This window comes from Monodelphis domestica, chromosome X (genome assembly GCF_027887165.1).
Source record: "Monodelphis domestica isolate mMonDom1 chromosome X, mMonDom1.pri, whole genome shotgun sequence".
Lineage (NCBI taxonomy): Eukaryota > Metazoa > Chordata > Mammalia > Didelphimorphia > Didelphidae > Monodelphis > Monodelphis domestica.
The window spans coordinates 78833551-79838550 of record NC_077235.1 but is presented as its reverse complement, the minus strand read 5'-3'; the positions used below and the strand labels follow the sequence as shown (position 1 = coordinate 79838550).

Sequence of the window (1005000 nt, the reverse complement as noted above, 5' to 3'; positions counted from 1 at the left end):
CATTTTAGAGACAGAAGCCTCAGTTTCTTCATCTCTAAAACGGGTATAAAATAGCACCTACCTTACAGAGTATTTGGAAGGATCAAATGAGAAAATCTGGGTAAAATCATTCACCACCCTTAAAGAGCTACATAAATACTAGCTATTATTATCAATACGTGATCTTCATTTTCTTTTCTTTTTTAAACCCTGACCTGTCTTGGAATCGATACTGAGCATCATTTCCAAGGCAAAATAGTGGTAAGGGCTATGCAGTGGGGTTAAGTGACTTGTCCAGGATCACCCAGCTAGGACGTGTCTGACGCCATATTTGAACCCAAGATCCAGCCCTGGAGCTTTATCCACTGAGCCATCTAGCTGGCCCAATCTTCAATCTTCATTTTCAAATCAATTCCTGCTCCTCTCCTCCCAGTGCACCATTCCTTCTAACAGAAGAAAGAGGGGGGGGGGAGGACTTCAGTAAAACTAGGCAAAACCTCAACTGAGTCTGACAGCATATATGAGGGTTCCATACCCAGAATTCCCTGACCTGGCAAAGAAGGAAGCTGACCCCTTTCTTTACTCTGCACTGAGTTTCCTGCCTCATGATGGTAATCTCCCAGGATACACCAGGGCCATCCGATTGTTTTGGCTAAGCCTGGAACCATCATTCCTCCTGGAGTGAGGGTGAGGGGCTCTTCCCAGGTGAATTGTTACAAGCCCTGAACTTACAAGCCCAGTTTGAGTTCCAGGCTTTTGCCCTTCTCAGGCCTCAGTTTCCTCCTCTGTAAAATGAGGGTGTTGGAGTAGCTGATCTCTGAGGGCCCTTAACCCTTTGATTTCCCTGCCTGATGGCAAGGTTCATGGACTGAGGGGCCCCTAGAGCCTAGAATGTAAACAGGGGTGGGGATATACATATAGACAGGGTCTTTGGCACTGCCCTATAGACCAAGCTAGGTCCCTCCGAGAGGTAGCCAGGAATACATATAGCCAGTGACATGAGAAATTGGGGCAGTGCACTGGCAATGCCAGAACCACAGGCTCATAAAGAGAGAGGTCAAGGGGGTGAGGAGGGGTCTTAGTTTGGCCAGTCCAACTCCCTCATTTTATAGAAGAGGAAACAAATCCAGGGAAGTGAAATGATTTTCCTGAGGTTGTTACAGCTAGTAAATGGCAGAGGTGAAATTCGAACTCAGGGCACAGAGCTTCAAATTTTCTCTCTCTTTCCACTGTAGCATGATGGACCAGGAAGCCAGCCAGTACCAGGAGGTGAAGGGACTCGGACCCCCAGAAACCATTCAACCCCTCCTCTCCCCCATGCCCTCCCCCAGGTTCTCATGCCCTCATTAACTAACACCCAAAATGGCCAATCCTGGGCAGCAGGAAAAGGGGTCTGGGCTTGCCTTCAGGAGAACCCGGGTTCAAAGACCAACTTTGTCTGTTACTCTTTGGCTGGATGAACAAAAAGAAGTCCCATCTCTCGAGGGTTCAGTTTCCTTACCCAAAAACCAAACCCAACACCCATGGCCAGCCCAGGAAACCATGAAAGGGTGGGAGCAGGTGACAGACAAGAGGCCCAGCTCTGGGTGGCGGGCCTGGGAGAGAGAGCTGGGAAGGCTGGGAGGCAGGACGGAGGCTCACATGGACTCGGGGAGACCACAGACACAGCAGGGAGAGAAAGAAGCTGCCGATGGAGGAAAGTCTGAGCACGAGCCCCTGAAAAGTCATTAGGGGCCCGTCACAGGAGTGAAATTCCTGCTGTCAGAAAGTCTGCTCTGCTAGTTGCCAGGGCCCTGGGTGGGAAGTCGTTTCTCCCGCTCAGGAACGCAGAGTCCCGCCTGTTACCCGCAGACCAGCAGCTGCTTGGCCTTTGCTATGGCGAGCCCCAAGCCAGCCTCGGTGGGGGTCCAAATGGGGATCTGGGACACTGTCGAGGCCGAGCCCTTTGTTGGACAGATGGGGGAAACTGAGGTCCAGAGAGGGTGCGGCACTTACCCAACTTCGAAGAGCTAGCTCAGGCCAGAGCCAAGACTGGAACGCCGGTATTCTGATACCAGATCTGGTGCTTTTTCCATCAACCCGTTAGGGAGAATGGCTGGAGGTAACGATGGACCGAGCCATCCAGTGCTTAATGTTCCCTCTCTCTCCTCCTCCTCCAACCGCCTGCCAGGTCACCCTAGCCCATTCTCTCTGGAAGCAAGGAGAAGAGCGCCGGCTTTGAATTGGGCTGCCAGCCCGGACCCCGGCGAGCTCTCTGATGATGGTCCAGTGATCACACCTTATCCAGGCTCAGTTTCCTCATCTCTAATACAGGGCTAGAATTAGCCAGTCATTCATATTCCACAGCCGTAAAAGCGGGATAGAAAGAAGAATTCGTTTTCTCATCCGTAATGTGCGGACAGAAATGTTCATTCACTCATTCAGTTTCCTCACTTTTCCTACCGGTAATATGGAGATAGACATGGCCATTCATTCTGTTTCCTCGGTTTTCTCTTCTACAATATGTTGCTGTTGTTGAGTCATTTCAGTCATGTATGACTCTTTGTGACCTCATTGGGGGTTTTCTTGGCAAAGATCCTAAAGTAGTTGGCCATTTCTTCCTCCAACTCATTTGACAGAAGAGGAAACTGAGGCACAGTGAAGTGACTTGCCCAGGGTCACAATCTTCCTGATTCTAAGCCCAGTGCTCTATCCATTGCAGTGCCACCTAGCTGCCCGACACCTTCCAACACGATTGCACTTGATGCTTCCCATACACAGGGGAGACAGCTTGTTGTTCAGTTGTGTATGACTCTTTGTGACTCTGTGGCCCTGAACACTCCCATAGAGTCCATAAGATTTTCTTGGCAAAAATACTGGAGAGATTTGCCATTTCCTTCTCCTCGAGATTAAGGTAAACAGAGTGAAGGACTTGCCCAGGATCACATGCCTGATAAGTATCTAAGGCTGAATCTGAACTTGGGTGCTCCTAATTCCAGGCCTAGGACTCTAACCATTGAGCAACCTCGCTGTCCCTATCTCTAACACGGGACTAGAAGAAGAATTCATCCAACAAGAATTACTTGGGGCTCGCTGTGTGCAGCAATAGAGTCACTCCACGCCTCTTCCCAGTCCTCAACCTTTTGAACTTCTCTGCAGCCTTTGACACTGCTGACCACCCAGGCCTTCTGAAAACTCTCTTCTCCCTGGGTTTTTGGGAGTCAGTTTTGTTGGGTCTCCTCCTCCCTGTCAGACTGCTCCTTCTCAGCATCCTTTACCAAATCATTGTCTGTAGAAGTGTCCTGCGGGGCTCTGTCCCGGACCCTTTCTCCCCCCTCTCTACCCTTTTGCTTGGCTCCCAAGGATTGGTTCCACCGCCATCTTGGATCTATGTATCTAAGCCCTCTCTCTTCCCTGAGCTCCAGCTATGCCTGCCTCTCTAAATGTGTCCACCTGGTCATCAGCCTAGGAGTCATCCTCGTCTCTTCACCTTTACTTCCATCAAATCATTTGCCAAATCTTGTCAGTTCCATCTCTGTGAGATTATTAACATTATCTGCCCCTTTCTCTCTAGGTACCCTACAACCATCCTAGAAAAGCAATGACCTTGGATTCAAGTCCCATCTGTGCCACTACCTCTGTGTCCTCAGACAAGTCTAGGCCTCAGTTTTCTCATCTCTAAAATGAAGAGGCTTAACTAGAGGAGCTCCAGAGGTCCCTTAAAACTCTAGATTTAGGATCTGAGGGTCTGAAGATTCTTCCTCACTTCCCTTTCCTAATCTATTCTCTGGATATGTGCATCACTTAGTCTAAAGGCTATTGGGAAGAAGGCCCTTTGATAATCTGAAAACTCCAGAGAAACATCACTTAGAGCAGCATTGGTGATCCTTTTAGGGATCTCATGCCCAAACGGCACCTTCAGGCTGTGTGTGAACCCCCCACATTACCCCAGATAGTGGAGGAAGGAAGTATTGGGCAGCTGGGTAGAGGGGCAGGGCATGTGAACATTGTCCTCTGGTGCTATGGAGAGGGGGAATGAAGTGGCCCTCTCTGGCATGCTGGGACATACATGCATGCCACACCTTCGCCATCATGGACTTAAGAATCTAAAGGCTGTTGGGAAGAAGGCCCTTTGAAAAATCTGAAAACCCTAGAGAAGCATCACTTTAGCTCTCCAGACCTCTTCTGCCAAAAAGAGTCTTGGTCGCTTTTGATGTTCTTTTTCCCTCTGGATCTCTACAAGAATAGGGCAAAGATGACAAAAGATGGAAATAATCAATGATGGAGGGACTGGGACAAGACAGGCACACGAACACATTGTTTTTTGGTAAAATGGTGAATGAGTCCAACCATTGAAGAACCAGTGGAATTCGGTTAAGAAGGTGACTTATATGTCCATACGTGTTAACCCAGAAATCTCATTGCTAAGCGTATCACACCAAGTGTTTCAAAGACAGAAAGGTCCCAGACACAACAAAATATTTTCATGGCAGCACTTTTTTGTGGCAGCAAAGAATTAGAAACAAAATAGATACCCACAAAACAAATTGTGGTCATTAATGTAAATGAATGTTCTCTTAACAAATGATGACAAGACACATATACAGAGTGAACTACACAGAACCTCCTTTCTTTAATTGGAGAGGTAGGGGAAGATGGGCATAGAATATTGAATGTACTATAAGACACAGTGTGTTGGTTCTAATGAGATATGTTTTTTTATTTTATTTAGTCAAGATATGGTTTTACATATATATATATATATATATATATATATATTTGTACAGGCAGGTCCTTTCTCATTTTCTCTCTCTCTCTCTGGGATACAGACCTAGTCATAGTATGATTTGGATCATTGTTTTATAGATCAGTTCACAACTCCACCAGCAATGTATTAGTTTCCCAGTATGGTTTTTTTTTTCATGTGTTGCAAGGAAAGGGTGGCTGGGCAGAAGAGAGGCATATCAGGAAATCAACATGCTATTTAAAAAAGCGTTAAGGTCTTTGGTCATTGTGAGAGGACATTGATCCAATGTATTGGTTACTGCTACTCTAACTAATGAACTCATCATGCTTGAAAGAAAGAAAAAGGGGGGGGGAAGCATTAATAAAGCTTAAAAAAATAAAATGATAGGATTGGAGTAGATTACAGTCTAAGGTGCCTCCCAGCTCATCATATCCTGATCTTATTTCACATAAGGAAACTGAAGTCCAGAGAGCCCCAGATACTTCCCCAAAGGTGGCCCCATTAGGAGTAAAGGGCAGAGCTAAGAATTGAATTCAGTTCTCCCAAGCTCCAAATGGAATATTCTTTCCATTAGAAGACACATTACACTGACCTTCCACATCCAGCCAAAGATGCCCAATTCCAATCAGAGGACTCTGGACTTTTAGGGTTTGAGAGCCTTCACTGGCCATATAGGGCGATTTGTACCTGAACGAAGCTTCCTTGTACAACCTGTCGAACAAGTGCGCCACCAGCCTTTGCCGGAATTAGTCAGAAAGAAACCACTCTGATCTATGGTAGCCCATTTCACAGATGGGCAGCTCTCATTATTTGGAAGTTCTTGCTGACCTCAAGCCTGAAAGTGCCCCTTTTAGGACTCTCTCCCTCTCTAAACCCTACCCCCCCCCCATAGCTCCTGGTTCTGCCTTCTGGGGTCAAACCCCCAAGTCTGATTGCGAACGCCTGAATCCAGCTCTCCTGTCCCCTCTGAGTCTTCTCTTTTCAGGGCTAACCATCCCAAGCTCCTCCATCTAAAACTTTGCCGTATACGTATGGCACGATCATGAAGCTCTTCTTCAGATGAGTAGCCTTCTCCTAGATGCTCTCCAGTTTATCACTGTCCTTAAAAAGTGACAATCTAGCTGGAACACAATATCCTAGATGTGTTCTAATTAGGGAGGAGGACCACAGTAGTCTCACCTCCTCATCATTCCTAGATGGTATGTAATGTAGCCTCTGACTGTGGTTGCCTTTTGCAGGGATCATATCATATTTCTAACTATTAAGCTTGCAGTCCTCTAAGACCCCCAGATCTTTTTCAGGTGAGCTGAACTGCTGCCTACTCAGACCCCCCCCCCAATTTCTATTAGTGAAGCTGACTGTTTAACCCAACGGTTAGCAAATCCCATCTAATTTGACTTATGCTGGTGTTCCAGTTTCTCATAATCTTGGGATCTTGTCTCGGTCATCCAGAATTTCAGCCATTCCTCCCAGCTTTGTGTCATCTGTAAATTCTGAAAGCCTGCCATCTACGTCTTCCACAATGCCATAGATAGAAATGGGGTGGCCCAGAGAGCCAGGACATCCGTGATGACGTTAAACCAAAGGCTTCTTTCTCCAGGCCCAGGAGAGGTCTTTGGCTTCCTCGGAACCTGCCTCAAACACAGCTAGTAGATAAGATTCACTCCCTTCCTTCCCCTGCAGGTTCTTTGATTATGATCTCTGGACTCCATGTCCAGTGACTTCCCATGCTGACCCCTGGTGGCCGGGCCGAGAAGTGCATGGAAAGGGTCTTCCTGGAAGTCACAGGATGGCAGCTTCAGAACTGAATGGGGCCTTAAAGCTCCTTTAGTTTTTACAGATGTGAACATTAAACGTCCCAGAAGTTAAGGCACTTGTCCGTGATCACACGCCTTGCAAGTGGTAGAGGGAATGGATGGGAGGTTCAGGGAGGGTTAGGATCTCTGCCAAGCCCATTTCGGGCCTGCTCATCCGCCCGTGGCACCCACCTGCCACCCAGCTCTCGCCTGTGGCTCCAAGAAGATGTGGCACACACAGCGGCCACATTCTAGTGAAACCGCCTTGACAGATGGCCTAAACTGGGCTGAGGGGAACCACCAGGCCTCTAGCCCAGCAGTGAACCAGAGAGGGGTCTGTCTACCGCAGGCCTATGGAAACGTCCCCCCACACAAGGGGCAGATGAGAATAATTTATTCCTGTGGCCAGGAAGGTGGCAGAAGTGGGCACCCTGGAGTGCTTAGAGCTGGGTCAGACACTGAAGACACCAAGCTCATCCACCACACCCCGGGCTATCACCGGCCAATGTGACTTTGTCCTGCCGCTGGACTTGGATGACTCTGGAAGTGAGGGCGAGGTTGATGACTTTGTGCAACCCTGCCTCCTTTCAATCCGCTTCCTGTGAGTGTCAAAAGCCATCACCAAATGAAGCCATTTTGGTCTTCTTCTAGTATGAAGGGTGAACGACCAACCAAGTGTCTGAGGCAGGATTTGAACCCGAGTTCTCCTGATTCAAGTCCCACCCTCTATGTACTACACCTTAAGATTGCAATTGGATGAGACCTTAGCGGTCCAGAGGAAATGAAGGCCCAGAGAGATGGAGACGATGTTCCTTCTCTTATTGCCGAGGAGACTGAGGCTCAGAGGAATTCCATGACTTGCCCTTCATCAGTGTCCGTCGTCACTGTCCTGCTCAACTCTTTGTGAGGTTTTCTTTGTGGGGTTTTCTTGACAGAGATACTGGAGTGGCCTGCCAATTGGCAGCTGAAGAAACTGAGGCAAAATTAAGTGACTTCTCCAGGGTCACACAGCTAGTACTAAGGTCAGATTTAGAATTCAGGAAGATGAGTCTTCCTGACTCCAGACTCAGTGCTCTACCCACTATAGCTCCACCTAGCTGCTCAGTAAGTGGCAGAGGCAGGTTCAAATCCAGGTCCTTCCTTATCCCAGAATCTCATCTAATCTTTCCACACCCCTAAATACCAACGAGGTAAGAATGTCTAGCTTAAAGGAGACAACTGCCACCTTCAAGTATTGTGAAGGCCTGGCTTGTGGAGGAGGGATCAGACTTGTCCTGGTGGGCCCCAAAGGGCAGACCCAGGAGCAACAGGGAGGGGAGGCAGGGAAGGGAGAGAATTGCAAATAGGTCGCTGCAGACAGGATGTTAAGGGAAAACTTCGGACAATAAGAACTGCCTCCAAGTGGAAGGGGCTACCTGAGGAAGTGGTGGCTTCCCCCACACAGGCTGGGTGACCATGTGATCAGGAAATCGTAGAGGCGACTCTAGCTTGGAAACAGGCTCAATAAACTCCATGGCCCAGGAGGCTTTGCCTTCTCCGAGGTTCTGTGCTCCAAGTGGAAGTCATTCATTCATTCGTTCATTCATTCGTTCATTCGTTCATTCATTCATTCATTCATTCATTCTCTTCTTTTGTTCTTTCATACTTTGGTTGGGAAAACCCAATCAGAAAAATAGTCTAAACAGTTACGTGATAAAAGCCTATAGAGTTCTGAACTGCAACTAGGATGAGGAGGAGGAGGAGGACGACGACGACGACGATGAGGATGCCATTGCTTCTGGGCCTGGCTCCAAGTACTTTTGGGGAGAAATCTCTGAGTAGCTCATGAGGCAGCTTTCAGGACTGCCCTCCCAAAGTCCCAGAAGTCTTTGCTTTTTCTGCGGTTCTATAATCCAAGTTGATGTACCTTCATTCATTCATTCCTTTATCAGAAAATGGCTAAAATAGGTGAACGAGTCTAAATAGGTAGTTGGCAAAAGCCTATGAAGATGTGAGCTTCCCAATCATCATCATCATCATCATTATTGTTGTTCCTTTGCTGCTTGTAGGACTAGCCCCAAATGCATTGGGGGGAAAGCCCCCTGTAGCCCAGGTCTGAAGCTGCTGCTGCCAGGAGCCCCCTCTCCCCAGCAGTCTCCAAAGGCCATGGAGACCGTCGGTGGGGCTAAGGGCCAAGGAGCAGTAGAGTACCTCCCTTAGCCTTAGCCTTAGCCTTTGATAACCCACAGTTCACAGGGATCCAAGGATCCCTGTTCTAGAGCTGGCAGGGTCTTCAGAGGCCATCTAGCTCAATCCTTTGATTTTACAGATAAGGAAATGGAGGTACCAGGAAAGAAAATGGCTTGCTCAAGTCACACAGAAGGTCTTAGGTCTAAAAGAGACCTCAGGGGCCATCTAGGCCAACTTGCTCATGTTATAGAGGCCAAGCAAGAGAAGTGATTTAGCCAAGGTCACAGAAGCAGTCAGGGTCAGAGGCAGGATTTGAATTCTGGTCCTCTCCCTCCAGAGTCTGGGCTCTTTCCAAGCAGCCAGCTCACTGGCCTCATAGCAGTTAGATGGAGGAGCCAGTGACCGTTTCATTTTTATTGTAAAATATTTCAGTCAGTAGAGATATCTCATGGGGAGCAGGAACATGGGAGATTCTTGGTTTTCCTTCTCCGCCATGTTCCTCTATATCCTGGCTCTTGGGAGGCCTAGGCTTGGGGTTGGCAGGGACTTCAACTCCTGCATTTAGGAGGCTCTGTCCACAATGGCAACAAGGTTATGAGCCTGGGTGGCCAGAACGATGACGGGCATCCCGATGTAAAAGGAGGGGGCATATCATTTGGAAAAATGTGACGAGGAAGACGATGGGGCAGGGAGAAGTGTCTAGCAGGGAGTCTAGCAAGTCACATGAAAGGCAGGGTGCTGTAGGGGAAAAATAGCAGATTTAGAGTGAGAAGACCGGAATTGAAAGTCCAGTTCTTATGTGTTGTGTCAGTGATCTTGGACAAGTCACTTCCCCCTGGATCTGTTGGTTGGTCTTTCACACTCAGAGGGCCAAAATGAGCTCATGGGTGATGTCTTTTGACACTGGCATAAAGTGGATTTAAGGGAGTCAGAGTTGGGCAGAGTTGTCAGCCTCACCCTCTCTTCCAGAATCATCCAACTTCTGGGGCAAGATAAAAGTCAAGACTCCTGGTGATGGCCTGGCTTCTCCAAGTTTGGCCAAGCCACGGCTAGTGTAGACGCCTTCCTAACTTACCGATGGGTTCAAGACCTGATGGTTACCCTCAACCTGGTTTAGCCCACCTGTTGAGTGGCCACTGTGCATACTATAGTTGCTTGGAGCCATAGATGAGAGCTTGGGTGGCAAGGGGACCCCAAAGGTGGATGAGCAGCCCTGCAAAGGGCTCACAAGCTCTCACAGCAGAGGTGCCAGTTCTCCTGAATACCCCAAAATGAGGGAGTTGGACTAGATGTCGCCTAAGGTCTGACATCCTTGGCATCTAGGCCTGGAGCTTGAAGAAGAAAAGCTCGACCTGGAGACAGAGACTGGGGGGAATCAGAAGCCCAGACGTGACAACTGGAAGGAAGAGAAGGGATGAGAGGCCAAGGATCAAACCTTGGACAATGGCCACATTTGGGGCTAAGAGAGGAAGGAATAGAGGAAGCACCAGAAGCAGCCCATCCCAGGGACCAAGGACAGAGATGAGAAAGCGATCAACAGTGTTTCCAATTTCAGAAACTCTGAGACAGAAAAGAGATAAAGGCTAAGATAGTGGTGAAAGGGCTGATGGGAAGATCCCTGGCAATATCGTATAGATAAAGAATCAGAAACAAAGGGTGTAGACAAACCCACGAATTTGTGCAATGTAAGATTTTAAATAACAACAAAGTATATATGCATACGCACATATATATACTTTGCCCTGGTGGCCTCAGTTTCCTCCTTTGTCAAATAAGCCAGCCACTCCAGGATCTTAGCTGTATGACCCTGGCAAGTCACTTCACCTTGTCTGCCTCAGTTTCCTCCTCTGTCAAATAAGCCAGCCACTCCAGGATCTTAGCTGTATGACCCTGGCAAGTCACTTCACCTTGTCTGCCTCAGTTTCCTCCTCTGTCAAATAAGCCAGCCACTCCAGGATCTTAGCTGTATGACCCTGGCAAGTCACTTCACCTTGTCTGCCTCAGTTTCCTCCTCTGTCAAATGAGCTGGATATGTGCCAAGAGAACCTTGAATGGGGTCCCTGCATGGGTACAAATCTATAGACCACATAAATTATTTCAAATATGTACACAAGCATGCACATAATATCCACCTTAAAAAGGTTCTGTTCCCCTTGATGGAGAAGTACAAAGCAGCCCCGTTTATTTGGCTCCTCTCACTCCTGGGGGTCGAGGTCTTTCTTCCTCCCTCCCTTCTTTTTGCCTCTGTATCCCCAGCCCTGGGCATAAGCTGGGGCTCTGCGAAGGCAGTCGTTCAGGGTTTATTGACTGAATGAACTCTCCTTCTGAGTCATTGTTAGTTTTATTCATTTCCTCTTTTCCTTCTTCCATCATTACTAGCTAACAACCCTCTTCTTGGGCACAAGCCCTATTATTCAGCTATGTAGTGCAGTGGCTAGAGCTTTGGGCCTGGAGTCATTTCAGTCCAGACTCCATGACTAGCTGTATGACTCTGAGCAAGTCACTTAACCTCTTTCTGCCTCAGTTTCCTTCTCTATAAAATGGGGATCCCAATAGCCCTTACCTCCCAGGGCTGTTGTGACAATCAAGTGAGGATTTAATGTTTGTAAAGGGCTGGCACATAGTAGGTGCTTAATAATGGTCTGTTCCCTTCCTTCCCCCCTCCCCCCAGCCCCTATGGTAAATGAGCCAAGTCTAGGGAAAGAGACGAAGGCTCGGACTTTGTCCGAAAATGTCTGTTGCCTCCTGAACGTCCGAGTAATGGTGACATTGGGGAGCCTAAGCCCAGAAGGAGAGCGGAGAAGGCGGAGAACAGGCCGTGGATCGGGGGTCCAGGAAGGAAGGGGTGGCTCCCTCCTTACCCCTTCCTGTCCCTGTATCATGACTTTATCCTCCCAACTTCCACTCCTGCACACTCGGGCCACTGGCTCAGCAAATCCACTTTCACATCCTGTAGCAGACGGCACAGTCCACATTCTCCCCCAGAGAGGAAAAAGTTACCAAATGTTTCAGCATTAGATCAAGGTGATAAAGGGGAGGCTGCCCAAGGGAGGTGCTGCTGCAGGGGATAGACAGAGAGCCAGGCCTGGAGCCATGAACATTCATCTTCCAAGTTCATTGGATTTGAACCCAGGTCCCCAGATCCCAGAACCTGGGGTCTTTTCACTGTGCCCTGCTGGCTCTCATCTGAGCCAGTTCATACCTGAAACAAGAATCAGTCAGTCAGCAAACATCGATTACGTGGCTACTACGTTCCAGGCTCTTTGCTAAGGGTCGGAGATACAAAGGAAGATAAGTGATTGAATGGCTCAGTGGATAGAGAGCCAGGCCTAGAGATGGGAGGTCCTAGGTTCAAATCTGGCCTCAGACATTTCCCAGCTGGGTGACCCTGGGCAAGTCACTTGACCCCCATTGCCTAGCCCTTACCATTCTTCTGCCTTGGAACCCATACCCAGTAGTGATTCTAAGATGGAAGGGAAGAGTTTTTTTAAAATATAATATTACATATATTCCCTAGCTGTGTGACACTGGACAAGTCACTTAAATAGCCATTTGCCTCAGTTTCCTCATCTGTAAAATGAGCCACTCAACCCTCATTGACTAGCCCTTCTGCCTTGGAACCAATACATGCAGTAGTGATTCTGAGGTGGAAGAGAAGGGGTTTACAAAAAGGAAGAAAAGTAAATGATGGTCTCTGCCCCCAAGGAGCTCCCAAGGCTCCCTGGAGGTCTCCAGAGGGACCTGCTCAGGGTGGGGAAGTTTCCTTCTGGTTCCCCAGGATAACCCTGGTCCATCCACTACTGGGTCAGATCTCCCACCTTGTTCCTCAGGCAGCGAGAGAGCCGGGGGGGGGGGGGCTCTGTCCCTGAGAGTCCTCTCCACAGCCCGGGGCCCCGATCTCTGCCCTGGCACAGGATAGCCCCAGCTATCAGGAAGGCCAGGAAACAGCGACTGTCTCTGCCGACAGATTCCATGGAAAATGACACACATTTTAGTCTCCTTCATTTCATCTGCTCCCAGCGGGCCACTGGAGGGCTTCTGTGGCTTCCAGTTTTGTCGAGAGCTTTGGGGTTTTCTGCCTACTTGGCTTCTGAATCCATCTGCACCCCCTGCAATGCTCCAGTCCATAGTCAAGCCACTCCCAGCCAGCAAGGGATGGAGGGAGGGAGACACGTTTCCTTCACTCTGACTCTTCTCCGGGGCTCTGTGACGCCAGAGTAATTTGTCGATTGGATTTTAATAGAACTTTAAAGTCTGGAAAGCTCATGCGTTGTAATATTATCAGATCAGGAGTTGGAAAGGTTAATGTAGTCATTGGGTCACACAATTTAGGGTTGGAAGAGATTATGGAGTGGCAGCTGGGTAGCTCAGTGGATTGAGAGCCAGGCCTAGAGACGGGAAGTCCTAGATTCAAATGTGGCCTCAGACACTTCCCAGCTGTGTGACCCTGGGCAAGTCACTTAACCCCCATTGCCTAGCCCTCACCGCTCTTCTGCCTTGAAACCAATACACTGTGTTGATTCTAAGGCAGAAAGGTTTAGGGCTTAAAAAAAGAGACTGCAGAGATGACCTTGCTCAGTTTCCTTATTTCACAGATAAGGGAATTGAGGCCCATGGAGAGGCAGGGACTTATCCAAAGTCACCCAGAAGATACTGGATAGACTTGGGGGAGATCCTCAAGGATCAACCTTTTAAAAAAATTATTTATTTATTTAATTAATTTAGGATATTTTTCCATTTTCCATAGTCATGGTTCCATGATTCATGTTCTTTCCCTCCCCTCCCCGCCAGCCAACATGCAGTTCCACTGGGTTTTACATGTATCATTCATTGATCAAGACCTATTTCCATATTATTAGTATTTGCACTAGGCTGATCGTGTAGAGTCGACATCCCCAATCATATCCCCCTCAACCCATGTGATCAAGGAAATGTTTTTCTTGTGTGTTTCTACTCCCACAGTTCTTTCTCTGGATGTGGACAGCGTTTGTTCTCATAGGTTCCTCTGAATTGTCCTGGGTCATTGCATTGCTGCCAGTAGAGAAGTCCAGTACATTTGATTGTGCCACAGTGTATCAGTCTCTGTTTATGATGTTCTCCTGGTTCTGCTCCTCTCACTCTGCATCACTTCCTGGAGGTCATTCCAGTTCACATGGAATCCCTCCACTTTATTATTCCTTTGAGCACAATAGTATTCCATCACCAACAGATACCACAATGTGTTCAGCCATTCCCCACTGGATGGATTTTTTGCCACCCCAAAGAGCATGGCTTGGGAATATTTTTGTACAAATCTTTTAAGGATCAACCTGCTTATTGGACAGATGAGGAAACTGAGACCCAAAGAGGGGCAGGGACTTGTCCAAAGTCACACAGGAAATAGAGTTGGGATTTGCACTCAGGTTTTATATTCAAATGGAGTGCTCTTTCCACTCTAAGCTGTTTGTTTTGAATAGTGCCCAAAGTATTCTTGTTTCTAATGTCAGAGCTTGGGCTGACATTCAAGGACTAGAGTTGCTTAAATCAGTAATGCCTGGTATGGAGTCAGGGGGCCCAGTGGCTAGAGCACTGCACCTAGACTCAGGGAGTCCTTCCTTAGTTTAAAACCAGCCTCTTTTGCTTAGGAGCTGTGTGACTTGGGACAAGTCATGTTTCACTTCTCTTGGCCTTGTCTTCCCCATCTGTAAAATGGAGATAAGAGCATGGACCTTCCAGGGCTGTTGTATAATAGTTATAAAAAATACTTAGCCTGTGAGGGCCAACTCAGGGAGGAATCTAGGATCCTATGGAGAATTTAGCTCTCTGGTCTCAGTTTCCCCTACAGTGACCCTGCCCAGCCTCTCAGGGCCTTCTTAGTCAGGAACCTAGGATCCTATGGATGATCTCACCACATTCCCTTCTAGGCCTCAGTTTCCCCTACAGTAAAACAAGAGAGAGGATTTATTTTCCCAGGTTCCTTGTTTTGTGTGTGTGTGTGAGACTAGATCCTGAGGGCTCAAGAAACTCTAGGACACTTTAGAAACACCACTCCCATCAGTTAGGAGCGTCCTCACCTGCTTTCAGGCCCCTCTTCCTTGTTTTCTTGGTCTTTTCTTTCGGACCAGGACAATTTCCCTGCATTCACTTGGCCACCAAGTTGCCAGCCAGGAGAGACTGGCAGCCAGCCTTGGATGCCGTGTAGGCTAGTTCTTAGAGCTCCCCCTAGTGGTCCTGAACACACTGTGCCCAGAGCTCTAGACTGCTATGCCTGGGGATGCTGAGTGTTGTCAAGGAATGGGAGTCAGCCTTGCTGTGGTTTTCATTCCCAGAGCTTCCATCTTGGAAATGTCACTTGGACCAGTGTGGAAGTAGCTACTATTCCAAAGCACTGAGCCATCCAAAGGGCCATTTGGTATAGGCATCTGGGGTGTCTCAATGAACAGAGTCAAGAAGATATAAGTTCAAATCCAGCCTCAGACATTTATTAGTTGGGGGACCCCTGAGGTAGGTCATTTCACCTCTGCTTGCCTCAGTTTCTTCATGTGTAAAATCAGGACAATAACAGATTACCTCCAAGAAGTTGTTTATGGATCAAAAAGCACTTAGTACAGTGCCTTCCACATAGTAGGATTTTAAAAGAAATCCTTATCTCTCATCTTAGAATCAATACTGACTATTGAATCCAAAAGGCAGAAGAGTGGTATGGGGGTTAAGTGACTTGCCCAAAGTCACACAGCTAGGAAGTGACTGAGGTCAAATTTGAACTCAAGACCTCTGGCTCTTAATCCAATGAGCTAATGATTACTTTAATTTCCTCTTCATTGGTGGGGAGTTCCACAGTAGATTCTTAATAAATGCTTATTTTTTCTCAGAAGTGGTAGGGAAAAGAAGGCAATGGAATACAATGGGAGGAGCTTTGGAACTTGGGATCCAAAGAATAATCCTGGCACCTTTTGGAAATCAAGTCAATCACTTCCCCTCTTTTGGGCCTCAGTTTCTCACTCTGTAAAATAAATAAGTCATTAAATTAGGTCATGTCCCAACTATTAATTTTATTAGTAAAAGTTTAAAAAAAAACCCTATTGACTCTATGAGTCATTCGTGTTTTAACTTTATGCAGGTGCCCAGAAATACTGAGGAAAGTTTACACCTGTCACAAGACTGCTCCTAGATGGCCCAATATAGTGAGTTAGTATCAACCAATGGCATCCATTAAATCCCTCCCAAGGGTCTGGCACGGGGTCAAGATATGGACTGGTGGGAGATATAAAGAATTCCTCTGACCTGAGAACACCCTCTCTCAATGCATTATGGTCCCTTCTCTGAAGCTTACATTCTTAGAGTTGTCCAGAACACCGAAATGTTATTTGCCAAGACCAAAACCAAAATGTCACTGCCCTCAAGGAGCTTCCATTCAACCATGCTCACATTTAATGACCTACAAAATATAACCGTGGTACCTACTGGTCCCACTAGTGAAGAAGTCACGGAATGGGGCCAAGAGTCATCCCCAAACTCTTCATTTTTTCTCCCCCTCCTACTCTCCCTCCCTTCTGAAGCTCATCATCTTAGCACCATCAAAATGGCCTCTTAATTGATTTCCCAGTTGATTCCTCTCTCCTAATCTTCTATTGCTGGTGGACATATTCATATTTCTAAAACAGAAATTGGACTGCTGTACTCAAAAGTCTTCAATAGCTCCCTATTATCTTTTGGATAAAATCCAAAATGTCTGATATTCAAAACTTGGCTCTCTTTCCAGGCATGTTTCATACAATCTCCTTCATGCGTTCTCCATTCTAGTCAGACAATCACATTCTCTTTAATTTAATGAAGTCTTTATTTTTACCTCAAATTCATTTATGAACATCTCTGTGCCTCTCTTACCCACTAAGACTTTCCTTGTAAACTGAATCGATGGGAGTTTGACACCCATGGGACCTGCCTCAGTAAAGAAGAGGAGACCCTTTTTTCATCGCTTGGTCAAGATCAGAGTCGGTGACTAGAATTATCCAGAGTTGTTTCCTTTTGACATCCATGACCTCCCATCTCCAGCTTCTACATCTTTGCATACATAACACCTGGTGCCTTCCTCACCTCCATCTAGTGGAATCTTGAGCAGACCTTTTGGCCAACTGCCCAAGGATGATCAAACTGGTTGCACCCAGAGTCCATGGTTCAGACCATTTTTCAGTCTCCCTAATCTCTGGCTATTTACAAATCAACTGTCCCAGAGGGTTGTCGCCCCTCTGGGTCTCCCTAGCCTTCTCAATGGTCTTTCAGTTGTTATGCAAAGCAACTTTTGTAAGAGAATTCTTCCCAAGGTAGTGTATTTGAGTGTGTTCCTTCTGCACTCCTATGCTCTGGGGCTTGGGTGGTGACTCTGGGTTGCAATCCCCTTCTTTCCATTAAAGATCCTTCCTTGTTGGTACTTTGTAGTCTTCTTAAGTTCCAATCCATCAGCACTTCTCAGATGCAAAATCTTTACAGAACTCCCACTTACTATGACATTTTCCTTCTTGACATTACTGGACGAGAGACAGAGTACACTAGAGAAGACAGCTTGGTTTGGGAGTGAGGAAGAATTGAGTTCAAATCCTGCCTCTAACATATGACTTGCGGCCCTATTCAAGGCACTAGGCCTTTCAGTGCTCCCAGGCAACTCTTGAGGGCAATAAATTGCAAAGGAGGTGCCATCTGCATTGGTAGAGAGGGTCTTCTCATTCAGAAATTCCCCCTACCATTGAAATCACAGATTTGGTCAAACAATAACTTCCATGCATGCCATGCCTTCCCCCTTCCCTTTCCTCTGAGGGTAGGCAAGGTTTAATTTTTGCCTTTGTATCTTTAGCATCTGGAACCCAGTATATCTAATAAACATTGCATGAACCTGTTTCCCTACTCATTTTAACTACCTTATATTTGTTTGGGTTAAGGCTTTGTTTTGGTAAAAGATTTTCTTTTCCCAAGTACTTGGAATAATAATTTTCCACATAGGTTTTCTGGAGTTATAAGATCCAAATTGTCTTCCTCCCTCCCTCCTTTCCTTCCCCTTCCCTGAGCTGTAAGTAATTCGACCTTCTAATTTTATGTAATAAAAATTATTCATTTTGTCTTCTGTAAGCCTATCTTGGGTTGGGTCCCGAATGCCACCCCATATCCTTGTCCCCCATAGGATATTGCTAATCCCTTTAAATTCCTAAAATATATATTAAAGCATTCTTAAATGAACTTCACTTTACTCTGATGCCTTATTTTGATGGAGAACTTCTGTTTAGCCAGATCCTCTCTTCCCGACTATTCTTCCTCTCTCCTCCTCAAGTCGTTCTTGGTCAATATTCAAAGAATAAACCGAGAGAAAACACAATGTAATTCAGCCAAATCAAGCCACGTAGCAACCAGGCCTGATGACAGTCTATACAAAATTCTCACTTCATAGCCTCTCTCCCTTGCAAAGAGAGTAGGGTAGGGCATTCTTTCCCAACTCTAACCCGAACCCAATTCCTTTCCCTCCTTGGGCTATTTTGGGAACTTTAAATCTTCAAATAGAAAGTATTTAAAGGTTGTTGTTTTTTTTAACCGATTATGCTGGTTTTCCATTTTTAAAAGGTAGTGTAGTCAGTTAAAGGGGTTTTTTTCCAATATGCTATAATTTTTTCTTAGTCACAAACTCATAGAAAAATGTAAATACAAATGAATCCTATTTCCTCACATCTAAAAAGGGGTGAGATATGGCTAACACAATGTCCTGAATGCCCAATGGATCTGTGGTCTCATCAGCATGGACTCTACTCCCAGGGGATGTGGATCCTGTCTAGGACTTCTCATTAATCTTTCATAGGGGTTCACCCTTCCATGCCAATGGAGAACAAGGGCTATGTTTCATTGGACCACTCTGTAGGAAACTTATATTCTTATAAATGGGAATTGGTGCCTGATATAGCTTTTTTTTTTTTGGTTAAAAACTCTTACCTTCTGTGTTATAATTGATACTAAGTATCAATTCCAAGACAGTAAAATGGCAAGGGCTGGGTCAGGGATGGCAAACCTATGGCATGGGTGCCAAAGATGGCACACAGAGCACTCTCTGTGGGTATGCAAGCTGTACCCGCCCTAGTTCCTTACTAGAAAGACAGAGGTACTCTGGCAGAGCTGCTCCCCTCCCTCTCTCCAGTGTACCTGCAGACACTTTTTCACATCACCCACCCCTCCACCCAGTGGGAACTCTTCCTACCTCTCCTATCTGGGACAAGGGGGGTCAAGTGGCATGACACTTGGTCTCTGGGGTAGGGAGCAGGCACAACACTGACTGGGGGTGGGGTATGGGCAGGGCCTGGCACTCCATCTCTAAAAGGTTCGCCATCACTGGGCTAGGCAATTGGGGTTAAGTGACTTGCCCAGGGTCACAGTTAGAAAGTGTCTGAGATCAAATATGAACCCAGGACTTCCTGTCTCTAGACCTGGCTTTCTATCCACTAAGCCACCTAGCTGCCCTCTGATATTTCCTGATATATCCAGATATCTCTTGGAAATGAGACCTTTTTTTAAAATTTAATTTAAAAAAATTTTCCATGGTTCCATGAATCTTATCTCCCTCTCCCTCCCTGAGCCGACAAGCAATTCCACTGGGTTATACATATATATTAGCACTCGAATCCTTGGAAATGAGACCTTTATCAGACACAACTTTTTGCAGATTTTCCTCCAATTACCTGTTTCCCACTCATTTTAATTGCTTCATATGTTTGTGCAAAAACATTAAAATTTTATGTGATACAAATTATTCATTTTGCCTTCTACAAGCCTATCCTGTGTTTAATCACAGTATCCTTCCCCATCCATAGATCCAAAGACTATTTCTTCCTTTGTCCTTATTGACTTATAATAGAAATATCATAATTGACTTACGATGTCATTTATTAGGTCCAAGTCAAGTTTTCCCAGTAGTTCCAGCCCCGTCGAGATCTTTCTCCCAGTAACTAGGGCCTTTGGGCTTATGCAATACTAGCTTACAGACTCTGTTAGCTTGTGTATGTTGTGTGACTGTTCAGTTCCACTGACAGTTTTCAACCAGCACCAAATGTGATGCCAGCTTTTGGACACCACTTTAGATGGGAGCTACTTTGTTGGCAATGTGCCCCGGCTTCCTTATGTCCCGACCCGAGTTCTTCGGGGTCTGGGGCCCCTAGTGATTTGTGACCGTATAGCATCACTAAGAGTGCTGGCGTGGAAAACACAAAAGCCCCGCGAATTTACTTTGCACATCTTCTATATTGATTTCTTTTCTCCCAGAAGGACTTTAGCTCCTTGAGGTCAGTTACTGGTTTGGGGTCAGGCTTTACATCCTTAGCACCAAGGTAAGCTACAGTTGAGCTAAATATTTGATTTCATGTTAAGCATTTCAATCATCTGGAGTTCACTGCTGTGTATGGTGTAATGTGTCTCTAAATTTGTTTTCCACCAGATTGCCAACCAGTTTTCACAAGTACATTTTGCTCGAGTGAACCCTTTCCTCAGTTTTTATTTTTTACAAGTTTATAAAACATGAGGCTTTACGTGACTTTGGCTTTTATTTGGAGTTGGGGTTTTATAGGATTATTCTTACAAAAATGAACAATACGGAAATAGGTTTTGCGTAATACGTGTCTAACCCAGATGGAATTTCTTGCCGGCTCCAGGAAAGGAGGGAGACAATTTGGATCTTCTAACTTCAGAAAACTTATGTGGAAATTGTGTAATTGGCAAAATATCTATAATTTTTTAAAATGGAAAAAAATGAAAGAAAACTGAGGCTTTACTATAGGCCAATGTAGCATAAGGGCAAGATTCCCTAAAGACACCCTGTTTTTCTGCCTTCTTGCTTTGAAATACTACTCTGCCGGGAACACAATTCTTCTTCATCCTTCTATCGCTATCAAAACTCATCCTTCACAGCAGACAATTAAAACTTTTTTAAAAATCAGCCTTCAAATTACCTCTTAAGTGCCTCCTTCTCCAGGGGGCATTCCCTAATTTCTCCCCACCTCCAACCAGATGTGATCTCTTCTTCCTCTAAAAGGAATTCCATATTCTTTTGTCTTTCTCTCATTTCACTGCTTATGTATTTGTATCTTAATGGATGGAAGAGATGAGGTCTTACTATGTGCAAAGTGTTGGGCCACAAATAGGAAATCAAGATCGCCCTTGTTGTCAAGGGGCTCACATTCTAATTGGGGAAGGCAACCCATACAAGGAGGGTTTGGCATCATGGCAAATGGAAAGGCCGGGTGGTACTTTGTTTCTGGTAGGAAACAGAAGTCTCATTTTCAAAGGAAGTAGCCTCACAGACGCTGCATCACCGTATGCTTTCCTTCCATACCCCGAGTACCTGACGTGCAGATAAAACCTGCTACCATGTTGTCTCCATGTTAGAAAGCGAGCGCCTGGAGATCAGGGTCTGTCTTGATTTCCTTTGTAACCCCAGTGCTGAGTACATGGGATGGCACCATGTAGTCATCGTCACGGTGTTTAATAAATGTTTCTTCACATATTAATTCATTCGGGCAAAGCTGCAGGGCAGATGGTAAGGCCCAGTGAACCTTTGAGAGCAATGGCAGACCAGATGATCCCTAACTGTTGGGAAGGAAGTAGCAAGTTCAAGCTCAGTGAGTGGGGCTCTTACTGGTGGGGTTCTAGAATCCAGTCAAGAGTCAATGTCCAACAAGGTAGCCATGCAGATTCATTTTGCTTGACTATGCTTAATGGGTTACAAGGGCTTTCCCCTCATTTTTTTCTCTTAAATTTTCAGTATGCACAAGAGGCCTTCCCCTACTAACCCCCCCCCCCCCACAACTTTTTTTTAAAACAATGCACAGAAGACTTCATAAGGAAGCACAGACAAGCAGGACAGTTTTGAAAGTACTGTGTAGAATCTGTTGATATCCTTTTATTTTTTTAAAAGCAAGCAATATGAAAAGGAGATTCAGTTTCATAATCTTTGTGTTCAAATTAAGAATGAAAAAAAAATTCTTTCAAAAGAACAAATGTCCAGGGCCTGGTGGGAACGAGCAACAGAAAAGGGAATGGGTTCCCTAAGGCCCACTTCTGCTGGCTCACTGGACCTCCATTTGGAGGGCTGGGACAGAGGTGGGGAAGGCTCCCAATCTAGTAGAAGTATAAGACAGAAATAGAGACAATGACAATATACTCAAGTGCATTACAAAGATGGCAGTGTGGGGTAGAGTAGGATGCCAGGCCTAGAGTCAGGAAGACTTGAGCTCATATCAGGCCCCAGACACTTCCAAGCTCTGTGACTCTGGCCAAGTCATGTAACCCCAATTGCTTGGCCCTTATTATTCTTCTGCTTTAGAATCAATACTTGGTATCTAAGACAAAAGGTTAGAGTTAAAAGAAATAATGCATTACAGTGGACAGCAGCTAGACTTGGGAGTCAGGAAGACCCAGGTTCAAATCCTACCTGAGATATTGTGTGTAACCCTAGATAAGTCACTTGAGTTCTTAAAGGACCATAGATGTGGATGAAGAAGGAATCTCAAAGGCCCATCTAGTCCATCATTTTAGAAGTGAGGAAATTGAGGCCTAGGAAGAGGGCAGTGACTTATCCAGTCACACAGGTAGTATTCAAGCATCAGATGTGAGATTTGAACCCTCTGACATCAGATTCCCCAACTGCAAAATGAGGGGGTTGGATTCAGTGACCTCTAAAGCCACTACCTAAATCTCAATTTGATTCATGATTTTTCAATCCTAAAAAAAAGAGCTAAGGTCCAAGGGAAGGTTGTTATTGGCCAAGGAACACTTCACTAAGGTGGTGTTTGATTTGGAATTTAACAGGTGACTAGAATTCAATGAGCAAAGAGATGAGGACTAAATCCCAGGAACAGGGAACATTTTGAGCAGCAGGAGAATGGGGAGTTTTTTGGTGGTCTGAATAATCCAATCTAGTTGGAGCATAACATACAGAAAATGTGATTAAATAAGGTTAGAAAAATGACAATAAGATGAATAATCTGGGGCCAGGTTGAATGTCTGGCTAAAGAACTTCAATTTGACTCTTGGCAATGGGGAGCCAATGAAGGTTATTGAGCCAAGAAACAAACCTGACTAGAGCTATGCATTTAGTTATTCTGGCAGCAACACAGACCGACTGGAGTGGGGGTGGGGGGGGTGGGGAGAAGGCTACTTCAATTGTCTAGGTGGGTGGCAATGAATCTAGAGAGAAACGTGACCAATGTAGAGGCAACCAAATGTGGTAACTGAATGGACATGAAGAGTGAAGGGAGAAGCAATCCCAAGCCACAAATATAGACAATTAGGTGAAGGACGGTACCATAGACAGGAATAGTAAAATCAAAAAAAGTCTTTACCTCTTTCAGCTATGTTGGGTTTGCTGTATGTTATGGATAGAAAGAGATAAAGGTCCTGGAACAGAACAATCAGGTGGTGTTATAAGATAGCCCTGAGTTCCAATCTGGTCTCAGACACTTAATAGCTTTGTGACCCTGGACAAGTCCCTTTGCCCTGTTAGCCTCGTTTCCTCATCTGTAAAATGAGCTGAAAGAGGTGATAAATAGGGTCATGAAGAGTTGGATACAATTAAACTGACTCAACAACCTCTGATAAAGATCTGAAGCTCAGGAGATCAATGCTAGATAAAAAAATCTGAGGATCATCTACTGGGCCCGTAGTTGAATCTGTGAGAGATTGCAAAAGGAGACTGTAGAAGGTGAAGAGGCAGTGCTGTTCAGTAGAAGGAACCTTAGAAACAGAACCCAGGTTCAAATCCCAGCTTAGCCACTACTATCTCTGTGACAAGGGGCAAGTCAACCTCTCAGTCTGTTTTCTCCTCTGAAAAGTGAAGGGCCTGGACTAGATCAGGTGTCAAACACCAGGCCTTGAGTCCACAACACTCCAAAGTGCAGCCCAAACCAGTTAGTCATTGAGAAATATTTAGCAAAGAAAATCGAAATGCAACAGAGCACAGATAATGTTAACATGTGGTTTTCTAAGTCAATTCTCAGCCCACAGGTATAATTATTTATGGCTTAGTGGCCCAATTTGCCTCCACTGGACTAAATAACCATTAAAGTTCTTTCCTGCTCTAACTCTATGATCTATGATCTTAGTCCTCTCTGGGCCTCGGTTTCTTCTATAAAATGAGAGGACTAGAAGGCCTCTCAGATTCCATCCAGCTCAACGCCTATGAGAAGGAGCATAGGATTGAGAGCTAGAAGAGACCTTAGAAATCCTAATTTTATAGAGGAGGAAACAGAGGCTCAGGGAGAGATGACTCACCCAAGGTTGAGAAGAGCAAGTATTCACATTCAATTTATCCAACCTCCAGTGTAATGCTCTTTGCAGCACACCCCACTAGCTGACACTGTTATGTTGAACTCAATTGTCCAATGGCAGCTATATGGCAATTTATATACTGAAATGCTTTGAAATAATTTCTTCCCCCAGATAGATTAAAATGTCTTTTTAAAACGTTTAAACATAACTTTCATTTCCCAATATTGTTTAACGTTACTTCTTATTTCCCTATCCCACCTAAAGAGTCATTCCTTATAACAAAAACACAAATTAAAGAAAAGGCAGTTTAGCAAATCTAATACATCAACAGTCTATCAGGCTATGTAATGGTCCACATCCTCAGTCCTTGACTCTGATCATAGGAGAGAAGGTGAAGCATTTCCTCTTTTCTTCAAGGCCATGCACACTTACTTTAGAAATAATAGATTTCTCATTAAAATTCATGTCATCTATAAACATGTCATTTATAGTGGAAAGAGTAGTCAAGGGTTCTGGATTCAAATCTTAGCTCTGCTTTTTATATGGGACTTGAGCAAGTCATTTCTCCTCGCTAGGCCTGTTTCCTACTCTGAACAATGAAGAGGCGGAGCCAGGTAACTAACCCTTTAGCTCTAAATCTAAGACCCAACAAGCCCAACAGCATCCAGATATATCTCAGGAAAGTTCTCTTGGAATCTTAATAGTCCAATTTGGATTCAAGACCTTAGTGTTTAAGAAACAAACAAAAACAGGCTCTTGAAACAAACCAAATCTTGCTCATCTTTAAAGAAATTTCTAGCATGCTTGAGGTTACTCAGGAAAAAGAACTGTCAAATCTTAGCTATCCACTTGTAGGAATAAAAGATCAAAGGAATAGTCTTCATGTTGCATAGCACGCTTACCGAGTGCACTTAAATGAAATCTTTATTTATCCTTTAATTACTAATTATGCACTTTGGTAGACTTTTTGATGAGAAATACTGCCAACTGTCTGCCACCCTCTGGGGCCATAAAATGATTAAGCCCACCTTGCACAAGAAGTTTCCTAGAGGAAAGACAACTCACCGGCCAAATGATCACTTTTGAAAGGCCGAGTGCACACCCAATTACACTGGCATCAAATCAGTCCTTTCATAAGTCTGTTCTTTTCATGAAAGGTGTCCAGAGATTCTTGGCTGTGCCACAAGCAGTTAATAGTGACCATTAATGCACATGGACAATGCTGTCCCATGCTCTGGAGTGACAGTACCGAGCTCGTCTGCCTTTCTACCCATTGGAAAAAGGACAAAACAAGGGTTAAAGCTTCCAGAGGCTTGGCCTGGACTATGGACCAGCCTTGAAGGCATCAGCATTTCACATTTGTTAAGGAAACATTTTCTAGCCCAGACTGCCCCAATTCCACTTTTTTTTACTTTTATAGCCAAAGAAAAAAGAAACACATTAATGAGTTAATGAGATCAGAAAGTAAATAAAAATCATTCTGTTCTAGAAGTCATCCACATTACCTAGGAGCGATCAATTAACACAGAACAAAGTATGTCAAAACCTAAGAAAAAGCCTTGTAAAAAAAAGGCAAACCCACAAAGTCCGGACTTTTGTTGCTTCCAACCAAATATCCAAACTTTTGAGTAAAATGCAGTATCAGAATAGGCTTCCTTCCTGCCCTTTGAAAAACGGTGACCCAAGAAACAGTCCTTCCTTCGAAATAAATTCACATAATTGTCAGGACCATGTATGAGAAACTCGAAAGGAAGAGCTATTTTTAGTAGGAACAAGTTAGGATCCACTTGGCTGGTTGGTTCAAAATACCCTCTAGGTCAAGACTTCCATGCTGGATTTGTCTTTCCATGAAAAAAAATTACCGAAGCATTTAAAGGTGAACTGTCCTGAAATAAATACGAAACAAGGAAGCAAAATGCTAAGCTGGGCTGGAAAGATGGAAAATCGTTTATTGCTACTGGTCAGTCTAGGGACCATTTTTCTTAGGTGATTTCTATGGCTAAAGTGGGAAATCAAACTATTCTATTTGAAATAAAAATGTATATACAGCTCACATTTAAATATAAAGCTATTCTAGATAGAAGTCCATGACATAGAAAGTTTATGGGCTAAGTCATAGTCATCTATAGAATTCACTGTGCATTTGCAATGAATGCCCTCCTACAGAATGGACTTTTCGCCTGCCGTCATCATCCAGTGTGCAATGTCACCAAAGAGAGGAGCCTGGCCCACTCCTTTAAAGGAGACCCCAGAGGGCTCAGAAGCAGTGTAGGCCAGCCTAGGCTCCAAGTGCTTTTCAAAGGCCTTGCCATCCCTGCAGGAAAGATACCCAAGAGCATACATAAAGCTGGGTAAAGAGTATATAGCTAAAGAAGTTAGTTCTCTTTATAAATAAACCTAGTCTATAGCTGGAGGAAACCATTTGCCGTTCCCCACCAGGAAGAGGTCCAGTGAAAAAATGTGCCCTTGCTTCTAGGAAAAGATGAGACTTATTGACCCAGGAGATCCTAAATCCTACTTTGAACTGCCTTGTCAGGCAGCCAGCAAGACATGAAATGCCACTGTGGCATTAAAACGCCATCTTAGTTTTTATCTGTCCCTTCCAGAATTCCTCTGGCCAGGATGGACTCCACTGGGCGATGAGGAATTCCTTACAGCTCTGCTATATTCCAAACATCCCGCTGTGCTTTAATTATACAGTGATACGAATGAGCAGTAGTGGCCTGCCTACCTAAGTTTCCAAAGTGATCTACTTGGGTAAGTTCAAAGGTTTCAACACTAATTGCTTTAGCCCAAGGAAAATTCCATGTTGGCTACAAAGAGCCCAGCATGCACATTCAGAGCTAAAGGGTAAGATAAAGAAGAGCATGCTTTTGTCAGAACATGTGGCATGATTGTGGTCCAAAAAAGACAGGGCTCTTCTTGTGCTTTTCAAAGAAAACACTCCTTGCATTTCAATGAAAGGGTTTTCCTACAGTCTCCCCTTACTCCTCCAGATATTCAAAGAGGGAAGGAAGGGGGGGGGGGCTGGGGAAGGAAAGGAAGACAAAAAGACAGATCAGCCTCTCAGCGAAAGAGAGAAGAACTACACTCTATGGTGATAAGGCAGTATGCTTGAAAGAGAAAGCTGTACAGGAACCAGTGCTGTCTGAACTTGATTTCAGGCTCCAACTTAACGCCAATCTAATCAATCCATGTCGTTCCTGTAGCCGTCTTCTCACACACACTAGACACAGGGAACCAAAATCCTTGAGCAGGGCAGTACTTTGGCTGTACGTAGATCAAAGTACAAACCCTTCCAAGCAATTGTCTTTACCAAAGTGCTGGTGTGGTTGCACAGCCTTGGCTTTCTCTTGCCCCTCCCACCCATCCCCCCCACCCCTTCACCATGTCCACACTCCCTCCAATAGTCAGGAAAGGAGAGACGGGAGGCAGAGGCCCAAAGCAGCTGGAGTCTTCTGTTCCCTTCGGGCTCTTTGGCTTCTCTGGCTTCCTGGTTTAATGAGGCGTAAAGGTGAGAATCATCCAGCTGATGACAAAGTAGAAGAGGAAGATGGGGTAGACAGCGAGGGCTTTTCGATTTGGAGGCTGGCTATCAGCCAGGAACGCTGTGGATGCTGAATGATGACAATGAAAACCAAATTGACAAAGGTCATTTCTGACTTTGGAGCTGAGAAAGTCCTGAGTCATGGAGTTCAGCTAACCCTCGCCCCACCATTTTACAGAGGAGAAAACTGAGGCCCAGGGAGAAAATGGAACTAACCCAAGGTCACAAAAAGGATTCTGGTTTTAGAGCGGGAAGGGCCCTTAGTGGTCATGGAGCCCAGTCTCCTCATTTTACAGAGGAGAAAACAGGCCCAGAGAGGCTAAATGACTAGCTCCTGGTCACAGAGATACTAAGGCTTTGGCCCAATTCTCAGGTTCAAGTCCCATGATTTCTGAGATCCCAACACTTGCCTTCATGAAGTGTATAGCTCCCAGACACCCATATTCTGTCTTATTGGAGAAGCAGAGAATTGGTGTTCTCTTACCTAAGGTGGACCAGGCAAACATCGCAATCACAACGATAAACCGGATAAGGAAGTTGATAGGCCCCATACTAGCCAGAAGTACCAGTCGGCACACCAGCATACCCACTGTTAAGGGCAAGACACAGTAACCCAAGACACACAGACTCTGAAAGAATGATCTGGGGGAAAGACAAAACCAGGAAGTTAGAGAATGACCATTGCTGCAGGTTGGATTATTTCAGGGACTCAGCTACAAGATGGGAAACTCAGAACAAGAACACACAGCCTGCTAGAACATGGCAGACTTACCCCTGCCCCAAGCTCCAGTATAAAAAAATGGTGTTGTGATCCTTGAAAATGGTTTCATTTTCTGCTCAGCTCCCCTCAAAGTTGTTTTGACAAATTAAGTCTTTTACAATAGCAGCCAGAGTCTCAGAACAGGAGGCCTTCTTCCCCCCAGTGGGCTTCAAAGGTGACAAAGATCACCTGGGGACCCTCTACATACCAGTTCTACCATCAGAGCAGAGCCATATCTGGCAAGGAGGGCTTCCCTTTCGAAGACTAGGGAGCAATCCCAGTCTGGTTCTGCCCAAACTATAGATATGGCCCACAGAAAGGAGAGAAAAGGCTTTGGTTTTAAGTGCTTCCCCAATACTCACATGGTCCCCCCAAGAAGTTTTGAGTTGAGTGTTATGACAACTGCACCAAACCAGACGATGACAAAAACTTCAGCAAACTGGGGTCCTCCATCTTCTTTACTATCCACGGAACCTCCCTGAAGCATCCTGAGTAGGGAAGATCAAGCCAGGATTGATTGGACAGTTCTTAATCAATTGATCAATCAACCAACAAATATATATATTTCTAGTATCAATTCTAAGAAGAGCAGCAAGAGCTAGGGAATTGGGGCTAAGTAACCTGCCCAAGGTCCCACAGCTACGAAGTACTTATCTGAGGCCAAATTTGAACCCAGGTCCTACTGACTCCAGCCCTGGCCCTCTATCCACTGGGCTACCTAACTGCCCCCAACATATATTTCTTAAGCACGTTCTACATGCCAGGTTCTGTGCTATTTGCTATGGACACAAAAGACTAAGAGACAACCCCTACTTTTCTTAAGTAACTCACATTCTAACAGCAGAGATAATAAGGATATATAAAACCACATACAGAATAAATATGAGAAGAAATCCGAGGTCATTGGGGAATAAGGGCACTAGCAGTTGGGGCTGCGTGATCTATGCCTTATTACATGATGAGAGATTCAAGGCAGAGGGGAGGAGGGAGTATATTTAAGTTTGGGGATGACCAGTGCAAGTAGGGCAGGACAAAGGCAATAAGGCGTGCCTTGCCTCCTCACCTGGAATTTCTTGGTTAAAGGAGGAGCTCTAAGAGCCAGCAAGTCAGTGTCCTCTGGCCACCCTCTGCTTACTAACATCCATTTCAGAGGATGTAGTGTGACACAGTAGATTTCACTGAGAGGCCTGATTCCCAGGTCTAGTTTCTCTACTTACTCCCCGGATGGCCTCTGGCAAACCAGTTTCCTTCTCTGGGCTTCAGGTTCCTCATATGTAAAAGTTATATTCAGGCACATCCCAATTCAAATATTCTAAGGGTGCTCCGGCCATCAGGTAACGATGTGACCACAGAGAGGCTGGGGTGACCTGTTGGGGCCTCCTGGGTTAGGGTCCCAGTTAAATGGAAAGATCCGGATTCACTTATATTTAGCGAATATAGATTTGGCTTCACATAAAGACACAATCTTTCAGTTGTAGACTTAGAGACCATTTACATGAACTGCTGATCTGCTTGAATTTGGTTGGGTGTTTTTAAAATATGGGAGATCATTGGCAGGTTACATAGTGGATAGAGAGCTCAGCACAGTCAGGAAGAACTATGTTTAAACGTTACTTCTGAAAATGTACTGGTGGCACACTAGGCATCACTCAAAGATGGGAAGTTTCAGAACAAGAGCAGACCTGCATTCCTTTGTCAGCAGGAGGTCTCTATTCATCTTTATTGACCCGATTCTTTGGAATTTCCCCCTTTTTGATACAGCACCCCAGCTCTAGGTAAGACCTGAAGCTGTCCAGAAGGTGCTGGCCTGTACTAGTAGGGAGAGGGAACTTCTTTCTTTACTCAGAAAGCTTGTGGTCCAAGGAGATCAATCCCAAGTCCAGCCCCCCGTCTCTCAACCTTGATCTGGCCCAGTGCTCTAACCTGGGGACATTTTTTGGAGTCTTAATTCTGTGATCCATATACAAGCTATTCATTCCTTAAAGCTTTGTATTCCCCACAATTTGGAGAAAAATGCTATTTATGCTTTCATCACAGCCACTAATACAAGCGCTGATTGAGATGGAGGCAAAGAGCAAGTCAGGCCTTGGGGCACACTACTAATCAACCCCTCTAGGGCTATCAATGCCAAATCTCTCCAACACAATATCACCTCACCTACATTTTGCCATCTCATCCGCAAGGACGGTGTCAGAGCTTTGTCAAATAGCTTGTTGAAAACCAAGCATTTGGTCTTTCCCCAATTTATGATCTCAGACTCGAGAGGCTTAAAAACATTATGTAGTAAAAGGGACTGGAGGCTTCACCAGACTTCCAAAGAGGGGTCCATCATGGCACACATAAAGGTGAAGAGCCCCTGCTTTATATAAATTAACCTACTTGACAATACCAACTGGTGTTTATAGTACTTTAATTTTTAAAGCACTTATTATCTCATTAGACTGTCATAACCCTATCAAGTAGATATCATGACCATTTTACCCATGAATAAACTGAGGCTAAGAGACTGATGTCAAGATAGCTAGGAAGCAGCAGTCAGAAGCCTTGGGTTCAGGTCTTTTCTCAGTGTCAAAAACTGATGATGATGGTTCTCCATAGATGCTAAATGGATCTCACTGCTCAGTTTCTAATGTAATGAGTAAAGGTTTCAACTGGTCACGGGAATTACTGGAGGTGGAGTCAAGATGGCGGCTTAGACGCAGCAAAAGTCCAGACCTCTCTGAAATCCCTTCCACAACAATAAAAAACAAAGTGGTTTAAGCAGACAGAAAACCAAATCCAACAACAGGACAGAGCTGGAGGACCCTCCTTCTGGATTCAACTTAAAAGGTATGCCAAAAAAAAGTCTGAATTCTTGAACTCACTGGTTCAAGGGAAAGGAAGGAAGGTCCCAGGACCCCTCTCCCACACGAGTCTCCAGCAGTGGCTACAATCTCTGGGCAAGCAAAAGCAGTACTCCTGAGGGAGAGCCTTGCTGGCACAGCTGTGCCAGGCTCAGGGCATTGAACAGACAGCAGGGAGACAGTTGGAAGAGAAGCACAGAAAGGGAAGTCTAGTCTCCGCCAAAATGCTCTATCTTGCCTACCCCATCTTCTCTAGGTTTTGTATTCAAAGCACATCCAGCTCTGAAGAACTCTGCCCTAGCTTAATCTTATCAATAGGGCAGATAAGAAGCCTTCAGAGGGCAGGGAAACTCAATCTCCAACACTTTTCCCCCACTGACTGCGCTATAAGAATCCTTCTGACTGGACTCTCAGGGCAAAGGAGAAAGCCCAGCTCCCTTTACCTACACCCTCAGCTTCTGCTGCCAGCTGGAGAAGATCTGACCTCAGGGCTCATCAATACCATCAGCCTAACCTAGTCAATCAGCACAGCAGAGAAGAAGCCCCTTCAGGACAGAATAGCCCAAACCCACAGATCCAACAAATAATCAGAGGAGCAAGATTATAGCTAACTACGGGGAGGGGGAGAGGGGGGAATATGAGTAAGCAACAGAAAAAGAAAAAAGAAATTACAATCGACAGCTTCTATCCAGATAATGAACAAAGAGCAACTGGAACAGAGGAGAACCAAGGAACACCAAGCAAAAACACAGAAACTCCAATGAATTGGACACAAACTTTGGAAGAACTCAAAACACAATTCAAAAAACAATTAAGAGAGGCTGAAAACAATTGGGAAAAGAACTTAAAAAAGCAAAATAAGTCATCTGGAAACAGAAAATAATGTCTTGAAAGCCAAAATTAACCAGCTTGAAAACAAGGCAATGAAAGATGACCTACAAAGAAAAACAGACCAGAAGGAGAAGGATGACCAAAAAGCCAGAGATGAAATTCAGTCTTTTAAAATTAGAATCCAACAATTAGAAGCAAATGACTTCACAAGGCAGCAAGAATCTATAAAACAAAATCAAAAGAATGAAAAAATTGAGGAAAACATTACCTCACTGACAAAACCACAGACTTTGAAAACAGATCCAGGAGAGACAATTTAAGAATTACTGGATTATTGGAAGATCATGACAAAAGAAAAAGCCCGAACATCATTTTACAGGAAATTATCCAAGAAAACTGCCCCAACATTCTAGAGCAAGAGGGAAAAATGGAGATTGAAAGAATCCACAGATTACCTCCTGTATTTAATTCCCAATCCACAATGCCCAGGAATGTTATAGCCAAATTCTGGACCAAGGAAAAAAATATTACAAGCTGCTAAGAAGTCATTCAGATACCATGGAACCACAGTTAGGATAACACAGGATTTGGCTGCATCTACACTGAAAGACCAAAAGGCATGGAATATGATATTCCAGAAAGCAAGGGAACTGGGTCTACAACCAAGAATCAACTATCCAGCAAAACTGACTATATTCTTACAGGGGAAAGTATGGTCATTTAATAAAACAGAAGACTTCCAAGCATTCATAAAGAAAAGACTCGACTTAAACAGAAAATATGATGCCCAAACACAGAACTCAAGAGAATCACCAAAAGGTAATTAAGAAAGGGGGTTTGGGGGTAGGGGGTGGAAACAAACCTTTTTTTAAGGGACCCAATAAGCTCAAATGATTTGTATTTCTATAAGAAAAGATGATATTGGTAACTCTTAAAAACTATTATTATCACCTGGGTAGCTAGAAGAATTATAATTAGAAGAAATAGGGACAAATTCTATAGGATGAAATGTCAAGATTATGTATACATAAATATATAAAAGGTAGGTAAAAAAGAGGTTAATACTAAGAGAAATGGGAAAAGAGACAAAATGGAGTAAATGTATATTTCAACTGGTCTCAGTTTCTGAATCAAAGATAGCAGAGACAGTCCAAAGATAATCTCCCAAATCCACACCATCCCAGAACCCCAAATGAAACAAGAGAAACAGTAAGCAGCTTGGTAAACCCTGAATTAGATCTATGCTCCAACCCTCATTTCAAACTATCTGGGAGAGGCAGAGTCAAGATGGCGGCATAGAGGAAGCAAAAGTTCAGACCTCTGAAAACCCTTCCTTACCAATTACAAACTAAATGCTCCTAGGGGACTAAAAATCAAACCTAACAACAAGACAGAGCCAAGGAACCCTCCTGCTGGACTCAATTTAAAAGGTACGCCCCCTCCCCCTTCCAAGTCAGATTTTGAGAACACTCTAATTTAAGGGGAAGGGAGAAGGAAGGTCCCAGGACCCCTCCCCCACCTAGAGAGCTAAGCCTCCAGCAGCAGCTGGAACCTCTGAGCAGGCAAAGGCGCTGGTCTGGAGGGAGTTTCTTGCGGGCAAAGCTGTGCCAGGCTCAGAGCGTGGAACACAGGTGGTGGGGAAGGAGTTACAAGAAGGAGCACAGAGCAGGCAGCCTAGTTGCAGCAGCAGAGACCCTCCATATTGCTCCCTCCCAAGGAGGTTTTGGCCTCAGGGCACATCCAGCCCAATTCAGCTGGACTTAATCCCATCAAAAGTCTTCAGAGGGCAGGGAAGCTCAAGCTCCAACATCCCTCCCCCACAGACTGCTGGACTTAAATCCAATCAAAGCCTTCAGAGGGCAGGGAAGCTCAAGCTCCAATACCCCTCCCCCACAGACAGCACTGAGAGATTTGCTGACAAACCTCCAAGAGGGAAGACTGACAGAAAAGCCCAAACCCCCACCCCCAAAAAAGAGAGGAGCAAGAGCACAGACAACTGCAGGGAGTAAAGAAGGCGTAAATATGAGCAAATAACAGAAAAAGAAAAAAGAAATTACAATCAACAGCTTCTATACAGGCAATGAACAAAGAGCAAACAGAAAGAGGAGGAGGGAACTCTAAGCAATAAAACAGAAAACCCAGCGAACTGAATACAGGCTTTGGAAGAACTCAAAATACAATTCAAAATACAATTAAGAGAGGCTGAAAACAATTGGGAAAAGAACTAAAAAACTAAGATAAGTCATCTGGAAACAGAGGCACTTGAACTAAAACGAGAAAATAGTGTCTTGAAAGCCAAAATCAACCAGCTTGAAAATGAGGCAAAGAAGATGAAAGATGAGGCAAAGGAAATGAAGGATGAGGTAAAGAGGATGAAAGATGACTTCCAAAGAAAATCAGACCAGAAGGAGAAGGATGACCAAAAAGCCAGGGATGAAATCCAGTCTTTAAGAACCAGAATATAACAACTAGAATCATGTGACTTCACAAGGCAGCAGAACACTATAAAACAAAATTTAAAGAATGAAAAAATTGAGGAAAATATGAAGCACCTCATTCACAAAACAGAAGATTTAGAAAATCGTTCTAGGAGAGAGAACTTGAGAATCATTGGTCTACCAGAAGACCATGACAAAAGGAAAAGCCTGGACATCATACTATAGGAAATTATCCAGAAAGAAAACTGCCCCGATATTCTAGAACAAGAGGGAAAAGTGGAGATTAAAAGAATCCTGTACTTAATCCCCAACTGACAACACCCAGGAATTTTATAGCCAAATTCAAGAACTATCAGACCAAGGAAAAAATATTATAAGCTGCTAAGAAGTCGTTCAGATACCATGGAACCACAGTGAGGATAACACAGGATCTGGCTACATCTACACTGAAGGATCAAAAGGCATGAAATATGATATTCCAGAAAGCAAGGGAACTAGGTCTACAACCAAGAATCAACTACCCAGCAAAACTGAGTATATTCTTACAGGGGAAAGTATGATCACTTAACAAAATAGAAGACTTCCAAGCATTTGTAAAGAAAAGACCAGAGCTGAACAAGAAAATCTGATGCCCAAGCACAGAAATCAAGAGAATCAGCAAAAGGCAATTAAAAAAGAGGGAAAAAATAAAAACAAAACAAAACAAAAAAACACCATCAAACTATCTGGGCCTCAATTTTCTCCTCTGTAAAAAAGCAGAAGATTAGGATGCCTATGTCAGAGGGCCGGGAGAATCTGCTGAGAAGAAGAGATCAAGAATGTTTTCCCTTATTCCCTCTCTAGCATCTCCTTCCACATAAACAAACACACACAACATCAGGGATACCCAACCTTTGTTGGTCTTCATACTCCTTGGCTTTCAGTAAAGTTTCCCATGTCTCCTAGTCAATATGAAAGTCAACAAATTCTAGAGTTTATTGCACATAGGCACAGAAGAGAAAAAAAACGTGATTAATTTCAACTGGGATTCTATCCTATCTGCCATAAAACAAGCATGCTTGTGCACTCTCTCTCTCCTCTCCCTTTCCTTTTTCTTCTTCTTCCCTCTCCATCTCTTCTTCCTCTCTTCTCCCCCACTTCAGTTCTTTTGGCACTATTTTTGTTTCTATTTATGCTGATCCATAGACATGATTTATTTTCTCAGGATAACAAAAGGGAGGATGATTGGAAAGCAGGTCTGGCTAATGTAAAAGTTAAAATGAAATCTCAATAATAATATTATATTTTAAGAGATTTACTAATGATCATTAGAAATCAAGGAGTAAAGAAGATAGAAAATAAAGATCACATGCCCATGGCTGGTTAGCCATTTTTTGGTCAACCCCACTCACCATCAATGCTGATTCTACCAGAGAGGAGGAGCCTCCAAAGCCCACACCCTTTATCCTCTTTCTACAGGAAGTATGTAATGATAGGAAGTCAGTGGGCTCTTGGGATATGTAGTCCTTTTTTAGGGTAACAGATTTTCAATCATACACTAACATGGGAAATGAAGAATGACTGATAAGCATGGGTGGCATAGCTGAAGGAGCAATAACCCTAGAAACATTCTATAGACAAGCGTGCATGGCTTGCTCCAGACTTTGCAGATTTAGGGATCTGAAGACATCAAGTGGCTACCAGGTGAAAACAATGAAAAATTATGTAAACACAGTGAAAAAACCCAACATGAAATGAAGTCAGTCAAACATTGCTTCAATTGTGAAAGTCTGCAACAGGTTCTAAATAAAGGCTTATTTCAAAAGGAAGAAATGAGTACTTACAATGCAAGGGAAACACAAAGGACTAAAGGGCCCCAGAGATCCCCTACAAGGCAAAATAATAAAGAGTTAGACTGGATTGAACAAAAGAAAGGAAGAACACCCCATTAAGGCACATTATAATACTGGTATGTTCTCTCCTCCCACTCCTGAGATTTGGGCATTAACCAGACTAACCCCACCCAACCTATCTTTAAAACTCTCATTCTTTCTCACTCTGTTTCTCTGAATCTATTTCTTCTTCTCCTATGGGGCACTTCACCCTCACTGGGACCCATCCCCTAGTTGAATCACTCTTCCCACCTAATGAACCATAGTTCGGTATTAAGTGCCCGTGCCAACAAGCAGGCTTAGATTGGGCTCATGCTGTGGCCTGCCAATGCTGACTTCTAAACCTTAGTTCCCTCATCCAGAAAAATGGGAATCCCATCTGCCCTGCCTAGCTCATAAGCTTGTTTTGAAGACTGAATGTGATGTGTAAAACCTCATCAATAATTTCAAAAGCCTGATACAAATACTGTCTTTCTCCTCAAGTCCATGAGGCACTGCTTAAAACCCACATCTCAGTTAGGCTGAAAAAAGGCACAGATCTACACCTAAGTTTGAGGTTTCTTTGAGGTGGTTCAATTGGGTTCAGCCCTCTCAATTTATCCTTGTGAGCAACTCTGGTGTGAAAGCTCCTTCCACTGGCACAAACTGGCAACTTGATTGCAATTTACAGTCTGAATGTGATGTCTGGAGCATAGAGAGCAAAGTGACTTGCTCAGGGTCACACTGCCAGGCCTGCCAAAGGGTGGCACTTGAACCCAAGGCTTCCTGATTCCAAGGTTGGCTGGTTCTCTAATCATGCTGCTTCTTCCACTCCATCTCGCATACTAAAGAGAATTTAGGCATGTGTTAAGATTCATTTCCAGACATTTATTTCTGTAGGTAAAATGTCTGAAGCAGCTAGGGAGCCTCACAGTGAACAGAGCACTGGGCCTCAAATCTGGAAGAATTCAAGTCCAGCCTCAGATGTTAGCTCTGTGACTCTGGGCAAGTAGCTTAACTTTGCCTCAGTTCCTTCACCTTTAAAATGGGGGTAATAATAATGCCTACCTGTCAGGGATATTATGAGATCAAATAGTTGTAAAAAGCAAAGAGGTATTAATTCTCATTCCCTTCCTCCCTTCATCCACCATGTGCCAACAGACAGAGGAACCCACCCAATTACACAGAAACAGCTCGGTTCAGGACTTTTTAAAAAATGAATTAAAGAACAATGAGCAGAGATGATGAGTTTCAGCACAATGGATTTTGCCTTTACTTCACCTTAACTAAACATTTTCAAGTCTCTACAGTTAGCTGTAATTGTTAACTGTGTTGTTTCTAAGTTGCACTCAAGCTTTTGTCAGGCTACAGCAGGGGGTGAGGGGTGCCTGCTTTCCAGCCTTAAGGCTGCAGCCAGAATGTTTCTCTACCTGATCCTGATCCTGATCTCCCAACCCCCAATCCCCTCAGTCTACCTAATTCCTGGTAGAGTCAGGCCAGACCAATTTCTCCATGGTACTTTTTACCCTACCTGAGTTGTGGCTAATGTCCATCAGGAGATCAATAAATTGAGCCTGTGCTAAACTGAGTTCTGCCTGCCTTTTCTAATTTAACTGTTCTGATTAGGGGATCTGAGGACATCAAAAGGAAAATTTTTTAAAAAGCCGCCAGCAGCAAGCATACAACAATAGCCTTGAGGAAAAAGAATGCAAACAAGCTCGACTTATTATTTTTCAAGCTGCTAAAACATGGTAGTTACAAGCAGCCATAGGATCTACAAGTAAACTTTTTTTTTTTAAACCCTTACTGTCTTGGAAACTAGGCAGGGGTTAGGCAATTGGGTTAAGTGACTTGCTGGCTAAGCTATCAGCTGAGACAATATAGGATTTCAAGGTAGAAGGGTCTTTAGCAAATAATCTCTGATCTGTTAAATAGAGGGAAACTCAAGTCCCACAAAGGGAAGTGATTTGTCCAAGGTCACATATTTCCCTGATTAATCCAGTAATGTTTCCAGTTTGCTACATGGCTTCACATTAAGTCTTAATTATTTTCAATTTTAAGGTCCTCAAGGGCACATACTCTATCTTATTTCTCTTTGTACACATAGTAGGCTAAATATTTAATGAGGGGAAAATTTGACCATTTATCCCATTGTATGTCTCTGGACATCATGAGCTTGTTAAAGCCCAAAGGGCCATATTTCTGTTTCCAGATGTCTCTATACTGGGAGCCAGCTGTTTCTCTTGTCTGGCTATGGAGGTGGACTAGGGCATCGTCTATAGGCAAGGTACCTAATCACTGAGAATGATTAGATGAGTATGATGCAGGAGAAACTTTCCCTCTTTAGAATTCCACTCTTTCCACCAGCATTTCTTCCTCAAGTGCTTTCATGGTTTCTTTGGAGATCATGCAAAGCTGTGTGTCCCTGCAACACCTTTTCCTTCCTAAAACTCTAAAAGAGGTATGATAGAAAGAACGAAATCTTGAAAACCTGATACTCACAATCTCTCAAGAGTGCATTGCTTTTTTTGGGGTACATGACATGAACAAATTTTTTCCCAACAGCCTTCAGGTCTCGAATCTGAAAGACATAAAGCACTGACATAGTGCACTCAGGTGGGCTGCCAATACAACAACCTCATCACTCTCCTGATCTTCAGTATGAACCCTGGGGAATATAACGTTAGAAATCAGAATGCCTCTGGGATTATCTAGACATTTTGTAAATAGGGAACCTGAGGCTCAGAGAAGTCATTTTCTAGAATGAACTCTGGTGAATACAATGATAGAACTAGAATGCCTCAGAGATTATCTAGACATTTTACAAATGGGGAAACTGAAGATCAGAGAAGGTATTTTAAAGCTAAAAGGGCCCATTTTCTGGAGGGGTGTTTCAAGTTTTTTAAGTAGTGAGCCACATGAGCAGAAACCAAATGAATTACAGTGACCTGCCAGTCCAACTGTGCCAAAAAAAAAGAAAAACAGAAACTCTTTTTTCCCCTAAAAATTCAAGCTGAAGGGGGTTTTCAGGGTAGATATTGACTATATATAGTCACCGTATCCATTGTTTCTGCTGTTTCCATTGGTTACAAGGGAAGGCTCAATTGTTGCAGTGGGATAAGAAAGAATATATCCAGAAATGCCAGTCATAGAAAAGCCAAAGGCAGCAAGACAACCCATTTGTTTAGAAACCCTCAGGCTGAGCTGTACCCTAGGTGTCTAATTGCAAACTGCATGCCTGGCACCTAGACCCAATCACTCATTTTACAGTGGAAGAAAGAAAGCTTTAGAGAAATACTAGGACTCGCCAATGAGATTTTTAGGCAAGCTTGTTCCATGGTATCCTCTGGCCCCAAGGGCCCATAGGTTTGTGTTCAGGTTGAAAAAGCTCTAGAGAATGAGAAAAAATTCTGATCTTGTACCAGCTACACTGTTAAAGCTGCACAGGTAGGCCATATAATGTCTATCTGAGAGGTATGACAGAAGCCCATCAGCCTGACACCTGGTTAAAGGCACCAAATGCCATATACTCATTTGGTTTCTTAAAACTTCCATTTTAACTGGTAAATGAATCGTAAGAGTCAGACAAAGGATCATCTGTAAGTATAACCCTGAATGTTATTTCAATAAGCAAACATGAGCACAACTGATCTAGTTTATTTCTCACAAAAAGGTGGATGGAATGAAGATGAGATTCGGCATCTGTCAGAAGGCCTGGATTTCAATCTTGGCCTGGTCACTTCCTAGCTGGGTGACCTTGGGCAAACTGGCCTATTTCTCTGGGCCTCAGTTTCCCCAACTCTAAATCTTTCTCTGTCAGGCTTCATCACTCAGTCCCAGGCCTCCCAATTCGGAGACTGGTCCTCTTTCACTACACTGCCTGTAGTCCAACTTACAATGGTTTCTTTAACAGGCTCATCTAACGTAGAATAGTCATCATCCTGGGAGTGAGATGACATTGGCACCGTGATCTCTCCCTCCACAGGGATATCTTCTGAGATGGATACATCGGAAAGACCTAAAAACTGGGTGAGGTAAAAAAAGAAAGGTAATTAAAATTACAGACTAATTTTCATTTTCTTCAGAGATATTCTGAAGGTTAGTGAAATAAATTGCCTCAATATTTTTTAATACCTAGAACTGATTTCCTTGAAGCTTTTGGGGGGGGTGGGGAGGGTGCTTTATGATACAATAAAAAACAAGACAAAAATGACTAGAAGCTGTATTGAACTGTTGAGCCTTGGTTTTCTCATTTGTTAAACAAGGAAGTTGGGCTGGATGATTCTGGTAGTCCCTTTCAGCACTTAATCGAAGATCTGAAGCCAAAAATTTGAATCAGAGCAATTCAAAGTTTTACAAACTTGAGTTCATTCATAGTGATGGAAGGTAGAGAAAGTGCTTTCTTCACAAGAACCCTGTCAAGTAAGGTATCCTTAGTGCTGGGAGTGGACCTGTAATTATACCACTGGAGGGAGGAGCTAAAGAGGAACTCCCTTGACCAACACCACCTAGTTTTCGTGGCAACTGGTCTTAACCGTTACCAAGAGGTTCTGGGGCTTGACAGGTTTTCCTGGTTAGGCTGCCTCTCTACTTAAAAAATGAGGAAAACGAAGTTCAAAAAATCAAAAGGTTAAACACATGGTCACACTGGTATGAAAACAAAAATGTAAACTGAGGTCTCCAAGTCCAAGTCCAGCACTCTCTACTACAGATAAAGTTTATATAAATTTTTATTAATTAAAATTTGTATACATATTTAGTTAGGAATAAAATTTCTTTACAATAAATTTTTGTAGGGGCAGCCAGTTAACACAGTAGAGTGCCAGGCCTGGAGTCAGGAAGAACTGGGTTCAAATACAGCCTTAGACACTTCCTGGCTGTGTGACTCGGGGCAAGTCATTTAATTGATTGCCTAGCCCTTGCTGCTCTTTTGCCTTGGCACCAAAGATTACATTTCTGGGGCATGGATATACAGGAGTACTGCTGATTTTGCTTCATTTATCCAGCAACTTGATTAAATTAATTTATTGTCAATCATTTTTGCATTAATTTCCAATATAATAATGTCATTCCAAAGAAAGATATCTTGTTTCCTATAATTTACATCTTTTATTTCTTTAATAACAATAGTCAGCATTTCTGTTAACAAATTAATATAAATAATGATGAACAATACTCTTATTCTCTGTTTTAAAGGGGAATGACACTAGGATTTGTCCATTAAGCACAATTAATGGTTCTTGATTTTCATCATCATATGTTTTAGGCAAATGGTCAGGAAGGCCCGAGTTCAAGTCCTGCCCCCCCCATACAGGCAGTATGTCCTTGTCCAAGTCACTTTATCTCTCCAAGCCCATCAGGTACAGAGGAGGTGCTACTTTTCACTTTGGAAGGTCTTCTTCACAATATAGACCAATGAACTCACACTAGCTTTTCTGTCTAAAATATCTTAAACCCTAAGATCTTCAAAGAGTTGGGGGCCACCTTCGGGTCCAGCTAGTCCAATATGGACCTGACCAAGAACCCCAGTTACCCTATCACTTAGAAGGGATCATTCATGCTCACAGCCACAAAGTGTGAGGTCATATTTGAACATGGGCCTTCTTGACCACAAGCCTGACACTATCCACTGAGCAACTTAACTGCCCCCATCTTTCTATATATTTACAAAAGAGCTTCAGGAAAAGGAATTAGTATGATTATCCCAACTTTAGAAGGAAGACAAATTATTGAAAACTGAAAACCTGCAGAAAAATGGTAAATAGCATGATTTTGTTTCAATATATAAACATAACAACTTTTTATAATGAAATATAATAGTAAAAGAAAAACAATAGAATGGGAAAAGATAGGTGATACAGTGGATAGAGAGCCAGGTCTAGAGTCAAAGGTCCTGAGTTGAAATGTGGCCTTAGACACTTCTAGCTGGGTGACCCCGGGCAAGACATTGCCAAGTCCTTACTGCTCTTCTGCCTTAGAATCAATACTTAGTACCAATTCTAAGGCGGACGGTAAAGAGCTTTTTTTTTCTTTTTTTAAATACTAAGACAGATGGAAAGGGTTTAACAAAAAAAAAAAACACAGAAAAAAGGGATGTGGTATGATTCGGAAAATATGTAAAGAACGGGAAAGACGTATATGAGGTGGAAATGAATACACACACAAGAAAAACTAGACCGTATCTGTAGTGTTTTACTGTTTGTAGAGGCTGTTACGGGCATTCTCTCATTTGCTCTTTACAATGAAAGGATTACACTCCAAGCTGCACAGATTCCCTAGTGTTTCAGGAAAGGTAAATTTAAACTATCTTAGAAAGTTTCGTGAGCAAGTCTCGTTCCCTCCTCCGGCCTCAGTTTTCCCTTCTGTAAAACTATAACCTCAGCTGGCCTCGGAGGGTGGTGCCGGCTAAAGTCCGTAGTGATTCTGAAAGGTGTAAATTACAGATCCCAAGCAAACAAACCGGGCTGGGAGGAGTAAAGAGAATGGGGGGCGGGGGGGTAGAACGCCATAGCACTTCTCTGGGGAGTTTGGGGGGAGAGGCCTCGGCCCGGCATCGGAGCGAGACGAGAAAGCTCGGCTCCTTGCCCTCCGTTCCCCAAAGTCCTGACCCGCCCGGACTCCCTCTCGTCCTTGGCCCTAATCTCACCCCAGGTTTGGTCTCACCCACCGTCCGCTCATCCGCTTCCGCCATCTTCAATCTTTCTCTTTCTGCAGAGTGCGCAGACGCCAAGACAGCGACGTGGAGCTCCGCGGCTGGGCTGGCGCATGAGGATGACGTCACAAGCGCCGGCCTATCCCAAACAGGATACTCGGGAGCCTAGCAACACTTCGCCCTGCCTCTCGCTCCTCCTCGCTTTTGTTTCTAGTCTTTTGGCCTCTGGCCAGATGCAGCTTGAAGTCCCGGTCCCCTTGCCCCTCCTTCTCTTCCTCCGGGAGCCTGCCTAGTCTTCAAGAGGAACTTCCTTGCTTGGGAGTCTAACCTAAACCCAGAAAAATTCCCTTCTCTGGCCACTGTTTGCAGACTACCAGTGACGGAGAGCTCACTGCCTTTCAAAGTCTTCCATTCCCTATTCGTTCGGAAATTTCTTTCCTGGTATCAAACCCAAATTTGCCTTTTTGCAGCTTTGCTCCGCTGCCGTCGGCTCAGGAGCCAAACAGAACAAGTCAAATCCTTTCTCCACGTCACAAGCCTTCCACTGCCTGATAACGGCCATCATCCCATCCTGTTCCATCTCGAGGCTTCATTTCTAAACAGACCCAGTAACTTCAATCAGTCATCGTATGTTATGAACCTCTCCTGGACAACTTTGCCACTTCTCAGCGTCCTGTCCTTAAGCAGCACAGGGGCTGCCCCTTCTTCTCTGCCCCCAACTAATCTGTTTTGGCCAGAATCTAACCCAGATGATGCCTGAGAGGGCAAAAAACGGTGGGAGTAGCTCTTGCCTTTTTTTGGAAGCTCTTCCCTTTTAGTTTTTTAAACTCTTACCTTCTGTCTTAGGATGAATTCTATCACAGAAGAGAAGGGATAGGCAAATGGGGTTCCATTTGAACCCAGGTCCTCCTGTCTCCAGAGCTGGCACCCACTCTATCCACTGGGTCACCTAGCTTCCCCGGGGGGCCATAGTTCTTTGCACATTGTCCCTTAAGACTGTGGGCTCCTTGAGAGCAGGGACTTTAAAAAAAATAATTTTCTTTGTATTCCCCAGCACTTAGCACAGTGCTTGACCCATACTAGGTGCTTAATAAATGCTGATTTAGGGGCAGTTAGGTATTTCAGTGGTTAGACAGCCAGGTCTGGGGATGGGAGGTCCTGAGTTCAAATATGACCTCACACTCTAGCTGTGTGACCCTGGGCACTTATCTCCAATTGCCTAGCCTTTACTGCTCTTCTGCCTTGGAACCAGAACAATTATAAGACAGAAGGTAAGGGTTAAAAAAAATGCTTCAAGATTGATGAATTAAAGGTGTTTTTTTTTAAACTCATGTATGATTTTTCATTAAGCCACACTAAATTTCAACTTATTCAATCTGGCCTCAGACACTTCCTAGCTGGGTAACCCTGGGCAAATCAGGTGACCCCGATTACCTAGCCCTTACTGCTCTTCTGCCTTGGAACTGATACTATCAACTCTAAGACAAAAGGTAAGGGTTATTTTAAATGCTGATTTATTAATTGGCAACATCAGATGATCACTTCCACCAGCAATTTTAATTCATGGATACAACAAGGTTTAAATCCTTCTTATCCAATCTAGTGATTCTTCACAACTTGTCTGGGGTTTATCCATTTATCCTTCCATCCATTCAAAAAGTATTGATTAAATACTATGTTTAAGAATATGTTAAAATTCCCAGGGATTATATGAATCAAACTATAAAACACTCTGAAGAAAGAGAGACCTGAATAGAGAAACATTAATTGCTCATAGATTGGTTGAGCCATATAACAAAAATTATAATTCTATCTAAATTAATTTTATTCAGTGCTCTACCAATGAAACTCCCCAAAGGATATTTTATAAAGCTAGAGAAAATGTTCAAATTAATAATTTCAAAATTAATAATGAAAAAAGAGGGAAAGAAGGGGCCCTAGCAGGATCAGATGTCAAATTATACCACAAAGTAAGTTATCATTAAAAAAAAGATTAGATGAGATGATACTTGGAAAGCACTTAGCATAGTGCCTGGAACTTAGTAGGTATTTAATAAGTCCCTGTTCTCTTTCCCTTCCCCTATGCAATTTGGCACTAATTTAGAGAGAGATAGACAGACAGGCAGACAGAGTCAAACAGTCAAACAGATTAGGTCTACATCATTCAGAAGCCAACAAAGAGAGTAACACAATGCTCAATAAACTCAAAGGCCTCATACTTGAAAGACTCATTATTTGACAAAAACTGCTGGGAAACTAGTCAACAATCTGAAAGAAATGAGGGTTAGCCTAACACTTCAAAGTGAGAAGATTTGTTCCTAATCCCATATCATTTTTCATTTCTAATTAATGCTCACACTGTTTGATAGGGCTCAATAATTTTTTTAAACCCTTACCTTCTGTCTTGGAATCAGTCCTGTGATTGCTTCCAAGGCAGAAGAGTGATAAGGGCTAGGCAATGAAGGTTAAGTGATTTGCACAGGGTCACACAGCTAGGAAGTGTCTGAAGTCTGTCTCAGTAATTTCCAGGCCTCTTTCCTCATTCCTTTGTTCCTGGCAATGGAAGGAATGCCCTCGCACTCCTTACCCCAAAGCAGCTTCTAAAATTGGGACTACTGCCATTGAGATTGTGAGCCCCATCTTGTCTAGTAAATATAGGACATGACAACGTCCTTGCCTCCTCCACTGAAATAAATTTAGGAAGGCCAATCTCACTTGGACATAACCTGATTTCTTCATCTAGACATTGGAAACCTAGAATCAGGAATGTCATCCATCATCATGAAGGAATTTTGTAGAGATTAAAGAATGTTGGCCCACCTCTTCCAATTAGATATTCACATAATTAGGTCTAGCGGAGGGCTGAATAATGAGCTTCCAAAATTGTATTTAATGACTCGAGATGCTGACTATCTTTGTCTTTGATTAACAAGAGATCATTAACCAATTAATTTATTGGTTATTGTTAGCCTAATCAATAAACTGATTTTCTTATTTGGAACCCAATCTCTTGGAAGTTTTAATTATAACCACAGCCCTACATGAAGATAAGCTTTCAAACCTTCTGAGTGCTGGCGATCTTCTAGGTCATCCGAATTTCTTCCTCAAGAAACCAAACCATTTTACTGAAAGTTACATGATTCCAGAATGTTCCCTGTAAAAACGAACAGTTTCATTAAAGTAGAAAAGCAAGATAAAACCGAGAAAATTCTTTTAGAATTGAAGGAGGGTTCAGCGCATGCCTAGACCTTGTAAGTAGGAACCTTCTGTGCAGCAGATGGCAAGAGGAAGTGCTTCTGGGATACTGGAGGACTAGCGCATGCGTGGACGTCCAGTGTTCCCCCACCACGTGGTAGGAAACAGTATCTGGAAATGGCTGTGTTTTTATAACTGCTCAACTGAGCACAGTCTAAGCTTTTACTCCCTGGAGGGTGAACGATGCATGTTTTGGGGTAAGGGAGGAGTGGCTGGAGGCCTGCTCCTTTCCCTCCGCTGCCCTGATCAGCAGGTCCAGAGTTTCGGCCTCGCCCTCCACCATTCTAGGTCCAGGAAGTGGAGTCTCCAACCAAGGAGCCAGAGCCACGGAGACCGGAAGTCCAGGGATGTAGGCTGGGTGTTGTTGCCAGCCCAGCCGGGAAGCCCTGGGAAACATGGGCTCCAAGGAGGCCAGCCCAGTGGCACTTTGGATTTGAACTTGGTGGGATAGATGCTAAGAAGGAACTAGTCAGAGCTGTGAGCCTAATCCCCCTGTCCACCCCAAAGACGGAGGTGGTCGGGTGGCAGAATTACGGGAATGTGTAGGGGCTTGTTTTTGTTGTAGCCGTGGGGTAAACATCCCTATATGAAAGCACATCTAATGGCAAATAATTACACGGAACTGGGAAACTAGTCATAGGGCCAGCGAGAATGGGAGAACAGAATTGGTGGGGGCTCGAGCCAATCCTATAAAGCACAGACTCTCCAAACCACTTAGGATCCTGGAGAACCCTGTGGGAATATCAAATGTAACAGGCATGGCCCACAGGGCATAAGGTCAGAGTCGGTCCCTGTTACAACCCATGGCACAGGGCAAACCACATGATAGCCCTGATCCAGCCTATTAGTGGCCAAGCACCCAGTCCAAACATTGGTGTAACAAGCTTGGCCATCAGCATGGGATTGCTGCAACCTCTTTACTTGAAAGCTTCTGCTTGCCCCAAGAAGGCCACAACTGTCCTGCCCAGCTGCTCTGTGACTCCCCTCAGGAACTGGGCATCTGAAGGCCCCAGCCACTCCCCATCCAGTGGTGTCCCTGTTTATGACAGGGAGAGGCCTTTGCAGGGAGGCTGAGTGGGCATACTGGGCCTTCACTGTCCCTCAAGGCCAGGAGGGCTCCCTTTTTTCACCTCGTAGGACTCCTGGCTTCCTTCCAAGCCCTGCTCAGGAGCTGCCCCTACATGAAGCTTTTGCTGAGTCCCCCAATGGTCCTGCTCTTACTCTGTTGCCCTTTCTTGGTATTACAGGATTTCTACCCTGGGTTTACTTGTCTGTGTGCATGCTGCCTTCCCCTCAGTAAAAGTAAGTGCCCTGAGGCCAGGCTCTCTTTCATATTTGTTTGCAGATGCTTAACACAGTGCCTGGCCTATAGTAAGCAAACGCTTACTTGATAATTAATAAAATAAAGCTTACTAATTGTTTGTTGGATTGAACAAAGTTGAAACACGAATTCATGTGTGCAAAGCGGAAACATGCCTGAGATGGCAGTTGGAAAGAGAGTGCTCACTTGGCCTAAGCAACACCAGGCCCGTGGTAGATGCAGCAGAATAACTACAAGTTCAATGAAATGGAATTCTGTCGGTCTGTGAGATGGATGAGGGCCGTGATCACAGGCCGCAGAGAACTGAATCTGATGCCCACCTGAGGCTTTTTCATCCTAGAAAGGGGCAGTTCACCTGGTGGTGGTGGGAAAGAGAAGGTTCAAGAGGTATTTGTGATAAGCAGGTATAGAGGGCATAGGGAAGGGGGACATGCTGGATTTTACTGAATCTGCAGTGCCAGGAACACAGTACCACTGAGGAATAAAGGAAGCAGCATTAGATGAATTAGGCGACAATCATGTCTTAAGCCTTTAGGACAGGAAGAGAAACTGAGTGAATGATCGTAGGCTAGGAATAAGAAGTGTTAACTATAGCCTTTTATAGATGGCATTACAGTCTACTTTAAGATCTTTGGAGAGTCAAGTAAAATCAATCGAAATAATAACTTTAGCAAATTACAAGATATCTGATGGAACCACAAAAATCATTAATTCCTCTCTATTACCAACAAAACCCAGAAAGAAAAGGTAGAAAGAGATTATTTGAAATAGCAGCAGAAGCCATCAAATATCTAAGATTCTAGCTCCCAAGATTCACTTAAGGACTAAATGAATCCAATTGTAAAAATTCTTTGTAGAAATAATGACAGGCTTAAATAATTGGAGAAACATGAATTATGCACGTGTAGGTTGAGCCAATACAATAAAAACACCACCACCACCTAAATTAATTTACTCATTTGGTGCTGTGCCAATCAAACTCCCCATAGAACATGTTATAGAGCTAGAAGAAAATAACATTGAAAGTCATATGGAGGAGCAGAAAAGTTAAGATTCTCAGGAGAAATAATGCCAAAAATTGGAGAGGAAGGGGGCTTAGGGGGACCACATCTCAGATGGTACTACCCAACAGAAAGAATTCAAACAACTTTATATTGGTTAAAAGAATGAGTTTCTTAAAAATTTTATTTAATTGATTAATTAAGAACATTTTCCCATGGTTACATGATTCATGTTCTTTTCCTCCCCTCCTCCCACCTCCCTCCCATAGCCAATGAGCAATTCCACTGGGTTTTACATGTGTCCTTGATCAAGACCCATTTCCATACTACTAGTATTTGCACTAGGGTGATCCTTTAGAGTCTACATCCCCAATCCTATCCCCATCCACCCATGTGATCAATCAGTTGTTTTTCTTCTTTTAGAATAAGTTCTTATCAGTGAAACAGATTAGGTACAAAACACACAGAAGGAAACAAGCACAGAGCCTTGTGTTTGGTGAATCCAAAGTCCCCAAGAACTCACTATTTGATTAAGACTGCTGGGAAACCTGAACAGCAGACAGGCAGAAATTTGGTTTAGACCAGCAATTCACAACATGTTTCAAGATAAGCTACAAATGGATAAATAACTGGATATAAAAAGTCACTTCATAAACAAATTAGTCAAGAATATATAGGAATCCAAGAAACATTAATGAATAAACAAGGCATTCAGGATGAGGTCAACAATTTTGATTATATAAAATTAAAAAGTTTTTGCAATACAAATCTAACAAAGTAAAAATTAAAAGGGAGAGAGGCAGGTAGGTGGTTCAGTGGATAGAGCCTGACCTGGAGTTGGGAGGACTAGAGTTCAAATGTAGTTATGTCCTAGCTGTGTGACCTGGGCAAGTCACTGAACTCCATTTGCCTAGCCCTTGGCCTTCTGTCCCATAGTTGTTACTAGGACAGAAAGTAAGGATTTAAAACAAATTAGAAGGCAGGGGGCAACTGGGTAGCTCATTGGATTAAGAACCGGGGCTAGAGAAGGGAGGTCCTAGGTTCCAATCTGGCCTCAGACACTTCCCAGTTGTGTGACCCTGGGCAAGTCACTTAACCCCCATTGCCTAGCCCTTACCACACTTCTGCCTTGGAACCAATACACAATATTGATTACAAGAAGGTAAGGGTTTAAGAAAAACAAATTAGAAGGAAAAGAGGTAACTGGGAGGAAATCTTTGCAGCAAATTAGTTATAAACATCTGATATCTAAGATATATGGGGATCTGATTCACATTTATAAGACTGAGTCATTCCCCAGTAGATAAATGGTCAATGCATATGAATAGGCAGTTTTCAAAGGAAGAAGCACAAGATATGCTAAGGTGATGAAGGTCTAAATGAATGATGTGGTGAGTGAGCATAAGGGGATATATTCGAGATATGTGGTATCAGAATCAATAAGACTTAACAGCTGATTTCATACAGGGGTTAGGGAGTTTCCAACAAAATTCTCCTCATAGGTTCAGGCTTGTTGCTTTGAAGATATATCCATTATCTGTAGAGAAATATTTGCTTTGGAAAATATAAAAATAAATACAGGAATATAGAAATTGCTACAGGAAAAGCAAAAGGCATACTTTGGTTATATGAACAGAGTTTCTAGGGCAAAAAGTGATGATAAAAAATCATGTGGTAGAATTAATGAACAACAAAAGAAAATTGTCTCCGATTCCCAGTGGAATGGATGAACTATGGGCCTCAATTTATTTGAAGTTATTAACTTGGAATCCAAACTTGGTCTTCCTGGGGAAAAGAAGCAGACCAAGTGAGTAATCGGCTTAAGATCTTTGAATGCTGAAAACTGAATTTACCCACGGGTTGATGATTAAAACGAGTTTCCAAACCAGCTTCCTTCCTGTGGTAAAGATGGTTTAACAACATGAAAAAGAAAGTGCTAATTGACGAGTATTGGTGGTTCGCACTGGCTTCATCCTGAGTGTCGGACGTCCCAAACTGGGTGTCCTATAAACATCTCAAACTTAATGTCTAAAATGAAACATCGTCTTTCTCCTTACTGTCAAAGGCACCATCACTTTGGCTCAGACCATGGGTTGACTACATTGACCCTCCCATATACAATTGGTTGCCAAGGCCTATTGCTTACACCTTCATAACATTTCTCTTTTATGACTCCCGTTCCCCTCTGGCACTGCCGTCACCCTGGTGGAGATCCTCATCACCCCTTGCCTATACTACAATAGCCTGCTGATTGTTCTCTCTCCATTCCAGTCTGTCCTCCATTCAGTGGCCAATGTGGTCCTTCTAAGGCACAGGTCTGTTCATGTACTCCCCTATTCAAGAAATCCCAGTGGCTCTCTATCACCTCCAGGATCAAATATAAAATCTTCTGTTTGGGATTCAAAACCCTTTATAATCTGGCCCCTTCCTGCAGTTCTAGTTTTCTTAAACCTTCCTTCCTTCCATATATTTATGAGCCACTGACACTGACTCCTTATTCCTTGCCCAGGACATGCCATCTCCTGGTTGTGCATTTTCACTGGTTGACCCTCATGCCTCAAATGCATTCTCTCCTTATATCTGCCTGTTGGCTTCATTCAAGTCTTAGCTAAAATTCTACCAACTATAAAAAGCTTTTCTCCCTTCTCTTCCCTTCCCCTCCCCTTTCCCCTTTCCTTTCCTTGACCTTCTCGTCTTTTCTTTTTTTAAACCATTTTCTTCTGTCTGAAAATCAATATTAAGTAATGGTTTCAAGGCAGAATAAGGGCTAGGCAATTGGGGTTAAGTGACTTGCCCAGGGTCACATAGCTAGGAAGTATCTGAGGTCAGCTTTGAACCCAGGCTCTTCTGTCTCCAGGTCTGGCTCTCTATCCACTGAGTTCTTATAAGAAGCTTTTCTATGATCCCCTGCCTCCCCATTCCCAATGTTAGTACCTTCTTTCTGGTGATTAGCTCCACTTTATCCTGCATATCTCTTATATGTACAGAATTGACAAATATCTCTGTAGTGAGGACTTGCTGAACACTTTTCAGGGCTGCTCATTCAACTTTGGCATCCACCTGCCACCCAATTCTCCTCTTGTCATTCCAAGAAGCTGTAACATGCACAGCTGTGCCATGGCCATGAAAGTGGTAGAAGCAGAAGCTGTGGAGCACTTAAAGCTTGGTTAGACATGGAAGATGCCAAAGTCATCAACTGTATCCCAGGCCATTGCCAGTCCTTCTGACTTTTGTCCTGCCACTGGACTTCTATGACTCTAGGAGAGAGAGCGAGCCCAACTACTTTGGGCAACTCTGCCTCACATAATTCCAATTCACTCACAAGTCAAGACATCACCCTGTGATGTCATTGGTGCCCTTTGAAAATGAAGGATGAGGAGGGTGTAGAGGCAGTGACAGTTCAGACCTCTGAAAACCCTTCCTCACCTACTAAAAACAAAATGCTTCTAGGGGACTGAAAACCAAATCTAACAGGACAGAGCTAAGGAACCCTCCTGCTGGACTCAACTTAAAAGGTATGCCCCCAAAGAGCTTGGATTCAAGAACACTCAGGTTTAAGGGGGAAGAAGAAGGAAGGTCCCAGGACCCCTCTCCCACCTACAGTACTGAGCCTCCAGCAGTAGCCGTAATCTCTGGGCAGGCAAGGGCACCAGTCTGGAGCGAGTACCTTGTGGGCAAAGCTGTGCCAGGCTCAGGGTTTTGAACACAGGTGGTGGGGAGGCAGCTGAATGAGAAGCTCAGAGAATGAAGCCTAGTTGCAGGGGAGACACTCCATATTCCCCCCCCCTTTCCTGAGGTTTTGGCCTCAGGGCACATCCAACTCTGCAAGATCAACTCCACTCTAGCATAATCTTATCAAGCCTTCAGAGGGCAGGGAAGCTCAAACTCCAACACCCCTTCCCCACAGACTTCTCTGAGAAACTTGCTGATTAAGCTCCAAGAATGAAGGCTACAGCTACTACAGAACACCTTAATAACAAGGTGGGAAGCCCAGCTCTTTTTCAACTTCTGCTGACAACTGGGGAAGATCTGACATCAGGACTGAACCTGAACAATCAGCAGAGCAGAGAAGAAGTCCTTTCAGGACAGAAAAGCCCAAACCCACAGATCCAGTACATAATGATAGGAGTAAGACTAAAGGCAACTACAGGGGGTAAAGAAGGGGCACATATGAGCAAACAACAGAAAGAGAAAAAAGACATTATAATCGATAGCTTCTATCCAAGCAATGAACAAAGAGCAAATGAAACAGAGGAGGATCAATGAACACCAAGAAAAAACACAGAAACTCCATCAAATTGGACACAAGCTTTGGAAGAACTCAAAATACAATTCAAAACACAAGAGAGGCTGAAGACAACTGGGAAAAGAACTTAAAAAGCAAGATAAGTCATCTGAAAACAGAGGCACTTGAACTAAAATAAGAAAATAGTGTCTTGAAAGCCAAAATTAATCAGCTTGAAAATGAGGCAAAGAAAAAGAAAGATGACGTCCAAAGAAAATCAGACCAGAAGGAAGATGACCAAAAAGCTAAGGATGAAATTCAGTCTTCAAAAACTAGAATACAACAATTAGAAGCAAACAACTTCACAAGGCAGCAGGAAACTAAAACAAAATCAAAAGAATGAAAAGAGTGAGGAAAATATGAAATACGTCATCCACAAAACAGAAGATTTAGAAAACAGGTCCAGGAGAGACAATGTAAGAATCATTGGTCTATCAACAAGACAATATATGATAAACCCAAAGGTCCCAGTTTTGGAGATAAAAATTCACTATTTGATGAAAACTGCTGGGAAAATTGGAAGACAGTTTGGGAGAGATTGGGGTTGGATCAGCATCTCACACCCTATACCAAGATAAACTCAGAATGGGTGAATGACCTGAATATAAAGAAGGAAACTATAAGTAAATTAGGTGAACACAGAATAGTGTACATGTCAGATCTTTGGGAAAGGAAAGATTTTAAGACTGAGCAAGAGTTAGAAAAAATCACAAAATTTAAAATAAATAATTTTGATTACATTAAATTAAAAAGTTTCCATATAAACAAAACCAATGCAACCAAAATTAGAAGGGAAACAACAAATTGGTAAAAAAATCTTCATAACAAAAACCTCTGACAAAGGTCTAATTACTCAGATTTATAAAGAGCAAATCAATTGTACAAAAAAACCAAACCATTCTCCAATTGATAAATGGGCAAGGGACATGAATAGGCAATTTTCAGATAAAGAAATCAAAACTATTAATAAGCACATGAAAAAGTGTTCTAAATCTCTTATAATCAGAGAGATGCAAATCAAAACAACTCTGAAGTATCACCTCACACCCAGCAGATTGGCTAACATGACAGCAAAGGAAAGTAATGAATGCTGGAGGGGATGTGGCAAAGTTGGGACATTAATGCATTGCTGGTGGGGTTGTGAATTGATCCAACCATTCTGGAGGGCAATCTGGAAATATGCCCAAAGGACACTAAAAGACTTTCTGCCCTTTGATCCAGCCATAGCACTGCTGGGTTTATACCCCAAAGAGATAATAAGGAAAAAGACTTGTACAAGAATATTCATAGTGGCACTCTTTGTGGTAACAAAAAATTGGAAAATGAGGGGATGCCCTTCCAGTGGGGAATGGCTGAACAAATTGTGGTATCTCTTGATGATGGAATACTATTGTGCAAAAAGGAATAATAAAGTGGAGGAATTCCATGTGAACTTGAATGACCTCCAGGAATTGATGCAGAGTGAGAGGAGCAGAACCAGGAGAACATTGTACACAGAGACTGATACACTGTGGTACAATCAAATGTAATGGACTTCTCCATTAGTGGCAATGCAGTGATCCTGAATAACTCGGAGGGATTTATGAGAAAGAATACTATTAAAATTCAGAGGAAAAACTGAGAGTAGAAACACAGAAGAAAAACAACTGCTTGATTACATGGGTCAAGGGGGATATGATTGGGGATGTAGACTAAATGATCATCCTAGTGCAAACATCAACAACATGGAAATAGGTTCTGATCAAGGACACATGTAAAACCCAGTGGAATTGTGTGTCAGCTATGGGAAGGAGTGGGGGAGGGAAGGGAAAGAATATGATCCTTTTAACCAAGGAATAATGTTCTAAATTGACTAATTAAATAAAATTTTCAAAAACAAAAACAAAAAAACCAATCACTACCAGAAGACCATGACAAAAGAAAAAGCGTGGACATCATTCTATAGGAAATTACCCAAGAAAACTGCCCCCATATTCTAGAACAAGAGGGAAAAGTGGAGATTTAAAGAATCCACAGATCACCTCCTGTACTTAATCCCCAACTGACAACACTCAGGAATGATAGAGTCAAATTTCAAGAACTATCAGACCAAGGGAAAAATATGTATTTTTAAATATTTTTTATTTGATCATTTCCAAACATTATTCATTGGAGACAAAGATCATTTTCTTTTCCTCCCCCCCCCCCACCTCTCCCATAGCTGATGCGCGATTCCACTGGGTATCACATGTGTTCTTGATTCAAACCCATTTCCATGTTGTTGGTATTTGCATTAGAGTTTCGTTTAGAGTCTCTCCTCAGTCATGTCCCCTCAACCCCTGTAGTCAAGCAGTTGCTTTTCCTTGGTGTTTTTACTCCCACAGTTTATCTTCTGCTTGTGGATAGTGTTTTTCTCATAGATCCCTGCAGATTGTTCAGGGACATTGCATTGACACTAATGGAGAAGTCCATTACATTTGATTGTACCAGTGTATCAGTCTCTGTGTACAATGTTCTCCTGGTTCTGCTCCTCTCGCTCTGCATCACTTCCTGGAGGTCGTTCCAGTCTCCATGGAATCCCTCCACTTTATTATTCCTTTGAGCACAATAGTATTCCATCACCAACATGTACCACAATTTGTTTAGCCATTCCCCAATTGAAGGGCATCCCCTCATTTTCCAATTTTTTGCCACCACAAAGAGCACAGCTATGAATATTCTTGTACAAGTCTTTTTCCTTATTATCTCTTTGGGGTACAAACCCAGCAGTGCTATGGCTGGATCAAAGGGCAGACAGTCTTTTAGTATCCTTTGGGCATAGTTCCAAATTGCCCTCCAGAATGGTTGGATCAATTCACAACTCCACCAGCAATGCATTAATGTCCCTACTTTGCCACATCCCCTCCAGCATTCATTACTTTCCATTGCTGTCCTGTTAGCCAATCTGCTAGGTGTGAGGTGATTCCTCAGAGTTGTTTTGATTTGCATCTCTCTGATTATAAGAGATTTAGAACACTTCTTCATGTGCTTATTAATTGTTTTGATTTCTTTATCTGAAAACTGCCTATTCATGCCAAGGGAAAAATATTACAAGCTACTAAGAAGTCATTCAGATACCACGGAACCACAGTGAGGATAACACAGGATCTGGCTGCATCCACACTGAAGGACCAAAAAGCATGGAATACGATATTCCGGAAAGCAAGGGAACTAGGTCTACAACCAAGAATCAACTACCCAGCAAAACTGACTATATTCTTACAGGGGAAAGTATGGTCATTCAACACAATAGAAGAATTCCAAGCATTCATAAAGAAAAGACCAAACCTGAACAGAAAATTTGATGCTCAAATACAGAACTCGAGAAAATCATTGAAAGGTAATTAAGAAAGGGGGGAAAACAAAGCAAAAAAAAACCCTTTCCTTCCATCTAGGAGTCAATACTGTGTATTGGTTCCAAAGCAGAAGAGTGGTAAGGGCTAGTTAATGGGGGTTAAGTGACTTGCCCAGGGTCACACAGCTGGGAAGTGTCTGAGGCCAGATTGGAACCCAGGACCTCCCGCCTCTAGGCCTGGCTCTCCATCCACTGAGCTACCCAGCTGCCCCCAAAAAACCTTTTTTAAGAGACTCAATAAGTTAAAATGATATGTATCCCAATAAGAAAAGAGGTCATTGGTAACTCTTAAAAACTGTTATTATCATCTGGGCAGCTAGAAGAACTACACTCAGAGGGAACAGTGACAAACTGTATAGGATGAAATGCCAAGCTATAAATATATATATAGATATATGTATACATAAATACATATACATATGTGTATATATACATATATAAATATATATACAACTACAGCTAAAAAAGAGGTTATGACTAAAAGAAATGGGAAAAGAAACAAATGGGGGTAAATTTATATATCACAAAGAAGCTCATGGTGGGAGGGGGGAGAACATCGATACACTGGAAGGGTAAAGAGGTTGGAGACAGGAAATACTCAACTCTTACGTACTTTGAAACTGACCCAAAGAGGGAAGAACAACCCAATCCATTGGGGCAGAGAATAGATTTGCGCCCTATAGGGGAGTAGAAGGGTAAAAAAACGGACTGGTGGGGAGGGAAGCAGTTCAAGGGAGGGAGAGGGTGGGGGTAGTATTAGAAAGACTGTAAAGAAAATAAGGGGGGAATAAGAAGGGAGGAGGGTAGAAAGGGAAGTAAAATAAGGGAATTGGGGGGGACTGGTTAAAAACAAAACATTAGAGGAGAAGGAAATAATGAAAGAAGAAAGGGCAGGACTAGGAGTGAAAATGAAGGATGAACAGCAACAGAGTTGTTTGCAGATGGTATCTGCCATTAGACTGGAAGCTCTTTGACAGCAGAGTCTGATGTGTATAGAGTAATAAATAATAACATAGTAATAATAGGCGCACAGGAATAATCATGCTTTCTTGCTAAGAAAACTTCAAAAATGAGATTGTGAAGTCAGACCTGATTGAAATGACTAAACAACAATAATCATGATAACTGCTAAAATGTATAGAATGCCTAATGTGTTCTGGGTGCCATGCTAAATGCTTTTCAAATACGATCTCATTTGATTGTCACAACAATCCTTATGATGTAGGTGCTATTATTATCCCATTTTATAGATGAGAAAACTAAGGCAAACTGAGATGAGTTGACTTGCCAAGTGTCTAAGACCAATTTAAATTCAAATCTTCCTGACTTCAGGCCTGGTGCTCAATCCACAGCATCAATTAGGACTTAATAAATTACCTGTTGACTTGATTTCAGCCCATGTCTTCTAGTATAACTCATTTCACTTGTCTATGACTTAGATATTTCTGAATTCCAATTGTGCCACTTCTTATTTGTGAGAACATGAACAAAACACTTCCCCTTTGTGCATTTGCAGAGTAGAAAGATCCCACTTGTGATGCTTATTACCCAAGTGACCTTGGATGATCCCTTTACCCTCCCTGGGTCTCAGTTTTCCCTTTTGTAAAATGAGGGGTTGTACCAGATGGCCTTTAAAGTCCCTTCTAGCTCTAGATCTACCATATCAACCTTAGAAACTAAGCTATATTTCTCCTATAGAAACCTTAGCTTTCTCCTCTGTGTAATTCCTGGTCCAGAATCAGACTGGTTTTATATGGGTTTAATCTCAAGAGATAATCCCAGATTACTCACTTTGGCTCATGTTCTTAGCTGTGGAACCCTAGGCAATTCACTTAACCTCTCTCAGCCTCAGTTTCCTCATCTCCATGATGGGGATAAATAGAAAATAACAATAGTAATCTAGTGTTTGATAATGAAAAGATCCAAAATTTTGGGGAAAAAACTCACTAGATAGTGAAAATTGTTGGGAAAACTGGAAAGTAGTTTGGCAGAAAAAAGGCATAGATCAGCATCTCACACCATATGCCAAGATAAGGTCAAAATGAGTACATGATTTAGATATAATGGGTGATGACATAAGCAAATTAGGGGATCGTGGAATATTTTACCTGTCAGATTTATGGATAAAGGAAGAGAACATTATGGAATGTAAAATGGATAACTTTGATTACATTAAATTAAAAAAGTCTCCCACAAACAAAACCAATGCAGTCAAGATTAGAAGGAAAGCAGGAAACGGGAAAATTTTTTCCAGCCTGTTTTCTTTGATGAAGGCCCAACTTCTCAAATATATAGAGAACTAAGACAAATGTATGTCATTATTCAATCAATAAATGGTCAAAAGGTGTGAACAGGCAATTTTCAGAAGAAGAAACCAAAGCTATCTATTTGTTGTTCAGTTGTTTTTCAGTTGTGTCTGACTCTTGGCAGAGATCTTGGAGTGGCTTGACTTTTCTTTCTCCAGCTCATTTTATAGATGAGGAACTGAGGCAAACAAGGTTGAGTGACCTGACTAGGATCACGTAGCTAGTAAATATCTGCAGTCATATTTGAATTCAGAAAGATGAGGTTTCCTGACTCTAGACCTGGAACTCTAAGCACTGTGCCACCTAGCCATCCCAAAGCTAGCTATCTGGGAAGAAATGCTCTAAGTCACTCTTGATTAGAGAAATGCAAATTAAAACAACTCTGAGGTACCACCTCACACCTAGCAGATTGGCCAATATGACAACAAAGGAAAGTGATAAATGGTGGAGGGGATGCGGAGAAATTGGGACACTAATGCACTACTACTGGTGGAGTTGCAAACCGATCCAGCCATTCTGGAGAGCGATTTGGAACTATGTCCAAAGGGCTATAAAACTGTGCATGCCCTCTGGCCCACAATACTACTACTGCAACGGTATCCCAAAGAGATCAAAGAAAAAGAAAAGGACCTTTATATACAAAAGTATTCATAGCAGCTCTTTTTGTGGTGGCAAAGAATGGGAAACTGAGGGAATGCCCATCAATTGGGCAATGTTTGAACAAATGATGGCATATGTAAAGTGTTTTACAAACCTTAAAGCATAATATATACAATTATAAGTATTATTATTACAGAAAAACAAAAATATCCTCAACTTTCACACAGTTAGACTAATAATACTTCAGATAGAGGATGGTCTTTATTTAAAGAGACAGACAGGGGCAGCTAGGTGGCCCAGTTGATAGAGAGTCAAGCCTGGAGGCCAGAGGTCCTGGGTTCAAATGTGGCCTCAGACATTTCCTAGCTGTGTGACCCTGGGCAAGTCACTAAACCCCTATTCCCTAGCCTTACTACTCTTCTGCCTTGGAATAGATACTTAGTTTTGATTCTAGGATGAAAGATAAAGGTTTTAAAAAATACAAATAAAATAAGGAGACAAACTACTGAACAGAAAGGACACAGATAAATCTTTTATTTCTGCAGAGATTCTCTAAAGAGAGAAGCTTTCATAAAGGAGATATTGCTGAGTTGAGCCTTGAAGAAAGAGATAAAGACTTTTAGAAGTAGAGATGATTAGAGAATATATAGCAGGCATAGAGGATGGATTCTGTGAATGAATGTTAGGAGGAGATAGAAGATTGTACAGAGACTGAGATTTTTTTTTCATTCACCAAAATGCAATCAAGCAATAAACAAGCCTACTATGTGCCAGGCACTGAGCTTAGTGCTGGACATACAATAAGAGGCAAAAGATAGTACTTGCCCTGGAGGAACTCAAAATCTAATGGAGGAAATAACAAGTCAATAAATATATGAACAAGTTATATATGGGATAAATAAGGAATCATTAACAGAAGGGAGGCACTACAATGAAAGAAATGTTGAGGAAGGCTTCCAGTAAATATGGGATTTTAGTTGGGACTTGAAGGAAGCCAGGGACAGTCTATAGGTAGAGGGAGGAGGGGGAGCATTCCAGGCACAAGGAACAGTCAGAGAAAATGCTACCAGGAGCTGAGAGATGGAAGGTTTTGTTTGGGGAACAGCCAGGAGGCCCATGTTTCTGGATCAAAGACTACATGGCAGGGAGCATGATGTGTGAAGACTGAAAGGGTAGGAAGGAGTGAATATTAAACAGAATATTTGTATTGGATCCTGGAGACAATAGGGAGTCATTGGAGTTTATTGAGAAGGGGAGTAACATGGTCAAAACCGTGCTTTAGGAAGATTTCTTTAGTGGTCAAATGAAGGATGTGTGAAGTACAGCACCAAAACATTCCAACTACTGCATAGATATATAAGATATATAAGCAAGAGCTGGAAAGGAAAACCCTCTTGGTTTACTGATGAGAAAACTGAAGCCCAGTGAAACTAAGGGTGCTTTCTTCTTGTTTGGCCTTTGTTAGCTCACTGTGGTGGCTATAACTTAAGAGCCCTTCTCAGGGAGATGTCCTAGCCAGTACACCCTTGCAGACTAAAACCAAGATGGTTTGCCTGGCCTTGAAGAGATCAAACCCAGAATCTGGTTGAAGGGAAAGATACCTAGTGAGACAGCCACTATAGGACCACTGGACAGCAGTGGAGCAACACCAAGCTGAGCTTCTGTCACTGATAGTTACCATGAGAGCAGTGGAGACCACCAAAGCACCCAATAGAGATGACATACCCAGCAGGGAGCAAGCCCAGCAAGAGAAGCAGAATGACATCACCAGACAACATTAGTAGTCCTGCAGTGGTATTTAGAAGGGAGGGTTGTTCTTCCACACACATGTTCCCTATCTGTATAGCCCTCATGCCTATGTGTGCTCACTCTCTCCACTGATGATGTGCACATTTGTGGTCGTGTGTGCCTTCCTTGGGTTCAGAGGAAGGAGAATGCTTTATTGAGACTCTTCTTACTACACTATTCCACTAGGTATCTTTGCTTCGAAGCATTCATGTCCTCTTCTTAGTAGAGACAAAGTGAGCCCCCATATTTTTGAGTGGATGTGGTTTTACAGAGTACTTTGATCCTAAGGCATCTATGGCCTCTAGGATCAAATATAAACTCCTCCTCTGTTTAAATTTTAAAGCTCTTCTTAAAATGATGCCAACTTAGCTTTCTAACCTCATTGGCCGTTACTTCCCCTCTCACACTCTTCTATCTAGTCAAACTGGTCTTTGCTCTCTTTGACTCACACAACACGTCCCATCCATGTATCTTTGCGCTGACTGTCCCTTGTACTGGAATGCTTTCTCCTCATCTCCCCCTCACAGGTGTCCCGGTCATAGATAGAGCCCCTTTCTTCCCTCAAAGTAGAACTCAAGTGCCATCTTCAACATGAAGCCTTCCCTGATTATCTCAGATGCTCCCCACTAACTTGTATAATTTCTTTGGATTGATTTTCTAGCCATTCTGTATATACATGTCCAGGGGGTGGTTATCTGGAGAGACTGGCGATCTATACAAATCGGGGTTTGATTTATGGTTTTAATTGTCTAGACATAAGAATGTATTAACAATGCAGATTAAACTGGAAAAGCGTGTATTCATTCTTTTTCTTCTTAAAAGCCTGGTTGTTAAACATTCACCAGCACAGCCCTGTATTGTTCTAGAAACACTGCTTGAGTTCAGCAGGAGAGCAATAGTATTTGGCCCATCTCGGGCTCATAGACTAAACAGAGAAAGCAGCTTCTCCATGTTCACCAACCCATCTAGCATTGAGGAGCTACTGCCAGGCCTCTAGGGCCTCATTAGTGGACTTCTCTACAAAGAGGTCCTTCTGCTCTTGACTCAGGTCTGTAGTTCAGGTCTGGGGAAACATGGCCTCTACTAAGAAGGATTAAGCTCTCTTGTCTCATATTGTTTAGCTCATTAATCTTCTAAGCTGGCCCCCTAGGGTCAGATTTATAGAGCGCTTAGGATATGGCCCGTGTCTTGGATTTCTCCAAAAGGGAACAGAGCTCAGTGTACACTATGAATCAGGCATGGGACAGCTATTTATTTGCTATAAACAGGAATTCTAAATACAGGATCCTCACAAACAGGCATTTGACAAAAAAACCTTAAAGCAGGATCCATTCGCTCATAACTATTGTTATAATCTGTTGGGGAGGCTAATATTTAAACTTCATGAAGACATAATACAGTTGGCTGGACTGTTAATTAGGCATTTCACATCTTACTTTGGTTTTGCACTATCCAAACAATTCCTGCAATATGTCTTCTAGGAAAATGAGTTGGGCTTGTGCCAATCCTCTTGTTGGTGGCAGTCTTTTCAGAGAGCCCTGTAGTCACCAGGGGTGCCAATTCTGACTTGATGGAATCCAGGATGTCCACAGCCCTCGAGCTCACAAGCTCATCTCTGAGTGCAGAGTATACCAGGAGAACAATGTTAGATCACCTACCCAGGAAAGAAAATAAAATGGAAAAGGTAGCCATGAGCCCCAGTGAAATCTTGCCTACTTGAGTCCAAGTCCTTGGGAATAGCTATGGGGTAGGGAGAAAGAGCGTATTCCATCCCTTTCCCCCTGGTTGGCCCCCCTCCTACCACCCTACCCAACCTAGGAGTCTAGTAACAGAGCTACATACCGAAGCAAAAATAACAAACCAGAAGCTTTCTCTCCTTTTTAATTGAGCCAATATCCCGATCCTTTAGGACAGTTATGGGAGTGATAGTATGGAGGACCAAGGAACCACTCGGTATTTGCCATATCATATCAAAATCAAAATGTCACATCTTTTGGGGGTTACCACATGGCTCTGACATTCCCATATGACAGACCAGGAAGGGCAATTTTTGGCATGCTTCATAGAATGGCCCTTAAAGGCCAATTCTACCTAGTCTACGATGGGAATCATGTTCCACCCCTGTGCCTTTGAACTGGTTTTGTGCCATGCCTGGAATGTTCCCTCTTCTTAGCTTCCACCTCGTAGAGCCCTTAGCTTCTTTCAAGGCTCAGCTTAAGTGCTACCATTTATATGAGGCCCCCATTGGTACAATTCTGCCCTTTCCCTCTAATTGCTTTGTAGACTATTGACAGTTTCCCCCTGCCAATAGAACATGAGCTCCTTGAAGAAAGGAACTGTGGTCTTCCCACGCCATCATCTACTGCAGTGCCTGGCAAATAATTGGTTGGTTGTTCTCCTTTGTAATTGAAGAGGACCAAAACGACATCACTGGTGAAGTCTTTTGACTTCTGTATAAATTGGATTGAAGTGAGGCAGAGTTGGGTAGAGTTATCAGCCTCACTCTCTCTTCCCGGTCGTCCAAGTTCCATGACATGACAAAATTCAAGATGGTTGCTGATCAGAAGCAGTGGATGACCTTGGCTTCTTCAATGTCTACCCAAACTCTAAGTGCTCCGCAGCACCCGCTTCAGTCGCCTTCATGGCCATTGGAACAAATGGTTCTCATCCGCCCCTTCTTCCAGGGGAAGTCTACATAACACTCTCATAACTCCCCAAATGGGTTTGAGGCCTTTAGGTTACCCTCAAGCTAGTTTAGCTGGACTGCCGAGATAGTTTACCGGGAGTGTGACTGCTAAGGATGCTATAGCTTTTTGGAGCCACAGACAAGAGCTGGGTGGCAAGTAGACACTAAGGAGGAAAACATCTCGGAAATGGGCTCAGCAAATCCTTACACCGAAGGTACTAGTCCTCCCTGAACACTCCAGACACCATGGTACCTAGCACATATTAAATTGATTCAACTTAATTTAGTGGGCAAGGTATTAAGCTTGGAACTAGGGTGTTGCAAAGCTGAATAAAGCAGGGCTGCTGACCTCACAGAATTTATAATTCAAGCCTCTGAACAAAGTTATTTGAATTTTGGGTTTACAATATGGAAATATATTTTGTATGATCAAATATGTATGATCTAGAACAAATAGCTTACTATCTCAGGGAAGGGGGAGAGGGGAGAAGGAGGGGGAGAATTTGGAATTCAGAATTTTAGAAAATGAATGTTAAGGGGGCATCTAGGTGGCTCAGTGGCTAGTGATCCAGAGGTCCTGGGTTCCAATCTAGCCTCAGACACCTCCCAGTTGTGGGATCCCCAGCAGGTCACTTAGCCCCAGTTGTCTAGCACTTACCGCTCTTTTGCCTTAGTATCAATTCTAAAACATGTCATGGGTTAAAAAAAGAAAATTAATTTGTTATTATATGTATTTGGAAAAACAAAATATAAAAAATTTAGAGTACATAAATAATAATAACATATAAGAACAGTGCAGGCCGTCTATGTGCTTTGTGACTTTCCTAGTTAAGATTTAGAGGTGTTGTCAGAGCAGTCTACATCTAGCCTTTTCCCTTCTTTTTTATTTTTTCAATGAACAAGTATTTATTTTTCTCCCTCTCCATCAATAAAAAAGAGGAAAAACTCAGATTCTTGTAAGAATATGCATAGTCAGGAAAAATAAATAACCCCCCACTTTTAGCCACATAAAAATACGCATCTTGAGTCCACCAGCTCTCTGAGGAGGAGGGTGGTATATGTTCCATCAGTAGACCTCAGAGAGAGTTCTGATTGCTCATCGCTTTGAAGACAGGCTTCAAGTCTTTCGAAGTTATTTTTTGGTTGCTGTATAAATTGTTCTCCTGGTTCTGCTTACTTCCCTTTGCATCCGTTCATGGAGGTCTTCCCAGGCTCCTCTGAGGCGATGTCCCGTCATCATTTCTTATGGTTCAATAATATTATTCCCTTACATTCACATACTGTAATTTGTTTAGCCATTTATTCCCCATTGGTGGCAACGCTCTACACTTCTAGTTCTTCACGACTTCAAAAAGAGCTGCTCTAAATATTTGTCTATAGAAATGTTTTCCAAGAGTTTAGTGATTGGGAAAGCCTATCGTTAGCTTTTCAGTGTGGAGCATTTATGCCTCAAAAAATGAAAAAGGCTACAAATCGGGGCTTGGTTTTTTGTATTGTCGATTGTGTAGACTTAAGAAAGTGATAGAAAAGGTGCTAACCAATCTGCAGGGATCAAGGAGAAAAAAACACTATCCAAAAGCAGAGGACAAACTGAGGGAATAGAAACACCGAGGAAAAGCAACTGCCTGACTACAATGGCTGAGGGGACATGACAGAGGAAAGACTCTGAGCGAACACTCTGATGCAAATACTAACAACATGGCAATGGGTTCAAGTCAAGAACACATATGATACCAGTGGAATCACACGTCGGCCACAGGGGGGTGTGGGGGGTGGGAAGGAGGAAAAGAAAATGATCTTTGTCTTTAATGAAAAATGCATGGAAATGATCAAATAAAATACTATAAAATTAAAAAAAAAAAGAAAGAAAAGGTGCTAACAAGGATGATTAAAGTTAAAAACGTTGTGCAAAAAAAAGCAGCTTCTTGTTAAACTTTGCCCGGCACACCCTTAGCGGTGTCTAGGCCTAGCAGTGGCATCTTTGGGGTCCAGAGATATGCAGCGTTCAGTAACTTTCCTAGCATGGTTCCAAACTTTCTTCCTGCTGTCACTGCATTCATCAGCAAAGGAGTGTGGTATACAGTTTAGCCACCAGGTGGCGCTGCTCTCAAGGACCCGGCCAAGCGAGATTGCAGAATTCCCACTGCTCACCAGACAACTTCTGCCTACAAGTTCTTAGACTAAGCGCCCTCCCATTTAGGGTGTGACTGGGAAGACTTAGTTGCCCTCGCTAGCTGGATTCCAAATTTAGTCTAGGGGAGAAGAAGTCAACTATTGTTCTGAGTTAGCGACATGCTCGTCCCAGTTTAGCTCTTGGCCCTGCTGTTTCTGGGAGATTTCCTTCAATCCGGCTGATCTGCTTTCTTTGACATCCGAGACAATCCATGACACGGCAGCCACCTACCTTTTATTCTATTGGATAAAGAAAATGATCCGGATGATCATGAAGAGATACTCTGTGGAGCAGCCATATTGCTGCCCACTAACCCTACCATTCCTGGGGGAATGGCAAGGAAGACTAGGAGAAGGACTACTTCTCCTAGTCACACACTACCTTGTATCAGCTCTGCAAGCAGATGGAGAAAATGGGTTCCTGAGCAATATTTCATGGAGGAAATAATCTCAGCGATCAGTCTTAAGGCCTCTTTCTCCACTATCACTTCTGTTTGGTTTCTGTCTTCATTCGTGCTTCCCTGGAAACATTTTTTAAACCCTTATCTCTGACTTAGAATCAGTACTGTATATTGGTTCTAAGGCAGAAGAGTGGTAAGGTCTAGGCAATGGGGGTCAAGTGACTCGCCCAAGGTCACCCAGCTGGGAAGTGTCTGAGGCCACATTTGAACGCAGGACCTCCCATCTCTAGGTCTAGCTCTCAGACCACTGAACAACCTACCTGTCCCTTACCTGTGGTCCCTTTGTTGGTATTTTGTTGTTGTCTTTGGTGGCTGTAATTGATTATCCTTGTTTTATTTCTGTTGTCTGAGGTGCTTGAAGAGCAAATAATTTCTTCATGCTTGGATTTCTTTTGAGGAAAGTTTGAGTACGTCCTTTTTATCATTAAACATCCATCTTTTTTCATTAATGAAGAGGTTGCCCACAACCACTTATTACTATTTTCATGGGTGGAAACCTGAGAAGGAGATTGGAAACTGAGGGAAAATGGGTGAGAGACAGAGAGACAGAGAGAGAGACAGAGAGAGACAGAGACAGAGAGACAGAAAGACAGAGAGAGAGACAGAGAGAGACAGAGACAGAGAGACAGAAAGACAGAGAGACAGAAAGACAGAGAGAGAGAAGGGGGGGAATAAAGACTCAGAGACAAGGAGTTAAAAAACATGAGCTCCATGGTGCATGCTCCTCTTGATGGTGTTATAGAGAGAGGTCTGCACGTGTTCCCAAACTTTTATTGAAGAATAGTAGGAGGTAGCTAATGAACCTGTGACATGGCATAGGCTTTAACATTGGTTCAATTGACAACCACATGATCATTGAGGAGGAGGTGAATCAAACATGTGACCTGGTAAGGAACGTGGTCTACCAAGGCGTGAGCTAGGACCCTGTGGCAGCTAATGTCCTGCCCAGGAATTCTTTAGTCCTTTGGACTGAAGATTTGGAAAGTCAATGATCAAGAAGTAGCATGACCATGAGTCTGGTACATGAGCACACAGGCTACAATATCAGTACATCAACAATACTTTCAACATGAGAATATAGCTGGGATACTACAATTAACAGGCTCAAATTTGTAAGATGCAACCTTAAATTGTATCTTGAGCTCCTTTGACCTTTTTCTTTTTTTCTTTTTAAACACTCACCATCTGTCCTTGAATCAATGCTAAATATTAGTTCCAAGGCAGAAGAGTGGTAATGGCTGAGCAACGGGGGGTTAAATGACTTGCCCAGGGTCACACAGCTAGGAAGTGTCTGAGGCCAATTTTTGCTTTTCAGTATACGTGATTCCGTTTCTTTCTGTAGTTTCTGGCGGTTCAAAATGCTGTATGTTATTTGAATTTCCTTTCCTTTATATTTGAACATCCTTCCTCTGGTTGCTTGCAAAATTTGTTATTTGCCAGTGGAACTGTTAAATTTAATCACTATGTATTTTGGAGTTTACAGCACAGATATTTTTCTGTAGGTGATCTGTGGATTTTTTGATTGGCACTTCTTTCTGTGTTTAGAAGATATGGTCAGTTTTCTGTATTATTTCTTGCATTATAGTGTCCGGGTGTTTTAACTTGTCTTGTTCTTTTGGGAGTCTATAATCCGTAAATATTTTTATGCATACTGTCTTCAGGATCAATGTTTTGCTTGGATGGAGATCATTCTTTCTTTTAATGTTACTGCTTTTACTTCTCTTCTTTTAGATTGTCCTTCATTTCCATGTATTCTCACACTCAATCAGTTATTCTTGCTTTTATTTCTTTGGTGAGACTTGTCACCACAGGTGTTAAAGTTTTTCTATTCTGCCAATTCTTTCTTTCTTTTTTAAATCCATTACCTTCGGCCTTAGAATCATTTCTGCATTTTGGTTCCATGACAGAGCAGTAAGGGTTAGGCAATGGGGGTTAAGTGACTTACTCAGGATCACACAGCTAGGAAATGTCATATTTGAATCCAGGGCCTCCCATCTCTATTCCTGGCTCTCACTCCAATAGCTGCTGCTAAGTTATTTCTTCTCTGTAGTCTACAAATTCTTTCTCCCAATTCTTATTTCTCTTTAAACCCATTTAGGAATATCCTGTTGTGGTTCTATGCTCTTGAGGGAATCCACAGGGTCATCTGCCTCATCAGATGTTGATTTATTTTACAATATTTAGTCTAAGCTTTTTACCTGATCTTGAGGCCATATTTCCTTTTGTTATTAATATCTTCCCTTTTAGTTTATTTTCTTATGTTTGATGTCTTTGAATTTTCTTCCTCTTGAAAGCTTTGGTAACTTCAGCCTTATTTACTTATTTTCCCCTATTGCTCATTTTTTTTCACACTCTCCCTCCTTTCTCTGGGAACTATATCTCAAAGCTGTCTTGGCCTTCTCCTAGGATGGGCAACTCATGGATCATCAGCTGGGGTCTCTGCCTCAAGCTTCTAGAGCAGTGATCACAAACCTTTTAGAGACCAAGTACCCAAACTGCACCCCACCTTAGCCTAGACAGTGGAGGGAGGAAGTGCTCCCATTGGACTGTTGGGCAGAGGGGTGGGGAGCAGCCTGGCCTTGTGTTCCTCTGCCTTTCTAGTGGCAAACTCTGTGCTAGGGCAAGGGCAACAGCATGCATGCCCACAGAAAGGGGGAGTGCCCCCTCTGGCACATATGCCATAGGTTCACCACCACAGTTCTAGAAGGACAGAACTGGCCTTATCTAGATGCTGGATTCTTTCCCTCAAACTTAGTGGAGGGCCAAATAGCTATACACAGACACAGACACAGACACACAGACACACACACACATGCACACACACACACACGCACACACATACACACTACACAGAGTCCTGCCTCAGTCCCTTCTGTTTCTCAGTTCTGACTGAGCTCTGTTGTAGCATAATAGTGCTGTCTCCTTGTGTATTGTTGTTGCCTTGGCAAATAGTGACCATTTGGATTTCCATAGGCAGGTGGTAGCACACAGTTGAATTTTGTTGTAATCCCAAGATCTCCTTGATGGAGGGGAATGCTGAATGAGGGTGTTAGGGGTAAGGGATTATTAACCTCCTCTGCTATTATATGTTTTTTCTTTATCTCATTTGGATTATTTGTGTCCTAGGATTGCAAAGTCAGTTGAAAAGGCTTTTTCTCTTGCACATAATTTCTATTTTTGAGAGATGAGGATTAGAGAAAATGACCAGTCCTCAGCTGGACCTTCCATACAACCCAGAAGTATCTGAGGATAAGGATTTCAAGAAACACTTATAAGGAGGGATCAAGGAGAGACTCTGTCCCACCTTCACTTAATGACTAATTTTGTACTTATACTGCATTTAACTAATAGGACTTGGTTTTTACTTAAATCAGTCTTAAAGGTGAAACGGTTACATATTCAATATAGAAATGAAACTTTCCTGAATCTGCAGCACTTGGATCTGGAGAAAACTCTTAAGACCTTGAGAGACAATATTAGAATATGTGAAGTTTCCCGTGTCTTCCACCATCTGCATCAGACTTTATTTTTCTAACTTTTCTCATAGGACAGTCTTCATTAGAGATAACTATAACCTCTGACTTGATTTATGTCTGAAAATACTATTGAAGGTGATTAATAGAAAAGGATTGTGTCTTGAGAGTCCTGGTCTTCCTCCAGATGTTATGCATGGCACTACATTTTTCCAGGACTACTAATTCTATTTTGACAGTGGGGAGGAGCCCCCATAGGTGAATCTTAAAATAGTTCACAGTATCAGTGACACAGTTGTCACTAATAATTGTAGTATTTCCACTTATCCATGGAAAATCATTCATAATCTCTTTCAACAATCTCATAGTAGTAGTAGTCTCTCAGTAACCGAGGATGACGATTGTCTTTGTGCGTTTTCATCTATGGTGTATAGATGAGTGTGCACAAAAACACTTGTGCATGAAGGAGATTTAAGTGGAAGAGTCGATGCACAGAGACAGTCCCACTCTCTGGCGTTGGAAGTCTGGGAGTAACAAATTTGCTTTCATCTGAAATCTTTTACTTCTCCCTTCCCTCACAAAGACCTGGCTCCCTTCTGATGACTCACTTTCACTCATACTCCAGCAGACTGCCCTCTCTGTCATCTTCATTTTTTCACTCATCTTCAACCTCTCCCTTTCTACTGGCTGCTTCTCTACTGCCCACTACCATGTCCATGTCTCCACCATCTTTGAAAAATTCTCATTTGATTCAGTTGACTCTGCCAGCTAGCTCTCATTCTATTTCTGCTCTCTTTTGGGGGCCCAAAAGAGGTCATCTACACCAGGTGTCCCCATTTCTTTCTTTCTGGATCTTTTATTAACTCCTGGCAGCCTAGCTTCCAACTTCATCATTCAACCAAAGCCATAATTTAATCATCAATTCGAATGATCTGTTCTTAATTCTCTGTCTTGACCTCTCTGCAGCCTTGGATAACTGTTGATCACCCTCTTCTTGATATTCTCTTTTGGGAGTGGGGTTTGTGACACTGCTCTGCTTGGGTTATCCTCCTATCTCTGATACCACCATCTAATAGCTGGGTAAGTGATGGTATGGCAATAGAGAGAAGCTTATGGCAGGGACACCAACCCATAGGTTATTGGGATAGTCCATGCTCCTTCTTGTTCTCCTTTGCTGGATCTTTGTCCAGGTAACAGCCACTAAACTTAACTTGGGTGTCCCTTAGAACTCCATCCTGTACCTTCTCTTCTTCCTTTATACTATTTTGCTTGGTGATCTTACTAGCCCTAATGGATCCAATTTCCATCTCTATGCTGATTATTCTCAGATCTACTTATTCAGATCCTACCTCTTTGTTCATCTCTAGTGGACTCCCTCACTGCCTATTTGACATCTTGAACCTGATGTCTGGAAGATGTCTTTAAACTTGATATATTTAAGATGGAAGTTGTTCTTTTCCCCAAAATTCTTTCTAATTGTGTAGTACTGTTAAGGGTAGCACCAGTCACTCACACTCAAAATCTACATGTCATCTTCAACTATCTCTGCCCCCATATCCAATCCAGTGGTAAAGCCTGCAGATTTTATCTTTGTATCATCCCTTGAGTGTGCTCCTTTCTCTCCTCTGACACAAATATCACCTCTGTGTAGGGTTTCATCACACCTGTACTATTGCAAAAGTCTATGGCAGTGATGATGAACCTTTTAGAGAATGAGTGCCCAAACTGCACCCTCATTATGCATGTAAGCCACCTCCTTACCCCAGTCAGGGGAGGGAGGAAGTGCTCCCATTGGGCTGCTGGGCAAAGGGGTGGGTGATGGGAGAGATGTCTTCAGGCATGTGTGGAAAGGGGAAGGGAACAGCTCCATCCAGCACATGTGCCATAGGTTCACCAATATGGGCCTATGGGTTGGTTTCCCCGCCATAAGTTTCTGTCCATTGCAATACCATCCCTTACTCAGCTATCAGATTGAGTTTCATTAAACACAGACTGATCATGTCAACTCCCTAAATGATAAATTCCAGTGATTCCTACTACCTCCAGGATCAAATCCTTGTTTGGTGTTCAAAGCCCTTCCTGACTTTCTCCTATCTTTTCTTCTATATCATTTTCCTCCTTGTACTCTGTGATCTTCCCCAAACAGAAGACTGTCTCCTTACTGAGCATTTTCCCTGACTGTGCCTTATTCTCCAAACTCTCTCTTTTCTGCCTCCTACTTTCTTGGCTTCCTACAAGTCCCAACTAATACCCCACCTTCTACAGGAAGTCTTTCCTGACATTCTATAATTCTCATGCCTTCCTTCTGCTGATTATTTCCAATTTATCATACACACATATATACATATATGTACATCTATAATATGGAGTTTTTTTTTTATTAAACCCTTACCTTCTGTCTTGGTTGGCTCCAAGGCAGAAGAGTGGTAAGGGCTAGGCAATGGGGGTCAAGTGACTTGCCCAGGGTCACACAGCTGGGAAATGTCTGAGACCAGATTTGAACCTAGGACCTCCCATCTCTAGGCCTGGCTCTCAATCCACTGAGCTACCCAGCTGCCCCCTATAATATGGTGTTTTTAACCCCTTAGCTATAATAAATATTGTTTCCAAGGCAGAAGAGTGGTAAGGGCTAGGAAGTTGGGGGGTAAGTGACTTGCCCAGGATCACACAGCTAAGAAATGTCTGAGGTCATATTGGAACCCAGACCCTCCTGTGTCTAGACCTGGCTCTCTATCCACTGAGACACCTAGCTACCCCTTTATGTTGTTTTACACACTTGTGCTCTCTTCCATCAGAGTATTAGCTCCTGGAGTGCAGGAACTGTTTTTTTTTTTTGCTTTTCTTTGAATCTCTAGCCCTTAGCACTGCTCCTATCACATAGTAGGTGTTCATGGAATGTCTGAGGTGTTCAGGGAAGACTAGCACCTCTGGAGTGAGGGATCCCTGAGCCCTTTTCAGGGTGAATTTCCTCATTGGTGGCTCCAGGAAGGAGGGGGAGTGGGGGTACAGTCCAGGCCTCTACCTCCAGGCATGTGAAGAACTCTCTTCCCACACAATGGGCTAATAAGAACAATTTGCTCCAAGGGGCCATGAAAGAGGCTCTGTGGAGCAATTAGAGCTTTTGGGCAACTCCTCTTCACTGAAATCCAATTTATTCGAGAGTCAAGACATCACAGTGTTTATTACATGTTTATTGACTGACTTGCAGACTTTACGGATGGGTGACTACATTGGGGTTGGGTCACATGAGATGTGATGAAAATCAGCTTGTCCAAGCAAGTTAAGAGCCTAATAAAAAACCAGGAGACCTATATTAGTGTCCTAGATTCGTGCTTCTTTACCTCTGTGAGCCTCAGTTTCTCCATCTAGAAAACGAGGGAATTATAAGCCCTGATCTCCAGAGCCCTTGCCTGGCTTGAACTCTCGTGATTACTGATAACCACCATCTGCTCTCCCTAGCTCCCGAGCTTGTTTATATGATGCTTTAAGGTTTATAGCCACCCCTAGAGAGACCCAATGGAAGTCTCTTCAGCCCCACTCTTTAGAGAAGCAAATAAGCATTTCTATACGGCCCGCCTACTATACAGTGTGTTCCATCCAGAGGAAACTGGGAACTTTATCTTCACCAAAGAAGAAAATGAAAGTCCGAGAGGGTGATACTGCCGTGCCTCAAGCTATGCCGACAGATGGTGGGTGGCTGCCACGGGTTTCCAATCCGTTGTTTTCCTTCCAAGTCATGTGATCCTTCCACTATAACCCAATCCTTCCCCAAGGACAGTGCAATTCTTGGGGAAGGGAACTGAGGCACGGAGGAAGCGATTTGACTTGCGTCAGATTCAAGGGCAGGGAGGGAGTCAGCGCAGCTTTCCCTCCAGATGGCCACCGGTGGAGATCTCCTAGGTTCACCGGTGCCGGGCTGCCCTAGGCTAACCAATGGCAAACGAAAGGGCAAATCGAATTAAAGTACAAAGAGAGGAGGGAAAGAGAAAAAAAAGCAGCCTTGTGTGTAATAAGTAGCCTTTCTCTACAGTGGAAAGGGTGCTGGACTTGTAGGCAGGGACGTGGATTCAAATTCCAACTGCTTATTTCCTCTTTGTATGACTGGGCAAATCACTTCCCCTCACTTGGGCCTCAGTTCCTCTTCGGGAAAAAGAGCACCCGGGCGCCTTAAAGTGGTCTGAGGTCCCCTCTAGCTCCCGATCTAGGATGTTTGGATTCCTACAAATCCAACCCAATTCTATGAAACAGGCCCCCAAAGTGGCGGCGGGGTCACTAGCACCCAGGCGGACTGTGCACAGCTGGGGCACCTGCCCCAAAGTTCCCCTAGACGGGGGAGACCAGGAAGGGATGCTCCCGGCGGGGTGGTGTCCTTTGTCTGGGAAGCAGAAAGACTACAACTCCCAGGCCGCCTCGCTTTCCAGATGGAACCCGAGGGCTCCGACTGCTCCCCGGTTTCCGCAGGGAAGCGCCGAGCTCCAGCAGCTATTGTATGGGGCTCTTTCTCCCTCGGTCTCCCTCCTCCTCGCTGGAAGGCGGGGCTTCCAGCCACGCCGCGTTAACCCTTCGCGGGCCAGCAGCCGGGCAGCGGCGGCGGGGGCCCAGGGACCCCGGGGGCTGGCTGGTGCGTCCTAGGGCAAGGGCAGGGAGGCGGCCGGAGGCTGGGACTGCCAGCGATCCCAGCTGTGGAGGCCGGCTTGGACCCGGATTCGAGGGGCCGGTGTAGCTCCGGCTCCGGAGGAGGGGGGGAAGGTTGGGAAGAGGGAGGGGCGGGCACGCCAAGGCCACGCCCCCCGGCCCGGCCCGGCCGAAGTGGCACGTTCGCGATTGTCCAGGAAGGAGTTGGGGAGGGCTCGGGAGTCACTTGAGCTGCGGTCGCTGCTCCCCTGACCGCTGGCTCGTGCACTCGGGCGGCAGAGGCGAAGTCGGGGCGCTGCGGGGGCGGACTCAAAGCATGCAGATCGCTGGGCTCGGCGGAGCTCGCCTGGGAGGGGGCGTCGGCAGCTGAGCGCCTGCGGCGGCGGCGGCGGCGGCGGCGGCGCGGCAGCTCCGGCCCTTGCGGTGCGGTGCGCTGGGCTGCGACTCACTGGCGGCTGATGCGCCCTCTCTGGGCTGGCTGGCTCGTTAGCGCTTGCGTTCGCGCTCGGTGTTGGCAGCGCACTGTGGAGCCTCGCTCGGCGCCCGCGCCATGGGGCACCCCCCGCTGGAGTTCAGCGACTGCTACCTGGACAGCCCGGATTTCCGCGAGAGGCTGAAATGCTACGAGCAGGAGCTGGAGCGGACCAACCGATTCATCAAAGACGTGATCAAAGACGGCAACTCCCTCATCGGCGCGATGAGAAGTAAGTGTCCGGTGCCCGCTGGCCACACACACACACACACACACACACACACACACACACACACACACCTGTCCGGCTTGGCACCGAGGGAGGGGGCTTCACCTGGCGCTTGGAGATCCCGCCCTAACTCCCCTCCCCTCCCCTCCCAGACAAGCCTTCGGGATCTCTGGCCTTATAAGGTCCGTGACTCCGTTGTGTGCCAGAGGACCCCCCTCCCTGGCAGATGGCTCACTCTGCCGCCATGCTCAGGGACGTGGGGCCTGGGGCCGGCTGACAGCGATCAGTCCCGAAGAAGATTTGCCGAAAGGCCCCAGGAAATGGGGAGTCGCTCGGAGGACTGTTCTTGTCTCGCTCATTGCTGTTGGCACAGTTCTGTTCGCTGACCAGCCTGGGGATCGGGTGGGGGTGGGGGCAATAGCCGGACTGCGATCTTCTCTCCAAAGTGCCTTTGGCCGGGCGTATTGGGCTTGAGCTTGCCGCTTTGAAGTCGCCGCAGTCTGTTTGAGCGTCAGTGGGGACCCCGGAGTTTTGGTCCGCCCGCTCCAGTGGCCATTGAGGAGGGCTCCAGTCTGGAACAAAAGATATGCCCTTGGATGGGTAAAGAGAGCGAAGCCGGGAGAATGGGGCTGGCGAGGTGGGGGCAGGGGATCAGTCCCTGAAGGAACCTCACTGTGCTGCCCTTCCTGGATGACCACAGCTGACTCAGAGGCTTGGAACCGCTCGGTTGTGTGTGTGTGTGTGTGTGTGTGTGTGTGTGTGTGTGTGTGTGTGTGTGTGTGTGTGTCAGTGTGTCTGTCGCGGGTGTATTTCTGCCTGCTGACGAGAGGCCCGAACTAATAAGAATAATAAACATCCACACCACCATCAGTTCAGGCAGACCCACCCTTTCTGCCAAAATATCTACCCTGGAGAAAGGAGGGTTAGGACGGGGTGGAGCAATCCTTAACTTACTTTCTTCTTGGCTTGGAAATAGATTAGGAAATGTAAAACCCCGGACAAACATCCCAGCGAATAACTTGGTTTTCTTTCTTTCTTTCTTTCTTTCTTTCTTTCTTTCTTTCTTTCTTTCTTTCTTTCTTTCTTTCTTTCTTTCTTTCTTTCTTTCTTTCTTTCTTTCTTTCTTTCTTTCTTTCTTTCTTTCTTTCTTTCTTTCTTTCTTTCTTTCTTTCTTTCTTTCTTTCTTTCTTTCTTTCTTTCTTTCTTTCTTTCCTTCTTTCTTTCCTTCTTTCCTCCTTCCCTCCTTCCCTCCTTCCCTCCTTCCCTCCCTCCCTCCTTCCTTTCTTTTCTTTTCTTTTCTTTTCTTTTCTTTTCTTTTCTTTTCTTTTCTTTTCTTTCTTTTTCTTTTTTCCCTACTCTACTTCCTAAGTGCCTGTACCTGGGCCCAGAGGGGACATTAGAGGGCAGGTGCCGTGGGGCTTCAGGGTACTCCTGAGAAAAACCCGGAGCAAAACTCAGTAATCACCGGATGAGGACCTGCTGGGCCACCTAGCTACCAGGCACTCTGCTAGGTGGTCAGGAAACTCACATTGGACTTGGGTTTAGCGCCTACTCCCAAGTGACCCTGGGCAAGTCACTTATGCCTTTTGAGCATTATATTTCCCAATCTGTAAAATGAGAGTTGGAATGGAGGTTTGAAACCCCAAGATTTGGAAGTGTGGGGAATGCAGAAAGCACATTGCTTCTTATTGCTTGGCTTCCAGGGTTACTGACCTTTCTCTTTGGAGTCACTGCTTGTGGCTTCCAGTTTGGGTCAGGTAGTCATTTTGTTGGTTGTGACTGTCTGAGGGTTTATGCAATAGAACCAGGATAAAGAGCAGCCTCCTGGCATCTGCTGGGTGCTGGGTGATTTGATCTCCCAGCCCTCCTGGACTTCTAGGACAGGCTGGGGAGTGTCTAGGCAGGATTCATTTCACCGAAGGTTAAAGAAAGGCATGTTGGGCCAAGAAGGGCAAGAAAGGAGGGTGAGGGTGGGCAGAGATAAAATGGGTTTGCTCTAATTGTTTCCTTATAAATTAGATGGTGACTTTTTAATACTATCTGAAGTCTCTAGTCTTGGAAAGAGAAAGGTTAGGGGATTTTTTAAAACCCTTACCTTCTGTCTTAGAATCAATACCATGTATTGAAGGCAGAAGAGTGGTGAGGGCTTAGGTAAGTGACTTACCTAGGGTCATGCACTACGGGATTCTTCAGACTAGAAACCCCTCAAAATTGCCTGCTGAGAGGCAGCCACAGACTAGGATTATTGAAAAAAAAAAGACTTTTAAACAAGCAGGCTATTTGGAGGGGAAGAAGATTCTTATCAACCCAGAGCTGAAAGGGACCTTGCTAATTTCCTGTACCATGCTTGCAACTATCTATAATGCCCTTTATTTTTAATATACTTTATTTTTCCTCAATTATATGTAATAATTGTTAACATTCATTTTCTCAAATGTTTAAGTTCCAAATTATCTTCTTCTCCCCTCCCTGAGATGGCAAGGAACTTTGATCTAGGTTGTATGTGTTAGTGCAAAACATCTTTAGCAAAAAGCAAAAACAAAACAAAACACCACTTGGCCTCTGCTTGAACTCCTCTAATAACAGAGAACTCACTATCTTTTTTTTTAAACCCTTACCTTCCATCTTGGAGTCAATACTGTGTATTGGCTCCAAGGCAGAAGAGTGGTAAGGGCTAGGCAATGGGGGTCAAGTGACTTGCTCAGGGTCACACAGCTGGGAAGTGTCTGAGGCCAGATTTGAACCTAGGACCTCCCATCTCTAGGGCTAGCTCTCAATCCACTGAGCTACCCAGCTGCCCCGGAGAACTCACTATCTTGCAAGACAGTTTATCCATTTTTGAGTCTAACAATGAGTTGTAAGCAAGTTTAGAAGTTAGCAAGGCCCCCTTTTTTACAATCTAGGTGTTGTACATTGTCTCTCAGTCTCCGTGGTGACCCCTTTCCCCAGTCTGTCTTTCGACACCCTGTCTTAGTCTTTCTCCCTCTCTTTCTAGTTCTATCTCTTGTCCTCTTTCTTCGTTTCTTTCCCCTTTTCACTCTCTCTCCTTGTCTTCCTTCTCTCGGTCTTTGTCTTTCTCTCTCCCTCTTTCTCTCTGTTTCTGTCTCTTCTTTATTTCTCCTCTTTTACTCTGTCTCCCTCCATCCCTCCATCCTTCTTTGTCATTCTCAATAAGTCTCTCTCCCTTTCTCTGTCTCTCCCTCCCTCCTCCTTTCTTTCTCATTGTCTTTTTCTCTTCCTCATTCCTTCTTCCTCTGTTTTTCCTTCCCTACCTCTTTCTCTCTTTGTCTCTCTATCTCTCCTTCCTTCCCTCTTTTCTCTGTATCTCTCCCACTTTCTCTCTGCCTGACTCTTTCCCCTTCTCTCTCTTTGTTTCTGTCTCAGTCTTTCCCCATCTCCCCTCTCTCTGTTTGTCTCTGTCTCTTCTTTTCTCTGTCTGTCTTTCTCCTCTCTCTGTTGTCATCTTTGTATCAGTCTCTCCCATCTCTCTCTCCCTCTCTGTCTCTGTGTTGTCTCTCCCTTCCTACCTCTTTCTCTCCATCTCCCTTCCTCCCCTTCCTCTGTCTCTTTCTATTTCCCTCTCTCACCCTTGCTTTCCCGAAACTTGCCAGATCACATAACCCCAAAAGCTCTAGATGTGGTTAGAAGAGGCCTAAGAAAAGGATGTGGGCAGATGGGCTAAGTTGCTGAGCCCTTTGTCTTCTATAGAGGCTGGATGCTGAAAATAGTGAAGGTAGGAAATAGATTTCAGCCATGAAACCACCCTCCATTTTCTCCTGTCAAGGATGTTGAACACCTACCTGCTACCTAGGATGCTTGTCCTGTCCAGACCACAGACTTATTTGTCTTCTTACTCTGTCCTTCCTTCAAAATCTATAAGCCAGGCATCTTTATTTAACATTGCTATCACTGTCACTATATCTAGATCTTTTAATGATACCTTTTGTTTTAATATCACCTTCATTTTTGGATATATCCTTTCTCCCTCCCCTAACATCTATTTAATAAATTCAGTTTATTTTTTCTATTATCAAATATTTTTTCTCCTTCTCTTTCCCCTAGAAAAAGAAAAACAAAATCCTTGTAATAAGCATAGCCAAGCAAGACAAATCCTACCATGTCCAAAAATGTGTGTCTCTTTTTTCATGTTAATCTACCACTTTTCCCAGATGGTAGGTGACCTTCTTCATCACTAGTCCTCTGGAATCATGGGTGATCATTGCTTTGATCAGAGTTGTTAAACTTTTGCAAGTTTTTCAATTTTCTACTATCCTTTGTAACAAAGCCATTTCTTGTAAATAAATAGATACATGAGAAAGAGAGAATGAATGAAGAAACGAGAGAGAGAGAGAGAGAGAGAGAGAGAGAGAGAGAGAGAGAGAGAGAGAGAGAGAGAGAGAGGAGAGAAAGAATGAAGGAAAGGAGAGAGGAGAGATTCATCAAATCTGAACACATCAATCATGTCTGAGAGTACGTGCAGTCTCCATATGGTCCCCCCCCCCCAAAGAAGGGAGCAAGATAAATTTTCTCAGCTCTAAGTTCAAGCTTGGTCTTTTTAATTACATAGCATTCAGGGCAATTAGATGGCACAATGGATAGAGTGTTGAGTCTGGAGTCAGGAAGACTCATCTTCTTAAGTTTAAATTGGGCCTCAGACACTCACTAGCTATGTGACCCTGGGAAAATCACTTTAACGTGTGGCCTCAGTTTCCTCATTTGTAAAATGAGGTGGAGAAGGAAATGGCAAACTATTCTAGTGTCTCTGCCAAGAAAACCCCCCAAAGGGGGTCATGAAGAATCAGATACTACTGAACAACAACAAGGTTCTTGGTTTGTTCCATTTCTGTTATTCTCTTCATATGTATCATGTTTCTGGCTCTGCATCAGTTCCTGTAAATCCTCCCATGCTTCTCTGAATCCTTTATGTTGTCTGGTCCTTAAAGCATAATATTACTTAATTTGTTTAATATTCTCTGATCCATTGATCAAAGGCTGCTATGAATATTTTGATGTATATAAAACACTTTTTCTGGCTTTGATTTCCTTGGGGTACAATAGGTTATCTCATTCTGGGGGTTCAGAACTGTGACTTTATTGGGATAGTGAATATCCTGTGAGGGGCCTCCCTGTACAGATGAAGGTCACCATCTGTTCACCAACTTCCCATCTTAGAGGTTTGCCTAGGGTCATGAATGATTTAGTGACTTGCCCAGGGTTACATGTACAATGATCAGTATAATATAAGGTAGTCTATGACCACACATCTAGTAAATGGAAGAGATAGGATTTGAACCCGCGACATAGAATTAGCTAAGGATTTTTCCATTCCACCGCTTTAAGAAGTTGAATTAAGCTTCTGTTACAGGCAAGTCACAGTGTTAGTTTTTGGAGAAAGAAAGACAAAAAACCCAATTTCCTACCCTCAAGCATCTTATAGTCTACTGGACGGCAAATAGGCTAATTCGTAGAAGAGAAGGCAGTAAAACACGGAGGCGGGCACCATATTCCCCGAGGCTTCTTTCCTTCCCTCATTCCCCACTCATACATGGAATAGTCTTTGCAATTAGTTTTTCTCTGTGTCCATGAGCCCATTTTAGCATTTTGTATCTGGCACTGCAAATGAGAACCTCTAAAGGTTTTTTATGAAATTGCCCAATAGAAATTGGCACATAACTGGCCAAAGTTGGCAGCAGGCTTTCTTCTAATCGGGAACCTTAGGGTTCCACATCTCTTCTGTGACGGGGCTGATTCCTGTGTAATGTTGTAGGTAACATTTCATTGCTGGTGGAATGGAAGCCTCTCTGGTGATTTGCTCCTTGAATGGATTATGCTTTTCAGTCCTGAAAGAGCCAGCCTGGGAGGCAGGAGATCTGGGTTCCATTTCTGACCTGCTATTCTTTGTCTGTGTCCTTGGGTGACTTGTTTCTTCTCTGGACCTCAGTCTTCAAATCTGTGTAAATGAAAGAGTTGGACTAACTGACTTCTAAAATGTTCTAAAAAATGTGCTAAGGCCCTTCCCAGCTCTGACATTTTGTGTTCTAAGGGCCTTTCCAGATACCAAGTGAGATACTATTTGTAAAGCACTTAGCACTGTGCCTGGCATACAGTAGGTGCCATAGAAATCCTTTTTATTAAGATGATGGTGTCCCTCCTAGGTCTGCTAGTCAATATTCTAATGTCTCTTTCAGTCCTCTGCCTTCAATCATTCTAAATTTTTGTCGAGTGACTACAACAGAGCAAAGCTCTAGGCTGAAGCTACAAAGAAAAACCAATTTCTCTTGCCCTCAGTAAGTTTCCATTGAATTCTTGGCTAGTGGATTTCAGGCTTATAGAAACCAGACTCATTTTACAGGGGAGGAAACTGAAACCCAGGGAAGAAATATGACATGTGCATCAGTCATACAAAAAATTATAGATTCAGAGGAATCCAACTTCTTCATTTTACAGAAGGGGAAACTGAGGCATCTGGAGGTGGCAGGACACAGATGTAAAGAGCATTGGCTTTGGAGTGAAAGGATTTGATCTCTTATCTCATGAGATGGTAGTCCGTTAATAAACATTTCTTCTTTTTGGGGGACATCTTAATGTACATAGATACAAGATACATTTTTTTCCTTTCATTTCCTTGTCTACTTCAAGCTCTCACCTTTCATGGGGAGTATGGTACGTTGTAGGATCAGGAGAGGCATTAGAGTTGGGATTCCAGTGGTATGGGGATCTCCTGGGTGAGGAAACGCCCTCTACAAACACAGGTCTGCACCTCTTCTACAACTTAGTCATAGAGAGAGTTGTCCAGATTGTTGGTGTCGAACTCAAATAGAAACGGGGGCCACTAAATCATACATACAGATCCTCGTGGGCCAATTGACTTAGAAAGCTACAAATAACATTATTGTATTCTTCTATATTTGTTAAATATTTCCCAGTTACATTTTAATCTGCTCATAAAGACCAGCAGTTGGATACTTATGATCTAGAACGCTTTGGTTGTGCGTACAACCAGAATGTATCAGGGGTGGGACTTGAACCCAGGGCTCACTGACTTTTTACCCACTAGAGCCTGGGAATCTGAGTCCTACTCTTGGTTCTGCCCTGACAGTATGGTCTTGGGACAAGTAGTTCCTCTTGAATCTCAGTTTTCTCATCTGTAAAGGAGGGGTACTGGAATCCCTGCTCTGCCCACCTCACCGAGGGAGCTCACGAGGGTATGGTGGGAGCTGACCTAAGGTAGAGGGACACTGAGAGTCCTCAGAAGTCTACAAACCCCCGAAGGAGCTGTGATCTCAGTGTGAGGCTTTGCTAGTGTTTTGGATGCCAGAAGGAGATAGATGTCCATCTCTAGGAATATATTCAGAACCTTTCTGGTTTGTTAGAACATGTTACACCTTCCCTCTTTCTGACCTCGCCCTCGAAAACCCAGGTTCATGGCTATACCCTGATGAAGCATCAGAAGAATTTAGGCAGAGCTGGATGGGGAGGGGGCATTTATATGGCCCAGGAAAGTTTGGGAAATTACTTGTGAAAATGGCGACTACCAACCCAGTGTGCTAATGTCCATTGGAGTCCTTGAGCCCCAATTGTACCAGCTGAGATTAACTTCTCTCAATATAAATTCAAAGCCTTATGGATCTAAAGCTGGGAAGGGGCCTCAGAGGCCACCAAGTCCAAAGCCCTCATTTTATCGAGGGGGCTCACTAAGGGGAGGGGACTTCCCTGGTACTGTAGACCTGGAATAGTCCTACTTTATTTTTACAGAGGAGGAAAGTGAGACTCAGGGAAGGAAAATCTGCCAGGAAGTTGGCAGGGCATAGAGCATAAAGAACACTGGCTTTGAAATGAAAAGACCTGACATCCTTCATCTGATGCTTACCACGGGTGTGACCCTGGGCACACAAAGTCATTTGCCCCCTCTGAGACTTGGTCTCAGCTGAGATTGACCAGACCTCCCAGCTCGAAAATCCTACCATTTTGTTTTTTACGAATGACAGGATGAGTTTCTTATCCTTGTGATGTTCAGGGTAAATATTACATTTCTTCCAATCAAGCCTCACGTTGGTTTTGCTCTTTTCAGTGGGCAGCCCCCCAAATGGATCCAATTATCATAAAAATCATAGCTAGTGTTTAGATGGAAATTTAAGGGCCAACTAAAATTCTGTTTTCTGGGAAGCTGGGAGACTCCGTGGATTGAGAACCAGGTCTGGAGACAGGAAGTTCTGGGTTCGAATGTGACCTCCGACACTTCCTAGTTGTGTGACCCTGGGAAAGTCACTTAACCCCAGTTGCCTACCCCTTGCCACTCTTCTGTCTTAGAATTGATACCAAGACAAGGTAAGGGTTTAAGAAAAAATGCTTATTGACTCGATTTAACTGATAAAGTCATTGCTTGATCTTTATATCGACTCTGTGGGGTAAGTGCTCTTTTTTAAAATCTCCATTTCATAGATGAAGAAACTGAGGCTTAAGTGACTTCTCTAGGGTCACACAGCAAGGAAGGTGTCTGAGTCCTGATTCAAACTTGGATCTTCTTGCCTGGAAATCTGCTGGTTTCCCTAGCTAGCCAATGAGCTTTTATAAAGTATTGACCCTCCTCAGCTCATGGAAGTTAGGTGAGGATGAGATGCAGCTGGTGTCTCTGGGGGAAGTAATTATCTGCTCAGCATGGGCGCATAAATGAGGTTGTGTAGGGTGGGTTTGAGTAGTCACCCATTTCTTAGGAAGTGGCCATTTGATAAAAATTACTTTTGCTCAGTGATAGTGTTATAGTCACGTAGGCCATAGTTAAACACTTTTTTTCACAACTGTGGGCAGGTTCTGGGGACAGTCCCAGTAAAGGGGTGAGGTGGGGCTGACTTCATGAGTATTTACTCATACTCCCATGGAATGCTTTTCTTTGATAAAACTAAGTCTGTTAACTCCTTTCTTTGCCTCCCCAAGAACAGCCTGGGAGCCATCTTTCCTTTAAGATGCAATTTCCTTCTATATTCTGGTTTACTTTATAGTGAGAATTATACAGGATTCACCCATTTATAGTGCCAACGGCCACATTAGCCTGTGGTCTGAAAGCTGATTCTTAGTCCCCTTGGCCCCTTTCCCTTTTACCCTGCCAGTGTTCACGAGACTGCTGGCCATGCCCTATTGTTTTTTGTTTCTTGGGCTTCCACGGCCAAAGAATTTCTCACCTAGAGAACTGGCTCCTGCTGATGAGCCCCATCATATTTAGGTAGGCCGGGCCTTGGAAAACAGACCAAGTGTGAGCTTCTCCATCATAGCGTTCATGGACAATCCAGGGTCATTTCTATGCCACCAAGGCAGTGAAACAAAAAGATACGAGGGAACTGTGGGAAGATGGCAGAATAAGGCAGGAAACTACCTGACTCTTCCCAATCTTCCCCTGCTCTAATAACTTAAAATAACACTTCAAATTGTATTTGAGAGGGACAGAATCAAGAGTTGGGGTACAGCAGTCATTCTGCCTAAGATAACTTGGGGGAATGTTAGGAAAGATCTGATCTGCTGGGGTGGTACTCTGGCCTGAGCAAAGTGCAAAGACCACTGGGCTAGAAGTGAGCACACATCAGTGAGTGTGACTGTAGAGGGGCCAGGGCTCCGCTGGTTGCTCTCACTTTGAGGAGAGCAAGAGTCCCTGGTTTTGGTTCCATGGCAGACAGGTGAGCTGATACTTTAGGCTGCTGGAGGAACCATAGAGCAGAAGAGTATTTGTTGCAGCAACAGTGATGAGGGATGGAGAGGCTGAGTCATGTGACTCAGGGGCAGAGAAGGAGTATCTGAGGTTACTCATAGATCAAGTAGTGAGCTGGAGAAGCAGTGACCACACTTAATTATAGAACATTGGAAGAACCAAAATGTCAAAGATCCCCAGATAGAGCTTAGAAAACAACAGAATGTAAAACCTAAAGCTTGAGATGTTATTCCAGCCACTGTTCCCCTACCAATTCCCCTGTAGCAGAGCCTAACCCTAAAATAAAGTTAACAGCCAAGAAACAGATCATTAAAAAATAAGTGAACAACAGAGAAATGACTTGATCTTAGAAAGATATGGTGATAGAGAAGATCAGGGTTCAAACTCAGAAGAAGATAAAACATCAAAATGGTTACTTATAAGGCTTCAAAGAAAAATATAAAATGGCCAGAAGCCCAAAAAGAGTTCTTAGAAGAGCTTAAAAAACTTAAAAAAATTTAAATAAGGGTGGTTTAGGAAAAATTGGGAAAATAAATGAGTAACACAAGAAAATAATGAAAAGGAAATCAACCAATTGGAGAAAGAGATCAAAAAACTTAAACCTTCCTTTCTCAGAACTAGATAAATCTGACAAAAAGTTAGAAATAAGTCAAAGAAATGGATAGAATTTTAAATAAGCTAAATATGATCCACGTTTGGAAAGAATTGAATGGGAACACACAGGAATACACCTTTTTCTCAGTGGTACGTGATACCTTTCAAAAATTGACCATTTATTTAGGCATTAAAAACTTTATACTTAAATGCAGAAAAACAATTATTAAACTCATACTTTCTAGATCATAATGCAATAAAATTACATTTAATAAAGGACCATGGAAACAGATTAAAAATTAACTGGATCAAATCTAGCCTCAGACAAATCCTAGCTGTGTGACTCTGGGCAAGTCACTTAACCCCTTTTCTGTAACCCTTGCCCTTCTGTCCTAGAGTTATTGCTAAGACAGAAAGTAAGGGTTTAAAAAATTAATTGGAGACTAAATAACCTAATCATAAAGAATGAGTGGGTTAAAGAAGTCATAGGAACAATAAATAATTTTATTAAAGAGAATGATAATAATGAGACAATATACCAAAACTTATGGGATGCAGCAAAAGCAGTAATTAGAAGAAAATTTATATCTCTGAATGCTTATGTCAATAAGATAGAGAAGGAGCAGATCAATAACTCGAGTATGTAACTAAAAAGAAATCTAGAAAAAGAACAAATTTAAAATCCTCATTTAAACAACATATTGGAAATCCTGAAAATTAAAAGGTGAAATTAACACTTGAATGAATAAAACTAAGAGTTGGTTTTAGGGAAAAACAAATAAAACAGATAAATCATTTGTTAATATGATTAAAAAAAGAAAATCACTGCTATCAAAAATGAAAAGAGTGACTGTGCCACTAATGAAGATGAAATTAAAGCAATTATTAGGGTTTATTTTGCCCAGTTATATGCCAATAAATTTAACAATTTAAAGTGAATGAATTTTTATAAAATGTAAACTGCCTAGATTAACAAAAGAGGAAATTAGAGTAGCTAAATAAACCTATTTTAGAAAAACAAATTGAACAGACCATAAATGAGCTTCTTAAGAAAAAAGCATTAGGAACATATGGATTTACAAATGTATTCTACCAAACATTTTCTAAAGATCAACTAATTTCAATATTAAAAAAATTAGATTACTCCATTACAAAAATTAATAATATAGAAATAGGTATCAAGTGATAACACATGTATAAGCCAGTGGAATTGCTTGTCACCTTCCAGGAAGGGGAGGGAAAAGGGGAGGGAGAGAAAGTGAAATCATGTAACCATGGAAAAAATTTTAAAAATAAATAAAAAAATGTTAAAGAAATTATTTGGAATGAAGGAGTCCTACCAAACTCCTTTTATGAAACAAATATGGTGCTAATACCTAAAACAGGAAAAGCAAGAGCAGAGAAAGAAAATTATAGACCATTTCACTATGAATATACTGATGCAAAAATCCTAAGTAAAATACTAGCTAGGAGATTACAACAATGCATCACAGAGATTATACATTGTGCCCAAGTGGGATTTATACTAGTAAAGCATGGCTGGTTCAATATAAGGAAACCTCTTAACATAATTGATTATATAAATAACAAAAGTAGCAAAACCCATATGAATCTATCACTGGCTGCAAAAAAACTTGGCAAAATACAACAAATACCCATTCCTACTCAACACTCTTGAAAGCAGAGGTACAAATGGATTTTTCTTCAAAATGATAAAAAGCATCTACCTAAAATTATCAGCTAGTATATTATTTGTAATGGGAATTGACAGGAAGCCTTTCCAATATGATAAGGAATGAAACAAGGATGTCCTTTATCACCAATATTGTTCAGTATTATACTAGAAATGCTAGCAATAGCAATAAGAAAAGAAAAAAAAGAAACAGAAGGAATCAGAATGGACAATGTGGTAATAAAACTCCTTTTTTGCAAATTATATGAGGGTATATTTAGAAATCCTAGCAATTCAACTAAAAAGTTAATGGAAACAATTTCAGTAAAGTAGCTGGATATAGAATAAACCCATATAAGTCATCAGCATTTCTATATATCACCAGCAAAACCCTACAAGAAGAGATAGTAAGAGATATCCCATTTAAAGTAATCCTAGCCAGTATAAAATACCTAGGAATATACCTGCCAAGACAAACCCAGGAACTATATGAACATAATTATAAAACACTTTTTATACAAACAAAGTCAGACCTAACAAATTGGAGAAATATTAATTGTTTGGGGATGGGCCGAGCCAATATAATTAAAATGACAATTCTACTTCAAGTAATCTCATTTAATACCATCTCAATTAAATTACCAAAAAATCATTTTATTGAGCTGGAAAAATAATAAAATTCATTTGGAAGTACAAAAGGTCAAGAATATCAAAGGAATCAATGAAAAAATATGTAAAGGAAGGTCTTGCAGTACCAGCACTTAAACTGTAGTATAAGGTGGTAATTATAAAAACTATCTGGTACTGACTAAAATAGAATGGTAGATCAATGGAAGAATAGATCTTTAATGAACGGTTATAAATGATTATAGTAACCTTGTGTTTGATAAATGTAAAGATTTCAGCTTTTGGGGTAGGAATTCACTATTTGGTAAAAATCATTGGGAAAACTGGAAAGCAGTCTGGCAGAAACTTGGTCTAAGCCAGTATCTTACACGACTTACCAAGATCTGGTCAAAAGGGATATCTGACCTAGACAAAAGGAAACTATCATAAGTAAATTAAGAGAATATGGAACATAGCACCTATCAGGTTTATGGATTTGAGAAGAATTTATGAATAAACAAGAGATAGAGAGAATTGAGATGTAAAATGGATAGTTTTGATTGTGTTAAATTAAAAAGAGTTTTGTATGAATAAAACCAATATAGCCAAGTTTAAAAGGAAAGCAGAAATGGGTGGTGGTGAATTTTTATAGCTAGTAAGGCCTCGTTTATCACATATGTAGAGAACTTTGTCAAATTAATAAAAGTATGAGTCGTTCCCTAATCGATAAATGGTCAAAGATATGAACAGATAATTTTTGGACTGAAATGGCCAAACAGCAGCAGTATCCATCACACGTGCTCTGTCAGTGGGTATCATCTGGCTATATGGGTAGCCTCTTCTCTTTTTCCTAGACTATCCAAAGTTATCCTGACCCCCTTGTCTCTTCGGACCTGGCACTCTTATAGCGACCAGCTGTGAATTCTGCCTCCTTGAGATCCACTGGCCTGCAGTGTCTCCAGCTCTCGACCTATCGTGCTCTTGGCATTGCCTTGGTTCCCTTGGGACATCCCCAACTCTAACCCAGCTCAAGTATCAAGGGGTGGCCCCTGGATTCAGCTCCCCCACCCATCTCCAAGTAGTTGATGTCACTTGCCAGCTTCTCTTTGAGCTGTCGGAAAGGGGCAGGGTTCCCAAAAACTCACTGGAGCATGGGCTCAGGCCAGACAGATGTTTTTATTTTCTTTCGCCCCAGAGCCCAGATATGACCAATTGTGCAATCCCATGCTACAAACCACTGGTTGCCCTGCAGACAGGCTAGGGCATCTTGGGCTCGAGTCCTGGCATACTGATCCACTTTACTTCTCTTGCCCAATGCACCCACACATCTGGATCTTTGTAGTCCTTTTTTTCAGACCACCATAGTAGATGAGAAATACGCTCTCTGGGGACTATGATGATGTCTGCTAACAGCTCTTTCAGGTGTTGTTCATCTTCAAGAAGGCTATTTTCCTAGAGGGCTCTAGGAAAGGACAGAACTGGCTGTAGTAAATTGTGTGCATGACATAATGAGCATTTCCCCTCATTGGATAGAATATAAGCTCCTTGAGGGCAGACGCTCTTGTCTTTTTGTCTTTGTATCTCTAGTGGCTAGCACTGTGCCCTGCTTTGTTGATTGGTTGACTGAATTGGTAGGCTGTGTGCCTCTTGTTTCCTTTTTGCCACCATGGGCCTTTTTCTTCCTACAAGCTTCCATGGCTTAGTGGATGACTGGATCCAGAGCTGGAGGGGACCACAGAGGCTATTGAGTTCAGCCCTTTCATTTTACCTATGACCAGGAGAACCCAAGTGATTTGCTTAGGGTTATAGAGCTCCTAAGTATCTGAAGTGGGAGGATATGAACCCAAGGCTTTCTGCCTCTTCAGTCCAGTGCTCTATCCATTATACTGTGCTTCTCCAGGGAGCTGAGCATTGAGTCTTCAATTGAGTCCACTCTGGCAGTACTCTAAATTAGCTGACGTTGCTTTCCATATGCATCAGTACCCCATCGATGCACATTAGGTGGAGATATTCCATGGTCATGGTGCCCACTTTTCCAATGACCATGATTTCCCTCAGGAACTTCAGGCTCACCCAGGCATAACTCCCAGATGGGTAGTCCTTGTCATTTCTTCCACAGATGCTTAAGCTGCTGGTAAACAGGCCAGTAAGGACAGTTTACCAATGTAATCCCTAAAGTGGGTAGAATACAGTGGTCGCTTTAGGTCCACCATCTGGTGCTGCAGGCCCTTCTCTACAGGGATTCCTCTCTGTGAGGATACTGGGAGTGTGGCCACAAAGGAGTCTGAGATAGTTGATGGGACACATTTTGGAACTTGGGGCTAGAGAAAATTGTGACTCCACCTCTGGAGAGTGCAGCTTCCTGGGCGACAGAGACTTCTCTGACCAAGGCCTTCTCCATCTTCTGGCGTCTTGGTACCATTTCTCCTGTGTCTCCTAGTCTGTGGGGCGTTGATATATAGCACTTCCCCCCTTCCAGTCTACCTCTCAACTAGGTGATTCTTTCTTTCCATGACGGGGGTGTGTAAGTGGGTTATCATGGACACAAGAGAGGGGCATCATCTTAACTTTGATAGATGATGCCATGGTGAGCATTCCCCACCCCTTGGCATTTGGGCAGAGGAGAGCAGACCCTTTGCCACCCTTTGTTTGTAGTCAAGCCTCTGGCACCATCATTGTGAAGGGGAAGAGATGGATGAGCAGAGGAGGATTCTGCCTTTTCTTCCCCCTCTTTCATCCCATCTACCATTCTTGGCCTCTTGAGAATCAGTGTTGTGCCCTTCCTACCCCAGAACTCAGCAACCTGGCCTACTATGGACCTGACATTGGAATAGCACCATGGTTCCTTGTCCCTTAGAGATCTGTCTGTCTCTGCTGGAGATGATAACGGCCACCATCGTTGGGAAGCAGCTGGAGAGAGAAGGCAGGCAGAAGCCCAGTGGCCATTGTGGAGAGGAAGTGCACTAAACTCTGTTGTTGCTATTGAGATATGGGAGGAGATTCCTAGATTTGGGAAGTGGGTGCTTTATTTGGCCCCTTTTCGTAGCTAATGCCTCAGATCTTTAAAGCAGCCTGGCAGTGCTACGTTCCTAGGCCTTTCTTTTGGCTCTCAAGATGAGCTGTGCCATTTGTGCTTTGTGCAATCTTAGTTTCCTCATCAGTACCTTGAAAAATAATAACCATACAAGACCTCCCCAGTGTGTTGTCTTATGGGAAAGCAATTTAGAAACGGGAAGTGCCTTCGTCATTATTGTCATTGTTGTGATTTTATCGTCTCGATTTTCATTGCCAGAAAGGGCCTTACAGGCCATCAAGTCTAACCCTCTGTTCTTCCTGAAGAGGACACTGAGGTCCAGGTAGTGGAAGGGAGTTGCCCAAGGTCACACAACTCAAAGGCAGAGCCAGGATGGGAACTGAGGGGCTTCCGCTTCCAGATGCCAAGCTCTTTTCTATTCTGCCTATACCACGGCCAGCTTGTCTGGGCACTTCTCTCTGAGGATGAGTGTGTTTCATTCTCCCTTTGAAATGGCTTGGTTGGCAGAAGTGGAGTGACTTGGTGGGAGGTGAGCTTTCTTCCCACTCTTCCTTCTCAGTTTCTGGGCTCAGCTGCTTGGCCGGTGGAGCAGACTAGTTGTAATCTAATTGGTGTGCAGCTGGGTCTCTTCCTGGGTGGATGGAGAATAGTGATATGTCTCACCACAGAGGCACCTGCCCCCTTTGTTCCATGCCCCACACTTCCTCTTCAGCTGGGTGGTTTGGGATCGCTTCTCTGCCAGGCCATTGGCCTGGGTATTTATCACGCACAGTTGTCAGTCTCATTGTGGCTATTGGGAAAGAGTCAAAGCCCCCCCCCGCCCCCCTCCCGTGGCTTTTTTTCCCCTGAAAACAAAATGCTGCAGTATGAGACTTTCAAATGTGGCAGCCCACAGGCCTAGCCATGGAATCAGTCTCTACCAGTGTGGAAACTTGGAGCCTCATCCCAGCAAGAGGTTTTCATTAAGGGCTTCCCAGAGGCAGGAAGGCCACGTTGTAGCTTCCAGCTCCCTCTCTCTGGAGCCGTGCTATTATGGAAAACCTTTTCCCTGTGAGTGGAAAAATATGTATGGATTATGCATGTGGCAGTTGACAGCTGGGGCCTACTCCTCGATTGACTCTCATTTTGCCTTCATTACGAGGTGGGAATCAAAACCATCGATGTACTCAGTAAGCTGCTGCTTGGAAATTGTGCTTTATTTAGCGAACTCAACCGGTGAGCCACCCTTTACCACAGCGGACCACTGCCTGCTTTGCAACCTAGAGCGCCGGAGAGATGCCAGAGGCACTGCGTGCCCAAAGGAACTTGCCCAGGGTCACACAGTCAGTGTATTAACTTTCACCCAAGTAGGGTTTGAAACCTGCTCTTCCAAGCTCTGAAGCCAGCTTGCTGTCCACTTCTTCAGTTTCCTTTTGTACAGGAAAAGTGGGAACCAGTGTTGATTTTTAAAAATAATACATTCCCCTATAATCACTGAACTGAATTTCATAGGATCCTAGATCTACAACTGAAGAGGAAACTGAGGTCCAGGGAAGATAAGTGACTGATCCAAAGTAACTTGGCTAGTAAGTAGCAGAGCCAGGATTCCTACTCTATTCATTCCTCTGACTCCAAATCCAGCACTCTACTTCAGCTTATGAATGACTTGGGTACCAATTATTCCAGCTGCTAAAGTTACAACTATAGAATTCTGTTAAGTTGCCATAGCAGTCACTTCAGAGCCAGCGCAGCAGCTCTATTTGGCCTGATCTCTGCCCTTTCTTCCCCACTGCTGGATCCTCAGTTTACCTTTCTCTTCCACCCTAAACTGCAGTGATTTTAATAGTAGCTGTGGAGGAAAAACCCTCCATTAGCATTGATTTGGGGATAGGGGAATTCCTTCTTCCCAAGCCTTTATGGAAGGGAGATGTACTTTTGGTATCCGAATTATGACTTTGAACCCTTCTTTCCACAACAGTAATGTTGATGATAAAATCTTTTATCATTGGGCTACATCTCTATTTTGAACTGATTGTGGTATATGCTGTAAGATGTTAGTCCGAATCTAATTTCCGCCAAACTTTTTTTCAGTTTTCCCAATTCTCAGAAACAATGTTTAAAAGGTTACTTATTGTTTAGTACTATAGTTGGTGTATTATGGGTTAAAGAGGCTTTTATATGCTATCTTGGGAACCCAGTTGTGATTTGTAGTATTTATGTTTTAACCCAACTTGCCATGACATGCTTTGCCTGCCTCTGTGACCTTTTCTCCTGCTATTCCATCTACCTTCGATGCTGTCTCCCCCTTCATGTCTTTATTTTGAAGACATGTCAGTATACTCATGATATCTTTGGTGTGGGTATTCGCTCTTGGTATAGATTTCTGTGTCTACTCCTTTTAGGTCTGTGTGATCCTTGCCCATGTCTTCTTGTAAAACTCCCATATAATCACAAGGACATCAATGGCTATCTAATTCCATAGTGGTGAACCTATGGCATGTGTGCCAGAAGGATCTGCACCCCTGCCCCTCTCTACCACACCTGAGTATATTTTTCATATCACTCACTCCTCTGCCCAGCAGCCCAATGGGAGCACTTTTATCCTCCCCTGACTTTGGTAAGGGGGTGGCTCATATGTGGCTTGAGGGTGCAGTTTGAGTATCTGTTCTCTAAAAGGTTTGCCATCACTGATCTAGTCTGACCTTTGCCTGAACCAGAAATCACTCTTCAACATGGCCAATGAGTGGTCATTCAACCTTTCTTTGAAGACCTCCAGTGAGAGGGAAATCCATTTTTCTTGTGGTAGCCCCTTCCACATGATGATGGTTCTAAATGTTAGGAACGATTGATCCAGTGTGCCAGTTCTTTGACTATATGGTGGATGTCTATGGAGCACTTCATATGTGTACCTGTTAATCCTTACTCTCACTATGCACTAGTCCGCTAGTCATACATATCCTTGATGATTCTTATACCATTTGTTATGTACAGTTAGTCCCAATGGGTATGGTAAATGAATATTGTGTGTTAGTTGCAGGTACATAAATTTGCATTATTTGGAAATACAATTATGTAAAATGTGGTCACTTGGTTCTAACCCAATGGCAGCATGCAATGTGAACTTGAATAATGTCATCCCTTCATGGGGTCCATTATTTCCACTCATCAGGACCTAACTGTACTGGGCACCATTGGCAATATACTCCAGCTTGTTTACACCCATCACACTCTTCTCCGTTTCCCTTTGGGTCACCTGCAGTGAGTATTCTCCTGGTGTTCCGGGACTCACAGCCATATGGCACCCCCAGGAGAATATTGGTGCTAAAAATATGGACTTCTTTATCTGGCATCAGTTCAGAATCATTGAAACCATTGGCCCATCTCCCAAGCTCAATCCAATTCAGTCTTTTCCTTCTTCTCTGGCATATTGTCTACCCCCAGTTCTTGTTCAAAAGATGAATCCTTATTGATTCATTTCAAACTCTACCTCTTCTGTTATGTCTTCCTTGATAGAAAGTCCCCTAAACTCCCCCATGGTTGGTTGAAAGTGGGCAGAGAATATCGGCACGTGCCCTGTATATCCTATCAAGAAGAGCAACTCTAGGGGCGCAACTAGGTGGCTCAGGAGATTGAGAACTAGATCTAGAGATGAGAAGTCCCAGGATCAGATCTGGCCTCAGACACTTCCTAGCCGTGTGACCCTGGGCAAGTCATTTAATCCCCATTGCATTAACCCTTTCTGCTCTTCCCACTTGGAGCCATTTTATGGTTCTAGGATGGAAGGTGAGGGGTTAAAAAAGGGCAACCCTGAACATGCTCATGCTTATAATGCTAGAATGGATTTTCTCATGTCTCCCTTGTCAGTATCTTTGTATTCCCATGAAGCCTTCTGGACACCCCCCCCCCGTGCTAGAAGTGAGCCCTCTTTTGATCTCTCTTGTCACTCCATTTGAATCCTGTGTGCTTATTATAGTCTGACTTCAAACTAGAGCAGCAGCTTCTCATGTTCACATTGTTATCTTGCTATGAATCTGAATAGCCATGGTGCAATGGGACGAACACTAGCTCTGGAATCAAAAGTCTTGGGTTCAAATCCTGACTTTGTCAATCCCTGGATAATTTTGGGCAAATCACTTCTCCTTGGGCCACAGTTTCCCTATCTGTAAAGTGAAGGGGTTGACTAGATAACCTCTGAGGCCCCTTCCAGCTCTAGGTTTACAATCCCATAATCTTCATTTGTTATAGAAAAGCAGAAAACCAGCATATTTTTATTATAAAGACATCTTATTTTACCAGTTACATGTAGTAACTAATTTCCACAAAAGTTTTCTGAAGTTATATGATCCCCACTCCTGGAGCTGGAACAGCATTGGATCTGGATTCTACATTCTGCATTCACGCAAAGCATATATGATCACATAAAAGAAAAACCCCAGAACAAAAACCCAAACAAAGTGAAAAATTGCATGACAAGCATTTTTTGAAGTGCCTACTATGTGTTGGGCACTGTGTTAAGCATTTAAAAAATATTATTTCAGTTGATCCTCTCAACAACCTTGGGAGATTGGTACTATTATTATAATCCTCATTTTGCAGTTGAGGAAACTGAGGCAGACATGACTTGCCCAGAGATACACAGCTAGTGTCTGAGGCCAGATTTGAACTCTGGTGACGATATTGTGTGCACATCCCCCTCTTTCCTCTCCCCGCTGCCCCAGTTGATCCCCCCTGCATGTTCACTTGACTGTGTCATTTTTCATCTTTACGTCTTCCTCAGTACCTAATGCAGTTGAGGGGGGCAGTGTGGTGCGGTAGACAGCGTATTAGACTTTAAGTAAGGAGAGGTGGGGTTGAGACTCACTCAGCTTCACCGTTTACTAATTGTACAACAAACTACTTCTCTGACTTCTGTTTTCTCCTCTATAAAACTGGGGTAATCTTGCATTATCTACTTCCCAGGCTGGGCAGAATCCAGTGAAATAACATCAATCTTAAAAGTGTTCTTGGGGCAGGTAGGTGGCTCAATGGATAGGGAGCTGGACCTGGAGTCAGGAGATCCTGCGTTCAAATCTGGCCTCAGACACTTCCTAGCTGTATGAGCCTGGGCAAATCACAACCCCGAGTGCCAAGCCCTTATCGCTCTTCTGTATTGATTCTAAGATGGAAGGTAAGGGTTTAAAACTGTTCTAGAAATATCAGTTCCAAGGCTGAGAGGTAAGGGCTAGGCAATTGGGATTAAGTGACTTGCCAGGGTCACCCTGCTAGGAAGTGCTGGAGGTCAGATTCGAACCCAGGACCTCTCATCTCTAGGCTTAGCTCTCTATCTACTGAGTGACCTAGCTTCCCTGAGCTAGTTACCTTATTTGCTTTATAGCGCTTGGTCTTCCGTGACAGCAGGTAGGTAATGGGGGTTTTCCTAAATCAAACCCACTGTTAATGTTTTCCATTGCAGGAGACAATTTCATTTGTCTGGTTGAACAAGTTGAGCAGGCTTAGTTGGATTATTGGAGGTTTGCATGGCCCATTAGGCAAGGAGACACTTGCTTGGCAAATGCTTCAAGTAGAATCCTTTAGGTACTTGGGCCATTTTAGTGGGGTGAGAGGCCCCCAAAGGAAATTTAAAATGTAAAATGGCCTCAGATCAGAGGCTCTTAGACCTGGAACTCAGAGGCCATCTACTTCAGTCCAATAAACACCTTGGAAGTACCTATTATTGGGTCAGGCAGGGCAGCTTGGTGGTGCAGTGGATAAAATGCCAGTTCTAGAGTTAGGAAGATTCATCTTTCTAAGATAAATCTCACCATAGAAACTTAGTAGCTGTGTGACCCTGGGCAGGTCACTTAACCCTGTTTGCCTCAATTTCTTTCATCTGTAAAATAAGCTAGAGAAGAAAAATAACAAACCATTCTAGTATCTTTGCCAAGAAAACCCCAAATGGGGTCACGGAGAGTCAGAAATAACTGAAACAACTGAACAATAGCATGTGCCAGGCACTAGGGTAAGCTCTTGTCTAGCCTCTTTGTTTTATAGAGAAAGACATGGAGGACCTAGGAAAGTGACTTGCCCCCAAGGTCTAGAGCTAGAGCTAGAGCTAGAAAGGATCTTAGGGACCATTTAGTCCATTCCTCTTCCTTTACGGAGGAAGAAAATGAGGCCCAAGGAAGAGAAGGGACTTGTACAAGGTCTCCCTTTGGCTCCAGTCGTGCTCTTTCCATTGTACCCCCATGAGAGTTAACATTGAGATATGAAATTGCTTGCATTAAAGCCCAGATGCTGGACTTTTCTTATTGTCAGATGACTGGAAGCCGAGAGGGAGAATTACCATGTTGGATGATGGAAATTGATACCTCCTCAAAATATCGGTAGGCTGGAAAGCTGGACTGGTTCTAATGAGCATCAGTGTAATGAGCATTTATTTTTTATGATTTAGAATTTTTTCCATGGTTCCATGATTCATGATCCCCCCCTTTCCTCCCCACTCCTGGAGCTGACAAGCAATTCTACTGGGTTATACATGTATTATTGTTCAAAACCTATTTCCATATCTTTAATATTTGCAATAGAGTGATTGTTCAAAGTCAACATCCCCAATCCTACCCCCATTGAACCATGTGATCAAGCAGTTGTTTTTCTTCTGGGTTTCCGCTCCCACAGTTCTTCCTCTAGATGTGGATAGTGTTCTTTCTCCTAAGTCCCTCCGAATTGTCCTGGATCATTGTATTGCTGCTAGTAGAGAAGTCTCTACATTCTATTGTGCCACAGTGTATCTGTCTCTATGTACAATGTTCTGGTTCTGCTCCTTTCACTCTGCATCACTTCCTGGAGGTTGTTCCAATTATGAGCATTTATTAAATAGTGTGATGATTGAAATTTTGAGAGGCAGTATTTCTGGATATTAAATTAATTCATTAATTGACTGGTCAAGTCAAATGAATATGGTCAAGTTTTTTTACTTTAGGTAATCAAAGACCTCCAAGTCCTCTGGTGTAGGTTCATAAATAGAGTTTTGAGGATTCATTATTCAACCCTTCCTTTGAACATCTTAAGACAGCGATGGTGAAACTTTTAGAGGGGCAGGTGATGTGAGAACTGCCTTCAGACAAGGGGAAGGGGAGCATCCTGGCCCTGCATTCCTCTGGCTTTCTAGTAATGAATTCTGGTGAACTCTGCTGGGGCAATGGCTTGTGTGCCCATAGAGAGGGCTCTGAGTGCCCCCTCTGGCACGTGTGCCTTAAGTTCCCCACCACAGTCCTAAGACATCTCTAATTGGTAATTAGCTAATTAGGAGGTGGTCCATCAAAACTCTCAACCCTTCCCTACCCCCATGATGGTGATAGTAGGAAGAGCATCTCTATCCCCCTTATCTATTAGTCAGGTTTTATTGGGGGGAAATAGTCCTTGGAGTTCCTAAGAACAAAGGAAATGTAAAAGTCAGTGGAGTGATTAGAACTTCTAATTCCAAACCCAGATTATAGTAATAATTCAGTGAGTGTGTGTGTATAATATTAAACTATTACCTTCTGCCTTAGAATCAATATTAAGTATTGGTTCCAAGGCAGGAGAATGACAAGGGCCAGGCAATGAGGGGTAAGTGACTTGCCCAGGATCACCCAGCTAGAAAGAGTCTGAGGTCAGATTTGAACTCAGGACCTCCCACCTCTAGGGCTGGCTCTCTAGCCACTGAGCTGCCAAGCTGCCCTGCCATGGTAGACTTTTTAATAAAGGCTTGTTGTTGGCTGAAAACATGACTTTGAAGGAGTTGGGGTCTTTTGTGCCAGCGAAAACTTTGAAAGACCATCATGGAGATGGGGGGCAGATTTGATTGGCCTGGTTTTCTGAATGGAAGTTCCATAGAGGCCAATTGTGGCTGAATGTAGGGAAAGACTTGAAAGTATTGGAAATAGTCTAAAAGATGATTGGGTTACATTGGGAGGTAGTGAGTTCCCTTTCACTGGTAGTATTTGATTGGAAACTGGATGGCCATTTGGGGATAGTTATGCTGTAAAGGGCATTCCTGATTCAGATGGGTGCTGGTCTTCGTGTCCTTTGAGATTGCTCCCAAGGCTGAGGTTCCGTGATTCTGGGAATGGATGCTGGAAACACAAGACGTTACTGCTAAGAGGACCCCTTAAAGATGATCTGGCCTTCCCGCATTCCCAGTTTATTTTATAGGTGGGGAAATTTAGGCCAGGAGAAGTTAGGTCTAGATTTGCTCAAGGTCAGACGGTAAGGGAGCGGCAGAGTCAAGACGCATACGAGGCTAATATTCTCCCAGTGTGGTCTCTGGGCTAGGCCACAGTCTGGATCGATGGGGCCCTGCTAGTTAAAATGTGACCATAGGCTGTACTTTCTTCTTGGCAGGAATGACTGCTTTACTTACTTATGCTGTGTTTGAGCTCCAGGCTTTCCATTGAGTTAGTGAGTATTTGGGGGAGGGGACAAATTTGAGACTCACCAGTAGAGGGGAAATATTTCCCCAACTGCACTTTTGGCTGCTTCTGAGAACTTGGATTTCCTTTCGGTTCTAATCACTACATAGGTATGTGACCTAAGGAATGCTGTATTTTTCCATATTTTGTATTAATTTTCCAAATTCAAATAAAGAAAATACCTCTGCAGAGATCAAAGTTTTTTGATGATGAATTGATGTTTGTTTATACAGAGCTGAGCTAACAAAACCTTTTTTTCTAGTGTGTCATCATCTGTAAAATGAGGGAGTCACACCAGGTGGACTCTGAGGTCCTTTCCAGCTCCAGATAAAGGATCTGATGTGACTTTGGGCAAGTTAGTTCTTTTCCTTGGGCCTCAGTTTCCTTCTTATAAAATGAGGGGGTTAGACTAGGTGTCTGACTCTAATCCTAGCTCTACTCTAGGTTTATATGTCCGTAATATGATGGGTGAAATTGGGTGAGTCACTTCTTTGGGCCTCAGTTTCCTTATCTGTAAAATGAGAACTCGAGACTAGGTGACCTCTAGGTTCCCTTCTAGCTCTTAATTTTATGATCCATAAACTCTTTTTTGAACCCTTACCTTCTGTTTTAGAATTAATACTAAGTGTTGTTTCCAAGGAAGAAGAGTGGTAAGGGCTATATAATGGTTAAGTGACTTGCCCAGGGTCACACAGCTAGCTGAGATCAAATTTGAACCCAGGGCCTCCTGTTTCCAGACCTGGCTCTCTATCAACTGAGTCATTTAAGCTGCCCCAATCCATAAATTCTTCTGAAAAATTATTATTTTTTCATTCTTTTAAACAAATTTGAGTTCCAAATTCTTTCCTTTCTTCCATTTCTCCTCCCAACCATTGAGAGGGCAAGCAATACTATATACATTATATTTGTGAAGTCATGCACATTGTACTTCCACATTAACCACGTTGCAAAAGAAAATGGAAGAAAATGAAAAGATGAGACGGATTGAGTTCGTATTGAGAGTTCATCAGTTCTCTCTCTGGAGGTGGAGAGCATCTTCCATCACGAGTCTTTTGGACTGTCTCAATCCGTAAACTCTTCATAAAAGATCCACTTGCTGGATATATTGGAGGTCCTCTCTGGGTTCCCTTAAATCATGAGGATCCTAATGTAACACTCAGGCCATCGTGAAAAGAGCAATGGAAAGACTCATTCTAACTGGATTGGGTAATGAATTGTGCGGTAAGGAGAATTTGAGAGCACAGTGGCTGAGTTGGCACAGGAAGGCAGGATTTATGAGCTGTTCAGTGCTTGATTCCAAAGCGAAGACCCTTGCAATGGGCCAATTTGAACCAAGATTGAAAGCGGAGACTTTGCAGACTTCCGTTTAGACTCCCTTCTGTCCATCGGGGAGTTTCTGGTTCACCAATGAGACTGGATGACAATTGCTTTCATTTTTCAGATTTTTTTAAGGTTCATTTATTTAGAAAATTGCATGCATGTGTTAATTATTATACTAGCACAGTTGGCATTTACATCGTGCTTTATTCTTTTGCTTTTGAAATCATGGGATCCGTTGAAGTCTCTTGTTTTTATGGCCCCCCCCCAAATTCCTGGTGATTTTCCTTCACTCTCTTCTCCCCTTCTCCCATTGTGCCACCAATCTTCACTGTTACCATTGAGCCTTCTCTTGTAACAAAGGAAAACAGCTCATTTTTGTTAGTCAGTAAACATTTATTAAGCACCTACTGTGTGCCAGGCCCTGCCTTAAGCATTGGAGATACAAAGAAGGCATGAGATAGTGGAGGAGCTCTAGTGTGGGGAGACAACATGCAAACAGCGGTGTACAAACAAGATGTAGGCAGGATATTTAGGAGCTAAGCCACAGAGGGAAGGCACTCAAGTTACGGGGCAAACAGGAAAGGCTTCCTGTAGGAGGTGGGATTTTAACTGGGACTTGAAGGAAGCCAGGGAATGGAGATGAGGGGACACAGCCAGTAAAAACGTCCAGAGATGAGTGATGGAGTGGCTTGTTTGGGGAACAGCCAGGAAGCCATCATCACTGTTGACATGGTCCCAATGGAGGAATATGGGGGTAGGGAAGGGAGATGCGAGGCAGAAGACTAGAAAGGCTGGGGAGACGGAGTGATAGGTTATGAAGAACTTTGAATACCTCATAGGATTTTGTCTTTGATCCTGGAAGTACTAGGGAGTCATGGTGATTTATTGGCTAGGGAGGTGACATAGTGAGGCTTGTGTTTTTGAAAAAAACTTTTTAGTGTGTGAATGAAGGACGAATTGGAGTAGGGAAGAGATGTGTGGCAGACTGACCCAGCAGCAGGCCATTGTAGTAATCTAAGCATGAAGGATGCAGTCCAGAAGGCCTGTATCAAGGTGGGAGCAGTGTCAGAGGAGAAAAGGTGAAATGGATAGGCCTTGGCAATAGATTGGACGTTGGGTCTGGAGAGAGAGTGAGGTGTCTGGACTGACACCTGAGTCATGAGTTTAGGTGACTGAGAGGATAGTGTTGCCTTCTACAGTCCTGGGGAAGTTGGGAGACAAGGAAGGTTTATGTGGAAAGATAATGAGTTCTATTTTGCACACGTTGAGTTCAAGATGGGTTCTGGACCTCCCGTTCAAGATGTCTGAAGGGTAAGATCAAATTGCTTACCGTCTCTGAGTGGGAGGAGGGAAGGAGACGATGTGGGCCTTATAATTTTGGAAAATGTACGTTGAAAATTATTATTATGTGTAACTGGGCAAATAGCATTTCTTTGAATTAATAATTTCAAAAATAAACTCACAGCAACAACAACAAATTGTCAAAAATGGTTTCTGCACGTAACTAAAATGGGGAACAAGCAGATGTTTGAAGGGCAATCGGAGATGCAACACTGGAGATCAGCAGAGGGTAGAGCATTGGGGGTAAATTCCAGAAGGATCAGCATGGCCATTGTTATTAGAAATTCCATGGGAGCTGATGAGGTCACCACGTATATGTATGTAGAGGGAGAAGAGAAGAGAAGAGAAGAAACCTCTCTGGGATGCCTAAGGCTATTGGGCACAGGGTGGACAGATGGAGTTACAGTCTCCAAGGAACAGCAAGGAGACCAGTGCTGGATTCCAGAGTAACTTGGAAGGGAGTAAGGAGCCTCGAAAGGTACGGTCTTTTGGGAAAATGTTTACAATTTTAAATTTAAATTTAAAAATTGAAAATTGAAAAAAATGTAAAACCAAAAAGGATTTTTATTTGATCTTGGAGGTCATAGAGATCCCCAGACTTGCTGGCCCGAGCAGATGCATCCTTTAAGAAAATCACTTTGTCAGGTGAACAGAGGATGGATTGGAGTGGGGAACAATAGGAGACAGAGACGTCAACCAGCAGACATTGTGGCAGGGATTGAGTGATGAGGGTGATGAGGGCCTTCACCAGGATGCAGGCTGGGTAAAAAGAGAGAAGTGGGGCATACACAAGAAATGCCGTAGAGGTAGAATGGACAGGATTTGGCAACGGATTGGATTATGTGGATGCTGTTAAGAGAGAATGAGGGTGGGCAAGATTCTGGGCTGAAGCAAGGCTTCCTGGGAAATGATATTTCCATTTCCTCTCCAGCATAGGCGGTCACTATCTTTTAAAGTCCTTTTGGCCACTTTGGAGACTGAGAGGAGAAACCGTGGAATTAGTTTCCTTTGTATTTCTCTCGTAGGCAGCTTCTTGTTCAGTCATTTGGTTTTGTCCGAGTCTTCGTGACCCCATGAGCCATAGCACACCAGTGCTGTTCACGGGACTTTCTGGGCAGAGGTACAGGGGTGGGTGGTTTGCGATTTCCTTTTCCAGTTCATATGACAGATGAGGAAGCTGAGGCCAACGGGGTGAAGTGAAGCCACTTGCCCAGGGTCACATAGCTGGTACGTGTCTTAGACTGGATTTGAACTTGGGTCTTCTTCCCTCCAGGCCCAGTGCTCTATCCATTGCAGCGCCACCTAACTGCCATGAATGTGGTGCAATTGTAATGACCAAGGTTGGACTCTGAGATGACTTGAGGAAATTTACCTGGTTCCCTTCTTTCTGGAGACAGAGCCTCCTATGGGGACCACACATCTACTGAGCTGCCTCTGCGCACAGAGCACTGGGCCTAGAGTCAGGAAGACCTGAGTTCAAATGTAGCCTTAGACACAACTTGGGTGTATGACCTTGGGCAAGTCACTCTGCCTCAGTTTTTTCAGTTGTAAAATGATAATAGTACCAACTTCACAGAGTTGTGGTGAGGATCAAATGAAATAATATCATGAAAGTGCATAGCACAGGGCTTGGTAGGTAGTAGGTGCTTAATGAATTTCTTAGTGACCTCAAGCATGGTTTCAGGCAGTTTCCTTGATTCCTGATAATGAATAAGGTTCTCCAGTAATGTATATGACAATAGACTAACAAGGAAGGGCCCATGGAGCCAATCTCCTGATTCACCTTTTCACTACTTGCTTACATTTTATTTTAGCTCACCAGCCTCAAAAGCAAAGATCTTGGTGGCGGCTGGGTTGCTCAGTGGATAGAGAGCCAACCCTAGAGATGGAGGCCCTGGGTCCAAATGTGGCCTCAGATACTTCCTAGCTGTATGATCCTGGGCAAGTCACTTAACCCCCATTGCCTAGCCCTTACCACTCTTCTGCCTTGGAACTAATATACAGTATTGAGTTGAAGAAGGAAGGTAAGGGTTTAAAAAAATAAAGTCGATAAGGGTGGAGTGTAGCCCATCCCTAAGGTGGGGACGGGGGCCCTGGACCTGGTCAGCCTTATCGTCATGTGTAAAGAGGGCTTGGCAAATGCCACTGGAGATTCCTGCTGGAGCACCTGTTACCCAACTTGGCTCAGGCTTATTTTTAGCTCAGCTTGGTGTTTTAATAATCATTGTAATATTGCACTTAGATAACACTTTAATGCCTGCAAAGTCCTTTACATATGTTATCCTTTGATTGAAAAGTTTGATACCACCTGTTTATAATATTTCATAAACCGGTCACAATTTCAGCTTATTTCTCAGTCCTGCCTGGAAATTTAACTCCACAAGATTCTTCAAGTATAGTTCGTGTTTTGTTTGCCACTAAGATTCTTAAGTGAATCTCAGTTTCATAAGACTGAAGAGGAAAAATGCAAGCTGCAATACTCTGAATTCCCTCCCTCCTTCCTTCCTTCCTTCCTTCCTTCCTTCCTTCCTTCCTTCCTTTTTTAACCTTATTCCTCCCTTTTTTAACCTTACCTTCCATCTTTGAAAGGGCCAGGCAATGGGGGATTAAGTGACTTGCCCAGGGTCACGCAGCTAGGAAGTGTCTGAGGGAATATTTGAACCCAGGACCTCTCATCTCCAGGCCTGACTCTCTATTCACTGATCCACCTAGCTACCCATTAGATACACTCTTCCAAAGCAAGGAGGGCTACATCTTTCCTCAGGGTTTTAAAGGTATATCTGAGCAGTTAATGGTGGTGTCCCTTCTCTAAAGTCATCATCAGCTCAAGCCCCCATTTAGACTTGTTCTCCCCACTATTAGCCACCTATGATTTGCTATCCAGCTCCATTACTTAACATTTATTAGCTTTTACAAAGGAATATTTATTTCAAAGATAGGCCAAGAACAGAAGTACAGACATTCTTCCTCTTTCCCCTTCCGTAGTCCCTGCCTTGAGGAACACGTTCTCTCCTATATGGCCTTGGTCAGTGGGGAGATTAGACTCCCAAAGACACATTCCACATAACGTTGGCCCCCTAGGTTCACTTCCAAATGTGGCCTGGCCCATGTCCATGTTTTCTGCTTCTGGGCTAAGTCAACCAAGTGGTGGGATCTATGCTTCACCGTGATGAATCTCACCATGGATTCTAGCTCTTGGGCTATGGTAGCCCCACTCTCTTGACCTTTCAGAGCTCACAAAGTCTGATCTCCTTTACCTAAAAGGAGGAAAGAATGAATTAACCAATGGCAGAAGCAACAGGAAGACCATGCTCTCCCAGCTTCATGCTTCCTCTGGGTGAAAAAAGGCTCAGGGCCCTTTCCCCACTCAAAGGGCCACTGCAACTTATCCTTCTCCCTTTCTAGCCAGGCTGAAAAAGGGCCGCTGTCAAAGTGGCCCACACTGTTTGATTTGTACTTTTTGAATGCACCCCAATTGTGGTTACACTTCAGTTCTGAACTCCTTGTCACATGGTGAGCAGATGGAAATCAGCTCTAGGACACTGAAATAATAGGGCAGCAGGGTTTTGCTGTTACAGATCATCATTCCTTTCCAGAAGCAGACTCCTCAGCTTTTTCCATGTGGAGATTGTATCAGCCTTTCCTCTGTTTTTTTTTATATTCATTCTCTCTCTCTCTCTCTCTCTCTCTCTCTCTCTCTCTCTCTCTCTCTCTCTCTCTCTCTTCCTCCCTCTCTCTCTCTCTCTCTATCTCTCTCTCTGTCTCTCTCTCAACATCTCTGTCTCTCTCTCTCCCTCTCTCTCTCTCTCTCCCTCTCTCTCTCTCTCTCCCTCTCTCTCTCTCTCTCTCTCTCTCTCTCTCTCTCTCTCTCTCTCTCTCTCTCCCTCCCTCCCTCCCTCCCTCCCTCCCCCCCCCCTCTCTCTCCCTCTCCCCTTCTCTCCCTCCCATTCTTCCCTCTCTCTTTCCCCTCTCTCCCTCCTTCCCTCTCTTCTCTCACTCTCTCTCTGTCTGTCTCTCTCTTCCTATCTTCCTCTCTCTCTCCCTCCCTCTCTCTCTCTCTCTCTCTCTCTCTCTCTCTCTCTCTCTCTCTCTCTCTCTCTCTCTCTCTCTCTCTCTCCCTCCCCTTCTCTCCCTCCCATTCTTACCTCTCTCTTTCCCCTCTCTCCCTCCTTCCCTCTCTTCTCTCACTCTCTCTCTGTCTGTCTCTCTCTTCCTATCTTCCTCTCTCTCTCCCTCCCTCCCTCTCTCTTTCTATAGGGCAGGGACCCACTAGTTCTTGTGTACTGTGCTGATCTGTCCCCACTGGAATGGTTCTGTTTGAGCAGCTTCTGCTCTGTTCTTACCAGTCTGTTCTAGGCTGTAGGTTCTACTGCTTTGGCTGAGCTCTGACATACCTTTCAGATGTTCTAGGTGACCCATTCCAAGTGGCCATAGGCATTCAGCCCCAGATGCCCAAAGGATAGGGTCTGCACACCCCTAGGTGATTGGGATTTTTCTTGCGGTTTACCTGTATTCTGGTTTCTCCATGGCCCCGTGTGGTTCTTTCTCTCGCCATCCTATCCTGTCTATCTGTTTAAAGTGCTTGCTTATCTTGATGAATCATGCTATTTCCATCACATTTCCTTCTTTCCTTCCTCTCCAGCCCCTGATTCCAATCCTTGGGGTATACAGCTCTAGGGGGAAGTTAGAGAGCTTGGAAAAATGATCTATACTGTAAGCATGGACTTCCCTACATCACCAGACCAAACCATTTCCCCATTCTAAGTTTCCTGCTATAAAGGTGATGGAGAGGATTTAAGTGTCAGAAGAGATTTTTAAAAAACCTTCGCCTTCTGTCTTAGACTCAATACTGTGTATCGGTTCCAAGGCAGAAGAGTGGTAAGGGCTAGGCACTGGGGGTGAAGTGACTTGCCCAGGGTCACACAGCTGGGAAGTCTCTGAGGCCATATTTGAACCCAGGACCTCCTGTTTCTGGACCTGGCTATCAATCCACTGAACTACCTAGCTGCCCCCTCAGATTTCCAAGAGGATAACCATGGTAGAGACTGAAGTACAGCTGTGATAAGGAGACCTAAGCTTGAGTTCTGGTCCAGTCACTTATTCCCTGTCACTTTGGGTCAAGTATTCTCCACTCTGGGATCTTCGATGAAGGGGTTGATTTTTATAATTTAGTTGTTTTCAGTTGTTACTCTTCATGATCCTAGTTGACAAAAATCCTGGAGTTGTTTGCTATTTCCTTCTCCAGCTCCTTTTACAGATAAGGAAACTGAGGCAAACATAATTAAATGACATCCTCAGGGTCAATAGCTAGTTCGTGTCTGAAGCCACATTTCATGTCCATTTGGGGTTTTCTTGGTATAGATATTGGAGTGGTTTGCCATTTCCTTCTCCATCTCCTTTTATAGATGAGGAAACTGAGGCTAACAGGCTGAAGTAACTTGCCCAGGATTACACAGCTAGGAAATATCTGAGGCTAGAATTAAACTCAGGAAGATGAGTCTTCCTGACTCCAGACCTGGCACTCCATCCACTGCAGCCCCACCTGGCTGTCCTGAAGGAGTCGACTAGATGACTACTAAGGTTCTTTTCAAATCGAAAATCCCGTGATTTTATAGCCTATTTTTGCTTCTGGGAAATTTCAGTTTGCCTCACTGAGCCTCTACTCTTCCCAGTTCAAGGAAATGTCTACTCAAGCCAGCTTAAGGCAGAGATTGTCTTTTGTCTTGATAGCCACAGTGCCCAACATGGTGCTTACTTAGCCCATAATGGTTACTTATTGATTTGATCTGTAAAATACAAGGTTTGGATTAGGCAATTTTCATTTTATTTTTTTATTTTGGAAAATTTTATTTAATTAATTTAGAATATTTTTCCCATGGTTACATGAATCAATGTTCTTTCCCTCCCGTCCTCCCTCTGCACTCCCATAGCTGATGTGCAATTCCACTGGGTTTTACATGTGCCATTGGTCAAGACCTATTTCCGTATTATTGATATTTGCCCTAGGGTGATAGTGTAGAGTCGACATCCCCAATCATATCCCCATCAACCCATGTGATCAAGCAGTTGTTTTTCTTCTGTGTTTCTGCTCCCACAGTTCTTTCTCTGGATGTGAATAGTGTTCTTTCTCATAAATCCCTCAGAATTGTCCTGGACTATTGCATTGCTGCCAGTAGAGAAGTCCATTACATTCGATAGTACCACAGTGTATCAGTCTCTGTGTATAATGTTCTCCTGGTTCTGCTCCTTTCGCTCTGCATCACTTCCTGGAGGTTGTTCCAGTCTCCATGCAATTCCTCCAGTTTATTGTTTCTGTGAGTACAATAGTATTCCATCACCATCAGATACCACAATTTGTTCAGCCATTTCCCAATCAAAGGGCATCCCCTCATTTTCTAAGTTTTTTTGCCACCACAAAGAGTGTGGCTATAAATATTTTCATACAAGTCTTTTTCCTTATTATTTCCTTGGTGTACAAACTGAGCAGTGCTATGGCTGGATCAAACGGTAGACAGTCTTTTAGCGCCCTTTGGGCATAGTTCCAAATTGCCCTCCAGAATGGTTGGATCAATTTACAACTCCACCAGCAATGCATTGGTGTCCCAATCTTGCCACATCCCCTCCAGCATTCATTACTTTCCTTTGCTGTCATGTTAGCTAATCTGCTAGGTGTGAGGTGGTACCTCAGAGTTGTTTTGATTTGCATTTCTCTGATTATAAGAGATTTAGAACACTTTTTCATGTGCTTATTAATAGTTTTGATTTCTTTATCTGAAATTGCCTATTCATGTCCCTTGTCCATTTATCAATTAGGGAATGGCTTGATTTTTTGTATAATTGATTTAGCTCCTTATGAATTTGAGTGATTAGACCTTTGTTAGAGCTTTTTGTTATAAAGATTTTCCCCAATTTGTTGCTTCCCTTCTAATTTTGGTTGCATTAGTTTTGTTTGTACAAACCCTTTTTAATTTAATGTAATCATAATTATTTATTTTACATTTTGTAATTTTTTCTAACTCTTGCTTGGTCTTAAAATCTTTCCTTTCCCAAAGATCTGACAAGTATACTATTCTGTGTTTGGATCTTAAAACTCTCTTCTGACTAAATAAATCTTGTGATCCCAGGCCCAGACTGTGGAGAGGTCGAGAAGGGACCAAATTGTAGATGTTGTCTGTTTTTAGTATCTGTATTTGGGCTGGCTGGGAGCTACTTTGTTCTTGGAAATGATGGGTTTTGGTCTTTGGGCCTCTAATTATGGCTTCTATTTTGCATCCACACACCTACAGGAGGGCTGGAGTGAAAATATTCCAATAAGTAAGGTAGTTGGACCTTGTGTCACGGAGAAGAGAGGTTTCTTTCTATAGGAAACTGGGTTCAGAATGACCTAACGTCAGAGTTGAGAGGTCTTCTAGTTCCCCCATATAGAATAAGAAGCTTCCCACCAATAATGTGTTCAGCAAGTGTCCATTCAGCTTTTCCTCAAAGTCCTCCAAAGCGAGAAAGGACCCACTCAACCTCCCCAGGTAGCCCCTACCACCTTTGTTATGGCTCTTATAATTTATGTTTTATCTCTTATGTGTGATTACAGTTTTGGAGAGGTTTGAGAGGCCTCATTCGTTAGCTCTTATTGGTCGAGTGATCCAGAAGTTCCATTTGGAAGTTCTATCAGCATCGTCTTTCCCCATCTTCCACCTATCACTTCTATTCCTGTCTTTTGAGATTGTGCAGATCAAATTGAATTCTTCTTCCAAGAGGTAGACTTCCAAACATTTGGAGACAGCATATTCTTTTCCCCATACCCTAAGGAACATATGGCACAATCTGGAGGGCCTTTTGCCATTCTGGTTGCCCTTCTCTAGACACTTTCCATATTCTTTACAAAATGTGACAGTGAACCAGGGGCGTACTGGTAAGCAACTGAATCTCCAGGGGGAAACATGTATTCAGTATGTGCTTTTCAGTTAAATCTGCTTAATTCACATTTTCTCCATCATTTTCTTAAGTCCAGACACATGTTAGTGAACTTGTGTGGCATGTGTGCTGGAGGGGGCTGTTCCTCTCCCCCTCTCCAAGTGTGCCTGAAGACATTTCTCACATGATCTGTCCCTCTGCCCAGCAGCCCAATGGGAGCACTTCCTCCCTTCCCTGTCTAGGGTAAGGAGGTAGCTCACATGGGTGCAGTTTGGGCATTCGGTCTCTAAAAGTTTTGCCATCACTGATCTAGACAATCAGCAGAACAATAAACCAGAACCTCATTTCCAAGGTGTAAACAGATGCTTTCCCTGAAAATTTAATAATTGACTATGGGGAGTGGTTCAGGCTGGCTCCACCATAGCTGTAGCCACTATAGTGAACCATTCTGGAATCTCACCTAAGAATGAGGCTTAACCCCCAATAAAACTCTTGGTGTGATTATGTGACTAATGCTGTCTCCTGGTTATCCAGTTTGCAAAAAGCTAATAATTCAACTTGTAATGCTTTTAATTTTTAAATTTATTTTAATTTTTAAATTCAGAGATTTGATTTTCCCAATTACGTGTAATAATAATTTTCAACATGTTTTCCAAAATTATAAAGTTCAGAGCATCTCTCTCTCTCACTTCCTTTCCCTTCCCTTGCCCCGAGACAGTAACTAATGTAACCTGGGCCATACATGTATTATCATGCAGAACACGCTTCTATATTGGTCACTGTTGAAGAGCTTATTGTGCTTCTTAAAGATACTGTGCTATTTCATTAGAGCCACAAAGTGTAAAAAGTATTTCTCCCCTGAGTCTGGTAAGTAGTGCCTCTATTAGCCCCCTTTGACAGAAATGGAAATGGATTCTTTTAGAAGCCTAGTACTGCCTGAGATCCCATGTAGAATTCTAGAGTTGGAAGGGCTCTCAGAGGCTGTTGGGTCCAAACTTCTCATTTCATAGTTGTGGAAAGGGAGCCCCAGAGGAGGTGACTTACCCAAGGTCATACGGTTAGTAAGCCTCAGGAGGTGGCATTCCAGGTCTTCTTTTCCAAGGCTTTAAAAGAAACAGCTACCTTGGCTGACAATTTCTTATATTTGTACTACTGTGTAACTTGCTGAGTGCTTTCATGGTCGTTATCTCATTTGATTCTCAAAATAACCCGATGAGATCGGTAGAGCAGGTGGCTTTCTCCCCAAGAGTGCCTCCTTCCCTATTTCTTGGCCGGGCTCCTTCCCTTCTTCCTCTCTTTCCCATTCCTCTCTATATTGTGTAGTACAACACAAAGACAGATTCCTCCTTCCACCCAGCTGGCAATGTGCTTAGGTCGAGACTGGGAGAGTGGGTGGAAAGTGAAAAACTGAATGTGGGTAGCCTTTGGCAAGCTGGAGTATTTCTTGAGCTTCTTGCAGCGTGGCTCAGGGGAATGAATGCTGAACTGGGAATTGGGAAACCTGGCTTTGAGTTTGGGCTCTGCTGCTGATTAGCCGCGTGAGTTTGGACAAGTCCCTTCCCCGTTCTGGCCTCCTGAAAAATGTGGGGAAGAACAATGGTTCTTCATTCTTTTTCTTTTTGCCACCAACATAGTATTATTCTTTGCCACGAGGAGACATGGTGCATTATGGGAAGAGAAGGATGACTTAAGCATGCAACTGCAATATGAGTTCCACACTATTCCAGGAATACCCCGTGGTATACCCTTTGAGCACAACTGGGTTAGATGACTTGGAAGGCCCTTCTGGTTCTGAACCCTCCATCCCTGTGGCTCCATCGTAGCCAAGGGCCCATCGTTCTATCTCTTCTGATGGCTCTTAGCAGAGGGCCTCATTTGCTGGAAGAATGGGGAGAGTCTTTATTTCCCCTCACTCCCTGAGGGTGAGTCCTTGGCAGATGTACTGGCTGTATTTGACAGCATGATAGCTTGCAGTACAAACATAGTAACTGGCCCCATTCAACCGTCACTTCAACCTACTCTTTCCAAAGACTTGGCTTAGATTCACTTCTCCACAATCAGTCGTTCTGACACAGAAAGCTATAGTGTGGCCGAATGGATACTAATGAAGATGCGAGTGGAAACCCTCTCCATGAATATACAGATATCCTCTGTCTCTGTTAAAGCTGGCCTTTTCTTGAACTCCTCGCTATGGCTCAGCTGTTAGAGAAGTCACTTGGAAAGCCCTAAAGAAATCTCTAAATGGGGTATTTAACACCCCGGGCCTTCAACACTTTCAGAAGAACTAGCTTTGCATTTGCTTGGGGAGTCTTTGGCTACTCCTCGAGAGATTTGGCTTCTTTTTGATTTCCTCTCCCCCCTCTTCCTGTCCTGTCTTTGAGTCATTGTATCGCCTTGGTACAATTCCCCAGCATTAGTCCTTGTCTGAACTCGGAATGGAACCCTGGATTTCTCATTTGGTGTCTAACATCTTGGCCGTCCTTTCTGGAAGTATGGATGACTGTTTTCAAAGGGCCCAAACTCAAAGAATGAACGGTAAGATAAACGGCTGACACGAGAAAAGCCAAACACAGCTAATTGTCCATTGCTTCCTCTTCTTGAAGTTTCGAAGCATTGAATCAATGTCTCGGGCTCCAGCAAAATACCACTAACCTTGAATTCCAATCTAAGTACAGTGAGAGAGAGCTAAACACTCATTGGTGGGGTTGGAATTGGTTAATCAACAAACACTTATTTCTGTCGCTGCTCTGTGTTAGGCACTGTGCTAAGAGCTGGCCCATTCTCAAGGAGTTAATATTCTATTAGGTGAGGCAACATGTACCTGTAGTTTGGTGTTTAGTCGCTTCAGTCGCGTCTGACTCTTCGTGACCCCATTTGGGGTTTTCTTGGCAGTGACAGTGGAGTGGTTGGCTATCTCCTTTCCAGGTCATTTTACAGAGGAGGAAACTGAGGCAAACAGGATTAAGTGGCTTGCCTAGCATCACAGGAAGTGTCTGAAGCCAGATTTGATATTTCAGACCTGATGCTCTAGTCTGCTGTGCCTCCTAGCTGCCCTATGTACATGTGTAAGTGTCTATGAAGTCGTTGCTTGAGGAAGAAGCAGTAAGAAAAGTTCTCATGTAGAAAATAGCATTTGGGCTGAGTTTGAAGGAAGCCAGAGAGACAAAGAGTCATAGGTGAGGAAGGAGGGCATTCTGGGTACAGGGGACCATGTGCCTGATATGTCACAGTATGGAATCTAGTCCTAGGTAGACTAGTTTGTTGCTGAGCTTTCTTCCTGATCTCAAATTCTGTGGCAGCCTTGATAAGGCATGGAGACAGAAGTATGGAATTTGAAGAACAAGATAAAGGCTAGTTTGTCTAGACTCTAGATCAGTGATGGTGAACCTTTTAGAGGGGTGGGTGATGTGAGAAATGTCCTCAGGCAAGGGAGAGGGAGCAGTCTGACCCTGTGTCCCTCTGGCTGGGTAGTAACAAACTTTGGCGAACTCTGCTGGGGCAATGGTATGCATGCTCAGAGAGAGGGCTTGAAATGCCCCCTCTGGCATGTGTTCCATAGGTTCACTACCATGGCTCTAAAGTACATCCAAGGGAGAGATGTAGGATGAAGCTGGAAGGGCAGGCAGGAACCAGGTTATGAAGGACTTGGATCTTAGAGCTTGTTGTAGGATATAATATAGTATGAAAGAGTATATCAAAATTATTCCTAGTTTCCCTTCAAAAGTGCTAAGATTGATGAAACTTACATTTAGAACTGGAAAGAATTGTGGAGACCATAGAACCCAAGAACCATAGAGCCAAGGCATCTCATTTTTTTTCCAATGAGGAAACAGAGAACTGATTTGACTCTTTCCCAACCATTGCCGTCTCTTTCTCTGGCTTTGGCTCCCGCCATACTGACTCATGAGAGCTTAGCTAGTGTCATTCAAAGGAGCTAGTCGTTTTTTGAAGTCCCACGCTTTGCTTCTTATCCTTCTTCCCTTTTCTTTCCCTGTAACAACTGCCAGGGGCCACATGTTCACCGTCCACTATATCGTCTCCACTAGCTTGTCTTCCTTCCACCTCCATTTTTCTTTCTCACACCAAAGCTCTTCTCAAGGAAGCACCTGGAAGGGCAGCCGCACCCTACAGGGTCTCTTCCTGGCCTCAAACAAAGTCCCAGCCATTTCCTGAGTTGGGCATGTATCAGAGATAAGAGTTGAGGAATTTTAACTTACCTTTTACATAACATTTTGGAAAAGGATTACAAAGTACAGCTATCCCTTGCACATTGCAACTTTCCCCATTGCGGTTTTGTCATATCACGGGTTAGCAATAAGAAATTAAAGGGGAATTTTTGAGGAATTTTTCAGAAGTCACAGATGACACTTGAAGGCCATCAGATGACTCAGAAAGAGCTTAGAAGATCAAAAATGCATAAAAATACATAAAGGGTTGTATAATGTCAACATATTTTATCTTTTAATCCCATAAATGTATACGGCTTCTATTTTAAAGGTAAAATAAGTAAAAAGTTATCACAAGGTACTGTAAACACACCATAGAAGAAAGAGAAAAAGTTCGGACCTCTTCTCCGGTATGATGGGAGGGCCAAAACATTTCACGTGGCCTGTCCAGATTGCTAATCTGGTGATGTGGAAAGGATACCTGCATTTTCTTCCCATGAACCCACAGATGATTGTTATGATCCTCTTTTTCCAAATAAGGCAACAGAGGAGGTGGGGAGGAGAGAGGGAGAGGGAAAAGGGAGGCGAGGGAGAGAGGTGAAGTGATTTGCCTAGGGTCATGCAATTATTGAAAGTAGCTGCAAAGATAGAGGCTCAGAATCTGGGAGTGGGAAAGCTCATCCTCACAAGTCATCTAGTACAAATGGTAACTGCATAGGGATATTCTTGACCACATCTTTGGGTAATAATCATCCAGCCTTGACTGGCCTAGAGCCCTTCAGTGATGGGAAAAGCACTACTTCCAAATGCTGCTCTTCTGCAGTAGCTTGAATTGGCAGGAAAGCCCGTGATCTGCCCCCTCTTCACTTTCTACACATGGGTTCCAGCTTTTATTTATTTTTATATTATTTATTTTTAAAACCCTCACCTTCTATCTTAGAATCAATAATAAATATTGATTAGTTCTATGGAAGAAGAGCAGTAAGGGCTCAGCAGTTAGGGTCAAGTGACTTGTCTAGGCCAAATTCGAACCCAGGGCTCTTCGTTTCCAGACCTGGCTCTCCATGCACTGAGCCACCTAGCTGCCCCAAGTCCTGGTTTTTAAACGTATAAAACAAAGTACATAGGGTCACAAAGGAAACTTATTGTCCTGAAAAAGAGTTGTCAACATATTAAAACAAAAATACGTTCCTGGACCCTAGATTGAGAGTCCCATAACGTCTAGTCGGTTAGTTAGTGAACATCTATTAAACATATATTACGTGCCAGGCTGATGAAGGCAAAAATAGTCCCTGCCCTCAAAGAGCTTGCACTTTAGTGGAGGAGACAACATGCAAACAACTATGTCCACACAAGACGTAGACAGGGTAAAAGGCATATAGTTCAGTCTCCTCATTTCTACGAGGCAGAGGAGAAGGAGAGGGAGCATTTTAGATATGGGGGACAGCCAGTGCTAAGGCATAGACATGCGAGATGGAGGATCATGGGTAAAGAATAGCAAGAAGGCTAATCTGGATGGAACAGACTCTATGTGAAGGGGATACCACACGCCTAGAAAACAGGCAGCAGGGATCGGGTTGGGCAAGGCTTGAGATGCCAAACAAAGGGCTTGATCTCGGAGGAGAGGGGCCACTGGAGTTTGTTGTGCGGTAATCTGGTTTGGGAGAAGGAAATGACAAACCGCTCCAGTAGCTTTGCCAAGAAAACTCCAAATGGGATCTTCAAGATTCAGACGCAACTGAACAACTGAACAACAGAAATATTCTAGGTGGGCAGCTAGGTAGCCCAGTGGCTAGGGTGCCCAGCCTGCAGTCAGACTCAACTCCCTGGGTTCAAATCTGGCCTTAGACACTTACCATCTGTGTGACCCTGGGCAGGACACTTCACCCTGTTTGCCCTAGTTTCCTCATCTGTAAAATGGGCCGGAGAAGAAAATGGTTAAGCACTCCACTATCTTTGCCAAGAAAACCCCCTACAGGGTCACAAAACGTTGCTTAGACTTTGCTTGATCCTTTTTTTAATGATAAAGATATTTTATTTCTCCACTTACATGTATTAATAATCTTCGGCATAAGTTTTCCGAATTTATGTGATCCAAATTGTCTCCCTCCTTCTTTTCCCTTCCCTCTCCCAGAGCAGGCAAGCAATGCAGTCTGGCTTCCACGTGTATTATCATTTCCATGTTGATCATTTTTGTAAGTGCATAATCTTATAAAACCCAAACCCCCAAACACAAACCTAAAGAAACTGAAGTGACAAATCGTCTGCCTCCAGCAGTTCCTTCTCTGGAGGTGGAGAGTGTTCTCTGTCCCAAGGCCCTCAGAATTGTCCGGAATCTTCCTTTTGCTTAATACTTTGGCAGTGTGTGGAGGAGAGATTGGAGAGGAAGACTGACTGGAGGTGGAGAGACTGACTTCGAGGTTATGGGAAACTTAGAAGAGAGTCTAGCAAAGACTCGATGACGGCTTGAACTAGGGAGGCGACCACGTGAGTAGAGAACGGTTGACAGATATGGGAGAAGGAGATGTTGCAGAGTTAGAACACTTCTCAAGTGAAGGACTGCTCAGACAGAAAGAAGAACCGAGAGAGCAGCAACATGAAAGCCTTCAGAAGAGAGCATTTCCCGGAGGTGATCACCAGTGCTAAAGCCTGCAGGGAGATGAAGACAGATGAGGATTGAGACGGAGTCAGGAGATTTTCCAAAGAGGAGGTCATTAGCACCTTTGGGGAGAGTAGTTTCTCTTGAGTGATAGAGTTAGAAGCCAGTTTACAAGAAGTTGAGCGCTGGAAATAGAAGCAATAAGCATAGATCTACCTTTTAAAAAAATAAACCCCTCACCTTCCATCTTAGAATTCATACTGTGGATTGGTTCCAAGGCAGAAGAGAGGTAAGGGCTAGACAGTGGGGATGAAGTGACTTGCCCAGGGTCACACAGCTAGGATGTGTCTCAAGTTAGATTTCAATGCAGGACCTCCCATATCTAGGCCTGGCTCTCTATCCACTGAGCTACCCAGCTGCCCCTAGATCTACCTTAAAAAAATAAACCTTTACCTTATGTCTTAGAATCAATTTTGAGTATTGATTCCAAGGTGGAAGAGCAGTAAGGGCTAGGCAACAGGGGCTAAGTGACTTGCTCCTGGGGCCACACAGCTAGGTCACATTTGAACCCAGGACCTCCCATCTCTAAGCCTGGTTCTCAATCCACTGAGCCATTTAGCTGGTCCTTAAGAATAACATTTTTAAATAATTGAAGGAAATCCTAAATTTCAGTGTGAAGTTAATGAAAATAAAGCTGCCAGTTTTTTTCTGTCCATGTTTGGACCCCCCCAAATCCGTGGGCCCCAGGTTGAGGACCCTTGATTTAAATGAAAATTACCTTCTTTATACTAGTCCTTGTGTGGTTTAGATCTGAAAGGGACTTTTAAAGATCCCTTAATCCAACACCTTTATTTTATTGAAGAGGACATGGAGGCTCCTTGCCCAAGACCACTGGGGTGTTAAGTAGTAGAGCTAGATTTTGAATCCAGCATCAATCAGCTGTGGGACCCTGGACAAGTCACTTATCCTCTCAACCTCAGTTTCCATATCTGTAAAATAGGGATAATAATGACACATTCCTTCTTCACAGGGTTGTTGTGGGGATCGGATAAGATGTTATATGTGAAGTACTTTACAAACTTACACTAGCTATGATATGTTATATATAAAATATGATATAATGTTAATATAATAATCTGTAATATTATTATTACTATTCCCATTTTTCTCGAGGTTGGACTTCTGACAAATTGCCACCATTATGATAAGTGAGGCAATAAAATGGGGCAGGCAGTAAGTGCCTTTGTCTGAGGGGTGCTCCCTTCTTCTCAATGCTTTTGCAGGGACCTTTGGGCCCCTGACTGCGGGGTTTTGCTTAGGGTTGACTTTGACTGTGGTGGCAGGGATGTACTTCCTGAAGCTTTCTCCTCATCATTTGATGAACCAGGAAGGAAACTGGGCAGATAATTCATTTGTGGTCTTCTTCAGAGCCTTCCTTTTGGTCTTGCTTTTGTGGTAATAGCTCCTACTATCCATATATAAGGAACAATGATGGCTGAGGGCAGCTGGGTGGTTCAGTGGATAGAGAGCCAGGCCTAAAGATATGAGGTCCTAGGTTCAAATCTGACCTCAGACACTTCCCAGCTGGGTGACCCTGGGCAAGTCACTTAACTCCCATTGCCTAGCCCCTTACCGCTCTTCTGCCTTGGAACCAATACACAGTATTGATTTGAAGATGGAAGGAAAGATTTTTTTGATAATAATAATAATGCTGTATATACTTCCTAGCTGTGGGACCCTGGGCAAGTCACTTAACCCCCATTTCACAGCCTTTACAACTCTTCTGACTTGGATCCGATATACAGTATTGAATCTTAAATGGAAGGATTTAAAAAAAATAAGAAACAAACCTTGGAAGTGGCAGGAGACACTTGAGTTCAGAGCTTGCCTAAAACACTTTATTAACTGTGCCTCTGGAAGTAAACCACTTGATGCCTCTGGTCTTAGTTCCCTTATCTATACAAGGGGGATGCCACCACGAGCATTAGCCATCTCACAGGGTTGTTATAGGTACAGACGTCATCAGATATGGAAGGTACTGTGTAAACCGTTGGGTTCTCCATGGACCTCAGTAAGAATTATTATTACCCCTCGTGGCAAACGTGGGACTTCCCTGGCTTTCTGTCTTTGGCCCAGCTTGCCTGACTCAGTGTTATGTTGGTACGCTTCTTCCCCTTCTTCGCAGAGGAGTATCTTCTCATGCATGGCCTCCCAGTTTCCCCTATTTCCCCAGGCCCAGCAATCTATTTGGGACACCCATGGAGCAGTGGCCAAGCAACTGCCCTGAGAGTCTCTGGCAGCTGGTTGGTGCCAGGCAGGTTTATTTTCCAAAGATATTGGCTTTTAGTGCGATTACTGAGGAATGAATGGTGCCCGTGTCCATTTCTGCAGATGTCATTCCTCTAATCCTGCCAGAGAGCATGCCAAAAATTGTTTCCATCTAGGACATCCTGAAAAGTAGGCAGAATAGTTTATATTCCTGTTGCAAGAAATATGACTCTCCTCTCGAGGAATGTTTCCTCTCAGGGGGTGTTTCTTCTTAGATTGGGCTTCCAGGACAACGTCTCTCATCACGTCGAGTGTCATGGACTCACGGGATGCTGCTTTTCTGTTCGTTTCTTTAGCGTCTAGTTTTGTTTTGAAATTTTTGTTGTGGACTTTTGTTTTTCTGTCCCCTTTACTTTGAAACATGCCCCTGTCCTTCCCCTGCCTGGTGAACCATCTCTTGTGGCAAAGAATAACAAAAGAAAGAACTACGTTCAAAAAACATCCATCAGTGGAGGCTGAATGTGTGCGCAGCATTTCATACCCCTACTAGACCTCCAAGAGGGGTGCACAAGAGAGGGGAGTGTACGCTTCGGTCCAAACTTCTTGGCTGTCATAATTCCACTGGGTTTTGTTGTTGTCTTCAAGTATGTTGTCTTCTTCTTCTTTGGACTCTGGACTTAGAGAATGTTAAAGCTGGAAGGACTTTACTACGTCGAGTCCAGGGTGTTGCTGCTAGAGGGGTCCCTTCTCCCATCTAGCCTCCTCTAGGCCTAGGGAGGGAACTTGGTCTTAGGTCAGATTCTCTGCTTGCTTTTTGGTTCAGTCTTGCTACAACTAAAGGCATTGGCCGTTGGCTCCCCAACAGATCTCTGATGTGTTCACATAGGACTTTCTGACTTGGAAACTGCCCTTTCTAGGCTGCTGACCTAAAAACTCCTGGGACTCTGGTGCTTTTCATACTCTGGCCCCAGGAAGGCTGGGCAGCAGGACCACGTAGAGTAGTGCCCTTCCCTTATTGGCCTGGCTTACTAACCCCCTCACTTCCTAACCCCCTCCACCTTCCTAGGTCATGCCCCAGCACCAGCCTTTCAGGGGCAGGCCCTCAACGCTTTCAACTCAGCGTATCCTCATTTCTGGCCCCCGCATGGGCCTCTCCTACACCAAAGAATTACTTTGTTTAACCAATCTTAACCTTTCGCATAGATGTCATAGAATCAGAGGGCCACTTGCAGCTCACTTGATCTTTCCCCACCTTCCGTCATTGAACAGAGGAGGAAACTGAGGCCCAGTGAACAGAAGTGACTTTCCCAAAGTCACACAGCACAAGTAGGATTGGAATTCACACCTGACTCGGACATTGCACTGTACATTACTCTTTCTGGCTGGATTTGAAAATACCTCATGGCTCTTTATATGTAACAGCATGGCGCCTAGGCAGAGGAGCTCCTCTGCTGAAGATTGCATCCATATTCAGTTTTCCTGTGTTGTCCTTATCTTAAGCAGAGGCTGTTAGTGAATTAACAAAAGACCCCATAAACATGGTGTAGTGGAAGGTTTCTGGATTTGGAGTCGGGAGATCTGCCTTTGAGTTCTGGGCTCTGGATGCCAGTTGTGCGGCTGGGAACAAGTGACTTAATCCTCTGAACTGTTTCCTCATCTGCAGAATGGTCAGAATCATTCTCACATGCCCTGGATCAGAGTATTGTTGGTTAGGAAAACACTTTGTAAGTCTCAACATGTTATGGAAATGTCAACTATTGCTGCTATGATTATTTTAAGACCAAGTTAAGGCCATCAAAATCTTGCACAGACATGGAGTAATCTGAATGGCAGTACCAGTAGCATGTCATAGTTGGTAGAGCTAACCTTGGCTTCAGAAAGTCCTGGGTCCAAGTCCCATCTCTACACTGCTGCCAAAGCACAAGATTGGCTTTGCTCTTCTCCTGCTCAAGAAGCTTCCATGACTCCCTATCTTCATCAGAAAATATACATTTTGCAGCTTGACTTTTTGAGCTCTTCTTCGTCTTTCTTCAGCCTTTGCTAGCTTACTTCATATTATACTCCTTTGTGTACTGCAGGGCTTAGCAAAGCTGATCTAGTTGGGGTTGCCTGAACTTCATGTTCCTTTTCCTGGTTGGTGCCTTTTTTGCAGGCTGTCTCCCATGAGTTCTTCTTTCTCACCTCTCCTTCTGGGATCCCCAATGTCCTTCAAGGTTCAAGTACCACCTTGTATTTCTAAGAGGACCCCTCCTCTCTCCAGTGTTTCTTGATCCTGTCATTGTTGGTGCTTTAGTCCTATTTAAGTAGCCATAATCACTAGGTACTTGGGTAGAATGTAAGCTCCTTGAGGGCAAAGGTTGTGTGTGGTTTCTTTTCCTTTGTTTTTGCTCCTTCAGCACTTTGGACAGTGCCTTGCATATAGTATAGATGGAGAAGACGATTATATGGAGAAGGGGAAGCAGGGTGATTAGGGGGATGGAAGCCATATTAGATGTGGATATTTAACTTGGAGAAGAGAAGACTTAGGACAACTTTGGACAGTTAGAGTTGTAACAAAGTGAAATAGACGAATTCAGACGATATCACCCAGTGGAGGCTGGGTGATGCAGATGTTGTAGAGGGGCTCCCAGATCATATTGTGTTGGACCAGTATAACCCCTGAGTCCATTTTCAACTCTGATATTGTAAAGGGGCTCCAAAGGCCCTCATTGAACAAGTAGAACCTTGGAGACGCAGTCCTACTCTCTTATTCTTTGCTTTTTTTTTTTAAACCCTTACCTTCCGTCTTGGAGTCAATACTGTGTATTGGCTCCAAGGCAGAAGAGTGGTAAGGCAATGGGGGTCAAGTGACTTGCCCAGGGTCATACAGCTAGGAAGTATATACAGCATTATTATTATTATCAAAAAAATCTTTCCTTCCATCTTCGAATCAATACTGTGTATTGGTTCCAAGGCAGAAGAGCGGTAAGGGGCTAGGCAATGGGAGTTAAGTGACTTGCCCAGGGTCACACAGCTGGGAAGTGGCTGAAGCCAGATTTGAACCTAGGACCTCCCGTCTCTAGGACTGGTTCTCAATCCACTGTGCTACCCAGCTGCCCCCTTATTCTTTGCTTTGCTGGCCCACTATAGTATGGTTGGTATGTCACTTATTCTACTTAGTTCCAGAGAGAGTAAACGTTGGAGAAGTGGGTAGAAATTACTAAGGGATTTTTGACTTCAGCTTAACATCATGACAAAGTTAGTACTCAACTGAACTTTCCAGAAGTGGAATACAAAATGAGTCTTCTCTTATAGGAAGCTTTCTAGTGGAAGTTGGAGAATGACTTCTTGGAGATGGTCTAGAGAGAATTTCTGCTCAGATATGGGTTTATTCCAATATCTTAAGAACCCTGAGGTTACTTACTACCTTGAGGTTCAGTGAGGGAGACCATTTAGCTAAAAGAAGACTTTTTCTTTCTTTAGAAAATTAAAAAAATTTTAAACCCATCTGTCTTAGAATCAATACTGTGTATATGTTCCAAGGCAGAAGAGTGGTAGGGGCTAGGCCATGGGGTTTAGTGACTTGCCCAGGGTGACACAGCTGGGAAGTGTCACAGGCCACATTTGAACCTAGGACCTCCCATCTCCAGGCCTAGCTCTCAATCCACTGAGCTACCCAGTTGTCCCCGAGAAGACTGTTTCTTGAAGAGTTAGCTAAACAAATCTCTTACTTGGCATGTTGGGAAATGAGTGGTGGTAGAGATTTGTGAAAACTTGGGGTTGATGATGATGATATTAATAATAATAATAGCAGTCATGGAGCATTTTAAAGTTTTCAAAGTATTAGATATATTATCTCATTTGATTCTCACAGCAATCCTGGGAAATAGATGTTATTCTTATCCCCATTTTATAGAGAAAGAGGCTGAGACCTAGAGCGGGTAACTGACTTGCTTTGGGTCACAAGCTAGTAAGTGGCTGAGGCAGAATTTGAACTCAAGTCTTCTTGACTTTAAGTTCAATACCATATCTACTGTGCCACTTTGCTGCCTAGATGATTGCCACTTGCTAATTGTGTGACTTTGGGCAAGTCAGTTTCCTCATATGTAAATTGAACAAGTTGGATTTATTGACATCTAAAGTCTTTTACAACTTAGGGAACTTAGTTATTTTGGTGGCTCTGATTTTCTTTTGTTTGTTTTCTAATAAATCATGACTATATTGGAAAGGGGAAAAGCTATACAGTAAGTGAGTGTTAGATTATAAGATCTTATGAGTGTAGAGTTTAGTTAGACATTTCCTTAGAAGTCAATGAGTCAAACCCTGCCATTTTACCAGTGAGGAAACTGAGATCTAGGAAGGTCTATGGTTACACAGCTAATAAGTGTTGTTAGTGGGATTTGAACCCAGATCTTCCTGACTTTAATGGGCCTTGGTGTCTTTTATCCTGGAGATCTGAGTAGATATCCCTGCTTTTTCTCCCTAGCTTTCTGCCCATTTGTTCCAGCAAGCCAGGTCATTGAGCTCTCTCACTCTTATTGTTTCTTTTATAGCATAAATAAATAGTATAAACTATTACATCAGTTTCTCTTATTGTACACTTGAAGGACGTGTCATTTTTGTTTGGTATCCATTTCGGCTCCATTTTTATCTGTCATAGTTTTCTTTTTCTTTCCAATCTGATAGGAGAAACTGAGGATGACTGTAAGAATGACAGAGCACACACCCTTCACACGTGTCCCAACACAGGAATGATCCCAGGATGTTTGGGGTTTTCATCACTAGCCCCTTAATTAGTTTCAGCCACAGGCTGTAGAGAGGTTTCCAAGGACTGGAAGCCAACACATTTTTTGCATGAAATATTCAGGCCCACAAAGCGTTCTCCAAATCCTATCATCCTTTTCAGTGTTACTATGATGATGATACATCTGATGGAATGAGTCTGATGAAATCAAGGAGAATCAGAGGGCTGCCTAGAAAGAATGAATGGACGAATTGCCAATTATTCATTTCATTCATTCCCACAGTCTGGCATAGTGACTTTGGAATTAGGAAGACCTGGGTTCAAGTCCCAGCCCTAATACATCCTGGCTGAGTGACCTTGGGTAAATCACTTAACTTCTCAGTGCTCAGGGCAACTCTCTGAGATAGGGAGGAGTTTCTGAGCAGTTGTCAAACTGCATTAGTATGGGGGATTTTCCCCACTGGGAGTTTCTTATGTTAATGAAATCACAGGTTTTCTCTCCGCATTTTATTGATATTTTATTTTATATCCACCTTTATTTCCAAATCTAACTCTCATCCTTCGCTTACTCAGCAAGCCATCCCTCATGACAAAGAATCCAAAAAATACCAGGAAAGAAAAAGTATTCAGTGAAACTAACACAGTAGCCAGTTTTGACATTATCTGCAGGGTTTCCTACCCAGAATCCTCCTACCTTGCCAAAGAAGGGAAGGAGGTTTCCTCATTTAGTTTGACTCAAGATTGGCTATCATCATCCCACAATGCTCAGTTGGGTTTTTGTTGTATCTGTTTACATTATTGTGATGGTGTAAATTCTTGGTCCTGCTGACTGTCCCCCCCCTCTATATCAGATACTCCCTGGCTTCCTTCTAAGACCCAGCTCAAATTCCATCATTTTCAGCAAGCTTTTCCCAATGACTCTCAATTCCAGTGCCTTCCCTCTGTTGATTATCTCTTATTTTTCCTGCTTGTCTCCTGCTCTCTTTGTTTGTAGGTTGTCTCCCCAGTTGTGATTGAAAGCTATTTGAGGGCAGGGACTGCCTTTTGCCTCTTTTGTACCCATTTAGCAGGGTGCCTGACATGTAGTGGGCAGGTAATATGTGTTTACTGATTGATATAGGTCATCCCATGCTTCTCTGAATATATATCATCTTCATAGTTTCTTAAGGTACAGTTAAACTCAGTTATATTTATATATCATAGATTAGTGATGGTGAACCCTTTAAGAGACTGAGTGCCCAAACTGCACCCTGACACCACATGTGAGCTGCCCTCTTACAGACAGGGGAGGGAGGAAGTGCTCCCATTGGGATGCTGGACAGAAGTACAGGTAATTCTCTCAGGCACATGGGGAGAGGGAGGGGGAGGAGAGTAGCCCCTTCTGGCACATGTACCATAGGTTTGCCAGCATAACCATAGATAGTTTAGTAGTTCCCCAATCAATGGGCTTCTATCTACAAACATTGATGAAGTTGGTATTTTGTTTTAGTATACTGGGTCATACAAAGATGATTAAAATATGACCCTTGGTGGCAGCTAGGTGGCTCCAGTGGATTTAGAGTAAGGCATAGAAACAGGAGTTCCTGGGTTCAAATCCGGCTTCAGATACTTCCTAGTTGTGTGACCATGGGCAAGCTTAGCCCTTCTGCCTTGGAACAAATGCTTAGTATCGATTCTTAGATGGAAGGAAAAGGTTTAAAATATATATTCCTTATTTTAAAGATGGCCTGTTGGGAGTTTGGACAGTTACAAAGATTTTATGGATAAAGAAGTATATGATAAACTCAGAGGTGATGAGGAGAGGTATGAAGGGCAGAGAGCTCTGAGGAGTGAGAAGTTATCTCTCTAAGTGGGAATAAAGGAGACTTTCATGTTATTTGAATTGAGTCTTGAAGGATAGCTACCACAATTTCAAAAGTGGAGTTGCGGGGGCAGTTGGGTAGCTCAGTGGATTGAGAGCCAGACCTAGAGATGGGAGGTCCTAGGTTCAAATCTGGCCTCAGACATTTCCCAGCTGTGTGACCCTGGGCAAGTCACTTAACCCCCATTGTCTAGCCCTTACCACTCTTCCACCTTGGAACCAATACACAGTATTGATTCCAAGATGGAAGGTACGGGTTTAAAAAAAAGTGGAGTTGGGGAAGAAGGAGTGAGTGGGTAATTTGGAACTCGATGCAGCCAAGTATTAGTTACTGGAATAAGAAGTTTGGCAAACAAATGAATACACACACACATATGGAGAGAGAGAGATTCTGCAACACAGTACAGGACTTGTTAGGGAGCATCTAGGTGACTAAACTCATAGAGCACTAGCATGACTTCATCAAGATTAGGTTGTCTCATATTTTTCTTATTTCCTTTTTGACAGGGTTACTAGCATGGTAGATCAAGAGAATTCTCTAGAAATAATTGACCTAGATTTTAGCAAAACATTTGGCAAAGTCTCTTGGGCCAATCTTGTGAAAAACAAAGGAAAAAGTATCCCAGATGATAGAAAAATTAGCTGAGTTTGGAAATGGCCAGATGGGTCAGACCAAAAGAGTAGTCATAGATTCAAAACTAAAAGAGTCCATAGACGTCATCTTGTCCAACCCCCTTATTTCCCAGATGAGGAAACTGAGGCCAGGCAATCAAAGTGACTTGCTTTAGGTTATGTAGCTTTTGTTGTTTAGTCATTTTTTGGTCATGTCCAACTCTTCATGATTCTATTTAGGGTTTTTTTTGGCAAAGATACTAGAGTGATTTGCCATTTCCTTCTCTGGCCAATTTTATAGAGGAGGAAATTGAGGTAAACAGGGATGAAGTAACTTGCTCAGAGTCACGCAGCTAGTGTTTGAGGCCAGAGATTTGAAATCAGGAAGATTTCTTCCTGACACTGCCTCTAGATTGGTAAAATCATACTGATAGTGAGTGGCAAAGCCAACATTTGCACCTAGATCTTCGTATTAGAAATACTATGTTCATTCCTCTGTAAGCTACCCAGTATTTAGTGTGGTTTTGTCAAATAATGATATTTAATATGCATGGATATTTATGTCTGAGTTTTCTATTTTCTTTCATTGATCTCTATTATTTTTCTAGTAAAAGATGGTTTATTTAATTGTTGGTGTAGAGAATATTTTTTTAAACCCTCACCTTCCATCTTAGAATCAATACTGTGTATTGGTTTTAAGGGAGAAGAGCAGTAAGGACTAGGCAATGGGAATTAAGTGACTTGCCCAGGGTCACTCAGCTAGGAAGTATATGTAATATTATTATTTTAAAAAATCTTGCCCTCCATCTTGGAATCAATACTCTATGTATTGGTTCCAAGGCAGAAAAGTGGCAAAGGCTAGTCAATGGGGGTGATGTGACTTGCCCAGGGTCACATAGCTAGGAAGTGTTTGAGACCAGATTTGAACCTAGGACCTTCCCTCTCAAGGCCTGGCTCTCTAGCCAATGAGCCACCCACCTTCGCCCTAGTAGAGAATATTTTAAAATCTAGGTCATATTCACTTGTTTGCCATGTTTTTATGCCCCAGTACATGGTCAATCTTTGTGAATGTACTATGTGCTGCTGAGAAGAACGTGTATCCTTTTTGTCCCTATTTATTTTTCTCCACATATCTATTAACTCTAGTTTTTCTAAGATTTCATTCACATCTCTTATCTCTTACTTATTTTTTGGTTTGTTTTATCTAGATTTGATAGAGGAAGGTTTAGGTCTCCCACTAGTATAGTTTTACTATCTATTTCCTCCTAGAGCTCCACCAATTTTTCCTTTAGAAATTTGGATTCTATGCCATTTGGTGCATACATGTTGAGTACTGATATTTCCTCATTTTCTATACTGCCTTTTATCAGGATGTAATTACCTTCCCTATGTCTTTTATCTAGATCTATTTTTACTTTGGCTTTGTCAGATATCATGATTCTCCTGCTTTCTTTTTCTCAGTTGATGCCCAGTAGATTTGCTCCAGCCATTTATCTTTACCCTGGATGTGCCTACCTGTCTCATGTGTGTTTCTTGTAGACAACATATGGCAGGATTTTGGTTTCTAATCCACTCTACTATTTGCTTGCATTTTATAGGTGAGTTCATCCCATTCACATTCAGAGTTATGATTACCACCTGTGTATTCCCCAACATTTTGATTTTCTCTCCTCCTCCTGCCCTTTCTTCTTTCACTATTTCCTTCTACACCAGTGTTCTGTTTTTAATCAGTCCCCATAATCCCCACCCTTATTTTACTTTACTTTCTCCCCCCTCCTTTCTTATTCCCCTCTTATTTTTCTTTAGGGCCTTTTTAAGCTACCTCACACACTCTCCCTCCCTAATAATGGCTCCCCTGCCCACCTTCCCTTTCCACCCCTTCCCTTTTTATTCCCCTTTTATTTTTTAGGGTCTATTAAATTCCTTTCCCCCTCTCTTTCCCTCTCTTTTTTAACTCCCTTCCCCACTCCCCCTCTTAGTCTTTCCCTCTCAACTTCCCAATAGGTTAAGATAGAATTCAATACCCCAATGGATCTAGATTCTGGAAGTGCTCATATTCAGAAGGTGAACTATTTGTTCTTTTTAGTAACAGGCCTTCATTTAGTTTATTTTTCATCTTATGTTTATGTTTTATGTTTTTATGTTTCTTCTGTTTTGTTTTCTAGTCTATGAATTTTAGAATACATTCTTTTTTCTCTTCCTCTTTCCTTTCCTCCCTCGCATCCTTCAGCCATTCTTTTTGAAAGTAACAACAATCAATTTAGTGAAACAACCCAAACTCTGAGATCGAATTTCAGTTGCCTCCCTTGTTTGTATGTATCCTTCCCTCCCAAGCCGACTGTGACTTTGGCCCTAGTCTAAACTAACTAATGGCATTTTGCCCTTCAGGTTTCTATTTCAAGTGCATTGTCTGGCTGAGGTGTGGCTGGAAAAGTATTGTTTGGCACAACCTTTGAGGAGGGACCTGTACTCTCAGGTCTGAGTTGTTTATTGATCTCATTCATTAATGGTTTGACCTCATACTGGAAGGCCTTCTCCAGTGGAGTATTCCCTGATAGTAGATATCTGTCCAGGAGCCCAGTGCTGCCTAACCTTTTAATCAGCAATTTAGCCCAAGGCATAGGTGGCATGCTTGTCATAGTTGCAGAGGACAGGAAGCTGGGAGGGGATAGCAGGCACTTTGGATGTTGACATGCAAACAATCTCAACAGGCTAGAACACTAGGCTCATTTTAGTAAGTTGAGGCCCAAAAGGCATATGTGTAAAGTACATTTTGTGGGGTCAGCTGAATGGCTCAGTGGATTGAGAGCCAGGTCTGGAGGTGGGAGGTCCTGGGTTCCAATCTGGATTTAGACATTTCCTAGCTGGGTGACCCTGGGCTGCACCCCCATTATTGCCTAGCCCTTACCATTCTTCTGCCTTAGAACCAATATACATTATTGATTCTATGACAGAAGGTAAGGGTTTTAAAAAGGTACATTGTGAACTTGGGTTCCCAGAATCACCTATGCTAGTGATAGTAAACCTTTTAGAAGGGCAGGTAATGTCCTCAGGTGCACATGTAGGTGGGGAGGGGAGAATTCTGACCCCACATCCCTCTGGCTTTCTAGTAACAAACTCTGGTGAATGGTGATTATGCCCAGAGAGAGGACTCTGAGCCATAGGTTCACCACCACAGGCCTTATACAAATAGAAAATGAGGGAGGCAGAATTAAATCATTTATCTAAAAGGATCTAGGGGACTTAATGGAATGTAAGCTTAGTATGACTTAAGAAAATTTTAGGGTGTAGTGGGAAATATTTCAAGGTTCAGAATTAAGTTGGTGACAATCTCATTGTGCTCTGCCTTGAGTTGATCATATGTGGAGTGCTGTGGACTGTTCTGGGTGCTGGGAAGTCAGTCCGAAAACCTGTTTTGAGCCCCCACTATGTGCCAGGTACTCTGCTAAGCTCTCGGGATACAAAAAAAGGCAAAAGACAGTCCTCTCCCTCAAAGAACTCACAGTCTGGAATGGGAGGGAAGGGAATAAGTATTCATTCATTCGTTTACTTATTAATTAATTACTTTATTCATTTATTTAAAACCCTTGCCTTCTGTCTTAGAATCAATACTGTATATTGGTTCTAAGGCAGAAGAGTGGTAAGAGCTATGCTGTGGGGATTAAGTGACTTGCCCAGGGTCACACAGCTAGGAAGTGTTTGAGGTCAGATTTGAATCTACATCTCTGGCCATGGCTCTCTATACATTAAGTCATCTAGCTGCTCCTGGTAGTAAGCACCACTATATGCCAGGTACTATGTGAAGCACTTACTTTTTTCCTCCTTTGACTCTCACAGCAATAGTGAGGCAGGTACTGTTGTTTTCCCTGTTTTACAGTTAATGAAATTGAGGCAAGCAGGTGTTAAGTGACTTGCCAAGGGTTACACAGCAAGTAAAGATTTGTGGAGGGATTTGAACTCAAGTCTTCCTGACTTCAGGCCCAGTGTTCTATGCACCATGTCCCCTAGCTACCTACTGGGGAAAGACAACATGCAAACGACTGTACAAACAAGCTTTAGGCAGGAGAAATTGGGGATGTTCAACAAAGTAAGACTGCAGGGAAAGGGACCAGGAATGGCTTTTTTTCAGAAGGTGAGGTTTTAGCAAAGACTTAAAGGAAGCCAGCAAAGCCTGGAGGCAGAGATGAAGAGGGAAAGAGTTCGAGGTCTGGGGGATAGCCAGGGAAAAAGTTGTTTGCATTTCAGGAAGGACACTGATAAATTGGCAGAGGGTCCAGAGAAGGGCAACCAGGATGGTAAAGGATCTCATTCACAGTTGTGCCATATGATGACTGGTTGAAGGAAGAGGCTGGAGTATGGAGTCTGGAGAAGAGAAGAGAAGAGAAGGGAGGACTGGGGAATGGGGAGAATGTCTTCAAATATTTGAAAGACTGTCTTGGGGCAGCTGGGTGGCTCAGTGGATTGAGAACCAGGTCATAGACAGGAGGTCCTGGGTTCAAATCTAACCTCAGATACTTTCTACTTATGTGACCCTGGGCAAGTCACTTCACCCCAATTGCCCAGCCCTTTCTGCAATTCTGCCTTGGAACTGAAATTTAGTATTGGTTCAGAGCAGAAGGTAAGGGTTACAAAAAGAAGAAAAAAGAAAGATTATCTTATGGGAGAAGAATTAGCTCTGTCCTTTTTGGCCCTAGATTGCAGGATAGGAGCAGTGAGCAGAAACTTCAGAGTGGCAGTCTTGGGCTGTGTTGGAAAAATCTTCCTAATGCTCAGAGATATCCCAAGGTAGAATGAGCAGCCTCGGTGCATGACACCAGCTGCCCCACCTTCATCAGAGGACCTGGAGAAGAAGCTCAATATATACTTGTTAGGGATATTGATGAATGCATTCTTGGTCCAACCTGGCCCCTAAGAAACCCCCCACCTCTGACCCCTCTTCTCCAGTGTTTTTGAGCCAATTTCGTATAGGTAGAAACCTCCTCTAAGGTTAAACAACTTTGCTTATTTAACCATTTTAGCACTGGCCCTCCCGCTGGTGTGCAGATGCAAAGAGATATAATTAGAGCATCCCCCAAACCAAAACCCGTCATTTATGAGAACAAAATAGATCCTGGCCCTCACAAGAACAGCTGCTAAAGAAAGAAAACAGCTTTGAGATCATATATAATGAAGTTTCTTCCTTTCATTTGTCTGGGCTGGGACCTTTAATGATTGTCTAATTCCTACTGTTTATTTTGGAATTGGGGAAACTGACCCCCAGATGGGCTCGCCAAAGTTGATTTAGATTTAGTCACACTATAAAGAAGACTTCTACAACTTCCTAACCTAGAATTCTCCCAAAGTACTCCTTTCAACCTGGGATCTTCAGGAGGGACCAAACAATGCAGGATTGTAGAAGGTTTTCTTGTTCAAGAGTGGTTGAGATGGCTTCTGAGAGCCCTTCTTACATTCTTTCTGGGATTTAGTGGTAGGGGAGATGTATCTCTTGGGAGTGTCAAGTTAGTTAGCAAGCATTTATTTAGTTCCTACTGTACGCCAGGTGCTGTCCTAAGCACTGAGGATATAAGGAAAGGCAAAAAAAAACAGCCCAAGGGGGCTCATGGCACAAAAATAGGTAGGAACATGCACATGTATATTGTCTTATTTTGTCCCCATGAAATAACCTGTGAAGTAGATAGTATAAGTCAGTGATGGTGAACCTTTTAGAGATCAAATGCCCAAGCTGCATCCTCACATCGCATGTGAGCTGCCCACCTTACCCCAGACAGGAGAGGGAGGAACCTTTCCCATTGGGCTGTCTGATAGAGGAGCAGGTCATGTGAGAAATGTCCTTAAGTATGTGTGGAATGGTGCAGCCCCCTCTGCCACTCGTGCCATAGGTTCACCAACATGGTTACAAGTGATATCCCCATTTTATGGGTAAGGAGAATTGAGACAGAGAGAAGTTAAGGGACTTGCCCATTGTCACATAGCAAGTGAATATCAGAAATGTAAGTCCAGGGCTGTGAATCTTGAAATTTCTCAGACTTGTGAATGTTAAAAATTCCCAGACCCTACTTCATAAGGTTGGGTTAAGACCATTCCCCATTTGGGCAGTGAAGGTACTTAGATCAGGAATGTGAGACCTCTACTTCACCCCTACTTAAGTCTGCCCTAGGGGAAGATAAAGTTGTAAACTCTGCTGAACAATGAAAAGTACTTAAACCCATACTTATAATAAGGCAAAAGGTTCTTAAGCTATGCCTATTTTTGGATTTAATACAAAAGGGTTCTAAGTACCTATAAAGGTCAGGCAACTTGTGAACTTACAAGGAGCAAAGAGGTGAAAACTTACTCAGAGATTCTAGTCTACTCAGGTGTGAATTACTCAAAAGATTAGTCTACTCAGGTGTGAACTAAGAATGGTCTGTCCTTTGAAAAAGTCTACTGTGATTGGTAGATGTGAGAACTTAGGGGAGGAGACATAGGAGAAAATTCCCTTTAAATAGGAGCTCAGATTCATTCAGATGGACATTCAGATTCAGGATTGAGCTGGTGGAGCCAGCTGAGATGAAGCTGGCCTGGTGTCACTAGAATCCTTGCTTGGACAGATCTTGTGGTGAGTGATTAAGGACTGACTGATCTCTGTCTTAAGACTCAGGTCTAGGCCATGTTGGCTTAAGGCCCTTCATACTTATTCCTTTCTTATTCTTTCTCTTTTTCTTAATTCCTCATTTGTATTAATTAATTAAAATCTCTATAAAACCCAGTTGACTTGGGTATATTTCATAAGTGGGAATTTTTCCCTGGTGACCACCTTATATTTGATTTAAAACAAGACACTGTCTTGAAAACATATTTTCTGCGGTCACAATTTAAGTCATCCACTCTTTTAATCACTACAGTTTATGGGCTCAACTATTTTAACTATTACAGGCCCCCCCTGACCTAAAATTCAGGTTTGTTTTTCTTTGCCCTTACAGAGGACATGTAGAAGCATATATATAAAATATAGATACAGTAGGGCCCTCTTATCAGCCAATGGAAGTTCACCTGGGGCAGTGGCAGTGGGATGTCTTTTGCTTTTACTTTTATTTTTTGTGGGGAGGATGCAGAGAGAGCATTATATATATATATATATATATATATATATATATATTTGGAGTGAGTGAGTGAGTCTTCACTTATATCTGCGGGTTTAGCCTTCCATTTGGTTTTGGATTGTATCCCCCAAGTATATGGGAGCCTTACTGTGCCAGGTGATTTGTGAAAAAAGGCATTATCAGTTGGTGAGATAAGTGGGTCCTAGGATAAAGTGACTCAGGGTATTTACTAGGAAATAAACTGCCTCAGCTGGGCTTTAAACAAAATTAGGGATTGTAAGAGTTGAATAAGGGGAGGAGAGGAGGGAGTTCTCTTATGCCTGTGGTGCTGAATCTATGGCACACATGCCAGAAGAGGCACTCAGAGCCCTCTCTGTGGGCATGCCTGCTATTGCCCCAGTACAAAGTTTGTTACTAGGAAGACAAAAGGATGTGGGGCTGGGATGCTTCCCTCTCGCTCTCCACGGGTGCCTGAGGACATTTCTCAGATTACCTGCCCCTCGAAAAGGTTCGCCATCTTTGTCCTATGCCATAGTAGACAGCTAAAATGATCTCGGTGCCCTTTCAAGGTCCTTTCCAGCTATAGGTAATGATAATGATAATAATTGCTAGCACTTATATAGTGCTTTAAGTCTCACAAAGCACTTTTCATGCTACTTCATATAATCCCCATTACAACTTTGGGAAGTGGATGCTATTATTATCCCCATTTTACCAATGAGGAAACTGAGGCTGAGGGATGTTAAATGACTTGTTCAGCAAGTGTCTGAAGCTGGATTTGAACTCAAGTGTTCCTGACTCCAAGATCCTAGTTCTTTGTCCTTTGTTTCGTTCAGTGTAATACAACCAGTAAGGGGTGGAGGTGAGATTCCAACACAGGTTTCCTGACTGTAGGCCCAGCATTCTTTTCCTCAGGCCAGCCCAAACAGGCAAGCTTGGCATGCATTGGCAGCAGTGCTTTTCCCTCCCATGGCCATCTTTGTCCAATGCTTTGAATATAGCTATCTACAGCATCAGAGAGTCTGGAGTTGGCCTACGGTTGTCCTCACATGCCAGATGTTAACTGTAAAACCTCTAATCACTACCCTCAAGGTGACCCTTAAACATGTGTATGCTCCCCGAGGCCATCCACTGTCCTCTTTCCCCAATTCTGCTTTTTCAGTGAACTGCCCTGTACATGTAGGCCTTGGCTGGCTTGTGGAGTTCTCAGAATAAGCTTGGCAGTGGGGTTGGCTAGATTAAGACGCTTCTCGGTGGCAGGGAACAAACCTGATATTCAGAGTCCAATTTCCTCAAGTACATGTCTCATCAAGCAACCTCAAGGAAACCAGGGCCGACCGACCCAGTGTAGCCATCTTGCCACCGGCCTGGATACTGCCTTTCTCCTGCCACAAGGGAGCTGACCCTTGATATCCATCTCTCCAGAGACCATTCCTTTCAACTTTGCCCCATGGCTGGGGGGATAAATTCCCCTGATTGGTGGGCAAATGAGTGCACATTCTGCCCCCTCAAACCGCAGATTTCCATATCTTGCCCCAGAAATAGTAATCTGATTAGCACTACCATTGCTTCTGGAAAGAGCTTGGCAATAGATTGCCCTATGGCTTCCCTTACCATTCCTGTGACTCCCCGGAGGGAAATCCCTTTCCTTACAATATGCCTTGTCTCCTCCATCAAAATTGAAGGTATGCACTGCCTTTTGTCTTTGGGGATCTAGCATTTTGCAGGATGCCTAGCCTAATAATGCATACTGAGTCATCATCCAAGTTACACATGAAAGCGCCAGCCGTGATAGCTCCCTTCTTGCTGGACTGCTTTCCTCTTGATTTCTACACGAGTTAGGGCCGTGTTGGTGACCTTATGGCATATGTGCCGAAAGGGGCTCATCCCTTCCCCCTCTCCATGCACACCTGAGGACATTTCTCACACTACTGGCCCCTCTGTCCAGCAGCCCAAAGGAGAGTGCTTCCTCCCTTCCCTTTCTGCGGTAAGGTGGGGGGTGGGCTCACATACAGTGTGAGGGTTGCAGTTTGGGCAAACAGTCTCTAAAAGATTCATCATCACTGAGTTAGGGTGATTACTCTAATTTTATAGATGAGAGACCTGAAGCTCAGAGAAAGTAAGTCAGTCAATAAACAATTGTGGCTCAGTGGAGAGATGGGAGGTCCTGGGTTTAAATCTGGCCTCAGACACTTCCTAGTTGTATGTCTCTGGGCAAGTCCCTTGACCCCCATTGCCTAGCCCTTACTGCTCTTCTGCCTTGGAATCAGTACACAGTATTGATTCTAAGACAGAAGGTGAGGGGTTAAAAAAACCCAATTATGAAGCACCTACTCTGCATTAGGCGCTATAATGCATCAAGTATTAAGAATATAAAGGCAGGCAAAAGTTAGTTCCTGCCCTAGAAGAGCTCAAAGACTAATAGAGGAGACCACATGCAAACATTTCTGTACAAACAAGTGATAGACAGGAGAGAGAGGAAATAATCACCAGAGGGAAGCTACTGGGATTCAGAGGGCTTGCGAATGGCTTTTCATAGGGTGGGATTTTAGCTGGGACTTGAAGAAAAGTAGGAAAACTCAAGAGGTGGAGACGAGGAGGGACAGCATTTCAGGGATGGGGATCTGCCATGAAAAATGCCTGGAGCCAGGAGATGAAGTAGCTTATTCCAGGAGCCTGATGCCACCGGGCCCAAGTCACATACCTAAGAAGCAGGGCAGGAGTCCTTGACTCTAGGTCCTCTGACTTTCTCTTGATTACATCCATTAACAAAAATTAAAAAAAAGTTTACATGTTGATACAATTGTTTTCTGCCATTTGCAATCCACGCCCTCCATCCTTCCCACTCTTCTCGCCTCCCCGACAGTAGGTAATATGCATGTTGTATGTGTGTTAGCAGACAATACTTGTTTGCACATTCATCATGTTGTGAAAGAAGACACACATCACTCACATTGATTATTTCTCGCTCATCCTGCCCATTGCTTGTTTGTATGTCGTTGTTTTCATGTCATCGCCTTCCTTTGATTGTGAGCTTCTTGAGAGCTAGGACTGTCTTTTGTCTTTGTGTCTTTAGCACTTAGCATAGTACTCGCCACATAGTAGGCGCTTCATAAATGTTGATTTGATTTTGCTTCCCCTGTTGCGTCACACTGAGAAGTAATGGCTGGTGTGGTCTTAGAAGGATCATTATGGGGCTGGGAGTAGGCTCCTAGCTTTATTTTCAAATGCCAGCTTATGGGTTACCACCCAAAGGAGGCCAGGAGTGGGAAGGGATAGGGACAGTGCTGATTCAGGACTTTATTAACCTCTGAACTCCTAGGCTCTGCTGGAGGAAATTGCTACTTGGTGGGGCTACTTTTTTTGTTGTCAGAGAAAATAATTTTCTAGTGAAGAATGCCCTTAAAAGGAAATCAAGTTTTTTTCTCTAAGGCCTCTTTGTGGGTTATAGGAAAAGGTTAACATCTGGCTCTGAAAAGCTTGTCATTATCTGCATCCAGGAAACCCAGAAGCCAAGACCTCTTCTTTTTTTGTCTTAAATTTTCTTTTCTTTTTTTCCCAATTACATATAATGACAAATTTCCACATACATTTTCTGACGTTATTAGATCCAAATTGTCTCCCTCTTCTCCTTCCCTCACAAAACATATTCCCACATTGTTCATTTTTAAGTGAATAATCTTAGAAAATCCAAACCCCCAAACATAACCCCAAATAAACAAGTGAAAAATCGTCTGCTTCCATATGCATTCTGTCTCCAACATTTTCTTTCTATGGAGGTGGAGAGCATTCTTTTGTCCCAAGTCCCTCAGAATTGTCCTGGATCATTGTTTTGCTGAGAGTAGCTAAGTCTATCCCAGTCGATCATTTCTACAATATTGCTGTTACTGTATACAATATTTTCCTCAAACATTCTCTTCTCAAAGCTTGAGAAGAACTTTTAAAGGGCTCAGATGGAAATCGTTGGGGACTGAAACATTTGATGTCATCCCATTTCTAACACTTCCTTTTTTGCCTATAATCCCAAGAGAAAGGTTGTGCAGAGATTGTTATCCTTTTATAGGTAGGGAAACTGAGGCACAGACTTGGTTGTTCTGACTCCAAGTTCAACATGACATCACACTGTTCTGCCTGATACATTCTTTGGTCTGGAACCATGTTGGTGAACCTATGGCATGTGTGCCAGAGCATGATGGAGGGGATTGCTTCCCTCCCCCCTCTCCATGTGGGCCTGAGGACATTTCTCACATGACCTGCCCCTCTGCCCAGTAGTTCAATGGGAGTGCTTCCTCCCTCCTCTGACTTGGGTAAGGTGGGGGGCTTACATGCTACATAAGGATTGTAGTTTGGGCACTTGATCTCTAAAAGGTTGGCCATCTAGGTCTAGACCAGGTTCTTAGATTCCTTTATTCCAATTGGCTCACCTGCCATCTTCCTTAATTGGGGACCCACAAAGCATATTGATTCTGATCCATAAAACTGAGAGCAGAGTGCAGGACTTTTGACAGGCAGAATTTCATCGCTTGGATTAAAATAGCAAAAGATATTAATAAAAAGAAGCTTTCCAGTCCATCTTCCCTCCAACTCTGAGGATGAAAAGAATAAACCACTCTCTCAAGTTCTCATCTTTACCTCAAACACTCAGAGCTAGCAGGGTCTGCTTTGCCTCTTGTAGGAATTAATTCTGCTCCAGCCTTTGCTGTCTTGCTTTTTTCACTAAAGCTCACTTGGATCTCAAATGGTAATAGTCTACTGGAATCTACTGTTTGTGGATTTTTAAGAAATGGTTGTTAGGGAACATTAGCCAATCTAGTGTCCTTCTGGCTTCTCCTCCTCCCTCTCTCCCCCGTCTCCCTCTATTCTCTCCCTTTCTCCCTTATCTTTCTCCCCTCATTACTTCTCTCTCTCTTTCCTCCCCTCTTCTCATTCCCCTTCTTCCTTCTCTTTCCCTTTACTATCCCCTTTTCTTCTCTCTCTCCCCCCTTGTTATCCCCTCTCACTTCGCTCTCTCTCCTCCTCTTTCTTTTCCTTTCCTCTCCTCCTTCTCCTCTAAGAGCTTTCATTTCCAGCTGTCTTTCCAGACTTATATAGTACCGTGTTAACTTGAGTTCGGCAAGAGGCATGACTTGGAGTGAGGAGGGAAGAATCTTCTCTCTCGCTAGAAGTAGTTTTCTCACATCCTCAGCCAATCGCATGTGGCTGGCTCCCAGCAGCTCTGACTTGGCAGGGCAGTCCGGAGAGCAGCAGGCTTCTCTGCTGTGGCCTCCTGCATCTGGAAACACACCTTTGAGGGTCTCGTGTGCATTGTCTATGTGTGCAGGGTCTCCGTGGCTCTTCTGGGTAGCTTGGCCGATTCTGACAGCAGGCTTCGCTCCGGGCAAGGATGGGGAACATCTGGCTGAGCTCATTTCAGGGCAACGTGCTGCGTTTTCCTAACGGGCTGGAGAAACAGCAGCTCTTGGGAGACTTTGCTTTTCGTTGGCCCAGGGGTTACGACAATCTGGGTGTCAGGGCAGTTGAACTGTAGGGGAAGGAAGGCCAATATTTCTAATGAGGGAACCTAACCTCCCTCCCACTGCGAGGCTGCCTATAAGCAACAGATAAAAGCAGGGGAAGCCAGAACTTCTTGACTGATGTTCATAGACACAATTAGAGCCATTAGAAACTCAGTCTGACGCTTTCATTTCACAGAGAAGGAAAGAGAGGCCTTGATGGTTGAAATGACTGATGTGATATTGTGCCCAGACTCCTAGGCTTCCTGGAGTTGGCAGGACCTCAAATGCCATGGAATGTAACCCCTTTCTGTTATAGAGGGGGAAACTGAGGCCTAGGGAGCCGAAGGGTCTGAGATATTGGACGCAGGGATGGACAACACCCTCTGAACCTTTCCTCCTTCTATTGGGTCTGTCTGTCAGAGGTTACAGGACACAGGAGGGGAGGAATATGAGGAAAGCTGTTTATAGGACAAATAGCAAACAAAGCTCTTGCTGAGAAAATCCCATTTCTACAAATGCCCAAATTGAGACAAAGCTCTGCCTTATTTTTCTCCTTTTATTCATTCAATCAATCAACAAGCATTTATATAAACATATTTATACATCTGTATAGTTTTAAAAACCCTTACCTTCTGTCTTCAAACTGATACTAAGTATGGTTCTAAGCCAGAAAAGCGGTAGGGACTAGGCAATTAGGGTTAAATGACTTGCCCAGGGTCACATAGTGGGAAGTGTCTCTGTTCAGATTTGAACCCAGGACCTCCCCTCTTTGGACCTGGCTCTGTATTCACTGAACCACCTAGATGCCCCCAACAAGCACTTATAAAGGGCCAAGGATTAAAAATGCAAAGTAAAAAATGAAATCATCCCTGCCCCCAAGGAAGAAAACCTAAATGTATATAAAATAGATTCAAGGTAAATTTTGGGGGAAGCAACCAGTGGGGATCAGGAAGGACTTCATGTAGCCTGGAGCTGAGCTACAAAGGGAACTAGGGAGAGGAAAGAGAAAAGGTGTGCTGGCAAGGCTTGGACTATCACAGGTGAGGAACAACAACTGGGTTACAGAGTGCATGCTGGGAAATAATAAATCTTAAAAGATAGCCTGGAGCCAGCTTGTGAAGGCTTTGAATGTCAAACCGAGAGGTTTGTATTTGATCCTAGAAGAGCTTCTTGAGTAGGGGAGTGACATGGTTTGACCTACCCTTTGGAGAAAACTCTTTGGGAATCAGTCGGAGGATGTACCTGAAAAGGTCATGAGGGAGGTGCTAAAGTTAATAAGACATAGGCCCTGCCCTCAGGGAGCTTATAGTCTGTCATCTTTGCTTTCTTCTTGCTTTTCCGTGCCTAGTACCCATAGTCCTGTCACTAGTAATTGGGCCCCTTTAACTGTGCTTTTTGATTTTCCTGAATTTTCCATGGATGAGTTGGAGACTGCTTATATTTCCTCTTCGACTTGGTGAGTAACCAGCCATCTGCTTAGCCAGGACTTGGCTCTAGGGAAGTGGATCCCAAATCACTAAGATCTTGTCTTTGTCATGAATAACCTCAAGGCCAGCAGACATAACAGGGAGTAGCATTCTCTGCCTTAAATTCTAGGGTTTCTCCTAAGAATTTGTTGTTTAGTCATTTTCAGCCATTTCCACTCTCAGTGACCCCATTTGGGGTTTTCTTGACCAAGATACTGGAATAGTTTGCCTTTTCCTCCTCCAGCTCATTTTACAGATGAGGAAACGGAGGCAAACATGGTGAAGTGACTTGCCCAGGGTCACATGGCTAGTAAGTGTCTGAAGTTGGATTTGAACTCAAGTTTTCCTGACTCCAGGCCCAGCATGCTATATCCACTATTCCACTTAGCTACTCATCTCCTAAGAATACACAACTTTATAAACTCGAGAGTCAGAGAGAGGAATGAAAGTATAAGCCTTGGAGACTCGTCCTCTTTGGAAAAGGCTCATTTTCCTAAGATCAGAGATGTAGAGTCAGAAGGGTACTTAGGGTTCCGTGCCTCATTTTACAGAAGAGGAACTGAGGCTCAGCAAGGTGAAGTGATGACCTCTCCCCCAGGTCATATACAGCAATGTTGTATATAATTTCTATTGATACTAGGCTGACCCCAGAGCATCCAACCTTGACCAGATGAAATCAGCTGCTGAGCTAGTTTTAGTTCTTTGTCAGACAAGTGCCAGATTTTATGTCACAAGAATTTATCTCTTTTGCTGTTTTTTTAAAATGTTGTGATTGAAAAAAAAATAGCTGTCAGTAAAATTGGCAGAGTTAAAACTCTTAAAGAGCACACTTCAATGACTGTTAGAGATATTGTAGTAGCTGTTGGTTTGGGGAAGTTAAGGGTTTTAAGCATCATTTAAGCTTATAATAAAATAGGATTAATCACGTTAAAGTTCAAAGGAAGGCATGGTCATATCTCTTTTTAAATCACCGAAAACTGATTAACTATGACTGCAAAAGAATAAACAAAGAAAGCCCTCGTAGCTGGCGGGGTTGTTACTCTACAGTATGGTACAGGCTTCTTCAAATTGGAAGAACGCTGAGAAGACTAATCCCCCACTAAGGTTCAAAGAGAGCTTGAATGAGGTGTACTTTGGAAAGTAACATGGGGAATTTATTAGCTACTCTTTTAAAAAGGAAATTTTATAGAAGAAGGTTTTCCGTGGTTTCATATATTACCCTTTTCCTTATGTTCTTCTTAGTATATGGAAATGCTTATGGGTTTGGCGATCAGAATGAACAAAACAAAACAAAACAAAAACAAAAGACTCAGACTCTCAGACTGGCCATGCTGCTTGCTACCTGTGTGATTTGGGGCAATAAGGGCTTGGACTAATTACTTTGTGTCCATGTCCATGTCTTTGTGGCTAGCTTCATATAAAGATGCTGAAGAAGGCCCCATCTCAGTCAACAATTTGTTTAGGGACTAGTTGGATGGACAAGTGCAACAAGAATTCAAAGAATGGAAGCAATAAGCTAGGCTACTGTAATCAGAGAAGGCTTCCTGGAAGAGGGGGATTTTTTTTTCTCCTCTTACTGTTTTAAAAAGGATGATTGTTTCACTGAATAACAATGGGTTACCCTCGTTCCTTAGCCCCTTGGACTCTATAAAACCAAAGAAGATGGATGGGTGGATGGATGAATGAAAAATGTGTTTTTAAAGTATGTGATTATTATGTATCAGCCACTCTGTTAAGCACTATTTGCTATTGTGGATCAGTTCCATCTACTTCATGACCCTGTTTGGGTTTTTTTGGGCAAGGTTCTTGGAGTGGGTTGTCATTTCCATCTCCAGTTCATGTTACAGAGGGGGAAACTGAGGCAAACAGGGGTGAAGTCACATAGTAAATGTTTGAGGTCAGATTTGAACTCAGATCTTCCCGACTCCTGGCCCAGCATTCTATTTACTGCACCATCGGGCTGTCTCTCCTACATGAGACCTTTCCTGATTGCATCATCTTAGTCCACTTCCTGCTCTAGACTTATCTTGTGTTTCTTTTTGTACACATGTATTTGTTGTCTCTCCCCTCCCCACCCCCCAGTAGAATTTAAGTCTTTGAGGGAAAGGACTGCCTAACATGAACATCCAGCATAGTGCCTGGAATGCAGTAGGTGCTTTCTGCATATTTGGTGATTGAGAAATGGAAGAAATGAAGCATAGGAAGAACTTCGAGATTTCTTCATTTAGTTTCTCCAAATTCCTCCTGTGGTTCATGTCTTCCATCAGAATGCTATTCCGTTACTTTCATCTGTGTGTTTTTCAGCCGTCCTCCAACAGATGGGCACCCGCTTTGTTCCCTCTGTGCATATTTTCGGATCTATTGGACCTTTGTTCATGTCTACAACTTCCACAGAATATATGCATAGGAAAGGGAGTGTTGGGCCAAAGGGTATGGAAAGCTTCGGCACTTTCCTTGCAGATTTCCAACTCTAGATCCCAAACAGTCTGGCCAATTCACAGCGCTGGGTTAGTGGGCCTGTCTTCCCCCAGCCTCTCCCACATGGACTGTCACTGTTTTGGTCCTCTTGGCCAATGCACAGGGCACAAGGTGAGGCCCCGGGGTTCATCTGATTTGCATTTTTCTGACTGGTAGCAATGTGTGCAGAATGCTTTCCAGTGGTGGTTTGTACTTTTTAATTCTTCTAGTGAAAATTGTATTTGTAGCCTTTGGCCACTGGGCTATTGGGAAATGAATAGGGTTTTTAGTTGGATGTGTGAAGAAACAAGCTCTTGGCCAGAAGAAGCATCTGTAGTTAAGCCCCTTCCCCATTCTTGCAAGCGTTCTTGGCATGTGGTGACAGTACTAGGATGAGGAGGGCTGCCAGCCCCAACCACCTGAGAACAAACTCAGGTAGGATTGCGGTACTGGTGGGATATTGAACTCTCTTCTCCCTTCTCACCACCTACTCCAACTCACATGAAGACTCTTGGTTCACAGACAGCTTAGTGCTCCCGATGGAAATCAATGCCCATTGCACAGGGCCATGCTGGGGTCACAGATCCTTATCTTTGGTCTTAGGATGGATACTAAGTATTGTTTCCAAGGCCAAAAAATGGTTAAGTGACTTGCCCAGGGACACAGTATTAGGAAATGTCTGAGGCTATATTTGAAGCCAGGACATCTCATTTTTAGTCCTGGATCTCTATTGTTATTAGGGAATGTTTAAGGGGAAGAAACAAGAGGTAAACATCTAAATATTTTGAGTTTATTAATGGGAAATGGGATAGGATTGAGGGTAACAAGGAGAAGGGGAATTTTCTTAATTTTCTCCCCTTAATAACTATCCTATTGGCTAAATAAGTTAGGTTCTCCCCAAACAAAACCTCATAAACAGAGTCCCAGATATGGGCCAAGATCCCAGAGGTACAGTCCAAATTTGGTCCCAGTAGAGATTGAAGGTCCTTTTCATGATCTTCACTCTAGCTGCCAGCAGCCTCTTCAAGCAGTCTCTCTCCTCAAGCTGGTATCTCACAAGGGCCAGATAACTTGTAGATAGGTGGAAATTACAGCTACAACCAAAATCTTCAGGAAGAAGACTGTTTTCAGTTGGGACCATACCCCCCTTGGAATAGGGACCCAGGCTCTCATGTGATTCTGTGTCACGTGTCTCTGTCAATCAAAATGCAGTCTTTCTTTGCTTACTACACTATCCACTGAGCCACCCAGCTGCCCTGGGGGTTATGGTATTTAAAACTGGGAAGGAGCTCAGAGACTACCTGGTCCAGTCCCCTTATTTTACAAGGGAGGAAATTAAGATCTGGGGAGTGACTTGCTCATGGTCTTATCAGAAATAAGTGACAGAAGCAGCATTTGAACTTGTACCCTCTGCCTCTAGATTAATTTCTTTTCTCATTATGCCATGTTGCCTTGTATTAACACAAGGAGAGAAAAAGAATTTTGTGCTTACTTCTTGAACTCATCTTCTCTTGAGTTGAGCAGAGTTCTCCTCTCCCTTCTGTTGAAGGCAAAGAAATCCTTCTGGTTTCCCAAGTTGCAACCTCAGGATGACCCTTGACTAATTTACTCTCCTCTACTCACATATTTGGTCAGCTGCCAAATCTTGTCATTTCTACTTTTGTAACACTTCTCTATAACCCTTTCTCCCTACTCATAGCTACCACCTTAGCTCTAGGCCCCCATCACCTCTTACCCAGATTGTTGCAAAAGCCTCCACTCTTGTCTCCCTTCCTCACGTATCTCCCTACTCCAGTCCATCCACATGCTGCTGCCAAGCAAACATATGATGGCCATGTGACTTCTCTATTCCATTAACTTTGGTAGCTTTCTAATGCCTCTAAGATAAAATATCAGTTTCCCTGTTTAGCTAATAGAACCTTTCACAATCTGACCCCAACTATCTCTTCAGCCTCAATGGGCTTTACTCTCCTCCTTACATTCAATGTAGTCAAACAATGGAGCTCAGGCAAACTGGGCTCATTGCTGTTCTTACACAGGGTACTTCATTTACCATCTCATGTCTTTGCCCTGACCATCTCCCATATCTGAAATGCATTCCTTCTAAAACTCAGAATATCTTTCTTCCTTCAAGAATTGGCTCAAGCCCTTTCTTCTGCAGGAAGCCTTCCATGATCCTCCTTATTGCTAGTGCACTACCTCCCTAAGTATCTGTTATTTAACTACGTTGAATTAAAAAATCTGTTCTTTACGTTATTTGTAGGGGCAGCTAGGTGGTGCATTAGAGGCACTGGGCCTGCAACTCAGGAGGACCTGAGTTCAAATGTGATCTTAGACACTTATTAGCTGTGTGACCCTGGGTAATTCATTTTATCCTGTTTCCTCAGTTTCCTCATCTGTAAAATGGACTGGAGAAGGAAATGGCAGACTACTCCAATATCTTTGCCAGGAAAATCCCAAATGGGGTCACCAAGAGTTGGACACAACTGAACAACAAAACAACATTTATTTGTATTTATTCGCTTAATATGTTTTTAACCCTATGTCCTTGCTGTTGCTTCCATGAGAATGGAAGCTCCTTGTGAGGAGGGGTTGTTTCATTTATTGTCTTTGCATCCCTAGTCCCTAGCTCAGTGCCTGGCACATAGTAGGTGTTTAATCCATGCTTGTCGATGGATTGATTGATCTCTTTCCTTTTTGGTAAAAACAGTAGTGCACACTTTGTTTGTGATGTGCTTTATGTATATTATGGAGCACGTTTCTCCTTTTTTGGCTAGGTACTTTGGGGGCATGGTGTATAGAGTGCTGAACTTGGAAGGCAGGAAGACCTGAGTTCAAATTCTGATTCAGACAGTTGTATGACTCTGGGCAAATCTCAATCTCTCTTAGCATCATTTTTCCTCAGCTGTAAAATGGGGGCAATCCTACAATGCCCCCTTTCACGATAGTCCCGTGGGGATCAAATGAACTCATAATTGCAACTTTCTTTGCAGACTTAAAGCACTATATGAATTCTGGTCTTGATGATGGGGATGGCGATGGTTACTAGTAATTGTTATGCTAGGAACAGATGAATGCCACATTTTGTCACCGCATAATCCCAGTCACTCATTCAGGCCTTGGCTCCTGTTCTAGGCAAGGAAGACAGGGAAGGTGTCAGCAAAGCCTTGAGAAAGAGATGGGATTTCTTTATGCAGCGAGGTGGTAGAAGGTAATTTGAAGCCATTTAGAGGTGGGAGTATCTCATGCAGATTACTGGGTGTGATGGTTCAATTCCAGATTGGATCAGTTTGGAATGGGAATTGTGTTTTGAACCCTTACCTTCTGTCTTAGAACTGACACTAAGTATTATTTCCAAGGCAGTCGAGCAGAGCTGGGCAATTGGAGTTAGGTGACTTGTTCAGGGTCACATAGCCAAGTAGTTTCTGAGGTTAGATTTGAACCCAGGATCTATGTTCTCCAGGCCTTACTCTCTATCCACTGAACCACTTAGTTGCCCCAGGAAAATAATGAGAGAGGAGGGCAGAATGACAATTTGGGAGCAGGGCTTTGCAGGGCCTGGTTGAAGGTGAAGATTTGTGTATTTGTATCCCTGGCCATACTAAGAGCTTTGTGTTAAGTCCTTATTGCATTGATTGCATAGCAGGATCAGATTTGGATTGAATTTGATAGATAATAAGGATAATCCCTGGCCGCCATGGCTAACAGGCTTTGTTCCCAGTGTCTCCCTTTGACCTTTGCTTGGAATGGATAAGAACTGGGTCTGTGAACAGAGAGGAGGTCCTGGGTTCAAATCAGGCCTCAGATACTTCCTAGCTATGTGATCCTGGGCAAGTCACTTAATCCCAATTTCTTAATCTATACCGTGCTCTTCTGCCTCGGAACTGATACCTAGTATTGATTCTAAGATGGAAAGCAAGGATTTTTAAAAATCATGATTCTTCTTTTTTTGCTCGATGTCATGCAATTGGGTTATAGGTTGAGTGATGTAAAGGAAAAACCAGTGGAGCTGAGCCTCTAGCACTGCCCCTATGGCTTATGGCCTTGGGCAAATTCATTTCCCTTCTGCCTCTGATTTGGAGATAGTCACTTTATCTCTCTGACCTCAGGTCACACACAGAATTCTAGATCTAGAGCTGGAAGGGACCCCAGAGACCATCTAGTCCAACTCCGTCATTTTACAAAGGAGGAAGCTGAGGACAAAGTGACTTCCCCAAGTTCACACAGATAGTAAGTGGCCGAACCAGGATTTGAACCCAGCTGAAACTCGGGAGAAATGCCAGAGAGAAAGTTTTCCACATGACTTTCAAGTTAAGTGCCGCCCACTGTGGGGCAGCTAGGTGGCATTGCAGTGCATAGAGATCTCACCTGGAGTCGGGAAGACCCAAGTTCAAACCCAGTCTTGGACACTTATTAGCTGTGTGACCTTGGGCAAATTATGTCACCTTATTTGCCTCAGTTTCTTCTTCTGTCAAGTGAGCTGGAGAAGGAAATGGTAAATCACTCTAATATGTTTGCTAAGAAAACCCCAAATGGGGTCATGAAGAGTCGGACATGACTGAAAAAGATCAAACAATGTCAACCTTACATAGCAGCTACAATATAGGATCAAGATTGGCAGTAGAGATGCCCGGAAATTCACAGGCAAAAGAAATCCAAGGAATGAGCCAACAGTAAAACAAAGGACCTTTTATGCGTGTGCATGAATGCACAAACACAGGCTAGCATGGAAGCCAACTAGAGATGGTAACACTAGGAGACAAAGTGGATTTTCTAGGTGTTGTTCCCACTTAGTTGAGGAAATCCTTTAGGAATCGGAGTGGGTGAATGTCAATGGCAGGAGAAACAGAAGGGAGATTGTTACTGGGGCAGAGGACAGGAAGAAGAAGTAGATCAGGAGGCCAGGAAGCTGATGGATTGCTAGGCTGGCATAAAGATGCATGCTTTAGTGATGGGCTACTTCAGTTATGCCAGAATGCTCTTCAGTTCTAGTTTAACGACGCTAGAACTCTCTCTTCACCAAAAGCAGAGCAATTAATAAAGTTTTGGTTTGCTTTAGTGATAAGTCAAAGAATCAGCTTCCATTTATTCAACAGTCACCTACTATGCACCAGGCACTGTTCTAAATAACGAGGATTCAGATGTTGGAGGAAGCAATAAGAAGAATGATTGTTTTGGAACTGATCTGATCAACAAGGAGAAACTTTAAAGGAAGTGATATTCCATCTTGGAATTCATGAAGCGAAGAGGCAGGCATAGACTGACATGCAATAGACCCTAGAGTCTGAGAAAGCTGATTTCAAAAGACTCAGAGGAAGAAGGGGGTGAAACCCATGGCCTAAAATCTGACAGGGAAAGTCGTCTCAGGGGCTTGGGAACCTCTCAAGAATCAGATTCCAGAGATACAAAGAAAAGAAGTTCAGATGAGGAGGAAAATGGAGAGTTGTTGACCAACTCGTTGAGCAACTTAGTACCTTAGCAAACGTCTGAGTTGGTCGCCAGTTGGAGAGCCATGGCTGCCAGGGCAACAATGGTTAGAAGAGGAACTCATTTGTAAAATCTTACGAAGAAGGATGATGGGTGATTGTGAGTGGTATTGTCTCTTAAAGTGGAGAAAATCAGTGGAGTTGTTAAAACCAATTTAAAAAAAGCTTGGCAGGTTCTCCAACTAAGCTATCCAGCTAAGTCAGTCTAAGGCCATTCAAGGATGAAAATAGAAGGAGCATGACAAACAGAAGAAAAGTAGAAATGATTTTTTAAAATTTAATTTTATTGATTAATTGAGAAAATTTTTCCATGGTTCCATGATTTATGTTCTTTCCCTCTCCTCCTCTCACATAGCCAATGAGCAATTCCACTGGTTTTTACATGTGTCATTGATCAAGACCTATTTCCATATTAGTGATATTTGCACTAGGCTGATCGTGTAGAGTCTATATCCCCAGTCCTATCCCCATCAACCTGTGTGATCAAGCAGTTGTTTTTATTCTACATTTCTACTCCCACAGTTCTTTCTCTGGATGTGGATAGTGTTCTTTCTTATAAGTTCCTCTGAATTGTCTTGGATCGTTGCATTGTTGCTAGTAGTCCATTACGTTCGATTGTACCACAGTGTATCAGTCTGTGTACAATGTTCTCCTGGTCCTGCTCCTTTCACTCTGTATCACTTCCTGGAGGTCATTCCAGTCCCCATGGAATTCCTCCAGTTCATTATGGAAATGATTTTCAAAAAACTCTTTCATCACTTGTTTTCTCCATTTAGGATAGTGGAACATCATCATCCTGTTGCTGAAATGCTTGTCTTGGAGGTGGGAATGATGCTGAAGAGTGCAAAGATAGGCAACGCAAGAAGCTGGAATGGGCCAAATGCCTAGACAGGAGAGCCGTGTTAGCAGGAATACAGTTAGCAAGGCATTGGGGGACTGATAGACCAGGTATCTGAAGGAAGGGAATATGCTGAAGGAATACTAAGCCCTGGACAATATTAATACTAAAAAAAGGCACCTGAGAAAACTACTGGTCTATAAGCCTACTCTTCCATCTATACAAAAGTGTTATGAGGACAATTTCTGCACAAATCAAGGGTATTCTCAGTGAGGATTTTAGTAGAATAAGCTAGCTTTCACTAGCAATATTCAATAAGTCAACCCTTGTACCTTTGTAATTAACTAAAAGGTGTAGAGAATATAAGATCCTCAAGATCCTTTGATGATTATGAAAAAAGCATTCATCTACATTGGCCACCCTACTGGTCTTTTATAACAAAGTGTACTCCGTCCATACATTATGATCATTCAAGATTTCTTGGAAGACTTTACCACTGGAAATTACCCTATTCAGTGACCTTCAGATAAGGAGGCAGAAAGCAGGGATAGGGTATGATCACCAACGATTTTGCCATGAATGTTGATTGAGGAGATCCAGGTCAAAGGATTCTCTGTGGATGGTAAGACTTCCAGATGTACTTGGATGATATTGCCCTAAGTACATCAGGCCCATTGTAGAGCATCCTAGGAGACATGTGTAGTTGCTTGAAAGAGTTTGGCCCATGGGGATGACCAAATGTAGGAAGAATTGTACAGAAAAATGAGAGCAGGCTAGATCGCCTTTGGGAAATTGTCAAGAACCAATCATTCCAGACTAACCCTATCTTCTTTTTTGGATAGGGTTATTGGTTGGCAGATTAGGGAATTTCTGTAGATACAGTTGATCTGGATTTTCGTAAGGCATTCGACAAAGTCATTGTTGCTATCCTTGTGGACAACAAGGTGAGAAGATGTTGGCTAGATGTTGGGCTATAAGGTAGAACTGATTTAATGACTAGATACAAAGAATAACATGGTAACTTGGAGGTCAGCCTCTAGTTGAGTCCCTCAGGGATCTAAGCTTATTTAGCTCCATATTGTGTCACTTGTTTAAATTAATGACTTGGAAATGTTATTTTTAAAAAAAAAACTTACTTTGTCTTTGAATTGATTCTAAGTATCAATTCCAAGACATAAGAGTAGCAAGGGCTAGGCAATGGGAGTTAAGTGACTTGTTCAGGGTCACATAGCTAGGGAGTATCTGCGGCCACATTTGAACCAGGACCTCCCATCTCTAGGCCTGGTTCTCAATTCACTGAGCCACCCAGCTGCCCCTAAACTGTATGTATCTTGTATATAAATAGTTATTTGGATGTTGTCTCAACCATTAGCATGTGAGCTTTGAGAGGACAGAGATCATGTTTTGGCCTTTATAGCACCAGCATGTGGCACAATACCTGGCACATAGTAAACTGCTAATAAATCCATGTTGACTGACTGACTTAGTCCATAAATAAACATTTTTAACCACCTGCTATATGCCTGACACTGTGGTTACTGACTGGTATGTTAGCTTATATGCAGATGCTGCCAAATTAGGAAAGATAACTGAAGTGTTTGAGGGCAGAGGCACAACCTCATAATACCTCGATAGCCCCAAATACTAGGCCCAAACCAATGGAAATTATCTGTTGTTTAGTAGTTTTTCAGTAGTGTCTCCATTTGGGGTTTTCTTGGCTAAGATACTGAAGTGATTTGTCATTTCCTTCTCTTGCTCATTTTATAGAGGAGGAAACTGAGGCTAATGGGATGAAGTGACTTACCCATAATGTCAGATTTGAACTCAGGTCTTTCTGATTTCAGGTCCAGTGCTCTATCCATGGTAGCACCCTAACTGGGAAACTCTTACCCAGTGCAAATAAACTGTGATGATACAATTTCTTCTGTAAAAATGTTTGTTGATAAAATACTTTTTTAGCTTATCAAAAACTCATAGTTGGGAGTAACTGGGGAGGTCTTGGGTTCAAATCTGGCCTCAGACACTTCCCAGCTGTGTGACCCTGGGCAAGTCACTTCACCCCCATTGCCTGGCTCTTACCACTCTTCTGCCTTGGAACCAAGACACAGTATTGACTCCAAGATGGAAGGTGAGGGGTTAAAAAAAGCACATAGTCATAGGATCGTCAGTTTAGAACTGAAGAGACCTTTGAAATCATATCAAACCTCTCATTCTAGAGATGAGGAAACTGAGGCCTGCACTAATGAAGTGACTTGCCCAAGATGAAACAGGTATCTCTCATTTTGTCCCCAGTGATGAGGCAAAGGAAGGGCTGCCGGTTGAGCATTTTTGCTGTGCTCTGGAATCAAAGATGTGCCGTTATGCTGTGATTGATCACACTTTCTGATGTGCTGCCGCACTGAAGGACTTTTGGGGTAACTTGAAACTTACCACCAGTCAGTCTATAAGCAACTGAGAGATGCCGGCAGTCCCTGCACATTAGAGTTTTGGGAACCTGTCTATGGAAAGAGCCTGAAATGAAAACTCAACAGCCCCATCCACACTTACCTGAGCTAGTCTGAGACAAGCAGGGGCTATTGGGAAAGAGCAGTTAAGAGCAGACTTTCATCATGCATCAAGTGAGAGACTTCATAACAAGAGGGCAAGAGCCGGTTTATAAGCCGAAAGACCATGATGGGGGCATACATTATAGGTATCTTCTATAGAGAGGATTTGCAGCAGAGAATTCTGGGTAATGAACCTAAAAGGCTCCAGAGCAGAATCAGTGCTGCAGTCAAATGGGTAGGAGAGCCTGAAAGATTTCCGTTACCCCATGACATCAGATTTCCAGAACCTTTGGGGTGGGGGCCACTTTATTCTGGGACGGTTGAAAGTGGTTTTCACACTTTTGCACACCTTCTTTCACTTTATTTCCTCAATGAGTTTTTTGTTGTGTGTGTGATATGTGTCTTCTGGCACGACATATATAGTGCATGAAGGCACTGGTGTAACCTCCGTGAGGGAAAATGTCAAAGAACAATGGCCAAAAATGCAATTGCGAACAAAATAAGAAGTTAAAAAAGAAATGAGAAAAAAAGAAAGTGGTTTTTATCAGATCACACTTCCTAGCAATGTGTCCACATGTGTCCACCATCTCCAACTTGAGTTTGTAGATGGCACGTTCCGTGGAGCTGCAGGACTCACGGGAGGTAGGATATGTGGAGATCCGTTCTCTCGGAACATGGCATATCTTACCTGAAGATGCTACTTTTAAGCTAGGAAATGACAGAAAATATGTCTGATATGACCTTGGGAAGGGTGAGTACCAAACGACCTCTGAACAGATGCAATCTAGGAATTTTATTATGAATTTTTTAAACCTATATTTTCTGTTTTAGAATTGATACTTAATATTGGTTCCAAGGCAGAAAAGAGGTAAGGGCTAGGCAATTGGGGTTAAGTGACTTGCCCAGAGTCACACAACTAGGAAGTGTCTGATGTCACATTTGAACCCAGGCCCTCCCCTCTCTAGGCCTGGCTTTCAATCTACTAAGCTCTCTAGCTGTTCCTACCTTCCATATTAAAATCAGTACTATATATTCGTTTCAAGACAGAAGAGCAGTAAAATCTAGGCAAAAGGGATTAAATGACTTGCCCAGGGTCATCCAGCTAGGAAATATTTAAGGTCATATTTGAACCCAGGACCTCCTCTTTCTATGCCTGGCTTTCTATCTACTAAGCCACCTAGCTACCCCCTATCTTCCATCTTAAAATCAATGCTGTGTATTGGTTTCAAGGCAGAAGAGTGGTAAGGATTAAGTGACTTGTCCAGGGTCACACAGCTGGGAAGTGTCTGAGGCCACATTTGAACCTAGGACCTCCCATCTCTAGACCTGTCTCTGTCTCTTGTGCTACCTAGCTGTCTTTCTTTCTTTCTTTCTTTCTTTCTTTCTTTCTTTCTTTCTTTCTTTCTTTCTTTCTTTCTTTCTTTCTTTCTTTCTTTCTTTCTTTCTTTCTTTCTTTCTTTCTTTCTTTCTTTCTCTTCTTTCTCTCTTTCTCTCTTTCTCTCTTTCTCTCTTTCTCTCTTTCTCTTCTCTCTTTCTCTCTTTCTCTCTTTCTCTCTTTCTCTCTTTCTCTCTCTTCTCTCTCTTTCTCTCTTTCTCTCTTTCTCTCTTTCTCTCTTTCTCTCTTTCTCTCTTTCTCTCTTTCTCTCTTTCTCTCTTTCTCTCTTTCTCTCTCTCTCTCTCTCTCTCTCTCTCTCTCTCTCTCTTTCTCTCTCTCTCTCTCTCTTTCTCTCTCTCTCTCTTTCTCTCTCGCTCTCTTTCTCTCTCGCTCTCTCTCTCTCTCGCTCTCTCGCTCTCTCGCTTTCTCCCTTTCTCTCTTTCTCTCTTCTCTCTCTCTTTCTTTCCCTATCTCTCTCTTTCTTTCCCTATCTCTCTCTTTCTCTTTCTCTCTCTTTCTCTCTCTCTTTCTCTCTCTTTCTCTCTCTTTCTCCCTTGCTTGCTTGCTTGCTTGCTTGCTTGCTTCCTTCCTTCCTTCCTTCCTTCCTTCCTTCCTTCCTTCCTTCCTTCCTTCCCTCCTTCCCTCCTTCCCTCCCTCCCTTCCCTCCCTCTATTTTGGTAGTTTAGTTGAAGATCCATCAAGGGCTCCCTTGGCAGACCATGTTTCGGGTGAGAAGACGCTGAGATTCTGATGAGAGATGCACTGGAGGACAGCCTTTTTCGACTCACCAGTGGTCCAGGGCCTGTCTGGTAGATCATCCCTAGTCAGCAGGATGCCTTGAATGGGAGGGAGCTCATCATATAAATGTGGGGAGGCTGTTCACAAACCGGATGTTTGGAAACTTGGCAACACAGCTCCCCATACAAAGGCTGCCAGCAGCTGAAGCAACAGCAGTGTTCCGAGATCCCAGCACGGCCCTCTTAGCAGTGTTTTCCTTAACATTCTCACAAAATAACGTTTCCCTACGAAATCTGGTCCTGAGTTTTAAAAATGAATTACTGCCACCCACTGAAGGGTTCAGTAATCATTTTTGTTGTTTGGTCACTTCACTCATGGCCAACCCTTGGTGATCCCATTTGGGGTTTTCTTGGCAAAGACTCTGGTTGGCCATTTCCTCCTTCAGCTCTTTTTTTTTAGAGAAGGAAACTGAGGCCAACAGTGTGAAGTGACTGTGCAGGGTCACACAGCTAGTAGGTGTCTGAGGCCAGATTTGGACTCAGGAAAGATGACTCCAAGCTGGATGATCTGTCCATTGTATCACCTAGCTGTATTTGTCCTCCCTCTCCCTTTGTAAGGAAGGATGAGAAGTACATTGTCTCCTCTCGCCAAGGTTAGAGGATCATTAAATCCACAATCTTTTCCTTTTTCCTTATCCTGGACTAAATGTCCTTTTAATGGTATGGAAAAGGGGGCAGTGAGGTGGCTCAGTGGATGGTGAGCGGGTCCAATTGCCTGGTCCGTACTTGAGATTCTGCCTTAGTGTTGGGTCTGTGATGGAAGTTAAGGGTTATGGGCAAGGCCCCCAGCTTCCTGGGAAGCCCATCACCTGCAGGAACTTATCTCCATCAGCAGAAAATGTGGTCAGTGAAGTGACTGGCGATGCCTTGTGTTTCTAGCCATATCCCGTGTCCAGGTGCTAGAGCAGAGAACATCCATCATCCAGTGTGGAAGTATGTACAAGAAATGGCAATGTTCCAAATGGGCTGATTTCAGAATTTTTTCTGCTGAGTTTTCCACTGAGCCTACAGCTGTCATTTTCCTGTCCTGCTTAGCCTCATCTCTGCACACCCCATTTAGGATGTGGGGTGAAGTGACTTGCTCAGGGTCACACATCCAGGAAGTGTCTGAGGCCACATTTGAATGCAGGAACATGAGTCTTCCTGATTCCAGGTGTGGTGCTTGATCCACTGCAGTGCCTCTTGGCTGCTCCCTGTATCTTCTTTGTCCTCAGTTGTATGTAGTTTCTGTCTCCAGAGGGGCATGCCAGGGCAAACTGGTGGCTGTCATTTGTCCTAGAGCATCCGTGACGTCTCTCCCCAGGTTTCCCTTCAACTTGGGGGTGATTAATCTTGAATGGACGTCCCGAGGTTCCGTGCCACCTTTTTTTTGTCTCCCTGGTAGCTGGTAGGTAAAATGGGCTTCGGAACAACAGAGAGGCTGGGATTTCCCCTTTGGGCCACATTGGCACTTGATGATAGACACCTCTGTGATCCCGGGCCCAACAAAGCGTCTGCCCCTGTTGAAAAAGACACTGCATGTGAGCAAGGCCTTAGAAGGGAAAGACAACTGGAAAGCCCACTTCAGGGCTGCCCAGTAGCCCCAGCTCGGACTTGCCTTCCAGCTGTAGGGTAGGCTTATGGAAAGGAGGCAAGCTTTGGCTGGGCCCAAGAGCCATTCTTCTGTCTGTGGGGCACAGGGGCAGAAAGGGCACAAAGCCCCCCAGATTGAAAAATCACAATGCCGAGGAATTTCCTTCAGTTCCCCCAGCTCATCAGAAGGAGTGCTCTAGTATGAAGGGTAGAAGCTGGGAAATTGGAAAAGGTGGCACTTGGGATTGAGAAAGGGCTCAGAAACTCCTAGGCTGGTTTCCACGCACGCTGGCAAGGATGTGGGGACGTCATCAGCACAAGAGGCTCGTTGTTGAATGGACTGCCCATTGCGATCAGGTTGAGGGTCTCGGAAATCACTGAGTAGGAGCAGTGGGTTGTGGGTAGGGCTTAGCATTCTGCCAGGGAGCATCGTTGTTGTGTGTTTCATTTTACTCGGGAGGAAACTTAGATTCAGAGAGGGTCACATATCTAGTAATTGTCAGCCCACATTTTGGGGGAAATGGGTTTTACACAATACACCGAGAGTCATATATGGTAAGAGTATTGGAGGGGCAGCTAGGTAGCACAGTGGATAGAGGGTTAGATCTGGAGCTGGGAAGTCCTGCGTTCAAATGTGACCTCAGACACTTCCTAGCTGTGTGACCCTAGACAAGTCATTTAAGCCAGATTGCCTAAGCCCTTGGCACTCTCCTCTCTTAGAATTGATACTAAGAGAGAAGAAATGGGCTTAAATAACGAGAGAGAATATTGGATTTGGTGTCAGTGGAACGCGCTCAAGTCAGAAGATGCAACGTACTAACTAGCCACATGACACTGAGCAAGGTACATCTCTCAGGGAATCAGTTTGTTGTTATTGAGTCATTTTCAGTCATGTCTGACTCTTCATGACCCCATTTGGGCTTTTCTTGGTAAAGATACTGGAGTGGTTCACCATTTCCTTCTCCAATTCGTTTTACAGATAAGGAAGCTGAGGCAGAATTAAGTGACTTGCTCAGGCTTTTATAGCTAGTAAATGTCTGAGGTGGGATTTGAACTCGGGTTTCCCTGATTCCAGGCCTGGCACTCTATCTGCTCTGCTACCCAGCTGCCTGGCATCTGTTGTTCATTCCTTTCAGTCGTGTATGACTCTTCATGTCCCCATTTGGGGTTTTCTTGACAAAGGTACTGGAGCAGACTGCCATTTCCTTTTCCGGCTCATTTTCCAGATGAGGAAACTGAGGCAAACAGGGTTAAGTGACTTGCCCAGGCTCCTACAGTTATTAAGTTCCTGAGACTGGATTTGAACTTGTGAAATGAGTCTTGTTGATTCCAAGGCCACTGCAGTGCCACCTAGCTACCCTAGGTATTAGTTTGGTCTGGTAGTAGTCTCTCGGTAACCGAGGATGACAATTGTCTTTGTGCGTTTTCATCTGTGGTGTATAGATGAGTGCACAAAGATACTTGTGCGTGAAGGAGATTTAAGTGGAAAAGTCGATGCACAGAGACAGTCCCACTCTCTCGGCATTGGAAGCCTGGGTCCAGTGGCACGAAAAGTCATTACACTTGGAGACTTCCTGAGCTGCATTGGATGGCCGTGTTGTCTTTTGTGCTCCAATATGCCCTGAGCACTCCCCAGTGCTTTGCTGCGTCGCCCTCTCAGCCGTTGAACCTTCTTATTGGTTTCTTCCGTCTGTTCAGCCGAAGCAGTCTTCACATGCTGGGTGAGCAAAGCCCTGGTTCATTAGGGGTCGACAAGGTATAGCCAGCCTGTCGAAGCCGTTGCCCAGGGTGTGGCCGCTGCCGCATGCTAGCAGCTACTGGGAGCCACAAGTGAGAGCTGGGTGTCAGGTGGGGGTCAGTGGCTGGAGAGCTGCCCTAGGAGGGCATGACAAGCCCTCCATACCAGAAATACTACCTGTCCCTGAGCACCCCGTATACCCCAGGTATTAGTTTACTTTCCTGTAAAATGATAGCTTTAGGCTGAATGCTCTTTGGAGTTCCATCTTCACTCTCACTCTCACAGTTTCTACTCCGTGAAGACCTATAGGAGAGAGAAAGGCACCGAGTGCCAGGGGAGGCCCAAGGAGGGGAAGATGCCGGGGATGTAGAGGGCTGCCTCCCGTGCCATGTCATCATCCAGCTGCCTTTTGGCCCACGAGACTCGCTGGCTGCCCTGGTCAACTTGCTGCCCACTTCCTCGGTTCGTTTTTGCTTTTTTGCAAATGTAGGGCTACTTCTTTCCTCCTCAAGTCCTCTGGAGACCTCCTGGTTTATGGGGCTGCCTTCCTCCTCCCCTTGGCCTCCCTGGACCCACTTCCTGCTTGCTCAGTCAGCGAACGCCCCCCTCGGTAGTGGGGCATGGGAGCTGTGCTCTGAGGAGTGTCCTGTCGGGGGGGGGAATCCTCATCCAGACCTGCCTGATCAGACCCTCGGCAGGCTGTGGAGCTGATTTTGGCTGCAGAGGTATGGAAGGGTGCCACGGAAAACAGACACACAGGCCCACGCTGCTGCTCAACCTCAGGACGTGACTTGGACGGCACAAGGTGCTTTATGCACACTGGAACACAGTAGTGGGTTTCAGCGTTGAATTCTCGATTTATTGATGCTGCTTCTTCCTTCCAAAGAATAGGGCCTTTGAGCTGGAAGGGACCTTAGAGAGGCCATTTCAGCAAGCCCTTTTGCTTGGATGCTTTCAGTGATGGGGAGCTCCCTACACTGTGTTCCAAAGTTCACATTTCCACTTCTCTAAAAAGGGTAGAAGGGTATTCATGCTTGAAAGGACTTTTGAGGTCATCTAGGCTCAACTTTACCTGGTTGTCTAATCTCTATTTGAATACTTTCCATGATGGGGAGCTTCCTACACAACATTCCAAAGTCCACACTTCCACTTCTCCTTTAGAAAGAGTAGGGTTTTCAAGCTCGGAAGGATCTTTGAGGTCATCTATTCTAATCTTTACCTGGTTGTTTAATTTCTTCTTGAATACTTTCAGTGATGGGGAACTCCTTACACAACTTTCCAAAACTCATATTTTCCCTAATACATATAAGCTTTGAATAAGAAGCTAGAATCGTTCTCTGTTTTTTCTACCCCTTTTGTCAATTTTTCTTCAATATTTCTTCCCCATGTTATCAGTAATAATAATAATAATAAGTAGCATTTCTATATCTCTTTTTGCAAAGCACTTAAAATATTATCTCCCTGAATCACCACAACAACCCTGGAAGGTAGGTTTAGTTATCTTCATTTGACATTTGAGGAAACTGAGGCTGAGGTAGGTTCTGTAAATTGCCTAGGTTAAAAAAGTTTCTAAGCATCTGTGGCTAGATTTGAACTCAGGTCTTCCAGTGCTCTCTACCTGGTATCAAGTAGCACAAATTTAATACCTCTTCTACATGACCAGTCTTTACATATTTGAAGAGTGATAATCCCTCACCTCCCAACTCTGAGTTTCTATCCTGAGATTTCAAGTGCCTTCATCAGGTCCTTATTTTACATTTTTTAATTCCCTTGGCTGAGCTACTTTATCACCTGTGTACAATGGGTAAGTCATTTTCTTTCTTCTGAGCTTCAGTTTTGTAATCTGTAAAATGAGAAGTTTGGACCAGAAGATCTCTAAGGGCCCATCCATCTCTCCTTCCCTGCCTGAGTACTCTCTTCTGTCTACACTCCAGCTTCTAAATGTTCTTCTAAAAATGCTGTGTCCAGGTGGCTGCTAGGTGGCTCAGTGGATAGAGAGCCAGGCCCAGAGACGGGAGGTCGTGGGTTCCAATCTGGCCTCAGATACTTCCCACCTGGGTGACCCTGGGCAAGTCACTTACCCCCATTGCCTAGCCCTTACCTCTCTTCTGCCTTGGAGCCAATACACAGTATTGCTTCTGAGATGGAAGGGATGGGTTTAAACAAAAAATGTGTCCAGAACTGAACCCAAAGCCTCAACGTCAGTAGGATGATCACCTCCACTGTGGAGGTCAAGGGTGGGATTCTTCCATTCTTGTAGCCTGATGTCTTTTCATCATGAGGCTGGCCTAGTGGAACAAGCCAGTCGTGACTCTTCCTGAGGTTTTCAGCAGGCACGCTATCCATTTGTATAAAAATGGTTGCCATGGTTGGATGGCAACAGCACCAGCCTGGGAGCCATCGAATCCAAGACTTCCCAAATTGTAGCGTCCGTGTCTTTCTCTTAGGGACATTCGCTTGTCTTCGCCTTGAGCAGCTAATTCCTAAGGTTGGTCAGGTGAGCCATCCATCTCTTCTGTCTATTCCTCAGGGGTTTTTCAAGAAATGCTCTCAAAACCAATAGTAATATGGCAGGTGGAACCACCGCAACCCAAAGTTGAACAGAAAACTCAATGCACACCTGGAATATATGGCAGTGAGCTTTCTGGGAGGACATTTCACAGTGGGATGGATGCGTAGCAATTAAGGAAATGTGATGGGTCCCCCTGGGTCTCTCTCGTTCCCGGTTCTTCACCACACTTTAGATGCCAGTCTAAGTACCAATATCCGCGTGAAGGTTACAGTCAGGATGGATCTTTGTGGATTTTTCTCATCTGCATGGAAAAAGACTCTTCTGGTATAGCTTCTCAGTAAAGTTGTCTTTGTCTCAGTTGTCCTTGATGGCTTGGTTGTGCTGATTGACCAGGGTCCCCATGGCCGGGCTCATGGATGGTCTTCACCAATGGTCTTGTAGACAGTTTGACGTTGGTCCACATTCGGCGCCCTCAGATGCAGGTGGCTGTTATCTAGGGGGCTCTTATTTGGCAGTTTGTTGTCATTGGCCTGTCCTCAAAGCCTTCCTTTGTAGGGTCTGCCAGAGCTTTGGGGACCCAAGTGTCCTTTCCAGGGCTCTGTGACATCTCTGGAGGAGAACATCAGTGGAGGCCTTGAGAACGATCACTTCATCACAAGAAGAGCTTGGTTTCTTTCAGTCTAGCACTGCAGTTCTCAGGATCCTGCCCTTGTCGTGGGGCTAGGCAAGGAAGGGGTGAAAGAAGGAGAAAGAAAATGAGCAAACGGGCGTTTATATGACAACTTACTATGTGCCAGGTATTGTAAAAAAACCCTTTTATCTTCTTTCTTAGAATCAATTCTAAGGAAGAAGAATAGTTAAGGGCTTGACTTGCTCAGGGTCGCACAGCCGGGAAGTGTCTGGGCCAAATTTGCTAGGCGCTTTTTACAAATATTATTTCATCTGATCCTCACTGAACGTATTATTAGCATCCTCATTTTCCATTTGAGGAAACTGAGGCAATCTGAGTTTAAGTAAATTGTTTAGGTCACACAGCTAGTAAGTGTCCAGGGTCAGGTTTGAACTAAGGTCTTTTGGACTCCAAGCACCAAATTGTCTCCAGCCTGGTATATCTCAGAATGGCAGAGAGACCACATGGCCCAATGTAGATAGTTTGATATTTTAAAAAATGATGAATCTCTCTCTTTTTTTTCATTTGCATCGCTTAGACTCCCCAGTGTTTATGTCCCTCCTTCCTTCCCAGAAAGGCACAACAAGGAATATAAAAGAGAAAAAACCCAAAGTGGGCAGGACAAGTCTCCACATCAAAAAGTCTGACCTTATCTTTAGTGTTCCACACTCATACTCTCTCATCCCTCAAAGCCATGTCTTTAAACCCCTTATTAGCTAAGCGCCAGCCTTGTTATCTAGACCTTTTTTTTGGCCTCTTACATCAAAACCCACTTTCCAGGAAGTTTTGATGTAAGGGGGAACAGTGGTATAATAGAAAACCAGATTTGAAGTCAGATGAGTCAGATGTAATGTATTCAAATCTTTAATCTTCTACTTCCTAGCTGTGTGACTTTGGACAAAGGTTTTCTCTCTCTCCAATGAGCGGGTTGGACCAGATGGTGTCTTTGGTAGCTCTCAATGAGTGATTATTTGGTATTTATCACTGTTTAGATCACTGGAGAGAAGGGATCAGGCTGGGTACCTTATATATACTTCTCTGGGGCACTTGGGAAAGGGACCAGACAGGTTTGGGCTATAGTCATGCTGGTGAACCTATGGCACACATGCCGGGGGGGGGGCTTCTCCCCTCCCTCCCTCTACCACCCATGAGGACACTTCTCATGTGACCCTCCCCTCTGCCCAAAAGCCCAATGGGAATACCTCCTCCTTCCCCTGTCCTGGGTAAAGGGGCAGCTCACATGAGGCGTGAGGGTTGCAGTTTGTGTACTCAATCTCTAAAAGGTTCACCATCACTGGACTATAGCATGTCCTTAAGCACAGCCTGTGGGTTTTGAGTATGGCGACCACATTTTCTGCCTCTGTAAAATGAAGGAATTGGCTTAAATAAGGCCCAAGTTCTTTTCTGACAGCTGTGAAAGTTTGTGGTTCTGGAATACATATTCTATATGGAAATCTGTCTGCAAAGAGTAATATATGGGACCCTCCTTTCAAATTCCTGAAGTCCCCAGAATAACTCTCCCAAGTGGAAATTACTCTTGGAGTCCACATTCACCCCAAACCATAGTTCATGTGCCCCCTTATCGATGCTTACTTTTTTCCTAGGCAGTAAGTGGACACAGTCAGTTCAAGAGAGATACATTTAGGGGCAGAACTAAGATGGTGGCTTAGTATCAGCAAAAGCTGAAACTCCTCTGACTGTCCTTTCAAGAGAGATACATTTGGTGGAATATCATAAAAAAGTTACAATGAGAACATTTCCCCCCTAGACCCCAGGAAAACTAGGGTAAACTCACAAATACACATGCCCTTAGTAAGGAGAGTGGCCAAATATATGGCGCAGGCTTGAGAGATACACATACAAGGAGGGACCATATGTGGGCATGACATATATGAAGGGATATTTTAATTAAGCCTTTGCTATAAGTTGACTGATATCTTCTGGTCAGGTCATTATATCTTTTTTCTTTCTTTTTTTAAAAAAGAAACCTTTACTTTTTGTCTTAGAATTGCTACTGAGTATCTATTCCAAAGCAGAAGAGAGATTGGGGTTAAGTGACTTGCCCAGGGTCACACAACTAGGAAGTATCTGAGGTCATATTTGAGCCTAGGACCTTCCATCTCCAGGTTTTCTATCCACTTAGCTTCTCCAGTCAATATATCTCCTTCACTTGGCCTACTTTCTCCATTGGGTGTAGTATCTCGGTCTCACAAGTCTTATAAGTAAGTCCTATGAATTTATTCTCTCCTAGCCATTGCTTTGCTTGTCCTAGATGGTCTTGTGCTTGTGATTGGGCATGTATATAATTTTTTTCTTTTCATTTTTTAATTTTTATTTGGTCAATTTCAAACATTATCCCTCGGTTACAAAAATCATTTTCTTTTCCTCCCCCTCCCCCCTTGTTGTAGCCAGTACTCAATTCCACTGGGTATTACATGTGTCCTTGATCAGAACCTATTTCCATGTTGTTGGTGTTTGCATTAGGATGTTCATTTAGAGTCTCCATCCCCAGCCATATCCCTTTGACCCATGTATTCAATCAATTGTTTTTCTTCTGTGTTTCTGCTCTCTCAGTTCTTTCTCTGGATGTGGATATTGTTCTTTCTTATAAGTCCCTCAGGATTGTCCTGGCTCATTGCATTGCTGCTAGTAGAGAAGTCCATGACATTTGATTGTGCCACAGAGTATCCATCTCTGTGTACAATGTTTCCCTGGTTCTGCTCCTTTCACTCTGCATCAATTCCTGGAGGTCCTTCCAGTTCACATGGAATCCCTCCACTTTATTATTCCTTTGAGCACAATAGTATTCCATCACTAATATATACCACCATTTATCCAACCATTCCCCAATTGAAGGGCATCCCCTCATTTTCCAGTTTTTTGCCACCACAAAGAGTGCAGCTATGAATATTCTTGTACAAGTCTTTTTCCTTATTATCTCTTTGGGGTACAAACCCAGCAGTGCTATGGCTGGATCAAAGGGCAGACAGTCTTTTAGCGCCCTTTGGGCATAGTTCCAAATTGCCCTCCAGAAGGGTTGGTTCCTTTCTAGTTGTATGAACTCTGTGAGATCCGTTTTTCCATCTTTAAAAGGAAGGAATTGGATTACTTGAAATCTCAAAAGCTCCGACTCCAGGCTCCTCCTTTTATCATACTTCAGATGTTCAGAGGGAGAGACATCAAAGCCTGGGGCTGGAGGAGATCTTAAACATTCCTCCTGTCTGGAGGCAAGGTAGCATCAAGATCATCACAGGCAGTAATAAGTAAGACTCTTTTGCTAGAAAATAATAAGAATGATCATTTTCGAATGTTCAGCATTGGTGGCAGAGCCCAGAATTCCTCTCTGCCCCACAAAAAGTCATTTTTTGGAGTGTGGGCTAGTCAGGATTGGTCAAACATCTGCATAGATTCTATTTGCTAGTTTTATGGTTTCTTAGTGATTAATTCTAGCCTCTCTGTCTATTCAAATTATACCCATCCCTCAAGGCCATTGAATAATTGAATAGGTCAGATCTGGTAGGGAAACTGGGATCATAGGTTTTGATTTGAAAGTTATGTTAGAAGAAATTAAAGCCAGTCTTCTCATTTTGCAGATGGAGAAACTGAGGCTCAGATAAGTAAAGCGTGGCATAGCCAGGCTTTGAACTCAGCTCTTCTCACTGAATCTGATGCCTTTTCACTGCCCCACTAATTTTAAAACAGATTAGAGCTGGGAGGGGCCTTAGAACATAGAATGTCAGCTTGGAGGGGCTTAGAACATGGAATTTCTGAGTTAACTGGGAGTATCAGAACTGGGAGGGGCCTTAGAACAGGGAGTGTCAGAGGTGGGAGGGGCTTTAGAATAGGGTGTGTCAGAGCTGGGAGGGGCCTTAGAACAGGGCGTGTCAGAGGTGGGAAGGGCCTTAGAACAAGGAATGTCAGAGGTGGGAGGGGCCTTAGAACAGAGAAGGTCAGCCCTTGGAAGGGCCTTACTTTATGGAATGTCAGAGCTAGTTGGGATTCCATAAAAGAGAATCCCTTAAGTGGGAGGGGCTTTAAATATAGAATGTTCTACCTTGAAGGGACAGCCATTGGATGTGATCTAGACCAATATCAGACCATTTCCTAGATGAAGCAGCTGAAGCCTGGAAAGGCAGGTGAACCCTAGCTCCCACGGGTAGTCTGTTGTCTCCTTCCTTTCTAGCTCTTTCTCTGCCTCCACCAGCCTCCCTTGCATGCCCACTGTGTTCAGGCCCCTGTGCCTTGCTTGTGCTGGGAGAGGCTCATATCCCTTCAACTATTCAGCTTATTTGGCCAAAAATTGTTCATGGCTTTCTCATAATAGGGCCGTGGGGGAATTGGTTAATCATTGCTTTTATTTCCCTTGTAGGCTTTTCTGTCTTTCTTTACCAAAACAAGCCATCTCACTCCTTTTCTTCTCCACTCATTTAAAAAAAAAGATGGGGAGTATGGAACTTTTAGGTCTAGGGTCCAAGCTCGTCTTGTATGGGCCACCACCATAGCTGCTGGGGTTGAGGAGAAAGACATCTCCCATCTAGGAAAGTCTTAGGGGGAACTGTCAGAGGCCAATGACAGGAGAGGAAAAAGAAAGTGATAATAGAAATGATCTCTCCTTTTCCAGTCCACTGAGTCAGAGTCTTTGTGCTCAATGGCAAATCCTGTTGGATGCTTTACTCTAGATTAGTCTCCATCATTCAGGGATGAGGCACTACTGGGGACCAACTCGAAGCCTTTGGCTTCATATGTCTTTCATCAAGAGGCTAAGATGTGGCCAGGGTCTAGACTACACATTTTCCAGAGTATGATCACTTTATCCTCTTCAGGGAGTCCTCCAAAAGCTTCCTATAGGTTCTAGTGATGGGAAGCTCCCTAGATCTTGAGGAATCTTTCTCTTGGCATCAAGCCTAAATTGGTAAGTAGTAGTCTCTCGGTAACCGAGGATGACGATTGTCTTTGTGCGCTTTCATCTATGATAAATGAGTGTGCACAAAAACACTTGTGCGTGAAGGAGATTTAAGTGGAAAAGTTGATGCACAGACAGTCCCACTCTCTCGGCGTTGGAAGCCTGGGTCCAGTGGTACGAAAAGTCGTTACACCTGGAGACTTCCTCAGCTGCATTGGAGGGCCGTGTTGTCCTTTGTGCTCCAACATGCCCTGAGCACTCCACAGTGCTTTGCTGCGTTGCCCTCTCAGCTGTTGAACGTTCTTATTGGTTTCTTCTGTCTGTTCGGCCGAAGCAGTCTTCACATGCTGGGTGAGCAAGGCCCTGGTTCACCTAAATTGGTACACCTGTAACATTCACCCATCACACCCAGTTCTGCCGTTGGAGGCCAAGCAGAAAACAGCTAATCACTCTTCTGTGCTCTAGAACAGATACTTAAAGATGGTGACCATATTCTTTCTCTTTGGGCTGGATCTGTCTTGTTTAAGTTGCTCTCTTGGGTCAATTTCTGTCAAGTACCTCTTGAATCAGATTTCTTTTTGCCATAAAACAAAACTAACAAAACAAAGAAAACTGCTATAGCTCTCTGTTGCCTAAGAAATCATTTGCTTATTCTCCAGAATCCCTCGCCTGCCCTTTGGATCCCTCTACACTCTGGCCCCAAAGGGAATGGAATGGAAAGGATGCTGCTTCAGAATTCAGAATACCTGACTTCTTGACCGGCTTGAGCTGCTGAGTTGCTGGGTGAATAAATCACCCACTCTCTCTGGGTCTAGATCTGGAAAATGGGAGAATGGGATTAAGTGATGACTGAGGGCTCTTCTGGCTCAAATATTGGAACTCTTCTGGGTTTAACCTTATGTCTCATTCCCTATTGAAGCATGATCTTCTATCATCTTTCCACAGAACCCCAATGTGATTTCTCATCTCCATTTGGGTCCTTATCTTACCTTCCTGGAATTTCCTGCCCTACTAAATCTTTACTGGATCCCAAATCTAAAACTAGATAGGACCTCTGAAGCCTGCTAGCCTCACCTATTCCTTTATTTTACTAAAGAAGAAACTGATTACTAGAGCAGAGAGGTGGCTTTCCCAAAGTCACCCATAGGATTCTAGATCTGAAACTAGATAGAATCTCAGGGACCATTGGTCAAACACATCCTCTCCCATTTTACAGAAGAGGAAACTGAGACCCAGGTGAGTCACATGACTTAGGACATAAAAGAAGTAAGAAACACAGCCAGGTTTTGAACTAAAGGTCTCCCTCATGTCATAGATGAAGAAATGGACCTAGAGAGGTAAAGAGACTTCCTAAAAGTCATATAGCTGAAACTGAGATCTTCTCAGTCCATACTTTTTACTCTGCCCTGCTGCCTTAAGGATGGCTCTCAGGCTTATGGCCCATATTCATTTTATCACCCAAAGAAGGTAGGTTCTCAGAAGCTTTACTAGTGGAAGACAGATTCTGGCAGTTGCCACTAAATGAGGGAGGCTCTAAGGACAAGCCCAGAGATAGACTTCATTTTGTAGCATCTATTTCCTGAGCAACTTAGTCAAGTCCCAAGTAGCTCTTCCACAAGTAATGAATCTTTGTCTTAGAGTAGCTACTGAATCCTGTCTGCTTATCTTGGGCATCAGGGCAGGGAATTCCCAAATTGGTAAAGGAATGGATGCCTGGTATTGAAGCTTATGACTGGAGGCAGGAGATGCTGGAGGATGCCTGTAGAAGAGGTACTAGACAATCAACATGGCTTCCAACCAAGAGATTTGATCTCATGAGATGATAAGCAAGTCACCAAGAGGCCTCATGCTCATTAGGAAAAACCTGTAGTTCGAGTATTCAATGGGTCCTGTATTGTAACAAGCAAGGACACATTTAAGGATGAATATGAAGACTTAATCCCTGTTTTAGTCTCAAGCCCACACAGATGACACATTGAAGGAAGTGTGGCAAAAGGATTTTGGTCATAGACAGGACCGCAGGATTCTATTTGTGGCTCCATTAATAACTCACTTGTGCCAACTAGGTAAATCACTTCTCAAGGGGCCTCATTTTCCTTATCTGTACAAACAAAGAGGATCATGCTCAATGATCTTTACATCTGACATTTTACAGTGTTAAATATGTGGACCAGATGTTAAATGGTACAGTAATTGAAAACAAGAAGAGCAAGCTGGCTTGTTATATAGGAGATAGCATCTGTGTTGGCCTTCAAATGATGGACAAGGTTTGGAGAGGAGAAAATGGAGTTGGAATGTAGAAGGCCTGGCTGGAGGATATCATGGAGAACAGATAAATGAGCAGAGAGAGTTTATGTAGGAGAGCAATGGGTGGTAGTAGAGAAAGATAAGTTTGGCCAAATTGGGTAGGACCTGACTGCCATAGGACCTGACTGCCAACCTAGATGGTTCAATATCAATGCATATTTTAAAATATTTCAAAGGGAGAAGATAGAGGTATGCCATTGGTTATGGTATTACTCTTTATGTCTAAATCTTGTGCCAATCTTGACCATATCTTGGTATATGGTATGAGATGTTGGCCTATACCTAGTTTCTGCCATGTGGCATGTGATTGAATGGGCAGCTGGGAAAAGAAATGAGTAGGAGGAAAAGGGGGTCTCAATTACAATTGGGAAGCTGCAGCATTTTTTAGAAAATGGGATTATTTTCCTGATGATAGTTATACATGATGGAACAGCAGTCTTGGAAGCATCAAAATCATGGGTGAGCCAAAGGGTAACAGAGAGGAAAGGTATTAATAAGTAAATTGTAGCATATATTAGCAATATGATTCAGGCATAAGGCAGAATATGAAAAATATCCTTTAGGAGAATGAGATCAAACTAAAATAGAAATGGATCCTTGCAAGCACATATTGACTTAGAAAACCACAATGAATATTATCTATATTGCATTGCATACTTATTTTGTTCAACTTTTTCCAAGTCCATTTTAATCTGTTTCAAGCAAGCGCTGGGAGTTTTATTCAACGTGGTGTCTGTTGGCTTTTGACAACTCTGTTCTACGAGGTAGATGGGAATGAAATAAATTGACTATATGGCAAAGCTTGAGGGATGACGGATAGACAGCTTGGGTGTTGCACAGTAGAGAAATGCTTTCAGAACAAGAATTACATAGGAGGAGAAACTGAGAGAAATGGAAATTGTGGAGGGATTGGCAGCTGAATTGAAGGAGAGGATGGCTTAACCAATGAGATAAAAGATCAGGGTGATGAAATTCCAGGTGATCAATTTATCTTTGGTGGGGCATGATGTTATGTTGAAGAAAAATGGAGAGTTACTTGGGAGGAGAGCTACTTATATATTCTTGTAGTCATTGTATAGGCAGCTAGATAGCACAGTGGACAGAATGGAGTTATAGGAAGACTTCTGAGTTAAAGTCCAGCCTCAGACATTCTTCAAAAATTTCATTTATTTAATTAATTTAGAATATTTTTCTGTGGTCACATGATTTGTATTCTTTCCCTCCTGAAGTCAACCAGCAATTTCACTGGGCTTTACAAGTATCATTGATCTAGAGCGATTTCCATATTATTAACATTTGCCCTGGGGTGATCATTTAGAGTCTACATCCCCAATCCTATCCCCATCGACCCATGTGATCAAGCACTTGTTTTTCCTCTGCATTTCTGCTCCCACAGTTCTTTCTCTGGATGTGGATAGCTTCTTTCTCATAAGTCCCTCAGAATTGTCCTGGATCACTGCATTGCTGCTAGTAGAGAAGTCTGTTACATTCGATTGTACCACAGTGTATCAGTCTCTGTGTACAATGTTCTCCTGGTTCTGCTCCTCTCACTCTGCATCACTTCCTGGAGGTTGTTCTAGTCTCCATGGAATTCCTCCACTTTATTATTCCTTTTAGCACAAGAGTATTCCATTACCAACATATACCACAGTTTGTTCAGCCATTCCCCAATTGAAGGGCATCCCCTCATTTTCCAATTTTTTGCCACCACAAAGATTGCAGCTATGAATATTTTTGCATGTGTCTTTTTCCTTATGATCTCTTTGGGGTACAAATCTAGCAGTGCTATGGCTGGATCAAAGGACAGGCAGTCTTTTAGTGCCCTTTTGGCATAGTTCCAAATTGTTTTCCAGAATGGTTGGACCAATTCACAACTACACTAGCAATGCATTAGTGTCCCCATTTTGCCACATCCTCTCCAACATTTATTATTTTCCTTTGCTGTCATGTTAGCCAATCTTTGTGAGGTGGTACTTCAGAGTTGTTTTGATTTGTATTTCTCAGCCTCAGACATTTACTAGCTGTGTGATTCTGGGCATCCCGTTGGTCTCAGTTTCCTCTTCTGTAAAATGAATTTGAGAAGAAAATGGCAAATCACTTCAGTATCTCTGCCAAGAAAACCCCAAATGGAGTTTTTTTAATGCTCACCTTCCGTCTTAGAATCAATACTGTGTATTGGTTCCAAGGCAGAAGAGGGGTAAGGGTTAGGCAATGGGCGTGAAGTGATTTGCCCAGGGTCACACAGCTGGGAAGTGGCTGAAGCGATTTGAACCTAGAACCTCCTGTCTCTAGGCCTGACTTTCAGGCTACTGAGCTACCCAGCTGCCCCTTCCAAATGGAGTTTTCAATGAAGAGTTGGATCTGACCAAACAACAACCACCACCATTGTCTATGTTGCACTACTCCGTCTGTTTACTTTATTCTTTAGGTTATCTTTAAGGAAACCATCCAAGTTCCCTCCCCTCAGTTCTCACATCTACCAATCACTGTCCATCATTTTCCCTGTGCCAATGGTGGCTCTAACTTAACCCAGGACCGCCCAGAGGTCTGTGGCTTTGCACATGTCTGTTGAAGGTCATATTCTCAAATAATTAAATCTTGATCTTTTGCTACAGCCCTTCCTAAATCCTGTTACCCGGAGTAGGGTAGAGATTGGAATAATTAAATTTTGATCTATGCTGCAGCCCTTCCTAAATCCTGTTAGGACTGAGTAGGGTGGAGATTGCAATTTCCAAGACCTGGTTCTGTCATTCCAAGTATCTCCATTGTATCAATTCTAAAATCAATCATAACTCAAAGAAATTCCTGTTCTATGCTTAAGCATAGGTCAAAGCCCTTTCCATTGTTCAACAAAAGGTTTCTGTCCTAAAGTAATCTTAAGAAGGGAGGAGGAGGAACCTCCCATGCCAATGGGGTTCACATTCCAATAGAGTTCCCACTCTCAATAGGAAATTTTTCAAGTATGAAATTTTCCAATGGTGAAATTTCCAACATTTATAAGTCTAAGAAATTTTAAGGTTTACAAGGTTCTATACAAAACTTCCCAAGTTCCTCTCAGTTCCTCCTCATTAATAATATTCTCTTCCATTCTTATGTAGCAGTAGCCTGGTTGGAGCAATTGTAGTTTTTTCTCAAGGTAGAAATTCCTCTTAGTGCAAGAGGTTTAAAAGACTGAGAAGAGTGCAAAAGGCAAGATGAAGCCTGGTAGAAGATTTGGGGGTAGAGACTGTGCCGGGGTGGTAAGAAATGAAGATGGGGGTGAGCTTCTTCTAGGGCAGCAGCTAGCCTGTTTCCTGAGATAGCCATTGCAGTGCAGATATGGGCCTGTCTTGCTCCTGGATTCAAAAGATCCCAGTGGCCTAACGGCAGGAGAGGACTAGTAGTGCATTTATTGCCATAAGCTTTACTGAAGGCTAATGGAGATCAAAATCAGCATTCTCTAGATCAGAGGTGTCAAACACACATGTGACCCCCAATACTCTCAAGTGAGGCCTTAACCAGATGAAAGTGTAATTGGGAACTATTTAATAACATACATGAAAACAAAATAAGGCATACTATTACACTTTACAGCTAAGTCGGTAGGCAGCCTAAAGGGATCCTTATGTACTCTTTGGGACCCCTCTTTCTAGGTCAATTTGACTGCTCTAGAAGACTCTAAATAGTTAAATTAAATAGATAATTTGGTATAGTCTTCTACTCCCATCATCCAAAAAACTCAGGAATGGCCACGGGAGGGAATTTGCCCTCCCAACATCTGGACATCTAGGCCATTCCCTGGTCAATAGATCCCTGCTTTATTGTCACAAAAGGGGGCTTTCTAGATTTTTGGGCTAAAGAACCTTCCTTTTTCCCTTATCTCCTTTGATCTGATGCCAAATTATGATCCCTGGGTCAAAGGACATGGACTTTTTGGCACTTTCTTTGCTCCGTTACAAATCGTTTTCCAAGATGATTGGCCCCAAAGAACTATTTCTTTGCAACAATTATTTTAAAAATGAAAATTTCACTTTTGGGCGGAAGGAGGGCAAAGAGTTCTGGCCCTATGACTTCATTGGTTTTAGGAAACTCTCTCAGCCAGGCTACTGGTTTGCAATTTATTGTCTTAGAAAGTTGCCTGTGGGCATCAAGAGTTTCAGTGACTCACCTAGGGTCATAGAGATATTATGTGGCTTAGCCAGGATTTGAACCCATGTTTTCTATCATTGGTGTCCTCCTCTCTCCATTCTGCCACCAATTCTAAGTAAAGGTCATGGATGGGACAACAATGAAGGTGATGCTGAGGATGTGTTGTTTTTGGTTTAAAAGAAATTTAATGTCGATTCGCTTGACATTAATGCATTTTGAAACTCAGGAGAGCTAACTCCCTTCCTTAATGTTCATTTAGCTCCAGGTCTCGTTTGAGCAATGTAGGAGCTGCCTGCAGTTCCTATACAATTTACTCATGGGTGGTAGCCTGAGAAGGAGAATGGAGACTGAAGGAAAATGGATGAAGAGATAATAGAGATGGAGGGAGAAACAAAGGAATAGAGACTCAGAGACAACTCAGAGAGCTAAAAATCTGGGCTACATGTCGCGTGCTCCCCAGACGGAAGTGAGAGAGGGCTCCACATGTGCCCTCGAACTTTTATTGGAGAATTTAGGAATGAGGAGTGGGAGGGAACTAATGAACATGTGACACGACGTAGACTTTAACATTGGTTGAATTGACAAGCATGAAGTCAAAGAGGAGGAGGTTAATCAAACATGTGACTTGGTATGGAATGTGGTCTACCAAGGCGTGAGCTAGGACTCTGTGGCCAATAATGTCCTACTCAGGAATACTTTTGTCCCTTGGACTGAAGATTCTTCAATACAATAATCAATAAGTAACATGGCCATGAGGCTGGTATATGAACACATAAGATACAATATCAATACATCAATCATACTTCCAGGATGCTAATATGCCTGGTATGCTACAAGCAAATACATTCTGCCTTTCACTCAGCCTCCGTTTCAATGGGTATCAAGGCTGCCCTTGGGTCTTGTCACTCTTTCATCCTAAATTAATATCTGTTTTTGTAATAATGATGATGGAGGGAGCAGCTGGGTAGCTCAGTGGATTGAGAGCCAGGCCTAGAGATGGGAGGTCCTGGTTCAAATCTGGCCTCAGACACTTCCCAGCTGTGTGACCCTGGGCAAGTCACTTGACCCCCATTGCCTAGTCCTTACCACTCTTCTGCCTTGGAGCCAATATACAGTATTGACTCCAAGATGACACAGTATTGACTCCAAGATGGAAGGTAAGGGTTTAAAAAAAATAATGATGATGGAGGGGGAGCTAGGTGGTTTAATGGATAGAGATGGGAGGTCCTGGGTTCAAACCTGACACTTCCTATGTGGGTGACCCTGGGCAAGTCATTGCCTCCATTGCTTAGCCCATACCGCTCTTCTACTTTAGAATCGATTATTGATTCTAAGACAGAATCTGGTAAGGGTTTAAAAAATAAATAATTTTGATGACAAGAACTCCTCACATTTTATGGAGCCAAATTTACAGGGTACAACCCTGGTGGCTAAGAGGGCCAGTGTTCTTAGCTCTCTTTTATAGCTCAGGTAGCTCTGTGGTTCAGGCTCCTGTCTCCTGGCTGCTATACTTCAGACCCTGCCATTTCCCATGATTATACATCCCCTTTACAACCCCTCCCCCCCGGAAACTTTCCCAATGTGTAATTACTACCCATACAGTCTACCATGTGTCACACTGCACTCTCTCTCTTATTGCAATTTAAGCCGATTTTTTGGAGTTCAGTGTTTAATGAGTAACCAGCCCTTGTGGTACTTACTCACACAAAGTATCAAGTATTTGAAAATAGCTGCTTTGCTAATGAGGGGTTTAGACTAGATGGCCCGTTCTAGCTATAAGTCTGGGATCCTATGAACTAATGCTGCTAAAATCTGGCCCTCACGTGGTGCAATTCTAGACATTTGGGTTGGCCGAAGAAATGGGCCCTGTGGCTTGACTTCAACCCCTCCCTAATCGGAGGTTCAGATCGTTAGATAAGTTTAGGAAGATGAGTTTCATCTTGGAATCAAGGCAAGTCACCAGGCATGTGAACGTGTTAAGTTCTGGAAATACAAAGGCTTAAGACAGGCCCCTGTCCTCAAGGAGCTTACAGTCTAATGGAAGAGACAACATGCGAATGGCCCCACCCAAACAAATTCTCTACAGGATAAATTGGGGGATGATCATGGAAGGAAGGCACTGAGCTTAAGAAAGACTAAAGAACCATAAAATTTTATCAAGTGCTGATCTAATTCAACCCAGATCGGAAAAGGATTTGCCATAATGATATCTCCAAGAAGTGGTCATTTAGCGTCTGCCAATGAAAAGGCACACAGAGGAAGCTTTTTCCCTTTTGGGGGCAATTCCAAGGTCAGGGAATAATTACCTGAAAGCAAGACTCAACTTACTTTTTTGTAATTCTATCCATTGCTTATGGTTTTGCATTCTGGAAACACCCAGGACAAATTGAATCCTTTTACATGACATCCTTTTATGTACTTGACTGTTAAGTTTATTGCCTCCTCTGTATCCTTCTCTATATTAAAATAGCTTTCAAACCCCACTCCCCAGCCCTACCCTGAATCTTCTTTTTCCAGGTTCTACAAACACCAAAAATTCTTTCAATCAGCCATCATATTCACGACTCTGGTTGCCAACCTCCTCAATAATCGCCATCTTATCATTATCCTTGCCATTATATTGTAGAAGGAACTGAACTATGGCATCACAGATATGGTCTGACCCAGGGTGCAGTGGGACTCTGTATAAGGAATCTCTTCCTTTTGGCTTTGAAGCAATCTTGTTAACCTTTGTGGCCAGTGTAGCCTTCATTGGAAACGCTTGAATCAGCATAGAATTGTGAGTGTTTTTTTGTATAGTTTTACCCTTTGAGATAGTGAATTTAAAAATGATCCCAAAGAAAGAATGTTGATCTGGCTCCCTGACTTCAAAGATGACGGGAAGGGGGAGGAAGATAACTGGCTTTCCATCTGTTTGTAATAGGAAGATAGTTCGTGGAGAAAACAGCTCCGCGCCTTTCTTCTTTCCCCCAATGTAAGCTGCAGATAAGAAGACTATGGCTTATCATCTTGAAACTCACAACTTGAAGCATCAAAGCCCCTGTTCAGGATTTGGAAATGTGCTTTTCTGAGCAGATATTAACCCTCCACATTGGAATTTGTTTTCTGATTGAGCATGTCTTTATTGCTTTGTTCAACAATTTTGTTTGTTGGACTCTGAACATCTGTCCATTTCCCAACAAGCTTTCATTGTAAGTGTTGCATTTTTAAAGTGATATACAATAAACCCCAAGGCAGTGTGTGAGTGTCAAAGAAAGACCTTCATTGTTGATGACTAGACCAGGCCAAGAGGAGAGGATGGGCCTGATCTGACTTTCTGGGATCTGTGACTGTTGTCACTATTGAGTCTGGAGTGGATGAGGGGACAGAGTATCTGCAAGGGGAACCAACCAATCTGCCCATCAACAGGGGCGCCATTAGCAGAAGCAGTGGGCTGTGTCTAATCCAAGGACTAAGAGCCTTGGAGAGGAAGAATTCTAGAGCCAGAAGACAATATAGGAATCATTTACTTCAGAGGTTAGCTAAAGGTGACCCATGGACCAAATCTGGTCTTTGACTGCTTTTGTGCGGCCTTCCAGCTAAGAATGGTCTTTATATTTTAAATAAAATTTTATTTTGCATTTTACATAGTTACACATATATATATATATATATATATATATAAATCATAAAACAAAAAAGGGGAAAGAACCTGTTTGTATAAAAATATTTATAGCAACTTTTTTCGTGATGACAATTAGGAAATGCCTGAACAAATTGTGTTATATGATAGTGATGGAATATTATTGTACTGTAAGGAATGAGGAACAGAATGATTTCAGAAAGAGCAGGTGAACTGATGCAGAGTGAAAGAAGCAGAACCAGGAGAACATTGTACATAGTAACAGCAATATTTTCCAATGATCAACTACAAAAGACATAGTTACTCTCAGCAACACAATAATGCAGAACAAGTCTGAAGGACTGACTTCTGACAAAGAATGCTCTCCACCTCAAGAGAAAGAACTGCAGGTTTTCTCCTTCTCTTCTCTTCTCTTCTCTTCTCTTCTCTTCTCTTCTCTTCTCTTCTCTTCTCTTCTCTTCTCTTCTCTTCTCTTCTCTTCTCTTCTCTTCTCTTCTCTTCTCTTCTCTTCTCTTCTCTTCTCTTCTCTTCTCTTCTCTTCTCTTCTCTCCTTTCTTTCCTCCTTTCTTTCTTTCTTTTTTTATTTATTTTTGGATTTGAAAATTTTTATTTAATTAATTAATTTGGAATGTTTTTCCATGGTTACATGATTCGTATTCTTTCCCTTCCCTCCCTCCTCCCCCCTCCTGTAGCCAATGGCCAATGGGCAATTTAACTGGTTTTTACATGTTTCATTGATCAAGATCTATTTCCATATTATTAATATTTGCACTAGGGTGGTCATTTAGAGTCTACATCCCCAATCATAACCCCATCAAACCATGTGACCAAGGAAATGTTTTTCTTCTGCATTTCTACTCCCACCGTTCTTTCTCTGGATGTGGATGGTGTTCTTTCTCTTAAGTCCCTCAGAATTGTCCTGGGTCATTGCATTGCTGCTAGTAGAAAAGTCTATTACATTTGATTGTGCCACAGTGTGTCAGTCTCTGTATACAATGTCCTCCTGGTTCTGTTCCTTTCACTCTGCATGAATTCCTGGAGGTCATTCCAGTTCACATGGAATCCCTCCAGTTCATTATTCCTTTCAGCACAAGAGTATTCCATCACCATCAGATACCACAATTTATTCAGTCATTCCCCAATCTAAGGGCATCCCCTCATTTTCCAATTTTTTGCCACCACCAAGAGTGTGGCTATAAATATTCTTACAGGATGATCTCTTTGGGGTATAAACCCAGCAGTGGTATCAAGCCTTCTGATTTTAAAACCCAGAGAGGGGCCAGCTGGGTGGCTCAGTGGATTGAGAGCCAGGCCTAAAGACTGGAGGTCCTGGGTTCAAATTTGGCCTCAGACACTTTCTAGCTATGTGACCTTGGGCAAGTAACTTAACCCCCCCCCCCCCATTGCCTTTAAATTTTTTTTCAGAAATATTTCTTCTAGTAAGTCTGTTGTTTGGGGCTGCTTCTTATACTCCAAAAGAAACTTTGAGAGACCACATAGAGTGCAGCTCTATGTGGGAGAGGAAACACAGCCACCAAGGTCCATGTTATAGAATCAATCAATCACTATTCATAAAGTGCCTGCCATGTGCTAGGTATTATGCTAAATAGATACTGGAAATATGGAGAATGTTAGAACTGGAAGCGTCCAGCCCCTCCCCAAGCAGGAATCTTATAATTAGACCATTGCCAACAAGTGATCAATCCACCTTTACTTAATGTGACTTCTAGTGACAGAACTTCTTGCTCCCTGAGGGCAGCTCATTCCACTTGTGAACATTTTTCTTTTAAAATAAGTTTGTACTGATATATTTTGTTTTTTTTTTCTTTAGCTTAATGTTCCCCTATCTTCCCTCCCAGAGATCCATCCCTGAAAACACAGATTATAAAAAGAAAAAGGAAAAAGGAAACCAGAGAAAAAGGCAATAAAGCCTATGAACATGTTGGAAAAAATAGGACTTTTTTTGCAATGTTCCACACCCCGGGGTGGGGGTGGGGTCACCTCTCCCCTCTGCAAAACAGTGGTGGAAGGTATGTTCTTGTATCTCTTCTTTGAGGCCATGTTTAATCTTTGTAATGTTGCAACACACATTTTCCATCGCTTTGTGGTGGCTCTTTCCCTCGTTGTTGTTGGTTTTTTTCTCCGCTTAGTTCCAGTTCATCTAAGTCTTTCCAGGCTTCTTTGAAGATCAGATTTCTTATTTTTACAGCATAGTAATATTCCATTGTATCTTGTACTGTAGAGATGTGTTTAGTCACTCTCCAATCAATAGGCCCCTATTTTGTCTCTAATTCTTCGTTCCCATAAAAAGTGTTGCTATAAATATTATAACGTATCTGGGACTTTCTTTTTGTCAGTGATCTCCATGGGAGGGGTCAGTATGTATGCATAACAGTAGAATCTCTGGGTCATAGACATATTAGCCGCAGAAGTTGCATAATTCTAAAGTGCTTTCCACCATGGTTCCTTGGACTTACAGCAGCATTTAATAATGTGTTAATGTGTTTGTTCTTCCACACTCCCTCTAACTTGGAATATTCTCATCTTTGGTCATTTTGCCAATGTTCTAAGTGGGAAGTGGATGAGCAAGGGCTATTTTGATTTGCTTTTCTCTCATTTTTCGTGATTTGGAGCATTGTTTCATGTTTGTTAATTGCTTGCAATTCTTCCTTTGAGAAATGTTTGTTCCTATCATTTGACCACGTTTCTATTATACATATTTCTGTTGGTTAGTCTATATATCTTGGATATCAAACCATTATCTAAAAAGTTTGATTCCAAGATTGGTTTTTTCCATTTCACGGGTTTCCCTCTTATCCTTGATGCACTGATTTTGTTTGTGCTGAGCAGTTTTAATTGTTAGGAGATTCCTTATGTAGAATTTCTGTTTTCCTCTCAATCATTTCCACTCAGTTCTCTTGGTACTCTCTGGGTGGGGCCATACAAGCAAGTTTAATCCTTCTTCCACATTTTATCTCTTCAAATACTTGAGGACGGTGATCATAGCTTCCATAAGTCTTCTCTAAATATGCCCAGTTTTTTCAATGGATTCTCCTTTGGTATGATCTTCTGACCCCTTTGCTGCATCCTGGCTGCTGCCCTCCTCCCCATAATCTCCTTAGGTCCTAGGTTCCAGAGCTTTTCTCTTTGGCTGTCGATTATGAAGCCAGAGGGAACATTTGCCCAGTGTAGGGAATACAGAGGCCTTTAACGTTAAATAAGAACGAAAACCACAGTACGTTTCTTGCACTGGATTGGTAATTAGATTTGGTAAGATTTCTGAGCCAAAAGCTTTGGCCAGAAACCCCAAATGAAAAAGCCTTCCATCTGTGCTCTGTTGAGCTTTCCCACATACTTCATTGGGGGAAGGGGGAGATGGGATTAGGAGAAACTGGGATAGACTCCATCCTGCCCTGCTGTCATTGCTATTCATGCTGGCAACCGGACTGGGGGAGTCGACAGAAAGGGCCTCAGTAATTGATTGCTTTGTACAAACTCAGAAAAAGTAATTTTGTGTTTGAAAAGCCAATGGCGCAAGCTGTCGACTTTCTGGCTCCCTGTGCTGTCGTGCTGAGTCTCCACGACCTACCCCAGTGTCTTTGGCTGGCGTCGGAAGGTTTGCTTTTGCCCCATTTGAGCAATCTGCTTCCTGCCTTCCACATCTCCCAAGCCTCCCTCTCCAACCTGTGTCTCTTCCAAAGCTTTCTGGGCTCCCCCACTGAGGCCCCTTCTCAGCAGGGCCTCAATGAGCTCCCTTGAACATTCATCCTGGAGTTGGGGTTTTGTGCTCCTCACATGCAAAAGCAGAAAGGAACAGAAGCTTTCTTGCAGTCTGTTCCATCAGCTTTAACAAGTATATGTTTTTCCATGGCAGCAGGAGGCTACCAGAATCCATCCCTGCTCTCTTTGCCAGCACATTCTCACGTTGCAAAGGGAGACTTGGACACATTCTTTCTTCACATGTCACTCAGATCTTCCCAAGAATTAGGCATTCAGCAAACACATTGGGCATTGGGGCCCAACCGTCGTTTGGCTGAAATTTGGTCTTTTTCTGGGGGCTTTGATTCACCCTTTCTCCCCGAAGAGATTTGCTACTTTGAAGTTCTTTTTGTAGAAGACTTTCTAGAAAACATTATTAAAACATGTACACGTGTGGTTTGCGAGAAGGGTACAATGGAAAGGGATTTGCTAGTTTTGGGGTGAGAAGGGTTGCAGGCCATAGTCTGCAAACGGCCATGGAGTTGGGGGTACCCAATTGGCTCAGCAGAGCTCAACCAGGCCTAGAGATGGAGGTCCTGGGTTCAAATCTAGTTTCAGACACTTCCCAGCTGTGTGACCCTGGGTAAATCACTTAACCCCCATTGCCTAGCCCTTATCGCTCTTCTTTCTTGAAACCAATGCATAGTGTTGATTTAGGTAAGATTTAAAAAGAACTACAGAGTAGCAATTTAGGCTTTGCCCCATGTTGCTGGCTTCTGGCAGCTATCATCCCTGTGGATCTTTGTTCTAGCTATCTTGGGTCCTGGGGCTTTTTTCCTCCCTCTTCATTTATTGAAAGTCTGAGGTCAGCCACAGGGCAGGGTTGGGACTGGATCTTCTGCAGGATGGACACAACTCTCTTTCCAGAGATAGCTGTACCTGACTGGTAAAGTCCATCCTCTGAGCCCCCCTTCCTGTGCTAAATGAAATGTACCACAGGCACCAGAATTTCTGGGCATAGCTCTACTGATCAGGTAATCTGGGATCAGTGGCGTATTGTTAGAGCAAGGAGTCTTTAAGCTGAATTGGATGTTACAGAGGAGATTCCCATTTGAGCCCCACTTGGTCTTTTGAAGTCTCTTCCAATCCTGAGGTCACCAACTATGAAATTGTCTGCCTAGAGCAGTGGTGGGTTCTTCTTCCGTGAAGGACTTCAAACAGAGGCTACACAATCACTTACTGGGTGTGTTATAATGGGGATTCCTTTTGGGTATGAGTTGAACTAGATGGCTATACTGAGATCTCCTTCAACTCAAATTCTATAATTCAGCAAGCCCTCCCTTTAGGAAATGCGAAAACTCTCTGAGACTCGGTTTCTTTATTTGCAAAATGGGGCTAAGAACTGCCTTCCCTAGATTGTGAAGAGGATCAAATGAATTAATGGATATAATGTGTTTTATAAGCTGAAGTGGGCTATAGAAATATGAGTGGAATGTTCTTTTTATGAAGATAAAACCTTGGCTTTGGGTTAAGGTCCATGAGGAATCTAAAACTCTGGGCAAGTCACTTAACCCCTTTCCTCCACAGTTTCCTAATTTGTAAAATGGGTTTAGTAACAATACCCTCTTCATAGGATTATTGTGAAGATCCAGTGAGGACCCACACACGCACACACAAATATATAAAGTGATTTGCACACCTCACGTGTATGGTTTGTGCAAATAAAGGCGTATGTAAATATGAGGGATAACTATTGTTTTGATTCTTGCTTCTGCTAGTTTCCTAAGGCTCTCTGGATCACTTTGAGCACTTATTTGTCCTGGTGTCTGACAGTCTTACCCGTACACAGTTCAGAGGCTCATAGATTTAGAACCAGCAGGATCCGTGAGTCCAGCCCCTTCCTTTTACAGACGAGAAAGCTGAGACCAATAAAGGGTCTCTTTGCTTAAGGTTACAAGGTAAGTGGCCCATCTAGGCTCTCTGGTTCCAAATCCAGACTCCAGACAATGCAGATTGTACCACACCACTTTTCTTCACTTTTACTAGAAATTTCCAAAATGGCAGGGCTATTCAGTGATGTTTTGGATCACCTTGGGAAGCAGAGACCTCAGTCATGAGGGGTGTTCAAATGGAGGCTTGATGCCTGCTTATTAGGGATGTTGTTACAGGACAAGGACTGGACTAGTAGGGCCAGCTGAGAGGCACTGCAGATGATAGTGAGCTGGGTCTCAAATCAGGAAGATCTGAGTTCTTGGACACTTCCTAACCATGTGCTCCTAGCCAAGTCATTTCAACTCTGCCTGACTTGTTTCCTCATCTGGAAAATGGAGTTAATTTACCTCACAGGGTTGCTGTAATGATCAAATGATTACTAAAGTACTTCACAGGGGGTGGGGTGGCTCAGTGAATTGAGAGGCCTAGAGACAGGAGGTCCTGGGTTCCAATCCAGACTCAGACACTTCCCAGCTGTGTGACCCTGGGCAAGTCACTTGACCCCCATTGCCTAGCCCTTACCACTCTTCTGCCTTGAAACCAATGCACAGTATTGACTCCAAGACAGAAGGTGAGGGTTCAAAAAAAATGAAGTACTTTGCAAACCTTAAAGTGCTGTCTAAATGCTAGCTATTGTTATTAGAGGACCTCTGAAGTCCCTTTGAGCTGTAAGATTCTATAATTCTAGTACTAGTTTTACCACAATTAGCCATGTGACTTTGAGCAAGCCATTTCCCTTCTCTTCAAGTCTTCATTTCCACCTTCTAACATAGGGTCATAGATTTGGAGCTTCACAGGAGTCCTAGAGACCATCTAGTCCAAACTCCTCATTTTACATCTGAGAAAACTGAGGCCCAGGTTGCCAAAGTGATTTGTCTAATGTCATTCAGGGTTTCAAAACTGTCCAAAGAGAGATTTGAACCCAGACCCTCTGACTTCAGAGTTAGCAATATTTCCAGGAAGAGGTTGGGCCAGAGGACATCTGAGGTCCTGTATGATGTTAGGATTCTGCACAGGTTCTTTACTTCTGTAATTTACCTCCCTCTCCTGCCCCAGTTAAATTTGGGTCTCCCCCAAGGTGCTGTTCCAAGCTCTTATTTCTTCTTCACTGCTGTGTTCCTTCCCACCCTCTTTCACACAAAGCACCCATTTTCATACGAACACAAAGATTTTCGGGTGGGAAAGGACCCAGGGGTGTACCATAGCCAGTTTGAACTGGCTCCCAAGAGCCATTGTCAAATTTTCAGTGGGAGCTTTGACACCTCAGAAAGTGGCAAATGCTACAAATTAGGGCTTGATTTATTTCTTATTGTGTAGATTGTCTACTTGCTTAAGAGGAACTATTTAATATATTTAAAAATAAGAATATTCATCAGATCAATCATATATCTGAGTGCTGATCAATTTCCCATTTGATAGCTCCCCCAAAGAGGAGGCCGCTAACCTCAGTGGTTAGTACTATTTACTTTGTAATTAGGCTCTGAAGGCTCCCTCTGAAATGTTTAGTTGGGGAGCTAAAATCCAATCTTATGCTAATAAATACAAAGTGTGTAGTTTATGTGAAAAATGAAGAAACTGTAATTGTTTTTAAATAAGAGACGTGAACGGTTATTTAAAGATACTAACATGGAGGATCCAGGATTTTATTAGATCATTACAGGAAAAAAGACCCAGAATGATGGAGTTGAAGGGAACCTTAGTGGTCAAGATAATAAGACTTAGAGACGTGCCTGGTCTCTATGGTATAGTTATTAGGGGGATTTGGAATTCTGGGTTCAATGGCCAGATCCAAAGTGTGGTCATTGATGATTTAATGTCAGCTTGGCAAAGGGTAACCAGCGGAGTTCCCCAGAAATCTGGGCTTGGCCCTGTGCTATTTATTATTTTTTATCAATGACTTGGACAAAGGCTCGGATAGCAGGCTCATTAAATTTGTAGATAACACAGATCTAGAAGGAATAGCTAGTACGCTAGAGGACAGTTGCAGTTTCAAAAGGCTGAACTCATCAGGACAGAATTTTTCATTGTATTTAACAAGAAAAAATTCCATCAGAATAAGTGCAAAGTCTTATACTTGGATTCAACAAATAGGTTTTAAAAGTACAATATGTCAATGAAATATAACTTTATAGCAATTTGTATAGAGAAGACACATGGAGACTTTCATGGATTATAAGATCAATATGAGTCAATAATAGTATGACCCGGCAGTCAACAAAAAATAAAACCAGGTGAAGCATTAAGAGAGGTATGGCGTAACTATGCCCAAAGGGTGCTAAAAGAATGTCTACCCTTTGACCCAGCCATAGCACTGCTGGGTCTGTACCCCAAAGAGATAATGGACACAAAGACTTGTACAAAAATATTCATAGCTGCGCTCTTTGTGGTGGCCCAAAACTGGAAAACGAGGGGATGCCCATCAATTGGGGAATGGCTGAACAAACTGTGGTATATGTTGGTGATGGAATACTATTGTGCTCAAAGGAATAATAAAGTGGAGGGATTCCATGGAGACTGGAACAACCTCCAGGAAGTGATGCAGAGCGAGAGGAGCAGAGCCAGGAGAACATTGTACACAGAGACTAATACACTGTGGTATAATCGAATGTAATGGACTTCTCCATTAGTGGCGGTGTAATGTCCCTGAACAATTTGCAGGGATCCAGGAGAAAAAAACACCATTCATAAGCAAAGGATAAACTATGGGAGTGGAAACACCGAGAAAAAGCAGCTGCCTGAATACAGAGGTTGAGGGGACATGACAGAGGATAGACTTTAAATGAACACTCTAATGCAAATACTATCAACAAAGCAATGGGTTCAAATCAAGAAAACATCTAATGGCCAGTGGACTTACGCGTCAGCTATGGGGGGTGGGGGGGAGGAAAAGAAAATGATCTATGTCTTTAACGAATAATGCTTGGAAATGATCAAATAAAATGTATTAAAAAAAAAAAAAGAGAGAGGTATGGCGTCCAGGACTAGGGAGAGGATGGATGGCCCTTCTGTCTTCATCTAATGCCACCTGGAGTCTTGTGTTTAGTTCTGTTTATTCTTTCTGGGCCACATTTTAAAAAATAAAACCACTACCTTCCATCTTAGAATCAATACTCTGTATTGGCTCTAAGGCAGAAGGGTGGTAAGGGCTGGGCAATAGAAGTTAACTTGCCCAGGGTTACCCGGCTTGGAAGTGGCTGAGGTCAAATTGGAACCCAGGACCTCCTGGCTCTGGGTCTGGCTCTCAATCCACTGAGCAACCCAGCTACCCCCCTCGTGGGCCACATTTTAAGGAAGACATTGATAAGCTGGATAATATGCAGAAGAAGGTAATAGGGATGGTGAAGGGCCTTGAGTTAGTGATATATAAAGCTCAGGTGAGGGAAATGGGGATGTTTAGTTTCATGAAGTGCAACGTTGGTGAGTATATGATAGTTGTCTTTCAGTTTCTGAAGAAGTGTCAAAGGAGGCGGGATTAATCTTGCTCTGAAGGGAACAATGAGAGGAGGTTAAAAGGTGGAGAATTTGGGGAAAACCTCCTACCATTTAGAACTGGCTGTAATGGCCTACCTGGCTGTGGTGGGGAGGTGGTTTGAGTTCTTAAGTAAGGGTAAGATGATCACTCAATGGGTATGTTGCCAAAATCATTCGGGTTCAGATGTAATTTAACCTAGTTGACCTCTGAGATTTCTAACTTCACGGTTCTGTGATTCTCTGGAGTTGATGACCTGACCGTGGCCTGCTTAATCACATCCCAGGCCCTAAGCAATAGTGTCCTGGAGCCAGATCACAGTGAATCTGCAACTGTAACTCTCCAGCCATCTTTGTTTAGTGTACAACTCCCTCCTCACTTTACCCTAATGGAAACTGAGCCACAGAGAGGGAAAATATTTTGCTCAAACTCAAACAGAGACTTAATGATTCATCTGTGACTAGAATCCAGATGTTCTAGCTCCTACGATAATATTCTTTCCACTATACGTGGGACTATTTGACTCCACGTGAGGCCCTCATCTCCTCCTTGGACCATTTTAAAAGTCTCTTAGCAAGTCTCTACAATCCCCGTGTATTCACTCATTCATTTACACAGAGTGGCAAATATAATCTTTCTATTATGTTTCTACTTTGTTCATGGACAGTTAGTGGAATGGTTAGAGAGCTGGCCTAGAGATGGAAAGACCCATCTCTGACATGTTTCCTATTGTATGACCCTGGACAAATCACTTGACCCCTCAATCCTCTAGGCAGCTCAACTCTCTTAAGACTTTGAAGTTGCAGAGAAGGCGCTGACTTGCATTTGTTGAGAGCATTCCCTCACGGAGAAGTTTCCTCACTAGGGAGTTTCCCTGTACTAAGGAAATCTCAAGTCTAGTCCCTGGCTCTAGCCCTACTATATAGCACCAAATCTCAGTGCCTTAAGTAGCATTCGGTACTCTCAGGATCTGCTAAGGGCCTCCACTCCAGCCTCATTTTGTTAACCTTATTTCTCATCATTTTCCTAAGTAGACCTTCTTTCGCTGCCATGCTGGTTATTTGCCGCTTCCCCCTGCCTCCCCCACTTTTTACCTCCAAGTAGTCCTATATGACCTCTGCCTGGAACACTCTCCCTTCTCTGTTAAATTCTGTCTCGCTTACCCCTTTAAAACCCAGGGTAATGATGCCATTTAGCAAGCTTCCCATGCCGTAGGAAGAGCATTACAGGCCTAGGAAATAGCAGGAGAAAATACACAGAACCAGGAGATGCCAAAGTATCTTTAGTTACTAGCCTGCAGAGAAAGTGGGGTGGAGTGAGTAATATAGAAGAAGATGAGAAAGATCGGAGGAGGGAGGCAACTAGGTGGCAGAGTAGAGAGGGAACCAATTGGGAGTTGGGAGGTCCTGGGTTCAAATTTGACCTCAGATACTTCCTAGCTGAATGACCCTGGGCAAGTCACTCAACCCATTGGCCTGCCCCTTGCCTTTCTGTCCTAGAATTGTTAATAGGGCAGAAAGTAAGAGTTTAAAAAAAAGAAAGAAAGGAGGGGGACAAGTGATGAAAGTCGTTGAATCCTGGAGGTTATAGGTTGCTACTGGAGGTGATTGCCTAGGGAGGCAGAGTTGGAATTGTCAGATCTCTTCTTTAGGAAGATTTAATTTGATTTTTGAGTGGAATACAGATTGGAGTGGAGGGAGATTCAAGGCAGGGAAGACAACCAGCAGGCTATTTTAGTAGTCCAGGGCCTTAAAAGTCATTCATCCAAGCCACTCATTTTACAGATGAGGAAACTGAGAAATAGAGAGGTGCAGTGCCTTGATCAAGGTCACATGACAAGTTATTGGCTGAGCCGGGCCTTGAACCATGGTCTCCTGATTCCCAGGCCAGTGCCTTTTTTGCCCGTCATCCCTGGACTACATTGTTTAGGGTTCTCACTTGGCATGTTGCCTCACTGTAAAAGTGCCCTTCCATTATTTGTGGGTCTCTCCTGTGTCCAAGGACTATGTACTAGATGTCTTTTCTGGCTTTCCCCAACACCCAGTAAAATGCGTGGTTAACACACACCAGGCACACAGGAAATGCCACTGGCCGACTGACCTACTGACCCAGTAAATGGGTCAACTTGATTGGTTTCGTGTTTCCCGAAGGCTTAGGGCACTGAGCAGAAGACCTGTGATGAAAACTGGTCCCCTTTGGCTCCTAGGTCTGGATTTAGCCCATAAAGAGCATGAGGCCCCTCCAATGAAAGCCTCGCGGTTCCCTTACAAAGATGCCGAAATTGGAATAAAGGCAGTGAGTACCTCTCTTTCCCCAATTTATATAATATCATTATTAAACAAAACTTGGGATTTTTGTCATTCCTTTTGCTCACTGAAAGCGAGTCAGTTCTCGGAATCCTCACTCATTGAAAAATCTCTTGGCCTCTAACATATTCTAGTGACTTAAGTCCAGTTCTCATTGTTCAATCGCATTATTTAAAATTCTGAAGTGGTGCTTATGTTTGTTTATACTACAGTCATGAACTGCTTAGCACAATGGAAGAGATTGTTGGGAGATTGGCAGTGCTTGTGGTATAGTGGGAAATAAATAGGAGGCAAGCAAAGGACTTGAACTCCTAGTCTATCATCTACTCACTGGCTAGTTGTGTAATGTGGGGTTAGTCACTTCTCTCTGGGCCTCAGTTTCTTCTTTTGTAAAACAAGGAGTTTGGACTAGATGATTCTAGGTATAACATTCTGTGTTCTGAGGCCCATTCTAGTGCTAGTGTATATTCTAAGGTCTCTTGCAGTTCTGACATTCGATGTTGTAATCCCACCTCCCCATCCTACCTCTGTTGTCCTATGTTCTAGTGTCCCTTCCAGTTCTGATGGCCTTTGTTCTAAGGTCCCTGCGAGGCCTGATAGTGTATTTCTAAGTACTTTCAGCACCAATATTCTATGTTCTAAGGTCCCTGCCAGCTCCGAGATCCCATTGTCTAAGGATCTTTCCAGTTCTGATGTCCATCGATCCAAGGCCTCTTCCAGCCCTGATTGGAAATGAACCAATTTGAGTTCTATTATTTCTTTTATTTAATTGCCGTTCCCACTGTATTGTGACCTTTGAAAGATGACTAGAGAAGGAAAATGTCCCCAAAGTGAAAGAAAGTAGTTAAAAAGTTGTATAATATAGTGGCTTTTGATGGACAAATAGTAGCAGTGATGAGTGCAGAACTGAGTGAATAACTAAACCCAGAGAATAGATTAAAGGGGAAGAGAAAAGTCTCCAGTGGAGTGCCATAAGGCTCTGTCCTTGGTCCTGATAGAAATGTTACATTTCTATTAGCAATAGGAAGGCGAATCAAATGCCCGTCCGTATGTGTTGTAGTTTACTTTATTGGTTGGGCAGTGTCCTTCCCAACCTTGCCTTTCAATCTGACACCTAATCTTTGTATTCAGTTTCATTTTGGTTTCCATCTATATATCTCTATATATTTAAACCTTTGCCTTCTATCTTAGATTTGATACCAAGCATTGGTTCTAAGGCAGAAGAGTAGTAAGGACTAGGCAGTGGGGGATAAGTGACTTGCCCAGGGTCATACAGCTAGAAAATATCTGAGGCCAGATTTGAACCCAGGGTCTTCTGACTCCAGCCCTCTATACACTGAGCCACCTAGCTACCTCTTCTTCCACATAGCTATTTCATTGCAAAACCTTCTCATCCTATTTCCATAATGCTTCTTATATACATTCCCCTCTGTTCACTCATATCACACAGCCATCATTGTAGCTCAAGTCCTTAATATCTTATGCCTAGACTCCTGTAATAGCCATCTAGCCTTGCCTAAAGTCTTTTCCTACTGCACAGCCCCCAAAGTAATCTTTCTAAAGTTCAGGTCCACCCATAGGCCAATGAGCTTATTCACCACTCAGTTTTTCGGTTCCTTAAATTACCTTGTTTTTATTTTGTATGTATCATGCTTACATGATATATGTTATTACCTGGTGAGTGCAAGCTCCTTGAGGGGAGATACAATTTTTTTCGGTATATCCAGTATCTACCACAGGCCTGTGACATCATAAAACTATTTGTTTATTGACTGAGTTCCTAGATTAAAGGATATAAGTTGGAGGCACCTGGGTGGCCCAAATGGATTGAGAGCCAGGCCTAGAGACAGGAGGTCCTGGGTTCAAATGTGGCCTCAGACACTGCCTAGTTGTGTCACCTTGGACAAGTCACTTGAACCCCATTGTCCAGCCCTTACGACTCTTCTACCTTGGAACCAATACATAGTATTGATTCTTAGATGGAATGTTAGGGTTTAGAAAAAGATAGAATCTAAAGAATTTATGTACTTCTCACAATTTAACATTATTTTCTTGAATGATTGGACCCATTCACATTCTGCAGATATGTTAGCTTGCCTGTCTAATTACAGCTCCTCCAAAAGTATTTGTTTTCATTCTTTGACAATCTGAAGGGTATGCTTTGAACCCGGAGAGATTTTAAAGGTACCTTTCTTGTATTTTTAATTACTTCTATTTTGTATTTGACTCATTTAATGACTTCTCTTTTTAATGAACATTTTTATATGGTTATCTATAGTTTGCATTTCTTCTCATCGAAAATGTTCATATTATTTTCTCTCTTACTGATTGGGGAGTAGATGTAGACATTTTTAAACTGCTTATGTATTTTTTCATAATTGGTTGATTTTTAAAAGATATTTTCTTTTCTCAATTACATGTAATAACACTTTTCCACATACATATTCTGAAGTTATAAGATCCAAATCGTTGCTCTCCCTCCCTTAACTATATTAGATTATAGAAAGTGTAGTACAGTAGAAAGAATGTTACATTTAGAGTCCAGGAGGAACTGTGTTCAAATCAGGGCTCTGCCACTTACTAGCTGTGTGATTTTGGGCAAGTCACTTGACCTCTCTCAGTCCCAGTGTCCTGATTCATGAAATGAGATATTTGCAGTAGATGGCCTCTAAGGCCCCTTCCAGCTCTAAATCAATCATTCACATGGGATCTATGAAAGCTTTTGTTCTTACTTAAAAAAATTCCCAATATGTGTTGGATAGTAGACTTTTACCAGAGGGATTTGATTAAAGCCCCCCCCCCCGGCCTCCACTTTGCAGTTTTTCTTGTAGTTGAGTTGATTTCCTTTTTGGAAAAGTTTCTGGGTTTTCTATAATCAAAATGTTCTGCTTTCTCTTTTATGATCACCTCTGCCACTCATTTGGCTAAGAGTTTTTCTGAGTGTCCTTATATATTAAAATGATCTATTTAAGCAAGGAAACTAGGGACTAGGGTCAAGGGAGAGGAAGTATGATGGAGAGTATTTGGGTAACGATCAAGGGAGGAAGAAACAGAAGTTATACTATCCTGGGAGTATACTCCAGACCACTTGGACAGAAGGAAGAAATAGATGAGGAGTTGGGGAAATAGATCATAAGATTGGCCCAGAGTCACTGTGTAGCAATGGTGAGGGACTTCAGTTATATGGCCATCTGCTAGAGCACTTTTTTTGCCAAAAGCAGAGCAACTAAGAAATTCTTGGCTAACCCTTGTGATAATTTCATCCATCAAAAGATGGAAGAAACCATGTGGGGGAAATTTGACTCTGCAGCTGATTCTCACCAAGAAGGGGAATGCTAAAGTTAAAATGATGGAAACCCTGGAGAAAAGGAGCCATCCTATCTTCAAAGTCATGATAGAGAAGGAGTAGAAAGGTGAGTCTGTTATGCATCTTAGATTTGGGTAATGTGGATGTCAAATGATTAGGAGAAAGGATGCACAAGGAGTAATTGTCTATAAACATTTGCACAGAGAACAATCAGGTCTTGTGTAAATGAAATTTTGAGGAAATAAATGAAAAATTCTGATGAAGAGGAAGAGTTTGCTGTGTCCTTACTTTTAAGAAACTTACATGTACACACACACACACACACACACACACACACACACACGTGTGTGTACACTAGCAGCTGGAAGGATTAGGAAAAGGGAGTGCTTGAACAACTCTGAAGGAAATGAAAAATACTAAGAGGGACCAGTGGGGAAAGAGGGCATTCCCAGCACGGGGACAGATTGTACAGAGGCAAAGGAAATGAAGCGTCATGTGTGAAGAATAAGAAGAAGGCTTGTTTGGGGGGACTGTAATGTGTGTGAGGAGGAGGAATGAGTAATGATGCTAGAAAGGTAGATTGGGGCCAGGTTTGGCTTTAAATGCTCCAAACAGGATTTCAGATTTGATTGGGGAAGTAATAGGAAATCATAGACAGACTGAAAGCTTTAGCAATATCATTTTGGCCATGGTGGGGAATCTTGATTGGAGAGGGGAAAGGCTTGAGGCAGAAGACATATTAGAATTTTATTGTAATAGTTGAGACAGGAGGTGATGAGGAGCTCATACAGGGGAGTGGCTGGGTGAGTAGAGTGAAGGGAGATGATGAAGCAAGAGAATGAAGGATGAAACTGAGGCCTTTAAAGGGGAATTGACTTGCCCAAGGTCAGTGGGTGATGTTTTCCTCCTCAGATTTCTCAAGATTTGGCAACTGATCAAATACAGGGAGATGAAGGGAAGTAAGTAGTTGAGGATGCTACATACAGAGGTTATGAACCTAGGTAAATGGAAGGATGGTGGTTCCTTGGATAGAAAGAGGGAAATTCAAAAGGGTTGGATTTGCGGGGCAAGAGAATGAGGCCTCTTGGGCATGTTGAGATTGAGGTGTCTACTGGGCATCCATTTTGAAATAATCTGATGGGTAATTGTTGACATGATATTGGCATTCAGAAGAGAGACCAGGATGTACATATGTGCCTGACTAGGGAAAATCATAAAATGTTAGTGCTGACAGAGCCCTTGGAGAACATCTAGTCCATCTTCTTCCTTTTATAGATAACCCCAGAGAGGAGAAATTCTTGTCCAAGGTCACACATCTCATTAGTGGGAGAGACAGGATTCATACAGAGATCTTTTCCCTCTAAACCCAATTCCTTTTCCTCCTGCGTTGCATTGAAAGAGGCAGCTGTCCCTTAGTGGGTAAAGGGTTAGGCCTGGACTTGAGATCTCCTTTCAAGGTTAGCCTCTGTCTTTTCCTGGTTCAGTGATTTGACCTCTCAATGCCCCAGGCAGCTCTCTGAGGCTTGAAGTTGCAGAGCAGGTTCCAGATGACTGTGGACACCCCCCTTTTAATTTAATTTTCTTTTTAAGTTCAAAGCTAACCAGGACTTGAGTTTCATCAGTTCTCCCCATGTGAATCCTTTCCTGACCTGCTCCCTTTCTCTAGAACCGACCTTGGAAGTTCTCGTGGAGTACACCATTAATTTAGATCTGGGGTGCAGGGGGATCTTAGAGGTCAGTTAGTTCAACTCCTTCATTTAACAGGAGGAAACTGAGGTCCAGGGAGGGGAAGGGACTTGCCCAAGATCATACAGTAGACTTTAAATCTAGAAGTGAAATGGACCTCAGAGGTTAGCTTTGTTTTATTTTAGAGGAGGAAAGTGAGGCTTAGGGAGAAGAAGGATTTACCCAAAGTTACCAGATCTCTGTCTCTGTCTCTGTCAATCCTTACCTTTCATATTACAATCAGTACTTTGTATTGGTTCCAAGGCAGAAGAGTGGTAAGGACCAGGCGATGGAGATTAAGTGATTTTTTAGAGGTTAGATTTGAACCCAGAACCTCCCATCTCCAGGCCTGGCTCTCAATCCACTGAGCGACCTAGCTGCCCTGGCCCTCTTTTTCCCATGGGTGTTCCTTGCCTTTGGATCCTAGTTTTGTTCATCTGTCTTCCCCTTATTGACTATAAGCTCTCTGATAACAAGGTTTGTGTTATGTCTGTCTTTGTAACCCCTCCTCCCCACTGTCCAGCCTGATGTCTTGCCCTTAATAAGTATTAATGATATGTTGAATTGACAAAACCAAACCCAACTGTGTGTGTCTTTAGTAGCTGTGCTTCCACCTGGACTTTCCATATGGGCTGTGTGTTCTGTTGATTCCTGGATATGGTACTGTCAGTCATTCATTCACTGTGAATTATTAAGCCTACCGTGTACAGTAGAGCATGAGTCTAAGTCCATGATGAAGTCCTTTCCCAGAGGAAACTTACAATCAAAAAAGTAGATGGAGATCTATATCCACAAATTAGGAGAGTCTTTTTCTCCTAAAGTTCTGTGATTTCATTAGTGAAGCTACTCCCTCTACTGGATGAAGACTGCAAATTCTCAGTAATTTACTAAATGAGTTACCTTGAAATCCATCACTGGCTCGCTGGCCCTCAGGATAGCCTGATCACAGAACAGTTATGTGGCTGGCCTTCCAGAGATCGTGATCCTTCCACTCTTGTGGTCTCTGAGAGTTCCAAGTGCCCATAATTTGAGGAAGAAGAGATCACTTTGACCCTCAAGGATTGGGGAAGGCCTCATAGACAGGAGAGCACCTGTGTTGGACTTTGAAAGATATGGAGGAGACAAGGCAAAGAGGACATTTGAACCATAGGACATGGCATAAGAAAGGCATGGATGAGTGTGTTTGGGAGATAGTCTCAAGTCCTATTTGCCTGGAACATAACAGGTGGACTATAGATTAGGCTGTTAAGATGGCATAAGGCAAAATTGTGGAAGGCCCTAAGTGCCAGGCCATTTAAAATAAATGGAATCCCCAACCTAGTTGTGGATATTTAATTTTTTTTTCTAATTTTTGCTACAATTAAACATGGTTTAATTAAATTAAACAATTTAATTAGATTAAATATTGTTCTAATGTTTAATGTATTTTCTTTTTTCTTATCATTTTTTGGGATTTATTTTTGTTAAAATCCTCACTTTAGTTCTTAGAATTGATACTAAGTATTGGCTCCAAGATAGAAGAGAGTGGTTGAGGGCTGGGCAATCAAGGTTAGGTGACTTGCTCAGGGTCATTCAGCTAGGACATATCTGAGTTCAGATTTGAACCCAGGACCTCTCATCTCCAGGCCACTGAGCCACCTAGGTGCCCTCCAGCTTTTGTTTTGATATCATATTCATTGCCACATATGTAAGGATAGAGTGATTGAGCAAATCATATAAACCATCGCATACTCACTCAGTTTCATTCCATAGACTTTAGACTGAATGTGAAATGTCTTTGCAAGGCCTTGGTTTAAATAAAATGATGCCATAAAGGAAATCTGTGCCCGCTGATTGAGGATTTCATTATGCCCTGGATCCTGTATAAAAGCAGTTGATTGAGCTGAGACTGGGGATTTCCAGTAAGTAGGAAGACAGGAGAGACAGCATTTCAGAAAATTCCCAAGGAGGAACAGCACTGGGGGAAAGGAGAGGACTTGGCTACAGTCTTCTTTTAAAAAAAAAAACCCTCACCTCCTGAATTAGAATTGATATTAAGTACTGGTTCCAAGACAGAAGGGAGGCAAGGGGTAGGCAATGGGGGTTAAGTGACTTGCTCAGGGTCACATAGCCAGGTAGTGTCGAGGCCTCATTTGAACTCAAGTTCTCTAGACTCTAGGCCTGGTTTTCTGTACTCTGAGGCACCTAGGTGCCCCTTGGCTTCAGTCTTGGCAAAGAACTCTACCCTCCCACCCCACCCCACCCCCCAACTTGGGCTGGAGTCTTTCGGGAGACATTCTTATCTACCCTTTTGCTTGGGGCAGCAGGGAGGATTTTAGTTACTCTCTCTACAAGCAGCTTGGAGGAGCAATGGATGCAGTTCTGGGCCTGGAATTGGGAAGATCTGAGTCCAAATCTGGTCTCAAGTGGGCAAGTCATATAACCTCTCTCTGGCTCAGTTCCCTCAACTGTAAAATAGAGAAAATAACAGCACCCATCTTCCTGGGTTGTTGTGAAGATCAAATGTGATAATATATGTAAAGAGTGCTTAGTGCAGTAGCTCACATATAGTATGTGCTACCTAAATGCCTGTTCTCTTCCCCCTCCTTCATTTATTTTTGCTAACCCTTCTGTCTTAGAATCAATACTATGTATAGGTTCCAAGGCAGAAGAGTGGTAAGGGTCAGGCAATTGAAGTTAAATGACTTGCCCAGGGTCACACAGCTAGGAAATATCTGAGGTCATATTTGAATACAGGACTTTCCATTTCCAGGCCTGGCTCTCTATCCACTAAGCTACCCAGCTGCCATTTGTGTTATCCCACTTATAATTTTCATGAACAGGAAAGACCCTCTTAACCTGAGTAATGCAAAATTAATGATCAAGGCTACGTAGCACCATTGTCCTCATCTCACAACCTAGGTGTTACCCTCAACTTCTCACTCTCGCTCAACTCAGATGTCCAGTGCATCGACCAATCTGGTCATTTCTACTGTGATAACAAGTCTCATCTACTTCCCTTTCTCTCCACTCATACAGCCACAGTAGTAATCCATGCCCTCTGCCACTCTTGCCTGGATAACTACACTAACCTCCTAATTGTCCTCCCTCTCTCAAATCTCTTCCCTCTTCAGTCCATTCTCCACTCAGCTGCCATAGTGATTTCTGCCCATGCCACCCCCTACTCTAGAAATTTCAATGGCTCCCTATTACTCACAGCATCAAATATAAAATCAAAATATAAAACTTCAGCATTTAAAACCCTTAACAATCTGACCCCTTTCTACATTCCAAGTCTTTTTAAACTTGACTCCTATCTACACACAATATGATCCAGCCACACTTGCCTACCTACTGTCCCTCCATGTCTTTGCAATGTTCCCTCCTTTCTCCACTCTCCCCCACTCCCCCGTCTCTGGAATGCTCTCTCACCTTTCTAATGCCTTCTAGTTCTCCCATTTTCCTTCAAGACTCAGGTCAGAACCCACCTTCTTCAGGTCTTTCCTGGTCTCCCCGACTGGTAGCGCCTTCCCTTCTGCTCCTGCCTTCCATTTATTCTTTATCTCTCTACATCCATCTTGTTATTTACATACTGTAAAGATTAAAATTTAGGGGAGACTGGGGAGACTGAGACAGGTGAAGGCAGGTAGAAATTAGTTTCTCTCTGCAAGAAGTATTATATTTTGTAGAGGTTTATTAAAGGTTAAAGATTAAAGAATATACAAGTAAGAAACATGTGCCTAGGCCAGAGGCCTAGACAAAATAACCTCACATCATGCAAGAGACCGTCTGCTCCAAAATGGAAGTCCAAAAAGAGCCAAGAGAGCCCCTCAAAAGCCTTTGAATCAGCTTAAATACCTTCTCAATCTCAGCCCAGGTGAGATTACAAGGCATTCTGGGGAAGTGGAGCAAAGGCTTGTGGGGATTGTAGTCCTGTATTCGAGTCTATTTTTTACAATACGTTGTCTCTCCCATGAGGGCAGGGGCTATTTTTGTCTTTTTTTTCTCTCTTTAGTGTCTGACACGTTGTAAACAGCTAATAAATGCATGCTGAGTGACTGAGTGTGGAATAAAGAGAACAAGAAGAGAATAAAGAAATTCACACACATGGATTCTCTTATTCAAGACAACACTCTGCACTAAAATTGTGCAGCAAATGCAGCTCTTTGAAAATCTATCTTGTCTATTTCCACAATCTCAGTCAATATCGCAATCAGCTGATAGCAAGTCCAAATCATGAATCACAGGGTGGGTTGTTTTGTTGGGTTTGTTTTTGCTGGACATATTTCTCCCTAAGTCATTGTTTTGGAGGGGAGAGGAAAGACGACAGCTGGGAGTTTAATGAACAAAAGAGAAAAGGTCTGAGATAAACTGATTATTTATCCGAATGTTTCCATAGCGAGGTTGCTTGGAGAACACAAGGTAAGGAGACCTTCATCCATTAGAAAACCTTCTGTTTCAAGGCTGAACCAAGGAAGCCGGGATTCCAGAAGGGCTAATTTCTTATCCACAGTTGCCCGTAGAACCTTTTTCTAGGGGAAAGTGAGCAAGAAAAGATCTTCAGCATATTTGTACCTTTGTATTTTTGGGATCCCTTCCAAAATCGGCAGAACAGGGATACAGATGGAGGGATAGTTTGGAGAGGGAAACTTGTGGATGGAAGAGATCAGCTAAGGAGGGAAATTCAAAGAGAGACTCTCTCTCCTTACTTCTCCAAAGCGTTTCAGATCTGCCCTTGTCATCCTGGAGGAAGGCCTTAACTCGTCTCCCCAGGATCGGAAGCTTGAAGCCAGCTAGAACAATTTACAGTAAGACCACATTTCATGCAAATTCGATACATAAGAATTCACGTATGCATAATTGGTAATAGGGGAAAAGGCAAAAAAAAAAGCAAAATTACACCATGTGATTTTAAAAATTGAATTTATTTTATTAATTTTATTATATATATTAATTTAATTTAATTTAAATACTTGCTTAATCTGTGCCATTTTGCCAAGTCATGTTAACTCTTGCTGAAGTTCACCCAATCATGCTCATTCTGACTCAGGGAAGTGTTAGTGTGAGTCATTCCAGCATTTTGAACCAAACATTAGTTCCCCCATCAGTCATTGTCCAGAGTAACAAGTCCCATCCAGGCATCAGAGCAGTACTTCTCTGTTCCATTAATGCTCTCTAGTTACTAATAATGGCCCCAGAGTCCAAGAGGAGTGATGCTGGAGCTCCAAGAAGCCCAAGAAAGGTTGTAAAGGTTGATTTTTTGTATCCCTAGTATCCCACAGTGCCTGTACATAGTATGAACTTCCGAAATATTTGCTGATAGATTAACTTCCCCCAAATAGAACATAAGATGCCTGAAAGTAGAGACTGGTTCGTTTTTACATCTGGAGCAGCGGGGTGGACAGAGGGCTTGGAATGAGAAAGACTTACCTTCCTGAGTTCAAATCTGGCCTTGGAACTTCCTAGCTCTGTGACCCTGGGCAAGTCACTTCACTCTATTTGTAAAATAAGCTGGAGAAGGAAATGGCAAACTTCTCTAGGATCTTTGGCAAGAAAACCCCAAATAGGGTCATCACGAGTCAGACATGACTACTGTGACCCATCAAGAATAATTACCAGCCTCTAGCTAGTTCTTGGAGAGAAGGAGATACTTGATAAAGAAATTATTGAACAGGGTAGCTTGGTAGCATAGCAGATAGAGCACCAGGTCCTGGGTTCCAATCTGGCCTCAGACTGTGTGACACTGGGCAAGTCACTTTACCCCTATTGCCTAGCCCTTAGCACTCTTCTGCCTTGGAACCAATACACAGTATTGATTCTAACATGGAAAGAAAGGGCTAAAAAGTTCATCAAGTGATCTGCTGAGTTGAGTCTATTAGGGAATGAAGGCTTAGGTGAGGAGAGAGACTGGATATAAACTATAGTTCTGTGATTACTCTCCTCCCCCCTTACAAAAGGCCCGCCCATTGAAATTCATGTTAAGGGTGAAGGGAGAAGCCATTAAGATTGTTATTCAAGTTTCTAGGGTAAAGGAGAGAGCCAGATATGAGCTCCTTCCCCATCCTGCTTGCCTGCCTGCCTGTGGCTGGGCCTGATCCCTGGAAAGTTGTTGGGGCTGGGTTTCTTTTCCATAAGTGTGGCCAGTTTTGTGCTCTTTCTTGGAATGAAATATGGAAGCAGGCCTGGCTTGCTGTTCATTTTACTTTATTTTTGTCACTGATGTGCAGGGGAAATGTTTTGGGGGAAGTCTAATTCTAAAGGCGGAAACAGTGGAACGCCATGATAACGTGGCTGGCCTTCCCCAGTTCCCCTCGAGTTTGTCTGAAATGTGGCCCGTTCCAGGTTTCCAGGTTCTGGTTGCCTGAAACAAAGTGTTTTTGGAAATGGAAAAGAAGGTTCAAGATGGCAGCAGGATCCCTGGGGAGTTCTGATATAATAGTCAGATCATATACATGTTTTCGCTAAAAGCAGTAGGTCTGCTTGTCTTCCTTGTCTCCTTTTCCCTGGTCCCAGAGAGCAATAAAACCAAGCAGATGGACTTCTACATATAGCCAGATAAGCTGGGTATCTGCCAAGTCTGCATGTTGGGTGGTAGCTGATCCAGAGCACAGAAGAAGCAACAAAGTCCTAGGGTCCTTGATGTCCTTCGAAGAGGCCCACTGCTCAAAGTCAGGGGGCAGGCTAGTGTGCTGCATGGGCCATTTACTGCAGCTCTAATTCGAGTCCCTTGAACCCTGAGCAGTTTTCTCACTGTTGGGTATGAGGTAGATGAGACGAGAATGTTTCAATGTATACGTACTCCAGAAGCATTGTAGTGTAGTGGATAGAAAATTGGTGTCTCTGTCAGGAAGACTTGGATTTAGGTCCTCCTCACCCTTACTGACACCTGCTTGGGCCTCAGTTTCCTTCTCTGAAAAATGAGAAAGTTGGACTAGCCGGCCTTTGAGAGTCCTTGAATGATCTGGGGAAAGTCCTTTCACCTCTCTGTGCCTCACTTTCCCCCAGTGTTAAATAAGAGATTGAGACTAGATGGCTTCCCAAGATCCCTTTCTGCCGAAGACCTCTGATCCTACTAGAAAAAATGTATAAATGTATGCCCAGTGAGGTGAGGGATGGGCCATGAGAGAGGCGAGTCGTGGGAACCTTTTAGAGGAGGGATGGCATGCTGCTCAACATTTCCTGACATCCTTTTGGGGGGAGAAGCCCTGGAAAATGGCACAGCTACATTATGAGGTGACAAGTGGAGCCACTGCTGCTCTTCCTGAGCATCGTACCACTGGCTCTCCCATTTGGAGGCTGCCAGGGGATCCAAGCAAAGAGAACTGGAATCTTAAGGTTGGGCTGGTGTCTGAGGCTAGTGAGAGACAGGGAGGGGGAGAAAGAGAAGGAAAGGCAGGGCCACAGGAAGGAGAGTTGGGCCTCTGATCCACTGGGTCTCTGGACAAGTCACTTAGTCTCAGTTTCCTTCTCTATTCAGTGAGGAAGGAGGTTGTTGGGAGGAAAGGATGTATGCAAAACCGGCGTTCTCACACCAGGGCCCTGTACCTGTTTCAAATTATATTTGGATGATTGTATTTCAGTAGAATTTGTTTTCTTTATTTTTAATACATGCATTTAGGGGCAGCTACACAACACAGACCCTGTGGCTGAAATAGACCTGGCTTGGGAAGAAATCGCCCTCTCTGTGTGGGTATAAAATATTCAAAAGGAGAGGTGAAAGGGGGGAGGTGGGAAAGGAACAGTGTTGTGCATGGACAAGGAGACTCACTAGGAAATCCATCAGAATAGAAAGGTCTTCTTCCTACATGGCTGGGCACCTCTGCCATCCGCCAGAAACTTGTTGGCCTTCCCTTTGTACTAGAGAGGAAGGCATTTTGTCTCTTGTTTTTGGGGGTGTTTAGAGCACCGTATTGTCAAATTTGGGTGAAGAATTTAGTCAGAAGATTGTTTTACCCTTAACTTTAGAAAAGCAACTGTGTCTACTGATAGGATTAAAATATCAAACACGTTGCTCAGAATACCTACTGATTTCTTGATTTGTCTTGATACTCAGTTTATCCTTCAATAGGAAACAACAAAGGAAATTCATTTCTGGGTCTGATTCTTGCAAACATGGAGGAGCTGAGGCTGGGGTAGAGTTGATGGGAATCCTGGGGGAAGTGATGACTCTTTCTCAAACTTTATGGTGGAGGAGGAGACAACCAGGTATAGACTGAGACAGACTCCCTATTTTTGAGAAGAGGCCTCCACAGTTTCAAGAGAAATGAGAGGTAGGCTCTCATGAACTAATACTGTTCTACAGAAGAAGTTAGCCCTGGAGGGATGAATGGCTCAATAAAGAAATTCTGAGGGCCCAGAGCATAACATTTTCTTTTTTTTTTGCAGTTAATAGTCTTTTTTTAAGTTAATTTATTTAGTCAATTCAGAACATTATTCCTTGGTTACAAGAATCATATTATTTCCCTCCCTCCCCTCCACCCACTCTTCCTTTAGCTGACATGCAATTTCATTGGCTATTACATGTGGTCTTGATCAGAACCTATTTCCATGTTGTTGTTTACACTAGGATGTTCATTTAGAGTCTCCATCCCCAACCATATCCCCTCGACCCACGTATTGAAGCAGTTGTTTTTCTTTGGTATTTTTACTCCTGCAGTGTTTCCTCTGGATGTGGATAGTGATTTTTCTCGAAGGTTACTCCAAGTTGTTCAGGATCACTGCATTGCCACTAATGGAGAAGTCTATTACATTGGATTGTACTACAGTGTATCAGTCTCTGTGTACAATGTTCTCCTGGTTCTGCTCCCCTCGCTCTGCATCACTTCCTGGAGGTCGTTCCAGTCCCCATGGAATTCCTCCACTTTATTATTCCTTTTAGCACAATAGTATTCCATCACCGACATATACCACAATTTGTTCAGCCATTCCCCAATTGAAGGGCATCCCCTCATTTTCCAATTTTTGGCCACCACAAAGAGCGCAGCTATGAATATTCTTGTACAGGTCTTTTTCCTTCTTATCTCTTTGGGGTACAAACCCAGCAGTGCTATGGCTGGATCAAAGGGCAGACAGTCTTTTAGCACCCTTTGGGCATAGTTTCAAATTGCCCTCCAGAATGGTTGGATCAATTCACAACTCCACCAGCAATGAATTAGTGTCCCTACTTTGCCACATCCCCTCCAGCATTCATTACTTTCCTTTGCTGTCATGTTAGCCAATCTGCTAGGTGTGAGGTGATACCTCAGAGTTGTTTTGATGTGCATTTCTCTGATTATTACAGGTTTAGAACACTTTTTCATGTGCTTATTAATAGTTTTGATTTCTTTATCTGAAAATTGCCTATTCATGTCCCTTGCCCATTTATCAATTGGAGAATGGCTTGATTTTTTGTACAATTGGTTTAGCTCTTTATAAATTTGAGTAATTAGACCTTTATCAGAGGTTTTTGTTGTGAAGATTGTTTACCAATTTGTTGCTACCCTTGTAATTTTGGTTGCATTGGTTTTGTTTGTACAAAAACGTTTTAATTTCATTTAATCAAAATTATTTATTTTACATTTTGTGACTTTTTTCTAGCTCTTGCTTAGTTTTATAGTCTCTCCTTTCCCAAAGATCTGACATGTATACTATTCTGTGTTCACCCAATTTGCTTCTTTATATTCAGGTCATTCACCCATTCTGAGTTTATTTTGGTGTAGGGTGTAAGATGTTGATCCAAACCAAATCTCTCCCATACTGTCTTCCAATTTTCCTGGTGGTTTTTATTAAATAGTGGATTTTGGTCCCAAAAGCTGGGATCTTTGGGCTTATCATAGACTTTCCTGCTGTGGTTACTTACCCCAAATCTATTCCACTGGTCCTCCTCTCTGTCTCTTAGCCAGTACCAAATTTTTTTGATGACCACTGCTTTAGAGTATAGTTTGAGATCTGGGACTGCAAGGCCCCTTCCTTTGCATTTTTTTTTCATGATTTCCCTGGATATCCTTGATCTTTTATTCTTCCAAATGAACTTTGTTATGTTTTTTTCTAATTCGGTAAGAAAGTTTTTTGGTAATTTGATGTGTATGGCACTGAATAAGTAAATTAATTTGGATAGGATTGTCATTTTTATTATGTTAGCTCGTCCCACTCATGAGCAATCAATGTTTTTCCAATTGTCTAGATCTAGTTTTAATTGTGTGGAGAGTGTTTTGTAGTTGTGTTCATATAATTACTGTGTTTGTCTCAGCAGATAGATTCCTAAGTATTTTATATTTATTGTCTAGAGTGATTTCAAATGGAACTTCTCGTTCTAATTCTTTCTGCTGAGATGTGTTGGAGATATATAGAAATGCTGATGACTTATGTGGGTTTATTTTGTATCCTGCATCTTCACTAAAGTTGTTGATTATTTCGACTAGCTTTTTGGTTGATTCTCTAGGACTCTTTAAGTAGACCATCATATCATCCACAAAGAGTGAGTCTCCTCATTGCCTATTTTAATACCTTTAATTTCTTTTTCTTCTCTAATCAATAGTTAGTGTTTCTAGTTCAATGTCAAATAATAGAGGTGATAATGGGCATCCTTGTTTCACTCCTGATCTTATTGGGAAGGCCTCTAGTTTATCCCCATTGCAGATGATGTTTGCTGATGGTTTTTGATATGTACTGTTTATTATTTTTAGGAAAGGCCCTTCTATTCCTATGCTTTATAGTGTTTCAATAGAAATGAATGTTGTATTTTGTTAAAGGCTTTTTCTGCATCTATTGAGATAATCATGTGATTTTTGTCAGTTTCTTTGTTGATGTGGTCAATTATGTGGATGATTTTCCTAATATTGAACCATCCTTGCATTTCTGGTATGAATCTTACCTGGTCATAGTGAATAACCCTCGTGGTGATTTGCTGGAGTCTTTTTGCTAGTATCCTATTTAAGATTTTTGCATCTATATTCATTAAGGAGATTGGTCTATAGTTTTCTTTCTCTGTTTTTGACCTGCCTGGCTTTGGGATCAGTACCATATTTGTGTCGTAAAAGGAATTTGGTAGAACTCTTTCTTTGCTTATTCTGTCGAATAGTTTGTATAATATTGGGAATAGTTGTTCTTTGAACGTTTGACAGAATTCATTTGTGAATCCATCTAGACCTGGGGATTTTTTCTTAGGGAGTACTTTGATGGCTTGTTCAATTTCTTTTTTTATATGGAGTTGTTTAGGTAATCTATTTCTTCCTCTGTTAGTCTAGGCAATTTATATTTTTGTAAATATTCATCCACATCACCTAGATTGCCATATTTATTGCCATATAATTGGGCATAGTAGTTTTTAATGATTGCCTTAATTTCCTCTTCATTAGAGGTGACGTCTCCCTTTTATCTTGGATACTGTCAATTTAGTTTTCTTCTTTCCTTTTTTAATTTAGATTCACCAGTACTTTGTCTATTTAATTTGTTTTTTTTAAGTACCAGCTTCTAGTCTTATTTATTAAATCAATTGTTCTTTGACTTTCAATTTTATTAATTTCTCCTTTGATTTTTAGGATCTCTAATTTAGTCTTCATCTGAGGATTTTTAATTTGTTCACTTTCTAGTTTTTTAATTTGTATGCCGAATTCATTAACCGCTGTCCTCTCTAGTTTGTTTATATATAAACTAAAGGATATAAATTTTCCCCTGAGTACTGCTTTGGCTGCATCCCATAGGTATTGAAAGGATGTCTCATCATTGTCATTTTCTTCAATGAAATTATTAATTGTTTCTATGATTTGTTGTTTAATTAATCAAATTTGGAGAATCCTATTGTTTAATTTCCAGTTAATTTTTGATTTGCCTCTCCATGTACCCTTACTAATTATTATTTTCATTACATTGTGATCTGAGAATGTTGCATTTATTATTTTTGCTCTATTGCACTTGTCTGCAATGTTTTTATGCCCTAATACATGGTCACTTTTTTTGAATGTACTGTGTGCTGCTGAAAAGAAGGCATATTCCTTTTTCTCCCTATTTATTTTTCTCCACATATCTACTAAGTCTAATTTTTCCAAGATTTCATTCACTTCTCTTATCTCTTTCTTATTTATTTTTTGGTTTGATTTATCTAGTTCAGATAGAGGAAGGTTCAGGTCTCCCACTAGTATAGTTTTTCTATTTCATCCTTGAGCTCCACTAGTTTCTCCTTTAGAAATCTGGATGCTGTGCTATTTGGTGCATACATGTTGAGTACTGATATTTCCTCATTGTCTATACTGCCTTTTATCAGGATGTAATTACCTTCCCTATTCCTTTTAATCAGATTTATTTTTACTTTGGCTTTGTCAGATATCATGACTGTGACTCCTGCCTCATTTTTATCAGTTGAAGCCCAATAGATTTGGCTCCATACTCTTACTTTGATCCTATGCGTATCTACTGTCCTCATGTGTGTTTCTTGTAGACAGCATATAGTAGGGTTTTGGATTCTAATCAATTCTGCTATTTGCTTGCATTTTATGGGTGAGTTAATTCCATTCACTTTCAGAGTTATGATTACCAGCTGTGTATTTCCCAGCATTTTGATTTCTACTCCTAGTCCTGCCTTTTCTTCTTTCACCATTTTCTTCCACACCAATGATTTTTTAAAAATCAATTCCCCTAATTCCCACCCTTATTTTACTTCCCTTTCTACCCCCTCTCTTCTTATTCCCCCATTATTTTCTTTACTACTCCCACCCTTTCCCTCCCCACCAGTCCGTTTGTTACCCTTCTATTTCCCTATAGAGCACAAATCAATTCTCTGCCCTAATGGATTGGATTGTTCTTCCTTCTTTGGGTCAATTTCATTGCATGTAAGAGTTTTACCCTTCCAGTGTATTGATGTTCTACCCCCTCCCACCATATGCTTCTTTGTGACATATATATTTACCTCCTATTTCTTTTCCCATTTCTTTTAGTATTAACCTCTTTTTAAGCTCTAGTTGTGTATATCCATATGTATATACATGTACATATATATACACATATATGTGTATTTATGCATACATATATCTATATACATATTTATGTCTTGTGATTTCATCCTATACAATCTGTCACTGTTCCCTCTACGTGTACTTCTTCTAGCTGCCTGAGTGGTAATGACAATTTTTAAGAGTTACCAATGACCTCTTTTCATATAGGCGATACATATCATTTTAACTTATTGGGTCTCTTAAAAAAAGGATTTTTTGTTTTGTTTTTCTCCCCCCCCCATTTTTAATTACCTTTTGATGATTCTTTTGAATTCTTTGCTTGGGCATCCAAGTTTCTGTTCAAGTCTGGTCTTTTCTTTACAAATGCTTGAAATTCTTATATTGTGTTGAATGACCATACTTTCACCTATAAGCATATAGTCAGTTTTGCTGGGTAGTTGATTCTTGGTTGTAGACCTAGTTCCTTTGCTTTCTGGAATATCATATTCCATGCTTTTTGGTCCTTCAGTGTAGATGCAGCCAGATCCTGTGTTATCCCCAATGTGGTTCCATGGTATCTGAATGACTTAGCAGCTTGTAATATTTTTTTCCTTGGTCTGATAGTTCTTGAATTTGCCTATAACATTCCTGGGTGTTGTCAGTTGGGGATTAAATACAGGAGATGGTCTGTGGATTCTTTCAATCTCTACTTTTCCCTCTTGTTCTAGAATATCAGGGCATTTTTCTTGGATAATTTCCTGTAGTATGACATCCAGGCTTTTTCTTTTGTCATGGTCTTCTGGTAGACCAATGATTCTTAAGTTGTCTCTCCTGGAACGATTTTCTAAATATTCTGTTTTGTGAATGAGATGCTTCATATTTTCCTAAATTTTGTCATTCTTTTGATTTTGTTTCATAGTGTCCTGTTGCTTTGTGAAGTCACTTGACTCTAGTTGTTGTATTCTGGTTCTTAAAGACTGGATTTCATCCCTGGATTTTTGGTTATCCTTATCCTTCTGGTCTGATTTTCTTTGGAGGTCATCTTTCATTCTCTTTACCTCATCTTTCATCTCCTTTGCCACGTTTTCAAGCTGTTTGATTTTGGCTTTCAAGACACTATTTTCTCGTTTTAGTACAAGTGCCTCTGTTTTTAGATGACTTGTTTTAGTTGTTAAGTTCTTTCCCTAATTGTCTTCAGCCTCTCATAATTGTGTTTTGAATTGTATTTTGAGTTCTTAAAAAAGCCTGTATCCAATTCTCTGGGTTTTCTGTTTTATTGCTTGGTGTTCCTTCCTCCTCTGTTCCGTTTGCTCTTTGTTCATTGCCCGTATAGAAGCTGTCAATTGTAATTTCTTTTTTTCTTTTTCTGAAGACTGTTGATGGGATTAAGTCCTGATGGGTTGGGTTGGTTGTTCCCTAAGGCCAAAACCTCCTGGAATGGGGGAGCAATATGGAGGGTCTCCACTGCTGCAACTTTTGAATTGAGTCCAGTAGGAGGGTTCCTTGGCTCTGTCTTGTTGTTAGGTTTGACGTTCAGTCCCCTAGGAGAATTTAGTTTGTAATTGGTAAGGAAAGGTTTTCAGAGGTCTGAACTTTTGCTGCCTCTACGCCATCATCTTGACTCTGCTTCCCAAAAATTTCAATGAGAAGGAAAAAGGAAAAATGGGTGATAGGGTCACTTAGATTTTTTCACTAAAAATATAGAAGTGGGGGCAGCTGGGTAGCCCAGTGCACTGAGTCAGGCTTGGAGACAGGAGGTCATAGAGCCAAATCTGACCTCAGACACTTCCCAGCTGTGTGACCCTGGGCAAGTCACTTCACCCCCATTGCCCAGCCCTTACCCACTCTTCTGCCTTGGAACTAGTACCCAGTATTGATTCCAAGATGAAAGGTAAGGGCTTTAAAAAATAAATAAAAAGTTTAGGAGATAGAAGCAAGTGCAAGTAATCGAAGATGAACTGAAGAGTAATCTGGTGAGAAGAATGTCTGGAGCACTAATGTTCAAAATGAGCTGAAGTTTGAAAAGCTAAGGCCTGCAGAGAAGAATTTTTGAGAGGAAAAAAGGGGCAGCACCCTGAAAGAAGGGGAAGGCCCACTGCTTGGAAAATGGGCTGATAACAAGTGTCAGGGGTCTTCTCAGAGGTAGTGCAGAATACATAGAGCCTCCATGCCTGACCATAGGCTTGGAGGTAAAGTGGGCTCAGTCCCTGTTGAGTGATGGTGGCTTTACTCCTAGGTCTCAGCTACTGACTCGGTGAGTGGCCCCACTTCACCTTTATTAATTGCTTTCCTCATATAAAAGAGGCACTGTGTCCCAGTAGCCAGAAGCATGTGGGTTCAAATCCTTCTCCTGTCACTGTGTCACCCTAGGTGAGTCACTTTACTTCTCAATGCTCTAGGCTGCTGTTTAAGTACAAAGAAGGTGCTGACCTGCATTAGTAAGAGGAATTTCCTCATCTGGGACTTCCCTTTACCAATGAGAGCACAGGTCCAGCCCCTCCCTTATCCTCTTCCCTCCTACTCTCACAAAATGAGCCCTAGGCAGTTGGCATGGGTTCCACAACAGTTAACCTTGTTTCTTGCCTTCTTTCTTTTCCAGGTTATTCTTCAGCTGTGCAGAAATTTTCTCAGACCCTGCAGTCCTTCCAGTTTGACTTCACTGGGGACACACTGACAGATGATGAGATTAACATTGGTAAGCCTTTCTCTCCTATCCAGCAGTGTGACCTTCCCTCCTCAGGGGGGAGGTCTGTCATAGATGATGAGCTCCCAAACTACCTGTGGCTCTCCCTACCTGACTCTAGGATCTGGGATCCATTGGAGGCCAATTCCTCACTTTCAGGTGAAAAGTCAGCATCTCCCATGGATCCCTGCAATGTCAAGGATGATCCATAATGGAGGTCACAGAAGAAGTAGGGATTGGTGATGTGGTAAAAACCCCACAGGTACTAATTTTTTAAAAATAAATTTAATTCGCTTATTCTGAATTTAACAAACCCTAAAGAAATGGAACATTTTAATATTTAAGTAGAACAGAAGAAAGAATTGTACCTGACCCTCTGAATCTATTATGGACAGCTTGTTTTCACATTATATATATGATCAATTGAACATGAAACTTTCAAAACTATCTTGTTGGTCTGTTTCCTTCTCACCTTCATTCATTCATTTCTTTGATGCCATTTTATGTATTTGATTTTTTTCAATACCAAATATCAGTTCCAAAGCAGAAGAATGGTAAGGGCTAGGCAATTGGGGTTAAGTGACCCAGGGTCACACAGCTAGGAAGTGTCTCAGGTCAGATTTGCAACTAGGGCCTTCCTTCTCTGGGCCTAGCTTTTAATCCATTGAGCTACTTAGCTGTCCTCCTTCTATGCATTTTTTTTTACCCTTACCTTCCACTTTAGTTCCAAAGCAGAAAAGTAGTCATGGCTAGGTAGTTGGAATTAAATGATTTGTCCAAGGACATACAGCTAGGATGTGTCTAAGGTTAGATTGGAACTTAGGACTTAACATCTCTAGGTCTGGCTCTTTGTCCAGTAAACCACCTACCTATCTCCCCTCTATGCATTTTAAAGAAGTGCTTTGATGATCCACTTTTTCTTTTTTAATTAATTGAAATTTCCTCAATACTTAAAATCTACCTTTTTCTAGCCTTCTTCCTATTGAGAAAGAAAAATAAAACCTCAATTACAAATAAATATGTATATACGCCTATAGAAGTATATATACATTTCTATTCAAACAAAATCAATTTCCTCAGGGATCATAGATAAAAAATGTACCCTCTTTTCCTTTGAATGGGAGGGCAGCCCTTTCTTTACCTCTGCACCTCCTTACAATTGAGAAAGGTGAAAGAAAAACCAAACCCATATAACGAATAAAGCAAAACTAAGTCCCACATGGGTCACCTGAAAATGATGTCTTCAGGACGTGGGTAGCCTGCTTCATCCTAAGTACTCTGGAATCAAGGTTGCTTATTGGATCATACAGAATTCTTAAGTCTCTGACACTCCCTGTTCTAAGGCGCCTCCCACCTCTGATACATCATGTTCTAAAGCCACTCCCACTTTTGTCATTCCCTATTATAAGCCCCTCCCACCTCTGTTACTCCCTGTTCTAAGGCCCCTCCCAGCTCTGTCACTCCCTGTTCTAAGGCCCCTCCCAGCTCTGTCACTCCCTGTTCTATGGCCCCTCCCAGGTCTGTCACTCCTTGTTCTAAGCCCAACTGATTTCTGATACTCCCCATTATAAGGCTCCACCCATCTCTGATACTCTTGAGATCTAAGGCCTCTCCCACAACTAATAGACCCAATTCTAAGGCACCTTCCACCTCTGACACTCCCAGTTCTAAGGCCCCGCCCACCTCTGACACTCCCAGTTCTAAGGCCCCGCCCACCTCTGACACTCCCTGTTCTAAGGCCCCGCCCACCTCTGATAATCTCTTTTCTAGTTCCTGTGTTCTGTATTTTAGGGTTCGTCTCCCATCTCATAGTTTTGTTCCTTAGTCCCTCCTGGCTCTGACATTCTCTGCTCTTTATGGCAGGGCATTCCTTCTTTTTTTTTTTTTTATGTGTGAGATCATATTTTAATTTTTTTTTTTTAAATTTTAATATTATTTTATTTGGTCGTTTTCATACATTATTCACTGGAAACAAAGATTGTTTTCTTTTCCTCCCCTCCCCTCCCCCCCCCCCCCCCCCCCCCGCCTTTCCCTCTCCCATAGCCGACGCATGATTCCACTGGTTGTCACATGTGTTCTTGACTCGAACCCATTTCCCTGTTGTTGGAGTTTGCATTATAGTGTTCATTTAGAGTCTCTCCTCAGTCTTATCTCTTCCAACCCTGTAGTCAAGCAGTTGTTTTTCATCGGTGTTTTTACTCCCACAGTTTATCCTCTGCTTGTGGGTAGTATTTTTTTTTTAGATCCCTGCAGATTGTTCAGGGATTGCATTGATACTAATGGAGAAGTCCATCACCTTCGATTGTACCACAATGTATCAGTCTCTGTGCACAATGTTTTCCTGGTTCTGCTCCTCTCGCTCTGCATTACTTCCTGGAGGTTGTTCCAGTCTCCATGGAACTTCTCCACTTTATTATTCCTTTTAGCACAATAGTATTCCATCACCAACATATACCACAATTTGTTCAGCCATTCCCCAACTGAAGGGCATCCCCTCCTTTTCCAATTTTTAGACACCACAAAGAGCGCAGCTATGAATATTCTTGTACAAGTCTTTTTGTCCATTATCTCTTTGGGGTACAAGCCCAGCAGTGCTATGGCTGGATCAAAGGGCAGACAGTCTTTTATCGCCCTTTGGACATAGTTCCAAATTGCCCTCCAGAATGGTTGGATCAATTCACAACTCCACCAGCAATGAATCAATGTCCCCACTTTGCCACATCCCCTCCAGCATTCATTACTTTGCATAGCTGTCATGTTAGCCAATCTGCTAGGTGTGAGGTGATACCTCAGAGTTGTTCTGATTTGCATCTCTCTGATTATAAGAGATGTAGAGCACTTTTTCATGTGCTTATTAATAGTTTTGATTTCTTTGGCTGAGAATTGCCTGTTCATGTCCCTTGCCCATTTGTCAATTGGAGAATGGCTTGATTTTTTGTACAATTGATTTAGTTCTTTATAAATTTTAGTAATTAAACCCTTGTCAGAGGTTTTTATGAAGATTGTTTCCCAATTTGTTGCTACCCTTCTGATTTTGGTTACATTGGTTTTGTTTGTACAAAAACTTTTTAATTTGATGTAGGGCATTCCTTCTTATAAGTTTGAGGGGAGCCAGTTGCTTGTCTATTCCCCCTTGTGTTATTACCGAAAGGGCTGTAATTTTCTAGGTTGAGATGAAGCACACGAAGGCTGTCAGCTTTCTTTGTATGTAAGCTGGGTTTTGTCTCTGGAATTTTTTGCTACTTAGATATAGATTATTTCTTAATATTGAAAAGAAACTGAACATGGGGAATTCATGATGGATGCTTAGGTCAGGCCACTGTTGTCTTCTCCTGAATGGCCTTCGTCATTCCCTTCTTTTTCCTCCAAGAGAGGGCTTCCATGCAAGCTACTTACGCTTCAGTCCTGCACTTCGAATTCTATGAGGAAACATCAGCATTTGGAAAGAGAGCTGGACTTGTGTCAAAAGTCTCGAGTTCAAGACCCAGATCATAGCTCTATGACGTTGGGCCACACACTTTGCCTTTTTGTTCCTCAGTTTCCTCATCTGCTAAAGGAGGGGGTTAAACAATCTTGGTGGTCCCTTGTAGCTCTCCATACTTCTCGAACAGGGGTTCTTAACCTGTCACCTTGGTGAAAAATGTTTTGATGACTGTATTTCACAGAAATTTGTTTCCTTTGTAATTTTATGTATTTTTTATTTAATGCATTTAGAAATATTTTCCTGAGAAGGGCTCTATATGCTTACCACACTGCCAAAGGGGTCATTATGAACCCTTCATCTAGAGGCTTAGAGAAGTAGTTAGGGGACCTAGAGGCCAGCTGGCAAGATGAGGCAATGGATAGTATTGGGAGTGAGAAGATCTGAGTTTGAAACCTACCTGAGACACATACTCTATGTGTGACTCCAGCAAGTCACTGAACTTCTTTCTCACCTGTAAAATGGGGATACTTGTTGTATGTCCCTCATAAGGCCATTATAAGGTCATTAGCTTATATATAGCCCTTTGCAAACCTTAAGATACTGTCTACACATCAGCTAATGTAATAAAGGTTATGATAATAATTAGACACTACATTAATTTTCAGAGCTGGTAGTGGCCTGTGTTGGCACTGAAACTACTGGTCCAGTCACCACCATCCTAATCAGTTTAACTCACTGCCCCAACGTGCTTCCCATGCCAGTTCTGGGGATTGAGATTTACTACCAAGTACTGAACAACGTAAGCTAGTCTCTACCTACCCCCCTCCCCCAGTTTCTTTAGCTCTGGACTCAAGCAGTTTTTTTTCTTTTTTCCTGATTCAGAGGTGGTCTGGCTGAACCCTATACCTGTGGGTGTCCTTGGCGAGCCTGCTATGTGGTTGGTCTAAGTGCTATTCATTCTGGGATCTTGTCAAGTACTAGAAACTAATTAGCCTCCTTTTTCTGGGCTTTTCTTACAGCGGAATCTTTTAAGGAATTTGCTGAGCTCCTCAATGAAGTTGAAAATGAGAGGATGATGATGGTAAGTATGCCCCTTAAAGCCTCTAGAGCGGTCCTGGGAAGGCAAGTATGGTAACTGCCTACAAGAGAACATTTTGGGGTGGGGTGGCAGTTACTTTCCAGGTGGTCCTCTTTTCTGTGAGCTGTTTCTCAGTATTTCTGGTGAGCCAAGGGAGGTCTGGAACTGTGGTTTCCTTTGTAGCAATCAAGGTACTTGAATAATGGACTTGTTTGCAGGCTCTCAAGTGCCCATCATGGGAGTTTGCCATGAAAGTAGCAGCAAATTAGTATGGAAATCCTGTATCTGTTTGCTTCAGTTAGAAAGGACTTTGGAAGAGTTGAAATTAGACTAGAATAACAATATTGAAGACTGTCATTGTTTTTTTTTTCTTTTAATTAGCTGGAGAATTAAAAAAATTGTAAACCTAATAACAACCATCAACAAATAAACAAAACACAAATTGTGGCGAGTTTGCCAAAGCCTTGACTTTGAAGTTTAGTGACCTCTGCTCATAGTTTAGACCTGGAAGGGCTCTTTGAGCTGATCTAGTCTGGCCATTCCCCAACTTTATGTAATGATGCTCCTAATTTATTAGCAAAAAACCCCCTATTCCTTTCTACACGAACAATTTTAACTCATCTTTTTCAAAAATCAAATTAAAAATTTATGATTTTGATTTCATCACACAGACATGATACACACAGTAAATTAATAGAAGAGATTCGTTCCTTGAGAAAATCCCTTTCAGATGTTCACATTTGATACTTATAAAAGTATTAGCCATAGTATTATTATTAGAGTGATGATGAGTGGGCTTTATTCAGCCCAGTTTCTTAAAACATGGTGTATTAGAACAGCAAGGTGGCTCAGTGGATAGAATGACAGGCTTGGAGATGGGAGGTCCTGGGTTTAAATCTGGTCTCAGACACTTCCTAGCTGTGTGACCCTGGGCAAGTCATTTGGCCCCCATTGGCTGGCCCTTACTGCTCTTCTGCCTTGGAACTGATACTTATTATTTATTCTTAGATCAAGGTAAGGATTTTAAACAAAATAGAAGAAAACATGGCGTATTCATGCCTTTGCTCTTTGTAATTCTGTTTCTACCACTGTTAAAATCTCTATTTCCTTTATAAAAGCCGAGAATCCATTCTGCACTAAGAGATATGGCCAACAGCAGTAAACTTTGTGTCACATTGTGGATAAAATGGGAAACCCTCTCCTCCTTTACAACCAAATGAAAGACAATGAGATTTTCAGGTTCAAATACTTGCTTTAATGTAACATTCCCAGGTGACTCCATTTACTCTTCTGCAAAGATGGAATCAGTCAAGTCAACAGGTTCCTACTCTCTGCTTGACACTGGGGGGTTAAGAAAGACGAGAGCAGTCTCTACTTTCCAGAAGAGCATAGTCTAATGGGAGGTATAGCATGTAAACACCTATGTACAAGCAAGAGATTTACAGAATGAATTGGAGATAATCTACTGAGAGAAGGAATTGGTACCACGGAAAACTAGGAAAGACTCTCATGGGAGTGTGAGGAATCCAAGAGGTAGATATGGGGAGGGAGAATGTTCCACGAGCGGGGGACAGCCACTAAAAATGTTCAGAGTCAAGAGATGGCAGCTTTTTTGAGGAACAGTGTCAAGAAGGCCAGCCTCACCAGATTGAAGAGTATGTCAGGGTAGCGGTGGGAAGGTGGCTTTATGGATAGAGAGCCAGGCCTGGGTTCAAATGTGGCCTCAGACATTTCCCAGCTGTGTGACCCTGGGAAAGTCATTTAGTCCTCCTTGCCTAGCCCTTTCCACTCTTTTGTCTTGGAACCAATAGTTAGTATCTATTCCAAGACAGAAGGTGAGGGTTTAAAAAAAGAGTACATCAGAGTGAGTATGGTTTTAGAAGACTGGAAAGGCAGGAAGGGAACAGATTATGAAAGACTTTGAACACCAATGATGTTTTTATATTTGATCTAGGTGGTAATAGGGAGCTACTGCAGTTCATTGAATAAGGGCAGGCAGGATGTATGTGATGTAGTCAGAATTTTTTGGTGCTTCAGAAAGATCATCTTACAGTTGAGTAGAAGATGGATTGGTGTGGGGAGAAAACTGATGCAGGGAGACCAACCAGCAGGCTCCTGGAAGAATCCAGGCTTGTGTTGATGAGTTGGTGACAGTGTCAGAGGAGAACAGCTGTTTGTGAATGACGCCATGAAGGAAGAAAGGACAGGAATTGGTAACAAATTGGACATATGGGATGAGAGTGAGGAGTTGAGTGTGACACCTTTCAGGGTTGTAAGCCTGGTGATAGGAAGGATACTTTTTTGACAGTATTAATAGGAACGTTGGGAAGAGTAAGAGACCATTTGTATTTAGAAGAATCTAAATCTTTACTATCAAATAGACTATGTTTCTGCAGACTGGTCAAGTGATTTATAAATTAGGTCTTTATTTCCTTCTATTTCATTTTTATGGCAGGGGTTTTTATTTTAAACATTTTTTAAACCCTCACCTTCTGTCTTGGAATCCATACTGTGTATTGGTTCTGATCCTAAAGAACGGTAAGGGCTAGGCAATGGGGGTGAAATGACTTGCCCAGGGTCACCAGCTAGGAAGTGTCTGAGGCCAGATTGGAACCCAGGACCTCCCGTCTCTGGGCCTGGCTCTCAATCCACCGAGCCACTTAGCTAGTTATCTCCAGGGATATTGTTTTAAGTTGTCATGGCTAATTCTCCATTGCAGAGAAGATCTTCTTTTAACATACTTTGGTAGAGGGGGGAAGCTGCCTCATTGGAGAGTCCCCTATATAAGTGAAGTCACAGGTAAAGTCCCTTTCCTTCTTTAGATCTAGAAGAGCCCTCAGAGCTGACTCTACCAACACCTTCTTTTTACAGATGAAGCCCAAGGAGGTTATGTGACTTGCCTAGGGTCACATAGGTAGCTAATGGTAGAACCAAGTTTTGAAGCAAGGTTCTTTGTATCAAAATCTTGTGCTTTCTCCGCTGTACCATGCTTATTGTACCCAAAAGACTATCACAGAATTTTCATGTTAGGAAGAACCTCTGTGGCTATATTATCTCTCCCATCCTATCTCCTCCACAAATTTGCATGTGAATGATAATCTCACATCTGCTTGAAGACCTCCATTCTGACTATGTCACACAGATCCCATCTCCCTACTAATTCAGTAACCTCTAGTGGCTCCCTATTACCACCAAGGTCAAATCTAAAAACCTCAGTGGTGTTCAGAGCTTTTCGCAATCTGTTCCCTTCCTGCCTTTCTGCTCTCTGTTGTTGGCACTCTTTCCACTTGAGGAGAACTCTGATTGCTAGAAAGTTCCTTTTCATATTTTGCTTCAGTTTGCCCCTTTTGTGATTCCTACCCATTGTCTGTAGTTGCATCTTCTGGGGCCAGCCAGAACCTGTCCGATCTTCTTCTGTATGATTGCCTTCCCGGTAGATATGAAGGCAGTTCTTTTGTCGCCTCCCATGAATCTTCAGACTGCCTCACCTGACCCTTCTTTAGTGTGACCATCCTAGCCACCTTCCTCCAGATGTTTTCCTTCTTTGGCTCATTTCATTTTTATTTATTGCTTTTATTACAACACATTCCTTTCTACATATTTATCCCTTTCATCTCCTCCTCCCCAGAGATCCATCCTATGGGGGACAAATTTAAAAACTGGGGGAAAAGGCAGGCTAGCAACTCTGGCCAACTCATTGGCCATGCCTAATGGGATTTGTTGTGTTCCCTATCCATCGACCTACACCTCTGCAAAGAAGGGAAAAGCTGCCTTTTCTCCTCCTTTCTCGGTGCCTAAACCCCATGAGTGATAGAATTTCCATACATCTAGGCACAGTTTGGGGTTCTTATTGCAGCCACAGAACCAGTTGCCTTTGGGGGCAGCCATATCACATCCACTCCTTTTGAGGTTCGCTCTTCTACCAGCCACAGATTGTCTTTCTTCAGGCCAACCCTTTCCTAGCCATATCTCCCAAATCTAGTATCCACTCAGCTGACTTTTGAAAGCCAAGTTTAGGAATTGGTATTTGTCCTATTAAGTGTCGTCTTGTTAGTTTTAACCCAGAGTTCTAGCCTCTCTAGCAGAGGGCATTGATTGGAGATTCCTTTGGACACCAGTGGGGTTTCACCTCTACCTCCAGGTAGAGCTGCAGAGGCTGCCTTGCCCTTGGAGAATTCCCCATGGGAAGAGCTTTCCCCCCATAGATCTCAAGGGGAGCCTGGGAGACAGCCCACCAGGCAAATAGCAGCCCTGTGATGTTCTCTGCTTTCTAAAGACTTTGTGGGATGATGCTAACGTCATCCTCAGAGCTGTCCCCTTCCCATCTCCAATCTATTCAGACAGCAATATAAAGCCCGCCTTTACTTGACCACCCTCGCCATTTCATTATCTCTTTTCTTTGCCTAGGAAAAAGATTTACAATATCGAAGTGGTATCCGTCTTTTGAGAAACTGCTTTTCCCACCCCTCTCCCTGGCTTCTGGCCACCCGAGTGAGTCACTTTCTTCTGTCCTTAATTATGCTGTCCCCTTTTGTCTCCCGGATGCCTCACTCACATGCTGAATGTTGGCTCCCCACTTCCCACTTGAGTCCAGGAACGATGGGAGCAGAGGGTAGAGGTCTCAGCAGAGGTCTTTCACAACCTGCCAGGAATTCACTGCTTGATTACCCATTTCCTGACCCCGTTAGTAAAGGGCCTCCTTGGCCCCATCCCAGATGAGCTGGAGGTATCAAACAGTCTTTGTCTTTGCTAGCCGAGCCCTTGGTATAGCAGAAAAGCACAGGGCTTATGGATGAAATGCAGACAGTCAGAAATTCCCAGGAGGGAACCTCAGTTGCACTAGGAGAAACTTTGGAAGAACTTCCCAGTGGTGAGGTTTCATCCCATTCAGATGGTTCAAGTGACAAGTTCCTCCTGTGAACAAATCTTAGGATAGTATGATTCCTGCCACATAGTAGGTACTTAATCAATGCAACGAAAGCTCATGCCATGTGTTGGAGTTGAGGTTGCAGGAGATGTCTAGTTTAGAGAAGGGGTTCTCAACTTGGGATCCATGAACTTTATGCAGGAGACAATGAGGAGCCATAAAAGGTTTTTGAGTAGAGAGCTGACATCTGTGCATAAATTAATATGTGGCGATGACGTGAAAGATGGATCGGAGGGAGGGGAAAGAGAATAGAGGCAGGAGGACTTATTAGTTCAGAGAATTGGCATTGAGAGCCTTTGCTAGGAATTGGATATGGTGAGAAGGAGATAGATCGTAGAGCTATTGCAGAGGAATTGACAATCGGAGAGATGACGAAGAAGGACATTCCAGTGAACTCGGAAGCCACAGCATCCTGGGATGGCTGTATGCCTCTTTTTGGATATCTTCATTAATATCCACAGCAGCAATCATTTAAACACCTTGCAAAGGTCCCCAATTTCTTCAGTATCCCCATTGATACAGTTCCCACCTCCATTGTACCTTACTGGGCAGTCTTCACGGGTTCCTGTGGCTGAAAGCCTTTACCCCAGGTTGATGATGGCTCTTGATAATGATTCTATTGCCCTTATGTCTTACAGACCAATCCCTTCACAACCATGTGTTCCGGAATGCTTTCTTTTCCCCATTATTCTATTCCAGTGACAAATTAACACATAAATTTTCCAAGATTACCTAATTCATGTTCTCTCTCTTCCCTCTTCCCTCCTCCCTCCCAGAGCTGATGAGCAATTTCACTGGGTTATACACGTATATCACTCAAAGCCCATTTCTGTGTGGATAGTAATCTTATTAGACCCAAACTCCCAAACATATTCCCATATAAACAAGTGATAAATCATGTTTTTCTCCTGCTTTTCTACTCCAACAGTTGTTTCTCTAGAGGTGGATAGCATTCCAATTCATTCAGAATTGTCCTTGATCATTGCATTGCTTTTAGTAGCAAAGCCTATCTCATTTAATCATCCCACAGTGTTTCAGTTACTACGTGTATAATGTTCTCCTGGTTCTGATTATTTCACTCTGCATCAGTTCATGGAGGTCTTTCCAGTTCTTAAAGAAATCAACTGCCAGTATATACCACAATTTGTTCAGCCATTCCCCAATTGAGGTACACCCCCTCAGTTTCCAGTTTTTTCCACCACAAAAAGCACAGCTATGAATATTCTTGTATAAACAGGTCCATGGGATGCTTTCTTTTGTGTGTTCTGGATGTGTACAATTGCCTATGCTTACCTCATAGTATGCGTTCTTACTTCATGTTACTACCATCAGATAGCTGTTCCACTGAAAATTGAGTTTTCCCTTGACAAATTTCAAGTGCTTCTCAGGCTTTTTTTTTTAAACCCTTACCTTTTGTCTTGGAGTCAATACTGTGTATTGGCTCCAAGGCAGAAGAGTGGTAAGGGCTAGGCAATGGGGGTCAAGTGACTTGCCCAGGGTCACACAGCTAGGAAGTGGCTGAGGCCAGATTTGAACCTAGGACCTCCCGTCTCTAAGGCTAGCTCTCAATCCACTGAGCTACCCAGCTGCCCCCTCAGGCTTTTTTAAATGACTGGTTGACAAGACTTTTTGAGATGGGAGTATGTTCCCTTAGAGTGCCTTTAGAACTCACTTCAACTCATTGCTCATGAGCCCCAACATTGTCTCCATGCTCCAAAGAAAGGAGGCATTGTACTGTCGAATGATTTTCTGTGTAACCTAGCAATGGACTTAGCAACTTTCTTTTTTAACTGAATTGTGCTCAGTAAGAAACCTGGTTTATTAAATAGACTGAAGTGTTAAAGAGTTGTCTTCTACAGGCTATGACTTCACCTGGGGATTATGGGAGAGATTATAGATACAGTGATCTGAAGGAAGTGATTAAACAATTAGTTACCATGTTTTATTCAGTTCATACATTGTGCCAGGCACTCTACTATGGGCTGGGTGTTCATTTTTTGGTTTAGACCTGTGATTCCATTGATGTAGGGAAATCCCAGTGAGAAAACTCCTTGTAGCAATGTTGATCAGCATCTGATATGCCACATACTGGCTTTTAAAAGTTGCTTGGGGGACCTGAGACGTACCTAGGGACACACAGCTAATTCTTGACAAAAGTGGGATCTGAACCCAAGTTTTCTTTGTTGGAGGGGAGGGCTAGTAGTATCAGTTTATTGATTAGGTTAGCATTTAACTAGTAAACTAATAGGTCAGTAGTCCTCCTGATGACCAAAAGTCAAGGAAGTTCCTTCATATAGATCTATAAATACAGCTTGGGAGCTCATTATTCAGTCCTTGCCTTGAACATTGTAAGAAATCTCTAATTGGTAAATCGCTAATGAAGAGGTGGATGTAGAGACTTCAGCTGTTCCCTCTTTACTTCATCACAAGGGAAGTAGGTCTTTGCCCAAATAAGGAAAATGCAGGGAAATGTGGCTGACCCACCTTCCTTTCAAATTGAACCTGGGTCTTCTTGACTGAATGTCAACTCTATACACATTCCAGATGTCTTTTGTTGGAGATAAAAGAAAGAAAAATGGACCCCATCTTTAAGGCGCTACCAGTCTAGATAGATGAGAGAATGATGAAGTGAGGAATTTGCCAAAAGGACTTTTTGAGCAGTGGGACCAGAAGGAAGAGATTATTAGATTGAGAGGTTGAAGAGACCATGGAGGATCAACAAACCAATTCCACGAAACTGAAATAACAATGGATTCCTGCCAGTGGAAAAGTGACTTAGAAAACCACAAACTGACATTATGTGTATCGTATTATATTTTTATTTGTTTTGTTAAATGATTCCTAGTGACACATTATTCTTGCTTTGACAAGGCTACGATGCAGGTTTGACACCTTTGATCTAGCCCAACCCCTTTACTTTGACAGCTGAGGAAGCTGAAGCCCAGAAATTTGGAATGATTGCCCAGCATCACACATGCAGGAGATAACCATGCTAGGGTTCAAACTAGCTCATGTCCCAAACCCAGTCCTCTTTGCCTTTTAGGGCAGGTAAGACTTGGAGACTTGGAGAAAATACTGGAGAGGAGCATGTCCTTGCAAAAGAGTGCTTGTTCTCTTTTCTGGCAGACAATAAAGGAAGTGCTGGTTGGTCCACGTCCAGACTAGGAGCGGCGAAATAATTCAGACTCAGATCATTATCCTGAAGGATATGGGCTGAGCGTTCCAAAAAAGCTTCCCTCATCTTCTCCCATCCCAGAAATGATTGCTCACTCCTCGGAACTCCCTCTGTACTCATCCACTTTTCACATTCTCTTTTTGGGTAGACTCATCTCCTATATTTGAGTGTAAGCTACCTGAGGGCAGAGATTATGTCTTCTTCATCTGAGACCGTTCACAGTGACTAACAATGTTGCCATACCTCAAAGACAGTTTCTGAATCTGGAGATAAGCACACTGGGTAACCTAGGCCTCCAGTTGGCCTTTGATTTCTCCTAGATTGTCTCTGGTTCCATACTCATCCAGCCTTTGTTTAAAGACCTCCAGTGAGTCAGTCAGGTGGGTATAGAGCAAAGGGCCTGGAGTCAGGAAGACCTGAGTTCAAATCCAGCCTCAAATACTTCCTAGCTGTGTGACCTTGGATAAGCCACTTTACTGCTGATTGCTTCAGTTTCCTTGACTATAAAATGGGGTAACAATAGCACCTAACTGCCAGGAATATTGTGGGGATACAATGAGATGATATTTGCAAGTGCTTAGTACAGTTCCTGGCACATAGTTGGTGTTTAATAAATGCTTGTCTTCTTCCTCTCTGTCAATGAGGAGCCCAGCATACCCTAAGAATACTTAGAGATTACATCAGAAACTATACTAACTGCTTTATATATTCATCATCTCTCCTTATAAAATTTAGCTCCTTGAAGGTAGAAAGTGTTTTATTTTTATCTCTGTATTACAATTTACCAGCAAAATATTTGTCACATAGTAGGTCATAACTGTATTTTAATATATTGGATTCAATTTGTCATACTATATATTTTATATGTTTAAAAACAATTCTGAGAAGGATTCCATAGACTTTTGTTATCAAAGGGGTCAAAGACACAAGAAAAGGTCAAGAACTTCTGTAGGAGGGGCATCTAGGGTGCTCAGTGGATTGAGAAACAGTCCTAGAGATGGGAGGTCCTGGGTTCAAATGTGGCCTCATATACTTCCTAGTTGTGTGACCCTGTCATTTAACCCCCATTGCCTAATCCGTACCTCTCTTCTGCCTTGGAACTAATACACAGTATTGATTTTAAGATGGAAGGTAGGGGTTTAAAAAAACAAAACTTCTGCAGGAGAGTATAAGCTCCGTGCAAGAAGGGTCTGTTTCCTTTTATCTTTGTATTCCTCTTTTTGAGATCAGGGTTCTTTACAAGCCAGATCCTTCCTTCCTTCCTTCCTTCCTTCCTTCCTTCCTTCCTTCCTTCCTTCCTTCCTTCCTTCCTTCCTCCCTCCCTCCCTCCCTCCCTCCCTCCCTCCCTCCCTCCCTCCCTTCCTTCCTCCCTCCCTTCCTTCCTTCCTTCCTTCCTTCCTTCCTTCCTTCCTTCCTTCCTTCCTTCCTCCCTCCCTACCTTCCTTCCCACTCTCCTTCCTTCCCACTCTCCTTCCCTTCTTCCCTCCCTTACCTTCTGTCAATTCTAGAATTGATACCAAATATTGTTTCTTAGATAGACGAACAGTAAGGACTAGACAATCAAAATTAGATGACTTGCCCAGGGTCACACAGCTAGGAAATGTCTGAGGATAGATTTTAACTTGGGACCTCCCATTTCCAGTCCTGGCTCTGTATCCACTGATCCACCTAGCTACCCATGCTAGATTTTTACAGAAGAGCTTCTGTCAGTGCCACTCCTTATTCTTTCCTTTGGAATTCTTATGGGATTGTGATGGTAACCTACTACTGAGGAAACTGGACTCAGTGGGCCAGAAAAGGGGTTGCTCTCCAGTGTTTCTCTTGCTCCCTCTATGCAGTGAGGATCGAGGGTAATGGCCCTTGCCAGTCTTGGTTGTTATACTTCTTAATAATGCTCCTACAGAGTTTGGTGTTTTTAGTGCTTAGAGTTCTTCCTTCTTCGGATGGAATATGTTCTGGGCTGAAGAGCAGGCCTTTTGGATGCCGTAATGGGGAAATCTTGAAATAAATGTGGTTCTGTTTTCATGGTATATAACCCGGGGTGGAAATGATTTACTCGGGGATCACAGACGGTGTGCCTGTGCAATCACATATATCCTGGACAACGATTTACATAATTATGGGGTCAGTGATCCCCAAGCTACATTCCCATGTGTTCCTCCCCTAGCCTGTTCTGCGCCTCCTCTCTCCCTCTTTGGGCCCCTCCATTTCTGCCGCTGGACATGACCCAGTGTATTTATGGTTTGGAGGACTCCAAGCAGACACTGATAAAATCCCACAGAGCCAATAAGTTACCCTGCTCTCATTTCTCTCCTCAAAGCATTTGGTCCACAGAGTCTGATTTATGAAGTTATTTAGGACTCAGCAGAGAATAGCAGGAACACTGCCCTGGAAGTCGGGAGTCTGGAGTTCTAGCCCTGGGTCTGCCACCAGAGTATTGTGTTGACCTTGGACAAGTCAAGATAGTTGATTTTTTCCCCTCCTCCATCTCTCCAATAGGTGAATTGAAGACTTTAAATCCTCGGCCCAACTTGGACATTCTCTGTAGTAAGGCAGAATCGTCAAACACACATCCCCAACACTACTAAGTGTGGCCAAATGAGATTAAAATGTAATCGGGAAATATTGAACCAAAAAAATACAATCGAACTTCGATCATATTACATTGGTAATCTAAGTTGATGTGAGGCCCCCATTTTAGCTGAGCCTTACTAAGGTATCTTTCAGCTCAAATGAGGTCCCTTCCATCTGTGCCATTCCTCTGTAATCCCAAACTCCAGCTAGTTGGAACTGGGTGACTCCTTGCGACTCAGTGACTCAAAGGATGGGGTTATTGCAAGTTCTTTTCTGAGCTTTAATTTGATCATTAAACTAAAGTGTATTTCCTTTTCCCGTAGGTACAAAATGCTAGTGATTTGTTGATCAAACCACTGGAAAATTTCCGTAAGGAGCAAATCGGCCTCACCAAGGTATGTTTCCCCATCATGGGGAAGATTCTCTTACAGCACCCTACTGGCTTGTTAGAGGGGATGCTTCTCTAGTAGCAGAGTGAGGGATGTTTATGTTACTGAAAAAGTCTTCTCTGAAAAGAATGGCATTTAGTAGGGTATGATTCAATAGACCATAGTTCTAGGCCCTGCCCTATCTCTAGGCAAGGCACTCATTCCTCTATGTACCTCAGTCTTCTTCTCTGAAAAATGATACAGTTGAAAAAGAAGCTCTCTTAGGTCCTTCTCCCTAAATTCTTGGATTCTATAATTCTCTGATTTATCTGGGATGTGCAGGGAGGGGCCATAAACAGGGAGTGTCAATGCTGGGAGGGGCCTAAATCACGGAGTGTCAATGCTGGGAGGGGCCTTAAACAGGGAGTGTCAGTGCAGGGAGGGGCCTTATACAGGGAGTGTCAATGCTGGGAGGGGCCTTAAACAGGGAGTGTCAATGCTGGGAAGGGCCTTAAATGGGGAGTGTTAATGCTGGGAGGGGCCTTAAACAGGGAGTGTCAATGCTGGGAGGGGCCTTAAACATGGAGTGTCAATGCTGGGAGGGGCCTTAAACAGGGAGTGTCAGTGCAGGGAGGGGCCTTATACAGGGAGTGTCAATGCTGGGAGGGGCCTCAAACAGGGAGTGTCAATGCTGGGAGGGGCCTTAAACAGGGAGGGTCAATGCTGGGAGGGGCCTTAGTCAGGGAGTGTCAATGCTGGGAGGGGCCTTAAATGGGGAGTGTCAATGCTGGGAGGGGCCTCAAACAGGGAGTGTCAATGCTGGGAGGGGCCTTAAACAGGGAGGGTCAATGCTGGGAGGGGCCTTAGTCAGGGAGTGTCAATGCTGGGAGGGGCCTTAAACAGGGAGTGTGAATGCTGGGAGGGGCCATAAATAGGGAGTGTCAATGCTTGGAGGGGATTAAACAGGGAGTTTCAATGCTTGGAGGGGCCTTAATCAGGGAGTGTCAATGCTGGGAGGGGCCTTAAACAGGGAGTGTCAATGCTGGGAGGGGACTTAAACAGGGAGTTTCAATGCTGGGAGGGGCCTTAGTCAGGGAGTGTCAATGCTGGGAGGGGCCTTAAATGGGGAGTGTCAATCCTGGGAGGGGCCTTAAACAGGGAGTGTCAGTGCAGGGTGGGGTCTTAAACTGGTAATGTCAGTGCTGGGAGGGGACTTAAACAGGGAGTGTCAGTTGGCTGGGGCCTTAAACAGGGAGTGTCAATGCTGGGAGGGGCCTTAAACAGGGAGTGTCAATGCTGGGAGGGGCCATAAACAGGAGGTGTCAATGCTGGGAGGGGCCATAAACAGGGAGAGTCAATGCTGGGTGGGGCCTTAAACAGGGAGTGTCAATGCTGGGAGGGGCCTTAAACAGGGAGTGTCAGTACTGGGAGGGGTCTTAAACAGGGAGTGTCAGTGCAGGGTGGGGCCTTAAACAGAGAGTGTCAGTGCAGGGTGGGGCCTTAAACAGGTAATGTGAGTGCTCGGAGGGGACTTTCACAGGGAGTGTCAGTTGGTTGGGGCCTTAAACAGGGAGTGTCAGTGCTGGGAGGGGACTTAAACAGGGAGTATCACTTCGGTGGGGCATTAAACAGGGAGTGTCAATGCTGGGAGGGGCTTTAATAAGGGAGTGACAATGCTGGGAGGGGCCTTAAACAGGGAGTTTCAATGCTGGGAGGGGCCTTAATCAGGGAGTGTCAATGCTGGGAGGGGCCTCAGGATAGGGAGTGTCAATGCTGGGAGGGGCCTTAAATGGGGAGTGTCAATGCTGGGAGGGGCCTTAAACTGGGAGTGTCAATGCTGGGAGGGTCCTAAAACAGGGAGTGTCAATGCTGGGAGGGGCCTTAAATGGGGAGTGTCAATGCTGGGAGGGGCCTTAAACAGGGAGTGTCAATACTGGGAGGGCCCTTATACAGGGAGTGTCAGTGCTTGGAGTGGCCTTAAACGGGGAGTGTCCATGCTGGGAGGGGCCTTAAACAGGGAGTGTCAATGCTGGGAGGGCCCTTATACAGGGAGTGTCAGTGCTGGGAGTGGCCTTAAACAGGGAGTGTCCATGCTGGGAGGGGCCTTAAACTGGGAGTGTCAATGCTGGGAGGGGCCTTAAATGGGGAGTGTCAATGCTGGGAGGGGCCTTAAACTGGGAGTGTCAATGCTGGGAGGGCCCTTATACAGGGAGTGTCAGTGCTTGGAGTGGCCTTAAACGGGGAGTGTCCATGCTGGGAGGGGCCTTAAACAGGGAGTGTCAATGCTGGGAGGGCCCTTATACAGGGAGTGTCAGTGCTGGGAGTGGCCTTAAACAGGGAGTGTCCATGCTGGGAGGGGCCTGAAACAGGGAATGTCAATGCTGGGAGGGGCCTGAAACAGGGAATGTCAATGCTGGGACGGGCCTGAAACAGGGAATGTCAATGCTGTGTGGGCCTTTAAAGAGGGAGTGTCAGTGCTAGCTGTGGCTTCAGGGAGTGTCAATGCTGGAAGGGGCCATAAAATATGGAGTGTCAATGCTTGGAGGGGTTTAGGGTAGGGTCTTAAACAGGTAATGTCAGTGCTGGGAGGGTACTTAAACAGGGAGTGTCAGTTGGGTGGGGACTTAATCAGGGAGTGTCAATGCTGGAAGGGGACTTAAACAGGGAGTGTCAATGCTGGGAGGGGCCTTAAACAGGGAGTGTCAGTGCAGGGTGGGGCCTTAAACAGGGAGTGTCAGTGCTGGGGGAGGGGTCTTAAACAGGGAGTGTCAGTGCAGGGTGGATCCTTAAACAGGTAATGTCAGTGCTGGGAGGGGACTTAAACAGGGAGTGTCAGTTGGGTGGGGCCTTAAACGGGGAGGGTCAATGCTGGGAGGGGTCTTAAACAGGGAGTGTCAATGCTGGGAGGGGCCTTAAAAAGGGAGTGTCAATGCTGGGAGGGGCCTTAAACAGGGAGTGTCAATGCTAGGAGGGGCCTTAAACAGGGAGTGTCAATGCTGGGAGGGGTCTTAAACAGGGAGTGTCAATGCTGGGAGGGGCCTTAAAAAGGGAGTGTCAATGCTGGGAGGGGCCTTAAACAGGGAATGTCAGTGCTAGGAGGGTACTTAAACAGGGAGTGTCAGTTGGGTGGGGCCTTAAAAAAGGAGTGTCAGTGCTGGGAGGGGCCTTAAACAGGGAGTGTCAATGCTGGGAGGGATCTAAAAAGGGAGTGTCAATGCTGGGAGGGGCCTTAAACAGGGAGTGTCAATGCTGGGAGGGGCCTTAATCAGGGAGTGTCAATGCTGGGAGGGATCTAAACAGGGAGTATCAATGCTCGGGGGGCCTTAAACAGGTAGTGTCAATGTTTGGAGGGTGCTTAAACAGGGAATGTCAATGCTGGTAGAGTCTTTAGGGAATGTCAATGCTGGGAAGGACCTTAATCAGGGAGTGTCAATGCTGGAAGGGGCCTTAAATGGGGAGTGTCAATGCTGGGAGGGGCCTTAAATGGGGAGTGTCAATGCTGGGAGGGGCCTTAAACAGGGAGTGTAAGTGCAGGGTGGGGCCTTAAACAGGGAGTGTCAATGCTGGGAGGGGCCTGAAACAGGTAGTGTCAATGTTTGGAGGGGCCTTAAACAGGGAGTGTCAATGCTGGTAGAGTCTTTAGGGAGTGTCAGTGTTTGGAGGGGCCTGAATCAGGGAATGTCAATGCTGGGAGGGGCCTTAAACAGGGAGTGTCAATGCTGGGAGGGGCCTTAAACAGGGAGTGTCAATGCTGGGAGGGGCCTGAAAAAGGGAGTGTCAATGTCAGAAGAAGAAATAGTTTTCTTAAGTAATCCCATATCAGAAAAAGAAATCCAACAGGCCATCAAAGAACTTCCTAAGAAAAAATCCCCATGGCCTGATGGATTCACCAGTGAATTCTATCAAACATTCAGAGAACAGTTAATCCCAATACTATACAAACTATTTGACATAATAAGCAAAGAGGGAGTTCTACCAAACTCCTTTTATGACACAAGCATGGTACTGATTCCAAAAGCAGGCAGGCCAAAAACAGAGAAAGAAAATTATAGACCAATCTCCCTAATGAATATAGATGCAAAAATCTTAAATAGGATACTAGCAAAAAGACTCCAGCAAGTGATTAGAAGGGTCATCCACCATGATCAATTGGATTTATACCAGGGATGCAGGGCTGGTTCAACATTAGGAAAACTATCCACATAATTGACCACATCAACAAGCAAACCAACAAGAACCACATGATTATCTCAATAGATGCAGAAAAAGCCTTTGATAAAATACAATACCCATTCCTACTAAAAACACTAGAAAGCATAGGAATAGAAGGGTCATTCCTAAAAATAATAAACAGTATATATCTAAAACCATCAGCTCATATCATCTGCAATGGGGATAAACTAAATCCATTCCCATTAAGATCAGGAGTGAAACAAGGATGCCCACTATCACCTCTATTATTTGACATTGTATTAGAAACACTAGCAGTAGCAATTAGAGAAGAAAAAGAAATTGAAGGCATCAAAATAGGCAAGGAGGAGACCAAATTATCGCTCTTTGCAGATGACATGATGGTCTACTTAAAGACTCCTAGAGATTCAACCAAAAAGCTAATCGAAATAATCAATAACTTTAGTAAAGTTGCAGGATACAAAATAAACCCACATAAGTCATCAGCCTTTCTATATAATTCCAACACAGCTCAGCAGCAAGAACTAGAAAGAGAAATCCCATTCAAAATCACCCTAGACAAAATAAAATACTTAGGAATCTATCTCCCGAGACAAACACACGATCTATATGAACACAACTACAAAACACTTTCCACACAACTAAAACTAGACTTGAACAATTGGAAGAACATTAACTGCTTATGGGTAGGACGAGCCAATATAATAAAAATGACCCTCCTACCCAAACTCATCTATCTATTTAGTGCCATACCTATGGAACTTCCAAAAAAGTTTTTTACTGATTTAGAAAAAAACATAACAAAGTTCATTTGGAAGAACAAAAGATCAAGGATAACCAGGGAAATAATGAAAAAAAAATACAAAGGAAGGGGGTCTTGCAGTCCCAGATCTCAGACTATATTACAAAGCAGCGGTCATCAAAACAATTTGGTACTGGCTAAGAGACAGAAAGGAGGATCAGTGGAATAGACTGGGGGCAAGCAACCTCAGCAAGACAGTATATGACAAACCCAAAGATCCCAGCTTTTGGGACAAAAATCCACTATTTCATAAAAACTGCTGGGAAAATTGGAGGACAGTGTGGGAAAGATTAGGCTTAGATCAACACCTCACACCCTACACCAAGATAAATTCAAAATGGGTGAATGACTTGAACATAAAGAAGGAAACTATAAGAAAATTAGGCGAACACAGAATAGTATACATGTCAGACCTTTGGGAAGGGAAATACTTCAAAACCAAGCAAGAATTAGAAAGAGTTACAAAATGCAAAATAAATAATCTGGATTACATCAAATTGAAAAGTTTTTGTACAAACAAAACCAATGTAACTAAAATCAGAAGGGTAGCAACAAATTGGGAAACAATCTTCATAAAAACCTCTGACAAAGGTTTAATTACTCAAATTTATAAAGAACTAAATCAATTGTACAAAAAAATCAAGCCATTCTCCAATTGATAAATGGGCAAGGGACATGAACAGGCAGTTCTCAGCCAAAGAAATCAAAACTATTAATAAGCACATGAAAAAGTGCTCTACATCTCTTATAATCAGAGAGATGCAAATCAAAACAACTCTGAGGTATCACCTCACACCTAGCAGATTGGCTAACATGACAGCTATGCAAAGTAATGAATGCTGGAGGGGATGTGGCAAAGTGGGGACATGAATTCATTGCTGGTGGAGCTGTGAACTGATCCAACCATTCTGGAGGGCAATTTGGAACTATGCCCAAAGGGCGACAAAAGAATATCTACCCTTTGATCCAGCCATAGCACCGCTGGGTTTGTACCCCAAAGAGATAATGGACAAAAAGACTTGTACAAGAATATTCATAGCTGCGCTCTTTGTGGTGTCTAAAAATTGGAAAACGAGGGGATGCCCATCAATTGGGGAATGGCTGAACAAATTGTGGTATATGTTGGTGATGGAATATTATTGTGTAAAAAGGAATAATAAAGTGGAGGGATTCCATGGAGACTGGAACAACCTCCAGGAACTGATGCAGAGCGAAAGGAGCAGAACCAGGAAAACATTGTACACAGAGACTGATACACTGTGGTACAATCGAAGGTGATAGACTTCTCCATTAGTATCAATGCAATTTCCCTGAACAATCTGCACGGATCTAAAAAAAAATACTACCCACAAGCAGAGGATAAACTGTGGGAGTAAAAACACCGATGAAAAACAACTGCTTGACTACAGGGTTGGAAGAGATAAGACTGAGGAGAGACTCTAAATGAACACTATAATGCAAATTCCAACAACAGGGAAATGGGTTCGAGTCAAGAACACATGTGATAACCAGGGAATCATGCGTCGGCTATGGGAGAGGGAAAGGCGGGGGTGGGGGGAGGGAGGAAAAGAAAACGATCTTTGTTTCCAATGAACAATGTATGAAAACAACCAAATAAAATAATGTTTAAATAAAAAAAATAAAGAGGGAGTGTCAGTGCTAGGTGTGGCTACAGGGAGTGTCAATGCTGGGAGGGGCCTTAAACAGGGAGTGTCAATGCTGGGAGGGGCCTTAAACAGGGAGTGGCAATGCTGGGAGGGGCATTAAACAGGGAGTGTCAATGCTGGGAGGGGCCTTAAACAGGGAGTGTCAATGCTGGGAGGGGCATTAAACAGGGAGTGTCAATACTGGGAGGGGTTTAAACAGGGAGTGTCAGTGCAGAGTGGGGCCTTAAACAGGGAGTGTCAATGCTGGGAGGGGCCTTAAACAGGGAGTGTCAATGCTGGGAGGGACCTGAAACAGGGAGTGTCAGTGCTGGGAGGGGCCTAAAACAGGGAGTGTCAGTGCAGGGTGGGGCCTTAAACAGGGAGTGTCAATGCTGGGAGGGGCCTTAAGCAGGGAGTGTTAATGCTGGGAGGGGCCTTAAACAGGGAGTGTCAATACTGGGAGGGGTTTAAACAGGGAGTGTCAGTGCAGGGTGGGGCCTTAAACAGGGAGTGTCAATGCTGGGAGGGGCCTGAAACAGGGAGTGTCAATGCTGGGAGGGTCCTTAAACAGGGAGTGTCAATGCTGGGAGGGGCCTGAAACAAGAAGTGTCAATGCTGGGAGGGGCCTAAAACAGGGAGTGTCAGTGCAGGGTGGGGTCTTAAACAGGGAGTGTCAATGCTGGGAGGGGTCTTACACAGTGAGTGTCAATGCTGGGAGGGGCCTTAAACACTGAGTGTCAATGCTCGGAGGGGCCTTAAACAGGGAGTGTCAATGGTGGGAGGGGCCTTAAACTGGGAGTGTCCATGCTGGGAGGGGCTTTAAATGGGATGTATCAATGCTGGGAGGGGCCTTAAACGGGGAGTGTCAGTGCTGGGAGGGGTCTTAAACAGGGAGTGTCAATGCTGGGAGGGGTCTTAAACAGGGAGTGTCAATGCTGGGAGGGGCCTTAAACAGGGAGTGTCAATGCTGGGAGGGGCCTTAAATAGGGAGTGTCAATGCTGGGAGGGGCCTGAAACAGGGAGTGTCAATGTCAGAAGAAGAAATAGTTTTCTTAAGTTATCCCATATCAGAAAAAGAAATCCAACAGGCCATCAAAGAACTTCCTAAGAAAAAATCCCCAGGGCCTGATGGATTCACCAGTGAATTCTATCAAACATTCAGAGAACAGTTAATCCCAATACTATACAAACTATTGGACATAATAAGCAAAGAGGGAGTTCTACCAAACTCCTTTGATGACACAAGCATGGTACTGATTCCAAAACCAGGCAGGCCAAAAACAGAGAAAGAAAATTATAGACCAATCTCCCTAATGAATATAGATGCAAAAATCTTAAATAGGATACTAGCAAAAAGACTCCAGCAAGTGATTAGAAGGGTCATCCACCATGATCAAGTAGGATTTATACCAGGGATGCAGGGCTGGTTCAACATTAGAAAAACTATCCACATAATTGACCACATCAACAAGCAAACCAACAAGAACCACATGATTATCTCAATAGATGCAGAAAAAGCCTTTGATAAAACACAATACCCATTCCTACTAAAAACACTAGAAAGCATAGGAATAGAAGGGTCATTCCTAAAAATAATAAACAGTATATATCTAAAACCATCAGCTCATATCATCTGCAATGGGGATAAACTAAATCCATTCCCATTAAGATCAGGAGTGAAACAAGGATGCCCACTATCACCTCTATTATTTGACATTGTATTAGAAACACTAGCAGTAGCAATTAGAGAAGAAAAAAAATTGAAGGCATCAAAATAGGCAAGGAGGAGACCAAATTATCGCTCTTTGCAGATGACATGATGGTCTACTTAAAGACGCCTAGAGATTCAACCAAAAAGCTAATCGAAATAATCAATAACTTTAGTAAAGTTGCAGGATACAAAATAAACCCACATAAGTCATCAGCCTTTCTATATAATTCCAACACAGCTCAGCAGCAAGAACTAGAAAGAGAAATCCCATTCAAAATCACCCTAGACAAAATAAAATACTTAGGAATCTATCTCCCGAGACAAACACAGGATCTATATGAACACAACTACAAAACACTTTCCACACAACTAAAACTAGACTTGAACAATTGGAAGAACATTAACTGCTCATGGGTAGGACGAGCCAATATAATAAAAATGACCCTCCTACCCAAACTCATCTATCTATTTAGTGCCATACCTATGGAACTTCCAAAAAAGTTTTTTACTGATTTAGAAAAAAACATAACAAAGTTCATTTGGAAGAACAAAAGATCAAGGATAACCAGGGAAATAATGAAAAAAAATACAAAGGAAGGGGGTCTTGCAGTCCCAGATCTCAGACTATATTACAAAGCAGCGGTCATCAAAACAATTTGGTACTGGCTAAGAGACAGAAAGGAGGATCAGTGGAATAGACTGGGGGCAAGCAACCTCAGCAAGACAGTATATGACAAACCCAAAGATCCCAGCTTTTGGGACAAAAATCCACTATTTCATAAAAACTGCTGGGAAAATTGGAGGACAGTGTGGGAAAGATTAGGCTTAGATCAACACCTCACACCCTACACCAAGATAAATTCAAAATGGGTGAATGACTTGAACATAAAGAAGGAAACTATAAGAAAATTAGGCGAACACAGAATAGTATACATGTCAGACCTTTGGGAAGGGAAATACTTCAAAACCAAGCAAGAATTAGAAAGAGTTACAAAATGCAAAATAAATAATCTGGATTACATCAAATTGAAAAGTTTTTGTACAAACAAAACCAATGTAACTAAAATCAGAAGGGTAGCAACAAATTGGGAAACAATCTTCATAAAAACCTCTGACAAAGGTTTAATTACTCAAATTTATAAAGAACTAAATCAATTGTACAAAAAAATCAAGCCATTCTCCAATTGATAAATGGGCAAGGGACATGAACAGGCAGTTCTCAGCCAAAGAAATCAAAACTATTAATAAGCACATGAAAAAGTGCTCTACATCTCTTATAATCAGAGAGATGCAAATCAAAACAACTCTGAGGTATCACCTCACACCTAGCAGATTGGCTAACATGACAGCTATGCAAAGTAATGAATGCTGGAGGGGATGTGGCAAAGTGGGGACATGAATTCATTGCTGGTGGAGCTGTGAACTGATCCAACCATTCTGGAGGGCAATTTGGAACTATGCCCAAAGGGCGACAAAAGAATATCTACCCTTTGATCCAGCCATAGCACCGCTGGGTTTGTACCCCAAAGAGATAATGGACAAAAAGACTTGTACAAGAATATTCATAGCTGCGCTCTTTGTGGTGTCTAAAAATTGGAAAACGAGGGGATGCCCATCAATTGGGGAATGGCTGAACAAATTGTGGTATATGTTGGTGATGGAATATTATTGTGTAAAAAGGAATAATAAAGTGGAGGGATTCCATGGAGACTGGAACAACCTCCAGGAACTGATGCAGAGCGAAAGGAGCAGAACCAGGAAAACATTGTACACAGAGACTGATACACTGTGGTACAATCGAAGGTGATAGACTTCTCCATTAGTATCAATGCAATTTCCCTGAACAATCTGCACGGATCTAAAAAAAAATACTACCCACAAGCAGAGGATAAACTGTGGGAGTAAAAACACCGATGAAAAACAACTGCTTGACTACAGGGTTGGAAGAGATAAGACTGAGGAGAGACTCTAAATGAACACTATAATGCAAATTCCAACAACAGGGAAATGGGTTCGAGTCAAGAACACATGTGATAACCAGGGAATCATGCGTCGGCTATGGGAGAGGGAAAGGCGGGGGTGGGGGGAGGGAGGAAAAGAAAACGATCTTTGTTTCCAATGAACAATGTATGAAAACAACCAAATAAAATAATGTTTAAATAAAAAAAAATAAAGAGGGAGTGTCAGTGCTAGGTGTGGCTACAGGGAGTGTCAATGCTGGGAGGGGCCTTAAACAGGGAGTGTCAATGCTGGGAGGGGCCTTAAACAGGGAGTGGCAATGCTGGGAGTGGCCTTAAACAGGGAGTGTCAATGCTGGGAGGGGCCTTAAACAGGGAGTGTCAATACTGGGAGGGGTTTAAACAGGGAGTGTCAGTGCAGGGTGGGGCCTTAAACAGGGAGTGTCAATGCTGGGAGGGGCCTTAAACAGGGAGTGTCAATCGTGGGAGGGTCCTTAAACAGGGAGTGTCAATGCTGGGAGGGTCCTTAAACAGGGAGTGTCAATGCTGGGAGGGGCCTTAAACAGGGAGTGTCAATGCTGGGAGGGGCCTTAAACAGAGAGTGTCAATGCTGGGAGGGGCCTTAAATAGGGAGTGTCAATGCTGGGAGGGGCCTTAAACAGGGAGTGTCAATGCTGGGAGGGGCCTTAAACAGGGAGTGTCAATGCTGGGAGGGGCCTTAAACAGGGAGTGTCAATGCTGGGAGGGGCATTAAACAGGGAGTGTCAATACTGGGAGGGGTTTAAACAGGGAGTGTCAGTGCAGAGTGGGGCCTTAAACAGGGAGTGTCAATGCTGGGAGGGGCCTTAAACAGGGAGTGTCAATGCTGGGAGGGGCCTGAAACAGGGAGTGTCAGTGCTGGGAGGGGCCTAAAACAGGGAGTGTCAGTGCAGGGTGGGGCCTTAAACAGGGAGTGTCAATGCTGGGAGGGGCCTGAAACAGGGAGTGTCAATACTGGGAGGGGTTTAAACAGGGGGTGTCAGTGCAGGGTGGGGCCTTAAACAGGGAGTGTCAATGCTGGGAGGGGCCTTAAACAGGGAGTGTCAATCGTGGGAGGGTCCTTAAAAAGGGAGTGTCAATGCTGGGAGGGGCCTGAAACAGGGAGTGTCAATGCTGGGAGGGGCCTTAAACAGGGAGTGTCAATACTGGGAGGGGTTTAAACAGGGGGTGTCAGTGCAGGGTGGGGCCTTAAACAGGGAGTGTCAATGCTGGGAGGGGCTTTAAATGGGATGTGTCAATGCTGGGAGGGGCCTTAAAAGGGGAGTGTCAATGCTTGGAGGGGCCTTAAACAGGGAGTGTCAATACTGGGAGGGGTTTAAACAGGGGGTGTCAGTGCAGGGTGGGGCCTTAAACAGGGAGTGTCAATGCTGGGAGGGGCCTTAAACAGGGAGTGTCAATTGTGGGAGGGTCCTTAAAAAGGGAGTGTCAATGCTGGGAGGGGCCTTAAACAGGGAGTGTCAATACTGGGAGGGGTTTAAACAGGGGGTGTCAGTGCAGGGTGGGGCCTAAAACAGGGAGTGTCAATGCTGGGAGGGGCCTTAATCAGGGAGTGTCAATCGTGGGAGGGTCCTTAAAAAGGGAGTGTCAATGCTGGAAGGGGCCTTAAACAGGGAGTGTCAATGCTGGGAGGGGCCTTAAACAGGGAGTTTCAGTGCTGGGAGGGGCCTTAAACAGGGAGTGTCAATACTGGGAGGGGTTTAAACAGGGAGTGTCAGTGCAGGGTGGGGCCTTAAACAGGGAGTGTCAATGCTGGGAGGGGCCATAAACAGGGAGTGTCAATCATGGGAAGGTCATTAAACAGGGAGTGTCAATGCTGGGAGGGGCGTGAAACAAGAAGTGTCAATGCTGGGAGGGGCCTAAAACAGGGAGTGTCAGTGCAGGGTGGGGTCTAATACAGGGAGTGTCAATGCTGGGAGGGGTCTTACACAGGGAGTGTCAATGCTGGGAGGGGCCTTAAATGGGGAGTGTCAATGCTGGGAGGAGCCTTAAACAGGGAGTGTCAATGGTGGGAGGGGCCTTAAACTGGGAGTGTCAATGCTGGGAAGGGCTTTAAATGGGATGTGTCAATGCTGGGAGGGGCCTTAAACGGGGAGTGTCAATGCTGGGAGGGGCCTTAAACAGGGAGTGTCAATGCTGGGAGGGGCCTTAAACAGGGAGTGTCAATACTGGGAGGGGTTTAAACAGGGAGTGTCAATACTGGGAGGGGTTTAAACAGGGAGTGTCAGTGCAGGGTGGGGCCTTAAACAGGGAGTGTCAATGCTGGGAGGGGCCTTAAACAGGGAGTGTCAGTGCAGGGTGGGGCCTTAAACAGGGAGTGTCAATGCTGGGAGGGGCCTTAAACAGGGAGTGTCAATGCAGGAAGGGTCCTTAAACAGGGAGTGTCAATGCTGGGAGGGTCCTTAAACAGGGAGTGTCAATGCTGGGAGGGGCCTTAAACAGGGAGTGTCAATGCTGGGAGGGGCCTTAAACAGGGAGTGTCAATGCTGGGAGGGGCCTTAAACAGGGAGTGTCAATGCTGGGAGGGGCCTTAAACAGGGAGTGTCAATGCTGGGAGGGGCCTTAAACAGGGAGTGTCAATGCTGGGAGGGGCCTTAAACAGGGAGTGTCAATGCTGGGAGGGGCCTTAAACAGGGAGTGTCAATGCTGGGAGGGGCCTTAAACAGGGAGTGTCAATGCTGGGAGGGGCCTTAAACAGGGAGTGTCAATACTGGGAGGGGTTTAAACAGGGAGTGTCAATACTGGGAGGGGTTTAAACAGGGAGTGTCAGTGCAGGGTGGGGCCTTAAACAGGGAGTGTCAATGCTGGGAGGAGCCTTAAACAGGGAGTGTCAATCGTGGGAGGGTCCTTAAACAGGGAGTTTCAATGCTGGGAGGGGCCTGAAACAGGGAGTGTCAATGCTGGGAGGGGCCTTAAACAGGGAGTGTCAATGCTGGGAGGCGCCTTAAACAGGCAGTGTCAATGCTGGGAGAGGCCTTAAACAGGGAGTGTCAATGCTGGAAGGGGCCTTAAACAGGGAGTGTCAATGCTGGGAGGGGCCTTAAACAGGGAGTGTCAATGCTGGGAGGGGCCTTAAACAGGGAGTGTCAATACTGGGAGGGGTTTAAACAGGGAGTGTCAGTGCAGGGTGGGGCCTTAAACAGGGAGTGTCATTGCTGGGATGGGCCTTAAACAGGGAGTGTCAATCGTGGGAGGGTCCTTAAACAGGGTGTGTCAATGCTGGGAGGGGCCTGAAACAGGGAGTGTCAATGCTGGGAGGGGCCTTAAACAGGGAGTGTCAATGCTGGGAGGGGCCTTAAACAGGGAGTGTCAATGCTGGGAGGGGCCTTAAACAGGGAGTGTGAATGCTGGGAGGGGCCTTAAACAGGGAGTGTCAATACTGGGAGGGGTTTAAACAGGGAGTGTCAGTGCAGGGTGGGGCCTTAAACAGGGAGTGTCAATGCTGGGATGGTACTTAAACAGGGAGTGTCAATCGTGGGAGGGTCCTTAAACAGGGTGTGTCAATGCTGGGAGGGTCCTTAAACAGGGAGTGTCAATACTGGGAGGGGTTTAAACAGGGAGTGTCAGTGCAGGGTGGGGCCTTAAACAGGGAGTGTCAATGCTGGGAGGGGCCTTAAACAGGGAGTGTCAATCATGGGAGGGTCCTTAAATAGGGAGTGTCAATGCTGGGAGGGGCCTGAAACAGGGAGTGTCAATGCTGGGAGGGGCCTAAAACAGGGAGTCCCAGTGCAGGGTGGGGCCTTAAACAGGGAGTGTCAATGCTGGGAGCGGTCTTACACAGGGAGTGTCAATGCTGGGAGGGGCCTTAAATGGGGAGTGTCAATGCTGGGAGGAGCCTTAAACAGGGAGTGTCAATGCTGGGAGGGGCCTTAAACAGGGAGTGTCAATGCTGGGAGGGGCCTTAAACAGGGAGTTTCAATGCTGGGAGGGGCCTTAAACAGGGAGTGTCAATACTGGGAGGGGTTTAAACAGGGAGTGTCAGTGCAGGGTGGGGCCTTAAACAGGGAGTGTCAATGCTGGGAGGGGCCTTAAACAGGGAGTGTCAATCATGGGAGGGTCCTTAAATAGGGAGTGTCAATGCTGGGAGGGGTCTGAAACAGGGAGTGTCAATGCTGGGAGGGGCCTAAAACAGGGAGTCCCAGTGCAGGGTGGGGCCTTAAACAGGGAGTGTCAATGCTGGGAGCGGTCTTACACAGGGAGTGTCAATGCTGGGAGGGGCCTTAAATGGGGAGTGTCAATGCTGGGAGGAGCCTTAAACAGGGAGTGTCAATGCTGGGAGGGGCCTTAAACAGGGAGTGTCAATGCTGGGAGGGGCCTTAAACAGGGAGTGTCAATGCTGGGAGGGGCCTTAAACAGGGAGTGTCAATGCTGGGAGGGGCCTTAAACAGGGAGTGTCAATGCTGGGAGGGGCCTTAAACAGGGAGTGTCAATACTGGGAGGGGTTTAAACAGGGAGTGTCAGTGCAGGGTGGGGCCTTAAACAGGGAGTGTCAATGCTGGGAGGGGCCTTAAACAGGGAGTGTCAATCATGGCAGCATCCTTAAGCAGGAAGTGTCAATGCTGGGAGGGGCCTGAAACAGGGAGTGTCAATGCTGGGAGGGGCCTAAAACAGGGAGTGTCAGTGCAGGGTGGGGCCTTAAACAGGGAGTGTCAATGCTGGGAGCGGTCTTACAGAGGGAGTGTCAATGCTGGGAGGGGCCTTAAATGGGGAGTGTCAATGCTGGGAGGGGCCTTAAACAGGGAGTGTCAATGCTGGGAGGGGCCTTAAACAGGGAGTGTCAATGCTGGGAGGGGCCTTAAACAGGGAGTGTCAATGCTGGGAGGGGCCTTAAACAGGGAGTGTCAATGCTGGGAGGGGCCTTAAACAGGGAGTGTCAATGCTGGGAGGGGCCTTAAACAGGGAGTGCCAATACTGGGAGGGGTTTAAACAGGGAGTGTCAGTGCAGGGTGGGGCCTTAAACAGGGAGTGTCAATGCTGGGAGGGGCCTTAAACAGGGAGTGTCAATCATGGCAGCATCCTTAAGCAGGGAGTGTCAATGCTGGGAGGGGCCTGAAACAGGGAGTGTCAATGCTGGGAGGGGCCTAAAACAGGGAGTGTCAGTGCAGGGTGGGGCCTTAAACAGGGAGTGTCAATGCTGGGAGCGGTCTTACAGAGGGAGTGTCAATGCTGGGAGGGGCCTTAAACACTGAGTGTCAATGCTCGGAGGGGCCTTAAACAGGGAGTGTCAATGGTGGGAGGGGCCTTAAACTGGGAGTGTCAATGCTGGGAGGGGCTTTAAATGGGATGTGTCAATGCTGGGAAGGGCCTTAAACGGGGAGTGTCAGTGCTGGGAGGGGTCTTAAACAGGGAGTGTCAATGCTGGGAGGGGTCTTAAACAGGGAGTGTCAATGCTGGGAGGGGCCTTAAACAGGGAGTGTCAATGCTGGGAGGGGCCTTAAATAGGGAGTGTCAATGCTGGGAGGGGCCTGAAACAGGGAGTGTCAATGTCAGAAGAAGAAATAGTTTTCTTAAGTTATCCCATATCAGAAAAAGAAATCCAACAGGCCATCAAAGAACTTCCTAAGAAAAAATCCCCAGGGCCTGATGGATTCACCAGTGAATTCTATCAAACATTCAGAGAACAGTTAATCCCAATACTATACAAACTATTTGACATAATAAGCAAAGAGGGAGTTCTACCAAACTCCTTTTATGACACAAGCATGGTACTGATTCCAAAACCAGGCAGGCCAAAAACAGAGAAAGAAAATTATAGACCAATCTCCCTAATGAATATAGATGCAAAAATCTTAAATAGGATACTAGCAAAAAGACTCCAGCAAGTGATTAGAAGGGTCATCCACCATGATCAAGTAGGATTTATACCAGGGATGCAGGGCTGGTTCAACATTAGAAAAACTATCCACATAATTGACCACATCAACAAGCAAACCAACAAGAACCACATGATTATCTCAATAGATGCAGAAAAAGCCTTTGATAAAACACAATACCCATTCCTACTAAAAACACTAGAAAGCATAGGAATAGAAGGGTCATTCCTAAAAATAATAAACAGTATATATCTAAAACCATCAGCTCATATCATCTGCAATGGGGATAAACTAAATCCATTCCCATTAAGATCAGGAGTGAAACAAGGATGCCCACTATCACCTCTATTATTTGACATTGTATTAGAAACACTAGCAGTAGCAATTAGAGAAGAAAAAAAATTGAAGGCATCAAAATAGGCAAGGAGGAGACCAAATTATCGCTCTTTGCAGATGACATGATGGTCTACTTAAAGACGCCTAGAGATTCAACCAAAAAGCTAATCGAAATAATCAATAACTTTAGTAAAGTTGCAGGATACAAAATAAACCCACATAAGTCATCAGCCTTTCTATATAATTCCAACACAGCTCAGCAGCAAGAACTAGAAAGAGAAATCCCATTCAAAATCACCCTAGACAAAATAAAATACTTAGGAATCTATCTCCCGAGACAAACACAGGATCTATATGAACACAACTACAAAACACTTTCCACACAACTAAAACTAGACTTGAACAATTGGAAGAACATTAACTGCTCATGGGTAGGACGAGCCAATATAATAAAAATGACCCTCCTACCCAAACTCATCTATCTATTTAGTGCCATACCTATGGAACTTCCAAAAAAGTTTTTTACTGATTTAGAAAAAAACATAACAAAGTTCATTTGGAAGAACAAAAGATCAAGGATAACCAGGGAAATAATGAAAAAAAATACAAAGGAAGGGGGTCTTGCAGTCCCAGATCTCAGACTATATTACAAAGCAGCGGTCATCAAAACAATTTGGTACTGGCTAAGAGACAGAAAGGAGGATCAGTGGAATAGACTGGGGGCAAGCAACCTCAGCAAGACAGTATATGACAAACCCAAAGATCCCAGCTTTTGGGACAAAAATCCACTATTTCATAAAAACTGCTGGGAATATTTGGAGGACAGTGTGGGAAAGATTAGGCTTAGATCAACACCTCACACCCTACACCAAGATAAATTCAAAATGGGTGAATGACTTGAACATAAAGAAGGAAAGTATAAGAAAATTAGGCGAACACAGAATAGTATACATGTCAGACCTTTGGGAAGGGAAATACTTCAAAACCAAGCAAGAATTAGAAAGAGTTACAAAATGCAAAATAAATAATCTGGATTACATCAAATTGAAAAGTTTTTGTACAAACAAAACCAATGTAACTAAAATCAGAAGGGTAGCAACAAATTGGGAAACAATCTTCATAAAAACCTCTGACAAAGGTTTAATTACTCAAATTTATAAAGAACTAAATCAATTGTACAAAAAAATCAAGCCATTCTCCAATTGATAAATGGGCAAGGGACATGAACAGGCAGTTCTCAGCCAAAGAAATCAAAACTATTAATAAGCACATGAAAAAGTGCTCTACATCTCTTATAATCAGAGAGATGCAAATCAAAACAACTCTGAGGTATCACCTCACACCTAGCAGATTGGCTAACATGACAGCTATGCAAAGTAATGAATGCTGGAGGGGATGTGGCAAAGTGGGGACATGAATTCATTGCTGGTGGAGCTGTGAACTGATCCAACCATTCTGGAGGGCAATTTGGAACTATGCCCAAAGGGCGACAAAAGAATATCTACCCTTTGATCCAGCCATAGCACCGCTGGGTTTGTACCCCAAAGAGATAATGGACAAAAAGACTTGTACAAGAATATTCATAGCTGCGCTCTTTGTGGTGTCTAAAAATTGGAAAACGAGGGGATGCCCATCAATTGGGGAATGGCTGTACAAATTGTGGTATATGTTGGTGATGGAATATTATTGTGTAAAAAGGAATAATAAAGTGGAGGGATTCCATGGAGACTGGAACAACCTCCAGGAACTGATGCAGAGCGAAAGGAGCAGAACCAGGAAAACATTGTACACAGAGACTGATACACTGTGGTACAATCGAAGGTGATAGACTTCTCCATTAGTATCAATGCAATTTCCCTGAACAATCTGCAGGGATCTAAAAAAAAATACTACCCACAAGCAGAGGATAAACTGTGGGAGTAAAAACACCGATGAAAAACAACTGCTTGACTACAGGGTTGGAAGAGATAAGACTGAGGAGAGACTCTAAATGAACACTATAATGCAAATTCCAACAACAGGGAAATGGGTTCGAGTCAAGAACACATGTGATAACCAGGGAATCATGCGTCGGCTATGGGAGAGGGAAAGGCGGGGGTGGGGGGAGGGAGGAAAAGAAAACGATCTTTGTTTCCAATGAACAATGTATGAAAACAACCAAATAAAATAATGTTTAAATAAAAAAAAATAAAGAGGGAGTGTCAGTGCTAGGTGTGGCTTCAGGGAGTGTCAGTGCAGGGTGGGGCCTTAAACAGGGAGTGTCAATGCTGGGAGGGGCCTTAAACAGGGAGTGTCAATCGTGGGAGGGTCCTTAGACAGGGAGTGTCAATGCTGGGAGGGGCCTGAAACAGGGAGTGTCAATGCTGGGAGGGGCCTTAAACAGGGAGTGTCAATGCTGGGAGGGGCCTTAAACAGGGAGTGTCAATGCTGGGTGGGGCCTTAAACAGGGAGTGTCAATGCTGGGAGGGGCCTTAAACAGGGAGTGTCAGTACTGGGAGGGGTCTTAAACAGAGAGTGTCAGTGCAGGGTGGGGCCTTAAACAGGGAGTGTCAATCGTGGGAGGGTCCTTAAACTGTGAGTGTCAATGCTTGGAGGGGCTTTAAACAGGGAGTGTCAGTGCTGGGAGGGGCCTTAAACAGGGAGTGTCAATGCTGGGAGGGGCCTTAAACAGGGAGTGTCAATGCTGGGATGGGCCTTAAACAGGGAGTGTCAATGCTGGGAGGGGCCTGAAACAGGGAGTGTCAATGCTGGGAGGGGCCTTAAACTGTGAGTGTCAATGCTTGGAGGGGGCTTAAACAGGGAGTGTCAGTGCTGGGAGGGGCCTTAAACAGGGAGTGTCAATGCTGGGAGGGGCCTGAAACAGGGAGTGTCAATGCTGGGTGTGGCCTTAAACAGGGAGTGTCAATGCTGGGAGGGGCCTTAAACAGGGAGTGTCAATGCTCGGAGGGGTCTTAAACAGGGAGTGTCAGTGCAGGGTGGGGCCTTAAACAGGGAGTGTCAATGCTGGGAGGGGCCTTAAACAGGGAGTGTCAATCGTGGGAGCATCCTTAAACTGGGAGTGTCAATGCTGGGAGGGGCCTGAAACAGGGAGTGTCAATGCTGGGAGGGGCCTTAAACACGGAGTGTCAATGCTGGGAGGGGCCTTAAACAGGGAGTGTCAATGCTGGGAGGGGCCTTAAACAGGGAGTGTCAATGATGGGAGGGGCCTGAAACAGGGTGTGTCAATGGTGGGAGGGGCCTTAAACAGGGAGTGTCAATGCTGGGAGGGGCCTTAAACAGGGAGTGTCAATGCTGGGTGGGGCCTTAAACAGGGAGTGTCAATGCTGGGAGGGGCCTTAAACAGGGAGTGTCAGTACTGGGAGGGGTCTTAAACAGGGAGTGTCAGTGCAGGGTGGGGCCTTAAACAGGGAGTGTCAATGCTGGGAAGGGGCTTAAACAGGGAGTGTCAATCGTGGGAGGATCCTTAAACAGGGAGTGTCAATGCTGGGTGTGGCCTGAAACAGGGAGTGTCAATGCTGGGAGGGGCCTTAAACAGGGAGTGTCAATGCTGAGAGGGGCCTTAAACAGGTAGTGTCAATGCTGGGAGGGGCCTTAAACAGTGAGTGTCAATGCTGGGAGGGGCCTTAAACAGGGAGTGTCAATGCTGGGAGGGGCCTTAAACAGGGAGTGTCAATGCTGGGAGGGGCCTTCAACAGGGAGTGTAAGTGCAGGATGGGGCCTTAAACAGGGAGTGTCTATACTGGGAGGGGTCTTAAACTGGGAGTGTCAATGCTGGGAGGGGCCTTAAACAGGGAGTGTCAATGCTGGGAGGGGCCTTAAACAGGGAGTGTCAATGGTGGGAGGGGCCTTAAACTGGGAGTGTCAATGCTGGGAGGGGCCTTAAATGGCGTGTGCCAATGCTGGGAGGGGCCTTAAACGGGGAGTGTCAATGCTGGGAGAGGCATAAAACAGGGCGTGTCAATTCTGGGAGGGGAGTTATACAGGGAGTGTCAATGCTGGGAGGGGTCTTAAACAGGGAGTGTCAATCCTGGGAGTGTCCTTAAACAGGGAGTGTCAATGCTGGGAGGGGCCTTAAACAGCGAGTGTCAATGCTGGGAGGGGCCTTAAACAGGGAGTGTCAATGCTAGGAGGGGCCTTAAACAGGGAGTGTCAATGCTGGGAGGGGCCTTAAACAGGGAGTGTTAGTGCAAGGTGCGGCCTTAAACAGGGAGTGTCAGTGCTAGGAGGGTACTTAAACAGGGAGTGTCAGTTGGGTGGCGCCTTAAAAAAGGAGTGTCAGTGCTGGGAGGGGCCTTAAACAGGGAGTGTCAATGCTGGGAGGGATCTAAACAGGGAGTGTCAATGCTGGGAGGGGCCTTAAACAGGGAGTGTCAATGCTGGGAGGGGTCTTAAACAGGGAGTGTCAATGCTGGGAGGGGCCTTAATCAGGGAGTGTCAATGCTGGGAGGGATCTAAACAGGGAGTGTCAATGCTCGGAGGGGCCTTAAACAGGTAGTGTCAATGTTTGGAGGGGCCTTAAACAGGGAATGTCAATGCTGGTAGAGTCTTTAGGGAATGTCAATGCTGGGAAGGGCCTTAATCAGGGAGTGTCAATGCTGGGAGGAGCCTTAAATGGGGAGTGTCAATGCTGGGAGGGGCCTTAAATGGGGAGTGTCAATGCTGGGAGGGGCCTTAAACAGGGAGTGTAAGTGCAGGGTGGGGCCTTAAACAGGGAGTGTCAATGCTGGGAGGGGTCTTAAACAGGAAGTGTCAATGCTGGGAGGGTCCTTAAACAGGGAGTGTCAATGCTGGGAGGGGCCTGAAACAGGTAGTGTCAATGTTTGGAGGGGCCTTAAACAGGGAATGTCAATGCTGGTAGAGTCTTTAGGGAGTGTCAGTGTTTGGAGGGGCCTGAATCAGGGAATGTCAATGCTGGGAGGGGCCTTAAATAGGGAGTGTCAATGCTGGGAGGGGCCTTAAACAGGGAGTGTCAATGCTGGGAGGGGCCTGAAACAGGGAGTGTCAATGTCAGAAGAAGAAATAGTTTTCTTAAGTAATCCCATATCAGAAAAAGAAATCCAACAGGCCATCAAAGAACTTCCTAAGAAAAAATCCCCAGGGCCTGATGGATTCACCAGTGAATTCTATCAAACATTCAGAGAACAGTTAATCCCAATACTATACAAACTATTGGACATAATAAGCAAAGAGGGAGTTCTACCAAACTCCTTTTATGACACAAGCATGGTACTGATTCCAAAACCAGGCAGGCCAAAAACAGAGAAAGAAAATTATAGACCAATCTCCCTAATGAATATAGATGCAAAAATCTTAAATAGGATACTAGCAAAAAGACTCCAGCAAGTGATTAGAAGGGTCATCCACCATGATCAAGTAGGATTTATACCAGGGATGCAGGGCTGGTTCAACATTAGAAAAACTATCCACATAATTGACCACATCAACAAGCAAACCAACAAGAACCACATGATTATCTCAATAGATGCAGAAAAAGCCTTTGATAAAACACAATACCCATTCCTACTAAAAACACTAGAAAGCATAGGAATAGAAGGGTCATTCCTAAAAATAATAAACAGTATATATCTAAAACCATCAGCTCATATCATCTGCAATGGGGATAAACTAAATCCATTCCCATTAAGATCAGGAGTGAAACAAGGATGCCCACTATCACCTCTATTATTTGACATTGTATTAGAAACACTAGCAGTAGCAATTAGAGAAGAAAAAAAATTGAAGGCATCAAAATAGGCAAGGAGGAGACCAAATTATCGCTCTTTGCAGATGACATGATGGTCTACTTAAAGACGCCTAGAGATTCAACCAAAAAGCTAATCGAAATAATCAATAACTTTAGTAAAGTTGCAGGATACAAAATAAACCCACATAAGTCATCAGCCTTTCTATATAATTCCAACACAGCTCAGCAGCAAGAACTAGAAAGAGAAATCCCATTCAAAATCACCCTAGACAAAATAAAATACTTAGGAATCTATCTCCCGAGACAAACACAGGATCTATATGAACACAACTACAAAACACTTTCCACACAACTAAAACTAGACTTGAACAATTGGAAGAACATTAACTGCTCATGGGTAGGACAAGCCAATATAATAAAAATGACCCTCCTACCCAAACTCATCTATCTATTTAGTGCCATACCTATGGAACTTCCAAAAAAGTTTTTTACTGATTTAGAAAAAAACATAACAAAGTTCATTTGGAAGAACAAAAGATCAAGGATAACCAGGGAAATAATGAAAAAAAATACAAAGGAAGGGGGTCTTGCAGTCCCAGATCTCAGACTATATTACAAAGCAGCGGTCATCAAAACAATTTGGTACTGGCTAAGAGACAGAAAGGAGGATCAGTGGAATAGACTGGGGGCAAGCAACCTCAGCAAGACAGTATATGACAAACACAAAGATCCCAGCTTTTGGGACAAAAATCCACTATTTCATAAAAACTGCTGGGAATATTTGGAGGACAGTGTGGGAAAGATTAGGCTTAGATCAACACCTCACACCCTACACCAAGATAAATTCAAAATGGGTGAATGACTTGAACATAAAGAAGGAAACTATAAGAAAATTAGGCGAACACAGAATAGTATACATGTCAGACCTTTGGGAAGGGAAATACTTCAAAACCAAGCAAGAATTAGAAAGAGTTACAAAATGCAAAATAAATAATCTGGATTACATCAAATTGAAAAGTTTTTGTACAAACAAAACCAATGTAACTAAAATCAGAAGGGTAGCAACAAATTGGGAAACAATCTTCATAAAAACCTCTGACAAAGGTTTAATTACTCAAATTTATAAAGAACTAAATCAATTGTACAAAAAAATCAAGCCATTCTCCAATTGATAAATGGGCAAGGGACATGAACAGGCAGTTCTCAGCCAAAGAAATCAAAACTATTAATAAGCACATGAAAAAGTGCTCTACATCTCTTATAATCAGAGAGATGCAAATCAAAACAACTCTGAGGTATCACCTCACACCTAGCAGATTGGCTAACATGACAGCTATGCAAAGTAATGAATGCTGGAGGGGATGTGGCAAAGTGGGGACATGAATTCATTGCTGGTGGAGCTGTGAACTGATCCAACCATTCTGGAGGGCAATTTGGAACTATGCCCAAAGGGCGACAAAAGAATATCTACCCTTTGATCCAGCCATAGCACCGCTGGGTTTGTACCCCAAAGAGATAATGGACAAAAAGACTTGTACAAGAATATTCATAGCTGCGCTCTTTGTGGTGTCTAAAAATTGGAAAACGAGGGGATGCCCATCAATTGGGGAATGGCTGTACAAATTGTGGTATATGTTGGTGATGGAATATTATTGTGTAAAAAGGAATAATAAAGTGGAGGGATTCCATGGAGACTGGAACAACCTCCAGGAACTGATGCAGAGCGAAAGGAGCAGAACCAGGAAAACATTGTACACAGAGACTGATACACTGTGGTACAATCGAAGGTGATAGACTTCTCCATTAGTATCAATGCAATTTCCCTGAACAATCTGCAGGGATCTAAAAAAAAATACTACCCACAAGCAGAGGATAAACTGTGGGAGTAAAAACACCGATGAAAAACAACTGCTTGACTACAGGGTTGGAAGAGATAAGACTGAGGAGAGACTCTAAATGAACACTATAATGCAAATTCCAACAACAGGGAAATGGGTTCGAGTCAAGAACACATGTGATAACCAGGGAATCATGCGTCGGCTATGGGAGAGGGAAAGGCGGGGGTGGGGGGAGGGAGGAAAAGAAAACGATCTTTGTTTCCAATGAACAATGTATGAAAACAACCAAATAAAATAATGTTTAAATAAAAAAAAATAAAGAGGGAGTGTCAGTGCTAGGTGTGGCTACAGGGAGTGTCAATGCTGGGAGGGGCCTTAAACAGGGAGTGTCAATGCTGGGAGGGGCCTTAAACAGGGAGTGTCAATGCTGGGAGGGGCCTTAAACAGGGAGTGTCAATGCTGGGAGGGGCCTTAAACAGGGAGTGTCAATACTGGGAGGGGTTTAAACAGGGAGTGTCAATGCAGGGTGGGGCCTTAAACAGGGAGTGTCAATGCTGGGAGGGGCCTTAAACAGGGAGTGTCAATCGTGGGAGGGTCCTTAAACAGGGAGTGTCAATGCTGGGAGGGGCCTTAAACAGGGAGTGTCAATGCTGGGAGGGGCCTTAAACAGGGAGTGTCAATGCTGGGAGGGGCCTTAAACAGGGAGTGTCAATGCTGGGAGGGGCCTTAAACAGGGAGTGTCAATGCTGGGAGGGGCCTTAAACAGGGAGTGTCAATGCTGGGAGGGGCCTAAAACAGGGAGTGTTAATACTGGGAGGGGTTAAAACAGGGAGTGTCTGTGAGGGTGGGGCCTTAAACAGGGAGTGTCAATGCTGGGAGGGGCCTTAAACAGGAAGTGTCAATCGTGGGAGGGTCCTTAAACAGGGAGTGTCAATGCTGGGAGGGGCCTTAAACAGGGAGTGTCAATGCTGGGAGGGGCCTTAAACAGGGAGTGTCAATACTGGGAGGGGTTTAAACAGGGAGTGTCAATACTGGGAAGGGTTTAAACAGGGAGTGTCAGTGCAGGGTGGGGCCTTAAACAGGGAGTGTCAATGCTGGGAGGGGCCTTAAACAGGGAGTGTCAATGCTGGGAGGGGCCTTAAAGAGGGAGTGTCAATGCTGGGAGGGGCCTTAAACAGGGAGTGTCAATGCTGGGAGGGGCCTTAAACAGGGAGTGTCAATGCTGGGAGGGCCCTTAAACAGGGAGTGTCAATACTGGGAGGGGTTTAAACAGGGAGTGTCAATACTGGGAAGGGTTTAAACAGGGAGTGTCAGTGCAGGGTGGGGCCTTAAACAGGGAGTGTCAATGCTGGGAGGGGCCTGAAACAGGGAGTGTCAATGCTGGGAGGGGCCTGAAACAGGGAGTGTCAATGCTGGGAGGGCCCTTAAACAGGGAGTGTCAATGCTGGGAGGGGCCTTAAACAGGGAGTGTCAATGCTGGGAGGGGCCTTATACAGGGAGTGTCAATGCTGGGAGGGGCCTTAAACAGGGAGTGTCAATGCTGGGAGGGGCCTTAAACAGGGAGTGTCAATGCTGGGAGGGGCCTTAAACAGGGAGTGTCAATGCTGGGAGGGGCCTTAAACAGGGAGTGTCAATGCTCGGAGGGGCCTTAAACAGGGAGTGTCAATGGTGGGAGGGGCCTTAAACTGGGAGTGTCAATGCTGGGAGGGGCTTTAAATGGGATGTGTCAATGCTGGGAGGGGCCTTAAACGGGGAGTGTCAGTGCTGGGAGGGGTCTTAAACAGGGAGTGTCAATGCTGGGAGGGGTCTTAAACAGGGAGTGTCAATGCTGGGAGGGGCCTTAAACAGGGAGTGTCAATGCTGGGAGGGGCCTTAAATAGGGAGTGTCAATGCTGGGAGGGGCCTGAAACAGGGAGTGTCAATGTCAGAAGAAGAAATAGTTTTCTTAAGTTATCCCATATCAGAAAAAGAAATCCAACAGGCCATCAAAGAACTTCCTAAGAAAAAATCCCCAGGGCCTGATGGATTCACCAGTGAATTCTATCAAACATTCAGAGAACAGTTAATCCCAATACTATACAAACTATTGGACATAATAAGCAAAGAGGGAGTTCTACCAAACTCCTTTGATGACACAAGCATGGTACTGATTCCAAAACCTGGCAGGCCAAAAACAGAGAAAGAAAATTATAGACCAGTCTCCCTAATGAATATAGATGCAAAAATCTTAAATAGGATACTAGCAAAAAGACTCCAGCAAGTGATTAGAAGGGTCATCCACCATGATCAAGTAGGATTTATACCAGGGATGCAGGGCTGGTTCAACATTAGAAAAACTATCCACATAATTGACCACATCAACAAGCAAACCAGCAAGAACCACATGATTATCTCAATAGATGCAGAAAAAGCCTTTGATAAAACACAATACCCATTCCTACTAAAAACACTAGAAAGCATAGGAATAGAAGGGTCATTCCTAAAAATAATAAACAGTATATATCTAAAACCATCAGCTCATATCATCTGCAATGGGGATAAACTAAATCCATTCCCATTAAGATCAGGAGTGAAACAAGGATGCCCACTATCACCTCTATTATTTGACATTGTATTAGAAACACTAGCAGTAGCAATTAGAGAAGAAAAAAAATTGAAGGCATCAAAATAGGCAAGGAGGAGACCAAATTATCGCTCTTTGCAGATGACATGATGGTCTACTTAAAGACGCCTAGAGATTCAACCAAAAAGCTAATCGAAATAATCAATAACTTTAGTAAAGTTGCAGGATACAAAATAAACCCACATAAGTCATCAGCCTTTCTATATAATTCCAACACAGCTCAGCAGCAAGAACTAGAAAGAGAAATCCCATTCAAAATCACCCTAGACAAAATAAAATACTTAGGAATCTATCTCCCGAGACAAACACAGGATCTATATGAACACAACTACAAAACACTTTCCACACAACTAAAACTAGACTTGAACAATTGGAAGAACATTAACTGCTCATGGGTAGGACGAGCCAATATAATAAAAATGACCCTCCTACCCAAACTCATCTATCTATTTAGTGCCATACCTATGGAACTTCCAAAAAAGTTTTTTACTGATTTAGAAAAAAACATAACAAAGTTCATTTGGAAGAACAAAAGATCAAGGATAACCAGGGAAATAATGAAAAAAAAATACAAAGGAAGGGGGTCTTGCAGTCCCAGATCTCAGACTATATTACAAAGCAGCGGTCATCAAAACAATTTGGTACTGGCTAAGAGACAGAAAGGAGGATCAGTGGAATAGACTGGGGGCAAGCAACCTCAGCAAGACAGTATATGACAAACCCAAAGATCCCAGCTTTTGGGACAAAAATCCACTATTTCATAAAAACTGCTGGGAAAATTGGAGGACAGTGTGGGAAAGATTAGGCTTAGATCAACACCTCACACCCTACACCAAGATAAATTCAAAATGGGTGAATGACTTGAACATAAAGAAGGAAACTATAAGAAAATTAGGCGAACACAGAATAGTATACATGTCAGACCTTTGGGAAGGGAAATACTTCAAAACCAAGCAAGAATTAGAAAGAGTTACAAAATGCAAAATAAATAATCTGGATTACATCAAATTGAAAAGTTTTTGTACAAACAAAACCAATGTAACTAAAATCAGAAGGGTAGCAACAAATTGGGAAACAATCTTCATAAAAACCTCTGACAAAGGTTTAATTACTCAAATTTATAAAGAACTAAATCAATTGTACAAAAAAATCAAGCCATTCTCCAATTGATAAATGGGCAAGGGACATGAACAGGCAGTTCTCAGCCAAAGAAATCAAAACTATTAATAAGCACATGAAAAAGTGCTCTACATCTCTTATAATCAGAGAGATGCAAATCAAAACAACTCTGAGGTATCACCTCACACCTAGCAGATTGGCTAACATGACAGCTATGCAAAGTAATGAATGCTGGAGGGGATGTGGCAAAGTGGGGACATGAATTCATTGCTGGTGGAGCTGTGAACTGATCCAACCATTCTGGAGGGCAATTTGGAACTATGCCCAAAGGGCGACAAAAGAATATCTACCCTTTGATCCAGCCATAGCACCGCTGGGTTTGTACCCCAAAGAGATAATGGACGAAAAGACTTGTACAAGAATATTCATAGCTGCGCTCTTTGTGGTGTCTAAAAATTGGAAAACGAGGGGATGCCCATCAATTGGGGAATGGCTGAACAAATTGTGGTATATGTTGGTGATGGAATATTATTGTGTAAAAAGGAATAATAAAGTGGAGGGATTCCATGGAGACTGGAACAACCTCCAGGAACTGATGCAGAGCGAAAGGAGCAGAACCAGGAAAACATTGTACACAGAGACTGATACACTGTGGTACAATCGAAGGTGATAGACTTCTCCATTAGTATCAATGCAATTTCCCTGAACAATCTGCACGGATCTAAAAAAAAATACTACCCACAAGCAGAGGATAAACTGTGGGAGTAAAAACACCGATGAAAAACAACTGCTTGACTACAGGGTTGGAAGAGATAAGACTGAGGAGAGACTCTAAATGAACACTATAATGCAAATTCCAACAACAGGGAAATGGGTTCGAGTCAAGAACACATGTGATAACCAGGGAATCATGCCTCGGCTATGGGAGAGGGAAAGGCGGGGGTGGGGGGAGGGAGGAAAAGAAAACGATCTTTGTTTCCAATGAACAATGTATGAAAACAACCAAATAAAATAATGTTTAAATAAAAAAAAATAAAGAGGGAGTGTCAGTGCTAGGTGTGGCTTCAGGGAGTGTCAATGCTGGGAGGGGCCTTAAACAGGGAGTGTCAATGCTGGGAGGGGCCTTAAACAGGGAGTGGCAATGCTGGGAGGGGCATTAAACAGGGAGTGTCAATGCTGGGAGCTGTCTTAAACAGGGAGTGTCAGTGCAGGGTGGGTCCTTAAACAGGGAGTGTCAATGCTGGGAGGGGCCTTAAACAGGGAGTGTCAATCGTGGGAGGGTCCTTAGACAGGGAGTGTCAATGCTGGGAGGGGCCTTAAACAGGGAGTGTCAATGCTGGGAGGGGCCTTAAACAGGGAGTGTCAATCGTGGGAGGGGCCTTAAACTGGGAGTGTCAATGCTGGGAGGGGCTTTAAATGGGATGTGTCAATGCTGGGAGGGGCCTTAAACAGGGAGTGTCAATGTTGGGAGGGGCCTTAAAAGGGGAGTGTCAATGCTGGGAGGGGCATTAAACAGGGAGTGTCAATGCTGGAAGGGGCCTTAAACACGGAGTGTCAATGCTCGGAGGGGCCTTAAACAGGGAGTGTCAATGGTGGGAGGGGCCTTAAACTGGGAGTGTCAATGCTGGGAGGGGCTTTAAATGGGATGTGTCAATGCTGGGAGGGGCCTTAAAAGGGGAGTGTCAATGCTGGGAGGGGTCTTAAACAGGGAGTGTCAATGCTGGGAGGGGTCTTAAACAGGGAGTGTCAATGCTGGGAGGGGACTTAAACAGGGAGTGTCAATGCTGGGAGGGGCCTTAAACTGTGAGTGTCAATGCTGGGAGGGGTCTTAAACAGGGAGTGTCAGTGTTTGGAGGGGCCTAAAACAGGGCGTGTCAATGCTTGGGGGGGCCTTAAACAGGGAGTGTCAATGCTGGGAGGGACCTTAAACAGGGAGTGTCAATGCTGGGAGGTGCCTGAAACAGGGAGTGTCAAAGCTGGGAGGGGCCTTAAACAGGGAGTGTCATTGCTGGGAGGGGCCTTAAACAGGGAGTGTCAATGCTGGGAGGGGCCTTAAACAGGGAGTGTCAATACTGGGAGGGGTTTAAACAGGGGGTGTCAGTGCAGGGTGGGGCCTTAAACAGGGAGTGTCAATGCTGGGAGGGGCCTTAAACAGGGAGTGTCAATCGTGGGAGGGTCCTTAAACAGGGAGTGTCAATGCTGTGAGGGGCCGGAAACAGGGAGTGTCAATGCTGGGAGGGGCCTTAAACAGGGAGTGTCAATGCTGGGAGGGGCCTTGAACAGGGAGTGTCAATGCTGGGAGGGGCCTTAAACAGGGAGTGTCAATGCTGGGAGGGGCCTTAAGCAGGGAGTGTTAATGCTGGGAGGGGCCTTAAACAGGGAGTGTCAATGCTGGAAGGGGCCTTAAACAGGGAGTGTCAATGCTGGGAGGGGCCTTAAGCAGGGAGTGTTAATGCTGGGAGGGGCCTTAAACAGGGAGTGTCAATACTGGTAGGGGTTTAAACAGGGAGTGTCAGTGCAGGGTGGGGCCTTAAACAGGGAGTGTCAATGCTGGGAGGGGCCTTAAACAAGAAGTGTCAATGCTGGGAGGGGCCTAAAACAGGGAGTGTCAGTGCAGGGTGGGGTCTTAAACAGGGAGTGTCAATGCTGGGAGGGGTCTTACACAGGGAGTGTCAATGCTGGGAGGGGCCTTAAATGGGGAGTGTCAATGCTGGGAGGAGCCTTAAACACTGAGTGTCAATGATGGGAGGGGTCTTAAACAGGGAGTGTCAATGCTGGGAGGGGCCTTAAACAGGGAGTGTCAATGCTGGGAGGGGCCTTAAGCAGGGAGTGTTAATGCTGGGAGGGGCCTTAAACAGGGAGTGTCAATGCTGGAAGGGGCCTTAAACAGGGAGTGTCAGTGCAGGGTGGGGTCTTAAACAGGGAGTGTCAATGGTGGGAGGGGCCTTAAACTGGGAGTGTCAATGCTGGGAGGGGCTTTAAATGGGATGTGTCAATGCTGGGAGGGGCCTTAAACGGGGAGTGTCAGTGCTGGGAGGGGTCTTAAACAGGGAGTGTCAATGCTGGGAGGGGTCTTAAACAGGGAGTGTCAATGCTGGGAGGGGCCTTAAACAGGGAGTGTCAATGCTGGGAGGGGCCTTAAATAGGGAGTGTCAATGCTGGGAGGGGCCTGAAACAGGGAGTGTCAATGTCAGAAGAAGAAATAGTTTTCTTAAGTTATCCCATATCAGAAAAAGAAATCCAACAGGCCATCAAAGAACTTCCTAAGAAAAAATCCCCAGGGCCTGATGGATTCACCAGTGAATTCTATCAAACATTCAGAGAACAGTTAATCCCAATACTATACAAACTATTTGACATAATAAGCAAAGAGGGAGTTCTACCAAACTCCTTTGATGACACAAGCATGGTACTGATTCCAAAACCAGGCAGGCCAAAAACAGAGAAAGAAAATTATAGACCAATCTCCCTAATGAATATAGATGCAAAAATCTTAAATAGGATACTAGCAAAAAGACTCCAGCAAGTGATTAGAAGGGTCATCCACCATGATCAAGTAGGATTTATACCAGGGATGCAGGGCTGGTTCAACATTAGAAAAACTATCCACATAATTGACCACATCAACAAGCAAACCAACAAGAACCACATGATTATCTCAATAGATGCAGAAAAAGCCTTTGATAAAACACAATACCCATTCCTACTAAAAACACTAGAAAGCATAGGAATAGAAGGGTCATTCCTAAAAATAATAAACAGTATATATCTAAAACCATCAGCTCATATCATCTGCAATGGGGATAAACTAAATCCATTCCCATTAAGATCAGGAGTGAAACAAGGATGCCCACTATCACCTCTATTATTTGACATTGTATTAGAAACACTAGCAGTAGCAATTAGAGAAGAAAAAAAATTGAAGGCATCAAAATAGGCAAGGAGGAGACCAAATTATCGCTCTTTGCAGATGACATGATGGTCTACTTAAAGACGCCTAGAGATTCAACCAAAAAGCTAATCGAAATAATCAATAACTTTAGTAAAGTTGCAGGATACAAAATAAACCCACATAAGTCATCAGCCTTTCTATATAATTCCAACACAGCTCAGCAGCAAGAACTAGAAAGAGAAATCCCATTCAAAATCACCCTAGACAAAATAAAATACTTAGGAATCTATCTCCCGAGACAAACACAGGATCTATATGAACACAACTACAAAACACTTTCCACACAACTAAAACTAGACTTGAACAATTGGAAGAACATTAACTGCTCATGGGTAGGACGAGCCAATATAATAAAAATGACCCTCCTACCCAAACTCATCTATCTATTTAGTGCCATACCTATGGAACTTCCAAAAAAGTTTTTTACTGATTTAGAAAAAAACATAACAAAGTTCATTTGGAAGAACAAAAGATCAAGGATAACCAGGGAAATAATGAAAAAAAATACAAAGGAAGGGGGTCTTGCAGTCCCAGATCTCAGACTATATTACAAAGCAGCGGTCATCAAAACAATTTGGTACTGGCTAAGAGACAGAAAGGAGGATCAGTGGAATAGACTGGGGGCAAGCAACCTCAGCAAGACAGTATATGACAAACACAAAGATCCCAGCTTTTGGGACAAAAATCCACTATTTCATAAAAACTGCTGGGAAAATTGGAGGACAGTGTGGGAAAGATTAGGCTTAGATCAACACCTCACACCCTACACCAAGATAAATTCAAAATGGGTGAATGACTTGAACATAAAGAAGGAAACTATAAGAAAATTAGGCGAACACAGAATAGTATACATGTCAGACCTTTGGGAAGGGAAATACTTCAAAACCAAGCAAGAATTAGAAAGAGTTACAAAATGCAAAATAAATAATCTGGATTACATCAAATTGAAAAGTTTTTGTACAAACAAAACCAATGTAACTAAAATCAGAAGGGTAGCAACAAATTGGGAAACAATCTTCATAAAAACCTCTGACAAAGGTTTAATTACTCAAATTTATAAAGAACTAAATCAATTGTACAAAAAAATCAAGCCATTCTCCAATTGATAAATGGGCAAGGGACATGAACAGGCAGTTCTCAGCCAAAGAAATCAAAACTATTAATAAGCACATGAAAAAGTGCTCTACATCTCTTATAATCAGAGAGATGCAAATCAAAACAACTCTGAGGTATCACCTCACACCTAGCAGATTGGCTAACATGACAGCTATGCAAAGTAATGAATGCTGGAGGGGATGTGGCAAAGTGGGGACATGAATTCATTGCTGGTGGAGCTGTGAACTGATCCAACCATTCTGGAGGGCAATTTGGAACTATGCCCAAAGGGCGACAAAAGAATATCTACCCTTTGATCCAGCCATAGCACCGCTGGGTTTGTACCCCAAAGAGATAATGGACGAAAAGACTTGTACAAGAATATTCATAGCTGCGCTCTTTGTGGTGTCTAAAAATTGGAAAACGAGGGGATGCCCATCAATTGGGGAATGGCTGAACAAATTGTGGTATATGTTGGTGATGGAATATTATTGTGTAAAAAGGAATAATAAAGTGGAGGGATTCCATGGAGACTGGAACAACCTCCAGGAACTGATGCAGAGCGAAAGGAGCAGAACCAGGAAAACATTGTACACAGAGACTGATACACTGTGGTACAATCGAAGGTGATAGACTTCTCCATTAGTATCAATGCAATTTCCCTGAACAATCTGCAGGGATCTAAAAAAAATACTACCCACAAGCAGAGGATAAACTGTGGGAGTAAAAACACCGATGAAAAACAACTGCTTGACTACAGGGTTGGAAGAGATAAGACTGAGGAGAGACTCTAAATGAACACTATAATGCAAATTCCAACAACAGGGAAATGGGTTCGAGTCAAGAACACATGTGATAACCAGGGAATCATGCGTAGGCTATGGGAGAGGGAAAGGCGGGGGTGGGGGGAGGGAGGAAAAGAAAACGATCTTTGTTTCCAATGAACAATGTATGAAAACAACCAAATAAAATAATGTTTAAATAAAAAAAAATAAAGAGGGAGTGTCAGTGCTAGGTGTGGCTACAGGGTGTGTCAATGCTGGGAGGGGCCTTAAACAGGGAGTGTCAATGCTGGGAGGGGCCTTAAACAGGGAGTGGCAATGCTGGGAGGGGCATTAAACAGGGAGTGTCAATGCTGGGAGCTGTCTTAAACAGGGAGTGTCAGTGCAGGGTGGGGCCTTAAACAGGGAGTGTCAATGCTGGGAGGGGCCTTAAACAGGGAGTGTCAATCGTGGGAGGGTCCTTAAACAGGGAGTGTCAATGCTGGGAGGGGCCTGAAACAGGGAGTGTCAATGCTGGGAGGGGCCTTAAACAGGGAGTGTCAATGCTGGGAGGGGCCTGAAACAGGGAGTGTCAATGCTGGGAGGGGCCTTAAACAGGGAGTGTCAATGCTGGGAGGGGCCTTAAACAGGGAGTGTCAATGCTGGGAGGGGCCTTAAACAGGGAGTGTCAATGCTGGGAGGGGCCATAAACAGGGAGTGTCAATACTGGGAGGGGTTTAAACAGGGAGTGTCAATACTGGGAAGGGTTTAAACAGGGAGTGTCAGTGCAGGGTGGGGCCTTAAACAGGGAGTGTCAATGCTGGGAGGGGCCTTAAACAGGGAGTGTCAATGCTGGGAGGGGCCTTAAACAGGGAGTGTCAATGCTGAGAGGGGCCTTAAACAGGGAGTGTCAATGCTGGGAGGGGCCTTAAACAGGGAGTGTCAATGCTGGGAGGGCCCTTAAACAGGGAGTGTCAATACTGGGAGGGGTTTAAACAGGGAGTGTCAATACTGGGAAGGGTTTAAACAGGGAGTGTCAGTGCAGGGTGGGGCCTTAAACAGGGAGTGTCAATGCTGGGAGGGGCCTAAAACAGGGAGTGTCAATGCTGGGAGGGGCCTTAAACAGGGAGTGTCAATGCTGGGAGGGGCCTTAAACAGGGAGTGTCAATGCTGGGAGGGGCCTTAAACAGGGAGTGTCAATGCTGGGAGGGGCCTTAAACAGGGAGTGTCAATGCTGGGAGGGGCCTTAAACAGGGAGTGTCAATGCTGGGAGGGGCCTTAAACAGGGAGTGTCAATGCTGGGAGGGGCCTTAAACAGGGAGTGTCAATACTGGGAGGGGTTTAAACAGGTTGTGTCAGTGCAGGGTGGGGCCTTAAACAGGGAGTGTCAATGCTGGGAGGGGCCTTAAACAGGGAGTGTCAATCGTGGGAGGGTCCTTAAACAGGGAGTGTCAATGCTGGGAGGGGCCTTAAACAGGGAGTGTCAATGCTGGGAGGGGCCTTAAACAGGGAGTGTCAATACTGGGAGGGGTTTAAACAGGGAGTGTCAATACTGGGAGGGGTTTAAACAGGGAGTGTCAGTGCAGGGTGGGGCCTTAAACAGGGAGTGTCAATGCTTGGAGGGGCCTTAAACAGGGAGTGTCAATGCTGGGAGGGGCCTTAAACAGGGAGTGTCAATGCTGGGAGGGGCCTTAAACAGGGAGTGTCAATGCTGGGAGGGGCCTTAAACAGGGAGTGTCAATGCTGGGAGGGGCCTTAAACAGGGAGTGTCAATGCTGGGAGGGGCCTTAAACAGGGAGTGTCAATGCTGGGAGGGGCCTTAAACAGGGAGTGTCAATACTGGGAGGGGTTTAAACAGGGAGTGTCAATACTGGGAGGGGTTTAAACAGGGAGTGTCAGTGCAGGGTGGGGCCTTAAACAGGGAGTGTCAATGCTGGGAGGGGCCTGAAACAGGGAGTGTCAATGCTGGGAGGAGCCTTAAACAGGGAGTGTCAATGCTGGGAGGGGCCTTGAACTGGGAGTGTCAATGCTGGGAGGGGCCTTAAACAGGGAGTGTCAATGCTGGGAGGGGCCTTAAGCAGGGAGTGTTAATGCTGGGAGGGGCCTTAAACAGGGAGTGTCAATGCTGGAAGGGGCCTTAAACAGGGAGTGTCAATGCTGGGAGGGGCCTTAAGCAGGGAGTGTTAATGCTGGGAGGGGCCTTAAACAGGGAGTGTCAATACTGGGAGGGGTTTAAACAGGGAGTGTCAGTGCAGGGTGGGGCCTTAAACAGGGAGTGTCAATGCTGGGAGGGGCCTTAAACAGGGAGTGTCAATGCTGGGAGGGTCCTTAAACAGGGAGTGTCAATGCTGGGAGGGGCCTGAAACAAGAAGTGTCAATGCTGGGAGGGGCCTAAAACACGGAGTGTCAGTGCATGGTGGGGTCTTAAATAGGGAGTGTCAATGCTGGGAGGGGTCTTACACAGTGAGTGTTAATGCTGGGAGGGGCCTTAAATGGGGAGTGTCAATGCTGGGAGGAGCCTTAAACACTGAGTGTCAATGCTCGGAGGGGCCTTAAACAGGGAGTGTCAATGGTGGGAGGGGCCTTAAACTGGGAGTGTCAATGCTGGGAGGGGCTTTAAATGGGATGTGTCAATGCTGGGAGGGGCCTTAAACGGGAGTGTCAGTGCTGGGAGGGGTCTTAAACAGGGAGTGTCAATGCTGGGAGGGGTCTTAAACAGGGAGTGTCAATGCTGGGAGGGGCCTTAAACAGGGAGTGTCAATGCTGGGAGGGCCCTTAAACAGGGAGTGTCAATACTGGGAGGGGTTTAAACAGGGAGTGTCAATACTGGGAAGGGTTTAAACAGGGAGTGTCAGTGCAGGGTGGGGCCTTAAACAGGGAGTGTCAATGCTGGGAGGGGCCTGAAACAGGGAGTGTCAATGCTGGGAGGGGCCTTAAAGAGGGAGTGTCAATGCTGGGAGGGGCCTTACACAGGGAGTGTCAATGCTGGGAGGGGCCTTAAACAGGGAGTGTCAATGCTGGGAGGGGCCTTAAATAGGGAGTGTCAATGCTGGGAGGGGCCTTAAACAGGGAGTGTCAATGCTGGGAGGGGCCTTAAACAGGGAGTGGCAATGCTGGGAGGGGCATTAAACAGGGAGTGTCAATGCTGGGAGCTGTCTTAAACAGGGAGTGTCAGTGCAGGGTGGGGCCTTAAACAGGGAGTGTCAATGCTGGGAGGGGCCTTAAACAGGGAGTGTCAATCGTGGGAGGGTCCTTAAACAGGGAGTGTCAATGCTGGGAGGGGCCTGAAACAGGGAGTGTCAATGCTGGGAGGGGCCTTAAACAGGGAGTGTCAATGCTGGGAGGGGCCTGAAACAGGGAGTGTCAATGCTGGGAGGGGCCTTAAACAGGGAGTGTCAATGCTGGGAGGGGCCTTAAACAGGGAGTGTCAATGCTGGGAGGGGCCTTAAACAGGGAGTGTCAATGCTGGGAGGGGCCTTAAACAGGGAGTGTCAATGCTGGGAGGGGCCTTAAACAGGGAGTGTCAATGCTGGGAGGGGCCATAAACAGGGAGTGTCAATACTGGGAGGGGTTTAAACAGGGAGTGTCAATACTGGGAAGGGTTTAAACAGGGAGTGTCAGTGCAGGGTGGGGCCTTAAACAGGGAGTGTCAATGCTGGGAGGGGCCTTAAACAGGGAGTGTCAATGCTGGGAGGGGCCTTAAACAGGGAGTGTCAATGCTGAGAGGGGCCTTAAACAGGGAGTGTCAATGCTGGGAGGGGCCTTAAACAGGGAGTGTCAATGCTGGGAGGGCCCTTAAACAGGGAGTGTCAATACTGGGAGGGGTTTAAACAGGGAGTGTCAATACTGGGAAGGGTTTAAACAGGGAGTGTCAGTGCAGGGTGGGGCCTTAAACAGGGAGTGTCAATGCTGGGAGGGGCCTAAAACAGGGAGTGTCAATGCTGGGAGGGGCCTTAAACAGGGAGTGTCAATGCTGGGAGGGGCCTTAAACAGGGAGTGTCAATGCTGGGAGGGGCCTTAAACAGGGAGTGTCAATGCTGGGAGGGGCCTTAAACAGGGAGTGTCTATGCTGGGAGGGGCCTTAAACAGGGAGTGTCAATGCTGGGAGGGGCCTTAAACAGGGAGTGTCAATGCTGGGAGGGGCCTTAAACAGGGAGTGTCAATACTGGGAGGGGTTTAAACAGGTTGTGTCAGTGCAGGGTGGGGCCTTAAACAGGGAGTGTCAATGCTGGGAGGGGCCTTAAACAGGGAGTGTCAATCGTGGGAGGGTCCTTAAACAGGGAGTGTCAATGCTGGGAGGGGCCTTAAACAGGGAGTGTCAATGCTGGGAGGGGCCTTAAACAGGGAGTGTCAATACTGGGAGGGGTTTAAACAGGGAGTGTCAATACTGGGAGGGGTTTAAACAGGGAGTGTCAGTGCAGGGTGGGGCCTTAAACAGGGAGTGTCAATGCTTGGAGGGGCCTTAAACAGGGAGTGTCAATGCTGGGAGGGGCCTTAAACAGGGAGTGTCAATGCTGGGAGGGGCCTTAAACAGGGAGTGTCAATGCTGGGAGGGGCCTTAAACAGGGAGTGTCAATGCTGGGAGGGGCCTTAAACAGGGAGTGTCAATGCTGGGAGGGGCCTTAAACAGGGAGTGTCAATGCTGGGAGGGGCCTTAAACAGGGAGTGTCAATACTGGGAGGGGTTTAAACAGGGAGTGTCAATACTGGGAGGGGTTTAAACAGGGAGTGTCAGTGCAGGGTGGGGCCTTAAACAGGGAGTGTCAATGCTGGGAGGGGCCTGAAACAGGGAGTGTCAATGCTGGGAGGAGCCTTAAACAGGGAGTGTCAATGCTGGGAGGGGCCTTGAACTGGGAGTGTCAATGCTGGGAGGGGCCTTAAACAGGGAGTGTCAATGCTGGGAGGGGCCTTAAGCAGGGAGTGTTAATGCTGGGAGGGGCCTTAAACAGGGAGTGTCAATGCTGGAAGGGGCCTTAAACAGGGAGTGTCAATGCTGGGAGGGGCCTTAAGCAGGGAGTGTTAATGCTGGGAGGGGCCTTAAACAGGGAGTGTCAATACTGGGAGGGGTTTAAACAGGGAGTGTCAGTGCAGGGTGGGGCCTTAAACAGGGAGTGTCAATGCTGGGAGGGGCCTTAAACAGGGAGTGTCAATGCTGGGAGGGTCCTTAAACAGGGAGTGTCAATGCTGGGAGGGGCCTGAAACAAGAAGTGTCAATGCTGGGAGGGGCCTAAAACACGGAGTGTCAGTGCATGGTGGGGTCTTAAATAGGGAGTGTCAATGCTGGGAGGGGTCTTACACAGTGAGTGTTAATGCTGGGAGGGGCCTTAAATGGGGAGTGTCAATGCTGGGAGGAGCCTTAAACACTGAGTGTCAATGCTCGGAGGGGCCTTAAACAGGGAGTGTCAATGGTGGGAGGGGCCTTAAACTGGGAGTGTCAATGCTGGGAGGGGCTTTAAATGGGATGTGTCAATGCTGGGAGGGGCCTTAAACGGGAGTGTCAGTGCTGGGAGGGGTCTTAAACAGGGAGTGTCAATGCTGGGAGGGGTCTTAAACAGGGAGTGTCAATGCTGGGAGGGGCCTTAAACAGGGAGTGTCAATGCTGGGAGGGCCCTTAAACAGGGAGTGTCAATACTGGGAGGGGTTTAAACAGGGAGTGTCAATACTGGGAAGGGTTTAAACAGGGAGTGTCAGTGCAGGGTGGGGCCTTAAACAGGGAGTGTCAATGCTGGGAGGGGCCTGAAACAGGGAGTGTCAATGCTGGGAGGGGCCTTAAAGAGGGAGTGTCAATGCTGGGAGGGGCCTTACACAGGGAGTGTCAATGCTGGGAGGGGCCTTAAACAGGGAGTGTCAATGCTGGGAGGGGCCTTAAATAGGGAGTGTCAATGCTGGGAGGGGCCTTAAACAGGGAGTGTCAATGCTGGGAGGGGCCTTAAACAGGGAGTGGCAATGCTGGGAGGGGCATTAAACAGGGAGTGTCAATGCTGGGAGCTGTCTTAAACAGGGAGTGTCAGTGCAGGGTGGGGCCTTAAACAGGGAGTGTCAATGCTGGGAGGGGCCTTAAACAGGGAGTGTCAATCGTGGGAGGGTCCTTAAACAGGGAGTGTCAATGCTGGGAGGGGCCTGAAACAGGGAGTGTCAATGCTGGGAGGGGCCTTAAACAGGGAGTGTCAATGCTGGGAGGGGCCTGAAACAGGGAGTGTCAATGCTGGGAGGGGCCTTAAACAGGGAGTGTCAATGCTGGGAGGGGCCTTAAACAGGGAGTGTCAATGCTGGGAGGGGCCTTAAACAGGAAGTGTCAATCGTGGGAGGGTCCTTAAACAGGGAGTGTCAATGCTGGGAGGGGCCTTAAACAGGGAGTGTCAATGCTGGGAGGGGCCTTAAACAGGGAGTGTCAATACTGGGAGGGGTTTAAACAGGGAGTGTCAATACTGGGAAGGGTTTAAACAGGGAGTGTCAGTGCAGGGTGGGGCCTTAAACAGGGAGTGTCAATGCTGGGAGGGGCCTTAAACAGGGAGTGTCAATGCTGGGAGGGGCCTTAAACAGGGAGTGTCAATGCTGGGAGGGGCCTTAAACAGGGAGTGTCAATGCTGGGAGGGGCCTTAAACAGGGAGTGTCAATGCTGGGAGGGCCCTTAAACAGGGAGTGTCAATACTGGGAGGGGTTTAAAAAGGGAGTGTCAATACTGGGAAGGGTTTAAACAGGGAGTGTCAGTGCAGGGTGGGGCCTTAAACAGGGAGTGTCAATGCTGGGAGGGGCCTAAAACAGGGAGTGTCAATGCTGGGAGGGGCCTTAAACAGGGAGTGTCAATGCTGGGAGGGGCCTTAAACAGGGAGTGTCAATGCTGGGAGGGGCCTTAAACAGGGAGTGTCAATGCTGGGAGGGGCCTTAAACAGGGAGTGTCAATGCTGGGAGGGGCCTTAAACAGGGAGTGTCAATGCTGGGAGGGGCCTTAAACAGGGAGTGTCAATGCTGGGAGGGGCCTTAAACAGGGAGTGTCAATACTGGGAGGGGTTTAAACAGGTTGTGTCAGTGCAGGGTGGGGCCTTAAACAGGGAGTGTCAGTGCTGGGAGGGGCCTTAAACAGGGAGTGTCAATCGTGGGAAGGTCCTTAAACAGGGAGTGTCAATGCTGGGAGGGGCCTGAAACAGGGAGTGTCAATGCTTGGAGGGGCCTTAAACAGGGAGTGTCAATGCTGGGAGGGGCCTTAAACAGGGAGTGTCAATGCTGGGAGGGGCCTTAAACAGGGAGTGTCAATGCTGGGAGGGGCCTTAAACAGGGAGTGTCAATGCTGGGAGGGGCCTTAAACAGGGAGTGTCAATGCTGGGAGGGGCCTTAAACAGGGAGTGTCAATGCTGGGAGGGGCCTTAAACAGGGAGTGTCAATACTGGGAGGGGTTTAAACAGGGAGTGTCAATACTGGGAGGGGTTTAAACAGGGAGTGTTAGTGCAGGGTGGGGCCTTAAACAGGGAGTGTCAATGCTGGGAGGGGCCTGAAACAGGGAGTGTCAATGCTGGGAGGAGCCTTAAACAGGGAGTGTCAATGCTGGGAGGGGCCTTGAACAGGGGGTGTCAATGCTGGGAGGGGCCTTAAACAGGGAGTGTCAATGCTGGGAGGGGCCTTAAGCAGGGAGTGTTAATGCTGGGAGGGGCCTTAAACAGGGAGTGTCAATGCTGGAAGGGGCCTTAAACAGGGAGTGTCAATGCTGGGAGGGGCCTTAAGCAGGGAGTGTTAATGCTGGGAGGGGCCTTAAACAGGGAGTGTCAATACTGGGAGGGGTTTAAACAGGGAGTGTCAGTGCAGGGTGGGGCCTTAAACAGGGAGTGTCAATGCTGGGAGGGGCCTTAAACAGGGAGTGTCAATGCTGGGAGGGTCCTTAAACAGGGAGTGTCAATGCTGGGAGGGGCCTGAAACAAGAAGTGTCAATGCTGGGAGGGGCCTAAAACAGGGAGTGTCAGTGCATGGTGGGGTCTTAAATAGGGAGTGTCAATGCTGGGAGGGGTCTTACACAGTGAGTGTCAATGCTGGGAGGGGCCTTAAATGGGGAGTGTCAATGCTGGGAGGAGCCTTAAACACTGAGTGTCAATGCTCGGAGGGGCCTTAAACAGGGAGTGTCAATGGTGGGAGGGGCCTTAAACTGGGAGTGTCAATGCTGGGAGGGGCTTTAAATGGGATGTGTCAATGCTGGGAGGGGCCTTAAACGGGGAGTTTCAGTGCTGGGAGGGGTCTTAAACAGGGAGTGTCAATGCTGGGAGGGGTCTTAAACAGGGAGTGTCAATGCTGGGAGGGGCCTTAAACAGGGAGTGTCAATGCTGGGAGGGCCCTTAAACAGGGAGTGTCAATACTGGGAGGGGCTTAAACAGGGAGTGTCAATACTGGGAAGGGTTTAAACAGGGAGTGTCAGTGCAGGGTGGGGCCTTAAACAGGGAGTGTCAATGCTGGGAGGGGCCTGAAACAGGGAGTGTCAATGCTGGGAGGGGCCTTAAAGAGGGAGTGTCAATGCTGGGATGGGCCTTACACAGGGAGTGTCAATGCTGGGAGGGGCCTTAAACAGGGAGTGTCAATGCTGGGAGGGGCCTTAAACAGGGAGTGTCAATGCTGGGAGGGGCCTTAAACAGGGAGTGTCAATGCTGGGAGGGGCCTTAAACAGGGAGTGTCAATGCTGGGAGGGGCCTTAAACAGGGAGTGTCAATGCTCGGAGGGGCCTTAAACAGGGAGTGTCAATGGTGGGAGGGGCCTTAAACTGGGAGTGTCAATGCTGGGAGGGGCTTTAAATGGGATGTGTCAATGCTGGGAGGGGCCTTAAACGGGGAGTGTCAGTGCTGGGAGGGGTCTTAAACAGGGAGTGTCAATGCTGGGAGGGGTCTTAAACAGGGAGTGTCAATGCTGGGAGGGGCCTTAAACAGGGAGTGTCAATGCTGGGAGGGGCCTTAAATAGGGAGTGTCAATGCTGGGAGGGGCCTGAAACAGGGAGTGTCAATGTCAGAAGAAGAAATAGTTTTCTTAAGTTATCCCATATCAGAAAAAGAAATCCAACAGGCCATCAAAGAACTTCCTAAGAAAAAATCCCCAGGGCCTGATGGATTCACCAGTGAATTCTATCAAACATTCAGAGAACAGTTAATCCCAATACTATACAAACTATTTGACATAATAAGCAAAGAGGGAGTTCTACCAAACTCCTTTGATGACACAAGCATGGTACTGATTCCAAAACCAGGCAGGCCAAAAACAGAGAAAGAAAATTATAGACCAATCTCCCTAATGAATATAGATGCAAAAATCTTAAATAGGATACTAGCAAAAAGACTCCAGCAAGTGATTAGAAGGGTCATCCACCATGATCAAGTAGGATTTATACCAGGGATGCAGGGCTGGTTCAACATTAGAAAAACTATCCACATAATTGACCACATCAACAAGCAAACCAACAAGAACCACATGATTATCTCAATAGATGCAGAAAAAGCCTTTGATAAAACACAATACCCATTCCTACTAAAAACACTAGAAAGCATAGGAATAGAAGGGTCATTCCTAAAAATAATAAACAGTATATATCTAAAACCATCAGCTCATATCATCTGCAATGGGGATAAACTAAATCCATTCCCATTAAGATCAGGAGTGAAACAAGGATGCCCACTATCACCTCTATTATTTGACATTGTATTAGAAACACTAGCAGTAGCAATTAGAGAAGAAAAAAAATTGAAGGCATCAAAATAGGCAAGGAGGAGACCAAATTATCGCTCTTTGCAGATGACATGATGGTCTACTTAAAGACGCCTAGAGATTCAACCAAAAAGCTAATCGAAATAATCAATAACTTTAGTAAAGTTGCAGGATACAAAATAAACTCACATAAGTCATCAGCCTTTCTATATAATTCCAACACAGCTCAGCAGCAAGAACTAGAAAGAGAAATCCCATTCAAAATCACCCTAGACAAAATAAAATACTTAGGAATCTATCTCCCGAGACAAACACAGGATCTATATGAACACAACTACAAAACACTTTCCACACAACTAAAACTAGACTTGAACAATTGGAAGAACATTAACTGCTCATGGGTAGGACGAGCCAATATAATAAAAATGACCCTCCTACCCAAACTCATCTATCTATTTAGTGCCATACCTATGGAACTTCCAAAAAAGTTTTTTACTGATTTAGAAAAAAACATAACAAAGTTCATTTGGAAGAACAAAAGATCAAGGATAACCAGGGAAATAATGAAAAAAAATACAAAGGAAGGGGGTCTTGCAGTCCCAGATCTCAGACTATATTACAAAGCAGCGGTCATCAAAACAATTTGGTACTGGCTAAGAGACAGAAAGGAGGATCAGTGGAATAGACTGGGGGCAAGCAACCTCAGCAAGACAGTATATGACAAACCCAAAGATCCCAGCTTTTGGGACAAAAATCCACTATTTCATAAAAACTGCTGGGAAAATTGGAGGACAGTGTGGGAAAGATTAGGCTTAGATCAACACCTCACACCCTACACCAAGATAAATTCAAAATGGGTGAATGACTTGAACATAAAGAAGGAAACTATAAGAAAATTAGGCGAACACAGAATAGTATACATGTCAGACCTTTGGGAAGGGAAATACTTCAAAACCAAGCAAGAATTAGAAAGAGTTACAAAATGCAAAATAAATAATCTGGATTACATCAAATTGAAAAGTTTTTGTACAAACAAAACCAATGTAACTAAAATCAGAAGGGTAGCAACAAATTGGGAAACAATCTTCATAAAAACCTCTGACAAAGGTTTAATTACTCAAATTTATAAAGAACTAAATCAATTGTACAAAAAAATCAAGCCATTCTCCAATTGATAAATGGGCAAGGGACATGAACAGGCAGTTCTCAGCCAAAGAAATCAAAACTATTAATAAGCACATGAAAAAGTGCTCTACATCTCTTATAATCAGAGAGATGCAAATCAAAACAACTCTGAGGTATCACCTCACACCTAGCAGATTGGCTAACATGACAGCTATGCAAAGTAATGAATGCTGGAGGGGATGTGGCAAAGTGGGGACATGAATTCATTGCTGGTGGAGCTGTGAACTGATCCAACCATTCTGGAGGGCAATTTGGAACTATGCCCAAAGGGCGACAAAAGAATATCTACCCTTTGATCCAGCCATAGCACCGCTGGGTTTGTACCCCAAAGAGATAATGGACGAAAAGACTTGTACAAGAATATTCATAGCTGCGCTCTTTGTGGTGTCTAAAAATTGGAAAACGAGGGGATGCCCATCAATTGGGGAATGGCTGAACAAATTGTGGTATATGTTGGTGATGGAATATTATTGTGTAAAAAGGAATAATAAAGTGGAGGGATTCCATGGAGACTGGAACAACCTCCAGGAACTGATGCAGAGCGAAAGGAGCAGAACCAGGAAAACATTGTACACAGAGACTGATACACTGTGGTACAATCGAAGGTGATAGACTTCTCCATTAGTATCAATGCAATTTCCCTGAACAATCTGCACGGATCTAAAAAAAAATACTACCCACAAGCAGAGGATAAACTGTGGGAGTAAAAACACCGATGAAAAACAACTGCTTGACTACAGGGTTGGAAGAGATAAGACTGAGGAGAGACTCTAAATGAACACTATAATGCAAATTCCAACAACAGGGAAATGGGTTCGAGTCAAGAACACATGTGATAACCAGGGAATCATGCGTCGGCTATGGGAGAGGGAAAGGCGGGGGTGGGGGGAGGGAGGAAAAGAAAACGATCTTTGTTTCCAATGAACAATGTATGAAAACAACCAAATAAAATAATGTTTAAATAAAAAAAAATAAAGAGGGAGTGTCAGTGCTAGGTGTGGCTACAGGGTGTGTCAATGCTGGGAGGGGCCTTAAACAGGGAGTGTCAATGCTGGGAGGGGCCTTAAACAGGGAGTGGCAATGCTGGGAGGGGCATTAAACAGGGAGTGTCAATGCTGGGAGCTGTCTTAAACAGGGAGTGTCAATGCTGGGAGGGCCCTTAAACAGGGAGTGTCAATACTGGGAGGGGTTTAAACAGGGAGTGTCAATACTGGGAAGGGTTTAAACAGGGAGTGTCAGTGCAGGGTGGGGCCTTAAACAGGGAGTGTCAATGCTGGGAGGGGCCTTAAACAGGGAGTGTCAATGCTGAGAGGGGCCTTAAACAGGGAGTGTCAATGCTGGGAGGGGCCTTAAACAGGGAGTGTCAATGCTGAGAGGGGCCTTAAACAGGGAGTGTCAATGCTGGGAGGGGCCTTAAACAGGGAGTGTCAATGCTGGGAGGGCCCTTAAACAGGGAGTGTCAATACTGGGAGGGGTTTAAACAGGGAGTGTCAATACTGGGAAGGGTTTAAACAGGGAGTGTCAGTGCAGGGTGGGGCCTTAAACAGGGAGTGTCAATGCTGGGAGGGGCCTAAAACAGGGAGTGTCAATGCTGGGAGGGGCCTTAAACAGGGAGTGTCAATGCTGGGAGGGGCCTTAAACAGGGAGTGTCAATGCTGGGAGGGGCCTTAAACAGGGAGTGTCAATGCTGGGAGGGGCCTTAAACAGGGAGTGTCAATGCTGGGAGGGGCCTTAAACAGGGAGTGTCAATGCTGGGAGGGGCCTTAAACAGGGAGTGTCAATGCTGGGAGGGGCCTTAAACAGGGAGTGTCAATGCTGGGAGGGGCCTTAAACAGGGAGTGTCAATGCTGGGAGGGGCCTTAAACAGGGAGTGTCAATACTGGGAGGGGTTTAAACAGGGAGTGTCAAAACTGGGAGGGGTTTAAACAGGGAGTGTCAGTGCAGGGTGGGGCCTTAAACAGGGAGTGTCAATGCTGGGAGGGGCCTGAAACAGGGAGTGTCAATGCTGGGAGGAGCCTTAAACAGGGAGTGTCAATGCTGGGAGGGGCCTTGAACTGGGAGTGTCAATGCTGGGAGGGGCCTTAAACAGGGAGTGTCAATGCTGGGAGGGGCCTTAAGCAGGGAGTGTTAATGCTGGGAGGGGCCTTAAACAGGGAGTGTCAATGCTGGAAGGGGCCTTAAACAGGGAGTGTCAATGCTGGGAGGGGCCTTAAGCAGGGAGTGTTAATGCTGGGAGGGGCCTTAAACAGGGAGTGTCAATACTGGGAGGGGTTTAAACAGGGAGTGTCAGTGCAGGGTGGGGCCTTAAACAGGGAGTGTCAATGCTGGGAGGGGCCTTAAACAGGGAGTGTCAATGCTGGGAGGGTCCTTAAACAGGGAGTGTCAATGCTGGGAGGGGCCTGAAACAAGAAGTGTCAATGCTGGGAGGGGCCTAAAACACGGAGTGTCAGTGCATGGTGGGGTCTTAAATAGGGAGTGTCAATGCTGGGAGGGGTCTTACACAGTGAGTGTCAATGCTGGGAGGGGCCTTAAATGGGGAGTGTCAATGCTGGGAGGAGCCTTAAACACTGAGTGTCAATGCTCGGAGGGGCCTTAAACAGGGAGTGTCAATGGTGGGAGGGGCCTTAAACTGGGAGTGTCAATGCTGGGAGGGGCTTTAAATGGGATGTGTCAATGCTGGGAGGGGCCTTAAACGGGGAGTGTCAGTGCTGGGAGGGGTCTTAAACAGGGAGTGTCAATGCTGGGAGGGGTCTTAAACAGGGAGTGTCAATGCTGGGAGGGGCCTTAAACAGGGAGTGTCAATGCTGGGAGGGCCCTTAAACAGGGAGTGTCAATACTGGGAGGGGTTTAAACAGGGAGTGTCAATACTGGGAAGGGTTTAAACAGGGAGTGTCAGTGCAGGGTGGGGCCTTAAACAGGGAGTGTCAATGCTGGGAGGGGCCTGAAACAGGGAGTGTCAATGCTGGGAGGGGCCTTAAAGAGGGAGTGTCAATGCTGGGAGGGGCCTTACACAGGGAGTGTCAATGCTGGGAGGGGCCTTAAACAGGGAGTGTCAATGCTGGGAGGGGCCTTAAATAGGGAGTGTCAATGCTGGGAGGGGCCTTAAACAGGGAGTGTCAATGCTGGGAGGGGCCTTAAACAGGGAGTGGCAATGCTGGGAGGGGCATTAAACAGGGAGTGTCAATGCTGGGAGCTGTCTTAAACAGGGAGTGTCAGTGCAGGGTGGGGCCTTAAACAGGGAGTGTCAATGCTGGGAGGGGCCTTAAACAGGGAGTGTCAATCGTGGGAGGGTCCTTAAACAGGGAGTGTCAATGCTGGGAGGGGCCTGAAACAGGGAGTGTCAATGCTGGGAGGGGCCTTAAACAGGGAGTGTCAATGCTGGGAGGGGCCTGAAACAGGGAGTGTCAATGCTGGGAGGGGCCTTAAACAGGGAGTGTCAATGCTGGGAGGGGCCTTAAACAGGGAGTGTCAATGCTGGGAGGGGCCTTAAACAGGGAGTGTCAATGCTGGGAGGGGCCTTAAACAGGAAGTGTCAATCGTGGGAGGGTCCTTAAACAGGGAGTGTCAATGCTGGGAGGGGCCTTAAACAGGGAGTGTCAATGCTGGGAGGGGCCTTAAACAGGGAGTGTCAATACTGGGAGGGGTTTAAACAGGGAGTGTCAATACTGGGAAGGGTTTAAACAGGGAGTGTCAGTGCAGGGTGGGGCCTTAAACAGGGAGTGTCAATGCTGGGAGGGGCCTTAAACAGGGAGTGTCAATGCTGGGAGGGGCCTTAAACAGGGAGTGTCAATGCTGGGAGGGGCCTTAAAAAGGGAGTGTCAATGCTGGGAGGGGCCTTAAACAGGGAGTGTCAATGCTGGGAGGGCCCTTAAACAGGGAGTGTCAATACTGGGAGGGGTTTAAGAAGGGAGTGTCAATACTGGGAAGGGTTTAAACAGGGAGTGTCAGTGCAGGGTGGGGCCTTAAACAGGGAGTGTCAATGCTGGGAGGGGCCTAAAACAGGGAGTGTCAATGCTGGGAGGGGCCTTAAACAGGGAGTGTCAATGCTGGGAGGGGCCTTAAACAGGGAGTGTCAATGCTGGGAGGGGCCTTAAACAGGGAGTGTCAATGCTGGGAGGGGCCTTAAACAGGGAGTGTCAATGCTGGGAGGGGCCTTAAACAGGGAGTGTCAATGCTGGGAGGGGCCTTAAACAGGGAGTGTCAATGCTGGGAGGGGCCTTAAACAGGGAGTGTCAATACTGGGAGGGGTTTAAACAGGTTGTGTCAGTGCAGGGTGGGGCCTTAAACAGGGAGTGTCAGTGCTGGGAGGGGCCTTAAACAGGGAGTGTCAATCGTGGGAGGGTCCTTAAACAGGGAGTGTCAATGCTGGGAGGGGCCTGAAACAGGGAGTGTCAATGCTTGGAGGGGCCTTAAACAGGGAGTGTCAATGCTGGGAGGGGCCTTAAACAGGGAGTGTCAATGCTGGGAGGGGCCTTAAACAGGGAGTGTCAATGCTGGGAGGGGCCTTAAACAGGGAGTGTCAATGCTGGGAGGGGCCTTAAACAGGGAGTGTCAATGCTGGGAGGGGCCTTAAACAGGGAGTGTCAATGCTGGGAGGGGCCTTAAACAGGGAGTGTCAATGCTGGGAGGGGCCTTAAACAGGGAGTGTCAATCGTGGGAGGGTCCTTAAACAGGGAGTGTCAATGCTGGGAGGGGCCTGAAACAGGGAGTGGCAATGCTGGGAGGGGCCTTAAACAGGGAGTGTCAATGCTGGGAGGGGCCTGAAACAGGGAGTGTCAATGCTGGGAGGGGCCTTAAACAGGGAGTGTCAATGCTGGGAGGGGCCTTAAACAGGGAGTGTCAATGCTGGGAGGGGCCTTAAACAGGGAGTGTCAATGCTGGGAGGGGCCTTAAACAGGAAGTGTCAATCGTGGGAGGGTCCTTAAACAGGGAGTGTCAATGCTGGGAGGGGCCTTAAACAGGGAGTGTCAATGCTGGGAGGGGCCTTAAACAGGGAGTGTCAATACTGGGAGGGGTTTAAACAGGGAGTGTCAATACTGGGAAGGGTTTAAACAGGGAGTGTCAGTGCAGGGTGGGGCCTTAAACAGGGAGTGTCAATGCTGGGAGGGGCCTTAAACAGGGAGTGTCAATGCTGGGAGGGGCCTTAAACAGGGAGTGTCAATGCTGGGAGGGGCCTTAAACAGGGAGTGTCAATGCTGGGAGGGGCCTTAAACAGGGAGTGTCAATGCTGGGAGGGCCCTTAAACAGGGAGTGTCAATACTGGGAGGGGTTTAAACAGGGAGTGTCAATACTGGGAAGGGTTTAAACAGGGAGTGTCAGTGCAGGGTGGGGCCTTAAACAGGGAGTGTCAATGCTGGGAGGGGCCTAAAACAGGGAGTGTCAATGCTGGGAGGGGCCTTAAACAGGGAGTGTCAATGCTGGGAGGGGCCTTAAACAGGGAGTGTCAATGCTGGGAGGGGCCTTAAACAGGGAGTGTCAATGCTGGGAGGGGCCTTAAACAGGGAGTGTCAATGCTGGGAGGGGCCTTAAACAGGGAGTGTCAATGCTGGGAGGGGCCTTAAACAGGGAGTGTCAATGCTGGGAGGGGCCTTAAACAGGGAGTGTCAATACTGGGAGGGGTTTAAACAGGTTGTGTCAGTGCAGGGTGGGGCCTTAAACAGGGAGTGTCAATGCTGGGAGGGGCCTTAAACAGGGAGTGTCAATCGTGGGAGGGTCCTTAAACAGGGAGTGTCAATGCTGGGAGGGGCCTGAAACAGGGAGTGTCAATGGTTGGAGGGACATTAAACAGGGAGTGTCAATGCTGGGAGGGGCCTTAAACAGGGAGTGTCAATGCTGGGAGGGGCCTTAAACAGGGAGTGTCAATGCTGGGAGGGGCCTTAAACAGGGAGTGTCAATGCTGGGAGGGGCCTTAAACAGGGAGTGTCAATGCTGGGAGGGGCCTTAAACAGGGAGTGTCAATGCTGGGAGGGGCCTTAAACAGGGAGTGTCAATGCAGGGTGGGGCCTTAAACAGGGAGTGTCAATGCTGGGAGGGGCCTTAAACAGGGAGTGTCAATCGTGGGAGGGTCCTTAAACAGGGAGTGTCAATGCTGGGAGGGGCCTGAAACAGGGAGTGTCAATGGTTGGAGGGGCCTTAAACAGGGAGTGTCAATGCTGGGAGGGGCCTTAAACAGGGAGTGTCAATGCTGGGAGGGGCCTTAAACAGGGAGTGTCAATGCTGGGAGGGGCCTTAAACAGGGAGTGTCAATGCTGGGAGGGGCCTTAAACAGGGAGTGTCAATGCTGGGAGGGGCCTTAAACAGGGAGTGTCAATACTGGGAGGGGTTTAAACAGGGAGTGTCAATGCTGGGAGGGGCCTTAAACAGGGAGTGTCAATGCTGGGAGGGGCCTTAAACAGGGAGTGTCAATGCTGGGAGGGGCCTTAAACAGGGAGTGTCAATGCTGGGAGGGGCCTTAAACAGGGAGTGTCAATACTGGGAGGGGTTTAAACAGGTTGTGTCAGTGCAGGGTGGGGCCTTAAACAGGGAGTGTCAATGCTGGGAGGGGCCTTAAACAGGGAGTGTCAATCGTGGGAGGGTCCTTAAACAGGGAGTGTCAATGCTGGGAGGGGCCTGAAACAGGGAGTGTCAATGGTTGGAGGGACATTAAACAGGGAGTGTCAATGCTGGGAGGGGCCTTAAACAGGGAGTGTCAATGCTGGGAGGGGCCTTAAACAGGGAGTGTCAATGCTGGGAGGGGCCTTAAACAGGGAGTGTCAATGCTGGGAGGGGCCTTAAACAGGGAGTGTCAATGCTGGGAGGGGCCTTAAACAGGGAGTGTCAATGCTGGGAGGGGCCTTAAACAGGGAGTGTCAATGCAGGGTGGGGCCTTAAACAGGGAGTGTCAATGCTGGGAGGGGCCTTAAACAGGGAGTGTCAATCGTGGGAGGGTCCTTAAACAGGGAGTGTCAATGCTGGGAGGGGCCTGAAACAGGGAGTGTCAATGGTTGGAGGGGCCTTAAACAGGGAGTGTCAATGCTGGGAGGGGCCTTAAACAGGGAGTGTCAATGCTGGGAGGGGCCTTAAACAGGGAGTGTCAATGCTGGGAGGGGCCTTAAACAGGGAGTGTCAATGCTGGGAGGGGCCTTAAACAGGGAGTGTCAATGCTGGGAGGGGCCTTAAACAGGGAGTGTCAATACTGGGAGGGGTTTAAACAGGGAGTGTCAATACTGGGAGGGGTTTAAACAGGGAGTGTCAGTGCAGGGTGGGGCCTCAAACAGGGAGTGTCAATGCTGGGAGGGGCCTGAAACAGGGAGTGTCAATGCTGGGAGGAGCCTTAAACAGGGAGTGTCAATGCTGGGAGGGGCCTTGAACAGGGAGTGTCAATGCTGGGAGGGGCCTTAAACAGGGAGTGTCAATGCTGGGAGGGGCCTTAAGCAGGGAGTGTTAATGCTGGGAGGGGCCTTAAACAGGGAGTGTCAATGCTGGAAGGGGCCTTAAACAGGGAGTGTCAATGCTGGGAGGGGCCTTAAGCAGGGAGTGTTAATGCTGGGAGGGGCCTTAAACAGGGAGTGTCAATACTGGGAGGGGTTTAAACAGGGAGTGTCAGTGCAGGGTGGGGCCTTAAACAGGGAGTGTCAATGCTGGGAGGGGCCTTAAACAGGGAGTGTCAATGCTGGGAGGGTCCTTAAACAGGGAGTGTCAATGCTGGGAGGGGCCTGAAACAAGAAGTGTCAATGCTGGGAGGGGCCTAAAACACGGAGTGTCAGTGCATGGTGGGGTCTTAAATAGGGAGTGTCAATGCTGGGAGGGGTCTTACACAGTGAGTGTCAATGCTGGGAGGGGCCTTAAATGGGGAGTGTCAATGCTGGGAGGAGCCTTAAACACTGAGTGTCAATGCTCGGAGGGGCCTTAAACAGGGAGTGTCAATGGTGGGAGGGGCCTTAAACTGGGAGTGTCAATGCTGGGAGGGGCTTTAAATGGGATGTGTCAATGCTGGGAGGGGCCTTAAACGGGGAGTGTCAGTGCTGGGAGGGGTCTTAAACAGGGAGTGTCAATGCTGGGAGGGGTCTTAAACAGGGAGTGTCAATGCTGGGAGGGGCCTTAAACAGGGAGTGTCAATGCTGGGAGGGCCCTTAAACAGGGAGTGTCAGTGCAGGGTGGGGCCTTAAACAGGGAGTGTCAATGCTGGGAGGGGCCTAAAACAGGGAGTGTCAATGCTGGGAGGGGCCTTAAACAGGGAGTGTCAATGCTGGGAGGGGCCTTAAACAGGGAGTGTCAATGCTGGGAGGGGCCTTAAACAGGGAGTGTCAATGCTGGGAGGGGCCTTAAACAGGGAGTGTCAATGCTGGGAGGGGCCTTAAACAGGGAGTGTCAATGCTGGGAGGGGCCTTAAACAGGGAGTGTCAATGCTGGGAGGGGCCTTAAACAGGGAGTGTCAATACTGGGAGGGGTTTAAACAGGTTGTGTCAGTGCAGGGTGGGGCCTTAAACAGGGAGTGTCAGTGCTGGGAGGGGCCTTAAACAGGGAGTGTCAATCGTGGGAGGGTCCTTAAACAGGGAATGTCAATGCTGGGAGGGGCCTGAAACAGGGAGTGTCAATGCTTGGAGGGGCCTTAAACAGGGAGTGTCAATGCTGGGAGGGGCCTTAAACAGGGAGTGTCAATGCTGGGAGGGGCCTTAAACAGGGAGTGTCAATGCTGGGAGGGGCCTTAAACAGGGAGTGTCAATGCTGGGAGGGGCCTTAAACAGGGAGTGTCAATGCTGGGAGGGGCCTTAAACAGGGAGTGTCAATGCTGGGAGGGGCCTTAAACAGGGAGTGTCAATACTGGGAGGGGTTTAAACAGGGAGTGTCAATACTGGGAGGGGTTTAAACAGGGAGTGTCAGTGCAGGGTGGGGCCTTAAACAGGGAGTGTCAATGCTGGGAGGGGCCTGAAACAGGGAGTGTCAATGCTGGGAGGAGCCTTAAACAGGGAGTGTCAATGCTGGGAGGGGCCTTGAACAGGGAGTGTCAATGCTGGGAGGGGCCTTAAACAGGGAGTGTCAATGCTGGGAGGGGCCTTAAGCAGGGAGTGGTAATGCTGGGAGGGGCCTTAAACAGGGAGTGTCAATGCTGGAAGGGGCCTTAAACAGGGAGTGTCAATGCTGGGAGGGGCCTTAAGCAGGGAGTGTTAATGCTGGGAGGGGCCTTAAACAGGGAGTGTCAATACTGGGAGGGGTTTAAACAGGGAGTGTCAGTGCAGGGTGGGGCCTTAAACAGGGAGTGTCAATGCTGGGAGGGGCCTTAAACAGGGAGTGTCAATGCTGGGAGGGTCCTTAAACAGGGAGTGTCAATGTTGGGAGGGGCCTGAAACAAGAAGTGTCAATGCTGGGAGGGGCCTAAAACAGGGAGTGTCAGTGCATGGTGGGGTCTTAAATAGGGAGTGTCAATGCTGGGAGTGGTCTTACACAGTGAGTGTCAATGCTGGGAGGGGCCTTAAATGGGGAGTGTCAATGCTGGGAGGAGCCTTAAACACTGAGTGTCAATGCTCGGAGGGGCCTTAAACAGGGAGTGTCAATGGTGGGAGGGGCCTTAAACTGGGAGTGTCAATGCTGGGAGGGGCTTTAAATGGGATGTGTCAATGCTGGGAGGGGCCTTAAACGGGGAGTTTCAGTGCTGGGAGGGGTCTTAAACAGGGAGTGTCAATGCTGGGAGGGGTCTTAAACAGGGAGTGTCAATGCTGGGAGGGGCCTTAAACAGGGAGTGTCAATGCTGGGAGGGCCCTTAAACAGGGAGTGTCAATACTGGGAGGGGCTTAAACAGGGAGTGTCAATACTGGGAAGGGTTTAAACAGGGAGTGTCAGTGCAGGGTGGGGCCTTAAACAGGGAGTGTCAATGCTGGGAGGGGCCTGAAACAGGGAGTGTCAATGCTGGGAGGGGCCTTAAAGAGGGAGTGTCAATGCTGGGATGGGCCTTACACAGGGAGTGTCAATGCTGGGAGGGGCCTTAAACAGGGAGTGTCAATGCTGGGAGGGGCCTTAAACAGGGAGTGTCAATGCTGGGAGGGGCCTTAAACAGGGAGTGTCAATGCTGGGAGGGGCCTTAAACAGGGAGTGTCAATGCTGGGAGGGGTCTTAAACAGGGAGTGTCAATGCTCGGAGGGGCCTTAAACAGGGAGTGTCAATGGTGGGAGGGGCCTTAAACTGGGAGTGTCAATGCTGGGAGGGGCTTTAAATGGGATGTGTCAATGCTGGGAGGGGCCTTAAACGGGGAGTGTCAGTGCTGGGAGGGGTCTTAAACAGGGAGTGTCAATGCTGGGAGGGGTCTTAAACAGGGAGTGTCAATGCTGGGAGGGGCCTTAAACAGGGAGTGTCAATGCTGGGAGGGGCCTTAAATAGGGAGTGTCAATGCTGGGAGGGGCCTGAAACAGGGAGTGTCAATGTCAGAAGAAGAAATAGTTTTCTTAAGTTATCCCATATCAGAAAAAGAAATCCAACAGGCCATCAAAGAACTTCCTAAGAAAAAATCCCCAGGGCCTGATGGATTCACCAGTGAATTCTATCAAACATTCAGAGAACAGTTAATCCCAATACTATACAAACTATTTGACATAATAAGCAAAGAGGGAGTTCTACCAAACTCCTTTGATGACACAAGCATGGTACTGATTCCAAAACCAGGCAGGCCAAAAACAGAGAAAGAAAATTATAGACCAATCTCCCTAATGAATATAGATGCAAAAATCTTAAATAGGATACTAGCAAAAAGACTCCAGCAAGTGATTAGAAGGGTCATCCACCATGATCAAGTAGGATTTATACCAGGGATGCAGGGCTGGTTCAACATTAGAAAAACTATCCACATAATTGACCACATCAACAAGCAAACCAACAAGAACCACATGATTATCTCAATAGATGCAGAAAAAGCCTTTGATAAAACACAATACCCATTCCTACTAAAAACACTAGAAAGCATAGGAATAGAAGGGTCATTCCTAAAAATAATAAACAGTATATATCTAAAACCATCAGCTCATATCATCTGCAATGGGGATAAACTAAATCCATTCCCATTAAGATCAGGAGTGAAACAAGGATGCCCACTATCACCTCTATTATTTGACATTGTATTAGAAACACTAGCAGTAGCAATTAGAGAAGAAAAAAAATTGAAGGCATCAAAATAGGCAAGGAGGAGACCAAATTATCGCTCTTTGCAGATGACATGATGGTCTACTTAAAGACGCCTAGAGATTCAACCAAAAAGCTAATCGAAATAATCAATAACTTTAGTAAAGTTGCAGGATACAAAATAAACCCACATAAGTCATCAGCCTTTCTATATAATTCCAACACAGCTCAGCAGCAAGAACTAGAAAGAGAAATCCCATTCAAAATCACCCTAGACAAAATAAAATACTTAGGAATCTATCTCCCGAGACAAACACAGGATCTATATGAACACAACTACAAAACACTTTCCACACAACTAAAACTAGACTTGAACAATTGGAAGAACATTAACTGCTCATGGGTAGGACGAGCCAATATAATAAAAATGACCCTCCTACCCAAACTCATCTATCTATTTAGTGCCATACCTATGGAACTTCCAAAAAAGTTTTTTACTGATTTAGAAAAAAACATAACAAAGTTCATTTGGAAGAACAAAAGATCAAGGATAACCAGGGAAATAATGAAAAAAAATACAAAGGAAGGGGGTCTTGCAGTCCCAGATCTCAGACTATATTACAAAGCAGCGGTCATCAAAACAATTTGGTACTGGCTAAGAGACAGAAAGGAGGATCAGTGGAATAGACTGGGGGCAAGCAACCTCAGCAAGACAGTATATGACAAACCCAAAGATCCCAGCTTTTGGGACAAAAATCCACTATTTCATAAAAACTGCTGGGAAAATTGGAGGACAGTGTGGGAAAGATTAGGCTTAGATCAACACCTCACACCCTACACCAAGATAAATTCAAAATGGGTGAATGACTTGAACATAAAGAAGGAAACTATAAGAAAATTAGGCGAACACAGAATAGTATACATGTCAGACCTTTGGGAAGGGAAATACTTCAAAACCAAGCAAGAATTAGAAAGAGTTACAAAATGCAAAATAAATAATCTGGATTACATCAAATTGAAAAGTTTTTGTACAAACAAAACCAATGTAACTAAAATCAGAAGGGTAGCAACAAATTGGGAAACAATCTTCATAAAAACCTCTGACAAAGGTTTAATTACTCAAATTTATAAAGAACTAAATCAATTGTACAAAAAAATCAAGCCATTCTCCAATTGATAAATGGGCAAGGGACATGAACAGGCAGTTCTCAGCCAAAGAAATCAAAAGTATTAATAAGCACATGAAAAAGTGCTCTACATCTCTTATAATCAGAGAGATGCAAATCAAAACAACTCTGAGGTATCACCTCACACCTAGCAGATTGGCTAACATGACAGCTATGCAAAGTAATGAATGCTGGAGGGGATGTGGCAAAGTGGGGACATGAATTCATTGCTGGTGGAGCTGTGAACTGATCCAACCATTCTGGAGGGCAATTTGGAACTATGCCCAAAGGGCGACAAAAGAATATCTACCCTTTGATCCAGCCATAGCACCGCTGGGTTTGTACCCCAAAGAGATAATGGACAAAAAGACTTGTACAAGAATATTCATAGCTGCGCTCTTTGTGGTGTCTAAAAATTGGAAAACGAGGGGATGCCCATCAATTGGGGAATGGCTGAACAAATTGTGGTATATGTTGGTGATGGAATATTATTGTGTAAAAAGGAATAATAAAGTGGAGGGATTCCATGGAGACTGGAACAACCTCCAGGAACTGATGCAGAGCGAAAGGAGCAGAACCAGGAAAACATTGTACACAGAGACTGATACACTGTGGTACAATCGAAGGTGATAGACTTCTCCATTAGTATCAATGCAATTTCCCTGAACAATCTGCACGGATCTAAAAAAAAATACTACCCACAAGCAGAGGATAAACTGTGGGAGTAAAAACACCGATGAAAAACAACTGCTTGACTACAGGGTTGGAAGAGATAAGACTGAGGAGAGACTCTAAATGAACACTATAATGCAAATTCCAACAACAGGGAAATGGGTTCGAGTCAAGAACACATGTGATAACCAGGGAATCATGCGTCGGCTATGGGAGAGGGAAAGGCGGGGGTGGGGGGAGGGAGGAAAAGAAAACGATCTTTGTTTCCAATGAACAATGTATGAAAACAACCAAATAAAATAATGTTTAAATAAAAAAAAATAAAGAGGGAGTGTCAGTGCTAGGTGTGGCTACAGGGTGTGTCAATGCTGGGAGGGGCCTTAAACAGGGAGTGTCAATGCTGGGAGGGGCCTTAAACAGGGAGTGGCAATGCTGGGAGGGGCATTAAACAGGGAGTGTCAATGCTGGGAGCTGTCTTAAACAGGGAGTGTCAGTGCAGGGTGGGGCCTTAAACAGGGAGTGTCAATGCTGGGAGGGGCCTTAAACAGGGAGTGTCAATCGTGGGAGGGTCCTTAAACAGGGAGTGTCAATGCTGGGAGGGGCCTGAAACAGGGAGTGGCAATGCTGGGAGGGGCCTTAAACAGGGAGTGTCAATGCTGGGAGGGGCCTGAAACAGGGAGTGTCAATGCTGGGAGGGGCCTTAAACAGGGAGTGTCAATGCTGGGAGGGGCCTTAAACAGGGAGTGTCAATGCTGGGAGGGGCCTTAAACAGGGAGTGTCAATGCTGGGAGGGGCCTTAAACAGGAAGTGTCAATCGTGGGAGGGTCCTTAAACAGGGAGTGTCAATGCTGGGAGGGGCCTTAAACAGGGAGTGTCAATGCTGGGAGGGGCCTTAAACAGGGAGTGTCAATACTGGGAGGGGTTTAAACAGGGAGTGTCAATACTGGGAAGGGTTTAAACAGGGAGTGTCAGTGCAGGGTGGGGCCTTAAACAGGGAGTGTCAATGCTGGGAGGGGCCTTAAACAGGGAGTGTCAATGCTGGGAGGGGCCTTAAACAGGGAGTGTCAATGCTGGGAGGGGCCTTAAACAGGGAGTGTCAATGCTGGGAGGGGCCTTAAACAGGGAGTGTCAATGCTGGGAGGGCCCTTAAACAGGGAGTGTCAATACTGGGAGGGGTTTAAACAGGGAGTGTCAATACTGGGAAGGGTTTAAACAGGGAGTGTCAGTGCAGGGTGGGGCCTTAAACAGGGAGTGTCAATGCTGGGAGGGGCCTTAAACAGGGAGTGTCAATGCTGGGAGGGGCCTTAAACAGGGAGTGTCAATGCTGGGAGGGGCCTTAAACAGGGAGTGTCAATGCTGGGAGGGGCCTTAAACAGGGAGTGTCAATGCTGGGAGGGGCCTTAAACAGGGAGTGTCAATGCTGGGAGGGGCCTTAAACAGGGAGTGTCAATGCTGGGAGGGGCCTTAAACAGGGAGTGTCAATGCTGGGAGGGGCCTTAAACAGGGAGTGTCAATACTGGGAGGGGTTTAAACAGGTTGTGTCAGTGCAGGGTGGGGCCTTAAACAGGGAGTGTCAATGCTGGGAGGGGCCTTAAACAGGGAGTGTCAATCGTGGGAGGGTCCTTAAACAGGGAGTGTCAATGCTGGGAGGGGCCTGAAACAGGGAGTGTCAATGGTTGGAGGGACATTAAACAGGGAGTGTCAATGCTGGGAGGGGCCTTAAACAGGGAGTGTCAATGCTGGGAGGGGCCTTAAACAGGGAGTGTCAATGCTGGGAGGGGCCTTAAACAGGGAGTGTCAATGCTGGGAGGGGCCTTAAACAGGGAGTGTCAATGCTGGGAGGGGCCTTAAACAGGGAGTGTCAATGCTGGGAGGGGCCTTAAACAGGGAGTGTCAATGCAGGGTGGGGCCTTAAACAGGGAGTGTCAATGCTGGGAGGGGCCTTAAACAGGGAGTGTCAATCGTGGGAGGGTCCTTAAACAGGGAGTGTCAATGCTGGGAGGGGCCTGAAACAGGGAGTGTCAATGGTTGGAGGGGCCTTAAACAGGGAGTGTCAATGCTGGGAGGGGCCTTAAACAGGGAGTGTCAATGCTGGGAGGGGCCTTAAACAGGGAGTGTCAATGCTGGGAGGGGCCTTAAACAGGGAGTGTCAATGCTGGGAGGGGCCTTAAACAGGGAGTGTCAATGCTGGGAGGGGCCTTAAACAGGGAGTGTCAATACTGGGAGGGGTTTAAACAGGGAGTGTCAATGCTGGGAGGGGCCTTAAACAGGGAGTGTCAATGCTGGGAGGGGCCTTAAACAGGGAGTGTCAATGCTGGGAGGGGCCTTAAACAGGGAGTGTCAATGCTGGGAGGGGCCTTAAACAGGGAGTGTCAATACTGGGAGGGGTTTAAACAGGTTGTGTCAGTGCAGGGTGGGGCCTTAAACAGGGAGTGTCAATGCTGGGAGGGGCCTTAAACAGGGAGTGTCAATCGTGGGAGGGTCCTTAAACAGGGAGTGTCAATGCTGGGAGGGGCCTGAAACAGGGAGTGTCAATGGTTGGAGGGACATTAAACAGGGAGTGTCAATGCTGGGAGGGGCCTTAAACAGGGAGTGTCAATGCTGGGAGGGGCCTTAAACAGGGAGTGTCAATGCTGGGAGGGGCCTTAAACAGGGAGTGTCAATGTTGGGAGGGGCCTTAAACAGGGAGTGTCAATGCTGGGAGGGGCCTTAAACAGGGAGTGTCAATGCTGGGAGGGGCCTTAAACAGGGAGTGTCAATGCAGGGTGGGGCCTTAAACAGGGAGTGTCAATGCTGGGAGGGGCCTTAAACAGGGAGTGTCAATCGTGGGAGGGTCCTTAAACAGGGAGTGTCAATGCTGGGAGGGGCCTGAAACAGGGAGTGTCAATGGTTGGAGGGGCCTTAAACAGGGAGTGTCAATGCTGGGAGGGGCCTTAAACAGGGAGTGTCAATGCTGGGAGGGGCCTTAAACAGGGAGTGTCAATGCTGGGAGGGGCCTTAAACAGGGAGTGTCAATGCTGGGAGGGGCCTTAAACAGGGAGTGTCAATGCTGGGAGGGGCCTTAAACAGGGAGTGTCAATACTGGGAGGGGTTTAAACAGGGAGTGTCAATACTGGGAGGGGTTTAAACAGGGAGTGTCAGTGCAGGGTGGGGCCTTAAACAGGGAGTGTCAATGCTGGGAGGGGCCTGAAACAGGGAGTGTCAATGCTGGGAGGAGCCTTAAACAGGGAGTGTCAATGCTGGGAGGGGCCTTGAACAGGGAGTGTCAATGCTGGGAGGGGCCTTAAACAGGGAGTGTCAATGCTGGGAGGGGCCTTAAGCAGGGAGTGTTAATGCTGGGAGGGGCCTTAAACAGGGAGTGTCAATGCTGGAAGGGGCCTTAAACAGGGAGTGTCAATGCTGGGAGGGGCCTTAAGCAGGGAGTGTTAATGCTGGGAGGGGCCTTAAACAGGGAGTGTCAATACTGGGAGGGGTTTAAACAGGGAGTGTCAGTGCAGGGTGGGGCCTTAAACAGGGAGTGTCAATGCTGGGAGGGGCCTTAAACAGGGAGTGTCAATGCTGGGAGGGTCCTTAAACAGGGAGTGTCAATGCTGGGAGGGGCCTGAAACAGGGAGTGTCAATGGTTGGAGGGACATTAAACAGGGAGTGTCAATGCTGGGAGGGGCCTTAAACAGGGAGTGTCAATGCTGGGAGGGGCCTTAAACAGGGAGTGTCAATGCTGGGAGGGGCCTTAAACAGGGAGTGTCAATGCTGGGAGGGGCCTTAAACAGGGAGTGTCAATGCTGGGAGGGGCCTTAAACAGGGAGTGTCAATGCTGGGAGGGGCCTTAAACAGGGAGTGTCAATGCAGGGTGGGGCCTTAAACAGGGAGTGTCAATGCTGGGAGGGGCCTTAAACAGGGAGTGTCAATCGTGGGAGGGTCCTTAAACAGGGAGTGTCAATGCTGGGAGGGGCCTGAAACAGGGAGTGTCAATGGTTGGAGGGGCCTTAAACAGGGAGTGTCAATGCTGGGAGGGGCCTTAAACAGGGAGTGTCAATCGTGGGAGGGTCCTTAAACAGGGAGTGTCAATGCTGGGAGGGGCCTGAAACAGGGAGTGTCAATGCTGGGAGGGGCCTTAAACAGGGAGTGTCAATGCTGGGAGGGGCCTTAAACAGGGAGTGTCAATGCTGGGAGGGGCCTTAAACAGGGAGTGTCAATGCTGGGAGGGGCCTTAAACAGGGAGTGTCAATGCTGGGAGGGGCCTTAAACAGGGAGTGTCAATGCTGGGAGGGGCCTTAAACAGGGAGTGTCAATACTGGGAGGGGTTTAAACAGGTTGTGTCAGTGCAGGGTGGGGCCTTAAACAGGGAGTGTCAATGCTGGGAGGGGCCTTAAACAGGGAGTGTCAATCGTGGGAGGGTCCTTAAACAGGGAGTGTCAATGCTGGGAGGGGCCTGAAACAGGGAGTGTCAATGGTTGGAGGGACATTAAACAGGGAGTGTCAATGCTGGGAGGGGCCTTAAACAGGGAGTGTCAATGCTGGGAGGGGCCTTAAACAGGGAGTGTCAATGCTGGGAGGGGCCTTAAACAGGGAGTGTCAATGCTGGGAGGGGCCTTAAACAGGGAGTGTCAATGCTGGGAGGGGCCTTAAACAGGGAGTGTCAATGCTGGGAGGGGCCTTAAACAGGGAGTGTCAATGCAGGGTGGGGCCTTAAACAGGGAGTGTCAATGCTGGGAGGGGCCTTAAACAGGGAGTGTCAATCGTGGGAGGGTCCTTAAACAGGGAGTGTCAATGCTGGGAGGGGCCTGAAACAGGGAGTGTCAATGGTTGGAGGGGCCTTAAACAGGGAGTGTCAATGCTGGGAGGGGCCTTAAACAGGGAGTGTCAATGCTGGGAGGGGCCTTAAACAGGGAGTGTCAATGCTGGGAGGGGCCTTAAACAGGGAGTGTCAATGCTGGGAGGGGCCTTAAACAGGGAGTGTCAATGCTGGGAGGGGCCTTAAACAGGGAGTGTCAATACTGGGAGGGGTTTAAACAGGGAGTGTCAATACTGGGAGGGGTTTAAACAGGGAGTGTCAGTGCAGGGTGGGGCCTTAAACAGGGAGTGTCAATGCTGGGAGGGGCCTGAAACAGGGAGTGTCAATGCTGGGAGGAGCCTTAAACAGGGAGTGTCAATGCTGGGAGGGGCCTTGAACAGGGAGTGTCAATGCTGGGAGGGGCCTTAAACAGGGAGTGTCAATGCTGGGAGGGGCCTTAAACAGGGAGTGTCAGTGCAGGGTGGGGCCTTAAACAGGGAGTGTCAGTGCAGGGTGGGGCCTTAAACAGGGAGTGTCAATGCTGGGAGGGGCCTAAAACAGGGAGTGTCAATGCTGGGAGGGGCCTTAAACAGGGAGTGTCAATGCTGGGAGGGGCCTTAAACAGGGAGTGTCAATGCTGGGAGGGGCCTTAAACAGGGAGTGTCAATGCTGGGAGGGGCCTTAAACAGGGAGTGTCAATGCTGGGAGGGGCCTTAAACAGGGAGTGTCAATGCTGGGAGGGGCCTTAAACAGGGAGTGTCAATGCTGGGAGGGGCCTTAAACAGGGAGTGTCAATACTGGGAGGGGTTTAAACAGGTTGTGTCAGTGCAGGGTGGGGCCTTAAACAGGGAGTGTCAATGCTGGGAGGGGCCTTAAACAGGGAGTGTCAATCGTGGGAGGGTCCTTAAACAGGGAGTGTCAATGCTGGGAGGGGCCTGAAACAGGGAGTGTCAATGGTTGGAGGGACATTAAAAAGGGAGTGTCAATGCTGGGAGGGGCCTTAAACAGGGAGTGTCAATGCTGGGAGGGGCCTTAAACAGGGAGTGTCAATGCTGGGAGGGGCCTTAAACAGGGAGTGTCAATGCTGGGAGGGGCCTTAAACAGGGAGTGTCAATGCTGGGAGGGGCCTTAAACAGGGAGTGTCAATGCAGGGTGGGGCCTTAAACAGGGAGTGTCAATGCTGGGAGGGGCCTTAAACAGGGAGTGTCAATCGTGGGAGGGTCCTTAAACAGGGAGTGTCAATGCTGGGAGGGGCCTGAAACAGGGAGTGTCAATGGTTGGAGGGGCCTTAAACAGGGAGTGTCAATGCTGGGAGGGGCCTTAAACAGGGAGTGTCAATCGTGGGAGGGTCCTTAAACAGGGAGTGTCAATGCTGGGAGGGGCCTGAAACAGGGAGTGTCAATGCTGGGAGGGGCCTTAAACAGAGAGTGTCAATGCTGGGAGGGGCCTTAAACAGGGAGTGTCAATACTGGGAGGGGTTTAAACAGGGAGTGTCAATACTGGGAGGGGTTTAAACAGGGAGTGTCAGTGCAGGGTGGGGCCTTAAACAGGGAGTGTCAATGCTGGGAGGGGCCTGAAACAGGGAGTGTCAATGCTGGGAGGAGCCTTAAACAGGGAGTGTCAATGCTGGGAGGGGCCTTGAACAGGGAGTGTCAATGCTGGGAGGGGCCTTAAACAGGGAGTGTCAATGCTGGGAGGGGCCTTAAGCAGGGAGTGTTAATGCTGGGAGGGGCCTTAAACAGGGAGTGTCAATGCTGGAAGGGGCCTTAAACAGGGAGTGTCAATGCTGGGAGGGGCCTTAAGCAGGGAGTGTTAATGCTGGGAGGGGCCTTAAACAGGGAGTGTCAATACTGGGAGGGGTTTAAACAGGGAGTGTCAGTGCAGGGTGGGGCCTTAAACAGGGAGTGTCAATGCTGGGAGGGGCCTTAAACAGGGAGTGTCAATGCTGGGAGGGTCCTTAAACAGGGAGTGTCAATGCTGGGAGGGGCCTGAAACAGGGAGTGTCAATGGTTGGAGGGACATTAAACAGGGAGTGTCAATGCTGGGAGGGGCCTTAAACAGGGAGTGTCAATGCTGGGAGGGGCCTTAAACAGGGAGTGTCAATGCTGGGAGGGGCCTTAAACAGGGAGTGTCAATGCTGGGAGGGGCCTTAAACAGGGAGTGTCAATGCTGGGAGGGGCCTTAAACAGGGAGTGTCAATGCTGGGAGGGGCCTTAAACACGGAGTGTCAATGCAGGGTGGGGCCTTAAACAGGGAGTGTCAATGCTGGGAGGGGCCTTAAACAGGGAGTGTCAATCGTGGGAGGGTCCTTAAACAGGGAGTGTCAATGCTGGGAGGGGCCTGAAACAGGGAGTGTCAATGGTTGGAGGGGCCTTAAACAGGGAGTGTCAATGCTGGGAGGGGCCTTAAACAGGGAGTGTCAATGCTGGGAGGGGCCTTAAACAGGGAGTGTCAATGCTGGGAGGGGCCTTAAACAGGGAGTGTCAATGCTGGGAGGGGCCTTAAACAGGGAGTGTCAATACTGGGAGGGGCCTTAAACAGGGAGTGTCAATACTGGGAGGGGTTTAAACAGGGAGTGTCAATGCTGGGAGGGGCCTTAAACAGGGAGTGTCAATGCTGGGAGGGGCCTTAAACAGGGAGTGTCAATGCTGGGAGGGGCCTTAAACAGGGAGTGTCAATGCTGGGAGGGGCCTTAAACAGGGAGTGTCAATACTGGGAGGGGTTTAAACAGGTTGTGTCAGTGCAGGGTGGGGCCTTAAACAGGGAGTGTCAATGCTGGGAGGGGCCTTAAACAGGGAGTGTCAATCGTGGGAGGGTCCTTAAACAGGGAGTGTCAATGCTGGGAGGGGCCTGAAACAGGGAGTGTCAATGGTTGGAGGGACATTAAACAGGGAGTGTCAATGCTGGGAGGGGCCTTAAACAGGGAGTGTCAATGCTGGGAGGGGCCTTAAACAGGGAGTGTCAATGCTGGGAGGGGCCTTAAACAGGGAGTGTCAATGCTGGGAGGGGCCTTAAACAGGGAGTGTCAATGCTGGGAGGGGCCTTAAACAGGGAGTGTCAATGCTGGGAGGGGCCTTAAACAGGGAGTGTCAATGCAGGGTGGGGCCTTAAACAGGGAGTGTCAATGCTGGGAGGGGCCTTAAACAGGGAGTGTCAATCGTGGGAGGGTCCTTAAACAGGGAGTGTCAATGCTGGGAGGGACCTGAAACAGGGAGTGTCAATGGTTGGAGGGGCCTTAAACAGGGAGTGTCAATGCTGGGAGGGGCCTTAAACAGGGAGTGTCAATGCTGGGAGGGGCCTTAAACAGGGAGTGTCAATGCTGGGAGGGGCCTTAAACAGGGAGTGTCAATGCTGGGAGGGGCCTTAAACAGGGAGTGTCAATGCTGGGAGGGGCCTTAAACAGGGAGTGTCAATACTGGGAGGGGTTTAAACAGGGAGTGTCAGTGCAGGGTGGGGCCTTAAACAGGGAGTGTCAATGCTGGGAGGGGCCTGAAACAGGGAGTGTCAATGCTGGGAGGAGCCTTAAACAGGGAGTGTCAATGCTGGGAGGGGCCTTGAACAGGGAGTGTCAATGCTGGGAGGGGCCTTAAACAGGGTGTGTCAATGGTTGGAGGGGCCTTAAACAGGGAGTGTCAATGCTGGGAGGGGCCTTAAACAGGGAGTGTCAGTGCAGGGTGGGGCCTTAAACAGGGAGTGTCAATGCTGGGAGGGGCCTAAAACAGGGAGTGTCAATGCTGGGAGGGGCCTTAAACAGGGAGTGTCAATGCTGGGAGGGGCCTTAAACAGGGAGTGTCAATACTGGGAGGGGTTTAAACAGGTTGTGTCAGTGCAGGGTGGGGCCTTAAACAGGGAGTGTCAATGCTGGGAGGGGCCTTAAACAGGGAGTGTCAATCGTGGGAGGGTCCTTAAACAGGGAGTGTCAATGCTGGGAGGGGCCTGAAACAGGGAGTGTCAATGGTTGGAGGGACATTAAACAGGGAGTGTCAATGCTGGGAGGGGCCTTAAACAGGGAGTGTCAATGCTGGGAGGGGCCTTAAACAGGGAGTGTCAATGCTGGGAGGGGCCTTAAACAGGGAGTGTCAATGCTGGGAGGGGCCTTAAACAGGGAGTGTCAATGCTGGGAGGGGCCTTAAACAGGGAGTGTCAATGCTGGGAGGGGCCTTAAACAGGGAGTGTCAATGCAGGGTGGGGCCTTAAACAGGGAGTGTCAATGCTGGGAGGGGCCTTAAACAGGGAGTGTCAATCGTGGGAGGGTCCTTAAACAGGGAGTGTCAATGCTGGGAGGGGCCTGAAACAGGGAGTGTCAATGGTTGGAGGGGCCTTAAACAGGGAGTGTCAATGCTGGGAGGGGCCTTAAACAGGGAGTGTCAATGCTGGGAGGGGCCTTAAACAGGGAGTGTCAATGCTGGGAGGGGCCTTAAACAGGGAGTGTCAATGCTGGGAGGGGCCTTAAACAGGGAGTGTCAATGCTGGGAGGGGCCTTAAACAGGGAGTGTCAATACTGGGAGGGGTTTAAACAGGGAGTGTCAATGCTGGGAGGGGCCTTAAACAGGGAGTGTCAATGCTGGGAGGGGCCTTAAACAGGGAGTGTCAATGCTGGGAGGGGCCTTAAACAGGGAGTGTCAATGCTGGGAGGGGCCTTAAACAGGGAGTGTCAATACTGGGAGGGGTTTAAACAGGTTGTGTCAGTGCAGGGTGGGGCCTTAAACAGGGAGTGTCAATGCTGGGAGGGGCCTTAAACAGGGAGTGTCAATCGTGGGAGGGTCCTTAAACAGGGAGTGTCAATGCTGGGAGGGGCCTGAAACAGGGAGTGTCAATGGTTGGAGGGACATTAAACAGGGAGTGTCAATGCTGGGAGGGGCCTTAAACAGGGAGTGTCAATGCTGGGAGCGGCCTTAAACAGGGAGTGTCAATGCTGGGAGGGGCCTTAAACAGGGAGTGTCAATGCTGGGAGGGGCCTTAAACAGGGAGTGTCAATGCTGGGAGGGTCCTTAAACAGGGAGTGTCAATGCTGGGAGGGGCCTGAAACAAGAAGTGTCAATGCTGGGAGGGGCCTAAAACACGGAGTGTCAGTGCATGGTGGGGTCTTAAATAGGGAGTGTCAATGCTGGGAGGGGTCTTACACAGTGAGTGTCAATGCTGGGAGGGGCCTTAAATGGGGAGTGTCAATGCTGGGAGGAGCCTTAAACACTGAGTGTCAATGCTCGGAGGGGCCTTAAACAGGGAGTGTCAATGGTGGGAGGGGCCTTAAACTGGGAGTGTCAATGCTGGGAGGGGCTTTAAATGGGATGTGTCAATGCTGGGAGGGGCCTTAAACGGGGAGTGTCAGTGCTGGGAGGGGTCTTAAACAGGGAGTGTCAATGCTGGGAGGGGTCTTAAACAGGGAGTGTCAATGCTGGGAGGGGCCTTAAACAGGGAGTGTCAATGCTGGGAGGGCCCTTAAACAGGGAGTGTCAGTGCAGGGTGGGGCCTTAAACAGGGAGTGTCAATGCTGGGAGGGGCCTAAAACAGGGAGTGTCAATGCTGGGAGGGGCCTTAAACAGGGAGTGTCAATGCTGGGAGGGGCCTTAAACAGGGAGTGTCAATGCTGGGAGGGGCCTTAAACAGGGAGTGTCAATGCTGGGAGGGGCCTTAAACAGGGAGTGTCAATGCTGGGAGGGGCCTTAAACAGGGAGTGTCAATGCTGGGAGGGGCCTTAAACAGGGAGTGTCAATGCTGGGAGGGGCCTTAAACAGGGAGTGTCAATACTGGGAGGGGTTTAAACAGGTTGTGTCAGTGCAGGGTGGGGCCTTAAACAGGGAGTGTCAATGCTGGGAGGGGCCTTAAACAGGGAGTGTCAATCGTGGGAGGGTCCTTAAACAGGGAGTGTCAATGCTGGGAGGGGCCTGAAACAGGGAGTGTCAATGCTTGGAGGGGCCTTATACAGGGAGTGTCAATGCTGGGAGGGGCCTTAAACAGGGAGTGTCAATGCTGGGAGGGGCCTTAAACAGGGAGTGTCAATGCTGGGAGGGGCCTTAAACAGGGAGTGTCAATGCTGGGAGGGGCCTTAAACAGGGAGTGTCAATGCTGGGAGGGGCCTTAAACAGGGAGTGTCAATGCTGGGAGGGGCCTTAAACAGGGAGTGTCAATACTGGGAGGGGTTTAAACAGGGAGTGTCAATACTGGGAGGGGTTTAAACAGGGAGTGTCAGTGCAGGGTGGGGCCTTAAACAGGGAGTGTCAATGCTGGGAGGGGCCTGAAACAGGGAGTGTCAATGCTGGGAGGAGCCTTAAACAGGGAGTGTCAATGCTGGGAGGGGCCTTGAACAGGGAGTGTCAATGCTGGGAGGGGCCTTAAACAGGGAGTGTCAATGCTGGGAGGGGCCTTAAGCAGGGAGTGTTAATGCTGGGAGGGGCCTTAAACAGGGAGTGTCAATGCTGGAAGGGGCCTTAAACAGGGAGTGTCAATGCTGGGAGGGGCCTTAAGCAGGGAGTGTTAATGCTGGGAGGGGCCTTAAACAGGGAGTGTCAATACTGGGAGGGGTTTAAACAGGGAGTGTCAGTGCAGGGTGGGGCCTTAAACAGGGAGTGTCAATGCTGGGAGGGGCCTTAAACAGGGAGTGTCAATGCTGGGAGGGTCCTTAAATAGGGAGTGTCAATGCTGGGAGGGGCCTGAAACAAGAAGTGTCAATGCTGGGAGGGGCCTAAAACAGGGAGTGTCAGTGCATGGTGGGGTCTTAAATAGGGAGTGTCAATGCTGGGAGGGGCCTTAAATGGAGAGTGTCAATGCTGGATGGAGCCTTAAACACTGAGTGTCAATGCTCGGAGGGGCCTTAAACAGGGAGTGTCAATGGTGGGAGGGGCCTTAAACTGGGAGTGTCAATGCTGGGAGGGGCTTTAAATGGGATGTGTCAATGCTGGGAGGGGCCTTAAATGGGGAGTGTCAGTGCTGGGAGGGGTCTTAAACAGGGAGAGTCAATGCTGGGAGGGGTCTTAAACAGGGAGTGTCAATGCTGGGAGGGGCCTTAAACAGGGAGTGTCAATGCTGGGAGGGGCCTGAAACAGGGAGTGTCAATGCTGGGAGGGTCCTTAAACAGGGAGTGTCAATGCTGGGAGGGGCCTGAAACAAGAAGTGTCAATGCTGGGAGGGGCCTAAAACAGGGAGTGTCAGTGCAGGGTGGGGTCTTAAACAGGGAGTGTCAATGCTGGGAGGGGTCTTACACAGTGAGTGTCAATGCTGGGAGGGGCCTTAAATGGGGAGTGTCAATGCTGGGAGGAGCCTTAAACACTGAGTGTGAATGCTCGGAGGGGCCTTAAACAGGGAGTGTCAATGGTGGGAGGGGCCTTAAACTGAGAGTGTCAATGCTGGGAGGGGCTTTAAATGGGATGTGTCAATGCTGGGAGGGGCCTTAAACGGGGAGTGTCAGTGCTGGGAGGGGTCTTAAACAGGGAGTGTCAATGCTGGGAGGGGTCTTAAACAGGGAGTATCAATGCTGGGAGGGGCCTTAAACAGGGAGTGTCAATGCTGGGAGGGGCCTTAAATAGGGAGTGTCAATGCTGGGAGGGGCCTGAAACAGGGAGTGTCAATGTCAGAAGAAGAAATAGTTTTCTTAAGTTATCCCATATCAGAAAAAGAAATCCAACAGGCCATCAAAGAACTTCCTAAGAAAAAATCCCCAGGGCCTGATGGATTCACCAGTGAATTCTATCAAACATTCAGAGAACAGTTAATCCCAATACTATACAAACTATTTGACATAATAAGCAAAGAGGGAGTTCTACCAAACTCCTTTGATGACACAAGCATGGTACTGATTCCAAAACCAGGCAGGCCAAAAACAGAGAAAGAAAATTATAGACCAATCTCCCTAATGAATATAGATGCAAAAATCTTAAATAGGATACTAGCAAAAAGACTCCAGCAAGTGATTAGAAGGGTCATCCACCATGATCAAGTAGGATTTATACCAGGGATGCAGGGCTGGTTCAACATTAGAAAAACTATCCACATAATTGACCACATCAACAAGCAAACCAACAAGAACCACATGATTATCTCAATAGATGCAGAAAAAGCCTTTGATAAAACACAATACCCATTCCTACTAAAAACACTAGAAAGCATAGGAATAGAAGGGTCATTCCTAAAAATAATAAACAGTATATATCTAAAACCATCAGCTCATATCATCTGCAATGGGGATAAACTAAATCCATTCCCATTAAGATCAGGAGTGAAACAAGGATGCCCACTATCACCTCTATTATTTGACATTGTATTAGAAACACTAGCAGTAGCAATTAGAGAAGAAAAAAAATTGAAGGCATCAAAATAGGCAAGGAGGAGACCAAATTATCGCTCTTTGCAGATGACATGATGGTCTACTTAAAGACGCCTAGAGATTCAACCAAAAAGCTAATCGAAATAATCAATAACTTTAGTAAAGTTGCAGGATACAAAATAAACCCACATAAGTCATCAGCCTTTCTATATAATTCCAACACAGCTCAGCAGCAAGAACTAGAAAGAGAAATCCCATTCAAAATCACCCTAGACAAAATAAAATACTTAGGAATCTATCTCCCGAGACAAACACAGGATCTATATGAACACAACTACAAAACACTTTCCACACAACTAAAACTAGACTTGAACAATTGGAAGAACATTAACTGCTCATGGGTAGGACGAGCCAATATAATAAAAATGACCCTCCTACCCAAACTCATCTATCTATTTAGTGCCATACCTATGGAACTTCCAAAAAAGTTTTTTACTGATTTAGAAAAAAACATAACAAAGTTCATTTGGAAGAACAAAAGATCAAGGATAACCAGGGAAATAATGAAAAAAAATACAAAGGAAGGGGGTCTTGCAGTCCCAGATCTCAGACTATATTACAAAGCAGCGGTCATCAAAACAATTTGGTACTGGCTAAGAGACAGAAAGGAGGATCAGTGGAATAGACTGGGGGCAAGCAACCTCAGCAAGACAGTATATGACAAACCCAAAGATCCCAGCTTTTGGGACAAAAATCCACTATTTCATAAAAACTGCTGGGAAAATTGGAGGACAGTGTGGGAAAGATTAGGCTTAGATCAACACCTCACACCCTACACCAAGATAAATTCAAAATGGGTGAATGACTTGAACATAAAGAAGGAAACTATAAGAAAATTAGGCGAACACAGAATAGTATACATGTCAGACCTTTGGGAAGGGAAATACTTCAAAACCAAGCAAGAATTAGAAAGAGTTACAAAATGCAAAATAAATAATCTGGATTACATCAAATTGAAAAGTTTTTGTACAAACAAAACCAATGTAACTAAAATCAGAAGGGTAGCAACAAATTGGGAAACAATCTTCATAAAAACCTCTGACAAAGGTTTAATTACTCAAATTTATAAAGAACTAAATCAATTGTACAAAAAAATCAAGCCATTCTCCAATTGATAAATGGGCAAGGGACATGAACAGGCAGTTCTCAGCCAAAGAAATCAAAACTATTAATAAGCACATGAAAAAGTGCTCTACATCTCTTATAATCAGAGAGATGCAAATCAAAACAACTCTGAGGTATCACCTCACACCTAGCAGATTGGCTAACATGACAGCTATGCAAAGTAATGAATGCTGGAGGGGATGTGGCAAAGTGGGGACATGAATTCATTGCTGGTGGAGCTGTGAACTGATCCAACCATTCTGGAGGGCAATTTGGAACTATGCCCAAAGGGCGACAAAAGAATATCTACCCTTTGATCCAGCCATAGCACCGCTGGGTTTGTACCCCAAAGAGATAATGGACAAAAAGACTTGTACAAGAATATTCATAGCTGCGCTCTTTGTGGTGTCTAAAAATTGGAAAACGAGGGGATGCCCATCAATTGGGGAATGGCTGTACAAATTGTGGTATATGTTGGTGATGGAATATTATTGTGTAAAAAGGAATAATAAAGTGGAGGGATTCCATGGAGACTGGAACAACCTCCAGGAACTGATGCAGAGCGAAAGGAGCAGAACCAGGAAAACATTGTACACAGGGACTGATACACTGTGGTACAATCGAAGGTGATAGACTTCTCCATTAGTATCAATGCAATTTCCCTGAACAATCTGCACGGATCTAAAAAAAAATACTACCCACAAGCAGAGGATAAACTGTGGGAGTAAAAACACCGATGAAAAACAACTGCTTGACTACAGGGTTGGAAGAGATAAGACTGAGGAGAGACTCTAAATGAACACTATAATGCAAATTCCAACAACAGGGAAATGGGTTCGAGTCAAGAACACATGTGATAACCAGGGAATCATGCGTCGGCTATGGGAGAGGGAAAGGCGGGGGTGGGGGGAGGGAGGAAAAGAAAACGATCTTTGTTTCCAATGAACAATGTATGAAAACAACCAAATAAAATAATGTTTAAATAAAAAAAAATAAAGAGGGAGTGTCAGTGCTAGGTGTGGCTACAGGGTGTGTCAATGCTGGGAGGGGCCTTAAACAGGGAGTGTCAATGCTGGGAGGGGCCTTAAACAGGGAGTGGCAATGCTGGGAGGGGCATTAAACAGGGAGTGTCAATGCTGGGAGCTGTCTTAAACAGGGAGTGTCAGTGCAGGGTGGGGCCTTAAACAGGGAGTGTCAATGCTGGGAGGGGCCTTAAACAGGGAGTGTCAATCGTGGGAGGGTCCTTAAACAGGGAGTGTCAATGCTGGGAGGGGCCTGAAACAGGGAGTGTCAATGCTGGGAGGGGCCTTAAACAGGGAGTGTCAATGCTGGGAGGGGCCTGAAACAGGGAGTGTCAATGCTGGGAGGGGCCTTAAACAGGGAGTGTCAATGCTGGGAGGGGCCTTAAACAGGGAGTGTCAATGCAGGGAGGGGCCTTAAACAGGGAGTGTCAATGCTGGGAGGGGCCTTAAACAGGAAGTGTCAATCGTGGGAGGGTCCTTAAACAGGGAGTGTCAATGCTGGGAGGGGCCTTAAACAGGGAGTGTCAATGCTGGGAGGGGCCTTAAACAGGGAGTGTCAATACTGGGAGGGGTTTAAACAGGGAGTGTCAATACTGGGAAGGGTTTAAACAGGGAGTGTCAGTGCAGGGTGGGGCCTTAAACAGGGAGTGTCAATGCTGGGAGGGGCCTTAAACAGGGAGTGTCAATGCTGGGAGGGGCCTTAAACAGGGAGTGTCAATGCTGGGAGGGGCCTTAAACAGGGAGTGTCAATGCTGGGAGGGGCCTTAAACAGGGAGTGTCAATGCTGGGAGGGCCCTTAAACAGGGAGTGTCAATACTGGGAGGGGTTTAAACAGGGAGTGTCAATACTGGGAAGGGTTTAAACAGGGAGTGTCAGTGCAGGGTGGGGCCTTAAACAGGGAGTGTCAATGCTGGGAGGGGCCTAAAACAGGGAGTGTCAATGCTGGGAGGGGCCTTAAACAGGGAGTGTCAATGCTGGGAGGGGCCTTAAACAGGGAGTGTCAATGCTGAGAGGGGCCTTAAACAGGGAGTGTCAATGCTGGGAGGGGCCTTAAACAGGGAGTGTCAATGCTGGGAGGGGCCTTAAACAGGGAGTGTCAATGCTGGGAGGGGCCTTAAACAGGGAGTGTCAATGCTGGGAGGGGCCTTAAACAGGGAGTGTCAATACTGGGAGGGGTTTAAACAGGTTGTGTCAGTGCAGGGTGGGGCCTTAAACAGGGAGTGTCAATGCTGGGAGGGGCCTTAAACAGGGAGTGTCAATCGTGGGAGGGTCCTTAAACAGGGAGTGTCAATGCTGGGAGGGGCCTGAAACAGGGAGTGTCAATGCTTGGAGGGGCCTTAAACAGGGAGTGTCAATGCTGGGAGGGGCCTTAAACAGGGAGTGTCAATGCTGGGAGGGTCCTTAAACAGGGAGTGTCAATGCTGGGAGGGGCCTTAAACAGGGAGTGTCAATGCTGGGAGGGGCCTTAAACAGGGAGTGTCAATGCTGGGAGGGGCCTTAAACAGGGAGTGTCAATGCTGGGAGGGGCCTTAAACAGGGAGTGTCAATACTGGGAGGGGTTTAAACAGGGAGTGTCAATACTGGGAGGGGTTTAAACAGGGAGTGTCAGTGCAGGGTGGGGCTTTAAACAGGGAGTGTCAATGTTGGGAGGGGCCTTAAACAGGGAGTGTCAATGCTGGGAGGGGCCTTAAACAGGGAGTGTCAATACTGGGAGGGGTTTAAACAGGGAGTGTCAATACTGGGAGGGGTTTAAACAGGGAGTGTCAGTGCAGGGTGGGGCCTTAAACAGGGTGTGTCAATGTTGGGAGGGGCCTTAAACAGGGAGTGTCAATGCTGGGAGGGGCCTTAAACAGGGAGTGTCAATGCTGGGAGGGGCCTGAAACAGGGAGTGTCAATGCTGGGAGGGGCCTTAAACAGGGAGTGGCAATGCTGGGAGGGGCATTAAACAGGGAGTGTCAATGCTGGGAGCTGTCTTAAACAGGGAGTGTCAGTGCAGGGTGGGGCCTTAAACAGGGAGTGTCAATGCTGGGAGGGGCCTTAAACAGGGAGTGTCAATCGTGGGAGGGTCCTTAAACAGGGAGTGTCAATGCTGGGAGGGGCCTGAAACAGGGAGTGTCAATGCTGGGAGGGGCCTTAAACAGGGAGTGTCAATGCTGGGAGGGGCCTGAAACAGGGAGTGTCAATGCTGGGAGGGGCCTTAAACAGGGAGTGTCAATGCTGGGAGGGGCCTTAAACAGGGAGTGTCAATGCAGGGAGGGGCCTTAAACAGGGAGTGTCAATGCTGGGAGGGGCCTTAAACAGGAAGTGTCAATCGTGGGAGGGTCCTTAAACAGGGAGTGTCAATGCTGGGAGGGGCCTTAAACAGGGAGTGTCAATGCTGGGAGGGGCCTTAAACAGGGAGTGTCAATACTGGGAGGGGTTTAAACAGGGAGTGTCAATACTGGGAAGGGTTTAAACAGGGAGTGTCAGTGCAGGGTGGGGCCTTAAACAGGGAGTGTCAATGCTGGGAGGGGCCTTAAACAGGGAGTGTCAATGCTGGGAGGGGCCTTAAACAGGGAGTGTCAATGCTGGGAGGGGCCTTAAACAGGGAGTGTCAATGCTGGGAGGGGCCTTAAACAGGGAGTGTCAATGCTGGGAGGGCCCTTAAACAGGGAGTGTCAATACTGGGAGGGGTTTAAACAGGGAGTGTCAATACTGGGAAGGGTTTAAACAGGGAGTGTCAGTGCAGGGTGGGGCCTTAAACAGGGAGTGTCAATGCTGGGAGGGGCCTAAAACAGGGAGTGTCAATGCTGGGAGGGGCCTTAAACAGGGAGTGTCAATGCTGGGAGGGGCCTTAAACAGGGAGTGTCAATGCTGAGAGGGGCCTTAAACAGGGAGTGTCAATGCTGGGAGGGGCCTTAAACAGGGAGTGTCAATGCTGGGAGGGGCCTTAAACAGGGAGTGTCAATGCTGGGAGGGGCCTTAAACAGGGAGTGTCAATGCTGGGAGGGGCCTTAAACAGGGAGTGTCAATACTGGGAGGGGTTTAAACAGGTTGTGTCAGTGCAGGGTGGGGCCTTAAACAGGGAGTGTCAATGCTGGGAGGGGCCTTAAACAGGGAGTGTCAATCGTGGGAGGGTCCTTAAACAGGGAGTGTCAATGCTGGGAGGGGCCTGAAACAGGGAGTGTCAATGCTTGGAGGGGCCTTAAACAGGGAGTGTCAATGCTGGGAGGGGCCTTAAACAGGGAGTGTCAATGCTGGGAGGGGCCTTAAACAGGGAGTGTCAATGCTGGGAGGGGCCTTAAACAGGGAGTGTCAATGCTGGGAGGGGCCTTAAACAGGGAGTGTCAATACTGGGAGGGGTTTAAACAGGGAGTGTCAATACTGGGAGGGGTTTAAACAGGGAGTGTCAGTGCAGGGTGGGTCTTTAAACAGGGAGTGTCAATGTTGGGAGGGGCCTTAAACAGGGAGTGTCAATGCTGGGAGGGGCCTTAAACAGGGAGTGTCAATACTGGGAGGGGTTTAAACAGGGAGTGTCAATACTGGGAGGGGTTTAAACAGGGAGTGTCAGTGCAGGGTGGGGCCTTAAACAGGGTGTGTCAATGTTGGGAGGGGCCTTAAACAGGGAGTGTCAATGCTGGGAGGGGCCTTAAACAGGGAGTGTCAATGCTGGGAGGGGCCTGAAACAGGGAGTGTCAATGCTGGGAGGAGCCTTAAACAGGGAGTGTCAATGCTGGGAGGGGCCTTGAACAGGGAGTGTCAATGCTGGGAGGGGCCTTAAACAGGGAGTGTCAATGCTGGGAGGGGCCTTAAGCAGGGAGTGTTAATGCTGGGAGGGGCCTTAAACAGGGAGTGTCAATGCTGGAAGGGGCCTTAAACAGGGAGTGTCAATGCTGGGAGGGGCCTTAAGCAGGGAGTGTTAATGCTGGGAGGGGCCTTAAACAGGGAGTGTCAATACTGGGAGGGGTTTAAACAGGGAGTGTCAGTGCAGGGTGGGGCCTTAAACAGTGAGTGTCAATGCTGGGAGGGGCCTTAAACAGGGAGTGTCAATGCTGGGAGGGTCCTTAAACAGGGAGTGTCAATGCTGGGAGGGGCCTGAAACAAGAAGTGTCAATGCTGGGAGGGGCCTAAAACAGGGAGTGTCAGTGCATGGTGGGGTCTTAAATAGCAGTGTCAATGCTGGGAGGGGTCTTACACAGTGAGTGTCAATGCTGGGAGGGGCCTTAAATGGGGAGTGTCAATGCTGGGAGGAGCCTTAAACACTGAGTGTCACTGCTCGGAGGGGCCTTAAACAGGGAGTGTCAATGGTGGGTGGGGCCTTAAACTGGGAGTGTCAATGCTGGGAGGGGCTTTAAATGGGATGTGTCAATGCTGGGAGGGGCCTTAAACGGGGAGTGTCAGTGCTGGGAGGGGTCTTAAACAGGGAGTGTCAATGCTGGGAGGGGTCTTAAACAGGGAGTGTCAATGCTGGGAGGGGCCTTAAACAGGGAGTGTCAATGCTGGGAGGGGCCTTAAACAGGGAGTGTCAATGCTGTGAGGGGCCTTAAACAGGGAGTGTCAATGCTGGGAGGGGCCTTAAACAGGGAGTGTCAATGCTGGGAGGGCCCTTAAACAGGGAGTGTCAATACTGGGAGGGGTTTAAACAGGGAGTGTCAATACTGGGAAGGGTTTAAACAGGGAGTGTCAGTGCAGGGTGGGGCCTTAAACAGGGAGTGTCAATGCTGGGAGGGGCCTAAAACAGGGAGTGTCAATGCTGGGAGGGGCCTTAAACAGGGAGTGTCAATGCTGGGAGGGGCCTTAAACAGGGAGTGTCAATGCTGGGAGGGGCCTTAAACAGGGAGTGTCAATGCTGGGAGGGGCCTTAAACAGGGAGTGTCAATGCTGGGAGGGGCCTTAAACAGGGAGTGTCAATGCTGGGAGGGGCCTTAAACAGGGAGTGTCAATACTGGGAGGGGTTTAAACAGGTTGTGTCAGTGCAGGGTGGGGCCTTAAACAGGGAGTGTCAATGCTGGGAGGGGCCTTAAACAGGGAGTGTCAATCGTGGGAGGGTCCTTAAACAGGGAGTGTCAATGCTGGGAGGGGCCTGAAACAGGGAGTGTCAATGCTTGGAGGGGCCTTAAACAGGGAGTGTCAATGCTGGGAGGGGCCTTAAACAGGGAGTGTCAATGCTGGGAGGGGCCTTAAACAGGGAGTGTCAATGCTGGGAGGGGCCTTAAACAGGGAGTGTCAATGCTGGGAGGGGCCTTAAACAGGGAGTGTCAATGCTGGGAGGGGCCTTAAACAGGGAGTGTCAATGCTGGGAGGGGCCTTAAACAGGGAGTGTCAATACTGGGAGGGGTTTAAACAGGGAGTGTCAATACTGGGAGGGGTTTAAACAGGGAGTGTCAGTGCAGGGTGGGGCCTTAAACAGGGAGTGTCAATGCTGGGAGGGGCCTGAAACAGGGAGTGTCAATGCTGGGAGGAGCCTTAAACAGGGAGTGTCAATGCTGGGAGGGGCCTTGAACAGGGAGTGTCAATGCTGGGAGGGGCCTTAAACAGGGAGTGTCAATGCTGGGAGGGGCCTTAAGCAGGGAGTGTTAATGCTGGGAGGGGCCTTAAACAGGGAGTGTCAATGCTGGAAGGGGCCTTAAACAGGGAGTGTCAATGCTGGGAGGGGCCTTAAGCAGGGAGTGTTAATGCTGGGAGGGGCCTTAAACAGGGAGTGTCAATACTGGGAGGGGTTTAAACAGGGAGTGTCAGTGCAGGGTGGGGCCTTAAACAGGGAGTGTCAATGCTGGGAGGGGCCTTAAACAGGGAGTGTCAATGCTGGGAGGGTCCTTAAACAGGGAGTGTCAATGCTGGGAGGGGCCTGAAACAAGAAGTGTCAATGCTGGGAGGGGCCTAAAACAGGGAGTGTCAGTGCATGGTGGGGTCTAAATAGGGAGTGTCAATGCTGGGAGGGGTCTTACACAGTGAGTGTCAATGCTGGGAGGGGCCTTAAATGGGGAGTGTCAATGCTGGGAGGAGCCTTAAACACTGAGTGTCAATGCTCGGAGGGGCCTTAAACAGGGAGTGTCAATGGTGGGAGGGGCCTTAAACTGGGAGTGTCAATGCTGGGAGGGGCTTTAAATGGGATGTGTCAATGCTGGGAGGGGCCTTAAACGGGGAGTGTCAGTGCTGGGAGTGGTCTTAAACAAGGAGTGTCAATGCTGGGAGGGGTCTTAAACAGGGAGTGTCAATGCTGGGAGGGGCCTTAAACAGGGAGTGTCAATGCTGGGAGGGCCCTTAAACAGGGAGTGTCAATACTGGGAGGGGTTTAAACAGGGAGTGTCAATACTGGGAAGGGTTTAAACAGGGAGTGTCAGTGCAGGGTGGGGCCTTAAACAGGGAGTGTCAATGCTGGGAGGGGCCTGAAACAGGGAGTGTCAATGCTGGGAGGGGCCTTAAAGAGGGAGTGTCAATGCTGGGAGGGGCCTTACACAGGGAGTGTCAATGCTGGGAGGGGCCTTAAACAGGGAGTGTCAATGCTGGGAGGGGCCTTAAATAGGGAGTGTCAATGCTGGGAGGGGCCTTAAACAGGGAGTGTCAATGCTGGGAGGGGCCTTAAACAGGGAGTGGCAATGCTGGGAGGGGCATTAAACAGGGAGTGTCAATGCTGGGAGCTGTCTTAAATAGGGAGTGTCAGTGCAGGGTGGGGCCTTAAACAGGGAGTGTCAATGCTGGGAGGGGCCTTAAACAGGGAGTGTCAATCGTGGGAGGGTCCTTAAACAGGGAGTGTCAATGCTGGGAGGGGCCTGAAACAGGGAGTGTCAATGCTGGGAGGGGCCTTAAACAGGGAGTGTCAATGCTGGGAGGGGCCTGAAACAGGGAGTGTCAATGCTTGGAGGGGCCTTAAACAGGGAGTGTCAATGCTGGGAGGGGCCTTAAACAGGGAGTGTCAATGCTGGGAGGGGCCTTAAACAGGGAGTGTCAATGCTGGGAGGGGCCTTAAACAGGAAGTGTCAATCGTGGGAGGGTCCTTAAACAGGGAGTGTCAATGCTGGGAGGGGCCTTAAACAGGGAGTGTCAATGCTGGGAGGGGCCTTAAACAGGGAGTGTCAATACTGGGAGGGGTTTAAACAGGGAGTGTCAATACTGGGAAGGGTTTAAACAGGGAGTGTCAGTGCAGGGTGGGGCCTTAAACAGGGAGTGTCAATGCTGGGAGGGGCCTTAAACAGGGAGTGTCAATGCTGGGAGGGGCCTTAAACAGGGAGTGTCAATGCTGGGAGGGGCCTTAAACAGGGAGTGTCAATGCTGGGAGGGGCCTTAAACAGGGAGTGTCAATGCTGGGAGGGCCCTTAAACAGGGAGTGTCAATACTGGGAGGGGTTTAAACAGGGAGTGTCAATACTGGGAAGGGTTTAAACAGGGAGTGTCAGTGCAGGGTGGGGCCTTAAACAGGGAGTGTCAATGCTGGGAGGGGCCTAAAACAGGGAGTGTCAATGCTGGGAGGGGCCTTAAACAGGGAGTGTCAATGCTGGGAGGGGCCTTAAACAGGGAGTGTCAATGCTGGGAGGGGCCTTAAACAGGGAGTGTCAATGCTGGGAGGGGCCTTAAACAGGGAGTGTCAATGCTGGGAGGGGCCTTAAACAGGGAGTGTCAATGCTGGGAGGGGCCTTAAACAGGGAGTGTCAATGCTGGGAGGGGCCTTAAACAGGGAGTGTCAATACTGGGAGAGGTTTAAACAGGTTGTGTCAGTGCAGGGTGGGGCCTTAAACAGGGAGTGTCAATGCTGGGAGGGGCCTTAAACAGGGAGTGTCAATCGTGGGAGGGTCCTTAAACAGGGAGTGTCAATGCTGGGAGGGGCCTGAAACAGGGAGTGTCAATGCTTGGAGGGGCCTTAAACAGGGAGTGTCAATCGTGGGAGGGTCCTTAAACAGGGAGTGTCAATGCTGGGAGGGGCCTTAAACAGGGAGTGTCAATGCTGGGAGGGGCCTTAAACAGGGAGTGTCAATGCTGGGAGGGGCCTTAAACAGGGAGTGTCAATACTGGGAGGGGTTTAAACACGGAGTGTCAATACTCGGAGGGGTTTAAACAGGGAGTGTCAGTGCAGGGTGGGGCCTTAAACAGGGAGTGTCAATGCTGGGAGGGGCCTGAAACAGGGAGTGTCAATGCTGGGAGGAGCCTTAAACAGGGAGTGTCAATGCTGGGAGGGGCCTTGAACAGGGAGTGTCAATGCTGGGAGGGGCCTTAAACAGGGAGTGTCAATGCTGGGAGGGGCCTTAAGCAGGGAGTGTTAATGCTGGGAGGGGCCTTAAACAGGGAGTGTCAATGCTGGAAGGGGCCTTAAACAGGGAGTGTCAATGCTGGGAGGGGCCTTAAGCAGGGAGTGTTAATGCTGGGAGGGGCCTTAAACAGGGAGTGTCAATACTGGGAGGGGTTTAAACAGGGAGTGTCAGTGCAGGGTGGGGCCTTAAGCAGGGAGTGTCAATGCTGGGAGGGGCCTTAAACAGGGAGTGTCAATGCTGGGAGGGTCCTTAAACAGGGAGTGTCAATGCTGGGAGGGGCCTGAAACAAGAAGTGTCAATGCTGGGAGGGGCCTAAAACAGGGAGTGTCAGTGCATGGTGGGGTCTTAAATAGGGAGTGTCAATGCTGGGAGGGGTCTTACATAGTGAGTGTCAATGCTGGGAGGGGCCTTAAATGGGGAGTGTCAATGCTGGGAGGAGCCTTAAACACTGAGTGTCAATGCTTGGAGGGGCCTTAAACAGGGAGTGTCAATGGTGGGAGGGGCCTTAAACTGGGAGTGTCAATGCTGGGAGGGGCTTTAAATGGGATGTGTCATTGCTGGGAGGGGCCTTAAACGGGGAGTGTCAGTGCTGGGAGGGGTCTTAAACAGGGAGTGTCAATGCTGGGAGGGGTCTTAAACAGGGAGTGTCAATGCTGGGAGGGGCCTTAAACAGGGAGTGTCAATGCTGGGAGGGCCCTTAAACAGGGAGTGTCAATACTGGGAGGGGTTTAAACAGGGAGTGTCAATACTGGGAAGGGTTTAAACAGGGAGTGTCAGTGCAGGGTGGGGCCTTAAACAGGGAGTGTCAATGCTGGGAGGGGCCTGAAACAGGGAGTGTCAATGCTGGGAGGGGCCTTAAAGAGGGAGTGTCAATGCTGGGAGGGGCCTTACACAGGGAGTGTCAATGCTGGGAGGGGCCTTAAACAGGGAGTGTCAATGCTGGGAGGGGCCTTAAACAGGGAGTGTCAATGCTGGGAGGGGCCTTAAACAGGGAGTGTCAATGCTGGGAGGGGCCTTAAACAGGGAGTGTCAATGGTGGGAGGGGCCTTAAACTGGGAGTGTCAATGCTGGGAGGGGCTTTAAATGGGATGTGTCAATGCTGGGAGGGGCCTTAAACGGGGAGTGTCAGTGCTGGGAGGGGTCTTAAACAGGGAGTGTCAATGCTGGGAGGGGTCTTAAACAGGGAGTGTCAATGCTGGAAGGGGCCTTAAACAGGGAGTGTCAATGCTGGGAGGGGCCTTAAATAGGGAGTGTCAATGCTGGGAGGGGCCTGAAACAGGGAGTGTCAATGTCAGAAGAAGAAATAGTTTTCTTAAGTTATCCCATATCAGAAAAAGAAATCCAACAGGCCATCAAAGAACTTCCTAAGAAAAAATCCCCAGGGCCTGATGGATTCACCAGTGAATTCTATCAAACATTCAGAGAACAGTTAATCCCAATACTATACAAACTATTTGACATAATAAGCAAAGAGGGAGTTCTACCAAACTCCTTTGATGACACAAGCATGGTACTGATTCCAAAACCAGGCAGGCCAAAAACAGAGAAAGAAAATTATAGACCAATCTCCCTAATGAATATAGATGCAAAAATCTTAAATAGGATACTAGCATAAAGACTCCAGCAAGTGATTAGAAGGGTCATCCACCATGATCAAGTAGGATTTATACCAGGGATGCAGGGCTGGTTCAACATTAGAAAAACTATCCACATAATTGACCACATCAACAAGCAAACCAACAAGAACCACATGATTATCTCAATAGATGCAGAAAAAGCCTTTGATAAAACACAATACCCATTCCTACTAAAAACACTAGAAAGCATAGGAATAGAAGGGTCATTCCTAAAAATAATAAACAGTATATATCTAAAACCATCAGCTCATATCATCTGCAATGGGGATAAACTAAATCCATTCCCATTAAGATCAGGAGTGAAACAAGGATGCCCACTATCACCTCTATTATTTGACATTGTATTAGAAACACTAGCAGTAGCAATTAGAGAAGAAAAAAAATTGAAGGCATCAAAATAGGCAAGGAGGAGACCAAATTATCGCTCTTTGCAGATGACATGATGGTCTACTTAAAGACGCCTAGAGATTCAACCAAAAAGCTAATCGAAATAATCAATAACTTTAGTAAAGTTGCAGGATACAAAATAAACCCACATAAGTCATCAGCCTTTCTATATAATTCCAACACAGCTCAGCAGCAAGAACTAGAAAGAGAAATCCCATTCAAAATCACCCTAGACAAAATAAAATACTTAGGAATCTATCTCCCGAGACAAACACAGGATCTATATGAACACAACTACAAAACACTTTCCACACAACTAAAACTAGACTTGAACAATTGGAAGAACATTAACTGCTCATGGGTAGGACGAGCCAATATAATAAAAATGACCCTCCTACCCAAACTCATCTATCTATTTAGTGCCATACCTATGGAACTTCCAAAAAAGTTTTTTACTGATTTAGAAAAAAACATAACAAAGTTCATTTGGAAGAACAAAAGATCAAGGATAACCAGGGAAATAATGAAAAAAAATACAAAGGAAGGGGGTCTTGCAGTCCCAGATCTCAGACTATATTACAAAGCAGCGGTCATCAAAACAATTTGGTACTGGCTAAGAGACAGAAAGGAGGATCAGTGGAATAGACTGGGGGCAAGCAACCTCAGCAAGACAGTATATGACAAACCCAAAGATCCCAGCTTTTGGGACAAAAATCCACTATTTCATAAAAACTGCTGGGAAAATTGGAGGACAGTGTGGGAAAGATTAGGCTTAGATCAACACCTCACACCCTACACCAAGATAAATTCAAAATGGGTGAATGACTTGAACATAAAGAAGGAAACTATAAGAAAATTAGGCGAACACAGAATAGTATACATGTCAGACCTTTGGGAAGGGAAATACTTCAAAACCAAGCAAGAATTAGAAAGAGTTACAAAATGCAAAATAAATAATCTGGATTACATCAAATTGAAAAGTTTTTGTACAAACAAAACCAATGTAACTAAAATCAGAAGGGTAGCAACAAATTGGGAAACAATCTTCATAAAAACCTCTGACAAAGGTTTAATTACTCAAATTTATAAAGAACTAAATCAATTGTACAAAAAAATCAAGCCATTCTCCAATTGATAAATGGGCAAGGGACATGAACAGGCAGTTCTCAGCCAAAGAAATCAAAACTATTAATAAGCACATGAAAAGTGCTCTACATCTCTTATAATCAGAGAGATGCAAATCAAAACAACTCTGAGGTATCACCTCACACCTAGCAGATTGGCTAACATGACAGCTATGCAAAGTAATGAATGCTGGAGGGGATGTGGCAAAGTGGGGACATGAATTCATTGCTGGTGGAGCTGTGAACTGATCCAACCATTCTGGAGGGCAATTTGGAACTATGCCCAAAGGGCGACAAAAGAATATCTACCCTTTGATCCAGCCATAGCACCGCTGGGTTTGTACCCCAAAGAGATAATGGACAAAAAGACTTGTACAAGAATATTCATAGCTGCGCTCTTTGTGGTGTCTAAAAATTGGAAAACGAGGGGATGCCCATCAATTGGGGAATGGCTGAACAAATTGTGGTATATGTTGGTGATGGAATATTATTGTGTAAAAAGGAATAATAAAGTGGAGGGATTCCATGGAGACTGGAACAACCTCCAGGAACTGATGCAGAGCGAAAGGAGCAGAACCAGGAAAACATTGTACACAGAGACTGATACACTGTGGTACAATCGAAGGTGATAGACTTCTCCATTAGTATCAATGCAATTTCCCTGAACAATCTGCACGGATCTAAAAAAAAAATACTACCCACAAGCAGAGGATAAACTGTGGGAGTAAAAACACCGATGAAAAACAACTGCTTGACTACAGGGTTGGAAGAGATAAGACTGAGGAGAGACTCTAAATGAACACTATAATGCAAATTCCAACAACAGGGAAATGGGTTCGAGTCAAGAACACATGTGATAACCAGGGAATCATGCGTCGGCTATGGGAGAGGGAAAGGCGGGGGGGGGGGGGAGGAAAAGAAAACGATCTTTGTTTCCAATGAACAATGTATGAAAACAACCAAATAAAATAATGTTTAAATAAAAAAAATAAAGAGGGAGTGTCAGTGCTAGGTGTGGCTTCAGGGAGTGTCAATGCTGGGAGGGGCCTTAAACAGGGAATGTCAATGCTGGGAGGGGCCTTAAACAGGGAGTGGCAATGCTGGGAGGGGCATTAAACAGGGAGTGTCAATGCTGGGAGCTGTCTTAAACAGGGAGTGTCAGTGCAGGGTGGGGCCTTAAACAGGGAGTGTCAATCGTGGGAGGGTCCTTAAACAGGGAGTGTCAATGCTGGGAGGGGCCTGAAGCAGGGAGTGTCAATGCTGGGAGGGACCTTAAACAGGGAGTGTCAATGCTGGGAGGGGCCTTAAACAGGGAGTGTCAATGCTGGGAGGGGCCTTAAACAGGGAGTGTCAATGCTGGGAGGGGCCTGAAACAGGGAGTGTCAATGCTGGGAGGGGCCTGAAACAGGGAGTGTCAGTGCTGGGAGGGGCCTTAAACAGGGAGTATCAATGCTGGCAGGGGCCTTAAACAGGGAGTGTCAATGCTGGGAGGGGCCTTAAACAGGGAGTGTCAATGCTGGGAGGGGCCTCAAACAGGGAGTGTCAATACTGGGAGGGGTTTAAACAGGGAGTGTCAGTGCAGGGTGGGGCCTTAAACAGGGAGTGTCAATGCTGGGAGGGGCCTTAAACAGGGAGTGTCAATCGTGGGAGGGTCCTTAAACAGGGAGTGTCAATGCTGGGAGGGGCCTGAAACAGGGAGTGTCAATGCTGGGAGGGGCCTTAAACAGGGAGTGTCAATGCTGGGAGGGGCCTTAAACAGGGAGTGTCAATGCTGGGAGGGGCCTTAAACAGGGAGTGTCAATGCTGGGAGGGGCCTGAAACAGGGAGTGTCAATGCTGGGAGGGGCCTTAAACAGGGAGTGTCAATGCTGGGAGGGGCATTAAACAGGGAGTGTCAATGCTGGGAGGGGCCTTAAACAGGGAGTGTCAATGCTGGGAGGGGCATTAAACAGGGAGTGTCAATACTGGGAGGGGTTTAAACAGGGAGTGTCAGTGCAGGGTGGGGCCTTAAACAGGGAGTGTCAATGCTCGGAGGGGCCTTAAACAGGGAGTGTCAATGCTGGGAGGGGCCTGAAACAGGGAGTGTCAATGCTGGGAGGGGCCTGAAACAGGGAGTGTCAATGCTGGGAGGGGCCTTAAACAGGGAGTGTCAATGCTGGGAGGGGCCTTGAACAGGGAGTGTCAATGCTGGGAGGGGCCTTAAACAGGGAGTGTCAATGCTGGGAGGGGCCTTAAGCAGGGAGTGTTAATGCTGGGAGGGGCCTTAAACAGGGAGTGTCAATGCTGGAAGGGGCCTTAAACAGGGAGTGTCAATGCTGGGAGGGGCCTTAAGCAGGGAGTGTTAATGCTGGGAGGGGCCTTAAACAGGGAGTGTCAATACTGGGAGGGGTTTAAACAGGGAGTGTCAGTGCAGGGTGGGGCCTTAAACAGGGAGTGTCAATGCTGGGAGGGGCCTGAAACAGGGAGTGTCAATGCTGGGAGGGTCCTTAAACAGGGAGTGTCAATGCTGGGAGGGGCCTGAAACAAGAAGTGTCAATGCTGGGAGGGGCCTAAAACAGGGAGTGTCAGTGCAGGGTGGGGTCTTAAACAGGGAGTGTCAATGCTGGGAGGGGTCTTACACAGTGAGTGTCAATGCTGGGAGGGGCCTTAAACACTGAGTGTCAATGCTCGGAGGGGCCTTAAACAGCGAGTGTCAATGGTGGGAGGGGCCTTAAACTGGGAGTGTCAATGCTGGGAGGGGCTTTAAATGGGATGTGTCAATGCTGGGAGGGGCCTTAAACGGGGAGTGTCAGTGCTGGGAGGGGTCTTAAACAGGGAGTGTCAATGCTGGGAGGGGTCTTAAACAGGGAGTGTCAATGCTGGGAGGGGCCTTAAACAGGGAGTGTCAATGCTGGGAGGGGCCTTAAATAGGGAGTGTCAATGCTGGGAGGGGCCTGAAACAGGGAGTGTCAATGTCAGAAGAAGAAATAGTTTTCTTAAGTTATCCCATATCAGAAAAAGAAATCCAACAGGCCATCAAAGAACTTCCTAAGAAAAAATCCCCAGGGCCTGATGGATTCACCAGTGAATTCTATCAAACATTCAGAGAACAGTTAATCCCAATACTATACAAACTATTTGACATAATAAGCAAAGAGGGAGTTCTACCAAACTCCTTTGATGACACAAGCATGGTACTGATTCCAAAACCAGGCAGGCCAAAAACAGAGAAAGAAAATTATAGACCAATCTCCCTAATGAATATAGATGCAAAAATCTTAAATAGGATACTAGCAAAAAGACTCCAGCAAGTGATTAGAAGGGTCATCCACCATGATCAAGTAGGATTTATACCAGGGATGCAGGGCTGGTTCAACATTAGAAAAACTATCCACATAATTGACCACATCAACAAGCAAACCAACAAGAACCACATGATTATCTCAATAGATGCAGAAAAAGCCTTTGATAAAACACAATACCCATTCCTACTAAAAACACTAGAAAGCATAGGAATAGAAGGGTCATTCCTAAAAATAATAAACAGTATATATCTAAAACCATCAGCTCATATCATCTGCAATGGGGATAAACTAAATCCATTCCCATTAAGATCAGGAGTGAAACAAGGATGCCCACTATCACCTCTATTATTTGACATTGTATTAGAAACACTAGCAGTAGCAATTAGAGAAGAAAAAAAATTGAAGGCATCAAAATAGGCAAGGAGGAGACCAAATTATCGCTCTTTGCAGATGACATGATGGTCTACTTAAAGACGCCTAGAGATTCAACCAAAAAGCTAATCGAAATAATCAATAACTTTAGTAAAGTTGCAGGATACAAAATAAACCCACATAAGTCATCAGCCTTTCTATATAATTCCAACACAGCTCAGCAGCAAGAACTAGAAAGAGAAATCCCATTCAAAATCACCCTAGACAAAATAAAATACTTAGGAATCTATCTCCCGAGACAAACACAGGATCTATATGAACACAACTACAAAACACTTTCCACACAACTAAAACTAGACTTGAACAATTGGAAGAACATTAACTGCTCATGGGTAGGACGAGCCAATATAATAAAAATGACCCTCCTACCCAAACTCATCTATCTATTTAGTGCCATACCTATGGAACTTCCAAAAAAGTTTTTTACTGATTTAGAAAAAAACATAACAAAGTTCATTTGGAAGAACAAAAGATCAAGGATAACCAGGGAAATAATGAAAAAAAATACAAAGGAAGGGGGTCTTGCAGTCCCAGATCTCAGACTATATTACAAAGCAGCGGTCATCAAAACAATTTGGTACTGGCTAAGAGACAGAAAGGAGGATCAGTGGAATAGACTGGGGGCAAGCAACCTCAGCAAGACAGTATATGACAAACCCAAAGATCCCAGCTTTTGGGACAAAAATCCACTATTTCATAAAAACTGCTGGGAAAATTGGAGGACAGTGTGGGAAAGATTAGGCTTAGATCAACACCTCACACCCTACACCAAGATAAATTCAAAATGGGTGAATGACTTGAACATAAAGAAGGAAACTATAAGAAAATTAGGCGAACACAGAATAGTATACATGTCAGACCTTTGGGAAGGGAAATACTTCAAAACCAAGCAAGAATTAGAAAGAGTTACAAAATGCAAAATAAATAATCTGGATTACATCAAATTGAAAAGTTTTTGTACAAACAAAACCAATGTAACTAAAATCAGAAGGGTAGCAACAAATTGGGAAACAATCTTCATAAAAACCTCTGACAAAGGTTTAATTACTCAAATTTATAAAGAACTAAATCAATTGTACAAAAAAATCAAGCCATTCTCCAATTGATAAATGGGCAAGGGACATGAACAGGCAGTTCTCAGCCAAAGAAATCAAAACTATTAATAAGCACATGAAAAAGTGCTCTACATCTCTTATAATCAGAGAGATGCAAATCAAAACAACTCTGAGGTATCACCTCACACCTAGCAGATTGGCTAACATGACAGCTATGCAAAGTAATGAATGCTGGAGGGGATGTGGCAAAGTGGGGACATGAATTCATTGCTGGTGGAGCTGTGAACTGATCCAACCATTCTGGAGGGCAATTTGGAACTATGCCCAAAGGGCGACAAAAGAATATCTACCCTTTGATCCAGCCATAGCACTGCTGGGTTTGTACCCCAAAGAGATAATGGACAAAAAGACTTGTACAAGAATATTCATAGCTGCGCTCTTTGTGGTGTCTAAAAATTGGAAAACGAGGGGATGCCCATCAATTGGGGAATGGCTGAACAAATTGTGGTATATGTTGGTGATGGAATATTATTGTGTAAAAAGGAATAATAAAGTGGAGGGATTCCATGGAGACTGGAACAACCTCCAGGAACTGATGCAGAGCGAAAGGAGCAGAACCAGGAAAACATTGTACACAGAGACTGATACACTGTGGTACAATCGAAGGTGATAGACTTCTCCATTAGTATCAATGCAATTTCCCTGAACAATCTGCACGGATCTAAAAAAAAATACTACCCACAAGCAGAGGATAAACTGTGGGAGTAAAAACACCGATGAAAAACAACTGCTTGACTACAGGGTTGGAAGAGATAAGACTGAGGAGAGACTCTAAATGAACACTATAATGCAAATTCCAACAACAGGGAAATGGGTTCGAGTCAAGAACACATGTGATAACCAGGGAATCATGCGTCGGCTATGGGAGAGGGAAAGGCGGGGGTGGGGGGAGGGAGGAAAAGAAAACGATCTTTGTTTCCAATGAACAATGTATGAAAACAACCAAATAAAATAATGTTTAAATAAAAAAAAATAAAGAGGGAGTGTCAGTGCTAGGTGTGGCTACAGGGTGTGTCAATGCTGGGAGGGGCCTTAAACAGGGAGTGTCAATGCTGGGAGGGGCCTTAAACAGGGAGTGGCAATGCTGGGAGGGGCATTAAACAGGGAGTGTCAATGCTGGGAGCTGTCTTAAACAGGGAGTGTCAGTGCAGGGTGGGGCCTTAAACAGGGAGTGTCAATGCTGGGAGGGGCCTTAAACAGGGAGTGTCAATCGTGGGAGGGTCCTTAAACAGGGAGTGTCAATGCTGGGAGGGGCCTGAAACAGGGAGTGTCAATGCTGGGAGGGGCCTTAAACAGGGAGTGTCAATGCTGGGAGGGGCCTGAAACAGGGAGTGTCAATGCTGGGAGGGGCCTTAAACAGGGAGTGTCAATGCTGGGAGGGGCCTTAAACAGGGAGTGTCAATGCTGGGAGGGGACTTAAACAGGGAGTGTCAATGCTGGGAGGGGCCTTAAACAGGGAGTGTTAATACTGGGAGGGGTTAAAACAGGGAGTGTCAGTGAGGGTGGGGCCTTAAACAGGGAGTGTCAATGCTGGGAGGGGCTTTAAACAGGGAGTGTCAATGCTGGGAGGGGCCTTAAACAGGGAGTGTCAATACTGGGAGGGGTTTAAACAGGGAGTGTCAATACTGGGAAGGGTTTAAACAGGGAGTTTCAGTGCAGGGTGGGGCCTTAAACAGGGAGTGTCAATGCTGGGAGGGGCCTTAAACAGGGAGTGTCAATGCTGGGAGGGGCCTTAAACAGGGAGTGGCAATGCTGGGAGGGGCCTTAAACAGGGAGTGTCAATGCTGGGAAGGGCCTTAAACAGGGAGTGTCAGTGCAGGGTGGGGCCTTAAACAGGGAGTGTCAATGCTGGGAGGGGCCTTAAACAGGGAGTGTCAATCGTGGGAGGGTCCTTAAACAGGGAGTGTCAATGCTGGGAGGGGCCTGAAACAGGGAGTGTCAATGCTGGGAGGGGCCTTAAACAGGGAGTGTCAATGCTGGGAGGGGCCTGAAACAGGGAGTGTCAATGCTGGGAGGGGCCTTAAACAGGGAGTGTCAATGCTGGGAGGGGCCTTAAACAGGGAGTGTCAATGCTGGGAGGGGACTTAAACAGGGAGTGTCAATGCTGGGAGGGGCCTTAAACAGGGAGTGTTAATACTGGGAGGGGTTAAAACAGGGAGTGTCAGTGAGGGTGGGGCCTTAAACAGGGAGTGTCAATGCTGGGAGGGGCTTTAAACAGGGAGTATCAATGCTGGGAGGGGCCTTAAACAGGGAGTGTCAATGCTGGGAGGGGCCTTAAACAGGGAGTGTCAATACTGGGAGGGGTTTAAACAGGGAGTGTCAATACTGGGAAGGGTTTAAACAGGGAGTGTCAGTGCAGGGTGGGGCCTTAAACAGGGAGTGTCAATGCTGGGAGGGGCCTTAAACAGGGAGTGTCAATGCTGGGAGGGGACTTAAACAGGGAGTGTCAATGCTGGGAGGGGCCTTAAACAGGGAGTGTTAATACTGGGAGGGGTTAAAACAGGGAGTGTCAGTGAGGGTGGGGCCTTAAACAGGGAGTATCAATGCTGGGAGGGGCCTTAAACAGGGAGTGTCAATGCTGGGAGGGGCCTTAAACAGGGAGTGTCAATGCTGGGAGGGGCCTTAAACAGGGAGTGTCAATACTGGGAGGGGTTTAAACAGGGAGTGTCAATACTGGGAAAGGTTTAAACAGGGAGTGTCAGTGCAGGGTGGGGCCTTAAACAGGGAGTGTCAATGCTGGGAGGGGCCTTAAACAGGGAGTGTCAATGCTGGGAGGGGCCTTAAACAGGGAGTGTCAATGCTGGGAGGGGCCTTAAACAGGGAGTGTCAATGCTGGGAGGGGCCTTAAACAGGGAGTGTCAATGCTGGGAGGGCCCTTAAACAGGGAGTGTCAATACTGGGAGGGGTTTAAACAGGGAGTGTCAATACTGGGAAGGGTTTAAACATGGAGTGTCAGTGCAGGGTGGGGCCTTAAACAGGGAGTGTCAATGCTGGGAGGGGCCTAAAACAGGGAGTGTCAATGCTGGGAGGGGCCTTAAACAGGGAGTGTCAATGCTGGGAGGGGCCTGAAACAGGGAGTGTCAATGTCAGAAGAAGAAATAGTTTTCTTAAGTTATCCCATATCAGAAAAAGAAATCCAACAGGCCATCAAAGAACTTCCTAAGAAAAAATCCCCAGGGCCTGATGGATTCACCAGTGAATTCTATCAAACATTCAGAGAACAGTTAATCCCAATACTATACAAACTATTTGACATAATAAGCAAAGAGGGAGTTCTACCAAACTCCTTTGATGACACAAGCATGGTACTGATTCCAAAACCAGGCAGGCCAAAAACAGAGAAAGAAAATTATAGACCAATCTCCCTAATGAATATAGATGCAAAAATCTTAAATAGGATACTAGCAAAAAGACTCCAGCAAGTGATTAGAAGGGTCATCCACCATGATCAAGTAGGATTTATACCAGGGATGCAGGGCTGGTTCAACATTAGAAAAACTATCCACATAATTGACCACATCAACAAGCAAACCAACAAGAACCACATGATTATCTCAATAGATGCAGAAAAAGCCTTTGATAAAACACAATACCCATTCCTACTAAAAACACTAGAAAGCATAGGAATAGAAGGGTCATTCCTAAAAATAATAAACAGTATATATCTAAAACCATCAGCTCATATCATCTGCAATGGGGATAAACTAAATCCATTCCCATTAAGATCAGGAGTGAAACAAGGATGCCCACTATCACCTCTATTATTTGACATTGTATTAGAAACACTAGCAGTAGCAATTAGAGAAGAAAAAAAATTGAAGGCATCAAAATAGGCAAGGAGGAGACCAAATTATCGCTCTTTGCAGATGACATGATGGTCTACTTAAAGACGCCTAGAGATTCAACCAAAAAGCTAATCGAAATAATCAATAACTTTAGTAAAGTTGCAGGATACAAAATAAACCCACATAAGTCATCAGCCTTTCTATATAATTCCAACACAGGTCAGCAGCAAGAACTAGAAAGAGAAATCCCATTCAAAATCACCCTAGACAAAATAAAATACTTAGGAATCTATCTCCCGAGACAAACACAGGATCTATATGAACACAACTACAAAACACTTTCCACACAACTAAAACTAGACTTGAACAATTGGAAGAACATTAACTACTCATGGGTAGGACGAGCCAATATAATAAAAATGACCCTCCTACCCAAACTCATCTATCTATTTAGTGCCATACCTATGGAACTTCCAAAAAAGTTTTTTACTGATTTAGAAAAAAACATAACAAAGTTCATTTGGAAGAACAAAAGATCAAGGATAACCAGGGAAATAATGAAAAAAAATACAAAGGAAGGGGGTCTTGCAGTCCCAGATCTCAGACTATATTACAAAGCAGCGGTCATCAAAACAATTTGGTACTGGCTAAGAGACAGAAAGGAGGATCAGTGGAATAGACTGGGGGCAAGCAACCTCAGCAAGACAGTATATGACAAACCCAAAGATCCCAGCTTTTGGGACAAAAATCCACTATTTCATAAAAACTGCTGGGAAAATTGGAGGACAGTGTGGGAAAGATTAGGCTTAGATCAACACCTCACACCCTACACCAAGATAAATTCAAAATGGGTGAATGACTTGAACATAAAGAAGGAAACTATAAGAAAATTAGGCGAACACAGAATAGTATACATGTCAGACCTTTGGGAAGGGAAATACTTCAAAACCAAGCAAGAATTAGAAAGAGTTACAAAATGCAAAATAAATAATCTGGATTACATCAAATTGAAAAGTTTTTGTACAAACAAAACCAATGTAACTAAAATCAGAAGGGTAGCAACAAATTGGGAAACAATCTTCATAAAAACCTCTGACAAAGGTTTAATTACTCAAATTTATAAAGAACTAAATCAATTGTACAAAAAAATCAAGCCATTCTCCAATTGATAAATGGGCAAGGGACATGAACAGGCAGTTCTCAGCCAAAGAAATCAAAACTATTAATAAGCACATGAAAAAGTGCTCTACATCTCTTATAATCAGAGAGATGCAAATCAAAACAACTCTGAGGTATCACCTCACACCTAGCAGATTGGCTAACATGACAGCTATGCAAAGTAATGAATGCTGGAGGGGATGTGGCAAAGTGGGGACATGAATTCATTGCTGGTGGAGCTGTGAACTGATCCAACCATTCTGGAGGGCAATTTGGAACTATGCCCAAAGGGCGACAAAAGAATATCTACCCTTTGATCCAGCCATAGCACTGCTGGGTTTGTACCCCAAAGAGATAATGGACAAAAAGACTTGTACAAGAATATTCATAGCTGCGCTCTTTGTGGTGTCTAAAAATTGGAAAACGAGGGGATGCCCATCAATTGGGGAATGGCTGAACAAATTGTGGTATATGTTGGTGATGGAATATTATTGTGTAAAAAGGAATAATAAAGTGGAGGGATTCCATGGAGACTGGAACAACCTCCAGGAACTGATGCAGAGCGAAAGGAGCAGAACCAGGAAAACATTGTACACAGAGACTGATACACTGTGGTACAATCGAAGGTGATAGACTTCTCCATTAGTATCAATGCAATTTCCCTGAACAATCTGCACGGATCTAAAAAAAAATACTACCCACAAGCAGAGGATAAACTGTGGGAGTAAAAACACCGATGAAAAACAACTGCTTGACTACAGGGTTGGAAGAGATAAGACTGAGGAGAGACTCTAAATGAACACTATAATGCAAATTCCAACAACAGGGAAATGGGTTCGAGTCAAGAACACATGTGATAACCAGGGAATCATGCGTCGGCTATGGGAGAGGGAAAGGCGGGGGTGGGGGGAGGGAGGAAAAGAAAACGATCTTTGTTTCCAATGAACAATGTATGAAAACAACCAAATAAAATAATGTTTAAATAAAAAAAAATAAAGAGGGAGTGTCAGTGCTAGGTGTGGCTACAGGGTGTGTCAATGCTGGGAGGGGCCTTAAACAGGGAGTGTCAATGCTGGGAGGGGCCTTAAACAGGGAGTGGCAATGCTGGGAGGGGCCTTAAACAGGGAGTGTCAATGCTGGGAGGGGCCTTAAACAGGGAGTGTCAATCGTGGGAGGGTCCTTAAACAGGGAGTGTCAATGCTGGGAGGGGCCTGAAACAGGGAGTGTCAATGCTGGGAGGGGCCTTAAACAGGGAGTGTCAATGCTGGGAGGGGCCTTAAACAGGGAGTGTCAATGCTGGGAGGGGCCTTAAACAGGGAGTGTCAATGCTGGGAGGGCCCTTAAACAGGGAGTGTCAATACTGGGAGGGGTTTAAACAGGGAGTGTCAATACTGGGAAGGGTTTAAACATGGAGTGTCAGTGCAGGGTGGGGCCTTAAACAGGGAGTGTCAATGCTGGGAGGGGCCTTAAACAGGGAGTGTCAATGCTGGGAGGGGCCTTAAATAGGGAGTGTCAATGCTGGGAGGGGCCTGAAACAGGGAGTGTCAATGTCAGAAGAAGAAATAGTTTTCTTAAGTTATCCCATATCAGAAAAAGAAATCCAACAGGCCATCAAAGAACTTCCTAAGAAAAAATCCCCAGGGCCTGATGGATTCACCAGTGAATTCTATCAAACATTCAGAGAACAGTTAATCCCAATACTATACAAACTATTTGACATAATAAGCAAAGAGGGAGTTCTACCAAACTCCTTTGATGACACAAGCATGGTACTGATTCCAAAACCAGGCAGGCCAAAAACAGAGAAAGAAAATTATAGACCAATCTCCCTAATGAATATAGATGCAAAAATCTTAAATAGGATACTAGCAAAAAGACTCCAGCAAGTGATTAGAAGGGTCATCCACCATGATCAAGTAGGATTTATACCAGGGATGCAGGGCTGGTTCAGCATTAGAAAAACTATCCACATAATTGACCACATCAACAAGCAAACCAACAAGAACCACATGATTATCTCAATAGATGCAGAAAAAGCCTTTGATAAAACACAATACCCATTCCTACTAAAAACACTAGAAAGCATAGGAATAGAAGGGTCATTCCTAAAAATAATAAACAGTATATATCTAAAACCATCAGCTCATATCATCTGCAATGGGGATAAACTAAATCCATTCCCATTAAGATCAGGAGTGAAACAAGGATGCCCACTATCACCTCTATTATTTGACATTGTATTAGAAACACTAGCAGTAGCAATTAGAGAAGAAAAAAAATTGAAGGCATCAAAATAGGCAAGGAGGAGACCAAATTATCGCTCTTTGCAGATGACATGATGGTCTACTTAAAGACGCCTAGAGATTCAACCAAAAAGCTAATCGAAATAATCAATAAGTTTAGTAAAGTTGCAGGATACAAAATAAACCCACATAAGTCATCAGCCTTTCTATATAATTCCAACACAGCTCAGCAGCAAGAACTAGAAAGAGAAATCCCATTCAAAATCACCCTAGACAAAATAAAATACTTAGGAATCTATCTCCCGAGACAAACACAGGATCTATATGAACACAACTACAAAACACTTTCCACACAACTAAAACTAGACTTGAACAATTGGAAGAACATTAACTGCTCATGGGTAGGACGAGCCAATATAATAAAAATGACCCTCCTACCCAAACTCATCTATCTATTTAGTGCCATACCTATGGAACTTCCAAAAAAGTTTTTTACTGATTTAGAAAAAAACATAACAAAGTTCATTTGGAAGAACAAAAGATCAAGGATAACCAGGGAAATAATGAAAAAAAAATACAAAGGAAGGGGGTCTTGCAGTCCCAGATCTCAGACTATATTACAAAGCAGCGGTCATCAAAACAATTTGGTACTGGCTAAGAGACAGAAAGGAGGATCAGTGGAATAGACTGGGGGCAAGCAACCTCAGCAAGACAGTATATGACAAACCCAAAGATCCCAGCTTTTGGGACAAAAATCCACTATTTCATAAAAACTGCTGGGAAAATTGGAGGACAGTGTGGGAAAGATTAGGCTTAGATCAACACCTCACACCCTACACCAAGATAAATTCAAAATGGGTGAATGACTTGAACATAAAGAAGGAAACTATAAGAAAATTAGGCGAACACAGAATAGTATACATGTCAGACCTTTGGGAAGGGAAATACTTCAAAACCAAGCAAGAATTAGAAAGAGTTACAAAATGCAAAATAAATAATCTGGATTACATCAAATTGAAAAGTTTTTGTACAAACAAAACCAATGTAACTAAAATCAGAAGGGTAGCAACAAATTGGGAAACAATCTTCATAAAAACCTCTGACAAAGGTTTAATTACTCAAATTTATAAAGAACTAAATCAATTGTACAAAAAAATCAAGCCATTCTCCAATTGATAAATGGGCAAGGGACATGAACAGGCAGTTCTCAGCCAAAGAAATCAAAACTATTAATAAGCACATGAAAAAGTGCTCTACATCTCTTATAATCAGAGAGATGCAAATCAAAACAACTCTGAGGTATCACCTCACACCTAGCAGATTGGCTAACATGACAGCTATGCAAAGTAATGAATGCTGGAGGGGATGTGGCAAAGTGGGGACATGAATTCATTGCTGGTGGAGCTGTGAACTGATCCAACCATTCTGGAGGGCAATTTGGAACTATGCCCAAAGGGCGACAAAAGAATATCTACCCTTTGATCCAGCCATAGCACTGCTGGGTTTGTACCCCAAAGAGATAATGGACAAAAAGACTTGTACAAGAATATTCATAGCTGCGCTCTTTGTGGTGTCTAAAAATTGGAAAACGAGGGGATGCCCATCAATTGGGGAATGGCTGAACAAATTGTGGTATATGTTGGTGATGGAATATTATTGTGTAAAAAGGAATAATAAAGTGGAGGGATTCCATGGAGACTGGAACAACCTCCAGGAACTGATGCAGAGCGAAAGGAGCAGAACCAGGAAAACATTGTACACAGAGACTGATACACTGTGGTACAATCGAAGGTGATAGACTTCTCCATTAGTATCAATGCAATTTCCCTGAACAATCTGCACGGATCTAAAAAAAAATACTACCCACAAGCAGAGGATAAACTGTGGGAGTAAAAACACCGATGAAAAACAACTGCTTGACTACAGGGTTGGAAGAGATAAGACTGAGGAGAGACTCTAAATGAACACTATAATGCAAATTCCAACAACAGGGAAATGGGTTCGAGTCAAGAACACATGTGATAACCAGGGAATCATGCGTCGGCTATGGGAGAGGGAAAGGCGGGGGTGGGGGGAGGGAGGAAAAGAAAACGATCTTTGTTTCCAATGAACAATGTATGAAAACAACCAAATAAAATAATGTTTAAATAAAAAAAAATAAAGAGGGAGTGTCAGTGCTAGGTGTGGCTACAGGGTGTGTCAATGCTGGGAGGGGCCTTAAACAGGGAGTGTCAATGCTGGGAGGGGCCTTAAACAGGGAGTGGCAATGCTGGGAGGGGCATTAAACAGGGAGTGTCAATGCTGGGAGCTGTCTTAAACAGGGAGTGTCAGTGCAGGGTGGGGCCTTAAACAGGGAGTGTCAATGCTGGGAGGGGCCTTAAACAGGGAGTGTCAATCGTGGGAGGGTCCTTAAACAGGGAGTGTCAATGCTGGGAGGGGCCTGAAACAGGGAGTGTCAATGCTGGGAGGGGCCTTAAACAGGGAGTGTCAATGCTGGGAGGGGCCTGAAACAGGGAGTGTCAATGCTGGGAGGGGCCTTAAACAGGGAGTGTCAATGCTGGGAGGGGCCTTAAACAGGGAGTGTCAATGCTGGGAGGGGCCTTAAACAGGGAGTGTCAATGCTGGGAGGGGCCTTAAACAGGGAGTGTTAATACTGGGAGGGGTTAAAACAGGGAGTGTCAGTGAGGGTGGGGCCTTAAACAGGGAGTGTCAATGCTGGGAGGGGCTTTAAACAGGGAGTGTCAATGCTGGGAGGGGCCTTAAACAGGGAGTGTCAATGCTGGGAGGGGCCTTAAACAGGGAGTGTCAATACTGGGAGGGGTTTAAACAGGGAGTGTCAATACTGGGAAGGGTTTAAACAGGGAGTGTCAGTGCAGGGTGGGGCCTTAAACAGGGAGTGTCAATGCTGGGAGGGGCCTTAAACAGGGAGTGTCAATGCTGGGAGGGGCCTTAAACAGGGAGTGTCAATGCTGGGAGGGGCCTTAAACAGGGAGTGTTAATACTGGGAGGGGTTAAAACAGGGAGTGTCAGTGAGGGTGGGGCCTTAAACAGGGAGTGTCTATGCTGGGAGGGTCCTTAAACAGGGAGTGTCAATGCTGGGAGGGGCCTTAAACAGGGAGTGTCAATGCTGGGAGGGGCCTTAAACAGGGAGTGTCAATACTGGGAGGGGTTTAAACAGGGAGTGTCAATACTGGGAAGGGTTTAAACAGGGAGTGTCAGTGCAGGGTGGGGCCTTAAACAGGGAGTGTCAATGCTGGGAGGGGCCTTAAACAGGGAGTGTCAATGCTGGGAGGGGCCTTAAACAGGGAGTGTCAATGCTGGGAGGGGCCTTAAACAGGGAGTGTTAATACTGGGAGGGGTTAAAACAGGGAGTGTCAGTGAGGGTGGGGCCTTAAACAGGGAGTGTCAATGCTGGGAGGGTCCTTAAACAGGGAGTGTCAATGCTGGGAGGGGCCTTAAACAGGGAGTGTCAATGCTGGGAGGGGCCTTAAACAGGGAGTGTCAATGCTGGGAGGGGCCTTAAACAGGGAGTGTCAATGCTGGGAGGGCCCTTAAACAGGGAGTGTCAATACTGGGAGGGGTTTAAACAGGGAGTGTCAGTGCAGGGTGGGGCCTTAAACAGGGAGTGTCAATGCTGGGAGGGGCCTAAAACAGGGAGTGTCAATGCTGGGAGGGGCCTTAAACAGGGAGTGTCAATGCTGGGAGGGGCCTTAAACAGGGAGTGTCAATGATTGGATGGGCCTTAAACAGGGAGTGTCAATGCTTGGAGGGGCCTTAAACAGGGAGTGTCAATGCTTGGAGGTGCCTGAAACAGGGAGTGTCAATCGGGGGAGGGTCCTTAAACAGGGAGTGTCAATGCTGGGAGGGGCTTTAAATGGGATGTGTCAATGCTGGGAGGGGCCTTAAACGGGGAGTGTCAGTGCTGGGAGGGGTCTTAAACAGGGAGTGTCAATGCTGGGAGGGGCCTTAAATAGGGAGTGGCAATGCTGGGAGGGGCATTAAACAGGGAGTGTCAATGCTGGTAGCTGTCTTAAACAGGGAGTGTCAGTTCAGGGTGGGGACTTAAACAGGGAGTGTCAATCGTGGGAGGGTCCTTAAACAGGGAGTGTCAATGCTGGGAGGGGCCTGAAGCAGGGAGTGTCAATGCTGGGAGGGGCCTTAAACAGGGAGTGTCAATGCTGGGAGGGGCCTTAAACAGGGAGTGTCAATGCTGGGAGGGACCTTAAACAGGGAGTGTCAATGCTGGGAGGGGCCTGAAACAGGGAGTGTCAGTGCAGGGTGGGGCCTTAAACAGGGAGTGTCAATGCTGGGAGGGGCCTTAAACAGGGAGTGTCAATCGTGGGAGGGTCCTTAAACAGGGAGTGTCAATGCTGGGAGGGGCCTGAAACAGGGAGTGTCAATGCTGGGAGGGGCCTTAAACAGGGAGTGTCAATGCTGGGAGGGGCCTGAAACAGGGAGTGTCAATGCTGGGAGGGGCCTTAAACAGGGAGTGTCAATGCTGGGAGGGGCCTTAAACAGGGAGTGGCAATGCTGGGAGGGGCATTAAACAGGGAGTGTCAATGCTGGGAGCTGTCTTAAACAAGGAGTGTCAGTGCAGGGTGGGGCCTTAAACAGGGAGTGTCAATGCTGGGAGGGGCCTTAAACAGGGAGTGTCAATCGTGGGAGGGTCCTTAAACAGGGAGTGTCAATGCTGGGAGGGGCCTGAAACAGGGAGTGTCAATGCTGGGAGGGGCCTTAAACAGGGAGTGTCAATGCTGGGAGGGGCCTGAAACAGGGAGTGTCAATGCTGGGAGGGGCCTTAAACAGGGAGTGTCAATGCTGGTAGGGGCCTTAAACAGGGAGTGTCAATGCTGGGAGGGGCCTTAAACAGGGAGTGTCAATGCTGGGAGGGGCCTTAAACAGGGAGTGTTAATACTGGGAGGGGTTAAAACAGGGAGTGTCAGTGAGGGTGGGGCCTTAAACAGGGAGTGTCAATGCTGGGAGGGGCTTTAAACAGGGAGTGTCAATGCTGGGAGGGGCCTTAAACAGGGAGTGTCAATGCTGGGAGGGGCCTTAAACAGGGAGTGTCAATACTGGGAGGGGTTTAAACAGGGAGTGTCAATACTGGGAAGGGTTTAAACAGGGAGTGTCAGTGCAGGGTGGGGCCTTAAACAGGGAGTGTCAATGCTGGGAGGGGCCTTAAACAGGGAGTGTCAATGCTGGGAGGGGCCTTAAACAGGGAGTGTCAATGCTGGGAGGGGCCTTAAACAGGGAGTGTTAATACTGGGAGGGGTTAAAACAGGGAGTGTCAGTGAGGGTGGGGCCTTAAACAGGGAGTGTCAATGCTGGGAGGGGCTTTAAACAGGGAGTGTCAATGCTGGGAGGGGCCTTAAACAGGGAGTGTCAATGCTGGGAGGGGCCTTAAACAGGGAGTGTCAATACTGGGAGGGGTTTAAACAGGGAGTGTCAATACTGGGAAGGGTTTAAAGAGGGAGTGTCAGTGCAGGGTGGGCCCTTAAACAGGGAGTGTCAATGCTGGGAGGGTCCTTAAACAGGGAGTGTCAATGCTGGGAGGGGCCTTAAACAGGGAGTGTCAATGCTGGGAGGGGCCTTAAACAGGGAGTGTCAATACTGGGAGGGGTTTAAACAGGGAGTGTCAATACTGGGAAGGGTTTAAACAGGGAGTGTCAGTGCAGGGTGGGGCCTTAAACAGGGAGTGTCAATGCTGGGAGGGGCCTTAAACAGGGAGTGTCAATGCTGGGAGGGGCCTTAAACAGGGAGTGTCAATGCTGGGAGGGGCCTTAAACAGGGAGTGTCAATGCTGGGAGGGGCCTTAAACAGGGAGTGTCAATGCTGGGAGGGCCCTTAAACAGGGAGTGTCAATACTGGGAGGGGTTTAAACAGGGAGTGTCAATACTGGGAAGGGTTTAAACAGGGAGTGTCAGTGCAGGGTGGGGCCTTAAACAGGGAGTGTCAATGCTGGGAGGGGCCTAAAACAGGGAGTGTCAATGCTGGGAGGGGCCTTAAACAGGGAGTGTCAATGCTGGGAGGGGCCTTAAACAGGGAGTGTCAATGCTTGGATGGGCCTTAAACAGGGAGTGTCAATGCTTGGAGGGGCCTTAAACAGGGAGTGTCAATGCTTGGAGGTGCCTGAAACAGGGAGTGTCAATCGGGGGAGGGTCCTTAAACAGGGAGTGTCAATGCTGGGAGGGGCTTTAAATGGGATGTGTCAATGCTGGGAGGGGCCTTAAACGGGGAGTGTCAGTGCTGGGAGGGGTCTTAAACAGGGAGTGTCAATGCTGGGAGGGGCCTTAAACAGGGAGTGGCAATGCTGGGAGGGGCATTAAACAGGGAGTGTCAATGCTGGGAGCTGTCTTAAACAGGGAGTGTCAGTTCAGGGTGGAGCCTTAAACAGGGAGTGTCAATCGTGGGAGGGTCCTTAAACAGGGAGTGTCAATGCTGGGAGGGGCCTGAAGCAGGGAGTGTCAATGCTGGGAGGGGCCTGAGACAGGGAGTGTCAATGCTGGGAGGGGCCTGAAACAGGGAGTGTCAATGCTGGGAGGGGCCTGAAACAGGGAGTGTCAATGCTGGGAGGGGCCTTAAACAGGGAGTATCAATGCTGGGAGGGGCCTTAAACAGGGAGTGTCAATGCTGGGAGGGACCTTAAACAGGGAGTGTCAATGCTGGGAGGGGCCTGAGACAGGGAGTGTCAATGCTGGGAGGGGCCTGAAACAGGGAGTGTCAATGCTGGGAGGGGCCTGAAACAGGGAGTGTCAATGCTGGGAGGGGCCTTAAACAGGGAGTATCAATGCTGGCAGGGGCCTTAAACAGGGAGTGTCAATGCTGGGAGGGGCCTTAAACAGGGAGTGTCAATGCTGGGAGGGGCCTCAAACAGGGAGTGTCAATACTGGGTGGGGTTTAAACAGGGAGTGTCAGTGCAGGGTGGGGCCTTAAACAGGGAGTGTCAATGCTGGGAGGGGCCTTAAACAGGGAGTGTCAATCGTGGGAGCGTCCTTAAACAGGGAGTGTCAATGCTGGGAGGGGCTTGAAACAGGGAGTGTCAATGCTGGGAGGGGCCTTAAACAGGGAGTGTCAATGCTGGGAGGGGCCATAAACAGGGAGTGTCAATGCTGGGAGGGGCCTTAAACAGGGAGTGTCAATGCTGGGAGGGGACTGAAACAGGGAGTGTCAATGCTGGGAGGGGCCTTAAACAGGGAGTGTCAATGCTGGGAGGGGCCTTAAACAGGGAGTGTCAATGCTGGGAGGGGCCTTAAACAGGGAGTGTCAATGCTGGGAGGGGCATTAAACAGGGAGTGTCAATACTGGGAGGGGTTTAAACAGGGAGTGTCAGTGCAGGGTGGGGCCTTAAACAGGGAGTGTCAATGCTGGGAGGGGCCTTAAACAGGGAGTGTCAATGCTGGGAGGGGCCTGAAACAGGGAGTGTCAATGCTGGGAGGGGCCTGAAACAGGGAGTGTCAATGCTGGGAGGGGCCTAAAACAGGGAGTGTCAGTGCAGGGTGGGGCCTTAAACAGGGAGTGTCAATGCTGGGAGGGGTCTTACACGGGGAGTGTCAATGCTGGGAGGGGCCTTAAATGGGGAGTGTCAATGCTGGGAGGAGCCTTAAACACGGAGTGTCAATGCTCGGAGGGGCCTTAAACAGGGAGTGTCAATGCTGGGAGGGGCCCTAAACAGGGAGTGTCAATGCTGGCAGGGGCCTTAAATAGGGAGTGTCAATGCTGGGAGGGGCCTGAAACAGGGAGTGTCAATGTCAGAAGAAGAAATAGTTTTCTTAAGTTATCCCATATCAGAAAAAGAAATCCAACAGGCCATCAAAGAACTTCCTAAGAAAAAATCCCCAGGGCCTGATGGATTCACCAGTGAATTCTATCAAACATTCAGAGAACAGTTAATCCCAATACTATACAAACTATTTGACATAATAAGCAAAGAGGGAGTTCTACCAAACTCCTTTGATGACACAAGCATGGTACTGATTCCAAAACCAGGCAGGCCAAAAACAGAGAAAGAAAATTATAGACCAATCTCCCTAATGAATATAGATGCAAAAATCTTAAATAGGATACTAGCAAAAAGACTCCAGCAAGTGATTAGAAGGGTCATCCACCATGATCAAGTAGGATTCATACCAGGGATGCAGGGCTGGTTCAGCATTAGAAAAACTATCCACATAATTGACCACATCAACAAGCAAACCAACAAGAACCACATGATTATCTCAATAGATGCAGAAAAAGCCTTTGATAAAACACAATACCCATTCCTACTAAAAACACTAGAAAGCATAGGAATAGAAGGGTCATTCCTAAAAATAATAAACAGTATATATCTAAAACCATCAGCTCATATCATCTGCAATGGGGATAAACTAAATCCATTCCCATTAAGATCAGGAGTGAAACAAGGATGCCCATTATCACCTCTATTATTTGACATTGTATTAGAAACACTAGCAGTAGCAATTAGAGAAGAAAAAAAATTGAAGGCATCAAAATAGGCAAGGAGGAGACCAAATTATCGCTCTTTGCAGATGACATGATGGTCTACTTAAAGACGCCTAGAGATTCAACCAAAAAGCTAATCGAAATAATCAATAACTTTAGTAAAGTTGCAGGATACAAAATAAACCCACATAAGTCATCAGCCTTTCTATATAATTCCAACACAGGTCAGCAGCAAGAACTAGAAAGAGAAATCCCATTCAAAATCACCCTAGACAAAATAAAATACTTAGGAATCTATCTCCCGAGACAAACACAGGATCTATATGAACACAACTACAAAACACTTTCCACACAACTAAAACTAGACTTGAACAATTGGAAGAACATTAACTGCTCATGGGTAGGACGAGCCAATATAATAAAAATGACCCTCCTACCCAAACTCATCTATCTATTTAGTGCCATACCTATGGAACTTCCAAAAAAGTTTTTTACTGATTTAGAAAAAAACATAACAAAGTTCATTTGGAAGAACAAAAGATCAAGGATAACCAGGGAAATAATGAAAAAAAATACAAAGGAAGGGGGTCTTGCAGTCCCAGATCTCAGACTATATTACAAAGCAGCGGTCATCAAAACAATTTGGTACTGGCTAAGAGACAGAAAGGAGGATCAGTGGAATAGACTGGGGGCAAGCAACCTCAGCAAGACAGTATATGACAAACCCAAAGATCCCAGCTTTTGGGACAAAAATCCACTATTTCATAAAAACTGCTGGGAAAATTGGAGGACAGTGTGGGAAAGATTAGGCTTAGATCAACACCTCACACCCTACACCAAGATAAATTCAAAATGGGTGAATGACTTGAACATAAAGAAGGAAACTATAAGAAAATTAGGCGAACACAGAATAGTATACATGTCAGACCTTTGGGAAGGGAAATACTTCAAAACCAAGCAAGAATTAGAAAGAGTTACAAAATGCAAAATAAATAATCTGGATTACATCAAATTGAAAAGTTTTTGTACAAACAAAACCAATGTAACTAAAATCAGAAGGGTAGCAACAAATTGGGAAACAATCTTCATAAAAACCTCTGACAAAGGTTTAATTACTCAAATTTATAAAGAACTAAATCAATTGTACAAAAAAATCAAGCCATTCTCCAATTGATAAATGGGCAAGGGACATGAACAGGCAGTTCTCAGCCAAAGAAATCAAAACTATTAATAAGCACATGAAAAAGTGCTCTACATCTCTTATAATCAGAGAGATGCAAATCAAAACAACTCTGAGGTATCACCTCACACCTAGCAGATTGGCTAACATGACAGCTATGCAAAGTAATGAATGCTGGAGGGGATGTGGCAAAGTGGGGACATGAATTCATTGCTGGTGGAGCTGTGAACTGATCCAACCATTCTGGAGGGCAATTTGGAACTATGCCCAAAGGGCGACAAAAGAATATCTACCCTTTGATCCAGCCATAGCACCGCTGGGTTTGTACCCCAAAGAGATAATGGACAAAAAGACTTGTACAAGAATATTCATAGCTGCGCTCTTTGTGGTGTCTAAAAATTGGAAAACGAGGGGATGCCCATCAATTGGGGAATGGCTGAACAAATTGTGGTATATGTTGGTGATGGAATATTATTGTGTAAAAAGGAATAATAAAGTGGAGGGATTCCATGGAGACTGGAACAACCTCCAGGAACTGATGCAGAGCGAAAGGAGCAGAACCAGGAAAACATTGTACACAGAGACTGATACACTGTGGTACAATCGAAGGTGATAGACTTCTCCATTAGTATCAATGCAATTTCCCTGAACAATCTGCAGGGATCTAAAAAAAATACTACCCACAAGCAGAGGATAAACTGTGGGAGTAAAAACACCGATGAAAAACAACTGCTTGACTACAGGGTTGGAGGAGATAAGACTGAGGAGAGACTCTAAATGAACACTATAATGCAAATTCCAACAACAGGGAAATGGGTTCGAGTCAAGAACACATGTGATAACCAGGGAATCATGCGTCGGCTATGGGAGAGGGAAAGGCGGGGGGGGGGGGAGGAAAAGAAAACGATCTTTGTTTCCAATGAACAATGTATGAAAACAACCAAATAAAATAATGTTTAAATAAAAAAAAATAAAGAGGGAGTGTCAGTGCTAGGTGTGGCTTCAGGGAGTGTCAATGCTGGGAGGGTCCTTAAACAGGGAGTGTCAATGCTGGGAGGGGCCTTAAACAGGGAGTGGCAATGCTGGGAGGGGCATTAAACAGGGAGTGTCAATGCTGGGAGCTGTCTTAAACAGGGAGTGTCAGTGCAGGGTGGGTCCTTAAACAGGGAGTGTCAATGCTGGGAGGGGCCTTAAACAGGGAGTGTCAATGCTGGGAGGGGCCTGAAACAGGGAGTGTCAATGCTGGGAGGGGCCTGAAACAGGGAGTGTCAATGCTGGGAGGGGCTTGAAACAGGGAGTGTCAATGCTGGGAGGGGCCTTAAACAGGGAGTGTCAATGCTGGGAGGGGCCTTAAACAGGGAGTGTCAATGCTGGGAGGGGCCTTAAACAGGGAGTGTCAATGCTGGGAGGGGCCTTAAACAGGGAGTGTCAATGCTGGGAGGGGCCTTAAACAGGGAGTGTCAATGCTGGGAGGGGCCTTAAACAGGGAGTGTCAATACTGGGAGGGTTTAAAACAGGGAGTGTCAGCGCAGGGTGGGGCCTTAAACAGGGAGTGTCAATGCTGGGAGGGGCCTTAAACAGGGAGTGTCAATCTTGGGAGGGTCCTTAAACAGGGAATGTCAATGCTGGGAGGGGCCTGAAACAGGGAGTGTCAATGCTGGGAGGGGCCTTAAACAGGGAGTGTCAATGCTGGGAGGGGCCTTAAACAGGGAGTGTCAATCGGGGGAGGGTCCTTAAACAGGGAGTGTCAATGCTGGGAGGGGCCTGAAACAGGGAGTGTCAATGCTGGGAGGGGCCTTAAACAGGGAGTGTCAGTGCTGGGAGGGGCCTTAAAAAGGGAGTGTCAATGCTGGGAGGGGCCTTAAACAGGGAGTGTCAATGCTGGGAGGGGCCTTAAACAGGGAGTGTCAATGCTGGGAGGGGTCTTAAACAGGTAGTGTCAATGCTGGGAGGGGCCTTAAACAGGGAGTGTCAGTGCAGGGTGGGGACTTAACAGGGAGTGTCAATGCTGGGAGGGGCCTTAAACAGGGAGTGTCAATCGTGGGAGGGTCCTTAAACAGGGAGTATCAATGCTGGGAGGGTCCTTAAACAGGGAGTGTCAATGCTGGGAGGGGCCTTAAACAGGGAGTGTCAATACTGGGAGGGGTTTAAACAGGGAGTGTCAATACTGGGAGGGGTTTAAACAGGGAGTGTCAGTGCAGGGTGGGGCCTTAAACAGGGAGTGTCAATGCTGGGAGGGGCCGTAAACAGGGAGTGTCAATGCTGAAAGGGGCCTTAAACTGGGAGTGTCGATATTGGGAGGGGTTTAAACAGGGAGTGTCAGTGCAGGGTGGGGCCTTAAACAGGGAGTGTCAATGCTGGGAGGGGCATTAAACAGGGAGTGTCAATGCTGGGAGCTGTCTTAAACAGGGAGTGTCAGTGCAGTGTGGGGCCTTAAACAGGGAGTGTCAATGCTGGAAGGGGCCATAAACTGGGAGTGTCGATATTGGGAGGGGTTTAAACAGGGAGTGTCAGTGCAGGGTGGGGCCTTAAACAGGGAGTGTCAATGCTTGGAGCGGCCTTAAACAGGGAGTTTCAATGCTTGGAGGGGCCTGAAACAGGGAGTGTCAATCGGGGGAGGGTCCTTAAACAGGGAGTGTCAATGCTGGGAGGGGCCTGAAACAGGGAGTGTCAATGCTGGGAGGGGCCTTAAACAGGGAGTGTCAATGCTGGGAGGGGCCTTAAACAGGGAGTGTCAATGCTGGGAGGGGCCTTAAACAGGGAGTGTCAATGCTGGGAGGGGCCTGAAACAGGGAGTGTCAATGCTGGGAGGGGCCTTAAACAGGGAGTGTCAATGCTGGGAGGGGCCTTAAACAGGGAGTGTCAATGCTGGGAGGGGCCTGAAACAGGGAGTGTCAATGCTGGGAGGGGCCTTAAACAGGGAGTGTCAATGCTGGGAGGGGCCTTAAACAGGGAGTGTCAATGCTGGGAGGGGTCTTAAACAGGGAGTGTCAATGCTGGGAGGGGCCTTAAACAGGGAGTGTCAGTGCAGGGTGGGGACTTAACAGGGAGTGTCAATGCTGGGAGGGGCCTTAAACAGGGAGTGTCAATCGTGGGAGGGTCCTTAAACAGGGAGTGTCAATGCTGGGAGGGTCCTTAAACAGGGAGTGTCAATGCTGGGAGGGGCCTGAAACAGGGAGTGTCAATGCTTGGAGGGGCCTTAAACAGGGAGTGTCAATGCTGGGAGGGGCCTTAAACAGGGAGTGTCAATGCTGGGAGGGGCCTTACACAGGGAGTGTCAATGCTGGGAGGGGCCTTAAACAGGGAGTGTCAATGCTGGGAGGGGCCTTAAACAGGGAGTGTCAATGCAGGGAGGGGCCTTAAACAGGGAGTGTCAATGCTGGGAGGGGCCTTAAACAGGGAGTGTCAATACTGGGAGGGGTTTAAACAGGGAGTGTCAGTGCAGGGTGGGGCCTTAAACAGGGAGTGTCAATGCTGGGAGGGGCCTTAAACAGGTAGTGTCAATCATGGGAGGGTCCGTAAATAGGGAGTGTCAATGCTGGGAGGGGCCTGAAACAGGGAGTGTCAATGCTGGGAGGGGCCTTAAACAGGGAGTGTCAATGCTGGGAGGGGCCTGTAACAAGGAGTGTCAATGTCAGAAGAAGAAATAGTTTTCTTAAGTAATCCCATATCAGAAAAAGAAATCCAACAGGCCATCAAAGAACTTCCTAAGAAAAAATCCCCAGGGCCTGATGGATTCACCAGTGAATTCTATCAAACATTCAGAGAACAGTTAATCCCAATACTATACAAACTATTTGACATAATAAGCAAAGAGGGAGTTCTACCAAACTCCTTTGATGACACAAGCATGGTACTGATTCCAAAACCAGGCAGGCCAAAAACAGAGAAAGAAAATTATAGACCAATCTCCCTAATGAATATAGATGCAAAAATCTTAAATAGGATACTAGCAAAAAGACTCCAGCAAGTGATTAGAAGGGTCATCCACCATGATCAAGTAGGATTTATACCAGGGATGCAGGGCTGGTTCAACATTAGAAAAACTATCCACATAATTGACCACATCAACAAGCAAACCAACAAGAACCACATGATTATCTCAATAGATGCAGAAAAAGCCTTTGATAAAACACAATACCCATTCCTACTAAAAACATTAGAAAGCATAGGAATAGAAGGGTCATTCCTAAAAATAATAAACAGTATATATCTAAAACCATCAGCTCATATCATCTGCAATGGGGATAAACTAAATCCATTCCCATTAAGATCAGGAGTGAAACAAGGATGCCCACTATCACCTCTATTATTTGACATTGTATTAGAAACACTAGCAGTAGCAATTAGAGAAGAAAAAAAATTGAAGGCATCAAAATAGGCAAGGAGGAGACCAAATTATCGCTCTTTGCAGATGACATGATGGTCTACTTAAAGACGCCTAGAGATTCAACCAAAAAGCTAATCGAAATAATCAATAACTTTAGTAAAGTTGCAGGATACAAAATAAACCCACATAAGTCATCAGCCTTTCTATATAATTCCAACACAGCTCAGCAGCAAGAACTAGAAAGAGAAATCCCATTCAAAATCACCCTAGACAAAATAAAATACTTAGGAATCTATCTCCCGAGACAAACACAGGATCTATATGAACACAACTACAAAACACTTTCCACACAACTAAAACTAGACTTGAACAATTGGAAGAACATTAACTGCTCATGGGTAGGACGAGCCAATATAATAAAAATGACCCTCCTACCCAAACTCATCTATCTATTTAGTGCCATACCTATGGAACTTCCAAAAAAGTTTTTTACTGATTTAGAAAAAAACATAACAAAGTTCATTTGGAAGAACAAAAGATCAAGGATAACCAGGGAAATAATGAAAAAAAATACAAAGGAAGGGGGTCTTGCAGTCCCAGATCTCAGACTATATTACAAAGCAGCGGTCATCAAAACAATTTGGTACTGGCTAAGAGACAGAAAGGAGGATCAGTGGAATAGACTGGGGGCAAGCAACCTCAGCAAGACAGTATATGACAAACCCAAAGATCCCAGCTTTTGGGACAAAAATCCACTATTTCATAAAAACTGCTGGGAAAATTGGAGGACAGTGTGGGAAAGATTAGGCTTAGATCAACACCTCACACCCTACACCAAGATAAATTCAAAATGGGTGAATGACTTGAACATAAAGAAGGAAACTATAAGAAAATTAGGCGAACACAGAATAGTATACATGTCAGACCTTTGGGAAGGGAAATACTTCAAAACCAAGCAAGAATTAGAAAGAGTTACAAAATGCAAAATAAATAATCTGGATTACATCAAATTGAAAAGTTTTTATACAAACAAAACCAATGTAACTAAAATCAGAAGGGTAGCAACAAATTGGGAAACAATCTTCATAAAAACCTCTGACAAAGGTTTAATTACTCAAATTTATAAAGAACTAAATCAATTGTACAAAAAATCAAGCCATTCTCCAATTGATAAATGGGCAAGGGACATGAACAGGCAGTTCTCAGCCAAAGAAATCAAAACTATTAATAAGCACATGAAAAAGTGTTCTACATCTCTTATAATCAGAGAGATGCAAATCAAAACAACTCTGAGGTATCACCTCACACCTAGCAGATTGGCTAACATGACAGCTATGCAAAGTAATGAATGCTGGAGGGGATGTGGCAAAGTGGGGACATGAATTCATTGCTGGTGGAGTTGTGAATTGATCCAACCATTCTGGAGGGCAATTTGGAACTATGCCCAAAGGGCGACAAAAGAATATCTACCCTTTGATCCAGCCATAGCACCGCTGGGTTTGTACCCCAAAGAGATAATGGACAAAAAGACTTGTACAAGAATATTCATAGCTGCGCTCATTGTGGTGTCTAAAAATTGGAAAACGAGGGGATGCCCATCAATTGGGGAATGGCTGAACAAATTGTGGTATATGTTGGTGATGGAATATTATTGTGTAAAAAGGAATAATAAAGTGGAGGGATTCCATGGAGACTGGAACAACCTCCAGGAACTGATGCAGAGCGAAAGGAGCAGAACCAGGAAAATATTGTACACAGAGACTGATACACTGTGGTACAATCGAAGGTGATAGACTTCTCCATTAGTATCAATGCAATTTCCCTGAACAATCTGCAGGGATCTAAAAAAAATACTACCCACAAGCAGAGTATAAACTGTGGGAGTAAAAACACCGATGAAAAACAACTGCTTGACTACAGGGTTGGAGGAGATAAGACTGAGGAGAGACTCTAAATGAACACTATAATGCAAATTCCAACAACAGGGAAATGGGTTCGAGTCAAGAACACATGTGATAACCAGGGAATCATGCGTCGGCTATGGGAGAGGGAAAGGCGGGGGGGGGGGGGGAGGAAAAGAAAACGATCTTTGTTTCCAATGAACAATGTATGAAAACAACCAAATAAAATAATGTTTAAATAAAAAAAAATAAAGAGGGAGTGTCAGTGCTAGGTGTGGCTTCAGGGAGTGTCAATGCTGGGAGGGTCCTTAAACAGGGAGTGTCAATGCTGGGAGGGGCCTTAAACAGGGAGTGGCAATGCTGGGAGGGGCATTAAACAGGGAGTGTCAATGCTGGGAGCTGTCTTAAACAGGGAGTGTCAGTGCAGGGTGGGTCCTTAAACAGGGAGTGTCAATGCTGGGAGGGGCCTGAAACAGGGAGTGTCAATGCTGGGAGGGGCCTGAAACAGGGAGTGTCAATGCTGGGAGGGGCCTGAAACAGGGAGTGTCAATGCTGGGAGGGGCCTGAAACAGGGAGTGTCAATGCTGGGAGGGGCCTTAAACAGGGAGTGTCAATGCTGGGAGGGGCCTTAAACAGGGAGTGTCAATGCTGGGAGGGGCCTTAAACAGGGAGTGTCAATGCTGGGAGGGGCCTTAAACAGGGAGTGTCAATGCTGGGAGGGGCCTTAAACAGGGAGTGTCAATGCTGGGAGGGGCCTTAAACAGGGAGTGTCAATACTGGGAGGGTTTAAAACAGGGAGTGTCAGCGCAGGGTGGGGCCTTAAACAGGGAGTGTCAATGCTGGGAGGGGCCTTAAACAGGGAGTGTCAATCTTGGGAGGGTCCTTAAACAGGGAATGTCAATGCTGGGAGGGGCCTGAAACAGGGAGTGTCAATGCTGGGAGGGGCCTTAAACAGGGAGTGTCAATGCTGGGAGGGGCCTTAAACAGGGAGTGTCAATGCTGGGAGGGGCCTTAAACATGGAGTGTCAATGCTGGGAGGGGACTTAACCAGGGAGTGTCAATGCTGGGAGGGGCCTTAAACAGGGAGTGTCAGTGCAGGGTGGGGCCTTAAACAGGGAGTGTCAGTGCAGGGTGGGTCCTTAAACAGGGAGTGTCAATGCTGGGAGGGGCCTGAAACAGGGAGTGTCAATGCTGGGAGGGGCCTGAAACAGGGAGTGTCAATGCTGGGAGGGGCCTGAAACAGGGAGTGTCAATGCTGGGAGGGGCCTGAAACAGGGAGTGTCAATGCTGGGAGGGGCCTGAAACAGGGAGTGTCAATGCTGGGAGGGGCCTTAAACAGGTAGTGTCAATGCTGGGAGGGGCCTTAAACAGGGAGTGTCAATGCTGGGAGGGGCCTTAAACAGGGAGTGTCAATGCTGGGAGGGGCCTTAAACAGGGAGTGTCAATGCTGGGAGGGGCCTTAAACAGGGGGTGTCAATGCTTGGAGGGGACTTAACCAGGGAGTCAATGCTGGGAGGGGCCTTAAACAGGGAGTGTTAATGCTGGGATGGGCCTTAAACAGGGAGTGTCAATACTGGGAGGGGTTTAAACAGGGAGTGTCAGTGCAGGGTGGGGCCTTAAACAGGGAGTGTCAATGCTGGGAGGGGCCTTAAACAGGGAGTGTCAATGCTGGGAGGGGCCTTAAACAGGGAGTGTCAATGCTGGGAGGGGCCTTAAACAGGGAGTGTCAATGCTGGGAGGGGCCTTAAACAGGGAGTGTCAATGCTGGGAGGGGCCTTAAACAGGGAGTGTCAATACAGGGAGGGGTTTAAACAGGGAGTGTCAGTGCAGGGTGGGGCCTTAAACAGGGAGTGTCAATGCTGGGAGGGGCCTTAAACAGGGAGTGTCAATCGTGGGAGGGTCCTTAAACAGGGAGTGTCAATGCTGGGAGGGGCCTCTAACACGGACTGTCAATGCTGGGAGGGGCCTTAAACACGGAGTGTCAATGCTGGGAGGGTCCTTAAACTTGGAGTGTCAATGCTGGGAGGGGCCTGAAACAGGGAGTGTCAATGCTGGGAGGGGCCTTAAACAGGGAGTGTCAATGCTCGGAGGGGTCTTAAACAGGTTGTGTCAATGCTGGGAGGAGTCTTAAACAGGGAGTGTCAATGCTGGGAGGAGCCTTAAACAGGGAGTGTCAATGCTGGGAGGGGCCTTAAATTGTGAGTGTCAATGCTGGGAGGGGTCTTAAACAGGGAGTGTCAATGTTGGGAGGGGCCTAAAACAGGGCGTGTCAATGCTGGGAGGGGCCTTAAACAGGGAGTGTCAATCATGGGAGGGTCCTTAAACAGGGAGTGTCAATGCTGGGAGGGGCCTCTAACAGGGAGTGTCAATGCTGGGAGGGGCCTTAAACACGGAGTGTCAATGCTGGGAGGGGCCTTAAACAGGGAGTGTCAATGCTGGGAGGGGCCTGAAACAGGGAGTGTCAATGGTGGGAGGGACCTCTAACAGGGAGTGTCAATGGTGGGAGGGGCCATAAACAGGGAGTGTCAATGCTGGGAGGGGCCATAAACAGGGAGTGTCAATGCTGGGAGGGGCCTTAAACAGGGAATGTCAATGCTGGGAGGGTCCTTAAACAGGGAGTGTCAGTGCTGGGAGGGGCCTTAAACAGGGAGTGTCAATGCTGGGAAAGGCCTTAAACAGGGAGTGTCAAAGCTGGGAGGGGCCTTAAACAGGGAGTGTCAATGCTGGGAGGGGCCTTAAACAGGGAGTGTCAATGCTGGGAGGGGCCTTAAACAGGGAGTGTCAATGCTGGGAGGGGCCTTAAACAGGGAATGTCAATGCTGGGAGGGTCCTTAAACAGGGAGTGTCAATGCTGGGAGGGGCCTTAAACAGGGAGTGTCAATGCTGGGAAAGGCCTTAAACAGGGAGTGTCAAAGCTGGGAGGGGCCTTAAACAGGGAGTGTCAATGCTGGGAGGGGCCTTAAACAGGGAGTGTCAATGCTGGGAGGGGACTTAACCAGGGAGTGTCAATGCTGGGAGGGGCCTTAAACAGGGAGTGTCAGTGCAGGGTGGGGCCTTAAACAGGGAGTGTCAATGCTGGGAGGGGCCTTAAACAGGGAGTGTCAGTGCAGGGTGGGGCCTTAAACAGGGAGTGTCAGTGCAGGGTGGGTCCTTAAACAGGGAGTGTCAATGCTGGGAGGGGCCTGAAACAGGGAGTGTCAATGCTGGGAGGGGCCTGAAACAGGGAGTGTCAATGCTGGGAGGGGCCTGAAACAGGGAGTGTCAATGCTGGGAGGGGCCTGAAACAGGGAGTGTCAATGCTGGGAGGGGCCTGAAACAGGGAGTGTCAATGCTGGGAGGGGCCTTAAACAGGGAGTGTCAATGCTGGGAGGGGCCTTAAACAGGGAGTGTCAATGCTGGGAGGGGCCTTAAACAGGGAGTGTCAATACTGGGAGGGGTTAAAACAGGGAGTGTCAGCGCAGGGTGGGGCCTTAAACAGGGAGTGTCAATGCTGGGAGGGGCCTTAAACAGGGAGTGTCAATGCTGGGAGGGGCCTTAAACAGGGAGTGTCAATGCTGGGAGGGGCCTTAAACAGGGAGTGTCAATGCTGGGAGGGGCCTTAAACAGGGAGTGTCAATGCTGGGAGGGGCCTTAAACAGGGAGTGTCAATGCTGGGAGGGGCCTTAAACAGGGAGTGTCAATACTGGGAGGGGTTAAAACAGGGAGTGTCAGCGCAGGGTGGGGCCTTAAACAGGGAGTGTCAATGCTGGGAGGGGCCTTAAACAGGGAGTGTCAATCTTGGGAGGGTCTTTAAACAGGGAGTGTCAATGCTGGGAGGGGCCTGAAACAGGGAGTGTCAATGCTGGGAGGGGCCTTAAACAGGGAGTGTCAATGCTGGGAGGGGCCTTAAACAGGGAGTGTCAATGCTGGGAGGGGCCTTAAACAGGGAGTGTCAATGCTGGGAGGGGCCTTAAACCGGGAGTGTTAATGCTGGGATGGGCCTTAAACAGGGAGTGTCTATACTGGGAGGGGTTTAAACAGGGAGTGTCAGTGCAGGGTGGGGCCATAAACAGGGAGTGTCAATGCTGGGAGGGGCCTTAAACAGGGAGTGTCAATGCTGGGAGGGGCCTTAAACAAGGAGTGTCAATGCTGGGAGGGGCCTTAAACAGGGAGTGTCAATGCTGGGAGGGGCCTTAAACAGGGAGTGTCAATGCTGGGAGGGGCCTTAAGCAGGGAGTGTCAATACAGGGAGGGGTTTAAACAGGGAGTGTCAGTGCAGGGTGGGGCCTTAAACAGGGAGTGTCAATGCTGGGAGGGGCCTTAAACAGGGAGTGTCAATCGTGGGAGGGTCCTTAAACAGGGAGTGTCAATGCTGGGAGGGTTCTTAAACTTGGAGTGTCAATGCTGGGAGGGGCCTGAAACAGGGAGTGTCAATGCTGGGAGGGGCCTTAAACAGGGAGTGTCAATGCTCGGAGGGGTCTTAAACAGGTTGTGTCAATGCTGGGAGGGGTCTTAAACAGAGAGTGTCAATGCTGGGAGGGGCCTTAAACTGTGAGTGTCCATGCTGGGAGGGGTCTTAAACAGGGAATGTCAATGTTGGGAGGGGCCTAAAACAGGGCGTGTCAATGCTGGGAGGGGCCTTAAACAGGGAGTGTCAATCATGGGAGGGTCTTTAAACAGGGAGTGTCAATGCTGGGAGGGGCCTCTAACAGGGAGTGTCAATGCTGGGACGGGCCTTAAACACGGAGTGTCAATGCTGGGAGGGGCCTTAAACAGGGAGTGTCAATGCTGGGAGGGGCCTGAAACAGGGAGTGTCAATGGTGGGAGGGGCCTCTAACAGGGAGTGTCAATGGTGGGAGGGGCCTTAAACAGGGAGTGTCAATGCTGGGAGGGGCCTTAAACAGGGAGTGTCAATACTGGGAGGGGTTAAAACAGGGAGTGTCAGCGCAGGGTGGGGCCTTAAACAGGGAGTGTCAATGCTGGGAGGGGCCTTAAACAGGGAGTGTCAATGCTGGGAGGGGCCTTAAACAGGGAGTGTCAATGCTGGGAGGGGCCTTAAACAGGGAGTGTCAATGCTGGGAGGGGACTTAACCAGGGAGTGTCAATGCTGGGAGGGGCCTTAAACAGGGAGTGTCAGTGCAGGGTGGGGCCTTAAACAGGGAGTGTCAGTGCAGGGTGGGTCCTTAAACAGGGAGTGTCAATGCTGGGAGGGGCCTTAAACAGGGAGTGTCAATGCTGGGAGGGGCCTGAAACAGGGAGTTTCAATGCTGGGAGGGGCCTGAAACAGGGAGTGTCAATGCTGGGAGGGGCCTGAAACAGGGAGTGTCAATGCTGGGAGGGGCCTGAAACAGGGAGTGTCAATGCTGGGAGGGGCCTTAAACAGGGAGTGTCAATGCTGGGAGGGGCCTTAAACAGGGAGTGTCAATGCTGGGAGGGGCCTTAAACAGGGAGTGTCAATGCTGGGAGGGGCCTTAAACAGGGAGTGTCAATACTGGGAGGGGTTAAAACAGGGAGTGTCAGCGCAGGGTGGGGCCTTAAACAGGGAGTGTCAATGCTGGGAGGGGCCTTAAACAGGGAGTGTCAATCTTGGGAGGGTCCTTAAACAGGGAGTGTCAATGCTGGGAGGGGCCTGAAACAGGGAGTGTCAATGCTGGGAGGGGCCTTAAACAGGGAGTGTCAATGCTGGGAGGGACCTTAAACAGGGAGTGTCAATGCTGGGAGGGGCCTTAAACAGGGAGTGTCAATGCTGGGAGGGGACTTAACCAGGGAGTGTCAATGCTGGGAGGGGCCTTAAACAGGGAGTGTTAATGCTGGGAGGGGTTTAAACAGGGAGTGTCAATACTGGGAGGGGTTTAAACAGGGAGTGTCAATACTGGGAGGGGTTTAAACAGGGAGTGTCAGTGCAGGGTGGGGCCTTAAACAGGGAGTGTCAATGCTGGGAGGGGCCTTAAACAGGGAGTGTCAATGCTGGGAGGGGCCTTAAACAGGGAGTGTCAATGCTGGGAGGGGCCTTAAACAGGGAGTGTCAATGCTGGGAGGGGCCTTAAACAGGGAGTGTCAATGCTGGGAGGGGCCTTAAGCAGGGAGTGTCAATACTGGGAGGGGTTTAAACAGGGAGTGTCAGTGCAGGGTGGGGCCTTAAACAGGGAGTGTCAATGCTGGGAGGGGCCTTAAACAGGGAGTGTCAATCGTGGGAGGGTCCTTAAACTTGGAGTGTCAATGCTGGGAGGGGCCTGAAACAGGGAGTGTCAATGCTGGGAGGGGCCTTAAACAGGGAGTGTCAATGCTCGGAGGGGTCTTAAACAGGTTGTGTCAATGCTGGGAGGAGTCTTAAACAGGGAGTGTCAATGCTGTGAGGAGCCTTAAAAAGGGAGTGTCAATGCTGGGAGAGGCCTTAAACTGTGAGTGTCAATGCTGGGAGGGGTCTTAAACAGGGAGTGTCAATGTTGGTAGGGGCCTAAAACAGGGCGTGTCAATGCTGGGAGGGGCCTTAAACAGGGAGTGTCAATCATGGGAGGGTCCTTAAACAGGGAGTGTCAATGCTGGGAGGGGCCTCTAACAGGGAGTGTCAATGCTGGGAGGGGCCTTAAAGACGGAGTGTCAATGCTGGGAGGGGCCTTAAACAGGGAGTGTCAATGCTGGGAGGGGCCTGAAACAGGGAGTGTCAATGGTGGGAGGGGCCTCTAACAGGGAGTGTCAATGGTGGGAGGGGCCTTAAACAGGGAGTGTCAATGCTGGGAGGGGCCTTAAACAGGGAGTGTCAATGCTGGGAGGGGCCTTAAACAGGGAATGTCAATGCTGGGAGGGTCCTTAAACAGGGAGTGTCAATGCTGGGAGGGGCCTTAAACAGGGAGTGTCAATGCTGGGAGGGGCCTGAAACAGGGAGTGTCAATGCTGGGAGGGGCCTGAAACAGGGAGTGTCAATGCTGGGAGGGGACTGAAACAGGGAGTGTCAATGCTGGGAGGGGCCTTAAACAGGGAGTGTCAATGCTGGGAGGGGCCTTAAACAGGGAGTGTCAATGCTGGGAGGGGAGTTATACAGGGAGTGTCAATGCTGGGAGGGGCCTGAAACAGGGAGTGTCAATCCTGGGAGGGGCCTGAAACAGGGAGTGTCAATGCTGGGAGGGGCCTGAAACAGGGAGTGTCAATGCTGGGAGGGGCCTGAAACAGGGAGTGTCAATGCTGGGAGGGGCCTTAAACAGGGAGTGTCAATGCTGGGAGGGGCCTGAAACAGGGAGTGTCAATGCTGGGAGGGGCCTGAAACAGGGAGTGTCAATGCTGGGAGGGGCCTGAAACAGGGAGTGTCAATGCTGGGAGGGGCCTTAAACAGGGAGTGTCAATGCTGGGAGGGGCCTTAAACAGGGAGTGTCAATGCTGGGAGGGGCCTTAAACAGGGAGTGTCAATGCTGGGAGGGGCCTTAAACAGGGAGTGTCAATACTGGGAGGGGTTAAAACAGGGAGTGTCAGCGCAGGGTGGGGCCTTAAACAGGGAGTGTCAATGCTGGGAGGGGCCTTAAACAGGGAGTGTCAATCTTGGGAGGGTCCTTAAACAGGGAGTGTCAATGCTGGGAGGGGCCTGAAACAGGGAGTGTCAATGCTGGGAGGGGCCTTAAACAGGGAGTGTCAATGCTGGGAGGGGCCTTAAACAGGGAGTGTCAATGCTGGGAGGGGCCTTAAACAGGGAGTGTCAATGCTTGGAGGGGACTTAACCAGGGAGTGTCAATGCTGGGAGGGGCCTTAAACAGGGAGTGTTAATGCTGGGATGGGCCTTAAACAGGGAGTGTCAATACTGGGAGGGGTTTAAACAGGGAGTGTCAATACTGGGAGGGGTTTAAACAGGGAGTGTCAGTGCAGGGTGGGGCCTTAAACAGGGAGTGTCAATGCTGGGAGGGGCCTTAAACAGGGAGTGTCAATGCTGGGAGGGGCCTTAAACAGGGAGTGTCAATGCTGGGAGGGGCCTTAAACAGGGAGTGTCAATGCTGGGAGGGGCCTTAAACAGGGAGTGTCAATGCTGGGAGGGGCCTTAAACAGGGAGTGTCAATACAGGGAGGGGTTTAAACAGGGAGTGTCAGTGCAGGGTGGGGCCTTAAACAGGGAGTGTCAATGCTGGGAGGGGCCTTAAACAGGGAGTGTCAATCGTGGGAGGGTCCTTAAACAGGGAGTGTCAATGCTGGGAGGGTCCTTAAACTTGGAGTGTCAATGCTGGGAGGGGCCTGAAACAGGGAGTGTCAATGCTGGGAGGGGCCTTAAACAGGGAGTGTCAATGCTCGGAGGGGTCTTAAACAGGTTGTGTCAATGCTGGGAGGAGTCTTAAACAGGGAGTGTCAATGCTGGGAGGAGCCTTAAACAGGGAGTGCCAATGCTGGGAGGGGCCTTAAACTGTGAGTGTCAATGCTGGGAGGGGTCTTAAACAGGGAGTGTCAATGTTGGGAGGGGCCTAAAACAGGGCGTGTCAATGCTGGGAGGGGCCTTAAACAGGGAGTGTCAATCATGGGAGGGTCCTTAAACAGGGAGTGTCAATGCTGGGAGGGGCCTCTAACAGGGAGTGTCAATGCTGGGAGGGGCCTTAAACAGGGAGTGTCAATGCTGGGAGGGGCCTTAAACAGGGAGTGTCAATGCTGGGAGGGGCCTGAAACAGGGAGTGTCAATGGTGGGAGGGGCCTCTAACAGGGAGTGTCAATGCTGGGAGGGGCCTTAAACAGGGAGTGTCAATGCTGGGAGGGGCCTTAAACAGGGAGTGTCAATGCTGGGTGGGTCCTTAAACAGGGAGTGTCAATGCTGGGAGGGGCCTGAAACAGGGAGTGTCAATGCTGGGAGGGGCCTGAAACAGGGAGTGTCAATGCTGGGAGGGGCCTGAAACAGGGAGTGTCAATGCTGGGAGGGGCCTGAAACAGGGAGTGTCAATGCTGGGAGGGGCCTGAAACAGGGAGTGTCAATGCTGGGAGGGGCCTTAAACAGGGAGTGTCAATGCTGGGAGCGGCCTTAAACAGGGAGTGTCAATGCTGGGAGGGGCCTTAAACAGGGAGTGTCAATGCTGGGAGGGGCCTTAAACAGGGAGTGTCAATACTCGAAGGGGTTAAAACAGGGAGTGTCAGCGCAGGGTGGGGCCTTAAACAGGGAGTGTCAATGCTGGGAGGGGCCTTAAACAGGGAGTGTCAATGCTGGGAGGGGCCTTAAACAGGGAGTGTCAAAGCTGGGAGGGGCCTTAAACAGGGAGTGTCAATGCTAGGAGGGGCCTTAAACAGGGAGTGTCAATGCTGGGAGGGGCCTTAAGCAGGGAGTGTCAATACAGGGAGGGGTTTAAACAGGGAGTGTCAGTGAAGGGTGGGGCCTTAAACAGGGAGTGTCAATGCTGGGAGGGGCCTTAAACAGGGAGTGTCAATCGTGGGAGGGTCCTTAAACAGGGAGTGTCAATGCTGGGAGGGTCCTTAAACTTGGAGTGTCAATGCTGGGAGGGGCCTGAAACAGGGAGTGTCAATGCTGGGAGGGGCCTTAAACAGGGAGTGTCAATGCTCGGAGGGGTCTTAAACAGGTTGTGTCAATGCTGGGAGGAGTCTTAAACAGGGAGTGTCAATGCTGGGAGGAGCCTTAAACAGGGAGTGTCAATGCTGGGAGGGGCCTTAAACTGTGAGTGTCAATGCTGGGAGGGGTCTTAAACAGGGAGTGTCAATGTTGGGAGGGGCCTAAAACAGGGCGTGTCAATCATGGGAGGGTCCTTAAACAGGGAGTGTCAATGCTGGGAGGGGCCTCTAACAGGGAGTGTCAATGCTGGGAGGGGCCTTAAACACGGAGTGTCAATGCTGGGAGGGGCCTTAAACAGGGAGTGTCAATGCTGGGAGGGGCCTGAAACAGGGAGTGTCAATGCTGGGAGGGGCCTTAAACAGGGAGTGTCAATGCTGGGAGGGGCCTTAAACAGGGAGTGTCAATGCTGGGAGGGGCCTGAAACAGGGAGTGTCAATGCTGGGAGGGGCCTGAAACAGGGAGTGTCAGTGCTGGGAGGGGCCTGAAACAGGGAGTGTCAATGCTGGGAGGGGCCTGAAAGAGGGAGTGTCAATGCTGGGAGGGGCCTTAAACAGGGAGTGTCAATGCTGGGAGGGGCCTTAAACAGGGAGTGTCAATGCTGGGAGTGGCCTTAAACTGGGAGTGTCAATGCTGGGAGGGGCCTTAAACAGGGAGTGTCAATACTGGGAGGGGTTAAAACAGGGAGTGTCAGCGCAGGGTGGGGCCTTAAAAAGGGAGTGTCAATGCTGGGAGGGGCCTTAAACAGGGAGTGTCAATCTTGGGAGGGTCCATAAACAGGGCGTGTCAATGCTGGGAGGGGCCTGAAACAGGGAGTGTCAATGCTGGGAGGGGCCTTAAACAGGGAGTGTCAATGCTGGGAGGGGCCTTAAACAGGGAGTGTCAATGCTGGGAGGGGCCTTAAACAGGGAGTGTCAATGCTGGGAGGGGCCTTAAACAGGGAGTGTTAATGCTGGGATGGGCCTTAAACAGGGAGTGTCAATACTGGGAGGGGTTTAAACAGGGAGTGTCAATACTGGGAGGGGTTTAAACAGGGAGTGTCAGTGCAGGGTGGGGCCTTAAACAGGGAGTGTCAATGCTGGGAGGGGCCTTAAACAGGGAGTGTCAATGCTGGGAGGTGCCTTAAACAGGGAGTGTCAATGCTGGGAGGGGCCTTAAACAGGGAGTGTCAATGCTGGGAGGGGCCTTAAACAGGGAGTGTCAATGCTGGGAGGGGCCTTAAACAGGGAGTGTCAGTACAGGGAGGGGTTTAAACAGGGAGTGTCAGTGCAGGGTGGGGCCTTAAACAGGGAGTGTCAATGCTGGGAGGGGCCTTAAACAGGGAGTGTCAATCGTGGGAGGGTCCTTAAACAGGGAGTGTCAATGCTGGGAGGGTCCTTAAACTTGGAGTGTCAATGCTGGGAGGGGCCTGAAACAGGGAGTGTCAATGCTGGGAGGGGCCTTAAACAGGGAGTGTCAATGCTCGGAGGGGTCTTAAACAGGTTGTGTCAATGCTGGGAGGAGTCTTAAACAGGGAGTGTCAATGCTGGGAGGAGCCTTAAACAGGGAGTGTCAATGCTGGGAGGGGCCTTAAACTGTGAGTGTCAATGCTGGGAGGGGTCTTAAACAGGGAGTGTCAATGTTGGGAGGGGCCTAAAACAGGGCGTGTCAATGCTGGGAGGGGCCTTAAACAGGGAGTGTCAATCATGGGAGGGTCCTTAAACAGGGAGTGTCAATGCTGGGAGGGGCCTCTAACAGGGAGTGTCAATGCTGGGAGGGGCCTGAAACAGGGACTGTCAATGGTGGGAGGGGCCTCTAACAGGGAGTGTCAATGGTGGGAGGGGCCTTAAACAGGGAGTGTCAATGCTGGGAGGGGCCTTAAACAGGGAGTGTCAATGCTGGGAGGGGCCTTAAACAGGGAATGTCAATGCTGGGAGGGTCCTTAAACAGGGAGTGTCAATGCTGGGAGGGGCCTTAAACAGGGAGTGTCAATGCTGGGAAAGGCCTTAAACAGGGAGTGTCAAAGCTGGGAGGGGCCTTAAACAGGGAGTGTCAATGCTGGGAGGGGCCTTAAACAGGGAGTGTCAATGCTGGGAGGGGCCTTAAACAGGAAGTGTCAGTGCAGGGTGGGGCCTTAAACAGGGAGTGTCAGTGCAGGGTGGGTCCTTAAACAGGGAGTGTCAATGCTGGGAGGGGCCTGAAACAGGGAGTGTCAATGCTGGGAGGGGCCTGAAACAGGGAGTGTCAATGCTGGGAGGGGCCTGAAACAGGGAGTGTCAATGCTGGGAGGGGCCTGAAACAGGGAGTGTCAATGCTGGGAGGGGCCTTAAACAGGGAGTGTCAATGCTGGGAGGGGCCTTAAACAGGGAGTGTCAATGCTGGGAGGGGCCTTAAACAGGGAGTGTCAATACTGGAAGGGGTTAAAACAGGGAGTGTCAGCGCAGGGTGGGGCCTTAAACAGGGAGTGTCAATGCTGGGAGGGGCCTTAAACAGGGAGTGTCAATGCTGGGAGGGGCCTTAAACAGGGAGTGTCAATGCTGGGAGGGGCCTTAAACAGGGAGTGTCAATGCTGGGAGGGGCCTTAAACAGGGAGTGTCAATGCTGTGAGGGGCCTTAAACAGGGAGTGTCAATACTGGGAGGGGTTAAAACAGGGAGTGTCAGCGCAGGGTGGGGCCTTAAACAGGGAGTGTCAATGCTGGGAGGGGCCTTAAACAGGGAGTGTCAATCTTGGGAGGGTCCTTAAACAGGGAGTGTCAATGCTGGGAGGGGCCTGAAACAGGGAGTGTCAATGCTGGGAGGGGCCTTAAACAGGGAGTGTCAATGCTGGGAGGGGCCTTAAACAGGGAGTGTCAATGCTGGGAGGGGCCTTAAACAGGGAGTGTCAATGCTTGGAGGGGACTTAACCAGGGAGTGTCAATGCTGGGAGGAGCCTTAAACAGGGAGTGTTAATGCTGGGATGGGCCTTAAACAGGGAGTGTCAATACTGGGAGGGGTTTAAACAGGGAGTGTCAGTGCAGGGTGGGGCCATAAACAGGGAGTGTCAATGCTGGGAGGGGCCTTAAACAGGGAGTGTCAATGCTGGGAGGGGCCTTAAACAGGGAGTGTCAATGCTGGGAGGGGCCTGAAACAGGGAGTGTCAATGCTGGGAGGGGCCTTAAACAGGGAGTGTCAATGCTGGGAGGGGCCTTAAGCAGGGAGTGTCAATACAGGGAGGGGTTTAAACAGGGAGTGTCAGTGCAGGGTGGGGCCTTAAACAGGGAGTGTCAATGCTGGGAGGGGCCTTAAACAGGGAGTGTCAATCGTGGGAGGGTCCTTAAACAGGGAGTGTCAATGCTGTGAGGGTCCTTAAACTTGGAGTGTCAATGCTGGGAGGGGCCTGAAACAGGGAGTGTCAATGCTGGGAGGGGCCTTAAACAGGGAGTGTCAATGCTCGGAGGGGTCTTAAACAGGTTGTGTCAATACTGGGAGGAGTCTTAAACAGGGAGTGTCAATGCTGGGAGGAGCCTTAAACAGGGAGTGTCAATGCTGGGAGGGGTCTTAAACTGTGAGTGTCCATGCTGGGAGGGGTCTTAAACAGGGAATGTCAATGTTGGGAGGGGCCTAAAACAGGGCGTGTCAATGCTGGGAGGGGCCTTAAACAGGGAGTGTCAATCATGGGAGGGTCCTTAAACAGGGAGTGTCAATGCTGGGAGGGGCCTCTAACAGGGAGTGTCAATGCTGGGAGGGGCCTTAAACACGGAGTGTCAATGCTGGGAGGGTCCTTAAACAGGGAGTGTCAATGCTGGGAGGGGCCTGAAACAGGGAGTGTCAATGCTGGGAGGGGCCTGAAACAGGGAGTGTCAATGCTGGGAGGGGCCTGAAACAGGGAGTGTCAATGCTGGGAGGGGCCTGAAACAGGGAGTGTCAATGCTGGGAGGGGCCTTAAACAGGGAGTGTCAATGCTGGGAGGGGCCTTAAACAGGGAGTGTCAATGCTGGCAGGGGCCTTAAACAGGGAGTGTCAATACTGGGAGGGGTTAAAACAGGGAGTGTCAGCGCAGGGTGGGGCCTTAAACAGGGAGTGTCAATGCTGGGAGGGGCCTTAAACAGGGAGTGTCAATCTTGGGAGGGTCCTTAAACAGGGAGTGTCAATGCTGGGAGGGGCCTGAAACAGGGAGTGTCAATGCTGGGAGCGGCCTTAAACAGGGAGTGTCAATGCTGGGAGGGGCCTTAAACAGGGAGTGTCAATGCTGGGAGGGGCCTTAAACAGGGAGTGTCAATGCTTGGAGGGGACTTAACCAGGGAGTGTCAATGCTGGGAGGGGCCTTAAACAGGGAGTGTTAATGCTGGGATGGGCCTTAAACAGGGAGTGTCAATACAGGGAGGGGTTTAAACAGGGAGTGTCAATACTGGGAGGGGTTTAAACAGGGAGTGTCAGTGCAGGGTGGGGCCTTAAACAGGGAATGTCAATGCTGGGAGGGGCCTTAAACAGGGAGTGTCAATGCTGGGAGGGGCCTTAAACAGGGAGTGTCAATGCTGGGAGGGGCCTTAAACAGGGAGTGTCAATGCTGGGAGGGGCCTTAAGCAGGGAGTGTCAATACAGGGAGGGGTTTAAACAGGGAGTTTCAGTGCAGGGTGGGGCCTTAAACAGGGAGTGTCAATGCTGGGAGGGGCCTTAAACAGGGAGTGTCAATCGTGGGAGGGTCCTTAAACAGGGAGTGTCAATGCTGGGAGGGTCCTTAAACTTGGAGTGTCAATGCTGGGAGGGGCCTGAAACAGGGAGTGTCAATGCTGGGAGGGGCCTTAAACAGGGAGTGTCAATGCTGGGAGGAGCCTTAAACAGGGAGTGTCAATGCTGGGAGGGTCCTTAAACTGTGAGTGTCAATGCTGGGAGGGGTCTTAAACAGGGAGTGTCAATGTTGGGAGGGGCCTAAAACAGGGCGTGTCAATGCTGGGAGGGGCCTTAAACAGGGAGTGTCAATCATGGGAGGGTCCTTAAACAGGGAGTGTCAATGCTGGGAGGGGCCTCTAACAGGGAGTGTCAATGCTGGGAGGGGCCTTAAACACGGAGTGTCAATGCTGGGAGGGGCCTTAAACAGGGAGTGTCAATGCTGGGAGGGGCCTGAAACAGGGAGTGTCAATGGTGGGAGGGGCCTCTAACAGGGAGTGTCAATGGTGGGAGGGGCCTTAAACAGGGAGTGTCAATGCTGGGAGGGGCCTTAAACAGGGAGTGTCAATGCTGGGAGGGGCCTTAAACAGGGAATGTCAATGCTGGGAGGGTCCTTAAACAGGGAGTGTCAATGCTGGGAGGGGCCTTAAACAGGGAGTGTCAATGCTGGGAAAGGCCTTAAACAGGGAGTGTCAAAGCTGGGAGGGGCCTTAAACAGGGAGTGTCAATGCTGGGAGGGGCCTTAAACAGGGAGTGTCAATGCTGGGAAGGGCCCTAAACAGGGAGTGTCAATGCTGGGTGGGGCCTTAATCAGGGATTGTCAATGCTGGGAAGGGCCTTAAACAGGGAGTGTCAAAGCTGGGAGGGGCCCTAAACAGGGAGTGTCAATGCTGGGAGGGGCCTTAAACAGGGAGTGTCAATGCTGGGAAGGGCCCTAAACAGGGAGTGTCAATGCTGGGAGGGGCCTTAATCAGGGATTGTCAATGCTGGGAAGGGCCTTAAACAGGGAGTGTCAATGCTGGGAGGGGCCTTAAACAGGGAGTGTTAATGCTGGGATGGGCCTTAAACAGGGAGTGTCAATACTGGGAGGGGTTTAAACAGGGAGTGTCAATACTGGGAGGGGTTTAAACAGGGAGTGTCAGTGCAGGGTGGGGCCTTAAACAGGGAGTGTCAATGCTGGGAGGGGCCTTAAACAGGGAGTGTCAATGCTGGGAGGGGCCTTAAACAGGGAGTGTCAATGCTGGGAGGGGCCTTAAACAGGGAGTGTCAATGCTGGGAGGGGCCTTAAACAGGGAGTGTCAATGCTGGGAGGGGCCTTAAACAGGGAGTGTCAGTACAGGGAGGGGTTTAAACAGGGAGTGTCAGTGCAGGGTGGGGCCTTAAACAGGGAGTGTCAATGCTGGGAGGGGCCTTAAACAGGGAGTGTCAATCGTGGGAGGGTCCTTAAACAGGGAGTGTCAATGCTGGGAGGGTCCTTAAACTTGGAGTGTCAATGCTGGGAGGGGCCTGAAACAGGGAGTGTCAATGCTGGGAGGGGCCTTAAACAGGGAGTGTCAATGCTCGGAGGGGTCTTAAACAGGTTGTATCAATGCTGGGAGGGGTCTTAAACAGGGAGTGTCAATGTTGGGAGGGGCCTAAAACAGGGCGTGTCAATGCTGGGAGGGGCCTTAAACAGGGAGTGTCAATCATGGGAGGGTCCTTAAACAGGGAGTGTCAATGCTGGGAGGGGCCTCTAACAGGGAGTGTCAATGCTGGGAGGGGCCTGAAACAGGGAGTGTCAATGGTGGGAGGGGCCCCTAACAGGGAGTGTCAATGGTGGGAGGGGCCTTAAACAGGGAGTGTCAATGCTGGGAGGGGCCTTAAACAGGGAGTGTCAATGCTGGGAGGGGCCTTAAACAGGGAATGTCAATGCTGGGAGGGTCCTTAAACAGGGAGTGTCAATGCTGGGAGGGGCCTTAAACAGGGAGTGTCAATGCTGGGAAAGGCCTTAAATAGGGAGTGTCAAAGCTGGGAGGGGCCTTAAACAGGGAGTGTCAATGCTGGGAGGGGACTTAAACAGGGAGTGTCAATGCTGGGAGGGGACTTAACCAGGGAGTGTCAATGCTGGGAGGGGCCTTAAACAGGAAGTGTCAGTGCAGGGTGGGGCCTTAAACAGGGAGTGTCAGTGCAGGGTGGGTCCTTAAACAGGGAGTGTCAATGCTGGGAGGGGCCTGAAACAGGGAGTGTCAATGCTGGGAGGGGCCTGAAACAGGGAATGTCAATGCTGGGAGGGGCCTGAAACAGGGAGTGTCAATGCTGGGAGGGGCCTGAAACAGGGAGTGTCAATGCTGGGAGGGGCCTTAAACAGGGAGTGTCAATGCTGGGAGTGGCCTTAAACAGGGAGTGTCAATGCTGGGAGGGGCCTTAAACAGGGAGTGTCAATGCTGGGAGGGGCCTTAAACAGGGAGTGTCAATACTGGAAGGGGTTAAAACAGGGAGTGTCAGCGCAGGGTGGGGCCTTAAACAGGGAGTGTCAATGCTGGGAGGGGCCTTAAACAGGGAGTGTCAATGCTGGGAGGGGCCTTAAACAGGGAGTGTCAATGCTGGGAGGGGCCTTAAACAGGGAGTGTCAATGCTGGGAGGGGCCTTAAACAGGGAGTGTCAATGCTGGGAGGGGCCTTAAACAGGGAGTGTCAATACTGGGAGGGGTTAAAACAGGGAGTGTCAGCGCAGGGTGGGGCCTTAAACAGGGAGTGTCAATGCTGGGAGGGGCCTTAAACAGGGAGTGTCAATGCTGGGAGGGGCCTTAACCAGGGAGTGTCAATGCTGGGAGGGGCCTGAAACAGGGAGTGTCAATGCTGGGAGGGGCCTTAAACAGGGAGTGTCAATGCTGGGAGGGGCCTTAAACAGGGAGTGTCAATGCTGGGAGGGGCCTTAAACAGGGAGTGTCAATGCTTGGATGGGACTTAACCAGGGAGTGTCAATGCTGGGAGGAGCCTTAAACAGGGAGTGTTAATGCTGGGATGGGCCTTAAACAGGGAGTGTCAATACTGGGAGGGGTTTAAACAGGGAGTGTCAGTGCAGGGTGGGGCCATAAACAGGGAGTGTCAATGCTGGGAGGGGCCTTAAACAGGGAGTGTCAATGCTGGGAGGGGCCTTAAACAGGGAGTGTCAATGCTGGGAGGGGCCTGAAACAGGGAGTGTCAATGCTGGGAGGGGCCTTAAACAGGGAGTGTCAATGCTGGGAGGGGCCTTAAACAGGGAGTGTCAATCATGGGAGGGTCCTTAAACAGGGAGTGTCAATGCTGGGAGGGGCCTCTAACAGGGAGTGTCAATGCTGGGAGGGGCCTTAAACACGGAGTGTCAATGCTGGGAGGGGCCTTATACAGGGAGTGTCAATGCTGGGAGGGGCCTGAAACAGGGAGTGTCAATGGTGGGAGGGGCCTCTAACAGGGAGTGTCAATGGTGGGAGGGGCCTTAAACAGGGAGTGTCAATGCTGGGAGGGGCCTTAAACAGGGAGTGTCAATACTGGGAGGGGTTAAAACAGGGAGTGTCAGCGCAGGGTGGGGCCTTAAACAGGGAGTGTCAATGCTGGGAGGGGCCTTAAACAGGGAGTGTCAATGCTGGGAGGGGCCTTAAACAGGGAGTGTCAATGCTGGGAGGGGCTTTAACAGGGAGTGTCAATGCTGGGAGGGGACTTAACCAGGGAGTGTCAATGCTGGGAGGGGCCTTAAACAGGGAGTGTCAGTGCAGGGTGGGGCCTTAAACAGGGAGTGTCAGTGCAGGGTGGGTCCTTAAACAGGGAGTGTCAATGCTGGGAGGGGTCTGAAACAGGGAGTGTCAATGCTGGGAGGGGCCTGAAACAGGGAGTGTCAATGCTGGGAGGGGCCTGAAACAGGGAGTGTCAATGCTGGGAGGGGCCTGAAACAGGGAGTGTCAATACTGGGAGCGGCCTGAAACAGGGAGTGTCAATGCTGGGAGGGGCCTTAAACAGGGAGTGTCAATGCTGGGAGGGGCCTTAAACAGGGAGTGTCAATGCTGGGAGGGGCCTTAAACAGGGAGTGTCAATACTGGGAGGGGTTAAAACAGGGAGTGTCAGCGCAGGGTGGGGCCTTAAACAGGGAGTGTCAATGCTGGGAGGGGCCTTAAACAGGGAGTGTCAATCTTGGGAGGGTCCTTAAACAGGGAGTGTCAATGCTGGGAGGGGCCTGAAACAGGGAGTGTCAATGCTGGGAGGGGCCTTAAACAGGGAGTGTCAATGCTGGGAGGGGCCTTAAACAGGGAGTGTCAATGCTGGGAGGGGCCTTAAACAGGGAGTGTCATTGCTTGGAGGGGACTTAACCAGGGAGTGTCAATGCTGGGAGAGGCCTTAAACAGGGAGTGTTAATGCTGGGATGGGCCTTAAACAGGGAGTGTCAATACAGGGAGGGGTTTAAACAGGGAGTGTCAATACTGGGAGGGGTTTAAACAGGGAGTGTCAGTGCAGGGTGGGGCCTTAAACAGGGAATGTCAATGCTGGGAGGGGCCTTAAACAGGGAGTGTCAATGCTGGGAGGGGCCTTAAACAGGGAGTGTCAATGCTGGGAGGGGCCTTAAACAGGGAGTGTCAATGCTGGGAGGGGCCTTAAGCAGGGAGTGTCAGTACAGGGAGGGGTTTAAACAGGGAGTTTCAGTGCAGGGTGGGGCCTTAAACAGGGAGTGTCAATGCTGGGAGGGGCCTTAAACAGGGAGTGTCAATCGTGGGAGGGTCCTTAAACAGGGAGTGTCAATGCTGGGAGGGTCCTTAAACTTGGAGTGTCAATGCTGGGAGGGGCCTGAAACAGGGAGTGTCAATGCTGGGAGGGGCCTTAAACAGGGAGTGTCAATGCTCGGAGGGGTCTTAAACAGGTTGTGTCAATGCTGGGAGGAGTCTTAAACAGGGAGTGTCAATGCTGGGTGGAGCCTTAAATAGGGAGTGTCAATGCTGGGAGGGTCCTTAAACTTGGAGTGTCAATGCTGGGAGGTGCCTGAAACAGGGAGTGTCAATGCTGGGAGGGGCCTTAAACAGGGAGTGTCAATGCTCGGAGGGGTCTTAAACAGGTTGTGTCAATGCTGGGAGGAGTCTTAAACAGGGAGTGTCAATGCTGGGAGGAGCCTTAAACAGGGAGTGTCAATGCTGGGAGGGGCCTTAAATTGTGAGTGTCAATGCTGGGAGGGGTCTTAAACAGGGAGTGTCAATGTTGGGAGGGGCCTAAAACAGGGCGTGTCAATGCTGGGAGGGGCCTTAAACAGGGAGTGTCAATCATGGGAGGGTCCTTAAACAGGGAGTGTCAATGCTGGGAGGGGCCTCTAACAGGGAGTGTCAATGCTGGGAGGGGTCTTAAACACGGAGTGTCAATGCTGGGAGGGGCCTTAAACAGGGAGTGTCAATGCTGGGAGGGGCCTGAAACAGGGAGTGTCAATGGTGGGAGGGGCCTCTAACAGGGAGTGTCAATGGTGGGAGGGGCCTTAAACAGGGAGTGTCAATGCTGGGAGGGGCCTTAAACAGGGAGTGTCAATGCTGGGAGGGGCCTTAAACAGGGAATGTCAATGCTGGGAAGGTCCTTAAACAGGGAGTGTCAATGCTGGGAGGGGCCTTAAACAGGGAGTGTCAATGCTGGGAAAGGCCTTAAACAGGGAGTGTCAAAGCTGGGAGGGGCCTTAAACAGGGAGTGTCAATGCTGGGAGGGGCCTTAAACAGGGAGTGTCAATGCTGGGAAGGGCCCTAAACAGGGAGTGTCAATGCTGGGAGGGGCCTTAATCAGGGATTGTCAATGCTGGGAAGGGCCTTAAACAGGGAGTGTCAAAGCTGGGAGGGGCCCTAAACAGGGAGTGTCAATGCTGGGAGGGGCCTTAAATAGGGAGTGTCAATGCTGGGAGGGGCCTGAAACAGGGAGTGTCAATGTCAGAAGAAGAAATAGTTTTCTTAAGTAATCCCATATCAGAAAAAGAAATCCAACAGGCCATCAAAGAACTTCCTAAGAAAAAATCCCCAGGGCCTGATGGATTCACCAGTGAATTCTATCAAACATTCAGAGAACAGTTAATCCCAATACTATACAAACTATTGGACATAATAAGCAAAGAGGGAGTTCTACCAAACTCCTTTGATGACACAAGCATGGTACTGATTCCAAAACCAGGCAGGCCAAAAACAGAGAAAGAAAATTATAGACCAATCTCCCTAATGAATATAGATGCAAAAATCTTAAATAGGATACTAGCAAAAAGACTCCAGCAAGTGATTAGAAGGGTCATCCACCATGATCAAGTAGGATTTATACCAGGGATGCAGGGCTGGTTCAACATTAGAAAAACTATCCACATAATTGACCACATCAACAAGCAAACCAACAAGAACCACATGATTATCTCAATAGATGCAGAAAAAGCCTTTGATAAAATACAATACCCATTCCTACTAAAAACACTAGAAAGCATAGGAATAGAAGGGTCATTCCTAAAAATAATAAACAGTATATATCTAAAACCATCAGCTCATATCATCTGCAATGGGGATAAACTAAATCCATTCCCATTAAGATCAGGAGTGAAACAAGGATGCCCACTATCACCTCTATTATTTGACATTGTATTAGAAACACTAGCAGTAGCAATTAGAGAAGAAAAAAAATTGAAGGCATCAAAATAGGCAAGGAGGAGACCAAATTATCGCTCTTTGCAGATGACATGATGGTCTACTTAAAGACGCCTAGAGATTCAACCAAAAAGCTAATCGAAATAATCAATAACTTTAGTAAAGTTGCAGGATACAAAATAAACCCACATAAGTCATCAGCCTTTCTATATAATTCCAACACAGCTCAGCAGCAAGAACTAGAAAGAGAAATCCCATTCAAAATCACCCTAGACAAAATAAAATACTTAGGAATCTATCTCCCGAGACAAACACAGGATCTATATGAACACAACTACAAAACACTTTCCACACAACTAAAACTAGACTTGAACAATTGGAAGAACATTAACTGCTCATGGGTAGGACGAGCCAATATAATAAAAATGACCCTCCTACCCAAACTCATCTATCTATTTAGTGCCATACCTATGGAACTTCCAAAAAAGTTTTTTACTGATTTAGAAAAAAACATAACAAAGTTCATTTGGAAGAACAAAAGATCAAGGATAACCAGGGAAATAATGAAAAAAAATACAAAGGAAGGGGGTCTTGCAGTCCCAGATCTCAGACTATATTACAAAGCAGCGGTCATCAAAACAATTTGGTACTGGCTAAGAGACAGAAAGGAGGATCAGTGGAATAGACTGGGGGCAAGCAACCTCAGCAAGACAGTATATGACAAACCCAAAGATCCCAGCTTTTGGGACAAAAATCCACTATTTCATAAAAACTGCTGGGAAAATTGGAGGACAGTGTGGGAAAGATTAGGCTTAGATCAACACCTCACACCCTACACCAAGATAAATTCAAAATGGGTGAATGACTTGAACATAAAGAAGGAAACTATAAGAAAATTAGGCGAACACAGAATAGTATACATGTCAGACCTTTGGGAAGGGAAATACTTCAAAACCAAGCAAGAATTAGAAAGAGTTACAAAATGCAAAATAAATAATCTGGATTACATCAAATTGAAAAGTTTTTGTACAAACAAAACCAATGTAACTAAAATCAGAAGGGTAGCAACAAATTGGGAAACAATCTTCATAAAAACCTCTGACAAAGGTTTAATTACTCAAATTTATAAAGAACTAAATCAATTGTACAAAAAATCAAGCCATTCTCCAATTGATAAATGGGCAAGGGACATGAACAGGCAGTTCTCAGCCAAAGAAATCAAAACTATTAATAAGCACATGAAAAAGTGTTCTACATCTCTTATAATCAGAGAGATGCAAATCAAAACAACTCTGAGGTATCACCTCACACCTAGCAGATTGTATAACATGACAGCTATGCAAAGTAATGAATGCTGGAGGGGATGTGGCAAAGTGGGGACATGAATTCATTGCTGGTGGAGTTGTGAATTGATCCAACCATTCTGGAGGGCAATTTGGAACTATGCCCAAAGGGCGACAAAAGAATATCTACCCTTTGATCCAGCCATAGCACCGCTGGGTTTGTACCCCAAAGAGATAATGGACAAAAAGACTTGTACAAGAATATTCATAGCTGCGCTCTTTGTGGTGTCTAAAAATTGGAAAACGAGGGGATGCCCATCAATTGGGGAATGGCTGAACAAATTGTGGTATATGTTGGTGATGGAATATTATTGTGTAAAAAGGAATAATAAAGTGGAGGGATTCCATGGAGACTGGAACAACCTCCAGGAACTGATGCAGAGCGAAAGGAGCAGAACCAGGAAAACATTGTACACAGAGACTGATACATTGTGGTACAATCGAAGGTGATGGACTTCTCCATTAGTATCAATGCAATTTCCCTGAACAATCTGCACGGATCTAAAAAAAAATACTACCCACAAGCAGAGGATAAACTGTGGGAGTAAAAACACCGATGAAAAACAACTGCTTGACTACAGGGTTGGAGGAGATAAGACTGAGGAGAGACTCTAAATGAACACTATAATGCAAATTCCAACAACAGGGAAATGGGTTCGAGTCAAGAACACATGTGATAACCAGGGAATCATGCGTTGGCTATGGGAGAGGGAAAGGCGGGGGGGGGGAGGAAAAGAAAACGATGTTTGTTTCCAATGAACAATGTATGAAAACAACCAAATAAAATAATGTTTAAATAAAAAAAAATAAAGAGGGAGTGTCAGTGCTAGGTGTGGCTTCAGGGAGTGTCAATGCTGGGAGGGTCCTTAAACAGGGAGTGTCAATGCTGGGAGGGGCCTTAAACAGGGAGTGGCAATGCTGGGAGGGGCATTAAACAGGGAGTGTCAATGCTGGGAGCTGTCTTAAACAGGGAGTGTCAGTGCAGGGTGGGTCCTTAAACAGGGAGTGTCAATGCTGGGAGGGGCCTGAAACAGGGAGTGTCAATGCTGGGAGGGGCCTGAAACAGGGAGTGTCAATGCTGGGAGGGGCCTGAAACAGGGAGTGTCAATGTTGGGAGGGGCCTTAAACAGGGAGTGTCAATGCTGGGAGGGGCCTTAAACAGGGAGTGTCAATGCTGGGAGGGGACTTAACCAGGGAGTGTCAATGCTGGGAGGGGCCTTAAACAGGGAGTGTCAATGCTGGGAGGGGCCTTAAACAGGGAGTGTCAATGCTGGGAGGGGCCTTAAACAGGGAGTGTCATTGCTGGGAGGGGCATTAAACAGGGAGTGTCAATGCTGGGAGCTGTCTTAAACAGGGAGTGTCAGTGCAGGGTGGGGCCTTAAACAGGGAGTGTCAATGCTGGGAGGGGCCTTAAACAGGGCGTGTCAATCGTGGGAGGGTCCTTAAAAAGGGAGTGTCAATGCTGGGAGGGGCCTTAAACAGGGAGTGTCAATGCTGGGAGGGGCCTGAAACAGGGAGTGTCAATGCTGGGAGGGGCCTTAAACAGGGAGTGTCAATGCTGGGAGGGGCCTTAAACAGGGAGTGTCAATGCTGGGTGGGGCCTTAAACAGGGAGTGTCAATGCTGGGAGGGGCCTTAAACAGGGAGTGTCAATGCTGGGAGGGGCCTCAAACAGGGAGTGTCAATACTGGGAGGGGTTTGAACAGGGAGTGTCAGTGCAGGGTGGGGCCTTAAACAGGGAGTGTCAATGCTGGGAGGGGCCTTAAACAGGGAGTGTCAATCGTGGGAGGGTCCTTAAACAGGGAGTGTCAATGCTGGGAGGGGCCTGAAACAGGGAGTGTCAATGCTGGGAGGGGCCTGAAACAGGGAGTGTCAATGCTGGGAGGGGCCTGAAACAGGGAGTGTCAATGCTGGGTGTGGCCTTAAACAGTGAGTGTCAATGCTGGGAGGGGCCTTAAACAGGGAGTTTCAATGCTGGGTGGGGCCTTAAACAGGGAGTGTCAATGCTGGGAGGGGCCTTAAACAGGGAGTGTCAATCGTGGGAGGGGCCTTAAACAGGGAGTGTCAATCGTGGGAGGGTCCTTAAACAGGGAGTGTCAATGCTGGGAGGGGCCTGAAACAGGGAGTGTCAATGCTGGGAGGGGCCTTAAACAGGGAGTATCAATGCTGGCAGGGGCCTTAAACACGGAGTGTCAATGCTGGGAGGGGCCTTAAACAGGGAGTGTCAATGCTGGGAGGGGCCTCAAACAGGGAGTGTCAATACTGGGAGGGGTTTAAACAGGGAGTGTCAGTGCAGGGTGGGGCCTTAAACAGGGAGTGTCAATGCTGGGAGGGGCCTTAAACAGGGAGTGTCAATCGTGGGAGGGTCCTTAAACAGGGAGTGTCAATGCTGGGAGTGGCCTGAAACAGGGAGTGTCAATGCTTGGAGGGGCCTTAAACAGGGAGTGTCAATGCTGGGAGGGGCCTGAAACAGGGAGTGTCAATGCTGGGAGGGGCCTTAAACTGTGAGTGTCAATGCTTGGAGGGGCCTTAAACAGGGAGTGTCAGTGCTGGGAGGGGCCTTAAACAGGGAGTGTCAATGCTGGAAGGGGCCTTAAACAGGGAGTGTCAATGCTGGGTGTGGCCTTAAACAGGGAGTGTCAATGCTGGGAGGGGCCTTAAACAGGGAGTGTCAATGCTCGGAGGGGTCTTAAACAGGGAGTGTCAGTGCAGGGTGGGGCCTTAAACAGGGAGTGTCAATCGTGGGAGCGTCCTTAAACAGGGAGTGTCAATGCTGGGACGGGCCTGAAACAGGGAGTGTCAATGCTGGGAGGGGCCTTAAACTGTGAGTGTCAATGCTTGGAGGGGCCTTAAACAGGGAGTGTCAGTGCTGGGAGGGGCCTTAAACAGGGAGTGTCAATGCTGGGAGGGGCCTGAAACAGGGAGTGTCAATGCTGGGTGTGGCCTTAAACAGGGAGTGTCAATGCTGGGAGGGGCCTTAAACAGGGAGTGTCAATGCTTGGAGGGGCCTTAAACAGGGAGTGTCAATGCTAGGAGGGGCCTTAAACAGGGAGTGTCAATGCTGGGAGGAGCCTTAAACAGGGAGTGTCAATGCTGGGTGGGGCCTTAAACAGGGAGTGTCAATGCTGGGAGGGGCCTTAAACAGGGAGTGTCAGTACTGGGAGGGGTCTTAAACAGGGAGTGTCAGTGCAGGGTGGGGCCTTAAACAGGGAGTATCAATCGTGGGAGCGTCCTTAAACAGGGAGTGTCAATGCTTGGAGGGGCCTGAAACAGGGAATGTCAATGCTGGGAGGGGCCTTAAACAGGGAGTGTCAATCGTGGGAGCGTCCTTAAACAGGGAGTATCAATGCTGGCAGGGGCCTTAAACAGGGAGTGTCAATGCTGGGAGGGGCCTCAAACAGGGAGTGTCAATACTGGGAGGGGTTTAAACAGGGAGTGTCAGTGCAGGGTGGGGCCTTAAACAGGGAGTGTCAATGCTGGCAGGGGCCTTAAACAGGGAGTGTCAATCGTGGGAGGGTCCTTAAACAGGGAGTGTCATTGCTGGGAGTGGCCTGAAACAGGGAGTGTCAATGCTTGGAGGGGCCTTAAACAGGGAGTGTCAATGCTTGGAGGGGCCTTAAACAGGGAGTGTCAATGCTGGGAGGGGCCTTAAACAGGGAGTGTCAATGCTGGGTGGCGCCTTAAACAGGGAGTGTCAATGCTGGGAGGGGCCTTAAACAGGGAGTGTCAGTACTGGGAGGGGTCTTCAACAGGGAGTGTCAGTGCAGGGTGTGGCCTTAAACAGGGAGTGTCAATCGTGGGAGGGTCCTTAAACAGGGAGTGTCAATGCTGGGAGGGGCCTGAAACAGGGAGTGTCAATGCTGGGAGGGGCCTGAAACAGGGAGTGTCAATGCTTGGAGGGGCCTTAAACAGGGAGTGTCAATGCTGGGAGGGGCCTTAAACAGGGAGTGTCAGTACTGGGAGGGGTCTTAAACAGGGAGTGTCAATGCTGGGAGGGGCCTTAAACAGGGAGTGTCAATGCTGGGAAGGGGCTTAAACAGGGAGTGTCAATCGTGGGAGGGTCCTTAAACAGGGAGTGTCATTGCTGGGAGTGGCCTGAAACAGGGAGTGTCAATGCTGGGAGGGGCCTTAAACAGGGAGTGTCAATGCTGAGAGGGGCCTTAAACAGGTAGTGTCAATGCTGGGAGGGGCCTTAAACAGTGAGTGTCAATGCTAGGAGGGGCCTTAAACTGGGAGTGTCAATGCTGGGAGGGGCCTGAAACAGGGAGTGTCAATGCTGGGAGGGGCCTTCAACAGGGAGTGTAAGTGGAGGGTGGGGCCTTAAACAGGGAGTGTCTATACTGGGAGGGGTCTTAAACTGGGAGTGTCAATGCTGGGAGGGGCCTTAAACAGGGAGTGTCAATGCTGGGAGGGGCCTTAAACAGGGAGTGTCAATGGTGGGAGGGGCCTTAAACTGGGAGTGTCAATGCTGGGAGGGGCCTTAAATGGCATGTGTCAATGCTGGGAGGGGCCTTAAACGGGGAGTGTCAATGCTGGGAGAGGCATAAAACAGGGCGTGTCAATGCTGGGAGGGGAGTTATACAGGGAGTGTCAATGCTGGGAGGGGCCTTAAACAGGGAGTGTCAATCCTGGGAGTGTCCTTAAACAGGGAGTGTCAATGCTGGGAGGGGCCTTAAACAGGGAGTGTCAATGCTGGGAGGGGCCTTAAACGGGGAGTGTTAGTGCAAGGTGGGGCCTTAAACAGGGAGTGTCAATGCTGGGAGGGGTCTTAAACAGGGAGTGTCAATGCTGGGAGGGGCCTTAAACAGGGAGTGTCAATGCTGGGAGGGTCCTTAAACAGGGAGTTTCAATGGTGGGAGGTGCCTTAAACTGGGAGTGTCAATGCTGGGAGGGGCCTTAAAAGGGGAGTGTTAATGCTGGGAGGGGCTTTAAAAAAGGGAGTGTCAGTGCAGGGTGGGGCCTTAAACAGGGAGTGTCAATGCTGGGAGGGGCCTGAAACAGGGAGTGTCAATCGTGGGAGGGTCCTTAAACTGGGAGTGTCAATGCTGGGAGGGGCCTGAAACAGGGAGTGTCAATGCTGGGAGGGGCCTTAAACAGGGAGTGTCAATGCTGGGAGGGGTCTTAAACAGGGAGTGTCAATGCTGGGAGGAGTCTTAAACAGGGAGTGTCAATGCTGGGAGGAGCCTTAAACAGGGAGTGTCAATGCTGGGAGGGGCCTTAAACTGTGAGTGTCAGTGCTGGGAGGGGTCTTAAACAGGGAGTGTCAATGTTGGGAGGGGCCTAAAACAGGTCGTGTCAATGCTGGGAGGAGTCTTATACAGGGAGTGTCAATGCTGGGAGGAGCCTTAAACAGGGAGTGTCAATGCTGGGAGGGGCCTTAAACTGTGAGTGTCAATGCTGGGAGGGGTCTTAAACAGGGAGTGTCAATGTTGGGAGGGGCCTAAAACAGGGCGTGTTAATGCTGGGAGGGGCCTTTAACAGGGAGTGTCAATCGTGGGAGGGTCCTTAAACAGGGAGTGTCAATGCTGGGAGGGGCCTCTAACAGGGAGTGTCAATGCTGGGAGGGGCCTTAAACAGGGAGTGTCAATGCTGGGAGGGGCCTTAAACAGGGAGTGTCAATGCTGGGAGGGGCCTGAAACAGGGAGTGTCAATGCTGGGAGGGTCCTTAAACAGGGAGTGTCAATGCTGGGAGGGGCCTCTAACAGGGAGTGTCAATGCTGGGAGGGGCCTTAAACAGGGAGTGTCAATGCTGGGAGGGGCCTTAAACAGGGAGTGTCAATGCTGGGAAGGGCCTTAAACAGGGAGTGTCAAAACTGGGAGGGGCCTTAAACAGGGAGTGTCAATGCTTGGAGGGGCCTTAAACAGGGAGTGTCAAAGCTGGGAGGGGCCTTAAACAGGGAGTGTCAATGCTGGGAGGGGCCTTAAATAGGGAGTGTCAATACTGGGAGGGGCCTGAAACAGGGAGTGTCAATGTCAGAAGAAGAAATCGTTTTCTTAAGTTATCCCATATCAGAAAAAGAAATCCAACAGGCCATCAAAGAACTTCCTAAGAAAAAATCCCCAGGGCCTGATGGATTCACCAGTGAATTCTATCAAACATTCAGAGAACAGTTAATCCCAATACTATACAAACTATTGGACATAATAAGCAAAGAGGGAGTTCTACCAAACTCCTTTGATGACACAAGCATGGTACTGATTCCAAAACCAGGCAGGCCAAAAACAGAGAAAGAAAATTATAGACCAATCTCCCTAATGAATATAGATGCAAAAATCTTAAATAGGATACTAGCAAAAAGACTCCAGCAAGTGATTAGAAGGGTCATCCACCATGATCAAGTAGGATTTATACCAGGGATGCAGGGCTGGTTCAACATTAGAAAAACTATCCACATAATTGACCACATCAACAAGCAAACCAACAAGAACCACATGATTATCTCAATAGATGCAGAAAAAGCCTTTGATAAAATACAATACCCATTCCTACTAAAAACACTAGAAAGCATAGTCATTCCTAAAAATAATAAACAGTATATATCTAAAACCATCAGCTCATATCATCTGCAATGGGGATAAACTAAATCCATTCCCATTAAGATCAGGAGTGAAACAAGGATGCCCACTATCACCTCTATTATTTGACATTGTATTAGAAACACTAGCAGTAGCAATTAGAGAAGAAAAAAAAATTGAAGGCATCAAAATAGGCAAGGAGGAGACCAAATTATCGCTCTTTGCAGATGACATGATGGTCTACTTAAAGACGCCTAGAGATTCAACCAAAAAGCTAATCGAAATAATCAATAACTTTAGTAAAGTTGCAGGATACAAAATAAACCCACATAAGTCATCAGCCTTTCTATATAATTCCAACACAGCTCAGCAGCAAGAACTAGAAAGAGAAATCCCATTCAAAATCACCCTAGACAAAATAAAATACTTAGGAATCTATCTCCCGAGACAAACACAGGATCTATATGAACACAACTACAAAACACTTTCCACACAACTAAAACTAGACTTGAACAATTGGAAGAACATTAACTGCTCATGGGTAGGACGAGCCAATATAATAAAAATGACCCTCCTACCCAAACTCATCTATCTATTTAGTGCCATACCTATGGAACTTCCAAAAAAGTTTTTTACTGATTTAGAAAAAAACATAACAAAGTTCATTTGGAAGAACAAAAGATCAAGGATAACCAGGGAAATAATGAAAAAAAATACAAAGGAAGGGGGTCTTGCAGTCCCAGATCTCAGACTATATTACAAAGCAGCGGTCATCAAAACAATTTGGTACTGGCTAAGAGACAGAAAGGAGGATCAGTGGAATAGACTGGGGGCAAGCAACCTCAGCAAGACAGTATATGACAAACCCAAAGATCCCAGCTTTTGGGACAAAAATCCACTATTTCATAAAAACTGCTGGGAAAATTGGAGGACAGTGTGGGAAAGATTAGGCTTAGATCAACACCTCACACCCTACACCAAGATAAATTCAAAATGGGTGAATGACTTGAACATAAAGAAGGAAACTATAAGAAAATTAGGCGAACACAGAATAGTATACATGTCAGACCTTTGGGAAGGGAAATACTTCAAAACCAAGCAAGAATTAGAAAGAGTTACAAAATGCAAAATAAATAATCTGGATTACATCAAATTGAAAAGTTTTTGTACAAACAAAACCAATGTAACTAAAATCAGAAGGGTAGCAACAAATTGGGAAACAATCTTCATAAAAACCTCTGACAAAGGTTTAATTACTCAAATTTATAAAGAACTAAATCAATTGTACAAAAAATCAAGCCATTCTCCAATTGATAAATGGGCAAGGGACATGAACAGGCAGTTCTCAGCCAAAGAAATCAAAACTATTAATAAGCACATGAAAAAGTGTTCTACATCTCTTATAATCAGAGAGATGCAAATCAAAACAACTCTGAGGTATCACCTCACACCTAGCAGATTGTATAACATGACAGCTATGCAAAGTAATGAATGCTGGAGGGGATGTGGCAAAGTGGGGACATGAATTCATTGCTGGTGGAGTTGTGAATTGATCCAACCATTCTGGAGGGCAATTTGGAACTATGCCCAAAGGGCGACAAAAGAATATCTACCCTTTGATCCAGCCATAGCACCGCTGGGTTTGTACCCCAAAGAGATAATGGACAAAAAGACTTGTACAAGAATATTCATAGCTGCGCTCTTTGTGGTGTCTAAAAATTGGAAAACGAGGGGATGCCCATCAATTGGGGAATGGCTGAACAAATTGTGGTATATGTTGGTGATGGAATATTATTGTGTAAAAAGGAATAATAAAGTGGAGGGATTCCATGGAGACTGGAACAACCTCCAGGAACTGATGCAGAGCGAAAGGAGCAGAACCAGGAAAACATTGTACACAGAGACTGATACACTGTGGTACAATCGAAGGTGATAGACTTCTCCATTAGTATCAATGCAATTTCCCTGAACAATCTGCAGGGATCTAAAAAAAATACTACCCACAAGCAGAGTATAAACTGTGGGAGTAAAAACACCGATGAAAAACAACTGCTTGACTACAGGGTTGGAGGAGATAAGACTGAGGAGAGACTCTAAATGAACACTATAATGCAAATTCCAACAACAGGGAAATGGGTTCGAGTCAAGAACACATGTGATAACCAGGGAATCATGCGTCGGCTATGGGAGAGGGAAAGGCGGGGGGGGGGGGGAGGAAAAGAAAACGATGTTTGTTTCCAATGAACAATGTATGAAAACAACCAAATAAAATAATGTTTAAATAAAAAAAAATAAAGAGGGAGTGTCAGTGCTAGGTGTGGCTTCAGGGAGTGTCAATGCTGGGAGGGTCCTTAAACAGGGAGTGTCAATGCTGGGAGGGGCCTTAAACAGGGAGTGGCAATGCTGGGAGGGGCATTAAACAGGGAGTGTCAATGCTGGGAGCTGTCTTAAACAGGGAGTGTCAGTGCAGGGTGGGTCCTTAAACAGGGAGTGTCAATGCTGGGAGGGGCCTGAAACAGGGAGTGTCAATGCTGGGAGGGGCCTGAAACAGGGAGTGTCAATGCTGGGAGGGGCCTTAAACAGGGAGTGTCAATGTTGGGAGGGGCCTTAAACAGGGAGTGTCAATGCTGGGAGGGGCCTTAAACAGGGAGTGTCAATGCTGGGAGGGGACTTAACCAGGGAGTGTCAATGCTGGGAGGGGCCTTAAACAGGGAGTGTCAATGCTGGGAGGGGCCTTAAACAGGGAGTGTCAATGCTGGGAGGGGCCTTAAACAGGGAGTGTCAATGCTGGGAGGGGCATTAAACAGGGAGTGTCAATGCTGGGAGCTGTCTTAAAGAGGGAGTGTCAGTGCAGGGTGGGGCCTTAAACAGGGAGTGTCAATGCTGGGAGGGGCCTTAAACAGGGAGTGTCAATCGTGGGAGGGTCCTTAAACAGGGAGTGTCAATGCTGGGAGGGGCCTTAAACAGGGAGTGTCAATGCTGGGAGGGGCCTAAAACAGGGAGTGTCAATGCTGGGAGGGGCCTTAAACAGGGAGTGTCAATGCTGGGAGGGGCCTTAAACAGGGAGTGTCAATGCTGGGTGGGGCCTTAAACAGGGAGTGTCAATGCTGGGAGGGGCCTTAAACAGGGAGTGTCAATGCTGGGAGGGGCCTCAAACAGGGAGTGTCAATACTGGGAGGGGTTTGAACAGGGAGTGTCAGTGCAGGGTGGGGCCTTAAACAGGGAGTGTCAATGCTGGGAGGGGCCTTAAACAGGGAGTGTCAATCGTGGGAGGGTCCTTAAACAGGGAGTGTCAATGCTGGGAGGGGCCTGAAACAGGGAGTGTCAATGCTTGGAGGGGCCTTAAACAGGGAGTGTCAATGCTGGGAGGGGCCTGAAACAGGGAGTGTCAATGCTGGGTGTGGCCTTAAACAGTGAGTGTCAATGCTGGGAGGGGCCTTAAACAGGGAGTTTCAATGCTGGGTGGGGCCTTAAACAGGGAGTGTCAATGCTGGGAGGGGCCTTAAACAGGGAGTGTCAATCGTGGGAGGGTCCTTAAACAGGGAGTGTCAATGCTGGGAGGGGCCTGAAACAGGGAGTGTCAATGCTGGGATGGGCCTGAAACAGGGAGTGTCAATGCTGGGAGGGGCCTGAAACAGGGAGTGTCAATGCTGGGAGGGGCCTTAAACAGGGAGTATCAATGCTGGCAGGGGCCTTAAACAGGGAGTGTCAATGCTGGGAGGGGCCTTAAACAGGGAGTGTCAATGCTGGGAGGGGCCTCAAACAGGGAGTGTCAATACTGGGAGGGGTTTAAACAGGGAGTGTCAGTGCAGGGTGGGGCCTTAAACAGGGAGTGTCAATGCTGGGAGTGGCCTGAAACAGGGAGTGTCAATGCTTGGAGGGGCCTTAAACAGGGAGTGTCAATGCTGGGAGGGGCCTTAAACAGGGAGTGTCAATGCTAGGAGGGGCCTTAAACAGGGAGTGTCAATGCTGGGAGGGGCCTTAAACAGGGAGTGTCAATGCTGGGTGGGGCCTTAAACAGGGAGTGTCAATGCTGGGAGGGGCCTTAAACAGGGAGTGTCAGTACTGGGAGGGGTCTTCAACAGGGAGTGTCAGTGCAGGGTGGGGCCTTTAACAGGGAGTGTCAATCGTGGGAGGGTCCTTAAACAGGGAGTGTCAATGCTGGGAGGGGCCTTAAACAGGGAGTGTCAATGCTCGGAGGGGTCTTAAACAGGGAGTGTCAGTGCAGGGTGGGGCCTTAAACAGGGAGTGTCAATCGTGGGAGCGTCCTTAAACAGGGAATGTCAATGCTGGGAGGGGCCTGAAACAGGGAGTGTCAATGCTGGGAGGGGCCTTAAACTGTGAGTGTCAATGCTTGGAGGGGCCTTAAACAGGGAGTGTCAGTGCTGGGAGGGGCCTTAAACAGGGAGTGTCAATGCTGGGAGGGGCCTGAAACAGGGAGTGTCAATGCTGGGTGTGGCCTTAAACAGGGAGTGTCAATGCTGGGAGGGGCCTTAAACAGGGAGTGTCAATGCTCGGAGGGGTCTTAAACAGGGAGTGTCAGTGCAGGGTGGGGCCTTAAACAGGGAGTATCAATCGTGGGAGCGTCCTTAAACAGGGAGTGTCAATGCTTGGAGGGGCCTGAAACAGGGAGTGTCAATGCTGGGAGGGGCCTTAAACAGGGAGTGTCAATCGTGGGAGCGTCCTTAAACAGGGAGTATCAATGCTGGCAGGGGCCTTAAACAGGGAGTGTCACTGCTGGGAGGGGCCTCAAACAGGGAGTGTCAATACTGGGAGGGGTTTAAACAGGGAGTGTCAGTGCAGGGTGGGGCCTTAAACAGGGAGTGTCAATGCTGGGAGTGGCCTGAAACAGGGAGTGTCAATGCTTGGAGGGGCCTTAAACAGGGAGTGTCAATGCTTGGAGGGGCCTTAAACAGGGAGTGTCAATACTGGGAGGGGCCTTAAACAGGGAGTGTCAATGCTGGGTGGCGCCTTAAACTGGGAGTGTCAATGCTGGGAGGGCCCTTAAACAGGGAGTGTCAGTACTGGGAGGGGTCTTCAACAGGGAGTGTCAGTGCAGGGTGGGGCCTTAAACAGGGAGTGTCAATCGTGGGAGGGTCCTTAAACAGGGAGTGTCAATGCTGGGAGGGGCCTGAAACAGGGAGTGTCAATGCTGGGAGGGGCCTTAAACTGTGAGTGTCAATGCTTGGAGGGGCCTTAAACAGGGAGTGTCAGTGCTGGGAGGGGTCTTAAACAGGGAGTTTCAGTGCAGGGTGGGGCCTTAAACAGGGAGTGTCAATGCTGGGAGGGGCCTTAAACAGGGAGTGTCAATCGTGGGAGCGTCCTTAAACTGGGAGTGTCAATGCTGGGAGGGGCCTGAAACAGGGAGTGTCAATGCTGGGAGGGGCCTTAAACAGGGAGTGTCAATGCTGGGAGGGGCCTTAAACAGGGAGTGTCAATGCTGGGAGGGGCCTTAAACAGGGAGTTTCAATGATGGGAGGGGCCTGAAACAGGGAGTGTCAACGGTGGGAGGGGCCTTAAACAGGGAGTGTCAATGCTGGGAGGGGCCTTAAACAGGGAGTGTCACTGCTGGGAGGGGCCTTAAACAGGGTGTGTCAATGCTGGGTGGGGTCTTAAACAGGGAGTGTCAATTCTGGGAGGGGCCTTAAACAGGGAGTGTCAGTACTGGGAGGGGTCTTAAACAGGGAGTGTCAGTGCAGGGTGGGGCCTTAAACAGGGAGTGTCAATGCTGGGAAGGGGCTTAAACAGGGAGTGTCAATCGTGGGAGGGTCCTTAAACAGGGAGTGTCAATGCTGGGAGTGGCCTGAAACAGGGAGTGTCAATGCTGGGAGGGGCCTTAAACAGGGAGTGTCAATGCTGAGAGGGGCCTTAAACAGGTAGTGTCAATGCTGGGAGGGGCCTTAAACAGTGAGTGTCAATGCTGGGAGGGGCCTTAAACAGGGAGTGTCAATGCTGGGAGGGGCCTTAAACAGGGAGTGTCAATGCTGGGAGGGGCCTTCAACAGGGAGTGTAAGTGCAGGGTGGGGCCTTAAACAGGGAGTGTCTATACTGGGAGGGGTCTTAAACTGGGAGTGTCAATGCTGTGAGGGGCCTTAAACAGGGTGTGTCAATGCTGGGAGGGGCCTTAAACAGGGAGTGTCAATGGTGGGAGGGGCCTTAAACTGGGAGTGTCAATGCTGGGAGGGGCCTTAAATGGCGTGTGTTAATGCTGGGAGGGGCCTTAAACGGGGAGTGTCAATGCTGGGAGAGGCATAAAACAGGGCGTGTCAATCCTGGGAGTGTCTTTAAACAGGGAGTGTCAATGCTGGGAGGGGCCTTAAACAGGGAGTGTCAATGCTGGGAGGGGCCTTAAACAGGGAGTGTCAATGCTAGGAGAGGCCTTAAACAGGGAGTGTCAATGCTGGGAGGGGCCTTAAACAGGGAGTGTTAGTGCAAGGTGGGGCCTTAAACTGTGAGTGTCAATGCTTGGAGGGGCCTTAAACAGGGAGTGTCAGTGCTGGGTGGGGCCTTAAACAGGGAGTGTCAATGCTGGGAGGGGCCTAAAACAGGGAGTGTCAATCATGGGAGCGTCCTTAAACTGGGAGTGTCAATGCTGGGAGGGGCCTGAAACAGGGAGTGTCAATGCTGGGAGGGGCCTTAAACAGGGAGTGTAAATGCTGGGAGGGGCCTTAAACAGGGAGTGTCAATGCTGGGAAGGGCCCTAAACAGGGAGTGTCAATGCTGGGAGGGGCCTTAATCAGGGATTGTCAATGCTGGGAAGGGCCTTAAACAGGGAGTGTCAAAGCTGGGAGGGGCCCTAAACAGGGAGTGTCAATGCTGGGAGGGGCCTTATATAGGGAGTGTCAATGCTGGGAGGGGCCTGAAACAGGGAGTGTCAATGTCAGAAGAAGAAATAGTTTTCTTAAGTAATCCCATATCAGAAAAAGAAATCCAACAGGCCATCAAAGAACTTCCTAAGAAAAAATCCCCAGGGCCTGATGGATTCACCAGTGAATTCTATCAAACATTCAGAGAACAGTTAATCCCAATACTATACAAACTATTGGACATAATAAGCAAAGAGGGAGTTCTACCAAACTCCTTTGATGACACAAGCATGGTACTGATTCCAAAACCAGGCAGGCCAAAAACAGAGAAAGAAAATTATAGACCAATCTCCCTAATGAATATAGATGCAAAAATCTTAAATAGGATACTAGCAAAAAGACTCCAGCAAGTGATTAGAAGGGTCATCCACCATGATCAAGTAGGATTTATACCAGGGATGCAGGGCTGGTTCAACATTAGAAAAACTATCCACATAATTGACCACATCAACAAGCAAACCAACAAGAACCACATGATTATCTCAATAGATGCAGAAAAAGCCTTTGATAAAACACAATACCCATTCCTACTAAAAACACTAGAAAGCATAGGAATAGAAGGGTCATTCCTAAAAATAATAAACAGTATATATCTAAAACCATCAGCTCATATCATCTGCAATGGGGATAAACTAAATCCATTCCCATTAAGATCAGGAGTGAAACAAGGATGCCCACTATCACCTCTATTATTTGACATTGTATTAGAAACACTAGCAGTAGCAATTAGAGAAGAAAAAAAAATTGAAGGCATCAAAATAGGCAAGGAGGAGACCAAATTATCGCTCTTTGCAGATGACATGATGGTCTACTTAAAGACGCCTAGAGATTCAACCAAAAAGCTAATCGAAATAATCAATAACTTTAGTAAAGTTGCAGGATACAAAATAAACCCACATAAGTCATCAGCCTTTCTATATAATTCCAACACAGCTCAGCAGCAAGAACTAGAAAGAGAAATCCCATTCAAAATCACCCTAGACAAAATAAAATACTTAGGAATCTATCTCCCGAGACAAACACAGGATCTATATGAACACAACTACAAAACACTTTCCACACAACTAAAACTAGACTTGAACAATTGGAAGAACATTAACTGCTCATGGGTAGGACGAGCCAATATAATAAAAATGACCCTCCTACCCAAACTCATCTATCTATTTAGTGCCATACCTATGGAACTTCCAAAAAAGTTTTTTACTGATTTAGAAAAAAACATAACAAAGTTCATTTGGAAGAACAAAAGATCAAGGATAACCAGGGAAATAATGAAAAAAAATACAAAGGAAGGGGGTCTTGCAGTCCCAGATCTCAGACTATATTACAAAGCAGCGGTCATCAAAACAATTTGGTACTGGCTAAGAGACAGAAAGGAGGATCAGTGGAATAGACTGGGGGCAAGCAACCTCAGCAAGACAGTATATGACAAACCCAAAGATCCCAGCTTTTGGGACAAAAATCCACTATTTCATAAAAACTGCTGGGAAAATTGGAGGACAGTGTGGGAAAGATTAGGCTTAGATCAACACCTCACACCCTACACCAAGATAAATTCAAAATGGGTGAATGACTTGAACATAAAGAAGGAAACTATAAGAAAATTAGGCGAACACAGAATAGTATACATGTCAGACCTTTGGGAAGGGAAATACTTCAAAACCAAGCAAGAATTAGAAAGAGTTACAAAATGCAAAATAAATAATCTGGATTACATCAAATTGAAAAGTTTTTGTACAAACAAAACCAATGTAACTAAAATCAGAAGGGTAGCAACAAATTGGGAAACAATCTTCATAAAAACCTCTGACAAAGGTTTAATTACTCAAATTTATAAAGAACTAAATCAATTGTACAAAAAATCAAGCCATTCTCCAATTGATAAATGGGCAAGGGACATGAACAGGCAGTTCTCAGCCAAAGAAATCAAAACTATTAATAAGCACATGAAAAAGTGTTCTACATCTCTTATAATCAGAGAGATGCAAATCAAAACAACTCTGAGGTATCACCTCACACCTAGCAGATTGTATAACATGACAGCTATGCAAAGTAATGAATGCTGGAGGGGATGTGGCAAAGTGGGGACATGAATTCATTGCTGGTGGAGTTGTGAATTGATCCAACCATTCTGGAGGGCAATTTGGAACTATGCCCAAAGGGCGACAAAAGAATATCTACCCTTTGATCCAGCCATAGCACCGCTGGGTTTGTACCCCAAAGAGATAATGGACAAAAAGACTTGTACAAGAATATTCATAGCTGCGCTCTTTGTGGTGTCTAAAAATTGGAAAACGAGGGGATGCCCATCAATTGGGGAATGGCTGAACAAATTGTGGTATATGTTGGTGATGGAATATTATTGTGTAAAAAGGAATAATAAAGTGGAGGGATTCCATGGAGACTGGAACAACCTCCAGGAACTGATGCAGAGCGAAAGGAGCAGAACCAGGAAAACATTGTACACAGAGACTGATACATTGTGGTACAATCGAAGGTGATGGACTTCTCCATTAGTATCAATGCAATTTCCCTGAACAATCTGCACGGATCTAAAAAAAAATACTACCCACAAGCAGAGGATAAACTGTGGGAGTAAAAACACCGATGAAAAACAACTGCTTGACTACAGGGTTGGAGGAGATAAGACTGAGGAGAGACTCTAAATGAACACTATAATGCAAATTCCAACAACAGGGAAATGGGTTCGAGTCAAGAACACATGTGATAACCAGGGAATCATGCGTTGGCTATGGGAGAGGGAAAGGCGGGGGGGGGGGAGGAAAAGAAAACGATCTTTGTTTCCAATGAACAATGTATGAAAACAACCAAATAAAATAATGTTTAAATAAAAAAAAATAAAGAGGGAGTGTCAGTGCTAGGTGTGGCTTCAGGGAGTGTCAATGCTGGGAGGGTCCTTAAACAGGGAGTGTCAATGCTGGGAGGGTCCTTAAACAGGGAGTGTCAATGCTGGGAGGGGCCTGAAACAGGGAGTGTCAATGCTGGGAGGGGCCTGAAACAGGGAGTGTCAATGCTGGGAGGGGCCTGAAACAGGGAGTGTCAATGCTGGGAGGGGCCTGAAACAGGGAGTGTCAATGCTGGGAGGGGCCTGAAACAGGGAGTGTCAATGCTGGGAGGGGCCTTAAACAGGGAGTGTCAATGCTGGGAGGGGCCTTAAACAGGGAGTGTCAATGCTGGGAGGGGCCTTAAACAGGGAGTGTCAATACTGGGAGGGGTTAAAACAGGGAGTGTCAGCGCAGGGTGGGGCCTTAAACAGGGAGTGTCAATGCTGGGAGGGGCCTTAAACAGGGAGTGTCAATCTTGGGAGGGTCCTTAAACAGGGAGTGTCAATGCTGGGAGGGGCCTGAAACAGGGAGTGTCAATGCTGGGAGGGGCCTTAAAAAGGGAGTGTCAATGCTGGGAGGGGCCTTAAACAGGGAGTGTCAATGCTGGGAGGGGCCTTAAACAGGGAGTGTCAATGCTGGGAGGGGACTTAACCAGGGAGTGTCAATGCTGGGAGGGGCCTTAAACAGGGAGTGTCAGTGCAGGGTGGGGCCTTAAACAGGGAGTGTCAGTGCAGGGTGGGTCCTTAAACAGGGAGTGTCAATGCTGGGAGGGGCCTGAAACAGGGAGTGTCAATGCTGGGAGGGGCCTGAAACAGGGAGTGCCAATGCTGGGAGGGGTCTGAAACAGGGAGTGTCAATGCTGGGAGGGGCCTGAAACAGGGAGTGTCAATGCTGGGAGGGGCCTGAAACAGGGAGTGTCAATGCTGGGAGGGGCCTTAAACAGGGAGTGTCAATGCTGGGAGGGGCCTTAAACAGGGAGTGTCAATGCTGGGAGGGGCCTTAAACAGGGAGTGTCAATGTTGGGAGGGGCCTTAAACAGGGAGTGTCAATACTGGGAGGGGATAAAACAGGGAGTGTCAGTGCAGGGTGGGGCCTTAAACAGGGAGTGTCAATGCTGGGAGGGGCCTTAAACATGGAGTGTCAATCTTGGGAGGGTCCTTAAACAGGGAGTGTCAATGCTGGGAGTGGCCTGAAACAGGGAGTGTCAATGCTGGGAGGGGCCTTAAACAGGGAGTGTCAATGCTGGGAGGGGCCTTAAACAGGGAGTGTCAATGCTGGGAGTGGCCTGAAACAGGGAGTGTCAATGCTGGGAGGGGCCTTAAACAGGGAGTGTCAATGCTGGGAGGGGCCTAAAACAGGGAGTGTCAATGCTGGGAGGGGCCTTAAACAGGGAGTGGCAATGCTGGGAGGGGCATTAAACAGGGAGTGTCAATGCTGGGAGCTGTCTTAAACAGGGAGTGTCAGTGCAGGGTGGGTCCTTAAACAGGGAGTGTCAATGCTGGGAGGGGCCTGAAACAGGGAGTGTCAATGCTGGGAGGGGCCTGAAACAGGGAGTGTCAATGCTGGGAGGGGCCTTAAACAGGGAGTGTCAATGCTGGGAGGGTCCTTAAACAGGGAGTGTCAATGCTGGGAGGGGCCTTAAACAGGGAGTGTCAATGCTGGGAGGGGACTTAACCTGGGAGTGTCAATGCTGGGAGGGGCCTTAAACAGGGAGTGTCAATGCTGGGAGGGGCCGTAAACAGGGAGTGTCAATGCTGGGAGGGGCCTTAAACAGGGAGTGTCAATGCTGGGAGGGGCATTAAACAGGGAGTGTCAATGCTGGGAGCTGTCTTAAACAGGGAGTGTCAGTGCAGGGTGGGGCCTTAAACAGGGAGTGTCAATGCTGGGAGGGGCCTTAAACAGGGAGTGTCAATCGTGGGAGGGTCCTTAAACAGGGAATGTCAATGCTGGGAGGGGCCTTAAACAGGGAGTGTCAATGCTGGGAGGGGCCTGAAACAGGGAGTGTCAAAGCTGGGAGGGGCCTTAAACAGGGAGTGTCAATGCTGGGAGGGGCCTTAAACAGGGAGTGTCAATGCTGGGTGGGGCCTTAAACAGGGAGTGTCAATGCTGGGAGGGGCCTTAAACAGGGAGTGTCAATGCTGGGAGGGGCCTCAAACAGGGAGTGTCAATACTGGGAGGGGTTTGAACAGGGAGTGTCAGTGCAGGGTGGGGCCTTAAACAGGGAGTGTCAATGCTGGGAGGGGCCTTAAACAGGGAGTGTCAATCGTGGGAGGGTCCTTAAACAGGGAGTGTCAATGCTGGGAGGGGCCTGAAACAGGGAGTGTCAATGCTTGGAGGGTCCTTAAACAGGGAGTGTCAATGCTGGGAGGGGCCTGAAACAGAGAGTGTCAATGCTGGGTGTGGCCTTAAACAGTGAGTGTCAATGCTGGGAGGGGCCTTAAACAGGGAGTTTCAATGCTGGGTGGGGCCTTAAACAGGGAGTGTCAATGCTGGGAGGGGCCTTAAACAGGGAGTGTCAATCGTGGGAGGGTCCTTAAACAGGGAGTGTCAATGCTGGGAGGGGCCTGAAACAGGGAGTGTCAATGCTGGGATGGGCCTGAAACAGGGAGTGTCAATGCTGGGAGGGGCCTGAAACAGGGAGTGTCAATGCTGGGAGGGGCCTTAAACAGGGAGTATCAATGCTGGCAGGGGCCTTAAACAGGGAGTGTCAATGCTGGGAGGGGCCTTAAACAGGGAGTGTCAATGCTGGGAGGGGCCTCAAACAGGGAGTGTCAATACTGGGAGGGGTTTAAACAGGGAGTGTCAGTGCAGGGTGGGGCCTTAAACAGGGAGTGTCAATGCTGGGAGGGGCCTTAAATGGCGTGTGTTAATGCTGGGAGGGGCCTTAAACGGGGAGTGTCAATGCTGGGAGAGGCATAAAACGGCGTGTCAATGCTGGGAGGGGAGTTATACAGGGAGTGTCAATGCTGGGAGGGGCCTTAAACAGGGAGTGTCAATCCTGGGAGTGTCTTTAAACAGGGAGTGTCAATGCTGGGAGGGGCCTTAAACAGGGAGTGTCAATGCTGGGAGGGGCCTTAAACAGGGAGTGTCAATGCTAGGAGAGGCCTTAAACAGGGAGTGTCAATGCTGGGAGGGGCCTTAAACAGGGAGTGTTAGTGCAAGGTGGGGCCTTAAACTGTGAGTGTCAATGCTTGGAGGGGCCTTAAACAGGGAGTGTCAGTGCTGGGTGGGGCCTTAAACAGGGAGTGTCAATGCTGGGAGGGGCCTAAAACAGGGAGTGTCAATCGTGGGAGCGTCCTTAAACTGGGAGTGTCAATGCTGGGAGGGGCCTGAAACAGGGAGTGTCAATGCTGGGAGGGGCCTTAAACAGGGAGTGTCAATGCTGGGAGGGGCCTTAAACAGGGAGTGTCAATGCTGGGAGGGGCCTTAAACAGGGAGTGTCAATGATGGGAGGGGCCTGAAACAGGGAGTGTCAATGCTGGGAGGGGCCTTAAACAGGGAGTGTCAATGCTGGGAGGGGCCTTAAACAGGGAGTGTCAATGCTGGGAGGGGCCTTAAACAGGGAGTGTCAATGCTGGGTGGGGCCTTAAACAGGGAGTGTCAATGCTGGGAGGGGCCTTAAACAGGGAGTGTCAGTTCTGGGAGGGGTCTTAAACAGGGAGTGTCTGTGCAGGGTGGGGCCTTAAACAGGGAGTGTCAATGCTGGGAAGGGGCTTAAACAGGGAGTGTCAATGCTGGGAGGGGCCTTAAACAGGGAGTGTCAATGCTGGGAGGGGCCTTAAACAGGGAGTGTCAATGCTGGGAGGGGACTTAACCTGGGAGTGTCAATGCTGGGAGGGGCCTTAAACAGGGAGTGTCAATGCTGGGAGGGGCCTTAAACAGGGAGTGTCAATGATGGGAGGGGCCTTAAACAGGGAGTGTCAATGCTGGGAGGGGCATTAAACAGGGAGTGTCAATGCTGGGAGCTGTCTTAAACAGGGAGTGTCAGTGCAGGGTGGGGCCTTAAACAGGGAGTGTCAATGCTGGGAGGGGCCTTAAACAGGGAGTGTCAATCGTGGGAGGGTCCTTAAACAGGGAGTGTCAATGCTGGGAGGGGCCTTAAACAGGGAGTGTCAATGCTGGGAGGGGCCTGAAACAGGGAGTGTCAAAGCTGGGAGGGGCCTTAAACAGGGAGTGTCAATGCTGGGAGGGGCCTTAAACAGGGAGTGTCAATGCTGGGTGGGGCCTTAAACAGGGAGTGTCAATGCTGGGAGGGGCCTTAAACAGGGAGTGTCAATGCTGGGAGGGGCCTCAAACAGGGAGTGTCAATACTGGGAGGGGTTTGAACAGGGAGTGTCAGTGCAGGGTGGGGCCTTAAACAGGGAGTGTCAATGCTGGGAGGGGCCTTAAACAGGGAGTGTCAATCGTGGGAGGGTCCTTAAACAGGGAGTGTCAATGCTGGGAGGGGCCTGAAACAGGGAGTGTCAATGCTTGGAGGGTCCTTAAACAGGGAGTGTCAATGCTGGGAGGGGCCTGAAACAGAGAGTGTCAATGCTGGGTGTGGCCTTAAACAGTGAGTGTCAATGCTGGGAGGGGCCTTAAACAGGGAGTTTCAATGCTGGGTGGGGCCTTAAACAGGGAGTGTCAATGCTGGGAGGGGCCTTAAACAGGGAGTGTCAATCGTGGGAGGGTCCTTAAACAGGGAGTGTCAATGCTGGGAGGGGCCTGAAACAGGGAGTGTCAATGCTGGGAGGGGCCTGAAACAGGGAGTGTCAATGCTGGGAGGGGCCTTAAACAGGGAGTATCAATGCTGGCAGGGGCCTTAAACAGGGAGTGTCAATGCTGGGAGGGGCCTTAAACAGGGAGTGTCAATGCTGGGAGGGGCCTCAAACAGGGAGTGTCAATACTGGGAGGGGTTTAAACAGGGAGTGTCAGTGCAGGGTGGGGCCTTAAACAGGGAGTGTCAATGCTGGGAGGGGCCTTAAATGGCGTGTGTTAATGCTGGGAGGGGCCTTAAACGGGGAGTGTCAATGCTGGGAGAGGCATAAAACAGGGCGTGTCAATGCTGGGAGGGGAGTTATACAGGGAGTGTCAATGCTGGGAGGGGCCTTAAACAGGGAGTGTCAATGCTGGGTGGGGCCTTAAACAGGGAGTGTCAATGCTGGGAGGGGCCTTAAACAGGGAGTGTCAATGCTGGGAGGGGCCTTAAACAGGGAGTGTCAATGCTGGGAGGGGACTTAACCTGGGAGTGTCAATGCTGGGAGGGGCCTTAAACAGGGAGTGTCAATGCTGGGAGGGGCCTTAAACAGGGAGTGTCAATGATGGGAGGGGCCTTAAACAGGGAGTGTCAATGCTGGGAGGGGCATTAAACAGGGAGTGTCAATGCTGGGAGCTGTCTTAAACAGGGAGTGTCAGTGCAGGGTGGGGCCTTAAACAGGGAGTGTCAATGCTGGGAGGGTCCTTAAACAGGGAGTGTCAATCGTGGGAGGGTCCTTAAACAGGGAGTGTCAATGCTGGGAGGGGCCTTAAACAGGGAGTGTCAATGCTGGGAGGGGCCTGAAACAGGGAGTGTCAAAGCTGGGAGGGGCCTTAAACAGGGAGTGTCAATGCTGGGAGGGGCCTTAAACAGGGAGTGTCAATGCTGGGTGGGGCCTTAAACAGGGAGTGTCAATGCTGGGAGGGGCCTTAAACAGGGAGTGTCAATGCTGGGAGGGGCCTCAAACAGGGAGTGTCAATACTGGGAGGGGTTTGAACAGGGAGTGTCAGTGCAGGGTGGGGCCTTAAACAGGGAGTGTCAATGCTGGGAGGGGCCTTAAACAGGGAGTGTCAATCGTGGGAGGGTCCTTAAACAGGGAGTGTCAATGCTGGGAGGGGCCTGAAACAGGGAGTGTCAATGCTTGGAGGGTCCTTAAACAGGGAGTGTCAATGCTGGGAGGGGCCTGAAACAGGGAGTGTCAATGCTGGGTGTGGCCTTAAACAGTGAGTGTCAATGCTGGGAGGGGCCTTAAACAGGGAGTTTCAATGCTGGGTGGGGCCTTAAACAGGGAGTGTCAATGCTGGGAGGGGCCTTAAACAGGGAGTGTCAATCCTGGGAGGGTCCTTAAACAGGGAGTGTCAATGCTGGGAGGGGCCTGAAACAGGGAGTGTCAATGCTGGGATGGGCCTGAAACAGGGAGTGTCAATGCTGGGAGGGGCCTGAAACAGGGAGTGTCAATGCTGGGAGGGGCCTTAAACAGGGAGTATCAATGCTGGCAGGGGCCTTAAACAGGGAGTGTCAATGCTGGGAGGGGCCTTAAACAGGGAGTGTCAATGCTGGGAGGGGCCTCAAACAGGGAGTGTCAATACTGGGAGGGGTTTAAACAGGGAGTGTCAGTGCAGGGTGGGGCCTTAAACAGGGAGTGTCAATGCTGGGAGGGGCCTTAAATGGCGTGTGTTAATGCTGGGAGGGGCCTTAAACCGGGAATGTCAATGCTGGGAGAGGCATAAAACAGGGCGTGTCAATGCTGGGAGGGGAGTTATACAGGGAGTGTCAATGCTGGGAGGGGCCTTAAACAGGGAGTGTCAATCCTGGGAGTGTCTTTAAACAGGGAGTGTCAATGCTGGGAGGGGCCTTAAACAGGGAGTGTCAATGCTGGGAGGGGCCTTAAACAGGGAGTGTTAGTGCAAGGTGGGGCCTTAAACTGTGAGTGTCAATGCTTGGAGGGGCCTTAAACAGGGAGTGTCAGTGCTGGGTGGGGCCTTAAACAGGGAGTGTCAATGCTGGGAGGGGCCTAAAACAGGGAGTGTCAATCGTGGGAGCGTCCTTAAACTGGGAGTGTCAATGCTGGGAGGGGCCTGAAACAGGGAGTGTCAATGCTGGGAGGGGCCTTAAACAGGGAGTGTCAATGCTGGGTGGGGCCTTAAACAGGGAGTGTCAATGCTGGGAGGGGCCTTAAACAGGGAGTGTCAATGATGGGAGGGGCCTGAAACAGGGAGTGTCAACGGTGGGAGGGGCCTTAAACAGGGAGTGTCAATGCTGGGAGGGGCCTTAAACAGGGAGTGTCAATGCTGGGAGGGGCCTTAAACAGGGAGTGTCAATGCTGGGTGGGGCCTTAAACAGGGAGTGTCAATGCTGGGAGGGGCCTTAAACAGGGAGTGTCAGTACTGGGAGGGGTCTTAAACAGGGAGTGTCTGTGCAGGGTGGGGCCTTAAACAGGGAGTGTCAATGCTGGGAAGGGGCTTAAACAGGGAGTGTCAATCGTGGGAGGGTCCTTAAACAGGGAGTGTCAATTCTGGGAGTGGCCTGAAACAGGGAGTGTCAATGCTGGGAGGGGCCTTAAACAGGGAGTGTCAATGCTGAGAGGGGCCTTAAACAGGTAGTGTCAATGCTGGGAGGGGCCTTAAACAGTGAGTGTCAATGCTGGGAGGGGCCTTAAACTGGGAGTGTCAATGCTGGGAGGGGCCTTAAACAGGGAGTGTCAATGCTGGGAGGGGCCTTCAACAGGGAGTGTAAGTGCAGGGTGGGGCCTTAAACAGGGAGTGTCTATACTGGGAGGGGTCTTAAACTGGGAGTGTAAATGCTGGGAGGGGCCTTAAACAGGGAGTGTCAATGCTGGGAGGGGCCTTAAACAGGGAGTGTCAATGGTGGGAGGGGCCTTAAACTGGGAGTGTCAATGCTGGGAGGGGCCTTAAATGGCATGTGTCAGTGCTGGGAGGGGCCTTAAACGGGGAGTGTCAATGCTGGGAGAGGCATAAAACAGGGCGTGTCAATGCTGGGAGGGGAGTTATACAGGGAGTGTCAATGCTGGGAGGGGCCTTAAACAGGGAGTGTCAATCCTGGGAGTGTCCTTAAACAGGGAGTGTCAATGCTGGGAGGGGCCTTAAACAGGGAGTGTCAATGCTGGGAGGGTCCTTAAACAGGGAGTTTCAATGGTGGGAGGTGCCTTAAACTGGGAGTGTCAATGCTGGGAGGGGCCTTAAAAGGGGAGTGTTAATGCTGGGAGGGGCTTTAAAAAAGGGAGTGTCAGTGCAGGGTGGGGCCTTAAACAGGGAGTGTCAATGCTGGGAGGGGCCTGAAACAGGGAGTGTCAATCGTGGGAGGGTCCTTAAACTGGGAGTGTCAATGCTGGGAGGGGCCTGAAACAGGGAGTGTCAATGCTGGGAGGGGCCTTAAACAGGGAGTGTCAATGCTGGGAGGGGTCTTAAACAGGGAGTGTCAATGCTGGGAGGAGTCTTAAACAGGGAGTGTCAATGCTGGGAGGAGCATTAAACGGGGAGTGTCAATGCTGGGAGGGGCCTTAAACTGTGAGTGTCAGTGCTGGGAGGGGTCTTAAACAGGGAGTGTCAATGTTGGGAGGGGCCTAAAACAGGGCATGTCAATGCTGGGAGGAGTCTTAAACAGGGAGTGTCAATGCTGGGAGGAGCCTTAAACAGGGAGTGTCAATGCTGGGAGGGGCCTTAAACTGTGAGTGTCAATGCTGGGAGGGGTCTTAAAGAGGGAGTGTCAATGTTGGGAGGGGCCTAAAACAGGGCGTGTCAATGCTGGGAGGGGCCTTAAACAGGGAGTGTCAATCGTGGGAGGGTCCTTAAACAGGGAGTGTCAGTGCTGGGAGGGGCCTCTAACAGGGAGTGTCAATGCTGGGAGGGGCCTTAAACAGGGAGTGTCAATGCTGGGAGGGGCCTTAAACAGGGAGTGTCAATGCTGGGAGGGGCCTGAAACAGGGAGTGTCAATGCTGGGAGGGTCCTTAAACAGGGAGTGTCAATGCTGGGAGGGGCCTTAAACAGGGAATGTCAATGCTGGGAGGGGCCTTAAACAGGGAGTGTCAATGCTGGGAGGGGCCTTAAACAGGGAGTGTCAATGCTGGGAAGGGCCTTAAACAGGGAGTGTCAAAGCTGGGAGGGGCCTTAAACAGGGAGTGTCAATGCTTGGAGGGGCCTTAAACAGGGAGTGTCAATGCTGGGAAGGGCCTTAAACAGGGAGTGTCAATGCTGGGAGGGGCCTTAATCAGGGAGTGTCAATGCTGGGAAGGGCCTTAAACAGGGAGTGTCAAAGCTGGGAGGGGCCTTAAACAGGGAGTGTCAATGCTGGGAGGGGCCTTAAATAGGGAGTGTCAATACTGGGAGGGGCCTGAAACAGGGAGTGTCAATGTCAGAAGAAGAAATAGTTTTCTTAAGTAATCCCATATCAGAAAAAGAAATCCAACAGGCCATCAAAGAACTTCCTAAGAAAAAATCCCCAGCGCCTGATGGATTCACCAGTGAATTCTATCAAACATTCAGAGAACAGTTAATCCCAATACTATGCAAACTATTGGACATAATAAGCAAAGAGGGAGTTCTACCAAACTCCTTTGATGACACAAGCATGGTACTGATTCCAAAACCAGGTAGGCCAAAAACAGAGAAAGAAAATTATAGACCAATCTCCCTAATGAATATAGATTTAAAAATCTTAAATAGGATACTAGCAAAAAGACTCCAGCAAGTGATTAGAAGGGTCATCCACCATGATCAAGTAGGATTTATACCAGGGATGCAGGGCTGGTTCAACATTAGAAAAACTATCCACATAATTGACCACATCAACAAGCAAACCAACAAGAACCACATGATTATCTCAATAGATGCAGAAAAAGCCTTTGATAAAACACAATACCCATTCCTACTAAAAACACTAGAAAGCATAGGAATAGAAGGGTCATTCCTAAAAATAATAAACAGTATATATCTAAAACCATCAGCTCATATCATCTGCAATGGGGATAAACTAAATCCATTCCCATTAAGATCAGGAGTGAAACAAGGATGCCCACTATCACCTCTATTATTTGACATTGTATTAGAAACACTAGCAGTAGCAATTAGAGAAGAAAAAAAATTGAAGGCATCAAAATAGGCAAGGAGGAGACCAAATTATCGCTCTTTGCAGATGACATGATGGTCTACTTAAAGACGCCTAGAGATTCAACCAAAAAGCTAATCGAAATAATCAATAACTTTAGTAAAGTTGCAGGATACAAAATAAACCCACATAAGTCATCAGCCTTTCTATATAATTCCAACACAGCTCAGCAGCAAGAACTAGAAAGAGAAATCCCATTCAAAATCACCCTAGACAAAATAAAATACTTAGGAATCTATCTCCCGAGACAAACACAGGATCTATATGAACACAACTACAAAACACTTTCCACACAACTAAAACTAGACTTGAACAATTGGAAGAACATTAACTGCTCATGGGTAGGACGAGCCAATATAATAAAAATGACCCTCCTACCCAAACTCATCTATCTATTTAGTGCCATACCTATGGAACTTCCAAAAAAGTTTTTTACTGATTTAGAAAAAAACATAACAAAGTTCATTTGGAAGAACAAAAGATCAAGGATAACCAGGGAAATAATGAAAAAAAATACAAAGGAAGGGGGTCTTGCAGTCCCAGATCTCAGACTATATTACAAAGCAGCGGTCATCAAAACAATTTGGTACTGGCTAAGAGACAGAAAGGAGGATCAGTGGAATAGACTGGGGGCAAGCAACCTCAGCAAGACAGTATATGACAAACCCAAAGATCCCAGCTTTTGGGACAAAAATCCACTATTTCATAAAAACTGCTGGGAAAATTGGAGGACAGTGTGGGAAAGATTAGGCTTAGATCAACACCTCACACCCTACACCAAGATAAATTCAAAATGGGTGAATGACTTGAACATAAAGAAGGAAACTATAAGAAAATTAGGCGAACACAGAATAGTATACATGTCAGACCTTTGGGAAGGGAAATACTTCAAAACCAAGCAAGAATTAGAAAGAGTTACAAAATGCAAAATAAATAATCTGGATTACATCAAATTGAAAAGTTTTTGTACAAACAAAACCAATGTAACTAAAATCAGAAGGGTAGCAACAAATTGGGAAACAATCTTCATAAAAACCTCTGACAAAGGTTTAATTACTCAAATTTATAAAGAACTAAATCAATTGTACAAAAAATCAAGCCATTCTCCAATTGATAAATGGGCAAGGGACATGAACAGGCAGTTCTCAGCCAAAGAAATCAAAACTATTAATAAGCACATGAAAAAGTGCTCTACATCTCTTATAATCAGAGAGATGCAAATCAAAACAACTCTGAGGTATCACCTCACACCTAGCAGATTGTATAACATGACAGCTATGCAAAGTAATGAATGCTGGAGGGGATGTGGCAAAGTGGGGACATGAATTCATTGCTGGTGGAGTTGTGAATTGATCCAACCATTCTGGAGGGCAATTTGGAACTATGCCCAAAGGGCGACAAAAGAATATCTACCCTTTGATCCAGCCATAGCACCGCTGGGTTTGTACCCCAAAGAGATAATGGACAAAAAGACTTGTACAAGAATATTCATAGCTGCGCTCTTTGTGGTATCTAAAAATTGGAAAACGAGGGGATGCCCATCAATTGGGGAATGGCTGAACAAATTGTGGTATATGTTGGTGATGGAATATTATTGTGTAAAAAGGAATAATAAAGTGGAGGGATTCCATGGAGACTGGAACAACCTCCAGGAACTGATGCAGAGCGAAAGGAGCAGAACCAGGAAAACATTGTACACAGAGACTGATACACTGTGGTACAATCGAAGGTGATAGACTTCTCCATTAGTATCAATGCAATTTCCCTGAACAATCTGCAGGGATCTAAAAAAAATACTACCCACAAGCAGAGTATAAACTGTGGGAGTAAAAACACCGATGAAAAACAACTGCTTGACTACAGGGTTGGAGGAGATGAGACTGAGGAGAGACTCTAAATGAACACTATAATGCAAATTCCAACAACAGGGAAATGGGTTCGAGTCAAGAACACATGTGATAACCAGGGAATCATGCGTCGGCTATGGGAGAGGGAAAGGCGGGGGGGGGGGGAGGAAAAGAAAACGATCTTTGTTTCCAATGAACAATGTATGAAAACAACCAAATAAAATAATGTTTAAATAAAAAAAAATAAAGAGGGAGTGTCAGTGCTAGGTGTGGCTTCAGGGAGTGTCAATGCTGGGAGGGTCCTTAAACAGGGAGTGTCAATGCTGGGAGGGTCCTTAAACAGGGAGTGTCAATGCTGGGAGGGGCCTTAAACAGGGAGTGTCAATGCTGGGAGGGGTCTTAAACAGGGAGTGTCAATGCTGGGAGGAGTCTTAAACAGGGAGTGTCAATGCTGGGAGGAGCCTTAAACAGGGAGTGTCAATGCTGGGAGGGGCCTTAAACTGTGAGTGTCAATGCTGGGAGGGGCCTTAAACAGGGAGTGTCAATGCTGGGTGGGGCCTTAAACAGGGAGTGTCAATGCTGGGAGGGGCCTTAAACAGGGAGTGTCAATGCTGGGAGGGGCCTCAAACAGGGAGTGTCAATACTGGGAGGGGTTTGAACAGGGAGTGTCAGTGCAGGGTGGGGCCTTAAACAGGGAGTGTCAATGCTGGGAGGGGCCTTAAACAGGGAGTGTCAATCGTGGGAGGGTCCTTCAACAGGGAGTGTCAATGCTGGGAGGGGCCTGAAACAGGGAGTGTCAATGCTGGGAGGGGCCTTAAACAGGGAGTGTCAATCGTGGAAGGGTCCTTAAACAGGGAGTGTCAATGCTGGGAGTGGCCTGAAACAGGGAGTGTCAATGCTGGGAGGGTCCTTAAACAGGGAGTGTCAATGCTGGGAGTGGCCTGAAACAGGGAGTGTCAATGCTGGGAGGGGCCTTAAACAGGGAGTGTCAATGCTGGGAGGGGCCTTAAACAGTGAGTGTCAATGCTGGGAGGGGCCTTAAACAGGGAGTGTCAATGCTGGAAGGGGCCTTAAACAGGGAGTGTCATTGCTGGGAGGGGCCGTCAACAGGGAGTGTAAGTGCAGGGTGGGGCCTTAAACAGGGAGTGTCTATACTGGGAGGGGTCTTAAACTGGGAGTGTCAATGCTGGGAGGGGCCTTAAACAGGGAGTGTCAATGCTGGGAGGGGCCTTAAACTGGGAGTGTCAATGCTGGGAGGGGCCTTAAATGGCGTGTGTCAATGCTGGGAAGGGCCTTAAACGGGGAGTGTCAATGCTGGGAGAGGCATAAAACAGGGCGTGTCAATGCTGGGAGGGGAGTTATACAGGGAGTGTCAATGCTGGGAGGTGCCTTAAACAGGGAGTGTCTATACTGGGAGGGGTCTTAAACTGGGAGTGTCAATGCTGGGAGGGGCCTGAAACAGGGAGTGTCAATGCTGGGAGGGGCCTGAAACAGGGAGTGTCAATGCTGGGAGGGGCCTGAAACAGGGAGTGTCAATGCTGGGAGGGGCCTTAAACAGGGAGTGTCAATGCTGGGAGGGGCCTTAAACAGGGAGTGTCAATGCTGGGAGGGGCCTTAAACAGGGAGTGTCAATGCTGGGAGGGGCCTTAAACAGGGAGTGTCAATGCTGGGAGGGGCCTTAAACAGGGAGTGTCAATCTTGGGAGGGTCCTTAAACAGGGAGTGTCAATGCTGGGAGGGGCCTGAAACAGGGAGTGTCAATGCTGGGAGGGGCCTTAAACAGGGAGTGTCAATGCTGGGAGGGGCCTTAAACAGGGAGTGTCAATGCTGGGAGGGGCCTTAAACAGGGAGTGTCAATGCTGGGAGGGGACTTAACCAGGGAGTGTCAATGCTGGGAGGGGCCTTAAACAGGGAGTGTCAATGCTGGGAGGGGCCTTAAACAGGGAGTGTCAATGCTGGGAGGGGCCTTAAACAGGGAGTGTCAATCGTGGGAGGGTCCTTAAACAGGGAGTGTCAATGCTGGGAGGGGCCTTAAACAGGGAGTGTCAATGCTGGGAGGGGCCTTAAACAGGGAGTGTCAATGCTGGGAGGGGCCTTAAACAGGGAGTGTCAATGCTGGGAGGGGCCTTAAACAGGGAGTGTCAATGCTGTGTGGGGCCTTAAACAGGGAGTGTCAATGCTGGGAGGGGCCTTAAACAGGGAGTGTCAATGCTGGGAGGGGCCTCAAACAGGGAGTGTCAATACTGGGAGGGGTTTGAACAGGGAGTGTCAGTGCAGGGTGGGGCCTTAAACAGGGAGTGCCAATGCTGGGAGGGGCCTTAAACAGGGAGTGTCAATCGTGGGAGGGTCCTTCAACAGGGAGTGTCAATGCTGGGAGGGGCCTGAAACAGGGAGTGTCAATGCTGGGAGGGGCCTTAAACAGGGAGTGTCAATCGTGGAAGGGTCCTTAAACAGGGAGTGTCAATGCTGGGAGTGGCCTGAAACAGGGAGTGTCAATGCTGGGAGGGTCCTTAAACAGGGAGTGTCAGTGCTGGGAGTGGCCTGAAACAGGGAGTGTCAATCGTGGGAGCGTCCTTAAACTGGGAGTGTCAATGCTGGGAGGGGCCTGAAACAGGGAGTGTCAATGCTGGGAGGGGCCTTAAACAGGGAGTGTCAATGCTGGGAGGGGCCTCAAACAGGGAGTGTCAATACTGGGAGGGGTTTGAACAGGGAGTGTCAGTGCAGGGTGGGGCCTTAAACAGGGAGTGCCAATGCTGGGAGGGGCCTTAAACAGGGAGTGTCAATCGTGGGAGGGTCCTTCAATAGGGAGTGTCAATGCTGGGAGGGGCCTGAAACAGGGAGTGTCAATGCTGGGAGGGGCCTTAAACAGGGAGTGTCAATCGTGGAAGGGTCCTTAAACAGGGAGTGTCAATGCTGGGAGTGGCCTTAAACAGGGAGTGTCAGTGCTGGGTGGGGCCTTAAACAGGGAGTGTCAATGCTGGGAGGGGCCTAAAACAGGGAGTGTCAATCGTGGGAGCGTCCTTAAACTGGGAGTGTCAATGCTGGGAGGGGCCTGAAACAGGGAGTGTCAATGCTGGGAGGGGCCTTAAACAGGGAGTGTCAATGCTGGGTGGGGCCTTAAACAGGGAGTGTCAATGCTGGGAGGGGCCTTAAACAGGGAGTGTCAATGATGGGAGGGGCCTGAAACAGGGAGTGTCAACGGTGGGAGGGGCCTTAAACAGGGAGTGTCAATGCTGGGAGGGGCCTTAAACAGGGAGTGTCAATGCTGGGAGGGGCCTTAAACAGGGAGTGTCAATGCTGGGTGGGGCCTTAAACAGGGAGTGTCAATGCTGGGAGGGGCCTTAAACAGGGAGTGTCAGTACTGGGAGGGGTCTTAAACAGGGAGTGTCTGTGCAGGGTGGGGCCTTAAACAGGGAGTGTCAATGCTGGGAAGGGGCTTAAACAGGGAGTGTCAATCGTGGGAGGGTCCTTAAACAGGGAGTGTCAATTCTGGGAGTGGCCTGAAACAGGGAGTGTCAATGCTGGGAGGGGCCTTAAACAGGGAGTGTCAATGCTGAGAGGGGCCTTAAACAGGTAGTGTCAATGCTGGGAGGGGCCTTAAACAGTGAGTGTCAATGCTGGGAGGGGCCTTAAACTGGGAGTGTCAATGCTGGGAGGGGCCTTAAACAGGGAGTGTCAATGCTGGGAGGGGCCTTCAACAGGGAGTGTAAGTGCAGGGTGGGGCCTTAAACAGGGAGTGTCTATACTGGGAGGGGTCTTAAACTGGGAGTGTCAATGCTGGGAGGGGCCTTAAACAGGGAGTGTCAATGCTGGGAGGGGCCTTAAATGGCATGTGTCAATGCTGGGAGGGGCCTTAAACGGGGAGTGTCAATGCTGGGAGAGGCATAAAACAGGGCGTGTCAATGCTGGGAGGGGAGTTATACAGGGAGTGTCAATGCTGGGAGGGGCCTTAAACAGGGAGTGTCAATCCTGGGAGTGTCCTTAAACAGGGAGTGTCAATGCTGGGAGGGGCCTTAAACAGGGAGTGTCAATGCTGGGAGGGTCCTTAAACAGGGAGTTTCAATGGTGGGAGGTGCCTTAAACTGGGAGTGTCAATGCTGGGAGGGGCCTTAAAAGGGGAGTGTTAATGCTGGGAGGGGCTTTAAAAAAGGGAGTGTCAGTGCAGGGTGGGGCCTTAAACAGGGAGTGTCAATGCTGGGAGGGGCCTGAAACAGGGAGTGTCAATCGTGGGAGGGTCCTTAAACTGGGAGTGTCAATGCTGGGAGGGGCCTGAAACAGGGAGTGTCAATGCTGGGAGGGGCCTTAAACAGGGAGTGTCAATGCTGGGAGGGGTCTTAAACAGGGAGTGTCAATGCTGGGAGGAGTCTTAAACAGGGAGTGTCAATGCTGGGAGGAGCATTAAACGGGGAGTGTCAATGCTGGGAGGGGCCTTAAACTGTGAGTGTCAGTGCTGGGAGGGGTCTTAAACAGGGAGTGTCAATGTTGGGAGGGGCCTAAAACAGGGCGTGTCAATGCTGGGAGGAGTCTTAAACAGGGAGTGTCAATGCTGGGAGGAGCCTTAAACAGGGAGTGTCAATGCTGGGAGGGGCCTTAAACTGTGAGTGTCAATGCTGGGAGGGGTCTTAAACAGGGAGTGTCAATGTTGGGAGGGGCCTAAAACAGGGCGTGTCAATGCTGGGAGGGGCCTTAAACAGGGAGTGTCAATCGTGGGAGGGTCCTTAAACAGGGAGTGTCAGTGCTGGGAGGGGTCTCTAACAGGGAGTGTCAATGCTGGGAGGGGCCTTAAACAGGGAGTGTCAATGCTGGGAGGGGCCTTAAACAGGGAGTGTCAATGCTGGGAGGGGCCTGAAACAGGGAGTGTCAATGCTGGGAGGGTCCTTAAACAGGGAGTGTCAATGCTGGGAGGGGCCTTAAACAGGGAATGTCAATGCTGGGAGGGGCCTTAAACAGGGAGTGTCAATGCTGGGAGGGGCCTTAAACAGGGAGTGTCAATGCTGGGAAGGGCCTTAAACAGGGAGTGTCAAAGCTGGGAGGGGCCTTAAACAGGGAGTGTCAATGCTTGGAGGGGCCTTAAACAGGGAGTGTCAATGCTGGGAAGGGCCTTAAACAGGGAGTGTCAATGCTGGGAGGGGCCTTAATCAGGGAGTGTCAATGCTGGGAAGGGCCTTAAACAGGGAGTGTCAAAGCTGGGAGGGGCCTTAAACAGGGAGTGTCAATGCTGGGAGGGGCCTTAAATAGGGAGTGTCAATACTGGGAGGGGCCTGAAACAGGGAGTGTCAATGTCAGAAGAAGAAATAGTTTTCTTAAGTAATCCCATATCAGAAAAAGAAATCCAACAGGCCATCAAAGAACTTCCTAAGAAAAAATCCCCAGGGCCTGATGGATTCACCAGTGAATTCTATCAAACATTCAGAGAACAGTTAATCCCAATACTATGCAAACTATTGGACATAATAAGCAAAGAGGGAGTTCTACCAAACTCCTTTGATGACACAAGCATGGTACTGATTCCAAAACCAGGTAGGCCAAAAACAGAGAAAGAAAATTATAGACCAATCTCCCTAATGAATATAGATTTAAAAATCTTAAATAGGATACTAGCAAAAAGACTCCAGCAAGTGATTAGAAGGGTCATCCACCATGATCAAGTAGGATTTATACCAGGGATGCAGGGCTGGTTCAACATTAGAAAAACTATCCACATAATTGACCACATCAACAAGCAAACCAACAAGAACCACATGATTATCTCAATAGATGCAGAAAAAGCCTTTGATAAAACACAATACCCATTCCTACTAAAAACACTAGAAAGCATAGGAATAGAAGGGTCATTCCTAAAAATAATAAACAGTATATATCTAAAACCATCAGCTCATATCATCTGCAATGGGGATAAACTAAATCCATTCCCATTAAGATCAGGAGTGAAACAAGGATGCCCACTATCACCTCTATTATTTGACATTGTATTAGAAACACTAGCAGTAGCAATTAGAGAAGAAAAAAAATTGAAGGCATCAAAATAGGCAAGGAGGAGACCAAATTATCGCTCTTTGCAGATGACATGATGGTCTACTTAAAGACGCCTAGAGATTCAACCAAAAAGCTAATCGAAATAATCAATAACTTTAGTAAAGTTGCAGGATACAAAATAAACCCACATAAGTCATCAGCCTTTCTATATAATTCCAACACAGCTCAGCAGCAAGAACTAGAAAGAGAAATCCCATTCAAAATCACCCTAGACAAAATAAAATACTTAGGAATCTATCTCCCGAGACAAACACAGGATCTATATGAACACAACTACAAAACACTTTCCACACAACTAAAACTAGACTTGAACAATTGGAAGAACATTAACTGCTCATGGGTAGGACGAGCCAATATAATAAAAATGACCCTCCTACCCAAACTCATCTATCTATTTAGTGCCATACCTATGGAACTTCCAAAAAAGTTTTTTACTGATTTAGAAAAAAACATAACAAAGTTCATTTGGAAGAACAAAAGATCAAGGATAACCAGGGAAATAATGAAAAAAAATACAAAGGAAGGGGGTCTTGCAGTCCCAGATCTCAGACTATATTACAAAGCAGCGGTCATCAAAACAATTTGGTACTGGCTAAGAGACAGAAAGGAGGATCAGTGGAATAGACTGGGGGCAAGCAACCTCAGCAAGACAGTATATGACAAACCCAAAGATCCCACCTTTTGGGACAAAAATCCACTATTTCATAAAAACTGCTGGGAAAATTGGAGGACAGTGTGGGAAAGATTAGGCTTAGATCAACACCTCACACCCTACACCAAGATAAATTCAAAATGGGTGAATGACTTGAACATAAAGAAGGAAACTATAAGAAAATTAGGCGAACACAGAATAGTATACATGTCAGACCTTTGGGAAGGGAAATACTTCAAAACCAAGCAAGAATTAGAAAGAGTTACAAAATGCAAAATAAATAATCTGGATTACATCAAATTGAAAAGTTTTTGTACAAACAAAACCAATGTAACTAAAATCAGAAGGGTAGCAACAAATTGGGAAACAATCTTCATAAAAACCTCTGACAAAGGTTTAATTACTCAAATTTATAAAGAACTAAATCAATTGTACAAAAAATCAAGCCATTCTCCAATTGATAAATGGGCAAGGGACATGAACAGGCAGTTCTCAGCCAAAGAAATCAAAACTATTAATAAGCACATGAAAAAGTGCTCTACATCTCTTATAATCAGAGAGATGCAAATCAAAACAACTCTGAGGTATCACCTCACACCTAGCAGATTGTATAACATGACAGCTATGCAAAGTAATGAATGCTGGAGGGGATGTGGCAAAGTGGGGACATGAATTCATTGCTGGTGGAGTTGTGAATTGATCCAACCATTCTGGAGGGCAATTTGGAACTATGCCCAAAGGGCGACAAAAGAATATCTACCCTTTGATCCAGCCATAGCACCGCTGGGTTTGTACCCCAAAGAGATAATGGACAAAAAGACTTGTACAAGAATATTCATAGCTGCGCTCTTTGTGGTATCTAAAAATTGGAAAACGAGGGGATGCCCATCAATTGGGGAATGGCTGAACAAATTGTGGTATATGTTGGTGATGGAATATTATTGTGTAAAAAGGAATAATAAAGTGGAGGGATTCCATGGAGACTGGAACAACCTCCAGGAACTGATGCAGAGCGAAAGGAGCAGAACCAGGAAAACATTGTACACAGAGACTGATACACTGTGGTACAATCGAAGGTGATAGACTTCTCCATTAGTATCAATGCAATTTCCCTGAACAATCTGCAGGGATCTAAAAAAAATACTACCCACAAGCAGAGTATAAACTGTGGGAGTAAAAACACCGATGAAAAACAACTGCTTGACTACAGGGTTGGAGGAGATAAGACTGAGGAGAGACTCTAAATGAACACTATAATGCAAATTCCAACAACAGGGAAATGGGTTCGAGTCAAGAACACATGTGATAACCAGGGAATCATGCGTCGGCTATGGGAGAGGGAAAGGCGGGGGGGGAGGAAAAGAAAACGATCTTTGTTTCCAATGAACAATGTATGAAAACAACCAAATAAAATAATGTTTAAATAAAAAAAAATAAAGAGGGAGTGTCAGTGCTAGGTGTGGCTTCAGGGAGTGTCAATGCTGGGAGGGTCCTTAAACAGGGAGTGTCAATGCTGGGAGGGTCCTTAAACAGGGAGTGTCAATGCTGGGAGGGGCCTTAAACAGGGAGTGTCAATGCTGGGAGGGGTCTTAAACAGGGAGTGTCAATGCTGGGAGGAGTCTTAAACAGGGAGTGTCAATGCTGGGAGGAGCCTTAAACAGGGAGTGTCAATGCTGGGAGGGGCCTTAAACTGTGAGTGTCAATGCTGGGAGGGGCCTTAAACAGGGAGTGTCAATGCTGGGTGGGGCCTTAAACAGGGAGTGTCAATGCTGGGAGGGGCCTTAAACAGGGAGTGTCAATGCTGGGAGGGGCCTCAAACAGGGAGTGTCAATACTGGGAGGGGTTTGAACAGGGAGTGTCAGTGCAGGGTGGGGCCTTAAACAGGGAGTGTCAATGCTGGGAGGGTCCTTAAACAGGGAGTGTCAATCGTGGGAGGGTCCTTCAACAGGGAGTGTCAATGCTGGGAGGGGCCTGAAACAGGGAGTGTCAATGCTGGGAGGGGCCTTAAACAGGGAGTGTCAATCGTGGAAGGGTCCTTAAACAGGGAGTGTCAATGCTGGGAGTGGCCTGAAACAGGGAGTGTCAATGCTGGGAGGGTCCTTAAACAGGGAGTGTCAATGCTGGGAGTGGCCTGAAACAGGGAGTGTCAATGCTGGGAGGGGCCTTAAACAGGGAGTGTCAATGCTGGGAGGGGCCTTAAACAGTGAGTGTCAATGCTGGGAGGGGCCTTAAACAGGGAGTGTCAATGCTGGAAGGGGCCTTAAACAGGGAGTGTCATTGCTGGGAGGGGCCGTCAACAGGGAGTGTAAGTGCAGGGTGGGGCCTTAAACAGGGAGTGTCTATACTGGGAGGGGTCTTAAACTGGGAGTGTCAATGCTGGGAGGGGCCTTAAACAGGGAGTGTCAATGCTGGGAGGGGCCTTAAACTGGGAGTGTCAATGCTGGGAGGGGCCTTAAATGGCGTGTGTCAATGCTGGGAAGGGCCTTAAACGGGGAGTGTCAATGCTGGGAGAGGCATAAAACAGGGCGTGTCAATGCTGGGAGGGGAGTTATACAGGGAGTGTCAATGCTGGGAGGTGCCTTAAACAGGGAGTGTCTATACTGGGAGGGGTCTTAAACTGGGAGTGTCAATGCTGGGAGGGGCCTGAAACAGGGAGTGTCAATGCTGGGAGGGGCCTGAAACAGGGAGTGTCAATGCTGGGAGGGGCCTGAAACAGGGAGTGTCAATGCTGGGAGGGGCCTTAAACAGGGAGTGTCAATGCTGGGAGGGGCCTTAAACAGGGAGTGTCAATGCTGGGAGGGGCCTTAAACAGGGAGTGTCAATGCTGGGAGGGGCCTTAAACAGGGAGTGTCAATGCTGGGAGGGGCCTTAAACAGGGAGTGTCAATCTTGGGAGGGTCCTTAAACAGGGAGTGTCAATGCTGGGAGGGGCCTGAAACAGGGAGTGTCAATGCTGGGAGGGGCCTTAAACAGGGAGTGTCAATGCTGGGAGGGGCCTTAAACAGGGAGTGTCAATGCTGGGAGGGGCCTTAAACAGGGAGTGTCAATGCTGGGAGGGGACTTAACCAGGGAGTGTCAATGCTGGGAGGGGCCTTAAACAGGGAGTGTCAATGCTGGGAGGGGCCTTAAACAGGGAGTGTCAATGCTGGGAGGGGCCTTAAACAGGGAGTGTCAATCGTGGGAGGGTCCTTAAACAGGGAGTGTCAATGCTGGGAGGGGCCTTAAACAGGGAGTGTCAATGCTGGGAGGGGCCTTAAACAGGGAGTGTCAATGCTGGGAGGGGCCTTAAACAGGGAGTGTCAATGCTGGGAGGGGCCTTAAACAGGGAGTGTCAATGCTGGGTGGGGCCTGAAACAGGGAGTGTCAATGCTGGGAGGGGCCTTAAACAGGGAGTGTCAATGCTGGGAGGGGCCTCAAACAGGGAGTGTCAATACTGGGAGGGGTTTGAACAGGGAGTGTCAGTGCAGGGTGGGGCCTTAAACAGGGAGTGCCAATGCTGGGAGGGGCCTTAAACAGGGAGTGTCAATCGTGGGAGGGTCCTTCAACAGGGAGTGTCAATGCTGGGAGGGGCCTGAAACAGGGAGTGTCAATGCTGGGAGGGGCCTTAAACAGGGAGTGTCAATCGTGGAAGGGTCCTTAAACAGGGAGTGTCAATGCTGGGAGTGGCCTGAAACAGGGAGTGTCAATGCTGGGAGGGTCCTTAAACAGGGAGTGTCAATGCTGGGAGTGGCCTGAAACAGGGAGTGTCAATGCTGGAAGGGGCCTTAAACAGGGAGTGTCATTGCTGGGAGGGGCAGTCAACAGGGAGTGTAAGTGCAGGGTGGGGCCTTAAACAGGGAGTGTCTATACTGGGAGGGGTCTTAAACTGGGAGTGTCAATGCTGGGAGGGGCCTTAAACAGGGAGTGTCAATGCTGGGAGGGGCCTTAAACTGGGAGTGTCAATGCTGGGAGGGGCCTTAAATGGCGTGTGTCAATGCTGGGAAGGGCCTTAAACGGGGAGTGTCAATGCTGGGAGAGGCATAAAACAGGGCGTGTCAATGCTGGGAGGGGCCTTAAACAGGGAGTGTCAATCCTGGGAGTGTCCTTAAACAGGGAGTGTCAATGCTGGGAGGGGCCTTAAACAGGGAGTGTCAATGCTGGGAGGGGCCTTAAACAGGGAGTGTCAATGCTAGGAGGGGCCTTAAACAGGGAGTGTCAATGCTGGGAGGGGCCTTAAACAGGGAGTGTTAGTGCAAGGTGGGGCCTTAAACAGGGAGTGTCAATGCTGGGAGGGGTCTTAAACAGGGAGTGTCAATGCTGGGAGGGGCCTTAAACAGGGAGTGTCAATGCTGGGAGGGTCCTTAAACAGGGAGTTTCAATGGTGGGAGGTGCCTTAAACTGGGAGTGTCAATGCTGGGAGGGGCCTTAAAAGGGGAGTGTTAATGCTGGGAGGGGCTTTAAAAAAGGGAGTGTCAGTGCAGGGTGGGGCCTTAAACAGGGAGTGTCAATGATGGGTGGGGCCTGAAACAGGGAGTGTCAATCGTGGGAGGGTCCTTAAACTGGGAGTGTCAATGCTGGGAGGGGCCTGAAACAGGGAGTGTCAATGCTGGGAGGGGCCTTAAACAGGGAGTGTCAATGCTGGGAGGGGTCTTAAACAGGGAGTGTCAATGCTGGGAGGAGTCTTAAACAGGGAGTGTCAATGCTGGGAGGAGCCTTAAACAGGGAGTGTCAATGCTGGGAGGGGCCTTAAACTGTGAGTGTCAATGCTGGGAGGGGCCTTAAACAGGGAGTGTCAATGCTGGGTGGGGCCTTAAACAGGGAGTGTCAATGCTGGGAGGGGCCTTAAACAGGGAGTGTCAATGCTGGGAGGGGCCTCAAACAGGGAGTGTCAATACTGGGAGGGGTTTGAACAGGGAGTGTCAGTGCAGGGTGGGGCCTTAAACAGGGAGTGTCAATGCTGGGAGGGGCCTTAAACAGGGAGTGTCAATCGTGGGAGGGTCCTTCAACAGGGAGTGTCAATGCTGGGAGGGGCCTGAAACAGGGAGTGTCAATGCTGGGAGGGGCCTTAAACAGGGAGTGTCAATCGTGGAAGGGTCCTTAAACAGGGAGTGTCAATGCTGGGAGTGGCCTGAAACAGGGAGTGTCAATGCTGGGAGGGTCCTTAAACAGGGAGTGTCAATGCTGGGAGTGGCCTGAAACAGGGAGTGTCAATGCTGGGAGGGGCCTTAAACAGGGAGTGTCAATGCTGGGAGGGGCCTTAAACAGTGAGTGTCAATGCTGGGAGGGGCCTTAAACAGGGAGTGTCAATGCTGGAAGGGGCCTTAAACAGGGAGTGTCATTGCTGGGAGGGGCCGTCAACAGGGAGTGTAAGTGCAGGGTGGGGCCTTAAACAGGGAGTGTCTATACTGGGAGGGGTCTTAAACTGGGAGTGTCAATGCTGGGAGGGGCCTTAAACAGGGAGTGTCAATGCTGGGAGGGGCCTTAAACTGGGAGTGTCAATGCTGGGAGGGGCCTTAAATGGCGTGTGTCAATGCTGGGAAGGGCCTTAAACGGGGAGTGTCAATGCTGGGAGAGGCATAAAACAGGGCGTGTCAATGCTGGGAGGGGAGTTATACAGGGAGTGTCAATGCTGGGAGGGGCCTTAAACAGGGAGTGTCAATCCTGGGAGTGTCCTTAAACAGGGAGTGTCAATGCTGGGAGGGGCCTTAAACAGGGAGTGTCAATGCTGGGAGGGGCCAAAGAACAGGGAGTGTGAATGCTGGGAGGAACCTTAAACAGGGAGTGTTAGTGCAAGGTGGGGCCTTAAACAGGGAGTGTCAATGCTGGGAGGGGTCTTAAACAGGGAGTGTCAATGCTGGGAGGGGCCTTAAACAGGGAGTGTCAATGCTGGGAGTGGCCTTAAACAGGGAGTGTCAATGCTAGGAGGGGCCTTAAACAGGGAGTGTCAATGCTGGGAGGGGCCTTAAACAGGGAGTGTTAGTGCAAGGTGGGGCCTTAAACAGGGAGTGTCAATGCTGGGAGGGGTCTTAAACAGGGAGTGTCAATGCTGGGAGGGGCCTTAAACAGGGAGTGTCAATGCTGGGAGGGTCCTTAAACAGGGAGTTTCAATGGTGGGAGGTGCCTTAAACTGGGAGTGTCAATGCTGGGAGGGGCCTTAAAAGGGGAGTGTTAATGCTGGGAGGGGCTTTAAAAAAGGGAGTGTCAGTGCAGGGTGGGGCCTTAAACAGGGAGTGTCAATGATGGGTGGGGCCTGAAACAGGGAGTGTCAATCGTGGGAGGGTCCTTAAACTGGGAGTGTCAATGCTGGGAGGGGCCTGAAACAGGGAGTGTCAATGCTGGGAGGGGCCTTAAACAGGGAGTGTCAATGCTGGGAGGGGTCTTAAACAGGGAGTGTCAATGCTGGGAGGAGTCTTAAACAGGGAGTGTCAATGCTGGGAGGAGCCTTAAACAGGGAGTGTCAATGCTGGGAGGGGCCTTAAACTGTGAGTGTCAATGCTGGGAGGGGTCTTAAACAGGGAGTGTCAATGTTGGGAGGGGCCTAAAACAGGGTGTGTCAATGCTGGGAGGGGCATTAAACAGGGAGTGTCAATCGTGGGAGGGTCCTTAAACATGGAGTGTCAATGCTGGGAGGGGCCTCTAACAGGGAGTGTCAATGCTGGGAGGGGCCTTAAACAGGAAGTGTCAATGCTGGGAGGCGCCTTAAACAGGGAGTGTCAATGCTGTGAGGGGCCTGAAACAGGGAGTGTCAATGCTGGGAGGGTCCTTAAACAGGGAGTGTCAATGCTGGGAGGGGCCTCTAACAGGGAGTGTCAATGCTGGGAGGGGCCTTAAACAGGGAGTGTCAATGCTGGGAGGGGCCTTAAACAGGGAGTGTCAATGCTGGGAGGGGCCTTAAACAGGGAATGTCAATGCTGGGAGGGTCCTTAAACAGGGAGTGTCAATGCTGGGAGGGGCCTAAAACGGGAGTGTCAATGCTGGGAAGGGCCTTAAACAGGGAGTGTCAAAGCTGGGAGGGGCCTTAAACAGGGAGTGTCAATGCTTGGAGGGGCCTTAAACAGGGAGTGTCAATGCTGGGAAGGGCCTTAAACAATGAGTGTCAATGCTGGGAGGGGCCTTAATCAGGGAGTGTCAATGCTGGGAAGGGCCTTAAACAGGGAGTGTCAAAGCTGGGAGGGGCCTTAAACAGGGAGTGTCAAAGCTGGGAGGGGCCTTAAACAGGGAGTGTCAATGCTGGGAGGGTCCTTAAACAGGGAGTGTTAGTGCAAGGTGGGGCCTTAAACTGTGAGTGTCAATGCTTGGAGGGGCCTTAAACAGGGAGTGTCAGTGCTGGGTGGGGCCTTAAACAGGGAGTGTCAATGCTGGGAGGGGCCTAAAACAGGGAGTGTCAATCGTGGGAGCGTCCTTAAACTGGGAGTGTCAATGCTGGGAGGGGCCTGAAACAGGGAGTGTCAATGCTGGGAGGGGCCTTAAACAGGGAGTGTAAATGCTGGGAGGGGCCTTAAACAGGGAGTGTCAATGCTGGGAAGGGCCCTAAACAGGGAGTGTCAATGCTGGGAGGGGCCTTAATCAGGGATTGTCAATGCTGGGAAGGGCCTTAAACAGGGAGTGTCAAAGCTGGGAGGGGCCCTAAACAGGGAGTGTCAATGCTGGGAGGGGCCTTATATAGGGAGTGTCAATGCTGGGAGGGGCCTGAAACAGGGAGTGTCAATGTCAGAAGAAGAAATAGTTTTCTTAAGTAATCCCATATCAGAAAAAGAAATCCAACAGGCCATCAAAGAACTTCCTAAGAAAAAATCCCCAGGGCCTGATGGATTCACCAGTGAATTCTATCAAACATTCAGAGAACAGTTAATCCCAATACTATACAAACTATTGGACATAATAAGCAAAGAGGGAGTTCTACCAAACTCCTTTGATGACACAAGCATGGTACTGATTCCAAAACCAGGCAGGCCAAAAACAGAGAAAGAAAATTATAGACCAATCTCCCTAATGAATATAGATGCAAAAATCTTAAATAGGATACTAGCAAAAAGACTCCAGCAAGTGATTAGAAGGGTCATCCACCATGATCAAGTAGGATTTATACCAGGGATGCAGGGCTGGTTCAACTTTAGAAAAACTATCCACATAATTGACCACATCAACAAGCAAACCAACAAGAACCACATGATTATCTCAATAGATGCAGAAAAAGCCTTTGATAAAACACAATACCCATTCCTACTAAAAACACTAGAAAGCATAGGAATAGAAGGGTCATTCCTAAAAATAATAAACAGTATATATCTAAAACCATCAGCTCATATCATCTGCAATGGGGATAAACTAAATCCATTCCCATTAAGATCAGGAGTGAAACAAGGATGCCCACTATCACCTCTATTATTTGACATTGTATTAGAAACACTAGCAGTAGCAATTAGAGAAGAAAAAAAATTGAAGGCATCAAAATAGGCAAGGAGGAGACCAAATTATCGCTCTTTGCAGATGACATGATGGTCTACTTAAAGACGCCTAGAGATTCAACCAAAAAGCTAATCGAAATAATCAATAACTTTAGTAAAGTTGCAGGATACAAAATAAACCCACATAAGTCATCAGCCTTTCTATATAATTCCAACACAGCTCAGCAGCAAGAACTAGAAAGAGAAATCCCATTCAAAATCACCCTAGACAAAATAAAATACTTAGGAATCTATCTCCCGAGACAAACACAGGATCTATATGAACACAACTACAAAACACTTTCCACACAACTAAAACTAGACTTGAACAATTGGAAGAACATTAACTGCTCATGGGTAGGACGAGCCAATATAATAAAAATGACCCTCCTACCCAAACTCATCTATCTATTTAGTGCCATACCTATGGAACTTCCAAAAAAGTTTTTTACTGATTTAGAAAAAAACATAACAAAGTTCATTTGGAAGAACAAAAGATCAAGGATAACCAGGGAAATAATGAAAAAAAATACAAAGGAAGGGGGTCTTGCAGTCCCAGATCTCAGACTATATTACAAAGCAGCGGTCATCAAAACAATTTGGTACTGGCTAAGAGACAGAAAGGAGGATCAGTGGAATAGACTGGGGGCAAGCAACCTCAGCAAGACAGTATATGACAAACCCAAAGATCCCAGCTTTTGGGACAAAAATCCACTATTTCATAAAAACTGCTGGGAAAATTGGAGGACAGTGTGGGAAAGATTAGGCTTAGATCAACACCTCACACCCTACACCAAGATAAATTCAAAATGGGTGAATGACTTGAACATAAAGAAGGAAACTATAAGAAAATTAGGCGAACACAGAATAGTATACATGTCAGACCTTTGGGAAGGGAAATACTTCAAAACCAAGCAAGAATTAGAAAGAGTTACAAAATGCAAAATAAATAATCTGGATTACATCAAATTGAAAAGTTTTTGTACAAACAAAACCAATGTAACTAAAATCAGAAGGGTAGCAACAAATTGGGAAACAATCTTCATAAAAACCTCTGACAAAGGTTTAATTACTCAAATTTATAAAGAACTAAATCAATTGTACAAAAAATCAAGCCATTCTCCAATTGATAAATGGGCAAGGGACATGAACAGGCAGTTCTCAGCCAAAGAAATCAAAACTATTAATAAGCACATGAAAAAGTGCTCTACATCTCTTATAATCAGAGAGATGCAAATCAAAACAACTCTGAGGTATCACCTCACACCTAGCAGATTGTATAACATGACAGCTATGCAAAGTAATGAATGCTGGAGGGGATGTGGCAAAGTGGGGACATGAATTCATTGTTGGTGGAGTTGTGAATTGATCCAACCATTCTGGAGGGCAATTTGGAACTATGCCCAAAGGGCGACAAAAGAATATCTACCCTTTGATCCAGCCATAGCACCGCTGGGTTTGTACCCCAAAGAGATAATGGACAAAAAGACTTGTACAAGAATATTCATAGCTGCGCTCTTTGTGGTGTCTAAAAATTGGAAAACGAGGGGATGCCCATCAATTGGGGAATGGCTGAACAAATTGTGGTATATGTTGGTGATGGAATATTATTGTGTAAAAAGGAATAATAAAGTGGAGGGATTCCATGGAGACTGGAACAACCTCCAGGAACTGATGCAGAGCGAAAGGAGCAGAACCAGGAAAACATTGTACACAGAGACTGATACACTGTGGTACAATCGAAGGTGATAGACTTCTCCATTAGTATCAATGCAATTTCCCTGAACAATCTGCAGGGATCTAAAAAAAAATACTACCCACAAGCAGAGTATAAACTGTGGGAGTAAAAACACCGATGAAAAACAACTGCTTGACTACAGGGTTGGAGGAGATAAGACTGAGGAGAGACTCTAAATGAACACTATAATGCAAATTCCAACAACAGGGAAATGGGTTCGAGTCAAGAACACATGTGATAACCAGGGAATCATGCGTCGGCTATGGGAGAGGGAAAGGCGGGGGGGGGGGGGGAGGAAAAGAAAACGATCTTTGTTTCCAATGAACAATGTATGAAAACAACCAAATAAAATAATGTTTAAATAAAAAAAAATAAAGAGGGAGTGTCAGTGCTAGGTGTGGCTTCAGGGAGTGTCAATGCTGGGAGGGTCCTTAAACAGGGAGTGTCAATGCTGGGAGGGGCCTTAAACAGGGAGTGGCAATGCTGGGAGGGGCATTAAACAGGGAGTGTCAATGCTGGGAGCTGTCTTAAACAGGGAGTGTCAGTGCAGGGTGGGTCCTTAAACAGGGAGTGTCAATGCTGGGAGGGGCCTGAAACAGGGAGTGTCAATGCTGGGAGGGGCCTGAAACAGGGAGTGTCAATGCTGGGAGGGGCCTGAAACAGGGAGTGTCAATGCTGGGAGGGGCCTGAAACAGGGAGTGTCAATTCTGGGAGGGGCCTGAAACAGGGAGTGTCAATGCTGGGAGGGGCCTTAAACAGGGAGTGTCAATGCTGGGAGGGGCCTTAAATAGGGAGTGTCAATGCTGGGAGGGGCCTGAAACAGGGAGTGTCAATGCTGGGAGGGGCCTTAAACAGGGAGTGTCAATGCTGGGAGGGGCCTTAAACAGGGAGTGTCAATCTTGGGAGGGTCCTTAAACAGGGAGTGTCAATGCTGGGAGGGGCCTGAAACAGGGAGTGTCAATGCTGGGAGGGGCCTTAAACAGGGAGTGTCAATGCTGGGAGGGGCCTTAAACAGGGAGTGTCAATGCTGGGAGGGGCCTTAAACAGGGAGTGTCAATGCTGGGAGGGGACTTAACCAGGGAGTGTCAATGCTGGGAGGGGCCTTAAACAGGGAGTGTCAATGCTGGGAGGGGCCTTAAACAGGGAGTGTCAATGCTGGGAGGGGCCTTAAACAGGGAGTGTCAATCGTGGGAGGGTCCTTAAACAGGGAGTGTCAATGCAGGGAGGGGCCTTAAACAGGGAGTGTCAATGCTGGGAGGGGCCTTAAACAGGGAGTGTCAATGCTGGGAGGGGCCTTAAACAGGGAGTGTCAATGCTGGGAGGGGCCTTAAACAGGGAGTGTCAATGCTGGGTGGGGCCTTAAACAGGGAGTGTCAATGCTGGGAGGGGCCTTAAACAGGGAGTGTCAATGCTGGGAGGGGCCTCAAACAGGGAGTGTCAATACTGGGAGGGGTTTGAACAGGGAGTGTCAGTGCAGGGTGGGGCCTTAAACAGGGAGTGTCAATGCTGGGAGGGGCCTTAAACACGGAGTGTCAATCGTGGGAGGGTCCTTCAACAGGGAGTGTCAATGCTGGGAGGGGCCTGAAACAGGGAGTGTCAATGCTGGGAGGGGCCTTAAACAGGGAGTGTCAATCGTGGGAGGGTCCTTAAACAGGGAGTGTCAATGCTGGGAGTGGCCTGAAACAGGGAGTGTCAATGCTGGGAGGGTCCTTAAACAGGGAGTGTCAATGCTGGGAGGGTCCTTAAACAGGGAGTGTCAATGCTGGGAGTGGCCTGAAACAGGGAGTGTCAATGCTGGGAGGGGCCTTAAACAGTGAGTGTCAATGCTGGGAGGGGCCTTAAACAGGGAGTGTCAATGCTGGGAGGGGCCTTAAACAGGGAGTGTCAATGCTGGGAGGGGCCTTAAACAGGGAGTGTCAATGGTGGGAGGGGCCTTAAACTGGGAGTGTCAATGCTGGGAGGGGCCTTAAATGGCGTGTGTCAATGCTGGGAGGGGCCTTAAACGGGGAGTGTCAATGCTGGGAGAGGCATAAAACAGGGCGTGTCAATGCTGGGAGGGGAGTTATACAGGGAGTGTCAATGCTGGGAGGGGCCTTAAACAGGGAGTGTCAATCCTGGGAGTGTCCTTAAACAGGGAGTGTCAATGCTGGGAGGGGCCTTAAACAGGGAGTGTCAATGCTGGGAGGGGCCTTAAACAGGGAGTGTCAATGCTAGGAGGGGCCTTAAACAGGGAGTGTCAATGCTGGGAGGGGCCTTAAACAGGGAGTGTTAGTGCAAGGTGGGGCCTTAAACAGGGAGTGTCAATGCTGGGAGGGGTCTTAAACAGGGAGTGTCAATGCTGGGAGGGGCCTTAAACAGGGAGTGTCAATGCTGGGAGGGTCCTTAAACAGGGAGTTTCAATGGTGGGAGGTGCCTTAAACTGGGAGTGTCAATGCTGGGAGGGGCCTTAAAAGGGGAGTGTTAATGCTGGGAGGGGCTTTAAAAAAGGGAGTGTCAGTGCAGGGTGGGGCCTTAAACAGGGAGTGTCAATGATGGGAGGGGCCTGAAACAGGGAGTGTCAATCGTGGGAGGGTCCTTAAACTGGGAGTGTCAATGCTGGGAGGGGCCTTAAACAGGGAGTGTCAATGCTGGGAGGGGCCTTAAACAGGGAGTGTCAATGCTGGGAGGGGTCTTAAACAGGGAGTGTCAATGCTGGGAGGAGTCTTAAACAGGGAGTGTCAATGCTGGGAGGAGCCTTAAACAGGGAGTGTCAATGCTGGGAGGGGCCTTAAACTGTGAGTGTCAATGCTGGGAGGGGTCTTAAACAGGGAGTGTCAATGTTGGGAGGGGCGTAAAACAGGGCGTGTCAATGCTGGGAGGGGCATTAAACAGGGAGTGTCAATCGTGGGAGGGTCCTTAAACATGGAGTGTCAATGCTGGGAGGGGCCTCTAACAGGGAGTGTCAATGCTGGGAGGGGCCTTAAACAGGGAGTGTCAATGCTGGGAGGCGCCTTAAACAGGGAGTGTCAATGCTGTGAGGGGCCTGAAACAGGGAGTGTCAATGCTGGGAGGGTCCTTAAACAGGGAGTGTCAATGCTGGGAGGGGCCTCTAACAGGGAGTGTCAATGCTGGGAGGGGCCTTAAACAGGGAGTGTCAATGCTGGGAGGGGCCTTAAACAGGGAGTGTCAATGCTGGGAGGGGCCTTAAACAGGGAATGTCAATGCTGGGAGGGTCCTTAAACAGGGAGTGTCAATGCTGGGAGGGGCCTTAAACAGGGAGTGTCAATGCTGGGAAGGGCCTTAAACAGGGAGTGTCAAAGCTGGGAGGGGCCTTAAACAGGGAGTGTCAATGCTTGGAGGGGCCTTAAACAGGGAGTGTCAATGCTGGGAAGGGCCTTAAACAGGGAGTGTCAATGCTGGGAGGGGCCTTAATCAGGGAGTGTCAATGCTGGGAAGGGCCTTAAACAGGGAGTGTCAAAGCTGGGAGGGGCCTTAAACAGGGAGTGTCAATGCTGGGAGGGGCCTTAAATAGGAAGTGTCAATACTGGGAGGGGCCTGAAACAGGGAGTGTCAATGTCAGAAGAAGAAATAGTTTTCTTAAGTAATCCCATATCAGAAAAAGAAATCCAACAGGCCATCAAAGAACTTCCTAAGAAAAAATCCCCAGGGCCTGATGGATTCACCAGTGAATTCTATCAAACATTCAGAGAACAGTTAATCCCAATACTATACAAACTATTGGACATAATAAGCAAAGAGGGAGTTCTACCAAACTCCTTTGATGACACAAGCATGGTACTGATTCCAAAACCAGGCAGGCCAAAAACAGAGAAAGAAAATTATAGACCAATCTCCCTAATGAATATAGATGCAAAAATCTTAAATAGGATACTAGCAAAAAGACTCCAGCAAGTGATTAGAAGGGTCATCCACCATGATCAAGTAGGATTTATACCAGGGATGCAGGGCTGGTTCAACATTAGAAAAACTATCCACATAATTGACCACATCAACAAGCAAACCAACAAGAACCACATGATTATCTCAATAGATGCAGAAAAAGCCTTTGATAAAACACAATACCCATTCCTACTAAAAACACTAGAAAGCATAGGAATAGAAGGGTCATTCCTAAAAATAATAAACAGTATATATCTAAAACCATCAGCTCATATCATCTGCAATGGGGATAAACTAAATCCATTCCCATTAAGATCAGGAGTGAAACAAGGATGCCCACTATCACCTCTATTATTTGACATTGTATTAGAAACACTAGCAGTAGCAATTAGAGAAGAAAAAAAATTGAAGGCATCAAAATAGGCAAGGAGGAGACCAAATTATCGCTCTTTGCAGATGACATGATGGTCTACTTAAAGACGCCTAGAGATTCAACCAAAAAGCTAATCGAAATAATCAATAACTTTAGTAAAGTTGCAGGATACAAAATAAACCCACATAAGTCATCAGCCTTTCTATATAATTCCAACACAGCTCAGCAGCAAGAACTAGAAAGAGAAATCCCATTCAAAATCACCCTAGACAAAATAAAATACTTAGGAATCTATCTCCCGAGACAAACACAGGATCTATATGAACACAACTACAAAACACTTTCCACACAACTAAAACTAGACTTGAACAATTGGAAGAACATTAACTGCTCATGGGTAGGACGAGCCAATATAATAAAAATGACCCTCCTACCCAAACTCATCTATCTATTTAGTGCCATACCTATGGAACTTCCAAAAAAGTTTTTTACTGATTTAGAAAAAAACATAACAAAGTTCATTTGGAAGAACAAAAGATCAAGGATAACCAGGGAAATAATGAAAAAAAAATACAAAGGAAGGGGGTCTTGCAGTCCCAGATCTCAGACTATATTACAAAGCAGCGGTCATCAAAACAATTTGGTACTGGCTAAGAGACAGAAAGGAGGATCAGTGGAATAGACTGGGGGCAAGCAACCTCAGCAAGACAGTATATGACAAACCCAAAGATCCCACCTTTTGGGACAAAAATCCACTATTTCATAAAAACTGCTGGGAAAATTGGAGGACAGTGTGGGAAAGATTAGGCTTAGATCAACACCTCACACCCTACACCAAGATAAATTCAAAATGGGTGAATGACTTGAACATAAAGAAGGAAACTATAAGAAAATTAGGCGAACACAGAATAGTATACATGTCAGACCTTTGGGAAGGGAAATACTTCAAAACCAAGCAAGAATTAGAAAGAGTTACAAAATGCAAAATAAATAATCTGGATTACATCAAATTGAAAAGTTTTTGTACAAACAAAACCAATGTAACTAAAATCAGAAGGGTAGCAACAAATTGGGAAACAATCTTCATAAAAACCTCTGACAAAGGTTTAATTACTCAAATTTATAAAGAACTAAATCAATTGTACAAAAAATCAAGCCATTCTCCAATTGATAAATGGGCAAGGGACATGAACAGGCAGTTCTCAGCCAAAGAAATCAAAACTATTAATAAGCACATGAAAAAGTGTTCTACATCTCTTATAATCAGAGAGATGCAAATCAAAACAACTCTGAGGTATCACCTCACACCTAGCAGATTGGCTAACATGACAGCTATGCAAAGTAATGAATGCTGGAGGGGATGTGGCAAAGTGGGGACATGAATTCATTGCTGGTGGAGTTGTGAATTGATCCAACCATTCTGGAGGGCAATTTGGAACTATGCCCAAAGGGCGACAAAAGAATATCTACCCTTTGATCCAGCCATAGCACTGCTGGGTTTGTACCCCAAAGAGATAATGGACAAAAAGACTTGTACAAGAATATTCATAGCTGCGCTCTTTGTGGTGTCTAAAAATTGGAAAACGAGGGGATGCCCATCAATTGGGGAATGGCTGAACAAATTGTGGTATATGTTGGTGATGGAATATTATTGTGTAAAAAGGAATAATAAAGTGGAGGGATTCCATGGAGACTGGAACAACCTCCAGGAACTGATGCAGAGCGAAAGGAGCAGAACCAGGAAAACATTGTACACAGAGACTGATACACTGTGGTACAATCGAAGGTGATAGACTTCTCCATTAGTATCAATGCAATTTCCCTGAACAATCTGCAGGGATCTAAAAAAAATACTACCCACAAGCAGAGTATAAACTGTGGGAGTAAAAACACCAATGAAAAACAACTGCTTGACTACAGGGTTGGAGGAGATAAGACTGAGGAGAGACTCTAAATGAACACTATAATGCAAATTCCAACAACAGGGAAATGGGTTCGAGTCAAGAACACATGTGATAACCAGGGAATCATGCGTCGGCTATGGGAGAGGGAAAGGCGGGGGGGGGGGAGGAAAAGAAAACGATCTTTGTTTCCAATGAACAATGTATGAAAACAACCAAATAAAATAATGTTAAAATAAAAAAAAATAAAGAGGGAGTGTCAGTGCTAGGTGTGGCTACAGGGAGTGTCAATGCTGGGAGGGGCCTTAAACAGGGAGTGTCAATGCTGGGAGGGGCCTTAAACAGGGAGTGGCAATGCTGGGAGGGGCATTAAACAGGGAGTGTCAATGCTGGGAGCTGTCTTAAACAGGGAGTGTCAGTGCAGGGTGGGGCCTTAAACAGGGAGTGTCAATGCTGGGAGGGGCCTGAAACAGGGAGTGTCAATGCTGGGAGGGGCCTGAAACAGGGAGTGTCAATGCTGGGAGGGGCCTGAAACAGGGAGTGTCAATGCTGGGAGGGGCCTGAAACAGGGAGTGTCAATGCTGGGAGGGGCCTGAAACAGGGAGTGTCAATGCTGGGAGGGGCCTTAAACAGGGAGTGTCAATGCTGGGAGGGGCCTTAAACAGGGAGTGTCAATGCTGAGAGGGGCCTTAAACAGGGAGTGTCAATACTGGGAGGGGTTAAAACAGGGAGTGTCAGCGCAGGGTGGGGCCTTAAACAGGGAGTGTCAATGCTGGGAGGGGCCTTAAACAGGGAGTGTCAATCTTGGGAGGGTCCTTAAACAGGGAGTGTCAATGCTGGGAGGGGCCTGAAACAGGGAGTGTCAATGCTGGGAGGGGCCTTAAACAGGGAGTGTCAATGCTGGGAGGGGCCTTAAACAGGGAGTGTCAGTGCAGGGTGGGGCCTTAAACAGGGAGTGTCAGTGCAGCGTGGGTCCTTAAACAGGGAGTGTCAATGCTGGGAGGGGCCTTAAACAGGGAGTGTCAATGCTGGGAGGGGCCTTAAACAGGGAGTGTCAATGCTGGGAGGGGACTTAACCAGGGAGTGTCAATGCTGGGAGGGGCCTTAAACAGGGAGTGTCAATCTTGGGAGGGTCCTTAAACAGGGAGTGTCAATGCTGGGAGGGGCCTGAAACAGGGAGTGTCAATGCTGGGAGGGGCCTTAAACAGGGAGTGTCAATGCTGGGAGGGGCCTTAAACAGGGAGTGTCAATGCTGGGAGGGGCCTTAAACAGGGAGTGTCAATCTTGGGAGGGTCCTTAAACAGGGAGTGTCAATGCTGGGAGGGGCCTGAAACAGGGAGTGTCAATGCTGGGAGGGGCCTTAAACAGGGAGTGTCAATGCTGGGAGGGGACTTAACCAGGGAGTGTCAATGCTGGGAGGGGCCTTAAACAGGGAGTGTCAATACTGGGAGGGGTTTAAACAGGGAGTGTCAATACTGGGAGGGGTTTAAACAGGGAGTGTAAGTGCAGGGTGGGGCCTTAAACAGGGAGTGTCAATGCTGGGAGGGGCCTTAAAGAGGGAGTGTCAATCGTGGGAGGGTCCTTAAACAGGGAGTGTCAATGCTGGGAGGGGCCTTAAACAGGGAGTGTCAATGCTGGGAGGGGCCTTAAACAGGGAGTGTCAATGCTGGGAGAGGCCTTAAACAGGGAGTGTCAATGCTGGGAGGGGCCTTAAACAGGGAGTGTCAATGCTGGGAGGGGCCTTAAACAGGGAGTGTCAATACTGGGAGGGGTTAAAACAGGGAGTGTCAGCGCAGGGTGGGGCCTTAAACAGGGAGTGTCAATGCTGGGAGGGGCCTTAAACAGGGAGTGTCAATCGTGGGAGGGTCCTTAAACAGGGAGTGTCAATGCTGGGAGGGGCCTTAAACAGGGAGTGTCAATGCTGGGAGGGGCCTTAAACAGGGAGTGTCAATACTGGGAGGGGCCTTAAACAGGGAGTGTCAATGCTGGGAGGGGCCTTAAACAGGGAGTGTCAATGCTGGGACGGGCCTTAAACAGGGAGTGTCAATGCTGGGAGGGGCCTTAAACAGGGAGTGTCAATGCTGGGAGGGGCCTTAAGCAGGGAGTGTCAATACTGGGAGGGGTTTAAACAGGGAGTGTCAGTGCAGGGTGGGGCCTTAAACAGGGAATGTCAATGCTGGGAGGGGCCTTAAACAGGGAGTGTCAATGCTAGGAGGGGCCTTAAACAGGGAGTGTCACTGCTGGGAGGGGCCTTAAACAGGGAGTGTTAGTGCTAGGTGGGGCCTTAAACTGTGAGTGTCAATGCTTGGAGGGGCCTTAAACAGGGAGTGTCAGTGCTGGGAGGGGCCTTAAACAGGGAGTGTCAATGCTGGGAGGGGCCTGAAACAGGGAGTGTCAATGCTGGGTGTGGCCTTAAACAGGGAGTGTCAGTGCTGGGAGGGGCCTTAAACAGGGAGTGTCAATGCTCGGAGGGGTCTTAAACAGGGAGTGTCAGTGCAGGGTGGGGCCTTAAACAGGGAGTGTCAATGCTGGGAGGGGCCTTAAACAGGGAGTGTCAATCGTGGGAGCATCCTTAAACTGGGAGTGTCAATGCTGGGAGGGGCCTGAAACAGGGAGTGTCAATCCTGGGAGGGGCCTTAAGCAGGGAGTGTCAATGCTGGGAGGGGCCTTAAACAGGGAGTGTCAATGCTGGGAGGGGCCTTAAACAGGGAGTGTCAATGCTGGGAGGGGCCTTAAACAGGGAGTGTCAATGCTGGGACGGGCCTTAAACAGGGAGTGTCAATGCTGGGAGGGTCCTTAAACAGGGAGTGTCAATGCTGGGAGGGGCCTCTAACAGGGAGTGTCAATGCTGGGAGGGGCCTTAAACAGGGAGTGTCAATGCTGGGAGGGGCCTTAAACAGGGAGTGTCAATGCTGGGAGGGGCCTTAAACAGGGAATGTCAATGCTGGGAGGGTCCTTAAACAGGGAGTGTCAATGCTGGGAGGGGCCTTAAACAGGGAGTGTCAATGCTGGGAAGGGCCTTAAACAGGGAGTGTCAAAGCTGGGAGGGGCCTTAAACAGGGAGTGTCAATGCTTGGAGGGGCCTTAAACAGGGAGTGTCAATGCTGGGAAGGGTCTTAAACAGGGAGTGTCAATGCTGGGAGGGGCCTTAATCAGGGAGTGTCAATGCTGGGAAGGGCCTTAAACAGGGAGTGTCAAAGCTGGGAGGGGCCTTAAACAGGGAGTGTCAATGCTGGAAGGGGCCTTAAATAGGGAGTGTCAATACTGGGAGGGGCCTGAAACAGGGAGTGTCAATGTCAGAAGAAGAAATAGTTTTCTTAAGTAATCCCATATCAGAAAAAGAAATCCAACAGGCCATCAAAGAACTTCCTAAGAAAAAATCCCCAGGGCCTGATGGATTCACCAGTGAATTCTATCAAACATTCAGAGAACAGTTAATCCCAATACTATACAAACTATTGGACATAATAAGCAAAGAGGGAGTTCTACCAAACTCCTTTGATGACACAAGCATGGTACTGATTCCAAAACCAGGCAGGCCAAAAACAGAGAAAGAAAATTATAGACCAATGTCCCTAATGAATATAGATGCAAAAATCTTAAATAGGATACTAGCAAAAAGACTCCAGCAAGTGATTAGAAGGGTCATCCACCATGATCAAGTAGGATTTATACCAGGGATGCAGGGCTGGTTCAACATTAGAAAAACTATCCACATAATTGACCACATCAACAAGCAAACCAACAAGAACCACATGATTATCTCAATAGATGCAGAAAAAGCCTTTGATAAAACACAATACCCATTCCTACTAAAAACACTAGAAAGCATAGGAATAGAAGGGTCATTCCTAAAAATAATAAACAGTATATATCTAAAACCATCAGCTCATATCATCTGCAATGGGGATAAACTAAATCCATTCCCATTAAGATCAGGAGTGAAACAAGGATGCCCACTATCACCTCTATTATTTGACATTGTATTAGAAACACTAGCAGTAGCAATTAGAGAAGAAAAAAAATTGAAGGCATCAAAATAGGCAAGGAGGAGACCAAATTATCGCTCTTTGCAGATGACATGATGGTCTACTTAAAGACGCCTAGAGATTCAACCAAAAAGCTAATCGAAATAATCAATAACTTTAGTAAAGTTGCAGGATACAAAATAAACCCACATAAGTCATCAGCCTTTCTATATAATTCCAACACAGCTCAGCAGCAAGAACTAGAAAGAGAAATCCCATTCAAAATCACCCTAGACAAAATAAAATACTTAGGAATCTATCTCCCGAGACAAACACAGGATCTATATGAACACAACTACAAAACACTTTCCACACAACTAAAACTAGACTTGAACAATTGGAAGAACATTAACTGCTCATGGGTAGGACGAGCCAATATAATAAAAATGACCCTCCTACCCAAACTCATCTATCTATTTAGTGCCATACCTATGGAACTTCCAAAAAAGTTTTTTACTGATTTAGAAAAAAACATAACAAAGTTCATTTGGAAGAACAAAAGATCAAGGATAACCAGGGAAATAATGAAAAAAAATACAAAGGAAGGGGGTCTTGCAGTCCCAGATCTCAGACTATATTACAAAGCAGCGGTCATCAAAACAATTTGGTACTGGCTAAGAGACAGAAAGGAGGATCAGTGGAATAGACTGGGGGCAAGCAACCTCAGCAAGACAGTATATGACAAACCCAAAGATCCCAGCTTTTGGGACAAAAATCCACTATTTCATAAAAACTGCTGGGAAAATTGGAGGACAGTGTGGGAAAGATTAGGCTTAGATCAACACCTCACACCCTACACCAAGATAAATTCAAAATGGGTGAATGACTTGAACATAAAGAAGGAAACTATAAGAAAATTAGGCGAACACAGAATAGTATACATGTCAGACCTTTGGGAAGGGAAATACTTCAAAACCAAGCAAGAATTAGAAAGAGTTACAAAATGCAAAATAAATAATCTGGATTACATCAAATTGAAAAGTTTTTGTACAAACAAAACCAATGTAACTAAAATCAGAAGGGTAGCAACAAATTGGGAAACAATCTTCATAAAAACCTCTGACAAAGGTTTAATTACTCAAATTTATAAAGAACTAAATCAATTGTACAAAAAATCAAGCCATTCTCCAATTGATAAATGGGCAAGGGACATGAACAGGCAGTTCTCAGCCAAAGAAATCAAAACTATTAATAAGCACATGAAAAAGTGTTCTACATCTCTTATAATCAGAGAGATGCAAATCAAAACAACTCTGAGGTATCACCTCACACCTAGCAGATTGTATAACATGACAGCTATGCAAAGTAATGAATGCTGGAGGGGATGTGGCAAAGTGGGGACATGAATTCATTGCTGGTGGAGTTGTGAATTGATCCAACCATTCTGGAGGGCAATTTGGAACTATGCCCAAAGGGCGACAAAAGAATATCTACCCTTTGATCCAGCCATAGCACCGCTGGGTTTGTACCCCAAAGAGATAATGGACAAAAAGACTTGTACAAGAATATTCATAGCTGCGCTCTTTGTGGTGTCTAAAAATTGGAAAACGAAGGGATGCCCATCAATTGGGGAATGGCTGAACAAATTGTGGTATATGTTGGTGATGGAATATTATTGTGTAAAAAGGAATAATAAAGTGGAGGGATTCCATGGAGACTGGAACAACCTCCAGGAACTGATGCAGAGCGAAAGGAGCAGAACCAGGAAAACATTGTACACAGAGACTGATACACTGTGGTACAATCGAAGGTGATAGACTTCTCCATTAGTATCAATGCAATTTCCCTGAACAATCTGCAGGGATCTAAAAAAAATACTACCCACAAGCAGAGTATAAACTGTGGGAGTAAAAACACCGATGAAAAACAACTGCTTGACTACAGGGTTGGAGGAGATAAGACTGAGGAGAGACTCTAAATGAACACTATAATGCAAATTCCAACAACAGGGAAATGGGTTCGAGTCAAGAACACATGTGATAACCAGGGAATCATGCGTCGGCTATGGGAGAGGGAAAGGCGGGGGGGGGAGGAAAAGAAAACGATCTTTGTTTCCAATGAACAATGTATGAAAACAACCAAATAAAATAATGTTTAAATAAAAAAAAAATAAAGAGGGAGTGTCAGTGCTAGGTGTGGCTTCAGGGAGTGTCAATGCTGGGAGGGTCCTTAAACAGGGAGTGGCAATACTGGGAGGGGCCTTAAAAAGGGAGTGGCAATGCTGGGAGGGGCATTAAACAGGGAGTGTCAATGCTGGGAGCTGTCTTAAACAGGGAGTGTCAGTGCAGGGTGGGTCCTTAAACAGGGAGTGTCAATGCTGGGAGGGGCCTGAAACAGGGAGTGTCAATGCTGGGAGGGGCCTGAAACAGGGAGTGTCAATGCTGGGAGGGGCCTGAAACAGGGAGTGTCAATGCTGGGAGGGGCCTTAAACAGGGAGTGTCAATGCTGGGACGGGCCTTAAACAGGGAGTGTCAATGCTGGGAGGGGCCTTAAACAGGGAGTGTCAATGCTGGGAGGGGCCTTAAACAGGGAGTGTCAATGCTGGGAGGGGCCTTAAACAGGGAGTGTCAATACTGGAAGGGGTTAAAACAGGGAGTGTCAGCGCAGGGTGGGGCCTTAAACAGGGAGTGTCACTGCTGGGAGGGGCCTTAAACAGGGAGTGTTAGTGCTAGGTGGGGCCTTAAACTGTGAGTGTCAGTGCTGGGAGGGGCCTTAAACAGGGAGTGTCAATGCTGGGAGGGGCCTGAAACAGGGAGTGTCAATGCTGGGTGTGGCCTTAAACAGGGAGTGTCAGTGCTGGGAGGGGCCTTAAACAGGGAGTGTCAATGCTCGGAGGGGTCTTAAACAGGGAGTGTCAGTGCAGGGTGGGGCCTTAAACAGGGAGTGTCAATGCTGGGAGGGGCCTTAAACAGGGAGTGTCAATCGTGGGAGCATCCTTAAACTGGGAGTGTCAATGCTGGGAGGGGCCTGAAACAGGGAGTGTCAATCCTGGGAGGGGCCTTAAGCAGGGAGTGTCAATGCTGGGAGGGGCCTTAAACAGGGAGTGTCAATGCTGGGAGGGGCCTTAAACAGGGAGTGTCAATGCTGGGAGGGGCCTTAAACAGGGAGTGTCAATGCTGGGAGGGGCCTTAAGCAGGGAGTGTCAATACAGGGAGGGGTTTAAACAGGGAGTGTCAGTGCAGGGTGGGGCCTTAAACAGGGAGTGTCAATGCTGGGAGGGGTCTTAAACAGGGAGTGTCAAGGCTGGGAGGGGCCTTAAACAGGGAGTGTCAATGCTGGGAGGGGCCTTAAACAGGGAGTGTCAATGCTGGGAGGGTCCTTAAACAGGGAGTGTCAATGCTGGGAGGGGCCTTAAACTGGGAGTGTCAATACTGGGAGGGGTTTAAACAGGGAGTGTCAATACTGGGAGGGGTTTAAACAGGGAGTGTCAGTGCAGGGTGGGGCCTTCAACAGGGAGTGTCAATGCTGGGAGGGGCCTTAAACAGGGAGTGTCAATGCTGGGAGGGGCCTTAAACAGGGAGTGTCAATGCTGGGTGGGGCTTTAAACAGGGAGTGTCAATGCTGGGAAGGGACTTAAACAGGGAGTGTCAGTACTGGGAGGGGTTTAAACAGGGAGTGTCAGTGCAGGGTGGGGCCTTAAACAGGGAGTGTCAATGGTGGGAGGGGCCTTAAACTGGGAGTGTCAATGCTGGGAGGGGCCTTAAACAGGGAGTGTCAATGCTGGGAGAGGCATAAAACAGGGCGTGTCAATGCTGGGAGGGGAGTTATACAAGGAGTGTCAATGCTGGGAGGGGCCTTAAACAGGGAGTGTCAATCCTGTGAGTGTCCTTAAACAGGGAGTGTCAATGCTGGGAGGGGCCTTAAACAGGGAGTGTCAATGCTGGGAGGGGCCTTAAACAGGGAGTGTCAACGGTGGGAGGGGCCTTAAACAGGGAGTGTCAATGCTGGGAGGGGCCTTAAACAGGGAGTGTCAATGCTGGGAGGGGCCTTAAACAGGGAGTGTCAATGCTGGGTGGGGCCTTAAACAGGGAGTGTCAATGCTGGGAGGGGACTTAAACAGGGAGTGTCAGTACTGGGAGGGGTCTTAAACAGGGAGTGTCTGTGCAGGGTGGGGCCTTAAACAGGGAGTGTCAATGCTGGGAAGGGGCTTAAACAGGGAGTGTCAATCTTGGGAGGGTCCTTAAACAGGGAGTGTCAATCGTGGGAGGGTCCTTAAACTGGGAGTGTCAATGCTGGGAGGGGCCTGAAACAGGGAGTGTCAATGCTGGGAGGGGCCTTAAACAGGGAGTGTCAATGCTGGGAGGGGTCTTAAACAGGGAGTGTCAATGCTGGGAGGAGTCTTAAACAGGGAGTGTCAATGCTGGGAGGAGCCTTAAACAGGGAGTGTCAATGCTGGGAGGGGCCTTAAACTGTGAGTGTCAATGCTGGGAGGGGTCTTAAACAGGGAGTGTCAATGTATGGAGGGGCCTAAAACAGGGTGTGTCAATGCTGGGAGGGGCCTTAAACAGGGAGTGTCAATCGTGGGAGGGTCCTTAAACAGGGAGTTTCAATGCTGGGAGGGGCCTCTAACAGGGAGTGTCAATGCTGGGAGGGGCCTTAAACAGGGAGTGTCAATGCTGGGAGGCGCCTTAAACAGGGAGTGTCAATGCTGGGAGGGGCCTGAAACAGGGAGTGTCAATGCTGGTAGGGTCCTTAAACAGGGAGTGTCAATGCTGGGAGGGGCCTCTAACAGGGAGTGTCAATGCTGGGAAGGGCCTTAAACAGGGAGTGTCAATGCTGGGAGGGGCCTTAAACAGGGAGTGTCAATGCTGGGAGGGGCCTTAAACAGGGAATGTCAATGCTGGGAGGAGTCTTAAACAGGGAGTGTCAATGCTGGGAGGGGCCTCTAACAGGGAGTGTCAATGCTGGGAGGGGCCTTAAACAGGGAGTGTCAATGCTGGGAGGGGCCTTAAATAGGGAGTGTCAATACTGGGAGGGGCCTGAAACAGGGAGTGTCAATGTCAGAAGAAGAAATAGTTTTCTTAAGTAATCCCATATCAGAAAAAGAAATCCAACAGGCCATCAAAGAACTTCCTAAGAAAAAATCCCCAGGGCCTGATGGATTCACCAGTGAATTCTATCAAACATTCAGAGAACAGTTAATCCCAATACTATACAAACTATTGGACATAATAAGCAAAGAGGGAGTTCTACCAAACTCCTTTGATGACACAAGCATGGTACTGATTCCAAAACCAGGCAGGCCAAAAACAGAGAAAGAAAATTATAGACCAATCTCCCTAATGAATATAGATGCAAAAATCTTAAATAGGATACTAGCAAAAAGACTCCAGCAAGTGAGTAGAAGGGTCATCCACCATGATCAAGTAGGATTTATACCAGGGATGCAGGGCTGGTTCAACATTAGAAAAACTATCCACATAATTGACCACATCAACAAGCAAACCAACAAGAACCACATGATTATCTCAATAGATGCAGGAAAAGCCTTTGATAAAATACAATACCCATTCCTACTAAAAACACTAGAAAGCATAGGAATAGAAGGGTCATTCCTAAAAATAATAAACAGTATATATCTAAAACCATCAGCTCATATCATCTGCAATGGGGATAAACTAAATCCATTCCCATTAAGATCAGGAGTGAAACAAGGATGCCCACTATCACGTCTATTATTTGACATTGTATTAGAAACACTAGCAGTAGCAATTAGAGAAGAAAAAAAATTGAAGGCATCAAAATAGGCAAGGAGGAGACCAAATTATCGCTCTTTGCAGATGACATGATGGTCTACTTAAAGACGCCTAGAGATTCAACCAAAAAGCTAATCGAAATAATCAATAACTTTAGTAAAGTTGCAGGATACAAAATAAACCCACATAAGTCATCAGCCTTTCTATATAATTCCAACACAGCTCAGCAGCAAGAACTAGAAAGAGAAATCCCATTCAAAATCACCCTAGACAAAATAAAATACTTAGGAATCTATCTCCCGAGACAAACACAGGATCTATATGAACACAACTACAAAACACTTTCCACACAACTAAAACTAGACTTGAACAATTGGAAGAACATTAACTGCTCATGGGTAGGACGAGCCAATATAATAAAAATGACCCTCCTACCCAAACTCATCTATCTATTTAGTGCCATACCTATGGAACTTCCAAAAAAGTTTTTTACTGATTTAGAAAAAAACATAACAAAGTTCATTTGGAAGAACAAAAGATCAAGGATAACCAGGGAAATAATGAAAAAAAATACAAAGGAAGGGGGTCTTGCAGTCCCAGATCTCAGACTATATTACAAAGCAGCGGTCATCAAAACAATTTGGTACTGGCTAAGAGACAGAAAGGAGGATCAGTGGAATAGACTGGGGGCAAGCAACCTCAGCAAGACAGTATATGACAAACCCAAAGATCCCACCTTTTGGGACAAAAATCCACTATTTCATAAAAACTGCTGGGAAAATTGGAGGACAGTGTGGGAAAGATTAGGCTTAGATCAACACCTCACACCCTACACCAAGATAAATTCAAAATGGGTGAATGACTTGAACATAAAGAAGGAAACTATAAGAAAATTAGGCGAACACAGAATAGTATACATGTCAGACCTTTGGGAAGGGAAATACTTCAAAACCAAGCAAGAATTAGAAAGAGTTACAAAATGCAAAATAAATAATCTGGATTACATCAAATTGAAAAGTTTTTGTACAAACAAAACCAATGTAACTAAAATCAGAAGGGTAGCAACAAATTGGGAAACAATCTTCATAAAAACCTCTGACAAAGGTTTAATTACTCAAATTTATAAAGAACTAAATCAATTGTACAAAAAATCAAGCCATTCTCCAATTGATAAATGGGCAAGGGACATGAACAGGCAGTTCTCAGCCAAAGAAATCAAAACTATTAATAAGCACATGAAAAAGTGTTCTACATCTCTTATAATCAGAGAGATGCAAATCAAAACAACTCTGAGGTATCACCTCACACCTAGCAGATTGGCTAACATGACAGCTATGCAAAGTAATGAATGCTGGAGGGGATGTGGCAAAGTGGGGACATGAATTCATTGCTGGTGGAGTTGTGAATTGATCCAACCATTCTGGAGGGCAATTTGGAACTATGCCCAAAGGGCGACAAAAGAATATCTACCCTTTGATCCAGCCATAGCACTGCTGGGTTTGTACCCCAAAGAGATAATGGACAAAAAGACTTGTACAAGAATATTCATAGCTGCGCTCTTTGTGGTGTCTAAAAATTGGAAAACGAGGGGATGCCCATCAATTGGGGAATGGCTGAACAAATTGTGGTATATGTTGGTGATGGAATATTATTGTGTAAAAAGGAATAATAAAGTGGAGGGATTCCATGGAGACTGGAACAACCTCCAGGAACTGATGCAGAGCGAAAGGAGCAGAACCAGGAAAACATTGTACACAGAGACTGATACACTGTGGTACAATCGAAGGTGATAGACTTCTCCATTAGTATCAATGCAATTTCCCTGAACAATCTGCAGGGATCTAAAAAAAATACTACCCACAAGCAGAGTATAAACTGTGGGAGTAAAAACACCAATGAAAAACAACTGCTTGACTACAGGGTTGGAGGAGATAAGACTGAGGAGAGACTCTAAATGAACACTATAATGCAAATTCCAACAACAGGGAAATGGGTTCGAGTCAAGAACACATGTGATAACCAGGGAATCATGCGTCGGCTATGGGAGAGGGAAAGGCGGGGGGGGGGAGGAAAAGAAAACGATCTTTGTTTCCAATGAACAATGTATGAAAACAACCAAATAAAATAATGTTAAAATAAAAAAAAATAAAGAGGGAGTGTCAGTGCTAGGTGTGGCTACAGGGAGTGTCAATGCTGGGAGGGGCCTTAAACAGGGAGTGTCAATGCTGGGAGGGGCCTTAAACAGGGAGTGGCAATGCTGGGAGGGGCATTAAACAGGGAGTGTCAATGCTGGGAGCTGTCTTAAACAGGGAGTGTCAGTGCAGGGTGGGGCCTTAAACAGGGAGTGTCAATGCTGGGAGGGGCCTGAAACAGGGAGTGTCAATGCTGGGAGGGGCCTGAAACAGGGAGTGTCAATGCTGGGAGGGGCCTGAAACAGGGAGTGTCAATGCTGGGAGGGGCCTGAAACAGGGAGTGTCAATGCTGGGAGGGGCCTGAAACAGGGAGTGTCAATGCTGGGAGGGGCCTTAAACAGGGAGTGTCAATGCTGGGAGGGGCCTTAAACAGGGAGTGTCAATGCTGAGAGGGGCCTTAAACAGGGAGTGTCAATACTGGGAGGGGTTAAAACAGGGAGTGTCAGCGCAGGGTGGGGCCTTAAACAGGGAGTGTCAATGCTGGGAGGGGCCTTAAACAGGGAGTGTCAATCTTGGGAGGGTCCTTAAACAGGGAGTGTCAATGCTGGGAGGGGCCTGAAACAGGGAGTGTCAATGCTGGGAGGGGCCTTAAACAGGGAGTGTCAATGCTGGGAGGGGCCTTAAACAGGGAGTGTCAGTGCAGGGTGGGGCCTTAAACAGGGAGTGTCAGTGCAGCGTGGGTCCTTAAACAGGGAGTGTCAATGCTGGGAGGGGCCTTAAACAGGGAGTGTCAATGCTGGGAGGGGCCTTAAACAGGGAGTGTCAATGCTGGGAGGGGACTTAACCAGGGAGTGTCAATGCTGGGAGGGGCCTTAAACAGGGAGTGTCAATCTTGGGAGGGTCCTTAAACAGGGAGTGTCAATGCTGGGAGGGGCCTGAAACAGGGAGTGTCAATGCTGGGAGGGGCCTTAAACAGGGAGTGTCAATGCTGGGAGGGGCCTTAAACAGGGAGTGTCAATGCTGGGAGGGGCCTTAAACAGGGAGTGTCAATCTTGGGAGGGTCCTTAAACAGGGAGTGTCAATGCTGGGAGGGGCCTGAAACAGGGAGTGTCAATGCTGGGAGGGGCCTTAAACAGGGAGTGTCAATGCTGGGAGGGGACTTAACCAGGGAGTGTCAATGCTGGGAGGGGCCTTAAACAGGGAGTGTCAATACTGGGAGGGGTTTAAACAGGGAGTGTCAATACTGGGAGGGGTTTAAACAGGGAGTGTAAGTGCAGGGTGGGGCCTTAAACAGGGAGTGTCAATGCTGGGAGGGGCCTTAAAGAGGGAGTGTCAATCGTGGGAGGGTCCTTAAACAGGGAGTGTCAATGCTGGGAGGGGCCTTAAACAGGGAGTGTCAATGCTGGGAGGGGCCTTAAACAGGGAGTGTCAATGCTGGGAGAGGCCTTAAACAGGGAGTGTCAATGCTGGGAGGGGCCTTAAACAGGGAGTGTCAATGCTGGGAGGGGCCTTAAACAGGGAGTGTCAATACTGGGAGGGGTTAAAACAGGGAGTGTCAGCGCAGGGTGGGGCCTTAAACAGGGAGTGTCAATGCTGGGAGGGGCCTTAAACAGGGAGTGTCAATCGTGGGAGGGTCCTTAAACAGGGAGTGTCAATGCTGGGAGGGGCCTTAAACAGGGAGTGTCAATGCTGGGAGGGGCCTTAAACAGGGAGTGTCAATACTGGGAGGGGCCTTAAACAGGGAGTGTCAATGCTGGGAGGGGCCTTAAACAGGGAGTGTCAATGCTGGGACGGGCCATAAACAGGGAGTGTCAATGCTGGGAGGGGCCTTAAACAGGGAGTGTCAATGCTGGGAGGGGCCTTAAGCAGGGAGTGTCAATACTGGGAGGGGTTTAAACAGGGAGTGTCAGTGCAGGGTGGGGCCTTAAACAGGGAATGTCAATGCTGGGAGGGGCCTTAAACAGGGAGTGTCAATGCTAGGAGGGGCCTTAAACAGGGAGTGTCACTGCTGGGAGGGGCCTTAAACAGGGAGTGTTAGTGCTAGGTGGGGCCTTAAACTGTGAGTGTCAATGCTTGGAGGGGCCTTAAACAGGGAGTGTCAGTGCTGGGAGGGGCCTTAAACAGGGAGTGTCAATGCTGGGAGGGGCCTGAAACAGGGAGTGTCAATGCTGGGTGTGGCCTTAAACAGGGAGTGTCAGTGCTGGGAGGGGCCTTAAACAGGGAGTGTCAATGCTCGGAGGGGTCTTAAACAGGGAGTGTCAGTGCAGGGTGGGGCCTTAAACAGGGAGTGTCAATGCTGGGAGGGGCCTTAAACAGGGAGTGTCAATCGTGGGAGCATCCTTAAACTGGGAGTGTCAATGCTGGGAGGGGCCTGAAACAGGGAGTGTCAATCCTGGGAGGGGCCTTAAGCAGGGAGTGTCAATGCTGGGAGGGGCCTTAAACAGGGAGTGTCAATGCTGGGAGGGGCCTTAAACAGGGAGTGTCAATGCTGGGAGGGGCCTTAAACAGGGAGTGTCAATGCTGGGACGGGCCTTAAACAGGGAGTGTCAATGCTGGGAGGGTCCTTAAACAGGGAGTGTCAATGCTGGGAGGGGCCTCTAACAGGGAGTGTCAATGCTGGGAGGGGCCTTAAACAGGGAGTGTCAATGCTGGGAGGGGCCTTAAACAGGGAGTGTCAATGCTGGGAGGGGCCTTAAACAGGGAATGTCAATGCTGGGAGGGTCCTTAAACAGGGAGTGTCAATGCTGGGAGGGGCCTTAAACAGGGAGTGTCAATGCTGGGAAGGGCCTTAAACAGGGAGTGTCAAAGCTGGGAGGGGCCTTAAACAGGGAGTGTCAATGCTTGGAGGGGCCTTAAACAGGGAGTGTCAATGCTGGGAAGGGCCTTAAACAGGGAGTGTCAATGCTGGGAGGGGCCTTAATCAGGGAGTGTCAATGCTGGGAAGGGCCTTAAACAGGGAGTGTCAAAGCTGGGAGGGGCCTTAAACAGGGAGTGTCAATGCTGGGAGGGGCCTTAAATAGGGAGTGTCAATACTGGGAGGGGCCTGAAACAGGGAGTGTCAATGTCAGAAGAAGAAATAGTTTTCTTAAGTAATCCCATATCAGAAAAAGAAATCCAACAGGCCATCAAAGAACTTCCTAAGAAAAAATCCCCAGGGCCTGATGGATTCACCAGTGAATTCTATCAAACATTCAGAGAACAGTTAATCCCAATACTATACAAACTATTGGACATAATAAGCAAAGAGGGAGTTCTACCAAACTCCTTTGATGACACAAGCATGGTACTGATTCCAAAACCAGGCAGGCCAAAAACAGAGAAAGAAAATTATAGACCAATCTCCCTAATGAATATAGATGCAAAAATCTTAAATAGGATACTAGCAAAAAGACTCCAGCAAGTGAGTAGAAGGGTCATCCACCATGATCAAGTAGGATTTATACCAGGGATGCAGGGCTGGTTCAACATTAGAAAAACTATCCACATAATTGACCACATCAACAAGCAAACCAACAAGAACCACATGATTATCTCAATAGATGCAGAAAAAGCCTTTGATAAAACACAATACCCATTCCTACTAAAAACACTAGAAAGCATAGGAATAGAAGGGTCATTCCTAAAAATAATAAACAGTATATATCTAAAACCATCAGCTCATATCATCTGCAATGGGGATAAACTAAATCCATTCCCATTAAGATCAGGAGTGAAACAAGGATGCCCACTATCACCTCTATTATTTGACATTGTATTAGAAACACTAGCAGTAGCAATTAGAGAAGAAAAAAAATTGAAGGCATCAAAATAGGCAAGGAGGAGACCAAATTATCGCTCTTTGCAGATGACATGATGGTCTACTTAAAGACGCCTAGAGATTCAACCAAAAAGCTAATCGAAATAATCAATAACTTTAGTAAAGTTGCAGGATACAAAATAAACCCACATAAGTCATCAGCCTTTCTATATAATTCCAACACAGCTCAGCAGCAAGAACTAGAAAGAGAAATCCCATTCAAAATCACCCTAGACAAAATAAAATACTTAGGAATCTATCTCCCGAGACAAACACAGGATCTATATGAACACAACTACAAAACACTTTCCACACAACTAAAACTAGACTTGAACAATTGGAAGAACATTAACTGCTCATGGGTAGGACGAGCCAATATAATAAAAATGACCCTCCTACCCAAACTCATCTATCTATTTAGTGCCATACCTATGGAACTTCCAAAAAAGTTTTTTACTGATTTAGAAAAAAACATAACAAAGTTCATTTGGAAGAACAAAAGATCAAGGATAACCAGGGAAATAATGAAAAAAAATACAAAGGAAGGGGGTCTTGCAGTCCCAGATCTCAGACTATATTACAAAGCAGCGGTCATCAAAACAATTTGGTACTGGCTAAGAGACAGAAAGGAGGATCAGTGGAATAGACTGGGGGCAAGCAACCTCAGCAAGACAGTATATGACAAACCCAAAGATCCCAGCTTTTGGGACAAAAATCCACTATTTCATAAAAACTGCTGGGAAAATTGGAGGACAGTGTGGGAAAGATTAGGCTTAGATCAACACCTCACACCCTACACCAAGATAAATTCAAAATGGGTGAATGACTTGAACATAAAGAAGGAAACTATAAGAAAATTAGGCGAACACAGAATAGTATACATGTCAGACCTTTGGGAAGGGAAATACTTCAAAACCAAGCAAGAATTAGAAAGAGTTACAAAATGCAAAATAAATAATCTGGATTACATCAAATTGAAAAGTTTTTGTACAAACAAAACCAATGTAACTAAAATCAGAAGGGTAGCAACAAATTGGGAAACAATCTTCATAAAAACCTCTGACAAAGGTTTAATTACTCAAATTTATAAAGAACTAAATCAATTGTACAAAAAATCAAGCCATTCTCCAATTGATAAATGGGCAAGGGACATGAACAGGCAGTTCTCAGCCAAAGAAATCAAAACTATTAATAAGCACATGAAAAAGTGTTCTACATCTCTTATAATCAGAGAGATGCAAATCAAAACAACTCTGAGGTATCACCTCACACCTAGCAGATTGTATAACATGACAGCTATGCAAAGTAATGAATGCTGGAGGGGATGTGGCAAAGTGGGGACATGAATTCATTGCTGGTGGAGTTGTGAATTGATCCAACCATTCTGGAGGGCAATTTGGAACTATGCCCAAAGGGCGACAAAAGAATATCTACCCTTTGATCCAGCCATAGCACCGCTGGGTTTGTACCCCAAAGAGATAATGGACAAAAAGACTTGTACAAGAATATTCATAGCTGCGCTCTTTGTGGTGTCTAAAAATTGGAAAACGAAGGGATGCCCATCAATTGGGGAATGGCTGAACAAATTGTGGTATATGTTGGTGATGGAATATTATTGTGTAAAAAGGAATAATAAAGTGGAGGGATTCCATGGAGACTGGAACAACCTCCAGGAACTGATGCAGAGCGAAAGGAGCAGAACCAGGAAAACATTGTACACAGAGACTGATACACTGTGGTACAATCGAAGGTGATAGACTTCTCCATTAGTATCAATGCAATTTCCCTGAACAATCTGCAGGGATCTAAAAAAAATACTACCCACAAGCAGAGTATAAACTGTGGGAGTAAAAACACCGATGAAAAACAACTGCTTGACTACAGGGTTGGAGGAGATAAGACTGAGGAGAGACTCTAAATGAACACTATAATGCAAATTCCAACAACAGGGAAATGGGTTCGAGTCAAGAACACATGTGATAACCAGGGAATCATGCGTCGGCTATGGGAGAGGGAAAGGCGGGGGGGGGAGGAAAAGAAAACGATCTTTGTTTCCAATGAACAATGTATGAAAACAACCAAATAAAATAATGTTTAAATAAAAAAAAAATAAAGAGGGAGTGTCAGTGCTAGGTGTGGCTTCAGGGAGTGTCAATGCTGGGAGGGTCCTTAAACAGGGAGTGGCAATACTGGGAGGGGCCTTAAAAAGGGAGTGGCAATGCTGGGAGGGGCATTAAACAGGGAGTGTCAATGCTGGGAGCTGTCTTAAACAGGGAGTGTCAGTGCAGGGTGGGTCCTTAAACAGGGAGTGTCAATGCTGGGAGGGGCCTGAAACAGGGAGTGTCAATGCTGGGAGGGGCCTGAAACAGGGAGTGTCAATGCTGGGAGGGGCCTGAAACAGGGAGTGTCTATGCTGGGAGGGGCCTTAAACAGGGAGTGTCAATGCTGGGACGGGCCTTAAACAGGGAGTGTCAATGCTGGGAGGGGCCTTAAACAGGGAGTGTCAATGCTGGGAGGGGCCTTAAACAGGGAGTGTCAATGCTGGGAGGGGCCTTAAACAGGGAGTGTCAATACTGGAAGGGGTTAAAACAGGGAGTGTCAGCGCAGGGTGGGGCCTTAAACAGGGAGTGTCACTGCTGGGAGGGGCCTTAAACAGGGAGTGTTAGTGCTAGGTGGGGCCTTAAACTGTGAGTGTCAGTGCTGGGAGGGGCCTTAAACAGGGAGTGTCAATGCTGGGAGGGGCCTGAAACAGGGAGTGTCAATGCTGGGTGTGGCCTTAAACAGGGAGTGTCAGTGCTGGGAGGGGCCTTAAACAGGGAGTGTCAATGCTCGGAGGGGTCTTAAACAGGGAGTGTCAGTGCAGGGTGGGGCCTTAAACAGGGAGTGTCAATGCTGGGAGGGGCCTTAAACAGGGAGTGTCAATCGTGGGAGCATCCTTAAACTGGGAGTGTCAATGCTGGGAGGGGCCTGAAACAGGGAGTGTCAATCCTGGGAGGGGCCTTAAGCAGGGAGTGTCAATGCTGGGAGGGGCCTTAAACAGGGAGTGTCAATGCTGGGAGGGGCCTTAAACAGGGAGTGTCAATGCTGGGAGGGGCCTTAAACAGGGAGTGTCAATGCTGGGAGGGGCCTTAAGCAGGGAGTGTCAATACAGGGAGGGGTTTAAACAGGGAGTGTCAGTGCAGGGTGGGGCCTTAAACAGGGAGTGTCAATGCTGGGAGGGGTCTTAAACAGGGAGTGTCAAGGCTGGGAGGGGCCTTAAACAGGGAGTGTCAATGCTGGGAGGGGCCTTAAACAGGGAGTGTCAATGCTGGGAGGGTCCTTAAACAGGGAGTGTCAATGCTGGGAGGGGCCTTAAACTGGGAGTGTCAATACTGGGAGGGGTTTAAACAGGGAGTGTCAATACTGGGAGGGGTTTAAACAGGGAGTGTCAGTGCAGGGTGGGGCCTTCAACAGGGAGTGTCAATGCTGGGAGGGGCCTTAAACAGGGAGTGTCAATGCTGGGAGGGGCCTTAAACAGGGAGTGTCAATGCTGGGTGGGGCTTTAAACAGGGAGTGTCAATGCTGGGAAGGGACTTAAACAGGGAGTGTCAGTACTGGGAGGGGTTTAAACAGGGAGTGTCAGTGCAGGGTGGGGCCTTAAACAGGGAGTGTCAATGGTGGGAGGGGCCTTAAACTGGGAGTGTCAATGCTGGGAGGGGCCTTAAACAGGGAGTGTCAATGCTGGGAGAGGCATAAAACAGGGCGTGTCAATGCTGGGAGGGGAGTTATACAAGGAGTGTCAATGCTGGGAGGGGCCTTAAACAGGGAGTGTCAATCCTGTGAGTGTCCTTAAACAGGGAGTGTCAATGCTGGGAGGGGCCTTAAACAGGGAGTGTCAATGCTGGGAGGGGCCTTAAACAGGGAGTGTCAACGGTGGGAGGGGCCTTAAACAGGGAGTGTCAATGCTGGGAGGGGCCTTAAACAGGGAGTGTCAATGCTGGGAGGGGCCTTAAACAGGGAGTGTCAATGCTGGGTGGGGCCTTAAACAGGGAGTGTCAATGCTGGGAGGGGACTTAAACAGGGAGTGTCAGTACTGGGAGGGGTCTTAAACAGGGAGTGTCTGTGCAGGGTGGGGCCTTAAACAGGGAGTGTCAATGCTGGGAAGGGGCTTAAACAGGGAGTGTCAATCTTGGGAGGGTCCTTAAACAGGGAGTGTCAATCGTGGGAGGGTCCTTAAACTGGGAGTGTCAATGCTGGGAGGGGCCTGAAACAGGGAGTGTCAATGCTGGGAGGGGCCTTAAACAGGGAGTGTCAATGCTGGGAGGGGTCTTAAACAGGGAGTGTCAATGCTGGGAGGAGTCTTAAACAGGGAGTGTCAATGCTGGGAGGAGCCTTAAACAGGGAGTGTCAATGCTGGGAGGGGCCTTAAACTGTGAGTGTCAATGCTGGGAGGGGTCTTAAACAGGGAGTGTCAATGTATGGAGGGGCCTAAAACAGGGTGTGTCAATGCTGGGAGGGGCCTTAAACAGGGAGTGTCAATCGTGGGAGGGTCCTTAAACAGGGAGTTTCAATGCTGGGAGGGGCCTCTAACAGGGAGTGTCAATGCTGGGAGGGGCCTTAAACAGGGAGTGTCAATGCTGGGAGGCGCCTTAAACAGGGAGTGTCAATGCTGGGAGGGGCCTGAAACAGGGAGTGTCAATGCTGGTAGGGTCCTTAAACAGGGAGTGTCAATGCTGGGAGGGGCCTCTAACAGGGAGTGTCAATGCTGGGAAGGGCCTTAAACAGGGAGTGTCAATGCTGGGAGGGGCCTTAAACAGGGAGTGTCAATGCTGGGAGGGGCCTTAAACAGGGAATGTCAATGCTGGGAGGAGTCTTAAACAGGGAGTGTCAATGCTGGGAGGGGCCTCTAACAGGGAGTGTCAATGCTGGGAGGGGCCTTAAACAGGGAGTGTCAATGCTGGGAGGGGCCTTAAATAGGGAGTGTCAATACTGGGAGGGGCCTGAAACAGGGAGTGTCAATGTCAGAAGAAGAAATAGTTTTCTTAAGTAATCCCATATCAGAAAAAGAAATCCAACAGGCCATCAAAGAACTTCCTAAGAAAAAATCCCCAGGGCCTGATGGATTCACCAGTGAATTCTATCAAACATTCAGAGAACAGTTAATCCCAATACTATACAAACTATTGGACATAATAAGCAAAGAGGGAGTTCTACCAAACTCCTTTGATGACACAAGCATGGTACTGATTCCAAAACCAGGCAGGCCAAAAACAGAGAAAGAAAATTATAGACCAATCTCCCTAATGAATATAGATGCAAAAATCTTAAATAGGATACTAGCAAAAAGACTCCAGCAAGTGAGTAGAAGGGTCATCCACCATGATCAAGTAGGATTTATACCAGGGATGCAGGGCTGGTTCAACATTAGAAAAACTATCCACATAATTGACCACATCAACAAGCAAACCAACAAGAACCACATGATTATCTCAATAGATGCAGGAAAAGCCTTTGATAAAATACAATACCCATTCCTACTAAAAACACTAGAAAGCATAGGAATAGAAGGGTCATTCCTAAAAATAATAAACAGTATATATCTAAAACCATCAGCTCATATCATCTGCAATGGGGATAAACTAAATCCATTCCCATTAAGATCAGGAGTGAAACAAGGATGCCCACTATCACGTCTATTATTTGACATTGTATTAGAAACACTAGCAGTAGCAATTAGAGAAGAAAAAAAATTGAAGGCATCAAAATAGGCAAGGAGGAGACCAAATTATCGCTCTTTGCAGATGACATGATGGTCTACTTAAAGACGCCTAGAGATTCAACCAAAAAGCTAATCGAAATAATCAATAACTTTAGTAAAGTTGCAGGATACAAAATAAACCCACATAAGTCATCAGCCTTTCTATATAATTCCAACACAGCTCAGCAGCAAGAACTAGAAAGAGAAATCCCATTCAAAATCACCCTAGACAAAATAAAATACTTAGGAATCTATCTCCCGAGACAAACACAGGATCTATATGAACACAACTACAAAACACTTTCCACACAACTAAAACTAGACTTGAACAATTGGAAGAACATTAACTGCTCATGGGTAGGACGAGCCAATATAATAAAAATGACCCTCCTACCCAAACTCATCTATCTATTTAGTGCCATACCTATGGAACTTCCAAAAAAGTTTTTTACTGATTTAGAAAAAAACATAACAAAGTTCATTTGGAAGAACAAAAGATCAAGGATAACCAGGGAAATAATGAAAAAAAATACAAAGGAAGGGGGTCTTGCAGTCCCAGATCTCAGACTATATTACAAAGCAGCGGTCATCAAAACAATTTGGTACTGGCTAAGAGACAGAAAGGAGGATCAGTGGAATAGACTGGGGGCAAGCAACCTCAGCAAGACAGTATATGACAAACCCAAAGATCCCAGCTTTTGGGACAAAAATCCACTATTTCATAAAAACTGCTGGGAAAATTGGAGGACAGTGTGGGAAAGATTAGGCTTAGATCAACACCTCACACCCTACACCAAGATAAATTCAAAATGGGTGAATGACTTGAACATAAAGAAGGAAACTATAAGAAAATTAGGCGAACACAGAATAGTATACATGTCAGACCTTTGGGAAGGGAAATACTTCAAAACCAAGCAAGAATTAGAAAGAGTTACAAAATGCAAAATAAATAATCTGGATTACATCAAATTGAAAAGTTTTTGTACAAACAAAACCAATGTAACTAAAATCAGAAGGGTAGCAACAAATTGGGAAACAATCTTCATAAAAACCTCTGACAAAGGTTTAATTACTCAAATTTATAAAGAACTAAATCAATTGTACAAAAAATCAAGCCATTCTCCAATTGATAAATGGGCAAGGGACATGAACAGGCAGTTCTCAGCCAAAGAAATCAAAACTATTAATAAGCACATGAAAAAGTGTTCTACATCTCTTATAATCAGAGAGATGCAAATCAAAACAACTCTGAGGTATCACCTCACACCTAGCAGATTGTATAACATGACAGCTATGCAAAGTAATGAATGCTGGAGGGGATGTGGCAAAGTGGGGACATGAATTCATTGCTGGTGGAGTTGTGAATTGATCCAACCATTCTGGAGGGCAATTTGGAACTATGCCCAAAGGGCGACAAAAGAATATCTACCCTTTGATCCAGCCATAGCACCGCTGGGTTTGTACCCCAAAGAGATAATGGACAAAAAGACTTGTACAAGAATATTCATAGCTGCGCTCTTTGTGGTGTCTAAAAATTGGAAAACGAGGGGATGCCCATCAATTGGGGAATGGCTGAACAAATTGTGGTATATGTTGGTGATGGAATATTATTGTGTAAAAAGGAATAATAAAGTGGAGGGATTCCATGGCGACTGGAACAACCTCCAGGAACTGATGCAGAGCGAAAGGAGCAGAACCAGGAAAACATTGTACACAGAGACTGATACACTGTGGTACAATCGAAGGTGATAGACTTCTCCATTAGTATCAATGCAATTTCCCTGAACAATCTGCAGGGATCTAAAAAAAATACTACCCACAAGCAGAGTATAAACTGTGGGAGTAAAAACACCGATGAAAAACAACTGCTTGACTACAGGGTTGGAGGAGATAAGACTGAGGAGAGACTCTAAATGAACACTATAATGCAAATTCCAACAACAGGGAAATGGGTTCGAGTCAAGAACACATGTGATAACCAGGGAATCATGCGTCGGCTATGGGAGAGGGAAAGGCGGGGGGGGGAGGAAAAGAAAACAATCTTTGTTTCCAATGAACAATGTATGAAAACAACCAAATAAAATAATGTTTAAATAAAAAAAAAATAAAGAGGGAGTGTCAGTGCTAGGTGTGGCTTCAGGGAGTGTCAATGCTGGGAGGGTCCTTAAACAGGGAGTGTCAATACTGGGAGGGGCCTTAAAAAGGGAGTGGCAATGCTGGGAGGGGCATTAAACAGGGAGTGTCAATGCTGGGAGCTGTCTTAAACAGGGAGTGTCAGTGCAGGGTGGGTCCTTAAACAGGGAGTGTCAATGCTGGGAGGGGCCTGAAACAGGGAGTGTCAATGCTGGGAGGGGCCTGAAACAGGGAGTGTCAATGCTGGGAGGGGCCTGAAACAGGGAGTGTCAATGCTGGGAGGGGCCTGAAACAGGGAGTGTCAATGCTGGGAGGGGCCTGAAACAGGGAGTGTCAATGCTGGGAGGGGCCTTAAACAGGGAGTGTCAATGCTGGGAGGGGCCTTAAACAGGGAGTGTCAATGCTGGGAGGGGCCTTAAACAGGGAGTGTCAATGCTGGGAGGGGCCTTAAACAGGGAGTGTCAATACTGGAAGGGGTTAAAACAGGGAGTGTCAGCGCAGGGTGGGGCCTTAAACAGGGAGTGTCAATGCTGGGAGGGGCCTTAAACAGGGAGTGTCAATCTTGGGATGGTCCTTAAACAGGGAGTGTCAATGCTGGGAGGGGCCTGAAACAGGGAGTGTCAATCCTGTGAGTGTCCTTAAACAGGGAGTGTCAATGCTGGGAGGGGCCTTAAACAGGGAGTGTCAATGCTGGGAGGGGCCTAAAACAGGGAGTGTCAATCGTGGGAGCATCCTTAAACTGGGAGTGTCAATGCTGGGAGGGGCCTGAAACAGGGAGTGTCAATGCTGGGAGGGGCCTTAAACAGGGAGTGTAAATGCTGGGAGGGGCCTTAAACAGGGAGTGTCAATGCTGGGAAGGGCCCTAAACAGGGAGTGTCAATGCTGGGAGGGGCCTTAATCAGGGATTGTCAATGCTGGGAAGGGCCTTAAACAGGGAGTGTCAAAGCTGGGAGGGGCCCTAAACAGGGAGTGTCAGTGCAGGGTGGGGCCTTAAACAGGGAGTGTCAGTGCTGGGAGGGGCCTTAAACAGGGAGTGTCAATGCTGGGAGGGGCCTTAAACAGGGAGTGTCAATGCTGGGAGGGGACTTAACCAGGGAGTGTCAATGCTGGGAGGGGACTTAACCAGGGAGTGTCAATGCTGGGAGGGGCCTGAAACAGGGAGTGTCAATGCTGGGAGGGGCCTGAAACAGGGAGTGTCAATGCTGGGAGGGGCCTGAAACAGGGAGTGTCAATGCTGGGAGGGGCCTTAAACAGGGAGTGTCAATGCTGGGAGGGGCCTTAAACAGGGAGTGTCAATGCTGGGAGGGGCCTTAAACAGGGAGTGTCAATACTGGGAGGGGTTAAAACAGCGAGTGTCAGCGCAGGGTGGGGCCTTAAACAGGGAGTGTCAATGCTGGGAGGGGCCTTAAACAGGGAGTGTCAATCTTGGGAGGGTCCTTAAACAGGGAGTGTCAATGCTGGGAGGGGCCTGAAACAGGGAGTGTCAATGCTGGGAGGGGCCTTAAACAGGGAGTGTCAATGCTGGGAGGGGCCTTAAACAGGGAGTGTCAATGCTGGGAGGGGCCTTAAACAGGGAGTGTCAATGCTGGGAGGGGACTTAACCAGGGAGTGTCAATGCTGGGAGGGGCCTTAAACAGGGAGTGTCAATGCTGGGAGGGGTCTTAAACAGGGAGTGTTAATGCTGGGAGGGGCCTTAAACAGGGAGTGTCAATACTGGGAGGGGTTTAAACAGGGAGTGTCAGTACTGGGAGGGGCCTTAAACAGGGAGTGTCAATGCTGGGAGGGGCCTTAAACAGGGAGTGTCAATGCTGGGAGGGGCCTTCAACAGGGAGTGTAAGTGAAGGGTGGGGCCTTAAACAGGGAGTATCTATACTGGGAGGGGTCTTAAACTGGGAGTGTCAATGCTGGGAGGGGCCTTAAACAGGGAGTGTCAATGCTGGGACGGGCCTTAAACAGGGAGTGTCAATGATGGGAGGGGCCTTAAACAGGGAGTGTCAATGCTGGGAGGGGCCTTAAACAGGGAGTGTCAATACTGGGAGGGGTTAAAACAGGGAGTGTCAGCGCAGGGTGGGGCCTTAAACAGGGAGTGTCAATGCTGGGAGGGGCCTTAAACAGGGAGTGTCAATGCTGGGAGGGGCCTTAAACAGGGAGTGTCAATACTGGGAGGGGTTAAAACAGGGAGTGTCAGCGCAGGGTGGGGCCTTAAACAGGGAGTGTCAATGCTGGGAGGGGCCTTAAACAGGGAGTGTCAATGCTGGGAGGGGCCTTAAACAGGGAGTGTCAATACTGGAAGGGGTTAAAACAGGGAGTGTCAGCGCAGGGTGGGGCCTTAAACAGGGAGTGTCAATGCTGGGAGGGGCCTTAAACAGGGAGTGTCAATCTTGGGATGGTCCTTAAACAGGGAGTGTCAATCCTGTGAGTGTCCTTAAACAGGGAGTGTCAATGCTGGGAGGGGCCTGAAACAGGGAGTGTCAATCCTGTGAGTGTCCTTAAACAGGGAGTGTCAATGCTGGGAGGGGCCTTAAACAGGGAGTGTCAACGGTGGGAGGGGCCTTAAACAGGGAGTGTCAATGCTGGGAGGGGCCTTAAACAGGGAGTGTCAGTGCAGGGTGGGGCCTTAAACAGGGAGTGTCAGTGCAGGGTGGGTCCTTAAACAGGGAGTGTCAATGCTGGGAGGGGCCTGAAACAGGGAGTGTCAATGCTGGGAGGGGCCTGAAACAGGGAGTGTCAATGCTGGGAGGGGCCTGAAACAGGGAGTGTCAATGCTGGGAGGGGCCTGAAACAGGGAGTGTCAATGCTGGGAGGGGCCTTAAACAGGGAGTGTCAATGCTGGGAGGGGCCTTAAACAGGGAGTGTCAATGCTGGGAGGGGCCTTAAACAGGGAGTGTCAATGCTGGGAGGGGCCTTAAACAGGGAGTGTCAATGCTGGGAGGGGCCTTAAACAGGGAGTGTCAACGGTGGGAGGGGCCTTAAACAGGGAGTGTCAATGCTGGGAGGGGCCTTAAACAGGGAGTGTCAGTGCAGGGTGGGGCCTTAAACAGGGAGTGTCAGTGCAGGGTGGGTCCTTAAACAGGGAGTGTCAATGCTGGGAGGGGCCTGAAACAGGGAGTGTCAATCCTGGGAGGGGCCTGAAACAGGGAGTGTCAATGCTGGGAGGGGCCTGAAACAGGGAGTGTCAATGCTGGGAGGGGCCTGAAACAGGGAGTGTCAATGCTGGGAGGGGCCTTAAACAGGGAGTGTCAATGCTGGGAGGGGCCTTAAACAGGGAGTGTCAATGCTGGGAGGGGCCTTAAACAGGGAGTGTCAATGCTGGGAGGGGCCTTAAACAGGGAGTGTCAATGCTGGGAGGGGCCTTAAACAGGGAGTGTAAATACTGGGAGGGGTTAAAACAGGGAGTGTCAGAGCAGGGTGGGGCCTTAAACAGGGAGTGTCAATGCTGGGAGGGGCCTTAAACAGGGAGTGTTAATGCTGGGAGGGGCCTTAAACAGGGAGTGTCAATACTGGGAGGGGTTTAAACAGGGAGTGTCAGTGCAGGGTGGGGCCTTAAACAGGGAGTGTCAATGCTGGGAGGGGCCTTAAGCAGGGAGTGTCAATACAGGGAGGGGTTTAAACAGGGAGTGTCAGTGCAGGGTGGGGCCTTAAACAGGGAGTGTCAATGCTGGGAGTGGCCTTAAACAGGGAGTGTCAATCGTGGGAGGGTCCTTAAACAGGGAGTGTCAATGCTGGGAGGGGCCTGAAACACGGAGTGTCAATGCTTGGAGGGGCCATAAACAGGGAGTGTCAATGCTGGGAGGGGCCTTAAACAGGGAGTGTCAATGCTGGGAGGGGCCTTAAACAGGGAGTGTTTATGCTGGGAGGGGCCTTAAACAGGGAGTGTCAATGCTGGGAGGGGCCTTAAACAGGGAGTGTCAATGCTGGAAGGGGCCTTAAACAGGGAGTGTCAATGCTGGGAGGGGCCTTAAACAGGGAGTGTCAATACTGGGAGGGGTCTTAAACTGGGAGTGTCAATGCTGGGAGGGGCCTTAAACAGGGATTGTCAATCGTGGGAGGGTCCTTAAACAGGGAGTGCCAATACTGGGAGGGGTTTAAACAGGGAGTGTCAGTGCAGGGTGGGGCCTTAAACAGGGAGTGTCAATGCTGGGAGGGGCCTTAAACAGGGAGTGTCAATCGTGGGAGGGTCCTTAAACAGGGAGTGTCAATGCTGGGAGGGACCTGAAACAGGGAGTGTCAATGCTGGGAGGGGCCTTAAACAGGGAGTGTCAATGCTGGGAGGGGCCTTAAACAGGGAGTGTCAATGCTGGGAGGGGCCTTAAACAGGGAGTGTCAATGCTGGGAGGGGCCTTCAACAGGGAGTGTAAGTGCAGGGTGGGGCCTTAAACAGGGAGTGTCTATACTGGGAGGGGTCTTAAACTGGGAGTGTCAATGCTGGGAGGGGCCTTAAACAGGGAGTGTCAATGCTGGGAGGGGCCTTAAACAGGGAGTGTCAATGGTGGGAGGGGCCTTAAACTGGGAGTGTCAATGCTGGGAGGGGCCTTAAATGGGGTGTGTCAATGCTGGGAGGGGCCTTAAACGGGGAGTGTCAATGCTGAGTGGGGCCTTAAACAGGGAGTGTCAATACTGGGAGGGGTATAAACAGGGAGTGTCAATACTGGGAGGGGTTTAAACAGGGAGTGTCAGTGCAGGGTGGGGCCTTAAACAGGGAGTGTCAATGCTGGGAAGGCCCTTAAACAGGGAGTGTCAAAGCTGGGAGGGGCCTTAAACAGGGAGTGTCAATGTTGGGAGAGGCATAAAACAGGGCGTGTCAATGCTGGGAGGGGAGTTATACAAGGAGTGTCAATGCTGGTAGGGGCCTTAAACAGGGAGTGTCAATCCTGTGAGTGTCCTTAAACAGGGAGTGTCAATGCTGGGAGGGGCCTTAAACAGGGAGTGTCAATGCTGGGAGGGGCCTTAAACAGGGAGTGTCAACGGTGGGAGGGGCCTTAAACAGGGAGTGTCAATGCTGGGAGGGGCCTTAAACAGGGAGTGTCAATGCTGGGAGGGGCCTTAAACAGGGAGTGTCAATGCTGGGTGGGGCCTTAAACTGGGAGTGTCAATGCTAGGAGGGGCCTTAAATGGGGTGTGTCAATGCTGGGAGGGGCCTTAAACGGGGAGTGTCAATGATGAGTGGGGCCTTAAACAGGGAGTGTCAATACTGGGAGGGGTTTAAACAGGGAGTGTCAATACTGGGAGGGGTTTAAACAGGGAGTGTCAGTGCAGGGTGGGGCCTTAAACAGGGAGTGTCAATGCTGGGAAGGCCCTTAAACAGGGAGTGTCAAAGCTGGGGGGGGCCTTTAACAGGGAGTGTCAATGCTGGGAGAGGCATAAAACAGGGCGTGTCAATGCTGGGAGGGGAGTTATACAAGGAGTGTCAATGCTGGGAGGGGCCTTAAACAGGGAGTGTCAATCCTGTGAGTGTCCTTAAACAGGGAGTGTCAATGCTGGGAGGGGCCTTAAACAGGGTGTGTCAATGCTGGGAGGGGCCTTAAACAGGGAGTGTCAACGGTGGGAGGGGCCTTAAACAGGGAGTGTCAATGCTGGGAGGGGCCTTAAACAGGGAGTGTCAATGCTGGGAGGGGCCTTAAACAGGGAGTGTCAATGCTGGGTGGGGCCTTAAACAGGGAATGTCCATGCTGGGAAGGGCCTTAAACAGGGAGTGTCAATGCTGGGAGGGGCCTTAAACAGGGAGTGTCAATGCTGGGAGGGGTCTTAAACAGGGAGTGTCTATGCAGGGTGGGGCCTTAAACAGGGAGTGTCCATGCTGGGAAGGGGCTTAAACAGGGAGTGTCAATCGTGGGAGGGTCCTTAAACAGGGAGTGTCAATCGTGGGAGGGTCCTTAAACTGGGAGTGTCAATGCTGGGAGGGGCCTGAAACAGGGAGTGTCAATGCTGGGAGGGGCCTTAAACAGGGAGTGTCAATGCTGGGAGGGGTCTTAAACAGGGAGTGTCAATACTGGGAGGAGTCTTAAACAGGGAGTGTCAATGCTGGGAGGAGCCTTAAACAGGGAGTGTCAATGCTGTGAGGGGTCTTAAACAGGGAGTGTCAATGTTGGGAGGGGCCTAAAACAGGGCGTGTCAATGCTGGGAGGGTCCTTAAACAGGGAGTGTCAATCGTGGGAGGGTCCTTAAACAGGGAGTGTCAATGCTGGGAGGGGCCTCTAACAGGGAGTGTCAATGCTGGGAGGGGCCTGAAACAGGGAGTGTCAATGCTGGGAGGGGCCTTAAACAGGGAGTGTCAATGCTGGGAGGGGCCTGAAACAGGGAGTGTCAATGCTGGGAGGGTCCTTAAACAGGGAGTGTCAATGCTGGGAGGGGCCTCTAACAGGGAGTGTCAATGCTGGGAGGGGCCTTAAACAGGGAGTGTCAATGCTGGGAGGGGCCTTAAACAGGGAGTGTCAATGCTGGGAGGGGCCTTAAACAGGGAATGTCAATGCTGGGAGGAGTCTTAAACAGGGAGTGTCAATGCTGGGAGGGGCCTCTAACAGGGAGTGTCAATGCTGGGAGGGGCCTTAAACAGGGAGTGTCAAAGCTGGGAGGGGCCTTAAACAGGGAGTGTCAATGCTTGGAGGGGCCTTAAACAGGGAGTGTCAATGCTGGGAAGGGCCTTAAACAGGGAGTGTCAATGCTGGGAGGGGCCTTAATCAGGGAGTGTCAATGCTGGGAAGGGCCTTAAACAGGGAGTGTCAAAGCTGGGAGGGGCCTTAAACAGGGAGTGTCAATGCTGGGAGGGGCCTTAAATAGGGAGTGTCAATACTGGGAGGGGCCTGAAACAGGGAGTGTCAATGTCAGAAGAAGAAATAGTTTTCTTAAGTAATCCCATATCAGAAAAAGAAATCCAACAGGCCATCAAAGAACTTCCTAAGAAAAAATCCCCAGGGCCTGATGGATTCACCAGTGAATTCTATCAAACATTCAGAGAACAGTTAATCCCAATACTATACAAACTATTGGACATAATAAGCAAAGAGGGAGTTCTACCAAACTCCTTTGATGACACAAGCATGGTACTGATTCCAAAACCAGGCAGGCCAAAAACAGAGAAAGAAAATTATAGACCAATCTCCCTAATGAATATAGATGCAAAAATCTTAAATAGGATACTAGCAAAAAGACTCCAGCAAGTGAGTAGAAGGGTCATCCACCATGATCAAGTAGGATTTATACCAGGGATGCAGGGCTGGTTCAACATTAGAAAAACTATCCACATAATTGACCACATCAACAAGCAAACCAACAAGAACCACATGATTATCTCAATAGATGCAGGAAAAGCCTTTGATAAAATACAATACCCATTCCTACTAAAAACACTAGAAAGCATAGGAATAGAAGGGTCATTCCTAAAAATAATAAACAGTATATATCTAAAACCATCAGCTCATATCATCTGCAATGGGGATAAACTAAATCCATTCCCATTAAGATCAGGAGTGAAACAAGGATGCCCACTATCACCTCTATTATTTGACATTGTATTAGAAACACTAGCAGTAGCAATTAGAGAAGAAAAAAAATTGAAGGCATCAAAATAGGCAAGGAGGAGACCAAATTATCGCTCTTTGCAGATGACATGATGGTCTACTTAAAGACGCCTAGAGATTCAACCAAAAAGCTAATCGAAATAATCAATAACTTTAGTAAAGTTGCAGGATACAAAATAAACCCACATAAGTCATCAGCCTTTCTATATAATTCCAACACAGCTCAGCAGCAAGAACTAGAAAGAGAAATCCCATTCAAAATCACCCTAGACAAAATAAAATACTTAGGAATCTATCTCCCGAGACAAACACAGGATCTATATGAACACAACTACAAAACACTTTCCACACAACTAAAACTAGACTTGAACAATTGGAAGAACATTAACTGCTCATGGGTAGGACGAGCCAATATAATAAAAATGACCCTCCTACCCAAACTCATCTATCTATTTAGTGCCATACCTATGGAACTTCCAAAAAAGTTTTTTACTGATTTAGAAAAAAACATAACAAAGTTCATTTGGAAGAACAAAAGATCAAGGATAACCAGGGAAATAATGAAAAAAAATACAAAGGAAGGGGGTCTTGCAGTCCCAGATCTCAGACTATATTACAAAGCAGCGGTCATCAAAACAATTTGGTACTGGCTAAGAGACAGAAAGGAGGATCAGTGGAATAGACTGGGGGCAAGCAACCTCAGCAAGACAGTATATGACAAACCCAAAGATCCCAGCTTTTGGGACAAAAATCCACTATTTCATAAAAACTGCTGGGAAAATTGGAGGACAGTGTGGGAAAGATTAGGCTTAGATCAACACCTCACACCCTACACCAAGATAAATTCAAAATGGGTGAATGACTTGAACATAAAGAAGGAAACTATAAGAAAATTAGGCGAACACAGAATAGTATACATGTCAGACCTTTGGGAAGGGAAATACTTCAAAACCAAGCAAGAATTAGAAAGAGTTACAAAATGCAAAATAAATAATCTGGATTACATCAAATTGAAAAGTTTTTGTACAAACAAAACCAATGTAACTAAAATCAGAAGGGTAGCAACAAATTGGGAAACAATCTTCATAAAAACCTCTGACAAAGGTTTAATTACTCAAATTTATAAAGAACTAAATCAATTGTACAAAAAATCAAGCCATTCTCCAATTGATAAATGGGCAAGGGACATGAACAGGCAGTTCTCAGCCAAAGAAATCAAAACTATTAATAAGCACATGAAAAAGTGTTCTACATCTCTTATAATCAGAGAGATGCAAATCAAAACAACTCTGAGGTATCACCTCACACCTAGCAGATTGTATAACATGACAGCTATGCAAAGTAATGAATGCTGGAGGGGATGTGGCAAAGTGGGGACATGAATTCATTGCTGGTGGAGTTGTGAATTGATCCAACCATTCTGGAGGGCAATTTGGAACTATGCCCAAAGGGCGACAAAAGAATATCTACCCTTTGATCCAGCCATAGCACCGCTGAGTTTGTACCCCAAAGAGATAATGGACAAAAAGACTTGTACAAGAATATTCATAGCTGCGCTCTTTGTGGTGTCTAAAAATTGGAAAACGAGGGGATGCCCATCAATTGGGGAATGGCTGAACAAATTGTGGTATATGTTGGTGATGGAATATTATTGTGTAAAAAGGAATAATAAAGTGGAGGGATTCCATGGAGACTGGAACAACCTCCAGGAACTGATGCAGAGCGAAAGGAGCAGAACCAGGAAAACATTGTACACAGAGACTGATACACTGTGGTACAATCGAAGGTGATAGACTTCTCCATTAGTATCAATGCAATTTCCCTGAACAATCTGCAGGGATCTAAAAAAAAATACTACCCACAAGCAGAGTATAAACTGTGGGAGTAAAAACACCGATGAAAAACAACTGCTTGACTACAGGGTTGGAGGAGATAAGACTGAGGAGAGACTCTAAATGAACACTATAATGCAAATTCCAACAACAGGGAAATGGGTTCGAGTCAAGAACACATGTGATAACCAGGGAATCATGCGTCGGCTATGGGAGAGGGAAAGGCGGGGGGGGGGAGGAAAAGAAAACGATCTTTGTTTCCAATGAACAATGTATGAAAACAACCAAATAAAATAATGTTTAAATAAAAAAAAAATAAAGAGGGAGTGTCAGTGCTAGGTGTGGCTTCAGGGAGTGTCAATGCTGGGAGGGGCCTTAAACAGGGAGTGTCAATGCTGGGAGGGGCCTTAAACAGGGAGTGGCAATGCTGGGAGGGGCATTAAACAGGGAGTGTCAATGCTGGGAGCTGTCTTAAACAGGGAGTGTCAGTGCAGGGTGGGTCCTTAAACAGGGAGTGTCAATGCTGGGAGGGGCCTGAAACAGGGAGTGTCAATGCTGGGAGGGGCCTGAAACAGGGAGTGTCAATGCTGGGAGGGGCCTGAAACAGGGAGTGTCAATGCTGGGAGGGGCCTGAAACAGGGAGTGTCAATGCTGGGAGGGGCCTGAAACAGGGAGTGTCAATGCTGGGAGGGGCCTTAAACAGGGAGTGTCAATGCTGGGAGGGGCCTTAAACAGGGAGTGTCAATGCTGGGAGGGGCCTTAAACAGGGAGTGTCAATGCTGGGAGGGGCCTTAAACAGGGAGTGTCAATACTGGGAGGGGTTAAAACAGGGAGTGTCAGCGCAGGGTGGGGCCTTAAACAGGGAGTGTCAATGCTGGGAGGGGCCTTAAACAGGGAATGTCAATCTTGGGAGGGTCCTTAAAAAGGGAGTGTCAATGCTGGGAGGGGCCTGAAACAGGGAGTGTCAATGCTGGGAGGGGCCTTAAACAGGGAGTGTCAATGCTGGGAGTGTCCTTAAACAGGGAGTGTCAATGCTGGGAGGGGCCTTAAACAGGGAGTGTCAGTGCAGGGTGGGGCCTTAAACAGGGAGTGTCAACGGTGGGAGGGGCCTTAAACAGGGAGTGTCAATGCTGGGAGGGGCCTTAAACAGGGAGTGTCAGTGCAGGGTGGGGCCTTAAACAGGGAGTGTCAGTGCAGGGTGGGTCCTTAAACAGGGAGTGTCAATGCTGGGAGGGGCCTGAAACAGGGAGTGTCAATGCTGGGAGGGGCCTGAAACAGGGAGTGTCAATGCTGGGAGGGGCCTGAAACAGGGAGTGTCAATGCTGGGAGGGGCCTGAAACAGGGAGTGTCAATGCTGGGAGGGGCCTTAAACAGGGAGTGTCAATGCTGGGAGGGGCCTTAAACAGGGAGTGTCAATGCTGGGAGGGGCCTTAAACAGGGAGTGTCAATGCTGGGAGGGGCCTTAAACAGGGAGTGTCAATGCTGGGAGGGGCCTTAAACAGGGAGTGTCAATACTGGGAGGGGTTAAAACAGGGAGTGTCAGTGCAGGGTGGGGCCTTAAACAGGGAGTGTCAATGCTGGGAGGGGCCTTAAACAGGGAGTGTTAATGCTGGGAGGGGCCTTAAACAGGGAGTGTCAATACTGGGAGGGGTTTAAACAGGGAGTGTCAGTGCAGGGTGGGGCCTTAAACAGGGAGTGTCAATGCTGGGAGGGGCCTTAAGCAGGGAGTGTCAATACAGGGAGGGGTTTAAACAGGGAGTGTCAGTGCAGGGTGGGGCCTTAAACAGGGAGTGTCAATGCTGGGAGTGGCCTTAAACAGGGAGTGTCAATCGTGGGAGGGTCCTTAAACAGGGAGTGTCAATGCTGGGAGGGGCCTGAAACACGGAGAGTCAATGCTTGGAGGGGCCATAAACAGGGAGTGTCAATGCTGGGAGGGGCCTTAAACAGGGAGTGTCAATGCTGGGAGGGGCCTTAAACAGGGAGTGTGAATGCTGGGAGGGGCCTTAAACAGGGAGTGTCAATGCTGGGAGGGGCCTTAAACAGGGAGTGTCAATGCTGGAAGGGGCCTTAAACAGGGAGTGTCAATGCTGGGAGGGGCCTTAAACAGGGAGTGTCAATACTGGGAGGGGTCTTAAACTGGGAGTGTCAATGCTGGGAGGGGCCTTAAACAGGGATTGTCAATCGTGGGAGGGTCCTTAAACAGGGAGTGTCAATACTGGGAGGGGTTTAAACAGGGAGTGTCAGTGCAGGGTGGGGCTTTAAACAGGGAGTGTCAATGCTGGGAGGGGCCTTAAACAGGGAGTGTCAATCGTGGGAGGGTCCTTAAACAGGGAGTGTCAATGCTGGGAGGGACCTGAAACAGGGAGTGTCAATGGTGGGAGGGGCCTTAAACTGGGAGTGTCAATGCTGGGAGGGGCCTTAAATGGGGTGTGTCAATGCTGGGAGGGGCCTTAAACGGGGAGTGTCAATGCTGGGAGGGGCCTTAAACAGGGAGTGTCAATCGTGGGAGGGTCCTTAAACAGGGAGTGTCAATGCTGGGAGGGGCCTTAAACAGGGAGTGTCAATGGTGGGAGGGGCCTTAAACTGGGAGTGTCAATGCTGGGAGGGGCCTTAAATGGGGTGTGTCAATGCTGGGAGGGGTATAAACAGGGAGTGTCAATACTGGGAGGGGTTTAAACAGGGAGTGTCAGTGCAGGGTGGGGCCTTAAACAGGGAGTGTCAAAGCTGGGAGGGGCCTTAAACAGGGAGTGTCAATGCTGGGAGAGGCATAAAACAGGGCGTGTCAATGCTGGGAGGGGAGTTATACAAGGAGTGTCAATGCTGGTAGGGGCCTTAAACAGGGAGTGTCAATCCTGTGAGTGTCCTTAAACAGGGAGTGTCAATGCTGGGAGGGGCCTTAAACAGGGAGTGTCAATGCTGGGAGGGGCCTTAAACAGGGAGTGTCAACGGTGGGAGGGGCCTTAAACAGGGAGTGTCAATGCTGGGAGGGGCCTTAAACAGGGAGTGTCAATGCTGGGAGGGGCCTTAAACAGGGAGTGTCAATGCTGGGTGGGGCCTTAAACTGGGAGTGTCAATGCTAGGAGGGGCCTTAAATGGGGTGTGTCAATGCTGGGAGGGGCCTTAAACGGGGAGTGTCAATGATGAGTGGGGCCTTAAACAGGGAGTGTCAATACTGGGAGGGGTTTAAACAGGGAGTGTCAATACTGGGAGGGGTTTAAACAGGGAGTGTCAGTGCAGGGTGGGGCCTTAAACAGGGAGTGTCAATGCTGGGAAGGCCCTTAAACAGGGAGTGTCAAAGCTGGGGGGGGCCTTTAACAGGGAGTGTCAATGCTGGGAGAGGCATAAAACAGGGCGTGTCAATGCTGGGAGGGGAGTTTTACAAGGAGTGTCAATGCTGGGAGGGGCCTTAAACAGGGAGTGTCAATCCTGTGAGTGTCCTTAAACAGGGAGTGTCAATGCTGGGAGGGGCCTTAAACAGGGTGTGTCAATGCTGGGAGGGGCCTTAAACAGGGAGTGTCAACGGTGGGAGGGGCCTTAAACAGGGAGTGTCAATGCTGGGAGGGGCCTTAAACAGGGAGTGTCAATGCTGGGAGGGGCCTTAAACAGGGAGTGTCCATGCTGGGTGGGGCCTTAAACAGGGAGTGTCCATGCTGGGAAGGGCCTTAAACAGGGAGTGTCAATGCTGGGAGGGGCCTTAAACAGGGAGTGTCAATGCTGGGAGGGGTCTTAAACAGGGAGTGTCTATGCAGGGTGGGGCCTTAAACAGGGAGTGTCCATGCTGGGAAGGGGCTTAAACAGGGAGTGTCAATCGTGGGAGGGTCCTTAAACAGGGAGTGTCAATCGTGGGAGGGTCCTTAAACTGGGAGTGTCAATGCTGGGAGGGGCCTGAAACAGGGAGTGTCAATGCTGGGAGGGGCCTTAAACAGGGAGTGTCAATGCTGGGAGGGGTCTTAAACAGGGAGTGTCAATACTGGGAGGAGTCTTAAACAGGGAGTGTCAATGCTGGGAGGAGCCTTAAACAGGGAGTGTCAATGCTGGGAGGGGTCTTAAACAGGGAGTGTCAATGTTGGGAGGGGCCTAAAACAGGGCGTGTCAATGCTGGGAGGGTCCTTAAACAGGGAGTGTCAATCGTGGGAGGGTCCTTAAACAGGGAGTGTCAATGCTGGGAGGGGCCTCTAACAGGGAGTGTCAATGCTGGGAGGGGCCTGAAACAGGGAGTGTCAATGCTGGGAGGAGCCTTAAACAGGGAGTGTCAATGCTGGGAAGGGCCTGAAACAGGGAGTGTCAATGCTGGGAGGGTCCTTAAACAGGGAGTGTCAATGCTGGGAGGGGCCTCTAACAGGGAGTGTCAATGCTGGGAGGGGCCTTAAACAGGGAGTGTCAATGCTGGGAGGGGCCTTAAACAGGGAGTGTCAATGCTGGGAGGGGCCTTAAACAGGGAATGTCAATGCTGGGAGGAGTCTTAAACAGGGAGTGTCAATGCTGGGAGGGGCCTCTAACAGGGAGTGTCAATGCTGGGAGGGGCCTTAAACAGGGAGTGTCAAAGCTGGGAGGGGCCTTAAACAGGGAGTGTCAATGCTTGGAGGGGCCTTAAACAGGGAGTGTCAATGCTGGGAAGGGCCTTAAACAGGGAGTGTCAATGCTGGGAGGGGCCTTAATCAGGGAGTGTCAATGCTGGGAAGGGCCTTAAACAGGGAGTGTCAGCGCAGGGTGGGGCCTTAAACAGGGAGTGTCAATGCTGGGAGGGGCCTTAAATAGGGAGTGTCAATACTGGGAGGGGCCTGAAACAGGGAGTGTCAATGTCAGAAGAAGAAATAGTTTTCTTAAGTAATCCCATATCAGAAAAAGAAATCCAACAGGCCATCAAAGAACTTCCTAAGAAAAAATCCCCAGGGCCTGATGGATTCACCAGTGAATTCTATCAAACATTCAGAGAACAGTTAATCCCAATACTATACAAACTATTGGACATAATAAGCAAAGAGGGAGTTCTACCAAACTCCTTTGATGACACAAGCATGGTACTGATTCCAAAACCAGGCAGGCCAAAAACAGAGAAAGAAAATTATAGACCAATCTCCCTAATGAATATAGATGCAAAAATCTTAAATAGGATACTAGCAAAAAGACTCCAGCAAGTGAGTAGAAGGGTCATCCACCATGATCAAGTAGGATTTATACCAGGGATGCAGGGCTGGTTCAACATTAGAAAAACTATCCACATAATTGACCACATCAACAAGCAAACCAACAAGAACCACATGATTATCTCAATAGATGCAGGAAAAGCCTTTGATAAAATACAATACCCATTCCTACTAAAAACACTAGAAAGCATAGGAATAGAAGGGTCATTCCTAAAAATAATAAACAGTATATATCTAAAACCATCAGCTCATATCATCTGCAATGGGGATAAACTAAATCCATTCCCATTAAGATCAGGAGTGAAACAAGGATGCCCACTATCACCTCTATTATTTGACATTGTATTAGAAACACTAGCAGTAGCAATTAGAGAAGAAAAAAAATTGAAGGCATCAAAATAGGCAAGGAGGAGACCAAATTATCGCTCTTTGCAGATGACATGATGGTCTACTTAAAGACGCCTAGAGATTCAACCAAAAAGCTAATCGAAATAATCAATAACTTTAGTAAAGTTGCAGGATACAAAATAAACCCACATAAGTCATCAGCCTTTCTATATAATTCCAACACAGCTCAGCAGCAAGAACTAGAAAGAGAAATCCCATTCAAAATCACCCTAGACAAAATAAAATACTTAGGAATCTATCTCCCGAGACAAACACAGGATCTATATGAACACAACTACAAAACACTTTCCACACAACTAAAACTAGACTTGAACAATTGGAAGAACATTAACTGCTCATGGGTAGGACGAGCCAATATAATAAAAATGACCCTCCTACCCAAACTCATCTATCTATTTAGTGCCATACCTATGGAACTTCCAAAAAAGTTTTTTACTGATTTAGAAAAAAACATAACAAAGTTCATTTGGAAGAACAAAAGATCAAGGATAACCAGGGAAATAATGAAAAAAAATACAAAGGAAGGGGGTCTTGCAGTCCCAGATCTCAGACTATATTACAAAGCAGCGGTCATCAAAACAATTTGGTACTGGCTAAGAGACAGAAAGGAGGATCAGTGGAATAGACTGGGGGCAAGCAACCTCAGCAAGACAGTATATGACAAACCCAAAGATCCCAGCTTTTGGGACAAAAATCCACTATTTCATAAAAACTGCTGGGAAAATTGGAGGACAGTGTGGGAAAGATTAGGCTTAGATCAACACCTCACACCCTACACCAAGATAAATTCAAAATGGGTGAATGACTTGAACATAAAGAAGGAAACTATAAGAAAATTAGGCGAACACAGAATAGTATACATGTCAGACCTTTGGGAAGGGAAATACTTCAAAACCAAGCAAGAATTAGAAAGAGTTACAAAATGCAAAATAAATAATCTGGATTACATCAAATTGAAAAGTTTTTGTACAAACAAAACCAATGTAACTAAAATCAGAAGGGTAGCAACAAATTGGGAAACAATCTTCATAAAAACCTCTGACAAAGGTTTAATTACTCAAATTTATAAAGAACTAAATCAATTGTACAAAAAATCAAGCCATTCTCCAATTGATAAATGGGCAAGGGACATGAACAGGCAGTTCTCAGCCAAAGAAATCAAAACTATTAATAAGCACATGAAAAAGTGTTCTACATCTCTTATAATCAGAGAGATGCAAATCAAAACAACTCTGAGGTATCACCTCACACCTAGCAGATTGTATAACATGACAGCTATGCAAAGTAATGAATGCTGGAGGGGATGTGGCAAAGTGGGGACATGAATTCATTGCTGGTGGAGTTGTGAATTGATCCAACCATTCTGGAGGGCAATTTGGAACTATGCCCAAAGGGCGACAAAAGAATATCTACCCTTTGATCCAGCCATAGCACCGCTGGGTTTGTACCCCAAAGAGATAATGGACAAAAAGACTTGTACAAGAATATTCATAGCTGCGCTCTTTGTGGTGTCTAAAAATTGGAAAACGAGGGGATGCCCATCAATTGGGGAATGGCTGAACAAATTGTGGTATATGTTGGTGATGGAATATTATTGTGTAAAAAGGAATAATAAAGTGGAGGGATTCCATGGAGACTGGAACAACCTCCAGGAACTGATGCAGAGCGAAAGGAGCAGAACCAGGAAAACATTGTACACAGAGACTGATACACTGTGGTACAATCGAAGGTGATAGACTTCTCCATTAGTATCAATGCAATTTCCCTGAACAATCTGCAGGGATCTAAAAAAAATACTACCCACAAGCAGAGTATAAACTGTGGGAGTAAAAACACCGATGAAAAACAACTGCTTGACTACAGGGTTGGAGGAGATAAGACTGAGGAGAGACTCTAAATGAACACTATAATGCAAATTCCAACAACAGGGAAATGGGTTCGAGTCAAGAACACATGTGATAACCAGGGAATCATGCGTCGGCTATGGGAGAGGGAAAGGCGGGGGGGGGAGGAAAAGAAAACGATCTTTGTTTCCAATGAACAATGTATGAAAACAACCAAATAAAATAATGTTTAAATAAAAAAAAAATAAAGAGGGAGTGTCAGTGCTAGGTGTGGCTTCAGGGAGTGTCAATGCTGGGAGGGTCCTTAAACAGGGAGTGGCAATACTGGGAGGGGCCTTAAAAAGGGAGTGGCAATGCTGGGAGGGGCATTAAACAGGGAGTGTCAATGCTGGGAGCTGTCTTAAACAGGGAGTGTCAGTGCAGGGTGGGTCCTTAAACAGGGAGTGTCAATGCTGGGAGGGGCCTGAAACAGGGAGTGTCAATGCTGGGAGGGGCCTGAAACAGGGAGTGTCAATGCTGGGAGGGGCCTGAAACAGGGAGTGTCAATGCTGGGAGGGGCCTGAAACAGGGAGTGTCAATGCTGGGAGGGGCCTGAAACAGGGAGTGTCAATGCTGGGAGGGGCCTTAAACAGGGAGTGTCAATGCTGGGAGGGGCCTTAAACAGGGAGTGTCAATGCTGGGAGGGGCCTTAAACAGGGAGTGTCAATGCTGGGAGGGGCCTTAAACAGGGAGTGTCAATACTGGAAGGGGTTAAAACAGGGAGTGTCAGCGCAGGGTGGGGCCTTAAACAGGGAGTGTCAATGCTGGGAGGGGCCTTAAACAGGGAGTGTCAATCTTGGGATGGTCCTTAAACAGGGAGTGTCAATCCTGTGAGTGTCCTTAAACAGGGAGTGTCAATGCTGGGAGGGGCCTGAAACAGGGAGTGTCAATCCTGTGAGTGTCCTTAAACAGGGAGTGTCAATGCTGGGAGGGGCCTTAAACAGGGAGTGTCAATGCTGGGAGGGGCCTTAAACAGGGAGTGTCAACGGTGGGAGGGGCCTTAAACAGGGAGTGTCAATGCTGGGAGGGGCCTTAAACAGGGAGTGTCAGTGCAGGGTGGGGCCTTAAACAGGGAGTGTCAGTGCAGGGTGGGTCCTTAAACAGGGAGTGTCAATGCTGGGAGGGGCCTGAAACAGGGAGTGTCAATGCTGGGAGGGGCCTGAAACAGGGAGTGTCAATGCTGGGAGGGGCCTGAAACAGGGAGTGTCAATGCTGGGAGGGGCCTGAAACAGGGAGTGTCAATGCTGGGAGGGGCCTTAAACAGGGAGTGTCAATGCTGGGAGGGGCCTTAAACAGGGAGTGTCAATGCTGGGAGGGGCCTTAAACAGGGAGTGTCAATGCTGGGAGGGGCCTTAAACAGGGAGTGTCAATGCTGGGAGGGGCCTTAAACAGGGAGTGTCAATACTGGGAGGGGTTAAAACAGGGAGTGTCAGTGCAGGGTGGGGCCTTAAACAGGGAGTGTCAATGCTGGGAGGGGCCTTAAACAGGGAGTGTTAATGCTGGGAGGGGCCTTAAACAGGGAGTGTCAATACTGGGAGGGGTTTAAACAGGGAGTGTCAGTGCAGGGTGGGGCCTTAAACAGGGAGTGTCAATGCTGGGAGGGGCCTTAAGCAGGGAGTGTCAATACAGGGAGGGGTTTAAACAGGGAGTGTCAGTGCAGGGTGGGGCCTTAAACAGGGAGTGTCAATGCTGGGAGTGGCCTTAAACAGGGAGTGTCAATCGTGGGAGGGTCCTTAAACAGGGAGTGTCAATGCTGGGAGGGGCCTGAAACACGGAGAGTCAATGCTTGGAGGGGCCATAAACAGGGAGTGTCAATGCTGGGAGGGGCCTTAAACAGGGAGTGTCAATGCTGGGAGGGGCCTTAAACAGGGAGTGTGAATGCTGGGAGGGGCCTTAAACAGGGAGTGTCAATGCTGGGAGGGGCCTTAAACAGGGAGTGTCAATGCTGGAAGGGGCCTTAAACAGGGAGTGTCAATGCTGGGAGGGGCCTTAAACAGGGAGTGTCAATACTGGGAGGGGTCTTAAACTGGGAGTGTCAATGCTGGGAGGGGCCTTAAACAGGGATTGTCAATCGTGGGAGGGTCCTTAAACAGGGAGTGTCAATACTGGGAGGGGTTTAAACAGGGAGTGTCAGTGCAGGGTGGGGCCTTAAACAGGGAGTGTCAATGCTGGGAGGGGCCTTAAACAGGGAGTGTCAATCGTGGGAGGGTCCTTAAACAGGGAGTGTCAATGCTGGGAGGGACCTGAAACAGGGAGTGTCAATGGTGGGAGGGGCCTTAAACTGGGAGTGTCAATGCTGGGAGGGGCCTTAAATGGGGTGTGTCAATGCTGGGAGGGGCCTTAAACGGGGAGTGTCAATGCTGGGAGGGGCCTTAAACAGGGAGTGTCAATCGTGGGAGGGTCCTTAAACAGGGAGTGTCAATGCTGGGAGGGGCCTTAAACAGGGAGTGTCAATGGTGGGAGGGGCCTTAAACTGGGAGTGTCAATGCTGGGAGGGGCCTTAAATGGGGTGTGTCAATGCTGGGAGGGGTATAAACAGGGAGTGTCAATACTGGGAGGGGTTTAAACAGGGAGTGTCAGTGCAGGGTGGGGCCTTAAACAGGGAGTGTCAAAGCTGGGAGGGGCCTTAAACAGGGAGTGTCAATGCTGGGAGAGGCATAAAACAGGGCGTGTCAATGCTGGGAGGGGAGTTATACAAGGAGTGTCAATGCTGGTAGGGGCCTTAAACAGGGAGTGTCAATCCTGTGAGTGTCCTTAAACAGGGAGTGTCAATGCTGGGAGGGGCCTTAAACAGGGAGTGTCAATGCTGGGAGGGGCCTTAAACAGGGAGTGTCAACGGTGGGAGGGGCCTTAAACAGGGAGTGTCAATGCTGGGAGGGGCCTTAAACAGGGAGTGTCAATGCTGGGAGGGGCCTTAAACAGGGAGTGTCAATGCTGGGTGGGGCCTTAAACTGGGAGTGTCAATGCTAGGAGGGGCCTTAAATGGGGTGTGTCAATGCTGGGAGGGGCCTTAAACGGGGAGTGTCAATGATGAGTGGGGCCTTAAACAGGGAGTGTCAATACTGGGAGGGGTTTAAACAGGGAGTGTCAATACTGGGAGGGGTTTAAACAGGGAGTGTCAGTGCAGGGTGGGGCCTTAAACAGGGAGTGTCAATGCTGGGAAGGCCCTTAAACAGGGAGTGTCAAAGCTGGGGGGGGCCTTTAACAGGGAGTGTCAATGCTGGGAGAGGCATAAAACAGGGCGTGTCAATGCTGGGAGGGGAGTTATACAAGGAGTGTCAATGCTGGGAGGGGCCTTAAACAGGGAGTGTCAATCCTGTGAGTGTCCTTAAACAGGGAGTGTCAATGCTGGGAGGGGCCTTAAACAGGGTGTGTCAATGCTGGGAGGGGCCTTAAACAGGGAGTGTCAACGGTGGGAGGGGCCTTAAACAGGGAGTGTCAATGCTGGGAGGGGCCTTAAACAGGGAGTGTCAATGCTGGGAGGGGCCTTAAACAGGGAGTGTCCATGCTGGGTGGGGCCTTAAACAGGGAGTGTCCATGCTGGGAAGGGCCTTAAACAGGGAGTGTCAATGCTGGGAGGGGCCTTAAACAGGGAGTGTCAATGCTGGGAGGGGTCTTAAACAGGGAGTGTCTATGCAGGGTGGGGCCTTAAACAGGGAGTGTCCATGCTGGGAAGGGGCTTAAACAGGGAGTGTCAATCGTGGGAGGGTCCTTAAACAGGGAGTGTCAATCGTGGGAGGGTCCTTAAACTGGGAGTGTCAATGCTGGGAGGGGCCTGAAACAGGGAGTGTCAATGCTGGGACGGGCCTTAAACAGGGAGTGTCAATGCTGGGAGGGGTCTTAAACAGGGAGTGTCAATACTGGGAGGAGTCTTAAACAGGGAGTGTCAATGCTGGGAGGAGCCTTAAACAGGGAGTGTCAATGCTGGGAGGGGTCTTAAACAGGGAGTGTCAATGTTGGGAGGGGCCTAAAACAGGGCGTGTCAATGCTGGGAGGGTCCTTAAACAGGGAGTGTCAATCGTGGGAGGGTCCTTAAACAGGGAGTGTCAATGCTGGGAGGGGCCTCTAACAGGGAGTGTCAATGCTGGGAGGGGCCTGAAACAGGGAGTGTCAATGCTGGGAGGGGCCTTAAACAGGGAGTGTCAATGCTGGGAAGGGCCTGAAACAGGGAGTGTCAATGCTGGGAGGGTCCTTAAACAGGGAGTGTCAATGCTGGGAGGGGCCTCTAACAGGGAGTGTCAATGCTGGGAGGGGCCTTAAACAGGGAGTGTCAATGCTGGGAGGGGCCTTAAACAGGGAGTGTCAATGCTGGGAGGGGCCTTAAACAGGGAATGTCAATGCTGGGAGGAGTCTTAAACAGGGAGTGTCAATGCTGGGAGGGGCCTCTAACAGGGAGTGTCAATGCTGGGAGGGGCCTTAAACAGGGAGTGTCAAAGCTGGGAGGGGCCTTAAACAGGGAGTGTCAATGCTTGGAGGGGCCTTAAACAGGGAGTGTCAATGCTGGGAAGGGCCTTAAACAGGGAGTGTCAATGCTGGGAGGGGCCTTAATCAGGGAGTGTCAATGCTGGGAAGGGCCTTAAACAGGGAGTGTCAGCGCAGGGTGGGGCCTTAAACAGGGAGTGTCAATGCTGGGAGGGGCCTTAAATAGGGAGTGTCAATACTGGGAGGGGCCTGAAACAGGGAGTGTCAATGTCAGAAGAAGAAATAGTTTTCTTAAGTAATCCCATATCAGAAAAAGAAATCCAACAGGCCATCAAAGAACTTCCTAAGAAAAAATCCCCAGGGCCTGATGGATTCACCAGTGAATTCTATCAAACATTCAGAGAACAGTTAATCCCAATACTATACAAACTATTGGACATAATAAGCAAAGAGGGAGTTCTACCAAACTCCTTTGATGACACAAGCATGGTACTGATTCCAAAACCAGGCAGGCCAAAAACAGAGAAAGAAAATTATAGACCAATCTCCCTAATGAATATAGATGCAAAAATCTTAAATAGGATACTAGCAAAAAGACTCCAGCAAGTGAGTAGAAGGGTCATCCACCATGATCAAGTAGGATTTATACCAGGGATGCAGGGCTGGTTCAACATTAGAAAAACTATCCACATAATTGACCACATCAACAAGCAAACCAACAAGAACCACATGATTATCTCAATAGATGCAGGAAAAGCCTTTGATAAAATACAATACCCATTCCTACTAAAAACACTAGAAAGCATAGGAATAGAAGGGTCATTCCTAAAAATAATAAACAGTATATATCTAAAACCATCAGCTCATATCATCTGCAATGGGGATAAACTAAATCCATTCCCATTAAGATCAGGAGTGAAACAAGGATGCCCACTATCACCTCTATTATTTGACATTGTATTAGAAACACTAGCAGTAGCAATTAGAGAAGAAAAAAAATTGAAGGCATCAAAATAGGCAAGGAGGAGACCAAATTATCGCTCTTTGCAGATGACATGATGGTCTACTTAAAGACGCCTAGAGATTCAACCAAAAAGCTAATCGAAATAATCAATAACTTTAGTAAAGTTGCAGGATACAAAATAAACCCACATAAGTCATCAGCCTTTCTATATAATTCCAACACAGCTCAGCAGCAAGAACTAGAAAGAGAAATCCCATTCAAAATCACCCTAGACAAAATAAAATACTTAGGAATCTATCTCCCGAGACAAACACAGGATCTATATGAACACAACTACAAAACACTTTCCACACAACTAAAACTAGACTTGAACAATTGGAAGAACATTAACTGCTCATGGGTAGGACGAGCCAATATAATAAAAATGACCCTCCTACCCAAACTCATCTATCTATTTAGTGCCATACCTATGGAACTTCCAAAAAAGTTTTTTACTGATTTAGAAAAAAACATAACAAAGTTCATTTGGAAGAACAAAAGATCAAGGATAACCAGGGAAATAATGAAAAAAAATACAAAGGAAGGGGGTCTTGCAGTCCCAGATCTCAGACTATATTACAAAGCAGCGGTCATCAAAACAATTTGGTACTGGCTAAGAGACAGAAAGGAGGATCAGTGGAATAGACTGGGGGCAAGCAACCTCAGCAAGACAGTATATGACAAACCCAAAGATCCCAGCTTTTGGGACAAAAATCCACTATTTCATAAAAACTGCTGGGAAAATTGGAGGACAGTGTGGGAAAGATTAGGCTTAGATCAACACCTCACACCCTACACCAAGATAAATTCAAAATGGGTGAATGACTTGAACATAAAGAAGGAAACTATAAGAAAATTAGGCGAACACAGAATAGTATACATGTCAGACCTTTGGGAAGGGAAATACTTCAAAACCAAGCAAGAATTAGAAAGAGTTACAAAATGCAAAATAAATAATCTGGATTACATCAAATTGAAAAGTTTTTGTACAAACAAAACCAATGTAACTAAAATCAGAAGGGTAGCAACAAATTGGGAAACAATCTTCATAAAAACCTCTGACAAAGGTTTAATTACTCAAATTTATAAAGAACTAAATCAATTGTACAAAAAATCAAGCCATTCTCCAATTGATAAATGGGCAAGGGACATGAACAGGCAGTTCTCAGCCAAAGAAATCAAAACTATTAATAAGCACATGAAAAAGTGTTCTACATCTCTTATAATCAGAGAGATGCAAATCAAAACAACTCTGAGGTATCACCTCACACCTAGCAGATTGGCTAACATGACAGCTATGCAAAGTAATGAATGCTGGAGGGGATGTGGCAAAGTGGGGACATGAATTCATTGCTGGTGGAGTTGTGAATTGATCCAACCATTCTGGAGGGCAATTTGGAACTATGCCCAAAGGGCGACAAAAGAATATCTACCCTTTGATCCAGCCATAGCACCGCTGGGTTTGTACCCCAAAGAGATAATGGACAAAAAGACTTGTACAAGAATATTCATAGCTGCGCTCTTTGTGGTGTCTAAAAATTGGAAAACGAGGGGATGCCCATCAATTGGGGAATGGCTGAACAAATTGTGGTATATGTTGGTGATGGAATATTATTGTGTAAAAAGGAATAATAAAGTGGAGGGATTCCATGGAGACTGGAACAACCTCCAGGAACTGATGCAGAGCGAAAGGAGCAGAACCAGGAAAACATTGTACACAGAGACTGATACACTGTGGTACAATCGAAGGTGATAGACTTCTCCATTAGTATCAATGCAATTTCCCTGAACAATCTGCAGGGATCTAAAAAAAATACTACCCACAAGCAGAGTATAAACTGTGGGAGTAAAAACACCAATGAAAAACAACTGCTTGACTACAGGGTTGGAGGAGATAAGACTGAGGAGAGACTCTAAATGAACACGATAATGCAAATTCCAACAACAGGGAAATGGGTTCGAGTCAAGAACACATGTGATAACCAGGGAATCATGCGTCGGCTATGGGAGAGGGAAAGGCGGGGGGGGGGGGGGAGGAAAAGAAAACGATCTTTGTTTCCAATGAACAATGTATGAAAACAACCAAATAAAATAATGTTTAAATAAAAAAAAATAAAGAGGGAGTGTCAGTGCTAGGTGTGGCTTCAGGGAGTGTCAATGCTGGGAGGGGCCTTAAACAGGGAGTGTCAATGCTGGGAGGGGCCTTAAACAGGGAGTGGCAATGCTGGGAGGGGCATTAAACAGGGAGTGTCAATGCTGGGAGCTGTCTTAAACAGGGAGTGTCAGTGCAGGGTGGGTCCTTAAACAGGGAGTGTCAATGCTGGGAGGGGCCTGAAACAGGGAGTGTCAATGCTGGGAGGGGCCTGAAACAGGGAGTGTCAATGCTGGGAGGGGCCTGAAACAGGGAGTGTCAATGCTGGGAGGGGCCTTAAACAGGGAGTGTCAATGCTGGGAGGGGCCTTAAACAGGGAGTGTCAATGCTGGGAGGGGCCTTAAACAGGGAGTGTCAATACTGGGAGGGGTTAAACAGGGAGTGTCAGCGCAGGGTGGGGCCTTAAACAGGGAGTGTAAATGCTGGGAGGGGCCTTAAGCAGGGAGTGTCAATACAGGGAGGGGTTTAAACAGGGAGTGTCAGTGCAGGGTGGGGCCTTAAACAGGGAGTGTCAATGCTGGGAGTGGCCTTAAACAGGGAGTGTCAATCGTGGGAGGGTCCTTAAACAGGGAGTGTCAATGCTGGGAGGGGCCTGAAACAGGGAGTGTCAATGCTTGGAGGGGCCTTAAACAGGGAGTGTCAATGCTGGGAGGGGCCTTAAACAGGGAGTGTCAATGCTGGGAGGGGCCTTAAACAGGGAGTGTGAATGCTGGGAGGGGCCTTAAACAGGGAGTGTCAATGCTGGGAGGGGCCTTAAACAGGGAGTGTCAATGCTGGGAGGGGCCTTAAACAGGGAGTGTCAATGCTGGGAGGGGCCTGAAACAGGGAGTGTCAATGCTGGGAGGGGCCTTAAACAGGGAGTGTCAATGCTGGGAGTGGCCTTAAACAGGGAGTGTCAATGCTGGGAGGGGCCTTAAACAGGGAGTGTCAATGCTGGGAGGGGACTTAACCAGGGAGTGTCAATGCTGGGAGTGGCCTTAAACAGGGAGTGTCAATCGTGGGAGGGTCCTTAAACAGGGAGTGTCAATGCTGGGAGGGGCCTGAAACAGGGAGTGTCAATGCTTGGAGGGGCCTTAAACAGGGAGTGTCAATGCTGGGAGTGGCCTTAAACAGGGAGTGTCAATGCTGGGAGGGGCCTTAAACAGGGAGTGTGAATGCTGGGAGGGGCCTTAAACAGGGAGTGTCAATGCTGGGAGGGGCCTTAAACAGGGAGTGTCAATGCTGGGAGGGGCCTTAAACAGGGAGTGTCAATGCTGGGAGGGGCCTTAAACAGGGAGTGTCAATGCTGGGAGGGGCCTGAAACAGGGAGTGTCAATGCTGGGAGGGGCCTTAAACAGGGAGTGTCAATGCTGGGAGGGGCCTTAAACAGGGAGTGTCAATGCTGGGAGGGGCCTTAAACAGGGAGTGTCAATGCTGGGAGGGGACTTAACCAGGGAGTGTCAATGCTGGGAGGGGCCTTAAACAGGGAGTGTCAGTGCAGGGTGGGGCCTTAAACAGGGAGTGTCAGTGCAGGGTGGGTCCTTAAACAGGGAGTGTCAATGCTGGGAGGGGCCTGAAACAGGGAGTGTCAATGCTGGGAGGGGCCTGAAACAGGGAGTGTCAATGCTGGGAGGGGCCTGAAACAGGGAGTGTCAATGCTGGGAGGGGCCTGAAACAGGGAGTGTCAATGCTGGGAGGGGCCTGAAACAGGGAGTGTCAATGCTGGGAGGGGCCTGAAACAGGGAGTGTCAATGCTGGGAGGGGCCTTAAACAGGGAGTGTCAATGCTGGGAGGGGCCTTAAACAGGGAGTGTCAATGCTGGGAGGGGCCTTAAACAGGGAGTTTCAATACTGGGAGGGTTTAAAACAGGGAGTGTCAGCGCAGGGTGGGGCCTTAAACAGGGAGTGTCAATGCTGGGAGGGGCCTTTAACAGGGAGTGTCAATCTTGGGAGGGTCCTTAAACAGGGAGTGTCAATGCTGGGAGGGGCCTGAAACAGGGAGTGTCAATGCTGGGAGGGGCCTTAAACAGGGAGTGTCAATGCTGGGAGGGGCCTTAAACAGGGAGTGTCAATGCTGGGAGGGGCCTTAAACAGGGAGTGTCAATGCTGGGAGGGGACTTAACCAGGGAGTGTCAATGCTGGGAGGGGCCTTAAACAGGGAATGTCAATGCTGGGAGGGGCCTTAAACAGGGAGTGTCAATACTGGGAGGGGCCTTAAACTGTGAGTCTCAATGCTGGGAGGGGTCTTAAACAGGGAGTTTCAGTGCAGGGTGGGGCCTTAAACAGGGAGTGTCAATGCTGGGAGGGGCCTTAAACAGGGAGTGTCAATGCTGGGAGGGGCCTTAAGCAGGGAGTGCCAATACAGGGAGGGGTTTAAACAGGGAGTGTCAGTGCAGGGTGGGGCCTGAAACAGGGAGTGTCAATGCTGGGAGGGGCCTGAAACGGGGAGTGTCAATGCTGGGAGGGGCCTTAAACAGGGAGTGTCAATGCTGGGAGGGGCCTTAAACAGGGAGTGTCAATGCTGGGAGGGGCCTTAAACAGGGAGTGTCAATACTGGGAGGGGTTAAAACAGGGAGTGTCAGCGCAGGGTGGGGCCTTAAACAGGGAGTGTCAATGCTGGGAGGGGCCTTAAACAGGGAGTGTCAATCTTGGGAGGGTCCTTAAACAGGGAGTGTCAATGCTGGGAGGGGCCTGAAACAGGGAGTGTCAATGCTGGGAGGGGCCTTAAACAGGGAGTGTCAATGCTGGGAGGGGTCTTAAACAGGGAGTGTCAGTGCAGGGTGGGGCCTTAAACAGGGAGTGTCAGTGCAGCGTGGGTCCTTAAACAGGGAGTGTCAATGCTGGGAGGGGCCTTAAACAGGGAGTGTCAATGCTGGGAGGGGCCTTAAACAGGGAGTGTCAATGCTGGGAGGGGACTTAACCAGGGAGTGTCAATGCTGGGAGGGGCCTTAAACAGGGAGTGTCAATCTTGGGAGGGTCCTTAAACAGGGAGTGTCAATGCTGGGAGGGGCCTGAAACAGGGAGTGTCAATGCTGGGAGGGGCCTTAAACAGGGAGTGTCAATGCTGGGAGGGGCCTTAAACAGGGAGTGTCAATGCTGGGAGGGGCCTTAAACAGGGAGTGTCAATCTTGGGAGGGTCCTTAAACAGGGAGTGTCAATGCTGGGAGGGGCCTGAAACAGGGAGTGTCAATGCTGGGAGGGGCCTTAAACAGGGAGTGTCAATGCTGGGAGGGGACTTAACCAGGGAGTGTCAATGCTGGGAGGGGCCTTAAACAGGGAGTGTCAATACTGGGAGGGGTTTAAACAGGGAGTGTCAATACTGGGAGGGGTTTAAACAGGGAGTGTAAGTGCAGGGTGGGGCCTTAAACAGGGAGTGTCAATGCTGGGAGGGGCCTTAAACAGGGAGTGTCAATCGTGGGAGGGTCCTTAAACAGGGAGTGTCAATGCTGGGAGGGGCCTTAAACAGGGAGTGTCAATGCTGGGAGGGGCCTTAAACAGGGAGTGTCAATGCTGGGAGAGGCCTTAAACAGGGAGTGTCAATGCTGGGAGGGGCCTTAAACAGGGAGTGTCAATGCTGGGAGGGGCCTTAAACAGGGAGTGTCAATACTGGGAGGGGTTAAAACAGGGAGTGTCAGCGCAGGGTGGGGCCTTAAACAGGGAGTGTCAATGCTGGGAGGGGCCTTAAACAGGGAGTGTCAATCGTGGGAGGGTCCTTAAACAGGGAGTGTCAATGCTGGGAGGGGCCTTAAACAGGGAGTGTCAATGCTGGGAGGGGCCTTAAACAGGGAGTGTCAATACTGGGAGGGGCCTTAAACAGGGAGTGTCAATGCTGGGAGGGGCCTTAAACAGGGAGTGTCAATGCTGGGACGGGCCTTAAACAGGGAGTGTCAATGCTGGGAGGGGCCTTAAACAGGGAGTGTCAATGCTGGGAGGGGCCTTAAGCAGGGAGTGTCAATACTGGGAGGGGTTTAAACAGGGAGTGTCAGTGCAGGGTGGGGCCTTAAACAGGGAATGTCAATGCTGGGAGGGGCCTTAAACAGGGGGTGTCAATGCTAGGAGGGGCCTTAAACAGGGAGTGTCAATGCTGGGAGGGGCCTTAAACAGGGAGTGTTAGTGCTAGGTGGGGCCTTAAACTGTGAGTGTCAATGCTTGGAGGGGCCTTAAACAGGGAGTGTCAGTGCTGGGAGGGGCCTTAAACAGGGAGTGTCAATGCTGGGAGGGGCCTGAAACAGGGAGTGTCAATGCTGGGTGTGGCCTTAAACAGGGAGTGTCAGTGCTGGGAGGGGCCTTAAACAGGGAGTGTCAATGCTCGGAGGGGTCTTAAACAGGGAGTGTCAGTGCAGGGCGGGGCCTTAAACAGGGAGTGTCAATGCTGGGAGGGGCCTTAAACAGGGAGTGTCAATCTTGGGAGGGTCCTTAAACAGGGAGTGTCAATGCTGGGAGGGGCCTGAAACAGGGAGTGTCAATCCTGGGAGGGGCCTTAAGCAGGGAGTGTCAATGCTGGGAGGGGCCTTAAACAGGGAGTGTCAATGCTGGGAGGGGCCTTAAACAGGGAGTGTCAATGCTGGGAGGGGCCTTAAACAGGGAGTGTCAATGCTGGGACGGGCCTTAAACAGGGAGTGTCAATGCTGGGAGGGTCCTTAAACAGGGAGTGTCAATGCTGGGAGGGGCCTCTAACAGGGAGTGTCAATGCTGGGAGGGGCCTTAAACTGGGAGTGTCAATGCTGGGAGGGGCCTTAAACAGGGAGTGTCAATGCTGGGAGGGGCCTTAAACAGGGAATATCAATGCTGGGAGGGTCCTTAAACAGGGAGTGTCAATGCTGGGAGGGGCCTTAAACAGGGAGTGTCAATGCTGGGAAGGGCCTTAAACAGGGAGTGTCAAAGCTGGGAGGGGCCTTAAACAGGGAGTGTCAATGCTGGGAGGGGCCTTAAACAGGGAGTGTCAATGCTGGGAAGGGCCTTAAACAGGGAGTGTCAATGCTGGGAGGGGCCTTAATCAGGGAGTGTCAATGCTGGGAAGGGCCTTAAACAGGGAGTGTCAAAGCTGGGAGGGGCCTTAAACAGGGAGTGTCAATGCTGGGAGGGGCCTTAAATAGGGAGTGTCAATACTGGGAGGGGCCTGAAACAGGGAGTGTCAATGTCAGAAGAAGAAATAGTTTTCTTAAGTAATCCCATATCAGAAAAAGAAATCCAACAGGCCATCAAAGAACTTCCTAAGAAAAAATCCCCAGGGCCTGATGGATTCACCAGTGAATTCTATCAAACATTCAGAGAACAGTTAATCCCAATACTATACAAACTATTGGACATAATAAGCAAAGAGGGAGTTCTACCAAACTCCTTTGATGACACAAGCATGGTACTGATTCCAAAACCAGGCAGGCCAAAAACAGAGAAAGAAAATTATAGACCAATCTCCGTAATGAATATAGATGCAAAAATCTTAAATAGGATACTAGCAAAAAGACTCCAGCAAGTGATTAGAAGGGTCATCCACCATGATCAAGTAGGATTTATACCAGGGATGCAGGGCTGGTTCAACATTAGAAAAACTATCCACATAATTGACCACATCAACAAGCAAACCAACAAGAACCACATGATTATCTCAATAGATGCAGAAAAAGCCTTTGATAAAACACAATACCCATTCCTACTAAAAACACTAGAAAGCATAGGAATAGAAGGGTCATTCCTAAAAATAATAAACAGTATATATCTAAAACCATCAGCTCATATCATCTGCAATGGGGATAAACTAAATCCATTCCCATTAAGATCAGGAGTGAAACAAGGATGCCCACTATCACCTCTATTATTTGACATTGTATTAGAAACACTAGCAGTAGCAATTAGAGAAGAAAAAAAATTGAAGGCATCAAAATAGGCAAGGAGGAGACCAAATTATCGCTCTTTGCAGATGACATGATGGTCTACTTAAAGACGCCTAGAGATTCAACCAAAAAGCTAATCGAAATAATCAATAACTTTAGTAAAGTTGCAGGATACAAAATAAACCCACATAAGTCATCAGCCTTTCTATATAATTCCAACACAGCTCAGCAGCAAGAACTAGAAAGAGAAATCCCATTCAAAATCACCCTAGACAAAATAAAATACTTAGGAATCTATCTCCCGAGACAAACACAGGATCTATATGAACACAACTACAAAACACTTTCCACACAACTAAAACTAGACTTGAACAATTGGAAGAACATTAACTGCTCATGGGTAGGACGAGCCAATATAATAAAAATGACCCTCCTACCCAAACTCATCTATCTATTTAGTGCCATACCTATGGAACTTCCAAAAAAGTTTTTTACTGATTTAGAAAAAAACATAACAAAGTTCATTTGGAAGAACAAAAGATCAAGGATAACCAGGGAAATAATGAAAAAAAATACAAAGGAAGGGGGTCTTGCAGTCCCAGATCTCAGACTATATTACAAAGCAGCGGTCATCAAAACAATTTGGTACTGGCTAAGAGACAGAAAGGAGGATCAGTGGAATAGACTGGGGGCAAGCAACCTCAGCAAGACAGTATATGACAAACCCAAAGATCCCAGCTTTTGGGACAAAAATCCACTATTTCATAAAAACTGCTGGGAAAATTGGAGGACAGTGTGGGAAAGATTAGGCTTAGATCAACACCTCACACCCTACACCAAGATAAATTCAAAATGGGTGAATGACTTGAACATAAAGAAGGAAACTATAAGAAAATTAGGCGAACACAGAATAGTATACATGTCAGACCTTTGGGAAGGGAAATACTTCAAAACCAAGCAAGAATTAGAAAGAGTTACAAAATGCAAAATAAATAATCTGGATTACATCAAATTGAAAAGTTTTTGTACAAACAAAACCAATGTAACTAAAATCAGAAGGGTAGCAACAAATTGGGAAACAATCTTCATAAAAACCTCTGACAAAGGTTTAATTACTCAAATTTATAAAGAACTAAATCAATTGTACAAAAAATCAAGCCATTCTCCAATTGATAAATGGGCAAGGGACATGAACAGGCAGTTCTCAGCCAAAGAAATCAAAACTATTAATAAGCACATGAAAAAGTGTTCTACATCTCTTATAATCAGAGAGATGCAAATCAAAACAACTCTGAGGTATCACCTCACACCTAGCAGATTGGCTAACATGACAGCTATGCAAAGTAATGAATGCTGGAGGGGATGTGGCAAAGTGGGGACATGAATTCATTGCTGGTGGAGCTGTGAATTGATCCAACCATTCTGGAGGGCAATTTGGAACTATGCCCAAAGGGCGACAAAAGAATATCTACCCTTTGATCCAGCCATAGCACCCCTGGGTTTGTACCCCAAAGAGATAATGGACAAAAAGACTTGTACAAGAATATTCATAGCTGCGCTCTTTGTGGTGTCTAAAAATTGGAAAACGAGGGGATGCCCATCAATTGGGGAATGGCTGAACAAATTGTGGTATATGTTGGTGATGGAATATTATTGTGTAAAAAGGAATAATAAAGTGGAGGGATTCAATGGAGACTGGAACAACCTCCAGGAACTGATGCAGAGCGAAAGGAGCAGAACCAGGAAAACATTGTACACAGAGACTGATACACTGTGGTACAATCGAGGTGATAGACTTCTCCATTAGTATCAATGCAATTTCCCTGAACAATCTGCAGGGATCTAAAAAAAAATACTACCCACAAGCAGAGTATAAACTGTGGGAGTAAAAACACCGATGAAAAACAACTGCTTGACTACAGGGTTGGAGGAGATAAGACTGAGGAGAGACTCTAAATGAACACTATAATGCAAATTCCAACAACAGGGAAATGGGTTCGAGTCAAGAACACATGTGATAACCAGGGAATCATGCCTCGGCTATGGGAGAGGGAAAGGCGGGGGGGGGGGAGGGAAGGAAAAGAAAACGATCTTTGTTTCCAATGAACAATGTATGAAAACAACCAAATAAAATAATGTTAAAATAAAAAAAAATAAAGAGGGAGTGTCAGTGCTAGGTGTGGCTTCAGGGAGTGTCAATGCTGGGAGGGTCCTTAAACAGGGAGTGTCAATGCTGGGAGGGGCCTTAAACAGGGAGTGGCAATGCTGGGAGGGGCCTTAAACAGGGAGTGTCAATGCTGGGAGCTGTCTTAAACAGGGAGTGTCAGTGCAGGGTGGGTCCTTAAACAGGGAGTGTCAATGCTGGGAGGGGCCTGAAACAGGGAGTGTCAATGCTGGGAGGGGCCTTAAACAGGGAGTGTCAATGCTGGGAGGGGCCTGAAACAGGGAGTGTCAATGCTGGGAGGGGCCTGAAACAGGGAGTGTCAATGCTGGGAGGGGCCTTAAACAGGGAGTGTCAATGCTGGGAGGGGCCTTAAACAGGGAGTGTCAATGCTGGGAGGGTCCTTAAACAGGGAGTGTCAATGCTGGGAGGGGCCTTAAACAGGGAGTGTCAATGCTGGGAGGGGCCTTAAACAGGGAGTGTCAATGCTGGGAGGGGCCTTAATCAGGGAGTGTCAATACTGGGAGGGGTTAAAACAGGGAGTGTCAGCCCAGGGTGGGGCCTTAAACAGGGAGTGTCAATGCTGGGAGGGGCCTTAAACAGGGAGTGTCAATCTTGGGAGGGTCCTTAAACAGGGAGTGTCAATGCTGGGAGGGGCCTGAAACAGGGAGTGTCAATGCTGGGAGGGGCCTGAAACAGGGAGTGTCAATGCTGGGAGGGGCCTTAAACAGGGAGTGTCAATGCTGGGAGGGGCCTTAAACAGGGAGTGTCAATGCTGGGAGGGGACTTAACCAGGGAGTGTCAATGCTGGGAGGGGCCTTAAACAGGGAGTGTCAATACTGGGAGGGGTTTAAACAGGGAGTGTCAATACTGGGAGGGGTTTAAACAGGGAGTGTAAGTGCAGGGTGGGGCCTTAAACAGGGAGTGTCAATGCTGGGAGGGGCCTTAAACAGGGAGTGTCAATCGTGGGAGGGTCCTTAAACAGGGAGTGTCAATGCTGGCAGGGGCCTTAAACAGGGAGTGTCAATGCTGGGAGGGGCCTTAAACAGGGAGTGTCAATGCTGGGAGGGGCCTTAAACAGGGAGTGTCAATGCTGGGAGGGGCCTTAAACAGGGAGTGTCAATGCTGGGAGGGGCCTTAAACAGGGAGTGTCAATACTGGGAGGGGTTAAAACAGGGAGTGTCAGCGCAGGGTGGGGCCTTAAACAGGGAGTGTCAATGCTGGGAGGGGCCTTAAACAGGGAGTGTCAATCGTGGGAGGGTCCTTAAACAGGGAGTGACAATGCTGGGAGGGGCCTTAAACAGGGAGTGTCAATGCTGGGAGGGGCCTTAAACAGGGAGTGTCAATGCTGGGAGGGGCCTTAAACAGGGAGTGTCAATGCTGGGAGGGGCCTTAAACAGGGAGTGTCAATGCTGGGACGGGCCTTAAACAGGGAGTGTCAATGCTGGGAGGGGCCTTAAACAGGGAGTGTCAATGCTGGGAGGGGCCTTAAGCAGGGAGTGTCAATACTGGGAGGGGTTTAAACAGGGAGTGTCAGTGCAGGGTGGGGCCTTAAACAGGGAGTGTCAATGCTGGGAGGGGCCTTAAACAGGGAGTGTCAATCGTGGGAGGGTCCTTAAACAGGGAGTGTCAATGCTGGGAGGGGCCTGAAACAGGGAGTGTCAATGCTTGGAGGGGACTTAAACAGGGAGTGTCAATGCTGGGAGGGGCCTTAAACAGGGAGTGTCAATGCTGGGAGGGGCCTTAAACAGGGAGTGTGAATGCTGGGAGGGGCCTTAAACAGGGAGTGTCAATGCTGGGAGGGGCCTTAAACAGGGAGTGTCAATGCTGGGAGGGGCCTTAAACAGGGAGTGTCAATGCTGGGAGGGGCTTTAAACAGAGAGTGTCAATACTGGGAGGGGTTTAAACAGGGAGTGTCAATACTGGGAGGGGTTTAAACAGGGAGTGTCAGTGCAGGGTGGGGCCTTAAACAGGGAGTGTCAATGCTGGGAGGGGCCTTAAACAGGGAGTGTCAATGCTGGGAGGGGCCTTAAACAGGGAGTGTCAATGGTGGGAGGAGCCTTAAATTGGGAGTGTCAATGCTGGGAGGGGTCTTAAACTGTGAGTGTCAATGCTGGGAGGGGTCTTAAACAGGGAGTGTCAATGTTGGGAGGGGCCTAAAACAGGGCGTGTCAATGCTGGGAGGGGCCTTAAACAGGGAGTGTCAATCGTGGGAGGGTCCTTAAACAGGGAGTGTCAATGCTGGGAGGGGCCTCTAACAGGGAGTGTCAATGCTGGGAGGGGCCTTAAACAGGGAGTGTCAATGCTGGGAGGGGCCTTAAACAGGGAGTGTCAATGCTGGGAGGGGCCTGAAACAGGGAGTGTCAATGCTGGGAGGGTCCTTAAACAGGGAGTGTCAATGCTGGGAGGGGCCTCTAACGGGGAGTGTCAATGCTGGGAGGGGCCTTAAACAGGGAGTGTCAATGCTGGGAGGGGCCTTAAACAGGGAATGTCAATGCTAGGAGGGGCCTTAAACAGGGAGTGTCAATCGTGGGAGGGTCCTTAAACAGGGAGTGTCAATGCTAGGAGGGGCCTGAAACAGGGAGTGTCAATGCTGGGAGGGGCCTTAAACAGGGAGTGTCAATGCTGGGAGGGGCCTTAAACAGGGAGTGTCAATGCTGGGAAGGGCCTTAAACAGGGAGTGTCAATGCTGGGAGGGGACTTAAACAGGGAGTGTCAATGCTGGGAGGGGCCTTAAACAGGGAGTGTCAATGTTGGGAGGGGCCTTAAACAGGGAATGTCAATACTGGGAGGGGTTTAAACAGGGAGTGTCAATACTGGGAGGGGTTTAAACAGGGAGTGTCAGTGCAGGGTGGGGCCTTAAACAGGGAGTGTCAATGCTGGGAGGGGCCTTAAACAGGGAGTGTCAATCGTGGGAGGGTCCTTAAACAGGGAGTGTCAATGCTGGGAGGGGTCTTAAACAGGGAGTGTCAATGCTGGGAGGGGCCTTAAACAGGGAGTGTCAATGCTGGGAGGGGCCTTAAACAGGGAGTGTCAATGCTGGGAGGGGCCATAAACAGGGAGTGTCAATGGTGGGAGGGGCCTTAAGCAGGGAGTGTCAATACTGGGAGGGGTTTAAACAGGGAGTGTCAGTGCAGGGTGGGTCCTTAAACAGGGAATGTCAATGCTGGGAGGGGCCTTAAACAGGGAGTGTCAATCGTGGGAGGGTCCTTAAACAGGGTGTGTCAATGCTGGGAGGGGCCTGAAACACGGAGTGTCAATGCTTGGAGGGGCCTTAAACAGGGAGTGTCAATGCTGGGAGGGGCCTTAAACAGGGAGTGTCAATGCTGGGAGGGGCCTTAAACAGGGAGTGTGAATGCTGGGAAGGGCCTTAAACAGGGAGTGTCAATGCTGGGAGGGGCCTTAAACAGGGAGTGTCAATGCTGGGAGGGGCCTTTAACAGGGAGTGTCAATACTGGGAGGGGTTTAAACAGGGATTGTCAATACTGGGAGGGGTTTAAACAGGGAGTGTCAGTGCAGGGTGGGGCCTTAAACAGGGAGTGTCAATGCTGGGAGGGGCCTTAAACAGGGAGTGTCAATAGTGGGAGGGTCCTTAAACAGGGAGTGTCAATACTGGGAGGGGTTTAATCAGGGAGTGTCAGTGGAGGGTGGGGCCTTAAACAGGGAGTGTCAATGCTGGGAGGGGTCTTAAACAGGGAGTGTCAATCATGGGAGGGTCCTTAAACAGGGAGTGTCAATGCTGGGAGGGGCCTGAAAGAGGGAGTGTCAATGCTGGGAGGGGCCTTAAACAGGGAGTGTCAATGCTGGGAGGGGCCTTAAACAGGGAGTGTCAATGCTGGGAGGGGCCTTAAACAGGGAGTGTCAATACTGGGATGGGTTTAAACAGGGTGTGTCAGTGCAGGGTGGGGCCTTAAACCGGGAGTGTCAATGCTAGGAGGGGCCTTAAACAGGGAGTGTCAATACTGGGAGGGGTTTAAACAGGGAGTGTCAATACTGGGAGGGGTTTAAACAGGGAGTGTCAGTGCAGGGTGGGGCCTTAAACAGGGAGTGTCAATGCTGGAAGGGGCCTTAAACAGGGAGTGTCAATGCTGGGAGGGGCCTTAAACAGGGAGTGTCAATGCTTGGAGGGGCCTTAAACAGGGAGTGTCAATGCTGGGTGGGGCCTTAAACAGGGAGTGTCAATGCTGGGAGGGGCCTTAAACAGGGAGTGTCAGTACTGGGAGGGGTCTTAAACAGGGAGTGTCAGTGCAGGGTGGGGCCTTAAACAGGGAGTGTCAATCGTGGGAGTGTCCTTAAACTGGGAGTGTCAATGCTGGGAGGGGCCTGAAACAGGGAGTGTCAATGCTGGGAGGGGCCTTAAACTGTGAGTGTCAATGCTGGGAAGGGCCTTAAACAGGGAGTGTCAAAGCTGGGAGGGGCCTTAAACAGGGAGTGTCAATGCTGGGAGGGGCCTTAAATAGGGAGTGTCAATGCTGGGAGGGGCCTTAAACAGGGAGTGTCAATGCTGGGAGGGGCCTTAAACAGGGAGTGTGAATGCTGGGAAGGGCCTTAAACAGGGAGTGTCAATGCTGGGAGGGGCCTTAAACAGGGAGTGTCAATGCTGGGAGGGGCCTTTAACAGGGAGTGTCAATACTGGGAGGGGTTTAAACAGGGATTGTCAATACTGGGAGGGGTTTAAACAGGGAGTGTCAGTGCAGGGTGGGGCCTTAAACAGGGAGTGTCAATGCTGGGAGGGGCCTTAAACAGGGAGTGTCAATAGTGGGAGGGTCCTTAAACAGGGAGTGTCAATACTGGGAGGGGTTTAATCAGGGAGTGTCAGTGGAGGGTGGGGCCTTAAACAGGGAGTGTCAATGCTGGGAGGGGTCTTAAACAGGGAGTGTCAATCATGGGAGGGTCCTTAAACAGGGAGTGTCAATGCTGGGAGGGGCCTGAAAGAGGGAGTGTCAATGCTGGGAGGGGCCTTAAACAGGGAGTGTCAATGCTGGGAGGGGCCTTAAACAGGGAGTGTCAATGCTGGGAGGGGCCTTAAACAGGGAGTGTCAATACTGGGATGGGTTTAAACAGGGTGTGTCAGTGCAGGGTGGGGCCTTAAACCGGGAGTGTCAATGCTGGGAGGGGCCTTAAACAGGGAGTGTCAATACTGGGAGGGGTTTAAACAGGGAGTGTCAATACTGGGAGGGGTTTAAACAGGGAGTGTCAGTGCAGGGTGGGGCCTTAAACAGGGAGTGTCAATGCTGGAAGGGGCCTTAAACAGGGAGTGTCAATGCTGGGAGGGGCCTTAAACAGGGAGTGTCAATGCTTGGAGGGGCCTTAAACAGGGAGTGTCAATGCTGGGTGGGGCCTTAAACAGGGAGTGTCAATGCTGGGAGGGGCCTTAAACAGGGAGTGTCAGTACTGGGAGGGGTCTTAAACAGGGAGTGTCAGTGCAGGGTGGGGCCTTAAACAGGGAGTGTCAATCGTGGGAGTGTCCTTAAACTGGGAGTGTCAATGCTGGGAGGGGCCTGAAACAGGGAGTGTCAATGCTGGGAGGGGCCTTAAACTGTGAGTGTCAATGCTGGGAAGGGCCTTAAACAGGGAGTGTCAAAGCTGGGAGGGGCCTTAAACAGGGAGTGTCAATGCTGGGAGGGGCCTTAAATAGGGAGTGTCAATGCTGGGAGGGGCCTGAAACAGGGAGTGTCAATGTCAGAAGAAGAAATAGTTTTCTTAAGTAATCCCATATCAGAAAAAGAAATCCAACAGGCCATCAAAGAACTTCCTAAGAAAAAATCCCCAGGGCCTGATGGATTCACCAGTGAATTCTATCAAACATTCAGAGAACAGTTAATCCCAATACTATACAAACTATTTGACATAATAAGCAAAGAGGGAGTTCTACCAAACTCCTTTTATGACACAAGCATGGTACTGATTCCAAAACCAGGCAGGCCAAAAACAGAGAAAGAAAATTATAGACCAATCTCCCTAATGAATATAGATGCAAAAATCTTAAATAGGATACTATCAAAAAGACTCCAGCAAGTGAGTAGAAGGGTCATCCACCATGATCAAGTAGGATTTATACCAGGGATGCAGGGCTGGTTCAACATTAGAAAAACTATCCACATAATTGACCACATCAACAAGCAAACCAACAAGAACCACATGATTATCTCAATAGATTCAGAAAAAGCCTTTGATAAAATACAATACCCATTCCTACTAAAAACACTAGAAAGCATAGGAATAGAAGGGTCATTCCTAAAAATAATAAACAGTATATATCTAAAACCATCAGCTCATATCATCTGCAATGGGGATAAACTAAATCCATTCCCATTAAGATCAGGAGTGAAACAAGGATGCCCACTATCACCTCTATTATTTGACATTGTATTAGAAACACTAGCAGTAGCAATTAGAGAAGAAAAAAAATTGAAGGCATCAAAATAGGCAAGGAGGAGACCAAATTATCGCTCTTTGCAGATGACATGATGGTCTACTTAAAGACGCCTAGAGATTCAACCAAAAAGCTAATCGAAATAATCAATAACTTTAGTAAAGTTGCAGGATACAAAATAAACCCACATAAGTCATCAGCCTTTCTATATAATTCCAACACAGCTCAGCAGCAAGAACTAGAAAGAGAAATCCCATTCAAAATCACCCTAGACAAAATAAAATACTTAGGAATCTATCTCCCGAGACAAACACAGGATCTATATGAACACAACTACAAAACACTTTCCACGCAACTAAAACTAGACTTGAACAATTGGAAGAACATTAACTGCTCATGGGTAGGACGAGCCAATATAATAAAAATGACCCTCCTACCCAAACTCATCTATCTATTTAGTGCCATACCTATGGAACTTCCAAAAAAGTTTTTTACTGATTTAGAAAAAAACATAACAAAGTTCATTTGGAAGAACAAAAGATCAAGGATAACCAGGGAAATAATGAAAAAAAATACAAAGGAAGGGGGTCTTGCAGTCCCAGATCTCAGACTATATTACAAAGCAGCGGTCATCAAAACAATTTGGTACTGGCTAAGAGACAGAAAGGAGGATCAGTGGAATAGACTGGGGGCAAGCAACCTCAGCAAGACAGTATATGACAAACCCAAAGATCCCAGCTTTTGGGACAAAAATCCACTATTTCATAAAAACTGCTGGGAAAATTGGAGGACAGTGTGGGAAAGATTAGGCTTAGATCAACACCTCACACCCTACACCAAGATAAATTCAAAATGGGTGAATGACTTGAACATAAAGAAGGAAACTATAAGAAAATTAGGCGAACACAGAATAGTATACATGTCAGACCTTTGGGAAGGGAAATACTTCAAAACCAAGCAAGAATTAGAAAGAGTTACAAAATGCAAAATAAATAATCTGGATTACATCAAATTGAAAAGTTTTTGTACAAACAAAACCAATGTAACTAAAATCAGAAGGGTAGCAACAAATTGGGAAACAATCTTCATAAAAACCTCTGACAAAGGTTTAATTACTCAAATTTATAAAGAACTAAATCAATTGTACAAAAAATCAAGCCATTCTCCAATTGATAAATGGGCAAGGGACATGAACAGGCAGTTCTCAGCCAAAGAAATCAAAACTATTAATAAGCACATGAAAAAGTGTTCTACATCTCTTATAATCAGAGAGATGCAAATCAAAACAACTCTGAGGTATCACCTCACACCTAGCAGATTGTATAACATGACAGCTATGCAAAGTAATGAATGCTGGAGGGGATGTGGCAAAGTGGGGACATGAATTCATTGCTGGTGGAGTTGTGAATTGATCCAACCATTCTGGAGGGCAATTTGGAACTATGCCCAAAGGGCGACAAAAGAATATCTACCCTTTGATCCAGCCATAGCACCGCTGGGTTTGTACACCAAAGAGATAATGGACAAAAAGACTTGTACAAGAATATTCATAGCTGCGCTCTTTGTGGTGTCCAAAAATTGGAAAACGAGGGGATGCCCATCAATTGGGGAATGGCTGAACAAATTGTGGTATATGTTGGTGATGGAATATTATTGTGTAAAAAGGAATAATAAAGTGGAGGGATTCCATGGAGACTGGAACAACCTCCAGGAACTGATGCAGAGCGAAAGGAGCAGAACCAGGAAAACATTGTACACAGAGACTGATACACTGTGGTACAATCGAAGGTGATAGACTTCTCCATTAGTATCAATGCAATTTCCCTGAACAATCTGCACGGATCTAAAAAAAAATACTACCCACAAGCAGAGTATAAACTGTGGGAGTAAAAACACCGATGAAAAACAACTGCTTGACTACAGGGTTGGAGGAGATAAGACTGAGGAGAGACTCTAAATGAACACTATAATGCAAATTCCAACAACAGGGAAATGGGTTCGAGTCAAGAACACATGTGATAACCAGGGAATCATGCGTCGGCTATGGGAGAGGGAAAGGCGGGGGGGGGGGGGAGGAAAAGAAAACGATCTTTGTTTCCAATGAACAATGTATGAAAACAACCAAATAAAATAATGTTTAAATAAAAAAAATAAAGAGGGAGTGTCAGTCCTAGGTGTGGCTTCAGGGAGTGTCAATGCTGGGAGGGGAGTTATACAGGGAGTGTCAATGCTGGGAGGGGCCTTAAACAGGGAGTGTCAATCCTGTGAGTGTCCTTAAACAGGGCGTGTCAATGCTGGGAGGGGCCTTAAACAGGGAGTGTCAATGCTGGGAGGGGCCTTAAACAGGGAGTGTCAATGCTGGGAGGGGCCTTAAACAGGGAGTGTCAATGCTAGGAGGGGCCTTAAACAGGGCGTGTCAATGCTGGGAGGGGCCTTAAACACGGCGTGGCAATCATGGGAGGGTCCTTAAACAGGGAGTGTCAATGCTGGGAGGGGCCTCTAACAGGGAGTGTCAATGCTGGGAGGGGCCTTAAACAGGGAGTGTCAATGCTGGGAGGGGCCTTAAACAGGGAGTGTCAATGCTCGGAGGGGCCTCAAACAGGGAGTGTCAATACTGGGAGGGGTTTAAACAGGGAGTGTCAGTGCAGGGTGGGGCCTTAAACAGGGAGTGTCAATGCTGGGAGGGGCCTTAAACAGGGAGTGTCAATCGTGGGAGGGTCCTTAAACAGGGAGTGTCAATGCTGGGAGTGGCCTGAAACAGGGAGTGTCAATGCTTGGAGGGGCCTTAAACAGGGAGTGTCAATGCTTGGAGGGGCCTTAAACAGGGAGTGTCAATGCTGGGAGGGGCCTTAAACAGGGAGTGTCAATGCTGGGAGGGGCCTTAAACAGGGAGTGTCAATGCTGGGTGGGGCCTTAAACAGGGAGTGTCAGTGCTGGGAGGGGCGTTAAACAGGGAGTGTCAGTACTGGGAGGGGTCTTCAACAGGGAGTGTCAGTGCAGGGTGGGGCCTTAAACAGGGAGTGTCAATGCTGGGAGGGGCCTTAAACAGGGAGTGTCAATCGTGGGAGCGTCCTTAAACAGGGAGTATCAATGCTGGCTGGGGCCTTAAACAGGGAGTGTCAATGCTGGGAGGGGCCTTAAACAGGGAGTGTCAATGCTGGGAGGGGCCTCAAACAGGGAGTGTCAATACTGGGAGGGGTTTAATCAGGGAGTGTCAGTGCAGGGTGGGGCCTTAAACAGGGAGTGTCAATGCTGGGAGGGGCCTTAAACAGGGAGTGTCAATCGTGGGAGCGTCCTTAAACAGGGAGTGTCAATGCTGGGAGGGGCCTTAAACAGGGAGTGTCAATGCTGGGAGGGGCCTTAAACAGGGAGTGTCAATGCTGGGTGGTGCCTTAAACAGGGAGTGTCAATGCTGGGAGGGGCCTTAAACAGGGAGTGTCAGTGCATGGTGGGGCCTTAAACAGGGAGTGTCAATCGTGGGAGGGTCCTTAAACAGGGAGTGTCAATGCTGGGAGGGGCCTGAAACAGGGAGTGTCAATGCTGGGAGGGGCCTTAAACTGTGAGTGTCAATGCTTGGAGGGGCCTTAAACAGGGAGTGTCAGTGTTGGGAGGGGTCTTAAACAGGGAGTGTCAGTGCAGTGTGGGGCCTTAAACAGGGAGTGTCAATGCTGGGAGGGGCCTGAAACAGGGAGTGTCAATGCTGGGAGGGGCCTTAAACAGGGAGTGTCAATGCTGGGAGGGGCCTTAAACAGGGAGTGTCAATGCTGGGAGGGGCCTTAAACAGGGAGTGTCAATGATGGGAGGGGCCTGAAACAGGGAGTGTCAACGGTGGGAGGGGCCTTAAACAGGGAGTGTCAATGCTGGGAGGGGCCTTAAACAGTGAGTGTCAATGCTGGGAGGGGCCTTAAACAGGGAGTGTCAATGCTGGGTGGGGCCTTAAACAGGGAGTGTCAATGCTGGGAGGGGCCTTAAACAGGGAGTGTCAGTACTGGGAGTGGCCTGAAACAGGGAGTGTCAATGCTGGGAGGGGCCTTTAACAGGGAGTGTCAATGCTGAGAGGGGCCTTAAACAGGTTGTGTCAATGCTGGGAGGGGCCTTAAACAGTGAGTGTCAATGCTGGGAGGGGCCTTAAACAGGGAGTGTCAATGCTGGGTGGGGCCTTAAACAGGGACTGTCAATGCTGGGAGGGGCCTTCAACAGGGAGTGTAAGTGCAGGGTGGGGCCTTAAACAGGGAGTGTCTATACTGGGAGGGGTCTTAAACTGGGAGTGTCAATGCTGGGAGGGGCCTTAAACAGGGAGTGTCAATGCTGGGAGGGGCCTTAAACAGGGAGTGTCAATGGTGGGAGGGGCCTTAAACTGGGAGTGTCAATGCTGGGAGGGGCCTTAAATGGCTTGTGTCAATGCTGGGAGGGGCCTTAAACGGGGAGTGTCAGTGCTGGGAGAGGCATAAAACAGGGCGTGTCAATGCTGGGAGGGTAGTTATACAGGGAGTGTCAATGCTGGGAGGGGCCTTAAACAGGGAGTGTCAATCTTGGGAGTGTCCTTAAACAGGGAGTGTCAATGCTGGGAGGGGCCTTAAACAGGGAGTGTCAATGCTGGGAGGGGCCTTAAACAGGGAGTGTCAATGCTAGGAGGGGCCTTAAACAGGGAGTGTCAATGCTGGGAGGGGCCATAAACAGGGAGTGTTAGTGCAAGGTGGGGCCTTAAACTGTGAGTGTCAATGCTTGGAGGGGCCTTAAACAGGGAGTGTCAGTGCTGGGAGGGGCCTTAAACAGGGAGTGTCAATGCTGGGAGGGGCCTTAAACAGGGGGTGTCAATGCTGGGTGTGGCCTTAAACAGGGAGTGTCAGTGCTGGGAGGGGCCTTAAACAGGGAGTGTCAATGCTCGGAGGGGTCTTAAACAGGGAGTGTCAGTGCAGGGTGGGGCCTTAAACAGGGAGTGTCAATGCTGGGAGGGGCCTTAAACAGGGAGTGTCAATCGTGGGAGCGTCCTTAAACTGGGAGTGTCAATGCTGGGAGGGGCCTTAAACAGGGAGTGTCAATGATGGGAGGGGCCTGGAATAGGGAGTGTCAACGGTGGGAGGGGCCTTAAACAGGGAGTGTCAATGTTGGGAGGGACCTTAAACAGGGAGTGTCAATGCTGGGTGGGGCCTTAAACAGGGAGTGTCAATGCTGTGAGGGGCCTTAAACAGGGAGTGTCAGTACTGGGAGGGGTCTTAAACAGGGAGTGTCTGTGCAGGGTGGGGCCTTAAACAGGGAGTGTCCATGCTGGGAAGGGGCTTAAACAGGGAGTGTCAATCGTGGGAGGGTCCTTAAACAGGGAGTGTCAATGCTGGGAGTGGCCTGAAACAGGGAGTGTCAATGCTGGGAGGGGCCTTAAACAGTGAGTGTCAATGCTGGGAGGGGCCTCAGAACAGGGAGTGACACTGCTGGGAGGGGCCTCAGAATTGGGAGTTACAATGCAGGGAGGGGCCTCAGAGCAGGGAGTGTCAATGCTGGGAGGAGCCGTAAACAGGTAGTGTAAATGCTTGGAGGGGCCTTAAACAGTGAGTGTCAATGCTGGGAGGGGCCTTAAACAGGGAGTGTCAATGGTGGGAGGGGCCTTAAACAGGGAGTGTCAATGCTGGGAGGGGCCTTAAACAGGGAGTGTCAATGGTGGGAGGGGCCTTAAACAGGGAGTGTCAATGCTGGGAGGGGCCTTAAACAGGGAGTGTTAGTGCAAGGTGGGGCCTTAAACAGGGAGTGTCAATGCTGGGAGGGGTCTTAAACAGGGAGTGTCAATGCTGGGAGGGGCCTTAAACAGGGAGTGTCAATGCTGGGAGGGTCCTTAAACAGGGAGTTTCAATGGTGGGAGGGGCCTTAAACGGGGAGTGTTAATGCTGGGAGGGACTTTAAAAAAGGGAGTGTCAGTGCAGGGTGGGGCCTTAAACAGGGAGTGTCAATGCTGGGAGGGGCCTTAAACGGGGAGTGTTAATGCTGGGAGGGGCTTTAAAAAAGGGAGTGTCAGTGCAGGGTGGGGCCTTAAACAGGGAGTGTCAATGCTGGGAGGGGCCTGAAAGAGGGAGTGTCAATCGTGGGAGGGTCCTTAAACTGGGAATGTCAATGCTGGGAGGGGCCTGAAACAGGGAGTGTCAATGCTGGGAGGGGCCTTAAACAGGGAGTGTCAATGCTGGGAGGGGTCTTAAACAGGGAGTGTCAATGCTGGGAGGAGTCTTAAACAGGGAGTGTCAATGCTGGGAGGAGCCTTAAACAGGGAGTGTCAATGCTGGGAGGGGCCTTAAACTGTGAGTGTCAATGCTGGGAGGGGTCTTAAACAGGGAGTGTCAATGTTGGGAGGGGCCTAAAACAGGGCGTGTCAATGCTGGGAGTGGCCTTAAACAGGGAGTGTCAATCGTGGGAGGGTCCTTAAACAGGGAGTGTCAATGCTGGGAGGGGCCTCTAACAGGGAGTGTCAATGCTGGGAGAGGCCTTAAACAGGGAGTGTCAATACTGGGAGGCGCCATAAACAGGGAGTGTCAATGCTGGGAGGGGCCTTAAACAGGGAGTGTCAATACTGGGAGGGGTTAAAACAGGGAGTGTCAGCGCAGGGTGGGGCCTTAAACAGGGAGTGTCAATGCTGGGAGGGGCCTTAAACAGGGAGTGTCAATCTTGGGAGGGGCCTTAAACAGGGAGTGTGAATACTGGGAGGGGTTTAAACAGGGAGTGTCAATACTGGGAGGGGTTTAAACAGGGAGTGTAAGTGCAGGGTGGGGCCTTAAACAGGGAGTGTCAATGCTGGGAGGGGCCTTAAACAGGGAGTGTCAATCGTGGGAGGGTCCTTAAACAGGGAGTGTCAATGCTGGGAGGGGCCTTAAACAGGGAGTGTCAATGCTGGGAGGGGCCTTAAACAGGGAGTGTCAATGCTGGGAGGGGCCTTAAACAGGGAGTGTCAATGCTGGGAGGGGCCTTAAACAGGGAGTGTCAATGCTGGGAGGGGCCTTAAACAGGGAGTGTCTATACTGGGAGGGGTTAAAACAGGGAGTGTCAGCGCAGGGTGGGGCCTTAAACAGGGAGTGTCAATGCTGGGAGGGGCCTTAAACAGGGAGTGTCAATCGTGGGAGGGTCCTTAAACAGGGAGTGTCAGTGCTGGGAGGGGCCTTAAACAGGGAGTGTCAATGCTGGGAGGGTCCTTAAACAGGGAGTGTCAATGCTGGGAGGGGCCTTAAACAGGGAGTGTCAATGCTGGGAGGGGCCTTAAACAGGGAGTGTCAATGCTGGGAGGGGCCTTAAACAGGGAGTGTCAATGCTGGGAGGGGACTTAAACAGGGAGTGTCAATGCTGGGAAGGGCCTTAAACAGGGAGTGTCAATGCTGGGAGGGGCCTTAATCAGGGAGTGTCAATGCTGGGAAGGGCCTTAAACAGGGAGTGTCAATGCTGGGAGGGGCCTTAATCAGAGAGTGTCAATGCTGGGAAGGGCCTTAAACAGGGAGTGTCAAAGCTGGGAGGGGCCTTAAACAGGGAGTGTCAATGCTGGGAGGGTCCTTAAACAGGGAGTGTCAATGCTGGGAGGGGCCTGAAACAGGGAGTGTCAATGCTTGGAGGGGCCTTAAACAGGGAGTGTCAATGCTTGGAGGGGCCTTAAACAGGGAGTGTCAATGCTGGGAGGGGCCTTAAACAGTGAGTGTCAATGCTGGGAGGGGCCTTAAACAGGGAGTGTCAATGCTGGGTGGGGCCTTAAACAGGGAGTGTCAATGCTGGGAGGGGCCTTAAACAGGGAGTGTCAATCGTGGGAGGGTCCTTAAACAGGGAGTGTCAATGCTGGGAGGGGCCTGAAACAGGGAGTGTCAATGCTGGGATGGGCCTGAAACAGGGAGTGTCAATGCTGGGAGGGGCCTTAAACAGGGAGTGTCAATGCTGGGAGGGGCCTTAAACAGGGAGTATCAATGCTGGCAGGGGCGTTAAACAGGGAGTGTCAATGCTGGGAGGGGCCTTAAACAGGGAGTGTCAATGCTGGGAGGGGCCTCAAACAGGGAGTGTCAATACTGGGAGGGGTTTAAACAGGGAGTGTCAGTGCAGGGTGGGGCCTTAAACAGTGAGTGTCAATGCTGGGAGGGGCCTTAAACAGGGAGTGTCAATGCTGGGTGGGGCCTTAAACAGGGAGTGTCAATGCTGGGAGGGGCCTTAAACAGGGAGTGTCAATCGTGGGAGGGTCCTTAAACAGGGAGTGTCAATGCTGGGAGGGGCCTGAAACAGGGAGTGTCAATGCTGGGATGGGCCTGAAACAGGGAGTGTCAATGCTGGGAGGGGCCTTAAACAGGGAGTGTCAATGCTGGGAGGGGCCTTAAACAGGGAGTATCAATGCTGGCAGGGGCCTTAAACAGGGAGTGTCAATGCTGGGAGGGGCCTTAAACAGGGAGTGTCAATGCTGGGAGGGGCCTCAAACAGGGAGTGTCAATACTGGGAGGGGTTTAAACAGGGAGTGTCAGTGCAGGGTGGGGCCTTAAACAGGGAGTGTCAATGCTGGGAGGGGCCTTAAACAGGGAGTGTCAATCGTGGGAGGGTCCTTAAACAGGGAGTGTCAATGCTGGGAGGGGCCTTAAACAGGGAGTGTCAATGCTGGGAGGGGCCTTAAACAGGGAGTGTCAATGCTGGGAGGGGCCTTAAACAGGGAGTGTCAATGCTGGGAGGGGCCTTAAACAGGGAGTGTCAATGCTGGGAGGGGCCTTAAACAGGGAGTGTCTATACTGGGAGGGGTTAAAACAGGGAGTGTCAGCGCAGGGTGGGGCCTTAAACAGGGAGTGTCAATGCTGGGAGGGGCCTTAAACAGGGAGTGTCAATCGTGGGAGGGTCCTTAAACAGGGAGTGTCAGTGCTGGGAGGGGCCTTAAACAGGGAGTGTCAATGCTGGGAGGGTCCTTAAACAGGGAGTGTCAATGCTGGGAGGGGCCTTAAACAGGGAGTGTCAATGCTGGGAGGGGCCTTAAACAGGGAGTGTCAATGCTGGGAGGGGCCTTAAACAGGGAGTGTCAATGCTGGGAGGGGACTTAAACAGGGAGTGTCAATGCTGGGAAGGGCCTTAAACAGGGAGTGTCAATGCTGGGAGGGGCCTTAATCAGGGAGTGTCAATGCTGGGAAGGGCCTTAAACAGGGAGTGTCAATGCTGGGAGGGGCCTTAATCAGAGAGTGTCAATGCTGGGAAGGGCCTTAAACAGGGAGTGTCAAAGCTGGGAGGGGCCTTAAACAGGGAGTGTCAATGCTGGGAGGGTCCTTAAACAGGGAGTGTCAATGCTGGGAGGGGCCTGAAACAGGGAGTGTCAATGCTTGGAGGGGCCTTAAACAGGGAGTGTCAATGCTTGGAGGGGCCTTAAACAGGGAGTGTCAATGCTGGGAGGGGCCTTAAACAGTGAGTGTCAATGCTGGGAGGGGCCTTAAACAGGGAGTGTCAATGCTGGGTGGGGCCTTAAACAGGGAGTGTCAATGCTGGGAGGGGCCTTAAACAGGGAGTGTCAATCGTGGGAGGGTCCTTAAACAGGGAGTGTCAATGCTGGGAGGGGCCTGAAACAGGGAGTGTCAATGCTGGGATGGGCCTGAAACAGGGAGTGTCAATGCTGGGAGGGGCCTTAAACAGGGAGTGTCAATGCTGGGAGGGGCCTTAAACAGGGAGTATCAATGCTGGCAGGGGCGTTAAACAGGGAGTGTCAATGCTGGGAGGGGCCTTAAACAGGGAGTGTCAATGCTGGGAGGGGCCTCAAACAGGGAGTGTCAATACTGGGAGGGGTTTAAACAGGGAGTGTCAGTGCAGGGTGGGGCCTTAAACAGTGAGTGTCAATGCTGGGAGGGGCCTTAAACAGGGAGTGTCAATGCTGGGTGGGGCCTTAAACAGGGAGTGTCAATGCTGGGAGGGGCCTTAAACAGGGAGTGTCAATCGTGGGAGGGTCCTTAAACAGGGAGTGTCAATGCTGGGAGGGGCCTGAAACAGGGAGTGTCAATGCTGGGATGGGCCTGAAACAGGGAGTGTCAATGCTGGGAGGGGCCTTAAACAGGGAGTGTCAATGCTGGGAGGGGCCTTAAACAGGGAGTATCAATGCTGGCAGGGGCCTTAAACAGGGAGTGTCAATGCTGGGAGGGGCCTTAAACAGGGAGTGTCAATGCTGGGAGGGGCCTCAAACAGGGAGTGTCAATACTGGGAGGGGTTTAAACAGGGAGTGTCAGTGCAGGGTGGGGCCTTAAACAGGGAGTGTCAATGCTGGGAGGGGCCTTAAACAGGGAGTGTCAATCGTGGGAGGGTCCTTAAACAGGGAGTGTCAATGCTGGGAGTGGCCTGAAACAGGGAGTGTCAATGCTTGGAGGGGCCTTAAACAGGGAGTGTCAATGCTTGGAGGGGCCTTAAACAGGGAGTGTCAATGCTGGGAAGGGCCTTAAACAGGGAGTGTCAATGCTGGGAGGGGCCTTAAACGGAGTGTCAATGCTGGGTGGGGCTTTAAACAGGGAGTGTCAATGCTGGGAGGGGCCTTAAACAGGGAGTGTCAGTACTGGGAGGGGTCTTCAACAGGGAGTGTCAGTGCAGGGTGGGGCCTTAAACAGGGAGTGTCAATGCTGGGAGGGGCCTTAAACAGGGAGTGTCAATTCTGGGAGGGGCCTTAAACAGGGAGTGTCCAAGCTGGGAGGGGCCTTAAACAGGGAGTGTCAATGCTGGGAGGGGCCTTAAATAGGGAGTGTCAATGCTGGGAGGGGCCTGAAACAGGGAGTGTCAATGTCAGAAGAAGAAATAGTTTTCTTAAGTAATCCCATATCAGAAAAAGAAATCCAACAGGCCATCAAAGAACTTCCTAAGAAAAAATCCCCAGGGCCTGATGGATTCACCAGTGAATTCTATCAAACATTCAGAGAACAGTTAATCCCAATACTATACAAACTATTTGACATAATAAGCAAAGAGGGAGTTCTACCAAACTCCTTTTATGACACAAGCATGGTACTGATTCCAAAACCAGGCAGGCCAAAAACAGAGAAAGAAAATTATAGACCAATCTCCCTAATGAATATAGATGCAAAAATCTTAAATAGGATACTAGCAAAAAGACTCCAGCAAGTGATTAGAAGGGTCATCCACCATGATCAAGTAGGATTTATACCAGGGATGCAGGGCTGGTTCAACATTAGAAAAACTATCCACATAATTGACCACATCAACAAGCAAACCAACAAGAACCACATGATTATCTCAATAGATGCAGAAAAAGCCTTTGATAAAACACAATACCCATTCCTACTAAAAACACTAGAAAGCATAGGAATAGAAGGGTCATTCCTAAAAATAATAAACAGTATATATCTAAAACCATCAGCTCATATCATCTGCAATGGGGATAAACTAAATCCATTCCCATTAAGATCAGGAGTGAAACAAGGATGCCCACTATCACCTCTATTATTTGACATTGTATTAGAAACACTAGCAGTAGCAATTAGAGAAGAAAAAAAATTGAAGGCATCAAAATAGGCAAGGAGGAGACCAAATTATCGCTCTTTGCAGATGACATGATGGTCTACTTAAAGACGCCTAGAGATTCAACCAAAAAGCTAATCGAAATAATCAATAACTTTAGTAAAGTTGCAGGATACAAAATAAACCCACATAAGTCATCAGCCTTTCTATATAATTCCAACACAGCTCAGCAGCAAGAACTAGAAAGAGAAATCCCATTCAAAATCACCCTAGACAAAATAAAATACTTAGGAATCTATCTCCTGAGACAAACACAGGATCTATATGAACACAACTACAAAACACTTTCCACACAACTAAAACTAGACTTGAACAATTGGAAGAACATTAACTGCTCATGGGTAGGACGAGCCAATATAATAAAAATGACCCTCCTACCCAAACTCATCTATCTATTTAGTGCCATACCTATGGAACTTCCAAAAAAGTTTTTTACTGATTTAGAAAAAAACATAACAAAGTTCATTTGGAAGAACAAAAGATCAAGGATAACCAGGGAAATAATGAAAAAAAATACAAAGGAAGGGGGTCTTGCAGTCCCAGATCTCAGACTATATTACAAAGCAGCGGTCATCAAAACAATTTGGTACTGGCTAAGAGACAGAAAGGAGGATCAGTGGAATAGACTGGGGGCAAGCAACCTCAGCAAGACAGTATATGACAAACCCAAAGATCCCAGCTTTTGGGACAAAAATCCACTATTTCATAAAAACTGCTGGGAAAATTGGAGGACAGTGTGGGAAAGATTAGGCTTAGATCAACACCTCACACCCTACACCAAGATAAATTCAAAATGGGTGAATGACTTGAACATAAAGAAGGAAACTATAAGAAAATTAGGCGAACACAGAATAGTATACATGTCAGACCTTTGGGAAGGGAAATACTTCAAAACCAAGCAAGAATTAGAAAGAGTTACAAAATGCAAAATAAATAATCTGGATTACATCAAATTGAAAAGTTTTTGTACAAACAAAACCAATGTAACTAAAATCAGAAGGGTAGCAACAAATTGGGAAACAATCTTCATAAAAACCTCTGACAAAGGTTTAATTACTCAAATTTATAAAGAACTAAATCAATTGTACAAAAAAATCAAGCCATTCTCCAATTGATAAATGGGCAAGGGACATGAACAGGCAGTTCTCAGCCAAAGAAATCAAAACTATTAATAAGCACATGAAAAAGTGTTCTACATCTCTTATAATCAGAGAGATGCAAATCAAAACAACTCTGAGGTATCACCTCACACCTAGCAGATTGGCTAACATGACAGCTATGCAAAGTAATGAATGCTGGAGGGGATGTGGCAAAGTGGGGACATGAATTCATTGCTGGTGGAGCTGTGAACTGATCCAACCATTCTGGAGGGCAATTTGGAACTATGCCCAAAGGGCGACAAAAGAATATCTACCCTTTGATCCAGCCATAGCACCGCTGGGTTTGTACCCCAAAGAGATAATGGACAAAAAGACTTGTACAAGAATATTCATAGCTGCGCTCTTTGTGGTGTCTAAAAATTGGAAAACGAGGGGATGCCCATCAATTGGGGAATGGCTGAACAAATTGTGGTATATGTTGGTGATGGAATATTATTGTGTAAAAAGGAATAATAAAGTGGAGGGATTCCATGGAGACTGGAACAACCTCCAGGAACTGATGCAGAGCGAAAGGAGCAGAACCAGGAAAACATTGTACACAGAGACTGATACACTGTGGTACAATCGAAGGTGATAGACTTCTCCATTAGTATCAATGCAATTTCCCTGAACAATCTGCACGGATCTAAAAAAAAATACTACCCACAAGCAGAGGATAAACTGTGGGAGTAAAAACACCGATGAAAAACAACTGCTTGACTACAGGGTTGGAAGAGATAAGACTGAGGAGAGACTCTAAATGAACACTATAATGCAAATTCCAACAACAGGGAAATGGGTTCGAGTCAAGAACACATGTGATAACCAGGGAATCATGCGTCGGCTATGGGAGAGGGAAAGGCGGGGGTGGGGGGAGGGAGGAAAAGAAAACGATCTTTGTTTCCAATGAACAATGTATGAAAACAACCAAATAAAATAATGTTTAAATAAAAAAAAAATAAAGAGGGAGTGTCAGTGCTAGGTGTGGCTACAGGGAGTGTCAATGCTGGGAGGGGCCTTAAACAGGGAGTGTCAATGCTGGGAGGGGCCTTAAACAGGGAGTGTCAATGCTGGGAGGGGCCTTAAACAGGGACTGTCAATGCTGGGAGGGGTCTTACACAGGGAGTGTCAATGCTGGGAGGGTCCTTAAATGGGGAGTGTCAATGCTGGGAGGAGCCTTAAACAGGGAGTGTCAATGCTGGGAGGGGCTTTAAACAGGGAGTGTCAATGGTGGGAGGGGCCTTAAACTGGGAGTGTCAATGCTGGGAGGGGCTTTAAATGGGATGTGTCAATGCTGGGAGGGGCCTTAAACGGGGAGTGTCAATGCTGGGAGGGTTCTTAAACAGGGAGTGTCAATGCTGGGAGGGGTCTTAAACAGGGAGTGTCAATGCTGGGAGGGGCCTTAAACAGGGAGTGTCAATGCTGGGAGGGGCCTTAAACTGTGAGTGTCAATGCTGGGAGGGGTCTTAAACAGGGAGTGTCAATGTTGGGAGGGGCCTAAAACAGGGCGTGTCAATGCTTGGAGCGGCCTTAAACAGGGAGTGTCAATGCTGGGAGGGGCCTTAAACAGGGAGTGTCAATGCTGGGAGGGGCCTTAAACAGGGAGTGTCCAAGCTGGGAGGGGCCTTAAACAGGGAGTGTCAATGCTGGGAGGGGCCTTAAATAGGGAGTGTCAATGCTGGGAGGGGCCTGAAACAGGGCGTGTCAATGTCAGAAGAAGAAATAGTTTTCTTAAGTAATCCCATATCAGAAAAAGAAATCCAACAGGCCATCAAAGAACTTCCTAAGAAAAAATCCCCAGGGCCTGATGGATTCACCAGTGAATTCTATCAAACATTCAGAGAACAGTTAATCCCAATACTATACAAACTATTTGACATAATAAGCAAAGAGGGAGTTCTACCAAACTCCTTTGATGACACAAGCATGGTACTGATTCCAAAACCAGGCAGGCCAAAAACAGAGAAAGAAAATTATAGACCAATCTCCCTAATGAATATAGATGCAAAAATCTTAAATAGGATACTAGCAAAAAGACTCCAGCAAGTGATTAGAAGGGTCATCCACCATGATCAAGTAGGATTTATACCAGGGATGCAGGGCTGTTTCAACATTAGAAAAACTATCCACATAATTGACCACATCAACAAGCAAACCAACAAGAACCACATGATTATCTCAATAGATGCAGAAAAAGCCTTTGATAAAACACAATACCCATTCCTACTAAAAACACTAGAAAGCATAGGAATAGAAGAGTCATTCCTAAAAATAATAAACAGTATATATCTAAAACCATCAGCTCATATCATCTGCAATGGGGATAAACTAAATCCATTCCCATTAAGATCAGGAGTGAAACAAGGATGCCCACTATCACCTCTATTATTTTACATTGTATTAGAAACACTAGCAGTAGCAATTAGAGAAGAAAAAAAATTGAAGGCATCAAAATAGGCAAGGAGGAGACCAAATTATCGCTCTTTACAGATGACATGATGGTCTACTTAAAGACGCCTAGAGATTCAACCAAAAAGCTAATCGAAATAATCAATAACTTTAGTAAAGTTGCAGGATACAAAATAAACCCACATAAGTCATCAGCCTTTCTATATAATTCCAACACAGCTCAGCAGCAAGAACTAGAAAGAGAAATCCCATTCAAAATCACCCTAGACAAAATAAAATACTTAGGAATCTATCTCCCGAGACAAACACAGGATCTATATGAACACAACTACAAAACACTTTCCACACAACTAAAACTAGACTTGAACAATTGGAAGAACATTAACTGCTCATGGGTAGGACGAGCCAATATAATAAAAATGACCCTCCTACCCAAACTCATCTATCTATTTAGTGCCATACCTATGGAACTTCCAAAAAAGTTTTTTACTGATTTAGAAAAAAACATAACAAAGTTCATTTGGAAGAACAAAAGATCAAGGATAACCAGGGAAATAATGAAAAAAAAAATACAAAGGAAGGGGGTCTTGCAGTCCCAGATCTCAGACTATATTACAAAGCAGCGGTCATCAAAACAATTTGGTACTGGCTAAGAGACAGAAAGGAGGATCAGTGGAATAGACTGGGGGCAAGCAACCTCAGCAAGACAGTATATGATAAACCCAAAGGTTTGGGGACAAAAATCCACTATTCGATAAAAACTGCTGGGAAAATTGGAGGACAGTGTGGGAAAGATTAGGCTTAGATCAACACCTCACACCCTACACCAAGATAAATTCAAAATGGGTGAATGACTTGAACATAAAGAAGGAAACTATAAGAAAATTAGGCGAACACAGAATAGTATACATGTCAGACCTTTGGGAAGGGAAATACTTCAAAACCAAGCAAGAATTAGAAAGAGTTACAAAATGCAAAATAAATAATCTGGATTACATCAAATTGAAAAGTTTTTGTACAAACAAAACCAATGTAACTAAAATCAGAAGGGTAGCAACAAATTGGGAAACAATCTTCATAAAAACCTCTGACAAAGGTTTAATTACTCAAATTTATAAAGAACTAAATCAATTGTACAAAAAATCAAGCCATTCTCCAATTGATAAATGGGCAAGGGACATGAACAGGCAGTTCTCAGCCAAAGAAATCAAAACTATTAATAAGCACATGAAAAAGTGTTCTACATCTCTTATAATCAGAGAGATGCAAATCAAAACAACTCTGAGGTATCACCTCACACCTAGCAGATTGGCTAACATGACAGCTATGCAAAGTAATGAATGCTGGAGGGGATGTGGCAAAGTGGGGACATGAATTCATTGCTGGTGGAGCTGTGAACTGATCCAACCATTCTGGAGGGCAATTTGGAACTATGCCCAAAGGGCGACAAAAGAATATCTACCCTTTGATCCAGCCATAGCACTGCTGGGCTTGTACCCCAAAGAGATAATGGACAAAAAGACTTGTACAAGAATATTCATAGCTGCGCTCTTTGTGGTGTCCAAAAATTGGAAAACGAGGGGATGCCCATCAATTGGGGAATGGCTGAACAAATTGTGGTATATGTTGGTGATGGAATACTATTGTGCTCAAAGGAATAATGAAGTGGAGGAATTCCATGGAGACTGGAACAACCTCCAGGAAGTGATGCAGAGCGAAAGGAGCAGAACCAGGAAAACATTGTACACAGAGACTGATACACTGTGGTACAATCGAAGGTGATAGACTTCTCCATTAGTATCAATGCAATTTCCCTGAACAATCTGCAGGGATCTAAAAAAAAAATACTACCCACAAGCAGAGGATAAACTGTGGGAGTAAAAACACCGATGAAAAACAACTGCTTGACTACAGGGTTGGAGGAGATAAGACTGAGGAGAGACTCTAAATGAACACTATAATGCAAATTCCAACAACAGGGAAATGGGTTCGAGTCAAGAACACATGTGATAACCAGTGGATTCATGCGTCGGCTATGGGAGAGTGAAAGGCGGGGGGGGGGGGGGGAGTGGAGGAAAAGAAAACGATCTTTGTTTCCAATGAACAATGTATGAAATAGACCAAATAAAATAATGTTTAAATAAAAAAAATAAAGAGGGAGTGTCAGTGCTAGGTGTGGCTTCAGGGAGTGTCAGTGCTGGGAGGGACCTTAAACAGGGAGTGTCAGTGCAGGGTGGGCCTTTATAGAGGGAGTGTCAGTGCTAGGTGTGGCTTCAGGGAGTGAAAATGCTGGGAGGGGCCGTAAGCAGGGAGTGTCAATGCTGAGAGGGGTTTTAAACAGGGAGTGTCAATGCTGGGAGGGCCTTAAACAGGGAGTGTCAATGCTGGGAGGGCCCTTATACAGGGGGTGTCAGTGCTGGGAGGGGCCTTAAACAGGGAGTGTCAATGCTGGGAGGGGCCTTAAACAGGGAGTGTCAATGCTGGGAGGGTCCTTAAACAGGAAATGTCAGTGTTGGGAGTGGCGTGAAACAGGGAATGTCAATGCTGGCAGGGGCCTGAAACAGGGAGTGTCAGTGCTGGGTGGGCCTTTATAGAGGGAGTGTCAGTGCTAGCTGTGGCTTCAGGGAGTGTCAATGCTGGGAGGGGCCTTAAAAAGGGAGTGTCGGGGGCAGCTGAGTAACTCAGTGGATTGAGAACCAGGCCTAGAGACCTGAGGTCCTAGGTTCAAATCAGGCCTCATCCACTTCCTAGCTGTGTGACCCTGGGCAAGTCACTTGACCCCCATTGCCTAGCCCTTACCACTCTTGTGCCTTGGAGCCAATACACAGTATTGACTCCAAGACAGAAGGTAAGTGTTTAAAAAAAAAGTCAATGTAAATGCTGGTGCTGCGAGGAGTCTTAAACAGGGAGTGTCAATGCTGGGAGGGGCCTTAAACAGGGAGTGTCAGTGCAGGGTGGGGCCTTAAACAGGGAGTGTCAATGCTGGGAGGGGCCTTAAACAGGGAGTGTCAATGCTGGGAGTGGCCTTAAACAGGGAGTTTCAATGCTGGGAGGGGCCTTAATCAGGGAGTGTCAATGCTGGGAGGGGACTTAAACAGGGAGTGTCAATGCTGGGAGGGACCTTAAACAGGGAGTGTCAATGCTGGGAGGGGCCTGAAACAGGGAGTGTCAGTGCTGGGAGGGGCCTTAAGCAGGGAATGTCAATGTTTGGATGGGCCTTAAACAGGGAGTGTCAATGCTGGTAGAGTCTTTAGGGAGTGTCAGTGTTGGGAGGGGGGTGAAACAGGGAATGTTAATGCTGGGCGGGTCCTGAAACAGGCAATGTCAATGCTTGAGGGGCCTTAAACATGGAGTGTCAGTGCTGTGTGGGCTTTTAATGAGGGAGTGTCAGTGCTAGGTGTGGCTTCAGGGAGTGTCAGTGCTGGGAGGGACCTTAAATGGGGAGTGTCAGTGCTGGGTGGGGCCTTAAACAGGTAGTGTCAGTGCTAGGTAGGGCCTTATATAGGGAGTGTCAATGCTGGGAGGGGCCTTAAACAGGGAGTGTCAGTGCTTGGAGGGGCTTCAGGGAGTGTCAATGCTGGGAGAGTCTTTAGGGAGTGTCAATGTTGGGAGGGGCTTTAAACAGGGAGTGTCAATGCTGGGAGGGGCCTTAAACAGGGAGTGTCAATGCTGGGAGGGGTCTTATACAGGGAGTGTCAATGCTGGGAGGGGCCTTAAACAGGGAGTGTCAATGCTGGGAGTGGCCTTAAAGGGAAGGGTCAATCCTGGGAGGGGCCTTAAACAGGGAGTGTCAATGCTGGGAGGGGCCTTAAACAGGGAGTGTCAGTCCTGGGTGGGGTCTTAAACAGGGAATGTCAGTGCTGGGTGGCTCTTTAAAAAGGGAGTGTCAATGCTGGGTGGGGCCTTAAACAGGCAGTGTCAATGCTGGGAGGGGCCTTAAACAGGGAGTGTTAGTGCTGGTTGGGGCTTTAAAAAGGGAGTGTCAATGCTGGGTGGGGCCTTAAACAGGCAGTGTCAATGCTGGGAGGGGCCTTAAACAGGGAGTGTTAGTGCTGGTTGGGGCTTTAAAAAGGGAGTGTCAATGCTGGGAGGGGACTTAAACAGGGAGTGTCAATGCTGGGAAGGGACTTAAACAGGGAGTGTCAATCCTGGGAGGGGCCTTAAGCAGGGAGCGTCAGTGCTGGGTGGGGCTTTAAAAAGGGAGTGTCAATGCTGGGTGGAGCCTTAAACAGGCAGTGTCAATGCTGGGAGGGGCCTTAAACTGGGAGTGTCAATGTTTGGTGGGTCCTTAAACAGGGAGTGTCAGTGCTGGGTGGGGCCTTCAACAGGGAGTGTCAGTGCTGGGTGGGACCTTAAACAGGGAGTGTTAGTGCTGGGAGGGGACTTAAACAGGGAGTGTTAGTGCTGGGAAGGGACTTAAACAGGGAGTGTTAGTGCTGGGAGGGGACTTAAACAGGCAGTGTCAATGCTGGGAGGGGCCTTAAACAGGGAGTGTCAGTCCTGGGAGGGGCTTTAAAAAGGGAGTGTCAATGCTGGGTGGGGCCTTAAACAGGGAGTGTCAGTGCAGGGTGGGGCCTTAAACAGGGAGGGTCAATGCTGGGAAGGGACTTAAACAGGGAGTGTCAATCCTGGGAGGGGCCTTAAACAGGGAGTGTCAGTCCTGGGAGGGGCTTTAAAAAGGGAGTGTCAATGCTGGGTGGGGCCTTAAACAGGGAGTGTCAGTGCAGGGCGGGGCCTTAAACAGGGAGGGTCAATGCTGGGAGGGGCTTTAAACTGGGTGTGTCAGTGGTGGGTGGTTCCTTAAACAGGGAGTGTCAATGCTGGTAGGGGCTTCAGGGAGTGTCAATGCTGGTAGGGGCCTTAAACATGGAGTGTCAGTGCTGGGTGGGGCTTTAAAAAGGGAGTGTCAATGCTGGGAGGGCCCTTAAACAGGGAGTGTCAGTGTTGGGAGGGGCCTTAAACAGGGAGGGTCAATGCTGGGAGGGGCTTCAGGGAGTGTCAATGCTGGTAGGGCCTTATACAGGGAGTATGATTGCTGGGAGTGGCCTTAAATAGGGAGTTTCACTGATGGGAGTGACCTCATGACAGGGTGTGTCAATGGTAGGAGGGGCAGGACAGAGGGCGTGTCAATTTTGGGAGGGTCTTTAAACAGGAGTTGTCATTGCTGGGCAGGGATTCATGGAGTGTCAGTTGTGGGAGGGGCCTTAAACAACGTGTGTCAGAGCTCAGAGGGGCCTCAGAATAGGGAGTGTCAGAGGTGGGAGGGGCTTAGAGTAGAGGAGGTTGTGCTTCAGTTTGAGATTAAACAGAAGAAGTTCATGGAATCTCTTCATAAAGATCTCAATTGACATCTGTGAAGCCAGATCTCATATCAGTGCATTCTAAGCTAAAAATATCCAGTTCCTTGTTCCGGACCTCAGATGTTACAGTTTCACACCCTGTTGACTCTCTGGACATTCTCCAGTTTGCTTGATGCCCTTCTTAGTGTGTGGTGGCCAGAGGAGAGCCCAGTGCTTGTGGGTCATCTGTCAGGGGAAGAGCTCAGTGTGAGATCTCCTCATTTTAGTTCAGGAGGTCTGGCCTTCTCAGCCCAGGGCAAGATTATATTCGGATTTGGGGCTGACGTTTCACCCGCCTGGCTGACAGTGAAGTTGTCGTCCACTAAACCCAACATTCACATCTTTTCCCAACAGGACTGTCCTGCCATATCTTGTACTTAGGAAGTTGATTTTCTCAGCCCAAATACACCTGATTAGATTCAGCCCGATCGTGTAGGCCATCAAGTTTTGTATTCATCCTAGCCCTGTTTTCCAGTTCAGCGTTGTCAAACTCATATAGAAATAAGGTTACTTAAGTGGCAGAACTTTGACTTAGAAAACCATATATTAACTGTATCTGTGTTCTATTACATTTTTATTTATTTTCTTATAGTGTTTCAGTTTTATTATACACACCCATACATATACATGTATACCCTTAACTTCCATTTTATAATTAATACTAATGATCTGTTACCAGGCAGAAGATGGGTTAGGACTAGACAATAGGGGGTAAGTGACTTGCCCAGGGTCACACAGATAGGAAGTGTCTGAGGCCAGATTCCAATCCAGACCTTCCCGACTCCAGGATCCACTGAGCTACCTAGCTGTCTCAGTTATATTTTATTGGGCTTCACATGGGAATATTGTGGGCTGCATGTTTGAGACCTCTGATCCAGTGGGTTAGCTCACTCTCCCAGCTTGGTATCATCTGCAATCTGATAATGATGCCGTGCTTTTATATAAATAATGAAAAAATATATAACACACCTTGTTCATATTTAATGTATATTTCATTCATATGTTATAATTAAATATGTAATATATGTTGTCTAATGTTTATATGTAATATAGGAATAATGAAATATTTCATTCATATTCAATGTTTAAAAATATTCTGTTGATTTCATTCACATATATAGTAATTAAATCTATTAATATATAATATATTATGGAAATAATGATATGTATGCTAGAGTATCTGTGTTCATATATAATATATGAATAATGAAATATATTCATTTGTGTTCTGTATATTTCAATGTATTCACCATTTAATACATAGTTTATTCATTTGGCATATAATAATGAAATTATATTATATCAGCATATAATATATAAGGAAATTTACATGGTATCTCTTTTATATATAATATATGACTAGTGAAATTTATTTCATTCCTATAATTTTTTCTATTCACTACTCAATATATACTTCATTCATATAATATATAATAAAATTTATATAATGAAGTATCTGTTTAAATGTGATACGAATAATTTAATATATTTAAGTTGACATATTTATTATTTAATATATTCATGTTATATATAATGAAATATATTAATATAAAATATGCAATGAAATTGATATTATATAGTATCTGTTTATATACAATATATTTAGTCAAGAGAAATGGTCACAAATCAGAGAAAATATTAAATGACCCTTTTTCTTGACTACATATATTATGTCTGAAATATATATATAACAAAATATTTTGTATATAATGTATTATATGAACATGCAAGTATTATATTGTAATTACATGTAATATTATATATTTTTGTCTAAATAATGAAAATACCAAATAGCTCAGGGCCAGACTCAGATCCCCGGGGAACTTCTCTAGAGACCTTCTGCCAATTGGTCATGGAACTGTTAATGATCGTGCCGTTTGAAATCCAGTGAAGCATTGTACCATCTAACCCGTTTCTCTCCATTTCCTTTTACCAGTATAATATAAGATCTCTTTTTTCGCCTCAGTCAACCAGTTCTATAGCTTTCCCCTGATTGGCTTAGTAACTGGTAACCAAAGGAAGTTAGCTTAGCTTGGCACAGACTTTTTGGATTGGGCTCAGCTGGCTCTGAGTTCATTGCTTCCCTTTCTAGCTCCTCACCCGCTGGATCTGGAAGTGCAGTGAAAGTCTATCTTGGTGGCCTGGAGTTTGCAGCTTATCTTTTCTTCCCTGTTTTGAAAAAGAAACATTTTCCTATCTCTTGCAGAAATCAGCCCATGACTCGGCAGCACAGCTGCAAATTCTTTCAGCCCTCAAGGGCCATAGTTCATTTGGACTGCATGCTATGAAGCCATCCAGGACAACTTTGGTGTCCTCTTTGTACTTTCTCCCAACTTATCGCAGATATCAGCACCTAAGCACGTTTCGTTTTGTCCTTTGCAGGCCAAAGTTTATACTCCTTGGAATAGTAAACTGAAGCAGAAGGAAGGGCTGAGTAGCCATGCCATCTCTCTGATGTCAGATTGAAGTTGTGTCTTTGTTCTTTTTTTTACCTATTTTTTGTTGTTGTTGTTCAGTCTTTTCAGTTGTGTCTGACTCTCCATAACCTCATTTGGGGTTTTCTTGGCAAAGATGATGGAGTGTTTGGCCATTTCCTTCTCTAGATGAGAAAGCTGAGACAACAGAGTTAAATGACTTGCCCAGGATCATTATAGCTAGGAAGCATCTGAGGCCAGATTTGAACTTGTGAAGATAATTCTTCCTGATTCTAAGACGGCGATCTATCCATTATGCCACCTCGCTGCCCCTCTTTCCTACTATAACTTTAAAAACTCTCCTTTTTGTTGTTCTGAGCTTTTCTTATCAGCCTTGAATCTTTTGGAATTTATGGATTCTATAGGCTGTCTTTAGAATACCTGGGACTACTTTCCTATTCATCCTGCTATTTGCCTTTGCTTCAGTCTTCTGCACATGTTGTTTTTCCATCCGAGGTGCCCAATAAGCTCTCTACGTCTGTCTTTCCAGGAACTATCTTTTTGCTTCCCATTAGAATAGATTTTCCAGACAACAAACAAATACATCCTTGCTGGCTTTTGTCTTGTGCATTCCATCCCTGACCGGGAGCCTGTCATGTCTCTATTTGAAGCCACAGTGCTAAAGGTGAAGTTGCATCCTCAGGTGCCACCTGCTTAGCCAGTTGGTGAACTCCCAAGTTGCCATGGTCAGGGTCCAGTCCCACTCGCAACTCCAGGGTTCCCAACTGGTGGCGAATAATCAGACAAAATAAATAACATAAAACAAATAACAAACAGAAGACAGCTTAATCATTATGGCCATGGGACTGCTTTGCATCTCCGAGCTGCTCCGACATTCCCAGGCTTGGGATTTATTTTATATCCATATTCTTGGCTTGCAGGTATACAAAATCAAAGAGAGATAATTCGAAAAGTGATACATTAACTTTTAACAAATCACTTGATTAACATTCTATATTTTCGTATTGTGATGACAGACAGAATAAAGGTTGCACACAAGATAAATGATTTCATCACAGGTGGCTTACTAGGGAGTTAGAGTTACTGATTTGTGTAATTGAGTCACTGAGGCATATTGAAGCTTAGTGTACCTGTACTGTACCTGTATATATTGTTTGGGCCTCTATGACTGATTTATGTGCTGGCTTCATAAGAAAGTTTTGGGCTTGGCCTGTAGCTGCGGTTTCACTGGGAATTATGCACCTAAATAAAAGTTAACCCATGATAGTCTTTTGGGATTGGGTTTGAGGGTCTGATCCTTTGATGATGTTTTGGAGAATTAGGGTACAGGTGTTTTGCTCTTGCATTATTTCTTTTGAGACTAGGGAGAATAATAATCATGCCAATTCATAGGTAAGGGGCATGGATGAAAGAGGTCATGCAAGGGAGATAGAGTGGGTAGTCACATCTCGCCAAGGACCACTCTGTGGTCTCCCCGGCTACCACGTGTAACTCTGTCAAGGTGTCGTGGACTGATGGCCCCCAGCACCAAGTTAGTTTTATCTGGCTGTATCCCTTGTCTTCAGTGAGTGGCAGTGAGGAAAACACAACCTGCATCCCTCTGGACATTGCTTTCCTACTCGAAATCATACAATCTTTGAGAATCCTATCTTGGTTCATTCTGGCAGTGCCATCTGTGCCCAGAACTACATAGTTGGTATCCATATTATCAAGCCTTGGGAGGTTAACTGTTATGATGGTGTTTCAGAAAAGCTTCTTTTAGGGTTAGCTAGGTGGCTCAGTGAATAGAGCATCAGGTCTTGAGTCAGGAGGACCTGGGTTCAAATGTGACCTCAGATACTTCCTAGCTATGTGACCCTGGGCAAGTCGCTTAACCATGTTTTCCTAGCCTTTGCCCTTCTGTCTTGGAGTTGTTAACAAGACAGAAAGTAAGGGTTGAAGGAATGAAGGAAGGAAGAATGGAAAGTAGGAAGGAAAGGTGGATTCTTCTAATGAGAATTAGAAGGGTCCTCAGAGGCCAACTGCTTCATTTTACAGAGAGAGGAGTAAACTGAGGCACAAAGAAATTAAGTGATTTGCACAAGGTCTCAGAGGATCCTAGATCTAGAGCTGGAAGGACCTTAAAAGTCAGTCAGCCAGCCCACTCATTTTATAAATGGGGAACCTTGAAGTGGGGCACTTCACAAAGTGAGTCCGGACCCCCAGAAGTTCAATGAATGGGACCAATATTATTTATTAGTAATGCATACCTAACTGGCCAGGGCAACCGGACTGGAGTTACAGTGCAGCTTTATAGGGTGCAAGATTCAGAGCCAACGATATTCATTATGAGACCTAACCTTGATGGGGTGAGCGGCCTTAGCATGGAGAAGCTATATTGGTCGGTGGTGTGGGCTACAAGGCTGTCCCTGCATCTTATCCCATTTGCTGGCACTGAGAGAGTTCTTTTCTTATGGATTCTAACTATTCTGAGCTGACTGACCTTCCCAGGAAAGCTCAGTTCTGAATTCTACTTTCCCAGGGAAAAACAGATTCTTCTGGTCAGTGACTTAGTTTACCTCACTTCAAACTGAGGCGAGCTCCTCTACTTTTAAATTTCTTAGCATAAAAGGCCGTTCAGACATTCTCTCATGATATGCTGATATAGTTCTTTGCTCTTTGAAATTAGATCTTGATAAGATTTATTAAATGGATGTTTCAGTACCAGGAAAACAGTCTCTGCATTCTCTTCATTAATCCTCCTTGGTCGGGTTGTGCTTTGGGGGGTTTTGTTACTTTTTAAAATCCTGGGTTTCCTGTCCTTATTTGCCAGTATCCTACTTAGTGTTTTGCCTTGACATTAGTAAATGTTGTAGAGAGTTATATCTTTGCTGGGCAGCATGGCTCCTTCTAACCCTCATCATCCTCAGATTCTGAGATTTCATTTCTTCAGGGATAGATTTTTGCCTCTTGCCCAAAGGTATGGAGCTAGTTCGTCATTCATTCACGCTCTTGACCTTGATTGTCTCATTTTGTAAAATGGTTTAAATAAAAAAAAATAATTTAACTTTAAATTTAATTAATCAAAAAGTATCGTTCAGGTTTGGCATCAGCAGGTGGGACTTCCTGACAGTATTTTTTTAAAGAAAAGCAGAGGTGTAGATTAACTGTCTGACTTGGAGAATTTATCTCCGGTTTCTGTGGACAACCTAGTCATTTTGAAAATGGCCCTGTCTGCTCTCAGCTGAGTTATTATACCTTCCTGAAAGCATGAGTTCATGAAATCCCAAGATTTGTGATCGAGGTGTTGGAGAGGTATGTGGGGAGCTCTTGTGGGGGAAGAAGTTAGTGGAGGGGAGAGGTAAGTAGAGGGGCTGCTTGTCACTCCTCTGGGCTTCTGGGAAACAGCATCTGTATTGGTCAGAGGTCACTGAGGCCATGGCCTTGCTTTTTCTTGCAACTCCATCCCCAGCAGGCTCTCTGTTCTATACTGCCTAGAGGCACCCACTAGTTTGACAAATGAGTCATCTTAGCACTAGGGTGACAGCTGTAGGCGTTTCATTTCTCAGGAGCAGCTGATCACTTAATTAAAGCTTACCCTTGACAGGAGAGAGCAATATTTTATTGTGCCATACCCCAGAAATCTCAGTACCTCTTCTCGGGACTCTGTAGCTGGCATTTCAGCATTCGATGTCATTATGATTTGGAAACATAGCTATAGAGTGATGGAGAGGGCAGAGAAAATGCATTCATTCCATCAGTCAACAATCATTTATCAACCAATTATATCACATGCCAGCTACTGTACTAAGTGTTGGAGAAACAGAAACAAAGAGCAAATCTATAGACTTCTATCAGTCAAGATCCTTTTGTTCCTCTCTATTCTTGGACATTTTCAATCTTCCTCCTCTTTTATAACACTGAAGTAAAAAGGAAAATATCCATAGAGGAGGCAGCAAGGTGGAGCAAGGTTAGGGCATCAGGCCTGGAGTCAGGAAGACTTTCATCTTCCTGAGTTTCAATCTGGCTTTATTCAAGCAGTTGTTTTTCTTCAGTGTTTTTACTTCCACAGTGTTTCCTCTGGATGTGGATAGTGGTTTTCCTCGTAGGTTCCTCCAAGTTGTTCAAGATCACTGCATTGCCACTAATGGAGAAATCCATTACATTTGATTGTATCACAGTGTATCCCTCTTTGTGTACAATGTTCTCCTGGTTCTGCTCCACTCACTCTGCATCACTTCCTGGATGTCGTTCCAGTTCATGTTTTTCCAATTGTTTAGATCTAGTTTTAATTGTATGGAGAGTGTTTTGTAGTTGTGTTCATATAGTTCCTGTGTCTGGGCAGATAGATTCCTAAGTATTTTATATTGTCTAGCATGATTTTAAATGGTATTTCTCTTTCTAATTATTGCTGCTGAGATGTGTTGGAGATAAATAGAAATGCTGATGACTTGTGCGGGTTTATTTTGTATACTGCTTCTTTGCTCAAGGTATTGATTATTTCAACTAGCTTTTTAGTTGATTCTCTAGGATTCTTTAAGTATACCATGATATCATCCACAAAGAGTGATAGCTTGGTCTCCTCATTGGAAATTTTAATACCTTCAATTTCTTTTTCTTCTCTAATCACTACAGCTAGTGTTTCTAGTTGAATGTTAAATAATACAGTTGATAATGGGTATCAGTCTCTGTGTACAGTGTTCTCCTGGTTCTGCTCCTCTCACTCTGCATCACTTCCTGGAGGTTGTTCCAGTTTCCATGGAATTCCTCCACTTTATTATTCCTTTGAGCACAATAGTATTCCATCACCAACATATACCACAATTTGTTCAGCCATTCCCAACTGAAGGGCATCCCCTCATTTTCCAATTTTTGGCTACCACAAAGAGTGCAGCTATGAATATTCTTGCACAAGTCTTTTTCCTTATTATCTCTTTGGGGTACAAACCCAGCAGTGCTATGGCTGGATCAAAAGGCAGATAGTCTTTTATTGCCCTTTGGGCATGGTTCCAAATTGCCCTCCAGAATGGTTGGATCAATTCACAACTCCACCAGCAATGCATTAATGTCCCAATTTTGCCACATCCCTTCCAGCATTCATTACTTTCCTTTGGTGTCATGTTGAACAATCTGCTAGGTGTGAGGTGATACCTCAGAGTTGTTTTGATTTGCATCTCTCTGATTATAAGAGATTTAGAGCACTTTTTCATGTGTTTCACAATAGTTTTGATTTCTTTGGCTTCATAATAGTTTTGATTCTTCTTGGCAGGTTTTCTTTGGTCTGATAGTTCTTTAATTTCGCTATAACATTCCTGGGTGTTGTCAGTTGGGGATTAAGTATAGGAGGTGATCTGTGGATCCTTTCAATCTCCACTTTTCCCTCTTGCTCTAGAATATTGGGTTAGTTTTCTTGAATAATTTCCTATAGTATGGTGTCCAGGCTTTTTCTTTTGTCTTGGTCTTCTGGTAGACCAATGATTCTTAAATTGTCTCTCCTCAAATGATTTTCTAAGTCCTCTGTTTTGTGAATGAGATGCTTCATATTTTCCTCAAAATTTTTTTTCTTTTGGTTTTGTTTTATAGTGTCTTGCTGCCTTGTGAGGTCACTTAATTCTAGTTATTGTATTCTGGTTCTTAAAACCTGGATTTCATCCCTGTTTTTTTTGGTCATCCTTCTCTTTCTGGTCTGATTTTCAATGGAGATCGTGTTTCATCCTTTTTACCTCATCTTTCTTCTCCTTTGCCTCATTTTCTAGCTGGTTGATTTTGACTTTTAAGACACTATTTTCTCATTTTATTTCAAGTGCCTCTGTTTCCAGATGACTTATCTTAGTTTTTAAGTTCTTTTCCCAATTGTCTTCAGCCTCTTTTAATTGTGTTTTGAATTGCATTTTGAGTTCTCCCAAAGCCTGTATCTAGTTCGCTGGGATTTCTGATTTATAGTTTGCTGATTCCTCCCCTTCTGTTCTGTTTGTTGTATAGAAGCTGCCTATTGTTCTTTCGTTCTTCTTTTTCTGTTATTTGCTCATATTAACCACTTCTTTGCTCCCCATATTTGTCTGTGCTCTTGCTCCTCTCAGTTTTTGGTTTTGGAGGCTTCTGTCAGTCTCCCTCTTGGAGCTTTGACAGAAGATCTCTTGGTGCAGTCTGTGGCGGAGCGTTGTTGGAATTTGAGCTTCCCTGTCCTCTGGAGGCTTTTGATTGGCTTAAAGTCCAGCAGTCAATGAGGGAGGCGTGTGGAGCCTGAGCTTCCCTGAGTTCTGAAGACTTTTGATGGGATTAAGTTCAGCTAGGTTGGGCTGGGTGTGTCCTGAGGCCAAAACCTCCTGGAAGGCTGGAGCAAATATGGAGGATCTCACAGCTCTGGTCAGGCTGCCAGCTCTATACTCCCTCTCCAGCTCCTTCCCCGCTGTCTATGTTTGAAGCTCTGAGTTTGGCACAGCCCTGCCCTCAAGGTACACCCTCCAGAGTAGCACCTTTGCCCTCCCATAGGTTCCCGCTGCCACTGGAGGCTCAGCGTTCTTGGTGGGTGGGTGGGGGGGATGGGTCCTGGGACCTTCCTTCTGTCTTCCCCATAAATCCGAGTTTTCTCGGATTCTGGCTTTTGGGGGGGGGGCGTAATTTTTGAATTGAGTCCAAAAGGAGGGTTCCTTGTCTCTGTCTTGTTGTTAGGTTTGATTTTCAGTCCCCTTGGAGCATTCGGTTTGTGATTGGTAAGGAAGGGTATTCAGAGGTCTGAACTTCAGCTCCTTCTAGGCCGACATCTTGACTCTGCCTCCTCAACTCCCTCTGGTCTGATCTGTCTGCTTCCATTAAAACTGTGCAGCTCTCAATCTGGCTTTAGACACTTACTAGCTGTGTGACCCTGAACAAGTCACTTTACCCTATTTTGCCTCAGTTTCCTCATCTGTAAGAGGAATTGGAGAAGAAAATGACAAACTATTTGTGTGACCCTGAACAAGTTACTTCACCCTTTTTGTCTCCATTTCCTCATCTATAAAAGGAGCTAGAGAAGGAAATGGAAAACTATCTGTGTGACCCTGAGCAAGTCACTTCACCATTTGCCTCAGTTTCCTCATCTGTAAAAGGAATTGGAGTAGGAAATTATAAGTTATCTATGTGACCCTGCTCAAATCACTTTACCTTGTTTGCCTCAGTTTCCTCATCTGTAAAAGGAATTGGAGAAGGAAATGTTAATCTACTCTAGTATCTTTGCCATGAAAACCCCAAAAGAGGTCATGCAGAGTCAGACAAAAGTGGGAAACAGTTAAACAAAGCCATAGAAGGGAAGATGGGAAAGCAGAAGGTGGAATTGGAGATAAGGTTTCAAGGCAACTAGGGGGTAGAGACCAAGAGGGAGAACATTCCAAGCTTGAGGACAGTCTGTAAGAACTAGGGAGATGTGGGATGTTATGGAAAAGGAGCAGGAAATAGGCCAGAGACACCAAATTCTAGCATACACAGAGGATGATCAAGTCCAAGAACCCTCTAAAGATAGGAGGGGCCGGATCATGGAGGATTTTTAATGCCTAACATAATGCATTTCATAGTTGGTCCTAGAAGTTCAAGGGAGTTTCTGGAATTTATTGAGTAGGGGTCTGACATAATCAGATTTATGTGTTAAGGAAGGTCACTTTGCTAGCTGAGTAGAGGATTGACTGAAGTGTGGAGTGACTTGATACCTTCAATTTCTTTTTCTTCTCTAATTGCTACTGCTAGTGTTTCTAGTGCAGTATTAAATAATAGAGGTGATAATGGGCATCCTTGTTTGACTCCTGATCTTATTGGGAAGGCTTTGAGTTTTTCCCCTTTGCAGATGATGTTTGCTGATGGTTTTAGGTATATACTGTTTATTATTTTTAGGAAAGACCCTTCTATTCCTATGCTTTCTAGTGTTTTCAATAGGAATGGGTGTTGTATTTTATCAAAGGCTTTTTCTGCATCTATTGAGATAATCATGTGATTTTTGTCGGTTTGTTTGTTTATATGGTCAATTATGTGAATGATTTTCCTAATATTGAACCATCCTTGCATTCCTGCTATGAATCCTACCTGATCGTAGTGGATAACACTTGTGATGACTTGCTGGAGTCTTTTTGCTAGTATCATGTTTAAGATTTTTGCATCTATATTCATTAGGGAGATTGGCCTATAGTTTTTTTTCTCTGTTTTTAACCTGCCTGGCTTTGGGATCAGTACTATGTTTGTGTCATAAAAAGAATTTGGTAGAACTTGTTCTTGGCTTATTCTGTCAAACAGTTTGTATAGTATTGGGGTTAGCTGTTCTTTGAATGTTTGATAGAATTCATTTGTGAATCCGTCTGGACCTGGGGTTTTTTTCTTAGGGAGTTCTTTGATGGCCTGTTCAATTTATTTTTCTGATATGGGGTTGTTTAGGTAATTTATTTCTTCTTCTTTTAGTCTAGGCAATTTATATTTTTGTAAGTATTCATCCATATCACTTAGATTGCCATATTTGTTGCCATATAATTGGGTCTAGTAGTTTTTAATGATTGCCTGGAGCTCCTAGGGCTCCTGATAGGATTAACCTCGGACTGAGTATGCCCTGAGGCAGGGACCTTCGGTGAGACTCAGATGGAAGGATCTGGTCAGGGGGTTACAAGCTCCCCCATCTCTCTCTGTTTCCCTGCTGTCTGGGTGCCCCCTCGACTGGGTCAGGTTGTTTTCAGGAAGAGGCCTTCAGGATAGCCGGCCCTGAGGCTCTGAGGTTCCCTCTGCTGCCTCGGACTCAGCGCTCTTGGTTGGGGGGATGGGTCCTGGGACCTTCCTTCTGCCTACCCCTTAGGTCCAAGTGATCTCGTGTTCTGGCTTTTTGGGGGGCCTTACCTTTTGATCCAGGTTCAGGTCCAGGAGGAGGATTCCCGGGGTCTATGCTGTTGTTTTGAATTTCTGTGCCTTAGGAGCATATAGTTTGAGTTTGGTAGGGAAGGGTTCCAGGAGATCTGAACTTTAGCTTTCTCTAAGCTGCCATCTTGACCGGAAGTCCAGTCCAATTATTCTTAAATTGTCTCTTCTTAAAAGATTTTCTAAATCGTCTGTTTTGCGGATGAGATGCTTCACCTTTTCCTCAATTTTTCATTCTTTTTGTTTTTTTTTATAATGTCCTGCTGCCTTGTGAGGTCACTTGATTCTAGTTGTTTTATTCTGGTTCTTAAAGATTGGATTTCATCTCTGGCTTTTTGGTCATCCTTTTCCTTCTGGTCTGATTTTCTTTGAAGATCGTCTTTCATCCTCTTTACCCCATCTTTCATCTCCTTTGCCTCATCTTTCATCTCCTTTGCCTCATTTTCCAGCTGGTTGATTTTGGCTTTCAAGACACTATTTTCTCATTTTATTTCAAGTGCCTCTGTTTCCAGATGATTTATCTTAATTTTTAAGTTCTTTTCCCAATTGTCTTCTGCCTCTCTTAGTTGTGTTTTGAGTTCTTCCACAGCCTGTATCCAATTCGTTGGGATTTCTGGTTTATCGTTTGCTGATCTCTCCCCCTCTGTTCCATTTGCTGAGTAGTAGCTGTCTATTGTAGTTTCTTTCTTCTTTTTCTGTTGTTTGCTCAAATTCACCCCTTCTTTACTCCCCGTATTTGTCTGTGCTCTTTTTCCTCTCATTTTTTTGTTTTTTTCGGGGACTTCTATCAGTCTCCCCTCTTGGAGCTTTAACAGAAGATCTTTTGGTGTAGTCTCTGGGGGAGGGTTGTTGGGGGTTTGAGCTTCCCTGTCCTCTGGAGGCTTTTGATTGGCTTAAAGTCCAGCAGTCAATGAGGATGGGTGGGGAACCTGGGCTTCCCTGCGTTCTGGAGACTTTTTATGGGATTAAGTTCAGCTTGGTTGGGCTGGGTTTGCTCTGAGTTTTAAACTTCCTGGAAGGCTGGAGCAAATATGGAGGATCTCCAAAGCTCTGGCCAGGCTGCCAGGTCTATGCTACTTCTAGGCTGCCATCTTGACTCCACCTTTAGGTTTCTGTTTTTTTCAGAAGACCCTGCTCTCTAAGTGGGGAGGGTTCATGGCTCTGAGGGCTCCTGATGGGATTAGGTTCAGCTGGTTTGGGTCAAATGAGCCCTGAAGTAAAAAACCTCCTCTTCCACAATCTGTGTTGAATGCTCGGAGATTCGCTCAGGTTGCTTTCAAGGAATGCCCTTTGGAGCAACCCCTTTGTCGGCCCTGAGGTTTCTGTTCTTTCCAAAGTCCCTGCTCTCTATGTGGGGAGGGGTCCTGGCTTCCCTGGGTTCTGAGGGCTCCTGATGGGATTAAGTTCAGCTGGTGTGGGCCAAATGATCCCCAACCAAAAAAACCTCCTCCTGCACAATCTGTGTTGAATGCCCGGAGAGTGGCCCAGGTTGCTTTCAAGGTAAGTCCTTCGGAGTAACCCGGCCCTGAGGTTTCTTTTCTTTAAGAAGCTCTGAGGGCTCCTGATGGGATTAAGTTCAGCTGGTGTGGGCTGAATGATCCCCAAAGCAAAAAAAAAAATCTCCTCCGCTACAGTCTGTGTTGAATTTGTTGAATGCCCGGAGACTGGCCCAGGTTACTCTCAAGGCAAGCTCTTCGGAGCAACCCCTTTTCCGGTCCTGAGGTTTCTGTCCTTTCAGTAGCTCTGAGGGCTTCTGATCAGATTGGGTTCAGTTGGTGCCCTAAAGCTGGACCCTCCCTTGAGACTCAGATGGAAGGACCCAGCCAGGGGGCTACAGGCTTCCCCCTTCTCTCTATGTTCTCCTGCCATCTGTGTTGGGCGCCCCGGAGACTGGCTCAGGTTGCTTTCAAGGTCAGTCCTTCACAATAGCCAGCCCTGAGGCCCTTTTGCCGGCCCTGAATTTCCCGCTGCTGCCGTGGGCTCAGCACTCTGGGTTGGAAGGGATGGGTCCTGGGACCTTCTTTTTGCCTACCCCTTAGATCTGAGTGATCTAGGGTTCTGGCTTTTGGGGGGCCATACCTTTTGATCCAGGTCCAGGAGGAGGGTTCCCCAGGTCTGTCCTGTTGTTCAGCTTGAATTTCGGTTTTCTAGGAGCACTCAGTTTGTGATCGGTAAGGAAGGGTTTCCGAGGTCTGAACTTTCACTGCTTCTAAGCCGCCATCTTGACCGCAAGTCATATTACTGGCTTCTTAAACATTCCCTGGAGTGACTTGAGTCAAGGAAGTTAATTAGGAGTCTTCTGTAATAATTGAGGCAAGAGGTAATGGGGTCCTTGTTTTGGGTGGTAGATGTGTGAGTCCACGAAGGGGTTATTGTGAAGGTAGAATTGTCAAGATTTGGACATGGGTTTATGTGGGGTGAGAGATGGGGCCGTAAAGAGGTCACTTGGGTTTTGAGCCTGGGTCCCTGGGTGGATGGGCATGGCCTCAATAGTAATAGAGAAGTTCAAAGAGGAAGGGTTTGGGAAGAGAATTCATGATTTCAGCTTTGGTCATGTTCCTTTTGAGATGCCCAGGGGATGTCAAGTCCCAGATGCACAATAGGCAGCTGGAACGGCAAGACTAGAGTTTAGGAGAGCGCTTAGGGCTGGGGCTGTAGATCTGGGAATCATCAGTATTGAGATGATAGTTCAACACAGTTCATGAACATGGAGTAGGGTGATGGCAAAATCCAGTGGGAAAGGAAGGAGGGTTATTATCTGTGTAGTTGACATGGGGTGGAGGAATAACCTATGGGAACTGGGTAGAATGAAAAATGAGGAATAAGGTATTTGGGGGAGCATCAATATGATAAAATTCATAATAGCTTGAATTTATATAGTACTTTTCGATTTATAAAGTGCTTTAAGTATCTTTTTAAATGAAATTTGGAAATTTTTATTTAATTAATTAATTTGAAATATTTTTCCATGGTTACAAGATTCGTGCTCTTTCCTTCCCCTCCCCCCATCTCTCCCATAGCCAATGCACAATTCCATTGTGTTTTACATGTGTCATTGATCAAGACCTATTTCCATATTATTGATATTTGCACTAGGGTGATCATTTAGAGTCTACATCCCCAATCATATCCCCATCAACCAATGTGATCAATGCTTTATTGAGTATCTTAACTCATTTGATCCTCCCAACACTGTAAGGGAGGTATTCTTATTATCCCCATTTTATAGATGAGGAAACTGAGACCGAGTGAGATTAAGTGACTTGCCCAGTATCACACAACTAGTAAGTGTCTGAGATTTGATCTGAACTCAGGTCTTCCAGATTCCCAAGCCCCATGCTCTATCCACTATGCCATTTAGCTATCTCATATTATATATATATATATATATCCTAGTAAGAATGCAGCATTTGTGGCAAAGAGGAAAACTAAGCCAAGCCCTAAACTCATTGAAGAAGGAAAGAAGATGTCCTGCTAATGGCCATTAGACGATAGAATGGATGATACATCTGGATGGTGTGAATGTCAGAGGTGGAGAAGTTGGTGAGGGATGATGGGAGGAGATCCTGGAAGTAGCATTAGAGAAAAAGGATCATTCCAACATGTGCGCGCCCCCCCCCATTGGTCCAGTGAGTCAGGGGTATGAGTGCAGCCAGTACTGGTGGGAGAGCAGTACTGGCAGGCAGATCTGGGTTGGACCCTTAGTGGAGTGGGGACTGCTTGGCTAGGGGAAAGAGATTTGTTCTTCGGCAGCCAGGAGTTCATTACCTTTGGATTGGAAGAGTATTGGGATGGGGGAGGAGTATGCTAGCCAGTGAGGAATGAGTCTGGGAAGAATGGAAGTGGCTGGGGAGAGGTCTGTTGAGTGAAGCAAGTAATTATACTGTTTAGGGGTCTTTCTTTAAGGCCTGACCTCATGGAAAGATGAACTATGTATCCCATGGGGAATCTGGGAGCTGAGTCAGGGATGGGTCCAGGTCTGGAGTTGGATTGGTGTAGGGGACCTGTGTTCCTGCAGGTAGGTCTCCATTCAGATTCTGGCTCTTCCAGTGCCCCCTGCTCTAATAACTGCTGGCTACACATATACGTGTGTTACAACTGTAGTCTTTTTCTTGGGGCAGTGGAAGAAAGTCCTGAGGTTCAAGATTCCATTCCTGGATCTGACACTTGAGTGTCAGTATGACCCTGGGCAAGTCACTCAACATTCTCTACATGTCAGTTTCTTCACTTTTAAGATGAAGGAATTTGACTACTAAGTGATCCTTGAGAGGCTTCTTTGCTTTCTAAGTCCTCTTCTATGACTTGTTTAGCAACTATTAAACAATGAATCCATCTGGGAGTTTGCCTCAGGAACATTTTCCTTATTGATAGATTGTCCATAGAAATTCTAGACAAATCTTTCAGTGTCAGTTAATTACTCAAGAATCATAGGATTTAGAACTAAAAAGAATCTTAGAATTGAATTAGTCATAGATTCACAGATTTAGGGCTGTAAGGGACCTTAGAGACCATCCAGTCTATCTCCCCCTTTATTCCTATCCTCTACCATTTTATAGCTATGGAAACTGAGGCCCAGAGAGATTAAAGTGACTTGCATATAGTTACACACAGATTTAGGATCATAGACCTAGAGCTGAAAGAGAACTCAGAGGTCATCTAGTCAGCCTTCATATTTTACAAATGAGGAAATGTGGCTGGGGGGTAAAGGAATTTGCTCAAAGTCATTCATAGAATCTTATGTCTAGAGCTAAAAGATACTTCAGAGGTCATCTATTCTAACTTTCTCATTTTACAGATGAGGAAACTGAGGCCTAGGGAGCATTCACAATTTGCCCAGGATTGTACAAGTTTTAAGTAATGAAACAGAATTTGAACCTAGATCCTCTGACTTTCAGTCTAGTGCTGTTTCTTTGTCACTAGCTGTTAGGATTTTTCTCTTAAAATAAGGACCTATATGTTTGTGGTCATTTCTCTTTGGCCACCAGGTGGTGTGGTTAGCCACTCTACTGCTCCTATTGAAAAAAGTTTAGGCCTCTGGGCAAGGCTCACACTTCCTAGTGGTTCTGTACTCTACCATGCTGTGGGGAATGATGAGGGGTATGGGCAGAGGAAGGAGGAGAATGTTCAAAGCTCAGTGTGGTACCCAGAGAGTGGGCAACATTTTCTCTCTGATTTTCTCTACTTGTTGTTTCAGTTGAAGAAGCATAGTTAGTGTAGCTTATTCCAAACAGAATAGCTTTGAGTTCCCACCTGCTAGACATCCCATGGCATCTCTGAATCTGCTAGTTTACTGAACTCCTAGTCATGCGACCATATCATAATGGAGCATGCTATGCATGTGAATAAACAGGCATGCTTGGATACTGTACAGTCTTACTTTTTTCTATAGGCTAAATAAAAGGAATAAAACAATAATAAAATATATACCACATGACTATGCACCAATAGCTTTTTCTAGACCAGGCTACCTTCACACAACATATTAGCATACTTTAAACCTAGGAAGGAGTTCTAGGAAAGATCCAGTTTGATTTTTTATTTTTTTGCATTTTCCCATCACCACTCCTGGAAGTGGGCAAAGGTATAGAAGAAACCTAGCACAGTTCCCAAGTGAGGTTTGACTCAAGATTTTCATAGTCAGTCATTAAATGAGAGACTCAAGCTCTGACTCTAGCTTTTAGCTCCTTTTGATAGAACAGGGTATGGATGCATTAGGAAACCCTAGTAGAGACATAAGTTCCAGTGGGTTCACAGATACAATAGAAATTCATAGTATAGACAAGTTCCAGTAGATCTAGAGGTCCCTAGTGTAGACAGAAGCTCCAGTGGAGCTATACATACAGTAGGAGTTCCTAGTATAGATAAAAGCTCCAGTGGGTTCAGAGACTCTGTAGAAGTTCCTAGTATAGACAGAAGCTCCATTGGGTCCACACAGATACAATAGAAATCCCTAGTGTAGACAGACACTCCAATGGGTCCATAGATACAATAGAAGTCCCTAGTATAGACAGAAGTATAGACAGAAGCTCCACTGGGTCCACACACATACAATAGAAGTCCCTAGTGTAGACAGAAGCTCCAAAGGGTCCATAGATACAATAGAAGTCTCTTAAGAATAGACAGAAGCTCCAATGGGCCCTGGTTCCCTGACCTGCCCTATTGGTAGCAGATACCCACAAGTGCATCTTGCCAAAGCTAGCACATCAAGGAAGGTCTGATACCATCCACTTTGGTGAAATGAGCTTGAGACTTTTAGTGTCCCAGAGGTACGGAGTCATAGATCCCTCTGGTCCTTTGGATCCCATCAGGTTTTTCGGCACTATGAGAAAGGCCAATCAGAGCACAGAGCTGTAGTTGTAAGTTGAAAGTCCAAGGAACCATGGTGAAATCACCAATAAAACCCAACAAACATGAAGCCTCTTTTCTGATATAAATTGTGGAGCCCCCATTAGGGGGTCCTTCAGGGGTGCTATACCTTTCTAAGTCAGGTGTGGAAAAATGAAACGTGCTTTAGTAGAAGGGAGGGAATCCTTGTTGCTTTGGACCTCCATGTTCAGGGGGGTGAGCTCCTCAAGCCAGGAATTTTCTTTATATATATCCCTAGCACTTAGCAAAGTGGCTGGTACATAATAGAGTGGGTAGATTATTGGATTTGCAATTAGAAAGACTTGGATTTCAATCATGCCCCAAACATTTATCAGCTCTGTGACTCTGGGCCAGCCACTTACCCTCTCTCAGCCTCAATTTCCTCACCTAAAAATGGGGAAAGTAATTGCACCTGTCTCCTAGCTTTGTTTTGAAGTTCTAATGAGTTAATATGTATGTATTGCTTTGCTAACCCTAAAGCTCTTTTGCTTGTTAGGTAAATTCCAGCTATTCAAGTCTTCTAAATGGTCATGTTCACCCTTCCTGGGCTGATTCCCTGCCTTCCTTCTCTTCCCCCTCTAGGAACGGAAGAAAAAATTTGAGAAGGACAGTGAGCGGTTTTATTCTTTGCTAGATCGCCACTTGCATCTGTCTTCCAAGAAGAAGGAATCTCAGCTCCAGGAGGTATGTGAGGAATGTGGGCCCCTCCTTCTGTCTCCGGCCTTGGAATCTGATAAAGTTCCAGGCGGCACCTGTCTGAGGTAGGGGCACATGCCTGACTGGAAATAGCCGGAGTCAAGATTCCATGGCCTGGGGACCTGCCTCTGTCCTCCTTCATCATCTCAGGTTCTCCTTTGCCAACTCTTGGCCACCACCTGGCCTCCTCTGATGATGTTTCATCTCTGCGTGGTTTTAAAAATGTGATGATTAGAACCAGTGTGGAAGTGACAGTAGGCTATCATAGCATATCCGGAGCTGGGAAGGGCCTATCTATGAACACCGACTATTGGGGTTTAGGAGAACCTTGGAATGAGAGGGAGGGAGAAAGGGAAGAAGGGAGGAAGGAAGGAAGGAAGGAAAGAGGAGAAAGGAAGGAAGAGCAGGGAAAGAAAGAAGGAAGGACAGAGAAGGAAAGAAAGAGATGAAAGGGGGAAGGAAAAGAAGAAGAAGGAAGGAAAGGGAAGGAAAGAAGGAAGGACAGGGAAGGAAAGAAGAAAAGAAGGACTGATGGAAAGAGAAGGAAGGATGGAGATGGAAAGAAGGAAGCATTTATAATGCTGCAGGCACTATGCTAAGTGCTTTAAAAATATGATCTCATTTGATCTTCACAACAATTTGGGGAGTATGTGCTATCCATATCCCTATTTTGTAATTGAGGAAACTGAGGCAGACAGAGGTTAAATATCTTTCCCAGGATCACACATCTAGTAAGTGACCTAGGCCAGATTTGAACTTAAATCTTCCTGACTTCAGGCCCAGTGCTATCTAGATCTGCTGAATCACCTAGCCACTTCAGAGAATGCCAGGTCTGGAAGACAGTCTTGAGCCGAGTGCCCTCATTTTGCAGATGTGGACATTTTTTAATAACCTGCACCTTCTCTCTTAGAATCAATACTAAGTATCAGTTCCAAAGCAGAAGAACAGTAGGGCTAGGGAATTGGGGTTAAGTGACTTGCCCAGGGTTACACAGGTAGGAAGTGTCTGAAACCACATTTGAACCCAGGACCTTCTATCTCCAGGCCTGGATCTCTATCCATTGAGCCACCTTCCTCCCCCTAGATGAGGAAATTGAGACCCAGAGAGATGAGCTGATCATATTCCGCACAAGGCCATGTCAGAGCTTGAACCTGGGTCTTCTCCACTGGGGTTCCTTTCTCTATGTCACATGTTTCCCTCTTCTGCCTTGCCTTGCCTTGCCTCGTCTTTTCTTTTGTTTTCCAGAAGTCATTCTAAGGAGTCTGGCTCTGGGTCCCCTTGGCTACTTTTCCTAGATTCCAATCAATTACACACCTCCCGGTCTGCTTAGCTACTCATGATGCCCATAGGGCATGTGTTCAAACTGTGAGCATCTCTCTGGGCACACCAAGGCTCTCCTTTCCATGTCTTTCCCTGCTATGAGAATCTACTCCTCCAGCAATGGAAATCGAACACTGTAACCCACTGACTGGCCAGCAGCAAAGATGGCACCCATGATATGATGTGTTACTGCATTGGAGGTATCTTTTCTCAAGGTCTCAAGGGTCACACATATAGCCCAGGATTTTGGAGGGTCCCTGGAGGTGAGCAAGAGGGATTTGGGGATGCCATGGTTATGCTACCACCTGACAGTTCCTTTGGCTATTTTCCAGGGTCTCATGGTCTCAGAGAGGCCAGTTTTCTGAGACTGTTCTTCAGAAGGCCAGGAGTTCCTGCACACCATTTCATGGGCACAAATTCATACCTGAAAGAACATGAATTTGTTGTCCTTAGATGAGCCCTCTGCTCTTCAAGTGTTGGAGGTCCCTAAAGTTAAACTTGGGATTTAGAAGATCCTAACTCTAGAGTTGGAAGGGCCCTCAATGGCCCATCTAGTCCAACCTCCTTTTTATAGATGAGGAAACTAAGGTCCAAGGAGGGGAAGGGACTTGCCCAAGGACACCCATTGGCTCCTAGATCTATATCTGGAAGAGATCTCAGAGGGCCTCTCCCTCCCAGGCTTCTGGATTTACTCTTGAGTTGGAGTTCAGGACTTTTGCAGTGCTCTCTGCCATGAATGCATCTTTCTCTAAATTTTCATAGAACAGTCTTTGGCTTTTCAGGTCATGGAGGTATTGAGACCCTGCTCATAGTGTTCAATCCTCTGCATAGACTGAGCTAGCCTCAATCAGAACTGCTATTGCAGAGGTGTTTACTGGGTTTCTCCATACCAGTGATTGTGCCTGTCCCTGGCATCCACAACTTCCTTAGGGGAGTATCAGCTCACCTTAAACATAGCTCATGAATTGTTCTAGTTCTCAATCTCCACCAGAAGCACAGTTCCACCCTCCCTCAATCTTTATTACAGTTTTGGCTGGTTTTCAAATGAAAACACTAATAGTACCTACACACAGAAAGGACACCCAGGAGGATGTACTAATGAGCCCCAGAGGCCATCCAGTGTCTCAGCATTCTGAGAGGCACAACTGCCCATCCGATGGCTTCAGGAAATCCAGCTCAGCACACCCAATAAGAGTAGCATTCTAGGAGACTTCTGGGTAAACATGGCTGCAATCTAGACGTGAATCGCTTCCTCTCCCCGGCACCGAACGAAATAGACTACCTCAAAAGAGCATAAAAATCATCTTTGGAAGAACGGAGGGACTCTCCAGTACCCCACAGAAACGAAGGTACGTAGGGTTTGAACGTTGCCACACTATAAGGAGGAGGAAAAGCTTGCACAAAAACGGGACCTGAGCCACCCTTCCCTGCCCCTCCTCCCCTACCAGGGTAGGGGATCAGAGCGCTCACTGGGACAGTGAGTGAGTGAGGAATGTCTCTGTCTGGCAGGGGCACACCAGGGTCCTTGGGATCTAAAGACTGCTAGGAAAGGACCTCTCAGGGCGGTTTCATGGGAGTACATGAACAGTGAGGAGTCGTGAGAGTCTGTAAAAACTGCCTAAGGCCAAAGAGTTGCCCCTCGCTGTAGTGAGGGGGAATGTGTCGCACCAGGCTCCCTGGAAACTGACTGGGATCACCAGAGATCCACCCCTCAGGGTGGTTTCCTGCGCACCGGTGAGAAGAGGTCACAGAGCACTTTGCTGAAGTTGTTGATTATTTCGATTAGCCTTTTGGTTGATTCCCTGGGATTCTTTAAGTAAATCATCATATCATCCACAAAGAATGACAGCTTGGTCTGCTCATTGCCAATTTTAATAGGAAGGTAAGGGATTTTTAAAAAAAAATAGCATTCTTACATGTAATCATTGGGTTTCTTGTATGAGTTTCCCTGATCATGTGAGCCAATGTCATATTGTCCTTCTACTCCTAAGGTAGTGTTCCTTTGCTTTTGAGCCTTTGCATCAGTCTACCCAATTCTAATACAGAATTGGAAGCCTTTTTTTCTCTTCTACTGAAGGGAATAATGAAATTTGACATAGTCCTCTTCTGTACTTTCCATGCCACCAATTGGCCATCTGCAAATACTCTAGTAGGATTTGTCCATGGTCTTTAGCCGATCCCACCTCTCACCATGTAGACATTTTTTTTTATGAAAATAAGTCAATTGGAGGGAGAGGCAAGATGGCGGCCTAGAAGGAGCAGAAGTTCAGCCCTCTGAATACCCTTCCTAACCAATCACAAACTGAATTCTCCCAGGGTACTGAAAATCATATTTAAGAACAAGACAGAGCCAAGGAACCCTCCTGCTGGACTTAATTCAAAAGGTACACCCCCTGAAAAACCTAAATCTGAGAACACTCAGGTTTAAGGGGAAGACAGAAGGAAGGTCTCAGAACCCATCCCCCCTCCCACCCAGAGAGCTGAGATTCCAGTGGCAGCAGGAACTTCTGGGTGAGCAAAGGTGCTGGTCTGAAGGACATGACTTGCAAGCAGAGCTGGCCAAGTTCAGAGCATACAACACAGACAGCGGGGAAGGAGATAGAGAGGGAGCATAGACCTGGCAGCCTGGCCAGAGCTGTGGAGATTCTCCATATTTGCTCCAGCCTACCCGAAAGTTTTGGACTCAGAGCACACCCAGCCCAACTAAACTGAACTTAATCCCATCAAAAGTCTCCAGAACGCAGGGAATCCCAGGCTCCACACCCATCCTCATTGACTGATGGACTTTAATCCAATCAAAAGCCTCCAGAGGATAGGGAAGCTCAAAACCCAACAACCACCACCAGAGACTACACCAAGAGATATCCTGTTAAAGCTCTAAGAGGGGAGACTGACAGAAGCCCCCAAAACCAAAAAAAGAGAGGAACAAGAGCACAGACAAATACGGGGAGTAAAGAAGGGGTGAATTTGAGCAAACAACAGAATAAGAAGAAAGAAATTACAATAGACAGCTTCTACTCAGCAAACAGAACAGAGGGGGAGAGATCAGCAAACAATAAACCAGAAATCCCAGCGAGTTGGATACAGGCTGTGGAAGAACTCAAAACACAATTAAGAGAGGCTGAAGACAATTGGGAGAAGAACTTAAAAATTAAAATACGTCATCTGGAAACAGAGGCACTTGAACTAAAACAAGAAAATAGTGTCTTGAAAGCCAAAATCAACCAGCTGGAAAATGAGGCAAAGGAGATGAAAGATGAGGCAAAGGAGATGAAAGACTCTTTAGGATGAAAGACGACCTTCAAAGAAAATCAGACCAGAAGGAAAAGGATGACCAAAAAGCCAGGAATGAAATCCAGTTTTTAAGAACCAGAATACAACAACAGGAATCAAGTGACCTCACAAGGCAGCAGGACATGATAAAACAAAACCAAAAGAATGAAAAAAATTGACGAAAATATGAAGCATCTCATTGAAAAAACAATAAAAATAAATAGAATTCCAAGCATTTGTAAAGAAAAGATCAGACCTGAATAGAAAATTTGATGTCCATGCACAGAACTCAAGAGAATTATCAAAAGGTAATTTAAAAAGAGGGGAAAAAGAAAAACAAAACAAAACAACAACAAAAAAAATTTTTAAGATACTCAATAAGTGAAAATGATATGTATCCCTATAAGAAAAGAGGTCATTTGTGACTCTTAAAAACTGTTGCTATCACCTGGGCAGCTAGACTAATTACACTTAGAGGGAACAGTGACAAACTGTATAGGATGAAAGGACAAGACATAAATAGGTATATTATATGCATGCATAAATATATATACGTGTGTGTGTGTATATATATATGTATATATATACAACCTGAACTAAAAAAAGAGGTTAATACTAAAAGAAATGGGAAAAGAAACAAATGGGGATCAATTTATATGTCACAAAGAAGCTCATGGCGGGAGGGGGAGAACATCAATACACTGGAAGGGTAAAGAGGTTGGAGATAGGAAATATTCAATTCTTACATGCATTGAAATTGACCCAAAGAGGGAAGAACAGTCCAATCCATTGGGGCAGAGAATAGATTTGTGCCCTATAGGGGAGTAGAAGGGTAACAAATGGACTGGTGGGGAAGGAAGCAGTACAAGGGCTGGAGAGGGTGGGGGTTAATTTTAGAAAGACTACAGGGAAAATAAGGGGGGAATAAGAAGGGAGGGGGTAGAAAGGGATGTAAAATAAGGGTGGGAACTAGGGGGGACTGATTAAAAACAAACATTGGTGTAGAAGGAAATAGTGAAAGGAGAAAAGGCAGGACCAGGAGTAGAAATCAAAATGCTGGGAAATAAGCAACTAGTAATCATAACTCTGAATTTGGATGGAATGAACTCACCCATAAAACGCAAGCAAATAGCAGAGTGGATTAGAATCCAAAACCCTACCATATGCTGTCTATAAGAAACACACGTGAGGAAGGTAGGATCAAAGTAAGATAGTAAGATACATAGGATCAAAGTAAGAGGATGGAGCCAAATCTATTGGGCATCAACTGATAAAAAGAAGGCAGGAGTCACAATTATGATATCTGACAAAGCCAAAGTAAAAATAAATCTAGTTAAAAGAGATAGGGAAGGTAATTACATCCTGATAAAAGGCAGTATAGGCAATGAGGAAATATCTGTACTCAATATGTATGAACCAAATGGCATAACATCCAATTTTTTAAAGGAGAAACTAGAGGAGCTCAAGGATGAAATAGATAGGAAAACTATACTAGTGGGAGAACTGAACCTTTCTCTATCTGAATTAGATAAATCAAGCCAAAAAACAAATAAGAAATAGGTGAGAGAAGTGAATGAAATCTTAGAAAAATTAGAGTTAGTAGACATGTGGAGAAAAATAAATAGGGACAAAAAGGAATACACCTTCTTTTCAGAAGCACATGGTACATTCACAAAAATTGACCATGCATTAGGGCATAAAAACATTGCAAACAAGTGCAAAAGGGCAGAAATAATAAATGCAACCTTCTCAGACCACAATGCAATGAAAATAATAATTAGTAAGGGTACATGGAGAGATAAATCAAAAATTAATTGGAAATTAAACAATACGATTCTCCAAAACCAGCTAGTTAAAGAACAAATCTTAGAAACAATAACTTCATTGAAGAAAATGACAATGGTGAGACATCCTTTCAAAACCTATGGGATGTAGCCAAAGCAGTACTCGGGGAAATTTATATCCTTGAGTTCATATATAAACAAATTAAGAAGGGCAGAGGTCAATGAATTGGGCAAGCAAATTAAAAAACTAGAAAGTGAACAAATTAAAAACCCTCAGATGAAGACTAAATTAGAGTTCCTAAAAATCAAAGGAGAAATTAATAAAATTGAAAGTCAAAGAACTATTGATTTAATAAATAAGACTAGAAGCTGGTACTTTGAAAAAACAAATAAAATGGACAAAGTACTAGTCAGTCTAATTAAAAAAAGGAAAGAAAAAACCAAATTGACAGTATCCAAGATGAAAAGGGAGACCTCACCTCTAATGAAGAGGAAATTAAGGCAATCATTAAAAACTACTATGCCCAATTATATGGCAAAAAATATGGCAATCTAGGTGATGTGGATGAATACTTACAAAAATATAAATGGCCTAGTCTAAAAGAAGAAGAAATAAATTACCCAAACAACCCCATATCAGAAAAAGTAATTGAACAAGCCATCAAAGAACTCCCTAAGAAAAAATCCCCAGGTCCAGATGGATTCACAAATGAATTCTATCAAACATTCATAGAACAACTAATCCCAATATTATACAAACTACTTGACAGAATAAGCCAAGAAGGGGTTCTACCAAATTCAATTTATGACACAAACATGGTACTGATCCCAAAGCCAGGCAGGTTAAAAACAGAGAAAGAAAAGTATAGGCCAATCTCCCTAATGAATATAGATGCAAAAATCTTAAATAGGATACTAGCAAAAAGACTCCAGCAAGTCATCACAAGGGTTATTCACTATGACCAGGTAGGATTCATACCAGGAATGCAAGGATGGTTCAATATTAGGAAAATTATCCACATAATTGACCATATTAACAAGTAAACTGACAAAAATTGCATGATTATCTCAATATATGCAGAAAAAGCCTTTGATAAAATACAACATTCATTCCTATTGAAACACTAGAAAGTATAGGAATAGAAGGGCCCTTCCTAAAAATAATAAACAGTATATATCTAAAACCATCAGCAAACATCATCTGCAATGCGGATAAACTCGAAGCCTTCCCAATAAGATCAGGAGTGAAACAAGGATGCCCATTATCACCTTTATTATTTAATATTGTACTAGAAACACTAGCAGTAGCAATTAGAGAAGAAAAAGAAATTGAAGGTATTAAAATTGGCAATGAGGAGACCAAGCTATCACTCTTTGCGGATGACATGATGGTCTACTTAAAGAATCCTAGAGATTCAACCAAAAAGCTAATCGAAATAATCAACAACTTTAGCAAGGTTGCAGGATACAAAATAAACCTGCATAAGTTATCAGCATTTGTACATATCTCCAACCCAGTTCAGCAGCAAGAACTAGAAAGAGAAATCCCATTCAAAATCACCTTAGACAAAATAAAATACTTAGGAATCTATCTGCTGAGACAAACACAGGAACTATATGAACACAACTACAAAACACTCTCCACACAATTAAAACTAGATCTAAACAATTAGAAAAACATTGATTGCCCATGGGTGGGACGAGCTAACATAATAAAAATGACCATCCTACCCAAACATATCTATCTATTTAGTGTGATACCCGTTGAACTTCTAAAAACATTTTTACTGAATTAGAGAAAACTATAACAAAGTTCATTTGGAAGAATAAATGATCAAGGATATTCAGGGAAATAATGAAAAAAATACAAAGGAAGATGGCCTTGCAGTCCCAGATCTCAAACTATACTATAAAGCAGTGGTCATCAAAACAATTTGGTACTGGCTAAGAGACAGAAAGGAGGAACAGTGGAATAGACTGGGGGTAAATGACCTCAGCAAGACAGTCTTTGACAAACCCAAAGACCCCAGCTTTTGGGACAAAAATCCAGCATTTGATAAAAACTGCTGAGAAAATTGGAAGACAGTGTGGGAGAGATTAGGTTTGGATCAACACCTCACACCCTACACCAAGATAAACTCAGAATGGATGAATGACTTGAATATAAAGAAGGAAACTATAAGTAAATTAGGTGAACACAGAATAGTATACATGTCAGATCTTTGGGAAAGGAAAGATTTTAAAACCAAGCAAGACTTAGAAAGAGTCACCCAATGTAAAATAAATAATTTTTACTACATTAAATTAAAATTTTTTCCTCCAAACAAAACCAATGTAACTAAAATCAGAAGGAAAGCAACAAATTGGGAAGCAATCTTCATAAAAAACCTCTGACAAAGGTTTAATTACTCAAATTTACAAAGAGCTAAATCAATTGTACAAAAAATCAAGCCATTCTCCAATTGAAAAATGGGCAAGGGACATGAATAGGCAATGTTCAGTTAAAGAAATCAAGACTATTAATAAGCACATGAAAAAGTGTTCCCAAATCCCTTATAATCAGAGAGATACAAATCAAAAGAACTCTGAGGTATCACCTCACACCTAGCAGATTGGCTAACATGACAGCAAAGGAAAGTAACGAATGCTGGAGGGGATGTGGCAAAGTAGGGACACTAATTCATTGCTGGTGGAGTTGTGAACTGATCCAACCATTCTGGAGGGCAATTTGGACCTATGCCCAAGGGGCAATAAAAGAATGTCTACCCTTTGATCCAGCCATAGCACTGCTGGGTTTGTACCCCAAAGAGATAATAAGGAAAAAGACTTGTACTAAAATATTCATAGCTGTGCTCTTTGTGGTGGCCAAAAATTGGAAAACAAGGGGATGCCCTTCAATTGGGGAATGGCTGAGCAAATTGTGGTATATGTTGGTGATGGAATACTATTGTGCTCAAAGGAATAATAAAGTGGAGGAATTCCATGGAGACTGGAACGACCTCCAAGAAGTGATGCAGAGCGAGAGGAGCATAACCAGGAGAACATTGTACACAGAGACTGACTCATTGCGGTACAAGAGAATGTAATGGACTTCTCCATTAATGGCAATGCAATGTCTCTGAACAATCTGCAGGGATCTAGGAGAAAAATCCCTATCCAGAAGCAGAGGACAAACTGTGGGAGTAGAAACATCGAGGAAAAGCAACTGCTTGACTACAGGGGTTGAGGGGATATGATTGAGGAGAGAAGCTAAGTGAACACCGTAATGCAAATACCAACAACAAGGAAATGGGTTTGGAGCAAGGACACATGTGATACCCAGTGAAATCGCGCATCGGTTAGGGGAGGGTTGGTGGAAGGGAGGGAGGAAAAGAAAATGATTTCTGTTTCCCATGAATAATGTATGAAAATGACCAAATAAAATAATGTTTAAAAACAAAAAAAATCAGTCAATTACCTTTTCATTTATATGTAGAAACAATTTTTGACAAATTTTTGTGATGTTTTAGAATTCAGATTTTCTCTCCTCCTTTCCCCCACTCCCCTAGGTGGCAAATAGTCTGATGTAGGTTATACCAGTTCTTTTATGCAATCTACATTTTCATATTGTTCATACCATGAGAGAAGGCACATATCAGAATACAATAAAAATCTCATGAAGGAAATAAAGTGGAACATGGGAAGCTTTGGTCTGCACTCAGAGTCACTCCAACATTTCCTTCCTTGATTGTGGAGAGCATTTTTCATCATTTGGTTAGCTTGGAAACTTCCTTTACTGATAATAGGTTAGTCCTTGACAGTTGATCATTATATAATATTTCTGTTTCTGTATACATTGTTTTCCTGGTTCTACTCACTTCACTTTGCATCAATTCATATAAGTCTTTCCAGGTTTTTCAGAATGCATTCTGTTTGTTGTTTCTTATGGCCTGATAGTATTCCATTATAACTATATCCCACCACTTTCATCCATTCCCCAGGTAATGGACAATCCCTCAGTTTCCAATTCTTTGCTGCTACAAATAGAGCTGCTAAAATATTGTGGTACAGCTAAGTCCTTTTCCCTTATCTCTATTGTCTTTGAGATATAGACCCACCATGTAGGCTTGAAACTCATCCCCAAACTCTGGGTCTGCAACAGGTCCCGGAACTGTTCAGGTTCTATTTAGAAATTTGTAAGTGCCCCACTGTTTGAGCCAGTTCACGTCATTACAGCTCCAACTTGACCTTTCTTGTACTTGATCTTGGCATCTCCTTAAGTACTCACAGCATGGCAAAACTTTCCAGTATTGGCATCATCCTCATCCTCATCTTTCTCACAGTTGGTAGGCACCTATAAACCAATAGGCCCCGGGGAGCTCTAATCTCCAATAACTAGACTATTTGTGCAAGTTTTCCAATAGATGAATAGCCATGGGGCATTCAACCCAGCATACGCAAGCAGTGTTGAATGCGTCAGTGCTCATAATTACAGGGTACACTTTAACTCCAAATAGAAATTTGAATGGCACTTGATCACACAATGCTACAATGATTCTTGGCCTGGGAAGAAAGTCCCCACTGGACTGGTAAAGCTGCTGCCAAGTGATTGCCTAGAGTTGGAAGAAGGAAAAACAGAGCTTTAGTCAATCCACAAACATCCTGGAGAAGCATCTATAAACTATATAATAAGAGTTCTCTGAAGTCCCCTTGAGAACCTTGGTCCAGAAGCCACTTTCTGCTTTTCTCAGCTTCAGTATTGAATGCTTTGGATTATTAGCTATTCAAATCAAGGACGACCTCCTTACCAGTGAAGCATGTTCTATTCCCAGACCAAAATGAAGACTATAAAATCAAATAACAAGGTATTAATTAACAAAGAAGAATAATAGGTCATCCTAGAAAATGAATGGGCAGTAGACTCCTTCTTAAGACCTCCTCTACCACCAACTAGTATACAAATGAAAAGAATGTCTTCTTCAGTAGAGTGGGGAGTGGGTGTGGAAGGGGGGCAGGAGGTAGAGATTTTCATAGTGGAACATTATTCGGGTATATGAATGCCCCTGCACATGGGGTATGGGACGGCATAACTGGAAATCTTTTCTCTTTGTTTTTTTAATGTGCTTTTGGTGGCTAATCAAATGAGAGAATATATGATGTGTGCTTTGTCAACATAAAAGCCACATACAAATGTAAGGAGTGATGACAATGGTGATGATAATAGTGCTATTGGTGGCGGTGATAGTGACAATGATGGCATTGATTGGAAGGAAGATCGATTTTAGCCCTTTGACCTTGGTTCATCTCCATTCCAGACTTCTTCCACATGGAATTGATTTCTGTGACTTTTATCTATTAAAGGTTTCAGAGGTTGAATGTTAGCTGCAACGGGGGCAATTCTTGCCTAGTAGTCCACATCCTAACAGCATCAGGCCACTTCCATTTGCCAGTCTGCCCGTGACAGCTCAGGAACATTGTGTGAGGTAGGGGTGAAAGAGGAGATAGTGTCAGAAGGCATCTGACTCTCCAGCCTCCCCTCTCAGCTTACTTCTGCCTCTCCTTTCCAAGTTCCTGCCTCCTGTGTGATATGGAAATCACTTTAAAAGACTGATATATATATATATTAATTTAATGTCGCCAAGGAATTCAGCTATGTAAGTCCTAAATGAAAACTCAAGTCAGCTGTTAACCTTTTTATGGTGTTTTAATTACAAACAGGAGGAAGAAAAGTATTAGAGGGAAAGAGAGAGAGGGGGAAAAGGGAGAGAAGGAAATAGGGCTTAAATACCCACTCTGCTTAAGCTGAGCCAAAGGCCCAAGGCCCTGGATAGCCGAGGCAAAGAAAAGAGATCAGTCCCTATCACTCACATGACCAAAATGGAGAAACGGTCTGAGGGCTCCTCCACTCCAAACACCAGGCTCCAACCACCTTCTTTTTTCCACACAGGAAGTCCCCAGAACTCCTGAGCTGTCCTCTACCTCACTTCCTGTCTCTCACCTGTGCCAATGGTGGCTCTAGCTTAACCCAGGACCTCCCAGAGGTCTGTCCCCTTTGCACATGTCTGTTGAAGGCCATATTCTCAAATAATTAAATCTTGAGCTTTGCTGCAGCCCTTCCTAAATCCTGTTACCCTGAGTAGGGTGGAGATTGTAGTTTCCAAGACCTGATTCTGTCATTCCAAGTATCTCTATTGTTATTGATCAGGAAATAGCCAAATCCCATCCTCTAAAGAATGGTTTGAACAGGGTTGAGTAGTTTTGAAATTCATACCTGTTGGAATCTCCCATGTAGACAGAAGTCCAGAGAAGGCATGGGTCTTCCTGTAGTATGTATATGCCCCTTTGCATCTCCATAATGGGCACTCAAAGGTCCACTGGAAAGCTGCATTATGGGCAAAACAATCTTTGCCCATATTAGATAGATTTATTGATTGATGGATGGATGGATGAATGGAGAGAGAGACAGATAGAGAGATGACTGAATGGATAGGTATATGAATGGATGATAGAAAGATATTTATAGATATATTTATATCTATAACAAGATGAATATTTAGCTCTATAGAGAGATAGGAATGGATAGTAATTATTTATTAATAACATTTATTAAGTGTTTACTTAGGGCCAAGTGATACTAAACACTAGGAATACAGATATAAACAAAAAGAAAAGAAGCCTTTGCCCTGAAGGAGCTCCCAATTCAAGAGGCCAACACATAAAAGAGAGATGAAAATGGCAAAGAGGTGAGGGGGGCATTAAAGGGGTGGCACTATAGAGAATCAGAAGTGAGAACTAGATTGGGAGTACAGAGGTGCTGGAGCCAGCTCAAATGGGCTAGAAAGAATAGATAATTCAGTTTTCAGTGTGAACATTGACTTGTGAACATGTCTGAAATCCATCCAACATTGATTAAGTGCCTACTATGTACTAAGCACTGAGGATGCAAAAAGAAGCAAAAGACAGTCTCTCCCCTCTAGGAGCTCACAGTCTAGTAGGGGAGACAAGGGGCTTTGGAATCAGGAAGACTCAGCTTCCTGAGTTCAAATCCAGCTTCAGATAACTTATTAGTTGTATGACCCTGGAGAGATCATTTCACCCTGTTGGCCTCAGTTTCCTAATCTAAAAAATAAACTGGAGAAGAAAATGGAAAAGTGCTCAAGTATCGTTGTCAAGAAAATGCCAAAATGGAGTCACAAAGGACTTCTGGTCAAGATGGTGGCTTAGAAGCTGCAAAAGTTCAGACCTCAGAAACCCTTCCTTATTGATTGCAAACTGAGAGCTCCTAGGACACCAAAATTCAAGCTGAACAACAGGACAGACCTGGACCTGGATCAAAAGGTATGGCCCCCCAAAAGCCAAAACCCTAGATCACTCAGATCTAAGGGGCAGGCAGAAGGAAGGTCCCAGGACCCATCCCACTCAAACCAGAGTGCTGAGCCCACGGCAGCAGCAAGAATTTCAGGGCTGGCAAAAGGGCCCTAGGGCTGGCTATTTTGAAGGACTCACCTTGAAAGCAACCTGAGCCAGTCTCCGGGGCGCCCAACACAGACGGCAGGGAAATATAGAGAGAAGGGGGAAGCCTGTAGCCCCCTGGCTGGGTTCTTCCAACTGAGTCTCAAAGGAGGCCCCAGCTTTAGGGCACCAGCTGAACCCAATCCCATCAGGAGCCCTCAGAGCTACTGAAAGGAGAGAAACCTCAGGACCGTCAAAGGGAGGGGTTTCTCTGAAGAGCTTACCTTGAAAATAACCTGAGCCAGTCTCCGGGCATTCAACACAGATTGTGGAGGAGGAGGTTTTTTGCTTTAGGGCTCATTCAGTACAAACAAGCTGAACCTAATCCCATCAGGAGCCCTCAGAGCCCAGGGAGGCCACGACCCCTCCCCCCTTAGAGAGCAGAGTCTTCTGAAAGAACCAGCTGAATCTAATGCCATCAAAAGTCTCCAGAATGCAGGGAAGCCCAGGCTCCCCACCCATCCTCATTGACTGCTGGACTTTAAGCCAATCAAAAGCCTCCAGAGGACAGGGAAGCTCAAACCCCCAACAACCCCAACAAAGTACTAGTACTATTCAGTCTGATGTAAAAAAGGAAAGAAAAAAACCAAATTGACAGTATCCAAGATGAAAAGGGAGACCTCATCTCTAATGAAGAGGAAATCAAGGCAATCATTAAAAACTACTATGCCCAATTATATGGCAACAAATATGGCAATCTAAGTGATATGGATGAATACTTACAAAAATATAAATTGCCTAGACTAAAAGAAGAAGAAATAAATTACCTAAACAATCCCATATCAGAAAAAGAAATTGAACAAGCCATCAACGAACTTCCTAAGAAAAAATCCCCAGGTCCAGATGGATTCACAAATGAATTCTATCAAACATTCAAAGAACAGCTAACCCCAATACTATACAAACTATTTGACAGAATAAGCCAAGAACAGCTTCTACCAAATTCTTTTTACGACACAAACATGGTACTGATCCCAATGCCAGGCAGGTTAAAAACAGAGAAAGAAAACTATAGGCCAATCTCCCCAATGAATATAGATGCAAAAATCTTAAACACGATACTAGCAAAAAGACTCCAGCAAGTCATCACAAGGGTTATCCACTATGATCAGGTAGGATTCATTCCAGGAAAGCAAGTTCAATATTAGGAAAATCATCCACATAATTGACCATATGAACAAGCAAACCATCAAATATCACATGATTAACTCAATAGATGCAGAAAAAGCCTTTGACAAAATACAACACCCATTCCTATTGAAAATACTAGGAAGTATAGGAATAGAAGGGCCTTTCCTAAAAATAATAAACAGTACATACCTAAAACCATCAGCAAACATTATCTGCAATGGGGAAAAACTCAAAGTCTTCCCAATAAGATCAGGAGTCAAACAAGGATGCCCATTATCACCTTTAATATTGCACTAGAAGCACTAGCAGTAGCAATTAGAGAAGAAAAAGAAATTGAAGGTATTAAAATTGGCAATGAGGAGACCAAGCTGTCACTCTTTGCGAATGATATGATGATTTACTTAAAGAATCCCAGGGAATCAATCAAAAAGCTAATCTAAATAATCAACAACTTTAGCAAAGTTGCAGGATACAAAGTAAACCCACATAAGTCATCAGCATTTCTATATATCTCCAACCCAGTTCAGCAGCAAGAATTAGAAAGAGAAATTACATTTAAAGTCACCCGAGACAATATAAAATACTTAGGAATCTATCTGCCGAGACAAACACAGGAACTATATGAACACAACTACAAAACACTCTCCACACAATTAAAACTAGATCTAAACAATTGGAAAAACATTGATTGCTCATGGGTGGGACTAGCTAACATAATAAAAATGACCATCCTACCCAAACTTATCTATCTATTTAGTGCCATACCCATTGAACTACCAAAAAACTATTTTACTGAATTAGAGAAAACCATAACAAAGTTTATTTGGAAGAATAAAGGATCAAGGATATCCAGGGAAATAATGAAAAGAAATACAAAGGAAGGTGGCCTTGCAGTCCCAGATCTCAAACTATATTACAAAGCAGTGGTCATCAAAACAATTTGGTACTGGCTAAGAGACAGAAAGGAGGATCAGTGGAATAGACTGGGGGTAAATGACCTCAGCAAGACAGTCTTTGACAAACCCAAAGACCCCAGCTTTTGGGACAAACATCCAGTATTTGATAAAAACTGCTGGGAAAATTGGAAGACAGTGTGGGAGAGATTAGGTTTGGATCAACACCTCACACCCTATGCCAAGATAAACTCAGAATGGATGAATGACTTGAATATAAAGAAGGAAACTATAAGTAAATTAGGTGAACACAGAATAGTATATATGTCAGACCTTTGGGAAGGGAAAGATTTTAAAACCAAGCAAGACTTAAAAAGAGTTACAAAAGCAAAATAAATATTTTTGACTACATCAAATTAAAAAGTTTTTGTACAAACAAAACCAATGTAACTAAAATTAGAAGGAAAGCAACAAATTGGGAAACAATCTTCACAACAAAAACCTCTGACAAAGGTCTAATTACTGAAATCTATAAAGAGCTAAACCAGTTGTACAAAAAATCAAGCCATTCTCCAATTGAAAAATGGGCAAGGGACATGAATAGGCAATTTTCAGTTAACAAAATCAAGACTATTATTAAGCACATGAAAAAGTGTTCTAGATCTCATATAATCAGAGAGATGCAAATCAAAACAACTTTGAGGTATCACCTCACACCTAGCAGCTTGGCCCACATGACAGCAAAGGATAGTAATGTATGCTGGAGGGGATGTGGCAATGTCAGGACATTAATTCATTGCTGGTGGAGTTGTGAATTGATCCAACCATTCTGGAGGGCAATTTGGAACTATGCCCAAAGGGCACTAAAAGACTGTCTGCCCTTTGATCCAGCCATAGCCCTGCTGGGTTTGTACCCCAAAGAGATAATAAGGAAAAAGACTTGTACAAGAATATTCATAGATGCCCTCTTTGTGGTGGCCAAAAATTGGAAAATGAGGGGATGCCCTTCAATTGGGGAATGGCTGAACAAACTGTGGTATATGTTGGTGATGGAATACTATTGTGCTAAAAGGAATAATAAAGTGGAGGAATTCCATGGAGACTGGAACAACCTCCAGGAAGTGATGCAGAGTGAGAGGAGCAGAACCAGGAGAACATTGTACACAGAGACTGACACATTGTGGTACAAGAGACCATAATGGACTTCTCCAGTAATGGCTTTACAATGTCCCTGAATAACCTGCAGTGATCGACGAGGAAAAAAAAAAAACTATTCTCAAGCAGAGGACAAATTGAGGGAGTAAAAACACTGAGGAAAAGCAACTGCTTGACTACAGAGGTTGAGGGGACATGATCGAGGAGAAACGCTAAATGAGCACCCTAATGGAAATACCAACAAGAAGGAAATGTATTCAGAGCAAGGACATATGTGATACCCAGACTAATTGCATATTGGCTAGGGAAGGGGGGGGGTTTGGGGGGGAGGAAAAGAAAATGATCTGTTTCCAATGAACAATGTGTGAAAATGACCAAATAAAATAATGTTAAAAAATGGAGTCACAAAGAGTCAGATATGATTGAAGTGACTCAACAATAAAAAAGAAGAGAAGAAAGTGGAGGCACTGATTATAGGTGGTATTTTCAAAGGGTTGAGCTACAAATGGCAAAAAAAGGTATAGAATGAGAGGCACCTTGGTGACTCAGTGGATAGAGGCCGAGGCATAGAGATGGAAGGTCCTGTGTTCAAGTGTGGCCTCAGACAATTGCTAGCTGTGTGAACCATGGCAAGTCATTTAATACCCATTGCCTAGCCCTTCCTGTTTGTTTGTTTTTTGTCTTAGAACCAGTACTCAGTATTGATTCTAAGATGGAAGGCAAAGTTTAAAAAAAGGTTATAGGATGGTAATTGGTGGGAATGGAGGGAGATATGGACATTTATAGGCAGAATGGAAGGAGCCAATAGACAGGGAAAGAGAGAGGATAAATGATAGAGTGGGAATGACAGGGAAGCTATCTGCCAAATATGATTGGATGGAATGGTATCAGTTGAACAAGTAATGGAGTTAGTCTCAGTCAGGAGTACTCCATCATGTGAGACAGAAGAGGAGGAGGAGGTGGTGTTAAAAGATATCTGAGTGATAGGAGATGAAGAGTGGAGAAGAGGGAGCTCATGCTGGAATAACAGTTTTTTCTTTAAAATATGAGGCAAGGTTCTCAGCTGAGAGGGATGGGGAAAGGGAGACATGGGAAGTTGGAGGAAGAATGAAAAATTTGGAAGAGTTGTGGGAAGTGGGAGAATGAGTTGATAAGGGAAGTATAGAAGGACTGCTTGGCAGCAGTGAGGACCCAATTGAGACAAATTGGCACATTTCACAAATCAGGGTTTAGTTTAATGTTTTGTTGATTGTCTAGACTCAGAAAAGTTTTGGAGAAAATGCAAATTAGATTTAAAGGGTGTTGTGTAAATTTTTTTTACCAGAGAATCAGTCCTTAAACATAGCTGACTTGGAAATTTACTCAAATAAAACCTCAGGGCAATAACTCACCAACTGGAAAGAGGTAGTCACCCGGGTAAACATTATCTCCAGAGTAAGAAGGAAACTAGGGAGGAACTGGAAAACTTGAGAGAATCATTAATAGATCTAAGAGGAAATATATTCCTTTTTTGCCTGGTTGCTCTCATCCCTTCCTTCATTAATTCATTTGTAACTTATGGTGGAGGACCCCCAGGCTCTGGCATTATATGGACAAGGTTCAATCTTTGGGGCAGTTCCTACAATATTCTTCTTTTGGTTCATTTACCCTCAACCCAGAGTTCTACTACAGAAATAGTAGAATACAACCTATGTCTAATTGGCCAAACATGTCGTTAAAAGGGTCCACAACTTCTGTACAAGTATTCAAGTTAAGAGGTCATATCAAGTATAGGATATGTATGAGTTCTGTTAAAATTTAACTGTGGTTGGACTCTGAATATTTATGTATGTGGTCACCAGGGATTTAATTTCTAAATCCCAAATGAATTACTAAAGTAAATGGAATTTATGGTAGTTTATTTGCAATAGAGGGAAGATATTAAGGAATGAGAGAGAGAGAGAGTAATTCCGGCTTCCTCTGAGCCAGGTAGAAATATTAAGGCACTAATCAGGGAAAAGAGTCTCAAGACAATGGGCCTTTTTTGGAGGAGGCAGGGTCACCAAGTCAGCCTTTCATTCACCAATGGTGACCATATAAAATGGAAAAGCAGTCTGAGGTCTCCTGCACTAGTTCCTCCAGGAATCCAGTTCCTCCAGTCCAACTCCAAGTCAGAGAATCCTCCATCCAACTCAAATCTGAAATCTCAAAAGAATATATCCTGGCCTCTGGTCCTCTTTTTAAAGATCTTTTTCTCTCATGTCACCTCCCCTAAATTTCACATCTACCAATCACATCAGACACTTTTCTCCAGGACTGCCCACTCTTTAGTTCTCACCTTCTTTGGTTAGATTATACCTTTTGGGTTACTTAACACCTTTTTTGGTTAGTTTACCTTTTGTAGTTACCACCTTTTTGTAGTTAAAATGGGTTGATCTACCTAAAATACTGAGTTACCACCTTTTGGGGATTAAAATCTAAAAATAGATTGTGGATTACAATTCAGTCTTCCCAAGAAAGGAAAAGCTAAGTATCTTCATTGTTGCAATCAGGAGATAGCTAAATCTAATCTTCCCAGTTCACTCTATAGCAAATGCATAAAACTCATAAAAAAGTCCATAACAATTGGAAGAAAGATGCACTATATCCTTCAAACTTAATGCAGATTATATTATTTATGTTATACACTATAATTAATACAAGTGGCAAGGCTGATCTTCATTCAGATACCTTTATTGGATGAATACATCTTTTTGAGTTATAGAATCAGTCAAGGAGTGTAAATGAGTTGTGAATAATTCCTACTAGTCAAAGGTCAAAATTAGGTATGAATTAAATGAAAGCAGATTACTGATGGCCAAGGGGCAAAAAACTTCCAATAATCAAGAGTGGGGAATCCCCGTCTCCCTGCCCCCAAAGATGTAGCTCTCTATGGTGCCATAATAGAGTCCTAAAACTGCCCTTCCCTTGTGTGTCTAGTCTGTGTTGGCCTTCTAGTACAGATTCTGCCATCAATCATAACTATTCTGATGACAACACTATCGCCTTAGATGGGAATACCAAATTGGGTGACCCTTCAAGTCTATAGTCACCCTCTGAAGGGAGGAAATAGAGAGACAGATACTCTTTTTTTAACCTTTTACCTTCCATCTTAGAATCAATACTATGTATGGGCTCCAAGCAGAAGATCGGTAAGGGCTAGGCACTGAGAGTTAAGTGACTTGTCCCTGGCAACCCAGGCAGGAAGTGTCTAAGGCCATATTTGAACTCAGGACTTCTTGTCTTTAGGCCTGGCTCACTATCTACTGAACTACCTAGATGCTCCCTGGTTTTTTAAAAACCTTCTGTCTTAGAAGCAATACTAAATATCAGTTCCAACGCAGAAGAGTGGTAAGGACTAGGCAGTGGGGGTTAAGTGACTTGCCCAGGGTCACACAGCTAGGAGGTGTCCAAGGTCAGACTTGAACCTAGGACCTTCCAACTCCAGTCCTGGTGCTCTCTTCACTAAGCCACCTAGCTGCCCAAGACAGATACTCTTTAGGTACTTTCTTAGAGCTGCTCTCCCTCTAGGCCAGACTGCTATTGGAATTCCAGCTTCTGACCTGGCTTGCTGTTTTATTTACATTCCACAAGAAGGCTGACCAGCACAAGACATCTCTTGGGTGCCATTGTGTGCTTTCATTCAATTGGTACCTAGTTTATTCCTTTGATTGGCTTAGTAGAGATGTTGAGGAATTGTTCTGTCCTAGGTTATCCTAGACTGGTCTACAACTCAAACACAAAGGTATTCTTACCTGATGAGGGTTCCTGAGCTTAGATCAGGGATTCTAAACCTTTGGGGGGGCTTTGAAACCTCAGAATAATGCTGTTAAATCATTTTAAAAACCAATACATTTTAGTTAGAGGTTAGGGAAAATACAGATGTAGGGTTTTTTCCATCCAAATGTGTAGACCTAGATTAACCCCTGAGTTGGAGAATCTTGTTGCATTAATTGGGGTTGAGGGGCATGAGACACTCCTCTTATTCAAATGACACAAATACAACTTGCTTTCCTCTCTAATGAGTCCTGCCTTGCCCCAGGGTCTTCTTCAGGCCACTTGGATTCCTCTTGTGAAGGAAATAAATTTGGTGTTAGTTGAGGGGAATCCCTTGGCATTCTGTTGAATTTCATTTTCCCCCAGTGATAGCGTGTTGCCAACTTGTGATACTTTGGACTTCTGGGAAGGAAAGCAAAAATGAGTCAGTATTCCATACCTTGAGATGACAGTATCTGAATAATTCAAAAGTCTGGATCTTCCATATCCTTTTTTCTTTCTAGAAGCCTAAGTTCTAGAAATTAGGAACACTCCTGAGTCTGCAGACTCTCCAAAACCCAGTTTGTCCAAGGACAAAATATTTTAAAGCCCTTTTGTATCCAGGAACCTAGGGTTCATGAACTCTTTCCTAGATTCCTAGATGAAAGTACAGGCAACTTCCTCAAGTTGGCCATTAGCCACTCCAAGGGTTGGAGGAGGGAAGCTGGGCATCCACAAGCCTCTATCACTAGGACAAAGGTCCGATCTTAGCTCTTCTATCCAAAAAGGGCCAACTGCAACTGATGCCCTTCTCCTAGCCTAGCACAGAGGCTTAGCTTAGAACCATGGCAATCATGTTCCTCTACAATTGGTCTAAAACATCCAGAGCCAATCAAGTCATCCTCAGTCAATGAATAGAGACCCAGCCCACATAGGCTCTATAAGTTGTTTGGAGATCTTGTCTAATCAACTCCTTAGGATTTATTCACTGGTTCCATCAACAACGAAGTACTGAGAATCACCTGCTGGGTACAGAGTATAGTGGGAATTGGGAAGTTTAGATAAGATATGGCCCCATCCTTATGGTGCTAACATTAAGGAGAGGATAGGTATAATATATAATCTCATGAGTGCATCAGAGATCACAGGATAGCGTTAAGTGAGCGCAGAGGGGGTAGGTTCCAAGGAGGATGGGATGAGGAACAGGCTTCTTGGAAGAGGTGGCATTCAAGTTGGGATTTCTATGATGGGTATGAAGAAGGGGAGGAGAATATTCCAGGTGTAGGGGATGCTATGAGCAAAGGGCACAGGAATTGGTCCAAGTCACTGAGAATCTACTATGTGCTAGGCTGTACCAGATGCTGGGAGATTCAAAGACGAATAACACAAGGTTGCTTGTTCTTTAGGAGCCGTTGATCTATCCCACTCATTGATGTACAGTTTCAAAGGGTCTTAATGTAGATGCTGCTGGTGTTTCTTACAAGGTTCCAGTTCTGTGGGCATTTTGCCAGGTCCTGGGCATTTTGGCTAATGAGTAGTACGTTTGCCTTAGCAGGGCAGCCTCCTCCTCCTCCTGGGTAGGCTACCAAAGCGTTGACTTGATTACCTCCATTTTGGTCTGTGATATTTTATGCTTCCTCTCCTGTAGGCCGACTTACAGTTGGACAGAGAGCGACACAATTTCTTTGAGTCATCTCTTGACTACGTATACCAGATCCAGGAGGTTCAGGAGACCAAGAAGTTCAATATTGTGGAGCCTGTAAGTCCCTTCTCTTCATTTACTGATCAGATTGTAGATTTCCATGGAAAAGTGAAGTCTTTGTTCTCTCTGGCAACTCTAAAAACTGATGGATACACAAAATGGGCCTTCTAGCAAGTTCTTTCATGATCTTAGGCAAATTGCTTTTCTTCTCGGACCTTAGTTTCCCCATCTGTAAAATGGGAGATATTGAATTAGATGACCTGTGAGGCCCTTTACACCTCTGAAATGCTATGGTATTCTAGTAATACTTATTCTTAAAACCATGTAATGAGAGCTCTGGAGAGGCCTTTAGGGATTGTCAATTCTACAAGCAGTTAGGCTAGAGATACAGAAACAGAAGTGAAGCTAGTGCCTGCCTGCCAGAAGCTTATACTCTAATGGGAGAGAAAATGATTTGTAAATAGATACAGACAAAATATGTAGAGAGTAGAGGCAAGGTAGAGGTAGAGCTGAAGATGCTGAGGGGACCTGGCATGGCCGCCTCTGTCATCTGGTGCTTGAGCTAAGTTTTGAAGGAAACTGAGAATTCTGAGAGGCAGAAGTGAGGAAGGATAGTACTAAATTCAACTCCCAAAGCCACTCAATGCATCAGTGGGAGAAGTGGAATGTTAGGCAGCTAAGGGGTGCAGCGAATAGAGTGGGACCCAGGAAGGCTTGAGTCCAAGTCCTATCTTAGATACTTCCTGTCTTCATGACCCTGGCTAAGTCACTTAATCTTTGTCTGCCTCAATTCCTTCATCTGTAAGGTAAAGATAAGAGCAGCACTTAATTCCTAGGGTTGTTGTGAGGATCAAAATGAGATAATATTTGAGAAGTATTTTGCAATTCTTAAAATGCTACATGCATGCAGCTATTTAGTATTTATTCATTTAATCCCTTACTTTCTGTCTTAGAATTGATAAGGCAGAAGAGCACCAAGGGCTAGGCAATGGGGATAGAGTGACTCACCCAGGGTCACCCAGCTAGGAAATGTCTGAGGCCAGATTGGAACCCAGGACCTCCCATATCCAGGTTTGGCTCCTTATCCATTGGCCACCTAGCTGCCCCTGTTATCTATTTATTATTATTATTAATTAGTATTCCCGAATCCTATTCTTGCTGTCTTTCCATTATATCATACCCTCTCTTATTAACGAGAAGTCATTTCCTTATTTAAACTGAGGTTTATTCCAAGAGCTACTGGGTATGCATTTCACAAATGTTTGCATATTATTCTCCTTGAGATGGATAGATGGATAAATAGAGCTTTTATTAAGTACCTTCTGTATGTGCAACACTATGTTGGCCCCTGTGAATAAAAATAGAGCCCTTTAGGAGCTGACAATCTCATCTCATGGGAGAAGATTGCATCTCTCCCCTCTTATGGGTAAGAGTAAGGTTCCTGCCTCATTCAATATTTTAGCACACTAAGGTGGCAGGACAATTGTATCCAGAACGGGTGTCCCTCTTTTCTCTGACAAATGATGTTCCCGTGACCCAGAGACACGAACTGGTGACAGATGATCATGCAAGGGTTCACGTGCCTTCAAGAGTCTCATTAACTTCCAACATCTTATTTAAGTTAGCAAATGATTATCCTTTATGATTCAGCTACAAAGAGGACCCCAGGAATGAATGGATTTGCTAGTAGAGCATAGCCTTGCTCATTGCCCTGCCGTGTTGCTGGGTGTGGAGATATTTGCATTGGCCTTATGGATAAAGGATGATGGTCAAAGATGTACTGTGTATATATCGAACCCCGGGGGGCCTAGTTGAAAGGTTTATTGTCCAGTGGTGGATGTTTCCTGTGTCTGACGTAGGGAGTGAGTACCTGCAATAAGGTCCTTTTTGTCCATTTGCTCTAGGTGTTGGCCTTTCTCCACAGCCTCTTCATTTCCAACAATCTGACGGTAGAATTAACACAGGATTTCCTCCCTTACAAACAGCAGCTCCAGCTCAGTCTGCAAAATGTAAGTCTGGCACTGGGGGGTTCCATTTCCTTGTCTATCCTCCTTCCTGCCTTTGCAGGGGGTGGCCGCATTCTTGGAAGCATCGCCCCGCTGGCATGTTGGGGCTCTTTAGAGCATCCTGGACCGACCTTACTGGACAGTTACGAGAAGCCAGTCTCATTGGTTTCTACTCTAGTCCTGCCTGGTCTTCCAGCTGTAGGCCACTTGAACCCCATTTCCCATGAACTTCAGACTCCTTGGGAACCATTAGTCTAGAGCCACAAATCCTGAATTTTGGACTTGACACATAGTTGCTATGTAAAGGGAATTTATCCTCCCCCTCCCCATTCGAATTTTGTATACTTACATTGCCCTGCAACATGATGGAGTGTGCCTATCAGTGGACTTGGAGTTCAAGACCTGGGTTCAAGTTCGGGGTCTATCAGACATAACCTTGGATAAGTCACATAACCTCTCTGAGTTTGTTAAATTTATATATGGTTGGACTGAAATACTAATAGGTGGTCACCAGGGATTTAATTTCTAAATCCCACAATGAATTACTAAAATAAAATGGAATTTATGGTAGTTTATTTTACAATAGGGGGAAGATATTAAGGAATGAGAGAGAGAGAGAGAGAGAGAGAGAGAGAGAGAGAGAGAGAGAGAGAGAGAGAGAGAGAGAGAGAGAGAGAGAACTCTGGCTTCCTCTGAGCCAGGTAGAAATTCTAAGGCCCTAATCAGGGAAAAGAGTCTCAAGACAATGGGCCTTTCTCGGAGGTTCATACCTCTAGAAAGGCAGGGAAACTTAAGTCAGTCTTTCACTCACCACAGTGACTGTCTAAAAGGAAAGCAGTCTGAGGTCTCCTGCACGAGCTCCTCCAGGGTCGAGTTCCACAGCCAAGTCCAAATGTCTGTCTTCCAGTCTCTCCTCAAGTGTCTGTCTTCCAGTCTCTCCTCCGAGTGACTCTTCTTCACTCCAAGCTCGAGATACTGATCCTCCAGTCCAACTTTGAGCCAGAGTTCTCTCCATCTATCTTCTGGCCTCTGTAGTCCTCTATTTAAAGATCTTTTTCTCTTGTGTCACCTCCCCTAAATTTCATGTCTACCAATCACAGCAGATGCTCTCTCCAGGACTGCCTGCTCTTTAGTTCACACTTTTTTTTGTTAGATTATACCTTTTTTGGTTATATAATACCTTTTTTAGTTAGTTTGCACCTTTAGTGGTTAGTTACTTTTTGTAGATTAAAATGGGTAGATCTTCAAATACTGAGTTAACACTTTTGGGAATTAAAATCTAAAAATAGACCGGGGATTACAATTTAATCTTCCCAATAAAGGAAGAGCTAAGTACCTTCATTGTTACAATCAGGGGATTACAATTTAATCTTCACAAGCCTCAATTTTAACATCTGTAAAATGAATCATACCTATTCTACCTTCTCTATAGAAGTGTAGAATTTAAAGCATGGTGGAAAGAGCAGTTTCCCTGGAATAAAGATCTGAGTTCAAATCCTAACTTTGCTACTTTCTGGCTGTGTGTGATCACTTTATCTTTCTGAGCTTCAGTTTCTGCATCTGTAAAATGGACATATTATCTTCCTCCTTGAAGCATAGGATTTAGAGTGGTTGTTGGTTGTCTCTCGAACCGAGGATGACGATTGTCTTTGTGCACAAAGACACCTGTGCATGAAGATTTAAGTGGAAAAGTCGATGCACAGAGACAGTCCCACTCTCTCAGCGTTGGAAGCCTGGGTCCAGTGGCACGAAAAGTCATTACAGCTGGAGACTTCCTCAGCTGCATTGGATGGCCATGTTGTCTTTTGTGCTCCATCACGCCCTAAGCACTCCACAGTGCCTTGCTGTATCGCCATCTCAGCCGTTGAACCTTCTTGTTGGTTTCTTCCACCTGTTCCGCCGAAGCAGTCTTCACATGCTGGGTGAGCAAAGCCCTGGTTCACCAGGGGTCGACGTCGACCCGATGGCTACCCTCACAAGGTTTGGCCGGCCTGTCGAAGCCGTTGTCCGGGGTGTGGCCGCTGCTGCATACTAGCAGCTACTAGGAGCCACAAGTGAGAGCTGGGTGTCAGGTGAGGGTCAGTGGCTGGAGAGCTGCCCTAGAAGGGCACAAGCCCTCCATACCAGAGATATTACCCCTCCCTGAGCACCCCATACACCCCTGTGGTGTTGTGGTAGTAAAGTTAAAAGAACAGTGACTCTAAAGTCAGAGGACCTGAATTAACATCTTGACTGCCTGTATGTGACCTCAGACAAGCCTTAACCTTATCTAAAGGGCTAGTTTTTCCCTTTTGTAAAATGAAAGGGCTGTACTAGATGGGATTCTGAAGTCCTTTCCAGCTCTAGACCACTGATCCTAGGATTCTAAGACTACATCTTCTAGATGTTCCATAAAATTCTGATAGTGCCAATGTCCTTGCCAAACTATATGTTTGCTAAGTACTTAATCGATAGTCTCAAGTGATCTGTGACCCTTTAAATAAGGGTGTCTTCAAGGTGGCAACAGCTTGCTTTATCTGCATGCTGGTTTTTTGTACCCAGAATAATAATGGTAATAAAGGACCTCATTTTACAGATGAGAAAATTGAGGCCCAGAATGCTTATGTAAGTTACCCAAGGTCATCTAATGACATAGAGACAGAGTTGGATTTAGAACAATGGAGGGGGCATCTGGGTGGCTCAGTGGATTGAGAGCCAGGTCCAGAGATAGGAGGTCCTGGGTTCAAATCTGGCCCCAGCAATTTCCTAGATGTGTGACCCTGGGCAAGTCACTTACCTCTCATTGACTAGCCATTAACACTCTTCTGCCCTTGATCAAATACATAATATTTATTCTAAGACAGAAGGTGAGGGTTTTTTAAAAAGAACAATGGAAAGAGCACTGGCTCTTTCAGAGTCAGAGGACCATAATCAAATCCACATAATATCTAAGAGACCTTGGACAAGTCATTTCCTCTCCTTTGGTCTCAGTTTCCTTCTCTGTAAAATGAGGGTATTAGATTCAGTGGCCTCATTGGTCTGCAAGGGTTAAATTGGGGTTTTGACTAAATAAGACAGTTATTAATTCAACGTTGTGGTCACTGGATTCAAAATATTATCCCTAAGTCAGAAAAAACCATTAGCATCTTTTATTTATAACAACGAATAGAAAGAGTTGAAGTATGAAATGTAGGAGGGAAAGAGTTAAGTTGCCTAGCCTACCCCAAGTGCTGATCCAATGAAATTCAGCTAGCTCCCTGACAAAGTTCCAATCTCCATGTGGAAGTCCAAGTCACTCACCAGCAAGCTGATGCAGGATCCAAGGGAAAGAGTCTCTCCACAGAACTCATGCTGAAGAGAGTGTCCCACTGAAGTGCCAACGAGCAGAGAGGGTCTCCTCGCAGAGCCACCAAGGCAGGAATCTCTCCAAGCCAGAGGTCCCAGTGGTGTCTTCAGCCAGGGTTCCACCAACGCAGTCTCCTCCAAAGCCAAAGCACCAATCTTCACAACCAATCTCTCCAAATGCCAGGAAGGGAATGAGTCTCCCAGACCATGTTGGTCTCTTTTTATACCCCTTTTTACACATCACTTCCTGTCGCTCCTCCTTCTTCACAAAAACCAATGACAGTCTTTCAATTTGCCTAGCACTGCCCGAGGTGGGGGGCAGTGGCCTTTGGAGTTGTCACTTACTGTAGTAAGTGACTTGTGAACTCTCATACTTAATGGTAAGTAGGGGTACTTTAAGTTTTTTATTTGATTAGCTAAAATAGACAAGGGGAGAGTTAATCCTATCTTCACAGGTCCCTGCCAACTCTGGGATCCTATGTGTAACTTTGGACAAATCATTTTCTTTTCCTAGGCCTTAGATTCCTCCTCTGTAAAACGAGGAAATTGAACTACTGAGGTTCCTTCCAGTTCTAGATCTATGAGCATCAGTCTCTTAGATCATAGTGCAGTGTTTTCCCCATAATCCTACTTACCTCCCAATTATAGTTCAAGGTCCTCTGAATGCACATTTCCCTGTCTCCAATCTCCTAAGAAAATTCAGTCACTCCCTGTAGTAACTCCAGAGCATTTGGTCAGTCTACTTACTATCATCTGATGCGCCTCTTTCTGTGTCCTGGTGTCTAATGTTTGATTTACAGTCAGTATTTATTCTTGGAAATCATGTCTTGGCAGACAAGAAATCACTTTTCTAGTACCCGAGAGGAGATGGAAGAACTCAAGAAGAGGATGAAGGAGGCCCCTCAGATGTGCAAGCTTCCAGGGCAGCCAACCATTGAGGGCTATCTTTACACCCAAGAGAAATGTATGTATATGAGCACATATGGTGGCCTGCAGCTGGATGACTACTTTCAGCTTTCTTCCTTTTGCCTTTTCTGACAGATTGGTAGCATTAGAAGGGGTCTTGTTACATAGACTACAGAATGCCAAGCTGTAAACGGCCTCAGAATATACAATGTTTGATGCTCCCCACCTCCAGATGGACAGGTTGTATTCTATATTTTTGGACATGACTAGTGAGGAATTTATTTTGCTCGACTACATTTGTCATGGGTTTTATTTTTCCCATTTTCTCAATAAGTAGGGGAGAGGGAGAAGGAAGGGAGAATATCAGAACTGGAAATAAAGTTGGCATTAAAAAAGGAACCTTCAGTGTGTGAGTTGGAATGGATCTTAGAACATAGAACTTAGAGTGTCAGGCCTAGAGGGATCTATGACATAGTTTTCAGAACTAGAAACAGTCTTCAAACATATGATGGTCAACTAGGTGTAATCCCGCCAGCAGGGAGACCAAGGTTGGTGGATCTCTTGAGCTCAGGAGTTTTGAGCTACAGTGGAAGAGGAGAATAGTGGGGAGAGGAGAAGATGGGAGGAGGCAGAGGAGAGAAGGAGGAAGAGAGGGAAGAGGTAAAGAAAAAGAGAGGGGGAAGAGAAGGACAAGGAGAGTGAAGAAGAGAGAAGAAGGGCAGAGAAAGAGAAGGAAGGAGGGGGAGAGTGACAAGGAAAGAGAAAGGGAAGGAAGAAGAGTGAGAGAAGGGAGAGAAAGAGAAGAGAGACATGGGGAGAGAGACAGAGAGAAGGAAGGATGGGAGAGGGAGAAAGAAGGCAAGGGAGGAGAGGAAAAAGGAAAGAGAAAGAGGGAAGGAAGAAGAGAGGGGAGAAAGGAGAAAGACATAGAGAGAAGAGAGAAAGAGAAAAGAGGAAAAACTCAGAGATGGGAGAGAGAGGGAAAGAACCAGGGAAGCTAGAAGATTACAAGAGTTCCTTTTCTGGCTCTGGGTGAAGAACTCTGTTGCTTTGTCCAAACTCAGATCTAGGTCACAATCCCATGTCGAAGTCCCAGGGAGAGGAGGAGAACTACTAGCACATATCAGCACTTCTGGCTACAGGGAAGCAGGGGACCTTGGTCACAGTTGCAGGTTGGAAAAGAGTGCTTGTGGTTGGGAGGTTGGGAGTGTAATACAGGCAAGTCTCCTCAAATCATACGATCTTGGGAGAATCAAAACTTGCAAATACCCAGAGCTAGAGGAAGGTGCAGGAGGTGGGAAGGGGAGTATTTGGACCTCACTATCATCATAATTAGCTCAAAGAGGGAAGAACATACACACTCAGTTGGGTATAGAAATCTGTCTTACCTTACTGGAAAGTCTGAGAGGAAATGAAAGAGAGTGAAGGAGGGTGCTGATAGAAAGGGTAAATTAGGGGAGGCAGTAATCAGTAGCAAAAACATTTGAGGATGAGCAAGATAAAAAGAAAGAGAATAGGATAAACAGGAGAGGAAATAAGATAGGAAATAATATCCAATATGGGTCTCATTTCTCAAATACATGGAGAAATGAGCCAAAGGTATAAGAATATAAGTCATTCCCCAATTGATAAATGATGTAAGGATATATAGAAAGGCAATTCTCAGCCAAAATATTTAAATCTATCTATAGTTATATGAAAAAATGCTCCAAATCACTATTCACTAGAGAAATGCACATTAAAATACATCTCAGGTAGCAATCCACACCTATCGTATTGGTTATTATGACAGAAAATGAAAGTAACAAAAGTAGAGCATTTGGGAAAATTGAGACACTGATGCACTGTTTGTGGAGTTGTGAATTGATGTAACTATTACAGAGAGCAATTTGGACCTATGTGCAAAGGGCACCAATCAATACCATTACAAGGTCCATGTCCCAAAGAGATAAAACACAAAACAGAGGAACTATATGTACACAAATTTTTATAGCTGTTCTTTTTGTGGTGGTAAAGAATTGGAAACTGAGAGACTGTCCCTCAGTTGGGGAATGGCTGAATAAGCTGTGATATGTTAGTGTAATGAAATACTATTGTGCTATAAAATTGATGAATAGGAGGAGCTCAGAAAAACCTGGAAAGACTTACATGAACTGATGCATTCTATGATACATTCTATGTAGTAAGCAGAACCAGGAAAACATTGTTAATAGTTACAACAATATTGTAAGAGGAACAACTGTCAATAACTTAGCTATTCTGAGCAATACAATGATCTAAGACAATCACAAAGGACTCATGACAAAAATGCCATCTGATGCCATAGAGAGAACTGATGGAGTCTGATTCCAGACCAAAGCAAGCTACATATGACTTTCTTGATTTTTTGTTTGTGTATTCTTCTACAAAAGGATTACTATGGAAAAATGTTTTACATGATATGCACATGTAAAATCTTTAACAGATTATTTACTATCTCAGTGAAGGGGAAAAGGGTAGGATAGAGGGTGAGAATCCATGACTCCAAATTAAGAAGAAACAACCGAAATGTTAAAAATTGTTATTACATGTAATTGGGGGAAAATAAAATATTATTCAAAAAAGAAATAGCCTGGAGGAGATTGGAGGTATGAAGTATTGTTGCCCTGAGCTTGGGTGATAGTCCTGTACATGGAGAGAGGGGATTGATGGGGTACTTGCTTAGATGTAGGATGTAAAGAAGACTGGAGAGAGAGACATGGAATTAGAATCAGAGAGTGCCTAGATAGTTATGGTTTGTGGTAGGGCAAAGGGATTCAAGAGTAGATGCCAGTGGCTTATCAGACTATTACAGGCTCTAGGTGGAAAAATGAAGAAGGGATGACCAGAACAGGAGTGATGAACTTGAATAAATCTGGAGGTCCTTTTGATTTAGAATTGGAGGACTTGGCTTTTGGATCTTGGCTCTGCCCCTACTACCAGTGCGTTTTTATGCAAGTCCTGTTCCCTCCCTTGGCCTCAGTTTCTCCCTCTGTAAGATGAGGGTGTAGGACTAGATGGCTTCTGAGGTCCCTTCCAGCTCTAGAACTAGGATTCCATGTGTGACCTTAGAGAAGTCATTTGCTCTCTCTGGACCTCAGTTTCCCCTTCTGTAAGATGAGGGGGTTGTACTTTCCGGCCACTGGGATCCCATCTAACTCTACACATGGTATCCTGTATGTACCCTTGGGGATGTCCCTTCCTCTCTCTGGGTCTCAGTTTCCTCCTTTGTAAAATGAAGACATTGGTCTTTTTGGCTGTAGTTTGAGCATCCTATCAGAACTGAGACTGAGAAGAATTGAAACTTATGGTGAGAATTGTGTTTCATTGGTATCCTTTTTTCTTTGTTTTTGTCCTAGGGGCTCTGGGAATATCATGGGTGAAATACTACTGTCAATATGAGAAGGAAACCAAGACATTGACGATGACTCCCATGGAACAAAAACCAGGAGCTAAGCAGGTCTGCCCCTTTCTATTACTCTGCAATCAGCATTAGTGAATTCTTTTTTTTTAATTTAAATTTTATTTTTATTGTCATGTAAAACCCACTTCCATGTTGGTCATTGCTGTAAGATCAAAGGAATACATAACCAAAACCCCCAAATAAAACCCTAAATATAACAGCATTATCCACCAGAAACCTTTCACAATTGTCCCAGATTGGCACATTGCTGAGAGGAGCCAAGCTTTCACAGATGATCATTGTCCAATATTGCTGTTACCATGCATAAACATTAGTGACTTGTATTGTGAAGAATCTACACTGAATTGTGGTAGAGCTATCATCAGCCATCTTCCAATCAATTTGCCCTTTGCCCCAACCTCTCCTTAGCACTTTCACATTCTGCCTTGTATCGTAATAATCTGTGTGTTCATCATATCCAGGGATGTGCTGATAAATGTTTAACACAGCTCTCTAAAACCAAGAAATACTCATAATACATCATTATACATTTTTAACATTTTTATTTAATACATTTATAATTGGATACATGATTAACATTTTCTCCGTTATCTTCTTGGGTGTAGACAATCAAGGTAATAGTAAATTAGGCCCTGATTTGTAGAATTTGCTAATTTGCAAAGTATAAATGCTCACATTGAACATTTTACAGCCAGTCCTCCCTAGCAGGTTTGAGCTGGCTCCAGCACATCTCTGTTATTCCCTGTCAATAGACTGTAAGCTTCTTGAGAGCAGGGACTGTTCAGAGCAGTTTTTCTATCCATTCAGAGCTTGTGGTCATGGGCAGGATTTGGTGCTTGGATCAATCAGTGACTTTTCTATGTAGGTGCCTCTCCCTAGAGATGTGTCCACCAGTCCTGACTTTCTGCATGTAGTGTGACCACAGCATTCACCCCTTCTACAGTAATTTCAAATAGGGGAATATTTGTATGGAAAGATAATGAGCTCCATTTTGGACTTATTGAGTTTGAAGTGCATGTAGGACGCCCAGTGTGCAATTTTTAAAAGGCAGTTGGCAAGATGTGATGCTGTGGCTCAGAAGTGATGCTAGGGCTGGAAATATAGATCTGAGAATCCTGAACAGCAAAGGAATAACTGGATTCACAAGAGCTGAGGAGATCCTCAAGTGAGGCAAAGAGCAGAAGGCTCAGGACAGAGCTCAGTTGCACATCTACTGTTAGCAGGCATCACATAGCTGAAGAACCAGCAAAGGAAACTGAGAATGGGTCTTTGGACAGTTAGGAGAACTAGAAGAGAATGACCTAATGAGAACCTGGAGAAGAGAGATGATCCAGGGTGAGAGGGTGAGTAACAATTTCAAGAGAGATCAAGAAGAATGGGGATTGAGAAAAAGAGTGTGCCATTGGCTTTCTTCTATGCTCTTCATTCTATCTCATCTGCTCTCCTCACTTTGCAGCCAGTAGAATGACGGTTAAGATGGGTCTTCCATAGAATGGCATTGACAACACACTATTCCTGGTTCTGGTCATCCATGATGCCTATATAATGCATGTGTAAACTTTTCTGCTAAAGACTTTGCAGTATGGGGAATGTAGGTTTATCAGTCATATTCTCTCCTCCCTTTGTTTGACAATAGTAAGATCTCAAGACCTTTTCCCAAGAGTCTTCTCTTGCTTGGTCAGTATCTTCCCCTCTTTAGGATACATTACGTATAAATCAAGCCTTCCCAGTTGTGACACCTCAAGCACAGACATCCTTTATGCATATTTGGTCAAGTCCAGCTGTTCTTCACATCTTGGTTTCCTTTAGTATCATTTCTCTTTCTTCATGTAGTACATCAGGGCCCGTCATGCCAAATCCAAATGGGGCATGATAGCGAAAAAAGCTCAGTATGAAAATCCTTATAGGACTTGCCATTTTCCATCTGTTCTTGTTCTATTTCTAGTTTTATCCCCAAATGCCTGAGGGATCATTTTTCTTGGTTGAGCCTCTTAACTACACTTTCTCAAAACGAATTTCCCCCTCTAGTTTTACTCCGTCAGTGTCTTATGGACTGATACTACTCATCATCTCTTACCACTGTCTTCTGTTGGTTAGAATTTATGAGTTTAAGACTATACTGGTGTTGCCTTTTGCTACTGTGACCTTCCACTTGGCAAGGAGATCAAGGCATTTCCTAGGGTGTTTTTAAAAAATCTCTTACCTTCTGTCTTCATATTGATGCTAAGTTTTGATTCCAAGGCAGAAGAGTGGCAATGGCGGCTAAGCAATTTACCCACAGTCACCCCAGCTAAGAAGTATCTGAGGCCAATGTTGAACCCAGGACCTCCCATCTCCAGGTCTGGCTCTCTATCTACTTAATCACACTGCTCGTGGTTCTTGGGGCAGGATTTTAACTCAGGCCTTTCTGACTCTAACCCTAACCTTCTATCCACTGTCGTGCCCAACTGTGAAGCTTCTGTATATTCTTCCAAGCTTTCAGCCTCTCTCATTTTTTGTGTTTGAGCCATATTTTCCTACATCTTTTTCACCAACCTCCCTTATACTTATCTTCTCATTGAAACCATTGATTTAATTTTAGAGGGCCGTACTGTATTTTCCATAGAGTTCCTTTACTTTCTTATTGTTTGCCACCAGTGGAGCATAAACGATTGTTTTCATAATGGTCTCCCTTCTCCCAGATGACCAGATGGTCCCTGAAATGATGTTTTGGAGGGCGGTACACCCTATTGACTTATTCATTTGCTTCGTATGTGGAATTTTATTACTTACTTGTACTATGACTTATTTCTTTGACTTTCCAAAGAGGCCTGTTCACTCTCCTTCCACGTTTCATTCTGGCTTAAGTTATGATGATCAGGTCAACAGTGAGTTGCTTCCAAGCTTCTGCCACGACCTTGGCTAAGCAGCTCATACTTCGGGGACCTCTCCTTGGTGCTTACCACAGTCTTTCTTGTACCTGACTTATGTCCGTGCCTGTCGTTCTTGTAGTAGTCCTCACAATGCAGTGTGTATGCTCCTTGAAAGCAGGTCCAGTGCCATAGCCATTGTCGTATCTCCATGAACGTTTGCCAACATAACCATCTGTTGGATGGCCATAAGAGAGGGGGCCGGTCTCACTGGCCTCCAAGCTTGTTTACTCAGCACAGACATCCCACGTCAGTACTTTTACTAAGCTTCAAATGGCACTACGAGTTTGGGCACAGCTTGTCTATGGGTTTCATGGGCAGCCCACTGTGACTATCATGACACTGAGATTTGAGGATGGAGTTTAGATGTTAGTTATACTTGCCAGATAGAAAAGAGTTGGTCAAGGCCAAAGGCGAATCTGAAGTTTCCCACTTTTAGGCAGCAAGGAGAGTAGGAGACAAGCCCATCCTAACCCTTGTTATTCTCTTCTGTTACAATTAAAATGATCTCGAGAGACTGATTTTGCAGCAAGAAGAGAAGTTTATTGATTATATCAGGTTTATCGGTCAGGCCAGCGTCATAACCAATAATGTGATCTAGTTCCCCATGGCTCTCTCAGGACCAGGGTTGACTCAAGCTGGGTCAGGCAGCCTAATGAGTAGATTTTTTTTAATTTTTTCCCCATTTGAATTACTTTAGTCAATTTAGAACATTATTCCTTGGTTACAATAATTACATTATTTCCTTGCCTTCCCTCCACCCACCCTTCCCACAGCCAATGGGCAATTTCATTGGTTATTACCTGTGTCCTTGATCAGAACCTATTTCCTTGTTGTTGATGTTTGCACTAGGATGTTCATTTAGTCTACCTCCCCAGCCATATCCATTCACCCATGTATTTAAGCAGTTGTTTTTCTTCAGTGTTTTTACTCCTACAGTATTTCCTCTAAATGTGGATGGTGTTTTTTCTTTTAGATTTCTCCAGGTTGTTCATAATCACTGCATTGCCACTAATGGAGAAGTCAATTACGCTCGATTGTACCACAGTGTATCAAGCTCTGTGTACAATGTTCTCCTGGTTCTGCTCCTCTCACTCTGCATCACTTCTTAGAGGTGTTCCAGTCTCCATGGAATTCCTCCACTTTATTATTCCTTTTAGCACAATAGTATTCCATCACCAACATATACCACAATGTGTTCAGCCATTCCCCAACTGAAGGGCATCCCCTCATTTTCCAATTTTTGGCCACCACAAAGAGAGTAGCTATGAATATTTTTGTACAACTCTTTCCTTATTATCTCGTTGGGGTACAAACCCAGCAGTGCCATGGCTGGATCAAAGGTCAGACAGTCTTTTATCGCCCTTTGGGCATAGTTCCAAATTGCCCTCCAGAATGGTTGGATCAATTCACAACTCCACCAGCAATGCATTAATGTCCCTACTTTGACACATCCCCTCCAGCATTCATTACTTTCCATAGCTGTCATGTTGAACAATCTGCTAGGTGTGAGGTGATACCTCAGAGTTGTTTTGATTTGCATCTCTCTGATTATAAGAGATTTAGAACACTTTTTCATGTGCTTATTAATAGTCTTGATTTCTTTAACTGAACATTGCCTATTCTTGTCCCTTGCCCATTTTTCAATTGGAGAATGGCTTGATTTTTTGTACAACTGGTTTAGCACTTTATAGATTTGAGTAATTAGACCTTTGTCAGAGGTTTTTGTTTTGAAGATTGTTTCCCAATTTGTTGCTTTCCTTCTAATTTTAGTTACATTGGGTTTTTTTGTACAAAACCTTTTTAATTTGATGTAGTCAAAATTATTTATTTTGCATTTTGTGACTCTTTCTAAGCCTTGCTTGGTTTTAAAATCTTTCCCTTCCCAAAGGTCTAACATGACAAATGTTAGACCTTTGGGAACAGTTGCAGAGATTAGGTTCAGTTTTCAGTTCAATTTTCAGTTGCAAATGGCTCTGTCTTGTTGTTTGGTTTGATTTTCAGTCCCCTAGGAACATTCAGTTTGTGATTGGTAAGGAAGGGTATTCAGAGGTCTAAACTTCTGCTGCTTCTAGACCGCCATGTTGACTTTACCCCCTCTAATAAGTAGATTTTTAGGAGCTCATTGTTCAGCCTCTCCCTTGACCATCTCAAGATATCTTTAATTGTGATAGCTAATTAAGATTTGGTCCATCAACCTGGCCATTTCTCCTCATACCTAAATCACAGGGAACAAGGACACAGGGAAAGAACCCTTATCCCCTTAGATTATTAAACAAATTCTAGTACAAAGGAAGACATTTCTTGGGATTCCCAAGGACAAAGAAAATGCATAAAGCAGCAGACTGGATGGTATCTCTGTCCCAGATCTCAGATGGAGGAATGCCCAGCAATTTTCCTTGATGTGGATGGATTAATACAGTATGTAAAAAATACATTTTCCCATCTCAAAAATGAGACAATGATGCAAACTATGACCATATATGGGCAGGTATGAGGTGGGATGGTCTGCTTCAAGTGAACAAACTGTGAGGTTGTTGAGTCCAACCCCCTCTTTTATAGTTGAGGGAATCCTGGGGAGTTAAGTGACTGGCCCAGGGTCATACATAGAATCTTTGATTTAGAGAAAGGGAAGGAATAGGCATTTATTAACCATTTACTGTGTACCTGGAACTATGCTAGATACTACAAATATTAGTTCATTTGAATCCTTCTATTTTAGAGATGAGGAAATTTTTCCAAGTATGTCAAGTTATTTGCTTATGACCACATGGGTAGTAAATGAAGAACCGATTCACCTTCCACTCCTTGCATCCAAATTCACTATACTTCATTGCCCTTACAGTGGGTGTACCTGGTTTTATGCCAGCCAAGTTTATGAAAGCCTAGATGTATAAAAGAGAATCAATTGGGGTAGCTTTCTAGGTAGAGCACCAGAGCTGGAGTTAGGAAGACTTGGGTTCAAATGTGGCCTCAGACACTTCCTAGCCATGTTACCCTGGGCAAGTCACTTAAATCTGATTGCCTAGCTCTTGATGCTCTTTATAGTAAGACAGAAGTTAGGGGTTTAAAAAAAGAGAGAATCAATCAATACACATTTTTTGGGTACCTACTATGTGATGCTGCAGTGGATAGAGTATTTGACTTTGGGCCAGGAAGACCTAAATGCAAATCTACCCTCTGACATTTATAAGCTGTGTGACCCTAGGCAAGTCACCTACCCCTGTTGATCTCAGTTTCCTCATGTATAAAACAAGCTGGAGAAGGAAATGGCAAACAGTGTCTCTGCCAAGAAAATTCCAAATGGGGTCGAGAACAGTCAAGACAACGCTGAAACCACTGAGTTACAACTGTATATCAAGCATTGTTCTAGTTATTTTCAATCTAGAGACAAAAGTGAAACACTGAGGGGTAGGACAGAATGGGTGAGTAGCTCCTTTACCACAGTGTCTAGGGTGATTGATAATTTCAATACATCTCCACGTTGCTTTTCATAATAACATTTTTATTTAATATTTCTTCTTGTAACTTAAAATCATCATTTAAATACATCTCCATGATGCTTTTAGATAACAGAGTTACTGTGAGAAAAATGCTTTGTAAACCTGAAGGCATTATGAGAACTATGAGGAGGACTGAGGAATAGTTAAAATGTGACTTATTTTCCAGAAATTCACAATCTAGCCAACTTTTTTCAGGACTATGGCTATTGCCAAAAGCAAGGTGTCTCCTTGTTAGTAGATAGAGGGTTGGAGTCAAGGAGTCCAGAAGACCTGAATTCAAATCCCACCTCAGACACTTGCTGATTGGGTGATCCTGAACAGTAACTTTACGTCAGCCTCAGTTTCCTCATCAGTAAAATGGGTTTGATAACAGCATTTACCTTTCCCGGTTCTTGTGAGACTTAAATGTATTACATATATATACACACACACAAAAAAAGTACATTGCAATCCTCAAGGTAGTATATAAGCATTATTAACTACTACTACTACTACTACTACTGCTATTATTATTATTATAACTCTGGCCAGCCAGATTCTTTTTTTTATTTTTTCCCCAAGTTCTTTATAGATTTCATCTCATCTCTTCCCCCTCCTCAAGGTCTAGCTGACATTTAGAGAAGGGCAAGAATATGGCAGACTCTTTGCCAATAAACAGTGGCTTTCTTTGGGTTAGAAAACTGAGGAGCTTTTCTGGTCGGACCCATGGGAGGTTGAGCCTCTTTTGGAGTCCTCGCAGTCACATGGCCTGTTTCCATGGGGAAGTGTTTAAATGTGCCTCTCTTCTTCTTTGAAGTCTCCCTTCTCTCAGGACCTCCAAAGCACCCTGGGGCCTAAGGGCTTTTACTCTGTTGAATTGCTTGCTAAAAAAATCCTGCCAGACCTACTTGTGTGCCTTGCTATTCATGGTCCTCTGAGGAAGCCTCTGGAGGTGGGAGGGGCAGGGGATTGCAGGGGCCAGGGGACCGGCTTTGGCTGAGGGAAGGGAGGGTAGGGGATACAAGGTGCTACGTGGAGGGTTTGGGGCCCAAATTTGACCTGGTGACATCTTCGTGCTTATTGGAGTCCATTCCCTGCTTATCTGGATGCAAATTGGAAACGGTGATTCTAGTGGGAAAAGAATGGAGAACTTACCATTTGGTGCTGAACCACAGTATTTCTACTTACGCTAGAATGTAGATTTTGGAGGGGGAAAAGTATATGCCAAGGACTGTTTAGGAGTCATGTATACCAGAAACCCCTGTGCGTCTGCTAGGGCCTGGCATCAGTGTGGCACCCCTCTGAGTGTCTGGTCATTTGCAAAATGGTAAGAATTTAGCCAGGTATGAATGGGTAAAGAGAGGCACCTCCTTGCTAGGGCCATCCATAGCCCTGGTTTGTCTTTGACTCTGGATGATGAGAAGGGGTTGGAGGCAGAGGTCAGTCACATTCAGACCCCAAGGCCACCTACATCCCTCGTCTATTCCCTGTGCTCCAAGTCTCCGGATCAGTTGGAATGCCTTTAGAGTGCCTACTTTGTCTACTAATTTGGGCATAAAGTGGGCACTCCTTTGATCACCTGAAGGTGAGAAGGCAAGAGTAGGGAAAAACTCACATTCTGCTTCTTCCTCAAACTCCTGGGTGTTTGGGGGTTTCAGCCGTGTATCGGAGAGGGGATGGGGCACTAATAGATTTTAAAGGGGAGATGGGCATAGCTACTTGGTGATGCTTATTGTTGTTATACACCAAGTATAATTAATATAACATGATAATTAACGTGATTATGCTCTCGTTACCTTGTTAAATACTGTTTGCCTGTCAACTCTTTGCTAAGAGTATATACTGCAAAAGCTAGCCAAGAATGTATTTTGGCTCTGGGAGAGGCCAATTTTTGTCTCTGTTATACTAAAGTAACATGATTTGGGCTCATCAAATTGTAGCAAATTCAAAAGAGAAGCTGAAGTTTTACCTATGAGTGGGGGCTCAGAGCACAGCTCTCACTGAATAGATTCGCATATCTACAAACCCCTGGTCTTCCTCTAGAACAGAGGGTATGAAACAGGGCAGCCCATGGTCTCAATGTCATCCACAGCGCTCCCAAGTGGGACCCAAGCCAGATGAAGACGTACTTGGGAAATATTTAATGAAATAAATAAAGATGAATTAAAGCATTTATAACATTTCATTTTAAGATCAAGTCCCACAGGATCCCTAAGGTAGATTCTTGCCCACCAACAGGGATTAATGGTCCTTGTTTTACACCACTGGGGTAGAACCTTGGTTTTCAAGCTTTCTGGAGTGCTCATCCCTATCAGTTAAAAAAAACAATTTTGAGCAGCAAATTAATGTATATTTATTTATAAACATATATTATTAGTATATATGTATTGTGATATATATATATAGTTTACATACTATACATAGCTATATCAGTAAATTATTAAAATACTAAAATAGAATTAAACAAGATGAGTTGTTTAGTTGCGACCAATTATTTGTGACCCAATTTGGGATTTTTCTTGGTAAAGATATTGGAATGGTTTGCCATTTCTGTCTCCCGCACATTTTACAGATGAAGAAACTGAGGCAAACAGGATTTGTCTAGAGTCACACTGCTAGGAAGTATCTGAGGCCATATTTGAACTCCAGTCTTGCTGACTCCAGGCCAGATGCTCTATCCACTGTGCCACCTAGCTGCCCCAAGAGACAGATGGGATAGATGCTCCTTTAAAGTAATTTTTAATTCTATTTAGAATAGCTCAGGAAACTTCTTTATTCCCACTAAAGATATGTTTTTGGTTAGAACAATGGAAAGCCTCATTTGAACCCTTTCTGATCCATCAGTTAGAAGGTCCGCTTCTCAGTTCACAGGTGAAGGAGGTGTGTTTCTAGAGCTGTTTGTCTTAGACTGATTTTCTACATAATCACATTCTGGTGCCGCCCTGCTCCCCCCTACTTCCCTGTGGCCTCATTGGCTCATGACTGAACATCTGTCCTTGGGGATTCCTGGCCCTTTCAGAATTCTGCTGAGGGAAGTGGGGGCTTCGGTCCAATACACTTCCCCAAGCATTTTTGTGTTGGATGCAATGAAATCCCAGGGGTCAGCCTTTCACTCTTAGCCTCCACAGCTGGGAGCTGGGCTGAGCTTTACTCCTTCCTGTCTTTTTCCAAGGATGCTTTCCCTTCTAGGGACCATGATGGAATTGTCCAAGGCAGCATCAGTGGTTCAGAGTTAGCAGGAGAGAAAAGGGGAGGAGAAGGAGAAGGAGGCAGAGAAGAGAAGGAACAGGATGGGGAGGAGGAGGAGGAGGAGGAAGGACAGCATTCCATACATGGGGGACAGAGAGAGAAAATTTCTGGAGATCATGGGATGAGCCCAGTTCCTGATTCAGATTGTGGCCCCAAATGCCACCTGGTGGTTAAATCAGCACTTCGAAAAAACTCCTCTTTTCATCTGCTAATGGTTGAAACCTCATCCAGTATATGACCCCTGAAAGTCTCCATTTTGAGGCAGCCACAGAACTCCGTCCATTCCAGATTGCGGGCCAGGAAAGTTTCGTTAATGGTTTAGACCTTTAGTCTTGGGTGTTTCTTTTCCACCCAAGCCTGTTCATCTCGGATCTTAAAGTCTGATGACTCTGAAATACACTTTATTCAGCCTTTGTTCCACGTACTGGAATGTCAGCCACTGTAGATGCCAAGAAAAGAACACCAGACCACTTTCAGATCCGCTTTGAGGAAGACCAGCATGCCGTCTTCCTCTTCTTCCCTTTTTGTTGAGCGTCGGGTTGCAAAACTAACAGATGAGGCAGCTGTCGGTGAGGAATTGCCTATGGTTAGAGAAAAGAGGAACTGGCATTCCAATTCTATTGGAGGCCACAAAGACCAGGCTGGCAGCTCGTTTGGACACGCCAGTGTTCACAATGCTGATGAGTCATCCATTTTATTTTTAAGTATTTTTTTTCCAAACTTAATAATCATCAGCAAAAACCATCAAACAGGTAGACAAAGTAAAGTCATGCTTAGGACTGTGAGCTTCAAAGGATTTATAGTTGCTTTAAAGAAATGTCTGCCTGTAAGATCAAATAAAATTTTTATAATAAATACCTTTTAAAAAAACCCTTACCTTCTGTCTTAGAGACAATACTGAGTATCGGTTCTAAGACAGAAGATTAGTAAGGGCTAGGTAATGAGAGTAGGTGACTTGCCTAGGGTCACACAGCTAGGAAGTGCCCGAGATTAGATTGGAACTCAGGGCTTTCTCTTTCTCTATGCACTGAACCACCTAACTGCCCCAAATAAATATGTTTTACTTGCTTCTGTGTCCCCTCCTAATTCCTCTTTCCTTTCTATTTTTACTGGATTTTGCTGCCAATATGTATATCTTCCTCTTTGTTTTTGTACCCCTAGCCCTTAACACAGTGCCTGCCATATAGTAAGTGGTTAAGTGCTTGTCAGCTAACTCTGTGTTGAGAGTAGGGTGAGGGTTGTGTGTATCTGGGGGTTGGGGGGCTGTGGATTCAAATCCCTCTTTAAATACTTACTGGTTGCATTACCTTGGGTAAGTCACTTAACCTAACCTCTTAATATCAAGCATTGTCATAGGATTTATTTACTCAATTATAAGTGATCTTTGATCTGAGTTTTTACCCTTGGAATTGTCTGCTTCTCACCTTTAGTCAGTGTAGATGTTTCTTGAATGTGGATTCCTTCCACTAAGTGTGGTCGCCACATTTATCCTAGGATGAAGCTGCCATCCTTGATGGTTGGCCCAAGTACAGAGGATCTCACCAGGGAGGTCTTTTCTAGGAGAGGAAGCACCCATGGAGATGGTGGTTGATGTATTCTAAGGCAAAGTTCCAGTTTCTCTTTCCTAGTTGTGATGTTGCTTGGGATTTCACTCCTTCTTCCTCACTGCTGTAGAAGCCCAGTGAGCCCTTGTCATATGTGGGTTTAGGTATGAGTTGCACTAGGGTCCCTGCCAACTCTGGGGCCTGTGATGCTTTCACTTTTCAGACTCTCCTCATGGAATTGGAGTGTTAGCGTTCCTGACACTCTTCTTCCAGGGAACTTCTACTCTTCTCTAGTCTTCCTTTATGCCCTACCCGTGATCTGATCTTCTGCACATTAAAAAAAATCTGTTAGCAAAAGAGTTCCCTGTGCATCTACATTAGTCTTCTTCCCATTCATTATGTCTTATAGTGCAGTATGAGTCAATATGGCTGTTGGCTAAGAGACTCACACTCCTCAAACTCACTTTTGGACCATACCTATGATTTCATCCCTGTCAGGAACTTGAGGTAGGAGACTTTCTCTGCTAATAGAGAGCCTAGCTATCTCTGCAACTCATTGTCCCAGAGTTGCCAGATTCACTGAGAGCTGGAGTGAGTTGCCCAGGATCCCACAGCCAGTATTTATTCAAAAGACTAAGGTGGGACTTGAACCCAGATCTAACTCCAAGGCTATTTCTTCATCCCCTAGGCCATTCTGCCTCATTGGACAAATAATCTACTGTTTTTCAGATCTTATCTTCTCAAATTCACACTGCCCTGTATATTTGCAAGCCATTTTCCTAGTCCAATAGTGGTGGGAATGGAATGAAGTCATTCAATTGGTCCAAGGCCCTTTGACTTCATCACTGAGTCATTTGTTGGCATTTTGATGGGTTTCCAATTGCATTGTGTCCTTTCTCGGGGCTGCCTTCCTTCTCCTCTCTTTTCCACATTGTTCTTTGTACTGTTTCATCATTTGTTTGAGAGAAGCATGCATGCTTAGGAAGGCATGTAGCTCCAGTCATGGTCATTGGGGGAAATTGGGTCCCATAGAAGATACTAGAGAAAGTAGGAGGAGAAGAGCCAAGAGTTTGAGTTGAATGAGGAGGAGGATGAGATTGTGAGATTGATTTTTGATTGGGGGGAGGAGGAGGAGGAGAAATATGGAGGAGTTTAGGAAATTTGGGGAAGCTTGAGACAAATCTCCACCCTAATTATCCCATTGATTTCCAAGGGGAATGGTTGTGGGCAAAAGAAACAGGAAAGGAGGGAAGGATTCAAGGAGATGGCCAAGAAAGAGAAGGAAATGAAGAAGGTGACTTGGGCTTGTGAGGAAGGTCAGCGGTTGGATTTGGGGAGGAGGGATTTGGCAGTGTTTGGGAGAACTTGAGGGAAGACTTAAGAAGCTAAAGGTAAAGGATGAAATAAGAAAAGATTAAATAAAGCCACATGACAAATGAAACAGATTGGTTAAGTTAATTGGTAATAAAATGGATAAAGCAAGTGTGAGACTTGTGAGAGAAAAGTTGGGAAGAGTGAGGCCCACCAAGTTGATGAGGGGAAGAAGATAAAGCTGAGTGTGGCTATATGGGCCTTCAAACCTGAGTATTTCTGTCATGGATAGCACTGAGTCTGGAGAGTTCTAGAGAGCAGGGAAAGTTTGGCCATGACTTGCCATACATGTGTGCTATTTATCCCTCTGCCACAGCCAAGAAGTGCAATCTCTATTCAAGATTGAGGCTGTCTTCCCTCCTTGCGGAGAAGGTGAAGTATTTAAAGATGGAATTTCCACACTCCAGATTATCGGGGACAGTGAAGTATTTCTTTTTAAACAATGGGAGAAGGGCATTGACGTGGGGAGGAAAAAAACAAGGAAAAAATATACCAAGTGGCAGAGGGGAAATTTGAACTCTGTCCTAGAGCTTGCCCAGTGAATCCCTGTCACCTGGAGGAGGATAGGAAGAAGGATGACCACAGGAACTGAAAAATAAAGATGTAGGAAGCAGAAATGGAAAAAATCCATCTAGAAGTACCACTGGGTGAGCCATCATCCAGCAAGGATCTGAGGAAGAAGAGTAATGGTGGTAGACTTGCTTTAGGCTATTATTTTTTCTTGGCTGAGTGAGATCTGTTGTCTTCCCAAGGCATGCTTCCAAGACAGAAGAGAGAAACTCCCAAGATTTGTCAAAACTGATGACTTCTACCCATTTATTGTCAGAGTTTTGTTATAAAAATGTTATCCCAGTTTTTTTGTTTTCCTTCTAATTTTGGCTGCATTGGTTTTGTTTGTACAAAACCTTTTTAATTTGATATAATCAAAGTCATTCATTTTAGATTTTATAATGTTCTCTGTCTCTTGCTTGGTCTTAAATTCCTTCCTTTCCCAAAGATCTGACAGGTATACTATTCTATGTTCACCTAATTTATTTATGATTTCGCTCTTTATATTTAAGTCATTTGCCCATTTTGAATTTATCTTGGTATAGGATGTGAGATGTTGTTGGTCTAAACCCAATTTTTCCAGCAGTTTTTGTCAAATAGTGAGTTCTTATCCCCAAAGCTGGGGTCTTTGGGTTTATCAAATACTAGCTTGCTGAGGTTACTTACTCCAAGTCTATTCCACTGATCCTCCCTTTTGTCTCTTAGTCAGTACCATATTGTTTTGATGACCACCTCTTTATAGTATAGTTTAAGATCTGGTACTACTAGGCCTCCTTCCTTCACTTTTTTTCCCCCATTATTTCTCTTGATATTCTTGATCTCTTGATCTTCTAGATGAACTCTATTATGGTTTTTTCTAATTCAGTAAAAAAGTTTTTTGGTAGTTCAATGGGTATGGCCCTGAATAAGTAAATTAGTTTGGGTAGGATGGTCATTTTTATTATGTTAGCTCATCCCACCCAGGAGCAATCAATGTTTCTCCAATTGTTTAGATCTAGTTTTAATTGTGTGGAGAGTGTTTTGTAGTTGAGTTCATATAGTTCCTGTGTTTGTCTCGGCAGATAGATTCCCCAGTATTTTGGGTGATTTTAAATGGAGTTTCTCTTTCTAATTCTTGTTGCTGAGCTGTGTCGGAGATATATAGAAATGCTGATGACTTATGCGGGTTTATTTTGTATCCTGCAACTTTGCTAAAGTTGTTGATTATTTCCATTAGCTTTTTGGTTGAATCTCTAGGATTCTTTAAGTAGACCATCATGTCATCTGCAAAGAGTGATAGCTTAGTCTCCTCCTTGCCTATTTTGATGCCTTCAAATTCTTTTTCTTCTCTGATGGCTATCGCTAGCCTTTCTAGTACAATGTTAAATAATGGCGGTGATAATGCAGCCTGCAATTGCTTGACTTAACCTTCAGAATAATTTCCTCTTCCAGAAGGTTGAGGAACCAACGGGGAAATTCTATTCTGTCCTTAACAGGAAGGAACTGGTAGCTGTATTGGGAACTTTGGGGTGGGGATGGAGAGGAAGTGGCCACTCAGAGTTTTTAATAGAGAAGAACAAAGCTGGCAGAGTCTGACATGCTCCCTAATCTTGGGGACAGCAGATTTCAAAGGCTCTGGAAAGGATCTCCTCGATTTCAGTTCTGGGAGAGGAAGTCCATGAATTTTTGAAGAAACAAAGGCAAACAATTGTGCTGAGGAGGAAAATGGGGAGTTATCTAAAGAGAGTGATCTAGATGCACAGGAAAGTCATGAAGCATCTTAGATTTGAGGTGGAAGCAAGAGCAGGTAACAGAGGACAAATAAAAACACATGTACAGGGGTCCAGAGTGCTAGTGGTCAGATTCTTTAGGCTGCTGAAGAAGTGTGTTTAGTCATGCCTGAGTCTTAGGGACTCCGTTTGGAGTGTTTTTCCATTTCCTTCTCAAGTTCATTTGACAGATGTAGAAACTGAGCCATAATGAAGTGTTTTGCCCAGGGTGACACAGGTAGGAAGTGTCTGAGGCTAGATTTGAACTCAGGAAGATGAGTCGTCCTGACTCCAGTTCTGGGCTCTCGCCACTGCAGTGCCATTGGTAAAGAAAGCTAAGGTCCCCAAATGGCAGGCATTTTCAAACTTCGTGGATGGGATAGTGGTAATGTTGACCGAGAGAGCCAGGTTATTGAGTTTTTATTTTGGTCCCATTTTTTCTTCCAAGGAGAACTAGACAGGACAGAGCAAAGCTGGATAGCAGGGCCTTGATACCCACAGTAAGCAAGGAGAGTGGAAATGATTGCCTAGCCAAACCAAGCACTGACAAGAAAACAAGAGAGTCCAGCCCTAAGAAACAGTCATTAACTAAGAGCAGTAAGGTGGCGCTGTAGTGGATAGAGTGCTGAACCTGGGGTCAGGAAGACTTCTTTTCCTGAGGTCAAATCTGGACCCAAGCACTTACTTGATGTGTGACCCTGGGCAAGTCACTTCACCCTGCTTACCTCAGTTTCCTCATGTATAAAATGAGCTGTTGAAGGAAATGACAAACCAGTCCAGTATCTTTACCACGAAAACTCCAAATGTTGGAGTCACAGAGTCCGACATGACTGAAATGACTAAACAACAACAAAAGGCAGCTTTGGAAGATGTCTCCGTTGGGGTGCCATAGGGATGGGTGTTCTGCATTATGCCGTTTGCCGTTTTAATGAATGACTTGCCATGCTTAAAGTGATTTCTGTGTGGAATGAGGTTTCAGCTTCATATCAGAAGAACTTTCCTCCCCATTGAGCTCTCCCAAGGTGTCACGGGCTGCCTTTGGAGGCAGGCGGTGTGTTTCCTCCTGCCTAGCTAGCTCTTCCCGCAGAGGCTGAACTTTGGGGGCATGTTAGAATGGGGCTTCTTTGTGGAGTCCCGACTGAACTCAAGTTCCATTAAAGTCCTCCTATCCTCCCATGATTCTTTGCTCTTGACTGCATATCTTGGAGCCCAACACTCCTTTCCATCTCTAAAATAGGAACACCAATCACTGCAACATCACCCTCACAGGCTTTAAGCCTTTATTAGGCATCTACTGTCTATCAGGCATTGTAGTCTGGATCCAAATACAATGGACGAAAGCATCTTTAGTCTCAAGAAATTCTATGGAATTCTCCCAATAGTCTCATTCTAATTATAACTAAGACAAATATAAAGAAAATAAAAACAAAAGAAGACCACTAGTTAAATATGGGGTAGCTTAGGAGGGAGGGTGCTAGTGTTTGGTGGAGATCAAGAAAGCACTGGGCCAAAAGTGATGCTTTACCTGCATCTGGATGGGGAGGGAGTATATTCCAGGCATCTGGGGTGGCCAGTACAAAGATGTAGAGAAGGGAGATTAAGACTTATGTGTTGAGACATATAGGCAGCTCAGTGGATAGAGAGTCAGACCCAAAGAAGGGAGGTCCTGGATTCAAATCTGGCCTCAGACACTTCTTAGTTTGATGACTCTGGGCAAGTCACTTACCCCCCATTGCCTAGCCCTGCCTTGGAACCCATATATATTATTAATTCTAAGATACAAGGAAAAGGTTTAAAAAAGAATCATGTGTAAGGAGCAGAGAAAAAGCCAATTTGAGTTGAGCATAGAGTGTGGGAGTGGGAATGAAGACCAGCAAGTCTGGAAGGATCAGCTGTAGCCAGATTGTGAAAGCCTTTAAAAGCAAAACAATTTCAGTTTTGTCCTAGAGACAACAGGGATCCCATCAAGCTTGTTAAAGAGAGTCTGAATTTAGGGAAAATAATTTTGGTGGTAGTGTGGAAGACAGATGGGGCTGGGGAGAAATCTAAGGCAGCAAAATAAATTAAGAGGCTAGGCAAGAGGTGATAAGGGTGTTGGTGAAGCTGGTGGTGTGAGGGGAGCGGAGTGGGATGAGACATCAGACATGGCAATTAATCATTTGGCATGATGAAGAAGGAGGAGTCCAGGATAATGATTTTATAAACCTGGGAGACTGGAAGGGGGGTGAAGAAGGAAGTTTGGATGAGGTGAGGGGTGGGGGAGGAGGAGTTAATGAATTCTGAGTGCAGTGCTGCCCAAGTGGGCCCCTGTATCCATTTATATAGAGGGATGGTTCAAAGTAGCATCAGGCTTTAAGATATCTTCATTCCTAGAAAGAGTAGATGCCAACAGTCTCTGGTACTCAGGCCCAAATATCAATTTGCTGCTTTGTCCAGTATAGACATTAATTCCTGAATATCTAGATTTACCTGGCCTTCTGGTCCACCAGTATGTTGGAAGGAATGACAGATAGGAGAGTGAGAGGGCCATCAGTTTTACCACTTAATAACCAGGGGGCCTGGGTCCAGTCACTCAATCCCTCAGTTTCCTCAACTGTAAAACGGTGATAATGATGCTTACATTAGCTACCTCACAGCAACAGTGTAATGAAAAGAGATCAGGGATATAAAGTGATGGATCAATGAAAGCATGAATTTCAGAAGCTTTTATTGACCATTTATTATGTGTAAATAGAGTGGATACAAGGAGAAAAGTGAGATAGCCCCTCATCTCAAGGAGCTCACTCTATGGGAGAGGCAACACATGGCTCAGTGGATGGAGAGCCAGGCCTAGAGACTAGAGGTCTTGGGTACAAATCTGGCCTCAGATAATTCCTAGCTGTGTGACCCTGGACAAGTCACCTAGCCCCCATTGCCTAGCTCTTACCTCTCTTTTGCCTTAGAATCAATTTGAAAAGAGAAGGTCAGGGTAAAAGGTTTGAGCTGCAAATCATATGGAAAAGTTCCATGGTCCTTTGGGTGCAACCGCAAAGCAGATGGTCAGACTTCTTCTTTAATGTCATTTCCACTGATAAAATCATATCCTTATTTGAGGTTGAAGCATATGAGTGTGCCAAGGGCTTTGGTGGCCAGAATTTTTTTTCTTGGTCTTCAGTAGCTTTGGCTGCTGAGAAGAAATGGGTTGTCATCCTAGTAGAGGCAGGTGCTAGCCCTCATCTTCATGAGAATTACTTCCCAGGATGATAGCTGAGGGGGACTGGTGGGTTTGCCTGCCTATTAGGCACCAGCTGACATTAGTGGTGACAATGGTGGTAGGCCCCTTCTCCACAATGATTTCCCTCCTTAGTAGTCTATGAATGAACTAAGTGGCTCAGTGGATAGAGAGCCAGGCTTGGACACTTGGACACAGGTCTTGAGTTCAAATCTGTCCTCAGGCACTTCCTAGTTGTGTGACCCTTGGCAAGTCACGTAGTGCCCACTGCCTAGCTCTTACCACTCTTTTTTTCTTAGAATCGATTCTAAGACATAGGGTAAAGGTTTAAAAGATAGTCTGTGAATGGGAGTCAGGAAGAACTGAGTACAAATCTTGCCTTAGAATCTTACTAGCTGTACAACCCTGGACTGACTTCTATTTGTCTCACTTCCCCTGTCTGTAAAACGGGAATGCTAATAATCGCACACCTACCTCCCAGAATTGCTATGAGGAAAAAATGAGACAATTCTTAAAATTTCTTTTTGCATAAAATCAATTAATTAATTTAAAAGTATTTTGCCATGATTACATGATTCATGTTCTTTCCCTCCCCCTTTCCCTCCTCCATCCTGGCAATTCCACTGAGTTATACATGTATTATCATTCAACACCCATTTACATATTATTCATTTTTATACTAGAATAATCTTTTAAAAACCAAAATCCCAAATCCTATATCCATATAAACAATTGAAAAATCAATTGTTTTTCTTCTGTGTTTTTGCTCCCATGGTTCTTTCTCTGGGTGGGAATAGCATCTTTCTCATAAGTCCCTCAGAATTGTCCTGGGTCATTGCATTGCTGGTAGTAGAGAAGTCAGTTACATTTGATTGCACCACAGTGTATCTGTCTCTGTGTACAATGTTTCCTGGTTCTGCTCCTCTCACTCTGCATCAATTCCTGGAGGTTGTTCCAGTCTCCATGGAACTTCTCCACTTTATTATTCCGTTCAGCCCAATAGTATTCCATCACCAACATATACCACAATTTGTTCAGCCATTCCCCAATTGAGGGGCATCCCCTCATTTTCCACTTTTTTGCCACCACAAAGAACACGGCTATGAATATATTCTTATAATTTCTAAACAATATTTGAGAGCATTTTGTAGGCCTTAAAGCTCTCAGTGAACAAGACCTAGCTAGTTATTATTATCTAAATCAGTGGTTCTCAACCTTTCTAATGCCGTGACCCCCCGCAATACAGTTCCTCATGTTGCGGTGACCCCAAACCAAAACATTATTTTGGCGGCTACTTCAAAACTGTAATTTTGCTACAGTTATGATTCGGAATGTAAATACCTGATATGCATTATGCATTCTCGTTGCTACAAATTGAGAACCGCTGATTTAAACAAATCTTCACTAGGAACTCATATTGAATATGATGGCTGACATGAATCTTAGTAAGACAGATGTGGGCTTTTCCTCTAAGCAGCTTGTAGCAGAAATAAGAAAAATACAGAGAGAAGTATAAAAAAGGGTTTAGGGTGGGCAGAGACAGAGATGTGGGGAGATGCCCTAGTATAGTGGAAGGAGCTTTGGTATTAGAATCTGTGGGTCTGGGTTCAAATCTTAGATTGGCCATTTATTACTTTCTGATCTTGGTCAAGTTTCTTCTCCTCCTTGGGCTCAGTTTCTTCTTTTTTAAAAAAGGGGAAGTTAGATTAGGTGGGCTCTGAGGTCTCTTTCAATACTAGTTATAGGATCCTATATGTGACCCTGAGCAAGTCTCTTTGGGCCTTGGTTTCCCCACCTGTAAAATGAGAATATTGATGGTCTCTGGGGTCTCTTCTAGCTCAGAGTCTTATGATTTCTTGCAGTGCCTAATGGATTTAGATTATAATTGAAATGACCTCAGGCAGTTAGGAACATTTCTCCTTTTCACAGATAGACCTGAAATATGAATGGATTAAAGGTTCAGGTTATAAGTGCCTGGTCCTTCTCCCATCTGGGGTTGTTGCTTTAAAGATGGCAGCATCAGTAGAGAGAAGTCAGGCACCTCCCCAGTTCCAGTAGAGAGAAGTTTCCAAAAGAGTCCGGAATAGTGTGAGATCGAGGCTGACTAAGCCTGGTGAAGCCTATGGTCTCCTTCTTTGAATAATGTTTTAAATAACAGAAGAGTATGTTCTATTTCACTTACAAGTTAGTTAAAATAAAGATGGAACCCTCTTCCTATCCAAAGTCATCAACCCTCCTGAAATCTAGCTAGTCTGTGGATCCCAGTTCAGGAACTCCTAGAGTAGGGTATAACCGTGAGTGTTTGCCGTCCCCGTTTCTCCCCAGGGTAGTTTCTTTGCATGGGATATAGCCAAAAATGCTGTGGGGGTTCACAGGAGAGAGCTCCTTCTTGGCTCGGAATGGTAACGTAGGCAGATAAAGTTATGGATCTGTGAGGATGTAACCCCCGAAATTGTAAATAAAGGCTGATATTTCAGCATGCAGAACTTGAAGGCGGAAGAAGGGCAATTATAGGCAGAGGGACTGGTTGTTGGGAAGCTGAGAAACTGGGCACACATATTCAGGGAACAGTCCTGAGTGTCATTCAGCATATGCACAGGTTAGGTAGTTAGATATATCTAGGGGAATGGTGGGATCTAAGGCTAGAAAAATAGATGGAGTGGGATAATGGTGGAGGAGCCAATCAAGAAGGCTTCCTTTCACTGCCTTGGGTCAGTGGAGAGCCATCCAGGTCTTGGAATAATGGGGTCAGAACTCTGCCTTAGGAAACAGAGACAGCTTTGCAAGATGGATTGGAAGGGGAGAGACTGAGGCAGAGAGGTAGTTAGCAGGCTACCACACTAGTCTAGCTGAAACAAATTCTTGATCTAGAAATGGGAATGTTGGCAAGAATGGAAGTCAGTGGGCAGCAGGGTGGCTCAGTGGATTGAGAGCCAGGCCTAGAGATGGGATGTCCTGGGTTCAAACCTGGCCTCAGATACTTCCTAGCTGGGTGACCTTGGACAAGTCACTTAATCCCCATTGCCTGGTCCTTCCTGCTCTTCCTTGGAATCAATCCACAGTATTAATTCTAAGATGGAAGGCAAGGGTTTAGAAAAAAAAAGAATGGAAGTGAGGGTTGTATGTGCAGGTAGGGAGGCTCTGTTGGTTCCTTGGGAGAGATTGTTAAATTTAATTGTGGTTGATTTATATAGGTGGTCGCTAGGGATTTAATTTCTAAATCCCAAAATGAATTAGTAAGTAAATGGAATTCATGCTAGTTTTATTTACAATAAAGGGAAGATATTAAGGAATGAGAGAGAGAGAGAGAGAGAGAGAGAGAGAGAGAGAGAGAGAGAGAGAGAGAGAGAGAGAGAGAGAGAAAGAGAGAGAGAGAGAGAGAGGAAACTCCTCTGAGCCAGGTAGAAATACTAAGGCCCTAATCAGGGAAAAGAGTCTCAAGACAATAGGCCTTTCTTGGAGGTTTCCAAGAAAGGCAGGGTCACTAAGTCAGCCTTTCACTCACCAATGGTGACCATCTAAATGGAAAGAAGCCTGGGTGCCTGTCTTCTGGTCACTCCTCAAGTGTCTGTTTTCCAGTCTCTCCTCCGAGTCAGAGAGCTCTTTGATCTCCTTGAATTGACTATATCTTCTTCTGGCCTCTTGTACTCTTTTTAAAGATCTTTTTCTCTTGTGTCACCTCCCCTAAATTTCACGTCTACCAATCACATCAGACACTCTTCTCCAGGACTGCCCACTCTTTTTTTTTAGGTTGATATTTTCTTGTGTCTCTTTTTAAAAATATTTTTAAAACATTATTTTATTTGGTCATTTTCATACATTGTTCATTGGAAACAGATCATTTTCTTTTCCTCCCCCCCAACCCCCCCACCCCTTCCCTACCTGATGCGCGATTCATCTGGGTATTACATGTGTCCTTGCTCTGAACCCATTTCCTTGTTGTTGGTATTTGCATTAGGGCACTCATTTAGCTTCTCTCCTCAATCATGTCCCCTCAACCTCTGTAGTCAAGCAGTTGCTTTTCCTCAGTGTTTTTACTCCCTCAGTTTGTCCTCTGCTTGAGAATAGTTTTTTTTTTCTCCTAGAACTCACTCTGCAGGTTGTTCAGGGACATTGTAAAGACATACTGGAGAAGTCCATTATGGTCTCTTGTACCACAATGTGTCAGTCTCTGTGTACAATGTTCTCCTGGTTCTGCTCCTCTCACTCTGCATCACTTCCTGAAGGTCGTTCTAGTCTCCATGGAATTCCTCCACTTTATTATTCGTTTTAGCACAATAGTATTCCATCACCAACATATACCACAATTTGCTCAGCCATTCCCCAATTGAAGGGCATCCCCTCATTTTCCAATTTTTGGCCACCACAAAGAGAGTAGCTATGAATATTTTTGTACAACTCTTTCCTTATTATCTCCTTGGGGTACAAACCCAGCAGTGCCATGGCTGGATCAAAGGTCAGACAGTCTTTTATCGCCCTTTGGGCATAGTTCCAAATTGCCCTCCAGAATGGTTGGATCAATTCACAACTCCACCAGCAATGCATTAATGTCCCTACTTTGACACATCCCCTCCAGCATTCATTACTATCCTTTGCTGTCATGTTGAACAATCTGCTAGGTGTGAGGTGATACCTCAGAGTTGTTTTGATTTGCATCTCTCTGATTATAAGAGATCTAGAACACTTTTTCATGTGCTTATTAATAGTCTTGATTTTTTTAACTGAAAATTGCCTATTCATGTCCCTTGCCCATTTTTCAATTGGAGAATGGCTTGATTTTTTGTACAACTGGTTTAGCTCTTTATAGATTTGAGTAATTAGACCTTTGTCAGAGGTTTTTGTTTTGAAGATTGTTTCCCAATTTGTTGCTTTTCTTCTAATTTTAGTTACATTGGTTTTGTTTGTACAAAACCTTTTTAATTTGATGTAGTCAAAATTATTTATTTTGCATTCTGTGACTCTAAGTCTTGCTTGGTTTTAAAATCTTTCCCTTCCCAAAGGTCTGACATGTATACTATTCTGTGTTCACCTAATTTACTTATAGTTTCCTTCTTTATATTCAATTCATTCGCACATTCTGAGTTTATCTTGGTGTAGGGTGTGAGGTGTTGATCCAAACCTAATCTCTCCCACACTGTCTTCCAATTTTCCCAGCAGTTTTTATCAAATGCTGGATTTTTGTCCCAAAAGCTGGGGTCTTTGGGTTTGTCAAAGACTATCTTGCTGAGGTCATTTACCCCAAGTCTGTTCCACTGATCCTCCTTTCTGTCTCTTAGCCAGTACCAAATTGTTTTGAAGACCGCTGCTTTGTAATATAGTTTGAGATCTGGGACTGCAAGGCCATCTTCCTTTGTATTTTTTTTTCATTATTTCCCTGGATATCCTTGATCCTTTATTCTTCCAAATGAACTTTGTTATGGTTTTCTCTAATTCAGTAAAATAGTTTTTTGGTAGTTCAATGGGTGTGGCACTAAATAGATAGATAAGTTTGGGTAGGATGGTCATTTTTATTATGTTAGCTCATCCTACCCATGAGCAATCGATGTTTTTCCAATTGTTTATATCTAGTTTTAATTGTGTGGAGAGTGTTTTGTAGTTGTGTTCATATAGTTCCTGTGTTTGTCTCGGCAGATAGATTCCTAAGTATTTTATATTGTCTCGGGTGACTTTAAATGGAATTTCTCTTTCCAATTCTTGCTGCTGAACTGGGTTGGAGATATATAGAAATGCTGATGACTTATGTGGGTTTATTTTGTATCCTGCAACTTTGCTGAAGTTGTTGATTATTTTGATTAGCTTTTTGGTTGATTCCCTAGGATTCTTTAAGTAAATCATCATATCATCCGCAAAGAGTGACAGCTTGGTCTCCTCATTGCCAATTTTAATATTTTCAATTTCTTTTTCTTCTCTAATTGCTACTGCTAGTGTTTCTAGTGCAATATTAAAGGTGATAACGGGCATCCTTGTTTGACTCCTGATCTTATTGGGAAGACTTTGAGTTTTTCCCCATTGCAGATGATGTTTGCTGATGGTTTTAGGTATATACTGTTTATTATTTTTAGGAAAGGCCCTTCTATTCCTATGCTTTCTAGTGTTTTCAATAGGAATGGGTGTTGTATTTTGTCAAAGGCCTTTTCTGCATCTATTGAGATAATCATGTGATTTTTGTCAGTTTGCTTGTTTATATGGTCAATTATGTGGATGGTTTTCTTAATATTGAACCATCCTTGCATTCCTTGTATGAATCCTACCTGATCATAGTGGATAACCCTTGTGATGACTTACTGGAGTCTTTTTGCTAGTATCCTATTTAAGATTTTTGCATCTATATTCATTAGGGAGATTGGTCTATGGTTTTCTTTCTCTGTTTTTAACCTGCCTGGCTTTGGGATCAGTACCATGTTTGTGTCATAAAAAGAATTTGGTAGAACCCCTTCTTGGCTTATTCTGTCAAACAGTTTGTATAGTATTGGGGTTAGCTGTTCTTTGAATGTTTGATAGAATTCGTTTGTGAATCCATCTGGACCTGGGGATTTTTTCTTAGGGAGTTCTTTGATGGCTTGTTCAATTTCTTTTTCTGATATGGGGTTGTTTAGGTAATTTATTTCTTCTTCTTTTAGAGTAGGCAATTTATATTTTTGTAAGTATTCATCCATATTACTTAGATTGCCATATTTTTTCCATGTAATTGGGCATAGTAGTTTTTAATGATTGCCTTGATTGCCTCTTCATTAGAAGTGAGGTCTCCTTTTTCATCTTGGATACTGTCAATTTGGTTTTTTTCTTTCCTTTTTTAAATTAGACTGACTAGTACGTTGTCAATTTTATTTGTTTTTTCAAAGTACCAGCTTCTAGTCTTATTTATTAAATCAATAGTTCTTTGACTTTCAATTTTATTAACTTCTCCTTTGATTTTTAGTATCTCTAATTTAGTCTTCATCTGAGGGTTTTTAATTTGTTCACTTTCTAGTTTTTTAGTTTGCATGCCCAATTCATTGACCTCTGCCCTTCTTAATTTGTTTATATATGACTCAAGGATATAAATTTCCCCCTGAGTACTGCTTTGGCTGCATCCCATAGGTTTTAAAAGGATGTCTCACCATTGTCATTTTCTTCAATGAAGTTATTAATTGTTTTTACGATTTGTTCTTTAACTAGCTGGTTTTGGAGAATCATATTGTTTAATTTCTAATTATTTTTTGATTTATCTATCCATGTACCCTTTCTAATTGTTATTTTTATTGCATTGTGGTCTGAGAAGGTTGCATTTGTTATTTCTGCCCTTTTGCACTTGTTTGCAATGATTTTGTGCCCTAGTACATGGTGCCACTCTTTAATTCACACCTTCTTTGGTTAGATTATACCTTTTTGGGTTACTTAACACCTTTTTTGGTTAGTTCACCTTTTGTAGTTACTTAACACCTTTTTGTAGTTTAAATGGGTAGATCTACTTAAAATACTGAATTGCCACCTTTTTGCGGATTAAAATCTAAAAATAGATTGTGGATTACAATTCAATCTTCCCAATAAAGGAAGAGCTAAGTACCTTCGTTGTTACAATCAGGGGATTACAATTTAATCTTCACAATAAAGGAAGAACTAAGTATCTTCATTTTTACAATCAGGAGATAGCTGAATCCAATCTTCATATGATGAAGGGCACTGAGGACAATGACTTCCCTCCTCTATCTCATACCTTATTTTCAGCAGCTTCAGGAGAACATAGAATCCTAGATCAAGTGTTGAAAAGGATTTCTGAAGTCCTCTAGTTCAACCTCTTTATTTCACAGAAGAGGAAAGTGAGACCCAGGGAAGAAAAAGACTTGCTCAAAGTCATCCGTAGGCTAGAAGAGACCCCAGAGTTCACCAAGTCCAATTTCTCATTTTACAGAAGAAGAAACTGAGGCCCATGGAGGGAAGGGGACTTGACCAAGGTCACCCATAGGCCCCTAGCTCTAGAGCTGGAAGAGACCTCAGAGTTGACCAAGTCTTAACTCCTCATTTTACAGAGAAGGAAACTGAGATCCAGGGATGGGGAGTGACCTCCCCACGGTCCCCTGACCAATAAATGGCAGAATCAATACCTGGTCCCTGGGTCCTCTGTGCCCCAGATCCGGTGCCCCTTCTCACGAAAGAGGTGCGCAGTAGGGACTCCTATTCCTGTGGTCTGATTGTGAGATTCCATGGCACAGAGTCTCTGTCCTGGATCTTGGCCTCGTGGGGAGCCCTTGTCTAGAGGGATGGGCTTTACTCTTACTCCTTGTGCCTTTACATACTTCCCTAGGTGACTGCCGCTATTGCAGGAGGCATTCAGTGTCATCCTTTCGTATTTCCCCAAATGGCTGATAATCTTTCCTTCTCCCCAGGGACCTGTGGACTTAACCCTAAAGTACTGCGTTAGGAGGAAGACAGAATCCATCGACAAGAGATTCTGCTTTGACATTGAAACTAATGAAAGGTAAGCAGATACGTTTCTCAAGTCGGCCATCTTTGTGACTGCCATACCAACTCACCGTGCATGTTTCTCCCCCACCCCCCAACAGGTCCTTGTTTTAGGGATATCAGAGTCTGCCCATGACTTCTTCATCCATACTTGGGTTCGACTCTTACTGGGAGTCCCTCTGACGCAACTTCCTACCTCTAATACTTCCCACAAACCCTTTAGTTGGCCACATCCTCATCCTCCTCTTGGGCTGGCAAATCTCCAGAGCAGCCATGGTCTCCACCTTTCAAGCACCCGTGATTTCATCATGGCTACTTACTTATTCACCAACATAGATTGGGACTCCTCATATGGATATTGCTGTGGTCAAAGCGAGTCACCACCATAGAGTCCCTGTGGGGTCTCTTTGGTAGGGAATTGACCAATAGGGAAGTTGGAAAGGATTTTTTCTGGCCACAACCATTCTCAGTGACCATGGAGGGGAAACGATGGCATGAGATATGAGTTCCTAAATTCTGAGAAGCCCGATTGACGGAGTCAGGATCCAGAAAGATCTTCACAGGCTAGAGATTTGGCCCAGGGCCTGCAATTTTCCAACCCCTGGGTTCAAGCATTGAATCAAATCTAATAAGATAAAACAAAATAGAGATAACATTTGGTTTAAGAAGGTCAATCTAGCAAATATAAGATGGGGGAAGTATGGCTAGACAGTGACTTTTTGTGGGACAGGAGTCAGCTAGGAGGCTCAGTGTATCAATAAATAAATCCAGGTTTTGAGACACAGAAGGTCCTAGATTCAAATCTGGCCCCAGATATTTCATAGCTGTGTGACCCTAGACAGGTCACTTAACCTCCATTGCCTAGCCCTTACCATTCTTCTGCATTGGAGCCAGTACACAGTAGTGATTCTATGATGGAAGGTAATGATTTTAAAATAATAATAGTAACAATAATAATAATACTTTGCTCCATCTACACAGCCTGAGGAGGAAGGCTTATATATGGATCCAGCATAGGAATTGACAGGGCTGTCTTTAGAAGTAGTGAGTTCCCTGTCACCAAAGGGTTTCAAATGAAGATCTTGACAGGCTTCCAGGCTGTAGAACAATGGACCAGGTTCAGTTTCTGGGCTGTAATTTTCTGGCTTTTGGACTCAAGTATTGGACCAAATCTAATAAGATAAATCCAACTAGGGATGAATATAAGTAAGGTCTTACACTTGGGTTCAGAATTACTGAGAATCTGTTCTTGGGTTGGTGCCTAGATAAGGCAGGCAGGCTGACTGGCCAGGAGAAGGTCCATGGGGCCTCATTACATCTGGAACTTGTGTTCCCACCACATCCTCACAGGCCGGAATTGATTTTTCTGGGTCCAGTCCAGAATCGTGGTTGTTTTTGTTGTTCTGGGTCAAGATAGGAAGTAACTAGCAAACTCAGGCTGGTCTTGTAACACCGTCTTGTCTTTGTTTGGATCACACCTAGAATTTCTTTGATGTGGAGAAGTTCCTTTACCAGAATTCTTGATCTGCAGTCCACAGACCTCTAAGGGGTTCGTGGCTGGATTTCAGTGGGGGTCTATGGACTTAGATGGAGGATAAAACCCAGTTACATCCTTCTTTCAATATCATTGACTTCCTTTCTAATCCTATTTATTTTATTTTATACACATTTAAAAAATGTGATTCTAAGAAGGGAGACATAACACAAAAAAGGGTCCTGTTTTAAGCAGTAATCTAGAGCATGCAACCCACAGTACTCTCAAGTGTGGCCTGGACTAGATTGAAATGTCACTCCTATTTGACTTTATTGCACTGATGTCTTAATAGAAAAGTAATGTATTTGAAAAGTTGGTGGGGGGAGGGCATCTGGGTGGCTCAGTAAATTGAGAGCCAGGCCTAGAGATGGGAGGTCCTGCATTCAAATCTAGACTCAGATGTTTCCTAGCTTGGTGACCCTGGGAAAGTTGCTTAACCCCCATTGCCTAGCTTAGTGATGGCGAATCTTTTAGAGATGGAATGCCAGGCCCTGCCCCCACCCCACCCCCTAGACAGAGTGCTGGCCTCTTCCATCAGAAACCGCAAAAAACTGAGTGCTGTGCCATGCCCCATCCCTCCTTATTTCACACAGGGGAGGGAGAAAGTGCTCCCATTGGGTTGCTGGGCAGAGCAGTGGGTCATGTGAAGAGATGTCACTAGCTATGGTGGAGAGAGGGAGGGGAACAACTCCATCCAAGTCTCTGCCTTTCTGGTAATAAACTGGGGCAGGGGGGAAGGTTTTGGGGAGAGGGTGGCCTGTGTGCCCACAGAGATCACTCTGTGTGCCATCTTTGGCACCCTTGCCATAGGTTCGCCATCACCAACCTTGCCTTTAATGTTCTTGGAACCAATATTGGTTCCAATGTGGAAGGTAAAGGGTTAAAAAGGAACTCCCCAAAAATTGATCAACCAACCTTTACCTAAAGGCCTCTTGGGATGGAATCCCTACTGTGGGCTTAGAGCTTTTAGATTGAAGGGGTCTTAGAGATCCTCAGGTACCTCCTCTCCATGTTCTAGATGGAGGAAGTGAGGCCAAAGAGGGGGGATGATTTGCCTGAAGTCAGCTGGGTATCCAGTATCACTCTTGAAGTTCAAACCCAGATTTTCTGTTTCTCTGCCCAGTGATCTTTCTGATTGGGTAAGAGAGTGTTCCTTATATGGAGGTTAGGAAGCTGCTTCTCTGAAGTTTCTCCCAGTTGTTTAGAGTCTTGCCCTCTAACTTAAGAAGAAGTCTAATGGGAAGCCCTTTAAGTACTTAAAGACAATTTCTGCCCATAGCTCCTACATTCAGCCTTCTCTTTTTTCTTTTCTTTTTTTGAACCTTTATTCCATCTTAGAATCAATATGTGTATTGGTTCCAAGGCAGAAGAGTGGTAAAGGGCTGGGCAAGGGGGTTAAGTGACTTGCCCAGGGTCACACAGCTATGAAGTGTCTGAGGCCAGCTTTGAACCCAAGACCTCCCGTCTCTAGGCCCCAATCTCTCTCTACTGAGCCACCTAGCCTCCCCCAAGCTTTTCTTTTCAAGCTGTATCCCCCAAATCCCTTTAGTTACTCTTTATCTGGCACGGTCTCTATTCCCCAACCCCCCAATACCGGTTGCCCTGCTTGGAGACTCTCACCAATTGAATTATCCTTTAACTTTGTCATTTTCTTTTTAGACCAGGGACTATTACCCTGCAGGCCCTTTCTGAAGCCAACAGGCGGCTCTGGATGGAGGCGATGGATGGAAAAGAGCCAGTGAGTTTCTTAGGCATTGTTTTCCGATTACACAAGTATATTAGAACAGTGACCTCTAGTGGTGAAGACACAGACGTGGGCTGAGGAAGATCCAAGTAATTCCATTGGACAAAAGTTAATTAATGGATGTCTTCTGGTAGGTTGGGTGGCACTGTGTTTGGTGCTGAGCTCATAGGATCATGGGATTTGGAGCTGGAAAAGGTGATGTAGCCCAGCATCCATCTTTGAATAGAAATCCCATGAGATTTCTAAGGACAGAGGTTTTGGAATTGTTCTACCATCTAACTCAGCCTCATCTCTAGACGTCCAGATGAACGAATGCATAAAGAATGCATTTATTAAGCACCCACTGTGTACAAAGCACTTTTAAGAGTCAGATAGTCTCCACTCTCAAGGAATTCATGTTTTAATTTGGGGAGGCCACCCCCAGGGAAGGGTTCGGCTGCAAGTCAGATGGGAACATCCCAGAACATCCCATGGGCCTTAGCAGGTAGTGATGAAGCAGCCACTAGTGTCTCTTCTTGAATGCCATTTGCACTGATTAAACATCGGTTTCTAAAGTTGAACCATTTGGCAGGGCCTTGGTGCCAAGAACTCTCTTTTTCTCAATAGCTGGGGCTGTAGCTCCCACAAAAGAAATTGCCAGGCCACATCTTCATGGCATTGCTTTCCAGGATGACAACTGAGGAGGGGGCCTGGGCTGGAAGGAGTTATTGTTACTACTTCTTTCCTGATCATGGGATTTCTAGCTGGGTGGGACCTGTGAGACCATCCAGTCTACTGTTTTCACTTTACAAATGGGGAAACTGAGGCTCAGAAAGGGGGCAGGACTTGCCCAAGATCACCTGGTTATTCAGAGGACCTAGAACTAGAAGGGAGCTTTTGTTGTTGTTGAACTGCTTTTCAGTTTTGTATGACTCTTGGTGACCTTATTTGGGGTTTTCATGGCAAAGATCTTGGAATGGTTTGCCATATCCTTCTCCAGCTTGCTTTACAGTTGAGGAAACTGAAGCAAAGAGGGTGATGTGACTTGTCCAGGGTCACACAGATAGTTTTCTATTTCCTTCTCTAGCTCCTTTTACAGATGAAGAAACAGGTACTAAAGGGTCTGAAGCTCGATTTGAACTCAGGAAGAAGAATCTTCCTGATTCTAGGCCTGGCTCTCCATCCACTGCAACACCACCTAGCTGCCCTGAAGAGGAGAGCTTAGTGGCCATCTAATTCAACCTTTTAATTTTACTAGTGAGGAAACTAAGTCTGAAAGAGGTTAAAAGGAAGTGCCCACAGTCCTATATTAAAGCATCCATCCAGAGTTGGAAGGCATTGTAGAGGCTGTCTACCCAAATCCTCTCATTCTATAAAGGCCCCCAGAGGAGAAGTGACTTGCCCAGTGTCACAATGTAATAAAAGTCAGTGGTGGAAACTGAACCCAGATCCTCTGACTAATTCCAGGTTTATTTCTACTTGAACTATTGCTGCCACATGACCTAGAATTTGGGTCTGGAATTTGTAAACAGTCCCGAGTCAGCACCCTGACAAAGGGTCACGACAGATTAGCCATTCTGCTAATTATCAGTCTAAAAAGTGCAAAGCATCTCTCTGGGTGTCCTTGGTAGGTTTCCTCCAGCAGGGAGTACTGAAGCCATCAGTTGCTCTCATCTCGTCCAACAGATGTGTGCTTATCCCCTGGGAGTGGGTGGTGGTGGGACACATTGGAGCTGAGTCTGGGTAAAAATGAATTATTGTGTTCATTAGAATTTCCTTTATGTGGAGATTTGTCCCTTTATCAGTGGGGTTACATTCCTCTGCTCTAGTCTAGCCCTTTATTATGTCTCTGAGTTTACTTGGGGATACTGAGTTGGTAGAAGGATCTGGGCTGGATGACAGGCTCTCAGAAATGGGTTTGGGGGAGAAGAAGGGGAGGACACCTTTCAGTGAGTGGGAGCATCAAGACAGTGAGCTGGAGGGGGATCCAAAGACTTGGTCTTTCCTTCCCTCTTCTGCTATTGCCATTCTGCGGCCATATGGCTTGAGCTGTAAGTTGAGTTTTTTTAAACAAATAGAATTGTGCAGGATGCTGTACTTATATAAATTTGGGGACTCACAGTTCAGCCAGAGAACGACAGATTGGTTTTCAGTCCATCAGAAAGGCTGGGCACACGTATACGTGTTTCTGTGTATGTATGCAGGCATGTATAGGTCTCCATGGGTGCAGAATCACTTCTCTCCTCTTACATGGTTCAAGCCCTTATCACCACTTGCCTGGACTATTACAGTAGTTTCTTGTAGTTGGAATCCTGGCTCTCTCCCCAAGACCCCTTCTACCTAGCTGGCGAAATGATCTTCCCAAAATACAAATCTGTCTCTTTTTCAGGAAGTACTACTGTTGGTGCCCACTTATCTCAGAGCCATAGCAGGCATGGAGGCAGGAGGTCCTGGCTTCAGATCTGGCCTTAGATCCCTACTAGCTGTGTGACCCTGTGAAAGTCACTTGACATTGTTTGCCTTGGTTTCCCCTTCTTTTAAATAGGGATGATGATAGCACCTGCCTCACAGAATTGTAAGAATCAAAATTTGTGAAGCCCTTTACAAACTTTAAGGAGTTAGAGAAATGCTATCTGCTTTTCTTCCTCCTCCTCCTCCTCCTCCTCCTTCTCCTCCTTCTCCTCCTTCTCCTTTCTCTTTCTCCTTCTCCTCTTCCTCCTCTTCTCTCTTTCTCCCCTTCCTCCTTTCTCTTTCTCCTCCTCCTCCTCCTCCTCCTCTTCCTCCTCATCATTTAAAGCCCTTTTCAATCTGGCTCCAAGCTACCTTTCTTTTTTTAAAACCCTTTCCTTCCCTCTAAGAATTGATACTACAAATTGGCTCCAGAGCAGAAGAGCTAGGCAGTGGGGGTTCAGTGATTTGTCCAGGGACACACAGCTAAGAAGAGTCTTGAGGCTAGATTTGAACCTAGGACCTCCCATCCCTAAACCTTTAGAAACTATAGAAATGCTAGCTTATCATCATCATCATCATTTAAAACCCTTTACATTCTGGCTTAGAGCTACCTTTTTAAAAAAAGAAACCCTTGTCTCCTGCCTTAGAATTGATACTAAGTCTCACTTCCAAGGCAGAAGTGGAGTAGAAACTGGATAATTCAGGTTAGTGACTTGCCCAGGGTCACCCAGCTAGGAAGTACCTGAGGTCAGATTTGAACCCAGGACTTCCCATCTCCAGGCCTCTGAGCTCCCTTTCCAGGCTTATTACTCAATGCTCCTTTCATGAACTCTATGTTGCAGCTGGACTGCCCTCCTTGTTTCCCAAGTATGCCAGCTCGCCCACCACTTTTCCTGCTGCACTTGGGTACTGAGACTTTTCTTTCTCTTCCTCAAATTATCCAGTTAGTCTTTCAGTGTTTCTCTGTTTTAGTCCCCCAGGAGAATGGAAGATTCTTGGGGGCAAGGGCTGGTTTTTCCCCATTTTGTCTCTGGCTCTCCTCTCCTCTAGTAAAGTGCCTCATGTGTTACTGTTCAGCCATCTCAGTTGTGTCCAAGTGTTCCTGACACCGTTTGGCAAAGATGCTAGAGTAGTTTGCCATTTCCTTCTCCAGCTCATTTTACTGATAAGGGAACTGAGGCAAACAGGGTGAAGTGACTTGCCCAGGGTCACACAGCCAGTAAGTGTCTGAGGCCAGATTTGAACTGAGGAAGAGGAGTCTTCCTGACCATGACCAGCATTCTAAACACTGCAGTGCCACCTAGCTGCCCTTGTATATTGTTGGTGCTTAACCATACTCATTGGATCAGAGGGAATCATCAGAGATCTCTTTGAGCTCCAATTGGTTATGCCAAATTCTCTGCCACTTTGGACGTGGGCACCCAAGTGTTGGTGTGGAGAGTTCTGGTTCTGAAGCCCTCACTGCCTGGGTTCAAATTCAGCTGGGTTCTCTGGTCCTCAGTTTCCTCATCAGTAAAATAAGGTGGGGCCGGAGGAGACGATCTGTTGTTGACTTATTTCCAAGGTATGCATGGGCAAGACCTGTCACTCCTCCTGTCAACCATAGCAGCTTAGGAGCACACTTATTTCAGACAGTCTGTCAGTAAGCATTTATTAAGCTCCTACTATGTATGTGCCCAGGCACTATGATTATTCCTGGAGATGCAAAGGCTGTCTCTACTGTCCCTATCCTTTAAGACCTCCTAGCCTACCAGGGTAGATGCACAGACACATACCTCAATGCAGCATATAAACAAAGTAACGTAGTAGTAGTAGTAGTAGTAGTAGTAGTAGTAGTAGTAGTAGTAGTAGTAGTAGTCGTGGTGGTGGTGGTGGTGGTGGTGGTAATAATAATAAGTAGCAAGGTGACTAAATAGATAGAATGCCAGACCTAAATACAGGATGTCCTGGGTTCAAATCTCACCTTTGATATTTCATACCTGTGTGACCCTGGGCAAATTACTTTACCCCTCTTGCCTAACCTTTACTGATCTTCTGCCTTGAAACTGATGCTCAGAATTGATTCTAAGACAAGGTAAGAGTTGAAATTTTTAAAATTCATAATACTAATAGCTCACATATACATATTCCTTTTAAGTCTAGCAACATGTTTAACATATATTATATTATACCATTTGATTCTCACAACATCCCTTGGAAGCATAGGGGCTATTATTGTTCCCATTTTACAGTTAAAAAAACTGAAGCAGACAGAAGTAAAGCAACTTCCTCATGGGCAAAAGTCTGCAGCAGGATTTGAACTCAGGCCTTCTTGGCTCGAGGCCCAGCACCTCTATTCATGATACCATGTGGCTTATCATTTCAGTGCAAAGGTACTAGTAATCTGGAAAGATCAGGAAAGATCTCTTATAGGAGGGGGACAGTTAGGCTGAGTCTTGGAGGAAGCAAGGAATTCTTTGAGGTGGGGGTGAGGAGGAAGGGCCTTCTATGCAAAGGGAACAGCCTACCCAAAGGTATGGGAATAGGAAACTGAGTTTCAGGGGAGAAGAACTGTAAGAAGGCTGAATCAGAGAATGAGTGAAGGGGAGATGTACACGGGAGCCACAGAGGTACTTGAGAACCAGGCTGTGAAAAGCTTCACATGTTCAGAGAACTTGGTATCCATCTCGGACAAGCCCCTGCGGTTTACTGGGCGAGAGAGTGATGTGGTCCCCACTAAGCTGTATGAGTATTCATTTGCTAAGGGTTTAGGGATAGGGACTGGGGTTACACTGATCTAGAGAACTTTCAGATGAGGAAACTCCTTTGACCAGTTCAGGGCAGGACCTTCTCTGCAAGTTGATCGATGCGTTGGGACAGCTAGATGGTTCAGTCCATAGAGGGCTGACTGAGCCTGAAGTCAGGAAGGCCTGAGTTCAAATCCTGATCCAAACACTTACTAGCAGTGTCACCCTGGGCAAGTCACTGCACCTCTGTCTACCTCAGTTTCCTCAGCTCTAAATTGGGGACAATAATATCATCTACGTCCCAGGGTTGCGGTATCAAGTGAGATGATATACGTCCGGTGCTAGAGAAATGCTTGTTATGGTAATAACGTGTATGGCACCTTCTAACCAATGTCTCTGGCCAAGGCATAGCAGAAAGGGCCGTATTTTTGGAGCCCAGCTCTGCCATTCATTCCCTCTGTGGCTGTGGGCAAGTCACTTAGTTGATCAAATAATGCTTCATCTCCTCCTCTGTGAAACAAGGGGGTTGGTGTATACGACCTTGACGTACCTCTTAGCTGGGAGTGTGCTGATAAATACGTGACAACCAGCTCTCTGGGCAATATAAATAGGATATATTTTCTTGTGTGTTATTTTGTTTTTCTCTGTGTTATTACATTTGCTTTTTAGTGCTTTCTCCATCACTTTCTTAAGTCTAGACTGTCAACAAAACAAATAGATGTGCCCTGATCTGCCACAATTGTGGGTACCGAGTGGGAAATGTTCACACTCCAGGGAACCCAGATGAGGTGACTCCAGCACTCTCCTGCTTCCAGTTCTATGCTCCTTTGTTAACACTACCACTAGGAGCAGCTGGCTGGCTCAGTGGATGGAGAGCCAGGCCTAGAGACTAAAGAGGTCCTGGGTTCAAATCTGGCCTCAGACACTTCCCAGCTGGGTGACCCTGGGCAAGTCACTTCACCTCATTGCCTAGCCCTTCCCACTCTTCTGCCTTGGAACAGATACACAGTATTGATTCTAAGATGGAAGGTGAGGGTTTGAAAAAAGGTCTAACTGGTAAATATTTCCTAAAATGGATAAAAATGCAAAAAGTCCTAGATGACATTCTATTTTAAAACCATTCTATAGCCCAAGTGGGTGCTTTTATGTGGATTGGTGGCCATTGTTTCAACTTCAAACTCAAGGGAGTTTGGCTCCCTTGATCTATGGTTCTGGGATCCTCTGACGCAGAGAAGAGCTCATTCGAGAGCCAAGTCATCTAGCTCCCCCACAGAGCCAATACGGGGAAGGAGGAGGTGGCCTGGGAGGCAGCTCTGGCTCTAGCAGAGGTGGCAGCTTGGAATGGCAAGCCCCAGCAGCTGCCATTCTATCTCTTTCTCTTCTTTTATAGATCTACCACAGCCCCATAACGAAACAGGAAGAAAGTGAGTCCATCACGTGTCTGTTGTGCTGATCTTAGAAACTGCCAGCTATCGCAATTTGCAGTAAATGTCATCTGTGTTGGGATATCTGGGTGCAGGTGGGCAAAGGAGTTCCCCTGGTTGGGAGCAGAGCAGACCTCGTTGGGGGCTGATGTCTAACCTCTGTCAAGCTGACAAGCAGAGGAAGCCACTCACTTGTCTCAGTGTGGGGCCAGGGGACAAGTTCCCTGACGCACTTAAGTCATTCCTTCTTTCTCCCAAGAGGAGATCGAGAGCCCTTTCCAGCACGAGGCCTACCATTTTGTTCCCCCCCTCTGTCCCTGTCCCTCCATGCTCCAGAATGCTTAGTGATGAACAGCCAAGTCTGGTACTCCTTAGTGAATTAATGAAACAGCACTGTGGTGGTGGCTAACTGTCCCTTTTTCCCGGACAGTGGAACTCAATGATGTCGGGTTCAAATTCGTAAGGAAGTGTACCAACGCCGTGGAAGCCAAAGGTAAGACAAAGCTTTTTTGCTGGTCGTCCTCACCTTCTGTTCTGGTTGAAGGGAGCTGTGTGCTTGGGATGGAATGAACAATGAACTTGGGTTCTAGTCTTGGCTAGTCTATGGGCTTACTTAGTGACCCTGGGGAAGTGACCCATGCTTCCTGGGTGATGCCATTTCCCATGTCTTCCAAATGAGGCCATTAGTCGTCAGGCTCTCTGAAGTTCCTAGCTCTAAATGTCAGAAATGCAGATTGATTCCTCTCTTTGCCCAAGTAGCTACACATTCATTCATCCACTCACTCACTCACTCCCTCCCTCCCTCCCTCACTCACAGAGAATCACAGAATTCAAATACTGAAGTCTTGGAGATCATTTTTGTAACTCCTTCCATGTTAGAATCAATACTAAGTATTGGTCCCCAAGACAAAGAGAGGTAAGGGCTAGGCAATGGGGGTCAAGTGACTTGCTCAGGGTCACACAGCTAGGAAGGGACTGAGGCCAGATTTGAACCCAGGACCCTAGACCTGGCTCTCTACCCACTGAGCCACCTAGCTTCCTTCCATTTGTCATTTCTTATGGCACACTAATATTCTATGACAGTTATTTACAGTGTAACATCCTAACCACATCAGACCCAGCCTGGGGAAGCCATTTATTTGCCCAGAGTCACATAGAAAGTTGGTGGGAGACTCAAGACTAGAATCCAGGTTTGCTACACTGTAGTCATTAAATCATGTCTTCATTTATCCTTTCTTTCTTTGAACCATTTATTACATGCCAACTGTGCTAAAAATAATCAGAGAGATGCTAGATGGCACAATAGATTTAGTGCTAGGCTTAGAGTCAGGAAGAGTTGGGTTCAAAGCCTATTTCATTCATTTCCTATCTGTGTGACCTTGGGCAAGTCTCTTCAGCTCAGTGTCTGGTACATAGTAGGTGCTCAATAATTATTAAGCTTGTTTGTTTGGCACCTTCCTTTGCCCTTGTGGAGCTTATAGCCTGTCACGTGTATGCAATTCAGCTCTTGTTCACTTGAATTCATAGCCCCAGCACTTTACATAGCAGGCACTTAAGTGACTGCTGCCTTTGAAGGCTGTGTTGAAAATGGCGGTGTGAACAAATGGAGTTAACATCTTGCAAAATGTCAGCACATTCCATTGGGGTGGGATCCAAGAGTGTTTACTTTTGACAATTTGTGTCTTCCTGCTTAAAAGGGGAAAGAGCTTCAAATGGGGCTCATAAAGTGTTTGTAGAGAGTACTTGGCATCCTCCAAGTTGTGTTTTGATGAGTCAAATCTAAGGAAACTTAAACATGAAGATTTGGTTTCTGCTATAATACGTGTATTTTTAAACATTAAGAGGGAGCAGAGAGGAAACAAAAGACAAGAAAATGTGAGTAGTGGAGTTTGGCCAAGAGACAGTGAGTCAGTGAGCTTCGGATCTCTGCACTGCCTGAAGTTCGGCAGTGTGGCCCAGTTTTACCTCAAGTGCCACATACCTTTACCCGAAGGGCGGCGTATCTTTACCTGAACGGCGGCCTATCCTTACCTGAAATGCGACGTGTCTCTACCCAGAGTGTGCCTATTGAGTGCCTTTAATGGCCCATGCAATGAAAATGAAGCAGATCCTGCTTTCAGGAAGCACCATTAAGCTAGAACGACTTCAGCCAGCATTTATAGCATCTCTACTATGTGCCAGGCACGGTGCTTGGTTTTAGGAGTACGAAGACAGAATGAGGGCAGATAGGGGACTCGTGGATCCAGGCCTGGGGATGGGGATCTTGGGTTTAAATCTAACCTCAGATACTTCTAGTTATGTGACCCGTGGCAAGTCACTTAACTCCCACGCCTAGCCCTTACCATTCTTCTACTTTCAGTGCTTAGTATTGATTCTAAGATAGGGGGTACGAGTTTTTTTTTAAAGAACGAAACAGCCCTTGCTCTCAGAGAACTTGCTAAACTAGATAAGGGAAGACACTGTGTACACATATAAATATGCAAAAAATAAATAATGCCTATGAAATAAATAGGTGCTTCTTTCTAAGGAAATCTACTTATAGGAGAGTCAGTTCTGCTAGGCCCCACACTCTCCCTTCTGCACTGTTGCCCAAGCTGTGCCCCATGTGTCTTCACCACACTTTCTTCTTCAACTTTCTCGAAGGCACGGCCAGGAGGCGGAGTAACCCAGGCTTTGCTCCATGTGCCACCCTCATTGGGGGACTACACTTCCTTCTCCATGGGACAATGTTGATTGCCAGTTGGCCCACCCCTCCAGGGTACAACTTTCTGTCCCCTAAGGTTCAATGGCTGTCACACCCTATCTACCCACAGAGGAATACTACCCTTGATATGTCTTCTGGCCTACGTATGCCTGGGATCAGCCAGGAGAGCATAAACTCAGCCGAGGACAGTAGGGGAAACAGTAATACCTCGTTTGACTCTGACTCCAGTCCCCAGTGACTTTAACCCTAAGCCCCCTGGCCTTTTATGTCCTCTATTGTGTTTTTTCCTCCTTGCCTTCTGTCTGTCTTAGAATCAATATCAAGAATTGATTCAAAGGCAGAAGAGTGGTAAACAGTAGGTAATAAGGGTTAAGTGACTTGCCCAGGGTCACCCAGCTAGGAAGTACTCGAGGCAACATTTGAACTCAGGACCTCTCCTCTCCAGTCCTGGCTCTCAATCCACTGAGCCACCTCTATTGTTAAACTCTTTTGTATGCTAGATCTCTTCCTCTTATTCTCCTTCTGTATTCCCCTACTCACTGGAGCCTGACTTTCTCTTGAAGATTCCCCATCTCCTAGTGCTGGCAGCATTTTCTCAGGCCCCCTGATGAACTGGGCAGTGCCACTTTGAGATCTTCCATCTGCTGTTCTCACTCCTCGTCCATATCTTGTCCTCTAAAGGACTGCACTGAGGGGCTCATCTTTGTGGACTGAGAAGACCCTCCATCCTCTGGCCTGCTCAGAGCACATCTTGCTGCACCTCTGCGCACCACAGTTTCCTACATTGCTGAAACCACAGGGCCAGGTTAAAGACACTTATAAACCAGATAGCTTTTTTAATAGCTAAAATTGCTTCTATATCTCTTAATGCTTTGCTTGCAAAAGCACCCATTTTATGGATGAACAAAGGGTAGCTTCAGCAGTAAGAGACTTGCCGAAGGTCATTGGGATTGGCTGTGGCCTCTTATCTAAGGTTTAACCAGGATGAAATCACCCTGGATGAGAGAGGGGGCAAAGGAGTCCTTTAGAGGATGCAGACCTCTCCTCCTACAGGAAGACCTCCAGTGTGCTTTTGGGTAGATCTGTCAAGGCACTCAGTGATAATTGTTTTCATTCAACTGAAAACTATTGCTTTTCTACTCTCGAACTCAAAGTAATCTGTTCCCTCCCTCATAGGCATCACGACAGAAGGCGTTTATCGGACCGTGGGCAGCAACATCCAGGTTCAGAAGCTACTGAATGCCTTTTTTGGTAAGATGATGGGTTTGATCACATAGTAGGTTAGAGAGTAGGAAGAACTTTCAGGCTATAGAGAGACCTTTGAGGTAAGTGGTTTAGAGCAATTGCTTAAAATCCTCATGGTGCAGTTACTTTGCTGCTGCCAGGTCGCTCAGTGGATTGAGAGCCAGGCCTCGGGATGGGAGGCCCTGGGTACAAATGGGGCTTCAGACATTTCCTTGGTATGTGACCATGGACAAGTCACTTCATCCCCTTTGCCTAGCTCTTATGATTCTTCAGTCTTAGAATGGCTACTAATAGGAGAAGTTAGGGGGCTCAGTGGACAGAGAACCACACCTGGTCCTGGGTTCAAATGTGGCCTCAGACATTTTCTATCCATGTGATCCCGGGTAAATCCCTTAACCCCAAATGCCGAGCTCTTCTGCTGATATTTAGAACTGATTCGAAGATAAAGGTCTAAAGTCAATACATTGGTACACGCTGAGGACCCAACTCACGTTGAACTAGAAATAATCCAGTGTCAAAAGAGGACAGAAAACATCGTGATATGAAAGTCAAAACGAGTCAGCAGGAAATTCCATGAGGTTCGGGCTGCCAGAAAAGGAAGGAGCCTTTCCCCAGTGGAGAGAAAGTGAGGAGGACTGAGCCTTGCGATGGAGATTAGAGGAAAAAAGAAGGGGCTCGAGGCAGAATAGACATGGTGGGAAGGGAAGAGCCCTTAGAAGAGAAGAGAAGCAAAGGAATAGCTTTAGAACTAAGAATGTCAGTCCTAGGAGGGCCTTAGAACAAAGAATCACATACAGACCTAGGTGGGGCCTCAGAGCAGGGAGTATCAATGCTGGGAGGGGCTTAAACAGGGAGAGTCTGTGCTGGGTGGGGCCTCAGAGCAGGGAGTGTCAGTGCTGGGAGGGGCTTAAACAGGGAGTGTCTGTGTGGGGTGGGGCTAAAACAGGGAGTGTCATTGCTGGGAGGGGCTTAAACAGAGAGTGTCAATGCTGGGAGGGGCCTCAGAGTAGGGAGTGTCAGTGCTGGGAGGGGCTTAAATAGGAAGTGTCAATGCTGGGAGGGGCCTCAGAGCAGGGAGTGTCAATGCTGGGAGGGGCATTAAACAGGGAGTGTCAATGCTGGGAGGGGCCTCAGAACAGGGAGTGACACTGCTGGGAGGGGCCTCAGAATTGGGAGTTACAATGCAGGGAGGGGCCTCAGAGCAGGGAGTGTCAATGCTGGGAGGAGCCTTAAACAGGGAGTGTCAATGCTGGGAGGGGCCTCAGAACAGGGAGTGACACTGCTGGGAGGGGCCACAGAACAGGGAGTGTCAATGCTGGAAGGGGCCTCAGAACAGGGAGTGACAAAGCTGGGAGGGGCCACAGAACACGGAGTGTGAATGCTGGGAGGGGCCACAGAACAGGGAGTGTCAATGCTGGGAGGGGCCACAGAACAGGGAGTGTCAATGCTGGGAGGGGCCACAGAACAGGGTGTGTCAATGCTGGGAGGAGCCTCAGAACAGGGAGTGACAATGCTAGGAGGAACCTCAGAACAGGGAGTGACAATGCTGGGAGGGGCCTTAAACAGGGAGTGTCAATGCTGGGAGGGGCCTCAGAACAGGGAGTGTCAATGCTGGGAGGGGCCACAAAACAGGGAGTGTGAATGCTGGGAGGGGCCACAGAACAGGGAGTGTCAATGCTGGGAGGGGCCTCAGAACAGGGAGTGTCAATGCTGGGAGGGGCCTCAGAACAGGGAGTGTCAATGCTGGGAGGGGCCGCAGAACAGGGAGTGTCAATGCTGGGAGGGGCCTGAGAACAGGGAATGTCAATGCTGGGAGGGGCCTCAGAACAGGGAGTGTCAATGCTGGGAGGGGCCTCAGAACAGGGAGTGACAAAGCTGGGAGGGGCCACAGAACAGGGAGTGTAAATGCTGGGAGGGGCCACAGAACAGGGAGTGTGAATGCTGCGAGGGGCCACAGAACAGGGAGTGTCAATACTAGGAGGGGCCACAGAACAGGGAGTGACAATGCTGGGAGGGGTCTCATTACAGGGAGTCACAATGCTGGGAGGGGCCTCAGAGCAGGGTGTGTTAATGCTGGGAGGGGCCTCAGAACAGGGTGTGTCAATGCTGGGAGGGGCCTTAAACAGGAAGAGTCAATGCTGGGAGGGGCCTCAGAACAGGGAGTGTCAATGCTGGGAGGGGCCACAAAACAGGGAGTGTGAATGCTGGGAGGGGCCACAGAACAGGGAGTGTCAATGCTGGGAGGGGCCTCAGAACAGGGAGTGTCAATGCTGGGAGGGGCCGCAGAACAGGGAGTGTCAATGCTGGGAGGGGCCACAGAACACGGTGTGTCAATGCTGGGAGGGGCCTGAGAACAGGGAATGTCAATGCTGGGAGGGGCCTCAGAACAGGGAGTGTCAATGCTGGGAGGGGCCTCAGAACAGGAAGTGACAAAGCTGGGAGGGGCCACAGAACAGGGAGTGTAAATGCTGGGAGGGGCCACAGAACAGGGAGTGTGAATGCTGCTAGGGGCCACAGAACAGGGAGTGTCAATACTAGGAGGGGCCACAGAACAGGGAGTGTCAATGCTGGGAGGGGCCTCAGAACAGCGAGTGTCAATACTAGGAGGGGCCACAGAACAGGGAGTGTCAATGCTGGGAGGGGCCTCAGAACAGGGAGTGTCAATGCTGGGAGGGGCCTCAGAACAGGGAGTGTCAATGCTGGGAGGGCCCTTATACAGGGAGTGTTAATGCTGGGAGGGGCCTCTGAATTGGGAGTGACAATACTGGGAGGGGCCTCATTACAGGGAGTCACAATGCTGGGAGGGGCCTCAGAGCAGGGTGTGTTAATGCTGGGAGGGGCCTCAGAACAGGGTGTGTTAATGCTGGGAGGGGCCACAGAAAAGGGTGTGTCAATGCTGGGAGGGGCCTGAGAATAGGGAATGTCAATGCTGGGAGGGGCCTCAAAACAGGGAGTGTCAATGCTGGGAGGGGCCTCAGAACAGGGAGTAACAAAGCTGGGAGGGGCCACAGAACAGGGAGTGTGAATGCTGGGAGGGGCCACAGAACAGGGAGTGTCAATGCTGGGAGGGGCCACAGAACAGGGAGTGTCAATACTAGGAGGGGCCACAGAACAGGGAGTGTCAATGCTGAGAGGGGCCTCAGAACAGGGAGTGACAATGCTGGGAGGGGCCACAGAACAGGGAGTGTGAATGCTGAAAGGGGCCTCAGAACAGGGAGTGACAAAGCTGGGAGGGGCCACAGAACAGGGAGTGTGAATGCTGGGAGGGGCCACAGAACAGGGAGTGTCAATGCTGAGAGGGGCCTCAGAACAGGGAGTGACAATGCTGGGAGGGGCCACAAAACAGAGAGTGTGAATGCTGGGAGGGGCCACAGAACAGGGTGTGTCAATGCTGGGAGGGGCCTGAGAACAGGGAATGTCAATGCTGGGAGGGGCCTGAGAACAGGGAATGTCAATGCTGGGAGGGGCCTCAGAACACGGAGTGTCAATGCTGGGAGGGGCCTCAGAACAGGGAGTGACAAAGCTGGGAGGGGCCACAGAACAGGGAGTGTGAATGCTGGGAGGGGCCACAGAACAGGGAGTGTGAATACTGGGAGGGGCCACAGAACAGGGAGTGTGAATGCTGGGAGGGCCCACAGAACAGGGAGTGTGAATGCTGGGAGGAGCCACAGAACAGGGAGTGTCAATGCTGGGAGGGGCCACAGAACAGGGTGTGTCAAAGTTGGGAGGGGCCTCAGAACAGGGAGTGACAATGCTGGGAGGAGCCTCAGAACAGGGTGTGACAATGCTGGGAGGTGCCTTAAACAGGGAGTGTCAGTGCGGGGAGGGGCCTCAACAGAAGGAGTGACAATGCTGGGAGGGGCCTCAGAATAAGGAGTGACAAGCTGGGAGGGGCCTCAGAACTGTGAGTGACAATGCTTGAAGGGGCCGTAGAATTGGGAGTGACAAGCTGGGAGGGGCCTTAAACAGGGAGTGTTAATGCAGGAAGGGGCCTCTGAATTGGGAGTGACATTGCAGGGAGGGGCCACACAACAGGGTGTGTCAATGCTGGGAGGGGCCTCAGAGCAGGGTGTGTTAATGCTGGGAGGGGCCGCAGAACAGGGAGTGTCAATGCTGGGAGGGGCCACAGAACAGGGTGTGTCAATGCTGGGAGGGGCCTGAGAACAGGGAATGTCAATGCTGGGAGGGGCCTCAGAGCAGGGTGTGTTAATGCTGGGAGGGGCCACAGAACAGGGAGTGACAATGCTGGGAGGGGCCTCAGAACAGGGAGTGTCAATGATGGGAGGGGCCACAGAACAGGGAGTGTCAATGCTGGGACGGGCCACAGAACAGGTTGTGAATGCTGGGAGGGGCCTGAGAACAGGGAATGTCAAAGCTGGGAGGGGCCTCAGAACAGGGAGTGTCAATGCTGGAAGGGGCCTCAGAACAGGGAGTGTCAATGCTGGGAGGGGCCACAGAACAGGGAGTGTCAATGCTGGGAGGGGCCACAGAACAGGGAGTGTCAATACTAGGAGGGGCCACAGAACAGGGAGTGACAAAGCTGGGAGGGGCCACAGAACAGGGAGTGTGAATGCTGAGAGGGGCCACAGAACAGGGAGTGTCAATGCTGGGAGGGGCCACAGAACAGGGAGTGTCAATACTAGGAGGGGCCACAGAACAGGGAGTGTCAATACTAGGAGGGGCCACAGAACAGGGTGTGTCAAAGCTGGGAGGGGCCTCAGAAGAAGGAGTCAAAATGCTGGGAGGGGTCTCAGAGCAGGGTGTGTTAATGCTGGGAGGGGCCACAGAACAGGGTGTGTCAATGCTGGGAGGGGCCACAGAACAGGGTGTGTCAATGCTGGGAGGGGCCTGAGAACAGGGAATGTCAATGCTGGGAGGGGCCTCAGAACACGGAGTGTCAATGCTGGGAGGGGCCTCAGAACAGGGAGTGACAAAGCTGGGAGGGGCCACAGAACAGGGAGTGTGAATGCTGGGAGGGGCCACAGAACAGGGAGTGTGAATGCTGGGAGGGGCCTCAGAACAGGGAGTGTCAATGCTGGGAGGGGCCACAAAACAGGGAGTGTGAATGCTGGGAGGGGCCACAGAACAGGGAGTGTCAATGCTGGGAGGGGCCTCAGAACAGGGAGTGTCAATGCTGGGAGGGGCCGCAGAACAGGGAGTGTCAATGCTGGGAGGGGCCACAGAACACGGTGTGTCAATGCTGGGAGGGGCCTGAGAACAGGGAATGTCAATGCTGGGAGGGGCCTCAGAACAGGGAGTGTCAATGCTGGGAGGGGCCTCAGAACAGGAAGTGACAAAGCTGGGAGGGGCCACAGAACAGGGAGTGTAAATGCTGGGAGGGGCCACAGAACAGGGAGTGTGAATGCTGCGAGGGGCCACAGAACAGGGAGTGTCAATACTAGGAGGGGCCACAGAACAGGGAGTGTCAATGCTGGGAGGGGCCTCAGAACAGCGAGTGTCAATACTAGGAGGGGCCACAGAACAGGGAGTGTCAATGCTGGGAGGGGCCTCAGAACAGGGAGTGTCAATGCTGGGAGGGGCCTCAGAACAGGGAGTGTCAATGCTGGGAGGGCCCTTATACAGGGAGTGTTAATGCTGGGAGGGGCCTCTGAATTGGTAGTGACAATGCTGGGAGGGGCCTCATTACAGGGAGTCACAATGCTGGGAGGGGCCTCAGAGCAGGGTGTGTTAATGCTGGGAGGGGCCTCAGAACAGGGTGTGTTAATGCTGGGAGGGGCCACAGAAAAGGGTGTGTCAATGCTGGGAGGGGCCTGAGAATAGGGAATGTCAATGCTGGGAGGGGCCTCAAAACAGGGAGTGTCAATGCTGGGAGGGGCCTCAGAACAGGGAGTGACAAAGCTGGGAGGGGCCACAGAACAGGGAGTGTGAATGCTGGGAGGGGACACAGAACAGGGAGTGTCAATGCTGGGAGGGGCCACAGAACAGGGAGTGACAATACTGGGAGGGGCCACAGAACAGGGTGTGTCAATGCTGGGAGGGGCCACAGAACAGGGAGTGTCAATACTAGGAGGGGCCACAGAACAGGGAGTTTCAATGCTGGGAGGGGCCTCAGAACAGGGAGTGTCAATACTAGGAGGGGCCACAGAACAGGGAGTGTCAATGCTGGGAGGGGCCTCAGAACAGGGAGTGTCAATGCTGGAATGGGACTCAGAACAGGGAGTGTCAATGCTGGGAGGGGCCTTAAACAGGGAGAGTCAATGCGGGGAGGGGCCTCAGAAAACGGGGTGTCAATGCTGGGAGGGGCCTTAGAACACGGAGTGTCAATGCTGGGAGGGGCCTCTGAATTGGGAGTGACAATGCTGGGGGGGGTCTCATTACAGGGAGTCACAATGCTGGGAGGGGCCTCAGAGCAGGGTATGTTAATGCTGGGAGGGGCCTCAGAACAGGGTGTGTTAATGCTGGGAGGGGCCTTAAACAGGGAGTGTCAATGCTGAGAGGGGCCTCAGAACAGGGAGTGACAATGCTGGGAGGGGCCTGAGAACAGGGAATGTCAATGCTGGGAGGGGCCTCAGAACAGGGAGTGACAAAGCTGGGAGGGGCCACAGAACAGGGAGTGTGAATGCTGGGAGGGGCCACAGAACAGGGAGTGTGAATACTGGGAGGGGCCACAGAACAGGGAGTGTGAATGCTGGGAGGGCCCACAGAACAGGGAGTGTGAATGCTGGGAGGAGCCACAGAACAGGGAGTGTCAATGCTGGGAGGGGCCACAGAACAGGGTGTGTCAAAGCTGGGAGGGGCCTCAGAACAGGGAGTGACAATGCTGGGAGGAGCCTCAGAACAGGGTGTGACAATGCTGGGAGGTGCCTTAAACAGGGAGTGTCAGTGCGGGGAGGGGCCTCAACAGAAGGAGTGACAATGCTGGGAGGGGCCTCAGAATAAGGAGTGACAAGCTGGGAGGGGCCTCAGAACTGTGAGTGACAATGCTTGAAGGGGCCGTAGAATTGGGAGTGACAAGCTGGGAGGGGCCTTAAACAGGGAGTGTTAATGCAGGGAGGGGCCTCTGAATTGGGAGTGACATTGCAGGGAGGGGCCACACAACAGGGTGTGTCAATGATGGGAGGGGCCTCAGAGCAGGGTGTGTTAATGCTGGGAGGGGCCGCAGAACAGGGAGTGTCAATGCTGGGAGGGGCCACATAACAGGGTGTGTCAATGCTGGGAGGGGCCTGAGAACAGGGAATGTCAATGCTGCCAGGGGCCTCAGAGCAGGGTGTGTTAATGCTGGGAGGGGCCACAGAACAGGGAGTGACAATGCTGGGAGGGGCCTCAGAACAGGGAGTGTCAATGATGGGAGGGGCCACAGAACAGGGAGTGTCAATGCTGGGACGGGCCACAGAACAGGTTGTGAATGCTGGGAGGGGCCTGAGAACAGGGAATGTCAAAGCTGGGAGGGGCCTCAGAACAGGGAGTGTCAATGCTGGAAGGGGCCTCAGAACAGGGAGTGTCAATGCTGGGAGGGGCCACAGAACAGGGAGGGTCAATGCTGGGAGGGGCCACAGAACAGGGATTGTCAATACTAGGAGGGGCCACAGAACAGGGAGTGACAAAGCTGGGAGGGGCCACAGAACAGGGAGTGTGAATGCTGAGAGGGGCCACAGAACAGGGAGTGTCAATGCTGGGAGGGGCCACAGAACAGGGAGTGTCAATACTAGGAGGGGCCACAGAACAGGGAGTGTCAATACTAGGAGGGGCCACAGAACAGGGTGTGTCAAAGCTGGGAGGGGCCTCAGAAGAAGGAGTCAAAATGCTGGGAGGGGTCTCAGAGCAGGGTGTGTTAATGCTGGGAGGGGCCACAGAACAGGGTGTGTCAATGCTGGGAGGGGCCACAGAACAGGGTGTGTCAATGCTGGGAGGGGCCTGAGAACAGGGAATGTCAATGCTGGGAGGGGCCTCAGAACACGGAGTGTCAATGCTGGGAGGGGCCTCAGAACAGGGAGTGACAAAGCTGGGAGGGGACTCAGAACAGGGAGTGTCAATGCTGGGAGGGGCCACAGAACAGGGTGTGTCAATGCTGGGAGGCGCCTGAGAACAGGGAATGTCAATGCTGGGAGGGGCCTCAGAACACGGAGTGTCAATGCTGGGAGGGGCCTCAGAACAGGGAGTGACAAAGCTGGGAGGGGCCACAGAACAGGGAGTGTGAATGCTGGGAGGGGCCACAGAACAGGGAGTGTGAATGCTGGGAGGGGCCACAGAACAGGGAGTGTCAATACAAGGAGGGGCCACAGAACAGGCTGTGTCAATGCTGTGAGGGGCCACAGAACAGGGAGTGTCAATACTAGGAGGGGCCACAGAACAGGGAGTGTCAATGCTGGGAGGGGCCTCAGAACAGGGAGTGTCAATACTAGGAGGGGCCACAGAACAGGGAGTGTCAATGCTGAGAGGGGCCTCAGAACAGGAAGTGTCAATGCTTGGAGGGGCCTTAAACAGGGAGTGACAATGCTGGGAGGGGCCCAGCTGGGGGGGGCCTTAAACAAGGAGTGACAATGCTGGGAGGGGCCTCAGAATTGGGAGTGACAAGCTGGGAGGGGCCTTAAACAGGGAGTGCCAATGCTGGGAGGGGCCTCAGAACAGGGAGTGTTAATGCTGGGAGGGGCCTCAGAACAGGGAGTGACAATGCTGGGAGGGGCCACAGAACAGGGAGTTTGAATGCTGGGAGGGGCCACAGAACAGGGAGTGTGAATGCTGGGAGGGGCGACAGAACAGGGTGTGTAAAAACTGGGAGGGGCCTCAGAACAGGGAGTGACAATGATGGGAGGAGCCTCAGAACAGGGAGTGACAATGCTGGGAGGGGTCTTAAACAGGGAGTGTCAGTGCGGGGAGGGACCTCAGAAGAAGGAGTGACAATGCTGGGAGGGGCCTCAGAATAAGGAGTGACAAGCTGGGAGGGGCCTCAGAACTGTGAGTGACAATGCTTGAAGGGGCCTTAGAATTGGGAGTGACAAGCTGGGAGGGGCCTTAAACAGGGAGTGTTAATGCTGGGAGGGGCCTCTGAATTGGGAGTGACAATGCTGGGAGGGGCCTCAGAGCAGTGTGTGTTAATGCTGGGAGGGGCCTCAGAACAGGGAGTGTGAATGCTGGGAGGGGCCACAGAACAGGGAGTGTCAATGCTGGGAGGAGCCACAGAACAGGGTGTGTCAAAGCTGGGAGGGGCCACAGAACAGGGAGTGACAATGCTGGGAGGGGCCACAGAACAGGGAGTGTGAATGCTGGGAGGGGCCACAGAACAGGGAGTGTGAATGCTGGGAGGGCCCACAGAACAGGGAGTGTGAATGCTGGGAGGGGCCACAGAACAGGGAGTGTCAATGCTGGGAGGGGCCACAGAACAGGGAGTGTCAATGCTGGGAGGAGCCACAGAACAGGGTGTGTCAAAGCTGGGAGGGGCCACAGAACAGGGAGTGACAATGCTGGGAGGGGCCACAGAACAGGGAGTGTGAATGCTGGGAGGGGCCACAGAACAGGGAGTGTGAATGCTGGGAGGGCCCACAGAACAGGGAGTGTGAATGCTGGGAGGGGCCACAGAACAGGGAGTGTCAATGCTGGGAGGAGCCACAGAACAGGGTGTGTCAAAGCTGGGAGGGGCCTCAGAACAGGGAGTGACAATGCTGGGAGGAGCCTCAGAACAGGGAGTGACAATGCTGGGAGGGACCTTAAACAGGGAGTGTCAGTGCGGGGAGGGGCCTCAGAAGAAGGAGTGACAATGCTGGGAGGGGCCTCAGAAGAAGGAGTGACAAGCTGGGAGGGGCCTCAGAACTGTGAGTGACAATGCTTGAAGGGGCCTTAGAATTGGGACTGACAAGCTGGGAGGGGCCTTAAACAGGGATTGTTAATGCTGGGAGGGGCCTCTGAATTGGGAGTGACAATGCTGGGAGGGGCCACAGAACAGGGTGTGTCAATGCTGGGAGGGGCCTGAGAACAGGGAATGTCAATGCTGGGAGGGGCCTCAGAACAGGGAGTGTCAATGATGGGAGGGGCCACAGAACAGGGAGTGACAATGCTGGGAGGGGCCTCAGAACAGGGAGTGTCAATGCTGGGAGGGGCCTTAAACAGGGAGTGACAATGCTGGGAGGGGCCTCAGAACAGGGAGTGTCAATGCTGGGAGGGGCCTCAGAATAGGGAGTGACAATGCTGGGAGGGGCCACAGAACAGGGAGTGTCAATGCTGGGAGGGGCCTTAAACAGGGAGTGTCAATGCTAGGAGGGGCCTCAGAACAGGGAGTGTCAATGCTGGGAGGGGCTGAGAATTGAGAGTGACAATGCTGGGAGGGGCCTTAAACAGGGAGTGTCAATGCTGCGAGGGGCCTCTGAATTGGGAGTGACAATGCTGGGAGGGGCTGAGAATTGAGAGTGACAATGCTGGGAGGGGCCTCAGAGCAGGGTGTGTTAATGCTGGGAGGGGCCTCAGAACAGGGTGTGTTAATGCTGGGAGAGGCCTTAAACAGGGAGTGTCAATGCTGGGAGGGGCACAGAACAGGTTGTGAATGCTGCGAGGGGCCTGAGAACAGGGAATGTCAAGGCTGGGAGGGGCCTCAGAACAGGGAGTGTCAATGCTGGGAGGGGCCACAGAACAGGGAGTGTGAATGCTGGGAGGGGCCACAGAACAGGGAGTGTGAATGCTGGGAGGGGCCACAGAACAGGGAGTGTGAATGCTGGGAGGGGCCACAGAACAGGGAGTGTCAATGCTGGGAGGGGCCACAGAACAGGGAGTGACAATGCTGGGAGGAGCCTCAGAACAGGGAGTGACAATGCTGGGAGGGGCCTTAAACAGGGAGTGTCAGTGCGGGGAGGGGCCTCAGAAGAAGGAGTGACAAGCTGGGAGGGGCCTCAGAACTGTGAGTGACAATGCTTGAAGGGGCCTTAGAATTGGGAGTGACAATGCTGGGAGGAGCCTCAGAACAGGGAGTGACAATGCTGGGAGGGGCCTTAAACAGGGAGTGCCAGTGAGGGGAGGGGCCTCAGAAGAAGGAGTGACAAGCTGGGAGGGGCCTCAGAACTGTGAGTGACAATGCTTGAAGGGGCCTTAGAATTGGGAGTGACAAGCTGGGAGGGGCCTTAAACAGGGAGTGTTAATGCTGGGAGGGGCCTCTGAATTGGGAGTGACAATGCTGGGAGGGGCCACAGAACAGGGTGTGTCAATGCTGGGAGGAGCCTCAGAGCAGGGTGTGTTAATGCTGGGAGGGGCCGCAGAACAGGGTGTGTCAATGCTGGGAGGGGCCACAGAACAGGGAATGTCAATGCTGGGAGGGGCCTCAGAACAGGGTGTGTTAATGCTGGGAGGGGCCACAGAACAGGGAGTGACAATTCTGGGAGGGGCCTCAGAACAGGGAGTGTCAATGCTGGGAGGGGCCTCAGAACAGGGAGTGTAAATGATGGGAGGGGCCACAGAACAGGGAGTGTCAATGCTGGAAGGGGCCTCAGAACAGGGAGTGTCAATGCTGAGAGGGGCCACAGAACAGGGAGTGTCAATGCTGGGAGGGGCCACAGAACAGGGAGTGTCAATACTAGGAGGGTCCACAGAACAGGGAGTGACAAAGCTGTGAGGGGCCACAGAACAGGGAGTGTGAATGCTGGGAGGGGCCACAGAACAGGGAGTGTCAATGCTGGGAGGGGCTACAGAACAGGGAGTGTCAATACTAGGAGGGGCCACAGAACAGGGTGTGTCAATGCTGGGAGGGGCCACAGAACAGGGAGTGTCAATGCTGGGAGGGGCCTCAGAACAGGGAGTGTCAATGCTGGGAGGGGCCTCAAAACAGGGAGTGTCAATGCTGGGAGGGGTCTTAAACAGGGAGTGTCAATGCTGGGAGGGGCCTCAGAAAACGGGGTGTCAATGCTGGGAGGGGTCTCAGAACAGGGAGTATCAATGCTAAGGGGGCCTTAAACAGGGAGTGACAATGCTGGGAGGGGCCCAGCTGGGTGGGGCCTTAAACAGGGAGTGTCAATGCTGCGAGGGGCCTCTGAATTGGGAGTGACAATGCTGGGAGGGGTCTCATTACAGGGAGTCACAATGCTGGGAGGGGCCTCAGAGCAGGGTGTGTTAATGCTGGGAGGGGCCTCAGAAGAGGGTGTGTTAATGCTGGGAGGGTCCTTAAACACGGACTGTCAATGCTGAGAGGGGCCTCAGAACAGGGAGTGACAATGCTGGGAGGCGCCACAAAACAGGGATTGTGAATGCTGGGAGGGGCCACAGACCAGGGAGTGTGAATGCGGGGAGGGGCCACAGAACAGGGAGTGTCAATGCTGGGAGGGGCCACAGAACAGGGTGTGTCAAAGCTGGGAGGGGCCTCAGAACAGGGAGTGACAATGCTGGGTGGAGCCTCAGAACAGGGAGTGACAATGCTGGGAGGGGCCTCAGAACAGGGAGTGTCAATGCTGGGAGGGGCCTTAAATAGGGAGAGTCAATGCTGGGAGGGGCCTCAGAAAATGGGGTGTCAATGCTGGGAGGTGCCTCAGAATTGGGAGTGACAAGGTGGGAGGGGCCTTAAACAGGGAGAGTCAATGCTGAGAGGGGCCTCAGAACAGGGAGTGACAATGCTGGGAGGGGCCACAAAACAGAAAGTGTGAATGCTGGGAGGGGCCACAGAACAGGGAGTGTGAATGCTGGGAGGGGCCACAGAACAGGGAGTGTGAATACTGGGAGGGGCCACAGAACAGGGAGTGTCAATACTAGGAGCGGCCACAGAACAGGCTGTGTCAATGCTGTGAGGGGCCACAGAACAGGGAGTGTGAATGCTGGGAGGGGCCACAGAACAGGGAGTGTGAATGCTGGGAGGGCCCACAGAACAGGGAGTGTGAATGCTGGGAGGGGCCACAGAACAGGGAGTGTCAATGCTGGGAGGAGCCACAGAACAGGGTGTGTCAAAGCTGGGAGGGGCCTCAGAACAGGGAGTGACAATGCTGGGAGGAGCCTCAGAACAGGGAGTGACAATGCTGGGAGGGACCTTAAACAGGGAGTGTCAGTGCGGGGAGGGGCCTCAGAAGAAGGAGTGACAATGCTGGGAGGGGCCTCAGAAGAAGGAGTGACAAGCTGGGAGGGGCCTCAGAACTGTGAGTGACAATGCTTGAAGGGGCCTTAGAATTGGGAGTGACAAGCTGGGAGGGGCCTTAAACAGGGATTGTTAATGCTGGGAGGGGCCTCTGAATTGGGAGTGACAATGCTGGGAGGGGCCACAGAACAGGGTGTGTCAATGCTGGGAGGGGCCTGAGAACAGGGAATGTCAATGCTGGGAGGGGCCTCAGAACAGGGAGTGTCAATGATGGGAGGGGCCACAGAACAGGGAGTGACAATGCTGGGAGGGGCCTCAGAACAGGGAGTGTCAATGCTGGGAGGGGCCTTAAACAGGGAGTGACAATGCTGGGAGGGGCCTCAGAACAGGGAGTGTCAATGCTGGGAGGGGCCTCAGAATAGGGAGTGACAATGCTGGGAGGGGCCACAGAACAGGGAGTGTCAATGCTGGGAGGGGCCTTAAACAGGGAGTGTCAATGCTAGGAGGGGCCTCAGAACAGGGAGTGTCAATGCTGGGAGGGGCTGAGAATTGAGAGTGACAATGCTGGGAGGGGCCTTAAACAGGGAGTGTCAATGCTGCGAGGGGCCTCTGAATTGGGAGTGACAATGCTGGGAGGGGCTGAGAATTGAGAGTGACAATGCTGGGAGGGGCCTCAGAGCAGGGTGTGTTAATGCTGGGAGGGGCCTCAGAACAGGGTGTGTTAATGCTGGGAGAGGCCTTAAACAGGGAGTGTCAATGCTGGGAGGGGCACAGAACAGGTTGTGAATGCTGCTAGGGGCCTGAGAACAGGGAATGTCAAGGCTGGGAGGGGCCTCAGAACAGGGAGTGTCAATGCTGGGAGGGGCCACAGAACAGGGAGTGTGAATGCTGGGAGGGGCCACAGAACAGGGAGTGTGAATGCTGGGAGGGGCCACAGAACAGGGAGTGTCAATGCTGGGAGGGGCCACAGAACAGGGAGTGACAATGCTGGGAGGAGCCTCAGAACAGGGAGTGACAATGCTGGGAGGGGCCTTAAACAGGGAGTGTCAGTGCGGGGAGGGGCCTCAGAAGAAGGAGTGACAAGCTGGGAGGGGCCTCAGAACTGTGAGTGACAATGCTTGAAGGGGCCTTAGAATTGGGAGTGACAATGCTGGGAGGAGCCTCAGAACAGGGAGTGACAATGCTGGGAGGGGCCTTAAACAGGGAGTGCCAGTGAGGGGAGGGGCCTCAGAAGAAGGAGTGACAAGCTGGGAGGGGCCTCAGAACTGTGAGTGACAATGCTTGAAGGGGCCTTAGAATTGGGAGTGACAAGCTGGGAGGGGCCTTAAACAGGGAGTGTTAATGCTGGGAGGGGCCTCTGAATTGGGAGTGACAATGCTGGGAGGGGCCACAGAACAGGGTGTGTCAATGCTGGGAGGAGCCTCAGAGCAGGGTGTGTTAATGCTGGGAGGGGCCGCAGAACAGGGTGTGTCAATGCTGGGAGGGGCCACAGAACAGGGAATGTCAATGCTGGGAGGGGCCTCAGAACAGGGTGTGTTAATGCTGGGAGGGGCCACAGAACAGGGAGTGACAATTCTGGGAGGGGCCTCAGAACAGGGAGTGTCAATGCTGGGAGGGGCCTCAGAACAGGGAGTGTAAATGATGGGAGGGGCCACAGAACAGGGAGTGTCAATGCTGGAAGGGGCCTCAGAACAGGGAGTGTCAATGCTGAGAGGGGCCACAGAACAGGGAGTGTCAATGCTGGGAGGGGCCACAGAACAGGGAGTGTCAATACTAGGAGGGTCCACAGAACAGGGAGTGACAAAGCTGTGAGGGGCCACAGAACAGGGAGTGTGAATGCTGGGAGGGGCCACAGAACAGGGAGTGTCAATGCTGGGAGGGGCTACAGAACAGGGAGTGTCAATACTAGGAGGGGCCACAGAACAGGGTGTGTCAATGCTGGGAGGGGCCACAGAACAGGGAGTGTCAATGCTGGGAGGGGCCTCAGAACAGGGAGTGTCAATGCTGGGAGGGGCCTCAAAACAGGGAGTGTCAATGCTGGGAGGGGTCTTAAACAGGGAGTGTCAATGCTGGGAGGGGCCTCAGAAAACGGGGTGTCAATGCTGGGAGGGGTCTCAGAACAGGGAGTATCAATGCTAAGGGGGCCTTAAACAGGGAGTGACAATGCTGGGAGGGGCCCAGCTGGGTGGGGCCTTAAACAGGGAGTGTCAATGCTGCGAGGGGCCTCTGAATTGGGAGTGACAATGCTGGGAGGGGTCTCATTACAGGGAGTCACAATGCTGGGAGGGGCCTCAGAGCAGGGTGTGTTAATGCTGGGAGGGGCCTCAGAAGAGGGTGTGTTAATGCTGGGAGGGTCCTTAAACACGGACTGTCAATGCTGAGAGGGGCCTCAGAACAGGGAGTGACAATGCTGGGAGGGGCCACAAAACAGGGATTGTGAATGCTGGGAGGGGCCACAGACCAGGGAGTGTGAATGCGGGGAGGGGCCACAGAACAGGGAGTGTCAATGCTGGGAGGGGCCACAGAACAGGGTGTGTCAAAGCTGGGAGGGGCCTCAGAACAGGGAGTGACAATGCTGGGTGGAGCCTCAGAACAGGGAGTGACAATGCTGGGAGGGGCCTCAGAACAGGGAGTGTCAATGCTGGGAGGGGCCTTAAATAGGGAGAGTCAATGCTGGGAGGGGCCTCAGAAAATGGGGTGTCAATGCTGGGAGGTGCCTCAGAATTGGGAGTGACAAGGTGGGAGGGGCCTTAAACAGGGAGAGTCAATGCTGAGAGGGGCCTCAGAACAGGGAGTGACAATGCTGGGAGGGGCCACAAAACAGAAAGTGTGAATGCTGGGAGGGGCCACAGAACAGGGAGTGTGAATGCTGGGAGGGGCCACAGAACAGGGAGTGTGAATACTGGGAGGGGCCACAGAACAGGGAGTGTCAATACTAGGAGCGGCCACAGAACAGGCTGTGTCAATGCTGTGAGGGGCCACAGAACAGGGAGTGTCAATACTAGGAGGGGCCACAGAACAGGGAGTGTCAATGCTGGGAGGGGCCTCAGAACAGGGAGTGTCAATACTAGGAGGGGCCACAGAACAGGGAGTGTCAATGCTGAGAGGGGCCTCAGAACAGAGAGTGTCAATGCTGGGAGGGGCCTCAGAACAGGAAGTGTCAATGCTTGGAGGGGCCTTAAACAGGGAGTGACAATGCTGGGAGCGGCCCAGCTGGGGGGGGCCTTAAACAAGGAGTGACAATGCTGGGAGGGGCCTCAGAATTGGGAGTGACAAGCTGGGAGGGGCCACAGAACAGGGAGTGTGAATGCTGGGAGGGGCCACAGAACAGGGAGTGTGAATGCTGGGAGGGCCCACAGAACAGGGAGTGTGAATGCTGGGAGGGGCCACAGAACAGGGAGTGTCAATGCTGGGAGGAGCCACAGAACAGGGTGTGCTAAAGCTGGGAGGGGCCTCAGAACAGGGAGTGACAATGCTGGGAGGGGCCTTAAACAGGGAGTGTCAGTGCGGGGAGGGGCCTCAGAAGAAGGAGTGACAATGCTGGGAGGGGCCTCAGAATAAGGAGTGACAAGCTGGGAGGGGCCTCAGAACTGTGAGTGACAATGCTTGAAGGGGCCTTAGAATTGGGAGTGACAAGCTGGGAGGGGCCTTAAACAGGAAGTGTTAATGCTGGGAGGGGCCTCAGAATTGGGAGTGACAAGCTGGGAGGGGCCTTAAACAGGGAGTGACAATGCTGGGAGGGGCCTCAGAACAGGGAGTGTTAATGCTGGGAGGGGCCTCAGAAGAGGGGGTCACAATGCTGGGAGGGGCCTCAGAACAGGAAGTCATAATGCTGGGAGCGGCCACAGAACAGGGAGTTTGAAAGCTGGGAGGGGCCACAGAACAGGGAGTGTGAATGCTTGGAGGGGCCACAGAACAGGGAGTGTCAATACTAGGAGGGGCCACCAAACAGGGAGTGTCAATCCTGGGAGGGGCCACAGAACAGGGAGTGTGAATGCTGGGAGGGGTGACAGAAGAGGGTGTGTCAAAGCTGGGAGGGTCCTCAGAATAGGGAGTGACAATGATGGGAGGAGCCTCAGAACAGGGAGTGTGAATGCTGGGAGGGGCCACAGAACAGGGTGTGTCAATGCTGGGAGGGGCCTTAAACAGGGAGTGTCAGTGCCGGGAGTGGCCTCAGAAGAAGGAGTGACAATGCTGGGAGGGGCCTAAGAATAAGGAGTGACAAGCTGGGAGGGGCCTCAGAACTGTGAGTGACAATGCTTGAAGGGGCCTCAGAATTGGGAGTGACAAGCTGGGAGGGGCCTTAAACAGGGAGTGTTAATGCTGGGAGGGGCCTCTGAATTGGGAGTGACAATGCTGGGAGGGGCCTCATTACAGGGAGTCACAATGCTGCGAGGGGCCTCAGAGCAGGTTGTGTTAATGCTGGGAGGGGCCTCAGAACAGGGTGTGTTCATGCTGGGAGGGCCCTCAGAACAGGGAGTGTCAATGCTGGGAGGGGCCACAGAACAGTGAGTGTCAATGCTGGGAGGGGCCACAGAACAGGGAGTGTCAATGCTGGGAGGGGCCTCAGAACAGGGAGTGTCAATGCTGGGAGGGGCCTCAGAACAGGGAGTGTCAATGCTGGGAGGGGCCTTAAACAGGGAGTGACAATGCTGGGAGGGGCCTCAGAACAGGGAGTGTCAATGCTGGGAGGGGCCTTAAACAGGGAGTGACAATGCTGGGAGGGGCCTCAGAACAGGGAGTGTCAATGCTGGGAGGGGCCTTAAACAGGGAGTGTCAATGCTAGGAGGGGCCTCAGAACAGGGAGTGTCAATGCTGGGAGGGGCCTTAAACAGGGAGTGACAATGCTGGGAGGGGCCTTAAACAGGGAGTGTCAATGCTGCGAGGGGCCTCTGAATTGGGAGTGACAATGCTGGGAGAGGCCTTAAACAGGGAGTGTCAATGCTGAGAGGGGCCACAGAACAGGGAGTGTGAATGCTGGGAGGGGCCACAGAACAGGGAGTGTGAATGCTGGGAGGGGCCACAAAACAGGGAGTGTGAATGCTGGGAGGGGCCTCAGAACAGGGAGTGACAATGCTGGGAGGAGCCTCAGAACAGGGAGTGACAATGCTGGGAGGAGCCTTAAACAGGGAGTGTCAGTGCGGGGAGGGGCCTCAGAAGAAGGAGTGACAAGCTGGGAGGGGCCTCAGAACTGTGAGTGACAATGCTTGAAGGGGCCTTAGAATTGGGAGTGACAAGCTGGGAGGGGCCTTAAACACAGAGTGTTAATGCTTGGAGGGGCCTCTGAATTGGGAGTGACAATGCTGGGAGGGGCCACAGAACAGGGTGTGTCAATGCTGGGAGGAGCCTCAGAGCAGGGTGTGTTAATGCTGGGAGGGGCCGCAGAACAGGGTGTGTCAATGCTGGGAGGGGCCATAGAACAGGGAATGTCAATGCTGGGAGGGGCCTCAGAACAGGGTGTGTTAATGCTGGGAGGGGCCACAGAACAGGGAGTGACAATTCTGGGAGGGGCCTCAGAACAGGGAGTGTCAATGCTTGGAGGGGCCTCAGAACAGGGAGTGTCAATGATGGGAGGGGCCACAGAACAGGGAGTGTCAATGCTGGAAGGGGCCTCAGAACAGGGAGTGTCAATGCTGGGAGGGGCCACAGAACAGGGAGTGTCAATGCTGGGAGGGGTCACAGAACAGGGAGTGTCAATACTAGGAGGGTCCACAGAACAGGGAGTGATAAAGCTGTGAGGGGCCACAGAACAGGGAGTATGAATGCTGGGAGGGGCCACAGAACAGGGAGTGTCAATGCTGGGAGGCACTACAGAACAGGGAGTGTCAATACTAGGAGGGGCCACAGAACAGGGTGTGTCAATGCTGGGAGGGGCCACAGAACAGGGAGTGTCAATACTAGTAGGGGCCACAGAACAGGGAGTGTCAATGCTGGGAGAGGCTTCAGAACAGGGAGTGTCAATACTAGGAGGGGCCACAGAACAGGGAGTGTCAATGCTGGGAGGGGCCTCAGAACAGGGAGTGTCAATGCTGGGAGGGGCCTCAAAACAGGGAGTGTCAATGCTGGGAGGGGTCTTAAACAGGGAGTGTCAATGCTGGGAGGGGCCTCAGAAAACGGGGTGTCAATGCTGGGAGGGGTCTCAGAACAGGGAGTATCAATGCTAAGGGGGCCTTAAACAGGGAGTGTCAATGCTGGGAGGGGCCTTATTACAGGGAGTCACAATGCTGGGAGGGGCCTCAGAGCAGGGTGTGACAAAGCTGGGAGGGGCCACAGAACAGGGAGTGTGAATGCTGGGAGGGGCCACAGAACAGGGAGTGTGAATGCTGGGAGGGGCCACAGAACAGGGAGTGTCAATACAAGGAGGGGCCACAGAACAGGCTGTGTCAATGCTGTGAGGGGCCTCAGAACAGGGAGTGACAAAGCTGGGAGGGGACTCAGAACAGGGAGTGTCAATGCTGGGAGGGGCCACAGAACAGGGTGTGTCAATGCTGGGAGGCGCCTGAGAACAGGGAATGTCAATGCTGGGAGGGGCCTCAGAACACGGAGTGTCAATGCTGGGAGGGGCCTCAGAACAGGGAGTGACAAAGCTGGGAGGGGCCACAGAACAGGGAGTGTGAATGCTGGGAGGGGCCACAGAACAGGGAGTGTGAATGCTGGGAGGGGCCACAGAACAGGGAGTGTCAATACAAGGAGGGGCCACAGAACAGGCTGTGTCAATGCTGTGAGGGGCCACAGAACAGGGAGTGTCAATACTAGGAGGGGCCACAGAACAGGGAGTGTCAATGCTGGGAGGGGCCTCAGAACAGGGAGTGTCAATACTAGGAGGGGCCACAGAACAGGGAGTGTCAATGCTGAGAGGGGCCTCAGAACAGGAAGTGTCAATGCTTGGAGGGGCCTTAAACAGGGATTGACAATGCTGGGAGGGGCCCAGCTGGGGGGGGCCTTAAACAAGGAGTGACAATGCTGGGAGGGGCCTCAGAATTGGGAGTGACAAGCTGGGAGGGGCCTTAAACAGGGAGTGCCAATGCTGGGAGGGGCCTCAGAACAGGGAGTGTTAATGCTGGGAGGGGCCTCAGAACAGGGAGTGACAATGCTGGGAGGGGCCACAGAACAGGGAGTTTGAATGCTGGGAGGGGCCACAGAACAGGGAGTGTGAATGCTGGGAGGGGCGACAGAACAGGGTGTGTAAAAACTGGGAGGGTCCTCAGAACAGGGAGTGACAATGATGGGAGGAGCCTCAGAACAGGGAGTGACAATGCTGGGAGGGGTCTTAAACAGGGAGTGTCAGTGCGGGGAGGGACCTCAGAAGAAGGAGTGACAATGCTGGGAGGGGCCTCAGAATAAGGAGTGACAAGCTGGGAGGGGCCTCAGAACTGTGAGTGACAATGCTTGAAGGGGCCTTAGAATTGGGAGTGACAAGCTGGGAGGGGCCTTAAACAGGGAGTGTTAATGCTGGGAGGGGCCTCTGAATTGGGAGTGACAATGCTGGGAGGGGCCTCAGAGCAGTGTGTGTTAATGCTGGGAGGGGCCTCAGAACAGGGTGTGTTAATGCTGAGAGGGGCCTCAGAACAGGGAGTGACAATGCTGGGAGGGGCCACAGAACAGGGAGTGTGAATGCTGGGAGGGGCCACAGAACAGGGAGTGTGAATGCTGGGAGGGCCCACAGAACAGGGAGTGTGAATGCTGGGAGGGGCCACAGAACAGGGAGTGTCAATGCTGGGAGGAGCCACAGAACAGGGTGTGTCAAAGCTGGGAGGGGCCTCAGAACAGGGAGTGACAATGCTGGGAGGAGCCTCAGAACAGGGAGTGACAATGCTGGGAGGGACCTTAAACAGGGAGTGTCAGTGCGGGGAGGGGCCTCAGAAGAAGGAGTGACAATGCTGGGAGGGGCCTCAGAAGAAGGAGTGACAAGCTGGGAGGGGCCTCAGAACTGTGAGTGACAATGCTTGAAGGGGCCTTAGAATTGGGAGTGACAAGCTGGGAGGGGCCTTAAACAGGGATTGTTAATGCTGGGAGGGGCCTCTGAATTGGGAGTGACAATGCTGGGAGGGGCCACAGAACAGGGTGTGTCAATGCTGGGAGGGGCCTGAGAACAGGGAGTGTCAATGATGGGAGGGGCCACAGAACAGGGAGTGACAATGCTAGGAGGGGCCTCAGAACAGGGAGTGTCAATGCTGGGAGGGGCCTTAAACAGGGAGTGACAATGCTGGGAGGGGCCTCAGAACAGGGAGTGTCAATGATGGGAGGGGCCACAGAACAGGGAGTGACAATGCTAGGAGGGGCCTCAGAACAGGGAGTGTCAATGCTGGGAGGGGCCTTAAACAGGGAGTGACAATGCTGGGAGGGGCCTCAGAACAGGGAGTGTCAATGCTGGGAGGGGCCTCAGAATAGGGAGTGACAATGCTGGGAGGGGCCACAGAACAGGGAGTGTCAATGCTGGGAGGGGCCTTAAACAGGGAGTGTCAATGCTGGGAGGGGCCTCTGAATTGGGAGTGACAATGCTGGGAGGGGCTGAGAATTGAGAGTGACAATGCTGGGAGGGGCCTCAGAGCAGGGTGTGTTAATGCTGGGAGGGGCCTCAGAACAGGGTGTGTTAATGCTGGGAGAGGCCTTAAACAGGGAGTGTCAATGCTGGGAGGGGTACAGAACAGGTTGTGAATGCTGGGAGGGGCTGAGAACAGGGAATGTCAAGGCTGGGAGGGGCCTCAGAACAGGGAGTGTCAATGCTGGAAGGGGCCTCAGAACAGGGAGAGTCAATGCTGGGAGGGGCCACAGAACAGGGAGTGTGAATGCTGGGAGGGGCCACAGAACAGGGAGTGTGAATGCTGGGAGGGGCCACAGAACAGGGAGTGTGAATGCTGGGAGGGGCCACAGAACAGGGAGTGTCAATGCTGGGAGGGGCCACAGAACAGGGAGTGACAATGCTGGGAGGAGCCTCAGAACAGGGAGTGACAATGCTGGGAGGGGCCTTAAACAGGGAGTGTCAGTGCGGGGAGGGGCCTCAGAAGAAGGAGTGACAAGCTGGGAGGGGCCTCAGAACTGTGAGTGACAATGCTTGAAGGGGCCTTAGAAATCGGAGTGACAATGCTGGGAGGAGCCTCAGAACAGGGAGTGACAATGCTGGGAGGGGTCTTAAACAGGGAGTGCCAGTGAGGGGAGGGGCCTCAGAAGAAGGAGTGACAAGCTGGGAGGGGCCTCAGAACTGTGAGTGACAATGCTTGAAGGGGCCTTAGAATTGGGAGTGACAATCTGGGAGGGGCCTTAAACAGGGAGTGTTAATGCTGGGAGGGGCCTCTGAATTGGGAGTGACAATGCTGGGAGGGGCCACAGAACAGGGTGTGTCAATGCTGGGAGGAGCCTCAGAGCAGGGTGTGTTAATGCTGGGAGGGGCCGCAGAACAGGGTGTGTCAATGCTGGGAGGGGCCACAGAACAGGGAATGTCAATGCTGGGAGGGGCCTCAGAACAGGGTGTGTTAATGCTGGGAGGGGCCACAGAACAGGGAGTGACAATTCTGGGAGGGGCCTCAGAACAGGGAGTGTCAATGCTGGGAGGGGCCTCAGAACAGGGAGTGTAAATGATGGGAGGGGCCACAGAACAGGGAGTGTCAATGCTGGAAGGGGCCTCAGAACAGGGAGTGTCAATGCTGAGAGGGGCCACAGAACAGGGAGTGTCAATGCTGGGAGGGGCCACAGAACAGGGAGTGTCAATACTAGGAGGGTCCACAGAACAGGGAGTGACAAAGCTGTGAGGGGCCACAGAACAGGGAGTGTGAATGCTGGGAGGGGCCACAGAACAGGGAGTGTCAATGCTGGGAGGGGCTACAGAACAGGGAGTGTCAATACTAGGAGGGGCCACAGAACAGGGTGTGTCAATGCTGGGAGGGGCCACAGAACAGGGAGTGTCAATACTAGGAGGGGCCACAGAACAGGGAGTGTCAATGCTGGGAGGGGCCTCAGAACAGGGAGTGTCAATGCTGGGAGGGGCCTCAAAACAGGGAGTGTCAATGCTGGGAGGGGTCTTAAACAGGGAGTGTCAATGCTGGGAGGGGCCTCAGAAAACGGGGTGTCAATGCTGGGAGGGGTCTCAGAACAGGGAGTATCAATGCTAAGGGGGCCTTAAACAGGGAGTGACAATGCTGGGAGGGGCCCAGCTGGGTGGGGCCTTAAACAGGGAGTGTCAATGCTGCGAGGGGCCTCTGAATTGGGAGTGACAATGCTGGGAGGGGTCTCATTACAGGGAGTCACAATGCTGGGAGGGGCCTCAGAGCAGGGTGTGTTAATGCTGGGAGGGGCCTCAGAAGAGGGTGTGTTAATGCTGGGAGGGTCCTTAAACACGGACTGTCAATGCTGAGAGGGGCCTCAGAACAGGGAGTGACAATGCTGGGAGGGGCCACAAAACAGGGATTGTGAATGCTGGGAGGGGCCACAGACCAGGGAGTGTGAATGCGGGGAGGGGCCACAGAACAGGGAGTGTCAATGCTGGGAGGGGCCACAGAACAGGGTGTGTCAAAGCTGGGAGGGGCCTCAGAACAGGGAGTGACAATGCTGGGTGGAGCCTCAGAACAGGGAGTGACAATGCTGGGAGGGGCCTCAGAACAGGGAGTGTCAATGCTGGGATGGGACTCAGAACAGGGAGTGTCAATGCTGGGAGGGGCCTTAAATAGGGAGAGTCAATGCTGGGAGGGGCCTCAGAAAATGGGGTGTCAATGCTGGGAGGTGCCTCAGAATTGGGAGTGACAAGGTGGGAGGGGCCTTAAACAGGGAGAGTCAATGCTGAGAGGGGCCTCAGAACAGGGAGTGACAATGCTGGGAGGGGCCACAAAACAGAAAGTGTGAATGCTGGGAGGGGCCACAGAACAGGGAGTGTGAATGCTGGGAGGGGCCACAGAACAGGGAGTGTGAATACTGGGAGGGGCCACAGAACAGGGAGTGTCAATACTAGGAGGGGCCACAGAACAGGCTGTGTCAATGCTGTGAGGGGCCACAGAACAGGGAGTGTCAATACTAGGGGGGGCCACAGAACAGGGAGTGTCAATGCTGGGAGGGGCCTCAGAACAGGGAGTGTCAATACTAGGAGGGGCCACAGAACAGGGAGTGTCAATGCTGAGAGGGGCCTCAGAACAGAGAGTGTCAATGCTGGGAGGGGCCTCAGAACAGGAAGTGTCAATGCTTGGAGGGGCCTTAAACAGGGAGTGACAATGCTGGGAGCGGCCCAGCTGGGGGGGGGCCTTAAACAAGGAGTGACAATGCTGGGAGGGGCCTCAGAATTGGGAGTGACAAGCTGGGAGGGGCCACAGAACAGGGAGTGTGAATGCTGGGAGGGGCCACAGAACAGGGAGTGTGAATGCTGGGAGGGCCCACAGAACAGGGAGTGTGAATGCTGGGAGGGGCCACAGAACAGGGAGTGTCAATGCTGGGAGGAGCCACAGAACAGGGTGTGCCAAAGCTGGGAGGGGCCTCAGAACAGGGAGTGACAATGCTGGGAGGGGCCTTAAACAGGGAGTGTCAGTGCGGGGAGGGGCCTCAGAAGAAGGAGTGACAATGCTGGGAGGGGCCTCAGAATAAGGAGTGACAAGCTGGGAGGGGCCTCAGAACTGTGAGTGACAATGCTTGAAGGGGCCTTAGAATTGGGAGTGACAAGCTGGGAGGGGCCTTAAACAGGAAGTGTTAATGCTGGGAGGGGCCTCAGAATTGGGAGTGACAAGCTGGGAGGGGCCTTAAACAGGGAGTGACAATGCTGGGAGGGGCCTCAGAACAGGGAGTGTTAATGCTGGGAGGGGCCTCAGAAGAGGGGGTCACAATGCTGGGAGGGGCCTCAGAACAGGAAGTCATAATGCTGGGAGCGGCCACAGAACAGGGAGTTTGAAAGCTGGGAGGGGCCACAGAACAGGGAGTGTGAATGCTTGGAGGGGCCACAGAACAGGGAGTGTCAATACTAGGAGGGGCAACCAAACAGGGAGTGTCAATCCTGGGAGGGGCCACAGAACAGGGAGTGTGAATGCTGGGAGGGGTGACAGAAGAGGGTGTGTCAAAGCTGGGAGGGGCCTCAGAACAGGGAGTGACAATGATGGGAGGAGCCTCAGAACAGGGAGTGTGAATGCTGGGAGGGGCCACAGAACAGGGTGTGTCAATGCTGGGAGGGGCCTTAAACAGGGAGTGTCAGTGCCGGGAGTGGCCTCAGAAGAAGGAGTGACAATGCTGGGAGGGGCCTAAGAATAAGGAGTGACAAGCTGGGAGGGGCCTCAGAACTGTGAGTGACAATGCTTGAAGGGGCCTCAGAATTGGGAGTGACAAGCTGGGAGGGGCCTTAAACAGGGAGTGTTAATGCTGGGAGGGGCCTCTGAATTGGGAGTGACAATGCTGGGAGGGTCCTCAGAGCAGGGTGTGTTAATGCTGAGAGGGGCCTCAGAACAGGGAGTGACAATGCTGGGAGAGGCCTCAGAACAGGGAGTGTCAATGCTGGGAGGGGCCTCAGAACAGGGAGTGTCAATGCTGGGAGGGGCCTTAAACAGGGAGTGACAATGCTGGGAGGGGCCTCAGAACAGGGAGTGTCAATGCTGGGAGGGGCCTTAAACAGGGAGTGACAATGCTGGTAGGGGCCTCAGAACAGGGAGTGTAAATGCTGGGAGGGGCCTTAAACAGGGAGTGTCAATGCTAGGAGGGGCCTCAGAACAGGGAGTGTCAATGCTGGGAGGGGCCTTAAACAGGGAGTGACAATGCTGGGAGGGGCCTTAAACAGGGAGTGTCAATGCTGCGAGGGGCCTCTGAATTGGGAGTGACAATGCTGGGAGGAGCCTTAAACAGGGAGTGTCAATGCTGAGAGGGGCCACAGAACAGGGAGTGACAATGCTGGGAGGAGCCTCAGAACAGGGAGTGACAATGCTGGGAGGAGCCTTAAACAGGGAGTGTCAGTGCGGGGAGGGGCCTCAGAAGAAGGAGTGACAAGCTGGGAGGGGCCTCAGAACTGTGAGTGACAATGCTTGAAGGGGCCTTAGAATTGGGAGTGACAAGCTGGGAGGGGCCTTAAACACAGAGTGTTAATGCTTGGAGGGGCCTCTGAATTGGGAGTGACAATGCTGGGAGGGGCCACAGAACAGGGTGTGTCAATGCTGGGAGGAGCCTCAGAGCAGGGTGTGTTAATGCTGGGAGGGGCCGCAGAACAGGGTGTGTCAATGCTGGGAGGGGCCATAGAACAGGGAATGTCAATGCTGGGAGGGGCCTCAGAACAGGGTGTGTTAATGCTGGGAGGGGCCACAGAACAGGGAGTGACAATTCTGGGAGGGGCCTCAGAACAGGGAGTGTCAATGCTTGGAGGGGCCTCAGAACAGGGAGTGTCAATGATGGGAGGGGCCACAGAACAGGGAGTGTCAATGCTGGAAGGGGCCTCAGAACAGGGAGTGTCAATGCTGGGAGGGGCCACAGAACAGGGAGTGTCAATGCTGGGAGGGGTCACAGAACAGGGAGTGTCAATACTAGGAGGGTCCACAGAACAGGGAGTGATAAAGCTGTGAGGGGCCACAGAACAGGGAGTATGAATGCTGGGAGGGGCCACAGAACAGGGAGTGTCAATGCTGGGAGGCGCTACAGAACAGGGAGTGTCAATACTAGGAGGGGCCACAGAACAGGGTGTGTCAATGCTGGGAGGGGCCACAGAACAGGGAGTGTCAATACTAGTAGGGGCCACAGAACAGGGAGTGTCAATGCTGGGAGAGGCTTCAGAACAGGGAGTGTCAATACTAGGAGGGGCCACAGAACAGGGAGTGTCAATGCTGGGAGGGGCCTCAGAACAGGGAGTGTCAATGCTGGGAGGGGCCTCAAAACAGGGAGTGTCAATGCTGGGAGGGGTCTTAAACAGGGAGTGTCAATGCTGGGAGGGGCCTCAGAAAACGGGGTGTCAATGCTGGGAGGTGTCTCAGAACAGGGAGTATCAATGCTAAGGGGGCCTTAAACAGGGAGTGACAATGCTGGGAGGGGCCTTATTACAGGGAGTCACAATGCTGGGAGGGGCCTCAGAGCAGGGTGTGTTAATGCTGGGAGGGGCCTCAGAAGAGGGTGTGTTAATGCTGGGAGGGTCCTTAAACACGGACTGTCAATGCTGAGAGGGGCCTCAGAACAGGGAGTGACAATGCTGGGAGGGGCCACAAAACAGGGATTGTGAATGCTGGGAGGGGCCACAGACCAGGGAGTGTGAATGCGGGGAGGGGCCACAGAACAGGGAGTGTCAATGCTGGGAGGGGCCACAGAACAGGGTGTGTCAAAGCTGGGAGGGGCCTCAGAACAGGGAGTGACAATGCTGGGTGGAGCCTCAGAACAGGGAGTGACAATGCTGGGAGGGGCCTCAGAACAGGGAGTGTCAATGCTGGGAGGGGCCTTAAATAGGGAGAGTCAATGCTGGGAGGGGCCTCAGAAAATGGGGTGTCAATGCTGGGAGGTGCCTCAGAATTGGGAGTGACTAGGTGGGAGGGGCCTTAAACAGGAGAAGTCAATGCTGAGAGGGGCCTCAGAACAGGGAGTGACAATGCTGGGAGGGGCCACAAAACAGAAAGTGTGAATGCTGGGAGGGGCCACAGAACAGGGAGTGTCAATGCTGGGAGGGGCCACAGAACAGGGTGTGTCAAAGCTGGGAGGGGCCTCAGAACAGGGAGTGACAATGCTAGGAGGGGCCTTAAACAGGGAGTGTCAGTGCGGGGAGGGGCCTCAGAAGAAGGAGTCAGAATGCTGGGAGGGGCCTCAGAGCAGGGTGTGTTAATGCTCGGAGGAGCCTCAGAACAGGGAGTTTCAATGCTGGAATGGGCCACAGAACAGGGTGTGTCAATGCTGGGAGGGGCCTGAGAACAGAGAATGTCAATGCTGGGAGGGGCCTCAGAACACGGAGTGACAAAGCTGGGAGGGGCATCAGAACAGGAAGTGTGAATGCTGGGAGGGGCCACAGAACAGGCAGTGTCAATGCCTGGAGGGGCCACAGAACAGGGAGTGTCAATACTAGGAGGGGCCACAGAACAGGGTGTGTCAATGCTGGGAGGGGCCACAGAACAGGGAGTGTCAATAGTAGGAGGGGCCACAGAACAGGGAGTGTCAATGCTGGGAGGGGCCTCAGAACAGGGAGTGTCAATACTAGGAGGGGCCACAGAACAGGGAGTGTCAATGCTGGGAGGGGCCTCAGAACAGGGAGTTTCAATGCAGGGAGGCGCCTCAGAACAGGGAGTGTCAATGCTGGGAGGGGCCTTAAACAGGGAGTGACAATGCTGGGAGGGGCCCAGCTGGGGGGGGCCTTAAACCGGAAGTGACAATGCTGGGAGGGGCCTCAGAACAGGGAGTGACGATGCTGGGAGGGGCCACAGAACAGGGAGTGTGAATGCTGGGAGGGGCCACAGAACAGGGAGTGTGAATGCTGGGCGGGCCCACAGAACAGGGAGTGTGAATGCTGGGAGGGGCCACGTAACAGGGTGTGTCAAAGCTGGGAGGGGCTTCAGAACAGGGAGTGACAATGCTGGGAGGAGCCTCAGAACAGGGAGTGACAATGCTGGGAGGGGCCTTAAACAGGGAGTGTCAGTGCGGGGAGGGGCCTCAGAAGAAGGAGTGACAATGCTGGGAGTGGCCTCAGAATAAGGAGTGACAAGCTGGGAGGGGCCTCAGAACTGTGAGTGACAATGCTTGAAGGGGCCTTAGAATTGGGAGTGACAAGCTGGGAGGGGCCTTAAACAGGAAGTGTTAATGCTGGGAGGGGCCTCTGAATTGGGAGTGACAATGCTGGGAGGGGCCACAGAACAGGGTGTGTCAATGCTGGGAGGGGCCTCAGAGCAGGGTGTGTTAATGCTGGGAGGGGCCACAGAAAAGGGAGTGTCAATGCTGGGAGGGGCCACAGAACAGGATGTGTCAATGCTGGGAGGGGCCACAGAACAGGGAATGTCAATGCTGGGAGGGGCCACAGAACAGGTTGTGAATGCTGGGAGGGGCCTGAGAACAGGGAATGTCAATGCTGGGAGGGGCCTCAGAACAGGGAGTGTCAATGCTGGAAGGGGCCTCAGAACAGGGAGTGTCAATGCTGGGAGGGGCCACAGAACAGGGAGTGTGAATGCTGGGAGGGGCCACAGAACAGGGAGTGTCAATGCTAGGAGGGGCCACAGAACAGGGTGTGTCAATGCTGGGAGGGGCCACAGAACAGGGAGTGTCAATACTAGGAGGGGCCACAGAACAGGGAGTGTCAATGCTGGGAGGGGCCTCAGAACAGGGAGTGTCAATGCTAGGAGGGGCCACAGAACAGGGAGTGTCAATGCTGGGATGGGCCTCAGAACAGGGAGTGTCAATGCTGGGAGGGGCCTCAGAACAGGGAGTGTCAATGCTGGGAGGGGCCTTAAACTGGGAGTGACAGTGCTGGGAGGGGCCTCAAAATTGTGAGTGATAATGCTGGGAAGGGCCACCGAATTGGGAGTAAAAATGCTTGGAGGGGTCTCAGAACAGGGAGTGTCAATGCTGGGAGGGGCCTCAGAACAGGGTGTATCAATGCTGGGAAGGGCCTTAAACAGGGAGTGTCAATGCTGGGAGGGGCCTCAGAACAGGGAGTGACAAAGCTGGGAGGGGCCAAAGAACAGGGAGTGTGAATGCTGGGAGGGGCCACAGAACAGGGAGTGTCAATGCTGGGAGGGGCCACAGAACAGGGAGTGTGAATGCTGGGAGGGGCCACAGAACAGGGAGTGTCAATGCTGGGAGGGGCCACAGAACAGGGAGTGTCAATGCTGGGAGGGGCCACAGAACAGGGAGTGTCAATTCTGGGAGGGGCCACAGAACAGGGAGTGTCAGTGCTGGAAGGGGCCTCAGAACAGGGAGTGACAAAGCTGAGAGGGGCCACAGAACAGGGAGTGTGAATGCTGGGATGGGCCACAGAACAGGGAGTGTCATTGCTGGAAGGGGCCTCAGAACAGAGAGTGACAAAGCTGGTAGGGGCCACAGAACAGTGAGTGTGAATGCTGGGAGGGGCCACAGAACAGGGAGTGTCAATGCTGGGAGGGGCCACAGAACAGGGAGTGTCAATGCTGGGAGGGGCCACAGAACAGGGAGTGTCAATGCTGGGAGGGGCCACAGAACAGGGTGTGTCAATGCTGGGAGGGGCCTCAGAACAGGGAGTGTCAATGCTGGGAGGGGCCTTTAACAGGGAGTGTCAATGCTGGGAGGGGCCTCAGAACAGGGAGTGTCAATGCTGGGAGGGGCCTTTAACAGGGAGTGTCAATGCAGGGAGGGGCCTCAGAACAGGGAGTGACAATGCTGGGAGGGGCCAGAGAACACGGAGTGTGAATGCTGGGAGGGGCCTCAGAACAGGGAGTGTCAATGCTGGGAGGGGCCACAGAACAGGGAGTGTCAATGCTGGGAGGGGCCTCAGAACAGGGAGTGTCAATGCTGGGAGGGGCCTCAGAACAGGGAGTGTCAATGCTGGGAGGGGCCTTAAACAGGGAGTGTCAATGCTGGGAGGGGCCTTAAACAGGGAGTGACAATGCTGGGAGGGGCCTCAGAACAGGGAGTATCAATGCTGGGTGAGGCCTGAAACTGGGAGTGACAATGCTGGGAGGGGCCTCAGAACAGGGAGTGTCAATGCTGGAAGGGGCCTTAAACAGGGAGTGACAATGCTGGGAGGGGCCTTAAACAGGGAGTGTCAATGCTGGGAGGGGTCTCATTACAGGGAGTCACAATGCTGGGAGGGGCCTCAGAGCAGGGTGTGTTATTGCTGGGAGGGGCCTCAGAACAGGGTGTGTTAATGCTGGGAGAGGCCTTAAACAGGGAGTGTCAATGCTGGGAGGGGCCACAGAACAGGGTCTGTCAAAGCTGGGAGGGGCCTCAGAAGAAGGAGTGACAAGCTGGGAGCTGCCTCAGAACTGTGAGTGACAATGCTTGAAGGGGCCTTAGAATTGGGAGTGACAAGCTGGGAGGGGCCTTAAACAGGGAGTGTTAATGCTGGGAGGGGCCTCTGAATTGGGAGTGACAATGCTGGGAGGGGCCACAGAACAGGGTGTGTCAATGCTGGGAGGGGCCTCAGAGCAGGGTGTGTTAATGCTGGGAGGGGCCGCAGAACAGGGTGTGTCAATGCTGGGAGGGGCCACAGAACAGGGTGTGTCAATGCTGGGAGGGGCCTGAGAACAGGGAATGTCAATGCTGGGAGGGGTCTCAGAACAGGGAGTGTCAATGCTGGGAGGGGCCTCAGAACAGGGTGTGTCAATGCTGGGAAGGGCCTTAAACAGGGAGTGTCAATGCTGGGAGGGGCCTCAGAACAGGGAGTGACAAAGCTGGGAGGGGCCAAAGAACAGGGAGTGTGAATGCTGGGAGGGGCCACAGAACAGGGAGTGTCAATGCTGGGAGGGGCCACAGAACAGGGAGTGTGTATGCTGGGAGGGGCCACAGAACAGGGAGTGTCAATGCTGGGAGGGGCCACAGAACAGGGAGTGTCAATACTAGGAGGGGCCACAGAACAGGGACTGTCAATGCTGGGAGGGGCCACAGAACAGGGAGTGTCAATTCTGGGAGGGGCCACAGAACACGGAGTGTGTATGCTGGGAGGGGCCACAGAACAGGGAGTGTCAATGCTGGGAGGGGCCACAGAACAGGGAGTGTCAATACTAGGAGGGGCCACAGAACAGGGTGTGTCAATGCTGGGAGGGGCCACAGAACAGGGAGTGTCAATACTAGGAGGGGCCACAGAACAGGGTGTGTCAATGCTGGGAGAGGCCTCAGAACAGGGAGTGTCAATACTAGGAGGGGCCACAGAACAGGGAGTGTCAATGCTGGGAGGGGCCTCAGAACAGGGAGTGTCAATGCTGGGAGGGGCCTCAAAACAGGGAGTGTCAATGCTGGGAGGGGTCTTAAACAGGGAGTGTCAATGCTGGGAGGGGCCTCAGAAAACGGGGTGTCAATGCTGGGAGGGGTCTCAGAACAGGGAGTATCAATGCTAAGGGGGCCTTAAACAGGGAGTGACAATGCTGGGAGGGGCCCAGCTGGGTAGGGCCTTTAACAGGGAGTGTCAATGCTGGGAGGGGCCTCTGAATTGGGAGTGACAATGCTGGGAGGGGTCTCATTACAGGGAGTCACAATGCTGGGAGGGGCCTCAGAGCAGGGTGTGTTAATGCTGGGAGGGGCCTCAGAAGAGGGTGTGTTAATGCTGGGAGGGTCCTTAAACACGGACTGTCAATGCTGAGAGGGGCCTCAGAACAGGGAGTGACAATGCTGGGAGGGGCCACAAAACAGGGATTGTGAATGCTGGGAGGGGCCACAGACCAGGGAGTGTGAATGCGGGGAGGGGCCACAGAACAGGGAGTGTCAATGCTGGGAGGGGCCACAGAACAGGGTGTGTCAAAGCTGGGAGGGGCCTCAGAACAGGGAGTGACAATGCTGGGTGGAGCCTCAGAACAGGGAGTGACAATGCTGGGAGGGGCCTCAGAACAGGGAGTGTCAATGCTGGGAGGGGCCTTAAATAGGGAGAGTCAATGCTGGGAGGGGCCTCAGAAAATGGGGTGTCAATGCTGGGAGGTGCCTCAGAATTGGGAGTGACAAGGTGGGAGGGGCCTTAAACAGGGAGAGTCAATGCTGAGAGGGGCCTCAGAACAGGGAGTGACAATGCTGGGAGGGGCCACAAAACAGAAAGTGTGAATGCTGGGAGGGGCCACAGAACAGGGAGTGTCAATGCTGGGAGGGGCCACAGAACAGGGTGTGTCAAAGCTGGGAGGGGCCTCAGAACAGGGAGTGACAATGCTAGGAGGGGCCTTAAACAGGGAGTGTCAGTGCGGGGAGGGGCCTCAGAAGAAGGAGTCAGAATGCTGGGAGGGGCCTCAGAGCAGGGTGTGTTAATGCTCGGAGGAGCCTCAGAACAGGGAGTTTCAATGCTGGAATGGGCCACAGAACAGGGTGTGTCAATGCTGGGAGGGGCCTGAGAACAGAGAATGTCAATGCTGGGAGGGGCCTCAGAACAGGGAGTGACAAAGCTGGGAGGGGCATCAGAACAGGAAGTGTGAATGCTGGGAGGGGCCACAGAACAGGGAGTGTCAATGCCTGGAGGGGCCACAGAACAGGGAGTGTCAATACTAGGAGGGGCCACAGAACAGGGTGTGTCAATGCTGGGAGGGGCCACAGAACAGGGAGTGTCAATATTAGGAGGGGCCACAGAACAGGGAGTGTCAATGCTGGGAGGGGCCACAGAACAGGGTGTGTCAAAGCTGGGAGGGGCTACAGAACAGGGAGTGTCAATACTAGGAGGGGCCACAGAACAGGGTGTGTCAATGCTGGGAGGGGCCACAGAACAGGGTGTGTCAAAGCTGGGAGGGGCCTCAGAACAGGGAGTGACAATGCTGGGTGGAGCCTCAGAACAGGGAGTGACAATGCTGGGAGGGGCCTCAGAACAGGGAGTGTCAATGCTGGGAGGGGCCTTAAATAGGGAGAGTCAATGCTGGGAGGGGCCTCAGAAAATGGGGTGTCAATGCTGGGAGGTGCCTCAGAATTGGGAGTGACTAGGTGGGAGGGGCCTTAAACAGGAGAAGTCAATGCTGAGAGGGGCCTCAGAACAGGGAGTGACAATGCTGGGAGGGGCCACAAAACAGAAAGTGTGAATGCTGGGAGGGGCCACAGAACAGGGAGTGTCAATGCTGGGAGGGGCCACAGAACAGGGTGTGTCAAAGCTGGGAGGGGCCTCAGAACAGGGAGTGACAATGCTAGGAGGGGCCTTAAACAGGGAGTGTCAGTGCGGGGAGGGGCCTCAGAAGAAGGAGTCAGAATGCTGGGAGGGGCCTCAGAGCAGGGTGTGTTAATGCTCGGAGGAGCCTCAGAACAGGGAGTTTCAATGCTGGAATGGGCCACAGAACAGGGTGTGTCAATGCTGGGAGGGGCCTGAGAACAGAGAATGTCAATGCTGGGAGGGGCCTCAGAACAGGGAGTGACAAAGCTGGGAGGGGCATCAGAACAGGAAGTGTGAATGCTGGGAGGGGCCACAGAACAGGCAGTGTCAATGCCTGGAGGGGCCACAGAACAGGGAGTGTCAATACTAGGAGGGGCCACAGAACAGGGTGTGTCAATGCTGGGAGGGGCCACAGAACAGGGAGTGTCAATAGTAGGAGGGGCCACAGAACAGGGAGTGTCAATGCTGGGAGGGGCCTCAGAACAGGGAGTGTCAATACTAGGAGGGGCCACAGAACAGGGAGTGTCAATGCTGGGAGGGGCCTCAGAACAGGGAGTGTCAATGCAGGGAGGCGCCTCAGAACAGGGAGTGTCAATGCTGGGAGGGGCCTTAAACAGGGAGTGACAATGCTGGGAGGGGCCCAGCTGGGGGGGGCCTTAAACCGGAAGTGACAATGCTGGGAGGGGCCTCAGAACAGGGAGTGACGATGCTGGGAGGGGCCACAGAACAGGGAGTGTGAATGCTGGGAGGGGCCACAGAACAGGGAGTGTGAATGCTGGGAGGGCCCACAGAACAGGGAGTGTGAATGCTGGGAGGGGCCACAGAACAGGGTGTGTCAAAGCTGGGAGGGGCTTCAGAACAGGGAGTGACAATGCTGGGAGGAGCCTCAGAACAGGGAGTGACAATGCTGGGAGGGGCCTTAAACAGGGAGTGTCAGTGCGGGGAGGGGCCTCAGAAGAAGGAGTGACAATGCTGGGAGTGGCCTCAGAATAAGGAGTGACAAGCTGGGAGGGGCCTCAGAACTGTGAGTGACAATGCTTGAAGGGGCCTTAGAATTGGGAGTGACAAGCTGGGAGGGGCCTTAAAAAGGAAGTGTTAATGCTGGGAGGGGCCTCTGAATTGGGAGTGACAATGCTGGGAGGGGCCACAGAACAGGGTGTGTCAATGCTGGGAGGGGCCTCAGAGCAGGGTGTGTTAATGCTGGGAGGGGCCACAGAAAAGGGAGTGTCAATGCTGGGAGGGGCCACAGAACAGGATGTGTCAATGCTGGGAGGGGCCACAGAACAGGGAATGTCAATGCTGGGAGGGGCCACAGAACAGGTTGTGAATGCTGGGAGGGGCCTGAGAACAGGGAATGTCAATGCTGGGAGGGGCCTCAGAACAGGGAGTGTCAATGCTGGAAGGGGCCTCAGAACAGGGAGTGTCAATGCTGGGAGGGGCCACAGAACAGGGAGTGTGAATGCTGGGAGGGGCCACAGAACAGGGAGTGTCAATGCTGGGAGGGGCCACAGAACAGGGAGTGTCAATGCTAGGAGGGGCCACAGAACAGGGTGTGTCAATGCTGGGAGGGGCCACAGAACAGGGAGTGTCAATACTAGGAGGGGCCACAGAACAGGGAGTGTCAATGCTGGGAGGGGCCTCAGAACAGGGAGTGTCAATGCTAGGAGGGGCCACAGAACAGGGAGTGTCAATGCTGGGATGGGCCTCAGAACAGGGAGTGTCAATGCTGGGAGGGGCCTCAGAACAGGGAGTGTCAATGCTGGGAGGGGCCTTAAACTGGGAGTGACAGTGCTGGGAGGGGCCTCAAAATTGTGAGTGATAATGCTGGGAAGGGCCACCGAATTGGGAGTAAAAATGCTTGGAGGGGTCTCAGAACAGGGAGTGTCAATGCTGGGAGGGGCCTCAGAACAGGGTGTGTCAATGCTGGGAAGGGCCTTAAACAGGGAGTGTCAATGCTGGGAGGGGCCTCAGAACAGGGAGTGACAAAGCTGGGAGGGGCCAAAGAACAGGGAGTGTGAATGCTGGGAGGGGCCACAGAACAGGGAGTGTCAATGCTGGGAGGGGCCACAGAACAGGGAGTGTGAATGCTGGGAGGGGCCACAGAACAGGGAGTGTGAATGCTGGGAGGGGCCACAGAACAGGGAGTGTCAATGCTGGGAGGGGCCACAGAACAGGGAGTGTCAATTCTGGGAGGGGCCACAGAACAGGGAGTGTCAGTGCTGGAAGGGGCCTCAGAACAGGGAGTGACAAAGCTGGGAGGGGCCACAGAACAGGGAGTGTGAATGCTGGGATGGGCCACAGAACAGGGAGTGTCATTGCTGGAAGGGGCCTCAGAACAGAGAGTGACAAAGCTGGGAGGGGCCACAGAACAGGGAGTGTGAATGCTGGGAGGGGCCACAGAACAGGGAGTGTCAATGCTGGGAGGGGCCACAGAACAGGGAGTGTCAATGCTGGGAGGGGCCACAGAACAGGGAGTGTCAATGCTGGGAGGGGCCACAGAACAGGGTGTGTCAATGCTGGGAGGGGCCTCAGAACAGGGAGTGTCAATGCTGGGAGGGGCCTTTAACAGGGAGTGTCAATGCAGGGAGGGGCCTCAGAACAGGGAGTGACAATGCTGGGAGGGGCCAGAGAACACAGAGTGTGAATGCTGGGAGGGGCCTCAGAACAGGGAGTGTCAATGCTGGGAGGGGCCACAGAACAGGGAGTGTCAATGCTGGGAGGGGCCTCAGAACAGGGAGTGTCAATGCTGGGAGGGGCCTCAGAACAGGGAGTGTCAATGCTGGGAGGGGCCTTAAACAGGGAGTGTCAATGCTGGGAGGGGCCTTAAACAGGGAGTGACAATGCTGGGAGGGGCCTCAGAACAGGGAGTATCAATGCTGGGAGAGGCCTGAAACTGGGAGTGACAATGCTGGGAGGGGACTCAGAACAGGGAGTGTCAATGCTGGGAGGGGCCTTAAACAGGGAGTGACAATGCTGGGAGGGGCCTTAAACAGGGAGTGTCAATGCTGCGAGGGGCCTCTGAATTGGGAGTGACAATGCTGGGAGGGGTCTCATTAGAGGGAGTCACAATGCTGGGAGGGGCCTCAGAGCAGGGTGTGTTATTGCTGGGAGGGGCCTCAGAACAGGGTGTGTTAATGCTGGGAGAGGCCTTAAACAGGGAGTGTCAATGCTGGGAGGGGCCACAGAACAGGGTCTGTCAAAGCTGGGAGGGGCCTCAGAAGAAGGAGTGACAAGCTGGGAGGGGCCTCAGAACTGTGAGTGACAATGCTTGAAGGGGCCTTAGAATTGGGAGTGACAAGCTGGGAGGGGCCTTAAACAGGGAGTGTTAATGCTGGGAGGGGCCTCTGAATTGGGAGTGACAATGCTGGGAGGGGCCACAGAACAGGGTGTGTCAATGCTGGGAGGGGCCGCAGAGCAGGGTGTGTTAATGCTGGGAGGGGCCGCAGAACAGGGTGTGTCAATGCTGGGAGGGGCCACAGAACAGGGTGTGTCAATGCTGGGAGGGGCCTGAGAACAGGGAATGTCAATGCTGGGAGGGGTCTCAGAACAGGGAGTGTCAATGCTGGGAGGGGCCTCAGAACAGGGTGTGTCAATGCTGGGAAGGGCCTTAAACAGGGAGTGTCAATGCTGGGAGGGGCCTCAGAACAGGGAGTGACAAAGCTGGGAGGGGCCAAAGAACAGGGAGTGTGAATGCTGGGAGGGGCCACAGAACAGGGAGTGTCAATGCTGGGAGGGGCCACAGAACAGGGAGTGTGTATGCTGGGAGGGGCCACAGAACAGGGAGTGTTAATGCTGGGAGGGGCCACAGAACAGGGAGTGTCAATACTAGGAGGGGCCACAGAACAGGGACTGTCAATGCTGGGAGGGGCCACAGAACAGGGAGTGTCAATTCTGGGAGGGGCCACAGAACACGGAGTGTGTATGCTGGGAGGGGCCACAGAACAGGGAGTGTCAATGCTGGGAGGGGCCACAGAACAGGGAGTGTCAATACTAGGAGGGGCCACAGAACAGGGTGTGTCAATGCTGGGAGGGGCCACAGAACAGGGAGTGTCAATACTAGGAGGGGCCACAGAACAGGGTGTGTCAATGCTGGGAGAGGCCTCAGAACAGGGAGTGTCAATACTAGGAGGGGCCACAGAACAGGGAGTGTCAATGCTGGGAGGGGCCTCAGAACAGGGAGTGTCAATGCTGGGAGGGGCCTCAAAACAGGGAGTGTCAATGCTGGGAGGGGTCTTAAACAGGGAGTGTCAATGCTGGGAGGGGCCTCAGAAAACGGGGTGTCAATGCTGGGAGGGGTCTCAGAACAGGGAGTATCAATGCTAAGGGGGCCTTAAACAGGGAGTGACAATGCTGGGAGGGGCCCAGCTGGGTAGGGCCTTAAACAGGGAGTGTCAATGCTGCGAGGGGCCTCTGAATTGGGAGTGACAATGCTGGGAGGGGTCTCATTACAGGGAGTCACAATGCTGGGAGGGGCCTCAGAGCAGGGTGTGTTAATGCTGGGAGGGGCCTCAGAAGAGGGTGTGTTAATGCTGGGAGGGTCCTTAAACACGGACTGTCAATGCTGAGAGGGGCCTCAGAACAGGGAGTGACAATGCTGGGAGGGGCCACAAAACAGGGATTGTGAATGCTGGGAGGGGCCACAGACCAGGGAGTGTGAATGCGGGGAGGGGCCACAGAACAGGGAGTGTCAATGCTGGGAGGGGCCACAGAACAGGGTGTGTCAAAGCTGGGAGGGGCCTCAGAACAGGGAGTGACAATGCTGGGTGGAGCCTCAGAACAGGGAGTGACAATGCTGGGAGGGGCCTCAGAACAGGGAGTGTCAATGCTGGGAGGGGCCTTAAATAGGGAGAGTCAATGCTGGGAGGGGCCTCAGAAAATGGGGTGTCAATGCTGGGAGGTGCCTCAGAATTGGGAGTGACAAGGTGGGAGGGGCCTTAAACAGGGAGAGTCAATGCTGAGAGGGGCCTCAGAACAGGGAGTGACAATGCTGGGAGGGGCCACAAAACAGAAAGTGTGAATGCTGGGAGGGGCCACAGAACAGGGAGTGTCAATGCTGGGAGGGGCCACAGAACAGGGTGTGTCAAAGCTGGGAGGGGCCTCAGAACAGGGAGTGACAATGCTAGGAGGGGCCTTAAACAGGGAGTGTCAGTGCGGGGAGGGGCCTCAGAAGAAGGAGTCAGAATGCTGGGAGGGGCCTCAGAGCAGGGTGTGTTAATGCAAGGAGGAGCCTCAGAACAGGGAGTTTCAATGCTGGAATGGGCCACAGAACAGGGTGTGTCAATGCTGGGAGGGGCCTGAGAACAGAGAATGTCAATGCTGGGAGGGGCCTCAGAACAGGGAGTGACAAAGCTGGGAGGGGCATCAGAACAGGAAGTGTGAATGCTGGGAGGGGCCACAGAACAGGGAGTGTCAATGCCTGGAGGGGCCACAGAACAGGGAGTGTCAATACTAGGAGGGGCCACAGAACAGGGTGTGTCAATGCTGGGAGGGGCCACAGAACAGGGAGTGTCAATATTAGGAGGGGCCACAGAACAGGGAGTGTCAATGCTGGGAGGGGCCTCAGAACAGGGAGTGTCAATACTAGGAGGGGCCACAGAACAGGGAATGTCAATGCTGGGAGGGGCCACAGAACAGGTTGTGAATGCTGGGAGGGGCCTGAGAACAGGGAATGTCAATGCTGGGAGGGGCCTCAGAACAGGGAGTGTCAATGCTGGAAGGGGCCTCAGAACAGGGAGTGTCAATGCTTGGAGGGGCCACAGAACAGGGAGTGTGAATACTGGGAGGGGCCACAGAACAGGGAGTGTCAATGCTGGGAGGGGCCACAGAACAGGGAGTGTCAATGCTAGGAGGGGCCACAGAACAGGGTGTGTCAATGCTGGGAGGGGCCACAGAACAGGGAGTGTCAATACTAGGAGGGGCCACAGAATAGGGAGTGTCAATGCTGGGAGGGGCCACAGAACAGGGAGTGTCAATGCTGGGATGGGCCTCAGAACAGGGAGTGTCAATGCTGGGAGGGGCCTCAGAACAGGGAGTGTCAATGCTGGGAGGGGTCTTAAACTGGGAGTGACAGTGCTGGGAGGGGCCTCAAAATTGTGAGTGATAATGCTGGGAAGGGCCAACGAATTGGGAGTAAAAATGCTTGGAGGGGTCTCAGAACAGGGAGTGTCAATGCTGGGAGGGGCCTCAGAACAGGGTGTGTCAATGCTGGGAAGGGCCTTAAACAGGGAGTGTCAATGCTGGGAGGGGCCTCAGAACAGGGAGTGACAAAGCTGGGAGGGGCCAAAGAACAAGGAGTGTGAATGCTGGGAGGGGCCACAGAACAGGGAGTGTCAATGCTGGGAGGGGCCACAGAACAGGGAGTGTGAATGCTGGGAGGGGCCACAGAACAGGGAGTGTCAATGCTGGGAGGGGCCACAGAACAGGGAGTGTCAATGCTGGGAGGGGCCACAGAACAGGGAGTGTCAATTCTGGGAGGGGCCACAGAACAGGGAGTGTCAGTGCTGGAAGGGGCCTCAGAACAGGGAGTGACAAAGCTGGGAGGGGCCACAGAACAGGGAGTGTGAATGCTGGGATGGGCCACAGAACAGGGAGTGTCATTGCTGGAAGGGGCCTCAGAACAGAGAGTGACAAAGCTGGGAGGGGCCACAGAACAGGGAGTGTGAATGCTGGGAGGGGCCACAGAACAGGGAGTGTCAATGCTGGGAGGGGCCACAGAACAGGGAGTGTCAATGCTGGGAGGGGCCACAGAACAGGGAGTGTCAATGCTGGGAGGGGCCACAGAACAGGGTGTGTCAATGCTGGGAGGGGCCTCTGAATTGCGAGTGACAATGCTGGGAGGGGCCTCTTTACAGGGAGTCACAATGCTGGGAGGGGCCTCAGAGCAGGGTGTGTTAATGCTAGGAGGGGCCTCAGAACAGGGAGTGTCAATGCTGGGAGGGGCCTTTAACAGGGAGTGTCAATGCAGGGAGGGGCCTCAGAACAGGGAGTGACAATGCTGGGAGGGGCCAGAGAACAGAGAGTGTGAATGCTGGGAGGGGCCTCAGAACAGGGAGTGTCAATGTTGGGAGGGGCCACAGAACAGGGAATGTCAATGCTGGGAGGGGCCTCAGAACAGGGAGTGTCAATGCTGGGAGGGGCCTCAGAACAGGGAGTGTCAATGCTGGGAGGGGCCTTAAACAGGGAGTGTCAATGCTGGGAGGGGCCTTAAACAGGGAGTGACAATGCTGGGAGGGGCCTCAGAACAGGGAGTATCAATGCTGGGAGAGGCCTTAAACTGGGAGTGACAATGCTGGGAGGGGCCTCAGAACAGGGAGTGTCAATGCTGGGAGGGGCCTTAAACAGGGAGTGACAATGCTGGGAGGGGCCCAGCTGGGTGGGGCCTTAAACAGGGAGTGACAATGATGGGAGGGGCCTTAAACAGGGAGTGTCAATGCTGCGAGGGGCCTCTGAATTGGGAGTGACAATGCTGGGAGGGGCCACAGAACAGGGTGTGTCAATGCTGGGAGGGGCCTCAGAGCAGGGTGTGTTAATGCTGGGAGGGGCCGCAGAACAGGGTGTGTCAAAGCTGGGAGGGGCCTCAGAAGAAGGAGTGACAAGCTGGGAGGGGCCTCAGAACTGTGAGTGACAATGCTTGAAGGGGCCTTAGAATTGGGAGTGACAAGCTGGGAGGGGCCTTAAACAGGGAGTGTTAATGCTGGGAGGGGCCTCTGAATTGGGAGTGACAATGCTGGGAGGGGCCACAGAACAGGGTGTGTCAATGCTGGGAGGGGCCTCAGAGCAGGGTGTGTTAATGCTGGGAGGGGCCGCAGAACAGGGTGTGTCAATGCTGGGAGGGGCCACAGAACAGGGTGTGTCAATGCTGGGAGGGGCCTGAGAACAGGGAATGTCAATGCTGGGAGGGGTCTCAGAACAGGGAGTGTCAATGCTGGGAGGGGCCTCAGAACAGGGTGTGTCAATGCTGGGAAGGGCCTTAAACAGGGAGTGTCAATACTAGGAGGGGCCACAGAACAGGGAGTGTCAATGCTGGGAGGGGCCTCAGAACAGGGAGTGTCAATGCTGGGAGGGGCCACAGAACAGGGAGTGTCAATGCTGGGAGGGGCCACAGAACAGGGAGTGTCAATACTAGGAGGGGCCACAGAACAGGGTGTGTCAATGCTGGGAGGGGCCACAGAACAGGGAGTGTCAATACTAGGAGGGGCCACAGAACAGGGAGTGTCAATGCTGGGAGAGGCCTCAGAACAGGGAGTGTCAATACTAGAAGGGGCCACAGAACAGGGAGTGTCAATGCTGGGAGGGGCCTCAGAACAGGGAGTGTCAATGCTGGGAGGGGCCTCAGAACAGGGAGTGTCAATGCTGGGAGGGGCCTTAAACAGGGAGTGTCAATGCTGTGAGGGGCCTCAGAAAACGGGGTGTCAATGCTGGGAGGGGTCTCAGAACAGGGAGTATCAATGCTAAGGGGGCCTTAAACAGGGAGTGACAATGCTGGGAGGGGCCCAGCTGGGTAGGGCCTTAAACAGGGAGTGACAATGCTGGGAGGGGCTGAGAATTGGGAGTGACAAGCTGGGAGGGGCCTTAAACAGGGAGTGTCAATGCTGGGAGGGGCCTCAGAACAGGGTGTGTTAATGCTGGGAAGGTCCTTAAACACGGACTGTCAATGCTGAGAGGGGTCTCAGAACAGGGAGTGACAATGCTGGGAGGGGCCACAAAATAGGGAGTGTGAATGCTGGGAGGGGCCACAGAACAGGGAGTGTGAATGCGGGGAGGGGCCTCTGAATTGGGAATGACAATGCTGGGAGGGGTCTCATTACAGGGAGTCACAATGCTGGGAGGGGCCTCAGAGCAGGGTGTGTTAATGCTGGGAGGGTCCTTAAACACGGACTGTCAATGCTGAGAGGGGTCTCAGAACAGGGAGTGACAATGCTGGGAGGGGCCACAAAACAGGGAGTGTGAATGCTGGGAGGGGCCACAGAACAGGGAGTGTGAATGCGGGGAGCGGCCACAGAACAGGGAGTTTCAATGCTGGGACGGGCCACAGAACAGGGTGTGTCATAGCTGGGAGGGGCCTTAGAACAGGGAGTGACAATGCTGGGTGGAGCCTCAGAACAGGGAGTGTCAATGCTGGGATGGGACTCAGAACAGGGAGTGTCAATGCTGGGAGTGTCCTTAAATAGGGAGAGTCAATGCTGGGAGGGGCCTCAGAAAACGGGGTGTCAATGCTGGGAGGTGCCTCAGAATTGGGAGTGACAAGTTGGGAGGGGCCTTAAACAGGGAGAGTCAATCCTGAGAGGGGCCTCAGAACAGCAAGTGACAATGCTGGGAGGGGCCACAAAACAGGAAGTGTATATGCTGGGAGGGGCCACAGAACAGGGAGTGTCAATGCTGGGACGGGCCACAGTACAGGGTGTGTCAAAGCTGGGAGGGGCCTCAGAACAGGGAGTGACAATGCTGGGACAAGCCTCAGAACAGGGAGTGACAGTGCTAGGAGGGGCCTTAAACAGGGAGTGTCAGTGCGGGGAGGGGCCACAGAAGAAGGAGTCAGAATGCTGGGAGGGGCCTCAGAGCAGTGTATGTTAATGCTCGGAGGAGCCTCAGAACAGGGAGTTTCAATGCTGGAATGGGCCACAGAACAGGGTGTGTCAGTGCTGGGAGGGGCTTGAGAACAGAGAATGTCAATGCTGGGAGGGGCCTCAGAACAGGGAGTGACAAAGCTGGGAATGGCATCAGAACAGGAAGTGTGAATGCTGGGAGGGGCCACAGAACAGGGAGTATCAATGCTGGGAGGGTCCACAGAACAGGGAGTGTCAATACTAGGAGGGGCCCCAGAACAGGGTGTGTCAATGCTGGGAGGGGCCACAGAACAGGGAGTGTCAAAATTAGGAGGGGCCACAGAACAGGGAGTGTCAATGCTGGGAGGGGCCTCAGAACAGGGAGTGTCAAAATTAGGAGGGGCCACAGAAGAGGGAGTGTCAATGCTGGGAGGGGCCACAGAACAGGGAGTGTCAATGCTGGGAGGGGCCTCAGAACAGGGAGTGTCAATGCAGGGAGGCGCCTCAGAACAGGGAGTGTGAATGCTGGGAGGGGCCTCAGAACAGGGAGTGACAATGCTGGGAGGGGCCACAGAACAGGGAGTGTGAATGCTGGGAGGGGCCACAGAACAGGGAGTGTGAATGCTGGGAGGGCCCACAGAACAGGGAGTGTGAATGCTGGGAGGGGCCACAGAACAGGGTGTGTCAAAGCTGGGAGGGGCTTCAGAACACGGAGTGACAATGCTGGGAGGAGCCTCAGAACAGGGAGTGACAATGCTGGGAGGGGCCTTAAACAGGGAGTGTCAATGCTGGGAGGGGCCTTAAACAGGGAGTGTCAATGCTAGGAGGGGCCTTAAACAGGGAGTGTCAGTGCTGGGAGGGGCCTTAAACAGGGAGTGTTAGTGCAAGGTGGGGCCTTAAACTGTGAGTGTCAATGCTTGGAGGGGCCTTAAACAGGGAGTGTCAGTGCTGGGAGGGGCCTTAAACAGGGAGTGTCAATGCTGGGAGGGGCCTGAAACAGGGAGTGTCAATGCTGGGTGTGGTCTTAAACAGGGAGTGTCAGTGCAGGGTGGGGCCTTAAACAGGGAGTGTCAATGCTGGGAGGGGCCTTAAACAGGGAGTGTCAATTGTGGGAGCGTCCTTAAACTGGGAGTGTCAATGCTGGGAGGGGCCTGAAACAGGGAGTGTCAATGCTGGGAGGGGCCTTAAACAGGGAGTGTCAATGCTGGGAGGGGCCTTAAACAGGGAGTGTCAATGCTGGGAGGGGCCTTAAACAGGGAGTGTCAATGCTGGGAGGGGCCTTAAACAGGGAGTGTCAATGCTGGGAGGGGCCTGAAACAGGGAGTGTCAATGCTGGGAGGGGCCTTAAACTGTGAGTGTCAATGCTGGGAGGGGTCTTTAACAGGGAGTGTTAATGCTGGGAGGGGCCTTAAACAGGGAGTGTCAATGTTGGGTGGGGCCTTAAACAGGGAGTGTCAATGTTGGGTGGGGCCTTAAACAGGGAGTGTCAATACTGGGAGGGGTTTAAACAGGGAGTGTCAGTGCAGGGTGGGGCCTTAAACAGGGAGTGTCAATGCTGGGAGGGGCCTTAAACAAGGAGTGTCAATCGTGGGAGGGTCCTTAAACAGGGAGTGTCAATGCTGGGAGGGGCCTGAAACAGGGAGTGTCAATACTTGGAGGGGCCTTAAACAGGGAGTGTCAATGCTGGGAGGGGCCTTAAAGAGGGAGTGTCAATGCTTGGTGGGACCTTAAACAGGGAGTGTCAATGTTGGGAAGGGCCATAACCGGGAGTGTCAATGCTGGGAGGGGCCTTAAACAGGGAGTGTCAATGCTGGGAGGGGCCTTAAACAGGGATTGTAAATGCTGGGAGGTCCCTTATACAGTGAGTGTTAGTGCTGGGAGGGCCCTGAAATGGGGAGTGTCAATGTTGGGAGGGGCCTTAAACAGGGAGTGTCAATTCTGGGAGGGGCCTAAAACAGGGAGTGTTAATGCTGGGAGTGCCCTTATACAGGGAGTGTCAGTGCTGGGAGGGGCCTTGAACAGGGAATGTCAGTGCAGGGTGGGTACTTAAACAGGGTGTGTCAGTTGGGTGGGGCTTAATCAGCTAGTGTCAATGCTGGGAGGGGCCTTAAACAGGGAGTGTCAATGCTGGGAGGGGCTTAAACAGGGAGTGTCAATGCTGTGAGGGGCCTTAAACAGGGAGTGTGAATGCTGGGAGGGTACTTAAACACGGAGTGTCAGGTGGGTGGGGCTTAATCAGGGAGTGTCAATGCTGGGTGGGGCTTAAAGAGGGAGTGTCAATGCTGTGAGGGGCCTTAAACAGGGAGTGTGAATGCTGGGAGGGGCCATAAATAGGGAGTGTCAATGCTGGGAGGGGCCTTAAACAGGGAGTGTCAATGCCGGGAGGGGCCTTAAACAGGGAGTGTCAATACTGGGAGAGGTTAATACAGGGAGTGTCAATACTGGGAGGGGTTTAAACAGGGAGTGTCAGTGCAGGGTGGGGCCTTAAACAGGGAGTGTCAATGCTGGGAGGGGCCTGAAACAGGGAGTGTCAATCATGGGAGGGTCCTTAAAAAGGGAGTGTCAATTTCTGGGAGGGGTCTGAAACAGGGAGTGTCAATCGTGGGAGGGTCCTTAAACAGGGAGTATCAATGCTGGGAGGGGTCTGAAACAGGGAGTGTCAATGCTGGGAGGGGCCTTAAACAGGGAGTGTCAATGCTGGGAGGGGCCTTAAACAGGGAGTGTCAATGCTGGGAGGGGCCTTAAACAGGGAGTGTCAATGCTGGGAGGGGCCTTAAACAGGGAGTGTCAATGCTGGGAGGGGCCTTAAACAGGGAGTGTCAATGCTGGGAGGGGCCTTAAACAGGGAGTGTCAATACTGGGAGGGGTTTAAACAGGGAGTGTCAGTGCAGGGTGGGGCCTTAAACAGGGAGTGTCAATGCTGGGAGGGGCCTTAAACAAGGAGTGTCAATCGTGGGAGGGTCCTTAAACAGGGAGTGTCAATGCTGGGAGGGGCCTGAAACAGGGAGTGTCAATACTTGGAGGGGCCTTAAACAGGGAGTGTCAATGCTGGGAGGGGCCTTAAACAGGGAGTGTCAATGCTGGGAGGGGCCTTAAACAGGGATTGTAAATGCTGGGAGGTCCCTTATACAGTGAGTGTTAGTGCGGGGAGGGGCCTCAGAAGAAGGAGTGACAATGCTGGGAGTGGCCTCAGAATAAGGAGTGACAAGCTGGGAGGGGCCTCAGAACTGTGAGTGACAATGCTTGAAAGGGCCTTAGAATTGGGAGTGACAAGCTGGGAGGGCCCTTAAACAGGAAGTGTTAATGCAGGGAGGGGCCTCTGAATTCGGAGTGACAATGCTGGGAGGGGCCACAGAACAGGTGTGTCAATGCTGGGAGGGGCCACAGAACAGGATGTGTCAATGCTGGGAGGGGCCACAGAACAGGGAATGTCAATGCTGGGAGGGGCACAGAACAGGTTGTGAATGCTGGGAGGGGCCTGAGAACAGGGAATGTCAATGCTGGGAGAGGCCTCAGAACAGGGAGTGTCAATGCTGGAAGGGGCCTCAGAACACGGAGTGTCAATGCTGGGAGGGGCCACCGAACAGGGAGTGTCAATGCTGGGAGGGGCCACAGAACAGGGAGTGTCAATACTAGGAGGGGCCACAGAACACGGAGTGACAAAGCTGTGAGGGGCCACAGAACAGGGAGTGTGAATGCTGGGAGGGGCCACAGAACAGGGAGTGTCAATGCTGGGAGGGGCCACAGAACAGGGAGTGTCAATGCTGGGAGGGGCCTCAGAACAGGGAGTGTCAATGCTAGGAGGGGCCACAGAACAGGGAGTGTCAATGCTGGGTTGGGCCTCAGAACAGGGAGTGTCAATGCTGGGAGGGGCCTCAGAACAGGGAGTGTCAATGCTGGGAGGGGCCTTAAACTGGGAGTGACAGTGCTGGGAGGGGCCTCAAAATTGTGAGTGATAATGCTGGGAAGGGCCACAGAATTGGGAGTAAAAATGCTTGGAGGGGTCTCAGAACAGGGAGTGTCAATGCTGGGAGGGGCCTCAGAACAGGGTGTGTCAATGCTGGGAAGGGCCTTAAACAGGGAGTGTAAATGCTGAGAGGGGCCACAGAACAGGGAGTGTCAATGTTGGGAGGGGACTCAGGACAGGGAGTGACAAGGCTGGGAGGGGCCAAAGAACAGGGAGTGTGAATGTTGGGAGGGGCCACAGAACAGGGAGTGTCAATGTTGGGAGGGGACTCAGGACAGGGAGTGTCAATGCTGGGTGGGGCCTCAGAACATGGAGCGACAATGCTTTGAGGGGCCACAGAACAGGGAGTGTCAATGATGGGAGGGGCCTTAAACAGGGAGAGTGAATGCTGGGAGGTGCCACAGAACAGGGAGAGTGAATGCTGGGAGGGGCCACAGAACAGGGAGTGTCAATGCTGGGAGGGGCCACAGAACAGGGAGTGTGAATGGTGGGAGGGGTCACAGAACAGGGTGTGTCAATGCTGGGAGGGTCCTCAGAACAGGGAGTGACAATGCTGGGAGAGGCCTCAGAATTGGGTGTGTCAATGCTGGGAGGGGACACAGAACAGGGAGTGTCAATGCAGGGAGGCGCCTCAGAACAGGGAGTGTCAATGCTGGGAGGGGACACAGAACAGGGAGTGACAATGCTGGGAGGGGCCTCAGAACAGGGAGTGTCAATGCTGGGAGGGGCCACAGAGCAGGGAGTGTCAATGCTGGGAGGGGACACAGAACAGGGAGTGACAATGCTGGGATGGGTCTTCAACAGGGAGTGACAATGCTGGGAGGGGCCTCTTAATTTGAAGTGTCAATGCTGGGAGGGGCCTTAAACTGGGAGTGACAATGGTGGGAGGGGCCTCATAATTGTGAGTGATAATGCTAGGAGGGGCCTCAGAACAGGGAGTGATAATTCTGGAAGGAGCCTCATAATAGGGAGTGACCATGCTCGGAGGGGCCTCAGAATTGGGAGTTACACTGCTGGGAGGGGCCTCAGAACAGGGAGTGTTAATGCTGGGAGGGGTCTCAGAACAGGGAGTGTTAATGCTGGGAGGGGCCTCAGAATAGGGAGTGACAATGCTGGGAGGGGCCCCAGAAGAGGGAGTGTTAATGCTGGGAGGGGCCTCAGAAGAGGGAGTATTAATGCTGGGAGGGGCCTTAGAACAGGGGGTGACAATGGAGGGAGGGGCCTAGGAATAGGGAATGTCAGTGCTGGGACGGGCCACAGAACAGGTTGTGAATGCTGGGAGGGGCCTGAGAACAGGGAATGTCAATGCTGGGAGGGGCCTCAGAACAGGGAGTGTCAATGCTGGAAGGGGCCTCAGAACAGGGAGTGTCAATGCTGGGAGGGGCCACAGAACAGGGAGTGTCAATGCTGGGACGGGCCACAGAACAGGTTGTGAATGCTGGGAGGGGCCTGAGAACAGGGAATGTCAATGCTGGGAGGGGCCTCAGAACAGGGAGTGTCAATGCTGGAAGGGGCCTCAGAACAGGGAGTGTCAATGCTGGGAGGGGCCACAGAACAGGGAGTGTCAATGCTGGGAGGGGCCACAGAAGAGGGAGTGTCAATACTAGGAGGGTCCACAGAACAGGGAGTGACAAAGCTGTGAGGAGCCACAGAACAGGGAGTGTGAATGCTGGGAGGGGCCACAGAACAGGGAGTGTCAATGCTGGGAGAGGCCTCAGAACAGGGAGTGTCAATACTAGGAGGGGCCACAGAACAGGGAGTGTCAATGCTGGGAGGGGCCTCAGAACAGGGAGTGTCAATGCTGGGAGGGGCCTCAGAACAGGGAGTGTCAATGCTGGGAGGGGCCTTAAACAGGGAGTGACAATGCTGGGAGGGGCTGAGAATTGGGAGTGACAAGCTGGGAGGGGCCTTAAACAGGGAGTGTCAATGCTGGGAGGGGCCTCTGAATTGGGAGAGACAATGCTGGGAGGGGTCTCATTACAGGGAGTCACAATGCTGGGAGGGGCCTCAGAGCAGGGTGTGTTAATGCTGGGAGGGGCCTCAGAACAGGGAGTGTGAATGCTGGGAGGGGCCACAGAACAGGGAGTGACAATGCTGGGTGGAGCCTCAGAACAGGGAGTGACAATGCTGGGAGGGGCCTCAGAACAGAGAGTGTCAATGCTGGGAGGGGCCTTAAATAGGGAGAGTCAATGCTGGGAGGGGCCTCAGAAAATGGGGTGTCAATGCTGGGAGGTGCCTCAGAATTGGGAGTGACAAGGTGGGAGGGGCCTTAAACAGGGAGAGTCAATGCTGAGAGGGGCCTCAGAACAGGGAGTGACAATGCTGGGAGGGGCCACAGAACAGGGAGTGTCAATGCTGGGAGGGGCCTCAGAACAGGGAGTGACAATGCTAGGAGGGGCCTTAAACAGGGAGTGTCAGTGCGGGGAGGGGCCTCAGAAGAAGGAGTCAGAATGCTGGGAGGGGCCTCAGAGCAGGGTGTGTTAATGCTCGGAGGAGCCTCAGAACAGGGAGTTTCAATGCTGGAATGGGCCACAGAACAGGGTGTGTCAATGCTGGGAGGGGCCTGAGAACAGAGAATGTCAATGCTGGGAGGGGCCTCAGAACAGGGAGTGACAAAGCTGGGAGGGGCATCAGAACAGGAAGTGTGAATGCTGGGAGGGGCCACAGAACAGGGAGTGTCAATGCCTGGAGGGGCCCCATAACAGGGAATGTCAATACTAGGAGGGGCCACAGAACAGGGTGTGTCAATGCTGGGAGGGACCACAGAACAGGGAGTGTCAATATTAGGAGGGGCCACAGAACAGGGAGTGTCAATGCTGGGAGGGGCCTCAGAACAGGGAGTGTCAATACTAGGAGGGGCCACAGAACAGGGAGTGTCAATGCTGGGAGGGGCCTCAGAACAGGGAGTGTCAATACAGGGAGGCGCCTCAGAACAGGGAGTTTCAATGCTGGGAGGGGCCTTAAACAGGGAGTGTCAATGCTGGGAGGGGCCACAGAACAGGGAGTGTGAATGCTGGGAGGGGCCACAGAACAGGGAGTGTCAATGCTGGGAGGGGCTACAGAACAGGGAGTGTCAATACTAGGAGGGGCCACAGAACAGGGTCTGTCCATGCTGGGAGGGGCCACAGAACAGGGAGTGTCAATACTAGGAGGGGCCACAGAACAGGGAGTGTCAATGCTGGGAGAGGCCTCAGAACAGGGAGTGTCAATACTAGGAGGGGCCACAGAACAGGGAGTGTCAATGCTGGGAGGGGCCTCAGAACAGGGAGTGTCAATGCTGGGAGGGGCCTCAGAACAGGGAGTGTCAATGCTGGGAGGGGCCTTAAACAGGGAGTGTCAATGCTGGGAGGGGCCCAGCTGGGTAGGGCCTTAAACAGGGAGTGACAGTGCTGGGAGGGGCTGAGAATTGGGAGTGACAAGCTGGGAGGGGCCTTAAACAGGGAGTGTCAATGCTGGGAGGGGCCTCTGAATTGGGAGTGACAATGCTGGGAGGGGTCTCATTACAGGGAGTCACAATGCTGGGAGGGGCCTCAGAGCAGGGTGTGTTAATGCTGGGAGGGGCCTCAGAACAGGGTGTGTTAATGCTGGGAGGGTCCTTAAACACGGACTGTCAATGCTAGGAGGGGCCACAAAACAGGGAGTGTGAATGCTGGGAGGGGCCACAGAACAGGGAGTGACAATGCTGGGTGGAGCCTCAGATCACGGAGTGACAATGCTGGGAGGGGCCTCAGACCAGGGAGTGTCAATGCTGGGAGGGGCCTTAAATAGGGAGAGTCAATGCTGGGAGGGGCCTCAGAAAATGGGGTGTCAATGCTGGGAGGTGCCTCAGAATTGGGAGTGACAAGGTGGGAGGGGCCTTAAACACGGAGTGTCAATGCTGAGAGGGGCCTCAGAACAGGGAGTGACAATACTGGGAGGGGCCACAAAACAGAAAGTGTGAATGCTGGGAGGGGCCAGAGAACAGGGAGTGTCAATGCTGGGAGGGGCCACAGAACAGGGTGTGTCAAAGCTGGGAGGGGCCTCAGAACAGGGAGTGACAATGCTAGGAGGGGCCTTAAACAGGGAGTGTCAGTGCGGGGAGGGGCCTCAGAAGAAGGAGTCAGAATGCTGGGAGGGGCCTCAGAGCAGGGTGTGTTAATGCTTGGAGGAGCCTCAGAACAGGGAGTTTCAATGCTGGAATGGGCCACAGAACAGGGTGTGTCAATGCTGGGAGGGGCCTGAGAACAGGGAGTGACAAAGCTGGGAGGGGCATCAGAACAGGAAGTGTGAATGCTGGGAGGGGCCACAGAACAAGGAGTGTCAATGCCTGGAGGGGCCCCATAACAGGGAGTGTCAATACTAGGAGGGGCCACAGAACAGGGTGTGTCAATGATGGGAGGGGCCACAGAACAGGGAGTGTCAATATTAGGAGGTGCCACAGAACAGGGAGTGTCAATGCTGGGAGGGGCCTCAGAACAGGGAGTGTCAATACTAGGAGGGGCCACAGAACAGGGAGTGTCAATGCTGGGAGGGGCCTCAGAACAGGGAGTGTCAATACAGGGAGGCGCCTCAGAACAGGGAGTTTCAATGCTGGGAGGGGCCTTAAACAGGGAGTGACAATGCTGGGAGGGGCCCAGCTGGGGGGGGCCTTAAACAGGAAGTGACAATGCTGGGAGGGGCCTCAGAACAGGGAGTGACGATGCTGGGAGGGGCCACAGAACAGGGAGTGTGAATGCTGGGATGGGCCACAGAACAGGGAGTGTGAATGCTGGGAGGGCCCACAGAACAGGGAGTGTGAATGCTGGGAGGGGCCACAGAACAGGGTGTGTCAAAGCTGGGAGGGGCTTCAGAACAGGGAGTGACAATGCTGGGAGGAGCCTCAGAACAGGGAGTGACAATGCTGGGAGGGGCCTTAAACAGGGAGTGTCAGTGCGGGGAGGGGCCTCAGAAGAAGGAGTGACAATGCTGGGAGTGGCCTCAGAATAAAGAGTGACAAGCTGGGAGGGGCCTCAGATCTGTGAGTGACAATGCTTGAAGGGGCCTTAGAATTGGGAGTGACAAGCTGGGAGGGGCCTTAAACAGGAAGTGTTAATGCTGGGAGGGGCCTCTGAATTGGGAGTGACAATGCTGGGAGGAGCCTCAGAACAGGGAGTGACAATGCTAGGAGGGGCCTTAAACAGGGAGTGTCAGTGCGGGGAGGGGCCTCAGAAGAAGGAGTCAGAATGCTGGGAGGGGCCTCAGATCAGGGTGTGTTAATGCTCGGAGGAGCCTCAGAACAGGGAGTTTCAATGCTGGAATGGGCCACAGAACAGGGTGTGTCAATGCTGGGAGGGACCTGAGAACAGAGAATGTCAATGCTGGGAGGGGCCTCAGAACAGGGAGTGACAAAGCTGGGAGTGGCATCAGAACAGGAAGTTTGATTGCTGGGAGGGGCCACAGAACAGGGAGTATCAATGCTGGGAGGGTCCACAGAACAGGGAGTGTCAATACTAGGAGGGGCCACAGAACAGGGTGTGTCAATGCTGGGAGGGGCCACAGAACAGGGAGTGTCAAAATTAGGAGGGGCCACAGAACAGGGAGTGTCAATGCTGGGAGGGGCCTCAGAACAGGGAGTGTCAATGCTGGGAGGCGCCTCAGAACAGGGAGTGTCAATGCTGGGAGTGGCCTCAGAACAGGGAGTGACAATGCTGGGAGGGGCCACAGAACAGGGAGTGTGAATGCTGGGAGGGGCCACAGAACAGGGAGTGTGAATGCTGGGAGGGCCCACAGAACAGGGAGTGTGAATGCTGGGAAGTGCCACAGAACAGGGTGTGTCAAAGCTGGGAGGGGCTTCAGAACAGGGAGTTACAATGCTGGGAGGAGCCTCAGAACAGGGAGTGACAATGCTGGGAGGGGCCTTAAACAGGGAGTGTCAGTGCGGGGTGGGGCCTCAGAAGAAGGAGTGACAATGCTGGGAGTGGCCTCAGAATAAGGAGTGACAAGCTGGGAGGGGCCTCAGAACTGTGAGAGACAATGCTTGAAAGGGCCTTAGAATTGGGAGTGACAAGCTGGGAGGGCCCTTAAACAGGAAGTGTTAATACTGGGAGGGGCCTCTGAATTCGGAGTGACAATGCTGGGAGGGGCCACAGAAAAGGGTGTGTCAATGCTGGGAGGGGCCTCAGAACAGGGAGTGACAATGCTGGGAGGAGCCTCAGAACAGGGAGTGACAATGCTAGGAGGGGCCTTAAACAGGGAGTGTCAGTGCGGGGAGGGGCCTCAGAAGAAGGAGTCAGAATGCTGGGAGGGGCCTCAGATCAGGGTGTGTTAATGCTCGGAGGAGCCTCAGAACAGGGAGTTTCAATGCTGGAATGGGCCACAGAACAGGGTGTGTCAATGCTGGGAGGGACCTGAGAACAGAGAATGTCAATGCTGGGAGGGGCCTCAGAACAGGGAGTGACAAAGCTGGGAGTGGCATCAGAACAGGAAGTTTGATTGCTGGGAGGGGCCACAGAACAGGGAGTATCAATGCTGGGAGGGTCCACAGAACAGGGAGTGTCAATACTAGGAGGGGCCACAGAACAGGGTGTGTCAATGCTGGGAGGGGCCACAGAACAGGGAGTGTCAAAATTAGGAGGGGCCACAGAACAGGGAGTGTCAATGCTGGGAGGGGCCTCAGACCAGGGAGTGTCAATGCAGGGAGGCGCCTCAGAACAGGGAGTGTCAATGCTGGGAGTGGCCTCAGAACAGGGAGTGACAATGCTGGGAGAGGCCACAGAACAGGGAGTGTGAATGCTGGGAGGGGCCACAGAACAGGGAGTGTGAATGCTGGGAGGGCCCACAGAACAGGGAGTGTGAATGCTGGGAAGTGCCACAGAACAGGGTGTGTCAAAGCTGGGAGGGGCTTCAGAACAGGGAGTTACAATGCTGGGAGGAGCCTCAGAACAGGGAGTGACAATGCTGGGAGGGGCCTTAAACAGGGAGTGTCAGTGCGGGGTGGGGCCTCAGAAGAAGGAGTGACAATGCTGGGAGTGGCCTCAGAATAAGGAGTGACAAGCTGGGAGGGGCCTCAGAACTGTGAGAGACAATGCTTGAAAGGGCCTTAGAATTGGGAGTGACAAGCTGGGAGGGCCCTTAAACAGGAAGTGTTAATACTGGGAGGGGCCTCTGAATTCGGAGTGACAATGCTGGGAGGGGCCACAGAAAAGGGTGTGTTAATGCTGGGAGGGGCCGCAGAACAGGGAGTGTCAATGCTGGGAGGGGCCACAGAACAGGATGTGTCAATGCTGGGAGGGGCCACAGAACAGGGAATGTCAATGCTGGGAGGGGCACAGAACAGGTTGTGAATGCTGGGAGGGGCCTGAGAACAGGGAATGTCAAGGCTGGGAGGGGCCTCAGAACAGGGAGTGTCAATGCTGGAAGGGGCCTCAGAACAGGGAGTGTCAATGCTGGGAGGGGCCACAGAACAGGGAGTGTCAATGCTGGGAGGGGCCACAGAACAGGGAGTGTCAATACTAGGAGGGGCCACAGAACAGGGAGTGACAAAGCTGTGAGGGGCCACAGAACAGGGAGTGTCAATGCTGGGAGGGGCCACAGAGCAGGGAGTGTCAATGCTGGGAGGGGACACAGAACAGGGAGTGACAATGCTGGGATGGGTCTTCAACAGGGAATGACAATGCTGGGAGGGGCCTCTTAATTTGAAGTGTCAATGCTGGGAGGGGCCTTAAACTGGGAGTGACAATGGTGGGAGGGGCCTCATAATTGTGAGTGATAATGCTAGGAGGGGCCTCAGAACAGGGAGTGATAATTCTGGAAGGAGCCTCATAATAGGGAGTGACCATGCTCGGAGGGGCCTCAGAATTGGGAGTGACACTGCTGGGAGGGGCCTCAGAACAGGGAGTGTTAATGCTGGGAGGGGCCTCAGAAAAGGGAGTGTTAATGCTGGGAGGGGCCTCAGAATAGGGAGTGACAATGCTGGGAGGGGCCTCAGAAGAGGGAATGTCAATGCTGGGAGGGGCCTCAGAGCAGGGTGTGTTAATGCTGGGAGGAGCCACAGAACAGGGAGTGACAATGCTGGGAGGGGCCTCAGAACAGGGAGTGTCAATGATGGGAGGGGCCACAGAACAGGGAGTGTCAATGCTGGGACGGGCCACAGAACAGGTTGTGAATGCTGGGAGGGGCCACAGAACAGGGAGTGTCAATACTAGGAGGGGCCACAGAACAGGGAGTGACAAAGCTGGGAGGGGCCACAGAACAGGGAGTGTGAATGCTGAGACGGGCCACAGAACAGGGTGTGTCAATGCTGGGAGGGGCCACAGAACAGGGAGTGTCAATACTAGGAGGGGCCACAGAACAGGGAGTGTCAATACTAGGAGGGGCCACAGAACAGGGAGTGTCAATGATGGGAGGGGCCTTAAACAGGGAGAGTGAATGCTGGGAGGTGCCACAGAACAGGGAGAGTGAATGCTGGGAGGGGCCACAGAACAGGGAGTGTCAATGCTGGGAGGGGCCACAGAACAGGGAGTGTGAATGGTGGGAGGGGTCACAGAACAGGGTGTGTCAATGCTGGGAGGGTCCTCAGAACAGGGAGTGACAATGCTGGGAGAGGCCTCAGAATTGGGTGTGTCAATGCTGGGAGGGGACACAGAACAGGGAGTGTCAATGCAGGGAGGCGCCTCAGAACAGGGAGTGTCAATGCTGGGAGGGGACACAGAACAGGGAGTGACAATGCTGGGAGGGGCCTCAGAACAGGGAGTGTCAATGCTGGGAGGGGCCACAGAGCAGGGAGTGTCAATGCTGGGAGGGGACACAGAACAGGGAGTGACAATGCTGGGATGGGTCTTCAACAGGGAGTGACAATGCTGGGAGGGGCCTCTTAATTTGAAGTGTCAATGCTGGGAGGGGCCTTAAACTGGGAGTGACAATGGTGGGAGGGGCCTCATAATTGTGAGTGATAATGCTAGGAGGGGCCTCAGAACAGGGAGTGATAATTCTGGAAGGAGCCTCATAATAGGGAGTGACCATGCTCGGAGGGGCCTCAGAATTGGGAGTTACACTGCTGGGAGGGGCCTCAGAACAGGGAGTGTTAATGCTGGGAGGGGTCTCAGAACAGGGAGTGTTAATGCTGGGAGGGGCCTCAGAATAGGGAGTGACAATGCTGGGAGGGGCCCCAGAAGAGGGAGTGTTAATGCTGGGAGGGGCCTCAGAAGAGGGAGTATTAATGCTGGGAGGGGCCTTAGAACAGGGGGTGACAATGGAGGGAGGGGCCTAGGAATAGGGAATGTCAGTGCTGGGACGGGCCACAGAACAGGTTGTGAATGCTGGGAGGGGCCTGAGAACAGGGAATGTCAATGCTGGGAGGGGCCTCAGAACAGGGAGTGTCAATGCTGGAAGGGGCCTCAGAACAGGGAGTGTCAATGCTGGGAGGGGCCACAGAACAGGGAGTGTCAATGCTGGGACGGGCCACAGAACAGGTTGTGAATGCTGGGAGGGGCCTGAGAACAGGGAATGTCAATGCTGGGAGGGGCCTCAGAACAGGGAGTGTCAATGCTGGAAGGGGCCTCAGAACAGGGAGTGTCAATGCTGGGAGGGGCCACAGAACAGGGAGTGTCAATGCTGGGAGGGGCCACAGAAGAGGGAGTGTCAATACTAGGAGGGTCCACAGAACAGGGAGTGACAAAGCTGTGAGGAGCCACAGAACAGGGAGTGTGAATGCTGGGAGGGGCCACAGAACAGGGAGTGTCAATGCTGGGAGAGGCCTCAGAACAGGGAGTGTCAATACTAGGAGGGGCCACAGAACAGGGAGTGTCAATGCTGGGAGGGGCCTCAGAACAGGGAGTGTCAATGCTGGGAGGGGCCTCAGAACAGGGAGTGTCAATGCTGGGAGGGGCCTTAAACAGGGAGTGACAATGCTGGGAGGGGCTGAGAATTGGGAGTGACAAGCTGGGAGGGGCCTTAAACAGGGAGTGTCAATGCTGGGAGGGGCCTCTGAATTGGGAGAGACAATGCTGGGAGGGGTCTCATTACAGGGAGTCACAATGCTGGGAGGGGCCTCAGAGCAGGGTGTGTTAATGCTGGGAGGGGCCTCAGAACAGGGAGTGTGAATGCTGGGAGGGGCCACAGAACAGGGAGTGACAATGCTGGGTGGAGCCTCAGAACAGGGAGTGACAATGCTGGGAGGGGCCTCAGAACAGAGAGTGTCAATGCTGGGAGGGGCCTTAAATAGGGAGAGTCAATGCTGGGAGGGGCCTCAGAAAATGGGGTGTCAATGCTGGGAGGTGCCTCAGAATTGGGAGTGACAAGGTGGGAGGGGCCTTAAACAGGGAGAGTCAATGCTGAGAGGGGCCTCAGAACAGGGAGTGACAATGCTGGGAGGGGCCACAGAACAGGGAGTGTCAATGCTGGGAGGGGCCTCAGAACAGGGAGTGACAATGCTAGGAGGGGCCTTAAACAGGGAGTGTCAGTGCGGGGAGGGGCCTCAGAAGAAGGAGTCAGAATGCTGGGAGGGGCCTCAGAGCAGGGTGTGTTAATGCTCGGAGGAGCCTCAGAACAGGGAGTTTCAATGCTGGAATGGGCCACAGAACAGGGTGTGTCAATGCTGGGAGGGGCCTGAGAACAGAGAATGTCAATGCTGGGAGGGGCCTCAGAACAGGGAGTGACAAAGCTGGGAGGGGCATCAGAACAGGAAGTGTGAATGCTGGGAGGGGCCACAGAACAGGGAGTGTCAATGCCTGGAGGGGCCCCATAACAGGGAATGTCAATACTAGGAGGGGCCACAGAACAGGGTGTGTCAATGCTGGGAGGGACCACAGAACAGGGAGTGTCAATATTAGGAGGGGCCACAGAACAGGGAGTGTCAATGCTGGGAGGGGCCTCAGAACAGGGAGTGTCAATACTAGGAGGGGCCACAGAACAGGGAGTGTCAATGCTGGGAGGGGCCTCAGAACAGGGAGTGTCAATACAGGGAGGCGCCTCAGAACAGGGAGTTTCAATGCTGGGAGGGGCCTTAAACAGGGAGTGTCAATGCTGGGAGGGGCCACAGAACAGGGAGTGTGAATGCTGGGAGGGGCCACAGAACAGGGAGTGTCAATGCTGGGAGGGGCTACAGAACAGGGAGTGTCAATACTAGGAGGGGCCACAGAACAGGGTCTGTCCATGCTGGGAGGGGCCACAGAACAGGGAGTGTCAATACTAGGAGGGGCCACAGAACAGGGAGTGTCAATGCTGGGAGAGGCCTCAGAACAGGGAGTGTCAATACTAGGAGGGGCCACAGAACAGGGAGTGTCAATGCTGGGAGGGGCCTCAGAACAGGGAGTGTCAATGCTGGGAGGGGCCTCAGAACAGGGAGTGTCAATGCTGGGAGGGGCCTTAAACAGGGAGTGTCAATGCTGGGAGGGGCCCAGCTGGGTAGGGCCTTAAACAGGGAGTGACAGTGCTGGGAGGGGCTGAGAATTGGGAGTGACAAGCTGGGAGGGGCCTTAAACAGGGAGTGTCAATGCTGGGAGGGGCCTCTGAATTGGGAGTGACAATGCTGGGAGGGGTCTCATTACAGGGAGTCACAATGCTGGGAGGGGCCTCAGAGCAGGGTGTGTTAATGCTGGGAGGGGCCTCAGAACAGGGTGTGTTAATGCTGGGAGGGTCCTTAAACACGGACTGTCAATGCTAGGAGGGGCCACAAAACAGGGAGTGTGAATGCTGGGAGGGGCCACAGAACAGGGAGTGACAATGCTGGGTGGAGCCTCAGATCACGGAGTGACAATGCTGGGAGGGGCCTCAGACCAGGGAGTGTCAATGCTGGGAGGGGCCTTAAATAGGGAGAGTCAATGCTGGGAGGGGCCTCAGAAAATGGGGTGTCAATGCTGGGAGGTGCCTCAGAATTGGGAGTGACAAGGTGGGAGGGGCCTTAAACACGGAGTGTCAATGCTGAGAGGGGCCTCAGAACAGGGAGTGACAATACTGGGAGGGGCCACAAAACAGAAAGTGTGAATGCTGGGAGGGGCCAGAGAACAGGGAGTGTCAATGCTGGGAGGGGCCACAGAACAGGGTGTGTCAAAGCTGGGAGGGGCCTCAGAACAGGGAGTGACAATGCTAGGAGGGGCCTTAAACAGGGAGTGTCAGTGCGGGGAGGGGCCTCAGAAGAAGGAGTCAGAATGCTGGGAGGGGCCTCAGAGCAGGGTGTGTTAATGCTTGGAGGAGCCTCAGAACAGGGAGTTTCAATGCTGGAATGGGCCACAGAACAGGGTGTGTCAATGCTGGGAGGGGCCTGAGAACAGGGAGTGACAAAGCTGGGAGGGGCATCAGAACAGGAAGTGTGAATGCTGGGAGGGGCCACAGAACAGGGAGTGTCAATGCCTGGAGGGGCCCCATAACAGGGAGTGTCAATACTAGGAGGGGCCACAGAACAGGGTGTGTCAATGATGGGAGGGGCCACAGAACAGGGAGTGTCAATATTAGGAGGTGCCACAGAACAGGGAGTGTCAATGCTGGGAGGGGCCTCAGAACAGGGAGTGTCAATACTAGGAGGGGCCACAGAACAGGGAGTGTCAATGCTGGGAGGGGCCTCAGAACAGGGAGTGTCAATACAGGGAGGCGCCTCAGAACAGGGAGTTTCAATGCTGGGAGGGGCCTTAAACAGGGAGTGACAATGCTGGGAGGGGCCCAGCTGGGGGGGGCCTTAAACAGGAAGTGACAATGCTGGGAGGGGCCTCAGAACAGGGAGTGACGATGCTGGGAGGGGCCACAGAACAGGGAGTGTGAATGCTGGGATGGGCCACAGAACAGGGAGTGTGAATGCTGGGAGGGCCCACAGAACAGGGAGTGTGAATGCTGGGAGGGGCCACAGAACAGGGTGTGTCAAAGCTGGGAGGGGCTTCAGAACAGGGAGTGACAATGCTGGGAGGAGCCTCAGAACAGGGAGTGACAATGCTGGGAGGGGCCTTAAACAGGGAGTGTCAGTGCGGGGAGGGGCCTCAGAAGAAGGAGTGACAATGCTGGGAGTGGCCTCAGAATAAAGAGTGACAAGCTGGGAGGGGCCTCAGATCTGTGAGTGACAATGCTTGAAGGGGCCTTAGAATTGGGAGTGACAAGCTGGGAGGGGCCTTAAACAGGAAGTGTTAATGCTGGGAGGGGCCTCTGAATTGGGAGTGACAATGCTGGGAGGAGCCTCAGAACAGGGAGTGACAATGCTAGGAGGGGCCTTAAACAGGGAGTGTCAGTGCGGGGAGGGGCCTCAGAAGAAGGAGTCAGAATGCTGGGAGGGGCCTCAGATCAGGGTGTGTTAATGCTCGGAGGAGCCTCAGAACAGGGAGTTTCAATGCTGGAATGGGCCACAGAACAGGGTGTGTCAATGCTGGGAGGGACCTGAGAACAGAGAATGTCAATGCTGGGAGGGGCCTCAGAACAGGGAGTGACAAAGCTGGGAGTGGCATCAGAACAGGAAGTTTGATTGCTGGGAGGGGCCACAGAACAGGGAGTATCAATGCTGGGAGGGTCCACAGAACAGGGAGTGTCAATACTAGGAGGGGCCACAGAACAGGGTGTGTCAATGCTGGGAGGGGCCACAGAACAGGGAGTGTCAAAATTAGGAGGGGCCACAGAACAGGGAGTGTCAATGCTGGGAGGGGCCTCAGAACAGGGAGTGTCAATGCTGGGAGGCGCCTCAGAACAGGGAGTGTCAATGCTGGGAGTGGCCTCAGAACAGGGAGTGACAATGCTGGGAGGGGCCACAGAACAGGGAGTGTGAATGCTGGGAGGGGCCACAGAACAGGGAGTGTGAATGCTGGGAGGGCCCACAGAACAGGGAGTGTGAATGCTGGGAAGTGCCACAGAACAGGGTGTGTCAAAGCTGGGAGGGGCTTCAGAACAGGGAGTTACAATGCTGGGAGGAGCCTCAGAACAGGGAGTGACAATGCTGGGAGGGGCCTTAAACAGGGAGTGTCAGTGCGGGGTGGGGCCTCAGAAGAAGGAGTGACAATGCTGGGAGTGGCCTCAGAATAAGGAGTGACAAGCTGGGAGGGGCCTCAGAACTGTGAGAGACAATGCTTGAAAGGGCCTTAGAATTGGGAGTGACAAGCTGGGAGGGCCCTTAAACAGGAAGTGTTAATACTGGGAGGGGCCTCTGAATTCGGAGTGACAATGCTGGGAGGGGCCACAGAAAAGGGTGTGTCAATGCTGGGAGGGGCCTCAGAACAGGGAGTGACAATGCTGGGAGGAGCCTCAGAACAGGGAGTGACAATGCTAGGAGGGGCCTTAAACAGGGAGTGTCAGTGCGGGGAGGGGCCTCAGAAGAAGGAGTCAGAATGCTGGGAGGGGCCTCAGATCAGGGTGTGTTAATGCTCGGAGGAGCCTCAGAACAGGGAGTTTCAATGCTGGAATGGGCCACAGAACAGGGTGTGTCAATGCTGGGAGGGACCTGAGAACAGAGAATGTCAATGCTGGGAGGGGCCTCAGAACAGGGAGTGACAAAGCTGGGAGTGGCATCAGAACAGGAAGTTTGATTGCTGGGAGGGGCCACAGAACAGGGAGTATCAATGCTGGGAGGGTCCACAGAACAGGGAGTGTCAATACTAGGAGGGGCCACAGAACAGGGTGTGTCAATGCTGGGAGGGGCCACAGAACAGGGAGTGTCAAAATTAGGAGGGGCCACAGAACAGGGAGTGTCAATGCTGGGAGGGGCCTCAGACCAGGGAGTGTCAATGCAGGGAGGCGCCTCAGAACAGGGAGTGTCAATGCTGGGAGTGGCCTCAGAACAGGGAGTGACAATGCTGGGAGAGGCCACAGAACAGGGAGTGTGAATGCTGGGAGGGGCCACAGAACAGGGAGTGTGAATGCTGGGAGGGCCCACAGAACAGGGAGTGTGAATGCTGGGAAGTGCCACAGAACAGGGTGTGTCAAAGCTGGGAGGGGCTTCAGAACAGGGAGTTACAATGCTGGGAGGAGCCTCAGAACAGGGAGTGACAATGCTGGGAGGGGCCTTAAACAGGGAGTGTCAGTGCGGGGTGGGGCCTCAGAAGAAGGAGTGACAATGCTGGGAGTGGCCTCAGAATAAGGAGTGACAAGCTGGGAGGGGCCTCAGAACTGTGAGAGACAATGCTTGAAAGGGCCTTAGAATTGGGAGTGACAAGCTGGGAGGGCCCTTAAACAGGAAGTGTTAATACTGGGAGGGGCCTCTGAATTCGGAGTGACAATGCTGGGAGGGGCCACAGAAAAGGGTGTGTCAATGCTGGGAGGGGCCTCAGAGCAGGGTGTGTTAATGCTGGGAGGGGCCGCAGAACAGGGAGTGTCAATGCTGGGAGGGGCCACAGAACAGGATGTGTCAATGCTGGGAGGGGCCACAGAACAGGGAATGTCAATGCTGGGAGGGGCACAGAACAGGTTGTGAATGCTGGGAGGGGCCTGAGAACAGGGAATGTCAAGGCTGGGAGGGGCCTCAGAACAGGGAGTGTCAATGCTGGAAGGGGCCTCAGAACAGGGAGTGTCAATGCTGGGAGGGGCCACAGAACAGGGAGTGTCAATGCTGGGAGGGGCCACAGAACAGGGAGTGTCAATACTAGGAGGGGCCACAGAACAGGGAGTGACAAAGCTGTGAGGGGCCACAGAACAGGGAGTGTGAATGCTGGGAGGGGCCACAGAGCAGGGAGTGTCAATGCTGGGAGGGGACACAGAACAGGGAGTGACAATGCTGGGATGGGTCTTCAACAGGGAATGACAATGCTGGGAGGGGCCTCTTAATTTGAAGTGTCAATGCTGGGAGGGGCCTTAAACTGGGAGTGACAATGGTGGGAGGGGCCTCATAATTGTGAGTGATAATGCTAGGAGGGGCCTCAGAACAGGGAGTGATAATTCTGGAAGGAGCCTCATAATAGGGAGTGACCATGCTCGGAGGGGCCTCAGAATTGGGAGTGACACTGCTGGGAGGGGCCTCAGAACAGGGAGTGTTAATGCTGGGAGGGGCCTCAGAAAAGGGAGTGTTAATGCTGGGAGGGGCCTCAGAATAGGGAGTGACAATGCTGGGAGGGGCCTCAGAAGAGGGAATGTCAATGCTGGGAGGGGCCTCAGAGCAGGGTGTGTTAATGCTGGGAGGAGCCACAGAACAGGGAGTGACAATGCTGGGAGGGGCCTCAGAACAGGGAGTGTCAATGATGGGAGGGGCCACAGAACAGGGAGTGTCAATGCTGGGACGGGCCACAGAACAGGTTGTGAATGCTGGGAGGGGCCACAGAACAGGGAGTGTCAATACTAGGAGGGGCCACAGAACAGGGAGTGACAAAGCTGGGAGGGGCCACAGAACAGGGAGTGTGAATGCTGAGACGGGCCACAGAACAGGGTGTGTCAATGCTGGGAGGGGCCACAGAACAGGGAGTGTCAATACTAGGAGGGGCCACAGAACAGGGAGTGTCAATACTAGGAGGGGCCACAGAACAGGGAGTGTCAATGCTGGGAGGGGCCACAGAACAGGGTGTGTCAAAGCTGGGAGGGGCCTCAGAAGAAGGAGTCAAAATGCTGGGAGGGGCCTCAGAGCAGGGTGTGTTAATGCTCGGAGGGGCCTCAGAACAGGGAGTGTCAATGCTGGGAGGGGCCACAGAACAGGGTGTGTCAATGCTGGGAGGGGCCTGAGAACAGGGAATGTCAATGCTGGGAGGGGCCTCAGAACACGGAGTGTCAATGCTGGGAGGGGCCACAGAACAGGGAGTGTGAATGCTGGGAGGGGCCACAGAACAGGGAGTGTGAATGCTGGGAGGGGCCACAGAACAGGGAGTGTCAATACTAGGAGGGGCCACAGAACAGGCTGTGTCAATGCTGTGAGGGGCCACAGAACAGGGAGTGTCAATACTAGGAGGGGCCACGGAACAGGGAGTGTCAATGCTGGGAGGGGCCTCAGAACAGAGAGTGTCAATGCTGGAAGGGCCTCAGAACAGGAAGTGTCAATGCTTGGAGGGGCCTTAAACAGGGAGTGACAATGCTGGAAGGGGCCCAGCTGGGGGGGGCCTTAAACAAGGAGTGACAATGCTGGGAGGGGCCTCAGAATTGGGAGTGACAAGCTGGGAGGGGCCTTAAACAGGGAGTGACAATGCTGGGAGGGGCCTCAGAACAGGGAGTGTTAATGTTGGGAGGGGCCTCAGAACAGGGTGTGACAATGCTGGGAGGGGCCACAGAACAGGGAGTGTGAATGCTGGGAGGGGCAACAGAACAGGGTGTGTCAAAACTGGGAGGGGCCTCAGAACAGGGAGTGACAATGATGGGAGGAGCCTCAGAACAGGGAGTGACAATGCTGGGAGGGGCCTTAAACAGGGAGTCTCAGTGCGGGGAGGGGCCTCAGAAGAAGGAGTGACAATGCTGGGAGGGGCCTCAGAACTGTGAGTGACAATGCTTGAAGGGGCCTTAGAATTGGGAGTGACAAGCTGGGAGGGGCCTTAAACAGGGAGTGTTAATGCTGGGAGGGGCCTCCGAATTGGGAGTGACAATGCTGGGAGGGGCCTCAGAGCAGGGTGTGTTAATGCTGGGAGGGGCCTCAGAACAGGGTGTGTTAATGCTGAGAGGGGCCTCAGAACAGGGAGTGTTAATGCTGGGAGGGGCCTCAGAACAGGGAGTGACAATGCTGGGAGGGGCCACAGAACAGGGAGTGTGAATGCTGGGAGGGGCCACAGAACAGGGAGTGTGAATGCTGGGAGGGCCCACAGAACAGGGAGTGTGAATGCTGGGAGGGGCCACAGAACAGGGAGTGTCAATGCTGGGAGGAGCGACAGAACAGGGTGTGCCAAAGCTGGGAGGGGCCTCAGAACAGGGAGTGACAATGCTGGGAGGAGCCTCAGAACAGGGAGTGACAATGCTGGGAGGGGCCTTAAACAGGGAGTGTCAGTGCGGGGAGGGGCCTCAGAAGAAGGAGTGACAATGCTGGGAGGGGCCTCAGAATAAGGAATGACAAGCTGGGAGGGGCCTCAGAACTGTGAGTGACAATGCTTGAAGGGGCCTTAGAATTGGGAGTGACAAGCTGGGAGGGGCCTTAAACAGGGAGTGTTAATGCTGGGAGGGGACTCTGAATTGGGAGTGACAATGCTGGGAGGGGCCACAGAACAGGGTGTGTCAATGCTGGGAGGGGCCTCAGAGCAGGGTGTGTTAATGCTGGGAGGGGCCGCAGAACAGGGAGTGTCAATGCTGGGAGGGGCCTGAGAACAGGGAATGTCAATGCTGGGAGGGGCCTCAGAGCAGGGTGTGTTAATGCTGGGAGGGGCCACAGAACAGGGAGTGACAATGCTGGGAAGGGCCTCAGAACAGGGAGTGTCAATGATGGGAGGGGCCACAGAACAGGGAGTGTCAATGCTGGGACAGGCCACAGAACAGGGAGTGTCAATACTAGGAGGGGCCACAGAACAGGGAGTGTCAATGCTGGGAGGGGCCACAGAACAGGGAGTGTCAAAATTAGGAGGGGCCACAGAACAGGGAGTGTCAATGCTGGGAGGGGCCTCAGAACAGGGAGTGTCAATGCAGGGAGGCACCTCAGAACAGGGAGTGTCAATGCTGGGAGTGGCCTCAGAACAGGGAGTGACAATGCTGGGAGGGGCCACAGAACAGGGAGTGTGAATGCTGGGAGGGGCCACAGAACAGGGAGTGTGAATGCTGGGAGGGCCCACAGAACAGGGAGTGTGAATGCTGGGAGGTGCCACAGAACAGGGTGTGTCAAAGCTGGGAGGGGCTTCAGAACAGGGAGTTACAATGCTGGGAGGAGCCTCAGAACAGGGAGTGACAATGCTGGGAGGGGCCTTAAACAGGGAGTGTCAGTGCGGGGAGGGGCCTCAGAAGAAGGAGTGACAATGCTGGGAGTGGCCTCAGAATAAGGAGTGACAAGCTGGGAGGGGCCTCAGAACTGTGAGTGACAATGCTTGAAAGGGCCTTAGAATTGGGAGTGACAAGCTGGGAGGGCCCTTAAACAGGAAGTGTTAATGCTGGGAGGGGCCTCTGAATTCCGAGTGACAATGCTGGGAGGGGCCACAGAAAAGGGTGTGTCAATGCTGGGAGGGGCCTCAGAGCAGGGTGTGTTAATGCTGGGAGGGGCCGCAGAACAGGGAGTGTCAATGCTGGGAGGGGCCACAGAACAGTATGTGTCAATGCTGGGAGGGGCCACAGAACAGGGAATGTCAATGCTGGGAGGGGCACAGAACAGGTTGTGAATGCTGGGAGGGGCCTGAGAACAGGGAATGTCAAGGCTGGGAGGGGCCTCAGAACAGGGAGTGTCAATGCTGGAAGGGGCCTCAGAACAGGGAGTGTCAATGCTGGGAGGGGCCACAGAACAGGGAGTGTCAATGCTGGGAGGGGCCACGGAACAGGGAGTGTCAATACTAGGAGGGGCCACACAACAGGGAGTGACAAAGCTGTGAGGGTCCACAGAACAGGGAGTGTGAATGCTGGGAGGGGCCACAGAGCAGGGAGTGTCAATGCTGGGAGGGGACACAGAACAGGGAGTGACAATGCTGGGATGGGTCTTCAACAGGGAATGACAATGCTGGGAGGGGCCTCTTAATTTGAAGTGTCAATGCTGGGAGGGGCCTTAAACTGGGAGTGACAATGGTGGGAGGGGCCTCATAATTGTGAGTGATAATGCTAGGAGGGGCCTCAGAACAGGGAGTGATAATTCTGGAAGGAGCCTCATAATAGGGAGTGACCATGCTCGGAGGGGCTTCAGAATTGGGAGTGACACTGCTGGGAGGGGCCTCAGAAGAGGGAATGTCAATGCTGGGAGGGGCCTCAGAGCAGGGTGTGTTAATGCTGGGAGGAGCCACAGAACAGGGAGTGACAATGCTGGGAGGGGCCTCAGAACAGGGAGTGTCAATGATGGGAGGGGCCACAGAACAGGGAGTGTCAGTGCTGGGACGGGCCACAGAACAGGTTGTGAATGCTGGGAGGGGCCTGAGAACAGGGAATGTCAATGCTGGGAGGGGCCTCAGAACAGGGAGTGTCAATGCTGGAAGGGGCCTCAGAACAGGGAGTGTCAATGCTGGGAGGGGCCACAGAACAGGGAGTGTCAATGCTGGGAGGGGCCACAGAACAGGGAGTGTCAATGCTAGGAGGGGCCACAGAACAGGGAGTGACAAAGCTGGGAGGGGCCACAGAACAGGGAGTGTGAATGCTGAGACGGGCCACAGAACAGGGAGTGTCAATGCTGGGAGGGGCCACAGAACAGGGAGTGTCAATACTAGGAGGGGCCACAGAACAGGGAGTGTCAATACTAGGAGGGGCCACAGAACAGGGAGTGTCAATGCTGGGAGGGGCCACAGAACAGGGTGTGTCAAAGCTGGGAGGGGCCTCAGAAGAAGGAGTCAAAATGCTGGGAGGGGCCTCTGAGCAGGGTGTGTTAATGCTCGGAGGGGCCTCAGAACAGGGAGTGTCAATGCTGGGAGGGGCCACAGAACAGGGTGTGTCAATGCTGGGAGGGGCCTGAGAACAGGGAATGTCAATGCTGGGAGGGGCCTCAGAACACGGAGTGTCAATGCTGGGAGGGGCCTCAGAACAGGGTGTGACAAAGCTGGGAGGGGCCACAGAACAGGGAGTGTGAATGCTGGGAGGGGCCACAGAACAGGGAGTGTGAATGCTGGGAGGGGCCACAGAACAGGGAGTGTCAATACTAGGAGGGGCCACAGAACAGGCTGTGTCAATGCTGTGAGGGGCCACAGAACAGGGAGTGTCAATACTAGGAGGGGCCACAGAACAGGGAGTGTCAATGCTGGGAGGGGCCTCAGAACAGAGAGTGTCAATGCTGGGAGGGGCCTCAGAACAGGAAGTGTCAATGCTTGGAGGGGCCTTAAACAGGGAGTGACAATGCTGGAAGGGGCCCAGCTGGGGGGGGCCTTAAACAAGGAGTGACAATGCTGGGAGGGGCCTCAGAATTGGGAGTGACAAGCTGGGAGGGGCCTTAAACAGGGAGTGACAATGCTGGGAGGGGCCTTACACAGGGAGTGTCAATGCTGGGAGGGGCCTCAGAACAGGGAGTGTTAATGTTGGGAGGGGCCTCAGAACAGGGTGTGACAATGCTGGGAGGGGCCACAGAACAGGGAGTTTGAATGCTGGGAGGGGCCACAGAACAGGGAGTGTGAATGCTGGGAGGGGCAACAGAACAGGGTGTGTCAAAACTGGGAGGGGCCTCAGAACAGGGAGTGACAATGATGGGAGGAGCCTCAGAACAAGGAGTGACAATGCTGGGAGGGGCCTTAAACAGGGAGTGTCAGTGCGGGGAGGGGCCTCAGAAGAAGGAGTGACAATGCTGGGAGGGGCCTCAGAACTGTGAGTGACAATGCTTGAAGGGGCCTTAGAATTGGGAGTGACAAGCTGGGAGGGGCCTTAAACAGGGAGTGTTAATGCTGGGAGGGGCCTCTGAATTGGGAGTGACAATGCTGGGAGGGGCCTCAGAGCAGGGTGTGTTAATGCTGGGAGGGGCCTCAGAACAGGGTGTGTTAATGCTGAGAGGGGCCTCAGAACAGGGAGTGACAATGCTGGGAGGGGCCACAGAACAGGGAGTGTGAATGCTGGGAGGGCCCACAGAACAGGGAGTGTGAATGCTGGGAGGGGCCACAGAACAGGGAGTGTCAATGCTGGGAGGAGCCACAGAACAGGGTGTGCCAAAGCTGGGAGGGGCCTCAGAACAGGGAGTGACAATGCTGGGAGGAGCCTCAGAACAGGGAGTGACAATGCTGGGAGGGGCCTTAAACAGGGAGTGTCAGTGCGGGGAGGGGCCTCAGAAGAAGGAGTGACAATGCTGGGAGGGGCCTCAGAATAAGGAGTGACAAGCTGGGAGGGGCCTCAGAACTGTGAGTGACAATGCTTGAAGGGGCCTTAGAATTGGGAGTGACAAGCTGGGAGGGGCCTTAAACAGGGAGTGTTAATGCTGGGAGGGGCCTCTGAATTGGGAGTGACAATGCTGGAAGGGGCCACAGAACAGGGTGTGTCAATGCTGGGAGGGGCCTCAGAGCAGGGTGTGTTAATGCTGGGAGGGCCCGCAGAACAGGGAGTGACAATGCTGGGAAGGGCCTCAGAACAGGGAGTGTCAATGATGGGAGGGGCCACAGAACAGGGAGTGTCAATGCTGGGACGGGCCACAGAACAGGGAGTGTCAATAGTAGGAGGGGCCACAGAACAGGGAGTGTCAATGCTGGGAGGGGCCTCAGAACAGGGAGTGTCAATGCTGGGAGGGGCCTGAGAACAGGGAATGTCAATGCTGGGAGGGGCCTCAGAGCAGGGTGTGTTAATGCTGGGAGGGGCCACAGAACAGGGAGTGACAATGCTGGGAAGGGCCTCAGAACAGGGAGTGTCAATGATGGGAGGGGCCACAGAACAGGGAGTGTCAATGCTGGGACGGGCCACAGAACAGGGAGTGTCAATACTAGGAGGGGCCACAGAACAGGGAGTGTCAATGCTGGGAGGGGCCTCAGAACAGGGAGTGTCAATGCTGGGAGGGGCCTTAGAACAGGGAGTGTCAATGCTGGGAGGGGCCTTAAACAGGGAGTGTCAATGCTGGGAGGGGCCTTAAACAGGGAGTGTCAATGCTGGGAGGGGCCTCAGAACAGGGAGTGTCAATGCTGGGAGGGGCCTTAAACAGGGAGTGACAATGCTGTGAGGGGCCCAGCTGGGTTGGGCCTTAAACAGGGAGTGACAATGCTGGGAGGGGCTGAGAATTGGGAGGGACAAGCTGGGAGGGGCCTTAAACAGGGAGTGTCAATGCTGGGAGGGGCCTCAGAACAGAGAGTGTCAATGCTGGGAGGGGCCTTAAACAGGGAGTGTCAATGCTGGGAGTGGCCTCAGAACAAAGAGTGTCAATGCTGGGAGGGGCCTCAGAACAGGGAGTGTCAATGCTGGGAGGGGCCCAGCTGGGGGGGGCCTTAAACAGGGAGTGACAATGCTGGGAGGGGCCTCAGAATTGGGAGTGACAAGCTGGGAGGGGCCTTAAACAGGGAGTGACAATGCTGGGAGGGGCCTGAGAACAGGGAGTGTTAATGTTGGGAGGGGCCTCAGAACAGGGTGTGACAATGCTGGGAGGGGCCACAGAACAGGGAGTTTGAATGCTGGGAGGGGCCACAGAACAGGGAGTGTGAATGCTGGGAGGGGCAACAGAACAGGGTGTGTCAAAACTGGGAGGGGCCTCAGAACAGGGAGTGACAATGATGGGAGGAGCCTCAGAACAAGGAGTGACAATGCTGGGAGGGGCCTTAAACAGGGAGTGTCAGTGCGGGGAGGGGCCTCAGAAGAAGGAGTGACAATGCTGGGAGGGGCCTCAGAACTGTGAGTGACAATGCTTGAAGGGGCCTTAGAATTGGGAGTGACAAGCTGGGAGGGGCCTTAAACAGGGAGTGTTAATGCTGGGAGGGGCCTCCGAATTGGGAGTGACAATGCTGGGAGGGGCCTCAGAGCAGGGTGTGTTAATGCTGAGAGGGGCCTCAGAACAGGGAGTGACAATGCTGGGAGGGGCCACAGAACAGGGAGTGTGAATGCTGGGAGGGGCCACAGAACAGGGAGTGTGAATGCTGGGAGGGCCCACAGAACAGGGAGTGTGAATGCTGGGAGGGGCCACAGAACAGGGAGTGTCAATGCTGGGAGGAGCCACAGAACAGGGAGTGACAATGCTGGGAGGGGCCTTAAACAGGGAGTGTCAGTGCGGGGAGGGGCCTCAGAAGAAGGAGTGACAATGCTGGGAGGGGCCTCAGAATAAGGAGTGACAAGCTGGGAGGGGCCTCAGAACTGTGAGTGACAATGCTTGAAGGGGCCTTAGAATTGGGAGTGACAAGCTGGGAGGGGCCTTAAACAGGGAGTGTTAATGCTGGGAGAGGCCTCTGAATTGGGAGTGACAATGCTGGGAGGGGCCACAGAACAGGGTGTGTCAATGCTGGGAGGGGCCTCAGAGCAGGGTGTGTTAATGCTGGGAGGGGCCGCAGAACAGGGAGTGTCAATGCTGGGAGGGGCCTGAGAACAGGGAATGTCAATGCTGGGAGGGGCCTCAGAGCAGGGTGTGTTAATGCTGGGAGGGGCCACAGAACAGGGAGTGACAATGCTGGGAAGGGCCTCAGAACAGGGAGTGTCAATGATGGGAGGGGCCACAGAACAGGGAGTATCAATGCTGGGACGGGCCACAGAACAGGGAGTGTCAATACTAGGAGGGGCCACAGAACCGGGAGTGTCAATGCTGGGAGGGGCCACAGAACAGGGAGTGTCAAAATTAGGAGGGGCCACAGAACAGGGAGTGTCAATGCTGGGAGGGGCCTCAGAACAGGGAGTGTCAATGCAGGGAGGCGCCTCAGAACAGGGAGTGTCAATGCTGGGAGTGGCCTCAGAACAGGGAGTGACAATGCTGGGAGGGGCCACAGAACAGGGAGTGTGAATGCTGGGAGGGGCCACAGAACAGGGAGTGTGAATGCTGGGAGGGCCCACAGAACAGGGAGTGTGAATGCTGGGAGGTGCCATAGAACAGGGTGTGTCAAAGCTGGGAGGGGCTTCAGAACAGGGAGTTACAATGCTGGGAGGAGCCTCAGAACAGGGAGTGACAATGCTGGGAGGGGCCTTAAACAGGGAGTGTCAGTGCGGGGAGGGGCCTCAGAAGAAGGAGTGACAATGCTGGGAGTGGCCTCAGAATAAGGAGTGACAAGCTGGGAGGGGCCTCAGAACTGTGAGTGACAATGCTTGAAAGGGCCTTAGAATTGGGAGTGACAAGCTTGGAGGGCCCTTAAACAGGAAGTGTTAATGCTGGGAGGTGCCTCTGAATTCGGAGTGACAATGCTGGGAGGGGCCACAGAAAAGGGTGTGTCAATGCTGGGAGGGGCCTCAGAGCAGGGTGTGTTAATGCTGGGAGGGGCCGCAGAACAGGGAGTGTCAATGCTGGGAGGGGCCACAGAACAGGATGTGTCAATGCTGGGAGGGGCCACAGAACAGGGAATGTCAATGCTGGGAGGGGCACAGAACAGGTTGTGAATGCTGGGAGGGGCCTGAGAACAGGGAATGTCAAGGCTGGGAGGGGCCTCAGAACAGGGAGTGTCAATGCTGGAAGGGGCCTCAGAACAGGGAGTGTCAATGCTGGGAGGGGCCACAGAACAGGGAGTGTCAATGCTGGGAGGGGCCACAGAACAGGGAGTGTCAATACTAGGAGGGGCCACAGAACAGGGAGTGACAAAGCTGTAAGGGGCCACAGAACAGGGAGTGTGAATGCTGGGAGGGGCCACAGAGCAGGGAGTGTCAATGCTGGGAGGGGACACAGAACAGGGAGTGACAATGCTGGGATGGGTCTTCAACAGGGAATGACAATGCTGGGAGGGGCCTCTTAATTTGAAGTGTCAGTGCTGGGAGAGGCCTTAAACTGGGAGTGACAATGGTGGGAGGGGCCTCATAATTGTGAGTGATAATGCTAGGAGGGGCCTCAGAACAGGGAGTGATAATTCTGGAAGGAGCCTCATAATAGGGAGTGACCATGCTCGGAGGGGCCTCAGAATTCTGAGTGACACTGCTGGGAGGGGCCTCAGAAGAGGGAATGTCAATGCTGGGAGGGGCCTCAGAGCAGGGTGTGTTAATGCTGGGAGGAGCCACAGAACAGGGAGTGACAATGCTGGGAGGGGCCTCAGAACAGGGAGTGTCAATGATGGGAGGGGCCACAGAACAGGGAGTGTCAATGCTGGGACGGGCCACAGAACAGGTTGTGAATGCTGGGAGGGGCCTGAGAACAGGGAATGTCAATGCTGGGAGGGGCCTCAGAACAGGGAGTGTCAATGCTGGAAGGGGCCTCAGAACAGGGAGTGTCAATGCTGGCAGGGGCCACAGAACAGGGAGTGTCAATACTAGGAGGGGCCACAGAACAGGGAGTGACAAAGCTGGGAGGGGCCACAGAACAGGGAGTGTGAATGCTGAGACGGGCCACAGAACAGGGAGTGTCAATGCTGGGAGGGGCCACAGAACAGGGAGTGTCAATACTAGGAGGGGCCACAGAACAGGGAGTGTCAATACTAGGAGGGGCCACAGAACAGGGAGTGTCAATGCTGGGAGGGGCCACAGAACAGGGTGTGTCAAAGCTGGGAGGGGCCTCAGAAGAAGGAGTCAAAATGCTGGGAGGGGCCTCAGAGCAGGGTGTGTTAATGCTCGGAGGGGCCTCAGAACAGGGAGTGTCAATGCTGGGAGGGGCCACAGAACAGGGTGTGTCAATGCTGGGAGGGGCCTGAGAACAGGGAATGTCAATGCTGGGAGGGGCCTCAGAACAGGGAGTGACAAAGCTGGGAGGGGCCACAGAACAGGGAGTGTGAATGCTGGGAGGGGCCACAGAACAGGGAGTGTGAATGCTGGGAGGGGCCACAGAACAGGGAGTGTCAATACTAGGAGGGGCCACAGAACAGGCTGTGTCAATGCTGTGAGGGGCCACAGAACAGGGAGTGTCAATACTAGGAGGGGCCACAGAACAGGTTGTGAATGCTGGGAGGGGCCTGAGAACAGGGAATGTCAATGCTGGGAGGGGCCTCAGAACAGGGAGTGTCAATGCTGGAAGGGGCCTCAGAACAGGGAGTGTCAATGCTGGGAGGGGCCACAGAACAGGGAGTGTCAATGCTGGGACGGGCCACAGAACAGGTTGTGAATGCTGGGAGGGGCCTGAGAACAGGGAATGTCAATGCTGGGAGGGGCCTCAGAACAGGGAGTGTCAATGCTGGGAGGGGCCACAGAACAGGGAGTGTCAATGCTGGGAGGGGCCACAGAAGAGGGAGTGTCAATACTAGGAGGGTCCACAGAACAGGGAGTGACAAAGCTGTGAGGGGCCACAGAACAGGGAGTGTGAATGCTGGGAGGGGCCACAGAACAGGGAGTGTCAATGCTGGGAGGGGCTACAGAACAGGGAGTGTCAATACTAGGAGGGGCCACAGAACAGGGTGTGTCAATGCTGGGAGGGGCCACAGAACAGGGAGTGTCAATACTAGGAGGGGCCACAGAACAGGGAGTGTCAATGCTGGGAGAGGCCTCAGAACAGGGAGTGTCAATACTAGGAGGGGCCACAGAACAGAGAGTGTCAATGCTGGGAGGGGCCTCAGAACAGGGAGTGTCAATGCTGGGAGGGGCCTTAAACAGGGAGTGTCAATGCTGGGAGGGGCCCAGCTGGTTAGGGCCTTAAACAGGGAGTGACAATGCTGGGAGGGGCTGAGAATTGGGAGTGACAAGCTGGGAGGGGCCTTAAACAGGGAGTGTCAATGCTGGGAGGGGCCTCTGAATTGGGAGTGACAATGCTGGGAGGGGTCTCATTACAGGGAGTCACAATGCTGGGAGGGGCCTCAGAGCAGGGTGTGTTAATGCTGGGAGGGGCCTCAGAACAGGGTGTGTTAATGCTGGGAGGGTCCTTAAACACGGACTGTCAATGCTGAGAGGGGCCTCAGAACAGGGAGTGTGAATGCTGGGAGGGGCCACAGAACAGGGAGTGACAATGCTGGGTGGAGCCTCAGAACAGGGAGTGACAATGCTGGGAGGGGCCTCAGAACAGAGAGTGTCAATGCTGGGAGGGGCCTTAAATAGGGAGAGTCAATGCTGGGAGGGGCCTCAGAAAATGGGGTGTCAATGCTGGGAGGTGCCTCAGAATTGGGAGTGACAATGCTGGGAGGGGCCACAGAACAGGGAGGGTCAATGCTGGGAGGGGCCTCAGAACAGGGAGTGACAATGCTAGGAGGGGCCTTTAACAGGGAGTGTCAGTGCGGGGAGGGGCCTCAGAAGAAGGAGTCAGAATGCTGGGAGGGGCCTCAGAGCAGGGTGTGTTAATGCTCGGAGGAGCCTCAGAACAGGGAGTTTCAATGCTGGAATGGGCCACAGAACAGGGTGTGTCAATGCTGGGAGGGGCCTGAGAACAGAGAATGTCAATGCTGGGAGGGGCCTCAGAACAGGGAGTGACAAAGCTGGGAGGGGCATCAGAACAGGAAGTGTGAATGCTGGGAGGGGCCACAGAACAGGGAGTGTCAATGCCTGGAGGGGCCCCATTACAGGGAGTGTCAATACTAGGAGGGGCCACAGAACAGGGTGTGTCAATGCTGGGAGGGGCCACAGAACAGGGAGTGTCAATATTAGGAGGGGCCACAGAACAGGGAGTGTCAATGCTGAGAGGGGCCTCAGAACAGGGAGTGTCAATACTAGGAGGGGCCACAGAACAGGGAGTGTCAATGCTGGGAGGGGCCTCAGAACAGGGAGTGTCAATACAGGGAGGCGCCTCAGAACAGGGAGTTTCAATGCTGGGAGGGGCCTTAAACAGGGAGTGTCAATGCTGGGAGGGGCCACAGAACAGGGAGTGTGAATGCTGGGAGGGGCCACAGAACAGGGAGTGTCAATGCTGGGAGGGGCTACAGAACAGGGAGTGTCAATACTAGGAGGGGCCACAGAACAGGGTCTGTCCATGCTGGGAGGGGCCACAGAACAGGGAGTGTCAATACTAGGAGGGGCCACAGAACAGGGAGTGTCAATGCTGGGAGAGGCCTCAGAACAGGGAGTGTCAATACTAGGAGGGGCCACAGAACAGGGAGTGTCAATGCTGGGAGGGGCCTCAGAACAGGGAGTGTCAATGCTGGGAGGGGCCTCAGAACAGGGAGTGTCAATGCTGGGAGGGGCCTTAAACAGGGAGTGTCAATGCTGGGAGGGGCCCAGCTGGGTAGGGCCTTAAACAGGGAGTGACAGTACTGGGAGGGGCTGAGAATTGGGAGTGACAAGCTGGGAGGGGCCTTAAACAGGGAGTGTCAATGCTGGGAGGGGCCTCTGAATTGGGAGTGACAATGCTGGGAGGGGTCTCATTACAGGGAGTCACAATGCTGGGAGGGGCCTCAGAGCAGGGTGTGTTAATGCTGGGAGGGGCCTCAGAACAGGGTGTGTTAATGCTGGGAGGGTCCTTAAACACGGACTGTCAATGCTAGGAGGGGCCACAAAACAGGGAGTGTGAATGCTGGGAGGGGCCACAGAACAGGGAGTGACAATGCTGGGTGGAGCCTCAGAACACGGAGTGACAATGCTGGGAGGGGCCTCAGAACAGGGAGTGTCAATGCTGGGATGGGACTCAGACCAGGGAGTGTCAATGCTGGGAGGGGCCTTAAATAGGGAGAGTCAATGCTGGGAGGGGCCTCAGAAAATGGGGTGTCAATGCTGGGAGGTGCCTCAGAATTGGGAGTGACAAGGTGTGAGGGGCCTTAAACAGGGAGAGTCAATGCTGAGAGGGGCCTCAGAACAGGGAGTGACAATGCTGGGAGGGGCCACAAAACAGAAAGTGTGAATGCTGGGAGGGGCCAGAGAACAGGGAGTGACAATGCTGGGAGGGGCCCAGCTGGGGGGGGGCCTTAAACAGGAAGTGACAATGCTGGGAGGGGCCTCAGAACAGGGAGTGACGATGCTGGGAGGGGCCACAGAACAGGGAGTGTGAATGCTGGGAGGGGCCACAGAACAGGGAGTGTGAATGCTGGGAGGGCCCACAGAACAGGGAGTGTGAATGCTGGGAGGGGCCACAGAACAGGGTGTGTCAAAGCTGGGAGGGGCTTCAGAACAGGGAGTGACAATGCTGGGAGGAGCCTCAGAACAGGGAGTGACAATGCTGGGAGGGGCCTTAAACAGGGAGTGTCAGTGCGGGGAGGGGCCTCAGAAGAAGGAGTGACAATGCTGGGAGTGGCCTCAGAATAAAGAGTGACAAGCTGGGAGGGGCCTCAGATCTGTGAGTGACAATGCTTGAAGGGGCCTTAGAATTGGGAGTGACAAGCTGGGAGGGGACTTAAACAGGAAGTGTTAATGCTGGGAGGGGCCTCTGAATTGGGAGTGACAATGCTGGGAGGGGCCACAGAAAAGGGTGTGTCAAAGCTGGGAGGGGCCTCAGAACAGGGAGTGACAATGCTGGGAGGAGCCTCAGAACAGGGAGTGACAATGCTAGGAGGGGCCTTAAACAGGGAGTGTCAGTGCGGGGAGGGGCCTCAGAAGAAGGAGTCAGAATGCTGGGAGGGGCCTCAGATCAGGGTGTGTCAATGCTCGGAGGAGCCTCAGAACAGGGAGTTTCAATGCTGGAATGGGCCACAGAACAGGGTGTGTCAATTCTGGGAGGGACCTGAGAACAGGGAATGTCAATGCTGGGAGGGGCCTCAGAGCAGGGTGTGTTAATGCTGGGAGGGGCCACAGAACAGGGAGTGACAATGCTGGGAAGGGCCTCAGAACAGGGAGTGTCAATGATGGGAGGGGCCACAGAACAGGGAGTGTCAATGCTGGGACGGGCCACAGAACAGGGAGTGTCAATACTAGGAGGGGCCACAGAACAGGGAGTGTCAAGGCTGGGAGGGGCCACAGAACAGGGAGTGTCAAAATTAGGAGGGGCCACAGAACAGGGAGTGTCAATGCTGGGAGGGGCCTCAGAACAGGGAGTGACAATGCAGGGAGGCGCCTCAGAACAGGGAGTGTCAATGCTGGGAGTGGCCTCAGAACAGGGAGTGACAAAGCTGGGAGGGGCCACAGAACAGGGAGTGTGAATGCTGGGAGGGGCCACAGAACAGGGAGTGTGAATGCTGGGAGGGGCCACAGAACAGGGAGTGTCAATACTAGGAGGGGCCACAGAACAGGCTGTGTCAATGCTGTGAGGGGCCACAGAACAGGGAGTGTCAATACTAGGAGGGGCCACAGAACAGGGTGTGTCAATGCTGGGAGGGGCCTCAGAACAGAGAGTGTCAATGCTGGGAGGGGCCTCAGAACAGGAAGTGTCAATGCTTGGAGGGGCGTTAAACAGGGAGTGACAATGCTGGAAGGGGCCCAGCTGGGGGGGGCCTTAAACAAGGAGTGACAATGCTGGGAGGGGCCTCAGAATTGGGAGTGACAAGCTGGGAGGGGCCTTAAACAGGGAGTGACAATGCTGGGAGGGGCCTCAGAACAGGGAGTGTTAATGTTGCGAGGGGCCTCAGAACAGGGTGTGACAATGCTGGGAGGGGCCACAGAACAGGGAGTTTGAATGCTGGGAGGGGCCACAGAGCAGGGAGTGTGAATGCTGGGAGGGGCAACAGAACAGGGTGTGTCAAAACTGGGAGGGGCCTCAGAACAGGGATTGACAATGATGGGAGGAGCCTCAGAACAGGGAGTGACAATGCTGGGAGGGGCCTTAAACAGGGAGTGTCAGTGCGGGGAGGGGCCTCAGAAGAAGGAGTGACAATGCTGGGAGGGGCCTCAGAACTGTGAGTCACAATGCTTGAAGGGGCCTTAGAATTGGGAGTGACAAGCTGGGAGGGGCCTTAAACAGGGAGTGTTAATGCTGGGAGGGGCCTCTGAATTGGGAGTGACAATGCTGGGAGGGGCCTCAGAGCAGGGTGTGTTAATGCTGGGAGGGGCCTCAGAACAGGGTGTGTTAATGCTGAGAGGGGCCTCAGAACAGGGAGTGACAATGCTGGGAGGGGCCACAGAACAGGGAGTGTGAATGCTGGGAGGGGCCACAGAACAGGGAGTGTGAATGCTGGGAGGGCCCACAGAACAGGGAGTGTGAATGCTGGGAGGGGCCACAGAACAGGGAGTGTCAATGCTGGGAGGAGCCACAGAACAGGGTGTGCCAAAGCTGGGAGGGGCCTCAGAACAGGGAGTGACAATGCTGGGAGGAGCCTCAGAACAGGGAGTGACAATGCTGGGAGGGGCCTTAAACAGGGAGTGTCAGTGCGGGGAGGGGCCTCAGAAGAAGGAGTGACAATGCTGGGAGGGGCCTCAGAATAAGGAGTGACAAGCTGGGAGGGGCCTCAGAACTGTGAGTGACAATGCTTGAAGGGGCCTTAGAATTGGGAGTGACAAGCTGGGAGGGGCCACAGAACAGGGTGTGTCAATGCTGGGAGGGGCCTCAGAGCAGGGTGTGTTAATGCTGGGAGGGGCCACAGAACAGGGAGTGACAATGCTGGGAAGGGCCTCAGAACAGGGAGTGTCAATGATGGGAGGGGCCACAGAACAGGGAGTGTCAATGCTGGGACGGGCCACAGAACAGGGAGTGTCAATACTAGGAGGGGCCACAGAACAGGGAGTGTCAATGCTGGGAGGGGCCACAGAACAGGGAGTGTCAAAATTAGGAGGGGCCACAGAACAGGGAGTGTCAATGCTGGGAGGGGCCTCAGAACAGGGAGTGTCAATGCAGGGAGGCGCCTCAGAACAGGGAGTGTCAATGCTGGGAGTGGCCTCAGAACAGGGAGTGACAATGCTGGGAGGGGCCACAGAACAGGGAGTGTGAATGCTGGGAGGGGCCACAGAACAGGGAGTGTGAATGCTGGGAGGGCCCACAGAACAGGGAGTGTGAATGCTGGGAGGTGCCACAGAACAGGGTGTGTCAAAGCTGGGAGGGGCTTCAGAACAGGGAGTTACAATGCTGGGAGGAGCCTCAGAACAGGGAGTGACAAGCTGGGAGGGCCCTTAAACAGGAAGTGTTAATGCTGGGAGGGGCCTCTGAATTCGGAGTGACAATGCTGGGAGGGGCCACAGAAAAGGGTGTGTCAATGCTGGGAGGGGCCTCAGAGCAGGGTGTGTTAATGCTGGGAGGGGCCGCAGAACAGGGAGTGTCAATGCTGGGAGGGGCCACAGAACAGGATGTGTCAATGCTGGGAGGGGCCACAGAACAGGGAATGTCAATGCTGGGAGGGGCCTCAGAACAGGGAGTGTTAATGTTGCGAGGGGCCTCAGAACAGGGTGTGACAATGCTGGGAGGGGCCACAGAACAGGGAGTTTGAATGCTGGGAGGGGCCACAGAGCAGGGAGTGTGAATGCTGGGAGGGGCAACAGAACAGGGTGTGTCAAAACTGGGAGGGGCCTCAGAACAGGGATTGACAATGATGGGAGGAGCCTCAGAACAGGGAGTGACAATGCTGGGAGGGGCCTTAAACAGGGAGTGTCAGTGCGGGGAGGGGCCTCAGAAGAAGGAGTGACAATGCTGGGAGGGGCCTCAGAACTGTGAGTCACAATGCTTGAAGGGGCCTTAGAATTGGGAGTGACAAGCTGGGAGGGGCCTTAAACAGGGAGTGTTAATGCTGGGAGGGGCCTCTGAATTGGGAGTGACAATGCTGGGAGGGGCCTCAGAGCAGGGTGTGTTAATGCTGGGAGGGGCCTCAGAACAGGGTGTGTTAATGCTGAGAGGGGCCTCAGAACAGGGAGTGACAATGCTGGGAGGGGCCACAGAACAGGGAGTGTGAATGCTGGGAGGGGCCACAGAACAGGGAGTGTGAATGCTGGGAGGGCCCACAGAACAGGGAGTGTGAATGCTGGGAGGGGCCACAGAACAGGGAGTGTCAATGCTGGGAGGAGCCACAGAACAGGGTGTGCCAAAGCTGGGAGGGGCCTCAGAACAGGGAGTGACAATGCTGGGAGGAGCCTCAGAACAGGGAGTGACAATGCTGGGAGGGGCCTTAAACAGGGAGTGTCAGTGCGGGGAGGGGCCTCAGAAGAAGGAGTGACAATGCTGGGAGGGGCCTCAGAATAAGGAGTGACAAGCTGGGAGGGGCCTCAGAACTGTGAGTGACAATGCTTGAAGGGGCCTTAGAATTGGGAGTGACAAGCTGGGAGGGGCCACAGAACAGGGTGTGTCAATGCTGGGAGGGGCCTCAGAGCAGGGTGTGTTAATGCTGGGAGGGGCCACAGAACAGGGAGTGACAATGCTGGGAAGGGCCTCAGAACAGGGAGTGTCAATGATGGGAGGGGCCACAGAACAGGGAGTGTCAATGCTGGGACGGGCCACAGAACAGGGAGTGTCAATACTAGGAGGGGCCACAGAACAGGGAGTGTCAATGCTGGGAGGGGCCACAGAACAGGGAGTGTCAAAATTAGGAGGGGCCACAGAACAGGGAGTGTCAATGCTGGGAGGGGCCTCAGAACAGGGAGTGTCAATGCAGGGAGGCGCCTCAGAACAGGGAGTGTCAATGCTGGGAGTGGCCTCAGAACAGGGAGTGACAATGCTGGGAGGGGCCACAGAACAGGGAGTGTGAATGCTGGGAGGGGCCACAGAACAGGGAGTGTGAATGCTGGGAGGGCCCACAGAACAGGGAGTGTGAATGCTGGGAGGTGCCACAGAACAGGGTGTGTCAAAGCTGGGAGGGGCTTCAGAACAGGGAGTTACAATGCTGGGAGGAGCCTCAGAACAGGGAGTGACAAGCTGGGAGGGCCCTTAAACAGGAAGTGTTAATGCTGGGAGGGGCCTCTGAATTCGGAGTGACAATGCTGGGAGGGGCCACAGAAAAGGGTGTGTCAATGCTGGGAGGGGCCTCAGAGCAGGGTGTGTTAATGCTGGGAGGGGCCGCAGAACAGGGAGTGTCAATGCTGGGAGGGGCCACAGAACAGGATGTGTCAATGCTGGGAGGGGCCACAGAACAGGGAATGTCAATGCTGGGAGGGGCACAGAACAGGTTGTGAATGCTGGGAGGAGCCTGAGAAAAGGGAATGTCAAGGCTGGGAGGGGCCTCAGAACAGGGAGTGTCAGTGCTGGAAGGGGCCTCAGAACAGGGAGTGTCAATGCTGGGAGGGGCCACAGAACAGGGAGTGTCAATGCTGGGAGGGGCCACAGAACAGGGAGTGTCAATACTAGGAGGGGCCACAGAACAGGAAGTGACAAAGCTGTGAGGGGCCACAGAACAGGGAGTGTGAATGCTGGGAGGGGCCACAGAGCAGGGAGTGTCAATGCTGGGAGGGGACACAGAACAGGGAGTGACAATGCTGGGATGGGTCTTAAACAGGGAATGACAATGCTGGGAGGGGCCTCTTAATTTGAAGTGTCAATGCTGGGAGGGGCCTCAGAACAGGGAGTGTCAATGATGGGAGGGGCCACAGAACAGGGAGTGTCAATGCTGGGACGGGTCACAGAACAGGTTGTGAATGCTGGGAGGGGCCTGAGAACAGGGAATGTCAATGCTGGGAGGGGCCTCAGAACAGGGAGTGTCAAAGCTGGAAGGGGCCTCAGAACAGGGAGTGTCAATGCTGGGAGGGGCCACAGAACAGGGAGTGTCAATGCTGGGAGGGGCCACAGAACAGGGACTGTCAATACTAGGAGGGGCCACAGAACAGGGAGTGACAAAGCTCGGAGGGGCCACAGAACAGGGAGTGTGAATGCTGAGACGGGCCACAGAACAGGGAGTGTCAATGCTGGGAGGGGCCACAGAACAGGGAGTGTCAATATTAGGAGGGGCCACAGAACAGGGAGTGTCAATACTAGGAGGGGCCACAGAACAGGGAGTGTCAATGCTGGGAGGGGCCACAGAACAGGGTGTGTCAAAGCTGGGAGGGGCCTCAGAAGAAGGAGTCAAAATGCTGGGAGGGGCCTCAGAGCAGGGTGTGTTAATACTCGGAGGGGCCTCAGAACAGGGAGTGACAAAGCTGGGAGGGGCCACAGAACAGGGAGAGTGAATGCTGGGAGGGGCCACAGAACAGGGAGTGTGAATGCTGGGAGGGGCCACAGAACAGGGAGTGTCAATACTAGGAGGGGCCACAGAACAGGCTGTGTCAATGCTGTGAGGGGCCACAGAACAGGGAGTGTCAATACTAGGAGGGGCCACAGAACAGGGAGTGTCAATGCTGGGAGGGGCCTCAGAACAGAGAGTGTCAATGCTGGGAGGGGCCTCAGAACAGGAAGTGTCAATGCTTGGAGGGGCCTTAAACAGGGAGTGACAATGCTGGAAGGGGCCTCAGAACAGGGAGTGTTAATGTTGGGAGGGGCCTCAGAACAGGGTGTGACAATGCTGGGAGGGGCCACAGAACAGGGAGTTTGAATGCTGGGAGGGGCCACAGAACAGGGAGTGTCAATACTAGGAGGGGCCACAGAACAGGAAGTGACAATGATGGGAGGAGCCTCAGAACAGGGAGTGACAATGCTGGGGGGGCCTTAAACAGGGAGTTTCAGTGCGGGGAGGGGCCTCAGAAGAAGGAGTGACAATGCTGGGAGGGGCCTCAGAACTGTGAGTGACAATGCTTGAAGGGGCCTTAGAATTGGGAGTGACAAGCTGGGAGGGGCCTTAAACAGGGAGTGTTAATGCTGGGAGGGGCCTCTGAATTGGGAGTGACAATGCTGGGAGGGGCCTCAGAGCAGGGTGTGTTAATGCTGAGAGGGGCGTCAGAACAGGGAGTGACAATGCTGGGAGGGGCCACAGAACAGGGAGTGTGAATGCTGGGAGGGGCCACAGAACAGGGAGTGTGAATGCTGGGAGGGCCCACAGAACAGGGAGTGTGAATGCTGGGAGGGGCCACAGAACAGGGAGTGTCAATGCTGGGAGGAGCCACAGAACAGGGTGTGCCAAAGCTGGGAGGGGCCTCAGAACAGGGAGTGACAATGCTGGGAGGAGCCTCAGAACAGGGAGTGACAATGCTGGGAGGGGCCTTAAACAGGGAGTGTCAGTGCGGGGAGGGGCCTCAGAAGAAGGAGTGACAATGCTGGGAGGGGCCTCAGAATAAGGAGTGACAAGCTGGGAGGGGCCTCAGAACTGTGAGTGACAATGCTTGAAGGGGCCTTAGAATTGGGAGTGACAAGCTGGGAGGGGCCTTAAACAGGGAGTGTTAATGCTGGGAGGGGCCTCTGAATTGGGAGTGACAATGCTGGGAGGGGCCACAGAACAGGGTGTGTCAATGCTGGGAGGGGCCTCAGAGCAGGGTGTGTTAATGCTGGGAGGGGCCGCAGAACAGGGAGTGTCAATGCTGGGAGGGGCCTGAGAACAGGGAATGTCAATGCTGGGAGGGGCCTCAGAGCAGGGTGTGTTAATGCTGGGAGGGGCCACAGAACAGGGAGTGACAATGCTGGGAAGGGCCTCAGAACAGGGAGTGTCAATTATGGGAGGGGCCACAGAACAGGGAGTGTCAATGCTGGGACGGGCCACAGAACAGGGAGTGTCAATACTAGGAGGGGCCAAAGAACAGGGAGTGTCAATGCTGGGAGGGGCCACAGAACAGGGAGTGTCAAAATTAGGAGGGGCCACAGAACAGGGAGTGTCAATGCTGGGAGGGGCCTCAGAACAGGGAGTGTCAATGCAGGGAGGCGCCTCAGAACAGGGAGTGTCAATGCTGGGAGTGGCCTCAGAACAGGGAGTGACAATGCTGGGAGGGGCCACAGAACAGGGAGTGTGAATGCTGGGAGGGGCCACAGAACAGGGAGTGTGAATGCTGGGAGGGCCCACAGAACAGGGAGTGTGAATGCTGGGAGGTGCCACAGAACAGGGTGTGTCAAAGCTGGGAGGGGCTTCAGAACAGGGAGTTACAATGCTGGGAGGAGCCTCAGAACAGGGAGTGACAATGCTGGGAGGGGCCTTAAACAGGGAGTGTCAGTGCGGGGAGGGGCCTCAGAAGAAGGAGTGACAATGCTGGGAGTGGCCTCAGAATAAGGAGTGACAAGCTGGGAGGGGCCTCAGAACTGTGAGTGACAATGCTTGAAAGGGCCTTAGAATTGGGAGTGACAAGCTGGGAGGGCCCTTAAACAGGAAGTGTTAATGCTGGGATGGGCCTCTGAATTCGGAGTGACAATGCTGGGAGGGGCCACAGAAAAGGGTGTGTCAATGCTGGGAGGGGCCTCAGAGCAGGGTGTGTTAATGCTGGGAGGGGCCGCAGAACAGGGAGTGTCAATGCTGGGAGGGGCCACAGAACAGGATGTGTCAATGCTGGGAGGGGCCACAGAACAGGGAATGTCAATGCTGGGAGGGGCACAGAACAGGTTGTGAATGCTGGGAGGGGCCTGAGAACAGGGAATGTCAAGGCTGGGAGGGGCCTCAGAACAGGGAGTGTCAATGCTGGAAGGGGCCTCAGAACAGGGAGTGTCAATGCTGGGAGGGGCCACAGAACAGGGAGTGTCAATGCTGGGAGGGGCCACAGAACAGGGAGTGTCAATACTAGGAGGGGCCACAGAACAGGGAGTGACAAAGCTGTGAGGGGCCACAGAACAGGGAGTGTGAATGCTGGGAGGGGCCACAGAGCAGGGAGTGTCAATGCTGGGAGGGGACACAGAACAGGGAGTGACAATGCTGGGATGGGTCTTCAACAGGGAATGACAATGCTGGGAGGGGCCTCTTAATTTGAAGTGTCAATGCTGGGAGGGGCCTTAAACTGGGAGTGACAATGGTGGGAGGGGCCTCATAATTGTGAGTGATAATGCTAGGAGGGGCCTCAGAACAGGGAGTGATAATTCTGGAAGGAGCCTCATAATAGGGAGTGACCATGCTCGGAGGGGCCTCAGAATTGGGAGTGACACTGCTGGGAGGGGCCTCAGAACAGGGAGTGTTAATGCTGGGAGGGGCCTCAGAAAAGGGAGTGTTAATGCTGGGAGGGGCCTCAGAATAGGGAGTGACAATGCTGGGAGGGGCCTCAGAAGAGGGAATGTCAATGCTGGGAGGGGCCTCAGAGCAGGGTGTGTTAATGCTGGGAGGAGCCACAGAACAGGGAGTGACAATGCTGGGAGGGGCCTCAGAACAGGGAGTGTCAATGATGGGAGGGGCCACAGAACAGGGAGTGTCAATGCTGGGAGGGGCCACAGAACAGGTTGTGAATGCTGGGAGGGGCCTGAGAACAGGGAATGTCAATGCTGGGAGGGGCCTCAGAACAGGGAGTGTCAATGCTGGAAGGGGCCTCAGAACAGGGAGTGTCAATGCTGGGAGGGGCCACAGAACAGGGAGTGTCAATGCTGGGAGGGGCCACAGAACAGGGAGTGTCAATACTGGGAGGGGCCACAGAACAGGGAGTGACAAAGCTGGGAGGGGCCACAGAACAGGGAGTGTGAATGCTGAGACGGGCCACAGAACAGGGTGTGTCAATGCTGGGAGGGGCCACAGAACAGGGAGTGTCAATACTAGGAGGGGCCACAGAACAGGGAGTGTCAATGCTGGGAGGGGCCACAGAACAGGGTGTGTCAAAGCTGGGAGGGGCCTCAGAAGAAGGAGTCAAAATGCTGGGAGGGGCCTCAGAGCAGGGTGTGTTAATGCTCGGAGGGGCCTCAGAACAGGGAGTGTCAATGCTGGGAGGGGCCACAGAACAGGGTGTGTCAATGCTGGGAGGGGCCTGAGAACAGGGAATGTCAATGCTGGGAGGGGCCTCAGAACACGGAGTGTCAATGCTGGGAGGGGCCTCAGAACAGGGAGTGACAAAGCTGGGAGGGGCCACAGGACAGGGAGTGTGAATGCTGGGAGGGGCCACAGAACAGGGAGTGTGAATGCTGGGAGGGGCCACAGAACAGGGAGTGTCAATACTAGGAGGGGCCACAGAACAGGCTGTGTCAATGCTGTGAGGGGCCACAGAACAGGGAGTGTCAATACTAGGAGGGGCCACAGAACAGGGAGTGTCAATGCTGGGAGGGGCCTCAGAACAGAGAGTGTCAATGCTGGGAGGGGCCTCAGAACAGGAAGTGTCAATGCTTGGAGGGGCCTTAAACAGGGAGTGACAATGCTGGAAGGGGCCCAGCTGGGGGGGGCCTTAAACAAGGAGTGACAATGCTGGGAGGGGCCTCAGAATTGGGAGTGACAAGCTGGGAGGGGCCTTAAACAGGGAGTGACAATGCTGTGAGGGGCCTCAGAACAGGGAGTGTTAATGTTGGGAGGGGCCACAGAACAGGGAGTGTGAATGCTGGGAGGGGCAACAGAACAGGGTGTGTCAAAACTGGGAGGGGCCTCAGAACAGGGAGTGACAATGATGGGAGGAGCCTCAGAACAGGGAGTGACAATGCTGGGAGGGGCCTTAAACAGGGAGTCTCAGTGCGGGGAGGGGCCTCAGAAGAAGGAGTGACAATGCTGGGAGGGGCCTCAGAACTGTGAGTGACAATGCTTGAAGGGGCCTTAGAATTGGGAGTGACAAGCTGGGAGGGGCCTTAAACAGGGAGTGTTAATGCTGGGAGGGGCCTCCGAATTGGGAGTGACAATGCTGGGAGGGGCCTCAGAGCAGGGTGTGTTAATGCTGGGAGGGGCCTCAGAACAGGGTGTGTTAATGCTGAGAGGGGCCTCAGAACAGGGAGTGACAATGCTAGGAGGGGCCACAGAACAGGGAGTGTGAATGCTGGGAGGGCCCACAGAACAGGGAGTGTGAATGCTGGGAGGGGCCACAGAACAGGGAGTGTCAATGCTGGGAGGAGCCACAGAACAGGGTGTGCCAAAGCTGGGAGGGGCCTCAGAACAGGGATTGACAATGCTGGGAGGAGCCTCAGAACAGGGAGTGACAATGCTGGGAGGGGCCTTAAACAGGGAGTGTCAGTGCGGGGAGGGGCCTCAGAAGGAGTGTCAATGCTGGGAGGGGCCTCAGAATAAGGAGTGACAAGCTGGGAGGGGCCTCAGAACTGTGAGTGACAATGCTTGAAGGGGCCTTAGAATTGGGAGTGACAAGCTGGGAGGGGCCTTAAACAGGGAGTGTTAATGCTGGGAGGGGCCTCTGATCTGGGAGTGACAATGCTGGGAGGGGCCACAGAACAGGGTGTGTCAATGCTGGGAGGGGCCTCAGAGCAGTGTGTGTTAATGCTGGGAGGGGCCGCAGAACAGGGAGTGTCAATGCTGGGAGGGGCCTGAGAACAGGGAATGTCAATGCTGGGAGGGGCCTCAGAGCAGGGTGTGTTAATGCTGGGAGGGGCCACAGAACAGGGAGTGACAATGCTGGGAAGGGCCTCAGAACAGGGAGTGTCAATGATGGGAGGGGCCACAGAACAGGGAGTGTCAATGCTGGGACGGGCCACAGAACAGGGAGTGTCAATACTAGGAGGGGCCACAGAACAGGGAGTGTCAATGCTGGGAGGGGCCACAGAACAGGGAGTGTCAAAATTAGGAGGGGCCACAGAACAGGGAGTGTCAATGCTGGGAGGGGCCTCAGAACTGTGAGTGACAATGCTTGAAGGGGCCTTAGAATTGGGAGTGACAAGCTGGGAGGGGCCTTAAACAGGGAGTGTTAATGCTGGGAGGGGCCTCTGAATTGGGAGTGACAATGCTGGGAGGGGCCTCAGAGCAGGGTGTGTTAATGCTCGGAGGGGCCACAGAACAGGGAGTGACAATGCTGGGAAGGGCCTCAGAACAGGGAGTGTCAATTATGGGAGGGGCCACAGAACAGGGAGTGTCAATGCTGGGAGGGGCCTGAGAACAGGGAATGTCAATGCTGGGAGGGGCCTCAGAGCAGGGTGTGTTAATGCTGGGAGGGGCCACAGAACAGGGAGTGACAATGCTGGGAAGGGCCTCAGAACAGGGAGTGTCAATTATGGGAGGGGCCACAGAACAGGGAGTTTCAATGCTGGGACGGGCCACAGAACAGGGAGTGTCAATACTAGGAGGGGCCACAGAACAGGGAGTGTCAATGCTGGGAGGGGCCACAGAACAGGGAGTGACAATGCTGGGAAGGGCCTCAGAACAGGGAGTGTCAATTATGGGAGGGGCCACAGAACAGGGAGTGTCAATGCTGGGAGGGGCCTCAGAGCAGGGTGTGTTAATGCTGGGAGGGGCCACAGAACAGGGAGTGACAATGCTGGGAAGGGCCTCAGAACAGGGAGTGTCAATTATGGGAGGGGCCACAGAACAGGGAGTGTCAATGCTGGGACGGGCCACAGAACAGGGAGTGTCAATACTAGGAGGGGCCACAGAACAGGGAGTGTCAATGCTGGGAGGGGCCACAGAACAGGGAGTGTCAAAATTAGGAGGGGCCACAGAACAGGGAGTGTCAATGCTGGGAGGGGCCTCAGAACAGGGAGTGTCAATGCAGGGAGGCGCCTCAGAACAGGGAGTGTCAATGCTGGGAGTGGCCTCAGAACAGGGAGTGACAAAGCTGGGAGGGGCCACAGAACAGGGAGTGTGAATGCTGGGAGGGGCCACAGAACAGGGAGTGTGAATGCTGGGAGGGGCCACAGAACAGGGAGTGTCAATACTAGGAGGGGCCACAGAACAGGCTGTGTCAATGCTGTGAGGGGCCACAGAACAGGGAGTGTCAATACTAGGAGGGGCCACAGAACAGGGAGTGTCAGTGCTGGGAGGGGCCTCAGAACAGAGAGTGTCAATGCTGGGAGGGGCCTCAGAACAGGAAGTGTCAATGCTTGGAGGGGCCTTAAACAGGGAGTGACAATGCTGGAAGGGGCCCAGCTGGGGGGGGCCTTAAACAAGGAGTGACAATGCTGGGAGGGGCCTCAGAATTGGGAGTGACAAGCTGGGAGGGGCCTTAAACAGGGAGTGACAATGCTGGGAGGGGCCTCAGAACAGGGAGTGTTAATGTTGCGAGGGGCCTCAGAACAGGGTGTGACAATGCTGGGAGGGGCCACAGAACAGGGAGTTTGAATGCTGGGAGGGGCCACAGAACAGGGAGTGTGAATGCTGGGAGGGGCAACAGAACAGGGTGTGTCAAAACTGGGAGGGGCCTCAGAACAGGGATTGACAATGATGGGAGGAGCCTCAGAACAGGGAGTGACAATGCTGGGAGGGGCCTTAAACAGGGAGTGTCAGTGCGGGGAGGGGCCTCAGAAGAAGGAGTGACAATGCTGGGAGGGGCCTCAGAACTGTGAGTGACAATGCTTGAAGGGGCCTTAGAATTGGGAGTGACAAGCTGGGAGGGGCCTTAAACAGGGAGTGTTAATGCTGGGAGGGGCCTCTGAATTGGGAGTGACAATGCTGGGAGGGGCCTCAGAGCAGGGTGTGTTAATGCTGGGAGGGGCCTCAGAACAGGGTGTGTTAATGCTGAGAGGGGCCTCAGAACAGGGAGTGACAATGCTGGGAGGGGCCACAGAACAGGGAGTGTGAATGCTGGGAGGGGCCACAGAACAGGGAGTGTGAATGCTGGGAGGGCCCACAGAACAGGGAGTGTGAATGCTGGGAGGGGCCACAGAACAGGGAGTGTCAATGCTGGGAGGAGCCACAGAACAGGGTGTGCCAAAGCTGGGAGGGGCCTCAGAACAGGGAGTGACAATGCTGGGAGGAGCCTCAGAACAGGGAGTGACAATGCTGGGAGGGGCCTTAAACAGGGAGTGTCAGTGCGGGGAGGGGCCTCAGAAGAAGGAGTGACAATGCTGGGAGGGGCCTCAGAATAAGGAGTGACAAGCTGGGAGGGGCCTCAGAACTGTGAGTGACAATGCTTGAAGGGGCCTTAGAATTGGGAGTGACAAGCTGGGAGGGGCCACAGAACAGGGTGTGTCAATGCTGGGAGGGGCCTCAGAGCAGGGTGTGTTAATGCTGGGAGGGGCCACAGAACAGGGAGTGACAATGCTGGGAAGGGCCTCAGAACAGGGAGTGTCAATGATGGGAGGGGCCACAGAACAGGGAGTGTCAATGCTGGGACGGGCCACAGAACAGGGAGTGTCAATACTAGGAGGGGCCACAGAACAGGGAGTGTCAATGCTGGGAGGGGCCACAGAACAGGGAGTGTCAAAATTAGGAGGGGCCACAGAACAGGGAGTGTCAATGCTGGGAGGGGCCTCAGAACAGGGAGTGTCAATGCAGGGAGGCGCCTCAGAACAGGGAGTGTCAATGCTGGGAGTGGCCTCAGAACAGGGAGTGACAATGCTGGGAGGGGCCACAGAACAGGGAGTGTGAATGCTGGGAGGGGCCACAGAACAGGGAGTGTCAATGCTGGGAGGAGCCACAGAACAGGGTGTGCCAAAGCTGGGAGGGGCCTCAGAACAGGAAGTGACAATGCTGGGAGGAGCCTCAGAACAGGGAGTGACAATGCTGGGAGGGGCCTTAAACAGGGAGTGTCAGTGCGGGGAGGGGCCTCAGAAGAAGGAGTGACAATGCTGGGAGGGGCCTCAGAATAAGGAGTGACAAGCTGGGAGGGGCCTCAGAACTGTGAGTGACAATGCTTGAAGGGGCCTTAGAATTGGGAGTGACAAGCTGGGAGGGGCCTTAAACAGGGAGTGTTAATGCTGGGAGGGGCCTCTGAATTGGGAGTTACAATGCTGGGAGGGGCCACAGAACAGGGTGTGTCAATGCTGGGAGGGGCCTCAGAGCAGGGTGTGTTAATGCTGGGAGGGGCCGCAGAACAGGGAGTGTCAATGCTGGGAGGGGCCTGAGAACAGGGAATGTCAATGCTGGGAGGGGCCTCAGAGCAGGGTGTGTTAATGCTGGGAGGGGCCACAGAACAGGGAGTGACAATGCTGGGAAGGGCCTCAGAACAGGGAGTGTCAATTATGGGAGGGGCCACAGAACAGGGAGTGTCAATGCTGGGACGGGCCACAGAACAGGGAGTGTCAATACTAGGAGGGGCCAAAGAACAGGGAGTGTCAATGCTGGGAGGGGCCACAGAACAGGGAGTGTCAAAATTAGGAGGGGCCACAGAACAGGGAGTGTCAATGCTGGGAGGGGCCTCAGAACAGGGAGTGTCAATGCAGGGAGGCGCCTCAGAACAGGGAGTGTCAATGCTGGGAGTGGCCTCAGAACAGGGAGTGACAATGCTGGGAGGGGCCACAGAACAGGGAGTGTGAATGCTGGGAGGTGCCACAGAACAGGGTGTGTCAAAGCTGGGAGGGGCTTCAGAACAGGGAGTTACAATGCTGGGAGGAGCCTCAGAACAGGGAGTGACAATGCTGGGAGGGGCCTTAAACAGGGAGTGTCAGTGCGGGGAGGGGCCTCAGAAGAAGGAGTGACAATGCTGGGAGTGGCCTCAGAATAAGGAGTGACAAGCTGGGAGGGGCCTCAGAACTGTGAGTGACAATGCTTGAAAGGGCCTTAGAATTGGGAGTGACAAGCTGGGAGGGCCCTTAAACAGGAAGTGTTAATGCTGGGATGGGCCTCTGAATTCGGAGTGACAATGCTGGGAGGGGCCACAGAAAAGGGTGTGTCAATGCTGGGAGGGGCCTCAGAGCAGGGTGTGTTAATGCTGGGAGGGGCCGCAGAACAGGGAGTGTCAATGCTGGGAGGGGCCACAGAACAGGATGTGTCAATGCTGGGAGGGGCCACAGAACAGGGAATGTCAATGCTGGGAGGGGCACAGAACAGGTTGTGAATGCTGGGAGGGGCCTGAGAACAGGGAATGTCAAGGCTGGGAGGGGCCTCAGAACAGGGAGTGTCAATGCTGGAAGGGGCCTCAGAACAGGGAGTGTCAATGCTGGGAGGGGCCACAGAACAGGGAGTGTCAATGCTGGGAGGGGCCACAGAACAGGGAGTGTCAATACTAGGAGGGGCCACAGAACAGGGAGTGACAAAGCTGTGAGGGGCCACAGAACAGGGAGTGTGAATGCTGGGAGGGGCCACAGAGCAGGGAGTGTCAATGCTGGGAGGGGACACAGAACAGGGAGTGACAATGCTGGGATGGGTCTTCAACAGGGAATGACAATGCTGGGAGGGGCCTCTTAATTTGAAGTGTCAATGCTGGGAGGGGCCTTAAACTGGGAGTGACAATGGTGGGAGGGGCCTCATAATTGTGAGTGATAATGCTAGGAGGGGCCTCAGAACAGGGAGTGATAATTCTGGAAGGAGCCTCATAATAGGGAGTGACCATGCTCGGAGGGGCCTCAGAATTGGGAGTGACACTGCTGGGAGGGGCCTCAGAACAGGGAGTGTTAATGCTGGGAGGGGCCTCAGAAAAGGGAGTGTTAATGCTGGGAGGGGCCTCAGAATAGGGAGTGACAATGCTGGGAGGGGCCTCAGAAGAGGGAATGTCAATGCTGGGAGGGGCCTCAGAGCAGGGTGTGTTAATGCTGGGAGGAGCCACAGAACAGGGAGTGACAATGCTGGGAGGGGCCTCAGAACAGGGAGTGTCAATGATGGGAGGGGCCACAGAACAGGGAGTGTCAATGCTGGGAGGGGCCACAGAACAGGTTGTGAATGCTGGGAGGGGCCTGAGAACAGGGAATGTCAATGCTGGGAGGGGCCTCAGAACAGGGAGTGTCAATGCTGGAAGGGGCCTCAGAACAGGGAGTGTCAATGCTGGGAGGGGCCACAGAACAGGGAGTGTCAATGCTGGGAGGGGCCACAGAACAGGGAGTGTCAATACTAGGAGGGGCCACAGAACAGGGAGTGACAAAGCTGGGAGGGGCCACAGAACAGGGAGTGTGAATGCTGAGACGGGCCACAGAACAGGGTGTGTCAATGCTGGGAGGGGCCACAGAACAGGGAGTGTCAATACTAGGAGGGGCCACAGAACAGGGAGTGTCAATGCTGGGAGGGGCCACAGAACAGGGTGTGTCAAAGCTGGGAGGGGCCTCAGAAGAAGGAGTCAAAATGCTGGGAGGGGCCTCAGAGCAGGGTGTGTTAATGCTCGGAGGGGCCTCAGAACAGGGAGTGTCAATGCTGGGAGGGGCCACAGAACAGGGAGTGTCAATGCTGGGAGGGGCCACAGAAGAGGGAGTGTCAATACTAGGAGGGTCCACAGAACAGGGAGTGACAAAGCTTTCAGAGGCCACAGAACAGGGAGTGTGAATGCTGGGAGGGGCCACAGAACAGGGAGTGTCAATGCTGGGAGGGGCTACAGAACAGGGAGTGTCAATACTAGGAGGGGCCACAGAACAGGGTGTGTCAATGCTGGGAGGGGCCACAGAACAGGGAGTGTCAATACTAGGAGGGGCCACAGAACAGGGAGTGTCAATGCTGGGAGAGGCCTCAGAACAGGGAGTGTCAATACTAGGAGGGGCCACAGAACAGGGAGTGTCAATGCTGGGAGGGGCCTCAGAACAGGGAGTGTCAATGCTGGGAGGGGCCTTAAACAGGGAGTGTCAATGCTGGGAGGGGCCCAGCTGGTTAGGGTTTAAAAAGGGAGTGACAATGCTGGGAGGGGCTGAGAATTGGGAGTGACAAGCTGGGAGGGGCCTTAAACAGGGAGTGTCAATGCTGGGAGGGGCCTCTGAATTGGGAGTGACAATGCTGGGAGGGGTCTCATTACAGGGAGTCACAATGCGGGGAGGGGCCTCAGAGCAGGGTGTGTTAATGCTGGGAGGGGCCTCAGAACAGGGTGTGTTAATGCTGGGAGGGTCCTTAAACACGGACTGTCAATGCTGAGAGGGGCCTCAGAACAGGGAGTGTGAATGCTGGGAGGGGCCACAGAACAGGGAGTGACAATGCTGGGTGGAGCCTCAGAACAGGGAGTGACAATGCTGGGAGGGGCCTCAGAACAGAGAGTGTCAATGCTGGGAGGGGCCTTAAATAGGGAGAGTCAATGCTGGGAGGGGCCTCAGAAAATGGGGTGTCAATGCTGGGAGGTGCCTCAGAATTGGGAGTGACAATGCTGGGAGGGGCCACAGAACAGGGAGGGTCAATGCTGGGAGGGGCCTCAGAACAGGGAGTGACAATGCTAGGAGGGGCCTTTAACAGGGAGTGTCAGTGCGGGGAGGGGCCTCAGAAGAAGGAGTCAGAATGCTGGGAGGGGCCTCAGAGCAGGGTGTGTTAATGCTCGGAGGAGCCTCAGAACAGGGAGTTTCAATGCTGGAATGGGCCACAGAACAGGGTGTGTCAATGCTGGGAGGGGCCTGAGAACAGAGAATGTCAATGCTGGGAGGGGCCTCAGAACAGGGAGTGACAAAGCTGGGAGGGGCATCAGAACAGGAAGTGTGAATGCTGGGAGGGGCCACAGAACAGGGAGTGTCAATGCCTGGAGGGGCCCCATAACAGGGAGTGTCAATACTAGGAGGGGCCACAGAACAGGGTGTGTCAATGCTGGGAGGGGCCACAGAACAGGGAGTGTCAATATTAGGAGGGGCCACAGAACAGGGAGTGTCAATGCTGGGAGGGGCCTCAGAACAGGGAGTGTCAATACAGGGAGGCGCCTCAGAACAGGGAGTTTCAATGCTGGGAGGGGCCTTAAACAGGGAGTGTCAATGCTGGGAGGGGCCACAGAACAGGGTGTGTCAATGCTGGGAGGGGCCACAGAACAGGGAGTGTCAATATTAGGAGGGGCCACAGAACAGGGAGTGTCAATGCTGGGAGGGGCCTCAGAACAGGGAGTGTCAATACAGGGAGGCGCCTCAGAACAGGGAGTTTCAATGCTGGGAGGGGCCTTAAACAGGGAGTGTCAATGCTGGGAGGGGCCACAGAACAGGGAGTGTGAATGCTGGGAGGGGCCACAGAACAGGGAGTGTCAATGCTGGGAGGGGCTACAGAACAGGGAGTGTCAATACTAGGAGGGGCCACAGAACAGGGTCTGTCCATGCTGGGAGGGGCCACAGAACAGGGAGTGTCAATACTAGGAGGGGCCACAGAACAGGGAGTGTCAATTCTGGGAGAGGCCTCAGAACAGGGAGTGTCAATACTAGGAGGGGCCACAGAACAGGGAGTGTCAATGCTGGGAGGGGCCTCAGAACAGGGAGTGTCAATGCTGGGAGGGGCCTCAGAACAGGGAGTGTCAATGCTGGGAGGGGCCTTAAACAGGGAGTGTCAATGCTGGGAGGGGCCCAGCTGGGTAGGGCCTTAAACAGGGAGTGACAGTACTGGGATGGGCTGAGAATTGGGAGTGACAAGCTGGTAGGGGCCTTAAACAGGGAGTGTCAATGCTGGGAGGGGCCTCTGAATTGGGAGTGACAATGCTGGGAGGGGTCTCATTACAGGGAGTCACAATGCTGGGAGGGGCCTCAGAGCAGGGTGTGTTAATGCTGGGAGGGGCCTCAGAACAGGGTGTGTTAATGCTGGGAGGGTCCTTAAACACGGACTGTCAATGCTAGGAGGGTCCACAAAACAGGGAGTGTGAATGCTGGGAGGGGCCACAGAACAGGGAGTGACAATGCTGGGTGGAGCCTCAGAACACGGAGTGACAATGCTGGGAGGGGCCTCAGAACAGGGAGTGTCAATGCTGGGATGGGACTCAGACCAGGGAGTGTCAATGCTGGGAGGGGCCTTAAATAGGGAGAGTCAATGCTGGGAGGGGCCTCAGAAAATGGGGTGTCAATGCTGGGAGGTGCCTCAGAATTGGGAGTGACAAGGTGGGAGGGGCCTTAAACAGGGAGAGTCAATGCTGAGAGGGGCCTCAGAACAGGGAGTGACAATGCTGGGAGGGGCCACAAAACAGAAAGTGTGAATGCTGGGAGGGGCCAGAGAACAGGGAGTGACAATGCTGGGAGGGGCCCAGCTGGGGGGGGGCCTTAAACAGGAAGTGACAATGCTGGGAGGGGCCTCAGAACAGGGAGTGACGATGCTGGGAGGGGCCACAGAACAGGGAGTGTGAATGCTGGGAGGGGCCACAGAACAGGGAGTGTGAATGCTGGGAGGGCCCACAGAACAGGGAGTGTGAATGCTGGGAGGGGCCACAGAACAGGGTGTGTCAAAGCTGGGAGGGGCTTCAGAACAGGGAGTGACAATGCTGGGAGGAGCCTCAGAACAGGGAGTGACAATGCTGGGAGGGGCCTTAAACAGGGAGTGTCAGTGCGGGGAGGGGCCTCAGAAGAAGGAGTGACAATGCTGGGAGTGGCCTCAGAATAAAGAGTGACAAGCTGGGAGGGGCCTCAGATCTGTGAGTGACAATGCTTGAAGGGGCCTTAGAATTGGGAGTGACAAGCTGGGAGGGGCCTTAAACAGGAAGTGTTAATGCTGGGAGGGGCCTCTGAATTGGGAGTGACAATGCTGGGAGGGGCCACAGAAAAGGGTGTGTCAAAGCTGGGAGGGGCCTCAGAACAGGGAGTGACAATGCTGGGAGGAGCCTCAGAACAGGGAGTGACAATGCTAGGAGGGGCCTTAAACAGGGAGTGTCAGTGCGGGGAGGGGCCTCAGAAGAAGGAGTCAGAATGCTGGGAGGGGCCTCAGATCAGGGTGTGTCAATGCTCGGAGGAGCCTCAGAACAGGGAGTTTCAATGCTGGAATGGGCCACAGAACAGGGTGTGTCAATTCTGGGAGGGACCTGAGAACAGGGAATGTCAATGCTGGGAGGGGCCTCAGAGCAGGGTGTGTTAATGCTGGGAGGGGCCACAGAACAGGGAGTGACAATGCTGGGAAGGGCCTCAGAACAGGGAGTGTCAATGATGGGAGGGGCCACAGAACAGGGAGTGTCAATGCTGGGACGGGCCACAGAAGAGGGAGTGTCAATACTAGGAGGGGCCACAGAACAGGGAGTGTCAATGCTGGGAGGGGCCACAGAACAGGGAGTGTCAAAATTAGGAGGGGCCACAGAACAGGGAGTGTCAATGCTGGGAGGGGCCTCAGAACAGGGAGTGTCAATGCAGGGAGGCGCCTCAGAACAGGGAGTGTCAATGCTGGGAGTGGCCTCAGAACAGGGAGTGACAAAGCTGGGAGGGGCCACAGAACAGGGAGTGTGAATGCTGGGAGGGGCCACAGAACAGGGAGTGTGAATGCTGGGAGGGGCCACAGAACAGGGAGTGTCAATACTAGGAGGGGCCACAGAACAGGCTGTGTCAATGCTGTGAGGGGCCACAGAACAGGGAGTGTCAATACTAGGAGGGGCCACAGAACAGGGTGTGTCAATGCTGGGAGGGGCCTCAGAACAGAGAGTGTCAATGCTGGGAGGGGCCTCAGAACAGGAAGTGTCAATGCTTGGAGGGGCCTTAAACAGGGAGTGACAATGCTGGAAGGGGCCCAGCTGGGGGGGGCCTTAAACAAGGAGTGACAATGCTGGGAGGGGCCTCAGAATTGGGAGTGACAAGCTGGGAGGGGCCTTAAACAGGGAGTGACAATGCTGGGAGGGGCCTCAGAACAGGGAGTGTTAATGTTGCGAGGGGCCTCAGAACAGGGTGTGACAATGCTGGGAGGGGCCACAGAACAGGGAGTTTGAATGCTGGGAGGGGCCACAGAGCAGGGAGTGTGAATGCTGGGAGGGGCAACAGAACAGGGTGTGTCAAAACTGGGAGGGGCCTCAGAACAGGGATTGACAATGATGGGAGGAGCCTCAGAACAGGGAGTGACAATGCTGGGAGGGGCCTTAAACAGGGAGTGTCAGTGCGGGGAGGGGCCTCAGAAGAAGGAGTGACAATGCTGGGAGGGGCCTCAGAACTGTGAGTGACAATGCTTGAAGGGGCCTTAGAATTGGGAGTGACAAGCTGGGAGGGGCCTTAAACAGGGAGTGTTAATGCTGGGAGGGGCCTCTGAATTGGGAGTGACAATGCTGGGAGGGGCCTCAGAGCAGGGTGTGTTAATGCTGGGAGGGGCCTCAGAGCAGGGTGTGTTAATGCTGAGAGGGGCCTCAGAACAGGGAGTGACAATGCTGGGAGGGGCCACAAAACAGGGAGTGTGAATGCTGGGAGGGGCCACAGAACAGGGAGTGTGAATGCTGGGAGGGCCCACAGAACAGGGAGTGTGAATGCTGGGAGGGGCCACAGAACAGGGAGTGTCAATGCTGGGAGGAGCCACAGAACAGGGTGTGCCAAAGCTGGGAGGGGCCTCAGAACAGGGAGTGACAATGCTGGGAGGAGCCTCAGAACAGGGAGTGACAATGCTGGGAGGGGCCTTAAACAGGGAGTGTCAGTGCGGGGAGGGGCCTCAGAAGAAGGAGTGACAATGCTGGGAGGGGCCTCAGAATAAGGAGTGACAAGCTGGGAGGGGCCTCAGAACTGTGAGTGACAATGCTTGAAGGGGCCTTAGAATTGGGAGTGACAAGCTGGGAGGGGCCACAGAACAGGGTGTGTCAATGCTGGGAGGGGCCTCAGAGCAGGGTGTGTTAATGCTGGGAGGGGCCACAGAACAGGGACTGACAATGCTGGGAAGGGCCTCAGAACAGGGAGTGTCAATGATGGGAGGGGCCACAGAACAGGGAGTGTCAATGCTGGGACGGGCCACAGAACAGGGAGTGTCAATATTAGGAGGGGCCACAGAACAGGGAGTGTCAATGCTGGGAGGGGCCACAGAACAGGGAGTGTCAAAATTAGGAGGGGCCACAGAACAGGGAGTGTCAATGCTGGGAGGGGCCTCAGAACAGGGAGTGTCAATGCAGGGAGGCGCCTCAGAACAGGGAGTGTCAATGCTGGGAGTGGCCTCAGAACAGGGAGTGACAATGCTGGGAGGGGCCACAGAACAGGGAGTGTGAATGCTGGGAGGGGCCACAGAACAGGGAGTGTGAATGCTGGGAGGGCCCACAGAACAGGGAGTGTGAATGCTGGGAGGTGCCACAGAACAGGGTGTGTCAAAGCTGGGAGGGGCTTCAGAACAGGGAGTTACAATGCTGGGAGGAGCCTCAGAACAGGGAGTGACAAGCTGGGAGGGCACTTAAACAGGAAGTGTTAATGCTGGGAGGGGCCTCTGAATTCGGAGTGACAATGCTGGGAGGGGCCACAGAAAAGGGTGTGTCAATGCTGGGAGGGGCCTCAGAGCAGGGTGTGTTAATGCTGGGAGGGGCCGCAGAACAGGGAGTGTCAATGCTGGGAGGGGCCACAGAACAGGATGTGTCAATGCTGGGAGGGGCCACAGAACAGGGAATGTCAATGCTGGGAGGGGCACAGAACAGGTTGTGAATGCTGGGAGGAGCCTGAGAAAAGGGAATGTCAAGGCTGGGAGGGGCCTCAGAACAGGGAGTGTCAGTGCTGGAAGGGGCCTCAGAACAGGGAGTGTCAATGCTGGGAGGGGCCACAGAACAGGGAGTGTCAATGCTGGGAGGGGCCACAGAACAGGGAGTGTCAATACTAGGAGGGGCCACAGAACAGGAAGTGACAAAGCTGTGAGGGGCCACAGAACAGGGAGTGTGAATGCTGGGAGGGGCCACAGAGCAGGGAGTGTCAATGCTGGGAGGGGACACAGAACAGGGAGTGACAATGCTGGGATGGGTCTTAAACAGGGAATGACAATGCTGGGAGGGGCCTCTTAATTTGAAGTGTCAATGCTGGGAGGGGCCTCAGAACAGGGAGTGTCAATGATGGGAGGGGCCACAGAACAGGGAGAGTCAATGCTGGGACGGGTCACAGAACAGGTTGTGAATGCTGGGAGGGGCCTGAGAACAGGGAATGTCAATGCTGGGAGGGGCCTCAGAACAGGGAGTGTCAAAGCTGGAAGGGGCCTCAGAACAGGGAGTGTCAATGCTGGGAGGGGCCACAGAACAGGGAGTGTCAATGCTGGGAGGGGCCACAGAACAGGGACTGTCAATACTAGGAGGGGCCACAGAACAGGGAGTGACAAAGCTCGGAGGGGCCACAGAACAGGGAGTGTGAATGCTGAGACGGGCCACAGAACAGGGAGTGTCAATGCTGGGAGGGGCCACAGAAAGGGAGTGTCAATATTAGGAGGGGCCACAGAACAGGGAGTGTCAATACTAGGAGGGGCCACAGAACAGGGAGTGTCAATGCTGGGAGGGGCCACAGAACAGGGTGTGTCAAAGCTGGGAGGGGCCTCAGAAGAAGGAGTCAAAATGCTGGGAGGGGCCTCAGAGCAGGGTGTGTTAATACTCGGAGGGGCCTCAGAACAGGGAGTGTCAATGCTGGGAGGGGCCACAGAACAGGGTGTGTCAATGCTGGGAGGGGCCTGAGAACAGGGAATGTCAATGCTGGGAGGGGCCTCAGAACACGGAGTGTCAATGCTGGGAGGGGCCTCAGAACAGGGAGTGACAAAGCTGGGAGGGGCCACAGAACAGGGAGTGTGAATGCTGGGAGGGGCCACAGAACAGGGAGTGTGAATGCTGGGAGGGGCCACAGAACAGGGAGTGTCAATACTAGGAGGGGCCACAGAACAGGCTGTGTCAATGCTGTGAGGGGCCACAGAACAGGGAGTGTCAATACTAGGAGGGGCCACAGAACAGGGAGTGTCAATGCTGGGAGGGGCCTCAGAACAGAGAGTGTCAATGCTGGGAGGGGCCTCAGAACAGGAAGTGTCAATGCTTGGAGGGGCCTTAAACAGGGAGTGACAATGCTGGAAGGGGCCTCAGAACAGGGAGTGTTAATGTTGGGAGGGGCCTCAGAACAGGGTGTGACAATGCTGGGAGGGGCCACAGAACAGGGAGTTTGAATGCTGGGAGGGGCCACAGAACAGGGAGTGTCAATACTAGGAGGGGCCACAGAACAGGAAGTGACAATGATGGGAGGAGCCTCAGAACAGGGAGTGACAATGCTGGGGGGGCCTTAAACAGGGAGTTTCAGTGCGGGGAGGGGCCTCAGAAGAAGGAGTGACAATGCTGGGAGGGGCCTCAGAACTGTGAGTGACAATGCTTGAAGGGGCCTTAGAATTGGGAGTGACAAGCTGGGAGGGGCCTTAAACAGGGAGTGTTAATGCTGGGAGGGGCCTCTGAATTGGGAGTGACAATGCTGGGAGGGGCCTCAGAGCAGGGTGTGTTAATGCTGAGAGGGGCGTCAGAACAGGGAGTGACAATGCTGGGAGGGGCCACAGAACAGGGAGTGTGAATGCTGGGAGGGGCCACAGAACAGGGAGTGTGAATGCTGGGAGGGCCCACAGAACAGGGAGTGTGAATGCTGGGAGGGGCCACAGAACAGGGAGTGTCAATGCTGGGAGGAGCCACAGAACAGGGTGTGCCAAAGCTGGGAGGGGCCTCAGAACAGGGAGTGACAATGCTGGGAGGAGCCTCAGAACAGGGAGTGACAATGCTGGGAGGGGCCTTAAACAGGGAGTGTCAGTGCGGGGAGGGGCCTCAGAAGAAGGAGTGACAATGCTGGGAGGGGCCTCAGAATAAGGAGTGACAAGCTGGGAGGGGCCTCAGAACTGTGAGTGACAATGCTTGAAGGGGCCTTAGAATTGGGAGTGACAAGCTGGGAGGGGCCTTAAACAGGGAGTGTTAATGCTGGGAGGGGCCTCTGAATTGGGAGTGACAATGCTGGGAGGGGCCACAGAACAGGGTGTGTCAATGCTGGGAGGGGCCTCAGAGCAGGGTGTGTTAATGCTGGGAGGGGCCGCAGAACAGGGAGTGTCAATGCTGGGAGGGGCCTGAGAACAGGGAATGTCAATGCTGGGAGGGGCCTCAGAGCAGGGTGTGTTAATGCTGGGAGGGGCCACAGAACAGGGAGTGACAATGCTGGGAAGGGCCTCAGAACAGGGAGTGTCAATTATGGGAGGGGCCACAGAACAGGGAGTGTCAATGCTGGGACGGGCCACAGAACAGGGAGTGTCAATACTAGGAGGGGCCAAAGAACAGGGAGTGTCAATGCTGGGAGGGGCCACAGAACAGGGAGTGTCAAAATTAGGAGGGGCCACAGAACAGGGAGTGTCAATGCTGGGAGGGGCCTCAGAACAGGGAGTGTCAATGCAGGGAGGCGCCTCAGAACAGGGAGTGTCAATGCTGGGAGTGGCCTCAGAACAGGGAGTGACAATGCTGGGAGGGGCCACAGAACAGGGAGTGTGAATGCTGGGAGGGGCCACAGAACAGGGAGTGTGAATGCTGAGAGGGCCCACAGAACAGGGAGTGTGAATGCTGGGAGGTGCCACAGAACAGGGTGTGTCAAAGCTGGGAGGGGCTTCAGAACAGGGAGTTACAATGCTGGGAGGAGCCTCAGAACAGGGAGTGACAATGCTGGGAGGGGCCTTAAACAGGGAGTGTCAGTGCGGGGAGGGGCCTCAGAAGAAGGAGTGACAATGCTGGGAGTGGCCTCAGAATAAGGAGTGACAAGCTGGGAGGGGCCTCAGAACTGTGAGTGACAATGCTTGAAAGGGCCTTAGAATTGGGAGTGACAAGCTGGGAGGGCCCTTAAACAGGAAGTGTTAATGCTGGGATGGGCCTCTGAATTCGGAGTGACAATGCTGGGAGGGGCCACAGAAAAGGGTGTGTCAATGCTGGGAGGGGCCTCAGAGCAGGGTGTGTTAATGCTGGGAGGGGCCGCAGAACAGGGAGTGTCAATGCTGGGAGGGGCCACAGAACAGGATGTGTCAATGCTGGGAGGGGCCACAGAACAGGGAATGTCAATGCTGGGAGGGGCACAGAACAGGTTGTGAATGCTGGGAGGGGCCTGAGAACAGGGAATGTCAAGGCTGGGAGGGGCCTCAGAACAGGGAGTGTCAATGCTGGAAGGGGCCTCAGAACAGGGAGTGTCAATGCTGGGAGGGGCCACAGAACAGGGAGTGTCAATGCTGGGAGGGGCCACAAAACAGGGAGTGTCAATACTAGGAGGGGCCACAGAACAGGGAGTGACAAAGCTGTGAGGGGCCACAGAACAGGGAGTGTGAATGCTGGGAGGGGCCACAGAGCAGGGAGTGTCAATGCTGGGAGGGGACACAGAACAGGGAGTGACAATGCTGGGATGGGTCTTCAACAGGGAATGACAATGCTGGGAGGGGCCTCTTAATTTGAAGTGTCAATGCTGGGAGGGGCCTTAAACTGGGAGTGACAATGGTGGGAGGGGCCTCATAATTGTGAGTGATAATGCTAGGAGGGGCCTCAGAACAGGGAGTGATAATTCTGGAAGGAGCCTCATAATAGGGAGTGACCATGCTCGGAGGGGCCTCAGAATTGGGAGTGACACTGCTGGGAGGGGCCTCAGAACAGGGAGTGTTAATGCTGGGAGGGGCCTCAGAATAGGGAGTGACAATGCTGGGAGGGGCCTCAGAAGAGGGAATGTCAATGCTGGGAGGGGCCTCAGAGCAGGGTGTGTTAATGCTGGGAGGAGCCACAGAACAGGGAGTGACAATGCTGGGAGGGGCCTCAGAACAGGGAGTGTCAATGATGGGAGGGGCCACAGAACAGGGAGTGTCAATGCTGGGAGGGGCCACAGAACAGGTTGTGAATGCTGGGAGGGGCCTGAGAACAGGGAATGTCAATGCTGGGAGGGGCCTCAGAACAGGGAGTGTCAATGCTGGAAGGGGCCTCAGAACAGGGAGTGTCAATGCTGGGAGGGGCCACAGAACAGGGAGTGTCAATGCTGGGAGGGGCCACAGAACAGGGAGTGTCAATACTAGGAGGGGCCACAGAACAGGGAGTGACAAAGCTGGGAGGGGCCACAGAACAGGGAGTGTGAATGCTGAGACGGGCCACAGAACAGGGTGTGTCAATGCTGGGAGGGGCCACAGAACAGGGAGTGTCAATACTAGGAGGGGCCACAGAACAGGGAGTGTCAATGCTGGGAGGGGCCACAGAACAGGGTGTGTCAAAGCTGGGAGGGGCCTCAGAAGAAGGAGTCAAAATGCTGGGAGGGGCCTCAGAGCAGGGTGTGTTAATGCTCGGAGGGGCCTCAGAACAGGGAGTGTCAATGCTGGGAGGGGCCACAGAACAGGGTGTGTCAATGCTGGGAGGGGCCTGAGAACAGGGAATGTCAATGCTGGGAGGGGCCTCAGAACACGGAGTGTCAATGCTGGGAGGGGCCTCAGAACAGGGAGTGACAAAGCTGGGAGGGGCCACAGAACAGGGAGTGTGAATGCTGGGAGGGGCCACAGAACAGGGAGTGTGAATGCTGGGAGGGGCCACAGAACAGGGAGTGTCAATACTAGGAGGGGCCACAGAACAGGCTGTGTCAATGCTGTGAGGGGCCACAGAACAGGGAGTGTCAATACTAGGAGGGGCCACAGAACAGGGAGTGTCAATGCTGGGAGGGGCCTCAGAACAGAGAGTGTCAATGCTGGGAGGGGCCTCAGAACAGGAAGTGTCAATGCTTGGAGGGGCCTTAAACAGGGAGTGACAATGCTGGAAGGGGCCCAGCTGGGGGGGGCCTTAAACAAGGAGTGACAATGCTGGGAGGGGCCTCAGAATTGGGAGTGACAAGCTGGGAGGGGCCTTAAACAGGGAGTGACAATGCTGTGAGGGGCCTCAGAACAGGGAGTGTTAATGTTGGGAGGGGCCACAGAACAGGGAGTGTGAATGCTGGGAGGGGCAACAGAACAGGGTGTGTCAAAACTGGGAGGGGCCTCAGAACAGGGAGTGACAATGATGGGAGGAGCCTCAGAACAGGGAGTGACAATGCTGGGAGGGGCCTTAAACAGGGAGTCTCAGTGCGGGGAGGGGCCTCAGAAGAAGGAGTGACAATGCTGGGAGGGGCCTCAGAACTGTGAGTGACAATGCTTGAAGGGGCCTTAGAATTGGGAGTGACAAGCTGGGAGGGGCCTTAAACAGGGAGTGTTAATGCTGGGAGGGGCCTCCGAATTGGGAGTGACAATGCTGGGAGGGGCCTCAGAGCAGGGTGTGTTAATGCTGGGAGGGGCCTCAGAACAGGGTGTGTTAATGCTGAGAGGGGCCTCAGAACAGGGAGTGACAATGCTAGGAGGGGCCACAGAACAGGGAGTGTGAATGCTGGGAGGGCCCACAGAACAGGGAGTGTGAATGCTGGGAGGGGCCACAGAACAGGGAGTGTCAATGCTGGGAGGAGCCACAGAACAGGGTGTGCCAAAGCTGGGAGGGGCCTCAGAACAGGGATTGACAATGCTGGGAGGAGCCTCAGAACAGGGAGTGACAATGCTGGGAGGGGCCTTAAACAGGGAGTGTCAGTTGGGGGAGGGGCCTCAGAAGGAGTGACAATGCTGGGAGGGGCCTCAGAATAAGGAGTGACAAGCTGGGAGGGGCCTCAGAACTGTGAGTGACAATGCTTGAAGGGGCCTTAGAATTGGGAGTGACAAGCTGGGAGGGGCCTTAAACAGGGAGTGTTAATGCTGGGAGGGGCCTCTGATCTGGGAGTGACAATGCTGGGAGGGGCCACAGAACAGGGTGTGTCAATGCTGGGAGGGGCCTCAGAGCAGTGTGTGTTAATGCTGGGAGGGGCCGCAGAACAGGGAGTGTCAATGCTGGGAGGGGCCTGAGAACAGGGAATGTCAATGCTGGGAGGGGCCTCAGAGCAGGGTGTGTTAATGCTGGGAAGGGCCACAGAACAGGGAGTGACAATGCTGGGAAGGGCCTCAGAACAGGGAGTGTCAATGATGGGAGGGGCCACAGAACAGGGAGTGTCAATGCTGGGACGGGCCACAGAACAGGGAGTGTCAATACTAGGAGGGGCCACAGAACAGGGAGTGTCAATGCTGGGAGGGGCCACAGAACAGGGAGTGTCAAAATTAGGAGGGGCCACAGAACAGGGAGTGTCAATGCTGGGAGGGGCCTCAGAACTGTGAGTGACAATGCTTGAAGGGGCCTTAGAATTGGGAGTGACAAGCTGGGAGGGGCCTTAAACAGGGAGTGTTAATGCTGGGAGGGGCCTCTGAATTGGGAGTGACAATGCTGGGAGGGGCCTCAGAGCAGGGTGTGTTAATGCTCGGAGGGGCCACAGAACAGGGAGTGACAATGCTGGGAAGGGCCTCAGAACAGGGAGTGTCAATTATGGGAGGGGCCACAGAACAGGGAGTGTCAATGCTGGGAGGGGCCTGAGAACAGGGAATGTCAATGCTGGGAGGGGCCTCAGAGCAGGGTGTGTTAATGCTGGGAGGGGCCACAGAACAGGGAGTGACAATGCTGGGAAGGGCCTCAGAACAGGGAGTGTCAATTATGGGAGGGGCCACAGAACAGGGAGTGTCAATGCTGGGACGGGCCACAGAACAGGGAGTGTCAATACTAGGAGGGGCCACAGAACAGGGAGTGTCAATGCTGGGAGGGGCCACAGAACAGGGAGTGACAATGCTGGGAAGGGCCTCAGAACAGGGAGTGTCAATTATGGGAGGGGCCACAGAACAGGGAGTGTCAATGCTGGGAGGGGCCTCAGAGCAGGGTGTGTTAATGCTGGGAGGGGCCGCAGAACAGGGAGTGTCAATGCTGGGAGGGGCCTGAGAACAGGGAATGTCAATGCTGGGAGGGGCCTCAGAGCAGGGTGTGTTAATGCTGGGAGGGGCCACAGAACAGGGAGTGACAATGCTGGGAAGGGCCTCAGAACAGGGAGTGTCAATTATGGGAGGGGCCACAGAACAGGGAGTGTCAATGCTGGGTCGGGCCACAGAACAGGGAGTGTCAATACTAGGAGGGGCCACAGAACAGGGAGTGTCAATGCTGGGAGGGGCCACAGAACAGGGAGTGTCAAAATTAGGAGGGGCCACAGAACAGGGAGTGTCAATGCTGGGAGGGGCCTCAGAACAGGGAGTGTCAATGCAGGGAGGCGCCTCAGAACAGGGAGTGTCAATGCTGGGAGTGGCCTCAGAACAGGGAGTGACAAAGCTGGGAGGGGCCACAGAACAGGGAGTGTGAATGCTGGGAGGGGCCACAGAACAGGGAGTGTGAATGCTGGGAGGGGCCACAGAACAGGGAGTGTCAATACTAGGAGGGGCCACAGAACAGGCTGTGTCAATGCTGTGAGGGGCCACAGAACAGGGAGTGTCAATACTAGGAGGGGCCACAGAACAGGGAGTGTCAATGCTGGGAGGGGCCTCAGAACAGAGAGTGTCAATGCTGGGAGGGGCCTCAGAACAGGAAGTGTCAATGCTTGGAGGGGCCTTAAACAGGGAGTGACAATGCTGGAAGGGGCCCAGCTGGGGGGGGCCTTAAACAAGGAGTGACAATGCTGGGAGGGGCCTCAGAATTGGGAGTGACAAGCTGGGAGGGGCCTTAAACAGGGAGTGACAATGCTGGGAGGGGCCTCAGAACAGGGAGTGTTAATGTTGCGAGGGGCCTCAGAACAGGGTGTGACAATGCTGGGAGGGGCCACAGAACAGGGAGTTTGAATGCTGGGAGGGGCCACAGAACAGGGAGTGTGAATGCTGGGAGGGGCAACAGAACAGGGTGTGTCAAAACTGGGAGGGGCCTCAGAACAGGGATTGACAATGATGGGAGGAGCCTCAGAACAGGGAGTGACAATGCTGGGAGGGGCCTTAAACAGGGAGTGTCAGTGCGGGGAGGGGCCTCAGAAGAAGGAGTGACAATGCTGGGAGGGGCCTCAGAACTGTGAGTGACAATGCTTGAAGGGGCCTTAGAATTGGGAGTGACAAGCTGGGAGGGGCCTTAAACAGGGAGTGTTAATGCTGGGAGGGGCCTCTGAATTGGGAGTGACAATGCTGGGAGGGGCCTCAGAGCAGGGTGTGTTAATGCTGGGAGGGGCCTCAGAACAGGGTGTGTTAATGCTGAGAGGGGCCTCAGAACAGGGAGTGACAATGCTGGGAGGGGCCACAGAACAGGGAGTGTGAATGCTGGGAGGGGCCACAGAACAGGGAGTGTGAATGCTGGGAGGGCCCACAGAACAGGGAGTGTGAATGCTGGGAGGGGCCACAGAACAGGGAGTGTCAATGCTGGGAGGAGCCACAGAACAGGGTGTGCCAAAGCTGGGAGGGGCCTCAGAACAGGGAGTGACAATGCTGGGAGGAGCCTCAGAACAGGGAGTGACAATGCTGGGAGGGGCCTTAAACAGGGAGTGTCAGTGCGGGGAGGGGCCTCAGAAGAAGGAGTGACAATGCTGGGAGGGGCCTCAGAATAAGGAGTGACAAGCTGGGAGGGGCCTCAGAACTGTGAGTGACAATGCTTGAAGGGGCCTTAGAATTGGGAGTGACAAGCTGGGAGGGGCCACAGAACAGGGTGTGTCAATGCTGGGAGGGGCCTCAGAGCAGGGTGTGTTAATGCTGGGAGGGGCCACAGAACAGGGAGTGACAATGCTGGGAAGGGCCTCAGAACAGGGAGTGTCAATGATGGGAGGGGCCACAGAACAGGGAGTGTCAATGCTGGGACGGGCCACAGAACAGGGAGTGTCAATACTAGGAGGGGCCACAGAACAGGGAGTGTCAATGCTGGGAGGGGCCACAGAACAGGGAGTGTCAAAATTAGGAGGGGCCACAGAACAGGGAGTGTCAATGCTGGGAGGGGCCTCAGAACAGGGAGTGTCAATACAGGGAGGCGCCTCAGAACAGGGAGTGTCAATGCTGGGAGTGGCCTCAGAACAGGGAGTGACAATGCTGGGAGGGGCCACAGAACAGGGAGTGTGAATGCTGGGAGGGGCCACAGAACAGGGAGTGTCAATGCTGGGAGGAGCCACAGAACAGGGTGTGCCAAAGCTGGGAGGGGCCTCAGAACAGGGAGTGACAATGCTGGGAGGAGCCTCAGAACAGGGAGTGACAATGCTGGGAGGGGCCTTAAACAGGGAGTGTCAGTGCGGGGAGGGGCCTCAGAAGAAGTAGTGACAATGCTGGGAGGGGCCTCAGAATAAGGAGTGACAAGCTGGGAGGGGCCTCAGAACTGTGAGTGACAATGCTTGAAGGGGCCTTAGAATTGGGAGTGACAAGCTGGGAGGGGCCTTAAACAGGGAGTGTTAATGCTGGGAGGGGCCTCTGAATTGGGAGTTACAATGCTGGGAGGGGCCACAGAACAGGGTGTGTCAATGCTGGGAGGGGCCTCAGAGCAGGGTGTGTTAATGCTGGGAGGGGCCGCAGAACAGGGAGTGTCAATGCTGGGAGGGGCCTGAGAACAGGGAATGTCAATGCTGGGAGGGGCCTCAGAGCAGGGTGTGTTAATGCTGGGAGGGGCCACAGAACAGGGAGTGACAATGCTGGGAAGGGCCTCAGAACAGGGAGTGTCAATTATGGGAGGGGCCACAGAACAGGGAGTGTCAATGCTGGGACGGGCCACAGAACAGGGAGTGTCAATACTAGGAGGGGCCAAAGAACAGGGAGTGTCAATGCTGGGAGGGGCCACAGAACAGGGAGTGTCAAAATTAGGAGGGGCCACAGAACAGGGAGTGTCAATGCTGGGAGGGGCCTCAGAACAGGGAGTGTCAATGCAGGGAGGCGCCTCAGAACAGGGAGTGTCAATGCTGGGAGTGGCCTCAGAACAGGGAGTGACAATGCTGGGAGGGGCCACAGAACAGGGAGTGTGAATGCTGGGAGGTGCCACAGAACAGGGTGTGTCAAAGCTGGGAGGGGCTTCAGAACAGGGAGTTAAAATGCTGGGAGGAGCCTCAGAACAGGGAGTGACAATGCTGGGAGGGGCCTTAAACAGGGAGTGTCAGTGCGGGGAGGGGCCTCAGAAGAAGGAGTGACAATGCTGGGAGTGGCCTCAGAATAAGGAGTGACAAGCTGGGAGGGGCCTCAGAACTGTGAGTGACAATGCTTGAAAGGGCCTTAGAATTGGGAGTGACAAGCTGGGAGGGCCCTTAAACAGGAAGTGTTAATGCTGGGATGGGCCTCTGAATTCGGAGTGACAATGCTGGGAGGGGCCACAGAAAAGGGTGTGTCAATGCTGGGAGGGGCCTCAGAGCAGTGTGTGTTAATGCTGGGAGGGGCCGCAGAACAGGGAGTGTCAATGCTGGGAGGGGCCACAGAACAGGATGTGTCAATGCTGGGAGGGGCCACAGAACAGGGAATGTCAATGCTGGGAGGGGCACAGAACAGGGAGTGTCAATGCTGGGAGGGGCCACAGAACAGGGAGTGTCAATACTAGGAGGGGCCACAGAACAGGGAGTGACAAAGCTGTGAGGGGCCACAGAACAGGGAGTGTGAATGCTGGGAGGGGCCACAGAGCAGGGAGTGTCAATGCTGGGAGGGGACACAGAACAGGGAGTGACAATGCTTGGATGGGTCTTCAACAGGGAATGACAATGCTGGGAGGGGCCTCTTAATTTGAAGTGTCAATGCTGGGAGGGGCCTTAAACTGGGAGTGACAATGGTGGGAGGGGCCTCATAATTGTGAGTGATAATGCTAGGAGGGGCCTCAGAACAGGGAGTGATAATTCTGGAAGGAGCCTCATAATAGGGAGTGACCATGCTCGGAGGGGCCTCAGAATTGGGAGTGACACTGCTGGGAGGGGCCTCAGAACAGGGAGTGTTAATGCTGGGAGGGGCCTCAGAAAAGGGAGTGTTAATGCTGGGAGGGGCCTCAGAATAGGGAGTGACAATGCTGGGAGGGGCCTCAGAAGAGGGAATGTCAATGCTGGGAGGGGCCTCAGAGCAGGGTGTGTTAATGCTGGGAGGAGCCACAGAACAGGGAGTGACAATGCTGGGAGGGGCCTCAGAACAGGGAGTGTCAATGATGGGAGGGGCCACAGAACAGGGAGTGTCAATGCTGGGAGGGGCCACAGAACAGGTTGTGAATGCTGGGAGGGGCCTGAGAACAGGGAATGTCAATGCTGGGAGGGGCCTCAGAACAGGGAGTGTCAATGCTGGAAGGGGCCTCAGAACAGGGAGTGTCAATGCTGGGAGGGGCCACAGAACAGGGAGTGTCAATGCTGGGAGGGGCCACAGAACAGGGAGTGTCAATACTAGGAGGGGCCACAGAACAGGGAGTGACAAAGCTGGGAGGGGCCACAGAACAGGGAGTGTGAATGCTGAGACGGGCCACAGAACAGGGTGTGTCAATGCTGGGAGGGGCCACAGAACAGGGAGTGTCAATACTAGGAGGGGCCACAGAACAGGGAGTGTCAATGCTGGGAGGGGCCACAGAACAGGGTGTGTCAAAGCTGGGAGGGGCCTCAGAAGAAGGAGTCAAAATGCTGGGAGGGGCCTCAGAGCAGGGTGTGTTAATGCTCGGAGGGGCCTCAGAACAGGGAGTGTCAATGCTGGGAGGGGCCACAGAACAGGGTGTGTCAATGCTGGGAGGGGCCTGAGAACAGGGAATGTCAATGCTGGGAGGGGCCTCAGAACACGGAGTGTCAATGCTGGGAGGGGCCTCAGAACAGGGAGTGACAAAGCTGGGAGGGGCCACAGAACAGGGAGTGTGAATGCTGGGAGGGGCCACAGAACAGGGAGTGTGAATGCTGGGAGGGGCCACAGAACAGGGAGTGTCAATACTAGGAGGGGCCACAGAACAGGCTGATTCAATGCTGTGAGGGGCCACAGAACAGGGAGTGTCAATACTAGGAGGGGCCACAGAACAGGGAGTGTCAATGCTGGGAGGGGCCTCAGAACAGAGAGTGTCAATGCTGGGAGGGGCCTCAGAACAGGAAGTGTCAATGCTTGGAGGGGCCTTAAACAGGGAGTGACAATGCTGGAAGGGGCCCAGCTGGGGGGGGCCTTAAACAAGGAGTGACAATGCTGGGAGGGGCCTCAGAATTGGGAGTGACAAGCTGGGAGGGGCCTTAAACAGGGAGTGACAATGCTGTGAGGGGCCTCAGAACAGGGAGTGTTAATGTTGGGAGGGGCCACAGAACAGGGAGTGTGAATGCTGGGAGGGGCAACAGAACAGGGTGTGTCAAAACTGGGAGGGGCCTCAGAACAGGGAGTGACAATGATGGGAGGAGCCTCAGAACAGGGAGTGACAATGCTGGGAGGGGCCTTAAACAGGGAGTCTCTGTGCGGGGAGGGGCCTCAGAAGAAGGAGTGACAATGCTGGGAGGGGCCTCAGAACTGTGAGTGACAATGCTTGAAGGGGCCTTAGAATTGGGAGTGACAAGCTGGGAGGGGCCTTAAACAGGGAGTGTTAATGCTGGGAGGGGCCTCCGAATTGGGAGTGACAATGCTGGGAGGGGCCTCAGAGCAGGGTGTGTTAATGCTGGGAGGGGCCGCAGAACAGGGAGTGTCAATGCTGGGAGGGGCCTGAGAACAGGGAATGTCAATGCTGGGAGGGGCCTCAGAGCAGGGTGTGTTAATGCTGGGAGGGGCCACAGAACAGGGAGTGACAATGCTGGGAAGGGCCTCAGAACAGGGAGTGTCAATTATGGGAGGGGCCACAGAACAGGGAGTGTCAATGCTGGGACGGGCCACAGAACAGGGAGTGTCAATACTAGGAGGGGCCAAAGAACAGGGAGTGTCAATGCTGGGAGGGGCCACAGAACAGGGAGTGTCAAAATTAGGAGGGGCCACAGAACAGGGAGTGTCAATGCTGGGAGGGGCCTCAGAACAGGGAGTGTCAATGCAGGGAGGCGCCTCAGAACAGGGAGTGTCAATGCTGGGAGTGGCCTCAGAACAGGGAGTGACAATGCTGGGAGGGGCCACAGAACAGGGAGTGTGAATGCTGGGAGGGGCCACAGAACAGGGAGTGTGAATGCTGGGAGGGCCCACAGAACAGGGAGTGTGAATGCTGGGAGGTGCCACAGAACAGGGTGTGTCAAAGCTGGGAGGGGCTTCAGAACAGGGAGTTACAATGCTGGGAGGAGCCTCAGAACAGGGAGTGACAATGCTGGGAGGGGCCTTAAACAGGGAGTGTCAGTGCGGGGAGGGGCCTCAGAAGAAGGAGTGACAATGCTGGGAGTGGCCTCAGAATAAGGAGTGACAAGCTGGGAGGGGCCTCAGAACTGTGAGTGACAATGCTTGAAAGGGCCTTAGAATTGGGAGTGACAAGCTGGGAGGGCCCTTAAACAGGAAGTGTTAATGCTGGGATGGGCCTCTGAATTCGGAGTGACAATGCTGGGAGGGGCCACAGAAAAGGGTGTGTCAATGCTGGGAGGGGCCTCAGAGCAGGGTGTGTTAATGCTGGGAGGGGCCGCAGAACAGGGAGTGTCAATGCTGGGAGGGGCCACAGAACAGGATGTGTCAATGCTGGGAGGGGCCACAGAACAGGGAATGTCAATGCTGGGAGGGGCACAGAACAGGTTGTGAATGCTGGGAGGGGCCTGAGAACAGGGAATGTCAAGGCTGGGAGGGGCCTCAGAACAGGGAGTGTCAATGCTGGAAGGGGCCTCAGAACAGGGAGTGTCAATGCTGGGAGGGGCCACAGAACAGGGAGTGTCAATGCTGGGAGGGGCCACAGAACAGGGAGTGTCAATACTAGGAGGGGCCACAGAACAGGGAGTGACAAAGCTGTGAGGGGCCACAGAACAGGGAGTGTGAATGCTGGGAGGGGCCACAGAGCAGGGAGTGTCAATGCTGGGAGGGGACACAGAACAGGGAGTGACAATGCTGGGATGGGTCTTCAACAGGGAATGACAATGCTGGGAGGGGCCTCTTAATTTGAAGTGTCAATGCTGGGAGGGGCCTTAAACTGGGAGTGACAATGGTGGGAGGGGCCTCATAATTGTGAGTGATAATGCTAGGAGGGGCCTCAGAACAGGGAGTGATAATTCTGGAAGGAGCCTCATAATAGGGAGTGACCATGCTCGGAGGGGCCTCAGAATTGGGAGTGACACTGCTGGGAGGGGCCTCAGAACAGGGAGTGTTAATGCTGGGAGGGGCCTCAGAAAAGGGAGTGTTAATGCTGGGAGGGGCCTCAGAATAGGGAGTGACAATGCTGGGAGGGGCCTCAGAAGAGGGAATGTCAATGCTGGGAGGGGCCTCAGAGCAGGGTGTGTTAATGCTGGGAGGAGCCACAGAACAGGGAGTGACAATGCTGGGAGGGGCCTCAGAACAGGGAGTGTCAATGATGGGAGGGGCCACAGAACAGGGAGTGTCAATGCTGGGAGGGGCCACAGAACAGGTTGTGAATGCTGGGAGGGGCCTGAGAACAGGGAATGTCAATGCTGGGAGGGGCCTCAGAACAGGGAGTGTCAATGCTGGAAGGGGCCTCAGAACAGGGAGTGTCAATGCTGGGAGGGGCCACAGAACAGGGAGTGTCAATGCTGGGAGGGGCCACAGAACAGGGAGTGTCAATACTAGGAGGGGCCACAGAACAGGGAGTGACAAAGCTGGGAGGGGCCACAGAACAGGGAGTGTGAATGCTGAGACGGGCCACAGAACAGGGTGTGTCAATGCTGGGAGGGGCCACAGAACAGGGAGTGTCAATACTAGGAGGGGCCACAGAACAGGGAGTGTCAATGCTGGGAGGGGCCACAGAACAGGGTGTGTCAATGCTGGGAGGGGCCTCAGAAGAAGGAGTCAAAATGCTGGGAGGGGCCTCAGAGCAGGGTGTGTTAATGCTCGGAGGGGCCTCAGAACAGGGAGTGTCAATGCTGGGAGGGGCCACAGAACAGGGTGTGTCAATGCTGGGAGGGGCCTGAGAACAGGGAATGTCAATGCTGGGAGGGGCCTCAGAACACGGAGTGTCAATGCTGGGAGGGGCCTCAGAACAGGGAGTGACAAAGCTGGGAGGGGCCACAGAACAGGGAGTGTGAATGCTGGGAGGGGCCACAGAACAGGGAGTGTGAATGCTGGGAGGGGCCACAGAACAGGGAGTGTCAATACTAGGAGGGGCCACAGAACAGGCTGTGTCAATGCTGTGAGGGGCCACAGAACAGGGAGTGTCAATACTAGGAGGGGCCACAGAACAGGGAGTGTCAATGCTGGGAGGGGCCTCAGAACAGAGAGTGTCAATGCTGGGAGGGGCCTCAGAACAGGAAGTGTCAATGCTTGGAGGGGCCTTAAACAGGGAGTGACAATGCTGGAAGGGGCCCAGCTGGGGGGGGCCTTAAACAAGGAGTGACAATGCTGGGAGGGGCCTCAGAATTGGGAGTGACAAGCTGGGAGGGGCCTTAAACAGGGAGTGACAATGCTGTGAGGGGCCTCAGAACAGGGAGTGTTAATGTTGGGAGGGGCCACAGAACAGGGAGTGTGAATGCTGGGAGGGGCAACAGAACAGGGTGTGTCAAAACTGGGAGGGGCCTCAGAACAGGGAGTGACAATGATGGGAGGAGCCTCAGAACAGGGAGTGACAATGCTGGGAGGGGCCTTAAACAGGGAGTCTCAGTGCGGGGAGGGGCCTCAGAAGAAGGAGTGACAATGCTGGGAGGGGCCTCAGAACTGTGAGTGACAATGCTTGAAGGGGCCTTAGAATTGGGAGTGACAAGCTGGGAGGGGCCTTAAACAGGGAGTGTTAATGCTGGGAGGGGCCTCCGAATTGGGAGTGACAATGCTGGGAGGGGCCTCAGAGCAGGGTGTGTTAATGCTGGGAGGGGCCTCAGAACAGGGTGTGTTAATGCTGAGAGGGGCCTCAGAACAGGGAGTGACAATGCTAGGAGGGGCCACAGAACAGGGAGTGTGAATGCTGGGAGGGCCCACAGAACAGGGAGTGTGAATGCTGGGAGGGGCCACAGAACAGGGAGTGTCAATGCTGGGAGGAGCCACAGAACAGGGTGTGCCAAAGCTGGGAGGGGCCTCAGAACAGGGATTGACAATGCTGGGAGGAGCCTCAGAACAGGGAGTGACAATGCTGGGAGGGGCCTTAAACAGGGAGTGTCAGTTGGGGGAGGGGCCTCAGAAGGAGTGACAATGCTGGGAGGGGCCTCAGAATAAGGAGTGACAAGCTGGGAGGGGCCTCAGAACTGTGAGTGACAATGCTTGAAGGGGCCTTAGAATTGGGAGTGACAAGCTGGGAGGGGCCTTAAACAGGGAGTGTTAATGCTGGGAGGGGCCTCTGATCTGGGAGTGACAATGCTGGGAGGGGCCACAGAACAGGGTGTGTCAATGCTGGGAGGGGCCTCAGAGCAGTGTGTGTTAATGCTGGGAGGGGCCGCAGAACAGGGAGTGTCAATGCTGGGAGGGGCCTGAGAACAGGGAATGTCAATGCTGGGAGGGGCCTCAGAGCAGGGTGTGTTAATGCTGGGAGGGGCCACAGAACAGGGAGTGACAATGCTGGGAAGGGCCTCAGAACAGGGAGTGTCAATGATGGGAGGGGCCACAGAACAGGGAGTGTCAATGCTGGGACGGGCCACAGAACAGGGAGTGTCAATACTAGGAGGGGCCACAGAACAGGGAGTGTCAATGCTGGGAGGGGCCACAGAACAGGGAGTGTCAAAATTAGGAGGGGCCACAGAACAGGGAGTGTCAATGCTGGGAGGGGCCTCAGAACTGTGAGTGACAATGCTTGAAGGGGCCTTAGAATTGGGAGTGACAAGCTGGGAGGGGCCTTAAACAGGGAGTGTTAATGCTGGGAGGGGCCTCTGAATTGGGAGTGACAATGCTGGGAGGGGCCTCAGAGCAGGGTGTGTTAATGCTCGGAGGGGCCACAGAACAGGGAGTGACAATGCTGGGAAGGGCCTCAGAACAGGGAGTGTCAATTATGGGAGGGGCCACAGAACAGGGAGTGTCAATGCTGGGAGGGGCCTGAGAACAGGGAATGTCAATGCTGGGAGGGGCCTCAGAGCAGGGTGTGTTAATGCTGGGAGGGGCCACAGAACAGGGAGTGACAATGCTGGGAAGGGCCTCAGAACAGGGAGTGTCAATTATGGGAGGGGCCACAGAACAGGGAGTGTCAATGCTGGGACGGGCCACAGAACAGGGAGTGTCAATACTAGGAGGGGCCACAGAACAGGGAGTGTCAATGCTGGGAGGGGCCACAGAACAGGGAGTGTCAAAATTAGGAGGGGCCACAGAACAGGGAGTGTCAATGCTGGGAGGGGCCTCAGAACAGGGAGTGTCAATGCAGGGAGGCGCCTCAGAACAGGGAGTGTCAATGCTGGGAGTGGCCTCAGAACAGGGAGTGACAAAGCTGGGAGGGGCCACAGAACAGGGAGTGTGAATGCTGGGAGGGGCCACAGAACAGGGAGTGTGAATGCTGGGAGGGGCCACAGAACAGGGAGTGTCAATACTAGGAGGGGCCACAGAACAGGCTGTGTCAATGCTGTGAGGGGCCACAGAACAGGGAGTGTCAATACTAGGAGGGGCCACAGAACAGGGAGTGTCAATGCTGGGAGGGGCCTCAGAACAGAGAGTGTCAATGCTGGGAGGGGCCTCAGAACAGGAAGTGTCAATGCTTGGAGGGACCTTAAACAGGGAGTGACAATGCTGGAAGGGGCCCAGCTGGGGGGGGCCTTAAACAAGGAGTGTCAATGCTGGGAGGGGCCACAGAAGAGGGAGTGTCAATACTAGGAGGGTCCACAGAACAGGGAGTGACAAAGCTTTCAGAGGCCACAGAACAGGGAGTGTGAATGCTGGGAGGGGCCACAGAACAGGGAGTGTCAATGCTGGGAGGGGCTACAGAACAGGGAGTGTCAATACTAGGAGGGGCCACAGAACAGGGTGTGTCAATGCTGGGAGGGGCCACAGAACAGGGAGTGTCAATACTAGGAGGGGCCACAGAACAGGGAGTGTCAATGCTGGGAGAGGCCTCAGAACAGGGAGTGTCAATACTAGGAGGGGCCACAGAACAGGGAGTGTCAATGCTGGGAGGGGCCTCAGAACAGGGAGTGTCAATGCTGGGAGGGGCCTTAAACAGGGAGTGTCAATGCTGGGAGGGGCCCAGCTGGTTAGGGTTTAAAAAGGGAGTGACAATGCTGGGAGGGGCTGAGAATTGGGAGTGACAAGCTGGGAGGGGCCTTAAACAGGGAGTGTCAATGCTGGGAGGGGCCTCTGAATTGGGAGTGACAATGCTGGGAGGGGTCTCATTACAGGGAGTCACAATGCGGGGAGGGGCCTCAGAGCAGGGTGTGTTAATGCTGGGAGGGGCCTCAGAACAGGGTGTGTTAATGCTGGGAGGGTCCTTAAACACGGACTGTCAATGCTGAGAGGGGCCTCAGAACAGGGAGTGTGAATGCTGGGAGGGGCCACAGAACAGGGAGTGACAATGCTGGGTGGAGCCTCAGAACAGGGAGTGACAATGCTGGGAGGGGCCTCAGAACAGAGAGTGTCAATGCTGGGAGGGGCCTTAAATAGGGAGAGTCAATGCTGGGAGGGGCCTCAGAAAATGGGGTGTCAATGCTGGGAGGTGCCTCAGAATTGGGAGTGACAATGCTGGGAGGGGCCACAGAACAGGGAGGGTCAATGCTGGGAGGGGCCTCAGAACAGGGAGTGACAATGCTAGGAGGGGCCTTTAACAGGGAGTGTCAGTGCGGGGAGGGGCCTCAGAAGAAGGAGTCAGAATGCTGGGAGGGGCCTCAGAGCAGGGTGTGTTAATGCTCGGAGGAGCCTCAGAACAGGGAGTTTCAATGCTGGAATGGGCCACAGAACAGGGTGTGTCAATGCTGGGAGGGGCCTGAGAACAGAGAATGTCAATGCTGGGAGGGGCCTCAGAACAGGGAGTGACAAAGCTGGGAGGGGCATCAGAACAGGAAGTGTGAATGCTGGGAGGGGCCACAGAACAGGGAGTGTCAATGCCTGGAGGGGCCCCATAACAGGGAGTGTCAATACTAGGAGGGGCCACAGAACAGGGTGTGTCAATGCTGGGAGGGGCCACAGAACAGGGAGTGTCAATATTAGGAGGGGCCACAGAACAGGGAGTGTCAATGCTGGGAGGGGCCTCAGAACAGGGAGTGTCAATACAGGGAGGCGCCTCAGAACAGGGAGTTTCAATGCTGGGAGGGGCCTTAAACAGGGAGTGTCAATGCTGGGAGGGGCCACAGAACAGGGTGTGTCAATGCTGGGAGGGGCCACAGAACAGGGAGTGTCAATATTAGGAGGGGCCACAGAACAGGGAGTGTCAATGCTGGGAGGGGCCTCAGAACAGGGAGTGTCAATACAGGGAGGCGCCTCAGAACAGGGAGTTTCAATGCTGGGAGGGGCCTTAAACAGGGAGTGTCAATGCTGGGAGGGGCCACAGAACAGGGAGTGTGAATGCTGGGAGGGGCCACAGAACAGGGAGTGTCAATGCTGGGAGGGGCTACAGAACAGGGAGTGTCAATACTAGGAGGGGCCACAGAACAGGGTCTGTCCATGCTGGGAGGGGCCACAGAACAGGGAGTGTCAATACTAGGAGGGGCCACAGAACAGGGAGTGTCAATTCTGGGAGAGGCCTCAGAACAGGGAGTGTCAATACTAGGAGGGGCCACAGAACAGGGAGTGTCAATGCTGGGAGGGGCCTCAGAACAGGGAGTGTCAATGCTGGGAGGGGCCTCAGAACAGGGAGTGTCAATGCTGGGAGGGGCCTTAAACAGGGAGTGTCAATGCTGGGAGGGGCCCAGCTGGGTAGGGCCTTAAACAGGGAGTGACAGTACTGGGATGGGCTGAGAATTGGGAGTGACAAGCTGGTAGGGGCCTTAAACAGGGAGTGTCAATGCTGGGAGGGGCCTCTGAATTGGGAGTGACAATGCTGGGAGGGGTCTCATTACAGGGAGTCACAATGCTGGGAGGGGCCTCAGAGCAGGGTGTGTTAATGCTGGGAGGGGCCTCAGAACAGGGTGTGTTAATGCTGGGAGGGTCCTTAAACACGGACTGTCAATGCTAGGAGGGTCCACAAAACAGGGAGTGTGAATGCTGGGAGGGGCCACAGAACAGGGAGTGACAATGCTGGGTGGAGCCTCAGAACACGGAGTGACAATGCTGGGAGGGGCCTCAGAACAGGGAGTGTCAATGCTGGGATGGGACTCAGACCAGGGAGTGTCAATGCTGGGAGGGGCCTTAAATAGGGAGAGTCAATGCTGGGAGGGGCCTCAGAAAATGGGGTGTCAATGCTGGGAGGTGCCTCAGAATTGGGAGTGACAAGGTGGGAGGGGCCTTAAACAGGGAGAGTCAATGCTGAGAGGGGCCTCAGAACAGGGAGTGACAATGCTGGGAGGGGCCACAAAACAGAAAGTGTGAATGCTGGGAGGGGCCAGAGAACAGGGAGTGACAATGCTGGGAGGGGCCCAGCTGGGGGGGGGCCTTAAACAGGAAGTGACAATGCTGGGAGGGGCCTCAGAACAGGGAGTGACGATGCTGGGAGGGGCCACAGAACAGGGAGTGTGAATGCTGGGAGGGGCCACAGAACAGGGAGTGTGAATGCTGGGAGGGCCCACAGAACAGGGAGTGTGAATGCTGGGAGGGGCCACAGAACAGGGTGTGTCAAAGCTGGGAGGGGCTTCAGAACAGGGAGTGACAATGCTGGGAGGAGCCTCAGAACAGGGAGTGACAATGCTGGGAGGGGCCTTAAACAGGGAGTGTCAGTGCGGGGAGGGGCCTCAGAAGAAGGAGTGACAATGCTGGGAGTGGCCTCAGAATAAAGAGTGACAAGCTGGGAGGGGCCTCAGATCTGTGAGTGACAATGCTTGAAGGGGCCTTAGAATTGGGAGTGACAAGCTGGGAGGGGCCTTAAACAGGAAGTGTTAATGCTGGGAGGGGCCTCTGAATTGGGAGTGACAATGCTGGGAGGGGCCACAGAAAAGGGTGTGTCAAAGCTGGGAGGGGCCTCAGAACAGGGAGTGACAATGCTGGGAGGAGCCTCAGAACAGGGAGTGACAATGCTAGGAGGGGCCTTAAACAGGGAGTGTCAGTGCGGGGAGGGGCCTCAGAAGAAGGAGTCAGAATGCTGGGAGGGGCCTCAGATCAGGGTGTGTCAATGCTCGGAGGAGCCTCAGAACAGGGAGTTTCAATGCTGGAATGGGCCACAGAACAGGGTGTGTCAATTCTGGGAGGGACCTGAGAACAGGGAATGTCAATGCTGGGAGGGGCCTCAGAGCAGGGTGTGTTAATGCTGGGAGGGGCCACAGAACAGGGAGTGACAATGCTGGGAAGGGCCTCAGAACAGGGAGTGTCAATGATGGGAGGGGCCACAGAACAGGGAGTGTCAATGCTGGGACGGGCCACAGAAGAGGGAGTGTCAATACTAGGAGGGGCCACAGAACAGGGAGTGTCAATGCTGGGAGGGGCCACAGAACAGGGAGTGTCAAAATTAGGAGGGGCCACAGAACAGGGAGTGTCAATGCTGGGAGGGGCCTCAGAACAGGGAGTGTCAATGCAGGGAGGCGCCTCAGAACAGGGAGTGTCAATGCTGGGAGTGGCCTCAGAACAGGGAGTGACAAAGCTGGGAGGGGCCACAGAACAGGGAGTGTGAATGCTGGGAGGGGCCACAGAACAGGGAGTGTGAATGCTGGGAGGGGCCACAGAACAGGGAGTGTCAATACTAGGAGGGGCCACAGAACAGGCTGTGTCAATGCTGTGAGGGGCCACAGAACAGGGAGTGTCAATACTAGGAGGGGCCACAGAACAGGGTGTGTCAATGCTGGGAGGGGCCTCAGAACAGAGAGTGTCAATGCTGGGAGGGGCCTCAGAACAGGAAGTGTCAATGCTTGGAGGGGCCTTAAACAGGGAGTGACAATGCTGGAAGGGGCCCAGCTGGGGGGGGCCTTAAACAAGGAGTGACAATGCTGGGAGGGGCCTCAGAATTGGGAGTGACAAGCTGGGAGGGGCCTTAAACAGGGAGTGACAATGCTGGGAGGGGCCTCAGAACAGGGAGTGTTAATGTTGCGAGGGGCCTCAGAACAGGGTGTGACAATGCTGGGAGGGGCCACAGAACAGGGAGTTTGAATGCTGGGAGGGGCCACAGAGCAGGGAGTGTGAATGCTGGGAGGGGCAACAGAACAGGGTGTGTCAAAACTGGGAGGGGCCTCAGAACAGGGATTGACAATGATGGGAGGAGCCTCAGAACAGGGAGTGACAATGCTGGGAGGGGCCTTAAACAGGGAGTGTCAGTGCGGGGAGGGGCCTCAGAAGAAGGAGTGACAATGCTGGGAGGGGCCTCAGAACTGTGAGTGACAATGCTTGAAGGGGCCTTAGAATTGGGAGTGACAAGCTGGGAGGGGCCTTAAACAGGGAGTGTTAATGCTGGGAGGGGCCTCTGAATTGGGAGTGACAATGCTGGGAGGGGCCTCAGAGCAGGGTGTGTTAATGCTGGGAGGGGCCTCAGAGCAGGGTGTGTTAATGCTGAGAGGGGCCTCAGAACAGGGAGTGACAATGCTGGGAGGGGCCACAAAACAGGGAGTGTGAATGCTGGGAGGGGCCACAGAACAGGGAGTGTGAATGCTGGGAGGGCCCACAGAACAGGGAGTGTGAATGCTGGGAGGGGCCACAGAACAGGGAGTGTCAATGCTGGGAGGAGCCACAGAACAGGGTGTGCCAAAGCTGGGAGGGGCCTCAGAACAGGGAGTGACAATGCTGGGAGGAGCCTCAGAACAGGGAGTGACAATGCTGGGAGGGGCCTTAAACAGGGAGTGTCAGTGCGGGGAGGGGCCTCAGAAGAAGGAGTGACAATGCTGGGAGGGGCCTCAGAATAAGGAGTGACAAGCTGGGAGGGGCCTCAGAACTGTGAGTGACAATGCTTGAAGGGGCCTTAGAATTGGGAGTGACAAGCTGGGAGGGGCCACAGAACAGGGTGTGTCAATGCTGGGAGGGGCCTCAGAGCAGGGTGTGTTAATGCTGGGAGGGGCCACAGAACAGGGACTGACAATGCTGGGAAGGGCCTCAGAACAGGGAGTGTCAATGATGGGAGGGGCCACAGAACAGGGAGTGTCAATGCTGGGACGGGCCACAGAACAGGGAGTGTCAATATTAGGAGGGGCCACAGAACAGGGAGTGTCAATGCTGGGAGGGGCCACAGAACAGGGAGTGTCAAAATTAGGAGGGGCCACAGAACAGGGAGTGTCAATGCTGGGAGGGGCCTCAGAACAGGGAGTGTCAATGCAGGGAGGCGCCTCAGAACAGGGAGTGTCAATGCTGGGAGTGGCCTCAGAACAGGGAGTGACAATGCTGGGAGGGGCCACAGAACAGGGAGTGTGAATGCTGGGAGGGGCCACAGAACAGGGAGTGTGAATGCTGGGAGGGCCCACAGAACAGGGAGTGTGAATGCTGGGAGGTGCCACAGAACAGGGTGTGTCAAAGCTGGGAGGGGCTTCAGAACAGGGAGTTACAATGCTGGGAGGAGCCTCAGAACAGGGAGTGACAAGCTGGGAGGGCACTTAAACAGGAAGTGTTAATGCTGGGAGGGGCCTCTGAATTCGGAGTGACAATGCTGGGAGGGGCCACAGAAAAGGGTGTGTCAATGCTGGGAGGGGCCTCAGAGCAGGGTGTGTTAATGCTGGGAGGGGCCGCAGAACAGGGAGTGTCAATGCTGGGAGGGGCCACAGAACAGGATGTGTCAATGCTGGGAGGGGCCACAGAACAGGGAATGTCAATGCTGGGAGGGGCACAGAACAGGTTGTGAATGCTGGGAGGAGCCTGAGAAAAGGGAATGTCAAGGCTGGGAGGGGCCTCAGAACAGGGAGTGTCAGTGCTGGAAGGGGCCTCAGAACAGGGAGTGTCAATGCTGGGAGGGGCCACAGAACAGGGAGTGTCAATGCTGGGAGGGGCCACAGAACAGGGAGTGTCAATACTAGGAGGGGCCACAGAACAGGAAGTGACAAAGCTGTGAGGGGCCACAGAACAGGGAGTGTGAATGCTGGGAGGGGCCACAGAGCAGGGAGTGTCAATGCTGGGAGGGGACACAGAACAGGGAGTGACAATGCTGGGATGGGTCTTAAACAGGGAATGACAATGCTGGGAGGGGCCTCTTAATTTGAAGTGTCAATGCTGGGAGGGGCCTCAGAACAGGGAGTGTCAATGATGGGAGGGGCCACAGAACAGGGAGAGTCAATGCTGGGACGGGTCACAGAACAGGTTGTGAATGCTGGGAGGGGCCTGAGAACAGGGAATGTCAATGCTGGGAGGGGCCTCAGAACAGGGAGTGTCAAAGCTGGAAGGGGCCTCAGAACAGGGAGTGTCAATGCTGGGAGGGGCCACAGAACAGGGAGTGTCAATGCTGGGAGGGGCCACAGAACAGGGACTGTCAATACTAGGAGGGGCCACAGAACAGGGAGTGACAAAGCTCGGAGGGGCCACAGAACAGGGAGTGTGAATGCTGAGACGGGCCACAGAACAGGGAGTGTCAATGCTGGGAGGGGCCACAGAAAGGGAGTGTCAATATTAGGAGGGGCCACAGAACAGGGAGTGTCAATACTAGGAGGGGCCACAGAACAGGGAGTGTCAATGCTGGGAGGGGCCACAGAACAGGGTGTGTCAAAGCTGGGAGGGGCCTCAGAAGAAGGAGTCAAAATGCTGGGAGGGGCCTCAGAGCAGGGTGTGTTAATACTCGGAGGGGCCTCAGAACAGGGAGTGTCAATGCTGGGAGGGGCCACAGAACAGGGTGTGTCAATGCTGGGAGGGGCCTGAGAACAGGGAATGTCAATGCTGGGAGGGGCCTCAGAACACGGAGTGTCAATGCTGGGAGGGGCCTCAGAACAGGGAGTGACAAAGCTGGGAGGGGCCACAGAACAGGGAGTGTGAATGCTGGGAGGGGCCACAGAACAGGGAGTGTGAATGCTGGGAGGGGCCACAGAACAGGGAGTGTCAATACTAGGAGGGGCCACAGAACAGGCTGTGTCAATGCTGTGAGGGGCCACAGAACAGGGAGTGTCAATACTAGGAGGGGCCACAGAACAGGGAGTGTCAATGCTGGGAGGGGCCTCAGAACAGAGAGTGTCAATGCTGGGAGGGGCCTCAGAACAGGAAGTGTCAATGCTTGGAGGGGCCTTAAACAGGGAGTGACAATGCTGGAAGGGGCCTCAGAACAGGGAGTGTTAATGTTGGGAGGGGCCTCAGAACAGGGTGTGACAATGCTGGGAGGGGCCACAGAACAGGGAGTTTGAATGCTGGGAGGGGCCACAGAACAGGGAGTGTCAATACTAGGAGGGGCCACAGAACAGGAAGTGACAATGATGGGAGGAGCCTCAGAACAGGGAGTGACAATGCTGGGGGGGCCTTAAACAGGGAGTTTCAGTGCGGGGAGGGGCCTCAGAAGAAGGAGTGACAATGCTGGGAGGGGCCTCAGAACTGTGAGTGACAATGCTTGAAGGGGCCTTAGAATTGGGAGTGACAAGCTGGGAGGGGCCTTAAACAGGGAGTGTTAATGCTGGGAGGGGCCTCTGAATTGGGAGTGACAATGCTGGGAGGGGCCTCAGAGCAGGGTGTGTTAATGCTGAGAGGGGCGTCAGAACAGGGAGTGACAATGCTGGGAGGGGCCACAGAACAGGGAGTGTGAATGCTGGGAGGGGCCACAGAACAGGGAGTGTGAATGCTGGGAGGGCCCACAGAACAGGGAGTGTGAATGCTGGGAGGGGCCACAGAACAGGGAGTGTCAATGCTGGGAGGAGCCACAGAACAGGGTGTGCCAAAGCTGGGAGGGGCCTCAGAACAGGGAGTGACAATGCTGGGAGGAGCCTCAGAACAGGGAGTGACAATGCTGGGAGGGGCCTTAAACAGGGAGTGTCAGTGCGGGGAGGGGCCTCAGAAGAAGGAGTGACAATGCTGGGAGGGGCCTCAGAATAAGGAGTGACAAGCTGGGAGGGGCCTCAGAACTGTGAGTGACAATGCTTGAAGGGGCCTTAGAATTGGGAGTGACAAGCTGGGAGGGGCCTTAAACAGGGAGTGTTAATGCTGGGAGGGGCCTCTGAATTGGGAGTGACAATGCTGGGAGGGGCCACAGAACAGGGTGTGTCAATGCTGGGAGGGGCCTCAGAGCAGGGTGTGTTAATGCTGGGAGGGGCCGCAGAACAGGGAGTGTCAATGCTGGGAGGGGCCTGAGAACAGGGAATGTCAATGCTGGGAGGGGCCTCAGAGCAGGGTGTGTTAATGCTGGGAGGGGCCACAGAACAGGGAGTGACAATGCTGGGAAGGGCCTCAGAACAGGGAGTGTCAATTATGGGAGGGGCCACAGAACAGGGAGTGTCAATGCTGGGACGGGCCACAGAACAGGGAGTGTCAATACTAGGAGGGGCCAAAGAACAGGGAGTGTCAATGCTGGGAGGGGCCACAGAACAGGGAGTGTCAAAATTAGGAGGGGCCACAGAACAGGGAGTGTCAATGCTGGGAGGGGCCTCAGAACAGGGAGTGTCAATGCAGGGAGGCGCCTCAGAACAGGGAGTGTCAATGCTGGGAGTGGCCTCAGAACAGGGAGTGACAATGCTGGGAGGGGCCACAGAACAGGGAGTGTGAATGCTGGGAGGGGCCACAGAACAGGGAGTGTGAATGCTGAGAGGGCCCACAGAACAGGGAGTGTGAATGCTGGGAGGTGCCACAGAACAGGGTGTGTCAAAGCTGGGAGGGGCTTCAGAACAGGGAGTTACAATGCTGGGAGGAGCCTCAGAACAGGGAGTGACAATGCTGGGAGGGGCCTTAAACAGGGAGTGTCAGTGCGGGGAGGGGCCTCAGAAGAAGGAGTGACAATGCTGGGAGTGGCCTCAGAATAAGGAGTGACAAGCTGGGAGGGGCCTCAGAACTGTGAGTGACAATGCTTGAAAGGGCCTTAGAATTGGGAGTGACAAGCTGGGAGGGCCCTTAAACAGGAAGTGTTAATGCTGGGATGGGCCTCTGAATTCGGAGTGACAATGCTGGGAGGGGCCACAGAAAAGGGTGTGTCAATGCTGGGAGGGGCCTCAGAGCAGGGTGTGTTAATGCTGGGAGGGGCCGCAGAACAGGGAGTGTCAATGCTGGGAGGGGCCACAGAACAGGATGTGTCAATGCTGGGAGGGGCCACAGAACAGGGAATGTCAATGCTGGGAGGGGCACAGAACAGGTTGTGAATGCTGGGAGGGGCCTGAGAACAGGGAATGTCAAGGCTGGGAGGGGCCTCAGAACAGGGAGTGTCAATGCTGGAAGGGGCCTCAGAACAGGGAGTGTCAATGCTGGGAGGGGCCACAGAACAGGGAGTGTCAATGCTGGGAGGGGCCACAAAACAGGGAGTGTCAATACTAGGAGGGGCCACAGAACAGGGAGTGACAAAGCTGTGAGGGGCCACAGAACAGGGAGTGTGAATGCTGGGAGGGGCCACAGAGCAGGGAGTGTCAATGCTGGGAGGGGACACAGAACAGGGAGTGACAATGCTGGGATGGGTCTTCAACAGGGAATGACAATGCTGGGAGGGGCCTCTTAATTTGAAGTGTCAATGCTGGGAGGGGCCTTAAACTGGGAGTGACAATGGTGGGAGGGGCCTCATAATTGTGAGTGATAATGCTAGGAGGGGCCTCAGAACAGGGAGTGATAATTCTGGAAGGAGCCTCATAATAGGGAGTGACCATGCTCGGAGGGGCCTCAGAATTGGGAGTGACACTGCTGGGAGGGGCCTCAGAACAGGGAGTGTTAATGCTGGGAGGGGCCTCAGAATAGGGAGTGACAATGCTGGGAGGGGCCTCAGAAGAGGGAATGTCAATGCTGGGAGGGGCCTCAGAGCAGGGTGTGTTAATGCTGGGAGGAGCCACAGAACAGGGAGTGACAATGCTGGGAGGGGCCTCAGAACAGGGAGTGTCAATGATGGGAGGGGCCACAGAACAGGGAGTGTCAATGCTGGGAGGGGCCACAGAACAGGTTGTGAATGCTGGGAGGGGCCTGAGAACAGGGAATGTCAATGCTGGGAGGGGCCTCAGAACAGGGAGTGTCAATGCTGGAAGGGGCCTCAGAACAGGGAGTGTCAATGCTGGGAGGGGCCACAGAACAGGGAGTGTCAATGCTGGGAGGGGCCACAGAACAGGGAGTGTCAATACTAGGAGGGGCCACAGAACAGGGAGTGACAAAGCTGGGAGGGGCCACAGAACAGGGAGTGTGAATGCTGAGACGGGCCACAGAACAGGGTGTGTCAATGCTGGGAGGGGCCACAGAACAGGGAGTGTCAATACTAGGAGGGGCCACAGAACAGGGAGTGTCAATGCTGGGAGGGGCCACAGAACAGGGTGTGTCAAAGCTGGGAGGGGCCTCAGAAGAAGGAGTCAAAATGCTGGGAGGGGCCTCAGAGCAGGGTGTGTTAATGCTCGGAGGGGCCTCAGAACAGGGAGTGTCAATGCTGGGAGGGGCCACAGAACAGGGTGTGTCAATGCTGGGAGGGGCCTGAGAACAGGGAATGTCAATGCTGGGAGGGGCCTCAGAACACGGAGTGTCAATGCTGGGAGGGGCCTCAGAACAGGGAGTGACAAAGCTGGGAGGGGCCACAGAACAGGGAGTGTGAATGCTGGGAGGGGCCACAGAACAGGGAGTGTGAATGCTGGGAGGGGCCACAGAACAGGGAGTGTCAATACTAGGAGGGGCCACAGAACAGGCTGTGTCAATGCTGTGAGGGGCCACAGAACAGGGAGTGTCAATACTAGGAGGGGCCACAGAACAGGGAGTGTCAATGCTGGGAGGGGCCTCAGAACAGAGAGTGTCAATGCTGGGAGGGGCCTCAGAACAGGAAGTGTCAATGCTTGGAGGGGCCTTAAACAGGGAGTGACAATGCTGGAAGGGGCCCAGCTGGGGGGGGCCTTAAACAAGGAGTGACAATGCTGGGAGGGGCCTCAGAATTGGGAGTGACAAGCTGGGAGGGGCCTTAAACAGGGAGTGACAATGCTGTGAGGGGCCTCAGAACAGGGAGTGTTAATGTTGGGAGGGGCCACAGAACAGGGAGTGTGAATGCTGGGAGGGGCAACAGAACAGGGTGTGTCAAAACTGGGAGGGGCCTCAGAACAGGGAGTGACAATGATGGGAGGAGCCTCAGAACAGGGAGTGACAATGCTGGGAGGGGCCTTAAACAGGGAGTCTCAGTGCGGGGAGGGGCCTCAGAAGAAGGAGTGACAATGCTGGGAGGGGCCTCAGAACTGTGAGTGACAATGCTTGAAGGGGCCTTAGAATTGGGAGTGACAAGCTGGGAGGGGCCTTAAACAGGGAGTGTTAATGCTGGGAGGGGCCTCCGAATTGGGAGTGACAATGCTGGGAGGGGCCTCAGAGCAGGGTGTGTTAATGCTGGGAGGGGCCTCAGAACAGGGTGTGTTAATGCTGAGAGGGGCCTCAGAACAGGGAGTGACAATGCTAGGAGGGGCCACAGAACAGGGAGTGTGAATGCTGGGAGGGCCCACAGAACAGGGAGTGTGAATGCTGGGAGGGGCCACAGAACAGGGAGTGTCAATGCTGGGAGGAGCCACAGAACAGGGTGTGCCAAAGCTGGGAGGGGCCTCAGAACAGGGATTGACAATGCTGGGAGGAGCCTCAGAACAGGGAGTGACAATGCTGGGAGGGGCCTTAAACAGGGAGTGTCAGTTGGGGGAGGGGCCTCAGAAGGAGTGACAATGCTGGGAGGGGCCTCAGAATAAGGAGTGACAAGCTGGGAGGGGCCTCAGAACTGTGAGTGACAATGCTTGAAGGGGCCTTAGAATTGGGAGTGACAAGCTGGGAGGGGCCTTAAACAGGGAGTGTTAATGCTGGGAGGGGCCTCTGATCTGGGAGTGACAATGCTGGGAGGGGCCACAGAACAGGGTGTGTCAATGCTGGGAGGGGCCTCAGAGCAGTGTGTGTTAATGCTGGGAGGGGCCGCAGAACAGGGAGTGTCAATGCTGGGAGGGGCCTGAGAACAGGGAATGTCAATGCTGGGAGGGGCCTCAGAGCAGGGTGTGTTAATGCTGGGAAGGGCCACAGAACAGGGAGTGACAATGCTGGGAAGGGCCTCAGAACAGGGAGTGTCAATGATGGGAGGGGCCACAGAACAGGGAGTGTCAATGCTGGGACGGGCCACAGAACAGGGAGTGTCAATACTAGGAGGGGCCACAGAACAGGGAGTGTCAATGCTGGGAGGGGCCACAGAACAGGGAGTGTCAAAATTAGGAGGGGCCACAGAACAGGGAGTGTCAATGCTGGGAGGGGCCTCAGAACTGTGAGTGACAATGCTTGAAGGGGCCTTAGAATTGGGAGTGACAAGCTGGGAGGGGCCTTAAACAGGGAGTGTTAATGCTGGGAGGGGCCTCTGAATTGGGAGTGACAATGCTGGGAGGGGCCTCAGAGCAGGGTGTGTTAATGCTCGGAGGGGCCACAGAACAGGGAGTGACAATGCTGGGAAGGGCCTCAGAACAGGGAGTGTCAATTATGGGAGGGGCCACAGAACAGGGAGTGTCAATGCTGGGAGGGGCCTGAGAACAGGGAATGTCAATGCTGGGAGGGGCCTCAGAGCAGGGTGTGTTAATGCTGGGAGGGGCCACAGAACAGGGAGTGACAATGCTGGGAAGGGCCTCAGAACAGGGAGTGTCAATTATGGGAGGGGCCACAGAACAGGGAGTGTCAATGCTGGGACGGGCCACAGAACAGGGAGTGTCAATACTAGGAGGGGCCACAGAACAGGGAGTGTCAATGCTGGGAGGGGCCACAGAACAGGGAGTGACAATGCTGGGAAGGGCCTCAGAACAGGGAGTGTCAATTATGGGAGGGGCCACAGAACAGGGAGTGTCAATGCTGGGAGGGGCCTCAGAGCAGGGTGTGTTAATGCTGGGAGGGGCCGCAGAACAGGGAGTGTCAATGCTGGGAGGGGCCTGAGAACAGGGAATGTCAATGCTGGGAGGGGCCTCAGAGCAGGGTGTGTTAATGCTGGGAGGGGCCACAGAACAGGGAGTGACAATGCTGGGAAGGGCCTCAGAACAGGGAGTGTCAATTATGGGAGGGGCCACAGAACAGGGAGTGTCAATGCTGGGTCGGGCCACAGAACAGGGAGTGTCAATACTAGGAGGGGCCACAGAACAGGGAGTGTCAATGCTGGGAGGGGCCACAGAACAGGGAGTGTCAAAATTAGGAGGGGCCACAGAACAGGGAGTGTCAATGCTGGGAGGGGCCTCAGAACAGGGAGTGTCAATGCAGGGAGGCGCCTCAGAACAGGGAGTGTCAATGCTGGGAGTGGCCTCAGAACAGGGAGTGACAAAGCTGGGAGGGGCCACAGAACAGGGAGTGTGAATGCTGGGAGGGGCCACAGAACAGGGAGTGTGAATGCTGGGAGGGGCCACAGAACAGGGAGTGTCAATACTAGGAGGGGCCACAGAACAGGCTGTGTCAATGCTGTGAGGGGCCACAGAACAGGGAGTGTCAATACTAGGAGGGGCCACAGAACAGGGAGTGTCAATGCTGGGAGGGGCCTCAGAACAGAGAGTGTCAATGCTGGGAGGGGCCTCAGAACAGGAAGTGTCAATGCTTGGAGGGGCCTTAAACAGGGAGTGACAATGCTGGAAGGGGCCCAGCTGGGGGGGGCCTTAAACAAGGAGTGACAATGCTGGGAGGGGCCTCAGAATTGGGAGTGACAAGCTGGGAGGGGCCTTAAACAGGGAGTGACAATGCTGGGAGGGGCCTCAGAACAGGGAGTGTTAATGTTGCGAGGGGCCTCAGAACAGGGTGTGACAATGCTGGGAGGGGCCACAGAACAGGGAGTTTGAATGCTGGGAGGGGCCACAGAACAGGGAGTGTGAATGCTGGGAGGGGCAACAGAACAGGGTGTGTCAAAACTGGGAGGGGCCTCAGAACAGGGATTGACAATGATGGGAGGAGCCTCAGAACAGGGAGTGACAATGCTGGGAGGGGCCTTAAACAGGGAGTGTCAGTGCGGGGAGGGGCCTCAGAAGAAGGAGTGACAATGCTGGGAGGGGCCTCAGAACTGTGAGTGACAATGCTTGAAGGGGCCTTAGAATTGGGAGTGACAAGCTGGGAGGGGCCTTAAACAGGGAGTGTTAATGCTGGGAGGGGCCTCTGAATTGGGAGTGACAATGCTGGGAGGGGCCTCAGAGCAGGGTGTGTTAATGCTGGGAGGGGCCTCAGAACAGGGTGTGTTAATGCTGAGAGGGGCCTCAGAACAGGGAGTGACAATGCTGGGAGGGGCCACAGAACAGGGAGTGTGAATGCTGGGAGGGGCCACAGAACAGGGAGTGTGAATGCTGGGAGGGCCCACAGAACAGGGAGTGTGAATGCTGGGAGGGGCCACAGAACAGGGAGTGTCAATGCTGGGAGGAGCCACAGAACAGGGTGTGCCAAAGCTGGGAGGGGCCTCAGAACAGGGAGTGACAATGCTGGGAGGAGCCTCAGAACAGGGAGTGACAATGCTGGGAGGGGCCTTAAACAGGGAGTGTCAGTGCGGGGAGGGGCCTCAGAAGAAGGAGTGACAATGCTGGGAGGGGCCTCAGAATAAGGAGTGACAAGCTGGGAGGGGCCTCAGAACTGTGAGTGACAATGCTTGAAGGGGCCTTAGAATTGGGAGTGACAAGCTGGGAGGGGCCACAGAACAGGGTGTGTCAATGCTGGGAGGGGCCTCAGAGCAGGGTGTGTTAATGCTGGGAGGGGCCACAGAACAGGGAGTGACAATGCTGGGAAGGGCCTCAGAACAGGGAGTGTCAATGATGGGAGGGGCCACAGAACAGGGAGTGTCAATGCTGGGACGGGCCACAGAACAGGGAGTGTCAATACTAGGAGGGGCCACAGAACAGGGAGTGTCAATGCTGGGAGGGGCCACAGAACAGGGAGTGTCAAAATTAGGAGGGGCCACAGAACAGGGAGTGTCAATGCTGGGAGGGGCCTCAGAACAGGGAGTGTCAATACAGGGAGGCGCCTCAGAACAGGGAGTGTCAATGCTGGGAGTGGCCTCAGAACAGGGAGTGACAATGCTGGGAGGGGCCACAGAACAGGGAGTGTGAATGCTGGGAGGGGCCACAGAACAGGGAGTGTCAATGCTGGGAGGAGCCACAGAACAGGGTGTGCCAAAGCTGGGAGGGGCCTCAGAACAGGGAGTGACAATGCTGGGAGGAGCCTCAGAACAGGGAGTGACAATGCTGGGAGGGGCCTTAAACAGGGAGTGTCAGTGCGGGGAGGGGCCTCAGAAGAAGTAGTGACAATGCTGGGAGGGGCCTCAGAATAAGGAGTGACAAGCTGGGAGGGGCCTCAGAACTGTGAGTGACAATGCTTGAAGGGGCCTTAGAATTGGGAGTGACAAGCTGGGAGGGGCCTTAAACAGGGAGTGTTAATGCTGGGAGGGGCCTCTGAATTGGGAGTTACAATGCTGGGAGGGGCCACAGAACAGGGTGTGTCAATGCTGGGAGGGGCCTCAGAGCAGGGTGTGTTAATGCTGGGAGGGGCCGCAGAACAGGGAGTGTCAATGCTGGGAGGGGCCTGAGAACAGGGAATGTCAATGCTGGGAGGGGCCTCAGAGCAGGGTGTGTTAATGCTGGGAGGGGCCACAGAACAGGGAGTGACAATGCTGGGAAGGGCCTCAGAACAGGGAGTGTCAATTATGGGAGGGGCCACAGAACAGGGAGTGTCAATGCTGGGACGGGCCACAGAACAGGGAGTGTCAATACTAGGAGGGGCCAAAGAACAGGGAGTGTCAATGCTGGGAGGGGCCACAGAACAGGGAGTGTCAAAATTAGGAGGGGCCACAGAACAGGGAGTGTCAATGCTGGGAGGGGCCTCAGAACAGGGAGTGTCAATGCAGGGAGGCGCCTCAGAACAGGGAGTGTCAATGCTGGGAGTGGCCTCAGAACAGGGAGTGACAATGCTGGGAGGGGCCACAGAACAGGGAGTGTGAATGCTGGGAGGTGCCACAGAACAGGGTGTGTCAAAGCTGGGAGGGGCTTCAGAACAGGGAGTTAAAATGCTGGGAGGAGCCTCAGAACAGGGAGTGACAATGCTGGGAGGGGCCTTAAACAGGGAGTGTCAGTGCGGGGAGGGGCCTCAGAAGAAGGAGTGACAATGCTGGGAGTGGCCTCAGAATAAGGAGTGACAAGCTGGGAGGGGCCTCAGAACTGTGAGTGACAATGCTTGAAAGGGCCTTAGAATTGGGAGTGACAAGCTGGGAGGGCCCTTAAACAGGAAGTGTTAATGCTGGGATGGGCCTCTGAATTCGGAGTGACAATGCTGGGAGGGGCCACAGAAAAGGGTGTGTCAATGCTGGGAGGGGCCTCAGAGCAGTGTGTGTTAATGCTGGGAGGGGCCGCAGAACAGGGAGTGTCAATGCTGGGAGGGGCCACAGAACAGGATGTGTCAATGCTGGGAGGGGCCACAGAACAGGGAATGTCAATGCTGGGAGGGGCACAGAACAGGGAGTGTCAATGCTGGGAGGGGCCACAGAACAGGGAGTGTCAATACTAGGAGGGGCCACAGAACAGGGAGTGACAAAGCTGTGAGGGGCCACAGAACAGGGAGTGTGAATGCTGGGAGGGGCCACAGAGCAGGGAGTGTCAATGCTGGGAGGGGACACAGAACAGGGAGTGACAATGCTTGGATGGGTCTTCAACAGGGAATGACAATGCTGGGAGGGGCCTCTTAATTTGAAGTGTCAATGCTGGGAGGGGCCTTAAACTGGGAGTGACAATGGTGGGAGGGGCCTCATAATTGTGAGTGATAATGCTAGGAGGGGCCTCAGAACAGGGAGTGATAATTCTGGAAGGAGCCTCATAATAGGGAGTGACCATGCTCGGAGGGGCCTCAGAATTGGGAGTGACACTGCTGGGAGGGGCCTCAGAACAGGGAGTGTTAATGCTGGGAGGGGCCTCAGAAAAGGGAGTGTTAATGCTGGGAGGGGCCTCAGAATAGGGAGTGACAATGCTGGGAGGGGCCTCAGAAGAGGGAATGTCAATGCTGGGAGGGGCCTCAGAGCAGGGTGTGTTAATGCTGGGAGGAGCCACAGAACAGGGAGTGACAATGCTGGGAGGGGCCTCAGAACAGGGAGTGTCAATGATGGGAGGGGCCACAGAACAGGGAGTGTCAATGCTGGGAGGGGCCACAGAACAGGTTGTGAATGCTGGGAGGGGCCTGAGAACAGGGAATGTCAATGCTGGGAGGGGCCTCAGAACAGGGAGTGTCAATGCTGGAAGGGGCCTCAGAACAGGGAGTGTCAATGCTGGGAGGGGCCACAGAACAGGGAGTGTCAATGCTGGGAGGGGCCACAGAACAGGGAGTGTCAATACTAGGAGGGGCCACAGAACAGGGAGTGACAAAGCTGGGAGGGGCCACAGAACAGGGAGTGTGAATGCTGAGACGGGCCACAGAACAGGGTGTGTCAATGCTGGGAGGGGCCACAGAACAGGGAGTGTCAATACTAGGAGGGGCCACAGAACAGGGAGTGTCAATGCTGGGAGGGGCCACAGAACAGGGTGTGTCAAAGCTGGGAGGGGCCTCAGAAGAAGGAGTCAAAATGCTGGGAGGGGCCTCAGAGCAGGGTGTGTTAATGCTCGGAGGGGCCTCAGAACAGGGAGTGTCAATGCTGGGAGGGGCCACAGAACAGGGTGTGTCAATGCTGGGAGGGGCCTGAGAACAGGGAATGTCAATGCTGGGAGGGGCCTCAGAACACGGAGTGTCAATGCTGGGAGGGGCCTCAGAACAGGGAGTGACAAAGCTGGGAGGGGCCACAGAACAGGGAGTGTGAATGCTGGGAGGGGCCACAGAACAGGGAGTGTGAATGCTGGGAGGGGCCACAGAACAGGGAGTGTCAATACTAGGAGGGGCCACAGAACAGGCTGATTCAATGCTGTGAGGGGCCACAGAACAGGGAGTGTCAATACTAGGAGGGGCCACAGAACAGGGAGTGTCAATGCTGGGAGGGGCCTCAGAACAGAGAGTGTCAATGCTGGGAGGGGCCTCAGAACAGGAAGTGTCAATGCTTGGAGGGGCCTTAAACAGGGAGTGACAATGCTGGAAGGGGCCCAGCTGGGGGGGGCCTTAAACAAGGAGTGACAATGCTGGGAGGGGCCTCAGAATTGGGAGTGACAAGCTGGGAGGGGCCTTAAACAGGGAGTGACAATGCTGTGAGGGGCCTCAGAACAGGGAGTGTTAATGTTGGGAGGGGCCACAGAACAGGGAGTGTGAATGCTGGGAGGGGCAACAGAACAGGGTGTGTCAAAACTGGGAGGGGCCTCAGAACAGGGAGTGACAATGATGGGAGGAGCCTCAGAACAGGGAGTGACAATGCTGGGAGGGGCCTTAAACAGGGAGTCTCTGTGCGGGGAGGGGCCTCAGAAGAAGGAGTGACAATGCTGGGAGGGGCCTCAGAACTGTGAGTGACAATGCTTGAAGGGGCCTTAGAATTGGGAGTGACAAGCTGGGAGGGGCCTTAAACAGGGAGTGTTAATGCTGGGAGGGGCCTCCGAATTGGGAGTGACAATGCTGGGAGGGGCCTCAGAGCAGGGTGTGTTAATGCTGGGAGGGGCCGCAGAACAGGGAGTGTCAATGCTGGGAGGGGCCTGAGAACAGGGAATGTCAATGCTGGGAGGGGCCTCAGAGCAGGGTGTGTTAATGCTGGGAGGGGCCACAGAACAGGGAGTGACAATGCTGGGAAGGGCCTCAGAACAGGGAGTGTCAATTATGGGAGGGGCCACAGAACAGGGAGTGTCAATGCTGGGACGGGCCACAGAACAGGGAGTGTCAATACTAGGAGGGGCCAAAGAACAGGGAGTGTCAATGCTGGGAGGGGCCACAGAACAGGGAGTGTCAAAATTAGGAGGGGCCACAGAACAGGGAGTGTCAATGCTGGGAGGGGCCTCAGAACAGGGAGTGTCAATGCAGGGAGGCGCCTCAGAACAGGGAGTGTCAATGCTGGGAGTGGCCTCAGAACAGGGAGTGACAATGCTGGGAGGGGCCACAGAACAGGGAGTGTGAATGCTGGGAGGGGCCACAGAACAGGGAGTGTGAATGCTGGGAGGGCCCACAGAACAGGGAGTGTGAATGCTGGGAGGTGCCACAGAACAGGGTGTGTCAAAGCTGGGAGGGGCTTCAGAACAGGGAGTTACAATGCTGGGAGGAGCCTCAGAACAGGGAGTGACAATGCTGGGAGGGGCCTTAAACAGGGAGTGTCAGTGCGGGGAGGGGCCTCAGAAGAAGGAGTGACAATGCTGGGAGTGGCCTCAGAATAAGGAGTGACAAGCTGGGAGGGGCCTCAGAACTGTGAGTGACAATGCTTGAAAGGGCCTTAGAATTGGGAGTGACAAGCTGGGAGGGCCCTTAAACAGGAAGTGTTAATGCTGGGATGGGCCTCTGAATTCGGAGTGACAATGCTGGGAGGGGCCACAGAAAAGGGTGTGTCAATGCTGGGAGGGGCCTCAGAGCAGGGTGTGTTAATGCTGGGAGGGGCCGCAGAACAGGGAGTGTCAATGCTGGGAGGGGCCACAGAACAGGATGTGTCAATGCTGGGAGGGGCCACAGAACAGGGAATGTCAATGCTGGGAGGGGCACAGAACAGGTTGTGAATGCTGGGAGGGGCCTGAGAACAGGGAATGTCAAGGCTGGGAGGGGCCTCAGAACAGGGAGTGTCAATGCTGGAAGGGGCCTCAGAACAGGGAGTGTCAATGCTGGGAGGGGCCACAGAACAGGGAGTGTCAATGCTGGGAGGGGCCACAGAACAGGGAGTGTCAATACTAGGAGGGGCCACAGAACAGGGAGTGACAAAGCTGTGAGGGGCCACAGAACAGGGAGTGTGAATGCTGGGAGGGGCCACAGAGCAGGGAGTGTCAATGCTGGGAGGGGACACAGAACAGGGAGTGACAATGCTGGGATGGGTCTTCAACAGGGAATGACAATGCTGGGAGGGGCCTCTTAATTTGAAGTGTCAATGCTGGGAGGGGCCTTAAACTGGGAGTGACAATGGTGGGAGGGGCCTCATAATTGTGAGTGATAATGCTAGGAGGGGCCTCAGAACAGGGAGTGATAATTCTGGAAGGAGCCTCATAATAGGGAGTGACCATGCTCGGAGGGGCCTCAGAATTGGGAGTGACACTGCTGGGAGGGGCCTCAGAACAGGGAGTGTTAATGCTGGGAGGGGCCTCAGAAAAGGGAGTGTTAATGCTGGGAGGGGCCTCAGAATAGGGAGTGACAATGCTGGGAGGGGCCTCAGAAGAGGGAATGTCAATGCTGGGAGGGGCCTCAGAGCAGGGTGTGTTAATGCTGGGAGGAGCCACAGAACAGGGAGTGACAATGCTGGGAGGGGCCTCAGAACAGGGAGTGTCAATGATGGGAGGGGCCACAGAACAGGGAGTGTCAATGCTGGGAGGGGCCACAGAACAGGTTGTGAATGCTGGGAGGGGCCTGAGAACAGGGAATGTCAATGCTGGGAGGGGCCTCAGAACAGGGAGTGTCAATGCTGGAAGGGGCCTCAGAACAGGGAGTGTCAATGCTGGGAGGGGCCACAGAACAGGGAGTGTCAATGCTGGGAGGGGCCACAGAACAGGGAGTGTCAATACTAGGAGGGGCCACAGAACAGGGAGTGACAAAGCTGGGAGGGGCCACAGAACAGGGAGTGTGAATGCTGAGACGGGCCACAGAACAGGGTGTGTCAATGCTGGGAGGGGCCACAGAACAGGGAGTGTCAATACTAGGAGGGGCCACAGAACAGGGAGTGTCAATGCTGGGAGGGGCCACAGAACAGGGTGTGTCAATGCTGGGAGGGGCCTCAGAAGAAGGAGTCAAAATGCTGGGAGGGGCCTCAGAGCAGGGTGTGTTAATGCTCGGAGGGGCCTCAGAACAGGGAGTGTCAATGCTGGGAGGGGCCACAGAACAGGGTGTGTCAATGCTGGGAGGGGCCTGAGAACAGGGAATGTCAATGCTGGGAGGGGCCTCAGAACACGGAGTGTCAATGCTGGGAGGGGCCTCAGAACAGGGAGTGACAAAGCTGGGAGGGGCCACAGAACAGGGAGTGTGAATGCTGGGAGGGGCCACAGAACAGGGAGTGTGAATGCTGGGAGGGGCCACAGAACAGGGAGTGTCAATACTAGGAGGGGCCACAGAACAGGCTGTGTCAATGCTGTGAGGGGCCACAGAACAGGGAGTGTCAATACTAGGAGGGGCCACAGAACAGGGAGTGTCAATGCTGGGAGGGGCCTCAGAACAGAGAGTGTCAATGCTGGGAGGGGCCTCAGAACAGGAAGTGTCAATGCTTGGAGGGGCCTTAAACAGGGAGTGACAATGCTGGAAGGGGCCCAGCTGGGGGGGGCCTTAAACAAGGAGTGACAATGCTGGGAGGGGCCTCAGAATTGGGAGTGACAAGCTGGGAGGGGCCTTAAACAGGGAGTGACAATGCTGTGAGGGGCCTCAGAACAGGGAGTGTTAATGTTGGGAGGGGCCACAGAACAGGGAGTGTGAATGCTGGGAGGGGCAACAGAACAGGGTGTGTCAAAACTGGGAGGGGCCTCAGAACAGGGAGTGACAATGATGGGAGGAGCCTCAGAACAGGGAGTGACAATGCTGGGAGGGGCCTTAAACAGGGAGTCTCAGTGCGGGGAGGGGCCTCAGAAGAAGGAGTGACAATGCTGGGAGGGGCCTCAGAACTGTGAGTGACAATGCTTGAAGGGGCCTTAGAATTGGGAGTGACAAGCTGGGAGGGGCCTTAAACAGGGAGTGTTAATGCTGGGAGGGGCCTCCGAATTGGGAGTGACAATGCTGGGAGGGGCCTCAGAGCAGGGTGTGTTAATGCTGGGAGGGGCCTCAGAACAGGGTGTGTTAATGCTGAGAGGGGCCTCAGAACAGGGAGTGACAATGCTAGGAGGGGCCACAGAACAGGGAGTGTGAATGCTGGGAGGGCCCACAGAACAGGGAGTGTGAATGCTGGGAGGGGCCACAGAACAGGGAGTGTCAATGCTGGGAGGAGCCACAGAACAGGGTGTGCCAAAGCTGGGAGGGGCCTCAGAACAGGGATTGACAATGCTGGGAGGAGCCTCAGAACAGGGAGTGACAATGCTGGGAGGGGCCTTAAACAGGGAGTGTCAGTTGGGGGAGGGGCCTCAGAAGGAGTGACAATGCTGGGAGGGGCCTCAGAATAAGGAGTGACAAGCTGGGAGGGGCCTCAGAACTGTGAGTGACAATGCTTGAAGGGGCCTTAGAATTGGGAGTGACAAGCTGGGAGGGGCCTTAAACAGGGAGTGTTAATGCTGGGAGGGGCCTCTGATCTGGGAGTGACAATGCTGGGAGGGGCCACAGAACAGGGTGTGTCAATGCTGGGAGGGGCCTCAGAGCAGTGTGTGTTAATGCTGGGAGGGGCCGCAGAACAGGGAGTGTCAATGCTGGGAGGGGCCTGAGAACAGGGAATGTCAATGCTGGGAGGGGCCTCAGAGCAGGGTGTGTTAATGCTGGGAGGGGCCACAGAACAGGGAGTGACAATGCTGGGAAGGGCCTCAGAACAGGGAGTGTCAATGATGGGAGGGGCCACAGAACAGGGAGTGTCAATGCTGGGACGGGCCACAGAACAGGGAGTGTCAATACTAGGAGGGGCCACAGAACAGGGAGTGTCAATGCTGGGAGGGGCCACAGAACAGGGAGTGTCAAAATTAGGAGGGGCCACAGAACAGGGAGTGTCAATGCTGGGAGGGGCCTCAGAACTGTGAGTGACAATGCTTGAAGGGGCCTTAGAATTGGGAGTGACAAGCTGGGAGGGGCCTTAAACAGGGAGTGTTAATGCTGGGAGGGGCCTCTGAATTGGGAGTGACAATGCTGGGAGGGGCCTCAGAGCAGGGTGTGTTAATGCTCGGAGGGGCCACAGAACAGGGAGTGACAATGCTGGGAAGGGCCTCAGAACAGGGAGTGTCAATTATGGGAGGGGCCACAGAACAGGGAGTGTCAATGCTGGGAGGGGCCTGAGAACAGGGAATGTCAATGCTGGGAGGGGCCTCAGAGCAGGGTGTGTTAATGCTGGGAGGGGCCACAGAACAGGGAGTGACAATGCTGGGAAGGGCCTCAGAACAGGGAGTGTCAATTATGGGAGGGGCCACAGAACAGGGAGTGTCAATGCTGGGACGGGCCACAGAACAGGGAGTGTCAATACTAGGAGGGGCCACAGAACAGGGAGTGTCAATGCTGGGAGGGGCCACAGAACAGGGAGTGTCAAAATTAGGAGGGGCCACAGAACAGGGAGTGTCAATGCTGGGAGGGGCCTCAGAACAGGGAGTGTCAATGCAGGGAGGCGCCTCAGAACAGGGAGTGTCAATGCTGGGAGTGGCCTCAGAACAGGGAGTGACAAAGCTGGGAGGGGCCACAGAACAGGGAGTGTGAATGCTGGGAGGGGCCACAGAACAGGGAGTGTGAATGCTGGGAGGGGCCACAGAACAGGGAGTGTCAATACTAGGAGGGGCCACAGAACAGGCTGTGTCAATGCTGTGAGGGGCCACAGAACAGGGAGTGTCAATACTAGGAGGGGCCACAGAACAGGGAGTGTCAATGCTGGGAGGGGCCTCAGAACAGAGAGTGTCAATGCTGGGAGGGGCCTCAGAACAGGAAGTGTCAATGCTTGGAGGGACCTTAAACAGGGAGTGACAATGCTGGAAGGGGCCCAGCTGGGGGGGGCCTTAAACAAGGAGTGACAATGCTGGGAGGGGCCTCAGAATTGGGAGTGACAAGCTGGGAGGGGCCTTAAACAGGGAGTGACAATGCTGGGAGGGGCCTCAGAACAGGGAGTGTTAATGTTGCGAGGGGCCTCAGAACAGGGTGTGACAATGCTGGGAGGGGCCACAGAACAGGGAGTTTGAATGCTGGGAGGGGCCACAGAACAGGGAGTGTGAATGCTGGGAGGGGCAACAGAACAGGGTGTGTCAAAACTGGGAGGGGCCTCAGAACAGGGATTGACAATGATGGGAGGAGCCTCAGAACAGGGAGTGACAATGCTGGGAGGGGCCTTAAACAGGGAGTGTCAGTGCGGGGAGGGGCCTCAGAAGAAGGAGTGACAATGCTGGGAGGGGCCTCAGAACTGTGAGTGACAATGCTTGAAGGGGCCTTAGAATTGGGAGTGACAAGCTGGGAGGGGCCTTAAACAGGGAGTGTTAATGCTGGGAGGGGCCTCTGAATTGGGAGTGACAATGCTGGGAGGGGCCTCAGAGCAGGGTGTGTTAATGCTGGGAGGGGCCTCAGAACAGGGTGTGTTAATGCTGAGAGGGGCCTCAGAACAGGGAGTGACAATGCTGGGAGGGGCCACAGAACAGGGAGTGTGAATGCTGGGAGGGGCCACAGAACAGGGAGTGTGAATGCTGGGAGGGCCCACAGAACAGGGAGTGTGAATGCTGGGAGGGGCCACAGAACAGGGAGTGTCAATGCTGGGAGGAGCCACAGAACAGGGTGTGCCAAAGCTGGGAGGGGCCTCAGAACAGGGAGTGACAATGCTGGGAGGAGCCTCAGAACAGGGAGTGACAATGCTGGGAGGGGCCTTAAACAGGGAGTGTCAGTGCGGGGAGGGGCCTCAGAAGAAGGAGTGACAATGCTGGGAGGGGCCTCAGAATAAGGAGTGACAAGCTGGGAGGGGCCTCAGAACTGTGAGTGACAATGCTTGAAGGGGCCTTAGAATTGGGAGTGACAAGCTGGGAGGGGCCACAGAACAGGGTGTGTCAATGCTGGGAGGGGCCTCAGAGCAGGGTGTGTTAATGCTGGGAGGGGCCACAGAACAGGGAGTGACAATGCTGGGAAGGGCCTCAGAACAGGGAGTGTCAATGATGGGAGGGGCCACAGAACAGGGAGTGTCAATGCTGGGACGGGCCACAGAACAGGGAGTGTCAATACTAGGAGGGGCCACAGAACAGGGAGTGTCAATGCTGGGAGGGGCCACAGAACAGGGAGTGTCAAAATTAGGAGGGGCCACAGAACAGGGAGTGTCAATGCTGGGAGGGGCCTCAGAACAGGGAGTGTCAATACAGGGAGGCGCCTCAGAACAGGGAGTGTCAATGCTGGGAGTGGCCTCAGAACAGGGAGTGACAATGCTGGGAGGGGCCACAGAACAGGGAGTGTGAATGCTGGGAGGGGCCACAGAACAGGGAGTGTCAATGCTGGGAGGAGCCACAGAACAGGGTGTGCCAAAGCTGGGAGGGGCCTCAGAACAGGGAGTGACAATGCTGGGAGGAGCCTCAGAACAGGGAGTGACAATGCTGGGAGGGGCCTTAAACAGGGAGTGTCAGTGCGGGGAGGGGCCTCAGAAGAAGGAGTGACAATGCTGGGAGGGGCCTCAGAATAAGGAGTGACAAGCTGGGAGGGGCCTCAGAACTGTGAGTGACAATGCTTGAAGGGGCCTTAGAATTGGGAGTGACAAGCTGGGAGGGGCCTTAAACAGGGAGTGTTAATGCTGGGAGGGGCCTCTGAATTGGGAGTTACAATGCTGGGAGGGGCCACAGAACAGGGTGTGTCAATGCTGGGAGGGGCCTCAGAGCAGGGTGTGTTAATGCTGGGAGGGGCCGCAGAACAGGGAGTGTCAATGCTGGGAGGGGCCTGAGAACAGGGAATGTCAATGCTGGGAGGGGCCTCAGAGCAGGGTGTGTTAATGCTGGGAGGGGCCACAGAACAGGGAGTGACAATGCTGGGAAGGGCCTCAGAACAGGGAGTGTCAATTATGGGAGGGGCCACAGAACAGGGAGTGTCAATGCTGGGACGGGCCACAGAACAGGGAGTGTCAATACTAGGAGGGGCCAAAGAACAGGGAGTGTCAATGCTGGGAGGGGCCACAGAACAGGGAGTGTCAAAATTAGGAGGGGCCACAGAACAGGGAGTGTCAATGCTGGGAGGGGCCTCAGAACAGGGAGTGTCAATGCAGGGAGGCGCCTCAGAACAGGGAGTGTCAATGCTGGGAGTGGCCTCAGAACAGGGAGTGACAATGCTGGGAGGGGCCACAGAACAGGGAGTGTGAATGCTGGGAGGTGCCACAGAACAGGGTGTGTCAAAGCTGGGAGGGGCTTCAGAACAGGGAGTTACAATGCTGGGAGGAGCCTCAGAACAGGGAGTGACAATGCTGGGAGGGGCCTTAAACAGGGAGTGTCAGTGCGGGGAGGGGCCTCAGAAGAAGGAGTGACAATGCTGGGAGTGGCCTCAGAATAAGGAGTGACAAGCTGGGAGGGGCCTCAGAACTGTGAGTGACAATGCTTGAAAGGGCCTTAGAATTGGGAGTGACAAGCTGGGAGGGCCCTTAAACAGGAAGTGTTAATGCTGGGATGGGCCTCTGAATTCGGAGTGACAATGCTGGGAGGGGCCACAGAAAAGGGTGTGTCAATGCTGGGAGGGGCCTCAGAGCAGTGTGTGTTAATGCTGGGAGGGGCCGCAGAACAGGGAGTGTCAATGCTGGGAGGGGCCACAGAACAGGATGTGTCAATGCTGGGAGGGGCCACAGAACAGGGAATGTCAATGCTGGGAGGGGCACAGAACAGGGAGTGTCAATGCTGGGAGGGGCCACAGAACAGGGAGTGTCAATACTAGGAGGGGCCACAGAACAGGGAGTGACAAAGCTGTGAGGGGCCACAGAACAGGGAGTGTGAATGCTGGGAGGGGCCACAGAGCAGGGAGTGTCAATGCTGGGAGGGGACACAGAACAGGGAGTGACAATGCTGGGATGGGTCTTCAACAGGGAATGACAATGCTGGGAGGGGCCTCTTAATTTGAAGTGTCAATGCTGGGAGGGGCCTTAAACTGGGAGTGACAATGGTGGGAGGGGCCTCATAATTGTGAGTGATAATGCTAGGAGGGGCCTCAGAACAGGGAGTGATAATTCTGGAAGGAGCCTCATAATAGGGAGTGACCATGCTCGGAGGGGCCTCAGAATTGGGAGTGACACTGCTGGGAGGGGCCTCAGAACAGGGAGTGTTAATGCTGGGAGGGGCCTCAGAAAAGGGAGTGTTAATGCTGGGAGGGGCCTCAGAATAGGGAGTGACAATGCTGGGAGGGGCCTCAGAAGAGGGAATGTCAATGCTGGGAGGGGCCTCAGAGCAGGGTGTGTTAATGCTGGGAGGAGCCACAGAACAGGGAGTGACAATGCTGGGAGGGGCCTCAGAACAGGGAGTGTCAATGATGGGAGGGGCCACAGAACAGGGAGTGTCAATGCTGGGAGGGGCCACAGAACAGGTTGTGAATGCTGGGAGGGGCCTGAGAACAGGGAATGTCAATGCTGGGAGGGGCCTCAGAACAGGGAGTGTCAATGCTGGAAGGGGCCTCAGAACAGGGAGTGTCAATGCTGGGAGGGGCCACAGAACAGGGAGTGTCAATGCTGGGAGGGGCCACAGAACAGGGAGTGTCAATACTAGGAGGGGCCACAGAACAGGGAGTGACAAAGCTGGGAGGGGCCACAGAACAGGGAGTGTGAATGCTGAGACGGGCCACAGAACAGGGTGTGTCAATGCTGGGAGGGGCCACAGAACAGGGAGTGTCAATACTAGGAGGGGCCACAGAACAGGGAGTGTCAATGCTGGGAGGGGCCACAGAACAGGGTGTGTCAAAGCTGGGAGGGGCCTCAGAAGAAGGAGTCAAAATGCTGGGAGGGGCCTCAGAGCAGGGTGTGTTAATGCTCGGAGGGGCCTCAGAACAGGGAGTGTCAATGCTGGGAGGGGCCACAGAACAGGGTGTGTCAATGCTGGGAGGGGCCTGAGAACAGGGAATGTCAATGCTGGGAGGGGCCTCAGAACACGGAGTGTCAATGCTGGGAGGGGCCTCAGAACAGGGAGTGACAAAGCTGGGAGGGGCCACAGAACAGGGAGTGTGAATGCTGGGAGGGGCCACAGAACAGGGAGTGTGAATGCTGGGAGGGGCCACAGAACAGGGAGTGTCAATACTAGGAGGGGCCACAGAACAGGCTGATTCAATGCTGTGAGGGGCCACAGAACAGGGAGTGTCAATACTAGGAGGGGCCACAGAACAGGGAGTGTCAATGCTGGGAGGGGCCTCAGAACAGAGAGTGTCAATGCTGGGAGGGGCCTCAGAACAGGAAGTGTCAATGCTTGGAGGGGCCTTAAACAGGGAGTGACAATGCTGGAAGGGGCCCAGCTGGGGGGGGCCTTAAACAAGGAGTGACAATGCTGGGAGGGGCCTCAGAATTGGGAGTGACAATGCTGGGAGGGGCCTTAAACAGGGAGTGTCAGTTGGGGGAGGGGCCTCAGAAGGAGTGACAATGCTGGGAGGGGCCTCAGAATAAGGAGTGACAAGCTGGGAGGGGCCTCAGAACTGTGAGTGACAATGCTTGAAGGGGCCTTAGAATTGGGAGTGACAAGCTGGGAGGGGCCTTAAACAGGGAGTGTTAATGCTGGGAGGGGCCTCTGATCTGGGAGTGACAATGCTGGGAGGGGCCACAGAACAGGGTGTGTCAATGCTGGGAGGGGCCTCAGAGCAGTGTGTGTTAATGCTGGGAGGGGCCGCAGAACAGGGAGTGTCAATGCTGGGAGGGGCCTGAGAACAGGGAATGTCAATGCTGGGAGGGGCCTCAGAGCAGGGTGTGTTAATGCTGGGAGGGGCCACAGAACAGGGAGTGACAATGCTGGGAAGGGCCTCAGAACAGGGAGTGTCAATGATGGGAGGGGCCACAGAACAGGGAGTGTCAATGCTGGGACGGGCCACAGAACAGGGAGTGTCAATACTAGGAGGGGCCACAGAACAGGGAGTGTCAATGCTGGGAGGGGCCACAGAACAGGGAGTGTCAAAATTAGGAGGGGCCACAGAACAGGGAGTGTCAATGCTGGGAGGGGCCTCAGAACTGTGAGTGACAATGCTTGAAGGGGCCTTAGAATTGGGAGTGACAAGCTGGGAGGGGCCTTAAACAGGGAGTGTTAATGCTGGGAGGGGCCTCTGAATTGGGAGTGACAATGCTGGGAGGGGCCTCAGAGCAGGGTGTGTTAATGCTCGGAGGGGCCACAGAACAGGGAGTGACAATGCTGGGAAGGGCCTCAGAACAGGGAGTGTCAATTATGGGAGGGGCCACCGAACAGGGAGTGTCAATGCTGGGAGGGGCCTGAGAACAGGGAATGTCAATGCTGGGAGGGGCCTCAGAGCAGGGTGTGTTAATGCTGGGAGGGGCCACAGAACAGGGAGTGACAATGCTGGGAAGGGCCTCAGAACAGGGAGTGTCAATTATGGGAGGGGCCACAGAACAGGGAGTGTCAATGCTGGGACGGGCCACAGAACAGGGAGTGTCAATACTAGGAGGGGCCACAGAACAGGGAGTGTCAATGCTGGGAGGGGCCACAGAACAGGGAGTGTCAAAATTAGGAGGGGCCACAGAACAGGGAGTGTCAATGCTGGGAGGGGCCTCAGAACAGGGAGTGTCAATGCAGGGAGGCGCCTCAGAACAGGGAGTGTCAATGCTGGGAGTGGCCTCAGAACAGGGAGTGACAAAGCTGGGAGGGGCCACAGAACAGGGAGTGTGAATGCTGGGAGGGGCCACAGAACAGGGAGTGTGAATGCTGGGAGGGGCCACAGAACAGGGAGTGTCAATACTAGGAGGGGCCACAGAACAGGCTGTGTCAATGCTGTGAGGGGCCACAGAACAGGGAGTGTCAATACTAGGAGGGGCCACAGAACAGGGAGTGTCAATGCTGGGAGGGGCCTCAGAACAGAGAGTGTCAATGCTGGGAGGGGCCTCAGAACAGGAAGTGTCAATGCTTGGAGGGACCTTAAACAGGGAGTGACAATGCTGGAAGGGGCCCAGCTGGGGGGGGCCTTAAACAAGGAGTGACAATGCTGGGAGGGGCCTCAGAATTGGGAGTGACAAGCTGGGAGGGGCCTTAAACAGGGAGTGACAATGCTGGGAGGGGCCTCAGAACAGGGAGTGTTAATGTTGCGAGGGGCCTCAGAACAGGGTGTGACAATGCTGGGAGGGGCCACAGAACATGGAGTTTGAATGCTGGGAGGGGCCACAGAACAGGGAGTGTGAATGCTGGGAGGGGCAACAGAACAGGGTGTGTCAAAACTGGGAGGGGCCTCAGAACAGGGATTGACAATGATGGGAGGAGCCTCAGAACAGGGAGTGACAATGCTGGGAGGGGCCTTAAACAGGGAGTGTCAGTGCGGGGAGGGGCCTCAGAAGAAGGAGTGACAATGCTGGGAGGGGCCTCAGAACTGTGAGTGACAATGCTTGAAGGGGCCTTAGAATTGGGAGTGACAAGCTGGGAGGGGCCTTAAACAGGGAGTGTTAATGCTGGGAGGGGCCTCTGAATTGGGAGTGACAATGCTGGGAGGGGCCTCAGAGCAGGGTGTGTTAATGCTGGGAGGGGCCTCAGAACAGGGTGTGTTAATGCTGAGAGGGGCCTCAGAACAGGGAGTGACAATGCTGGGAGGGGCCACAGAACAGGGAGTGTGAATGCTGGGAGGGGCCACAGAACAGGGAGTGTGAATGCTGGGAGGGCCCACAGAACAGGGAGTGTGAATGCTGGGAGGGGCCACAGAACAGGGAGTGTCAATGCTGGGAGGAGCCACAGAACAGGGTGTGCCAAAGCTGGGAGGGGCCTCAGAACAGGGAGTGACAATGCTGGGAGGAGCCTCAGAACAGGGAGTGACAATGCTGGGAGGGGCCTTAAACAGGGAGTGTCAGTGCGGGGAGGGGCCTCAGAAGAAGGAGTGACAATGCTGGGAGGGGCCTCAGAATAAGGAGTGACAAGCTGGGAGGGGCCTCAGAACTGTGAGTGACAATGCTTGAAGGGGCCTTAGAATTGGGAGTGACAAGCTGGGAGGGGCCACAGAACAGGGTGTGTCAATGCTGGGAGGGGCCTCAGAGCAGGGTGTGTTAATGCTGGGAGGGGCCACAGAACAGGGAGTGACAATGCTGGGAAGGGCCTCAGAACAGGGAGTGTCAATGATGGGAGGGGCCACAGAACAGGGAGTGTCAATGCTGGGACGGGCCACAGAACAGGGAGTGTCAATACTAGGAGGGGCCACAGAACAGGGAGTGTCAATGCTGGGAGGGGCCACAGAACAGGGAGTGTCAAAATTAGGAGGGGCCACAGAACAGGGAGTGTCAATGCTGGGAGGGGCCTCAGAACAGGGAGTGTCAATACAGGGAGGCGCCTCAGAACAGGGAGTGTCAATGCTGGGAGTGGCCTCAGAACAGGGAGTGACAATGCTGGGAGGGGCCACAGAACAGGGAGTGTGAATGCTGGGAGGGGCCACAGAACAGGGAGTGTCAATGCTGGGAGGAGCCACAGAACAGGGTGTGCCAAAGCTGGGAGGGGCCTCAGAACAGGGAGTGACAATGCTGGGAGGAGCCTCAGAACAGGGAGTGACAATGCTGGGAGGGGCCTTAAACAGGGAGTGTCAGTGCGGGGAGGGGCCTCAGAAGAAGGAGTGACAATGCTGGGAGGGGCCTCAGAATAAGGAGTGACAAGCTGGGAGGGGCCTCAGAACTGTGAGTGACAATGCTTGAAGGGGCCTTAGAATTGGGAGTGACAAGCTGGGAGGGGCCTTAAACAGGGAGTGTTAATGCTGGGAGGGGCCTCTGAATTGGGAGTTACAATGCTGGGAGGGGCCACAGAACAGGGTGTGTCAATGCTGGGAGGGGCCTCAGAGCAGGGTGTGTTAATGCTGGGAGGGGCCGCAGAACAGGGAGTGTCAATGCTGGGAGGGGCCTGAGAACAGGGAATGTCAATGCTGGGAGGGGCCTCAGAGCAGGGTGTGTTAATGCTGGGAGGGGCCACAGAACAGGGAGTGACAATGCTGGGAAGGGCCTCAGAACAGGGAGTGTCAATTATGGGAGGGGCCACAGAACAGGGAGTGTCAATGCTGGGACGGGCCACAGAACAGGGAGTGTCAATACTAGGAGGGGCCAAAGAACAGGGAGTGTCAATGCTGGGAGGGGCCACAGAACAGGGAGTGTCAAAATTAGGAGGGGCCACAGAACAGGGAGTGTCAATGCTGGGAGGGGCCTCAGAACAGGGAGTGTCAATGCAGGGAGGCGCCTCAGAACAGGGAGTGTCAATGCTGGGAGTGGCCTCAGAACAGGGAGTGACAATGCTGGGAGGGGCCACAGAACAGGGAGTGTGAATGCTGGGAGGTGCCACAGAACAGGGTGTGTCAAAGCTGGGAGGGGCTTCAGAACAGGGAGTTACAATGCTGGGAGGAGCCTCAGAACAGGGAGTGACAATGCTGGGAGGGGCCTTAAACAGGGAGTGTCAGTGCGGGGAGGGGCCTCAGAAGAAGGAGTGACAATGCTGGGAGTGGCCTCAGAATAAGGAGTGACAAGCTGGGAGGGGCCTCAGAACTGTGAGTGACAATGCTTGAAAGGGCCTTAGAATTGGGAGTGACAAGCTGGGAGGGCCCTTAAACAGGAAGTGTTAATGCTGGGATGGGCCTCTGAATTCGGAGTGACAATGCTGGGAGGGGCCACAGAAAAGGGTGTGTCAATGCTGGGAGGGGCCTCAGAGCAGTGTGTGTTAATGCTGGGAGGGGCCGCAGAACAGGGAGTGTCAATGCTGGGAGGGGCCACAGAACAGGATGTGTCAATGCTGGGAGGGGCCACAGAACAGGGAATGTCAATGCTGGGAGTGGCACAGAACAGGGAGTGTCAATGCTGGGAGGGGCCACAGAACAGGGAGTGTCAATACTAGGAGGGGCCACAGAACAGGGAGTGACAAAGCTGTGAGGGGCCACAGAACAGGGAGTGTGAATGCTGGGAGGGGCCACAGAGCAGGGAGTGTCAATGCTGGGAGGGGACACAGAACAGGGAGTGACAATGCTGGGATGGGTCTTCAACAGGGAATGACAATGCTGGGAGGGGCCTCTTAATTTGAAGTGTCAATGCTGGGAGGGGCCTTAAACTGGGAGTGACAATGGTGGGAGGGGCCTCATAATTGTGAGTGATAATGCTAGGAGGGGCCTCAGAACAGGGAGTGATAATTCTGGAAGGAGCCTCATAATAGGGAGTGACCATGCTCGGAGGGGCCTCAGAATTGGGAGTGACACTGCTGGGAGGGGCCTCAGAACAGGGAGTGTTAATGCTGGGAGGGGCCTCAGAAAAGGGAGTGTTAATGCTGGGAGGGGCCTCAGAATAGGGAGTGACAATGCTGGGAGGGGCCTCAGAAGAGGGAATGTCAATGCTGGGAGGGGCCTCAGAGCAGGGTGTGTTAATGCTGGGAGGAGCCACAGAACAGGGAGTGACAATGCTGGGAGGGGCCTCAGAACAGGGAGTGTCAATGATGGGAGGGGCCACAGAACAGGGAGTGTCAATGCTGGGAGGGGCCACAGAACAGGTTGTGAATGCTGGGAGGGGCCTGAGAACAGGGAATGTCAATGCTGGGAGGGGCCTCAGAACAGGGAGTGTCAATGCTGGAAGGGGCCTCAGAACAGGGAGTGTCAATGCTGGGAGGGGCCACAGAACAGGGAGTGTCAATGCTGGGAGGGGCCACAGAACAGGGAGTGTCAATACTAGGAGGGGCCACAGAACAGGGAGTGACAAAGCTGGGAGGGGCCACAGAACAGGGAGTGTGAATGCTGAGACGGGCCACAGAACAGGGTGTGTCAATGCTGGGAGGGGCCACAGAACAGGGAGTGTCAATACTAGGAGGGGCCACAGAACAGGGAGTGTCAATGCTGGGAGGGGCCACAGAACAGGGTGTGTCAAAGCTGGGAGGGGCCTCAGAAGAAGGAGTCAAAATGCTGGGAGGGGCCTCAGAGCAGGGTGTGTTAATGCTCGGAGGGGCCTCAGAACAGGGAGTGTCAATGCTGGGAGGGGCCACAGAACAGGGTGTGTCAATGCTGGGAGGGGCCTGAGAACAGGGAATGTCAATGCTGGGAGGGGCCTCAGAACACGGAGTGTCAATGCTGGGAGGGGCCTCAGAACAGGGAGTGACAAAGCTGGGAGGGGCCACAGAACAGGGAGTGTGAATGCTGGGAGGGGCCACAGAACAGGGAGTGTGAATGCTGGGAGGGGCCACAGAACAGGGAGTGTCAATACTAGGAGGGGCCACAGAACAGGCTGATTCAATGCTGTGAGGGGCCACAGAACAGGGAGTGTCAATACTAGGAGGGGCCACAGAACAGGGAGTGTCAATGCTGGGAGGGGCCTCAGAACAGAGAGTGTCAATGCTGGGAGGGGCCTCAGAACAGGAAGTGTCAATGCTTGGAGGGGCCTTAAACAGGGAGTGACAATGCTGGAAGGGGCCCAGCTGGGGGGGGCCTTAAACAAGGAGTGACAATGCTGGGAGGGGCCTCAGAATTGGGAGTGACAAGCTGGGAGGGGCCTTAAACAGGGAGTGACAATGCTGTGAGGGGCCTCAGAACAGGGAGTGTTAATGTTGGGAGGGGCCACAGAACAGGGAGTGTGAATGCTGGGAGGGGCAACAGAACAGGGTGTGTCAAAACTGGGAGGGGCCTCAGAACAGGGAGTGACAATGATGGGAGGAGCCTCAGAACAGGGAGTGACAATGCTGGGAGGGGCCTTAAACAGGGAGTCTCTGTGCGGGGAGGGGCCTCAGAAGAAGGAGTGACAATGCTGGGAGGGGCCTCAGAACTGTGAGTGACAATGCTTGAAGGGGCCTTAGAATTGGGAGTGACAAGCTGGGAGGGGCCTTAAACAGGGAGTGTTAATGCTGGGAGGGGCCTCCAAATTGGGAGTGACAATGCTGGGAGGGGCCTCAGAGCAGGGTGTGTTAATGCTGGGAGGGGCCTCAGAACAGGGTGTGTTAATGCTTAGAGGGGCCTCAGAACAGGGAGTGACAATGCTAGGAGGGGCCACAGAATAAGGAGTGACAAGCTGGGAGGGGCCTCAGAACTGTGAGTGACAATGCTTGAAGGGGCCTTAGAATTGGGAGTGACAAGCTGGGAGGGGCCTTAAACAGGGAGTGTTAATGCTGGGAGGGGCCTCTGATCTGGGAGTGACAATGCTGGGAGGGGCCACAGAACAGGGTGTGTCAATGCTGGGAGGGGCCTCAGAGCAGTGTGTGTTAATGCTGGGAGGGGCCGCAGAACAGGGAGTGTCAATGCTGGGAGGGGCCTGAGAACAGGGAATGTCAATGCTGGGAGGGGCCTCAGAGCAGGGTGTGTTAATGCTGGGAGGGGCCACAGAACAGGGAGTGACAATGCTGGGAAGGGCCTCAGAACAGGGAGTGTCAATGATGGGAGGGGCCACAGAACAGGGAGTGTCAATGCTGGGACGGGCCACAGAACAGGGAGTGTCAATACTAGGAGGGGCCACAGAACAGGGAGTGTCAATGCTGGGAGGGGCCACAGAACAGGGAGTGTCAAAATTAGGAGGGGCCACAGAACAGGGAGTGTCAATGCTGGGAGGGGCCTCAGAACTGTGAGTGACAATGCTTGAAGGGGCCTTAGAATTGGGAGTGACAAGCTGGGAGGGGCCTTAAACAGGGAGTGTTAATGCTGGGAGGGGCCTCTGAATTGGGAGTGACAATGCTGGGAGGGGCCTCAGAGCAGGGTGTGTTAATGCTGGGAGGGGCCACAGAACAGGGAGTGACAATGCTGGGAAGGGCCTCAGAACAGGGAGTGTCAATTATGGGAGGGGCCACAGAACAGGGAGTGTCAATGCTGGGAGGGGCCTGAGAACAGGGAATGTCAATGCTGGGAGGGGCCTCAGAGCAGGGTGTGTTAATGCTGGGAGGGGCCACAGAACAGGGAGTGACAATGCTGGAAAGGGCCTCAGAACAGGGAGTGTCAATTATGGGAGGGGCCACAGAACAGGGAGTGTCAATGCTGGGACGGGCCACAGAACAGGGAGTGTCAATACTAGGAGGGGCCACAGAACAGGGAGTGTCAATGCTGGGAGGGGCCACAGAACAGGGAGTGACAATGCTGGGAAGGGCCTCAGAACAGGGAGTGTCAATTATGGGAGGGGCCACAGAACAGGGAGTGTCAATGCTGGGAGGGGCCTCAGAGCAGGGTGTGTTAATGCTGGGAGGGGCCGCAGAACAGGGAGTGTCAATGCTGGGAGGGGCCTGAGAACAGGGAATGTCAATGCTGGGAGGGGCCTCAGAGCAGGGTGTGTTAATGCTGGGAGGGGCCACAGAACAGGGAGTGACAATGCTGGGAAGGGCCTCAGAACAGGGAGTGTCAATACTAGGAGGGGCCACAGAACAGGGAGTGTCAATGCTGGGAGGGGCCACAGAACAGGGAGTGTCAATTCTGGGAGGGGCCTGAGAACAGGGAATGTCAATGCTGGGAGGGGCCTCAGAGCAGGGAGTGTCAATACTAGGAGGGGCCACAGAACAGGCTGTGTCAATGCTGTGAGGGGCCACAGAACAGGGAGTGTCAATACTAGGAGGGGCCACAGAACAGGGAGTGTCAATGCTGGGAGGGGCCACAGAACAGGGAGTGTCAATTCTGGGAGGGACCTGAGAACAGGGAATGTCAATGCTGGGAGGGGCCTCAGAGCAGGGTGTGTTAATGCTGGGAGGGGCCACAGAACAGGGAGTGACAATGCTGGGAAGGGCCTCAGAACAGGGAGTGTCAATGATGGGAGGGGCCACAGAACAGGGAGTGTCAATGCTGGGAAGGGCCACAGAAGAGGGAGTGTCAATACTAGGAGGGGCCACAGAACAGGGAGTGTCAATGCTGGGAGGGGCCACAGAACAGGGAGTGTCAAAATTAGGAGGGGCCACAGAACAGGGAGTGTCAATGCTGGGAGGGGCCTCAGAACAGGGAGTGTCAATGCAGGGAGGCGCCTCAGAACAGGGAGTGTCAATGCTGGGAGTGGCCTCAGAACAGGGAGTGACAAAGCTGGGAGGGGCCACAGAACAGGGAGTGTGAATGCTGGGAGGGGCCACAGAACAGGGAGTGTGAATGCTGGGAGGGGCCACAGAACAGGGAGTGTCAATACTAGGAGGGGCCACAGAACAGGCTGTGTCAATGCTGTGAGGGGCCACAGAACAGGGAGTGTCAATACTAGGAGGGGCCACAGAACAGGGTGTGTCAATGCTGGGAGGGGCCTCAGAACAGAGAGTGTCAATGCTGGGAGGGGCCTCAGAACAGGAAGTGTCAATGCTTGGAGGGGCCTTAAACAGGGAGTGACAATGCTGGAAGGGGCCCAGCTGGGGGGGGCCTTAAACAAGGAGTGACAATGCTGGGAGGGGCCTCAGAATTGGGAGTGACAAGCTGGGAGGGGCCTTAAACAGGGAGTGACAATGCTGGGAGGGGCCTCAGAACAGGGAGTGTTAATGTTGCGAGGGGCCTCAGAACAGGGTGTGACAATGCTGGGAGGGGCCACAGAACAGGGAGTTTGAATGCTGGGAGGGGCCACAGAGCAGGGAGTGTGAATGCTGGGAGGGGCAACAGAACAGGGTGTGTCAAAACTGGGAGGGGCCTCAGAACAGGGATTGACAATGATGGGAGGAGCCTCAGAACAGGGAGTGACAATGCTGGGAGGGGCCTTAAACAGGGAGTGTCAGTGCGGGGAGGGGCCTCAGAAGAAGGAGTGACAATGCTGGGAGGGGCCTCAGAACTGTGAGTGACAATGCTTGAAGGGGCCTTAGAATTGGGAGTGACAAGCTGGGAGGGGCCTTAAACAGGGAGTGTTAATGCTGGGAGGGGCCTCTGAATTGGGAGTGACAATGCTGGGAGGGGCCTCAGAGCAGGGTGTGTTAATGCTGGGAGGGGCCTCAGAGCAGGGTGTGTTAATGCTGAGAGGGGCCTCAGAACAGGGAGTGACAATGCTGGGAGGGGCCACAGAACAGGGAGTGTGAATGCTGGGAGGGGCCACAGAACAGGGAGTGTGAATGCTGGGAGGGCCCACAGAACAGGGAGTGTGAATGCTGGGAGGGGCCACAGAACAGGGAGTGTCAATGCTGGGAGGAGCCACAGAACAGGGTGTGCCAAAGCTGGGAGGGGCCTCAGAACAGGGAGTGACAATGCTGGGAGGAGCCTCAGAACAGGGAGTGACAATGCTGGGAGGGGCCTTAAACAGGGAGTGTCAGTGCGGGGAGGGGCCTCAGAAGAAGGAGTGACAATGCTGGGAGGGGCCTCAGAATAAGGAGTGACAAGCTGGGAGGGGCCTCAGAACTGTGAGTGACAATGCTTGAAGGGGCCTTAGAATTGGGAGTGACAAGCTGGGAGGGGCCACAGAACAGGGTGTGTCAATGCTGGGAGGGGCCTCAGAGCAGGGTGTGTTAATGCTGGGAGGGGCCACAGAACAGGGAGTGACAATGCTGGGAAGGGCCTCAGAACAGGGAGTGTCAATGATGGGAGGGGCCACAGAACAGGGAGTGTCAATGCTGGGACGGGCCACAGAACAGGGAGTGTCAATATTAGGAGGGGCCACAGAACAGGGAGTGTCAATGCTGGGAGGGGCCACAGAACAGGGAGTGTCAAAATTAGGAGGGGCCACAGAACAGGGAGTGTCAATGCTGGGAGGGGCCTCAGAACAGGGAGTGTCAATGCAGGGAGGCGCCTCAGAACAGGGAGTGTCAATGCTGGGAGTGGCCTCAGAACAGGGAGTGACAATGCTGGGAGGGGCCACAGAACAGGGAGTGTGAATGCTGGGAGGGGCCACAGAACAGGGAGTGTGAATGCTGGGAGGGCCCACAGAACAGGGAGTGTGAATGCTGGGAGGTGCCACAGAACAGGGTGTGTCAAAGCTGGGAGGGGCTTCAGAACAGGGAGTTACAATGCTGGGAGGAGCCTCAGAACAGGGAGTGACAAGCTGGGAGGGCACTTAAACAGGAAGTGTTAATGCTGGGAGGGGCCTCTGAATTCGGAGTGACAATGCTGGGAGGGGCCACAGAAAAGGGTGTGTCAATGCTGGGAGGGGCCTCAGAGCAGGGTGTGTTAATGCTGGGAGGGGCCGCAGAACAGGGAGTGTCAATGCTGGGAGGGGCCACAGAACAGGATGTGTCAATGCTGGGAGGGGCCACAGAACAGGGAATGTCAATGCTGGGAGGGGCACAGAACAGGTTGTGAATGCTGGGAGGAGCCTGAGAAAAGGGAATGTCAAGGCTGGGAGGGGCCTCAGAACAGGGAGTGTCAGTGCTGGAAGGGGCCTCAGAACAGGGAGTGTCAATGCTGGGAGGGGCCACAGAACAGGGAGTGTCAATGCTGGGAGGGGCCACAGAACAGGGAGTGTCAATACTAGGAGGGGCCACAGAACAGGAAGTGACAAAGCTGTGAGGGGCCACAGAACAGGGAGTGTGAATGCTGGGAGGGGCCACAGAGCAGGGAGTGTCAATGCTGGGAGGGGACACAGAACAGGGAGTGACAATGCTGGGATGGGTCTTAAACAGGGAATGACAATGCTGGGAGGGGCCTCTTAATTTGAAGTGTCAATGCTGGGAGGGGCCTCAGAACAGGGAGTGTCAATGATGGGAGGGGCCACAGAACAGGGAGAGTCAATGCTGGGACGGGTCACAGAACAGGTTGTGAATGCTGGGAGGGGCCTGAGAACAGGGAATGTCAATGCTGGGAGGGGCCTCAGAACAGGGAGTGTCAAAGCTGGAAGGGGCCTCAGAACAGGGAGTGTCAATGCTGGGAGGGGCCACAGAACAGGGAGTGTCAATGCTGGGAGGGGCCACAGAACAGGGACTGTCAATACTAGGAGGGGCCACAGAACAGGGAGTGACAAAGCTCGGAGGGGCCACAGAACAGGGAGTGTGAATGCTGAGACGGGCCACAGAACAGGGAGTGTCAATGCTGGGAGGGGCCACAGAAAGGGAGTGTCAATATTAGGAGGGGCCACAGAACAGGGAGTGTCAATACTAGGAGGGGCCACAGAACCGGGAGTGTCAATGCTGGGAGGGGCCACAGAACAGGGTGTGTCAAAGCTGGGAGGGGCCTCAGAAGAAGGAGTCAAAATGCTGGGAGGGGCCTCAGAGCAGGGTGTGTTAATACTCGGAGGGGCCTCAGAACAGGGAGTGTCAATGCTGGGAGGGGCCACAGAACAGGGTGTGTCAATGCTGGGAGGGGCCTGAGAACAGGGAATGTCAATGCTGGGAGGGGCCTCAGAACACGGAGTGTCAATGCTGGGAGGGGCCTCAGAACAGGGAGTGACAAAGCTGGGAGGGGCCACAGAACAGGGAGTGTGAATGCTGGGAGGGGCCACAGAACAGGGAGTGTGAATGCTGGGAGGGGCCACAGAACAGGGAGTGTCAATACTAGGAGGGGCCACAGAACAGGCTGTGTCAATGCTGTGAGGGGCCACAGAACAGGGAGTGTCAATACTAGGAGGGGCCACAGAACAGGGAGTGTCAATGCTGGGAGGGGCCTCAGAACAGAGAGTGTCAATGCTGGGAGGGGCCTCAGAACAGGAAGTGTCAATGCTTGGAGGGGCCTTAAACAGGGAGTGACAATGCTGGAAGGGGCCTCAGAACAGGGAGTGTTAATGTTGGGAGGGGCCTCAGAACAGGGTGTGACAATGCTGGGAGGGGCCACAGAACAGGGAGTTTGAATGCTGGGAGGGGCCACAGAACAGGGAGTGTCAATACTAGGAGGGGCCACAGAACAGGAAGTGACAATGATGGGAGGAGCCTCAGAACAGGGAGTGACAATGCTGGGGGGGCCTTAAACAGGGAGTTTCAGTGCGGGGAGGGGCCTCAGAAGAAGGAGTGACAATGCTGGGAGGGGCCTCAGAACTGTGAGTGACAATGCTTGAAGGGGCCTTAGAATTGGGAGTGACAAGCTGGGAGGGGCCTTAAACAGGGAGTGTTAATGCTGGGAGGGGCCTCTGAATTGGGAGTGACAATGCTGGGAGGGGCCTCAGAGCAGGGTGTGTTAATGCTGAGAGGGGCGTCAGAACAGGGAGTGACAATGCTGGGAGGGGCCACAGAACAGGGAGTGTGAATGCTGGGAGGGGCCACAGAACAGGGAGTGTGAATGCTGGGAGGGCCCACAGAACAGGGAGTGTGAATGCTGGGAGGGGCCACAGAACAGGGAGTGTCAATGCTGGGAGGAGCCACAGAACAGGGTGTGCCAAAGCTGGGAGGGGCCTCAGAACAGGGAGTGACAATGCTGGGAGGAGCCTCAGAACAGGGAGTGACAATGCTGGGAGGGGCCTTAAACAGGGAGTGTCAGTGCGGGGAGGGGCCTCAGAAGAAGGAGTGACAATGCTGGGAGGGGCCTCAGAATAAGGAGTGACAAGCTGGGAGGGGCCTCAGAACTGTGAGTGACAATGCTTGAAGGGGCCTTAGAATTGGGAGTGACAAGCTGGGAGGGGCCTTAAACAGGGAGTGTTAATGCTGGGAGGGGCCTCTGAATTGGGAGTGACAATGCTGGGAGGGGCCACAGAACAGGGTGTGTCAATGCTGGGAGGGGCCTCAGAGCAGGGTGTGTTAATGCTGGGAGGGGCCGCAGAACAGGGAGTGTCAATGCTGGGAGGGGCCTGAGAACAGGGAATGTCAATGCTGGGAGGGGCCTCAGAGCAGGGTGTGTTAATGCTGGGAGGGGCCACAGAACAGGGAGTGACAATGCTGGGAAGGGCCTCAGAACAGGGAGTGTCAATTATGGGAGGGGCCACAGAACAGGGAGTGTCAATGCTGGGACGGGCCACAGAACAGGGAGTGTCAATACTAGGAGGGGCCAAAGAACAGGGAGTGTCAATGCTGGGAGGGGCCACAGAACAGGGAGTGTCAAAATTAGGAGGGGCCACAGAACAGGGAGTGTCAATGCTGGGAGGGGCCTCAGAACAGGGAGTGTCAATGCAGGGAGGCGCCTCAGAACAGGGAGTGTCAATGCTGGGAGTGGCCTCAGAACAGGGAGTGACAATGCTGGGAGGGGCCACAGAACAGGGAGTGTGAATGCTGGGAGGGGCCACAGAACAGGGAGTGTGAATGCTGAGAGGGCCCACAGAACAGGGAGTGTGAATGCTGGGAGGTGCCACAGAACAGGGTGTGTCAAAGCTGGGAGGGGCTTCAGAACAGGGAGTTACAATGCTGGGAGGAGCCTCAGAACAGGGAGTGACAATGCTGGGAGGGGCCTTAAACAGGGAGTGTCAGTGCGGGGAGGGGCCTCAGAAGAAGGAGTGACAATGCTGGGAGTGGCCTCAGAATAAGGAGTGACAAGCTGGGAGGGGCCTCAGAACTGTGAGTGACAATGCTTGAAAGGGCCTTAGAATTGGGAGTGACAAGCTGGGAGGGCCCTTAAACAGGAAGTGTTAATGCTGGGATGGGCCTCTGAATTCGGAGTGACAATGCTGGGAGGGGCCACAGAAAAGGGTGTGTCAATGCTGGGAGGGGCCTCAGAGCAGGGTGTGTTAATGCTGGGAGGGGCCGCAGAACAGGGAGTGTCAATGCTGGGAGGGGCCACAGAACAGGATGTGTCAATGCTGGGAGGGGCCACAGAACAGGGAATGTCAATGCTGGGAGGGGCACAGAACAGGTTGTGAATGCTGGGAGGGGCCTGAGAACAGGGAATGTCAAGGCTGGGAGGGGCCTCAGAACAGGGAGTGTCAATGCTGGAAGGGGCCTCAGAACAGGGAGTGTCAATGCTGGGAGGGGCCACAGAACAGGGAGTGTCAATGCTGGGAGGGGCCACAAAACAGGGAGTGTCAATACTAGGAGGGGCCACAGAACAGGGAGTGACAAAGCTGTGAGGGGCCACAGAACAGGGAGTGTGAATGCTGGGAGGGGCCACAGAGCAGGGAGTGTCAATGCTGGGAGGGGACACAGAACAGGGAGTGACAATGCTGGGATGGGTCTTCAACAGGGAATGACAATGCTGGGAGGGGCCTCTTAATTTGAAGTGTCAATGCTGGGAGGGGCCTTAAACTGGGAGTGACAATGGTGGGAGGGGCCTCATAATTGTGAGTGATAATGCTAGGAGGGGCCTCAGAACAGGGAGTGATAATTCTGGAAGGAGCCTCATAATAGGGAGTGACCATGCTCGGAGGGGCCTCAGAATTGGGAGTGACACTGCTGGGAGGGGCCTCAGAACAGGGAGTGTTAATGCTGGGAGGGGCCTCAGAATAGGGAGTGACAATGCTGGGAGGGGCCTCAGAAGAGGGAATGTCAATGCTGGGAGGGGCCTCAGAGCAGGGTGTGTTAATGCTGGGAGGAGCCACAGAACAGGGAGTGACAATGCTGGGAGGGGCCTCAGAACAGGGAGTGTCAATGATGGGAGGGGCCACAGAACAGGGAGTGTCAATGCTGGGAGGGGCCACAGAACAGGTTGTGAATGCTGGGAGGGGCCTGAGAACAGGGAATGTCAATGCTGGGAGGGGCCTCAGAACAGGGAGTGTCAATGCTGGAAGGGGCCTCAGAACAGGGAGTGTCAATGCTGGGAGGGGCCACAGAACAGGGAGTGTCAATGCTGGGAGGGGCCACAGAACAGGGAGTGTCAATACTAGGAGGGGCCACAGAACAGGGAGTGACAAAGCTGGGAGGGGCCACAGAACAGGGAGTGTGAATGCTGAGACGGGCCACAGAACAGGGTGTGTCAATGCTGGGAGGGGCCACAGAACAGGGAGTGTCAATACTAGGAGGGGCCACAGAACAGGGAGTGTCAATGCTGGGAGGGGCCACAGAACAGGGTGTGTCAAAGCTGGGAGGGGCCTCAGAAGAAGGAGTCAAAATGCTGGGAGGGGCCTCAGAGCAGGGTGTGTTAATGCTCGGAGGGGCCTCAGAACAGGGAGTGTCAATGCTGGGAGGGGCCACAGAACAGGGTGTGTCAATGCTGGGAGGGGCCTGAGAACAGGGAATGTCAATGCTGGGAGGGGCCTCAGAACACGGAGTGTCAATGCTGGGAGGGGCCTCAGAACAGGGAGTGACAAAGCTGGGAGGGGCCACAGAACAGGGAGTGTGAATGCTGGGAGGGGCCACAGAACAGGGAGTGTGAATGCTGGGAGGGGCCACAGAACAGGGAGTGTCAATACTAGGAGGGGCCACAGAACAGGCTGTGTCAATGCTGTGAGGGGCCACAGAACAGGGAGTGTCAATACTAGGAGGGGCCACAGAACAGGGAGTGTCAATGCTGGGAGGGGCCTCAGAACAGAGAGTGTCAATGCTGGGAGGGGCCTCAGAACAGGAAGTGTCAATGCTTGGAGGGGCCTTAAACAGGGAGTGACAATGCTGGAAGGGGCCCAGCTGGGGGGGGCCTTAAACAAGGAGTGACAATGCTGGGAGGGGCCTCAGAATTGGGAGTGACAAGCTGGGAGGGGCCTTAAACAGGGAGTGACAATGCTGTGAGGGGCCTCAGAACAGGGAGTGTTAATGTTGGGAGGGGCCACAGAACAGGGAGTGTGAATGCTGGGAGGGGCAACAGAACAGGGTGTGTCAAAACTGGGAGGGGCCTCAGAACAGGGAGTGACAATGATGGGAGGAGCCTCAGAACAGGGAGTGACAATGCTGGGAGGGGCCTTAAACAGGGAGTCTCAGTGCGGGGAGGGGCCTCAGAAGAAGGAGTGACAATGCTGGGAGGGGCCTCAGAACTGTGAGTGACAATGCTTGAAGGGGCCTTAGAATTGGGAGTGACAAGCTGGGAGGGGCCTTAAACAGGGAGTGTTAATGCTGGGAGGGGCCTCCGAATTGGGAGTGACAATGCTGGGAGGGGCCTCAGAGCAGGGTGTGTTAATGCTGGGAGGGGCCTCAGAACAGGGTGTGTTAATGCTGAGAGGGGCCTCAGAACAGGGAGTGACAATGCTAGGAGGGGCCACAGAACAGGGAGTGTGAATGCTGGGAGGGCCCACAGAACAGGGAGTGTGAATGCTGGGAGGGGCCACAGAACAGGGAGTGTCAATGCTGGGAGGAGCCACAGAACAGGGTGTGCCAAAGCTGGGAGGGGCCTCAGAACAGGGATTGACAATGCTGGGAGGAGCCTCAGAACAGGGAGTGACAATGCTGGGAGGGGCCTTAAACAGGGAGTGTCAGTTGGGGGAGGGGCCTCAGAAGGAGTGACAATGCTGGGAGGGGCCTCAGAATAAGGAGTGACAAGCTGGGAGGGGCCTCAGAACTGTGAGTGACAATGCTTGAAGGGGCCTTAGAATTGGGAGTGACAAGCTGGGAGGGGCCTTAAACAGGGAGTGTTAATGCTGGGAGGGGCCTCTGATCTGGGAGTGACAATGCTGGGAGGGGCCACAGAACAGGGTGTGTCAATGCTGGGAGGGGCCTCAGAGCAGTGTGTGTTAATGCTGGGAGGGGCCGCAGAACAGGGAGTGTCAATGCTGGGAGGGGCCTGAGAACAGGGAATGTCAATGCTGGGAGGGGCCTCAGAGCAGGGTGTGTTAATGCTGGGAGGGGCCACAGAACAGGGAGTGACAATGCTGGGAAGGGCCTCAGAACAGGGAGTGTCAATGATGGGAGGGGCCACAGAACAGGGAGTGTCAATGCTGGGACGGGCCACAGAACAGGGAGTGTCAATACTAGGAGGGGCCACAGAACAGGGAGTGTCAATGCTGGGAGGGGCCACAGAACAGGGAGTGTCAAAATTAGGAGGGGCCACAGAACAGGGAGTGTCAATGCTGGGAGGGGCCTCAGAACTGTGAGTGACAATGCTTGAAGGGGCCTTAGAATTGGGAGTGACAAGCTGGGAGGGGCCTTAAACAGGGAGTGTTAATGCTGGGAGGGGCCTCTGAATTGGGAGTGACAATGCTGGGAGGGGCCTCAGAGCAGGGTGTGTTAATGCTCGGAGGGGCCACAGAACAGGGAGTGACAATGCTGGGAAGGGCCTCAGAACAGGGAGTGTCAATTATGGGAGGGGCCACAGAACAGGGAGTGTCAATGCTGGGAGGGGCCTGAGAACAGGGAATGTCAATGCTGGGAGGGGCCTCAGAGCAGGGTGTGTTAATGCTGGGAGGGGCCACAGAACAGGGAGTGACAATGCTGGGAAGGGCCTCAGAACAGGGAGTGTCAATTATGGGAGGGGCCACAGAACAGGGAGTGTCAATGCTGGGACGGGCCACAGAACAGGGAGTGTCAATACTAGGAGGGGCCACAGAACAGGGAGTGTCAATGCTGGGAGGGGCCACAGAACAGGGAGTGACAATGCTGGGAAGGGCCTCAGAACAGGGAGTGTCAATTATGGGAGGGGCCACAGAACAGGGAGTGTCAATGCTGGGAGGGGCCTCAGAGCAGGGTGTGTTAATGCTGGGAGGGGCCGCAGAACAGGGAGTGTCAATGCTGGGAGGGGCCTGAGAACAGGGAATGTCAATGCTGGGAGGGGCCTCAGAGCAGGGTGTGTTAATGCTGGGAGGGGCCACAGAACAGGGAGTGACAATGCTGGGAAGGGCCTCAGAACAGGGAGTGTCAATTATGGGAGGGGCCACAGAACAGGGAGTGTCAATGCTGGGTCGGGCCACAGAACAGGGAGTGTCAATACTAGGAGGGGCCACAGAACAGGGAGTGTCAATGCTGGGAGGGGCCACAGAACAGGGAGTGTCAAAATTAGGAGGGGCCACAGAACAGGGAGTGTCAATGCTGGGAGGGGCCTCAGAACAGGGAGTGTCAATGCAGGGAGGCGCCTCAGAACAGGGAGTGTCAATGCTGGGAGTGGCCTCAGAACAGGGAGTGACAAAGCTGGGAGGGGCCACAGAACAGGGAGTGTGAATGCTGGGAGGGGCCACAGAACAGGGAGTGTGAATGCTGGGAGGGGCCACAGAACAGGGAGTGTCAATACTAGGAGGGGCCACAGAACAGGCTGTGTCAATGCTGTGAGGGGCCACAGAACAGGGAGTGTCAATACTAGGAGGGGCCACAGAACAGGGAGTGTCAATGCTGGGAGGGGCCTCAGAACAGAGAGTGTCAATGCTGGGAGGGGCCTCAGAACAGGAAGTGTCAATGCTTGGAGGGGCCTTAAACAGGGAGTGACAATGCTGGAAGGGGCCCAGCTGGGGGGGGCCTTAAACAAGGAGTGACAATGCTGGGAGGGGCCTCAGAATTGGGAGTGACAAGCTGGGAGGGGCCTTAAACAGGGAGTGACAATGCTGGGAGGGGCCTCAGAACAGGGAGTGTTAATGTTGCGAGGGGCCTCAGAACAGGGTGTGACAATGCTGGGAGGGGCCACAGAACAGGGAGTTTGAATGCTGGGAGGGGCCACAGAACAGGGAGTGTGAATGCTGGGAGGGGCAACAGAACAGGGTGTGTCAAAACTGGGAGGGGCCTCAGAACAGGGATTGACAATGATGGGAGGAGCCTCAGAACAGGGAGTGACAATGCTGGGAGGGGCCTTAAACAGGGAGTGTCAGTGCGGGGAGGGGCCTCAGAAGAAGGAGTGACAATGCTGGGAGGGGCCTCAGAACTGTGAGTGACAATGCTTGAAGGGGCCTTAGAATTGGGAGTGACAAGCTGGGAGGGGCCTTAAACAGGGAGTGTTAATGCTGGGAGGGGCCTCTGAATTGGGAGTGACAATGCTGGGAGGGGCCTCAGAGCAGGGTGTGTTAATGCTGGGAGGGGCCTCAGAACAGGGTGTGTTAATGCTGAGAGGGGCCTCAGAACAGGGAGTGACAATGCTGGGAGGGGCCACAGAACAGGGAGTGTGAATGCTGGGAGGGGCCACAGAACAGGGAGTGTGAATGCTGGGAGGGCCCACAGAACAGGGAGTGTGAATGCTGGGAGGGGCCACAGAACAGGGAGTGTCAATGCTGGGAGGAGCCACAGAACAGGGTGTGCCAAAGCTGGGAGGGGCCTCAGAACAGGGAGTGACAATGCTGGGAGGAGCCTCAGAACAGGGAGTGACAATGCTGGGAGGGGCCTTAAACAGGGAGTGTCAGTGCGGGGAGGGGCCTCAGAAGAAGGAGTGACAATGCTGGGAGGGGCCTCAGAATAAGGAGTGACAAGCTGGGAGGGGCCTCAGAACTGTGAGTGACAATGCTTGAAGGGGCCTTAGAATTGGGAGTGACAAGCTGGGAGGGGCCACAGAACAGGGTGTGTCAATGCTGGGAGGGGCCTCAGAGCAGGGTGTGTTAATGCTGGGAGGGGCCACAGAACAGGGAGTGACAATGCTGGGAAGGGCCTCAGAACAGGGAGTGTCAATGATGGGAGGGGCCACAGAACAGGGAGTGTCAATGCTGGGACGGGCCACAGAACAGGGAGTGTCAATACTAGGAGGGGCCACAGAACAGGGAGTGTCAATGCTGGGAGGGGCCACAGAACAGGGAGTGTCAAAATTAGGAGGGGCCACAGAACAGGGAGTGTCAATGCTGGGAGGGGCCTCAGAACAGGGAGTGTCAATACAGGGAGGCGCCTCAGAACAGGGAGTGTCAATGCTGGGAGTGGCCTCAGAACAGGGAGTGACAATGCTGGGAGGGGCCACAGAACAGGGAGTGTGAATGCTGGGAGGGGCCACAGAACAGGGAGTGTCAATGCTGGGAGGAGCCACAGAACAGGGTGTGCCAAAGCTGGGAGGGGCCTCAGAACAGGGAGTGACAATGCTGGGAGGAGCCTCAGAACAGGGAGTGACAATGCTGGGAGGGGCCTTAAACAGGGAGTGTCAGTGCGGGGAGGGGCCTCAGAAGAAGTAGTGACAATGCTGGGAGGGGCCTCAGAATAAGGAGTGACAAGCTGGGAGGGGCCTCAGAACTGTGAGTGACAATGCTTGAAGGGGCCTTAGAATTGGGAGTGACAAGCTGGGAGGGGCCTTAAACAGGGAGTGTTAATGCTGGGAGGGGCCTCTGAATTGGGAGTTACAATGCTGGGAGGGGCCACAGAACAGGGTGTGTCAATGCTGGGAGGGGCCTCAGAGCAGGGTGTGTTAATGCTGGGAGGGGCCGCAGAACAGGGAGTGTCAATGCTGGGAGGGGCCTGAGAACAGGGAATGTCAATGCTGGGAGGGGCCTCAGAGCAGGGTGTGTTAATGCTGGGAGGGGCCACAGAACAGGGAGTGACAATGCTGGGAAGGGCCTCAGAACAGGGAGTGTCAATTATGGGAGGGGCCACAGAACAGGGAGTGTCAATGCTGGGACGGGCCACAGAACAGGGAGTGTCAATACTAGGAGGGGCCAAAGAACAGGGAGTGTCAATGCTGGGAGGGGCCACAGAACAGGGAGTGTCAAAATTAGGAGGGGCCACAGAACAGGGAGTGTCAATGCTGGGAGGGGCCTCAGAACAGGGAGTGTCAATGCAGGGAGGCGCCTCAGAACAGGGAGTGTCAATGCTGGGAGTGGCCTCAGAACAGGGAGTGACAATGCTGGGAGGGGCCACAGAACAGGGAGTGTGAATGCTGGGAGGTGCCACAGAACAGGGTGTGTCAAAGCTGGGAGGGGCTTCAGAACAGGGAGTTACAATGCTGGGAGGAGCCTCAGAACAGGGAGTGACAATGCTGGGAGGGGCCTTAAACAGGGAGTGTCAGTGCGGGGAGGGGCCTCAGAAGAAGGAGTGACAATGCTGGGAGTGGCCTCAGAATAAGGAGTGACAAGCTGGGAGGGGCCTCAGAACTGTGAGTGACAATGCTTGAAAGGGCCTTAGAATTGGGAGTGACAAGCTGGGAGGGCCCTTAAACAGGAAGTGTTAATGCTGGGATGGGCCTCTGAATTCGGAGTGACAATGCTGGGAGGGGCCACAGAAAAGGGTGTGTCAATGCTGGGAGGGGCCTCAGAGCAGTGTGTGTTAATGCTGGGAGGGGCCGCAGAACAGGGAGTGTCAATGCTGGGAGGGGCCACAGAACAGGATGTGTCAATGCTGGGAGGGGCCACAGAACAGGGAATGTCAATGCTGGGAGGGGCACAGAACAGGGAGTGTCAATGCTGGGAGGGGCCACAGAACAGGGAGTGTCAATACTAGGAGGGGCCACAGAACAGGGAGTGACAAAGCTGTGAGGGGCCACAGAACAGGGAGTGTGAATGCTGGGAGGGGCCACAGAGCAGGGAGTGTCAATGCTGGGAGGGGACACAGAACAGGGAGTGACAATGCTTGGATGGGTCTTCAACAGGGAATGACAATGCTGGGAGGGGCCTCTTAATTTGAAGTGTCAATGCTGGGAGGGGCCTTAAACTGGGAGTGACAATGGTGGGAGGGGCCTCATAATTGTGAGTGATAATGCTAGGAGGGGCCTCAGAACAGGGAGTGATAATTCTGGAAGGAGCCTCATAATAGGGAGTGACCATGCTCGGAGGGGCCTCAGAATTGGGAGTGACACTGCTGGGAGGGGCCTCAGAACAGGGAGTGTTAATGCTGGGAGGGGCCTCAGAAAAGGGAGTGTTAATGCTGGGAGGGGCCTCAGAATAGGGAGTGACAATGCTGGGAGGGGCCTCAGAAGAGGGAATGTCAATGCTGGGAGGGGCCTCAGAGCAGGGTGTGTTAATGCTGGGAGGAGCCACAGAACAGGGAGTGACAATGCTGGGAGGGGCCTCAGAACAGGGAGTGTCAATGATGGGAGGGGCCACAGAACAGGGAGTGTCAATGCTGGGAGGGGCCACAGAACAGGTTGTGAATGCTGGGAGGGGCCTGAGAACAGGGAATGTCAATGCTGGGAGGGGCCTCAGAACAGGGAGTGTCAATGCTGGAAGGGGCCTCAGAACAGGGAGTGTCAATGCTGGGAGGGGCCACAGAACAGGGAGTGTCAATGCTGGGAGGGGCCACAGAACAGGGAGTGTCAATACTAGGAGGGGCCACAGAACAGGGAGTGACAAAGCTGGGAGGGGCCACAGAACAGGGAGTGTGAATGCTGAGACGGGCCACAGAACAGGGTGTGTCAATGCTGGGAGGGGCCACAGAACAGGGAGTGTCAATACTAGGAGGGGCCACAGAACAGGGAGTGTCAATGCTGGGAGGGGCCACAGAACAGGGTGTGTCAAAGCTGGGAGGGGCCTCAGAAGAAGGAGTCAAAATGCTGGGAGGGGCCTCAGAGCAGGGTGTGTTAATGCTCGGAGGGGCCTCAGAACAGGGAGTGTCAATGCTGGGAGGGGCCACAGAACAGGGTGTGTCAATGCTGGGAGGGGCCGGAGAACAGGGAATGTCAATGCTGGGAGGGGCCTCAGAACACGGAGTGTCAATGCTGGGAGGGGCCTCAGAACAGGGAGTGACAAAGCTGGGAGGGGCCACAGAACAGGGAGTGTGAATGCTGGGAGGGGCCACAGAACAGGGAGTGTGAATGCTGGGAGGGGCCACAGAACAGGGAGTGTCAATACTAGGAGGGGCCACAGAACAGGCTGATTCAATGCTGTGAGGGGCCACAGAACAGGGAGTGTCAATACTAGGAGGGGCCACAGAACAGGGAGTGTCAATGCTGGGAGGGGCCTCAGAACAGAGAGTGTCAATGCTGGGAGGGGCCTCAGAACAGGAAGTGTCAATGCTTGGAGGGGCCTTAAACAGGGAGTGACAATGCTGGAAGGGGCCCAGCTGGGGGGGGCCTTAAACAAGGAGTGACAATGCTGGGAGGGGCCTCAGAATTGGGAGTGACAAGCTGGGAGGGGCCTTAAACAGGGAGTGACAATGCTGTGAGGGGCCTCAGAACAGGGAGTGTTAATGTTGGGAGGGGCCACAGAACAGGGAGTGTGAATGCTGGGAGGGGCAACAGAACAGGGTGTGTCAAAACTGGGAGGGGCCTCAGAACAGGGAGTGACAATGATGGGAGGAGCCTCAGAACAGGGAGTGACAATGCTGGGAGGGGCCTTAAACAGGGAGTCTCTGTGCGGGGAGGGGCCTCAGAAGAAGGAGTGACAATGCTGGGAGGGGCCTCAGAACTGTGAGTGACAATGCTTGAAGGGGCCTTAGAATTGGGAGTGACAAGCTGGGAGGGGCCTTAAACAGGGAGTGTTAATGCTGGGAGGGGCCTCCGAATTGGGAGTGACAATGCTGGGAGGGGCCTCATAGCAGGGTGTGTTAATGCTGGGAGGGGCCGCAGAACAGGGAGTGTCAATGCTGGGAGGGGCCTGAGAACAGGGAATGTCAATGCTGGGAGGGGCCTCAGAGCAGGGTGTGTTAATGCTGGGAGGGGCCACAGAACAGGGAGTGACAATGCTGGGAAGGGCCTCAGAACAGGGAGTGTCAATTATGGGAGGGGCCACAGAACAGGGAGTGTCAATGCTGGGACGGGCCACAGAACAGGGAGTGTCAATACTAGGAGGGGCCAAAGAACAGGGAGTGTCAATGCTGGGAGGGGCCACAGAACAGGGAGTGTCAAAATTAGGAGGGGCCACAGAACAGGGAGTGTCAATGCTGGGAGGGGCCTCAGAACAGGGAGTGTCAATGCAGGGAGGCGCCTCAGAACAGGGAGTGTCAATGCTGGGAGTGGCCTCAGAACAGGGAGTGACAATGCTGGGAGGGGCCACAGAACAGGGAGTGTGAATGCTGGGAGGGGCCACAGAACAGGGAGTGTGAATGCTGGGAGGGCCCACAGAACAGGGAGTGTGAATGCTGGGAGGTGCCACAGAACAGGGTGTGTCAAAGCTGGGAGGGGCTTCAGAACAGGGAGTTACAATGCTGGGAGGAGCCTCAGAACAGGGAGTGACAATGCTGGGAGGGGCCTTAAACAGGGAGTGTCAGTGCGGGGAGGGGCCTCAGAAGAAGGAGTGACAATGCTGGGAGTGGCCTCAGAATAAGGAGTGACAAGCTGGGAGGGGCCTCAGAACTGTGAGTGACAATGCTTGAAAGGGCCTTAGAATTGGGAGTGACAAGCTGGGAGGGCCCTTAAACAGGAAGTGTTAATGCTGGGATGGGCCTCTGAATTCGGAGTGACAATGCTGGGAGGGGCCACAGAAAAGGGTGTGTCAATGCTGGGAGGGGCCTCAGAGCAGGGTGTGTTAATGCTGGGAGGGGCCGCAGAACAGGGAGTGTCAATGCTGGGAGGGGCCACAGAACAGGATGTGTCAATGCTGGGAGGGGCCACAGAACAGGGAATGTCAATGCTGGGAGGGGCACAGAACAGGTTGTGAATGCTGGGAGGGGCCTGAGAACAGGGAATGTCAAGGCTGGGAGGGGCCTCAGAACAGGGAGTGTCAATGCTGGAAGGGGCCTCAGAACAGGGAGTGTCAATGCTGGGAGGGGCCACAGAACAGGGAGTGTCAATGCTGGGAGGGGCCACAGAACAGGGAGTGTCAATACTAGGAGGGGCCACAGAACAGGGAGTGACAAAGCTGTGAGGGGCCACAGAACAGGGAGTGTGAATGCTGGGAGGGGCCACAGAGCAGGGAGTGTCAATGCTGGGAGGGGACACAGAACAGGGAGTGACAATGCTGGGATGGGTCTTCAACAGGGAATGACAATGCTGGGAGGGGCCTCTTAATTTGAAGTGTCAATGCTGGGAGGGGCCTTAAACTGGGAGTGACAATGGTGGGAGGGGCCTCATAATTGTGAGTGATAATGCTAGGAGGGGCCTCAGAACAGGGAGTGATAATTCTGGAAGGAGCCTCATAATAGGGAGTGACCATGCTCGGAGGGGCCTCAGAATTGGGAGTGACACTGCTGGGAGGGGCCTCAGAACAGGGAGTGTTAATGCTGGGAGGGGCCTCAGAAAAGGGAGTGTTAATGCTGGGAGGGGCCTCAGAATAGGGAGTGACAATGCTGGGAGGGGCCTCAGAAGAGGGAATGTCAATGCTGGGAGGGGCCTCAGAGCAGGGTGTGTTAATGCTGGGAGGAGCCACAGAACAGGGAGTGACAATGCTGGGAGGGGCCTCAGAACAGGGAGTGTCAATGATGGGAGGGGCCACAGAACAGGGAGTGTCAATGCTGGGAGGGGCCACAGAACAGGTTGTGAATGCTGGGAGGGGCCTGAGAACAGGGAATGTCAATGCTGGGAGGGGCCTCAGAACAGGGAGTGTCAATGCTGGAAGGGGCCTCAGAACAGGGAGTGTCAATGCTGGGAGGGGCCACAGAACAGGGAGTGTCAATGCTGGGAGGGGCCACAGAACAGGGAGTGTCAATACTAGGAGGGGCCACAGAACAGGGAGTGACAAAGCTGGGAGGGGCCACAGAACAGGGAGTGTGAATGCTGAGACGGGCCACAGAACAGGGTGTGTCAATGCTGGGAGGGGCCACAGAACAGGGAGTGTCAATACTAGGAGGGGCCACAGAACAGGGAGTGTCAATGCTGGGAGGGGCCACAGAACAGGGTGTGTCAAAGCTGGGAGGGGCCTCAGAAGAAGGAGTCAAAATGCTGGGAGGGGCCTCAGAGCAGGGTGTGTTAATGCTCGGAGGGGCCTCAGAACAGGGAGTGTCAATGCTGGGAGGGGCCACAGAACAGGGTGTGTCAATGCTGGGAGGGGCCTGAGAACAGGGAATGTCAATGCTGGGAGGGGCCTCAGAACACGGAGTGTCAATGCTGGGAGGGGCCTCAGAACAGGGAGTGACAAAGCTGGGAGGGGCCACAGAACAGGGAGTGTGAATGCTGGGAGGGGCCACAGAACAGGGAGTGTGAATGCTGGGAGGGGCCACAGAACAGGGAGTGTCAATACTAGGAGGGGCCACAGAACAGGCTGTGTCAATGCTGTGAGGGGCCACAGAACAGGGAGTGTCAATACTAGGAGGGGCCACAGAACAGGGAGTGTCAATGCTGGGAGGGGCCTCAGAACAGAGAGTGTCAATGCTGGGAGGGGCCTCAGAACAGGAAGTGTCAATGCTTGGAGGGGCCTTAAACAGGGAGTGACAATGCTGGAAGGGGCCCAGCTGGGGGGGGCCTTAAACAAGGAGTGACAATGCTGGGAGGGGCCTCAGAATTGGGAGTGACAAGCTGGGAGGGGCCTTAAACAGGGAGTGACAATGCTGTGAGGGGCCTCAGAACAGGGAGTGTTAATGTTGGGAGGGGCCACAGAACAGGGAGTGTGAATGCTGGGAGGGGCAACAGAACAGGGTGTGTCAAAACTGGGAGGGGCCTCAGAACAGGGAGTGACAATGATGGGAGGAGCCTCAGAACAGGGAGTGACAATGCTGGGAGGGGCCTTAAACAGGGAGTCTCAGTGCGGGGAGGGGCCTCAGAAGAAGGAGTGACAATGCTGGGAGGGGCCTCAGAACTGTGAGTGACAATGCTTGAAGGGGCCTTAGAATTGGGAGTGACAAGCTGGGAGGGGCCTTAAACAGGGAGTGTTAATGCTGGGAGGGGCCTCCGAATTGGGAGTGACAATGCTGGGAGGGGCCTCAGAGCAGGGTGTGTTAATGCTGGGAGGGGCCTCAGAACAGGGTGTGTTAATGCTGAGAGGGGCCTCAGAACAGGGAGTGACAATGCTAGGAGGGGCCACAGAACAGGGAGTGTGAATGCTGGGAGGGCCCACAGAACAGGGAGTGTGAATGCTGGGAGGGGCCACAGAACAGGGAGTGTCAATGCTGGGAGGAGCCACTGAACAGGGTGTGCCAAAGCTGGGAGGGGCCTCAGAACAGGGATTGACAATGCTGGGAGGAGCCTCAGAACAGGGAGTGACAATGCTGGGAGGGGCCTTAAACAGGGAGTGTCAGTTGGGGGAGGGGCCTCAGAAGGAGTGACAATGCTGGGAGGGGCCTCAGAATAAGGAGTGACAAGCTGGGAGGGGCCTCAGAACTGTGAGTGACAATGCTTGAAGGGGCCTTAGAATTGGGAGTGACAAGCTGGGAGGGGCCTTAAACAGGGAGTGTTAATGCTGGGAGGGGCCTCTGATCTGGGAGTGACAATGCTGGGAGGGGCCACAGAACAGGGTGTGTCAATGCTGGGAGGGGCCTCAGAGCAGTGTGTGTTAATGCTGGGAGGGGCCGCAGAACAGGGAGTGTCAATGCTGGGAGGGGCCTGAGAACAGGGAATGTCAATGCTGGGAGGGGCCTCAGAGCAGGGTGTGTTAATGCTGGGAGGGGCCACAGAACAGGGAGTGACAATGCTGGGAAGGGCCTCAGAACAGGGAGTGTCAATGATGGGAGGGGCCACAGAACAGGGAGTGTCAATGCTGGGACGGGCCACAGAACAGGGAGTGTCAATACTAGGAGGGGCCACAGAACAGGGAGTGTCAATGCTGGGAGGGGCCACAGAACAGGGAGTGTCAAAATTAGGAGGGGCCACAGAACAGGGAGTGTCAATGCTGGGAGGGGCCTCAGAACTGTGAGTGACAATGCTTGAAGGGGCCTTAGAATTGGGAGTGACAAGCTGGGAGGGGCCTTAAACAGGGAGTGTTAATGCTGGGAGGGGCCTCTGAATTGGGAGTGACAATGCTGGGAGGGGCCTCAGAGCAGGGTGTGTTAATGCTCGGAGGGGCCACAGAACAGGGAGTGACAATGCTGGGAAGGGCCTCAGAACAGGGAGTGTCAATTATGGGAGGGGCCACAGAACAGGGAGTGTCAATGCTGGGAGGGGCCTGAGAACAGGGAATGTCAATGCTGGGAGGGGCCTCAGAGCAGGGTGTGTTAATGCTGGGAGGGGCCACAGAACAGGGAGTGACAATGCTGGGAAGGGCCTCAGAACAGGGAGTGTCAATTATGGGAGGGGCCACAGAACAGGGAGTGTCAATGCTGGGACGGGCCACAGAACAGGGAGTGTCAATACTAGGAGGGGCCACAGAACAGGGAGTGTCAATGCTGGGAGGGGCCACAGAACAGGGAGTGTCAAAATTAGGAGGGGCCACAGAACAGGGAGTGTCAATGCTGGGAGGGGCCTCAGAACAGGGAGTGTCAATGCAGGGAGGCGCCTCAGAACAGGGAGTGTCAATGCTGGGAGTGGCCTCAGAACAGGGAGTGACAAAGCTGGGAGGGGCCACAGAACAGGGAGTGTGAATGCTGGGAGGGGCCACAGAACAGGGAGTGTGAATGCTGGGAGGGGCCACAGAACAGGGAGTGTCAATACTAGGAGGGGCCACAGAACAGGCTGTGTCAATGCTGTGAGGGGCCACAGAACAGGGAGTGTCAATACTAGGAGGGGCCACAGAACAGGGAGTGTCAATGCTGGGAGGGGCCTCAGAACAGAGAGTGTCAATGCTGGGAGGGGCCTCAGAACAGGAAGTGTCAATGCTTGGAGGGACCTTAAACAGGGAGTGACAATGCTGGAAGGGGCCCAGCTGGGGGGGGCCTTAAACAAGGAGTGACAATGCTGGGAGGGGCCTCAGAATTGGGAGTGACAAGCTGGGAGGGGCCTTAAACAGGGAGTGACAATGCTGGGAGGGGCCTCAGAACAGGGAGTGTTAATGTTGCGAGGGGCCTCAGAACAGGGTGTGACAATGCTGGGAGGGGCCACAGAACAGGGAGTTTGAATGCTGGGAGGGGCCACAGAACAGGGAGTGTGAATGCTGGGAGGGGCAACAGAACAGGGTGTGTCAAAACTGGGAGGGGCCTCAGAACAGGGATTGACAATGATGGGAGGAGCCTCAGAACAGGGAGTGACAATGCTGGGAGGGGCCTTAAACAGGGAGTGTCAGTGCGGGGAGGGGCCTCAGAAGAAGGAGTGACAATGCTGGGAGGGGCCTCAGAACTGTGAGTGACAATGCTTGAAGGGGCCTTAGAATTGGGAGTGACAAGCTGGGAGGGGCCTTAAACAGGGAGTGTTAATGCTGGGAGGGGCCTCTGAATTGGGAGTGACAATGCTGGGAGGGGCCTCAGAGCAGGGTGTGTTAATGCTGGGAGGGGCCTCAGAACAGGGTGTGTTAATGCTGAGAGGGGCCTCAGAACAGGGAGTGACAATGCTGGGAGGGGCCACAGAACAGGGAGTGTGAATGCTGGGAGGGGCCACAGAACAGGGAGTGTGAATGCTGGGAGGGCCCACAGAACAGGGAGTGTGAATGCTGGGAGGGGCCACAGAACAGGGAGTGTCAATGCTGGGAGGAGCCACAGAACAGGGTGTGCCAAAGCTGGGAGGGGCCTCAGAACAGGGAGTGACAATGCTGGGAGGAGCCTCAGAACAGGGAGTGACAATGCTGGGAGGGGCCTTAAACAGGGAGTGTCAGTGCGGGGAGGGGCCTCAGAAGAAGGAGTGACAATGCTGGGAGGGGCCTCAGAATAAGGAGTGACAAGCTGGGAGGGGCCTCAGAACTGTGAGTGACAATGCTTGAAGGGGCCTTAGAATTGGGAGTGACAAGCTGGGAGGGGCCACAGAACAGGGTGTGTCAATGCTGGGAGGGGCCTCAGAGCAGGGTGTGTTAATGCTGGGAGGGGCCACAGAACAGGGAGTGACAATGCTGGGAAGGGCCTCAGAACAGGGAGTGTCAATGATGGGAGGGGCCACAGAACAGGGAGTGTCAATGCTGGGACGGGCCACAGAACAGGGAGTGTCAATACTAGGAGGGGCCACAGAACAGGGAGTGTCAATGCTGGGAGGGGCCACAGAACAGGGAGTGTCAAAATTAGGAGGGGCCACAGAACAGGGAGTGTCAATGCTGGGAGGGGCCTCAGAACAGGGAGTGTCAATACAGGGAGGCGCCTCAGAACAGGGAGTGTCAATGCTGGGAGTGGCCTCAGAACAGGGAGTGACAATGCTGGGAGGGGCCACAGAACAGGGAGTGTGAATGCTGGGAGGGGCCACAGAACAGGGAGTGTCAATGCTGGGAGGAGCCACAGAACAGGGTGTGCCAAAGCTGGGAGGGGCCTCAGAACAGGGAGTGACAATGCTGGGAGGAGCCTCAGAACAGGGAGTGACAATGCTGGGAGGGGCCTTAAACAGGGAGTGTCAGTGCGGGGAGGGGCCTCAGAAGAAGGAGTGACAATGCTGGGAGGGGCCTCAGAATAAGGAGTGACAAGCTGGGAGGGGCCTCAGAACTGTGAGTGACAATGCTTGAAGGGGCCTTAGAATTGGGAGTGACAAGCTGGGAGGGGCCTTAAACAGGGAGTGTTAATGCTGGGAGGGGCCTCTGAATTGGGAGTTACAATGCTGGGAGGGGCCACAGAACAGGGTGTGTCAATGCTGGGAGGGGCCTCAGAGCAGGGTGTGTTAATGCTGGGAGGGGCCGCAGAACAGGGAGTGTCAATGCTGGGAGGGGCCTGAGAACAGGGAATGTCAATGCTGGGAGGGGCCTCAGAGCAGGGTGTGTTAATGCTGGGAGGGGCCACAGAACAGGGAGTGACAATGCTGGGAAGGGCCTCAGAACAGGGAGTGTCAATTATGGGAGGGGCCACAGAACAGGGAGTGTCAATGCTGGGACGGGCCACAGAACAGGGAGTGTCAATACTAGGAGGGGCCAAAGAACAGGGAGTGTCAATGCTGGGAGGGGCCACAGAACAGGGAGTGTCAAAATTAGGAGGGGCCACAGAACAGGGAGTGTCAATGCTGGGAGGGGCCTCAGAACAGGGAGTGTCAATGCAGGGAGGCGCCTCAGAACAGGGAGTGTCAATGCTGGGAGTGGCCTCAGAACAGGGAGTGACAATGCTGGGAGGGGCCACAGAACAGGGAGTGTGAATGCTGGGAGGTGCCACAGAACAGGGTGTGTCAAAGCTGGGAGGGGCTTCAGAACAGGGAGTTACAATGCTGGGAGGAGCCTCAGAACAGGGAGTGACAATGCTGGGAGGGGCCTTAAACAGGGAGTGTCAGTGCGGGGAGGGGCCTCAGAAGAAGGAGTGACAATGCTGGGAGTGGCCTCAGAATAAGGAGTGACAAGCTGGGAGGGGCCTCAGAACTGTGAGTGACAATGCTTGAAAGGGCCTTAGAATTGGGAGTGACAAGCTGGGAGGGCCCTTAAACAGGAAGTGTTAATGCTGGGATGGGCCTCTGAATTCGGAGTGACAATGCTGGGAGGGGCCACAGAAAAGGGTGTGTCAATGCTGGGAGGGGCCTCAGAGCAGTGTGTGTTAATGCTGGGAGGGGCCGCAGAACAGGGAGTGTCAATGCTGGGAGGGGCCACAGAACAGGATGTGTCAATGCTGGGAGGGGCCACAGAACAGGGAATGTCAATGCTGGGAGGGGCACAGAACAGGGAGTGTCAATGCTGGGAGGGGCCACAGAACAGGGAGTGTCAATACTAGGAGGGGCCACAGAACAGGGAGTGACAAAGCTGTGAGGGGCCACAGAACAGGGAGTGTGAATGCTGGGAGGGGCCACAGAGCAGGGAGTGTCAATGCTGGGAGGGGACACAGAACAGGGAGTGACAATGCTGGGATGGGTCTTCAACAGGGAATGACAATGCTGGGAGGGGCCTCTTAATTTGAAGTGTCAATGCTGGGAGGGGCCTTAAACTGGGAGTGACAATGGTGGGAGGGGCCTCATAATTGTGAGTGATAATGCTAGGAGGGGCCTCAGAACAGGGAGTGATAATTCTGGAAGGAGCCTCATAATAGGGAGTGACCATGCTCGGAGGGGCCTCAGAATTGGGAGTGACACTGCTGGGAGGGGCCTCAGAACAGGGAGTGTTAATGCTGGGAGGGGCCTCAGAAAAGGGAGTGTTAATGCTGGGAGGGGCCTCAGAATAGGGAGTGACAATGCTGGGAGGGGCCTCAGAAGAGGGAATGTCAATGCTGGGAGGGGCCTCAGAGCAGGGTGTGTTAATGCTGGGAGGAGCCACAGAACAGGGAGTGACAATGCTGGGAGGGGCCTCAGAACAGGGAGTGTCAATGATGGGAGGGGCCACAGAACAGGGAGTGTCAATGCTGGGAGGGGCCACAGAACAGGTTGTGAATGCTGGGAGGGGCCTGAGAACAGGGAATGTCAATGCTGGGAGGGGCCTCAGAACAGGGAGTGTCAATGCTGGAAGGGGCCTCAGAACAGGGAGTGTCAATGCTGGGAGGGGCCACAGAACAGGGAGTGTCAATGCTGGGAGGGGCCACAGAACAGGGAGTGTCAATACTAGGAGGGGCCACAGAACAGGGAGTGACAAAGCTGGGAGGGGCCACAGAACAGGGAGTGTGAATGCTGAGACGGGCCACAGAACAGGGTGTGTCAATGCTGGGAGGGGCCACAGAACAGGGAGTGTCAATACTAGGAGGGGCCACAGAACAGGGAGTGTCAATGCTGGGAGGGGCCACAGAACAGGGTGTGTCAAAGCTGGGAGGGGCCTCAGAAGAAGGAGTCAAAATGCTGGGAGGGGCCTCAGAGCAGGGTGTGTTAATGCTCGGAGGGGCCTCAGAACAGGGAGTGTCAATGCTGGGAGGGGCCACAGAACAGGGTGTGTCAATGCTGGGAGGGGCCTGAGAACAGGGAATGTCAATGCTGGGAGGGGCCTCAGAACACGGAGTGTCAATGCTGGGAGGGGCCTCAGAACAGGGAGTGACAAAGCTGGGAGGGGCCACAGAACAGGGAGTGTGAATGCTGGGAGGGGCCACAGAACAGGGAGTGTGAATGCTGGGAGGGGCCACAGAACAGGGAGTGTCAATACTAGGAGGGGCCACAGAACAGGCTGATTCAATGCTGTGAGGGGCCACAGAACAGGGAGTGTCAATACTAGGAGGGGCCACAGAACAGGGAGTGTCAATGCTGGGAGGGGCCTCAGAACAGAGAGTGTCAATGCTGGGAGGGGCCTCAGAACAGGAAGTGTCAATGCTTGGAGGGGCCTTAAACAGGGAGTGACAATGCTGGAAGGGGCCCAGCTGGGGGGGGCCTTAAACAAGGAGTGACAATGCTGGGAGGGTCCTCAGAATTGGGAGTGACAATGCTGGGAGGGGCCTTAAACAGGGAGTGTCAGTTGGGGGAGGGGCCTCAGAAGGAGTGACAATGCTGGGAGGGGCCTCAGAATAAGGAGTGACAAGCTGGGAGGGGCCTCAGAACTGTGAGTGACAATGCTTGAAGGGGCCTTAGAATTGGGAGTGACAAGCTGGGAGGGGCCTTAAACAGGGAGTGTTAATGCTGGGAGGGGCCTCTGATCTGGGAGTGACAATGCTGGGAGGGGCCACAGAACAGGGTGTGTCAATGCTGGGAGGGGCCTCAGAGCAGTGTGTGTTAATGCTGGGAGGGGCCGCAGAACAGGGAGTGTCAATGCTGGGAGGGGCCTGAGAACAGGGAATGTCAATGCTGGGAGGGGCCTCAGAGCAGGGTGTGTTAATGCTGGGAGGGGCCACAGAACAGGGAGTGACAATGCTGGGAAGGGCCTCAGAACAGGGAGTGTCAATGATGGGAGGGGCCACAGAACAGGGAGTGTCAATGCTGGGACGGGCCACAGAACAGGGAGTGTCAATACTAGGAGGGGCCACAGAACAGGGAGTGTCAATGCTGGGAGGGGCCACAGAACAGGGAGTGTCAAAATTAGGAGGGGCCACAGAACAGGGAGTGTCAATGCTGGGAGGGGCCTCAGAACTGTGAGTGACAATGCTTGAAGGGGCCTTAGAATTGGGAGTGACAAGCTGGGAGGGGCCTTAAACAGGGAGTGTTAATGCTGGGAGGGGCCTCTGAATTGGGAGTGACAATGCTGGGAGGGGCCTCAGAGCAGGGTGTGTTAATGCTCGGAGGGGCCACAGAACAGGGAGTGACAATGCTGGGAAGGGCCTCAGAACAGGGAGTGTCAATTATGGGAGGGGCCACCGAACAGGGAGTGTCAATGCTGGGAGGGGCCTGAGAACAGGGAATGTCAATGCTGGGAGGGGCCTCAGAGCAGGGTGTGTTAATGCTGGGAGGGGCCACAGAACAGGGAGTGACAATGCTGGGAAGGGCCTCAGAACAGGGAGTGTCAATTATGGGAGGGGCCACAGAACAGGGAGTGTCAATGCTGGGACGGGCCACAGAACAGGGAGTGTCAATACTAGGAGGGGCCACAGAACAGGGAGTGTCAATGCTGGGAGGGGCCACAGAACAGGGAGTGTCAAAATTAGGAGGGGCCACAGAACAGGGAGTGTCAATGCTGGGAGGGGCCTCAGAACAGGGAGTGTCAATGCAGGGAGGCGCCTCAGAACAGGGAGTGTCAATGCTGGGAGTGGCCTCAGAACAGGGAGTGACAAAGCTGGGAGGGGCCACAGAACAGGGAGTGTGAATGCTGGGAGGGGCCACAGAACAGGGAGTGTGAATGCTGGGAGGGGCCACAGAACAGGGAGTGTCAATACTAGGAGGGGCCACAGAACAGGCTGTGTCAATGCTGTGAGGGGCCACAGAACAGGGAGTGTCAATACTAGGAGGGGCCACAGAACAGGGAGTGTCAATGCTGGGAGGGGCCTCAGAACAGAGAGTGTCAATGCTGGGAGGGGCCTCAGAACAGGAAGTGTCAATGCTTGGAGGGACCTTAAACAGGGAGTGACAATGCTGGAAGGGGCCCAGCTGGGGGGGGCCTTAAACAAGGAGTGACAATGCTGGGAGGGGCCTCAGAATTGGGAGTGACAAGCTGGGAGGGGCCTTAAACAGGGAGTGACAATGCTGGGAGGGGCCTCAGAACAGGGAGTGTTAATGTTGCGAGGGGCCTCAGAACAGGGTGTGACAATGCTGGGAGGGGCCACAGAACAGGGAGTTTGAATGCTGGGAGGGGCCACAGAACAGGGAGTGTGAATGCTGGGAGGGGCAACAGAACAGGGTGTGTCAAAACTGGGAGGGGCCTCAGAACAGGGATTGACAATGATGGGAGGAGCCTCAGAACAGGGAGTGACAATGCTGGGAGGGGCCTTAAACAGGGAGTGTCAGTGCGGGGAGGGGCCTCAGAAGAAGGAGTGACAATGCTGGGAGGGGCCTCAGAACTGTGAGTGACAATGCTTGAAGGGGCCTTAGAATTGGGAGTGACAAGCTGGGAGGGGCCTTAAACAGGGAGTGTTAATGCTGGGAGGGGCCTCTGAATTGGGAGTGACAATGCTGGGAGGGGCCTCAGAGCAGGGTGTGTTAATGCTGGGAGGGGCCTCAGAACAGGGTGTGTTAATGCTGAGAGGGGCCTCAGAACAGGGAGTGACAATGCTGGGAGGGGCCACAGAACAGGGAGTGTGAATGCTGGGAGGGGCCACAGAACAGGGAGTGTGAATGCTGGGAGGGCCCACAGAACAGGGAGTGTGAATGCTGGGAGGGGCCACAGAACAGGGAGTGTCAATGCTGGGAGGAGCCACAGAACAGGGTGTGCCAAAGCTGGGAGGGGCCTCAGAACAGGGAGTGACAATGCTGGGAGGAGCCTCAGAACAGGGAGTGACAATGCTGGGAGGGGCCTTAAACAGGGAGTGTCAGTGCGGGGAGGGGCCTCAGAAGAAGGAGTGACAATGCTGGGAGGGGCCTCAGAATAAGGAGTGACAAGCTGGGAGGGGCCTCAGAACTGTGAGTGACAATGCTTGAAGGGGCCTTAGAATTGGGAGTGACAAGCTGGGAGGGGCCACAGAACAGGGTGTGTCAATGCTGGGAGGGGCCTCAGAGCAGGGTGTGTTAATGCTGGGAGGGGCCACAGAACAGGGAGTGACAATGCTGGGAAGGGCCTCAGAACAGGGAGTGTCAATGATGGGAGGGGCCACAGAACAGGGAGTGTCAATGCTGGGACGGGCCACAGAACAGGGAGTGTCAATACTAGGAGGGGCCACAGAACAGGGAGTGTCAATGCTGGGAGGGGCCACAGAACAGGGAGTGTCAAAATTAGGAGGGGCCACAGAACAGGGAGTGTCAATGCTGGGAGGGGCCTCAGAACAGGGAGTGTCAATACAGGGAGGCGCCTCAGAACAGGGAGTGTCAATGCTGGGAGTGGCCTCAGAACAGGGAGTGACAATGCTGGGAGGGGCCACAGAACAGGGAGTGTGAATGCTGGGAGGGGCCACAGAACAGGGAGTGTCAATGCTGGGAGGAGCCACAGAACAGGGTGTGCCAAAGCTGGGAGGGGCCTCAGAACAGGGAGTGACAATGCTGGGAGGAGCCTCAGAACAGGGAGTGACAATGCTGGGAGGGGCCTTAAACAGGGAGTGTCAGTGCGGGGAGGGGCCTCAGAAGAAGGAGTGACAATGCTGGGAGGGGCCTCAGAATAAGGAGTGACAAGCTGGGAGGGGCCTCAGAACTGTGAGTGACAATGCTTGAAGGGGCCTTAGAATTGGGAGTGACAAGCTGGGAGGGGCCTTAAACAGGGAGTGTTAATGCTGGGAGGGGCCTCTGAATTGGGAGTTACAATGCTGGGAGGGGCCACAGAACAGGGTGTGTCAATGCTGGGAGGGGCCTCAGAGCAGGGTGTGTTAATGCTGGGAGGGGCCGCAGAACAGGGAGTGTCAATGCTGGGAGGGGCCTGAGAACAGGGAATGTCAATGCTGGGAGGGGCCTCAGAGCAGGGTGTGTTAATGCTGGGAGGGGCCACAGAACAGGGAGTGACAATGCTGGGAAGGGCCTCAGAACAGGGAGTGTCAATTATGGGAGGGGCCACAGAACAGGGAGTGTCAATGCTGGGACGGGCCACAGAACAGGGAGTGTCAATACTAGGAGGGGCCAAAGAACAGGGAGTGTCAATGCTGGGAGGGGCCACAGAACAGGGAGTGTCAAAATTAGGAGGGGCCACAGAACAGGGAGTGTCAATGCTGGGAGGGGCCTCAGAACAGGGAGTGTCAATGCAGGGAGGCGCCTCAGAACAGGGAGTGTCAATGCTGGGAGTGGCCTCAGAACAGGGAGTGACAATGCTGGGAGGGGCCACAGAACAGGGAGTGTGAATGCTGGGAGGTGCCACAGAACAGGGTGTGTCAAAGCTGGGAGGGGCTTCAGAACAGGGAGTTACAATGCTGGGAGGAGCCTCAGAACAGGGAGTGACAATGCTGGGAGGGGCCTTAAACAGGGAGTGTCAGTGCGGGGAGGGGCCTCAGAAGAAGGAGTGACAATGCTGGGAGTGGCCTCAGAATAAGGAGTGACAAGCTGGGAGGGGCCTCAGAACTGTGAGTGACAATGCTTGAAAGGGCCTTAGAATTGGGAGTGACAAGCTGGGAGGGCCCTTAAACAGGAAGTGTTAATGCTGGGATGGGCCTCTGAATTCGGAGTGACAATGCTGGGAGGGGCCACAGAAAAGGGTGTGTCAATGCTGGGAGGGGCCTCAGAGCAGTGTGTGTTAATGCTGGGAGGGGCCGCAGAACAGGGAGTGTCAATGCTGGGAGGGGCCACAGAACAGGATGTGTCAATGCTGGGAGGGGCCACAGAACAGGGAATGTCAATGCTGGGAGGGGCACAGAACAGGGAGTGTCAATGCTGGGAGGGGCCACAGAACAGGGAGTGTCAATACTAGGAGGGGCCACAGAACAGGGAGTGACAAAGCTGTGAGGGGCCACAGAACAGGGAGTGTGAATGCTGGGAGGGGCCACAGAGCAGGGAGTGTCAATGCTGGGAGGGGACACAGAACAGGGAGTGACAATGCTGGGATGGGTCTTCAACAGGGAATGACAATGCTGGGAGGGGCCTCTTAATTTGAAGTGTCAATGCTGGGAGGGGCCTTAAACTGGGAGTGACAATGGTGGGAGGGGCCTCATAATTGTGAGTGATAATGCTAGGAGGGGCCTCAGAACAGGGAGTGATAATTCTGGAAGGAGCCTCATAATAGGGAGTGACCATGCTCGGAGGGGCCTCAGAATTGGGAGTGACACTGCTGGGAGGGGCCTCAGAACAGGGAGTGTTAATGCTGGGAGGGGCCTCAGAAAAGGGAGTGTTAATGCTGGGAGGGGCCTCAGAATAGGGAGTGACAATGCTGGGAGGGGCCTCAGAAGAGGGAATGTCAATGCTGGGAGGGGCCTCAGAGCAGGGTGTGTTAATGCTGGGAGGAGCCACAGAACAGGGAGTGACAATGCTGGGAGGGGCCTCAGAACAGGGAGTGTCAATGATGGGAGGGGCCACAGAACAGGGAGTGTCAATGCTGGGAGGGGCCACAGAACAGGTTGTGAATGCTGGGAGGGGCCTGAGAACAGGGAATGTCAATGCTGGGAGGGGCCTCAGAACAGGGAGTGTCAATGCTGGAAGGGGCCTCAGAACAGGGAGTGTCAATGCTGGGAGGGGCCACAGAACAGGGAGTGTCAATGCTGGGAGGGGCCACAGAACAGGGAGTGTCAATACTAGGAGGGGCCACAGAACAGGGAGTGACAAAGCTGGGAGGGGCCACAGAACAGGGAGTGTGAATGCTGAGACGGGCCACAGAACAGGGTGTGTCAATGCTGGGAGGGGCCACAGAACAGGGAGTGTCAATACTAGGAGGGGCCACAGAACAGGGAGTGTCAATGCTGGGAGGGGCCACAGAACAGGGTGTGTCAAAGCTGGGAGGGGCCTCAGAAGAAGGAGTCAAAATGCTGGGAGGGGCCTCAGAGCAGGGTGTGTTAATGCTCGGAGGGGCCTCAGAACAGGGAGTGTCAATGCTGGGAGGGGCCACAGAACAGGGTGTGTCAATGCTGGGAGGGGCCTGAGAACAGGGAATGTCAATGCTGGGAGGGGCCTCAGAACACGGAGTGTCAATGCTGGGAGGGGCCTCAGAACAGGGAGTGACAAAGCTGGGAGGGGCCACAGAACAGGGAGTGTGAATGCTGGGAGGGGCCACAGAACAGGGAGTGTGAATGCTGGGAGGGGCCACAGAACAGGGAGTGTCAATACTAGGAGGGGCCACAGAACAGGCTGATTCAATGCTGTGAGGGGCCACAGAACAGGGAGTGTCAATACTAGGAGGGGCCACAGAACAGGGAGTGTCAATGCTGGGAGGGGCCTCAGAACAGAGAGTGTCAATGCTGGGAGGGGCCTCAGAACAGGAAGTGTCAATGCTTGGAGGGGCCTTAAACAGGGAGTGACAATGCTGGAAGGGGCCCAGCTGGGGGGGGCCTTAAACAAGGAGTGACAATGCTGGGAGGGGCCTCAGAATTGGGAGTGACAAGCTGGGAGGGGCCTTAAACAGGGAGTGACAATGCTGTGAGGGGCCTCAGAACAGGGAGTGTTAATGTTGGGAGGGGCCACAGAACAGGGAGTGTGAATGCTGGGAGGGGCAACAGAACAGGGTGTGTCAAAACTGGGAGGGGCCTCAGAACAGGGAGTGACAATGATGGGAGGAGCCTCAGAACAGGGAGTGACAATGCTGGGAGGGGCCTTAAACAGGGAGTCTCTGTGCGGGGAGGGGCCTCAGAAGAAGGAGTGACAATGCTGGGAGGGGCCTCAGAACTGTGAGTGACAATGCTTGAAGGGGCCTTAGAATTGGGAGTGACAAGCTGGGAGGGGCCTTAAACAGGGAGTGTTAATGCTGGGAGGGGCCTCCAAATTGGGAGTGACAATGCTGGGAGGGGCCTCAGAGCAGGGTGTGTTAATGCTGGGAGGGGCCTCAGAACAGGGTGTGTTAATGCTTAGAGGGGCCTCAGAACAGGGAGTGACAATGCTAGGAGGGGCCACAGAACAGGGAGTGTGAATGCTGGGAGGGCCCACAGAACAGGGAGTGTGAATGCTGGGAGGGGCCACAGAACAGGGAGTGTCAATGCTGGGAGGAGCCACAGAACAGGGTGTGCCAAAGCTGGGAGGGGCCTCAGAACAGGGATTGACAATGCTGGGAGGAGCCTCAGAACAGGGAGTGACAATGCTGGGAGGGGCCTTAAACAGGGAGTGTCAGTGCGGGGAGGGGCCTCAGAAGGAGTGACAATGCTGGGAGGGGCCTCAGAATAAGGAGTGACAAGCTGGGAGGGGCCTCAGAACTGTGAGTGACAATGCTTGAAGGGGCCTTAGAATTGGGAGTGACAAGCTGGGAGGGGCCTTAAACAGGGAGTGTTAATGCTGGGAGGGGCCTCTGATCTGGGAGTGACAATGCTGGGAGGGGCCACAGAACAGGGTGTGTCAATGCTGGGAGGGGCCTCAGAGCAGTGTGTGTTAATGCTGGGAGGGGCCGCAGAACAGGGAGTGTCAATGCTGGGAGGGGCCTGAGAACAGGGAATGTCAATGCTGGGAGGGGCCTCAGAGCAGGGTGTGTTAATGCTGGGAGGGGCCACAGAACAGGGAGTGACAATGCTGGGAAGGGCCTCAGAACAGGGAGTGTCAATGATGGGAGGGGCCACAGAACAGGGAGTGTCAATGCTGGGACGGGCCACAGAACAGGGAGTGTCAATACTAGGAGGGGCCACAGAACAGGGAGTGTCAATGCTGGGAGGGGCCACAGAACAGGGAGTGTCAAAATTAGGAGGGGCCACAGAACAGGGAGTGTCAATGCTGGGAGGGGCCTCAGAACTGTGAGTGACAATGCTTGAAGGGGCCTTAGAATTGGGAGTGACAAGCTGGGAGGGGCCTTAAACAGGGAGTGTTAATGCTGGGAGGGGCCTCTGAATTGGGAGTGACAATGCTGGGAGGGGCCTCAGAGCAGGGTGTGTTAATGCTGGGAGGGGCCACAGAACAGGGAGTGACAATGCTGGGAAGGGCCTCAGAACAGGGAGTGTCAATTATGGGAGGGGCCACAGAACAGGGAGTGTCAATGCTGGGAGGGGCCTGAGAACAGGGAATGTCAATGCTGGGAGGGGCCTCAGAGCAGGGTGTGTTAATGCTGGGAGGGGCCACAGAACAGGGAGTGACAATGCTGGAAAGGGCCTCAGAACAGGGAGTGTCAATTATGGGAGGGGCCACAGAACAGGGAGTGTCAATGCTGGGACGGGCCACAGAACAGGGAGTGTCAATACTAGGAGGGGCCACAGAACAGGGAGTGTCAATGCTGGGAGGGGCCACAGAACAGGGAGTGACAATGCTGGGAAGGGCCTCAGAACAGGGAGTGTCAATTATGGGAGGGGCCACAGAACAGGGAGTGTCAATGCTGGGAGGGGCCTCAGAGCAGGGTGTGTTAATGCTGGGAGGGGCCGCAGAACAGGGAGTGTCAATGCTGGGAGGGGCCTGAGAACAGGGAATGTCAATGCTGGGAGGGGCCTCAGAGCAGGGTGTGTTAATGCTGGGAGGGGCCACAGAACAGGGAGTGACAATGCTGGGAAGGGCCTCAGAACAGGGAGTGTCAATTATGGGAGGGGCCACAGAACAGGGAGTGTCAATGCTGGGAGGGGCCACAGAACAGGGAGTGTCAAAATTAGGAGGGGCCACAGAACAGGGAGTGTCAATGCTGGGAGGGGCCACAGAACAGGGAGTGTCAAAATTAGGAGGGGCCACAGAACAGGGAGTGTCAATGCTGGGAGGGGCCTCAGAACAGGGTGTGTCAATGCAGGGAGGCGCCTCAGAACAGGGAGTGTCAATGCTGGGAGTGGCCTCAGAACAGGGAGTGACAAAGCTGGGAGGGGCCACAGAACAGGGAGTGTGAATGCTGGGAGGGGCCACAGAACAGGGAGTGTGAATGCTGGGAGGGGCCACAGAACAGGGAGTGTCAATACTAGGAGGGGCCACAGAACAGGCTGTGTCAATGCTGTGAGGGGCCACAGAACAGGGAGTGTCAATACTAGGAGGGGCCACAGAACAGGGAGTGTCAATGCTGGGAGGGGCCTCAGAACAGAGAGTGTCAATGCTGGGAGGGGCCTCAGAACAGGAAGTGTCAATGCTTGGAGGGGCCTTAAACAGGGAGTGACAATGCTGGAAGGGGCCCAGCTGGGGGGGGCCTTAAACAGGGAGTGACAATGCTGGGAGGGGCCTCAGAACAGGGAGTGTTAATGTTGCGAGGGGCCTCAGAACAGGGTGTGACAATGCTGGGAGGGGCCACAGAACAGGGAGTTTGAATGCTGGGAGGGGCCACAGAACAGGGAGTGTGAATGCTGGGAGGGGCAACAGAACAGGGTGTGTCAAAACTGGGAGGGGCCTCAGAACAGGGATTGACAATGATGGGAGGAGCCTCAGAACAGGGAGTGACAATGCTGGGAGGGGCCTTAAACAGGGAGTGTCAGTGCGGGGAGGGGCCTCAGAAGAAGGAGTGACAATGCTGGGAGGGGCCTCAGAACTGTGAGTGACAATGCTTGAAGGGGCCTTAGAATTGGGAGTGACAAGCTGGGAGGGGCCTTAAACAGGGAGTGTTAATGCTGGGAGGGGCCTCTGAATTGGGAGTGACAATGCTGGGAGGGGCCTCAGAGCAGGGTGTGTTAATGCTGGGAGGGGCCTCAGAACAGGGTGTGTTAATGCTGAGAGGGGCCTCAGAACAGGGAGTGACAATGCTGGGAGGGGCCACAGAACAGGGAGTGTGAATGCTGGGAGGGGCCACAGAACAGGGAGTGTGAATGCTGGGAGGGCCCACAGAACAGGGAGTGTGAATGCTGGGAGGGGCCACAGAACAGGGAGTGTCAATGCTGGGAGGAGCCACAGAACAGGGTGTGCCAAAGCTGGGAGGGGCCTCAGAACAGGGAGTGACAATGCTGGGAGGAGCCTCAGAACAGGGAGTGACAATGCTGGGAGGGGCCTTAAACAGGGAGTGTCAGTGCGGGGAGGGGCCTCAGAAGAAGGAGTGACAATGCTGGGAGGGGCCTCAGAATAAGGAGTGACAAGCTGGGAGGGGCCGCAGAACTGTGAGTGACAATGCTTGAAGGGGCCTTAGAATTGGGAGTGACAAGCTGGGAGGGGCCACAGAACAGGGTGTGTCAATGCTGGGAGGGGCCTCAGAGCAGGGTGTGTTAATGCTGGGAGGGGCCACAGAACAGGGAGTGACAATGCTGGGAAGGGCCTCAGAACAGGGAGTGTCAATGATGGGAGGGGCCACAGAACAGGGAGTGTCAATGCTGGGACGGGCCACAGAACAGGGAGTGTCAATACTAGGAGGGGCCACAGAACAGGGAGTGTCAATGCTGGGAGGGGCCACAGAACAGGGAGTGTCAAAATTAGGAGGGGCCACAGAACAGGGAGTGTCAATGCTGGGAGGGGCCTCAGAACAGGGAGTGTCAATGCAGGGAGGCGCCTCAGAACAGGGAGTGTCAATGCTGGGAGTGGCCTCAGAACAGGGAGTGACAATGCTGGGAGGGGCCACAGAACAGGGAGTGTGAATGCTGGGAGGGGCCACAGAACAGGGAGTGTCAATGCTGGGAGGAGCCACAGAACAGGGTGTGCCAAAGCTGGGAGGGGCCTCAGAACAGGGAGTGACAATGCTGGGAGGAGCCTCAGAACAGGGAGTGACAATGCTGGGAGGGGCCTTAAACAGGGAGTGTCAGTGCGGGGAGGGGCCTCAGAAGAAGGAGTGACAATGCTGGGAGGGGCCTCAGAATAAGGAGTGACAAGCTGGGAGGGGCCTCAGAACTGTGAGTGACAATGCTTGAAGGGGCCTTAGAATTGGGAGTGACAAGCTGGGAGGGGCCTTAAACAGGGAGTGTTAATGCTGGGAGGGGCCTCTGAATTGGGAGTGACAATGCTGGGAGGGGCCACAGAACAGGGTGTGTCAATGCTGGGAGGGGCCTCAGAGCAGGGTGTGTTAATGCTGGGAGGGGCCGCAGAACAGGGAGTGTCAATGCTGGGAGGGGCCTGAGAACAGGGAATGTCAATGCTGGGAGGGGCCTCAGAGCAGGGTGTGTTAATGCTGGGAGGGGCCACAGAACAGGGAGTGACAATGCTGGGAAGGGCCTCAGAACAGGGAGTGTCAATTATGGGAGGGGCCACAGAACAGGGAGTGTCAATGCTGGGACGGGCCACAGAACAGGGAGTGTCAATACTAGGAGGGGCCAAAGAACAGGGAGTGTCAATGCTGGGAGGGGCCACAGAACAGGGAGTGTCAAAATTAGGAGGGGCCACAGAACAGGGAGTGTCAATGCTGGGAGGGGCCTCAGAACAGGGAGTGTCAATGCAGGGAGGCGCCTCAGAACAGGGAGTGTCAATGCTGGGAGTGGCCTCAGAACAGGGAGTGACAATGCTGGGAGGGGCCACAGAACAGGGAGTGTGAATGCTGGGAGGGGCCACAGAACAGGGAGTGTGAATGCTGGGAGGGCCCACAGAACAGGGAGTGTGAATGCTGGGAGGTGCCACAGAACAGGGTGTGTCAAAGCTGGGAGGGGCTTCAGAACAGGGAGTTACAATGCTGGGAGGAGCCTCAGAACAGGGAGTGACAATGCTGGGAGGGGCCTTAAACAGGGAGTGTCAGTGCGGGGAGGGGCCTCAGAAGAAGGAGTGACAATGCTGGGAGTGGCCTCAGAATAAGGAGTGACAAGCTGGGAGGGGCCTCAGAACTGTGAGTGACAATGCTTGAAAGGGCCTTAGAATTGGGAGTGACAAGCTGGGAGGGCCCTTAAACAGGAAGTGTTAATGCTGGGATGGGCCTCTGAATTCGGAGTGACAATGCTGGGAGGGGCCACAGAAAAGGGTGTGTCAATGCTGGGAGGGGCCTCAGAGCAGGGTGTGTTAATGCTGGGAGGGGCCGCAGAACAGGGAGTGTCAATGCTGGGAGGGGCCACAGAACAGGATGTGTCAATGCTGGGAGGGGCCACAGAACAGGGAATGTCAATGCTGGGAGGGGCACAGAACAGGTTGTGAATGCTGGGAGGGGCCTGAGAACAGGGAATGTCAAGGCTGGGAGGGGCCTCAGAACAGGGAGTGTCAATGCTGGAAGGGGCCTCAGAACAGGGAGTGTCAATGCTGGGAGGGGCCACAGAACAGGGAGTGTCAATGCTGGGAGGGGCCACAGAACAGGGAGTGTCAATACTAGGAGGGGCCACAGAACAGGGAGTGACAAAGCTGTGAGGGGCCACAGAACAGGGAGTGTGAATGCTGGGAGGGGCCACAGAGCAGGGAGTGTCAATGCTGGGAGGGGACACAGAACAGGGAGTGACAATGCTGGGATGGGTCTTCAACAGGGAATGACAATGCTGGGAGGGGCCTCTTAATTTGAAGTGTCAATGCTGGGAGGGGCCTTAAACTGGGAGTGACAATGGTGGGAGGGGCCTCATAATTGTGAGTGATAATGCTAGGAGGGGCCTCAGAACAGGGAGTGATAATTCTGGAAGGAGCCTCATAATAGGGAGTGACCATGCTCGGAGGGGCCTCAGAATTGGGAGTGACACTGCTGGGAGGGGCCTCAGAACAGGGAGTGTTAATGCTGGGAGGGGCCTCAGAAAAGGGAGTGTTAATGCTGGGAGGGGCCTCAGAATAGGGAGTGACAATGCTGGGAGGGGCCTCAGAAGAGGGAATGTCAATGCTGGGAGGGGCCTCAGAGCAGGGTGTGTTAATGCTGGGAGGAGCCACAGAACAGGGAGTGACAATGCTGGGAGGGGCCTCAGAACAGGGAGTGTCAATGATGGGAGGGGCCACAGAACAGGGAGTGTCAATGCTGGGAGGGGCCACAGAACAGGTTGTGAATGCTGGGAGGGGCCTGAGAACAGGGAATGTCAATGCTGGGAGGGGCCTCAGAACAGGGAGTGTCAATGCTGGAAGGGGCCTCAGAACAGGGAGTGTCAATGCTGGGAGGGGCCACAGAACAGGGAGTGTCAATGCTGGGAGGGGCCACAGAACAGGGAGTGTCAATACTAGGAGGGGCCACAGAACAGGGAGTGACAAAGCTGGGAGGGGCCACAGAACAGGGAGTGTGAATGCTGAGACGGGCCACAGAACAGGGTGTGTCAATGCTGGGAGGGGCCACAGAACAGGGAGTGTCAATACTAGGAGGGGCCACAGAACAGGGAGTGTCAATGCTGGGAGGGGCCACAGAACAGGGTGTGTCAAAGCTGGGAGGGGCCTCAGAAGAAGGAGTCAAAATGCTGGGAGGGGCCTCAGAGCAGGGTGTGTTAATGCTCGGAGGGGCCTCAGAACAGGGAGTGTCAATGCTGGGAGGGGCCACAGAACAGGGTGTGTCAATGCTGGGAGGGGCCTGAGAACAGGGAATGTCAATGCTGGGAGGGGCCTCAGAACACGGAGTGTCAATGCTGGGAGGGGCCTCAGAACAGGGAGTGACAAAGCTGGGAGGGGCCACAGAACAGGGAGTGTGAATGCTGGGAGGGGCCACAGAACAGGGAGTGTGAATGCTGGGAGGGGCCACAGAACAGGGAGTGTCAATACTAGGAGGGGCCACAGAACAGGCTGTGTCAATGCTGTGAGGGGCCACAGAACAGGGAGTGTCAATACTAGGAGGGGCCACAGAACAGGGAGTGTCAATGCTGGGAGGGGCCTCAGAACAGAGAGTGTCAATGCTGGGAGGGGCCTCAGAACAGGAAGTGTCAATGCTTGGAGGGGCCTTAAACAGGGAGTGACAATGCTGGAAGGGGCCCAGCTGGGGGGGGCCTTAAACAAGGAGTGACAATGCTGGGAGGGGCCTCAGAATTGGGAGTGACAAGCTGGGAGGGGCCTTAAACAGGGAGTGACAATGCTGTGAGGGGCCTCAGAACAGGGAGTGTTAATGTTGGGAGGGGCCACAGAACAGGGAGTGTGAATGCTGGGAGGGGCAACAGAACAGGGTGTGTCAAAACTGGGAGGGGCCTCAGAACAGGGAGTGACAATGATGGGAGGAGCCTCAGAACAGGGAGTGACAATGCTGGGAGGGGCCTTAAACAGGGAGTCTCAGTGCGGGGAGGGGCCTCAGAAGAAGGAGTGACAATGCTGGGAGGGGCCTCAGAACTGTGAGTGACAATGCTTGAAGGGGCCTTAGAATTGGGAGTGACAAGCTGGGAGGGGCCTTAAACAGGGAGTGTTAATGCTGGGAGGGGCCTCCGAATTGGGAGTGACAATGCTGGGAGGGGCCTCAGAGCAGGGTGTGTTAATGCTGGGAGGGGCCTCAGAACAGGGTGTGTTAATGCTGAGAGGGGCCTCAGAACAGGGAGTGACAATGCTAGGAGGGGCCACAGAACAGGGAGTGTGAATGCTGGGAGGGCCCACAGAACAGGGAGTGTGAATGCTGGGAGGGGCCACAGAACAGGGAGTGTCAATGCTGGGAGGAGCCACAGAACAGGGTGTGCCAAAGCTGGGAGGGGCCTCAGAACAGGGATTGACAATGCTGGGAGGAGCCTCAGAACAGGGAGTGACAATGCTGGGAGGGGCCTTAAACAGGGAGTGTCAGTTGGGGGAGGGGCCTCAGAAGGAGTGACAATGCTGGGAGGGGCCTCAGAATAAGGAGTGACAAGCTGGGAGGGGCCTCAGAACTGTGAGTGACAATGCTTGAAGGGGCCTTAGAATTGGGAGTGACAAGCTGGGAGGGGCCTTAAACAGGGAGTGTTAATGCTGGGAGGGGCCTCTGATCTGGGAGTGACAATGCTGGGAGGGGCCACAGAACAGGGTGTGTCAATGCTGGGAGGGGCCTCAGAGCAGTGTGTGTTAATGCTGGGAGGGGCCGCAGAACAGGGAGTGTCAATGCTGGGAGGGGCCTGAGAACAGGGAATGTCAATGCTGGGAGGGGCCTCAGAGCAGGGTGTGTTAATGCTGGGAGGGGCCACAGAACAGGGAGTGACAATGCTGGGAAGGGCCTCAGAACAGGGAGTGTCAATGATGGGAGGGGCCACAGAACAGGGAGTGTCAATGCTGGGACGGGCCACAGAACAGGGAGTGTCAATACTAGGAGGGGCCACAGAACAGGGAGTGTCAATGCTGGGAGGGGCCACAGAACAGGGAGTGTCAAAATTAGGAGGGGCCACAGAACAGGGAGTGTCAATGCTGGGAGGGGCCTCAGAACTGTGAGTGACAATGCTTGAAGGGGCCTTAGAATTGGGAGTGACAAGCTGGGAGGGGCCTTAAACAGGGAGTGTTAATGCTGGGAGGGGCCTCTGAATTGGGAGTGACAATGCTGGGAGGGGCCTCAGAGCAGGGTGTGTTAATGCTGGGAGGGGCCACAGAACAGGGAGTGACAATGCTGGGAAGGGCCTCAGAACAGGGAGTGTCAATTATGGGAGGGGCCACAGAACAGGGAGTGTCAATGCTGGGAGGGGCCTGAGAACAGGGAATGTCAATGCTGGGAGGGGCCTCAGAGCAGGGTGTGTTAATGCTGGGAGGGGCCACAGAACAGGGAGTGACAATGCTGGGAAGGGCCTCAGAACAGGGAGTGTCAATTATGGGAGGGGCCACAGAACAGGGAGTGTCAATGCTGGGACGGGCCACAGAACAGGGAGTGTCAATACTAGGAGGGGCCACAGAACAGGGAGTGTCAATGCTGGGAGGGGCCACAGAACAGGGAGTGACAATGCTGGGAAGGGCCTCAGAACAGGGAGTGTCAATTATGGGAGGGGCCACAGAACAGGGAGTGTCAATGCTGGGAGGGGCCTCAGAGCAGGGTGTGTTAATGCTGGGAGGGGCCGCAGAACAGGGAGTGTCAATGCTGGGAGGGGCCTGAGAACAGGGAATGTCAATGCTGGGAGGGGCCTCAGAGCAGGGTGTGTTAATGCTGGGAGGGGCCACAGAACAGGGAGTGACAATGCTGGGAAGGGCCTCAGAACAGGGAGTGTCAATTATGGGAGGGGCCACAGAACAGGGAGTGTCAATGCTGGGACGGGCCACAGAACAGGGAGTGTCAATACTAGGAGGGGCCACAGAACAGGGAGTGTCAATGCTGGGAGGGGCCACAGAACAGGGAGTGTCAAAATTAGGAGGGGCCACAGAACAGGGAGTGTCAATGCTGGGAGGGGCCTCAGAACAGGGAGTGTCAATGCAGGGAGCCGTCTCAGAACAGGGAGTGTCAATGCTGGGAGTGGCCTCAGAACAGGGAGTGACAAAGCTGGGAGGGGCCACAGAACAGGGAGTGTGAATGCTGGGAGGGGCCACAGAACAGGGAGTGTGAATGCTGGGAGGGGCCACAGAACAGGGAGTGTCAATACTAGGAGGGGCCACAGAACAGGCTGTGTCAATGCTGTGAGGGGCCACAGAACAGGGAGTGTCAATACTAGGAGGGGCCACAGAACAGGGAGTGTCAATGCTGGGAGGGGCCTCAGAACAGAGAGTGTCAATGCTGGGAGGGGCCTCAGAACAGGAAGTGTCAATGCTTGGAGGGGCCTTAAACAGGGAGTGACAATGCTGGAAGGGGCCCAGCTGGGGGGGGCCTTAAACAAGGAGTGACAATGCTGGGAGGGGCCTCAGAATTGGGAGTGACAAGCTGGGAGGGGCCTTAAACAGGGAGTGACAATGCTGGGAGGGGCCTCAGAACAGGGAGTGTTAATGTTGCGAGGGGCCTCAGAACAGGGTGTGACAATGCTGGGAGGGGCCACAGAACAGGGAGTTTGAATGCTGGGAGGGGCCACAGAACAGGGAGTGTGAATGCTGGGAGGGGCAACAGAACAGGGTGTGTCAAAACTGGGAGGGGCCTCAGAACAGGGATTGACAATGATGGGAGGAGCCTCAGAACAGGGAGTGACAATGCTGGGAGGGGCCTTAAACAGGGAGTGTCAGTGCGGGGAGGGGCCTCAGAAGAAGGAGTGACAATGCTGGGAGGGGCCTCAGAACTGTGAGTGACAATGCTTGAAGGGGCCTTAGAATTGGGAGTGACAAGCTGGGAGGGGCCTTAAACAGGGAGTGTTAATGCTGGGAGGGGCCTCTGAATTGGGAGTGACAATGCTGGGAGGGGCCTCAGAGCAGGGTGTGTTAATGCTGGGAGGGGCCTCAGAACAGGGTGTGTTAATGCTGAGAGGGCCCTCAGAACAGGGAGTGACAATGCTGGGAGGGGCCACAGAACAGGGAGTGTGAATGCTGGGAGGGGCCACAGAACAGGGAGTGTGAATGCTGGGAGGGCCCACAGAACAGGGAGTGTGAATGCTGGGAGGGGCCACAGAACAGGGAGTGTCAATGCTGGGAGGAGCCACAGAACAGGGTGTGCCAAAGCTGGGAGGGGCCTCAGAACAGGGAGTGACAATGCTGGGAGGAGCCTCAGAACAGGGAGTGACAATGCTGGGAGGGGCCTTAAACAGGGAGTGTCAGTGCGGGGAGGGGCCTCAGAAGAAGGAGTGACAATGCTGGGAGGGGCCTCAGAATAAGGAGTGACAAGCTGGGAGGGGCCTCAGAACTGTGAGTGACAATGCTTGAAGGGGCCTTAGAATTGGGAGTGACAAGCTGGGAGGGGCCACAGAACAGGGTGTGTCAATGCTGGGAGGGGCCTCAGAGCAGGGTGTGTTAATGCTGGGAGGGTCCACAGAACAGGGAGTGACAATGCTGGGAAGGGCCTCAGAACAGGGAGTGTCAATGATGGGAGGGGCCACAGAACAGGGAGTGTCAATGCTGGGACGGGCCACAGAACAGGGAGTGTCAATACTAGGAGGGGCCACAGAACAGGGAGTGTCAATGCTGGGAGGGGCCACAGAACAGGGAGTGTCAAAATTAGGAGGGGCCACAGAACAGGGAGTGTCAATGCTGGGAGGGGCCTCAGAACAGGGAGTGTCAATGCAGGGAGGCGCCTCAGAACAGGGAGTGTCAATGCTGGGAGTGGCCTCAGAACAGGGAGTGACAATGCTGGGAGGGGCCACAGAACAGGGAGTGTGAATGCTGGGAGGGGCCACAGAACAGGGAGTGTGAATGCTGGGAGGGCCCACAGAACAGGGAGTGTGAATGCTGGGAGGTGCCACAGAACAGGGTGTGTCAAAGCTGGGAGGGGCTTCAGAACAGGGAGTTACAATGCTGGGAGGAGCCTCAGAACAGGGAGTGACAATGCTGGGAGGGGCCTTAAACAGGGAGTGTCAGTGCGGGGAGGGGCCTCAGAAGAAGGAGTGACAATGCTGGGAGTGGCCTCAGAATAAGGAGTGACAAGCTGGGAGGGGCCTCAGAACTGTGAGTGACAATGCTTGAAAGGGCCTTAGAATTGGGAGTGACAAGCTGGGAGGGACCTTAAACAGGAAGTGTTAATGCTGGGAGGGGCCTCTGAATTCGGAGTGACAATGCTGGGAGGGGCCACAGAAAAGGGTGTGTCAATGCTGGGAGGGGCCTCAGCAGGGTGTGTTAATGCTGGGAGGGGCCGCAGAACAGGGAGTGTCAATGCTGGGAGGGGCCACAGAACAGGATGTGTCAATGCTGGGAGGGGCCACAGAACAGGGAATGTCAATGCTGGGAGGGGCACAGAACAGGTTGTGAATGCTGGGAGGAGCCTGAGAAAAGGGAATGTCAAGGCTGGGAGGGGCCTCAGAACAGGGAGTGTCAATGCTGGAAGGGGCCTCAGAACAGGGAGTGTCAATGCTGGGAGGGGCAACAGAACAGGGAGTGTCAATGCTGGGAGGGGCCACAGAACAGGGAGTGTCAATACTAGGAGGGGCCACAGAACAGGAAGTGACAAAGCTGTGAGGGGCCACAGAACAGAGAGTGTGAATGCTGGGAGGGGCCACAGAGCAGGGAGTGTCAATGCTGGGAGGGGACACAGAACAGGGAGTGACAATGCTGGGATGGGTCTTAAACAGGGAATGACAATGCTGGGAGGGGCCTCTTAATTTGAAGTGTCAATGCTGGGAGGGGCCTCAGAACAGGGAGTGTCAATGATGGGAGGGGCCACAGAACAGGGAGTGTCAATGCTGGGACGGGCCACAGAACAGGTTGTGAATGCTGGGAGGGGCCTGAGAACAGGGAATGTCAATGCTGGGAGGGGCCTCAGAACAGGGAGTGTCAAAGCTGGAAGGGGCCTCAGAACAGGGAGTGTCAATGCTGGGAGGGGCCACAGAACAGGGAGTGTCAATGCTGGGAGGGGCCACAGAACAGGGAGTGTCAATACTAGGAGGGGCCACAGAACAGGGAGTGACAAAGCTCGGAGGGGCCACAGAACAGGGAGTGTGAATGCTGAGACGGGCCACAGAACAGGGAGTGTCAATGCTGGGAGGGGCCACAGAACAGGGAGTGTCAATATTAGGAGGGGCCACAGAACAGGGAGTGTCAATACTAGGAGGGGCCACAGAACAGGGAGTGTCAATGCTGGGAGGGGCCACAGAACAGGGTGTGTCAAAGCTGGGAGGGGCCTCAGAAGAAGGAGTCAAAATGCTGGGAGGGGCCTCAGAGCAGGGTGTGTTAATGCTCGGATGGGCCTCAGAACAGGGAGTGTCAATGCTGGGAGGGGCCACAGAACAGGGTGTGTCAATGCTGGGAGGGGCCTGAGAACAGGGAATGTCAATGCTGGGAGGGGCCTCAGAACACGGAGTGTCAATGCTGGGAGGGGCCTCAGAACAGGGAGTGACAAAGCTGGGAGGGGCCACAGAACAGGGAGTGTGAATGCTGGGAGGGGCCACAGAACAGGGAGTGTGAATGCTGGGAGGGGCCACAGAACAGGGAGTGTCAATACTAGGAGGGGCCACAGAACAGGCTGTGTCAATGCTGTGAGGGGCCACAGAACAGGGAGTGTCAATACTAGGAGGGGCCACAGAACAGGGAGTGTCAATGCTGGGAGGGGCCTCAGAACAGAGAGTGTCAATGCTGGGAGGGGCCTCAGAACAGGAAGTGTCAATGCTTGGAGGGGCCTTAAACAGGGAGTGACAATGCTGGAAGGGGCCCAGCTGGGGGGGGCCTTAAACAAGGAGTGACAATGCTGGGAGGGGCCTCAGAATTGGGAGTGACAAGCTGGGAGGGGCCTTAAACAGGGAGTGTCAGTGCGGGGAGGGGCCTCAGAAGAAGGAGTGTCAATGCTGGGAGGGGCCTCAGAACAGGGAGTGACAAAGCTGGGAGGGGCCACAGAACAGGGAGTGTGAATGCTGGGAGGGGCCACAGAACAGGGAGTGTGAATGCTGGGAGGGCCCACAGAGCAGGGAGTGTGAATGCTGGGAGGGGCCACAGAACAGGGAGTGTCAATGCTGGGAGGAGCCACAGAACAGGGTGTGCCAAAGCTGGGAGGGGCCTCAGAACAGGGAGTGACAATGCTGGGAGGAGCCTCAGAACAGGGAGTGACAATGCTGGGAGGGGCCTTAAACAGGGAGTGTCAGTGCGGGGAGGGGCCTCAGAAGAAGGAGTGACAATGCTGGGAGGGGCCTCAGAATAAGGAGTGACAAGCTGGGAGGGGCCTCAGAACTGTGAGTGACAATGCTTGAAGGGGCCTTAGAATTCGGAGTGACAAGCTGGGAGGGGCCTTAAACAGGGAGTGTTAATGCTGGGAGGGGCCTCTGAATTGGGAGTGACAATGCTGGGAGGGGCCACAGAACAGGGTGTGTCAATGCTGGGAGGGGCCTCAGAGCAGGGTGTGTTAATGCTGGGAGGGGCCGCAGAACAGGGAGTGTCAATGCTGGGAGGGGCCTGAGAACAGGGAATGTCAATGCTGGGAGGGGCCTCAGAGCAGGGTGTGTTAATGCTGGGAGGGGCCACAGAACAGGGAGTGACAATGCTGGGAAGGGCCTCAGAACAGGGAGTGTCAGTTATGGGAGGGGCCACAGAACAGGGAGTGTCAATGCTGGGACGGGCCACAGAACAGGGAGTGTCAATACTAGGAGGGGCCACAGAACAGGGAGTGTCAATGCTGGGAGGGGCCACAGAACAGGGAGTGTCAAAATTAGGAGGGGCCACAGAACAGGGAGTGTCAATGCTGGGAGGGGCCTCAGAACAGGGAGTGTCAATGCAGGGAGGCGCCTCAGAACAGGGAGTGTCAATGCTGGGAGTGGCCTCAGAACAGGGAGTGACAAAGCTGGGAGGGGCCACAGAACAGGGAGTGTGAATGCTGGGAGGGGCCACAGAACAGGGAGTGTGAATGCTGGGAGGGGCCACAGAACAGGGAGTGTCAATACTAGGAGGGGCCACAGAACAGGCTGTGTCAATGCTGTGAGGGGCCACAGAACAGGGAGTGTCAATACTAGGAGGGGCCACAGAACAGGGAGTGTCAATGCTGGGAGGGGCCTCAGAACAGAGAGTGTCAATGCTGGGAGGGGCCTCAGAACAGGAAGTGTCAATGCTTGGAGGGGCCTTAAACAGGGAGTGACAATGCTGGAAGGGGCCCAGCTGGGGGGGGGCCTTAAACAAGGAGTGACAATGCTGGGAGGGGCCTCAGAATTGGGAGTGACAAGCTGGGAGGGGCCTTAAACAGGGAGTGACAATGCTGGGAGGGGCCTCAGAACAGGGAGTGTTAATGTTGCGAGGGGCCTCAGAACAGGGTGTGACAATGCTGGGAGGGGCCACAGAACAGGGAGTTTGAATGCTGGGAGGGGCCTCAGAACAGGGTGTGACAATGCTGGGAGGGGCAACAGAACAGGGAGTTTGAATGCTGGGAGGGGCCACAGAACAGGGAGTGTGAATACTGGGAGGGGCAACAGAACAGGGTGTGTCAAAACTGGGAGGGGCCTCAGAACAGGGATTGACAATGATGGGAGGAGCCTCAGAACAGGGAGTGACAATGCTGGGAGGGGCCTTAAACAGGGAGTGTCAGTGCGGGGAGGGGCCTCAGAAGAAGGAGTGACAATGCTGGGAGGGGCCTCAGAACTGTGAGTGACAATGCTTGAAGGGGCCTTAGAATTGGGAGTGACAAGCTGGGAGGGGCCTTAAACAGGTAGTGTTAATGCTGGGAGGGGCCTCTGAATTGGGAGTGACAATGCTGGGAGGGGCCTCAGAGCAGGGTGTGTTAATGCTGGGAGGGGCCTCAGAACAGGGTGTGTTAATGCTGAGAGGGGCCTCAGAACAGGGAGTGACAATGCTGGGAGGGGCCACAGAACAGGGAGTGTGAATGCTGGGAGGGGCCACAGAACAGGGAGTGTGAATGCTGGGAGGGCCCACAGAACAGGGAGTGTGAATGCTGGGAGGGGCCACAGAACAGGGAGTGTCAATGCTGGGAGGAGCCACAGAACAGGGTGTGCCAAAGCTGGGAGGGGCCTCAGAACAGGGAGTGACAATGCTGGGAGGAGCCTCAGAACAGGGAGTGACAATGCTGGGAGGGGCCTTAAACAGGGAGTGTCAGTGCGGGGAGGGGCCTCAGAAGAAGGAGTGACAATGCTGGGAGGGGCCTCAGAATAAGGAATGACAAGCTGGGAGGGGCCTCAGAACTGTGAGTGACAATGCTTGAAGGGGCCTTAGAATTGGGAGTGACAAGCTGGGAGGGGCCACAGAACAGGGTGTGTCAATGCTGGGAGGGGCCTCAGAGCAGGGTGTGTTAATGCTGGGAGGGGCCACAGAACAGGGAGTGACAATGCTGGGAAGGGCCTCAGAACAGGGAGTGTCAATGATGGGAGGGGCCACAGAACAGGGAGTGTCAATGCTGGGACGGGCCACAGAACAGGGAGTGTCAATACTAGGAGGGGCCACAGAACAGGGAGTGTCAGTGCTGGGAGGGGCCACAGAACAGGGAGTGTCAAAATTAGGAGGGGCCACAGAACAGGGAGTGTCAATGCTGGGAGGGGCCTCAGAACAGGGAGTGTCAATGCAGGGAGGCGCCTCAGAACAGGGAGTGTCAATGCTGGGAGTGGCCTCAGAACAGGGAGTGTGAATGCTGGGAGGGGCCACAGAACAGGGAGTGTGAATGCTGGGAGGGCCCACAGAACAGGGAGTGTGAATGCTGGGAGGTGCCACAGAACAGGGTGTGTCAAAGCTGGGAGGGGCTTCAGAACAGGGAGTTACAATGCTGGGAGGAGCCTCAGAACAGGGAGTGACAATGCTGGGAGGGGCCTTAAACAGGGAGTGTCAGTGCGGGGAGGGGCCTCAGAAGAAGGAGTGACAATGCTGGGAGTGGCCTCAGAATAAGGAGTGACAAGCTGGGAGGGGACTCAGAACTGTGAGTGACAATGCTTGAAAGGGCCTTAGAATTGGGAGTGACAAGCTGGGAGGGCCCTTAAACAGGAAGTGTTAATGCTGGGAGGGGCCTCTGAATTCGGAGTGACAATGCTGGGAGGGGCCACAGAAAAGGGTGTGTCAATGCTGGGAGGGGCCTCAGAGCAGGGTGTGTTAATGCTGGGAGGGGCCGCAGAACAGGGAGTGTCAATGCTGGGAGGGGCCACAGAACAGGATGTGTCAATGCTGGGAGGGGCCACAGAACAGGGAATGTCAATGCTGGGAGGGGCACAGAACAGGTTGTGAATGCTGGGAGGAGCCTGAGAAAAGGGAATGTCAAGGCTGGGAGGGGCCTCAGAACAGGGAGTGTCAATGCTGGAAGGGGCCTCAGAACAGGGAGTGTCAATGCTGGGAGGGGCCACAGAACAGGGAGTGTCAATGCTGGGAGGGGCCACAGAACAGGGAGTGTCAATACAAGGAGGGGCCACAGAACAGGAAGTGACAAAGCTGTGAGGGGCCACAGAACAGGGAGTGTGAATGCTGGGAGGGGCCACAGAGCAGGGAGTGTCAATGCTGGGAGGGGACACAGAACAGGGAGTGACAATGCTGGGATGGGTCTTAAACAGGGAATGACAATGCTGGGAGGGGCCTCTTAATTTGAAGTGTCAATGCTGGGAGGGGCCTCAGAACAGGGAGTGTCAATGATGGGAGGGGCCACAGAACAGGGAGTGTCAATGCTGGGACGGGCCACAGAACAGGTTGTGAATGCTGGGAGGGGCCTGAGAACAGGGAATGTCAATGCTGGGAGGGGCCTCAGAACAGGGAGTGTCAAAGCTGGAAGGGGCCTCAGAACAGGGAGTGTCAATGCTGGGAGGGGCCACAGAACAGGGAGTGTCAATGCTGGGAGGGGCCACAGAACAGGGAGTGTCAATACTAGGAGGGGCCACAGAACAGGGAGTGACAAAGCTCGGAGGGGCCACAGAACAGGGAGTGTGAATGCTGAGACGGGCCACAGAACAGGGAGTGTCAATGCTGGGAGGGGCCACAGAACAGGGAGTGTCAATATTAGGAGGGGCCACAGAACAGGGAGTGTCAATACTAGGAGGGGCCACAGAACAGGGAGTGTCAATGCTGGGAGGGGCCACAGAACAGGGTGTGTCAAAGCTGGGAGGGGCCTCAGAAGAAGGAGTCAAAATGCTGGGAGGGGCCTCAGAGCAGGGTGTGTTAATGCTCGGAGGGGCCTCAGAACAGGGAGTGTCAATGCTGGGAGGGGCCACAGAACAGGGTGTGTCAATGCTGGGAGGGGCCTGAGAACAGGGAATGTCAATGCTGGGAGGGGCCTCAGAACACGGAGTGTCAATGCTGGGAGGGGCCTCAGAACAGGGAGTGACAAAGCTGGGAGGGGCCACAGAACAGGGAGTGTGAATGCTGGGAGGGGCCACAGAACAGGGAGTGTGAATGCTGGGAGGGGCCACAGAACAGGGAGTATCAATACTAGGAGGGGCCACAGAACAGGCTGTGTCAATGCTGTGAGGGGCCACAGAACAGGGAGTGTCAATACTAGGAGGGGCCACAGAACAGGGAGTGTCAATGCTGGGAGGGGCCTCAGAACAGAGAGTGTCAATGCTGGGAGGGGCCTCAGAACAGGAAGTGTCAATGCTTGGAGGGGCCTTAAACAGGGAGTGACAATGCTGGAAGGGGCCCAGCTGGGGGGGGCCTTAAACAAGGAGTGACAATGCTGGGAGGGGCCTCAGAATTGGGAGTGACAAGCTGGGAGGGGCCTTAAACAGGGAGTGACAATGCTGGGAGGGGCCTCAGAACAGGGAGTGTTAATGTTGGGAGGGGCCTCAGAACAGGGTGTGACAATGTTGGGAGGGGCCACAGAACAGGTAGTTTGAATGCTGGGAGGGGCCATAGAACAGGGAGTGTCAATACTAGGAGGGGCCACAGAACAGGAAGTGACAATGATGGGAGGAGCCTCAGAACAGGGAGTGACAATGCTGGGGGGGCCTTAAACAGGGAGTGTCAGTGCGGGGAGGGGCCTCAGAAGAAGGAGTGACAATGCTGGGAGGGGCCTCAGAACTGTGAGTGACAATGCTTGAAGGGGCCTTAGAATTGGGAGTGACAAGCTGGGAGGGGCCTTAAACAGGGAGTGTTAATGCTGGGAGGGGCCTCTGAATTGGGAGTGACAATGCTGGGAGGGGCCTCAGAGCAGGGTGTGTTAATGCTGAGAGGGGCCTCAGAACAGGGAGTGACAATGCTGGGAGGGGCCACAGAACAGGGAGTGTGAATGCTGGGAGGGGCCACAGAACAGGGAGTGTGAATGCTGGGAGGGCCCACAGAACAGGGAGTGTGAATGCTGGGAGGGGCCACAGAACAGGGAGTGTCAATGCTGGGAGGAGCCACAGAACAGGGTGTGCCAAAGCTGGGAGGGGCCTCAGAACAGGGAGTGACAATGCTGGGAGGAGCCTCAGAACAGGGAGTGACAATGCTGGGAGGGGCCTTAAACAGGGAGTGTCAGTGCGGGGAGGGGCCTCAGAAGAAGGAGTGACAATGCTGGGAGGGGCCTCAGAATAAGGAGTGACAAGCTGGGAGGGGCCTCAGAACTGTGAGTGACAATGCTTGAAGGGGCCTTAGAATTGGGAGTGACAAGCTGGGAGGGGCCTTAAACAGGGAGTGTTAATGCTGGGAGGGGCCTCTGAATTGGGAGTGACAATGCTGGGAGGGGCCACAGAACAGGGTGTGTCAATGCTGGGAGGGGCCTCAGAGCAGGGTGTGTTAATGCTGGGAGGGGCCGCAGAACAGGGAGTGTCAATGCTGGGAGGGGCCTGAGAACAGGGAATGTCAATGCTGGGAGGGGCCTCAGAGCAGGGTGTGTTAATGCTGGGAGGGGCCACAGAACAGGGAGTGACAATGCTGGGAAGGGCCTCAGAACAGGGAGTGTCAATTATGGGAGGGGCCACAGAACAGGGAGTGTCAATGCTGGGACCGGCCACAGAACAGGGAGTGTCAATACTAGGAGGGGCCACAGAACAGGGAGTGTCAATGCTGGGAGGGGCCACAGAACAGGGAGTGTCAAAATTAGGAGGGGCCACAGAACAGGGAGTGTCAATGCTGGGAGGGGCCTCAGAACAGGGAGTGTCAATGCAGGGAGGCGCCTCAGAACAGGGAGTGTCAATGCTGGGAGTGGCCTCAGAACAGGGAGTGACAATGCTGGGAGGGGCCACAGAACAGGGAGTGTGAATGCTGGGAGGGGCCACTGAACAGGGAGTGTGAATGCTGGGAGGGCCCACAGAACAGGGAGTGTGAATGCTGGGAGGTGCCACAGAACAGGGTGTGTCAAAGCTGGGAGGGGCTTCAGAACAGGGAGTTACAATGCTGGGAGGAGCCTCAGAACAGGGAGTGACAATGCTGGGAGGGGCCTTAAACAGGGAGTGTCAGTGCGGGGAGGGGCCTCAGAAGAAGGAGTGACAATGCTGGGAGTGGCCTCAGAATAAGGAGTGACAAGCTGGGAGGGGCCTCAGAACTGTGAGTGACAATGCTTGAAAGGGCCTTAGAATTGGGAGTGACAAGCTGGGAGGGCCCTTAAACAGGAAGTGTTAATGCTGGGATGGGCCTCTGAATTCGGAGTGACAATGCTGGGAGGGGCCACAGAAAAGGGTGTGTCAATGCTGGGAGGGGCCTCAGAGCAGGGTGTGTTAATGCTGGGAGGGGCCGCAGAACAGGGAGTGTCAATGCTGGGAGGGGCCACAGAACAGGATGTGTCAATGCTGGGAGGGGCCACAGAACAGGGAATGTCAATGCTGGGAGGGGCACAGAACAGGTTGTGAATGCTGGGAGGGGCCTGAGAACAGGGAATGTCAAGGCTGGGAGGGGCCTCAGAACAGGGAGTGTCAATGCTGGAAGGGGCCTCAGAACAGGGAGTGTCAATGCTGGGAGGGGCCACAGAACAGGGAGTGTCAATGCTGGGAGGGGCCACAGAACAGGGAGTGTCAGTACTAGGAGGGGCCACAGAACAGGGAGTGACAAAGCTGTGAGGGGCCACAGAACAGGGAGTGTGAATGCTGGGAGGGGCCACAGAGCAGGGAGTGTCAATGCTGGGAGGGGACACAGAACAGGGAGTGACAATGCTGGGATGGGTCTTAAACAGGGAATGACAATGCTGGGAGGGGCCTCTTAATTTGAAGTGTCAATGCTGGGAGGGGCCTTAAACTGGGAGTGACAATGGTGGGAGGGGCCTCATAATTGTGAGTGATAATGCTAGGAGGGGCCTCAGAACAGGGAGTGATAATTCTGGAAGGAGCCTCATAATAGGGAGTGACCATGCTCGGAGGGGCTTCAGAATTGGGAGTGACACTGCTGGGAGGGGCCTCAGAAGAGGGAATGTCAATACTGGGAGGGGCCTCAGAGCAGGGTGTGTTAATGCTGGGAGGAGCCACAGAACAGGGAGTGACAATGCTGGGAGGGGCCTCAGAACAGGGAGTGTCAATGATGGGAGGGGCCACAGAACAGGGAGTGTCAATGCTGGGAGGGGCCACAGAACAGGGAGTGTGAATGCTGGGAGGGGCCTGAGAACAGGGAATGTCAATGCTGGGAGGGGCCTCAGAACAGGGAGTGTCAAAGCTGGAAAGGGCCTCAGAACAGGGTGTGTCAAAGCTGGGAGGGGCTTCAGAACAGGGAGTTACAATGCTGGGAGGAGCCTCAGAACAGGGAGTGACAATGCTGGGAGGGGCCTTAAACAGGGAGTGTCAGTGCGGGGAGGGGCCTCAGAAGAAGGAGTGACAATGCTGGGAGTGGCCTCAGAATAAGGAGTGACAAGCTGGGAGGGGCCTCAGAACTGTGAGTGACAATGCTTGAAAGGGCCTTAGAATTGGGAGTGACAAGCTGGGAGGGCCCTTAAACAGGAAGTGTTAATGCTGGGAGGGGCCTCTGAATTCGGAGTGACAATGCTGGGAGGGGCCACAGAAAAGGGTGTGTCAATGCTGGGAGGGGCCTCAGAGCAGGGTGTGTTAATGCTGGGAGGGGCCGCAGAACAGGGAGTGTCAATGCTGGGAGGGGCCACAGAACAGGATGTGTCAATGCTGGGAGGGGCCACAGAACAGGGAATGTCAATGCTGGGAGGGGCACAGAACAGGTTGTGAATGCTGGGAGGAGCCTGAGAAAAGGGAATGTCAAGGCTGGGAGGGGCCTCAGAACAGGGAGTGTCAATGCTGGAAGGGGCCTCAGAACAGGGAGTGTCAATGCTGGGAGGGGCCACAGAACAGGGAGTGTCAATGCTGGGAGGGGCCACAGAACAGGGAGTGTCAATACTAGGAGGGGCCACAGAACAGGAAGTGACAAAGCTGTGAGGGGCCACAGAACAGGGAGTGTGAATGCTGGGAGGGGCCACAGAGCAGGGAGTGTCAATGCTGGGAGGGGACACAGAACAGGGAGTGACAATGCTGGGATGGGTCTTAAACAGGGAATGACAATGCTGGGAGGGGCCTCTTAATTTGAAGTGTCAATGCTGGGAGGGGCCTCAGAACAGGGAGTGTCAATGATGGGAGGGGCCACAGAACAGGGAGTGTCAATGCTGGGACCGGCCACAGAACAGGTTGTGAATGCTGGGAGGGGCCTGAGAACAGGGAATGTCAATGCTGGGAGGGGCCTCAGAACAGGGAGTGTCAAAGCTGGAAGGGGCCTCAGAACAGGGAGTGTCAATGCTGGGAGGGGCCACAGAACAGGGAGTGTCAATGCTGGGAGGGGCCACAGAACAGGGAGTGTCAATACTAGGAGGGGCCACAGAACAGGGAGTGACAAAGCTCGGAGGGGCCACAGAACAGGGAGTGTGAATGCTGAGACGGGCCACAGAACAGGGAGTGTCAATGCTGGGAGGGGCCACAGAACAGGGAGTGTCAATATTAGGAGGGGCCACAGAACAGGGAGTGTCAATACTAGGAGGGGCCACAGAACAGGGAGTGTCAATGCTGGGAGGGGCCACAGAACAGGGTGTGTCAAAGCTGGGAGGGGCCTCAGAAGAAGGAGTCAAAATGCTGGGAGGGGCCTCAGAGCAGGGTGTGTTAATGCTCGGAGGGGCCTCAGAACAGGGAGTGTCAATGCTGGGAGGGGCCACAGAACAGGGTGTGTCAATGCTGGGAGGGGCCTGAGAACAGGGAATGTCAATGCTGGGAGGGGCCTCAGAACACGGAGTGTCAATGCTGGGAGGGGCCTCAGAACAGGGAGTGACAAAGCTGGGAGGGGCCACAGAACAGGGAGTGTGAATGCTGGGAGGGGCCACAGAACAGGGAGTGTGAATGCTGGGAGGGGCCACAGAACAGGGAGTATCAATACTAGGAGGGGCCACAGAACAGGCTGTGTCAATGCTGTGAGGGGCCACAGAACAGGGAGTGTCAATACTAGGAGGGGCCACAGAACAGGGAGTGTCAATGCTGGGAGGGGCCTCAGAACAGAGAGTGTCAATGCTGGGAGGGGCCTCAGAACAGGAAGTGTCAATGCTTGGAGGGGCCTTAAACAGGGAGTGACAATGCTGGAAGGGGCCCAGCTGGGGGGGGCCTTAAACAAGGAGTGACAATGCTGGGAGGGGCCTCAGAATTGGGAGTGACAAGCTGGGAGGGGCCTTAAACAGGGAGTGACAATGCTGGGAGGGGCCTCAGAACAGGGAGTGTTAATGTTGGGAGGGGCCTCAGAACAGGGTGTGACAATGCTGGGAGGGGCCACAGAACAGGTAGTTTGAATGCTGGGAGGGGCCACAGAACAGGGAGTGTCAATACTAGGAGGGGCCACAGAACAGGAAGTGACAATGATGGGAGGAGCCTCAGAACAGGGAGTGACATTGCTGGGGGGGCCTTAAACAGGGAGTGTCAGTGCGGGGAGGGGCCTCAGAAGAAGGAGTGACAATGCTGGGAGGGGCCTCAGAACTGTGAGTGACAATGCTTGAAGGGGCCTTAGAATTGGGAGTGACAAGCTGGGAGGGGCCTTAAACAGGGAGTGTTAATGCTGGGAGGGGCCTCTGAATTGGGAGTGACAATGCTGGGAGGGGCCTCAGAGCAGGGTGTGTTAATGCTGAGAGGGGCCTCAGAACAGGGAGTGACAATGCTGGGAGGGGCCACAGAACAGGGAGTGTGAATGCTGGGAGGGGCCACAGAACAGGGAGTGTCAATACTAGGAGGGGCCACAGAACAGGGTGTGCCAAAGCTGGGAGGGGCCTCAGAACAGGGAGTGACAATGCTGGGAGGAGCCTCAGAACAGGGAGTGACAATGCTGGGAGGGGCCTTAAACAGGGAGTGTCAGTGCGGGGAGGGGCCTCAGAAGAAGGAGTGACAATGCTGGGAGGGGCCTCAGAATAAGGAGTGACAAGCTGGGAGGGGCCTCAGAACTGTGAGTGACAATGCTTGAAGGGGCCTTAGAATTGGGAGTGACAAGCTGGGAGGGGCCTTAAACAGGGAGTGTTATTGCTGGGAGGGGCCTCTGAATTGGGAGTGACAATGCTGGGAGGGGCCACAGAACAGGGTGTGTCAATGCTGGGAGGGGCCTCAGAGCAGGGTGTGTTAATGCTGGGAGGGGCCGCAGAACAGGGAGTGTCAATGCTGGGAGGGGCCTGAGAACAGGGAATGTCAATGCTGGGAGGGGCCTCAGAGCAGGGTGTGTTAATGCTGGGAGGGGCCACAGAACAGGGAGTGACAATGCTGGGAAGGGCCTCAGAACAGGGAGTGTCAATTATGGGAGGGGCCACAGAACAGGGAGTGTCAATGCTGGGACGGGCCACAGAACAGGGAGTGTCAATACTAGGAGGGGCCACAGAACAGGGAGTGTCAATGCTGGGAGGGGCCACAGAACAGGGAGTGTCAAAATTAGGAGGGGCCACAGAACAGGGAGTGTCAATGCTGGGAGTGGCCTCAGAACAGGGAGTGACAATGCTGGGAGGGGCCACAGAACAGGGAGTGTGAATGCTGGGAGGGGCCACAGAACAGGGAGTGTGAATGCTGGGAGGGCCCACAGAACAGGGAGTGTGAATGCTGGGAGGTGCCACAGAACAGGGTGTGTCAAAGCTGGGAGGGGCTTCAGAACAGGGAGTTACAATGCTGGGAGGAGCCTCAGAACAGGGAGTGACAATGCTGGGAGGGGCCTTAAACAGGGAGTGTCAGTGCGGGGAGGGGCCTCAGAAGAAGGAGTGACAAGCTGGGAGGGGCCTCAGAACTGTGAGTGACAATGCTTGAAAGGGCCTTAGAATTGGTAGTGACAAGCTGGGAGGGCCCTTAAACAGGAAGTGTTAATGCTGGGATGGGCCTCTGAATTCGGAGTGACAATGCTGGGAGGGGCCACAGAAAAGGGTGTGTCAATGCTGGGAGGGGCCTCAGAGCAGGGTGTGTTAATGCTGGGAGGGGCCGCAGAACAGGGAGTGTCAATGCTGGGAGGGGCCACAGAACAGGATGTGTCAATGCTGGGAGGGGCCACAGAACAGGGAATGTCAATGCTGGGAGGGGCACAGAACAGGTTGTGAATGCTGGGAGGGGCCTGAGAACAGGGAATGTCAAGGCTGGGAGGGGCCTCAGAACAGGGAGTGTCAATGCTGGAAGGGGCCTCAGAACAGGGAGTGTCAATGCTGGGAGGGGCCACAGAACAGGGAGTGTCAATGCTGGGAGGGGCCACAGAACAGGGAGTGTCAATACTAGGAGGGGCCACAGAACAGGGAGTGACAAAGCTGTGAGGGGCCACAGAACAGGGAGTGTGAATGCTGGGAGGGGCCACAGAGCAGGGAGTGTCAATGCTGGGAGGGGACACAGAACAGGGAGTGACAATGCTGGGATGGGTCTTAAACAGGGAATGACAATGCTGGGAGGGGCCTCTTAATTTGAAGTGTCAATGCTGGGAGGGGCCTTAAACTGGGAGTGACAATGGTGGGAGGGGCCTCATAATTGTGAGTGATAATGCTAGGAGGGGCCTCAGAACAGGGAGTGATAATTCTGGAAGGAGCCTCATAATAGGGAGTGACCATGCTCGGAGGGGCTTCAGAATTGGGAGTGACACTGCTGGGAGGGGCCTCAGAAGAGGGAATGTCAATGCTGGGAGGGGCCTCAGAGCAGGGTGTGTTAATGCTGGGAGGAGCCACAGAACAGGGAGTGACAATGCTGGGAGGGGCCTCAGAACAGGGAGTGTCAATGATGGGAGGGGCCACAGAACAGGGAGTGTCAATGCTGGGACGGGCCACAGAACAGGTTGTGAATGCTGGGAGGGGCCTGAGAACAGGGAATGTCAATGCTGGGAGGGGCCTCAGAACAGGGAGTGTCAAAGCTGGAAGGGGCCTCAGAACAGGGAGTGTCAATGCTGGGAGGGGCCACAGAACAGGGAGTGTCAATGCTGGGAGGGGCCACAGAACAGGGAGTGTCAATACTAGGAGGGGCCACAGAACAGGGAGTGACAAAGCTGTGAGGGGCCACAGAACAGGGAGTGTGAATGCTGAGACGGGCCACAGAACAGGGAGTGTCAATGCTGGGAGGGGCCACAGAACAGGGAGTGTCAATACTAGGAGGGGCCACAGAACAGGGAGTGTCAATATTAGGAGGGGCCACAGAACAGGGAGTGTCAATGCTGGGAGGGGCCACAGAACAGGGTGTGTCAAAGCTGGGAGGGGCCTCAGAAGAAGGAGTCAAAATGCTGGGAGGGGCCTCAGAGCAGGGTGTGTTAATGCTGGGAGGGGCCTCAGAACAGGGAGTGTCAATGCTGGGAGGGGCCACAGAACGGGGTGTGTCAATGCTGGGAGGGGCCTGAGAACAGGGAATGTCAATGCTGGGAGGGGCCTCAGAACACGGAGTGTCAATGCTGGGAGGGGCCTCAGAACAGGGAGTGACAAAGCTGGGAGGGGCCACAGAACAGGGAGTGTGAATGCTGGGAGGGGCCCCAGAACAGGGAGTGTGAATGCTGGGAGGGGCCACAGAACAGGGAGTGTCAATACTAGGAGGGGCCACAGAACAGGCTGTGTCAATGCTGTGAGGGGCCACAGAACAGGGAGTGTCAATACTAGGAGGGGCCACAGAACAGGGAGTGTCAATGCTGGGAGGGGCCTCAGAACAGAGAGTGTCAATGCTGGGAGGGGCCTCAGAACAGGAAGTGTCAATGCTTGGAGGGGCCTTAAACAGGGAGTGACAATGCTGGAAGGGGCCCAGCTGGGGGGGGCCTTAAACAAGGAGTGACAATGCTGGGAGGGGCCTCAGAATTGGGAGTGACAAGCTGGGAGGGGCCTTAAACAGGGAGTGACAATGCTGGGAGGGGCCTCAGAACAGGGAGTGTTAATGTTGGGAGGGGCCTCAGAACAGGGTGTGACAATGCTGGGAGGGGCCACAGAACTGGGAGTTTGAATGCTGGGAGGGGCCACAGAACAGGGAGTGTGAATGCTGGGAGGGGCAACAGAACAGGGTGTGTCAAAACTGGGAGGGGCCTCATAACAGGGAGTGACAATGATGGGAGGAGCCTCAGAACAGGGAGTGACAATGCTGGGAGGGGCCTTAAACAGGGAGTGTCAGTGCGGGGAGGGGCCACAGAAGAAGGAGTGACAATGCTGGGAGGGGCCTCAGAACTGTGAGTGACAATGCTTGAAGGGGCCTTAGAATTGGGAGTGACAAGCTGGGAGGGGCCTTAAACAGGGAGTGTTAATGCTGGGAGGGGCCTCTGAATTGGGAGTGACAATGCTGGGAGGGGCCTCAGAGCAGGGTGTGTTAATGCTGGGAGGGGCCTCAGAACATGGTGTGTTAATGCTGAGAGGGGCCTCAGAACAGGGAGTGACAATGCTGGGAGGGGCCACAGAACAGGGAGTGTGAATGCTGGGAGGGGCCACAGAACAGGGAGTGTGAATGCTGGGAGGGCCCACAGAACAGGGAGTGTGAATGCTGGGAGGGGCCACAGAACAGGGAGTGTCAATGCTGGGAGGAGCCACAGAACAGGGTGTGCCAAAGCTGGGAGGGGCCTCAGAACAGGGAGTGACAATGCTGGGAGGAGCCTCAGAACAGGGAGTGACAATGCTGGGAGGGGCCTTAAACAGGGAGTGTCAGTGCGGGGAGGGGCCTCAGAATAAGGAGTGACAAGCTGGGAGGGGCCTCAGAACTGTGAGTGACAATGCTTGAAGGGGCCTTAGAATTGGGAGTGACAAGCTGGGAGGGGCCTTAAACAGGGAGTGTTAATGCTGGGAGGGGCCTCTGAATTGGGAGTGACAATGCTGGGAGGGGCCTCAGAGCAGTGTGTGTTAATGCTGGGAGGGGCCTCAGAACAGGGTGTGTTAATGCTGAGAGGGGCCTCAGAACAGGGAGTGACAATGCTGGGAGGGGCCACAGAACAGGGAGTGTGAATGCTGGGAGGGGCCACAGAACAGGGAGTGTGAATGCTGGGAGGGCCCACAGAACAGGGAGTGTGAATGCTGGGAGGGGCCACAGAACAGGGAGTGTCAATGCTGGGAGGAGCCACAGAACAGGGTGTGTCAAAGCTGGGAGGGGCCTCAGAACAGGGAGTGACAATGCTGGGAGGAGCCTCAGAACAGGGAGTGACAATGCTGGGAGGGACCTTAAACAGGGAGTGTCAGTGCGGGGAGGGGCCTCAGAAGAAGGAGTGACAAGCTGGGAGGGGCCTCAGAACTGTGAGTGACAATGCTTGAAGGGGCCTTAGAATTGGGAGTGACAAGCTGGGAGGGGCCTTAAACAGGGATTGTTAATGCTGGGAGGGGCCTCTGAATTGGGAGTGACAATGCTGGGAGGGGCCACAGAACAGGGTGTGTCAATGCTGGGAGGGGCCTGAGAACAGGGAATGTCAATGCTGGGAGGGGCCTCAGAACAGGGAGTGTCAATGATGGGAGGGGCCACAGAACAGGGAGTGACAATGCTAGGAGGGGCATCAGAACAGGGAGTGTCAATGCTGGGAGGGGCCTTAAACAGGGAGTGACAATGCTGGGAGGGGCCTCAGAACAGGGAGTGTCAATGCTGGGAGGGGCCTCAGAATAGGGAGTGACAATGCTGGGAGGGGCCACAGAACAGGGAGTGTCAATGCTGGGAGGGGCCTTAAACAGGGAGTGTCAATGCTAGGAGGGGCCTCAGAACAGGGAGTGTCAATGCTGGGAGGGGCTGAGAATTGAGAGTGACAATGCTGGGAGGGGCCTTAAACAGGGAGTGTCAATGCTGCGAGGGGCCTCTGAATTGGGAGTGACAATGCTGGGAGGGGCTGAGAATTGAGAGTGACAATGCTGGGAGGGGCCTCAGAGCAGGGTGTGTTAATGCTGGGAGGGGCCTCAGAACAGGGTGTGTTAATGCTGGGAGAGGCCTTAAACAGGGAGTGTCAATGCTGGGAGGGGCACAGAACAGGTTGTGAATGCTGGGAGGGGCTGAGAACAGGGAATGTCAAGGCTGGGAGGGGCCTCAGAACAGGGAGTGTCAATGCTGGAAGGGGCCTCAGAACAGGGAGTGTCAATGCTGGGAGGGGCCACAGAAAAGGGAGTGTGAATGCTGGGAGGGGCCACAGAACAGGGAGTGTGAATGCTGGGAGGGGCCACAGAACAGGGAGTGTGAATGCTGGGAGGGGCCACAGAACAGGGAGTGTCAATGCTGGGAGGGGCCACAGAACAGGGAGTGACAATGCTGGGAGGAGCCTCAGAACAGGGAGTGACAATGCTGGGAGGGGCCTTAAACAGGGAGTGTCAGTGCGGGGAGGGGCCTCAGAAGAAGGAGTGACAAGCTGGGAGGGGCCTCAGAACTGTGAGTGACAATGCTTGAAGGGGCCTTAGAAATCGGAGTGACAATGCTGGGAGGAGCCTCAGAACAGGGAGTGACAATGCTGGGAGGGGTCTTAAACAGGGAGTGCCAGTGAGGGGAGGGGCCTCAGAAGAAGGAGTGACAAGCTGGGAGGGGCCTCAGAACTGTGAGTGACAATGCTTGAAGGGGCCTTAGAATTGGGAGTGACAAGCTGGGAGGGGCCTTAAACAGGGAGTGTTAATGCTGGGAGGGGCCTCTGAATTGGGAGTGACAATGCTGGGAGGGGCCACAGAACAGGGTGTGTCAATGCTGGGAGGAGCCTCAGAGCAGGGTGTGTTAATGCTGGGAGGGGCCGCAGAACAGGGTGTGTCAATGCTGGGAGGGGCCACAGAACAGGGAATGTCAATGCTGGGAGGGGCCTCAGAACAGGGTGTGTTAATGCTGGGAGGGGCCACAGAACAGGGAGTGACAATTCTGGGAGGGGCCTCAGAACAGGGAGTGTCAATGCTGGGAGGGGCCTCAGAACAGGGAGTGTAAATGATGGGAGGGGCCACAGAACAGGGAGTGTCAATGCTGGAAGGGGCCTCAGAACAGGGAGTGTCAATGCTGAGAGGGGCCACAGAACAGGGAGTGTCAATGCTGGGAGGGGCCACAGAACAGGGAGTGTCAATACTAGGAGGGTCCACAGAACAGGGAGTGACAAAGCTGTGAGGGGCCACAGAACAGGGAGTGTGAATGCTGGGAGGGGCCACAGAACAGGGAGTGTCAATGCTGGGAGGGGCTACAGAACAGGGAGTGTCAATACTAGGAGGGGCCACAGAACAGGGTGTGTCAATGCTGGGAGGGGCCACAGAACAGGGAGTGTCAATACTAGGAGGGGCCACAGAACAGGGAGTGTCAATGCTGGGAGGGGCCTCAGAACAGGGAGTGTCAATGCTGGGAGGGGCCTCAAAACAGGGAGTGTCAATGCTGGGAGGGGTCTTAAACAGGGAGTGTCAATGCTGGGAGGGGCCTCAGAAAACGGGGTGTCAATGCTGGGAGGGGTCTCAGAACAGGGAGTATCAATGCTAAGGGGGCCTTAAACAGGGAGTGACAATGCTGGGAGGGGCCCAGCTGGGTGGGGCCTTAAACAGGGAGTGTCAATGCTGCGAGGGGCCTCTGAATTGGGAGTGACAATGCTGGGAGGGGTCTCATTACAGGGAGTCACAATGCTGGGAGGGGCCTCAGAGCAGGGTGTGTTAATGCTGGGAGGGGCCTCAGAAGAGGGTGTGTTAATGCTGGGAGGGTCCTTAAACACGGACTGTCAATGCTGAGAGGGGCCTCAGAACAGGGAGTGACAATGCTGGGAGGGGCCACAAAACAGGGATTGTGAATGCTGGGAGGGGCCACAGACCAGGGAGTGTGAATGCGGGGAGGGGCCACAGAACAGGGAGTGTCAATGCTGGGAGGGGCCACAGAACAGGGTGTGTCAAAGCTGGGAGGGGCCTCAGAACAGGGAGTGACAATGCTGGGTGGAGCCTCAGAACAGGGAGTGACAATGCTGGGAGGGGCCTCAGAACAGGGAGTGTCAATGCTGGGATGGGACTCAGAACAGGGAGTGTCAATGCTGGGAGGGGCCTTAAATAGGGAGAGTCAATGCTGGGAGGGGCCTCAGAAAATGGGGTGTCAATGCTGGGAGGTGCCTCAGAATTGGGAGTGACAAGGTGGGAGGGGCCTTAAACAGGGAGAGTCAATGCTGAGAGGGGCCTCAGAACAGGGAGTGACAATGCTGGGAGGGGCCACAAAACAGAAAGTGTGAATGCTGGGAGGGGCCACAGAACAGGGAGTGTGAATGCTGGGAGGGGCCACAGAACAGGGAGTGTGAATACTGGGAGGGGCCACAGAACAGGGAGTGTCAATACTAGGAGGGGCCACAGAACAGGCTGTGTCAATGCTGTGAGGGGCCACAGAACAGGGAGTGTCAATACTAGGGGGGGCCACAGAACAGGGAGTGTCAATGCTGGGAGGGGCCTCAGAACAGGGAGTGTCAATACTAGGAGGGGCCACAGAACAGGGAGTGTCAATGCTGAGAGGGGCCTCAGAACAGAGAGTGTCAATGCTGGGAGGGGCCTCAGAACAGGAAGTGTCAATGCTTGGAGGGGCCTTAAACAGGGAGTGACAATGCTGGGAGCGGCCCAGCTGGGGGGGGCCTTAAACAAGGAGTGACAATGCTGGGAGGGGCCTCAGAATTGGGAGTGACAAGCTGGGAGGGGCCACAGAACAGGGAGTGTGAATGCTGGGAGGGGCCACAGAACAGGGAGTGTGAATGCTGGGAGGGCCCACAGAACAGGGAGTGTGAATGCTGGGAGGGGCCACAGAACAGGGAGTGTCAATGATGGGAGGGGCCACAGAACAGGGAGTGTCAATGCTGGGACGGGCCACAGAACAGGTTGTGAATGCTGGGAGGGGCCTGAGAACAGGGAATGTCAATGCTGGGAGGGGCCTCAGAACAGGGAGTGTCAAAGCTGGAAGGGGCCTCAGAACAGGGAGTGTCAATGCTGGGAGGGGCCACAGAACAGGGAGTGTCAATGCTGGGAGGGGCCACAGAACAGGGAGTGTCAATACTAGGAGGGGCCACAGAACAGGGAGTGACAAAGCTGTGAGGGGCCACAGAACAGGGAGTGTGAATGCTGAGACGGGCCACAGAACAGGGAGTGTCAATGCTGGGAGGGGCCACAGAACAGGGAGTGTCAATACTAGGAGGGGCCACAGAACAGGGAGTGTCAATATTAGGAGGGGCCACAGAACAGGGAGTGTCAATGCTGGGAGGGGCCACAGAACAGGGTGTGTCAAAGCTGGGAGGGGCCTCAGAAGAAGGAGTCAAAATGCTGGGAGGGGCCTCAGAGCAGGGTGTGTTAATGCTGGGAGGGGCCTCAGAACAGGGAGTGTCAATGCTGGGAGGGGCCACAGAACGGGGTGTGTCAATGCTGGGAGGGGCCTGAGAACAGGGAATGTCAATGCTGGGAGGGGCCTCAGAACACGGAGTGTCAATGCTGGGAGGGGCCTCAGAACAGGGAGTGACAAAGCTGGGAGGGGCCACAGAACAGGGAGTGTGAATGCTGGGAGGGGCCCCAGAACAGGGAGTGTGAATGCTGGGAGGGGCCACAGAACAGGGAGTGTCAATACTAGGAGGGGCCACAGAACAGGCTGTGTCAATGCTGTGAGGGGCCACAGAACAGGGAGTGTCAATACTAGGAGGGGCCACAGAACAGGGAGTGTCAATGCTGGGAGGGGCCTCAGAACAGAGAGTGTCAATGCTGGGAGGGGCCTCAGAACAGGAAGTGTCAATGCTTGGAGGGGCCTTAAACAGGGAGTGACAATGCTGGAAGGGGCCCAGCTGGGGGGGGCCTTAAACAAGGAGTGACAATGCTGGGAGGGGCCTCAGAATTGGGAGTGACAAGCTGGGAGGGGCCTTAAACAGGGAGTGACAATGCTGGGAGGGGCCTCAGAACAGGGAGTGTTAATGTTGGGAGGGGCCTCAGAACAGGGTGTGACAATGCTGGGAGGGGCCACAGAACTGGGAGTTTGAATGCTGGGAGGGGCCACAGAACAGGGAGTGTGAATGCTGGGAGGGGCAACAGAACAGGGTGTGTCAAAACTGGGAGGGGCCTCATAACAGGGAGTGACAATGATGGGAGGAGCCTCAGAACAGGGAGTGACAATGCTGGGAGGGGCCTTAAACAGGGAGTGTCAGTGCGGGGAGGGGCCACAGAAGAAGGAGTGACAATGCTGGGAGGGGCCTCAGAACTGTGAGTGACAATGCTTGAAGGGGCCTTAGAATTGGGAGTGACAAGCTGGGAGGGGCCTTAAACAGGGAGTGTTAATGCTGGGAGGGGCCTCTGAATTGGGAGTGACAATGCTGGGAGGGGCCTCAGAGCAGGGTGTGTTAATGCTGGGAGGGGCCTCAGAACATGGTGTGTTAATGCTGAGAGGGGCCTCAGAACAGGGAGTGACAATGCTGGGAGGGGCCACAGAACAGGGAGTGTGAATGCTGGGAGGGGCCACAGAACAGGGAGTGTGAATGCTGGGAGGGCCCACAGAACAGGGAGTGTGAATGCTGGGAGGGGCCACAGAACAGGGAGTGTCAATGCTGGGAGGAGCCACAGAACAGGGTGTGCCAAAGCTGGGAGGGGCCTCAGAACAGGGAGTGACAATGCTGGGAGGAGCCTCAGAACAGGGAGTGACAATGCTGGGAGGGGCCTTAAACAGGGAGTGTCAGTGCGGGGAGGGGCCTCAGAATAAGGAGTGACAAGCTGGGAGGGGCCTCAGAACTGTGAGTGACAATGCTTGAAGGGGCCTTAGAATTGGGAGTGACAAGCTGGGAGGGGCCTTAAACAGGGAGTGTTAATGCTGGGAGGGGCCTCTGAATTGGGAGTGACAATGCTGGGAGGGGCCTCAGAGCAGTGTGTGTTAATGCTGGGAGGGGCCTCAGAACAGGGTGTGTTAATGCTGAGAGGGGCCTCAGAACAGGGAGTGACAATGCTGGGAGGGGCCACAGAACAGGGAGTGTGAATGCTGGGAGGGGCCACAGAACAGGGAGTGTGAATGCTGGGAGGGCCCACAGAACAGGGAGTGTGAATGCTGGGAGGGGCCACAGAACAGGGAGTGTCAATGCTGGGAGGAGCCACAGAACAGGGTGTGTCAAAGCTGGGAGGGGCCTCAGAACAGGGAGTGACAATGCTGGGAGGAGCCTCAGAACAGGGAGTGACAATGCTGGGAGGGACCTTAAACAGGGAGTGTCAGTGCGGGGAGGGGCCTCAGAAGAAGGAGTGACAAGCTGGGAGGGGCCTCAGAACTGTGAGTGACAATGCTTGAAGGGGCCTTAGAATTGGGAGTGACAAGCTGGGAGGGGCCTTAAACAGGGATTGTTAATGCTGGGAGGGGCCTCTGAATTGGGAGTGACAATGCTGGGAGGGGCCACAGAACAGGGTGTGTCAATGCTGGGAGGGGCCTGAGAACAGGGAATGTCAATGCTGGGAGGGGCCTCAGAACAGGGAGTGTCAATGATGGGAGGGGCCACAGAACAGGGAGTGACAATGCTAGGAGGGGCATCAGAACAGGGAGTGTCAATGCTGGGAGGGGCCTTAAACAGGGAGTGACAATGCTGGGAGGGGCCTCAGAACAGGGAGTGTCAATGCTGGGAGGGGCCTCAGAATAGGGAGTGACAATGCTGGGAGGGGCCACAGAACAGGGAGTGTCAATGCTGGGAGGGGCCTTAAACAGGGAGTGTCAATGCTAGGAGGGGCCTCAGAACAGGGAGTGTCAATGCTGGGAGGGGCTGAGAATTGAGAGTGACAATGCTGGGAGGGGCCTTAAACAGGGAGTGTCAATGCTGCGAGGGGCCTCTGAATTGGGAGTGACAATGCTGGGAGGGGCTGAGAATTGAGAGTGACAATGCTGGGAGGGGCCTCAGAGCAGGGTGTGTTAATGCTGGGAGGGGCCTCAGAACAGGGTGTGTTAATGCTGGGAGAGGCCTTAAACAGGGAGTGTCAATGCTGGGAGGGGCACAGAACAGGTTGTGAATGCTGGGAGGGGCTGAGAACAGGGAATGTCAAGGCTGGGAGGGGCCTCAGAACAGGGAGTGTCAATGCTGGAAGGGGCCTCAGAACAGGGAGTGTCAATGCTGGGAGGGGCCACAGAAAAGGGAGTGTGAATGCTGGGAGGGGCCACAGAACAGGGAGTGTGAATGCTGGGAGGGGCCACAGAACAGGGAGTGTGAATGCTGGGAGGGGCCACAGAACAGGGAGTGTCAATGCTGGGAGGGGCCACAGAACAGGGAGTGACAATGCTGGGAGGAGCCTCAGAACAGGGAGTGACAATGCTGGGAGGGGCCTTAAACAGGGAGTGTCAGTGCGGGGAGGGGCCTCAGAAGAAGGAGTGACAAGCTGGGAGGGGCCTCAGAACTGTGAGTGACAATGCTTGAAGGGGCCTTAGAAATCGGAGTGACAATGCTGGGAGGAGCCTCAGAACAGGGAGTGACAATGCTGGGAGGGGTCTTAAACAGGGAGTGCCAGTGAGGGGAGGGGCCTCAGAAGAAGGAGTGACAAGCTGGGAGGGGCCTCAGAACTGTGAGTGACAATGCTTGAAGGGGCCTTAGAATTGGGAGTGACAAGCTGGGAGGGGCCTTAAACAGGGAGTGTTAATGCTGGGAGGGGCCTCTGAATTGGGAGTGACAATGCTGGGAGGGGCCACAGAACAGGGTGTGTCAATGCTGGGAGGAGCCTCAGAGCAGGGTGTGTTAATGCTGGGAGGGGCCGCAGAACAGGGTGTGTCAATGCTGGGAGGGGCCACAGAACAGGGAATGTCAATGCTGGGAGGGGCCTCAGAACAGGGTGTGTTAATGCTGGGAGGGGCCACAGAACAGGGAGTGACAATTCTGGGAGGGGCCTCAGAACAGGGAGTGTCAATGCTGGGAGGGGCCTCAGAACAGGGAGTGTAAATGATGGGAGGGGCCACAGAACAGGGAGTGTCAATGCTGGAAGGGGCCTCAGAACAGGGAGTGTCAATGCTGAGAGGGGCCACAGAACAGGGAGTGTCAATGCTGGGAGGGGCCACAGAACAGGGAGTGTCAATACTAGGAGGGTCCACAGAACAGGGAGTGACAAAGCTGTGAGGGGCCACAGAACAGGGAGTGTGAATGCTGGGAGGGGCCACAGAACAGGGAGTGTCAATGCTGGGAGGGGCTACAGAACAGGGAGTGTCAATACTAGGAGGGGCCACAGAACAGGGTGTGTCAATGCTGGGAGGGGCCACAGAACAGGGAGTGTCAATACTAGGAGGGGCCACAGAACAGGGAGTGTCAATGCTGGGAGGGGCCTCAGAACAGGGAGTGTCAATGCTGGGAGGGGCCTCAAAACAGGGAGTGTCAATGCTGGGAGGGGTCTTAAACAGGGAGTGTCAATGCTGGGAGGGGCCTCAGAAAACGGGGTGTCAATGCTGGGAGGGGTCTCAGAACAGGGAGTATCAATGCTAAGGGGGCCTTAAACAGGGAGTGACAATGCTGGGAGGGGCCCAGCTGGGTGGGGCCTTAAACAGGGAGTGTCAATGCTGCGAGGGGCCTCTGAATTGGGAGTGACAATGCTGGGAGGGGTCTCATTACAGGGAGTCACAATGCTGGGAGGGGCCTCAGAGCAGGGTGTGTTAATGCTGGGAGGGGCCTCAGAAGAGGGTGTGTTAATGCTGGGAGGGTCCTTAAACACGGACTGTCAATGCTGAGAGGGGCCTCAGAACAGGGAGTGACAATGCTGGGAGGGGCCACAAAACAGGGATTGTGAATGCTGGGAGGGGCCACAGACCAGGGAGTGTGAATGCGGGGAGGGGCCACAGAACAGGGAGTGTCAATGCTGGGAGGGGCCACAGAACAGGGTGTGTCAAAGCTGGGAGGGGCCTCAGAACAGGGAGTGACAATGCTGGGTGGAGCCTCAGAACAGGGAGTGACAATGCTGGGAGGGGCCTCAGAACAGGGAGTGTCAATGCTGGGATGGGACTCAGAACAGGGAGTGTCAATGCTGGGAGGGGCCTTAAATAGGGAGAGTCAATGCTGGGAGGGGCCTCAGAAAATGGGGTGTCAATGCTGGGAGGTGCCTCAGAATTGGGAGTGACAAGGTGGGAGGGGCCTTAAACAGGGAGAGTCAATGCTGAGAGGGGCCTCAGAACAGGGAGTGACAATGCTGGGAGGGGCCACAAAACAGAAAGTGTGAATGCTGGGAGGGGCCACAGAACAGGGAGTGTGAATGCTGGGAGGGGCCACAGAACAGGGAGTGTGAATACTGGGAGGGGCCACAGAACAGGGAGTGTCAATACTAGGAGGGGCCACAGAACAGGCTGTGTCAATGCTGTGAGGGGCCACAGAACAGGGAGTGTCAATACTAGGGGGGGCCACAGAACAGTGAGTGTCAATGCTGGGAGGGGCCTCAGAACAGGGAGTGTCAATACTAGGAGGGGCCACAGAACAGGGAGTGTCAATGCTGAGAGGGGCCTCAGAACAGAGAGTGTCAATGCTGGGAGGGGCCTCAGAACAGGAAGTGTCAATGCTTGGAGGGGCCTTAAACAGGGAGTGACAATGCTGGGAGCGGCCCAGCTGGGGGGGGCCTTAAACAAGGAGTGACAATGCTGGGAGGGGCCTCAGAATTGGGAGTGACAAGCTGGGAGGGGCCACAGAACAGGGAGTGTGAATGCTGGGAGGGGCCACAGAACAGGGAGTGTGAATGCTGGGAGGGCCCACAGAACAGGGAGTGTGAATGCTGGGAGGGGCCACAGAACAGGGAGTGTCAATGCTGGGAGGAGCCACAGAACAGGGTGTGCCAAAGCTGGGAGGGGCCTCAGAACAGGGAGTGACAATGCTGGGAGGGGCCTTAAACAGGGAGTGTCAGTGCGGGGAGGGGCCTCAGAAGAAGGAGTGACAAGCTGGGAGGGGCCTCAGAACTGTGAGTGACAATGCTTGAAGGGGCCTTAGAATTGGGAGTGACAAGCTGGGAGGGGCCTTAAACAGGAAGTGTTAATGCTGGGAGGGGCCTCAGAATTGGGAGTGACAAGCTGGGAGGGGCCTTAAACAGGGAGTGACAATGCTGGGAGGGGCCTCAGAACAGGGAGTGTTAATGCTGGGAGGGGCCTCAGAAGAGGGGGTCACAATGCTGGGAGGGGCCTCAGAACAGGAAGTCATAATGCTGGGAGCGGCCACAGAACAGGGAGTTTGAAAGCTGGGAGGGGCCACAGAACAGGGAGTGTGAATGCTTGGAGGGGCCACAGAACAGGGAGTGTCAATACTAGGAGGGGCCACCAAACAGGGAGTGTCAATCCTGGGAGGGGCCACAGAACAGGGAGTGTGAATGCTGGGAGGGGTGACAGAAGAGGGTGTGTCAATGCTGGGAGGGGCCTCAGAGCAGGGTGTGTTAATGCTGGGAGGGGCCGCAGAACAGGGATTGTCAATGCTGGGAGGGGCCTGAGAACAGGGAATGTCAATGCTGGGAGGGGCCTCAGAGCAGGGTGTGTTAATGCTGGGAGGGGCCACAGAACAGGGAGTGACAATGCTGGGAAGGGCCTCAGAACAGGGAGTGTCAATGATGGGAGGGGCCACAGAACAGGGAGTGTCAATGCTGGGACGGGCCACAGAACAGGGAGTGTCAATACTAGGAGGGGCCACAGAACAGGGAGTGTCAATGCTGGGAGGGGCCTCAGAACAGGGAGTGTCAATGCTGGGAGGGGCCTCAGAACAGGGAGTGTCAATGCTGGGAGGGGCCTTAAACAGGGAGTGTCAATGATGGGAGGGGCCTCAGAAAACGGGGTGTCAATGCAGGGAGGGGTCTCAGAACAGGGAGTATCAATGCTAAGAGGGGCCTTAAACAGGGAGTGACAATGCTGGGAGGGGCCCAGCTGGGTTGGGCCTTAAACAGGGAGTGACAATGCTGGGAGGGGCTGAGAATTGGGAGTGACAAGCTGGGAGGGGCCTTAAACAGGGAGTGTCAATGCTGGGAGGGGCCTCAGAACAGAGAGTGTCAATGCTGGGAGGGGCCTTAAACAGGGAGTGTCAATGCTTGGAGGGGCCTTAAACAGGGAGTGTCAATGCTGGGAGGGGCCCAGCTGGGGGGGGCCTTAAACAGGGAGTGACAATGCTGGGAGGGGCCTCAGAATTGGGAGTGACAAGCTGGGAGGGGCCTTAAACAGGGAGTGACAATGGTGGGAGGGGCCTCATAATTGTGAGTGATAATGCTAGGAGGGGCCTCAGAACAGGGAGTGATAATTCTGGAAGGAGCCTCATAATAGGGAGTGACCATGCTCGGAGGGGCCTCAGAATTGGGAGTGACACTGCTGGGAGGGGCCTTAGAAGAGGGAATGTCAATGCTGGGAGGGGCCTCAGAGCAGGGTGTGTTAATGCTGGGAGGAGCCACAGAACAGGGAGTGACAATGCTGGGAGGGGCCTCAGAACAGGGAGTGTCAATGATGGGAGGGGCCACAGAACAGGGAGTGTCAATGCTGGGACGGGCCACAGAACAGGTTGTGAATGCTGGGAGGGGCCTGAGAACAGGGAATGTCAATGCTGGGAGGGGCCTAAGAACAGGGAGTGTCAATGCTGGAAGGGGCCTCAGAACAGGGAGTGTCAATGCTGGGAGGGGCCACAGAACAGGGAGTGTCAATGCTGGGAGGGGCCACAGAACAGGGAGTGTCAATACTAGGAGGGGCCACAGAACAGGGAGTGACAAAGCTTGGAGGGGCCACAGAACAGGGAGTGTGAATGCTGAGACGGGCCACAGAACAGGGAGTGTCAATGCTGGGAGTGGCCACAGAACAGGGAGTGTCAATACTAGGAGGGGCCACAGAACAGGGAGTGTCAATACTAGGAGGGGCCACAGAACAGGGAGTGTCAATGCTGGGAGGGGCCACAGAACAGGGTGTGTCAATGCTGGGAGGGGCCTGAGAACAGGGAATGTCAATGCTGGGAGGGGCCTCAGAACACGGAGTGTCAATGCTGGGAGGGGCCTCAGAACAGGGAGTGTTATTGCTCGGAGGGGCCTCAGAACAGGGAGTGTCAATGCTGGGAGGGGCCACAGAACAGGGTGTGTCAATGCTGGGAGGGGCCTGAGAACAGGGAATGTCAATGCTGGGAGGGGCCTCAGAACACGGAGTGTCAATGCTGGGAGGGGCCTCAGAACAGGGAGTGACAAAGCTGGGAGGGGCCACAGAACAGGGAGTGTGAATGCTTGGAGGGGCCTTAAACAGGGAGTGTCAATGCTGGGAGGGGCCTTAAATAGGGAGTGTCAATGCTGGGAGGGGCCCAGCTGGGGGGGGCCTTAAACAGGGAGTGACAATGCTGGGAGGGGCCTCAGAATTGGGAGTGACCAGCTGGGAGGGGCCTTAAACAGGGAGTGACAATGCTGGGAGGGGCCTCAGAACAGGGAGTGTTAATGTTGGGAGGGGCCTCAGAACAGGGTGTGACAATGCTGGGAGGGGCCACAGAACAGGGAGTTTGAATGCTGGGAGGGGCAACAGAACAGGGTGTGTCAAAACTGGGAGGGGCCTCAGAACAGGGAGTGACAATGGTGGGAGGAGCCTCAGAACTGTGAGTGACAATGCTTGAAGGGGCCTTAGAATTGGGAGTGACAAGCTGGGAGGGGCCTTAAACAGGGAGTGTTAATGCTGGGAGGGGCCTCTGAATTGGGAGTGACAATGCTGGGAGGGGCCTCAGAGCAGGGTGTGTTAATGCTGGGAGGGGCCTCAGAACAGGGTGTGTTAATGCTGAGAGGGGCCTCAGAACAGGGAGTGACAATGCTGGGAGGGGCCACAGAACAGGGAGTGTGAATGCTGGGAGGGGCCACAGAACAGGGAGTGTGAATGCTGGGAGGGCCCACAGAACAGGGAGTGTGAATGCTGGGAGGGGCCACAGAACAGGGAGTGTCAATGCTGGGAGGAGCCACAGAACAGGGTGTGCCAAAGCTGGGAGGGGCCTCAGAACAGGGAGTGACAATGCTGGGAGGAGCCTCAGAACAGGGAGTGACAATGCTGGGAGGGGCCTTAAACAGGGAGTGTCAGTGCGGGGAGGGGCCTCAGAAGAAGGAGTGACAATGCTGGGAGGGGCCTCAGAATAAGGAGTGACAAGCTGGGAGGGGCCTCAGAACTGTGAGTGACAATGCTTGAAGGGGCCTTAGAATTGGGAGTGACAAGCTGGGAGGGGCCTTAAACAGGGAGTGTTAATGCTGGGAGGGGCCTCTGAATTGGGAGTGACAATGCTGGGAGGGGCCACAGAACAGGGTGTGTCAATGCTGGGAGGGGCCTCAGAGCAGGGTGTGTTAATGCTGGGAGGGGCCGCAGAACAGGGAGTGTCAATGCTGGGAGGGGCCTGAGAACAGGGAATGTCAATGCTGGGAGGGGCCTCAGAGCAGGGTGTGTTAATGCTGGGAGGGGCCACAGAACAGGAAGTGACAATGCTGGGAAGGGCCTCAGAACAGGGAGTGTCAATGATGGGAGGGGCCACAGAACAGGGAGTGTCAATGCTGGGACAGGCCACAGAACAGGGAGTGTCAATACTAGGAGGGGTCACAGAACAGGGAGTGTCAATGCTGGGAGGGGCCACAGAACAGGGAGTGTCAAAATTAGGAGGGGCCACAGAACAGGGAGTGTCAATGCTGGGAGGGGCCTCAGAACAGGGAGTGTCAATGCAGGGAGGCGCCTCAGAACAGGGAGTGTCAATGCTGGGAGTGGCCTCAGAACAGGGAGTGACAATGCTGGGAGGGGCCACAGAACAGGGAGTGTGAATGCTGGGAGGGGCCACAGAACAGGGAGTGTGAATGCTGGGAGGGCCCACAGAACAGGGAGTGTGAATGCTGGGAGGTGCCACAGAACAGGGTGTGTCAAAGCTGGGAGGGGCTTCAGAACAGGGAGTTACAATGCTGGGAGGAGCCTCAGAACAGGGAGTGACAATGCTGGGAGGGGCCTTAAACAGGGAGTGTCAGTGCGGGGAGGGGCCTCAGAAGAAGGAGTGACAATGCTGGGAGTGGCCTCAGAATAAGGAGTGACAAGCTGGGAGGGGCCACAGAAAAGGGTGTGTCAATGCTGGGAGGGGCCTCAGAGCAGGGTGTGTTAATGCTGGGAGGGGCCGCAGAACAGGGAGTGTCAATGCTGGGAGGGGCCACAGAACAGGATGTGTCAATGCTGGGAGGGGCCACAGAACAGGGAATGTCAATGCTGGGAGGGGCACAGAACAGGTTGTGAATGCTGGGAGGGGCCTGAGAACAGGGAATGTCAAGGCTGGGAGGGGCCTCAGAACAGGGAGTGTCAATGCTGGAAGGGGCCTCAGAACAGGGAGTGTCAATGCTGGGAGGGGCCACAGAACAGGGAGTGTCAATGCTGGGAGGGGCCACAGAACAGGGAGTGTCAATACTAGGAGGGGCCACAGAACAGGGAGTGACAAAGCTGTGAGGGGCCACAGAACAGGGAGTGTGAATGCTGGGAGGGGCCACAGAGCAGGGAGTGTCAATGCTGGGAGGGGACACAGAACAGGGAGTGACAATGCTGGGATGGGTCTTCAACAGGGAATGACAATGCTGGGAGGGGCCTCTTAATTTGAAGTGTCAATGCTGGGAGGGGCTTCAGAATTGGGAGTGACACTGCTGGGAGGGGCCTCAGAAGAGGGAATGTCAATGCTGGGAGGGGCCTCAGAGCAGGGTGTGTTAATGCTGGGAGGAGCCACAGAACAGGGAGTGACAATGCTGGGAGGGGCCTCAGAACAGCGAGTGTCAATGATGGGAGGGGCCACAGAACAGGGAGTGTCAATGCTGGGACGGGCCACAGAACAGGTTGTGAATGCTGGGAGGAGCCTGAGAACAGGGAATGTCAATGCTGGGAGGGGCCTCAGAACAGGGAGTGTCAAAGCTGGAAGGGGCCTCAGAACAGGGAGTGTCAATGCTGGGAGGGTCCACAGAACAGGGAGTGTCAATGCTGGGAGGGGCCACAGAACAGGGAGTGTCAATACTAGGAGGGGCCACAGAACAGGGAGTGACAAAGCTGGGAGGGGCCACAGAACAGGGAGTGTGAATGCTGAGACGGGCCACAGAACAGGGAGTGTCAATGCTGGGAGGGGCCACAGAACAGGGAGTGTCAATACTAGGAGGGGCCACAGAACAGGGAGTGTCAATACTAGGAGGGGCCACAGAACAGGGAGTGTCAATGCTGGGAGGGGCCACAGAACAGGGTGTGTCAAAGCTGGGAGGGGCCTCAGAAGAAGGAGTCAAAATCCTGGGAGGGGCCTCAGAGCAGGGTGTGTTAATGCTTGGAGGGGCCTCAGAACAGGGAGTGTCAATGCTGGGAGGGGCCACAGAACAGGGTGTGTCAATGCTGGGAGGGGCCTGAGAACAGGGAATGTCAATGCTGGGAGGGGCCTCAGAACACGGAGTGTCAATGCTGGGAGGGGCCTCATAACAGGGAGTGACAAAGCTGGGAGGGGCCACAGAACAGGGAGTGTGAATGCTGGGAGGGGCCACAGGACAGGGAGTGTGAATGCTGGGAGGGGCCACAGAACAGGGAGTGTCAATACTAGGAGGGGCCACAGAACAGGCTATGTCAATGCTGTGAGGGGCCACAGAACAGGGAGTGTCAATATTAGGAGGGGCCACAGAACAGGGAGTGTCAATGCTGGGAGGGGCCTCAGAACAGAGAGTGTCAATGCTGGGAGGGGCCACAGAACAGGGTGTGTCAATGCTGGGAGGGACCTCAGAGCAGGGTGTGTTAATGCTGGGAGGGGCCGCAGAACAGGGAGTGTCAATGCTGGGAGGGGCCTGAGAACAGGGAATGTCAATGCTGGGAGGGGCCTCAGAGCAGGGAGTGTTAATGCTGGGAGGGGCCACAGAACAGGGAGTGACAATGCTGGGAAGGGCCTCAGAACAGGGAGTGTCAATGATGGGAGGGGCCACAGAACAGGGAGTGTCAATGCTGGACGGGCCACAGAACAGGGAGTGTCAATACTAGGAGGGGCCACAGAACAGGGAGTGTCAATGCTGGGAGGGGCCTCAGAACAGGGAGTGTCAATGCTGGGAGGGGCCTCAGAACAGGGAGTGTCAATGCTGGGAGGGGCCTTAAACAGGGAGTGTCAATGCGGGGAGGGGCCTCAGAAAACAGGGTGTCAATGCTGGGAGGGGCCTTAAACAGGGAGTGACAATGCTGGGAGGGGCTGAGAATTGGGAGTGACAAGCTGGGAGGGGCCTTAAACTGGGAGTGTCAATGCTGGGAGGGGCCTCAGAACAGAGAGTGTCAATGCTGGGAGGGGCCTTAAACAGGGAGTGTCAATGCTGGGAGTGGCCTCAGAACAAAGAGTGTCAATGCTGGGAGGGGCCTCAGAACAGGGAGTGTCAATGCTTGGAGGGGCCTTAAACAGGGAGTGTCAATGCTGGGAGGGGCCCAGCTGGGGGGGGCCTTTAACAGGGAGTGACAATGCTGGGAGGGGCCTCAGAATTGGGAGTGACAAGCTGGGAGGGGCCTTAAACAGGGAGTGACAATGCTGGGAGGGGCCTCAGAACAGGGAGTGTTAATGTTGGGAGGGGCCTCAGAACAGGGTGTGACAATGCTGGGAGGGGCCACAGAACAGGGAGTTTGAATGCTGGGAGGGGCAACAGAACAGGGTGTGTCAAAACTGGGAGGGGCCTCAGAACAGGGAGTGACAATGATGGGAGGAGCCTCAGAACTGTGAGTGACAATGCTTGAAGGGGCCTTAGAATTGGGAGTGACAAGCTGGGAGGGGCCTTAAACAGGGAGTGTTAATGCTGGGAGGGGCCTCTGAATTGGGAGTGACAATGCTGGGAGGGGCCTCAGAGCAGGGTGTGTTAATGCTGGGAGGGGCCTCAGAACAGGGTGTGTTAATGCTGAGAGGGGCCTCAGAACAGGGAGTGACAATGCTGGGAGGGGCCACAGAACAGGGAGTGTGAATGCTGGGAGGGGCCACAGAACAGGGAGTGTGAATGCTGGGAGGGCCCACAGAACAGGGAGTGTGAATGCTGGGAGGGGCCACAGAACAGGGAGTGTCAATGCTGGGAGGAGCCACAGAACAGGGTGTGCCAAAGCTGGGAGGGGCCTCAGAACAGGGAGTGACAATGCTGGGAGGAGCCTCAGAACGGGGAGTGACAATGCTGGGAGGGGCCTTAAACAGGGAGTGTCAGTGCGGGGAGGGGCCTCAGAAGAAGGAGTGACAAGCTGGGAGGGGCCTCAGAACTGTGAGTGACAATGCTTGAAGGGGCCTTAGAATTGGGAGTGACAAGCTGGGAGGGGCCTTAAACAGGGAGTGTTAATGCTGGGAGGGGACTCTGAATTGGGAGTGACAATGCTGGGAGGGGCCACAGAACAGGGTGTGTCAATGCTGGGAGGGGCCTGAGAACAGGGAATGTCAATGCTGGGAGGGGCCTCAGAGCAGGGTGTGTTAATGCTGGGAGGGGCCACAGAAGAGGGAGTGACAATGCTGGGAAGGGCCTCAGAACAGGGAGTGTCAATGATGGGAGGGGCCACAGAACAGGGAGTGTCAATGCTGGGACAGACCACAGAACAGGGAGTGTCAATACTAGGAGGGGCCACAGAACAGGGAGTGTCAATGCTGGGAGGGGCCACAGAACAGAGAGTGTCAAAATTAGGAGGGGCCACAGAACAGGGAGTGTCAATGCTGGGAGGGGCCTCAGAACAGGGAGTGTCAATGCAGGGAGGCGCCTCAGAACAGGGAGTGTCAATGCTGGGAGTGGCCTCAGAACAGGGAGTGACAATGCTGGGAGGGGCCACAGAACAGGGAGTGTGAATGCTGGGAGGGGCCACAGAACAGGGAGTGTGAATGCTGGGAGGGCCCACAGAACAGGGAGTGTGAATGCTGGGAGGTGCCACAGAACAGGGTGTGTCAAAGCTGGGAGGGGCTTCAGAACAGGGAGTTACAATGCTGGGAGGAGCCTCAGAACAGGGAGTGACAATGCTGGGAGGGGCCTTAAACAGGGAGTGTCAGTGCGGGGAGGGGCCTCAGAAGAAGGAGTGACAATGCTGGGAGTGGCCTCAGAATAAGGAGTGACAAGCTGGGAGGGGCCTCAGAACTGTGAGTGACAATGCTTGAAAGGGCCTTAGAATTGGGAGTGACAAGCTGGGAGGGCCCTTAAACAGGAAGTGTTAATGCTGGGAGGGGCCTCTGAATTCGGAGTGACAATGCTGGGAGGGGCCACAGAAAAGGGTGTGTCAATGCTGGGAGGGGCCTCAGAGCAGGGTGTGTTAATGCTGGGAGGGGCCGCAGAACAGGGAGTGTCAATGCTGGGAGGGGCCACAGAACAGGATGTGTCAATGCTGGGAGGGGCCACAGAACAGGGAATGTCAATGCTGGGAGGGGCAAAGAACAGGTTGTGAATGCTGGGAGGGGCCTGAGAACAGGGAATGTCAAGGCTGGGAGGGGCCTCAGAACAGGGAGTGTCAATGCTGGAAGGGGCCTCAGAACAGGGAGTCTCAATGCTGGGAGGGGCCACAGAACAGGGAGTGTCAATGCTGGGAGGGGCCACAGAACAGGGAGTGTCAATACTAGGAGGGGCCACAGAACAGGGAGTGACAAAGCTGTGAGGGGCCACAGAACAGGGAGTGTGAAAGCTGGGAGGGGCCACAGAGCAGGGAGTGTCAATGCTGGGAGGGGACACAGAACAGGGAGTGACAATGCTGGGATGGGTCTTCAACAGGGAATGACAATGCTGGGAGGGGCCTCTTAATTTGAAGTGTCAGTGCTGGGAGGGGCCTTAAACTGGGAGTGACAATGGTGGGAGGGGCCTCATAATTGTGAGTGATAATGCTAGGAGGGGCCTCAGAACAGGGAGTGATAATTCTGGAAGGAGCCTCATAATAGGGAGTGACCATGCTCGGAGGGGCTTCAGAATTGGGAGTGACACTGCTGGGAGGGGCCTCAGAAGAGGGAATGTCAATGCTGGGAGGGGCCTCAGAGCAGGGTGTGTTAATGCTGGGAGGAGCCACAGAACAGGGAGTGACAATGCTGGGAGGGGCCTCAGAACAGGGAGTGTCAATGATGGGAGGGGCCACAGAACAGGGAGTGTCAATGCTGGGACGGGCCACAGAACAGGTTGTGAATGCTGGGAGGGGCCTGAGAACAGGGAATGTCAATGCTGGGAGGTGCCTCAGAACAGGGAGTGTCAAAGCTGGAAGGGGCCTCAGAACAGGGAGTGTCAATGCTGGGAGGGGCCACAGAACAGGGAGTGTCAATGCTGGGAGGGGCCACAGAACAGGGAGTGTCAATACTAGGAGGGGCCACAGAACAGGGAGTGACAAAGCTGGGAGGGGCCACAGAACAGGGAGTGTGAATGCTGAGACGGGCCACAGAACAGGGAGTGTCAATGCTGGGAGGGGCCACAGAACAGGGAGTGTCAATACTAGGAGGGGCCACAGAACAGGGAGTGTCAATACTAGGAGGGGCCACAGAACAGGGAGTGTCAATGCTGGGAGGGGCCACAGAACAGGGTGTGACAAAGCTGGGAGGGGCCTCAGAAGAAGGAGTCAAAATGCTGGGAGGGGCCTCAGAGCAGGGTGTGTTAATGCTCGGAGGGGCCTCAGAACAGGGAGTGTCAATGCTGGGAGGGGCCACAGAACAGGGTGTGTCAATGCTGGGAGGGGCCTGAGAACAGGGAATGTCAATGCTGGGAGGGGCCTCAGAACACGGAGTGTCAATGCTGGGAGGGGCCTCAGAACAGGGAGTGACAAAGCTGGGAGGGGCCACAGAACAGGGAGTGTGAATGCTGGGAGGGTCCACAGAACAGGGAGTGTGAATGCTGGGAGGGGCCACAGAACAGGGAGTGTCAATACTAGGAGGGGCCACAGAACAGGCTATGTCAATGCTGTGAGGGGCCACAGAACAGGGAGTGTCAATATTAGGAGGGGCCACAGAACAGGGAGTGTCAATGCTGGGAGGGGCCTCAGAACAGAGAGTGTCAATGCTGGGAGGGGCCTCAGAACAGGAAGTGTCAATGCTTGGAGGGGCCTTAAACAGGGAGTGACAATGCTGGAAGGGGCCCAGCTGGGGGGGGGCCTTAAACAAGGAGTAACAATGCTGGGAGGGGCCTCAGAATTGGGAGTGACAAGCTGGGAGGGGCCTTAAACAGGGAGTGACAATGCTGGGAGGGGCCTCAGAACAGGGAGTGTTAATGTTGGGAGGAGCCTCAGAACAGGGAGTGACAATGCTGGGAGGGGCCTTAAACAGGGAGTGTCAGTGCGGGGAGGGGCCTCAGAAGAAGGAGTGACAATGCTGGGAGGGGCCTCAGAACTGTGAGTGACAATGCTTGAAGGGGCCTTAGAATTGGGAGTGACAAGCTGGGAGGGGCCTTAAACAGGGAGTGTTAATGCTGGGAGGGGCCTCTGAATTGGGAGTGACAATGCTGGGAGGGGCCTCAGAGCAGGGTGTGTTAATGCTGGGAGGGGCCTCAGAACAGGGTGTGTTAATGCTGAGAGGGGCCTCAGAACAGGGAGTGACAATGCTGGGAGGGGCCACAGAACAGGGAGTGTGAATGCTGGAAGGGGCCACAGAACAGGGAGTGTGAATATTGGGAGGGGCCTCAGAGCAGGGTGTGTTAATGCTGGGAGGGGCCACAGAACAGGGAGTGACAATGCTGGGAAGGGCCTCAGAACAGGGAGTGTCAATGATGGGAGGGGCCACAGAACAGGGAGTGTCAATGCTGGGACGGGCCACAGAACAGGGAGTGTCAATACTAGGAGGGGCCACAGAACAGGGAGTGTCAATGCTGGGAGGGGCCTCAGAACAGGGAGTGTCAATGCTGGGAGGGGCCTCAGAACAGGGAGTGTCAATGCTGGGAGGGGCCTTAAACAGGGAGTGTCAATGCTGGGAGGGGCCTCAGAAAACGGGGTGTCAATGCTGGGACGGGTCTCAGAACAGGGTGTGTTAATGCTGAGAGGGGCCTCAGAACAGGGAGTGACAATGCTGGGAGGGGCCCAGCTGGGTTGGGCCTTAAACAGGGAGTGACAATGCTGGGAGGGGCCCAGCTGGGTTGGGCCTTAAACAGGGAGTGACAATGCTGGGAGGGGCTGAGAATTGGGAGTGACAAGCTGGGAGGGGCCTTAAACAGGGAGTGTCAATGCTGGGAGGGGCCTTAAACAGGGAGTGTCAATGCTTAGAGGGGCCTTAAACAGGGAGTGTCAATGCTGGGAGGGGCCCAGCTGGGGGGGGCCTTAAACAGGGAGTGACAATGCTGGGAGGGGCCTCAGAATTGGGAGTGACAAGCTGGGAGGAGCCTTAAACAGGGAGTGACAATGCTGGGAGGGGCCTCAGAACAGGGAGTGTTAATGCTGGGAGGGGCCACAGAACAGGGAGTGTGAATGCTGGGAGGGGCCTCTGAATTGGGAGTGACAATGCTGGGAGGGGCCTCAGAGCAGGGTGTGTTAATGCTGGGAGGGGCCTCAGAACAGGGAGTGACAATGCTGGGAGGGGCCACAGAACAGGGAGTGTGAATGCTGGGAGGGGCCACAGAACAGGGAGTGTGAATGCTGGGAGGGCCCACAGAACAGGGAGTGTGAATGCTGGGAGGGGCCACAGAACAGGGAGTGTCAATGCTGGGAGGAGCCACAGAACAGGGTGTGCCAAAGCTGGGAGGGGCCTCAGAACAGGGAATGACAATGCTGGGAGGAGCCTCAGAACAGGGAGTGACAATGCTGGGAGGGGCCTTAAATAGGGAGTGTCAGTGCGGGGAGGGGCCTCAGAAGAAGGAGTGACAATGCTGGGAGGGGCCTCAGAATAAGGAGTGACAAGCTGGGAGGGGCCTCAGAACTGTGAGTGACAATGCTTGAAGGGGCCTTAGAATTGGGAGTGACAAGCTGGGAGGGGCCTTAAACAGGGAGTGTTAATGCTGGGAGGGGCCTCTGAATTGGGAGTGACAATGCTGGGAGGGGCCTCAGAGCAGGGTGTGTTAATGCTGGGAGGGGCCTCAGAACAGGGTGTGTTAATGCTGAGAGGGGCCTCAGAACAGGGAGTGACAATGCTGGGAGGGGCCACAGAACAGGGAGTGTGAATGCTGGGAGGGGCCACAGAACAGGGAGTGTGAATGCTGGGAGGGCCCACAGAACAGGGAGTGTGAATGCTGGGAGGGGCCACAGAACAGGGAGTGTCAATGCTGGGAGGAGCCACAGAACAGGGAGTGACAATGCTGGGAGGGGCCTTAAACAGGGAGTGTCAGTGCGGGGAGGGGCCTCAGAAGAAGGAGTGACAATGCTGGGAGGGGCCTCAGAATAAGGAGTGACAAGCTGGGTGGGGCCTCAGAACTGTGAGTGAGAATGCTTGAAGGGGCCTTAGAATTGGGAGTGACAAGCTGGGAGGGGCCTTAAACAGGGAGTGTTAATGCTGGGAGGGGCCGCAGAACAGGGAGTGTCAATGCTGGGAGGGGCCTGAGAACAGGGAATGTCAATGCTGGGAGGGGCCTCAGAGCAGGGTGTGTTAATGCTGGGAGGGGCCCCAGAACAGGGAGTGACAATGCTGGGAAGGGCCTCAGAACAGGGAGTGTCAATGATGGGAGGGGCCACAGAACAGGGAGTGTCAATGCTGGGACGGGCCACAGAACAGGGAGTGTCAATACTAGGAGGGGCCACAGAACAGGGAGTGTCAATGCTGGGAGGGGCCACAGAACAGGGAGTGTCAAAATTAGGAGGGGCCACAGAACAGGGAGTGTCAATGCTGGGAGGGGCCTCAGAACAGGGAGTGTCAATGCAGGGAGGCGCCTCAGAACAGGGAGTGTCAATGCTGGGAGTGGCCTCAGAACAGGGAGTGACAATGCTGGGAGGGGCCACAGAACAGGGAGTGTGAATGCTGGGAGGGGCCACAGAACAGGGAGTGTGAATGCTGGGAGGGCCCACAGAACAGGGAGTGTGAATGCTGGGAGGTGCCACAGAACAGGGAGTGACAATGCTGGGAGGGGCCTTAAACAGGGAGTGTCAGTGCGGGGAGGGGCCTCAGAAGAAGGAGTGACAATGCTGGGAGTGGCCTCAGAATAAGGAGTGACAAGCTGGGAGGGGCCTCAGAACTGTGAGTGACAATGCTTGAAAGGGCCTTAGAATTGGGAGTGACAAGCTGGGAGGGCCCTTAAACAGGAAGTGTTAATGCTGGGAGGGGCCTCTGAATTCGGAGTGACAATGCTGGGAGGGGCCACAGAAAAGGGTGTGTCAATGCTGGGAGGGGCCTCAGAGCAGGGTGTGTTAATGCTGGGAGGGGCCGCAGAACAGGGAGTGTCAATGCTGGGAGGGGCCACAGAACAGGATGTGTCAATGCTGGGAGGGGCCACAGAACAGGGAATGTCAATGCTGGGAGGGGCACAGAACAGGTTGTGAATGCTGGGAGGGGCCTGAGAACAGGGAATGTCAAGGCTGGTAGGGGCCTCAGAACAGGGAGTGTCAATGCTGGAAGGGGCCTCAGAACAGGGAGTGTCAATGCTGGGAGGGGCCACAGAACAGGGAGTGTCAATGCTGGGAGGGGCCACAGAACAGGGAGTGTCAATACTAGGAGGGGCCACAGAACAGGGAGTGACAAAGCTGTGAGGGGCCACAGAACAGGGAGTGTGAATGCTGGGAGGGGCCACAGAGCAGGGAGTGTCAATGCTGGGAGGGGACACAGAACAGGGAGTGACAATGCTGGGATGGGTCTTCAACAGGGAATGACAATGCTGGGAGGGGCCTCTTAATTTGAAGTGTCAATGCTGGGAGGGGCCTTAAACTGGGAGTGACAATGGTGGGAGGGGCCTCATAATTGTGAGTGATAATGCTAGGAGGGGCCTCAGAAGAGGGAGTGATAATTCTGGAAGGAGCCTCATAATAGGGAGTGACCATGCTCAGAGGGGCCTCAGAATTGGGAGTGATACTGCTGGGAGGGGCCTCAGAAGAGGGAATGTGAATGCTGGGAGGGGCCTCAGAGCAGGGTGTGTTAATGCTGGGAGGAGCCACAGAACAGGGAGTGTCAATGCTGGGAGGGGCCTCAGAACAGGGAGTGTCAATGATGGGAGGGGCCACAGAACAGGGAGTGTCAATGCTGGGACGGGCCACAGAACAGGTTGTGAATGCTGGGAGGGGCCTGAGAACAGGGAATGTCAATGCTGGGAGGGGCCTCAGAACAGGGAGTGTCAATGCTGGAAGGGGCCTCAGAACAGGGAGTGTCAATGCTGGGAGGGGCCACAGAACAGGGAGTGTCAATGCTGGGAGGGGCCACAGAACAGGGAGTGTCAATACTAGGAGGGGCCACAGAACAGGGAGTGACAAAGCTGGGAGGGGCCACAGAACAGGGAGTGTGAATGCTGAGACGGGCCACAGAACATCGAGTGTCAATGCTGGGAGGGGCCACAGAACAGGGAGTGTCAATACTAGGAGGGGCCACAGAACAGGGAGTGTCAATACTAGGAGGGGCCACAGAACAGGGAGTGTCAATGCTGGGAGGGGCCAAAGAACAGGGTGTGTCAAAGCTGGGAGGGGCCTCAGAAGAAGGAGTCAAAATGCTGGGAGGGGCCTCAGAGCAGGGTGTATTAATGCTCGGAGGGGCCTCAGAACAGGGAGTGTCAATGCTGGGAGGGGCCACAGAACAGGGTGTGTCAATGCTGCGTGGGGCCTGAGAACAGGGAATGTCAATGCTGGGAGGGGCCTCAGAACAGGGAGTGTGAATGCTGGGAGGGGACACAGAACAGGGAGTGTGAATGCTGGGAGGGGCCACAGAACAGGGAGTGTCAATACTAGGAGGGGCCACAGAACAGGCTGTGTCAATGCTGTGAGGGGCCACAGAACAGGGAGTGTCAATACTAGGAGGGGCCACAGAACAGGGAGTGTCAATGCTGGGAGGGGCCTCAGAACAGAGAGTGTCAATGCTGGGAGGGGCCTCAGAACAGGAAGTGTCAATGCTTGGAGGGGCCTTAAACAGGGAGTGACAATGCTGGAAGGGGCCCAGCTGGGGGGGGCCTTAAACAAGGAGTGACAATGCTGGGAGGGGCCTCAGAATTGGGAGTGACAAGCTGGGAGGGGCCTTAAACAGGGAGTGACAATGCTGGGAGGGGCCTCAGAACAGGGAGTGTTAATGTTGGGAGGGGCCTCAGAACAGGGTGTGACAATGCTGGGAGGGGCCACAGAACAGGGAGTTTGAATGCTGGGAGGGGCCACAGAACAGGGAGTGTGAATGCTGGGAGGGGCAACAGAACAGGGTGTGTCAAAACTGGGAGGGGCCTCAGAACAGGGAGTGACAATGATGGGAGGAGCCTCAGAACAGGGAGTGACAATGCTGGGAGGGGCCTTAAACAGGGAGTGTCAGTGCGGGGAGGGGCCTCAGAAGAAGGAGTGACAATGCTGGGAGGGGCCTCAGAACTGTGAGTGACAATGCTTGAAGGGGCCTTAGAATTGGGAGTGACAAGCTGGGAGGGGCCTTAAACAGGGAGTGTTAATGCTGGGAGGGGCCTCTGAATTGGGAGTGACAATGCTGGGAGGGGCCTCAGAACAGGGTGTGTTAATGCTGGGAGGGGCCACAGAACAGGGAGTGTGAATGCTGGGAGGGGCCACAGAACAGGGAGTGTGAATGCTGGGAGGGCCCACAGAACAGGGAGTGTGAATGCTGGGAGGGGCCACAGAACAGGGAGTGTCAATGCTGGGAGGAGCCACAGAACAGGGTGTGCCAAAGCTGGGAGGGGCCTCAGAACAGGGAGTGACAATGCTGGGAGGAGCCTCAGAACAGGGCGTGACAATGCTGGGAGGGGCCTTAAACAGGGAGTGTCAGTGCGGGGAGGGGCCTCAGAAGAAGGAGTGACAATGCTGGGAGGGGCCTCAGAATAAGGAGTGACAAGCTGGGAGGGGCCTCTGAACTGTGAGTGACAATGCTTGAAGGGGCCTTAGAATTGGGAGTGACAAGCTGGGAGGGGCCTTAAACAGGGAGTGTTAATGCTGGGAGGGGCCTCTGAATTGGGAGTGACAATGCTGGGAGGGGCCACAGAACAGGGTGTGTCAATGCTGGGAGGGGCCTCAGAGCAGGGTGTGTTAATGCTGGGAGGGGCCGCAGAACAGGGAGTGTCAATGCTGGGAGGGGCCTGAGAACAGGGAATGTCAATGCTGGGAGGGGCCTCAGAGCAGGGTGTGTTAATGCTGGGTGGGGCCTCAGAACAGGGAGTGTCAATGATGGGACGGGCCACAGAACAGGGAGTGTCAATACTAGGAGGGGCCACAGTACAGGGAGTGTCAATGCTGGGAGGGGCCTCAGAACAGGGAGTGTCAATGCTGGGAGGGGCCTCAGAACAGGGAGTGTCAATGCTGGGAGGGGCCTTAAACAGGGAGTGTCAATGCTGGGAGGGGCCTCAGAAAACGGGGTGTCAATGCTGGGAGGGGTCTCAGAACAGGGAGTATCAATGCTAAGAGGGGCCTTAAACAGGGAGTGACAATGCTGGGAGGGGCCCAGCTGGGTTGGGCCTTAAACAGGGAGTGACAATGCTGGGAGGGGCTGAGAATTGGGAGTGACAAGCTGGGAGGGGCCTTAAACAGGGAGTGTCAATGCTGGGAGTGGCCTCAGAACAAAGAGTGTCAATGCTGGGAGGGGCCTCAGAACAGGGAGTGTCAATGCTTGGAGGGGACTTAAACAGGGAGTGTCAATGCTGGGAGGGGCCCAGCTGGGGGGGGCCTTAAACAGGGAGTGACAATGCTGGGAGGGGCCTCAGAATTGGGAGTGACAAGCTGGGAGGGGCCTTAAACAGGGAGTGACAATGCTGGGAGGGGCCTCAGAACAGGGAGTGTTAATGCTGGGAGGGGCCTCAGAAGAGGGGGTCACAATGCTGGGAGGGGCCTCAGAGCAGGGTGTGTTAATGCTGGGAGGGGCCACAGAACAGGGAGTGTCAATACTAGGAGGGGCCACCGAACAGGGAGTGTCAATCCTGGGAGGGGCCACAGAACAGGGAGTGTGAATGCTGGGAGGGGCCACAGAAGAGGGTGTGTCAAAGCTGGGAGGGGCCTCAGAACAGGGAGTGACAATGATGGGAGGAGCCTCAGAACAGGGAGTGTGAATGCTGGGAGGGGCCACAGAACAGGGTGTGTCAATGCTGGGAGGGGCCTTAAACAGGGAGTGTCAGTGCGGGGAGTGGCCTCAGAAGAAGGAGTGACAATGCTGGGAGGGGCCTAAGAATAAGGAGTGACAAGCTGGGAGGGGCCTCAGAACTGTGAGTGACAATGCTTGAAGGGGCCTCAGAATTGGGAGTGACAATGCTGGGAGGGGCCTCATTACAGGGAGTCACAATGCTGGGAGGGGCCTCAGAGCAGGGTGTGTTAATGCTGGGAGGGGCCTCAGAACAGGGTGTGTTCATGCTGGGAGGGCCCTCAGAACAGGGAGTGTCAATGCTGGGAGGGGCCACAGAACAGGGAGTGTCAATGCTGGGAGGGGCCACAGAACAGGGAGTGTCAATGCTGGGAGGGGCCTCAGAACAGGGAGTGTCAATGCTGGGAGGGGCCTTAAACAGGGAGTGACAATGCTGGGAAGGGCCTTAAATAGGGAGTGTCAATGCTGGGAGGGGCCTCAGAGCAGGGAGTGTCAATGCTGGGAGGGGCCTTAAACAGGGAGTGACAATGCTGGGAAGGGCCTTAAATAGGGAGTGTCAATGCTGGGAGGGGCCTCAGAGCAGGGAGTGTCAATGCTGGGAGGGGCATTAAACAGGGAGTGACAATGCTGGGAGGGGCCTCAGAACAGGGAGTGTCAATGCTGGGAGGGGCCTTAAACAGGGAGTGTCAATGCTAGGACAGGCCTCAGAACAGGGAGTGTCAATGCTGGGAGGGGCCTGAAACAGGGAGTGACAATGCTGGGAGGGGCCCAGCTGGGTGGGGCCTTAAACAGGGAGTGACAATGCTGGGAGGGGCTGAGAATTGAGAGTGACAATGCTGGGAGGGGCCTTAAACAGTGAGTGTCAATGCTGCGAGGGGCCTCTGAATTGGGAGTGACAATGCTGGGAGGGGTCTCATTACAGGGAGTCACAATGCTGGGAGGGTCCTCAGAGCAGGGTGTGTTAATGCTGGGAGGGGCCTCAGAACAGGGTGTGTTAATGCTGGGAGAGGCCTTAAACAGGGAGTGTCAATGCTGAGAGGGGCCACAGAACAGGGAGTGTGAATGCTGGGAGGGGCCACAGAACAGGGAGTGTGAATGCTTGGAGGGGCCTTAAACAGGGAGTGTCAATGCTGGGAGTGGCCTCAGAACAAAGAGTGTCAATGCTGGGAGGGGCCTCAGAACAGGGAGTGTCAATGCTTGGAGGGGCCTTAAACAGGGAGTGTCAATGCTGGGAGGGGCCCAGCTGGGGGGGGCCTTAAACAGGGAGTGACAATGCTGGGAGGGGCCTCAGAATTGGGAGTGACAAGCTGGGAGGGGCCTTAAACAGGGAGTGACAATGCTGGGAGGGGCCTCAGAACAGGGAGTGTTAATGCTGGGAGGGGCCTCAGAAGAGGGGGTCACAATGCTGGGAGGGGCCTCAGAGCAGGGTGTGTTAATGCTGGGAGGGGCCACAGAACAGGGAGTGTCAATACTAGGAGGGGCCACCGAACAGGGAGTGTCAATCCTGGGAGGGGCCACAGAACAGGGAGTGTGAATGCTGGGAGGGGCCACAGAAGAGGGTGTGTCAAAGCTGGGAGGGGCCTCAGAACAGGGAGTGACAATGATGGGAGGAGCCTCAGAACAGGGAGTGTGAATGCTGGGAGGGGCCACAGAAGAGGGTGTGTCAAAGCTGGGAGGGGCCTCAGAACAGGGAGTGTCAATCCTGGGAGGGGCCACAGAACAGGGAGTGACAATTCTGGGAGGGACCTCAGAATAGGGAGTGTCAATGCTGGGAGGGGCCTCAGAATTGGGGGTGTCAATGCTGGGAGGGGCCTCAGAAGAGGGAGTGTCAATGCTGGGAGGGGACACAGAACAGGGAGTGTCAATGCTGGGAGTGTCCTCAGAATTGGGAGTGACAATTCTGGGCGGGACCTCAGAATAGGGAGTGTCAATGCTGGGAGGATCCTTAAAAGAGGGAGTGACAATGCTGGGAGGGGCCTCTGAATTGGGAGTGTCAATGCTGGGAGGGGCCACAGAAGAGGGAGTGTAAATGCTGGGAGGGGCCTCAGAACAGGGAGTTTTAATGCTGGTAGGGGCCTCAGAACAGGGGGTGATATTGGAGGGAGGGGCCTCAGAATAGGGGGTGTCAGTGCTGGGAGGGGCCTTAAACTGGGAGTGACAGTGGTGGGAGGGGCCTCAAAATTGTGAGTGATAATGCTGGGAGGGGCCTCAGAATTGGGAGTAAAAATGCTGGGAGGAGCCTCAGAATAGGGAGTGACACTGCTGGGAGGGGCCTCAGAACAGGGAGTGTTAATGCTGGGAGGGGCCACAGAAGAGGGAGTGTCAATGCTGGGAGGGGCCTCAGAACTGGGAATGTCAATGCTGGGAGGGGCTTTAAACAGGGAGTGTCAATGGAGGGAGGGGCCTAAGAATCGGGAGTGTCAGTGCTGGGAGGGGCCTTAAACTGGGAGTGACAGTGCTGGGAGGGGCCTCAAAATTGTGAGTGATAATGCTGGGAGGGGCCTCAGAAGAGGGAGTTTCAATGATGGGTGGGGCCTCAGAACAGGGAGTGTTAATGCTGGGAGGAGCCTTAAACAGGGAGTGTCAATGCTGGGAGGGGCCTCAGAATAGGGAGTGACAATGCTGGGGGGGGCCTTAGAAGAGGGAGTGTTAATGCTGGGAGGGGCCTTAGAACAGGGGGTGACAATGGAGGGAGGGGCCTAAGAATAGGGAGTGTCAGTGCTGGGAGGGGCCTTAAACTGGGAGTGACAGTGCTGGGAGGGGCCTCAAAATTGTGAGTGATAATGCTGGAAGGGGCCTCAGAAGAGGGAGTTTCAATGATGGGAGGAGCCTTAAACTGGGATTGTCAATGCTGGGAGGGGCCTAAAACAGGGAGTGTTAATGCTGGGAGGGGAGTTAAACAGGGAGTGTCAGTGCTAGGAGGGGCCCCAGAATTAGGAGTGACACTGCTGGGAGGGGCCTCAGAACAGGGAGTTTCAGTGCTAGGAGGAGCCTTAAAGAAGGAGTGTCAGTGCTGGGAGGGGCCTTAGAACAGGGAGTGTCAATGCTGGGAGGGGCCTCAGAAGAGGGAGTGACAATGCTGGGAGGGGTCTTAAACAGGGAGTGTCAATCCTGGGAGGGGCCTCAGAATTGTGTGTGTCAGTGCTGGGAGGGGCCTCAGAACAGGGAGTGTCAATGCTGGGAGGGGCCTCAGAATAGGGAGGTTTTATGCTGGGTGGGGCCTCAGAATTGGGAGTGAGAATGCTGGGAGGGGTCTCACAACAAAGAGTGTCAATGCTGGGTCTTTAGAACTTTGAGTTACAGAGCTGTAGATGTAAGTAACTCAGTTTTCCCTTGCTTAGGGTTTGGTTTAGGGTTATTCCCACAACTTTTATTTCCGGAGAGTTTCTGTCAAAATCTCTCTTTTTTGTGGAAATGTTTTCATGTCTTTCCATCACAGTGTTTTGGAAAAGATTTTCTCTGTTTTTTTTTAATTGAAATGACTGGAGGAATTTCTCCCTCGCTGTCTCGCCACTCAGAAATTCCTTCCCGACACAGAATAACAGATAATCAAGTTCTCAAAGCAGGTTCTTATCCAACCATCTATTATGTTGTACTTAATCAATTTGAACAATGCTGAGACACGTCTGATTTTCTGCCCTTTTTCCCTGGTCACCAAGATTCTTTCACTCCCAATTGAAATCATTCCCTTGAAAAGCCCACTGATCCTACTCATGTGAGTCATGAGCCCACCTAGACCCTCTGGCATGAAGGCAAGGGTGGCAGGTTGCCTTCCTTCCCTCAGTTACCATTCTAGGTTCATCAGCTTGATCAGGATTGAGATAGTGGCTCCCCTCAAGGGATTTACATTCCAATAGAGGGATAAAAGCCAAAAGCCACTGTAGTCTCATGAATGCTGGGTTCTTGTCCCTATAGTGAAACCTAAATCCCCTTCCCAGAACCCTCCCAGAGAGCCCTGTTGTGCTCCCACCATGGTGGGCCACCTCCAGTTTGAAATCCTTCACATGCCTGGTTGGAAAGAATCATGGCTTTTAGTTGGAGTAAAGTTGTCATGTTATAGTGTTGCTTTTGTTTGCCTGGGTCCATCATTGCCCAAAGTGGATGTACTTCCCCAGGAGGATGTACCCACAGTGATTAGGACTAGTGCTTCATGTCCAGGATCCAGTGTCTTCAAACACAGAACAGTGTTCGAATTTGTTGGATGGATCTTTGAGATCCTCTGATCCCATCACCTTCCTGGTGCTTTTTGTCAAAAGCTTTGCTAAATCATCATGTTTTGGCACAACCCGGCTGCTTCAGGAACCCCTTTCTAAAATAACCTCCTCCTCTCCCCACTCCAAATCCCCCCCTTTCTTGACTATTGAAAGAAAGAAGGGCTGTGTCCTCTCAGTGGGCCAGTACAGAATTTGCCGAATTTCCTTTCGGCATGACGCAACCCTTTTGCCTCTTCAGATTGACTTGACATTGTTAGAGGTGCCATGTAAGCTGTTTGTTTGGTCATGAGTTCTCCATTCTGCATCAGTTCAAACCAGTCTTCCCAAATTCTTCTGAACTTTTCTTATTCTGCCATTCCCTTCCAATGCAGTATCCACATCAGGATACATTCATAACAGACTTTGGTCTGTCATTTTATGATTCTTAGTACATAATTTGTTTTCAGGGTTCTGATACCACAAACAATATAGCTATGAACTGTATTGGGGTATTTTCTTGGTATCAACAGACTCTTTAGGGGGCAGCTCAGTGGCTCAGTGGATTGAGAACCAGGCCTAGAGATGGGAGCTCCTGAGTTCAAATCTAGCCTCATTTACTTCCTAACTGTGTGACCCTGGCCAAGTCACTTAACAGCCCCATAGCCTAGCCCTTCCTGTTCTTCTGCCTTGTAACAATACATCATATCTTTTCCAAGACAGAATGTTAGGGTTTTTACAAAATAACCTTTTTAGCATAGACATGCAATAGTGAAACTCCTTGGTTCAGTGGGATGAATGGGCCCTTTTTATGGCTTAATCCAAGTAGTTTCCCAGAATGTTTTCACCATCTTCCAGCTCCACCCTCCAGTGCCATCTTCCTGTAGCCTTTCCAGCCATGAGTTTTCCCATCTTGTAGCATCTTGTTTAGCTTGATGGGTATAAGACGACAATGCAGGATTGTTTCATTTTGCATTTTTGTGGTAGCTTTTAATTGTATTTCATCTTTTGAAAACTCTTCATGTCCCTTTCCCACTTCTCTATTGGGTAGTGGTTCTTTTTATCATTATCATCTCAGTCACTGAGAGACTACCACTAACTAACTATCAGATCCCTATAGATTTTGGATGCCAAACTTTTGTCAGGGAGATTTAATGGAAAGACTTTTCCTTAATCCATATTTCTTCTTCTGAGTCTAGATGTATTGATTAAAAAGAACCTTTAGTTTTTGTTTTAGAATCAATACCAGTTCCAAGACTGAAGTGCCATAAGGGCTAGGCAATGGGGGTTAAGTGACTTGTCCAAAGTCACACAGGGTGTATCTGAGGACAGATTTGAACCCAGTACCTCACATCTCGATGCTTGGCTCTATCCACTGAGGTACCTATCTGCTCTTAGATGTATTGATTATTTTAAAATTTTAAACAAATTTTATTGACATAATTTGATTTTACATTGAAGTCAGTCTTCCAAAAGGCAATGTCATATTACATTAAATCATATGTACATATATATATATAATATTATATTATGTCCATATTATAAGGAATTTTTTTAAGAAAAAGAAGAGAAGGGGGCAGCTGGGTAGCTCAGTGGATAGAGAGCCAGGCCTGGAGATGGGAGGTCCTGGGTTCAAATCTGGCCTCAGACTGTTGTGTGACCCTGGGCAAGTCACTTAACTCCCATTGCCTAGCCCTTACCAATACACAGTATTGATTCTAAGATGGAAGGTAAAGGTTAAAAAAAAAGAAAAAGAAGAGCAAAAATAAGCAGAACTGGTCAATACATTTAAAAAAATGTGAAAATCTATGTAATATTTCTCATCTATGGATCTCCTGCCTCTACAAAGGAGTCTGGGAAGTGGTTTTCTGTTTCTTCCCTGGGGTCATGCTCATTCTTTGTCATTTTGCAACAATCACTTGATTTTTTTCTTGTGTTACTGCTCTTTCCATTTCCATTGTTATAGTTACTGTGTATATGTTTTCTTGACCGTACTTATTTCCCTCATCCGTTCATCGAGATCTTTCCGGGCTTCTCTACACTCTTACACCACAGTAATATTTCATTGCATTTGTGGGCCACAATTTAGTTAGCCATTTCCCAGTCGCTGGGTATCCACTTTGTTTCTGATCCTTTGCTGTCACAAAAAGTGCTGCTATAAATATTTTGGTATCTCTTTAAATTTTGCATTTGTTCCATTGGGAAATTAATTGATTCAATGGAACTCTTATTAAGTGTCTTATTATGTATAAGGTCTTTTCTGATGAGTGGAGACTGACACTGCCCTTAACTCAAGCCTGTGAGTATACCTTGAGCTGGTCCCAATCTCAACATTGAAGAAAGTTCTGGGACCCGTACATCCCAGAGTGCTTTGCACCTGGATGCAGAATTGTACCCAATTGACTTGGAAATGAGGAGGTAGTAGCCACATGGCATAAGAGGATGTGGGGAAGTATGAAATGGGAAGAAGTTAGCAGCCATTTGGAAAGAGAGAGAGCGTGGACTTGGATGAAGAAGATAGCAGGCATTAATAAATGGAACCAGCCATGTGAATATCATCCAAGTTCTAGGTGTGAGAAAATGGGAAAAGCCACCAGTGAGGCTCCAAGATCCATAGGAGATAGAACTGGTAGCCACACTGCCTGCCTGACCCTTGCATGATAATTCCAGAACCACAAGGAAGAGTTTCTGAAATCATTTAATTCTGAGGCCCTCATGTCTCTCTCTTGCCCCATTGAGTCTGAGGGAATAGATACTCAAGAAGCAAGACCACTAAACCTTTCACTTTGCCATTGCTCCTGAGTTTGGGTGAACTGTGTTCATGTTTTCAAACAACAGAAAACTGAGTGATTAAAGGGGAATTTGAATCTGGAAATATCCGTCTTTTGTATATGCATATACGCTCCACGTTCCTGTTTCTAATGGTCCCATTCTATATTAATTCCTTTTGTTTTGAAGAGTCATGTGTGTCTTGTACAGTTTGTTAGAGGAGTGTACTGATGGGGGCTTAAGCTAAGGTTTTGTGTTGTTGATAAGCCAACGTTTTTCATATTTTATTTTCCCAATGACATGTAATAAAAATTCTCAACATATATTTTCCAAAATTCCAAATTCCTTTCCTCCCTCTTCCTGGAGCTGGTAAGTCACTCCATCTGGGTTATACATGTGTTATCATGCAAAACATACTTCCATGTTGGTCAATTTTGTAAACAAATACTCAGATAAACCCCCAATCCCCAAATAAAAGCACAAATAAACTAAAGTGAAAACTAGAATGAATGCTTTTTAAATGATGCATTTTCTTTTTCTTTGTATTTTTTATGCTTTTTATTTTTAAAAAGTGGGAAGAATACTGTTGGGAGAGCCTCCATTTTCTTCTTTTTCTTTTCCAGATCCCAAATGCCCAGGAGATGTCGATTTGCAGAATAGTGACTGGGATATTAAGACAATCACCAGTTCCTTGAAATTCTACCTCAGGTATTTCTGGTTGGCCAAGAAGATTAGAGCACATGGTGGTTAGCATTTGTGGGAGCCTGTGGAGCTGGGGGGAGATGGGGCTAAACTAGATGGGAAAGAGGTCTGATATGTTTACTACAAACACCGATTAAGTCGATAGTATGTGTAGGATCCTTTGCAAAACCCCAGGGGAGTTACAGCACTTAGCTGGTCTTGGCCCTTGTGGGCATCACGTACATACGGTCTAGATATGGGAGAATACATCAGCATGGAGAGCTTTGGAATAGTAGAGAATGCTTCCTTCAAGAGGGGCCATCTGAGTTCGGCTGGGAAGTGCAGTATATCTCTGGTATTGGGAACCCCCTGAGGCATGTGACGTGGCAGAGGGCTTTCCAGTGTGGCTGGTACATGGAGAGGCACAGTTCAGTCCAAGGTGACAGTGCTGCTGGGTTGTGGTTCGCCTTCAATGCTGGTTCAAGGAGTTAAACTCTACTTGGTAGGTAATTGTGAGCCACCGATGACTTTCTGAGCATAAGAGATGTCAGCAGTATGAAGGATGAATAAAGAGAAGGGGTTCCCAATCCTTTTTGGTCTCTGTACCCGCTGGCCTCCAGTAAACCTTTCTAGAACTGACCATTTATGTGCTCCTCAAGAGAAATAAAATAAGATAGATTAATATGTAATTAGAATAGAATATAAAACTTTCTTGGACTTCATAAAATAAGATGGATATAAACGTATGCTTTATTATGTATTTTATTCATTATAATTAAATAAGTTATGTTAAACAAATCTCAGTATACATATGAAATAAACAGATTAAATAAATTTATTTATAATTGATTATATATATGTATAAAATATAGATCAATATTTTTTCCTAAAGAAAACCATTCAGTCCAGAACAATATTGTTCCCCTGACGCTACTCTTTCTTTTAGGAATAATATTTCAGTTGGACGATGGAATTCTTTACCCATTATTTCTCCTAGCCCCATGGGCTCTGGGGAGCAGGGAACAAGGCCACGAAGTCCATGAATAGGTCATGATCCCAGCCCAGCTTTGGGGGCAGGGCCTGTGCCAGTATGCCAGCACCCAGAATGGAGAGGAGGTGATGGATCTTGGTTCGACCGTCCCTGGTGGGACCTAGGTGGAGACACGAGCACGGAGAGGGCTCTTGTTAGCTTTAGGGAAAAGGGAATGTTTACTCGTGATCCTGAGCCCACCAGAACAGAGGCAAGGAGAGCTGTCTGAGTGCCAAAGTACAGGCTGTATTGGCCAGGCCCTGGGCCTTTTGTCATGCATGCCAGGAGGCGGTCAAGAACCACTAGCTGAGCTTTTCCTTTTCTTTCTTGTCCCCAGACTGCTCGTGCTTCTTCCTTAGCAATGCTCCTTAAAGGCCTGGCCTGGTGGGGCCTGACCACAGGGCAAAATGCGGGGGCATTTCCTAGACTTTGGGATCTCTTTTCTAGATTGTGGGGTGCATCTTTGGTCTGTATCATCCTTCTGTTATTCCTTAGCAACTGGCGGCTGAGGGATAAATGGGGTTGATAGTGAGGACGTTGGGTGGCAGAGAAGGCTGGTGTGGGAGCACAAGGGAGCCAGAGATTGCCCTGGGGGTGGGGAGGGCAGGAGGGGCAGCTATCAGCTTCGAAGAACTGCCTTCCCTCTACAGCAGGAGAATTCCCTTGCCGCCCCCTCCCCTCCTAAAGTAACTCTCTGTCCTCTCCCTTGATTTTTTGTTTTAGGAATCTTTCAGAACCCGTTATGACATTTAAGCTCCACAAAGAACTGGTCTCTGCCGCCAGTAAGTAAGTCCTAACCATTTTGTCATGTTTCCCCTTCCTTGGACAAAATCGCAATGTGCTGAGGGGAAGGAGCCACATTGGTCCATATAGTGAGAATATTGGGTTCAGAGTCCAGAGCTCTGGGTTCAAATCCTGGCTCCATCCCTTGGCAAAATTCACAAGCATTTATTATTCAATTCCTGGGTGTCGGGTACTATGCTGAGCACAAGGGATAGACAGAAGGCCCCAAATGGGCCCTGCCCCCAGAGAGTAGACATCCTAGTGGGGAGACATATTTGGAGGATCCCGATGGTCTTGAGCAAGAGAGGGGTGGACTAGGTGATGTCTAAAGCCCTTTCCAGCTCTGAATTCTATAAGAGGAGTTACCAGCAGAAAGAGACGGTGAGTGGAATGAAGAAGACAGGAGAGAGTCAGAGATGGAGAGATGGGTTGGGTGCGAGGAGAGACCGAAAGAGGAAAGAGATAGAGACAGGAATGAAGGAGAGATGAAAGGGGGGACTGGGCACTGACTCACTTCTGCCTGAGAGAACTGCTCTGTAAGTGTGTATAAAGATTTGGTTTCCTTCTTCTGTGATTTCATTGCTTCAGAGAGCCTCTTCCCCGAGGCAGATGAGGCCCTCCTCTGAGCCTTGGTCTAGGGCAGTTGCCTGCGCCATGATGAGTGCCTGTCAGAGGCAGGTTTTGAACCCAGGGCCCTGAGGCCAGCCTTCTTCTGCTCACTATTCCGGGCTGCTCTGAAGGTTCCATCCCTAGTATCCTTTAGCCCATCCTGAGCTGGCACTCCAAGTTTTGCTCACACTGACTAGGTTAACTGGTTTGTGTCTGGCTAATCCTCTTCTCTACCTTCTTTATTTTCCAGAGGAGGGAACCGAGGCCTACGGAGGGGAATTCACTTACCCAAAGCCACCGGGTTAGGAAGCAGCAGAGACAGCTTTGAACCCCAGGTCCTTAGACTCCCTCCAAGGGCTCTCCCATGGCACCACCGGGCTACTTTGCTCAGCTTTTAAATAAGCAAGCTTCCATTACAGAGACCAGCAGCCAGGAGGAGGAAAACAAGAAGGGGCCCAAAGGAGACCCTTTGTTTCTGCCTTAGAATATAGGACAGGCCTATTTGTTCTGTACTTCAAAAGTCCTGTAAGCATCCTATCTCCTGAGTTTAGGAGACGGAGTAGGAGAGACAAGGTGAAAAGCACTGGCTTTGGAGGCTTGGGTTCAAATCCTACCTCTCCTTATTACTATTTGTGTCATCTTGAGCATGTCCTTTCCCCTCCCTATTCCTCATTTCCCTCCTTTGTAAAATGACAGACAGCCCAGATGGTCTCTTAGGTCCCAATCTATGAGCTGCCGTGGGTCAATTACTTCCCCTGCCTCCTTGGGCCTCAGTTTCCTTCTTTTTAAAAATAACGGGGTTGGCATAGATGGCCTCTGAGGTTCCTTCTTGTTGTAGAGCCAGGATCCTCCATGTGACCTTAGACTTGTCACATCCCCTCTCCGGGCTTCAGTTTCCCCTTCTCTGGCTCTAGAGCTTAGATTGCATAACCCTCTGTAGGAGGCCACTTTGTCTCTTCTTTAGAAACAAGTGGCTTCGTGCCCATCAAAGACCAGGCCAGAGATGGCAGCTTTTTTCATCAGGATTGTTCGTCTTCAGCTGCATTCTGAATCAGTCCTCCTATAGCAGCATCCAAATTTATAGACAGAGAAACTGAGGCACGTAGATCAGGCACATGAAGTACTTAGAATATGAATTAGGTGGCTAAGTAGCTCAGAGCACTGGGCCAAGAGGCAGGAAGAGCTGAGTTCATTCCCAGCCTCAGACACTTCGTACCTGTGTGACCCTGGGCAAGTCACTTAACTTCTGTTTGCTTCAGTTTCCTCAACAGAAAAATGGGGACAATAATAGCACCTACCTCTTGGGGTTGTTGTAAGAATCAAATAAGGTCAAATTGGTAAAGCATTTAGCCCAGTGTCTGGTACATAATAGGTGTTTGATAAATGCTTAGTTCTCCCTCTCTCCCATTAGCTACCATTTTCCCAGCATTCTAAAATTTACAGCATGAGTTAGTTCAAGCATTGTTTTTTGGCCCCATTATAAAAAAATAAAACTCCTCCCCTTCCACTTTAGAGTCAACACTGTGTATTGGTTCCGAGGCAGAAGAGCGGTAAGGGCTGGGCAGTGGGGGGTAAGTGACTTGCCCAGGGTCACACAGCTGGGAAGTGTCTGAGGCTAGATTGGAACCCAGGACCTCCCATCTCTAGGCCTGGCTCTATCCACTGAGCTACCCAGCTGCCCCCCCCCTTGTTGTCCCCATTTTATAGGGAAGCAATAGAGCCTCAAAGAGGGAAAATGATTCATCCAGCATCACAAGGCCAGTAAAGGTCAGAGCTAGGCTTCCTATCCAGATCTCCTGCCACTGAAGCCCAGGGCTGTTTTCTGATCCAGCACATTGCCCTTGGCCTTTTTAGGCTGCTGTTCAGCCATTGGTTTGCCTACAGGCAACTTCCATTCCTCTTCCTCACTGTAAAGCCTGGAGGTTCAGAACCTGAGTAGCTCTTAGCCCTGGACCCCAGTGTTGATTCTCAGGATGATTCTGGGTGCAGTGACTGACCTTGAAGGACCCAGCAGGCCCTGTTTTGGGGAGAGGAGCATGGGAAAGGGAGCTGATCTTGTGGAGAAACCAAAAATTCCCATTTCAGATCTCCAGCAGGAGCCCTGGATTTGGGGTCAGAAGACTTGGTTTCCTATCCTAGCTCAGCTGCATTCTTGCCCAAGTGACCCTGGCCCACTCATTTCCTCTCTCTGTTTGTTTCCCAATCTGTAAAGTTGAGGGGATAGAATTAGATGATTTCTAAAGTCTCTTCTAGCCTAGAATCCCATGATCCCTCCCCATTTAGAACCAATAATCCCTGTGGGACTACAAGGTCCCAGCCTCTGGGCCTATATTGGGGCATTTCCCCTTCTGTCTTTCTGTCTCGCCCTTTCTCCATCTCTTTGTTTCCCTCCTCTCCTCTTTCTCTCCGGGGCTCTCTCCCTCCTCTACGTCTCTGTCCCCGTTCTTCTCTGCTCACAAATGTGGCTGTGTTCTGGGTCTCCAGCTCCCAGAGTCCTCTACTCCCAAAGGTCAAGTGAATAACCCATGTTTATCTCTTGTTATTTTCCCTCAGAGTCCGAAAACCTGGATTACAGGCTGGGGGCCATCCACGCTCTGGTCTATAAGCTTCCCAATAAGAATCGCGATATGCTGGAACTCCTCATAAGACACCTGGTCAAGTACGTATCTGGTATGGAGGTCTCCTCTGAGAGGCGCTGCCCAAGGGCTTGGCCTGAATCTCTGTGGGCTGGAATGCTGTGGCAGTAATCCTAGCAGCAGCTACTACTGTCATTTCTCATCTATAAGCTTTTAGAAATTCTCTAACCCTAATGTGACCCTGGCCAAGTCACTTAACCTCCACTGCCCGGCACTTACTATTCTGCCTTGGAACTAATATACACTATTGATTCCAAGATGGAAGGTAAACATTTTTTAAAAAGACATTCTCGAACCCTAGAAATGAAGGTCTACAGTGACCCCTGTCAGGGAGGGAGTTCAAGTATCTTCCTATTTTTCAAATGAAGAAGAAACCGAGTCTGAAAGGGAGGAGATGAGTTACCTCAAAGCAGATAACTTGTAAATGGTAGAGCTAGAATTTGAACTTAGGACATGGAACTCTAAAGTCTCTGGGTGTGTCCACTTCCCTAGGAAGCTTCTTTGGGAGGACACTAGCTGTAGGAGTTTTTAGACCTGGATTGGAGTCCAAGCTTTGCTATTTATTTTGTAGGCTAGTCTTTTCCTCTCTCAGCCTCAGTTTCCTCATCTAGAAAATGTCGAGTAGCACTTTTCCAACCTCCTTTGAGGGATTGTTGCCAAGAACAAATGATGCCATAGGTGAGAAAATGCCCACTTTGGCATTCACTTTATAAACTCCTTTGGCTAATTATTTCTTGGCTTGGTGGCCCAAGAGCTAAGCAGGGATGCTATAGCTCCTTCACTGAGGGAAGGGAGTGGTATGGGGACAGCTCTGGGACCAGGGCTGAGCTTGGCCACCTCTTCTCTTTGAGAGGTCCTGTGGCACTCTTAATTAGAGCACCAGGCTGCAAAGACCCAGAGGACATGGGCTTATGGCTCAGCTCAGCTCAGCTATTGAGGATGATGTGATGGCGAGCCATTGTGAGGAAAGTAGCTTGGAAAGCTCCAAATGACTTTCTTGGCCTCAGTTTCCATATCTGATAATGAGGTCCAGATGATCTTAAAGGTCTTTTTGAACACTTAACTTTTGGATTCTCTCATCACCTGTCCCTGCCTTCAGCCCTGACATTCCATGTTCTAAGGCCCTTCCAGCTCTGAAATTCTCTGACTCAAGATCCTCCCAGCTCTGACATTCTCAGTTTTATGAATTTTCCTGACTCTGACATTCCCTGTTCTAAGATGTTCCTTGCTCCAACATTCTGCCTCCTAAGGGTCCTTCTGGCTCTGGCCATGTATAATTCTGTGGATTTTTAGACTGGAAATAATAACACATTTATCTAGCATCTCACATTTGACAAAGCACTTTTCTCACAGTGACCCTTTGGGAGTAAAAGAAGTACAAATATTATATCTATTTTACTGTTGAGGAAACTGAAATGCGGGCCATGAGTGTAGATGACCCTTTCTAAATGTTTGCTTATGAAAGGAAAAAGAGATGGAGCTTGGAGGGAAGGCTGGGTCAAGTCGACTTTTTGAGTAGTGGGAGATGCCTCTGCTTAAAAATCCCAACTCTCCCCCATCTGGCTCTGGCCTTCCTTTCTAGGCAAGATGGATTAGAGTGGCCTACTTGCTGTTCTTCATACATAACATCTCATTTCTTGTCTCTGGGCCTCAGTTCCCCTGAGCTTACATTGTCTTCCTGACTTGCCTCCACCATATAGGTTCTGCTACCTTCCTTCTGGGCTTAGCATCATCACTGTCTTCTACATGAAGCCTTTCTAGATCTTCCCAGCTACCCCAATTTCTTTGTATGATGTATATTTTGTGTTTACTTCCCTTTTGTGTATGTGGCACATAGTAGATGTTTCACAAATGTTTGTGGATTGACTACTTGACCTGGGCCTTATCAATCAGAATAACAGCTAACATTTATATTGCAGCTTTAAGGTATGCAAAGTATTTTGTGTAATTATCTCAATTTAATTCTCAAAATAAGCCTATGACATTGGTGCCATTTCACGGGTGAGGCACCCAAGGCTCAATGGAAGGGTCATTGGCTTTGGAGTCAAGAGGGTCTAGATTCACATCTCACTCTGATGATTACTATCTGTGTGACTTTGAACAAGTCACTTGACCTCTCTAAACCTCAGTTTCCTCCTCTAAAAAAAGGGAATTATACTTGATGACCTCAGAGGCCCCTTCCAGACCAAGATCCAGGATCCTACAACTTGGCCAACAAAAGTTCCAGAGCTAGTTAGTATTAGTATCAGAATTTGAACCCAAGTCTTTCTGATATCAAGCTCTGTACATTATGCATAATAATACATGTTAAGACCCCTTAAGGACATATAAACAGGAGAGGAACACTCATTGTAGCATTTCAAGAACCCTGTGAGGTTACTACAGCAAGAACAAGTGTTCTTATTTTAAAGATATGAAAATGGGGAAACTGAAGCTCACCAAGATAAGACTACGTAACCTGAGGCTCTCAGGCCTTGATCCCATCTGTTCTGCCCGTACCAGGAAGGAGAAGATGTCAGACCCACCTTTTCTTCCCAAGGAACACAGATCCTTCTGGTGCTTCCCAGAAATTCAGGAGGAGAGAGAAGAGCCAGGAGCCTGTGTAGGAAACTCACAGCCTCCCCCAGCGATGTATCTTGTCTAAGAAAGGAATCTTTGTGTTGGGGATCTAGTTCAACCTCATTTTACAAATGAGGAAACTGAGGTCCAGGAAGGGGAAGGGACTTACCCAAGGTCACACAACTGGTGAATGACTGCAGCAAGATTTGAACCCAGGCACTCTGACCACAGAGTCACAGCTCTTGGTTTTTAAGGCACAACTAAGGTGCTACTCTTTTTGACAGAGTTGGTTTGGGGAGGCTCTTTCTATATAACATTTAAGGATGGCATGGGAGACTTTTTATACCCTTTCTCCACCCTCCTTTCTCATGAAACTATCTTTCTCTCTCTCTCGTTCTCCTCTTCAGCTTCTATATTCCTCTGCCTTTACTTAGGAGATTTGAGTATGTATTGTAATTATTTGTGCACATGGCTTTTGTCTCCTTCCACTCCTGGAGGGCATGGATCATCTTCTTTGCAATATTTCACCCGAGTCAAGCTCAGAACATTCTCAGTCCAAGCTGATCTCTGTAAACAGCCCCCTGGGATGGGCCCAGCTATGATCACTGGCCCTATTTTGCCAAAAGGAATGTTAGCTTTGAAAGAACAGTGGTGTTGGAGTCAAAGGAACAGGAGTTTAGGAATGGGAGGATGTGAGTTCCAATCCTGTCTCTGGTGGTGTTTCAAGGAATGTGATCTTGGGCAAGTCATGGCCCCTCTATGGACCTCAGTTTCCCCCTCTGCAAAATACGGCAGTTGGATTGGATGACTATTGTCCATTTCTAGAGCTAGAAAGGCCGGAAAGGGAGCCAGCATTTCTTAAGCTCCTACTGTGTGCAGGGCCTTTCTGGATTCCTCTCCTCTCCTGATGCTTCCAAGTCCTAGCCCTGCTCTTTCTTAGCTGGGAGAGCTGAGAAGTGGAGGGATTTGTCCAAACACCCCCGTCCCCCCACAGCCTTCAGGCTGCTGCTTTGGTCTGTCTGTCTCTGTCTCCCTCCCTCCTCTTCCTCTCCTCTCCTGCTCTGGTTTGTATCCCTCTGCACCCAGCAGGCACTTAATAACTGGCCACAAAAGCCGGGAAGCTGTGGTCCCTGGTTCCTGAGTGCCAGGCCAGCCTACCACAGGGGGGCAGCAAAGCCTCCAGAAATCTGGGGAGGCCAAGACAAAGGGCTGGTTGCTGAGGCGGCCCAGCATTGAGAGGCACCAGCTGGAAGGCTCAAAGGAGCGAATGACGGCACTCAGCTAGTATTTCAGCTCTTTTGTGTTAAGGTCAATGAACTTGTCTCTTACCTTTGGGCCCCCAGTTGGGACAACTTGCCTGCACTGGGCAGGATCCACCCCTTGGACATCAGGCCCTCCCCTGGGCCTGTCTGGCTTGCTGTGGCCTTAGGAGGCCATCTGGGCCCAGCTCCTCCAGAGGGATTTTGGGGGTGCTGCCCTTCTAAGCAGTCACCCCTGGGCGGCCCACCTCTCACTTGGGCAGCTCAGGTGTTTGCAGCTGGCAAGAGGAGTGGGAGTGGGGGTGGGAAACAGGCTCCTGGAGCTGGGTGACAGATTGCCCCCTACCTGGGGCCCCAGGCTTTGCCCTGCCCTCATCCTTACTCAGTCCCCATCTTCTCCTTGGCCTATGAGGCAAGGGATTGCCTTTCTTAAGCAGTCTCTTCTGCTTGGGATGGCTTCCATCCCCTTTGTCCTCCTTCTGCATTAGCATTTGAATGGGATAGAATAAAGTAGAGGAAACTGAGGCCAGAGGAGGGGAAAGAACCCCCAAAGATCTTGCACCCAGAGCAAGAATTAAGAGGGACCTCAGTCAACAAACACTGATTAAAGGATGAGTATGTACCAAATGCTGGAACACTAGGCCTGGAGTAAACAATGACCTGAGTTCAAATCTAACCTCAGATATAGCCTAGCTGTGTGACCCTGGGCAAGTCACTTAACTCAACTTGCCTCAGTTTCCTCCTCTGTCAAATGAACTAGAGAAGGAAATGGCCAACCACTCCAGCTTCACAAAGAGTTGGATGCAACTAAACAACAACAATGAAGATTTCTTTTGGCTATAACAAGCAGTCAACGAGCTGTCTGAATTCTAAGTCACTAGCCTTCATTTTGTAGTCCAAGAAAGGGAGTCATACTTCCCCACAATCAGCAGCTAGTGAATGATGGGACATTGACTGAAATGAAAAGCTTTTGGCACATGTTTATTTAATTAAAAAAAAACTAAACCCTTACCTTCCATCTTGGAATCAATACTGTGTATTGGCTCCAAGGCAGAAGAGCGGTAAGGGCTAGCAATGGGAGTTAAATGACTTGCCCAGGGTCACCCAGCTGGGAAGTGTCTGAGGCCAAATTGGAAGCAGGACCTCCCATCTCTAGGCCTGGTTCTCCATCCACTGAGCTACCCAGCTACCCTTCTTAGTATCAGTTCTAAGACAGAAGAGTAATAAAGGCTAGGCAATGGGGTGCAGTAAGTTGCCCAGGATCATCTATCTCCAGGCCTGGTTTTCAGTCCACTGAATCACCTAACTTCCCCCTGGCATACACTCACAAACAGTGGCCTTTCTACTAGAGAAATCCAGCCCTTGTGGTCTTTGGCCTTGTATTATTTCGACATTGTTGGTCTTGTCTCCCAAATGCATTGCACCCTACCCCAGACTTCCTTATCTTTCCCCCTCCTGTTCCCAGCCCGGCACGGAGCAGCTCACTTCTCCGTTGTCTCTCCTTCCCACAGTGTGTGCGAGCACAGCCGAGAGAACCTGATGTCTCCCTCGAACATGGGAGTGATATTTGGGCCCACCCTGATGAGGGCTCAGGAGGATACTGTGGCTGCCATGATGAATATCAAATTCCAGAACATCGTCGTGGAAATCCTGATTGAGCACTTCGACAAGGTATGTGCTGTACCCTCGTGGCCCCTTCCCCAGTCCAGTCCCCGACTCCGTCCCTGCAGGGCCCCTCCGGCTGCTCCCATAGGGGCTCCTAGCTTTTGCCTTCATTCCACTCAGGAAGCTGATGGCCAAATCCCACTCGTGTTATAACAAATCCCTTTTTTAATGGCCACTGACTTTATGAATTGAAATGCAGGTAGAGGAAACTCTAATGGGTCCTTAAGAGCCTTTCTGGTAATGATCCGAGTCCATAGTTCCATAGCCGGGGCTTTTGGAAGCCATTTTACATCCATTAGAGGCTTCGAATTTTCGAGCTAGAAAGAATTTTAGTGGCCAGATCGTCCTAATGCCTCATTTCAGAGCTTGGGAAACCAAGGCTCTGAGAAGGGAAATGATGTGGCCAATTTACAAGAGTTAATAAGCATGACTTGAACCCAGTCACTGCCCTTGTTCTCGGCCGCCCATTCCTTCTGCTCTTTGAGGTAGGGAGAACAGAGGTGATTATCTCCTTTTTATGTAGCGGCTTTTAAGGTTTGCAGCGTACTTTATGGTTATTACTTCCTTTGAGCCTCACTCACAACAGCCCTGGGAGGTGGGTGCTATTATCACCTCCATTTGACAGATGAAGGGACTGAGCGAGCCTGAGAGAAACTCAGCCAGCCAGTAAGTGGGAGGCATGATTCATGCTTCCTCTCCAAGTCTGGACCTTGGTCCACTCCATGAGCCAGCTCTCCTAGACAGGGGAACTGAGGGACCTCCTCGGAGCTCCAGAGCTTGCCCATGACTAGAGTTCCCAAACCAGTCTTCTTTTCACCCCGTTTCACAGATTTCTGCTCCCTCCAATCCATCAGAGCTTCGAATGTTAGAGCCAAGAGGACCCTTAAAGAAATAGAACCAACAACCAACCAAAAACCACCCAAAGCTGCCATTTCATCAGTCTAGGAAACTGCAGCAGCTTAGGGCAGGCAGTGCCTCCTCCACTACCTGCTGTCCTACAGTAAATTAAGTGGCTTGTCCAAGGTCTCTTAGTCCACGTATGTCTGAGATGGAATTGGAACCCAGGTCTTCCTGGCTCCCAGTTCAGCCCTCCACGCCTTGATGCCTGGAAGACCTTGGAGCATAGGAAGTAGACGTGAAACTAGAATCGGCCAGCACAAAGGAAGCTAGAATAGGGCACATGCAGCGTTGCCTGCATCCCCTGGCTGGACCCACTCATTCCACCCACAGAATGTCAAGACTGAGAGAACCTTTGAACATAGAACTTGCAAGCTGGGAGGGACTTTAAGATGTAGAACCGAAACTGTTGGAGTTTGGAGAGAGCTTAGAACTTGGAATGATAAAGCTAAAGGACACTTGGGAATATCAAATGGCAGGGCTGGGAAGGGCCTTAGAACAGGCAATGTCAGAGCTGCTGGAGGGTGAGGAGAACATCATACACGATCGCTTTCATGCCCCTAATTCATGAGCAAATTCCTGGGCCAGAAGAGCCGGATCCTTCTTCAAGGGCATAATGTAGTTGGGAAGAGGCTGTATGTCAACACCAGGAGAACCTGCATCATTCGGGTTCTAATGACAGCAGGCTGTAATATCTGAGTGGCCCTGTTGACTAGGCCCGAGGCGCCAACCTTTTGGGCGTTTGTTCTATCTCGGTGATGTTGGTGCTATGGCAGAAAGAGTGCCCAGGAGTGGAATACTTGTTCTTCTACTTAGAGCTGGGTGACCTGGCAGGAACTTTACCCCCTCTAGGCCTTAGGTCAGGAAGACCCAAATTCAAATTCAGCCTCGGACACTTACTAGCTGAGTGATCTTGGGCAAGTCACTTAACCTCTGAAAGCACCTACCTTCCAGGGTTATTTTAAGGATCAAATGAGATAGTATTTGTAATTTGCTTAGCACGGTGCCAGGCACACCATAGGAGTATAATGAATTCTTTCTTCCTTCCCTCCTTCCTCCAGAAAGCAAGTGGATTGTTCTAAATCAGAGCGGTCCATGGAGAACTTGGAGGGGATCAGTGAACTTGGACGGAAAGAGTTCATCTCTATTTCAATCGAGTTGATTTCCTTTGTGCTCCTTGGGGTTTTATTTTTTGGATTTCGAGGGGCTCCGGAGGCTTCGTTGGGCAGCCTCTGGGCTCAGAGAGACGACTGTAGCTTTACTGAGCTTTGGGAGTTTTCAAATTTTCTGCCTATTTTTTCTGATCCTGGTTCGTAAAGGGCCTAAAGGGTCTTCCGGAGCTCCATATGGACTCTGCAGCTAGGGTTTTCTTCACCAGCTCTCTTAAGAGAGACTCACTTTAATTTCATCAAGATTCTGCTTTCAGTAAAATGAGGCTTGTCACCTAAGGCAATTAGAGAGGGCAAAAGCTTATTCTTAGGTATGAAAATGAGTGACAAAGAACTTAAGGGGAAGAGCTGGCCAAGGGAGCCAGTCTTGTTGACTGACATGGGTGGGAAAGGAAAATGGAGGGGCTAGATGCTTCCCCCTTTCCCCCCACCCACATAATCAGTGGGGGAGAGAGTGACCAGGAGCTGAGGGGTGAGAATGAGGGAGGTAGGGAAGGAGGGAAAGAATAAGAGAGGGATAGGGAGGACATGGAGTAAGACATAATAATAGAGACAGAAAGGGAAAGAAATAGGAAGGGAGAGGAGGGGGGAAGAGAAGAAGAGAGAGATTAAGAGGGGTGAGAGAATAGGAAAGAGAAAAAGAGGGAGAAAGTGGGAGGGAAGAAGGGACAAGGAAGGTAGGGGAAAAGAGATACAGGGGGAGAAGAGAACTGAAGGAATAGGAAGGAATTCAAGAAGAGAGAGGGAGACAGAAAGGGAGATGAAATGGGGAGAAAGAATAAGAGAATGAGAAATAGAAGAAAAGAGAGAGGGAGGGAAAGGAGAGGGGGGAATGAGAGAGAATGCAAGAGAAATAGAGAAGACACAAATAGAAGATAGTGAAGAGACAGGGAGAGGAGGAGAGATAAAGCAAAGAGAGAAATGAGACAAGTGGGAGGGAAAGGGAAGGGAGAGAGAGAAAGAAGAGGGAGAGAAGGAGGGAAGGAGAGAGAAATAGTAGAGGAGGGTGTGAGAGGGGGAGTAGGCAAGAGAGAGAATAGAGAGTAAAAGAGAGAAAGGGAAGAACAGAGGGAGAAGCGAAGAGGGAAGGAGAGATAGAGGGGAGAGAGCATGAGAAAATAGGAGAGAAGGAGAGAGAGAAATAGAGGAGAGGGAGAGAGAGACAGAAAGAGAGATGAAGTGGGGAAAAAGAATAAGAGAGAGAAATAGAAGAAAACAGAGAGGAAAAGGGGAGAAGGAAGGGAGAGAGAAATAGAGAAGAGAGGGAAAAGGAGAGAAGAGATAAAAGAGAGAACAGGAAAGAGAAAAAAGAAGGGGAGGAGGAAGGGAAAAGAGGGAAAGAGAGGGTGGGAGAGGTAAAGAGATAAAGTGTGGGGGGGGAAGAATAGGAGATAGAGAGAAAAGGGAGAGACACATACTTGTTGGCTCAAAATATGGGCCTTGTGAAGAACTCTAGTGCTGCTCATTCTAACAAATGCTTCAAATTGAATGCAGTGAAACTGCGTAGAGGAAAATTCCAGCGTAGCAACAGTACTCAGAATTGGCCTGGGTTATCTGCAGGGGGAGTCAGTTTCCTAGCCAATGGTGGTAGGATGCTCACTGGCCGGGGGTGCTCCGGAGGCCCTGATTGCCCGAGGCCTGGTGGGCCTAGATCCCCTCTGAGGTCTCTTTTAGTTGAGTTTTTAGTTCTGCCTGCAATGAATTTTTTCCTTTTAAAGACACCCAGCATGAGGAGACAATGCTACTTCTAATCCGGGTGGCCTCGGACAAGTTGCTTAGTGTCTCTGAGCCTCAGTGTGCTCATCTATGGAAAGAAGGGCTGGGGGTCCAGGTGGAGGAGCACTGAACGCCCCATTCAGCAGTCTAGCCTATGATCCTTTGGTCCTGCTCCTAATCTTAGGGAGATGATTCTTCTAGACTCAGCCCCATCTCTCCCTGGCAAGCTCTGACCTTGGTCTGAAGTCCAGCTTCCATTGGGCTGTTTCCAACCAGCAGAGGGCAATGATGGGACATGCCAACCTTTGTGTGCCAGCTCTTTCTGCAATGACAGCTTGCTAGCTACCGATAATAGAGCTATATCAAGACACAGCCATCTCTGTGTCTACAGAGCGTGAGGGAGAGAGAGAAAGGGCACCTAATTAATCCAGATCTTCCCTTCTTTGCCTTTAATTTCTGGGGTGCTAAGGTTAAGCCCAAATATATTAAAAGTAGCATTCGATTAGTCTCTACATTCTCATAGGCTAGTACAGATTTAGCCTGGGATTCAGCAAACCTTTGAAATGAGTCTGCATCAAATGACTATAAAGTGGTAGATTATTAAGACAGAAATGTTGCCGAGGGTTCGTTAGTCACCGTGAACCTTAGAGAAGATAGCTTGAAATTTTCAATCCTAACTCAGTTAACTTCCCACATTCTCCTTAAGCCATAAAGTTCCAGGAAACATGAGTTATGTCTCTGATGATGGGGAGTATGCAGATCATGGTGGTCAGAAGGGAGTTGTTCAGAGAAGGGGAATTCTTCCCCTTCTCTCATCCCTGGTTGGAATATTTAGATCTGGCGAGGCCCTGAGAGACCATTGGGGCCAGCCTTCTTCATTTTTCCCATAAGGAGGTCCAGAAAGTTGCCCCAGGTCATGGAACAAGGCAGGATTCAAACCCAGGCCCTCTGACTCTTTCCAATACAAGTCATGTTGAAAACAGGGTCACTACTCCCTGGGGTTAGTGGAGAACAAGGTATGGCCTTTGAGCGATGGCATTCCCTAATCCTTCCTGGGTTTGGTCACTTGCTTTCCCACTGTGAGTGGGTGGAGGCATTCTCTAGAGGATTGGAATTCGTTGTGTCTCTTCCTGACACCCTGATCCCAAAGCAGCTTGACCAAGAGAAAGCATAGCCTTACTTTGGCAAGTAAGACTCCATAATGTTCTCAAGGTACGAGCCTGTAAGAGACTGGAGCAGAATCTATTGGGCTTCAACTGAGGCAAAAAAGCAGGAGTAGCAGTCATGATCTCAGACAAAGCTAAAGCAAAAACAGATCTGATTAAAAGAGATGAAGGAGAAAATTACATCTGGATAAAAGGTAGTATAGACAATGGAGTAATATCAGTACTTAATGTATATGCACTAAATGGCACAGGAAAAATTAAAGGCGTTCAAGGAGGAAATGGAAGGAAAAGGTCATAGTAGTGGGAGACCTCAACCTTCCCCTGTCAGAACTAGGTAAATCTAAACAAAATATAAATAAGTGAGAAGTAAGGAAAGTGAATGAAATGTTAGAAAAGTTAGAGCTAATAGATATAGGGAGAAAATGGAATAGGGACAAAAGGAATACACCTTCTTTTCAGCAGCACGTGGTACATATACAAAGACTGACCACATACTAGGGCATAGAAACTTCACAATTATGCCTTTTGAAAAGCTGTGGTTGGCCTACAGGAAACTCTTGTGGCAAAGTAGATTTAGAGCTAAAAGGAAACTGGTCCAACCCCCTGGTTTTATTACAGAGAAGGAAACTGAGGCCTCAGGAGGTGAGGTGATTTGCCACACAGTTATATGTCAGTGGTAGGATTTGAATCTGAGTTCTTTGACTTCAATTGGTGCTCAGTTCTTTGTATTAAACTGCCTCTTTGGGATAATCCAAAATCGAGGAAGAAGGGGAAGAATCAGAGACTTGGGCATTCCCAGGTCTTAGAAGGCAGATATGAGGTGAGATCAGCTTGGGTTAATATCAGAGAAGGTCAGATACCTTGGAAATGTAGCTAAGGACCAGGGAGGTGAAACAGTGAACTTGTTGGCCTCAGCTCTCTCACTCCTCCTTTCTCTGCAGACTCTAGAACATCAGTGTTGGTACAAATATGACTATCTAATAATGTTGATTTTATCATTGTTCAGTAGGTTTTCAGTCTTTTCTAACTTTGGTGGCCTCATTTGGGTTTCCTTGGCAGAGATTCTAGAGTGGTTTGCCATTTCCTTCTTCAATTCATTTTTATAGATGAGGAAACGGAGGCAAGCAGGGTGAAAGTGACTCATCCAGGGTCACACAGCTAGTAAATGTTTGAAGCCTTATTGGTTATTGTTGTTCAGTCATGTCCAACTCTTGGTGACCCCATTTGGAGTTTTCTTGGCAGAGATACTAGAGTGGTTGGCCATTTCCTTTCTCTAGCTCATTTGACAGATGAGGAAACTGAGGCAAGCAGGTTGAAGTGACTTGCCCAGGGTTACACAGTTGAGTAAATGTTTGAAGCCAGATTTACATTTGGGAAGAGGAATCTTCCTGACTTCAGGGCCAGTGCTCTGTCCATTGCAGCGCCACCTAGCTTCTGCTACTTCCTGCCAAACTGGGTGATAGTGGATTCGAAAGTGGAGTTTCTCTGACAAATATTAGGGGCTTCCTGCTCTTAACCCTCCCATCTGGCACCCAATAAGCTCTTGATACATACATTTGCCATGTTACCTTAATTGAGCCCATCACGCCTTTTTTTTGAGCAGTTTGAAACACTAAGATTCTTTTCTTAGCAGGCCTTTTGTGGCCAATGTCATGGAGAAAGGATGTTTTCTTTGTTTGACTCTCCTCTCTCTCCCCCAAAGCAAAAGAAAATTCTGTAACAGAGTGAATAATCCAAAGGACCTCTATGCATACATTCCTTCCTTCCTTCCTTCCTTCCTTCCTTCCTTCCTTCCTTCCTTCCTCCCTCCCTCCCTCCCTCCCTCCCTCCCTCCCTCCCTCCCTCCCTCCCTTCCTTCCTTCCTTCCTTCCTTCCTTCCTTCCTTCCTTCCTTCCTTCCTTCCTTCCTTCCTTCCTTCCTTCCTTCCTTCCTTCCTTCCTTCCTTCCTTCCTTCCTTCCTTCCTTCCTTCCTTCCTTCCTTCCTTCCTTCCTTCCTTCCTTCCTTCCTTCCTCCCTCCCTCCCTCCCTCCCTCCCTCCCTCCCTCCCTCCCTCCCTCCCTCCCTCCCTCCCTCCCTCCCTTCCTTCCTTCCTTCCTTCCTTCCTTCCTTCCTTCCTTCCTTCCTTCCTTCCTTCCTTCCTTCCTTCCTTCCTTCCTTCCTTCCTTCCTTCCTTCCTTCCTTCCTTCCTTCCTTCCTTCCTTCCTTCCTCTCACCTTCTGTCTTAGAATTCATACTAAGCATTGGTTCCAAGGCAGAAGACTGGTAAGGGCTAGGCAGTGGGGTAAAGTGACTTGCCCAGGGTCACCCAGCTAGGACATGTCTCACTCAGACCAAACTTGAATCCAGGACCTCCTGGCTCAAGGCCTGTCTCTCTGTCCACCAAGCCACCCAACCACCCCCTAGATTCTTTTTTAATCCTTACCTTCTATCCTAGAATTGATACAAATTATAAGTTCCAAGACAGAAGAGTGGTAGGTCAAGGCAACTGGGTAAAGAAATCCATATCCAAGGATCCATCTTGTGCAGCTGGGTTTTTTTTTTAACTCTTTCCTTCTGTCTTAGAATCGCCGAGTATTAGTTCCAAGGCAGAAGAGTGGTCAGGGCTGGGCAATGAGAATGAAGTGACTTGTCCAGGAGCACACAGCTGGGAAGGGTCTGAGGCTATATTGGAACCCAGGGCCTCCTCTCTGCAGGCCAAACTATCTACTGAGGCACCTTGGTGCTCCCACACGTTTCTTTTTAAAGACAGACTTGGTGATTCTGTGAGTCCGGATGGCTAAGTGGGTCCTTGACCAGAGTGCAAGTGGGACTTCCTGGCTTGAGTCCTGCTGCTTAGATTTATAGTCATTTGAGGCTTGTTTTTTATTATTTTTACTTTTAAAAAAACCGTCACCTTCTGTCTTGGAATCAATACTGTGTACTAAGTGGTAAGGGCCAGGCTATGGGGGCTAAGTGACTTGCCCAGGTCACACAGTTGGGAAGTGTCAGAGGTCAGATTTGAACCCAGGACCTCCTGTCTCTAGGCCTGGAGCTCTATCCACTGAGCTGCCCAGCTGCCCCTGAGGCTTATTTTTGAAAATCCAATATTTCAGCCTTGAAATAGGCTTTTGGGGAGAACTAGCTGACTACTCAAGACACCCCTGGCTTTCAAGAGTGGGGATGGTTCCAAAGGAGCTTGAAATGCTCCTGCCTGAAGTAAAGAGACCCTCAGGACCACCAAGAGGGGACATGTTTCCCCCCCCCAGCTCTGACCTAGACCCCAACTCAGTGCTTCATTGGCTTTAGTGCTGTTGGTGGCCCTACAGGAGAGCTGAGAGGGACTGTCAGGGCTAAACCTCTCTGAGTCCAATCTGAACTAAAAATGGGGATTCTAGCCTAAAGAGGGATTCCTCCTGGGATTGTGAGTGGCGTGTCGGCCTCGTTTTCTTCCTTGATCCTCTCATAGAGGATGTCTGCAGGCTAAGCTGTTACCAAGGCAGAGATTAGAAGGAAAGTGCAAGGCTAAAATCAAAATCCAGCCAAGGGCAGCTAGATGGCTCAATGGGTAGAGAGAGACAGGAGATCCTGGATTCGCACTTGGCCTCAGGCTCTTCCTAGCTGAATTACCCTGGGCATGGCACTTAACCCCCATTGCCTAGCCTACTTAAAGCTCTTCTGCCATGGAACCAATAGATAGTAGTGATTCTCAGATAGAAGGTAAGGGTTATTTGAGAGGGGGGAAGAGAGAGAAAGAAAGGGAGAGAGAGAGAGGAAGGAAGGAAGGAAGGAAGGAAGGAAGGAAGGAAGGAAGGAAGGAAGGAAGGAAGGAAGGAAGGAAGGAAGGAAGGAAGGAAGGAAGGAAGGAAGGAAGGAAGGAAGGAAGGAAGGAAGGAAGGGGAAGAAAGAAAGAGAAAGAAAAACAGAAAGAAAAAGAATGAAACAAAGAGAGAAAGAAACAATGAGAAAGAAAGAAAAAGAGAACAAAAGAAGGAAATAAAGAAGAACAGAGAGAAAGAAGGAAAGAGAAAAAGAAACAAAGAAAGAAACAATGAGAAAGAGAGAAAGAAAGAAAAAGAGAACAAAGGAAGGAAAGAAAGAAGGAAAGAGAGAGAAAGAGAAAGAAGGAAAGAGAAAAAACAAACAATGAGAAAGAAAGAGAGAAAGAAAGAAAAAGAGAACAAAAGAAGGAAAGAAAGAAGGAAAGAGAAAGAAGGAAAGAGAGAAAGAGAAAAAGAAACAAAGAAACAATGAGAAAGAGAGAAAGAAAGAAAAAGAGAACAAAAAAAGGAAAGAAGGAAAGAGAGAAAGAAACAAAGAAAGAAACAATGAGAAAGAGAGAAACAGAAAAAGAGAACAAAGAAGGAGAGAGAAAGAGAAAGAAGGAAAGAGAAAAAGAAAAAGAGAACAAAGAAGGAGAGAGAAAGAGAAAGAAGGAAAGAGAAAAAGAAAGAAAGAAGGAAAGAAAGAAAAGAAAAGGCATTCAGCTGCTCAATAGGGACTCCTTAGCCTATCCAGTTGAAATTTGTCAGACTCACTTGAAGCACTTCCTGTTCTGTTCACCCCCCAAGTGTAGACGCACCCATATGGATACACAGCCTCATTCTCTCCCTGCCCTCATTTATTCCTCTTTCTCCAGTAAGGCTGGCATCCTCTGTATACTATATGATATTCTGCCTTCACCTGCCTCTCCCCCAGCCTCCCACCTTTCAAGTCAATAGCTTTCTTTAAGAATCAGTTGTGGTGGGTTGGGGCCACTGGGTAGCTCAGTGGATTGAGAGTCAGGCCTAGAGCCAGAAGTCCTGGATTCAAATGTATCTTCAGACACTCCCCAGCTGGGTTGTCCTGGACAAGTCACTTGACTCCCATGGCCTAGCCCTGACCAGTGTTCTGCCTTGGAACCAATACCCAGTAGTGACTAAGATGGAAGGTGAGGTTAACACCCCAGCAGCACAAGATGGATCCTGGGATATGGCTTTCTCTTTCCAACCTAGTATTGATCCTCTAGGTGTGTAGATCTCTTGATGAGAGGGTGATGTGAGAACCTGCAAGGACCCTTTCAGAGGTTATTGTCAGAGGTAAAGAGGCCCAAGGTGTCCCTCCTTGGGCCAAGGAAAGCCCAGAGGTGTGTTCCTCTTCTCTCTCCTCCCATGGGGGAAAAACTGGCACTCTTCTTCTGTGCCATCTTGATCCAAGAGTTTGTTTTTATAACCTGGTTCTAGAGCTAAAAAGACCCATAAAGGGAGCAGTTGGGTGGCTCCATGGATGGAGAGCCCGGCCCAGAGATGAAAGGCTTCAAATCTGGCCTTGGACACTTCCTAGCTGGGTGGCCCTGGGCAAGTCACTGAATTCCCACTGCCTAGCCCTGACCACTCTTCAGCCTTCAAACCCACATACAGTGTTGATTTTAAGATGGAAGGTGAGGGGCAAAAAAGACCCATAAAGGCCATTGTGTTGAACCCCTCTCTCTTTATAGAGGAGGAAACTTGAGGTCCAAAGAGGAGAATGACCTGCCCAAGATCACACATAGAATATTGGCTCTAAAGCTGAGGGGCCTCAGAAATCATTGAGTCCAACTCTCTTGTTTTACAAAGGAAGAAACTGAGGCCCAAGGGAGGGGAAGGGACTAATCTAAGGTCATACAGGTAGCAATGCTAGAGGGAGCATTTAATCCCAGGTCTTCCCACCAAAAATATAAATCATGAAGATTCCAGGGGTTATTTCTCCATGAAGCCCCTGAGATCAGCTCAGTGAACACTGAGGGCAGGGCTTGTGTTCAGTTTTATTCTTCTTTGTACACTTCCGTGCCTCCCACTCCTCTCCAGTCCAGTACTTTGTACTCCGTTACTAAGCTTCCATCCGTTCTCTGCTTAGTGGCAACTGGACAAAGGTCTGGTCACATCACTAATGGTCTTCCAAAGAAAGCACCAATGATGTGCTTCCCAGCAGCTGTAACCTTCAAGGCCTTGTGCTTAGTGGACGCAGAGCCCTAGATCATCCCTCAGGCCACTCACTTCTAGATCTCAGCCCTCAGAATAGCACCCAAAAAGCCATCTTCCGCCATTTTGAAGCCCAGAGAGGTTAAGACACTTGCCCAGTCCCACAGCAGCAGCCCGAATCCCAGTCGAGTCATCGGGCTGTAAATTCAGCTCTTTCTTGGCTCGGGCTGCCGACAGGGCTCTTTATAAATTTGAATCATGCTTTAGATACTTATTTCTTTGATTTAGCCTCAGGGCTACATTCTGTCTGGAGCAGTTGGGGGCGTGTGAGCCTTAGCTACCCTGACCCGACTAAGCTGGGCTTGCCCTCAGCTAGGTCTGATACTGGGGGGGGGGGGGCGACAGCTGACTCACTATCCTGCCAATTCCTGATCTAAGGAAAGATTGTGGCTCCGCGAGAATGGATCCCCCATCAGTTACCTTTCCAAAACCGTCTTTCCCAGCAGTCCCTGAGCTCTGCTTTCCCAGGGTTCCCACCCACTCCTTCCGAAGCTCCAGGAAGGTCAGCTTTCCTGGTCTCTGGCAGGGACTTGATCTATTGCTTGGCCCCAGAGCTATCCACAGAACAATGCTTTCTTTCCCTTGTGGGGCAAGCCATCAAGAACCATGCAGTTCTGTTGCATAGCCTGATGGGAAAAGATATCCCTAAACCCACTTTGAACTAGCTGGAAGCAGTCTTCGGATAGCCTCAAATTTCCAGCATCTGGAGAGGGGTTCCTCAGCTTGGAACTATTTCCACCTTTTTTAAAACCCCTTATCTTCTATCTTAGAATCAATACTGTGTATTGGCTCCAAGGCAGAAGAGCAGTAGAGGTTAAGTGACTTGCCCAGGGTCACCCAGCTGGGAAGTGTCTGAGGCCAGATTGGAGCCTTCAGGCTCCAGACCTGACTCTCTATTCACTGAGCCACCTTGCTGCCCCCAAATCTATCTATTTTTAAAATTCCTTGTCAAATTTGCCTCTAGGCAACAGAGAGTTTCTCTTGCCCTTTGAAATAAGCCTCCTTTAGGTGCAAACAGAGAGCACTGGGGATCCTTCCATGCCTGTTGGGCCTTTTTTATTTTTCCAGTTTTCATCTGGGCTTGGAAAAGAAAGGAAAGAAGAACTCTTCATTCAAATGAAAATATACACATACATTTATTTATTGGCCATTAACTGACAAACAGAAGTTGAGCTAATAGCAGATGTCCATTTTTGCTCAATTACCAGCATCTTCTTTGTTTGCTTCTTGATGAGGAGAAGCAGTGTTTGGACTTCAGATTCCTACAATCCTCCATCTGTTTGTTCTGTGTGCTTTGGGGGTTTTCTTTGAAGAATTCTTTCCCTCGAGGGATTATCTCAGAGGGAAAATCCCTCCTTGAGAATTTAATATCGGAGAGTCAAAGAGTTGTCGCCCTTCTTCATTTCAACAATTGTTTCAATACTTAGACTAATTGGAGGACAGGCTCTGCAGCAGTGAATGGCAGCTGGAATGTGTGCTTTGTGCAGCTGCGGTTTCCAAAAGGGTTGAAATTAATATGAGAGATTTGGGAGGCAGCTGGGTGGCTCAGTGGATAGAGAGCCAGGCCTAGAAACAGGTGGTTCTGGATCCCAATCTGGCCTCAGACACTTCCTAGCTTGTGTGACCCTGGGACAGTCACTGAACCTCCATTGCCTAGCCCTTACCACTCTTCTGCCTTGGAGCTGATACATGGTATTAATTCTAAGATGGAATGTGAGGTGTTAAAAATACATGAATAGTTTTTCTTTTATTTGCCACTATCCATGAACCATCTCCAGGAGAAAGTTATTAAGAATTCTCCTGGGGGACAGTTAGGTGATTCAGTAGACTGAAAGCCAGGTCTAGATATGGGGATCCTTGGAGGAGTCAGCAGAATTTTTGAGTGAAGGGGGATAAGACCTGTGCTGTAGGCAAATCAATTTCATAACAAAGAAGAAGCCTAGAAGCTGAGAAACCAGTGAAGAGGACAATGCATTGTTCCCCAGTGAAAAGAGTTGAATTTAGATGCTTATGGTGTGAGTGGGAAAATAGGAAGGATGCAAGTGAAAGCAGAATGACAATGACGATGACAATGACGATGACAACAGAGAACACCAGGTTTGTGAACCTGGGCAACTGGAAGGGTGCTTGCCCTCTCAATAGTAATACAGAAATTGGGGGTTCCCCTAATTCCCATATTACTAATGAGGCTTTCATAGAGAGATGATGAATCCTGTTTTAGACATACTTGAGTTGGAAGAACCCAGGGGATATGCAGTTGGAGATATCTAAGAGGCAGTTGGTGATACAGGACTTCAACTCTGAGGAAAGAAGAGGGTGGGAGATGGCAATTTGGGAGTCATCTGCAGAGACACAGCCCTGTGCTGCCTTATGATATCATCTGTTGTTTATCTCCTGTCTCATTATTTAACAACTTAATTTTTCTTGTGTTTATATATGAGCTCTTCCAACTAGTGGGTAAATAATAACATCTTACATTTATATAGAGCTCAAAAGTTTGGAAGGGGCTTTATATTATCTCATGTGATTCTCCCAGAAACCCTGGAAAGTGCTTTGTAAACCATAAAACATCAAATAAATGTAAACCTAGAATTTCACAGCTAAGTGGGACCTTAAAATGTAGAGAGTATCACAGTTGAATTGGACCTCTGTATTCTGAGGATTTTAAACTCTTCTCCCCACCCCATCTTCTCCACCCCTGCTTCCAATTTCCCCTTCTTGCTCTGAGAAGAATAATCATATCAGAATAATCATTGCTACTGAAAACATCTGTTTCCCTAAAGCTCTCTCTCTCCCCTTTTTCTTAAACCCTTAACTTCTGTCTTAGAATTGATATTTAGAATTGGTTGGATTTGAACCCAGGACTTTCCATGTCCAAGTCTGGCTCTCGATCCACTGAGCTGTCTAGCTGTCCTGCTTGGAAGCTCTCTTCATCATTTCTGTAATTCCCCAAACCAGGACTCCCTTCCCCGGATACCAATCCTCTCTATGTGTTTTGTCTTCCTAGTAGAACTTCTTAGTTCCTCCCTTGAAAGTTTCAGGAACTCTCATTTTTGTATTTTAGGTCTAGGTACTTGGCACATTGTAGGTATTTAATCTTTTAATTGATTCCTTTCAGTATAGATATTAGGCAAGACCCAGATGTTAGACCATGAAATGTTATAGTATCACAGCCAGAGGGGGCTTTCCAGAACACTTTCGTCCAACCCATTCATAGCTAGTGTTTGAGCTGGGGCGAGAATCCGTACCTTTGGGTACCCAATTGAGTATTCTTTTTGGCATCTCATCCTACCTCTCTCTTCCTATTGGAAGATCACTGTGCCCTTTTGGCAGTCGATAAGTGGACTGGAAATCACAGGACACCTGGAAGGCAAAGTGAATAGAGTTAGGGAGACCTGAATTCTAATCTGGCCTCAGACACTTTCAAGCTGTGTGACCCTGGGCAAGTCACTTCACCTTGTTGACCTCAGTTTTCTCATTTGGAAAAGGAAATGGCAAATCGCTCTAGTGTCTTTGCCAAGAAAACTCAAAAAGAGAGTCATGAAGAGTTAGACCTGATCGAAATGACCAAACAACAAAAAGTCCCAGAGGGGACTAGGGAGGCAGTAAGCCAACAAATCACCTGGAAAATTCTAAAGCCCACAACTGGAATCTGCACGTGCCTCAGGTTACGATTCTAGGCATTTATATTTGGTCCTGGCAGAGGAAAGGGAGAAAATAGCAAAGAAAAGAAAACTTAAAAAACCGCATCTAGGGAAGGTTACTTTGGAAGGGGCAGCGACTAGCCAAGGCCTCATTAATATGGTTTCCAAAAGGATAAGGATGCAGGCGATTTGGAAATTATCTCACTCCTCCTCTGGGCTTACAAAGAGGTAATGAGCAGAGCACTTCTCATGGAAGAAAGGCTGAGAGTATTCCTTTTTGGAATATTAATTTTTTATTATGAAATTGCAAGACATCAACAGATACAAACATCTCTATTTGCAAAGAAGGACTGAAACTGGGAATCTACCATGTGTAGCTTTAAAAAAACCCCTCACTTTCTGTCTTAGAATCAGTACTGGGTATTGGTTCCAAGGCAGAAGGACAGTAAGGGCTAGATGAGGGGGGTCAAATGACTTGCCCAAGGTCACACAGCTGGGAAGTGTCTGAGGCCAGATTTTCTCATTTCATTTTTTAGTGTCTTCATTTTATTTTTTTTAATTACTTGTAAAAGCAGCTTCCAGCATTTTAAAAAGAATTTTGAACCTCACATTCTCTCCCTCCTTTTCCCTGCCTCCAAGATGGTAAGCAGTTTCATATAGATTTTAAATGTATAATCCTGTAAAACATTTTCCCATATTAATCCTTATGTGAAGGAAATGCAAACAAAAATAAAGTGAAAAAAGTTTCAGACTCCGTCAGTTCCTTCTCTGGAATTGAATGGCCTTTTTTGTCATGAACCCTTTGGGATTGTTTTGGATTGCTGCATTGGGTCACCCTCTCCCCCCTCAGTCATTCACAGTTTTCATTGTATCCTTGTCACTGTATTCAATGTTCTCCTGGTTCTGCTCATTTTACTCTGCTTCCGTTCATAAACATCTTTCCAGGTTTTTCTGAGCTCCTTGTGCTCATTTTTTTATATTTAATTTTTATTGTCGTACAAAACACACTTCCGCATTGGTCATTGTTGTAAGAGCACACATAATCAAAACCCCCAAATAAAGCCATAAATACACTGGTGGGAGAGACAACTCGATTCGAACCCAAGTCCTCCTGTCTCTAGGCCTGGCTTTCTATCCACTGAGCCACCTACCTGCCTTCTAGATTTCTTTTAAATCCTCACCTTCCATCTTAGAATCAATACTATGTATTGGTTCCAGGGCAAAAAAGTGGTAAGGGCTGGGAATTGGGGATGAAATGATTTGCCCAAGGTCATACAGCTAGGAAGTATCTGAGGTCAAATTTGAACCCAGGCCCTTCTGATTGCAGACCTGGTATTCTATCCACTTTGTTACCTAGTTACTTCTACATTTAGCTTTTTTAAAAGTATATATCAAATTTACCATGTTATCTTTTCTTTCCTGCTCTCTTCTCTGTGTTGTTTAAATTTTTCATTGAGAGTCATCACTATCACCCAGAACATGCCCTTCTCTCCCCAAATAAAAACCTTGCCTTGTAAAGTCTTCCCTGGATGAGAGAGGAGGGAAGTATAGTGGGAAGAGCATTGGATCTGCAATCAGAGGAACAGGGTTCAAAACCTGCCTCTGATGCTTTTTACATATGGCCTTCAGAAAATCCCTTCCCCTTTTGAGCCTCAGTTTCCTCCTCTGTTGAATGAGGGGGCTAGATGAGATGGTCTTTGATGCCCCTTCTAGCTCTAGCTCTGGGGGTCTTTTGAGCCATCGGTTTAAATATGTATAGTCAAGCAAGAGATCGCTTCTCTTTCAGAAGACGGGGGCTGGCTTCTGGAGTCCTGGCATTGGGTGGCTTTGATCAGAGTTCTTTAGTCTTTCCGAGTTGCTTGGCTCTGAAATGCTGTTATCATCTACATTGTTCTCCCGATTCTGACCCCGTTCATAGGGAACCTTCCTAGGTTTCTCTGAATCTGCTTTTCCTCTTTTCTTATGGCTCCATAGTATCCCATCATACTCAGGTGTCTTCGTTTGTTCAGCCATTCCACAGTCAATGGGCACCCCACTTTGCTGCCAGTTCTTTGCCACAGCAGAGGTGCTACTGGAAATATTTCATAGATGTAGATCCTAGGATTAGAGCCTTGGAGCCAGAGAGGGATCTTTACCCAACAAACACTATCTTACAGGTAAAAAAAATACAATCCAGAAATTGTAACTGATTTGCTTAAGGGTCACATAGCTGGGAATTAAATATGTGAGGCAGAATTTGAACTCAGATCGACTTGACTCCAAGGCTGGTGCTCTATTGCTACACCCCCTAGATCATGAAATGGTCCTTTCCCTCTCTTTTCTCTCTTCATACTCTCTGCCTACTAGGGGCATTGCTGGATCTTCAAGGTGTAAAGATTAAAATTTAGGGGAGATAGGGAGACTGAGGCATCTGAGGCAGGTGGAAATTAGTTTCTCTCTGCAAGGAGTATTATATTTTTTAGAGGTTTATTAAAGGTTAAAGATTAAAGAATATACAAGTAAGAAACATGTGCCTAGGCCAGAGGCCTAGACAAAATAACCTCACATCACGCAAGAGACGCGCCTGCTCCAAAACGCAAATCCAAAAGAAGCCAAGAGCCTTCTCAAAAGCCTTGAATGAGCTTAAATCCCTTCTCGATCTCGGCCCAGGTGAGATTACAAGGCATTCTGGGGAAGTGGAGCAAAGGCTCATGGGGATTGTAGTCCTGTATTCGAGTCTATTTTTCACAAAGGAAATTAATGGTCACCTCCACCAAGCTATGATGTAGATGTGAGGTAGGTTTGTTTGTTGTCTCCTCCATTAGATTGGGAGCTCCTTGAGGGCAGGGACTGTCTTTTGCCACTTTTTGTCTCCCTAGCACTTAGCACAGTTCCTGGCACATGGTAGACTCATAATAAATTCTGATTGATGATATATATTTTTGATACAGGACCTTTTTCAGAGAATTTTACTACAAAAGGCTTCGTTCTCCCCCAGATAACTGTTTCTCTTCTGATTCTGACATCATTGGTCCTGTTGGGCCAAAGCTTTTCAATTTTATACCATCCAGATTATCTAACTTATCTCCTATGATCCTCTCTGACCCTTTTTAGTCTTGGAATTTCCTGTCTGGACTTTATATCTCCTTCCCTACCCCCCTAATTTGTCTATGAAGCGACCTTTCCTATCAAGATCACATATCCGTTTAGAGCTGATTGTGGTGTAGCTATGACATGCTGGTTTTTGCCTAATTTCTCTTAGATCAATTTTTATGGGGAATTTTTGTCAAATACAAAGTTCTTTGCCCAATAATTGGTGTCTTTGTGTTTATTGACTATCATGCTATTGCATTCACTTGCTTCTGAGTCTTGCCAACCTAATCTATTCCACTGATGAACTTTTTTTAAACCCTTACCTTCTGTCGTAGAATCGAAACAAATACTGGTTTTCCAATGTAGAAGAGCAGTTGTGGTTAAATGACTTGCCCAGGGTCATACAACTAGGAAGTATCTAATCAACTTTTAACACTGGTCAACTTTTTTTCTTAGCCAGTACCAAATTGTTTTGCTGATTACTACTCTGTATTGCGGTTCAAGATTTAATATTTCTAGATACTCTTGATTCCTACCTCTTTGGATTATTCATTTGAGATTCTTTGACCTTTTGATTCTCCAGATGAGTTCTGTTATTATTTCATGTATCCTTTCTAATGAATCCTTTGGTTATTTTGCACAAACAGGTAATATTATCATTTTGATTATATTAGCATGACCCAACCATGATGAATCAATTCATCTTAGTCTAGTTTAATAAACATTTATTAAGTGCCCACCATGTACCAGGCAATCAATGACTCTTCGATGACTAAATCTTCCTTTATTTCAGTAAAAAAGCACTTACAGTTATAGTCATATTCCACATATATTCTATACATCGCATACTCCCGTAGGTGCCTTGTTGGTAGACTCCCAGATATTTTATATAATCTCTAGCTATTTTGAGTGAAATTTTTTATGACTGCTGGATATAGATGCATTTCTCTCTGTCAGAATAAAAAGGACGATGATCCGCTACTGGGTTTATTTTATATCCTCCTACTTAATGATTTCTATCAATTTTTAGTTGAATTGCTAGGCTTCTCTAAGTAAAATATCATACTTTCTGCAAAAATTGATAAGATTGTCCCTTATCAAAGGAGACTTTTGTCTTCAATGTCTGCTCATTCCTTCAATCCCTTTTTTCTTGTCTTACTGTCACAGCCAGCCCTTTCGTAACTATATTGAGTTATAGTGGGGACAGTGGCCAGCTTTGTTTTATCACTGATCTTGGTGGGAAGACTTCTAGATTTTCCCCATTGGAGAATGATGCCTTTTGGTAGAAGCAGTCTTTGAGGCATGGTGTCAGGGATCTATGAGTTCATTCCCTGTGGTTCTCCGGGGGCTTTGCTTACTTAATCAATCAACCAACCAAAGGGTGGGTCTTGATGGTGTGAACTGGTGGGAGTGGCCTTGCCTCCATTTGGGTCTGTCTGGTGCTAGGGGAACATTTGGCACCAATCCTGACACTGGGTAACAGATTGAACAATTAGATTCAGCTGTGTGCCATATGCCTGATGCCTGTGACCACGGTCTTCCTTCACCTTTCTTTCAGGGCAGCCACCAAACAAGTTTCAGATATACTGGGGAAAGTTCAGAGACCCAGATTCTGGCTTACTAGTAAAGAAGATCTTTCCAATAATTCGGCTTGTAAAATGGTAGTTTCTGAAGTCCAGTTCTAAACAGTTCTATGAATCAAAACCTTTCTCAATGGTTCCTGGATCTTTTTACCCCACAGATCTATTCGGGCCCACCAGAAGATAATGCTGCACCCCCGGTGCCTCCTCCCAGGGTGACAGCAAGAAGACACAAGCCCATCACTATTTCTAAGCGCCCACTGAGGGAAAGGACCGTTTTCTATACTTCTTCAGTGGAAGAAAATGAAGGTCAGTACCAGCAGCTTCTGAGCAGTGACTGGCCTTCTTTGGCCAAGCAGAGGGAACTACTTATTTCTCCTGTTCCTAAAACAACAAAAGAAGTGTCAGAAGTTCATAGTCCAACTTGACTCTCAGAAGGCCTAGTAAGACAGCCAGCCACCTCTGTGACAGAATTGAACCTGCTGTTCTTTCTCCAGAGGCCAGTTAAGGATTTGATATCTTGACAGGCTGGTGCCTGTAACATAGTAAAACAAATTAGAGGAGCTGCTAGATTTCTCAGTGGTTAGAGCACCAGGCATAGAAGTCAGTAGGACTTAGATTCAAATCTAGCCTCAGATGATTCCTAACTGTGTGACCCTGGGCAAGTCACTTGACTCAAGTCACCTAGCCCTTTCAGCTCTTCTGCCTTGGAATCAATCCTTAGTATCAATTCTAAGATAGATAGAAGGTAAGGGTTTTCAAAAAACATGAGAGAGAGAGAGAGAGAGAGAGAGAGAGAGAGAGAGAGAGAGAGAGAGAGAGAGAGAGAGAGAGAGAGAGAGAGAGAGACGGGTAGAGGGCCTGAGACTTAGTAAAGTGCCCACCACTATTAATACTCCCACTCCCTGACCACACAAATATAGCTCCTTTCCATAAAAAGATCAGCCAAACAATTTGGAATTATGTCCAAAGGCATTTAAAAGAATTCCTGTCCTTTGATCCAGTAATACCACTACTAGGTTTGTACCACAAAGACATAAAAATGTTTGTACAAAATATTCAGTCACCCTTTTTGTGGTGGTAAAAAATTGGAAAATGACTGGGTGTCCCTCGATTGGGGAATGGCTGAACAAAGTGTGGTATCTGTTGGTGACAGAACACTATTGTGCTGAAAGGAGTGATGAACAGTTTGCTTTCTATAGGAACTGGAAAGACCTCCATGAACTGATGCAGAGTGAAATGAGCAGAACCAGGAAAACATTGTACACAGAAAGTAAAACACTGTGGAACAATCCAGTGTAATGGGCTTTGCTACTAGTAGAAGTGCATATGATTTATCACTTGTATGGATATATGATTTGGGGGTTTGGTTTTGAAAGGTGACTGTTACAAATATGAATAATACAGAAATAGGTATCAGGTGATAATATATGTATAACCCAGTGTAATTGCTTGTCAGCACCAGAAGGGGGGAGGGAAGAGGGCAGGGAGACAACATGAATCATGGAATCATGGAAAAATATTAAAAAAAAAACTCGATTAAAAAAAAAACCAAGCCAAAGCATATAATAGAATGATGACAACCAACAGTATATGCAACTTTCCATTTTTGTAATTTAATATTTCTTATCAGAAGCAGGGATTTGACCCAGGTCTTGTTTTTTTTAATTAAAAATTTTGTTTATTTGGAAATTTTTATTTAATTAATTTAGAATATCTTTTCCATGGTTCCATGATTCATGTTCTTTCCCTCCCCTCCTCCCACCCCCCTCCCTTAGCTAATGCATAATTCCACTGGGTTTTACATGTGTCATTGATCAAAACCTATTTTGATATTATTAATATTTACACTAGGGTGGTCATTTAGAGCCTACATCCCCAATCATATCCCCATTGAACCATGTGATCAAGCAGTTGTTTTTCCTCTGCGTTTCTGCTCCCACAGTTCTTTCTCTGGATGTGAATAGTGTTCTTTTTCATGAGTCCTTCAGAATTGTTCTGGGTCATTGCATTGCCACTAATGGAGAAGTCCATTACATTGGATTGTGCCACAGTGTCTGTGTACAATGTTCTCCTTTTACTCTGCATCCATTCGTGGAGGTTGTTCCAGTTCACATGGAATCCCTCCAGTTCATCATTCCTTTGAACCCAACAGTATTCCATCACCATCATATGCCACAATTTCTTCAGCCCAATTGAAGGGCATCCCCTCATTTTCCAAATTTTTTGCCACCACAAAGAGCGCAGCTATGAATGTTCTTGTACAAGTCTTTTTCCTTATGATCTCTTTGGGGTATAAACCCAGCAGGGTATAGCTAGGTCAAAGGGCAGGAAGAGTTCCAAATTGCCATTCAGAATGGTTCAACCCATGTCTTGTTGCCTTTTTATGCTGACAACTTATATCAGCATTGGCAAAATATTGGCACTGCTCTGTACCCCTTCTTCCCAGCACTGGAGAACATTCTTTGCATGTCCCACCCCTCTGTCCAACCAACTAAAGCAATAACTTCCACCATGCTCTCTCAGGTAATTGGGGGGGAGGGCGGGTCTCACAGACAGTTTGGGCATGTGAACTTGAAAACTTTCACAAATGCTGGACTTAAATGATCAATGGTTTTCTTGTATTATTCTCCTGTTTGTGCTTAATTTTGTCTACATCATTTCATCAGTATTCTCAAGTTTCTCTGAATTACTCATAATGCAGTAATATTACATTATGTTCATAAATAACAATTTGTTCAACCATTCTCCATTTGATTGGCATATCATTTGGTTCTAACTTTTTGCAATTAGAAAAGATTCTTCTAAGTATGTGTGGGATTTTTCTTTCTTTCATTGCTTTTGTTGGTCTATAAAACCAAAAATAAAGTTGTGGAATCAAAGGGTATGAACAATTTGGTGCTTTTCTTGCTTTTTTTAAAATTGTTCTCCAGAACTCAAAGACCAACTTAAGCTCCACCAGGAGTAGATTGGTATGTCTGCTTTTACATTGTCCCTCCAATATTTGTCTTTTACCAATCTTGATAATTTTATGTGAGCAAACTTTACAACTAACAGTTGTTTAAGTTTTGATTTTTATGATCAGTACTTTTGAACCCTTTTTCATATTATTGTTGATCGTTTGCATTTCTTCTTTTTAAAACTTCATTGCAAGGGGGCAGCTGGGTAGCTCAGTGGATTGAGAGTAAAGCCTAGAGACGGGAGGTCCTGGGTTCAAATCTGGCCTTAGACACTTCCCAGCTGTGTGACCCTGGGAAAGTCACTTGACCCCCATTGCCTAACCCTTACCATTCTTCTGCCTTGGAGCCAATACACAGTATTGACTCCAAGATGGAAGGTAAGGATTAAAAAAAAACTTCATTGCAGGGGGCACCTAGGTAGCACAATGGATAGAGCACCAGGCCTGGAGTCAGGAGAATCTAGGTTCAAATCTGGCCTTAGATAACTTCCTAGCTGTATGATCCTGAGCAAGTCACTTGACCCCAATTGCCAAGCCCTTGCCACTCTTATGTCTTGGAATTGTTACTAAGATAGAAGGTAAGGGTTTAAAAAACAAAAACTGTTCATTTCTTTGACTATCTATTGGGAAATGGCTGTCTCCTAGATTTGTGTCAATTTCCTATAGATTTTGGATGTCAGACTTCCATTAGAAAAGTTCAATAAGGGGGCAGCTGGGTAGCTCAGTGGATTGAGTGCCAGGCCTAGAGACAGGAGGTCCTAGGTTCAAATCCAGCCTCAGCCACTTCCTAGCTGTGTGACCCTGGGCAAGTCACTTGACCCCCATTGCCTACCCTTACCACTCTTCTGCCTTGGAGCCAATACACAGTATTGACTCCAAGACGGAAGGTAAGGGTTTAAAAAAAAAAAGAAAAGTTCAATAAAAAGTGTTTTTTCTAATGTTCATCATTTCTTCTTGTTTTGGAGAAATTGATTTTGTTCATGCAAAAGCCTTGAGAGCACACTAGATTTTGAATCAGAGGGCCTGGCTTAAATCCTGCCTTTGACTTCTACTTCTGTGTGCTTGGACAAGTCACTTAAACCTCTCTGGCCTCAAGTTTTTTATTTGTAAAATGAGAAGGTTGGACTAAATGATTCCCGTGGTCTCTTCTAGCTCTAAGTTTCTTATACTACCATCTAATTTTATGTACTCAAAATTGTATATTTTGGCTTTTATGATTCTTCCATCACGTGGCTGTTTAGGAATTCTGCTATCCATAGTTGTGGATGGTATAGCCTTCCATTTTTCTCCAGTTTTTTTTTTGTAATGTGAATTCTAATATTTTGATTGCTGATCTGTTTGGAATTTTTGTGGTTCATGGTATTAGATGCTAGTCTAAACTTATTTTCTGCCAAACAGCTTTCCAATTTTTCCAGTATTTTTTATTAGATCAAGGGTTTTGTTTGTTCAGTCATTTCAGTTGTGTCCAACTCTCATTTGGGATTTTCTTGGTGAGAATACTGGAATGGTTTTCCATTTCCTTCTTTAGCTCATTTTACAGATAAGGAAACTGAGGCTAATAGAATAAAGTGACGGGGGCAGCTGGGTAGCTCAGTGGATTGAGAGCCAGGCCTAGAGATGGGAGGTCCTAGGTTCAAATCTGGCCTCAGACACTTCCCAGCTGTGTGACCCTGGGCAAGTCACTTGACCCCCCATTGCCTAGCCCTTACCACTCTTCTGCCTTGGAGCCAATACACAGTATTGACTCCAAGATGGAAGGTAAGGGTTTAAAAAAATAGAGTAAAGTGACTTGCCCAGGATCACACAACTAGGAAGTATCAGAGACAGAATTCAAACTCAGGAAGATGAGTTTTCCTGCTTACAGGCCTGGTACTCTATCCACTTCAGAACCACCTAACTGTCCCTAGATAAAAGATATGGTTGGTATTCTTATTTATTTAACAAAAGGCTACTGTTACTGTAATTTTTGCTTTTAGGTCTTCTTTATCTATTCCATGCTACTGATCTGCTCTTATATTTTTTAACCAGTAACAAATAGGGTTTTTAAAAAATATATATTTCCATTATTCATTTACTTTTTTAGCATTTAAAAAATGTTTTTGAGTTCCAAATTTTCTCCCTCCCTCCAAACCCTTGATATGGCAAGCAATATAATACCCATCTCACATATGAATACATTTCCTTATTAACTATGCTGCAAAAAAGGGAAGAAAAATAAAGTAAAAAACAAGATGCTTCAATCTACCACACTCAGAGGTCATCAATTCTCTCTCTGAAGGTAGATAGCATTTTTTGTCACAGATGCTTTGGAATTATCTTGGATCATTGTCTTGATCAGAGTCACTAAGTCTTTTATCATTGATCATTCTCACATTAGTGCAGTTACTGTGTAAATTCTTCTCCTGATTTTAGAAACAAATAGTTTTGATCATTAATACTTTATGATATAATTTGAGATCCAGTAATTCTGTCTACATTATTCTTACTTTTTTCATTCCTTCCCTTGATATTCACTATATTTTATTGTTTTTTACATACATTGTCCTAATTGGTTTAGCAGAGCACTGTTAATGTGACCCAGCCATGTACACTGAAATTCACTCCAAATATTTAGATCTTCTATTACTTCTGTACATATTATTTTATAGTTATATTTATGAGCCTTTCTGTATCACAGTTAGGTCATGCATGTTAATAGCAACTTTAAAGTGATTTTCTCTTTTTACTGGCTTTTTCCTTTTTTTAAGTAATGTGTAGAAATGTTGATTATTTTTGCAGATTTGTTTTGAATTCTGCTACTTGGCTGAAGCAATAAATTGTTTTGATTAGTTTTTTCATTATTCTCTGAGGTTCTCTTAGTAAGTCATCTGCAGATAAAGATAATTTTGCCTCTTTGCTAATATATATTTCCTTAAGATCTTGTTCTTATCTGATAGAGTTAATATTTCTTGTTCTGTGCCAAATAATAATGAAAACAGGCTTCATCCCTATCTTCTTGGGAAAGCTTCCAGTATTTATCTATTACAAATACTGCTGCCTTTTGATATTCACTAAATGTTTTTGATCATTAAAAGGAAGGTCCTTGCATTTCTATGCAATGTAATGTCCAGTCCATTTATTTGTTCAGCATCTTTGCTGGCTTTCTTCTACAATGATTTCTTTCTTTCCCCCTCATTGTGTATTTTCTTTGGTGCTTATCTTGTGGTTTTAAAATGTTGAAGGGGAGCTGGGCTTAGTTGGGCAGCTAGGTGGCCCATGACTAGAGAGTGCCATGTATGGGGGCAGGAAGACCTGATTTCAAATCCAACCTCTTACCCTTCTTAACTGTGTGACCCTGGATGAGTCCCTTAACCCCACTGCCTAGCCCTTTCTACTCTTCTGCCTTGGAACCAAGATGTAGTATTGATTCTAAGATAGAACGTAAGGATTTAGAAAAATGTGGGGAGGGAAGCTAGTGGTTCAGTGGATAGAGAACCAGGCCTGGAGATGGGAGGTCCTGGGTTAAAATTTGACCTTAGATACTTATTAGCTTCATGACCCTGGGCCAATCACTTAACCCCCACTTCCTAGTCCTTGCCGCTCTTCTGCCTTGGAACCGATACTTAATATTGATTGTAAGATAGAAGGTGAGGGTTAGAAAAAAGTTCTGGGGGAGTTTCCTTACTGGGAAGAAATCACAATGCCAGACTATTGAAATGAAGGATGAACTTGTTGGGAGTTCAGAGACTCTCCTGACTATATGAACTTGGACAAAGAATTCTCTGGGCCTCGATTGGATTCAGGGGGCCTCAAAGATTCTTCCTGCTTAAATTTTATCGGGTTTATGGTGCCTCTGATATTTTGTGATTCTCTGTATGACTCAAAGTGTCTTTTCAAGTTTTCTGCTTCTCAAGGGAGTATGGGCCTATGATAATAGAGCCTGTGACTAAGAGCACTGTAAGAATAATTTCATAGTTGTGACTTAATATCTAAATTAATTATTGGTCACCATGGGATATCCCAAATAATAAAATATCCAAGTCAGCTGGAAATTATGGTGACTTTAATTAATATAGAGAGAATGAATTAAGGAGGGGAGAGAGAGAGAGAGAGAGAGAGAGAGAGAAAGAGAGAGAGAGAGAGAGAGAGAGAGAGAGAGGGGAAAGAGTTAATTCAAACTGCTACAGCTGAGGCAGAGCCAGGCAGGAGTTAAAGGCCTTGGCCAAAGGGGCCTCCCCTGAGCCCAAGGGAAAAGGAAGTCAGTCTTATCACTCACCACGAGACCGTCTCAAGAAAGCTGTCTGAGAGAGCTCCTCCAGGCTCGAGTTCCAGGATCGAACTGGTGTCCAGGCTGCTCACAGGAAGTGATCAACCAGATCCACCTCTCTGGGGAAAGAGAGTGAAGAGAGGAAGTGATGTGCCCTATATAGACAGTTTTATGTCACTTTCCTGCATCTTATCTGTACCAATGGTAGCTTAGCTTGACTTAGGACAGCCCAGGGGTCTGTCAGCTGTTTCTGCACATATCTATCAAAGTATCTATCCTAGATACTTAATCCTTAAGTATGGGTGCAGATATTCCTGACCTTGTTAGACTAAGTAGGGTGGAGGATTGTAAAGTTCCCAAGACATTCCTGATTCTGTTAGACCAAGTATCTCCATTGTTACAAAGTATAGTCTGCGTAGGGTGGAGTAGTTTTAAAGTTCACAGTACACATTTGTAAGATGACTTGCTGGGGTCAGGAACCATCTGCTTCAATATGTGGCTGTGACCTCGAACAGTGGGGACTGGGCCCTGTGGGCATCAGACCTGAGGTTTCAGTCATCATATTATCATAGTTAGCCATTGTTTTAAATAGGAACAAGCCTTGTATAGCTTCCTGCTGCGATTTAAAAAAAACCCTTACCTTGTGTCTTAGAATTGCTATTAAGTATCAGTTTCAAGACAGAAGAGCGATAGGGGCTAATCAATTGGGGTTAAGTGACTGGCCCAAGGACACAAAGCTAGGAAGTGACTTGAGGCCAGATTTGTACCCAGGACCACCTGCCTGTAGGCCTGACTGTCAATCCACTGAACCACCTAGCTCTCCTCCTTAGTATCAATTCTAAGATAGAAGGTAGGGTGGCATTGCAGAGTAGATAGAATGCTGGGCCTGGAGTCAGGAAGAACTGAGTTAAAAGTCTGTCTCATGAGAGAAACAGCAAAAAGGCTGGTGTCACTGAATTGTATTCTGAAAGGAGTAAAATATGACAGAGGGAAGGAAAAAGATCTATAACTCTTAAGATGGCCTTGGAGACCATCTATTTTACCCCCACACACACTTACTTTACAGAGGGGGAAACTGAGGCACATAACCCTAAAGAAATAGACAAATAGATCATAGGATCATTTATGACTTTTCCTAGATCTTGGGACTAGTGAGGTAGGACCGGAAGTTGAATCCTAACTTCTGAGGCAGCTCTTTTCTATCTTTAATTTTGGGGGACCACAACTTCCCTGTGCCTTCTCTCCATCCCCCATCTCAGTTTTGTTTATTTCAATAAGAGGTAATTTTTTTAGATCAAGCTGTGATTTCCCTGATGGTAGGGTGATCTCTTTGCCAAGGCAGATCACCACCAATAGTGGCTTGGAGTCTGGAAGACCTGAGTTTAAATTCCGCCTCAGGCACTTACTAGTTATATGACCCTGCACATATTACTTAACTTTTGTCTGAGTTTCCTCAACTGTAAAATGAGGATACTAATAGCATCTGCCTCCCAGGGTTGTTGTGAGGATCAAATGTTAAGTGCTTAGCATGGAAAGACTAGCTATTATTAGTAGTAATATGGTATTTCAAAAGTCAAAGAGATAGGCTTATGATCAATAATTTAGCTGTAAGGCTGAGTATTATCCTACAGGGGAAAATGAAACTTCAGTACAATAGAGGACTTTCAAACATTTTTCCTCATGAAAAGACCAGAGCTAAATCAGACCTTTGAAAAACAAATTTAGAGAAATCTAGAAAGAGAGATTTATTTGAGCAGTTGGGTAGAGTTGGCACCCTATGGGGGAAAAGAAACAAGTGTTCCTTCCAAAGCTTTCAAATGGGGGTAGATTAGGGGTCAAATGAGTATTTTCTGAGCATTTGAAGAGGGAAAACAGAAGGGAGGGTAAAAGGAATATGCCAATGTAGAAAGGAAGAGGAAGGGGAGAAAAAAACATGGCGGAAGGTGTGAGGGCAGTGGGCAATAGGTGAACCATACTTTTGCATGAAATATACAAAAGAGAGTTGACTCTCTTAAAATACACCCTTAAATGGTAGGAGGACTTTGGGGACAGCCAATATCTTGAATTCAACAGGGAAACAATTGGGGATGAGAGTGAGAGGGATAGTTAAGAGAGATGGTGAAATTCTGATCTGGAAGGGAGTGATTAAAAGGAGAAAAAAGAACAAACTAAAATCCAATTGGGGATATCTTGGATAGCCTCAGAAGAGCTGGGGAATGACTGAACAGATTTACATGTGAATGACTGTTATGGAATATAATTGTGTAGTAAGAAAATAATGAAATGAGATGATTTCAAAGAATCCTGAGTAGTAGGAACAGATGCAGAGTGAAGTGTGTTAAATCAGGGCAACAGAACCTAGTAAAGAAAGACAACTCTGTTCTGTGGGGGCAGCAGGATGGCTCAGTGGATTGAGAGCCAGGACTAGAAATGAGGGTCCTAGGTTCAAATGTGGCCTCAGATACTTCCTCACTGTGTGACCCTGGGTGAGTTCCCCATTGCCTAGCCTCCACTTCCTAACCCTTACCACTCTTCTACCTGGGAACCAATATGCAATACTGATTCTAAGATGGAAGATAGGGTTTTTTTTTAAATACAACTTTGAAAGAGGTAAGACTGGGACAGGTAGGTGGCTCAGTGGAAAGAGAGCCAGGTCTACAAACAGGAAGTCCTAGCTTCAAATTTGGCCTTGGATACTTCCTAGCTGTGTGACCCTGGGCAAGTCACAACCCCAATTTCAGAGACCTTCCCATTCTTATGTCTTGGAATGATACTTAGTATTGATTCTAAAATGGAAATTAATGATATTTTTTTAAGGTTTGCAAAATGCTTTACTTATATTATCTCATTTGACTTTTTTTTTCACTTTAAACATTATTTTATTTGGTCATTTCCAAACATTATTCATTGGAAACAAAGATCATTTTCTTTTCCTTCCCCCCACCCCCTTCCCACCACCTCTCCCATAGCCGATGCATGATTCCACTGGGTATCACAGGTGTTCTTGATTCGAACCCATTTCCCTGTTGTTGGTATTTGCATTAGAGTGTTCATTTAGAGTCTCTCCTCAGTCGTATCCCCTTCCCCCCTGTAGTCAAGCAGTTGCTTTTCCTTGGTGTTTTTACTCCCACAGTTTATCCTCTGCTTGTGGATTTAATGATATTTTTAAAAGAAAGGAAGAAAGATATAAGACCTCTGGTCAGTGTGATGACTAGCCCCTGTTCTACTTTCTAAGAAAGAGGTGATGGCCCCAGCGTACAGAAAGGGGCATACATTTTTGGACGTGATCACTATGGCTTAAACATACTTATCGGTTATAAGGGTTTTTTTTTCCTTTTTAATGCGGTGAGGGTTCAGCAATATTGTTGTCAGAAAAAGGAATTCATTGATGCTTTTAGCAAATGCAGCAAACAGAAGGAAATTCAGAAGGAAGCATCACCCAAGCTGGACAATTTTGAAAACCACGGGCATAATTTCTTATGCACTTAAAAAAGGCAGAGTAGGAAACGAAGACTTGTGGTTTCATATAAAATCATCTTTTTGTGTACGCGGCAATGTTCTTTTGGGGTCATGGGCTGTATCTGTGGTGGAGATCTGACTTCAGACCATGGCTCAGAAAAAGGCCGTGGGACATGGTACCTACCAGGGGTCGTTACTGACTTCTATCCTGAGACAGAGAGCCCCCTTGTTTCCCTAGAGCCTACGTTTTCCAGGCTGATCCATTGTGACTTGTTCCTGACTTTGTAACACCCCCGAGACAGGAAAGCAGCCCATTTTTTAGTGAAGGAGTTAAGGCTTCAGGTGACATCACAGAATGTCATAATGAGAAGGAGTTGTGGATCATAGAACCCACACAATCAGTCTGACAAGAGACTGACTTCCATTGGTAGGAGGTGTTTCCTCATCTGGGAATTCCTTCACCAGTGAAATTACGGGCCCTATCCTACCCCATTCTTGCAAGCTAGGCACTGAGTTCTGTTGTTTTTAGGTTATAAAAGGGTTGCAGGTATTACCAACACCTTCTCAATGTGGCGTCCTGCAGGAAATCCCCAGTCGATTCCATTTAGGAATTGACAGGAAAAGAAAGTTTGTGGTATGGGATCTTAGAGGTTCGCTACATAGGAATTAGGGGCACTTGGGTAGCACTGCAGTGTATAGAGGTGCCAGACCTTGGCACCTGACCACGAGTCAAGAAGACTCGTCTTTCTGGGTTCAAAGATGACCTCAGGTACACACTAGCTGTGTGTCCCTGGGCAAGTCACTTCACCTTTTTGGCTTCATCTATAAAAATGAACTGGAGAAGGAAATGGCAAACCACTCCAGTATCTTTGCCAAGAAAATTCCAAATTGGGTCATGGAGAATCAAGCATGATTGAAAAATGACAAAATAATAATAATGTAGAGATTGTCCTCACCATCTTGAAATGAGGAACCAAAAATGTTGGAATTTGGACACACCAGTTTTGGTAGAAGAGCAGGGCTGGAGAGTGTGGCCAAAAACAAAGAACATCAGTCTAGGGAGTCAGAAGAAAGACCTGAGTTTGCAACCTGTCTTGGACTCTTCTCTGATCCATGTTCCCTCTGTGAAATGGGCCAGCTACTTCACAGGATTGTCCTAAAGATCTCTGTCAATGTTATTATCACCACCATCAATGAACCAACAAGTGTTACTTTAGCCCCTACTGTGTGCCAGAAAAATAAAAAACCCTAAGGAGTTCTTGCCCTCAAGGAACTTCCAATCTAATGAGGGATAGGGGGAGACAGCATCTCTAGATGAGAACACACAAGATACACACAGAGTCAATGGAAGGTAACCTTTGAGAAGAAAGGCATGAGCTGTTGGGGGGCCAAGAAAGGCCTCTTGGAGGGGGTGGAGTGATAAAGGAAGCCAAGGGGCCTAAGAGTTGGAAGTTGGGTAGGAGAACATTCAAGGTATGGGGAGCAGCCAGTGCAAAGGCCCAGATAGGAGATGCCATACTGTGATGGTTACTGTTGTGGCTTTTACCCATTGATTGACCCATCAGTGGGTTTATATTCTTATTTGGGCTCGGCCTGGGATTTCATGGGTATAAAGATTGTGTGGATCAGGAAACTCTTTACTAAGGCAAACCAGCCCCTACTATATCTTAAAGGGCTGCCCGAGAAGTACCCAGTCACACAAAGACAGGACTTGAACTCAGTTCTTCCTGACTCCAAGGTTTGACTCTCCTCCCTTGTACCATCCAATACATCATATTGTCTGCCTCAATTTTTATTAATGACTTCATATTACTGTATCATGGGTTGGTAGTGACTGAGGAATTAGCAGCCATGTCCAGAGAGTGGAAGCTTTGGTATGTCCCACCAAGCTGGCAAGGAAGGCTTCATGTGGCCCCATGTAAGGGCTGAGTGTCTGTTGTCCAAGGACTGACTCAGCTCAGTTCCAAGAGACTCATCACAAGATTGGCCATGGCTTGATTTTCCCTGCCGCCCTCCCCCCCCCCAGTGAATGTTACATTTACTTTGCTCATATTTTATATCTAAATGGATATTCCAGGTTGACTCCCTTGATAGAATGTAAGCTCCTTGAGGACAGGGATGGTTGTGTTTGGTGTCTTTGTATCTGTCCTCAGTGCCTAGGACAGTGCTCAATACACAGTAGTTACCTAACAGATGCTTGCTGAGTTGGTTTGGATAGCAGGGCCCAGGCAACTGTGCTATCTAGAAATGATGGAATATTGTTATTTTTATGATGGCTGGAAAAGGGCATTTGATGAGGGGACCTGGGCTTGCATCTTGACTCTGGAATTGACTGGCTATGTGATCCTGAGGAAGGAAAGAAAGGGAGGAAGGAAGGAAGGAAGGAAGGAAGGAAGGAAGGAAGGAAGGAAGGAAGGAAAGAAAGGAAGAGAGGGAGGGAGGAAGGAAGGAAGGATTTTTTTTTAGGTTTTTTTTTAATTTTATAATATTTTATTTGATCATTTCCAAGCATTATTCATTAAAGACAAAGATCATTTTCTTTTCCTCCCCCCCACCCCCCATAGCCGGCGTGGGATTCCACTGGGTATCACATGTGTTCTTGATTCGAACCCATTGTCATGTTGTTAGTACTTGCATTAGAGTGTTTGTTTAGAGTCTCTCCTTTGTCATGTCCCCTCAACCACTGTAGTCAGGCAGTTGCTTTTCCTCGGTGTTTCTACTCCCACAGTTTGTCCTCTGCTTATGAATAGTGTTTTTTCTCCTAGATCCCTGCAGATTGTTCAGGGACATTACACCACCACTAATAGAGAAGTTCTTTACCTTCAATTGTGCCACAGTGTATCAGTCTCTGTGTACAATGTTCTTCTGGTTCTGCTCCTTTCACTCTGCATCACTTCCTGGAGGTTGTTCCAGTCTCCATGGAATTCCTCCACTTTATTATTCCTTTTTGCACAATAATATTCCATCAACAACATATACCACAATTTGTTCAGCCATTCCCCAATTGATGGGCATCCCCTCCTCTCTCTGTTTCCCTGCTGTCTGGGTGCCCCAGCGACTGGGTCAGGTTGTTTTCAGGATGTGGCCTTCCGAATAGCCGGCCCTGAGGCTCTGAGGTTCCCTCTGCTGCCTCAGACTCAGAGCTCTGGGTTGGGGGGATGGGTCCTGGGACCTTCCTTCTGCCTACTCTTAGGTCCGAGTGATCTCGGGTTCTGGCTTTTTGGGGGGCCGTACCTTTTGATCCAGGTCCAGGTCCAGGAGGAGGATTCCCGGGGTCTATGCTGTTGTTCGTTTTGAATTTCAGTGCCTTAGGAGCATATAGTTTGAGTTCGGTAGGGAAGAGTTTCCAGAGATCTGAACTTTAGCTTTCTCTAAGCCGCCATTTTGACCGGAAGTTGGAAGGAATGATTTTTAAGTACTTATTATGTGCCAGGCACTATTAGGCTAAGTACTTCACAATTAGGTTTCTCATTTGATCCTCACCACAGCCCTGGGAGGTAGGTGGTACTTTATCCCCATTTTACAGTTGAAGAAACTGAAGGAGACCTAGGTGAAGAGACTTGCTTCGGGTCATACTGCCAGCAAGTGTCTGAGGCTGGGTTTCTACTCAGGTCCTCCTGCTTCCAAAGCTCAGTGTTCTTTCCACTCTTAACCTCATTCTCTTCATCTGTGAGTGGGTAGTACCCAGCTCCCAGGTTGTATTTCCTAACTCTTCTACCCCCCACCTCACGGTTGCAGGGGATGGGGTGGGAGGCAGCCCATTTCCAACCTATAAAAATAGGGGCTCAGTTGCCTTGGGACCTTTGAATTATAATCTCTTAAAGAATCTGCCTTGTGGAACTTTGCTATATTATGATAGTGACATGAAGAAACCATTGAAACTCCAAGGCTCTTGAACCTGTTTTTACAGAGAAGGAAACTGAGGCTCAAGTTGGGGAAGTGACTGACCCAGGGTCATATGTATTCAGCCTCGACTCTGGTGATGCTGAGTTCAATCAAAAGCATATTATTCCCATGCCCTCTTTGGGGGAGTGCATGTGTCTATTGGTACTGTCACCTCTCAGGGTTTTGGAGCTGATGTTGATTTGAAGCAGTCATGTATTTCTGAAGGGCTGCCCAAGAGGGTAACATTATTCCTTGCCCTCAGACCTGCCAGTGATCCCCATTTCCCTTTTGTTCTCTTCTAGATGAAACCCTTAATGGCCCCATCATTGACAGTTTGGAAAGTCCCAAACCTCTGCCACACCACAGGTTGCCTGTGCAGAGAAGTGGGGAAACCGAGCCTGGAAGGAGATCCCCAAGCCGTCCAGGTTCTGATGGCAAGTTGGAGCCATGCCCTGAGGTGGACGTGGGCAAGCTGGTGTCCAGGCTGCAGGACGGGGGACCCAAGCCCCTCACCAAAGTGGCCAATGGTCTGATGATGGGCCCTGGGCCGGCTAGGGCTCCTTCTCTTCACGTGAAAAGGCCAGCTCCCAGGCCTGTGGCTCACAACAAGGAGGGTAAGTGCATATTTGGGGGGTGGGAGTGGGGATAGGGGATGATGGTTCATGACTCAGAATGGAGGCAAACCACTGCCTTCCTTGTGAATGTGTCTCCCGGATTGCTCTGAGGTTAGTGAAAGTGGAGTGAGTCCTTTTCTAGTTAGCTGGATGTGAGACACAGGAGGAAGTTGAGAAAGTTTGGCTCCATAAACCGCTACTTTCCAGCTTAACAGAAGCCACATTGGGCAGGACCTTGAGTTTCTGAAAACATTGGAAAATAGGGGGCAGCTGGGTAGCTCAGTGGATTGAGAGCCAGGCCTAGAGATGGGAGGTCCTGGGTTCAAATCTGGCCTCAGACACTTCCCAGATGTGTGACCCTGGGCAAGTCACTTCACCCCCATTGCCTAGCCCTTACCACTCTTCTGCCTTGGAGCCAAATACACAGTATTGACTCCAAGACAGAAGGTAAGGGTTTAAAAAAAAACATTGGAAAATGACAATGTTGCTGTCTCTATGCAAACATGAGTTGGATCTCAACACTTAGAGGCACATTAGGAGGTTAGGACTTGGCAAGTGGGAAGAAGGCCCAGAGGCTTTTCCCAAGGCCCTGGCCAGCCAAGTTCAGGGCCCCTCTCTTTTTCATAAATTCTTACTTTAGAATCAATACCAAGTGTCTGTTCCAAGGCAGAAGAGTGGTAAGGGCTCTTGGTGTTAAGTGACTTGCCCAGGGTCACCTGGCTAGGAAGTGTCTGAAGTCATATTTGAACCCAGGACCTCCCATCTCCAGGCCTGACTCTATCTACTTTGCCTACCTACAATATATTATTTTTATTTATTCATTTTTTAAATCCTTACTTTCTGTCTTGGAACCAATGCTTAGACAGAAGAACAGTAAGGGCTAAGCCAGTGATGGCAAACCTTTTAGAGACCAAGTGCCCAAACTTCACCTTCACTCTATATGTGAACCCCACCCTTGCCCACCTTATCCCAGACAGGGGAGGGAGGAAGCGCTCCCATTGAGCTGCTGGGCAGAGGGGGCAAGTCATGTGAGAAATGTCTTCAGGTGAGGGGGAACAACGCCCTCTGGTACATGTGCCATAGGTTTCCCAACATGGTGCTAAGCAATGAGGGCTTACCCTAAGTGACTTGCCCAGGGACACCCATCTAGGAAGTGTCTGAGGCCAGACCTGAACCCAGGACCTCCAGTCTCTGGGCCTGGCTCTCTACCACCCAGCTGCCCCTACTTAAAGAAGAGGCCTTCCTAATTCATACCCCTATGCTAGCCATGCAGAGATGGGCTGAGGTGAAGGTATCTAAGATTCCTTTCTCCATTCTACCCCTCCTTGCCACTAGTGAACCCTAGAGACCCTTGATTACTGGTTACCTTAAGAAATGCTATCTCTACTAAAAACCACTTGTAGTGCTGCCCTCTGGCTAGTGAAGGCCCAGGGACTGACTTCCCCATTTTTCATTCAATCTGTCATCCAGTGCCCAGTCGAGGCAGATACAAGATGGCGGCCATTAATAGCTCATTTGACTCTTTCCTAGGAAGTCTATATATAATGTATCATGGAAATCTTGGCTCTTTGAATATATTGAGGTGTACATCTGGAAGCCAGGAATATAAACTTTGCCCGTGGCCTCAACAAACCACACTGGCTTTGCCAATGGGATTTTGTGTAGCTACATCCCTGTCTGTTGTTCAGATGGAAGCAGTCAAACATCATGTCTGGCCTATTGTGTGCCAGCCTTTAAGAGACTTTGCCGAGGACGGGCTCCACTGAAATAGAGTGGGTTTGCAAAGAGCCAGCCTTAAAGCTGAGGGCACTTTGCCACTAATGTACAATGCCCCCCAGGTGTTTTCTTTTTCTTATTGATGCATTCAGCTGCCCGTCTCAGGTGCTGCCAAGTTCTTCACTGTTTTGCTTTGCTTCTCCTTCCTCAGGTGTCCCTGGGTGATGTGAAGGGACTGAGCTGACCCTGCTCCCCCTCCCTGCCCCCACGTCTCAGCCAGACAGACTCAAGTATTTTGGATCAGCACAGTCTGGTTCTGCCATTAGTAACAGGCCTAGAATTACCATGTACTCGCCAATACTCAAGGGTCTCCGGGCTTTACCAGGGGCGAGGGAGGGGTGGAGTGGAGGAAGAGCAATCATGAGAAGCTTAGCCTCAGATGCCTTCACCTCAGCCCATCCCTGCATGGCTAGTTGGGGGGGAGGTGAGGAGGGCCTTATATCACCTCAGGCCTTGTAAAGACCCCTGCTGTCTCTTCACTTTGAGCCCACTGAGGCTTTACAGCCAGTGGCAAGGCCAGGAAAGCAGTGGGTGCTACCTGACTCAGCGACTTCTCTCTCATCCCTTCCCTCTCTTCCCTGGGCCATGATTTGGATGGGATTTAGTAGGTAGTGTCCAATTGTCTTGGATGTTTTAGGGTCACAGAATTTAGGCCCGGAGGGAACTTTCCAGCCTCTCACCTGACTAGTTAGTTGGTTCCTTTCTCTAAATTCTGCCAGCTCTGCTTGGGAGCAGCTTAATTTCCCCTGCTTTCTTTTCAGTGTTTCTAAACTCAATTCAGTTTCCTTGTCTTCCTCTTTATATGTGCAGATTTTGAGCTGGGGGGGACTTCAGAAGCCAACTTCCTCACTTACAGAGAAGGAAACGGAAGCCCAAAGAGGGGAAGGGACTTGGCTAAGATGCTGCCATAGGATTAGAGATCTAGAGCTGAAAGAGACCATTGAGTCTACTCCCTCATTTTATAGAGGAAGAAACTGAGATCTAAAGACGTCAGCGGAGCACCATCGCCCCTTCTGTATTGGCTAAGTGGTATGGTAGAGTAACCCCCTAGACTGAGAAGCAAGAGACCTGGGTTCTAGCCCTGTTGCAGCCACTTAATTACTATGCATCTTGGGCCTAGTCCCTTTATCTCTTTAGATCTCAGTTTCCTGACCTGTAAGATGAGGTTGTGGTATTACTAGGAGGCTTCTAAAGAGCCTTCCAGCTCTAGAATCAGGATCCTGTGTCAGGCCAGTCTCTAAGGTCCTTTCCAGCTATATAGACTGGTGTTCCCCAGCCTTAGCAGTCCTCTAGTACAAGACCTTAGTTGGCTCATCTGAAGCAAGATGACACCCTGCCCCCCTTCACCCTACCCCACCAGAGGACTGCTAACAGACACTGACATCCAAGTAAAAGAAGCACAAGCATGTATTTATTTAAAACCCTGACCTTCTGTCTTAGAATCAATACTGTGTATTGGTTCCAAGGCAGGAGTGGTAAAGGTTAGGCAATGGGAGTCAAGTGACTTGCCCAGGGTCACACAGCTAAAGAAATTTCTGAGGCCGAATCTGAACTCTAGGCCTGGCTCTCTAGCCACTGAGCCACCCAGCTGTCCCACAGGCATATATTGAACACTAGTCTATGAGTACTGCTGCTATGCTAGGCTTTCTTGGGGTTATGGACTGCCCTTATTCTTATAGTCTAGGTGAGGAGACAGATGTGTGTATATCAATACTTGAATAGTTCTGTGACCCAGTTGGTGTGGCTACTCTCCCCAAAGGGAGACAGACACCAGGTCCTGCCTCCTTCCTTCTCTTTCCATCCTGTGTCCCCTTTTCAGAATGTATTCAGAGATTGGCCTCTGAGGCCATCTAGTTCAAATCCTCCATTTTTCAGTGAAGGAAACTGAGGCTCCAGGACCTGGCTGAGTGGCAGAAGCAGGATTCAGCCTCAGGGCCCATGATTCCCAGTTTCAAAGGAACATTCAGCATGTTGTCTGCTTCCCCTCCATAGAATATGCAACACTGTAGACCTTCCTCTGGTTCTTGCCTTGTGGTGTGGCTATTCAGATGGTCCCTCGATTATGGTCTCCTTCTTGCATTGCCAACCCACTTCCTTTTCTGGTTTAAAGGCTTCTATAATCAGAGGCTCTTATGTATACACACATAATTGCTGTTTTTCATTTACATGCAAAAGAGGGAACAGTCTATGACCAAAGAAAAGGAAGTGTCCAGGCTTTTGAAGCTTTGTGGACAATGAAGGCCTTGGACTGGCTCCGAAAGAGAGAATTTGACAATAATCCGATTACAGCAATTGTTCCTCCCCCCTCCCTCTGTCCCCAGCCCAGGATTTGGCTTCTGTGGGGACGGGAAAATCTCTTCCCTGGAGGTCTGGATTGTGGTTTTCAGAACTCAGAACTTCTTGATAGTTGCAGAATATTAATGGGCTTCCCTTCCTCCCCTTTCAAGCCTCTCCCAGCCTCTCCTGTAGGCCTCAGCCTAGATTTTGGAAGTACGTAAGAGAGGGTGAAAAGATTTGGCAGGACCTGGATTTGCCGTCTGTCAGCGTGGAAGCTAGAGGTCCCCGGACGTGTAGCTTGGAGGGATTTGGCGATCCCCAGTTTATTTAGTTTGGAGGCAGAAACCCCAGGTTTTGGCCTGGTCACAGGAGACTTCCTCCCTGAGGGAAGGTCCTACTTCACTGGTCTCAGGCTAACAGTAGACACTGAGTTATAGCGTAGGAGGTAGCCTGTCAGCCTCATAAGCCCAAGGCCCTTGAAAGGGGGATGAGGTACAATGGGAGAGCCTTCTAAGGCAAAGAGAGGCATCTGATGGGATTAGCCATCCCCACTCAGAACTAACTCAAGGTCTATTATTAGCCAGAGACCAGTGAAGTAGGACCTTCCCTCAGGAAGGAAGTCCCCCGGGAGGTTTCTACCTCCAAACTAAATAAACTGGGGATCACCAAATACCTCCAAGCTACAAATCTGGGGACCTCTAGATTCCACATTGACAATACTACTTCGGCTGCTTCTTCCTAGCTGTTTGACTTTGGGCAGGCCTCAGTTTCCTCCTCTGTAAAATGAGAGTGTTGGACTATTGACGGTCTCTAACGCCCTTTAAGAATTTCAAAGAATCTAATTATATTCTTTGATTCTGTAAATGCAACCTCAGCGCTCCCCATTTTTTCTTGCCTCTGGATCCTGGCCTACTCTGGTCTGAAATTCTATCATTCTCTCCTCTGTTCCTGGGCAGCTGAATGACACCAGGTCACTCATCTTCCTGAATTCAAATCCAGCCTCAGATACTTACTAACTATGGAACCCTGGACAAGTCACTTCACCCTTGGCCTCAGTTTCCTCATCTGTCAAGTGGCCTGGGGAAGAAAATGGCAAACCACTCCAATATCACTCCCAAGAAAACCACAAATGGGCTCATGATGAATCAGACACAACTGAAAAATGACCCAACCTTCCTAGAACAATAGTGTCACAGGGGAGTTAAGTAACTTGCCTGAGGTTGCAGAGCTACTGAGTGGTGCCATGGGGCCTAGAATCCAAGTCTTTCCATGATGTGATCCTCCTTTCCCCAGTACTTCTCCTGGATCAGGGCTGTTCTTTACCCTCGTGGCCTCTTAGAGTGTTCGAGAATCATCTTCTTTCCCTTTTCCCCCAACCACAAAGCGCCTCCTCCTGAAACCACACGTCCAGACTTACTCTCTCTCTCAGCAATTAATTGTCCCCATAGAACAATTCAGCGGTCTACTCTGGGAAAGCATGAAAACCAGCCATGGTGGATTGTTAAAACATAATGAGTCTAAACGAGGAAATGTGGCTAATGGACAGTCATGGCCCATTTATAAAAACCACAGTATGAGCCATTATTGAAAGAACGAATCCACTTGTAATACTTCTAGACTGGCTGCTGCAAATCTCTCTCCTAGCATCAATCACCCAAGTAGAGGGTGCTCTGAGGGCCACCTTGATGAGCTAGTTGGATAGATCAGTCTTCTCCCTGGTACTCAGAGCAGGCCTGTTTGCCACTAAGCTGCTCTCTGGCCTCTGCTCTAAACCAGCAGGGTCATCAAGGTGACTAAGACCCTGCTACCTCCCCAAGGAAGCAGGAAGTTCCAGACTAGGGCGGCAACTCTGCCTCTCTTTCGGTTCACATGTACCGGGGCAGCTGCCTTCTAGCCTCTGTAGCACACATAGGGCACCATCTGTCCTGAGTCCCTGGCTGTCCAAGTGACCAATGATACTGAGACACTAAAGCCTGAGGAAGCCAGGAAACCTTGTGACACTAGTGTAGGTCTGGTGCAATTACATCACTTCCCTGCTAGAACCAATCGCCTCTATGGAAAAAGCACAAATGCCTCTGTTTGGTATTTCAAGCTCTCCACAGCCTGCCAACAACTCTGTGGCATTTGAGGTAATTTTTAAGGATGGCTAGGGAAGGTTAGGTTAGGGTTTTTTTCCTTTATTTTGAAATTTTTATTTAATTAGATGATTTAGAATATTTTTCCATGGTTACAAGATTCGTGTTCTTTCCCTCCCCTCCCCCAACCCCCTTCCATAGCTGGTGCACAATTCTACTGAGTTTTCCATGTGTCATTGATCAAGACCTATTTCCATATTATTGATATTTGCACTAGCATGATCCTTTAGGGTCTATATCCCCAATCATATCCCCATCAACCCATGTGATCAAGCAGTTGTTTTTCTTCTGTGTTTCTTTTCCCACACTTCTTTCTCATAAGTCCCTCCAAATAGTTCTGGATCATTGCACTGCTGCTAGTAGAGAAGTCCATTATGTTCTCTTGTACCACAATGTATCAGTCTCTGTGTACAATGTTCTCCTGGTTCTGCTCCTCTCGCTCTGCATCACTTCCTGGAGGTCGTTCCAGTCTCCATGGAATTCCTCCACTTTATTATTCCTTTGAGCACAATAGTATTCCATCACCAACATATACCACAATTTGCTCAGCCATTCCCCAATTGAAGGGCATCCCCTCATTTTCCAATTTTTTGCCACCACAAAGAGCGCAGCTATGAATATTCTTGTACAAGTCTTTTTCCTTATTATCTCTTTGGGGTACAAACCCAGCAGTGCTATGGCTGGATCAAAGGGCAGACAGTCTTTTATTGCCCTTTGGGCATAGTTCCAAATTGCCCTCCAGAATGGTTGGATCAGGTCACAACTCCACCAGTAATGAATTAGTGTCCCTACTTTGCCACATCCCCTCCAGCATTCATTACTTTCCTTTGCTATGATGTTAGCCAATCTTTTAGGTGTGAGGTGATACCTCAGAGTTGTTTTGATTTGCACTCTAGTTATAAGCTAGTTATAAGTTATAAGAGATTTAGAGCATTTTTTGATGTGCTCATTAATAGTTTTGATTTCTTTAACTGAAAATTGCCTGTTCATGTCCCTTGCCCATTTTTCAATTGGAGAATGGCTTAATTTTTGGTACAATTGATTTAGCTCCTTATGAATTGGATTAATTAGATCTTTGTCAGAGTTTTTGTTATAAAGATCATTTCCCAAGTTGTTGCTTCCCTTCTGATTTTGGTTCTGATTTGGTTTTTTATATAAAAAACTTTTTAATTTAATGTAATCAAAATTATTTATGTTGCATTTTGTAATTTTTTCTAACTTTTGCTCGGTCTTAAAAATTTTCCTTTCCCAAACATCTGACAAGTATACTATTCTGGGTTCACCTAATTTACTTATAGTTTCCTTCTTTATATTAAAGTCATTCACCCACTCTGAGTTTATCTTGGTGTAGGGTGTGAGATGTTGATCCAAACCTAATCTCTCCCACACTGTTTTCCAATTTTCTCAGCAGTTTTCATCAAATAGTGGATTTTTTGTCCCCAAAGCTGGGATCTTTGGGCTTATCATAGGCTGTCTTGCTGAGGTCACTTACTCCAAGTCTATTCCACTGATCCTCCTTTCTGTCTCTTTGCCAGTACCATATTGTTTTGATGACCACTGCTTTATGGTACAGTTTAAGATCTGGTACCACTAGGCCACTTTCCTTCACATTTTTTTCATTATTTCCCTTGATATTCTTGATCTTTTGTTCTTCCAAATAAACTTTTTAATTATTTTTTCTAATTCGGTAAAAAAGTTTCATGGTTGTCTGATAGATATGGCACTAAATAAGTAAATTAGTTTGCATAGGATGGTCTTTTTTATTATATTAGCTCATCCTACCCATGAGCAATCTATATTTTTCCAATTGTTTAGATCTAGTTTTAATTGTGTGGAGAGTGTTTTGTAGTTGTGTTCATATAGTTCCTGTGTTGGCCTTGGCAAATAGATTCCTAAGTATTTTATATTGTCTAGGGCGATTTTAAAGAGAATTTCTCTTTTTAATTCTTGCTGCTGGGATGAGTTGGGGATATATAGAAATGCTGATGACTTATATGGGTTTATTTTGTATCCTGCAACTTAGCTAAAGTTGTTGATTATTTCCACTAGCTTTTTGGTTGAGTCTGTAGGATTCCTTAAGTAAACCATCATATCATTGGCAAAGAGTGATAGTTTGGCCTCTTCATTGCCTATTTTAATACCTTCAATTTCTTTTTCTTCTCTAATTATTACATGTTTCTAGTACAATGTTAATAATAGAAGTGATAATGGGCATCCTTGTTTCACTCCTGATCTTATTGGGAAGGCTTCTAATTTATCCCCATTGCACATGATGCTTGCTGATGGTTTTAGATAAATACTGTTTAGTTTTTAAAAAGGCCCTTCTATTCCTATACTTTCTAGTGTTTTCAATAGGAATGAGTGTTGTATTTTGTCAAAGGGTTTTTCTGCATCTATTGAGATAATCATGTGATTTTTGTTGGTTTGCTTGTTGATATGGTCAATTATATGGATGGTTTTCCTAATATTAAAGCATCCTTGCATTCCTGGTATAAATCCCACCTGGTCATAGTGAATAACCCTCTTGATCACTTGCTGGACTCTTTTTGCTAGTATCCTATTTAAGATTTTTGCATCTATGTTCATTAAGGAGATTGATCTGTAGTTTTCTTTCTCTGTTTTTTATCTACCTGGCTTTGGAATCAGTACCATATTTATGTCATAAAACAAATTTGGTAGAACTCTTTCTTTGCTTATTATGTCAAATAATTTATATAGTATTGGGACTAGTTGTTCTTTGAATGTTTGATAGAATTCATTTGTGAATCCATCAGGCCCTGGGGATTTTTTCTTAGGGTGTTCTTTGATGGCTTGTTCAATTTCTTTTTCTGATATTGGTTTATTTAAGTATTATGTTTTTTATAAATATTCATCCATATCACCTAGTTTGCCATATTTATTGCCATATAATTGGGTAAAATAGTTTTTTTTAACATTTTATTTGGTCATTTTCATACATTGTTCACTGGAAACAGATCATTTTCTTTTCCTCCCCCCAACCCCCCATCCCTTCCCTAGCCGATGCACGATTCGTCTGGGTATCACATGTGTCCTTGCTCTGAACTCATTTCCTGGTCCTTGGTATTTGCATTAGGGTGCTCATTTAGCGTTTCTAATCGATCATGTCCCCTAAACCTCTGTAATGAAGCAGTTGCTTTTCTTCAGTGTTTTTACTCCCTCAGTTTGTCCTCTGCTTGAGGATAGTTTAGTTTGTTTTTTTTTTCTCGTAGATCACTGCAGGTTGTTCAGGGACATTGTAAAGCCATTACTGGAGAAGTCCATTACGTTTTCTTATACCACAATGTGTCAGTCTCTGTGTACAATGTTCTCCTGGTTCTGCTCCTCTCACTCTGCATCACTTCCTGGAGGTTGTTCCAGTCTCCATGGAATTCCTCCACTTTATTATTCCTTTGAGCACAATAGTATTCCATCACCAACATATACCACAATTTGTTCAGCCATTCCCCAATTGAAGGGCATCCCCTCATTTTCCAATTTTTGGCTACCACAAAGAGCGCAGCTATGAATATTCTTGCACAAGTCTTTTTCCTTATTATCTCTTTGGGGTACAAACCCAGCAGTGCTATGGCTGGATTAAAGGGCAGACAGTCTTTTAGCACCCTTTGGGCATAGTTCCAAATTGCCCTCCAGAATGGTTGGATCAATTCACAACTCCACCAGCAATGCATTAATGTCCCTACTTTGCCACATCCCTTCCAGCATTCACTGCTTTCCTTTGCTGTCATGTTGAACAATCTGCTAGGCGTGAGGTGATACCTCAAAGTTGTTTTGATTTGCATCTCTCTGATTATAAGAGATCTAGAACACTTTTTCATGTGCTTATTAATAGTCTTGATTTCTTTAACTGAAAATTGCCTATTCATGGCCCTTGCCCATTTATCAATAGGAGAATGGTTTGATTTTTTGTACTACTGGTTTAGCTCTTTATAGATTTGAGTAATTAGACCTTTGTCAGAGGTTTTTGTTATGAAGATTGTTTCCCAATTTGTTGCTTTCCTTCTAATTTTAGTTATATTGGTTTTGTTTGTACAAAACCTTTTTAATTTGATGTAGTCAAAATTATTTATTTTGCATTTTGTGACTCTAAGTCTTGCTTGGTTTTAAAATTTTTCCCTTCCCAAAGTTCTGACATGTATACTAATTTACTTATGGTTTCCTTCTTTATATTCAAGTCATTCGTCCAATCTGAGTTTATCTTGGTGTAGGATGTTAGGTGTTGATCCAAACCTAATCTCTCCCACACTGTCTTCCAATTTTCCCAGCAGTTTTTATCAAATACTGGATTTTCGTCCCAAAAGCTGGGGTATTTGGGTTTGTCAAAGACTGTCTTACTGAGGTCATTTACCCCAAGTCTATTCCACTGATCCTCCTTTCTGTCTCTTTGCCAGTACCAAATTGTTTTGATGACTGCTGCTTTGTAATATAGTTTGAGATCTGGAACTGCAAGGCCATCTTCCTTTGTATTTTTTCATTATTTCCCTGGATATCCTTGATCCTTTATTCTTCCAAATGAACTTTGTTATGGTTTTCTCTAATTCAGTAAAATAGTTTTTTGGTAGTTCAATGGGTATGGCACTAAATAGTTAAGTTTGGGTAGGATGGTCATTTTTATTATGTTAGCTCGTCCCACCCATGAGCAATCAATGTTTTTCCAATTGTTTAGATCTAGTTTTAGTTGTGTGGAGAGTGTTTTGTAGTTCTATTCATATAGTTCCTGTGTTTGTCTTGGCAGATAGATTCCTAAGTATTTTATATTGTCTTGGGTGACTTTAAATGGAAATTTTCTTCCTAATTCTTGCTGCTGAACTGGGTTGGAGATATATAGAAATGCTGATGACTTATGTGGGTTTATTTTGTATCCTGCAAGTTTGCTAAGTTGTTCATTATTTCGATTAGCTTTTTGGTGATTCCCTGGGATTCTTTAAGTAAATCATCATATCATCCACAAAGAGTGACAGCTTGGTCTCCTCATTGCCAATTTTAATACCTTCAATTTCTTTTTCTTCTCTAATTGCTACTGCTAGTGTTTCTAGTACAATATTAAATAATATAGGTGATAATGGGCATCCTTGTTTGACTCCTGATCTTATTGGGAAGGCTTTGAGTTTTCCCCCCATTGCAGATGATGTTTGCTGATGGTTTTAGGTATATACTGTTTATTATTTTTAGGAAAGGCCCTTCTATTCCTATACTTTCTAGTGTTTTCAATAGGTATGGGTGTTGTATCTTGTCAAAGGCTTTTTCTGCATCTATTGAAATAAGCATGTGATTTTTGTCAGTTTGCTTGTTTATATGGTCAATTATGTGGATGGTTTTCCTAATATTGAACCATACTTGCATTCCTGGAATGAATCCTACGTGATCGTAGTGGATAACCCTTGTGATGACCTGCTGGAGTCTTTTTGCTAGTATCCTATTTAAGATTTTTGCATCTATATTCATTAGGGAGATTGGCCTATAGTTTTCTTTCTCTGTTTTTAACCTGCCTGGCTTTGGGATCAGTACCATGTTTGTGTCATAAAAAGAATTTGGTAGAACCCCTTCTTGGCTTATTCTGTCAAATAGTTTGTATAGTATTGGGTAGCTGTTCTTTGAATATTTGATAGAATTCTTTTGTGAATCCATCTGGACCTGGGGATTTTTCTTAGGGAGTTCTTTGATGGCTTGTTCATTTTCTTTTTCTAATATGGGGTTGTTTAGGTAATTTATTTCTTCTTCTTTTAGTCTAGGCAATTTATATTTTTGTAAGTATTCATCCATATCACTTAGATCGCCATATTTTTGCCATATAATTGGGCATAGTAGTTTTTAATGATTGCCTTGATTTCCTCTTCATTAGAGGTGAGGTGTCCCTTTTCATCTTGGATACTGTGAATTTGGTTTTTCTCATTCCTTTTTTTAATTAGACTGACTAGTACTTTGTCAATTTTATTTGTTTTTTTAAAGTACCACCTTCTAGTCGGATTTATTAAATCAATAGTTCTTTGACGTTCAATTTTATTAATTTCTCCTTTGATTTTTAGGATCTCTAATTTAGTCTTCATCTGAGGATTTTTAATTTGTTCACTTTCTAGTTTTTTAGTTTGCATGCCCATTTCATTGACCTCTGCCCTTCTTCATTTGTTTATATATGAACTCAAGGATATAAATTTCTCCCTGAGTACTGGTTTGGCTGCACCCCATAGGTTTTGAAAGGATGTCTCACCATTGTCATTTTCTTCAATGAAGTTGTTGTTTCTACGATTTGTTCTTTAACTAGCTGGTTTTGGAGAATCATATTTTTTAAATTCCAATTAATTTTTGATTTATCTATCCATGTACCCTTACTAATTATATTTTTTTGCACTTTGGTCTGAGAAGGTTGCATTTATTATTTCTGCCCTTTTGCACTTGTTTGCAATTATTTTGTGCCCTAGTACATGGTCAATTTTTGTGAATGTGCCATGTGGTGCTGAAAAGAATGTGTATTCCTTTTTGTCCCTATTTTTCTCCATATGTCTACTAACTCTAATTTTTCTAAGATTTCATTTGCTTCTCTCACCTCTTATTTATTTTTTATTTGATTTATCTAGTTCAGATAGGGGAATGTTCAGATCTCCCACTAGTATCAGTTTACTATCTATTTCATCCTTGAGCTCCTCTAGTTTCTCCTTTAAAATTTGGATGCTCTACCATTCGGTGCATACATATTGAGTACAGATATTTCCTCGTTGTCTATACTGCCTTTTATCAGGATGTAATTACCTTCCCTATCTCTTTTAACTAGATTTATTTTTACTTTGGCTTTGTCCAATATCATGATTGCTACTCCTGCCTTCTTTTTATCATTTGATGACCAATAGGTTTGGCTCCATCCTCTTACTTTCACCCTATGCGTATCTACCTTCCTCATGTGTGTTTCTTGCAGACAGCATATGGTAGGGTTTGGATTCTAATCCACTCTGCTTGCATTTTATGGGTGAGTTCATTCCATTCGCATTCAGAGTTATGATTACTAGTTGTGTGTTTCCCAGCATTTTGATTTCTATTCCTGGTGGTCCTGCCTTTTCTTCTTTCACTATTTCCTCCTATACCAATGTTTGTTTATAGTCAGCCCCCGCCCCCGTTCCCTCCCTTATTTTACTTCCCTTATTTTCCCCTGTAGTCTTTTTTAAATTACCCCCCCCACCCTCTCCCCACCAGTCAGTTTTTTACCCTTCTGCTCCCCTATAGGGCACAAATCTATTCTCTTCCCCAATGGATTGCGTTGTTCTTCCCTCTTTGGGTCAGTTTCAAAGTACGTAAGAGTTGAGTATTTCCTATCTCCAACCTCTTTACCCTTCCAGTGTATCGATGTTCTCCCCGCTCCCGCCATAAGATTCTTTGTGACATATAAATTTACCCCCATTTGTTTCTTTTCCCGTTTCTTTTAATCATAACCTCTTTTCTTTTTTAGCTTCAGTCATGTACATATATATATATACATACACATGTATATGTATTTATGTATGCATATATCTATATACCTATTTATGTCGTTTCCTTTCATCCTATACAGTTTGTCACTGTTCCCTCTGAGTATAATTCTTCTAGCTGCTCAGGTGATAGCAACAGTTTTTAACAGTTACCAATGACCTCTTTTCTTATAGGGAAACATATCATTTTAACTTATTGAGTCTCTTATCAAATTTTTGTTGTTGTTTTGGGTTTTTTCCCCCCTCTTTTTTAATTACCTTTTGATGATTCTCTTGAGTTCTGTGGTTGGACATCAGATTTTCTGTTCAGGTCTGGTCTTTTATTTATGAATGCTTGGAACTCTTCTGTTGTGTTAAATGACCATACTTTCCCCTGTAAGAATATAGTCAGTTTTGCTGGGTAGTTGATTCTTGGTTGCAGACCTAGTTCCCTTGCTTTCTGGAATATGATATTCCATGCCTTTCGGTACTTCAGTGTGGATACAGCCAGATCCTGTGTTAACCTCACCGTGTTTCCATGGTATCTGAATGGCTTCTTCTTGGCAGCTTGTAATATCTTTTCTTTCATCTGATTGTTTTTGAATTTGGCTATAACATTTCTTGGTGTTGTCAGTTGGGGATTAAATACAGGGGGAGATCTGTGGATTCTTTCAATCTCCACTTTCCCCTATTGTTCAAGGATCTCGGGACAGTTTTCCTGGATAATTTCCTCTAGTATTATGTCCAAGCTTTTATTTTTGTCCTGGTTTTCTGGTAGTCCAATTATACAGAACAAGCAGAAGAGATAGAACATTGACTAGATAGAACATGTAGAATAAATGGAACACGAAACAGTTAAAATAGATACAAGAAATTGAACACAGAAGAGATAGAATAAAACGAGCAGGTAGAACACATACAATACTTAGATCATGTAGAATGGATAGATAGAACAGAGAGAATACAACACATACAAAAGATATAACAGACTCGATGGTACAGTTAGGGCACATAGAATAGATAGAATGGTTAGAACAGAGAGATCAGATAGAAATATAGATACTCAAGATAGATGGATAAAATAGGAAGAACCATTTGAAGAGATAGAACATGGAGATGGAAAAGAGTGAGGTCACACAACAGATAACAATAGATGGAATACATTTGAAATAGAGATAGAACTCAAAGAACAGATAGAACACAGACACAAAAGATAGAACAGTTAGAATAGATGAAAAAGGTAGAATACCGAACAGGAAGAATAGATAGAATACTGACTAGATAGAACATGTAGAATAAATGGAACACAGATAGAACAATTAGAATAGATGGAAGAAATTGAACACAGAAGAGATAGAAAAAAAGGAGTAGGTAAAACACATACAATAGATAGATCATGTAGAATGGATAGATAGAACAGAGAGAATTCAACACATACAAAAGATATAACAGAACCGATGGAAGAGGTAGGGCACATAGAATAGATAGAATGGTTAGAAAAGAGAGATCAGATAGAAATATAGATAGTCAAGATAGATGGATAGAATAGGAACCGATAGAAGAGATAGAATACGGACACAATAGACAGAACAGTTAGAATAGATGAAAAAGGTAGAACACAGAAGAAGCAGAATAGATAGAACATTGACTAGATAGAACATGTAGAATAAATGGAACACACATAGAACAGTAAGAAGAGATGGAAGAGTTGAACACAGAACAGATAGAATAAAAGGAGCAGGTAGAACAAATACAATAGTTAGAACATGTAGAATGGATAGATAGAACAGAGCGAATACAATACATACAAAAGATATAACAGAATCGATGGAAGAGGTAGGGCACATAGAATAGATAGAATGGTTAGAACAGAGAGATAAGATAGAAATATAGATACTCAAGATAGATGGATAAAATAGGAAGAACCCATAGAAGAGATAGAAAATGGAGATGGAAGAGACTGAGATCACACAACCAATACCAATAGATGAAACACATTTGAAATAGAGATAGAACTCAAAGAACAGATAGAACACAGACACAAAAGATAGAACAGTTAGAATAGATGAAAAACGTAGAATACAGAACAGGCAGAATAGATTGAACATTGACTAGATAGAATATGTAGAATAAATGGAACACAGATAGAACAGTTAGAATAGATGGAAGAAATTGAACACAGCACAGATGGAATAAAGTGAACAGGTAGAACACATACAATAGTTAGAACATGTAGAATGGATAGAAAGAAAAAAGAAAATACAACACATACAGAAGATATGACAGAATCGATGGAAGAGGTAGAGCCTATGGAACAAAGAGAGCACATAGAATAGATAGAATGGTTAGAACAGAGAGATCAGATAGAAATTTAGATACTTAAGATAGATGGATAAAATAGGAAGAAACCATAGAAGAGAGAGAACAAGGTGATGCAAGAGAGTGAGTTCACACAACAGATAACAATAGATGGAACACATGAAATAGAGATAGAACACAAAGAACAGATAAAAAACAGACACAAATGATAGAACAGTTAGAATAGATGAAAAAAGTGGAACACAGAACAGGCAGAATAGATAGAACATTGACTAGATAGAACATGTAGAATAAATGGAACACAGATAGAACAGTAAGAATAGATGGAAGAGTTGAACACAGAACAGATAGAATAAAAGGAGCAGGTAGAACAAATAAAATAGTTAGATCATGTAGAATGGATAGATAGAAAAAAGAATACAATACATACAGAAGATATGACAGAATAGATGGAAGAGGTAGAGCACATGGAACAGAGAGAGCACATAGAATAGATAGAATGGTTAGAACAGAGAGATCAGATAGAAATATAGATACTCAAAATAGATGGATAAAATAGGAAGAACCCATAGAAGAGATAGAAAATGGAGATGGAAGAGAGTGAGCTCACACAACCGATAACAATAGATGGAAAACATGAAATAGAGATAGAACACAGACACAAAAGATAGAACAGTTAGAATAGATGAAAAGGGTAGAATCCAAAACAGGTAGAACAGATAGAACATTGACTAGATAGAATATGCAGAATAAATTGAACACAGATAGAACAATAAGAATAGAGGGAAGAGTTGAAAACAGAACAGATAGAATAAAAGTAGCAGGTAGAACAAATGGAATAGTTAGAACATGTAGAATGGATAGATAGAAAAAAAGAGAATACAACACATACAGAAGATATGACAGAATCGATGAAGACGTAGGGCACATAGAATAGATAAAATGGTTAGAACAGAGAGATCAGATAGAAATATAGATACTCAACATACATGGATAAAATAGGAAGAACCCATAGAAGAGATAGAACACTGATATGGAAGAGAGTGAGCTCACACAACAGATAACAATAGATGGAACACATGATATAGAGATAGAACTCAAAGAACCGATAGAACACAGACACAAAAGATAGAACATTTAGAATAGATGAAAAAGGTAGAATACAGAACAGGCAGAATAGATAGAACATTGACTAGATAGAACATGTAGAATAAATGGAACACAGAACAGTTAGAATATATGGAAGAAATTGAACACAGCAAAGAAGGAATAAAATGAACAGGTAGAACATATACAATAGTTAGAACATGTAGAATGGATAGAAAGAAAAAAGAGAATACAACCCATACAGAAGATATGATAGAATTGATGGAAGAGGTAGAGCCCATGGAACAGAGAGAGCACATAGAATAGATAGAATGGTTAGAACAGAGAGATCAGATAGAAATTTAGATACTTAAGATAGATGGATAGAATAGGAAGAAACCATAGAAGAGAGAGAACAAGGGATGGAAGAGAGTGAGCTCACACAACAGATAACAATAGATGGAACACATGAAATAGAGATAGAACTCAAAGAACCTTTAGAACACAGACACAAAAGATAGAACAGTTAGAATAGATGACAAAGGTAGAATACAGAACAGGCAGAATAGATAGAACATTGACTAGAGAGAACATGTAGAATAAATGGAACACAGATAGAACAGTTAGAATATATGGAAGAAATTGAACACAGCAAAGAAGGAATAAAATGAACAGGTAGAACATATACAATAGTTAGAACATGTAGAATGGATAGAAAGAAAAAAGAGAATACAACCCATACAGAAGATATGATAGAATTGATGGAAGAGGTAGAGCCCATGGAACAGAGAGAGCACATAGGATAGATAGAATGGTTAGAACAGAGAGATCAGATAGAAATTTAGATACTTAAGATAGATGGATAGAATAGGAAGAAACCATAGAAGAGAGAGAACAAGGGATGGAAGAGAGTGAGCTCACACAACAGATAACAATAGATGGAACACATGAAATAGAGATAGAACTCAAAGAACCTTTAGAACACAGACACAAAAGATAGAACAGTTAGAATAGATGAAAAAGGTAGAATACAGAACAGGCAGAATAGATAGAAAATTGACTAGAGAGAACATGTAGAATAAATGGAACACGAAACAGTTAGAATAGATGGAATAAATTGAACATAGCACAGATGGAATACAATGAACAGGTAGAACACATACAATAGTTAGAACATGTAGAATGGATAGAAAGAAAAAAGAGAATACAACACATACAGAAGATATGACAGAATAGATGGAAGAGGTAGAACACATGGAACAGAGAGAGCACATAGAATAGATTGAATGGTTAGAAAAGACAGATCAGATAGAAATTTAGATACTTAAGATAGATGGATAGAATAGGAAGAAACCATAGAAGAGAGAGAACAAGGAGATGGAAGAGAGTGAGTTCACACAACAGATAACAATAGATGGAACACATGAAATAGAGATAGAACTCAAAGAACAGATAGAACACAGACACAAAAGATAGAACAGTTAGAATAGATGAAAAAGGTAGAACACAGAACAGGCTGAATAGATAGAACATTGACTAGATAGAACATGTAGAATAAATGGAACACAGATAGAACAGTTAGAAAAGATGGAAGAAATTGAACACAGAAAAGATAGAATAAAAGGAGCAGGTAGAACACATACAATAGTTAGATCATGTAGAATGGATAGATAGAAAAGAGAGAATTCAACACATACAAAATATATAACAGAACCGATATCTGGAAGAGGTAGGGCACATAGAATAGATAGAATTGTTAGAACAGAGAGATCAGATAGAAATATAGATAGTCAAGATAGATGGATAGACTAGGAACCAATAGAAGAGATAGAATATGGACACAAAAGATAGAACAGTAAGAATAGATGAAAAAGGTAGAACACAGAGCAGGCGGAATAGATAGAACGTTGACTAGATAGAACATATAGAATAAATGGAACACAGATAGAACAGTAAGAATAGATGGAAGAGTTGAACACAGAACAGATAGAATAAAAGGAGCAGGTAGAACAAATAGAATAGTTAGAACATGTAAAATGGATAGATAAGACAGAGCGAATACAATACATACAAAAGATATAACAGAATCGATGGAAGAGGTAGGGCACATAGAATAGATAAAATGGTTAGAACAGAGAGATCAGATAGAAATATAGATAGTCAAGATAGATGGATAGACTAGGAACCCATAGAAGAGATAGAATATGGACACAAAAGATAGAACAGTAAGAATAGATGAAAAAGGTAGAACACAGAGCAGGCGGAATAGATAGAACGTTGACTAGATAGAACATGTAGAATAAATGGAACACAGATAGAACAGTAAGAATAGATAGAAGAGTTGAACACAGAACAGATAGAATAAAAGGAGCAGGTAGAACAAATAGAATAGTTAGAACATGTAAAATGGATAGATAGGACAGAGCGAATACAATACATACAAAAGATATAACAGAATCGATGGAAGAGGTAGGGCACATAGAATAGATAAAATGGTTAGAACAGAGAGATCAGATAGAAATATAGATACTCAAGATAGATGGATAAAATAGGAAGAACCCATAGAAGAGATAGAACACTGATATGGAAGAGAGTGAGCTCACACAACAGATAACAATAGATGGAACACATGAAATAGAGATAGAACTCAAAGAACCGATAGAACACAGGCACAAAAGATAGAGCAGTTAGAATACATGAAAAAGGTAGAACACAGAACAGGCAGAATAGATAGAACATTGACTAGATAGAACATGTAGAATAAATGGAACACAGAACAGTAAGAATAGATGGAAGAGTTGAACACAGAACAGATAGAATAAAAGGAGCAGTTAGAACAAATAAAATAGATAGAACATATAGAATGGTTAGATAGAAAAAAGAATACAACACATACAGAAGATATGACAGAATAGATGGAAGAGGTAGAGCACATGGAACACAGAGAGCACATAGAATAGATAGAATGGTTAGAACAGAGAGATCAGATAGAAATTTAGATACTTAAGATAGATGGATAGAATAGGAAGAAACCATAGAAGAGAGAGAACAAGGTGATGGAAGAGAGTGAGTTCACACAACAGATAACAATAGATGGAACACATGAAATAGAGATAGAACTCAAAGAACAGATAAAACACAGACACAATAGATAGAACAGTTAGAATAGATGAAAAAGTTAGAATACAGAACAGGCAGAATAGATAGAACATTGACTAGATAGAACATGTAGAATAAATGGAACACAAATAGAATAGTTAGAAAAGATGGAAGAAATTGAACACAGAAGAGATAGAATAAAAGGAGCAGGTAGAACACATACAATAGTTAGATCATGTAGAATGGATAGATAGAACAGAGAGAATTCAACACATACAAAAGATATAACAGAACTGATGGAACAGAGAGAGCACATAGAATAGATTGAATGGTTAGAACAGAGAGATCAGATAGAAATATTGATACTCAAGATAGATGGATAAAATAGGAAGAACCCATAGAAGAGAGAGAACAAGGAGATGGAAGAGAGTGAGTTCACACAACAGATAACAATAGATGGAACACATGAAATAGAGATAGAACTCAAAGAACAGATAGAACACAGACACAAAGGATGGAACAGTTAGAATAGATGAAAAAGGTAGAATACCGAACAGGAAGAATAGATAGAATACTGACTAGATAGAACATGTAGAATAAATGGAACACAGATAGAACAGTTAGAATAGATGGAAGAAATTGAACACAGAAGAGATAGAATAAAAGGAGCAGGTAGAACACATACAATAGTTAGCTCATGTAGAATGGATAGATAGAACAGAGAGAATACAACACATACAAAAGATATAACAGAATCGATGGAAGAGGTAGGGCACATAGTATAGATAGAATGGTTAGAACAGAGAGATCAGATAGAAATATAGATAGTCAAGATATATGGATAGAATAGCAATAACCCATCGAAGAGACAGAACACGGACACAAAAGATAGAACAGTTAGAATAGATGAAAAAGGTAGAATACAGAACAGGCAGAATAGATAGAACATTGACTAGATAGAACATGTAGAATAAATGGAACACAGATAATAAAACAGTTAGAATAGATGGAAGAAATTGAACACAGAACAGATGGAATAAAAGGAACAGGTAGAACACATACAATAGTTAGAACATGTAGAATGGATAGATAGAACAGAGAGAATACAACACATACAGAAGATATAACATAACAGATAGAATAGATGGAGCTCATAAAACAGATAAATTAGACACAAAACAGAACACATAGACTGGTTAGGACAGAGAGATGAAATAGAACAAATAAATACTGAAATTGGTGGAAAGAATATAAAGAACACCTAGAAGAGATAGAACACAGAAATGGAAGAGAGAGCTGACAGAGCAGATAGACTATATGGAACAGACAGAATATCAAGATGAATAGATAGTATAAATTGACAGAGAAAGAGCTCAGAGAACAGATAGAACACACATACAAAAGATAGATAATAGTACAGTTAGATATAAGAAGTAGGGCATATAGAAGAGATGGAACATATAGAATGGATAGAACAGAGATCAAATAGAACATATGGATACTAAAGATAGCATAGGACAAAAACATAGAATAGATAGAATAGATCACAGAACAGGTAAAATATATAAAACAGATGGAAGAGTTAGAACAAAACACATTGATGGATATATAGAAAATATCTAACACAGGCACAGAAGTTAGATGGATAGAAAACACAGATAGAAAAAATATAAAATAGATAAATGATTAAATAGCAGTTAGAACACAGTGAGCCCTCTTCTCTCCTATTCTCTATTTTTCTCTCCTCCGTCATATCTCTTTTCTCCCCATCATATTGTCTCCTCTTTTTTCTCCCATATTCTTTTTCTGTCTCTTCTCTCCTCTAGATTATCTTGTCTTCTATCATATCCTCTTTTCTCCTCTATCCTGTTTTCTTATCTCTCCCTCCCTATTTCTCTCCTATTCTCTTCTTTTGTTTATTTTCTTCTCCACCCTTCTCTCCTTTCCTCTAACAGTCTCTCCTCCTTTATAAGAGAAGATAGTGGTTTTTCTCTACTCTATTTCTTTTTGCTCTTACTTTTTTCTCTTTACCTTGTATCTTTTTTTTAAACCCTCACCTTCCATCTTGGAATCAATACTTTGTATTTGTTCCAAGGCAGAAGAGTGGTGAGGGCTAGGCAATGGGGGTCAAGTGACTTGCCCATGGTCACACAGCTGGGAAGTGTCTGAGGCCAGATTTGAACCTAGGACCTCCCATCTCTAGGCCTAGTTCTTAATCCATAGAGCTACCCAGCTGTCCCCTTCCTTGTATCTTTCAATCTCTCTCCAATATAAAAGACATATGGGAAATCTTCCCCCTCGTCCAAAAAGGAGAGAGAAAAAAAAACAAGAGAAATGAGGGAAAGGAAGAAGGAAAGAAGAGGGAGAAACAGAAAGATAAAGAAAAAAAGATGAAAAAAACAGGGGAGAGACAGAATGGAAAGGTAACAAGCAGAGATAGAAAGGGTAGAGGGAAAGCCTGCACTTACGTGGCCCAGAGAACATATAGACAGGAATAAGACTGACCTGTGACCCAGAGTTGTTAACCTGGGAGGAGTTTCCTCCCTGTCCCTACTTTAAGAAATAACCACAAGTAGAATTTATTTAGCAACTCAGTGTTTCCAAAGCATTTGACCCTCAGATAACCCTAGGTAGGTACTATTATCATCTCCATTTTACTGATAAGGAAACTGGGGTCAATCTGTACAAAGGGGCAGAAAGTGAAAATAGGAGGCTCTGGCTTGAGTCCAGCAAGGAAAGTACTGAATCAAACAAGGCCAAATTGGAGTTGTTAGTGGCAAATAGAACAATGGGTAATTGACATAATAGGGAGTTCTTGAAGCTTCTTGAGGGGGAAAGTGATATGGTTTAGAAATATCAGTTTGGCAGTGATACAGAGGTTAGATTGGAGAGGACAGTAGAAGTCAAGGTCTCTGTCTTTGAAACCCTGGGGCATATATCTGGGAAACATGCCAGAATAAGGCAGGTTCAAATAGTTGAAGTCAAATACAAGGTGAGAAGCTGCTTTAGCACAAGGATCAAGATTTGAGTTATTTGACCCATAGCAGAAAGTAGCTAGGATAGAGAAAAGGACATAAGACTTGGGTTCCAAAACTTAGCAGTTTGTATGACCCTGGACAAGTCATTTCTTTCACCTCATCTCAATGAATCTCAAGCTTTGCTCCTCTCTTTATTGTCACACAAATAGGAAGTTTTAACACAGTGGGACTTGATGAGATCTATAGATCCTGAGGGCCTTAGGTTTCTCATTCCCATTAGATCATATTGGCCCCTGAACCTGACTGGGCCTTCAGGTAGGAGCTTAAGTGGATCTACTTTAGGGAATAGAGAAAATTGAGGGCATCTTTTGTCAGTGAAGATCCTGGCCTACCTGGAGTAAAAGGCCCTGATGCAGGAAAGTCATGTGGGGACCAATGCGTGAAAGGTTTTAAACCTTAATAGCTTGGTAGTAGGGAGCCCTCAATGGTGTTTCTACAGAGGGAGCGATGGCTGCAGAACTGTAGGTTAGAAAAATTACTCTGTGAAAGGAGCAGAACCAGGAGAACATTATACACAGAGACGGATACTCTGTGGCACAATCGAACGTAATGGACTTCTCTACTGGCAGCAATGCAGTGACCCAGGCCAATTCTGAGGGACTTATGAGAAAGATGCTCTCCACATCCAGAGGAAGAACTGTGGGAGCAGAAACGCAGAAGAAAAACAACTGCTTGATCACCTGGGTTGATGGGGATAGGATTGGGGATGTAGACTCTAAATGATCACCCCAGGGCAAATGTTAATAATATGGAAATGGGTCTTGATCAAGGACACACGTAAAACCCAGTGGAATTGTACGTTGGCTATGGGAGGGGGGGGGGAAGACCATGATTCATGTAACCATGGAAAAATATTCTTAATTAATTAAAAACTTTAAAGAAAAGGAAAAAAAGAGAAAAGCTACTCTGGCAATGTATACAAGATGAACTGGAAGGGGGCTGAGGCTAGAGGTTCCATGGGTCAGATGGCTGTTATAGCATCTGGGTGAGGAATAAGAAAGACCTGAGCTAGGGAGCTGGAAGGACCACAAAGGAGCAGATATAAGAAACTTTACAAAGAAAGAATAACTGAATAGGGGTGGGGGTGATATGGCAGCCAGTTTCTGCCAAGGGACCCCTAAAGATAGTATTTCATCATTATTCCTTTATTTGAACCCTCCTGCCATCTTTGAACCTCTGACAACCTACATTTGCCCACTTCTAGGTGACTATGACAGCTTCAGTAAAGTACGCTCCCCAGGAGAAAAACCAGCAATTACTCGGCCTCCTGTGCGCCCTCCTGATCCCCCGTGCCGGGCAATCATGCCCCAGAAGCCAGAGCCCAAGCCAGATCCCATGGCTGGAGGAACCCAGGAAACCATGCCCTCTGTGTACGTAGCCAAAGCCATCTTCTTTCTGGATCCTGGGAGAAATCAAAGGCAGCATCCATTGTGTGAGGCTGGACAAAGGCAGTTGCTGAAACTCAGCTTTGAGGTCCCATTCTGTCAGGGCCTAAGTGGGGGGCCTTCAGCCATGATCAGAGAGAGGTAGAGAAGATGGGAGAAAGAAAGAGAGAGAGAGAAGAGAAGAGGAGGGGGGTGGGTTGGGAGGGGAGCAGAGAGAGAGGGAGAACTCTTTCTCAGTTTCTCTTTCCCCCTTTGGGAAGATGAAGTTAGCCAGCTGGTTTCATGCTCTCTTGATTCTGAAATGTTTTGATTTTTGTTATTATTACCACTAGATTTTCAAGTAATTTAATTCCATCAAATGGAATAAAGTTTTCCAGAGAGGCTTTTGGTGGAGGACCAGATCCAGGCTGGCAGGCCCTCCGGAGGCCAGGTCCAGAGCCAAGGAATCAGAGAAGCAGTTGCTAGGAAAGGGCTGAGGCCTAGCAACAGCTCTCACTGAGCCATCCAGCCTGGCCCAGGCTGCTGCAGCTGCTGTTGCTGCCTTTCCAGCAGGAACTGGGGCCATTTGCAGGGCACTTCCTTCCTCTGCTCCTCTCTCTTGGTTTATTATTTGCAGCATCCATGAAATGAAAGAAGAAGAAGGGGGAAAAGGTCCTCCTTTTGGCTAATTAGTGAAGTGTTTTTTACAAAATGACAAGAGATTCATGTTGGCACCAAAATCAAGGATTCTTTCCATGTTTTCCCCCAATAAAAGCTTAAATATAGCCAGTGGGGAGTATACAGGCTCTCAGAGCAAACTGGGACTCAGAGCCATCCAGGTCTAGACTTCCCCAGCTGTTGCCAGTCTTGGGGGGGGGGTGTCTTCAGAGATTGAGGTTTCTCCTAAGCAAGAGTCCAGGCAGTTCTTTCCAAAAGAAAATATCCAATGGGACCCCTCCTACTTTATCCAATCAACAGTCCAGGGCAAGGTTTCTTAAGCACGTACTGTTTGTGACAGTCCTTGACCACGGATTTGATGGCCCTTGTTTGATGTAGGGGCCCAGACCTAGTGCGGTCAAGTGGGAAGTGCCTCAGATTTAGAGAAAGAAGACCTGGCCTTGAAGCCAGCTGTGGGCCTTGGATAGGTCACCTCACCTCTGGTTAGAAAATGGGGAATAAGAATACTTTGCTTCCTCCAATGAGGCCTTCTTCCAGCCCTGGGCTTTGATGGAGAATGAGGTGGCTGGTCCTTCCAAGCTGGCCCAGCTCTAGACTAGATGGGAGTGCTCAACACCACTCCTTGCAGGTAGTCAGAGCAATGATCTATAGATCATTGACTGAGCGGCTGAGGGCCAGGTGGCTTGTCCATCCAAGGACCTCTCCCTAAAAGGTGTGGCTGCTAGGATCCCCGGGAACTCTGGGACCTGCTAAGAGTGCATCAATTATGCTGCGTTATCTTCTGGTGGAACAAGTGTGAGGTTATCTCGAGCTAATAGAGGCAAAAAACAACTCCCCGAGTAAAAGTCGCGTTAGCTGCAACGCTAAAGCCCTGAAGAAGTGCCTGCTGCTGACAGCGCACACAGCATACTGTGCAGCACTGGAAAGAGGCCCTGGTAGTAAAGCGTGAGGTTCCAAGCACACAGAAGTGGAATTTGGCCCCCTGGCCTTGCACAATCCGTACAAACCATACACTCAGCTACCTTGCCTTTATTTGTGAAATTTAAATGAGAAAGTTCTTGGTTCTGGCGTTACTGACGAGTAACTAACCCAGAGTCTAGTTAGTGGGAGCAACCTATGAGGTCACAGACATTACGGCATTTGGATAATGCCGAGTGTTTTGTTTTCTAGCCAATTGGGCCAACAGTCTGCTTCTCTCTGCAGGGTGGCTTGCCGGACCCGATTCTTTGAAACAGCTTCTCGGAAGACTGGAAGGTAATAAGAGATACAGACTCCCTCCCTACAAGGATTTTCCCTTCTCTCCAGCACCAATTCCCAATGAGGTAGCAGCGTTACATTGGAGAGGTCACCAGACTTGGACTTAAGAAGACTGGCTTCAAACCTTAGCTCAGACACGAACTAGCTGTGTGATCCTGGGCAAGTCCCTTCTCCTCCCTGGGCCTCAGTTTCCTCCTCTGTAAAATGAGAGTCCTGGACCAGATGGCCTTTGAGGTCCCTTCTGACTCTAGGTGTCCATGTGTGACCCTGGGCACATCTTCTCCATGAGCCTCAGTTTCCTCCTCTGTAAAATGAAGAGGTTGGACCAGATGGCCTTTGAGGTCCCTTCTGACTCTAGGTGTCTATGTGTGACCCTGGGCACATCTTCTCCATGAGCCTCAGTTTCCTCCTCTGTAAAATGAAGAGGTTGGACCAGAAGGCCTTCAAGATGCCTTCTAGTCCTGGTTCTGAGATGGTGAGCTATGAAATATTTATCGACTCACAGAGAGCCCTTACAAAGAGCCCTGCAGGGACTGAAAAAGCTCTCTGTTTCTCCCCAGGAGGCAAAGGATTCAGTTCTTCCATACACTGTGTTCCTCAGTCCTTAAGGAGTTGTATACTTACAATGGAAGGGGACAGAAATGGGGATGCAACCCCTGCAGAATTGATGTGGGGTAAAAAGAGTCCACACCTCGGAGCATCATCCGTAGTATAAAGAACTCCTAGGAGGCCCAGGTTGGGTCTCTTATTGACACCCGAGACTCCTCCCTGCATTTTAGGGTTCAGTCTTGGATGCTATGGCTCTCCCAGGGTAGGCAATTCCCCAGATCACTCCTTAGACTTGACCCGAGGAGAGAATAGACAACATTAGCCAGTCTTCAGATGTAATGGAGGAGGTAGCATCAGTCAGCTCCCTCTTTCATACATTGTTCCCTTCTGTCCTGATAGACACAAGCTATGGGGGCCTTCTGTGGTCTCTCATATTGGCTGCCTACAGGCTTCCCCTGGCACCTAAGAGTCTTCCGAAGACACCTGCTCCAGCTTCTACCTGAGCCAGACTTCCTCTCCAAGTCTCTCATCCAAATAACCACCCTTCTACAACATCCCCTATTGTCTACTTTCCTTCTGTGACCGGAAGATCGTTGTGCTTCAACTCTTCTAGACCGTTCTCTTTGGGCTTTTTTGAAAACAACCTCTAGCTTCCATCTTACAATTGACTTCCAAGGCAGAAGAGCAGTCCTTACTGCTAGGCAATGGGGGTTAAGTGACTTACCTAGGGTCACAGCTCGTGTCTGAGATTACATTGGAAACTAAGACCTGTCTCTAGGCCTGACTCAATCCACTGAGCCACCTAGTTGCCCTCTTGTTGGGTCCAAACCAAACTCCTCAAGGTACCTTAAATTAAGTGAGCCCCAACATTATTCCCTGGTATGGCCCTGGAGGGTAAGAAGAGCAGTGAAGCCTCTTCTGTCCCAAGGTCAAAGTTGTGCTCACCCTTAGCAGATAGCTTGCCTAACAGAGATCCATATCACATAGCAGGTCTAGATGGACATTTTTAAGGAGGAATCAGAATACCGTGGACTCTCTCTGTGGTCCAAGAGAGCCGTCTCTTCATAGCCCTCCATTCTCCTCCTTCCCGTTCCTACTCTAGACGTTCTGGGATCTTCCTCATTGAGATTTTGCTTCTCTTTCCCATGTAGTTCCTCATCTCCACAAGGAAGACTCGCTGGGGATGAGAGCTGAGGTCCAAGGTATGTATGTAGTCCCTTATCTCTGGCTTTGGGATCTTACCTAGTTTAGGTCGGTCCTACTAGATCAGAGTCATGAGGGCTGTAATACACAGAAGGTCCCAAAGAAGTCCTGGGGGGAACAATCTAGAAGTCTCCTTCCAATATCTTCCTTTTGTCCTGGGTTGGTCCTTGAGGGATCTGTGAAATAATCAGAGCCTCCAAGCAGAAGCTAGATAAATACTTACAGGGTATGTCATAGTAGAATTCCTTTCATGCAAGTCCGGATTAGACTCAGTGGTTACAACAGTCCCATCCAACTCTCAAATTCCATGATTCTGCGATTCACTGTAGATGTTCCCTCTACTGATACACAACCAAATGACTCCAAATGGCCTTCATGAAGTTCTATGGCTGGATATGGCCCTGTTGGCCCCCTTCTAATATTGATTCTCCTGGTTCCTGAGCAACAGCTAGAGTTGGCCTGTCCTTGTTGTCTTGTTAGCTTGGCAGTGATGACCAGAGCTTGTATTCTCCTGCCCCACAGTCTTCCAGAATCCTGGGTCACTGTTGGGTCCTAAGAGGAAGATGAGACAAGAGGACCCGAGTCATAGATTTAGGAACAGGGAAGGACCTTCCGTTTCGGGTCTGAAATTTTCTTCAGACATCCTCTTAGTAGTGACTTGGAGGGGCAACTCCTAGCATTAAAATGGCATCACAGTAATGGTTGCCTTCAGAATTCTCTCCCTAGTATCTCGTCAGTATTCTTCATTTGGTCCCATTTGGGGATCTTCAAATTACCTTCCTGAAAGAGTCTTATGTCCCTTAATGTTTGCTTTAGATACGTGCAGAGCCTTATGTAACAGGAGCACCATCATTTCCCTGATCACATGGGTCGACGGGGATATGACTGGGGAAGTTGACTCTAAACAATCACTCTAGTGCAAATATTACAATATGGAAATAGGTCTTGATCAATGACACACATAAAACCCAGTGGAATTGCTCATTGGCTACAGGAGGGGAGGAAAAGAACATGAATCATGGAACCATGGAAAAATAGTCTAAATTAATTAAAACAAAATTAAATTAAAACAAAAATGTATTGCAAACTGGGTGATTTTGGACAAGTGTCTTCTCCCTAGGCCTCAGTTTCCCCCTCTGTAAAATGAGGGATTGGACTCGATGGCCTGGATCTTTTGTGTGACTTGGGACAAGACCCTTCTCCTCCCTGGACCTCAGTTTCCCTCTCTACAATATGAAGGATTAGACTCAGTGGTCTATGGGGTCCCTTCCAGCTCTAGGATCTTATGTCAATGAGACCTTGGATGAGTCATCCATCTGGGCCCGAGTTTCCTCATCCATAAAATGAGGGAGTCAAACTGGAGATGGCCTTCCCGCTTCCATACTTTCCTAATATTATGATGTAAGATATTTTCTTTGAGAGTTCCTAATTCCTAGGGATTGACAGTGCCATGGAAACTGGGATTTAGGAGCCTAGATTGAAAGTTATCAGACCTGGAGTCTGATGCTTTGTCCCCTTCCTGCTAATGCCTTACAGATAGGTTAGGTTTTTCTAACCCTCCCCACCCCGATCAGCAGAGAGAAATTGAGGCCCATGGAAGGTAAATACACAACTTGTCTAGGGGACAGAGCAAATCAGGCCTAGAAGACCTTGGGAGCTCCAGTGGCCAGGCCTTTGTGAAGAGCCAGCTCTCTGGACTTCTGAAGTCATTCCCAAGGGCCAGAAGACGGGGACAGAGTCATGATGGCAGCTTAGTAGCAGCAAAAGCTTGAACCCAAGTTCCAGAAGATGTGCTGATCAGAGCTTCTCTCTTGGTTCCAGTTTCTAGGAATCCTGGCCGGTCCCAGATGACTCCATGCTTCTGAAAGGGCTCCCTCAAAACTCTTGTGTGCTCAGAACCCCTGGGCTGAAAGGCAGCTCCCTGCTGGAACCCTGGCTATGAAGACTCCAGGAAACTGTAGAATTAGGGGGACTCCCTGGACATGTCTCATTTTCCCCTTTGGGCTCATATCCCCTAGGGCAGAGGGGAGAGCCACCTCCTTCCATTTAGACTCTGAGCCATCGGAGGCAAAGTCGGGGTGCCCAGGACTGGACTTTTCTCTAGAGCCTGAGCCCCCAGGGATTCTGCCTTCGAGGGCTGCTGAGCTCTGATGGAGTTGGAACAGGTGCCCCGACTCTTGGGCCTTTGTCACCCAGATTCATTCTTTTTCCCAGGCATTATTTAGTTATAGCCCTAGCATAAGCAGGGGCAGTTAGTTGCATGTGTCTGGACATTTGCCTTGTAGAGGAAACCTTCCGCTGGGTGGTTTCCTCATTTGTAAGCTGGCAGCCATGGGTCACCCCAAGCACAACTGATAGGGGGAGGCCCGACAAGAGTTGCCCTCTCTCTGGATCCTTTGCCAGCTTTTTCTGCATGAGTGTTTTGGAAACAGTTGCAAACAAAAATACCACCAAACCCACCCACCGTTCTGCTGCTGATGCCTGTAAGCCTCCTTCTGTTTTCCTCTCAACAGCTTCTTTCCAGAAGAAATGAGAGGAATAGGATTTTAAAGCATGTCTGAAAGAGTTCCTCCAGCCCATCCATCCCTCCTCTGGAGGGATGGGGTTCTTGGGATGGATGGTAGGTAGGGGGAGATACAAGCACAGCTGCAAAAACGGATTTCCAATGTCGGATTCAGGCTACTTCCTCTGGCACCTTACCTCCATCCTCCCCAGCGACTCGGGGGTCTTCCCGTTCCCCGTATGACATGGGCCCCTTTGGCAGCAGAGTGAAGCTTGTGGACCCCCTTTTCAGAGCCACATGTTTAAAAACATAGGATTACAAAGACTGAAATATCGTTATCAATTTTCAAAGCCCTGCCAGCTTCAACGATTCTCGGATCGGAACCCAGATCCTCTAGGAAGTCTCGCGAGAGACAAAAGAAAGCCTCCCACAACGTGGAGGGTCTTCCCCCCTCCCAGTCTAGCAGGGGGCCTTTGTTGACTTAAAACGTTAGCTTTGCCCTGCACCCAGGGGTCCCATAGATTCAGTTTCAGTTTGGTACTTCGGTACTTTTCTTACTAATTATTAACCCGTTCCCGGACCTAATCTTATTCACACCTAGATTAGAACGTTCCTGTGTACGTACATAACTCCACTTGCTCTAACTCAGGCATATCCTGCCCTATGTGTGCATGGCTTCTGGGCATTAGCCCTTTTTTCTTAGCTGTTCGTGAAATCCCTCCGCTAGGGAAGGATCCCCTGATCCTTCGTAGGCCCGCCAAAGGCAATTTAACATGGCGGCTTATGGTTCTGGGGAGTAAACGTTTCTCAGTCCCTGCCTCTCCCAGTCCCATTCCCCATCACCTCCCCAGGCCCAGCCCAAGAAAGCTGCTTGCGTGACTCTCTGGTACTTTGGCCTACCTTGTTCTCAGGATAGGATGATGCCCAACAGTCCCTGCCCTAAGGTTGTTCAAGGTGGGGCAATGACCTTTTTTGCCTTTCTTCTAGCCAGCAGAGATTGGCAGTGGTACTCACTGGGCAGCATATTATAGATAGCATATGGTGGCATCTCTGAGCTTCAGGGGTGCTCACCCAGTTCCAAGCAACTTTTGTGCTAACATTACTGGGGCATTTCTGGTGGTAACCAAGGAAACCTATTGGGAAGTTAACCATGTCCATGGTCCAACCATTCAAGGTCTTGGGAGGGCAGCTGGATGGCTCAGTGGATAGAGCACCAACTCTGGAGTCAGGATGACTCAAGTTTAAATCTTGGTTCAGCTCCTTGGCCTTGAACAAGTCACTGAACCTCTGAGGCTTTGGAACCCTCAGTTTCCCCAGCTGTTGGACTCCAAAGTCCCTTTCAATTTTAGAGTCAAGATGCTCTGAGTGAAACTGATGGCACTTGAAGGAATGATTTAGACTGCGAGTCACATCAGACTTGAGGGAGCCAGCCCTCACTCAGTAGGGGGTCTGAGCCTAGTTGAAGCTACTGAGAAATCCCCAAAGGAAGATCCAAGTCTAGACTAGTTCAGCCTTTGAGTGGGAATCCTCTCTACCATATTCTCAGAAGCAGTTCAGGACAGCATCAAGAACACTGGTACTGGGATTAAATTGGACCTTGGATGCTTACTTCTATGTTACCTTGGGACAAGTCACTTTCCTCCCTGGGCCTTGGTTTTCTCCCCTGTAAAATGAGAGGGTAGGATGTGGTGGCCTCTAATGTTTGGGTCAGCTCTTACATCCTATGTGTGACCTAGGGTAAGTCCCTTCCCCTCTCCTCTGGCCTCAATTTCCTCCTCTATAAAGTGAAGGAGTTGGCCTAAATGGTCCTCCAAGCTCCAGTTCTTGGATCCTAGGATTATCCAGGCTTCCCTTGAACCCATCTACTGAGGGGCAGAAGGGGAGATGTGGTTTACTAAATCCATAGATAGCCCATTCCACGTTTGGACAAAGGAACTGATCCCAGAGTCAGGAAGACTTGGGTTCAGATCCCACTCTAGCTAGGTCACTTGGTTTCTCAGTGCCCCAGGCAACTCTGTAAGACTCTCCATTGCAGAGAAGGTGCTAATGTGTATAGGCAGAGGGAGTTAGTTCCCTATGCCAGTGAAAACCCCGGTCCAGTCTCTAGCCCTGGCTGGCTGGCATCGGGAGGAAGTTTTCCCAGGCATTCTGCCCACCCCTCCCGGTGCAGCTCTTCGGGGGCTGCCCTTCGAAGACTTGGAAGAAGGAGGTCATATTCTAGCTCCAACTCAATCTTCTTCTCCAGGCTGAACGGCCTCAGTTCCTTCACTAACCTCTCAGTAAAACCACCCCAAGTATCCCCACTGAGGCTGAGAGAGTGAATTTGTGAGAGAATCCGTGAGGTTCGATCCCTGCCCGCTGAGATCGCTTAGAGGGTAGTATGGTGCAGTCAGAGGACCAGCATTATTCAGAGTCAGACTTGGCTTTGCTGTATGGTCCTGGGCAAGTAGTTTCCCTTCTTTACAACTCAGTTTCCCCTTCTATAAAGTGAGGCAGTTGGCCTAGGTGGCCTCTAAGGGTGGGGCCTTCCAGTTCTCGATACTAGAATGGTGACATACCTCTAGCATATCAAGGGTTGCACAGAGCAGTTTTCTGGAAAGAATTCCTAGGCAAGACCAGTAGTGGACCTGGTAAGGGCCAAAGGGCTCCTGAGAAGGGGGGAGGTGAGGCTCTAATAAGGAAAAGGAAAGAGGGCCAAAGGTTGAACAGAAGGGGGCCATACGGGTGCTTCACATAGTCAACCAAGGGGTGGGGACTAGGTCAGCCAACTGGAGGCTCTCTTCAGCTACAGGTATGGAGTCCAAGCATCTCAATGGCACAAGCAGCATTCCCAAGGCCAGCCTGCCCAACCGGCTCCTTCTCACACCACCCCTACCCCCATACTCCTGCCCAGCAGAGTTTGCCGAGGACTAAAGGTGCAGACTCTCCAGCCAAATCCACAAGATCTTTGGAAGATGGGCTCCCCACCACCCCTCTCCCCTACTGCCTTAACTTTAACCCGATAGAACTCTTGCTTAAGAACCAGCCTAGCTCACTTTTGGAAATAAAGCATTTGCTTTTGGACAAGCAAGTAGAATGTAAGCTCCCTGAGGGCAGGGATTGTCTCATTTTTTGTCTTCGTGTCCACAGCACCTAGCACTGTGCCCGACACAGAGGTGCTTAATAAATGTTTGTTGAATAGAATTCAAAGGAAAGTGTCTCTTTTGTTAGTACTAGAGAACATCCTCTCCCTAGTGTCATTCCCCCACTGCCAGAGAACAGTGGTTTGGGGCTCTGTACAGGGAACACACGACAAAGGCCCAAGATATTCATGCACGTCAAGAGCCATGACATAGCTGACCTCTGAGCCTCTGCTCCTATGTGGCTGATTGGTGTTGGAGAAAGGAACAAAAAGATCATTCTTGGTACAGGGAAAGAGCACCAATTTCAAAACAAGAGGCCTCTGTTCAAATCCAAAATTTGAATCACTACCACCTGTGTAACCTAGTGTAAGACACTTGGCCTCCTTGGCCCTCAGTTTCCCTATTTGTAGAAAAGAGGTTGGCCTGCATGGTCGCAGTCCCTTCAGGGTCTCTATTCTCTTATATGTGATCTTAGACATGCCATGTCTCTTCCTTGGGTCTTAGTCCCCCCCCTTCTATAAAATGAAGTATCTGGCTATTTCTACAACAAGCTGGCCCTTCTACCACCTAGATGGGTGTGACCTTGAACTCAGTTTCCTTTTCTGCAAAAATAAAGAGTAGATTGGATGCAGGTAGGTGGCTCATTGGATTGAGAGTCGGACCTGGAGATTAGAGGCCCTGGGCTCAAATATGGCCTCAGACACTTCCCAGTTGTGTGACCCTGGGCAAGTCACCTGACCCCCATTGCCTAGCCCTTACCGCTCTTCTGTCTTGGAATCAGTACACAGTATTGATTCTAAGATGAAAGGTGAGGGTTCAAAAAAGGTAAACTTCCTTTAGAAATGTGCTGGTAAATATTTACTCATCAGCTTTCAAAGGAAAACTTTTGATACAGGATACACTGAACTTAATCTGCACTATTAACATTTTCTCCATAACTTACACCCCGACAAATGTCAATTCCAAAGGGTGAATACTTAGGATGGAAATTTCACAGTCCACTCTCCGGAGCTGGTTTGAGCTAGTCCCAGCAAACATCTGCCGCCTGCCTTCTTCCTCCTCCTCACAAAAATCTTGATTTGGGTCATTCCAGGAGCACAAAATGTGGGAAAGCAGAGGAAGAATGGGAATGAGTAAGTAGGGGAGGAGAGAAAAGTTCTGAGGACTCGGATAGAGATCAGCTCCATTCCTCTAAAATGATCTACACCCCAGCATGGTTTCAGAAACCCAAAACATAGCTAGAAACAAGAGATTTGGGTGTTCCTGATGGATCAAATTCCTTATGTCATGGGAGAAAATGAACCACTCAACACCAGGGGCATTAATAGAATGCTAAAAAGTTCCATTCTAAAGTCTATACAATGAGAGAAAGAAGAGAAGAAAATAGCAGGACCCATCCATGTGACTGCAAATAATAGTATGCCCACTACATAATAGATGCCCACCTACATTGCCTTGACATGGGGCCAGTTTCTCAGTAATAGAACCGTTGTTGGAAAACATTTCTCATTCTCTCACACCATAAATACTCTAATGAAATCAGAGAGCTGCTAGTCACAGAGGCCTGTGGAAGTATGACTATGGCTTTCATGATCTAGGAACCCAACCCTTTGTGGCAGGGACCAGCCAAAAGGACTAAATGGTAAAAATAGATGGAGAATTTGCTCCAAAATTTGTTCAGTGGATTGAGAGCCAGGCCTAGAGATAGGAGCTCCTGGCTTCAAATCTGGCCTCAGATACTTCCTAGCTTTATGACCTTGGACAAGTCACTTAGCCCCCATTATGGAGTCCTTACCATTCTTCCACTGTGGAACCAATACGCAGTATCAATTCTAAGATGGAAGGTAAGGGGTTAAAAAGCATTCATTTATTGGCATCAAGAGCACAAAAAAGAGAAGCTGACCTTGGCAATGAGATCCTACCTTTGCTGCTAGATCACGGAATGACAGTTGAAAGGGGCCTCAGTGGCCATCTGGCCCAATCAATAAGCAAAAGGAAATTCCACTCTCCCTTGGTCTTGGTCTCTGCTTGAGGACCTCCAACAACCCAACTGACCTCTCTGTCCCTTCCCACTACTGCTCCTCTTCACCCTCTGGGTCCAAACAGAACAAGAGTAATTCTTGACAGTTCTTCAAGGACTGGAATAGAGTACCCGACTCCCACCTCACCCCACCCAAGTCCTTTGGGATCCTGATTGTGCTGTCTATTGGGTTAGTTCTCCCTGTTCCATTTGCCAATTTGACACGCCTATCCTGTAGACCTTCATCCAAGTCATTGGTAAAACTGTTAGATAATACAGGGCCAAGCAGAGCCTTGGGGCACTCCACTAGAAACCCGTCCCTTTAACCTGGAGCCATCAGCTTGCAGAGACTGGGGGGTCTGAGGCCACGAATAGGGAATCACTGTAAAATATTCAAACCAAAGCTAAGAGCCCCCAGTAGCAGTAAGCCTTTAGGTTGAGCCCCTGATGGACTCCTGACTGCCCAAAGCAGCTTGCAGCATTTGAAGAGGCTAAATCAGAAAGAGCTGACATTTTTAGGTAGGCAACATGGCGCCATGGAAAGGGCATTGGCTCCACATTTAGGTTTCATGAGTTCACATTTCATCTCTGTGGCTTATTGTTTATGTGACTCTAGGCCCTGCCCCTCCCCGGGCCTCCATTTTCCTCTCTGGAAAATGAGGTTTGACTAGATGACCTCTGAAGCCCCTACCAGCTCTAGACCTAGGATTCTATGTATGACCTTGGCCAAGTTCCTTCCCCTCTTTGGGCCTCAGTTTCCTCCTCTATAAAATGAGGAGGTTAAACTAGCTGGCCTTCAAGGTCCCTTCCAGGTCTAGACTTAGAAGTCTACGATATGGGTGATTTGCAAAATGCATTATATATTTGGTTTCATTGTATCTTTATAACAATTCCATGAGAGTGTGTGAAGGGAACTGCCTCCCAGGATCACGGACTGGGGTCCTACCTGTGTCCGGGTGTACATCACATGAGTGCGCTCCAGCATGGGTCACAGGATACCGACCTAGGCTTTAGGTTAGGATATGGGGGTAAAGGAGAAAATATAAAAGAGGGAGTTCCAGGAACTCCTATGTCTCTATTCCCTTGGATGTGTCAGTGAAAGGAAGGTGGAGGAGAGAGCCCTGTGGAGAAGCACCCACGTGGCTAGTTAGAAATAGGGTCTCTCTCTAATTGTCTGCCTTCTTTTACTCAAGTAAATATTTTAAAACTATGGAAATTAAGGACCAGAGTTTTAATTTACCTTTAACAAGAGGCACATATTATAGGTACTATCATACCCATTTTGCAGAAATGAAAGATTCAGAATGCAGAAAAAAAATGCAGAAAGAAAAAACTCTTGAGGTGAGGTGATCACACAACTAGTAAATATTTGAGGCCAGATTTGAACTCAGGTCTTCCTAACACCAGGCCTGGTGTTCTATCCACTGAGCCATCTAGCTTCCCTCTTGCCTAAAGTGCTAAGAGATTAAATAACTTTCCCAGAGTCATAAAGCTAAGAAGTACTTCACTCTAGCAGTGATGGTGAACCTTTTGGAGACTGAGTACCCAAAGTGCAACCCTCATGACTTGTGTGAACCCCTCATTTTACCCCAGACAGGGAAGGGAAGAAACATTCTCATTGGGCTGCTGGGCAGAGGGGTGGATGATGGGAGTAATGTCATCAGATGCACACGGAGAAGGGGAGGAGAGCAATCTCCTCTGGCACACGTGCCACTACAGTGCCACTATATGATTCCAAAACTGACTTTATATCCTTCACCAAGCTACCTCTTGACTATTCAGACTGTCTGACTAGGTAAATGAGATGACAGACAAGATAGATAAATAGTTGTTTTTCCACAATCTTCAGCAATCAAAAAACCTCAAAAAAAGAGGAATTGAGACAAGTATGGCATAACTATGGTCGAATCCACAAAAGTAGTAAATGGAAACGTCTTGAAAAGCTAAAAAAAGCCCCCAAAAGGGCAGCTATGTGTCTCAGTGGATAGAGAGCCAGGCCTAGAGACAGGAGGTTCTGCTTTCCAATCTGGTCTCAGACTCTTCTTAGCTGTGAGATCCTAGGCAAGTCATTTAATTCCCATTGCCTAGCCCTTACCACTGTTCTACCTTGTAACTAATACTTAGCATTGATTCTAAGATGGAAGGTAAAGATTTATTTTTTTAAAACCTCATGAAATAACAGGAGAGAGGACTTCGAGGTCATGTGACCAAGAAGGTGGAGAACTTGACACTTTGTGATCTTCATGACCCCTCAGACTGCTCCAAAACAGAAATGATATTCCAGAAAGAAGCAACTCCATTTGTGTCAATTGTCTAAGATGTTGGTGTCAAACTCCAATAGAAATAGGGGTTACTAAAGTATACATAAAGATCCTTGTTGACCCCATATTAACTTAGAGTCACATGTTAATATTTGTTTCATTGTATTTTGTTAAGTATTTCCCAGTAACATTTTAATCTGGCTCATTGTACTTGGGAGGGTTATGGACCATGTCTTTGACCCCTCCTAGGACACCAGGAACCCAAAGTAAGATCCATGAACTAATACCTACTCTGAGTTAACTCATCATCTCATTCTCCACTGCCTACCATACTATAAAAGATCTATCCAGTAGAGTGGAGGAATAGAGGAACATGTATCGGAGCTTGAAATAGAGCTCAACCCCTTTCTCTACCTCCTCTTCCTCCGAGATACAGACTCCAAATGACAGCTACAAACCCTTGCTGCAACTGCATGAGTGTCAAAGTGCTCTGAACTTTCCAGGGAACTGAGGACAAGAGGGAAGAGGACAGGACACACTGTGTGTGAAGGGCCCTATACAGAGTTACGTGGCACTCCACTACGCCTTAAGGAGCTTAGCATCCAGTTGGATCCATTTCTATGCCCCCAAGAGTCTCTTGGAGCAGAGACCTAACCAGAGGAACTAGAAATAGCATAGCAAAGGAGGCAACTGAAATGGTTTGAGAGCTATACCCCAGAGAACACTCAAAGGGGAGGGAGTCAGAGATTAAGCAATAAGAGAAAAGAAGAGGGGAGATGACAAATTTTTTTAATCCCCACCTTCTGTCTTGGAATCAAGGCTGTGTATTGGTTCTAAGGCAGAAGAGCAGTAAGGGCTAGGCAATGGGGTTAAGTGACTTGCCCAGGGTCACACAGCTGGGAAGCGTCTGAGGCCAGATTTGAACCCAGGACCTCCCATCTCTAGGCCTGGCTCTCCATCCACTGAGCTACCCAGCTGCCCCCAATATGACAAATTGTTAAAGATATCAAGAGAAAGAAAACTCAAAGACCTTGACCATAGGCAAATAAATCAACAAGAAAATGTTACTAGCAGAAGGAAATGTGGTCTCTAAATCTAATAAATGAGTTCAAGACTATAAATAAATACTGTAAGACAAAAGAAAATGACTCAACATTTGATGAGACAAAGGATTTTGAATATGAGGATAACATAAAACTATAACACATTGTTCCCTGAGTGATGAAAAGAGAAATGAAAATTACGAGGGCCACATTTATAACCTGCATAGCAAAAATAATTGGTAGAACACATAAATCTGCAGTGACAAGTCTCACCAGAGAAACAGAAGAGAGGACAAGTGATTGCAAATACAAATACTTGGAAAGGAAGAACAAAGACAGAAAAAAGCCAAAAGTAATTTCATTAAAAGGAAACATGCTTTCAATTCAAGCAAAAAGTGTTTTTAAACCCTCACCTTCCATCTTGGAATCAATACTATATATTGGCTCCAAGGCAGAAGAGCAGTAAGGGCCAGGCAATGGGGTTAAGTGACTTGCCCAGGGTCACACAGCTGGGAAGCATCTGAGACCAGATTTGAACCCAGGACCTCCCATCTCTGGGCCTGGCTCTCAATCCACTGAGCTACCCAGCTGCCCCCCCCCCACAAATTTTTATTTTAAAGACAGAACACATACATCTCCCAGAAGAACACAAGTAGTAAAAAAGACCCTGAATAGCAGAATGCAAAAATTTAACTGCTCAGAACTTCTGAAAACAGAGGAAATGTCAATGGAAAAAGTGTGAGCGTTCTGCCCCTCCCCCCAAAAAAACTCAAGGCTGAAACTCTAAGACACATAGTTGTTCAATTTAACAATTTCATTCAGAAACAACAAATTCTTTGAGCAAACATCCAAGACCTTCAAATACAAAGAGAAAATCTGACTAAAAGAAAACTGTTCTCTACCCATCAGAAAACTAAGAAGGGAATAGAAGAAGGTTTTCCAAGGAGTGATGGTGTGCAGGATGCAGGCCAGGGTGAACACAGCAGCCAAGGACAGCAATAGCAATAGTGACACAAAAGAGACCAGGGAGAGACTTCTTTCTAAATGGACATAGAAACGTATGAAGGTGGAGGTAATCTTGGAGAAATTGACCTGGGCCATTATGATGTATCCTTGTGACATCTGCCCAAGAGAAATAAAAAAAGCATAAACAAACCACTATTAGTAACAAATGTATCCACCCCAAACACCTTAGCATCCTAATTGGTAAAAGAAACAACTGAACTACAAGAAGACAAACAGCAACACAATCATGACAGAGACTTCAATGACTCTCTCTCCATATTGGAAAAATCTAACAAATAAAATGGAAAATAAATGAATTACTAGAAAAACTAGAGCCTAACAATTTCTATTTTCTATTTTTAGAGAAATTATTTTCAGTTCTAAATTCTCTTCCCTCTGTCTCCTCCCCTAACCATTAAAGAAATGTTCATTATATATAAAATCACACAAAACATTTCTGATTTGTCAACTTCCAGGAAACAAAAAGCAAGATAAAAGGAAAAAATGTTTCCAAACTGCAATCTGAGTCTATTAGTTCTCGACCTGTAGGTGTACATTTTTCTTTGTGTTCTAAATGGGATTGCAAAAGGCAACACATCACATAAAACTTTTACAAAAATTGACTGTGTATTAGGCCAAACAGGTGGGAAACAGCAGGAAATACATTCTTTTTAGACCACAATGCAAAAGTTCAGGGACCCAAATAGAGATTTAACAATGAAATTCTAAATAATGTGTGGGTCAAAGAAAGAAATCCTAGAAGCCATAATTACATGAAAGAAAATGATGATGAAAAATATATCCACATTTCTGGAATGAAGCCAAAGTAGTCCTCAGGGGTGAAATTATATTCCTAATAAACATTTAAAAAATAGAAAAAGAAACTATTAATGAGCTGAATAGGCATTAAGAAATTAGAAAGTCAACAAATAAAACCAAAGTACAAAAAGGGGCTATTAAAAATTAGAAGAGAAATAATTTGGAAACAAACTCCCATAAAAAGAAAACTAAAAAAACAAAACAAAAACAAACCAGTTCTTTAAAAACTAATAAAATGGCTAGACCTTTAGCTCAGATGATTAAAAAGAAAATGATGAAAAGTTAAATCAATAAAAAATTGAACAAGATGAAATCACAGTGAAACCAGAATATAAAGTATTAGAATACACAGTTATATGCTAACCAAACTGTAGACACAAAAGAAATACCTTCAAAAAAGTACAATACTCAAATGATCAGACCAGAAAGAGATCTTAAATAATCCAGTCTTAGAAAAGGAACTTGAACTAGTTTTAGGGGAAAAAAAATGAACTCCTGGTCCCCAAGGATTCAAAAGAGAATTGTATCAAACTCTAAAAGAACAATTAGTACCTATATTTCACAAATTATTCTTGAAGACGAGGAAAGCATTCTACCAAAATCCTTTTTATGAGAAATATAATCCTAATACCTAAACCAAGGAAAGATAAAAAAACACAGAAGGAAAACTATAAGCCAATATCATTAATGAATATTGACTCAAAAATTCTGTCAAAAAGACCACAGTGGTTTATTCAAGAAGTCATTCCATATGGCCACCTGGGATTTATACTAGGAATCCAAGGATGATTTAACATTCATAAAACAATGTAATTAAATCATATTAAAATCCAAACATCCAAAACTACATGATTATCTCAATAAATAGAGAAAATAGAGAAAAGCCTTTGACAAATTATAACACTCATTTATGATAAAAACAAATAAACAATTCTACAGCCAAAAGTAAATATCACCTAAAATGGGGATACACGTGAAACTTTTCCAACAAAGGATGCCCACTCTTCTCACTATCATTTGATATAGTTGTGGAAATGCTAGCAACAACAATAAGATAAGAAAAGGAAATTAAAGGCATAAGATCGGAATAGTTTTATTTCTTTGCCTATTTGCTTATAAGATGATGGTATATTTGGAAGATCCTTGAGAATCAGCAAAGTTAAGAATTGAGACAAATAATAGCTTCAAGCAAAATTGCAGGTTACAAAATAAACCCTCAAAAAATCAACTGTGTTTCTATAATAAAATCCAAGAAGCAAAAATAGAAAGGGAAATGTCATTCCAAATAAATACAAAATCCATGAAATAGATGGGAATGAATCTACTAAATTACATAATAGACTTGTATAGATTCAATTACAAATGTCTCATAAAAATAAAGAAATTAAATAACTGGAGGAATATTCAATGCTCATGGCTAGGCTGTGCCAACGCAATAAAAACAACAATACTCCTAAAGTTAATATATCTACTTTTTAATGCTATTCCAATCAAATTACCAAGGGAATACTTTATGGAACTTAATAAAGTAATAACTAATCATTTGGCAAAACAAAAGAGCCACATTATTATGGAAAATAATGAAAAGAGACAGACATGAAGGAGGCATAACACTTTCATACTTCAAACTATATTATAAAGCAGCAGTCATCAAACCTATCTGGCAATGGCTAAAAATCAGATCAATGGAAGTGACTAGACAAAGGACAATGAGAAAAAAAATGTGACTCAGTAATGTAGAGTTCAATAAAGTGGGAAACAAATTATCCAGGAAAAAACTACTGGGAAAACCAGAAAGCAATCTGGCAAAAATTAAGTTTAGACTAACACCTTATACCAATGCCTTCCAAATCCACACACAGCCTTAATATTAATGCTGATACTCTATTCAAAAATATTCAAGCACTTCATATACCTCTGTATTCTTAACTGAACAAGAGATAGTCAATTACAAAAGATAAGATAGATAACTTTACTTGAAACTGAAAAACTTCTGCACAGACAAAATTAATGCCCCCAAGATAAGAAAGGAAATCGTCATATGGGCATATAACCTTACATGTATATCTATCTCTAGTTGACCTGTGACTTCTTTGTGGCTGAAAGTGGAGGCAAAATTTGGTTTACTAGAAATTTGAGGCTAATGAAGCCACAGATTCTTTTACAGTGTCTGCAGATAGACAGGCAGAAGGAAGGGATGATAGGGAGAGAGCTGACCTTTTCTTGAGACTTTCCTCAGCCAGCCAAGGTCCTCTGCTCCTCCACATCTCCCTTCTCTGCCACAACTCAGGCCTCACTTTGCTCCTCAGAAGGTTTACTGGAAATGCTCCAGCCACGGAAGTCCAGGCCTTCAGAATCTCTGCCTCAAATTCCGAGGTAGCTTCTGTTGAAAGCAGCTAAGGATGAGCCGACCTTAATCAGAGCTACAAACTCCCTCTTGAGCTGTCTGGCTTTAAAAAAGCAATCAATAAACTGGTTGTAGGCCTTTGTCCTGACCAGGTGTTATCACTTCCCAATCTCCCCAGCCTATAGCTATTTCATACCACAGTTGAATCCTCTGGAACTCATCTCTCTGTTGAAGGCGATCCATGTATCTACTCATCCACTCATGCATATCATCTATCCATCTATTTACATGAACTGTTTTATTTTATTGATCCAGAAGAAGTCTAGAACTACTCCAGCTAACCCAGGTTCTTTCTTGTCCATCAGTGCGAATGCAGCTCCTATTTGTTTAGCATAAGTTTATTATCTCCAGCTTTTTGTCAACGTGACTATGACTAATTTTCGATTTTATTTTCATATTGGTCGTGTTGTGAAAGAAGACGCATATAAAAGAAAAAGAAAACAAACAAAAAGAAAGAAAGAAAGAAAGTGAAAAATAGTCTGCTTTGATCTGCATTCAGACTCCATCAGCATTCTTCACTGAGTTCTTTGGAACTGTCATCCCCAGTTGATCACTGTACAAAGCTATTGTTATTGCACACACTGTTCTCCTGGTTCTGCTCACTTCACTTTGCATCCATTCATTGTGGAAGTGCATTTAAATGCTGTCTTTTCTGATCCTCATGGGCACTCCGGTACTTTGGTGCTATGAGATGCCCTGGATTGCAATCTTCTCCCCTAGATTAAAGACCCTTAAAGTGGCTACTTTGGTAGCCCTCTAGATTTCAGGCTGACACTGCTTCCTCTTACCCAAGTTGCTTAGGGCATGAGCCAGTCTCTCACACAATGACTGATTCAAGGAGGACTACAGTCTTTGCCCCTACTCAGTTCCTATCATAAAAGAGTAGTGCTACCTAATTAAGGTATCAGAGCTCAGATGGGATGGTTTTGACATCACCCTTACATTTTACTTCTGTTATCTTTTCACTCTTGCTTTCTTTTTTTTTTAACCCTCACTGTCTGCTTTAGAATCAATACTGTGTATCGGTTCCAAGGCAGAAGAGTGGTAAGGGTTAGGCAATGGGGGTGAAGTGACTTGTCCAGGGTCACACAGCTGGGAAGTGTCTGAGGCCACATTGGAACCCAGGACCTCCCGTCTCTAGGCCTGGCTCTCTATCCACTGAGCTACCCAGCTGCCCCCCACTCTTACTTTCGATACCCTAGTAGGATCTCTCATTCTTTTTACCTGGGCCATTACAATAGCCTCCTCTCTCCATACTAATCCAGCCAGCCAGCCAGTATTTTTCTACCATGCTACCATCCCTTTTTTCCTCAATCCCCTTGATTGACTTCTAACAATACAAACTCCTCATCCTGACATTCAAGACCCTTCCATATTCTTGTTCTAGTTTACCATTCCAATAATATTTCACATGAATTATTCCCCTCCAAATATGGCCAAGCAGGTCATGATGCTGGATGTTTCCCCCTCTTTGATTGCTCGAGGAGCCCTGAGCTTGGGACTGATGGAGAGCTTGACTTTGATCAATAGGCTTACTCCCATCCATCTCCGGATTTGGGTAACATCTGTAAGTTCTTCAGTGACGGGCTCCTGAAGGCAAGGCATTAATTAAGACCAAAGCATGCCCAAGACGCGAAGGTTGGACTCTTGGGTCTGCACTTGGTGAATCTTCCTGCCTTGTCTCCCCCTTTCCCTACTCTCTCTCTCTTCAGAAAGGTGGATAGCCTGATGTCTTCCTCAAGGGGGCAGGGGAAATGCTTTGAAGAGTCTGTTTACCTTTGCCTATTCTCTGTGTTTTAAGCCAGCAATTGTAATAAAATCCACTAACTATTTCATTGCTAATATGTATGTCATGTTCACTGCAATTATCAAGGGTACAGTTTGAACCTAAACATTATCTTCCCTAGACTAGCGAGGAGGCCAGGTCCAGAGCCAAGGAATCAGAGAAGCGGTTGCTAGGAAAGGGCTGAGGCCTAGCAACAGCTCTCACTGAGCCATTCAGCCTGGCCCAGGCTGCTGCAGCTGCTGTTGCTACCTTTCTAGCAGGAACTGGGGCCATTCGCAGGGCACTTCCTTCCTCTGCTCTTTTCTCTTGGCCCATTGTTTGCAGCATCCATGAAATGAAAGGAGGAGGAGGAGAAGGAGGAGAAGGAGGAGGAGAAGGAGGAGGAGAAAGAGGAAAAGGAGGAGGAGAAGGAGGAGGAGGAGAAGGAGAAGAATCCTTCTTTTGGCTAATTAGTGAAGTATTTTTTACAAAATGACAAGAGATTCATGTTGGCACTAAAATTAAGGATTCTTTCCATGTTTTCCCCCAATAAAAGCTTAAATATAGCAAGTGGGGAGTATACAGGCTCTCAGAGCAGGCTGGGCTCCATAGGAACTCGGGTACCTGCAGGGTCCTTCATACAAATCAGTTTAATTAGCAGAAAAATATAATTCTAGCCAGGTAGCTTTTCTCTGAGAAGAGCTGAGTGACCAGTCTCTGGCCATTCTCCTGGCCAGGTTTGTGTCCTATTTTCTTGCTTCTCTGTGGGCAGAAATCAACGTCTCCTTTGGAGAAGGGTGGGTAGAGGAAATTCTAGAGATTCTATTCATGACACCCTTTGAAGCACATCTAGACAGATTCACGTGAACACATATAACCTACCAGGGTAACATACCCCCTCCACATATATAAACATAATGAACTAGTCTATCTGTCAGATCTGTGGGAAAGGAAGGAATTTAAGACTAAGCAGGAGATAGAGAACACTACAAAATATAAAATGAATAATTTGGATCATATTAAATTAAAAAGTTTCTGTACAAATAAAACCAATGCAACCAAAATTAGAAGGAAAGCAACAAATTGGGAAAAAAATTTTATAACAAAAACTTCTGACAAAGGTTTCATTTCTCAAATTTATAAGGAACTAAGTCAATTGTACAAAAAAAGCAAGCCATTCCCCAATTGACAAATGGTCAAGGGGTATGAATAGGCCATTTTCAGACAAAGAAATCAAAACTATCAATAAGCACATGAAAAAGTGTTCTAAATCTCTCATAATTAGAGAAATTCAAATCAAAACAACACTGAGGTACTACTTCAACCTAGCAGACTGGCCAGTATGACAATAAAGGAAAATAATAAATGTTGGAGAGGATGTGGCAAAAATCGGGACACTAATATATTGCTGGTGGGGTTGTGAATCAATCCAGCCATTCTGGAGGGCAATTTGGAACTATGCCCAAAGGATGCTAAAAGACTGTCTGCCCTTTGATCCAGTCATACCACTGCTGGGTCTGTACCCCAAAGAGTTAATGGACAAAAAGACTTGTACAAGAATATTCATAGCTGCATTCTTTGTGGCGGCAAAAATTGGAAAATGAGGGGATGCCCATCAATTGGGGAATGACTGAACACATTGTGGTATATGTTGGTGACGGTATACTATTGGGCTGAAAGGATTGATGATCAGAGGCTTTCCATATGAACAGGGAGAACCTCAATGAACTGATGCAGAGTGAGAGGAGCAGCACCAGGAGAACACAGAAAGTAAAACATTGTGGAACAATCCAATGTAATGGACTTTGCTACTAGTAGCAATGCAACAAACCAGGATGCTCCTGAAGGACTTATGAGAAAGAATGAGAAAGAACTCTGGGAGTAGAAATGCAAAAGCAAAACCCATGACATCACTCATCACATGTCTATATGGGGATGTGATTTGGGGTTCAGGCTTTAAAAGATCCCTCTATAGCATAAATGAATAGTATGAAAATTGGTACCAAGTGACAACATTTGTACAGCCCAGTAGAATTGCTTGTCGGCTCTGGGAGGGAGGAGGGAAAGAACATGAGTCATGGAAACATGAGAAAATATTCTAAAAAATAAAACTGTAAACAACAACAATAATAAACACAATGTCCTCATGACACTGGCTTCTTTGATGTTTCTAGATTTCCCATCTCCGTGCCTTTGCATTGGCTTTACCCATTTCCAGAATGTTCTCCTTCCTCATCTCTGACTCCTGGTTCCCCTGGCTTCCTTCCAAACTCCATTCAAATTCCAGCTTCTGCAAGAGGTCTTTCTCAGCCTTCCACAGCTAGTACCTTCCCTCAGAGATTACCTCCCACTAACACTGTAAATATCTTAGATGTACATAGTGGTTTGCATGATATCCCCCTTCCCTCATTAGAATTGGAATGCTTTGTCCTCACTTCTGAAACGCTCAGGAAGGCTCCTTTTCAGTGTGATCCTTGTCTCTGCTACTAAAAATATTCCACTGAGGTAGACCTGGATGAAGTGGAAAGAGATGATTTGGCTTATTATTATTATGTCAATGTGTAAAATAAGAAAACAGAGAGCATGAGGGCTAAAAACCTGGAATCAATGTTGTTTGCTGTTGTTTAAAAAAAGAATGTGAATGTCTTTGCCTTTCTTTGTAGACTCCAGGGCTTTAACTCTCTGTTTCTGTCTCTGTCTGTCTCTCCTCTTCCTCTCTTCTTCCTTCCCTCTCTCTCTCCCTCTCCTGTCTTTCCTTCTCTCTCTATTTCTCTCCCTCTCTCTCCTCTCCTTCCCCAACTCTCTTTCTCTCTTAAACATTTAACTTCTGTCTTATATTTGATACTAAGTATAGGTTCCAAGCCAGAAGATCGGTAAGGGCTAGGTAATTGGGGTTAAGTGACTTGCCCAAAGTCACACAGCTTGGAAGTCTCTGAGACTTATTTCAAATCCAGAACCTTTTTTCTCTAGACCTGGCTGTCTATCCACTGAGCCTCTTAGCTGCTCCTCAAAAACCCATAATAAATGTCTGATGATGATGATATTAATAAAAAAGTATCAGTATCAGTAACAATCAGTAATCAATAACAAAATATCAGTAGATACAGGAAATACCTTTCACAAAATATGGCATTCATTCAGATGCAGAACCTGAAAACAAATAGAAATCGACCTTCTCTTAGTATGATTAATGGCAGATGGATCTAAGTAAGTGCTGGGGTTATTTGTATTGAAGATACACTACAAACTTTCCCACCAAGAATGTGGTAAGAAATCCCAGCTATAAGAATGACAAGAATAGAATTAAAAGGATAAGTGCTGGCAAAGATGCGGCAAAATTATCTCTGCAAACATTGTGATGGTTTACTTAGAGAATCACAGGGATTCAAGGCAAAAATTAATCAGTGTTAACTTCAGCAGAGCAGCAGGTTGTAAAATAAACCCACAAAAGTCATCAGTCAGAGGAGGAATGGGAAGCCTTTTCAGAGAAAGGGTCTGTTGTCCCCCACTGTCACCACCACCGACGGGGCAGGCAAAACAACCTGGCTGGAGCAGCAAGGTATCTTGAAGGAGAGACAGGGAAGGGTAGCATGGGCAAGGCAGGCCAATCAAGGCCACCAGATATTAGGTAGAGACAGACCAGGACCCTGCACCCAAGAGTCCTGGTAAGAGCCATACCTCCTAGGTCACCTGTCTTGCTTTTTAGCCTTACTCCTGAAGCCATTGTTCAGAAGAACCACACTTGTGGAGATACAACCTGGCAAGTGCTTCTGCCAGTACTGCAGCTCCTATCTCCCTGGCGGCCATCCATCCTCCCTCCCTCCCTTCCTTCCTTCCTTCCTCCCTCCCTCCCTCCTTTTCTTCCTCCCTCCCTTCCTCTCTTTATCCTTTCCTTCCTCCTTCCCTTCTTCCCTTTATCCTTTCCTTCCTTCTTCCCATTCTCCCTTCCTTTTTCTTTCTCTCTTTCTGTCCCTCCTTCCCTCCTTCCCTCTTTCCCTCCTTCTCTTTCCCTCCTTCCCTCCTTCCCTCCTTCCCTCCTTCCTTCCTTCCTTCCTTCCTTCCTTCCTTCCTTCCTTTCTTCCTTTCTTCCTCCTTCCCTCCCTCCCTTCCTTCCTCCCTTCCTCATTTTCTTCCTCCCTCCCTTTCTCCCTTTATCCTTTCCTCCCTCCCTTCTTCGCTTTATCCTTTCCTTCCTTCCTCCCATCCTCCCTTCCTTTTTCCTTCCCTCTTTCCTTCCTTCCCTCTTTCCTTCCCTCCTTCCTTCTCTCCTTCCTTCCTTCTTTCCTTCCCTCCTTCCTTCTCTCCTTCCTTCCCTCCCTCCCTCTTTCTTCCCTCCCTCCCTCATTCCTTCCTTCCTTCCTTCCTTCCTTCCTTCCTTCCTTCCTTCCTTCCTTCCTTCCTTCCTTCCTTCCTTCCTTCCTTCTTTCCTCCCTCCTTCCCTCCCTCCCTTCCTTCCTTCCTCCTTTTCTTCCTCCCTCCCTTTCTCCCTTTCTCCTTTCCTCCCTCCCTTCTTCGCTTTATCCTTTCCTTCCTTCCTCCCATCCTCCCTTCCTTTTTCCTTCCCTATTTCCTTTCTTCCCTCCTTCCTTCCTTCTTTCCTTCCCTCCTTCCTTCCCTCCTTCCCTCATTCCTTCCCTCCCTTCCTCCTTCCTTCCTTCCTTCCTTCCTTCCTTCCTTCCTTCCTTCCTTCCTTCCTTCCTTCCTTCCTTCCATTCTGGTTCCAAGGCCATATAGATACATATATCTACTGTGCTATGTTGCCTATCAGAAATAAATGTGCAAAGGGAAACAAATCATTAGAGGTACATTAGATAGTCATGGTTTCACTATACCAATATGGTTAAAATATTATCAAAGGCAATTTACATACCAATCAGTGTTAAGGGTAAAATTAGGGTTGTTGACTGAATATATCATTTTAGTGGTTGCCAGGTATTTAAATTCAATCCCAATATAATACTCAAGTCAGTTTGGGATTTATGGTGGTTTAATTACACTAGGAGGAAGAAATTAAAAAGGAGAAGAGGAAAGGGAATTGGATTTTCTCCGGCCTAGCCTAAGCCAGGGGAAGTTCAGAGGCCTCAGCCAAGGGGCCTTCTTAGAAGATTAAAGCTAGCTCAGTTTCCAGCCACAAGACCTCCTCCAAGATGAGGGGCCTCCTTGGAGATAGTGCCTTTCAGGAGGTCTAGGAAAGGAGGACTCAGCCTTAGTTTACTCACCAAGGTTGCTCAGGGAAGATGCCCCACCTAAACCACACTACAAAGCTTCTCCCAGTAATCTTACCGCCAAGCCGCAAATGCCAAATGCCACCAAAGTTCCCAAAGCCACCAAGAGCTACCAACACCACCAAGAGAGAGCTTACAGGAAGTGACATGAAATATATAGGCAGTTCTTTACATCACTTCCCTGCATCTCACATGTACCAATGGTAGCTTAAGCTTGGCTCAGGACAGCCCAGGGGGTCTGTCAGTTGTTTCTGATTTGTCACTTGCTAGCACATGTTGGTCAAAGGCCATCCTCCTCAATACTTAATCCTTAAGTGGGGGTGTAGACATTCCTGGTTGCTAGAATTCTAAAGACTAAGCAGGATGGAGTAAATCTAAAAGGCACATCAGACTACTATTATTATAGAAATAAACAAAGTAATAACAAAGTTCACTTGGAAGAATGAAAAATCTAGAAGAAATATTGGGTTGGAGAAGGAATAAAAGGGAGAATCTCATTCTTCCAACTTCAAAGTGTATTATAATACCATAATTATTAAGCCCATTTAGTAGTAGTTAAAAAAAGAGAAAAGTAGAACAGTCTAGGCTCATGGTAGGGAATCTATGGCACACATGCCAGAGGGGGCACTCAGAGCCCTCATTGTGGGCACACACGCTGTTGTCCCAGCACAGAGTTCATCAGAGTTCATTCCTAGAAAGCCAGAGGGAAGTGGGGCCAGGTTGGTCCCCTCCCCCTCTCCCTGCACACCTGAGAACATTTCTCATATCAACCACCTCCCTAAAAGATTCACCATTGCTGGGTCTAGACCATCAAGAACCCAGGCTTTCCTCCATTCTGGAACATGCCATTTAAACTATTTTTAAATCAACTAGACTTACTGGAAGAAGTCAAGTTGGAAAACTGTACAATTCCAACCATGGCCTACAAAAAGGAATGAGAAAACAAAGAGAATCTTTACTTGATCCCTGCTATTCTATAGGAACCAAAAAAGTATGTATTTCAGGTGAAGGCCTGACAAATAATAGCCCAAAGGATTCCTCTGCTGGGGCTTTTCCCAGCTAAAACTAGGTCTCTGGTACCCAGTCTTGAGTCCCCACTGATGTTTCCTTTACTCCTGATGTTTCAGACCTAATGCCTGAAATTTGAAGCAGACATTTAATGAAATAGACTAACTGGTAATGCAGTGAAATTAGGTTGAATATCAAATCCTCTTGTACTTTTTCCCCATATTATTGCCACCCTCCTCAACACGGCTCCTGGGGTGCCCTAAGTTCATTCCTAATGTTACTTTGGTCTTCCCAACACAGTGGAATGTTACTCATGACAGGATTCTGTTTCCCAGGAAATTCCTCTTTTCTGGCTAGAAGGGGAAGGGGAGGGAAGAGAATGAACATTTATATAGGACCTACTATGTGCCAGGTACTATGCTAAATGCTTTAACAAGTATTTTCTCATTTGATCCTCATGCAATCCTAGGAAATAACCATTGTTATTATCCCCATTTTACAACTGAGGAAACTGAAGTAGACAAAGATTAAGTGACTTTCCTAAAGGTCACACAGTATATTTCTGAGGCCATATTTGAACCTGGGTTTTCCTGAATTCTCACCTAGTGCTCTATCTACCATACCACCTAATTGCTTCAAGGCCAGAGATTTCCAAATTTGAGACTACTAGATAGGCAACCCTTAGGACCATGGTGGTGAAACTATAGCACATGTGTCAGAAGAGGCACTCAGAGCCCTCTCTGTGGGCACATGTGCTATTGCCATAGCAAAGAGTTTGCCAGAGTTCATTACCAGAAAACCAGAGGGATGTGAGACCAGGCTGCTTCCATCCCCCTCACCTGAGGACATTTCTTACATCACCTGCCTCTCTAAAAGACTCACCATTGCACAGGTAAGTCAACAATCTGTCTCTGTCATTAGTATGGCTAAACCCAGTTTTCCAGGAAGCCTAAACCCTGGGTTAGGTGAAACAAGATCCACAATGAAGCTGGGGTCTGACTGACCCTCCCATTGGCTCCCTAAGAACTCCTCAATGTCTAGGGTGTCTCTACCAACTCTGACATCCAGTCACTCTCTGAATCAAATACTGCATGGAATGATATACTGCCTGGGATATATATATATATATATACTAGGAAAGCCAACATTTGAGCCCATGCCATTTGACTGGAAGCCAATAACTCTTTCCATCAAATCACGTTTTCATCTGTGGCCAAAACTGTCTTCTCCCCACTTTCATATTTCTACCATATATTTCTATTCTTTTATAGAATGGTAGAAACATAAGAGATCTCAAGACATAGAATGCCTTTTCACCACCACCACTACCACCACCTTATTTTACATATGAATAAAAGGAGACTCAGAGAGGGAAATAACTTGCCGTAGAGTACACAGCAAGATATAGTTCAAAATAAGACTAGAAAAATGTTGCACAATCTAGAGCTCTCTCCTTCCCTTCCACTGCCATCACCTTTGCTCCCAACCCTTTGGTAGTTCTCTACTGCCTTCCAAATAATGAATTCTTTATCTTGACATTCAAGGCCCTCATTTTCAGCCTAATTTCCCAGCACTCTCTCTCACACACTTTATACTCTAGGCAAGTTGGATTATTCATCATGTAGAAAAGTGTTATGGGGTATCACTCAGAGGTGACTTAAAACAAAGGGACGTTAATAGAAAGAGAAATTCTCTTCTAACAATCCTCCCTGTGATTCTATTAGGAGACAAGCATGTTGAAATCTCCTCAATTGAGAGTTTGGGAAGATTAACATGCCTCATCTCCCCAGTGAATCACAGAGGGGATTGTTGGAAGAGAATTTCTTTCTATTAACGTCCCTTTGTTTTAAGTCACCTCTCATTGACCTGAGGGTCATTTACCACTGAGATGTGCAGGTATAGACAAACCCTTAGAGAAAGGAAGTTGAGACCAGTGAGATGGGAAACTGATTCTACAGGCACTGACTCCCTGGTTGGTTCCAGGAAAATTAAGAAACTATGGTTGGTTCCTGAGATGTGACATGTGTAAAATTGAGATTTGAACTCTGGACTCCATTCCCCAGGAGTCTTTGCTAGCTTCCAGAATGCCCTCTAATCTCACTGAATTCTCACCTGGGACGAGAACAAAATTTTATTTAAAGGGTCTTCCCCATAGGCGGGGTCTCTTTTGGACTTCCGTTTTGGGGCAGACGTGGCTCTTTCCATAATGTAGGTGAGCTCTTGTCTAGGCCTCCCTGGCCTAGGCACGTTTTCCTTATCCTGTATTTTCTTTTTAATCCTTAACTTTTAATAAACCTCTAAAAATATAATACTCCTTGTAGAGAGAAACTAATTTCTACCTGCCTCAGTCTCCCCTAAATTTTAATCTTTACACATCTGAGAATTAGTGGGAGGAGAAAACTGTTTATAATGGGACACCCAGCAGTAAGTAAGCATTTTTTTTTCTGGTTGGAACTTGGAATCTGAAAAAACCCTTTTCAGTGGTGATCTTCAATTCATCATGGTGGCCAATAGAGTAGTAAGCTAAACAACTCTCTACCTCTGTCCTACCTTTCCCTCTCTTTACTATTACTACTTTGATGTAATAAAGCTATTAAAGCTACTAGCAGCCTCATAATTTAATTTTAACTATTACAGGGGAAAAAACAATTGATCTGTTGTCAGGAAGACTTGGGTTCAAATCTCTGACTTCTCCAGTCCTCAGTCTTTTCATCTATAAAACGGGTCCAGTTTGTAAGTATTAAAGCCTAGAAAAGTCTATACTATGATGGGCCATTCCTTCTAACCTATGGGCATTTGCTCACCCCACCTGTCATCTTCTTTCTCCCTCTTTTCCTTTTTTTTAACCCTCACCTTCTGTCTTAGAATCCATACTGGGTATTGGTTCCAAAGCAGAAGAGCAGTAAGGTCTGGCAATGGGGGTAAAGTGACTTTCCCAGAATTGCCAAGCTAGGAAGTGTCTGAAGCCAGATTTGAACCCAGGACTTCCATCCACTGAGCCACCTGGCTGCCCCCTCTCTCCTCTTTTCAACCTATTGAAGTCTCAATCATCTTTCAAGGTGAACCTAACTCAGATGACAGCCCCTTGAAGCAGCACTCCCAGGCCTTTGTTTTCACCAGTCTATTACACTTGCCACAGTCCATTTTGCATTATAATGATCTGGGTGCATCTTGTCCCTTGGAGGAAACTATAAGGTCCTGAAGGTTCGGGCTAGATCTTATTTGTCTCCCCCATCGCCCAACATTCATGTGCTTGATAAATGATTAGTAAATGGCTTAATTTACAAATCCCCCCCCCAGTCCTTTTGTTTCATTTTCTCACTGTCCCTGAGAAACATTCTTAAATAGAAAAACAATTTTGGGCTCAGAGGTGGCCTTGTTTGGGGCCTAGCAAGGAGAAAAATCCATCATATGAGAGCTTTTACGGCCTCGTTCTAAAGCAGGACACGTCCCTGTTCCTCCCCTCTGAGAAATGAGTGAATTAGAGAATTTGGAACTGGGAGGAATCTTATGAATAGACCAGCGGGTCTAGTTACCTCGTTTTGCTTTGAAGGAGACCCTTAAATGCTCCCTGAGACTGAGGGGATCTTTACTTCTTAGGACTCAGAGATGGGGAGCTAAATGTCTGCCCTAAGCATGGCCTACTTACTAGGGGTACTTCATCCTCTGTCATATTTGTTTGTTTTAAACCCTTAACTTCTGTCTTAGAATCCATACTGTTTATTAGTTCCAAGGCAGAAGAGTGGTAAAGGCTAAGTGACTGGAGTTAAGTGACTTTTCCAGGGTCACACAGCTAGGAAGTATCTGAGTCTACATTTGAACCCAAGACCTTCCATCTCTAGACCTGGCTCTCAGTCCACTGAGTCATGTAGCTGCCCCTCTTAGTATCAATTCTAAGACAGAAAAACAGTAGAGCTAGGCAATAGGGGGTTAAGTGACTTGTCCAGGGTCACACAGCTAGGAAGTGTCTGAGGCTACACCTGAACCCAGGACCTCCTGTCTCCAGGTTTGAGTCTTTCTCTAAAGTCTACAAACCCTTCTAGTCCACTCCCATATCAAGCAATAATCATCCTTCAACAGACCCTATTATCCCCACAACTAATAGTCTCATATCTCTTCCCCCTTTCACAGTCAAATGTCTAGAAAGGAGTGTTTCCTACAAGATTGTATTCCTCTGGCTTTCTCCATTGTGACCTAGAAACCTCATCATTCTGGAACATCATTTTGGTTTTGGAACTCACACCTGGGAAGAACCCTCTGTCCTTGGGGCCCCTCCCTCTGAGTGGACAGCTCCTCCCTCTCTGTTGCTATTCATGCTAATGACTGCTAATCTTTTTCTTTTTGTAACACTAATCTTGATTCTTCTCCCTTCCAACCTGGCAGAGCCAAGCTCTCTTCTGGTCTTTTTTCTACTTTCTCTTTCACTTGTTGATCTTAGCAGCTCACATCAAGTTCAATGATCATTTCCATGGAGATATCCCCCAAATCTCCAAATTCACCCCAATCTCTCTCCTGAGCACCAGTCTCGAAGAGCCACCACCTGCCTGCTGGCCACCTCATCAGAATGATCTATGGGCATATTCAAGTCAACATGGACAAAAGGAAGTCCATGCTTTCCCCCCAACTCTTCCCTCCTTAGTAATATAATCTTCCTTTTTCCTTTCCCTCCACCTTATGTCAGTTTCATCAATATTGCTCCTACAGCATTGGATACTAAAAGGTTATTGAAGTGAGAGGGAAACTGAGGCCCAGATGGGGGGAGCCAATTCCTGAAGGTCCCCCAAACCCCTAAGAGGACTCGTCAGTTATCTCAGTATAGCTCTAATGTCTAACAGAGAGCAGCTTGGCTGAGATTACACACTTATTAAGTGGCAGAAATGAGATTTGAATCCTGGGCAGTTGGGGGTGTGATGGATTTGGAATAAGTCTCAGTTGGGTTCTTCTAAGTGTGAGTTTAATAAACTCTTTTGAAGCCTCAGTTTCCTCATTCCTAAAAAAGATTGGAAGCCCCCTCTCTTCTCTGACTACAAATCCATTGTTCTTTTACTATCACGTGCTCTGGGTGTCTCCTCTTCCTCAAGACCTTAAGAAACTATCTTTAGCACAGCCCACCAAAAAGAGTTTGGAGAGCCACCAGAAAAAGTACTTGGTGAGATGGGACATTGTCCTCAGGTCCTTTAATAGTGGTAGTCAAGGGAGATTGTGGATTGGAAAGGAAGAGAATTCACTGTATATTAAATGGTAGGTACCTCCTCTGTATGTTGGTTTCCATCTTTCCCTGAATTACACTGATTAGTTGTTTTTAGTTTCAACCAAATTCAGGCCCAATTCATTTCATGAACCCTCCAGCCAGAGAGTTTCTTGCCCACCTCTGCTTCATTTTACTAGCAGCTTTCCAAGAGATACTACTTTCAAGATATTCCCACAATTCTCTGCTGGGGGATCATCCAATTCTCCTTTACCATTCAAGATCCCTTTTTCATCTTTTAGGACTCTTGCCCCAAGGTGGGAGGTGGAGGCAGTGGGGAGGGGGGATAGAGGGAAAAGATTTTGATTAAAAGAGATTCCTAGGGTCCTTTGGAGTCGGCCATCAAGGACCCCCAACTCCCAAGATGAGACTATCCTTGCCCAATTTGCTCAAAAGGTAAAGATGTCCATTTCTGCTGCCCCAAATCAATATGGATTCCAAGTAGTCTCGGAATCTCAGATTTCTGAAAGTGGGAGAGACCTCAGTGCTGACCTTGACAAGCCTGTGCTCAGAGCCCTCCAGTGAGGGGCAGCTCCTTGCACTTCATCACAGCTCTAATTGCTAAGTGATTTTTCCTGGCACCAAGTCTAAATTGGCCTGTTCTCAACTTCCACCCATTGTTTTGGGTTCTGCCCTTTGGGGCCAAGCAGAACAAGGCTAATCCCTCTACCCCGGAATAGCCCATGCCCAAAATACTTCAAGACATCTCCCATCCAAGTCTTTTGCTTTTTCAGGTTAAATATCCCCATTTCCTTCAACCCATCCTCCTAATGGCATGCAATAAAGGCTCTTCCCACCACCCTGGTTGCCCTCCTTTGGGTGTTATTATTGGGCCATTCAGTCTTGTTCAGCACTATGTGATCCCATGGACTAAAGCTATCCATAAGGTTTTCTTGGCCAGGATACTGGAGTGGATTGCCATTTCCTTCACCCTTAGATACAATGGATCCCTTTGTCAGGCAATCAGAGGTTAAGTGACTTGGTCAGGGTCACGCAGCTAGAAAGTATCTAAGGCTGGATCTGAACTCAGGTCTTCCTGATTCCAGACTCAACACTATCCACTGAGCCACCTAGCTGCTTCCTAGGCATACAGAGGTTAAGTGACTTGGCCAGGGTCACACAGCCAAGAAGTGTCTGAGGCTGGATTTGATTTTAGGTCTTCCTGATTCCAGACTCAACACTATCCACTGAGCCACCTAGCTGCTTCCTAGGTATACAGAGGTTAAGTGACTTGGCTAGGGTCACACAGCTGAGAAGTGTCTGGGGCTGGATTTAATTTTAGGTCTTCCTAATTCCAGGCCCAGTGCTCTTAGCCACTGAACCACAGCTGCTTCTTTTCAGAAAGATAAAAGCAAATAAAAACTGTCAGCCAGGAGGTTTAAAGGAATGATCAAAGAAGTTCTGTGGGATTCTGACAGCCCCCCTCCTTTGGATACTCTCCAGCTTTCCTAAATGGTGTCCAGTACTGAACTCAACATTCATGACGATGGGATGATACAATCAATTTCTAGGTCCCAGAAGCATTTCCTGCTTTGATAGCTTTGGCTATCCTATCACATTGCAAACACTAAACCCCACAGATCCTTTTTCCGACATGTGGCAGGATCCACAGGCCACTTGTCTTATGAAATAGATTTTTTGATATTCAAGTATGGAACTTTAAATGGATTTCTCTATAGATTCAGCCCAATATTCTGGCTCACCAAAATATGCCTCATCCTGTTCTCTAGGGTGTTTTGATTCCCCATCCCCAAGCCCCAGCTAATCACGGCATGTGTGCCTTTTCCCAATTCATTGATTAAAATGTTAGAGTTCTTTTATCTCAGGTTATCTAGGTGTGCTGGTAAATGTTTAACAATCAGCTCTCTGAAAACACGCCCAAGTTTAATCTGCATCATTTACACTTGCTATCTCTTGAGTCTGGGCAATGAACAAAACCATGAAGGAAGACCCAATTTTTGGCATTTGCCAGTTTCTGAATTTTACCACCTGGCTCTCCCCAGCCAGCCTCTGGGGCAATCCACTGGAAGCTGCCTTGGAGTGGTCGGGCCTGAGGAGAGAGCTGTCAATCTCGGCAAACCTCACATTATGGAGTCTCAGAGTTAGAGATCCAGTCTAGAACTGGACAGTTCTAGATGGAACACAATCACGTTTTGAACAACATTCTCAGCAAATGGCCACCAAGATCATGCTGCTGGTAGGCACCACTACAGGGGACTGAGAAACTACTAAGGAGATGGCTGATCCACTTCTGGACTGCCGTCCTCATTAGGACATTTTTATGTACGTGGGGCTGGTTCCATGTCCAGAAAACTAGCCCGCCACAATACAGGAATTTCTTCCATTTCCTCAGCTTCTCAAGTGATCTTTTGTGTTTGTTCAAATTGGTTTGCATAGCAGACGTACAGGATTTTTGATTGCCCAAATTATAGCAAGAACTCCGAGCCACAAAGCTGTTTGATTTTCAGGGTTTTTGAGTCTCCCTGAAATGCTCCCCCACTTAATCCTTTCTTTCTATCTTAGAACTGATACTCAGTCTTGGTTTCAAGGTAAGAGAGCAGTAAGGGCTAGGCAACTGTGGTTAAGTGACATGGCTAGGGAGTGGCTGAGGTAAAATTTGAACCCAGGACCTCTCATCTCCAGGCTTGGCTTTCTATCCACTAAGCCACACAGATGCTCCCAATTTAATATTATTATCTTAAACTCTTACCTTCTGTCTTAGAAAATCAATACTGGGCATCACTTCCAAGACAGAAGAACAGTAAGGGCTAAACAATGGTGATGAAGTGACTTGCCCAGGGTCACGCAGCTAGGAAATGTCTAAGGCTAGATTGGAACCCAGGACCTCTGACCTCCAGGCCTGGCTGTCTATCCACTGAGCCATCTAGCTGCCCTTGAACTATTATTATTATTTTAAAACCTTTACTTTCTGTCTTAGTATCAACTCTAAGTCAGAAGAGGAGCAAGGCCTAGACTCATGTTGGTGAACCTATAGCACGAGTGCTGGAGGGGGCTGCTCCCCTCCCCCTTTCCACCACACCTGACGACATTTCTCACATGACCTACCCCTCTGCCCAGTAGCCCAATGGGAACAATTCCTCCCTCCACTGTCTGGGGTAAGGTGGGGGTGCAATTTGGTCACTCAGTCTCTAAAACATTCACCATCACTGCTCTAGGCAGTGGGGGTTAAGTGACTTAGCCAGATTCCAAAAGCTAGGATATGTCTGAAGTCACATTTGAACCCAGGTCCTCCCATCTCTAGGCTTAGCTTCCTAACCCCTAAGCCATCTTGTGACTCCAAAATTATTGTTATTATTTTAAACCTTCACCTTCTGTCTTAGAATCAATATTGTGTATCAGTTCCAAGGCAGAAGAAGAACGGTAACAGCTAGGCAATGGGGGTTAAGTGACTTGCCCAGGATCACACAGTCAGGAAGTATCTGAGGCCAAATTGGAACCTAAGACCTCCTGTCTCTGGATCTGGCTCTTAATCCACTGAGTCACCCAGATGCCTCAGCATCACTATTTTCACTAAACTTTCATTTCCTTGATAATCCTGTAGGTTTTGTTTAATGTATTAAAACATCCAGAAAAGAGCTCTACAGGCTACATGGGACTGCCAAAAGAGTCAATGAATAAAGAGAATGTACTCCTTTGCTACATACTACCCTTGGCAGGTGCATAAACATTTCTAATGACAGTTTATTTGCTTTTAGAAAACCCAAGTCAAAATTTGGCTCCAGACACGTATTAGCCATAGGACCTTGGGTCAATCACTTAATCTCTCATCAAGCCCCAGTTTCTTCATCTGTAGTATGGGAATAATAATCACACCTAAGCTTATTCTGAGGATGAAATGAGCTAGTATTTTTTAAAGTGCCTTAAAAACATTATGTGCTCTATTATCACATAGAACTTCTATGGGTCTCTTCTACTTTTCCTAGTTTTCCAACTTCTCCTAATAACTGGTCCCTAGAGCTTTTATAAACTCATACCAAAGTCTGTTCTGCTGTATTAGTCTAATAAAATCCATGCCTAAATGGAAGTTCTACCCTGTAAAATGAGATCTCTTTGAAATGCACATGTGTGTGTATGTATATGTATATGTAAGGGAAGCAGGGATGTGGTTCTGCCCTCTCCCCAGCAAGGCTGATTCAATCACAAAATTTGGTCTCATGTGAGTCATGAGGTTCTGTGTAAACAAGCTGTCTGGGATCCCTTTATGAGGTGGGGACCTCTTTGATTGGGTCAAGAGGGCTAAATAAACAAGCTAGCCATGCCTCTGGGGGCTTTAAATTGCTGGATGAAGTTCAGCAGTTCTAATTCCCATTCTGGAGTTGACAAGAGTCCAGGCTTTGGAGCATTTTGTTGGGGATTCCCAAGTGGAAAGAAGAGGCAACTTTCTCTCCTCCCCACATCAGCCATGTTGTCAGAGCTCCTGGAGGCAATATATCTAGCCAGGAGTAGAGATGTGAACCTGAGGACAGACACAGAAAGAAGCTAGAAGGGAGGAAGCAACTTTATACATCACCCATTGCAGCAGAGAAGAATGCTGGCTGTATATTCAAGAAAGGAGCAAACCCTGGAAGCCTAGCAGAGATACTCCACCTAAAGGGAACAGTGGAAAGGCTCGATAGGAGACTTCCAGGCTGGGCAGTGCTAGGAGGCAGGAGCTCTCCTTTGTCATACATGTCCTCTAAGTTTGGACCCACCTTTCCCTTAAATACTGTATATTATTGTCAGAGGGTGCCTCAGGCTTTATACCCATGAGTGTCAGTATAAATTGGTAATGGTAGTTTAGGGAAGGAGATGGTTCACATACATCTAGCTAGCTAGCTAAGATAAAGCAAATGGACTAACACTATGTTGGCAAACCTATGGCACTTGTGCTGGTGTGTGCCAGAGGGGGATGTTTCCTTCCCTCTTTCCACGTGTACCTGGGGACATTTCTCACATGATCCACCCCTCTGCCTAGCAGTCCAATGGGAATGTTTCCTCCTTCCCCTGTCTGGGGTAAGGTTGGGGGATCACATGCAGTATGAGGGTTGCAGTTTGGGCACTTAGTCTCTAAAAGGTTCACAATCACTGGACTAACATATTTGTATATGCTGAATTTTTTTCAAGACAGAGGCAGTGGGGTAGAGTGGATAGAAAGCTGACTTCAGAGTCAGTATGACAGAAGAGGTAGCTAGGTGGCACAGCATATGAGGACTGGACTTGGAGGTAGGAAGACCTGAGTTCAAATTGTGCCTCAGACACTATTTATGTGACCTCAGGTGAGTCACTTAACCTCTCTCTGCCTCAGCTCAGGGAAAATAATATCTACCTTACACAGTTGCTGGGAAGATCAAAAGATATAATCTAAGTAAAGCACTTGGACAATCTGGAAGCACTATATAAAGGTTAATTTTATTAGCTATGTGACCCTGGGGAACTCATTTAACTTGTAAGTACATCAGAGTAACTATTAAACCAAAAATTTCTTTCTTCTTTTTTATTCAAAGATATTTTATTTTCCTAATTACATGTAATAACAATTTTAACATACATTTTCTGAAATTATAAGATCCAAATTGTCTCCCTCCCTCCCTTTCCTGACTGGCAAGCAAATTGATCTGGGTTATTATATATGTACTATCATGAAAATCCTATCCCCGTATTTTGTTCATTATTATAAGAGAATACTCATATATAACCAAAAATTCCCAAATGAAACCCCAAAGAAACTAAAGTGAAAAGTAGTCTGCTTTGATCTGCACCAGACTCCAACGATTCTTCCTCTGGAGATGGATAGCATTCGATGTCCCAAGTCTCTTCAGATTGTCTCCCATCACTGAGAGTCACTAAGTCTTTCATGGCTGATCATTGTACGATGTACAACGCTCTCCCAAAGACCATAAATCCCAAGTGGTTATGGATTTGCATTGGTAGAGAGAGTTTTCTCATCAAGATTTCCCTGGGCCAATAGTCCAGACCAAAAAATGTTGAGTAGCATTGATTATTTACCCACGTTGGGATTTGACCAATATGGAAATTTCCCTCCAATAGCTCCCCTCTTCCTCCTGCTCATTCTGACCTTCCAGCTCCTTCTTTTTCATCTCATGCTACCTTTGAAAGGCTGCAGTGGGATGGTGAAAGTAGCCCTAGAGTCAGAAAGCCTGCCTTTGCCACTTCCCCGAGAGTCAGTGCCCACCTCTACAAATTGGAACTAGAACAGTTTGTGATGTCACAGAGATGTGTTAAAGAAAACACTTTGCAAGAGGTGAAGCGTTCTAGAAATGGGAGCTGTCCCCTGCAAAGTACTATAACTAAGGTGAGGCAATAAGGGTTCTGTCCCAAGGTCCTGACAGCTTGCCAGCTCTGGCTCAGGTAACCTTGCTCCATTCCTCCTCCATGATATTCCATCCATCCATATGCCACAACTTCTTTAGGCATTGTCCAATTGTTGAGCATCTCCTTCGTTTCTAATTCTCTGGTACCATAAAAGGAACTGCTATAAATATTTTTATACATCATTAGAGTTTGTTTTGCTTAAGACTGATCCCTCCCTTAGTCTACCTTTTATGTAATTTCCCCCCTCTCATTTCTCCCTTTTCTCTGCTATTTTCCTGTTGAGTGAAGTACATTTCTATAGCCAACTGTGGGGTGTGTATGTGTGTGTGCAGGTGGGTGTCAGGATGTGTGTGTGTTTTTCTGTCCTTGAACCAGTTCTTTTAGTTTTTTTAAACCCTTACCTTCTTCGAATCATTACTATGTAAGAGCTAGGCAATGGCGGTTAGGTGACTTGCCTAGGGTAACACATCTAGGAAGTGCCTGAGGCCAGATTTGAACCTAGGACCTCCCATTTCTAGGCCTAGCTCTCATTCCACTGAGCCACCTAGCTGCCCCCTTCCTTGAACCAGTTTTGATGGGACTGGGTTTCAAGTGTCAGCCACCCTCCTATTCCCTCCTCCTCATTTATATAGATATTTCTTTGTACCCAGTTATGTTGTGAGAGAGCTGGAGAGAATACCTGGGCTGGGAAGGGCACTCATGTCAGCAATGACAGGCTACAATGATTACATTAAAAATGGAAAGATTTATTAAGTTGAGTGCAAGTGGAATTATTGAGTTGAATAGCTGGGAGGCAGGTACAGGTAGAATACTACCTCCTAGAGGAAATGGAGTCTAGGATTTTTATAACCTTTTGACAACAGGGTTTACATGACCAGAGATGAGTTGATGGGTGATGTTACTACATTACCAGGGATGGGTCATGGGTTGATGCTTTGTGCCTTGAAGAAAGAAGAGGAGGGTGACTTATCAGAGGTACAAAGAGATGCTTATCAGAAGCAAACTGGGAGGTGCCTATTTCTGTTCATCAAAAAACTCTCTCAGAAATCCTTTCTTATCATTTGACTTCTGTTACTCAAAGTCACCTTCCCTCAGCACTGCAGGAATGCAAGGAAAAAGGAATTCCTTGTGCTTTTTGACCTGGGATACCTTTGGGGTTTGGGGGTGTCTAGGGGAAGCCCATACCCCCATATCAATTATATGAGACAATTTCCCCTAACTTTGCTTTTCTCTTGATCCCTCCCTGCCCCCAGTGAATTCCTTTCACTCTCCCTTTCCATTATTTTATTAAAACATAGAATAGGGGGCAGCTGGGTGGCTCAGTGGATTGAGAGTCAGGCCTAGAGACAGAAGGTCCTGGGTTCAAATCTGGACTCAGACACTACCTATCTGTGTGACCCTGGGCAAGTCACTTGACCCTCATTGCCTAGCCCTTACCACTCTTCTGTTTCAGTACCAATACCTAGTATTGCTTCTAAGACGGAAGGTGAGGGTTTATTAAAAAAAAGAACAGAACCACTCTCAGGTCTTCTGTCTAATTAAACACCCTCTATTGCCCTTGATGATGATAGGCTATTATCTCCCCATATCAACATACAAGCAATTTATCCTTTAAATAAATCTCTCATGATTATTTATTCATGTTTACCTTCTCACATGTCTCTTGACTCTTATTTGCATTTTAAATGTTCTGCTCAGTTCTGGTCTCCTCATCAGGAATGTTTAGAAATTCTCTATTTCATTAAAGATCCATTTTTCCCCGGAAAGATTATACTCTGTTTTGCTAGGTAAGTTATTATTGCCTTTAAGCCTTTATCTTTTGCCTTATAGCATGTTGTATTCCCAGCCTCCTGCTTCTCAAATATGTGCTCATGAGTCTTTTATTTAAAGCATCTCTTTTGTGGCAGAGGAAATAAATAGCTGTCCTATACCTGTTCTACTTTGCATATTGAGTACCTTTCTAGAAGAAACACTGCTAATCCTTTCTGGGGAGACCCTACACTTTGTTTAAGAGTTTCTCCTCAAGGTTCACTTATGGGTGAGAGAGTAATGAACCAGAGAAAATGAGGAAAAGAAGTGTTCTCATTCTAGATGCCAGGTTCCTTCAGGACTGCTTTTGGTCTGTGTGAACCTCACATTGGAGCCCTTTAAAAGGAAATAGCATCCCAACGTTCTCTCTTGGGCCACAGGATTTTATAACCATGTACCCTTGAGCAAATCATTGGAAACTCATTTTAATATGGCTGGTGCACTTCTGCAGCATTCTAAAGTTTGTTAGGAACTTATTTGATCCTCATAATGACCATGGGAGATTAGGCTCTTTTATTCCCATTTTGCAGATAAAGAATCTAAGGTGCAGAATGATTAAGTGAAAACACTTTCTGGGCCCTTTTGCACTCTTTCAGGAGGGTCTGGGTCAGAGGCTTTGGGTCTCTGGGATGGGGAGCTGATTCCTCCAGTCCTTAGAAAGTTGAACTACAAGGTTAAGAAGAGGGGCGAATCCTCAACATTTTCCGAGTTAATGGACAGATCTGAGAAAAGGAAAGCAGAGAATGAGGGCCACGTTGAGCTGGAATGAAGATCTATGGACTAGCTTTCCTTGGCTGTATGCATGTTTCTATGTACTGGCCATGCAGAGTGAACTCAGTCCTCCAGTTACCTTCTGTTTGGGAGTGCACTGTGCTCTATCTTTCATTGTTATCCTTGATAGCAGTGGACACAGTGGAGAGCTCTGGGCAGCCAGGAGAGAGCCTAATAGATGGGAGCTACTTTAAGGAGCTCTGATAGAGGAGGTGAGAAGCTCTGCCCAACAATGAGCATGACACTTCCCCCAGCTCTTGTTCCATTCACTGTCATTTTCATCCTCTATTTCATTAAAATCCATTCTTTCCCCTGCCCCCCTACCCTGGTAAAATTATATTGGGTAGGTTATTCTTGGCTTTAAGCCTATATCCTTTGCCTCCTAACATGTTGTATTCCAAGTTTCTGGCTTGCTCCTTAAATGAGTCTTTTGTATTTGAAGCATCTCTTTTGTGGCAGAGGAAATAAATAGCTGTCCTATACCTGATCTATTTTGCATATTGAGTACCTTTCTAGAAGAAACACTGCTAATCCTTTTCGGGGAGATCCTGTGTTCTAAACTTTGGAGAGGGAAGGGAGGGGGGTTACATTAGGGCTCTCCACACTAACACATTATAAAATTGGCTAGGGAAAGAGGGCACATTGTCCTCTGGTTTGTGGACAGCTTTGATCATGAATTCAAGCAGGAGCTCTCCCACAGCTGTCTAGGCATGTCATAACAGTTCATCTAGGACATTTCCTTTAGATCAGCAGCTCCAAGTATGAATTCCATTAGCCCCTTGGATCCATCGCAGTGGAATCAGCATTTCATTGCAGAGTAGGGTAGGGGGAAGATGGAGAGGCTGCTTGGGAACAAAGGCTAGTTAGGGAGAAAATGCAAGAAGGTGGCATACCATCCCCACATTTGCTCATCTCCACCTTGGGCTGATTTTCTTTCTCTCCTTTTAAAAAATGCTTATTTTCTGTCTAAGTATTGATTCCAAGACAGAAGATAAGTAGGGGCTAGGCAATGGGGGTTAAGTGACTTGCCCAGGGTCCGAAGTGTCTGAGACCAGATTTGAACCCAGGTCCTCTCATTTCTAGGCCTGACTCTCAATCCACCAAGCCACCTAGCTGCCCCCCTTCCCTCCTTCTTAATGTTACATTGATTCTTTAAATTTTTTTCATTTTGTAATAAGGGGAAGTGGGGAGAGGTGACAAGCATTTCTTAAGCACCCATTTTGTGCCAGGTACTGTGCTAAGTGCTTTACTAATATTATTCACCTTGATCTTCATAACAACCCTGGGGAGAATATGATGTTGTTATTTTGACTTAAGAGATGAGGAAAATGAGCCAGAGCTGAAATGACTTTCCCAGGGTTACAAAAGGATGGCTATGCCTGCTCCTTGTTCTCCTCCCCAGCTCAGCTTTGTTTTGTGTACTCTTATCCACGGGAGAAGGAAAGCAGACTAGCCAACTTAATCTTCTTCTTGGTAGAAAATGACATTGGTACAAATACAGGTCATGCTTCTGTCTCAGATTTGGTTTCTGCTCAACCTCAAGTATGCCTCAGCTCACAGTCAATCTTCTTAGTAGGAGCAAAACAGAAGACAGAAGGCCAAAGGGAGCTATGAAATCAGAAACAGAGGAAAGAGTGGTGAATTCAAAGTCAGGGAACATGATTGGATTCTCAGCCCTGCCATGTAACTCTCTCTATGACCTTGGGCAAGTCCTTTCCTTTCTCTGAGCCTCAGTTTCTCCCTTTATAAAATGAGCAGGTTGGAGCAGTTAAGATCTGGCATCCCTTCCAGTTCTGGATCTGTGTCTGATCTTGTGTAAGTCCCTTCCCCTCCTTGAGCCTCAGTTTCTCCCTCAGAGTCCCTTGGATTCAATGGTCTCTGAAATCCCTCTCAGCTCTAGATGCAGGATCCTGACTTGATGGAAATATCTCATAAAACTCCCTAACTGTTTATCCTGTATTCATCCAACAACTTTGCCACTTTACTTTGCTCTCCTAAGTAGGTTTCCCCACTGAGAAGAGAATGAGATGCCTGAGTGCCCAGGCTGTCTGAAGGAAGCATCACTCACTGCAAATTAATAAATTGGTTGCTTGGTTTATAAATCAGTCGCTTGTGAGCATGGTGAGTGTGACGGAATTCCTCAGGATCTGGTTCCCTACTGTGCGAGTTGATGAAATGGCATTTCTGGACTAGCCCACCTGGGATGCCAAACCACACCAGAGAGGGCTAGGAGGAGGGACTGGCCTCCTCAGCACAGCCCAAGGGGCCCCTCCACCATTTCTCAGTGCTCTTCAGGAACCAGGAGGAAGAGCAGCGGGTTACCACTCATCGAGCTGGACAGCTCCAGCCAAGTCACTCCCTCTCTTCCAAAGGGCTGTAGTTTTCTGACCCGTGAGATGGGGAGAATCCCTGCAGCCCACTTCACAGGCTGTCATGATGCTCATGAGATAATGGGCTGAAACTCCTTTCTAATTGTTCAGGTGGGAATTATATGGCAACCCACCTAGAGAGATTAATTCACAGGAACCTCTATCTATCTATGAGAGCCATAGGCTGGGTTCACTGGAGATTCTGAAGTGCAAATAGCTGCAGGGCTGCCATGTGGGAAGCAGGCTTAGACTTGTTCAGCTGTGCTCCGGAATGTGGAAGTTACAGGGGAGCCGGGCAGGGTGGCTTAGTGGTGAAATCCAGTCCTTGCATTTTATGGAGGTGGAAACCCTGAAAGGGGAAGTTACTGGATCAAGGTCATATGACTATTTCGGCTCACTATGAGGAGCTGGAGTGTAGTTTGGAGTGACTGGATTTGGAGTCAGGTTTGTGTGTGTGTGTGCATGCGCGCGTGGGGGGGGGGGGGGCGGGGCTTTGATTTAAGTCCTAGCTCTGAAACCTGGAACAAGTCTCTGCCTTGTTTTCCTCATCTGTAAAATAGGACTAGTAATGTTTGCCCGGACTGGCTACCTCACAAAGGTATTATGGTGATCAAATTAGATGAGGAAAAGGTGCATTAATGTTAATATAGTATAGTGAAAACAGTAAGGGACTTGGAATTCAGGGCTCTGCATCTAATATATTCTAGTTGTGTGACCTTGAGCAAGTCACTTGTACTCTTTTATCACCCCCTCCCCCATTTTTCCTCTATGCACTCACTGGTTCACAAAGTTATTGTGAGGAAAGTATATTGCAAATTTTAGGGGATGAACTAAGTGTGGATTGTTGTTAAGGTTGATACCTAAAACTGGAGCTGTCCAACAATAAATCAATAACTTAGAAGCTGCCGCTACCAAGCTAAACCACTGGGATACTGGGAGTGCCTGCTCCCTCCTGGGCACATAATCCCTTTTGTCTTTTAGTCACAAGTCCAAAAGATTTAGAGCTGGGAAGAACCGGAGTTTTTGGTAAAGGAGACCCAGTGGCTTCCAGTGTCCTATTCTGATCCTGTACTTGTCTCCCTTCTTCTGTGGTGAGATAGAAAGAACACAGGATTTTGAATAAAGGTACATCCTGGTTCTGCTATGTACTACCTGTGTGACCTTAGGCAAGTCCTTTTCTCTCCCTGGGACTCAGTTTTCCATTTATAAACTGAGGAATTGGGCTAGGTGGCCTCACAGGTTCCTCCTAGTCTCGATTTTCTGATCCTTTTCTGGAAGCCTCTGTGGCTCCAGCCTGCACTCATTCTATTGACCCAGCTGTTATTTTTCAAATCTGTTGTTATCATTCAGTAACATATATTGGAAAGAGCAATGGATCATAAAGTGGAAAGAAGCCTGGCTTTGGAGTTAGAGGACCTGAGTTTGAATCCTGCTCCATGTGACCAAGGGAAAGTTCCTTCTGTTGTGGGAAAACTTGAGATTAACCCTGGGTGGCTATAGACAGACTCTGATGATTATCTTTAAACACAGAGACATTTATTTAGGTTGAATGGCTGGGAGGCAGGTGTCAGTCAAGTCTGAAGTCTGCCTCCTCAAAGAGAAGGAGTTCAAGATTTTTCTGTCTTAGAGGAATAGGGTCTATGTGACTTAGGTGGTGAGGGGAACAAATAAAGGGGATCTTGTGAGGTGCCATCTAGTCTGGGGGCATAAGCACAGGTATACATCATTTATGACATCCTGATCATAAAGGTGGGTGGTGTTTGATGTACAAGCAGAAGGTATCCCTAACCCAGTGCTAAGATGATTATCATAAAACTAGTGTAAATGCATCAAAAACAGGAGGCAGAAAATATGGTCTCTGACACTTCCCAGCTGTGTGACCCTGGACAGGTCACTTCACCCCCATTGCCTAGCCCTTACTGCTCTTCTGCCTTGGAGCCAATACACAATAGTGATTCTGAGACAGAAGGGAAGGGGTTAAAAAATAAAACAAGGGGCAGAGAATCCTTTGTTTGTTCAGCCATCTCTTTGATTGCTCTCGGGCTGGCTTTCTTCAGCCAGCTCTACAGGGGTGCAAGATTGGAACATTCCTCATGTAATCTTTGACCTGGGGTTCCTCTAGGTATTTGGGGTGTCCAGGGGACCCTGTGCTCCCATCTCACTTCCTCTCTCTGAGCCTCGGTTTCCTCATCTGTAAAATAAGGGGGTTGGACTGGTTGACCTCCGAGTTCCCTTCTGCCTCTAGATCTAGGGTCCCACGATTTACAAGTTCCTGAGGATGGAGAGAAGACTATCATCAGTGGACCTTGAAAGGCAATGTGTTAGGTTTATACATAGTAATGGACACACATAGCAAGTATAAAACTCCTAAATCTTAAGGAACGTTGTAATTCCAGCTCACGGCAATAGGAAGTTGGCAATAAAAAAGTTATCAGTCAGTGAAAAAGATTAGACCAATCAGATCAATGGCAACAACAATGAACATGAAGGATGTAAAAAACGGTCAATGGGCATTAAAATATATGAAATCAGAATGGTAGCTATAAATATATCAAGGCTGTGCCAAAATATCAAGTCTCCGTGGACCTAATCATTCCTCAGGTCCCACTCCTGGACCTTAGTCAAAGTCGAGGATGGCTAGATCACATGATCAATATGGCCGACTCAATCATTTAAGAAACCAGCATTCATCCCAAGTCCTCACCCACATCCCAGCATCAGCAGTCATATCAGGGGTCAAACTGTCTCACCCAGCTCATATTCACTGCATAAATATCTCAACTCCACCTCATGTCGTCTGGCGCCTGGTATTGTTAATTTGTGCATGTGTCGGTAGCACCTTAGCCCTAGGTCCAGCCTTGACAGAGTCCCAAGAGTCCTCACAATCAGGGCATCAAAATACATATTTAAAGCTTTGCAACCTGGACTCTGGGCCACTGCCGACATCTAGTTGTGCCCACAGCAGCCATTTGGAAGGCGATTGCGTCAGTTCTCAAATGATGTCAAAATGGTGACGTGATCCAATACCCTCACGACCCTGTGGAACACACACAATATCCGCAGAGGGATGAAGGAAGAAATGGCCATTGGACTATCCAAGGCAGAGGATGTCGAAAAGTGGGAACCCCAAGCTGGAGATCAAATGATCACAATGACCTCTTGCTGGCTGAAAGCGAGGGATGTCACCCCTGCTTCTGGTAAGGGGGAGCCAATTCAAGATCCCATTCAAGACAGAAGGCCCACTTTTTCCTCAATACACTCTTATCTGCTGGAGTTTTGAAATACCATTGCCTCCACTTCAAAGGGGATGTCGACAGAGGTTTCATTGACCCTCTGCTAGATAGTTAGGAAACAGAATGAACAACTATGCTATCAGGAAACATTGACTAGGGGCAGCAGGGTAGCTCAGTGGATTGAGAGCCAGGCCTAGAGATGGGAGATCCTGGGTTCAAATGTGGCCCCAGAAACTTCCCAGCTGTGTGACCCTGGGCAAGTCACTTGACCCCCACTGCCCAGCCCCTACCACTCTTCTGTCTTGGAACTGATACACAGTATTGATTCCAAGATGGAAGGTGAGGGTTTTTAAAAATAGGAAATACTAACTAAACTGTCTACTAGTGTTAAATCTCCAGTGGCAGCATCAGTCAGCAGCTAAGGATCTGATATGGTCCCCTAAAGTTTCTTCCTTAATAACTATCTGAGTCACCTACCTACCCTCCAAACAAAAGAGACAAGAGGCTAAATATTTCCTATACCTGAAGGGCTTGAAGGATAATTACCGCCAGTGATGTGCGGGAACCATTTCATACCTACTTTTGATAGCTGATTGTTAAATGTTCAGGGCTAGCATAGCTGGAGATTGGTTTATTGTTTTTTTTTTATTATCTAGACTTAATAAAATGTTGGAGAAAAAGTTAACAATGCAGATTAAATTTAAATTGTCATGCATATAGGTTTTTATTTCCCCTCTTATAGAGCTGGTTCTTAAATCCTTTACCAGCACACAATACATACTACAGCCCTAATTCCAATGTAGAACACAGCATTCCGATTTGGGGGATAGTCATAATCAACAGGGCTCAGGTAGAAGGATCCAGTTCCTGTACCCAGTCATTTCTCCAGGGCAAAAGACAAAGGAGTATTGGACACAGTGTTGATATCTTTAAGTTACAACTTCTTAAAAATATTTTTAAATGATATTTTATTTTCCACAATTCTGCCAAAACAATTTTCAACATTCATTTTCTAAAATTTTGAGTTCTGAATTCTCTCCCTTCTTTCCCGCCCAAGACAGTAAGCAGTTTGATCTAGATTTTACACGTATGATCAAGTGAAACATATTTCACTGTTGATCATGTTATAGAAGAAGGCACATATAAAAAAACCCATGAAGAAAATAAAGTGGAAAATAATATGCTTCAATCTGCATTTAGACTCCATCAGTTCTTTCTCTGGAGGTAGATAGCATTTTTCATCATGAGTCCTTTGGAATCATCTTGGGTCATTCTATTGCTGAGAATAGATAGCTATGTACAATGTTCTCCTGGCTTTTCTTGTTTCAGTTTGCATCAGTTCATGGAGTTCTTTCTAGGTTTTTCTGAAGGAACCCTGCTCTTCATTTCTTTTAGCACAATAAAATTCCATTACAATCACATACTTGTCATTCCCCAGTTGATAGACATCACCTCAATTTCCAATTCTTTGCCACCACAAAAAGTAAGCTGGGTTGGGGTGCAGCTATGTGGCAAAGTTGATTGAAATTCAGGCCTAGAGAATGGAGGACCTGGGTTCAAATCTGGATTCAGAAATGTCCTAGATGGGTGACCCTGGGTAAGTCACTTCACCCCCATTGCCTAGTCCTTACCACTCTTCTGCCTTGAAGCCAATAAATTGTATTTATTCTAAGACAGAAGGGAAGGGCTTAAAAAAGAATCATTGCCTATGGCTACCAATTTGACAGGATACCTCCATTTCGGAAATTTGTCACCAAGCTCAGTGACTAGTCCTGGCTCTTCTTATAATGCCCTATATGGCTCTGGGCAAGTCCCCTCCCCTCCCCGAGCCTTAGTTTCCTCCTCTGTAAAATGAGGGGGTTGGGTGAGGCAGCCCCTGAGGTTTCTTCCAGCTATAAATCAAAGCTCTTACAATATAGGACCAAGGTTTATAGATCTGTACCTAGAAGAGATTTCAGAAGCCATCTAGTTCAGTTTCACTTGACAGGTAAAGAAACTGAAGCCTAAATTGTAGAAATGATTTATCCAAGGTGATGCTGTTAGTGGCAAAGCTAGAAGTAGAACCCAGAACTCCAGCCTCATACTTAATCCAACTGTGTATAAGGATGATAGCTCTGTGGTTTCCATTTCCACTACCAAAACTGTACCCCAAAACACTCCCCACCAACCATTTAGGATAAAGCAGACTTAGGGAGATGGCAACAAATAACTATGATTCAAAAACAGGTGGAGGTAAAGAGAAAGTGACAGGAACAGAGGAAGAACATGTGGATTCCACTCCAGGAAAGTGTTAATGGAGGGGTAAGAAGGCCTCAAAGAACCAAAGGGATGAGTTAGGGAAAGATAATCTTGGCACCTATTTCAAGAAGTCCAAATTTACTTAAAAAAATAAACCCTTACCTTCCATGTTAGAATCAATGCAATTTATTGATTCCAAGGCAGAAGAGAGGTAGGGGCTAGGCAATGGGGGTGAAGTGACTTGCCCAGGGCCGCCGATCTAGGAAGTTTCTGAATCCAGATTTGAACCCAGGACCATGGACATGTTATTAAAAGAAAAGAAGGGCATGAGGGGAGGCAGTGTCAAGATGGCGGCATAGAGATAGTGAAAGTTCAGACCTCTGAAAACCCTTCCTGACCAATTATAAATTAAATGCTCCTAGGGGACTGAAAATCAAAGCTAACAAAAAGATAGAGCCAAGGAATCCTCCTGCTGGAGTCAACTTAAAAAGTATGCCCACAAAAGCCAGAATTCAAGAACACTCGGGTTTAACGGGAAGGAAGAAGGAAGGTCCCAGGACCTCTCCCCCACCTAGAGTGCTAAGCCTCCAGCAGCAACTGGAACCTCTGTGCAGGCAAAGGTGCTGGTCTGGAGGGAGTACCTTGTGGGCAAATCTATGCCAGAAGTGCAGAGCACAGAGCAGGCAGCCTAGTTGCAGCAGGGGAGACACTCCATATTGCCCCCCCCTCCTGAGGTTTTGGTCTCAGGGCACATCCAACTCAATGCAGCTGGACTTAATCCCATTAAAGCCTTCAGAGGGCAGGGAAGCTCAAGCTCCAACACCCCTCCCCCACAGACTGCGCTGAGAAATTTGCTGACAAAGCTTCAAGGGTGAAGGTTGAAAGAGAAGCCCCAAACCACAAAGAAATGAGAGGAGAAAGAGCTCAGGCAACTGCAGGGAGTAAAAAAGGGGGTAAATATGAGCAAACAGCAGAAAAAAAAAGAAATTACAATCGACAGCTTCTATACAGGCAATGAACAAAGAACAAATGGAACAGAGAAGGATGAGGGGACACCAAGCAAAAAAACAGAAACCCCAGTGCATTGGATACAGGCTCTGGAAGAACTCAAAATACAGTTCAAAACACAATTAAGAGAGGTTGAAAACAACTGGGAAAAGAACTTAAAAAATAAGATAAGTCATCTGGAAACAGAGGTACTTGAATTAAAACAAGAAAATAGTGTCTTGAAAGCCCAAATTGACCATCTTGAAAATGAGGCAAAGAAGATGAAAGATGAGGCAAAGAGGATGAAAGATGAGGCAAAGGAGATGAAAGATGACCTCCAAAGAAAATCAGACCAGAAGGAGAAGGATGACCAAAAAGCCTGGGATGAAATCCAGTCTTTAAAATCCAGAATACAACAACTAGAAACAAGAGAATTCATAAGGCAGCAGGACACTGTAAAACAAAATCAAAATAATGAAAAAATTGAGGAAAATATGGAACACCTAATTCACAAAACAGAAGATTTAGAAAATCGTTCCAGGAGAGACAACTTAAGAATCATTGGTCTACCGGAAGACCATGACAAAAGAAAAAGCCTGGACATCATCCTACAGGGAATTATCCAAGAAAACTGCCCCACTATTCTAGAACAAGAGGGAAAAGTGGAGATTGAAAGAATCCACAGATCACCTCCTGTACTTAATCCCCAAGTGACAACACCCAGGAATGTTATAGCCAAATTCAATAACTATCAGACCAAGGGAAAAATATTACAAGCTGCCATGAAGAAGTCATTCAGATACCATGGAACCACAGGGAGGGTAACAAAGGATCTGGCTGCATCTACACTGAAGGACCCAAAGGCATGGAATATGATATTCTGGAAAGCAAGGGAACTCGGTCTACAACCAAGAATCAACTATCCAGCAAAACTGACTATATTCTTACAGGGGAAAGTAGGGTCATTTAACAAAATAGAAGAATTCCAAGCATTTGTAAAGAAAAGACCAGACCTGAACAGAAAATTTGATGACCAAGCACAGAACTGAAGAGAATCATCAAAAGGCAATTAAAAAAGAGGGAAAAAGAAAAACAAAAAAAAAAAACAAAAACAAACAAATCTTTTTTTAAGAGACCAAATAAGTTAAAATGATATATATCCCTATAAGAAAACAGGTCATTGGTAACTCTTAAAAATTGTTATTATTACTTGGGCAGCTAGAAGAATTATACTTAGAAGGAACAGCGACAAACTGTAAAGGATGAAATGCCAAGACATAAATATGTATATATATGCATAAATACATATATGTGTGTGTGTGTGTGTGTGTGTGTGTGTACAACTAAAGCTAGAAAAGAGGTTAAGACTATAAGAAATGGGAAAAGAAAGAAGGGGGTAAATTTATATGTCACAAAGAAGCTCATGGCAGGAGGTGGGGAGAACATCAATATACTGGAAGTGTAAAGAGGATGGAGATAGGAAATACTCAACTGATGTAAATTGAAATTGACTCAAAGAGGGAAGAACAATCCAATCAATTGGGGCAGAGAATTGATTTGTGCCCTATGGGGAAGTAGAAGGGTAATGAATGGACTGGTGGGGAGGGAAGAAGTAAAAGGGAGGGAGAGGGTGGAGGGTAGTATCAAAAGACTGTAAAGAAAATAAGAGGGGAATAAGAAGGGGGGGTAGAAAGGGAAGTAAAATAAGGGTGGTAAAAACAAAACATTGGTGTAGAAGGAAATAGTGAAAGAAGAAAGGGCAGGACTAGGTGTGGAAATAAAAATACTGGGAAATACAAAGCTGGTAATCATAACTCTGAATGTGATGGAATGAACTTATCCATAAAACACAAGCGAACGTAGAGTCAATTAGAATTTAAAACCCTACCATATGTTGTCTACAAGAAACACACATGAGGAAGGTAGATACACATAGGATCAAAGTAAGAGGATGGAGCCAAAACTATTGGGTTTCAACTGATAAAAATAAGGCAGGAGTTGCAATCATGATATCTGACAAAGCCAAAGTAAAAATAAATCTAGTTAAAAAAGATAGGGAAGGTAATTACATCCTGATAAGAGGAAGTATAGACAATGAGGAAATATCACTACTCAACATGTATGCACCAAATGGCATAGCATCCAGACTTCTAAAGGAGAAACTAGTGGAGCTCAAGGATGAAATAGATAGAAAAACTATACCAGTGGGAGACCTCTATCAGAATTAGATAAATGCAACCAAAAATAAATAAGAAATAGGTAAGAGAAGTGAATGAAATCTTAGAAAAATTAGAGTTAGTAGATATGTGGAGAAAAATAAATAGGGACAAAAAGGAATGCACATTTTCAGCAGCACATGGTATATTCACAAAGATTGACCATGTATTAGGGCATAAAATCATTGCAAACAAGTGCAAAAGAGCAGAAATAATAAATGCAACCTTCTCAGATCACAGTGCAATGAAAATAATAATTAGTAAGGGTACATGGAAAGGTAAATCAAAAATTAATTGGAAATTAAACAATACAATTCTCCAAAATGGGTTAGTCAAAAAACAAATCATAGAAACAATTAATAATTTCATTGAAGAAAATGACAATGATGGGACATTCTTTCAAAACCTATGGGATGCAGCCAAAGCAATACTCAGGGGGAAATTTATATCCTTGAGTTCATATATTTACAAATTAGGGAGAGCAGAGGTCAATGAATTGGACAAGGAAATTAAAAAACTAGAAAGTGAACAAATTAAAAATCCTCAGATGAAGACTAAATTAGAGATCCTAAAACTCAAAGGAGAAATTAATAAAATTGAAAATCAAAGAACTATTGATTTAATAAATAAGAGTAGAAGCTGGTACTTTGAAAAAACTAATAAAATAGACAATGTACTGGTCAGTCTAATTAAAAAAAGGAATGAAGAAAACCAAATTGACAGTATCCAAGATGAAAAGGGAGACCTCACCTCTAATGAAGAGGAAATCAAGGCAATCATTAAAAACTATTATGCCCAATTATATGACAACAAATATGGTAATCTAGGTGATATGGATGATTACTTACAAAAATATAAATTGCCTAGAAGAATAGATTACCTAAACAACCCCATATCAGAAAAAGAAATTGAACAAGCCATCAAAGAACTCCCTAAGGAAAAAATCCCCAGGTCCAAATGGATTCACAAATACATTCTAACAAACATTCACAGAACAACTAATCCCAATATTATAGAAAATATTTGACAGAATAAGCAAAGAAGGAGTTCTACCAAATTCATTTTACAACACAAATAGGGTATTGATCCCAAAACCAGGCAGGTCAAAAACAGAGAAAGAAAACTATAGGCCAATCTCCCTAATGAATATAGATGCAAAAATCTTAAATAGGATACTAGCAAAAAGACTCCAGCAAGTGATCAGAAGGGTCATCCACCATGATCAAGTAGGATTTATCCCAGGGATGCAGGGCTGGTTCAATATTAGGAAAACCATCCACATAATTGACCACATCAACAAGCAAACCAACAAGAACCACATGATTATCTCAATAGACACAGAAAAAGCCTTTGATAAAATACAACACCCATTCTTATTAAAAACACTAGAAAGCATAGGAATATAAGGGTCGTTCCTAAAAATAATAAACAGTATATATCTAAAACCATCAGCTAATATCATATGCAATGGGGATAAACTAAATGCATTCCCAATAAGATCAGGAGTGAAACAAGGATGCCCATTATCACCTCTACTATTTGACATTGTACTAGAAACACTAGCTGTAGCAATTAGAGAAGAAAAAGAAATTGAAGGAATTAAAATAGGCAAGGAGGAGACCAAGTTATCACTCTTTGCAGATGACATGATGGTCTACTTAAAGAATCCTAGAGAATCAACCACAAAGCTAGTCGAAATAATCAACAACTTTAGCAAAGTTGCAAGATACAAAATAAACCTGCATAAGTCATCAGCATTTCTATATATCTCCAACCCAGTTCAGCAGCAAGAATTAGAAAGAGAAATTCCATTTCAAGTCACCCTAGACAATAAAATAAAATACTGCTGAGACAAACACAGGAGCTATATGAACACAACTACAAAACACTCTCTACACAATTAAAACTAGATCTAAACAATTGGAGAAACATTGATTGCTCATGGGTGGGATGAGCTAACATAATAAAAATAACAATCCTGCCCAAATTAATTTACTTATTTAGTGCCATACCCATTGAACTACCAAAAATTTCTTTACTGATTTAGAAAAAAAACCATAACAAAGTTCATTTGGAAGAACAAAAGATCAAGGATATCCAGGGAAATCATGAAAAAAAAATTCAAAGGAAGGAGGCCTTGCAGTCCCAGATCTCAAACTATACTTTAAAGCACTGGTCATCAACACAATTTGGTACTGGCTAAGGGACAGAAAGGAGGATCAGTGGAATAGACTAGGGGTAAATGACCTCAGCAAGACAGTCTATGATAAGCCCAAAGGTCCCAGTTTTGGGGACCAAAACCCACTATTTGATAAAAACTTCTGGGAAAATTGGAAGACAGTATAGGAGAGATTAGGTTTGGATCAACATCTCTCACCCTACACCATGATAAACTCAGAATGGGTGAATGACCTGAATATAAAGAAGGAAACTAAGCAGATTAGGTGAACACAGAATAGTATACTTGTCAGATCTTTGGGAAAGGAAAGACTTTAAAACCAAGCAAGAAATCACGTGTCGGCTACAGGGTGGTGGGAGGGAGGAAAAGAAAATGATCTTTGTCTTTAATGAATAATGCATGGAAATGATCAAATAAAATACTATTAAAAAAAAACAAGCAAGAGCTAGAAAAAAGTCACAAAATATAAAATCAATAATTTTGATTACATCAAATTTAAAAGTTTTTGTACAAACAAAACTAATGCATCCAAAATTAGAAGGGAAGGAACAAATTGGGAAATAAACTTCATTACAAAAACCTCTGACAAAGGTCTAATTACTCAAATTTATAAAGAGCTAAACCAATTGTACAAAAAATAAAGCCACATGAATAGGCAATTTTCAGTTAAAGAAATCAAGACTATTAATAAACACATGAAAAAGTATTCTAAATCTCTTATAATGAGAGAAATGCAAATCAAAACAACTCTGAGGTAGCACCTCACACCTAGCAGATTGGCTAACATTGGATTGGCCTAACCAGATTGGCAAAGGAAAGTAATGAATGCTGGAGGGGATGTGGCAAAGTAGGGACATTAATGCATTGCTGGTGGAGTTGTGAATTGATCCAACCATTCTGGAGGGCAATTTGGAACTATGCCCAAAGGGCGATAAAACACTGTCTGCCCTTTGATCCAGCCATAGCGATGCTGGGTTTGTACCCCAAGGAGATAATAAGGAAAAAGACTTGTACAAGAATATTCATAGCTGAGCTCTTTTTTTTTTAGTTTTTAAAACATTATTTTATTTGGTCATTTTAATACATTGTTCATTGGAAACAGATCATTTTCTTTTCTTCCCCCCCAACCCCCTTCCCCCGCCACCCCTTCCCTAGCAGAGGCGCAATTCATCTGGGTATTACATGTCTCCTTGCTCTAAACCCATTTCCTTGTTGTTGGTATTTGCATTAGGGTGCTCATTTAGAGTCTCTCCTCAATCATGTCCCCTCAACCTCTATAGTCAAGCAGTTACTTTTTCTCGGTGTTTTTACTCCTTCAGTTTGTCTTCTGCTTGAGGATAGTTTTTTTTTTTTTTCTCGTAGATCACTGCAGGTTGTTCAGGGACATTGTAAAGCCATTACTGGAGAAGTCCATTACATTCTCTTGTACCACAATGTGTCAGTCTCTGTGTACAATGTTCTCCTGGTTCTGCTCTTCTCACTCTGCATCACTTCCTGGAGGTCGTTCCAGTCTCCATGGAATTCCTCCACTTTATTATTCCTTTGAGCACAATAGTATTCAATCACCAACATATACCACAATGTGTTCAGCCATTCCCCAATTGATGGGCATCCTCTCATTTTCCAATTTTTGGCCACCACAAAGAGCGCAGCTATGAATATTCTTGTACAAGTCTTTTTCCTTATTATCTCTTTGGGGTACAAACCCAGCAGTGCTATGGCTGGATCAAAGGGCAGACAGTCTTTTATCGCCCTTTGGGCATAGTTCCAAATTGCCCTCCAAAATGGTTGGATCAATTCACAACTCCACCAGCAATGTATTAATGTCCCTACTTTGCTACACCCCCTCCAGCATTCATTAGTTTCCTTTGCTGTCATGTTGAAGGATCTGCTAGGTGTGAGGTGATACCTCAGAGTTATTTTGATTTGCATCTCTCTGATTATAAGAGATCTAGAACACTGTTTCATGTGCTTATTAATAGTCTTGATTTCTTTAACTGAAATTTGCCTATTCATGTACCTTGCCCATTTTTCAATTGGAGAATGGCTTCATTTTTTGTACAACTGGTTTAGCTCTTTATAGATTTGAGTAATTAGACCTTTGTCAGAAGTTTTTGTTATGAAGATCGTTTCCCAATTTGTTGTTTTCCTTCTAATTTTAGTTACATTGCTTTTGTTTGTACAAAACCTTTTTAATTTGATGTAGTCAAAATTATTTATTTTGCATTTTGTGACTCTATGTCTTGCTTGTTTTTAAAATCTTTCCCTTCCCAAAGGTCTGACATGTATACTATTCTGTGTTCACCTAATTTACTTATAGTTTTCTTCTTTATATTAAAGTCATTCGCCCATTCTGAGTTTATCTTGGTGTAGGGTGTGAGGTGTTGATCCAAACCTAATCTCTCCCACACTGTCTTCCAATTTTCCCAGCAGTTTTTATCAAATACTGGATTTTTGTCCCAAAAGCTGGGGTCTTTGGGTTTATCATATATTGTCTTGCTGAGGTCACTTGCCCCAAGTCTATTCCACTGATCTTCCTTTCTGTTTCTTAGCCAGTACCAAATTGTTTTGATGACTGCTGCTTTGTAATATAGTTTGAGATCTGGGACTGCAAGGCCACCTTCCTTTGTATTTTTTTTTCATTGTTTCCCTGGATATCCTTGATCCTTTGTTCCTCCAAATGAACTTTGTTATGTTTTTTTCTAAATCAGTAAAAAAATTTTTGGAAGTTCAATGGGTATGGCACTAAATAGATAAATGAGTTTGGGTAGGATGGTCATTTTTATTATGTTAGCTCGTCCCACCCATGAGCAATCAATGTTTTTCCAATTGTTTAGATCTAGTTTAGATCATCATAGCTGAGCTCTTTGTGGTGGCCAAAAACTGGAAAATGAGGGGATGCCCATCAATTGGGGAATGGCTGAGCAAATTGTGGTATATGTTGGTGATGGAATACTATTGTGCTAGAAGGAATAATAAAGTGGAGGAGTTCCATGGAGACTGGAACAACCTCCAGGAAGTGATGCAGAGTGAAAGGAGCAGAATCAGGAGGACATTGTACACAGAGACTGATACACTGTGGTACAATCGAATGTAATAGACTTCTCCATTAGTGGCAGTGCAGTGATCCTGAACAACTTGGAGGGAGAGGAAACACAGTGGGAGTAGAAACACGGAATAAAAAAAATGCTTGAATACATGGGTCGAAGGGATATGGTTGGGGATATAGACTCTAAATGAACATCCTAGTGCTCATCAATATGGAAATAGGTTCTGATTAAGGACACAAGTAATACCCAATGAAATTGCAGGAAGGGTGCGTGGAGGAGAGGGAGGGAAATGATATAATTCTTGTAACCAAGGAATAATGTTCTAAATGGACTCAATAAAGTAATTTAAAAAAAGAAAAGAAGGGCACACAGGAGCTGGGTGTTCTACTTAAAGCAGACCCTGTTCAGAGTGACTCCCCTGCCCTTTACATCCTCATACTCAACATCAAGATTGACCAGTATAGCTCCAGTACAGGGAGGAGTCATGACATTGGAACAAATTTTATATTTTCACCACTGACTCACTATACTGGGTTAACGTTATACATTCTCTTTATTGAATAAACATGACCAATATGGAAATATGTTTTGCTTGATCATACATGTAAAGCCCAGATCAAATTGCTTATTATCTTAGGAAGAAGGGAAAGAATTTGGTGTTCAATTTCATATATTAAAATTATTTTTAGTAATATAGTTATTATGTTATAATTTTACAGTATCATTGTTATAATTTATGAACATGGTTATGTTATATTTATGCTTATATAATATGGTTATTATAATAATTTATATTGATATAATATAGCTTATTATAATTTAATAACAAATAATAACTGTTTTAAATGTTATTTTATTTCTAGACTAATTTAACAATAACTTTATAAACTTTAATAAAACACAGTTATAAAAAAAGATTGTGAAGACTCTTTCAGAAGAATTGGTCTCCTTCCTTTGAAATCCTCTAGATTATATTTAATGGGCTTGCAAACATGATTCTGCGAGCCTATTTCCACATACTTCCTAGTCTGCCAAAGGAATCCAGGTCCCATTAAAAGGCTCCAAATGCCCTATTTCTGTGAACAGTGTTTCATGCATTTGGCATCATTTCTCGCCCAACTCCAGGCATTGGAACACCATTGAAGTGGAACAAAATCTAGCCTCAGTGCATGGACTGCCATTCTGCCAAGAGAGTGAAAGTATCTTCCCCCACCCAACAAGGTAGAGTGCAGGAGATGCTGGCTGGGGATGGCTGCTCCCTTGTCAATTCCCTTTTGGATCCCTCCCTCAGTTTTCAAAGGGCATTCATGAAAGACCTGTTTGGAGCCTGTCATTGTACTGGCTCAGCAGTGGGCCCCCTTTTCCACAAGGATCTCACATTCTAATAGTGAGCCATGATGACACTTCAATTCAGCGTAGAGTTTGGGCACCTTTTGAAGGGTTCTGTAGCTGTATTTGAAATAATGGACTTTTTTAGTACAAAAATCACACTACACTGAGCCATTCATAAGCCCACTTGGTTAAGGACCAATTCCTAATCATTCTTATTTGTTGTCTCCCAAAGAAGGGAATGGGGGAACCTGGGTGGCATGGTGAATAGAGCGTTGGGCCTTGATGTCAAGAAAACTCATCTCCCTGAGTTCAAATCTGATGTTGGACACTTACTAGCCAGGTGACCCTGGGCAAGTCACTTCACCCCGTTGCCCTCAGTTTCCTCATCTGTCAAATGAACTGGAGAAGGAAATGGCAAACCACTCCAGGTTCTTAGCCAAGAAAATCCAAATGAAATCATGAAGTCAGATGTGACTGAAATGACTAAACAACAACAAAGGGGGGAATAGGCAAATTGGTCCCATTCAGTAGATGTCAATATGTGTGCCCCATTGTTAATAGTAACAGATTGACTCTACTCCCCTTGTAGAGTTTTACGCTGGCACATAGAGATATATTTATTTATGGCCCATCTTGATAATTATCTTATTGGGAACCGTAGTCATTCTTCAGATGAAATACAACTTTTGGCAATAAGACCCTATTCACAGCCCTGAGCTTTTTGCCAGAAGGCTAATGCTAATTCTTCAGTCAAGTCCAATTCAGTTATCATTTAAATTGTAGCATCAGTTGACAATTTTACAGGTGGCTCATGGGGTGCACATACTGACATCAATTGATTGGGACCAGAGGGACACATCTGTTGGTCTGTCTGTCCGCCTGCCTGTCTGTCTGTGTATCTATCTGTCCATCCATTATCTATATATCTTTCTCTCTCTCTTTCTTTCTATTTGTCCATTCATAATATTTCTCTCTCTCTCCCTTCCTTCCTTCCTTCCTTCCGTCCTCCCTCCCTCCCTCCCTCCCTCCCTCCCTCCCTTCCTTCCTCCCTCCCTCCCTCCCTCCCTCCCTCCCTCCCTCCCTCCCTTCCTTCCTTCCTTCCTTCCTTCCTTCCTTCCTTCCTTCCTTCCTTCCTTCCTTCCTTCCTTCCTTCCTTCCTTCCTTCCTTCCTCCCTCCCTCCCTCCCTCCCTCCCTCCCTCCCTCTCTTCCTTCCTTCCTTCCTTCCTTCCTTCCTTCCTTCCTTCCTTCCTTCCTTCCTTCCTTCCTTCCTTCCTTCCTTCCTTCCTTCCTTCCTTCCTTCCTTCCTTCCCTTCCTCCCTTCCTCCTTTGATTTTGGATTGCCTAGAGTTAAGAAAGTGACAGAGAGAAAGAAATAATGTGAGTTAACCTGCAAAGATCCTCACTTGTACTCCATCCCTCCCCCCAGTTTGTTAAACATTTACCAGCCCAGCAATGCTGGAATCTCAGAGGCCTTTACAAGGAAGACAATAGATTGTTAAGAGGACATCTACCTTCCCCAACTCACCAGGTCAGTTGAGGGATTCCAACCAATCAGTGAACAAGCAACTGGTAAGGCCTTACTGGGCCTTACTGGAGATAGAAAGACAAAACCCAAACCATCCCTGCCCTCAAGGAGTTCATTTTCAAATGAGGTAAACATCTTGAGCTTCTAGGTGGCACTGCAGTGGAGAGAGTGCCAGGCCTGGAGTCTGGAAGATTAATCTCCCTAAATTAAAATCTAGCTTCAGACATTTACTAGCTGTGTGACCCTAGGCAAGTCACTTCACCCTGTTTGCCTCAGTTTATTTACCTGTCAAATGAGCTGGAGTAGGAAATGGCAAACCCATCTAGTATCTTTGCCAAGAAAACTCCAAATGGGATCATGTAGAGTTGAATTCAAATCCAGCCTCAGATACTTATTAATTGTGGTACCCTGGGCAAGTCACTTCACCCTGTTTGCCTCAGTTTCCTCATCTGTCAAATGACCTGGAGAAGGAAATGACAAAGCTCTCTAGCATCCTTTGCAAGGAAACCCCAAATGGGGTCACAAGGAACCAAGCTGCCTGAATGATAAATCCTTGAGTAGCTACTGAAAGAATGGATAGCGGCGATTGCTGTGGTACCATCTTTGAAAGGTTGTGTGTAACAGAAATAGTGCTGCATACTGAGCAAAAGGTTAGCCTGATTTTCAAAAAGAGAAGGTGACTTTGGTTCAGAGCAAAACCCTAGGGCAGGCCATTGCCAGAATTGTTTAGAAGAGGAAGCCGTGATCACAGAGCTCCAGCAGCTTCAACAAGAACAGGCCAGACCAGACCAAGCTGATTTCTTTTGGTGACAGGTGTCTTCCCATCATCATCATCACAATAATAGCTCATCTTTATATAGCACTTACTATGTGCCAGGCATAGGCCAAGTCTTTTACAATGGATCCTTGCAACAACCCTGGGAGGCAGGTGGTATTATGATCCTTATTTTACAGATTAGTGTCTGAGGCAAGATTTGAACTCAGTTCTTCTTGCTCCAGGTCCAGAACTCTATCCTTTGTGCCATGTAGCATCCAAATGCTAAATAAAGAGATGTTATCAAGGCATTTGATTAAGCCTTTAACATACTTTTAAATTTTAATTGCTTTTTAATGCTATAGTAATTTTCTGGAACCCCCCCCCCTGCAAGAAAAGAGAGACAGAGGCAGAGAGAGAACCAGGGGTATTAAGGAGGGCTTCCCATAAAAGATCATACCTGAAGGGCTCAGAGAATAGAGAGCTGGGCCTAGAGATGGAAGGTCCTGGGTTCAAATTTGACCTCAGACATTTACTAGCTGTGTGACTCTGAAGAAGTCACTTCACCCTGTTTCCCTCAGTTTCCTCACTTGTAAAAGGAGCTGGAAAAGGAAATGGCAAACTATCTGTGTGACCCTGGGCAAGTCACTTGACCCCCATTGCCTAGCCCTCACTGCTCTTCTGCCTGGGAAGCAATACCCAGTATTGATTCCAAGACGGAAGGTGAGGGTTTAAATAAAAAAAGAATGAAGTGCAGGTGCAATAGGCCTCCTCTCTTTCAGCCCTCAGACAAACTCTCCACCTTTATTATAAGGCTGGGAGAAGGGAACCCAGCCAACTTGGCAGCCTTTCCATAAAGAGGCAGCTGGGCGAAGCCCCTGGGAAGGCTGGACCTGGGCGATGAGAGTCACTCCCCAAATCAATGCTGCGCCTCCAGAGATCCCTCAGGGCATCCTCTTCTTTTCCAGGCCCAGGAGTTCAAGCAGGGCCGCGTTCCCTCAAATGGCCCATGTTTTCCATTCCAACTGGCTCTGGTGGCTCCAGGGTTCGCTTTAGAGGAAGGAAAATTCCACTCTCCAATACTGATTTCACCTCTGAGATGGGGAGAGGAGGAAGGAGCCCGAGGCAGGAAAACAGCCAGGGACGGGGGTGGGAGGAGGGCTGGCAAAGGAGGGAGGGGCGGCCAGCGCCCCCAGGCTGCTCCCTGCTTGCTGTTCTAAAGAGGAAGGGGGGGGGAACAAATGAATTTGGATGGGCCCTCCCTGGCCCCAAATCACAAGCCAACGAAGAGTCCGGGAGCCAAAGGCGCAGGCGCAGGCGCGTCCATCAATTTCTCTTCGTCAGTGCGGAAAGGCAGGACAATAAAAAGCAGAACTGCCATTTCTCTGATACTTTAAGGGCTACAGAGTGCTCGTCTCCCTTGCTCCCTCCCCTCTCCAGAGCTCCTCCGAGCAGGGAATCACACCGAACCCAAGGCAGAGGCCACAGAGAATTCCGGCAACCTTCTGGGCAAGTGCCGACCCAGCCCTCCAGGAAGGGGAAGCCCTCACCTTCTTTGGAACAGCCCATGTTTGCCCCCTTGCACCTTCCACCCATTGTTCCAGGCTTTGCCTCCAAATTGCTATTGTTGTTCAGTTGTGCCAGAGGCTTCCTGATCCCTTTGGGGGTTTTCTTGGTGGAGATGCTGGCGTGTTTTGCCATCTTCTCCTCCAGCTCCTTTTACAAATGGGGAAACTGAGGCAGGGCAAAGTGACTGGTTCAGGGTCATACAAACAGTTTGTCATTTCCTTCTTCAGCTCCTTTTACAGGTGAGGAAACTGAGACAGATAGGGTAAAGTGACTTGTCCAGGGTCACAGAGATCATTTGTCATGTCCTTCTCCAGTTCCTTTTATAAATGAGGAAACTGAGGCAAACAGAGCAAAGTGACTTGTTCAGGGTCACATAGCTAACAAATGCCTGAGGCTAGATGGCAACTCAGGTTTCCTGACTCCAGGCCCAGCCCTCTACCCACTGCAGCGCCACCTAGCTGTCCCTGATCTCCTAAGGGTTGTTATAAAGAAAGAGCTTCATTAACCTAAAGTACCATGGAAATGCCAGTCACTGTCATTTCCCTCCGCGTTTCCTCTTCTCTTTTCCAATGCCAAGCTCACTGCTCTGAGTCCCTCCAGACATCATCTCACCTCCCCTTTGCACCGTCAACATTTGTTAAAAGACAAGGACCAAGCGTGAAGGTAGAGCTGGGAGAGCCATAGTTCTAGTAAGGCTTGGGTCAAGGCAGCGATGGGGGCAGTGTTGGCAGTGGGATGATGACACTGATATGGGATAGTGTAATGGTGGCTCTAGACCCAAGGCCCCAGAGCTCCCCAACCCCAAGAGACAGCTGTGGCTCAGTGGAGGGAACACGGGCTCTTGAGTCAGGAAGATCTGAATTCAAATCTAGCCTCAGACACTGACAGTGACAACTAACTATCACAGCTCTATGGGATTATGCACAAATCACTTCACCTGTTTGCCTCAGTTTCCTCAACTGTAAAATGGAGTTACCAAATAGTATCTCCCTCCCAGGGTTGTTGTGAAGATCAAATAAGATCCTTGTAAAGTGTTTAGCACAGAGCCTGGCACACAGTAAGTGCCATGGAAACAGTCGTTCCCTTCTTTCTTCCCTCTGTGTTTTCTTTACCATTTTCTTTTTTATTGTAAATTCAATTTCAATCTTGTACCATCACAGACATTTTAAGGCATGAAGAACAGGGAAGAGGATGCCCTCAAAACTAGGACCGTCTGCCATATGCAGGGTTTTAAGGAGATATATGTGTGGGGCAGCTGGATGGCTCAGTGGATAGAGAGCCAGGCAGGGAGAGGGGAAGTTCTGGGTTCCAATCTAAACTCAGATGCTCCTCAGCTGGGTGACCCTGGGCAAGTCACTTAAGCCCTATAGCCTAGCCCTCACTGTTCTGCTTCGAGCCAGTACACAGTAGTGATTCTAAGACAGAAGGTGAGGACTTAGAAAGAAGAGGAATATTGATCTATATTTATATGTCTGCACACAAATGCATGTATGTATACATATATGTTTATATGTATATGTATATAAATACATGGGCAGCTAGGTGGCACTGCACTGGGTAGAGCACTGGGCCTGGAGTTAGGAAGACTCCTCTTCCTGAGTTCAAATCTGGCCTCAGACTCTTATTAGCTGTGTGACCCTGAGCTAGTCAATTAACCCTATATGCCTCAGTTTCATCATCTGGAAAATGGGCCAGAGAAGGAAATTACAAAGCACTCCAGCATCTCTGCCAAGAAAGCCCTGAATAGGCTCACAAAAGTTGGACTTGACTGAAAAATGACCGAACAACGACACACCTGTGTGTGTGTGCGCTTACCAACGCAGTAACAAATTTTGTGCCTCCCCCCCCGCCCCGTCCCTTCATTCATCTTTCTAAAAGGAGGCAGTGCTGCTTTCTCCCATGGTTCTCATTGCCTGCCCACCAACCCGGCTAACCCTGTCGAGGCCTTCCCTTATCCCCACTATACAGTCAAGCCAAACAAACCCCACTTTAGCCGTGTCTGAGAATGCACGGCCACCTCTGCACCTCTGCTCGGGCACCTGGCTGCTGAGGCCTTGCCCTCCTTCTCCAAGGAGTTTCGGGCTCACTCGGGCTTTTTTCTCCCCTCAAAATCCTGTCCTTACACTTGGGGAATCCAGCTGCCATGTTTATGGCCTCTCCAACATCTAACTCCCCATCTCGAACCGGGTGGGGATGGACGTTCTAGCTGACCTCTGGGACTTCTGTGCCAGGGCGAATTAGGGAGGCGAGAGCTCCTGGTCTTCTCTCCTCTGCCACGGCAACTCCCCAATCCTCCATTTGGCCACCAACACCATTTCCCTAACGCCCAAGTCCGACCACATCGGCCCCCTACTCAAGAAACTCTAGGAGCTCCAAATAGGAAACCCTCTGTTTGACGTTCAAAACCCTTCATCACCTAGTCTCCTCCTCCTCCTTTTCTTCTTTGTCTTTGTCATCTTCTCCTCTTCCTCCTCCTCTTCCTTCCTCTCCTCTCTTCCTCCTTTTCCCCTCTTACTTTTTGCCTTATAATTATATTTTATTTTTAAAATATATATTTGAAACCCTTCCCTTCCATCTTGGAAATAATACTGCATATTGGTTCCAAGGCAGAAGAACAGTAAGGGCTAAGCAATGGGGGTCAAGTGACTTGTCCAGGGTCACACAGCTGGGAAGTATCTGAGGCCATATTGGAACCCAGGACCTCCTGTTTCTAGGCCTGGCTCTCAATCTACTGAGCTACCCAGCTGCCCCCTATTGTATTTTACTGGAACCAAAAGCATAGGCAATGGGAATGAAGTGACTTGCCCAGGGTCACAGAGCTAACTTTGAACCCAGGACCTCCCGTCTCCAGGCCTGCTAGTCCCTTCTTACCTTTCCAGTCTTATACCTGTTCCCCATCAGGTACTCCTCAATCCAGTGACATGGGCTTCCTTGCTGTTCGACTTTCAGGTCTCACTTCCTTTCCCTGTAAAGTGGGAGGGTTGGACTCGACCTCCAACCTCTTTGGCAGTGAAGTCCAGATAAATGCAGAAAACAGCTGGGAGGACAAAGGGAACTGATTCTATGGCAGCAGGGCTACCATCCAAGTTCACAGACCCCCGGGAGGTCCACGGGGCCCAGCTGAAGAGCCTTAGCTGGTCTCTACTCTAACTCGCACTAGGATCTCCTAGTGCCATGAGGCTAGCTGTGCATCTTATGGTGTGGTCCCAGTTTGCTCTGGGGAGTCGTGGCCCACAGGGAAGAAAGGTCAGCTTTGCTTTTTCCTCTGGGTCAATAGCTCCTCATTACCTGGAAACCTGGAGAGTCCTGCAGGAGCCCGCAGCCTCCTGGGATACTTCTGTATCCTGATTTGGCCCTTTGGAGACATGGGCCTCCTCTTGTTCTTTGGTTTCACAGTCTTCAATGGAAACCTTCCCTGAGGACATGCAGACCCTTTCCTCGTCCTACTCCAGCAGGGAAAGCTAATGGGATCTGACAGGTCTCTGAGGTACCCTCCCCTCTGATGACACATCCATGGGACTCACCCAGTTCCCGGTCTGCAAGAATGCCCAGGAGCTCCAGGCTTCGCTCTTGGTTCTGCTTTCAAACATTTCCTCCATGCAGCAAAGACTGGGGCCAGATTTCCCAGGGACAGTAGAGGGAGACACTGCGTGCTTTGCCTGGCTTTCAGAAAGAGAAGGGACTTCAGAAAGAGCAGAGGCTCATGTACTTAGAAGGAAAGTCTAGTGAGGAAACTGAGGCCAAGGCCATGCAGATAATAAGTGTCAGAACAGGGATTCAGATTCAAATGCTCCAACTCTGGGACCAATGCACTTTCCACAGTCTTCAGGTCAATGACCACAACAACCTCAAGCAGACATGAAACTTCTTACAGACTTAAAGGAGGGATAGCTACATAGCACAGTGAATAGAGCACTAGGCCTAGAGCTGGGAAGACCTGGGTTCAAATGTGACCTCAGACATTTTCTAGCTGTTTCTGACCCTGGGCAAGTCATTTAACCCCCATTGTCCAGTCCTTACTGGTCTTCAGTCTTAGAACTGATACTTAGTATACTTAAAAAAAGACTTAAGGGAGAATTTACTTCTTCCATTTATGTGTGTGTGTGTCAAATAACTAATTATTAGGATGTTCTTTCTTACATTAAGATTAAGCTTTCTTCTTTGCAACTTCCCCATTGCCCCCGTGTTCTTAGTTCTATCCTCTGGGACCGACTAAAACACATCCACTTGTACTTGAAGAGAACGATTATGTCTTTTCTTCTTGAGGCTGGACACTAGTGAGTGTCTGAAGCCAGATTTGAACCCAGGACTTCTCATATCTAGGACTAGTCTTCTATCCACTGAGTGTCCTAGCTGTTCCTATTTTGTAAGCTTTAAAACATTACAGAAATATATTATTCACACTGATTTATGCTTACCTACCAAGGTTGTTGTGAGGGTCAAATGATGAAATATGTAAATCCCTTTGAAAACCTTGAAGGATTATATAAATGCCAGCTACATATTACGTTAGCCAGGCAGCACAGTGGGCACTGGACCTAGAGTGTGGGGGGGGGTGTACTCTCAATTTGATCTTAGACCAGACATACTAGCGGTGTGACCCTGGATAAATCATTTAACTACTATCTGCCTCAGTTTCCTCATCTGTAAAGTGTGAATTATAATGACCCTTACCTCTCAGGTTGCTGTGGGGATCAAATGATAAAATGTTTGTGAAGTGCTTTGTAAACCTTAAGGATAATATAGAAATGCCAGCTACTATTATTATTATTATTATCATTGTAAATCAGGGTGATAGGATGGAGCTACCTTGGGAAGTCAGTTGTCCAGAGGGCAGGGAGGATCTTGTGGCTCTGGGCCAAAGACTCAGTAGAATTAGTCTTCTTTGGTAGCCAGGAGATAGCTTGAACCTAGGAAGGAAGAGAGGAGGGAGTGGGTGTCAGGGAAGATGGATAGGGACTTTGGAAATTCAATCAGAATCATAAATTTAATTTCCTGCTGCTTGGTAAGAAGTGAGAAAAAGAATTTTGTTGCTGGAAAGATGAGCTCTGACAGCAGCTAATATCTGATATCTGGGCAAGAGACTGAGATCATCATTTGGAGATGTTCAGAGACTTAGCCAATGGAGAGCCAAGCACATAGAATCTAAGCAAATGAATAGACATTTATTGGTTGGTTGGTCCTTGGTCTTTGGACTCAAAGAGAACCATGATGACACCACTAGCAACATCTTTTGACTTGCACATCAATTGGATCGAACTGAGACAGAGTTGGGCAAAGTCATTCTCTACCCAATCCAGTGGCAGGACAGAAGGCAGGATGACAGGTGATGGCCTGGGATGCACTGGATGACCTTGGCTCCTTTGATGGCTGACCAAGCTCTGAGCCCTCCTCAGAGCCTGCTTCAGCTGCCTTCAGGGCTGTTGGAACAAATTATTCTCATCCGCCCCTTCTGATGGGTGATGTCTTCACCTCCTTGGGGTAGACATCTGTCAAGACAGAAAGTAAGAGTTTTAAAAAAGAAAAGAAGAAAAGAGAGGTTAAGATGAATGTAAGGAGACTATGCTTTTCCGGTGTGAAGGATGACTAATGCAAAGGAATTAGTATGAGAGAGGGAGTACTATGTGTGAAGAACAGAGAGAAGACCAGTTTGATTCGACTGAAGAGTGTGAAAGGGGGCAGTAAGTTTGAATGAAGCTGGAAAGATAGGTTGGGGATGGGTTGTAAAGGGTTCTAAAACTAAACAGAAAAGTATAGAATTAATCCTAGAGGTAATAGGGAGTGCTCATATCTGCCCTTAAGGAACATTGCTTTGGCAGCAGTGTGTAGGATGTACTGGAATGGAGGATAGACCAGTCGGGAGACTTTCGCAACAATTTAGGTAAGAGATGAGAAGGATTCAAAGATGGTAGCCATATGCCAAAAGAGGAGGTCAGATGTTATGGAAGTGGAGATGACAAGATTTAACACTTGATTGGATTTCAGGGATAATGCTGAGGTGATGAGCTGGGGAGACTGGAAAGGTGCTGGCACCTTTGTAAGAAATAGGGGAGGTTAGAAAAGAGAAAGGTATGGGAGGAAAGTTCCATTTTGGACATGTTGACTTTGAGATGTCTCCCAGACATCCAGTTTGAAATGCCCCAAAGGCAATGGGTTTGCTGGCCTGAAGCACAGGGAAGAGAATGGGGGATGGGGAGAGGGGACAGGGAGAGGGATAAGGAGAGAGAGAGGGAGAGACAGGGGTGGGGAGAGAAAGAAGATAGAAGGAAAATAAAATAGAAGAGGATCCAAAATAGAACTTTGGCAGCACCCACATCTGGGAGTGTTGTGGGCGGCTTGTGGTGAGTCCCTGGGGTTCAGGATGGATACCCTTTGCAAGAATGCAAGACTCCAAAACCTAGCTGAAAAAAAGGGACATTTATTAATTTAGAGGGTAATGGTGAAAGACTGGGAGACAGGCTCAGGTGTGTACACTGCTTCCTTGAGGAGATGATGGATTCTGGGTCTTTTTATACTCTATTGACAGGAGGTGCTACGTGACTGGAGAAGAGTATGAATTCAGGTAGAAGTATGTGTAGGGCGGTTGATCCCCTGACCAGGGTCAGAGCAGTGGTTTATGTCCCAAAGACATAGGGTTTGGTTGGGCCTAGCTTAGGGGAAAAGTTCATGTCCTAGATTACAGTCCAGTGGTATTGGGGCATAACCAGAAAATGTATCCCTGCGAAAATCTAGGGGGAAATCCAAGGGGAATATTTCTCGTAGGGGTCTTCCTTATTGTGAGTCTTTGATGTCCAGGGTTACCCTTTCCTCAGCATTAACAAGGGATTCAAAGAAGGAAAGGAATCTCCCTGCTTACAGTTTGACATGAAGCACTTCCATAATTTGGAGGGTACAAAGGGAAACCCAGAGTCCCATGCCAGGAGGATGGTGAGTCAACAAAAGAAACTGAGAAGTAGTCAGATAAGGAGAAGGAGAACCAGGAGAGTAGTGCCAATGTAAACTGGAAGGGCGAACATGTGGGACCAGTGAACATGGGAACGGGAAAACACGTGGGGAAAATGCAGTTGGAGAATCCTTTTGGGCAGAGCAACTCATTTTCCTCAGTGAGAGGCCATACTACTGTCTGCTCCTGCTCAAAGCTACTGATTTCCCTTGTATTGTCATTAGACTCTATGCTGCTTTCCCCCTCTCACAAAACACTTATCTTGTGTCTTAGAATCAATAATAAGTAGTGGTTTCGAGGCAGAAAAGTTAGTGGTAAGGGATAGGCAATGGAGGTTAAGTGACTTGCCCAGGGTCACACAGCTAGGAAGTATCTGAGGTCAGATTTGAACCTAGGACCTCCCAAATCCAGGCCTGGCTCTCTATCCACTGAGCCACCAAGTTGCCCCTTTGTGCTGCTTTCTTAGCTCTAATGAAGTCCTTTATAAAATCTAATCACTTTGTGAAACTTCTTTGTTGAAATACCTGTTGAGCTGATACTTGCTGCTCCCCCTTAGTGTCTCCTCTGAGATGTTATAATAAATAGTAGCTACTATTATTTTTATTAGGGGTCTTAATGAGGCTTTTAGATAAAAATTTCAGGAGCTGTTTTTTCTCTCTTTAGTTTATTTGGGATTTTGTTTGGGGGGTTTGGTTTTATATGATTATCCTCTTACAGAAATTAACAACATGGAATATGTTTTGAATATTCATATATAACCCAAATTAAATTGCTTGACAGCTCCAGGAAGGCAGAGGATGGGAGGGAAGGAGAGAATTTGGATCATATAACTTCAGAAAATTTATGTGGAAATGTGTTGTTACATGTAACTGATAAAATAAAATATCTTTAACAAAAAAATAAAAGAGACTTCCAATTTATTATTAAGAGCAATGCTGGGAAGAAAAGGGACTGTGCTGATCATTATAATAGGAATAATTATAATAATACCAACAACAATGTCAGGAGCTATTTCTGTTCTTTTGTGACTTCAGACCCCCAACCAGCTACATACAGCCAGCTAGAGAATTCTTTAGGCATTCTGAACTTGTTTTCCTTTATTGCCAATCAGATTCTCTCATTAATTTGAATTATGGTAAAAAATTCATTTAAACTCCTGTCATACACCTGGTTACTAGTCTGAAACTATGAAAATTCTGCTGAAAGTTCTATTAGGAAAAACTGCAAAACACACAATTGGAGCCAGTATGAGTCAATTTAGGTACCATCATATTTGCTGGTCACTAGCCTATATTCTTGCATGCTACTTTAGGACCAAGACTTCAAATGGTTGAATGGAACTGGAGACCTTTTTCTCTTTCCACTAGCATCCAAACTATTTCACTTCCCAGAGCTTGAAGGGTGCCATTTATGTCTATACAGTAATCCCATCTTCAAAATACCCCCAAATATGTGTATAGTCTTTGCACTTTGCTCTAAAAGAGCTTCTATTCTACTGGGAGAAAAAGAACACATGTACAAAGGCAATGCTAAATGTATACAAGATCAGTATCAAATAATTTGGTGGAGGAAGGAGGGAGGGAGGGATGGTGCTAACAACGTCTCTGGTCTTTGTTCCAAGATCCTTTCCACCTCTAACATTTTCTAACATCACTTTCATATCTGTTAGCTCTTCCCTCAGCTCCCTTTCATGAATGATATTCTATGATCTACATACACTTCATACATATTTATATGTGTATATTTAGGCAGGGGGTTAAGAGGGTGGCAGAAGAATATGGAGTTGGGAGGGAGCTCAGAGAACATCAAGTCCAATTCCCTCATTTTACAAAGGTAGAAACTGAGGCCCAGGGAGGAAAAGGATCTTGCCCAAGGTTGCACAGGTCATAAGCATTGGAGGCAAGATCTGAATGCAAGTTCTGCCATGGTACTTTGATTTATGTTTGAATCTCGACTTCTCTACTTTCTACCTGTATGACTTCGGGGAGGTCAGTGGACCTCTCTAAACCTTAGTATACATCTCCATAAAATCAGGAAACTGGACTGGCTCACCTCTGAACTCCCTTCCAGCTCTAAATCCAGGATCTTCTGATCCTAATTCCTGATAGCCGTACTGGTGGGCACTTGGCTCCCGCCATTCTAAGTGTTCCCAAATGGTGCCCACAAAGCCCACAAAGAGCACTACATGTTGCCTGAGAGTGTGACTGAAATGTGCTCATCTGGTTTCCATTTGCAGCTACTTTACAGACTGACAGAGTGGATACTTGCTTGGTTTTTAGGGGCCTGAGCATTGTTGCATCTGTTCTCAACCCCAAGGAAAGGGCATCTGGTACCAGCCATAGTATGTGGCGGGGGGCGGGGGGGGGGGGGTGTGGAGCAAAGAGTCATTTGATTGGGCCACTGCCAGTCCTTTTCATTTCTATTGGTACTGTATCACCCAGAAAGACTGGCACCGGGGCTTCTAAGGCTACAGACAGAGGCCCTGCCTCAAGGCTGACTGGGGCAGGGACAGGAACTTGGAATAAGCTTTTCATCCATGCCACCCAGGGTGGGTTTAAAGGGAAAAAACCCAATGGAGGGAAACTTTGAGAGCGGGTCTCAGGAGGGGGTGGGAGAGGCCTTTCTGTCTGGGAGTGGTCAGACAAGGTAGGGAGAGAGAAAAAGAGACCCCTGTGTCTGTGAAAGGAGAATGTGGAGACCACTTTGGGGAGGGGAGAGATGGAGGTCCCTGTGTCTGTGCAGGGAGTGATCTGATCACACACACACACACACACACACACAGACAGAGACAGAGAGAAAGGCAGAGACAGGCAGATAGAGAGAGAATGAGGGAGAAGGGGGAGGGCAGAGACAGAGAGAGACAGAGAGAGAGAAACACAGAGAGACAGAGATGGACAGACAGAGACAGAAAGATGGAGGAAAAGACAGGCACAGAGAGAGAGACAGAAAGGAGAAGGAGGGAGAGGAGGAGGAGGAGGAGGAGGAGGCCCTAGTGCCTATGAAATGGAGAGACAGAGGCCTCTTTGGGGATGGTGGAGACGGAAGGCCCCTGTGTCTGTGTAGGGGGTGAGAGGGAGGCCTTCATCTGGGAGTGGCCTGACTGGGAAGGGAGAGAGAGAAAGAGGCCCCCGTGTGTGAGCAGGGGGCTACGGAGGCGGCCCCCTCTGCCTCCCTGTCTGAGGAGAGACGGAGCTCAGGCAGCATTTGGAGTGTATCGGGCAGACTGGAGGAGTTTATTTTGAGCCTGGCTGATTTCATATCACTTGAAAATCATTTAATAATTCACAGAGGGTGATTGATAACGGCCCCATGACTCAGACACCCAGAGGAAGAGATTTCCAATAACTTGGCTTCATGAGTGAAGTAAAGAATGACCAAATCTTGGCAAGTTCATTACCTGGATAGAGCACAAGCCATGGAAGCTGAGTCAGGGGAACGGGGGCAGCCAGAAAAGTGGACATTGGCATGGATCCCAGGACACCTGGGTTCCGTATCTGCTTGGCCATTGATGTGCGGGATTTCTCTGGGGTGTCACATGGTCTCTGTGGCCGTTTTGCCCCCTGTAGGGTGAGACCGAAGGGGAAGAATAAAGATGAAGTGAAAGCTTCCCAGGCAAAGTACTGTGAAAATGAATATGTGGCTTCAGTGAACGTGGAAGGTACCAGAGAAACTCTGTAGCATGTTCTTTGAAGGGAGGGCCCAGGGCCTTAGGGGAGGACTGCAGGACCTCCCTGGTTCTCCCTCTGAATGACAGGGATTGTGCCTTCCTTGTGTAGGGAATGCCTGAGAGTCAGATAGCTCTGATCAGGGAATGAACCATTGTCAGTCACAGCATACCAGGGAGCAGGGGCGAAAGGGGGGATTTGGACCAGAAGATACAACAGAGAGGGCCTTACCCTGTCCTCTGGGGATTTTGAGCCTAGTTCTGAGTCATATACATTATATAGGCTAAACAGGGATAATGTCAATGCTGGGCGGGGCCTCAGAAAAAGGAGTGTCAGAGGTGGGAGGGGCCTCAGGACATGTAGTGTCAATGCTGGGCAGGGCCTCAGAACAGGGAGTATCAGAGCTGGGCAGGGCCTCAAGAAAGGGAGTGTCAAAGGTGGGAGGGGCCTCAGAACAGGGAGTGTCAGAGGTGGGAGGGGCCTCAGGACAGGGAGTGTCAGAGGTGGGCGGGCCTCAGGACAGGGAGTGTCAGAGGTGGGCGGGCCTCAGGACAGGGCGTGTCAATGCTGGGCGGAGCCTCAGAACAGGGAGTGTTAATGCTGGGTGGGGTCTTAGAACAGGGAGTGTTTGAACTAATGTAGGCTTGAGGACCATGGAAAACAGTATGTTAGAGCAAGGAAACACAATTTAAGAGGGTTAGGGACATTAGTATAAAGAGGGTTCGAGGCAGTAGGAGTCTCAGAAGCACAATATCATTCCAGAAATACTGGTTAACCTCCTGTTCTGACCAAGGTTGTGGTCTTCATGCTGGAGATATTAAGATAGATACAGTATACTCCCTACTTTCAAGTAGCTGATAACTCTGAGGGGAAAAATACTGAGACTCTAAAAAATAAGATCAGTGTAAAGGAAAGGATCAGGCTAAGTGCCCTGAAACATCCTTTCAGAAGAGGCCACACCTGAGCTGAGCCAGGAAGGGATGGATTTGGACAGATGGAATTGGTGTTGGTGTAGGGCAAAACCTCAAAACAGGGGAGGGCTGGACAAGGCCATAATGACTAATACATAAAAGGAAGGATCCAGAAATGAAGCTTGATAGGTAATTTGGAACCAGCTTGTGGCATTTCTTTTAAAGCTCTATCCCTGAAAACTGGACAGAAGTTTGGCAGAAATTTGTTTTAGGCCATTACCTTACACCATATATTAGAACACAACCAAAATGGATGTACTACATGAATATCAAAGATCAGATCATTCAAAAAATAGCAAACCAGATGACTTAACTTTCCCAGCAGTTCCTGGGGAATTCTTAACCAGGTAATGTTAGTTTAAATTAAATTAAATGTTAGTTTAAATTAATTAAATTAAATTAAATTAAATTAATAAATTAAAAATTATCCCCAAACTCCAAGTGTTATATTCTATAAGATTTACTACTAATCACTCGAAGTAGAAGAAATAAAAGAACAAAGTACAAAACTTAAGTATGACCACATGAGGAAACTTCTCCTGCCTGGCTCTCACCCCAAACTCCACAAACCACCTTTGGAGAAAAGAGAGAGAGGGAGGAACCACACCCACAACTTTATACTTCAGAGTATAAGGATGTAAAGAAGTAGGAAAACGGGAAGGCGGGAAGAGAGTTCTGGGGAGCAAATTCTAATTACACAGCAAGAACCAGAGATGATCACAAAAGACAAAAGAAATTATTTTCATCACATGGAATTGAAAAGCTCTTATAGAAATAAAACCAATATAACTAAAATGAGGAGGACCTTCAATTCTTTAAAAAGAACACTCCCTGTTCTAAGGCCCCTCCCACCTCTGACATTCATTGTTCTAAGGTCCCTCCCACCTCTGACACTCATTGTTCTAAGGCCCCTCCCACTCTGACACTCCCTGTCCTGAAGCCCCTCCTACCCTGACACTCCCTGTTCTAAGGCCCCTCCCAGCTCTGATACTCCCTGTTCTAAGGCCCCTCCCAGATCTGACACTCATTGTTCTAAGGCCCCTCCCACCTCTGACACTCATTGTTCTAGGGCCCCTCCCACTCTGACACTCCCTGTCCTGAAGCCCCTCCCACCCCTGACACTCCCTGTTCTAAGGCTCCGCCCACCATTGACACTCTCTCCCTGTATAGTCTATATAATGTATATGACTCAGAACTCGGCTCAGTGGATTGAGATCCAGGCCTAGAGATGGGAGGTCCTGGGTTCAAATTTGGCCTCATACACTTTCTAGCTGTGTGACCCTGAGCAAGTAATTTAACCCACATTGCCTAGCTCTTCCCATTCTAAGGTGGAAGGTAAGCGTTTTTTTTTTAAACATAACAAGAAAGCCCCTTTTTATAAATATCACTTATAATAGTTTCATTCAAAATAAATAAGGAGTTAACACAAATGTACAAAAGCAAGAGCCCTTCCTCATTGGATATGTGGTTGGAAGATATGAACAAGGCATTGCTCAGCCCTACTTTCTCTCCTGAGCAAGAGTCCTATATAGCCAAATGCATGTTGGACATTTTAAACTCAATATCCTGTATGTGTTTGTGGTGAGACAACTATCTCCTGTGTAGGCCAAGCTAGTTTTCTTCATTATGTAATGGGAAGAGGGAAAGGATGGCCAAGAAAGCTTAGTCCTTGGACAGTACTCAGATCTGCTTTGCCTGGTGGGTTATACAGAACAAGACCCATATTTTCTGTTTGCTGTCAGTCTTACACTTGGAAATTTGGAAGCCAGTTTTAGGCTTGGTGACTCAGGGTTGGTACTGTGTGATGATGAAAAGTCTTCTACTTGGCTGAGGAGGAGCCAGAAGACAGATGACTCAGCAGAGGCTGATCTGGAAATGAGTGTGCACATGAAAGTTGACCAAGGTGCAATTTTTCTCCGTGATTTTCAAGTGAAGATTACTTTGAGTGATTTAGGAGTAGAAAGAGTATTCATTTCTCCCTAGATAGCAGATGGCACTGCAGTTTGTTTGTATTGAGTCTTTTCCTTATTGACTCAATGTCCCAAAGTGAACTCCACCAAAAATGAAAAAAAAGACTCCCAGGGTTAGGTGCCACAAGGTAACCCTCAAATGCTTGGGTTCTAGATACATTTGCACCTTTTTGCTTTAATTCTGAGCCCATTCTCCCTAGGGGATGTATATTTATAGAGAGGAGAGTGAGCCTCCAGTTTGGGGGTGAGACTGATGTTTCACAACTTCTTTCCTTGCTATATGTTTTCAGTAACTATCCCTTTCTAAAATCTAACTGATGTCAACTGGTAGCTTGTTATTAGAAGATATACCAGATGGGGGCTCATGAGTAAGAATAATAGAAACTTTAGCCCTTCAGAATTATGAGCCTAACTTGTTTGTCTAGTGAAAGCCAAAAGAATGACCACAGAGGTGATGAGATACTTAAAAGTTATTGAAACATTTGTCAAGACCTAATCAAATTATCAGACTAAAGGCTATTGCCACTGGTGTTATTTCTTCATCACCTGAATACAAAAATATATGAAGAATGGCAGCTAGGTTGCTCAGTGGATAGAGAGCCAGGCCTGGAGATGGGAGGTTCTGGGTTCAATTTAGCCTCAGATACTTCCTTAGCTATGTAATCCTGGGCAAGTCACTTCAACCCCATTATTGCCTAATCCTTACCACTCTTCTGCCTTCAAATGATGCTTAGTATTGATTCTAAGACAGAAAGCAGAATTTTTTTTTAAAGTCTAATTTTTTTAAAGTCTAATAATTAAAGTTTAAATGTGCTGGAGCCAGCTTTAACTCCTATAGAGAGCCAAATGTTAAAATTTTAATTTGAGCATTTATACCTTGAAAATTGGCAAATAATACAAATTAAGATCTGATTTATTGTTTGATTGTCAATTTAAGAAAATCATGGGGAAAATGGTAATAATGAGGATTAAACTGAAAAATCTGTCACGGGGACAATTTTTTCCTGGAGGGTTGGTTGTTAAGTATTTACTGGCACACATCTCTACATAATTATGTCTATGGCAAATGCAGTACTAGGATGTAAACTTCTTAAGGCTGAGATTTTTTCATTTTTGTCTTTGTATCCCCAGCAGCCAGCAAAGTGACTGTCACACAGTAGGTGCTTAATAGATCCTTGTTGTCAGATTCTCAAAAGAGGAATGGCTAATCGATGTTTCAAACCACTACTACTAAGAGAAATGCAACTCTGATTTTTCACTTTGCTTCTTCTTGTTTTTTAAAGCCTTTGCCTTCAGTCCTGTAATCTATACTAAATATTGGTTCCAAGGCAGAAGAGCAGGAAGGACTAGACAATTGAGTTTAAGTGACTTGCCCAGGGTCACCTGGCTAGGAAGTGTGTGAGGACCGATTTGAACAGGTCTTACTTAACTTCTAACAAATATCTAAATGTGACAAAATATGGGAGCAGTCAATGCTGACGGGACTGTGGAAAGACAGGTACGCCAATACACTCTTAGTAGACTTGCAAATTAGTCCAAAGATTACAGAAAGCAATTTTGAATTATGCTAGAAGAATGACTAATGTGCTCACATCCTTTGGCCCAGAGAGTCCACTGCGAGGCATTTTACATCAAGGAGGTCAAAGAGAGAAAGAAAGAAACTCGAAACACCAAAACATTCATATTAACACTTCTTTGTGTGCTAACAAGGAACTACAGAGTTGATAGAGGAAAATAACTAAGCAAAGAGTCATATGAGTGTTTCAGGAGTCCAGAACAGTATAGGTTAGGATTAAAAATGTTTTACCAAGGATAGAGTGATAGATAGATGAATGTATGTATGGATAGAGGGTTAGCTAGATGGATGGATGGATGGATGTACAGATGGATAGATGATAGATAGATAGATGAATAGATAGATGTATGGATGTATAGATAAATAGATGATAGAGAATCTGTTGAATGTTTATAATGTGCTAAGCCCTGGGAATAAAAATATCAACAAAATGATAGTCCTCCCCTGTCAAAGAGCTTACATTCTATGGGGTGGGGAATGACATATAAAGGGGAGTAGAAGAGCAGGGGTCTGGAAGGTTGGGATAAGATACTCACAAAGAGGAAGGCTGCTGTTGAAGAAGTGAAGTATGGTAAGGAGTGGAGCTGGGAATATTGTGAACATGACCTGGGTAGACCAGGAAATGGCTGATGGTCCAGGTCAGAGAGTTAGCAATCAGAAGAGAAGGTCTCCAGACAGCTATGTAACATTTTTAACCCCTTACATTCCATCTTATAATTGATTCTAAGCATCAATTCTAAGGCAAAGGAGCAGTAAGGGTTAGACAATTGGGACCAAGTGACTTTCCCAGAGTCACACAACTAGGAAGTAACTGAGGTCAAATTTAAACCCAGGACCTCCTGCCTCTCAATCCACTGAGGCACCTAGCTGGCCCATAGCTATGTGACTTTGACTCTGTGATCCATTGTGTTACCTATCAAGCTTTGTGTGAATTGCTAATTCTATGAGACAGTGAGGTGTTGCCTCAATGGATAGAATCTTGGTTCTGGAGTGAGGAAGACCTGAGTTCAAATTCATCCTCAGATACCTTCTGGCTATGTGATCCTGGGGAATTAACTTAATTTCTATCTGCCTCAGTTTCCTCATTGTCCTCAGAGGGTTGCTGTGGGATCAAATGATATAATATTTGTAAGATGCTTTGTCAACCTAAAAGCTTGACACAAGGGCTAGCTATGATGCTGATGCTGATGACACTCCAATTCCTTTATCCAAGTCACCGACCCAAATGTCAAACAACCCAGGGCCAAGCACAGATCTCTAGGGTTCTCTCCTGGAGACCTTCTGCCTTGTTGCTAGTTCACCACTAGCAATTATTCTCAGAACTCAGCCATCTATCCAGTTGTGAAGCCACTTAATTATATTTCTCATACAGCCTACATCTTAATTAAATAAGATATTTTATCAAGATCTTTGCTAAAATCTAGGCAAACTAGATCAGAAAGATTTCTATTATCTACTAATTTCATAACTGTCAAAAAAGGAAAGGAGGTCAGTCTGGTATGACCTTACTCCAGGCTTTAAGGCTTTAATTATTATAGTCTGTACTTATGTTATTACAGACATTTGATGTTAAAACCATTCTCATTACATTTCTTCAGGTTAATATAGAAAATAATCAGTTCTATCTTCAGAGCGAGAATACAAAATTGAGACATTACAATAAATGGAAAAATACAACTTTCTTTTGAGCCCTATCAGTTCCAAGGCAGAAGAGCAGTAGGAGCTAAGCAATTAGGATTAAGTGACTTATCTAGGGTCACCCAGCTAGGAAGTGTCTGAGGCTTTATTTGAACCCAAGACCTCTTATCTTCAGGCCTGGCTCTCTATCACCAAGAAGCCTAACTGCCTCACATTGTTCACTTTTAATCATGAGTGTTTGGAAAAGTGTCAGGCTGGATTCTTAATGATACTTTAATTTGTGTATTTGTGTGCCTGTTTTCACCATAAGTAAACTGTAAACTCTCTGAGAAGCCTATGGGCCAATTATTAAAAAGTACCGTGGTCCATTTACCTTTGTGCTTTCCCCAACAAATAGCACAGAAGTCTGTGGCCAGCAGTTTTTGATTGAAAAAGTGAATCCATGTGGGATATAAATTCAATTAGTGAGTATTCCATATTTTAAAGAGTTATGAGAAAGGATGCCTTTCTATTCATTAATATTTAAGGAGATAACATACTGTATGGTTTCAAATCATACATTCTTCAGTCTCTAACCCCACTTCTTTAAAATCACCTTTACTTCAACATGAATATGCCTTAATTATCTTACTCTTGTCCTGAAAAAACCCGTGTCCCATTTTCTTCCTCTAACTGACGAAGAAACAGTAAACAGTTCAAGTCTACCAATAGGTCAATGCCAACCTTCTGAAGAGGCTGAAGCTTTTGTGATGTTTCAATATGTGACCACCTCTGCCATCCTATACTCCTTCCTGCACCAAGGCTGAACCCAACAAGGGAAAAAGGTTAGGAACAAACAGGCAAGTTTAGAGGGTCACCTCATTTCCTGACAGCTGTAATGTTTCTCCCAGTCCCAGAGAGTCAATTTTTGAAAAAGACATATTTATAGGCCATAGATTTAGAGCTAAAAGGGACTTTGTAGATCATCAAATCCAACTCCCTCATTTTATGATTGAGGAAACTGAGGTCTAGAGAAATGAAGTGACTTGAGAACAGTCATACTGTCAACAAGGATTTGAGGCAGGATTTGAACTCAGACCTTCTTGACTCCAAGTACAGTGTTCTGTCTGCTATTTTGCTTAATTTGCTTAATTTGCTACTTTGCTTAATTGTAATTAAATGTAGATTCTGTAATGACACAAGAGACATTTCTCAATACCTCTCCCCCAATAAGCTACTTTTGAAGTTTATCAGGGAGATAAAATGGTCCCTGAGGTCTGTTGTGATCATAAGAGATGAATGAATGAAGCCAACACAATGGGAGGGGGAAGGAAGATAATGAAGCTAGTTTGGCTAGAATATTGAAAACATGAAGGATATTAGTGAACAATAAGGCTGGGGAGACAGGTTGAAGCCAGATTGGGGGAACGGGGACTCGAATCCCATAATTTTGTAGACAACGAAGAGGTAGCTGAAAATTTTGAGTAGAGAAGGGATGCATTTAGATTTAGAGAATTACTCAGGCAGCACAGTAAACACTAATAAGAGAGATGAGAAGTAGGAAGCTAGGAGGCTTAAGTAATCAAAAGGCAGCTTTGTCCAATGGAAAGAACACTGGCCTTTGTGTCAGAGGATCAGGGTTCGAATTCTGCCTCTTATAAGATTTGGGCAAATACTATCACCTGACTTCTCTGACACCAGGGTTCTGATATATAAAATGGCCCCTGAGGTCCTTTCTAGCTTCTGATCTGTAATACTCTTTGTGTCAGTTCTCTTCCCTGAGAATTCAGTTTCCTCCTCTGTAAAGTAAGAGGACTGAATGGCCTCTGAAACTTCTTCCAGCTTTAATGTTGGATTCTGAGATAGATATTCCAGAAGGAAAGCTATGAGGGTACAAAATAGGGTGCATTGAAGAAGGGTCAGGTTGCCCCAAACCCCTTGGAGACCATTAAGAGGAGAGAGAGGAGGTGAAAAGAGAATGTAGGACCTATTGCTGTAGAACCATTGGAGGCATATATACTACCTTGAGCTGCTATTCATAGTCAGGTGGTCTTTATTTTTTTAACCCTTACCTCCTGTCTTAGAATTGATACTAAGTATTGGCTCCAAGGCAGAAAAGCATTATGGGCTAGGCAATTGACTTGCCCAGGGTCACACAGCTAGGAAGTATCTGAAGTGAAATTTGAACTCTGGACCTCACATCTCCAGGCCTGGCTGTCCAGCCATGAGCCACCTAGCTGACCCCATCAGGTAGCATTTCAGGGGGAATTACAAAGGCTTGTTTAAAGTTACTCAGCTTGTTGGGGGTCAGCCACCTGCAGACCTCCATGCTGCCAAGAAAATTTGATTCTACAAAAATGTTTTCTGGGGAGTTCTTTGAGTCCCAGAGTTTGGAGGGATCTCAGGGCCATTCCATCCATCCCACAGCTGGTCAGGGTTCTACAACGTGCCCAACTGGTCTTTCTTCAAAGGCTTCTAGCGAGGGCAAGCCCAGTCACTAGTGATGGAGTCAGCCTGTTTCATGTTAGTGTACAATAGGAATGTTTTCCTAGTTACCTGCCTCTCTGAAAAGAATAGAAAGAGGACCAAATTCAGAGTCATAGGGCCTGGATTCTGATTCTGCCCCTGCTTCCTGGAAAGTTATTTCCCCTCTCTGAGTCTCCGTTTCCTCCTCTATAAAAATGAAGGGATTGGACTAATGGCCTCTGAGGTCCCTTCTAGCTTTATATCTAGGCCATTATGGTGACACAATGAATAGAACACTTGGCATAGAGTCAGGAAGCCCTGAGTTCAAATCCAGGGTCAAATATTTACCAGCTGTGTAACCTTGGGTGACTTACTTCAACTCTGTCTACCTCAGTTTCCTCATCTTTGAAATGAAGATCATAATAGCACCTTCCTTGCAGGGTTGGTATGAGGATCTAATGAGACAATATTTGTAAAAAAAAACACTTAGCAAAGTGCCTGACACATAGTAGGTTGTGCCCTTTCACCACCACCTCTCCTTCTTATGTGTGATCTTAGATCAGTCACTTAACTTTTATGTTGTTCTCATGTTGTTGCATTAGAATGAGCTCCTTGAGAGCAGGGCATGTGTATCATTTACCTTTCTTGTATCCCCAGTCCTTAGTACAGTGCCTGGTGCACAGTGAGCAGTTAATACTTGTTGATTGGCTCTTCTGTAAAATAGGAGTGTTGGACTTAATGGCTTCTAAGATCCTTTCCGGCCCTAGAACTACTATCTTTTTATGTGACCTTGGGCAAGGCCCTTCCTCTCCCTGGGCCTCAGTTTCCTTTTTGTGTGATCCTGGATAAATCACTTCCTCCTTTGGGTCTCAGTTTCCCCCATTTAAAAAAAATAGAGAATTGGAACATATGACCTCAGAGGTTCCTTCCATTTCTAGAGCAAGGATTACATATGTGACTGTGGGATATTACTCCTAGTTTCTGGGCCTCAGGCCCCGTATTTGTAATGAGGGAATTGGACATGACTTTTTTTAAACCCTTACCTTCTGCCTTATAATCAATAATGTGTATTGCTTCCAAGGCAGAAGAGCAGTAAGGACTAGACAGACAATGGGGGTTAAGTGACTTGACCAGAGTCACACAGCTAGGAGGTGTCTGAGGCCAGATTGGAGCCCAGGACCTCCTTTCTCCAGGCCTGGAGCTCTATCCACTGAGCTTCCCCGACTCAGTGCCATTGAAGATACCTTTCTGCTCTAAATCAGTTATCCCCTGACCCATAAAGAAGGGGGTAGGGAGGAGTCACCATGGGATGATGGAGCAGGGAGTGGGTACAGGAGGAAAAAAGAAAGGACGTGGCTAGGAATGCCCAGGAGGGACACTGAGACAGAGAAGAAGACTGGGAGGTGAGGAGGAGAAGAGAAAGATGGCAGCTGAGGGGAACCCTGGTTTCAGGGGTGCCTAGAATGGAAGAAATCAAGGAATTTAGGGAGTGGGAGGACAGAGAAGGGGATCAGGTGGACCCTTTAGGGAGAGGATAGAGGAATGTGGGAAGGAGAAGAGCAAAGACCAGGGTGGGAGAGGGGAGGGAGTCAGGTTGAGAGAAAACGCTGGTTTAACATTCTTAAACATTTATCATTAATTAGCCAGGCCTCATACTTTGAAAAAATTCCATGGAAACCATGAGTTTCTCCTTCTTATTTCCCTTCTGGAAAAATAAGGGAGCCTGGATGTCTGTCTCCTCCTTTCAGGGGGCTAAAGGCTCTGAGTGCCCATCCCTAGGGCCCCGCCCTATGGGCCCTGCTCCTGTGGGCTCTCTAAGTCTTTCCCAGCAGCCATTTCTTGGGGATTTTACGGTTTATTTATGAGCCAAATGTCGTCTTTTATTCCTCTTGTTAACGATCGAGCTGAGGAATGAGCTCAGTGTGTCAGGCAGCTTAGAGCCAACATTAATTTCAGGACTGTTATTAATGGCTTTGTGTTGTCTGGAACCTTTTCTCTTGCCTTTAAATTATCTGGGGAAAAACACACACACACAAAGCCTTTGCTTTCTTCTGCCCATCACCTCTCTGGCTTTGTTGGCCAGCCAAATGCTCTGGATACAGCATCAGCTGGTTCCAGGGGCCCAGACCTTTCTTCTCCCCCACCCTGGGCAGTCAGTGGGTGCAGAACTCTGCTCTTCATGGAAATGAGGTGGACTCAGTAGGATCTTTTAGGCTGCCCTCCTCTTTCAGTGACTCACGTTTTCCATCCCCCAAATCTTACCCAGAAGCAAAAGGACATCCTCTCTTCCTTCCCCACCCTTCAGTTTTGTTCTTGGCCTCTGAAGTAGAATAATTGGTGAGATGAGGGGTGAGGAAACCATCTTCCTTTCTCCATCTTCCTGGCAAATCCCCAAGTGTTTAATGCCGGGCAGTTATTTGAACCAAGCTTGAAGGTCGTGGAGAAGAGATGAAAGCATGCGCCTCTCTCCCTCTCTTGCGGAGGTGGGGGACTCTGGGTATGAAGCTTTGCATGTGCCGTCCCGCCGGTTTCCATTAGGTGGTGTTCATTTTGTGGAGCTGCTTTCTTTTTTATACTCACTGAGGATGGAACGAGGAATGGATATATTCAGAAATGAAGGCGATTAGAGGGCCAGCCCAGCTGGTTCCTTGAATGGAGGAGGCAGTCCCAAACCCACATACCTACTTTGTCACTTTGAATAATGTTTGAGAAAATCAACAAGTCATGATGGCCTAGAATTACTCAAGAAGGCAGCCAGAAGCTCGGGAGCAATACAAAAGGGGGCCGCTAGCCAAGCCAGGTTCTGGGCAGGCAAATAGTCTAAGCCTCCTGATGGGAATGGAAATGGGTAGTTCAAAGATGCTCGCTGTGACAGGCAAGACTCTTCATTAGAAGCAATGAAAGAAGATGCTCTCTTGAGAAAGCCGCAGTGAGTAGATATCCACAGTGTGAACCCTGGAAAAAAGAGGAATGGCATCAACCATGTGGGTGCCACCACACTCGGACACGGACACAGACCCAGGGGCTACAAGATACCATATTATTGTTGTTCAGTCATTTCAGTGTGTCTGAGACTTGGGACCCCATTTGGGGTTTCCTTGGCAAAGGCACTGTAGTGGTTTGTCATTTCCTTTTCTGGCTCATTTGACAGATGAGGAAACTGAGGTAAACAGGGTAAAGCAAATTGTTCAGGATCACACACAGCTAGTAAGGGACTGAGGCTGGATTTGAACTCATGAAGGTTAGTCTTTGGGATTCCAAGCCCAGTGCTCTGTCCATTGTAGTGCCACCAAGCTGTATACAGAGAAGTCTAAGTCCTAGTGGGGATTTTAGTGTAGACAAACACCAGTGTGGAGGAAATCAGCACCAAAACCAGGTACACCAGAAAGGTTGACCGCCCTTAATTAATCTTTTTTTAAGCAATCATATATAATATTTCCCTCTCTCTGTCCTTCCAATGGAACAATTTTTAAATCAAAATAAATCCACGTGGGCCAGGAGGTAAATTCCCACTTTTGTAAAGGATGCATGTCTCATCGTGGATTTTAAGGCTATCACCTCTATAGCAGGAGGCAGGTTTTATGATTCAGCCTCAGGCTTCTGGACAGTGGTTTATCATTGCATTAATCAGAGCTCTGGGTCTTTCTAAGTGGTTTTTCTATGTAATGCCGTTGCCAATATGTACACTGTTATCTCAGTTATGGCTCATTTAGTTCTGCATCTGTTCATCCAATTCTTCCCAGTTTCGTCTTAAGCTGTCCCTTTCCTCATTTCTTATGGCGCAATAATATTCCATTATATTCATATGCCAAAATCCATATTCATTTATTTATTCCCCAACTTGTGAATACAATGAGTATCCCATTAATTTTACAGTTGGTGCTACCTGGCCTGCCATCCCACTTAAAAGTCCTAAAGGGGGCAGATGTTTTCCTGGAGCAAAGGCCAAATTCAGAAACTAATTCTGGGGAGAGGGATAAATAAGCAGAAGATGATACAAGCCACTATAAAGAATTATCATAGATCCAGATATATCACAAAACCCAACCTAGGAGTGAGTAACTCCATAATAGGTATGGGCATCAACTAAAAAAAAGGGATTTTTCACAAGGAATATATAAAAATTTAGAATGAAGCTAAAGATAAAAAAATGCTCTGGAGGAAATTATTGGAGGGAGAATAGCTTAGAGCAGAAAGTGGTAAACCAAAACCAAGGAAAAGATTCCCTAGAAGTTAGAACAGACCAAACAGAAATTAGTGTCTCCATGAGACAGCAAGAAATATTAGAACCAAATCATGAGATTTTAAAAGTAAAAGAAAACCAAAGTTATCTCTTATCAAAAAATTGTACATGGATAAAAGATCAAGGAGAAGTAATTAAGGAATCATTGGACTCCCTGAAAACAATAATAATTATAGTAATTAATGCAAAAATACAATAATAATAATAAAAAGTCTGGCCAGTCTATTTCAAGAAATCACAAATGAACACTGCCCAGATCTATTAGAACCAGAAGGCAAAGTGAAGATAGCAATAATCCACTGGTCACCTCCTAAAAGAAACCCCCTAGAGAAAAGTCCCATAAATGAATGTCACAGACAGAATTCAGAGCTCCCGTGTCAATTTTTAAAAATGTTGCAAGGGGGCAAAAGGGAACAAAATATTGTCCCATGGAGTGGGGCAGTTTAAGTACCAAGGAATAACAATCAGGATCATAAAAGACCTGACATTTCCTATTAAAATTAGAGGTCTTGGTATATTATTTCCCCAAAGGCAAAAGTTTTACCATTTCTCCTTGAATGCTCACTGGTATTGGATGGATTTCTTAACCACACCAGAAGGAATGTGGGAATGCTAGCCCTTGATCCTTATGAACAAATAGGCACAAGCAGTTCCCATGTATGTTTTTCTTCCTTTAAAAAAAACCCTTTGCCTTCTGTCTTAGAATTGCTACTAATTATTCATTTCAAGGAAGAAAAATGGTAAGGGCTAGGCAACTGGAGTCAAGTGACTTGACCAGGGTCACACAACTAGGAAGTGTCTGAGGCCAATTTGGAATGCAGGACCTCCTGTCTCTAGGTCTGGCTCTCTCTCCATCCACTGAGCCCCCTAGCTGTCTCCTCAGTAGGAATTTTGAAAAGCAACCATAGAGAAACTTAGAAAAGTCAATGTATTTAGAAATTAGAAGGAGATATATGATGTAGTGCCAACATTCTAATTGGAGAAAAGAACCAAGAGCCCCTCTAATACTGAGAGAATTAAATAAGAAAAATAGAGAACCTGGGAATAATATGGTTCTTTCCTGAGTGTGTTAAAAGGAAAAGAAATAAAAAGAAGATGCTAGGGGAGAAAAGAAGAAGAGGGTGTATGGAATTTAATATTTTTCATCATTAGAGTGCATGAGAAGAAGAGCATACAGACATGGCAAAAGGGATGGCATAGAATGAGCACCAGATGAATCTCATTCTTGTTTGAACTGGACACAGTCACAGAGACTTTGGTATAGAAATAAATGAAAGTCAACAGGAAGATAAACAGGGATTAGGAGAGGTGGAGCATTAAGATGGAGGACAATACCAGGAAGAGAATGACCACAAGCAAAACAAACTTCTTGATCTTGAAGGGAGAATAAAAAAGGAGGGGAAAAAAGGAAAAAGAATTGGAAATTAAGGGGCTGCTTATTAGTTGAATAGCTGCATAAAATATGGTATATGAGTTAGTTTTCTATGAATATGCTATAAGAAATGACAAAAAGAATCCTGGGAAGACTTTTATGAACTGATAACAGAGTGAAGTGAGCAGAACCAGGAGAACAATTCATATAGTAATGACAATTTGCAAAAACAAACAAACCCCAAACCAAAAACAGTTTTGAAAGACATAAGAACTCTTGATATAAGCAATAGCCAGGACTTCCAGGCTAAGATGGTGGCAGAGTAGAAGGAAGGGCCATAATCTTTTCACAACCGACTGATACAAAGCATCACAAAAGGACAAAAATCAAAATCAGATCAGTGAAGAAGCTCTGCCAAGAGGCACAGCCTTGAAGGTAGGCAGTTTTGGGGCATTTCCACACTATAAGGGGGTAAAACTAGACCTACCAAAGTGCAAGCTCTCCCCCACACCACCTACCATACCAGAGTCAGAGTGAAGGCTGGGGCAATCTCTAAATTCTCCAGGGCAGGCTGAGGGCACCGCAGGGCCTTGGAAGTGAGAATTGGGACCTGAGGTTGGGGAGCTCAGAGCCCAGAGTTTTGAGCATGGAGCATGGACCATAGAGCTCAGAGTACAGAGCACAAGTATGGAGACAGGGCAGACACAATGGGGACTGGAAAAATAGCCTCAGGGCAAGACCCTTTAAAGCCCACTACACCAAGAACTGCCTATCTGCCTCACTCTGACTGTTGGCTGAGAAGCCAAGATAATACGGAGGGAAAAAAAAACCAAGCACAATAGCTACCAATAGGAATGCACCTTAATCCACAAGTACCAAAAGAAATAAAAAAGCCTTTGACCCTGGATAACTTCTATGGAGAAAAGGATCAGAATACAGAGGCTACAGCAGAGAGTGATAAACAAGCAAACACATCCAAAATTACAAAAAAAAAAACCCCCAAAAACAGAAATTGGTCAAAAGCTCTCAAGGAACTCAAAATGGAGTTTAAGAACCAAGTAAGAAAGATAGAGGAAAAATAGGCTGAAAAGTGGAAAATAGAAATGCAAGTAATTCAAAAAGAAAATAGCAGTTTAAAAGTCATAATCTCCCACTTAGAAAAAGAAGCATAGAAATCACATGAAGCAATAAGCAAATTGGAGACCAGAATTGGCCTGCTGAAAGCCATGAAAAGCAGGATAGACTAAACTGAAAAGGAAAATCAAAAGATCATAGCTGAAAACCAGTCTTTAAAGACAAAAATTGGGCAAGTAGAAGCTAATGATCTCAAAAGACAGCAAGAATTAATAAAGCAAAATCAAAAGAATGAAAAAATAGATGGAAACATGAAACATCTCATTGAAAAGTTATAAGCAATGACCAATTCCATCTCCGGAGGACCTATGTTATGAAGCAATTTACCAACTCCTGAAAGATAATAGATTCAAGATGCAGATAAGACCCACGTATGGACATCGTTACCAGTACATTTCTTTTACTTGGCTATGCTTATTTGTCTTGTTTTTAAATTGGGGGTGGGGTGGGGTAAGCTATCAATGGCAATGCCATAAAAAAGAAGAAAAGGAAAAAAGACAAGGGCCATTAAAACATTTTTTAAAGTTCTCTGGTTTTCCTTATAGGAGAACAGAAGGAAACACAGGTTGGACAGTTTTGAAATTAACATAGAATTTATTACATATTTTTATTGAAAAGCAAGTGGAATCACATAGAGACTCAAAATACTCATTTTTGGTAAGAATTTCAGAATAAGTTAATTAAATCAAGTAATTAAAAAAGAAAACACATTTTAAAGAGGAAACAAAGGTGATATAAAAACAATAGATGTAAATAAAAATCCAAAACTTGAGTTTTAGATTTGGAATCAGATACTTTAAAAATCACCTAGCCTTATGTCCAAGAAAACTGTGACCCTGGGATGTGTGTGTGTGTGTGTGTGTGTGTGTGCGCGTGTGTGAAATGACTTACCCAAAGCCAAACAAGATGATAGCCATAGAGTGGTAAGGGGTTTAAGGGTCAGAGAGTCCAACCCCTCATTTTACAGAGAAGGAAAATGAGGGCCAATAAAGTTCCCACTGTACTATGATGCCTCAGTGAATAGTAGAACATGTTTGTAACAAGAGTTTTATTTTTCTTTTATTCTCAGTTGGTTCAGGGTTGGGATGGGAGGGTGAGAAGGAGGCTGACTGAAACATATAAAATATTTTAAATGGAAAAAAATTAATAGTAGATGATTAATAAATGTTTCTTGATAATTTTTTTCAAGTTAGCATCTTGGACAGGTACTGGGAGGCATCCATCAATCAATTAACAAACATTTTAAAGCACCTATTATGTACTAGGCACTGTGGAAAGGTGGAAGGGACAAGCACATTTAAACTGTTATACTTAGGCACCGGCTTTGACAGGCTGGCTAAACCTTGTGAGGGTAGCCATCGGGTCGTCGACCCCTGGTGAACTAGGGCTTTGCTCACCCAGCATGTGAAGACTGCTTCGGCAGAACAGATGGAAGAAACCAACAAGAAGGTTCAACGGCTGAGATGGCGACGCAGCAAAGCACTGTGGAGTGCTTAGGGCGTGTTGGAGCACAAAGGACAACACAGCCATCCAATGCAGCTGAGGAAGTCTCCAGGTGTAACAACTTTTCATGCCACTGGACCGAGGCTTCCAATGCCGAGAGAGTGGGACTGTCTCTGTGCATCGACTTTTCCACTTCAATCTCCTTCACGCACAAGTGCCTTTGTGCTCACTCATCTATCATAGATGAAAACGCACAAAGACAATCGTCATCCTCGGTTACCGAGAGACTACTACTACTTAGGCACCTTTTCCAAATGTCTAGGTTGCACAACTGCCACTGAGTTGCTTTGGTAGAAGGAATGTCCTTACTGGAAGTTTTCTTTAGTAATGAAATCACAAATTTCCAACAAAAGAAATAAAACCCATTGGGTATATCTGCAAGAGAACTGATCACATCATTGTTCAAATCAGATACCTTCCATAGCTCTCATTGACCTGTTAAGAATTGTTTCTATGAGAGCAGCGAGGTGCCTCAGTGGATGGAGAAATGGGCCTGAAGACAGGAAGTCTTGGATTCAAATGTGGCCTCAGATACTTCCTAGCTGGGTGACCCTGGGCAGGTCACAATCCCATTTGCCTAGCTCTTGCCATTCTTCTACAGTGATTCTAAGACAAAAGGTAAGGGTTTAAAAAAAGAATTATTTGCAGCACCAAGGAAACTGGAGGCTTGCACCGCGGCTTCAATGTCTCCTACTTGAGTCATGAAAATTAAAGGTTGTGGTTTCATATGTTCCTCTTAGTGTACAAGCAGGCAGATGGTTGAAATAACCTCCTTGAAGGCCTAATAAACTTTATCTGCCTGACTCTCTGGATGCCCTGGATCACAGAACCATAGGCTGGCAGGGACCCTAGAGGTCACTGAGTTAAGCCCCTACATTTTACAGAGAAGGAAACTGAGGTCCACAGAAATAAGGTGGCCTGCCTAGGGTCACACATAAGATCATAGTTCTGGAGCCAGAAGGACAAAAGAAGTCATGTACTCCAGGCTTCTCATTTATACACAGTAAGTGGCAATGCCAGGATTCAAACTCAGATCCTCTGAAACGCTCTCTCTCATGTGGTAAAGTACCATTTTCACATGTCTGTTTCTCTGGACCACATTACCAGGCTCAAGAGAACTCATCCAAGACCCCCTCATGCTCAAATGATAATAGTACCATCTTTCCTGCTAAGCCCTCATTTTCTGTTCCAGAAGTAAACCTGTCTAATGATAGCATTGCTTCCCCAGAGAGCTTTCTGTGACTCTGAAAGGATGATCATTCTGTCAGCTAATCTCATTTATTATACTTCTGGGTGGAGGTTATTTGGAGAATAATTGAGTTTTCTGAGACAAGTAGAAAAGCCCATTAGTACTGAAGGACAGTATAGGGCTGCCGATCTTTAGAGAGAGTTCTGGTACTGAAAGTGGGGGATGAGAGGACCCAAAGGAAAGAGGAGGCTCAGAGGCATGAGCCAAGGAGGCCGTGTGCCAGGACCACTAGGAGATGAGGGAAAGAAACACAGAGTTGTGAGAGTTAGAAGGGGCCTCATGAGCCACCTAGTCGAACCCATACTCAGGACCCCTTACCGTAGCATACTTGAAGAAGAGATAAAGATGGCTGGCAGAATCAGGATCCACGAAGAAGCTGAGCATTTGGCCTGGACCTATATGATCTGGCCTCCCCGGGAACACTTCCAAGGAGGGAAACTCCATCTCCCAGGGCAGTCAGTCCATTGCATTTTAGCTCAGCTCAAGTTGTTAGCAAGTTTTCTTCACATTTGACTCTCCTCTCACCATGTTGCCCCTGGTGGGCTAAACAGAACAAGTCTAGTCCCACTTCCATGGGACAGTCCTTCAAATGCTTGAAGACAGCTCTCATTCTCTTTCCCTACGCCATCTCTCTTCTCCAGGGTGAGCATCACCCGTTCCTTTAGTTGACTCTCATGTGACTTTCCCCTTCCTCGTTGCCTTCTCTGGATACTCTCCAGCTCATCAGTGTCCTTTGTCAACCCTGCCATGCACCCCTCTGCCTCCTCAGAGTCTTATTCTATCCAAATTGGTGATCTGGTTCACTCCTGGCAGCTGCTCTTTACCTTCCTACAATGCCCCAATCTTCCTCTCCATGCCAATTTGTTCCAGGAGTTTTACCTGCCTGTGTTCCCTCAAACATCTAACCGTGTTGATTTCTCAACCCATCGGCTACCCTGCCACTTCACTGTAGTCCCACACCAAACTCACGCCTTTGATCTCACCATGCCTCACAGGGGTTCTGAGACAATAGAAACTTCTGTCTTCTAACGTATCTTCTTTTCCTGGGCTTCATTTACCGCAAACCTGTATTCCTCATCTTCTCCATGACCTCAAGTCCATCTGGCCATTAATGCTTCCCAGATCACCAGCCTTCATTTTCCTCATTTCTTCTTAATCTCAACCCCTAAGAAAATAACTTCACTTCTCTACGGTCCTCTGTTCTTGAATGCCTTGCCTAGAATGTCAAATCCTAATCCCGGGCCACTCCCACCATCCATCCATCCATCCATCCATCCATCCATCCATCCATCCATCCACCTCCCCTCTTCTTACTTACCTGGTCTCCAATAGATATAGTCATTGTATCTATTACAAGCTTATATTAATTTCAACTGAGCCCTCATTTCAGTAAAGTAATCCTTTTATTCCTCCCTAATGGATTCTCTCTTACTCCCCCCAGTGCCTGTTCTAAATCTTTTCTTTTCTCCTCAACCCTCCCCACTTTCCCCTCCTTCTCCTTCCTAGCTGAGAAATTCACTTTCTATTTCATTGAGAAGATAATGGCTAGACACCTCAAGCTCCCACTTCTCCCCCTTTCAGCTAGGAATCTCGACATCTCCATCCCTCCAATATTTCCTCCACTGCTCCATTCTCTGATAATGAGGTGGTCCTCAGCAAGGCCAGTGCCTTCCCTTCTTCCTTCCTTCTATAGCAAATTGGTCCCATGATGATATCCTCCTTTCTTTGCTTCCTACAAGCATGTTCATATCTCCCTTATACAACTTTCAGTAGACTACCTTCCTCTCAATCTTTCCTCACTTTTAGAGTCAAACTCCTAGAATATCCTCTACGCTACTTGCTTACATTTTCTCTCTTCGCTCTTCCCAAGGTCATGGATGATTCCTTAAATACTCTAAATTAGGTGACATTTTCTCAGTCCTCCTCCTTCTTGACCTCTCTGAAGGATTTGACCCTGGAGACCACCTTCTTTAATGGGATACCAGGTCCTCGCCTAGTTGTTGTCCAGCTCTCTTGTCTACCTGACTATTCCTTCTCAGTCCACTGGACTGAGTTCACTGGTAATAGAAGCAAATGGAATTTTCTGAGTGGGGAGTTGACATGGTCAAGTCTTTGGCCTTTTGGAATATCACTTTGGCAGCCATGTAAGAGATGGATCAACGAAAGAGAGCTTTGAGGTAAGGGGATCAAATTGGAGACTATTAAAACAGTGTGAAATGAGCTGGAGAAGGAAATGGCAGACCACTCTAGTACCTTTGCTAAGAAAACCCTAAATGGGGTCACCAAGAATTAGATGTGGCTGCAATGACTGAACAAAAAGCTCCAATAGTCTAGACAAGAAGGGATGAGGGCGGAATTGGGCAGATATCTATGTAAGAGGAAAAGGAGATGAATGGGAGAAATATGGAGAAGGAAATAATAAAATTAGGCTGTTTTTTGGAAACATGAAGAGAAGGAAGAAGGAGTATGAAGAGTTGAAGATGACATTGGGGGAGTAGCTAGGTGGCTCAGTTTATTGAGAGTCAGACCTGGCTTTAAATCTGGCCTCAGATACTTCCTAGTTGTATGATCCTGGGCCAGTCACTTGCCCTTACTGTTCTGCCTTGGAACCAATACTTAGCATTAATTCTAGGATAGAAGGAAGAGTTAAAAAAGATAACACTGAGGTCATGTAGCTGACTAGATGGTAGTGCCCTAAGCAGAAATAAGAAAGTTGGAAGAGGATGGGTTCCCAGGAAGATAGTGAGTTCTATTGTAGATGTGTTGAGTTTGAGATGTCTCTAGACAGCCACTTCTAATTTTTCAATAGGCAGTTGGTGATATGGAAACAGAACTCATGAGAAAGAACATGGAATTATTGACAGAGAGATGATCATTGAACCTATGATCTGATGAGGTCACTAAATGAGAGAGTGCTGCCAGAAAAGAGAAGAGAGACCAGGTCATAGCTTTGGAATATACTCACATCTAGTGGGTTTGACCTGGATGATGATCTAGCAAAGGAGAATGAGAAGGAGTGATATAATGGGTGGGAGGAGAACCAGGAGAGAGTGAGGTCCCAAAAACCCAGAAAGGAGAGAGTATTCAGGAGTGGGATCAATAGGCTATAGGGTAATGGTGTCAAACTCAAGTAGAAATGAGAGCCACTTAACCATGCATAAAGTACACTCTGGGCTGTATATTGACTTAGAAAATGACATATTAACATTATTTGTGTTCTATCACATTTTTACTTATTTTGTTAAATTTTATCCTAATTACATTTCTTTTCTTTTATTAAAAAATCCTTACCTTCTGTCTTTGAATTGATACTGAGTATCAGCTCCAAGGCAGAAAAGCAGAAAGGCGTAGCTATTTGTGGTAAGTGACTTGCCCAGGGTCACACAACTCTGTAGTGTCTGAGGCCAGATCTGAACCCAAGACCTCCACTCTCCAGGCCTGGTACTCCAGTAAAAACTCTAAGATTGAACCCACTTTCTTTTGGGTGATGTCTGTACTGGTGGGAAAATGCATCACAGACTTTTGGAGGGATGTTTTTTACCAGATGTTCATACCATTTTACCTTAGTTGTTCAGTTGTTATAGTCATGTCTGACTATCATGACCCCATTTGGGGTTTTCTTGGCAAGAGATACTAGAGTGGTTTGATTTTCCTTCTCCAGTTCATTTTCCAGATGAGGAAACTGAGGCCAACAGGATTAAGCTACTTGCCTAAGGTCACACAACTAAGAAGTGTCTGAGACTAGATTTGACCTTGGGAAGATGAGTCTTCCTGACTCCAGGACTGGCACTTTATCAGACTGACTAATTGCTATTAGTTGATAATCAATAGGAGAAGCAGACAGGTAGGGGCTTGTGAATCATAACATTAAGAAGATGCTCTTTGACTCCTCTGCGTTACACCTGGAACCTAGAGGAGGAATTATAGGATTGATTACTAGGTCAGTGCCAGTAGAAGTTGAGAGGGTGGCTCCAGAACATGTGTACACTGGCATAGACTTTTTTTGATGACCATCACTGCTTCCCTTTCTAGGTATTCACCAACTACCTTTTTAATGACTCACTTTAGAATTTTCTCAGCAATTGAGCTGAGGCCCTCTGACCTATAATTTACAGTCTCTGTTCTCTTCCCTTTTTTGAAAATCATCTCTTCTCCAATCTTGTGGTATCTCTCCTGTTTTCCATGATCCTTGTGGACAACTGGTTCAGCAAGCAGACCTCCCCATTCTTTCATTTGGTCCAGATGAGTTGAATTTATCAAGGGCAACTAGGTGCTTTATGACGATACCCTTACTTGTCTTGGGTATCAGCTTCCTGTTAGCTATTGCTCTATAATTTCTAGTTTAAAGGTCATTCTTGTTAGCACAGAAGATAGAAGGAAATGAAAGCTGAGCAGCTTTGCCTTCTCTGTGTTATCAGTTATCATCTTCCCACCCCCTAGCAATGGCCGTAGCCCTTCTTTGATCATTCCCCTTTCTCGTAACGTAGCTAAAAACAACCAACAACAGCAACATTTCATTGTCCTTGGCTTCCTGCATCAGGCTCAAGTCAATCTAAACAAGTTTTCCTGACCTAATTTTTATAAGACTGTGCCATGCTCTTATTTTCTTTTTCTGTTGTCTGGCCCTTGCTTCCATCTCTCCACATAGCTTTTATTTTCCTTTCTCTATGTTCCGATCTTTTAAAATCCAAGTTGGTTGGTAAATTCCCTCTAGATTCCCATTGGTCTCTTTGAACCATTTCTGTTTCTTTTTCTATGTGGAAGAGTTTCCCTCTGTTTCTTCAGAATATTATTCTTAAACGTTTCTCCTCTCTCCTGGGCTAACTTCTATAGCATTTGAGTCCATGGAGTCCTATCTATTCTTCCATGGAACCCTTTAAAACCTTATTTCCCCAAATCTAGGGAGCCAATCAGATCATGCCTGCATTTCCTTTCCTCCATCGTTAAATTCTAGGAGGGAGTGGTTGCTTCCCGCAGGGTTCTCATCACTTCCAACAACCAGTTTCCTCTGCCTGTTAGTAAGAAGCACATCTGTAATGCAATTTCCCCTTATTGATTGCTCCACTTTTGGAAAGAAGAACTTATAGTGAAAGCAAGTTAAGATGTTGTTGATTGCTTTGCTTTTTGGGAGATGGGGAGAGAGAATGAGAGAGACAGACAGAGAGACAGAGACACAGAGAGAGATAGAGAGACAGAGAGACAGAGAGACACAGAGAGAGAGACAGAGAGAGATAGAGAGTGAGAGAACTCTGAACTGAGCTTCATTCTCTTCTAGATCATGCCATTGTATCAGGTTGCTGAGAATAATAGCAATAACAATTCCCAATTCAATGGTGTTTTAAGATTTCTATTGTGCAATTTGCAAAAGATTTCTCCTGGGAGGGAGGATATTACCTCAAATTGGAATTATAATAATGATACTCCATTATTATAATTCCAATTTCATTATTATAATTCCAATTTGATATAACAAGAAACTGAGTCTCAGAGATGGAAAGCTATTTGGCCAAAGCAACCAAATTTCTAAGTGACAAAGAGGAGATCTGGACCAGGTTTTCTAGGTCCTACTCCATTACACCCCACCCCAAGTAAAAAGAGGGTATGGCTAAAAGGTTCATGCCTTTACAGCCACCTCCATCCCAAGTCTTTCCTTCCCTGTTGCCCTCCAAATTCTTGGCAACCTCCTATGGCTTCTGGCTCCCCATGTAGCGATGGATGCCTCATGTAGGATCCTCGACTTAGAGCTGGCTCCCCATGTAGGATTATCGGCTAGTTGTTTTAGAACTGGGTTGTTCACTCCTCATTTTGCAGAGAAGGAAACTGAGGCAAAAAGGCTAAGTGACTTGCCCTGGGCCATTAATTACTGAGTATATTGGGTGAAATTGGAATAGAGATTTTTATTGAGTTGGGCTGAGAAGGAAATGAATTCCCAATAAAGCTGGTAAGCATTCCTCTATCTTACTTTCCCTTTCCAGCTGTCTCTAAGGTCAGCTCTGAGTTGGGAACAGTTACCTAGAACATGCTAAGAGATAGCCCTGCTCAAGGATTGGGGCTAGCAAGTTCTCCTAAATAAGGAGATACTTGTCCCCAAATGAGGTGGGCTGCCTCTTAAACTGGCATGGCGGTCTCCAAGCTGAGGCTCCCCACTGTTCATGGCAAGCAGTCCTTCCTAAGTGAGACGGCTGGGATGTCCTGCGTCTGTGCCTTACTTACCATTTGAACCCCACCTACAAGGAGACAGAAGTGGCAAAGCCTCCGTGAGTGAGTGGCACTGTGTCTCTCACACACAATCCAATTAAGCCTCGTAAGTTTATGGCTGCTCGGCACAAAGTCAGAGCCTCTTCTCTGTAGGCCTCATCGTTGGAGAACTCCAAGGCCTCTTACTCCCATCCTCGTCTCAAAGACTGGGCCCTCCATGTCAGGCCCACACAATATAACCCACAGTCACCAGGGGGCAGTAAAGACCCATCAAGCCAGGTGAGCCAACCATATTTCAGGAAGGACTCATCACCAACAGGTCAGCCCTCCCCAACTGTTGACTTGAATTTCAGAAACAGGCCCGGGAGGTACAAGGCAGGATGTTCCAATGTATTGAGCTTCAAAGGGAGCCCACAGCACATACCCTTCAGAATGCTCATATGTAAAACGAGGAGGCTGGACTGGATGATCTGGAAGGTCTCTCTGAGCAGCAGCATTTTATTCTGTCGTACCACCTAGCTCAGACATTTCTCTTCTAAGGCCCTCTCCAGTTCTGACCTCTGTTCTTTTTTTTTTAAACCCTCACCTTCCATCTTGAAGTCAATACTGTGTATTGACTCCAAGGCAGAAGAGGGGTAAGGGCTTGGCAGTGGGGGTTAAGTGACTTGCCCAGGGTCACACAGCTGGGAAGTGTCCGAGGCCAGATTTGAACCCAGGACCTCCCATCTCTAGGCCTGGCTCTCAATCCACTGAGCTACCCAGCTGCCCCCTCTGACCTCTGTTCTAAGGGTCTTTCTAGCTCTGCCATGCCATATTCTAGGATTTCCATTCCTTACCAGCTTGAATATTCTATGGTTATATCATATCGTTTATTCTGTTGCTCTGGGAATGACCTCTTGAATACCCCAAAGGGCCCGGTCAAAGGAGAGAGAGGGAGAGGAAGGGCCAGAAAGAAAAAGAGAGGGAGAGGGAGAAGGAGAGGGAGACAGAAACTGAGGGACACACACACACACACACAGAGGGAACATGGGAGGATAGAGGAGTTTAGCATGGAGGCTATATCATGATCTGACAGAGCACAGATAGCTAGACAACTATATCAACCTCACCCACGAAGAGGAAGCCAAATGAGGAAATGGCAGCTACCTACAATAGGCACCTTTTGGTGTTGGGTGCTATATGTGACAGGCTTGAGAGCACTAACAGTCTCTGGGTAGGAGTCTTCAATAGAAACAAATACCAGTCTTGGAAGTCTTCTATGGACCTTTACTCAAATACTCCAGTGATTCTGTGGACTCATTCATGGGGAGGTTCCCTGGAATGGTATAAATCACTGCCCATCTTTGTCTAGCCATTGTGGTCAGCTGTCATCCAAGAGCCACTGTACTTTTTCCTTAGGAGGTCACCCAAAATGCTCAAGGCTTTCTTCCCTTTCTCCAGGCATCACGTGGTTGCCAAGGGAGCACCTAGATTGTCTAGAGATTCTCCCTCATTCTCTCTCATATCCCTCATATCCCTCATATATATGACTAGTTCATGCTCTTCTTAGATCATATATTTCCTTGAGGATATCCTCTAGTCCCTTTTTCCTTTGTAGCCCCTTACTGGTTGTGTTTTGCAGACTGTTTACATCTACCATTGCCCTTGAGTAATACTGTTCCACTTTAATTCTTCAGAGATGCCAGTGCTCCATGACTTACAAAAATACAATACTGGAAAAAAAATTGCCATTAAAAAGATGGGCATCTGTTTCAGAGAAAGGTCTGAAATCATGAAAGGAATACTAATTTCTCATAAGTAATCCAGTTCACTCTCCTCTTCCTTTTTAATTCTGTTTCCAATTTGTACTGCTTATCCAACACATATACACACATACACACACAATCACATACATGTGTTATTGTGTGTGTATGCATACCTGGAGATGGACGAACTCTTTTAAGTTGTCCATCTAAACATGTCATGATAGGCATTCTGCATCCACTTGTTTTTTCCTGTGTGGATGCATGGTCAGGCCAAATTCTTTTGAGTGATTACGGGGTGTATGGGGTGTTCAGGGAGGGATAGTATCTCTGGTATGGAGGGCTTGTCGTGCCCTTCTAGGGCAGCACTCCAGCCTCTGACCCCCACCTGACACCCAGCTCTCACTTGTGGCTCCCAGTAGCTGCTAGCATGCGGCAGCGGCCACACCCCGGGCAACGGTTTCGACAGGCTGGCTAAACCTTGTGAGGGTAGCCATCGGGTCATTGACCCCTGGTGAACTAGGGCTTTGCTCACCCAGCACGTGAAGACTGCTTCGGCGGAACAGGCGGAAGAAACCAATAAGAAGGTTCAACGGCTGAGAGGGCGACGCAGCAAAGCACTGTGGAGTGCTTAGGGCGTGCTGGAGCACAAAAGACAACATGACCATCCAATGCAGCTGAGGAAGTCTCCAGGTGTAATGACTTTTCGTGCCACTGGACCCAGGCTTCCAACGCCCAGAGAGTGGGACTGTCTCTGTGCATCGACTTTTCCACTTAAATCTTCATGCACAAAAACACACAAAGACAATCGTCATCCTTGGTTACCGAGAGACAACTACTAGACTAGATTACGGACCTTTTTCCAGAGGCTCTGTGATATTCTAGGCCTTGGCACATCCAGCACAATGTCAGGCACTAACATGGGCATCTGGAGGACCTTGCCAACCATGTTGTTACCATGCCAACTCTCCTGATGTTAATTATACGAGGATTTTGAACAAGTTCTCTCTCATCAGCTCTTTCAAGGGCTATTGCATGCTTTTGACATATGCATGTGAGACAACTAGTTGGAAGAGGGTCTTTAAGGTAGCTCTTTCCTCTATTGAATCAAAATCTAATTTATAATTGTTGTACATGGTAGAATCTTACATTGTGGGATATCAAAGATGTTGGTTAGCACTTGCCAAAAGTCTACCTACTTACTACGAATGCCCTCATCAGGAACTGTGGTGGCAGATGCCAGATGCGGGAGCCATACTTCTCTTGATGGGATGGTACAAAGAAGAGAGCTTCCCAGATCGTTGTGATTCTTTCATCTGTTCTTGTCCTTCTAGCTTCATCCTGACATGTCCTAGGGCTGATTTTGCTGGTCTGGGTCTCGCAACAAGCTTTCTTTAAACTGGTTTTATCCATCATCATTTCTTTGTTTTCTGAGACAACATTGCCCCTAATTACCCACTCTCATCTTCATATGATGCTAGAAATGAGTTTATATTCTAAACTAGTGTTGGCTTTGGCAGCTATATCTCTCCATTTGGAAAATAAGTCAATTATCTGCTAAAATACCCGTTAGTCTCCTCTCTCTGTTAATTGATGTATGTTTATGGAAATCCTGTTTGTAATGATCATACTTTGTCCTTCTATTATTTCTTCCATCCATAGCCAAACTGTTGGCATCAATTGTTTTTTTTTAAACCCTCACCTTCTGTCTTGGAATCAATGCTGTACATTGGCTCCAAGGCAGAAGAGAGGAAAGGGGCTTGGCAATGGGGGTCAAGTGACTTGTCCAGGGTCACCCAGCTGGGAAGTGTCTGAGATCACATTTGAACCCAGGACCTCCCATCTCCAGGCCTGGCTCTTAATCCACTGAGCTACCCAGTTGCCCCTGTCAATTGTTTAAGCAGGACTGGAGTACCTTTTTCTCACATTTATTCTTCTGGTTTTATATTAATTTTCATCTTTACTCAAGCAAATCACTGGTCTGACTATACACAGACAGTTGGTTCAGGAATTATTACCACTTCAAGTAACAAAGTGTTTCTTGTCTGTTCAAATAGAGTTCATTTTACTTGTGGAATTATTTAGTACTCACTCTGCCCAGAGCCTTCAGATGCTTTTCTTTTCTTTTCTTTTCTTTTCTTTTCTTTTCTTTTCTTTTCTTTTCTTTTCTTTTCTTTTCTTTTCTTTTCTTTTCTTTTCTTTTCTTTTCTTTTCTTTTCTTTTCTTTTCTTTTCTCTTCTCTTCTCTTCTCTTCTCTTCTCTTCTCTTCTCTTCTCTTCTCTTCTCTTCTTTGAACTCTTACCTTCTGCTTTAGAGTCAACTGTGAGATGGATGGGAAGGGCTAGGCAAATGGGGTTAAGTGACTTGCCCAGGGTCACATGGCTAGGAAGGATCTGAGACCAGATTTGAGCCCAGATCCTCTAGACTCCATGTCTGGTGCTCTATCTGCTGAGCCACTTAGCTGCCCCTCTTCTGATACTTTGCTTAAAAAAGAAGTAATTACAGACAGACTTCTTTGAGGTTTTTGTGAAACTAACAAGTCTGTCCATCTTGGTCTTTATTCCTGATCTGTATTTTCTAACCATTTTTGTACCATCCTTACCTCTTCCCACCTTTGCATTAAGGTCAACTTGATTTGGAGGGACTTATTAAGCATTTGATCCTCACAACAATCTTAGGAGGCAAGTGCCATTATTCTCATCCCCATTTTTCAGATGAGGAAACTGAGGCAGATAGCAGTTAAGTGATTTGCCCAAGGTCATAAGTATCTGAGGCTGGATTGGAATCAGGTTTTCCTGACTTCTAGGTCCAGCACTTATCCACTGCAGTACTACCTAGATGTTCCCTAGATGAATAAGATTCACTTCCTCTAGTCATATGTCCATTTGTTGGTCATTGGACAAAGATCTCATGTTTAGAGTACTAAGAGCAAAGGCAAAGTTCATAGATAGACTATGGACCATGTGACTCTTAACTCCTCAAGACCCCCTTTCTTGTCACTCTGCCACCCTCATTGCAGAAACAATGGGATGCACAGGAGATTTGGGGGCATTTTGTATTGCTCTTGATTCCATGGAATTCATCTCCAGGTGGCCAGCTTGTTGCTGAAGAACCCCTCTGGATGGACTCCCACCTGGTGGACTCCTTGGTCTTTGAGAAGCCAAGGTCATGTCCATGGCATAAAGAAACATTGGAGTAGGAGAGTAGGGTCATAAATTCTTCCTTTATCCATAATTCTGACAGGTAAACTTTTTCCCATTCTCCTAATTTGTTTACAGTGTCTCCCTTTATTTCTAGATCAAGCATTCATTTCCTCTTTATCCTAGTGTATGGTGTGAGATGTTTGTCTATGCTTATTTTCTGCCATACTATTCTCCAATTTTCCCAGCAGTTTTTGCCATATGATGAATTCTTTCCCCCAAGCTTGGATCTTTGGGTTTATTGTACATTACCTGCCATGTGTTGATTACCTAATCTATCCCATCGATCCACTAAGTAGAAGAACGTGGAGAGTTACACATGAGGCTTAAATCTGTCTGAATCAGAAACTACTCTCATCCCCCTCTCCACTTTCCCACTCCCGCCACTCTACTCTCAATTTTAGTAGCAGCTCAGTATTCAGAATAGAACTCACCTTACCTGCAAAAGAGAACTTCGTGATGAGACCTCACCAACTATCTTATTTGTATGTCTGTATTACCATTGAGGGGGCCCCAAGCAGGGAGCTACTCAGCACAACACGTATCACTGTAGAACATCTGGCCAACAGACCCCGGTCAGGAGACATGAACATGTCAACACTGGACCCTAACACCATCACTGTCTCTATGTTACAGAGTCAAAACTCTGGGATCATCGTCCACACCTGCCTCTAATTTCCCCCTAATAACCAGTCTGGTACTGGGTCCTATGGTTTACTGTATCAGTGCCCTTTACCTCTGTTCTCACTGTCTTTCATCCTCAAAGTCCAAGAGTTCAACCCACATCCCTCTTCTTCTGGACATTGGCTACAGACTCCTTGCCCATCTCCCCACTTCTGGCATCTCCCCATCTTATCCCTCCTGGGATTTCCCCTTATTGGTTGCTTTCTCATTTCTTTCTCCTTTCATCCAATTCCCACTCAATAAGAAAGCAAGAGATACAAAACTCATTAAATATGAAATCATGCAAAACAAATTTCTTCATTGATCATGTTCCCCCACCCCCAACAAGGAACCAAGAAAAAGAGAAAGAAAAATCTGCTTCAGTCTGTACTCTGAGCCATCCATTAGTTCTCTATCTGCAGGTGGATAGAATTTTTTATCAGAAGTCCTTTGGAACTGTGGAGAGTCAGTATGTTGATCGCTTACTAAGTCTTTCACAGTTGATTATTTTATGTATTATCACAATATTACTGTTACTGTGTAAATTGTTCTGTTGGTTCTTCTCACTTCACTTTGAATCAGTTCACATGAGTCTTCCCGGGGTTTTTGGAAACCATCTCCTTCCTCATTTCTTACACCACATTAGTATTCCAACCTAATCATATACTCTAACTTGCTCAGCCATTCCCTAATTAATGAACATCCCCTCAGTTTCTAGTTCTTTGCCACTACAAAAGACCTGCTGTAAATATTTTTGTATATACAAATCCTTTCCATTTTTCTTGGATCTCTTTGCGGGGTTGACTTAATAGGAATATTGTCAGGTCGAAGGCTATGATTTTCCCCAGAATGCTTGGATCAGTTCACCACTCTGACAACCCGTGTTTTCCTACCTCCCCGCTAGCATTTGTCATTTCTTTGTCATCTTAGTCAATCTGATGGGGGTATAAATAAGATTTCTGAGCTCTACCACCAACGAGGTTCATATCATTCACTTCTCTGAGTCTCACTTCTCTCTGCCAAATGATCATCTAAATGTCTTAAATTAACCCTAAAGTCTCTCTATTCCCAACAATCAAGAAATCTTAAAAGAGTAGTTTTTGTCATATTACTCACCTAGTCAAGATCCTTTTGCCACATGCCCAAATTCCTCTCTGCCTTTTGTAGTTTTATCATCCCAGGGCAGCAGTAGGTGGCCCCTTGGCTCCATCTGGGGGCAGTCTCCTCACTGATTTCCTTTCTGCCAGGATTATTCCCACCTCTTTAACTCTCCTTCCCATTGACAACTTTCTAGGACCTAGCTAAGTGCCAGTGCTATCTCCATGAAGCTTTTAACAACAACTTATGCCCATATTCCTAGGCAGTTGGAACACTTTTCTGTTTTCTAGAGGAGATCGAGCAACTTGGCCTGTGGGTTGGTCTCAACCCTTCCCTCTACTTCTACTGTCCACGTGATTAAGATAGGTCTGGGTTACAAGACAGAGAGAGAAAAGGAAGAGGTGAAGGGAATGCAGGTCAGGCCTGCCATTGACTCCACCCATTCCACATCCATGAGCCACCCACATTTAACAACAGATATGGAACATAAAAGCCTTGAGAGCTGACAAGGCTCACATATGGCATCCAGAGTGGTCAAACCAGCCCTGCAGCTGGGTCCAGAGCACTATAACACTGGCTGTACTTGGTGAGAACATTTGAGACTGAGCCTAGTCACCTTGAACTGTGTCCTAGAACTGCTGGCTTTGGGCCATGTGTCCAAACTGGTTATAAAGATTGCCCAAGTCGGGGAGGGGGGGGGGGAAGGTATGGGACCTTAGCCCATGACTGGCATTACTTAAAGACTTTTCTGATCTGATTTGATTTGATTTGATTTTTTGTTTATTCTGTGCCTATAAGTAAAAACCACTTTATGCAGGATCCATTCATGTCTGGTTATTTGTGTTTGTATAACTGAAGTTCTTCATCCTTCCCCACTTCATCTATATTCCTTCAATAATAATAGCTAGAAGTGATCCTGAACAACCTGGGGGGATTTATGAGAAAAACCACTATCCACATTGAGAGGAAAACTGTGGGAGTAGAAACACAGAAGAAAAACAACTGCTTAAATACATGGGTCTTTGGGGATATGGCTGGGGAGGTAGACTCTGAATGAACATCCTAATGCAAACACCAACAACATGGAAATGGGTTCTGATCAAGGACACATGTAATACCCAGTGAAATTGCGCGTAAGCTATGGGAAGGATGGGGTAAAGGAGGGAGGGAAAGAATATGATTCTTGTAACCAAGGAATCATGTTCTAAATTGACTAAATAAAATTAAAAAAAATATGAATAGCTAGAATTGTATGACACTTCAAAGTTTGCAAAGCTCTTTAAAAATGGCATCTTGGCTCATACACTGTGGCACAATCGAATGTAATGGACTTCTCTACTAGCAGCAATGCAATGATCCAGGACAATCTGGAGGAACTTATGAGAAAGATCACTATGCACATCCAGAGAAAGAACTGTGGGGGCGGAAACACAGAAGAAAAACATATGATTGATCACATGGGTCGATGGGGAGGATTGGGGATGCTGACTCTAAACAATTACCCTAATGCAAATATTAATAATATGGAAATAGATCTTGATCAATGACACAGGTAAAACCCAGTGGAATTGCTCATTGGCTACAGAAGGGGGTGGGAGGAAGGGAAGGAAAGAACATGAATGATGGAACCATGGAAAAATATTCTTTTTTAAAAAAATAATATTTTATTTGATCATTTCCAAGCATTATTCATTAAAGACAAAGATCATTTTCTTTTCCTCCCCCTCCACTCCCCATAGCCGACGCATGATTCCACTGGGTGTCACATGTGTTCTTGATTCGAACCCATTGCCATGTTGTTTGTATTTGCATTAGGGTGTTCGTTTAGAGTCTCTCCTCTGTCATGTCCCCTCAACCCCTGTAGTCAGGCAATTGCTTTTCCTCGGTGTTTCTACTCCCACAGTTTGTCCCCTGCTTATGGATAGTGTTTTTTCTCCTAGATCCCTGCAAATTGTTCAGGGACATTACACCGCCACTAATGGAGAAGTCCATTACATTTGATTGTGCCACAGTGTATCAGTCTCTGTGTACCATGTTTTCCTGGTTCTGCTCCTCTCACTCTGCATCACTTTCTGGAGGTCGTTCCAGTCTCATGGAAAAATATTCTAAATTAATTAATTAAATAAAATTTAAAAATAAATGAAGGGGGCATGGCTTTTTTTCTTGTGTACTGGTTCTCCTCAATATAGGGTTAGGGATAGTTTGATGCACCACCTCTTAATTAGCTGTCTACCAATTATGGATTTCTTGGGATGTTCAAGGGCAGGACAGAATAATGAACTAAAACTCTTTATTTGCTTGACTGAACTTCTGGGTCTCTGGTCATTGAGAGGATCTTTGACCAATGTCACTTTATCTGTTATAATGCTATCCTAATCAACAAACTGATAAAATCAATAAAAATGGCATCTTGTTTGTTCCTCATGACAATCCTTTAAGGTAGGTGTTATTATTATGTTAATTTTCCAGATGAAGAAACTAAGGCAGACAGAGGTTACATAACTGAGTTGTTTGTGAATGTAAGATCCTAGATCAGGGGTCCTCAAACTTTTTTTTTTAAACCCTCACCTTCCGTCTTGGAGTCAATACTGTGTATTGGCTCCAAGGCAGAAGAGTGGTAAGGGCTAGGCAATGGGGGTCAAGTGACTTGCCCAGGGTCACACAGCTGGGAAGTGTCTGAGGCCAGATTTGAACCTGGGACCTCCCATCTCTAGGCCTGGTTCTCAATCCACTGAGCTACCCAGCTGCCCCCCTCAAACTTTTAACACAGGGCACCAGTTCACTGTCCCTCAGACTGTTGGAGGGTCGGACTATAAAAATCTAACCCTAACCCTAACCCTAACCAGACAGCAGTTATAGACAGTGCAGAATCCCCTCCCCCAGATCTCCCCTCACCATGCATTTCATTCCATTTTGCAGCCACATAATCCTTTGTGCGGTGCCTTGTTCTAAGGTGCCACGCTAAGGATTATGTCACTGGAAGTAGTACTGTATGTGAGTGACGCCACATACAGTGCTCCTCTCACTGATTACCAATGAAAGAAGTGTGGTGGGGGCCGGATACATGGCCTCAGGGGGACACATGTGGCCCATGGACTGTAGTTTGGGGACCCGTGCCCTACATCTATAGCTAGAAGGGGTCTCCGGCCATCTCGTCCAAATCCATTATATTACAGAGGAGGAAACTGAGACTGAGAGAAGAGAACTGTCCAAGACCTCATAGGATTATAGAAGGAGAGCTG

The 1005000-nt window shown here is 48.0% G+C and overlaps 2 protein-coding genes across 5 annotated transcripts; one reads left to right on the top strand and one right to left on the bottom strand.

Annotated features, from left to right (window-relative positions):
• Positions 1-21547: 21547 nt before the first annotated feature.
• On the bottom strand, positions 21548-44712 carry YIPF6 (Yip1 domain family member 6). Of its 3 annotated transcripts, XM_007506945.3 has the most exons (7): positions 42877-44712; positions 40106-40234; positions 38712-38790; positions 36183-36225; positions 28610-28735; positions 27972-28129; positions 21548-27557 (listed from the first exon to the last, which is right to left on the bottom strand). In XM_007506945.3, the coding sequence occupies exons 1-7, from the start codon at positions 42898-42900 to the stop codon at positions 27439-27441; spliced, it is 678 nt and encodes a 225-aa protein (XP_007507007.1). In that variant the 5' UTR covers positions 42901-44712; the 3' UTR covers positions 21548-27438. The 3 variants fall into 3 exon arrangements, with proteins under 3 accessions (XP_007507007.1, XP_056665360.1, XP_056665362.1); XM_056809382.1 differs by having other exon boundaries at positions 21548-28129; XM_056809384.1 differs by lacking the exon at positions 42877-44712 and having other exon boundaries at positions 38712-38877; positions 40106-40235.
• Positions 44713-74361: 29649 nt separating this feature from the next.
• On the top strand, positions 74362-907042 carry OPHN1 (oligophrenin 1). 2 transcript variants are annotated; one of them, XM_056809750.1, is made up of 24 exons: positions 74362-74921; positions 206712-206807; positions 211239-211300; positions 222297-222368; positions 508006-508107; positions 530589-530699; positions 532547-532651; positions 536807-536936; positions 540256-540356; positions 566750-566841; positions 570019-570097; positions 576650-576683; positions 577114-577176; positions 580564-580638; positions 828141-828225; positions 829952-830010; positions 833174-833279; positions 838586-838745; positions 858120-858267; positions 872810-873121; positions 897510-897675; positions 899551-899601; positions 901305-901355; positions 903178-907042. In XM_056809750.1, the coding sequence occupies exons 1-23, from the start codon at positions 74768-74770 to the stop codon at positions 901345-901347; spliced, it is 2406 nt and encodes an 801-aa protein (XP_056665728.1). In that variant the 5' UTR covers positions 74362-74767; the 3' UTR covers positions 901348-901355; positions 903178-907042. The 2 variants fall into 2 exon arrangements, with proteins under 2 accessions (XP_056665728.1, XP_056665729.1); XM_056809751.1 differs by lacking the exon at positions 74362-74921 and adding an exon at positions 195509-195626.
• Positions 907043-1005000: the final 97958 nt, after the last annotated feature.

Excerpts from the sequence above, each read along its gene's own strand:
- YIPF6 (XM_056809382.1), bottom strand. The coding sequence starts at position 42,900 with ATGGCGGAAGCGGATGAGCGGACG. Across the intron at positions 38,791-40,105 it reads AGCCTGTTAAAGAAACCATT|ATTCGAGACCTGAAGGCTGT; the intron begins GTAAGTTGGACT and ends TATGTCTTTCAG. Across the intron at positions 28,736-36,182 it reads CTTTGTGTTTCCCTTGCATT|GATGCTTCAGGGAGGTTCCG; the intron begins GTAAGTACTCAT and ends TTCCCTACTCAG.
- OPHN1 (XM_056809750.1), top strand. The coding sequence starts at position 74,768 with ATGGGGCACCCCCCGCTGGAGTTCAGCGACTGCTACCTGGACAGCCCG. Across the intron at positions 576,684-577,113 it reads CATAACGAAACAGGAAGAAA|TGGAACTCAATGATGTCGGG; the intron begins GTGAGTCCATCA and ends TTTCCCGGACAG. Across the intron at positions 577,177-580,563 it reads CAACGCCGTGGAAGCCAAAG|GCATCACGACAGAAGGCGTT; the intron begins GTAAGACAAAGC and ends CCTCCCTCATAG.